The sequence below is a fragment of the Ischnura elegans genome, chromosome 2 (assembly GCF_921293095.1).
Source record: "Ischnura elegans chromosome 2, ioIscEleg1.1, whole genome shotgun sequence".
Taxonomy (NCBI): Eukaryota; Metazoa; Arthropoda; class Insecta; order Odonata; family Coenagrionidae; genus Ischnura; species Ischnura elegans.
Window position 1 is genome coordinate 20,361,260 of NC_060247.1, and position 1,153,433 is coordinate 21,514,692.

Sequence of the window (1,153,433 nt, forward strand, 5' to 3'; positions counted from 1 at the left end):
AACAGTCCTCACCAAGAAAAATTTTAAAAAATATTAACATATTTCCATTTAACTGATTTTAGTTGGCCGTGCACATGGTCATTTTTTTTAAATATGCCTACAATAAGTGACTCTCTATGGCTCCAAAGTAAGTAGCTATGGGAATAAAATATATATTGCAAAGATAAATGAACTTAAAAAACACAAAAATAACCTTGAAATTCGCGAATTACAATTCTAAGATGAAATGATTAATGAATAACATGTATTAGCGAAAAAAATTCCGATTTGCACTGAGTTAACAAATCAATAATGTTTCAAGTATCGCGTTTTATTTTGGCAAGGGGGTAAATATTTACAAGAATCCAATAACGAAAGAAAATCGATGAGACGCTTTAACATAGAGGCCATTTCTATACTGAATTGAAGGGAGAAAGGAAGTCGTCACGGGAAGTGAAAAGTAGTTGTGTACTTTAACAACCCCCGAGCATTAAATTTAACGACCACTCGCAGAGGACCCCAAGGACTTCTTCAAGGCAATTTATTCACGGAACTAACTCCAGTACCTATTCATGATCTTTATGGGGAGAATGATAGGCGACATTTACGCACGAATCTAGGGTGAGTTCTATGATTAGCATGTGTAAGTAGCAAACAAGTACAGGTACCAATGTAGTGCCTTTATCGCTGAAATAATTATGTTCTGAGGTAAAAGATGCTAATTCTGAATGGTAATGATTAGGGATACTCAATTTTACCCTAAAATAAAATTTTTATTCATTAATTTGGATAATATTCACTCTAGTGTGAATAGATTCATGTCCATTAAAATACAGAATTTAATACACTATGAACCTATTGGAGAATTTTTTTTAGTGGTCAAATTGACCCTTCTGGATAAGAATGTTATCATTTTTCAATTGTCGTTTCCTGAATAGGTCTGACCAGTGTAAAAATAAAATCTATTGAGTTGCCATCATAGCATAAAATTATTTTGTCACTTTTTGAAATCACATCGTCTGCTAATGTCGATGACTTTAGGATAAAATTCTGATGTCTCCGCTACGAACAACGCCTCATTTTTCCTACCACCTTCCTTCTCTAAATATCATGCAAGCGTTCCAAATTAAAGGCATTTTTCAACCAGCCCTAGAGATTCAAAGTTTGGGCTAATCTTCTGTTGACCATTTTAATTTTGTTTAGAAATGAAAATAAAAGTTTTCAACAAAACTTCCATAATTTTTCCATATACGCTCCGTCCTAATGAACTTACTATCATTGAAAGAGGAAGATTTTTTTCTCATTGCTTATGACAGACATTAGTGAAAGACTGAAAAGTGACTATTGATAAATGTATTTATTAGGGATGGTCGGATCGGATACTTCGGATCCAAATATACGCGGATATTGCCCTTCATCGGATCCAAAGTCGCGGAAGGCATCGGATCTGGATCCGAAATTTTAAATACGAAATTTCGGATACAAATTACAACTTCAGTGAATGCAACGCCCCATAAGGGTGTAAAGAGTTCCGATTCCATCTTGGAATGCGCCGTCGCATACAATTCTTGTCCTACTCATGAACCGTTTTGTTTGAAAGCTCTCGCAGAGGTTACGTAGGAGAATTTCTGCCGTGGAAAATAAAAAAGGCAAAATATGACTGGCACATAGTTTGACTCTTCCCAAGATATTGAACAATCATGGGTGGAAATTCAGGGTCAGGAAATTGAAAATGCATTTGGATTCGAAAATATCCGATCCGAAAGATTTGGCTCCGAAAATCAAAGATCCGATCCGAATCCGGATCCGAAAAAATCCTGGATCCGTCCATTCCTAGTATTTATGCTTGATTTTAAATTCTGATTGTGGCTGTATTAAAACTTGCACTACTCATTCGATTCAACATATTTGATGCCATTTGATGAAGTTCCACAACATCGATACAATGGCTATTAAGCTGAGCAACATCTCATATTTTCACCTACACCTTCACATTTCTCTGCGAGCCACCCCAATAGGCCTGATGGTGGAGGATTGAGATAGAACAACAGTCATTTAAAAATACAAAGAAAATGCTCTAACGAAGTTCCGCCAAGCTTTTAATGAATTTCTTTATTGTTCAGAGGAAAAACGTATTCCCATACTTATCTCTTCGACAAAATCTCCCCATTAATTTATCGTTTCTTTTGGACCTGGAAATGCAGTACCTACCGTCCTAATACGATGTTCTCCGTGTCGCTTTTTTGGATATCTACCCCATACTACCATGCTTTTCTATCATGTTGAGAAGGGAGCGACATTGCCGCGAGTCTGGAGAGGTTGCTGGAAGAGCCAGTCGACGATAATTCGGATAGTGTGTGGAAGAGAAACGGGGTAAAGGAAGTTCCGGTGAGGAAGGAGCGATGGTTTCCATTCATCGATGACGAGTGGCGAACTCTAAATCCGATAACAAAGGCTCATTATGCAATCGTCTCCGCGTGCCAGAGAGAATAGGCGAGATAGGCAGGTTAAGAGGGGACGAGGGAAGACGCCAACTTCTGCTCAAGCGAAGGGGGCTGACCCGACCCAGGGCCATTCCTTTCATGTGATCGATTACTGTAGTCATGGGAGATATATGTCCATTAAGCATACACAGCGCCCGGCCTGAATTTGTAAAACAAAGGAAGGAAGGTATGGAAGAACTGGCGCTTTCCCGTTGTAACAGGAGGACGCGACGTATCACTTCCGCTCGATCGGTTTGTTTTCGGGGCGTATTACGCATTTAAAACTAACACAACCGCAGAGTATCAATCAGATTTTAAATCAAGTCTAAATACATGTATCACTAGTCATTCTTAATTCCATCACTAACGTCTGTCATAAGGATTGAGAAAAATCTCTCCCTCTGCCAATGGTTAGCAGCCACTGAGAAGACCCTTATCAATATTTGGCACTGCCTCACTAAAAAATGTTACCTGTCTATTCTGAGGTTTAATGTTTATATGTGCAGCACAAGTAAATGTTAAAAAGCCCAATGTTTCTTACTACTCGCTCTTCCTCCTCTTCGCACTCTGATAATTTGAGATTATACCAGTGTCTAAAATATGGGCTCTACGGAATATATACGTCCTTGAATACGGAATAGTTTAAGGACATGATCCAAATGCCATCTATCTATCCATACATATAAAAGAGAGGATATCTGTTTGTCTGTCCGCAATCCGCTTCCTTGAGGTTGCACGGATTGCGACCGAAGTTAGTACGTGGATGCATCTAAAGATTTCAAACCCCGTATTTCAAACTTTCGGTTGCCTTCGCCGCGTCCTTCACGCCGTTTTCTCATTACCATTTGTTACATTACGTCATACAACTTCTGCGGTTGGACATCCTGCTAGGTAGGCACACCTTTGCACTCACGCATAGGGAAAACATAACTCAAATGATACTTCACTTACCTATTAAGCCTCTTGGTGCAAACCTTTTAGCTGGGGTTTAGGTTCATAAGACTTTTTGGTGTACAGACGTACGGAAAAACAGCGATCAATTTTGTGGAGCAGGGTATAAGCTTCATCCCGTGCGCATTACATGGAATTCGTTTATTCCGCTTTTATTGTTTTCAATACATTGTACCTAAAATCCTCCTATGCGACCATGAATTGAAAGTTCCATGTTTATCATTTCTCTGAGTACTATCTTTCCTGAGCAATGCCGAGTGCTTTACTATTAACGTATGAAACTTGTCCGTTTGACACCGACCCAGGTTTCCTGTCTCAGTTTGCGGGGATGGAGCAAGTGACCGCGAAGATCAAACAAAACCTCTCAGCCGGTAAGCCTATAAACTCACTCACACTCATATACACTCACAAGAATTCTCACACAGGGAAAATTACCGGGAGAAAAAGCTCAAACAGAGGAGATCAAGATAAGAACGGAGTAAAGTGAAGAGCGAATAGCACTCTTTTGACCTCCAGGAGGCCCTTTTAAACGTATGAAGTGACAAGTCTTCACATCAACGTAGGACTGAAGTGATCGTTAGGTGAGGGTATTGCCAGAATTAATAGGTAAATAAATTCGGAGACGAATGAGAGATCAATGGCGAGGGATTGTTGTGCTGACGGTTGAAGTTAAACGGGAATTCGGTTGAAAGAACTATTTCAGGAAAGAAAAAAGGCAGGAGTTAAGGGCAGTTCTCGCGTCACTATTAAGCAGTTTTATCCTAAGAAAAGGTTTTGCATGCATCCAAAAGTTTTTTGGGAGCATATTTTAAGAGATTTGAATTTCATTGTGTCATTACAGGACCTGTGTCAAGCAAGTGCAGAGCAATTATCAATTTTTTTGATTCTTTAAATTTTATTCTTTTGAAATATGAGCATCGCGTCGCGTCTGAATACCGCAGCATGTGTTATAAGCATGGCATGTGCTACAGTCAATTTGATATATAGATGATTTATCATTGGTCCAAATATGTCTTTTGAGGTTTTCAATTTATTGTTATTAGCGCAAGCGGATTCTGAGTCTACGGTATTGAAGATTTAATCCAGGCATTAAGTCAAAATGGGGAAAATGTATCAATAAGGATTGTAAATTCGGTATGTGGTCACGCTTGAAATCAATAGCTTGAATTTGCGTTTGCTTTGAATGTTATCGATTATTGAGGTTTAGAAAGCGTTTGTACATGGGGCTCTAATCCCTGGCATGAGGTTATTTTTACCTCCTATAACATTCTGAGAATCTAATGAAAAAGGGAATACCAGGCTCTTTAGTGGTATATGGGGGAACAATATTTTTACTGACCGTGGAAGAGATGGAAGCTGAAAATGATACCGCCGTTGGGCCCGTGGCCCAAATATTTGTTCCAGTGACACCGGCCTCTAATCACGTGGAAATTTGCTATCAAAACAGAATTAAGTGTTCAATAAATAGTTGAGGCCCATAACGACAAAACAAAATTTAGCTACTGCGAATCAAGAGAAAATTACATTTAAAATGGCACGATGAAGAAATACCATGGCCCACCCAACCATTGTGGGCCGCGCACCCAGTTAAGGGTAAAACTTAATGGTAAACATTACACAAATTCTCCTTCCATTTGCGACTAATCTAATTTTTTTTTTAAATTTTCCATTATTTATGATTTCGCAATGATAGTATACGGTAAGCTATTCACCAATTTCACGTGAATTAATTGCAATGAAACTAATCAATATCCAAATAACAAACACCAATGAGACCGACTACCATTTTTTTACAGAAAAAAACAGACTGAAGTTAAAAAACCTCAAGGAAAGAATTCCCTGACCCGGCTGCTTCCTTTCAATTGAAATCGCTAGAATCCTAACACTTATAATAATAACCATACTTAAATCATTGAAAGCCAAAGTCATAAAATCAAGATATGAGAAAAATTTAGGCTCTGAAGATAGTGAGGAGTTTATAACCTTAACAGCACCCCTAAGTCTATTTCTCCATAGGATTAGTTTGGCGAATTCAAAAACTTCTTTTAAGAATATCTCTTGCTGCTCAAACGAAAGTCGAAGTCGGGATTTACCCGTTATCGATATGGTATGTGAAGACTATCAACAATGTGACTTCTACCGTGAAACGATGATAAAAAATGACTTGATCTGTAAACGTGGTGAATATTGGAAATTATTTCAGGAGAAAAATTGTAATTATAGGGTAGGCTTCCATTCCCCACGGATGTGCACGGGATAATGGCGTAATAGGCTTTATCAAGGTGCCCACGGATGGAGATCTAAACATCAAAATTAATTCGTAATCATTAATCAAGCTCCCACAGGACATTATCCATGCCGAGTTTAATTGTATTGCTGAGTCATCTGCCAAAACGTACGAAGGTTACGTGCCCAATTTTTTACTGTGGTCGCAGGAATTAACCCGTTTAATTAATTAGTTATGACCACGAAATTTGTACCTAAGCAATTATTTTGTGTAAATGGAAGGAAACAAATACTGTGTATTTAATTCAGTGGAAATGAGAATTAATGAGTAAATTTTAAGGTAATGTTACACCAAACAGAGAGGTAGGATATATGGCGTTAGCTTCCCACATTTCGAGTTGTCCGTCATCAAATGCAATGAGACTCCTCACTCAGTTACGACAAGGTAGCCGTCCATGAATGAATGATTATTCTGCTGTTTCATCGCATTTTCTGAGTTAAGACACCTAAAGAAATTGCCTGAGCCACAAACGACATTATTCTAAAGCCACAAAAAACTTCCTGTGGATGTGAATGCATTAGTTTCTGGAACCACCCAGGTACGGAAAGCTAAGTGTCCATGGCTGTGAATGAGGTATATTGAGGAATATTAGGTATCCAAAAGTAATTTTTCCTCGAATGATAGACAGACTATGGCTAAAAACAAATAAACAACATGAGATACACTCATCTATATACTATAAAGCCCCTTAAGGACCACTCACCCCCTCACTCACTCATAAAAATGTTTAGGTTGAAGGAGACGAGGTACGAAAAAAAGTCTCCTGAAGACCCCTCTAACATTGTCTGAAACCCCAGGTAAAATTATGAAAACACTAAATTTCCAATTATTTATCTGCGTATTCATATAAAATTGAGTATGGGGATTCAAAAAAGGCGACCAAAATCCAATGGTGGGGATGTGATCATAGTTTTAAAGAGCGTTTCTACGCGTCACTGACTGACCGTTACACCTTGTTTTTGTTCATGTATTTCCACTTTTACTCAATACAAATCAATTTAGGAACTTTCTGGAGGATTTTACCAAAAAAAAGTTAGTGAAAGCATACACTGGCTTTGGTACAACCCTGTGACCCCTGTAGAACCTGAGATTTTTAACTTCAAAGTCGTCGTCACTGACTGACAAAAATGAAACTCCGTTTTTTGACATCGTCACGTTTCTTATGATTGCTCTGAAATTATTCATGATAAAGAAAATCCACGAAATATGTAAATTAGTTCTAGGTGTTGTCCAAACGTATGCAAAATCGTGACTTTGTGTAAGTAATGGTTTCCTCTCTTTGGTCATAAAAATGGAGTGTCACTGACTGACACATGTGATTTGACGCTCGTTAACTTTTCTTTTTTATGGAATGAGCATTGCAATATATATGTATATTGAACCAAGAAATTCATATAAAAGAAACATAAGAGTGGTATAGCCAGGAGGTATGCCCAGGGGGCACGTCCAGGGGGTCCGGACCCCCCCCCCCCCCCCCGAAATACAAAAAACACAATTATTTTCCTTGAGAAAAAGTGTTAACATTAGTTTAAAAACCCCTACCTTGTACCCTGTTTTTAAAAAATTTTCCCCCTGTATTGGACCTCCCCCCCCCCCCCGAACGAAATTCTTGGCTACCTCACTGAAACGTAAGCACATAGTATGTATTATATCCAGTACTTTTGCTTCCATTTCTTTAGTCTCGCTTAAAATAGTGAGTACGCCTAGCACTGTGATGTATTATCTAAGGAGACATCTTAATTATATTTATAGCAACTAACTCCACATGGTGAACAAAGAGTGTATGTTGTATGGGTTAAATGCCGTGCCACTGTTATTCCAGCATTTCATTGGAGGGAGAAATGCCGTGTACAGGGATCTCTGCAAATTTTATGTTTTTGCTGTTTAAATTGCACACTTGCACTGCATTTATCACAGGAGAACCCGACTTAAAAGCTTCCCAGGTCATGTTTCTGCCTTTGCCCTCAACTACAACAACACCACCCTTGCCATGATCTGTTACGATTTCATTGCCGCTCTCTATTCTTCCTTTTTAATTCCTCGCATTCCCCGCTATGCTTTTTCCTCTCACGATGCTCGCGGTGTCTTTCAGCTCCCGTCTTTGCCATCTGAATCAATCCTAACAGATGGTACAATTAAAGATTTCAGATCTTAACAATCATTCCACTCCTATGTCCCGATTTCACAACAAACGTACCGAAGCGACGCGACGACAATGAAGGTGACGGTGACAAGTGGCATGCCGAAGGCAATAATTGGCAAAAAAATGAAATACTCCGCTGTGTAAACAAATAATTTACTGAGAGCAATAAAACTTATATGGCATTATTACTCGAGGAACATATTATGCCACAAATTTAGTGTACCAGCCGGGGCCAATGAAGCGCACGCACCAAAATTTGAAACCTGAGCACTACCAAAGCTTAAAATGTCAGTCAGTGACGGCGCTCAAGAGCAAAAACGGTGAATACTAGAGAATTTTTTTATTCTGATCTTTCATCCTTGTGATGGACTTGATTAGGATACGAAACGATTTCTCTCCCGCATTCTTCGTTTTCAGTCAGCGGAAAAAATGGATGTCAATCGTCACTGACTGACACCAAAACGACGCACTGTTGCATTACATTCCTCTGCAGGAACATGTGACTTTCAAGTATTGATGAAATGGATTGGTAAGTAATAGTCATGATTGGGGAGGATGGTTAATTGGAAAATTTCGTGGAAAAATTGTATCTTCGTCGCGAAATCTTCAGTAATAGAATGGCTCTGTAAACGGAATCATTTGCTCAAATGAAACAAGAGCTCAATTCCGCGGCGTTTTCGTAAAAAATGGTTGAAGTATGGGGATAAACAAGTACGGACTATTAAAATTTGAAATATTTACACCATTTCAGGACTTTGAACGGTCCATTTATCTCAAATTGAATTTTTGAACCCTGGTATGACAGTTACGTAGAAACGCTAAGAAACAAATAATCATAGCAACGCCTTTGTTTATGCAAAGAAGAGAAGCTAAATTCGAAAAGAAGATAAGGGATTTTAACGATAAACTGATAAAGATAAGGTTGGAAATTTAGAAAGTAGTTTTTGGAAAGGCGATTTCTTTATGGCTTCTTTCCATAGAAAAAAAAAATTGTTTACATCAAAGTGTATTCAAATGAAAAGCGGAGAAATATAAGGTAGGAAATTACTTACTGTTTTTGGTATATTACGCCGAAAGTGTGTTTGCTATTAATTTCATAGTTAACGAGTGCAAAAGGCCATTTTTAAAAGATGATTCATGCTGTTGACTGTAGTCCGTGTCTTGCTGGATATACACGATTGTAGTATAAAGACTTTTAAACAAGATTTTCATAAAATATAGGTAGGGAAAAATGGTTTTATTTTCATTTTTTGTGAAGGCGATAACTTTTTATTTTTGTTCACGTTCTTTTTTCCGTTACTGTCGTTTTTGGTGTACATTGTCATCCGTGGGCTGGTGCATTAAAGGCAGTGAATAATACAACAAGGAGGATAAGTGCAATTACAGGTATTTCTCATTCAATCATTTGTTTTGCGAAAATCACGTTTCGTTGAGTGACTAAGTTATTCAGCTGTAAATATTATCGAAATCTTGACATTGACAATGTCTTGTTCGCCAAAGACTGTCATCTGCTACTCACTAGATTTATTGCGCATAGCGTTTGATATTAAAGCTGTATACTTGTGGGCTGAGATATTTGTGTACATTCCGATTCATTAATCATTTCATCAATTCATCAGTTCCTACGTAATTCTATTGTGTATACCATTCTCTCTAAAGCTTACGAAGGGAAATAGCTGTCACATCTCATTCATATATCAAGAATTTGGTTATGTTAAAAATAATTAATAAACATTTTATTCATTATAATACATAAAGTCGTCATAATACGTATGAATTAGGTGTTACTGTGGAACATGGTCTCAAAGTTTTTTGTATTTGAATTTAATAATTTAAAGACTCTATCAGACTCCTAGAAATTTATTTTACTGTTTTAGTCCCTCAGAAAAACGTTTCTCTTCTATAAATATTTATTTTCATATTGTAGCCTACGTACTATGCGCTCGTTTTACGTGAAGGTGGAAATATTGCTTATATCTAATCTAAGAAACTTAAAAGTAAACGATATTTGTGTAATAAGTGGCAAACAAAAAGCGTATGGCCTCCCACAGAGACCATAACAGGCCGCAGGCCTTTCTCTGGGGGGGCATGGAGGGGAGCAGAGTGGGGAGGACCCCCCCGAGCGAGCAAATGCTGAATAGATATGGATAGATATGTCCTTTACATATATAATATCAACATATCACCGGGGCAATAAAGAAATTTATGAAAAAGCTTTTATAATGCAACGAATTAGGAAAAAACATCAATGAAGAATTCCAGTTCAAATGCTCGTTCTTGTTTCCTTCTGAGATACAATTTGAGAGTAGTAAAAATGCATATTGATCCGAGAACTGGCCTTGCAGTATCCGTAAAATGAGCACTTTGGGTCATGGAATACCTCGAAAGACTTTGCTACCTCAAAATATCTTCCAGAGGTAAGATTTGATGTAGAGGTGGATTTTCCTATCGTTCTTGAAGATTAACGCTAACAAGTTTAAGTATCTCAAATTTGCCAAAATTTCTTTACTTATTGTGCGAAATGTTTGATAGTGGTTAACTTTTATCACTATCTATTCCTTAAATAACAAAAAATGTATAACATTTCACAAAAATTCTTGATAATTATTCATTAAGTATGCTTGTAGATTAACAAGTGTTATTTCATTAGTATTAAAATGTTATTCAAAGTGACCACGCTGAGAGAGTTAGTTATTTACTTTTCCCTTGAAGGTAGGAGGACAGGGTAAATATATTATGATTTCCTGAGAAAATGCCTTTCTTTAAACTACTAATTAAAAACTCATGAATCTCTCCAGTCGGAAAGGCGATTTCAAATAGAAAATTTTGAGACAGTGATTTGTGCTAACCTCTTCATGAGAAAAGCTCTCGGTAAAAATTGTGGGCTGAAGTTAGGCGTAGGCTCCGTGAAGTATTCAACATGTGCAATATTTGTGCCCTTATTTGAATTTCTCTTAATCATTGCTCTCCATTTTCTTATGAGTTCCAAATAAATCACTTTAAGTCATCACTGTCTGAATTCGACTACAAAGCATGGGAAAATTTGACGGGATAATTTAAAATTAACGGATTTTTCTTGAGCTCCACTTGATTGATCCAGTCGGAAGCTACTTCGTCAACTTTTCAGCTTTCTTCTTTCTGCATTAATCGTTAAATTAAAAACTCATTCAAATGGAAATTTTCGGAAAATAGCCTATACAAACAACATTTTGGGAATTCAGGAAGGGTAAAACATCATTTTGTCATCATCAAACAGCCAGCAGCTTTATGATGTTTACAATAAAAAACTTTTGTGCATCATTTGTAAATTCAGATAAACATCCAATTAATGTATCCAATTTACATTACTTACTCCATTCTTGTGATGAATTAACTAGTGAAACATAGTTAAAATATTAATGCATGGCAACACAACCCAAGTACGAATCTAAAAATTTGTACGATAAAATCTAAAGCAAAATGTATCCAATAAAATATCTTTTCGTAGCTTCCATAATGTCTCTGGTGTTTATTTAAAGTATATTTTTCAAGATATGGGGACCAAAATTGGTGCTCTTTGGATAAAATGTGGCACTATCCTATTTTCAAAAACTTTTCCTCCCATTCAACCGTCAGAATAATATAGTTCAGAAAGGTAAGGCAATAGCAGATATCAAAATTATTTATTGATGCGACTGGCTTCGATACAAAGAATGAAAATCAGGATTATTATTAATCATCGAGAATTATCCATCTTATTACATCTAAAGGTAATCTTAAAAAGGTTTTCATCTTCCAAGTGTGACAAATTAGGCGTGATTTAAACAATGACTGCGTCCATCCCTATGGAAGATATATTAAATTAAGCAATCCGCAATTCAGTGACTGTAATTATAATATTTCCTCGAAAAAAGCATCCTCATTTTTTATGGATAGAAGTTTTTCAACATGCGGATTAGCATTTTCAAAATGCTATGCTAAAAGTTTTTCTAGAAGAAGAACTTGTCAAATGAGGAAAAAAAGTATTCTAATACCCTTCTTGCACGTCAGCTTAGTAAAACCACTTGTCTGTTTCCACACACTTTTAATTAAACCGACCATGGTTTCGGCAACTCGTGCCATTATCAAGGTACATAGCCTTGGGTGACAGCCTTTTTATATTGGTAGAGTTTTTCAGGAGGGGGGTTATTGGGTTGTGTTCATTCCAAGGCTCATGATGACGTCAATGGGCGATGGGTGGGAGGTACGGCAATGTTCAGGAAGGGTGACTGGAATAGGAACATATGTTCGTTACATAATTTAAAATTAGCGAGGTAATTAACTATTTCAAACTGTTCTAAGAAATCCAGTTTCCGCCCCTTGTCATGCACATGTAAAATTTTTGTATCACGCCGGACACTAACTTTTTGCGCGTGTTCAGTTCAGGATTATGCCCACCACAACTAGTAGGCGTTGACAGGATGACACAAGGAAAGAAACACTGTTCTGTAGCCCCCGGGGGTGTGTGTTTCTTGCACGCGTATTATTATTTTGGATAATATGGATTAAGAATCACGACCACCACCATAAATGAAGTCCTAGCTTTGGCACAGGGGCAATAAATTCTCCAAATTATATTTCCATAGCGTTTAATGTATTTAGCAAGTAAACAAAGCAGTATGACTCTGAGCTATGTTTAAGTCCTCGCTATCTCATCAAGCTTCTTTAGCCCAAAGGACCAAATCCCTTATTTTGCCTTAAATCCAACTTTCAGGATACAGCAAATACCTAGAGCTTTCACATTTTTTCAAAGGAAACATTTTTTTAGTTGATGGGCTAAATCAATGGGCTTCTTATCTTCTACATATGTGTTGATTCGACTAAACCTTTCAGTTTAATCTTTAAATTAGTAATTCTTGGGGAAACGTTTTATGGTTATCGCAAATTTAACACACCTTGAGGTACACAAAATAATGTAAGGGAAAAATAAACGATTTATTGGGTGATAAGAAGAATTTTGTCTTGGAATATTTCATAGCTTAATTTTTTCTAAGTGATAACAAATACGAATAACATATGTGTAGTGTTGTTTCCCCGAAGTAATTGAAGAAGTGAAATCATAGCTCACGAACAGAAATTTTCCAATAATAGCATTAAAAAGCTAGTTAAAACAGAAGTAAACTTCTGACTTACGGAACTACCCTTGCCAAATAACCCCTTCACCCGACTGGAGGTAGCTAAAGAAACAAGGAACAAAGATATAAGGGGAATCTGTGAGGATAGTATTAGATAATCGTCAAAAGTTGACGCAAATTAAAACATCTTTCAGTAACTCTCATCGGCATATGGCCCTTAAATTTCAATTTATCATAAGCTCCAAAACAGTAGGACAACCTATTAGCTAGATTCAACATTTTAGCAAGTATATAGTAATCTCTTCAATTTGGGTAGTTGGCCGACTACGCTGATGGTCGTGGATTCTAACCCCGCCGATGACATGCCTCAAGTTCTATCACGGCTTTTCATCAAAATTGGTCTCCTCTTTCCTTAAAAATATACCGTATTCACTCCCCTATACAAGCCTAACTATATCCTACCTCTATTAATTTTATCAACAGATTATCTAAAAATAGTTTCATTACTAATAACGCGATATATATTGTTAAAATAAAGACATGTAATCATCAAAACGACGCCTAAGAGTCTTTGAACAGGGTAAAGAGAACAGGGTGTGTAGGGCTAGTTTCAGAATCAGATTTATACGATGATGATCAGCAGGAAACAGCCGTTTTCGTTGCTAAGTTTGGCAACACAACGACTTTATTGATTTTTCCCACATTTTTTTTTCGACTCGAGACCACCGTGCGGCGTCAAAAGGTAATATTCATGGCATTTGGTAACGTGATAGCGTCCATTCTGACGTAAAACAGATTCAAACGGCTACAAATTGAGTTCCATGAATTATGGAGTGCAAAATCATAATTGTATAAATTCAGAGTGAATCCATGTACTTCGAGCATTTTGGAATTTACCATCTCATTTCAAGAAAACTAGAGCTCGGGGTTTAGTGGTCGGCGTCGGAAATGGATAGATCTACACTCAATTAATTTATCTCCACACTTAACTGAAACTGTGCACATATTCAATTATTTTTTATTCATAGTGTTATAATCAATGATACCCGGTAATGCATATGGTTTACCATACGAAAATCCCGGCTTTTAAAACTGAAGGGGTAGATTCAATTGAGAAATGAGAATGCGAGGGGACATGCGCGAACTGGAAGCGAGTTACTGAGGAAGGTTTTAAGGTGAAGTAAGAGGATAAAATATATGACAATCACACTGTTGACTGTTTTTCATCTTATAATATTTTACTTTTGGAGAAAGAAAGTACAGTATTGATGAATTTGACTGGCAAACGATTTTTAGGATTTCAAATTTTTATTTTAAAATATTACTAGTGAAATCATGGATACCAGCGTCATTAAAATAATTTTAGTCACCATCCATTAAGGCGTTCTATAATAGCAAGAAGAGTTGATACATAGGTATGAACTATTTCTTACGAGGATAAAATAAGCCCTCAAGAAATTCTCTATTCAGGTGTATCATAAAAGGTACATTAATTATTACATAAACATGCCGAAATCTAACAAAAAATTATGACGGCGAATACTTTAAATTTAATAACCGAACAAAGCATGCAAAAACTATTGATCCAAAGTCCTTTCCCTAAGGTACCATTTGACTGCGCTTTGTTCAATTTCCGAAGTCATATAAAATTCAGGGCTTACCTAATTTCACAGTTATTATTACTCTGCTTTTTAAAGTATCCTCATTTCATTGCTCCATTTAAATGTTCAGTTTATAATCAGCATGCATTCATTCAAAAAATAACGCCGGATATAACAAGCCATGGAATTATCGATCCATATTGACGCCTAAAAGGCTAAGGTAAAGGTTTTTTCGCACTGTTCCCAGCCTGGGGCAGAGTGGGACACTTTTCAACAAAAAAGAAATTTAATTATTTAAACTATTTTTAGTTAATTGTATTGCTTGCGAAAATGTTTAAACTTATTAGAATATACTCTCCAAACAATGGTGCCAAAATTTTCCGTTTGCCAATTACTATTTGCGAAATTAAAAACTGTCCCACTGTACCCCAGTCTCCCCTACCACTATTTGCGCCGTAAAATAAATAAATTTTACGGTTTGATTTGATTTGATGAATTTGATTACGGCTGGGGCAGAGTGGGACACTTTTCAACAAAGCTGACTCAAAGCTGAGATTTTCCTTCTTTTCAGGCTTACATTAGTCAATGGAATAAGAAGTTTAAATTAATTGAGGGTAAAAATGAATTTATTTACATAAATAGGTGAAATATATATGCAAGCGAACTTTTTAATGAAGAAAATTTTTATCAAAGATTCATGAGTGGATAAAAAATATATCTATCTATCTGGTCTATCCATAGAATATCCTATCTTTTCTTCTGTCTAGTATTTTTAGATAATGGCGTGACAGATTTAGAACGTATTTCCTCTGGTGGTGACAACTTAACCCTTAGTTTTAGCCCGGAATGTCCTGGGCTTTCGAGATTCTCCTCCGGTTCTAAATGAAATGTGCAAAAAACTGATTTTTGACAGTGGCTTGAGCAAGGTCTTTATCATTAAAAATACTTGGGTTAACAGGGCATATCCCATTGAGATCTTATTAGCAAATTTCACACACATTATGTGAGCTGGACTCGTTAGAAAATAATCCTTTCTGCTAAATGAGTCCTATTTCCTGTATCTTACTGCTTTTTCAAAACTAACACTATTTGAAATTTCTGGGTGTATAAAGTACAGATAAACCAAAATCGAATTTTATGTGCACCCTGGATAAAGAAAAATTCGATGGGCATTCGAAAATATTTATTGACGTGTAAGTTAAATTTTAAAATATGGACAAATGCGGTGTATACGCATTAAATTGCAATTCCTGTAACACTAGGAGAAATAGGAATGAAATTTTCCATTCGGTGTAAAGAACCTGCTAAATGCTTGGCCACTTGAGACACTACGTATATGTTTGCTAAGCACTTGCTATAATTCAATAACACAGGTAATTTTTAAATGGAAATTTTTTATATTGAAAACAGCGGTAAACAATTTTATTCTCTTCAACCATGCGAATTAGGAACAGATAGGATGAAATTTCAGGCTAACGCAGGTATTAAATTTTATTTTATGTTTATTCCCCTCTGCTGAAGTTGTTCTTAAAAAATATTTGAGTTTGCTTATGAAGCTTTTTTTATTGACGTCACTATTGTTATGTTTGTAAGTATTGTGATATTTCATTTATTAGAAAAACATTTATCATCTAAGGATTGCGTAGGTATTTGACTCTCGTAATATGCTCCTTATATTGACGTCTGAGTTTTTCATGTTCATTTTATATTTGACTCTTTGCAATTAGTTCCTGGTATCGAGGTCACATTTTTTCTTGTAATCAAGTTCGCCTTCCTTTTTAATCTTTCCCTCTCCTAAAAACCTGTCAAAACTAGAACTAATCACTCGTACTGGCTGTTTTTTCCCATTTCCCCCCCCTACTCCCGTCTCTGTTCATCCTGTTTCGAGCATATAAAGGATGGAATTTTACGAATTTACACCTTGGAAATGACTCAACTGTCGAAATTAAAGCAGAAAATAAATTATTAGCTTGGAACGTGCAAATCAATCTTCATTCTCCAATATGGTGATTCCGCAAGGTAAAGCCTGAAACTTTAGACCACGTTCTGCAATCCAGTTCCTTTGAATCTAAGGTAAAAGAATTACGAGTTTTTGCGTTGACTAGTGTGACTTTTGGGGGACATCAAAGAGGCTACAGACTTATGAAAAGAAGAAATTAAGCTCATTTCAACGATGGCGCGTGAAATGAAAGTTTATTTCCGAGCATTGACATTATTCTATAAGTCTCCATTTCGGAAAATTCAATCAGCTTGTTTGGAGAGATCGATTTGGACTTAATGAGAATAAAAGATACAGTGTCCGGCGTGATACGGTGGAAATCTTTGATATTCAGCTTATTAAAACAACTTGTCTGTTTCCACACTCTTTTATTTTCACCGACCATGGTTTCGGCAACTTATGCCATTGTCAAGTCACCTTGACAATTGCACAAGTTGCCGAAACCATGGTCGGTGAAAATAAATGAGTGTGGAAACAGACAAGTTGTTTTAATAAGCTTAATGAGGATATTTCGAGAGGCAACTATGCATGTACCAAAGGGAGTAGTAGCAGCTTAGGATCGCATATAAATGACGAGCTCTTTCAGCTCTGCAACTTAGGACCCACACTCAATATTTCTTTCACATCTCTGCGGCATAAACCTCTTCTCGCGGAGAAGAGCACGACGCTACAATTTTATGTAATCAGCTCCACTTCATTGCTGCAATGCTTGAGAGTGCAAATCGGGTCCGAGGTACCTTGAGGAGGGAGGACAGGAGAGAAGCAGTGAAGAGAGGAGAGATAGAGAGAGAGACCGTCTTGAAAGTGTAATTTTCTCCTCCCCGCTTCAAAGTGCCACTCTGGCAAGGGAGCAAATAAAAAGGGTTGAGTAGCAGAAAGCTTCACTTTGCTCCCACTACCCTCACCCTCATCCCCCTACTCCTCCTCCCCCCCTGCCTTGCCATCCACGTCTTTCCATCACCGGAGTCCCACGTGGATTCGGTCGTCAAGTGGCAAGTGCCCACACTACCGACCCCTGAACGGATGACCTGAAAAACTCTCTTCGTCTCTCCCACCACCTTTCCGGAATTCTTCTGCAGGAGGCGCTCGCCATCTCTTTGCTGACCGTCACTTTTCTCACCTTCAACCCCAGCCCTCAATACCAGGATATTAGACGTATTTACCTACCAGTCATCATAGGGGCTGATCCGAATCGAGCGATAACGTCGGTCTACAAGGTAAAAGTCTTTCTATCGATGACTCAGTCCAAGATTTGGATTTAGTCCGCATGGAATTAGAGGACGATCAAATTTCCCCATATTTAATTCAGAGATTTACTTCAGGGTACGCAAAGTATCTAATTTTTCACTCGCACGGTTAAAATTTAGTAGTTTTTAAGTGACAAATTACTAACCGGATAATATTATCCCAGTCAAGGATAAGTTTAGAGTTCTCCGCCGTATTTCCCCAAGATGCTATGTCTGTACTTTTGCGGCTTCTAATATTTAAGGCACTGAATTAATTATCCATGATTATAATTGTCTAATAATTTTGCTGTACTTGCATTGCGGAGCCACCTCAAAAATAAACTTTAGGAAACAAAGTGACCAACAACGTAAAGGGCATGCCATGAAGCGTAAGTGCTAACAGGGAATAACGTCTCCCAAGGGATGGAACATTTGAACTCACACCCTCAACCTAAAGTATAGCTAAGTCATTGGAAAAAAACTCGTGATCATTATAGTTCGCTAAAAAACACATTTTATGGCTAACCAAACAATTTGAAATGTAATAGAAGTTACTTTTACCGTTACAACTATAAAAGAAAAGTTACTTAAAGTTAGCAAGAACGAAAAGTAAAATCTAATTGTACACATTAGTTTTTCTCCACTTTATATAGCACATGTTCTCAGAGTTATCAGTTTGGAGAGACATTATTCTTCGCCACTATTTATTTCCTACGGTGCGGTGACTCCTGTGCAGAACAATATCCGCTCTGCCGTCCTGGGAAGACATTAAAATAATTTTTCTGGGAGCCGAAGTCTATCATGTAACTTTCGAGTTTATTACATCCCTTTACCTTACCTACAAGACCTTCCCCTCCCTCGCCTCCTCCTCGAGCAAAGTGTCTCCCCACTCCAACTCACATTACCGCGAGAACAATTCTCCCAACCACTCCCTCCTCTACAACCTTCTTACACGAACCCATTTGCCACTTGACTCAGCGCTACTCGCCCGGGTCTGGCTCGCGCTTTCTTCACGTCTAACCCTCAATTCCCGGAAGACTGTGACGTCGGTAGCCAGCCGCCACTTGACACGAATGCAGGTTAACTATGATTCCAATGCGTCATACCAGGGCCTTGCACTTCAAATGGACTACGTCCCCTGATGTAAAGAGTGCAAAATTTCGCAATACGTGCTGAGAGCAAGGTTAGTTTTTTTCTCCCACCATGAATGCTTTCCTTTTATTATTCCACCCATGCAACCAAACGAGGATGCGACTTTTTGGAACGTTATTCTCTTTTCTATTTCGCGGCGGTCCACCGTAGTAGTCATGAAGTAAATATTTTTCATTCCATGTTTTTTTTTATTCAAAAAAAGACGCCGAGTGGACGGTTAAGTTGTTCGGCGATGCGCGAGACGACCTCGTTACGTGCGGAGTGAGCAAAAAAAAAACATCAAAACATCGTCAAAGAATTCTCACGTGCTTTTCGCTTCATTCAGCTGAGGATGCTAACACTTGGATAAATTGGCAAAGAATAACCCGTAGGTCAGCGGTTTCAGCCACAAAAGAGCAACAATTAGCGGCCGGTGGACACGTAGACAAAACACAACCCAGAAAATTATCCATCCTGAAAATATTCAACGCAGCAAGCCGCACATTTATTTCTTTTCATATTAAATTATGTGTATCCCACATCTATGTTTGATGCTGAGAACTTGGCAAAGTAACCTGAATGCCCCTGTATTATCTGTGATATTCAAATTTCAGTATTTCAAACCCATAATAAATAATTTAAAACTTTGCGAGGACAAACAGAATGAAGATATTTGAAAGAATGAAATGAAGCATCGTGGTTCTCAGTGCAAAATGCACAGAATATAATAACTGACGATATACATGATGCCCAAGCACAAATAGAGGGGACATGTAGAGTTGAACTGTACCACAAACTGTACATTTTTCATCCTAAAACCGAATCCCAAGTTCAATGGAACCAATTTATATCCTCAAAATTTCCGCATGAGTTTGAAGTCCTCACTATTACCCCGCAGGAGATAAATAAGGACATTTTAAAACTTAAGAAATCCATTTCCTAAAACCCGGCACATAGGGGTGAATGAGCGGTATCTTAGCCTCTTTGTGTACTCATGACTAACCGGCGTTCTACGCGGAGCTTCTCTCATTTGCCAATTCCACCTGCATCTCCGTGTCTCCACGTCTCAAGGCCTACGTGGCGTGCTTTGACTGCGCAGGCAAGAGCTTTCTGGCGAGAAACAAAATGAACTACGCTTTTACAAGATTACCACGAGTACTACTTTTACTTCAAAAAGTAAACGTAAAGGTTTTTAAAAATATTTGGCATTTAAAAGAAAAATCTGTCTTTTTCTAATATGATCCAAACTAAATACATTTTTGGAAAATAATATAGTTTTAACCCATATATGCCCAGTGGGTCGTTTTCGACCCACGGGATATAAAAAATCCTAGTCCCTCTAATTTGAAGTATTTGTCTACATTGTTGTTATTTTCGTCTTACAGGGAAGCAAGTCATTCATTCCTGAAGTAATATTTCCAAGGATACATTTTCAAATCATTGTAATGTGGGCATAAAAAATTACTTCTCTTTACCGCGATTTTCGAATAACTTTGACGTACAATGTAACCAAAATTTTCAAGCTCAATCGAAATGACACGACATGCTACAATACTTTGTATACTCAATTTCATTATTCCGTATTCAATTACCAAGTTTCATGTCTCCAGTGTCTGCCACGGGTCATGATATTGGCGTGGGTCGTTTTCGACCCACTGGGCAGATAAGGCTAGTTTGTTGGGGTACACCAGACATACTAGGTTGACCAGAATTCGAGCGTTCTCTCTGCTGAACTGGGATAAGATTCTTTTGGAGTGCATTAGTCCAAATAAATTTTGGCATGGCAAGGTTAGTATATAACTCCTAGAGGACATATTTTTATTTTATAAACATATTTTTTTCGTGAGCTCATTGACTAATTTATGTCTCTAATTTAGTCGCAAACAGCTGACTACAACAGAAATACTTCACGAGCTAGAAGAGTTGGATGAAAAAGGTGTAAAAGATGAAGTATATATTTACATAACTCCTCCAGAAGATGGAAACGAAACATGTGAGGATTCCGGGGACGAAGAATGTAACGATCCTGATCGTCTTTGTGGCCGGCAGCTGCAAGCGGAAGGTGACTTCAACATTGACATTGAAGATGACCCTGGTGAAGTTGATGAGGAAATCAAATTCGTTGAAGAATCATCCCATTCTAAAAGGAGAAGGAAGTCAACCAAAACCCAAAACTAACACGGAGATGGGTCAGTTGTGATCTTACTACCCCTGTTTGTGATTCTTGGAGTACATGTTTTATACCTCCACTGACTTTATCCTCGTCCAGTCACCCATTAGAATTTTTCGAAATTTTTATTGATGACAACATCATTACGAAACTTGTTGAGTTTACAAACCAATATGCAGCAGCGAGGAATAGGTGTGTGCAAGTTTCCAAGGAAGATATGTATACATTTTTAGGCATATTGTTTTTGTCCGGATATAACTGGCTCCCAAGAAGAAGAATGTATTGGGAAGAAAAGGAGGATGTCTACAATTCACTGGTGTCTAGAAGTATGAGAAGAAACAAGTTTGAGGAAATATTTACGAACATCCATTGTGCAGATAATAGTGCATTAGACATATCCGATCGTCTCGCAAAATTGCGTCCAGTCATTTGTGAACTCAACAAAAACTTTTGTAGATTTGTGCCTTTAGAAGAATCAATTTCTATCGATGAGGCTATGATTCCATACTTTGGAAGGCACGGATGCAAACAGTTTATTCGGGGAAAGCCAGTGAGATTCGGTTACAAGGCCTGGGTATCTGCACTCCGCCTAGGGTACTGCATCCAATTTGATTTCTATCAAGGGAAAGTAAAGGAAAAAAGGGTTTTCACTTCATCAAGAGGGCTCGGTGAATCTGTGGTGATGGGGCTTGCTGAAAACCTAAAAATAATTATCCACTGCTGAATTTCTCCCTGTATTTTGATAATTTTTTCACGAATCTAATACACGAACTATCAAAATTTGGCTATGGTGGAACGGGAACCGCTAGAGTGAACCGAATTGATAACTGCCCCTTGCAGGATGTTAAAGTGTTTAAAAGAAATGAGAGAGGTAGATATGACTGTCGTGTATCCCGCGAGGACAATATCAGTGCAGTTAGGTGGATGGACAATAACGTTGCACAATGCTACCTAATCAGTTTGGCGTCGAACCTCAGCAGAAGGCATCGAGATATTCAGCATCCGTAAAAGGAAGAATTGAAATTCCACAACCCCACGTTATTGCTATGTACAATCGAAACATGGGTGGTGTAGACCAAATGGACAATAATATCTCTAATTACCGTATTGGAATTCGTGGGAAAAAGTGGTACACGCCCATATTTCTATGGATGATGGATGTATGCATGAGTAATGCATGGTGTCTCAGCAGGACTTATGGCATGAAACTGGACAGTTTAGCTTTCAGAAGAGAAATTGTAATATCATTATTGAAGAAATATGGTACTCCACCACAACGAGCAGGACCAACAAGCAAGTTTGCACCTCCAGAGATAATCCGAACGAGTGGACCGCACCATATCATTCTCACAGATCAGCGAAGAAGAAGATGCGTTTTATGTCGTAGTAAAACAGTAAAATCATGCCATAAATGTTGCATTCCTTTGCACGATAAGTGCTTTGAGGAGTACCATAAAAATATCTCTGACTGTTAAAACTTAGAAGGAAATAAACAATTATTTTATATGAACAGTATCTTAAAATATTTTTTTTTATTTTAACAATATTCCCAAAATAATGTAAGTTAAATAAAATTTCAATTAAAAAACAAAACACAACAAATTGGAAATCATAAAGCAGTTGCACCTCAATAACTCTGAAGAGCCTATTGGAAAACGCTCCAATAGTCAATATCCTAAATGTGCTCACCAATGCCCAGTGGGTCGAAAACGACCCATGTCATAATTTTTAAACAAATGCTTCAGGATTTTTTTCAACATTTTTTCTGTTTTCCAGAGGAATAATAAGTTCGAAAAAAGTAAATAAAGTTAAATTTTCACGAAAAAAAATTAGTGGGCACAAATGGGTTAATAAGTAAACATGAATCATGATCACCACCATAAAAACACAAATATGGTGTGTTCGCAGAGGTAACTACCCAATTTATACAGAGGCATGCTAATTATTTAAAGTACTAGTTATTTTAATTCAAAGAAATATGCTTAAGGCCTCGTTATTAAAACAACCAATGCATGCATCCGACAGTACATAAAAAGTATCTTAATAAGTTAGTTCTAATTTGGGATAAAAGAACTATCACATTCGCTGTAAGATAACTTAGCAATGGGGAAATTTAAATCTTAGCAGGCAGAAAATATGCTTCACGCCATTTCCTTCTCTCAAAACTGTAACTAAAATATTCGAAACCATAAAAGGTGACATTCAACTTTCTATATTTGAAGCTGGAGCATGAGAAAAAATAATAAACCTCTTCGAGTGAACAATTAATTTTTAAAGGCTGCAGCTAAAAATGTAACAGGTTTAATGAAGCATAGCTAAGGAAATTTAAAAAACTGTAAACCGGAAATGATGAGAGGTGGAAGACAACAGAGGGGTGGGTACGAATGGCTAGTTAGAAATTTTATGTTAAGTATGAGAGAAAAATTCCAATAGGGGATGGGTACAGGTGGGTGAGATCATTAAAATCCTGGGTCACACAGAGTAAACCTACCAAAAACGCTATTTGAAGCGTAATAATTATAAAAATAAAAACTAAAAAATTGTCATAATTTGAAGACAGCTTATAAAACTGTAATGAGATATTTTATTCTTAAAATTAAAAAGGAAATATGGAAAATATTATAAAGAAAATATAAAATTGATTGATGACGGGGATCAAGCTCTTAAAGGTTCCTACTATTCCTTCACGTAAAAAAACTTTTAGAGCACGGTTACACTAAATATTAAAAGTTTTGTTGATTTATTTCAGTAAAGGTTATAAAAAAGTTTATTCAGTACTCACAACCAAAACTCGCTAGATGCGAGTGCGGAAATTGAAAGAGATGCTACAAAAAGGCGTGCTTACTTCCACCGAATCTTCTCGTTCAGTCGAAAGGATACCATTACTTCTCTATAAAATTTACTTTAACCGGCATAAGCCATGGCAACGCTCGCGAGAGAAACCCAAACACCTCCTCCCCATTTTGAGCGTAATTTCCCTCCTGAGGGAAATCCTGCTCAATAGTCCACATACTTGAGGAAAGTGCTGCTGATACGCCTTACGCCTTTGAATCACCATTGCTTTAGAGATAGTTGCAACTTACGTCATGCTAAAAGATATTTAATTCCTCAACTAGAATTTTTTTAAAATTATTTTCAGCAATTTACTACCATGAGTAAACCATTGATGGATAGTTCCAGAACCTGATTGAAAGCACTCAGGAAACTGCGTTAGAGAAATTGATTTGATTCTTTTCTTTTACCTGGCCCAGATGAGGCCACAATGCGGCCCCCTCTTGCTCTGGACCAGGGCTGTCTTTACAACGTTATAAATAAGGAAATAAAGAAATTCATGCATTAGTAAAAAAGTAATATAATGAAGGATAAATTTATATTATAATGTCGCTAGATCACACTGTATTTTTTTGCCAGATGTCGGTTCACCTTCGTCCTTGACCAGTCGCGTCTCTGGTCATCCGACAGGGCGTTAAATTAGCGAGCAATGGTGCACATAAATGATCCCGCGATGCGCGAGTACCTATGGATTGGGACCAGAAATTTGCTTCCCCCATGTCGCGTGTTCCACGTGTGGATATCGCTGAGCAGAGCCGTGCTGTTGCGGATGAGGGATGGAACACGGTGCATCCAAATTTTCCAACCGGTTTGCAGCACTGCGAGTGTTCGTTCGCTCCTTGATTTTCAGCCACCCTTCACGAGCATAAAGAGGAGTCAGATGGTTCCAGGCGCCCGGGCGGAAGGCGTACCGCATGCAGACGTTTTGCACCACTTGAAGCCTCTGTTGCTCTCTACCACTGAGGCCCGAAAAGGGTACTAAGCAATAGTCAATGATAGGCTATAGTAGGGACTTCTCAAGGAGGAATTTTGTTTTGCTGGGTAGGCTGAAGGGCATACCACGTAGCCTTCGGAGTCCCCAATGGACGCGTGATATTACCATTGATACTTGTCTATTCCATGACAATTGGTTGTCAATCTGGATTCCAAGGTATTTAATGTGGCTGGAATAAGCTATTGGGACACTGCAGTGGCGCCGACTCCAAGGGACCTGAGGGGGCCCGAGCCCCCTCAAATATAGGGGTGAGGAAAAATGTGTCAGGCTTGCCGATTTTCCCCGGAGTGCCCAGTTATCGAGAGTCGGGTTTTAGTTATCTAATATTGATCATATGACTCTTCTAAAAAGCTTTTAAAAACTTTAAAACTCACCATTTATAAAATTTCCCGGGGCAAGGCCATAGGAATGGGCCCCCCAATATTTTTTATAACTCGGCATCCCTGGGACACTGTTATCAACATTTTTGGCATTGTGTTTAGATATATTTTATTAATAAACCTTCAATGGCCAAAACATGTCCCCATACATTTTCCAACGTAGACCTTGAGGCCCCTGAGGTTTAGCCATTCCCAAACTAAATGAAGGTTATCAGTGACCTGTGAAACCACTGTTTCGGCACTTGAGTTTTATAATTCCCGGTAGTACAAAAGGTCGTCAGCGTAAAGCATGACGTTTCCTGTGGTCTCGAGCCTTGTTACATCGGTAATGTAGAGGAAAAATAGCATGGGGGTCAGGCATGGCCCCTGAGGGACACCCCTTTGTATTATACACCAGTCGTAAGAAGGGATTCCCGGTACCCGCAAAGTGACCATTCGCCGGTCAGAAAGTCCCTAAACCAGTCCAATACACCAGGGCTGACAGGTATATGAAAATTGGTTTCGTAAATAAAGAATAATTAAAGTGAATTTACAATACAAAGAATACAAATAACGAGGTAGAGGAGCTAAGAATATATCACAAATACAAGGAATAAATGCATGCAACATCAAATAACATTCTTAATTCATCTGATGGCATACCTGAAAAGTTAATCTAGCTATATAACACAAGATATTGAAGGCCCCTAAAAGCTTTAGAGTTAATAGGATTCTAGTGGTGCTTTCAGAGGCTTATATAAATCCGAGATGAATTCCGTAGGTTAAATGATGATACATTTCCCTTTTAAATAATAAAACATGAAGCTAACGCATACACCAAAAAATATTCCACTGTAAGTGAAATTTTCTTCCAAAACAGATTCCCTAAAAATGGAGTCGGTAAGATATTTAGCGGGCTGGAATGAATGATAGTGACTGAGATGCTTATGTAATAAGCATGAAATTACAACACAAAAAACTATTGTTACTAGTTCTCAAGACTAATGGTCAAATTTGAGTGAATAACTAATTCAAGAAAAGAATATCCCAAAAGGATTGTTTCTTAAAATAAGTGCATAAAAATTCTACACAGGATTCTCCACTCCCATCGTTCCATTGATTCCCACCTGTCTCAATAAATAGAGGCGTCCCAATCAGTAGGATACAGGTTATAGTCCCAAACAGTAGGATACGTATTAGCTCGCAAGATATGCATGACGCGTTGAATGTAATCGTTAATTACTCAAAATCAAGCTCAGTTAATTAATATTAAGCTTAATTTCATATCTAATAATTAAAAAGACGCAGGTAAACATTTATGAGTGCAGTGTAGTCCCTTCAAAACATACGTATTAGCCCGCCTCACGTGCTCGAAAATTTGGTCCAGTGGTTAAGGTACTGTAATTCCATTTTCCAGTTCCGTGTTCAAATCCCACCAGCGGTGATTTTTTTCATATTTTCCATCTACTTTTTCTTTTTCAGAAACCTGCTCTTCACAATTGTATTCCTGGATTTCACTGATAATTTTAATTCTGTGCAAGGAAATTTTTTTACACACTTCTGATGCTATCCGATTTTTTCATACGGAAGCTTCCATTTAATTGTTGCATTTTCGAGTCGCAACACGACGCATTATTAAGATACACATGTATTTGGTTTCTTTTTATGCTGAAAAATGATATTGTCAACTCATTTTTACCATTTATGCCTATTTTTTGAATCAGTTTTCTTTACTATTAGGACTTATATTATAAGAACACCCTGCCGAGTAGGAAAAAAGCATAACAGGAAAAGCTGTATTCTTAGACAATTAAAATTGATAATTCTCTTGATGGAAAAAGCAAAATTTACCAACAAGACGCTTCTCTGGAGCCTCTTGTTACGTGCGTGACAGCTCGCTGAGTGAAAAGATCCCGCCCGTCTGACTGACCGTCCCCAACCCTGGAGAAAGAACCCATTCCCTCCGTGGCTCGCTGTATCTGGTTTTCCGCGGTTTTTCTTCCAAAGATTCGAAAATTAGGCTTGAAATGTAAGAGTCCACTAGCCAGTAATTCAATATGAAAGGAATCCAAGTACATGTCTATGCTAAAAATGCGTCGTGCTGCGACAAGGAAATTAAATAATTCAAAGAGAAAATTGTGAAAACATCACATGCCACATGAGCACAAAAAAATTCTCTCATAGAAAAAGTGAAAATTTTAGTGATAATATAATTCATTCTTTCACACGGCGCCTTAAGCGCAAACATACATATAACTTCAGAGGTAAGGAAAGAAAGGAAAGAAAAAAATATATATATAAAACAGGGAAAAGCAGGCTTATTTAAAAGAAAAAGTAGAAAGTAGCATTGAAAAAATTATCATCTCAGAACCTCAGTGTGGGAGTCGAACACCGTATCCACTGGTCCATGACACTATACGGTCGTTCGAAGTAATGAAGGGAATTCAAACAGAAAAACACTGAAGGCTACCGATCCTTGCGCCACTGGTGATTAAAGTTGGAGTGCGAATTAGTGCGCGGAGACCGATTTCACATTAACGCGGCAACTGCCCCGCAGTGGAGCCTCCTTTAGTAATATAAACTCTATGAATCAGTGATACCATCCATAAACATTTTAAATGCACAAAAAAAGCATTGCCATAATCTCTTCCTCTCGCTAGTTTATATGTTGCTTTGAATGAGAATGCTGTTGGCTATTTTTTAGGTCCAGTGATAGGTATTAATTGTATTTCCAGGAAAAAATTCAATGGAATTTAACGAAATTAAAAAATTTTAAAAGATAATTATCCACCTACTTGTGGAAGTGAATGGATTCCTTTTTTTTAATTCTTACATTAATGCATACAAGGGAAAAACTTAACCATAATGTTTGAATTTAAGACTTCAACCCAAGAAGAAAGTATTTTTTACGTAATACAACGCATGCTCAATGTCCCTGATCCTTATAATTAAATGCAGTATTAAGCAAATAGTGTAAATTCCTCCATAATTTAAGGGAGGAATTGGAGTCTAGTTAAAGAAAAAGTAAACTTTATGGTAACAGCGGTTAGGAGCGGTTATGCCTTGAGAGTTTATACGAGAAAGTTTTACGGTTCATAAAAGTTTATAAAAGGTGTACTTAACATAAGTCCATTCGGATGTACCTCAAGGAAGTAGTTTAGATCTCTTATGTTCCTTCTTTACATTAATGCCATTAAAACCGCGGTTATGAGCAAAATCCACCTCTTTGCCGATGACGTAGTTGTGTAGAACGGAATAGATGACAATTACGATAGATTGATTAAAATAAAGACCTCACTTACATAAAGTAATGGTTAGAATACTCGAGAATCGAATTCTGAAAAGAGATTGGCCATGAATTTTTGGGACAAGGATACTTCTCCAAGAGGAAATTTCACCTCTTACGGGATCCAATAATCAAATGCCGGGTTATTAAGACACTTAAGAGCCATTATTACTTGGGAAATCTCGTGGGTTAGACACATTCGCGAAGCATGCGGGAAAGGAAACTGCAAACGAGGATTTTTAACGAGAACTTTCAATAATGCCACAGAAAGGTGAAAGAGAGTAGCTACCTGACTCTGGTAAGGTTTCACTAGGAGCATGCTGCTACCGTGTGAACCCTTTCGTAGTAGGACGGATTGTTGAAATCAATAGACTACAGCGCAGGGCGGCCAGACTCGTGATGAGACGTTGCGATTAATAGAGCAGCCATTCCAGTATTTTAGGCGACTTAGGACGGGAATCTGTACAGGAGCTAGGGAAAAGTTGAGGCTAAATTTACTTAGAATACTCGGATGAGAGTTTTTCTACGACTACGAGAAAAATATTCTTCGTTTACCGCCCCACCAAGGTAATCGGGATCACAAGAAGAAAGAAAAGGAAATTGACTGCATAAAAAAGATATTTAGTAAGCCACTCTCTCCTCGTCCTAACGTTGTTTTGATCAATAAAATAAATGGCGTCACTCATTATGGTGACTCATAGCTTGTTTATGTTTTTCCATTGCTATAAAATTTTCATGGATTAGCGATAGGAATTGCTACACTTTGGCGAATATTGCCTTTTCATGAATGTGCACGTACTTAATTATCATAAGCAATATTTTTATAACTGTGTGGTATATATGCGGGGATTACCTTTTAGGTTGCACGCTGGTGTTTGGTCACCCCCCTGACAAACGTATTAGTGGTGACTCGTAAGGTATTACGTATATTTAAATGCAACTGTACAGCTGTACAGCCAAAGTGAAATTGAAAACAGCATTCGGTTATTTTCATAAAACATATCTCTTTCTAGAGACTCCAAGGAAATCTTGAAGTACCTTTAATTAAGTCCAACCGCCACATGCCACAATAACAACGCGCGAGGGAGTCAAGAGGGATCTAAAAGGAAGACACTTCGATACTGCACTCCGCTCAGAGACGTGTAGGAGTCTGAGGGAATATTCGTTATCATTCTCTCGCTCCTACTCTACCTGCCTATGTTGACTTAGAGGCTATTATTAGGTGGGAATGATGTCAAGCAAACAAAACAATAGCCTCCATTGCTCTTTCCTCATGGCGGCCCTACAGCAAGGAATTAAGGCTGGGGGGCGTTTGGGTGCAACTAATACCGGGGTGTGTGGGGTTATGGAATACCCACCAGGATAAGCGGTAGGTGCGAGATCAATAAATTGCGGAATTTTAAGAAAAATGGTTCAAAATGGTGAGTTTTACGGCTTTCTGAGGGATATTTTATTAATCCTTACAATACTCTGTTGGTAAAATCAATCCAATTAATTAACATGGATTAAAACTTTTTTTTAATTCTCTGAGCTCTGGGGGGGGGGGGGGGGCTGGCGGTTTATCCCCCAAACCCCTCCCTCGCTGCGCCATTCAAAGATAGATATGCTAAAATGTTGAATTGAATAACGACTGCGAATAACTTGATTATGGTGTATAGTATTAGCACTGAAATAACTGTTAATGCAGTTTAAATTCACTCACCTTCACATTGAAACCAAACCACTGCTCCCCTCGGATATTCTGACCTTGACCCAAAAGTCGTGTTCTTTGGCTAGCGGTCGATTGATGCTGGCAGGCAAATTCACTGGCACGAAACTTAAGAAAATCCTCACAACAAAATCACTCGAGCCAACTGTACGGTATCGGTAATACGGTCCGACACAACTTAAATAACGGCACTGAAAATTTGCTGTCACTGCAGTCTCATCACGTCGTGGCTGAGTTGAAAAACGAACGCGTTGAGGCCCGGGCCTCTTCCATGACCGAAATCACCGACCGTTCACCCCAGCCACACGCTTAGGTCTGAGGGATTCAGTTCCTTGAGGATTACAATAGTTTCAAAATCAAAAGTCAGAGTCAAATGTCCCTCTTTACTAGGCCTCACGAAGTCGTAGTCATTAGACCACTGTGGACGGCAGTTGAAGGTCCTCAAGGTGACTCCTCCGTCTAAAGGCTCAACCCCCTCTCTCAACCTGTATCTCCCCCTCTCGCCAAGATTTTCGCCAGCAGGAAGAAAGATAACAAGGCCATGTCTCAATCCAACGCTAGCTCAAGAGAAATAAAGGGACTAGAATTTTTTTTCCTAGCGGCTCTTTACATTATCTCATCCTCCTCACTGAGAAAGGTTTTGGTTGGCCGTCTCAAACCCACATAAGCATGAAAGCCTATAGTAAAGTATTTCATTTCCAGGTTCCATCCACGTTTTCTTTTTTGATAGTGACGTTTCACATACTGAGCTGTAGGCGTCCTCAGGCCAGGCTGAAGGGGAGATTCATTTTGGTTGTCTGATATTTATACAATAACTTCAAACTGAGAGCGCGCGTACCCGTTTCTAATAGGGTGGTTTCCTATTATTTTTTTATTGCCTAAATCGAAAGGTTATTACTCCTGGAGTACGTATTTCACGCTTTTAGATTTTTAAATGACGATATCTATTTTTCGCGATTAAATGAAAAGTGAAAATTTTTTTCTAGCGCGCGAAAACGCGACGCGGAAGTATGAATGTCGGGAAATCTCTCCGTGTGACGTATTTCTGGTTCCCGCAGCCGCTTGTGAGGTGACATTGAGGCGAGTTGAGCGCTGATACGACGCAGGCTGCTAGCGGGTAGCTGAGTACCCTGCTGGATGGTAGCGCTTGGCTTAAATAAGGATTATTAATACCTTATCAAATGAAGAAAACTTTCCGACCTTAGCCAGTTTTAATAAGTGATTATGAAGACATGTTTCCCTGAGCTCTGCGCCTCATGCATGCAATGGTAACCTCAGACGATGTATAACTCCTATCTTCTCGTATAGAAACTAGGTCCCTTTGACGTCACGTGGAGTGGCATCGCATGAGCGCCAATCTGGCCCTTTTCAAATGAGGATAAAAATGGACCATTGCCATTCGTCTAAACCGGTATTTCTAAAACGAAATAATTTGTATATTATGAATACAGTAATGGTGGGTAACGAATCGTAATCAATGACTTTCGTTTTCTTTGATGAAGGAAACTACCCTATTGTTCCCCCATCCGCTCAAGAATGGGAAGGAGGTGATCTTTCTAGGGTCCAAAAACACGCGTTTCCAAGTGCTGGAAAGGGTGTAGTCGTCTTCACGATCATGCCGTATGGCCTTTTGGATATTTCTGCCGCTACTCTTATTATTCTTGGAAATATCGTTTTTCTTTGGCCAAGATTTTTTGTTTATCAAAGTTAATTACATTATGTAAAAAGTTTTAAAATACAGTCAGACTTTTGAGGCAGCTAAAATTATCCTTTCTTATTCCATTCAAATAGTTACTCATAATTGCTATCCGAGTTCATTTCTCCTTGCTATTAAAGCAAACTATAATCATGCCTGACTACAAATCGGGAGTATTGGATTCTACTACAAAGCAAATGGAATTATTTAATCGCATCAAATCAATTTCTTTTCTAATTATGTTGCATTGGCATTTTTAGGATAAAATAGCTGGATTTTTTGTTGCAAAAGGCTGCGTTGTGACGGTTCATCTTCTAAAAAAAAAGAATTTAGAAATACACTGCATTCAGTTATCATGGACGAAACATTGGATTACGTGAATCCTAACGACTAAATGGAGTACTAGCCTTATATATATTATTTACTACATAACGAATCGGATGTGAATACCTGGTAACTTAACAACTGAGAGGATTGTATGTGTAAGTGTCGGTAAATAATCATGCCAGTGGTTAGGTACGCTGTGAAAGGTACGCATCGTTTAAAACCGAAGTACTAACCCATTTCAATTCTAAAAGCCGTTTAATCCACTCTAGAATTCCTCTGGATGAAAAGAAAGGAGAGGAAAGAGGTATTGATCCCTCATGAGTAGAATGGACCTTCTTGGGAATTCAAATGCGAAGTAGAGCATACAAATCATTGGGAAGAAGTGATGGTGGTAATAATTTATTTATTTGTTGAACAATGTACCTTCGAAATCCTGGAAAATCTGTTGGGTACAGTTAAAGCTACAGGGAATAAAATGTCGCAAGTCCAGTTCAGGTCATACGTTCAAATTAAGTTAGTTGGAAAGTAGAGGTGGTGCCAAAATATTTGTCCTAAAACTGTTGAAGTGGCTGTATATAATATTCAATGATAATTGTCCTCAAAGATGGTTTTTTTCCCTTCTCTTCAATTAATGATGCCATATTATCTTTTTAGTTCTCAATTATGCATATTTACCGCGCGATTCGGCTTACATTTTACATTTATTCCTCTCTTATTACGTTCCATTCACACCTCTTTATGAAAATTCAACATCATCCTTCAAGTACATGTGTCTCAATCATTGTTCTTGTGTCCATCGTAAAACAAACCCTCAAAAATAGACGGACCGAAAACCATATTCCACCCAAATTACGGCATTTTAAAATTCGGGAAATACCTCTGAATTTCCAGTGAAAACAACATTCGTGCATATATACATATGATAACCGGGTAAAGAACGTAATAATTTTTGCAGCTTTAGAGATTGAAAAAGAACAATGAGTCATTTCACCTTCATATACAAAGTTTTTACATCACCATAGATTCATAATATCAAGATATATTATAACCAAGCCAAAAGGTTCGATTTAAATAACTATTTGTAAACTTTGTGGAAATTTTAGCCACAGCAATACCTTTTTCCTATTGCCTGTGATTCGCTGACGAAGGAATTTGGATAACAATGTCCGTTGTATAACTTCTTACAAGTTAAATCACCAAAAGTATTTACAGTGGAAGATTGAGATAATATATTATTCGAAAAGGAAATTGCTGAAATTACTTCAGTCGGGGCAATTATAAACTTAAGAATAATTCTGTAATTAAAAATCTCGTAGCTATTGTGTATTAACAATAAGCAAGGCTAATAAACAATAGCAATGCACCATCGAATGTTCAAAACAGAAAATAGGTACTTGCAAGCAACGCAGTTTTTCAGAGGAGCATACTTATATTCGTATAAAAATGACAGCAATTCAGTTAATAAAACAGAACTTGTAGTCATGCATCACACGTTATCACTCTCAAGCGTGTATTCCTTTCCCTCAATGCCGTGACGTGAAATTTACTTTTTGGATACATCTTTTGTGTTAGAAATTACCATAGCCTCCATTCTCGATCAAGAATATCAAACCTTATTCTCCAATTCCTAAGCCCTCAGCGTTAAAATTTATTATGCTCCGATTTTTCCCCCAGTTCCCAGAAAGAATATTTCCAACTTATTCATTCGGCGTCAAAGTAGCACTCTTTTGTTGCATTATTTATTCCCCGGGCTCAATAGGATTAAAGAATGCGAATGCGAAGTACATAACGTTTTGTTCTCTCTTTTCCTCCCGTTCTTTTGAATTTTACAAAAGATAAATTTTTCATGAGAACTCCGTCGTATTTATACGTAGGGAATGAAAAATGAAATAAAAACTTGATATTGCTTTGGATTCATTCACTCAATACATCAAATCTTTCAATGCAGACTTTTGCGGAATGTGATTGACGGTGAAAAATTCTCCCTTGAGTATTTATAACTACATTCACGGCTTACCTTCCCTTTCTTTTCTCGAAGGTTTTTCCCCCCTTTTCCACCCCTCCTTTTTCCCCACACCAGCTGCCGAAACGAGTGATCAGACTCATCTCCCATATTTTTATGCCCCTTGTTAGCTTTTCGAAATATTTTTTTTTATCCTCTCGTCAACCCACTCCCAGTTTCCCTTTTTGGGACTAACTTCGGCCAAATATTGCCATATCTTCCGCCTGCGCCAATCCTTTTCTTTGCCGCTCCCATGGTAGTCATTATATCACTATATCTATAAATTCGGTACCAGAATCATCGACTGCGGATAGGACTTCTTTTTTAATATAAATTTTGGACGCACTCAAACGATATATTTCAATTTTTACCATGGTGGTTTCTCAATGCAAAGGACATTGATTTAATATGCCCCGAATCAGCAAAATACGTATAATAATTTCGCAGTGACATACTCATTTCATTAAATAACGGCTGATTCTTTCGCCACGCTCAAATTTTGGTGATTGGTATTCATCAAGACTTGGGCTACCCACTAAATTCAACATCCTCCCATCTCATTTCTTCGCCAGTAACTCAAAAGATGAATTTAATGAGAGCCTTCCTGTTTATACCATTAATTTTTTATGATTGTCTCCTTGATTTTAATTCAACCATGAGAATCTTTAAACGAACTATTTATTATAATATAATCATGTTTTTAATGAAAACGCATCACTTAAATTTCCTCAATTATTCGTTATTTATTTTACAAAATTTATAGTTTTATTTCCCAAAGGTTTAAGAGTTAGACACTGAAATTTCTTTTTGAGATTGACCAAAACATTTAAGAGAATATTCTGTTTGTAATATATTACAGAATTTATTTGCTTAACTATTGAGTAGGTATAATACTCTTAAAGCTATCAATAAAGTGGCGACTACTAAATTTGAACTAATAAGTTCCTCAAATATTCATTATTAATTCAAGAGGGAAATAAACTTTCCGGGGAAACTATACTCGCTTTGGTATATATTTTTAAAACTATAGGGCTTAAAAGGGGAATCACACAACCGAGTTTTCATGAAGGAAATCATCATTTTTCCGGGAACTGATGGAGAGTGGCTCATTGATAGAATTATGAATATTCAAAATCAATTATTATAGCCGAATATTGTTCCCTTTCGCAAAGCCTAATGGGTTCCAAGAAATCCGCGGTAATGCTACGGGAGGAGTGTATCGCTTTCCCATCCTCGGCGGCAAAAATGAGGCTTTGCCTTTCACGGAACTGATTTCGATGAGGGTGAGATTTTCCACTTCATGATTTTGCGCCAACTTTCAACGCCGCGCAATTTATCACCCCTAGTCGATCATTTATAAGACCTCTCTCATCCACCCGTTTTCAAATCCTCAACAACCCCCCCGAATCCATATTCTCCGTGTTCAATTTCGCGTCAACACTCCCGTGAAACACTATCGCCGGCCTCCTGTTTCCGCCTTTCAAAACAAACGCTTCCCTCCCCCACTGTAGCCAATTTATGCACTTTTCTGCGAAAAGTCCCCTCAACATCCATTCCATTGTTTCAATGAAACAATCATCCTCAATGGAAATGGATGATTAATATATTTTGCTCATTTGAATATGCATTATAAAGATATGTAATCGAAGCTAAATCCAATATACTGATATTGTTGCATATTAATGCAAAATCCTCGACAATATCTCAGGAATAACACTCAGAAATGAAATCACATAAAAATAAATAAATAGATAAATAAGACTACCACATAATATTCCTCTCTCATAGGTGGAAAATATTCTCGTAGAAAATAGTTATCGGGTTAAAAATTATTTAAACCTGTGCCATGCACAAAATTCAATGCGGTGAATGAGTAACAGCAAATCATGGTCTGCTTAGAGTATTTGAGTTTGTGCGTGGTAAAAATGTGCCTCGCAAAATAAACAATGGTTTTACGGATTTCCCTGAGGATAAATGTGGCGTCATATATCCCCTAGATGAACATCCTCACAGACAGAATACTCTTGGGTGACTATCGATAAAAAGCCGTGTAATGTATATGTGCATTCACTTCTGTAACAAACAGCCTCTTATAGGAAAGCAGAGGACTTCGTTAAACTTAATCCTGTTCAAAAGACCACCGCGAATGAATTGACGATGGCCATAAGTACGTGTTGTCGTTAATTGGTGCGTGAGGAGAAGGGAAGGTGGAGGTGGATTGGTGCCAGATATCGCGTTGGAAATTGCTGTGTTGAAATTGGGAGTTGGGATGTAATAAACAGCTGCCGCGCCAAGTATATTTTTTTTTACGTTTTATCTGCATAAAATCGGATTTTAAAGAAGATTTTAACAGTTATTCAATTTTTTCACGGTCAAAAAGTTAGTCAGATTCCATTTACTAGATGCAGATAGTCGACCTAGCTAAAGGCCAATGCAATATAAGCTGAACCGTCATTGAACTACCACTCCATGCAGTTTATACACCATGGCTTATGAGTAGTCTAAATTATGGCCTACTAACGAGTATATTTTATACAGCATTTGCCATTCACAAATTTTCTTAGGTTTTCAATGCTTCAAAATACTTTTATATCCTGGAGGGCTTCTTTTTACATCTTTTTAACTCGACCGTGGACCTTGCCGTACTTTCCATTCTTTCCCCATGCTCTTGAAATACAGAGCAAGCTGGTTCCAGCGCGCGCATCTGCCCGATCAATTCAAAGAGTTAGTCTAATTTTTATTATCCCCAACGAACAAGTTGCCGCCACGGATCGATGTCTTTGGCGAGTGAAAAAATCAAGAGCAGGATGAAAGAGCATGTTAGACCTATCTTTCACGGAAATTAATTTCGGTATTATTTTGACCGAAAAAAAGTATATATTTCTGCTTAGGGGCAGGAAATATGCAACTTAAGTATATGTACAATAGAAAATACTGAATATGTAATACCTGTAAGTAATGCGGACATTCGAGCATTAAAACTCACCCAAGCTATAAAAATCAACTGGATACATTTTTTTTTAATTTTTTAAAACTGAAAGTTACTTTTAATGACAAGAGGCATATCTATCAGAGCAGACATGGTTTCCATTTACTCAGTGTTTACGCACAATATTAGTAAGCCATAATGATGGAAATAAATTTCAATTATGAGTAAAACACTAAGCAAGCGTGAAAGCTTCGCTGCTCTCTTGTCACGTTAGGTACAACATAAGAGATACTTATGTATGGTACTCGCTTTGCTCGCTGGGGGGGCTCTGCCCCCCCTAGGCCCCCCCGAAAAAGGCCTGCGGCTTGTTATGCTCACTATGGGAGGTCTTACACTTTTTGTTTGCTACTTGTTACTTAAGGATCGTTTACTTTTAAGCTGGCTAGCTTAGGTATAAGCAATATTTCCACTTTCACGTAAAACGAGCGCATGGTACGTAGGCTACAATATGAATGTAAATATTTATAAAGAGAAACGTTTTTCTGAGGGGCTAAAAAAGTAAAATAAATTTCTACGAGTTTCTCTAATTTATTCAATTCAAATACAAAAAACGTTGAGACCACGTTCCACTGTACCACCAAATGGATACGTAATATCATAACATAACGACTTTTCGAATTACAATGAAAAACACGTTTATTAATTTTTTTCCACAAAACTCAACCAAATTCTTGATATACGAATAAGATGTAACAACTGTTCCCCTTCGTAAGCGAATTACGTTGGGACTGAATATCAATATCTAGAAACAAATGCGCCTTAGCATGAATTGGGGCTAGTATAACGAATCTTATCGAAATATTATTTATCGTGATCGCGAATGATTTCACTTCAGAAATACCTCTATTTAAAGTTTTAATGAATCGGGATACACAAATATCTCAGCTTTAATATCCAACGCAATGCGCAATAAATCTGGTGAGTAACGGATCACAGCCTTTGGTGTACAAGACATTGTGAATGTCAAGATTTCGATAATTTTCACAGTTGAATAACTTAGTCACTCAAGGAAACGTGCTTTTCGCAAGACAAATAATTGAATAAGAAATACCTTTATTTGCACTTATCTTCCATACTGTATTATTCACTGCCTATTCACTCCTGCAGCTCACGGATAACATTGTACATTAAAAAGGACATTAACGGAAAAAAGAACGTAAACAAAAATAAAAAGTTATCACCATCACAAAAAATTAAAATAAAATCATTTTTACCTACCTATATTATGTAAGACTTGTTTGAAAGTCTTTCTACTACAATCGTGTATCGCCAACAAAATACGAACTATAGTCAACTTCCTTATATTGTGAGTGAATGAATGAATGAGTGGTCGTTAAGGGGCTTCATGTTATATAGATAAAATTGAATGTAAGATAAAAAAATTTCAAAATTCTCTTTCAATATTTCGCTAAATTTTAATGAGAATGCAATCCATCTTGTTAATAGTTAGTTGCTCTTCATATTCATAATTAGTCCTTGCAGAATAAAGGTTAAAGTTCAGTTGTTTACAATCCAGGACTTGTTTATTTTGATTTATATCACAGTCGAAAATGATTTGAAAATGATGAAGAAGCCCATTTATCGAAAAAAATTGTAAAATCTCAGCAATTCGCAGGGTAGAGGGCGGCGCAGTAAAATTTCTTGCAGTCTGATAGCAATAATTTTACGCATAAATACGCATAAACGGCGTTCACCGAAGGAAAATGTTTAATTCGCAAAATGAGGATGTTACTACGATTCACACATCATGTGAGGGCATTGCCTAAGGAACTCCTTCCTTACACATTGCCCCGATGCTCATTCAAAACATCTCCTCTCCAAAACCTCTTTAAAACAGCCTCACAAACTTCCTCCACTAAAACGCTACGACCCAATTATTCGAATTCGTCCTAGGCCAAGTCCCATGACTCTAATAAATAGCACGATTTGTTTGCACTGACAAATTGTGAGTCGCACAACCTCCAAACGCCTTTACATGTCAGTACTGATTCCCAAATCCTTCTGAACTCCCTCCTGTCATCTATATAGTAAGGATATGTGGTGGATATTGGTATAAGGACTTTTCCGGTAAATTATTATCGATTAATGAATAATAAACTGAAATTTTAAAAAGTCGATAAACCTACTAATTGGTATTTTCCATTTTATTTTGAATACACTTGTACCCTATGCTAAATATTCTTAGGATAAATGATTGTTAATTTACGATCCTCCGATTTTTTAAAAGAAATTCGTTCAAGTTTTGAATTAGAAGTCATTAATTATCTTAAATTCATCACGTTAGTTAAGTAACTATTAGACCTGAATTTTGTCATAAACCCAAACATTCCCAGTTATTGTGCTAGGACTTATCCTCCTAGCAGCGTTTATATAGAAGCATGAAAGGTCTTCGCATTCAAGATAATTCTCTAAGACATACTATTTAAGACATATTATTTAAGAGGTACTATTATATACACTTCAAATTAATCGAACTTTGAACCATAAATCTGAAAGCCGGGACCTAATCGCTGCTTCATTCAAACCCGTAGCGTGGTGTTGATAGGCGAGCGTGTTTCAATCCAGAGTAAGCCTCAGGCGTGTACATATTACTTAGCCAGGGGTGGGTGGAGTTTCTCTTCTGTGATCCTCCTCACACCGCGAGAATTCCTCCATTAACCTGCCGAGCACTCTAGAGACAATTCTCCCCATTTATTGAACCAATCAAAACCATGAAGGTGCTTGTGGCGAAAATTAAAATGCACCTATTTGTATTGGTACCAGCAATAATTCCGGGAAAAATCTCGTTATTAAAATAGAAAATAAAATAACTTTCAACAGCATGGACTTTCTTCCCTGTTTAAGACTAAGAGTTCCCTGTTTCCCACCGTGTCCAAGGGGTTTATTTGCACCGTCGTTTTTAGGGCGTAGTCTGCATCTTTTGAGTGGACTGGCTGGAGACAATAGTAACCTTATCTTTAGAAACGTCGTTGGTAACAAACAAGATCTAAAGTCAATGGGAAGCTTTCTTCCTACTCGTCCAACAAAATTGAAATTAATTAATAATTTGGCATTCTTCGAGTGATTCCTCCATTAGTAGCTTCATTGGAAATCGAATAAATCCTCTATACAGTGAAACGTTGGCAATACGTCTAATTACTTAGGACTCATTCATAAGATATGAAGTATATTTTGAGATATTAAAAAAACCTCTTGCTTTTCTATCTTTGCTAAAACTTGATTTCAGATACGCAATTCAAAAGCTTTGTACTCAGTACAGGTCATTTAGATAAAAATAGTCAATGGAAGTTGAATATACCCATAACCCATATCAATTTCTTTAGTTTATGTCTAATTTAAATTTTATTTTATTTTTATCCTGTTTCATTTTATTTTCGTCATCGAAAGTAAAACGTTTGAAGTTCATCTTAGCCTAGTAAGATCATCAAAAAATTCGCAGTTGACCCAAAAATTAATATATATGCTAATAGTTGTAGGTATAAACAGAATCACTTTAAATGCTCAGTCCGAATTCATTCTACTCTTAAATTTCAAAATCTGCAGTTTTTTAGCGAATGATCAATGGTGGATGCGATACGGAAGGATAAATATGAATATAAGTACGGAATGGTTGGATAAATGTTAATAACGTAATTAAAAAGAGAAAAAATACCCAAACTGAGGAAAATGTCATGCAACTTAGCAACTCATCTATTAGCCTACTTGACTCAAAGCTATATGATGAACGTGAATCAAGCTTTAATAACACAAACTCTCTTTATTCTATGGTTCTGAATGGGGATGCATCCATGAAAACGTAAATTCAGACTGCCAGCTTTAAATGGAAGCATCATTAAATAGGCAACTACCAAAACGTGGCATCTTCAAGCACAAAATATAGCTTAATATTGATTTATACTCTTTCGCCCGTGACCGGGCACCTATATCATCAAATTAACCTCATTTCCTTAAGACGGGCATATTATGGTAGACGCCTTCCTGGAAGAATAATAAGCAAAGAACATTCGATCAATAGGTGCTACATTCTCGATCGCTATCTTGACGAGAAAGTAAACACAGAAGGACGCTACATCCATTACTCCATCACACCCCCAAGGCCTCTTTTCTCGAGCTTTTAATTTCTAAACTCAGCGTTCTCGGGCAAAAAGAAATTCCGACCCGTGTTTGGCGACGCCATTCACCTTGTTATCGTTATCGCGATGCAATTAACTTCTTTGCCTTCCACACTCCACCTCTCCTCTCTCACACTTCCCTTAACCCTTTTCTTGGGTGATGAGCAGGTGATGAACATGCTGATGGAAGGTTTTTGAAAGGTTCGTAATGAAACAAGGGAAGGGGTGAGTAATGACTGGGTTTCCGTGGGTGTTGGGCGCGAGCGTAAGATAAGGAGACGCTCGCTTCTTGAGAGACCCCAAGAATTTCCCGACGCACTGCTTTGAATGCAGAGACAGAGGAATATTAATTAAGCGTAAGTGAGCATCCATTCAGTGAGATACTATATTTATCAGCTGAGTGGACTAATAGAATTACATGGGTAGAATGTGATCTTAGGTAATTAAAAAAATGCATTTAATTATATACAAGAATATTCTCATCAATGATTTGGAAGTTCATGTATCGTTACGCATCACTCTAATACACGAAAAATTATTTTTTAAAGCAACTCCTTATCAATATTTTTAATGATTTAAAATCATATTTCTGATATTTTAATAACATAATTAAATATTCCAATTTGTATCTCACTCAACTAAAATTTTACTTGGTTTTCGAAAAAGCAATTTTCCAAAAGCTAGGAGAGTTATTTATTCTCTCTAGCTTTGAATATTTGTTTCATTTTAATGGTAAACTAGCTGGCAGTTTAAAAAAAAAGAGAACTTTATTGTCAGAGAAGGCTACAATTATAGACTGAGATGTGCACCATATATGTGGTCCCAGAATGTTTGGAACTTTCGGAATATTATATACTAAGTAAAAAAACGACTTTATCTTAATCCGTTCATTGGAGCTAATTGAGCAAAATCTATAATTATTGATCCAGGTTTAAGTCAAGGCAAGCATTACGTGGTGGCAGTATGTGTACATTTGAGTGCAATATCTAAATGCAGCTTCAATGGTCACAGGTTTGAATTCAGGTGAGCCGCCTAAATTCCATTCAAAGAAAGTTATCTGACTGCGAAACTACTCAAAAAGCGTAGGCGTTGAATCGAAAACACTCTTCCTAATATAGTTTCAATCAGAAATCTAAGGTAAAGAAGAGCAATAAGTTTAGCAATTTATATGTTTATTTTTTTCACGGAAAATATACACGGTATCGGGTACTTCTCTATTTACTAGCAAAAATTCCTAATTCTAAACTCCAAAGTCCTAATTAACCTCCATTAAAGCATGATGGAATCGCTAACGCAAGGGACTTAATTTCTGTTCATCAAATAGTATTGTATACACGCTAGCCTATAGATACACTCTCTCCTACAGCTTTCTACCAGTAGAAACATATTTTGTCATAAAATCTCTTTCCTCGTCTGCTTGAGTTTCTGAAATATCTATTTGCAAGATTTGAAAAAATAATTTGAACTCAATAGTCGTCTTTTACAATAATTTCATTTAATAACTGGTATTTCATTTTCTTTTCATAACTTTATCTGCAGTAAAAAATTCTAAATTTGTCATTTGAGTCCTAAGAGTAACAAGCTTACTTCTGATTTTTTCTCATCTAATAAGCATATATGTATTACTTTTCAATTTGTATATCAATTGCGGTCACAATGTGCATATTCTGTCGTTCTAGGTATGCAGACAAATTCAGGTGGTTAATTGTTAACAGAACACCACGAAGTAAAGTAACGCAGCTGGATAGACAAGATGACTTTTCAATATAAGCTAAATCAAGCCACAAAATATATCTACACTAAAATTTCAATTCGCGCATAAGAGTGGGTTGGGTGAAGGAACGATATTTCCCGCGAACGAGACGAGGTTCTTGATCGAAAAATATCCTTTGATATTCAATGGAAACACAAAAAATCTTTTTATTTACCTGATATTTATTCAAAAGAAAAAACGTTCTCTCTTAATTCTCCAGGTGAATCGTGTTTTCAGGCCATTTGTCAGTGGTCTAAAATTAAATTTTTACCTGCCTCGGAAGAATCACGAATATTTTTCCCCAAAATGTCAGCTTCGGAGGGAAAGAACCAAATGGAAAGGAGACGTGAAGAAATACAAAAATTGAGCCATCGATATTTTTTGGCTATTTTTCATTCAGCCCCATCGATTACGCGATGGATTAGATGTCAAGCATCTTCACCTTTTATTCTTATACCCACCATACATGTATTAAAGTATTTGCTAGATACTTTCTGTCGGAATTTCCTCGACTTACAACGGGGGTTTTCGTCTAGCATCAATGCTGATGAATACTCTCATTTTTCAATTTTCATTACGCATCATTTTATTTAAATTTAACTCTCGAGCGGGCGCGTCGGCGTATGAAGCACGCCAATCTTCGAAAACCAAGGATTTCAACATTGCGCGTTCATTCTGTTCTAGAATTGCCCTGTATATTCTTAAAAATGTACTCGACTGTCTATAGTGGGAGTTTTCAAAGCTCGTAGTAATGTAGCTAATTAATTTTTAGATCGGCAATAGGAACAGACACTCGTGGCGCACAAAGTAGGACAGGTCGTGTACTTGGTGCTTAACGTTTGTTAAATAGACTCGAGGATACCTTCAATGTCATTTTCACGGTCTATTGCGTGTTTATTTAGAGTATGAAAGGTTTTTTAGATCGGCATGAGGAACCCAACACCCGTGGCGTAAAAATTACACTGTGCGACCGGCCGTGTACTCCCTTTACCACATGTGTGCCTTTATATCTGATTCGCCTATAAATTTACAAGCTTAAAATAATTTCTACATATAAATATAAATTAAAACAAAATCGAGTGTTATCATATAAATGCATGCACCGTGGAAAAAGTACGCCACTCACCTGGCCGTGTAAAAATATCAGGCGCGCCCCTTCTAGGGTTAATGACAAAAAATGGTCGCAATACATATATTGCGTGGTTGGAAAAAGGCTGAACATGCTAATTTTGGAAGAAATTACCAATAGTGTGAAGATAATACTGATACTACGATCTCTCTATCCAGAAGATTCTTACGTGTTTCATGGAATGCTACAAGCAACCAAGTTAACGACACGTGTCAGTATTCATGCCCTGCGGAAATGACAGAAATATCCTTGGCCTCATGAAAATCTCCACTTGGTATTCTAAGTAGGAGAAGATTTCAACGAGATTATGTCATTATTCTTCTCCGCAAAAAAATACAGCTTTTTATGGCTGCATGCTAAAAAAGGTGAAATAAAGCGGAGAAGTCATTCTCGAAGGCTGAAGGTGTACAAAGGTAGAAGTATCCTCAAAAGGCTGAAGAGCACTAATCAAGGATTCACCTTTACCTCCCCTCCACCAGCAAATCCCTTCTCATGAGATAAGGGACGATTCCCTTTTTTATCAGCCGCCGTTTTATCAAACGTACCCCTCTTTAAAAAATTAAATTGCCCCCTCTTCTTCATGCTCTACATTTCTTTTCAGGATTTATTCATTCAAGGTGGGTGTTTTTTTATCCTTCCCAAAGGTGTGATCGGACAAAGGCAGTGACATGTGTTTAAGCGAGCATCGTAAAAGAGAAAAAAAGAAACAGAGCCTGAGAAATGTTGGCGAGGGTTACCTGGCAGATGGGAACGTCTCATCCCAGGTGTCACTTTTCGCGGGCGTTGCTGGAGGAGCTTGAGAGAGCTAGAGCTAGATACTTCAAAGAATTTTCTTCTGAGGACTATGTTCAAGAAATATTTCCACAATGTGCAGAAACGCATTATTTCAATACGGAACTCAGTGATTTTCGAGACATTCCCTTTGATTTTCCTCCCATAACAATGCAAATATTTTTAGCTTATCAAATAAGAAATAATGCAATAAGCGGAACAGCACGACTTTTTCCCTGTGTGCATTATATGAAAGCAGTTCATAAGGATTTTGTTCATAAATGAATGTATAATGTACAAATAATGCCCGATGTTTCATTCCATCTTCATTCAATGATATATATGAATACATGGGCTCTAACTATATTATATTATGAATAATTCTTTTTCCTAAAATTAATCATATCGGAGACGTACATTCATAAGCAATTCTCTTGAGTAAAATGGTATGTAAATGGATATCATATAAAATTAGACCTCTGTACAAAACTTTGTCATAGCTATAGTTCTAATTATGTATTGGATTATTATTTTCTGCAGCTTTTTTCGTGTATCTGTGCGTGGGAACCCCGCTATTTTACCTTATAGGTAACCCCTTTGATAGGTTAGACCTTAATATGTATTCTCAAAGGCGTTACCTCACTGGTAACCTTACAGGTAACGCCTTTGAGAATACGTATAGCCAATCGCAATATCCATTAACAAGAGGTGAAAATATTATATAATTACATGATTTCATGGTACACTGCAATTAAAAGTGAATGAGGAATCGGAATAACTTCCAATAGTTTAAAGGCGACTTGAATTATATAAAAACTACTGAAAGTACCGTGTTCATCCATCGTCATAATTTATCCGTCTTTCCATATGACTTCATCCAAATAAATACTATTTTATAGCTTGAGCTGTGTACATCAAGAAATTAGGTGGTTATAGAAGGCTGTCAAGAATTTCATGTGACAGGATCAAAATCGATGAAGATAAAATCATTTTTACCTAACCATCTTTTATGGAAGGTTTGTTCAGAAATCTTTCGACTACAATCGTGTTTCGGCAACAAGACAGGAACTACAGTCTACGGCACGAATCATCTTTTAAAAATGGCATTAGAAGCACTTGTTAAATATTGAATTAATGAAAACCAAACATTCGATTTTGATAACACCAAAATTTCATACGCAAAATGTAATTTATCAAAAACAAAGAGTAATTTCGTAACATATATTTCTCCTCTTTTCGCTTGAATAAATGTTTTTGATGTTAACAATATTTTGTTCATACTTTTCAAAAATTACTTTGCAAATTTCCTACATTGTCATCATTATATTTTCCTAGGAATGGTTCCAGGCGACGCCGATGAATTTGAGTCCGAGACATGGATAAATAGAGGAATTGTGAGAAAATATGGAGATTACTTTCATAAAATTAAAAGAAAACATCTTTCCCAAGTAGGGTAAACATCCAATATGGTGGTAAAAACCTGTGACCAAGATAAACGTGCTGCAAAAATTTGCGAAAGGGTAAGTAAAGGAATGAATGGAGGACAGGAGGGACCGAATCCGCGATTCCCGCACGGAGATCCGTGTTCAACCGTTCAAATCGCACATGTTCCCTTCCCACACTGCCCCGCGCCGCGCTGGCCAATCGAACGCGAAACCAACATGTGGGGAACTTAACAATCGAATGGGGCGCACTCGACGCTGGTGGCGCCGCCACTGGCGAAACACGGGAGAACAGAAAAGCACCCACCCACCACGCCCCGCTTGGCTTCACGAATACCCACAATAACCCATCCGTCCATCCTGCGGGTACATCCCTAAAAGCTCCGTCCACATGGCGATTCCAGCGCCGCGTCTTCATCCACACACATATGCACCCAAAAGGCAAGGCTCGTGTCTCCGCACACACTGGAGCGCTCCACGTATGCACGCCGAATCCTGACTCACAAACACACACACGTAAAATGACCAGAGCCACCGCACACGTACGATGAAAATCCGAAACATGTGCCCCGCGCCGGGCGGAAGCAAGCCAATTGATTTAAATCGCAAAATTGCCTCGCTTTCTCCCTGTCTCTCTCCCTGGCCTGTGGTTGTGATAGGGAACGTCACGACTGAATCGAAGCCGATGGTCGCGACCATGATGGGGAAGATTTGAATTGCGTCTGCACAAGAGACGCGGTTTAGGGGATAAATGGACAGGATAAACAGGTTTATCGGTCGGGGTTTGAGGTTTCGTTGCCAAGTCAAGAACGGAGGCCAATAAAGGGTAGGTACGAAAAGGACGAGGGTGCTTAGGAGCTCTTATGGTTGGCAGTGAGGAAGCAATTTGAGGGAGAAAAAATTGGAGCTGCTCAAACGTCGAAAGCCAAACAATAATTTCAAAAACACTTGTTTTTTACCCGCACAGGAAATGTTATTAAATCTCTTTTTACTGTTACTAATTCCGTTGCTGCTCATTACCATAAAGTTAGGATATCTAAAATCTAATCATAAAGTTGCATGCATATTTAGCAAAATAAATACAAGAAAGCTGAGCCTAGGATCAAATCAGTCCTGATTATGAGACTAAAATAAATTAAAAAGGTTACAAACTGAAATTTTTACGCAGTTTAGCTTTGCGGAAAGGAAATAGAAATGGAGAATGAGCTCTGACAATATGTTCCTTGGAGTCTGGAGTTAGAAGGAGAAGGAGGCAAACGTAAAACTAATTTTTTTTTGGAGAGGTCAGGATCATGATCCCCCTTTGGATACGTATCAGGTGAATAGGGTTTTAGCAAAGAAGTTAGTTCACATAATTGGTATGATTACAACAAATACGTTTAGAATAAAAATAAATAAGAAAATATGTAAGAACGCGTTACATTTATACTCGTCTTTTGTAACATTTGCTATGTTGCTATGTTGCTACGGTTGCATTGCCACAAATTAACACTGATTGATTCGACAAAGTATTGTAAAATATCATACAGCTGGTTTTCATGCTAACTAAGCATGCAAATTTCAACGTGAACGTAATTTGGCAGAATGGTTAAATTTCTACACGAACGAATACAACGAACGCGTTGGTAATAAATTATAAAATGTCGATAATTGAGCATAAATCGGATCGTAGAAGCAAATAAAATATGGAAGCAGTGTTTTTAATAACTAATGCAGATATCTTACAACAATGAGGTCATTCAATCGTAGAATCATTTGTGGAACATCATTCGCCTCTCTAATTATTATCTCATTATATTTGCTCTTAATTGAGGAATATTATATTAATGGAAAGCAAAAAAGTTGCTATTCTCGCTCATTAAATCATAAAAAATCCACAGAATCATAAAATACGATTTAAAAATAGTTTAGCTCCTCGGAAAGTTATCCACGCTAAGATATAAATAATATGGATGCATAGAAGTTTTGGTCCTTGAAGGATATGACTCGCTGGGTAAATTTATCAAAGTGGCCTCCCTGGAGGACAGTCATATTGCTGATAAAAGAGTACTTATAATAATCGAAACCAATGCAAATCTGAAAGTTATATTCATGTTGAAGATAGATATCATCTCAAAAATTACCAAATAGTATCTAATGCTCTAGAAAAAATTAATGGGAATTCAAATATCAAGGCCAGTGGCGCATAAACAATGCTCAAGCTGATTGTCAAGAAAGTTGCATTCTCAGACCTGAACTTTGGTTATACATTGTATATTGTATGTATGTTATGTATACATGTATATTACCTAGCTGGAGATACCATATTCAGAATATCTAAAAAATCATCCACACACATCATTACCCCTAAGCCTGCTACCATCAATATTCACGGTAATAAGTGTTTCCGAAATTTATGTTTTTAACGTTGATTTTGAGCAAATTGGCAGGAATCTTTCATTATTTGCTATTGTAACTGTACATTGACTAAAATGCTATGAATTAGCAAGTAAAAAAGGTGCCATCATGCAGAATAGTGGCGTTATTCAAGTTATAATATAATATTATTTATTGCGTTCAAATTTTATCCCTGCACTCAAGTAACAAAAAAGGTTTTTTCCCCACCAAAATCTGTGCGGGGTTACCCAAATAAAAAAATTGAAGTATTCAAAAACAATTTAAATATAAAAAATTCTTTTGTCGCCTGAATAAAAACAAAGCTTTTGGGCTCGATTGCAAAAAATATAAAATTGATAAAATAAAATCATGCAACATTCAAATTATTTGGCGTAATTGAGTTGCCCCGCACAGTCACCGAAGGGTTAATGTGGGTAATATTTGTTTTATTAGAAAAGTTAAGGCCATTAGGAATTTGGAATCAAATACATTGGTGGTATCAGATTTTAGGAAATGAAGCTCAAGGTGGTGTTTATTGTACATTTAAAACGGTCATATCTCGCCAAATATTTATCGTAGAAAATTTACACAATGAAAAATCTGGGAAACTATAACACCTACAATCCGTTAAACTAATATTTTCGTATTTACAGTATTTTGGGAGTTATTTAAAAAGTATGTTTTTACAACATTGTTTTTCAGTTTTAACTCCAGTTTATTTAAATTGAAGACTTTAAAATTTTGTCAACCTTTTATGATTTTTGAATAGTATTTTAATAAAGATAACTGCTAAAGAAAAACGATCAATTTTAGTGGGAATTAGATTGTTGTTTTCACTGATTTTTTCGAAGAAGAAATTAGGGATTAGCTTCATCTTTATCATAGCACTCAAATTCCTAATAAACACTCAAATTCGATGCTAAATGTTTTTTTAATGTTTCTTAGGAAAAGCTTTTAAAACGGTTCAAAGTGATACCCAAGTGTTCCGCATAATTGTCATAGTTTTTCCGCTTTTTCACTTTAAATCTCTAAAATTCACCGTTTTACAAACGATAGATATCCATTAAGAAGCCGTATTTCGGTTCGTATTGTTGTCAAAGGAATATAAACACTAATAATGTTTGTAGTTATATATGCTACAATTTTTTATGTGCAGTTTTTTTATATTAATGCATATTTTTCAAGTTATTTACGAAAATATCTTTAGAAACGTAATTTTTTCATTAAAAAACATAAAAAAAGATCAAGTTTTAATCGCAAATAGCTCGAAAAATATTAATTATACGAAAAAAATGTACGCAAATATTTTGCCCAGAATAAGCTTTTACATCGATTCCTATGGCCAAAACGCAATAAAAAATGTCCACCCCCGAGATGGATGGAAACAACCCCCATTGTAAAAACACTTGTCGGAATGGTATATATTTTGATGGTCTATTCCCTACCTACCGTCGGAATTTCAAGTAAATTGTTGCAGCCTAGAAAAATTGCAAGGAAAAGTGCTTCATTTCCTGGGCTATAAGTGATGTTCTTTCCTTTAAATAAACTGGAAACAAAACATGGCTGCAATAGAAATAACCATGCAAATAATTACCAGAGTCTTCAGCGTTTGAATTCATCAAAGGTAACTTAAAATGGATTAGGTTCAGAAATCTGGGCAATTTATAGTCAAATTATGCAGTGGAAAAGAGTGCCAAGATTTTTTTAATTAATGACACAAATGTTATCTTGACTCCTTAAATTACCGCTTACTGCTTAAATTCCACCTACTCAAGAGCTCTTTCCCTGAATACCAGCATTATAGGAACTCCCAAAGTAAACAAGTAAATGTTCCGGCTTCCAAGGATACCTCAGACCACCAGTTTCACACACGCAAAAGTATTCCACCACCGCAATGCCATTCCATATCTTGTTCGTAGTATCTAAGCTATCCATTGCCTGTATGCCTTCAACTTTTGCTTTGCAATACAAATAAAAGGGGAAGAATTGAAAAGAGAAGGATAGTACAATGTAGCACATCGTCCCGAAATAGCTCCAAGCTAAGAAAGAGGGAAGATCTAACATTCTATCATCTAAAGTCAGGACCTTAAGGTGAGAACGACCAAGTATATTGCAATAACGACTTTTATGTGATATTTGTTAGACTTAAAGCGGATAAGACATCTTATTTAGCGCACAATTTTATGAAAAATTTAGCTAAGCACCATAAAACATCTAGAATAGGGCAGGTGGTTTACTAATTAAATTTTCCTGGTTCACTAATTGGCAAACTTCGGGCGAATGAAACTTTAAAGAGATAAGTGAGCTATTCAAATTGAAACTAAATTTTCTGATCCTGTGTTAGTTTCAAGTAAAGTGAATCAAAAATTAAAATCCTCACATTGCTATTCACAGCTATTATCTTTCACATGTGCGAGGCCATTTACCTTGTGCTTTTTATGACCTAAAGAAAATTATTTTTTACGCTTCATCGTTAAAATTACGAGTATAATGGAGTGCCCTGAGCAGAGAGGAAAAAAATCAGGTTTAATTCTATGCCGTGCCATGATTCTGGTGAAATTAATTTTCCTACTGCAACCTTTTGAAAGCAATTGAATTTTAAATCGATGTAATCTCGGGAAAACTACTGCAGTGAGTGAATAAAAACCTGTTATTACCCTTCTTATCTCTCCTAAGGGATCAAGGAAAACAGCCGTAAACGGTCTATTTAAAACTCCGATAACGACCATTCCACCTCCCAAGTGTTTTGGTAATTCTAAAAGATATCAAGAACCTATCGTGAAATATGTGATAAACTGATCTTACTCATGCACATTTAAACGTCGTTTAAGCTTTGAGAGGGACATGCATCATCACTTGTCAGCGGTGCACTATTGTCACAACGAGTAGAGACGCCTCTTGCTTGTGAACTAAACGCTTGCAAACACAAAAAACAGAGATACGAACGATTTATCAATAAATGATACCGGCGTGTTTTTGCTATCTGAGAAAAACTCTAAGCTATCTTAGTCAGTCACGCTCACGTTTATCGTGGCTACGACACAAACAAGATACCTCTTTTAGATAGTAATTTTTGTCATAAATCGTGTTTAATAAGGGTACTAAAACGATATTGAAATAGTTATTCGACGCATAATATCTTTTTGTGATTCTACATTCTAAATAAATTACCGTATATTTTGGCATGTAAGACGACTTTTGAACCCAGGAAAATATTTTCAAAACTTGAGGGTCGTCTCATACGCAGGGTTCTGTCTCACAATTCCAGTTTTCAGGCTTAAACAAGGGCAGCGCTGTTCAAGTAAAATACGTAATTTGAAAGTGGTACAATGAGCACAGTCCAAGTTCTATATTTTAACTCATTATAAACCAATGCTTCTTTTAAGTAACATCAAAAATGTATGCATTTTTTTAGCTGTAATCATGAAAATTTAAGGCACTTGCTCTTTTTTTGCGGTAAATTTTAACGGTGAAATGTGTATCTGCAACAATAATTACGCATGCGTAGAAAATATACACATTTTTTATATAAGAAGACTTTAAATTTTATTTCTCCCAGAAGTAGGTCTAGGTTTGAAAGTATTTACTGGAAAAAGTGGGGATCGTCTTGTGCGACCGGTCTGCCACAATAATATTCCAGCAGAAGGAATCAAGAAATGAAGACTGACTATGCACTCAATCTGTCCCATCCACTTTTAATCTAATCTTACACAATACTTCAGCTTGGTACGGAATTTTAAATTTAAGGGTAAGCCCCTCCCTGAGCAAAGAGGCTTTTGTTGGATTTGTTAAGGACTAAAGTAAGATTAAAATTCAAATCATTATGTCGACGTCTATTTGGACAGGAGAAGATCTAAAAAATGTACTCTCCCATGAAATACCTTCTTACACTGAATAGATATTCTATTTTGTAGCTAAGTAAATTGTCTGAAATTTCCTACAGTTTTAACTGCTCGTTATTTGGCATAAATTCAAGATTAATAACTTTTATGCCTTGATATTTTTCTATTTCTCTCAAGCTTTCATTTGTATTCTCATGGAATGGATCTGTCGTGCCTTCAGAAAAAAACCACACTTAAAACGCTACAATTTCAGGAGAAATCCATTTTGCCAGTGACATTTCCTGTTGCAACATGTAGCGCTCTTGCACAGCCAAGAAAAACGCATTATGGCGATTATCCCTGATGGAAAATGAATAAATGGGAAAAAAAGAAACGGCAAGAAAAACCGAGCCAGGCTTTGAGAAGTGTAACAAATTGCATGCTACGAATGCGACGTAATTGTAAGTTCTATTCGCACAGTCAGTTCTCACCGCACACCATCCAAGGCTGCCGTGAATAGGCCCGTGTTTCCCCAGCCAGGGCCGGCGTAAACAGCCTGACAACTATGGATTTTCATGAAAAAATCCGCAGCCCTAGCAATAAAAATCCACCTTAACCTTCTCCCCAACACGACCTCGGGACTCATTCGTTACCCACAATTCCTCAAGGGAATTGCAGAGGATTTTATTTAAACTTCTCACCTTTATTTTCCTACATTTATGGAAAAAATTAAATCATGCTAACTCCTTGCTTTTTTCATGATTAACATCTTCCAAAATATCACGCATTTACATCTTTTTTTATATGATCTCTATTTTATATTAAAGAGAATTTTGGGTATATTATAATGGAAAACAGCACACAAAAACACTTAGAAGAATGTTATAATTACCTTTGCACTCAAATATTTCACCAGAGATTTCTTAAAAAATGGCACTGTGTTATTAGCAAAAAATACGCAAATTTATGTGTTTTCAATAGATTTCTAAGTAATCTATACTGAGAGGAATTTGATAACTTCCATATTAATAAATGAAAAAGTCTAAAAAGAAAAATACAAAAAAATTGTTCCTGGGAGGGAGTAGTCCGATCATAACAACCAAAAGTCAAGAATATTATTACGGTTCAATTATTAGGAAAAATAACTTGTCAGACCCGTTGGCACAGTTTTAGCGGTGTGAAAAGGCGACGTACCTATATACGTTGTGGGTACGTGCTGTACCTAGCCAAGATGATGACTTATGGTAATTTACCAAACGCCTGTTTTTTTTTAATACCAGTGCTTCAGGTGATTGGATGGGGTAAACCTGACAATGCTATTTAAAATAATCCAAACACTAGCATACTCATACCCAACGGTAATTTGTATATGTAATTCTGATCATTATAACACAAAGTAGCGCCGATCTAAAAGTCAAATAGCATCCCCATTGAGAAGTGAAAAAAGGAGCAAAAATGTTTCCATACATAAAACGTATCTGCTCTATTATTCATACGCAGATGAAATGATCGGAAGAGCATGGGTGCAACTAAAGTAGTCACCCAATCCCTATTGAGATGGACCAGAGATCACGTGTCCAACGTAAGTAGAACCCGTGATCTCCCGATTCGACGTGTGAATCACTACCTAACAGCCTTCAATCACTAAATTGTCCACGAGTTGGATAATTTATGCCATTAAATGCGAAAACTGCGGAATGTATTTTCTTCGGTCAATTTCGGTTTGATTTTATGCTATCTTACATGAATTGAGGCCCTATTTTTTTGAGGTTGCAGGCGTAGCTTTGTGTACCTATATGTCACACGATAATAACCAAAATTATGACGCTTCGCCACTTTCAATTAATCATTAATAATTATTAAGCAACTTGACTATGGCATTAGAAAAGAATCTTTTTAACGAAAGTATAACAAATGAATTCTTAGTTGTCTATTCTATAAATCTAAGCAACGTCGCAAACATGGCTAAATTAAAAAAAGGCTATTCGGGCTTCCAGCCGGGTGGTCTCCCTCCATTCTGCCGACGTTTCGGAACACGAGTCGGGTTCCGAAAAAATCCGCAGCCCTAGCAATTAAAATCCACCTTAACCTTCTCCCCAACACGACCTCGGGACTCATTCGTTACCCACAATTCCTCAAGAGAATTGCAGAGGATTTTATTTTAACTTCTCACCTTTATTTTCCTACCTTTATGGAAAAAATTAAATCATGCTTACTCCTTGCTTTTTTCATGATTAACATCTTCCAAAATATCACGCATTTACATCTTTTTTTATATGAAAACAAAAATTCGAAATTTTGAAATATGGCTCACCATTAGCCCTGAGGATGTAACCCGACTCGTGTTCCGAAACGTCGGCAGAATGGAGGGAGACCACCCGGCTGGAAGCCCGAATAGCCTTTTTTGAACATATTCGCCGGGAAAGCATAAGATTTTACTTCATGGCTAAATTAATTTTTCAGAAAATTTTCCGCAGGAGTTATTCATACATTCTTAAGGAAAAATTCACACATGCAGGAAATTTTTAATAAAAAATAGAATAAATATCCATTGGTTGAAAAACTTTAGTGTAATGTAAGTGCACGGTATCAAGCGGTCCCCCTGTCGCAGTAATCTGTCGTGCCCGATCCATCTCTACGCACCAGCTCATTTAATCACATTCTATTCTTATCACCCGAATGATCAACCCGGCACACCCCTTCAACACGAACTTCCCTTGAAAATTTTTTCTACAACATTATCCCCGTGCGCCGAAATTTCGAAATCCAACAATCCCCCGTGGAGGTCGCGCTCAGAGAACGGTGGGTGGATATGGAGTGGTGGGCAGTAAGTAAGAGAAACAATTCTCGGAACTAGGTATTTGCACGGTGGCATCGAGAGTTGGCGGAGAGGAAAAAAATGAGACACAAGTCGTGTTCCAGCACAGAAAGGATTTACGGCTCTGCGGAGTTTAAGTGCACGGCACACAGGCGCGTCCCTCGCCATTATGACCTTTACTTCCTTTATTCATGTTTTTCTTTTTTTAATGTCTCGCCTTTACATTTGTCCATAGGTGCCTATTCTCCGTCTCACTCGTCCAACTCAATTATAGCTCGGAAATGTATTCAGTAATTTGAAGATTTTTGTCGGCGACGTCCGTCGTAATGATGTCGGCGTTTGCCGCGGGTTGGGAATCACCAGCACGGAGCGCCGGACGGGTGAATCGTTCTTATCACGTGCTACTTCTACGTGAAGGTCCGCTCGGTTAAAAAAAATTGATTCCACTCCAAAGTAAAAATCGGAGCAAAATTATCGATGCATTGACGAGCATAAATTGACGATGCATTTATCTTTACTCTTTTTTGGGGCCCTGATTTAGATGATTTAGATGATAATGGTCCTCGAATTTCAAATTATGAGCATTTAATAGTCATCTTTGATAGTATTTTCAGTGTCCTTTAGCGTGAATGATGCTGTTGAACTGCAATGTGAAGCTATGCTTAGCTGTCCCTGACATTCCTAAGATCTATACACAATTTAGATGAATGTTTCGCGATTAGTACTAGGTACCGCAGAAATGTGCCCTAAGGTAAGAATGATGCTACACTAAGTCCAGATTTGAATCAATAAGGCTTTTGGGAAGCTCTTATTGAAAATAAATGAAACTCCAGTCAAATTAAAAGGCCGTATTTCGAGGAACCTAAAAATAGGCTAGGTGAAAGTGGAAAGGAAGTGTAATTAACGGAATTTCTAAAATTAAAATATTTAGATAAAATTTTCTTGAGATTTTTCAATATAGCACACTTGAAACAATTATAACCGCGTGTAAAGGGTAGAAAATGTCTTTAAAATTCTTTAAAAATATCCAAATTTCGGTAAGGGATAATTAGAATCCACAGAAATTGTTCAACTGAAAAATATCGGGGTGTTTCAGATAGTTTTCAATGCTTCCCATAATTATGTCAAAACAAAAGTATAGTGTAAAATTCAAGTCCATATTGTTGAGTTTTTAGTAATTAACGTAATATAAAACAAATTTACAATTCTGTACGAAATATGCCAATGCTATATATATGTAACAATGGGTTAGGTATTGAAATATGATGAAAAACATCATTAGGCGCTTATTAACTGAAAATGAGTAAAAGAAAAAAAATGAGAATCTTTGTGTGAAATAACAACAGCGTTGGTACAACAAAGAAACCACATCTCACGGTGAGTCAGTGGATTGGAAGCAAAAGAGCTAAAGGGAACACCACCCAATTAAAGGGCTTGATAAAAGCGTTGTCAGATCAACAGGATGTTTCCCCGAGATTAACTTCGTATTTTGGCGCGGAGACTTTTTCCCAAATTAGGCAAATTAATAAAGGTTACCGATCGACCCACGGTCGATGGCCATAAATCTCCCTGCCGCGACTTCTCCATGCCCAGCGAAGAAAACCTTTTTCTCTCTCCTAAAAACAAAATAATAAAAAACACTCCCACCTACCTTCCCCTTTCCACGCTATTATTTTTTCACCACCATTTTTTTATGTCCCCCCCTTTTGCCTTCATTTTTATCCTTATCTGCCTCCACCCTTTTTTTATATATTAACGAGTCTTGCTTGTGCCATTGTACACGCTGCTGAAAAATGTCGTCAGAGATACGGGATTGTGACGAGGAAGGGGAATACAAGGGAGAGGGAGGCAATGCTTAAAGATGCCTCGGCGGATAAGAGCATTGCACCCGTGTCGTGAGCCACGCGCTCCCGGCAAACATGTCCCTCCTCTACCTTTGCGTGTTGATGTCCTTCCGTTGTAACGCACATTTTTTGCGTGAGCTATCCCATCCCCCACCTCCCCCTCTTCCCCATTGACCATATATCCCTCCCCCCACCGTTCCCAGTGCCCGCTCCTCTCGTTGAGTTTTTTACTGCCGCCTCTCCCCCTTCTCACGTCTCCTTTGCTCGTTTCCCAAGTCCACGTCTTCCCACTGAAGCCTTTTTCCCTTGTGGAAATTCTAAAACCGCCGAGACCGATGTCCCCTTCACAGAGAACTTAGCCGTAAATGCTTAATGTTTAATAAACGTTGAATTAAAGATAAAAAAACTACCTACTTCATGATGAAGTTTTCTTCTACCTTTGCAAGTTACTAGACTAACCCCAATAGTTCCCATTTACTCTTTTCCATGACTAGATTGGTATTGCCTTACAATTTATAAATTGTAGGCCCACTGTTAGGGTGTTTTGATTTTATCATTTTTTAGATTATAAATTAATTTAAATAAAAAATCAAAGGTATTCTGGTGTTGCAACTTTAATTAATTTAAGTACAGTTTATTGAATATTTATAATCAGTCATATGATTTGAGTGGCACATGTACTATTGATCTATCTAGAGTTAAAATTATATTATACCTTGCAGATTCGTCACTTCCAAAAGTTTAACACAATTTTAATAGTGTATACTGGAAATTTTTGGTAAAGCTGTTTAATAAATTAATATTTCTTTCAAATATTTTTCTATTATTTGTAAGAAATCATGTCTAGCGATGGAGTTTGAATCGTATTCGCAAGGATGCAGATTGAGCTTAAATTTACATCTGCTCGGGTAAACATAAATGATCTTCTCATTTGCACTATTAGGCAGCAAAAATTAGGAAATAATAAATAAAAATTAATAATTCATAGAATTAAAATAACGCTAATAATTTTCTGTCTTGTTCATTCATTTTTCGAGCTCTGTGTAAGTTGCATAATTATTTTTATTTGAATTGTTTATGACGCCATTAAATCACCCTGAAAGGAGCAAGTTCATGGTGTGTGTGGTATTTTCTAAACATGCTTAAGCATAAAATACGCAAGATTGCTGAAGCACGGTCGTAACTCTGCGTTTGCAAAACAACGGTAGACATAAAAGCGTCAGGATAAAATTTCCCCGGAGTATTTCTTTGAATGCTAAAATAATCTTGAAAGAATGCCTCCGAGTTTATTACTCCGAAACACGTAGAAACATGTTGGGTGACACGCAAATCTTAGTACCTATATGAAAGCTAAATCTATTTTATTACATTTGAAGGCAAACCAAGTACAACTCTTATTTGCAAAATAAAAGATGACAAGTATCCAAAATATCACCAAACATAAACCGAGGATCATCGAGATAAAATTAAACTTGCACATAAATTCGTTCAAGCACAGAGATTTTTTCTGGAAGCCAATGCATTATAATCAATTAAGCTTTTAAAAAGTCATAGAATCAAAAATGGGTAATTTGTTAAAAAATAATTTTTGCCATGAAATATGCACGCATACTAACAGACTTCTAATATACTCTTTTCTTATATCTGGTCATAAAATGAAAATTAGGGTGTTAATTACTGTTGATGTTGACAAATAATCATGAATGGACTTTGTACATGAGGCAGTCATTCACACTCAGTATCAGATCACAAACATACATTAGGGGAGTAGAATTTTTTTTAAATGTTGTTCAAACTCCGCAAATCCTTTATCAGGATGTATATTCTTCATGAAACGGAATGAACTTACACATACAATGATCAATGTATTCCATGTTCAAGTGATAGTCATATCCTTTATCCAAAAACGTTTTCTCAATAAAAATATGTATTATTGCCACATTGGGTTCAGTCACGTTTCAGTTAGCATCAGGTTTTACATTTAGAACTTGGTTTTGACTTCAATGGATATTCATTACGCTCAGGCTCAGTAATTTGATGAAACTCACAGCAAAGGACGAAACCTGTTTCGGATGGTGACATATATCCATGTCCTTCATGCACGATGCAAGGTCACATTGATGGAACGACAAATCTAAGGTAATTACAGCCTCCGAGGACAATAAAGTGACTAACAGAAAGTAGACAACAATAAAAAACTCTCGAAAGAGGATTAAAAATTTAATAAGATGAGCTATCTTTTATACTGACGGCATTTGTCGTAACATCTCCTCCGTATACGCCTATTAATCCAGGTTATGGCGTAATAGGTAGCCAGAGAGCACCAAGCTTTTTGTCTAAAAAGTGAATGAAAAAAGGAAACATCAGATTCACATATTTCATTTAAACACACTCTATAGTACCGCCAATAGCCGAACATGGAGGATTCAAGGTGGCTATGGCCATTGAGACGAAACTTCACTAAATTTATTTCATTTTCAGAGTACGTCGGATTTTCGCTTAGTGCAATAATTTAGCAATGTTTTCCGGAGCACTTAACAGATATAACGTATTGAAGGTTTTTGTTAATATAATCGGGCCTATTTTGCGCTCACTGTGAACCAACGGTACAATCAGAAGAGATCCTTGTGAGGAGGGCAAATAATGACGAATGTGCTTTTCTAGGAATGTGCCACACGATGCAATCAGTAATGCTCAGCAAAAAAATTAAAATAAGCGAATGATGTTTATGAATTTAAATTCTTTATTTTAATCAAATATTCAGTCTATACTCTCCGTTTTTGAGCCTTAACATTATTTAATGCTTGAACGTCCCCAGAATTGACCCCTCCCAGAAAGCCATATCAACTCTGCGTACCACTAGGACCCTCACAATATTGAGACAAAATGTAACTATAAATGAATATATTTCGGGTAATAATTTTTAAAACACACTGATTAAATTAAATTCAATGTCATGCTCGAGCCGAGAATGCAAAAAAGAGGCTGTTCGGAATTGGTAACAGAGTAAGGAAAAAGACAGCGAGTCGGAATCAACTCGCGGAATTCAAGGATGGCGTTGTCTGCGTTATGGGCATTGAAATGTAAGGAGCTGAAACGCGTGTTCCACCATTTGCGCGCTTTTGTTCTTTTTCACGCTTTTCCCTCTCGTCTTAACCATGCCGTTTTTAGACTTGCCCGTGGAGCAGTAAAGAATAAAACATTTCCTCAACTCCCTTCGATAGAGGAAGATTCGTGATAATACGCAGCTATCAAAATTATGTTTTTGAATCCAATTATACATTAGTTATTGCACATAGGTGAACACCTATATTCTAAAATATAATCTTTGTTCGAAAAGTTTCTCAAAAAATTGAAATGCGATGTCAAAACTTATGCACGGTACAAAAACAAATTTATCACTGTCTTCGAATTCGCTCATCATCAAGAGTGTTTCATATGCCTTAGGTGCTATTACAAAACTGAGGCAATTACTCGTTCTATTTCGCTGCGTTTCGGATATTGTTGTAAAAAGATTACCCCCGATAAAATAAACCTAAATATATTATAATATACAAGCGGCGTTCTCCCAGGTGGCTACAAGCAGACTCATATTTGGAAACAGACAAAAGAAATGAGGAAAGAGAGAAATCGACTAGGAATCATATAATGAACTGTTGGAATGGAGGGCGGATAGGATGGCTAGTCGGGACCGATTTCCAATGCGTAATTTGTGCGCTCTTGCGCTCCTCTTGATTCTCTTCCTCAGAAAGTGACGCTGTATAGGACGGCGTAACGTCAGGCGATTGTTTTTTTTCCGAATACCTCCTAATTTACTTCAAATTACCGTTTTTTTTAATCATCTCACTTTTTCAAGCAACTCTCTCCTTTTCTTCTCTCCTTAACAATCCCCTCCTCTTTTCCGTCAACAACTTCCAGACAATAGAAAATAACAGTTTTTAAATTCCAAGCATTACAACGGATATAAAACCCTTTCCGACCCCTCTCGTATAGCGGAAAAGCGAAGGACACGTATGAGTTCAAAGTTTGTGTCCGGCTTAGTCATCCTCAGCGGTGAAAGAAAAGTGATAATTCAGCAGATCATAGGCATATTTGATAAGATTAGTTCACTGATTATGAGTAGAAATTCTCATACTGGAATAAATATATCTTGGAAATTTTTCTTAGTGATTTTAAGAACTAAGAGAGCGTGATCTCCAAGTGTTTAGAGAGTATCGATGCTGACTGAAAGGCCTCGAGTCAAAATCTTGGTGAAGCCCTTGCACACCCATAATGAAGCCCTCGGAATGCTATATGGTACAATTTATTACTTATTATTGTGTGTGATTTATACTCTTCAGTTTTAGCCAAAACCTATCCAATTTAATTTTGGGTTTTAAGTGATTGAGTAAGATGTTAATAATAAAAGTTAGGGATCTTATCCCGGATGATGCCTTCGTACACCCCCAATTTAAAATCCTCGTAGAGTGAGGTGGCCCAATGAAAGAAATTATCCCCCCTACCGACACGCCTGAAGCTAGTCCTCAAGTTTTGGCTCACCTGTTCACACGAGCTACGGGTCAAATCACTGACTGTGCGATCAAGAACTTAAGAAACGGGCATTCTATGCAAACATGTAGAAATACCTGTGTACTCAAATTTCATGTCACATATATTGTTTATTTAGCTTTATAGCTAACTGTAAAATGGAGGAAACATATAGTTTAACGCATTGACAATTTAAGACGTCACTTTTTAGATCTAAAAATATTTTTTTATAACTTATATTATATTAATATAAGTTATAAAACTATATTATATCCTATAATATAGTTTTAGTTATTAATATATATAAGACTAAAATTTAATTTTATTTCTCAGTGAAAATTGTTCCGACCTTTCCAAATTTAGTTTCGCTTTGTATTTCAGAGACAAATTTTATGTGGAAAACACAAATTCATCATCATACCGGTTACTAATTTTATGTGGAAGGTACAAATTCATCATATTTGTAACCATGATCGAATAAACATAAATTTTATTTGGTAAATACAAATTCTATGGTTGTTCAAGATTGTAAAAGCTTATTTGAGTTTCGTGTAACAAATAAAAAATCCACGCATAAAATTAACATGAATGCTTTCGAGTGGCGGCCATGGGCACTCAAATTTAGAAACAGACAAAAAGGTTGGGAAAAAAGAGAAAGCGGGGAGGAATCAATTCTTGAACTGTTGGAATGGAGGGTCTGGCAAGTGTCGGGAGCGTGAGGCAGGCGGTTAAGCAGACGAGAGAGCGCCCGGAAAAAGGGTGGAGGCAGAGGTGTGGTTTGGGTTAGCGCCTACAACGCGAAAACAGAGAATTGATTTTTGACGTGCGAGCCAAGGGCGATCACTGGAGGACTCGGAAGGACAATTATTACCGGCCCTTGAACTCCCTCCGCCACGCACGATACCGAGACCCGTGTACGGAAAGGAACCGAGTCATTTGTGAACGACCTATTATTTTGTGGCAACTCACTCAATCGTTCAATAGAGTAAAAAAGTCATTCCTAAACATCGTAAGGGTGACCTAATATTTGCATAGTTTGGTTGTCGGGCGAAAATTTATAGCTGCAAAACCTACCCTTAAACGATAGATAAATGAAAAATGACCATTGGCATTGAAAGTCAGTCAAATTCATGGTGAAACAAAAACACAGTACTATTCGTGAATTTTGTTTCACCATGAATATTTCATCGTTCCACCAAGTAACGCCCAAAGCAGTTGATTTTAGTCAGTCAAATGTTCAACACAAGACTTGGTATTGATCTATCAATAAAGTAAGTTACTCTAATATATGTAATTGTATTTTGGAGGTTTCGCAATTCATTAAGATTTTTACAAGACACGTCAAAAATTATTTAGACAATCATACCTCGAACAGAATTAAAAATAATGCCCACAGAAATATTCAAGAATAGAAATAAAAAAAAAACAATCTCATGCTATATTCTTTACTTAAAAGGAAGGGGTTGTGTAAATAACTAACATATGTTTTATCGATGCTTGAGCATTTATTAGGAAGATTGCTCATCATCATGTCATCAGCTGTTAAAGGCATGCTATTAAGATAAGAATTCCTCGTTTGTATCGGCGAAGAAGAGAACAACATCCTTTATTCGATTTCTTCAAGAGGCAGACGGAATATTGAGTCGGTCACGGAAATGAGCGATCTTTAGTTCGATTCTGTGGGAGAGGAGAAAGGGGTAGTTGCAGGCGGTAAACTCGACGAGGGGTGAACCGGGTGTTTCGTGAACAAGAGACTGAGCCGGGGACTGTGCCCAGAGAGGGCCTGTTGTACCGGAGGAGGGGATTGTGTTTTCCCCCGACTGATCTGGAGAAGGGGAAACAATAGAAAAGTTGGACTCCAAGTGGAAGCAGAATGGCTGAGGGAGTTTTTGATGAGGGAAAAACCACTTACATAATATTCTCTCCGGGGCCCGTCTTACCGAGAGATATGAACTGGGGCACGCGATGGTTGGTAACCTGTGGCGAAGGATTTTTCGGACCCAAGCGTGTCGGCCAGGTCTGGAGAAGGGGTTATTCCAGCTAGGGAGGGGGGTTTTGTGGAGGAGGGGTTAAGACAGTGGGTTGGGTATTATGGATGAATTTCACCCCGTGGAGGAGGATAGCTTGGGGTGTCGGAGTGGTATAGGTTGAAGCAAAGGGGATGGGGTGAATTTGGATCCCTGCAAGGTTTGGAGGGTGGGTGAGGCAGCGTTCGGCAGGAGTATAGAGGCCAAAGTTGACGTGCGCTTGATTTTCAATTGTCTGAAAAAAGGGGAGGGTCCGTTCGGCCCACTGGTGGGCGGATAATGAAGTAGGAGGAGTGCGGGAGGGTTATGGATAAGTGCCGGGGAAGTGGCAGTGGGTGTAGAGATGGGGGAGAAATGGAAGACGAGAAGCCGTGAGGAAAAGTGAGCAACGCGCCGCCGACGCCGTCTAAATTTCAAGACTATTATAAGGGAAGTGGGGCATGTAAATCCAGCCAAAACATCTCCCACCCTGTATAGGAGTAGTCTGGAATCACTACCTTCGCAAACTCATGAATTCATCGTACAGAAATCACGCTGGCAAAAGTGACACCCGAACAGGCAGTCTCCGCTTTGTCGATTTTATTTTCTCAGAAATATCGTCGAAAAACTGATCATTGCCTCATGACCAATGCACGCTGTCTCACACGCAATACTTTCTCATACATAATATGAATAATTGGGAAAACATGAACATCTAAAAAATTTTCTATATTTCCCTAATTGTTGAATATCTAATCGAATTGGGTAGTACAAAGGAGGATTGTTATTAATTATTTCACGATAATAATTTAAAAAAACACTAAAAATTCCGATATATGTGGTGACTCAGCTAAAAACAGCAGTGAAGTTTGGTGCCATCTGTATTAATTTATCCTGGAGTAGGGTTTCACGTTCTTTGTGAAAAAAATACGAATAAAACAAGCGCCTTCGTATGATAAAAGTTTGTCATCGCTTCTATAGGCAGCTGTTTGCGTGATCAAATGCCAATAAATTTACTTTTATGCTAGTAATCAATAATAGTTTAATAATAAATAACTAAAAATGGATTTTTAACACTTTGCGTGCCACGGACGTAATATTACGTCCTGTTAATCTTTCTGAAGATTGCCATGGACGTAATATTACGTCTTTCCATTTAATTGGCTTTGTACGCGTGAAGCCGTAATATTTCGCCCGTGGTACTTTTCCACTATACTGCTTAGGTGTTCTGTTATTTCAAAAACCAAATCCTCGATGGAAAAGGAGTTCTTTTAATGCCTTGAGGACGAAAAGTCCTCTGCAGCTACCGGCATCCTTATCTTAGGCCAATTGGTGTGAAAATTCTTTTGCGGAAAGAACCTTTCGATGAGGGTGCAGTGACCCTTTTTGTCATCCACAATTTATAATGTCTTGCTTGGAACAATGCTTTTTTATGATTTTCGTGCTTTAAATAGTTCAAATTGAGTTTAATAAAAAATTTTATGCATGTTATGGCGGTAAATCATGTGTTGCAACTTTTTTATTTTTCAAAAGCAGTAGGTTTTCATTGCAAAATTATACATTTAAAAATTAGCAATAAATGTTATGCACCTTATTCATAAAGAAGAGAAAAGTCTCATTTTTACTGAAATGCACACCGATATAAATATATTTTTGATGCTAATGTTTTAAAAAATGTACAAATTTAGTAAAAATGGCTGGATTTTTCAGTAGGGCTTTAAAATTAGCAGCCGGCACTCCAAGTGTTAAGAGACTGTTGAGGTAAACAATAGCCGCATGCCCAGAAGTTGACATCCAAGCTGAGAAATACTACCCACAAGGATGTAGAATAAGGAGGAAGGGAAAACGCAGCTGATTTAATAAATTAATTTGAGGAAAATGTTTTTTATGCAGACCTATTTAGATACAAAATTATTGTACCAGTAACCGCACAAATTTTTTCAGCAAAGAAAAGCTAATTTGGGCTTAGATGTATTTGAATTTATTTGACAAATATTATCCTAGTATGGCGTTCAACTACTCATATCAGACTTCTGTGAAGATCGACAGAGCTTCTTGGAATTTTTATATATAATTATAGAGAGGTATATGAGATCCAGGCATAAAATACTTGGAAACATGTTTTTCAAAGATGAGGTAAGAAAAATGCCATTCACTCGACGATTAGGTAAACAATCACTCCCAAAACCCTCACTCACTTTAACCCAAATAGAAAACTATGCATCCACCTTAAACCTGATAAAATTAAATATAAGAGAAACAGATTATATAAAAATGGAGAATTGAAACAATAGCTTTTTAGAAAACATCTTCCTCTTAAATTCCATCTCAGGAATTTAATAACATATCTCTTCAATTGGAAATCCAGAAACTGACGACAGCGCCAGAAATATCTCTGAAAATGACCAACCAATGGCCTGCGGTTTTAATTCGGATTGAGTTGGAGTACACACAGAGAGGAAGACAACAGACTGATGAGATTAAATTTCTAATGAGTCACCTCCAGTCAATGATTACTAACACACATCCATAAGAGGGCGCAAAAAATGTCCAGTTCACCACGGGAAAGGGATGTTGACCAAATACCCTTTCGCACATTGTTTCAAGCTTGCGAGAAAATTAATTTGTGAGGAGGATCGAAGTACATGTCGAATCTGGTACGGGAAAGGGGTGGCCGGCCGAACTGCAGGTGGTAATCAGTTGTGTCGTGTGACGCCAATGTGAGTGTGATGGCATATTAACAAACCCGTTTATTGACCGAGCGTCAGGCTCCCTTTTTTGCACATGTGTTGTTAAAGGCAGTGCTTATGTGGTGACATATAATCAGATAGTGTCGACCCTTGAAGAGACCATAATTGCAATTCCGCCTGTTGCCGAAAGACCCAGGAAATTGCTCACGATGCCATCGCTTCGCTATGAATTTAAAACCTCATTAAAGTGGTAGGTCGGCCATTCTCTTTCTGGCAAGACTTTCAAGGATAATGGTTTTAATTCAATTCTATCTCGATATGATAATTATTTCGAGGAAAAACGGCATTAACATTTTTTCCAATAGGTGCACAAGTACAACTTCGCTTCATTCCAATTACCGTGATGAATGAATATCTTTTATGAAAGATTTTACAGAAGGTAACGATATGTTGCATTTTAAATGGGTAAAAGTACATATATATATATATATATATTTCAGGACTGGTTCTGAGGTTTTATTACACCTTTAACTGTTAGGTGCAAAATGAAGGTGACTAGAAAAATTAAGAGATTACATACATGGCTTTCCGATCGCATCTTACTCTAACTATCTGCACCCACTATCATACCGACTACTTGTGCTGGGTGTTCGATGATTTTGTAAATAAAGTTTAATTTTGATGTCTTTTTGGTAGCTATAACTTTTCTATCCTCATGGTAACATACTTTATTGTTTTGCACCCCATCAAACTTTCTATAACGACAGTAACAAAATCAGAAATGGACTGCCAATTGACGAATTACTTCTATTTATCAATCTGTAAGTTTTAAATATTATAGTTACCATTTTAATCTATTCTGTCCACTCCATGCGTTCATTCTCCTCACTTATTTTCATAAGGCATGGCTTGTCTTGATTTACGACACGCATCATCAAATTGCAGGGGGCATAAGTCTTCTTGGCGATCAAAAGTTTGACACATTAATTTGGATCAAATGGTAGTTTCAGGAAAATTTATGATGGTAATAAATTAAAAGTAATAAATAAATCAAGGTCCTTCCACACATGAAACTTTCTCCGAATCCCTATCTCACACAGCACGCCAGCTGCCTCAGAGTACGTGCTCTGGTGAAGGAAAACATTTTTTAAAAGCTTTTGAACGTAATGAATTCAAGTTAATCAGTCTCTCACGCCTCCGAAATAATTTATTCTCTCCAAGAAATATCGCGGAACTCAGCCAAGGCACTTCAAGTATGACTGACACCAACCGACAAAGAGGCGAGGGTGTAAACAAGCGAACGTGAGGAATGCATCGCAGAAAGATAGACAGGTGAGAGAGGGAGAGGAGCAGAGATCAAAGGGAAACCACAGAAGAAGCGTGAGGGGTTCTACCCCCCTTCAAAAATCCTTTATAAATCTCTCCCAAAATTTCAGTCGGAGTATAAGGTACCTTTTCCGCTTCCCGCTTCCAAACACGTTCATCAAGTCACTCTTTGACGCGCAATTGTAATTTTTCTATACCTTTATTGATTTTCTTGCCATAAAGATGGATGGATTCAAGTGCCATTGTAGTCGATTTGTAATTTGGGCAAGTAAATTTTGAAAAGGCGTTTAAAACAGTGTAAAACATCACAATTCTCTCTGAAACTACCCACACAAAAGATGGGATTAGTAGGCACTTTCCTGATGTAAGCGTTTGGGACATTCTCTAGGGTTTCCAATCGGGTAAGGAGCACCTGCTACCTACGCTTGTTTAGCCACCATAACCATCGACATAAGGGCTGACAATGGGGAGCATAGTAAAGTCAATTGAAGGTACTATACTTCCATGCTTCTAGACATTTGCAACTGGCTTCATCGGGTGACCATTTACATGATTTGTAATATACCATTCACTGAATAGAAAAATTTGAAATGGTAACTGAGTGAAACAAATGAATGAAAGCATATATGGCGCAAAAATAAATAAAATATTAGAGCAATTGCCATTTTCTATATCCATTAAAAATTACCTACTAATATTACCTACTAATCAACTCTACATGCTTTTTTATTACAGGCGTTCTTGCACAAAAACTCTTATTACTTACACTTTGTTGGATCCCAAACGCGTATTACGCAATCATTTTGGTGTTTTTTCTATAATTTCGAAGGGGGAGATTACTCGCTGACAACCACCATCCACAAATTATCCGAATCCGAAATATATTCCAACCTTAGCCTTCCTTTTCTTCACCCTTCTCGACTATTACCATTTCCTAGACCTCGCAGCGTCCTCCTATAAGCCACACCACTGGTGTAGCAGTATTGCGATCATTCGGACCTGTGCCATTACACTAAGATATTCCTACACCATTCCCCCAGCATACCAACATGAAGAACCATCCCTCTCCACGCTCATTTCCAACGAGGTGCCCGTCTTGTCTCAATCCCAAAAATTCCTCACAACTTTACTTCCCTCATTTCAGTCGTCTTCACAACGCCCTCTCATTATATTTGGATACATTAATATTTCCCTTCCTGCCTCCGATTCCGTCATCTCACCTCCCCATCCCACTCTGACCTCTTAACGACGTCATCCTCCCCCCTCCCCTCATCCCTGATTCCTCCACCAAGGGATGCAAAACCAACCACGTCGTCCCCATTGAGAAGCGACCCCACCCCCTCTCTCCGTGTGCCAAGCAACCGTACCCTTCACCAACTTGAACATTCCAACTCTCCAGCATCTTCCCTTAAAAATCTCCACCGCACAGTCTCCCCCTTTACTTTTCCCTTCGTTAAGGCCGTATTCATGACCATGGCTCCCTCAACCCACGAAGGAAAGAGAAAAGCTGAAATTATAATTTTTCCATACCTATTACGAGAATTTTCCCAGATCCCTCCGCGCTCCGGCAAGGGTTCGAGGGAGGGTTGGGTGATAAAAAAATATATATTCAGGACTCGAAACCCTTTTCTTTTCAGTGCCGACTCAAACCTCAGATGCTCCTCACTCCACTCTTATCTCTATATATACTCATTCCCCACGCGCTCAGCGATCCCTTCCTTTTCCTTCTACCACCCTTCACCCTATATCATACCGCCGTCCCTCTTATATTTTTCTCCTCCTCCACCCCTTTCCTTGCGACATCTCTCACACACATATAGTACATACATACATACGCACGCGCTCCCTTCTTCGTCTTTCCATTCCTTGGGGAGGCTGAGGAGAGGACGAGTCAGGTCGGTTTGCTTACTTTCTCTCCCCTTCTCAATAAAAACTCAACGCTCTCTTATTCCCAGTTCGGGTCCCTCCCACGACCCACCGCGTGCTTTCTCATCCACCCAATCCTTTCCCCTCACCACCCTTCCCTTTTTGGAGCAGATTCACACTTCCCGGACCAACTTTTGCTTATTCTCGCATCGGCCATCTCATTTCCATTCAAGAGTCTTGTAGACCCCCCTACCCCCTAGCCCCTGCTATGCTGGTACTCCTTTACCCTGCTTTTTCTCCTCTCCAGTGGAGTACATATTTTTAATTCCCTCCGCTCCTCCGGTCCATATATCTGAGTATCAGCGCAGGCACGAGTGGCCTATCACCTGTGAAGGAGCTCTGCATGATATTGCGAGAAAGATTCATTCCGGTTCTTTTGCATAATTACTTGACCATCCCTAGAGTTACAGCCTAGGGTCGGGCAAAAAAAAACTCCGAGAGAAGTTATTACTCGTACTTGTAACTTCTTTTCTTTCTCTCCTTCAGGGTATGAATTCGAGTAAGCACTTGAATTTCGATCGATGAGGTACAGATTTCAATAAGTTTTCCAACATGAGCAATATCAGATTGTAATGAAAATTTTTGTAGTTGGCTATTAGCCTTCCATTAATTTAGCCAAAACATAACAAAATAATAATTGGTAGTCTGTAAAACAAAACTGATTCCTTAGTATTTAAAGAATGACATGTTTATCCTTAGAATATCTCTCCCGCAAACTCACCATGCATGTTTACTACTAAGCAAACCATTTGTTTAATTGAGGAAGTCATACAGAGTACCTACCCAGTACATTATTGCTTTCATTTTTGTTAAACCTAAGTTATGAATTAATTATACTTTCGAGTCTTTTGATTGATAATATAATAGAACTTTCAATTTTAACTTTTTTGCTTCGTAGAACCAGGAAAGAATGTAAAGCAGCATACATTGAAATGGAATGAGAAGGTTAACTGCAAGGGGCGTATGGAAATGCATATAGGTGGTCCGGGTCGGAGGAAGAGCATGCTTAGCTTAATGGACAAAACGGAATGCGAAATTGTCTACAAATGGCTGCCTATTAGAGCCAGCAAGTTTCGACGGTTAGGCTCCCTCATTGGACACACAAAACAGGTGTTTTACTGCTCAGGTAGTAGATGCACAGGTAGTAACCCTTGTTCAATGATTTCAGCTAATGATGGTGCATGAATGTTGACGTAAGCGCTTGTTCAAGTAAACAGCCACTGTTGTGACATAGCTTCTTAAGTGTAAAGAGACTGATTGAGGGTGATTGAAAGAAACAAGACGAGTATAAAGTCGATGTAAAATAATTAGAATAGTCGTTTAAATTTTTTTCTTTCTTTCGTGGCACCTTATGTCAGCTTTTCTACTAACAGCTACCATAGTCGGTAGAAATCTCATGTTGTGCGAGAGATATATTTCACCTAAAAGTAACAACGAAAAGAGAAAACAGTTTTTAAATTGTATTTGAGTGGAACCCGATAGAGTTATTGCTTCGGAAAGTATTCTCTCGAATGGCACACTCCTTACGTTTCTCATTTCCACTTTTCTTAGCCGACTTCACGGAAATATTTCCCTAATTGCAGTAGCATTCACTTAGCAGTAAAATGAGAGATTTTTAGTTGCCTCAAAATACGTGAGAAAACTATTCCGCAGAATTATTCTATGTTCACTAAGAAGGCATAGTGAAGGCTGTAATATAAGAAACGGATTCATTCCTTAGGACATCATATTTTCCCTGAAATATAATTTTCATTCATGGAGACCTAGATACAGGAAATAAATCACGAAGAGAAAATAATTAACAGTATGTTACACAACAGCAAATCTGATATGTAAGTTTAATTTAAGTAGATTGTATGGTACCAATGAGCGTGAGAAGAATATCGTGAGGAACAATTGTTGATTGTACAGAACCATACTGACGAAAAAAATAACCCTACTTTTTTCCCATATCCCATATATTCCCTTTTTGCCGGCCTCGGTGGCGTCGGGGTAAAGTCCTCGACTGCCAAACCGAAGGTCGCGGGTTCGAGTCCCGCCTGGGTAAGTTACCCTTATCCAGGGCATGGGTGTGTGTGAATGTCCATCATTGTTAATTGTTAATTCCCTATTGTAAAGGCCGTAAATGTGCTGTCTATGGGGTAATATAAATAAATAAATAAATAAATAAAATAAATAAATATCTAATCTATTGGATTACGATGTCAAACCGAAAATTGATGCTGAGAAACAAGTTCCATTAAATAATAATTGGTTTCACTGAGAGAGATGGAGAATGAATAAAATTAAGTTATCAAATGAATGTGTAACCACTGCTAAGAAAAACTGTATCTAACATCAATCTTGAAATACACATTCGAAAATAACCATGACCTAAATGGAAAGTAAATTTTTCAGAGATAGCTTTTAACACTCTTTCTGTAACCGCTCATCATGAATGAATTCAATATCAAAACCTCATATTTATCTTTTCTTTTATTCTATTAGATAAGATGACTCTCCATATATTACACGTAGAGACTAGAGCAACTATTCGGTTACTAAGCCCATTTCAAGAGATTAATTCATAAAATGTACCAAAAACGAAAAAGTAGATTATTAATCACAACTCTAAACTATTAATATGCAATTACACTTGTAGGTAACATGTGTATATCGGTATTAAAGGCTGCATCACAAAAATTATATTATAATATGAATGCCCAGAAGTTAAAGCAAGTTAGGAATCCTTAACTTCTTCATTTCGTCTGTACACCTTCTTTGGAAAGTGAACTGAAAAAAATGCTGCAAAGCTGAAGGGTGGGATATAATACGATGAAAACGCATGCCTCTACTGATGATGCAAAAGTGAGACTCGAATTGCGGAAACCTCTCCTGGGAGGAGTCATTTTACGAGACAGGTACCTTTAAAAGGGGCACGAGTTTGTGATAAAGTAGTTCATGTTACATTTGATGATTTCACTGGTGTCACACTTAGCAAAGAAAGAGATTCCTTAATTGCTGTTCCAGGATAAGTCCCTCAAGATCGAAGGCACTGATTCGTTAAATAATACTGAAAGAGTATAAAAGGAATGAACGTCATTGAAAATGTCTCTTTAGCAGTTTATAAATATTTTTAAGAGTATTAAACCATACCACCAAATTCTTTCAGGTTTTCACATTTTTCAACACAGACACTTCGACTTCAAAGAACTAAAAAAAAACAGGTTTTACTCTTTGGTGTATTGAACGCATATTTTTTCGACTCTTACGATTTCATAACGTTGAGGAGAGTTTTACACAAAATATGAGGAAAGAGCTTCATAAACTACAACAAAATTATGAAAAAATTGCATCATTACTCATAAAAATTTTATTAAACTATTTAAAAAATGTATATTTTAAATAGGCAACTGTTACAATGAATTGTAGATAAACAAACGATGAAGGGAATAAAAATTACTCTATAATTTGCTCCAAAATGATAAAGAATACTAATATATTCGAATGAATAATTTTAAGTACTCTTTATTGTATTCGTGGAACTACTGGGGAAATACCAAAACGTAGATGATTCAGTCTGTTCCCATAGAGAACGGAAATAGTAAGCACCGATCAAATAAGTTAATGAAATAAAATATAAGACAAATGCTTGTAACAAAAGAAATTAAAATTTCTCAGGAAAAATACAAAGAAATATTTTAAGCGATCGTTCTTATTAATCATAAAAAGTAAGATGAATTAGCATAAGTGTATCACAGGAAGTTCTCGAGAGAAAAAAAAATTAAGGATAGAGATTTTCATTGGTAGCATTAGGTGATAAACTATCTTTCCGTATTGTAAAATAACCATATCTGTCCGGAAATCTTCAAGATTATATGATTCATTTCATGATTAAACCCGAAGGAGCGTTATAGAGTAGAGCTCACCCCAGATTAAGCCATAGGAGTGTGAATATTACACATTCAGCGTAGGGGGCCAATTCCTTTCCCTCAGCCTCTTTGCATGAAGAATTTTCTTTGAGGGTGACCAAAACTTCACACGGGATTTGAATTCAGCAACTACGTGCTCTAACCACAGGGCTACACCCTCTGCTAATGGTTAAAATTACGTAATGGTAAAAAAATTTAATCGGTCGTAATATAAATGTATGATAATGCAAAAGATAATACATGGAAGAAAAAATAAAACTCAAGCGCTGAAAGTATTTTGTCAGCAACTACGGAAAAGGAGAGTGATTAAAATCCACGTATACAGGAAAAAATAGACAATTATCTGTGGACTGGAATTTAAAAAAATACACTAGCTAACGGCGCATTCCAGTTTTTACTGAAAAGTACAATATTTTCAGCGTTTAACTAATGAACAGCCACCATTTTAGCTTACTTCTAATGGTCAAAGTTAATTATGAGATATCTTAAGGTCTATAGCTTGCCTCTTCTCTTTTAGATGGACATGATCACTTGGATAAAAACAATTTTATTAATAATTCTACACCAAAAAAATGTAGATGTGCATGAAAAAAGTAAATGGACATGAAGATTTGGATAAAAACCATTTTATTAGTAATTTTACGCCAACAAAAGTGTATCATTAAATTACAACTTTAAACTTCATTCAATCAGCTTGATTGTAGTGGTGTTGTTTCAAGGCTGTCAACGTAAAAAAAGACTAATTTCGTGATTTATATTTTGTGGTATATAAATAAAAAATTACTAATTCAATTTTGTTACCTATAAAAAAAGTTTGCTTATGTTTTCTATACTCAATAAATGAAAAAAATTAGAGAAAATTGAGAATAGTTAAGAAAGTGACGTCTATAGGTGAACTATAATTCTTTAAAATAATAAGAATAAATAAGATTTTTGGAGCAAACATTCACTTCACGACAATCACCTTCTTCACGTTCTTCACTATGCATGTCCTTTCCTCATTCCACTCACAAATTTCCATTTCAAATAACATTAAAAATCCTCCACATATTCCATAGGCACATCTGTGGCCTCAGGGGTGACCTAAAAATCAAGCTCTACCGATGCAAAAACAAGTCAAAAGTTGCAATATATCTTGCTCCGTTGCACATTCGACCAGGGTTTCATTTATTTCGGCGTTCGAGTAATGTCAGCGGAATAAATGAAAACTGTAGCAAAAATTGCACCGACCGTACACGGTCCGACTTCATTTCTCAAGTCGAATTCCTCTTTTTTTAAGCTAAAGTCAAATCATTTATGAATTTTTTTGTGCGACTTCCGTGGTCGCCTCGAAGCAATGTTGGGGAAGAGCCTGTGGCAGGATGCTCACTCACCGCAAGTAACTGAGCGTAGAAGGAAGGAAATGAAACAAGCGTAGCATACTGAGGAGAAAGATCCCCCTTCATTCGGAAATCTTCGCTTTATTTCCCTTGGTGAGCCCCCTGTGCAAGAGTTGTAAACAGCTAAGGACGTGTTTTCGTGTCAAAAAGGGGAAGCTTGGTGGAAAAAAATCCCGACGGCGTTTTAATGAAGCGAAGAGTTCTTTGGGGGTCGTCATGAAATCATCGTTAAGTTTTCCTTCGCATGAGAAGACACATAATGGGTAGCGATGCTCACTTTTCGATCGAAAAAGGCATTGCGACATGCCCAAGGACGATCTACAGCTTAAGTTTATACAAGTAGTCACTATTCTGTTTGCGATGAACACATTTGTTTCTTGTTATCAGTCTGGGAATTATTTGAAAAATATTGAAGGACCTGTGTCAAATACGTAAGGCTTAATAGAGCCACGGAGCTCCCAATGAAAAAGTTTTTTGCTCTCGCTACTATTTCTGTGACATATCTGCATAGGCAAGATTTCCCAGAGACAATTTTACGCATTACTATAAAATTCTTGTAGATTTCATTTGTGATGATATATTCCACCAAATTCAAGTATGTACATTGGAACTATTCTCACGGTATATCACTGTTATTCCAGAGAATTAACATGAATAAAAACTATAGCTAAAAGAGGATATCAAAATATTATGATTTATTTCCTTCAGCAAAGAGCCGGACAAGCCGCTTCCATTATATTCAATAAATCTGCCTGAGGTAGAATAAAATCCTGAATTTTATTGATTAAATTTTCATTTACAATTACACAACGAACATTATTTTTCTTTTCTTTATATAAATATTCATGAGTAGCAGATAAAAAAATAATTTACTTCATTAAAATAATTTTTAAATTAGTCAGAAAGCATGAAATCGAAAATTATAATATCTATAATACGACTAAATACCACATTAGAAATAAAAATTTATGCCGTAGCAAACGATACCAAGCAAGTATGTAAATAAAATAGCTATTACATGAATTGCAATAAAACCAACTGTAATTAATTTTGGATAGCAAATATTAGACCAATATGCCAATTGAAACTTTTTCTTTGGACGTATTTATCGAAAACTAGGGAATTAATAAATATTTTATCGTTTCTCTTTTAGGCGGATTATGCAACAAATTCCGGATAATTTTTTTTTTTTTTAGTATATGGCTATATTCTCAGGATCTAGTTCTCTCAACATCTTCCTCAGAAGTTCTTTGATCTGATGGATTGTTGAGAGAAATATCCATCGAGAGAGTCTAGACCGAGATCAAATTTGCCCCGACGCCAAAAATATTAGCTCTATGGTTAGCTTTCCGGTGAGTGATCGAATACCCAAGATTTGATATCTTGGTGTACGTGCTAAGCGTTTTTACCAGGAATTTTGGTTTTAGTTCATCTGTCAATACTCCTCCATTGCATTGGCTCCGCACGTCTGAGACAGTTCTTGTAAAAAATCATGAGGTGAGCTTGTATTTTCCCTCCTTAAGATTCACTCTAGGGTGGGAACATGGTTGTACCCATGTTATGCCAAGGAAGCCCTCTTTTATTATTGTCGGTGTTTTTACTGTAGTTAGAAGTTATGTGCGCAGAACATTAGCATTGGTCTGCATCGTGAAAATATCCTTGAAGGGGCTAGAGATTCTTCAGACGCAAAAAAACTCAATTAAACTCATGAGAGTAAAAGAACAATAATGAACAACTTATTTTTCAAGACTAAAAAATGAATAAGACGTACAATGTAAAAGTTTTGTGATAAAGACTTATGTTCTAATTAAATTTCAAGGAACGGAATACCCACGGAATTTTTTTCCTCGAGAAACCCTTGATCCCTGACTATCCAAACTGACTGAACATGGAAAGAGAGTAAAAAGAATAATAAATTCCCTAACATCGAGAATGGAGATGAAATAAGAAACTCCTGTTTCCTCAATCTATCCAAGTTACCCAGAGGATATTTAATTATGAATCGGAAAAATAAGATTTCTAGAGCGCATAAAAATACCCTTTGGGGGAAAGGCAACTAAAATGCCCGCTGAAGCGCGAATATTAAAAAGTCCCCTCAAGTTTCATGAGTTCGCCAAAGCGACAGAGAAGATATCTCGGAGCAAATGAGCTGGCACAGAAGGTGGCGCTGTGAAGCCTCTCCGATTAATAACCGCGAGTGAATCCGATGAACTCCACCCACTTGCGACCCATCTGACTCCCCATCCGTGAGAAAGACCTTTGGAAACTGCACTCAGGAAACCTCGACGTGAGTGCGGGTAGGTAATCCTCAACCATGGCACATCCCTCCCTCTACCCACACGACGCTGGGTTCTATAAATTCTCAGAATCAGAGAGGGAGACGATTGCGATATGCGTACATGTGTAGGTGAGTGTGTAACGCTCCCATCACTGCATTGCAAACATTTTCAATTACCAAGCCCCGTTCCCGCACTTCGCCCCCGGCCGAGCGGATTTTCAAGGATCCCCAATCCTACACCTGTTCACTATGCCACGCTTATTTTTTCTCGCTCTCTCGCACGACCTCTTAACCTACTTTTCCCATCAGGTTACCTTCTGTTCTCTACTATTCAGTATGCTCATTCAGTTCTCCTGAGGCAAGAACTCTTCACGCGTCCCCCAACGTAGTGCTATGAAAGCAACTTCAAGGGTGTGTGGCACGGGGTGATCTTTTCACACACCTCGCTGCATGCTCAATTTGAGGGCATTGATGCATTATGCAAATTTACATGCACGTATACGCAGGTTTTATAACTAATCTGTCACACAAGACACTCTTCTTGATATTTCTTTAATCGTTAATTGCTTACCATACCTTTAAACTGTCCGTAATTATGTCAACTCCTTTACCTCAGTACGCATTATTTTTTCATAACCTGTCTGGCAATTCGACGATTCGATATTTTTACGTGCCTTTCCCTGACGACCTATCATTTGATATATCCATATATGATGCCTTCCAGGTATGTATTACGTCGCTATGTATGGTCAACGCAGTATAGATATTTTAAATAGTAAAGACCTGTATAAATATAAGACATTCACTGTGAAACAAAAAGAATTTTGTAAATTTTCACATATAAATTTCAAAGAACATTTGCAATAGCTTTCGGCAAATCATCTACCAAAACTAAACCTCGAGAATGACAAATGACTAGCCTAAAACTACAGGTAAATGATAGCCCGAGGACATTTGCAAGCCTTTTTCGTGCTCTAATGAAAAACCCACGTAGCGTATGGTGTAGAATAGTTTTTGCTTGCTAAAATAAAAAAACTACCTCGTTACTTAACTGTTCTATCAATGCTGTACTCATCGACCTCTTCTAATACTTGGATTTCAAACTCGAGCTTTATGAGTTATTCTTTGAATCCGTAAAGCGCCACCATTGAGGAAAAACACTTAGTAGACTGTTTCAGAGGTACATTGTAGTGAATTGGAATTGTTTGAAAACTTGATCCTAAAAGTGAAATGAAAGAGAGAGCATTAAGAAAAAATTAAGATTCTTTATAAAGCTTTAATCCTAGGCGCTGATTTGGAAGGGAGTCCAAGATCACTCCAAATGACAATTATAATTAAAACCCATTATCATTCTTGATAAACCATTTGCTCTTTTTTACGAGGGACAGCTACGCTATACGTGTGGCCTCTTATGCCCCTGCTCACTTATTTTTAGAACCGTTTTAAATGGAATGTCGTCGCATAACCTATCATGGTATATTTCACATCACATTTGGACTAATTTCCAATTTTTGCTCTCTAATTCTCTACCTGAGTCTAAGTTTTTAATCATTCTTTTCTTTCATGAAGTAAGTGCATAAATTGATGTAAATAATCTTTAAAATTATAGCCATGTTATTTGTTAATAAATATAGGTAGTATGTGCATATACATTACATGCATTGAAACGAGTATTCGTAGATGCATCCAGCTTTGAGCAACCTTACTATTTTAAGCCAGGAAGACGACAGCTAAACGAAGGTAAAAATTCTGATATACTGCGTTAGCCTTTACAATTGATATAACTGATATTGATAAAAATATTCTTTTGAAGCAAGATCCAAACAATATTTTCACTCAATTATCACGCATTTCTTAAAAAATTGAAACTTACTGGGTACCCATGCTCTTTGCAGCTGCAACCACCCGGTTGCTGCGGAAGAGAAAAAAACCGCTCTCATGGGGTTATCCTAAATTAGGTATTAGTTCTCAATATATTTGAATCCAGCCCTCGATTCACATATTATTGCTAGTTAAATCAATCAATACCTACATATTATAGGTATAAGGAAAAATACATATTACAAAGTAGAAGAATTCTATTAAAAATAAAATAATGAAGCAGGCATCAAGCAATTCTACACTCCATTATGTTCACAAACTTTTGACACAAAGATTTGTACAACACGCGCCGTAATTAGAATGAGCTATATGCCAATTTTTACCTACGTAGGTGCACAATAATGTGTCACTCGGCAATCCATAAAACAAATGGCGGGTATTACATTATAAATTCAGATGTTTTCAGATACTGCACACTAGCTTGCAGCAGGTAAAATTCGAGTTGCTTTAAAATGAATTCCTTGCTTAAAATAAAGTTTTATTAACGGTGGCCCTATTTTTTGAGACATTTTTCCGAAGATTTCTAGGTAGTTCATTAAGATTGCTTAATGAACTACCTAGGGATAATTATTGCTTCAGTGGAAGTTCTTTTCGATATCTTCTCCGGCCAGCTCAAGCTTCTAATATTTTTCCCTGCCTCCACCCTTATATATTCACTTTCTCACTCTTCCCTTCTTGATATTCCAACCCCTAACTCACGGCTTCTTCTCAAACGTATCAAAGCGTCTCCTGGAACCCTACTCGGGTCGGTATACCTATCGAACACTCCGAACACCCCAACCCCTCACCCGCCATCCATTCATTTATATAAAGATTACTTCCTCGCCCCCCCCTCATTCTTTTCCAAAACCCAATTCGACTCTCCCCCTTGTCCTTGCTCTTCCCCAACACCTACCCTCAGATACATCTCCCTAGGCTCGGATAAGAAAAAAATAGCAATCTTTATTGTTCCCGGCTGAAAAAAATTCCCAAAAAAAATGGCGCGGGGGATAAAAGATTTATGAAAGCTATCGGCAGACAGGGGAGCCTTATTCCCTCGCCGTTTTTTAATCACGCGATTTTTCACTCCCTTCGTATATTGAAAATGACGGTTAAATATCCGTCCCTGCCGGAGGCCTGAAACAGGATGCTACCCTTAAAGACTGGCCGGAGGGGAGTTGAAGGCTAAATGAGGATGACGGAAGTTGCCGGGGGGCTCTGAGATAATAACTCGAAGAGATCTCACTCAAGGTGTAGGGGATCGACTGTAGATTTGGATAAGAATGTGTGCAATGAATGGGAAGCAATAATTCAGGTGAGGATGAGGTTTTGGAGCTAGGTGACGAGTATGACCGAGATCAGCTTTTTCATTGGTGGATTTTTACTATATTTGTTACGTTTCCCAAATCAAGTGAGTCCTTCGCTAAATAGATTTTTTTCATTCCCAACACTCTCCATCATGCATAAACCGTATATCCACCCATACCTCACGTGGATTATCCCCAATTTTTTATTCCCGAAAGACTATGCTCTACAGAAATAAACACCTTCTAATTCTTAGACTTTGCCTTCAATATATACGCATTTTTTCTTCTTTGACTTTCAAAATTGCTTTCCATATGAAAAATGTATTTAAACTCAGAGGAGCGGTAAAAATGCACACTTTCATGAACAACTACCAGAAAGGGCCATCATGTAAAATCCATTCATTCGTAGCTTAACCATACGAAGCATCCTACAGTCTGTTTATCTTTCAGTATAATTAAACCGTACCAAGTTTAACTGGCTTTTATAAATGCGGACGGTGACTATGTTGTTTTAAGTGTGTAATTCATCGTTAAAATAACTATGCACTTTTTAAAAAATACTGTACTATCCTTTCGAGTATATGTTAAAAAGCAGTATATACTAAAAAACGTTGTTATTGACCAAGTTATTCGTTGAATGGAGTTATTTTCCTTCCACAGATATCGGATCTAACGTTAAGAGGCGAAAGATTCGATAGCCTTATCGTCAATTAAACTATATACGAACTTAAAAATGAAATCAGGAATGATTTATGTACCCTCATAATAAAAATTAGAATCAGCAGGAGGATCGGCAAAGCAGAGGTATATATACTTTGATATTTTCCTGAAGACGGAATCTATTGATTTATTTCTCTCCAAGTATCCAAAGCAGAGGAGCGTTAAGGTTCAATGCCTCTTCTGTCTTAATAATAGTCGTGACGCCAATATTCATGCATCGACTTCAGTTGTACTGGAATTATATTCAAGATTAACCAGAAGTTAACTCAAAGCCATACGCTGGCATACATTGTGAAAATGACAGTATACTAAGGACACAATAAAATACGAACAGTAAAAATAAGGAAAAGTATGAACTTATACAGATAGATGATGTCAACCTTCGAAATGCATCCACCATTATATGGTGAATTTACTAAAGAAAAACTTCTTTTCTCCGCCTCTATTTTGACCTTACAATGATAAATAGCTACAAGTTACCAGTATTATTTCCAGAATATATATCAACCTAACCGTGATACATTATTGCATTATCATTTTTATTGAACTGCTGTGATATCGACAGAAACTGAAAAACTAGTAACGATAGGTCAATTCATGATTTTTAAGCGACAGTTAACCTGCAACTAAAACAAAAACAACTTAGCTAACAATGAGTCCCAAGTCTAGAGGATAGACTCAAGTGCAGACACTTAACGCCAATAATAAAAAACATGAATCTTTGGAATGCAGTTGTGAGATCACGGGTTTTCAATTACAATCAGCGAATTTCTTTTAAAACAATTACTCAAAATATATGGAGTAAATTTCAAAAATGAGGCCATGAAACTATTAAAAAATGACCACCTCTCTATCTTACTCGTAAAAGAGATAAAAATCTGAATAACGAAAAGTCATCACTTTCTGTAATCGATGCATGTTACTTTGACCTAATCATGCGGAATTGACCGCCACATCATTCATGAATGATGCATTAGTTAACGAGGTCATACGCTCAGATAATACTCTATCATTCTATGCCACCTTATGGAATAGGACGAGAGAAGTGACGACCTGGTCATAAAACAGTAATTTACCACAGCAGGCGGCTAACTTCACACCACGAGGGGAAAAGAAATTCAAAAAATAAAAATAGGGTTCAACAGTCACTTAGAAAAGGTACATAAAAGCGTTTTATGCCTTCCAAAAACCTCTCTCATTCCCAGCGACTTATGCAAAGCTCGAACTGTAAAAGAGTCGAGATTGAGAAGAGTGGGGATGAGAAGCAAGGCTATGGAATGGAGGAAGGAGTGTGAGAAGGGCTAAATAAACGGTAAGGCACAAGGTGAGTATCCCACCATCCCTCCCAGGGAACTTTTTGAAACAATGTGACATCTAAAATGCAATCATCTCAGGAACTGCCCAACGCACGTACAAACACTCCACTCAGGGTAGATCGTACAAGGGTCTTGCCCCCAAGGTGTCTCAAGCCCGGATCCACAATGACTGCCGACCCTACTCACCCCGTCGCGAAATTCTCCGGTCCCTCCCCCACACTCCCCGAAACCTTCACCCCAATCCCCTCACCTTTGCCCTCGGTAACATCTCTCCACACCATTCAAGGGAAACCACTGTTCCTTGCCTTAGCAAACCACACCATTCACCATGTCCTCATTTCCTGTCCGCGTGTCCAGCTGAACATATATCTGGTTGCAGGTCAGAACTTAGAAAACGTACAAACAGAGATATCGACTTGGCTGTAATTCAACTTAAGGCTGAATCCAAAAATGTAAGAGGTAGGTTAAAAAATTAGCCAAGCAATAGAAAGTAAATTGAAGGCATATGAAAAGTTTCAAGTCATGGACACTCGTATTTCTCAAACATAAGTTGAAAAAAATGTAAAAATATTCTCTATGAATGAAGAAAAGTTCGTCGATAAAATTTAAGGAATATTAGATAATGCCAGTTCTCGATCTTACCAGACAGCGACAGATAGGCAGGCAGGGTTAAGGTACGTGGTTTCCAATGGAAATGCCGTCATAGGCGTCAACATCTGCGTAACCTCAGGATAAGAATGCTTATCTAAGAAAATGGGTAAATGCAAAGTGTTGTTTTAAAATTGTCTATAAGTTCATGAACAAGAAATGCTGAATTTGTGCTCTCTGAAAAAAATAAATTGGCAAGCCAAAGTTACTAAACTTACTGACATAGGACATACAGACATGTCTCTAAATATGAGCATCTTACTGGATCATCTCGAAAATTTGTAAAAGTTATAGTATTTATAACAGCTTTGACACTAACTTACAACGCAATGAGTTGATAAGGCGAGACATACATTTTTGCGTAGATATATCTTGAGAGGATAATACACAAGATCCCACTAGATACTTTACTTTCGTGAAGACATCTAGCCCACCCATAATGCAAGGTGGAGGCAACTTTTACTCGTCCCATTTCGATGGAAAGGCAGTTGTCAGAAAGTTTTGATTCTTGCTTACGATAACTGGCTTGAAGAAAAAATACAAATTACTCAGTACAAATATATTTTCGCGCTAATTTATGAATGCTTGATGAAAATTGCTCTTTCTGTTCATGGAATTTTTTTTCAAATAAAAAGATACAACGGCCCAAAGTAGGAGTTAAAATATGTTTTCAAGTTTATAAAAGCTTGTAGTTACCCCAAAAAACGTAATACACGACACCTCACAGCCAATGATACGCATTTTAAAAAAAGGTGCTTGCCAAAACGGCCGCTACCTTGAAAGATGGAGCCATTTTCTCCAATTCCGGGGCGTAGAATAAAATTAAATACCCTACTACAGTCGTTACAGATCTATTTTTGCAGAAGTGCAGAAATCTGCACAAAAATTAGATTAAAAAAATAATTTCTCTCAATTCTTCTCCTCAAACAACAAGGGGAAGGAGACGAGGGTGCTACTGGCAAATTGAATAGGTTTGTACGCGCAATAGCTGTATCAAAGTCCACGCTTGATTCATTTAAGTCAACGTTATTTACTGTTCGGTATGATGAGTTGAGTAATCACGATAGGCGAGTGCCGATACTGCTATCCAGCGGTTGAGTTTGCCAACGATGGTAGAATGGGGAACATGATGAGTGTCATGTCATTCCCATCTAAGTCCATGGCTTTACCTCATAATTGAATGAAAACCATTCCAGTCTTTACCCACTGATTAATGCTTTAAAATAATTTTTTTCAAGGTACCAATATTTCGGAAATGGAGTATTCTCTGGCATGCAAATTGGAACCAATGGGTAATTGCTAGATTTTATGTGATTTGTATAGTTTATTTCGCTTTTGTTTTACTTGCTTATATGATAAAGAAATTAATTTCTAGAATAACTGACATAAAAAATTAAATTGTTTGAATACTAAATTAATTCAATTAATTATTAAAACACGGTATTTTTAATCACATAGTAACCATGTTTAGAGTACAAGGGCCTATTACTCACAATTTATTCTCTTGAAGTGCATGTATTGTGATCATTCGGTTCATTTAAATTACTTCTACACTTGGATTGTATAATCTCAGGAAATACTTGGACACACATTAAAATTGCTGCATCTGAATGGATAGTGAGTTTATCATTTGCTAGATCTGGTAAAAAATTCAGCAATGATGTTCATGGAAATCTACAAAATAAAAAATATTCAACTGAAGAATGATCTAACTTTCCACCTTAAATAACAGAACTGATAAATCTTAGTGCAATGAAAAGTGCCAAATATTTTAATATCTACTCGAGAATTTTCAACTAGAATATCCAAAGGCGATATATCAAATATACAATTAACTATCAAAGATTCTAATATGGTGGATATAATATATATTCTATATGGTACATGGTTTGCTTCTCACAAGCCCCGCAGTCCTTAAAAACGCTTGCTAGAGTCAAAAACGGTTTTCGGCTGAATATGACGGAATGACAGAATACAACAAATAACTCAAAATATGAACTACGAAAACAAAAAAAAATAGTTCAGTAAGTACAGAGAATAAAATGACTGGCTGGTAAACATTCATAACAGAAACAAACCCTTTTTTTGTATGAAAATCTTTATTTTTTATAAGTCAGACTAAATATTGATAATATGTACACACACGTGCAACATCAGAAAATTGCAACTTCATGGAAATCCACCCTTTAGCAAGAGTAGAAGTTTTACACTTAATGGATTAAATCTAAGGTTTTCACATTTTTATAAATCTTTGATTCCAAAAGATGATCACTTTCAAAAACAAACAATAAATATTTTATTACAAATATCAAATATCAATAAAGGGTGCCAAGATAAAAAATAACGATCACCGAATATGAATTAGTGAATCATAATCTTTCTTCAAGGATATCCCTCCACTTTGTAGAACTGTTTCTGGCTAGGTACTTCCGAACTCATGGAAAATAATGAATTAACAGATGGATATTTAAGATTTGAACCCCAGTAGTAAAAACACCTTTTGGATAACCTACAGCATCCAAAAAAACGTCACAGCAGAACAATTAGAGTCTAGTGTTGCTGTTACGGTATTTACGATATTGTAATTTGTTCGATAAATTGAAATAAAATATTTTACTGCTCTGAAGACACGTTCAGTTGAAGGCAACTATCTACACACCTTATGCACATATTTGATACACAATACAACGTTGAAATTCTCAGTAAAACATAAAGTCGAAACAATTGCTTCAGCAAATCGTAACTATTTGAATTTCTGAGCTTTGTAAGGACTCTCTACACTAAAGGTTTACTGATGAGATATTAAAAACGACGACGCAACTTACGAAATAATATGTCATTCATAACTGTGGAGGGATAAGCTCGTTTTGATTAAAAATAAAAAGCAACCCCATCTTTGGTTTACGGGGCGACACGAAGAAGTCTTCCACACATAATGGACGCTCTAAACGTGACGTCAAAATGATCACGCCATCAGACAAAATCATACGCCCTTTCCATCTCACGCACATTCATTTATCATTTTTATACATTTTCATCATAATGTTCTGCTATCAATTTTATATGAACATTTAGTAGTTAGAATTTTCATTTTTTTATTTTTTTACGACGATGACAACAACAAAAAACCGAATAAGCAGACATTCTGAAGCGTAAGTATAATCAGGGGCCACTTCGAAGACAAGTGGTTTCTTGGTAAACGGAGCCTTGAAAAATTCCATCCCAAAAACATTCCTTTGACAACTATATTAATCAAACGGTTTATTTTTGCATGACGAATATTTAGTCATAGATTCCTGACCTTCACGAAAGATATTTTGCAACTCTTCGCAAGCAAAACACGCATAGTAACTAAGTAGTACGTCTGCCGGGAAAGAGTTGTTTTCATTTTTAAGTTGTATAAATTTATTAACACTAATCTCACACGCTCCTCAGCCGAGTCAAGTATTAGCAATTTCTACGAGACCCAAAGAACCACAAAGGGCTCTTCATTCATTTTGGCAACCGATTACATATTACTGAGGACGATATAAAGATAGCTAGGATAAGAGAAAATAACGATTATACAATGACACGGGAGGGAAAATACTTGAAAAATTGATTTTGGGTACTATTGGGTCGTCAAGAAATGCTTTTTTTACTTATATTTATCCAAATCGTCTCAAACTTCCATTATAAGTTGTACCTTTTGAATAGAAGATACAGAACCAACTTACTCGGTTGAGCCAAGCAATTCATTCCCGACAGCGTGTGCGGGTCAGAGGAATGAATCTGACCGGCGTGATTGCAATCGTTTGACAAATTGCTCCAGGTTCAGAATTGCCCTTGCCACCGAAATTATTCATAGTGCGAGATGATAACACAGAAAAAATTTTTTCAGTCCATAATTCCTGATTTCTAAAGCCGAAGGATAGTGTGTTCGACGAAACTTAGTCCATTTGTTTTTTTCCCCTTTCAAGGATGATAGGATCAGGAGCACTGAATATTTGGCAGCAAAGACCATTAATCTTAACATCAAGTTTTCCTCGCACAAACAGTTTCTACTGTTAGAGAGCACAAGTTGACCTCACTGAATTAATCATTGTAGACAAACCGTTTGATCCATGTTATTTGTTTCTTAAGTGGAAGTTGTAAACCGTCTCGCATTCACAATTGAAAATGAAACGGGAAAATATTATGATGAGAATAAAAAAAGTCTTTTCGAGTTCTAAAAAGGACGCCAAAGACGATACAAAGCACCGAACACGAATGAGAAAGCCACTCTCACTCACAGCAAAAACTCTTAATGCTTCATTTTTCCTCTCAAAAAATCGTCCATAACAGGCGTTCAAGCATCCCTTCACGCCAGTAAATCCCTCAATGGCAGGAAGCCTCAAGTTGCATTACTTCAAGCTCTAGGGGCGCTCCGAAACGTCAAGATGTTTTGGACAACCACGAAGCACAAACACACACACGGAAGCACTTGACCAGTGCAAGAACTCGGCAATCCGAAGGGCACGAATCAGCATCCAAAATCCATTCACACACTGCCGTTTTGTACGCCATTTGTTTTGCTTGAAGACCCGAGATACCTGTTGCGTTCCGTCATAGCAATGTCACATCATCCCTTCAATTTTTCTTCACTTTCACACTTCCATTCTTAAAAACTTAATCTCCCTTCTTCCAAGGTCCGTCTCTTACTCCTATTCTTCTCCTAATTCTTTCTCGCACATATTGGAATTCAAATGATTCCCTTTTTTTACAATTACATGTATTTAAAAAAGCACTATACTTAATAAATTTTTTATAATCCCATTTTCTTCCTTTTTCGTCTGTCATCTCCTTATAATTTTATGGAGGAGGGATTTTAATTTTTTTACGAAAGGTTGGTTTGTTTCCTTCTAAATTTTCAATCGCCGGTGTGGCTGGGTTTAGGGTCGGACTTTTTTATCAAACGGGTTTTGCATACGGGATTAAGATGCTCAAGGGACCAAGAATAGAGGGAACTTGTTGGAAGGATGGTTTTTTGGGTAAGGGTTTAGATTCTCACGCGAGGCAGAGAGAAATAGAAAGGTAGGGATACATTAGTGGCGGAGCATAGAAAGGTGCACCGAGAGAGTTAGCCAAACGGGTCAGAGGTCACCGGCGTGGTCAAGGAAAAGCGGAGGAAGGGAATAATTTCTTTTTTTGGCATCCCTGATGTACTCAAGTTGACCACGGGCGAGGTGGTGGCTCTCTTCTATAATTGATTGGTCTCGTTCCACGGCCACCGAGTCACCGGCTCAAGAGTGGAGACCCTGAAGAGTCCAGTCCGATACGTCTGCATGGCTAGAGGGTCAGGATGAAGTCATGGGAGGATGGAATGAGGAGGTTTGTCGTCGGGCCAAGCGAGGCAGGAAAGCGAGACGGCAAGGGGAGCTGGAAGCATGAATATTCAATGCTAGGTTTTAGTGGTATACGCGGCTCCGCCGACCGCCCGGGCACGCTCCGTCCGTATCAACTCTCACCGCAACCTAGGGGGGCGCTGGTGTGTTCCCCGGTCCTCTCCCAGAAGAATTAAACTCCACTTCATCAGAGGGGTCGGTGGAAAATTAAGAGATCCCGTCACAGGTAGGTAGGAGCCCACGACGGTTGAATGATACATATAGATATAGATGTGAAAACGGATAGAAGGCTGAGGAGGTAACTCTGCTTAAAAATTTCAACGGGAGAGACCAGCTCCGGTCACTTCAAAAAATTCTCGACCACTTCTGTTTTTGCCGTGTATTATAAAGTGAGCGTCGGTGAGGATTACTCAGGGTTCATCCCGAGGAAGGTAAACTACGTAATTTGTTCGAGTTTTTTTTTCAATTTTCCCCGTTTTAAAAAAGGAGGAAAGTCAATGAAGTATTTTTGAGTGGAGTAAGGTTGGTGCGACTGAAGTCAACCTTTTGAAAATTATTCCAGAAAAGAGAGGATGTTGAATAGATAAAAGTACAGTCATAAGACTGGCGCTCTACTCATGAGCCAATCTGAATTTCTGTGTTACTGAATTCAAACTCCACCTGTGGCTGCAAGCAAAACACAAGGACTGTGACCCGTTGGACCACGATCAACGAAATAGTGAAAAAATATGCGAAACCAATAATAAAATAAGTACCTAAACTTTCCGTAACAATTAATGTAATATTATTGGGCAATAAAAATGAAAAACACGTGCGATTGTGTAAAACTAAAATTTGAAATTAGGGTGTACGTGGAATAGATAATCTTGAGTTTTTGATGCATCTCATTATTTGCCAAGGAGAACGGGGATAACGTGTTCCTATGACAAATTATTGTATCCAGAAGGAACATATTTTTACTCTTTATATAAATTTCACTTTCTAAGGACCGTGAATGATGAGGTTGAACATACGCAAAGCAAACGGAAAATAACGCAGCGGCGAATACATGATACATGAGTTTGATCGATACACAAGTAGTGGGAGGAAGGCGGATGAGCTCTTTTACAGTGAAAATGAAGATGATTAGATCTCATGTAATTTGTACGAAGGGAGTTGATTATCTTAGGAGTAATATTCTGGTAAAATTACATCCTGATTAACAATGATATTGAATGCCTTAAAAACTAACAAAAACTATAAAATAATAATGACTAAAATAATCACGTAAAATGGAAAAACTTAACCTATCAAAAGTAAAAAGAGTACTCCTCAGCTTCATACCTGTCCGAAAGACGGCTTCCGTCGAGGACCGAAACATCCGTGGCACGACTGAATCATCGGTTTCCCGATTGGAACAGTAAAGCAAAATAACCACCCACATGCCCGACTCCGAAAGAGTAAGTGACCAGGAAACGAGAACGAGGAAATTCCGTTGGCATTCAACCATACCGGGCTGCTACGGGGACCCAAAGCGAAAAGGTCAGGGGAAAAGAGGTAGTGGTCGTTTTAGCTAAAGGCAGAAGCGGAGGGCATGGAGGTTCTGGGTTATCTTGGGCGGTCTCGGTGAACCCGGGACGAGGTTGGTCGGTGTGGGGTGCTCTGCCTACTCGGCTGGTTTGCTCCCTTGAGCACGGAGTAGGGGACGATAGGGACTGGTCCACCTCAGCAGCGTGGTCTCTTGGCTCCTCCTCCTGCTCTTTCCACCTTCCTCCTCTCTACTCCCCACTCCTTCCTCTCACTTTAACCCAGCTGACCTCTGCGGCTTGCATCCTCGGTGTTGGTGGTGCACAGCGGCGACGGGGGTTTTTGAAGGGTCGGGAGGCGGAGGATTTGCTCTCTGGAGACGTCTACGATGGCTGCAGCCAGCTGATTGGGGCCAGTGGCTTCAGTGCCTGGGAGACGGCGAGAAGGGAGGCGCAGAAAAGCAGCAGAATGGCCACTGGGAGCGGCTGATGCCTCCAGCCGCGGCCTGCAGCCGCTCGACCGCCGGCCGCCACCAGATCCCAGTCCTCCGAGTCCATCTCCTCTGCAAAATTCGATGGAAATAAACATAGATTATAGGTGAGAAACGACACTTATACCCATCTCTATTGCCTCACGTTCTACGTATTGCTAGTGGAAGCTAATTTTATCGTCTATAAAATGAAAAACTTTGTCGTATTCTACCAATTTATGTTTGGCAAGTACGACTTGTTAAGTGACCTAAAAGTATCGGTTGAATATTGCTAAGGTTCTCATTTCATTCAGTATGACACTTTTAACCTTAGAACCAGGGACCTGGAGCAGCAGTGGAGCGGAGCGAATTTTCATTGTTGCTCCGGGGTGCTCCACTCCGCTCCGGCCGGAGCGGAGCGGAGTAGGTCGGAGCAATGTCGGAGCGGAGCACTCGGGTGGAGGGCATGTCGGAGCTCCTCGGAGCGGAGCGAATTGCTATGATGCTGCTCCGCTCCGGTATTAATTTTGTGTTAATTTTGTTCCATAAATTCTATTGCCACCTGGAAGTGCGTATTTTCCAAATAGAATTAACCCTAATTAATTATTAATAGAAATACCCACAATAAAACTTAATTAAATATAATGAAGGGTTACCCGCACGTGATGGCACAGCGATATTTAATAGCAATTCCCTTCGTGACATTTTTATTTAGAATACATCATTTTATAAAGAAATATCGGATTCTTAGCATAATGATACCCTTGTAAAAGTTGGCTAATATTCATCAATATGTCCATAGCCAAATAAACCATTATAACGAAAATTTAATTGGAAATCAAAATTTAGTGATGCACTACTTTCCGCTATGTTTCAAATTTTAAGCATACGTTTAAGAATACGTAGGCAAAACCTATCAACATGTTATATAATGTCTTCACAGCAATTACGCCAACTGCGATTTTTATCTTTCACGTGTATAATGTAGATTTTTTCCTGGCCGCAACAATAATTCACAATGATTATTATTTATGCGGGTTTTAATGGCATTGGAGAAACATAATAAACTAATAAAATAATTTAATTTTGTGAACATGATTTTTATAGTTGATTATTACATGTTTTACATACTATTCTTAGCTATCAATAAAATTCAGAGATGATAGATGGAATATTTGACAATACTGCCATATACCTGGCCTTAACTAACTGGCCTTGTAGGGTATAAATAGATATTTTATCTTGTTTTTTGTTGATGTTTTTCACACTTATGAGCAAGAAAAAGAGCGTCTTCCGAAGTTATGCGCTCGTGAATCTAAACTTTATTTTATTGTGATCCTCTCTGTTGAGTAAAAAATCAACAACTGATGGTTACCAAGGCCGTTTCATGCCATAATTTTTACGATATTTTCATGAATAAAAGTCGTCTGCAATTATGAAATTATGCTATTATTTTTCTATAGTTATAAACATCAATTTTCCATCATTTTACAATCTAAATATTATATTTAAAATTAATTAAAGATTTATTACAAAGGTATTGAAAATTTGTGTTTCCCTTGTATTTTGCCTTTTTATTACAACTGAATTGCGAATCATCTGTATACAAAAAGTTTAAATACAACTGTTATGCAATTGTATCACAAAAATTGGTACATTTGTAAATGTACAAAAGATATACCATTTGTAAATAAATGCTTGCATTGTTTGGGAAATAAAGACTACATTTCAAAATAGGTGTTATCGCGGAATTCAGTTTAACAGACAGACATAGCTCAGAAGAACCTCTAATTACAAAGCATGTTATTCGGAAAAAAATCATGGGCTTTGGTTAAAATATATATTACTTTTAAATCCAAGTGCTTATGTATTGTAAAATTTCATTTGAAATGCTCTTTCCACCCAACGAAGGGCCACATCCTTAATATTTTAAACGTACTACGTTATGGCATCGTAAAAAAAATGATATCCCAGAATTTTGAAAATATTAGCCTACAGCATTTTTATTTTTTTAATATCGCCCGACAAAGAATTTTATTATGCGATAATAAAATTAATAAATTATTAAAATGGCAACACAAAGCCTGTCAAATTATAAAACAACATAGATAGCGATTATCGACTATCGTATTGTATTAATACTTATGATTATCACTATCATTATTTATTATTCAAAAGTATCTAACGCAAGGTATTTAAGTAGAACACATATTGGACTGCCCAATTTGAAAATTATTTTTTACATAATGAAAAGTAAAGAAAACTTTTTAATTCCGCATAAATATTTAATTTACGACCTAAGTTTCGACATGGCACGTCATCGTCTGGTACAAATGCACAGAAGACAGAGAATAAACAGCCGCACACAATTTTTTTTTTCATCTCTACTTTTCATCGTGTGAAGAAGGTTCCATTAAGTCACGCCTGAAACAAATACCTTTTTTTACATAATACTATTTGTTAATTGAAATGTATTGGTATTAAATAATACCGCAAATCACGTAGAATGTGGATTAATAACTCAACATAAAAATAGCCGCAGGGAATATCCGATGCGTGCCACGGCTGCAGAAGCGTGCATACATCGATTTCCCGCCAAGAAGCGAAGCATTGATGTTTGTGTTCTGCTCCGCTATGCTCCCGCTCATTGTCGGAGCGGAGCAGTTCCATTCCTGCTGGAGTGGAGTTCTCGCAAGAAATGCTCCGCTCCGGAGTGGAGCACCTAGGTCCCATTGTCGTCGCTCCGCTCCGGAGCGGAGCAGTAGGAATTGAACTGCTCCGCTCCGACAATGGAGCCGGAGTATAGCGGAGCGGAGGAGCGCTCCAGGTCCCTGCTTAGAACTAGGTCAATAAGGTGAAGTGAGATATGCCCAATTAGAAATTATAACGTAAATACCTCTATTTACTTCAGTGGATGTCTAACTGGATGTAGATGAACTATATACTTATTGTCCTCATATACCTACCATCAATTAACTATACTTGGAATCAGTTCAAGAAAAGTTTTAAGGTTCATTAAACTGTGCCAACTGTGTTTAAAATTTGCCATTTTCTTTATTAATAACCATGTAAAGTGGGGTAATTATAACTACAATGATGTAAACATCAAAGCTACATAGTGTACTCAAGTTTTGCGAATAGAAATTTTCAAGATAACCTTCGTATTTAAATTTATTAACTATCATTGCCTTAACTTTTATAACAATGGATCATGATTCTGTTAGCAAACAACAGTATTCATGCGTGGGAACTAAAACACTTTACGTATGGTTAAATGTTCATATCATATTTAGAAAATTGGTATATAGCCTTACAAATGATCTTTTGGTCGCGACACTTGTCTATAAAATTTTATTGCATTAAAATAGCACCTTTGAAAATTTTGTTCCTATCAGACACAAATACGGAACAACCTTGAGCACTGCAATAGGTATATTTTCAAAATCAAGGTTGGCTAAAATGTTTCACAAACTAGGGGACTAGGAACATTATAGCCTCATTTTTCAGTATCTTAGAATGTATAATTTCAATAAGAGAGAAAGTAATGGATGGTACGAAATGCTTATTCGCAATCTAATTATCCTTAGTGGATTTGTCAAGGGCTACAGGGTTACGTAATAGTCTGCGTATGCTCTGCATATCAATAAGTTGCATGATCATATAAAATTATAAAGCTAATACGTAGACCCTTTAAACCTGTTAAGCACCAACATATGCAAAAGATTATACACACATATACACACAGATACACCCATACATATTAAGACCAATTTGCTAAATGGTTATCCAAACAAATACCTACCTTACCAGTACTGATAAAAATATTTAAATTAATGACACGACGACTGTTTAATGATGTTTATGTTGTCATTGGAAATTAATGGAGACAATAAGCAGGAAATCATAAATCAACTTTATTTTGACATCCACGACTCACCTGATCCCCTAGTGTAGAACTGGTACAAGTCGGACACTTCGTTCCAGCCGTAGCGGTTCTTGGCTTGGACCAGTGCCTCGTATACGCTCCCAGCCTCCAGGCCGCGAATGTTGAACCACATGGCGTGAGAGAATCCTTCGGGGCCGCCCCCACCGCCGCCGCCGCCGCCTCCAAGACCTCCGCCTCCGACCACCGCCAGCGACTCAGGGTTGAGCTGCACGTCGTGCCATCTGCCGGGTTGCTGGAAAGTTTCGTTCATCTGCAAGCGACGTGCAAACCATGTACAACGGTTGGGACAAATTTCTAATTTCTAAGACACCTCATATCCCGGAACTCTTCTGGCTACCGTTACTGTGATTGGTGTGCCTTTAAGCTCGGACATGATTAGCGTGTCTAAGAACCAGTCAGGATTTAACAGCATGCTTTAAGGTAGAACCACATTTAAATTTTTTGTCATTTTCTCCTCGGATTCTTATTGACGCCACGAATCACGGAGCCACTCTTTATAGAGAATTATGTTATATTTATGAGAGATCGAGGTTTAGTTTTGAAGTATCAACCCTTATTATGGATAAAGTTTCAATAAAAATCAATACTCCAAAAAAATGTCCACCATTAAATTCAAGGAAATAATTTTTTGTGGTAATATCATTTGCAAATTAACATATCGCTAAATACGTGCAAAAACATAGAAATAAAAAACAGAGGTGTATAGCATTTAAGTTATGATTAAATTTTTATAATAAACGGAGCTGAAGCTTTTTTTCCATAAGGCAAGCAACAGAACTAAATAAATTTTAATTATTTACAATTTTTTTGAGATAGGCATATTATTATCAAAAAGTTAACAATTAAATTACCATAGATATGCCTACAAGGCATTTTTATGGAGCATTATGATATCTATAAATAATTAATTAAAAGAAGTTTAATTAAATTTGTTAAATTTTTAGTAATTGTATTAGGGTCTTCGTGGCTTAGGTTCCACTTTAAAGCAGGCACACAAGAAAGAGAATCGACGACGGAATTATTTGCAAAAAGCTTATCATACTTTCCGTTTACTACTCATTCATTTAGAAGCTCATTCTTTCACATATAAATCACGAAAGCAATCAGAAAACTACTGACCAAATCCACGTCACATACACACGCACATACATTCAAAACGGCATACGCTTGTAATGACGGTGCCAAATGTTTCGCTACATATGCAGCCAGGTGGCATTATAATGAAAATAAAGAAAAGGAAAAAATGCGATAGAAACACCAACACATAAACCTTCACTTCAGTTAAAAACAAGAAATCAAACTCCAAAGAAAAAATAAACAGAAACATAACGATAAACGTATATGAATTATGATATAAAAATATATAAATGCTATATAGTGAAAGAAGAACATGCTCTGCTTGCACCAAACGCCATAACTTAAGAAAATTTAGAAAACACAACTAATAACCTTCTTCAAATCACGTAGGAATAATTTTGGCTCTGGTTTCTGATCCTCTTCGTTTACCTGTAGTTTCCTGTAGAGCAGTCGTACTTCCTCGAGAGGGGGGTAACTGTCCACTACCCAAGTTAAGTTGTAGCTATGCCTAGCACGGCTGAAGGGTGCCGAGCGAAACTCCGCCGGACTCGGGCGACCTGAAAACAGAAGAATTAGTTTGATTTTAATTAGACGTCTTACGCATGCATTAGAAGAAATCTCATGAAATATTTTATGTAGATGACAATAGAGACATGTCTGACGCTTTCCCGGCTAACTATTTCAATGATGACCTCTCCAGTTTCACAATAAAGTGACTGACTGTAGTAATACAATGATACTGTTACATCCCGACTTCATTTTTCAATAAATTAAGTTCTCACACTTTTTTTATGCGTATCTATTCTTTCGGTCGATTCCATTTCCGGTCTATGCATCCTCTGACCGTCTTATTCACCTTTTTTGCGTGAGTCTCTGGAACTTTCCTTTATGCCTGTGCGGTGCTGATAGTGGGGAATGCATTTTTGTTAGACGGTGGTGCGTGTGCGAATTTCTGAAAGGAATGCCCTGATGCCCGTACTATGCTGATTTTGCTGAAAGTGGGAATCACTTTTTTGATTGCCGGTGCACTCTTCAGAAGAGAATGGCACACCATTAGAAAGTTCTAGAACGCACGGAGTTGGTCGGATGCCGCGATGCCTTAAAAACTGCACGCATCATTCACTCGAGGTCATTTTCGTCAAGAGTTGTAGTACGCGTGGCGGGCCGGTGAAAGAAAGGTCCGTGGAGAGGAAGCTCTGAGAGTGACCCGGAGACCCCGAGGGAGGAGATCACTCTTGCCCGAGAATCAACAGAATCAAATATAATCTTAGTGGCAAACTCCGTATCTTTCATTTTTCACCTATACTGTCCCTCCGAGAGCACTACCTTCGCAGTTCGTAAACACTCAGTGTCAGTCAAGATCCTCAATTCGAGTCGCCCCTTGTCAAGCTGTCCACGAGAGGACACGTCAAAATAATCTAAGAAAGTTTCTCAGGGGTAGCTGATCAATTAATTATCGAAAACAACAGCGTCATTATATGGAATAGAGCATTTTATGTAGCTACCTTATAACATGATTGAAAGATTGAGTTGATATCTTCGAAACGAATGATTTTAAGTGGTAATTGCTGATATTGATAATAAAAGTAACCGTTGTCAATGAACTACCCCAGATGAAAAGGTTTTAATGAACGCAAAAAATTTTAGTGAGGTTCCTTTACGATCCTATAAAAGACTCACAATCAGTTTGATTATAACATCAGTAGAAAATAAAGAGAAACTATATACCGAGACATTGAATATAATCAGCAAGTAAATCAAATTACGATAATAAATTTTGACGCTTTGCTGGATATGGGTCAGGTTTCTATGAATGTAAATATTTCTTTTAAGGCCGCAAATTAAATGAGGAATTTGACCTACTTAATTTTCATTTCATAGTGCCCTCGTATGATAAAGTTATTTCCATTATGGTTTTTTAATTAAATGAATGCCATTCAGAATTAGCGACTAATATCCGATGTGGCGTCAGAGAGCTACGAAATTAGCATTTAAAATAAATGTAAAGTGCTAATTAAAATAATTCAGTAAACACACCAATAAAAATTTGGTTAAGATTGCTCACATGTGATTTAATGATTTATTTTTCAGCATAAGGTAGGAATTTTTATTTTAAGTACTTTAAGGACCTAGAAATCATGGGTAAAGCAATTCGTTCAGTTAAATAAATTTCTTCGCATCTACAAAACAGATATAACCTTCCGAAATGGATGCGACTGAATTTCGAATTTTCTTAGCCCCAAGACAGAACAGGAAGCAATGAAACATATTACAACCTGTTCCTGGATTTGATATCCAAATCAGGACTTCACCGCAAATTCATGACATGAACATCAAACGAGAGTACCCTTGGAGAGAACGAAACACAGAGAGCAATCATACTACATCTGCCAGATGTGACTGCTACCCGAGCCCTCTTCGAGCAAAAGGCACCAAAATGGCCTCCAGGCAGCGTCAAATACAACGAGGCAAAAACGATTCCAATTTCCTCCTCCCCTTTCCCCCAACTCACCTGACAGTTCCATGTACTTCTTGGCCCTTCCGAGAGCGTTGTCGGCTACGCAGCTGTAGTTGCCGAAATCAGAGGGCGTTACTCTGCGGATGGCCAGCGTGTGCTTGTTTCCTCGGGTCTCCACCCCGCGGCGCTCCGTCGCCTCCACCGCAAAACTGTCTTGGTACCATTTCGTCTGCGGAGAGGGAGAGAGAGAGAATTAGAAATGAGGTGATAGAGAGAGAGGGGGGGAATGTGGAAAGAGGGGTTTCAATTTAGCTCCGGTAAGCGGAGCAACAAATTAGTTCCTATAAGAGATGGAGTTGGGGAAATAAGTGCAATGCCACAGCTTCCGTGCAATGAAACTTGCCTCACCGCAGCCCAGTTGCCGAGCAGGTGGATCTTAACTTCGGCGAAATAGAGTTGGGCGAATGCGTAATTCAATTGTTTAATCTTATGGCCCAAGCTCTCTAATTGTTGTGGGGGTGATAGGTGTAGGAGGCTGAAATGAGAATTCATTCCACAGCTACCTTCAATCTGAGGTCTACATCTAGAACTTTATACGTACAAATGCGTGAAAAGTAATATTCTATTCTATGCGTGAAAAGTACTATTCCTGCCCGATACAAACAGAAATGAGGAGGAATCTAAGCGTTCGCGGATTCCCAAATTCCTGATCAGATAATGACTGCAAGAAACCTAACGTATTCCATTCTAAGAAGCATATGACATAAACAAAAATTGACACACAATATGCATGATTTCCTTTAATAAATTAAAATTAAGAAAAGAGTATTCGTCACATAAAACCAGGAAGTATTTTGCGCTAAAATTTCCTTCAAAATTCCATCACACATTTGATACTAAATCCCTAGCATGGCTATTACGCCGCAATAATTTTATAAGGATAAAAATAATTCCGTAAATGCCGTGTTAAGTGGCCGATTTTTTTCATCATTAGCCTCTAACTGAAAAATTTAACGTGTATATTATATGATAACAGTTAATATGAAGCTAGATGTTTCTAGGGTAACTATTTTCTTGTAAAAATATCCCCATGTTTATGAAATTATTCCATATTTTCTGTGCATTGTCTAATCCCCACTTGCATATTCCACTATCTTTCATTTTGGAGCTTAAGGACTTATATCGGTATGCCTTCTAGTAGGAAAATACTGAGCCCAACAAAAAATAGCATCATAGCCTCCACGACTCAAGAGATGAACACACGAATAGGATACATGTAGTGATCGCATTATCTACGTTTTTGTAGCCTTTTTTTGCAATTGACGAAATATTCTTCAAACCCTATGGACATTTGGACCATTCACCAACAAAAGCAGGATAATTAGTCCAAAACATCATTTAATGGCCTATATTATATTCATTTTCCCTTACTTCTCAAGTACACAAAATAAATGCAATGCTTTCATTGTGGATTCGAAAATAGCCACAATGGCAAGAATGAGTTCAAAATTTTATTAACTGTTCTCTTCCAGGCAAAAATGTAGTTTCATAATACATTTGCTTTTTTCCAACTTTTAGATTGAAATATAATGCACCTAAAAATATCCATCGACCTACGTGTGTCCCATAGAAATTTGAGATGAGTCTCTCATACTCCATATTCCTTCAGAAACTGTAAAACTCCAAGAGTCATTCGAGTAACACACATTCCTCAACTGTCTACCTTTCTCTCACTACATAATTGGGGTTCAGCAGAATTTCATAACTGCAAATCATACACAGCATTATTGCGCAGTTTTTCATATGAAATTCTAATTGCTCCTTTATCTTCCACTGCCTAATACGTGCTGCTTTTGTGAGCTCAATCACACGGTTAGGATGCATCTAGAAGCAATAACTTCCGAATGTTACAAAAATAGTCAAGCTTAAATCACAAGAAATCGATTCCTACATCGGATTCAGGAAGGAAAGCAATCCGAGGAAATTAGGTTAAATGGATCCGGATGAGGGTACACATCGATTTGCCTCGGAGCCTCGAGATGTGACGTTATACCCTAGCGGAACCATCTCCCAGACCCAGCAGGTCCTTCCGAAGACTGATTCGACCAAACGCCACAGCTATCTCCTGAGTGAATAGTGCAAAATTTTTGGCAATTATGACCCCTGCCGTTTGTCATCAATTACGGCCTGAATGAGATGATTGACGACGGGGCAGGGCGAGTTTGATCAGGCTCACTTGTCCAAGAAGGGAACTACGGCGAACGGGCTTTTCGCTTCCGGGAAAAAAGCGATTCCTCGTATCTGGTGAGGAGGATACGGTTGGCGGGAGGGGACGGGGAAGGAGAAATACAAGGGAGTATGGTTCGGCATCGATGCTGCTCATTAATTAAAGCGTTGTCCCGTATTTTCGTTCGCCCTAATGGAACAGCTTATTACTCGTAAAGGCGGAATACCTACAACATCCCCCACGGCCGACGAGAGCATCCATCCAACAAAGGGCGAAAATGGGTGAATGTGCCCGGATGCCTCCGGGACAAAATCAATGCGTGATGATTCAAACGCGCCACGTTCCATGGCTAATGGTTGGTCATAACGAAAATGGGCGTTTTTGTGCCCGGATTTAACATAGCTCCTCGTGTCGTGCAAGAACGGATCCGTTTAGCTTCGGATTACGATAAGAGGCTTAAGAGACCCTTGGGGCCGCGTCATAATTCACGTTTCCCACTTTTTTTTCTTCAGAAAATGAGTTTAAGCGATGAAATTAATCAAGAGGGTTTTCACTTCCCTTCCATAAGTAACAGTTAAGCTTTACGAAAAATCTCGGTTGACTCTCTTGTAATATAATGATATCCCAAGAAAACAAACGATAAAACGTACTGCGTCCAAAGAGTTTGTAATTTACATTTTTCAATATTATAGGTGAACTGTCATTGTGAAAAGAAAACAATGTCTCCTGTCAAATACTTGCACGCAATCTAAAAAGTACGTTTTGATTCCTTAAAGTATCTGATGGATAATCAAAGAAGAGCTTTATTTTAATTAAACAGGCCATGTGTCCATTTGTTTAAAATTTAAAACCCTCACGAGTCATGCCAACACCGGTTACTAGGGAAAATTTTGCGCCGTCACCCAAAATGAGTGACATAACTTTAAAAAATAAAGCAATATACGAGCCGACAAAAAATAGAGCAATATATGAACCGACAAAATTTTGTTACAAATTGCTCAAGGACGTAATAAAAGATAAAATATATGCGGCTATTTCTCGATACGTAGGCGAGAAGTATTAAAAATAAATTCCGTAAATAAATTCCCGGTAAACATATCGCATTAGGGGCTACATGGATAGGAATAAAAACAAGGTAAAGAGATATGAAATGATATCACTTTCCAACGCGAAAATATGGTAGTTAAATGTAACTATATTTGACTTAGTTGTCCTAAAAGTTAGTATTTTTTAGGTAAAATATTAAAAGTTAGATCACTTACATAAGTGCGAGATTTTTTATAATCCTTCACTGGAAGTATGAAGTTTTTAAAAAATAAGAGTTGAGAATTCATCGTATTTTTTCACCAGAATCGTATTTGTTTGGCCTTGCAATTAGTGTAACTTTGTGAGTTACACTGATTTTCTTAAAGAGAAAACTTAATTTTGAAAAGTGTTTCAGAAAGCTTCAAATATCACAAATTAACCACCCAACAACAGTCAAAGAAGACAAACGGTCTAATTCATCATCCCGGTATATTTATTCGCATTCACGTGTTATGTACCACTGAATGGGAGTTGAAGCACGCGCATTTAAACGCAACATGGTAAAATCATTTCAATGCTAAAAAAATGTTGATCATCGTAAAAAAATATGAATGCTGAAATACGACTTTAAAAATCGTGGTGGGTGGTGATAATGGCGCGAAACGCTGACTGTTGATGTCAACCAATATGGCGAAGCAGCGAGCGAGTCGAGTACCCTCTAAACGTCACCCGGCCGAGAGACGAACGAATGAGTGAGTCAGACGTCGAGTAGAATAAAAAAATAAAACAATATAAGAATAGGACCAGGGAAATGTTTCGTAGACGGGCCAACTGCTACTCCGCTCGCTTGATTAATGGAAAAAATTGAATGCACATCTTGAGTGCATTCCAAGAGCCAACAAGTGGAGAAACTGTGAGATGCACTACTACCTATCCCGCCCGGTTTTTTGAGAGACCAGGGTCAAGTACGTGGCTCTACGGAGTTCAACGCATTCCGCTTTCCCGTCATTCGCATTGCACGGACGGATCACGCGAAGGGAATTCGATGTAAAACGCTGATGGACAAACGAACGCGTATTTTGCTGGAGTGAGTCGATTTTTATGGAGTACCCTTTTTTTTACTTGGTACGCATTTTCAAGAGTAGAGATGAGTGGTATAAATACGAGTAACACAGAGTTATGCGGTCTCCATCTACACTACTTCAAATGTGGCCGCGTTGAAGATTTGTGACTTTATGGGTGAACAGCATCATCATTTGGGTCACTAAGGTCTTTAATTATCTATTTCTTTTTATTTTCTTCCATTTACAAATTCGGGGTCGAGGTAGTTACTCGGTCGAGATAGTGTCAACTTCTACTCGAAACTTTGGGAAATTAAACGAGAGCAGAGTTGCATTCTTGCTGTTAACGGTAGGTATCTTTTATGATACAATTAACTAACTCTAATCTACGTGAATTATTACCAAAATATTTTCATATCTACATTATATTAAGCGGAAAAATATGATGACATCTATGTAGTGGGTTGCAACAATATGCATGCCGTTTTGTTTCAACACCCATTTGAAAATGTTTAAATCTACCACACATCCAAGTTTCCCTGTTGTAGAACATATGAAGCAATCCAAACTCATTGTAGCTTCGAAGTAATATACCCTTCACATCACAAAAATAATTACAGTCAAATGGGCTACTCATAACTAAAATAGCCTTGAAAATCAAAACCGTTACGAGAGCAAATCAAGATTGCATAATTTTACGCAACGATGAAAAAATATATCGATATGATTTATGACACTTTAATAAGATAAGGTCACACTATAAAGAGTATTTTCGGTCCATGTAAATCTCGACCACTTGGAAATTTTCATTCAAATAGACCAACCAAAATAAATGCAAAATCATTTTAAATTCACGCCCACGAATCTGTTTCACCGAAGTACCGAAAGCACGAATAATCAAAAATATGAAAAATGAAATTGGTTCATCGAGGTTTCATAATTCAGCGGAGCCGAGGATCGATAAATGCAAACACTGCGTTCGAAGTTAAAAACGGGATACTGCGCGGGACTGGGCGAAATAGTTATTACGAATTAATGGCCTTAAGAGAGCATCCGAAGTGAGAAGTTGTGAGAGACGGAAAATATCAACATGTATGGGGTAGAGGAGCAAACGATATGCTATGAGGGGTATATAAGTGCCATGAAGGGGGTATTGAAAAGAGAGTAAGGCATCATGAAGGAAGTGGTTATGTTACGTTTAAGGGCTATGCATTGCCTGCTTCACTAAATTTCCTAGAGAAGAAGGCTCTACCTCTTAAGGAAAGCACTTCTAGCTCTTCCACACATCGGGTCACTTGTACAATGAACACCACAGTATCTGTCACTCATTTCCTCCGTACATTTAACGATAAAATGCACATATATATATTGAAAGCTGACGGTAGGTATTCAGACCAAAGACCCCAAATAATTCCTGTATTATCACAAAGAGGTTGCATTAAGAAGACACGGAGAGGACTACAGCTGAGTAATTTATTGCATATCATTTATGATTTGCTATTTAAAGCTATTGATATGGCTTTGCGCATTTAAAGAATATACAGAATTTATTTCGATTAAGGCATTGGTTTACAAAATATGTGACGATTTTAGGTTTGGAATTCCTGATCGCAGTAAATTCCTTGAATATTTTTTGTTATTTATTTTTTTATTATTTCTGAAAAGTAAATTAACCTAAGGAAATTTTGTTTGTCATATTTTATAAATCCTTCCATGGGTAAATTATCAAGCAAAAATTCAGTAACAATTCAAAGACACTATTTTTTTAATTTTATTATTAGATATATTATTGCTCCAAATTTCAGGTGTGTAAAGGAATACATACTTTTTAATGGTTGTTGGTAAATCACTAAGAAAAATTATATCACTTATATCCAGGAGGTTACAGGCATTGTTAAGGAACTTTTCAGCCAGGAACCATTGTCAAATTCGCCAAATGCCTCTTAATCCATCGTTATAATATCACAAATAATATTTCATTAATTCATTAGGCCCAAAAATGATTGCGAAGTCTACCGCGGTGGCTTGTGAAGCACGAAGAACTGAACGCAAACATATTATATGATAACAAGTACCTGCCAATAGGAAAAAAGGACGCCTTACTACCATATTATTAAAATAAGACATTGCAATATTTCTTACTATTGCAGTGGAACTCAGTGGAAATATTGCAATGTCTTATTTTAATAATATTCAGAACTTCCACCATATCGTGCCCAACATCAAATAAGCTTTACCAATTGCTTTCACAACTTCAGAAAAGTAGCATTAACATACGAAGACAACTTCAAAGCTCAGAAGCTGTTATCTCATTGGTTTGGAAATGAACAGGAGTATATGCCTCTGGGTAAATTGGTAAAGAAGTTTGAAGAAGTTTTTCGCTAAGAATTATTAAAATGATGGAACATCCCAGAACACGGTGGAATGAACGAATAAAATGAATTCCTCGAATCCTAAATTTTAAGCTTATGTAGTTAATAGATCCTTCCTCATCTGGTCTAATTATGCTACGTGACATCATATATCAAGGTCCTTCCATGAATGACTACTCTCTTTTAGAAACCCACCTGGATCACGTACTGCCACAGTCACTCTTCGGCATCTGCTGAATTCAATCTACAACTTCCTGAAGTTTCAGGTATTTAGCTTCAACGCCCGTATCCCGCATAGCATCGCAGAGAAACGTGATGTAATATGCGTAGGAACCGCCCTATTACTTCCTATCAAAGCATTCATTATGTACCTGCAATGAATTTTTATACCTTAGCCCCTAGCCATGAACGATATCGAATAATTTCCCATCTAATGGGAGGTAACGTATGGAAAATGTAAAATTCCTATTTTAAAGAGGGTCATGTGGCGTTTCAATCAGACTTGAAAATAATGATAATCATGCATGAATAATACAAACTAATTGGCGATGTTTGAAGTAAATATAGATTTATTCAAGGCAAGGAAATGAAATCCTCATACACCTAAAGTACTCCCTTCACTGATTCAAAAGGACGCTGGCGAGAAAATATGGTCAGAATGCCGAGTAATATTATCAATAAAATATTGGTAGGAATAAAAAAACTTCGAATACGAGGTTGAACGCATCAGTTGTTCTTTTTGGAAGTATTACACATGATATACAAACACTCTTATTGTTTATAAATATTATCCTGCGGCTTCACCGAATATAGTTAACTTTTCAAGGCCAAAGAGAACCTTTTTGTTAGGAACGGTATTTTTTTGGACTCAAAATTGATATAGTAGAAGTTGAAACGGGTAGGCAGTTAACTATCAGTACAACACCACAACAAGTGTTCTGTTATTTTTAATTCCAGTACATCATAAGCAAAAATAAAACATGTTTTTTGGATTGATTTTCATTCATTGTCACCCTAATCAAAAATGATTTTATACGCGGCCAAAGAGTATCTGATTGGGACATTGTAGATGGTGTGATAGGGGAAATTGAAATAGAGGTACTGACAGCGATGAAGAGAATACATGTAAGGGGTCGGGCAAGATAAACATTAAAGCAAGAAACGGAGGCTTTTTTACCTCCAGAGTGCCAATTGAAAGTGAGAAAGGTACATTTATCAAGGCTTAGGATAAGAAGATGATGACAGATGGATGAAATGAACTTGCTGAGCGGCAATATTCTATTTGGTCATTTCCCACTCTAACCGTTGGCATAACCTCGTTTCTCAGAATAAACCACTTAAAAATATTGCCCTAAAATCTCTTAAATGCGAAGTATATCAATACCTTTTTGACTAATTGTAAATAAAACAGTGATACTTATTATGACCGTAGACTAATTTATCTGGGCAATATCTTAATAAATAAAAACATATGGAAAACTCATATTTACTTACGATCGTTTTAAGAGAAATAAATATTAAATATATTTCCGTAACTTCTAAACTCATAATAACGTAAACATTGACCCTTATTATGAGCTACGACAAATTTAACTGCAGTTCACTTTAAGGCAAAAGGCGATTGCCCCGTTAAATGATTTTTCCAGAATGATGAGTAGGACACCATCAACATGAAACCTTCGATAATATAAAGCAATCACTGCATTTTCTCTGCCTTGCTACATCGACTTAAATTGGAAATTGTAAGTTTTACATGTTGTAATTAATGGAATATATGTATTATTTTTGGCAAAAAACAGTCACAGCAAAAGAATTTTAGCCAAGGTAATAATCCAATGCGACTTTTAAAACCAAGAAACATGCATTTGTAAAGTAATAATTCAAATAATAATAATAATGGCAAAAATGACTGTCTGAGGGCGTCACCAGTGGTGAATTGGGGGAAATAGAACGACTTATCCGCTCAGCGAGAGGAAAGAGGGGTCTGCGAAATTATGCGAGGGTGAAGGCCGTGGTGGGGATGGAGAGTGTTCTTTGGGTGTCTGGGAACTCTGCCTTCCTAGCAGCGAGGCACTGGAGAGAATACTGACGGGAGCAAGGGAGGAGCTTGTAGGAGCATGAAATTTTGTTCCGCCTTTTTTTCTAGGCAGAAACGTGCGAGTTAAGTGATTTAGACAGTTTGAATTTCCATTCTGTCTCGTCTTGTTTGGGTCTAATACTAATAACACAGGCCTGCATTTTTTACGATTCTACCACGTTTTTCAAGTTCTGTTGACGGAGTACCATATATTTTTGTGCGCTGAATCCCAAAAATGTCTTATTTTTACTAGACTGAGTAAGAACTTTTTTTTTAATTCACCATCAGTAAATTACAAAATATGTCAAAAATATACCGAGTTTGGTGTCATTTTCTTTTGAATTGTGTGCACAATACAAATATTTCAATCCAATTAAGATATCTTATCATTTGCCGGAAGTCATGGTTAGACACTTTTGGGCACAATAGGCGACTCATTGTTTGCCTCTAGAAACTGGGAGCTTTGAAGAAGGTTGGATGAAAAGGGTCAGTTTGAGAGAAAGGGTGAAGCACGTTTCCATTGTTGTCGTGTAACTTGATATTTTATTTCGAAGAGTTTATGGTCTTCAAAACATAAAACCTGAGCGAGAAATTATCTAGGGTGCCAGAGGCTTCCTGGGGGCTACGGAGGCAAGGGAACCTTTAGAGGAGTGGACAGAGTAGACAAATAGGTGGGGGATAGCGGATTTTGGGAAATGTGGGACGTAGTTACTATTCTAAGGCGCTGAGGTTCTCCCGATGGCAGTTCTATCTCTTGGCAAAGATTCACACTATGTGCCTTTCGTGTTTAGCCTTATTGAATAAATAATATGGAAAACTTAGATTAATATACGATCGTTTTAAAAGAAATTAAATGTATAGCTACCCGAGGAAAAATATCTTTCGTATCTATTAGATACGATTATTTATTATTAAGAGCAATTATGATAAAATAAGGAAGAGTACTTGCCATGTATCCTCCTTGTGCGAGTATTCTGATGTATAATAACCGATTCGGACAAAAGGAAAACTAGTCATCAAATATATTATTAGAGAAGTTACCATCAAAAGGGAGAAATTAGGGTAAAAAAGTTATATCTTAGTGTATCACCCTCAAGCTTAAAAATGGCATATGTCAATTGCATGTTGAAAGTTATAATTACTCCGACTGTTATTGTACAACTGAATATGAAGTTGTAGGTGAACAGCTTTCCATTTTATGTCCCTGTGAAATCAAAACGATCTTGAATTAACTCTCTCTCTTTCGTAAAAAAGGGCGTGCCAGAGATGAGATTTTTTAAACGAAACATAACAAAAAAAAACAATTAGTCGACGCAGGGGAATACAGGACCCTTGCTACCATTGCATTAGGTTGAAAGGTTTCCCAAGAATAAATTTTCCGCAAGGATTATTTTCGCTTACTTAGCATGTGAGACCTGGTACATAAAATTTTAAACACTCAGCCGGGCAAAAAAGTAGGACACGCATGCATCAAAAAGATGCTTCTCCGGGAGAGGCGGACGAGTAAAATTGAATGTTACAGGTCACGTGATATCCAAAATTTCAGCATTTCTCCATCCTTTCACCTCATGCAAGGGAAAGGGAAGAGGTGTTAGCAGTAGGGGGCTTTTCGTCCGTGCAGACATCAAAGAGGCTCGCCGACTGGTACGTGTGATGTGGCTTGGCTACAAAAAACCTTAAATACCGCACTGCCTTGCAAATGAGCTGGACGGGCTTATCCCGAAACATAGCTACCCAATGAATTATTTCACCAGATACTGTAACTCAGTCCAACAACGCTCAAGCCGTTTTCCATACAGCAATTTGTTCATATCCCTGTCATTGCGAGATATTTTCATGATCTTGTCGGTCAAGAATTTCGTTGATGTACACATGTTGAATTATGGTATGATTTCAGCTACTATTCCTTCATACCTCTGGATAGGCTGTAGGATCATTATAGAACATCCCAGAAAGGATATCTATATTTATTAATTAAACAAGAACTATGAATTGTCACTATATAAAATATATTCACCTATAGCCAGCACAAAAAGATATAAATTGTGCTATGATGTTTATTTCGTAATTGGCTTTAAATTTCCATTCCTTGCGGCAAACATTATCCCAATCAAGATTTTATTTAACTCTTTAAATAAACAATAATTTATTTCTAACGCCTTAAAGTTTTTCTAACCAAACGAAACCACTAACCAAAATTTCATTTATGGTAAAGGAATTTTCAGTATGTAGTTTCAGAGCAATTTTATGGTGATAAGAATCAAAATAATAGAATATTCTGCACCATGGCAATTCCGGAATGCCTAAATTGAATTAATAATAGTGATTCTAAAATATATTCAAATCTATTTTGCAAAGATTTTATCATAAATTCTAATTATTTACAGCTAGATTTCAATAGATGCACAATGAAAGTCCATAAAATTTTTGTATGTACTTAAATATCGATCATTCCTCACTCAGTCTAAATGTGGCTTAAAAATATTTTAAGGGTGGTTAGATATGTATACATACTTAAGGCTTTGGCATAAATTCTTCTTAAATTCATAATGAGATGAGGGTGTGAGAGAGATTTATACATTTGTCATCCTCCTTGAGAAATTATATTTCAAAATTGAAGCAAATGTATGTGAGCTTTTCTAGCTTTAATGTAAGAAGTTGCAATTTAAAAAAATTAAATTATTCAACCCCACCGCCAAGAGCGCACCTTTCATAAAAATCCTCGGAATAATCCAAGAGATAAAAAAGGGGTCATCCAAAATGGTACCCGGCCGGAGTAAAAATCGTCCAGAGAAAAAATCTCTTAGCGAGATTTAAGAGAATTATAGCTTGCAAGAATGCGAATACCCCGTAAATTGATACGAGTGCGTATATCCTGAATAATCTTGCGATTAAAAAGTCATCTGATATCCACTAAAAAACAGTTCCATGGATATCAATGGATTGAAATTGGAGAAGTAAAAGACCTTAATGCCGATTAAGTTAATCGCTCAAATCCCTTCTGAAGATAAATTAAATCTCCGGGCTCTACGCCCCGAAGCCGTAACTCGAGACCAATAGAACGGTGGGGACAACAAACCACCCATTTCACACGGGACCATTTGGTTAGAAGGGGGAGTGAAAGAAAAAACATGCGAATATTTCAGAGGAGTGAGTTAAACAGAAGGGAGTAGGAGAATAAGTTACAGGGTTAGAGGAGATAAAGGAGAGTAAACATTAGTCGTGACATTAACGCGAGAGATAAGGGTTTTATAAGACATGATCCAGTCATAATCTTCCACTGGAGTCAAAGCATTCGGAGAGAGGAAAGGAAAAAGGTAGATTACCCACTTAGTTGGAGTTGAGAGATGAAAAAATGGTGGAAAGCATAAGCGGCAAGAATAAAACATACACGGATCACAGGCAAAAAGGTCAGGGATCGGGAAAATGTCAGCGAAAGGAGAGGAAAATGGTTGAAGATGAACTAAAAAGAAATGACAAAGCACTCCAAGATAGGGTGTTAATTAAGCACCCCTAAGGAGAGAGGGATGACAAGCGGCCATTTGCCGGGCGCATTAACCCACTAATCAACCCAACAGCGCCATTAAGCGTCATTCTCCACCCTCTCCTATTCCAACCTTGCCCGGATTCATCATCCCTTGAGTTTTTCTTCAGAGTATAGGGGGTGGGAGAAATCAGTGGAGTGGGGCACGATGAACATAAGCAGCCTTGATGGCGCGGGTCGCAAATGCATCAACAAAAGCAGCGAAATCGAGAGTGCAACTAATGGACGGGGATTTCCCTCACAATGCACCGCGCCCACCACGAAAGGTTTTGGAATCCGTGGAGCGGCGACGTTCGGATGCACTCTGATGTGAAATATCCACCATTTTCGTCTCGTCAAAACGCAATTGTAGTCCTCCATAAGGGGCGGATATAGCGTCAAATTTAGCTCTGCACTTCACGCTTTGATATTGAAATCAGAGAATTTTGCAATTCAACTCTCTCATTCACAACATATTCTCCACTATAAGGGTGGAATGTAGAGTGGTTTTGAGTTTAACGACCTTCCGTGGAAGTGCATTAGTAGTGCTCTGAGATTAATTCATGCGAAGAGTGTAATCCAACGACTAATGAAAGGGAGAAGGTCCAATTATTTTCTATTCCAAATCGTAATTCTGCACTTCTTAATCTGCTACCTCAGTTTCCAACTTGAATCCACAGATTTTTGCCATGAACGGTACAATATTATTTGCCATGAACAGTACAATATCATTGCCTAGGGATCCATGCTTCCATTTCCCGCCGAGAGTTGTGAATACTTAATTTTATAGTTTTCAAAATCGGTAACGTCAAGGAACGCGAGTGCACATACTCCTATCATATTTAAAAAACTATCCTGGAATCATGTTCTGCATTCTTTAATTAAACCGAATGTTCCACACGCAAGCAATAGTAAAATGAATGATCCCCGCTTTTAATGGCAGTTAAAAAAACAATCTGTTTGGAAAAATGGAGGACTGCATGGACTGCAGATAGCGTGTCTAGATGTTCAAATTGAATTTAATTTGATGTTAATATAGCTTGGGTCGCACTGCACCAAATTTGCCGCTTAAAGTAAGTGAACAAAATTTATTTAGGTTTAACATGGCGACTCCAGGGCTATCGCACATACCTTATTGAACCAATTTCTGCTCCCCGAAATGTAGTACAGGGAGAGGAAAAAATGTCTTTATGATTAATGGCTTTCATCACGTTACCAAAGGAAGGTTGATTTACGCAAGAAAACAACCAGCTTCCGCAAAATAGTTTTATGACCTGGGAGAAAATAAGGCAAAATTGGAGTGCTGAAATTTTAATGCCTACTCACGACTGCAGCAGCCAAAGAACTAGATTTTTGTCTTGTTCCCTTAATATTGACAGGACATAAATTTGGCGAATAATATCAAAATCATTTGCTTTGGCGAAATTACATTTTCCTTAGTACGAAATAAATTACTTGGTAATGTTCCACTACATTTTGTTGTTCCAACCCTGGGTTTTAACTACAACAAAGTCATTATTATTATAGTATTCTACCGATTAAGGTAGGTTTCCATGGAGTACTAAAGAGGTGATCTGGGAGCCTCCCTTTCCTTCCAGCACTGCCTTCTTTAATTCACTGTAAGGCCTACTCTCTTTCAATCTATCTAAAAATCCTATTCTTTTCCTTCCCCTCCCTCGTTTCCCCAACATTCTACCCTCCAACACCATTTTCAACATACCCTCACCGCTAAGCACTAACTCCATCCAAACCTTCTGTCTCCTGCGTATCTCATCTAAAAGCTTTCTCTCCCCGCCAACCATATCCAGCACTTCGTCGTTCCTTTTCCTCTCCGTCCATTTCACCCTCTCCATTCTTCTCCATACCCACATCTCGAACGCCTCCAATCTTCTCTCGTCTTCTTTCCTTAGAGTCCACGTTTCCGCACCGTAGAGAGCTACACTCCAAACCAAACTCTTCACTAACATTTTCTTTAAACTCTTACACAACGATCCTCTCAGAAGCTCCTTCCTGCTCATGAACGCCTCCTTCGCTAATGCTATTCTCTTCCTGATGTCCTTACTACTGTATCCGTTTTCCTCTAACGTACTGCCTAAATAGTTGAATTGCTCAACCTGCTCAAGTTTTTCACCACCCACCTTTTTCTTGAGTCTCACATTCCTCGCTCGTGATGCTTTACAAAACCGCATTACCTTAGTTTTCTTGTGATTAATCCTCATCCCAAACTCCTCGCAACGTTCGTATAACGCATCCACTAGGGCCTGAAGCCCCCTTGCTGACTGACTGATCAACGCCTGGTCATCCGCGAATCTCACTGATTTGAACATCATTCCTCCCACTTTTATCCCAGCTTCTAACTCATCCCACGCTTCCCTTACCATCTCTTCAGCATACACGTTAAAGAGCAGTGGCGATAGAGGACAGCCTTGCCTCACACCTCGGCCAATGCTTGCCCACCCAGATTCTCCGTCCGCTATCCTCACTTGCGCAGTCTGGGCCATATACAGATTACAAATCAGTCGTCTATCCCTCCAGTCTACACCTATTCTCTTGAGAATATCCATTAACTTTACCCAGTTCACCCTATCAAACGCTTTTTCAAAATCCACGAAACACACATATACGTCCTGCTCATATTCTAGGTTCCTCTCCACGAGGGCCCTCATTATTGCTATTGCATCACGAGTTGACAAAGTCATTATCAAGGAAATTTTATAATAACTGTATAGTAGTTGAAACCCATTGTCGGAAAAATAGAGTTTTGTGGAACAGTACTTTAAAATAGTGATTCAATCTGCACTATTGATAAGTGGTTCCAAAAATTGAAGCCTGAACGCTTGACATATAACATTTTCCTTCTTTCTCGACGACAACTTGAATACTGGGTTAATTAAAATAGAGACAGGAATAAATGTAAGAAAGTACTTCATTCTATAGATAGATGGAATAGATAATCCTTATACCGCCCATTTTTAAGCTCCTATTTCTGAGGTATCAAGGAAGAAACAAATCGATGCATTGTGATAAAATATTTTACCTCCGGAGGCGGCTCGCCGTGGACAATGCAGACCAGCTGCGCTTCAAATCCTTCACCCGAGTGCACCCAGCTGCGCTCCACTTCGATTTCAGGAGGATCTGAGAAAAAAAGAAGAAATGAATGTAAGCTTAGCTGCAAAATACAGTACTAATGCATGAAATATTTTATGAACTCTGAGGAAATGTGCTGGAGTAAAAATTTGATAAATATTTCTTTGAACATAATAGGTATTATTCATCGAAAAATCTTTAATTTACTTAATTTATACGCTCTGTCAATTTTAAGGTTTCTTTACCCACATAGACTTGAAAATATTTTGTAGATACTTACTCTTCTCAACAATGCTTCGAAAAATCCTTTTCTGCTTCTCAATTCATCGTAATTGTATGATTTTTATATGGATACAATTGTATGATTTTATTTTACAAAATAACTTTTATTAATTTGATCCTATTAAAAAATTATCATTTAAATTGCAACCATACTGGTATTTTGGACCGACTTTATTGACCATTGTGACGTCCTCTAAAACATTTTTATCATAATTTGTTTTCAAACAGATTCGTCCTCAAATAACAACTTAAGATTTTATACAAGGGGAAAGCACTGCAACAGGAAAAATATGCGCTTGAAAGATCTATTGTTCACTCATTATTTAAATAAATAATTATCCTTTCTTCTTTTGGAGTAACGAGGTCAGTTTTCCACAATGCTTTGGTTATTTCAGTCTATTTGGAACATGATTTGCTCCCTTGCTATTCCGCGCGCCCCCTTGATCTGGACTGTTCTGCCGTTAATTCAACAGCTTCATCCGATTAAAATTATGATCTCCACTTAAAATTCAACTAGGCACCCAGCCACCCCATCACAGGGTCACGTAGAAACTTCATCAGCACAGCGCATTGCGCTTGCATGAAGACGGAAACGGAATAAGTTTGCCTCAAAATTTCCAGCTTATGCCTACAGCTGGAGGAAGAAGAGATTGCCAGGGATAGTAGAGGAGAAAAAAATTAATTCCGCTTGCACCCAAGCGGCGGATGAGAGATATAATTATTATTTAAATGAACACTCAATCACTTACTTCTTCCGCGCGAGTGTCTGCGCTCGGGCCAAATGGAATGCACTGCTGCTTTGACCCGTTAAAATATAAAACGGCGATAAATTAGGGAACATCCAATTAAAAGATTCGCGGAGGAGGCCGCTTTTCCCCGGTCCTATCCAGCCAACGACGACGCTCGACACGGCCCAAGGCATCGTTCCGTATAAGCATCGTCCTCTCGGACAGAATGAAATAAGGTGCACATGTGCCGGGTAGCAATTACCTTTTTGGAAGGCGGAGGAGGGAAGGCACGGGCGGGATATGACGCGGGGGCAAGAGGATGGGCGTAAAAATAAAAAGAAGGCGGAAAAGAAAAACAGCGGATGAGATCATAAATACGGTGAGATTGAGCGAAGGTTGCCGAGATTAGCTTCAATCTGCTCAAATGCCCTCGCGCCTGGTGCCTTCCACACCCACACTCTCACGGTTTTCAAGGTTCTCCCACATCCACAACATCCTACTGCCGCAACCCCGGCTCCTGCTCTCAGCAGACCCACCGCACCTCTCCCCTCCACTGTCATCACGGAAAAGCAGTCTCCCGCAACAACGAGGAAGGGTGCTCGCAGATTTTCTTCCCCCAAGCGAGGCCCCCCGACCACTCGAGCCGTCCTTCTTGAGCACGAAATTTTATGAGTTCTGGAAAAAAAATTCTCCCACCACTGCTCCAACCTTCTCCGCCTTCTTAACACCCCCCCCCCCCTTCATTGCCAGCCTTCGTTATCATCCCTGCGAGACCCATCCTGTCCCACCCCGGTGAATATTTTATACACATTCTATAATCAATGATAAATTGTAGACAATGACTGCACGGGGCATACGCAATTTTTATATTATGAAGTTACGCAGTTTACAGACAAACAATTTTGTATTACAAGGTATTCACAAAAAGGATTCAAATATACATACCACTCAAAGATAATATTCAGGTTCAAATAACTGTGTAGCAATAAATTCACTCTGTGCATTAGCCATATAAATATTGGTAAAGAAGGCAGGTTGGACAAGAAGCTATTTGTTATATAAAGCGATGTAATTTTCATATCATCTCAGTAGCAGCAAAGCAATTGAAATCGATCAAAACGCCTTTTCAAGAGATAGGATTCTTGAGATTGAGCACCGTATTGGGTAACGCACCTAAAATTAAAGTACTCTCTACATGTTAGAATACGTAACATTTGAATTAAAAAATAACGAAATTTTATTATGCAAGCAGCATGATTCAATGTAAAACTGATATGCTTAAAAGGGTGCCGGACAGTTGAGAAAAAGCGTGAGGAATTACAAAATATTTTATTTTATATTACCACGTGCTTGGGAAACACTAAAATAACTTTGAAAACCCTCTCCATCCCTCCTTGGCTACATCCAAGACCTCAACTCCTGTAGAATCTCTCCCTCCCGCTCTTATTTGAACTCCTGCAAAACCTACCCCTTCCCTCCAAACTCCACTCCATACGGCTCCGTTCCCATGAAAAATGCATCGCCATCCCTCTTGCTACGCACCCCACAATGCTCTCTTCCCCTCTTCTTTGCCTCTCATTCCTCCTCCCTTACGACCCATCTCAACGTTAAAAAAAAATCCAACCTCCTCATCCCCTCCTCCTACCCATCCTCCCCTCCTCCCTCTCTTTGTATCTCAACCCCTTCGTTTCCTTACACTTGCCAGCATAACCGCCAAGCATCTCTCCCCCCCCCCCACCCATCCCACTCCCTCCCAACTCTTTCCACACGAAGAACTTGAAGCCACCCGCGTTCCTCTTCATCTTAAAGGACAACTCTTGCTTACGGCGGTAGTTTTGGCACACAACGGCCCTCTAAAGTGTGATTTCATGGATTATTTAGGGTTATGGCATTTCCTCAAGTCACTTCTCGCGCGCTTGGCTGCCGCGGCCCTTTCAAAAGGACGAACTGGAGGGAGTGGGAGGCGTCAAGGGAGGAGGAAGACATTGTAATTCGGTGTATGTGCCATTGTTTGCCATTTCGGTCAACTCCCACGGATCCGTTTCCCCATGATGCAACACTCAAGTCATCATGTTTTGGACGCCGAAAATTCCTGAGTGCTTGCAAAAAGCCTTGTGATGCATCATCAAATTGATTCAACTAATACGACCATAATGCCCTCAAGTGCGTCCAACATTGGCGGCAATGCTCAGGAATATTGCAAATGTAATATTATTTATCGACACTAAAAGAAGGCATGCAACCACTTCGCATATTCACTCCCATTACATGATTGTACCTATGGCTTCGCATTATGAGCTTTTAAAGTTATAACAAGATTAACATTTACTTTATAAAGTCTCGCACGACATTAATTTGGAAAATTTTCGGAAGATATTTTTTCACCGTATTATTTAGGAAAACGCAAAACGACACAATTCACAAATTAGAGAAGTTAGCCGCCAACACACGGCACAGACACTTATTGGTTGTAATATTATCCGAGAGTTTTATGGTCCTTAGTTTATGATTTTCTTTATAAATGGGACGTTCTACTTTACAATGTTGCAATGAGACACTTTTTGCAAATGGATGCAAAACCCCTAAAATAAAACAGTATCTTAGGGTGTAGAGAGAGACCTCTATTCTTCAGAGAAAATGTGTCATAAAACCCTAAATCATTATAGAAACCTTAGGCACCTTGGCACAGGCTACATTTTGCAAAACTTTTTTTAAGATGTCTCAGAAATAGAATTAGGAAACTAGCTGGTGAAAAAATCTGCCAGCTTAAATTGTCACCTCACAATTTGAGGCTGTTGGTTGTGTCAAAGTTAGATTTAAAAAAAATTGATCATTGAAATAAAACCACAGTAACGTAATGTCATCAAATAGTTAATACTGATCAATCGATATTACCTCTGCATCATAAATAACTATTTAAATAACTACCCAACAATGCCAATAATTAATTACATCTTGATTTTGGGTTAATGGTTTTGAATTAAAGCATTGTGACATTTACCCTAAAGATTCCGAACGCCCTCGCGAGAAATAGGCGAATTGGCAAATTACACATCACCGCGAGACCGTGGACCTATACCAGCAGTGAAGACAGCTCCCATCCGCCGTGCCGGAATACTTCCGACTAGATTTCGCCGGACGTCTACTGCTTGTCTTCCATCGCTCTCAGGACGCGCAAGTGGAATCCCCAGAAACCCTTTCCATCCCCCGAGGAGAGCCCGAAGGAGGAGATCGGCCTGCCCACTCGCAACCAACACTCGACTCTGTCTCCAACACAACCTCCTCCTCCTCGCATTAGACCTCCTATTATTTCTCCGACTGCGGAGAGGGAATAAAAAAAGGGTGCACTTGAATCGCTCTTCTACGTCCGAGACGAGGGAGACAGGTCTTCGGTGAATTTCCTCCACATTCAAAAGAGCTTTTCATAAATATGGATTCGCCTTTCTCTCTGCCCAGCTACCCGTTCTTCTCCTGCTTCTCCACGTCCCCTCGGCATCCGCTCCTTTCTCCGGCTCGCTGTTTCCCTATACCCATCGCCGTCACCGTGACTAATCCCGGGACCCACCCTGGCAAGCTCTTTCCCGCTCCTTAATCTCATTAGCTCCATTCACTCCTGATTTAATCTCACTCCAAGTTGTCTCCTTCAGCCACCGTAACGAGCGTGATTAATTTATTTTCTTCTCTGGCGGTTTAAGTAAATATAAATCCAGTCATGAGGGAACAATGACTGGAACAGTGTCCAAAACGGGATCCTAGGCTAAAAAAGGGATGCATTAAAGTTTTATTCTTGGCTCTCATGAACTTTAAAGCTTGGTACTTGACACTTTTCGCAATGATAAGGTCAAATCGGGGAAATTTAAACATGTTGAAATGGTCGTTAGCATTAAGACGCTATCTGTTGCCACGTTTATATATTAAAATAATCATCATATTTCTTAGAATCGGATACATTTGAAACACTACCTTTTCAATGAATTTAAGTTATTTCCTCGGTTACGTCTCCACGGCTTGATAATTAAAGGCTTATTCACGAAATGAAAGAAGAAAGTGGTAGAACTGAGCTTTCATTCATGGTCAGTATAAAAATAAAATACATCAAAAAAAGAGTTAATACATCTTTAAATCTATCATGTAATTGAAAAAAGTGTGTAACTCCAATTTTTATGCATGAATTCTGATAATATTAGCGGAAAATAATTAAAGTATGCATGGCAACCGATAAATCCAGGATAACTCAGCACAATGAGGAAATTATGTTTACCTGGAATCAGCAATTTTAAACATTTCTTCTTTGAAGGGACTCGAATATTTAATCAAAAATTTAATTGATAAGAAGGACTCTAAAATTTCCACAACTAGAGCTGTAACGTGGGCCAAAAACATGAGAGACCAACGAAACAATATAAACCAGACGCCTTCGATGTTCCAAAAATATTAAAGTACCTGATGCACATGTCTTCACACTTTTATTCAACTCCAACTCCATTCCCTTATGCCCTGGCTGAGCCGTCAATGATGCTCCTTGGTAGTTTCATGATCTTTATTTGTTTCCAACCAAGTTCTTTCACCTGCATGCTTCCCATTTCCACCTTGGTTACTCAACCCTTCCGCGGCCAAATTCACTTTAGTATTTCATTTGCTATACTCTGCTGGCGTATCGCGTCTGCAGAAAATCCCTTTGCTCAATATTCCTTTCCAGTGATCATGTAAATTTCTTTTTCAAGTAGACTCCAGGACATTGACTCTATTCTTTAAGTGAAACAATTTTTTTCCTGCTTTACTCCTCCTCCCAGATTTGATCCATAAATACAAGACGGGGAAAGGCTGTGCATAATTTATGCTCAATTTTGTTTTCCCTATACCTACCTATTCCCAGGCCCAAAGCCATTGAATATGATTCATGTGACGTGGCTGATGTGAAATTCGTTTTTATTCTAAATCGAGTGCGAAGCAGCAAAATGATATGCCAAAATATTGAAAGAGACTATATCCCCTTATAACGACGACATGCCTGTAAATATTCTGCATCACAGTTACCAACCAAAGATTAGGCAATCTCACGGAATACGAATTACATTTAAGGAGACAGAAATGAATATGGAAAGCCCTCAACATTGTAGTTATTGGTATACGTGAGGACTTTTTTGGATGAAATATTGAAAAATCGCCAAAGAGCAGATGGTGCGATTGCGTTTCCCGCCCAAAACTTCGCTCGAGTGTGTCAAAATATTTTAATCACATTTCTATTGTTTTTTTACCAGCACATACAGAAAATTATAAACAAGAGCGGCATCTGGCCCGACACTGTCGTCCCATGTTATAGTTGCGCCTTCTAGAACGCTTCGAAGCGCACACATGCTCAGCAAATCCATCCTCTCGCTCATTCCATTTTCTCCAAAACATTCCCTTCGTAGCTGGGAAAACGCATCTCCGCCTGGATAAATCGACACCCGCGCGCCAAAACACCGCAGAAAAGTTCCCTCACCCCATATCAACGGACAACAACCCAGTTCTCCGGAGTAGACCGCGAAATGGAGCACTTCATTAGAGGCGAAGCCGGCGTGTGCATGTGCGGCGATCAGATGAACGTGATGGAATAATCTATATTCCTTTGCACCAGGGAGAAAAGATAGGAATAAGCACACTGCCCGCGCAGGCAAAGGACCCTTCCGCTAAAGCCGGGCTCGTGGTGGGAAAGGCGACTCTTTCGGATTCTACGATTTGCATAGCTTGCAACGCGGAGGGAAGAGGTGTGGGTTCTAATCGGGGAGAGAAATTTCACGAATCTGGCATTTATATTCTTGAAAAAGGCAAAATAATAAAAATTTCTTCTCGTTGAGAAGAACGTTCGCACAACAGCTGCATCTGCTGCAGCTGGAAATTTCATTCGGAGTGGGATTGCTAAACCAAATATAAAAAAAAGTCATGCAAATTAATGCTTCCGAGTCTGCAGATTTCCGATTTGCTTCAAGTAAAGAATTTTTTTTTTAGAAACAGAAAATTGTGTATGTTACCAAGGTACAAAGAACCATGTTTTTTATCATTAAATCACAAAGTTATTATTTTAGCGCCAAAATATCTTTTTACATAGTCATCCATGAAAGAGGAATATCATATTTTCAATCTCTTGCGCAACAAAACATTGAGGATATTATATCGCTTTCATTGGGCAAGAATTGTGACATACATGTGAAACATATTTTCAAAATCTACACACTCCTATACAGGATCAAAATGTCTATTATTCCCACTATCGGTGAAATTATATGGATAACACCAGTTCATTGAGGTAATTCTTATGAATCAATTAATATTTTCACCGAAAAATTATTTAAATAGGTCTTTCTCAAAAATACTCATTTTAAGCCGTTATTTAAGTACATATCACGCAGAGGAATGTCTTTTAAGCGCAGTGCAATCCTTTCAAAGTTAGCGTGAGACAATGGGCAAACCTATTCGCACATAAAATTGATAGTACTTAACGGTGTCCTCATCAAAATACTGAGAGCACTGACGGGTCATTGATACCTTCCCATTTACGGTCGAAAGAGGGTTCCTTGTCCACATAAGCGAAAGCCATTCAGGAAAATCTCGCGAAATGAGAATTGAAACAGCCCCGCGCTACACCCAAGCTATACTGGAAAATCTCCCAGATTTCCATACGTCTGCATGACTGCTTCCAGGTATTTTCAACTCCACCATTTAACTATACACGCTAAACAATAATCCTTTATAGCATTGGAAAAATTACAAAAAAGCACTCAAAATGGAGAGAAGGTAACCGTTACTCCTTTTATAAGCAATTTATTCTCAAATAGCCTTAATAGCTATCACCGTTTTCTGGATACTCTTAAATGTATTATCAAACCATTCAATTCCTCCAGATCCATCCATTTCCAATCCCTTTTGAATGGAACCATCTTCAATTTCAATATATTCGTCGTTGGTGCCACTTCGAACTTCAACAGAATCGCATTGCTGTACTTTCAAAATGATGAAATGATATACATTGAAAACAAGCAATAGAATTTCAGCTGAATGAGAAACTGGAGACGTATAGCTGATAATTGACTAGAATTATGTATTTTACTCTAATTTTTCTTTTTATATGCAAACATTTTCACGATGAAAAACTGTGGAATCGTAATCTGAGTATGGAAGCTTCAATTTTGCGGTGGAATCGTTGCTGCCCAACCATTAGCAGAACAAAGAGCATTCCCCAAAAGTCTCCCTAAAAAAGAGCACTCGTCCACTTGGTGGGAGAGACAGAGTTTTTTCGTAATATCAGGATCCTCGGCTCTAACTCAGGACGCCAGCCTCACCAGTGTTAGTCCCGTGTGGAGATGGACGCGTCCTTGCAGAGGGCGAGTAGGTCTCGAAGTGGAGGTTATGCAAGGAAAGTTAATAATGAGGGAGAGAGGAGTTCCTCACCGAAACACTACTTATGTCATTAATTCCCCCTCTCGTTTTTCCCACTCCAAACGACTCTCTCCTCCCCAACCCCTCACTCACTTTCACCCCTCTCTCCAGCCAAATACGGCTAAAAGAGACCTCGTTTTAGGAGGAAGGAACCCGAAAGGTTTACCCTTGATGTTGAATTTAAAGAAATGTTTCCACCATGTCCACATTTGTCTACAAAAATATTCACATAGCAAAGTTACATGAAGAAATGGATTTTTGGAGAAATTCTATAATTATCTATGAACGGAGTCAATCGGACTCTATCACACCTACGCGAAGGTAAGAAATTTTCACACCCGAAAAATCATTTCGACATCCGCATGAACTGGGATCCCTGAAGGACCGAGTTCATGTGAGAAGAAAAGGTGGTGAAAAAAACTGATACACTAGGGCACATTCAGCCTTATTTTTCTAAGATTTACAGGAAAAAATGCATTAATAAGAACACGGGAAGCACGGAAAGAAAATATCTGGAAGGGGCAAAGAATGACCACTGCGAATGACCACCCGTCCTGCACCATCCCTTCCACCGTCTTTATTCGTGCGGGTGTCTAAAAAAAGCCCCTCACTCAAACCCATTCCATAGCTTCCAAACCCTCAAAAACCCAACCCTTTAGCCCACCGCTCGCCCAAATGTGCCCAGCCTTGGAAGCCGCCGGGGGGAGGAAATCCGCGGTGTGCAAGGGAAACGGGAGGGCAAAATGGCCGGGCGGTTGGCTGCGGAGGACGTAGTATGGGGTGCGGTGGTGAGGAAGCAGTCACGCGATGCCGAACGATGGGGAGGATAAGAAGAAAAGGCAACATGGAAGAATGGAGGCGGAGGATATGGGGAAGATGGAGGAGAGAGAGAAAGAAAGGGGGAGCCAAAATACGGAGGAAGGAAGTAACAGGACGATGAGCGAGTGGCGAAAAAAACAGCATGGTGGCGGAATGAAATATGAGGAAACGTTACGCTGGATGGAGCAATGGGAGGGGAAAGGAGACGCAGAGAGGAAGGAAAGAGAGGAGAGAAAGAGAGGAGGAAGAGAATGGAGGAAAGACAAAAGCTCTGGCACGATGCAAAGCGCGGTAAAAATTCCCGAGCACCACGTCGTCATTCCGAAAACTGGCTACTTAGCGCTGGATTTTTTTCTTTCTCTCTCTCCTCGAAAAGATTTTCGCGTTAATCACAGCGTGAGTGTAAACAAAAATGGAATCGAAAGAAAAGCGAGAGAAAAAAGGGTTAAATTTGACGAAAAGAACGAGAGGAAATTATGCCCCACCAAATGCACTTGTTTTCCTCACAGCTTACTTAAGAGGGAATTGTTTTTCGAGTAAATAATCAGAATTTGTTGCATAATTAAAACAATAATAAGAAAAAAGAGTGATACAATTTGTGGATGAAAGACGCTAAGCGATGAGAAAAGAGGGGATTTTGGTAGGTAGAGGCATTACGAGAGGAAAAGACGCGGACACGGAAGAAGAATAAAATTAAGAGAGGAAAAAGGTTTATTTTAATGAGCTTTTTGAAATTAGCATTAAAGATAAAGTACAGCGGCTAAAGCACGAATCGCATACATATGCTCTCCTTAATTCTACAAGGCCCACCTACGACTTTCATCATCGCAGCTCTCAAGGAATTAAACGATGAAAAGTAGCGAGTTATAAGACTAATCCTACACGGTTGAAGCAAGTTTTTATGGTAACAGGGTCAGTTCTGTAGCTTACACTTCCATAGAAATTATGGAATCTGTATAACGGCATAACACAGCCATAATCTCAGAAAAATAAATTTTAAACTTTATATCTTTAGATGATAGTAGAAAAGAAAATGTTTTAAAAATATTAGGCATGCTATATCATAAAAAATAAAGCACGTATAAAAGTTTATCAGTGCTTCTGAAATAAGATTTTGATTAGGATGCTAACTGAGCGAATAATAAATAGTGCGAAAAGAAGATGATCATAGGAGTATTTGAGGAATGTTCAACTCCTATAGCATGTATTCACCAAAACGTAAACTTAATTTTTACATTTATGGGAGGATCAGTATAAACAGTCATACATATACATATATAAAACGGTCTTTATCTAAGGAAGGAAATATTTCGGCAAAATGGAATAGCACGGTCTACGAGTGAACAGTGATTCGTAAGGCTTCCTCACTGGCCAAGTATCAATCATAAACATTGCTATTTAAAAATAGGTGTAAAGACCTTGCCCGAGTTCCTCACTTCACTAGTCTATCAAAACGAGGAGTGCTAGCAGACCGATTCCGAAGCTGTAGTCGCTGGCAGTTAGCAGCGGAAAGGACTGAATGCGAGAGGAAAACTTCGTCGAGATGGAGAGGCAGGCGATACAAGCAATGGAGCAGGGACTGGGAACTTATCGGGTGGTTATTTACCCAAGGTATCCATCCCGGGCATAGGGCTTTCATTCGGTTCCCTACACGCCACTAAACTGGCTTTCCACAGTATTTTGCCTAAATTCTCCTTGAATTCCCTTACTTGCGAAAACACATGTTAGTGAAAACGGTGAGACAGTAATACAATAAAATATTTGTTTTAAGACGTTGATAACACTTACATCATGTATCCCATGGTACTATTAAACCAGTAAATCTTTGAGCCTACAAATCAAGGTGGATACAGAAAATAATATTCAAAATTCCTTTTCCTACTTGACTTATATTGGAAAATTACGCGTAAATATTTCATATGCTTGGTATTAACCAATTACGATAAAGAATTGCAAGTTGAGGTTGACAAGCGAGGTGGTTTACTAAAGAATAGGAGAAGAAAAATTACTAGTACCATACACTATAGCTATACCGGTGGATTGACTATAGGCGTAGCACTTTGTACCAGTCACTTGGAGCACATTTTTGTCGCTTTTAAAATATTCAATGAGTGAAGATCCATCAATTTATTCCCAATATTTGCTATTATTTTGCACTCACAATCAATAGCATTAAAAAGTTATAAATTCAGTATATTATACCATCGATAATAAAAACTACGGTTTTAGCCCATAGCTCATTTGAAAGTGAAATTTGGATCTGCCTGTAGTCCATTTCAATGCGTAGTGCGTGGCAACACATTTGGTGGCCGACTGAAGAATACTAAACGATAAAATCCGTGGTCATAAGACCCAATGATTACGTGAGATATTGAATCGATAGAAAAATTGAAGGAAAATCCCCTAATGGAGAACAAGAGATAATTCCTAGTGGTATATAAGGAAGGGAATAAATGAGGAGAAAGCTGAGGGACAGGGAACATCCAGAAAGCTAAGGCACTTGCTTGAGAAAAAATGAAATGGAGGTCCTGCATGGCACTGCATTACTTACAATGAATAAATAGTGCATGTGTATTAACGAATTGGAGCATAGAAGTACCTACCACACACAAATCAACATGTTCTATTGATTTAGGTATTGAAAAAGAATAGTGAATATATAAGCATTGAGTCTTAATAATGTTAAAAATCTCTATAATTGTAGAAATTCGTGAGAAAAAATTTCCGCTTGCATTCTGTTTAAACGATGGAATGACACAGCAAATACAAGGATGAGTTAGAAGACGGTTTTCAGAAGAGATTATGTTCCTCAGGGATGATAGGATAAGGAGAAGGGAACAGGAGGAGAAGAAATATGAGAGGAAAGCACGGGAAGAAAAGAAAGAAGGTCGAAAGAGGGACGAACGGGCCGTGGCGCTCGCGCGGGTTAGGAAATGACGAAAGGCAGCGAGAGAAGCGTTCGAAAGATGGTCTTGGAGAGGGGGTGGAAAGGCACTCCCCTTGAGAGTAAAGACAGCAGTGGGAAGGGAGGAATGAATTCTGTTTGCCGTCTAAACAACTCCCATCCGAAAACGATAAAGCGGAAATCTTGCCGAGAGGAAATATTCCTGCCTTGGCGGCGGGTGGAATGGAATACGTAATGAGTGGTGTATTAAGTTGGGATGTACCTATCTCATGGACTCATGAAACTGATTACAGTCGCGTTTTATTTTGCAAGTTTAACCGGGATCTCAAAGAGATTTCTCTAATGTACATCGTATGGTATCCCAGTGTAAACATTCATCAAAGGATGATGTTGGTTGATTGGTCTACGTTAATTACATTACTTCGGGAGTGAAGTTCTGTTCCGACTGCCAAATATAAAAACTCAACACCAATGAAAGGTAGTAATCACCTTTTTATTCAAGACTAGGAAAATTGATTCAAAATACGAAAAGTAAATATCCCGAAGAAATAAAATGTAAACTATATAACCACATTGCCCTCGTAAAAGCGTCTTTTCCTCAACAAATATCTTCCTAGGTACGAATCTAGTTGATTTTAGGAAAGGAACTTGCGAAGATAAAGCCATCAAAAGTTCATTCAGTTCTTTGCGAATCTGCATGAGCCGATATTAAATAAGTCATCGTCTTCAAAGACTACGGATATATACTAAGAAATACTTAGATTTTTCTGTACTTTATCGAATTCATTCAAAATTAAAAGGCGACATTTACTCGATGAAAGATCTATTTTTAACTCTTAATTGGCGTGAGGTGAGATTGCGAGAGGCTGTTCTGGAAAATTATTTTATTCAGACGCAATGATTATTAAATTTTTAACTGATATGAATTACATTACTAAAACTACGCTATGTAGTTAGTTTTTCAAATGGTAACGGCAGTTTTCCAAAAGAAATCTATATCGCTGCAAATTAAATAAAGCTACGGATTTACACGAAGATTTTATCTTGAGATACCAGTTTATGCATATCCAGCCGCATAGATTCCTCAGGTCAAAAACCCGAAAAGGGGGAGCAATTAAAAAATAGAAAATGCAGAAGAGGTTTAAGAAGTAGTACTTAACGCACTCGTAGAGAGAACGCGAGAGCATGAGTTTCATTCTTACTCCGTGTGGATGCCTACTTCACGACCGAGAAACAACCTCAACGCAGGAAACGCACAAATTCGAAGAAATTTCATTATTTATTATTTTTTTCATTTTTTATTCGACTCCTCTTATGCTTTGAATGAGCTCTTTTAAGGGCGGTGATTTTTCCACTTGAGTGAAATGCCTTAATAAAAATTACCATGCAAGGGTAGAGAGAAAGAAAAGTATGTGAAAGAGAAAAGGGTGATAAGAAGTTTAAAAAATAATAAGAAATAAAGCAACGCGAGAAAAATAATGGGGTTAAACGAGAAGCCTTGTCATGTTGAGAGGGTGAATTAAGTTCCTGGAACAATTGAGCGACTTTAAGGCGCGCTCACAATTGGGTATAAAAATGACATTAAGTGAGGTAAATTCTAATCCTCTTCCACTTATATCCCCTTGTCCTCGCTTATTCTACCTTTCACCCAGTTCACCTGCTCATTTATCCCCCTTACCATTGTTATTTCACATTTTTTTCTTTATTGTTATTTTATTTTTTTTCACCCCGACCTCGAATCCTCGGCCACGGCAAAGAACTGAAAAACTTCTCAACGACACACATGCAGCATTTAGAATCTCAAGAGAGAGCAGCCACATTTTATCGAAGTCGTTTTGCCGGAATCAATGAGGTTTAGTATCTCATTTTTTTAGTGGGAAACTTAAGCGATTCTCGCACGAACGTTCCTTCATTTAAAAGTAAAACCACTCTGTTGTGCTTCCTCGAGCCTTTCTTCAGTAAATGTGTACTCTATGCCATTATTTCTCATGTAGTCCCAAAGATTCTGCCTTAAAATCATTCACTGAATGTCAGGCCAAGGTCAGTTCACGACGGGAAGCTCTAAAATCCTTAGCTTCACCTAAGGACTCCCTTGCAGTATATCTTAATTGTCTTTTACCGGATTGGATCCATAAACATAGTTTTTTTCTGGTAGCCATAGTTCTTTACAATACAGGATTCATAAAACAATGAAAATTCTATGATGTAAACGTTCACTCATGTATTAAATGAACCATTTTCATGCCTTGGTTTTCTTTCTACCTTACCTTGAATTTGAATGATTAATTTTATTTATATAATAACCCCATTTAAACTATGATGCAAATCCACCGTAGAAAACTCATTGTATATATAATCGTAGCCTTTCCTCTAGCGATGGTCCTCCTTTGGTAACCTAGCTAGCTTTTATGTATTTAACTTTGAATACTACCTTATGATTACATCTGGTATCAATATATCTAGTAAATTATTCAAACATTTGAATACATTTAATATATTAATTTAGTTTCACATTGAAGCCAGTCATAAAAAATCAAGATGCATAATTTGATATATATCATTTAAAAACTTTCCGAAAATTCTATTGATGTAAAAACGAAGGCAATTAATTGAATCAGCGAGTATGGTACCTACATACATGATTTGGTTCAGAAGACTGAACTTACCCACGCCATGTGCTAATCTACCTATTCACATGTTAATTTTTCCTCAGCAAAAGAGCAAATTATTTTCTTACCCTAGGTATCATCACGGAAAACATGTCACCCTTAGCGTTTATTCCAAGTACCTAAGAAGCAAGACCTACTCTCGAAGTCAAGGTTTCACGAAGAAATGACAAGCCTTTTGCCGAGGAAATGTTGGGCACTAGTTTCGTTTCTTATGAAATCCTTCCACAGGGAATTCCTCGGAGCCACAACGCCGAAGGCTGCCTTCTTAGCCCAACACAGCCTCAAAGCTCCATTACCCCTCGCAAAGCCATTACAACCGGCTCAAGGCACACCGAAATGAACACGTCCTCCCGAGGAAGATATCCACGCACCGTCTTCAAATGAGAGCGCGGCACGTCTCTCTACTTGAAGAGGGATTTCGCAAGATGGTACTTTGGATCGGTATTTGCGTGGTACGAGATGCAGCCACTGCAAGGTCTTTACATGAACTCAGAGTTAAAAGACTTGGTCAAGTTTTCATTATCCATTAATGCACCAAAATAAGAAAAGATTCATTGAATGATAGGTGTATAAAAATTCATTTAATTTTCTTCAAACATTAGTAGTAGTTTGGCTGCGCTAGTAAGCAATAATGAACAGTTGGCTAATGTTGACAGCGGGGTATGGAAAATTATTTCACCTGCCTATATTTTTCAAGCTTCAAAATGTATTTAATTAATTTAACCTGAGACCAAATGACTTCTTAATTAGCATGAAAGTAACCTGACAACAATTTGGCTGAATTATCAAAATCTAACTAAAATGTTATGAGGACATTTAACTCAAATATTTTAACTAAATTACAACGGACAGTAATAATACCGTTCTCTGAAAGGATGAATTACAAAAAGTAGCCTTTGCGTTTGCCTCTTTAATGGCACGCTGTAAATGTTAATAGAATCAAAGCTGGAGCTCTTTCACTTATATTTCCTGAGCTTATATTTAGCATATCTTTCATTACGAAGATCCAATATGAGACGAATAAATTCTTAAAATAATTACAAAGGTGCTTCTATGAACTAGTAATCTCATAATCAAAGTCCAGTGCATTCAAACACAAAATACTGATTATAATTTTAATAAGCCGTGCAAAAAATGAGTCCGAAATTAGAATTTTATAAATTGGGTCAGTAATTTTATTTAAATGCCCATTAATATCAATGACCTCTTAGCATGGCCTTGTAAGATAATATTACCTGATATCATTTATTGAAGAAAGAAGAATATAGTAAATACTTACACCGAGGCGAAGCTAGGGAAAAAGTAACAGCATTAGTAAAGCTTGCATAAGGAGGAAATACATACACAAGACATCCAGCGTTAAGTCAACAAAGACTGGATCACCGACGCCGTTGTTGGCCATACACCTGTAGACTCCGGCCTGATGCCGGTCCACACGGTCAAGTGATATCGAAAATCCTTCCACACTCTCCTCCCCCGAAGGCAGCGTGTCGTCCTGAAAAGGAAGTGAGACCCTTTTAAGAGAATTATCGCTGTACGAAGGCCCCTTTTCCGCAAATTTTTTAATTTTTATTTTCAAATTAGGTGCCAACGATTAGTTAGGTCATCTTAATTGTCACCAACCAAATAAAACGATACTTAAGGCTTATGAAACTAACCAACATTCTCAAATACGGGAACAAAACTGAAAAAATCAGTGTCCCTAGTCACCGCTACCCCTGTAACAGGCGTTAGTTATCATATTACGATATCAAAATATCAAATACACTGATACCTAATGATGGGTAACCAATAAAGTGCTTCTGCCAGTTCACTTGTTTAAATTCTTTTAAAAATACGAGGAAAATATGATTCATAACATTTTCATATAAGTATTCCATCGATGAAGGTAGGTTAGCATGGATCTTCACAATGCATTCCGGCATTCACCCATACCATAACGGACTTCCCTTTTCAATTCAAAATAATAATAATACGCCTTTATTGGGCGAGATTGGGACTAGAAAGTCCCATCTAGATGGAAGATGGGACTTTCTAGTCACAATCTCGTCCAATAAAGGCGCCCAAAAAGTTTTTCAAATAATTTATTTTTCCTGTGAGTGTTCCTTCTTTTTTATGCCTATGTGTTTACATTATTACTTGATACGTATATAGGGGTTGTACAACAATACAATATGTCGACTGCACAGAATATAATAACAATAAAATACAGACTGCAAAGCATTTAACTTGTTCTAAATTAAAAGTAGTCAAACAAATAGCCTTATTCATTCTTCATATTTTGTAACGTAAATAAAACTATTAAAATAAATATTTTTCTAGTAATGGCAATAGATACGCTTGGAATTTGAAATTAGGATAGAACACCTTCAGAAATCTGGGAAACAGGTAAACCGATTTCCGCGGGAACCGAATAGGAGCCCAAATCATTCCATGGAAACTCATTCAATTTACTCCAATCAGGCAAAATTAATGCCTTCATATTCTCACATATGGTTTCGGTAAATGAATTTTCCATGCCTGTAACCTTAGAGGTAAAGACGTAAAATTTCCTCCCTCAATGGACCGACGCAAGAAATTTTCTCCGAAATAATTCCCAAAGATTCCACACCAATGGGGAAGGGATTGGAAAGAATACAGCGCCTAACTTCTTCAACACACATTTTCCGGGCGATTTGAACGCGTTCGGAGGGAAACTAGAAAGATATGAGCGCGGGCACGTACTGCGAGGGAGGAAAAAGGGGAGATGAGAGAGTGGAGGAGGAGAATGGAAGGAAAGGAAGCAAAGATGAAGGAAAAGGAGAAAGGGAAATGTAGGAAGTAGTGGGGTTTGAAGAGGAAAAAGGGCGGGGTCCCTGAAGGCAGGGATCGTGTCCAGGGAACGTCCATATCGGCTCGCTGGACACAAATTGAGGGCTCAGCAGGAAAGAAAAACCCTTGTGCGAAAATCGACCCATCCTCGATACACCGGCCACCCCACCCCCTTCCTCCACTCCATCAACCACATCCCTTCTCCCTCGTACCTACCTCAAACTCAAAATCTTCATCCCCTGTCTTGATTCTTCAGCGCACCCAGAGAAAATCCGCCTACTACCCAGCAACCCTTCCACGTTTTTGACTTTCTTTCCTCTGGTCTAATGCTATTTTACCCTCTTTACCGCTGCTAACCTGTGTGATTGATCACACGTATTTTTTCATTCCACTGACTCTCTCTTAAAACATCTTTCTCCCTACTTTTCTTCTTATTACTTCAAAATATATTCTGGAGAACGCATAAAACCTTTTGAATGCATTTTGCCTTCAATCTGATATATACATATTTTTGGCAATCAAAAGAATTTTTCAACGTAAAATTATCATTCTAAGATGAGGCGATGGTTATTTTAAACACCAAATGCAACATGTTCAAATGGGATCACACATTTTTTTTGTTTTTATTTTGTTTTATTTTTTTAATATAATGATTGCACATATCAAGAGTATGTAAAAAGAGAGCATGAGATGTGTACATACTTTGAATAATTTTTAAGTCGATATCATTAACACCTCTCATAATACTGCCAAACCAATGCAGATTGCATAAAATTTGGTAAAAAGTGGTTGAGTATGCTACAAAATATTTCAAGGTGCCTCATGCTCCATAACTAGTATAAGTTATTCACTGCGTACAAACACGGTAAGAAGCGCATATATATTTTCCATAATTTCGGTTAAAATAATGATCACAGATGGAAAGCACAATTCCTTTACATATTACCGTAATAAAGGAAACTGTTAGTGAATATAAAGCAATAAACTTGAAACATTAATGCAAGCATGATGATCCCAACCAGTGAAATTCTTTCAGTTGGTATTACACTACATACGACGAAACACCATTCAACTAATCCTATAGTTCGCCTCTCTACCGATCGGGCCTTCCGTTGCATTTCACGATGCCATTGTAGGCAAGGAGGAGCTCCACGACACATATATCCAACGTAAACTGCTGCCTCCTTAAGTACGAGCTCCCACAATCTCATCCAGCTCACACCCCGCACGCATTCATACGAAGTTATCGTTGAAAAATCGGCCCTAGTCACACACACACACACAGGGAGAAAAGGAGACTTCCCACCGACTCAATGGCATCAGGAAGGAAATTCGGGACGAGTCTTCTCGGACCCATTCCTCCCGATCTCTCGACAACCACCTTCCTTCCTCCCTTCAGCCGATACACAAACAGCCTCTTCCCCGCACTCCTCTACTCGAGAAGCACCAGAGTTCTCGTTGGAGTGTTCTTCACATTCAGCTTCCGCAGCATCCCGCACATAAACATAGATGACCACTCCCCCTGAACTCCCTCCTCCTCCCCGTTGCATCGTAGAAGTCTCGCATCTTCCGCCAGTGTACACAAAGCCTTCTCCCGGTGCCATCTTTCTATCCGTCTCACCCTCTTCTCACCGCTTCCTCCAATCCCCGTGGACGAGGCCAAAATCTTTCGATTACCAAAACTCGAATGCTCGATGGTCCGTAATGCCATCCTGGGTAAAAGTATAACTTTTTTTCATGGATGAATTATAGCAGTTGCATGAAGGCTACTTCCAGAGTCGCAGATTATATACATTTCGTGAGCCTCATGTTACTCTTGCAGAGGCTTCGGTGGCGTAATGCATGACTTGTGAAGTTAAGGGTTCCAGCCGTGTTGCTGTTTACCTAAAAGGACCTCATAAGTAAAAAGATAAGGGTATTTGAAATATAAGCAGATGCATTAAAGTCTGTGTGTTGTAGCTATTAGGTAGCCGGGACAATACATCTCTCAAATTGTAATCTATAAAATAATTCAAAATTCTTCTGCATACATTTTTGTTCGCTTCGCCAATATTTTACAGATGCACATTATTATATTCGGTAGCCATTGAAAATTCCCAGCCTATAAAGGAGGGAATAACACTGGATAGCTATTTCAGGACAGAATATTTTTCTGAAACAATGGTTTTTCTCTCCTAGATTTCGAACCGGGATCCTCCACCCCTTCAAGTGTTTTATCTTTCTTAAAGGTTTCATCTTCCTCGTTCAGGTGAATGCTATTGTCTGTAAAAGAAAGGGTGGTAAATTGCTACGCGACATATTACGCCACAAGGAGGCGAGTTAGCAAATATAGAGTTTAAACTGAACTTCGACAAATTTTGCGGGTCATTCTATACATGGTTCACTTTCGGATACTCCACTGCTGCTTCCCAAAATTTGGGGGGAGTTTTTATTTAGGAATAGACTATCGAAGAGGATTATGTTGACAAAAGGAACAGCCTGAACTGGAAGAGAGAATGCTGGTTTTGTTGTAGCTGAAGAGGATCCGGATTCAAATTCCCGCGTCGGAAGAGTTTTTCAGATGCTGCGCAATCCTTCTTTGAGTGCCTCGTGGTGGGCACTTCCAATACAACATTCTTTCCGACGTTAAGCCAAGGTCCCCCATGTGCCTTTCGTTAAGAAAAGGCTAATGCCGACACCTGGTTTCTCTCCACCCTACCCTTCCGTCAATGCGCAAAAGACTGTGTCTGTCGACCTCCTCCTCCAAATACCACGCAAGAGAGGATACAAACATAGCAGTCACATGAGTCGGCCATGCTCCCCCCACGAACGAAGAAGGCCATTTCATTTCCAGCCTAAGCCATCTTGGCCCCACCCTCCTCACTCCCATTGCGAAGTCCCATTTTTCCACGGCGTCCATCCTCCTCCGGACCGAGGCACACCAAAACCCTATCAGGAGAGGGATTTCTCCCGCCCCCTCCCGCACCGCACTGATCCCGCGTGTGCCCACGGGAGTGATCATCACTCCAGCCCGTCCATTTCCCTCCCTGATTTCCTTCCACATTCCTTCCTCTCTCTCCACACACGCACTCCCCTCACAGTCCCTCCGATCTCTTTCAGGCCCATGCACCCCCAGGGCTGCATTCACTTCCTTCTCGTACCTACGCATCCCTCGCCAAACCATGACATGCCCGAAAACTCTGCGCTTCTCACTCTTCTCCAATTCCGAGAAAAAAGCTTTTCATTTGCCCTATTCATTCCGAGGCAGAGGAAGGCGAATTGCAGACGACACCAGAGGCCTCATCTTCTTCCTCATCCGTTTCCAGCAAAACGGGATTCTGGCGGAAACATGGCACATTGTGCCCTGCAAGGAGATTTTCCTTGCTTTTAAAAACATAGGGACTTCACGTAGACTCATTACACAAGAGGGGTTGGCAATTAGTTACCTTCATACACCTAGCAGAACAACTTTATACGAATTATACGAGTAATAACTACTTACTGAATTTATGTTTCTACATCTTTTATGATTCAAAGTTGAATAATACGTAAAATTGTTCCTCGTGTTTATCTTGATAATTATTAAATTATAATAACACCTACAAGAAATTAAGCAACTCACTCTCAATGTAGCCAAAGGTATTCTAACACCTGACTAAGAAATCAAGGCAATACCAACTGGACATCCATGTTTTTTTTTTGTGCATGAATTTCTTCACAATTCACATGAAAAAGCAACAGAAAGGTCATATGCAGCCAAGGAAGTTATCCTGGCCAATGTATGAATTCAGAAGCAATACAATTTCCAATTTACTTCCCTATATCCGATATTATAACAATTTCTGCATAATGGTTCCAATAAAAATAAACATCAATATAATTTGGCCGTTGGCGTTAAATACCGTTGAAGTGGAACGCGCTAATTTATATAGTTGCAAATTTTCCATGATGAAGGGCGAGGATAGATAATCAGTGATGGGAAAAGGGAGGTATCTTAAAAACAAATTATTACGATTAAAAAAAGTCTGATTCTCCCTCAAGATGAGACCAAAAATGTTATATCATATCGTTAATAACCGCTACACTGGGTATTATATCAATGTTAACGAAATTGAAGATTCAGGAGGGGAAATGATATTTTCAAAATAAAACCACGAAAAGCTCATTTATCACAAAGCAAAAGCTCATATTTCAATGCAAATCATCCCAATAAAAGGAATCTATCATCATATTCACCTCGCTGTAATATTATTTTTATCATATCCACATCATACGCAGGAGTCTATACGTTTGCACCGACTGAGCATCTTTGTACACCTTTTAGTCATGCGCTCCACTCATTTTTGCGACGCAGGAGGATTCAGAAAAAGCGCCAGGAGGGAATGGCGGAAAAAATGAAAAGAATAGGAAGGAGCTTAAAAGGGGGATGAGGGAACGTAGGCAGAAGGGTGTCAAGGGGATGAAATTGAAGAAAAGAGATAAGAGTGAGAGGGACTGACCAGAACCTAATTTTTTTCAGGCCCAAACCAAATCAACGGGTGGAATGAGATAGCACGGCGGTGTTTGTGTGAGTTTGGTCTTCTTCTCTCCACGATGGATCAAAGAGGGTACGACCGAGGCGGAGAAGGATAGAAAAAGAAAGACAAGTGATTGACGACGGAGAGAAGAAATGAGTCGATTTCGTGGACTGGGTAGGGAGAAAAGGAAACGCATTGTGAGAGTAAAGTAGGGTTTTTCACCATTGGTTTGTACAATTTTTAATAGTTTAATATTTTCTTTTTCAATCATATGAACCAAATGATGAGACAAAAACTTTACAATTTTCTCTAAAGCTATATTTTTATATTTATCGCTTTCTGCTCGGGAACTCGCAAATAATTTGGCTAAACCTCCCAATCCATCAGTGAGAATATCAGAATGCCAAAAAACTGTAGTTTCACGTCCAATGCTAACTCACCATAAAGTTAACACGATTAATGAGTGATAATCAAGTTTCAACGACAAATATCCATTTTTTTTTTCTTACGCTTCTCCTGATTCCCATCCTACTCACCACCGCTCCAGTTTTCCCGGTTCAATTTTTGGTATCCATTTTCCTAACTGTACTTTGATCCAATATTACAAAGTAGGGAGACCAAATGAATATTGCCGGAATATTAGGAAATCATCAAATAAAAACAGCAATGCCTTGGAATAAGTTGTAATTTAGCAACTTTTTTTCGACAAGGCATATCATGCACGAATTGAAGTTACAAAAAAATATGTTCATTCCCGACAGATGGCTTCGAAAAAGTTATATATAGATTTTTTTAACGCAATTTTTATTCCTGAACTTTGAATTAAAGAATCATGACGAACGCCCGGTAATTCATATCGTGAAATAAATTAATAATTTCTTACTAATTTTATTTTAGAAGATCTAAAAACAGCCCGGCGGTGGTAAATATTGAAATGTGTGCCTCTGATCTACGGTCAATTTCAGTTGAATGGGAAATTAATTGAGAATTTCAAAGTCACAGAATGGCATTTAGCAGCTTCAGGGCTTAATTTATCGAATTTAATTTCCCATGGGGACAATGAAAATACTTGGTAATGCTGCGCCCACATTTTATTCTTTCCTATCAATTAAATCCACCACTGGAACATTTCAAGATAAATTAGATATTCAATATCCATTCCCCCGAAGCATAAAAAATGAATTTTATAATAAATTTTATTTAAAAAATTCGCTGGATTATAATTCAATTTAATGGCATATGAAAAACGAGCAGTAGATTCCCAGATAAAGTTACATTTTTCATTCTTCGCTGTACAGTTCATTTACTTGAGATCACCCAGTATAAACTTTGAACTGATTTTATAATTCTTCAGGTGAGTGTACGCCAATATTTTTAGCTTTCCATTGTGCTTAATTTTAAAACTAGTGCCTCCCAAAAGTAATGTAGAGCTAAAATACAGGAGCAGTTACAAAGAATCCACCTCGCAGCATAAATGACATCAACGTTGCTTAATTGATGACAGTTTTGTAATATTTAAAATAAATTCCCATAAACCTACTTTTATTCTCTCAATTAAGTAAAATATATTATCTAAAACCACTGCAAACTATTAAAATTAATTTGGTAATCCTTAGTAAAGGGAAATCAGGAAAAAGTGAAGTAAAATGCATAAGAACGAGGAGTGAGGTATTGAAAGAGCGCATAAGAATTCACTGAATGCAGTAATGAGTGGAAAAGGCATAAACGGTACGGCAGCAAGAGGACCAGCGTTAATGGGTGTTTATGCTGAGGATTATAACATATGGGTTAACAAGGCTTTTTCAATCAATGGAAGCACTTCAAAATTCAATACAAAATGTGTATAATCTTGCGAATGAGTTCGAAGCAGAAAATCTTGCATTGGAATCAATGAAAAAAACGCATTGATATGCTTCAAAATTACTAAAAAAGCATAAGCAATACAAATGCCGCGATTTTCTGGTAATACTCCCATTGCGGATCTATGAGGGGGAGGAGGGGGAGGGAGTTTCCCCCTTCCTTTGGTTTCCAGTGTACGCTAGATAGAATGTTAATTTTTTTCCGACCGCACTACTGCTGGAAGTAAACCCCCACTTAGCCCCCCCTTGTCCCTATCATTGATCCGCCACTGATACCTCTGTTTCTTCGCTTGAATCCCAAACATTAGCCCCATGGAGAGCAAAGCTGTAAAGGTTGATTGACCCCTCCGAAAACACAGTGATATACAATTGCGAGAATAACACAATGAGGTGAGGAAAAAATTGAAGGGGAATTCATCCCAGGAAGATCCATGTACGATGTACAGTAAGGGTGGCAGTGAAAATAATAATATGGAAAAAAAGGATAGCGTGGGATAGGGAGAGGACATAGTAAAGGTAAAAGTCATTTGAAGGTTATTTATTATGCATGCACGTGAAATTATAATATTATCACCCACACATTTGATATCCGCCTCGCAACATTAATAACCTCCCTAATCACTTCATCTTGTAAATTATTTTAAAATATCCATATAAATGTCTTATCAAAATAAGATAATTATTAAAAGTGAGTAATACCATTATAGATATATCAAAACAGTTATTATTTTATGGATTGATTAATGAATCAAAGCTATGCAAGAACTAAATAATTGATAAGTTGCTCCGAGGGGGTAGGAAAATGAAGGCCAAAACAATTTGTGCCGAGAGTAGAACTATAATGGAAAAAATTTTGATCCTGATAAATCTTGTATCGACGAATGAATTCTGGTTTGAAACAGTTTTTCGGAAATGATCTCTAAACTTGAAAGTTGCCTATAGTATGTAACCTATCATATTTGCGAAGTTCCATACTCCAATCTATGGAAACTCTGAAGCTATTCACTCAAATGAAATAACGAAAACATTACTGATCGGATCGGAGCACCCTTCTTGAAATCGGTTGGGCACGTTCACTGAAAATCGCTAAATCTGGATAGTAAAGGTGTAGAGTAAGTGTAGGTGTAATAGGTTGTATGGCCCTTCGAGAACATGGAAATAGAAGGATAGCTCAATGTTCGGAAATGATTTAAGGGTATCGAGTTTCTGTACGCAAGGAGCGATGACTTCCACTACCGAGGGAACTATGGAACTGCGACTAATGGTGAAGAGTAGGCAAATGAGATACCACGTGCCAACCCATTCAAGGCTAGGGCCTGGATGATTTATGTGGGCAAAGTGCTGAGTGTGTAAGAGCAGATTGAAGTCACCGAGAGAGGGATAAAGAGGAGGGAGGTGTGGAAGAAAGGATTCGTTAAAAGGTACATAGGCTGATAGGGTGCGGAATTGCATCAATCACTAACGATACGAGCGTAATAACGAACCTCTCACGCATTAACCATCAGGTTCAGGATCCCCATATCCAAAACACGGCCGTAAGCATTAGTTGGGGGTAATTAACGACAAGTTAGATGCAAGGCAAAATTAAAGGAAGTTCAGCAACGGCAAATTTTCAAAAGATGTCTTTTACAGCCATTTCGTGTACCAGAATTTAACCGCATTACAGTACCGTAGCAATATGAATTTAGCCCGTTATCCATCTGCCGTTTCGGCATAATATATGGTGTCGTTCATCATTGAGAAGAAAGGATCGAGACATATTGGCACTAAGAATAACTTAAAAAATAAGTTTTCATCGTAAAATCGATACTGAAAATTTGGCGTAGTTGATTCCCTATTATAAATTTAAGAAAGGTTCGCTTCTGAGACGCTGGATTTTGAAAAGATAAAGTGCCCACCTCCACGATAAGGAATCTTTTCAGATAAACGGAACAGTCACAAGAAGAATACTGAAAAATGACAAGTATACTAAGATTTTGGCAATGCACAACAAATGGATTTGTAACGATAACAATGATAACCTTTCAATAACATTATGAAAGGTTAAAAATTGTATAGGCTTTGAATACGCTATCCATAATGAAACAGACAGCATATCCCAGAGAGATTTTAATTTGGAAGGAACGATTGACTTAGGGCAATTTACAAGAACAATGTCCGGAAACGGAGATATTTTTCATTTATGAATATAGGAGTAAATGGTAAGTCTATGAAGAATAAAATTTTAAATAATGAATTGTGATTCAAAATTATTAACCTATAAATTTTGTAATAAATTCAAACCCAATGCCAAAAAAATCTAGAACACATAGAGAACTTAATTTTCAGCCACTTGTGCTGTGGAAAAAAACCTCAGGCTGGATGCAGGAATAACAATGACATTACGCTAGAAACATTTGACCACGCTGGTGAGATCGTAATGGGTGCGAGAAAATTTCAACACGGAGGTTCGAATAGGATGAAGATGACTCCAAGAGACATTCGACACTTAAACCAACCATTGAAAGGACCACTGCACGTGATCGGCCAACTATCCATTTGCGACCACTACAAATGGAAAGCCTTCAGGTGACTCGTTTGGGGCTACTAACGCGTGTTCGTGGGAACTCAAGAGCCATCACAAACGGCCGTCAGTTGTAATTGAAACGAGCACAAGGCAATGCTTGGCTTCACTGAAGTAGCACTTGACCTATTCCAACGAGCTCCCTTGTCTTTTTTTTCCGACGGCAATGACTGCGAGAGGGTATTCTCAATTTTGCTATCGATTATAGCAAAGCTGAACGTCGAAAGCTCGCTGCGATGGGAGTCACGAGTGGAAATGGACCCTGGGACCAATAGTTCCAGACCTCCAATAATTAGAGTCTTAAGTCGATAATTTCCGGCATATTCAGTCAAATTCAGTCTAATTAGTACCTACGGTTAACTACCCTCTGCCCCTATTCCGTATTTTTTTTCAATTTCAAAAATGTCTATTGTGACAAATTTCGGATAAGATATAGAATATACTTAAAAATTTTAATATCAACACGAGCTTTGGCTACTTGATTCAACAATGGATGATGCAAATTAGTCATTGAAAAATGACTCTTGATGTACTTATTATTAACTTAAAATTAATGTAGGCAGCGATTATTCCGAGTCTCTTTCCGCGTTTGTCCATGTTTCTGGACTATATTTCGCCAACTGGAACATTAGGCGAAATATTGCCCAAAAATAATGAATAAATGCGGAAGAAAAATCGGAAGAATCACTGCCTACATTGAGTGAATGATCCAGAGAGGGGCTATTGGAGCTACAATATCTTGAGTATCCCATTTACACTAGATAATATTGTAATTTTTTCGAACCTCCACTGCTGCTAGGAGGTTCCACCCTCCCTCACCCCCAACTATTCCCCCGTTGTGCCTATCGGCGAACCACGTCTGCCCAAAGTCAAAATCTCCGCAGAAGCCTATATGGGAATTTAAAATTCATGTTTCAAAAGCAAAACACTAAAAGCGTGGGTAGCATTTCCCTATATTAATGCTAATACTATTAAAAACTATTAATACAATTATTATTCACAACTGCAGAACTGTCAGTGACATATATATTCCTCCTCAAGCCAACACATAAGCGGCCAGATCAATCATATTCAAATTCTGCCAGATCAATCATAGTAGGGAACATTCCGCCTTAAAGGATTAGAATCGTGGACACCTTGCGGTTAGGCTTGTCACGTTTGCATGTGTTGAACTTCTTCCATCTCCAGCGTGTTACCGAGCCATTAATCAACTACCGTTCTCAAAGAAGAGTAAGCTTCTGAAGCGAATAGATCATTAATTTACTGAAACTTTTCGGCATTAGAAAAACTCACCCTGATGATAACCCGAGCGGTCACTTTAAGTTCACCTAGAGGGTCCCCGAAACGAGGGAAAGATTGAGATCGGAATAGTGGCGGATGGAGAAAGACAGAAACGAAAAGGAGGGATAGAGTTGGAGAGCATGGCCGGTCTCATCGAGAATGGTTGGAGAGGTCCCAGTGTCCGGTGTCACGATCAAATGAAGGCGTTCGGCTGCAAATGGGACGTAGGGGATACGGATGGAATCGAACGGGTTTGGGATGAAAAAGTTGAAAGGGAAGAGGTGGAAAATTGGTGGAGGGCCAGTGGAGGGGGGGGATGACGGAGCGGTGGAGAATCGAAACGGCAGAACAGCTTAAGTGGGTCGATTAAAGGCTTTTGGTGGGGAGCGATGGGGTGGGCATAGTATGTGGACAGCAGCGGGCAGGGGACGCGCGGATAAAGATACGCTTTTCTCCAGTAATGGCGATCGGGTAATACTTATAACCAAGAACCTGCCTTGATATAACCTGCATAGAGGACGTCCAATTTCATCTCATTGAGGGCTGATATATGTTACCTCTTCAGTCGCATTTTAATAGGTTTCCAAAAATGTCCGCGGCGATGAGTTCACTGCGATCCATTATTTTCCAATAATTTGCCACACAATGTTTGTCTTGCAAGGAAAAGCATTGAAAAGTAATGAATATGATAGATCACATCATCATGCGCCTAAATTATGGTCAATACCACTAATTACACCCCTGAAATTCGGATCAATTAGTCCGCCAGTGACGCGGGTGTCGACAACGGTACACCCACTTACAACCGCGGTGGGTAACAACACATTTAGAGGCTGACTTGAGGCTTCTATTTTGTAATATTCGTGCTTATAACTTTCCACGGATAAGGAGGGAACAGATCTGAGGTCAGGGTTTGGATGTCGTTCCCTAAAATAATTATTTCTTGTTTCATCATCACTGGTCAACAATCCGAAGATTGGTTTGGCGCAGCTCTCCACTCAATTCTTCAATCAGCTAACACTTTCAAACCCACATACCACTTCTCTTTCTAGTTTGTCTTTACATGATTAATATATTTTGTTCGAGGTCTTCCTTTTTCGTTCTTGCTATCTTGTCCCTCGATGATTGATTTCATCAGGCCATCATGTCTCAATATGTGACCGATTAGATTGTTTCTTCTTCTTATAATGGTTTTCACGAGGCTTCTCTTCTCTACTACTCTTCTTTGGATTTCCTCATTACTCACTCAGTCGATGCATTTGATCTTCATCATTTTTCTGTAGCACCGTTTTTCGAAAGCCTCTTCCCTTGATTTCTCTGCTGTAGTCATTGTCCATAGTTTACTCCCGTAATTGAAAACAAATGAAAAATTAATGTTGAAAGAGGCTTGACGGTTTTCTAATTGCCAAGACTAGGTATATTTTCAGTAAGATTCCAAAGTCTAAATTTGTTAATTACTATAAATGTTATAATGATAGTTTTTATATAGATAAAGTAAAAACAGGGATAAATTTTCAAGCTCATCACGTTTAAACGTCATCATTGAAGATATTTCAAATATAAATATTTTTATCATCAGTACTTTAGCCTTCTGCTCCGACTAGCGTTTATTCGAACCCAGAAACATAGGGATGGATTTCAGGCTGAGCTATATACACCCTGCACTCTCCACTGCTCCGGGTTTCACCTTATCCACGATTTCCTGGGCAACGAGTTCGAGAGAAAAACAGCGGAGAGTGGGAGGGGAAGGGGAAATAACAAGAGAGAATCGGAGCAAGCTCCGTGAGGTGGAAAGCGGTTATTTTTCGGAGTGGGAGGACCAAAGGAGGAAAAAAAGAGTATTGGAAAAATGGGAATGAAAGAGGAAAATACAAGGAAAGCAGGACGGAGGAGAAAAGACGAGGAAAAGGGAGAGGGAAAATAATGGAAAAGAGAATGAAAATGGAGCCAAAGAGGGAGCGTGAGGTAAAGGTGCGTCTGCAAGGATGTGAAAAAAAATGAATGGGAGGAAAAAATATTAATCGGACCCAGAAAGAGAAGGGAGCAAGGTAGGTATCGTTATTCATTTCGCCGTTGAAGCCACTCCTCTCTCCAATATGGCAGGGATCACCAGACATACCTCTTGATAACCAATTAATGATTCCGATGAAATAGAAAAAAAAAGAAATCGGTTTTCTGATTCTGTCTGCGGAGGGACCCTTTCCCTTGTTTCGCCAATGCCCCAGAGATCGCAAATATGCTGATTAATTTTTCATAAGCCTGATTATTCAGAATTCCTTTGTGTTCTTCAGTAAATATAATTCATTTCGATGGTAAAAAAACGTTCGCTTCCCGGCTTGTGTTCCCCATGAACTTCTCCTTAATTTTTCCGGAGGCCCAGTAGATGTATTTGAATCGAAGACAAAGGACATATGTCCCACAGGTAAACAATAGCAATGTGATTCGATTGGAAACAACTAAAATTTTGTTTCAAAGACTCTTTTGTTTTTATCGATTTTCTATTCCACAATGTGATCGACTGGAGAGAAAATTGAACCCTCAAATCCAAAACTTTAAAATGATAGAATATGAATCATGCCTTATGACGAGCAATTTTTAAAAACTACATTCAGCAATGAATTGATTAGTACCTCTACTGTGTCCAACATGGATTTTACCTTTAAGGACTATTTTAGCCCTTATTCCATCAAAAATAAATACATTATGTTGAATCAGAATCACAGAAATAGCATGATGTTCTGCCATTATTAAGCGCTTCACGAAAATTAAAAAAAAAATTATAAAAATTTCGTAAATCTATCATATGTAAATCAAAGTGTTTTAATTCCATTGTATAAAGCTAAAACATTTTACCATTACAAGTAATTGCTAATGCATGATAAAATCCACGCACTTTTTAAACTTTACGTGCATCTTCACAAAATAATAGTTACGAACATTAAAGCAAAGCGTAACTAATTGTAAGCATCGACTGGAGATTGTTAAGAATTTATAATAGCGGAGAGTAACTAGACCTTAAAAGAATGGCGTTAAGATGATTGAAAACAGAATGAACACAATCACTGCTATTTTTGGACGGTCATAAAAATCGGACTCCTTCATTATCAGATAGAAACAAAAAAAAAGAACTTCCATGCTGACGAAACCATCTGGGACGGTACTAAGGCCTCATGTGTGATATTTTCAAAAGATATATATCTTTACAAATCCCCATGTAAGGCTTAAAAACCTTCACGTTGTACCTTAAAACATAGATCTCGGTCGAACATACCTTTCTTGTCCACGTGATAGTTGGCACAGGGTTTCCAGAAGCCTTGCATTCCAATGTGATTGATCCACCTTTGCGAACGGTGACTTGCCCATTGGCGGGAGAACTCCGAATGGTTGGCGGAACTGAAAGCACAAAAGAGTTAACATCACTCAGCTGCTCATAGGTTTCAACAAAATATTAGCGATAAACAAAATTGTTTATAGTAATCCAAAAAACATTGTAGAAAATGCCTCTTTTTAAAAAGATCGATTACATATACGAGCTGAAGGATCAAAAAGTGAATGCAAATATCAAGTTTCACAAAAAACGTCATCACTGACGAAATTATTCCCTCGATGACTTTATTCAATGAGCGGTCAGTAATTTTTTCTTCTAATTGTCCGATGATTTTTACAGTGGTTGACGTAAGCATTTTGTACCGATGCTGATATTAATGGAGCGGCTTCCTTTCCTACGGAAACAGATATTAAAGCATACCAAAAAATCAACTGGCAGCAGTTCATAAAGTTGATGACTGTCTTGGTAGGAAAGAAGGATCTCTTTGGAGAGAAGACTGCATGTCGGGGGGAAAAGTGAGTGTTCATTGAAGGCCTTCAAGTTAAATTATATCTTTCAAAAAAATCTTCAGTTGGGCCATGGACCAGTCGACCTCCCACTCCCGACGGCCTTCGCTGTTACGAAGTTGAAATGAGCCTTACGAAAAGGAATACAAATCATACATTACTAATACGATACCGAGAACACATGAATAGAGAGCAATAGAAGGAATGCCGAACGAGCACAATCACATTCCTGTTAAATGTGCAGACAGAATAAAACTGAAAAATCGGATGAACATGTACAAAGCGGATAACCCATTTTAGGAATTTCTCTGCCTCATTCCGAAGGAAATATTTTCTTTTCAGCAATAGTATTGCTAAAAAGAATATCATAGGAAGCTCAAAACGTATTCGCACTCAGTGTTTCCATTCCGTAATTTCTGATAACTTCGGTGACTTGTGTTTTTATTTCTGAGGATAAATTTATGTAATATATATTTTATGATATATTCCCGGGTATAACAAGGAACTGCATGTAGCTACTCTACTGAGCGCTCTCGGCACACTCATGATCCAATAACTTTGGGAGGGGAGAAAATTCGAAGGAGAGAACCAAGTGAAGGGATATTTACTCCCGGGGGAGTAGGGAGTGAAAACGACGAAGGTGGACGGGAGAGGGAGAAAGGGAAAGCTGGGGATGAATGAGGAAGGTGGAAAAGTGGTCAACAACAGTCACTCCCAATGCTGAAAACAACAGAGAGGCGCTGAGCGAAATGATCAACGAAACCCGGTTAGTCCGTGCTCGGAACCGAGGAACCTGCGCGGCGGATTTTGTAGTCGTTTAATTAGACGGCAGACGTATGATTGACGTCTATTTTTTTTCAATGCACACCTCACCTTCCTGTACATATTCTCTCTCTTCCGCACGGCCCACTCGTACCGTTGACTAGCTGAAACCCACCTTTCATGCGCCGAGAGAATAGCCAGCGCGGGGAAACCAACAAACGGAATGGAACTTACGTAAACACGAGGGGATTCCTAATAGATATTCACGGTCCACAAACTTCAAACATGATAACAATATGATGTTCTGTAACATTGATAACACTTAAGGACACCAATTGAACTATGGAACCAACAAATTATACCAAAACTAAAAATGCCTTCATGCTTGGGGATGAGGTAACTCGCGTAAGTGATACCATAGTAGTTATAATTTTTCAGTGAAAGTGAACACAAAGAAAGAAGTATATGATGATGAATGAGGGCATCATTTACAGAATTAGCTAAATAATTACTCCTTGCCAAGGCATTGAGAGTCATTGTTTATTGGATCCCTGGCGAGAGCCAATGAGGCCAAGAAATCTTATGTATACATCTCCAAGAAAATAATTAGTAAAATAACAATTCACTAGATCCGTGAACAGAAATGAGACGCAACACGCAAACCAATTTTTAAAATATCCCTTATTTAATGAACTATAGAATTTTTCATCCCCAACATAAAAACGCATACAATGTTTCTCAAATATTCAAATTGTGAAATAATAAAAACGACAGAAGCAGTGTGCAATTTATCTTCCAGAAAAATAAATTGCAATAAAAATTATCAAAGCTGTATGGGCCAGATGAAGATTCACCCTTACTTCTTTAGATGATGTAATGAAATCAAAATCTCGCAGAGTAAAAAATTAAGAGTCCTCAGATTTACGGTAAGTAAATCTGCATAGCACGACGATGAGGATATTTATGCCACCAATAGCAATCACCAATACCCCAGATCAAAGTACAAAGAATGTGAAACGTACTGAGAACACTCATACATTTCCTGGAATAAATTTAAGTCTTATATTTCCAAAATGAAATCATTGGAAAAGAAATGTTTTCCTTGTAGAACAAAAAGCCTGACAGTGACCTTTGACGATGAGAGAGAGAGAGAACGAAAACCACCGGGGATTCTTCTCAAACGGTACAGATATTGGGCTTACGGAGGGAAAAGAAATGAGGCGGGGAATGAACAGGAGGTGGATCGGCAGATTGGAAGAGACGGGAAATTAAAGAATTTAAGGAATACATTAGGATGGGATGGAAAAAAAGAGTGGCACATTTATTTGGACATTGAGGAATCGATATGATCGTCAAGGGGTGCTCCTGGGGTGACTAGGCTAGGGTAGGACTGGAGGGATCAACACAGCGGGAGGGCAGACCATGATGGAAATAATATGTGACGAAAGTGATGAACGGGAAGTGGGAGAAGGTACGGGTGAGAGTGGACCAATGAGAAATAAATGAAAAGAGGTTAGCCAAGAATATAAATTGGGAATCGGAGGGTAGAAAATGTTAGAAATGAAATGAAGGGGTCCGAAAAGGGTAGGAATTAAGGAAATATATGTACGAACCCAAAGGGGGATGGAAATAGCGATGGGGAAAAGGAGATTACGGAGAAATCGAGTGACTGGCAGGGATGGGAGTAGTTTTTATGACCTAAAAAGAGAGAGAGAAGGAAAATATTTTTCATAAATCAAGGGAATAACCAATGAGCCAATGAGTTGAATCTGTCAGCGCGTGCCTCCAGGCCAACAAATGCTCCAATGCCTTAGAGATAATGGTTTCAAATAAAGTACTTCCCAGGCGCTTTCATCCTTTCACCCGAATCAGAAAACTCCATTTCTCATGTATTCAAAGCATTACATTGCAACTGCTTTTTTTAAATCAAAGAAGGAAAAAAATTAGATGCTATGAGGGGAGCGTAAAAAAACTACATTGCATTCCAACACTCCCAACAATATATATCGGGATTAACGGTTTCACAGAGTCTGTCAATAAATGGAGGATAAATTTTGGACGGTGATGGAAATCGCGCAGCTCATTGCTAAAAATTACTGCATAGTTACGTAAAAAATGTTGTATTCACTACACCCAGAAGGAATGAATAGGTGCATCAGATGAAATAATTTAAACTGGTCTTTTACAATAAATTAATATGCAATTATAATTTTCTTTCATAATGCAATATATTTTCTTATGCTACGCAAAATTCACCATAGAGTGCTATGCTTGCGTATTCCAGATAAATAGGTTCAAGCATGGATATGAATTTTCAAAGCCACCAATCAACAGTTATTAGAGGTTACTAGTTGGGCAGCACATTATGGATAATATCACGGGATAAACTCAATCAAGCATTAAAAACGTCCTCCCGATATGAATATCTTGTTATTATTTTATCCGACAAAAATATAGCCGCTTACCGAGAATGAAGGTAATTTCTTCTATTTTTTAATGAATACAAAAATAAGAGAGCTCATTTATATTTGCAGTACTTTAGCCTACTTGTTATATGAGTATACTCGTCCTATGATTTCTGATTCACAGAAACGTTACAAATATATTTATGAAAATGAGTGCATGAAAAGACAACACTGTAATTTATGCATGGGCGTAGTCATTTTTATGGGTTGGCTAAGGAATGTACGTAAAGTCTTTTTAGATTGACACTTTCATTCTTGTGCTCGTCGCCTTCATAAGACTTGTAGAGTAATTTTTTATGATGCCATATATATAAAAGAGGTTTTATCACAATATAGCTAAAAGAACAGAGATAGGTAAATTTTTTTAACAGTTTCAATTATTTATTCTTCCCTAGTGATTCCGTGATACTATTAAACTTAACACAAAATCTCCATTCTGTAATGATCCTTTTAATCAAAAGTTCGATTTGCTTTATTAAGAAACTGAAACGAACTTTGGAGTTTAAAAATGAATTAATTTACACAATGTTAAATTCTAACAAAGGGAGTTCACAGCTACAGAAATCGTCGGTACGTTTAAAACTTGATTAATTCTATTTTAGAAGAATTCGGTAAATGGAGTTAACTGAAGGGAAAAAATTGTGAATGGATGGGATCAAGAACTGCTACGTAATAAAGTGTTTGATAGCCTTAATTTACTAGTAATCATTATTATTCACGCGAGTTAATTTGACCCATTGAAATTATTCCCTTTATTTCGAAAGGGTAGCTTATTGCATCTCATTTTTATTATTCATGAAAGAATAAAAGATTATTTTTAAAATTCCGATTGACTATTATATTTTCAACCGTTTAAACATATTTAGGTGTAAAATATGAATTGCGCTACTTAAATTTCTCTAATTTATGTTTCCATTGAATGCTATGATAGTTTAAGTTCAAAATGGTTTGACTACCGAAAGATGAGAATTCTCTGGTCCTCATATTTTAGCATTTATGTTCAATAAGGCAAGCCGTTTGGTCATTTTTTTAAATTAAAAATGAGGAAGCCACACGTATTCATGATGTATTAGTCATCGATAAATCTCTAGGGACATGAAGAAAAAGGAAAGATATAGCATGAACCTCGTTTACAGTGGAGATAAAAGATGGTGACAAGGACGTTGTAGTGAGAGGATGGAAAGTGGTTCGGCCAGAGACGGATGCAGGGAAGCGAAAGGATCTTGTTCGAAAGTGTTGGCCCTCCCTTGAACTTCCTAGGGTGGCAAACGGAGAGGTTAATTCTAGCAAGGGAATGGGTTTGAAGGTTTGGGAAGGGTGCTGGGTGGTTGTGAAGTGACTGATGACCTTCCTTAGGATGTAGGTGCCGGAAAAGGAGAAGAAATGGCCAAGGCAGCTTTGTAAGACGACGGAACAAAGAGCGGAAAGCTTAAACTAATGACAGCTGGTCCTCGATATCTATAGCCAGGCTAAATCTCTTCCTGTTTTCATCTACTACAAGCTGATGTTTAATATCGATTATTTAGGTAAATAATTTTACAAGACGTGAACCAATGAATAAATTAAATAGAAATAAGTGGATAAACTGATTATCACCATGCATTTAGTAAATTAAAACAATATAAGAATGAAATATTCCCACGCTTCACCATCTACCAAATGACGCAAACCTTCTGCTTGACCTATCTTTAATGCGACGGATTTATCGTTTTAGATGTATCCTTTTATTTGAAGGTTTAGAGGGTGTAAAAATAGATCAACTTTAAAATTGAATCAATACTGAAAATTTCAAGATGAAAGCACGAATTTTATATAAGCGATCCGTCACATAACAACACCGATCGGAAGGTAGGCGTCATCTTAAGTCTTAGTTTTGGTAGCGCGCAGGACTAACTTTTGCATTGACGATGGATCTGTAAGTTTTCAGACGTAGTTAAGTCAACAGTTGCGTACAAATCTTTTAGCTTTCCCTCCTTACTCGCAATTCATGGATGCTGTAATTAAATAGTGATTACGTAAAAAACATTCCTACATTCAAATGGAATTTGAGGAAGGATCTACCATGGAACTAAAATTTATCCGAAGGAATTAAGCGAAACATGCTAATTTCTCTAAAAAATTCGTTGCAAAGAAAGAGAAATATAAAATGCCTCTACAAGGTAAAATACTCAGGGCTCTTCTTCAGTGTTAACGCTAGTAAGAATATATATTTTACCTTGAGATTGGAAATGAAGATGTATTAAGCAAGAATTGCGCATCAGAAGTGACGCAAACACCACATTGAGAGGTGGTACAGCATCCTTTCACACCACGAGCTCGAAATCGATCGTCTTATATCGTTATGAAGAAAAGAAAATTCATTCTTCGCTCTCCCCCGCTATTGACAACTCTCACTGTGATGATAATTTATTTCATTGCAATGTTAAAAGGAAAGTAAAATCTACGACAAAGAAAAGAAAAAGGTCTCCGTATCGAGATCACTCAGTCCCTATTGTAGAAAATATAATTTCATTTAACGCCTGGCACACGGATGTCCATAATGAATAATTGACGCAAAGAGATGTAAAAAAAAACATGGGAACCATTGTATAGGAGTTCGAGATTCCAATTAAGCCGCGGCTTTGCCCCCGCTGGGTGTCTGAGGAGGAAAAAAAAACAGGAGGGGTTAGGGACAACAGAGTGAGGCCTGGGGTTCGAATGAGTGAAATATAGTCCCCCTGTCGAGTCGCTGACAAATGACCTTTCATCGGAGCCACCCACTCCTTGGGACGCGTGTATTAAATAAAGCGCTGAGCATTTTATGAACTCCCGCATTGTCCAAAAGACTTGTCCCCTCACCTCGCACCCATTGCCAAACCCTTTTCTTCACGTAACACCCCCTTCAAGCTTCCACTGCAACCATACTAGCCCTCTCCCACGGTGCTGACGCATTCTAGACTCGCTTTTAGCCTTCTCACCGGGGGTGGTCATGGCAGGAATATTGAAGTAGCAAGTCTCTTCCGACCACTTCTTCCCTTTATGGGCTGCTAAGTTCATCACATGTAATGTATCCTGTGTATGATGCACGAAGGAAGAGATTAGACAGATTTTAGTTACTGAAACGAGAACAGATGAAAAGAGAAAATCGGGTGAGGTTAAGGTGGGCGGAAAGAGTCTTTCCATTAAGATTAATTCAATTGACAGCGAGGGTGCAACGTCTTTGGGGATATTTCGAGAGAATAAGGGACCAGAAACATTCCATGTGAGCCAATCAATGCCAGAAAGAAAAGTGGGACAATGGAAATGACGAAAAAATATAAAGGACCCGCATTTGCTTCTTTCTCCGTACCTTTGTAACCCGTGGCTTTATTCTTGAATTCTCATTAAATATACACCTCAACGATACCAAAAGAGGCCCCATATGATTTTATGCTCATTAATTTTATTCCACTATAAAAATCTACAGACACGATGCATTACAAAATAAATAAGTATTTTAGAATAAGAATAACCAAAATTATGACGATATAACTTTATATAATGCTACGATTTTTTCTGTTAACTCCGAATTTAGCACTATTTTGCCGAAAAGCTGGTTTCACTAACAAATTATTCTTCATTTCTTTACGGGCTTCCAGAATGACAAGCTATAAGTATTATTTCAAGGGTTTTCAAAGAGCATCGAAAGCATTGAAACATTTGTCATAGCATATTTTAAGCATTGAAAAAATGTTATAGAAGAAACCTTCAAATAAGAATTATAATTTAAATAAATTAAATAGTTAACTGTATTCTCAGAGCTCTTTATCAACTGCTATGTCACATATCCAAGAGTATCACGTGTTTTATTTGACAAAAATATAGTTTAAAATATTTGATATTTTTTAGAATGCATTCACATAAAGAATAAGTAAAGATATATTTAACATGATATTTTTTTAAGCTTAATCTGAACCGTAGAAATTCGTAAAAATTAACCCTAAATATAAAATATCCCCGTATTCTTCAGAGATATTTATCCAATGTAACGCCGCTATCAGCTGGAGTGTCTGCATAGTTCATAATTACCTATAGCAAAAAAAAACATTGTTATAATAATTATCATGCCCTCATAGCTAACGCCTGAAAAGTTCTTACTTACCACTCATTGAGGAAATAGCAGTGCAGTGTAGCATGTTAAGAACATCTCAATTATACCTCAATATTGTCCATCTGGCCTAAAAAAAACTTTTTCCTTTATAGCCTCTAAAAATGATATTCCATTATACTCTGATTTATGATGAAATTTAGAATTTAGGAAAAACTAAGCTCCTTTAAATTGTCCGGTTATTGAATTGTGAGCTATTCCCAATTGATGGTAAGGAAAATCTCTCTGAGTGTAAAAATATACAGGTGAAAATTATCACCAAAGTTTAAAAGTCCCTCTGTGAGATGAGGTTACTTTTCCTGACCCACCAAGAATAAAAAAAATATCAAATTAAATTGGATCGGGCTCGACGGTACACCAAAAAGAGATAAAAGGAAGAGCATTGGTGCAGCTTCAGGTTACTCATATGCACCCACGGCACGTTCCTCCAAGACATCAAATCTTTCTGACGCGCTACCTGCTCTTTTTATATCCTATCTTTCCCTTTCCCTCTTTTCACCCCCTGCCAGATATTTCCGTCGTGACAGTTCAGTTTTCCATTCTATGGTTGACTCAATTTCCTCGTCGAAAAATGCATATAAAAGTTTTGAACCAGAATGAATTCAACGCCTCGTCTGTAGGTAGCTTTTTCGAGACGTGGAGGGGCGTGAGCGCATGACATTTGCGAAGCTGTATTCTTAGTGTTGGAGAAATGCTTTCTGCCACGTTCAGGAAGAAATGCAACGAAAATAAAATGAGTTTAAGCCGTGTACTGGAGATAGGATAGAGGAGAGGAGGATGGCGTTGGAGTGGGGTTTTGGGTGAAGGAAATGGATTCGAAAAATTGATATGGAAGACGCTGTCACTGCTTTGCAACGACAGTGCCAGTCAAAAAGATCCCGAAGGAGTCGCATAGGCGAGGTGGGAGGGTTATGCGAGTGTCATCTTAGTGATGGCAGGCCTTTTCTCCCATCGCTTCCGATACAAGGTACGTACGTATACGGAAGAGTTGGGCGTCACGCCATCGGAAGAGGAGTGGCCGACGCGAGAACACAATGAGCCGGAGCATCAAATTGAATCTATACGGTGTGTACGTGTGTAGAGAAAATAATCCGGTAAAAGCCATTGACAGGCACTCCCGAGGAAGAGAAAAGGAACGATTTGTTGTCATATTCGCGGGCGTTTATTGAGGGTACAAGAGCGTGCTTCGAATCCTGAGCGTGGAATCTTACGGTCCGAGAGGATCAATTCCGTAAAAATTCAGATTATTATCTTCTTGGTGGCTTGTCAATTGCCATCCCTTATTCTTTGGCTCAACCACGATGAAAAATGTGATTCCGTCAGAGAGCATAATCTACTCCTGAGTATTTCACTTCGTGAAAATCCATATTGATTTTAAAAGAATAAATTTTTCTTCCCCTAAAAATATCACTTAATGAAAATGAAATATTCAAGAGAGATATTAAATAATTTTTTTTCGCGTAAAGTATTATGAGATAATGCTATCCGGTCAAGAGTAACTTCCAAAGGAAATAAATAACTTTATTCCAAAGCTCGTTCTCTTCACTGCAAATCCCTTGATAAGCATACAGAAGACGTTTTATCACATTCGTTCTCTCTAAGATCATCGACCTGAGCTGAAATAATATTACAGCAACAAGATACAAATTTTGGATTTTTATATCCCTGAATTTATTTATTTTCCCCTTTAAAAAAATAATTTATGTACATAATACAGGATATAGTCATAATATAAAATATGTGAATATGATTACACGTTTTTGAGCATTACTATACTTATTTTTCATAATATATTCGTTTTTTACCATGAATTCAAAATTCAAGTACCACTTGACAACATTTATATAGAATGAATTTTAATAAAAATTTATATAAGTACTAATAAATATAATTTTAGAGGGCAACCAAAGGTGATACATATAAAAAGATACCAAGAGAGGCAAAAAAGAAGGCACAAATAAAATAACCACTAACGCGTGTAGTTCCAAACTTTCGACCATTTCTCATTCTTCTTCGAGGGAAAGGCAAAACGGGACTGAATGTATAACTAGAAGATGAAGAGGATAGAATAAGAAAGTGGAAGGGAGAGGGTGGAGAGAGGTGGGAATAAGGAGGAAAAAGAGAAGACTAGGGATGTGCGAGTAGTACCATTTGATCTCGAGTCGAGTATCAAGTCAGATCAAGTACGTCAATTGTGAGCCCGGCAATACAGCAGTGCATGCTCCAACATATTCTCATTTTTTTCTATCCCAAATTATCTACTCCAAATGCTTAGCTTGATTAAAAAAAAAGTTAAAGATAACGCGGAACGGTGAAGTAAATCGTGCCAGAATTAGAGAATGAATGAAAATTAATGTATCTTAAACAGTTCCTTAAGAATAATTGACCAGCACAACCTAAAATGACCTGAATAAGCATAATAAAACCTGCAGTAATATGTCGTGAATTTAATTAATATATGTATCCAAATTGCTCCATAGAGCCCTCAGTAAAGGCATTTGCAAAATTTTAACAGAGAATATATGCGTAAAGGAATCATGTAATATTTGATCTTTTCAAATTCTTATGCAGTAAAACCAAATGTTCTACATTAACAGGCAGCAGGTTTTGACGTCTCCATGTTACATTATTACTGCCTGCGGCAAGTGCTTTCTTGCCAAAGTTGCAAGATAAGGGAACCTTAGGAACTTTCATTAAAAGTTATATTACCATCTTGAATCATCATGAAATTTAAGTGGACAAAGCGAACAAACTATTGAACGTATCTTTAGCATTGTTGACCAAAATATCTTTTCTTCATTTCTTACTTCGTTTAATCAATCATAGAAACTCTATTTTTGTAAGTTCAAGGAGGAATCCAAACGTAATAAAGGAATAATCAAAAATTAACATCGGAAGTACGCAGTACTCAAAAAGGCTAAAATATGGCACCCGATTATGGCGTCGAACACCGGGAAAAACCAGCATTGTCTCCAAAAACCAAAAATTTGCCTTTTTCCATTGAAATCTAAACTATTTTTACGTATACTATTAGCGTTTCAGTAAAGAAAGTATGGTAGGGTACTAAAGTATTTACGTAAGAAAGTATGAGCGGTACAGCGGTCAGTCCACTCTGATAACGGCACGCCGCGCCGGGTTGGAAGACGGTCGGCTGACGAAAAGTTAATGGACGCCCACGTCGACTGATATGGTGGTTGACTGCTACGAATACAACGAGCTGAAACTCCTAGACCAAGGCACTAGTACGACTTATCGACTCTAAAAACGATATCATCACTTGAGTTTCAGGGTATCACCTCCTGTCGGAAAATTTCGAACTTACTGGCCTAGACAGACCTGTAACCGAAACTACTCTTCTCGACTGGGCATTCGTGATACTACTCGAAACACTTGAGTCGAGTACCATATACCCGACTCGACTCGAATTTTCGAGTACTCGCACATCTCTAGAGAGTACACTCATAGAAATAGGTGGGTCCTCTTAATCGCGTGAGGATCGAACGCTAGGTGCAGCCAAATGCAAGATTGCTTCAAGTTTTTGATTCAATTATTTTCTGTATGTTTTTAGGAAAATATTCTAGGGAGTCAGGTTTTTTGCAGTTCTATGGCCTAGGATAGAAGGAGAGTAAATGGGGTCTTGCTAAGCGTGTGACAGCTGACGTAGTTCAAGGATTGCGGTTTGGGTGTTGGTGGGTACAATACCAATTGAACTCTTGAATTTTCCATTTTCTAAGGAACTTGAAATATCTAAAAAAATTATTCAGGTGGTGGAGTGATGGGAGATGAAGGATAGCTCGGAAAAGTAATTAAGTACCGAAATCAAGGAGTTCAACGAATCTGCTTCAATAGGACAAAGAATGAAAGTGTCGTCAATGAAGCGAAGCCGAAGTAAGGGTCAAAGGGAGTAGGAGGATAGGAAATATTCTTCCAGAAGGCCAAGAAATAGATTTTCATACGAAGGGTTGAATCTTCCCACGGGCAAAACATAGCTACTAAACAGAGACAATCCACAACGTGCTCACAATCAGCTATTTTCGAATTCCTCTGGGTATATTGCATCAGTGAGCCGTGAAGTTAAATAAAGATGTCGCGTGCAAATCAAACAGTCGGAAAGCACTCCTAAAACTAAATAATGCTTTGCCTCGGAGCAGAAACACAAGGGCTTGAATAATTCACCCCCGAAATAAAGAAAGCTTGAGCCGATGGCTGACTCATCTTCGCCAAAGGAACAGGCCCCGATAGTATAAGGAAACACGACTTGTCGATATCAGAAAAGGCTAACCAAATTTCACGGCATGGGATATTCAAATGAGTCTCGGAGGACGAAGAGTCTGGACGGGCTCTGGTGGGATCAAAAATTAAACGAATTTGTAGTGCAACGAGGCGTGAGCAGAGAGGGGTTGGGGTGAGTCCCCAGATGCCAATCCGAGAACAATGAACCTGAATTTTCAATCGCAATCCACTACACCCACCCGCCTCGCTCAACTCCAAGCCCAACCCTTTTTTTCATCCCGGCTTAAATCAGTCCATCCCCATCCACCGGGCTTTTCCACCACGCAGAGACTTTCCGCTTCACCGTACCGCCCAATAAGGCATCTCCGGGCACGATATCCTTCCCCTCCCTCACAAGATTCGGCATCGTGGAGCACCCAAAAGAGATCCCCTTCCCAAAACTAACCCCTTCGCAATTCCTTTGACATCTTTCTCCCCAATTCTCCCCCAACAGGCTACGTCTCTACCAAGCCGGATTCTTCCTTTTATCATCCCCCCTCCAAAACATAGATCTCTTTACTTCCCCCTCTCCACTCGACGTTCTTTTAACCTTTTATGGCACGTTCATTTCCCCATCTCTTCCTTTCAGTGAAAACCGCACGCAAAAGTAACTTATCAGATAGGGGCCGGGCTGGGGCATTCGAGGGGAAAGGAAAAAATTGGGAGGGAGGGTGTGGGAGATATTTGCTCGTTCCATTCCCTCCTTCCCTTTGCAGCGAAATCCATCCCTCAAAACCGATACCGCTTCTCCTTATCCTTACCCACCGCACAGCCCCATTCTCCACCACTCCCCCTCCTGCAATAACGCAACTTTCCTTCTGTCTTTCCTTGCCGTCTCAACCCCTTGAAATCTGGCCCCGCTTAGCTCTATCCAACCAAATTTGGGATGCGTTTGATTCCGTCCGATGATGCGGAGAATAAGACTTTTACAGTCCTACTGGCTCTTTCCATGCCACCGACCGGCAAGAACACTCCCTCCGTCCCATTGCTAAAAACCCTTTAACGTTCCATCTAACTCCCATCTCTGCAGCTATAACTCCTTCCGCAGCCATCCCGGTTTTTCACCCTTTGCCTCTCTCGCGGAAAAGAAATAAACCCCGGATACGTCCTCGGCTCCACCTCACTAGAAAACCCATAATCCACCACGCGAGGGATGGAGTGAGAGCATATTCTCAACGAAATCCTCCCGAAAACCTCCTTATTCCTTTTCCTTCCTTCTCCGCCAACCAACACGATTCCTTCTCTTCTTTCGACGACCTTATTCCAACTTTTCCGCACTGTACCCCACATGACTCCTCCAACTCCCCATACCACACGGTCTGGTCCCCTTTCATCTCTCACAAAGTCATGTCCTAGTTCAATTATTAAGGCCTGAAAAAAGTCGCCTCTATCCTCGCCGTTCTTTGGCCGTTGAGGGCTCATCCCTTACGTCTCCTTTTAAACCTGCCCGCTCATCCGTGATCTTATATGGCGTTTGAGAGAGAGGAATCTTTTTCCCATAAGGAGTGGGAGGACAGGGTCGGTATCCAAGGACTCCGCCCGACTCTTTCGCGAACGCTAAAAGAGGATCCATGAGCCGAGTAAACTGTTCAGTGATTTGGATTTTTTCATAATCTATCTCCTGAACTTTGTTTCGTTTTCCTCAACCCCTCATCCCTCAGGGAAGGTTGACTAATTCTTGGATGCAAGGAATTTTTTTTCAGCTCCCTTCAGTTTTTCGAAAAGGTTACCAAGCGGAGTAGAAATAATTCTTAGGGAGTGAAAATTAAAATGGAAACATTCTGGAAAGTTTTAAACTACCTTCTGGCTTGGATTTTTATCTAGCTTTAGCTAACTTTACTCAGTCCTTTTTTAAAGGGCACTGAGCAGAATCTATCTTTAAGCTTGCTGTAACAAAGCACACAAGGTAAAGAATCCAGGTCCTTTGCCTGTTAAACATTATAGCTATCATCATTAAAACCATTATTCTCCCGATTTAAGAAAAGAGAAAAACGCTGAAATGATTAATACAAAAAGGCAGTATGAATAATTTCGAAAAATTTGCGTGGAAAATAAGGGCTGAAACGTATAATGCAGAAATGTTTATAGTGCAATATACAAGACAAAATGTGCTGCGACATGTATTCACTACTCCCAAGTTCTTCAAGAATAATACTAATCTAAGCACAAATAGACCCTGTCGATGAGGCAATATTCTAATGGCCATGCAAAGGTTCACAACATTGACATTCATCATATAATGAATTTATTCAATTCATAATTGTATATTTCGCCTCTTATAATGAATTCCGCACGGCACTGAAATAAAATTTGCAAGTTTGTTAATTTTTTCAAGGAAATTGTAGCTTATTTTGGCACACCGCCTATGAATTAGGCACTGGATGCGAACATATCAAACTTAATCATTCTGCAATCTAGAAATTTAGAGCTCAAAAAGCCGGGCAAGCAATTTTATATTGAATGCAAAGTTCGTCGGTAGTCGTGAGGGAGATGCTGTTGCTGAATTTTGCTTATTGTGCAATTAGACTTGTCGAAAGCCTACACATAAAGCTGGTGAGTTTGAAATAACGTGAAAAGAAAATTATCCTTCACCTTTTTCCCCCTTGTACCCGTGACTGACTGAAGATTCTGAGCGGCCGACGTAGGTAATAGGAACGCAATTAACGCAACCATGCCGTTTAGCCGGAGAATTTAAATGTTAATGGAGCGAAAGGTACACTAATTGAGCTCTGAAATTCCGAAGCTAGCGTGATGGTGCCTGCCTTCACAACAAGAGAGGGAAGGTTGAATTTAAGTACTTTATAACTCGCTTTTTCGGATTCAATGTGGAAAAAATATCAATGAGGACTGACTCACCTTTAAAAACTCGCATATGTCAGCAACTCCGCAAATAGTTTCACGAACTTAACACAGAGAGATTGAAAAGATGCACGACGCATAATTTTGGTAATCTCTTCACGTAACTTCCCAATGAATAATATAAAAGAAAAATCTCGTTCCTTGTCAGCACTCTCTGATCTAGAGATCTCTGCTATTCATTACTTAAAAATAAAAACTTGGATTTAAAAATATATGCTAGAACCTCACATGTATATTGACTGAAAAACCGTTAGCTTATAAAGTAAAAACCAAAAAATAACTAGTGCGAATAAATAAAATTCGATATAAATTTGCACAGCTATGTATGAAGCTGAAGCCACAGCTTCTAGTGGAGCACTATATGCATGATTATAAGGGAAAATATTTCAAATATGTTTATAACAGTCAATAAAAGCTAAAAACACTGAAAGGCGCCTTTCATCAAAAATAAAAGAAAAAGTGCAAGTATTGTCAGGCGAAATTCAAGCATGTGGGTTGATACATTCAAAGTGAGATCCTGAACCAAATTCACTCAATTAGCTGCAAGGTAAGTATAACCTTCGATATCCTTGCTGATGCGTGTTAAGCAGCACTAGAAGCAGCTTCATGCTTAAGGAAAAGCTTTAAGAGCGAATTCAACTATTAATTCAACTGTACTGCTTCCAAAGCAACCATCGTTTATGAAAAAATACAAATTTTGACTCAAATCCAAAAATAAACAATAATATTTCTAGAATGCCATTTTCTCTGGCAATTGCTATTTACCCGACTGAAATTTCATTTCCATTTACTGTCGGATATTCAGAAAACTGCTGAAGTAAATCATAAACAACTGACAGCAAATTCAAGAGGAGTCTTAAAATCTATTTATATTTGAATTCCCTACATGGAAATACGTTATTATCTTGAGAAAATGGCCGTTGTATATAGCAAAGATATAACATTTTCCGTGCAGCTCATTACTTCAATTTAAAAGAGCAGGCATATTTTTAAGCTTTATTGACATAAATATTGAGGAGAAATTGCAATGTTTGATTATGATACCGATAGCTTGAACTGCAGAAAGACGAAGAGAAGTAGCCTCCAAATAAATTACTTGAAACAGGATGGAAAGTGAAAAAATATAATTAAAAGAAAATAATTAAAATCTACCCTTAATTATAATATGTCAATTGCCTAACCTTTTAGCCCCACTCAGTTAAAAATTTGTTTCCACTCGCGGGCCCTTTGCCATCAAACAAACCCAAATAAAAATTTGTATCATATTAAATAAGTTATGAAGTTTTTACATATTTACTGTAGCTATGATTCCAAAAGTGATGAGGAGTATACAGAATATATTCTATGACGGCTCGATCACCATGCTTGATAGAATAATTAAGTAAAAAAGCAGAATCTAACCGATCTCAGGATCTTCAAATGGATATAATGATAATCCCATTGCGTACGCATGAAGAATACATTCGCCATGCTGAAAGTATTCTCGGGTTTTCCACCAGGTAATTGGCTCCATGTCTCCCGATGTTTCGAAGAACGATTTGCTCGTCATCCTCAGGGAATATTCTGAATTCAGATTTTTCAGATGATTCCATGAGGATGAAGAGCAGGTCGTCCTTCGAAACGTCGGTAGACATGGAGCAAATTACCCAGTGGAAAACCTGAGAATCCTTCCTACGCTTCATATGCTGGGAAAATCGAAGGTCTTATATTCGCCATGATTTAACGTGCCGATATAAATTACGAAAAACAATCAAAACGGTTTGAGACGATTTGAAAATCATCATGCGCAAGAAGCGTAAAAAATATCGTCTTCCATGCGAAAAATCCCAATGTGATATTTTCGCAATGACGCCCACATATTCGGTAAGAATCTCTCCCCAATTTCACGTATGGGAGTATCCTGTTCCAATTCTTCGCCTCTTAGCATGCGCATTCATTTCCTCCTCTTCAAAACCCTGCCCTTCCTCCATCCCAAAGCCTCCGCGAGCCTCATCCACATTTTAACCCATTCTTACGGCGCTCGTACATCCTTCCTCATTCATTTCTCGGCACAATTCCTTCTTTATTTTCTCTCCCATTCTTACCGCATCCCTATCTCCTCTCCTTCTTATTTATCCTCTCACAACGTCCTTTCTTTCTTCGATCGTCTGTCTGCTATTCCGCGAATAAAACGGTCACCAGAAGCCTTTCATACGTGAAATGGATGCCGGACGTCTTCGCTATCCTTTCTCCTCACAAATCCACCCGCTATCCTCCTCCTACTCTTCCTTTGGTCAATTTATGTATGTACTATATATATACACAAACACACCCTCCTTTGCTCTGCTTTCCGCTTACCGTTTCGCTCTGGGGAAGAATGGAAGGAGCCACCCTCTTTGCCTCCTCATCCTATTTTTGCCAACCACGTCTCCTAAACTGGGGGAAGAATCTAAGACAACTATATCTAACACTAATTCAAACTAAATCATTCTGACGATGGCTAATGCCTGGATACCTAGTGGTGCTGCAAGGAATTTATTTATGGGGGCTCTAAAACCAGGGGGGGGGGGAAATGTTTGAAAACAGACCACTGAGTATAGGGTTTTGAACCAATTTTAATAATTTTCATAAACGAAAAAACTTCATTTTGCAGAGAATTCTTTTGAAAAATTCACGATTTTTCAATACTTGCTTTTTTTTATGATGAAGCAAATAAATGTGTTCGGGTGGGGGTCCGGACCTCCTGGACCCCTATTACTATGTCACTATGAATGATTTTACCTGACTCTACTCAGGGATTGGACTCAAAAGTTAGTTTGGATTGGTGATGGTAGAGCTCACCCCACACAGACGCCGGGGTGTGAATTTCACAAATTCAGGGTAGATGGGCCAGTTATTTTCCCTCGCACTGCGCAGGTTTCGTTCGGGAGTTTCAAGAGGTTTCCCCTACGAGTTTGAAGCCGGGTTCCTATGATCAGTGGACAAGTATTCTGCTCTCACATACTAGCAATTTAAATTTTCATTCCAAGTCAATGGTCAACCGATAGGTACTAGCTTCGTTTTTATAAAGAAAGTTAATAATCTTAAGAAGTATTGCTCATAGCCAGTTGATTTTTGACTCCCACTCGTTAATCGCTAGATGGCTGCTTTTACAGCCTAGCAGTTATCTAAGCTCAGCATATTTTCGGCACATAATGACCTGTTGTTGACCGACTCATAATAGCCTACTTAGTACAGTCCTGAACACTGTAACATGGTTTCACATATTAAACACCGTACATATAAATTTTAATTTATTCAGTCATGATAAAAATCACTTTCTTTAGCTATCAATGCATTATAGTTTCATTAATGTACTACTGGAATTATTACACATTTATTTTCACTTTGTGCCTCTTTACCTTGTCTGAAGTTTAGCCCAGTTTTCAAAGGGTGGTATTTGGGGTGGATGAACAATGAAAGGAAAAATATTCTCTCTACCTACCTCATTGGGATTTGCCTCATCCGCAACCGGCGGCAAATTTTTTCATCGGATTCTGAACTCTGAGCTTGACACGTGATTTGTCCGAAAGGATATGAGAACTCTTCCCTATTCCCCATACGGCGATAAGAGGAAACAAAAAGGTCCAGGATTTCCATATTTCTCTCAAAAAAGAGACTAGCACTAGGTCAAAGTTCTACGTCAAAGAAAGAATGAGGATTATGTCGACAAGGAAGAATGCCCCAATTACTCTTTCAGAGGAAGAGTTATATTACCAAAGGGACGGAGAGGATTATAGATTTTGCGATTATTCTTGTGAGGGTACATTTTTTGCATCCAGCGTAGATGAAAATTTTTCATAGGTCGTATTTTATTTATTTATTCTCATGATATCATGAAGTTAAGTTTGAATAAATCTTCTTTCAAAAAGGATGGAAGATTTTACAAGCCAAATGAAATTTTGACCCTGCGAACGTTGAAAACATCAAATTTTTAAAATTGTCTTATTTGACAAATTATACATATTATCAATACTCGCAAAGTTATTACATTTTTCCAAAAAAGCTAAAATTTAAAAGAAATTAAATAACAATTAAAGCCCATTGAGAATTCGTAAAATAAGAAGTGCTTTCGCCAGTGGGATATGCTCCACCACGGCTTTGCAAATTGACATGACCAAGTTTGACCAAGTTTGCGAAGTGCAGTACATTTCGAACGGGTTATTGAACCCTGAAAGTTTTGGTTCGAAGTCGCACAGCTAGTTTAACATGCAGTAAGAGGAGTTAGCATCAATTCTGAGCTCGGCAGCTCAACCAATCTGCATCTAAAAGAGGAATAAACACAGTTAAATGGCAAAGCTCGCCTTCATATGAAAAGTTTTAAGTTCAACTCCGGCATTCTCGTTGTAGCTAACATAAGAGCGATATAATCATACTCACGGATAATGAACCGAAATCAAATACTAATTTTATCGCATTGAAAAATAATAATTTATAATTATCCGTTTGTCTCGTTTATTGATTTCAAAAGTGCTACGGTTTCTAATTGAAATTGAACATTTTAATTACTTATATTTACCTACACATAGACTATTTTTAATGGTAGGTATAGTGACCTGGAAAGTTCTTAAGTTGATGAGCAGTAGTACTTTGGTATTTATCATCAACTTTAACATTATCGTTAATTGCCTTTAAATCAGCCCCGCGAGCTCATAAAAGTACTTATGAAATGCAGAAAAATATTTTAATTAGTTATGTTCTCGGCATAGGACGAGAAGAAATTATTAAAATGAGGAAGGGGTGATGAAAGGTAACCTTAATGAGAATTTTAAGTGAGACGTTTGTAAAATTAGTGGGAACCATGACCACCCTTTCCGATATCTAGTGCCATAAACACATGAGTGACGTAACATCGCCCCAAATTTTGAGTGAGTCACAAACATATAAGCTGTATAAGTAAGCTATGGAGTGAGAATAGAGGAATTTTTCATCTCATCCACATGAAATCTTGTTCGGCGTTTATTGTCAGAGTGAAATCGCAAGGGATGTAGGCACAAGTAAGTTTGCAAACAGGTTGTCTATACAAAAGTGAATAACAATATCTGTACACTGGAGGAGCCACCCAAACCTACAGCACTGTTTTACGGGGAAGGTGACCTCTGTTGACACTCATTTTTACCCACTTTCTTTTTTTTCTCCTTAGGTTAGCATGTAATTCATTTTCCAATTTTTCTCGGCTTTCGATTAATGAAGGGGTACTCAAATGTGGCTAAAGAATTAGAAGAAAAAGGTTACCATTTTCACCAATAGAGGGGAAACTCGAGCTAGGATGTATACATTGCTTATCGCCACAGTAAAAGACGAAAATCATTCACATAAAAATAAAGTATACATGTACAAAGTAACTAGTAAATTTTTTTAACGATATTTCAGTGAGGCAATGAAATTTATTGTTTGACTATAAGTTATTTATCCTTTTATGAAGTCGATCAGGGTATACCATGTGCGAAATTGCGTCACATTTCGAATTCCGACTATGGGCTGACTTGAATTTTAATTGACTGGAATAATTGTATTGAAATTTTGAGATCATACCAAACTAGTGGATAAAAACCCAGCTTGTAAGCTTCTAATTCAATTATTGAAAATTATTGACCACGGATCTATCCCAAAAATACTCTTTCTCATTTGACTGCTAAAAATAAATTTCCATCCAGACTAAAACCTTAAATCTCTCCATAGAAATTGAATACGAGCAACATTTAAATCATAAGACGTTGGAATGTGTGCACAATATCCTATTCATAGCAACGAATACGTTCCCCGGTCAACGTCGTCAGGTGATTCTGATCTGACAGTATAAAGCACATTTATTTCTTTGCTTGCTTCTTTCGTTCCCTACAACCCCTTTTTCCGGCTGATTTTCGCCCAGTTCTTCCGCGGCGAACCCCTCGTCCCCTGCCGGCCATCCCCGACTCTATCCCCACTTCTCCTTTCCCCTCTCTTCCACGCGTAGGGTGGCGGAGGAGAAACATGAGGGATAGCAGAGAATGATGGAGGGAGCGGAATAAAGCAATAAAATATGAAAGAGGAAATCTGGAGTAACCTTTAGTTTCATATTTTTCCCTCTCTTCCCTCCTCTCAAAGAGATTTCGTTATCATTTTATCATTTTCGGGTAGAGCGCGTGTCTGTTTTTGTGTGCCTGGGAACACGTCTTTCATGAGACTTCATCGTACCCACATTTGAGTTATGTCCGTAAATAATTTTAAGGGCGATACGTTCGTCAAAAAAAGAGAAGGGCATCGCAGGGCAAACAAGCGTTAACTCATATGACAGTTTTAGGAACGTGCTGGGAGGGTGTTTGAGAAAATCATGAACGGTGGGTGAGATCATCTCGCGCCTATTCCCAAATAATTTTTCTAGGGTCCCCCTGATGTAAATTTAAACTTACGAAAAAATAAAGATAACGATGGGAAATCTGAATATTATAAGGTCCTCACGTGACTAAACTTCACTATGAATAAGTAGAAATATGATTCATTCAATTCAATTACCCGTAATCCAGAGTGCAATTTATAAATCACTGAAGGACTCACTGTTATAAGAATATACACTTCACGATTGTGCTTTAAGCAATAAATTCACTGAAAAGAAATTTCACTAAGCATATATCATACACTTTTCAAGCTATAGCTATAAACACATCAGTCACTATCGAGGATTGCATTAATAATTACACATTTTGTTGAACCCGTGGCAAATAAATATAAATATTTTTGAATTTATGTAGCGAAATTTCTTTCCAAATGCACAGTGATGCCCAAAAACTCTAGACTGGTGTTAAAGTTTTGCTGGTAGCTATTAATTTTAAAATAAATTTGAAAATGGAAAAAATTGGCTAAAATAAACCAAGATGTCATACTATTCGTAAAACACTCGGTTAGTATATCATCTAAATCCATCAATTTAGAAAAATCACGGAAATATATTTAATTTGAAAATTTGATTCATTTTTATAGTAATCTTACTCAATTATTTTTACAAAATAAATATATTTTGCAAATATAAAAAGTTCGTACAATAAGAATATTGAAATAAGAACAAAGAGAAACGATCATTCTTTTTTCAACGGGCATGTGGGCTGAAGAATGATCTGAGGAGCACTTAGGGAAGATAAATAAAACCAAGTTACGTCACGTCAGCCTTACTGAAAGTTCTTAATAAATTAGTTGCTCTGCTGTTTACAGTTCGAAAGCAGCTGCTACCCGGGAAATACACCACCAGAGGCCCTGAAGAGGGACATTTTAAATCATTGGCAGTTCCATAAGTAGCACGGAACATCTTCCAGGCCTTGATAACGACAGCTGAGAGATATGAGGCGTTTAATGGAAGAGGAGAGATTCATCCTATTACTTAAAAACATCGGAGGGCATCAACGCCACGGTCCCTCTTCGTGAGATAAAAAAGAATAAGGACCATAAATATTTCACCGGGGAAATTCCCTTCAATCACCTTTGAAATTCCTCTGAACAAGGCTTGTTTCTCGGCCTGAAGCCCTCCCTTTTTTTACCCCCTTTCTGATCTTCCTCCCACTGTTTAATCTTTTACACGAGAGTTGCTCTTTGCAGAACTTTTGAGATTGAGACAGTTCTTTCTCCTCTGACCTCCTTCCACCTTTTTATTTAAGGGCGTACCAGCTGCCTACCCTCTCCACCTGGAAAATTCTCACCCCGTCCACCCTCCAACGTAGAATTCCCACCCCTTTCGCTGGGACTCCCCAACGGACCCTCATCCTACTTCCAAGCCCACCGATCTCCCCTTCTTCCACACTTGCCTTTTATCCAGTGCCCAACTTCAAGTCCCTCCCTCCCCTGCAAAACTCCCCACCGTCGTACATTCCGCTCCCATTTGCTGACGTAACCTCCACAACCTCCTCCAAAAGGTACCAACTCTCCTCTTGTCCTCTCTCCTCCCAATCTCTTTCTCATACGAGCTCTCCATTGAGCCTCTCTCCCTCATCTTCAGGAAACCTCACTCCTAGATCTCTATGGAATACTCAACGCACCCAGTCTTGCGATTCCGTCCCCAGTGAGCAAGTTCATATTCAATTTTCTTAAGGACTCCTCCGCCTCTATTCCTCAACAGTAAAACTCACTCGCATTCATTTTAATGCTGAGATCTGTTTGAACATCGTTTCAAACTTAGTGACTAACAACGCAGTGAGGTTTTTTCCAGCCATTCCAACAACCAGCGTAAAAATGTCATTCATGCCCAAATCCTTCAACTGTCGGTGGTTAAATAATTATATTTAAGACAGAAGACATTTTTTTGATAATGAAGCGATGAAACATGACCCTAAGCGTGCGATGAATGGAAGACCATTTCCACTCGCTTTTCATATGAGTCATTTGCAGAGAAGCATATCTCTCACGAAACAATAAAGTTTAAATATGTTCCAAGAACGGTTATCACTATTAGATGAAAAAATAGCTTTCTAATTATTGATTAACCTCAAGATTCTTAACTACAATCATTGGAATACAAATTCCACGAGTAAGTTCCACAACAAATTTGCGACTAAAAGAATAGATTTCAATTTAAACAAATCATAAAATAAACAAATACTGGATCAAAAAACACCATTTGATATCTAAAATGATTTCCCAATAATGCAACACGAATAGCTCATTTTAGCGTAGAGTCGACTGTAGCTGAAAAAGACAGAATTTTTTTTGCGCAGGTGAAGCGAGAATTTACTTCATGGAACGGAAAAATTCATATTAGTTTGGGGAGAATATTAACCACAACTAGCGAGTGAACCTAAGGTTCGCGGATGGACGACGATGAATCACAGTTCCTTTTTGGCCCCACCACGACCACCATCCGACTCGACCTCGAGGAGCAGGCTTCGCCCTTCCCTCGCCCCCACAATTCACCCTTCCCATCCTCCAAATGCCCCTCCCCTCGTGCAAACAATCCACCGGGCCCGGGCAGCCATCAAGTTCGCCATCTTAAGGCCCCTTTCCTTGCCAAATTCCTCCACTTTCCTCCATCTTGGGGCGACCACAAATTTTTCGAGACGACCTCGACGGCTCGAGAGAGTGGAGGCCAAGTTCCGCCTCTTAAACGGGGTGCGACCCGCAGCCAACCAAAATACAGCCGGCGGAGCATTCGGCAGCCACTTCCCGCGTCCAACTAAAGCCCCTCCTACTTCCGCCGGCCCACGGAACTCCGCCAAAGTTGCTCCCGAAAGGAATAATGAGCGCACATACTTCACGGAGGGTCTCTTTGCAAAGCATGCGGTAGCAACTTGGAGTCGCCGACAAAATGGGGTAAGGACTGCCTAAGAAGACTCTGAGGCAGCAAAATTGTGATTTCTAATAGAATAAAAATTAAAGGAATAAGAATACTGAATAAAGTAACTTCTTAACTGTCACATATCTAGGTACTTTCACTTTATCAGTTTCGCCATGATGTGACATTATGCAATATGGATAAGGGAAATGCCAATTTATTTAATAATTGGTACTTCCTGCAACTACACCGGATGTTGTCGCACCGTAACAAAACCGGTCCTATGAAACTAAATATGAGAAATCTACAATTTTTTTATTCCATATGAAACAATTTCACCAAGTGACAAATAAAAATATGGATCTTAGAAATAACAATGATAGGAAGAAGAAAAAAAACCTTAATTGCATTTCAAGCTTATAATGGAAAGTTAATTTCAAACTTGATATTTGACTGTATATTCTGCTGCCGTCCAATACCCGACAATACTCTAAAATCACTCAAATAATAAAGTCACATTCACTGGAATGTGGAATAAAATTTAAGTAAACAACGACTTATACCATGATGAATGTAATACTCTCCCTTTGTAAAATTTTCCTTTAAGAGCAAGCAATTAAGCTCAGCAATGGGGTACACTACCTTTTCACACTACAACACATCCAGATGTTGCAGAGCACAAAAATAGCTGCAACTAAATTTTCTATGTATTTAATGTGCATGACTACTTCATGATATACTATGCTCAATATACACCTGACAGGTATACTATAGCTTGATAAAACTCACATTTCGTCTCTCTGTAAGAAAACTAAATAGTCGTGACCCTTATATCACACAGAATGCATGTATGAATGGGTATAGGATCCCTTACAGCCGATCATTTTTTTATTGATGTTTGCCGTAGCAGTACACGAGAGCTACGCAGTTGATGACACCAACATTTTCACCAATATCCGATTGAAATCAAAATCCTAAGTGCCTGGCACACGTCGATTGAGCGTTGGCGCAAAATCATCCCCCAATTCGTAGCCAATATAATAGAGCCCCTTCTCGCCACTCCTCTTCCATTCACACTGCGCAGTGTCCAACACTCGGAACACCCTTTTCAACCTCTTGACCGCCCACCTCAGCACCCCAGTGTCCCTTCTTCCACTCAAATTCCAATCCCCTTCCTCTCCCTCCTATTGACTCGGCCCTCACCTACACAGGTACGCCTGCCACCGATGGCCCTCACCCAATGTCCCTCCCTCTGGTGATCTCCAACTCCTTCCCCTAGCTCTTATCTAAATCGCCAACCTCTCTCGCCCGCCAATCCTTTTGCAGCATGGCGTCCACTCCGCTTCTTTTGTGACGCGGCGGCCGAGAAAGGCTCGAGAGGGTGGGCCAGGCGTCCGGTCCGCTCTTTCTCACACTCCGCGACCCGAACTGCTTTCTTCGAATCGGAGCGTTCTTTTCATCGTGCGAGCCGAAGAGTGGAATCACGCCTGGAGATGAACATCGATATTTCAAATCGGAATAGAAGGGGGGTCGATGACAGATATAAATCGACCGAACCCTTGACATTGTGACGGCTATAAAGACATGCTAAAGGCTAAGAAATAGGACTGATCGTCAACACATTTTTCAGAATATGGTTGCTGAATTTTCCTTTGCATCTCATTGTACGGAACGAATTATACTTTTTTATTTTCGAATTTTCTGAGCTTTCATGTGAGCTTAAAGATTCCGGTTCAAATTTGAAATAAGCGAGGTTTACTTGCCGATTTAATATACAAAAATTCTTAAAATTCAAGTAATATTGAATATTATTTAAAAAATTAAAGATATGCGAGTTGGAAAAAGTGCTTCAGCTGCTCCAATGTTTGATGTCAGTATGACTGCTGTAATCAAAGTTGAATTCTATGCTATCTGCAGGAGAGGAAGTTTACCAAGAATTCCAAAACGTAATTCATGCATTAGAGTGGCAAAATTCGGCCGGTTCAGAACAAAGCTGTACCTTGAGATATATTTAAGAAACTGATATCATAAGCTGGAACTAATCAGTTGATATTTCAGCACCACTAAAAATAACCGAGATCAATAGGAATCATATCCACTAATTGAGATAATCAGGAGAATTATATCGCATCGATTTATTTATGCAATTATTTATTTTTTAAATTATTTTTTAAATAATTTTTTTAAATTTTTGGCTCGAAATGTAAATCCAAGAAAGAATGCGGTGGTTGGAGGAAAATGATCACTCACATCGTAACAGCAATTTTCCAAACTATCCACACTCTCTCACGTGTAAATTAATAAATTGTGAAAGTTGCTACCCAATGTTCATGAGTTGATGACGTATTTTAAATCTGGCTTATTTAATCGTTCAGGGAGAACTTTTCCTTGAGGGAAGGAATCGTTCGCGAGAGTAAAAAATGACGTAAACCGCTTGAAGGCCAGGCAGAAAGGACGGTGAGTAGCGGAGAAGCGGCGGCACGATCGGCATGAGTTCTTGACGTCATCAAATTACACTACACTCATGTTAACCCGCCAATTCTTCGTCGTGAATAGCTCAAATGGTAAAAGAAGGGTCAAGAAGACTAATTAATATGGTCCTCTATGCTCCAGACCGTCTCACAATCGGAAATACGAAAATAGTATGCGTAAGGGCCCATAACATTTAGTAGTTTATTCATGAATAACATAATGTGATCCTTGTCGCGGACATCACTTTGAAGGATCTATTTGGCCGAACGCAAAACTCCTCCTTCTCCCGTTCCCTTCCCACTTCCTCCCCATTAGGGTTCCGGCTTTAGTGGGAGCGTTTGAGAGCAGTACAGCGACCAGTGGCCGACGACTCGGATGTGGCGCCCTCACAAGGGCGAGCCTTTCATTATCGCCCGGCGTCCCCTCCGTCCCTTGACCGCTGATCGCCTTGTGATCTCCTAGCGCCGCGTTAACCCTTCCCCCAAGTCCTCCACCCCCCTCTTCAGGCATGCGCCTCCGCTAGCTTTAGGGCTATCTACGGCCTCCTGCCCGATATCTGTAAGACCCTGAAAAATGGTTGACTTTTATGGAATAGGAAAAAGATAAATTCCACGTAAAAACTCTTCTCGGGATACCGCGCGGGTAAGATTATATGGAAGCGCCGACGTTTCGGGTACCGACTCGCTACCCATTCTCATGGCTACTGACAGAAAATTTGAAGTGACCATTGAAGCTCAGCATTAGGAGAGGCCGGATTGGTCGAGTCCTGATTGTTGTCGCGGAGGACCGTGGACCAGCGTAGACAAAGCTCTGGCAAGCATAATTCTTTTAAGAGTTCTATTCCAAGAGCTACTGATCGAATATCCGGTGTCTCTGTTTACATTCTTATTCTCAAGTCTTATTTCAATAGCCTCTTTAGTTAAACGATCCCAAAATGATTTCATCGCCATAAAACTCTGGTGTCATTCCACCGTATTTTATGGTCCTCATCCATGCTCGACAATGGCTTATATAATCTTACCCGCGCGGTATCCCGAGAAGAGTTTTTACATGTTGTTTGCTAGGAAAGTGTAAAATCTTACATAAGATAAATGCCGCTGGTTAATTTTTAAAAAGATTATTCAAACACAAAAAATAGCCTTTTTTGCCACAGAATACCAAAATACAAATGCTACCAACCAGCAAAGTCGACTGAGAATACCTTTAAGAAACATTTAAAAAAGAATACGATCTAATTTCAGCGATATTGATCACTTTCGCAACATTCATTATACCATTTTAAGTGAAGATGCTGATTTCCAATCAATCATAAAATATTACACTCAGATTCAAAAGCGCCATTATTATTAGATTATTACATCCAGTGAAGAGTGTAGAGAGGCATTTAAAGAAATGAAACTTGTTTGTCATGGAATTTATTTATTTAGCAAAATATATTTTTAGTCTTAAATGTTCTGATTGAAGATTTCAAATATCAACTAATTCCGTAATTTTGATTAATTGATGGGTGAGGGTCAAGATTTTACAAATGAAAATTTTTCAAGTGGAGAATAGCAGACATTTCATTCCAATGACTGTTTTGGTGCTTTTAACTTAGTTTTCTTCTACAAACTTTCAGTCTTCTGGAACTGTAAGAACTCAGTCCAAATTCTAAACCAGTTACAAATAGTCAGCTTAGATATTTAATATTGCCTACAGTATGACTGAGTTACATGATATCAACAAAATTGATTTTGATTTTCCCAACGAAACAAAAAGCAACACAGTTGAAATGGAACCTTCACCTAGTCCCATAGAAAATGTGGAGACAAAAATTTATTTCTTTGTCAGATATTATTCATGTTTGCGCCACCATTATAGATGGAATTTTTCTACTTAAAGTGAGCTAGAAACGAGAGAATAAGTTTTGTAACAAATTTTACTCCTGCTTTGAAGAAGAAGATTGTCCGAAATATCACGGATGGGAACAGATCTCGAAATTTAGAAAAAATACTTATTCTACGAATCGGGAACATCCAAATTTATACGAGGAATGTTATCCAGCATCAGTACTTCACTCGGTTCCTTTTAGCTATGCAGTAAGATCTCTCTCCCGATGCCAAAAATCGTGAGAGGAAATATGCGAATCTTTGACCGGCTTCATAAAAGTATTTTCAGACAATCATTCCCTCCACACAACCCTTTCTCATCCCCATATCTCACCTTTCTGCGACCTGCGACCCTTGTTCTCCACCTCCACGCCATACCCCTGGATCTAGAGTCCAAGAGGATTGCAGGCATATATTTCATCCTGTCACCCTCCTCTGTCCACATCAATAAATTCACCGAACTGCCATCCTCTCGGACTCAGATACGACCACTTCTTTCAGCGGATATACTTCCTTTGTTTTCCAGGTAACAGAACTGACGTAATCATAAAATTCCTCTTATAATTACAACCCTTGGTTGAGTATTTCATGAGTTACAGAGTACATGGTCAAACATTTCTCCTCCGCGCTTTGTTTCTTTTTCATTTCCATTCGTTTCAAGTAGCCCAGCATAACTAGAGAATGACTTTCAACTTCTTCGCACATTTTATTATTTTTAATCGAAACAAATCAAATGCGGTATGTACGTATTTAGAGGTTTTATAAAAAGCAAATATGATAAAGGCATTATTGAAAATGATTAAGTGGGCAACGTCCACGAAGGTATGGGTCAATTTAGACTCACTATATTCATCAATTAACAATTATCCAAAGATACAGTGCATATGGCCTAGAGATGATGGTAAAAAGCATTATTCCCGTTCTAATTAGCTCAAATGAGAGTAAGAAAACTTTGACAGAAACAGGCCATCAAAAACCTTCGTTACCTTCCTTATTTACTTTTTAACATTATTTTTGGAGCAAATATGAAAATAGAAATATGTAGGTATTTATGAATTACCAGTTTTACAGGAATATCCATAATACACACAAGAGTTATAAATGAGGGATGATAAATCAGGAACGCTCATAGATAACTTCAATGTATCAAAATCGATTCCAGATATTGCTACATCATTAATTATGAAATATTTGCAAAGATTTTTAACCGCAACAAAATTATTCTCTGTTTTCTTCGGCTGGTTTAAAGTGACGCAAATCGAATTCGATGCATTTTTACAACCATAGCAAAGGCTTACCATTTAGAAATTCAATGCTTCATCCAACGTACCATGTACTACATGGTACTTCTCGTCCTCCATTCTATATACCTCGCCCTTTTTCTTTCGCATATCTCAGGCTTCGCAAGAAACGGAAGAAAGGAAAAAAGCGGAGAGAGACATCTTCTCCTGCGACGAGACCACCGATTCTTACTTTTTCAGTCCGGAAACCCTTTTTGGTACCGAGTCCACACCACTTTGGAACCAGGGTGTGAGGCACATGAGAGCAGGCATGAATGCATGTGTGCCCTAGCGTTTAATTGTCTTCCATCTCCAGAGAAAAGCCCATTCTTTTATTCTTTTACGCATCGCATTACAAAATAGGATTCTCATTCATCTGCTTTCCTTTATACTAAAAAGGTATCCTTTTCTGTCCATTCTGTTCTTTTCTTCATGAGCGAGAATTCGCATGCTTATACGTTCAAGAATCGTACGATACGATCAGCCACTAACTATAACTTTTTCAATTAACTCCATGTACTTCGTATACTAAATTGTGATTGACAAGTTAATTAAATCTGTTTACCTTAAAATATTATATGATCAACAAAAAATCACAGTGAACAGACAAAAATTCTAAACTACTCACGAAGAATGCTATATTTTCGAGACACGTATGTCATTCACAGTAACTAGATATTATTGTAAAGTAAAGATATCCTATTTAACTTATTGAAATTATCTTACGTCCAAGCCCAGTTGGATATACATCACATGTAGCGCGACTGTTAAAGTTACTTTAAACGTTTCATCCGTTTCCAAATATTTCGCCATTCTTCCAAATCACTTGACGATATCCGCTTTTTGGGTGTAACGATTGTGTTTTTACAGAAAGGAGATTGAAACAAAGCTGAATACATATAATGAGGGAGAAGACTCTGGATATGAAGGAAAAGGGAGAAATATGGAATGAAAAGAAATAAAGGAGAAGGCAAAATGAGGAATATCGGTAAGTTTGACAGCAGCATTCGGTCCGAGACCACGTTGTAGGCGATGGACTAACAAAATGTATGTGTCGCGACTCTGTTTTTATGACAACCGTCCGAGGTCCATTTTATTTTGCCTTACTATTTTATGTTTCCATCTCGGCGCCTTTAACAAACATGAGAATCAGGCTACCTGAACTAGGCTTTCAATGAAGTCCTAAATGTTAAGCGATACTGAAACTTAGTTCTTATTTTTTCTTGGTTAATCGTATCAAAGTTTTGAAATTTTCAAACGGTGTATAGCGTACAGTGAGGAGAAGCACGACGAAGCACAGAGAATATTAAATGATCGTTGACATTTTATAGCTAATATATACGAGTTTTCCAAGCTCACAGCGGGCGTGGAAATCAAAACATAGCTCAGCAAATAATTTGTAGAACGATGATGTACTCTACTTGATTTAATTTATCTACTTCATCTACTTCATTAAGTTATAATTTAAAATTTCTTATAGTTCATTTGGTAATTCATATAGAAAATAATCGTAAAATTTCTCAAAAAAATGTATTTTACCGTCAAAAGAGAAATTTGGTAAATGACGAGGTAGAAAAAGCAGCAAAAGTAGCGTATTGAGCATTGGAGCAAATGAACATTTATTTCGCTTGCTAACTTAATGCTGAACACTTGTAACAACAAATGCAATATTTTTTAACACGGAAAGATATGAAGTAACTGTCTTAGCAAGAGAACTTTGCAAATCTATGATACATTTAGGGTCAAAATCCCCGAAATTAAAACCTGAACTCAAATCTGAATGCGAAGTTTGATCTTTCCAAGACTCCCTCTGATTTGCCGTTTCCAACCAACTCCACTCATGGCTTTGCACTCAAATACTTCCATGCCTTGAAACTCTCCTCGATAATCCTTTTCTTTTTTTCTCCTCCCTCCTCGACTCAAACTGATTCTCGCGAATACACTCCTACTTCACACCGAGAGGCTTAGCGAAAAAATCTCGTACGCCTGGAGGAATGCTAAAAACTTACTATTCTCGCACCCGCCTCGAGCTGCGACCGACGAGTCGTGATTGCCGAAATGAACGTGAGGAGCAGATGGGATCAAGAGCACGGAATGAAGTCCCGGGATTCACCACGTGGGGGCGTCTGGGAGCGATGGAGGCGCCTCTGGCGAGTGGCCGAACGTGAGTTCGCTAGCAAATGAAACTAGTTCTCAACAATTTGACTCGCGAAGTTCATTGAAGCGTAACTGGGATTTTGGGATGCATCAAAAGACTGGCGGGAATAAATAGGAACAGGGGTTGAGCGGCGGATTGGGAGGCAAATGATTGGAAAGTTTTGGATTCTGGAGAGGCGGAGACGAAAAGTTTCCCGCAACTAAGGGAAAATTTAGCCAGAAGCCACATAAAGGTCCCGATAATACCAAAGGGTCCATATAATTGCTCATTTCAGTACAAATTGTTATTAATTAGAAGCATGTATAGTCGATCACCACGTATTTTTCAAAAGAATTGTTTTTTTCTAAATCAATTATTTAAAAGAGATGATTGTGTAAGGAAGCACAACTGGTTACATTTATTTGATTACAACTGACTTTCCAAAATGTGAGAAGTGTGGAGTGTTATTCTCAAGACAAACAAGAACGCTAAGGGTTATCGGAACGTGAGTCAGACACTACTTCATGGGAAATTATGTCAGCTTCGTAAATTTCAGCTTTCTAGTTCATACTTGAAAACTGCAAGTAAAAGTTTTGATTAATTAATTTGTGGCATATTCATAGATTGCATGGAATTTGAAATTCTAATGAACGATATTGCACACAATTACAGAGATGTGCTTACGTTCTAATTCTAATCCACCAAATATCAGGAAAAATTTGGAGTCAATATCCGTTTAAATTAATAATACCTTGGCCTCAGGCTAATTTTATATACTTTTATATCGTCATTAGAGAGCACTTGTAGTGAGAATGTAAAATACTGCATTGTATTGACCATAAAATATTCACAAATCCTCATTTGGGTGGACTCAGAATACGTGGAAGCTTGACAATTAATGATTATTGAAAAATCTGAGAAATTGCACGCACAATTGAGACTACGGTCTGAACAAGGGCCTAAAGGATACTAAGCGTAGGTATGCTCAAGAATAGGCCCGGTCTACATATGTGCGGAGTACATGAGGAGAGAGATCGAATACACTGAAGGAATAAGGCGCTGAGATGTGTCCACTGTGAGCAGAGCACGTCCCCGTGGTGAAAAAAGAAACAAGGTAAGAAAAAAATGGAATGGAGAATTCATTTATCAATGAAAGCCGAAGAAAATGGTCGGAAAGACTCGGTCGGATGGGAATAAATGGGAACACTACAGAGCGGAGAGGATTCCGAAGACGGTGAAAGACGGCATCGGGAGAGATGGCAAGAGGACTTGGAGGAGAATAGACATAAAAGACGTCTCTTCGGATCCTGAAAATACCTGCACTCTCGATACAGGGGAAGAGAAGTAGCGCCACACATTGTAGGGTGGTATCCAGCGGAACTTACGGCCGAGCGGCGTCGACGCACAAGCCACGTGGACGAAATGGCGGGAAAGAAGAAGAAAAAAGAGAGGGCAAACGGGCTTCGTTGGTGGTATAAAAAGGCGGGAAGGTAGGTAGGAGAAGTAATGATCGTCACACTGTGTTCCGAGAGGGACATTGGCAGATGCAGGCAAAAAAAAGAGAGGAAGCCCCAACGCTTTTCGGCGAAGATTCAGCGGGTGGAGGAAAGAAGAAAGGAATAAAAGGAAGAAAAAGTAAAAGAAATAATGACTCAGCGATGTGCCGCTAGCGCCACTCACGTTGGATAAAAGAAAACGCATTGGCGGGAAAGGGAAGGGAAAAAAAGATGGCGACTGTGTAAACCGTTCCCGCTTTAACTCTCCGGGCGCAGCGACCGACCTCGATTCTCCAGCCCTTCCGCTTCCCTTGCACCCGCACCCTTTGCCTCTCACGCTTACACGGCACCGCGCTTTCTTCCCTCTGCTGCACCCCGTCCGATACCCCCAGACACGACAACGGCTCTTCCCTGTCCCACTACTCCTCCTAACACCACCACTCCCACTTGCTCCCCCGTCCACCCCGTCTCCTCCCTCCCTCGCTCTGCGTATCAGTTACACATCCTGTGTTCGGCACTTTGGCCATGAATAATGAAGTGCATGCAGGAGGATTGGTTTTTGCACAGGGAGTAGGGGGGAAAAAAAATCTTCCCGCCTTTGCTTGCAAATGGAGGAAGGGAGCAGGAGGGTGGTGCCTCCTAGTGGAAGGAAAGGTAGGAAAACAAAAGGAAGCTGTTAATGGTCTGCCTTTAAAAAAAATTTACTCCACCCAGGGTTTTCCTGCGCATTTGTTTATAGTCCTCTAAGTTTAAAGAGAGCCTTCTCCAGTCTACGGAGCAATATAGGAGGAGAAGTTTACGGCCATTTAAAACTGCGCTGATCGCCTCTCTCACGGGCGCACTTTCGGCCTATTATGCAGCTTTCCCTCCTCCCCGGAGGAAAACTTCAGTGAAACGAACAAGCCCTGAGAGAAGGTGTACTTTATAAGTGAATGATTGCTGCATTAAGTGTCATCTTAAATCAGTTGAAAGATGGGGGATCCGTGATCGAATTATTAATGCCGCCTGAAAGTCTTCGTTGCAATCCAGAAGTTTACAGAGTCGTAACTTGCTAAAGCATAGATCAAATTTTTAAGCCTCCAGCGAACCTTTACGACGTCCTACATTCCTCCTTTCTCGAGTTCTCTAATGGGAGACTATATTCTCCTCCGCTGAAAAAGTCGAGATTTAATCATAAAACAGACCGACCTCCCACAGGAGATCTCAGGTTTCTATACTTAAAATTCTTCAAAGATTAATACAAAATTTGAACAAATGGCACAAATTAATCAATAAAGAGCGCCAAGTAAAACCTTATGAAAGTGGTTCATGCTGTAATAGAGGCATGAAAACAGAAAATTAATATGCAAACATGAATTTAATCGAAAATGATTTATTCGAAGAAGTTTAATAAAAGAATAAATATTTATTAAATCAAGATCGCGTTGTGTACGCAAATGAGTATTTTCACACTAAGTTAGCACGCAGTTGAAGGTTAAAATGATTATTTATAACTAGCAAAATAATCTGGAGCCAATTCTAATAAAAGGGTGCTGGTTTTGTAAACAGATATATAAAGCTAAATCACTATGTAAAACCTTTTATTTATCAGTCATTACTGTCGCACACTATCCCTAAAAGTCCAATGGCTCGGATAATTCTTTTTGTTGCAATTTATATACAAAAAATTGGTATAGAGCGAATATACAAGTCATTGATAAAAATATTATAGAAAAATCATCAGTTAAATTAGATGTATTTGGCCAAGTTAAGGTTTTACAATTGACCTAGATGGAAAAATATTAAATTTTGTTTTCAGAATTGTGAATAATGAATATGAACTTAAAACTTACTTAAAACGTATTATTTTATTTTGAGTCGTAATTTTCGAGCAGTGGCAAAGGTGTTGTGGTCCATTAGTAAATCAATGACCTTGATCCTTAAGTGGATAGAAGTCTTTAATAAGGACCTTACAAAATATACATAAAATCGGCACGTATGACCTTAAGACCACTCTAATAAAACTGAATACCCAGATCCTTCTCAAATGTGGCTACAAACTTTGAAAAAAACAGATATTCTACGAAAATTGCACCATTTCAAGGTGCATTACACGACGTTTTAAAAAATTTAACAGTAAAACACGAGATACTCGGTCCCTTTCACAAGAAAGCAGTAAAAAGGGAAAGGAATTGGCCAGGTACTTGATTTTATCCATTGAAAATGTCCCAGAGACGATGAAATGAGCCATGTTCCTCCCCAGTACTATGGATGAGAGCAGATAAATTCAGAGCGGCATTAGGAACCTTTGAAAACACTGCACCAAGAATATTATAAGATTTGAAGCACAAATAGGCATGGTCTAGCGACAAAATAAGAGGGCGGACTTTTTCTGACAAAAGAGAAAAATTAAAATTAGTTTTTAAATGGTAACTTATCAAAAGTGTCCCAATTACATTCAGAAATATTCAGAAATATAAATATAAAAATAATATTCGGTCGGCCGGGTGGTGAATGAAAGAGATGCTCAAATAATGGGCGACAGGAAGTTAAACCGACGGTAAAAATTCAAAATACGACGGCGGGAGGTGGAAGAGTCCCGCAAACAAAGAGCGCAAAGGAGAAATTCTTCAGTGCACAGCTACCCCACCCCAGCAGTCCTCCCATCCGCCATATCCATCCCCTTTGTGCATCCGAAAAACTCCCCTTTCTCTTCCTCCCCACAACTCCTCGATTTCCTCATCCTTTCCTTACAAAGAGCCTTACTCCCAACTCATCTTCCTTTTCCACCTTCCTCGCGGCATCCTTTTCAATGGCCACACACACAGTACCTACCTCTTTATATAGAAAGGAAACCTTCACTTCTTTCCATTCCCCACCTCCTCGCCACTTTACCACCTCCCTCTCACTGCAGCACAGTGGACTTGTCACAAAAGTCTCCTCTTTCTTTTCCCCAATCTCTTTAAATTTTCGGCGTGGCCATTTATCCACTCGATTTATTTATTCACTCCTCTTTCTCTTTTTATTTAGCACAGCCGACTATCCCTTTCCTCCCTTCTTTATTCATGGAGAGAAGCCAACCTTAAAAGTGAGGGAAAAAGGAATACTGTGGGGGAGAGTAGGTGGTTGGACCACATGCGTGGGTGGAGCGGGCGGGGTTTAAAAAAAAAAGGGCGGGAACCCTGGCGCTTTAAGGGTTCCAGGGTATGAGGGTTACTCGTATGGGTCTCTCAAGAGCCACCACCCACAACAACAGAAGCCGCGGCGGGCTGGCCGCAACATGTCCCATCCATTGCATTTTCCAGAGGGGACCTCAAGGGTGAGGGGGCAGAACAGACGGAGAAAGCGGGTCTGGGAATCCAGTATAGCCGTCGTGTCGGCCCTCCTGCTCCCGTCGCCAACGCGCTAAATGCCTCTTCCACTCTCTCCATGCCTTCGGTGAAAGAGGACTTTTTATTATTTTTGGGAGGAGCACAAAGGAACTACGAGAGGGAGAGCATTTTTTAAACCCTTCCAGTTGGACGCTTTTATTCCTCCGCTGTCATTTAGGTCTCTGCCTAAGTTAAGGGAACAGTTTTGGTATTGATCAAAAAATAATATTTTCATGGCTATAGATATTTTCTGAAGGAGTGTGGAAGCCGCCTATTTTGTACAACATTGGGCTACCAACCGATGGGTCCTAACTGTAAATCCCGGACACTCAACGTCTTTGGACTCTCCCATTCAAAATTATTTGCCAAGCGAGGTTGCCTGAGGAAAGGAATTAGCCCCAATACCCTTACTTGATAAGCTTATAGTGACTAAGATAAGACAAGGGTTAGCTCTAACCTTAACTATCCCAACAAATATTCAGATGGAATCACTGCGGAACTGAAGTTAATTCCTACGAACGAGCGATACCTTTTAACATCTTATCATCTTAGAATGCGAATACTCTCCGGAGACATTTTTGTTTCCATAGTGGTACAGTAATCGCTTCAAAGGGATATGAAGGATGAATTTAAGAATGTTGTATTTCAAAACCGGAAAACTGGTAATAAACACTTTTATTCCATTTTGCACTAATGGCTACCCATCATATTCAGGTGACATTTATCGTTTTATTTAACGTATCCATGTTACAATATTACTGTCGGCTGAAAAATATTTTTCGCCGAACACTTTTGCGGCTGTACAAGTAGGTACTTCTTGCCTAATTTTAAGCTTTGGGAATCTTATGATTAAAAAAAAACACATATCAACTGCAATCATTTTATTATGGAACTGAGGCCAGGGCATCATAACGACTTAAAAACGATATAATTTCATGAGTTTCATGATAGCCCTTCCTGTCGGCAAATTTTTTAACTTTCTAGCCTCGACAGCTTTGTAACCGGTACTACTCGACTCGACGTTCGTAATGCTACTCGAATCAAACGAGTCAAGTACGAACCACTCGACTCGACTCGAATTTTCGAGTACTCGCACATCCCTATAACAAGCATATAGATCTCTAAATATATTATATTTTCTTAAATAGAGGAGTAAGGGAGTTTATTTAAATTGATAAAATTTACCTCTAGGAAAATGTATCCCATATACACCAAAATATTGAGTGTAAAGCCCACTATTCAAATAGCTAACTAAAAATATCAGTGAGACTTCAAAACATATGTGGTGTCAATAGATCACATTGCTTAATCATTTTAAATATTTTTTCTTTAACATAACTAGCTTTAAAATGCAAGGTTACATGAAATCAAAGAATATCGAAGATCGATTTTGCCCACGTAGATGAAATATAAAACTACATGTAATTATGCAATACTGCAAAAATTGTTCTCAGTAGCTGCTAATCTGCAAACTATCTATCATAAATTAACACTTAAGCTTTTACCAGCTTTAACAATTAACGCTTCCCAAGGAATAGTTAATATGGGAAGTGCTAAGTATCTGTCCCAAGTTCATTGGTAGTCAATTAACTTCGTGAAAAATGGGAGAGATTACAGCAACAGTCTGCCTCTGGATATAGCTCTGATGGAATTCTGAGTACATAAATGTTGGCTCCAAACGATTTGTTTGAGACATGAATATTTTAATTTCAAAATGAGTAGAGCAAACACCATTGGAAATCCCACTGGAATGGGTTTTTGGGAGGTTATACAAATGTTGAAATATGAAACGCAATAACATAAAATATTAGCAATACATATAAAATGATCATCCCCGAGAAATGATGGCTATATCGAATAAAATTATTCTAATTTCACTTAATATTTGTTCTTTTTGAGACTCGATGGTTCTATAAACGCAGTGAAAAAATAAGAGCATGTATATACTTCATTTACATATTGCGATAATTAATGATAGGTAGATACCATTTAAATGTATAAATCTACATTGTTTTAACACATTAAACATTTCGCATAATATTTTTATGCCAAAAAATTTCAGCTGCGCTTGAAATTTTTTACTGTCATACGTTTGAGAAATCATTAAATATTAACTTAAAATTAACTCTAAGCGCAGTATTACCGTTATAAACTATGTCAATATTGGTGATACCATAAATTTTACTGCTCATAAAATTTCTGGGAAATTAAAATAGATCCCTATGGTCTCTGAATGTTATTACAACGATTTATATTATTTCTTTCACGGTGTGTATTCATATTGTTATAATTTTTCAGTTCTACGAGCAGGGAAAATTAACTTCGGCGCAGTATCTACTACAGAGCAATAGGCTTAATCAAGGTTATTGTAATTATTAAAGTAATTTATGGGTGGACTTCTCGAAAATATATATAGCAATTGCTAATTCCCAGGATTTGCCACCCCAAATTATTGTGACATATTTTCCTTGAAGATATAGATTAAGAGCCACTTTTAGGTTGATCGAGGTCAGAATTATATAACAAGATACCTCAAACAAAACCCGCATTGTATATAATGCCCAGCTGAATACATTTTACACAAAACAAAAGCTGCTGCGTAAGAAACAACAGGGACTATCACAAATCTGCCATGGCGTGTTCTATTCGTAAATCGCAGGAGGATAATACCTTTCCACGCAAAACAGAGAGCGCAGCAGTTCAAATGATTCCTGGGAAAATAAATTGCCGGCTCGCATTTAAAATACCACTCTATCCCCCGATGAAACGGGAAGCAAATTTAGTGGGATAAAAGAAATACGATAAAAAAAATTATGGGGCACAATTTTCCGCATGTGAAATGAATCATGATGTAGGTCAAAGTGTGCGTGGCACTCGAGCGTTCAGTGGATGCTTCATCATGTGTCCTATCCATTGCTCTTTCATCTTCATACGATCGTTTCAATTGCTCTACACAAGAGATTTACATTCGTACTCAACACCTCGGTATTTCAACATGAATGGGTTGATCTGCGAGTGCCAATGAACTGTTTATTTAAAAATGCACACATAGTTGAAAATTCCATAATTCCATTCCAGTCGTGGATTTAATACAAAATTTTACGACAGCAGAGAGGATAAAATATGGGGAAAATGTTTGTTTTTCACAAGAGCGAACAACATGTAAGGTTTAATACAAGCGTTCGTAGAAACTTTGAACTCTTTAATGTTTTTATTTAATAAATGTATAATTTCAATAAATCCACCTTTCTAAATCATGTAAAGTAGTTATAATTCCTATTTTCTCCAGCTATGAAGTTTCGTTTTTATTTTTAAATCAGTCTTTTTATATCCGTTATCGGAAATTGTACTGTCATGCAAAACTTTTATATGCTCTCATACCGTTTTATTTATCTCTTAGTAAGAAGATTTTAATAGGCCTATAAAATCGTCTTTAGGTCTTTATTTCAAACGGAAATACGCCGTCACCACTTGCAAAGACAGGGTACTACAAATGCAGTAAATAAAGATCTCGAGCTCCAAACACAAAATTGAGAAAACAAGAGGAAGAATGAAAATGTGCGGGTTTATGCTTAAGAACAGGGATATCCATTTATCAGCGACGCTTTCATGGGAAAAATGTATCATGGAATAGTTGTGTTATATTCAACCCTGTTCACCACTAAATGCGAGTTAGGAACTGCGGCCGAGGAAAACTTCGTGATCGAAAAAAATACCTCTCTCTTCTGCAATAGGACCGCAGGAGAAAGACAAAAATGTTCGTCCATTTGTTTCAAACTGCCTATTTCACAAAATATGGATTTCCCTCCTAACATTCCTACCTCGCCGTTGGAAGTTTCTCTCTTTGACGAGCTTTCACCCAGCGGATGAACTGAGAAAGTTACATTTCTCTTTTCGATAACGTTAGACCTGATGACACTAACTCACAATGTTATTGAATCACTTCGGTGTAGAATTTGGAGAGTGAAATAATAGGATACGATAGCGTAACATCAAGCAAGCAAAATATTAATTAAAATTTCTTTGGCTATCTGGAAAATTCTCACGGAAACAGGAAAAGAAGAAAAAGAATGGAAGTATTGCTCTGATAATGGATTACAATGGAATATAAAATCGGATAGGTAGCAAGATGTAGGAACATGATCTGATATTACAATGCCTTAAACAAAAACTTACAACGATCTCTTTTAGCTGTATAATAGCTAATAGAACTAGTTTTCAGGTAAAACTGACTAGATTTTGGCTGGATACCGAATAACTATCGATCGCAGACATTCTTGTAAGGTCATCGCACACGGAATAAAACAGTTTATAAAAGAAACTCGAAAAAAGAGTGATTTGAGAGAGAAATCGCGAAAATTACTCACTAAAAATATTCAATTTACCTCACGGTCGATTCCATTCCGTGACCACGAAATAATATATCATTAAATCTCCCTCGCTAGGTCCCTTTAAATGACAGATTTTGGTAGGGCCGTGGTGTGACGCCAAAGACAAGATAAAGCAATCTGTCAAAATTAAGGGCGCACCATTTCGGATAATTCAATCCCTCATTTCCGTAATTGAGACTCGGAAACAGCCCTGCCGTATTTATCATGCCATCAACCTCCATAACATGGGCTCACCCTAATTCCACCCCGACCAGTTTGACCCTTGCCAGCACTGAATCTGCGCACGCTTTAAAAATTCCGGCATATATTTCCATTTATATTGTCTGCACAACTCTACTTTCACTACCCTATTTTAATGCACGTGTAAGAAAGAACGTGCAAGAAAATATTATCTTTTCGCCTTGTGTACGATTGCATCTGTCCCCTCCTATGCCAGCTAAAATTGTACTGGTACTTTGCAATTTTACAAGTATTCCCATAAAATATATACCTCGTTCTAGAAAATGCGGACCTCCGTACGCATTGTGAATACCTGAATATTGTGAATGACCGCAATGTCCGAACAGATTGCTTCACATCTCAACTATGGAGATTTCTACGGAGATAAAATTTGATGCAGTGAGAACAAAATCCGTGACATATCTACAGTTATGTTTTTATTCTATCAATAAGATATCTATAATACATGGAAATTTGTGAACTATAGCTCACTATGTATGAGGAAAGTAATGACATCTCTCATCAAACGAATTAAGTAGTTTTGTTTCATTTAAATTCATTCGTAATGGTTCCAATTCAGCAATTCCAAAGCTACCGCAAATACGTTTATTAACATCATTCTAAGAAATAAAGCTTTAGAGTACCTAAACGACCAAAGGCCATGAAACCGTATTATTTGAATTATTTCATGAACGAGATACACGCAGCCAGCCAGCCAGATCGAATCACCGGCGTCCAACTAAGCAAAAACTGCGAACTTCACTAAATGGAAATTCACATATTTATGATGAGGAAATGTTCATTAACTTAGGAAAAAAACAAATTTCTGGATATCTCAACACACAAAATAGCTGCAATTATGAAAAAATGTGAGACGTGTATTGTTTTAGTACCCAAAAAATCTCTTGCATTATATCTGATTCACGCAGATCTGATTATTGAGTAAAATTGCTTTGACTCCATAATAGATAATAATTTGATCCGATACTTTAATCCTACACTGTAATCACCTTTGAGGAAGAGACGCGTTGGGCGGAGGGACTGGATTCCTGGAAAAAATGGCTGGGAGAACGAGGGAAAGGCATGACGTGAAAACCGCTAGGCGAGGTGAATTTAAAGGGTGAATTGATAAGAAAGTCCAAGTCACTTCTCAGCGTCAATTCATCCTAAATTTGCCTATCCTTGATTATTCCTATCGGGCTGGCAGGCTGAGTACCTTTCTCCCATAAAATAATAAAAAAAATAAACTTCCATGGTTCATAGCCATTATGCATCCTCCAGTTTTACCTTGGAGAGCTGTTAATGCCGGTAATTGCAGTGGATTTGGCATTGGTGATTTGGAAGTATTGAAGTTGAATTTGAATGAAATTGAATTCGTTTGATGCAAGATATAACTGCTTCCCTCATTCGATAGTTTAATAGTAGTTTTCAAACAATATTTGCTCAAAGTACTTTTTTGCTGCTAACTTGTTCTAAGAAAACCCACGAAACGGATTGTATTGATTTAATGAAAGCAGTGGTAGAATTTTGCAGGTTCAAGGGGCTTTTTTTGCTGCTAACTTGTTTTAAGAAAACCCCTGAAACAGATGCTATTTTGAATGGTCATTTTCCGTATTCTTTATAAGTGCTTGTTACATATAAAATAGCCTTCCGTGATCAACTGAGTGAGTGATAGTTGACCCAAAAATATAGAGAGCTAGTATGTAAATTAGAAAAAATAATCCAGGCTAATAATTATAACATTTCTGTTATGTTTTTATATCCCATTAAATTTTCGGGAAAACCGATTTGCAACATCTACCTCATAATCAGCGCTAAATCATAACTATATTGCACATGATTACGATTTTTAAGTAAATATCCACAGTTAGAGTGCACGATTGATGATATTGGCTTTGAATGCACGTTGCATTGCAACAACAGATCCTAGAGCCTAGTTAAACCAATGTGTCAATTTGAGACAGCAAATTCATCCAATTTCATCTCCCTTCCTCCAGAACCCTTTGATCTTCCAATGGATCTATTCCTTACTTCGCGCCATACGAGAGAGTGAGGGAATACGAAAATTGTGGACCAAAGACTCGCCCTTACATCAGCAGCGAGTCGAAGCCCCCTCCTTCGCCCATGATGGCGGCGACGCGCATCTAATCCCCATTAATCGCAATCTCTTTGCGAGCGTTGCCCCCGAAACCACTAACCCAGGACGCGCACCATAGGCTCCTGTCATAATCGACAGCCCCGAGAGCCGTGTGACGGCAAACTGACCGCGCGACTCGTCCGCCAATGTGCGCGGCGACAGTACGTAGGCATGATGAGGCAGACCGTGGGTGCGGTCTTTTGGTTGAGGAGGGGGAGGCCAGATAGACCGGTGGCTTCAAACGTGTGGGTGGGAGGGCGACGTCGAATCGGGCGGCAAGTGTGACATCCGCGGTTCCCCTTTGGTGGTACCCAAAATGCACACACCGCGAAAACCTACGCCCCCACTGAACCCAGCGATCGCAGTGCCCCCTTGCGGCTAGCCGCGAGCGAAAAATGTTTTCGGACAGCAACTTGTCAACTGGGATTGATCGCGGGGCGTCGGTCGCCTGATTGAGGGCTGTGCGTAAATGTACATGCGTGTGTTTACGAGAGCGCGAACGAGAATGGTGGGAATTTGGTGGGCAAATAGGATGGACGGTGCGAGGAAGACTGCGGGATAGGTGGGGTTGGGCGGTTCGGGATTGTACCTCGCTTCGTCCCGAAATATTATCCCTCCAATTGGAAGGACATATAGCATTCCGAATGGTACCTCTATGTTCATTCTACGTAGGGGAAGGACCCGCGCCGTCAGTGACAAAATTAGGATCCTTAACAGCGTTCAGTTTGCTCGAGGGACTGTTTTGTCCGGGACATATTATTCAGACTATCAAACAAAATTGATGCATCTATCACTCTCTACCATTCAAAAACATAAACATCATTCACATAATATCTTTAAGTTGTAATACATTCATATGAAATAGAAAACACAGGTAATGAAAATGGTTTGAAATTATTTTCGGTAGCAACCCAAACCTACGAGTATATATAACGCTTGTGGTACGACCGTAGCAGTTTTGAACGTATTCCATGGCTTTCCTTTGCATATTATTAAGTTTATGGAAAAAATCTTTCTTTGCCGAATCACATATGCTTGCAGCATATTCAAGGTGTGGTGAGGGAACATGTTCGAAACTGCTACTCTATTGTACTTTTTCGTCCGAAAACCATCGCTCAACTCGCTTGACGAATTCTAGCTTCTCCAGAATTCTGCTAAAAATACTTCTTAGGCGTGTTGCCCACAATAGGTTAAAAGTTATCCTAACCCACGGAAATCTACCTTCATTGGGATCGTAAATGTAGGCCAAATAATATAATAAATATTATTTGAAATCCGGATGGAAATTGAATATGACAAAGCTAGATTATTTTTCAACTACCAGTGGAAATCACAACACCCCATTATTACGCCAATGCACGGAAAACAATTGCCGTGGCAAAAAAAAGTTGAAATACCAATATAATTGGTCATGCTACGATTTTTACTGATAAATCTATGGATAAAATAAAAAAATCCTTTTATAAGCTTGATATATATACCGTATTGTTGCAAAAGAGCCATTGCCAAACTGATAGGGAAACTATTTTCCTTATGTTGAAGCTTTGAATAAAATTCGTGCCTGACTAGGATAGTGATCGAGCATCATCAACTTGACATCAACTCTTAAAACATTCAATATTTACTCTGAAGTAACATGAGTAAACTAATTATCGGCGGTCAGACAGTGTCGATTTGCTGTCATTTCATTATTATCATTCCCAGTCAGTGAATTTACACCAAATATTCTTCGATTGCCTCTCCCTTCAAATATGCCAATTGAACAACACTTGCTTGACCGCGTGATGTTGTTATCCGCCAAATATTGTTTGCATCTGAGCCTAAAGCGGAAATCAGTTTTCACTTTTTTCCTGGGGTAAAGAGTGAGAGCAAACAGCAGATGCTGTTTGTACGTTCTCACATCTCACAAACAAGGGCATCGTATTAATCTCAAATCCCTGGGTCCCGATATCCAATGGATTAGTCAACATTTCCCTTACTGGCTTACATCAGAGTAGAATCAAAATTATGGAGCATAAATTATATTGGGGAAAATGTTCTTCCCATTTATTTCACTGGAATAAATAATAATGTCATCAACCAAAGGTTTACGAGTTTAAATGGTTTCGCATGAAATAATTGTATTGCCGCAGTTTTATAGATTGAAAATACCTGCATTGAAAGTAAATAATGTTTATTGAAACTTCATTTTATTTCCTGTGAGCTTAAACCTACCAAAATGCCAAATTTCAGCTTTGGAAATTAATAATATTGAAAGAACCGGATTTATTGATAGTTTTCTTGCTACACAACATATCATTCAAAATAAATAACTGATATAGAACACTTAAAAAGATTCTACTCGCGTTATCAAACTACATGCTATCTTATATACCTACTCATTGTGTCTTAACACTCATAATTTCCAATTGCTCTTCTTAATAGAATAAAACGGTCACAAAAGTGAAAATAGAACATGCAATTTGCTAACTTAAATTCTCTTTAAAAGGAAAATAGAGATTATTAACCGATACATTGGTGATTTATAAATTTCCAGTTGGGTTAAATACCGATTTCAAATCATTTTCAATTATGGTCATTTCGATTACTCATGCTGTTTTCCCTGCTTCTGGAAACCAACTTGAATGAATCTTCGTCGCATGTGCGTCAATACGTAATATTTCGTGATGACAACTTGGAGCACATCCAACATTCAATGGGCAATCCTATCGATATGCCACGATCACTCCGCGGGATACCAAATGTTTTGAAGTCTTTTATGTGTGTAGGTATATATCAAAGGCTCAGAGAATTTTAACGGAAAGAATTATGAATGCCTATACATTACCCAGTGATGATCTACCTCAATGAATTTTATTATTAAGTAGATACATTTATAGACTGCAAGACTGTCACACTACGTATCATGTAATTGCTTAAATACCTATATGAGTTGTAAACATGGTAATGATTTTTTCATTATTACCTGAGTATTACCTGTTTTTATTATCTATAATCCAGAATTTGGATTTTTAAGTAAATGAATTCTTATTACAAGCCCGATGACGTTTTATGATTCTGAACGAGGTATGCCCGCAACATATAGGTCTATTTGAAATCGGGGAAGTCATAAATGGTATCAAGAATAATCAAGAATGAGTTGCGGAGTACAGGATGCAATGACCGTTATGAACCTTTGTATATTACCTCTATGCGTTAAATGAACGTGCAAGTATTCTAATGTTACTACTTTCAGTTATTCATAACTTCTTTCATCGTAAGTTACGATTACATGTGCATATGGAAAATCTACAAACCAATTTGGACTCTTTTTATTATTAAACTATTAAAACAGCTAACACATATTAAATCATCGACATAAGGAAAATTATTTTTTTTCTAAAACTTCCTCTGCTCACCTAGTAAACAGTTGATAAAAACTTTAATTTATTTCACCTGTTCTTAAAAATGGTAGATTTATACATGACTCTATAAAAAAAGTTCGAATTTATTGGTTTGAAAATGATTAATGATTGATAAGTCGTAATTTGAATAAAAATAAACATTTAAGCGTTGGTTTTTTATTTTAATGTTCTTGGCACACATGTGACCGTTCACGTGGTATTACTCAAGTTGGAGCGACAAAATGATATGTAACTCTTTTCAACCCAAACTATTCGTACTTAATGATGGGCGCCGTGGCGGACCTCTAATTTCTTTTGTTTTTAACCAGTCTATCACTAAGTGGCGTTATGATTGTGGACCTATGCATTGTTCCGAGCATTTACGATCTCAGTTGCTAGCCTAACGTCCATATGGAAATTCGTATACAGCTATATATCTAACATATTTGTTCTCATCGGGGTTAAGCTATTTTAAACTATTTTGAGTTTCTATCCCGTATCCCAACAAATGCAAACGAAGGATAGTCGTCCCCAGAAAATTTCGCTATTTCAGCAACAGGATGCGTTCCTATTCCCCGATGCGAGATGGGAACTTAACGAGGGGAAATAATTCGTTTGGAAATGAAGACTGGCGTTCTGTAACGAGGAAATGAAAACATTACGTCCATCGGAACAGATATCGTGGGAGCAATAAAGAGAGAGATTCAGTCCACCAGACGCCCCGACGCAGCATAATGATTGAGCGAATGAATGGATCGTTTGGTAGCCGCGGATTCGCCCGTCCATGCATCCAACATCTGCGTTTAGACTTCAAGACATACATCAGCTCTCGTTGACGGTGACCCCTTGCAAGGCTGCTGACCTCCGAAGTGATCCAACGCTGATTCCCAGAAGGGATCGTATCGAATTTCGACAGTGAGTTTCAAAGATTCCCTGCCGGAAAAGTAAAAGGGGAAGAGCGAGAAGGCCCTTGATATCCACTTTGAAAGGAAGGGAAGGAAGCGCCTGCAGATGAGACGCAGATGCTGAGGAATGAGGAAGGAAAACTGATCGTTAATGCTGTTCGCTAGAGCGGAAAGATCGAATTTTCAATGACAGGCTTTGTCCCAGAGTTGGCTGCTAACTTTTACTGCCAGGGGTATATCCGGGAATAAACTATGCTTCATCATGGAAAGGAATATTTTACCCAAAGCAGCAAAAGGAAATTCAAAAGAAAAGGTGACGCGATATTTTTCAGTATATTGCCCTGTATTAGTTTCCAGGTTCGTGATTTTTAGACAGATGGACAAGGTGGGATGAAAAATACTTTTAAAGCCACTGTTTTTAGTTCAAAGCAAGGAAATGTTGCATTACGCATAAATTCTTTCACTTAAACCAAAATATTTACTAAGTTGGGGCTCACTAGTTCTACGGTAATCATTGGCAGCCAGTTTTTTTCTGAAGATATTATCAATTTATTTTCAAGTAGTCGCTATATATCTAAAAATACAAATACTTAGAATATGTACCACTTCATAAACCCTGCGAAAAGGTACCATGGACTTGCCGTTCCATTTATCCTACATTTGCGTTTGGACTCCGAGGACAACATTACTTCTCGCTGACGGTTACCCCTACAAGGCTACTGGCCTCTTAAGCAATCCAACGATAATTCTGGGGAGGGATTGTATCAAATCTCGACAGCAAGTTTCAAAGATTCCGTGCCGGAAAAGTAAGCAGGGAAGAGCGGGGTAACCCTTAGTACTTATGTTAAAAAAAGAATTCTGTAAAAATGACGTGGATCCCTAAAACATATAGGTGTATTCCACATTCATGGACATGAAAGAATTCTTTGAGCGAAAAACTGCATTTCTGCTCTTTTCTTTGGAAAAACTCGCGATCCTTGAAAATATCAAGATTACGGGCTGCACTAGAACGTTAAACAAACCAACTCTTAAGGATGATTCCTCAGCGTTGATTTAAACTCCATATGCCTCCTTATATCTCCCCCCTCTCCTTGAAAGCCATTCTGGAGAAGTAGCTGTAATGAAAGCGGTCGAATGAAAGAAAAAAAACACACGCACTCAGGGAGACACGAGCAAATAAATCTCGCGTTCAGCGAGATCACTCCTTGACGGGTTTTCCTTAACGATGAATGGGACGGTGTGTCTGTATACGTACGAAACACGATTTTTTTCTGTTTCTTCTTTATCCTCCCCAGTGGAAATGAGAAACTCGCGAAAAAAAGGGGAAATTATATCCCACCGGCAAAACTCTGAGTATCATAAAGGGATCCACTGAAAAAAATAATTTAAAAAAATAATTTTTTCCCTGCTTTGAGCAGGGAAGAGGGTGGGGTACAAAGATCGTTCAGTGTTTGTGAAGTGAAGCAGGGCGACGCACAGGGAGGAAAGAAAAAAGAGTAGAAGCATTGAAGGGAGAGCAAAGAGAGGAAGGAGGGAAGCGGTGTGAGGCGTGGAGTGGGCAAAAGGCGGAATCAAGGCTGCGCTGCGAAAAAGTGGAGATATAGATAAACGAAGGCAATGGAAAAGCACTCCCTGAGTGAGTTGGAACAAGAGGGCCTTCGCGAGTTCCGTCAGGAGCTGCTAAACGGTAGAGCATGCGTGCACGGACACGGACCTACCTAATCGAGTAGTTCATTACACTCAGTCACCAGAAACAATACGATGAAAAGGTGCAGAATTTTTACTGCAAACACAGTCACCTACACAGCACTTCAACACAGATAGCATCTACTTAGACGAGATTCTACTGTCCTGAAATGATATCCACAATAATAATGATATTCATAACAAAGTGTAAAGTAAGCATTCTTCACATGCCGAGCCTGCAGTCAAAATGATCGCTGAGGAGTTAAAGGCAGAATTGATTTGGTAAAATTAAATAAAATTTCCATCCTGAAACCATAAAAAATAATGCCTTTGGAGATAAAGGAAAATTCACCATAGGAAATTATTTTTCAGTGCAAATTTGAATTGAATCTCAACTGTGGAGGGTATGACCGCAGCGGGACGCGTTCTAGGTTTGATACCGTTGTATCGGCAAATTATGTATCTCAACTACTTAGTGAAGTCATAGAAGAAGCTCTAAAAATTCATATTTTCTAAATTTATTTGCTGTGGAACATATCACCAATACCATATCGAATACTGGACTTTCTGCTTACCGGAATCCATTAACGGATTCCGTTATTGCACTACATAAAATATTTGATTGAGAATGAATGTATAAATTAAACGAAATACTGTTCAATAAAAAGAGGTCTCAATGAAAAGTAGCTTTCAACAACGGTTCCGGCAAGAAGAAAAACAAATACCTGTCTCAAACATAAATAGCTAAAGATGAGTACAATAATTAAAGGAATTAAAATGAAGAAAAAACATAAATATTTTTCAAGGAAGGAAGAGTTGAAAATAAATTTGGATGAAAAAATTGCTGGTAAAACCCTCGTGTGATTTTTGAGGTGGACTGAAACTGGGGGAGGCGGAGATAAAAAAAGAGGAAGAATAATTACTAGGGAAAAAGCACGCGTCCTAATCAATGGTATTCATGAATCTGAGGAAGGAAGACGAGTAGTTCAGCCCTAAAAGGTGTTCTTTGCGGAATATAGGTGGGAGATAATGAGGAAAGAGAAGAAGACAAGGAGAACGTGGAAAAGGGAGAGAACGCAAGATGAACGGGAAAGAGAAGGAAGGCGGATGACTGGGTTATCGGCGGGTGGCGGGGAAGAATGGGAAAGACGGATTCAGAAAATTAGGAAATGGAAGACTTGGAGAAGGTGCGAAGAATCAGTATGGACAGCCACCAATAGAAACACAATAGATCATACACAGAAACAGAAATGAATTCTTCTTCAGTCAATTTGAAAGGAGGAGGAAAAAGTAAATAAAATACAAAACGCAATAATTGTATGCTCAGGAAAAACTTAAGGAATATTAAACACAATAATGGATTGAAAAATATAAGGTGAAGGAAACATTGTAAACTAAATAAGATGGATAAAATTCTGAGAAAACCCTTGAACAGGAGGAATGGATTATAATGCCACAGCAAACCAAAGAATACGGAGTTATAGGCAAACTGACTAAAGGCCGAAGAATGGAGAAGGAAAAAAGCCTGAAAGGAAATAAAGCACATGCTATTTTTGAGCACCGATAAGCGAAGGTGAGAGAAAAAAAATAAATGAATATGTAAAGACCTAGAAAGCGCTTCGGCACGGCAGAATTGTGGTACATAATGAGAGGAAGGCAGGAAGGGTGGAGAGGAAGGCTTTGGGAGGAAGAGAGAGAACTGTAAAAGGGAAGAAGAGAACGGAGATGGACGCCCGAGGAGAGAGGGAGAGAATGGTGGGTGGCAGGGGCTGTGGGGCTTTTAGAGAAACTTGGGAAATGGGAGCGGGAAAGGCGAGCTGCGTGGAATTAGTAAGGAGCATTCCTGCAGAGCGTGAATGCTTAGCGGCGATAAAAAAAGAGGGAAAGTCGCGAAATGACACGCGGAAGACGCGATAATGGACGCCGTTGTTCGAAAAAGACTGGATTACTCAGTGCCAGCCCTTCCTCCCATCGTAAATCCCGCACAAAAATTCAAGAAATATCTTGACAAGCTTCAGCTGCATGAATTTCCTCCGACACTACGAGAGGGAAGGAAGTGTGACACCGTGGTGGAGACACTTAAGCGTGATTTAGAAATGAAAATTATTCCTTGATTTGGTGATTTGAATCACGCCCATGGAACTAATTCCCTTTGCGAGATTAATTTGCATTATTTTTAAGTTTGCGTTCATTAAACACACCAAAGGATGAAGGTCCCTATTAAAAATTATTTTACTTAGCCGGAATTCTAGCCCATATATGTATACCAATTGCCGGTCGGGCGTTTTAGACACCACCAAGCCATTATCTCAGAGCAAACTTCGGGGTGAGTTTTTCCGAACAAGGTGTTGGCGTCACAAGTCCACAATGTGGCCCATGTGGCGGTGGTCGTGCTTTCTAAGACTCTGTCGGAGTGAAAATCCCCTTATTTTGTCACTGGTTGACGACGAGGAATTTCAAATCTCCAAAATATACGTTCATTTTTTAGTCTAAGTCCGCTTGATCGGTAAATAAATAAGCAGCATTGATTACGATAGTAAGGAAAATTATGAAAACACAGTCAGCAATGTTTATAAGTTATTTGCAATTTGGTTATCTCCAAAGATGAAATACTTTGCAATCCATCATCACATGATTAATTTGACTTAAAATTCATAGTTGACTAGTACCTAATAATCTTAAAATTATTCAATTGTTGGCCAGAAAACGTATTTATGCAAACATAACTACAATCACAATTAGAAATTGAAAAATACAACAGACGAAATATGCCATTTTTTACTGACTTTATATTTATACTAATTATTTTTATTGAAAGAAACTTTATCATTCCGTCATTACAGTAATTAGGTATCCCCTTACAACTCCTCAGCACTACGGTTCTTTTCTTACAGTTCTTTTCCAAAATGAGCCAAAAACTTTTCTAGTCCTCCAATTACCATCAGCTAAAGCACTCGAAGAAAAAACAAAATATTACGTCAATCTGAAAAAAGATAACGTTTTTGATTTACAGAAACCGTAAGCTACATGGGCAATGCAAGTTTGGAAGGAAGGAGAAATTAATTAGTATTTTCAAAGCGATTGTTTCCGTCGGTTTTTATTTCCTTCAAAGTGCTTCATAATTCGCTGAACTAACAAGGGGGAGGAAAACAGTGAGTTCGCGGGAGAGAGTTGGTAATTATATAGGCGGAATAACCTGGAAAGCATTGGAAAGCGTGGGTGAAAAAGAGGTTGGGGGATGAGCATTGAATTGAGAGTAATGGTGAAGGGGGTGGGACACGCGTGATTTTAGCAACCCCGAAATCCGCAGCAACGTCCCCTCAGGGATCTCATATCGAAATCTTTTTCAGTTCATCGGCCACTACCCTTCCTTCTTTGATGGTAACATTATTTTCTCTCTCCGATACTACGGTGTGAGCAAGACGGGAAGCGAAAGGAAAGGCACAGAATGAGGTGAGCGACGGGGAGGAATAGACGTGCAAGGACTCGAGGAAAGTTGAAAAACTTCCCTAAGAAAACATAACTTTCTAATCCATTATATCAGCTTCGGTTAAAACGACTCAATTTTCCATTTTTCGCTAACTGGTTGCAAACATTTGTTTCGCAATCGTTCGAATTTTAAAGTTCCTTCCAACCTGTAAATTAATTACCTCTACAATGCAATCGCGGTATGAATTTTCTCAGCGACATTAAATGTTAAGTGACCTTGATATTTATAACATCACTGCAATTACATTTTATTCATGTTATTTTTATGGCAAGCACTACAGCATTCCGAGCAGACATGGAGTGCTTTTATCGTGCAGAGTAAAATAACTAACTAGTAGTAAAATAGTATTTTTTTACATCGCAAAAGTTGGATGGTTTGATTGAAAGTGTGAAATACTTCTGCGGCAGTTTCGATAAGGTGAGATGATAAATAAACTTTAGCGAGCAGCTACTAAAAAGGTGTCAAATTGCTCGATCAAAGCGTCATAGATGATACTACTAACGATAAAATATTCTGATTCCTGCCGTAATTGGAAAACCTTGAGCATAGTTTTTGATTTCTTCCAGTGCTTGTTGTTAGCAATAGATGTGAAGAACAGTCTTCAGTAAAATTATATCATCGTAACACATCAATAAAGTACATTAGAGAAAGCAAGGTTGAATTTATTCTACAACTCAAATTGAAACCCTATATTTTCATCCAGAAAAAAATATCTTTTAACATTGTAGCGCAATGCACCAATGTTCAATAAAAAAAGGTATTTTATGCCCTTTTTGTTCTTTTTTATTAACATCTTGACATTTTACTTGAAAACTCTGAGCCTTATTTAAACGATAATGTATCATTCATGGTGAAACAAAGATAATTAATCATCTTGATGACAAATCAAAAGCTACGCAATAAAAAGAATTAAGGATGTGGCACATTCCATTTCAGTCACCAAGTCAACCTTAGGGAGGGGAGAGCGGGCACCAGGTTAATGCAGAGAAAGAGAGAAAAAGGAAGAAAAAAGGCTGTCTCTCTCTCTCTCTACCGTTCTTCCTGTCCCTGCATCTTTCTCCCCCCAAAAAAATATTCCCATCCCCCGGGTGGAGAAATGAAAAAAAAAATCTGAAGGAAAGGGAGAAATCCACGTCCACACATTTTCCTCTCCACTTCTCCTCCCCTTTCTCCCGACGTTTCCCGTTCCATTAAAATACGAAATTCGGAAGAGCAAAAATAAAGCTGAGGGGGATCCGTGGCCGTGGATGAAAGAGCAAGTGCGGAGGGGAAGGGGAGAGCCACGAGGATTAGAGGTGAGTCGTTCATGAACGACCTGTTCATAAAGAATGATTGGAATTGAGAAAGATACGTTTACATTCATGGGTATATGTCGCATGCTAATGGAACAATGAAAAAGACTATTACCATTTTATGCCTTGATATTAGCTGATTTTGGCTGTTGAGTATCGATAGCTTCAATACATTTATCGCAGGTTTAAAAATATTCGATGTACGGTGCAGATTATATGCATTAATAAGTTAAAGCTATGCATTTCAATGTGCCTACTGTATAATGGTAATTCGATTTCAGACTGCTGTTGGTGCATATATTACGGGAGATATCGGCATTTATTATTTGAATACCATATTTAATCCGCCAAAGAACCCACGATGTACTCCTCACATTCCCTCCGATTTATGGATTTAGTTTAAATCAAAAGAACCAACTTTACACCACTACAAGCTATATAGTCGTTAAGAACGACTTGAAGAGCCGAGTCATTAGCATTAACCAAATCAAATGAACTGCATCATGAAAATGACCTGATATCTACACCTCTAGTGGTAAGACGGAGAGAAAAATAGGCGTGGCACGGGAGGGGTCAAAGGGGAGAAAAAAACAAGAGAGCAAAACGACGCGCACGATTTTCCCTGTTGGCGCACCACCAGAGGGAGGAGGAGAAAGGGATCCCGTCCAGGGTCGTACCCTTCGCCTCACCCTCTCCCCCTGCTTTCTTTTATTTATCCATTTTTCCCCCGCTCCCCACGATTTTTCTCTCTCTGGCTGAATATTTTCCTTTTTTATCAATATTTATCGTACCTACGACCACGACGCGTGAGGGCTCGTGGAGGTCTGATAGGGGGGGGGGGGGGGAGAAGGGCTTTGGCGTAGCAAGAGAGGAAAAGAGAGCGGAGCGAAGCAAGGGGAACTTCTGTCGTTCCGTTGGGAGCAGGGACGGAATAGAAAAAAAGGGTAGAATAGCAGGAGCAGAAAGTAACACACCTTTTGAGAAAAATCTACTTGTTTTAGTAACGCTGCAACTATATTTTTATCCTTTACCCTCTCTACAATATTTTTGCCTTTATATTACCAAACCAAGATATAACTAATATTTTGGCATCATTGGAAGTGGGGTATTGACTCAGAGGTCAGGATGTTTTCATTTTGGCCATTGAAATCATCAAAGCTGATCTTTTAAATGATTTAATTTTAAGTGGATGGCATCTATGGCTTAGATGTAATCGATATTATCATGCCAGTACACAATGTGAAAATCTTGTAGCTATTATGTGGATAACACATAATTTATTTTCCACTTCACCCGAAAAATATGAAATAATTTTACAGGTTTTAGATACTTCATCGAATTTGAAGGAAAACTTGCTTAGTCTAGCAACATTTTTTATGTAGTTCTAGTAAACACAATACTAAAGATCTCATGGCAATTACTACGTATGGTAGAAAAGAAGACGTGCAGAAATCGGATGCAGATCGTCAAGTGTGGGCGGCCGAATATTAATCCCAGTGAAACGTAAGAGAGGACGATTCAAGAAAGTAAAGGAAACGCAATGACTGAGATCAATGATAAAATGCATTAAAGTTAAAGTTAGCCAATACTTTCTACCAGGAGATGCATTTTATTAAAAAACCTGATAGCATATCGTTTCGGACCAAAGAAATAAACATATATTGTACGCCATTTTGTAACAAATAGAATGATATCAGTTTTTCTTATCTATAAACGTTAAATATTAGCTAAAAAGAAATTGATACAAAATTTAAATAAATATATATAGAGACCGCTTCCAAGAAAAAAATACGAACCTAGCGATTAATCAATACTCTCTCCAGTTCTACTCATTACTATTTTCATATTACGTTAAGAAATCCGGATAGTGGTTATATTTTAAATTTTTGGCATTTTTGAAACGGTAAATTTTTATAACATGGATTTCATAACTTTTCATGAAGTTGGCCAAGAAATATTACATGCAAAATAGAAGAATCTGAAGGAAGATAAAGCTTGCCCTGATCGCCCTATTGCCATATCAAATGAATACTTTTAGCTGCTATCAAACGAACTTTTACTGAATGCAAAACGAGGGATTGAGCTAGTTCGCACGCAAAGAAAGGTTAAAAATGGCCGTGGAAAGCATATAGATAGAGTATAGAAAATGCATATATGTACAGTCACTTTCAAAGATTTTAGGATAGTCTGTGGGACCACTGCTTTTCAAGGAAATTAAGTCTCCCTAACACCATTATTTGTCTTTGGCTACGTAAATATTTTGTATCTGCGTGAATACATATGCACGCAAAGGAGGAAGTTACTTCATAACAGCAAATTTATCATTCTGTTTCAATTTATGCTGAATTTAATGATTAAGTAGTGTGCATTTGCTGCTAACTTGACCCCGTTTTAACGGTTGGCTTCCATCTTACGTTTCATAAGCCTTATTAAATGCAGTGATGGCCCTATAATACACTTTGGATCTGTGGTGGTCAAATGGAGAACGTATGCTGCTGAAGTAGTGATGCCCATGGGATCGGTCGCCCGTCGCGGAATACTCAACTCGTAGTTAATATCAGCTCAATTTACTCGTTTTGTATTAATTTACAGGGTTATAATAATCGTAAATTTGCTACAATTGCTCTTTTTTGCTTTGCATTTTTGTTAGTTTTTAAATATATGCTGTAATGAAAACCATGATCATCACCCAATTCAAGAGACGGGTGATTGGAGCACAGCGTTCAACAACAAAAGGAGTCTCTCTCTCACTAAAACCATGATGCAACTGAGAAAACCCGGGCATGGACTTGTTAAATATATATGTCAGAGATCACAATGCAATTGAGAAAACCCGGGCATGGGCTTGTTTAGCAATTACTATCAAATGATAAAAACCACCATTAATGGAAACAAAATAATAAATTTCAAATATTAATTTGAAAGATGTGATCACTTGCGCCAGTCTTTTAACTGCACGTTAACGATAACGCCGGCTTTTTATCCACCATTTACCATCGGGTTACCTTCTTTTGGGAATCCCTAACCTTTGCATGTAGCCATTCATAAAAATGATACGTCAACTGTTTCCCAGTTTTTACCATTTTATAACACATTACCAATAATAAAAGTTCAAAAAGCAATTGAAGTGAATTTAAGACGATTAGAAGCCTGTAAATAAATTTTAAAAATGAGCCTGAGCGAACGTGCTGAAAAAAATGAGTATCCTTGGATGGGAACCGAGTTCACTATTCCATCAGCACACGTTTTAGTACTACCATGCTGCTGTAGATGTAGATATACCACTTTTAAAATAATAAATTCTGTGGTGGAATGTACAAACCTTTATGGAGTAAAGTCTACTAAATACATTAACAACTACTGGCGATGCCAATTAATCGATTTAAAAACTGAAACATCATTACGTAAAAATGACATTCATCCATATATATTCAATTTCCGTCAAATTATGGAATTTATTCCATTATGGTATTGCTACTGCTTGATTGAAGTGTCGTTCAGCGTAAATTAGATAAAAGTCTATAATTCACTTACTTATTACAATGTAACTACGTAATCCAATGGCCTACAGCTTTAAGCGATAAGTAAATTTTAACAATTTAAAAGGAGAAAAGTTTTTAAATAACTGTGTCAAAGTGCAAACACTAGCTCTAAAACTGCACATTATATCACTTTCAAAAACACTTGTAACCCAAATACATGAACTACCATGGTTTTTAATTACTTTATTGATGTTTAATTTGACGAAATAAGGAAAAAGACCTCGTTACTACATAAATTTGATAAAATAATTTTTCTGGCGTTCCAAGGAGTATATATTCTATTAGATTCACGGCTGGTCAAGCGCCTCATCCTCGTTCCTCCATTTAATTTCCATTCACATCCCACGAACTCCTCCAAGATCGCGTCCTCAACGCACTCTCATGCCAGCATATGAACCACAGTCTAGAAAGCAAAACTACGAGACGCAAGGAGGCTGCTCGCCAGCACATCTGCCCTCACTTCAACATCTCTTTTTCGCTCCCCTTGATTCTCGCCCTCTAATGCGACGCTCCCATTCCGTGGGAATCCTTTCGCCCACCTCCTCTCCTTTTGTCCATCTCCTGCGGACTCTCCTCAACCGCAGCCCGTCCGTCCTCTCGGCAATCCCCCCTTCCCACTCCTATCCATTTCCGCTGTGGCGACACGCGCACTTCATTCCGGGCATGAAGAGAGAGAGAGAGAGGCAACCCCTGGCGAAACAAAATCATTTGGACGGCGAGCTGACGCTGCTCGGGCCGGGACGAAAAGCCAAGTGATGTGTGAGAATGAGCGCAAGGGGTAAAAAGGAAGGAAGATCTGTGCGTGAGTTACGCCATGACTCTTTCCACTGGTGGCAGGTGTCTTTAGGAACGCGTGATGGAAGGGTAGTGAGTCTTATTCGAGCAAATTTCTCCCGCACACTCCACGGAAAGGATTTCTGCCTCTAGAGCATTTTCAGCCCCGAATTAATGGGCTTTATTTTAAAGCCACATATCTTCTCTGAAGATATAGTAAAGTTTAGAATACGAATTCCATACGACTACTTTAATTACATAAGTGCTCATCTTGAGTTTATAATGGCTCATTATTTCTTCCAATAGCTTGAGAAACATCTAGGCCCAGGTTTTAGTATTTTTCTTACGTTTCTTCTACATGAAAATCTAATTTTATAAAATTTCACATGCACCACCTTCGCGTTGGCTGATCATAAGTCCTATTTAATACAGTTCAATATATACTTCTTCTTACAGTACAGTATACAGTACAATATATACTTCTTTTTCTTGCAGTCAATGAGTGAGGGAGAAAATCTACAGTTAGCTTTGCAGCATAACATCATTCATGCAATGTGAAGCAATCCACAATGCAGCCATGAAGGGCACATTAACCTTAAAAACAAATATCTAAATATTCTGAAAAATCGCATATTTGGCGTAACTAAGCATTGCATCAGCGATTCAAATAGATTGAAATTTGCCATCGACACGTAATGCTTAGTTGTAGTCATTTTGGATAACTCACGAATAATCGATAGAGTTTTATACAAAGGCACAAGCATCACTTAGGTCTATGCGAAATAATTTCATAAAGGCCTTGAGAGGGCCAATACTAGACAACAACCTCAATGAAACCAGGATTTCCTTCCACTATTTCAATGAATAGGCTAGCTTTAGCTTGCTGTGGACGCAGGGGGGAAATCAGACGTCAAGCTTTTCCCGGGGACGCTCCCCAACGTCTCCCCCCCCCCCCCTTTGCCGTCGCCCTTGTCCCCACTCGCTCCGGCTTCTCCTCTCCCTCCGCTTCCACGCATACTACAATTCCCACTCACCACCGCGCTTTCTCCGCCCCGCTAATGAAGAGTAACCGCGGGGGCAAATGTTGTCCCTTTCTCTTCCCCATACCTACCCCTCGTCCGTACCGCTCTTTTACTCCCGCCATGATATTTTATGATGAGTGCAAGACGAGCTGAAAATTTCGGCCCGAGTACGCGGACGTTTCCGAAAAAATTAAGGAAAATATTTTTTTACCACCGCTGATCGCTGGAAAGCCGGGAGCCTAACGGAGCGGAAGTCACTCCTCCATTTTTTTTGCAAGCAGGGACGGAAAAAGGGATTCGAGTTGACTGTGATTCTGTCATGCGTGATTAGCTAAGTCGATTGAGTCGCGAGCATTTCATATGCGAAAAGTCCTTATGCCATATAGTTTGAAGAAGATGGTTGGCACGGCGGAATTGATATAAATAATCTCTAGTGCCTAGAGGTTAACGTAAAAAGTGGTACTTATACTAAAAATGGAGATTTACTAAGCATCTACTTAGAATTTTAGACATGAATTTGACAAGTAAATTATTTATTTTCTCAATTGATCTAACATTACATTAATTCAAAAAAATTGAGCTAATAAATTCACTGTTGATTAGATTAAATTTAGATTCTATCGGAATAACACCGTTTACAGTGATTAAATTGTTTTTTTAGCCTAAATTGGTTCTCAAAATATTTAAACATATTTCGAAAACTGTAAAAAGTATACGCTTTCCTCACAAAGTTTCTGTTCGAAATTAAACTACTTATGTATGCCATGCACGCAATGTAAATCAGATACCTAAGTAGACAATGAGCATTGAATTTATATGATTTAAGTAAAAAAATAAAAAATATCATCAGTCACTGTTAGGAACTCAACGGTATACTTTTTCTGAGAAAGATAAAGATGAATAATCACTGGACATATGTTGAAAACTTAAGCATTACATTCATTGACACTGTTGCAACAAAACGAGTATACTTTTTGAGAAAAATATTGATTTTGTACATGTGGGTTCGATAATGAAACAAGAAGTAATTGCTGAATGCAAATTATCCAAATATAGATCTAAGGATACACATTAATGCCATTCAAAAATCTGCTTCAAAAGACCGATTCTTAGATCCTGGTAATTCATTGTATAAATAATTATTTCCGAGGAATCAATTCTAAATGTTTCTTATTGCATGAGCTGTATATATATTCTTATCAAATCAAGTAATCCACGTTTATCAATTCGGGGAACCCAAATATTCTGCTAAACTTGTATTTGATGTTGAGTCATTGAAAAACATAGTTCTGGTCTCCGTGGAATGTTTTCAAATCATGATCTTGATTACCTAAATATGAAATGTTGAACACACAAATCCAGACTTTAGACTCCAACAAATTTTAGAGAAATAATTGAGATTTACGATTCTCCAGATCAAAGGGAAGTAATGTTTCTTATAACCAACGGTATTTCTGCAATAAGACATATGTCTCAAAATATGGAAAATTAATATTCTAAATCTCTGTGCCCATGAATTTTCATCTCCTAAAATTTTTTGTATGGATGTTCAAAGCCAATGCATATCATTTTAACGATATAGATAATCACTTAGTGTAATTACATCAGTAATAAAAGGTAGGAGTTTAAAAATGCAGAGATTTCTATTTTTGTGAGGCGGAAAATATGAGAGGAGAGAAAATATTTGATGCGGAGATTGTTTGCATTCATTCATTTTAAAAAGGTTAACTTCAGGCAACAGGATTAAGAACTACAGAGCTTCAGATTACACAGAACGAAAAGCAAAACATATCGCAAAAATTTCTTTCATTATGTATTCATAAGCTAAAGCGCCAATCGCTATTTCAAATGTATGAGGATAGTTACAAAAGCATTGCTTAACTGGCTGAGATTTAAATTATCTTCGTAAATACACTTATGTAAACCTAATCAACGATTGGTTAGGATAAACACTTACCAAGGATTTCCACTGTGTGAACTTGATCAGGAGTGTCCGATGCTGATATTTGGCACACGTAGTCTCCAGCGTCTTGGGGTACTACCTTGTGAACCTCCAAGTTTAATCCATCGACGAGACGGAATCTTGGATCTCGGATCACCATTAAGGTCGATGCAGTGAGAACTGCGCTTCCTCTTCTCCATAGAACCACATAGGAACCTGGAAGAAGAAATGACACATACGTAAGTAAAAAAGTAAATACGAGTGTAAAAGTATAGAGCCAAAACATTGCTGACAATTTGTTGTTCAATTTCTGATTAACAATTTAGCAATTAAGTGTAGAAAATCAGACCGTTAAATATTTACAACAATTACCTCAAATGAAACAAATAAATTAAATTCCTTGTAAGCATGAAGAAAACATCATCCTAGTAAAATAAATTAAAGTAAAAAAGTATCCACATATAAATTACGGTGATACATTTTCCTTCCAATATATACATAATATTTGACTATATGCTGCAGATGTAGTTTTAACAGCTGAAGAGGGAGAGTCAAGAATAAAAGAGTGTTTTCAAAAATATAAGAAAAAATAGTTACGCAATTTTTAAACATCCAATGACTATGGAATCAGAAAAAAGAGTGAGGAAACTGCGAAAGACTCAGCAGCAGGAAGACCCAGTGAGGTGTCTATTAGGAGGAAATAGATTCAGCATCGGAATCGTTTAATGAATTAAATATGTTCACTAGATATATTGCAACATGTGGAGGAGGGTCTAACGTCTGGCCTTCACATGCTTCCCAGCTTGTAGGGCGTCGATTCTCAAGGATTGTAAAAAGAAAAAAAAACATGGTAATAAGACGAAGGGATGAAAGAGAGAATGAAAGCGTAGGTGAAAACAAAAGCGTGAGGAAAAGAAAAAGGAAAGGTGCCTGGTACTCATGCAGAAAAGGGGTGGTGAGGAAAAAGAGGAAGTGGAAGAAGGGATAAATAAAAGGACACTTCAGAGAACTTAGTGTGTCCCAAATGCTAGGCAATCAGCGGCATCGAAGTGGAGCCGCCCAGTGGGCGGAAGGAGAAACAGTGCAAGGGGCACTGGATGGAAGGGGGGGGAAGTGAAGGGGAACAATGTGGAGGGGGGAGGGTGTGGGTCCAGGAGGCTGTGGAGAAACAAGGATGGATATGGTCATTTAAAGGAGACGTATCCGTCGCTCGTATACACAAATGGTGCCGGGGGAACGATAACTGATTTATTTCACACAAAAACCTCACTGAATGTGAAATTATGCGCTTTGAAGCCCTTCAGGCAATCTTTGATTATTTTATCAAAGTTTTACTAAATATTAAATTTTGCAACTATGTACCGGATTGAACAGATACAGAATTGATGCCGGATGTATTAGTGAAATTTTTAAAACACTAATCAATTAATTTATGAGCACGCTTGCTGAAGAAATTAAGGAAAAATATCGTGGACCTCTAAATCGTTGCTAAGGTCTTCAAATTTCATGCATGGAAAAAAGTGGGTACATGTGGTACAATACTCTTATAAATGTATGTATGTTAGGTACACTAGTTACGGTAAAGTATCAAAAGCAAAAGAAAGTTATTAAACCACATTAAGTTCATTAAAATCATTTCTTCTAGAGAGGCATTATACATTCCTTTCGTTGTGTCATTTTAGCTACAATATAAATCAATAGGCATTTTCAGACAATTTCATGAAGAAATAAATTCATTCAGTCATGACATAAAACTTTAAGTGCATACTGGGGATCAACTGGGCTTCTCCATTTAATAATGGCCCATCACTGCTTTTTCCGTGCAATCAAAGCAATTGTAGTAGACGGGGTGGACGCGGAAACAGTCCTCAACCATCCCCTTCATGACCTTATTTTCCCCTAAGCATCTTCACATCTCTTTTGACTAACATACGGAGATTTCACAGGGATTTTCGTAACTTTTCTTAGGGTGAATACGAGTACGAGTGCACTCATTTACAAAACCACACCGTGACAAACATATTCCGTCGCCGACAATGAATATTTTGCTGAAACCAGTTCACGGGCGAACAAACGATGGAAGAGCATTAAAATTGAGGAACTCATCAAATTATCCTCCAATCAGATGCTTTCTTTTCGTATTCAATTAAATGAGGGAAGCATTATTCGGGGAGGGCATTAAATGACCAATTCACTACGAAATCCTATCAATGGATCCAGCAAAAAGATGGTATCTACGAGATTATGGAATAGAATCTCCCTTCGTTCCGAGTAAGGTTTTTAATTCGATTTGCTTGCTCTCCCTTATGGCTTGGCCATAATCCTGTGAATGTCACCCCTTATATTGAGAATAAAGCAGCAGAAAATCAGGATACACGTGGTTCAAATAATTTCCGACTCGTTCAAAATCCACAAAACACCGAGTACTATGTGAGAATCGAGGTTTGGGGCTGGGATGGAATAATTAGCAAATATGCGAGGCAGTGTGATTTTTCCTTCTTCGACCAAAAATTACCTCTAACGCAATGGAGTCCTCCGTCGCGCTTTAGGGTTAAGTGTGCGATTTAGGATAGATTTTGGACGAGAAAGAAACGCTAATACTTATATATACAGTTAAATTAAAAAGAAGAACTTTGTGCTTTCACATTTATATTTATTCACGACCATGGTTTCAACGTCAAATCGTCTAACGTTGAATGAATCGCTTGTGTTAATTGAAAATGTTATGAATCGCTTTCACCAACTTACGCCTCAAACAATCAACTTATATATACATGTAAAGTTGCCCTTTTTGACCATAATTTATCATATAATTACATTTTAAAAACTATTACACATCAACAACCCATTGGTAAACTTGGCAGTGGTAAATATAATCCAAATAATCTACAGCTAAAATTTGAGAACCCAATTTTGGAAAATATTGCGTGCTGACCTGCCGGAGAAGCTAAATAATAAAATAAAAATGCCTGAATACGTTCAAATGTCGAAATATTCGAATCAGACATAGCTCAAATTATTCTATTTTTTTATCGAAATTTATTAGCTGTTTTCATGGATAATGATAATACAATGGAACCAAATTTTCCAGCGCTACTTAAAGTATCTTAAACGTAGCTCTATGGAAAGCTTTTAAAATTGAGGGTCAAAAATGACAAAAAATTTCTATTACTCCACACATACTTGTTCATAGACATCAAAATGGCGGTCACCCAAATTTATCAGAACCTATCCACCAATGGTGAAGTGGAACGGAAAGGAAGGTATGGGGATCTTCTACCTCCTTCTCTCCGTCTTCCAAAATTGAATCTGGATCACCGTGCGGGGTTAAGAGAGGGATTTGCTGGAGACCTTTTAGACGCATGCATGAGGGAGTAAGCGAGCAAGAAGGGAGGCTTGGTGGGGAGGGGATTGGAACAACGAAAACCCTTCGGAATGAGCGCGGGATGGCTGCGAAGGAGGGAGAAAGCGAGAGAAATGGAGCAGGAAGTGAGGATGGAGTGAAGTATGAGGAGTGCGAGGGTGTATTGGAATGGAAATGTGAGCTGGATAAGGAGCGTGGGAGTGAAAGTGGAGAAGAAGAGGATGAATATGATGGGAAGGGAAGACTGTGAGGGGGCAGAGTGAGGAGAGGAAAGGGAGATGGGAAAGAAAGGAGAGAAAGGTTAAGATGAGAAACCGAAAGCGTGTGCAGAGGAATGGAGCATGGAAAAGGTGAGCGGGAAAAACAATGAGATCCGGATAAGTAGGGAGGGATAAAATAGGTAGGACTGCAAGATTGTGAAGGTTTAGAAAGTAAGATTTGATTGAAGGAGTGGAAGAGGTGATTTGGAAAAGGATCTGGTGACAGTATAGTGGAACACAATTTAAGGACATAAACAATTGGGAAAGTAAAAAAAAAAAATGAATAGATTCTAAGATTGATTCGGAAAACTGGCAGATATGGCGAAAATGGGATTGTAGACTTAAAGAAGAAAGAGTATTTACGCGACAGAGGGAAATATTCCTATCGGCTCAGACAAGAAATATAAAAGAAGTGAAAAAGAAAAATTAGAGTAAAAAAGAAAATGTAGAGAAGAAAGGTGATGAAAGTGAAAAAAATTGTAAAATTGGTAAAAGGTAAAAGAGAGAAAAATACAGGATAAAGGAGAGTTGGAAAGTTAAGGAAAATCATAAAGGGTAAATTATACGACTTCGAAGAAAGGAAACTTGGAAACTAATTTTAAATAACAGTGCAATTACGTAAAATCCATAAAAGGTAATTATTGGACTCCCATCAACCAGTGATTGCATTGAACAAGGTGTCTCAAACCATACGGGGAATGCACAAGTATTTCTGCTGGAGGAAGTAATGTAGGTTTTTATACTCAAACACAAGCACAAAGAGCAGAACTGCAGAAAATTCTTCTAAAATTCATCTTATTTGTAATTTGGTGAATTTAATACCTATTTTTCAGGCCAGTCATCAAAATACATTAGACACAATCTTCAGCAATAATTTATTATTTTAATCTATTCACACCACACTGATATATAATGGGCAACAAATTTCTGATGAGATTTTACTTATTACTTAGTAGAGACGTATGCATATTAATGGAGAAGATTAATACTTAATTATTCATTCCTTTTTTTTAATGCATTGCATTACATCCATTAAGTTCAGTATATTCTTACCGGTAAAAACCTTGCGTAGTCATTGGAATCCGCAGAAAAAGTAGTACAGATGATGAGATGGAGGGAGATAGGCGCAGAGGAAGAGCAAACGGAGATCGGTGGATGGCCCCGAAGGTAAAGAGAAGGGGAAGAAATCAGGAGGCAGACTCGAAAGGCGGAAAATGAGGGCATGAGGGGGCAATAATTGCGCTCCACCGATGTCAAATTAGGGCCACGAGTCCCGCAGAGACAAAACGAAAAGGGCAAGAGGTCTACTAGAATTCCAATTGGCGGTCGTGAGGGAGAAATTGGAACTAAGAGTATTTAAAGACGGGAGGAGAGGCACGAAGCCAAGGGCCTTTTGTGAATCAACAACGAACCTAAAGCCTGATTTGCTGCCCTTTTAAACGCCATGACACGAGGCATTAAGCTTGTTTCGAGCCGCTGGGTTTTTAAAGGGTGTATAATGGAATTAAAATGATGGAGTATGGTAGTTAATTTTCGCCAAATCACTAACGAGAGTTTTATTAAATAACGTTCTCAGTGTGCTGAAGTTTATCTATCAGATCAGGTGTGAAAATAAAAACATTGGTGTCGCACCTGTTTCATAGAGGGTTTTGGAGAAAAATCCGGCATGATAAAAATCAATGAAAGGTCCGCATAGTCAAATAAAAATGCTTCGAAATATTCGCCCAAAAACAATGCAAGGTCATAAAAGGGACTGGAAAATATATCCCCTGAGGGAACAACATATTAATACCATGAAAACAAAAGGTATTTTTTAAATCATACGCCAGTAGATCACAAGCGAGAGAGATGCTTTGGAGACAAAAGATAAAAAAAAAAAAACTTAACGCGGAGGGAACTCAACTTTTGCACGGTGATGCAACACGGCCGAATAAAGCGAAAGTTTGAGGAAGTAGAAAAATTAAACCCCCCTTATCCTCTCCCTATTTATCCTTCTCTCATACACAGGGTATCTCTATGTCCGCTTTGAGCGGTGATGAGAAATAAACCAACCGGTACGGTACGATGTGCTATTCACCTTGACCCGAAAGGAAGGCTTAAATTGAACTCATTCAAAAGTGGCGACATCGATCTTTGATATCAATGGAGGGGTTGAGCGGAGAAACTGCGGGCAACCAACAGCGCCACCGAACAAAAACCTTTGTCACGCTCGCGAATGAGTGCAGTGGCCCATCGCGATCAAAGAACAGGACGTGGCATTGGATCTTTTGATGAGATGGACCTTTAGAAGTAGGCCAGGGAAAAGAGTGGACGAGATTATCAGGGAAATATTGGGATAAACGGCGAATAGGTGAGAAATTGGATGGAAAATTAAAACTGAAAGTTTTCGTTGCACATTATTTTCAACTGAGGGCGAAGAATCTAAGCAAGAATGATGATCTAATACCTGCAAATTGGGGTTAGTCTTCTTTCAAAGTTAGAATGGATGAAATTTCTTGACCATTTTTATTATAATTGTCTTGAATCATTACCTCTTTGAACTTTCCTAAATGGTTATAGCTATAAATTGGAGTATTCTACACAACGGTTGGGCTAAATAGCCTTATTTTTTTATTGCTACTTAAAATTTCAAAAAACTACTTAGCAATATATACACGTACACACAATAATAAGGAAACGAGGGGGGGGGGGAGGGCGATGGAGAACTACTCTTGAGCAAAGTCAACGACATTTTAATTTAGTAGACATTATAAACCACCCAAAATCACTGATATCATTTTATCTTTAGTGATTTATGTCTAGCTGAAAATTTCAAATTATAGGAAGGTTAATAGTTTAACTGAAATATGCATCAACAATAAAACTCCACATAAAAGCATAAGATAAACACATACATTTACTAATATATTATCCAAACTTTACAGCATCGGTAGGGGCTGGGTAATTTCCTTGCTCAAAGGCAGTGAGTCTGAATCTCACCTACGTAGGTTTGCATTCCTCGTCCAAGGGATGGATGCACATGTGTACGTCCAACCAGTTAATTCTAGAATTGGATTATGTTTTCCTAAATTTCCTTATTCTGTTCAGTTCTAATTTTATTTTCTTTTTATTGGCAATTACTTACACTGCTTATTTTTCTGGTCGCTTCTTTTTCGATGTTATGGGAGACTAGAACTGGAATATGAACCACGTCTTAATTTCTATTTCTTTTGGTGAATTATTATTATTGCTAAGCTCATTAATCTAGAATGGTAGAGTGTGTGATGAAAAAGCGAGAAAACAGTGTAGGACAGAAAAAAGAGAGCAGCCCGCAAGCAGGTAAATGTGAAACTTAAAGGAAGAAAGGCGCTGCGGATGAGTGAGGAGGAGAGGTGAATGGTATGGAGGAGAGGGGAGGAAGGTGGGAGAGAGTGGAAGGGGGAGAAGGGCACAGACAATGAAAGGGAGTGGAGCATAATGAGGAGCCACTCGGATCCGGAGGGGAAGAGGGGTTTGATGGAAAGGCAGGCGCGGGAAAGTGCGAGGATTTGGAAAGAGCGCCTCGACACCGTGGCACAGTCGTTGCTTCTCCATTGGCAGCCAGGCGAGTTGAGGGAAAGAGCGGGTGAGATACAAGGGGGAGTAGGAGAGGAGGAGGAGTGGGATTTGAAGGTGAAGAGAATGTCTACCAGAGAGTTTGAATGAAGAGGAGGCAGGTATGCACAAAACTCAACTCAGGAAACGAGGGAGAAAGTAGGCATGATGAAAGTATGTGATGAAAGGAAAGGAAAAGGGGAGAGATACGAAGGAAAAGGAGAAGGTGGGGAACCAGAGGGCTAAAAGGGTCCCAATTATGAGGAGACCACAAGAGAGTTTCGCGGAAAATTTAAAAAAAAACAACGATAATAAAGCGTATGGTGCAAACAAAATGGAACCAGAAACCTCCACATGTTTCCGGCAAAAATTTCCAGCGTATCTGAAAAGTTAAACCATGAAGTTTCTTGTTATATTGTGGTTTTACACAATTTACTCCGCACGAAAATTTTGTTCCAGGCATCTCACACCCTCACGCAGAAAGAGTTGAAAAGAAAAAAAATCATAAAGGCTTTTTGGAAACGACGGAAAATATAATTGGGTGTCATACATTTTCTACGAATAACTTGGATACCTTTTTCCCTTGTACCTGAATGCAATTTTTCAAACATGCAGACACGACACCACCAATTAATTTGCGAATTTTTTTTTAATTAATGAAGTATCCTAAACGAGAGCGCATATTTAACCAATATTTACCGACGCTCCAGTTGCTCCTAATTATTTCCTAAAAATGTGGTGGGTTTACCACAATTGCCTGCCAGCACAACCTGATCTTCACTTTATTAGATCGTATGATTATAATTTACACAGAATTGGATTTATTAATTCACTTACTCCACCTATTTCGAATGAATAACGAATTTATATAAAACAAGCACGTACATTCTGATGAACATGTATGAAAAAGATGATTTATTCTGCTTAATATTTCCTAAAACCACTCAAATGCATATGTAATATTTCATAAAAGAAATGCAACATGCAACAACAGTGCAACATGAATTGATTTTCATAACTCCCGGACGTTTTTTGAGCGACGATGTGTAGAAAGTTTAATTGTTAAAATAAATAAAGAAGAACTTTAGGTTGAAAGCGTTGGATATACAGTTACTCATTGATTTAATTAACTGTTGGATCACAGGGAACGCACATAAATAAGCATATTCAGGTCATCATATTTATTATATCATTATATTTACTCCTATGAAACACATGAGTATTCGTCTGTAGGCCCCTAATGATGAGGTTAGTACGTACATATTTTATGCGACAGCCATAGCGTTACAGTGACGTATCTATAATTGCCACGTGATGTATGACGATAAATCCATATGTCCTATTTTTATTGACACTTAAATAGGTCTAAATATGTATTTAAATAGTTCTGTTTTAAATCAAACTTCAATTATAAATAGGCATCAATGTATTCCATTTGGTAAAACCAACATCAGAAACTAAGATATTATATAGCCTAAATTCTTATTCCATTTTGAGCTATCATTGAGTACCATAAAAATTTAGTAGACATTCTAGCTATATATTTTGCACAAATTAATCTGTATTTAACGGATGGTGGATCTTTAAAATTTATTAAATCGTTACGAAAAGCGACAAGAATGTGAAATGATAGTATGGCACTCGTACTACGGCGGAATCACATATCATCGCAACAGCTGGTATGGTGCATTTATTGCCAAGCACAACGCAAGGGAAAAGCTTAAAAATAACAGTCTCCCATAAATAGGGATAGAATTCTTTCGGCAGAGATAGTCTAGACCACCATAAACCGTTGGAAAGGAAAACACGAAAATTTAAGATTATATACTTCTTCACGTCGTCATCGAGTATAAAATTCACTATTTAGACAGAATAAATGATTTCTTTGGCATGTCCTATTTCATTTTATTTTAAAAGTTTTACATCAAGTCACGTACGAAAATTGTTAATGCCTTTAAATGCACATAAAAATTCTAACGTTGAACGCTAAGACCATGCAAAATTATTGGCATGGAAAATCAGTATTACATATTGCTCTAGTTTCTCTAAGTTCAAAAGTAATAAATACAGACGAGGTATGAAGATTATAAGTTTGCTTCAATGAAACTTAGATGACTTATACACTAAGTTATAGAAGATTCTAGTAAATGTTGGAAAAATAAAAGGATTTTGCTCATTAAAATGCGAAAAATATGCTTTAAGACTGATGAGTATTTAAAGTATACGTGATGCTTAGACGATAACCCTGGACAAATAGCTATAAATAATAATAGCGATATATAATAATAGCTAAAAATATTTTTTGCAGTCATCTATAGATACAGAAATCCAAGCAAACACAAAAAATAGCCTCAAAAATCTGAGATAATTCAAGAAACTAAATTACAATCATTTGGGCAGGAAAATTTACCTGTCTAATGAGGCCGACGGAGATATGAGTATACGATAAATTTTATTAGTCGAATTTTCGAAATTAAAGTTTATTTCTTTTTTTCACGGGAAAGTTCTCTATTCACTCATATTTTTTGCTGATTTAATGTTCAGTGGAAAAAGTAAATATTTCAAAAACTCTTCCCGACAAAATATTGCGCACAAGAAGAAGGCAAGAAAAAGTTTTTGGCATTGGACTTTTCAGCAAAAGAAATCAATAAATTGAATGAGTTGTAAAAAAACTTGAACAGAGGCGTACATTTTAACAATTATTTATAACTCGGTGAGTGGATAAAAATGCCGAAACATAATAATACAGCCACGCTGCCGTGGTAATCATATGATATAACGTAATTTTTATGTACAGTTTTTTGTAATACCCCTAAACAATCAAGAAAAACAATCGTGCGCGAAGATTGGGACAAAATCTTCTTGAGATGATGAATATGCAGCTACATAGTATGAAAATATGGCCGAAATACAAATGGGAAGCAAAGTATACTCAACAAAAAGAGAATTGAGATGTATATTCTTATTGAAAACTGAGCATCTTTTAGTTTACATTGTGCATATAGCGAAAAGGAACCTTTTGACGATGAATTTATCAAAGACTGTTTCCAGTAAAATATAGAAGGCACTGCTATGAAGTGACAAAACCCATACGCCAAAGAAGCAAAGGGTCATGCGCAGGAAAGAAGAATATGAGAAAAATAAATTTGGAGAGTGCAAGCGGCAGGAATGCAGTTAGGGCCTAAGTTAGATCCTTTTACCACGAGCAAGATATGAGACCTGAAATAATCCACGTAAAAAGTGACGAGGCTGCGTGAGGGACACTTCAAGATGCGCGGCAAACGATCACAGCCGTCTGGCGTCCCCCAACGCGCCATGTCTCGTCGTTCCTAACATGCGCTTCCATCCTGACGCATATGCAACATGGTGTTACTTATATGCTCGCAGGTTTTGCCTAAGTTGCTGCGACGCTCGAAAAGGAAAAAAAATCCCGCCACTTATAACCAACGCAACGTGCGGAGATGGAAAAAACTGAGATAGATATTTGTGCCCTCGGGATAGCGTGGATACATATATATATATATATGCATGAGTGCAAGGGAACCTTTCTGTACTTTGTGGGAGAGGGACGCATTCAGGAGCTTAGAGATGCTGTGTAAGGGGGGGGAGAGGCTCTAGAAAGGGATATAAATATGGGTGAGAGACGGGTCAAAGGATGTCAGGCGAAGGTTGGGAAGTGGGGAGGCGGGAGGGATTTGTCTCCGGCTAGGACTGCCATATGCGACGTAGAGCGGGGGATGCGAGAGACTGTAGAGTGGGGAGTTTGAAGCCGGGTACGCAGGTGCTGCGGGAAGACAGAGTGGAGCATGCTGAGGGCAGAAGTAATAACGCAAACGTGCTGAGAGGCGGTGGGACGATAGGCGTCGGAGAGATAAATAACACGAACGTCCCGGACGCGAAAAATATCGATGGGAAGAATTGATTGCATGAAACTGTGGAACGGATATGATCCTGATGATGAGAAAAAGATTTGGAGACGGAGGAAATGAAGCCTTAAGACCATTTTTATTTGTCTTCCTCGGATTAAAAAAATAATTTAACAAATAAAGTATAACAGCAATTTTATGGAAACATACCAATTTTTAACAAGCGTGAAGAAAGTATAACAAACTTTTAGGAATTAATAAAGGCGAAGTGCCAGGATTATTTTTTCTTCTCAATTACCCCCGAAAACAGCACAATGAGTCCTTTACAACTAGAGTTTAAACAATCAATGACAGACGATCACACACACCAATGTTCTGAAAGGGGCAACCTAACTAGGCGGGACTCGAACCCGTGACCTTCGATATGGTTGGCAAGGACTTATCCCCGCCGCCACCGAGGCCGACGTATAGATAGTGATAGAAGTCTAATTTTTCTTAATATTTTTATGAAAAAAACTGCCATCCAGGTTCTTCATAAACGATAAATAATGTCCACAGATATCATAATAGTAATTAATTTAAGTTTTATCAAAATGGTATTTACGTAGGCGTATTTTTTAATTCTTTAAAGAGAGAAATCATCAATGTAGGAGTTATATTAATATTATAAATGCTTAGGCAGAATATTAAGAGGAAATTTTGAAGTTATGATAGGCCATTAACATTTAATACTGTGGAGTTTCCGAATGGAGTATTTTTCCATCATAATGGGTATTTAAAATTCCAAATAACCTAATCTTCGGTTACGTACCTTATGCATTAAAAAACAATAATGGTAAATTTTACTGTAGGAGAAAGCTAAATTGGTTTTAGCTTCCTTTATCAGAAAATTATCGCTTATGAAATGCTCACATATTGATAAATAATATCTTGAATACAATTTCTTATTTATAACATCATGTTTTCGTTTTTTTTTATTCAATTCGATCCGCTTTCTATGATACACAATATAACTCTCCTTTCCATTCATACGTCGTACTTTTTATCCTAATCTTTCTCATTATCTTAATACTTATTCATTCAAATTAGATTTTATAGCTGGCTGGTTATTGAAAAATTACATAATCTACTATAAACTCACCTTTTCTAAAATTTTCTACATTTCGGGAAGCATTACTACATTACTACCTACTTAACTAATGAAGCTCAAATGTTTGGGATTGTTTAAACCCAAGCACTCAAAACGTTACGAATCATAAGACAGATACTAACCAAAACGATCGATAAGACGCGGGAACAGTGGAGGAGAAGAGACTAACCACGTGACTGACCTACCAGAAACGCTTACGACACATTTCTTGAGTTGACGTGGAGCTCGCATCTTGGTGAAGGGGAAGTTATGAGGTGTTGACGATTGCGACCTTAATGAGAAAACAACGCGGTGTAAGCCTGCGGTTGGAGGGGAGGGGAAGGCGGGGACGAGGCGGGAACTGAAACTTAGTGAGTGCAGGAAGCATGACGGCTGCAAAAGAATCTGGCGAATATAAAATTTAATAAAGGGGCGGAGATACGATGACTCTGACGTTCAAATGGCGCTAAGAGTAAAAAAGAATGAGCTGCGAAAAGTTGCAGGTCGAGCTGATATTTTTTAAAGTAACTACCCGCCAGGCAAGTGTGAATTAACTATGAAGTTTATTGTTTATTTTACAAGATTTAATGATATTAATGATCTCAAAACATAATAAATCTAAAATATAAGGTTGGATTTTAAAAATGAAATATAAATATGAGATTTAAATTAATATTATGACTATATATTTATAGCATACAGCGCCGATGTCATTTATGTACAGTACTCATTAGCCCAATATAACAATAAATTGTGAACAAAAATTGCTGACGCTCTAATTTTGAGACGAGATTTTAGTTGTAAAATTTATCCATTTGTGCAAAATGAAGGCATCAAACTTGCCCTTAAAATATCAGAACGTAACTATACATGGAGAATTGTTTGTCGCAGCACTCCATAAAGCAATTTCCTTCAAGAGTTAATCCCGCGTTGACCAACACCAATACTTAAAGCATACAGATTACGAGCTAATACAACGGCATACTTTAATAAAAAAGGAAGTGGCAACTCAATAGGATACAATTTTATTTCATTTTGGAGGAGGAATGTGGATTGAAGTTTGATGGAGCAGATTTTCCTGGCTTTTGACCATCTGCACAGTTGATAGTTTTGCCAGTTTGGCAGCAATTTTTTTTCAAGTCACCGATGATTATAATATGAAGACATTAAAGTCACCCGAATGAGACTATTAGAATACTAACGAAACTATTGTCCAGGCAAAAGGGAACAAAACAGTGAAAAAAAAACTACTCAGCTGAACCAAGAAGAGTTTTTACTCGATGATTACCTTTAACTATAATTAAGCGAAAATAATACTTATTTTATAATTATTACTTCCGCTTACATGACTATTTCTTTTAAGAAGAAAGTGAAAAAAGAATTTGTTAAAATGTAGACGCTTTCGATGCCGATAAAAGTATCCTCCAGTATTTTCACGTATTCTATGTTTTATCGCTCCATTTGCGCAGAAGACGTTTTCGCTAGCAAACTTCATCAAGTCGCAGGAGTTTTCAGAGATCAGTGCCAAGAGGAGACGTCTGCCAATTTGGTTAATCAATGGTATTTGAAAAGAAAAAAAATTGACGTGGTTAAATCCTTAAACACCACTCCATTTAACCAATGTGAAATAATTTTCAAAACATACTGGCTATGTGAAGTAAACAATCGGATTGATTTTGTCCGAAATGAGTGTTTTGGCACAGCACAAGGGACTCTCGGGTGATCTAACGAGAGGCGTGTGGCCAACCTTGATGATGAGTTTCTTTGCCCTCCTTTCAGAGCGGAGGCAAACCCCTATTCATTGGGTGCGAGTGAGAGAGGCAAAACTCGTTAACTTGAAGGAGTGCGAAGATGGCCACAGTCAAAGAGGCCGGAGGGAGCGGCCGAGGGAAAGGTCGTAGATGGTTGGAGTAGAATAAAGGGGAGAAAGGCAAATGGGAGGAGTGAAGAATAGGGAGGAAGGGGAAACAGCTGGGAAGGGGAGGAGAAGAACCTCGGAGTGTACGGTAAATAAATACATGAGGATGTGCAAGTCTAGCTGTGCCATCGATTTGCGGCTACTTTTAATGCTACAATCACGTTTTTATTGGCATTAAAATCAGGGCTAAAATTTGAGCTCGGATTACGCCATGCTCAATTCAAAATTATTTACTCAAACATGGCAAATTCTCGTTACCACTGATCTGGTTCTGGTTAATACCGAAGAAAAAAAAATAGTTCCAAGCTATCACTAGATACGTTTATACAAATGGATAAATAGCAAAGTTAGGTAATACAAAAATGAGCTTTTCTTTACTTAACAAAAAAATAAAAAGCTAAATAAATACATATCAAGGTTGATGGATTATTCAAGCCTCACAACTTTCAAGTAATTACCAATACCTTATATTGACTTGCACATTCATGTACAAACCTTGTATTCGTTCAATTTATATGCCATAGTTTAATTTTTCCATTATAGATGGTTGGGGAATTTTTTCATCTACCAGAAATGCAAACCTCTAAGCCTGAAGTTTGAGGCTTGTCACAAATTATCGATTTCTTTGTCACGGACAGTAACGCATTGCTGACCCACAGAGCTAACACAGATCAACTTTCAAAATAAGGAAGAAAAATGCCCGACCATCCAAACCGCTTGATTCCAATCACTGTTTGAAGAAAAGAAGCTGAGTAAGTGCGAGAGAGGTGGTAGCATGCGGAAAGATTGAATGGAGGGGGGGCGGAGAGAAAATGTGCGACAGCGGTGTGCAGGGACGAGGAAATGGAAGAAGAAACATTTCCGAATCGAGTTGGTGCGAGGGGAGAAAAGAACGCAAAATAATGTGAAAGTTGGGGATAACATATGAGAAGAGCGAAGAGGCACCGCCAAGAGGAAAAAGATGGAAGACAATAAGAGGGAGAGAGTAAAGGCCAGACTGAGTCGGAAAGGGTGGCTTTAGAAGCAAAGAGAGAGTGAAACAGGAACGATGGAAGTTGGTAGACGATGGATAATGGGACGGCGGCCGAGAGGGTGACGTCAAGAGGAAAAGTAGGTAGCTGAGTTGATTTATCACCCGGCAGCTGGAATTCCACTTTTATTCCCTTCCTCTGTATATCACACCATACTCATTTACGCCTTTTGCTAGGAATTGAAGCTCAAATGCATATTCGGAAGAATCAGTAGTTATTATTTCATCGCTAGCAGAGCATAACACTACCTTCTGCCTTCTACGGCGTAATGTCTCTCGGCGGGGCGCAGTTTATCAACGACATTTACAAGTTTCTCCTGTGACAAAAATCCTCAATAAAAATCCTCAATCAAAAATCCTCAATCCTGTGCCATCAAATACCTTGACCTTTTTCGCTTTGGAAGTTAAAGGAAAGGGTGTTTGAAGCTCACCCGCTAAAACCTCCTGCAAAACATTCACTCAACGTGTCATCTAGAAGGTTGGATTAGACTTGCAAGTGCGGTCCCTACCGCTAAATAAGCAGCAAGTATGTTAATCTTGCATATTCAGGGCAGAGTAAGGAATTTCTTATCTCCCCTGAGTTAATAAATCACCTATATTTAGCATAAGCTATCAGTATTCTGAAAAAGGGTTGATAAAACCCACGACAAGCGTTAGCTAATCATCACATAAAATGTAGCAGGAATAACGTTGAATTTAACTTCATATCCCATTCAACGCGACGGAAGTACGTATACGGCTCCAGTACTCTCCATACAACAGAGAAGCAGCGGATGGAATAAGCATAGTGAATGGACTTTCTGGATGCCTCTTTTACCCAGACCAAGGACAAGATATATTATTATCTGCATGAATGTAAATAAATGACATAAAGTAAAACCAGCACAACAATTTATTTTCCTATTGATCTCAATTCATGGTGTGTGGTGTAAGAGCACATCAACCGCCGTCAAGCTGAGGAGAATTACTTTAAGCGACTTACAACTCCCCTATACACAACCCGTGCTCCGTTTCACCGAAACTTTTCCATCAAGCAAGAGAAGATTTTCGACGAGGCACCTTACAAGCATCACCAAAATTAGTGCCTTTACCCATGATAGCAGAAATAGGTAATTCTAGCTGACAGTTTCGCATCGTTAAAATGCTCAAATATGGACGTTCGTTTCGGTTGTATTTCTGTAATCAGCGAATTGATTCGACATCTGGTGAGAGTAGCGACTGATGAGACATTTAATAATTCCATGATATAATATCCAAATCAGGAAATTATTATTTTGAATAGCATCGATAAATCATGAAAATCCCATTTAAATCAATAATGACGCTATTGTGGCATTAAAAAAAATTTACGTGCATCATAGCATATTTTTTATTCTATATGTTTTAATTTCCTAATTCATGAGTGGTGAATACATTGGGCAATTTATAACAAAGGCATTCTATGTAAATACATTAACCAGTCTTAAATAAGGTGTTATGATGGATCAATCCAGTAATAAACGCTTTTATCGGTAGAAAAATATAAACCAGGAAGTGGTAGTTTACATAAGAAGAAGCATTAACGACTTCTTCATTCAGCAATTCTCAAGATGATCGCATAAAAATTTTGTCTTTTGATAAAAAGGTTACATAACATTCTTCACGAACAATCTCGAAATATTGGATATTTTACAAGTAAAAACATGCTTTTGCTAATACCATTCAAATTGACAATCTATTTACGGAACAGCGAGGAAATGAGAATCATTTTTCATTTCATTGCTGCAATAACATTTTTAAAAACGAATAGTTATAAAATATTACGTATATTATTCAATTGGCATGCAAGATGGGCCGCGAAAAGCTCAGAATCTTGCTTCATCACCTATGAGGTAGGCTAATGTAAAAGGACGATTAGATTAATGAGCATTTACTCTGAAGAAATTCTCTTGAAACGACATTCAAGAGAAAACTTTGGTGGTTCTGTCGTTTACCTGAGAAGGTCATCATAGCAAATGCTGTCATATCGATGTGAGCCTTGCTGATGTCGCGATCTTGGAAACATTAGACCCAACCTTCATCTTGAGATCTTATCAAAATATCTTGCGGCTGATATTCCGCTCGCTGAAACGTAAGTGAAACGTCAGCGATGCCAAAATATCTCATGGTGACGCTTATATGCCTAGGCAAGCAAAAATCGTCGTCACCTCTCAATGTTTCGGCACGTTTCCCGCCTGCAGAACTTGGGAAATGAATCCGGGAAACTTTCAAATAGCTGAACTCATGAGTTTCTTCTACGCGGCTCTTTGCAAAATGGAACATGAACTATTCCGTGCTGCCACATGAAGCTGGGGTGCAGATGATCCTACCGCCCCTACACCTTCGTCCTGTTTGATATTATTTTATATGTAATTAAATGTTCGATATGATTTAGGTATCAAAAATTCCTTATATTATTGGCATATTTCCAGAACTTCTTGTGAAATCGCAAGGTATGTTTAACGCTTTGAAATAAGAAATCAAAAGTGGTAAATAAATTAATATTATTTGTTTCCAGGAGTACATTTTCGACTTTTTCTAGGCAGGATAAGAGATAAGTTCACGTAAGGTATTCATATTTTAAATTGGCAATTCGAAAGACAGTAAATATTGTAAATTAATATAAATAATTAAATAAAATGTTACAAAATTACAGCTTTTTTTACTGCACTAAATTCTTGCTTTTTTTGCTGCACAAAAGCTTTATTGGTCATTATATCCACGAAATCACAGGGTGTAGACTCCAAACATTGACAGGACTAACCTTAATAATCTTACAATTACCGTGAAAATATTACGACTACCTAGACACAAGAGTAACCGTCTTATCTGTTGGGTAGCTAAAATATCTTAGACTGGTATAAAATTTTTTTCTCTGTGCGCGTCATTTCATTAAAAAGTGAAAGAATTTAAAGATAGCATTTATCCATGTACAACGAAAAATATATATACAATGTGACGGGTAAAATAACTGTAAGCTGAATTTAGCTGGGACTGGCTAGAATTAAAATGAGGCTATCAAACCTTTATTAGCAAAGCATGTCCATTAAGTCAATATATTCAAGCCTACCTGCAGCGTAGGCCACAAAACATCGCATAATTACGGTGAGGCGTCCTCCGCCACCTGGGCCCCATAGTACCCATTTCCTTCGTTAGGCAAAGAAAATTAGCTTAAAATTATTCAGAAAATCACTGTTCATGCCTCTTCGCTCTTCCATTTCAATACCGAGAGTGCATTTTGTTGATAAGCACACTTTTTGGCTGTTTCAGAGAGAAAGAGAGAGAGCCTTTCCTCGCTCGCGCGCGCCAGAAACCCCGTTCTTGATGACTCCGCGGCATTTATCACTCTTGTAATGAGTCGAGATTAAAGTGCATCGCGAATGCAACGCTCAGGCGCACAAAGACTGGAAGGGGGAGAGGAGAGTGCAGGAAAAGGGCGAAGGAGAGGAGAAAGGAGAGGAATAGGAAGGTAGGATTTCTGGCAGAGGTTGATGGAAAATTGGGTGGACTGACAGATTTCAGCCTAAAACATCCACAGCAGCAATGTGCTAAGTAATACAGATTACAATGTAATGCAAAAAGACAAGAAGTGCAATCTTTAACTAAAAAATGTTCCAAATTATATACTTTTATGAAAAAAGTAACTTATCAACACTTGAAAACAACATTGCATGAACATAAACTAATACAATTCTAGTAAGTCCCAGTTAAAATTAATGAAGCCCTGTAAGATCTACATGTTTTAACTTTGCGTTATGAGATTTCATGTGCCAAATTAAAGCATAAAAATTAGTACATCGACAAGCAGGTTTAAATATTTTTGGCTTCTCAAAAAAGATTATATATTTTAAATGTTTGGGCTTGGATAAATAATAGATGTCTTAGCTTCATAACTCAAAGGAAATTTAAATTGGGTTTGCTTTCAAGATAAATATGAAATTCAACAATGGATCTTTAAATTTAGCATCAAACCTCACTTTTCTTTTGCATGAAAATAAGATGGCCAATTCTAACTTTATTCTTTTTGCGCACGTTACACTTCCTCAACTATGTGTAAATGGATTGCTCAAACATTGATTTTTAGCTATGGAAATATTTTTTTGTTTTTAATTAAATGCTTATGTTTTTATATCATCATGTGTAGCCTACTTAACATTCTTTAATCATTTAATTAGGATACCATAAAAAATTAAATAATAAATGCCAAACCAGACGAAAACTAATCACATTAATGAACTAACTTAATTTGGTAGACGGGAAATTTCTTCGCAGGCTTCTGAAGACTTTTGCCGAAGACGAACAAGAAGGAGGAAAAGATGAACCCACCAATGGCGAAAAACAACTAGATGAGGAAAGATTCGAATCCTTGGAAACGGTTTGGGGATGAAGAAAACGGATGGAATGAGTTCTTAGCTCGTGACAGGCTTGAGTCCTTTATACGCTTCGTCAAAATCCCAGAGGTGAAGGCCGAGGGTGGCGGTGGAGAGAGGAGAGGCATATCTCGGCACCCAACACTCGATTCCCACTCTATCTGCTGACGAAATAAGGCATCGCAATATTCAAATCCGAGCAGCAAGAGCTCCGGGGTTGATGAATCGCTCATCTCTCGCCGTGCGGCTGCTGATTATTCGGGAGTGTGCGCCTGCTAGGAATGGGTCTCCCGGGAAATGAAAGAGTACACGGCCGGGTGCAGAAGACGTGAGGCGCGCGTCTCCTGGTGGGAGAAAGATCAACTATCAATGGTGCGGCAACAAGTGACGAATGCAGTTCACAAGCGACGAAGATCCAGAGGTGGTAACTATATGAGTGCATGAAACCGAGGCGTTCTGAAAGCCTGAAGAGGCAATTTGGTGACAAAGGCAGACTGTCAAAAGAATCCCACAAGTTCAAGTTTAATTAAAATTCAAAGCTCCACCATAAAAAGGAGCCGAAGGCTCGCAGTTCAGATGATGAACTATGTGAAAAAACAAAGCATCACGTGCAATTTTATTTATTACGCATATAATAACAAAATCTTCCGGCACGAATGTTTTGGTGGCTGCTTGCTTTAGATTGGGTGCATTAGCTTTAAGGACTTGAGGAGGGTGAATAGAAAATAAATTTTCCTATACGATGGTGCTAACTAACTTTCAAAATAAAACAATAATTAATTGTTCCAGGTACTTAAAGTTTGAGAAAAATTGGCCACCATGAAAAATGAAAACAATGCTTTATTACATCTTTTGAAATTACGATGGCGCTTTAGTGGTGAAAACTCTTGCTAAATAAGTAAAAAATATGCTATCGTGCTATATTCTAAAGCTTGCATTTAATAAATGCTGCAATGTATACTGATAACATGCAAAGATAATGTTTCACCCTTTGCGGTTAATAGGTGATATCTTTCTATTCGAGGATCAAAACTTAAATAAAGCAATCATTTACAACGGGAAAAAGAAGATTTAAGTCCGACTTTTTCTCACCATCAACAAAAAATAGTCTCGTCACGAAAGACTAGGGCCAATTTTTTCTCGGGATAAACCGGAAATATTAGTGACTCAGTTTCAAAGTTAAGTTACGCAAAGAAAAATTTTGATGGGCTACAGCGACGCTTTCCACCGAGGTAATGTAGGCCCTTAAAGAGAAAAAAATCGTCCAGCGAAACAAAGCCCTCGGAGGCCTTGGAAGGATAACAATAAAAAGAGAAGTTTCTTAGAGAGCGTAAGCAGGATGAATGGAAAGACGCAAAGCTGGAAGGAAATGAAAGAAGACGAGCCGTAAATTTTTGATGAGTTGAAGAAAGAAGAACGCAAATTCCTTCCCTTCTTCGCCTCCCTTAAATACTTTTATACCGCTTTCTATATCCTCCTCCCGCTCCGGAAGCACTCGAACGTTCAGGAATTCGCTTTTTCTCTGCGCGTGGCCCACTCAACCTCTCAAGGGACACTAAAGCAAATAGTTCATGCAAATTTAAGGGCCAGAATCAAATTAGGAAAAGGCCTATTTATCTCTTCCTTGTATTTAGGTAGGAGGCATTTACTCGGAGGGCCAAAAAATATATTTCCTTGGACACCATTAGGCATGTTAAGAAAAAGAATTCAAAAATTATTTCCTGGGTTCCCCTTTTAACAGACGAAGTAGGAATTACTGAGTCAATGCATGGTATGTGGTACTTTGACAGCACCAATTTGTTAGGAATGCTCATTCAAATGAGGTTATAAATAAACCTAAAGCCTCTCCATGCATTGAAACTTACTTTACCTCAATTTTAGTTTTAGTTTGTCATAAAACATAGAGAAAGTATGAATGCTTGCTCATGAGGATTATTCTCACGTTAAGCTTAGCAAAACGATACGCTCAATAGCATTTGAGATACCTCTAACCCCCTTGAACAGGATGTAACATAACGCTAGCCTCGCCATTTCTCTTCACCACCTAATGGTTTATAATAACAGTAAGGGGTCCACCATATTGTGGATTTTGAGAATAAACAATAGACCTAAGGAATGGAAGCCCAGCGCGATGGGCAATGTAGATCAAACCGTCTGAGAGTACGGAAGTACAAAGAGAGAGCACGCAAGTTTTTGGTGGAGGGAAGTTCCAGAGTGCAGAATCGTGCGAGACATATCCCACGTAGAGAAGGAGAATTGTAAAAAGAGCAGGAATTATGGAGGGGAACGGGAGATTTTACAACAGGACGAGACCCAAAAAGCTGAGGGTTCGTCAAGGACGAGCACCACACAGGCTGAGAGGATTTTCCAGACCACAGAGGGAGAAACCAACCTATGTCGTCGAATAATTGTGTTGTAACTATAAACTTTTATTTTCATGTAAGAATCAAGAAGCCATAAGGCAAGAGGTTTTAAATTGGCCAAGAATTAAGTTTGTGACTGGTATCCCTTTGCATCAAATAATTGGATTTTGTGAAAAGTTTAAGTGATGAAGTGTGGCAAATAATTCGACAATGTCCTTCAAATAAGGAATAATTATTCATAAACAAAATTTGTGTCTAAATTAGAATATACAGTTGGTAATAACCTAAGGTTATTAGGAATTATTTTGATTATTTAAATTCTCTGTAAATTGAACATTTCATTTTGTCAAGTAAATTGCAAACGTATCTCTTAACCTGCACTAAGTCATGTATTTTCTCTTCCCACGAGCAATCTGGGGCAAAGTAATTAAAATATAAGGTAGGAGAAGATATCGCAATCGTGGTTTATTTCCAGGTAAAAGAATCAAAAGTTTTTCGTGTTGCGTATATATCCACAACGTGTGAAATTTCGCGTATAAATTTGTAATAATACCTTTTACATTTTTGGCTCCCATAACGTGGGTCGTCATACAAAGTACAAAAACAACAAAATTTTTTGTTACAAGGAACTGATATGACCACAATGATTTAATATGGCTAAGTGTCAACTCCATGTACTATGTAAATTTTTCGATCGAATGCCCAAAGTATCTTCGAAAAAGATTTCGCAACAGAGGCAGGAAATTGTTTAAAATGTTTCTAAAATCAATTCGGGTTCATGAACTATTCCCAAGTGCATTTGGCAACAACTCGTCGTTTCATCCAACAAATAATATAACCGCCATCCAAACTCACCAAATTAAAAAAAAATAATCACTGTGCCATTCTGCAGCTCATTTCTGAACCACCAATGGGAAATATTTCCTAAAATATTTTGTTTAGGCCTCTTTTTTAGAGCTGGGCTCTCCTAAATTCCGTCATAACATTTTATCCTGTAGAGAAATGCAGCCAGCGTAATAATGAACTTGGGAATTAAAGGAACTTATTCTTGTTTCTCTGCAGCATTATTAGGGTAATACTTTCGGAATTTTCTGCGAATTGTGAATGGGATTTTCTGCTAAAAAATTTCTGTGAGTGGTTACCTCAGTGAGTAAAAAAGGTAAGGGCTTTAACCCTAATAGTGCTATTCTTCTTCCTGGGATTATTATTATAGTATTCTACCGATTAAGGTAGGTTTCCATGGAGTACTAAAGAGGTGATCTGGGAGCCTCCCTTTCCTTCCAGCACTGCCTTCTTTAATTCACTGTAAGGCCTACTCTCTTTCAATCTATCTAAAAATCCTATTCTTTTCCTTCCCCTCCCTCGTTTCCCCAACATTCTACCCTCCAACACCATTTTCAACATCCCCTCACCGCTAAGCACTAACTCCATCCAAACCTTCTGTCTCCTGCGTATCTCATCTAAAAGCTTTCTCTCCTCGCCAACCATATCCAGCACTTCGTCGTTCCTTTTCCTCTCCGTCCATTTCACCCTCTCCATTCTTCTCCATACCCACATCTCGAACGCCTCCAATCTTCTCTCGTCTTCTTTCCTCAGAGTCCACGTTTCCGCACCGTAGATAGCTACACTCCAGATCAAACTCTTCACTAACCTTTTCTTTAAACTCTTACACAACGATCCTCTAAGAAGCTCCTTCCTGTTCATGAATGCCTCCTTCGCTAATGCGATTCTCTTCCTTATGTCCTTACTACTGTATCCGTTTTCCTCTAACGTACTGCCTAAATAGTTGAATTGCTCGACCTGCTCAAGTTTTTCACCACCCACCTTTATCTTGAGTCTCACATTCCTCGCTCGTGATGCTTTACAAAACCGCATTACCTTAGTTTTCTTGTGATTAATCCTCATCCCAAACTCCTCGCAACGTTCGAATAACGCATCCACTAGGGCCTGAAGCCCCCTTGCTGACTGACTGATCAACGCCTGGTCATCCGCGAATCTCACTGATTTGAACATCATTCCTCCCACTTTTATCCCAGCTTCTAACTCATCCCACGCTTCCCTTACCATCTCTTCGGCATACACGTTAAAGAGCAGTGGCGATAGAGGACAGCCTTGCCTCACACCTCGGCCAATGCTTGCCCACCCAGATTCTCCGTCCGCTATCCTCACTTGCGCAGTCTGGGCCATATACAGATTACAAATCAGTCGTCTATCCCTCCAGTCAACACCTATTCTCTTGAGAATATCCATTAACTTTACCCAGTTCACCCTATCAAACGCTTTTTCAAAATCCACGAAACACACATATACGTCCTGCTCATATTCTAGGTTCCTCTCCACGAGGGACCTCATTATTGCTATTGCATCACGAGTTGACTTCCCTTTTCTGAAACCAAACTGATCTTCGCCCAAATACTCGTTTGCCCTCGCCTCCATTCGTCTGTTCAATATCCTCAGCACTACTTTAGCCGCATGGGATATTAGGCTGATAGTCCTATAATCTCCGCATTCCACAGCTTTCTTCTTTTTCGGAAGCGGAATTAAAACCGTCTTCACGAAATCCTCCGGCCAACATCCCTCCTCATAGATCTTGCGCACTAGTTCGAAAAACCTTTTCTTACCTTCCTTCCCTAGATTCTTCAGAAGCTCACACGGGATGTTGTCCACGCCTACTGCTTTCCTAGCCTTCATATCACGGAGTGCTCTCTCTATTTCTGAATCTAATATCTCCGGCCCAAGATTATCCTCCTCCACCGCACTTTCCTCCTCTAGAGTCAATCTCTCCGGTCTGTTCGTTACGTCATACAGGTCCTCCACGTATTCCTTCCACCTACCCTGTACCTCTTCCCGCTCGGTTAGCATCCTCCCATCTTTAGCCTTAATTTTAGACATGGCTTGTCCTCTTTTGCCGCCCGATAGCGACTTAACTTTGGCGTACAACGCGCCTACTTCTCCATCCTTCTGGAACTTTTCCATTTCCTCGCACTGTCTTTTCCACCAAGCCTCCCTTGCCCTCTTAGTTTCACGTCGTAATCGATTATTCAATTCCCTATACATTCTTTTGCCCTGTTCTGTGTCCACGTTCTTCCACTTCCTCCTCTCCTCCATTTCATTAACCATTGCCTCCGTTATCCACGGCTTCTTTATCCTTCTACTGTCAACGTAACCAATTGATTTCTCCGCCGCTTTGACTATTCCCGTTTTTATATTATCCCATCTTTCCTCTACCGTCTTGGTACTTTCAATCTCCCGTATACTAATGTCCACTAGCTCCTGATATTCTCTCCTCATACTCCCCTTCAGGGCTTCTACGTTCCATTTCTTCGCCTTCCTAACTTTCATAAGTCTTTTGAATCTTACGTTGCATTTCATGAGCACTAGATTGTGGTCCGAATCCGCATCCGCTGCAGGGAAGCTGCGCGAGTTTTTCACACTGTTCCTAAACCTCTGTCTTACCATAATGTAGTCTATTTGATATCTCCCCGCATCCCCTGGACTTTTCCACGTGTACCTTCGCCCTTTATGATGCTTGAACCACGTGTTTGTGATGAATAATTTGTTTCTCCTACAAAATTCTGCTGCTTTCTCTCCCCTGTCGTTCCGTATTCCTAGACCAAAATCTCCTATTTCGTTTCCATCCCTCCCTTCCCCGACTGAGGCGTTCCAGTCCCCCATCACTACCAGATTTTTCTTACCCGGTGTGTCTCTAATTATTTCCTCGAGCTGTTCATACACCTCGTCTACTTCTTCCTCCCTATGATTGCTAGTGGGCATGTAAACCTGGACAACCACAAGGTTGGTGGGCCGCGCCTCAATTTCTACCACCAGAATCCTATCGCTTACCTGGTCTATACCTACCACACGCTTACCCATCTTCCCGTTTAATACTAAAGCTACCCCTCGCTGGCTTTCTTCCCCTCCACTATATATAACCCTATACCCATCACTCCAATAATCCCCCCCATCCCTCCACCTCACCTCGCATAATCCTAAGATATCTATCCTCCCTTTATCCATTTCCCTTTTGATATTTTCTAACTTTCCCGCCCTCATCATAGTCCTCACATTCCACGTCCCCACATTTATAGCAGACTTCTTCTTCTCCATCTTCTTGGTCTTCTTTTCTTCTTTCTTCATTGCTGCTGCCACTGATGTTGATGATGATAAGTCTCTGCAAGGATTTCGCATGTTGGCGACCCCGAGGACCTTGCCGACCTCGTTGCCGTGCCCGACACCCGCCCTTTGCGGACGGGTCCCGGGCGATGAGATTCCGAGGCTCATTTGGTTGTACTCCATGTGTTCAGGGAAGAGATAGTTGGTAGGGTTTCCCACTTCCATTCCAACAGTGTTTTTTACGTGACACCATCACGCGGACTACCTTTCGTCTGGCTCCTACCCTTCGACCTATCTGGCATGGGTGGCCCTACCGGGAATAATTTAGAATTAATCCCGCCAGTGCAGCTCAAGGGGTCATAGGAGCGCGCAAGCCTTTCCACCGCGACAAGGTTGTAGCCCAAGGGAAAGGTCTTCCTGGGATACTCGCGAGTATTTTCAAGAAATGTAGTAACTAGGAAAAAATAGTACAAAGCTATTTTATTACATTACCATATGCGTTTTTTTTTTTAAATTGATGTGTTTAAACTAAACATTTACTAAAATATAAATCTAAATGTGATAAGTAAGAGCAAATTTAATAATGGGCTATGTAAGAGCCAATACATCGGCCTGCCGCACTTAAAGAGTTAAACGATAGGAAAGCAAGCGAATACATATACGTATATTTTACTTGCTTGATAATGCGAGTTGCCATACGGTGCTGTGAGAGGTAGAGGTGAGAAATCCTTTCAGCCGGATGGGTTAAAATGGCAAAGATTAAAGAGCACACGGTCCTCCTTTCTTCCCCATCATTTCAACCGCAGAGCCACATGTTCGTTATAAACACAGAGTGCACCTTAAACCTACAAACGCACTACCTAGCCCCTAAAACCTTGTGTTTTACTCATCATACCTTTAATGCTCTTTGCATCCTTCATCTTTTACACTTATTCCATATGCACACCAACTCAAACTTTTCACCGACGCTCTCAGGGACTGCAGCCTCTCAGTACCTGTTTTCTCTACGCGCAATCTTCCTCGATGGTATTTTTTCATCTTCCCCAGCCGCCTGTGAAAAACTAGCTTTCCTTTTCATGCGTAGGTTCCAAACTTATTATTATGCTTCAAATTGTAAAGAACATTAGAATGGAGTTCAATTACTCAAAAAATTTACTACGGATTTAGCACAGAACTTCCGCAAAAGAAACCTCATATTGTATAAGAATTGCTGATTTATGGCTTCATATAGGAATACGTAAAAATTAGCATAATAACGACAAATATTATCAAAAGACACTATAAATACATAAATAATGTTGATATATATAGCTGTGATCTCTGCATTTCTCCAGGGTTTTCTTCCGCGTCAGGTTGTTGGTTGATTGACAACAGTTTCGCTGGCTGTCCTGCCAGCGTCTTCAGGTCGAAGGTGTCGGCTGTTGGTATCTGCCTCGCTTATATACAGTAGGCTGGATGGGAGCTGCACTGTGATTGGCTGTCTGACTGGGTGCTTCTCTCTGATTGGCTCTCTCTTTGATGACTCTTTTCCATGCGCTGTGAAGGAAGTATCCGTCTTCTCTATTGAAATTCAAAGGTGTTTTTTGAATTTCTATCGCTTCCCTGATTTGTCTAGGGAAGTATCGGCACTCCTTAACTAAAAGTTTCTTCTCCTCAAATTTTATGTCGTGGCCAGGTTCCGACCATGCATGTTCGGCGATGGCAGAGAGCTGAAACTGCTTGTTATTGGTCGCCCTTTGATGTTCTTTAATCCTCACATGCATGGTGAAGACGCTGGCAGGACAGCCAGCGAAACTGTTGTCAATCAACCAACAACCTGACTCGGAAGAAAACCCTGGAGAAATGCAGAGATCAGGTCATCGCCGCGGAAACCTACGCTCTAACATATATAGCTGTGTTGAGCATTTATATATTTGTGACCAGTCCAATGAATATCATTGCAGCGTATGAAAAAAATAAAATGCTTTTAAAGCCGTTGGCCATGGCACGCACATATATGAATATATAATATTCACTTTTTTAATACCGAATGATAAAAATTGTCCTGCATATATTATTCATCACAATTCCTTACACCAATTGTGTTGAGAGCAAACGTTTTAGCATCTGGTTAAATTTATAATAGCCAAAGTAATTTTTGGGTTATAAGATCAGATGCAACCTGGTTTTCATAACCAGTGAATTGCCATATTGCCACATTGCCTTCAAACTGTACTCTGGTACTAGTGTAATCGCCAAAATACATCAAATTTCAAGAGAAAAGATTTTGCCGCATATACTGAACTGTAAATAGAATATCCAATTCAAAAACCTTAGTATAGAATAAAACAAAGTATTCAAATAAATAGCGGTAATTCTACCGAGATGATAGTTCACCTTATCAGACCCGCGACTGCCTCGTGCCTCCAAAGAGAATGAGTACCAGCGAGAAAATTTCACATTCAAACTGACCCAGTTGTAGCAAACAAATTCGAAGCGGCTTCAGATGCCAAGCGGAAAAGTAAATCCTCCCAAAATCTGCTATACGAATTCCTTTGTCTTTGCTGCATCTCTACCTTGCGCTATCTTTGTAGGCACGTTTTTCTCACAGTCTCCCTCCCCAATTCTTTCTTTCACCGTCCTGACGAGGTTGGCTCCCTTTTTCTAAACATCTCACAATACATAGCTCAGTTTCATTGCACCTACAATACCTCTCTCTCTCTCTCTCTCTCTCTCCTTTAGCCTCCCTGTCGGCATTTTCCTGCACTGGGCACGCCCGCTAAGTGGGTCAAGCTTCGACTCAACCTCGGGCTCTCCAGCGAATACCTAAATTATTCTCCACGAATACCTTTTTTCGATAACCTGCTTCCCTCGCACTCATTCGAAATTCAGTAGTTTTCATCTCTGGGTTCCGAATGAAATAAAAATATAGAGAGTCACTCGTTGAATTCGAATGAAATTCGAGGCAGACCAGGCATAATGTCATCGATTTTATTAATGTGAGCATCGAGGAAAAAAATCAACGAGTGCTTTTTTCATTAAAGGAAGCTATACATTCCCCAATGATTTTTTACCGTTTTACGAGATCGTTTGCAACCGGAAAATGGGCTCTCTTCACTATTGATGAACTGGTTTCAGAATATGGCTTGTGAGCTCCAATACGCATAAACGCACCATTCATTTCAATACGTTGGAAAGTTGAGAGAAATTGAGTTCGGTTCGTCATCGTTACTTAATAAAAATTATTCTAAAAAGGCTACTAAAAGTTCAATTATATGAATCCTCATCGTAATAATATGCCTTTTAAATTATTAAGCTCACTCAATAGTACCTTAGCAAACAGAACCGAAGAAATTAAAATCAAATATTGTCAAATAAAGCTTAGGACTAATGTACTCTGGAACTTAAGGCCGTTTCCCACTAAATCCCTTGGTTAAACTGGATAAAAACCGAATGGAGTTTGAGAATTTCCTATTCCATAGATATTTTAAAGGATAGTTATTCTCTAGATGGAAAGGTAAATTGAATATTTACTTACTGCATTTCCACCCCAAGATACGAAGCTCTTCGTTTTAGATCGACGATCTTAACTTGTCAATGGAGAAGAGATAAGGCTAATATCAACATAATCAAACAGCTGACCTTTGGAATTATAGATAACACGGTGCGCAAGAGCAAAGTTAAAATTAAAATCTTTTAGAAACACAAGATCTTCTTGAGAATGGACGTCATGTTACTTTCTTAAAAAAATAAATTAATACGACATGCAAGTTGAAAGCGCTCCGTAAACAGACATTTCATTAAGTGAAGACTTTGCGTTCGCTCCCTCCCTTTAAAAATTTATAAAACATATAAAAATAAAGACTTCATCGTGAAATTTAAAGAACGCCCTCAAAAAGGTAAAAGTAAAAATGCGTAGACAATGATTGGCAAGCAGAAGTTTCTTACGGCAGTACGAAGGGAAAAAAGAACTTGAAATCGTACGACAAATAATATCTCTTGGGAATAATACGACGTGCCATTTTTAACTGCTACCGATTTAATTTGGTGATATCACTGGGTTAGGACACGATGTTTTCACTTGCTTTTTACTCCCAAACAACAATGCGCTGTCGTAAAAACGTGTTTTCGTGACTTTTGGAGATGTCACGCGTTAAAAACGCGGTCAGTGGGGACACATGGGACTCTGAGGACGCATTTTTCTCCTGTTCTCATGCGAAAAATACGTGAAAAATATAAATTAACCTGCCACCATCCTTCCCATCTCCAGAATCGGCCACCTTCAAATTTATTCTGGGAAAGCTTTCACGAATGCTCGAGCCACGCTGGTCGTGTCCTCACTTCTAGGCAACTCGAACTATGCGTTAATCCTCGAAGGGATCCAAGGTTCCGCTCTATCCTAACTACACACCGTCGCCTCCAACACCGCACGAACCAAACCATGCACGAACGGGATTCCAGACACCCCTTTACGCTTTTTCGCTGTCTCGTATAGCTCATCCTTTTAACATTTGCACTTCCTCCTCCCATACCAACCCTTGTCTCCTTCTCCTACTCCTTACGTGCACATATAAAACACACGCTTACCAGCTCCCTCTTCATATCCCTCCTCTCTCCCTCTACACTCCTCCACTCAACGGCCACATTTTCACCGCCACAGAAATTTATGGCCCGAGCGGAATATGCTGGATTAAATATTCATTAGTACGACCTGCGTTGCGTCACTGTTAATTAAACTAGAGTGCGGGTGGAGATGTGGGGCGGTGGGAGGCGAAGGGGAGGGTGGTTTGGGTGTCGGACGGTAGAACACTCTGACTCGCATATGTGCGTGTGTGTTCACATGTGTATGTGTGAGATTTTGATGCCGTGTGAACCCGTGAAGGGTGGTGGGTTGACGGCAATAAGAGGAGGCGAGTGCTCGGTGTGGGAGACGGGAAAAGAGGAGACGACGGTCAAAAAAACAGGGTTTATACGCGGAGAGATGGAGAAAGGAGAGGGGAAAGAGAGTAGTGGGAAGGTAAGTGCGTACAAGGGGGATGCGGATAGAGATTCCAAAGAGGTGAGTACGCAAATAAGTGGAGGGGAAAGAAGAATATTTTCCCCCGCTTTTCCCTTCGTGTATATAACTTCGAAAAGGGTGGAATAAAATGAGAAGGTAATTGGGGAAGAATAGTGATGGGGGTACCGGAAAGCAATTGGAAAGGATGCAACGGGAAAGTAGTGGAGGCTCCCGGTACTACGAAACGTGTGGAGGCTAAAACCGAGAGAAAGTTTGAGGAAGGAAGAGTGGTGAATACACGAGGATAAACACGGCGTGATAAGAATGTGTGTGACGGTGTTCGGAGCTGTTTCCATCTGGGGTGGTATTATAGTCAGTTGGAGTGGCTGGTGAGAGGCAAGAAGGGCGAGTGCTCAGTGAAAGAGCATGGTCTAAATATGAGAAGTAAAGAGTTAATCGGGATTAAAGAATATTAAGCTCAGATGGCGGGAGGAAGAGTGAAAAATATAGTGGATCATAAATATCGGTGTAAGCAAGGGAAAGGACGAAGTCCAAACTGTTTTGTGAAAAGTCTCACTTCTTCCTTCAGAACGAAATTTATCCCTTATGAAAAGTAGTGTACAGTAAGGGGATAAAAATTGGGAAACGAGGGATGAGGATATCAAAGCTGGCCATCGCTCTACGTAATTTGATTCTCCCATTCGTAACAAAGGGAAATGGGTTAGAATTCAAAAGCTTATAAGGATATGTGGGATCAAACGCTGCCATGTTTAAAACAGAAAGAAATTATTCTCCTATGTTTATCTGCTCTTCAGGTCACGAAATTAAAAAGGAATTTTTATGGGCTGAGATGAATAACAAAGTATATGGTAAAGGAAGTATTAAAAAAAAAAGTGGACAAATATTAATCGCTGGATATCGCTTCATACCAAATTAAATCTTCAATAGTAAAAACACCAATTAATTAATATGAATTAACGGCACATAAACATTTATTTTAGTGTAAAATATATTTTAAACTAATGTAATCATTCATATATTAGGCTATTTAAAGGATAAATAATCAAAATATTTTTTTTTTAATTAATATACAATTCCAAACCCCTAAAACTTAAATTTTAGCCTTGAAATAAATCTTTTTATAAAATATAATATTATTTATGAGTAGCAGATATACAAATATACAGGCATTCGCTTTTTTCAAATAAAAAAAAATAAATCGTATAGACATGTGATGAGATGTAAAGCTTAACGATTATGATATACTACCGTTGTGTATGCTATGCAATAAGGTTAAAGCTTCTTTAATTTCATAAATTTCAATAGAGAATAAAGAGGTGGTAAGAGAGCGTAGGTAGACAAAAATGTAAAGGGTTTAATGAAGCATAAGTTACACAAAACTATAAGCTCATAAGGGTCTTTTGGACGTAAACACGGGGAGGGGGTTAACGAGGCGAAGAGGATAAGGATGTGACAATTTAATTTCCAACCAACGTCGCTGCTCGTGGCATATTTTTAAACCTTGAAAAGACGTGACTTTGAAGTCAACTTCCAGGCGAGTGGAAGGGAGCAAGGAAGGGGTCGTGCAGAGGATAAGTGAGTCGAAGATTACGGCACAAAATTATATTCGAAGACGAGTATGAAGAGTAAAGGGGACGTGGATTACGGACAGAGGTAAGGAAAAGTGTTTTTTGAGTTACCAGGAATAAACCACAGTGAACTAAAAAATGTATTCCAAGAGTAGAGAGTTCAGTTAGAAAAAGAGCGATGGATGGATAAAAGAGAGAGTTTCACCGTAAAAATACTTTCCTGAACATTTGGAATAAACAAGGAAACGTAAGTTTATCAAATTAAAAATTAACTGTGCGAAGTTTGTCGTTATTCAAATACGCATCGTTTTAAAAGTTGTCATTGAGTGTTTGCTAAAAAATTAAGACACATAGACAGCTTTTCATATTTTCCAATAAAATTTTACTTATCTTTAATAGAAATTATTTTACTCAGTTTTGTTTGAAATCAAATGAAATATTAAGAAATTAATAGAAAAGACAAGTTTCAATAGACACCATTTAAAATACCAAATGAGTGGAATAAAGACAAATATCAAAACTAAATTCCAAAGAAATTGGCAACGTAATACATTACCAGAACTTTGTATTCAATTATTTGGAAATGCCGATAATTTCATAGCACATTATACGCACACTACCGCCCTTGTAATCACTCTACGCCAGAATTATCAAATTTTTCGGTCCTTAACACTAACTTGCGCATTTAATAAATGAAAACAATTATAGATTTAAATATTGCAACCATTTCCTTAAAGAAATCACGATAAAGTGGTTGAATCCGAGACACAAAATTAAAACCAAGGAATATTTAGAAGGTATCCCTGCTTACCGAGACATATGACATATGACAGAAATATATCTCGAGAAATATATTAGTCATATCTTTTTTAAATACTCCGCCCTCATTTTTTGAAAATATACATAAGAACAAAATAAGATTGTTGTGTTAAAGGAGAAATATTTGATTGAGGATAAGCAGATGTTTTCAAGAAATACACAACGATAAAGATAGCGTTCAAAAGAGCACATAGAGGTTTCCAGAGGCCCTTTGAACCAAAGAAGAGGGGTTGGACGAAAAGGGGTACTATAAGGGTATTAAGGACGTTGCTGGAAGAAGAGTTTGTGTCGGTGGGAATGCACGGGGAGAACAAGACCAGCGGAGAAGGAAAAAAAGGGGCGGGGAATGAATACGGTTGAAAAGAAAAAGGACGACGGAAGGAAAAACTTGATAACCGCTGATGTCATTCAAAGGCTTTAGATCCTGGAGATACGTCACGGACGCAAACTAATTAAACGGGGAAATAGCTTTCAGATTGTTCCCCTAAAGAGCGAGACGTTCCGACGCGGTGTGGCTGCACCGGAAATTGAATTTTTCGAGGGAAGAAAAGGGCGACGCGAAACGGAGCTGCTCCCGTTGAGGACGGAGATAACAGTTAAGTTAAATGTTGCCCTTGAACTATAAAGTTGGAGGCATTTCAATTGGAAGTTAGAGGGGGCCATTAAACATCAATTAAAGGCCGTATTTACCCATAAAAAGCAACTCATCAAAAGTTTTTCACCAGCAAAGGACGGGAAAAGACTAAGCAGAGAATGCTGTTTACAATTTATGACACATAAAAGCGTTAGTAAATTACTGCACTAACATTGAGTAATATATCACTTTTAATCAATTGGCTTCCAAAGCTAAATGCAAATAAATACTTGAGGCCTGTTGAGAGACAGTTCACCTGTTGAGAAATATAATTCAAGGCAACATTTTTAGGTAAAAATTATTGTCTCTCCTACACTCCAGCTGTTAAAGGAATATAATGCATATTCATGCACATTTAAGAGATTTATTGTGATGGTTTTGCATTATATCACAGTAATTAACATTTATTAGATATTTGACATAATATTTTTAAATTACCCATTTTATTGATAAAGCGTGACAAAAAATGAAGATATTTTCGCCAAAAATACCCTAAATACCATCGCAATATCGACTAATCGCAAGGAGTGCTTAAAACTCCTTCAAACTGCCCACGAAAGTTGAAGAAAATATCCCGCACAGGAGTGCACGGAAAACGATTTTGCAGACGGAATGAAGACCAAAATCCGGCGGAGAAATTTTTGGCAAGCCATGCTTCCCATAAAGTATTCCCTCTCCTCAAATGATGAATTTATTGAGGCATCAGATGCTCCGGTATTGCGTGCAAAGTGAGAGTGAATAAAAATCGAGGACTTTTAAAGTATTGCTGCAAGCGCGAGCGAGGGCGCAGAGCAGATGCATGACCCGCTTTATACTCTCAGGAGTCATTCTTGCGCCACGTGGCACGGATAGTGTGATCGGATGATGAATGCGTGCGGGACACGGGATTAAAAAAATGTAAAAGACCCACTCCTCGCCTGGACTGGGGCGTACCCATGGGGGGAAACGCCGAGTGGAAGTGGAAGTCATTCTGTACCCGCGCCGGGATGAAGGTTGCCGTTGGACGAGAGCGAAGGGTCTGAGAAGGAATTATGACGGGTGCTTCGGAAGAAGAGGTTAGGACGAAAAGGGATGTGGGTATTGACTCTTTAGTGGAAACCAAATGAGAGTTTCTGACTTCGGGTGCAGTCGCACTTTTAAATTTGTCATAAGATACAGGCAGAATTAGAAATCTCTTTAATCATCTCCATGCATTTATACGTTTGCATTTCATCTGCGTCAAGCAATGTCACAGTTATACCCAAAACAAAATCTATGCATTGAAGATTGATTGTTCTTCAGTAATACCCTGTTTTAAATTACAATACAGATTTTTGTTAATTCAAAGAAGCAACTGTTCAGAACTCACTAGTTCTGTTATGCATCTCTTATATCAACAATATATTGTAGCTGATAAAACAGGAGCATACAGCCATTAATTGAAAGTGCCATGCTTTAATTGCTGTTACTCTTATACGTTAGGAAATAATTAGAGACATAATTTGAATATCTCAAATTATTTCCGTACGGTTGCACGGCTACATTTCATTCACATCAAATCTAACATCAGTAATCCTTCCCTTCGTGGTATAGAGTTGTTCCTCAATAATATGCTAATATAGGCTCAAAAACAGAGTTAAAAAGGGTTTCGATCGGATGAAAGGCACTAAAAACGCTTAAAAAAATAATACCGGAAAATGACATTAAAGTACGATAAGACAACACATCTACTTAAAATAGCCGAACTTGAATATTCATCATGGATATTTTTCACCCATATTTTCATCTATTATGACGGAGCTATAATTCAGAAATATAATATGCAATGATAGAGTTTCCTTAGGAAAACATCAAAAGGTTTTGTGCGAAAAATCCACAAGAAAAAAATCATTCGCCTTTACCGGGATTCGAACCCGGATCCCTCGATTCGTCTAGAGCGAACTCTTATTTGTATTCAAAGTTTGGAATTTGCTCTCCGGCTGTGGCGCCGTGGGCACAATTTAGACTGTTAGTCGCATTATATCGTCAGCAGTCCGTGCCACCTTGTCCGGTATACTCCACAAATTTCCACAGGGGTGTATAACACCTCGGTAGCTTAATTGGGTAAAGCACTCGGCCGGAAATCGAGGGATCCTGGTTTAAATCCCGTTCAAGGCGAATGATTTTTTTTCTCGGTGGATTTTTAGTTAAATTTGTGCATTGCGGGTTACTCCCGTAAAGTTATCACCGCGGCTAGTCCAGGTATACTTGAATTAAAAGGTTATATCAACATACATTTTGCATGATATTTTACTCACAAAGTTAATATAGATTTACCTTTATAAGAAAAAAACGTATCACTTATTTTAGCATTATTTACTGGTAGGTATCTAAACAGCATTCAATAAATTTAACCCTTAGCTGGAATTATAAAGCGTCTCTCCATCCCTCCTCCATGCACGGCATTGAGGATGATGAGAACCCGTCCCAAGGAGATGCAAGGAGAAAACTGACTGAAGGCGTTGGCGGAAGTGGACATGAAGTGAATTTAGGAGCAAAGGGGGGGACGAATGAATGAACTAAGTTTGAAGGGTCGCCCAGGAGGAGCGAGGTATTGGTTGACGTAATGCATTAGAAGCATGAAAGGAGGGACGGGGGATGCTTTTCAGGAGTAGTTGGGACGAGTGAGAATGGGAAAACGTGTCGGAAGGAAGGCTCAAAAGAAGCCTTCTCTCGGACGGGAGGACAAACGTTTGTAATTGAGGATAATTGAGTCGGATCTCCCCTTCCGAGCAAGTAGAATAATGAACCGAGACGGAGCCAATTGGAGTTAATACGTCAGGCAACCTTTGAAAGAGATGATGAACACTGATGACTACTTAAAACCATTCACTTGATCATCTACATTGTATCGAACAATATCAACGCCATTCAGCTAAAAAATTAGAAAGCGAGCAAATGAATTAGAGAGAAATATTTTTAACAGGCACAAAAAACGAGAATTACTCAATTTAAAATAGTTTTCTTCAGGAGAGAGGAGAAAATAATCAATAGAAATTTCATTTAAATTAAAAAACTAAGTAAGTTGCCAAATACGGATATTTCCTTCATCTTATCTCTTGATTTCGAAAATTGTACAGCCCATTGTTGGAAAAGGATGGAATGGTAAAAGCGTATTGTTTATCTCCATTCCTTGATATAGAAAAAAAATGGTGCGTATTGTGCCCTTGAATAATTATTGCAATGACAATTACGGATCCTGAATAAATCAAAGCAGTGATCAGGGATCAGAGGAACCGAAGGTCATGAATTATAAAAGGCAATAAAGGAATTTTCTTGCTATAATTTGCCAAATCAGCAAATATTTCTGTTACAATATAATTTTTGTAAAGAAGTAAAAATTTGAACATTTATCCATTAATTAGGTCATTCGGTCATTGGTTCTTAACACAGCTTCCTCAATAGAAATTTTGTCTCCACACCTTGTTCGGTAAAACCCACCCCGAAGGTCACTCCAAGGAAATGGCTTTGTAGTGTAACTGGCTACCACACCTGACCGGTAATCGGGGGTTCTGGGTTCGAATCCAGGCTGATTCAAATATTTTTCATGGTAAACTTCATCCTTTAGTGTATTTAAGTATGAAATGATTAAACTCCGTGAATTCTTCAGTAAAATTTTCATTTGTTAGATATGGGCAAATTTTATCAAAGTGCTTCTACGCATATGCTTAGAAATATCCACACGTTTCCTCACGTGAACTCCACACATTTTTATACAAGTAATTTGTCAGAGAAAAAGACAAAACCCGACCTGTAGTGCGGGATCGATGCGTTTTCTAGACCAATATTACCCCACGGAACCGGAAAACAGTCTTTAAGCCCGCGCGAGAGAAGGTAACGAAGATGAGAGAGGGATGTATATGGACAGGCGGATTGGGGGCGGGAGGAGATTGAGGAATGGGGATGGGTTTGAGGGGGGCGTAGCCAGAGACGTCGACGCCGATCCCTAATGAACGACAGAGTGAGAATCCGTGTTAGCGGCGAAGGAGACAAGCGGAGTGCCGCGGAATGGCAATCCCTCCATGCAAGCAGCAGCAGCGGCAGCGTGTTGCGCGGCGAACGGGAGTGCTCTTCGGTCCCGCTTTGCTTTCCACCGCTCGCATTAAGGAACCTCTCTCTCCTCGGTCTGCTAATGGCGACCCTCGGAAGAATTGAAGAGCAAATCGATCCGAACCCAGCGGTCGATTATTGTCGTTTCAGCGGCTTCGCTCACGAGGCATTATCGAAGTGAATGGACCCAAATGAAAGTGCGATAAACTTCCTACGCCCCTTGCGGTATCAAGTGCAACTGACTATGAAGGGCAACAGATGAATAAATTCTCGGGCATGAAAGTGCAACAAGGCTCCGTCGTAGACCCAAGAGAATATTGTAAACAAGAAATTTGACTTGAGACCTCACGTAGAACATTTGGCAAAAAATATGATGTAATGAACAGAACGGAAACGGTACATCTTCATCGAAGTTTCAATAAACCGTGATGCAAAAAAAGAAAATTTTCGGCAAAATATTTGATAAAATATCTTTGTGATGCATCTTGTAGGCTCTGAAGGTACTAGCCACCGGCCTTTCCATTATTTGAAATATGTTATGGAATTTTAAGTTATCATTCAGCGAAGCAGTACCTACTGCTTGTGTCGACCATTTATTCCAGTGAAAGCTTTTTATTGCGGTGCTCTACAAGGAAAGGCGCAGACAAAAAAAGATCTACCAATCTGAGACCCAGCCAGAATCTAGGCAGAAGTTTTTTAAGTTGTAACAGTGCAAAATACTATTTGTATTCATTTAAATGCATTGCTAAAATCAAAAAACTACGAATAATGCAACCGAAACTCTACCTACATGTAGCAAATTAATGCTGTGATTGAGGTACCTATAATGCATGAGAAATGTGTAGAGTAAAACAACCTATAAATGTATTTGTTTATTTAAATACTTGCACTAATCAGCACTTCACTATCCTCAGTTACAGGACCACAAACCAACAAAGAGACAAAGAACTTAATAATCGGGCCGATTAATGGAGATTCCTAGCTCGAATAAAAGAAGAACGGTATGTGCAAATGCTAGAAAACAATGGGAACCTATATAATACACTTTATGCCATTCAACGGCGACCAGGTATGATAAAAATGCAGCGGCACAAAGGCTCAGACACAAAATGAACTGCAGTTCAATACTGATTAAGATTCAACTGCCATGATGATAGGTATGTTTCCCGTGAAAACGCTAGCACGGCTGAAATTCCTTTGACCAGGCAAAACTCCCTTCCGCCATGTAAGCGCAGTCCGGACGAGCCGTCTCATCCCAAAGGGAGCTTCATGCATTTCAATTTTTTATCCAGACCCAGGGACCTTCCGATTATAGCGAGAGATCCCACCTCCTCGCGCCAATTTCCAAACAAAACGAGGTGGCAAAAGCCGCTGGATTCGGCGCGACGCAGCAGAGGCAACCGTTTGACAGAGTCTACATTGGCTCCGCTCGTGTAAGGGCGTAATAAAAAGCGACCCTGAGTCAACAGAGGAGAGGACAAAGCATTTTTTAAACGAGTATAGAGCGCATGTGGGACGGATACATAAATCTTCTGTGATCGAGACGGTTGAAAGGATGACACGTATTTTGATTAGTAGTCACGACAACCCTTTTCCCGCCCTTTCTAACTCTTCCCCCCTTCCATACCTCCAGCTTAATCCGTACTATGGCCACCGTGCCCTTCGGCCCAGGGTAATATCCAAGCGGGAAAGAGTGAGGATAAATTGCAAGGGACGAAAATATAAAAACGACCCACATCATACCAAGTGGTGGATCGGAGGGAGGGAGAGGAGTCACACAATAAAAATCACACGGGCGGCAGAACAAGAGAGGTAGGTAGCGAAACAAACATATTCCAATGCCTGCTGCTGTTTCGGCGGAACAAGGCCAACACGGGCCGAACAGCTCAAAATACACATGGGCACAAAAACATAAATACGAGCCTGAAGGTCGTGCCATTAGGGCAATGGGAGCGGGGGGAAGGAAGAGGTAATCATTGAAATGTCAGAGAAGCCCAGGACGATTTTTCGCTCTTTTGTATCTGGAAAATGAGTTATACGAACACGGTTTGTCCCTCTAGTCTATTTTAGTATCTTCACGAAAAATTGATGAATATTGCTGAAAATGAGCAATTAATTCTGCAAAGCCAAAATCTCGTCAAAGTCATTGTCATGAAGTTTAGATTCATACCATAATGGATAGCTTTATGATTTTACTAATTCCGTTCCAAGTTTTGCTTAATATTGTTGTCTAAGGTGAAACGTAATTATCATAGTTAAGAAAATAAATTATAAAAATAAGTGCTAGTATACGATATTTTCTCCAGAGTTATTAAAACTTATTATTACATGTGTGCCTAATATACATAAAAAATCTACCCAAAATATATTCAGACCAGATTGACGTCGTCAAAATGAAAATGTCATTCGGGGTAATTAAGATAAATGCTGAGGTCATTTATAACATCTTGTGCCATTTATAATTTATGAGTGAAAAATTCGTTGCAAGAAATTATGCAGTTATATTTTCAGTGTTTAATTTAATCTCATAGAATCTCATGAAATGCCAACTTACAGAGGGAATCAATTCTTTTAAAACTGAAACACCAGAGTGCTTGCAAGCACCTTTTCAAAGTACTGCTGAAAAACTATTTCAGCATTGTGCTCATTTTCGTCCTTTACCTATACACATAAACCTCAGACAAGATGTTTATTATTAAAAATACGGCCTTAAACGTGGTAATTACAGAGATAAGCGACAGAAAAGGAATTAAGTCAGAAAATTAAAAAAAAATATTGGGACAGTGACTTTTACAAAACTCAAAGCGACAGCACAGACAGTTGCTCATGGGACACAATGATACAGAGAGATATATCCACGTCGACACGTCAGTGTGGACGCGTAGCCCGGGGAGATGACCGAAAACTAATATTCGTTCCATCAATCAAAGAATCCATTCACGGGAAAGGGTGTCACGTGACCTCCGAAACGCGGCATCAACCCCGCGACAAGACAGAAAGAGAAATCCCCAGCAGCCCGTGCTATGATCGCAATTTCTCTCTCCTCTCATTTCCACAAGCGCAGCCCACCCGCGGAGACCTCGCGGCCCTTCACCGCGCGATATCCATTCTAGATAAAAAGATCCCGCACACGTATAAAAACAGACCCGGAGGCGGCCTTAATCCGCAGTCGGATATTTTTCTCTTTCCCTCAGAGATATCCTACCGAAGGGCAAAGCGAGGAGGAGTGTCACATAGACGAAAGAGAAAGGGGAGGGGAAAATGACGTAGTCAAAAATCACGGCAGATACAAAAACAAGTTTCCCCCGGAGATAAACTAAACAACCAACGTTGCTCCAAGCAGCAGCCCCGCGTTAGCTAAGATTTATTTTTTCGACGTCCGTTCAGCGTATCATTTATCAAGCTAAAAATGATGGACGCCGGCGACGAACGAATGTCACTATACTCTACTCCCGCCCGCAATTTTTTCTCGTGTATTTGTGAGGACCTTCCATATTTACGCACATGTAGGAGAATGGCGGCTCGTGAAACGAGAAAATAAAACTTTTAAAAAATATGCGAGGAAATGAATGAACCTTAAAAAAACTGGTGACGTCCTGAAGCACAAGCGATTAAACGAGAGCGCGCTGAAAGAGAAAAAAAAGAACGAAAGAAAATGTGAAGAGAAATGAAATTCTCGGAAAAATAGCGTCTGAGTTGGCTGAAATGAAAAATTATACACCAGATGAATTACGGGAAGGATTTAATGTGTTTAACTAATGAGGCATCCCATAGGCAGATTTACAAAGCATATTCCTGTAAGGTTCAATTTAGTTCCTTTTAAAATTGCTTCCTTTTGCACGAGTAAGGTAAAGAGGTAAATACGTACTCTCATTAAGTGTCTTAAATACTGAATTTCTTCAAAGGCTATTACGATAAGCCAGATTGGCCTAATTTTTTGGATATGTTTGATAGCAGTTACATTTTCCTTTAAATTATTTATTAAATCTACTATTACCGTATAAGGAAATAAAAGAGAAAATAATTCACAATGGATTTCTCCAGTAAATTATAAACATTTTTAAACATAGGTACATTGCACATTAAAACTGGTGTGACTTTACATGCAGGAGCCTAAATTATAGCAAGCGAGCGTATTGAAGTTCGATTGAATTCTATCGCAAATTGAAGCTCTAGCTATACTAGTCCTAGCAAAACCAGCGACAGAATTCCAACAATTTCAGTCTATAGCATAAGAGAGTGTAACGAGCATAATCAAGTCCATATGCGTCAACGGGTTTCAGAACGTGCCGTGCAGTCACAAAGTCCACAAACTAACCGTGGCCTCAACGCAACACTCATGATATCATTCGTACTCCTGACAGATCTATCATAGCTAAACTAGTGTAGGGCTTATATTCAACCATGAAAATGATGACACATCCCGTCAAAATCCAAGCGCGCTATGGACAGCCAGCTCCTAAATTTCAGAACTCAAAGGCATAAACTACTAGCGGTCGTCCGTAACTGTCTAGAGAAAGAAAATGCATGAATATCCCCATCCAACTGAGCCGAGGCAATGGCATGATTTTGCCATAGAGTGAAACGGGTAGGCGATTTTCAACATTTGCCCATTTTAGGCAGCATCTTCATTCACGATCAATAGTATCATTAGCTCAATCTCTATGAAAACAAAACATAAAAAGGACCCAGCACATAAACTATGAAATTACAACTTGTATTTTACGAGTAATTTTGATGGGACTAGTCTTTATAAAACACAACGAGATGAAAGCTCATGGGAATGTGCTCATCACAGGTAGAAATGAATTTCTTTCCATTGGTTTGACATGTGGAAAGTATTTGCAAATAATTTGCGGAAAAATCATTGTAATTCCACTTGATTTTCTAATATACAACCGTTCCTCTGCTTCAAATAATGTACATTTATCACAATAAATCGTTTAGTCGGCCTCGGTGTCAGCGAGGATAAGCCCTCGCCTACCATTCCAAAGGTCGCGGGTTCGAGTCCCACCTGGAAAGGTTGCCCCTTCCAGGTCATGTATGCATGTGGTCGTCTGTTGTTGATTGTGAAAACGCCCGATATAAAGGCCTCAAATCCGCTGTTTTCTGGGGAAACTGAGATAGATAAAATAAACATCTTATCACCATTGCTGAATCATAACCTGTGTTTGAAACAGCTCTCTACTCAGCTAAACATAGCATATTTAAAGCGTCTTCTCTTATCCATCCTTAATAACTTGCCCTATGAAACAAAAATGGAGCATTATTCGCCCTTCTTCGGATCACAATTTTTAAAAATATCTCATTATTTTAGCTATGTATATTTCCATGCATTTATAAATAATGAGGTTTTTTCTTGTTTCCTTTGCATTAACCAATCCCTACTCAAATCTATCCCGATTATTTTTTTTTTAGGTTTTGCCAAATTCTCCATTTACACCAAACCTCTCAGCCGGCAAGCAGAGCTAGCACCAGTGCACACGATAGATTTAAATGTTGGAATGCAAAATGATTTAAAAAAATTATATTTTAACGCCTTTCCCTTGGGCTACAACCTTGTCGCGGTGGAAAGGCTTGCGCGCTCCTATGACCCCTTGAGCTGCACTGGCGGGATTAATTCTAAATTATTCCCGGTAGGGCCACCCATGCCAGATAGGTCGAAGGGTAGGAGCCAGACGAAAGGTAGTCCGCGTGATGGTGTCACGTAAAAAACACTGTTGGAATGGAAGTGGGAAACCCTACCAACTATCTCTTCCCTGAACACATGGAGTACAACCAAATGAGCCTCGGAATCTCATCGCCCGGGACCCGTCCGCAAAGGGCGGGTGTCGGGCACGGCAACGAGGTCGGCAAGGTCCTCGGGGTCGCCAACATGCGAAATCCTTGCAGAGACTTATCATCATCAACATCAGTGGCAGCAGCAATGAAGAAAGAAGAAAAGAAGACCAAGAAGATGGAGAAGAAGAAGTCTGCTATAAATGTGGGGACGTGGAATGTGAGGACTATGATGAGGGCGGGAAAGTTAGAAAATATCAAAAGGGAAATGGATAAAGGGAGGATAGATATCTTAGGATTATGCGAGGTGAGGTGGAGGGATGGGGGGGATTATTGGAGTGATGGGTATAGGGTTATATATAGTGGAGGGGAAGAAAGCCAGCGAGGGGTAGCTTTAGTATTAAACGGGAAGATGGGTAAGCGTGTGGTAGGTATAGACCAGGTAAGCGATAGGATTCTGGTGGTAGAAATTGAGGCGCGGCCCACCAACCTTGTGGTTGTCCAGGTTTACATGCCCACTAGCAATCATAGGGAGGAAGAAGTAGACGAGGTGTATGAACAGCTCGAGGAAATAATTAGAGACACACCGGGTAAGAAAAATCTGGTAGTGATGGGGGACTGGAACGCCTCAGTCGGGGAAGGGAGGGATGGAAACGAAATAGGAGATTTTGGTCTAGGAATACGGAACGACAGGGGAGAGAAAGCAGCAGAATTTTGTAGGAGAAACAAATTATTCATCACAAACACGTGGTTCAAGCATCATAAAGGGCGAAGGTACACGTGGAAAAGTCCAGGGGATGCGGGGAGATATCAAATAGACTACATTATGGTAAGACAGAGGTTTAGGAACAGTGTGAAAAACTCGCGCAGCTTCCCTGCAGCGGATGCGGATTCGGACCACAATCTAGTGCTCATGAAATGCAACGTAAGATTCAAAAGACTTATGAAAGTTAGGAAGGCGAAGAAATGGAACGTAGAAGCCCTGAAGGGGAGTATGAGGAGAGAATATCAGGAGCTAGTGGACATTAGTATACGGGAGATTGAAAGTACCAAGACGGTAGAGGAAAGATGGGATAATATAAAAACGGGAATAGTCAAAGCGGCGGAGAAATCAATTGGTTACGTTGACAGTAGAAGGATAAAGAAGCCGTGGATAACGGAGGCAATGGTTAATGAAATGGAGGAGAGGAGGAAGTGGAAGAACGTGGACACAGAACAGGGCAAAAGAATGTATAGGGAATTGAATAATCGATTACGACGTGAAACTAAGAGGGCAAGGGAGGCTTGGTGGAAAAGACAGTGCGAGGAAATGGAAAAGTTCCAGAAGGATGGAGAAGTAGGCGCGTTGTACGCCAAAGTTAAGTCGCTATCGGGCGGCAAAAGAGGACAAGCCATGTCTAAAATTAAGGCTAAAGATGGGAGGATGCTAACCGAGCGGGAAGAGGTACAGGGTAGGTGGAAGGAATACGTGGAGGACCTGTATGACGTAACGAACAGACCGGAGAGATTGACTCTAGAGGAGGAAAGTGCGGTGGAGGAGGATAATCTTGGGCCGGAGATATTAGATTCAGAAATAGAGAGAGCACTCCGTGATATGAAGGCTAGGAAAGCAGTAGGCGTGGACAACATCCCGTGTGAGCTTCTGAAGAATCTAGGGAAGGAAGGTAAGAAAAGGTTTTTCGAACTAGTGCGCAAGATCTATGAGGAGGGATGTTGGCCGGAGGATTTCGTGAAGACGGTTTTAATTCCGCTTCCGAAAAAGAAGAAAGCTGTGGAATGCGGAGATTATAGGACTATCAGCCTAATATCCCATGCGGCTAAAGTAGTGCTGAGGATATTGAACAGACGAATGGAGGCGAGGGCAAACGAGTATTTGGGCGAAGATCAGTTTGGTTTCAGAAAAGGGAAGTCAACTCGTGATGCAATAGCAATAATGAGGTCCCTCGTGGAGAGGAACCTAGAATATGAGCAGGACGTATATGTGTGTTTCGTGGATTTTGAAAAAGCGTTTGATAGGGTGAACTGGGTAAAGTTAATGGATATTCTCAAGAGAATAGGTGTTGACTGGAGGGATAGACGACTGATTTGTAATCTGTATATGGCCCAGACTGCGCAAGTGAGGATAGCGGACGGAGAATCTGGGTGGGCAAGCATTGGCCGAGGTGTGAGGCAAGGCTGTCCTCTATCGCCACTGCTCTTTAACGTGTATGCCGAAGAGATGGTAAGGGAAGCGTGGGATGAGTTAGAAGCTGGGATAAAAGTGGGAGGAATGATGTTCAAATCAGTGAGATTCGCGGATGACCAGGCGTTGATCAGTCAGTCAGCAAGGGGGCTTCAGGCCCTAGTGGATGCGTTATTCGAACGTTGCGAGGAGTTTGGGATGAGGATTAATCACAAGAAAACTAAGGTAATGCGGTTTTGTAAAGCATCACGAGCGAGGAATGTGAGACTCAAGATAAAGGTGGGTGGTGAAAAACTTGAGCAGGTCGAGCAATTCAACTATTTAGGCAGTACGTTAGAGGAAAACGGATACAGTAGTAAGGACATAAGGAAGAGAATCGCATTAGCGAAGGAGGCATTCATGAACAGGAAGGAGCTTCTTAGAGGATCGTTGTGTAAGAGTTTAAAGAAAAGGTTAGTGAAGAGTTTGATCTGGAGTGTAGCTATCTACGGTGCGGAAACGTGGACTCTGAGGAAAGAAGACGAGAGAAGATTGGAGGCGTTCGAGATGTGGGTATGGAGAAGAATGGAGAGGGTGAAATGGACGGAGAGGAAAAGGAACGACGAAGTGCTGGATATGGTTGGCGAGGAGAGAAAGCTTTTAGATGAGATACGCAGGAGACAGAAGGTTTGGATGGAGTTAGTGCTTAGCGGTGAGGGGATGTTGAAAATGGTGTTGGAGGGTAGAATGTTGGGGAAACGAGGGAGGGGAAGGAAAAGAATAGGATTTTTAGATAGATTGAAAGAGAGTAGGCCTTACAGTGAATTAAAGAAGGCAGTGCTGGAAGGAAAGGGAGGCTCCCAGATCACCTCTTTAGTACTCCATGGAAACCTACCTTAATCGGTAGAATACTATAATAATAATATTTTAACGGAATATCGATGAAATTGACTGCAACTTATACCGTAAAATGGCTCTCTCGTTACTTCCGCACTGAATTTCCGTATCACACTCCGACTGAGTATAGCGAGGACAATAATGACGCATTCTCCGATGAAAGGGCGAAACCCTCTCCCAATATGAAGTGGACGACGGCCGCGTGACGGGATCACTTTAATTCCGTCAATTCTAAGTGCGTGTACGTGAAATCTGCGGGCTAGGAAGGGAAGGGCGAGGAAGGGAAGAGTATAATCCGGAAATATAAGATTATGTGAGGATGAGAGGAGGCGGCGATCGAGGCGTGAAATGCTATTCACAGCCTATCGGTGACGCCCCTCCGATCCAGGCATGGTAAAATTGAACCACCACCCACCCACGCCCGTAGCTTTCTGCTCTCCCTCTTTCCTGATGCGGGAACTCGAATGCACGAAGCTGCCCGCACGCGGGACGGGAAAACCTGAAGGGCTCACAACGACCGCACCCATTTCGGAATCCTCCTCTCAAATCTTTGGCCGCACCACACCCTTTGCTCTCTCTCTCTCGAGGCAAATCCGACCTGTTCTCTAATGGTCATACGCGGAGGATACACCCGTGGACCTCTGCGGGAGTCCACGATTAACCTCCCCCGGAACTCACCCACGCAGTATCTCCACGCTATTCCGTCTCATCCCCCCTCTCCCATCAGACTTCATCATCATATCGCTGCGTTCCACCTATTGATCTTTTGGAATGCAGACGGACCACACATTCTGCATTCCTGATCGAAGGGGCATGATAATTGTGCGATACAATTGTCCACGGAGCGAATACAATCGATGGGGAATATGCAAAATATCACGAATGCTAAGCAATCCCAGAATTGTAATTTCCCCTATGAAACGTGGTCATTGATCACAGTCATCTCATTGCACGAATACACATTTGCTTTCATTCGTATCCCATGAAAAGTAAACTATATTCTTTATCCCAGAATTACTAACACTAATTTTTCATTCAACAAATTTTCTTTCTTAACTCATTTTCAATTAACTATTAACGGCCTCCCACCGTTAACTGACTCCTTGTTTTACGTTATTAATCTCCAAAAGCCTCGGCTTTGCCGTAAGTTTACCTGGTAAGCTTTCCTGGTGAAGACCAAGTTTCTAAACCTAATAATACTCTTCAACACACCAAAAATTTTTACTAAGGTGTTTGTTCCCCTTTGGTGTTTGTTCTGGACTTCCCGCGTCCAACTACGTTCCAACATGAATGCTCTTCAAGATATTAACACTCACCACCTTAAGGGCTTATTTCTTCAGCCATCCTGGCCCGGCATACAACCAATATACACGCAATGCACACAAGCGATAAAAATTCACATCAAAATACCCTCTCCCCCAAACTTCGCCCACCCCTCCGCCCCAAATGGCAATATCTCCTACTCCCCTTTTCGTCACCCCCCTGGGGGTGTCCTCCTACCCAATTCAATCCGACCGAGCATGCCCCATTGGGCATATTTTTACGCATTAATTCAACAATATGCGGCCAGCTGCAGATGTTCAATGGGCCGACAAGTGAAAAAAAATTAGGAGCCGAAGGGATGGAATGGGTTAGTTCCCTGAGGAGTGGGTTAAAAACGGGGTTGTGTGCGCGTGGGATGGGAGGAATTTTAAGGTGCCGACATTTTTTTCGCAGCTGTGACTGGGAAGAGAAAGGATGAAGGAGGGAGCGTGTAGGGAAAACCTCGAGACCACAGGGTTGGGATGTAGGGGACGAGAGAAAATGTGGGCATGAGCGATTAGGGTGCTGCGACGAAGCAATGCCAGGCTAGCCGGTTATTTAGCGTGTTACAAGTTCATCCAACGAGAATCTACGCCTCAGACAGTCGCATGCAAATAAGAATATTAGGCATTGTAAAATTCAGAAGAGAACTATACCACACGTACTTCCCTATTCTATTGAAAACTAGCCAGGATAATAGGACTTGAAGTTCATGATATTGATCACATAATAACGAACAAATATTCTTAATGCAAACGAATAAATAACGTCGTTAAAAGTTTCTTTACCCAGGACAACTACCATCAACTAGAAGTCTTATTATAGGACCTATCTGTCTCTAACCAAGGCTAGGTCTATATTATAAATTCGGGTGTATTAGATATTTTGGGCAGCCCAAGGTCAATAAGGGTAAAATACCACTTTTTTTTTTAAATAACTTTTAATAAGAACATACGCAGTGGAAATATTTGAGCTTCCAAAACAAGACTGTGACAAAATCACGCATGTTTTTTCCTCCATTTTTAATATTTTCAGTGCTATTTCTAAGTATATGATGTATTTTAAGCGGAATCAATGCAGTGATTCTCAAAAATTGCCATAAAAGTTGTGATAATACCTCCTAAAACCCAAACACTTCAATTCCAGCTTTTTGAAATTAATAAATCAAATTTATATGATGATATTGATTTGAATTTTGCATGCTCTACCACAGCCTACTAGACAAACCACCAGATTGTAACACAACTTTTTCTCAAATAAAGCCGTTTCACCACACAAAAATATGATAGGATTCAAACGAGTACCCCTTGAGATAAGTTGGTGCTATAGCCATATAGGCATTCCCATTGCCAATAGCCATATAAGCATTCCCACATCTGAGGAAGCTGGACCTTCATGGGATAATAGGGGAGGATTGGAAGAAAGAAAACGTTAGCAAGAGGTAGACGATGAACAAAAGAACTTGATGCAGAGGGAGAGGATGTCTCACCAGGAAAATAAGGGTACACTGAATTACGAAGAGGGGACTTACATAAGAGGAGGAGTGCAGTAAAAGTAGGCTGGAGCGACGAGCAATACGTCATCACCCGCCGCTACAAGCGCACACACAATGACAGGAGATATAAGGTTGGACATTAGGGTGGGGAAGGAGTGTAGGGTTTAGGAGGGAAAATTGCAGGAGACGTGGGGACGGTGTTGCTCGGAGTAAAAGGGTGCGTGTAACCATAAGGGGTTCACCGTAAAGGACTGGGAGGATTCGAAAGGGGAGGAGAGTTTTGGGTATCAGGGCGAAGTGAAGGGAAGGTGGGGTAGGGGGAGGGGGCTCAGGAGGTGTGAATGGATACATATACGGGGGGGGGGGAGGATTTGGGATGGTGTTTTGTGCCCGGGAACCATCCCTCGTGAATTATTGCCGCCCGCAATGGGATGATGAGAGGGTGCGGCGAGGCTGAGATAAGGGAGGGACGATTTCGGAAGATATCGGGGGGAGAGATGCGCATCGCGGGGAAAATACTCGGGCACTGGGATATAAGGAAGAGAAGGAGTATTTCAGTGGAGGGACCCTTGGAGAGGTGTGTGGAAGTGGACGGGCCGGCGAGTGCGGGAGGGACGGATCTCGTATTCGCCAAAAACGTTTTGGAGATCCACCGCAGTGCGGATGAACCGAGAAGGCTTTGGGGCTATCGGAGAAATTGGTTGCAGAATAGAAAGGAGGAGATTTACAGTAGCATGAAATCTTATATTTACGAAATACGAAGGTGTATAGAGCATTATGTAGGTACTGCGTGGTATAAAATTCAAACTGTACAGAAAATAAAAATAAAGTCCATGGTGGTAATAGCAATAGCTCTATTAGCAATCATATTCTGATTTTAGTCTTCAAAGTTCTAATTTTCATAAGGTATATCTTTCATTTCATCTATTCCATGAAATCAAGGAGGGTCATTCAAACTCAGCAGATCAAAAATTTCAAATGCATTGCCACCACCTAAAACAGAGCATATTTTCTGAGACTCAATGAAGTCTATTGTTTTCACAGAAATTGTAGTGAATTTGGCGTGAATCACCATGCCAGAGCATACTACGAGAATACTATAAACTTGTATGTGATTGAACGATCTACGACCGTTGGACATTTGAAATAAAATGAACTAGAAACTTCTTTTATCCCTAAGCATGGTGCTCCGTGGAGTTTTTTTCATAGGAAGCTAATATACCCCTCAGGTGAATGGAGACACTTCCACTGAAAAATATCCTCACTAATAATATTTACAGGGCAGTGACGAGAGCTAAAACATGTCCTTGATGATAAAAATTCACAATTATGCAAGCACATTTGTAGATTTTGGAGCTATAATTTTCATATGCAGGTATTATTTGTTAGATACAAAATTATGATCACTTGGATAATTAGCCAGATAAAAAAACAAACACGCCCTTTCCTAATAAGAATCCATTTACTGCACATCTATTACAGTCCATCTCAGAGCCTAGAGACCTTAAAAGGTTCCAAAATTTGATCTTAAAATAGATGCAGAGACGAATGTCGATTCGTGGCTTCAACCACCCCTCCACAGTTCAACAAGCATCAGCCTGCATGTGGTCATCTCTTCCTCCATCCACGAACCGGGAAAAGCGCGAAAGGAAACACAATGCACGCATAGGAGATGAAATTGGAGTGGGGAAGGGTTGGGAAGACATCCGGGACACAAAGAAAGCGATTAACGGCCGGGGACGGTTAGAGCTGGCTCCTTCGGAACTGGGACACCGGGCGGACGAGCGCCAATGCGACGCGGGCGAAGTGTTCTCTGGGCCATTCTTCCCTTGATCGACGCGGTGACTCCCCTCTCATAGAGCAAGGGTAAATAAATGGAGGGCGGGGCCGATGGGCTTCTCCGGTTCAAAGGTGCGATAAAGGCTAGGAGTCTCGCGAAAAGAGAGGACAAAAAATGATGGAAACGAGGCGGGTTAGTTCTGAGCGGAGGACGATGGGATAAGGGACGGTCAGAAGGAAAATATAGGTAAGGGTTGAGGATATTCCGTAATGAAAGGAGACTTGGACGGGGAAAACTCTTTGTGTTCCCTTGCACTCAGTCAACGTGCTTCGCAACCTCGGGGAGTAAATGTAGAGCATAAACACTCCGCCCACTTTCATAGGTGTTCTTCGACCCTCCGTTACTCGCCCCTCCCCCAAAGGGTAGGAAACAGCTGAGGAAAGAGTTAAGAGGGATGGAAAATCCCGCATCCATGCAGGGGAGACCCGCATGTCTATTTTTAAAATTGTAAGCCAGGCAGACCACACATGTTCACGAGGTCTACTGACTACAATACTTCGATGGACGTAAAAACTCTACTTGTGCGAAAATTGCAGGTGACTCCGTAAAAGTTATCACCGTAGCAAGTCCCGGTATACATAAATAAATAAAAACTCTTAAATTCATAAAAACGTCTTTCCTGCATGAAATACATTTTCACTGGCAGGTCTTGACTAGTGATTGAATTCAAAGTATATTGTCATGTTTCATCGAGAATACCTTTAAATATATACCTACTCAATGGAAATACTTTAGCTTCTAAAACAAGAAGGTACCACGACTACGCACCTTTTTCCCCTCCAATTTGACTATTTCTAGTGCAATTTTTAATAGTAGATTTATTTTGAGAATAACTGTTGCAGTAAACCCCAAAAATTTAAATAAAAATTAAGTACGTCTCCTATAATGAAATCAATTCAGTTCCATTATGGGGGAATGGCATATTATATGAGAAAGAGGCCTATGTATGAAACTGATGTAACCAACTTTCACTGAATTCCTTGTTGAATCGATACCTACTGAATGACATCCCGAATCTTGTATGTTGACAAAAAGAAATTCCTCACTAAATCGAAGGTCACTTTTTTCATGTGGTTCGGAGTATGAACGAAAACACTGATAAATAAATGATATTAATTGAGTTTTGTGATGGGACCTCGGACACAGTAAAGGCGCGTCCGAAGAGCACCAGACCAGGGTAAGGTCGTCCCCGGAGGAGCAGCATGTTTGGAAAGAGGGGTCACCCCTCCGCCCCCATCGCCATACCCGGCCCGCCCCTCATCCTCCTCCGCATCCTCGCAAAAGTGGTCCCAAGGCCCGAAATCCAATTACCATTAACACTGGGTTGTTTAGGGCACAAAGGGTTTTAGAAGGATTTTTACAGCGCTGTAATCGGGAACTGAAAGACCATGTCCATCCCATTTTAGAAAATGATAATACCAACTCGTTCCTTCTTCCCATCACCGGGTAAGAGTTTCGTTAGAAATGCACGAGACTAGCTTATCTCTCAATATTTTTTTTTGTTTTACTTCATCGAGCCCTAAACTAACACCGATGTTCGTGAGAGAGGGCATGCTAATTGAATTAATTTGATCTAGACTCTTCACAAGTAGCTCTCTGGAAGGAACAAGAGCTGAGTGAATATTTTATCACATTATTTGACTCCCAAAGAATAGATCTTCACGTTTGATTGCCTTTGGAAGCCCAAACGGCCCAAATTGTAAATCAAAGCTCAAGCCAACAGTTTCCTCAGTAAGCACGCTGCAAATAATTTGTTTTTCTTCTGAAGAATGCAAGAATCCTTTGCTTTCTTTATTTGAAAGCTAATGCTGCGCCAATAAAGAAAAAGAAACATTTCTCAGAGAGCCGAGAATCCTGCAATTAACAAAGTAATATAAACACTGCAACGTGAACATTATCGAAATATTAAATAATTGCCACTGAAAGACCATTGCAGAGGAACAAATTGATTACCATAATGCTCTGAAAGCGAACAAAATTGTTCAATTCCTGATTAAGAAGTTTTGCTCTCAAATAATTGTATTTTAAACCCTCAAAATATACATATTTTTTTACCGTCTGTATAATAAAAAAATAATGCCATACCATTACATTTTTTTTCAAATAAATTGAAAACGTAAATCATCAACAGTAAAGTTATTCCAATACTATGTTGGTACCATGAGATTTGCTCGAAAGAGAGTATATATGACCCATATAGACCATATGGTTATTTATCATCACATTATTTTCAAATCCTTGAGGAGCGATTATATTTTGTCATATAGAAATGGTTTCCTGCATCAGAGTAAAATAAGTTTAACAATACAGCGTCTATATCTATTGAATTTTATGTTAAAAATGTTTGAAACACCAATTCTAAGGTAAGAACTTGGTCAAAGGGACAAAAGAAGTTTGGGGATATGATATGAAGGCTCATGGCATGGTACGACTACGTAACTCTGAAATGAAATCTCTGAAGGGCAGGCAAAAATCCACATGACCGCGAAACTTGGAAAACACGGTTCCCGTAATTTTCATCCACTTTTTATTTGTGTGAATTCCGCCGGGGACCATTCCTCCCTCCCTACCTCCCTTGCTACCCTCTCGCAACACCGAGTCCTTTGCCCCCCAGAGCATATTCTCCAATGCAACCCTTTTGTGCCCTCCACATAAGCCGTAATGGCAATGCCATTTCGCAAACACGCATCGCCATGGCAGAGGCAATGAATCCCATAGACAATATCTAATATGAGCATGGCGTACTTCCCCGACGCAAGCGCCGTGTAGCCTAATTATGGCGTCCTATGGAACGGCAAGGTCGTGGATGGCTGCGTCCCTTGAGGGAAACAGAGGACTGCTAACAGGCGAGTCGCGGACGCGTTGAGAAAGAGAGACGACGTCCCGGGCGAAACAGAAGAGGCTCGAGGATCGCAGCGGCGGGACTGCAAACAAAAGAGGACGGAGACGCGAGCAGTAGTTTCTGCCGGGAAGCGCAGAATTTCCACCTTCCGCAGGGCAGGGCAAACTGCCAAAGTGCGCCCGAGACATTGGGAGAAAAATAAGGTTGACGTGCTCCGCGTTATCACTGCTATTCGTCTCTTCTCTCCCTCCCCTCCCTTTCTCAAATCTTTTCTCATCCAACCCTTAAACCGAATCTCATGGACACGCCAAGGCTTGGGGATTCGCTAATAAGTTCTCCCAGGCGAATCCACGTGGAATTTGCTTCCCAAGAATGGAAAAATAGTCCTTTTCTGTCTTTATTCCCTTTCCTGCCACGTGAAACCCAAACACCGAGGGACGCCTCGGAACTTACGCCTACCACATCACCGAACCACAAGTCTCTGCGGTAGATGCCTTGTACTTTCATAAAGCCCTAAATTTCTTTAGCTTTGGGTGAAGATACATTTTCCTGCTCAATTATTTACCGAGACGAAGTAAGTACAATAATAGTTTTGCCGGTATTAAATGTTTTGAAATAAGAAGTTTTTAAAATGGCCATTGAACTTATGATTTATTGCATTACTCCTGAGGCATGGGAAAAATTTAATGATAAAACCATTGAAAGAGAGTAAGATGGAGAGTTAATAAGAAATGAGTTGAATTATACGTAGAGAAGCATGCGTATCTTGAAGCATCTAAAGTCAAAAGGATATTGTGTTAGCGAGTATTACACACCTAATGAAAAAAGTTTTGCATTAATTCTGAAAACTTTCAATTAGCACAGAGGGCATACTTCTGACCTGTGCCTTTGAAGTTTCCTTACGAGCAGAGAAATTGAAATTTCTAGGAAATAAGTACATAATCTACGGGGTTGTTAATACACTATTAGAGGTACAAACTCAAATAGAGCTTCACGGTTGCAAAGAATAGAGCTGGCTCCCCTAAGTTACCATGTCGAGACTCCCATGGTACGTAAACAGGGCTGAAAGAGGTTTTCAACCGTCAATGCTTAAGTGTTCGGGACGCACTATGGAAAGAGCGGTCAACACAAAGACATAATTTCGAAGCTTTCTCGGCCCTCTCACGCACCTGGAGTGCGCCGAGTTAACTATAGAAACTATAAGGCCAGGAGAGGTAAGTAGCGCCCGAGCATAAAATGCAGGACTTGGGAGATGTAGCGGGGAAATTGAGAGATAAAGAGGGAGGCTGGGAATTAGTAAATTAACAAGCGGCGGTGATTACAAGGTGCGAGCGAGAATAGCTTAGATGCCGCCGCCGGTGGGATATGTGACTCCTTGCTTGTCTTAGGGCCCTGGGGAAGCAGGTGGACGGTTAAACAGGAAGGTTATGATTATGGAGAAGTTTGTGGAAGGAGAGCCACTAAAATGCGAGTCTTACGAAATTGTCGGTTATGCGCGGAGGCGAGGAGGCTTCCATGAGAGGAAGGGAATGGCTAAAGGGAAAAGATGTTCCGGATGGACCAATTTGCGAAGAGGGCTGCCGAAGAAGACGCAGCGGTGTCGTCATAATTTCCCATCAACGGAATTGGTCGTTATGATAGGAAGAAGACACGGCACATAGATCGAGCGCCGAGCCAAGACACCGTTATAGTATCATAAATAGCCAATAATGATTAGACCTGACACCTTATAATTATACAAAACTTAAGTTTTCTCAGATTTTACTTTCAGAGAGTCATGAAACCTGGATAAAAGAATGTAATATCGTATATTATTAATTTCCAAAGTTGGAGCAAGACACTCAAAAAAACATTCCAAATGAGAATACGCCATTTATAAGCTCCAAATGAAAATAAAATCTATTTAAGGATCACATAATCTGTATCAGGCACAAAGGAAGGGTTTATTATTTAAAAAAATTAATATAAGTTAAGTAAATACACTTTTTTGGCCACATATCAGCTTTAGAGACAACCCACGGCTAAAAACTGTATGACTCTCGTTCCAGACGAAGATTTAGATAGCTATTGACGAAACATCACAGTATAGATTGTTGGTTGCAATGAAAAATTATATAAATTGCCGGGTTTCTAACTCGGAAGCAACTTTTATCCATGCAGAAATCCAAAAATAATAGGTTCCAAGCTTTTAATTTTATCGAAAATTAATCTGGAACATTACTTTTATTCTCAATCTTCCAAGTGAACTAAAGTGAAGACTTGAGGGTGGGCAAATGGGAGAGATGTTTAAATTAAAGAAATTAGGCAACACATTGACCCAAGGCCCATGCAATGTTTACGACAAAATGGTTTTGTCATGAACATTACATGGGTCCATATTTTTTGGCCCCATATGTACATTGGACCCATTTGAGACCATATTACCTCTACCAAAAATAGGACGAAGAAAACGACGACCATGTATGTGAAAAAGGCCGACAATATTCATGAGCAAACACTCAGCGATACATAGTGAACCTAACAGGAGCATTCGTGTACTTAGAAGGGCTGAAAAGAGACTCGGTAAGAAAGTAGGTAGACTTCAATTTGTAGGGAGCCTCATGAGCCTCAATGAGTCACTAATAAAATATAACTCAGATAATCAATGATATAATAAATACGATCACTTAAGACCTTAAAGGATCCTTTGGTACCTGATTTTTATGAGAAGACATTAATTTCCACTTCATTTTAATTTCCTTTGCTTAGCCCCAACAGCACTAGCTGGACGAACGAACATTTTAGATCCAATCGTACGAGGCGGGCGGTGGGATAAGGCCTGGATGTAGGCTGGCTGAGATGCGGCTGTCCGATGAGAAATATGGCGTGGAAAACGAGGGGTGGAGAGAATGCCTGACTGACTGGGGATATATGAAAGGGGAGGCTAGTCGCATGGAGAATAGACATGTATTTGTCGAAGGGTGGCTGAGTGGAAGGGGGAGGGGTAGTTGGGGTAGTGAATGGGGTGAGGGTGCAGGAAGTGAGATAACACGGAGGATGGGGAAGACCTCGGGATGAGTTCGGAATCCAGCCTTGCACGAGGATTATTTGTCCCTTCCTGTTGCTGAGTCACACTCTATAATAACGAGAGAAAAGGGGGGAGGATACTGATGGCAGAGGTTTGTTAGGGCAAAGCTATCTGTGCACTGGAGGTTAGGGGTGAGGACGGTTATGCAGGGAAGCAGAGCTGGCTGAAGACAACTATGAAGGTGCAGCTGATGAAGAGTCTCTTTCCAGGTATATGGTTTCTATCCAGATTATTACCTCAGCAATACTTGGCAGGGAGTGCATTACAACAACGGGGTCCTGTTTCACGTTCCGTTGATTTACGAGCACAAATCGTCATTTAACCTGTGGTAATGCCTGCAGAAATACTCTCTAATTCCAAAGCCTTCCAATGAGCTTTAATGATGCTAAAAACATTTTTCTATCGATTAAACGGCATAGTAGTTAAAATCTATGGAGTCACTTCATGTTAAAATATGGTGCGATAATGGCAAAGATTATTTTTTTAATATTTATAGTATTTCAACTAGTATAGCCCCATTCAAAGCAACTTGTAGATGATATAAATATTTCTCGTACTTTCGTCATAAGCACTGCTGCCTTAAGTTTCTTCAGTACCGAAAGCCAAGTAGGAGTGGCGGTAAGGCAAAGGATAGCTCTATATAAAATATCAATATTTAACAAGTTACACTGTTGGTGCGGGGTTAAATATCTGCATATATCTACTGCCTACCACGAAACTAGAAGAGTTTCTGCATTGTTATTCTTGCTAATGATGAATGAATGGTGTACGTTTAGCGACTAAAAACCTCTGACACTTAAATTCTCACTCTTATCGGAGGTGGCTGATACCATACATTACGTATCATAGGGTTATATTTTATCAAAATACCATGTCCCCTATCAATCACCGTTGTATCTCGCATGGTACCACGTACACTCAGATAATCAGGCGATCCACAACAATAGCGCACAGGTCTCCGTAAAGGTTTCCTGCAATGTATGTATGTATGATCGAGAGCATACCTACGCTACCTGTGAGGTGTAAGGGAGATGCATTGGGGGAGAGAGCTGGCGAGCGAGAATTCCCCTTGGTGCAAGCAGCGGTGAATGAAGAAGGGGGAAGAGATGGCTTATTGTACGCGAAGATTGGCCCTCGGGAGGCGGAGGGTGGTCTCGTGAGCAGGCGGGGACAAGGGGCCCCGCGTGAGTGAAGCATTTTTCTGGGGGATATCGAAAAAAAAGCGCAGATACACGCGCCGATACGGGGGATTACTGAGAGATAGGATTTGTTTATGCAGCGTGCGCACCGGCAGATTGAAAAGAAACTGCCAGAGTAGACAAATGGCAGTCTTCTCACAGCAAAATGGGATAGGAGAGCAGCACACTTCTATTCATCAGTCCTCCCGTTCGCCCTAGCGAAAAGGAAGATTTTTCGTGAGTGAACAATCAAGCTGAGACTTTGATATTCAGTAGAAGCAAAGAAGAAGCCCATATCCCTATATCATTTTACTCCTCAGAGAGATTCACGAAAAGATATCAGCATTATCCAGTAATATGAGAATTTCTTTCCAAAAACTTCACATCGACAGCGCACATGGTATCTTAATCATCTAATGAACTTTGCCTCATATCTTAGGCTGTTTCGGAGTCCTCTGCTCTTATCTTCATCACGGTGGTGTTAAGTGAAAGAAATTTCTTCCAACCAGAAGACCTAAAAAAGTTCATGAAATTTAATTTCTGACAGCCAAACCGTAGTCAATCCGGTGATGATGTCTCAGGAGAGTGCCACATATGTTCAGGAAACAACGTGCAGTATATGACATCTTGTCAGAATTCAGAATTACAAAAGAAAAAATTCAAATTCAAGGCAAGTCTGGCACGAAGATGATATCAAGAAATTATATTTCAACAGTGAGATTCGTCCAATTACGGCTCCAGCATCCCTTGAAAAATCAAAAACTACTTGGAAAAATTCTTGCAATTCGCGAATATGCCGCGCAATCGAATTTTAAAGAAACTAGAGAGAAACATAGGACTGTAGTATTGGTCTCGCATAGCACCAGAAATATCTATGGCCGTTTACACGCAAGGCGGACACTCTGTGAACAAAATTCGTCGAGCTCACGAAGTCGACAGAGCGGGTAATATTTCGGTCGCATTCCACAACAGAATGAAACACTGATCTCATCTCACTTCAAACTCTCTGTGGACGCGACCTTTTCAGTCCTTTCTGGGGAGCCTCATTGATGTCATTACGAATCAGTTGTGCAGTCTGGGATCTCTTTGAGAGCAACACCTGATACTCGACATAATAGAATATTATTATTATTCGTAGTTTCCATCAGTTCGTCACTAAACCTCCAGCCAAAGAGGCGTTCTGATACGCTTGACCGCTCTAATACTCCGACACAACTCCCCAGGGCCCACTCCGACCCTATTTTTCCACTTCAACACGCTACTTTCCCCCGCTCTGTCACTCCCAATATCAATTTCCCCAAAGCACAAAGAGTTGAACAGGGCAGTGATCATTTGATATGAAGAGCTGTGACGTTCCGGCGATGATACATACATATATCTATTTCGACGTCACTCCCAGATCGAACTTTTTTTAAAGCTGCAAAACGAGCTAATCCGGTCTAAATGCAGGGTTAAAATAAGCAGGGTCGTAAGGGTTAATCCGTGCATTCAAAACTACGCTCCACGGTCCTATTATTCAACGGGGTTAAATTTGAATAGGTCCAAACTTATCGGTCCGCGGCAGGCATTAACTGTTCTTAAACGCTTGTTAAGCTGCCTTATCTAAAAAGCACAGAGATAGGTCCAGTATTCAAAGAGCGTGGAGTCATAATTAAATGAAGCCGGTTGGCTCCGAACAAAAGGCGCAGAAAACGATCCCTAATTCGAGTTTAAAAAAAATTCTAAAGGGTTGATGGGTACAGCGTGAACCCATGCCTGCTGCATCTGGGCCGATAGCCGTTTCAGAGCTAGTAGGACGGGGAGAAAAATACGGCGTATTTTGCCATTGCCTCGATATTTTGCAAAAGTAGTAATTGGTTATCACACTGAGCCAAACACTCAACGGGGCATCTGCTTTCTCGTTGAAACATAATTTGATCTCATAAAATAAATAGCACTGCGCCATACGATGAAAAATTATTCGATATTGGCAACATTTATTTATTTCAAAAGACCACATACAGCATTATTGCCAATTTACAGTGGCGCAATAACAAGATACATAGTAATATAACAACTATAGGGAGCCTTCACGTATATGGCAGGCTATTCGCCAATTGATGAAAACGATATGTACATTTTTTTGCTAAGCTGAGCAATAAGCTGATTTGTACCAGCATTTAAAGCTTTTTACGACCCCGTGCCTGAAGCGAAAATTACGGGTGACATTTGAGGCTCCGATGCTAAATGCAGTTCGTGACTGAAAAAAAATTTTCCCTGCTCAAACGATTTTATTTACTGTTAATAAAATATGAAGCATGTTCCCGTAAAATTAAGTGAGAAACAACATTTGACGTTTAGGGGCATTATATCCCGAAAAATATTCTCTGGAGACCCCTGCGAAGCTTTTGTGCCCACGACCTCCAAAAATTTCACAAAGCAGGAAGGAAATAATGCGCTTGCTATCGAAATTACTCAGCAACTTTTGCATACACCCAGAGTCCAGCGAGCACGGTGCATAATCACAAACGCATTTTGACCTTTCCTTTTTTAGCCTTGCCATGCCTCGCTGAGGAGTGTGCCAAGCGTCATCTTCAAAGCGCAAATATTTGGACGACCCACGTAGAGATCGAGGTACTTTGAATGATGAAGTAGGTGTATCCTTCCCCTTAATGGGTGGAGAGTGGGGTGGAGAGTCCATTCTGTGGCGAATGGCTCGCTCAGGGAGAAAATAGAGTCGAGACGATCTCTCTGTCCGTGCCTTCAGCGTCATCCTCCCCATGATTCCCATTCTTCACGCTCTTATTCCCACGACGAAGATCGTTCTTTTCACTTATCCTTCCTTCCCTATGACTGCACATAATCCCGGGTGCGTGCGAGGCATACCGGCAAACCCCTCGAATATACACACCCTCCTCTCCACTCAAAACGTTCCCTTCGTCGGGAGACTGCTTTCCTCCCCTCCTCTGCCCCCAGTCCAAAGCATATACCCCCTACAAGGAGAAGAGACGAAGATCGGGAAGGTCTGCAAATTTCCCACACAAAACCCATGAGGATTATCCTTATCCTCTCTTTTCTAGCCATCCCCTTCTATTTCCATTCGCAAAACTCCACCCGCTAACTTTTACAGATTTCTTCTCTTTTTCGTTGGCACATCTCTAATTAATCAACATATCACTCATATTCGTGGTATAAACAAGGAAATAAAATTACTAAAAAATTATTTTATAAAAGAAATGACACAGATGTTCCATCCAATTCGGAATGTTTGACCAATTATGGTGAACAGGAATGCAAGGCTAAGAAAACGCAAATGCATTATATACAATTTTTTGGACAGAATATGCAAAAAAGGCCGTAAATATATTTGCAACATCACACTGCATACTAAAATGTTCATCCCAATAGAGAGGGTAAAATTGAACCAAGAGGTCTTTAGTACCCCGTGCGCGGCCAGCAACGTTACATGCGGAATTATTTGCCGGTACTTTCGTAAATCTGTTCCATGAAAAAATGTATTACTCATATTATTAGAATATGCCTTCAGCAGGCCAAATGGACTGAACTGAGAATCGAGAGGACTATGGTAGTAGTAGGTCCTTCCCACAGAAAACCCAGGGGGATTAAACTTATCCTCTCTTTCCTAACCTTCGCCGCCTTCTATTTTCATTCAGATCCAGACTACCATCTCTCTTCACTTCTCCTCTTTCTCCCTAGAATATGATTCCACCATACATATCCCCTTACCGGAGAGCATTTCCAGAATTTTCGTCATCCTTCCTATCCTACCTCATTCTCCTCTCTGAGGCCAGAGTCAAGAAAAGTTGCCGAGAGAGGTTTACAATGACATGATGTCTACAACAGACTTCCGTATCATGCGAGAAATGGAGTGTACTATATATATGCATAACTGAAGGCATGGCCTTGCGACAACGCAACTCTTCCATGCGATGCTACTTTTCTCTTCTCTTTTAAGACCGGGACTGTGAGTACCACCTGGTGACTGTGAGAAAATTTTATATGGACGAATGCTGGAGGGATTTGGATTTGAATAGTTCTTACGATAAAAGTTAAGGAGAATTAATTTTCATGAATGAATGTGCCGCTGACCAAATATTGATGTTATAGAAGTATATCAAGAAATTTTACCATTAAATATAGCATATATACGATTGTAAAAAATGATCAGTGTAGATAAAAGTACAACGATAGAAATGAGATTTCATTCACATGTTTAAATTACCTGTAGCCAATGGGCGAAAATAGATTCTGACATAAGTTGTGCTATTTATTGTTAAAACTTACGTTCATTCTAATGCGCTCACCAATCCATAAGGAAAACCTTGCAGATTTTTATGCGCGTAACTGCCATTTCAAGGTGCAAAGTACCACTGCATAGCCAGAATATATATGGAATCGATAATTAAATAAAAACTCTATCTCTTTTTTCTCAATATTCCCCCTAATTTTGGCTAAGCTAAGCTTTATGGAACTTCATGGCATATCTTTACACAGATAGATTATTTCTACCATCATAATAGGATTTATGAGGAAAATATGATATTCTTTTCAAAAACATGTTGAACGCCTTTTTTTGCGATATCTTCTTAGAATAAAATGTGACCAGTAAAATTAAGTTATTTCACAGCTTAATAGCAAATAATTGAGGTGCTGCACGTCATTTTAAATCATAATAGTCGAGAAAAAAAGCATATTTAACGAGAGCGATAGGCTGAGGATATCTGTGTCAACTGCACATAGAAAACAAATAATATACACCTCTGCAACAACTGAGGTACGGTACAAAGCAAACAAAGTCCTGTGTCCCTTCGTCTCACAGCGACGAATCCTGAATAAACTTGCTTCAGTAGACTATTTGAAGTCACTAAGCTTTGACTCCCCTTTTGTATTGTACTCCAAAACGCAAAGGTTGTGCACGCCTACAGTTTTACAAATAGCGTATAAAATATTACTGCATCAAGGAAACCGTCCAAGTCAGAATTATTAAACGTCTGCGAAGTAAAGGACTGAAATCTCTCGGTGAGCACGAACAACCCCAGGGATGCTCTACGTGGATGACGATTCTCTAGTCCCTCTGCAAGAGACATTCTCTCCATCGCCTTCTCCACTCGTTTCTCTTCCCTTTGTTCGTCAGAAACACTCCATATCCAACGTCCCTCTCCGTCCATCTGGTCAAACCACCTCCCGCCCCTTATTCTCAGTTTGAAATCTTTCATAATTCCCCAAAACTAAGCACTCAATCCTCATTTTTTGGCAAATGTCAAACTCTTAATGAACCAGCGGCCATCTTATTCAGACGCCTGTCACCTCACTGCAATACATCTCTTTAGGCTCAATCTAATGATTAAAGAACCAATTTTTAAATCCATTTTCTACCAAGACATGAACATCTTCAAGCTGGTTTCTAATATTTTGCCTATTGTCCTTGGTTTCATAGAGCATAATAAATTCTTTGCCAATATTCAAGGAAACGCCAAAGAAGAACACGATATACTGAACACCTAACGAGACATATTAGCATGCATTATGATTTAGCAAGTATTTCCTGGGCTTTTCTTTAATTGTATGGAATATTTCATTGCAAATATTCTTTTCTTCATTTTTAGTGTGAATAGGAACTTCGTATTTATTAAAAAGTTTCGAAAAATTTATAAGACTGATTGGCTGACTTTTAGGTATCGCTTACCTAGGCTAAAGAAGATTCATACAATAAAAACCCACACACCAAATCATGTAGAAAACCATTTCATGAAGTGAATTACGCATTATGGCTACTATTTGAAACTGGCGTCTACGGTTAAATGGATAATTGAATATATTTAGGAAACCCTGCGTCAAATGACTGAGTTTTCAATCAACAGCTGTATTTTTGGTCAGGAATCCTATCAGCTTCATTGCCATCTCCCTGTGGATGGAAATTTTTTGAAAATTCAGGTAAATTTGGACGCCTTCCAACACTCCTGATAAATGGATCTTGGATAAAGATGACAATAAGATAATTGACAAAATTGGAAAACAAAAAAATATATTAATGCTGTTATTCATTAATCATGCTTTAATATAATTTAATAATAAAATATTTTAATGCTGTGATTAATCATGCCGAAATATAATTTCACTAGGAATCAAAGAAATCATAGGTCATCTGCTTTCAAGAAGCTCAAGTCATACACGACAATTTACTTGGAAAAATCAAAACATATTGTAGCATCAAACCTTTAAGCTTCCGCGGTCAATAAGTTTGAGCAATAAAAATAATAAGCCATGATTTGATACGTGAAAATTGCATATGCGATAAATGCGTAATTGATGCGATGTACGTGAATAAATGCGACAAAGGCGCGATGATTGGACTTTCATGATATTTTAACCGCAAATTTGCTTTTCTTGTGGCAAAATTCGTAAATTTAGTTTCAAGCGTTGTTGAAATGCGTCGCCGTCACTAAAAGGGTGGGACTAGCAAGCATGGGCACGGGCATGCTACACCGCTGCCAGCAGTCAATTTTCGCACGCTTCCGCTGCGAATTCGTAAAAGGTGCGAAATCGGCGAGTTCACAACCTATGTTACAGTTGCCGGAAGACATATAGGCTTACATTTCTTTCTGAGAATGCTTTTTTTCGAACTATGACCGTTACTATGATTATTAAAACGCGACAAAAGATCTTTAGCGATCTATATTTAACGATAATGACATTTTGTGTTTTGCCTTTCTGCCAATTGCATTTGATATTGAATCGAGTTCCTTCATGGCGTCATCTAGTTGATATTGCGTCGTCATAAAAAAATCCACTCCTGGAAAGGACGTCGTTACATTTTTCCAAATCCCCGCCCCATGTGCCACGGCCGCCGGGTCGGAAGAGGGTCAGTAGCCGCCACCGACAAAAATGTCGTCGGCACCCGCGTCTGATTCAAACTCGTCGATCGGAGAACGCAACAACGGTTTTGGGCGGCAGCGCCCGGCAGGAGGCCAGTCTGCACCGCGTGAACCAGGGCACAGAGTGATCGTTCGGTTCTCACTGCGAATGTGGAGGTCTCACAGGAAACTTGCGGGAGTACCGCCAAGAGACGTTAGCAGTGGCGTGCCCAATAATATAATCCGAGGTTAGGGGGGTGGGGGAAAATATCTGAAAAGCAGGCTATTAAGCAGAGGGTTTTGAACTAATCTGAACACTTCAACACTTTCAAATCGAAAAAAACTTCCATTTTCAAAGAAATCATCTGTAAATTCTACAAATTAAATATTTTGTTTTCTTTTATGATGAAATGAACGTTTGTTTTCTTTTAAAAAGAAAAAATACATGCTGCAAAATTTCGTATACCTACTGTAACTAAAAGTGGTATGAAATTAAAATGCTTTTTTCACGAATACCTTACTATTATCCTTAGAGCGTTGAATCGTAAAATATTTCCTGGGGGCTAAAAGAAGCAACTCAAGCTTCAGTCAAAATTTAATAACTAAAATTCAAGAAAAATACATGAGATATACAACTAATAACGTAAGAAAAATGCATTTAGTTTTACGATTTATTTTGTACATCAAATAACCTACGGGAGAATCTGTAACAGACCAATCCCCACGCACAAATATTTAGGCCCCCAATTACGCCAGCGATGAGCGTTTTCACGCTCAATCTAGCGGGTCAAAAAGCATTACAGCTGGCCATAAACTAGTATCACTTTAGATCTACACACTCACAAACCGGCAGGTGAGAACCCACCGATCAATTCGGTAAAAAATGCATAGTCATGGTTATAGTCTGGCAGTGTTAAACGTATGGATATAGTGATGTGGACTGTGTGATGTAAGTAGTCGGACGTCAGTCACTTACGCAATCACACTGAAAGGAAGACGGACTCATATGGTAAATACAGAGTTGGAAGCAACAGCATAACCGGGCAATAACACTTGCACCAACCGTACAAAAAAGGAGGACTAGCTACAACACGTTCCACCGACAACAAACAAAAATATCTCCCGGCCTGCACAATGCATCGGCAAGCCGCTGGCGGGTCACCTTCCACATGCACAAAGGTGGTTTATTTCAGCGCGGACGCGGGCGCAGAACGAATTGCCTCATGAAAGACCGAAACGAAGCGGGTCGAGGCACGGCAAAAGAAAGAGAGACTGTGCTCGGATGCACGAAACGCGGAACACCTTGGACGGGTGGGGCAGATGGAGAAGGCGACGGCTGGAAACAGAGCCACATATTCCCCTCAGTGGCAATGACGCTCTTGTCCCCCAAAAACTAACAGTCCTTACCGTCCAACTCCCTCAAGATGTACAAAGAATACAATTTTTGAGGTCGGAGAAATGAGGTCTACGTTTACTGTATTACATTAAAATATATGCTGGAAATCATACACTATGAATATTCACTGGTTATGATCTCTTAAATATCTGGAACACGAACATTTAGGTCATCAGTAGCTTAAATAAACTGATGAAATTTGTGCCGTTAATTAAATATAACCAGTGAATATTTTATAAGTTATGATTCGTGTTAGGAAAAATTTGCTATAAAATGACCAGGAAGATGATTAGTTAAATGGTATTTTATCAGTATTGCCGCGCGATAACTAGTCACATAAATTTCAATAAATTGGTCAAAATTTAACATAGTTTTTGTGGATTTTTCGAGGCACCGAAATATATCATTAACCTCTAAAACAAAATTTCTCAATGGATCATATCTCGATGTACCTACCCTCTCCCCATTGACGGCTCTAATCAGAGAAGTAAACATAAATTGAATTAGAAGGGCCGCGGCCCTTCTCTCCACCGGCCGGCCGGTGGAGAGAAGGGAAAGCATGAAGAAGGCCAAAACGTGAAGAAGACCCGAGGTCCGTGCATTAGGTAGACAGTCCGGGGAAGTTTGGGGACGACAATGGATTCGGGCGAATCATTGACCTTTATTTGAAGAGATTAAGCCGTGGAATCACTTCGTTACGGGGCTGGTGAGACGCTAGCGTGGCGAAAGCGGTGGATGGAATGGCGGCGAGCTTTGCACGGGAGGGACCGCGTATAAATGGGAATGGATTATGAGGGAAAAAGAGGCCGAACTGGCCATAGCTGGCGAAGGGGAGACCGTAGCATATGAAGAGCATATATGCACGAAAAGAAGGAGCAGACGAGGGCGAGACGCAGAGCGAGGTTTTGAGCCCATCACACACATCGGGCTTTGGGGAGAAAGGGATGAGGCGGGAAAACACAACGGAAAAGTACGCAGTGCGTCGCGTCAAAGGTGACGTCGGATATCTGTGTCATCCGTACTGCGGTGAATTCAACGGAGAGAAATTGTTTTGCGCCATCCCACCTTTTTTTCTGGGCATCGGATGCCGAATTGTTGTAACTTAAATATTTACCATTTTTTAAAGAGGTGAGATCCACATAAATATATCGCTAAAATGGTACCATTACTGGGGCCGTATCCTATTACAGATAATCGATAAATTCAGATTGGAACGCATTCATAAAAGCTATAACCCATGATGCAAATAAAAATATGGAATAAACATAAAAACTGTTATAATTTTTGAAATAACGTATTTTGCGACCCTTCTATCCTTCAATGGGATTTCAATTTATAAAACCTTAATCGCACATCGGTTAACAATATAGACTGGGCCCATGTTCCCACAGTTGCTATTTGAGTAGATTGCAATATTTTTTACTTCAATTTCGTGAAAGTTACTGAACTAAAGTGTGCAGGCTAATTTATTGTACAAGCTCTTCATTCCGTGTCAATGCGGAGGCTTTAAGAAAGGAACCACAATACACGCGTGTCCACTGATAAAAAGTATTGGGGGCATGAGCCGAAAGTCCAATAAATTTAGGTGAAGAAATAAATCCCAAACACTGTTCACAGCTAGTGAATGCTAGGAGGAGAGATAGGTAGGAGTGTCTGTAAGAAAAAGGAACAAGACTCATGAATAAGAGATTGAGAAGAAAAAAATTCCCGCCTTCTTAAAAGAATGCTTCGGTTTAAAAAAAATTAATTATGACGAGAAGTGAAAAAGAAAATAAAAAACAAGCACAAAATGGCTAGAAAAAGAACACTTTTTCATAGAATAGCAGAGCAAGATGAAAAATACCCAAGCACTGAAATATAATTTAAAAAATACAGTGATGATGATATATCCTATGACAGTTAAAGGCATTTGCATTTCAAGCAGATGATGCAGATACAATTATTTAGTTACATTGTAAGTTAAATATTTAAAAAGAGGTACCAGATACTGAGTACATACCTAGATTAGTATCATTGAGGAGACAAGAGCGTATCAAAATGGAGGGCAACCAGAATAACTGATACCAATAGTGCTCGCTCTCTTTCCACTTTACATTTAACCACATTAATCATCAAGCATATTGCCAAGGTTTCTGCATTTAGAAGGAATACTGAGATAAAATAATGAATGCGGGATAACAGGGCCGTAGAGTCAAAATATTTGAAGCCGGTTTTTTCCCGATTCTCACGACAGCGATTTCAACATTTTCGTCAGCACGTTTTCCTTCAGATTTTACGGTTAAAAATTATGTCTTTGCCAAAACGTAGGGAAGTACGATCACACAAGTGATAAATTACACCAACATTAACGCAAGGATAAATTTCTCCATCTAATTTCGTTCTAAACCTGATGCCGCCATTTTTTCATAGAGAAATAAAGATGGGCTTCGGTGATCCAGCATTATAATTAAAGCTCGTTTCAAGATAGATGCATCACAAACATATACAGTATCATCATATTTGTATAAATATATGTCAGTAACACTTTTCATAAATTTAACTTTGTTGAAAACTTTAACATTTTGTCTAAAAATTGACGTTTGAAATAGATTTTTAGCTATTTTAACGGAAAATTGATTGCTGTATTACAGTAACAACATGTTTCACACTTTTTTAACTGTGAATAACTGTGAGTAACTGTGAATCAGAAGTTACTTTAATTCACGGAATAAGAAAGGATTATGTGAACACTATTCAAGGTCACTTTCTTGTGCAAGTCATTAAAGAAAATTATTTGCCAGGGTTGATTGTTTTTAACTGAATATTGACGGTTTTCATTCTCAACGGATCTGTCGGTTTTCATTCATAAAAATTTCATTAATTAGATTTTATGTACAGAAGTAGAGATGTAGATATATTGTTAGATTATTGAGGCATTCGTCTCCATTTGTTGGAAGTGTGGAGTATAGATACACCTATAAAAGGAAATAGCTGGTTAGCGCCAAATAGAGAAGAGCAGAGCAATGGAGGGAAGTAAAGGGATGGCGCAGGAGAGGTGCTGAAGGCGAGGAGAGTTCAGCTGGAGGAGAAAGGGAGCAGAGAAAGTGAGAATAAGTAGGGGAGGGACGGAGGACGGCGTCGCCAGGGATGCGAGCGGAATGCAAAGGAGACAGCCGGGACGCAAGGGATGGGTTTTTGTGAAGGTGATATTTGTATACGAGGGCTTCAAGTAGGATCGAGGAACAGGAGAAACCGACACACGAGAAATAGCGGATGATCTCGTTACAACTTCGCAACAGCCTTCGACTGGGATACCATGCTTTTGCAGTACCTACAGAAAAAAATACTTCCAAACAAATTCCAGAAAAAAAGAAAATTGACGGAGGACGGTACAGAACAGGGTGAGTTTTCTCTCCAATGACAGTTTTTAAAAGTACATCCTCAATAAAAAGTAGAATTTCCTGCGTATGAAAGCAAGTTAACCAGCGTGAAATAACTAGCTGTGAAATTGACAGGAATCTCAGCTACAATACATTTCGCAATGTTTACAATCTCAGCAATAATCAAAATATGGCCGGTATTTGCGTTTCCAGACCATGAGATTATGCCCTCTAAATTAGCTGCACTACATTTCGGATAAATCACATAGAAAATAAAGTACCATGGGTAATACAACTTAAGAGCAAAATCTAATAAAAAGTGATGAAAGATTAAGATGAAAACAACAACATACTAAGTGAATGCACATATAAGAGTACATAAAAAGTTTCAGCTTACCCGTCGATAGCTTACCTACGGTAAGTTGTTACAATTGCATGACCGACATGTTCAATAGCAGCATTTTTAGGGGTTAAATACATGAATATTTTCAGAATGTAGGTTTTAAATATCAAAGTTCCTCCCGGCTAAATAATTTTACTGGTGTTTAAATGCTATTATATCAACTAGAGTCAATGCTATACCTATTGGTGGATCCAGGTTAGGAACAATGGGAGGGGGGAGGGTAAGTGGAGGTAATCTCCCAGCAGTAGTGGGGGTCTGAACAAAATTAACATTCTATCTAGTGTAAAATGGATACCTAAGGGGGGCTATTGCTCCCTTAGCTCCCCCTATAGATCCTCTACAGGCTATACCATCAATATGTGAGTCATTAAATTTAAAAGGGAACATTAGAGTTCATAAAGTCAAAGTGCCACGATGCGTTAATTATTTTTTCATAAATATGCATGTCTGCAGAACTAAATCAAAAAACGAGAGTTAATAAGTACTGTTATTGAAATTTATGAACATGCATTCAAAATTACCAAAAAACTCATTTAGTGATAAAACGCATGGAAACGAAAACAATGGCCAGATTTTATCTACAGAACGTGAAGCCAAAACTCCAGTAGTAAATAAGAGTTCCGTCACTGTGAAATAAAGGCAAGTGCTTTTATTGCAACTTTATGGGCAATAACTCTGCCCAATGTAAATCAAAAAGATATTTAAGGATTCCTCAACGACGAGAAGCTGTCCACTGGCTCTTGATTTGGAAGAATTCAGTTTTATGGCGTCAAATGACTCAGAAACTCAGACGCAAGAGCTCGTAAAAAGACAACGTATTAAGAGGAGGTAGACATTTGAAGCCAAAATTTTATTTTTCTATCTTTAGTCCAATTTTTAATCATACAATGCTGAATTACTCGGTAGTTTATTAGATTCCTAAAAATTATGCATTTACTAGATCAAACTGCATTGAAATCTAGGCACACCTAGGTAAACACGAATAATTGAGGCACTTTTAACATAAAATGCACATACAACTTTTATTTCTCTAACTTGGCTTGAAGTTATCATGGGTAATAGACTTTACCGTAGTATTGGTTTTGTACACAAGGAATTACTGAAACAACCACATTAGATGAAATATATGTATTTCAAGATCACACGAAACAATATTTTTTGTTAGAAGCTAATGTTGCCCATCGATTTAATTACTTTGTATTTACTTGCGATTTGGAAGCTCACATTTTCATGGATGTACGTTTCAGTCCAAATATAAACAGCAAAACTTGACGTAGCATAGTTATTGGAAATCGATTTTTTCATAAAAATAGAGAATAGAGATCAATATTCTTGCGTAAATCGTATTAATGTAAAATTCCCTCTAAACAGGTTCAGCATCTCGGTTTTACTCAAAATGCATATTAAATACTTTTTGCTTCAAATTAGTAAACATTCATTATTAAAGCTATTTTCATGGCAGAGAAAAAGTAGAAATATTTTATGCATTGCGTAAAATTTGTTATAGATTGAGACCTGAAGCACGGAAAGTTCATAGGTTTTGGAAAATAATATTTTTTCTCCGTAATTAATCATGTAGTAACCATTCTAAGCTCATTATAAAATAAAAATACTTGTACAATTTTCCTTAACTGCCAGGTTTCATCTAAATATACTCTAGGCAGTTAATGTACTTAAGTGTACGAAAATGCAGCACAGAAATAAACGGGTTTAAGTTTGACTTCCATATAAATACGCGCGCATCTCTTTATCAAATAAAATCATCTATTCATTTCACGAATAATTGTTATTTTTAGTGAATTAATTTTACTCACTTATTATCCAAATTATTTATAGATAAGAAATCGATGTAGCAGATAAAAAGCGACTGCGGTATTTATAGTTTATGGAGACAGAATACATTTCATATTAGGTAAAATTTGTCCTCAGGTTCGATATTTCCAGATTGATAACATTTCAGTTTTACCAAAACAAAGTTTAGTTCAAATACAGATAATGCAACGAAACAGTATTGCAAGATATTTTATACAAAATAAGGAAAAACTGTATTCCATTTCCTTATAAATGGATTTTAATTCTAAGAAAACAATGAGGAGCGGTTCTTCAGCATTTAGACTATATCTAAAACTTCTCTACCTCAAAGTAGAAATATGTTCACTAGATCCGAGCATTAATTCCTTGATAAAGTAACAGTTCCAATTCCCGTTCTGCCCGGTACAAATAACAATATGGTATAGAATTTCAGTAGAAATGCAAGGATTATACGCAATAGAGAGAGTGAAGGTTTCCCTTTCAGAAACTTATTGCTCGATTTCGATGGGAGAACACGAAATTTCAAAACACATTCGTCATATCACCGCTAAAGAATTAGAACACGTATATGAAATATTTTGGCACGAAATACGGACAGAGAGGAAGGGAATCCAATGGAAAAGGAAGCAGATAATGGGTTACGAAAGGAAGAAAATAAGGGCATGCTGGGAGCGAGCCGGGGGCAACAAAGAAGAAAATTCAAGAGGAAACGGTTTTAGCACTCGCGGACCATCTTTTTCCCAAAACACCTTTTCCCAAACCGAAAACATCCCCCAAAAACCCTGAACTGAACTATATTCATTCCCCACCCACCACCATTTGCAATTTATTCCTCCACCCCCTTCCACGTACAAACGATAAAAGCACTGACAGGGATGAATTGCATCTGGGAAGGGGACGGAGATACGTTTGCGACGGCAACCGACCCACGCAACACAAGACGGCCACCGGCACGCCACCCACTGCACGCTTGCAAATGGGACGCCTTTTCCGAATCTCCCGAAATCGCTTCCGCGATAGAAGGACGACGTTTTGTGGCCAAAGCATTGGGTACGGAGTAAGTGAGATGGGAGATGAAGGGAAAGTGGTGGGTGCTGCCGACTGGGGATTCAGATAACGGTGGATAAGAGGGGAGTGACGGGAGTTTTTGGATCGAGAGTTGAATGAAGGAGGCGTTCGGTCTATTCGGCGGGCGCCATCCGACGAACATTCTCCCCGTCCACTCTCATACTTTTCCCGCCCATATTCCCATGCGGAAGTGACGCAACCTATCTGCGGAGCAGGGAGATCCCCGGATGCAGCACGGCAAGCTTTCCTTTCCCCTGACGAAACTGGTGGAGAGTTTCATGGCGGTGGACTGAGGATAAGGGGTGGGAATCATGTAAGGTTGCATTGGGGCCTGGGGAATGGGCCAGCGACATTGGAACATCAAATGGGGGCCACATTCGAACGTCAAATGGGGGCCACATTCGAACGTCAAATAGGGTCCGCAATGGATTATGGGGATGAGTTTTTCTCTTCCCCACCCGCGGCGTGGGAAAGGGCGCGGACGTCCGCATCATTTGCTGCTTGGGTTTTGTCATGGGGCCGTTTGTGTGCGGAGGAAGAGCGGGAGATATGGGACTGTCTGTGGGGGAGTGGCCTGGGATTCTCCTCGTACGAGGGCGCTTGTAGGGTGGGAGATGGGCGGTCAAGGAAGGAAAAGGGAGAAGACGGAGATGGGACGGTCGAGCAGCAATGTACTGTGACTCGCCACCGAGTCCACGAGAAGGAACCGCCTCCGCTGGCCACAAAATCTTACGATCGGGGTTGAAGGTGAGTGTGCGTTTATGGGATAAAGAAGTTGTTTCACCAATGTTTTTGTCTCGCTCGGATTTGAGGAAAAACATCCATCGGGAGTCGGGGGATCGTAAAAAGGGGGCGGAGAAACGTGTTCCCTTTACGAGTGGACCCATTTGAACAATCACGATGCGTCCGGAATGTGAGAGGTAGCGAAATTTACAGCGATGGGTGCTCGTATTTCAACGTTTGCGACCCTCTCTAGAGTTTTTCGGGCCAAGTCGAGAGCTGTGAATCGCAACATCACTTGTATCGCCTGTTATACTAAGATGTTACGGCTTCCCTTCACTGCTATGGTTATGCCTGAACATTCGTATAAATTCTGCATATGAGACACGAACGAGAGGAGGACATTACCATAAAAAGGAAGATAGAGATTCTAAAAGGTTGCATTAACAGATATGAATATTTATCACTATGCAAATTACCGGAAGATGATATATAGGCGGTTGTTCATATGTATACGCGTTGAAATCGAAGTCGGTATTAAATACTTCGTAGGTTTTGTCACCAAATTTGTAGAGTGCATTTTTGAATTAAAGCTGATATTAGAATTCTTCTTCATAATCTAAAAAAACGATAGTTAAATCTTTTCTCTTTTTACACTGATTTCCGTGCGATGCACAATAATTTCTGTCGTATGTAGTTACTTATAGATTATCGATGCACACAGTTTTCCTCTTTTATTTATCCCTCCAAATGTTCAGCTCAAATTTTGGTGTAAATGTGTCATATTATATACTACCTCATCAACTCAAAGATTTCTGAATCCAAAAAAGGTTCCACAGAGTCAGAAGGTTTTAGGTTCTTTTATGACCCGAAGAAGTCTACTTTCTCTGATTGCCCCACAGAAATACCGAATTTACATGTAGAATATCAGAATGCAGAGATTTGATCATCCCATACAGAAATTTCTGATGATAGGAAACTAATCACTTCACAGTGCAAAAAGGGTAGTATCCAAAGTGCAGGCAAAAACCAAACACCATTAACCTCGCGCCAGCCACCATCAAAATTGGCCTTGAAACTAATTTGAAAATACGAGCATTCAAGTCTCCTCGAGAAATAAAAACAGCGAGGATTGCGAGGTTGTAAAAGGATTTCACCGGGCGTTGCCCCTTTCGTGCGTACTTTTTTGTCGTATCTGTGAAAGGGTAGACGTCGCTATGAAGCTTACAAACGCATGCTTTGCTGAACCGTTCCGAAGGATTCCTTCAAATAGAAATAGCTTCGGCTTTTCAACGTTCATTTTTAGCTCAACCCCCCTTCATCCATTCCTTTACGAACGATCGGTCCCTATGAAGACAAATAGGGTTATTACACGGAAAACATCACGGTGGAAACAACACTCTTTACACTTCCCCCTTATTCCGCATTCTAACCATTTCGTACGAGTTGATTTCCGGAATGATATGCCGCGGAAGAAGGGGAAGAGAAGAAAGTTACGCGTTATGTGTGAAGCAAGTCTGCCTTTTTAAAAAAGTTTTTTCTTGATGGGGAAGGAAATAGGGCGGGCAAGACTTTGGATGGAAAAACGTGGGGTGATAAGGGAACGCGAGAAATAGGGATATTTGGGTGGCGGGGTGGGAAGCGGGGGAGGGTAGAAAGAGCGTTGCAAACGACGTGCTCTCGTTTTGTTTCCGCCATGGGAAGGATATAGGGCGAATGAAACAAAGGGGGAGGGGGATGAAGCGGTGTATAGCAGGATACGGCTTGAGAGGGATGCCGGGAAATGTGGGTGGAGAAACTATGCGGCATTACACCGAGGCGATGGGCCGTACGACATTCAGAACTTCCCAGGAAGTGCGAGGGATATGCATGGAAACAAATGCAAAAAGAATCGAGCTCTTCCTTCCGGGAATGAAGTCCTTACGGGACCAATGGATCGGATGAACCGGTATATCAGAGCAAGAGGATTTTTAAAATTTCCACGGGATGAGAAATCGGCCCTAGCACAATGGTGGACTCTCTCATGACAAATATCTATTTTTTGGAGGAAAAAGTGAAGACGAATTGAAATATAAATTTATTCGCACGTATACAATCCTTTCATGACTTGCACCAATCATGTTGTTCTTTAGAAAAATAACAGAAAAACATCAAATACAAGAGAAGGTGTTTAGAAATCCGACATAGGATGGACTTAATTTTGCAATCCGTGACTTTTCTTAGACAAAATCATTTACACTGCTAAATACCAAAAACACATCCATAAATGTATCAATTTTATTGATAAAATACTAATACCCTCTAAACAGTGAGAAAAAAAATTGCCCATTTCCCCACCTATTAATCTTTCAAATGAAATTTTCCAATATAAAACAGATCAGTATTGATCAGAAACAGCATTAAGGGAATTATTTCGTTTACCTTCAACTAATTTTCGTCTTTCTCGCACTGCTTTTCCAGCACCGCTAACCAACACTCTCCGTTTGGTTATTATTGAAAAAATCTTGCAAAATGAAGTCACACACATTGTAGGTTCAGGCTCCAAATTCTTTTGTTCGTTAACTAAAAAGGGATGAACTTTCACCGACTTGCATTGAAATTATAAAAGGAGTACCTCATGACCTGTCCAATACCAGGGGTAATTGTTTGGAAATTTGAACTCAACACGATAATCAGGTACTTTTGTAACTATCTAAAACGTAAAAGCGTCGAGAAACCGATAACCATGCGTTTATAAGTGCCTTTAATCGTTTTCTGTATATATGTAACTACTTACGACGTTCATAGCTTAAATATTGAATATTTGAAAGCGGAAAAAACACTATCAATATGAAGTAATATTTAGATTTAGATACGCATAAATTACTCTCATATCATTATCCCAGGGAGTGACGCACCCTTACATAAAGTTAAAATATAGAAAAAGAAAACAATAATAAAAAATTCAGTTCTGACATGAATAACTCATAAAACTTAGTCAGCTAAATTTGACTAAAGTATTAAATGAAAACACTCTCTAGGATAAATTCCTATTCTTCCCTGTAGTGTAAGCATAAAAATATTCTGAACGCTTTAGTTATGTCGGGTATGAAAATTGGCGCGTCAAAGTGATACATGGTATTTTCCTTCTATTTGTCGTAAACATTTGTGCAAAAACGTGTTCAACATGTGTAAATCTTGCAGCACGTCCGTCGTAGCGTGCACAATCTAAAAGAAGGCGATCACGCGAGGCTCAAACCCGCAGGCCACCACTGTGAAAGAGATATTAATTACTAAAACTTCATTCAAAGTAAAAGGCTTACGAAATAAATCAGCTTTCTAAACTCAAAGGTTCAGTTTTAATTTCCGCTCTTACTCAGAGAGAATGAGAAGAAAAATATTAAATGAGCGAACTTAAGTCGAATGCTGCGGATTCTTTTAAGTAAACAAGAGCAATTATCATTTATATAATTTTCGTCTGAAATTTAAAATGTTTTCTACACAGCAATACCCGAAAACCACCAGCAACATATATCATTTATATATTTTGAGACTTACATTAGCTCCATCAGGTTCACCAGCTTTGTTCAAGACTAGTAACCAAAAGACACTAAGACACAGAAAGGCTAGCTGCTCATAGATTACATAAGAAAAAAAATCAACTTTTTAAAAAATAAATTAACATTTGGCCGATTTGCAAACCTGCATTAATGGTTTCACCAAACAATCAAAAGTGGATATTATACATTTTAAGAGCATAAAAATGCGTAATATTTCCTTTGACCACCCAAGAAAATATATTAAAATAGAGAAAAATTGATTCAACATACGATAGGCCTCTGGCATTTCAGTGCCCTTCAAGGCAAGAAATCACCTTGCTTGCAGCATAGGCTTGAACCAATTCATGGACGTTATGAGAGGAAAAAAGTATCGAATAACAAGCCGCGAGCAATAACTCTTTTTTGCGCATTAGGAAGACAGACAAAAATTATCATCGTCCTGAGAGAACGGAGAGAAGTCAAGTGAGGTATCGGAAACTGTGTTTCAAAGGGAATTAAATATTCACACAAGTGCTTGAGGGGGAGTGGGGGAAGAGAAAGGGGAAGAGGAGGGGGAGGAGGAAGATACGGCATAGGGAAAGGACTGAAAAAAGAGATAGGGATTCAAAAAAAAGCTCGAATGAGGACTGGCAATGCTAGTGGGAGGAAGAAACGCAGACAGATACACTAAGACATGCAAGGACATGAGAGATGTTCGTCTTGAAATATGCATGAATGAATGCCTGAGGGGTTCAGAGCGAACAGAGAGGATTGATATCGAAAAACACATTGAAACGGGTGATAAAAATTTCATGTATTTGGCCTGGATACGTAATATATTATGCAGGCCATAAACCACGGAATAAGGAGGTTAAGTAGGGATGCGGGGAGACGAATGAAACAAAGCCAAAAGAAATATTTGGCCTCGAATTTAATGCATCATTGAAACGTCGGTGCACACGCGTCGCGTCGCCTGTACTGGAAAACCTCTTGGGGCTGGATGAAAAACACTTGTCAAAGAGGAAGGCCCTAAGAAACTTCTTTCCTCTTCAGAAATAAAACACTGCCAAAGGAGGCTAATTTTATGATGGCATCAAATACGCAGGATACAAGCATATTTATTTTATTTCTCCACTTTGATATTGAAGTATGTGACATTTTATTATCTTACTAACTGATCCGGCGGATGACGTACCGCCTAGTAATCACTGAAAATTTTAGTTACACTATTTGTAAATCAATTGAGGCCATACTGATTTTAATAATTTTTTCTTATCGTAATAAATTCAGAGAAAAACTCTATGAAACTTTAAAAATGAGCATTTTAATGGCTTGTAAGAAACATATTTTCTTTATTTAATCAAACCGGGGTAGACCGGATCACGCATACGCGGATTTACTTATTTCAACAAAATTTTCTAATTTTTTATGTCTTAACTTAGGAAATATACGACATTGTGGTTTTATGAATAACTTCATAATTTCAAAATTTTATATATTCAGTTGTTAGCCTTTTTATGTTTTTACCCGTAAAAAAATGTTTTTATGTCCAAGTTTTGCCCCGTCATTGGGGCAAGTTTACGCAACGCTAGCCCGATGTTTGATTTACGCTCAACATCTCGTGAAAATATCCCCTAGAAGCAGCATAAATATGTCACGACTTGTGGCATGATAGATATAACTCGTTTAGAAGTGCACTGCGTTTACCTGCCCCAGTGCCTAATGCGTATACGTGCCCCTATCTATCCTACACGCTCGGCTTTATTCACTTGAGTCAAGTACCTTCTGATATAAGACAGTTTTTGTTTTCTCATCAGGCGGGATAACTAATAAAGCGGGTAATTCACCTACACGTAAACATGTAACATATATTTGACCATGAGAAAAAAATGGCGTTTCTTGATTCAGAGCGCAAACACTCACCTTTGATAATCGTCATTGCGAATGCAACACGGCTTGAAAATTGAATTAGTTTTAACCTAAAGAGCATATTGGTTAGGGTCATGGGAATCCTAGGAATCAGAACTTCCTCATCTTTGAATTTCCTATTGAGTAGAGTCGCGTGAATAACATTGATCATCAGTTCTTTTGATCACTAAACGCCTTCCATTGCATAGTTTTGGTTGGTTTGGGTTTCGAAGCACCGTGAACACCGAACCTACCTTCAGCTGTAAATTCTGCCGTCGTAAGCCACGCTCATCTTAGGGCTTTAAAAATTCTGATGGCTAGTTGGTGACTTTGTCCCTGTTTGTTACACAGTCAAAAGATTTGAATTAATTTAAGGTACAAACTATCTGATCCATATTGACCTAGTTTCAGTAATCCAAATCTTTGTTCTTAGCCACCAAAATTGCTCGCTCAATCAACCATTAGTGCTTTTTGTGGTTATCAATCAGTTTTGTGAACACTTTTTTTGAAAAGCTCATCTTCGATAATCCAAATTGCATAACTTCTGAGGAAATGAAATCAATTCCCTCGATTCGTCGACATTTACAAGACCATAACTGTTAGTCAAAAATTGCTTGGAGATATGTGTACACACACGGTAGAGTTGTGTTTGTCGACATCTCGATTCGAGCTGGAATTAGCTTGAATTAAATTAAAGCAAAACAAATCATCTAGTGTTGACCAACTTGATAGCTTTTGCAGTGTTTCCAACTCCTAAAAAACTAACCCTAAGATAAATATCAATTTTTTCCGTGAACTTATACATTTTTTTAAATGTATTCTGTTATGGCATTTTTAGTGCCTCCCTCTCCATAAATTTTTGGTACCCGCCCCCCCAGAAATTCCTCCGAATTCGTCCGAACTTCCTCCGAACTTATCCGCTGAACTTAGCGCGAAAAGTCCTTAGCGGGAGAAGGTTTTTCGCGCAAAGGATTTTCGCCAAAGACCCTTCGACTCAAAGGCTTGGAGACTCTAAGTCTCGGAACTCTTGTCTCCGAACTCTCTCCTTGGACGCTGTCCTTCGACGCTGCCCTTCGACGCCATCCCTCCGACCCAGCCCATCCGGAGATTAAGACTTATATGGCTAGTACGGCGGAGGAATACCTACTCCTGGCAATCAAGGGGAAGTGGTTGCTGAGATATAAGAATGCAGTTTGTTGTGAGAAGTACTCCATTTTCTCCTATCACAACTCTCTCTCCCTCCAACACCTCATCCTACTATGTCCTTCCCCTCCTTGAATTCCAATGGCTTGCCTTGACCAGCTATCACACCACTTGGCTATGTGTCCAACCCAGGAGATAGAGGAAAGGAGACCCGGCGGTACGCTGCTCTTCCCCAACCCCGGCTTAGATGAAGAGACGTTTTCCAGAGGTTGCAGTCAACACGGGCACCTAACGGGAGTTTTATACCGATTCAGCTAACTCGGACATCGCTGTAATCCCCCCTCAAACACTACTTTGTACTTAGTTGCTGGTAATGTTTCTTATGAGATTATTAGTTATCATCGTTGCTTTCTGTAATAATTTTGATTTTGAATATTTCTGCTTGGAATAGATTTTGATTGAAAATGATTCGAAATTTTGTGACAATTGTTTCTTTGACTGCTGATTATTCTTGTTTGTGGAGTCTATCCATCATCCAGCTTGTGACAGACGATTGGAGTTCCCTGTGTCTGGGGCTTAGGTTACAAATCTGCAAGATTTAACGACGTAACGCCACACTGTTATAAGGGGATGAGACCAATCCAAAAAACCAAGTATCATTAAAATCGGTAAAGCTGTTCTAGAGTTATAAATGTAACTAACACAGGTGTAACTAACACAATTTTCGACTTTAACATTTAACTGCATCAATTTACCTTTATTAAGAATTTTGGAAATGAATCCCTCTCTTGCAATAAGAAGAACTGCGAAAGAACTGCTTAGTATCTACATTAAAAATAATAAAAAATCATCCCAGAACACAAATCAGAGAAAATCTGTAATCTCATTCGTTCAAATGCTCTAATAGGTATTCAGGTATTACTTACTTTATCAATTAGGAACTAAACCGTATGTTACTGTGCAGCTTTGGCCAAAAGTTTGCATCGTATTAAGAATACTAAAGTGAATTCGAAAAGATCATTATTCTCGTTGAACAAAAATGCATACATTTTTAGAAGACAAACATATAACTACGCTTAAAGGCAGAAATAAAAAAATTCACATGAAGAAATAGAAAATAATGACTTCCCTTGACGCAATGTTTTAAGTCGCCGCCTTATGATGCTGGCTGCAAAAAGATCTCGTTTACTCTCAGTCGCGCCGAGTAGAGGAGGAACAACAAATAATAAATAAGAGTGACATTGATTGGCCACTCTCTAGAAACAAAAGCCCTTGGCGAGATTGGATGGGATAAAGAATAAAGAGGAGTTTTACATCACGGAAAAGAGAGGAAACGGCCATTTAACGGAGATAATCAACCGCATCCTCAAAGGCAGGGTCCACACCCAGGGGTTACACATAACAGTGAAGAGAACAAAAGGACCAAGGTGTCCCGAAATATCACCGTTATCTTCCAATTGATTACAAAGCTTTCTTTTCTTTTGGGCTGTTTTTTTACATGAAGGCTGCTGTTCAAGAGAAAATACACTGTTTAATACCATTCATTAACTGATTAAAAAAATGGTCACGGAAACGCAGAGCCACATCCAAAATGAATTTTAACGTCTGCGTGTTTGGGGAAATGATTGGATAGGAATCAGATTTATCGATTAAATACGCTCTGAGAAAATATTTCTTACATAAAAGTGTACTATCGGGTTATGCATTCACGTTATGCATGATTTATGCATAAAATGTATTTTTCTATATCAGGATTGTAAGAGATCATACTGGAGAGAATTTTTGAGCGGCGACATCAACAATGTAATCAATTTTGGTGTGAAGTGATTGCAACAATAAGCTTCTGCTTTGAAACCATCATGGCATCCGTGGAGATAAATTTATGAGTAATAGGCAATCCCAATAATTCTTAATAATTACGGCTTCATTTTGCACATACTTATTATGTAGAGCATCCTCCCACAACAAAATGAACTCATTCGTTGCATGCACCAAATTTTTGCAGATAGTAATCAAATTTACGAATACGGTCCACGAATTTCCAAAAGAAGTAACAAAATGACCCAAATTAAAACCTGCTAAATGCCCATTCATAAAACTTGAAGAATTTTAGCTACTATAAATTCAATTTTTACAATAAAAGTTTATTAATATTGGTAAAATTGTACATATTTAAATTTTAAGGTTACTCGCGACCATATTATTTAGGTAGATTTCTTTATGACCTGTTAGCCGAAGACCTGGGAGACAAGGTCTAAGCAAGCACAATTACAACATTGGTAAACATAACAGCTAATTTCCTTCTCATATTTATCATAAACCAAAGCCGGAACTCCGCTAACACATGGTAGTGCGTAGAAAACTTACCACACCTTGGGGACCAACTTGCAGTGAAATTTAGCCAAAGGGAGATGCCGAATAGAGCACTCACCTGAAAAGATAAAAAGGAAAAGTGGCGTTATTTTGAGTCGAACACATGAAAGAAATCTCTATGTTAAGAATGGAAGGGCACACCTAACTCCCGCGCTTTAGGCGCTTCGAGGTGGAATATTACGAGAGACTACGGGGTTGGGGCGATATAATATATTTTCATGCTCATATCAGCCACATGACAGAAAAAAAATTTACTTAATTCCATGACCTCCCACTGCCTGAAAACTCCGCTTGAGGGGAGACCACAGAACTTTCCATTTTTCCTCCCCCACCGCTCCTTCCTTATGTTTAAATTGGTCCCGCGAAAGGGATGAAGTTAGCCACACGGCGTCAGAAGAGAAGGTAGGTTTGGGGGATGAAGATAAGACGAAGGGGTGAGCGGGTGAACGAGGAGGGCGGGGGAAGGGGTAAATCTCCCAGGCACCGCACCAAATATCGCCCTTAAGTGTGACGGAAGCCTACCTACTTTCCCCAGATATATATAGTTGTTGTGCGCCAAGAGCAAATAGTGGCCCACCACCCGTCCCTTCTCGGGGCGCTGCGTAGGTGGCATTAGCATAATAGCCGGGCGTTTAAGCGGAGAGAGGTTGGCCTGGAAACGCAGCGAGTGAAGAGGGTAGGCAGATGAGATGGGAGGAAAAGGGTTAAGACTCTCTACGACGACGAGAAGGGTGGGTTAGCGGGGAAAGGTGGAGGCAGGCGATTAGGGAATTACGGGGAAGTGGGCAAGTTTCGAGGGGGGCAGGAAAAGGGGGTGCGTAACTTCTTCAACCTTGCGTACATCGAAGTGTGGGAAGATAGAAAAGTGTAAGGGAGCCGTTGGAGCTTCGAAGGGACGTAAGGGAGGAACCACCGGGCGAGAGTGTGTTATAAGAGAAAGCCTTTGGGATTTTTTTATACTTGGTTGGAGAGGTGCTGGTCGGTTCAAGAGGCTAAAAAGATAATACGAGGCTTGGGTAGGTAAGAAAAAAATACGTGCAAGAATGAAGAGAGGAGTACGAAGTGGAAGACTAGGGGGGAGATGAAACTGTTTTAAAAAAAACAAAAGAAAATATTTCAACGCTGAACTTTCATGTCGATTGAAGAAAAAAATATGCAGGGGAAAAGAATGCACCTGTATTGGGAAGGAATCTAGCTTTCGTGAACTAACTCATTATCACATTATCACTTAATAACATTTCCGTAATCAATTAAGTTTTTTTAACGAAGAAAGGAGCATTTGTAGTTTAAGTCTTCTTACGTTTTATTATGCCGTTTCGTGAAACCAGAGATATCAGAAAGAAGCCCTCGAAAACCTACTGATTCGATAATTTTATCCCTTTACCGAATAATAGCTAAGATAATGAAGGAATTTTACTGCACAATTACGATCCAACGAGCTAATTATTTCTAGTAAGGCATATTAATTTCTATGGCATAAATTCTTGCGCACGTGTGTTATTCAATTAACAGCTTTTAGCGCAAAAAACAGAATCCATCAACATAACTCTAGGAATAGGAAAAGGGCAGTATTTTCTGAAAGAGGTTGAGAAGAGGATGTCTGACGGGAGAGTAGGCTGTTAAGCGGAAAGAGAACAAACTTTGGGGTCCAACGCGACCTCTTTCGCTTATAGGGGAGGTTTTGCAGCAGGCCCGGGGCGCAGATGTAAATTCATCAAGGTATAAAGGGAAGTAGGAATAGCGGTCCAAAGACGACGATGAGGAAACGGTTAACTACTCACTTTCCCTCGAATCATCCTTCTCTCCTTCTCTCATGCCGTAGAAGTGAGGTTGGAATAGGGCATGGCATATGACAAGATACGGTCGAGTTTGAGTTTCTCTCATTTATTGCTTTTTATACGAAACAAATGAAATTTAGTTATTAAATGAGTTAGTTCTATAAGAACGTACACTTTTCAATTTAATACTTTATTTTGAGTTTGATTTTTCAGGCTATTTGTGGTTTGAACGTTGACATAGTAGGCACTATGCTTAGATAATAAATATATGATCATTTTACTCCCTGATTACTCCTTTCCTATTAGTTTTTTTCTGGATCTGGTTTCAGTATGTCTCCAACAGAAAGCTGTTTTTTCCTTACTTTGGCCATATTTTATAGATTGCCGTTTGTTTTTCTTTTCCATGGCGTGATGTATTTCAATTTGCGTCTACTTACGCATTTTTATAAATTTTGTACCTAGATTTTGCCAACAAAAGTGTGATCGGGAGGAAGAAAACATGTTTCATCGATAAATTAAGGCTAAATAGGATACATTAAATAGAATATGTCTTCCCAAGTATTGCAGAAGGAGGAATATAATTTTTGAGTAAACATGCTGTAACAGGAGAAATTTCCTCTGATGATAAATTGAAAAATCTCCTTAAATTATACTAACACAATTTTGTCTCTTTAATCTAGATTCCACGTAAACACCTCCCCACTTAACCTTTTCCTCGATAAGTTCTGTTTCTCGCCTCATATTGTGAATTGCTCTCCAGACGTATTGTTCGCCATGTTCACCGGTCCAACGTTCCCCATAACCCCACTAAACCGATTTATTTTAGCTCGGGCTAAAATTTCAACAGTGAGAGAGAGAGAATTGTTTTCTGTCATGGATTCCCTGGTCCGCAAACGTGTTTAAAAGTTCGCTGTCGCGTCCCATTACCGCCCACTCGTCGCTGAATGATGACGTGCCGGGCATCGCGATGGTGACGATACAATGGCCACGGGGTGTAGAGCGAATTCATACCGTCCACTCGCGAAATTCGGTCAGTTAATGCGGATGATTTTAATGCAGGCGGAAATGATTTTTCAATATAGCGCAGGATTTGGAAATAAAATAGAAAAAATGAGCGGGGACCCCACCGAATCAGGCACTCAATGAATGCGGTAAATCAGGGACCCATATATCTCATTAGGCCGCTTAAAAACATTTTGGCTCAACGCCATCACTATTTATTCACTGATTGACACAAATTTTAAACAAAAGGTCGACTAAATGCGCCAGTTCATCGACGCAGCGATATATGAAAGAGATTTGGCTGTAGCGCTAGCAATTGCAGCATTGAATAATACGCTTTCATTATCAATACGGCATGGAGATGCACCTTGTAATTAAACAATCGACCTAATTTTAGATGTATTACAGACCCATTCATGATCTGATTAGGAAGTTAAAAAAATACAAATGTAATTTAAAATTAGGATAGGTTCTAATTGAAAAGCATCCAATTAAATAAAACCGAGTATATATTATTCATTCACTTCATTTTATATGTCTTATTTATTTTACACATTTCAAAAAAATAAAGTTAACCCAAGTCAACGGTTCACTCAATTATACTCATCAAGAAAGGTAATCGTGATTAAGGGCTTTGATTTGACCAATTTGAAAAAAGATCTCCAAATATTATTTTGATTGCTAACAGTTATCATATCTTACAAAGAATTAGTAATTTTTTTACGTATCCCGGTTTAACTAGGCTACTATTTTCACCGTGAATTCATCCTCGTTACAATACAAATACATCCGGGTTCGGAATAGGATAAGAAGAAGATTATTCTCTCTTTATACAATCAAAAAAGTCAAATACCCGATGAAATCTATAATATGTGCGATATTTTTAATTATATTTTTTTCGATAGAACTTACGCAGCAGAGATGACAAAGAATGTGGAGGGATTTTTCAGCAATTTTTTTAACAACAAGGTAGAGCTAAATAAAATTGTTTTTCACTAATTACGTACAAAATTGGGCTCATTGAGCCAGAACGAAATAAATCCACGCTCCCCGCCATTGGGATCATTTAAAACCTTACTCAGACCGTCTGTTCAATTCAAGCGGTGATACACTCATTTCGGGACTAAATCAACGTAAAAAAGTAAACCTCGAGCACAGCTGTTCAAGACAATTAAACCACGGCAGTCAGTAAACCAACGGCGTCAGTCATTTTCATTCCGAGCGGAACGAGAGCGTAGCCAGATACAAAAAGGATCTCCCTTTCAATTAACGCCGAATACGCTCATTAAGACCAATCCGAGAGACTTTCCGATCGGCTCACCTCTCTTCTTTTTGTCTGCCGCTGCAAATCGCTAAACCAAAGCAATGAGTTGAGGGACCTCTGCGGCGACCCAGAATAAACACACAATACCGTGCGGCAAAATAGCAATTCTCCATTTCACACAGTTTGCACGGCAAAGCGATAAACGACATACGTACGTGGTGTATAATAACCACTCGTCTATGGACTGCGGGAGGTTAGGCAGGTGCCTACGTGTTGCCCGCCGGTGTTCAGCGTGCAGGTGGCGAGCATATGAGTGAAGCGAGAGTTTGTGTGAGTATAGATCAGTGGCACCCGCCGCGGCGTGACGGTGAGACCATTTAAACAACGTGCTATCGTATCCCGCAAACCGCTCACGTCCATTTACCTTTTAATTTGCCTTTTTGCTTTTTCCCGACCAATTTCGTTCAACCTTTTGTAGCCGTCACCCCAGCACCCACCCTTTCATTCCACCGCCCCTTCATTGGGCATTGTCCTGACGTTCCGGGCCAAACCTCCCGCCCTTTTCGGCTGTCGATGCAAAATGTAACGAAAGAAAAAATATTTTAAAAACAGCACCAGCGCTACAATCGGGGATGAAGCGAACGAATAGGAAAAAAAGGAAGAACAGTGAGCGAACTCTCTCCTGGGATGACAAAAAAATCTCAATTACATTTAATTCCGTCCGACAATGTTCTTCATTTTTTCCCTCTGTTACTTTATTTACAACCGTGCATGCACCATGTGGCTAAAAGTTCTGTGGGACTGACACTTGAGCGCAGCACATTTATATTTTTGTGTGCTGCATGCACCTAATCCGCCATTATTGCGGAGAATCGAAACCGAGAACTTGAGTGCAAAGCCTGATTCTATCCTAAAATATCCCACGAAACTTAAAACGAAGGGCGGCCCGCAGTGAGCCGACGACGGGAAATCACCTTCGATATATCTCCCCGACCTAAAGAACGGTTGCGGGCGAGATAAGCGCGATCCCTTCTGAAAAACCTGCACAACTCTTTCCATAAATAACTCCGTGAGGATCAAGGTCTTCCCCGAAAAAAAATACAGACACGAAAGATATATCTTTCAACAGAGGAGATAGGGCTGAAAACATTTGATATTGTTCTGCAGGGTGCACTGAGCGAAGCGTAAATAGCATTTCCTGGAGAATTCAGCGAATGAAAAATACCTTAGAGGGAGGAATGACATACTTTATTTTTCCTGGACGAACGAAGAAGGCGGAGAACGCATTGTACTGATAGCACAGCTCGTCACTTTGTAAAGAATAAGGTTGAAAAATATTTCACCAATGCAACAGGGATATAATAAGGGATGGGACTGGTATTACATTCAATTTCTTATTTTCTTTTTAGAGAAATGGATTTCAATCAAAAGGAAAAGGATGGTGACATAAATATTGCCCGTTGAAATTTTAGTCACCACAAACCGTATTTCAGCAACAAAAATGCAGAAATTCTAAATCACGTATTACCAGCTTACGGCTCATAGTTATGGAAAACATGAAAGACTATAGGTTAAGGAAGTAGGTACACATATTTATCATAGGATGTATATTCATGAAAACTTTCTTAGCAAGATTTCAAGAAAAAAAGTGTAGATATATACAAAGGAATTTAATGTTCAGGATATTTGATTGACAGAAAACCTTTGTAGAAGGACTGCTAATTGAAATAAAAGGAGCTGAAAATTATCTAACCGAAAGTCAATGAAATATAGCTGATGATTTTCATCAAGAATAAGACTGCAGAATTTAAAAATATTTCTCTGCCTTGTCTTAAGAATCCGCGGGAGGGTAACTAACTTATTTTGACCGCAAGAGGTATAGGGGTTGTATGATTATTCAAAAATAATAGGAGGCAATTAACCTTCACCTAAATCTATTATGCCAAAAGTGGGCTTTTCTCTCATCCTTAATTAACTCTGAAGAGGGTTTCATGCAAGCTCGCGTCCGTGCTTGTGCTTACCCCTCCCGTGGCATTGAGAGGGCAAGCGGCAATGAAACCGTTCTTAAAAGCCACCGAGTAACCCGGGAACCTTGGCCAAAGGGTTCTCCCGACCAGAAACAAAGAGAAGCTAAAAAGATGAAAGATGGAGAATGGGGTAAGCGACCCGGCAGGGCGCGCTCCGGCGGCGGCGGGGGAGCGAAGACAATGGGGTTGGAGCAAAGAGAGGTCCGGAAACGAACCTTCGCAGCATCCCTGTACATCCACCCTTATTCCTCCTTTCATATTCTCATGATAACCGGATTCTACCTTGAGCACAGAGGAGTCATTCGCGAGCAAAGCAAGACCCATCGTTCTGATGTTAAGGGAACTATGTATTTTGTTTTCTTTAGAAAACCGCGGAATAGCCAAATCTGTATCTAGCTATGAAAGGAAGTTGTCCAACTCGATTCAAGATAAAAAATTCATATCAGGAACATTAGGAATTGAAATCACGTTGACTGTGGTTTGTATGAAAGGTTAAGCATGTTTAAATCATATGAGGTGTGAAATACTGTGATGAGTAATATTGCCTCGTAAATTTCCTTGAATTTATTTACCACTTCATTTTCGATGCTGAAAAATTACTGTATGAGCCGAAATATATCTCTTAAGGTGGTATTTTGACGCAAAAACTAGTCAGCTAAACTAAGGCAACCAAACTTATTGATCCTTCGCACCACGATCTCTAATGCCGCAAGTGTGCTTCGAGCAATTAGGCCACCGTGTCCATCCTTCGCTCATACGCAAATAACATCTGACACTCAGAATGAACCCGTAATGAGGGTTAACTATCTCCTAATGTATGGAGTACTTATAGGCTATCTAATTCTCGTTTAAGGAATGCTTCACCTCAAAGTTTAGTTTAGATTGTTAGGGGTGGAGGTCAGCTCGAACTATCCCATAAGCGCATTGCTATTACAGCCGGTAATACAGCAGGTAATGGAGGTAAGATGCTTTTTCTGAGCCAACTTGCGCCGCATGTACTTTACTTATAGGTCACACCCTCACTCGGCTATGCCCCCGAGACTCTTAAATTCCATTTGCTCCAAAGAGTCATCCTTGTATCTCGTTCTATTAAGAGAGAAATGAAAAACTTTCGTCTTCCAAAGGAAACTTATTTACCTTTATCGACCAACTCGAATGGAAAGTCCGGATTGCTACAAAATTCAGTTCTTTATCTACCAACAAACTTTCAAGCGTTTCGCCACTTCCAGGACTAAAAAATATATATATATTTAAATTATTATTGATGTTTATTATTCATTATCCATGAATTATCAACAATTCATTGCATTGAATTTACTTGTTTGAAGATTATGAGAGGGTTATCTATGAATAAAGGGACATTTGACCGACTCCATCCGATCAAATCATTTGAATTATATCGCAGTGAAAATAAGCAATTGATTAATAAAACTTGAACTTGTTCCATATTTTTATATAAATTAAAGTTTACGGAGATAAAACAGGTGCATCTTAAGAGAAGGGAATTGGATAGGTGTATGAAAACCCAAAACCAAGAGCTTGAGGTGTTCTCTCGGTGTTAAAATTCAAATCACGCCAATTGCAATACATTTAGAGAAAAAACCGCTCCCATTGCAATACGTAACACCTAAGTTTGATAAAAATAGCTTCGACAAGCAAAATTTGGCATTACGAATGCACATGGAAAACGGCATGCCTGCATGATGTATAGGGTCTCTTATAAGGACGTGGACCGAAGGTCGGTCTTATCCCGAAACGAAGCGATCATGGCGCGAGCGAGAGAATGATTTAAAGCAATGGATAAATAAATCTTTTGGGAAAGACAAATACATATTCACATAAGGGATGCTCCATGGGGAGAGCGGAAATAAAAGCCTCCGGTTCCTTCAGGTAAAAATGCACGTTTCGTGGGTTTCAACGCGCTCGGCTGAGCCAAGGACACCGTCGGAATTTCGATGAAGCGTTTACTCGTCCCCGTCAAAGTTATTTCATTCCTCTTATTTTTATTCTACGCCGGACCGTGTGCGACACACACAGGTACCCCTCACACGTGCGTGAATGCGCTCGTCCGGGTAAAATATGCAACTTTTATCGCGGTGGCGCGGGAGAAACGAATGCCCTCACGGCGGCTTCGACCAAAAAGGGGAAGTGATGGACGGGGTCGAGGCATTAAAACAACACAGACACTACCGCCGCCGCGGGCGAGGATGCGAAACTGAATGGGAGCAAGGCAGACGGTACATGGTGGGATCGCGGAGGAGAAAAATGGCCACATCCTCTCCGCAATTGATAGCCGACTGGAATAGAAAAATTGACGATCACCAATCTTTTATCACCAAGAGCATGCTCCTCAGTCGCAGAATGTAATCCGTAATTTGAACAAAATTGCCTTGATATAGGTGTTACATCTTGCACGAAGAAGGAGTTTGTACGCTGCAATATTACGAGAGCGAACATGGATGGATACCATGAGTGTTCTTTATGTAGAGGGTCAACGCGAAATTACCTCTAGTTTTCTCTGAAATTCCGGTAAATTATTTCATTTAATCCAAGTAATCTAATTTCCTCAACATGCGCAGGTTTCATACTCCGGGTCTATAATTTAGCGGAAGCTATTAAATAAAATGAAAAACGAAGAGCAATCGATCATTTCTAAAAAAAAAACGTACCTGTAATTCTTCGTTAAAACTTTCGCGAAATAGACGTACCTGTAATTTTTATACCTCTTTTTAAAAAATCCCCTCAGGAGATTATGTGTATCTTTTGGGCTTATTAGATGCCAAGAAAGGCCTGTACTTATTCAGAAATGTCTCCTTGGCTCATGATTATTCATGAAACTGATAGAATGATTTTAATTTAATTTTACTATATTATATAAATATAATGCATAAATAAAATATCTCAGTTTTTAAATACATTTTATAACTCTTACATAAAAACTCTTTAAATATTTTATTTTGATACAGAATCTGAGGTATATTATGCATATTGTTAATACCCTTCCATTTATATCTCTACCTCCACACATTGGCCGAATGAAAACCAATAGATGCCCTAGAATTTGAAGAGATTATCACGTGAGTCACATAAAAGTGTTTGGGTGGAATAATTGAACGGAGGAAGGAGGGTAAGGCATGATGAGTGTTGGCTGTGCCCACGCACAACCTTATGTTTGTTTGCCCACATTACATGCATCGGCCGAGAAGAACGACAAACAACTGCACTGACCCCTCTTGTGTCTCACGAAAAGGGTAAAACCGACGGGATTCCCTGTTCCCTCCTGCCTATTCAGTAACGCAACTGGAGAAAATGGGAGACAACCCTAAAAATAGAACATTACGGGTAACAGGCAATTATTTACTCGGATTATCGGGAAAGCCAATTTTTTTTCGGGTGGAAAAAGTATGAGATTGACCGGAGAAATTTTCCGGATTTAAAAATTAAAGCCATGTAAGTTTAAAAAAATATAAACGAAAACTAATCAGTAGTGAGTATTATACCTAAACATACCTACCGGCATATTAAGCTAATTATTGGAATGCAGAGGAATTTTTCGAACAAGCAGAATATAATCCTAAAGGATATCCTAGGAGCTGTATCCATGAGCATAATGAATTTTTACTATCCGCTTTCGTGTAATTTTATTTGTATTCCTTTTAATTAAGTGCCACAATATACCTAGAAATGCAACAAACTATAGCGTAATGGTAATATTGATTTCAATGCATAATGACCATAACTTTTGGCCAATGTATAGGTATAAATCAACTTTTCAATGTCATGCAATGAAATACGTAGATGTGAAAACGTTATCAGATAGAAGATAGGAGTGGAGAGCAGTATCAAATTAATCTTTGGATTGATTAGTTATGGTATTAATAGTTATGGTAAATTAAAATTTGAAAGTTTTGGAAAGAAAGGAAAATACACCCGAGAAAAAAAGGAAAATTTTAATTTTGTGACGGAGCGGCTGGCCTCAAACACGGACACACCATTCCAATACGCGCTCCCACTCCGCACCACCGAAACTCCGCCGCTCTCTCTCTCTCTCTCTCCTCGCAAACGCAACCAAGCCCTCTTGGGGCGCGCATAGTTTGCAAGTTAAGACAGAGGGAACCAACAGCAGCCGCGGTGGCGTCATCCCTTTCGAGTGGGGGAGATAGGGTTTCGCGAGGATGAAAGGGGGACGCGCGGCTTTGTCTCTGGGTTATTGGGCATGAAACGCGGGCGATGGGAGGGTGCATGTCACGGCCGGGTGGTAGACTCAACATTCCCTCCCCCACACGGCATGTGACGTAAGAAAATTCCTCCGAGGAAAGAGAACGTGTATCCTTGCGAGGAGGATGGAGATGCCATTTACACTTAGATGCGCGTGGACTTGGTCCATGAGGAGGAAAATAGCAAAGATTAAGTCATGGGCTTGGGTAGCAGAAATTAGGGAAGCTCGGACAGTTGATGCGGAGGTAGTTTAAGTTCTAAGGATGTAGTTCCTGGGTGAAGACATCGGAAGAATAGTTGGGAACAAGGTAACAGCCATTGCATTTATATCACAGTCTGGAAACAAATTAAGGAAAAATTTAGGTCTTTTCTAAATGTTAGGTCGATCTTACAGAGTAAAATCACTCAAACACGCACCTATTTTTTGTATTCCCTTATAGGTTAACGGCTGGCGTAAACACCTCTTACTTCAGGGCTGTTAAGGTACAGCGTGAGGTTGTACGCATAAGTGGAAGTGGAATTTCTAATATGTGAAGTAATAAGTAATCTATTCGCTGAGCACCCAGCAGTCTTTCTAATACATTTGTCAATTTCTGCACGGATTTACTGCTTACCTACCTGAGTGTTTTAAGATTAATATTAAAATGAAGATGCTAAAAAAATGAGTAATTTTTGAAACTAGCCATAATACGAACTTGGACATCCTAATTACAGATAATTAATATCTTCTAAAATAGGATTTGTTAGCAATAAAGAGAGGTGAATATGATGATTCATGAAGAAATTTCCAGGGCTTCTTTCAGCATGTTAAATGGTGATAGATAATATAAAGTTAAGGTAGCTGAATAGTCTTCATTTAGTGAAAGATTAAGTGAAAATGATTACATTTGCATCGATGAACATTTCAAGAGTATATTCTAGAACTCTGGGGGCACACAATTCTTTCCCACTGCGATCCACTATGTAATTTCTGCCGCTAAACAAGAATGAGAAAAAATGAAGTGACTGTAATGCTGTGTCATTATTTAATCACAACTACAAGAGTTTAACACGCGCGAAATCATGGACTTTTATAGATAATTTTCTTCTTTTTCCCATAAATATGTCAACACATATTATTTTCCACCAACATAGAATTAATAAAGAATGTATTTCTGTGTTGTAAGCTCAATACTGTTGATTAATGTTAGTTCAATTACATTCTAAATGAGAGTAAGGACTGCATATTCATCCAGAATTCAAAATCAGACCATTCGACCGCACCGCGAAAAATTTTGACGGAAGACGGACGTGCACTTTGGTAACAAAAAAAGACGTGGTGACTTAGCGGAAATCTTTCCGAAATCAATGAATTCTTCCCAATAGATGAGCGACGATATCCCGTGGCTTTCTAGATTTACGACGCTTTCGCAGTAAACAGCAGTGCCGGAGCATCCACCACCAAGACCGACCGACCAGTGGGAGACGAAGCATCTGCGGAACGCAGCGGGCTACGACCGAACGAAGATTTTTGCATCCCAAACCCGCCTCATATGCATGCACGCACTCAATCGCGGTCCGCCAGTGCCTTCGCTCCGTAAACACCGTGGCAATTCCGACGGCTCTTTGTTTTTGTAGCGGCGGTTCATGAATACGGACCGTCGCGATTATTCACTCGGCGGGCCGACGCGAAAATAAAACCGAGGGCGTCGAAGTGACCAAGCAAGTTTTTATCACCGTTCGTTCTGTCTCCCAGTTCAAAACCCACCATTCCTCTTTGCCAAAATTCCCCTTTGCCAAATGCCACCCTTTTCATCCCGGTCGAAGCGACACCACACATGTGGCATGTGTATTTTGACGCCGCGGACCCCTTGAATTGAAGCAAAAAAGAAGCACATACAAGAGTAATAACACTCGCCAAACTTCATTTTTTAATATTCATTTACGGGCACTAATGAATTACAAGCTCAAAATTTCCGCACAAACGCATGAATATCCATTCTATGATGTCACGAAAACTTCAGCAGTTAAAAACTAGTTATATACCGTCATGGAAGGTCAATAAAAATAGCTCAAAACAATTGATTTCCCTTCAAATGTTTATTCGCACAGCAGGATGGACCTTTCCACAGTTTTTACCCCTGATAACTAATTATAAATTGAAAAAAGGCAATGCAGATGTGGAGTACAAAAATTAAAGCACGCACATTTGAAATTATCAGCATTAAATAACATAGCAAAGGCAACTCAAGCAATGACAGTCTACTTCGATCTATTTTGAATAATTTGGAGACATTTCTGGCTAAAAAATGCGCTAAATATTAATAAAAACGGTGTCAAAAATTAAATTAAAATTTAAGCATTGCATTATATTTTATGCAAATGTAAGCACCTACCTATTTGAATGCAAACCCGAGCCAGACAACCACCTCAATTAAATTCAATATTATTTTCAAAATTAGCTATTATATCGCTTCAGTTTAATATTCCAACACGTTCTGCGTCCTCGTTGAGTGCAAACGCCAGAAAATGAGCATTTAAATTACGGATATCAAAATTTTGGAAGGATTTATCGGGAAATTTTTAACATTCCCGCAACAAACTTTCATATTAATTACCATTGTATGAATTTAAATTAAAAGTGGTCATAATCACAAAGTACTGCATTAATAGTGTTATCTCCGAAACCGGGTGCTTAAAATTAAACTAAAACCTATACCTCTAGTGTGGATAATAGTAGGAATTTGGCAGCAGAAGTAACTGAAATAAAATTTTCCGGCTTCGATGAATTCTATTTACAGCTAGTTTCATGCTAGTTGCTCCACAATAAGGACCGATTTATGATGACTTCCTCCTACGAGTAAAGGTTGTTAGAAAACAAGATAAATAGGGCAAGTGAATTGAATACGATGCTATTGCGAGCATGACAGCAATCGTTTGGGTTGGTTGTGACGCTGGGAGCATCAAATGACGATAGGCGGCGTCCTCGCTAATAAATTAATTCCCCCGATGGTAATCTTCGCCATCACGACGACCCCTCCCGTCCACCTCCCCAACCAACCCCACTCCCTCTCGTTTGTCCTCATTTGCTTCACGCCTCCCGTCTTTTCCTGCCTACCCTCGTCCCGTCCGCCCGTTTGCCTCCATTTCCTCCTTCGTGATTGGCTGCCATGCTCCACTTCCTGGAACTCCCCTCTCCGCTCTCCCAACTCAACTCTCGACTCTACGGATACACTTCCCTCCACACTCCATTCCCTTCCCCTCTTAATTCATGAGATGCATGCATGGCTCCACCCTCTGTCTCTTACACCGCATTCAACCCCACTGAAATACTGGCTCTGTTGCGTAGCGTCTCCACTTCCGTATTGAGAGAGAGAGAGAGATCGTCTAAGTGCCGTATAATGCAAGCGCGTGTGCTCGATGAAGCGGATGAGAACTTGCAGCAGGGGCCGGGTGATGGGAAGTTGTCGATGGAGGGTTTGAGAGCGAAGGCACGGTCTGAAAGCACCGCGGGGCCAAGCAACGCGCACGGATGGATGGATGGAGGTTTAACGTGCCAACTCCTCCGCTCCTCACGAACTCCTTGAGAGGCTGCTCCGCTGGAAGAGGAGTTCCCGCAGGCTCTCGTGAGGTGATAATCAATGGCAGTGCTCGAAATCACCCCGAGTCTTGCTCATAATAATCCCTCGCCCGTGGTGCGAGGCAGCATCTCCGCGTTTGCTAGGCTCGATCGCTAAAGAGGTTGCTGTTCCCTGCACTACTCGCAACGGCCTCGACTTAAAATCGGCTTTAACCTTTACGGCGTCAAAGAAGGCGAGCGCTTGATTTTTAATAGGGAAAATGAAAAAGGGAAATATCAGCAGCATCTCCCAAATTAGAGCGTTCAGAATCTCGGGTGATGGGATAATTCTAATAGAGCACTGAATAAACTCTCGCTTTGCTTTAGATCTCAAGTAACGAAGGTAATTGATTGCAGAGTAGCATCTTAGGATGATATAATACAGGCACTATTCAAAAATTAATTTCTGTAATTAATCCAATTTCACGCAATCTAATACAGCTTTCACCCTATTGTATTTTTAACCCAGATTACTTGACCTTCGGATATATTATAAATATCAACTAGATTGCCTCAATTTAATTCTTCATTAACATCATACCAGTAAATTCTCACCTTGCCAAACAATAAATGAACTATCATTTGCTTCTCACTATTAGCTTTGAAATTATTTATAAAAGGTTACCTCAAATGAATCTTATTCTATCGGAAGAGAGAGATCAATTCCAATCTTTCCTATTGACACAACAGTTTTATTACCCATTCCATCTGATTATAAGCAGAGGTAGTGTTCAAACCCAAGCATAAGGTAAAAAAAACACCATTATCTCCTAATAAGTAGAGGCTAATGCACAAAAAGGGTAGTAGTACTTCAAGGAATGGGAAAGAGAAAAATATAAAAGGGACATCATGCCCATTAAAAACGGCACTTTGTCTGCAGAAAACTCGCGGTGGGTAAAACTAAGTGATGCGTTGGTTGGGCGTTAGATAACAGCTCCATACAACACCTCATTATGCCCGTGGTGGTCCATCTTCAGCCGCTCGACATAACCCCTCCGAAGGGAGCGTTCAAAGACATCCCTTCCACGAACAGACTTCAGACCCTGAACCCATTACGTCAACGTGAATCATTTCGAGGCTGGAAGACGAGAGGGAGGTGAGACGTTGCTTAGTGAGATAAGGAAGAGGGTTACTTGAAGATTCGACGGTTGATTTTTCTGGGGAGATCTTTTGGAGGGGAGTGCGGTCGTGCGTGGAGGCAAGACCTTGGGAGGGAGGGTCCGCGGGCGACAGAGCGTGCTGCGATTATCGTAACCGTTGCCAACCCCCGCAGAAAGTGGGAGGGGAGATGGTTTTCTGAGAGAAGTTTTTGGTAAGTTTAGAGGGCGGAGGGGGTAAAAAAAATTGGAAATGGGGGAAGCTCAAGTAAGTGGATACGCACGCGGAAGAGTCGAATATATGGTTAGTTATTCACTGCCGTGGGTGTGGGAGAGTAAGGGGGTTGGGTTCCATGCGTAAGAAGTGAGAGTATTAGCGTACGCAGGGCGTGGAGGAGGGGCTAGGTGGTTTTTCTCCCCCTGCGTGATGGAGGGAGGAAGAAGAAGGTGGATTTCCAGCGAGCGGTGCCGAGGAGTGTGGGGAGTGATGCATTGAAATGGGATGAATCTATCGCTTCTTTTGCGTTAGGGACTCGAGAGCTTGGCGGGGAGGATCGTGGGAGGACACGCGGGGTGAGTTTGCCCGGCCGGGTTTGCAAGTCGGAAGTGAGGTTGAAAGGTCTTCTTGGGGTGGTGGTGCTGGCGAGGGATATGTATGCACAGGGGCGGAGGAAAGGAAGGAGACTTGATGCCGACGCGTCCCATGTTTTTCTATCCTGCCTCCATCTCCGACTCTCCTTCTCAGCTTCTTACAAGATGGGCCCGATTGTATGTCTTCACACTCTCTCTTCCGTTTTCCTGTACACTCTGCCCACACGCTCATTCCACCCGTTCTAAATATTCTCTTTCTCGTTTCGATCGACCCACCTTATTGCGCTCATCTTAAATCAATAGTATTAAATGTGTAGATTATAACGCAAACAAATACATTCTACTACCGTAAATAATAATAATATTATAACTATCATAATTAAGCAATTCCAGTATTGGTTTGAAAAAGTTCCACATTCCACTTTCTTATCTGCTAACCTTTAAAAACCAGCTTACCAGATGGTAATCCTAAAATAGCAAAAAAAACTTTTTTAGAAAGATTTAATTCATAATCCGATGTCATTTGTAGTTTTCAGTGGAAGAAAATTTGCATTGAACCATTAAAAAATGTTCAGATATACTTAGCACTCCGTTGAATGACGCAGTAATTTGTCGCATGGAGTGGGTATTTTTCAAGGTTATATAGGGAAGTCCAAAACAAACAGTCAAGTGGTGTACATTCCTCCAAATGTTTGGTCAATATTAGACACTTTATTACTTTCATTATTTTTTCTGCAGAGTAAAAATAAGTATTAATTTCTCTAAAGACATTCTTTCCCGAAAATAATAACCAATAAGGGTGGTAAACTTCGTCAATTCCACACAATACTGGTAGAAGATCCCGGTAATAATGGAGTATTAATGCGAGACACATTTAGCGAAATAAATATCCATTATGGCTGTAAGAATTTAAAACGTAGTTCGAATAGATGAGCTGAATTCATTACCTACTCGTCGAGAGCTTAAGTCGCCTACCCTAGTGGAGTGCTCACAGTAGCAATGAATAATTAGCTCTTACTTACTGCTGCAGGAATGACCAATGCGAACACAAGGGACTGAATATCCTATTCAACCCCTCATCAAGTAGTTTCACTCTCCTGCACTAACACTCCAACGCCCCTAAACGGCTTGATCTCCACTTCTTTGCCCCATTCTCCGTGTCGTCATAACTTCTACGCTCCATCTCGATTTCGTCTTTCACCCGAACTTAGCTCAGAACCCAAGTACCCTTTCCTTCTCTATCAGATTGTTTCCATGCTAAAATTCAGGCTGTCGGTTTTATAATCTCAACGCACAGCATATTTTGAAATGCGTTCGAACAGCTATTTTTATTTTATTCAGTTCTCACCACGTGGCTCCTTCAGTTCGTCGCAATCCAAGGTAAAAATCCCACTTTGGAAAATGGAAAAGACTCTTTGGAAATCCCTTCTCCCCCAAAATATAAATTTCTCATCGGATATCATTCCGTGGAAAGAAAACAATGACAATCTTAAAAAATATAATGAGCAAATATAAAACACCAAAAATTTTGATGGCAGAGTCGACGCGATTTCAAGTTGTAATTAATATTTGGCACCATATTTGCTGATACATATTCACGATTCGGCCAGTTTTTTTCCTTATGCTTTGGTCCCCAGTGATGTACTGTACCCGGAAGCAAAGCAGTAAAAAGCATGCATATTTTTAATTCGTGTACGTGCAATGTATAGTTTTTATTTATAGGAATATTAGAGTATAATGATTCAAAATAGAATTTCTCCAAATGATATGAATCGATTGCGGCGGAGGAGGTGTGATATGTTTACTTATCGAAGTTAGAAGATGGATATTATTTAATCTTTCGATAGATCTATTTCTTTTACGAATAACGTGAAATAAAAATATATAAAATTTTATCAACGGTTGAAGATATGCGTGGCTAAGAATAGTCAATCGGAATTTAGAGCCCATGGGTAAGAATGGGATAGGAATTCTTTATTATTTTATATCTGACAGCGCTTGGAGGTAAATTTTCCCTTAGATATAAAAGGCAACACTAGAAACAAAGAACGTACCTATATTCAAACGCATATGCATCATATTTGTAAAAACAAACCTATAAACGGAAGTTTAATGGCCAGTAATATTACCAGAAATGAGGGAACATTTGATTTTTGCCGGTAAAGCCGGAACAAAGCCTTAAAATGCGCCTATTTAATAATTTAGAGGACAAAACATGCCATCAAATTGAAATGCCAAAATTTCGAGGGAATTTTTCAAAATTTGAATGAGTTAAATGGAAAAAGTGCATTACGCGCTCAATAAAGCAAGTGCAGCATTGTGATTAACTATGAAAAAATCTCGCGCTTTTCCCGACTTTTGCTTGAATGAAAATTCCATTCCGAAATTTCATGAAATGGAAAATTAATACGGAAGCTCAAGCGAACTACATCATGCTCATGAATTCAAAGGTACGACTTTCACATGGTATTGTTATTATTAACGTAAAAAATATCGCGTTAAAAATAACACTGGAAAGTCACATGGCGCGATGCAACTCACTGGTAAAAAGGGAACGCCAATTAAAGTAAATCCATAATTCATGATCCATCACACAGAGGAACGGCTTTCGCCGGGCCAGCGAATTATATTCATGACCGAAAGTACGGGAGGGCAAGTTTTTGTCGGCACCAACATATTTATATTAATGACCACATCTGAGCTTTGCTTCGACTGCAAACGATCCGGGGCTTATTGACCCATGACGTAGGCAAAAACGCAACAATGAACTCGACGGTGACAGCGGCACCCCAGGCAGCGGCGGCGTCTAAGAGCGATGCTATCCTTCGGAAAGGGAGCGTACTATAAGGACCCCCCACCCGGGCCCCTTTTTCTCTTTCCAACTCGGGCCCCTCACTTCTCAGACGCCTGCCCGGAAGTTCAAATGGATCAGGCCAACGTTCTTGCTTCGATCCCCCGCTAAAGGGATGGCAGGGGCAGTGGGATGACCCTTTATGCGCGGATAACTACGCCCCCTTCCTCTTCTACCCCAACATTCATCAATCCTATACGGGCATTCTCCCTCCACACTGCCCGCCAAATTCTAACAGCCCAACATCCCCGCATCTCAAACATCCCATATATTACCGTCCAGTTTACTTCTCACGCTCAGTAGACTTCTTTCTCACAGTCTCCTTATCTGGGTTTTAGTTTTCCAATGTTCCTCCCGTTATACAAAAAACCTGACGTAAGCTAGATAGCGTAGTATTCGTTACGATTGATGAACTTCAGGGATTGATGGCAAAAAATATGATCGTGTGACTGAAAATCTGAACGCTGCAAGAAAAGCAAGAACTTTTCCTTTAACTAACTAAAAGGTTAGAAAATACTTAGCACAAATGAACACATTAACGACAGTTTAAAAGTCATTAATAAGTCCTCGATAAGTAAAATTTATCTCCAATGCTTGATAATTTCGTGAGGAAATTGCGTGAATGTGTAATTCGCGAAGTCATAACCCAAAGTCAGTAATAAGTTTAGAAAGTAAATAAGATTTGTCGCATTATTTCTGTCGATTTTGTGCGTAATTTGGCCTAATCTCCAGAAACTTTTGATCATTAACAAATATAGGGGAAGACAAGAGAAAAAATAAGGGATAAGAAAATAATGAAATGAGATAATAAGGCCGAAACAGATGCTTTATCTTATAAACATTGTTATCTTTAAAATTGTTAATCTTATTCAATTAAAATTACAAATAATTTTATTAAAAATCCACTCCATAATAGGATGAAACTAGAATTACCCGAGTAAATACAGCAACCCATTGAACCAACCAACACCGTGAAGCATTAATAAATTACTTAGCATTTATTTGCTTTCACAGAATATGAAACGATTATAAGTATTGACTTTTCTTTTGTCGGTTCTAATGTGTGACAGTTTTATGTAAAATATTTTGAAAGTGCGAGTTAAATAAATCTACCGTACATACCATTGCATTCAATCTTTCAGGATTTGATATTGCAATGAAACTATTTCATTGATTAAACCCAGGCGTTTGGCTATTCCTGTAGCAATCTTTTATTGATAAAAATACATACTCTCGGCGAATTCAAACGCCCCCTCATGTAAGCAAGTCTTCACAGTTCGATTCAACGGTCCCCAGACCCAATTCAATGTTGGAATTTCAACTCCGAAGCACCGAAAAATTTTCCGGAGAAAACTTAATCCGATCCCACAGCGTGGCGAACATCCAACGCTTTCTAAAACCCTTCTCCACTTATAACCAACTTGATATACATTTCAGTAATAACACCAAAGGCAATCACTTTGTACAAATGTTTCCCATCCGAGCGACCAATGCTGACGCAAAAGCAGCGAGATCTCTTCTCATCCAAAACCGCGCACGCATTCCCCATTCCGCGCCCTTTGGCCAAATATATATCTCTCCTCCACTTTCCCTTTTTCCTTGCCCCCACCACGCCTCTTCCCCAATACCCTCTCTCCCCCATAGACTCTAACAAATTCCACGCTGGCCTCCTACAACCCCACCCGCCCGTCTCCTCCCTGCTATCTCCTGTTCTCAGCATACATCAAGACCCTTTTACAAGCTTCCGTCTCACTTGCTCACTTATTGCCCTCCCAGTTTCGCCAGCACAAAAGCCAAGCAGACCCCATCCCATCAAACTACCTCCGCCTCCAGTCCCCTAAACATCTTCCTATCCCCGCTGTCTCAGCCCTACCCCTGACACTCTAACATAAGGCAGCTCTCCCCCCTCCTCCGCACCCGTACCTATTCCTGAGTTCCGGCTTGAAAATGCCGACGTAAATTTTCCTCCCAAGATTCACCTTCCTAATATTGGGTGTTCGATCAAAATTTCGGGTGAACTTCACCAATGGTAACGGTGGACATTATTGTCGTGAAGATGGATGGAGTAGTTTAAGTTGTACATATTAATTAAACGCCCGTCAGTAAATGCAGTGAATTAATTCTAAGCTCTCATACATCTTCAGTTTAGGATATGGTTTTTATCAGCAGGCAATATTGCTAAAAAAATTTAAAAGTACTAGTTTGTCCGTAATACTAAAATTTAGTCTCTGAATACTGATAGTAAAAATACAATCATCACTTTTGACAATTAATAAATGGGAAAGAAATATGTGATACCATTAGTGAATAAATAGAAACGAGCGAAAAATAGGTGCCACAGCCTGGGGAAGAAAAAATTATGAATAATTTTTTCATCTCAAACAAGTTCTCAATAATTATTCTCAGTGATCATCAACCACTCAACTAATTTTCCGTTTGATCAGAGCTAAAGCTGCACTTAAAATATTATGTAAATGATAAAATTTTCTCCATATTTAAGAGTCACGTAACTTTATCTCGTGCCAATTCATATGAATATTATTGATATCAATGTAGAAATTAGAAACCATCACTCAGTTAAAAAATTTTGACCAACTCGATTTCCTCACCCAAAAATATGTAAGTGAACTTTGAACCCTGGGCGCGGTATTAGAAGTCACCTCTCTGGACATCGAGATAACTTGATACCCCATAAAACCCTGCCAGTATCTACCGTTCCTATCCCCCCCTGCACGGCCGTCATGACCCTAAGGGCACTGCCGAAAGATCTCGATCCACCAACACCACCCGCGTGCTAGCCATGATTTGCATTTCTGCGGAGGGAAGGAGACGAAGGCGAGCCATTTCCATCCACCCTGCACACACCCCCATCCCTCCCCCCACCGCTACCTTCCTCCCACTCAATATTCCTCCCTCCCTTAAATTCAACCCACCGCCGGTCCATCTTAAGTGACAACACCGCACTCCTCAAACAGCTAGAGGGGCGGGGAGGAGAAAGACACACATCGTTGTCTCCTCCCTTTACACAAGGTAGGCTTGGGTAAAAATCACATGGAGTCACTCGTAAAAGCTCCATCCTACGTGAAAAATTTCTGAAGGTACTTTTTGTGAATTAAACTAGGTGAGATCATAGTTATAAAACTTACGGGACGATAAATGTGAAGTCAAGTTTTCGTGCAACAGCATTGGTGTCGTGAAAATCAGATAGTGCTAAAAAGTATTTTCAAAATTAATCCCAGGATTTGGAAAAATATATAGAATAATAGTAAAGTAGAATAGCTTTCGTACCCGTAGCTCTAGATTAATATCAATAAAATTAATGGTAAACTAGATAAATTGAAATACTAAATTTTGCTGCAATGTGATATGATGGATTACGCGTTCAATGCAGAGATTTGACTATATATTGTAAGTGTTTGCGCATGGTAACCAGTAGGAATTTTACTAAAGTTGCTCCTGTTACTCTATGCGTATTGAAACTCTCCTCTCCTCAACTTTCTAAAAAATTGACCAAGAATCTGCGTGGACGTTAGATAAATATTTCATTCCATAAATATATTAGAAACTGCCCGAAAATGAAGCGGAGGATGCAATGAATGAATGAATGAATGAATATTTTTATTATGCTCTAGGTAAAACCTATAGGAGCAAAAGAATAGAAAATACATATAATGCACTGCTCTTAATAAATAACATTTTGAAAAAAAAATTACATAACACCGATACAAAGAGTACGTGTTCGGCATTATAGAGATTATTCTAGACTTAACAAGTAGTAAATCTTTAGAAGAAAAAGTAAAATATTCAATATTAATAACACAAAAATATAAGTTTTAACATAGATGATAATGAGCACGCATATATGTATTCATGCAGAAAGTTTTGATAATATCACAAGTTTAAAATAGTATCTTCAATAAGTTAAGGAGACTAACTTCAACCCTCAAATAGGAGTACAGCCTTTCTTTAAATGACTGTAGTGATTGTGACGTCTTTATATATGGCGGTAGAGAGTTCCAGAATCTAGATGCTGTTAGATGAAAAGATTTGGAATATATATTGGTGCGGGCTTGAGGAATTTGAAGGACTGAATCACGATCGGTGGAAATTGCAGTAACTTTCTTACGAGGGATGAATAATTCGTACAGGTATGCAGGAGTCTGGCTTTGGAACGATCAAACTAAATTAGACAAATAACCTTCATAAAAATGCACACAACTACAATTTCCATAGTTTCCTAGAAATTCCAGCAGTGCATAAATAGCTTTAAAACGATGAGAAAGCGGCGGTTGTTGCTTCCAGTATTTGGCCCGACTCAAGAGGGGGAAAGGAGAGGGAAAAACGCCTTAATTCTTGCCACCCGCCCAGCATCCCTTCCCGAGAATCCGTCTTTCGGTGGAAGACGTGGACCACGCCCACCAAGTTTTTACTTCATCCGGAGCGTCTCTCTCTCTCCTCCTCCTCCCTCTCCCTCCCCCGCTCATGCTTCCTCACGCATACGAGTACGCATTCCTCTTCCCATTCCCTCCTTTTTATGCGCAAACGACGTCATCCGATGTGCCCCCCTATATCTTCCAGTCAAAATGAAATCGAGCGAATTTGAATTTCGCCCCCGCCGCTCATGCCTGCTCCCATTTTTATGCCCTCTCTCATCCCAACGGCTTAAAAGCAACGCGCGAGATTTATGTCCCGTGATTGCGCCTAACCTCGTCCGGTTTTCTTTTTTTTTATTTCTCGGGGGCCAATAATTTATTTTACACGAACTGGTTATTTTTGAGAAAGGGAGGAACCCGAATAATTACTTTTCCTCGCGCCATCCACATTTTTGGATAAATTTGACAAGTGAATTAAACTCTGCACTGCACAAGCACTTCTTATTTTGTTTATGTTCTCCGTTTCCACTCCCTTAGTGTCAGTTGGTATTGTTTCTCGGCAAAATTCCGTTGGTGAAAGAAAACCTGCTGAATAATTTAATCATAATTTTGCAAGCCTAACCCTAAAGAGCGTATGATGAGAAGAAACCACACATTGCTTTGAAGCAATAAACGTTTTATTGGGGGCTACAGAGAAAATACATTTTAATGAAAAATATTTTATGGTATCTAATTTACTTTTCTGTCCCACATTCATGCAACCAACAGTGCTTTGAAATTTTGTGTCACACAAACTTTAAAGTAAGTAATAGCGTTAGTGAGGTCAGTAAAATAGTAGTAAGTAGCTTTACCTCAGAGAGACTATTTCTTTCTCAACTTGACGAGTTTTTAGAGGCATACCGCTATAAATTAAAAATAAATTTATCTTGTTCTCACTGCTAATGATAAAATCAAGATTAAGGGTAAATGAGCACAAATTGTGCTAGTTTGGGGAATGGCAAAAATGGAACAATATAAACCTTTTGACGATCTGACATTGTGCGTACGCAGAGGTCGGTGACGGAAAGCATGCATTTAAGCAAAAGAAAAATTTATCCCAGTCATTTGATTGGAAGTTTGGAGATATTAAGACCGCAGTTGGTACAAAATTGGGCTTGCCATATCATAGAGACATGTGAGAGTAAGTACAGTTAATCTCTAAGAGGAAAAAACGTAAATGAAATTTTAAAGATCCAATATTCTGGGAAGGTGGCATTAGCGTAACATTTTGAATGAGTGCGATGGAGATGCTTCTGAGAGTACGATGAGCTCTAGTTCTAAAGGAAGATGTTTGAATTGCTAAAAGGCATTGAAGTAATATTGAGCATGCGGCATTTTCACCATATTCTTATCCTTAATAATGTACATTAATGAAAATAATAGTGCTGAACTTATAGCTTGCAGCCAATCCTCTTCCTTGCATATTAGATGCATATTTCATGGAATTTAGAGTTAGCGATAGAGCCTCATCATTTTGCATGAGAGACGCGATCCAAAAAATAGGAAATATTTCAATGCACTAACTGGAATGGAAGCTAACCAAACAATAATGGGTAACGTCTACAGATGACGGATGTCAACAATGGTGGTAGATTACGATATGTGAATTGCACTATAGAATTTGATAATACGAGACGTAAATTCTGCTTACTACTGCAATATGAATTGTTTTAATGACCCACAAACGAGCAAAACATAGCTAATGAGGGAAGAGTTACATATTCCGAGAAGTAGTACCTTTCTCCACATACCGGCAGCAGTAAGTCTTATCCCGCACGCTGGGGAATACGCGAGCCAAAAAGCAGCTTGCACACGCAATACCCTGGTGCATTCGTGTGGCCGCATGAATATTAAAAAGGCGGCCGTGGACAATCCAAAGGAGATTTAAATGCTATTCACACATACGGAAAATTAAATTAGCTTGATCGCGAATAGAAAAAAAGAACATCACACACCCATGAATACCACATGAAAAGGAATTCGGAATACACACACGAGAGAATCCACATTCACTGATGCATAATTCAATGAGACGAGATTCTCTGGGGGATTTGCGCTCGGGATAGGAGTAGGCGGTCCGGGGTGAACGGATGGGGCAAGATGAAAGAGTTCCAAGCCATGAGCCAATTGAAAAGAGAACAGGTCGTCAACAGAGGCCTTTTTGTCGGCCCCCTTTTGCAACGAGCTGTCTACGCTAATCCGCAATCCCTGTAAAAGGGGGGGGGTGGGCAAACGAAAATGTCTATCGGTAGGCAACAAGGAGCTTTTTTTGGGGGCTGAAAAAGGCTAACTATTCTCATCACACCAAATGGGGAACTCAAGGGACTTGAATAAAAAAAAAGAGTGCAAACTTTGAGTGTTTTCTCCATGATCATTTCCATGAGAATAGGGAAAGAAGGGGGAAATTTGACTCATCACTTATGCCGTGAAATATGGTAATTTCTTCAAAGACGCCAAATATTTACTCTTAAACTTTTATTGACGATGACGGTTTCGAAAACTCCGAACAAAGCGCTTTTGATTTGAAGTAGTTGTTGGACTAGTGACGAGAGATAATGTAGCTACGGACAATTTTCTTAACCCTCATATGGATTTACAAAATTAGTTACGTCGTTGGATTTTCGGCGCCGCAGCGGCGCCGCGTCCTTTTTTGCTATTATCTTTCAAAGTTAGCCTGAATTTACACATTTTCTGATTGATAATGGTAAATACATCTATTATCTTTATTTCTTACCGTGTTTTTCTAGATTTAAACCCTTATCGTTGAAGTTATAACAAAAAATCTTGAAAGCTGCATTCTTTTCCATTTCTTGCCGTAATGCTCTTTATTTCAGTTCCCTTTGTTTGTTATTTTCGAGTGAAAGTTTTAATTTCGTGTGTAATTGTTGTTTGAAATATTTTTCTGATATGAAGAGCTCTACAAAATCCGCCTTTTAATGTTTATTTTGTTTATAATTTTATGTATCTAAATACTAAAAATGATAACCGAATAAAATTCGTTTTTGCCCATATGACATAATTTAGCTTCACTGCGTCTACCAAATGTTATATCTTTGCAGTGTAGATAGTGTATATAGAAGGATAAGTTAATAAACGTTAATAATGGAACAGCTGTAGGTTAGGTGAGAAGAGACGAGTGTTACTCTCGTGATTTTTACAAGATTCTGGCGATCAAGACACATCTTACGAATATTCTGGGAGCTTATGTCCTGTAATTAAAAAAATTAAGTCTTATGGGTTTTGAAATATAAATAATATGGGATGATAACCGACGTGTCAAAGCACCCAACGCTTCTTTGGAGTGGGAGCTAGAAGAGTCGGAAGAAGCTCTTTTCCTACCACGAAGCCCTATTCCCCCACTGGGGACGTGTAGCCCAAGGGAAAGGTTTCCTTAGATATGGACGGGTAAATGTTTTGCGTGGGAGTGCATCAGATTGGGTTTTACTCCTGGATTGTTGGGAAATCAAAAAAAAAAAATTCTTAGAAGTATGCGTTATTGGTTGTAGGGGTGAAGGAGCAGCTGCCTTTTTTCTTTCGTCCAGCTCTGTATGAGAAACTTATGAAAAAATGCTCTGGGGTGACAAAAATACCCTCACTTTGGAAGGACTTCCCTAACATTTTCTTTCCGTTTCCTTTCTTAGCGTTTCACTGACCCAAACATTGAGAATGTCCATACCTTCCCACTAAGCTCCCTTATTCGTCATTCACCACCGTCTTTCCCCCTCCCACAAAACTTGATTGAACTTCTCTCCACCCTAATGACCCACTGAGCTGGACCTTCTTGGAATGAAGGAAGGGCCACCGCGGGGCGTTTTGACAAGGCTTTTGTTCCATGTCCTTCATGCAGCGTTGGAAGGATGAAGAAAAAGCAGGCTTTTGTATCTAATTGCCTCCTTGCACTCCCAACCTTTTTCGCGATAAGGATTTTCTACTTCTACCTGTCCTAACGATCTGGGTTTTCCCCGATCCTTGGCAGTTGACACACTACCACCCCTTCACCTCAAAACAACCTCCTGGCATTCCTTCTCCTTTCTCCTCCTCACTCACCCCTTTACGTTGCCGGCCTCGGTGGCGCCGGGGTCAAGTCCCCGACTGCTAACCTAGAGGTCGCGGGTTCGAATCCCGCCTGGGTGGTCTGACCACCATCCATGGCATGGATGTATGTGATTGTCAAGCAAGTTAATTGTTAGAGAGGACTATCCAGTCCTAAATTCACTGAGAAATAAAGACGACATTATTATTATTATTATTAATACGTTAGTAACACCCACAATGCATAAAACATCTTTGCATTTCAGTACACAAAGAAACGAGAAATATGTTCACAAATTTTCACCTCACGGTAAATTGTCTTTTAACCTATTCATAGTGAAACGATTTTTACCATGTAAAGTCTAAACTCATCGTCAGGAAAGAGAAATTATTTTCTATCACACAATTAGTTGGGTAGTTTTCTTGATTTCACCCCAATGGTAAACTGTCACGTCATCAGTAACTATGTAAACGCCAGCAATTTTGTATAGACTATCGTAGCCGCAAAGGGATTTTTTTCAAATGAAAGGTACAAGACATATAACAATAACTGTGCGATGTGTTCTTCACGGTAGTCGGTGAAACTTCTGAATCTCCTGGCAAGTTACAGTTACTCATTCAGCGAGAAATATTCACACAACGGTGAGGAAGCATTATTCTACGAATTCGGATAATGCATTGCGTTAAATTTTTCTTAGAATTGCTGCTTGGAGTAATTCTAAACAGATTCACCCTAGGATTTACCCAAAGGTGACTATCACCACGGCAGATACGTGGACGCTGAGCGGAGAAAGTGCCCAAGCAAAACTAAGTCGGGAGCCACGGAAAAAACAAGGAAAACTTGGCTAGCCATGATTTCCTATGAATAATTCTTGCGAAAAGATGAATTTTTGTCAATGAACATTATAACGAAGCAAACATAATGGTTCTTAGCTAAAAGAGAAAGCATAGTTGGTATTGTAATATTTTCCTTTTGTTAATCAATTTCACTTGGTTTATAAGTAAAATATAAAAAAATTAAATAATTGGATTATAAATAGATTATAGCACTTCATATGAAACATAATTGCTTTGAAATTAGCGTTGAGAGTGCAGACTCTGACATAGCGATGAGGAAATTCTCGGACCAAGCAAAACTAAGTCGGCGGCTCATGAAAAAAAAACTTTGACTAGCCATGAGTTTTTATGAACAATTCTTGTAAAAAGATGAAGTTTTGTCAAGGAACATCATAACGAGGCAAATATTTTGAATCTTAGCTAAAATAGAAAGCAAAATTGGTATGGTAATATTTTCCTTTTGTTTAACATTTTCATTTTGTTTATAATGTTTAGAAATATAAATAATATGATTATAAATGTATTATAGCATTTCATACGAAACATAAATGCTTTGAAATTAACATTGAGAGTGCAGTCAACGACGTAGCGACGAGGAAATACTGAGCGCCGCAGCGGCGCCTAAAATCCAACGACGTAACTTTTTCCATTAGAGGTCAATAAAATGTAACCTATCGACACTATGCTAACAAAATTTTATATGTAGACGAAAAAAGTAGAAAAATTAGACTACTGAAAATTTCAAAATGATTCATTGGAATGGAAACTTTTTACACCACTTTTAAAACCACGAGCGCCGCTAAGGCGCAGCAAATCCATATGAGGGTTAAATATTATGAAAATATTCATAAAAGATATTTTAATTTCATTTTCCCTTTGATGTCCGTAAGGTAACGCAGGATTCAACCGAGACGATGAGACGGCATTATCTGTATTTTTTTTTGGTTTGCAAGGTTTTCATTTCAGTAACAGTGAGACTCTTCTTGTGAGTGCAGAGCCATTTTTCCATTTGGTGCTAATGCAACTTGTCTTTTTCTGTGCAGCCCGCCTTCGCCTCTTCTGAACAAAATATTCCAACAAAACGTAGGACTCCTGGTAAACCATGGTAAATAAAACTTTAAAAACATTCAGTGTCTGCAATTACATTTTCTTTACAAGTTGATATTGGAAGACTTACAAAGAATAAATATGAAAAAAATCTGTGAAATGTAGTAAAGAAGTTGCTAGCAAAATAACTCAAAAAATATAGGCATAATAGGCTATGAAGGTCAGTCTACAGAAGATAAGACAAATTTTACTCTTTCTGCCACGAAGTTCAACTCTATTGGTAGATGTAATATATATTTGAAAGATTATTGGATATTCTCATTTGCCAATTGATACATATGAAGGGAAAGTAGCATATCTATGACAGCGGAGCTGCATTTGGCCTCCTAAGTAGATTTTAACAGGGAGTAAGATTGGCTCAACTCATAATGCGTTGCACGATAAGTTGTTAGGGTTCATATTTATGTTTATTATTACGCCTACAGGATATCCTTTTCAACAAAACTCTTTATATTCTTTTCAATGGATCGATGGTACTTTCTTAATTTTACATTAGCATATTTTATCCGAGAAATTATTGGGAGAATGAATATCAAAGATGAAATATACTAATAAAAAACTGGGAACTTTCAATGCATACTTCCCTTTTAAAGCAATAGCGGATTGCGCTAACAATGAATCAATGAATAACCATACGACTAGCGACAAACGGCAGGATATAATGCAGGATTTACTCCAATTACCCTCATCTCTCAAGAGAGACATTACGAAAAGAGGTATAGTTTGAAATATGCGGTCTCTAGCCTGAAGAATATTCCGCGGGAGCAGGCTGGCAGGGAGATATTCGATACAGTTCACCAGGTTGTAACCATCCCCATTCCTGAGGCTCCCACGATGAGGCCTCTTTCATCTCTCAATTAGTCAAAGGGAAACTGGCGATGCCCTCGAGACAATTGACACACGCTTCTCCGGGGTGGAGTCTTCTCAAAGTTTTCCCGTCATCGAATTCCGATCCATCCAGCCCTTCTGCTTGATCCCTAACCCCTTGCGGCTAAAGGGCAAGGGATACAGTCCCCGAGGGAGGGGATGGAATCAAAGCGGAGGGAATATGATGAAAGACTAAGCGAAGCATTCAGACCCAGAGACCGGGGAGATAAGGGTGGGAGGAAGGGAAAATTATTGCTGAAATATTAATAGCACCGAGGTCAGAGGTGAAACGCCAAATTTACAAATCGCATAGTATCAGGACGAAATTATAATGATTAGTACGACACACAATTCTCGGAGAACAACTCTCCAATATTGCGCTCAAGACGAAAACATCCATTTAGGAAATGAAACCAACAGCAGAGGTTTGATATTGAAATAGAAGTACCGACTACAGAGCAAAAGATGAATGAGGGATTATAGTGCTGCAGCTAGGGAAGTGAGTTGAGGCGGAGAAGGAGCTGACGGGGACAAAGTTTTCGACTGGTCAAGCACATACACCACCGTACGGCCTACCACATCCTTCCACGAGAATAATGTTTGGTTTTTCGTTCAACCAAAACCTTATAAGCTCAACTGAATCTGGCGGTATACAGTGGAAGTTCGACATATTGAAATAAAGTTAATCGCACTTTTCCTCAATAATTTAAATGCTTACGAATCGTTCGAATTGCAGAGTCATCATCTGGTAAAAGACCAAACAGATGAGCCGAAAAGCGTTGCATGCATTAAAATAATTGTAGAAAAGTGCAATTACCTAGTATTTCAATACGCCGAACTTTCTCTCTATCACGGCTTTATCGGTTAACTTTAACTGATTGTCGGTTTGAATTCCCACTTTTATCCCAACCAAGTGCGAGTCTGAATTGAATTAGGTGTTCAAAATGCGTGACGTGCGTAAATATAAGATTAATGCACATGGAACAGGCACTCACTATGAGATCAAACACAATTGCGCACCTTAATATAGGCAAAACACTCGCACTCAATACACTAACAGCAATCCAATCTGAAGCAAAGAAGAAGCAAAATGTTGATGGAGAAGGTGTTACGATTCTTGAAAAGGGCAACAGGGAAAAGCAAATAAATCAATTGGAACCCTACCCCCGTGAATTTACAAAGAGCATAATCTGCAGAAAAGTTTTCTCGGGTTTTGCACCGGGTTAGGTCCTTCATATCTCTCTCCAACGATTCGATGAATAGCTCGCCCATCGTCATCAGAGATCCAGGAATTCAGGGATTTTGGATTCCTGGATCCTGATGACGATGGGCAAGCTGTTCATCGAAACGTTGGAAGGAGATATGGAGGACCTGACCCGTTGCGAAACCCGAAAAAACTTTACCGAAATTGTTCACAGGAAAAAAAAACAAATATTGTATCAAAACATAGTATGCATTCTAAATCCTACCTCGAACGCTCATACCCAGTTCACATTATTCCTCGAGATACGCTAAAAAGGCCACGAAGTTTTCACATTAATGGTCGATCATTTAGATAATTGTTGAAGCCGTCCATAATGGTGACGATAAGAATATGCAAATGTCTCACGCGGGCAAACAAAAACCTCAGAGTGCCGTTTCACTCAACGAAAGAAATGATGTGGTTTTAGAACGCCACGATGGGATGACTTTACAATGCACGGCCGGTTAAAGAGTGAAAACTTTAGAAAAAATGAAGACAATATGACCTAGAAAATGATCTGAATCGGTCTAGCGCAGTATTGATGGCGACGCAAAATAAAGAATGATATTTTCACAATGGCTGAGAAGTGAATGGTCGCACGTGGCGAGATGGTGAATGCTAGAACACGGCTCAAGAAGACAAATACCTGCCGGAGGAAATAGTGCGACGGAGTGCATTCCATTGGGGAGACCAAGTAGGTACCTCGGCCGAATGTGAGTGGTGTGAATTGAAAAAAAAAGAACAACTTGGCGAGGGAGTTTGATGGAGTGGAAGAGGAGACAAGGTTCGAGGAAGGTAATAGAGTGGAGATGGCGGGAATGAGTTTGACCTATCGACGTAGATGGAGTGGACACGGAACACGAGTAGATGAGTGGAGAGAGTGCTCTCACTGTGGAGACCGTGCTGTTGCAAGTCGGTAGGCGGGGTGAGGGTTTTTTTAGCAGGGGAGGAGAGGTAACACAGGGGTGATGTCTGGGTAAAATGGAGAAAGGAAAACGAATAGTGACTACGAATGGGTTGGTATCCGAAGTAAAAAAGGACAAATGTCGTATTAGTATGAAATTAGAAAGGGATCGAAGGTATGACTGCACATTTCAATAGCATCTCTATATGTCAGATAGCAAGATTGTTTAGTAGCAATAGAACTAATAGGGACTCTGTATCTAATCAAGGTGAAACTTATTGAACAACTACTGGCAAGTTTACTTATTTTCACTCAAAATTTTTTTTAATATGTTGTTTAGTAATATAAAAAAATTCCACCATATCCTGATAGCACTAACTACTACAATCGTTGACGGGAAGCCAATCGACCAATTAAAATATTCGAGTGGCGGTGTTCTAATAGTAAAAATATCATAGCAGATACCGGGGAGAAAATGATGAGGATAGTCAGTGACTATTAGTCACCCCAAAATACATTTTTCTCAAACATCAAATACATTGATGGAATTGAAACTTGAGTTGGTAGAAAACAACTTAATCCCGTCCAAATACAAAAACAAATTATACCCAACATTTTTTGACGTTTGAAGGGCTGCCATGAGGTCATGGATGCTTTAGAGTGATTAAACGCTTCTAACTCAATCCTGAAGAAGCATGGGTGGAAGAAAACAATAGGGCTTTGATAGTAAACATATTCGGTTTAAGCGAGGGGAAACCAATTAGCAGTACACTCGATTTGACAGTGTCATTTATCACGATAACCACCTGCACTTTCCTCTGCCCTTAACTTCTCCAAGCTGAGGATACCCGTAGCGTGCACTTTGCAGACGTAAATAAATTATGCCTGGTGATTCGATGAAAGTGGTGGTCGAAAAGTCACCAAGAACACTGCAGTAATAAGAAGGGATTTTTTATCACTTGTACTTTCATCTGCTCACATAAACTTCACGTCAAAAGTTAATGAATAGGCCAATAACATCGAGGATAAAACCCATCGGCGAATGCTGATGCTGAATGCAGAATGGGAGGGGCGTACGCATTGGAAGTAGAAACCATTCCGTTGGAGTGAAGCGTCGTTAAAATATAAGTCAAAAGAGAGCCGTAGGAAATAAGAGGTGGAATTACTGAGAGTGCAAGATTCATCACAAGGGTGAACCTTTGTTAATCGGACTCACATTGAATTGTTAGGAAGGAGGGAATTCAGCCAGGAAGCTACCCAAATAAATATTATAAAAACCAGTCATCAATATAACATTTCAGCAAGAATTTAGACATTCCTAATCATTATGAAAATCGACATAAAAAAACCTAATCTCCTACACTTTACCATCAATCTCGCGACGAAATGCAATTATAATCTTTGCTATTGCGGATCCAGAGAAAAGAGGGAAAGACAGTGTACCTTCGCGGCTAAAATGACCTTGGAAGTGCATGCATTACAAGAACATGGAGAAGCTTCTCAACCACGAGGCTAATGAAATAGCAGAGGAAGAGAGAGGGAAAGAGGGAATAAACGGTAGAGGATATAGAGTATAGTGAAGAAATGAAACGGGGAAATGCGAGAGATATAATGCGAAGATGACGGAGAAGATAGCGGAAGAGGTAAGGTAGATGTGGGTGGAATGAATTAATTAGTAATCGTTAGCCTAATTTAAGCGCAGACATTTATGATTTTCTTGAATTATTTCCGGAAAAAACAAATTCCAATGACATTAAATAACTAGGTATGTTATGCCGCCTTGACTATTCAAATATAATCTCTGGCACCGCATATCAAGAGTTAAAGCGAGGAAAGTGAACTCTGCTCGAATAACCCAGGTATGGCAACAGAAATATGCACCTCTAAACCGAGGCAAATGGGAGGGTGGAGGAAAGAGGATAAAAGGAAGGTAATGGGATGGTAATGTAAAGGAGTAAGAGTAAGAAAAAAAAGTAAACGAGGGAATACTGGATATATAGAGAGGATGGGAGAAAAGTCGGAGGAAGAAAAATACAAAAGTGAATGCAGAGTAACTGGTTAACATGAGAGAAAAAATGCACTAAGTGAGGGTAACAAATGTAGATGAGAATGGAATTTTATTAATAATTCTAGTAAACACTTCAGACCAGCCACATGGTTCTTCACGTGCAGCTTATGAAATAGAAAAATTTCTACTCCCCACAATATCTCTGTCCTAACTCACTTCCGTGCACTCCCCCTGGTATTTTGTATTGGTAATCTAATTTTTCCATTATTTTTGTCCATGGGTATGTGAACCATGGCAATGAATCTCAGTTGATGTTGAAACCGCAGTCAATTTTGGATTTAAATCAGTGGAATATCTAAGCATTGTGAAACTCAAAATGAAATCTTTCCACCAAGTGACGTCTTGAGGAGTTTCTTTCATACCTAATACGAGCAATGCAGAAGAAGCTTTTCTATCCGTTAATTAATTGTGAAAATGCTGAAAAAATTGACCACTTTAGCTAATTGACGTTTAATACACACATGCCCAAGAGTATTGAATAATGAGGTAAAATTATGCACAAAAAAAATTTTAAACTCAATCTGGATTACTACCACTGCCACTTTAACCACAGGGTATGGTACGTGGGTACCCCAAGACGATGATATGTAGCATCATTAAAACTTAGGTTGCATTTCAAATTTATCTTTGTGGAACACTGCTCCTCATTATTCTAAAATTCACAAAGTCCACGCCATCTCACTGGAATCCTCTGATTTTACACAAGCAAAATTATTTCAACAACAGCTCCACCCAACCGTCTAATTGCCCCTTCACAATGAAAATATAATCACCGCAATTGTAACCACAGCAAGAATAGTGAGGGGATATCAACAAAGATAAAATATCCGTGGTAACGGAAGCGGAAAGAAGCTCTGAAACGCCGAGGTGAATGAATTATTACAGAAAAGAGAGAAGTAATATGGAGTAGATAGAAGTCAACGGGGAAACAAGGGAGATAAAGGATGGATGAGTGAGAGAAAAAATATGCGTACAAGTGCGTAGAAGTAGGTGTTCGTCGTAAGAATAAGATCATTTATGATATTAGGCACAATGTGGTGGAAGTTCTTAATATAAGTAAAATTGGACATTTTAATGTTTCCCCTGAGTTTTTTTTTGACACTACGCGTTTCGTTGCTACAAACATTTGATAATGTTGTTCGTAGTTCATGTCAAAATAAAACTCAGTGGAAACATTGCAATGCCCAATTCTACTTACATGTGAGAGTAAGATTGGACTAAGCGAGGGGAATGAAGGTAAAGAAATTTAAGACCTCGTGATAGGGTGAATGTGAGATAGGAGGGGGAAGAGGGGTAAAGAGAAAGGGTTGCTCGTGTTATTTTTTTGCCCCGCCGAGTGAGAGCGCGAGTGAGGGTGGGTTGAGGTGGCTGACATGAGAGGTGGCGAGCCAAGGTGTCAGGCGCGTAGGTCGTTGGACCCGTGTAGGTTGGAGAAGGAGGAAAAAAATGTGAGCGAGCCACATAAAGGCTGGGAGGAAAGGTTGACGGTTGGGAATGCGTGAGAGGGTGAAGGGGTAGTGGAGTGTTTCGGGGGTCGCGGGAGAATCTGAAGAGGGTGCTCGTGCCTATAAGAGAGATATGGCTAAAAAGAGGCAGAGCGGACGGGAGGGCGCGTAGGGGGGGGGCTGAGTAAGGGAAGCATTCAGAGAATAACGCACACTGGCTCCATAATACACATTCTCTCATTTTTATCATAAAATATTACCACAGTTGGACCCTCCTTCTCTATTTTTCTATTTTTTTGGGCATGGACACTGTATCAAGTTTCCTCCCTATAATACTTGATAAACAAATATTTTTACTCAAGGAAGCAGGGTCGATGTGATGGAACAATTCCATCATGTAAACCAGAATTATTTGCAACTTTGTGCTTATATAAAGCAATTTAAATACAATTATTTTCTACACACTGTGCCATATTAAAGACCTTCAAAAACGAAAATTACTCAGGCGAACAAGAAAACAAACAATCACCATCAACTCTCATGGTCATAAAATAGCGTGGAGTCAAAATGGTTAACATCGCACGAAGGAGTATTCCCGAGCTATTTACTGCAATTCGAGGATGAAATTCTTCGCGGTTTGATGCGTTAGGACACTATAATCAAAGTTATATATAAACTGCTATAATCAACATTAATTCCTTCATTATTCTTGTATCTTACCGTTATGATTTTTTATCTATGTATTTATTAATGACTATTGAGAGCCTTTCCTTCAGTACGTCATCGCACCATAGCACCAAGTTAATAATTATTAACTAATATTACGAACAACCCAATTTTATATTAGATTTTTCATTTAAATAGGGAATAAATGTTTTAGTATATTGTTGTGTGAAATCACGGAGCCAAAGTTCCTTCACATCAATAGAGGATTTGAATAAAATTCTACAGGGTGAATGAATAATGAATGGTTATTGACAAGTGACTGTTGTCACTTCAAGCAACTCACAAAATTTCTCAGCCTAGGAAGATACATGGATGGCCGAAGACAAGCAAGGGCAAGCGGTAACGGACGCTATAGAAAAAGATTAAAGAATTGGGGACGCAAAAGAAAGGCAAAGGAGAGTTCGAGGGAAGGAGGCATAAATCGAACGAGATATTGGCGCGCGCATTACGACAATATATTTTTCCTTCATCGGAGCCCAAACCCTCTGTCTTTATCGGAAGAAGAAAATAGCAAGAGAGGTTTCTTTGCGGAATGTTATGTACTTGAGTTTACTACAACTCCGTACTCGATCGGCCCTCCAAAACCTTTTAAGTCTGGACGGAAACAGAAGCTCGCTTGATACTTGGGACATGAGGGGCAGTAAATTATACCCCAACGAGCATGCAAGCAGGAGCAACTTTACGCCATGACCACTTTTGCCACGGAAATGAATCAGGTGGTAACGTTTTATATGAAACAAAGTTGACGCAACATTAATCGCAGTCCAAGCCGATTAAAAACAGTGCTTTCAGAAATGCTCTAAATTCACTGGACTAAAACTAATGCTCATTCAATGATGACCCAATTTTTACTGATGCGAATAGTAACGTCATCCATTTTGATGAACAATAACGCACTCGCATATTTACTTGCAAAAAACGGTGTTGAAATTCTAGCCCGATACAAGTGTTAAACTTAATTAAAAAATAGGCTTTGAAGGATTACCAACCCAGGTGGAACTTCAACACTGATTTGTAGGGGAAATTACATTTTATGTAACACTTAATTTCCTGATACTTAGCATAACCTACCTTAACAGATGCTATAATCATCAAAAATCTTTTGCTGAGCCACATGTGGTGCGGTTTAAGATTTTTTAAGATCTTAACTAAATACTAAATTCTAGCGTTATACGGATCAATATTCAAACGAGTCAAGGCGCCATATGATCATAAAAGTTGAATTTAGATTCATTGAAACTTTCAAATAATTAAGCCAAGCATTCTGCCCCAAAAATTCAAATGGATCACGCACATACAATTACTAACCACGCCCTCTTAACATAGGAAAATCAAAAGCCACTTATGATATAATTTCGGCTTACATGGAAGGTGTATGAAGTATCCTAAACATTGGGAAGAATTTGCAGAAAATTAAAGATAAAATTTATAAAATGGACACATTCACCCTTTTTTGCTTATTTTACGTTCAAGAAATTCACCTTCAACCACTGTTTTCCCTGGAAAGATATTATAACAATGTACAGTAGAAGTTTTCAGGACGGGGGATCGTTCCGTTAGATGATGTATGTACGTGCCAATGGCAATCGAAAGATATTGTATGGTGGTTCTCAAAAAGGGCATCTCTTGGTTTCACGACGACCACTCTGCCTACAAAACCCTTCTTCCGCCCAGCTAAGGCTCCCCTTTAAAACATACATGAAACACCATGCGCACCCTTTTTCATCCGAGGAGTCTCCCTGCAACCCATACGTTACTCCCCAAAAGAGCACAGCTACAGGGAACTACACACAAAACCCCTCTGCCACACCACTCATTCACATCATCACAATAAAAGCGGACGAGATATCTTCGCGTGTGGATGGACCCTGGAGGGTCAACTGATCCCACAAGGGTTGGCCGTAAACTCTCCATTTTTCGCCCCATAGAAACTCAACCATACCTCGTCTTCGCCATCCCCAATTTCTCAAGCCTACCCCACCTCTTCTACCTACCTTCCTATCTACCAGCCCTCGTTATTTTTAGTATTTTACGTCTGAGTCGTGAGTAACTATTACCTTCCCAATGGGATAGCCGAGGATCGATTTCGGTTGATTTCATTTATAATCATGTTTATTAAATTAGGATTGTCACCAAGTAAGAATTCTAACTACCCGTCTTGTAGCGCTTAAAATTTTTACCACCTTTACCAATAGTGTATTTAAAAAAAAGTAAAAACGGTAGTAAATTTAAAAATAAGTGCCACGCTCTTTTTCAGCCATCTCAAAGACGATTCATCAATATGTTTTTATTCCTACATAATCTGACAGATTCCAATATGTTCTTGATGAAGCACCCTACTTTCATAATATATCAGTCATAGATATTAACGTGATGGCGCTTGTGATTCTTCACATGGAGAAGATGAAGGACTTGAGGAATTGGTGGATTAATGTAATTTGTGGGGGTGGTAGGGGTGGTGAATAACTGTGAGTCCTGAGGTTACTAGGGAGGGAGAGTATAGAGTTCACCCCTGTTAGTTAGAGGAGTGAGTCCGAGAGAATTCGTTCTGAGTGTTTTGTGAAAATAACGGAAACACTGGCGTCATTAACGGCTATTTGGTATGAAACTGGTATAAAATAATGAGAATTTATATTTAAATTTAACAATTTATCACTTTGATGCTAAACTTACTCATTTGCGCAGTTTTCGGAGCCTTTCCTAACTGTCTTAATTGGAAGAACTAATAACTATTCAGTTCATAACTTGAGCACGGTGATCTAGTATTTTCTTTTTTTGAGAGGATGAGGAGTCTATCACCTTTCCCCTTTAAATCAGCCAATAAGTTGCAGAACTAAATGACGCAATTGGAAATCATATCTGGTAAAATACGTTTCTGCTGAAGGTGTCACTCTCGCATGGCGTCATGACTAGCACATCACTAATGAATGCACCCCCATCAAGTTCTTTTTATTGCCGTACAGAACAGATGTAGCGTGATACTAGAATGGCTGCGTGGACAAATGAGAACCTATTAGAACAATATCAATTGCATCACAAAGACAAAAATAATACGTAGTATAAGTTTATTCCCAGATACTCCATGAAGTTGCACATTTTCTCTTAAGTTTCTCTCTATTTAGATAGAACAGTATTTTTTCTGTTTGCATGAAAAAAGCTTCTTCTGAAAGTGTTACTTCAAATTGTTACAGAAATAATTGAAATTGAGAAATAATTCTGTGCATGAATTCGAATTACTATAAAACCTTCAGTCTTACTTCAACCGAGGACCGGCGGACCGAGAGTTGAAATCAGCAAAGTGTTTTGAAATATTTTTACTCAAAACAAATGGTCAATTAAACATTAATACAATTTAATGCCATAATTAAACGGGGATAATTAATTGCGTTTGAACACCCAATGCTTGAAAATTTCATTAGGATAATTTATTTAGCCGCTAACATGAAAATTACCGAAATCAATATAAATAACTGAACCCACCGCATTGGCTCCATCAACAACAGATCATTTACATGCTCTAGCCACTTCACACTTGCAACAATGTATCAACATCCATCGATCGCGAGCATTTGTTTTATTTTCTCAAACACAAAAAAAAGCCATTCTATAACTTTACGTTACGTGAGCCTAAAATGCTAATAAACTCGACGCATTGAAGTCGGAAAGTGTTCCATTTTGTCTTTCTCTCCCTTTCCGGACTTAACATATATCCTGCGCCCAATCTCAGCCTCCTATCGCTCCCTCATTTCTCTTTTTAAAAAATCACGCCGCTAAGCTCTCTCCCTTGCACATATATTTATTCCCTCCACCTTTCCCTGACGGCGATCCCTTCCGTTTGCACGGGCATTAACACCAGTCACTCCCGCCAAATTTCTCCTCTCCGCGACCCGCTCACTCCTCGCCCCCACTTTCATCTTTATCTGCCCTATTTCTTCCCCCTTTCTTTCGTTCCAACGAGGATGGGCTACCGAAAACCACAGCAACGAAAAATCCCCTCGACAGAGAGAGAGAGAGAAAAGGATGAAATAATAAAAAGCGGGATAAATAGGGACAAATAGAGGTATATAAGATATGCGAGGGTGATTGCGCTAAGGAGAAGGACGTAAAAAAGGGAAATGATGTGAAGGGGCAGGGATACGCGTGGAAAAGGGATGTAAGCATGTGAAAGTGGTGTGTTTAAACATGGGAGGAGGAAAGGGGGAATGGAAGAGAGAAAAAGCCTCCGCTGAGGCGAGCCGGTGAAAGTAATCCGTATGACAAAGTAGGCTTCGGCGCAGCGGCGGTGGAGCCGTCACTTACACGTATGAATACACACAAAACTATAGTAGCTACATAGAAATACCTATAACCGATAGCAGAAGGCACATAGTACAAAAGGAGGAGGACTCAGTGCAAACGACAATATTGCCGCAGACGATGATTTGTGCATAAGGGAACGGAGAACTCCCGGATAACAAGGCGCAGATTATGAAGCTGGCTCGACGGCCGTAAAGAAAGAGACAAAGGGGGTTGTGGGGAACACAATCCGACACGACAAACCAAACCTCACTCGCTATTACGGCGACCGGGGAAACAATGCCTTTCTCCGGAGGCAAAGAGGTCAGGAAAATTATCGGGATTCATTATTTTTTGTGTGGAAATTCGCGGCGGAAAATAGCTTTAAATGGGAGGAAATTTTGTATTCCACTTGTACGACGGGTTATACCGAGGTGTTAAAAATTGGAATGAATCAACAAGTTAATACATAATAAATAAATAACGTTTTTATAATGAAGCGACTAGGTAATGAACTAAAGAAATACATTAAAGTTATTGTTACATTTGAAAACTACCTCATGCACCTTTCCTAGTCCAAATAAAATAATAAAATCTAAATTTTAAACGATCGAATTCATTTTCTGTTTTAATAATTTCGTGAAAGTAGGAGCTTAAATGGAGCTTCCATTTATGCAGTTGAAGATAATAGAAAAGGCATAATAGTGAATCAAGCGTTGTCCCATTCCAAATAGGATTTTAATTCACTATCAAGTGAGGCATCTTGTCTTTGAGCAACTCAGAAATGACTTAACTTATTAATACAAATTAATTGATACCGTAAGTAACGTTCAGTTATTACGTGATGGGTAGCACTTTTTTAATACTTTCCAATGTCACATTAACTTTACAGATTTCAGGACAAAAAAAATCTTTTCCCGAATTTATCTTAAAGACGATTGATATATTTAACCACAAACAAAATATGCTGCATTTCTATCCGTCTTTTCAATATCCTAGTAGTAGCCGATTTCTTTGAAAATTGAAAAGAGAATAGCGACTACATAAAAACCATTGGCAATAAAAAGGTCTCTCTTTCCTGGCGAACAAAACCCTACACATATTTCGTGCGTAGGAAGAGGAACAGATGCAGTAAACAAACATGCAAATGACTAAGCCATATTAATTTGTTATTGAAACACGAATCATTTGCGTCCTGCAGGCGCATTTTGTAGGATTTAGTTTTTAAAATAATTTTACAGGCTTTTTACCTATTAAAATAGGATATGAAATCTGGGATATGATTTTTATAGTGATACACAGTATAACATCAAAAAGGGGTAGCAAAAAAATACTTATGTATCGAAAAATAATTCAAAAGATATAAATAGGCTTCTACACTGCATACATTTTTCTAGTAGCAATCACATAATGATAAGGTTTCAAACAAGTACCGTGGGAAAAAAATCAACTCGTTTTTACCAGAGATGCTGTCATTTTTCCGTGCTATATAAACTCATCATATGGTCATTCAAATCTCAAAGGAAAACAAAGAATGAACACATTTGCTCCAAAATCTGTTAACAACACCCACGAGAGAGAAAAAATATCAGATTTGAGGCCACCTTGAGCTCCACCTACACCCCTATATCCATTAAAAAGATTCACATAATTTGAATTTAAAGGAACCCGGACGCATTTCCTCCAGGGGAGAGAAAATAAATTCCGCAGCGACCCCAACACTGTGCCCTTCTCGGCCCCATATCGCCAGGGGGCGGCTTCGGCCCTTTTGTCCCTATCAAAAAGGGTTTCTCGCATTATCAAAAGAGGCGGAGAAGCCGAAGGAGGACCCCGCGCACGGAGACAAAGGCAAGAGACATCTGTGATATCAGAACTCCGAAACATGATAGTGAGGCTAAAGTACAAAAAGCGAAGCAGCAAGGCTGGAGGGCTCGTGGCGTGGAGGTAGGTGTGGTCGGGACGATGGCAGGTGCAAAAACTGAGTAAGAAAACGCAGAGAGAGAGGGACAGAATATAGTGGGACGATAGGCGTGGAATTTACAGCAACGGCATAAAAAGGATTTCGCCACAAAGAGATAGATATAGGTAGGTGTGTAAAAAGCGCCTGTACACACATCTCGGATCCTTCTTCTCTATCTATATTTTCGCTTCCCACCTCTCACAAACCTCTATCCGCAGGGTATCAATTGTGGTGCGGGGACACTAAAAATAGATTTCGCACCTATTCACACCTTTTGGAACTTTTTAACCGTTCGGAAAAATATTATAAGCGGCAGCATGATACGGGCAGTTTCTTCCGTCACAGTAGATGGCTGAAGGTGTTTGGTTTAAGGATGTATCTTTATCGAGGATAAACAAATAAAAAAGGTATTTTGAAAGGGCGACGAAGGTGTGCAAATATATAGAGACATCATTTTTCCCCCACTAACTTTTGGCAACTTATTTAAATATCTCACTCCCTTCATCTTTCATACTTCATAGCACTAGGAAATTACCAACACATCTCTGCTAGAACAAAAATATTTATGCGTTAAAGTCATTAGGCGTTCCTATGCGAAAATTGAGAACAAAAATGTGGTGCTTTGTGCAAGTCACCACTAGTTCGTTCAAGTTCAAAATATCACTCTTCCATAAGGTCTAAGGCTCCCATACTCACGGTGTCCCATCGCTGATGCCTGGTTTCTACTATGCGAGATCCATTTTAAGTGGAGGACGACGGATAATGCTTCAAATATTACATAGGTGACGTATCTCAATGACCGTATTTCCTGGGGGCCTTTTTGCAAATATCATAAATCATTTATTGACGTGGATAGCCTTGCCCTAAAATTCCTAACTCGTGTTCTTAGCCAACTCATGGTAGCCAACCATTGCATTGCTTTAATTGGTGCGATTTTGGAGAAGGTTACCAACAGCTGACGTCAATTGCACCTCAGGGAAGGGTAGTGAAAGAGAAACCCGGCGTCGGCATTACTCAGCTCTTGATGAAAGGCGCCAAAGGGGCCATGGCTAAACCTCCCATCCGACAGAAGGTCTGCACAGCACTTGAAGTGTCATCCACAAAGCGATTGAGCAGGGATCGGGTAGTCTCTCAAAACCTTTCCTCCACCATCAGTATTTGACCCCTGGTCAACGGAAAAGGAAGCCAACACTATAGCTACCGGACCAACCTTCAGAATTTCTAACACGGCCGGCAGAAACTCCCTTTTTCTTTCAAAATTTAGCAATCTTAGCGTTGATTAAGATGATTACAGAGGGGACAGCAGGCAAAATTATCCCACGTGACTCCTCGCCTATAATTCCACTTGGATCGTTTCGAGGGGACACCTACACCGTCCGGTACACAAGGGATGTCCAAGGAGGAATCGCCGTAATTTAAGGTCCGTGTGTCACGGAGAGCGGGCAGGGCAGTTAGAGGAGCGAATGCTTGGGGAAGGGCGGGAGGAAGGGGGCACGGGGTGGAGATAAAGATTGGTGGTGCCGCCTGAAGAGGTCCCCGCCGCTCAACCCCTTCACCAAAGGGATTCCGCTCCCAACCAAAGAATAGATTATGGGAATAAGAGGAAGTGTGCGGTTGGAGAATAATGGCTTGGAGACGGGAGAGAAAAGGGAAAGATATTTGAGAAAGAGAAAGAGGGAGGGATATAAGAGGGATTTTAAGTTGGCGAAGCATGCAGCCGCTTCACTATGAATGTAGAAAACAGAATGGAAGATTGTGAAAGGAGGGAGAAGTTGGTAGAGCAAATTATACAAAATTAAAGAGTATCTACATACCAGGGGACCAAGTATTGTTCGACGTCACGACTTGGAATCAAAATTATATTTAAAGAACTAATCGCTTTAATCGATTCATAAAGTTTCACTTCAAGCCTGCCTGGCTTGAAGAGAAAAATAGTGATGTTAGCACATAAACATTATTTCTTTTTTTCTCTCTTGAAACGATTCAGAAAGCCTCGGATAACCGGCTCTTTAAAAGCAAATGTACGCATGATGATATCATAATGGGATAAATGCGCACATAGATGAAAACGTGATGCCTTTTATATACTCGGTTCTGAACATTTACAATGTGTATCACTAATTTTTGTACGTAGAATTTTTGCTAATGTCTTTTAAAATAATGTGCTGAAGAAACAGATAACATGACGAGAAATGATTGATAATTAGGGAGAGTAAAAGAGTATGATTAAGGAGATATGGGAGGAGAGGGAAAGAGAGTATGCTTACAAAAAATAGGAGATGCAATATCTGCATTTAGTCTAGCGCGCTTAGGGTGTTAGCAGTCATTATGTTTGGCTTGAATATATATGCTTCAAACTGCACTCATATTTCGACAATAACTCGTGAATAATATACAAGAAGAAAATACTTGCTTTCAAATTTGAGAAAGGAAAAGTGAAATAGAAAAAACGAAGAACGAAGTGAACGATTACGCTATGGCAGAAAAGATTCATCAATGCATACGATGTCTGGCAATGCATAAATAGCCACTAGAAAAGAAGTGGAGTTAGAAAAAAAGATTGAAAGAGTAAAAGAGGGCGACGAAGGGGGAAGGTAAAGGAGGACGAAAAATGAAAGGAAATGGGTGAGAGAGAATGAGAGAGTGAGTGGAGGAGGACGCTGGCAAATCCTGGATATCGTCCTGGGACCCTGCGAGGCATGTCGAAGTCATTCAGAAAGATTTATCCTCGCAGTAAACCTTGAAAAGGGCGGGGGGGGGGGGGGGTAGAGGGTGGGGCGGAACTGGAGTCCTGAGGTTGCTGCTTGGAGAGAGGGAGGCGAGATAACTCTTGGGATGCACGAAGCGGCTCCTCACGAAGAGAGAGAGGGCGAGATGAATAAGGCTGCAGACGTAGATGCGACGCGCGGGGGAAGATGAAGGCTCTCTCGGTTTTGGGGGAAAAGGATATCTCGAGGCCGGGGTGAAGTGAGCGCGGGGGGTTGGGGCAAAAAGAAGGAAGGGGTGGGGGGGAAGAAGAAGATGCTAAATGCAGAAGACGTATTGGCGCGGTTTTTTCTTTCTTACTCACCCCGCTTCCTCTTCCGTTAGGTTGGGGGATAAAGGATTAGACGACGGGGATGGCTTGGGAGTGGTTAGATGATGGTGTGGGCGGTAGGCCACAGGAGGATTTGTGGCGTGAATAAGAAGAAGGAGGAGAGGAAAAGGGAGTTTTAGGGGTTTGGAAGGGTGGATATCGAAGGGGGGGTCAGAGGTGGTACAGAGAAAAGAGTCAGGAGGTGGGAGGCGAAAGTGAAAAGTGTTCGAAGGGAATTGTTCCCGGAGAAAGCAAATGATGAAGGAGGGAGAGGAAATGTTCATGTGGCCTGTGACTAAGAGGGAGTGGTTGTATATTTGAGGTTAAAGTAGAGCCCCCGGGCTCCTTCCGTGAGGATAACTATAAAGTAGCAAAGCTTATACACTCTCCATGTCATGTCTCCAATAAGGTGAAACAAATTCGTGCAATCGACAGCTCAAAGAACGCTTTTCTGCGAAAATGCAAATGCCTCTTACCCCGATACATTAAGATATAGCAAAATGCCTCGGCAAAATTCCGAAACTCAAAGCAGCAAAAACAACTCAAAACTTGGAAAAACTCAAACTAAACTTGAAATGCTATAACCATAATGTTACAGAAATTTCCTTTGGTTGTGAAAGTTAGGTAAATAATAGGAACACACTATGCCAAAAATGCCTAATATGATTTGTAAATTACTCTTTAATCAAGAAAATTTTCACATCTGCTTTGGAACTTGCATACAATGTGGGGTAAAAACAATGACAACTCGAAATATAGGAGTCACTCAAAGTTTTTTTTTCAGAATTTGAAAAGAATAATCCAAATAAATCCATATACATAAGGTTTTCATAAGTTCTGTTGATATTGATGTCGGTTGCACGACATATGTGAAGGAAGTCAGGCGTAATTAAAGAATTTCCATTACACGGCTCTTCAATTACAATATTGACCTAAAAGTATTCGCCGCTATCTTATAAAGAACAGTTTCTCTTTTTCTGCCTGTTAAGGTGCCCCTAATAGCTTAGAAATACATATAATATTCAAACATGAAAAAGCATAAGGATCCGAGGAAATCACACACATTATAAAGATAATAAACTATAATAATCTCCATGAAAAATATTCAAGCTAAATCTTACTCCAACTCCTTGAAAAACTTTAAAGAGGAAGGAAAACCAATACAAATAGGGGTTGTGTCGCATTAGATAATATTGAGCGATGCTAGTGTGTTTATATTCCGGGAATGAGAAGAATAGTATGGGAGTGGTATGGGTGAGAAAAAGGGGCAGAGATATGGAGAAGAGAGAATTTCAACGGAGAAAATGACAGAAGGGAATCGAAAACGTATAACAGAGGATGAATGAGAGCTCACGAGAGAAATATTTTGGCGCAAAAGGAATAAGGAATTTCAATTTCTGAAGGAAATAGCTATGGCGTCCCCTTACAAAAAGAGAAGAAAAAAGTATACCGGCTGGGAGCGAACACAATAAGGTCGTAAAAGGTGAGAGAGGGATAGAGGGGAAGGGGAGGTTAATATAGAGAAGGGAAACGATAAAGAGGTTGTATAAAAGTTAATATAGGGAAACATGACGAAAATGATGACAGATGCCAACAAATTCGGAGGGAAATAAAAAAATGAAAATCGTTGCTAGGAACCGCCGCATTGTCCCGTCTAAATATTTCCTGTATGGCATTAATGAAAAACCTCCTACCTTCAAGTTTAAAAAATAGGGAGTCACTCGCATAAAAATGATGAAAGTAACTTGAAGAAATGAAACAGAATGGGAATTAAGCTATGATAGCAATATAGGAACATATACTTATGGAATCCCTAACAGAGAGATGAAAATAAACTATTGCACTTTTCTTTTATCCTTCAAAAAATCATTTACATACATTCTAAGATTCTTTGGTGCAAAAGATGGATCTATTTAATCGTCTATATAAAATTGAATGAATTTTTACGATTATTAGGCTTTCTTGAGCACACGAAGAGATAAGATGATGTGATCGATATCGGTCGTCTCATGAAATTACGATAACATACGGAACATTGAATTTAAAACACTGATAAATGAAGAGGTATTTATGTTTCAAAAATGTCTTTAACAGTGCCAAACGAGATGAGAATGATGCACGTTTTAAGAATATTGTACTTGGATCCAAAAATCCGACTGATGCAAATTCATATTTTCAACTGTCTTCAGGCAGGCAATTAAATTTGATTGCCAAATTGAATACGCACAAGAAAAAGGACTTCGGACCTAGACAAAAATGCACATATTTATGAAATATCGACCGCTAAAGAAAAGAAAATTCTCATTCGAGACATTCCTGATTATCTTTGCTCAAACATAAAATAATAAAACACAATAATTTGACGCCACAACTATATTTCAGCGTCTAACCTCACTCTGTTTTGATAAGCTATCCACAGCAAACCATTAGCTAGGTATTTGAAGCATGAAACTTCAGTTATTTAACAGTTTACATAATAATCCACTGCCATTCATCGCAATGCCTTGGGTGCAGAAAAGAGAAATGAAAACCATGCATGAAAAAAAATTGAGCTTCATAGTTGAAAACAGGAAAACCTTGAAAAATATTATCATAGCCACCTTTTCAAGGGAGGAAAACACGACATGTTACCATACGCTGTTGTGTCATAAGTAGCGCAGGGGAAAAGTTTTATCCTCCCTGAGCTATATCCATGAAGCAACAATGGCACTAGAAAACTGAGAGAATTCCACACAATATGAACGCGGCCTTTCTGAGTTGGCGCGAGAAGCCCGCCTTCGCTCCAACACTCCCTTGCCGGCCCGCGAAAGAAAATTGTAGACACGGGAGTAAATTTGCGGCCAACGGGATGAAAAACCCGGCACGAGGACTGGATGAATATTAAATGGGGGAAAAATTTGAGGTGCCTAGAGAAGAGGAGGAGGGGAAGACATCATAGAGAGTCAAAAAATTGGGTGAAGGTCAGAGGGCAAAATATAGGAGGCTGACAAAGGAAGAATTGAAATACGCAGATTGGATTTTTGTTATAAATCATACAATCCCTCGCTTGGTAGGTCCAACGAAATTTTACGACTCATAATAATGAAACGCCTCCTCCACCTATGGTGGCTGCCTTACAACGTCAATGATGGATACATATTGTTGAATAAATTTCGACAGGCATATAATTGGCTTAGAGTGCATATTTATTAATTAAATAAAAGTGCGAAAGCCAAGGAAGATATTACATTTCTAGGATTGAACATCTGGCATATTTTCTTTAAGTTTTAATGCGGGAAGCCTGTTGACTAAAATGAACGGAAAATTGGGCACTGACCTTTAGATCTACGCTTACAAGGCTTCTGATTGTTTCATTCCACGGAAATATCTGATGCTAAAGGTCAGCACTAATATATGACAATTTACAACAAATAAAGAAAATATTTCCCAGATTATATTACAATTTTCGATGCAAAAAATGGCCTTAGCAAGCTTCCTCAACAATTTCGATAATATTTATCCTTAGAAAGAGAAGCAAAGCTAATGGTGTATGAGCGGTGTATGAAAATTGGGACAGTATTGAGGAGAGAAAAGAATTATCACAGGAATCGAAAAGGAGGATGTATGGATTAATGGGGATGCGGAGACAGAAGAAGCATTGAGAGAGCGGAGAATGGAGAGAAACGTAGATAAAGATGGAGAGAGAGGGAAGCGGTGAGGATGAGCACAGACTCCGCGGATGTTGGCGGGAAAGAGGAATAAGGGGTTGAATGTTGCAAAGGAAAAAAAGGAAAGGGAGGAGAGTTTTTGAGAAGAGTTTTTATTCTATTTTTTTGTCCCACTCCCGCGGTTCCGCTTGTCTGCGGAATAGAGTTTTTATTTTATTTGGACCGGGAGGGAAGGGAAATGTGGAGTGAGCGGTAAGAGATGAGGAGAGGGAGAGTTCTTTTGATGAAACGAAATGAACAAAGAAAGGGAAAAAGGAGCATAAACGTATTAAGGGCGGTGCCATTCGTTATCTTAGGCTAGTAGATTCCTGAAGGGGTGCTTCGGGAGCGAGAGAAGGGGCAAAAAAATGAGGGGGAGGTAGGAAGAGGGGGACGCGAGAGGTAGGAATGCGAGAGTGGGGTGGGGAGTGAGGGGAGGTTGTGCAAAGGCAATGAGAAAACCATGAGGAGTGCGCGAGGGAAGGATATAATGGTTTCCTGGACGGGCGAGGTAGATTGGTTGGCGTTGGGGGAAGGGAGGGAAGGAGAAGAAAAATAGTGGAGGGGATGAGACTCGAATGAATGGAAACGAAGGGGTTATTACTTTTTGGGAGGACGAGAGGAGAATGAACGAGGTAAAGTTGGCCGAGGGGGTGTGCCTGCCTTTCGTGGGAGATCCAAGTCTCTTTCCCTCTTCTCTTTCTAAGGGTGTTGATGCAAGGAATCAGGCCGAAGTTGGGTGGGGGGTGCTCAAAAGAGGATTTTTTCTCCCTCATCACATTGTTTAATGAGTTCGAGATTTACAATTGCATATTCAGAGGCGCAGATGGCGTGAAGGAATCGAGGGAGGCGGGGGTGGAGAGAAAATGTTTCCCGCCATATTTTCAACGGCGGAGTTGGCTAAAATTGGAGACTTCTCGGAAGAGGGCGCTTCCTTCCTAGTCTCTCACCTGAAGCCGCTTGAAAGACGTAGAAAATATGAGGATATGCCTACAATACTCAAGGTATTCCTCTCCAAGGTGAGGGCAATGGCTTCAGCAAAGGAGGAAGCCGGAGGCATTCAACGTTTCATCTTTTTACCATCGGCGTGTCCGGGAATAAAACTACATTTCCAGGTTTTTATACGAAAATAGGTGAAAATACTCCATTTCGTATTACGAGTATCTCTTTATGCTTAGATATATTAACGTCTTATCATAATAACCTTTTATTCTTGAGAGTGAACATTGAATGAACTCAAGAAGGAAAAAATGAGTCCATCTATTGAACAGGAAATAAAAGTCATGCTTCCTTACAAACAAAGGATGTTAATTAAAAATATTCAAAATAAAGTACATGTCTATTATAAGAAAAATTAAAAAGCTAAAATAAAATTTTAGGGTATAAAATAGTCGTTGATGAACTAGAATTTTTGAATTTTTAAAAAGCTGCGCCTTTTTCCAGGGAAATATATTTAGCCATAGTACCTGTCTGCCTGTTTACAAGTATTCCTCTGAAATGCTTGAAGATGAAATGCTGAATGCACCATTTAAGTGCATTGGAGACTGGGGCACTGTGGGATAGCTTAAGGGTATTATTTTTATTTCCTACGGAATTATTGGTGAGTAGTAAATTTTGGTAACATTATATGAAGAATAAGTTACAAAACGTATTAAAAATTCCACAATTGATACGAATAATTTAAAATACTTGCATTGCGAATAAAATCAACTGATTTGGGCGTTACTTGGTGGAACGATGAAATATTCATGGGTAAACAAAAACACAGTACTAATCCACAAAATTTATTTAAGCTGTCTACTAGTTTCGACGCTTACAGCGTCATTATCAAGACTAACTTGAAAGTTAGGTTAGTTAAACGTCGAAACTAGAAGACAGCTTAAATAAATTTTGTAGAATAGTACTGTGTTTTTGTTTCACCATGAATTAAAATACTTGGTTTGCTTGAGTTTTTTCTTTGATTAAAAGTGTCCCTCTCCGCTCCAAGCCGGCGCAGAGTTGACCACTTATTCGTTAATTTTCCATTCTTCTTTTAGCTGATATATCCACAAGAATGTCCAATCTTAGTTTCCTCCTCTTTTTTGAGAAAGTGGCGTCTTAGATTTTTTAAGTTGAAGAATTCCTTCTGTGACAACTCTTTCTTTCATTACGGAGTTTACATCACATGAAGTCCTTGGCAGTCTGGATTCTCCACAGGCTCTAAGTGAAATTCTACCGGTGAAAAAAATGGAACCTATACATATTGATTGTTTTCCTGAAATATAAATTTGATGGAATTCACGTTGAAAAGTCTTTGAAATAATGCCAGGTATAAGACGTATATATTTGGTTGAGAACAGTTGAGGAAATCAATTCGGCTCACTTCCGAATCCTACCATATAATACGCCTTAAACCCCTACCGATAGTTACTGACAAATTTCATTAAACAGTATAAAACATTCAATTCGAAATAGTTATGAAGTCTTGGAGTTTACATTTTGAAGTCTTTATATTTATGATAATTTCATTAAATTTCAGAAATGAATATTCAATAATTTTCTCTTCACTGGTGAAGAAATCGATATCACAATCGGTGGAAGGACTTTGACCGGGAGCATCGAGAAAAATGCAACGGGATGGAGAGATGAGACAGATACCAACGACCCACGGAATGAAGTGAAGGCCGTGAATATTAGAGAGCGCGGCGTGGAACGAGGAGATGAGCGCAGTCGGTGGATATGGGTCGGCGGGAGTCACTCGTCGCAATGGCAAAGGGTTCCCAGCTACTATAAGGCCCTCGCGAGGGAAGCGGCCGTAATGGCGGAGCGGCGTTGGTGCGCGCACTCCCCCACACACACCGGCATACCTCTTATGCGGAGTCATGGCCCATTCGCAGCCATTATCCACTCCTTACTTCCGACCCGCCCGCGAGCCGAGCCTTTCAACCCATCCCACTAGACTCCCCCACCTTCATCTCAGCATGTCCCCCCTCACAAAGCCACCGTTCTTTCTCCCGCGTCTCCTCCGCCAGGTGACTATTTTTCCATCCATGCCATTCAAAAAGTGCCAGTTAAGTGATTTCCTCCGCGATTTTTCCAGGCATTTATGAGACAGTAGAAAAACGGCTCAAGCGTCTCAACGAGCGGCAATAAATGTTTTATCCTCAGGAAATCCATGGAAAGGCTGAATGACGGACCATCCGAGGATAAATGGGATGGGATAGGATAATGATATGAGCCATTGATTTTGATGAATTACACATAACAGTGGCACTACGGATCTAGAGCAAGCATACCAGAATGACTAATAAAATTGTGCGTAGCATTCGACGAATAGAAAACCCGTAGTAATACAAACAAAAGGCATGTTACACTCCATTATGTTATAAATTATAACTATTCAACTAAAGCATGGCACTTTTCTACTCGGTATATATCAGAAGATCAAAAAGACTAAAAGGGGAAAGGTACAATACAAAGTTAGCAAAAATATTTGAAGAAAAATAAAGCGGAAAAAGTTCCAGATAAACCTATAAAAGGTAGCCTATTATAACAGTTTCATATCGATCTTAAGTGAATCGCATTTTTCCAACTGAAACGGTTCCAAATTAAATGATTCCATTTTTGAAGCCAAATTGATTTCAACGCCTGATGTAGGTAGTTAGAAAGATTAAGGCAACTGTATACGTCTGATTAAACAAAAATTCATCTGAATACGTATTAATAGAATATGAAAGAAAATGCACACTCATAAAATAAAACTAGGAGTAAAATATTTTGATAAGTAAGAAGAAAGCAAGCCGACAAACACCGTAAAATAAGAAGAAGTTACAACTAAGATAAAATCGTTAAATGCTACAGCGGGAAATATGAAGATATATTTTTTTCTGTTCAAACTTTTCAGTAAAATATATAGTTCCTGTACATTAGATTGTTTACATTGAGAAATTTAGAATAAAGTGACAGAATTTAGCATATGCTAATAAGTATAGTTAACGTGGCTCATCTTAAAAAATCAAGCATCAGGGAAATAAATTCAGTATGCGCAGTAAAACTTTCATCTAAGTTATAGCATTGTATGCATTCGTTAACTGAACAAGAATGAGTTTTATCAGCTAATAAATCCAAGGTGATTTGAACACATACTGATAAGAAGCAATCTCAAGCTATCTCAAGGAAACCAAGAAAACCAATTTGAGCAAATCAATTCCTGAAGAACAAAAGTACCCCGGTACCATCTACTTCTTCTCTACATCTTTCCAGAAAAATTAGCTTAGATCTCCGAAAAGAAATTCTTATACAACCTCCTTGAAGCAAAATTCATATTGGAAACATGTGTTGGTATGAGGAAAACATCATTTTCTTTAATAATTGGGATGAAATAGGTAAAGGAATACGCCTTATGCATCGTGAAATAGGCCAAAACAATGGATTTTAGTGCAGCGCGCTAAAAAAAACTCATTTTCCGTGGTCCTCGCCAAATCTACATCCAGCTTGGCCTAATCCATGGAAATAAAAATGAAAGTCAACCCAAGTGACCTCTTTGCATTATATCTACAGTCTTAGGCTGTTAAACTAATTTATTCATTTGAAACACATGGTGTATGGGAATAGGTCCCTGGATGGTACCGGAAATGAGACCCTATTACCAGTGATGAATAATGCGCCCGCATAAATATTCCCTCGTTTTGGGTAAATATATAAGGTTTCCCCGGCGGGAGCAGGAGAAAAAAATAGCCTCAGACCTATAGCATTTGGCCAACGAATTCCGACTGCTCCGTAGTTACTGCCTGGATGCATCTCATTTTAAAATGCGCATTTGTTTACAGCCGGTCCATAACATGAGCTACCCCGCCCAATCTAGCTAAAATTAACTCCTGATTACACTTTTATTTATTGTCTCAGAGGTATACTAAATATCTTTCCATGTGTTGGCGTGAAGTTGCTGCCGCAGGGTGAAAAAATTGGCGAATTTATTTCTTAAATGTTTCATTTATTACCTTTATTCATTAGGTGAGAAATTTAATCCATCGCACTACATCACTTCCGAGTTAAATAAAATAAATAAAGACCTTGCATCTTATACTTTTGAAAATAATTGAATCCGTACAATTCGCAACAACATATGGGAATTATATCTATTTGATATCCTAAAGTGATGAAATATTAAAACCTAATGCTGAAAAGGGTAAGGCAAGTGAAAAACAAGTGCCTAGGTCTACCGAAGTCAAGAGAAGAGGCAACAAAAACTAAAAGGGAATCTGCGTCGCACCATTCATAGGGTTGGCCACTTTTCAAGAGGCTCTCATGCGAGAAAAGGAGACCGAGTGCCATTATATGGAGTGAAACACTCTTGAAAGATGAGAAGATAAGGATTGTTATGTTACGGAGATGAACTCAAATATTGTAACTGTAAAGGCAGAGGATTGCAGAAAAACATGAATGAAAGTAAGCTAACTAGACATTCAGTGGATTAGTAACGCATTGGTAAGGCAATCTGGCAGGTTACACAAGAACGTGGGACGACTTCAGAACACTTAGTTCCTTTCCTTTGCTGAAATATTTGTGAATCCCTCGCAAACGACAGCGTCATGGTGCAAAAAGAAGTGCAATGCGAAGGGGAACAGTAAATTTGTCTAGGAACGAGTGGACTTGGAGTCAGCAGCGTTGAAAACTACCTCGAGTGTCCAAAGTAAACAGCTTAAAACATTGAATATTCATTAGGGTCCGGCGCTAGCACTCCCTTCTACACGACGCCCCCTCCCCACCCTCTTGTCCTTCCAAAATCCCTGGGCCCACTCTTACCCCACGAACCGCACGAGTCCAACCCCCCCCCCCCCACTAGCCATGGGTGGACTCCGTCGCCCGCTCCTCGCGATCGTGGTCGAATTATGCCCACACAAAAAAATCCACTCTTCCCCTTGGAGAGCGAATATTAAATGCAGAATTCCTTCCCTCTTTCTCTTGATCCTCCTGTTGCAACAGCCATATATCCTCCTACACTGGTCATTGGACTCTTAACATCAAGACAAACATCGCCCTTCCGTGACCCAAGTATCGATTCAAGTTCCACATGACGAGTAAGTAGGTACTAAATACAAGACAAGCAAATTTCATTTTATCGTCATAAAAGTCCTTGCGTGAAAACTTCGAGTCTTGCTTCTCTTGCAAAAATTAAAAAAGGACAAAAGCTTAAATAAAACAGTAGTCATAGGCGCATAGTTTGAAATGATGACATGATTTAGCCTTTACATGATTCCTTCCTTCGTTCGCCAAGTATATGTGCGTACACGTATGCCAGCACATCCGTAGGTCTCATGAGGCAAGAGTTGCCACCCCATTTCAGGCATATTTATTTCCTAAACTCCATCTGTAGAACTGAGTAGCATTTTCCTAATGATAGAAACTTTATACAAATGTGTTATAAAAAGGTATATCTTCTAATATGCTAATTCGAAATATATTCAGGAACTTACATGTTTTACATTTCTCGTTATTTCTTAAATGTATGCATGAATTCCAGTTGGCATTTCACATTTTGTTTAAATAGTTTCTTATATGAGTAGTAAACAATTTTAGGGGTCCTCTTCGGCATGAATGAGACACCAAGAGGGCGTTTCCGCCGATTAAAGTCTGAATAATTAATGTAGTGAAGTCATTTCTATAATGTAAATTACGCCAAACATTCCGAGACCGATACTTTAATGCACATTTAACGATTGTCGATAACAGTCGGAACATATATACAATACGGTTTATGAGGATTTGAGCCTATTATCATTCATGACGATTATTCTCCTTCCACCTATCTCTAGATGGATGATTATGGACTATAGAACGACTGTTGAATGCACCGCCAACCACATCCGGGACTTCAATCAGAGACACATCCTTGCATGTGGAACCATCACCTTACGACCGGCGAACACCTGGAGGAAACCTGATGATAGGCACTGATGAACACACCTTAATTCACGTGCATCAAGACGGCCAACTGTGGTTGTTAAACGGAGTGAAAGCAGAGGAAAGAAAATGGCATCCTTTTCAAAAGCGAACGTGCACTGGAGCAATCTCTCCACCCTCCTGTCAAGTCCGATCTAACAAATCCCGCACGGTGACCTTCAGATTTGTTCCACCAGAGGGAGAAAGGGCGCAAACACATAGCTCACATCCTTTTCTCTTTCCGCGCCCATCACGACTTCTCGAAGAAGGTGGTGCACCCCGCCCCGATAAAAAATAAGAAACAAAAGAAGGGAGAAAATCCGACCAGGCATTATTAATGTAACACCCATTAGCTCGCGGCTGGCTATATAACCCACAAAGCCACACACACAAGTCAGATAGGCAGGCACGCTCTCACACACAAACACAAAACAAAGAAGATACGAAAGTCACTCGGTAAGCGATTCATTGGGCGTAGGCGGATCGACGAGGATTATATTGCGGCGGGTGTTGGGTGTGGAGGACACGAGATGGACGAAGTCCCGGGCGTGGGATGAAGGGAATTTAAAGCTTGGAGAGAGCGAAGAGGCAAAGAGCGATTATAAGCGGAACGAAGAGGGAGAGCGGCCATTGGTTGAAGCACAAGAAGAAACACCCGTGCTATTCACCACTACATTCTTGTGATGCGTCGGCCTGTCCACAAGAAATTAAAATGTACTGCTTAAAAGCCTTGACCACTAGATCATCTTTTTTTTACATTCCTTACGAGGGACAGCTTCAGCGATAGCCTCAATGGTGGCGGAAAAAATGACCGTTTCACGTGGTCATTTTCCGCTGTGGCTCGAGGGATGAATATCCCATACCTTTTTCTATAATTCAGCACGTGTCTTATATCTAGCATATACTTATATGTTTTTTTTTTCGAGAATACTTCTCAAATCATCTTCAATGCCTCCTCCCATTGATTCTTTTTGTGCTATAGCTTTGGGTTACATAATATGCGAAGATTTTGAGTCTCCATGCGCATTACTATGAAGTGTTGAATGACTATACTTGAAAATGTGTATTATTTGTCCGCATTAGAAATATATTTATTCATTCACCAGCATTAATTCTAAGAGTTACGAACTCATATTCTTAAAACATTTTTCTCCCAGCTATATTTCCCAGTAATGACCACCCAAGATTTTCTTCAAAAATGTATCCTTATGAAAGCGCTGTCGATCGAATGCGTAGTGCATGGCCTTTCCTAAGTAAACTTTCCTTGCTTGGACAAATATTAGAGTTACGTGAGGGATATTGGCGTCGGAGAATTACCGAGCAAAAGATGAAGGACGGATTAAAGAGCAGCAGGCGGGGAAGTGAGTTGAGGCGGAGAAGGAGATTACGGGGACAAAGTTTTCCTCTGGTCAAGCCCATACACCTACCCTTCCATACACGTCATTCCACATCCCTCCGCGAGAATAACAATTGGTTTTTCGATCAATCAAAACCGTATAAGTTCAACGGATTCCGGCGTTATGAAGTTGAAGTCCGACATATTGAAATAATGGGGTAATTGAACTTTTCCACAATAATTTAGTTCGCACGACTCGTTTCGTCTTACGGAGCCATCATCTGGTACATGACCAAATGATGGCTCTGTGAACTGAATTGCGTAGTACAAATTAATAGTCTCGTACCAAATGATGGTTCCGTGAAACGAAACGCTACGTTGAAATTAAATTATTGTGGAAAAGTGCAATTATCAGTCATTTCAATAAAAAAATTATTCAATAAATTTTCGGCAAATCAGTATCAGTCTTCAATTTTCCACCAATTTATATGCCAGACGCAGTTATTCGACAAAAAAAATCACTCTTACCACTTCAGACTTCAAAAATAAATTCGTATTTGACAACTAAATTCATTCATGAGCTCTGATTACCAACAATATTGATGATTCTTCACGATATTTATTATGGAGTGAGCAAAATAACAACTAAGACGCAACATATCAACGCAAAACATGTATTATATTTTCCAATGTTCTGACCTACATGTTTTTGCGTTCAAGACCGTAGATCAGGGTTATTTGACCCCTAAATATTGGCGCCAAAAATGACCCGTCAGGCACGCCAAACAGCTTGGACCCGGCCAAGTCTACCCATTGTCGGGTATCTCCTCTCGTCCTCCGGCCTCCATCAATCTCGACGTGTTTCCTTTCACCCCATAATGTCAGAGAGGGGCTTTTCATAACAAATACATGTTTCCTGGGAGACTTCACCCACTAACTCAACCGACCCAGATCGTGAAGAGGTATACCGTTCCCTGGATTAGAACCAGAACCTATGAAAATAAGCAGGAGGTGGCGTGGGAAGCGTACAAGGAGAAGGATATTTGTGGCTGGGTCACGGGAGTTACCGGGAAGGCGTCCTTGAGGAAGAAGTGATTAGGAAGAATTTTGAGCCTGAAAGGGAGCAGGTGTGATAACCTGGAGGGCTTTCATGGCTGCCAAGCTAACCTTAGTACGAAATTTTCCATTTACCTGAAGTCTTAGATTATTCAAATGACTCATGGAATAATATGGCCTCTCTAACAACAAAAATTTAGGACGATGGCATTCATCCATTTCCATTAACGCCAACTACGTAAGTACGTAAAGTGTATTCCAGCCAGTGCAGACTCGGGTCCATGACCATTTCGTCAGAGAGGATGTATTTGACCCGGCCGCCAAAGTGGAAGGTGCATAATACATAAGAAGCATGAAAAAAATGATTACATCTCTTGGTCATGGCATACACAGTGAAAGAAAGGAAAAGGACACAATGGTAGAATAATAATGAAAAAAATCGATAACAAATTTTGATTTAAAATTTCGAAGATAGCTCGGAATGGAAACTAAAGGTGAATATATAAATTTAAAAATATATTTTTTTTCATACCACACCTCCGTGTTTATTTTTCGATTATTTACTTCCTCTTACTCCTTCCAAGCTCATCACTGTCCCTATATCTTCACGTTTAAATTCTTATTTTACTACATAATAACTTAATCTTATAATATATAAACTTAATCAAATAATTATACTATAATATTATTGAATTAATTAATTAATAATTATTACATTAACTGAATTATAATTAGCGTGGTGATCTTCAATTTCCTAATGATTATTTATTTGGGCCTCATGGCCGTGAGCGGTAGAATTCTACGTGTTGGCTCCCCGTATCATTGAATTTCGGACGGTAGAGAAAGCTTTCTGCCAAACCCGGCTTTCTGTGGAGACGCAAACGGACCAAAAGTTCACATCTGGTTGGAGAGGGGTTGAAACGTCCATTTTGAAAAGTAGCAAGGTAGCAAGTAGGACGACGCGGTGAGGAAGGAAGAGAGCAATTCGGCAATTTACCCTCATTAATAGGATAAGAAGAGCGCGTATGAGAGGGAAGCATGGTTAACTTAGACGGTAGATGGAGGGGATAGATTGTCAGTTGAGCTGGGAGGTTGGGGATAAGGCCACAAAATTCCCCCCCCCCCTACCTTTCCACCCATCTCAAACCTTTCCCCATAATTCGTTCCACTTATTACTCCTTCAAGCTGAGCTCCCCGACTCCGGCCGCCCCTCCGAAAGGGCTAACTCATTCCGCGCACCCATTCAGCCAACATTAATGTCTTCCCAAAACTCCTCGCCCCTCATCACTCCCAACGTCCTCCCCCTTCCCCCCCCCGAAACCCTTAATGTTAAACCCTTCTCTCGTTTCCTTTAACGACCCTGCCCCGCACCGTCGTCCGCGCTACACGCTGCTCCTCCTCCCCTTCCCTTCCCGTCCCATAGCATGTACATCCCCGCGTCACTATCTTCCAGATGCGATTTGCATACTCCTCCCCGCTCGTCAAGCGGTGTTACCGTCCCTCCCTCTCTCCCTTGTTGTCGTCCGAGCAAGTGGTGAGGGGTCGGCTGCTGTGGAGTGGACGACCAATGTCACCTCGACTTCTTCGCAGAAGGGCTCGCTTGTCTGCGTCAAGTCAAGATTTGAGCTCCGCTGGCAAAGGGAGCTCGGTTGGTACACACTTTTTTTCAGGTCGTATCCATGAGACGTGAAAATTGCAAGCTTGTCTCGTGAGAGAATATCATGTTTATTTTATTAAAAAAATCACTTGGAAGAGCAATCAATTCACAGATTACCTAGCCGTTGTGGGCTGAAATTTGCCGGGAACATCGAATACACCATTTTAAATGATAGAGAAAAGAGGTGAATATGTGGTTCTTCCGAGCTTTACTCTGCGTCGGTCAATGTTTCTGCCGGACGACAGTTTCGCAAGCAATGCAACCGGCTTCCTTTGAGAAAAAAGGAGCGTGCCCTGCCCTACCAAAGGCTCATTTGTATTTTAATTGAGTGCATGTTTTCAATTGCTTGCAGTTCAATAAGACATTATTTTTAACAGAAGGAAGTACATATGCAGAGCACTAGTAAAGTGAAGGTAGTTCACGTACTAGCTCATGAAGAGAAAACATGACGGTAACAATAGCTTTTAAAGAGATGGAATAAAAGTAAGTTTTCATCATAAACACTTTAGCTACATGTACTTATAAAAGGCGAAAATAAGATTCTGGCGCATGCTTTGCTTACATACACGAACCTAATCTTTCATACATGGAACTCCTACATTTACCATATTTATCATTGGGTAAAGTTCAAAAATCCAGTTAATAGATACATATAGTACCCAGTTCGCTAACCTGGGAATAACATATCTCTTTAATACAAACTAGAATCAAGAGATCATTTTAAAAAATGTCATGGTATTATTGTTAGTCGTAAAAAGAATATTCTCCCTCAATCTTTGCGACTAGCGAGGTAACTTTTCTATGAATGAAATTTTGCATAACATCCATAATATGGCTCATTTCCACATCCAGTACACTTCACATATCCACCCATGCGGATGCACAGAAGATGCGTCACTCAATTAGCTCTTAATTAAAATCACATGCAGTTCATTTCGTGGCATTTCCTTCAACAACTTCTCGTCACTCAAAATGAATCATTACGGAGTGGAAAGTGGCCAGAATGGCGTCCGTCATCTTCGCGCCATTTAATAAACCGGAAAATTACGCGGAGCATCGCTTCTATCTTTTTTTCAGTAATTCACACGAGGTAACGGCGCGCCGTGATTTACAAAAACATCCCGCGCCATCAAAAACGCGAGTCGCGTGAAAAGGCATTCTTTCTCGCGTCGTCACTTGCTCATGGTGCAAAACGCCAGCTTTACCCAGGACTCCACGACGCATGAACACATACACCTCTCTTTGCTTCCATCTTGCTCTCGACACACCTTTTACATCCTCATTCTCCCTTCAAACCAGCTCCCTCCTGCCCCCGGGACGGGAAACGTACCTGCAAGGGGTGAGGACAAAAAAAGAAGAAAGAAATACCCGCAGTCGGAGAAGGGGAGCAGCTACTTTTAAGTTTTGCTGGGGTTTTGCCTCGGTGGTGGCTCAAACACATACATACATACTCACAGAGCAAAAGTTTTGCATGAGTTTTGGCCCGAGAGTAGGAAATATGTAAGCGGGCGGCTGGGCGATGGGGAGCGTCACCCGGTAGGAGCAGCCGCGCCTGCCGAATGCATGTGAGACCCCTCCGGTGACATGAAAAGGGAATCCACGGGAAAGGGTGAAAGGGATGAATAGGAATGGATGGGGGCGGGAGTTTAGGGGGGAAGTGGGAAGGGAAGAGAGGGGAGGGGATTGGCGAAGCGGAAACATGGCGGATAGAGAAGCTCAGACACTTATGCCACCGAGCTAACGAATTCCCTGAACAAGCGTACCTCACCAATTCATGAAGAGCTCGGCTGAATCACGAAAATGAATAAATGAAATGACAGAATAAATTTTTTTTAATAACAAAACAATTTTCAATATGGCTGCATATCACACCCAATTTTTGGCGTCGTGCCATGCCCTATCGATTATATATTCTTACAAAATTGCACATATTAAATATGATATGACTGGTTTCAAATCATTATATTTATTCGCGTACTAATCAGTGGCTTCAAGCCACGATGCCATCTAAAATAAGCAACAGTACTAGCATAATTAGTAGAAATGAATATGTAAATTATCTCATTACTATGTAAACTCAGTGGCATAAATGTAAATACTGTCGACCACCATTAGAGTATGCAATACGTAACTGACTCAGGGAGCATTGGCTGCTAAAAAAGGAGCGTATCATTCACTCATGCAATCAAAAGCACAATCATTTTCATTCTGCGAAAACCTCTATCTACAGTGAGACAAAACGATATTTAATATACATATAATTTTAGCCCCCGGTTTTGGCCCGTCATCAGGGTGCCTTCAAGATAGGCTACTGAAGATTACTTATAGAAACTTTGGCGAAAGGGAAGAAAGGAGGAGGCAAGGAAGACAGTAGTAACTGAGGCACAAACATGGCGGAGGGTGATGCCAGCTCAGGCACTATGGCCACCAGTTACTCTTATCAATTCGATCTTTGCAAGCTACATTCGTTTCCAGGATAGCTGCTAGCATTTAAGTCCTTAGTTTCTTTGCAATTTCGATATCGATGCATTAATTTCCCGGACCAGTCGACATAAGGTCACTTCGTAATTGAACATTTTTCTACTGCTAACTTAAATTCTGGCCGAAACTCGAGATAATGTCATCTACGAAAAGTGTTAACTAGGTAAAGGTTCGATGGTTACGGCATCGTTGCTACTACACAATAATTGTCTCTAAGACAGGGGATACAACAAAAAAGTATGTGACGGCAAAATGATAGATCGTGCATCGTCGTTGCAATGTCCACCCGAGGTCCCTCCACACTCCCATTCATACGACGAAGAGTACTTATAAGAAAGGGAACACTTCTAGCTGAGATTTAAACTGTGATATTTCGCACTTAATAACTCAAGTTTTTTGCATACCCTTGAAAAAGGATACCCGCGGTAAAGGACTGCAAAACGTTTCCACAAGGATTTTAAAACGGGAAAGGGGAATACTCATTGAAGCAACGTAATGCCAAGATAGTAAATTAGGTACCTACTACTGAAAATTTACTGTAAAACCACCAGTATCAGAGTGCCGCACATCAATACACCTACATTTTACTCACGGGGTTCACAGAATCGGAAGCTTACCACTGATTATTGCTTCGCGGCCGTTGACAGGTGAACTGGAGTGCAATTCAGTAGAAATGATTAACCATACCATAATGCTGGATGAGTTTTTTCACGAATACATTGATTTCCGCTGAGAAAATTTATAACGGAAAAGGTTCACAATAAAATATCTTATCAGTAAAAGTGAAGTTTACAGACATTTGAAATCACGGTAATAATATTTATATTAATTATAATAATTCACTTTTCTTTCGTAATCCATAATAATGCTCGAGTACGATTAAGAACATAAATGTGAAACATCATGCTATTCCAATATGAAGCATAAATAACTAAGGAGCTTCATATATACTTAATTTTACCGCAATCCTTTTCGTTTTGTAAATTACCAATTATGCAAGGAAAAAATGCCTTTGCCTACAGCGATAGTAAATGAGGAAAAACCTCTCCGAGAACATCTCGCCAAACTCATAAATCTGAAAAAAGTTTTTCTCAACCCCTCCAAACATCCTCGTGGGAAAGTCAGACATTTATTTAGTCAGGAAGAAGAGGAAAAAAAGAAAAAAAAAACTTTGAATAACCAAAATGTTGGAATGAGAGAGCACCTCGCGACGAGAGAGGTAGCTGGGATGGCAAAACTTAGATTCGCAGGGACGCGAGGGATCCTCCAGCTAGGATGGAAATCTAATCGGTTGTGACGGCTGATATTCTTGCGCCATCCTTGCCTGAGAGTCGCGGGCAAATTCCCTCTGGGTAGCATGGGCAGAGGACGTTTCGAGAAGCAGCACAGCGGTGGCCGGAGGAGGAAAAAAAAACGCATAAAATGAAATTTGGAGTCTGGAGAAAAGAGAAGGATAACAATATCTGAACGTCCCGCGAGTGTTACCTCGCATACGACGAATATTAGCCTCCCTTGCACGTGGCGACCTTACGGCGACGGTGGGTGCCCCATTAACCTCCCGACTCCCTTGAGGAAGCCTCAACGCAATATAAAGTAAATGCCATTTTTTACTACTACGGAAAAAACGCTGTATCCAAAAATTCCTTCCTTTACCCGTTCCACGCACGTGGTATAGGTTGTGAGGAATAAATAAAAATATGGAATAGACCTGTAGCCATTATAGTTAAACGCACAAATTGTGAAGATGAGGGTTAAAATCCACCAAAATAGTATGCGGATATGAATACAATATATTCGATGCACTGTAAAACTAAGGTACTTTCGAAATATTGTTTTCCAAAATCAGTGGTATATGTGATCAACAAGGGCATTAATTCACTCTTCATTTCTTTAAATATTCCTAGCAAGAACCGGGTTTAAAAATCGGTTTACATTCGAGATAGGGATAAAAAATGGGAAAAAGGGGTACTCCTATACCACATTATTATTTCACATAAAGTAAGTGCAAATGAGAATTTATATGCTAGAAAAAAATGAAACGATTATAGTGTTCATAAATAGGGAGGTTTTCAATGAATATGATTTATTCTAATGATTAGTTTTAAATAATTTTTAGACAACTTTGGGCTGGAATCAGGGTATCAGGCTTTAATAAGTTCTCAACAAATATAGAATTATCAAAATTTCTAATGAATATGGATTTATATCGGACTTATGATAAACTAAGGCATTTAATTATCAAAATCACTATGTTTATGAAAACGTAGGTAAAATGAATTGAATACTTATACATGAATTGATTAAAAAAGTCACGTGACAATCCCTCAAAGCTGGAGAACGCATTTAAAATCCGCATGGAGAAAGACCAGGACCCCGTCGAGAACTCCGAATGGGTCATGGGAATGGCTCAGAGATGAAGAGAAAATTCCCCTTTTCTCCGATTCCTCATGCCGCCGAGTATGAGTTCCATACTCCGGAAGGGAAACCGTCACTGCAATTCGTGCGGCCGTGGTGGAAGAAGCAGTGATGCTTTCTGCCCGGATGAATGCAGCTCGCTGCGGCGCATAGGTTTTTGGAATCTCGTTCGAGGGTATTCAGGTCATGCTGTTCACGGAGTGGGCGGGGAATCAAGTAGGATGAGTGGGGATATTAAAAAAATGCAGGAATAGATCGGGAATAGGAAAGGCGAAGCACTGAAACGCTCGCGTTATAAAGGCTTAAGGGTTCTCTTTGGCCTCCTCGCCACATCAAAACGTTGAGACAGACAGCGGGAATCCTTGGGGTACAGGGATTTAGGAATTTTTGAAATAGGCACAAGATTTTGAAAGCGCGGCAAGGAGAGAGGGGCGGGGTCACTCATGGTTATTTATGAGAATATCTTCAGGGCTTCAAGAGACATTGGGAGAACAGGGGGGGAGAAAGATTTCTCTCACAGTACTCAGCAGAGCCTGAGTGCTTACGCAAAGATTTGTGTAATGCCCCAGTCGCGGAAGATTTCCGAAATCCAGCTTAGCGAATCCGAAACGACTTAGCAGTATGAGAATAGCAAGTTATAATTTTTATCAACGATGTAACTGTCGTACTTTAAACGTAACAATGAAAATTACTGATTATGGTTACAATAAGATTATATTTACAATACGTCGCGACATGTCGGTACGACGCGTCGGAAAGAAACCCACTGCCAATTTTTTGATCATTGCGACTTTGAACTTCATTTTTCTCATCACTAGTACGTTAATTTTTACTTGAAAAGAGCCAAAACTTCTTACAGCATTGTAAACAAAGTATGTTAATAAGTTTGCTATTAATATAAGACAAGAAAATGTAACCTGCAAAATCCTAAGTTTTAAATGAGCAAATGTCACTTTTTACCTATTATATCCAGGAGCATCAACAGATTGGTACCTAAATTACTTTATTTCCTGTACAATAAATTAAATTGGCTGAATTGACTTAAGAGTTATACCACAAAAACAAAAGTGGTAGGCGCATGTTGAAATATGGGTGAAAAATGGAAAGATAATCCTACAGAGAGAGCTGAAAAATCGTGAAGAAAAATGCTTATTTTAAGGATAGTGAAAAACTGAAGAGATAGCTATCAAGCTGTGTTTATCGTTTGAGGAAACGCCATGCATTAATCCTGCTCCCATACGCGAATGAAACATCGTTTTAATGTCTACCTGTCTAATGGAAATTGAAATTTTGTTAAGGTGACGTACCTAAAGCATTAGCCGGCAGCAAAAGGCAGCAGGTTTCGCCGAAATTTTGAGTAAACTTTCATGTCTTTGAGGCTAAGCGTCCTCTCCGCCGAATTCATTATTCATGACGCACCGCTATGTTGGCCTTAATCGCCGAGCTAATCCCAAATATGTCGCTAAGTAGACCCGACTTCCCAACTAATCTGATTCGCTGGGTATCCTTCCGAGCCGATAATCCACTCTCAGCTTCTCTACTCCTGCTCATCCCCCAAATGAACTATCCGTAACGTTTACTTGCTACGCCGCAAAATTGCAGCTATATGTGTCGAATGAGGTTACTTCACGAAAATAATATTTACTGAAATTTTATTCAACTTTCTTTATGCTGAATAAAAATGGAGAAACTGAAAATTCTAAATATCTGTTTTGATTGAAATAAGATTTATTATTATTTACTAATGCATAAATAAAAATTGATAAAATCAAATTGCAAATTGGTGTAATTGGAATGAGAAATCATTTATCGTTTTCTATACATCTTTACTATTTCTATCCGACTGAAAATATATCTACACTAGCAATCAGTCACCGTTGCCACCCATCTTATTTTCGAATACCAGTACTGGTATTTCAAAATAAGAAGTGCACACAAAAGTTTTTCACATGTAATTATCCTTCAAAATTCGAGTTAAAACGATTGTTTCACTTCATAAAATATACGAAGAATTTCTGAGCATTCCAATAGCTAAGTAGCCAATTCTCCATTAGCTAACTTCGCCACGGAGCACTCTTTCGATTATTTAGCAAACCTTATATTTACCGCTGGATAATAGCTGATCAGCAAATTGTGTAGCCATTGTACCAAATTGAGCATAACTGAAATGACTTTTGGTCCAAAATAACTGATCAATATTTTAGGCGAACTTGACCACAATGAAGTAATATGGAAATAATAGCATTTATAATACTTTCCTGCCCCAAATAAACCACAATTGTGATAATTATTATTTCCGTTAAAGTTTAATTTGGAAGATTGCGTAAAAGTTTTTGTACATACTCTGCTATTCCGTTTCATTAAACTTCCATTTCATTAGTTTAATTGAGATACATGAATCGGTGGTCTTGTGTCGTCCAAAATTTGGCGAAGATCCTCGTGAAACCGGGATGATGTTGGAACGTTGGTGGTTGCTTTCGGGAAATGCTGCGTAGGTAACATTATCTGCTCGATGTTTCACTCCTCTTACTGGGATCGTTTTCAATGGAATGAATTAAATTCTCTTGAAAATGCTCCCAGTAGGATGAATGAAATGTCGAGCAGATAATGTTACCCATTTCCCGACAGCAACAACCAGCGTTGATAAAAGAAGCTGTGAAAATCTTCATACAAAAATAATGTTGGAACCTAGTTATATTTTGCCTAGTTGCAGGAATGGCTCACTCGGTGGCTCCTTTCACGTGAGGCATGAAAATATTTGTAGGAAACATTAAAAAAAAATAGCATTTTCTTGCATGGAACCAAATTGAATTGGCCAAATCCTAGAACACATGATGGATTGTCCGACGGAATGATTTTGACGATAGCGTTTCAGTTCGTACAGTTTATAGTGGTTGAAAATTTTATTCCGATCACCTTAAATACAAACGGAGAAGTAGAGAATCAGGTTTTCAAACATAAGTATCCATCATGAGTATTAATTTCATTTGCGAACTTTTTTCCCATTTCCCGTACTAACGCTGGGATTTCAATATTGGTCACGGCTGTAGGCTACCACGCAGCTATCTTGAGCGCTTATGTATGTATTTACTCCGACGGAATGACCCTCAAAACCCTTTCGTCATCCCTTCCCCGTCTTCATCCAACTCACACCCCTGTACTCCTACCAGCCCCCTCCCCGTTTTCATTCCCCTCTTTGACCTCCGCTTTCATCCACCCCAGTGTTACCGTGGACGACGCCCTACGACCCGCCATCAAATCACAAACAGGCATACCCTACTCGTCCGCCTATTACTCTCCTCAACACGACCCGCCTATCTTTGCCTTCCCAGACTAAGCGCTCACCTGGTATACTCGGTGCGCTCTTAGTCTTACTTTCATACTTGGCAAGGATGGGAACATGCCGAATTATTTACGAGAACAAATTGGTGCCATAATTACTACTACCCCAATGAATATGTGAGTTCAGTGAGTTATTTGTAGGAGACGGCCGACAAAAGGTGATTTGCACAACTGGAAAGCGTAGGGTAGGAAGAGGGGAGAGAAACCATTTGTAGGTATTAGCCGGCCACGGGATATTAGCATTAGGGACCACGGCTTGACGCCCAGTCCGACAGACGGATTGCCGTGCCTGAAGTGCACTGCAAAAACCACTGAAACTGAAAAATCTACCCCCAGTGGGATTAGAATCCCCAAACACATGGTGGAAACCCAGCACTCCACACCACACCACGCTTTCATGTGATACACGTGAAAAAGGTGATGCTTGGCTTCAGCAACGTATTATCTCCGCTGCCGCTGTTTCTTATGTTCTTCCGCTGTTCTCATCTTAGAAACGCCTTTCTCACCTGGCATTTTCATCGCCGCCTAAGTTTACCCCGTTGTCGGCTACTATTCCCGTTTCTTTCTAATCACTTGTATAGGATGCTTGATTTTTCCTTTCTGATGACTAGAACGGTCCATCTTCGCTGCTAGCTTCCGCCACGATATCATGCTCTACTAAAAGATTTATGATTTCCTGATTTCGTTTCATTCTGAATGTATTGTATCGCTCCATGTGTTGGTTCAAATTTTGCGCAGGCTTTCTTTCACTAGTCTGATTAATTTTTTACTTACTTTTTTTCCCAAATTGCCGTTTTCATTTCATAAAAGTCGATCGGTAAAATTTAAGTTTAGCAGATTTTCAGCTTCTGTAAGTAAGATAGGATTTGTGATATACATACCGTCCTAGAAACATATATAAACTTTCAGTATCAATGGCTAAGTTGAGCTTCCTGCTTCATCAAACCGGTTGTCCTTAACGTTCTAGTTATTCTAATTAGCGTGTACACGGATTATTCTAAACTCAAATTTTCAAAGATATGTTTCGTGAATAAATAAATGACATGAATATTTTACACAATCGCTTGGACGGTATTTTTAATTAAATTTTCTAAATCTATTTTTTCAAGCCACCATCTGGCCTATTCCAGCCAAACTTCACGTGTCATGACGACCTCCTGCCTCTACATCCGGACACCTATTCTTCCCCTCCACCCCCTTCACGAGACTCCACCTCTCATCCCGCCACTCCTAATGCACCGGCTTCCCCCTCTCACCCCCACCAGCCACATAATTTCCTCCACTCTTGTCTCCACTCCGTTTCTAATTATGAGCTTCCTCTCTTGAACCAAGCCGCCTGTTCCACGCACTCTCCGCCCACTTGCTTGAACTCCTCCAACTTCAAAACAGCCGAATCAACTCAATTGCCTCGAATGAAGCCCGACCGCCCCACGACCCTTTCCGCCGATTAATTTTTCAAATAAAAAGGAAAACGTTCCGTCTCGGATTCAGCTCCTCTAAATGGATGGCGACCCCCGTGACCCCGACGTACACAGACACACAAACACACTTCTTAACAAGTACAATTAAGCGGAAGGAAAAATGTCAGCTGTCTTTAAATTAGGTACCTACGTCGACAAAATTGGATCAAATAGCCTCGGGGCATTTATTTAAAGTACACACAAAATAAGTACGGATAGATTTTCAAGTCTTGGTGGAAATTATTGAGCTTTGCATTTAAAAAGTTTACGGGATTTTACACTTATTTTTTTATACATTTAAATGCATTAAGGAAGCATTCTTCGAGTGCAAATGCCTTAAAACTACGCCAAAGAGAATTTAACTACGTACTTCTACGAATATGCGTAACGTGATGAGTTCAATTCCAATCATATTTGCCGCCTACCTTGGTTGCAAAGACTAACAGCCGATCTTTAGGTTATGAGCCTGATGATCAAAATTTGACTCCAGAATGGCACTAATTGTCATCCCGTTCTCTTCATTTGTACATTTATGTGATTTCATGCATCAAGGCCATTTATTTTCAGTGAAACGAAGTAATTTACTTGGTATTTATAAATTATATGGTTCCGGAAATTACGATCAGAATTCATTTCTGATAAAATAGCTATGGTAAAACTATTTCCCTATCAGTAAGCGCACATCCCCACTACGATTTAGATTATTCCGGAATTCACATGCATGTCCAGCAATATGTCTTGAAATAATAGCTACATATATACTAAGGCACCGCAATATCATGCATCTAAAACCGAACTCTTAAAATTCAAAATCTATTTAATGCAAATAATGCGGGAGCTCAAGTACAATATTTGTCGTAATTTGCCATTGTTGTAATGATCATATTAAAACATAATGCATAGAGACCATGGAATCAAATAGTAAAATGCAGTTGTATTTCCCTTCTTATTCTTACAGCTGAATGGGCCAATACAAGAAATTGATTGCATGATACCGCATTCAAGTGATCCTCTTGCCCCAATAATAATCTATGCTATTCATACTATGCTTACACAAGAACACGATTCCAAATTAACAATTATGGGAGAGTTTGTACTACAGGGGAAACGTGCACTTCATCCACTGAACTAACACTGATATCAAGACTTTTTTTCTTGTTGGCTAATTACTCAAGTGCTACGATCAAACCTGGAAGGACTTCTTCTCTGACCCATATCGAAAACCCTATGATACCCTTTTCCTCCCCCAGTCATAGTTAATATAGAATAACACAATATCACTAATTAATGCGGTAATTGCAATCCAATGTATGGCTCAATTTCCATTTCCGTACGATACAAAGGGTACTTCATGCAGATAAAATTAAGCCATTATCGGAGTAGGCGCACTGCTGAAATGGAATTATAATTTACTTGAACTCAAACCCCTTCTCGGATTGTTAGTTGTTATCATGATCAATTCCATTAGAAATGCGAAATGTATCACATTTTTTACGTTATTCCATTATAACTGCAGGCAATTTTTATCAAAGGAGAAGCTCAAAATAATAGTATAAACCAAAATCTAATATGGTGCTTCTAAGAAAATAGTACAACTCAATGCGCTTCGTAGTACTACTCGATAGATGTCCTATACATCCGTTGAATATCCGAGGGGCCCGAGTTCAAAACCCACCGGTGGAAAAGGTGATTCGAAGACTACGTGATCCCTGCTTGAGTGCATTGGGGAAGAAAGTTTATGTAAAACGTCCGTCAGAACGCCGTTAAACCGTGTTCACCCATGGCGCCATTTGTTGAGATCAGGCGAATGCTGATACCAGGTTTCTCAACAATCTACCTACGAACCTCCCAGATGGCGGAAAGCTATAATGGAGATGTAATGCTGTCGTTAGCCTTCTGTAACTCCTTCCAACCCAGTATTAATGTATATACAACATCATAATTGCCTTAAATTTATTTGAAAAAATTAAGCTTTCTGAATCTTCCAAGTGAAGGCTCCTGCAGCTCTATGATGTTGAAGATGCACGTGCGCAGGCTTCTTCATTATGTACGCTGATGCTCCCGACATGATACGACGGTCTTACTGGTGTTGCAACAAGCACCTTCGGATAAATGAATATCAATTACAACTAATTTCATAATAAAACGTCAGCTGCAATGCTGTTTAAGTATCGCCAGTATTCATAACAACCCCATATTTCGAAAGTTTACTTTCTTGCATTTCAATTCACATGAAGTCACAAGCTATTTGAATATCGCGGTAGATATTAGAGAGTAGAATATCTTCAAATATCGTTAATTTATTGAGTTAATTAATAAGAATTTCGGCTCCCGGGAGTCTCCTCAGATAATCTAAATGTCATCAGCAACAGCATCTTAGACATTCTTCTGTCAATTTCCTCATCTTTCTCAACTGCCTCTTATTACACTCACTCCTTCTTCATCTTGCGTATTCAGTCTCCCCACAATCTAGTCTTCCCCGTTCTTATTCCTTTCCAACTTGAAGCTATGCTTGCCTCATTAATTTCCATTTTCCCCCGCTTCTCCTTTGTTTTTTTACACAACAACGGGCTGGGGCCTTTGCGGCTTGATTTTTACGGTAAATCATTAAGGCACACGTACGCCAATATTCCTAGACCACTCCATCCGCCTGCATTCGTTCTTCTACGTGCCATTCCTTTTATTTTGTCCGCGAAACATCCATCGCTCAACGTCCCCTTCTCCGTCTCCCAATTGCTTTTCCGAAGTACTTCCCTTTACTCATTCCTGCATGAGCGAACAATGCAAAGTATCGTTTTATTCCTGCTTCCGCCGCGACCTCAAGTGCCGCGAGCAACGATTGAACGTAGCATTTCAAAACTCCTCACATTTTTTTCATTTTTTTCGTATTTTTTCTGTTCCTGGGACGTGTTCAGGGGGCTAGGTACGTTCTTAGAGAAAAATGCGCCGTCAAAAATGGCCTAAGATCTCAGTCCACATCGGAATGCAACGAATGCCGCTTGGAATCCACCACAGAGTACGGCAGAAAGATGATTCCGAGGCTCAAAAAGAAATTTTGTGGATGAAAGATTCACAAATAAATCACGTATTATCGGCGTGGACCATTGTTTGGGGATTTTCCAATTCTTCCGAGGGCGGTGTATAAATGAGCGTATAGCTATCGATACCGTAGTGCCAGAAGAGAAGTGCAAATTTGCGCAAAAAATTCATTTTTCACGGAAGTAAAATAATTGGTATAGAAACCGACGCTTTATACAAGAGAAATCAGATCCTTTTTTGGTATCCGAATTCCTCGGGATTGAATAAACAAAATCATTGGAGGGTCTTTCGCAACCATTTTCAAATTTTCAAACAAATGTTTTTCAAAAGCGTAAGTAATCATTGCTGAAGGTTCTGGAAATCGGAAAATATTAAGTTTTTCCTTAATTATTTTCTTATTTCTATTGAGTTAATTAAGCAGAATACGAAAGAATAGGCTTAAACTTGAGCGCACTATCTTGGTTTATTTTACAAAGACATAGTGCTAATCACAGCACCATCCTAGCTTGTAAGTTAAATTTAAATATGGCAAAGACTAAATAATTTAACTTGATGTGAACACTGTTCACTGAACAATTCATGATAAAGCTTTTATCCGCGACCAGGCGTATGGACGACGAAATCTGAATGATCTTATTCCTAACTAGGAACATTTATACGAAAAACTTAATTCTACATCGTTATTCACAATTCGAGTCCGTATTGGAATTCGGCGAACACGCGGATGAAAGTTACAAAATCAGGCGTCACTCTATGCCAGTGTTTTAATAACCTGACTAACGCATGTGTAAAATATACACGTCTTGCAATAAATAAATTAGAGTAATATCAAGTTTTTTCCATAAAAGAAACACTGCAAGTCCTCTAAACTTTATTAACTAATAATTGACTTTTATTTCTCACTTGACGCTTTCACACCATTTCCCCAAGTAAGGTAAATCAATAAAGGTTAATGAAACTTGCACGATTTCTTTAAATTATATATACAAATTTGCTGTCCTAGCACTTCTCACCCGAAACTACAAGTTTCAAATATTTTAATCAAATAATTTATGGGGAAATAACTATCATTCTTCCTTATCTAATAGCTGTCCTAATTCCTATAATCTATTCACAGTTCAAGAAAAATAAATATTCGGGAACAAGTGTTTAAATTAGGGCCATTTCTGATTAAATATTTCAAATTTATAGCAATACTGTAACAAACGCTTTACTGAGAATATGGGAAATGGATTTCCAGGTAATTTAGGAATTGCATTTTCATCCTTTGAGCTCTGAAACTCTTAACCACCATCATCAAAGTTGATGCTAAATCGTTTCCCGAATAATATTTAGCTCGTCATTGCCCTGAGCCCACCCACACTTCCACGTTCTTCAACTCTCAAATGACACTCCAAACCCTCCCACCTACCAAATCCCCAAAAGCCTTACCTCGCCTCTCCAACTTGTTTCACTTCAAACCCTTCCCCCTCCGAGTCCACCACTGACTCACCCCCAACTCCTGCCTCCGCCACGGCAAAGCATTTATCCTCCTTCCCTCAACCCACGCAATCTGATTCCTAATTTGTCTCCTGGTCGTTTGACCCTGATAAGCTGTCCTAAGCGAATGAAAGGCGACCCGGTATTATTTTCTTTCAAAACTTGAAAGCTCTTCCACGTGGATTCAGAGAACTACGACCTCCTCAACGATGAGGTTTTCGATTACACATGTATTTAATGACCCTCGTCCCGTAATAGTGACTGCTACCATTTGTTTTCCTTTTTCGCCCGTGTACATTCTACGTTTTATCATCCAAAGTGCTCAGTCTTCTGGTAATGAATGCCAAGAAGTCTCTTCGGTATAATTTGAATTTTATAACGGATTATTCCGAGGAAAGCTAAGGAAGTTTGACGAAAAAATAATGAAAACATAATAATACGCAACTTTATATTGAATCGGTACCAATCAAAAAGTTTTTATTTCGATTTATTTTAGACTCATATCAATCATAAGACTTTTAAATCATAAATTTGATGAAGCGATGGGCTGTACACAAATGATAACAAAAACGTAACCCAGGCATACAAACAAGTCTTCTCTAGAGATAAAGAGAGTAGAATACCTCCGAGCAAAGGGAGAAAGAGAATAATTCATGAAACATACCATTCTACTGTTTATTGGAAAGTAGATATGCTGAACCAAAAAATAGATTAATTTCAATAGGGGATTTGAGAAATTAGACATGAATTAGCTGAGAGTGCCAGGGAGGACCAGTGCTTAGGGTGTCCCAAAAAAACCGAAAGTTTGAAAGTTGAGGGGGCATTTCCATTTTCCTATGCGAATGCATGAAAAAACATCCCATAAAAATTTTCAGCTCAATCGGACAATATTTGACCCTGCCGAAACGCATTCAAAGTTTGAATTTTTGAGTTTTCCAAATTTCATGCAATGTTGCCTAGCTCTAAGGGTCTTGGGGGATTTTAAATTAGAAACCTCTGAAAGAAAATGCTCTCTTATTATTATACTGTCACAATGCGGGTACATATGCACTGTGAACAACAATCAATATGAAAAACTAGAGTTTTTTGCCACTTTTTTCATACATTTTCCTATGCCGCTTAACAACTAGTAACAGATGTTGCCTCTGAGCCTCATCATTTTTCAATTTTTTCTTGACAAGAAAATATTTTATTAATTGAACTCCTCTCTCTGCAGTATCATTAACAACCTTAAGGTGTTGAACTATAGATAGGCCCTTCTGATAGTCTACGTCACTTTTCCATGTGCACGGATCTCGCAACAAAAATTTCGGCGAAATACCAATAATTTTGAAAAACTTCACAGAATTTTTCGAAGCGAAGTCAGCGAGAGTCAGCAAACTAATAGGTCGATTAGGCGGAAGAGTAGCCCGAGGTGCGTCATCATCAGACCCCTCATTGTCTCTGATTCCTTCCGCAATGTCTCTTTTCTCGTCGTCAGAAACCATTTCATCGAAGAGGGCCATACAATTCAAGTTTTCGAAAGTTTTAACCATAGATGGTTACTAAACTTGGCCAAAGGTGCTGCGTAGTGAGGGTCTTTCTTCCGACCAAGGACTTTAAGTAGCTCAAGATCCATTCTCGGAGCGCTCACTGCCTCGGAACAGGTGTACCAATGTTTCACAAATGGAATTGCAATGAAGCAACACAATTTGAATAAATTGTCACTGTCATGTGTCGACAAACGCAATTGCTTGCCAAAAATCCACGTTTTAAAAGCGTAGAGCTCCTTATTCATCCACCGTGATTTGTCAGTTGGGCCTGGGGGGGCGAACCACATACTTCTCTTTCTTGGGAACCACACCACCCAACCACACTATACACAACTCCAAAAGTTCTTTGTAGTCGTCTCGAGGATGGTGGTTCTAAAATAATATGGGGCATAATTTTAAATACTAACCCTGAGGATGGACTTTAAATCACCCTGAACATCCTGACATTTACCATTTACGAACCTGCAGCTGAAGAATACAAAATTTGATAAAGTCATCTACATTTGAAATATCCTTCAAACAGCCTCTTGTCGTCTTCATTGCTTGGAAGTAATTTCCCATCCCTGTGCAATGCTAAAGGAACTTGAGGGTGAAAGTCTTGCTTGATAAGCCTTACTGTCTCGGTCCTTTTATTCACTCTCATTCTATGTAGATGAGATTTGGAAGATAATAAATGGATTTCATCCCCTTTAAAACCCAATACAGATGCTGTCGCATTGGCGACAGCCTGGACTATCATAGACCCAGCGGTCCGATCTAGGGAAGCAGTCACAAGGCTGTCGGACATTATACTTACTCTACGGCGCTTTCCGGACCTTGACCGCATTTCAAATTCTGTTAAAGTAACAAAATGTTATTTCTCCCTTTCTTCCGCCATATTGGTCACCCTTCCCGCACCCGGAAAAATTACTTTATTCCGAATCCGACGAGCTTGTCGTACTCTCCGCAGACATCTGTCGAACGAGGTCCACTTTCTCATCCAATATTTCCTTTTTTTTCTCATGCCGTTTTTTCCTTAAAAAATCCTCTTCTTGAAGTCTCTTACGGTTTTCTAAACTCTTACAACACTTTATATCAATACCCGCCATATATCCTTTTCAATCAGTTTTCATAGATATGTAAAAAAACTTGTCCTCCTCCACAGTAATGTTTTAAAATGGGGTCTTTGCAGCCGATGTCAAACAGATGGTCGAGCACTTTGCTGAATTCCTTTCTTGCGGACACTGGCTTCTCACTAGTTTTATTTTTGTCTTTCCCAAGGGCACGGTACTTCTCGTAAGCTGTCAGGAGCTTCTTTGGCTGCTCGAACCTCCTGCGTAGGAATATTAGACTTTCCCCACACAACAAGTAACTCTTTGATTGCAATCCTTGCTGCATCTGCCGCTGACATCGATCCTGGAGAACAGTGCAGGTTGTAAAAGAAAACTTTGAGAACTTCACGCAGCGTTGGGAGTTTACCATTGCCGGGAAAATGTTTGGACTCATCACCCACCAACCAAACACTTGTCGCACTTCGCACAACAGGCGTACCCTTCGACTTCACGCTCATTCTGGCCACCGCCGAAACAGCCTCGACCTCGAAACACACGACAATACCTCACGTTATCAGTTAGTGCACAACACTAAACTCCACGAGTGACTGATAGACTAAGCCGGGATACTTTTAACATAAACAGAGCGATGTTCTGAAAGCGCATAACTCGAATCTCAACGCGACACGGCGGGGCAATATGCACTCGACTGGCGCCTGGCGGCCGCAACGGCGAGCGGGACTTATAAACACACCGAGTTGTGGCTATGAAGCTCATTTTGACTCAAGTGTTGCTGTCAACGACTATAGAGCTAGAGGAGATGGTTTGAACTTAAAATTGGTTGTTTTTTAACACTCGAGCCTCCTGCAGGGTAGGCAACATTGCATGAAATATGGAAAACTCAAAAATTCAAACTTTGAATGCGTTTCGGCAGGGTCAAATATTGTCCGATTGAGCTGAAAATTTTTATGGGATGTTTTTTCATGCATTCGCATAGGAAAATGGAAATGCCCCCTCAACTTTCAAACTTTCGGTTTTTTGGGACACCCTAACCAGTGCTACTGCATGAAACCGCATGTATGATTATTTCGATTTCTCTTCGCTATTGGGTGCTGACGTGACCTTCAACGCTGATGAGGGACCTTGGTGAGAGGAAAGGAAGAGGAGGGGGGACTCAAAAGAGCCAAACAAGCGGGTGGAAACTGGATACGAGATGGTGTCATATTTCAGTCCGTTGACGGAAGTGAGGAAGGTAAGGATTTGGGTCTTCCTGAGTAACTACAATACTACTTGAGTTACCAATTTCCCCCTTTGGTGACGAAAAGTTACTTTTTGTTATGAGAGTTTTATCTCCACGATCTAATGAGATTAGTGATCAGGTCAAACTTTAGGAATGAATGAGTCCAAAAACGACGTATTTCTGTTTCTCTGGCATAATCTACGGGTATCACGCACATATTCTTAATAAGTTGATGTAACGCGTAATGATTGTCGTGAATATGGGGATTTCACGGGAAGTTTGGACTACACTCTGATCATAATAGTGCATTCGGAAATTTAAACCTACGACCAATGGCACACTGACATGCATTGCTCTCCGGCCGAGGCAGAAGTGACGAATTACCACAGTTCCATTACTACGTCCAAAACGCATACGCTCCGTTGGATGAGAGCAAGCATTCCGAATACTATATGGCATCATCTTGATACTTTCGCCGAATTGAAAAAGGAATAGAAAAAAATAGGATTGCGTGTAATCAAGCCTTTCGGGCTGATTAATCCTGATGAAAGTCGAAGTTCCGAAATTAATTACGCAAATTATACAAAGTGAGCATATTTCCATGCCAAAACTATTTTATTTATGTTGTCATTTCAAAGACATAATCCATATAGTTAAAATATGCATGATGACCTATACCGTTCAAAAATACTGATGAATGAAGAGTGACTTAAGGCCAAATTGACGATAATACGTAATTGAAATTAGGTGACTATATATTTTTGGCTTTTGATAGTGAATGACGGAAATAAGTTATTACTAATTTAAACTCTTAATTTCATGCTGTACCCTAGTTTTCCCTAAAGAGAAAGCTATATCATCAAACAACTCTTTTCTTGACTTGTCTCACCTTATTCCTCAAGCGAAGATGCGGAAGAGATCCAATCCTGGCGTATAACTGTCTTCAAACGTTCAATTTAAGGCTTATTTACAAGGCAATAAGCAGTGGAGAGAGGCACGTCAAAAGTTGCTATGAAAAACACTATGTCTGTCAAGCAAATCGCGCAGGCAAAAGCAATTCCTCCCATGGACGTCAATTAAATAAAGATAAACGAAAAGTCAAAATAGAGGGATTAAATGAGAAAAAAATCATTTATCTCGTGATGAAAAATTAATTTATGACAGCATAAACGTCAGAAGTGTGCGAATCTGGATCAAAATCAATAGCTGCACGCTAAGGGCATGCCCTGAATGTTTAAACCCTTTAGACCTTTAGACATTCAGTTCTTTTGACTTTTTCCCTTAATTCAACGCTGCTCTCCAAACCCGTTTCACGAGTGGTAGGCTGGTAGGTATCCGATAAAATTGCACCATCGAGATTAAAGAGGAAATTATTCATTACTCACGACCTAAGAATATATATCCCGCACGCCTCTACTGCCAGTTGCTTCAAATTCAGACGGAGAAAGAGGAATTGTTCCGAGGTACGGCTTTCTTAAGGGATTTTTCGTGCATTTTCCCATTCCTCCTTGGGTGCCAACATCGGACCTCATTCGTCAATCAACCGACGCTGCCTCGCGCTCATTTTTTTCCATTGCGTCGACCGAGGCGAGAGCTTTTCCCCGATCGCTCCATTCATACCCCGTTCATTGGTCTCCGCAGGTGCGCCGAAAAGTGCTCAATGACCCTCGACCAAGGGAAAAAGTCGTCCTCCTCGATCTGAAACCGTTGTTAATCCACCTTTTCCTTCAATACCCAACCCCAGCACTCCTCAGACCACGATGGAATTGCATGTCGGGGCAATCTCATTCGCCTTTCAGTTGCTAAGGAGGCCCACTCCAAATGAATTAGGAATTAGTCTCAATACTATGGTTGATACCTATCTATCGTTAAATTATCGAAATAGACCCAGACACAGACTGACTTCAAGATATTGAGCAACGCGCTCCTCGCGACGTTGGAGACGAATGAATTTTTTAGCCCGAAAGGAAGCCCGAAAAAAATTTGTTCCTCATATATGCCGAGAAAGTGTGCCCTTATTATTACGCCAAGACATATGCAAAGATCAAAAGATATATGCATTTGGTAATGGATTTAATTCAAGCAGACACAGAGCCGTCAGTAAAAACTCCGTCACTGATTCTATGAGAATAAGAGGAAGAAATACTCCCATTCACATCTTTACGTAATTCACACATTTACGCGCATTGCATTTCCAAATTAACTATAGGAATTTTTAGCTCACAAATGCTGAGGGAGACCAATTTTCTTTATAGATCTATCATTTAAATGCATTTTTAATATGTCTAAATAAAAGGGGGAACGTGGTATCCTAGTAGGTTGAGCGCAGGGCTGCTGATCGATGGGTCTCGGGTTCGCATGCCGGATGAAGCCATCGTATGTACCCGAACAAAATCCTCGATATGCAACGTAGACCGGGGGAAAGAAACTGACCCCTATCCTGAATGCGCTAACCAAACCAACCTTCAGGTTGAATCACCGAGTGAGTGTTATAAAATCGCTTAAGAATACAATTAACATGAGACCACCCGATTTACATGGGGTAGCGGATATTGATTTCACCTATTGCAATCACATTCATGGTCAATACTTCCGTCTCAATCAGAATTCTTTCCTGTACTTTATTTTCTTTGAAGTTTTTCTTCCAGGTTTTTCACTCAAATCAATTTAGGAGTTACTTGAAACCAAATGACCTTGTTTAATGCCATTTTCGGTCAATGCCACAGTTTTCATATCTCCCAACTACATGCAATCACACAACAACAAACTACTGCATCAGCGTGATCTTGCAGAGCGGACAATTCAGTGGTACAAATATACACTGTTTTACGGCACTAGGCCTTTTCAACCACCATCAGTCATCAGCACCCACTAAACTTTTTAAGGAAACAAATGAATTAAGCCAAAAACTCTACGAATATTTTATCTCCCGTCAAGAGGAGAGAGAGAGAGAATTCCACGATTTTGAAGTGGAACTCCTCCCACGAGTCAGACAACACTTTCCACCAGCAGTGGGAGGCCTTTAGCGAGCGAAATTAGGCCGTCCTAACTCAGTAGGCGCTAGGCCACCCTCCAGCAAGCTTCAAGCCTTCTGTTTCCCCTCATTCCTTTTAATCCTTTTGAAACTTCTCGTGTCATTCCACCATCTTTCTTCCCGCGCTCAATGTTTCCTTCAGCCCGCGACTTCCCTCTCTCATTTTCCATTTATCACTCTTTTCTTTTCTCCTTCACTTCCTCTTTTATTACTGCTTTTCACGCTTTGTTGACTCGACAACATTCATAAATATACACACGTTGTTCACCAGGCTTCACCTTGCGAGTCGACTTGCGTCTCCACATGGATTTGTAAATTATATTACTTTCGCTTTGGTTTTCCCGCGGGAACGACATTTTTGTCTCCTGCACACCACGTAAGGCTTCAAGTAAAACGTTTAGGAGGCGCGCCCTAAATATCCAATCAGGCGACGAAGCAGTTTTACTCCGCCTAGCAGGGTGGAGAAAAAATATCCTGCGTTCGACCTGGCAAATATTGACTCCCGTCCTTTTAATCAAGCGGAATTCTTCACCACAGCTGGCTCGAGCAAAATTCATTTGAGAGAGACGTGGTCGACTCGCATTTTATAAAACGGCGGATTTCAACCGCAAAAAGGAGCGAGTGTTTTGCGAGCGAGTGAGTTGAGGTTCCAAAGAGACGCTACAGAATGGCTCCTTTTTGCCTCACGTTTTATTTTATGCTCAAATGAGTCAAAGGATATCCATGTGCTCAGCAACGCGCTTGGGAGCGAAATTAATAATTGTTTGTCCATGAAATTACTGGCTGATAAATTTGGGAAACTAAATCCCAATACTTTCATTAAAAGTGAACAAATCAATACGATACAATTTGTACTTACGTTCTTAATTCAAAAAGCGAAAAATATTCAATAAATAATACGGTAACGAGGAGTTTTCGAATCTCCGATGAACGCTACACCTTTCATTTGACAATTATTATATTTATATCTACTAATTACTTTATGGTAAATATGGTGACGAAAATTAGAAGCTGTGGCATAAAATTCGGCAAATGAATAAATATTCCACCACATCGAAAACCTGAAAAAGACTACAAATAGCAGCTGATAAATATCTGTTATTTGTTTAAAATTTTCCTGTTGCAAATGCAGGCGAAAAAGCTAATATAAAATTAAATAATAAAGCAAGAAGCAAGGTTTCCGTTGCTTCTCATTAAGAAGGTCCAGAAAATATCCATTTATAACTAAAAGAAACTCGCATAGAGACAGAAAATGCTACAGCTGAAAGCGCCCTTTACTCATGTACAGGAGTAAATAGTTCCTTCAATGAATGTACCTATGGGCTCAAGCTACTAAATTTCCACTCTCACTCGAAGTCTGATCATATGAAATATAACTGAGCAGTAACGAGTAGAAGTGCCTTTTATCGTCGACCAATTTTACTTGGTATTAATGTAATCAAAAATATTCCGAGTGCATAGAACATCGCGCAACACAGAAGAGAAGACGACGCCGAATTTGCACGTACCCCTGTTGGTGCGCAGAAAAAGTACCAAGGTAAAGAATTTTTGAGTCACTGGAAGAAAAAATGTTATCGCAGGAGCGAGAACTTTTTTTACTCTCGGCTACTTTTCAGTCACCTTGAGGGCAAGCTCATGAGAAGGATACAGATGAAAGTGAAAAAAATTGAACAAAAAGATAATCGCAAAATTAAGGAAGTTCGATGAGGGCACATGAGAGAGGAGTTGCAAACAGGAAGGAGAAGAGAGAAAGAAGATGACGGGACTGGATGCAGAACTTGAGAGGTAACAAGGCAGGAAAAGGGTGAAGAACATGCATGGAAGGGACTCACAAGCACAGTTGGATTCCGAGAAGCAGAGAAGGGGATTCTTCGGGGAAAGGAGAAGCCATGCTAGCTACATTTAGGGAGGGTGGATGGAGAGAAGATACGTGTGTTATCAAAGCCAATGCCTAACTTTCCTAGTTGAATTCAAATCCGAATTTTTAATAGAAAATAATACTGGGACCGCATATAAATGCTTCTCAGCAAGATTTAAACGGGAAGAACGGGACCAATGCTCAGGTATGTATAAATACTATCCACAGCGCCGAAAACTCTTCCGAACAGTACGGAAGAGAATCAAGTACATTTAGAGACCTTGTGACCGCAGGGAACCCATGAAGGCTTGAATTTCCGAATATAAAAACTGATTTGGTTGAAGAACCTACCTAGGAGCAGGCACATAGAGCCAGAATTATTTTTCTTAACTTTAATCACCTATTCTCGCCTACGTTCTACCTTTAGAAGAGAAGTTCCTTGCCACCGCTGTTTTAAGTGGTAGTGATTGAATACATTTATTCCAAAGTAGGGTATTTGTCTGTTTGAAACTTCTTAAGGTAAAACTAACCGTTAAATACTCCTTTTAAGCTAATCCACTGGCTTACATAAGGTTTTACACCACATAAAAGGCTGCAATCATCATTCTTGCATAAATTAGTATAATTATTTATCATATATATAGTATGACTACGTTTGATAACAGCAAACCTTAAAAATATTACATTGCATGTATATCTACCACTTCCAAACTCTATGAGAGCGCCTCGTGCTTTACTATGCTTTACTATGCTCGTGCAAATATTTCTACCATTCGCTATTCATTTGCTTACACAAGCATCCACTGTGATATCTCTCGGCAAAGATAATTATTAAGAAAATACTCACCTCCGTCCTCCGAAAATCAATAAATGTTCATTTAATCATCAGCTTACTCACCTGAAAGATAAAATATGGATATTAGAATATATATAATTAAAGGTCTAAGACCGTGTATCTAAAATTAATAAATTTTACGCTACATCAAGGTCACACATTCATTGTCTCTAAAGAACGAAATGTTCCAATATAATGTAATCCTAATGCTGTATATCTATTTAAGCAACTCTTCACTGCAATGGCTCATATATGTACCAAAACAGAGATAATAAATTAAACTTACTTGTAACTACCATGAGAATAACTCAAATTGACTGCTTTCTGAAAATATTACACCGCACGATATTCATTCGGCATCAAAAGGTTCAACCCATTGCTAAAATAAACACATACATATTTTGAACCAGCAACCAAATCAATGGGTAAACTCAAAAAGGATATCGAATAAAGAGAAAAAAAATTGGATTGGATCTGTTGCATGTAAATAAAGCATGTAAGTCATCGTGCTTGTACTCATCATCAGTCCGTAAGCAGCCCAATTCGTCAGAACATCTTAGCAAAAATAATGAAAAAGAAGTCCAAGAAATAGAGGTGAAATTATTTCTACATCAAGTTGATTACATTCGTGCTCCGCCGGATAGTCTTATCGAAGAGCACAGTCGACCTCATTTCATATTAATGTGTCTCCGTTTCCTCAGATTCTGATATCGTGGGTAGCCAAAAAGAATGAAATAGACAGGAGGAGAGATGGAGAGAGAAAAAAAGGGGAGCATTTCGTAACATAAAAGGAACATTTCTCGGGAAAAAAAGGAATGAAGAGTGAAAAGCGGAGGAAAGCTTGAGGAAACAATAACGGACGTTGAGGCCGAGAGAAAGAAAGCGGTTAGGAAAAATCCTGAAGAGAACGAAATCTTTTTGCGGATGCAATTGGTAGGTAGAAGAGACGCTCGGTGCATAGTGGGAGGGAGAGAAAAAGATTCCGTGCCGTGCTCAGAACAAAATTTGCAAAAATGGGGGAATGGAAAAAATGTAGGGACATGTACGTATAGCTGGGAAAGGATGTAGAGCGTGTGCACAGTGTTAAGGGAGATATAGGAGAGGGAGACCCCTGGGGGACGATCCAATTTTGGGTACATACACCGCCATTAAAATAAGAACTAGAGGAGATGGCAGGGTGTAGAAACAATAGAAGCATGCCCGGTTAATTTAAATTTAATCATGCACGCACGAAGCCCTCAAGGATACAAAGCCGATGCCACACCGTGCTTCGGCTTCCGCAGGTGCCTACAAGAAAAAGATCTTTTCGTTCCACCGAGCATCTCTTCCATTGAATCAACCTTTATTCTTCTCGGAAAACAAGATGCAGAAACAACGCGCAGCAGAACAGCAGATTGATGCATCTGCATTAAGTCAAAAAATATTATTTTATGAATCTGTCGGGGGGGAAAAATACATGTCGATCACGTGGATGGTTTCCTACAAATGAAATCAAAGCATCTACGGTATTATGCGGGGCTTGAGCTTCTGTTTTCTCTTTTTTCATCGCAAATGTGAATAAAGAAACAGCTGCTCCCAAAAATTTCTTGTGCGCATAAAATGAGGCTCGGTGACAGGGAATATAATTTCTCATAGAGTCGCAGCGTATTTGTCACGTATTTACAAAAGTGTTTACCTAAGCAACATGGCCCGTCATTCATAAAAAAGTTCGCCGATGACTAAATATAAATTAAGGTGAGACAAGCCATTCTTCTGTAAAATCCTTAGGATCTCTTTCGTTAATATTTGGAGAAAGCAATTTACAGCTATACAAGACAATAGAACAATCAATTGAAGGACAGAATTACGTTGAAATAAACAGTTAAATTCTTAGATATTCTGCATTCTCACTTAAACATGAAAGTGAAATTTAGTTTAACAAAATTGCTGTGAATCGAGATTTTTACTTATTTTGGGGTAAACGTAAAATAATTAGGCAACTTATGAATAGATATTAGGTTTTAAAATACGTCAATGCATTCCAATCTACTGTCTCGCTGTTCTAAGTCAGATCCTCGTCCAGCATTGAATGAATAGGCACGATCAAATTTCTTTCGGTCCATCTCCCTTTATTGTCACCAGAAAAAATATACACTATGAGTCTATTCCGCGTGTATCCGAGGGTGACTTAGCCTGCATCAACCAGCGCACGGCCACGCTTTACTATTGTGCAAGAGAGCGAAAGAAGGAAACCGGTCTCGCGAACGTGTAAAAGTAAATTGGTGGGGAGGCAACAAAAGAAGGCAGATCATTTTTATTCCTTTTTTTTTCCTCCTCTTCCACTCGCTTCTCGGGCGTATCCTCTTGAAAGTCAGGAGTGGGCCACGAGTGCGGAGAGAAAAGGGATGGAGGGAGTTTTAAAAGAGGGAGGTGAGGAGAGGGTGTGGACTCCGTAGGAGACGGAGAGAGATGCGTGGGTGCGGGTCTGGTCCAAGGAAGAAGAAGAAGAAGAAGAGGAAAAGACGGACGCCCTAGAGGAGAGGGATAACACGAATACGGTTGCTGCGAGCGAGAAATCTACTGCGTGTATCGGAACTTCGCGTCGGCTCTGGAAATGGCGGGAGCTTCGAGCGGGAAGGTGGAAAGGCGGACGCGTCCGTCGGTTGAGAATCGTCCGTCATTTGTCACGGGCAGCGTTCCTCCTCCCCCTCCTGGGGACCAGATGAGGAGGCGAAGCGGGCGAGATGGTGGAGGAGCAGGGAGAAAGAAGCAAATGGGGTAAGAGTTCCCAACCGTCCAGACCAATTCGCCGCCGCTGCAAAGAGTCGTGAATGCCAAATGCATGTTCCCTTGGTCGTCGTAGCAACGACTGGGAGTGACCGGGGGAGACTGTCTAACTCGGTATTACGTTACTGCCAAACCCTCCCTTCTTACTCTAAAGGCCCAGGCTTCCCTTCCCCCTCAGTTCTCCCTCACCTTTTGCACCGAAGCCCATCACTCCAGCGTACTCTGAACACTTTTCTTCCGGCGTCCAATTCCTCACGTCGAATCAACCTCGCTATTCCCCGACTAAACGGGACCATTTCCTCTGCAAGATGTCTGGAATACCTCAGTATTTCTAGTGCATATAAAATAGAACGGAGTAGCCTTTCACACATAAGTTCAGCGCTTCTCTGAGCCAAGTAGATTTATAGCAAAGGTCTTTCTGCCCTAAATTAAATAGGCCGCAATAGAATTTTCATGGTTTCTCGTAAGCAAAATTCTCGTAAAAATTTCCTGATTTTCCGTGAGATCCACAGCACTTATTATTACGGTAAATATTTCTAGTGTAGCAGGAATGCATTCCAGGTTAACGCTTCGTAAGTGTCGTGAATGCTATATGCCTCTTCACTGAGGCATTGCAAAGGCTAGGAGTGACCAAAGGAAATGCAAATGTCACTGTCAAACCTACCGTTCTATTCTAAGACCTAATCCACCCACCTTCGGTTCCCCCTCGCCTTTTGCAACAAGAACATAATTCTATCCGGTTCAGAACTTTTTCTTACGACCGCGACGTCCGTTTCCTCGCTTCACTTAAACCCTACTACATCACCATCCTGAAGCTCTTTTTCCTCTCCAAGCAGACCTACTTCTATGAAAGACAGTTTCAAGCAAGGCATACAGAAGGTAGAGAGTGAAGAAATGGAGGGAGCAAGAGATAGCATTAAGGTTGCGTTCAGGGAAAAATATACAGGGAAAGAAAGATCTTGCGAGTTGGTAGCTTTATACCGACTGTCTTCTTTTCTTTTTTTCTGTCGTTTTCCTGCGTTCCTCGACCTCTTCCGTCAAATTCTAACGTGAATGAATGCGTAGCCGGCCGAGATAAAATGAAACGACGGAGCTGGAGGGTTTAATAAAACTGAATTAAACTGCGTGTCGAGTTTTATTTTTAAATTTCTTCCCTCGCTTTGAATGCTGCCTTGAATAATACGACCGAGGAATTATTGCACGCTTCGAGAATACTTGTGCCCGGGGTAAGGTGCTTCTCTGTCTAAGAAGAGGTCATGCATTAAGACAGAGAAGCTAGAGGTAGATATTAATATAGGACTGAGTTGTAACATATCACACAGATGACCTTTTCGCTTAACTACCATGAATGCACGCAGCCTGAAGCTTGTAAATGTAAATGCGTTCCAATCGAATTCTTTACTTACACTGATGTTCCCATGGTATCCCATTGGAAAATTTTTACAATAAAAAATCTTTATTTTAATGGAATGAAACAAAATTCTGATGAAATGGAGACTAATAAAGCTATCATAAAATTTCGTAAATACTTCCCTGCGAAAATTTCGTGCCTGCATAAATATCGGATGAATTATCATGCAGAAGGGAAAAACTCTAAATGCAAATGACCTTAAATCTGGAAAACGATTTATAATAGCATAAATGTATTTAAATAATAGCGCAATATTTAACATCAAGATTAAAATTAGCAGTTGATTACATTAAAAACGCTATAAAGGGCACAGAATATGATTGCGAATTCATACCGCATAATGTCACTATTTAGACAATAGGTTTGTATTTTAATTGAATGCAAAAAACTACACATAGTCACAAAAAAATTCACAAACCGAGAATTTGCGGTTACATTACCCTACGCACTCGCAAAAGTCCAAATACGAACGGGTATCACATTTCAAGTGGAATCAAAAAGTTATAAATTCCAGTTCTGTACGTAAACTGCTAATATGGCAAAAGAAATTAAATTTCAATTGCAAGGTTTAATTTCTAATCAGTTGCTAATTTTAAATAATGAAGATGAAACCAAAATACTTTAAAGCCTTTCGAATTTTGAGCAAACGGACTTCAAAAAATTGTACTCAGAAGCGAAGACCACATTATATAAAAAAACGAGTACATTATTTCATACTTCAAACCACACCAAAAAAAAGCCCATCAAAAAGTTGAACGAGCTATGCAGAATTAAAACTGCGGTTTCATTCACCTGGGATGCAACTGAAACACACACGAGAGACGAGTTTTGAGTGATTTTAATTTTACTGTACCTCAGTAACAAACGAAACTCATATTTCCACTATCCCGCAACATTAGTGGTTAACGAGTTTTTCGTTAGCTGTCTATTTTTAACAATGGGTTCTCAAAGTTAATGCTTAGGTATGCATTCCATCATGCAGCTAACGAATAATGTCCCACCCCGTGTCCCTGCCGTATGGCGATGGGGATTCAGCAGAAAAATCAACGCGAGGCGCTGAGTCAGATTGAAGAGGAGTATAAAGGCGTTTGGAGGGCTGTAAAATGCATGATGCAAAGGAAAGACGGATTAGCGTTTTGTGCACAGGTCAGTGAGAGGATTTATGTGGAGCTAATGCAAGAGATAAACTCCGTATAGGTCGAGCGTGTGACGTAAGCTGCATACGAAGGTATGAGTGATGTCTTTTGATATCAATGCATTTCATTACGGTACTAGTAGATATATGTTGATTTCTAACGATTACATCAACTAATAGATAGGATATCATAATGAAAAAACATTAGTGTGGAAAGGTGCTTTCTACGGATCAGTGATTTGGATAATTGGAACATCAAATCAGAAAAGACATAAAGCCTTCGATATCTGGTGCTGGCGGCAAATCTTGAAATTCCAATGGACAGATAGAGTGAGAAACGAGAATTTATATAAAAGAATTGGAGAAGGTAGGGAAGGTGGGATTGTGGAGTACCATACGCAAGAGAAGTACCCTTGGGTGGATAGGTCATCCTATCCACCTAAGAAATTGCGTGAGGAATTTCATGGAGGGAAAAATGAAGGGAAGGAAGACTCAGAGATACGTACTTGAGCATTAAAAGAACGGTATAAAGAAAAAGAACAACAAGCGACTGAAGGAAATAGCTTGGAAAAGGGAGAAATGGAGTGCTGTACCTTACCAATCTTAGGATCGTGGTACTGTGGATGCAGATTAAATACTCCTGAGCGGATTTTTGAAAAAATATATATCTGATCAAATATATTATCTCCACTGTGTACCTATCTACCTTTCATAATTTATGTTGACATTCCTCTTCCACGGTCCCACGATTCGAATATGATAATCCAAATAGATGTATACTTTTTACTGCACCAAAAATCGCAATGCGGTAGTGTAGGCCATTATATCATGCATAACTCCGAACGCGTCGGCCAAAAAGGTAGTAGGATGAGAGTAGGGACAATCACTCAGACCCGCAATTGCAATTCATTCATAGAATTTGGGGTAGGTAAGGATTGGTTAGAAAAAATCTTTTTGTTCAACCAATGTATCATAAGTTTGAAATAAAAAAACGCCGAAGTTGCTACAGAATTTCATTGGCTGGTGACAAGATTAATGTCCAAATTCATTAATTCATTAATGGACAACTGGTCTTTCAGGGAAGGAATCGGATAAAGGATGATGCAATAAGGACAGATTTAACTTAAAAACAACGTGACGTTGTCGACTTACTTGCGAAAGTATAACTCAAGGACAACGTACGCCATTGATTTTACGATGTAAGCTGCTCGAGAAGTGGGATTCGGGTCGAAAAAGGAAAAATGTGGATTTATTTAGTTTTATAAATCTATCACAATCGACAAATTAAAAATAAATTGCGAAATAGCCCATTGGTAATCACAGAATAATAGATATGTGATGATTATATTTTAAATGATATCTACACCACCGCCTGCAGCTGAAGATATGGCACCAAGCTGCTGGAAGATATCGAAAATTGTTCATTGACGCATTATGGCGAGATGAAAACGGGCGAATCGAAAACGTACGCTTAGCTACGGCCGCCGCTTTTAAAAATACGGTACGTTGTACGACGCAAAATATTTTTTCAGCAGACACCTGTCCAAATTTATTTTCAATACCCCTCTCAGAGTGAATATCACGGTTAAAATACGCTCCGACCTAAATATCCGACAAAAATCGGTCTCTCGAGCTTTGACAAGGAAACTGGCCGAAATGCTAGATAGACTCTTTCCTTTCCCGTATGAATTTCATCCAGTCTTTGACGTCTCCCGAATCGACGCGAGAATTTCAAGTTGAGTGATTAAGTTGCTCGCGGCGGTGTAACGTCAACGAGAAATGAAGATATTCGTCGTGCAATCGTCGCTGTCACTGACGCCGATGCGGATTGAAATTTAAAGGGAAATTCATGCCGAACGTCTGTCACAAGGTAGCAGAGGAATAGCCGAGCCTATATATTAATTTCAATCATAACGGCACTCCCAAAAATAAAAAATACTCTTCTAAGTATTTAACCCATAGAGAGGGTGAGACTGGAATGCAATTTAAGTATGGCAATGTTTTAAAAAGCTAGAGTATATTCGCAGAGTTCACAGCATCACCTGCCACTTAAGATCCAATGCAAATATAAAATTTGGACTACATTAAAAATAAAATGAAAGGCCGAAACTATACTAACTCGGCACGATAAGAATGCTGCCAAAGGTTAAATATTTTGAGCACGGAATAGTTTGAAATTCAAAGTAAACACTTTCAAAACACGGCGGCGGTATTTTCAAGCCGGTTCAGTAGGTTTTCCTATGGTGGAATACATTTTTAGGGAAACTTAGATATTTTTAAAAATAATTACACAAATAAGACTAATGGGCAGTAAAAAACGCAGGTGGCGATAATACAACATCGATAATAAAGTATAAAACCGATCCTGAAGTTTTCTCACAAGCATTATGCACAATTAATCATTCAGAATAACGAATAAAGCCGTAGACAGATGCATAAGGGATAGTAGATGTTCATCAACGGAGCGTAAATAATCCTAAACCCTAATGCCTTAATAAAAATATAGGGTTAAAGCTTTTCCAGTATACATAACAATGACGAAGCAGCAGGGCCTCGCGTGGATTTTACTGCAGCCACCACTTCTGGCGCTTCAAAAAGCGTGAAGCCGAGCAGCGTATAAAAATTAACTAAATACGGTGTTAAATATATCATTCAATGGCATCTTCCCTTTAAAATGAGATCTGCCGGATAAAATTCATGTTATTCCTTTAAAAGTTTCAAAATATAGTGTACTTACGTAAGTACTGCGACGGAGTTAGGAAGGAGAATAACGTCTCACGCACCAATACCACTCACCCCGAAGGTCACTCGAGACGGTAATTTACGGGAACGGGTGGCCACTTTGCTACTTCAGAGAAGCAGACCAAAATTCAACGAAAAAAGCTACCCTAACATTCATTCATTGACACTGAATTAACGTCAAGAACATGAAGGAGACCAAAACCGTTTCGAAAAATTCTACTTAGCATTTCACCATTAAAAATAGCAATGCGAATGGAATAATGCGACTAGAGGATTTAATACCATGACTCACCAACCATGAAAATATGTTATTTTCTCCTATTTTGTCTACGTGAAACTAGGATATGGTTTGGAAAATTATAGTTGCACACTTTTTGTTGCGTATGAAACTAAACTTTTTCCAGACAGTAAAAATGAGAATGAATTGAATGCCCAAAAGTGCTTTTTCACGTTTAAAGATTAGAGAAATATAGCAAAAAATATCTCCAGCAGATTCCTCTCATGCATTAACCATTTTTTCTCCCTCTGGCTGACTTTAGCGCTAACGAAGATACGGAGTAGGCATGGGGAGAGAGCGGCATAGAAAGAAGCATAGTGTGAGAGCGAGATAGGGGAGGGGTATAAGAGGTGTCGCCAAGCAGTCAGAATTATGCCCTTCTCGTGCAGGGATGGGATAAAATAAAGTGAATTAAAAAAACATGTAAGAGAACTGAATGGCCTTGAGGTTAGGTGAGGGCCAGAGAGGAGAACTCAGGGAGAAGGAGGTAGAGGGTGTGGAGCGTGAGCAGCCAAGGGTGGGAGGAGAAGAACCTACGTGTGTGGGTGGAGGGAAGCAGGGTTGAGGCCGGAGGGGTCGCGACCACGGGGGAGGAAGGCTGAGAGGGTGGCTCTGGAGAGGACTAGAGAGCAAGTCGCCAAAACAAAAGACGGGCTCGAGAAGGTGGGGAAGAAGAAACTTGGTGAAGGGGTAAGATACCACAGGGAAGAGACGACACATCGATTCCGATGCTTTGAAACCTTGGATGTTTCTTGATCCAAAACTTCTCACGTACGCGAAGTGCGAGATTAATGCACGTCATCTGCCAAATTTTAAATATATATAAAATAACGTACCAGGCAATAAATTGTGCTAACTCAGGACAATCACAGCCACAAAAATTACTCGATGATTTTCATACATTTCAGTTCTATAATTTACTTTAAAAATTAAATTTAAAGTTTTTTTATGTAATTTTGACTATTATAAATATGCAATATCGATAAATTAAACCAATAGACTCTTGACATCAAGGCTCCAGGTGGTAACTTGTGGAATTGATGTGACAAATTGAATTAAAGACATGCATCCATCATTCTTTCTTTGAAAGTCTTTTATCTTTTCTTAAAATCGAAATAGATAGGATAGCCATATCTTGATGATGGGTCAGACCTCGACTATTCTAAATGTCCTCTAGTTTTCTTGCTGGTTGGACTACCACCCTCCAAGAAAACTAGAGGACATATACATTCACATTATTTTTATCAAAGGTCTCATTAAAATAACAGACTTTACACTTGAATACCAGGGTACATTTGAAAGGGAAAAGAGAGTAAGTTTTAGAATTTAGCACTCCAGAAAAGGCACATCATAAGTCTACTTATTCTAAAAATTCAGGTCAATACGGTCTGCTCTGTCTCTCAACCACTGACGACGTTATGTTTCTAAACAGGAGGGAGTATTCGCGGCAGATGCAGAGTTGCGGTAGAGTGGACGGCCAAAGTGAGCCGGGAGTTGCGAATGTTGCGATGCAGGGAGGGATAGGCGAGAGGAATCGGAGAGCCGACCGCCACCCGAGGGTTTCCTTCCCCGAATCTCCTTCTCCAGACCCGCACGTGCAGATCTCATGACCTCGCTCTTCAAGCTCAGCCTCTTTATCCCTTCACCATCCTCGAATCTATTCCGTTATGTACTCACAACATTTATGTTTCCTTCGCTAACATTCTTAACCTCATCTTACGCTCAGCTACCTAACACACAATGGTAAACAATTCCTTGCAGTAAGAGTACTTCGCTAGGATTTGAACCCGAAACCCTTGGCTCGGTGCGCATTTCTCTAACCATTGGACGCACACTGATATGCTTAAAAAAGGATATTTTTCTTTTGGGTTTAGAGTAAGTCATGAAAAAAAGAACAGAGAGTTTGACACGGAATTATATAGGTTCAGGCAGCCCAATCCTACATAAGTTTTGATCCAAAATACAGCACAATAGTGTTGTTATCTTAAATCTTGACTTGCTACCTACATGAATGAAAAAAGCTACGTTTGTAGATATTAAGTAAAATATTGACTTAAATGCACCAATTTTTGTTCACCGTAGATACGCATATTTGGTTAATTTTGAAGAGGTACTTACATTGGTAGCCTTTTTCGGAAAAAATATATTTTGAATGGAACTTAATGCAAATAATATTCCATTAAAATAGATGGATAAAAGTAAAAATTTACCTGTAAAAGAGAAGATTCATCACGAAACACAAGTAAATAAAAGTGAAAAATACCTTTACAAAAATTATTCGGTAAAAAAATAAATAACGGGCATAAGAAGTGTATTTAAGTGAGACGGTTTGGAACAGTGAAAGCCATTCTGTAAAAGCAGTGTTTAAACAAACTAAAGATTAAGTAACCTCCAAGGAAATGATAATTCTTAGCAAAAATTACTGCGTATGAATTATCTCGTGATTTTCACGCCTAAGTCGACCCGTTGCAAGATCAATCAGCCACTGAGTTAGAGCACGTATTTCTCTCGCGTTGCTTTTTATCTGTGATTTCTTCCAGTCCCTCTCCCCACCTTCTCTCTCCTTCAATCTATTCCCAGCATTCTTTTTCCTTCTTCTCCTCGTTACTTTCGAGATTAACCCCAAACTCACTTATGTAACCCCAACCCGTGCCCTCCGTCCTCCTTGCCCCAGATACCACCACCCTTTATTTTTTCTCGCACCCCTTCGTCCAAACTTCCCTCGCCTCTTGTGCCTCAAGCCTTCTATCCCTCCTGAGCTCACCTACACGTTTTTGCTTTCACCCGCAAACCTTCGCTCCTTGAGGGGCCTTTCTCGAAACATCAGCGCCCTTCGTGTGAATCGCGTACACTGATGAAAATTTCAAGGAAAGCAAACTCTCCTTGTCGGAGACGGCTCACTATGGCCATTTCTTTTTAGTCGCCATAGCCCGAAGCTGGATGTTGTAGGCTGGACCCCTGAGAGTGTTTACCGAGTAAACAGCGGGCGAGGACAATGTTGGGAGACAGTTTATTACGTTCCGCGAAAGTGAGAAGTCACTGTGCTATTCCGTTCATGCGTCGTCGTTCCGTTGAATGGAAGAGAGATACCCACCGTTAAGAAAGTCCCGAGACAAAACTTTCCCAATCCATCGGAATAGCCGAAGGGGGAAATCTCCATGCCTGACCGAAATTTCTGAGTGCGCAAACGAGTTGACCTTGACATCTCCCAGTTCGGGTCACAAGAGAACTCCGTAGGCGGCACGAAGTCTTAACTATGATTTTACATTGCCTCTTATCTTTAAACGTAAACGTGAGTATTTTTTTATATGAATGATAAGCATAATAATTATCAAAAAATTACGATAAAAGCTTTTGACAACCATGATACTTTTGATATTTAAGAGAAATAGTAAAAAGTAAAATGAAGATATACCCTACTGATGATATTCACAAAAGTTATCCATGCGTTGATGAATACCCTTTATCTACTGGATTTCATTAAAACTCCTTATCCGAAGAAGTAGAGCTAAATGAATGATTATGTAAACCAAGAACCAAAGTAATAAAAGATAAAAAAGCGAAAGCAACGTAAGTGCACAAGCAATGCATTTTTAAAAATTTTCTTTGATACGGATACAGATTATGCCAATAAAATTATTATTAAACTAAAAGAGAATATTTAAGCAACTTGGAAAATGCTAAATAACCAGCAGAAGCCATTTTTTCAAAATGGATGCATGTCATTATATCGTAGTGGTGAGCATGTTTCCCTTTGCATGCAACAAAATAAGCGAGTCATTTATTTATCATATTTTGTAAAACCCGAAGTCAATAGCTCAACACAATTTTGATAACGTACTCTATAATTAGTTATAAAAGAACTCCTATTCACATAGTAACATACCGAAAAATCATTATTTAAATAATGTGTGACTATGACAAAAATAAGCATGTATGTCAAATATCAAAGATAATGGCACAAATTCAAATGATAGAATATACCGGTCATAAAATCGTTAAGAGGAATTAATTAACTAGATGACGATCTTCTAACTTTGACTCCTAACCCCTGTCAACGTTGAAAAAATAGCTATGCTATCGGGTATTGTATGGATCAGGATTAACGGGATAAAACACTCCGAAAACAGACAGAGGGATTCTCAAAATACGTATATCCTCGACTTCTTACCCTTGCAAATGAACTTTACTCCGAAAAAACTTTGAAGATATTGCTTTTATACTAATAAATATTCGATTTCTATTCGATTGCCGCTCCAGTGATTCATATTCATGAAAGAAATCTTTAAATAATAACGCTAGGGAATGTTTATGCATGAGAATATTTTCCAATGGAAATGTATCCTGCGTGCAGTAAGCTGTATATTTTAGTCGATGAAACTGGAGCATAGCTGGAAGCCCAAACCATCAGTCGAATAACGTATATAATTTATGCAATACAAAAAATAAAAACACTCCTGATAAACAAAAATGATAGCAGCAGTGAACATCGTTTTCCTGTGATGATACATTTAAAATGCTCCAATAACTGTTCCTGGCATGGTGGTGAAAGAAAATATACATATATTGAAATCCTCTTCTTCCTCGAAGACAGGAGCATCAAGAGCGTGTGACCGCCGTTCACTTGAACGAGATTGTGATAAAAGGGAGTACACTTATGCAGAATTAAAGCGCACAAGAGTTACTTCAAGGAAAATCAACCAAATAAAAACTCAACAAAAGACCAAAACATAACAGAAAGCGGAATATTTTTTCAATACTTTTCAGATAATACGATCTAAAAGAAAGAAATCAATTGTACCTACACTCTTATAAGAATAGGTAAAAGCTACCACTTTCTGCTTCATTCTACAAAATAATAGGAAATTTTCGAACCATCATTAAATTATGCACCGTCTCTTGGGGTATAGTTATACACCGCTGAAAATTGTGCAACGCTAAATAAATTACTTATTATGCTTAGTGGTATTTAATACATGAAATCCTACCTACTCGAAATCATGCTACAATCATAAGTTAATTTCGTGCTGTACGAGTAAATAGCTAACAAATTGAGGGTGTAATATTATGCTCCAATAAAATGACGGTATCCTCGAGTGATAAATGACTACCTATCAGAACATGGATTTCCCGAAATATCTAAACTCAATTGTGCACATATAAATATTCTATTCAATTTTACGGAATCGCAAGACTTACACAAGTTTGAAGGAAAAGCGTAAACTCCTAAAATTGTGAACACGGATGCATTGCAAGGAAAGCAGGTGTTGATGAGAGATTTTACTCTTTCTTAAACATTCTTTCACGTTTCAGGTTGAATTTGTATTAGAACTTTTGGTGAAGAAGTTTGAGAAAAGGTATAACTCCCAAGAGTAGCACCTCCTTCATCCACGTAACGAGGCGTAATAATCAGCATAGCTTACCGCCATCCAAGCTCCAGCACTTACGCATCACGGAAACATCTCCGGCGAAAAATATCGCCCCAGCTGCCTAGACTGTCACCACATTTTCTCTCTCACTTTCACCTCGACTTTTCGGGAAAAAAATGCTCGGATCTGAAAACTGAAAACAAGCGAAGGGGAACTTTGAGAACTGAAGAAAATATTTTTGTTTTCTTTCGGGTGTCTCGTTAAAACTTTGGCGCATGCTATCAGCTTAAAAATACCGTAAACTATTTCCAAAAAGGCCTGGGAAACTGAACAGTTTTGCGAAGCTTACTTTCAATTCCTTTTTTCAAAGTAATTTTGAGGATAATATCCCTTCGAGATATAGAGGAGAAATATAACACCAGGGGAGGTGCAATAAATCAAAAATAAATAAACAGCACACATAAAACCATTCATAAATTCGTTAGGGGTGAGCTTATTTAAATAACGGCATGAATGAAAATACCTACTTTTTGGGTGATTGTGGGCTTATCTGTAAAACCTGGTAGGCATGGAAGAACTCATAAAAGGCTTGAAAAGAAACCAAGAGCACCGAATAAGAGAGCATACAGCAAGAATAGTTTTTACGCATGGAGTCAAGTTTCATGTGCGGTTGCGTTTACTTGTGGCAACTGATATTCTTTTCCAACCAGAGATCTGAAGAAGCAGATACCAACTAACAACAATGGCAAGAGCATGAATGAAACAGAGTATTACCCGAGGTACGTGATGAGACAAGGCCTGAAAATGAGCTCAACAAAGGGGTCGAAAGCCGTTGGTTGACTGTGCGAAATAATAGGATAACGTTAAGAAATGTTGTCCGTAGTTTGAAGGGAGGACTGGAATGCCTCGACGATGAAACTGTTTAGGCGAACGAAGGCGGCAGGGTCATCAAGTTAATGGAGCGAGGCAACGGATATAGCTTTATAGGTGAGAGGGCGGCTTCGGACGTCACGGCGAGGTAAACGCTGCTACATGCGCGTATTTGGGTGATGGCCTGGATCTTAACGCCAGCGATAAATAAAAATAAGAGTGCTGGAGTCTCAAGTCTCGAAAACAAAACTAAATCGTTCCTATTTTACATGAAAGGTAAGAACATACTTAACAAGGTGAAAGGTGTCTGAGATTGCTAACTTCATTTAACTGCGACTTATTTGTTTTTACCAGTAATTACCCCCATCTCAGTTAATTAAGTAATCTGTAATACATTATTTTAAACCTCTAAAGCTCATTCAACCAAAGCCCTCCTGATGTTCTAATTAGCCAACGAAGAGCCATCCTGTCCTAAATCTTGTCCTAAGGTCTGATTATAGCCTTTACAAGAGCTTACGATAAAATTTGCTAATCAAGATACGAGTAGTAAACACGTTAAAATTATAACATTTTTATAGCTTAAACTTCCAAACACATGACCTATATCAAAGACTCACCACAACAATTTTTGAGCATCATTTAATACATGCATCAATGTATGCGCCTATTGTAATTCGGAATTCCTAGTTAGCATGTCATTAAATATTGTTTAAGTCACAGGTAAATATTATTTTAAATTAAAACTTAACAGCAAATCAGCTGACGTGATGATTATAAGAAACTTATTGCAAGTGCTTATTAATTTGAAGCCTAATAGATACGTAAAGAATAATTTCGATGCCAAAAATGACCAGATGTGAATCTCAAATTTTTCTCTGCAGTTTTTCTCTTGTTCTAAGCTCCATTTGCACACGAAAGAACCGGAGGGTAGCAAAGGAAACGTTGGTGAAAATGATAACCACTATCAGGAAACTGCCTACTCACATCCAAACGACCTCACCGCACAGCCTGAGATAGTTCTCCCTAAATTTCATCCCCAATCTCCAGCCTCCTTTTAACTTTTTACCGCCATCCAATGATCTCTTCAAGCTCTTTCACCTCACCCCCAGCCTCTCTCATTTTGCCTGCCGTTTCTTCACTTTCCCCACCGCGAATTCCTCACATCCTCCACCGACCGTTTCCCGTATCGCCGAATGGCATCGCATTCTCTCGACGGAAACCACCATCCGCCAATCTCACCCCTTTTCGGCTCCAACACCGCCTTAACCCCCGCGTCCACCTTCTCTTTTCTTTCGCCCAAAAACACCATCGCCACACGCCCTGCCAGCTTTACTGCTAACGAGCTCCTCGGATGGGGTAAACGCCCGGAGGGGATATACCTACGTAGTAACTACACCGGCCCCGCGCTACAAAATTCATCCCCCTTAACGCCTTCTCCAGTTTCCGCGGACCAACTCCCGCACAACGGCCGGTTGCCTATGCCGCACCCAAGCCGCTTTATTCCCCTCCGGACATAACATCTGCGGCCTCTTCCTAGAATCGGAGGGCAAAGTCCATCTAACGTCAGGGGAGTGTAGGCGTTTGTCTGGGTGTAAAGGGAAGAAAGAGATAACTTCATACTCACCGTTGCAGCCACGGCTTTAATCAATTTGCTACGATTTCTATTACTTATATGACTAGAAAAAATAGCTTTATTTAGTAGAATGCTCTCATGATCGCATCTATTTGCCATTGCTACCTATTGGTTCGTGGTAGCCCTAAATTTATAAGCACTTCACTCCGAAAAAAATAATACTTTTTCTCAGACATCAATTTTTTCACAGTTTCAACTGTTTTAACTAAACAATTCGTTTTGTCATCCTTTTGAAGTCCTAGAGTCGGAGTCAAAGTAAAACAATCGAAAATAAATAAATTGTGTACCCTTCAATATATATGGATAATTTTTAATTGGTACAGTAAGATGCATCGTTACGAGGACGGAAAAGTGTACCAAAAATACACTTAAGTTCCTATAATTTGTAAATTTACGCAGTTTTACCTAAAAAAAAAATAAGAGTAGAAAGGTGAGAAGGTGTTTGTCAGTAGAAAAATTTGGCTCAACACGTACACTGCATATATGACTCCACTGCATGATCGTATCTCCAGGATCGTCATGAGGTGGAGTTTCATTGCCGAAGAACTTTACGGCATAAATAAAAACCTCTCTTCAAAAAACGGGTTGTCCAAACGCATTATGGCAAAAAATCTCCCAAAAACGGGGAGATTATTTTCTTCTCCCCCGAGTAAGTCCCATCAGCGATGTTAAAGTGAGGACCTTGGCACAGAGTGCTTTAAAAAAGTCTCTCAGCTCCAATCTCAAGACCTTTCGACGCTTCCCTGAGCGACAAATCCTTTCGAGTATTCCCCGTCCGCTCTTTCGGAACTGGTCACTGTAAATCTTATCGTTCGTAATTCATGATTTTTACGGCCGACCAGGGCCGGCGACCAGTTTAGCACTTGCCTACTCTCCAGCCATCCCTTCCTCAAATTCAATTCCTTTTTATCGATTTCCACCTTCGACGGACTGCTATCCGCGTTTTTTTTACCTCAGAGAAAGAGTCCCAATAAATGCCGTAAACGTAAGGAGATGACGAAAAAGAGACCATTTCGGACACTTGAGGAACTCTCATAACATTTTTTTAGCGAAGGTGAGATACCAAAGCGCAAAAGTGGCTTTAACGCTCTACGCTATAATTATTAATGGATATCTAGGCGTATAAAATCGTTTCTGGCTTGATTTGGTGGAAATTCGATTATAAGTGATGAAATAGCAAAAAGTGTAATTGATGAAGTCTTCACGGGAAATCAGCCGGGTAAGGATGGAAATTGCTGCCGACGTTTCAATGGCCTTCTCTGCCATCGTCTTCAGGGCGAATGATGGACCTGATTTCGCCCTGAAGACGATGGCAGAGAAGGCCATTGAAATGTTGGCAGCAATGTCCATCCTTACCCGGCTGATTTCCCGCGAAGACTTCATCAACAACATTCGCAGGGAAAGCTCAAAATCCTTCAAAAAGTGTAATTTCCACACTTTTTCATTCAAAAACTCAAGACCGACCCAGGTTTCAACAAATTTCACAAAATTCAATGTTGTCCTTAGAAATGACACAATGTGTTGAAACCTGGGGCGGTGTGGAAAAAGTGTGAAAAATTACCATTTGTGTTCATTCATCATGGATAAGATATCTAGAGATAGGTTTTTGTTCCTGTAAGCACACGGATATACTGAAGGCATGTTTTCTTTTATTCGTCACAAGCTTTTCAGGTTCTGATTTAACTCGCATTTAATTTGACTACTCCATAATAAATTTACTACTACTTAATCCCTCCTTGAAGGCATGGTTTATCTTTAACAAATAACCATGGCATTTTCTGTAAAAATGGAGTTGTAAAGGAAACTTAATTCACCTCTGCAATAAAAATACTAGTCTCAAGTACTATCCATGTACTCACCTTTTTGATGTGAGCACATGTCTATCTGTACTTGAATTTGCACTTTACCGTATTTTAAATATAGAAAAATGACTTATGTACTTTACATAATTGTAGGTTCTACTACTTCAGTCAAATTTACACTAGAGGCTATGATTATATTAAATTACCTTAAACTTAAATCGAATATCTACAAATTTGTTTATATATATAAGAGGGTTTCCCAGGAAGTTATGCACCACAATTATTTTCTCAGCCGAAAACTATGTTGCGAATGCGAAACGTCACATATATCGGAAGTTTCAGTAGTGCCCGCGTAAAATGTCTGGCTCCTACGACAGAAAGCGTAGCTGTAGCGTAGTAGGACTTTTTTAAAATGGCGTCTGTAAGTGATATAGGAGGGGGATCATGGATATACGTTACAAGCAACTATCCGTCATTGAATGTCTCACTGGAGAGAAAGAAACTCTAGGGAATATTTTAAATCGTCTATGTAAAGTCTGTCTGATTATCTGCTGTCAATAGGAGTACAGTTAGCCCCTGGGATCAGAATACGAGGGCATCAGACGGCGGTTTGGTAATGCTCCAAGATTCGCAATGGTCGTGAAACAAAACAAGCATTGGTACCAACAGGGTAAACACGCCCTTGTTGCGCGCTCGAGGGAGGCCATAGAACGGGACGGATATTACGTGGAAAAGCAAGGAGTCTATGAACCAATGTATAATGATATTCTTTTAAATTAAATACTAAAATATAACTACCAGGATATAGTAATTCCATTCCATGACATTAAGACAATTATACAAATCCAAACTGGTTTAATTTCCATCACAAATGCTCTAAATTTCTTGTGGGATATCGCATTCACCTCTGATTTAAATTTTTCTCTTCCACAGTTCCCGAAGAACGTTTACGCATGACTGGAGGCATATAATTAATAATAATTGATAGCATAATGATTCTCAGAAAATTTATGAAGGCGCAGGCGGATTTATAAATAGAAATACAAAAGTCAGTTTTTTTTTAAATCATGCATGTCACAACTGCTATTGTACTAGCACAAGGAATTTTCCAAGAAAATTTCAATTAAATAGCATGCATAATTAAAAATTCCTCCCACGGCATAAGGAGAAGTAATTCAATATTTTGATAAAAATTGCGAGCACTGGATAAATCAAAATTGATACGCAGCGCTATCGTATTTCTATACAGGTTCCATTTCCGTTCCTTGAAAAAAGATCGCAATAAAAAGTATTTCTGAGAGGAGAAAAATTATTAAATCAGGTCACGGAGGATCTTTCATCTGCGCCAGTCAGATTTTCAAATAATAGTTTTCAATTTCCTGAGAGCATTAGGAAAAACTTTTTGAAACTAAGTTCGACATCACGAGAAGAAAGAATGAAAAAAATATTTCAAGGCCTGAGTTGGCAGCGAAGTAAAATAATGCGATAGATTCCAATTTAAGCGACACAAAGTGGTGCAGGAAAGGATTTTGAACGGGAAAAAAATAAAAAAGAAGGCTTGGAAGGAATACAATGACGTGAATTCACGAAGAAGGTGCACTTATTTTTTCGACTCAGGAACAAAGACGCGGGCGGTTCTTTTATCGATGACTTTCTCACTCCCATATATTTCAGCGATAAAGAATTGAAACTTTCCATTGCTATACGGCCACAAAATTCTTTACGGGTATAATGAGTACAGTATATTCACAGCCATTATTATTTTTTTAAATACCTTGTTTAATACAAGGTTGACGTCGCATACACCTCATTTATTATTTATCCATTAATGAGTGCATTGTTTAATATGATAAAGTGAGTTCATCAGTGTATTCAGCACAACATATTATGGAATATATTTTTAAATGATTATTTTAAGTTATAATTGCTTTTATACGTATTCATAAGTCTTCAAAATATAATTATATCACCTGTACCTTACCAACGTGGTTTTCCACAGTTGTAACTGGGATCAAGTTTGGACAAAGGACACATTTATTTTACAATGCGCTCAATATCGAGGAATTTTTTTGTACAAAATAAACGAACTATGCACGCTTCAACTAAAATAAATAATCATTTTTCCATAAGCGCCAAAAACAAACAAAATGTACATTCAAATTTAAGCAGAGAAAATAAGTGGGATAGAAACCATAACTGAAATTTCTCTCTACTCTAATTTCTCTCTTTTGGTTTTATGAAACCTGTATCCTATACCCAACTCCAGCTGGATAGCCAAGTACGAAAATGTTAGTGAATGCGGACTAGTTAAAGCTGAACTTGCAATTTCAAAGTTCAAAAAGTAAGACCCAAGTGATATATATGGTTACTAAAATTCAGTACTCTATTCTTATTAGGCTATGAAATTATGCAATAAAATTACTCGTCATTTCTGGAACTACGATTATTTATCCGGCCAAATTGAGGTAATGGTTACTTGTAGCCATTACTTTTAGTACTGCCTTCCAATTTTTATCATTCACATTAAGGCTGCATAGAGCTCTGCTAGCATCCCCTTCATTACCAGCCAAATTGAAACTGTCAGCTGCCTTTGCAGGATTCAGTACACCAACCTCCATCGTGCGTTAATTCCCGTAGCCTAGCAATGTACGCGGCTTACACAGACCAACGTCGATATTTTCCGTGCCCTCAATTCCTATTTCCGCTCCGTTACTTTTAAGTCCAATAATGGAGTCTTTTCACTCATCATCTCCTCAATGCTTAAAAGGATGCCGCTTCTTGTAAGAGCAACTTTTTTTCGCCCGAAATTCTTTTCTATCACGAGAAATATGCATATCTATGCAGAATGAACTCATACTTTCAGGAATTCTGCACAACGGCTCAAAACGTAAGAGATAAGCCTTCTGTGATCATGATAATGAAAAACATTCGAAGGGAAAAGCATACTTCTCGCGAAAAGTATCATGAATATAAAGCTTGGATAATAATAGATTGAATATAAATTTTTCAGCGCAGACTAAAAATCGCTGGGTATGCTGAGTTCCTAGCGTTTTTGTAGTTCCTGGAAATAATTTATCATCTTTACAATAATAGCTCTCATTAAAAGCAGAGCTTTTTATCGTTCACCAAAGGAAGTGAAGATGAAAACGGTTGCATACCCATACAATTTGGTAGAAGAATCAACGCAAGAGCGAGAATTGCAGATTAAAATTTGAAAAGGACTTTGATTCAATTCAAAACAAATCTTAAGAACATGAAGTGTTTCTTTTTATTTTTATTGACCTTAATAAGGACTTTTCTCTCATTTCACAAGGTAAACTTGCAGTGCAAAAATTATATAGAGAAGTTAATAGTTAACGGGATAGAGTACACGCAGGTTTAATGTCTTTACAAAGGATAAATTATAATAAAGTATTACAAAGTTCACTATAAATTAGTAATCTAGACCTATCAGTGGCTCACATTAGCTACAACCAGGACCCAAATAATACACATGGAAGCTATGTTGCACATATATTTAACGTTTTCATTCACTCTACGACGACTAAATTCCCAGAATTAATTCCACTGTCTTCTTCATAAAATATTTGGGAGTTTTCTGTGCATCAATTAGGAAATTGAACCGAAATTCAAAAAAGGTATTCTATAATATGAGCACTACCTTGCAGTTTTTCTTTCTGTTATTTACTCGAGTAGTCACTCCAGCTTATGATACATACATAGCGTACGGAAAAACGTGTAGCATCAACAGAATGTATACAGAAGTGCAAGCGTGGTAATACAATGCTTCAAAACGCTACGCAGATAATTGGAAACCTTATCATATGTGATATGAAGATAATATGCTGTGTTTTTTTTTCTTTTAATGGCTACAGATTATATAGCGACAAAATATTATATGGATTTTTTTTACACAATGGAAACAATTTGTAGAGAATGTATCCTGTCTTATTCAAAATAAGAGGGCAGCACTGGGCCTTGTAGAACGTCAAATAAACAGAAATATATTAGGTTCAGTTATTCGAGGAAAATTATTCTAAGCAAAACGCAGGGGGCTACGGCAAATGAAAGATATTTTTATGCCCTCATAATTTCCCTCTTGTTTTTACGGCCATCTTTGGAAACCTTATATTCAGCTGTCCAACAAGTTTTCATTATATTTTACTTCGCCTCGTTTTCTAGGTTTCAGCAGGTACATCATGGTCAACGTTGACATGTAGAAACTGAAGTTACTCATGAAAAAATGTATGCACAGAGCACAAAAAGACTCCAGTGTACAAGTACCTACGGTGTGAATTGTAAACCCAGTGTCGCCATTCTAGGTTCTTGCATCTTCTCGCGTCATCCCTTCGAGCTACAATCCAACTCTGGAAAACGTTCATTCACTAGCATGGATATTTAAAAATTCTTTAGTTCCTCAAGTAGTCCCAAACAGGCTTTAAACTTCAAATTTGAGGTGAAATAATGATGCTCAAACTGCTGTAAATTGATGTAAATGTGATATTCAGCTGTTTTAGCAACGAAAAAATGTATATAATCTATAAATAATAGTAATAAATGAATACTTAAATTTTTCATGGCAGGAACTGTGTTTTTCCATAAATCAATATCAGGAAAATAATTAATTCTTGTTTCTTTCACCTCATAGACAGTTTTTATCCAGGTTTCCTTAATTTTATAGGTTTTCCAAATATAGGTTTCAGCACCTTTCCTATGAATGGCGTGGAATGTTGCAGTTAAAGTCACTCTTGGCAAAGCGCAGGAATGCCGTGAGGAAAAGCGCGAGACTGCAGTGTACGTGGACAACCGTGACGCTTCGCCCATCGCTGAAAGTCCAGGCTCGGACACCCCTCTCCATCCCATCACCACTAAGACCTCTCCAGCTCAATTATCCGTCCTAGGCGAAAGGGATGCAGGAGTGAGGGGTGGAAAGGAGGCCGTTGCAGACACAACCGCATAAAAGCTTTTAATTGACGCCAACCGAGGAGGGCACACCACTTCATTAACTCCCATCTCTGCCCCGAGCGAAGCGCAAACCGCCCAAAAAGGAAAGTAGGCAGAGGTGCGCGGGGAGGGACGTGCATGTTTCCCTCTCAACCTCGAAGCGTATCCCTTCCGGGGAAGGAACGAGAGCTGAGCACCATCTCGCTATTTTTATATATATATCCTTTTTTATCCCGCTTTTCACTTTATTTATATCGCGGTGACGCCGTGCAAGAGAGAAGGGCAAACTCCACGTTAGGGAGATGTAGCAAGAGAGGCAGCGATGGAGAAGGGCCGTTCATTAGCAGCTTCCACGGGATAAGTGGGCGGTCAAGGCAGCGAGACTGGGAAGGTTGTCCAGGGGTGGGGAAGAGTGGGTGACGGTCGCAGCGGCAGTGTTTGCGATACCAGCGCAGGGGAGGTCTGTAGCCAGAGCAGGCGACTCACTCTGCATGAGCCCTGGGCCAGCGCAAAAACACGCACCAACACTACCACAGCGATTCCACCCCAGCCCACCACTTCTGAAAACCGGGCAGGGTACGGAGCAACCAACCAACCCACGACCCCAGCGCCACCATGCCCAGGCGGGCATCCATTCAACCCCACGCACCCAAACATTAAGACTCGGCCTTTTCGCAGAAAATCTCGCCTTATGGCATTACGTGTGAGCCTTTGTGCAAGCCTTTCCATCCTATCTGCTTACCTAGCCGCAACACTCAATGCCGGGGTCTTCCGCGTCCGCCTTCATCCCCGAGTCCATCCTCATCCTGCCGTCCACGCCGAGCGCGCTTCTTTTGTTTGCCCACGAATCAGAGCTCGCGCTCCATTCAACCCGTCCTGCGCCCCCTTTTCACTTAGACTGATGGATCCTACCGGCTGGTGATGAGCGGGCCTCTTTCGCAGTAATCTCCCTCCTTCGATTCAAGTGGCCTCTTTGCGGAAGCCCAAGGTCCTCGGACGTGGAGGTCCGAGGAGTGTAAAAGCGGGTTGCGGAAAAATGAGAGGATAATGAGAGCATGGTTTACAATCCGTCAACACGTTTATAAATGAGTAGCCAGTAGTGAGATCCCTTCAGCTCCGCTTTCAAGGGAGGATCCAGCAGGAGGGTAGAAAATAATTGAAAGCGATGTGATGTTACGAAACGGCACTCGCAGAGTTAAAGGGATATAGGCATGTATGTGACTGCATGCCCTTACAGAGGAGTACTTTGAATTTGCAAGATTTAGAATGCCATGACAACGAAAAGGACTTATGGCATAGCATAGGCAAAATTATAGAGCTTGGGATAAAAATAATTAAAACACATAGGAAATAGTGTTCGAGTTCAGAGGTAGGTATTCCTAATTTCTATTTAATTAAAAATGAAAACTACAAGCCAATTAGTCACAACCTCGTGCAGGCAAATATAATTCATTGAGATCTGCAGTAAATGGAGCATCATTGTAACCATATCAGATTGGCAACATTCCTTCAAATTCGGCATTGCTAATCATTTACCAAAACTTGGAATGCATCCCACGACTAAAAAAAACGGAAAAATTCCCAGTTTCTCCGGGAAAGGCAATTTATGGATTGAAAGCTAGTATTAAATTAGCAAAGTCGTTTAAATGTATTCTAACTGGCAGGGTGTCAAAACCATTACAGGGGAAAAAGTTGGATAGGTTCCAAGTCCTTCAAAATTGCAGTTTCTCCTCTAGAACTGTAGGAGGTAGCAATGATTCTGGCATCCCCTGGGCATTCAGATCTCATTAATACTCCTCATTAACCATTTTGAGTAGTATAATGCATCCACTTCGCTTCCTTCATTTGAGTTTCACATTTACGGGTCTCACCAACGATGAGGTTGCGGGGTCAAATTATTGAATTGGACGTCTAATCTTTCCTCTGTTAATTTCTTGATCCAATAGAATTATAATTGAGAACGATTCAGTGTCAAGGGTCCAGGTGATAATTACTATGCGTATGAAACGCTCCGCTCGGGCTATTTTTATAACTCTGAACAGGAATATTCTCGAATTGGGCATATTTTATGAAAAAGATACGAAATATTTCCATTTATATTAGAGGGGAAGAAATTACCTCCCATACTGTATCCAATAAATTACGATTCACTGATGGAATCTGGATCTTATCAAACTCAAATTGTAAAATTCTATATTTCTCCACTTTTTGAGTTATCAACTATATTAAGGATTGTATTCGGGTCAAAACACATGTTTGATGAGTTCAATAAGTAATTTTTGTACTTTCACACACTTAATATTCTAACTGGTTTAGGCTATCAGAGGACTAAGCCTCTTCGAAATGATGCTCATTGGTAATGAACGGTTAAAATGTAAACATAGCGAGCATGCATAAAGAAGGGACTCAGGATACCAGTTAAATCTACCTATTTCACTTAACCGAAAAAAGATTTTTGAAGTCGTATTCTGAAAATACAGTTCACTGCATAAGAAAAAAACTTGAATATTTAAATATGATATCAGTACATAATTCAACTCGTGATTTATGTATCCAATTTGTTTATAAGGCAATGGAGAAGTGGCTTTGAGTTGTATCGCCATCATGCATGGAACTCACCGCAATATTTCTTCGAGGAAGGAGTTTCCTATCCGTAGCCTTTCACATTGTGAGTCACGTGCCGCCATTCCCATCCCACGCGACAGACTATCACTGTCGCTGCGACCCCGAATGCGAAAGGGGAAAGGAAGCCAATTCTTCCGCGGCTCGCCAACCAAAGGCATCGGGGAAAAGGAAAACCCTTTCACTCTCCGATGGGAGTGTTCCACGAGGAGACGCCGCCCGGAAGGAAGAAGATCGTTGCCGGGGTGAAGGGGTTGCGCAGGTATTTAAAGGAGGACGAGCGAGGGGAGGGGTGGGTCGCAGCAGCGCAACCTATTCACCGTTCGACTTCGGCGAGCCCGACATCCTTCTCCCTCCGCCCACGCCAGGGGGAGCCACGCAACCAACCGTCCCCCCCCCCCCCCATTCCACCTTCCCTTGAACTTGAAATCCACGACCCTCGACCTCATAAGGGATAACCACCACCTTGATTACTGCGGCGCCAATATGCTGTCGCGTCTACTTCCCCTTTGATGAAACTTTGAACTTCTACACAATGGAATGACGATAGCCTATCCCCAGATGATGCCTAAAGTATTCGTATCCGGCCATGCAACAAAGTCCTCCGCTTTTGGACCATAACATAGTGTAGCGTAGTGATTAGCGTAAGAAGATGGTTCCATGGGTTGATTATTCAAAGTCATCCTAAATGGTTTTGCTTATCGATGGTTTGATGGTAGATTTTACGTAAAGATAGCAGGAAATCACTACACTGCATTCCATTACAAAAGGATACCGACTATGTTATTCTTACACAGACGGTGTCAGCATTAGCTAGCAAAAATCAATCCTAATTTTCAAACTGATATAGAAAACCGTCATAATAAACAGATACCAAATAGGTATAAACGATGACAGCAAAGGTTACCATCGATAATCATCAAGAATCCCTTTCCACATAAAGCCAAAGGAATTCAACAATGCAAGGCCAACCATAATTGGAGGTTACAAAAAATTCAAGAACCTTAGCAGATAAATAAAATGGCAACAAGTTTTTTGTATTTAAATACTTTGATTCCTCAGCAGCAGTAGTGAAGACCGTCGAAAATGGGTAGTCCTAGTTACGTCAAAAAGCGTACAGTGAGCCATCATGGCTGAATTAGAATACATTTAGACATTAAAAAAACAAGCAACTCTATTTCTATCAAAATTATTTGACACCAGCTACAACAGACGTCAACGCAAATGCGTTATCTGCAAGAAAAGGTTGCAGTAAAATTCTGTGGACTGCAGCCGAATTACATTTTCACTATTCATAATGGACTACCAGAAGGTAACGGCTGAAACTATTGAATTCAAAGAGTATCTCGCCTCTCCCGACATGCCATGACACCCAGCCACCCTCTCCTCCACTTCATGCCCTTCGAACTGCTGGATAAGTTCTCCCCATTGAACAAAGTCTTCTGAAATAAGGACCGGTTAATGGGCGGGAAAGTAGTGCGGGGATGCAGAGAGGGAGGAAACGGAAGAGGGGGTAAACGATTGTCCTCGGGCGGGGGAGAGACTTAAGAGCGGGAGGGGTTGGGGGATGAGATGATACGGTGGCAGTGGGATGAGACCGTACAAAGAAGCGCCCGGGAGGAAGTGACGGCGTCTGTCTGGGAGGCGGGAGGCTGTAAACGTCTTGTCGGCAAATGGCGAGGAAGACGGGAAGAGGTTTCCTTCGCAGGATGGACGAGGAGAAAGGGAAAGTGGGAGCGTGAGTGGGAGGTTTGGGATGAGACAAGAAGTTCATAGTGTGACTGAGGCAGGCAGGGTACACGGGAGGCGGTGACAGGGGGCGTGAACGATACTATCTTTCCGGCATCGTCCTTTTGATTCCCACATTGGGCGTTTCAAAAGTGTGATCAGTGACATGAAAATGTGGGAGTGAAATGAAATATGTCGGAGACAATGAAGGACTGCACTAAGTGCATCAAATTTATCGAAAACAACCTTCAAAAGTAAGGCAATAGGATCTGAGTTTCCGACCTACGAGAAAAATCGTACATTAAGAAGAAATGCAAGAGCGATGATATGATTCGCTGGGTGGAATGGTGGTAATTAGGAAGTGCTTCTGCAAAAATTCATAGTATAAAACTAAAATAATCGCCTACGTGGCTAGCAAGCTGTATTTTAAAGATTTAATGTAATTAGTAGGATATGCCAGTATATACACCATAAATAAACTTCATATATAAATCTAAAATATTACCCCCATACTTTACACCGGCGTGCATTTATTATTTACAAAATGCTTTCTTTTATAGTATTCACTAAAACAAAAGTATTTTAGATCGAAAAAGAAAACTATTACATCAAAATTCAAGTATGCTTCCCTTAAAATACCTTCCAGCTTTTTGATTAGGCGAACGATGTACTTGTATATCTCTCAACATGGATGACATTCTTTTGATACTTTAGCATTCACTATGTAAACTTTATCTTTTATAGGAAATATTAAGTTAAGCATCATAATGTGACAAGATAGCGGCTAGAAAAAGTTCTTTTATACCACAGGCCACACTGACCTTCCGTAGATAACGTTGACATTTATCGATCAACTCTCTTGTGGAAGCACATAGCCAACTACAAACTAACTTTCTCGTTGTGAATAGATTTACATTTCACAACCATATCCAAAGCACGTGGTTTCACATTTCCTAACTAGCTACATAGAATCTCAGTGTGGATCATTAGATGAGCTAATGGACTACCTGGGCCTCCAAATTTCCATCAATTAGGATTTATGTTACCCAGGGCCCTGATGCCTACCGGGAAATTATCCCAGTAGCACCTAAATAGCGAAGTACCGATAGTACCAATAATAATTCATCAGAAATTCTTGGAGTACCATTTTATATAAAAGACACTCATACACTTGGCGTTGGAGCATCGATTCGCGGATGGTAACGTCGCTGTATGGGAAAAATAAAACGATACGTGAACGAAAGAGGATCAACTCACTGGATGGAGTGACGGCGAATAAGTAGAAGACTACGCGGGGGAGAGTGACGCAGTTAAGGGTGGAAGAAGCGGAGGGAGGGGGAGCGGAAGACATCCAATGGGTGTCGGAGAACGGCGAAAAGTGGAGACATTTACGGATGACAGGCGGTGAACTAAGGACGGGCAAGAAAGAGAGGGAAAGGGGCGTGATATCAAGTGTAACCGTAAAAAAAAGACAAAAGGCACAAAAGGGTGGGGGGGGGTTTAACGGTTAGCGGAAGGAGTAGATAGGATTGGAAAGGAATGAGATATAGAGACAGAGAGGAGGGAGGAGATGACTTAGCCAAGAATCTGGAAACTGGAGAACGGAACTGGAGTCGGAAGGAAGTTCGGGAGATGTGGCAAGGAGAGGAATGGAGGGAGGAGGGCGGTTGTGTGAGCTCAGCGCAGCGGTGGCAATGCAGGGAGAAGAGAAGACTCTCCCACAAACAATAAGTCTATCCAGGGAACGCTGCATAAAAAAATCCATGCCCTGTGTTTCAGAAAGCGACAGGGAAGGACAGCAACAACAAAAAACAAACGCGATCAGAGCGGGACATCGAGCGAAAGAGATAAATAGGTGAACGCTCAGCAGAGAAAGCCATCTCCCCCGAGTCATTTCATTTATATATGACTATGAACTGCGACGCAGCGAACATTTCCGGCTTCAAAATGAATGATGCAATCATTTGATGTAAATAACCCCGTCATGAATATCATCGTGAATCCATACACGTTTCCCGTCTGCCACATCGTTTGTTGCGTCAACTCCAATCCCTTTCGACGGCTACACAAATCAAAATAAAAATAAACACTCGTCCTGCTTATTTCAGAACATGGGGAGGTATTGATTATTCGCTGAAAAAATATCCGTAATGAGGCATAAATGAAACAGGTCAATTACGAGAGAGGTAGTCTCTGTATAAATCAAACAATGCCATTCTCCGGCCGTCAAAGAATTCCGTCGCTAAAAAAATGAAAATAACTATGGTATTTAAAATTCTGTTCTTCTAGCCTAAAAAATGCAAGTCTGCATTTGTGCAAGGTGGCAATGAAAAAGCAACAGAGATAACAAATTAAAAGAGGAACAAACAATTTCCTGCCTGAATTTCAACTGACTGCGTGAGAATGAACTTCACAGGGAATCTGAACAATGAAGAGGTCAATATATAATCCTCGTATTTCACTATAAATATGTATCATGAATCTCAAAATTTGACTTTACCAAATGTCCCATTAATATGCATAGATACTTATACAATTTCCTCGGATTACGTATTTCCTTTTTCCAACCAAGACAATCTAGGTAGGGATTTGCATGAAATGATTCATAACTGTACATAGGCTAAATATGTTGTATGTAGCTGATTCTCTACGCAATGAGACTTGAGCAATGGCTATTTTAATATTAGTAGCCCAAAAACCATATTGACCGAAGTTTAACGAAAAAATACACAAATGCATTTATGAGTTTTAATGGATCCATTAGAAATAATAATAAGTACCTAATCATTACACTCCCGGCATTCATTAATTACAACCACAATAATGAGAAGCATATCTTTCTAAAACCCTCTCTTCATCGACAAATAATTACAGATTCTGTACATTGATAGCTATAAAAGAAAATATTTATTAAAGTTTTGAGTCAAATCCTTTAAAAAATAATTAAAATTCTATTAAGTAGCTTTACTAGTCTAAACGTGGCCTAATGTTTTAAAAAGACTTTACATGTAAGTAGGTACGCAAATAGGTAGTCGCTAGTAGATATGCCATACTTTTCTTGGTACAGATTTAAATATGGCCGATTCTGCCAATAAAAAGGCTCTTATATAACTGGCAAACCAACAGGCAAGCATCTTGTTTATTTAAAGTATTAAAAGTATTTTTCCATTTCTTTCTCTTCCAAGGAAATGTGAATTGTTCAAAAGTCCTAATTAGACCACCGCTGAAAGCATGGAACCACTGATGAACGTATCCGTGAGAACACCCCAGATGCATAGTGAAGATAGATACCAAGGTGGAAGAAATATTTGACATGGCACGGTTAGGGCCGATAAGGTGCCCCTGAGGGCATGGATGGATTAGGGAGCTGAAACTACAGCAACGTGGAATTCTCCTCATCACCCCTCCAACCGAGAAGATATGTGATGACGTTTTTACCGCGAAGAAGCTCCAAAGTGGGGAGGGGGAAGATGGAGGAAGATACGGCAAAGGAGAAGGGGGATGGGAGAAGCATTTGACAAGTTTCAAGTTCCAGCTACTCAGCCTAGATGTAATTATGAGGAGCAGGCAAACCATTCCCATCCTCCCGACTCCTTGATGCCGCAACTGTTCTCAACTGTCTTCTCCCTTCCGAGCCACTTCCCAAAACCCTCTGTTCCCCCCAACCCTCCCCGAAGGCAATCCAGAATGCTCACTCCACACCGCGCAACATTGAAGTGAACTCCATCCATTTGGGGGGGCAGGGGGGTTTGAGGAGACTCTCTTAGCATCGAAATGCGTGAGCGAAGGGCGGGCATCAAGCAAGCAAACGCTCCCTCCTCCCGGGCGCGGCCAACCCGCAGCTGCCTCTCTCGCCCTGTCTGGGGTTTGATGGACCAACTACTTCGCACGTTGCGTCTTTTCCACGCAGCGTCTTTTATGCTCCCCGAGTCCGCAGCATCGCCAAACCTTTTTTCGAGGAGTTTGAGGAGGGGAACGGGTCAAAACTATTCAATGTGCACCACAAGGCTTTCGTCCCTGAACTAAAAGCGAGTCAGAGGAGGAAACTCAAAAAGATTCGGTGGCGTCAGCGGAACGCATCACTTCCGCTCAGTCGGAAGTATTTTTATTCGTTTACTGTTTCTTCACTTGTTTAAATCTTACCTTATCATCCTAAAAATTGCAGGGCTTGAGAAGTAGACTGTAACGACTGATTGTTTAATCTCTATAGTCTCAGGCTCAACTTTGTGGAAGTTAATTTCAACAATTAATAAGAGCAAAATTTGTATTCATCCACCAATTTATTTTCGTGGCACAACTAGTTAAGACGCATCGGCGTCATCCTTAGGTACCTTTTATCAGGTTAATTAAAATTTCTATTCGCTTTGTGATTTTATTGTAATTTTTGTGTTATAGTATGCGGTACATCGTTGATATGCTTTAAATATGAAACAGAGAGGACATTTTATTTTTTCTGATGATAGTGTTGATGGAGAAAGAGTTGTTCGACAGTTCGACTTTGGGAAACGCTGCAAAGCTTGAAATTTTTTTGAGTTAATAATCAGCTTTCACTCACTCCTTATTCTGACATAGTCCTAAGCATTAGATGTACAATGAATTAATGCATTTTACATTGACAATAAATAGAACAAATTCTGGCGCTAAAAGAACTTTGAGAGGTCGGCTAACCAACGGCGCATCAGAAAAATGTAACCGAGGCGTTATGCCGCCTTCCATACCGCTAACATAAAACAGAAAGAAATGAAGTAGGAAAGACACATTCTCGAGGAAGGTTGGTGCATTAATATTCCGGCGAAGGGATGCGAATATAGTTCGCGCCGTAATCTAAATGACGAGATAGTATAATCACACTAAAACACTCGAGAATTTACGGCTGAAGAGTCATAACTGAGATGTTCGCGGCTTAAGATACGTAATGCATTGCCATTTAAGATGAAGTACATTCTTACGTCGGAAACATAAAGATGAAACTGTTAAACTTCCGATCCGATCAGAATAAATATGGTGTTTTAAAAGACATAGGTTTCTACCGTGGAACCAATCCCCTGAAAATTTAATTTCACAGAACACATTTCGAGTTTTCTACTTGCTCTGAATTTAATATCACCAATAGTTTATATTAGCTGGCAAAACGTTTAGTATCTATTAAGTTGCAATTTCTCCTTAGCAATTAATAATTGTCAATTACCAGCCACTTACAATTTAAATTTTGGATACATTTATAATAATAATTATTATTATTATTAATATAGATATATAGATATAGATGAATATATATATTAATTCTATATCCGAGGGATTCTATATATAATAATATAATAATATATAGAATCCCTCGGATATAGAATTCTTAAATATGTCCATATCAATGATCTCTAAAATGAATACAGTTAAGATTTTATTATTTCTTAAATATACACTTTAGCAGCGGTGGGTACATCAAATTTGTTCAATATCCTGAGGTGTTAGAAAAATGTGTTACTTAGGTAATAGGAAAATGATTTTCTATCTCCACTTTAAATACAACCTCAACTCTCAACGAAGTAGCGCTCTTAATACCAGAGTTTCCCAACATGAATTGTGGTATGTAGCTGATACTCTACGCAATGAGACTTGTGAAATTTTTTTCATTAAAAAAATATGATCTCATTACCTGCCATCGATCCTTAAAAAAATTCTTAGCTAGTTGCTGTACCCTGGGGTTTATGCAATCGCCCCCTGAATAGCCCATTATCTTGATGGTCCATGCCCTCATATCCGAGACCTGGGAACTAAAAGAATTCTCTCCGACTGGAAAGGGCTGCCTTATTTTTGGGTTTCCAGCCTAAACGTGGTTCTCATCTTGTTCCAAAGTGCTATCCTCTTCTCTTAGACACAAAAACTATTAAAGAAACCGTAAAACTGAACCACAGATGACGCTTTCCACCCGAAATTCCTTAAAATGTGCCCGCCCCATCAAAAAGTTGCGATGAGTGCGTGAACTAACCAGAGGCGCATATCTCGCCGGCGGTGAATGAAGAGCAAGGGACGATGCTGGGGGCTGGAACCGTAAAATGCATTACTCTTCTCCTTAGAAGCCTCGCGAGGGGCTTTTTCCAAGACAGTTTCTCTGCTAAGAAACCAGCATTTCATGCCTAAATTCCACACTCGCACTTTTAGCGTCGAGGCTTTACGCCAAAATTATGCTCCGGCTGACTCCTTGTAATTTACTTCGACGCGGAGCGAAAATATACGGAATCCCTCAAAGCGGCACGCCTCCTGGTGAATTACTTAGTTAAATTAATAATTTCGGGTGCCAAGCCAGGGCTCAACATTATTTCATTCATTAAAAACCGCCTGTCGCCATTAATTATCACATCCCCGTAACTGATTCTGGCGTTTTTAAAAATTGTGTTGAGCTATCATCAACTAAGGCAATACCGTAAGATAATATACCATTATTTGGATATCTGTAGAGCTTTCTGTATAGTTTTAACCTGAGACACAGCCCTTATGACAGGTTATTATTTTCAAACATAATTAAACGCACGATCAAATTTTCAATGGACAAAGGACATAAACAGCATTTATTGTTTAATTTTAAACATTTTTGGAAATAGTTTCTGGCATTTATTTTTTCAGTTTGTATTTCGTCAGCACCAAACACCAAACAAGCAGGCCATTTTAGTTATTTTTCTCACGAAATACTGCTAATAAAAGGATTTCAATAAAATCCACCCGAAAATGTCAAAAATTACAATTTTTATGACGTAGATAAGTATTTTGAGATATACCGAAAGAAAATGAATGGTGAAACAAAATTAATATAATTTAAATAAATTGCGTGATATGTTTTTTGCAGCTCATTGAAATCGTCGGGTGCCAAACTCACAAAACGCGCATCTATGAATCAACATGGAAAATACAAAAACCACGCGGAAAAAAGGTAAGAAGTAGACCTTATCAAAATGCTGTCCCCGCGGCTCATTCCACATCAAATCTCAAGGAAAAGAGAAGGTCAGACGTTCTGCGGCAACACACGTGCTGGCATTTTGCGAAGGTTTAATTTTGCAGAAATCTCCGAATAGATACAAATATTCCCCCTCCCTTACATTCAAGAGTAGCATTAAAAGCATTAGGCGCCCATCTCGCATTCAACTTGTGTCCTTCATTCATCTCACACGGGGCCGCTAGGAGTTCCTTTTAAAAGGGCCATACTGAGTGAGATTGAAGAGAAAGGACAGCGAGAAATACCTACGGGGAATGTGTTTGGAATATCCCTTCTCTCTCTCTCTCTTTCTCGCGCCTTCTATCCATCCACCCCGCGGTCGTTTCCCCGGCCTCTCCAACCAAACTCTCTCCCCCGCCACCCGCGCGGGTCGAGGCTAATGGTGCAGAGAATCAATGGCTTCAATGCGTTCACCTTTTCCCTTCATTTCCGCATCGGGGGTGGGCTTTTTTGTCCCTGTATCCCTCCCCACACGTTCAAGTGAAAGCCGTCTTCCTATTCTAAGCCACTGGAGCGGGGGCTCGTTTATTTTTCCGTCGGAATACACCGCAGTACCAATGAGTCAGAGTGTTAGACTGGGATTGATCGAAAGTTTTAAAACGGCACTCTCGCATACATACCAACGTACATGAGCCGATTCTTCACGTGATATCTTAAAAGCAAGCATGGATATCGGTGCACGCTAGCCACGGTTATATGTGTGCAACTTTTGATCCCGAGAACCACACTGAGACTCCTCGCCACCCTTCGGAAAATAAGGTACTCGGCAATGGATTTCGAAGCAAGAAGAAGTCGCTACCTTAATACTTCACCCTCTATTGAGAGACTCAAAGCGAGATTGGTTGAAGTATTTGTTCAATGAGTCAAGGAAACAGGCTGTCTGGCAGATAATTTATTAATGCCTTACAAGCAAACTTCATGAAGAGCTAAAAAAACATTCTTCAAGAGCTTCAAAATGACGGGTCCGTCAGAAAATCATTTTCGACAGTACGAAACTGATAAAAAGATAAAGGTGGTCATAATTTTTAATTAAAAGGCCATATTGGCGAAGCAGATATATAAATTAAGCGAAGAGAATAGATAGGTAAATATTTATAGTAGACGTGAATAACATATCGTGGCCCAAAAACCAAGTAAAACAAGTTACACTGGGCAATTCCTGACGCACAGCATACACACGGATGAAAGTTTTATCTAAAGAAGCACAACAGGTCATGAAATACACCAAGAGAGAAAACAATAATGTAAAGGGATAAGTAATCATTGATAGTATGTAAGTGACAAAAAATAACATAAGAAGATGGAAAAGTCATTCAAACCAATCTCATAAGGGTAACCCAAAAATATATGATAACCTTTTATGAAAACGAATACTTGATAATTATAGTTTAGTAAAGTAAAACATCGCAAATTAAAATACTATAGCGAAGGAAGCTGAATTTCCTTAATATTCCACGCAAAATGTTTTCCTTTAAGGTTGATCTAAGGTTAGGCATTTCCCACGAAAGATGACAAACAATGCTAAGTGGATACACTTTCGTTATGGCCATATTTCCTTCGTTAACCCTTCACCTTCAGAAAAGAAGCTTCGTTCCAAAACTGTCCACAATCGCATTAACCCGATGAGAGCTAAATCTAATCGCCGATGAATGGGACGGGTAGAAGGAGAGAGGAAAGAAATACCAGAAACTCGCCGATCGGAAGGGCGTGACTGGCTCGTAAAAAGAAAAGGTTTGGAAGTGAAGAGAGAAAAAAATAGGAGAACACAACGGCGAGACGGGGGAGAAGGTGAGAGCGAGTGAGTGACGTTTCATTCTAAATGAGTGCGCCATTGGATGGGGGTTGAAACGAAGTCGGGAGGGAGATAGTAGCGATTGGTTGTGTGAGAAAAGAAAAGAAAAAAAACTAGAATGATTGGGGCTAGAAAGAAGCGACGTGCGCTGAGAAAAGTTCTTGGAACAGGGGGAGAAGAAAGGGAGGGAATGGATAGTCTGTGAGATGGGAAAAAATCTTAATGGTGTGTCAAGAAGCAGGGTGGGTGGACTTGCCCGATGGTTCGATTGATCGAAAACTATTGTCCCCATGATCCAAGGTGGCCCACGACCTTCTATCGATTGTTGACGGCCTACCGGCTGTAGATGGTCTAGTGACAGTCGATACTAGCCGATAATTACACTGATCGTATAAGATTCTATCGTCGCTATTCTATACAGATACCTTGCATGGTTTTTTCCGCCGTGAATCAGGAAAAATTTACGATTCTCCATCAATGCATTGCATTCTCCCCTAATGCATAACATTTCCACGGATTCCATTGAGATGGCTAACACGCATTAAGACAAATGGAATAACAAAATAAATCACCCATTGAAAAGGATGACGAAAGTGTTTTGCAGTCTAATGACAGCTAAAGAAAAGATAAAATGTCGCTCCACCTGCAAAAAAAAAACAAAAAAAAATATAAATAAAAACTTTCGAAGGTGAATAAATTCACCTAGATTAAAATTATATCGTTTCGACTCTGCGTGTAAGTTGACATGATGGATAAGCGTTGACATTAAAATTGTACTCACAATGCTTATAGCTGTGAAATTTCATGAAGAAATACATTTGTTTATTTGGTTATAATCCTGTTCATTCACCCTTTATTTGCCTAAAAATATAATTGACGATTGAGACGTTAATTATGAGATGGAATTAAAAAGTCTTCCATCCTGGATTTACCATGCCAATATATATTCAAAATCAGTTCTTGTACTTCATGCTATGATCAAAGCATCAAGATTATTAATGATGGTCTGATCTTAAGTTATACACTGAAATTCTGGGCTCTTCCGATTGTTGAGGTCCTAGCAATTTCCGTTGACAACCGACAAAATCAACTGTGACCGACTGACTTTCGTCGGTTAATGGGAAACGGATAATATAATGGTTGTTGATAGCCTACTTATTGCCATCCCAAATTCGTGGGTTAATAGATATTCGTTGATCTACAGATAGACGAACGTTTACTTGACGTCATTATTCCATCGATTTCTCTTTCAAGCGTAAGCGAACGAACGACCGGTTGTCAACTGTAGTTAATAGATATAGGATAAGAGATATAACGGAAGTTAGTCGTTTGCACGTCTTATACAAATGATAACTGTAGGTCAGAGCCGTAGGTTTAGGGCAGACGACAGGCATCTGACCACGAGGAAGAGCGGCTAAAAAATAGGTTGGTATTGAGCAAAAATATTTCTTTGTCGTAATAAAGTAGTTATTTGTAGCGAAAAAAACCAGTTCTATGTTTGTTAAAATGTATTCTCTCAATAGACTACTATCGAAGGTATACATTTAACGATTACTGTTGACGACAGAAGCTGGTCATCGATAACCTATGAAAATTGCTGAATACTTACCAGCCACCGATATCGGAGCTCGCTGTTATTCTGCCACGTTATCACGATGCTCGAAAACAGGCCTCAAGCAAGTCATGATGCATACATAGATGCAAGTTGCTTGGGAATTCCGCTCTTTTTGGTAGGGTACGAAGAAAACGAAGTAAGTGATGGGAGACGGGGTGGTTCGCAAAGGAAAAATTAAAGGCAAGTGGGATGGAATACTGGAGCGGGTTTTTGCATAAGAAGCAAGGAAACGACCCTGCGAGAGAAGGCAGGCGACACAATCAGACCGAAAGGAGTGAACGGAATGTATTGCTTGACCGTGTGGCAATCAAAATAAACGGGAGAGGGAAAAAAAGGACACAGCCTCAGTGATTCGAGAAAAGACGAAGGCCTCCAAGACGCTAAAACTATCCCCACGAGTGAATAAAAATTCCTCAGTATCGTTCATGCATCATTTCTCTACAAGAATCTTTATGTTCAAGAATAAGGGAAGAAGTTGGTCCTATAAATTCGTATGAACTCAATCCATACCATTGGATAGCCAAATTCCTACAAATTTTTTGATAGTAGCTGAAAAATTGAAATAAAAATGGCAACGCATATAAAGGACTTTAATTATTTCCAGCGTATTTGCAGCAAAAAAGATATGAAACTCAAATATCGGGCAAGAAATTTTGAAAGATCAAGTCATTACGATCTACAACAGATATTTAAATAAAAATACAAAATGTTTCTAATATATCTCATTCAAAATAGTAAGAAAAACTATTTATCGTATGAAAAAACTGTGTACCGCGAAGGTATATGAACGAATTAGAATCGGGAAATTTATTTTTAAAAAAATAGGAGCAGCACTCAAGAGGCTTTTTGCAGAGCCTAGACCCACTGGAAATTTAAGTGGGACGATTGGACGATCACGAGTTTCCCAAAATCTCATTAGATCCAACCCAGATGCTATTGCATCACAAGGAACAATGGTAGGGTGGGGGCACGCAAGCAAGATAAATTAGGCCGCGATAAAAATTTTAAAAAACCGTAGCTATGAACCCACTTACGTTACAGAAGTAGGCACTATCACACATTTATCTGTTTATACATTTCCCCAACGTTTCTGCCACTAAATTCACTTGCTGCTCGCTTTCCTCGACTCGCAAAGGCAATAGAAAATTGCAAGAAGCCATTTCGACGAGGTGCCTCGATCATGGAAGAAGTACGTCGCTAAGGACCGCTAATATTAGGCGGCCAGGCCACGAGTTGAACTGACGTTTTGAGAATGGGTTGGTGGAAGAGGGCTAAATACACGGCGGAATCGGAATTTTCAGGCAATATTCGAGGCAGTGACCTGAATTCTTAGCGGGCCTTACGTGCGTCGACAAAGAAGGAGATGAAAAAAACAAGGGAGCAGAAATTTATAAAAATATGTGAAAAAAACGGAAATCGAATTCAGCGAGACCGAATGGATACCTTCTTTTCCGCTCAATCCGCATTTTTTTTCAATTCTCTATTTAAACGGGTCGATCGGTCCTGATGACATGCGGTGATCGATTTTTACGCACAGCTGGCTTCAAATTCGCTTCATTCTCAGTTTGCTTACTCTGAAAGCAAGGAAATAATCTTGGTGACCGTAAAATAGATGAAGCGGAGAAAGGAAGAAACAGGAAAGGTGGAGGTGAGGGGAATAGAAAATCATTTGAGCTGGCGAGAAGAGTTGATGACGATGATGCTACCAATATAGGCTGGGAACTGTCAGCAGTAAATGAATCCGTAGTACATTTTCATCACTATGAGGTTGTAGAAATCGATTACTATCAACAGATCCAGGCATGCTGTGGGGAAAGATTCATGAATGAAATATTTTGAGCGTTTTTCCACGATTTTATTAAATACACTGCGATTTTAAATGCCTTTCGCTCTCACCAGATCCAAGAGGAATCCAAAATGATCGATGTTTAGTCCAATATTTTTTTTTCTAATTTAAATTTAGCCTCAGTTTTGTTTCGCCTCAATTTATCATTCAAGGTATATCGAGTTTCGACTCATATAAACTACAGTTTTACGCAACGCACAATTATTTAGTAATTTAAATTATTTTGCCTTCATTTTCACGTTTCATGTGATTAAATTTTAAACATATCTCTACCACCCACTCACCGTTTCCCATATTAGGAATACCTTCGATGTTACCAATGATTTTCCCCGATTGTTATTAAAGCTGAAGATAAACGAATCATTTGGTAGAAACTGGTAAATACCGGTACTATCCAACATCCCTAGCCTGGAATTTATTGCTAGGACAAGGAAGAGAAGTGAGGGTGGCTCTGAGGTGAAATGAAGGAGGGATATGAGGGAGAAAGGAGTTGTATATAAGAGCTCAGGCATTCCTGCATGCGTGACCGTCCAACCATGACGCAGTTTAGTTAGGAACAAGTGAGCGTCGGGGCGAACGGGACGCAACTCCCTTTTCCCTGCCTTACCTTCTGCTTCCTTCCTCCCACGCCTAAGGTAGGCACCGGAGAAAGAAAAGGATCCGAGGGAGGATAAAAAAACAAGAAAGAATGAGAGCGAAACACCTTTTCCCTTTCCTTTTCTCTGAGTTTTTCTTCCCTTGATCCAAAGACACACACACATACAAACACACAGGCATCCCCCTTTCCTTATCCATCGCTCCACTGATCAATATGCAAATGGGAATTTTGCGAAAATCCCAAGCCCTTGCCCTGCCGATATCCATTCTCGCTCGCCCTCTTGTCCTTACATCTACCCATCCTCTCTCTCCCTCCTCTACTCTCCGCGTAAGGGTTGACTCCCTGACCCTTCCATCCCCGCAAGGGTTCTTTTACACGTAACCTTAAACTCCTCTCAAGTCTTTGGGACAGGATGATCTTTCTCTACGCTAGAGGGTCAAAGCTTGTCTTTCTGAGGCGTACCGAGGACAAGTTTCGTTACCCCATACTTCTTCACCCCCGCACATGCCTCTTTTTTTTTAGTTTTCTCTTCAACTCAACACCTGAAGTCTCACTTGATGTTTGGGGAATTAAGAAAAAGAAGAACTTGAAAGCTTCGTAGCGCTGTTTTCATACCTGTGTTTACGCATCACAGCTTACAGAGCCGATTATAATCATTAAAATACAAAAGTGTACCGTTCACGTTGAAATAGCTCGATGCAAAGCACTATCATTGGTGATTTAGATCTCGTCCGTGGTACTACTCTTCCGTATCTATCTCAAACCCTGTAATGAATGGCCACTGTTTCCTTTAGTTAGGAAATTGAGAATGTAGGTCCCTAAAGAATGAAAGAGGCAAAGTACGGGGCGAATGCCTTCCAGGCGATTTCCCCAAGATAAAGAAGAGGTGAGGCTCAAACCTCTCCGCCCACAGACAAATCTGATACCATGCCGTTCGGGCGTGAAATTTGTTGTCCCGAGGGAAATGAATACGCATCGGGATGTATCTAATTGTCGTGCATTGGCAGTCTTCAGTGGGTCCTTGTCAATATGCGGATAATACGGGCATTCGTAAAATGGAGTTTAATAACCTGCAGTTGAAGGAATCTTTTCTCTCACACACACTTTCATCAGAGAAAATAATGAGGAAAACCCATATTTTCCTGTTTACAAACCACCATTAAACCTTCAAAAACGTTCACCATTCTTAATCGGTACTCTCGATAGCGTTGTTATCAATATTGAAACATTGATGGCTTTTTCATTTTGAGGTCCGATGACCATCAACTATCATTGAAAATAATGCAGGAGTGATAATACTTTAGCGGCAATGGTAGCAATAGTGAAAACTTTCACTCAATGATTTTTAATGAAAATTTTCCCCAAGATAAAGAGCGATGCTCAAATCTTTATGAAAATTATGTTTGGTGATAATATTATGTGCCTTCTTTGAAAATTAATTACTGCGAGCGACACACAGAAGAAATAGCTTCCCGCTACCATCTGATTTTATTAAAGCAAAATAACATTGGTTTCACTAAGTCCCATTAAACCAAGGACCTATTGGAAATCTCCTATCAACATGGGCTAACAAGACTTTTTATATATTTTCATGGAACTGAAGACAAATATTCAGTAAATATTTTGTGCAGCCAAACTTTCTCAATCAACCTATAAAGAAGTTCAAATAAATCAACCATATTTCGGCTTTAGGTATAATCTCATAATCGACAATCGAATGACAACAAGAACTTACTACGAGAAAAGCATAAATGCATAGTCCTGTAATTTTTATATCACACTACTCATTATTTCTTCACACTCAGCGAACAACAAACGAAAAAACCCATTCATTTTACTTTTTTTTTAAATCGGTCAATAGGTCAACCAAGTGTCGAGTGAGCTTTTTGATACAATTTTATTTCACAGTAAAAGCATGGATATGCGGGATATGCAATCAATCCATCAAACCATCTATTTTGTTCGCACAACACTCAGTCAAGTGACAGAGCAAAGGGTATCCGACACATTCACGCCACGCACATTTATTTCGCTTTTCTTTTGATTCCCGCCATTTCCGGTGCAATACCATTCGGGCGAAAACAATTCTAACATTTATTCGCGGCGCAATCTGTCATTGTTATTTTCCCACGAACCCGTAACGACTGTGCAGGTGATGAGCTGTCAACGAGGAGAAAAACGCATAGCGACAAATAGCTCCCCGACAAATCATTACTGCTTTAACGACAGATCACCCATCCCACTTTTAGAGACTCCGAACGTTACGGCATCAAATTTCGGTATTGATGTGCCATTTGCGAAGGGTTTGGATCCAATTTTTTCAATCGAAAAAAGAACGTAGGAAAGTCATCACGTAGGCGTCATAAATGAACGTGGGTCAGAGCGGATTTAGTCAGACAGGGAACACTGCCACGGAAGTAAAATTTGGCATCAAAATTTTCACTTCCTTCATTATGCTGATTGGAACGAGAGTTTCAGCTAGTGAAGGTTAGAATCGTTTACGCGTAGTTTTATGATAAATATTCACAAAATATCTATGAATAAATCAGAGCTTCTGATTTAAATATAACGAATTTGCTTTACTGAAGGCGCTTTGAGTCGCCGGATTTAGTAGTGAGAGAAAGCAGTTTTGGCCAAGAGAAATACGTTAATGAGTTAATCAACACAAAAAATCTGATTCAGCGTAACACGAAGCACTATTATTCGAGTAGCTCGTTGAAATGCAAATTTTCCTCTCAACTCAAACTTGCTTTCAAATTAAGAGTTAACGTTTCGTCTCTTTTAATGAGTCATTCCAGCATGATTGCCTTCCAAGATCAATGTCGGAAAATACAGTTAACTTACATTGATTCGTTACCTCATTCTGGTTTACGAAGAAACTTAACAACGCACAATGTTTAACCCCGCGGTTAGTTTGGATAGGTGAGAGTAGAGCCTGCACGAGGATAAACCATAGGAATGTGAGCATTCTACTCACAAAGCAAACACGCTTTCCACTCTTTATTCTGCGTTTTTTTTATTCAGCTATTCAGCACTCTCCTGATCACTCCAGCAATCATCACTTTCCTGAACACGGGGGAAGAATGTCATGCGACTAGGGGTCTCACTCATGGATAATATAAGCAGAAGAGGCGATACTGTTACAAGTTATTAGCGCTGGCATCAAACATGATGAGCTCCAAACCATGAGGATTTTTTCCCATGCCACAATCGTCATACGTTTACGCCAGCTAGCATCGTCTTTAAGGGACTTCTAAATATTTTTTGCACGTAAATAAACCCAATATCGGTATTTCATGCCTATAAACTAAATACTTATTCAACTTTAACAAAGGGAAACAAATGCAATTAAAAAATTATTTATCAAAAAAACAATAGTTAGTTATTCAAAAATTATGCCGGTAAAATACATAACTGGCGAATATTTAGTTATGTTTTCTCTGGTAACAGAGAATGTAGCTAAATATATTGCTAGTCATTTCATTTGCTTGGCTGAGAGAATGACCTATTAAATGAATTTAATTCACCTTCTTCGTGTCTTTTTCCATGTTGTCCCGTAAAAATCATTACTAATATTCCGGATAATATGAATAATTTGCCGTTTGAAATGAAAACAAGCAATAAAAATTATAAAAGTGATTTATTATATATTGAATTATTTACAACTATTTAATATAGTGTGACGAATTTAGTTTGGGTTGATCTTGGGGCCAAATGCTCCTGTGGAGAAGTATACCATGTGACAGCGCATCTGTTTACGTACAACAAGATGTTGATGATGCCAGGTGCCGATGACGCCAGGTGAATCAAGAGGCAAGTGTAGGAGCGTTGCACAGCGGCGGCGGCGGGGTGATGGCTGCGTCGGCCCCCGCGGGGACGGTCGCTCGGGCGCTGTAGTCACACCTGCTCCTTCACAGGCGCCGCACCCGCGAGGCCACGTCGCTTGACCGATGGGGCGTTAAACGGACAGCGCAAACACACCCACGCATACACACGCTAACTATTGTCCCGTCACTCAACAGTGGCCTCTTTCCACGCTCCCCTCTTCACCTCGGCCGTATTCACCACCGAACCAATGCCAATTCCTACCATTTCTGTCGCTTGTTTGTCAATGCTCTTCAACATATTTTATTCGGAGAGGAATGAGTTTTGAAGAAAAAATAAATCGATTACTATTTTATTGAATACTTGTTTATTTAACTAAAATATTAACTTTTGTTCGATCCCAAATTATGATACACTCAATCCACAACGAGATTTTTGACGAATATGGTGGTGTAAACCTTCTCAGTAACTCGTAAAAGAATTGCCAAAACAGGATCAAAAGAGCCTTAATTATATCAGTTTTTCCGATAAAATTAATTTTATTCTTTTTTCATTACGCACTTAATAATATCGGTTCCCTTTCCCACAGAAGGTACCCAAGGTTATTCTCCATTTTCTCCCATATATTCACTTATATCGTCAGATTTCTCTCATCACTAGCTAAAAAAATGAATTTTCTCTTCTCTCGTCATTTATAAAATTTTCAATTACCAAGACATCAAATAAAGAAAGATTTTAATTTGATTCAGACCAAAACTAAGACTTAGGTATTCACGTCGTGTCCTTAAGTTAATAATATTACGAAGAAAGTAGCAACTAACACGATCAAAAGAGGCCTTCATGCGGTGTTATTCCAATTTATTTAATTACTTTTTTCCCATCCATTAATAAATAAAAACGCAATATTTATCAGAAATTCCAATATGAAACTAATATTACTTGAAAATAAAATGCAGATTGCAAAAGAAGACAGTGAAATGTTTTATTGCATTTATTTCAATAAATTTTGCTCAAAATTGATTCCATTATCACGTTGTCGTCCAAATGTTAGCCTTATTTCGCAAGTGAACCCAGTTTATCCCAATTAATCTCACCATTATAGCATAAAAGCTAAAATATAGAAAAACATCAAATTACTCTGGTTGTGTTCGATTCCCATTCGCGATGGTGCATTGATGCGGATTTTCCCATCAAAATATTTCGGAAAGGTATTTTTTATTTCCTTTTTTTCAAGAGGGATCGACGCAGTAGAAATTAACAATGGAGAAAAATATTTGGAAGTGGAAAATGCCGAACTCATTCCGAATTTCCTAAGCATAACGTCGGGTCGTCTTCCCTCCACCCAATCTACTCCCCCTTCCTCGTACAAGCCCTCTCCCTGCCTGAAATTCTTATCATTCACCGTCCCCTCCACTCCATAGAACCGCTCCATTTCTTTCTTTTTCCTTTTCCACAATACCTTCTTCCTCTTGAATCTCCAATCGTCCTCTTTTCCATTCGCCTCTCCGAGGAGCGGTTCCGCAAAAGGATCCCCCCCCCCCCCCCGCACAAGGATGGCATGCATTCTTATTCCAATGAGAGATTCTCAAAAGAGAGCATTCCATTCAGTCCAGATCAGGAAGTGGCCCCGAAATACTAGGGCTTGTTTGTTGGACGATTTTGGCCTTATACAGACGAACTACATTCACGACGTCATGGGCGTCTATCAATTCGATTGCAAACGATTACTGGTGCTCAACAACGGGCATCGACTGTAGCTGCTCAATTATGATTATCGATTTTCGATGCTCTTCCAAAGTCTCCTGTCAAATTAGGTCTCTGCAAGTCGATGGTTGCCGTCAATTACGTCTACTTTGCATCAACGGCTGTAATTTGGCCTTCGCGTGCAGAGTTTGACCGTTGCCGGTGCTATAGTGAAACCTGGTTTGTGATTGTCAATTACTTCCCATTTTGGATCAACAATGTGGATAGGGGATGAGCGATCGAGCATCGAAAACTGGTACACCATTCCCAATCGGTAGGCGATCAGCGACTGGGTAAATTTGCATTCACCAACCATCTATATAAAGTTAAAGACGCCTTCAATTGGTTTAAAGGTTCTCCGATGGTCAATAAATGATGCACGTTAGCTTTGAACACAATTTACATCGAATAAAAACAGTATAGATTGAAAAGATGGAAGAAGAGGAAAAAAGAATGAGAGCGACTGTAAGGGGAATAGGGAGGTTGATAGAATGGGTTGATTCACAGATAGAAGAAATAGAAGTAGGCGGGCTTCGGGGAGGAATTTTCCATGGCATGTGCATGGTGGGTTTGCCATGTGGGTGGTTGGAATCAGTTATGGACTGACTGCAATAATGTACACTCGATTGATTTCTGAACGTGGTGGTGAGGGCCGCAGTTGTTGGCTATTTTTGGGCGGGCTGACTGCTCTGGCAACTGAGGAGAGGGTACGGGGGGTGGTGGCAGAGCATAGAAAGGACACTTTGGGAAGTTGGGGAGGGTTTTTGATCGGTTGTGGGTGAGGGCAAAGGTTTTCGGACGCGGAAAATGGGGAACGACAGTCCCATTGAGTGAGAAGTGGAGTTCGTATTGGCCTGAAGGGGGAAACGAGTTAGATGAGACCATTTCGCAGGTGGCGGGCTCTGCTGCGAGACAGAGAAAGGAAGAAATCCCGTCAAATGGGGCGGGTATCGCACGACTGCAAGGGGATAGTTGATGACAGTGATGGGCCCACCCTCCAGGAGGAGGTGGTGGTCTTCGCACTAGGAGGGGGCGGGAATGGACTGACAGAAGTTCTTGAAAGGGGGCGGGAAAGGGGCGATAGTTGAGTAATTGCGCCTCTAATGGAGAATGGGGGTTGAAACGATGGGGGGAAGGTTTGAAAAGGGCTGTGGGTGCTGGACGCATTTGGGGGAGGGCTTCGAAGAGAGAGAAACAACATCTTATGTCGCGCTATGGGAACGTGTTGACGCTTAAGATGCACTCGCCTTTAACGGGGATTCATCATGGGGAAAACTAAACTTGATACTCTATGATTTGGTCAGATGTCATATGTTTTATAATTTATTATTTTTTAAATAAATTAGCTAAATGTGGAAAGGCATTCATTCGCATGTCACCTCTTTCTTTAAATATCGCGATGAGTAGCAAATATACCTTGGCATCGAAAAACCACTACTCTCTTCTAGAAGTTTTAGAAGTTAACATGGATATTAAGCCAGCCGGAAGGGCAACGTGTCCATCGGTTTATCACTTTTCACTATGCATATTATCTTCTAACCATAGGTCAGCTTCAGTACTTTTGTGAACGTGGAATAAATGTGAAAAAAATATAAGCGTCACATAAAAAATATATGACGCTCTGACAGCCGCCTTTCTATTGTTACCGCTTCCTATCTTCAATTATCATCTAGTGTATGTTTGGACAACTGCCGAGAATATGAGATAGAAAGGAAAAGTTGCTACAAGCATTTTTAGGCCATTTAGAGAGATACTTAAGGTATTAGCAACAATGAATCAAGGAAGTCTGTCTTATTACAGCTACCAAGGTACCCTCAGTGTTGTCAAGATAAATTTTCCATGAAGAACAATATCCATTCATTAATAAAATCTTTTAACAGGCATATTCATCTCATAAAAATAAATATCTTCAAAAATACACGAAAAACTGGTGGTATTTCCCTTTAATCCGTCCATTTAATTCTGTATACGTTTGGTTGGATCCCTTAGCTACGTAATGGCTTATTTTCCATTGAAAAAAGTTTGGAAACACCTCTGCAAACTTAGACGAGCTATTTCTACCTATCCATTCAAAATAAGTAATTGTTAAACATTTGCGATCATACTGATTGTCTTCCTCCAGGACATAGCTTACTATATATTTGACTATAATTACGACACAAGCATGATGGAGGGCTGAGATATTTTTTTTTGGGCTGTCTCCTCCAACCAAGCATTTTATCCTCGCAGCGAGCCCGAATTTCATACTCTGCCCCGTTCGGTGGCATTGCAAGCCACAATCGCGCGCTCTCTCCGCATTCACAGCCAAGCTCTGCGCAAGGCACAAGCCGGCAGGTGGCACAGAGGTACCGTACCATCACGACTCACCCCTCACGCTCGTGCTCTCGGTCAGGGATGAAGGGAGTTAAAAAGGAGAGATTTCGTTGACCGCGGGACCGCAGCCTCTTCATCCCCTTGGCCCGCGCGCAAATTTCACGGGCCGGGGGTTTTTAGTTTCGAGGTCGGTTTTTCTCTCGGAGACTCCCGCGGGTACCAACTTGGCGCGCACCCAATTCGGACGGCTTAATGTACATACCTACATACGTACGTTCATACGTACACCACTCTCGAGTGCGATCAGCGTCACTCAGCGCGTGACCCACATGCTTCCCTAATCCCTCGGTCGACACGAGTTATTTCCACGTCAATGACCTCCACCGCAAAAGGCGAATCACAAAAGCGAAATAAAAAAATAACACAACACCACGCGATCCAGGGTTTTCGCCCAAGTCACCGGTCCGAAATCCACATTTTTCTCTCACATGAATAATAAAAAAAATAAACGAAAACAACAACAAATCTGGGATTACGAGCTGCAAAAGGAACCGAAAAAGAATGGTGCACAGCTTTATCTTTTTTAATGCTTAAATTTAACTTATTTAAATTTAAAACCCATGTAGGTGTGTTTGGCCGAACCCTGACTCTTATTTTGTGGGAATTTTGCGACCAAAAATTACTTGACTAATATTCGCCGCATAATCGTCACGAAATGAATAGCATGCTATAGGAAGTTGTAATTAAAATTGGTCGCGCTTAATTATTCAGCAATTAATGATTATTAATTCTTAACCATTTATCAACATAATATGCACCGGCGATCGATTAAATGCCGTCGAAAATTATAAAAACTAAAGAGAGCCACAGTTAAATTTTGTTTTCGTTCAAATCGCAGAATGTCGATATATGTCCACTTTAGATCGATCCGAGTTGGATTTTTTTTAATGCGCTCACGCCATTGCTAGAGAACTGAACATTCCGATGCGTTCCATGTAGAGTGGAGCTGAAAATTAGACGAAAAAAAAATGAAATTACTGGGTCGCCGTGACAAATCCAACAAAAAATCCAATTTCCTCCGACGCAAAATAGGCGAGCTCTTTTTAAAGGGCGGGAGATACCCTAATTCATCCCGATTGGCAATACTGCTGCAGACCAGGCTGCCATGCAACTTCTCATTATAACTGGTTGTGTACATGACCCGACACTCACGTGATCACAGTTCTGCCACCCCCGTTGGTGAATACATTTAAGAGCCTTTTTTAAACCGGTTACAAACATGAACACACGCCGGCTCGCATACCAATCAAATGCGCCAACGAAACTAGAGAGAGATTGGAATATATATATATACAGCGATTACAATTTTTTCAACCCCCACAGAAAATTGACTCGCTGGGAATGTTGAAAAAACAAGAGTAAATAGGTGTATATCCGCCCCACCCCAGAAACGTACATACTCCTCACCCCCAGAAACGTGGAGGACGTGGAGAAAGAGGCAGGATTTCATTGGTGAGAGAGAGAGGAAAAAAGCCGGATTATATGAAAACCCAATCGGAGGCAATCATCCCGAACGCAAAACCGATTTGCTCCGAAAACGCCGTCGGACACTCGATACAGCGGGAGAATGAGGGCTCGATCGACCGTGGGCAGAGAGTGAGAGAGAGGAGAGGACAGAGGCTCGGCGCCCATCCCCCAGCCACAAACCCCACAACCACTCCCGCCCACGCTTCCCTTACTTCACGCCGCCGCGTTGGATCGCGCCGGGGCATATCAATTACACGGGTTAATGGCGTGTCCCGTATCCATCTGAGGGGGTAGCGGTGACTGAGGGGGTGTAGGGTGAGCGCAGAGGGGTGAGGACGAAATAAAAGCCGGAGAGGTGAAGGAGCGCAGGGTGGATGTCGTCAATCAAAAAGCCGAGTCGCATCCAGATTCGATTAGGGCCCACCCACCCACACACCCTTGGGACTCTGAGAAAGGAGCCTTTATGATGTACAGTCCCACCTGGACTGAGAAAAGTGGAGTGAGCTTGGTCGCGAGAACAATGTGTGTTTCTCGCCGCTCATACGTCCTGGCGCCTACTCAACAATGCAAAAGACTTGGAGGTACTGCTATGAAGAAAAAAGTTTTCCCACGCAGGGATGAAAGAGCCAAATTCATTTTCTTACAAGCGAATTATTTTGAATATTCTTCTTCAAGTACCTTTCTAGTGTAGAATCATTTCTCATTACAAGAACGATCGTGTCCCTCCTGGCTCAAACGTCCTGACGTCTGCTCAGTAATAGAAATACTCAAGAGGTGCTGTGAAGAATTTTTACCTCGCAAGGATGAAAGAGTACTATCAACCGTCTTAAAAAAATCATTATTTCTCTCCTTCAGGTACCTAATTAGTGAAGCAGCTTTTCCAGATACATTATAAACGTGTAGACTCTATTCCTCACTGTGTAAATATCCTGGCACCTTCTAAAAAATGTGAAGAACTCTTAGGCGCTGCTATGAAGGAATAGGTTTTCCTACTTGATGAAATAGTCATAACGCCAAACCAGCAATACCAACGACCCTGAAGCTCTGTTATGAAAAGTTCTCCTACGCAGTGACGATTGAGGCAAAATGATTTTTTTTAAGCGAATTGCTATTTTCCTTCTTCAGGTGCCTGCTTAGTGAAGTAGCTTTTCGTAATATAAAAAGAATGTTTATATACCATTCCTAACAGTGTAAAATGCCTCGCACCTTTCCAACAACTTCAATTCCTATTGTAAAGAAACAGAATTTCCCACTGAGGGATGAAAGTCGTAAATTCATTTCCATCTATAGATATATAGATATGAATGATTAAGTTTCATCGTCATGGTACCCAACCGGAAAAGACAATTTGAGGAAAAAAACACTTGGTACCCTTCACAATGACATTTTAATTCCAACCCTGGATTATACGCTGTTATTTTACCACCAAGGCTTTGAAATTCATTTCTCATTATTAAGGTTATTATGGCATCAATATGCCGAAACTATGAATGGAAATAAATTATCATCGTGGAAAGCACTATGGGTTAAAAATTTATACCTGCATGAAAAAGTATTGAGTGGCACTAAAAAACTCTCTCGTTGAATATTAAGCATCTCCTCTTTAGGGAAAGGAATGTATAGAAATAATTAAACCTCAATCAAAAAATTTTATCTATAATTGAGGCATGTGCTAATTTGTACGTTAATGTGATGAGTATCTTTAACTTGCAGGATGAAAAATCTAGCTTTCTGAATAAAGAAACGATAACAACATACACGAAGAAGAGATTGCGGTTTGTTAGGAGTCGCATTAATCTGGGAAAAGAGCACTCCACTTATTGCATACACAAGGTTTCGCGTTTACGAAGAGAGATAACACGAATAAACCCTTTAATCCTTTACGAGTGATGAAGTAAAAATTAATGAGTTTCAAAATACCCCGCCGTAACAAATTGACATATCATATCTTGGGCACTGAAAGATATTTTACGACACAACAGGGAACAAAAAAGTCGCGAACTTTCATGTAAATCGAGACCTTTTTCCTTCCCTTAAAGTTCATTTCATAAAAAGGTTTTATTGCACCGAGAGAAGGAGGGAGATAAAAACGTGACGACACGAAACAATTTTCGTGGGACCAGCACCATCTATCCCCGAAGGGGGAAACTTTTCTCTCAAATCTTCCGCGAACTTGGCCAGACTTTGCGTGCACCACGCGGCAAAGAAAAATAATATAGAAGCGATTACCCTTTCCACCAAAGAAGGGCAACCCAAAAAGGACTGGGCGGAACGGGAGAGAGAAATATGTTCCGCACGGGGAAAAAAAAACGATTGAAACCTTTTAACGCTATATAATGCGGGACGAAGATGCATAAATGAACCGGCGGAGTGGAGTTGTAAAATTCTGTAATTGCCGTCGGGTACGGCGCGCCGTGGCGTGGGCGAAGAGGGTATGGGACGATGAAATATCACCCTTAGGGGTCTCAACGGGTAAGGACGGGAAAGCGGTCGGAGGACAGAGAGGGCAGAGTTGGATGGGCAGCCGCCTGCGGACCGTTTAACGCAGGAGTCGGCGAGGAAGGGAGCTGCTATCGGAGAGAGAGACAGTAGCGAGGGAAGAGGCAGGAGAAGGACTTAGGAGAGGAGCAATCGGTGGCGGCTTGCCCATAAGGACTCTCGGACGCCGCCCCTTCCAAATATTTGAAAAAGTAAAAAAAAATAAATATCCATTAATTTATAATTAAACATCTAATTAATCAAAGTGTTTTTTCAGTCACATACATCGACAGTGTTGGAAAAACACGAAAAGAAATAGCGCGAGAAGTTCGTATTTGTAGCCGAGGGGCGCTGGCCAGAACGTCCCAATCCATCCCCATGCAGTTATATGGAGAGTGGTAGTGGTGGGGGCCGCTGGTGCTATGACGCGTCTAACGTTGTGTCGTATGGAAGTCTTGGGACGTCGTCCGAGAATGCGCAGAGCGACGTGTGAGTTGACATCGCTGCGCAGGCCGGCGGGCGTATAATCTGGCGTCTACTTGGTGCTGCCACAGAAAAGGGACGTACGGAATCAGAATGGTCACTGTACTGGGTGTAGTTATACGATTTTAATTTTTAATTACTGGTAGGTATTGCTACAGAAAATAAATTATCTCATTCTGCTTGCGTTTTTGGGAGTTTGAATTCCGGAACACATAAAATCCAACCAGTTAAAGGCCGTATTGACGTAGGAAAACTATTCTCGAGTATTTGCCACAGTTCTGTTATGATTACGGATTTCAAGAACCTTGGGGAAACTAATATTATAATGTTTAGGCCTGAACAATGTATTCATATCTTCCCGATGATTAGAAATGCGGTACCTATTTTTCAGATAAATTTATCAAAAGATCTGCAGTATTAGGAAAAATCAGTTAACATTCCCCACTGATTTATAATTTAAGAAATGAGTGCGTGATAGGGTGAAGGATTAAACATGATTTAACCCGTAAAACGCGACTTTAAATAGAGTCATTAATTGAATGTCAAGATGTTCCGCGTACAATGCACCTTTTGTGTGTAGGTTCATCATTTTTCTAACCGTCCTTGTTCTATTAGTTCATGTTCACCTAATTCCTCAGTGGCAGAGCGGTAGCTGTCTGACGGAAAATGTCCACTTGGGTCTGATTTAAGTGGCTTCGAAGAGTTCATATCAGTGCGGAGATCCTTACAGCTCCTATCTGTGGTTCAGAGTCGTCTTCTTTTACGATCTAGAATTTATTTTATATTATATCATGGCAATGATTTCGAAGACATGGTTATTCCAAGTGCGACCCGTTGGCGTTTCGTGTGTTTACCACATATGAATCTTAGACTCAGGAGATGGTCCGTGACGTCTTTTGTTTGCTTGACTGCCTTTGCTGACCTTAAATTCGTCCCTCAGCTGAATCAGCATTAGTGGACCACAACTTCTATCTCCCTTGAGTCTTCCTTATAGTAACGCAAGACTCTCGGAAAGAACGGAGTGAAATGAGTTCAGACAGACAGAAAGACATTTTTGAGGAGTTATCTGTGCTTAATTGCCGATTAAGAAGTTTCTTAGTGCTGTTTGTACATTCAAGAAGACAATTTTGAATAAAATCAACAGATTTAGGCGTTACTTGGTGGAACGATGAGATATTCATGGTTAAATAAAAACACAGTACTATTCCACAACCTTATATTTTTGCAGTCTACTAGTTTCAACGTTTACAACGTCATTATCAAGACTAACTAAGAGTCAGTCTTGATAATGACGTTGTAAACGTTTAAACTAGTAGGCTGCAAAAATATAAGGTTGTGGAATAGTACTGTGTTTTCATTTAACCATGAAGACAATTTTGAATTAATCAACAGTGCTCGTTTTTGTTTTAGGGAAATATAGGGAAAAATTGTCCCAAATCTGTGTCCTGGCACCTTGTTCTTTTTGGTCGTATTTTTCGTCGGCCCATTTTGTGTCGTCCCTTGTTTATTAAGTCCCTTGTTTATTAAGTCCCTTGTTTATTTATAGACTAGTGCCCTTGCTATGTGTTCAATTGGAAAGAAATTGTTGTCCGGCGCTGATTTCAACGAACGTGTAATTGATCACTTCACTGGACAAAAGGAAAGGAGGATGGACTTCTGGAATATAACTAAAGACATGTGAGTATTTCAGATTTTGTTAAAAATGTGTGAGAAATGTTTAATTATTGATTTAAATCATACTATATTCAAGAAGCAACGCGAACACCGCAATCAAAGTTTATTACATCTGCAATAGCAAAGCGCGCGCATTCTAGTAGTGTTTGTTGCCTAGTGGAAGTCAGTGACACTCCCCTCCCTTCTCAGGTGTTACAAGTGTCATTGCTACCTAAATCTTTGCAAATGTCGAATAGATTTGACAAATAACGCATTATGATTGCAAAACGAACAACATAAGTGTATTGCGGGCATATCCGCACGAAGAATGTAGGCGCTAAAACCTAAAGTTACGTATTTTCGTTTGTATTTGCAAAATATCGCAGCAAGTATATTTTTATTCTCCAAGATCATTGATCAGTATAATCGAGAGTCCAGCCTATGCCGATCCGTATGACCGAGAGTCTACTGCATTTAGTATTTATTAATCAAGCTTTATTAGGAAAACTAGGTATTTTTGTTGAAAAAAACGGAACATATGGCAACACAAAATTTTATTCCTTGATTGCCGTAAAAACTTAATAAAATACACGAAATTTTAAAACATTATGACCCCCCGGTGGAGTGCGCCCCCCCCCCCCCCCAGCATTTGACTCACGAGCCGCCAGTGGGAGCAATATACCGGGTAGGCACCAGTATGCAATGAAAACCACTACTCTTCAGCATTAGAACCTCTGAGATAAAAAACGCTAAAATGGCAAATTCTATGCTCTCACCCTGATGATGCCATCATGCAACAGTTCAACAAGGAATACTTTCCAATACCAAAGGACAAGTTCCCACCTTAATTCCGTACCTTGGAACTCACAACTACATAGTCTGAACTATTTTCTGCGTCAGTGATTCTATAACTAAGAAAGTCAAGCATTCGTTCCGGTGGTGTAGCCAGAAATTTCATTCTGGGGGGCTTAAAGACAGGGTACCAAATAAAGGGTTTTAAACTAAATTCAGCACTTTTCATTATCGAAAGAACTTCATTTTCCAAATAAACCTTTTTTAAATTCACGATTTTCAAATATTTTGTTTTCTTTTTTGAAGCAATGTACAATTATATGTTTTCATATTTCGAGGGGAGTGGGGTCCGGACCCCCTGGAAATTTCATGACACATTTACATCTTGACTTTTACATATTCGTAGAGGAATGAATAGTGAATGTTTAGGGACTGCCAACCCCTTCCACAAAGATTCACGCATAGTTCTGGAAGCAACAATTTGTGGCTTAGTGCATATTAGTAAGAAATAGTCGTACGCCATAAATCTGGCTGGTATTAAAAAAGTTACATGTTTCTACTTCGTTAGCTCATCCCATTTCGAACCACTGAGTTAGTTCAAAAGTTTCGATGCACAGATGGTCATGATTTTCATCTGCGTTGGCAAGACTATCACTCTTTGGAATACTTATCTTATACGTTGATACAGAGATCCATTGAGTATTGGATGCTCGAATTTATTAACTTATTTCTTGAATGAATATATTATTACTATCCGGAGCTTTAGCAATTAGTTTTTGATTACACCACCTACCATTACGCAATCTAAAGAATTTGCTAACTTCGTTAAATCATAGTATTACGAAGAGGTCAAAATCTATCTGAATGAGACTGTGAAATTAATAAATAGAGCTGGTGGAATGCGTAATTCAAAGAGAAACTGGGACACAATAATAGGGAAAAAATAACTATTACGTGCCTAACAGAAAATCCTAACCTATGAAGCCCACAGATCGAAGGTAGGCGGGGACAAATTTCTTAAAAGAAACATGATATTTGATATCGTTTTTCAACCGAATAAACCATACTCCAAGAAGCCTTTGAATGAGATATACCGAGAGGCATCATCCGGATTTGATATCACGGAAACTTCATCAAATCAAAAATTAAAAATTACATAATTTAAAAATATTCTAGGATAAATCGGGGAGAGCTTAATTTCCTTCATCAATTTATGCGTGACCTTAAATAAATTATTAACTTAAGCCCACTGGTATAAACAGAGAGCATTTGGAAATTAGTTAAACTTGAATGCCTTTTCATTAAATTTTCAATTTATGACCGAAAATACGTTAAATATTAACAGCTGAAATTATAAGCTGATTAAATCAAAAAAGATAGCAGAAAAAAATCCAAGCCATGAAGGAAATATTCACCAAATTCAGAAAACATCTGTTATGAATCATTGATTTATCCGTATCTGCCGTATATGATGCTTTCACATCTAGGAATAAATGAAAACAAGCCAAAAAATGTATCCGTCAAACCCAAACTCGAATAACTCCCTTTTTCTACCATTTCCTCTGCACCACGTAAAGTTGCCGTAATTATGTAGTACATCCTGGATTGCGCTTCTTTAATTTACTTATTTATTTAATCGCGTTGATTGAGCTCTTTTAAAATACTGCGCAATGAACATGAAAAATGTTGACATAAAATACGCTAAACCATATTTAACATAAAATTAGTCTAAAAATTTAGACTGAAATGGGTAGGATAAAGTACTCGGGCCTATTGTTGTCTTTGGTTTCGTTCGCAAAATTATAGATTTAAAAATTCTTCAAAAATATTTAACTTCATCGGTCGTTATGGTGTATTTAACTAAATAGTTAAAAGAGCAATGCTAAACTTTCTCAAGATTTTTCAAATAATAACTTTACAAGCGAACTGCAGGGACTATTGGGCGCATTCAATACGCAACGATCTATCAGCCATGTCTCACAGGAAAAAGTATCGGTGCATGTGTACCCAACGTAAGGAAGTTATATTTTCGATGAAAAATTTCTCGGGATTACCACTGGGCGTGGTGTGGGAAAACCTAAAATTTAGCAAATTATATTTTCCATTATTATGGAGGCTATGCCACGAAGACACCGAAAAAGTATAGTACTTACACTAAGCAATGAAGCACAGCTATCTTATTTATTATTATTAAATTTTTTTTACTGATTTGGAAGCGTGACTCTGGTGTTCCTTTCGCCCATACCTTGCTCTTTCATAAATGTCTCTCCATTTGCGACAGTTGTGAGGAGCTGAAGAGAACACTCGAATTTTCATATGCTAGTTCTATTGAAAAGGTAAATAGGCAAGTAGCGGAGACAAGTTTCTGCCACGATCTCACCAGACGTGTCGGGGAGACTTAACCAATGGTTCTATCTATCACTTGGCTCTATCTACTTTCCACACCACTCTAATGACGAGCACGATCGATACAGATTATGAGACGGATGGATCAGCAAGGTGAAGGCATTAGTTCATACAAAAACGATGTGAATCAATATTCATCGCATATAGCTCTTCGGGGACAAGTTTTGAGGAGGGCGAATATGAAAGACAAGATTGGCAGGAGCGTAAGCAAGTATCTATTGTTGTTGGAATGACACATTGCAATATTTCCATTTATAGATTTATTTTACACTACGCGTTTCGTCGTTACAACGACATTTTCAAGTGTGGGGAGGGAGTAAGATGGAGAATGGGGTTTGGGCGACGAGAAGTGAGGATATTGAAGGCTGTGGGGGGGGGGGGGTGAAGGGTCGTTTTTAGGGTCTCGAACTGAAGCAGGGTGACGGGGAAGGAAAGAAAGAAGGGTTCTAGGATGGGTGAGGCTTCAAATTAGCGTCCGTGTGGCGGCAATTTAGTTATTTTTTCGTGTAAATTTTGAGTTGGACCTTTTTTCAAAGACAATTATAATTGCGGCTTGTGCAAACATTTTTGAGTAGTTTAGTAGTTTAGCTCGGATACCTAAGATAGGAATTTTACGTAATATTCGTGCAAATACACTGCCTACTAAATGAAAGACTGTGATTAACTACCACAGACGAGCGTGTTAGAGGGGTAGTTGCGTGTAAAAGGCCAAAACACTGTGCTCCTGGAATTGAAGGCGAAGCAATGATAGAGGGAATAGCGTCTGGTGTGCGGCGAGCGAGACAGGGCTGACAAAGGGGGATTTTGTCACAGAGGTGAATGGGGGAAGTGGAAAGAACGGAGATTGCGGACGTGGGTGGAGTGGTTGAGTGGGGAAATGAGAGAAAAGGAAGAGGGCGCGAACGGTTTGGGAGAGCTGGGGATGAAACGCTTGAGAAGGTGCGGAAAAGGGGTGAGACTCTAAGGGGGGGGGAGAGGAAAAGTGGGGGAGGATGGTGGTCCATGGAAAGAGGAAGCTATTGTCTGTGTTTAAGATTCAGAGAACATAGAAGAGGGGGTGGAGTTTAGGTAAGGGTGGTACTAAATAAGTCCCAGAATTCGGTCGTCGAGGGTTGATACATATCAAAACCGCGGAAATGTAGAAAAAATGGCAAGTGTATGGAATATCTTGGATTTATTAAACATAAAAATTTGGTAGTTTTTGCATTATGTGTCTAAACACATTCTATATTATGCCTTCGAGGTGATAGAATAAAATGACAGTTTAACATGACATACGTTGGTACACGGACAATTTAAATACTGTGTTACTTTTAACTATATTTTCTCGAAAAATGTATCCACAAAGGGGAATAGACAATAAATATCTATCGTCAAACAGGTACTTTGTGATCATGGCAGCGAAAGCGTCGAGGGGACATACTTCGTAGCTGCGATAAAAAAATTGTAGCCCGACATTTTTAATGCATAGGTATTATTCTAGACTAAACGTGCCAGCAAAACAATTTTTAAAAATCTGCCACTTACCATCTCACTTAACTCATAATTTTTTCACTTCTATAGCCTTAATGAATGAGCCGATGGTTACTATGCCTTAAGTACCAACAAGTATACCTGGTAAGATGAGTAACTGGATCTCACCGACTATGTTTCTCCCATGCATCACTGGTGTCCAATAGAATCTTTTCAGATTTCGTCTATTTACCAAAAAATTGGAGAAAGAAAAAAACGTGAATTGACTTGCTGGTTGCTCTTGTAGAGTCGATACATAAATTATAGAATTACAATTTTTCACCATGTGTCCCTTTTTTGGAACTTTATTTTGCCAATACCTACCAGTAAGTTTCTCTGTATCAATTATATAAAATGTAAGAAAACGTGTATACGTAAAAAAAAATCTTTTTTCTATATTGACCACAGTCTTAGTCAACTGATAAAATTTTGTTTCGGCATTAATATCCAAAATTTTGAGTCTTATTAAATGGAGCCTGTAATAAATAAGACACGACCGAAGTAAACCATGTTCATTTAGTAGAACATAACACAGGCTGACGAACATTTCCGAGATATTATTTCGGTAATTGGTTAATTTTTATTCATTATCATCTATGAATCAATCGAATTCCAGAAATTAAGGGCAGCTTCGGCCATGGGAAGGTCATATGTATGCATGCACTAGGGTTGGTAGCGGTATTTTGCCCATCCATAGCATAAGTGATCGATGCGGAAGAACTGCGACGGGTAGCCGACGACTTAACTTTTTTTAATGGATGCTCCCGCACCCTGGCCTCAGCCGCAGTGCAAACGTTTAAGCACGTTCGGTCGGGGAGTGGAAAAGAGGAGAGACACTTGCACGTCTCCCCGCTGCCAAGTCCCAACGACCTTTTGCCCGTCGAGCGACCAAAAGTGCTAAATAGGAGCGGGCGGATAGATAGGCATCGACGTTTTGCTTTCGAGGCGACTGAAATCCCCTCAGGGCCGCACATGAGACGGATTTTCAAGAAAAAAAATCAAGCAGGCCCTTTTAAATAAAAAATAAAGGGTTTAGAGTGTTGGAGAGAACGAGAGAAAGGAAGAGAACGCGCTTGAATGTGAGGTGAGTCGCAAGTCGACGAAAACTTGATTCCACTGATAACGTCAACGCTCTTTTTCATTCATATTTTTTAAAATTTATTTCACAAATCCTGTAAGCACGGACTCGATCAAAAACGTCAGTTTTCCTTTTAAGGTTACATCGCCTGAGTGTAAAAAAGCAAGTTGTCTTTTAGTAGATGAAAAAAGGAGGTGTTCGCCGTCATGCTTTCCTGAATTGATATGAATCAGAGATGATAGCCTCAGCGATAGGGTTGGCTGAATTACAACGCAAATCACCACAAGCAGTCAAAAGAAAAATCCTTTATTTAAGCCGAACATAATCCATTTATGACCACAATATACCTGTCTCAACAAAGAGGTGTTATATAATATAATACTGATGGTCTGCCATAAAACTATTTTATTGAAAAATTGAGCAGTAGTAGGCTCCATTACTGAATAAGCGGCGTTTAAGTAAAGCCTAAACTTATCTAGAGCAACTTTTACAGCTATACTGTATAAATTATAGGTGTATAATATAGGTTTTAAAGCGTGCAGAATACATCTATTGCTCCTTTAAAATGCGTAATGTAAATATGTCTCAAAAATCCTAGGTATTGGCGAAAATTTTAGGATAAAATAAAGCTAAATTATTCCATCTCAGCACTACAATCTACTTTCAGTAAGTTTAAGTATTCGACAGTTGCTATCGTACCTCATTATATTAATTACCATACCTTTAAAATTGGCAGGAGCGCAAATCTGCTTCTATTTGGCAAAACTTTGGCTAAAGTAGGAAAGACTGAGGCGATAATTGCCTCAAATATTTACAAAATTTAGTTTTTTTGGGTCAAGAGACTAAAATAAAATAAAAAAAAAACAGCGCCATCGCATGACAGAAAATACCAAACCGAAGGAGCGTAACGTTAGATTACCCACTATACAGCCATATTTTTCATTAGTTTACCTTAATGTGGCTCTGTCCAGAACGTGAAGTCCCATCGCCATGGAGCCATTAAAAGTGAACGGAGGATTGAGTGTCGATTGGTTGGCACGGCGAATAACGACAGCAGGGCAATTGAGGGTTATGAAGACCGGGAGACGAGCCTTTAGGACTTCAGGGGAAAAAGCGATGCGAAAAAAAGTCGAGGAGATCCTGGTGGGGGATGAGGAGACTGAGCAGTTGGATCGCAGTGTGGAATGGGGACGTGTTATTGGACTTGTAGAGAGAGAATGGGCAGAGTGGAGGGAAGGAGTTGGAAGGATACGAGAGGAAGACTTCTGGATGGTTCGAAAAGAGCAACGTAAGGGATAAAAGCGGAGACAATAAAGGGAGGTGGCACATGGAAAAGGCGGATGGCTGCAGCAGGAGGAGAGGATACGCAAGTGGGAGGGAACGACAGGGTGGCGTGGAAGAGGGTACTCACAAGTCTCAGAATTTTTATACGAAGCGGGTAATTCCGGTGGAACTTATTTTTTCGAATCGTGCAACCTCATGAACACGAAGTACGCTAACGGCAGGAACGCCGTTGTCGAGAGGGTGTGTGCGCCATCCACCTCCGAAAGATACCCTTTTCCCCAAGGGTTTTAACGATATTACTCGCTCCACTTGATGATTTCGGTTTTTTCGTCATTTCGAGGAGTAGTTTAAGCTATTTTAATTATTTTCAATGACGGTTGAAAGTGGCAATCATGTTGTCATAGCCCGAAATACCGGAAAATTATTTGTTGGCAAATGTTTCCAATGTCATCTCTTTTCCCCAAAAAGAAAAAGTGAAATGCATTTAATGTGTGGGTAATAAGTAAAACTTCTGCCAAGAAAATATGAATCTGAGGATTGATTTACATCACAGTTCATAGTTTACGAAAATGGATTCTCCAAATATTTATGCTATTTCAACTCGGAAACGTTTGAAAAAGAAATGGATGCCTAAGATATTCACTTGTTCATCAAAGTTTGTACCAAAGCAGGTCTTAATTTTTATGGTAGCTTTGAAAAAAATAAAACTTAAGTTACAGATTATTACCACCAGTAAAAAGAAAATATTAATCACCCACTGTAAGAAAGACAAGTGGGCTGTTCTATGATTAAAAGTGGTTTTCATCAGTAAGTACTACTCTCAAAGAAAAATATAGGATATTGGTTGAATACAATTTTTCCTAAGCTAAATATAACTCGACGTTTTTTCGATTAATTGCTCAAGCAAAACTTAATTTTTATCAAGTAGTTATAACCATGATATATCATTGAGGGATTGATTGCACTCTCCCTGACTATATTCACCTTTATGACAAAATAATGTTTACCCTGAAGGCCAAAAAGAAAATATCCTTTCAAACATCGGGCCTTTAGTCATTGTAAAGTAATGCAAAAGCAAGAACTTTCGAGTCATCGATATGCCATGATAAAGAAACACATTAGAGGAAATAGAATAGCTACAGAGTAAACCAGGAAAAGAATTTGTTTAAACCTTCTCAATGCTGCCTGAGCTTCAAAATACCTCTTCCGTAAAATTAAAGCTTTGTAAGTATTTACTCGAGATCTGCAAAGGATCCTATTTTAAATAGGAAACGCCAGATCATACAAATATAGAGGGGACACACAAAATGGGAGGAGTGGTGCAGAGTAACGCAGAGAAAGGAAATATCAGACTGCTGTCCGAGAGGTAGAAGAAGAGGCAAGGAGTGGAAAAAGTGCTTCAGTGGTAAAACGAGCGAATGGATTACTTCTTCACCGTCCTTCTCTCTCCTTACCCGCCATGCTTCGGCACGACCAACCGGAACCCTAGGGATGTCAAAAAGTCGGAGTATGAGAATCAGCCATGAGGGAGGAAGGAAAAGAAGCAAGGAAAGGGTTGTCAGAGTGCCAAAGCTACAACGGGTGGGAATTCCGCAACAGATCCGCAAACGCTGGCTCTTTCAATGACCATAAAGGAAAACACACAACGTATTTGCCTCAATTGCCGCGAAATTTTATTAAATTTGACAATAATGAAACGATTTTCTCCATGTTTTACGGTCTGAGGGCTGCACAAGGAATATAAGAGTTAAAATTCCAATTTTGATCACGCGCATCATGTTTTAAGAGATAAAAATACCCCTGCGGTTTCAAGAAACCAGGATGAAAAGAAAGAAAATTATGGATTGTTTTCTGACAAAATCAAACTTCTTTAAAGCCCAGTTAATTTCCCATTGCGTATTTATAAACATTTTAACTAGTGAGTTCATCGGAGCGGAGAATGTTTCAATTACCCTTATTTGGTATCTATGTTACGTAATGTAGTACATTATCTTTTATCACAAGAAGATAGAGGAAGATATTTTTTGTCAAACATGTAAGAGTTAAAATTCCAATTTTGATCACGCGCATCATGTTTTAGGGGATAAAAATACCCCTGCGGTTTCTTCTTCAGCGCAGCACACAACTTCATAACGTAAAGGTAACCCATTTTCATTATTTTCCATAATCGATACGTATCCAACAGCCTCTGGGTATGATTAAATAATATAAATAAAGATAGTAGAAATAAAGGTTTTTAAGTAGCAAAGATTTTTGAGTAGCATGATATGATGACGTCATCGATTTTCAGCGGTCTATCTACATCAATGAAATGGATTTAAAAGGCAGACACATACTGAAACCCCGTGCTCATGAAAGTGATGTTATTTCAATTTATTTTATTTTCAGTACACCAATCAATTAAATACGTCATGAATTCACGTCGGTAGAGACATTCATTCTTCCTCGTCGACTGAAGTTTGGAATAAAAACGTGACAGACAGTCAATTTTTCCACACACTCAAAATAGTACATCACCACGTGTTGAGCTCTTAAATTGCACGTAGGAGTTAATCCTCCCAAGATTTATAATATCCGCTTAGCAAGGTCGCTCGGATACTTGATTTATTAGCTTTGATTCAGCCACATGTTAAGTTTTTTGACATTTTGTTCGCCAGTCAACTGTTTTTAGACTATCACTACGTGTTAACTGGATGGGCACGATTACATATAAAACGTTTTGGACCAAAATGTGAGCATCAATCTGAATTTTTTAACAACATAAATGTAGGAATACTTTAATATCAGTATTAAGTTATGAGATTACATATTTACGAGACTTTAACATTACTACTTTGAAGAATATTTCTTCGATAAAGATGAATCAGATAAAAAAGCGCTCAATTCATTCGAGAAATTATAAAATAACGCTTGGCACAGCAAAATCTATGATTTAAGCGGGAAGATATTATTTTTACCTAAAAACCACACATGAAGAAAGCAGCATTATAGAAAGGCAAATGATAATTTCGTTTGAAAATTATGCATAGGTAGTTGCAACCTGACGAACTTATTATTGGAATAGGATACTGGGAAAAAAGAAGAGAGAAGAGTTTCTCCTAAAAAAAATAAAATTGTGCCTTACATACTTTTACCACTATTTTATTAAAGGCTTAACTATTTCATATCCAATACATACATTAAATTCAAAACATTAGTTAAATAAAGTTTCATTCGAGGCACTGGTTTAGAAAACGCTTCATTAAATTTACCTTACACTTTATATTCCTAAACGGATAAAGCCGTTGAGCAGAAGAGCACACAATAGGTTGGAAAAATGATTTCAAGAGCCAGAGAATATTAGACTAATGGGAAACAAAATTCATTTAACTTGCTGGATGAAAACTATACCTAATATTTTATGTTTTAGATCATTATAGTTAGCACCGTAAAGTGAATAACTGAGTGCATGATGATGATGATACTCATAGAGGATTTAAAAAATAATAAAAGATATTCATTACAAGATCATATGCATGGGTTGCCTATCCCGCTAGAAGATGACAATATGACAAAATTCTTCACTTAGGACCACTCGCAACTTTACCTTCCACAATCACCAAAATCGATATCATAGATTGACATGGAGGAGAGAAGCACTAAATGACGCAGCCAAAAAATAATTCGAACAGAATTACACGAACCCAAAAGCTAACACAGAGGTCCCCGTTTTTCAAAAACATATCTCAGACGGATAGGGGATTTCTTTTACTCTCAGATGCTCACGAAACAGGCAGTGTGCTATGCCCATGGATGGAAGAACATCCAGACTCCCTCGTCGTTATTAAAACATGCACGATGCGTTGGATCGTCCCGCGACATAAGGTGACCACAACGCTCTCCCAATTCGACGGGCACGCAGCGCTAGCCTTGTGCACGCGAAACGCACACATATTATGGGAAGCTATCAGCAGCCTTGCCGCTGCCAGCACCACTCGCGTTTCCATTCTCTAGAGCTCGGCCGGGCCACTGGGGCTCGGCCTTTCTGACAATGAACTACAGAGAGAACGTTGCCAAGGGTGTGGAGAGAGCGGGGAAGAAGGTTAGCGTTATGGAAAAAAGGAGGGGCACGACCTATGTAGGAGAGCAAGGGGCAACTGCACTTGGACACACAAGGCCTTGGGGTCGGGCTGGGCACTGTAGTGTTGGTTACGGAGCTCGTGTGTGTTTGATAAGACCGAGGCGGGAAGGAAGCAACGGGAAATGTAAAGAGAGAGAACAGAATGGAGAGGAGTATGTCGAGAGACGTCTAGGCCTTCCCTCTATATTCCGTCTCTCTCCTTGCTCCCCACTACATCTGCCTCTTTGATTGTTTCAGCCGAAAGGGCCCTAGAGGGATGCAGCAAGCAAGCCGCTGCTACTACACGCCGGAGTTGAATGTAGGCCAGGAAATTTACACACACACGAATGTTCTCTCCGACACACGCTCTGAAGGGGGGGCCCCTTGTGATTCTGGTCGGCCTTTTCTGGGACGGGAAGCCTTCCTTATCCAAAGAGTCTAAAGAGCAGTTATTTTTTTCCCTCAACCATTCTCTATCCCTTTATTAATCCAGAGGATAGTCCCAAAACGGTTAGTTGGGGTTGGGGTTGGAGTATATTTAAGCCTGGTAGCGTGTGCCTTTTGTTTTGCGGGCGAATTCGAAAGAATTGAAGGAGCTCTTTCGGAGCGGGTGAGCACGAAAATTTCTTCAAATAATGAAGAGAGGAAAAATAGAGCAGGGAATCATTTGGATGGCCGCGGCTAGCAATTCGCATCCTCATGACCTCAGAACGGCCCCTGGCACTGTGCGTCGACTTCCATTCAAGCGGAAAGAGCCGTTGTCACGTAAATTCTTTTCGGAAATTGAGAAAAAGGAAATATGAAGAGAGCTTGCCTGGGTCGGGCAGCTTGGATTCGCTTTTATCGTCGCGTTTTTGCTAGTCATTTATTCGGACCATGAGCTCACCAAGCCACGTCCTAAGGGAGCGTATATCTCAGAACATTTTTTGGTTTTTCAAAACATAAATTGGAGAACAAATTTTTCGTCGAGCTAGCAATTTTTCATTAAATCATCCCCATTCACTTTATCAATTGTGTTTTTAAAATAAGAGATGAAGTAAAATGGTAAACCAGTAAATAATGAAAAATTGGAAGAAAATTTCCTCATGAATTAGTCATATTTCAACATCCGACGAGAAAAGTTTGATTTTGAACTTTTAACTGCAAAGGCGTTTTCGTTATGAAACAAAAATTCCATACCTGTCTTGGAAATCAATTAAATTTATCTGGGTGAGTAATTACACAGTGTAATGAGGTTCTATTTGTTGTTCATTTAAAGTGGATATTCCAAAGAGCAAGTGCATAAGTGGGTAGGTAAAGCTATGCATTTCTGATCGTAATGCGCAAACCATTCAAACAAAATATCTTCAATCATGTTATGCCCCAATGTTTCAAAGAGAAAAAATGTTTACAGCATCATAAGAATTAATTTTTGTACACCACGTGTGATAAACAAAAAATAAATGTTACCTAATCTGCCAAAATATAAATATTCTCGTACAGAGAAAAAGAAAACTCTTTCAAATTAAATCAGTCATACGATTGAAATAAAAAATAATAATAATTACTACGAGATCCTTTTTCAATTATACTATGTATTTCAATTCAATCTGCCGCATGAATATTTTAAAATTAATTTTGACGAGCCAGATTACAGGTTGCTGCTGCGAAATCCTTTTTGAAGCTGGACGTGGTACCTGCTAAAATAAAAAGTGACTGCATCCACACAAAGAGGTAACTGATATGAATTTCTCCCAATCAGAGAAAGAATTTTATTTTGAAGCAGATAAATTTTACGGTTTAAATTACACTGATCTGCCTCTGAACTTCGATGCTACTAACACTACCCTTAAGCTCACACATTTAGTGTTGATTAGTTACAATTTATCAACACGACGCCAAAGAACCACTCTGACTCTCCGAGATTGAGCGTCGTCTTGAAACTCGCGGGCATTGGCGTAGGACATTCTCAGGCCCCAAAGTCATGCTTCGAGAACGTTCAATCGGCCTAAGAGGAGATAGCAAAGTCAAAAGCCACATCGCCAACTCAGAACCAATATATGTCACGAGACATTAATCCCCTTTAACCTACACTTCCCAACATATTCTCCTCATCAACGTTATATGCAAGTGTACGTACCTCCCCAACTTTGCCGGGAGCTTGTCGAGACTTAACAGTTTCCTCGGATTATGCCAGAGAACTCTCCTCGCAGGAGGGGAGATGCTCGTTCCAACAGTAAGGTTATATTAGCGGAAGGGGGTGACGCCGGTAGTGGGGGTGTAGTAGTTTGAGGTTTTCTCCGCACGGGATTGTTAAGGGGACAAGAAGAGAGGCTCTGTTAAGCGGGGAGAGGGAGGAGTTTTAATAAGTGGGGAAAGGGATGGGGGACACGTAAGAAATGAAAGCAGGATGGAAGGGGGTGGTCGAGTAGGATAGGTAGGCGGAGGATGGGAAGGAATCAAGAGGTATTTAGGCAGAAAGCAAATAAATTGCCGTTAACCCGAAACCGCGTTAGGCGGGCGAATTACGGTGATTTAAATGCAGCGGTGCGGCAGGGCTTAATTGTGGGGGCTTCGCCAAGAGAAAGAGGAGGTAGAGGGTGGATGGTTTGGTACAAGAGGAATTTGGGCGGCCTACGTAGCGTCTTCTTCACGGAGACGGAACTTGCAGTAAAACCCCGCAACTTCCACTTTTACTTGGCTTCAGTGCAAGGAACACATTTGACCCAGCATTCCACAGATTCTACGAGCTGGGACATTGTGGGTGGAGTTATCATAAAAAAATCTCGATCAGGGATCGCTAACCTTAAACCGATAGTGTGCCACATGTTTGTTAAGATGCAACACAGTATAATATTTTTCCTGAACGTAACTCACTTCGTTATTTTTTTCGTTATGCTGGAATATGGTGTTTAAGTAGCTTGTGCTGACGTCAAAGGTGTCATAGTAAAAACAGAAAAAATCGATATCTTTATGAAAATAATCAATCAATCTTGGTGCAAATTTATATTCATAAAATCTACCATAGCGGATCCACGTTAAATTGATCAAGTTATGCTCGAATATTAAATAGAGGACACACTTGCACGCACGCGAGTAATTTTTTGAGGCTTCTAACATTAATACTCACAAGATGAACTTCAGTATTCAGTTATACAGCAATAATGTGAAGATAGCAAGTCACTAACAATGGGATTCCAGGCAGCGAGCGCATTGATGTGGAAATGACGCGTTAAAAGGGATGACCTACCGACTTCAATCGACCTGTCCTCGATGCCACCGTTTAGCTCTCATTGTACCGTTATGGGAACGTGTTTCAAACGACCTTATAAATATATTAATTGTGATTTACCATAATTTGGAAAACAAGTGAATATCAGAGTACAATATACCAAAATGAATTACATTTGCATTTCAAAGAAAAGAATTAGCCATGTATTCAAACGCCACATAAATATACTAAACAATTGAATCTCTAATAATTAATCCACTGCCGCTCAGTGCTATACAGGAAAGCATCAATCTTTCATCTTAGAACGACTGACTTAAAAAAATAGCTATACATACTAGCTCTTACGCATAAAATTTCCGACAGCTCTTTCGAACTCAATGGATGAATGATAATATTGCTCCCGCCCGTGTCATCCGCACGTTTTACATAGCAGTAAAATATATTTATTTTCAGTCATAGAAAAGAATACATACGCTTATTAATGTTTAGGTAAAACTCGTATTCCGTATTCATAAATAATTCGGGATAGTTCATTTTAATGGGATATTCTAAAGTCAGTGTCTCAAAAATATTGGATTGGTGCCCCAAGACACTTCCGCTGGCCCTGATAAAATACTACTTACGGCCAGATTCCATCCGTATTGGGAGAATTCATAGTTTTCAATTTGACCCTTGGCAAAAATATCTCAATGCTAACAAGGCCAGGAGAGCCATTTTAAGATCAACGCGGAAAAATGTTATACAAACGATAAGAAATTCATAATCAGATATGATATCTATGAAGGCGTTTAATGTGCCATTTCGCACGCGATATTGAATGAATCAGAAGCAACAGAAGCCTAGCTTCTGAAAGCTTTATAGATTGGCCGAAATTCAATCATACATTCCTAATCGGCACAAGGGTTTATCTCAAATCCATTTTCTACTGCCTATCTACATTGCTATCTTCTCGACCTCCAATCAAAAATTCAAGAAAAAACACGAGTTCCCTCACTTGAGAAAGAGTTCAGGCAGAATGTTTACGGCCTAACGGAGATAAAAGAAACGTATATTTTCGGCGAATGGAACTTACTATCTTCTAAACAGGTCTCTCAGAGACAGTAAATTAAAAGACTGGATCAGAGTTGACAATGTACTTACTGATCGAAATAGTAGTCAACTAATGTACTCTGCCGAAAACTAAAATATATATACCAACACTAAAAAGGGATAATTTCTTACCATCACCTAAATGTATAATTTCAACTTTTAACACGCCAGGGCGTATACTTAAATATTTAGATGGAAATTATGGGAAATATATTATTCTTTCTACTACCCACATCTTTTCATCCAATTTTTTAATGTGAAATATGAAGTTAAAATTTACTCTTCCTATTAAAATTCTTTGTAGAATAAAAGAGAACATGTTTTATTTTGTAAAGTAATTGAGGATCTACGGATTAGAGCGAAATTTGGACGGATCCGATGGAAAACAATATTTGTAACTCACATTACCATTAGATAATAACCACCAACCAGTCATTGTAATCAAATTACCGGTACTTTTCTGTAAAAAAATCTAACACATATACTGGTCTCAGAAGAAGAGGAATATTTTCTTATATAAAGCAGGGTTTTTTGTCGTTGGACCTAATTTGGGTTCATTAATCATATTTTCGTTTAAAATTTCATCATCATTCATGATCCAATCTGACACCAAGAGAGGGTGCGCATCTGCTACTGCAAGGCACATCCTTCTGATGAGCTGAAATACATATAATGAGCTGAAAGCGCATAGAGATAAGGGTACTTGCCGAGATTCTCCACTTCACAGGGCAGAACGAGCGTGTCTCCGATGACCACCCTGAAAGTCTGTCCCCGCGAAAGGAAGCGAGGTTGAGGGGCGTTGATGATGCCAGGGTCCGCGGGCGACGCAGAACGCCTGTCATTGAGGTTGCCTGCCCCTGCAAATGGGAAATAAGAGAAATGTAAGTAATCATTCCTGAAAAACAGCAACTGCAGAAAAAAATTAAATCACAGATAGGGGTACACTTTATGGCCAAGTATTTAACTTAATATGATAAACAGCGATAGGTATATGCTTCTTACGACCGGACAAAGACGTCGAACGAGGAAAAATAGCTAATAAATTGCTGGAATCACATATTGTTACATTAGACCATCAAAGTAGGCGATTGTCCCTACTTCATGGGGCTGCAACATTTCTTAATATCCTGACGCCACAATTGAGGCTAATTGATGAACCAACTTAATTTTCAAAATCTAATGATAATATTAATGTTTTTTGATGTAATAAAGAAAGCTATTCGTCATATTTTATTCGTTGCATTTATAATAAATCGGCAATGAATAGCATGGAAAAGAGTTTATAAGGTGCGCATCAGGTTAAAAATAACATAATTACTTATCAATAACTGTAATTGGCTATGAAATAATTATATCAGTACGTTAGTCACTGACGGTACCACCTGAGGATTTTCACCAATTATATTAAGTTCATTCATTATTCATTTGTAAAAATTATCCCCCAAAAATCAAATAATGGTTTGATTTCCACGTTGCCAGACAAAATAGAGAATAAGCAACGTCGGAAGAAAAAACGATCGACCCCATTGGTAACGAAAGTCACGAAAAACCTGAATTTATTTGATTTTCATGTTGGTATGACTGGGCAACATTCAAGTACTACTTTCTTTCTTCTCATACTGCGTCTGCAGCACGATTTATCACCATTTTCCTCTTTCGAGCCGCACCCAAGTGATTTAGCGGAAATCGAAGCTAAAGCCTGTTAATTCTCTCTGACTAAGCCAGGATTGCGACGGACCCGTGGAAAATAGAAGTAAAAAGGAGTTTTGAGAGATGAAAGGAGACAGGAGAGGAGGACTGGAGAGACGCAAGGGCAGTTTGACTCGTGTGCGGTGAGGGAACATATTCAGCATCACAGCGGCCAGCATGGAACGAAGGGCTGAGGATTGACCAAGGGCCAAAAAAACCGGTGGATCATCTGCCACATCCATCACTGGATACGGAAAAATGGATGCTGAGGGACTCGTTCGAGACAGTAGCCGACAAGGAATGGAATCAACACCATATTCTCCGAAATGTATGTCTCTGATTCATGGGATACACTATATTAATCCTTTCACTTGCCCTATTCGGCTAAGTTTTCCTTACGGATTTTGAGCAAGGAAGAAAAAAAATCATGATATGATTGCATAAAAAATATTATCTATTTCCTAAGGGAATGAAAAATCGAAAAAGAAATGAATAGAGGAGATAAGCTGGAAAAAACTTTGAGGAAAAAATTAAAACTCTTGAATGGAACGGTTCACTAAAAATGAATAAATTATATTTGAAAAAAATGGGGAAAAAATAAAAATTACCACTCACTAAGGTAATGATGGCATTTAATTTTTACATAATGATACTACATAAAGGTATTTAGGATTAAAATGACATCAAATAGATATAAAAAGAATGAGGTGATAAAGAATATATTTAAGTTAACGTTTCAGAAAGAAACATGACTAGGCTCGTAAAACTTTGCTTTAGAGAATTAGGAGCAAAAATTATGTAGTTAAATTATAATGAGAAACTTGAGGATAGAATGACAAGTACTTTTAAAGGTAACTAAAAGTCAAACCAAAATTGCCTTTCCATTTTTCGTAAAATCCAGCTATTTGCAAAAAAAACTTATACATGTTAAAAAAGAATTCACGAGGCAAGAGGTAGGAACTGAGAAACTAAAGACTGCTTTTCATATCAAGCTATGAATAAATTTCGATCCTTGAGATACAGAATTATTTGTTTCTAATTCTCTCTTTCAAAATTCCCGCGGGAAACAGAGTCAAAGGATCCTGAAAGAACATTTGAAAAGTTTTCCTTTTTTACTCATCCTAATTATTTACCGCAGGAATAGAAGGATCAACAACTTTGCTATTTCCACGTAGTAATTTATTGACACCGATCATGGTTTCGTTACAGAGTAACATTATCAAGGTAAGTAACAGAGTAACATTTTTAATTATATTTATTTACCACAAGCATAATCTTAAATATCATAGGAGAGGGAGTACAGATAATTTCAAGCAAAATGAATGACTTATATTTTTTCTCATTCATAAAAAGACTTTCTTTGTGAATCTAATGAAGAATCATATCCCAGCAATCGTCCTAGTCAATAAAATCACTTAAAATAGAGAGCAGATGAAAAATAAAAATGCATATGAGTGTTTCTTTTTGCTCACCTCGCTTTCAATCAAACGAATGTTCGGCCGCAAAAAAAAAACGGCACCAAATCCGTTACACACGTATATGCATATGCAAGATATGTATTTCCGGAAGTAAACCGAAATGAAAAAAAAAAAATTAAAATAATAAAGAAATGAAAACGAACGGCGGAAGAGACGAGTTTTCAAAATAAATCACGGTCGGCTTAAAAGATTTCCGATTCCATTTTAGTGCGTCAAAGGTGTTTTTAGAAGGGGAGGGTTGAGAGTAGGGGGCATTGAAGAGATGAGCCTCTGGAAATCGTGGGGAAGGTGGGTGGCTCAGCACTAGAGGGACGGACGAAGAGCGTGGAGGCGAAAGAGTTTGACCGCGCGGGGGAGAACCATGGAGTTGACGGCGGGAAAATATTTTCGGGGATGAAAATGGTTCAGGGCGGAAATAAGAGGAGAGGGTGTACTGGATCGGTGGGTGGACGAGGTGGGTGATTTGCGATCAAGACCAGGAGGCGTGTGGCTGGAGAAAATCTGACAGTACACGAAAATCCGCCGAGACCTTGCGAGAAGGGCAAGGGTACCATAGGGTTGAGTTCGGCCTGACGTACTTTTTGGGATCAACTATTTTCCCAAGATTACTTCTATTATCGTTTATCCTCCTTATTTTTCACTACTAAGGCGTGAAAAATGTATAATGTAATATACCTTGTCAATTAGCTCGAATGATATATATGCTTGATGGGGAAAAAGAGAATAAACTAAAAATAAAAATATTAATAAACGGATTTCATTTGAAGAAAGGGAATTTTAACGAGAGTAAGAAGGGATGGACCGAGCAGATTCATAAAAAAGCTATATCTAAACCTAACTTACTGGGTAGAATACCATAGCCATTTTACTTTGACTTTTAAAATACTCGATATTAATCATTACGAACTTATAAAAGCAGTTTCCTGACAGGCGAGTTCTTAAAATGATATGAAACCTCTGTATCAGATGTAAAACATGATCGCGCATATGTCTAATTATGGAGTAAATAAATTGCATCATTTATCATATTTTATTTTCGGCGGTCAAGGAAAAGTGAAAATTCACGCGCAAGACAGGGGAATCTGTAGACTGAGGGCTGTGGTCTTATCGGTGAAAAAAATTGACACTGAAGTGAAACTCGTATCGGGAAATTCTGGAAAGGGGAAGAGTACCGTAAGGCTATATTCTCGGTCCAGTATGCTGGTGTCTGTAATGGATAAGTAAGGAAGAACAGTCGTTGTTAGAGTGGGGGAGGCAAAGAAAGGAAGGAGGGAGGGAGAAGAAGGATGGTAAGCACTGAGGGGACTGAGTGAAAGGGAAGCAAAGGAGGTAGAGTTAAGGGAGGGATGAAAGGAGAATAGCTGGCAGAGATAAAAACAGAGTCATCAATCACGGAAACTCACGGCTCCGATGCGGTGGTCGTCACGTTTTTGAACGACAAGAGCCCGAAGAGTCCCTCCCCTCTCTTCGCCACCATATCAACCCCCTCCTTACATTATCCCCCCCTCCCTCTTCCCCGCTGAGCCTAGAAAGAGAATCATCAAGAGCCAGCAGTTTTTGGAACAAAGGCACACATAGAAGCGAGTTGTGGTGTGGCGAGGGCATGTAGCTTCTACAGTGATGCTCGCTCTCAAACGGGCGGGAAAAGGGTGAAGGAGAGTGTACACAGCGGCTCCTGTACGAACGAAATGTGAGTTTCGTGGTAACAGGATGCACGCTTGAGCTGGAATTCATATAAAATCTGGAATGATGCGTGAATGTTTAATGCTGGATAATGGTCGCGGGTTATTCATCAATTGTTCAATGAAGTCCTGAATGTATAAGAATATCACTCAAAGACGAAAAACTACTTCTTGAATAAATGTGCCGATGAAACCATTGGATATTTTTTCTGTTCAAAATACATAGAATTTATTATTGCTTTGAAAAATGATTCAATCTAACGGAAAAACTTATTTTGGCACTATGTATCGTCTTACAAGCTGGCTTTAAAATAGCATTTTGTGATGCTATATTTACCAATTAATGTTCAATTTTCAATTACTTATACTTGCTAAAGTACTTTGAATACTTTATGGGTCAATAGTTTGATACTGAATCACCTGAGCCATGGAAAAAATAAACATGGCCCACATGAAAAGTGATATATATTAAAAAGTAGCAACTGTGAATAATTAAGCCTAGAAACACTGGTATTATGATCATGATTGCTGAATCAAAACGTTGGGTGTGGGGAAAAGAACCATGCGTCGACGACGAAGAAGAAGGCATTGCTCGTATCGGATATGTGCCAATGGAAGTTAAGTGTAACGGGCGGCAAAAGGGTGGGGGGGGGTTGGTGCACAGCATAGGGTCGGGGAGTGAGGGGAGGGACCGAAAAATATTATTCGCAGACATTGGATGGGATGAGTCGTGGAAGGGGTTGGAGAAGATGGGAGCAGCGATTTCCCCCCGCAGTTGAGGGGAATCAATGGGTTTCTCGGGAACAGGGGTGAGGGGCTGGGGTATGCAAGGGAAACTCCATATTTCATGGTTACCATGGCAATCAATCAATCAGCCGACAAAAGAAGCGGTTATGCATTCAAGTCCTGATAAATAGAGTATATTTTTGATGGATTCGGGGTGATATCGATAAAAAATGGGGAATAAATGAGAATTTAAAAAATATATTTTATAACACGAGAAAGGATAAATCGGTTCACATGATCTCGCAAATGGAGGGAAACGGATGTTTAATCCATGGGAATTATCCGCAAGCAAGGGAAAAATACATTTTTTCTTGAAAACATTTGGCAACAGCCCAGAGCATCACTGGCAACTCTGAAAAAAGTTAAGGTAAACAACCTACACCGAACTCCTTTTAATGGATGCATATTTATGCTCTAAGAGGGGCTTGTTGTTTATCTCACAGTGTATCTGGGCATCAAATAAACGAATGAGCTTCCTTCACGATTACTCAGTTCTTTATACTGATTAACTAGTCCCATAGCTAGTGTTTCCGCTGATATTAAAGAGTTCCCTGGAAGTAGCAGATTCATCATTTGATTAAACCTATTTTGATTGATGATCTATAAGAAAAGAAGAGTTCTGACATGCCGAAAAAATGTAGTATTATGGCAATTACCTGCCAAATCCTATTTCCAACGGAACTAAAAAAGTTGAATGCATTATGATTTAAGAGATAAGGCGTTCAATAGAGCAAAATTTAATTTGAGCGTACATGAGAACCGAAAAAACTGCTATTCATCAAGTTCCAAAAAATATACAAAGGTGAACCGAACGGAAATTTTCAGCAGCATATACAAGTTCCCCAAGATGAGGGATACCACTGAAGTACCATCCTCATAATAGAAAAATAATAGTTTCTCTAGCAATAAACTAACAAACATGGTTATACTGCTGACTAATTGATCACTAGGTGCCAAGATCATTCATAGTTACCAGATCGTGTGTCCCTCCGTGCATGGTAAAAAATGGTATATTTTAGTTTACTTCAACTAAAATCATTTTGTTCGCAATGTTGTTTTATCCCTTATGAATACTTTAAAAAGCCCGCTTCTCTATTAGCGCATCAGGTATGAAACAAAACATAAGTGCAATGATCAAGTGCAAGAGAAATTTTAAAAAAAATAGTTAAAATTGCATGATAAAAAGATTATTTCATGTTGAATAGTGGAATTTACGAAGCTGACAAATTTAGCTTTTGTGTTTATAATAAAATTTATGAACACTAGCAACTCCTGACGCACCGCAGCCACAAAATCTAACTTAACTTCGTAGCAATCGTTCGTTTCATCTTTCACAAACACTAAAGTGAATACAAAGTGGCATCAATGCAAAATACTTCATAAATAGGGTACATAGGTGACTTTCTCATTAAGATGTGTCGATCCATTTTCCAGGTTTTGATAAAAAATAGAAAAACATACCTGGATGCGTGGCTGAAGAGCTTACTAACAATATTCCAATTTAAAGAGTGTTTTAAGCGATGTCTACATTGTTTAACCTTCGCAAACCATGGTAAATTTCTTAGCAATAGATTTTGGACAAACAGCTATTTAACTGATCAATAAATTCACACAATTTTACCACGAAAGTCCGACGTCGTTCCCGAGAAAATCATCGGAGTATCTTGCATAATCGCGATGCTATTACGAAGCATGAAAATTGAACAACGCCGAGACTATCAGATAAACCTGTTTGCCGGCAAAATTTGGGCAACAATTCACCTGCATCGAAAGCCATTGGTCAGTTATTTATGACCGACCGTTTACTTCGAGAGGGTGATAACTAATAGCATCAAAACACCATAGTGTGCGAGGCAGATTAGTTTTCCCTGTTCAAATTTGCAGCAAAGGTGGTCTCTTTCTAGTTCCTCTGATGAGTAACCCTACGAATAATTTCCTTCTAGATACACAAGTTGGTTCTTATGGGGTTCTCTCAGCTGATATTTCCCACGATATGGGTTAATAAAGAAAACAAACAAGTTTTCTGCACAAATTCGCTAGTTCAAGCGTCTATAAATAACAAAATGACGGCAATTGGCCTCAACTGCAAAAGTTCGGCTCGGCTAGCAAATACCTGTGTCCCTTTTACCTCAATTCCGGGTGTGAAAATACACAGCGCACCACAAAAGGAATTAAGAAAAGATGAGCCTTGATTGAGTTTCCATTCTTCCCACAAAATATCATTTCTGTGATGAAAACAAGACGCTATGGCGTTGTTTGCTCTGAAAATACTCAAATTTTATTGACTTTCCAACGAGAAAAGTATTGACAGTTATCGACTATCCTAAGACCGCACATAAGATATCAAAGAATCACATGTGTACGACATAAATTACTGTATTGAGGAGTGCGTTCTATCATATACAATCTATTTTTAAATATTTGGAACACTACTCAGAAAAAACGTAGATGAGTGTTGAAGTGAGTGTGATAAATAATCAAACAAGATTTATCTATAAATTACACATTTGTAAATCACTTCATCCTTAATTGCCATTGAAATAAGAAATTTGAAGAAGGATACAATATATTCAGGTATTGGTATGTCGTGAAGTTGACATTCATCCCAAAAGTATTTAATATTTTTATTAAAATATGGGACGAATTTTTGAACAAGAATATCACCCTTGTTTGTAATAAAAATTAACTTCATCGTAAAATACGCTCCTTAATATTTTTTAATGATAACTGGAACTACATTCTCAGTTATCGGCGAGCTACAGAGGTTTTATAGTAAATTATCCTCGCATTCATAGCGAAATTTTAAAGCTAAATATACTTTATATGAACCCTATCCTGCGTCATGACATGAAAGAAAGCATCAAAATTTGAAGTGCTCCCATAATGAGCTCTCACGTGAGTTTCCATTGCCTACCCCTTGACCTGAAGCAATAATTGTAAATGAACTCGTAAGGGTCATAGAATTCTCACCGTTTCGAATTACAGCTGTTGACATCTCCACAGCCTCTACACCGAACTGATAAAATAGGGCACTCAAGCGATCTGATTACTCTAGATTTGATCGTGGATTGGAAGCAGTTTAGTAGTACAAGCGATTAAAGGGGAAAACTCCCCGAATCGATGGATACAACTTTCAACCGAACCTTCGCTATTCCGCTCGTTGCTTCACGTTTACAGCCCGAGCCTTAACTTCTTGATTTTTATGGCTTTTCCCTCTCCATCGGAGGGGAAGGTTTCCCTTCCGTCCACATATCGAAAGAGGCTCGTTAGCCGCTAACGAGACAGATCTACGCCTTATCGGAGATCCGTGTTAGCTCGCACTTCCTCGGATATTTTCCTCCCTCCTTGCCTCCGCAGAAGGCCAAGGTGGAGACGGCAGTCACCTCCTGGCATCTTCTCTCGTTTTCTCCTACGAATCCTCACTCCGACGTTATCTCAATATTTATGACGCTTCGACAAATAAGGAATTCTGGCGGCTCATTACCAATCACGCAGCGGGCAAACGTAATCTCATTCCAATCGGAATGGAGAGGTACAATAAGAAACGAGTATCATCCAGATAATTTAATGATTTACCTCGTTTTCAGTTGAATCACTAGGTGCGCCTGCAAATGCAGTCCATAATTAGGTCTTGGGGTCATATTACTTCCATCCTTTCTTAAAGATACTGGAATTATTTTTCTGGGCATATCACCTATTTCTTGCTACTATGGTACGGTAGTAATACTTTTTTAAAAGATTACCAACCAAGAGTATGAAAAAATTACAATTGTAATAATTTGGATAAAGAATATCCAAGGTATGAACCGCAAAGATTGATTGGACATGTACCTTTTCATAACTTCAAGAGTTGGAATTTATGTTTAATAACTGACTACTTTATCTCCAGTACACAAGATTCAGAAAAAAAATATTTCAGACCAAATAATTGGATAATGTTATCGTTCGTGGATGATTGAGTGGTGAGTGGATGATGAAAGGGAAAGCTCGCCGGAGAAAAATATTTGTAGTAAAAGTCCTTGCAACAAAAATAGACTCTCAAGGCAGGATAGGAAAAAGAGTGATAAGTACTGGTAAGTGAATTTTTTATTATATTATTATAATTGGATGACAGAAAGAAAAAAGGCATTCTTAAAATTCCATTTAATTGATATCACAACAAAGAGCTCAGATTTGTCATTCAAACTTTTTTTTGAAAATCTGAGCCGATATCAGCTCAAAAAACTGATAAAAATATATTCACGCATTGAAACAAAAGAGTTGCAAATTAACCTTCGCAGAATGCGAACTGAAAATCTAAAAATAAGAAAATTGGGCTGTCGAACGAATATCAGTCTACCATTTCAAGCTATTATGTATTTTCTCGAATTTAAGCGCACTCCCCGAAATATTTATAGCTACTTCATGATTATGTCAAAATTTGTCCAAATAATACAACCAAATACGGTTTACTCTATTTTTGTTATTCTCCCATTTGTCATTCTGCGATCAAATATAGGAAGTAGTCATGTTGGAGAGGAGGTTCCAATATGCTTGGGCCGCTTATCAGAAAAGCTTAGCTTTTGATCTACCCAGGGAGAGCATATCCCCTCCTTTGAAACAACATTTTATTCTTTTAATCCACGAAGCGCACGAGCGTGGCAAGTAAATCCTCCCGATCATGCTACCACCTGCTGGTCACGCTGCGAAGGAAACACCCCGCCTCACCCCCCTCCCAGCACGATTATTGTGGGGTCTAAAAACCCGGCCTGTCGATACCTCCTCTTCCAGACCACGGGTCGGCGCAAAGATCCTCCTTGAAGAACGCAATTAAAATCACGAGAGGGGAAAGCGTTAGGAAAAAGGAGAAAAAAATTCGATTCCGTACCCATAGCCGTAAAATCTGATCATCCAGATTTTTACATCAGATGAAATGCCCATGGCTCGTCCTTTCAGATTAGTTTTTTTTTAAACCTTTCCCTCAGTGTTATTTTTTTCACCGGGGCCGGATCTTCTTTCTTTTTTTTATCAACGGATCCTAAAGCAGCGCAATGAAAGCCTTTCGCTGATGCCACGCGAATTAACGACCTCTCAGAAGCGACCAGTCACCGCAGCTCATGAATCCTAACGAAAAGGTTCGAAGATTCGAGTCATTCGGGTGAATCGTGGGACTCGTGGAGGTGATTAATGGATGCGTCCGACGGACGGGGGTAGGACGTTGATTATGACGCAACGCTGCAAGGTAATGGCCACCACGGGGTTGATTGGGCTTTTTCACGGGGAAAACCTCGCCCAGAGAAGCACCTCCTTCCCATTCATTTGCGAGGGCCTCTCGCCAAACGGTATCGATTGGGTGATAAACAACGCGGAGTAATATTCAAACCAAAAGGCAAAGGTGCTGAGGGGCGCAGCTATAGTGGATTATTCAGCTGAAATACGACGATGAGTCGGTACAAATTCCCTTCAGCTGCTTTTTCACTTTAATTAAACCATCACCTACAGAACAGAGTCTGTAAAATTGGGAAACTATATTTTTAACTTAAAAGAATCATGTTAAAATCATCATGTCAAAAATATTTTTTAAAATCCTTACTCAGTTTTGCATTTAGCGATTTTTGAGGTCTTTCGTCCCCTAAATATCGATTAGACCACTCTTCCGCAATAATTAATATCGAATAAAATTTTCCTAGTTAACATTTCCTAGGTAACAAGATTTCAGGTCTTAATAGATTTGCCTTCTGGATGATGAATGAATAGGATGATGCATCTACATTTGGTGTAAGAGGGGATTGACTTCAATATATAACGGTACTATAATCTTAAATTCCTGTTCCCATGGTCAGTGCAATTAAATCAACTGTTAAATGAACGAGACGTGAAACTTTGTTACACACTCAACTTTAACATAAGTGGTTTAAGTGTTGAAGAGAAATAATCTCACCACAAAACCAGGACCATTAGTTTAGGCTCTCGTCCACATTCCCATTTATATATTTGGGTATCACTGTTTGAGCGTCGAAAGAAATGAAATTTATTCGTCAATAAAGAATCAATAAAATAAGAAAGCACGGCTCAAGGTGTCGATAAGCCGAAAGAAGTTTGTAACACGGACTTTCAGTGCCACTCAAGCGGGAAGTTATTTACGCGTTTACTCACTAAATTTTCGCAAAATATTTGAATACGTATTAAGGCATAATGCTTCCTGATCTCATGTTTTTTTCGTCTCGAAGAGGCATTAAGCAGGTGAAATTTGTTCAAACCTTAAATACTACTCGTCTTGCGTTTGCAGCAGGTACGAAATAAATTTAATTTTCGTACGAATACAATCACTAAATTCTTGAGCAAAAAGACGACTATATAATGAAGTGACATGCCAATAATAGAGAAGGGCGGCTATTTTCTATACTTCAGCGTTGCGTAGCATAAAGCAAAACCGATTTTCGAGCGATGAAAAAATCTTACATCATTGGAAAAAACGAATAGGGTGCGATAAGTACTATAAGGGATTCCTCAATTTCATGTCGTGTAAAAGTAGAGAGAGATTATGAGCCATGACACGACTCATATCACCATTGGTATGATCCATATTTAGCCATCTTTTTATTGAAGAATTTAAACTTATTTATATTGAGAAGGATCATAGTTTGACGAAGCACCTTGAAATCCTAATTGTGTGACATGTTACATAAATTTTAATTTTAAAATAATAAAGCATTTGACTCATCGGACACTTATACATACGGAACCTACGTGCTATGAAACTTATAGGTTTACCATGCATACAAGATAATCAAGGAAGCAAGCAAGATAATAGCAAATAAGATAATCTGGGAAGGAGTAGAATGATTTTTTTTCGCACAAAATTGACAGGTCTTTCAAAGGTCACATACCATCATAGGCATGCTTTCTTTCTACCTGCATTAAAGTTATGGTAAATAGACATTTCTATGGAACAACAGAATGAAATCTTTTCAATTGAATATCAAGACTAAAGAAAAAGTTTTTTTTCGAATTTTAAAATCGCTTTCATATAAAGCCAAGGCAGCCATTCTTAAATTATTCCATATTAGAATTTACTTCGATACTAAGTCTGAGTTTTATTTGGGCTAAATCACAAAATATTTAATAAATTTAGAAATTATGTAATGATTTTGATGTATACCATGAATTTCAAAAATAGAGCCACTTAATATGTAATTGTTACTTAATGAAAGAGGTAACACAACTACATACACACGGCTCAGGATGTAAATAAGATAATCGCGAATTGGAATCCAGGCATTCGAATACCAACAAAACAGCACCTTATGTTTCTCCATCATACGAGTAGTTCCCATTTTCATGATTATTACTTCTACTTAATTAACTTCCCCTGCTCCCTCTACAATGTAGGCCAGAGCAAAAAAAAGTCTAAACTATAGCACGTAACACCACGCACCTGGTCACCGAAGCGACTTACACACCCCTCCACGAAAAATTTTTCTCCCCCGCCCACTTCTCCCTCTACATGTCTCATTCCCTCCACATGCGACCTAATGCAACTCCAGACCCCCCCATCCCGCTAAGGCACCCACTCACTTGTAATGCACCTCTACTCTCCCTCTCGGTCCAAGATCAGCCATCTATCTAGCTGCTTTATTGCCGCGGGCGCCATCTGAGGGAACACGCCCGGACTTAAGCCCCTTTCGGAGGGCCGTCGCTATTTCTCATACGCCTCCTTCCAGGTCTCCAGTTCCACTGCCACACGCCCCATCTAATTCCCCCTCCCCATTCTATACAACCCTCTTTTGAAACCTTTAGTCTTTCTTTTAACCCAACCCCTTGCGAAGTATCCACTTGAGTAACTTCCCTCCAACTCACACCCACGGTGGTAATTTTCGGGAGTCTCAAGAGACCACTCAAGCATTTCGTTGGACGTTTCGGAAGAGTTAGGGGGTGTCTACCTTCTTACATTTCCCTACGTGTAGTATTGGTCGGGAATCATAATATATGAGATTTTTGCTTAAACTCAGAGTTGAAATGCACCAGAACCTCCATGCTTTGCGATAAGATTAGTAAGAGGTAAACTTAGTGAGAGATAAAATGAGTGATAGATAGGCAAAAGTGTTCTAATCGAGTAATGTACACTCACTTATATGGCTAGAGTAATAGAGATCATCTTCAAGAGGGCAATTCTAATTCCGTATAGCTCAGAATAAAAGCTGAAATAGATTCAATGGCTCTGGATTCATATGCCCGTGGTACAAGTTACCTTGTATCCAATTATGAGAGACACAATTTATTGTGCTAGAAAAGTCAAAAATATAAGGCGCCAGAAAATGACAAAAAAGATGTACCTATAGCAAAATTAATTTTTAACAATACTGTACAATGGATTTTTATTAGCAAATATTGGTTACTTTTTTGCAGTATAATCTGTGCATGCATAACCTAAGGGGAACACAAGCAGAAGAAATTTTCAAGAAAACGAATGCGATACCTAACTATTTCGATAAATTAATGAATGATATATAAGTATCTATAACACTGATCTGATCATTAATTCTCCTTAAGTCGGATGCTAATTCGGAAGATATTTAAGGACTTCTTGACAAGTTGTGAAAATATACGTGAAATCATAAAATATACTTAAAAGGGGAACTCCCTGAATGCACTTTTCACCAGCATCTGCTGAAATGCTAAAAAATTTAACATATTACGAAGTTAACGACGCATTAGTGTCAGCATTAAAAAAGTATGAGACAAGCGAAAATCACAAGGAGACATATGGTTGGAACGGGGAGGTGTAAAAATGGCACTTTTCGTCTTACTACTTAATACTTTGACGGTCCCAACTACTCCTTCCTTAGCGTACGCACAGACGCTTTCGGGGGAGTGGGGTGATACGGAGGGGTTTGGGGTGGGAAGTGAGTAAAATGTGTTCTCACCCCCTCTTAGACATCCACCCCGACACGTGGAGCGCTCCAAAGAGAGAAAGAGAGAGAGAGAGGGACCACTTACCCCCTCTTCCCCTAGCCTCCCTTCTATACGGTTCCACCCTCAAAACCCCCTGGCTCGGAGCAAACCCCTAGCGAGCACCCATAACCCTCGGGCGGCACCTCTGCGGCACCCGCCGCCGCTCCCGCCTTCCGCGGCACCCGCCGCCGCTCCCGCCTTCCGCGGCACCCGCCCCTTAATCCACACCTCTCCTCTTCGTCTCGACTCATCTGCCGACGGGCTCAAATTAAATCAACCCAAGTTTTGCGGGCGCCTTACTATAATTCACCCCTCTAAAATTCGATGCCGCGTGCGAGAGCCCCGCCGTAACTCAAGACTCCATTTAAATTTTCAAGCGGAGGAGTCGGAGAGAAACTGGTGGTGCGATATCGCGGCAATTAAAAACTTGGGTAATTCCGATTTTAGGGAACAGAACGCATTTTGCCTTCAGGCGGAGGAAATTTTCACTACAGCGGGAGCGGGGGGAGAAAATACATTCCGCGAGGACTTCAGGCCGTAGAATGTGGCGGTGTGCAACACAAAGGCAGTATAAAAGATTACAACAATATGGAGAAGAAGAAAGTAAAAAGTTCCATTCAAATTGGTAGGTAGTGCACTTTTTTAATAAATGCTTGAGTATAATGGATTTATATTGTGTCACTAACTTAGTGGCGCAATCCGAAGGTTGATTTTCTTTGGTGAGGGTAGAGCTAACCCCGGACTATGCATATGAACTTCTCACATTCAGGATAGTGGGGCCTGTTGCCTTTCCTTTTGGCTACCTCACACTTGGAGGAATTTGTTTGGCGGTGTCGAAAGGCTTCACCCAAGGTTTGAACCCGAGATCTCTCGATCAGCAGTGAATGATGAAATATGGAAGACAATGTGGAAAATGCTTTGGGTATTAACGATTTTTTTTCAAAAAAGGTTATTTTAACTCTCCTTGTCAATCAGTTCAAAAGCCTGATGTGAAAGAGGATTCGACTTTGCTGAGGTTATGATCTTAAGGGAAAATGAAAGTTTAAAAAAAACTGAAAAAAGGCAATAGAAAAATCTTTCCGCAAAGTTATATTAGGGGAAGCATACGATTTCACAATCTTGCGGAACGAAGTTCGTTCTAAATTACATTCTCCGAGAGCGGAATTCACGCAAGTGCGAGTCATCCGATAATTAGGATGGCTCAAACGAGAAAATAAAGCAGGGAACCAGAAGTAAGTGAAGTGAGTCAACATTTCACGGGAGTTGAGCGCACACTCGCGGCGGTTCCTCAAGAAGAACACTGCTACACGGGAAGTTTAAAGCTCCCCTCTCCCCTCGTTTCATTAACGGGAAGAGCAAAGATTTACACCACCTAAAATCGCCCCATTCCCCGATTAACTGCCCACCAAGCGTTCCAAAGCGATGATACACCAGCACCTGGAAACCAAACCAATGAGAAATAATTCTCCGACGAGGGACTGGTATTATCTCGGGGATACGACCGTTCTTTCTTTCAATCGTTCCACTCTCCCTTTCACCTCACCAGGAATCCGAATTGGGTTTATATGGCCTCGTATTCCAAGACCACCCTATGGTTTCACGGGGTTAGGAGTGTATCTCTAGGATGGCGGAAATAACAGACGGGACCCAGCGCCTGCACACATATTCGGCAATTCTTTTTGATGGCCATCGCAGAACAATGAACACGCCCTCCTGAGAATTGGCCTCTAAATTCCGAATTCTCTGGACGCCATCGACAAACCCCCAGATTCGTCCCCAGATTCCCGAATCGCTCTCAGACTCTTGAAACGTGGTCCATGCCCTAACGCCAGCCCTAACGCATACACAATCAATCACTCGCACACACGACCATTTCGAAGGTTTGGCGCGTTGAGTCACACTACTGGGTAATTTTGATGCTAAGATGTTCCACGCTATTAGGTCTTCGTGCGACGAATGAAATGCACAATTGCTCTGGTTACGCAGCATGAACTTTATCCAACGAATATCAGTTGTTACCTCATAACTAAGGTATCAGAGCCACAGAAAATTAGTGAGGATTACCTTCCTGCCCATCAACTATCTATAAACACGTCAATAGTATTATATTCTTGAAGGTGGGATATTTAAGTCACATTTAACTATGCTAATATTTTTTAAAGACAATATCTAAATAAAAATTTTGTATTCCATTAGAATTTGGCTATTACTATTGATGCTATTAATACACCCACACACTTCGTCATCCTCAATGTATATATTTTGGGTATGGTGGCATACTAGCCGTATTTAAGGACCGCCCAGGGAGTACTAATCGCATAAACGACACGCTTGTTCCCTCAGTGCTAGCAACTTCGGCCACAGACCATGTAAAATTAATAGCTACGCAGCCTAGTGAGGTGCATGAGAAAATCTCACATTCATATTTCAAATTTGATTTAGCAAATATTCATTTACCTCATCAACAAGCTTTTCAAATTGTTTAATTCTCGCAATACCGTAAGGGGAAGAGTATGCACCAGGGGACAAAATACACCATAAAGAAATAATTCAATTTGACCGGACCCAGGACAAACGCCCAATATCACTGAACAGGAGAGTAGAGGTTAGGCAGAGGGTTTGGTCACGTCAAACGATTTCTTTCTTGAAATATTCGATTCCTTAATGCTGAAAAACATGGTAGTTTCTCCACTTTCCCATTTTCCACCTCGCTGAAACTTACCGTGAGAGTAATCACTCATTTATTTCACTTCGAAAACTGCGCTCACGATTGTAACACGCTCGACGCGTAATTTAACCCTTTCTAACCCAGAGCTTATTCTGGGAGAAATCGATGATCAAGATTTTTCATTTTGAAAACTTGAAAATTTTTCACTCAATTATAATTATCGTGGCAGGTAAATATTTCGTCATTAAAACTTACACGACAAAATAATGGGTAGTTCAGATATTTCCTCAATAGAGCTGAAATTTTAACCATTTTTGATGCTGCTTAGAAGCAACACTGGGTTATAAAGGTTTAAATGTACAATTCGATGTGCTCACATTCTCTGCTCTATGAATCTGATCAGCAAATTACTCCCCGAGTGAAGTCCGACGGACATCAGAGACGTCCACTGCGAGATAGCAGCTGCCCCGACTAGCATTCAGCGTGGCGGCGGCCTTGAAGGTGAAAGCGAACATCGGATAAAGGGAGACAAAGAGAGACTAAGGTGAGCATAAATCAGTATTTGTGCCCATCCACTGCGATGTAACCAATCGAAACATCCTTGGTTCGAACGATCCGGCCTCGGCTCTCCCCTCACCCAAGCGTGCCCCGCCAATATTCCTCCGCTCGACCCATACACGCACACACAAAACATATTCCCACCCCATTCCTATCACCATCCCCCCCTTTCCCAACCCCGTTGTTCCATCCCAATCGCTCTCTTTCAACATCCTGCTACGCCCCATCTGATCCATTAGTCACAAGTCCCATTCCCTATTTCGAACCACCCCCACTAACAATCCAGCATTCCCTCCTGTAGGTCCCCTTTGACGCCCCCCTCCCCTATGAGTCCACTCCACGTTTCCCCCACCCTAAACTTTCCCTTCCGGCTTACTGTCCCGCCCGGGGCTGGATAATATACACATGTCGATGTACGGACTAAAATATCATTCGCTTTAAATAATGTTCGCTCTTCATTTATACGAATGAAAAACGGAAATCCATCAGGTTTACACGGAACTTTCTTGATTGGCGTTTTCTGGAATTTAAATAACGGCAATTTCTCTGCACAACCCTGTTGGAAAAAAAACTTTAAGATAAATTACACAACTACTCTGCCGACAGGTAGACGTATCATGAAAAGTTTAAAATTTATATAGCATGCCTCATATTTAAGTAATTTGCAAATGCAAAAGTATCTACAGAACTTTTACGGAGAAACGCCTAAAGCTCTGTTTTATTCATGTTCTGGAAGGGATGTGAGGTTTAAGCTATTTTCAAGTTACTTATAAGGTTCAGTGACACATTCTGATCAGAGGGTTTTCTAGTCACAACATAAATAACCGCATATTGAGTGAGCTATTGCTTACCTATTGGAGAACAGACCGTTTCCCTAGAAAGAAATTCCCCAAAAAAGTTCGTTGCTTTCGAGGTCTTTTTCAATGACTGACTGGTATCTTTGAATTACGTTTTTATTTTGTTTTCAACAAAATTTTACTCAAAAAATAATTATTTCTTACCTAATTAAAATTTTCTCTAAATTTTAGGAATGTAAAAGGATTTGTTGCCTAAGCCTCAATATGTTGACAAAATTCGGGTCAATTAGATACAAGACTCCTAACTTTGGCAGCACCCATTGCTGAACCCCTCCTATACTGTTGCTAAAACCGTTTTATAATTAATTCAATTTCTTAAAAATGGAGTTGAGACTAATTTAAGGAGGCTAGATACCGAACGATCTCGCGATAATTTTGCAAGGCAGACCAATACCATTAGAAATACCTGATGTACCCAATCGCTTTTTCAAATCCGCGGATTGGGGTATCGCATTTTTATCCTAGAATCGATATCGAGAATTGAGGACTGCCGAACCCTTAATCCTCCTGGCTCATATTGACCTCTTCCATGCGAAGTCAGCCCACCTGGATGGCAGGGGCCTCGATCCCAGCCCCCTCCCCCTCCGCCTGCTTCCCCCTTCCACCGTGGGCTCTTTTCCACGCCTTCCCCTCCCCCCTCCCCATCTTCCGCCATTATTCTCCGCTTCAATCCCTTCGAAGTTTCCCTCTCTTTGCCTCCGACTCCCTTCGTAAATCTTTCATTCCTTCCGCAGCCCTTTTTCCGGTCGCGAGGTCCAAACACAGATTTTTCGGTTCGCTCGCCTTCCGATTAGCGTTCTGAATTGGAAGAAAAATCCACGCGCGTGCGAGTATATACATAGATATGTATGCTCTTTCACATAGGTACTGGAACCTTTCTTTTTGTTTCAGTCGAGAAGAGAAAGAATAACCCTCCACCGGCTCTACTTTCGCTGGGTGTTCTATTATGCTGGCATGCGGCAAGCCGAGCTAGGCTGCTAGATCATCCTTTCAACACTGCAGGTATTATTATTTCTTTTTTTACGATTAGAACATGCTTATGGTTCAGATTGTTACTCAGAAAGAAAGAAGTACCTTTGCTAACTACTAAACTTGCTTATTTAAAGAGAAACTAACCTTAATATAAACGGCAATAATTTTCAAATTAAAATGTGTGATTCAAATGGGGCTGACTAGAAAACGGATAAGATTCTTAATTGCAAAAGAATTGAGAGTGAGTTCCCGATTGATTTGTAAGTACTAGTGAATATAACGGTATTTGACAAATCTGCATTTTCTTCAAGGAAATCAATGGTAGTGCGTAAAAAATGGATTAATCAAGCAATGTAATCGATTTTATAGATGGAGAGAAACCCTGGTAAAATCTTTTCCCCCATGCATCTCCGCTCCACATTTTCACGTTCCCTTCTCCACTATTTTTCCTCAATGTACATCCCTCCCCATCCCTCAATGACTTGCCCCGTGGCCTGATCATTTCCTTCCGAAAATCGCCCGGAGCTTGCCACTCGGGGCAGCTCATTCGCCATGCCCAGAGGATTGCGACCGGGAGGAGAGAGTAGTGAGTGGGAGGCTTCCATAGGGGTCGCGTCCGATAGAAAAGGGGGTCACCAAACGAAGGGAATGTCCTACAATGCCCCAACACCCTTAGGCCTACAACCGCAAGGCCTCGCGAAAGAGATATCGCATCACTGACATCCACACATTCAACGAGGCAGTTTTATTCCTCTATTGCCTTGAGGTCATGAGCGGGGGTCAGTGAAAATTGTGATGGACGAGAAATATTTCCGTGAAGTCTTCTCGGAATATATACCGGTTTAAAAACTCCTTATCCTCACTGCCAAAACTTTTTTGCGCAAATTACGAGTAACATAATTTCTGGGGGAGTTTATGGTTACATCTCAGTTTTTTTAATTCTCACACATAAATAAATATTTCACCTTCTTCAATTTATTAAATTTTTTAACAATGTAGTAGACATGAAAATGAAGAGAAAACTAAAATTTAATGTTGCTCTCGACGAAAAAAATGTGTTTTTATACTGAACAACGTGCAAGTGTGTCTTCAAAATTAAAACAAAAGACATTTAGCCTTCAAATGACCTTCTTTGACTACCTTTACTGAATCTCTTAGACAAAATAAATTTCCCTGTAAAAATGTTCAATTTAAAATATTTTCCCCTTTCATGAAGAAGAGGTCACGTGAAAAAGGCGAGGAATGCTTTAAAAATAAATAGTAAACACGAATGGCATTAGCAGAAAGAGTAGGCTCCTGAGCGTACATTAGCTGGAATTTCCTGCAGTTTTGGAAATGTAATTGAAATCAAAAATTGAAAATATTTATTCATATCTGAGTTCCAATACCTTTACGACTGTGGCAAGAAAAAAAATGATCACTGTTTGGATACGGGATCGTATCTTAAAATGAGGTAACTCAATCCCGATGCAAGTAAATATTATAAATACTAACGGATACAGATCGACATGTGGGCGATATGCTGGCAACCGGACAACTAAGGCACTTATGCGCATATAACGCCACCTAGCGGCAGACCGGTCAACCAGCGGCCTGCCACGACGCCCATTATGAACCTACCTAACACAAGTTGAATGACACCAGTAGGGACAAGCAAAGTATTAGAGATATTATCTTATCCGCATGGGTAACGCAATGATCTTTGCTAAAAACAGTTATTTCATTTCTTTCTAAAAAAATACCTGTTTGCTGTTAATAGCACGTAACATGTAGCTCTCATTTCCATCAATGTCATGGGCATTGATAGCGCGCATTGAAAAAACATAAAAATACTCACGGAAGCCTAAGTATTGATATTACTATTAAGTATTCAAATATCTGAGCACTATATCACCCACGCCAAGAATTTTTAATGAAAAAATGGAACAAAAACTGAGAAATATAAGTAAGGGGTGAACTAATTCGTTGTTATGATCAATAAAAAAAATAGGACACAGTGCTCATAAATAAGACACAAGGAGTACAATCACGCTAAAATTAAACTTCTCGTACACAAAGACTACGAAATTGTGTAAAAAATTGATAAAAATATTTTATTTACCTGAGGTTGACAAATTGGAATAATATCATAAATACATTTTAAATATAATTTACGCCGTAATAAAGATAAAATGTACCGGGTAGCAAATATTTTAAGAGTTTTTCAGAGAAAAGTTTTTTTAATAATCAAGCATTTGGCAAAACTTAATTCAAATAAACTGCAAGTATGAAGAATTCTTGAAACCTTGCGTTCAACATGTTAATTCCATACAGTGGAAAGACCAAAACATACTTCAAATTCGTGTTCGATTAACTACTGATTTCACGACTGTGCATAGGCCACGATATCTTACGGATCAGAGAAGCAACTTGTATTTTATTCATGAACAATTGAAAAATTATTTCTAACACCTAGTACACACTATGATTTCCCCCATCCACTTTTTTCTTTGCTAAACCGTTACCCGTTACAGGAATACTGTAATTGGCCGCAAAGAAAGGAAAACGTCTGCATCCGAATTGACATTGGCTGATATGGAAATTTATTTTCATGCTTCCCGTTTTATGTGGATGGCCCACTGTCAAGAGTCCGCGAATAAATAAACTAACCAACTCTCTCAATGGTTTTATTCAGTCATAAAGGGAATTCTTCCGGTGACGCGCAACTGATAGAGAACGAGACAACGCGAGGTAAAATTCGAAACTCACAAAAAAAAAGTTCAGACCATAATGCTGATATTGTTTTATTATTTTTAACTGAGATACTAACTGCTATTACTTGCGGGTGACATATTTTTGAAGGAAATTTTGACATAATTTTTACCTCGCATTTGACTGTTCAGCCATCACTTTAAACCGTGCCAGCGATTTATTTCGATTCGTTGAGCATTCCTAAATCTGGCAATAAAATTACGATGTTGTAGGAAATATTTCTACTTTATGTAAGGTAACTTGGAAAGAATTGGTATGAGAAATGTATATTCGTTTCAAAAAGCATCGGGCGAAGCAAGTAAAACACTTTTTAATTACTCGTACAATTAATTTCTTGATAGAATACACCACATATAAATCATGAAAGCAAGTTAATAAAACGAAGAACGCAGGCACCATCTTCTTTCAAGGAGTTTTACAGAGATTTCTAAAAGACAGAGCGCACTTCTCCAGTAGCATATATCATTTCATCTCTACGACTCTCCTGCTTCAGGATCCTGAAATAGTACATGGCATAAAACACTGTTTAAAGTATGAACCTCCCACTGAGTCTCATCCGTTCTATAACGACCAGTCTGACTAAAACTATCCCTCAGATATCATTCATCTCAGATGGTATGATTATATTTTCGGCGCAAGCCCCACTTTTCCGAAATAGAAGTGAAAACTTTACGAGGCTTAAGGGATCCGGATGGATTGACGGGGATATATGGAGTAAAATCTTACACATATGTGTATATATATGAAAAGAGGCAGAGCGCCAGCGTGTCGCGACCTATTCATAGCCTACTCCATGATCACCACATGATTTTTACACCATATTTACCGTAAAAACATCCATGACATCGAAGGAAGGAGGAACAGTCAGAAATACATCTTCTGGGTGTGTTTTCCTTTGAGCATTCTTTTGCGGGATCACGGGAGCTGAAATTACAGCCTCCCAACTTCACATACTGGTCGTCGACGTGGCTGAGGGATGAGAGGGTTTGGGAGTGGGGCAGAAACAAAACCCGAAAGCCCTTTTAAGCCGTGTAAGCGGAGACAGCGAAGGCATGGGAAGACATGACGTGGAGTTGGGACGGGAGAAATCTTTCGGAGGAGGAGTTATGTTTGGGAGGGACAAGTGCTTGGTCATCAAGAGTGCCTTGGCCGGCGAGATTGAGTGGGAGGCAGCAGAACATGGGTGGAGGGGGCAGTTTGGTAAGGGGAGACGGGCAAAAGCGATAAAAGGTGAGCCGGCCGGCCAGAGGGAAGAACTGAGCGTCGCGAGGGAGAGAGGTAATAAACTCTGGGACTCTTCGGGCGGTGTAATAGAACAAACAGGGATCGGGTGGGAGCTTTGGTGGTCCAACACGTTTTTGCGTGTCATACGAGGGACAATAAAATCGATGCTTGTAAATTACTTGACTAAAATAGAGAGTGGAGGTGAAGTAAAAAAATAAAATAGGATTTTGAGTCGCGAGTTATGTTCCTTTTCTCTTGTTTGATGAAAAGCATTCAGTGAAGCGAAACGCCTACATCTATAGCCCAAATATAATGGAAATTATGCATGATGAAGAGAACAATGCCCGTAAAAGAGGTGGCTGAGTTGAACTTCTAATAATGCCACTTTCGCTTAGTTAAGCAATTAAAAATTGTATTGTTATTACAAGTAAACAAAAAATTAGCTCGTGAGAAGGAGTGACATTTTTATCATAGCCACAGGGCTGTGTTCATACTCTTAATTTTTAAGTAGGCAATAGTCATAGCAATCACTGAATGCATCCACCGAACACTGCATACAATCATCAATTGTTTTAGCGAATAACTTTCATAAAACTTTGATTCATTATTTTAGAACTCATTTGAAAATAAGCAAAAAAAACTTTATGAATGGAAAAATGTGGTGAAAAATAATTTATAAAAGGATAAATTGCTAAGTTGGAAATCCAACTTCAGTTCTACAATGACCACTAATTGGATGAAATAACAATTTAAACTATACGAATTGTGAAATTACTTCCTTAGGAAAGGCGTAACCAAATACATGTTATTGCCTGTAATTTTACATGTTAATTTTCTTAGTGGTTAAAATTTAAAATACCTAAGTCGGCGAAAAAATGGCCTAATTGAAAAAACTCCATTCACTTACTACTCTTTCGAGCGAAATATTGCAGCCACAGAATCGCATGAAAAAATATTACTCGAAACATGCCAAATACAAGAAATGTTTTGTAAAACGGGCAGAGATGATGGTTCAATCCATAAATTAAGGGCACAGCTTAAATAATATACAAATAAGCTATATCATGCGTAAAGCTTTCATGTATTAGGAAGTTTTAAATTCTATTCATATATCCATAGGCGATAACACTTAAACTAAATATGAATACCCAATGGTAACCATTTACAAGGACAGGAAACTCAAAGCATTGGAAACAATGTAGGTGAATATCTGCTATCCCAAAAAAGTCATACTCTGCCACCTAATCAACAAATAAATGTATACATCTGTGACCAAACTAATGGATTAAATAATTATAGATTTGTCTGCTTCGTATTTATCATACTTTACAGGCATTGAAAAACATAAATGCTAATAATATAATCATTTTGAATTGGAAATTTACAATAATTATGGGGAATTGCAACGACAGCTTTCGAAATGAACAAGCATTTACACAGGTGAATTAATAACCTTGCAAGAAAAGTTTACCTGTCTGAAGAATCGTTGGTTACATTAAACGAATAAACTACACTCATTTTTTAACCCAGAAATATTAAAGATAATAGTGTACCTATGCATTAGCTAATGGTGGAAAAACATACTTCAATAAGAAGCATCATACGCACTATGTCATAAAATTCATGGTAAGTCCATTCCAAACGAAATATTTAAAATGATATGAAATAATCGTCATAAAGTCGAATGCGGCGTATCAGTCATTGGACCTCTACACTAGATACACTTCACTGTTAACCAACCTGTCTTTCAAAGTAACCGCGACACTGGCGTGGAATTAAGCCATTGCAAACATCAAGCACACAATAATATGGCTAAATGTGACGCGAAAAGCGTGCCTCACCCGCCTTCGAGCAGGATTTTCTCGGATGGCGTCCGTAGTGCGTTCAGCTGGCCCGAAGCGCGTTCGCGTCACGGCTCTGCAAAACTCCGTGCCGTGACACACAAAGAGAAGTCAGGATATTACTAAGTCCAAATGAAGTGACGTATTTTGTAAACGGCAGGCGCGTCAGAAGTAAAGCCGAATTGAATCATGCCAATTAAAAAAACAGAAAATACCAACGGACAAAATATCTCCCAGCTTTATTAGGTCCGTACCATAATCTCTCCACTACGCGCAAAGAGCTTAGATTAACGGATATGACAGTGTGAACGTTATTTTTTTTTGCTAGTTTAAAGTGACGTTTTGCTCCTATTCTGATGATAAATTATCTTATTTTCGATATTAACCGACACCCCTTTAGGCAGGCATCGGCAATCTAGCCAGAACCAATTTTACAAAATATTCAAATGATACCGTACCGAAATACCATTTTCAATAATTACTATTTTTACAGCTAAACTGTCTTCAAGATACACAAATATTACCTTCTTAGCATAGATAAACTTAGCCGCAATTATAAATGTGGACAGTGAAATCAACACATTCTCACCGGCTAAGCACTTTTGTTGTGTATTATAAAACTAAAAAATAAAACGTGTGGAAAAACAGTTACGTTTGTCAAAGAAGTAAGGAAGGGTGCGAAAGAAACCACATAAAACGACAACACAGCTCATGCACGAACGCATACATACTAGTTCCTTTCCTCCGGGACAAGCGCCGCTGGTAGCAGAGAGCACAAACTACCCAGAGGATCCGCGACTCCCCGGGGGACTATTATTTAACGCGCCGGCCCCCATAGACTTGCGGCGTCCACCACGGAAACTAAATCCCTTTGAACTCATCAATTCCCACCGCTCCACTTTATTCTTTCACTCCCGTCAGTCCGGCAGAATTGAACAAAAACGGACATGTGTCCCCCACTACGCTTAGACGGAGGAAGCCGCCTAGACGAAGTCGCCCGGAATAAAAGGATTAGATCGAAAGTCGGATGAGGGAGAACATAATACCCAGGCGTGTGGGGATGACCACTGCCGTCGAGGTGGGGGGAGCAGAGCGCGCCGTCTTCGTTTAGGGACTGAGGAGACGCGGCGCTCAACCCTATAAGGGGAAGAAAATGCGTGTTTCGTGGAAAAGGATGCCCTGAAGGCGCGGGAGGGGGGAGGGAGAAAATGCGGAAAGAAGAGATATTAGGATGTTGTGGGACCGCTGTGGAACGCTGGGAGGGAATACAAAACGCACCTCGGTTTGAGAAGAAATACAACGCAGTATGGCACGAACGTGAACACGCCGGTTGTAAGAGAGATATGAAAAGTGCAAAGCTTGCATATTCACTCCATTGGAATAAAACTCGTCCTTTAGTTATGAAATAAAATTTCTTCTCCAGATTTAACCGTTTTTCCTTAGAAATATTGAATAGAAATTATAATTGATGAGAACTAAGATATATTGTTCTTCTCTAACTCACTTAATGGAAACTGTCTCTTTGGCTTACAATTAGAAAAAAATGCAATAGTTTTCTTCTGCGTGTTTTGAAACGGGGGTGCCTTCAATGCTGATAAATAAAGAGGCTTCTAAATATAACTCCTTTTGTCGCAATCATAGATTTCAGATTCATTCAGCATAATATCTACGGTGAAAAATCACCTTTAAATCTAGTAAATATTTTCTTCTTGTCCTATAAACGTTCTATTTATTGTTTTAATTGCCAGTGGTTATAGTAAAAAAACAGTGATCATTCATCACTGAGTGTCAGTAAAAATTAGTGCAAAAAATTAATTTTTCACCCTTGTCTTCATCGTATGCGCCGTCGGATGTTGAACAAAAAAATCCTTGTGCGTCTAATTATCTCCTACTTTGCATACCCTTCTTAAAGTCACTAATCTTTTTGAATTCTTTAGTTCATGCGCAGAACGTGATCCACGCTTTGCTGGAACGCGGCAGGAAAGCTATACTGCGTAGTGGAACGTGACGGCGAAACGGAGAGAGGGAGGCTGAGGCAAAGGGATTGCTGAGGTGCTCCGTAAATCCCAGCACAAGGAGTGAGGGGTGGGGGCAGGTGGGCGTGGGAAGGGGTGGGCGTGGGAAGGGGTGTGCGACACCCTTATCTTCCCAGCTAGAAGCTTAAGGAGGCTCGGATTACGCGGAAGGGGGAGAAAAAGCTACGAGGAACTAAAGAAGAAGGGAGGAAGAAAAGATACTCCGACCAACCTCTTCCTCCTCCCCAACACCACCGACCACTGCCTTGGCATGACAACAACCCACACTCCCTAACAAACCCTCCCCCCCCGTGCGGTGTTTCCATGGAATAATCCGTCTGGAGGCAGAGGGAAATCTCTCTCGGGGATGAGCAGCCAATGCGCCCGGGATGCGGGCTCAGCCCCACCGGGATTTCGGACCGGGGCCGGCCGCGCCGCGGGACTGGAAACAATAAGATGGAGAGCACTAGGCCATGCGGAGCGCAGGACGCGGTTTGCGGAGTCAAAGGCCCTGTCAAAGGGTTTGATAAACCCCCTTTGCGGCCTCGACCGACCCTGGAGAGAGATAAGCGCTTATATTTTCCAGGATTTCTTTTTTTCTCTCTCCCTCCCTAGGGACTCCAGAGAGCCACGGTATCTCACTCACCTTTGCCAAAAGGGTGGACTGCCGCATTCCTGCCTCGGTGCCTTTAAAACCACGCGCCTTCTTGACACCTCACAGTCATTCGTAAGCTACTTATTCCGACTCATTGTAATCCAGAGAAGCTTCTGACCGTTCCAGTTTGCCGAAAACGTTTAATGCTGAAATCCTACATGGCATTCGTAGCGGGCAAGGGAAAGTGAGAGTTTCAAAATGGGAAAGGTATCCACAGAGAGTATAAGGAAAAATTCAAGGCAGGTAAACATCGCATTCTCCGGTGGAACCATTTCATCATTTGAATAACTATCGAGTGATCAATTAATAAAACTGCAATTCCCACTATAATATGATATGCCAGTTGCTACCTTATGTGTCAAAGCACTTCATCTCATCTTATATTATTTCAAAACAAGCATATAATATGAGTAAGTTAAGGAATATCACCCACTTCACCACACATATGAGGAGCTTGTTATTCGCGCTTTCTTCATAGTTGGGCGTCAATGTATCAGCTGCAATAATGTTTCACCTTAGTTGTTGCGATATAAGATATACCATTTTTTGTTTAAATTCGTCAATATAAAGATTAAGAGATCATCTTTACCCTCATTAAAAATTATACATCATTTAACATCAAAAATTTCATTTTGATGCTGAATTAAGATGCATTATAAATTATACGCCATTTTTCAAGCTTTTTACCCATCCAAGACCATTCATTCATTTCCTTCTCCTCCTTATAATTAGCACAGCCAAAGGATTATTTGCAATATTAAAATGATAATAATTAAATAGCACGAACAGATCGGAAACGATTAATTTTTATATCACGCAGTCTGCTGTAATCTTCTTTTAAAAAAGTGTGACAATGGATGACTCCCTTATAAGAAAAACCACACTTATGAATAAAGATAAGCTACGGTCCCTCAAAAGATCCAATATCTCTGAAGTTTTTCCAATGAATCTTAACGTAAGCATGCGAACGCGTAACTAATTTATATTGTTTCCAATTGAAGTATTCCTTCCATGAATAAGAAATTAATTGCATAAACGCTGATGATATTAGTTCAACCCAATCATATCTTAACTACAAAAAGGAGACTGTAGAAAAAAATAATGTCATTCAGTCGGTCATTACTATATGCATATTCCAAAATGCTACACATAGTGTAAATCTCCCCTGCTACGACTAAACCCACCGAGGAACATCGTCAACTAGAAAACGAATCTGCAACTTCTTGAGGAAGTTGTCGTTTTTATTATATCTTACGTATGGAAATTCAAGCTGATAACGTTAATTATTCATATCCTGAACCCGAAACAAACTTGAATTAATCTCAAATCTGAATATCAAATGATGCTAACTCCCCAGTAAATTAGTGTCTCAAAGTTAACGGTAACCCACCACTTTCTCATACTCACATTCCATTAATTCAAAATAACCTAATAAGTTCACCCAAAACATCTTTCCGAAGTCAATACGAAATCCTTAGGGGAAGTAATAATTTTTTCTCTGGAGTCGTTGCGCTAAAATTGCTTGCTATGGAATATCAACTAATTTGGTAATTATTTGTTAAAAATATAATTGGTGAAGAGAAAGAATTTTGGGATGACAGTTTTAGTTATAAAATACATTTTCTTAAGAAAGAAGCTTCATCCTACTAATAAATTGTAGGCGTATTTACAAATCTGGCAAAGATAAGATCATATCCAAATATCATATGTAATTACTTATAAACATTATTTACTTATCCTGTTACATCCTATTTAAAAAATGAAATCCAAATTTCCAAATCCTTAGCTGATCCTTCGCCTTTTTTATTCTCTATAAGTAATGTTTCGCAAATATAGAACAAAAAATCAAATGCATGAAGATGTTTTAAAAAAAGGTTTTAAATAAAATTTATTGGTAAAATGCTTAAAGTAAATTCAAAATTAACTCCTGGAATAAACCTATTTTCCAATTTGCAGTCAGTTCATTCGGAATCGCAGGATAAAAAAATAAACAAATGCGTCACGAAAGAATATGCTATTAAGCGGAGACGCTGAAATAAGAAAAGTTTTCCTTAGTTCGGTAAAATACGGCCTTTCCACTTCGAGGAATCCTTCTTTATGAAAAAAAAATTATTTTTTAAGGCCTCTGAATAATATTTCAAAATTATAGCCAGAACAAACTTTCATCATATATGAAATGGCAAATTATTTTTATTTATTAGATTTTTAATTAAACTTACAATTAGCAGCCTTTCTCTGAAGCGGTCTAAAATATGTGGACTGAACAGAGGGGATAAAATGATTAAGCTGATGATATGGGCATGTAATGATTAAGAAGATTAATTTACTGTTTGCAAACAGATTTAGGTGGGTAAAAATGGCATATGAATTATTAACCACAGCCAACGAACTGAATGGCATATCACCTAAGAAGAATGAAACATGTATAAATATTTTTTTACACATTTCCATGCAGTTGAATAGCTGCGTACAAATATAGGCATTGGTTCAATGCATAACTTCTTTTCAGGGAATCGATATGAAAACCTGCAACTTATTTTAAAATGTGGGCTGTTGTGGTAGATAAAATTTAAGTAGAAGTCCTTTATAATTATCTAGGATTATGATGCTGGTACCTAAACTGAAAAAAAGCATTCGCAAGGCAACCATAAGTCGTACACTGCCTCATACGATTCTCTACAGTATGCGTTAGCTTTTTAACAAAACTGAAGGTACGTCATAAAATTGTTCACACTTTCATATGTAGAGAACTATAATCATCACATGTATTGAACAAAAAATCTAAGCGGTGGAAACCAACAACGATGCACTGGAAAAAGGTGGGCCGGCATCTCTTAGATTAAATTGATTAGATGCGAGATAAAATTCCTAACCCGCGTAACATTACGTCTGGAAGGCCACAGCCATCTTGGGAGGGACCGGAGCGAACCGCGAGCAAAGAAAGAAGATACTGCTGGTTGGATAAGAGACCTGGAGGCGGAAGGCGACAGATGAGGGAGGAAACATTTTTTCATGCATTATTCCGCACCAAGGGCTAGACGGTAGGAGGAGAGAGAGAGATACAGAGGAGAAGAAATATCCCCGAGAGGAAACCTCGCTTTTGGGAAATGAACTCTAGGGAGCAAGGCTTATCTCACAAGCCAAGCGACCTGTGACGCTTCCCAACAAAAACCCTTAAAATCTGCTAATGTATGTAAAGGTGGGGACGCAAAAAGGGCGAGGAAGTAAAGGAACGGGATAAGAATGAAGGAAACCTTTGAATTAGGAAACGGAGATGAAATGGAAGTGAAAAAAGAGGAGGCCGTTGGATGAGAAATGTGAATGAGATGGAGCCGCGAAGGAGGATTTTTCAGAGGACAAGGAAGTAAAACGTCCGCACGGAATAACTTCGAAGGAAAAAAAAGCAAAGGGCTGGATGGCATTGGCACAACATTCACTCATTTTAATGAGAGGAATATCGGGCAACGAAAGAATATTTTACATGGAAATGAACGCTCTACGCATCCACTGCAAATTTGTAAAGTGGGGAGAGACTCTTGAAAGAGCCACTGATGCCACAGTTTCCAAGCGCTATCGTAATTGAGCTACCGTGATTTAGATGGGTACTGAAAAGCATGTCGAAATACGGTAAATATTTGGAGTTTCACGAAAAACGTTCTTTGAACTGAGGTGGAGGTTTCGTAAATTAGGTGCTAGGCATCTGTGGCAATGACGACCGGGTAGCCTCTGATGGAATGCCGAGTAAATATCTAGAAAAGCCACAGCAAATGGAATTTATTCTTCTTAGTGAGAGATAAATTACTGAGCGAGGAATACAAATATATTAAATAAAAAAGGTGAGCAGTTATCAGGGAAAAATATCTCAGCAGGTATATTGAATGAAGAATTTTACGAGACAGCGGGTACGAGATAACTCATATTTATGACATTATGTCATATGCAAACTCATCAGGACGAAAGAAAACAAGTGAATAAACCACAATATCGCAAATAATACAACAGCTGAATTTATATCCTCCCATCTCACTAAAATTAACAAGACTGCTTGGAACGAAAATAAAGTAAACGTTCCGAAGTCAATGGCTTAGTACTATAGAAAAAAAAACATGAAACGTCTCCGAAAAGGGCTAGATGTTTGATGACAGAAAGTTCCAAGAATCGAGGAAATTAACATCAAGAAAAGCTTGCGCATTCCGGCCGGAAACATTAATTATAGAAAGAAATGAATCATGAGAGAGATGGCGCAGGAGATTTAAGATGACTGGCACCAGAAACCGTCGCCTCGCTTCCACCGCCAAAGGGCTCTGCCTCATTAGAAAATTGACGAAACCCAATTCGCCTAAAATGCTGGCATGCTTCACCATTCGCGAATTAAAAATTACCAACGCGACGGGAAGACTTGGGAGCATTTACTCAACGATTCGCGTCCTTGGGAAGGCTGGAGAGACAGCTTGAGAAAAAAAATCCTGATGACGAAGAGACACAAGAAGGTATGCCGTGGAATACTATGGGAGGGGAGGAAGTAAGTTGCCTGCTGGAACATTCGGGTGCAGAAATTACAGTAAAAAATGCAGCGTGGGCGTTGGAGTTATACATAGAGGCTTGAGAAATGAAAGGATCCAGGAACGCGGCTGGAAATATGAAAGACGACTTAGAGGAGTCTGTGGGAAGAAGCTAGACTTTCCTCCAAATGCAACCAGGAAAAAGAAAAGACATAACCATTCGGAGGATGCAATGCTATTTTACCTACGGGCTCCTCACAATTTCAGCCGCAAGCCTTTCGGTAAAAATGGAAAAGTAGAAAGATTGAAACGCTATTCTTGTAACGCTACTCCTTAAGATTTTAAAGCTTTTTAGCTGGAAGAGGAATTTTCCTTCGCCTTTGCAAACTAATTGCTCACTATTGGACTTTCATTTCTTTCCTTGCCACCTATCTGAATGGGAAGAGAACCTATTGTAAATTCCTTCACGATACACAAGCGTGCGTTGCGTCAAAATTGTTTGGTTCTGAAGAGAACAGAGGCCATTATCGTCGGAAATTATGCGAACACATTCAATGGTTCCCCGAAAGTGAACTTAAATTTGCCACTTTTGGGGAATTTCTAAGCGATAAAAATCTTCAACTTTGATGTGGATCCTTATTTGAATTCTTATTTTCATTGAATTTCAATTTCATTAGACTGGTCTAAAATAAATTGCAGGTACTATGTAAATTATGGCTAGCTCTGATTCCAAACTAGGACTGATCGAGTCCAAAAAAAGCTTGATTGGAACACCAGTAAGGTATTCAGTAGAAAATTTCTTTCCATCTCACATATGCCTTATTACGAAAATAAAACTAAGAACACGAATAAAAGCAAGAGAAAAATTGAATAGAGAACTGAGAGCAAATAATTCTCCGATTTAAAGGTGACTTCTCCATGAGGTGAGTAGGAGGAGAACATAAGTCATTTTGAGAATTTAATATCAATTCCCCTTACATATGAGAAAATATTCCTCAATTAAAAGCTCGTTTTACGGAGAGAATAGCGACTAATACTATAGAAGACTTGCCATTTTAAAAGTAAGCAGTAAATAAAAGACCACCAGTCTTGACTAGAAACTAATGATAATTACTAATCAACTGTAGTGATGCAAACAGTCATTGATGGAATTCCATTTAACTAGCCAGCTGAGATGACTAGGAGAGAATGGAAAAATGTATTAGATTTTCAATTTTGGCATCAAATTAACCAAATGGAAAATTCCTGTTCCCGGATAGTCAGCGATAGAGGGACATCTGTGGAGCAGTCATATGCCCTGAAGGAGATGGACCATTGACGTCGTTTGCTATCTCTGACCACAGACACGAGGAACATAGAGATAATATCTCCAGACACTCCTTTCTCGAATGAAAAGTGAGTCATATGAAACATAAACTAATTCCCAAATGGAGAAAATTCTACCAGAGTTTCTGTAATGGTAATCAAAGCAATTGATAAGACAAGGTATGTGTGAGGAAATCTTCACATTAAAGATTAAACTAGAAGATATGAGTTAGAAATTTTCAGATGAAATCGAATGTTTTTATACTGCAGCCCTCTTTAAGAGGTTCTAAACTAATATTTCTGATTTAAGTATAGACTCTTATAAAGCAAGTAAGAGAAAATAATAATTTTTACGCTTGAGTATCCCCTTTAACCCGGCGGTAGTCGCGCCCATTTTCCAAACATAAACGGTCGCGTGGGGTGTCTCTGACACCCCAAAAGATTTTCTTCAATTTCTTTCAAATAGTATATATTATTTAAAAATTTCACATCTCGACGTATCCTCTGTTTATTTAGGAATGGATATACTACATATTATACAAACCATAAATTCAACTTTTATTATTTTTAAGAAAATATTTTTGAATACCCTATTTTCCAGTAGGCAGTCCCAGTTCCTCCGGAAAAATTGCCAACTTTTTTTTTTGTTTCAGCCAAAGAACACAATTGAAATGTTGAGATATAAATACATGGGATATAATTTTATAAACATCAATCACTGTATCTCATCATATTTTCAGCGTCGACCTCTATTTGCCTTACGTAAATACTAATAAATGTACTAAAATAATTTACTTATCGATATTGAATCGATTTCCCAGAATGTATTCTTGAGGAAAAATTTACGATGATATTACGGTCACTTATAACTATTGAAATAATCCTGTTACAAATTATATACAGCATTGGAAAGGTAAACTAAGAAATATGTAGTCCTCAACAGAAGTTCAATTTCGCGCTATTGAAAAGTTTTATCGAATCTAAAGAATGTAGAAAGTAAATCATGTAAACTATTTACTTACTTCTAATCACTTCTCAAAATTTTCAGCAAATGTGTACCACGCATTAGTTTCTAACACAGTTCACAGTATATTTTTGTTTTTATATCTGTTGGAAAAAAACACATCTTCCAAATTTTTTTTCTTGTTTTCTCCTCATCCTTTTCTCCGGCTCATTTTACGCATATTCCTCTATTTTTCAAGTCTCTAGAGATCGTGTTCAATATGGATCTTTACTGTATGGAAAAGTTAACGATCGAGTTATCTCACGAAGAAAACTTTACAATTTTGATTGTGAATTGGAATACCGAGGTATAACAAACGCACTGATGTCAGCAGTGTTTGTCAAATGAAAGAAAATGGCCATGGATCATCTACTGATGTTTCTGTTTGTATGATAGGTGCTGCCTATTTTTTCTAATGTGGCTAGACCTCCTTCAGTGCAGTTAGAAAAGGTCAATATTTCCGGTTTTCTTTTATTATCTGTTCGTCTTGGATTCATTGACAGAAATAGCTGTATGAATTGTTGGCGAAAGAATTACATTTTTTGACCATTTTACAACGCAGGAAACTATAGCTTTTTTCCTCCTAAACCAAAATAACCTGCTATTTTCTTCTTTTTTTTACTTATACGACTTTCAGTGATAAATCTCTTTTATTTTTTGCGCACTGTTCCCGCAAATTATTGCTTAGAATTTCATCTGCTTGCGGAATATTATTGAACCAGTTGTTCAAATTACGTTCCTTCCGTTTCTGTTTACAAAAGAAAAAATTCGCTTTAACTCCTCTTTTGGACTATTATCTACAAAAAATGGACCCTCTGGTTGCCACCCTGAGTAGGTACATCTTCAAATACAATCGAATTTGCCGATGCAAAAATTTTGATGCTATATTTTGCGGGGTTCGAAGGTAAATATTGCCCATATGAACATCTTATTTGAAAAGGAATCAATTGCTCATCAGCTTTTTCTCATGGCCCAATTCTATAATGTTGCCGTGTACTGCGAGAAAACATCTCAAATACATCTCTACTTTGTGCTAATTTTCCACTTTTCATTTTCTCTACTCTAGCAGTCACGTTATCGAAACGAAAAGATAAAGGGGAAAAGAGAAATATGTTATGGCTCATGGGGGAATAACATATTTCCACTCCTAATCCATTTTGGTTCCAAAACAATAAAAAATTCTGTTACTCAGTTTTATTTGCCCTGGCTAAAAGTAAAATACTATTCAGGAACACTAAGTCTTTCCTGTCTGTCGAGAATAATTTTCAGTGACTTTTTCTACCTGAATATTAGTGCAATTTACAATTTTCTCTACCATTTTTTCAATGAACATTATACGAAAACAAACCATTCGTGTTTTGAATTTGAATTTATTTTGCTAATAGTATATAATTATAATAATTATATAATAATAAATAATTTAATTTGAATTTATTTTTGCTTCTCAGTAACACTGCTACAATTTTATGTTCTTATGTTTGGTCTTGATCCCTGCGTATTACACGTTGCAACTCCATACGTCCCAACGTACATAAGCTCCCTTCCCTTTTACAAAAGTTCATCATCTCTGCACTGTTGTTCAGTGTAAGTATCATGTGCAGCTACATGACACCCATCTTCTTTTTCATCAGAATCAATCTTCTTCCCTCAAAGATTCATTCAAAAGACAAAGACTCTTTCTTTTACTCTAGAGGTAGCTGACATCTAGTATGAATTGAAAACGATGAATGTAAGTATTACAAGACCAACCTTCAATGGTAAATTCACAGAAACATGTAAATAATGATTTTTTTGAATAACTACTGCCCTATCGTTATTGAACGAAGTCTTCAAAAAATCACTTCTAAAAAATCGCATTTTCTACAAAAGTTGACGTCAGAAACAAATAATTCCTCATCCAAATTTTCAATCAAAAGTCAAAGTATATTAGCTTTTTCCTTTTTTTAGAAAGACTGCAGGAATCCATAGTGTACTGAATTAACGTGCTGTACGTACTACATGATCGATTTTTCGTGGCTCACTTCGAGAAAAATCACTGTAACATTATAAGGAATTACTAACTTTCTATTTGTTTACATAAATTTAGGCAAAAAATATACCAATAAATAAATATTTATTGATGTAAAGGTAAAAAGACAACTTTCATGGCCAGTTTCAGAAAAGTAGCTATCAAATGCGATGAAAATGGATGAAAAATATTCAAGGCGACTTTAAATACTAGGCGGCAAACCGTAACGAGAACGGTCGCGTGGGGTGTCTGGCGCACCCCACTCTGCAGAGCTTTGACAAAAGTAATTTTTCTTAAAAACTTACATTGATTTTATAATAATATTTTACCTGTATCCTCAGAAAGCTTAAAAAATCAGCTAGAGGAGGTTACAGGTCATTGCAGTCACAATTGCAAGAAGAAATAGCGCTTATATAAGGCTGGGGTGTCTAGGACACCCCACGCGACCACTGCCGGGTTAATATTGCTGGAGGAGAATCTGGTTACGGGAAACCTAACGGTATAGCAGAGGTATCTCCGTGTAATATTTTAATGAGCCAGGTGACGTGTCTTCCGGGAAACACTATTTCTTAAGAGGATCTAGGATTAGAATATTGCAAAACAAAAAAATATTGCCTTAAGTACAGGATTTACTTGTGGTTCAGATTAGAGAGAAAATTTTCTCGTGGCCATTCAATGCATAAAAAGTTAAAGTAAGAAGTAAAATATGACCACTTTTAATGGAGAATGACAGCCCTCACAGTGCACGGGTCATAAGTTCCACTTAATTCTATGAAGATCATGGCCATAGCGGAGTACCTGGCCTTATATCCATCACCCCGTTGCCTATCATAAGGTTATATATTGCACAGGGAAAGGCTCTCAATCATTCGGCCAATAAAGAGTCCGGTGGATGAGTAACGGCTTCCGAAGTTAGGGAAAGTACAGCTATCGATTCCGAAACTTTCTGAGTGATGCGATCGGAGGAAAGAGTTTGGAGGCAGGAAAGAAAATACATAACTTTCGCGGAAACTCCTTTCCAACGGTAAATAATTTATGCTCGTGCTGCAAATTTTTATCATTGAATTACCGCTCAAAGTGTGGTGGAATTCGAACCCAAAAGGGTACGCTTTGGAAGAAATGGAGCCACAGGGAAAAGTTTGAGCGAGCCAGAATCAGGAAAAAATTAGGCAGAGGCTAGCATGCTTTCACAAGTTAAAAGTTTTAGAAAAATGAATAAAATAGCCGTGATACTGCCAGTGCAATGCAAGTAACATACGATAGTATAATTTGAACCGGTAATTTTAGAAGCTGGTTGAGCCGATAATGAGCATGCAAGTCAAATGGAAATGAGAAATACTATTGGAGGGCTAAATTATAAGGCTTCATTCCCCAAACGAACTAACTACATATAGGACTAAGAGTTCAAAAATTATTGACAAAAGGAACAACAATAGATTTGACTTCTATATAACACGGAAAGCAACAGTAAGTAAAAATGAAGTTATTTCATAAATAATATCAAATCACCGCAACACGTAGGCTGATGTTAAAGTAAATGCTAAGTTACTATAAATTTGAGACTGTATCAATACGTAAAAGTCAAATATAATGCTCTCAACGACTGTGATAGTGTAGTGAGCTCAAACAAACAGGGATATTATCGATCCAATAGCAAAATGACTCATGATTCTGAAATATCTGTATGCCTTCTTTGATGCTGTCAAGCATATCAGGCATTCACTCAATACGAACACAAAATAATAATTTTTCAACAACAAATAAAAAATTAAGCTAAAATAATTAAATGATAGTCATGGATAAAGTAGCCGAATTCGAACATACTTGAAAAAAGAAGACGTAACTACTTATTTCTGAGTACTATGCGCGGGTAGGAGATTAATACATATCCAGGGTAAATCCAGAGTGCGTGCCACTCTGAGGTTAAAAATAAACACGGACCAGAGAGAGAGAGAGAGTGGTTATAGTAAGGATAAAGGGTGAGGTAAATGAGTGAAGAGGGAATGAGGGAGGGAGAAGGAGGAGGGGGAATGGACTCATCTGTGGCAAGGGACCCATGTTACAGGGGTAGAGAGACGCGGGGGGGGGGGGGGAGGAAGTATAGGAAGGGGGCAGGGGTGGACGAGCTGCCGGGGCTGATTGACGCCTTAACCCATGACCTCTCACACCACTGCCCATCACCCTCTCTCTCTCGCTGCCTTTCAATTTTTTCATAAGTCCTTCACAATTTCCTCTCTCAAATGCGACAGACTCCACAGCCCTCTAACCAACTCGACGACCACATCAAGAGAACACATCCACACGTTACACCCATCCAGCCCGGGCGAACTTCTCCCGCCAGCCACTAATCACTGACTCATTTCACTTCCAATCAACGGTTCTCAGTGGGTGGGTGGGTCAGGCCGAAGCGCAATCCCCTTCCCGTTAAAATCCCCCACACTCCCTTCTAAAAACCATTCTCTTTCTCTCCCTCTGACGCACCTCTCCCCCAAAAAACCCTCCCACAAATCTTCCACCCTCTTGCGGCCCATCAAAATCCACCCCGCGCTCTTTCCCATCCATTCCTCCCCCCTCCAACTCCGCCTCTAAAAATCCTCGCCTTATTGACTCCGCACCTCCCGCTGTTCAGTCCTCTCTTCCGATCCGACCGCCGCATCCCGCTTAGTAAGCCTAGGAGAGGCGGGTCATTGGTTATACCACTAGAAGAGTCTAGCACGAAGGAATTGGTCGGCTAGTTAAGTTTGTTGATGTCCATGATAATTCAAGCGGAAACTTAACTTTCACACACTTTCGATAATAATTCGCACAGGTTTTGACCGTAAGTCACGCTCAAGTCACTGATGTGAAGTGACTGGTGGACAGTTTATACTACAAAAAGTCATGGATGGAGGAATATGAGTATGACGGCATAATTAACCATAATCTAAAAGCAAAAGGCCATTGTAGTCTACAGGAATTCCAAAGGAAATTGCACCTTTGTCACTGGTAAAGAACATTTTGACAACTCAACTAGTATCACCAACTTATATCTAGTTTCTTTACTGGTGGCCAATTGGCACACAGCCTCTGGTCATTTCGTCAGGTAGCAACTTTTTTGCTACTTGCATTAATCTATCATGGCCACAAAAATAAGAACACGTCACTTCCAAGTAATCATCCACCCCAAAATGCTACTTAATTCGGCTACAAAGACAACACGGTTCAAAGGTCCATTGTTCAAGCACCATTAAGTCCATTTCAATTTTATTCTGCTCAGAATACCACAGTACATTCGTCATTTAAATAGATGTCAATTTTTTCTTTAAGCTGTAGAAAACTCATTGATGAAAATGGCAAATTGAACTGGCCTAGTGGGGTCTCATTATCGATTGCCATTCCGCCCGCCTCAGACTGTGATCAGGCGCCCCTTCATGGATTTCAGCAATATGAAAGAACATCCGGAAGTTCAGAGGGAAGGTAATGGAGCTATTTTCGTCGTGTAAGTCCAAGATTCCTCTTAGGTCCAAATATGGAGGCAGAAAAAATACGGAAGAGGCTAATGACTCTTAAATGCGATCTTTTTTCTCGGAAAATTTTGATAATTTTCATCGAACAGAATCACATTTTTGAGGAGATGCGATTGACTTCTCGAAATCAATTGACGAAATTGAGCTCGAACACTAATTGGCTAGGAACCAATATTTCGGTTATACTTAACGACTTTTCCCCTTGACACATGTGGTGGACTTCGCTCCATGGACAGCAGAAGCCGCGGAATAAGCTATGCCTCACGCACTCTCAAATGGCCAATAATTGACCCAGTGCTTCATTCTGACATCCCGCCTTTCGTAGCATTTCAATTGGGCAAGTTAATATAGAGTACTTGTGTGTAATGCAAGTGAAGAGACGCGAAATAAATAGTTAAATATGCAAGTTAAAAAGAAAGGAAACTAGCATACAAAAAGGCAAAAATATATAGGTACAAACGATGGAACTTCATTATGTTTCGAAATTCAAGAAAATCCAATCAAATAGTTCACACCTCTCTTGATATACTGAAATAGAACAGCCAGAGTAAATTCCTTATTGTTTTAAATGACTTATTATTCACGTATGCTATTTATTACGCCTCAGAGTCACTCCGAAGGACTCGCTAAATATTAATACCATTCTATTCCTACTATCTTTTTATATGCCAGCAATAAAAATTTCCCCGTCATAAAAGGATAAATTAACATACCCGAATTAATGATACTCTATTCTTCGATGCCGTCTGGAGGGTGGTATTTTTGTATTAGAAATGAAACTCAGCCGTCCGAAAGATTAATTGCTTCGGAATTTTAAATGATACCGAAGACCGCATGTTGAGCGCGGAGTCACAAAAACAGTTTCATTATTTCCTGATTAATCACATCCTTCAGATGAAAGAACGCCTCTTTCAGATTCAGACTCCTTAAAACACGACACAAATAATCATCGTTTTTAATGCCGCCGAAGAGAGAAGAATTGAGCCCACTCCTCCTGCGTCGTTAATGGACCCGTATTCTATTTACAAAAGGGCCTCCGATTGGCCATCTCTCTGAAACCCATAGCTATGTTCTCCTTTCCCACCAATCCCCTCTCATCACACTCCTCCCTTCTCAGCCTCTCCCACCTCCCTTTCCAAAAGCCCTTCGAACCGAAAAAGAAAATCTTTTTCAATCATGCCGGTGCCACAAACATCATTTCGAAGGCTTTCCTCGCGAAACAAATGAATCTCCGCTTGCAATACTTCCATTCCACTCCACTGCAATCATCAACTCGGAACTTCCGATCCCGCCATTCTTCAATTTCATCGCTTTCCGGGAATTTCGTGTAACCTCTAACTACAAAATTTCCGTAGACGTGAGGCCATAGAGAGGGGGACTACGCTGAATGGCGTTAGACTCTCTAGCAAAAACTAGTGTCAAAGGGTAATGCGACGGAAAATAATTTGCGGGTCGCGTAGCATTATTCGAGGTCGCACGAATTCCTTCACTCAACGGGTGTAAAAGAGTTTTATGATACCACATTGAAACAATCACGTTCTAAACAGGATGTAATAATATTTTCCTACTTAATTATTTTAAAGTAAGGAGCTAATGATTTCTCAAAATTTTTATTTTGGCGTCAGGATACCTCTCAATCTTAACTTCGGTACAGCATTAGCGAGCGTGGCATATAATGCGCATCGATCAGTGATACATTTTTCCATTTCTGAAAGGACATTTAGGGTGAATTGATATAATGCTTTACTGAAAAAAAAAACAAATTATTATCCGTGTGATGCGCCGGGTGCTTTTTAGAGCAAAGAGCTAACTACATAAACGTCTAAAATGCCTTTAAGAAACCCACCACCTACTTGGGATATCTGGTATTATGAGCTTCAGAACTTAAAGCCTAGAAGTAGTTTATACATTCACTTCAAATCGGTGTCTGATAGCTTTGAAGGCTAGAGTGAGATGATGCTAAGAAAATAAATACACGGAAAATATTTGCCAAGGCTGCAAAATCTATTTATCCAAATGTTTCATGAGAAAGTAAGCTTACAAAAAACTCACTGATAGAAAATGGCTGGGAAAGAAGCGCATTAAGTGTTAGTAATGAATGGCTATAGTTGTTTATAAAGGTTAAACGAATAGTGACAGAATTCTACTCACTGCTTCCACTGCTAAACACACTTTCGTAAGCTTCATAATCCCGATTTTCCTGTGCGTAATCTTAATCCGTTATTCGGAGCATGGGACATGAGTAAAATCAGCAACAGACACTATATACGGTCCATCTCTTTATTCTCTCTCAGCAAGATTCAGTAATTTCGTTTTCCCGGAAACAGGCATGGCAAAATCCTCATTGATGGACAATCCACCTAACCGTATTAACAACGCAGGAACAGCATATTATCCTGCTTGATTATTAAAATTAATTTGCTATTGAATGCCATCGCTCCCATACGGCATATGACATTCCGAGATAATCCATAAGACCGGCACTTCTAACTAAATAGCCTCCGCACACACAATCGCAATGAGAGTTGGTCTAAAATATATAACGACAGATTCGAATGAATTCCATTAAATTCGCCCGGTGACCCGGAGAAATATAAACGGCCGGAATTTAAGTAAATATATATATATGCTTGCATGCTTCCGATGGTGGGAGGTAATAGGGGGAGAGGTGAGGGAACGTATTAAATTTGGAAGCAATACGCGTCGCGGATACAGGGAATTTCGGTCGATCGGGTCCGGTATCATCATTGCCGGGGCAAATCTGCTGAACGGCGGGAGAGAGGAAGACGGATGGAGAGGGGGAACATCCAACGCGGAATATACATACATACACAGCGAGGCAATACGAACCCGATCCGAAATCCCTTCCCATCAATTTGGGAACGAAAGGGCTTTCATCAACACGCTTAGGTGGGCACCACTGCAATCTAATCCAGCAGCGCGTGCCGCTGGGGGATCCAAAAACAACATCCAATCATTATTACATTTGCGAAGCTGTATTGAGGGAAACTCACACTCGGTCCTAGTGATCGTCGAATTCCCACGACTGCAAGTTAAGTCAAACGATTTCAAGCGTCTGGTTAACAAAGCACCTAAATGTACTTGATTCACCGAAATATTCTCCCAAAAAAATAAACGAGACGGTGATATAAAGTACGAATTCAGATCATCCAAGAATTACTAGGCCTTCAGTATAAATTTAAAATGGTAAAAAGTTTCAGTACAGTAATTCACAATGTCTCGTGGTTAAATAGGAGTTCGTAATAAATGGAAGAACTTATCGATTTCGGTTTTCTTACTTCAGACAAATACAACCTCATTTTGCAAAGCTGGTCCTAAATATTTCCCAAAGAACCAGCGGTAAATAGAACCCCTTTCTTTCTATTGGGTCACTGAAAAGAAGTGAAATGCCCATCAGATCCGGGTATTTTTCTGTTTCCTACAGGGAAGCCTACTTTTCACATGTGCCGCCTTACATTACATTTTTCTTCGATCCTATTGCTTCTTATCGGAACTATTACGCAACGCACGTGCCTTTATAAGAAACACTTTTGCCCCTCTTGCTATAATGGTGGACATTTTACACTCAACACGTGGAACTTATCTTTTTTTATTTTTGTAATTGACTAAAGTAGCCATCGAAGATACGCTGTTATCTTTCGATGTCAATGACAAACATTGTATACTGTTTTCTTGTATAGACGAGCGTAAAAAATCCAATGGCTATCTTATATCCATAGTTAGCAAAAAAAATACGGTTTTACCGTTTCAATAATATAAGTAATTCTTAATGAGGCATAAATAGATACAAACTAGGACATCATTACGCTAATTTCAGAAAAAGTACACATCCATGATTAAAACAATTATTTAACCAAAAATCATGGGATGAAATGTAAATTTAGGAACGTGTCTTTCCATTCCACACAGACAACGTGCCGTTATTTTTCTGAGGAAGTGAGTCGATATAGGAAAACAAAAGGAAATAATTCAAAATTCTAAAATCTTGAGCATGCATAAATAACGCATGAGAGAAAACCCAGACTCAGACAAGAAATGAACTGACCCACGGGAATAGTCTCTCTCAAGACAAAACACCATTCATTCACTCTATACTCTAACGTATCAGTAACAGGTATGATTTGGCATCTTTTTAGAGTAGTAGATACTAAATAAAAAACGTCTTCAATAACAAACAGATCTTTGATTACGGTGCCCTGTTTCGTGTGCCCAGTGCCGATCCTCGTGCGCGCTCATATTTCCTCTCTCCAACCGAATTTCTTCAACTGTAAGCCTTTGACATCGACCTTATGTTCACACCCTAAGACCTTCCTTTTTTCCCCTTTCCTCCTCAAAACAGACCCTTTTTTCCGTTCTCCATTCCATCCCTGCTCCTTATTTTAGACCCTTTCCTTTCCATTTTTCCTCACGATGGCGTCCCAACCTCTCGGATTCCTTTCACCATTCCGTCCTTCCTCGAGTTTTTCTCCCTTTTCACACACAGCGTCCTCAAGTCCCTCGATCCCTTTCCTTCCTTCACCCACTCCATCATCCGCGAGCGTACACACCTCGCTTCACACTCCCTTTCCCAGTTCTTTTTTCTCTCTGCTCCTTACAGTCCTTGCACCAGTCCCGTCGACACCTTCCGCGACGACGGATCCGCGCGCTCGCTCCGATGAACTTTGGAGCGGGTGCGAAAAGAGTTCGCACCTTTTGCGCGCGGCGCACTCCGCTAAAAGTCATTCGCGTCAACACCACTTCTCCTTCCCTTCCGTCTCCACCCTCTTCCACTACCCTTACCAACCCCACCAGCCTGCCGCAGACCACTTCTTTTAATCCCTTCTGCAAATGTACTCCCACGTAAGCATAAATACCTCACCTAGTAAAACTCATGTAGTACAACAGGAATTGTCATATCATCAAATTGGCACGCAAATTAAAAACCTTGGACGATTATTTCTTTCTCTTACATTCCTCGTTTGTTTACGAAGAAACTATTTGATATAAATAAAATGAAGGTCTCTCTTCGCTTGCGTCTTTGAAGTCTTTGATAAATCTACGAGTATTAATTTCTCAATACACAGATAACTTTCCGTGATAAGGAAATAGTGATAATAACTCTAAGTAGGTTTAAAAAGCAAACGTGCATACTTGTGCATATTGACAGCCGTAATCGAAATAACCTGTAATGACGCTAATTTAGGGGCTTAAAAAGGTAACTTTTAAGGTATTAGTGCCCTTTGATCGAGTTCTCTTTTCTTGAGGGCAAAATTTATGTTTCATTTTACGGGTATTTTGGATTGTAATTAATTAATGAAATTCAAAGCAGCTATAATTAAGGGAAATCGGGAAACAAAAAAAAACAAAATTTTCAAGACATTAGAGCTCCTATATTGAATATTTTAATATACATTGCAACGTTGTTTCATGACACAAATTATTTAATCCTTCAACTGAAGACCGCGAAATAATAGGGAACACCGAAAACGATTGAAAATTAACCAATCCATTCGAAGAAATTATCGTAACTTTCGAAATACTAGCATGATGTTTCTTACGATTCTCACAAGATTACACCAAAATATGTACAACGTGAAGATCGTAGATTCTGAAGTAAAGAAATCATCGGCCTACTATGAACCTCGCAATATAGTCACAATCAACGAGATAGTGATCATGTCCCCCCTCCAAATAAGAATATATCACTACGAGAGAAGCAAATAACACATAATCTAATTTTAAGTGGAGTTAAATAACCCTGCGTGATACATACTTACACCCAAAGCTCTGCAAGGTATTTAAAACTCAGTTAATTGAAGTAGTCTTTTTTCATCGAGTAACAGTAGCAAAGCGGCCGGTCTCGGCTACTGTAGGCGAAAACTAAGTTCCTCGCTGAAGTTGGTCCAGGGAGTTTCCGGAAGGTGAGAGAGGGGGGGAGGAGGGCAGAAGACGAGAAAGGGGGTGGTTTAGGGAAAGGGGGCACGCAGGCAAAAAAAAGGAAACGGAGAAAGATCACAAAAAGAGGAGATGCGAGACAGGAATTGATGACGCAGTTTTTTTCTACCCCCTACACGTTTTCCGAAGAAATGCCGACTTCAACGCATTTCTAAATGATTGAACCCAAAGTTAGAACTGAGTGAAATATTTTCCGGCCATGATCTAATAATGCTCATTTGTTTCCCCTGAGAACGGACAAATTTATTTTGTCCAATCATTTATGGAAATCTACTCTTTATTTTTATACTTGAGTTAAGCACATTTTCTGCTTCACTGCAATGCGCCATTAATACACGGATTTCAAAAAACTGTTTTCACAAGCAGAAAATTAATGGTGACGACTAGATATAAAAGAAAATAATAGATTAGTAACAGCTAAAAGACGTCCTACAACAAGAAGTTCTATCCCTCTGGATTAAGGGAAAATTTGATTCCCATATCTTATACTAAGAAATGCTGAATTGGCGCAATGAAGTGAAGTTTCAATATACATATATAGATCGGATTTAAGCCAGCCAAGACATTTTCAACACGCGTTCTAAGAATTCGAAGCGAAATAGGCACCCTTGAAACACAGAAGAATAGAAATTCTATGAGTGAAATGGATTGCTCCAAGAAATACATGATCTGCATTGGAAGGGTTATATACCCTAAGAGGTCACCCTCATGTGTACAAAAAGGCAAAAAGCATTATGTTCTCCCAATCACGCTTTCTCTGATGGGGGGCTACTTAACCGATGGGTAACAGAGATATATATGTGGAATAGACGGAGGTATAGAAAAGGGATTTTTAAAATAGCTGTAGGAACAATACGCTTTCAATGAGAATCCAAATTCAATAAATTTGGATTTTTATTGCAGACGCGAGAGGTACACTAAGCGTATATGGCTAGGGTAATAACGAATTTTGCTGCTTTCACAACTAACTATGACTATAGTATGAGTTAACTAGTGTATGATTACAGTGGAAACAGGTAAATCACTATCAAGAATATGAATTCCGATTTTCAGTACCCATTTCATGATTAAACATGGCTAGCACATTATCCATTCTTCTCTATGTACTCGTATGAGTACTCAGAGGGTACTTGGTGTCGTCTTTGGCTGACGCTAAAGTTTCGTGGTAAACATGCATTTGAATCCTTCAGCCAAGTCTATTTATTCATGGGTGAGACTAAACAACTTCGTTAATACCGATGTGTCATGCAATGGCTCTCTATTATTCTCATGGGATTTTATGGCAAGTAGAATTACACAGCCAAGCTTCAGCCATACTTGCAAGACATTTTCAATACACCTTACCGTATAACTTCGAACGTCTGGAAGACAAGTGGAGCTTGAATGCATCGCTACTCCCGAGACTCACATGACTTGACAAGAATGCAGATGCTCATTAGGGCCATAAATGCAGGTACTGTGACAGCTTTCTTTGGTAGACTGCGGAGAAATGAGGCGACTCGAGTGCTTCCTGATGTAATACCAATTGGAAGTATTTTACTTAATTTACAGCGCTAATCCTCAAATACAAAGTAAGAAATGATTCACAGTTCAAGTCTTATTCTGAGTACTTTCACGCGTGATAAACATCTTAACATTGAATTCAATGAACTATTTTTAGTAAAGACATAAATCTTGTTTTTGAGATCCGAAACTCGTTAAATACTACCTGAAATCCAACTTGGACAGAAAATATTACATGTGATGCGTCATTTTGAATAGGAAGTCAATTTTTTTCTTAATTAAGCTAAGTGTACTTCCGGCAATTAAAATAATAATCATAAAAAAGTTCATTCAATATTCTTGCATGCAACCAACTTAAAAGAAACCAAATTATGGTAATGTATAAATGTTATGAACGATTCTTGGACCCACATTTATGAGCAATAACTACTATGCTGGTTCTGGTATAATTCTTATTTTTAATACTATAAATAAACGCATAAATCGTAAAATAATTGGAAACCATCTTTAATAAAATTTCTATGGGTGCTGAGGCAAGCAGAGCAATTTCTAATTCCGAATCGGATGGACACCGAAGATAAATCCGAAACCAGGATATTATTTTTCACCGGCCATAAATCATAAAACCTCACAGAATTCAAAGCTTCCAAGTTGAAAAAAATCCAAATTTCAATTTATTTCTGCGTGAGGACGAAAAAAACTATGATTATCCGACGAAAATTTTAATCAACATCCACAAAGCCACCGAGGAACTACAGGGGGTCCACGAGACGTACACGGCAAGCGAAGGAAAGGACATGGTTGGGTTTGAAGGGGGAGTGAGATAGGAAAAGGGTTGAATAGTGTATGAAAAGGAAAATTAAAACGGCTTTTCCGTTTACGAGCGTAGAATGACGTGTATCGAAAGATTACCGACGCACCGCCCAACGCGGGAGACCGTGGCACATCCCGCTGCCGCCAGAGTCCCGTGCTAATCTCATTGTCTCCCTGCTCTCCTCGATAGAATGCAGATTCGACGAGTGAGAGAGGGGTTGGGAGCATTCAAAGAGAGAGAATTGTGAAGGCGAGCAAAGTGGGCGTGGCACAGGGCACAGATGGGAAGCGGCGACAGGCTGTGAAAAGGGTGGAGTATTTTAACGCGGACCCGAAAGGGTGAGTAACTCCTCTCCCTCCCTGACGATAGAAAAGAGGTGGTGAACGAGGGTAAAGGAGAAAGAGTAGAAGTACGGGGGATTGGGGGAGGAGCGAACAACGACGGGAGAGATAAATGGAAGACAGGGGTATACGAGAATTGCTGGGAAAAGATTTGCGACGGAAGGTTTCGGCCAAATTCCGTTATCGATTTGCGTAAAGTAATCTGCATTGGAGAGACATTAAGCACACTACCAGCGTAGAAAAACTCAGCAGTTATTTTACTGGAAATAATGAAATACTATGAAAATCAAGGTGTAAGATGGTAAAAAAAAGTCAGCTGTTACTGTCAGAAACGGTATTAATCTTTTCTACCGTTAGTACCTCAATCACGGAAATAAAATGTTTGCAAATTATGAAGTACCAGGATGAGAAAAAGAAGAGAAAGAACATGAATTTGCCAAAAGAAATCGTATTTTACGGTATCAATTTTCCCATTGCTGATATTACAATATAGATACTGTGTGCCGGTGAAAACTTTCACCATTCATATAGGATATATTTGAACGCGATATGCGAACGAAACAAAGTTGCAGAGCTATATCGCGTGATTTTCAACCAGTTTATTGGAGTGTAATCGCAAAGCGCTCTAGACTTGGATTTTATCTTGCGTCGAAACCTATGCGATGCTGGGTAATCCATCTCACGGACGACCAACAGTCCACGGGGGCTCTTTGAGGCATGCTGGGGTATCCCGACTGCACAGCGGAAGGAATATGGAACAGGGCTAGCCGTTTTATTCAGAAATATTATTTTTTGCAAAAAAAAACAAAAGAGCCCTTCCAAATCGAAGGAAAAAAATGTTTAGTGCTACAGTACCATCTCCTGAGTTTCCGACTCGGCAAATTTCGAAATCCTGGGGAATGCAATTTTGGGGTCTCGGTGAGAATATGGTTGTATTAATCTCTTACTCCACAGTGCGATAAGCCGCCAAAACAGCAGATGTGGGAGGGAAAGGGGGCAGAACTCTGCCAGAGTAAACCGAAATAAACATGCCGATATATCATCTTTTGTTGCTTGATATCGTTTGAACTCAGCCGCCGTGGTTTTCATAACAACGAATACGGCATTACTCTTGGCACGGCGCCTACTGGGATAAATGAATTATGGAATCGAGTTTCGGAATCGCGACCACCAGGCGAAACTCATACATAGCGTTTTCATTTGAATGTGTCCGCGAGAAAAAATAAGGTCCACTATCTTCCAGAAATAATCCAGTCATATTATAAAATAATCCAGTTGCGCACGATGATAAATGAAAGCATTCTTATGTTTCTACCAAGACAAACACATATTTATACATTAGGAATAACTTATAAATCAAATCACAATTACGGCACTCACTTACTAGGGGCATTGACCCAAGTTACACTTCAAAATGTGGTGGTATGGCCGTAATGAGCTATTGGCGAATTCAATGCATAATCATTGCGTTCCGAGACCAGCCTTCACTATTGATCCTCAAACTTTGACCTAAAAGACCCAACAGGTAGAGGCGCAAGTGAGCTGGAGTGAATAGGAGCATTACTTTTACACTTAGAGATAACCCTTATTCTTGCGACCATATACGTTTCCTTTGCCGACCCATCTTCCCCTCCACCAAGAATAAAGCACTGAGGCTATTTGAACTCCCATAATTTATCTAGGTTCCATACGAAAACGATAAAACAAAGGATAAACTTTGACAAATTTAGGCCATCACTTTTTCCATGGAATATTGGAGTCCACAAAAAAATTAAGCTATAGTAAAAATTACTTTCAGTGCACAGCAAGAGTTCTAATAATACTTACTCCTTTGAGTAGCAAAGGCATGTGTTCGTCAACCCCTGCAATTCACATTATATTTTCATGAGTTTGTAGATGTAAAGGATGCAGCAAAACAGACTATTTAGTCCGTTACTATCTACCAATGTTAGTTCTAAGCAAGATCAAAAATGCGTACATTTTCAGCTGTATTCAGGAAGGATTTTATCTAAGTGTTCTTTTGTGCTGTAAAATTTAATGGCAAAATGTGTAGCTGCCACAATGTTTATGATTGAGTAGAAAATTTGCGAATTTTTAAAATGAGAAGTCTTGAAATTTAATTTCTCCCTGAAGCATCTCTGAGTTAGTAAAAGGAAAAGCATCAAGTAGAAATGGGCTGAAAGGGTCTTACCCACATAAGCAACAACCCTACCTCCACGTGCAAATTTCCTCCTATTTTTTATTCTATTTTCAGTTGTAAAGGGGCGACTAGAATGACTAATAAAGCAATCGATGGCAGGGGCCCTGTATGGTAATGTGGGGGAGAGAAAGGGATATAGGGTTAGAAATTGGAAGTGAGCAGAAAGTGAAACGTCGATGAGCGGGAAGTGTTCCGTGTTCAATGAACGAGAGAGAGGGGGGGATTGAAAGAGTACACAGGCGCTGGGATCGCCGCACGCCGCCCGCAATCGGCTTACAGGTTCGTTTAATGCGGTGCGCGTATTGATTTTATCGCCGCCGTCGTTGCAGTGTGTCTTAGAATTTTCGACACCGGCCGCGGTGCGGAAGGCAGCATCCCTCGTGGGGTCATTAGCTCTGTTTCCACATTCAGGAAGGATCTCGCGTTGCTTACTTGTTTTGGCAAAGCATTACTCAGCCTAGAAGGTATTCTGAGGGATTGGTAGCATCGTGGGGATGAAACTGGGCAACAGAGGATTGCCGACCTTATTTCTGCACTTCAAACTCAATGGAAATGTTTAGCACCTCTCTGTATCAATATATTTATTTCTTTAGTTTTCAAACTCTCCAAATACTAAGTTTTGGCAAAATTGTACTCTTTATGAGCTTGTTATTTTGAAAATTTCTGGACTGAATATTTTACCGACCATTTTTCATATATCAGGTCAAAACATAAATAGATTGAGTGTATGAGTGATTTCACTGCCTATATGATAGTAGATATCATACGTATTAGATATTTTTTGCTCATCCGAGGAACATCATGATGATGGAACTGATTATATGAATATTAATTCAGTCGTATAAAACATAATACGTTATACCAGTGATAGATCCAAATCTATATATATAAAAGAAAGTCGAAAATCGTGTTAGTTAGAACACTTATAACTCGAGAACGGCTGCACCGATTTCAATGAGATTTGGTTCTTTGGATTCGTCTCAGGCGGGGTTAACATACAGGCCATTAAAAAAAGGATAATTTCACAAAAAAAATTCATCTCTTTCCTATGGACATGCTTTTAGGAGTTATAGTAACACAACAATTGATAAGTCGGTCAAAACTACAAATTAAATAATTTTTTTTTGTTTTTACCACTTTAATAACTGAATTTAGTAACAATATAACATTTTAATTACTAAAAATATTCAAAATATTAATTAAATTGAAATTACATTTTTTAAATTTAATTCGAGCTGATTATAAGCCCAGCCGTGGCCCAGCTCGAGTTGACACTTCACTACCGTGTTTGTAAACAAATCTCCAAGCAATTGTTGACAAACGGTAATGTCCGTGTTCCTGTCGAGGAATCGAGTAGTTTTAACTCATTTCCTTGGAATGATTGCAAATAAGTTTCAGTGAGCTCATCAACAAAGAGTTCCAGAATATGATTGATCACCAAAAGAATCAAAGATGGTTGATTTAGCGAGCAAGAACGAAGATGTGGATGACTAAAACGAGGTAAATTCAAATAGTTCGTACTCTGTATGGATTCGAATCTTTTAAATGTGTACCAAACGAAGACGAAATCACCAACTATCTATCTGAATATTTTAAGTACTTGGACGTACCTGGCTTACCAAGGCACGATTTACAGAAAAATGTAGTTTCTGTGCTCATGATCTTTCGAAGCCTAAACCAACCATAACTATCAAACGGAACGTGTTTGATCATTAAAAAAATTGGTGATGAATGTGATTCACGCAACTTTACTCAAAGGCAAATTCAAAGGTTTGGAAGTCCTCATTCCGTAGATTCCATGATCTCAACTCATATGCCCTTTTGAGATTAAACGTATTCGCATGGTCTTTCTTTCAGTTTTTGTGTTGTTTGTGCTCATGTGCTAATGAAAACCCATGATTTTCTCATGGTCAATTTAGCGTGCTATGTTCACGAGTCGATAAACCATCCTCTCTATTTCTTCCTTCGCTTCAAGTGCGTAGCTAGGATAGGGGGTTTTGGGCGCAGCTAATACCACGGGTCTGTAGGGTATAGAAAACTCGCGAAGGTAAGCGGGAAGTGTGGGGGCACTTCCCCCAGACATTTTTTAAGATAAATGGTTCAAAATGGTGGGTTTTGTGGCTGTGTGAATAGTTAAATATGTTTTGTTTGTTAGTCATCCGTCCCCCTAATATTAATAACAAAATCTTTCATAAAAAAATTCTCTAAGCTCTTGGGGGGGGGTTTATCCCCCAAAACCTCCCCTCGCTGCGTCACTGCTTTGCTTCGCTATATTTATTTAGCTTCATCCGCTTCATCTTGCGCCTGATAAAACAAAAACTGTTGTTTCTCAGAAGGTGCTTGACGCAAGACATTAAACCCGAATGGGTAGGGCTCACCGTGGTGCGTTTACGCATGCAGTACGTTTACGCATGCAGTGCGTTTACGCAGTGCATTTTTTCCAAACAGAGATACTAAAACTGGCGCGCCTGAAGTCATTTAATGCGAATGCTGCTTCATAGGGTCTTTTCTTGCATGATTTTGAGCATCAGTCAAGCGTCGGTCTGGGGTCGTGTCAACCTGCCCCCTGAATGGACCAAGTGTATACAACAGACTTGGACCTAAAAACATTTTTTTACAGCTAATAACGCAAATAGCCAACAACTGAATGCGTATAATTTTTATTCCATGAACTGCTTTATTAAACCACAATGCCCAAAATTTCTTAAGCTAAAACGTAAGAAAATTTGTTGAAAAAAATCCGCGTAAACGTTTTCTGATTCACGCTATAAAGATTCAATAAAGAAAATGTCTTTCTGACAAGCAATTTTGGTACTCATTTACGTATTTTTATATAATTTGTATCCTTATTTTACTATAATAAATTAAACATGATTAAAAACGATACAGCCGCTCTTGATTTATAAATGGTGTAAGTAAACTGTAAGTTCATTGATTGTTAGGCGGTACGAAGTTCGCCGGGTCAGCTAGTATAAATATAAAGGTTATATCGCACACCACGCAAGTAAAGGTTTCCGCAATCAAAAAAAAATATTTACCCCTGCGCAAAGCTCCAATTTGAAGAGAATATTTTTCCATGATATGCATAGCAGTAAAAATGCCTTACGTCATTGGTAGATACATCTCTGAATATTCAAATAACATACGACACGAGCTAGAATATTTTCCAACGGCCGTACACCGGATGAAGGAGTATGAAGTCAAAGAACCCAAGCTGCCTCAAATGTGTAATAATCTCAGGTTATGTATAAATAAGCGGATCCAAAAGAGCATAATTGATTTTGGGCTGCATAGAAAACGGAAAAGCTTTCAAAACATATAGTTCCCTAAGTTAGTCAGTAGCGAGGATTCGCGCCATGTTCAATCCGCGAGTAAATTCCATGCCCTTAACAAACAGCCGCGAGGAAATTACAAGACGCATTTACGTGGAGGCATTTCCACTTGTCTTACGAGGAATCGAGATAACATAGCATGAAAGGAAGGAAATCCTGTCGCGGGGAGAAACGAGAAGAACGGGTTGAGGAAGGCAGAGTGTAAAAATACTGAGGGCGATTTTCCTCTGCCTCTCCCCGTCCACTGCAGTCCTGGCAGTCGAAAGAAAAGCACCCCCAGGAGAGAAAAAAATGTACCCCTTAATTTTTCTGGACTATATTTTTTCCATTAACGACCTAAGCTCCGCCTGACTGGGTCTCCAGTGGCAATGACGTTTAGGGATTAAAGCTTGAAGTCGAGGCGGACAAAGCTGTGCTGCGGCGCGGCGGTGGGTCAAGAAAAGTATGTGTTAGTAGGTGAGCATGAACAGAGCATTCCCCAAGGAGTTGAGGGAGTGTGCAAAGAAGAATGAAAATGCTAACAGGGAAGTGGATATGCATAAACATTAGGTGGGAATCGAAGAATGCACGCTGGTGTAACAGAAGGGAGTAGCCGAGTTAAGGTAACAGTTATGAGGAGCGGCGGTCTAATTTCAAAATTTTCCTATTTAACGATCCAGAAGCAAAAAAATATAATTTTGCATTTCGAATGAAAATATACTACAAAAATATATTTAGAGCTTTCTCATACCGGAAACATTGCCTTGAAATATAATTTTCAACCAATGACCCCTGGGCCTACATATTTCATGTCTGTAAGTATTGAAAAAATTAAATATCACCCACTCAGAAAGTGCAAATAATTCATACTCTGTCCCCATTTCGTTGTATGGCAATTAAAATCATGCCCGTGAATAGGACCAATTATCAAATGCAATTATGAGCCCTATTTCACATATTCCTATAATTTAAGAAATTTTTTTCTCAGGAAAAAAATAAAAGTAAAATTTACCTCTCGAAATGGTAAGTGGGGCCTAAATTGAAGAACGAACTCGATATGGCGACTCAGAATAAGACAATTATATCCATAAAAATTATTTCAATCGACTCTGGAGCAAAAAAACACGATTTCAGCCCCCACCCTCCCATTTCAATTCCAGGCGTTCACGGTAATGGTAAGCCAATCTGGGGAATTGAGCTCTCACTCCGTGAGTTTGTCTTTTGCACGAAGATGAAATTCGCTCATGATGCGATGGGTTCCTAAGTGCAGAATGGGGGGGCATATCAATAGACACCCTTCACTTCGGCCGGGAGTCAAGGAGAGATATCTGCAGAGAACGGTATGATGATTGAGCAGATGGAATGAATTCATTAATGGAGCGAAATGGGTATGGTGGGGTCATGATTCTTTTGAAAGTTTGAACTGCGGCGCGCGGGTGGGTAACATTTGCCGTCGAGGGTGAGGGGTGGGTGTGAATGGTGGGAGAACTGACAAGAAAGAAGCCGAGAAGGCTACTTTGTCTCCGTCCCTAGAATTGGGATAGAATGATCACGGGATTCTTCGTGAACCAGTGTTGCCACCCACATGGTAATTCAGATAACCGGGAAATAAAATCTACAAGGAAATTTTTGGAGGAAAACCTAAAATTGCCTGTAGTCACATTGTGAACAACATTGTCACATAGTTTGTCAGCATTACAAAAAGGTGAAAAGGATCGAATGATGTACATCGAATTTTTACGCCCAATTCTTCATATAGGTGTGGTAAACTAAACAAATTGAAATCAAAACCATTTTTCAACCTCAGAGAAATCACGCAGAATGCATCACTTGATAGTTCTATGAAATTTCACTGCCTTCCAGGTACCATGCTGCTCTATCAGGAATCATACTAAGAAAAATACATACAGCTGGATTTCCTGTAATAAAGTTGCCAACTTTAAATTTTAAGATGAAATTAAGTCTCTCTTAAAGTAAATCTTATTTTTTTTAATTCAACCAGATATGTTTTACAAAGTAACCTTATCTTGGTTCACCGCACTCAACCTATCCATTCCAATTGATTTTTAGTGAACCTAAAGGTACAGTTAACCACACTGGAAACAACCAGAGTAAATATCACACATTCTGTGCTAAGGGACCTGTGCTTTTCCTGTGTCGGATCGTAGCGAAGGGATATTACTTAAAGAGAGTCCAAGGACTTAACCCGGGACTCTCAGGTCAGCAGCCAATGTTCTACTCTCTAAGCTAACTTGCTTGGTGTTATTAATTCAACTGAGCTAAGTATAATATTATCCCGATATTTTTGAATATTTCATACTTCCTTCTTATTTAAATGAACCACATAAATTAGTTGCAAAATATTCGGGATGAAGTAAAAATACCCTCGGGAAAGCCGAGGACGGCAATCGGGGAAGAAGCCGCGAGGACAACGACGTCTCCACCACTCTAAGTGGCAAAATAGAACGATCCGAGTATTCTGGCGAAGCGACGCCGCAGAAGAAACAAGGCCGGGAGAGCTGCTTCTGATTCGCTCCGCTTTGTCTGCGGAGGAAGTTTTGAGGCGAGACAAAACTTGCTCTTTGGTTCATTTAAATCTTCTCTTTTCCCGTCGGCCATTGTCTCAGTTAAATCCCTTTCATCCCGAGGAATTAGCTCCACTTTGTCCTCTTCTATAAGTCCCACCCATCCCACCCCACACTCCTCACAAGACCTCCCACCCCCTACCACCCTCAGCGCCCTCCGCCGCTGAAAGTTGGAACTAATTACAAATTAAGGAGATGCATATGGAAAGGCCAAGGAATTCGTAGCCTGGAGGAAACGGTTTCAATTTTTCTCCTCACGGTAATGAGACTTTTATATCGCCGGTGCGCTTAAATTACTTCCGTGGATAACGATGGGATGATTAGCAGATCAGTGCAAACACTCTGCGAGGAGAGGAAAATATATATGAATGCCTCATCAATCTCATTACGGAGTTTCCGACTGGGGTCCTCGCTAAGTTTAGCCCCACTTAAGTAACCGGACTCATTTCTATTGAGAGGAAGAAAATTTAAAAGGAAAAAGTTTCCATATTATGTAATGCATCCATTCATTTAGAAAAAAAACACTTAATCAAGAGTGGTGATGGTTTATGTGGGTTGAACTGTGATACATACTGACCATGTATCCAGATATTCATGAATTTTGCATAGAGCAGGGTGTCTATCCACGGATAAAACTATCGTAACTACCCATAAGGCGTTACTACCTACGTTAATAATACGTACGAGTGGTTACAACGTAGTTTGATACTGTGATTCTTGGAAGTCTTTATTTATCTTTTTATTACGCCCACAAAAGAGTCTTAGTGGAAAATAATTAGTAAAGGAATAGCGAATAAAACGTGTATAAGGCCCCAAGTTTCTAAGTTTAGAAAGTTTAATTTCGAAGGAGAGAAGGTTTAAATTACAGAGACAGAGCTGGAAATATTTATGGCCTTGACATACACTCACCTCGTACAGAAATATCACCTCAGTCACTATTGATCGAATAAACTTCACCATAAGGAAGTAAATTTCTCAATACTATGACAACACAATAATTACAAATTGATTTATCCCAAACTGGATTTTACCTGCCCAAATAAAATAAAAACTAATTTTACTGGGACCCGGTCCATTAAAAAATTCTCCATTATTCAACCCGCAATGCTCAACATTACAGACACCAAATTGAAGTGCACCATGCGATACCATTATGGTGTAGGTAAGTCATAAATACCTAGGTTTATGAGCTTGGGGTGTTTAGCCCTGTAAATAAATAGCCAGATATTCTGGATAACAAGTTTGAAATAGCAATGAAGAACAAAAATGAATGTCATTAAATTTCAAGTGATTAAATTTTATATTTGCTAATTAATTCGAAGCGAAAAAAGCACTGAATTCAAGCGGGAATATTCGGAAAAAATGCTTTCAACGAATGCTATTACCGCAAAGTTTTCCACAAAATTTCTAATTTATTCTCACGCCCACATACCATTCAACCCAGGATGCAATTTAATGGAACGGAAGGCTAAATAGGACGACAAGAGGACAAAGTTTGAATGGAAATCACTAAACCTGATTTTATTTTTCTAAGCTGGTCGTCACGGAAGACCATTGGCAAAGGTTTGCTTTCCAGAAAGAGGAGTTTTATGGCGAAGAAGCGCTAATTTAGCTCTCGCGGCAACTATGTTTTTCAAGCGCTCGATAAAGTCTAATTTTGGTAGATGAAATGAAATTCTGCCGATATTTCAGAGAAGGCAGCGGAACTGAGAGCGCGTAATAGAGCGGTAAAAACGGTCATTTCCAAGAGAGACGCAGTCCTTCTCGAATGATTTAACAGTGATCTACGTCCAGCAGATGAATGTGCACCAGGTAGATACCATAAGAACTCAATTCCTCCGTAATCTTTAGCAGCATGTGAAATAAAAACTAACGTAGAATTTATTGAGGCCTCTGAACTTATATGAATGCAAATTAGGGGTCCATAACGCACTCCCACAGAACATCATGGCGTAGTCGACATTTATGATAATTAAGAAAGCTGAATATATTCTTTCCTATTCTCTCCTGAAACAATCAATTCGAAACTATGCCCCAAAACTATTTACTCAAATGTAAATATAAAGTTAAAACTTGAATATTTAAATTTAACATTCTACAGCCCATTTCAAACTCAGCAGATAAGAGTTAAAATATATTTTTAATTCCCTCTGCAGTTTTTAGTAAAAAAAAACGTTGCAGAGTTCCAGAAAATTAATCAGAAGTTCGCTGGAGGAATATTACCATACCGCTTATGCCTACCCTAAACACCTGATGCACCTTATGACACATTTACCATGTCATACTCTACGAAACTTTGAGGATATACCTACATAAAATTTACTCCAAATAACCTTGAATAACAGAAAGGTGATTCGTTTTCCAATAGCAGCATTTCAATCCACTTGTAAAAGATGTGAAAATTCCATAAAATTTCTAGCGGCAATTGGAAAGCGATAAGCTTTTAAAACATACTCGGAAATGTGACGGTCTATTGAAAAAGCAATGCATACAAGCGGACCATCACTTTCAGTATTCACTCTCACCGATCGGTCGCCTCTCCATTTTCCGCTTGGGTTAACTCAATGAGACTATCACTCACGATATCTTTTAATTACGCCCACAAAGGAGTCCCAATGGAAAATATTTGGATAGGAGAGATCGGGGGAAATTTCATATGTCCATAGTAAATAAAAAGAGTATTAGGCCCAAATGTTCGAAGAAGAGAAAGTTTTAATTAGAGGGAGAGACGAAAAATATTTATCACCTTGACATACACTCACCTCACCCACAGATATCACCTCAAAGGTTTCGTTGATGAATTGGCGTTGGTAGAATAAATAAATGACAAAAATCAATCAAGGACAAACAATTACGATACCGAATGAAAATTGAGACGCATTTCGAAAATGGAAGAGAAATTATCATTAAATTTCCAATGAATACGCATTAATAACACTTAGGTATGTTATTACTTAAGGTCATTACTGGATTTATATAAATGCAGTTCATCTGAATGATCAGACCAGAGCTTAATGTATAATACATCTTAGTAGCGTGATAACATATGCTCAGGATTATACGGAAAAAGCCAATATTCTGGACTACATATGTACTGTTTGTTTTCTTGTTCTGATGCTCTAGAAATCATATATTGATTAACTGGGAGATTTCGGAAGGTTTAGGCGATTTTGAACCCTTAATCCATCATAATCTCGGCTCTATCATACAGAATGCAGCTCTCTAACTTTTTTTAACTATATATGCAACACATTTTGCAGAATGCATAACACTGCGTTAAAACTTTTTGTGTAAACTTTAAAGTGCATAAATTGGGACACAATTGGTACTAAATCAAAGAAGTATCTACTCGAAATAATGATAAGGGCCAAGAGGTTCCAGAATTTCTACCAGATAAGAAAAAATATCACTCTTTATTCCAATTTTTTATGCCATATATTGAAAATTAATAGAAATATCTGGCCAGGAAAATTTCCAGGGCGGCATTCTTATTTCTTTTCTATGTCATTTTGAAAAATTTAATCGTAAAAGACGCGTCATAGTATGACGGTAATGGAAAAAGAATAAATATACCGGCATCTTTCACTGTTCATAAAGAAACTTTATTTGTAAGTAATTTATTTTTCGTGACAATTTAAACATTTACATAATAATTTTAGGTATAATACCTATTATATCAATTTCACGGAGATTATGGTTGAGCAGATGCACAAAATATGTCATGTCGTATTGAAAAACAAACTCAAAAAAGGGGCGCCATAATATGAAGGCAATGGCTATATTATCTCTGAGTGAAACCTTTCCACTATGAAAATGAAAAAATAAACTTATTAGGTTCACTAATATTCATTTGGAAAAGCATTATGTGCTTTTCCAAGTATATATTACTTAACCTAACATAGTTTATTTTTTCATTTTCCATCACCAAAGATGTTACCTTACTATGAAATTTTCACGTCAATGACACCTATTTCATTTGAATGTGCAACCTGCTCCATAAAAAGCCACTGGGTCTCGAGATGAGGAGTGGTTGGGTCGCCGAGGATGAAAAATCTCGCGTGCGATGCAGAGTGCGAATCGATGCCCGGGCAGGGGACGCGTGTGTGCACGGGAGAACGGCCCCTCTACCTTACTCATGAAGAATTCAGCCCGCTTAAAAGCGTTTATCCAGCCGAAACTCTACCTCTCCCTCACATGCCCTTTGCGATGAAATTTTCAGCAGTTTAGCGGGAAAAAAGAAGGAAGAAAATGCTTTGGAGGGTGAGTGGGTGATGAAGTTTAGGGAAGGAGGGAAGGATGGAACTTGGTTAGCGAAGCAAATGGAAAACCAATCGAAGAATTGCAATTTGGGATTCTTTTGATTCTATGCGAGTATTAAGACTCTCTCTCTCTCTCTCTCCCTCCTCTCATTGGCGGTGGGAAAGAGTGGAGTGCCTTAAAACGACTCACTCGGCAGGTCATTACGAAAGTTGAAGGCAAAGGAAGACGTCTCCTCTCTTTTATTTTTCGTGGACGCTGCGACCGAAAGAGGCAGGAAAATTTCGATCAGAACTTATCCTTTTTTCCTCATTTTATCCGGCAATGTCAGCATTCCCTTTCGCCGCGAATCTATTAGCTCGCCGCTTTCCGGGAAAATGTTCCTTTAAGGAATATTTAAATGCCGAGGAATGGGTGAAGTAACTCCCACTAGCAATGCCTTCGCCACGCCCGTTGATGCCGAAATGGGGACTATTTGCTTAATTTGATGTATCCATTTTAACTCTACTTTCACTTTAAATCCATGGCAGAAATAAACTTTCTTCGCTTTCGACGAATTTGATGAATTTAAGGAAGATTCCCTAGTTTGCTATCGTACAGACGGAAGAAACTTTTATCCAATAAATAACTTCATGCAAAGAAGTTGATGCAAAACAACAAATTTATAAGTGCGTAGTGAAAGGAAGTACAAGAGGATAGTTTCCGTATTAAATTATTTATTCCATTTACGTGGTAAATATAAAGAATATTCATCTTGCTAGTATTTCATCAAATGGTCTAAATTTAACTTAAGGATATTCAGCAAAAAGAACTTACGGCTAGATTTTGGTATCGTTTGTGGTTATAAGAAAAAGGATAACAACAAACAAAAATTGAATCTTCTTACAAGCTAAAATCGCTCACCATTAAATTATTAGTAATGGTCACTAATGTTAAACATTTTTAAAGTAATTTGGAATTAGTTAAGGTAAATTACAGCCAAAACGATGATTTTAAGAGTGCAAGTAAGTAAATTTTATTTCTTTGGGCTATTACTATATTCATTAATTCTGCACACAAGCAAAAACGTATTGAAAATTCCTTCTAAGGTCCACTTACGTCGAGTCGCAACTGCCAATATGGAAAAGGCGCCATAGTAAAAGTGAAGTATACCATCAATTACCTACTCGATTTTATCAAACATTAAAATAAAACCTGAAAATTTTAAACCATTAATATACGTTTTACCAAGTTATCCAACTTTGCCTAAAAAAATTAGAAAAGTCAAGTATAGTATAAAATAACAAATGGGCTAGTAATCCGCTTCTAATTTATTGCCGACAACGGTCGAGTTTCAAAAAATAAAGAGTCCTGTATTCTTCCATTTTTCGATCCGTGGGTTATTTCTCTAACTACTACCAAAGAAAAATCGACACTCTGAAACCTTCCGTATATATCTTGATAACGTCACAGACTGAAGCACACTGGGCCACCGATTCTCAGCTACTCCATAGCTTTGTAAATGGCCATCACGATACTCATTGTTGTCTACACTATCGTATTTTTATATGATTCCTTTTACTCATATTCGTTTTTCACTGTAGAGAAATGAAAAAAATCCCGATCGAGGTAGGTATTTTTCGTTGTAACTTATTATTCCCTTCGATCTGCGAAACACCTTCCATGAATTGCGATTTTGAGTCTGAATGAACGATCCCGTTTGGACGGCTCCGGGACAACGGAGCTCAGATAGCGATGGTCTCCAGAATCACTACCTTTGAGAGCAGAAGTTAGTGAAATGCTTGCGACAGAGTGAGTTACATAAATTAATTCCAGCAGAGAAGTTTATATGCTTGCATTTTTGATGATTGAGTCTTTGATTGGTTTACCATATTTGACTTTCCTCCACTCTATCCACCACGACTCAAATTTTTCACGTCCAAATTGCAACTCTTTGAACCTGTTGAACATTTCATTTAATATTTAGCGCTTGAAAGTGATTCAAAGAGACTGTTGAGCTAAAAAAAAAGTGATTTTGGCAAACATGATCCTCGGAAAATAAATAAAAAGGGAAATGTAATTCGGAAAGTTCGTCCTCAAACCACTAACATACAAGTTTAGAATTCAAAGTCATGAAAGACGAATGAGCTCTCCAATAAAACATCAGTATTCAGGCTTATTGACGCCTAAAGCTTATTTATGGAAATCTGACTTTTTCTGTTTAAAAAATATGTCATTGTGATGCGCTATTAAATGTTATTTATGACTTCCTTTTTATCTACATTACTAAACTTAAAAATCCCAGTTTTTATACATTACTATAATAAACCAAACCACAAGCTCACAGCATCACTGCCTCTCAAATACTCAATTAACATCCACGGTAAGACAGAAAATATGCAAGCACCCCTGGAATATAGCAATTTCTGCATCGCACTAGTGCTCAAGAAATTAAAAATTTTCACTTGGATCTTGGAAAGGATTGTCAAAATGGCTTCTATTGAGGCAGAAATTAAAAATATTTTCCACAGCACCCAAACACCTTCGGAGAACATGCTGTAAAAAAACTTTACCGAAACATTGATACATATTTGAGAAATTATATACTGTTTTCCAAAATATTTTGGTATACATGTGGTTGACACACATCATTTCATCCCAAAAAAAGTCGTTAAAAATACCAAATTAACATATACACGCTGCGAAGGAACTCCCTTATTTGTTCCTTTGGCAAGGATATAAACCAATTACTTCAGGATCGCTAACCTAAGAATTATTCCTGGGAAAACATCTGGGCTCGTAAGTCCCTTACTCGTTTCCTTCTCATCCTGCTCACAGCAATGAGAGGGCACTAAAAATAATAATAAAAGAAAAACAAAATACTCAGGGGCTTCGTGGACTCCTTCTTTATATGGCGGGTGCGAGATTAGTTAGCGGGAGGAAGAGGGGATGAAGCAACGAGCGAAAAACGAACGGGGACAAAAAAGAAGCCGCAAAAGAGGCGAAAATAGCTGGATAAGGAGAAGTTGGGAAAGTGGAAAACTGGAGACGGAGTGGAGGAGGGGAAAGAGTGAGATGGGTGAGAAAAACTAGGGTTTGTCTTAAAGCTCCCTTCTAGAAATCAGAGGAAGCCGCACATCGACCAACGCATGCCCGCGCAAACTATGGAGGAGGAAAAAAGCCAAGCGATGGAAAAAGGATAGGGTTTTCCGATGGAGTTCGTCGACGTGAAGGAGCAGGGGGGAGAGACCAATGGGTAAGTTATACGTGGCCAAATCGGGAAAACTAGGGAGTGGGCCTTGTGCCCGCAAAGTCTTCCCCGAAATTTCTTTTGCTTCCCCAGAATATATGAAGGGACAGAGATTTTTTTTCAACGTTCCACCGGTGCAAAGAGGATGTCCTATAAGTGAATCATTTCCTCAGTTATAGTGTTATGAGCAAAAACGCAAGCTAATTGGGATTCATCTGACGGTAAATTTGAAGGAAAAAATTATACTCAATATATCTGCTGGGAGTTGTACCTCTTAGGAGGGCTGCATTTTCAATTCTATGTGCTGAATAAGATGCTGAACCCACAATTTTTTGGCTGATACGGAACTTAAACTCAATATGTTGTAGATTTAATATACGTAATAAATTTGTTATTGCAAAAGCAATTAGCAATTATATTTCCTTACGTCAATCACAACTATTTTTGACAAGAAATTTAAAAATCACAGAATGAAGCACCGCTATTTATATTTATTGGCAAACAATTACATTTTATGCATTATGTACTTATTGGAAAAGTTCAACGCCAGTAATGTTCAATATATCAAGTTTATAGAGCCGAAAAGAGAAGCTTGGACTGGTTTAACGAGAAAATTACGCCATCAATGAAATCCTCAAACCAAATGTGTTCTCGCATTTTAATGACCGATTTTTGGAAAAACAATTAGCTATAAATTTTAATTAGAAGCAACTAAAAACTATCGGAGCTTCAGAACGTTCATATAAAAAGACATGCGTGTTTTAAACGCCATTTATCATTATTCAATTGAATTATAACAACAAATTTCCGCGCATCAACTGCCTATTGAAAAAAAGTTAAGATTTTCTCAGCTGCATCGACTTATTTTACGGAGTTCACATCCAAGTTGGATATAATACCCACGTTGTTTTTCATTATAGGGTGTCTTTTCAATTATTCAAATTTAGATGCAACATAACGCGGTTGCAAATCGCGTGAAAAAAAGAATGCGACACCGATTTTTCCATCATTTAAAAATCAACCAAACCCCAAATTTTTGAATTTTCGCTTAAGCTAATTTTCGCACTAATTTCATCATCTTCTTCTCTTATATTTGTGTGAACATTGTCTTACGGGCACTTCTCAACCTAAATGCTCCGAATGCATTATGCACGGTGGAGAAAGATTAAGACACGAAATTTAACCTCGGGTAGCTGATGAGAAAAAGAAGCAAAATTACCAATGATGTATAGATCGAAAACGCACCATTTTCAAACTATAGGAACTTTTCGCTACAGGCTTCGATTTGCTGCGAGTTAGCCCTGTTGCCGGATGATCTGACCAACTCATGGCCTCGAATGCTTCGCCTAGCGGTGATGGAAATGTATCCATGGCAGCTCTCTAGCGCTAAAACGGGGCAAACTTAATCGGAGAACTTGGCACTAAGTTTCTGTAGTCTAAAAATGATGCGTATTCGACCGAAACATAATCAATGATTTTGGTTCCTCTTGGAATCGTCATTCTGGGGTTAAAATTTCGAGACGCAATTTTTCACCACCTAATACCCACCCACCACCATATTGCTATTGTTTTTCAATAAACCGGCCTGGAGGAATTAGAGAGAGAGAGAGAGAGATAGAGGCGAGGCGAGAGACCCAGAGGTTTTAAACTCGGGTAAAAGATCGCTGAAGGGTGGGAGGTCCTTTCCTTCGAAAATCAAAGTCCGCAGTCTCCACGGCGGCACTCAAAGAGTGAGTAGCAAGAGTGACGAACGGGAGGAGTACGCGTGACACACGCAGACGCTGACTTGCGTGAGAGGCAAAGGCGGTGGCGAGGACGTGCTGCCGTCCGAGGCAATCCATTCTCCACGCGAAGCATCCTCCAGCTTACAGAGACCCAGAATGCCCCTTGCTCCTCCCCGCGTCAACTGCGTCCCCTTTCATCTTCCCCGAGAGCACCCTCCCCCACCACGAGAGAACACTCTTTGCTTCATTCCTCACGTGTTACATCGCGTTTCCGCGTTAGCTCCATTTCGGATTGTGACACGCCGAGTCTCCTTCTCGACTCTGGGACAAGACGAGGAGTAGCACCGAAATGGTTCCTCTCTCTCCCTTACCTTCTCCTTGAAAAATTCTCCCTCATCGTTGCCTTCTTCCGATAGCTGCCTGCTCTCGACGGGCTTTCGCAGTGGCCTTTAGTGTTCTATCCGCCTCACTCGACCTGTAACGAGGTGCTTTTATCTGAGAGGGGCGTGTTGATGTACTGCCTTGAGCGACGGGAGTGCATGCTGAAGGCTGCTTTACACGAGGCACTTAAATTTGTACAGGCAGTAACGCAATCCACGCGTTAGTAGTCCATCTAATCATTCCTTAATAGCTGAAAAAGTAGAGCATGAGCTTTACTCCACCCTTATTAACGATGTTTAAGTATTGTTTGTCAAATTAGATATAGAAATTAGTTTTTTACCTTGGACAATTATGGACTTTGATAAATTACAGGTGGGACTTAATGCGCGCATCACCTCTCCTTTTTTTTACATTTTTGCTAGTGTCCTGACACCCCCCGCCCTTCTCCTATTGAGGCAGAGGCAGGATAGTAATTAGATGCAGTAATGAATCTGCCATGTAGTAGAAATTGGTAAAAAAATACATGTATGCCTGATGATAAATTGAAACTTATAAATGAAGAACATATACTTAAAGTTATACTGAATACATGTACGATATCCTCGAAATAACAGAATCAGTTTTTAAGATGCCATGAAGAAAAAGGACGATGTACGATCGTTGGAGCAGGAGTGATGCGTTTTCAAATAACACCTTGAACGCATTCTTTTCATGACAAACCAATCTCCGTCCTAAACAGCCCAGATATCCTTCCTCCCACACGGAAAGCCCCCGAAATTTCCAGCAAAGCCAATGATTAGTAGCAACGGGTCTTCCTTTCAGGGCAACGAAATCCTTTCTTTTTTCTCTTTCACTCCCTTACGCTAATGCTCTTTTCCTCTCCCACACTTCGCCCCCTACACCCACTAATGCTCCACCTCCCCTCCCTCACTCAAGCTCTTTTTCCCTCGGAGGGGATAGGTCGTGCCTGGAGTGACTTGCCCCCTCCTGTGAAGGAAGTCCCTCAAACCATCCCACAGAAGAAGACCGCTGAGAGGGGGCAAGATGACTGACTGTCTTTCAAAAACTGCCCTCATACAGAAACAGCTTAAGGGGAATGCCATGAGGGAGAGAACACAAGGATTTTCCTTGAAGGGTAGCTAACCCCCTCACCCTCTCTCTCCCACCCAAAGCCAAGAAGAACCAACACCCATTCCCTATTAGAACACATACAACCAACCTTGCCCGTGGAAAACGTGCTGACCATATGCAACGGCAGGGTTCGGTAATAAGGACAAGGGTGGTGGGGGGTTACGACTCAGAGATGGGACCGTGAAAGGAGGAGCTGTGTGATCGGCAGGACTACCCCGGACTGAGATGGTGGGGGATAGACCCCGACGGTTGAGGTTTTAGGGAGGGTTTTAGTGGGAAAGTCTTGCAGGAGACGGGCGTAGCTGTGGGGGTGGCAAACTGTCAAGAACCGGAGAAATGGTTAGAGCGAGAACGTAGTAGTAGTATACGGACGGGGATGAGGTTGTGTGTGCCACACGGGGAGGATTTTTTTTCCCAGCTCCAACCTTTTAATGGCGTGAAAGGAGTCGATGGTATTTTGACGGCTCATACGTGACTTGAAGACTGGAGATCGACGGTGTGGGATGAGTTGGGGGATTTTAGTGCAGGTGGCGGTATAAATAGAGGAAAGACTGTGTGAGAATCTTCTCTTCCCGTTTTCTTCTCTTTTCTCCTCAAATGCGGGGCCGTGTCTTCAGCCGAGTTCGCGAATTTCGGTGCTTTCCTAGTCTAGTGGCATTCCCACCAACGTGTCACTTTTGTTTCACTTCTGACAAATATCCTCGTGGCGCGGCTAGGGCGTTTTCTTCGGGGGCTGTCAAGCACAGATTTTCCCCGAAGTTTAGCCCGCAAGAGCTATAGCGGCAAAAATTTAGGGCCGCATCGCGAAGCCACACGGAGGGCTTGGTTTGAGTGCTCGCCTATTCGAAAACTTTGAGCCCTAATGTATTATGAGCGCTTCCATCAGGTTATATCCAAAGAGGAGTATCGCGGCTAATGGAAACCGTGAATTAAGGGAGATTGAAGAGAACTAAAACGAGATATACGTTTGAAATCATAAAAAGCTATAGGTTTCCCCAAGAAGAGCTTCAGGACAAGACATCTTTTTATGCTTGCATTTAAAGCACTAAAATGCACTCTTTATGCACATCTGAAATATTTATCGATTTATGGCTATCTTTTGGCGAGAATATCTTCGATGTTTTGTAGTTGTGCCTGGAATTTGATAATTAATGTGAGAAAAAACTGATTGATATTTGAAAAGAAAAATTGATCACGCCTATCACTATATCTAGCTTATTTTTTGCAATCCGTATCGTAATTTTCATCTTCAATATTTTATTCAAAATTAACTGACATTTTACTATGAGGATTACCGTCTTAATAAATTCAAAGCTATGCACAAGCGAGATACAAATACATCTGTAGGACCATTGGAAATCGTTAAATTTTATCCAAAGAAAGAGCAATGCCTTTCACTACAGACGGATGTTCCTTTAGAAAAGCCAATCGACTGTTGCGGCGCTGTAGCAAAACAAACAATAACCTGCTATGCTGCAAGTGTGTTAAATTTTTAGTTTGTGAATGCACGTAGCACTGGCAATTTTGATGAGTTATGGGATAAGAAGTAGCAGTATTAATAGGATTGAGTACACACGGTACACATGACAATTTTAGGCACTTACTACAACCATTGGGAAAACATTCCACCTACACAGAGAGCCTGGAGGAAAGGCGAGGAAAAAAATGTTTCGCGCAATACGACAGAGTACATGACAAGCCAACAGGATGAGCAAACAGTAATTACTGCACAATTAGAGAAGATGAATCGCGAGTGGAGGTTGAGAAGGAGGAGCAGTGGGTACTTACTCATTGCTCTCGAGTGGCTGAGATGCCGAGGAAGGGGAAAAATGACTCGAAACTTCCAAAAGAGCGAGAAAGAGGGAGAGAGGCAACAAACCGAGCATGACGTTAGCGCACGGGCCGCCACTAGACACGTCTGTGTGTGTGTGCATACGCCACACCCTCAAGAGAGGCAGCAGCTCTCCTCATTTCTTGAGTAACTTATGCTAGATCACGAAACTATCCACCAACCCACCCCCTTTTCACTTCTCCCTCTAAAAAGACCCCGCGTGTGTTTGAGGAGCAGAATGCTGGATGGCTTTCCAACCCTCGAGACGGAACACCTCGGGAGAAGCATGAGTGACTTGTGGGGGAAGGCGCTGTTTCTCCGCAGAGGAGAGACCTAGAGAAGAGAGGGAGACAGTGCTCCCGGAGAGGGATAAAAGCCATGTCAAAAAGTTCTTCAAGAAATGGATGCTCGCAGGAGACAACGCTTTTAAGCCAAAAAAGCACTAAAATAAATATCCACGTTCCTTTGCCCTTCCCTGTCCTCCACCCCTCCTACCTGCCAAGCACGTATATTTCTCCTACCCCTCTTCGTACACAATGTTATGCTATATTTATCCTTCTTTTCCATTCCTTCACTTTATACCGTTTACCCTCCTGAGATTTTAGATTGTCAATATCCCATGTTGGTTTCATTGACGATTTACGTCACTAAGTTTTGTATTGCTACAGTAAATAGTTGGATTGCTATTTTTATTTTGGTCATAGAAAAGTCAAATGCTGATTTAGCGGTCGTCAAGCTGCTGAGTCGGTTTTAATATTGAGCTGTAGTCGTGTTCGATCTATTATTAGCATTATTTGCTTTTGGTCATTTTTGATAACAGGCCATCAACTAGAGTAAAGTATGATGGCGATGATGTCTAGCCGCAATCTTTGGCGGTCACAAATTATCGATAGTTGTAACTTTTCGCCTGTCTCCGATCACCGAGCATAGCATTTATACATAAGTTTTCACCATCAGTAACCATATCTTTGAAATAATTGCACAGAGACACAATTTTTAAAAGTTATCATCTAATTCATATGAGCCAATGAAAAAGGCACAGTCTACAATGGCTGATACAATAACGTAACAGACATTCCAGGAAGAAAGCAAGCTGACGATACTGTTTACGAAACTACTCGTTTTGTACAATTACATTTATTCCCTTTCTGGCATTGGTACTTGAGCGCAACCTTTTCTTCCTTTATTAAAATTTATACGCTACATTTTATGAAGACGAATAAAAACCTGCAGCAAACTTTTAAGATAAAAATTCTAATTCGTCATCCTCAAGACAAGACGAGTAGAGAAACTTATATAAGAGGATAAAGAAAGTATTTTTTTCTTTCTTATATATTTTGCCGAGATTAAGCTTTCAGAAAGTGAGAAAACTAGTTCCGAATCACACTCTCACCAGCGAGAGTCAATTTTTTTGGACCATATATCAAAGAGTCATCCAGCGTCCCAGAATTTTCCCGTTCGCACTCAAACTTTTCATTAGAGATAGGATGAAGAAGGTTTTCTCATGGGATTAAAAAGCACGCTGCAGCCACCTCGGACGAAAGTTAACCTGAGGATCGCGGGACAAAGGAAATTCTTTTTCGGAGCGAGAAGGAAAGTTATAAATCTCGCCGGACAAGGTGGTGCAGTGAGATTTATTCACGGCGTCATCCTCACGGAGGGTGAGGGACAGAATTTTAGTGTGAAGATGACGTTCTTTTTAATTTCAGAGCGACTTGACGCGGGAGAAATTGGACCCGGGCAGTAGTAGGAATGATTGATGGAGGGGCAACATAGCTTGACCTACACCATTTTACCACCACATCTTGTGCGGAGAAATTACCTACTTCAGCAGGTTTTCAGGTATTCCCTTGGGATAACGTCACAATATACGCTAAGTCAAGAATTGTGTATTTTCGCACTTGGTTAGCCATATACTACAAACGCCAACATGATACGGCAGATCACATCACACGAATAAAATAAGAGAGATAAATTGTAGAAAAGATAGATTCAAAAATTTCGTTTTTTCCACGATGAATAAGAGACTATAAAAGCAGCGTTAAAAATAAAAAAAATAGATAAGATAACTTGCAGTGTGGCCGACTAACTTATTTATTCCTCAATACACGATTCTAAATTTCTTATTACGAGTATTTCACAATGTTTTGTGTGTTCTAGATTTATTGGCAGATTACCATAATAAGTAGTTGGCTAGTTTTGCCATTGCATGAATGAGGTAGTATATATTTTTAGCATGCGTAACGTTTTTGGGACCGTATGGTTTGCATGTGGGAGTCCTATTGCATGCTGCATGCTGGTGATTGATCACCCCCAGACACACAACCTAGGGGTGGCTGGCATGGTATTATATAGATGTATATGCATATGCATTTCGGTACGATGGATGGCGCATCGCCATTAATTCCAGGAAGACGTTCTTGCAAGTCGGGAATAAGCTGGGAAAATGAAAGAGAATTTCTTAAAAGAAAGTCCGTGGATTGGTTTGATGTAAAGGTTTCATTCACATCAAATAAAGTTGTGGCACTGTAACCCAGCTACGATGATGTAGTTCGGTCTGAAAGACACCGTTACCGATGGATATGGGAATAGGACCACTATTAGCATCGTCGAGAAAAATGAAATTATAGCGATTGACTAAAATCATCCGTACCCACTTACTGAGAATTCCTTTCAATACAAAATCAATTTCATTTACCAAAAAATAAAGAGAGGTATCCGCAATCAGATCAAGGAAATAAATGACCTAGGTAAAGTAGCCAGAAAAATTTCTGACAGGAAAAGGACAATTTGGAGACTAAAATTAAGGAAGTTACACCAAGGTAAATATTTATTTGAAATTGAAAACAGAACATGATGCATCAATACAATAAATGGACAGTGAGACTTAGGTGAGAATGAAAACTAGAAGCCACAGAAATACTAACGAAAAGGCTATGTCATCCTAGATTTTGGAAAACTTCAACACTCAATGGTGCTAAAGCAGAGTACGCATTAGGAGAGGCAGGTATGGCGTGATTCCAAATCACTGATGATGAAATGTGCGCCAAAAGCCCCTCCCGTGGCAATTACCTTCGTATAGTCTATAGATATACGGATCTACGAAGTGAAAATTTTAATCAGGTGCCCAACCGATAAAAAGCACGATAACCAGTCGTTAGCCTCGTGCAATACATGAAAATGGTAACATCTGGCGGAAGGCATAGAAGTAGATACCCATGTAAATAATGAATGGTACGCAAAGTGCCTAAGGAATTACACCTACCTTTCGCTTATCTCAAGTTATTGAAAATTCATTTATATTGTATTCAGCACTAATGCACGTGCACAAATTATTCGCCGACCTTTAATTATAAGTAAAGCCATGGTTACATCAAACGCTAAGCAATACTCTACTAAAGTTGAGCGCACTAATCAACCAAAGGTTCGAACGTGTCGATTAATAGTAGAAAACAAATCTTACCTTGAATGTTCTGTGAGAATTTCAGCTCGTTCAAATTGAGGTGAGAGTAGAACGCAGGTGGAGAGAGAAGATAAGATAGAAGCACTGAGCCTGACGTTGAGGACAATTTGCTTTTTTGCGTTTCTGTGCTCAAAAAAGGACTGAAATAGGTGTCAGTGTATATTTTCATTGTATTTCAACACTTGAGATAAATCAAATTTTTACCTAAAACAACATTTCAAGTGAAGGTATCCATTTCCTTGAAGAGAGGCGATACCCTGGAAGCCTTTTAATTAGGAGAAGTAGTTTTTATTCAACCTAAAATCTAAGGTACGCACATCGAGGCAGGAGAAATATACTTCTTAAGCATTCGTCTGCATCCAAAGGAAATTAATTCTCTAAATAGCACATACCTCAGGAATAACTGTATCAATTCCATGAGAGCATTAAGAACGGTTTGCATTCATTGGACCGAGGATTTCCGCGAAGGCGAAACTCACCTGAAAAGAGAGAGAAAGAAATCATTAATTACCTTAAAATGTGCAAGGTTCGTTTCTTTGTACGACAAAGAATATCACGATGCTATCATTGCCCATAGAATATGGAACGAAAATAAATTTATCTGGCAAATGCATGCCTAAGTAAGAAGACTGCTGTAGCAATGGAAATAAACGCCATTAAACTATTTATAGCAGTGAAATTTGTAAAATAAGACATGAGCATATTGCAACTTTGTTTCCGGTGGCAGCTTAGGCCAATAGAGGAAAATGTTAAATGCTACCTTCATGGAGTACAGACATTAAGTTAGAAAGCTTAATTAGCGATTCCCACGACATAGATTGATGGTGCAATAGTCTCACTGGTCTCATGGACTTAGCATAATTGTCAAAGGAAAATTTTCTATTTATCGTAACTTAGAGTAAAAGCATTTTCTTGATAAGGATGAAAAGACTCTGAGACTGGTGATGCAATTATGCCTGAAGTTAGTCACTCAGACATAAAAAGTTTGCTCACATAAAGACTCATTATACATCGTATTGCATACGAGAACGTAGTATTACTGAAAATAAATAGGTGCGGAGCAGGAAAAAGATGTACGCACTTCTCAGATATTTCAGCCTGTTCTGCGATGGAGACAGAATTTATAGCAACATAAACGGTGCATTTATTCCTTCTCTAGTACATACGAAGATGGTGAATAGAAACTCCGCTATGTAAGCAGAATAAAAATTATATTCATTCTTCCGGAAATGTTGCGGTTTGTGGATGTGTTTCCGAAGAAATACAGAATCCTCTTGGCCTTGAAGTTGAAAAAGGTGAAAAAAATAAATATATATACAAAAGGAGAAAGGGGGATCACGAAGGATAGAGATGAAAGCTGACTCCATCTGGGAAGAGAGGAAGAAAGAAAGAAAGGTAGGTATATATCTACAACGCCACTCTTTCTTATCGATGACATTCTCCCTCTTCTGTAGACCTACCCTGAAACCATATACCTGGCAATTGCTCTGTCACGGGAAGATCCCGATAGTAAAGCGGGATCAACTCGGGATGTGAGGGAGGGTGTAATGCTCACGGGAGTTTGGGCAAGCCGGGGGGAGGACGCCTTCAGGTTAATTGGGGTGATATCCCCCGCACAGCGGCGGCTGGCGGCCATCTTGATAAATGGGCCTCCTTCCTTCCCCTCCCCTCCCACTCCCTGGAGCCCAAACACCCCTCTCCCACCTCCAACATCTCCACTCCGAGTCTCTCCATCCCTTCCAATTCCTTTCTCATGATTCTCGACGCCAACTGTATCGTCCCACCAACGTTTTTATTTCCGTTCTATCCGAGGAGTGATCCTATCTCACAGAATCCATTCCGCTCACTCCAGCAGAGGGCCGAAACTTCATTGTTTCTTGCCTTCTAACGAAGTGAGACATTATAGACGGCTATCTTTCCTTTGATGGTGTCCTTGGATATTTCTAGTGTTTTTTCCCTCCTCCTATCCTTCGAGTTGCCTCGTTTTTTTGTCGTATAGTTAAAAGGAGGAGTGATTTAAGATTTTGAGGATCATCGTTCGCAACCTCTTCTCTCCTAGAAAGAAGGAAGAAAAAAAATGACGAGCGGACGGCGAATAAAAAGCATTAATGCTCGGACTAGCCTGTCCACTTGTTTCCTTCTTCAATTCTTTTTCCTTTGTAGACAGCTGACTCGAAAAGATAAGGAATGACACTTAATGCCCTCCTTCTAAACCAAGAATACTCGTGGAATTCTTAACCCTTACAATTATATTTACATTTTTAGACAACATTTTCCATAAGTGTAAGTCTGCAGTTGACTATTTGTCCCAAATGAAATCACGATTACCCAGTTTTCACTGTAATGTATTTTTTACTATAATGATGACGTTGGCGTCATATATTTTTGTCAACGCTTCAACATCATGGTTTTGGAATAGAAATATTTTTCAAGGAAAATGCTTCAAGAAAACTCTCTATAAGAGTGTCTGTAACTAAATCTACAAAAAAATATATCCGAAAATTTTAGCTCTTTTGCCATTAATAGCTAGTTTACGCTAAAAAATTTCATTAAAAAGGTATCCATTGGGGATAATTAAGCACTTACTGTGAATGATAAATAATCTGTTTTAACGCTATTCCACATAAATATTAATGAATCCAGATAATTTTGCTGGATGAATTGTAAATGACTGCGAAATGGAATCGCATTATCATTAATGTATTCTTTGAACGTGCCTCCTATAATAACAAAAATTGAGCAAAGCTCTTCATTAATTTTAAAATTTCATTATATAGGGAATTATAATGATCGAAATTCGATCCGTTTGTCCAAATAAATAATTTCTTGCTAGTTATATCTAATTCTGTCTCTTAAAATATACTTTTTCATGATGAAGGTGAACGATATTTTTTATGATAATTAAGTCACGATTATTACTGGAGGGGAAATATTTCGAAAAAATACTTGATATTGTTTCATTTTTAACTTAGATGAAGAATCATAGTAATTCAAACTAGATATTAAAATCGAACTGATTCAAGTGCAAAGTAAAAATAAATGTTAACGACAAAAAAATTGATAATGTATCCCGTTAAACAACAATTTCAATGGTGTAAAAACATTTTCTTATGACATGGAGAACGTTAATGTCCATGACAAAATCTTGTGTTCAAAGAGAAAATACGTTTGTATGGCAATACAGCTAAAAAAATAGTTCTAATTTGATAATGAATCTTTCATGTACAGTTTCACAAATTTTTGCATCGATGCACACAAAGTATAAATTGTAAGTCCTTCATGGAGAATTAACTTCATGAACATATACTACCTGAAGTTCCGAGTGTAATCGGCAAGTTATCTTAGGTTATGTAATGGTAAATTTATGAAGGAAAAAAGCAAAACGGTTACTATTTCTAAAATCACCGCTCACCTTTCCGACGGAAATGAAAATATATTTTCTGCCAAATTGGAGAGTCTTAAAGCGCAAGAAAAACACTCCAGGCGAGTTGTAGTTCCACCAACACCTTATCATACCTCGAGAAAAGCAAACGCTGGGGCAGAAGTGCGGGTCTTTCGTTAAAAAAAAAAGAAGGCAATGAGTCGTTTAAATGCATTCCATGTCTCCAATTCCGGATTGCAATAAAAAATCCGGCTCTACGGCAGGCAAGTCATAAATAGTCCCTTCATATCGCCCTCAGAGCCACAATTCCGCGGAAATAGCAAAGGAGATAGCTCTCCAGATTTTCTCTCGCTGAGATACAATTCTCCGCGACCTCCATTATTTCATCATTAGGGCACACACTGCATCAAAACGTCACGGAAGCATGTCGACTTCCTCCATTTTTTTGCCTTCTCTTCTTCATCTTTCCCCTTTTCACTTCCCTCGCAACCACCACGCACCCCCAGCAGACAGTCCACTGGATGGATCACACCGAAAACCCATTTCTCGTCCTCCTGCACTCATCTCATCCTCACTTGTAACCCCAGCAACTCCCATTCCTTCTCTACTTCTCAGCTACTCTGATTCAAAAACACCTCACTTCTAGCGTGAGGCAAAAGCATAGAAGTAAAGGCGTTCAAGAAACCTGATAATACTCATTTATCCAGATACACAGAGGAGCATTAAAATAGTTACTTACTTAGATGCATACTCAAGTACCTAACTGGATACCCATATTTTTATCTAGTGCTAGAATAGATACTTTGGTATCTAGATGATTTTTTGAGGTACCATATAGATGTTCTAATAGGTTTTTAGATTAGTGTATGACTTTGCAGCTGATTTTTTTCTGACAGGAGTAGATTATATTAGTTGAATAAGAAACTGTTCATTCGCCTACTTATTTTTTTCTAAAATTTTAGTTTAAGATCAATATTTTTATTTAAAACTCAAGTTGAAGCAGCAGATATCCTTCGTTCATAACCTCTAACATAATAAGGATTGCAATTAATGCTTCATTCAGCCGTAGAGGATTAAATGCACTCTTTTGTAGCTCGACATGTTTTTTGTGATCCATGTTCAGTCGAAGTTAACCACAGATTTATTTTTACAAATGTCTAGTAAGCTAAGACAAAATATTAATTAATATGACATGTTACCTGATAGCCTGACTTGTAATCAATGATAAATGTTTGCTTCTTGGGTACTCGAGTCCCCATATGTAATCATAATATATGGATATACTATAACAACATATACCATGTACCATACTGTATTCAACGACGTAACCGAGTACTTAAAGAATGCATTCAAGTGTCGGCCTCGGATGGGGAGGTATTTGTCAGCTCAGCTAGAAATAAATGGATTTCTCTGGTTAACATCTTAATAACTTGTATGTAATCAAAAACTATTTTTGTAGGCACATGGTAACTCGGATTCCGATACTTCGGCACTTCTGACATGCTCCTACTCCTTTCTCCTTCTTAACTCTGTCACTCTGCTGTCAGAGACTTCTGCTTTGTGTGATATTTTTCCCTAAACCGCTCACCCCTTCATCCAAGCTCGATATATGCGTCATTGCCAAGAAGCGATATGAGAGGGGGCGGCTAATCCTTGGGTGCAAGAAGCCAATGATGTCGTCATCACGAGCCAAGAAAAGGTTTTTCCCAATGTCTGCGAGAAGTTATACACAAAAGGAATCTTGAAATTTCAAGGCACTTCAGAAGTTGGATGATCGTAAACGCGTGTAACATTTTGAGCCAACGCATTCTCCAGGGGAAAGCACGAGATATTTTCTTTCTCATTTTAAATGCGAACTGAAAAACGATCCTCCGGTTGCACTCTCTTCTTTCTTTGTCATCACTCAAGAGGTTAATTGAGAAAGGTTACTGCCATTCTGGTGACTTATTAACGTCAGCAAAAGAATATAAATCACAATAAAAACTATACTTGGCCTCAAAAATGTCAAAAAATACTCTATCACTATGAAAAATCTTAGCTAACTAGTCCTGCATGTGATGAGGGACGCATGAATACAAAATTTAAAAAGTAATTTTATTTTTAAGATTCTACCAAGAAATAGGGTAACTAAAAACAGGAGATAAATCCCACGATGCATAGTAAGGAGCTCATAACTTGATTGAATATTTACGAGAGAAATATACCAAGGCAGTTTTTAATTTATGTAAAGAGTTTAAGGAAGCATGAGTCCAGAATCAAGACAAATTTGAGTCAAAATATTTTTTTGAGGAAAGTGCCCGAGCCCCTTAACTATAGAAACAGGGGACAAAGTTATCCAGAAGGATAAGGAATATTTCCTAACGACGCGAAAGACAAATCTGACGTGGAGTGCAATCCACGGTTTTCCAGTGACTGAGGTTATATCGCAAGGGAGGACGCATCCCAATAAGAAGATAGTATAAGCTGCCGTGGCTTCCAAGGCCTCTTTCATAAATAGGCTAATTTCGCATCTGAATTAGGCGCCTGATTCTCAAAGGGAAGCACCGAGTGCACGCAGCAATTAGTAAGGTGACCCAGTTACTGGACTACAAGCACCGCCACTCACAGAGAGAACCCACAGGGCCCTAAGTTGACCCCAGAATTGTGGAGATAAATAATAGTGGAAAAAGTTTATTACATCATTATGCCCTTGAAAATGCTAATTGCAAGCTAACTGCAGGAAGAAAAATAACAAGAAATAAAAACCCTATTAATGTATATAAATTTCGGGTGTATAAAAATAATATATTTTTCTAAACATGGAACAGCATTTCAGTGAACCACATTCACGGCCCTCGGAACAAAAGAGCACTTTTGTTGCTGAACGTTAAACATCAGCAATAACTGAAATAGTCAGGAAAAGACTTGCTGGTTTTAAATCTGCTGGATTTTTATGGATTGTGGAAGGAAGAGAAATTCGAACATCGACGAAATAAATTAGCTGAAATTTTCCATTTTATTCATTTTCCAATACTACAAGGCAATGAAAATGCAGAAAATCGCACCTTCGTGCAATCTCAGGGCCCTCCTCCGATATAATGCACACCACTATTGACCCGCAAACCCTCTGCGCCATGACATATCTCCTTCGACGACACTTCTTCCGAAGTCACGAGCAGCCTTTCAACTCCCACTCACCTTCTTCCTCCTTCACCTTTTCCCTCCCTTTCAGTTCTCTTTGCTCAGAGATAAGAAAATAAATAACATCAACTTCGCTTTCTCCTCCTGCATGATACTCGAGCCACAAGGTAAAAAAAATAAATAAATACCAAACCTCTCTCTCACCCAAATGCTAAACCCATCGCATCCGTGTCTCCTCCCATCTGTGCCTTTTCCCTTTCGCCCCCTTCTCTACTCAATACGTCTGCCAACCTCTCGCACTACGGCCCTCCAATGCTTGCTTCATGTCAACTTTGCTCCCTTCCATATCCAGCCGCAAAAAAATAATATCCCGCGCCGCGCACACCCTTCAGAACCTCGACACCTCTTAAAACAGTCTAGCACTACAGAGTGAGCACGTAAGGTCTCTAGTAGGTACGCATAATTATGGCACCATGACGCACCCAGGGTCGTAAGAATTCAACATCGGGCTCCGATTTTTATCCTTTTCCACGAATCCCATGCTCATGGGGGCTTCACAAAGCAGGCCCCAGTCCGACCCGTGGAAGCTTGATATATGTTGACACATTTTTAATTATCAAAAATGAAGGGGTGAGAAGCCAAGGGATACAAGTGATTTGGTTTTCTAATCAGAGTTAGGTGCAGTAATCAGGTAAAGAGAACAAACGAAATCAACGATTTAGTGGTGCATTAGATGTTCCTATCGATATCTTGACGATATCTATCATTCTTCTAAAGGACTAACGCCTAAGTGCCTAAGGCACAGTATTGTTCTAGAGTGGTTTCTTAGCTACCTCGCTGTCGTTAATATATTTTTCTTCTCAATTGTATATTATTTTCATGCTATTTCATACATAGATGTCTTCTTCAATTATTTTAGGTTTTACTATACAAAACACGAAACAGATCTGCATGAACAAATGACAAGGACACTGCGCGTTCCAAAAATTTCTCGCTAATTCAAAATTTCCCAAACAGCACGCTAACATTCTCGTTAATTTCCCCCAATGCCACGCTCATTTTCTCAATGAACTATCGGAATGAAATGGAATTCGCCAGCTACTTATGGGAGGTCGAATCTCACTCTATATGCTACCAACGATAAATTTATGGGCAATTCTTTCTATATACCATCCTCCCCGCAATAATTTCAGAAGACCTAAACATGATGGAGTGGAAATTTTCCGTACAGAAAGAGACACTTGCAATTTTCATGATAATAAACTTTTACTCCGGACCACGGTTTCGGTCTTACTACACCATTTTCAATATGTATGGAACTATTTTGTGCTTTGAAGTTGATATAGTTACATCTAAACCTTGGTCGGGAATAAAAGTATAATCATCATCATTAGTCAACAACCCTAAGATTGGTTTGACGCAGCTCTCCATTCCTCTCTGCTATCCGCTAGCCTTTTCATAGCGACGTATTTCTTCTCTTTTATATCCTTGATAAACTATCCAATGTAACTACTCATTTGGGGACGTCCCTTGCTCTTCTCCCCTTCCACTCGTCCTTCCATGATTTTTTCACCAGGCCATCTTGTCTCATAATGTGACCAATGAAGTTGTCCCGTTCATGTAATGCTAAGTGAAAGTTTATTTTGGAGGAAAATTGCACATGTTTCTTCCCGCAATAGCCACACAAACACGTCTAGAATCCCGGAATTGCAGGAGCGTGACACATGACTAGATCCAGGAACATCATCTCAGCATCAGATTTTCGTCGTCTCCTTTTCTCACCCCTGGAATCCACCCCTCTAAAAATTCGGTCTTCCAATCGCCGTAGACCCCCCGACCACTTCCAGCATTCCACCACCCATTGCATGAATCTTGTGGTGGACGAATAAAGGTAAAAGAAAGAAAAGAAGAAGCTCATGCCACTCCTTCAAATACGCCACCAGCTTCAACCCCCCTTTTTTTCTCCATTTTTTTCCATCTCCCCTCCGTCCTTACTCTCCAGACCTATTGCAATCCTGCTGAAAAGGATGAATGAATGAGTGAACGGTCTGGAAGGGGAAAAGCGAAGAGGAAGAAAAAAATAATTTTTTCGCCAGAAATCCTTCGACGGAGGGCAGCAATGGCTTGGGGGGATCAATTCCTGAGGATGTATTTTTTCCGCGGAAAAATCCCGGCAACTTAAACCGCACCTCCCTCAAGGGGAAGAGTGCACTCCTGGCAGACCCATCCACTTCTACTTCCTTCCTCAAAAGCACTTAGAACCCCGTGTTTAAAGCCAGCTAGTAGGGAAAAAATCATGCCGAATTATTGCTAGAGAATACGAATGTTCGGGCGAGTTTCTAGGACGTAAATGTGAACTAACAGAAACAGAAAAAATGCTGAACTGCGTGGAAAAACAGAAAAAATGCTTAACAAAAGCCATGTTTTTATATTTACCTCTGAAATGGTGCGTGGCTTATTATAGATCACCTTCACTCACGCTTGAGTTAATGTAATACTGATTTAAAAATAATAATAACCTTGGTAACTATTAATTGATTAATATCAAATTAAAAAAATTTGAGTGTTATTTGAGCGTTCATAAATTTGATATACCCCTTGGTTACTTCATATAAATATGCGGTTCGTACATGCACATAAATGCACACTGACATACCAGACAAATGGCTGTAGTAGGTAAAAAACTAATGCCTTTAAACAAATTGGAATAATAAAATCTTTATTTTTTCAATTAATTTTGAATACCTTGATTCTTTCCTCGAAAAATTACGCGAAAAACTAAATACACAAAAAACTGCATTGAAATAATTAATTTTCTGAGCGTTAAAACATTATTGAAAACTAAGCACTACGCTCGACCATAACGAAGGCGATAGAAAATGTTTTCCTGTTTTAATAAATTGAATTAGGCCGCCTCCTTTATTCTTCAATTTTCCAGGCAAAACTGTACATCCAACACGTCAATATCGAGCTAAGTGAATACTTCAAATTTCTTCCATTTTTTCTATGAACCGTCAGGTAGTTTATGTGAAACGCAAAAAACCATGAGCCCATATTCCAGCGCAGTGGGCCGAGCTGTGCTTTCACCCGTTTGCATACTATTCAGGTCGTTCATCCACGAAGCACTCTACAGCAGTCCGGACGAATGCGCAACTTTAATGCAACACGCCGGAAAACTAGTACTTAGCAGATTAATAGTGATGCCAGGAAGCGATGGCTTGGGGAGCGGCGAACCGCAGGTGGGAAAACGGACCTTTTCGAAAATGCATGCATAAAGTGCTAACGCAGCGGGATTTTCACATATCAATGATGAGCTGCATTACTTGAAAGTGCAAGTTAGCTTAACTTAGCGTCGCGCCCTCAAGAATCACCGTAGTTCGAGAATAAGTCATAGGGCATAATTGAATTTAAGGTTTCATTACGATTGCTGGGCTGAAAAGAGAGGCAAAACTGAAGAGAGGGCATGACCGTGAGAGTTTAGCGCATTTCAGCAAGTAAAACAAGTTATTCAATCGTATGAAGATGAGAATTGTTACGTTTAAATCACGATTAAATGTTTGGTAAAGTATTGTAAATTATACTGCAGGCAAGTAAATAATTTAGGTCTTAAAGATTTATTTTTGTTTTCAATCGCCCACGCAAATTGAATGCAGCAAATTTAGATCACGTTTCGATAACTGGGGTCATGAAAAACTGTAATTTGTTCACAACTTTGATTTGCTCACAACCTATGATTATGCCTTAAAACAACCATTCACATTTTTTTTTATTTTTTCTATCTTCATTTCAAGGGTACAATCTCCTAAGCATCAAATTTGGTAAAATGCAAAAGAGTTATAATTTGAAATTTATGAACGCAATGCTACCCTCCTTACATTATGGTGACTACATAGTTCACTATGTGAGCTAATTAGATCGACAAGCATTCCTGTTTGTTTTTCACTACTATTGGCGAGCGAAGGAGAATAAAACGCCCTGTTCACTCTATCTAAAGCAGAGAGAAGGAAAACATGATCCTAAACGCCTTCCGCCAATGTCTGTTACAAGTCTTTTCTCCCTTGTTTGACCGGCCCCTCGCAAAAATACTACCGCTCATAAACGGCGGAATGCGCTCGCCATTCGGATCTCTTATGAATGACCGCATCTCGAGGATCCACCCGATGCGAATGAGGACTTCTTCGCAGGAAGGGGGGGGGATCGGACAAAAGAGGTTGTTGAAGATGCGTTTGGTGGCAGACGCTTGCTCTGAGAGACGCGGAAACGAGGGAAGCGGAAGGGTGAGAGGAGGAGCAGCATTATGAAGGAAGAGCCTTTGATTGCGCCACTATTCTTCAGACCCTTTGGCTCGACCAATCCCCACCCGTCCACTCCTCCCTCCTTTTCTGAGGCGATCTTCCTCCGACCTTCCCTTCAAGAATCCTTCATTCTCTACCCCACCCACCACTTTCTCAACCGCCTCTCCTTCCCCTTCGCTTGCTTGCAAAAAACTCCCTGCTTTCTTGGTTCCTTTTATTCCCACTTCACTGCACCCTCATCTTTACTTTTTTCTGGTACTCTCAGGGTTGATCTTTGGAATGCTTCACATTAATGCCACGTTCAAATAACGAGTGTAGCAGGGCGCATAAGCGCCACTCGTGCCGACGAACTTGGTGTACCTCAACCCAGTGCTAACGCCTGCGGTAAGTTGACGTGAGACCACAGGCACGCGACGAATGAATACTTATTTCATGAGGGGTTTCCACATAAAATTTATATTCGGCGTAGTTGAAACTATTTCAAATAATCTAGCACTGTCGTCAAGGTTCAAATTGGAAATAACAAATGAGAGAATGCAGTGCAATTCTTTGCAACGTCTCCGCGCATGTTACCGTCCCGGAACTCGTGGATAGAATTTGCGTCTCTATTTTTTCACTCAGCATTATATATGTTATAATTCCTTCTCTAATTTTTTCTACTTGAATATGATGGTGCGTAACCATTAAATGTACCGCATTGGATTTATAAATAAGTCTTCCATAAGGTTATGTTCATAGAAATCAGTGAGTACTGCGAATAAGGAAATGCTTCGAAGAACATGCAAAATGAGAACGGTTATGTCACCTTCCAAAACGTACCAAAAGCAACCCCCGAAGTAATCTCAGCCCTCAAAAAATTATCGTACCCCTCCAAAAATCATTTTTCTAAAAATATTCTCTACCTTAAGTCAGGAGTCAAAGGAGAGAATAAACGTACACCACCAGTTCAGGAAGGACGACAGAAAGCACTCCGAACGTCCAAGAGCAGATCACGGCGAAAATTTCACGGGCCGTTCGAATCAAGCTTTGCTACGGGTTGAAACGAAAAATAAGTAAGGGAGCGTGGGGTTCGAAGATGAGAGCTCCAGAAACGGAATGCTAAATTGGCTATTTCATTCGCAAAGACGTTCGTCTGCACGGATCGATAAGGAAGCGAACTCTTGTCTTTTTTTATTTTTTATATCTTTTCTTCCTTTTTATCTGAGATGAGGCCGATTCCAAAGAGGCAAGACGTGGGGAAGGCAACTGGTAGAGGGAATGGATAATGGGGGTCCCGTGCTATCTCGTTCATTAGTTTCTTTAAATAATTCGCCACTTGAGCCTAGAATCGTCCGTGGAATTAAACTTTAAGGCAAAAAGAGGGAAAAAAGGAGGTTCAATTATTAATTAGAACCAGTCCTGGAAGTTGACACTCCGCATTAAATACGCTCCAAGAATTTCCTCAGAATTTTATAAAAGACATCGGAGTGTTCGCTAATTTATTGATACGGCATGTGTGCGAGCAAAAAACCATTTGATGCCTTTTTAGACTTCCCGTGCCCCAATTTTTGTTAATGTTTTATACAATAGATAATTTTCAACTATTTTTTTTCTATTTTACGCTCCTTTGAAAATTAAAACCTGTCGAAACAGGTAGAAGAAAAGATAACGTTGAAGCAATAATATGCTCTAATATTGTGACTATGTGTTTGGTCTATCAGTCCATTAGTGTCTCCCTTTTCACTATCAGTGCATAGTCAAATAAGGCAAAAAGTAATGCAATACTTCAAGGAGAAGGATTTACAAGCCTGACAAAGCGCTTCCTTTCGATCAAATTTCGCAAAAGCCATTTATACTTCAAATCATCTAACGTTGAGTTGGATGTCCAAGAATAGAAACAGAAATTAAGGATGAACGCTAGATACCCGAGCACAAAAATACCGACATTTATTAGTAATTCTGAAGAAAAACAGCAATTTGTGATAGACTGGATATGTGAAAGGTAAAAATGTAGCACACTTTATCGGGGGAAAGTAAACAAAAAATTTTTATTAAAGGCTCCTCGAGTAGGATATTAGGTGAAAACCAGGAAATAATTTAAGACCTAAAATAGAATCCAAGCTGTGTCAAATGAAAAATAAACTGAGAATGGATTGAACGTAGGAGGACCCAAGTCCATCTTAGACTTTCAATCTAACCCATCGCGCATATTTTTAATTCTCTGCCCACTCTGGCCCAAAACTCCTCTCTCATTATGTTTTGTGTTTATTGCCTTGGGCCGTACCCATTATTTACATTCTACGGAAACGCTTTCAAGGTTGAGGAACAGGGCTTAATTTTTATCTCCGCTCCGATAGAAATAAAAGCGTCACCTTGAAGGCATTTCGAACGACTCCGGCAAATAAGAATCCGACAAGAAAATTCAACTTCTCTGAAAAAAAAGACAAGGGCCAAGCTTGAACGCACGTGGGTAAACAGTTAAAAATAATAATATACATATTCCCAAACTGTTGCTTATGGTAAAAATATATATTTAAGACAACGGCCATTTACGGAAAAGTGTACAGAAATAAAAAATATAAGACAAAAAAATTAAATGCAAAAAAGATTCCTTAGAAATTTAACGATGTACGATGATGTCTGACCAAAACTATTGATACGAGTTTAGACTAGTTCATGTTTATTCACCTTCGTCGCAAAATGGAGACTGCATAAACATTTTCATGGATCTATTTAGCCCAAGCACCTATTTCCAAGTCATTCAACGATATTGTTAACTTTTTCATTCATGAGGCTGGACAAAGTGGTGGATAGTAGAGATTATGGATCAGATGATGAAGGACGAATGATAAAGTACAGAAAGGTAGGCTGACAGAATAGGTACAAGAATTACTTTGGGAAAACAATTTCATTGTTTTCTACAAACGCCTATAAAATTATTAATTACAAGCCAATTTGGTATTTAACCGGCCCACACTGAAAAAGCCAAGAATATCAAAGGAAAACGTGGGGTTTATAGAAGATAAAGAGGACGTTTGTGCGGTAAGAAAGAAGGAATAAGAAAAACTGAGATGAATTCGAACGACATTTTTCACTATTTAATGAAAAAATTCAGTCAAACCTGAAGATAAAATTCAAATAAGATGCTCAGACGCAGTGGGCGTGGGTGGTTGGGGGAGCGAAGGAATGGCGGTGGAGTGGGATGGTCACGGAGAATGGAGCCGAGAATTAGAGGAATGCTTTTGGAAACGCACGTGACTCAAGAGATCGGGGAGATTAAAGCAAGAGGAAAAAGGGAAAAGGAAAATCGGATTGATAATATATTATTTGAAGGCTGTCAACAGCCGAGTTAATTCTCGCTCGAGAAAATGGCCTGTGATCAAGAGGAAAGGGTGGGGAGAACAGCAGAAGAAAAAAGGGACGGTCTTAACTTTTCATCGCCTCGAGAGAAGCATCCTTCGAGCCGTGTTCACAGAAAAAAAAATAGCGCGAGAAACGTGATCAACTGAAAAAGGCCAAAATTAAGCGCGCGTTGCTTTAACTTGGCAATGATTGCAGCCGGTGAACCAAATTTTCTCCACTCCTCTACAAGAGGAATTTGATCATTGTGAGTTGGACAGCAGGAATACGAGATATATCACATGAACACAAAGTGGACGTGCTTAATGAAATACCTGATGAAAAGTAAGGTATACATTTATCATTAAAAACGTGGAGCTTTAGAAATTACACGAAATACGATGAACCTTTGAGTGCCAATCTATTTCCTAGGTACTACGCTAAAAGTGCCAAGGCATTGTTGCTGATTTTGCAGTAGGTTAGGAAAATGACGTCTTAAAAAAATACCAAAAGGTGGAGCAAAAACTCTGGGAAATGTTTATTATTCGTGGTTTCACCTTTTTAATGTAGTATTTGACGAATTTTTGGTAATATGAGTTAATTTTTATAATTAAAAAATAGTTGCAGGAGGAGCACCATCGCGCTCCTGGCACTTCTAGCGAGAGATTTAACCCTTAGAGGGTTAAAACCACTCCTATAGACTGCAGTTAAGCCCGAGAGTGATGATGAGTTTTGTTAAAGTCTAGGATACTTTCGCCGTGGAAAATGTGAAGATCAAATGTGCAAAACATAATGGGTAGGAAATGTGTACACAGCTTTAATGTAACGGACAATATACTGAATGTCCGACAGTTCCAAGGTTAGTGCCTTATCGCCTTTGGCTGGAAGGCTTTCATTGTACGACGGTAACGCAGTCCAGTCGTAAGGTAAGCGGACAAAGGGCAGTTTAACTCACTCCGAAACGGACGATGCATTTCCTCTGCACCTTGCAGCACAAGGCTAAACAACCCGTTGAAACATTCTGCGACGGCCGAAATAGGCACACAAACCTCGCTCCCAAAGCATATATGAAGCCAGACCGATAGTGCAAACCCAATCCACGCCAGCGAACAGCGAGACAGCTCACACGCTTACACACAGAGCATTAATGTGACTCCCACCATGAGCATGAGCACAAGAAACACGCAGCTATGCAAAACGGAAGAAGAGAATGTGAAAAAGGAGAAGAGAGAGAGAGGCAATAATGAACTTGGATAGAAATGGATAACAAAGCCGTGACAGTTTAGTTTTGGCGGAGCAGCATTTAAAAAAACTGGCAAATATTAATAGCTTTGTGCAGGATGCAATTTTATAAAATGGAAAAAACCTATGCGCGTTTGAAAAAGAGCGTGTCATCATAAAATGTACTTCCTGTTATTGAATCTGTGGAATGTGTAAAGACACTTAAGTTTTTACTTACTGAGAAGATAATGAAAAGGAGAATTAACAGAATGTGTAGTTGCTAACGGGACACATCCTTGCACCACCCAACATCACCAAATTTTCAGAAAGAACCAAAACCCACGTACCCAAATATACTCACACCTCTGTCTTCCCAACTTAGCCGCACACACTCAAGCACAAAAGAAAAGAAAGTCCAACAGCAGTTTATTAAGTGCCAGGGGGAGAGATATAGGGATAGAAAGATAGAGAGGGGAATGCGTATGGAGGGAGAGGAGAGAAAGATTGTAGGGTGGGCTCTCCCTCGGCGGTGGACGAAAGGATGTAGAGGCACAGTTGCCAAAAAGAGTGAGGGCGTAGGATATAGGCGGGGGGGCGCAAGGAAGCTGCGAGGAGAAAAGGAAGGTCTAGAAAGGCGGGAAGACAGGCGGAAGGAAAACAAGGGATGCTGGAATCGGCCTAGAGAGAGAGGGAGGAGGGAAGTGGGTTGAGATTTTTGGAGGGAAAGAGGGTTTCGAAATAAGCGGGCAAAAGGCTATCGGAAGATGAAGAGGAAAGATAAGGGAAAAGAGAGAGGAATGGATAGGGGGAGAGAGGTCTTCGAAGGAAATGGCGAGATAAGGGAGAAAATATAAGGTGATGGCCAGAGGATGTTGGGAAAGAAGTAGCGAATGGCGATAGCTGCGAAAGAGAGGGCTGAGATAAAAAAGAAGGAGGAGGAAAAAAATCATTTGGAGGAAGGAGGTGGGGAACTCCCCGTGAGTAGATAAAAGAATGGGATGGGTGTAGCACGAGTATGGGGGGGCGGAAAAAGGCCCAAATAGCGGAGGCGGAGCGTGAACGGGAGGAGGAGAGGGAGAAGGAGAGGGCGGAGATAATTGGAACCAAGTTGAGGGGCCGCGGGATCTCTCCTTCTTAAGTACTTATCTGTAAATAAATGTTGCCGAGTTTCCCCAAATTATTGAGCCGAAAAGAAATTCCTCTACGGCGTGTTTCAAACTGGTATAAGTTTCTCTTTCCGGAGCTTACGTTGATTAATAATTGGTGGCGCCAAGGGGGGAGGGAAGAGGAGGGCTGAAAGAAAAACTTCCCATCTTGCGGAGATGGTTTCTTCAAATGCTGCAGGGCATTTTGTCTTAAAAATTTTGCGAGATCTTTTCCTGCTCGGAAGTGAGCTGAAACTGGCGAATGAAGTTCGATATGCAAGGAAATTAGTCAAAAACATGTAGAATATTTATTTAAGAGGGAGCTGTACTCTCGAAAATGACACATTGAGTGTTGCAACAGGTCGGGTTAAGTAAACACTGAGTGGGAAATTACAAAGTCGTTATAACTCCAACTAATAGGGAATTTATTTTTGAAACTCCTCTCAGTCCTTAAATTAAGATCTTTTTCCAAGTATAGCACGAGTAGGCACTTCAAATGGCCATCGGGAAAAGATTCTTAGCTGTTTAAAAAATTTATATATTATTAAAAAAGATATAAACTTAGAATTTGTGAGTAAAATAACGGAAAACATCATTAAAAATACTTAATCCACGCATATTCGATTTTTTTGGAAGCAGCAACAACGTGGAATCTTTGGTGAAAGAAAGTATATTCATAAAAAAATATTCCATAATTATTGAGGTACACTTTTTGATATCATACGATTAACAAAGGACTTTTAAGAGAATCACACGAACATAAAAAGGTTTCCTGATACATTAAATAATATATTACACAAAACTCAGTAAATTATCGAGAATGCTACCAATAACGGCAAATGGGAACAACCAGCGTTACGACTCAATATAGAAATACGGCAAATATTGCAATACTGATGTGCTCTTCGGGTAGGAAATAGCAGCAACTCAATTTAATAACGCCGGATAAAAGGAATTTGTAATATAGGAGTAACGCATTTATTGCTAAATATAACTATTCTATTTCAAACGCTGGTATTAATCTTCTTGGAAATACGTTGAAAATTTTCAAATTATCCTGGATCGGACGTTTTCCGTAGGAGTTGAGAAGACATAAAATAGCTTGATAAAATGGCATATGAGGGCAAACGTTCATGTAAATAGTTGATGGAAAGACGAGAAGAAGGCAGTAAAAGGGAGACGACTGCCGGCCCTGGCCATTGACCCCCGCTTTTTATGGCTACCTTAAAATTTTAGAGTTGCCGCACTCCGAAAAATAACTTCATTCAGCAAGTGGTATGAGAGGAACTTTTGTTTTAACTAGGAGGATGCCTGCTTCGATGCCATGTAGTGCCACAATATAAAAGTCAAGGTCTCATGCATTGCTAATATTTTGAATTATTTGGATGAACTACATGGAGGGTGAGGATGAGACGGATAGTGCACATTATAATGCAGAGTGCCTTTATCTCTTCTTGGCTAGTACGATGCCGACTACAGGCAAATGTTGCTTGGACAAGTCCACCAAGGGGACTACTTGCAGAGGAGAGAGGTATAAAAGAGACAAACCCATTGCAATAAAATAATTCAAATGAAATTAAACTGTTAATATTATCATGAAATTATTACGCGCGAGGACGACGAAGAAACTGACAAAATGTGCTTCCAGAGGAAATATTTTAACAAGGCGATCACTGCGCAACCTATTAATCAAGTCTGAAGTTATTTATTCCCGGGACTAAAAAATTAAAACCAGGGACGTAATTTACATTGAAGGGTCCTCTGCCGGAAGGAATTTCGGATGGAAGGCGAAACATAACCACCAAAGGATGCGGCATTAAAAGGACAAATAAATAAGAGTAAAGGGAAAGGAAGAGACTAGCAGGGTAAGAAAAGGGATATATTAAAGGATGGGGAGATAAATAGAAAGGCAATGTGGGGAAGAAAAGAGAATACTTTGCAGAGAAGTCTACATACAGCAATAGGGGAATAATAGTAATACAAACGAAAATAAATGTTTATAAAAAAACTACGTTTTCATCAAGAACTAAAAACAATAGAAGTAATTTTTTGTTCAATTAATTTTTTAAATGAACTTAGATGTAAACAAACTTGTACTTCTGACTTTCACTGTCGCCAATTGATTTAGGTGGTCATTATTTTGAACTAATACACATATAATTTAAAATTCTGGATTACAATCGAGATACAGCTAAAATCATAATAAAAGTCTTAGAATACTGCATTGCCACCTGATTCTTTGCTACCCTGAAAAATAACAGTTTGACAGCTAATCAAATAGTGGGTTAAACAAGAATTGCACGATTTAACCAGGACAAGATGACAAACAACAAAGTTTAAAATTTATAGTGTTCCTGAACATCGAAATTGATTATTTATTTAAGGAAAATATAAATAAATTACTAACTTACAATATCGAAAATGGTTTTCTCGAAAAAAGTTGATAATTATCGAGAATCTACTGAATGGGTTATTCCATTTACACCACTGCTACGTCTAAAGCTTCACAACTATTTCAACTTGATTCACAAAAAACACAACCGATTTCTTACTTCATAGTTGGATGCAGACTTTTGCTTAGGTTTGATTTGTTGATTTAATTATTTAAATCGTATTTCAATAACGGTGTAATTGATGAATTTTCAATAGAAAAGATAGAGTTGCCTAATTAATTTTTAATAATGATGGTCATATTTATAATGATAATTTAATAATGATCGTTGTTATTTTTGATGATTGGCGCTGACCAATCATCAAAAATAACAACGATCAAAAATCAATAAAACGTGGTGACGACAATCGAAGATCATCGAAAATTGATTGGCGACACCAATACTCGACCAATGACGACGACAATGGTTTCAACATATGATCTTTCGTTGCCCTCAAACGACGCCGGTCTCTAATAATGGATTTAAGTCGAAAGTTAGCAAACTCGCAAGGGCCAGAGAAAGTAATAGGAGGACACAGAAATCGGGGCAGATGAGGGAGTGTGGGAAGATAGAGAGGGAAGATAAAGTAGACGATAAAGGGAGAGAGAATGGCCGCCTGGGAGGAAAACAAGCGAATGGCGATGCGAGGAGACAAATGCGAAGCGGGTGGCGGAGATCCTTAATTAGCGACGTAAGGGTTCCGCAACCATTCTTCAGGGCAACCCATAAACGTCAGGGGCATTAGAGCTCTCAACGAGAGGGAAGTCTAAGGATGAAGGCCCACGCTGCTCCTCCTCCTCCTCCTCTGCCCTACCACGGACACGAGGGAAGGGAAGGCCGGACGAAGGAGATGGTGCGGGAGGATGGCCTAAACGGGAGATACTGCTGCAAAATAACCCAGCCGGGAATTGCTTTAAGTGTGGGGAAAAGCATTTGCGGGAACTACACCGAAAAAGAAATTGAAATGCAAGAAACCAAAATGCCCAAGGGTATAAGATGCATAAGCTCCCATTTCTTTAGGCATAACTTGCGTCGGACCCCGAGGGAAAACTTTCGCCTTTTAAGACCTCGAGACGTGAGCGATGACTCACATTAGACTGTGCGATTTTGTGTTCATTAAGATACGAATTTATTAAAAGACAGCTGAAACACAAGCTCAACTATTAAATGGATGACATAAGGGACTTCCAAAATTTAGTTTTACCGTCAAAAGTAAAAGAGGTGGGTCTTAAAGTGATACAATTATTTTGAAATTTACTGCTTCAATCTAAGTAAATACATTTTCATGGATATTTAAGTTCACCGAAAATGACGAATCATAGCTTTGAAACCTATATTACGCCAATTGCAGTTGCTTTATTAAAATGCTAAGGATTTGACGATATTTTAACATGATGTAATTATTCAATATGTTTAATTGGGCGGCGATGCACCTGGAAGGAAGAACCTACTCAGTTACTCATGTTTTTTCTTTACGTTGCAAAATATTAAAATACATTCGATTGTATAAGGATATTTTACGTAACTCTTTTTCTAAAAATTTATTGAGAATTCTACAGTCTTTCGAGAGACAATTATGACTGCAGGTAAAGCTCTCTAGATAAAATATATGGTGCTCCCAGCGGAAACCATTCATTTAGTTATAAATAAGGCAAGTTGGCTCGAGTGAGTGTTACGAAGCACATTCTTGTACATGAGTATGACAAACTACATGCATTACATAGACTAACGCAAAGTCAGTCATTGCATAAAATGAAGAAGCATGTACAAACTTTAGCAATGATAATTAAAGAGATACCTTCCTCATTTCTTCGCAGCGATGTCAAGCAAAAGCACAGTTTTTTAGAATAGGATAATGGAGAAGGGAGCTGTCCTGATGACAACAAAAATGCAGGCGTCTTATGCAAAACAAAAAAACAGAAAAATTAAAATACGCGACTGTGTAAGGCTAATGAAACAGCTACTTTTTTCAGTCAAGACTTGAGATGCTTGTTTCGAGTAAAAATGTTCAGGATGAGAAATAATAACAAACCTTCCTCTAAGGCAGAAGGCACCCTCGGCGTTTCCTCGAGAAACTATTCCCTTTATCTGCTACTCCATCCACCTGCCTCGCAGCCACTCCACAAGTTCTGATGCTCTCCTTGCTCGTCAACGGCAGAGCACCTCTTTAGCATTCCAAGGAAAAACGTGCGCTCTTCTACCGATGAGCCTTCGTCTCGAGAAAACTCAAGGTTTGTGTGATTTTATCGACTTTAAACCCAGGAGGAATTGCACTCAAGGAATCTCAAGGGAGATAATGATTAGATGATGTTCAACTGATTTTTTTAATCATCCTCTCGAATTGCATATCATCAGTCCACGAAAGTTTTTGTAATTACCATTGAGCTCGATGGATTTTGCGGAGACACATCTTCCTAGAGCAGGACCAAACAAGCAATTGAGAGCATCAAATATTCCACCAAATGTTTAAGAGTATGAAGGTTAATTAATACTGCAACGAGCGCAAACAGTATCATATCTCATTTTTTAATGCACTCGTTCATTCATATTCAAATCAATATTAGACAAATTTACCTTTATTCATCCATACATTGTACTCATATTGATGCAAGTAATACAAAGTTCCCTTGGGTCCATTTGATTCGATAACAAATAAATTTTAAATATAAACAAGCCAATACATAAGTGTTTATAAATGCATGCTATTAAATGTTATATATATTTTAGTTTTCCATGTTATGCCACAAAAAACCCATGTGTTTGCAATGAACTAACATAACGATAGCAATGGAAATATTCGAGAGAGGATATGCGATAAAAATTCACGGATTAGATGTGCAAATATATTCAATCGATAAAAATATCCTGGAGATAATACTCATGCATTTTATGTGCTAAGTTTCGAATGAGGTCGACAGCTTCATCTCGTAGGATCGGAACTTTGCTGCCAAACAACGCTTCCTTCGCATTGAGAAACTTGCGACTACGGCTACAACGTGCTCAACGTGTTTCATCCCACGAATACCAAGCTGCACTGGAAAAAAAACGAAAATAGGGAAAAAAAATCACGTGATAAGTTTCTCACGCCTACCTACCCGTACTATGAGCTCTCAAAAATTTATTTTAATCCACACCGCAGGAGACGATAAATAATTCCCCCCCCCCCTACAGTATAGTCCACACGACTGAGTACGCTATCCACTCCAATCTCCAGCGCAGCGGCGTCTGACGATGGAATGGGAATAAAAAGAATTTTGGATGATAATAATAATCACTGCAGGACATCCCACGCGCAATTCCTTCGCCGATGCAACTAACGCGGTCGCCGCACTCCGGCCCATTGCGTTGGAAGGAAACGCTTCGAACTCAATTATTTCTCATCCATCAAGGCGCGCGAGGCTTCCCTTATCGAAAATCCGTTCTCGGGAATGCCCCCGCTTCGTTTTCGCGCTCAGGATGGGTATTATTGCACGCGGTAGCGCCGTCGCCGTCGCCATAATTCAATGCTTTTTCGATCTCCACAACCTCCACGACCGCGCCCTCTCCCCCCTTACCCCCTCTGGTGAGCGAAAATTGAATCGCTAAAATATTTGGTTAATGTCGCTCTCGTGGGGACTACCGATGGTCAGTCGCCCTAATGAGGGTTCACCCTCGACTCCGAGCCTAATCCGACCCTTTCCCGGGGTCCGAGCTCGCGACGGATGGACCCAAAACACCGGGAGGGCCCCCACCCATGTGGGCCACGTGTAGTACAATTTTGATTTTATAGTTCCTCTCGTGCTATCAACAATTTATTGCCTTTATCGTCTTCTTGATGACACCAGAAATACGGTCCTTTTTTGATCGTCTTTCTACGATGAATTTCAAGAATTTTGTCCAATGTGCGCTAAAAGTCCCCTTTTGACTTGGCAACGGCGCAGCCATCAACTTTGGGGTGGGATAGGAAAGCCCTCTCGCTCGACGCTCAACAATGGCAAACCCTGTTCTGACCTGGGAATTGGAAAGTTGCAAAGAATTGAAAATTGCATGCTAACAAATACGTCCACATTCATGCAAAGGAAAAACTTGCCAACTGCTCATACAGACAAAATGAGAAGGCATAAAGGCCGCTTTACACGGTGAATTTTCATTCGAAAGATCATTCGAATTAAATTCATTCGTCTTTCGGTGGGTTATGACGTACTAAGTAGAGATTAGAACGGTACGAATTGATAGCGGAAAACCACTTTCATAAATCGTGCGTTTTGTGAACTCGTAACGAAGTACATAAGTTAAAATAAGTTGTTTTCGCTGAAGGGCAGCGATCATTCTGCTTCAAGATAGTGCGCTCTAGAACATGATCACAAGGAAACTTACTCTTCAAATGACCATATCATTTATATTATTCACGGAATCATTCAAGCAAATTGGGAAATGCTTGAAATTTAATTCTTATGTTTACCTTCAATGATGAGAGATAGGCAATATTGTGATTTCATAGGGGAGCCAAAATAACGTAACGGCTCATTTTCGTTCTACTGTGTTCACCGAATAAACAGAGATTTTGTCATTAATTGGGGCTCTCAACCCAAACTTCAGCGCTCATCTCATGTAATATATTTTAATAATTGTAAATTACACAAAATATTGAAGCAATCGAGGAGAAAAACGACGTTTTTATTCATTGAATATCCCGAATGTCATTTCCGAATTACCCATTTTAGACAATTGATGTTTGTGAATTTATGTTCTCTCAAAGTACATATTATTATTTGAGCTTTGCATATGGTTACTTTGATTCCAAAATTTTAAATATGATCTTAAAATTCCGAGGTGTATGCCAACGGCAAGATGGACGCCGTGCGCTCATATCATTCACGGAAATCATTCAAGCAACCGTAAACTTGGATTTGTAAAAAGAATTCTCGGTAAATGCCCAAAAAAGGTGAAAGAAATAAGCTACCTGACTCTATTGAGGCCTCACTTGGAATATGCTGCTAGCGTGTGGGACCCTTACGAGGTAGGACTAACAGGTGAAATTAATCGAGTACAGCGCAGGGCGGCCAGATTTGTGATGAGTTGTTACGACAAAAAGTGCAGCGTTTCAAGTATGTTAAACGAGTTAGGATGGGAATCTTTACAGGAGCGTAGATCGAAGTATAGGCTTAACTTACTTAGGAAACTCGAAGATAATATTTTCTCAGACGACGTGAAGCATATCCTTCGTTTACCATCGTACTATAGTAGACGCGATCATGAGAAAAAAATAAAAGAAATAGACTGCAAAACAGAGAGATTTAAAATGTCATTCTTCCCTCGTGCTATTAAGGATAGCAATGTTGTCTCAATTGAAAGCATTAATGGCAACGCTCGCTAGGATCACCCATTGCATGTTTTTCGTAGTTCTAACCTTGCATGTATTTGCTCTAGGAATTACTAACCATTAGCAATTTTTTAATGAATAAGCATGTATATTTTTCTAGTGTGCATAATATTTCTTTGACTGCGTGGTGTGCATGTGGCGGTCCTCTTGCATGCTGCATGTTGGTGATTGATCACCCCCTGCCAAACACCCTATAGGTGGCTCGCAGGGTATAATGTAGATGTAGAAGCAAATTAGAACAGGCCTAAAATTTTCCTCAAATGATCATTCGATCGCAGGAAATTTCCGTTACACACGGTTAATGATGGCCATTCGAAAGATCATTAGAATGATCTTGCGAAATAAAATTCACCGTGTTAAGCGGCCTTAAAAAAAGGAAAATTTCTGAAACATGAATTAAGGAATACATAAGTCAGTAGGATACACAACAGTCAACCTATTAGTAAATTCTAGATCTACACCTAACACCATTGTGTTTGGCAGGGGGCGACTAATCTTCAACATGCAGCAGTGAAGACAAAACTCCATGCAAGTGTAAACCTAAAAAGAAAAACAAAACATGCAGAGAGTCGTCCGAGGGAGTGACGCGAATAATTCTAGTAATTGAGACACCATTGCTATTGTTGATAGTACGAGGGAAGAATAACGATTTCAATATCTCTGATTTGCAGTCTATTACTACCGAGTCGTCCGAAAATAATCGTAGCCTACTGTGTACTACTTCGCCAGTGTCGTTCATGTAAAGAAGGAATATGAGTGGGCCAATGACACCACCCTGGGGGACGCCAGAAATGACCTCAACCTTATTGGAGACTACACCATCTAATACTACTCTTTGGACGCGGTCGTTCAAAAGCTCTCTTATCCAGGAAATGACATCATCATCAGATCATCTAGGCCATAAGATATCAGTTTTATTATTAACTTCCCGTGGTGTACTTTATCAAATGCTATTTTGAAATCAAGAAAAATCGAGTCTACTATTTTGACTGTGAATTACCACTGTAATAGGGGATATAGCTGAAACGAGCAGAGAACTACCACTGTGAAGAACACGAACTCTCAATCACAGATATATATTTTACATATTTCTACAATTTTGCGTAGTCCGATACGACGAAACAGTATTTCACCGGGAAAATGTACGGATTTTACGAACGGACGACATGTACTAAAGATCACCAGTGAAGGAACGTAAAACAGGACAGAGCACCGTGCGATAATTGTAATATTACTCTAAGAACATTCACACAGTGTGAGACGACTGACAGGAGGATAAGTAAACACAACCCCATGATAAAAATTTTCTTGATCACATGTTACACACACATAACGTCAATGTTGGATTTTCAAAATCAAATAAACAGCAAAGCATCCAAGTATCCTATAAGAAACTTGATTGTGGGTGGAGATTTCAACGTACCTTCTATAGATTGGGAGACTTATAGCTTCATTCCTGGTGGGAGGGATAAATAGATCTGAGAGGCTTTAATACAAACTTTTACATTTATATCATTGTTTCAAATAGTATCCGCACCACACAGAGGAGAAAATATTCTTGATTTATTAGCGACAAATATACCACATCAGGTAATAAATGTTGGCACTGTCGAAGGAATAAGTGACCATCGGGTAGTAACTGCAAAATTTCTCTAAATACCGCTGTAAACTTTAAAAAAGAGCGTAAAGTTTTCATTTTTAAAAGAGCTGATTTTGATGGGTTTAAGAGTCATCTGAAAAATGCTTTCCCCGAGTTTCAAGAATCAGTATTAAAGTTAAATGTAGAGAATACTTGGAAAGCTTTTCTTTCGCTCGTAACTTCGGGAATAAATACCTACATCCCTAGTAAAATAGTAAAAGAAGGCAGCGAACCGAGATGGTACGACGCGGAAGTGAGAAAATCATTGAGGCGACAGAGAGCGTGTCATGCTAAAATGAAAAAAGTCAGCACGGATTTATCCGCTAATGAACGCGAGCTAATAATTAAAAAATATAGGTTGACTAAAGCCGCCACGAAGGAAGCGTTCAGGAATGCGTTCACGAATTTTAAAAGAAAAACACTAGTAGAGCAGTTACAGGATAACCCAAAAGCATTTTGATCATATGCTAGGGAAGTTCAAGGTAAACGATCTACCGTATGTTCGCTGAGAAACGACAATGGAGATGTGTTGACAAGCAGTTACGATAAAGCCAATTTATTAAATTCCTACTTTAAGAGCGTGTTTACGGAGCCTTCCGAAAACTCACCCGAGACCGATGGCAATCCCAGTATACATAAGATGCCAGCTATTGACATTAGTACGCTCGGAATAGAAAATATATTGAAATCGCTTAGTCCAAATAAATCACCTGGTCCAGACGAAATCCCTTCTCGCGTATATAAAGAACTAACCTCAGAAATTGCCCCCTACTTGCAGTTAATATTCAGTAAATCCATCAAGCAACACGAAGTACCTAATGACTGGAAAATCGCTAATGTAACGCCAATGTTTAAAAGTGGAGACAAGGAACAGCCATCTAATTACAGGCCGATATCTTTAACGTCCATCTCTTGCAAAGTCCTTGAACACATCGTAGTCAGCTCGGTAATGAAACACCTAGACGCGCAAAACTTATTAATGGGAACTCAACATGGATTCAAGAAAAGCAGATCGTGCGAAACTCAGTTAGCGCTTTTCGCCCACGGTATTTTAGTCTCCGGGGAAGACAACATTCCAGTAGACGCGATTTTTCTTGATTTAAAAAACGCATTTGATAAAGTACCCCACGGAAAGTTAATAATAAAACTGAAATCTTATGGTCTAGACGAAGATGTCATTTCCTGGTTTAGAGAATTTTTGAGCGACCGCGTCCAAAGAGTAGTATTAGACGGTGCAGTCTCCAATGAGGTTAGAGTCACTTCTGGCGTTCCACAGGGTAGTGTCATTGGCCCACTCCTATTCCTTCTTTATATAAACGACATTGGCGAAGTAGTGCAGAGTAAGTTGCGATTATTTGCAGACGACGCTGTAGTTTACAGAGAAATCCGTTCCAGCAAAGATATGGATGAACTAACGAATGACCTTGCTGCTATCCAAGCTTGGTGCGATGCTTGGCAGTTGGAATTAAATTTGGAAAAATGCGTCGTAATGAATTTCTGGAAGAAGAATAACTCCCTAGAGCGTAAGTATATCATTTGGGGCACCCAGTTAAAGGCAGTTGAATCCGTGAAATTCTGGGGTTAGACTCAATAATGATCTATCGTGGAATAAACATATTCGAGAAATAACCGGTCAAGCTAATCGTAAAATGGGGTTTGTTAAAAGAATATTAGGAAAGTGCGACGACAAAGTGAGAGCAATTAGCTACTTTTCCCTCGTTAGACCACATTAGGAATACGCTGCCAGTGTTTGGGACCCTCATGAAAAAGGCTTAATAACAGAGTTAGAACGCGTGCAAAGAAGAGCTGCCAGGTATGTGAAAGGTCGTTACGATAGTCTTGTTAGTGTAACTGACCTCTTAGATAAACTCGGATGGCAATCTCTGTCGGACCGTAGATTGAAAAATAGACTAAACCTTTTAGATAAATTCAAGAGCAGTGTCTTTTCTGACGAAGTTAACCATATCTTGCGGACGCCAACGTACTACGGAAGATCAGATCATATAAATAAAATAAGAGAGATAGATTGCAGAACAGACAGATTCCGAATGTCATTTTTTCCACGATCAATAAGAGATTATAATGGCAGCAATAGACCTCGTAAATAGATTGCATGACTTGTAGAGTAGCCTACTAACCTATGTAAAACTTAATGCATGTTTCTGAATTTCTATCGATATTCTATTTCTAACAGCATATATTAGTATAGATTGTTATTATACGGGACGTTTTTTGGACGGTGTGGTGTGCATGTAGGAGTCCAAATGCGTGCTGCATGCTGGTGATTGATCACCCCCTGCCAAACACCCTAGAGGTGGCTCGCAGAGTATTATGTAGATGTAGATTTAGATGTTACTCATGAAAATCGCCAAAATCCCAATCTTGATGACAGGACACAAAAATAATAATGCCTAATAGTATCAATTGTTTATAATTAAATTAGTTATGTAAAAGAATTAATATATATATTAATAATTAATTAATAAAGATTCAGTTACACATTCAAACATTTTCAAAACAGTCAGACATTCTGTCTAGAACGTTGGTTACCAAATGGGGTCCATCTGGGACCCCAGCGGAGTAACTAGAGATATACTTTGCAGGAGGATGAGGAAGATTAGCGGGGGTAACCCCCCCCCCTCCCAAGAAATGGGGAGTTCAGGAAAATATTTGAAAAATTACATGCCTGAAAAAGCATTTTCATCATTTTGGCGCTTATAATTTATTTTTAAACAGAGGCAGTTATTATGTATCCAATCCAAACAAAATTTTAAATAATTTTTTGATTTCTCTGAAGCTTTGAGGGGATACATCCGCTCATCTCCCCATAGTTACGCCTCTGTGGTACCCCATTCGTATTTTAATTGATACAGCTTCCAAATAAACGTAATTTTGATCCTACTTTGGCCAATAATACGGATTTTAAAAGTTGTTCACAAACCTGGAGATACATGAGCATGAAAATTTATTATGGTATAAACGATCACAAGGATAAGGTTTGAGAAATTAACTGCAAAACCGAAATATTTTAGATGTTTTTCCCGCGTGCAATAAGGAATCATATACTACTTAACTTAGGCAATTTTCCAGTTATTAGGTACTTCGTGTTCCTTGTTGGATTTACTGAATATTGACTGCAAGTAGAGGGAAATATCTGTGGCTAGTTCTTTATACAAGCGAGAAGGGATTTCGTCTGGACCCGAGGATTTACTAGGGCCCGTATGTTTTCAACCTCCAATGGTTCATGAACAGAAGACGAAGTGATCGATTAAAAATTATTTCATAGCTAAATGTTGAGTAAAATTGTGGTATCCTGTCGACAGAATCGTCTCGGCTATTAAGGATATATCGAGCCTGTGGACGAGCTTTACTATACTTTTTCATAGGTTGTTGCCGCCAATGACTTGCTGCGAATTTTGCCTTTCCCATGAAGCTCATCGCCCGTTTGAAAACGCTTCCCTCCTAGCCAATTCTTCATTTCAGCGTAAATATGAAGTCACACGGCGCTATGTCGACATTGAACGGGTGCTCGAAAACGTCCCATTGAAATTGCTAAAGGAGCTATTGGGCTGCATCAGCTCTGAGGTGACGGGCATTGTCAAGGATCAGAACAAATAGATCGAGAGGGAAGATCCCGACTGAAATCAAAACCTGTCGGTTGCAGCTACACAAAGCAAAAATTCAGAAATAGGATCATATCACATTCGTAATACTGCAAGCAGTTGTGCCGACTCCATGGGGCTTGAGGGGGCCCGAGACCCCTAAAAAATTCGGTATGGGTGTGAGAAAAAAATGTGTCAGCCTTTTGATTTTCCCCGGAGTGTCCAATTATCGAGATTAGGGTTATCACTGTTCTAATGTTGATCATATGAGTCTTCTGTAATGCTTAAAAAATATAAAACTCAATACTTATAAAATTTCCTGGGGCAATATCCCTGGTTTGGGCCCCCCCAATATTTTTCCTAAGTCGGCATCCCTGATTGCAAGGCAAGGAAACTAAAAAATCTCCTTATACGACCAAGTGTGACCGTTAATTTAGGTACTAAACGTAAACCAGAGACTATTAATTCATAATGAAAATAAAATCGAAGAATGTAAAGTAGACCAAATGTCGAGGCTTCTGCTCATTATATCCAAACACGCCAGGACACGAATAAAGCTGAAAGTCTCCCATTCCATATAAATTATGTTAAAATCTCCACCTACATTCAAGTTAGTAAGCATAAAATTTTCCAAATCCAAGGTCAGGGCACAGTTTGGCATTCTTGGCTGTCGGACGCTTTGGGCCCGATAGGGCTTTCTCACCTCACCCCACAGATGATGGCTGCGCCGTTGCCAAGTCAAGAGGGGACTTTTAGCGCACATTGGACAAAATTCTTGAAAATCATCGTAGAAAGACGATCAAAAAAGGACCGTATTTCTGGTGTCATCAAGAAGACGATAAAGGCAATAAATTGTTGATAGCACGAGAGGAACTATAAAATCAAAATTGTACTACACGTGGCCCACATGGGTGGGGGCCCTCCCGGTGTTTTGGGTCCATCCGTCGCGAGCTCGGACCCCGGGAAAGGGTCGGATTAGGCTCGGAGTCGAGGGTGAACCCTCATTAGGGCGACTGACCATCGGTAGTCCCCACGAGAGCGACATTAACCAAATATTTCGCTCACTCTCGTCCCCTTCCTCACTCCCATTGTTCCGCACCGAAAAATTTTCACTCATGCCCGATCCACGGAGCAAATATCCACCGCTTCCTGCCGCAATGGCACATGCACGCTTGGTTCGTTGCTCGTGCGGTTTAGGCCATCGAGGTTCGACGTTTTTGGTTAACATAGGTCATCAACCATTCGCTTTATCATGAGGATGATAAAGCGAATGTCACAGGTCGGTGACCTGTGATGGTCAGTGATGGCCAAAAAAAAGAAGATGTATGTATTCATCATGATGTATCAGCCAACCAACTGTCGATAGACATTACCGCGGCAACGGCAATAAATTTGAATTGAAATAATCAGTAAGAAATGCAACTCTTGATTATAATAATCGATGATAATTAAAATTTTGGTGAATGTTGAGATCCGGTGATATGATTATTATCTGGCTATAATGAGTGCACATTTCTTTTCGGGTGTACTTATTTATCGGGTGTATATTCTTCTCCCTCGGTCCAAAAAATATATAAAAAATACTTACGATAGCATAACATTACATGAAAAAATCTGTCTTTTAAACTTAAGGAAGTGTAACACAAGGCATGTACTTCCACAATCGTGTACGTGCGAACGCGATCATTTCAAATTTCGTCGTGTAAAGCGGCGAATGGCTCGACCGCCTGCAAGACTGCATGGACACGAGATGGCAAAATACCACATATTCTAATTCCGTTTATTTATTCGTGCTATTGCACGACGGATAGAGATGTACAATTGCATGCCCTGTGTACATATAACAGCCTTTACGGTTTATTCAGATGTGACACTTCTCACTCAAAATTAAAAATTTCTGACCCATTTTTCAATGTAATGATTTCAAATGGTTAAACTTATAAACATCAAGGTCATCACCTCACCATTGATGTTCGAACAATCGGGGCATTGAAACTTGAAGTTAACAAAAGACAACATTATTCATGCATAATATTTTACTTATCCTACGAAAACGATAAATAAGGAAAACACCGTATACCGGTCGAATAATTACAAACATTAATGCAGGCCCAGGGCAATAAAAATAATTTAGCTGCATCCAAAACATTCCCAAGATACACTTCATATTTTCACATCACTTTATTATAAGCACGATTCGCGTCGTAATTCTCGTAAGGGTGGCATGCAGCAGACGGCTCGCGGAGTGCTATGTGCAGTTGTAGATAGACACTATCTGTTACGGCAGGCGTGAAATTTTCATAACTGCTCGTTCTCTTATTTAATAGCCCCGAGGCCCACAAAAGAGAACAAATATAGCAACCGACCCACCGCGGGACACTTTGAAAACCTCTACAGCGAGGAGAACCGCGCTAATGGAAATATCAGCGGGACAGGGAGGCTAATGGAATCCACGACCTCAAGACCTAAAATGGTTTGCGACACTCCCGATTTATGGACGACAATGCACCGAATGCAAAATCGTGAATGTAAATCTGCGAATCAAAGAGAACAGATGCATTTCATCCGAGAAAAACAATTCTTAACGTATCTTTTATCCTTATTTTTGTGTTTTTTTATTTCCGACGCCTAAAAATGGAGGAGAATGATTTTCCGGGTGAAAATTGATGCCTAAAGCCGGATTTTCTCCAAAAATAATCCCTATTCCTATTTATGAAGCTTTTTTGCGTCACAATAAAAAGTCCAATATTAAATTGCATATTGCATTTTATCAACGCCATTGCTAATGCCAGACTTGGATGCTTGCCTTGGATTTTACAAGTACTACATCGTATTTGGTTACTTAAGCGTTTTAAATCTAGCATTTTGTCTAAATCATTGGTATTCGTCTCAGTTAAGTATGACCTGCTATTGAGGCATACATTCATTCCCAATACACACGGAGCAGATAGTAAAAACTTGTGCATTTCATGCTATATTTTCCAGTCACAGGGTAAGAGTGTTTGCTATTTCCACCTTATCCGTAGGCCTAAGACTGCTTCTGAAACGCATTTTGTAGCACGAAAGCAGTTTCATTCGATCCCATCAGGAAGAATTTCATTCCGGTAAATCCGGCACCATCCTTAACGGGAGGGTATGAGACGATGCCAGGCCTAAAAATTATTTTTCACGTTACCATATTACTACGAAGATGCTAATGGTGTCAGTTAGAGACATTATTTAATCAAAGTGAAGACGCACGCTTTGAAAAAAATGCTGTTGGGTTCGGAATTTATTTATTATGTCAAATGAAATAACACCATCCAAAATGCTCGCCATACCACCCTATAAATCACTGTATAGTACCTAATAAAAATAATTTGTAGAATTTTACGTGATTCATTAATAGGAATATTTAGGTCGAGACTTATTGAGGCATACTTGACAAGGAGCTTTTGATTTTCAGAAGAAAATCAGGTGACTGGAAATTACTGGAATGCCAGACATTCAAATCATCTTCTCGCGTTTCATGCGACCGGACTAAGTTACCATTACAGTCAGCAACGTTTTCGTACTGTAAATCATTTATTCCCTGCCATTGGTTACAATTTTAAGTATTCCAAACACCTACCACATTCGGTAAGGCTTACATCATCATCCTTGTAGTATATGTGAAATGGAATTACAAAAAATGAAAAGCTAGACTAAAATTTGATGCATATGAGTACAACGTAAGATAAAAGTTCGCAAGATAAAACTCGAGAGGTGGCGCGGAGAATGCATCAATCAGCAGACCACGGTCATCGCGTTCCACTGGGCTCGTCTCCAAGGCACAGCCGTCCAAACATCCCAAAGGCGGCGAAAAACTTACATGGGTAGCAAATAAATGGGAAAACAAAAATGGGATCATCACTGGGTTGAGTCTTAATTTCACGAGTGATGCTCGATACCACCACAAATGATGACAGGAATTTTATATAAACCGGAGGCCGAAGGGGAAACGTACAAACAAAATAAAATGATAAGAAACGGAGATCGGAAGAAAAGAAGAAAGTCTCCTTCCGCGGGAATTCATTTTAAAATGGTTGATTTCTAAGATACATCTATACTTTCCTACCGAGCCATTGCGATCACCAGATTAATGAGTATGGTATGGAAACACGGCGTACAGAAGCATTCTTTGACGAGGGAGCTCGGGAGAGGAATGGAGGAAGGCCAAGTGAATGAGAAAAAATAGGGAATAGCGAAAGGGGTGATTAAATGGAATGAGGAAATTGAAGGGCAATACAAGATGGGATGAAATCATGGCTAAGTGAAAAATCATTACTATTTCGCCGGGTGTTGACTACTCCTCTTGGAGGACGGGAGATACATTTCTCTTGGGTACGACACTGAAAATAATTTCCCAATATTTCCGTGCGTTGGAAATTGATAATCTCGCGAGGCCCAATTAGCGAAACTCTGGTCCTTCTATCTGCAAATACTTGCGATAAAAAGCGACGGTGAATACGTTGAATAAAGCAAATACAGTTTGTAGCTGAAGATTTTTGGGCTTCAAACACACCTAAGGCGGACATTTTATTTGGAAAGAGTTGAAATTTGAGTAAAATTGAATGAACCATTTTCAGGTCAAAAAGAAGAGTACCAGCGAGTGCTAATTCATTAAAAAATCCTAATATTGCCACAGAGAAGTTGGGCACGTGGATATGGATGACGCACTTGCTAAAAGGAGGAGAATACTGTGCTTGATAATCGAGAAAAGAGGAAACTCGAATACTGATTAGCGAGTGGAGAATGAACATATCGATTGAGAAATATAGGTAAAAGAAAAAATACAATATGAAATGAAAAAAAGAAGAGTGGCCCTCAAAGAGCCATCAGTGAAACGAAGATCTAAATTGCGGAAGCAAATTGTTGCAAAAAATGCATTTAGAGCTTGAGGTATCTGTGCAAGAATGATCGCAGGCTTTCCCGGCGTATAGAATTGTGGGAAGTTACTCGGGATTTCCAACGGGTCAGGTTCTCCATCTCGGCCGACGTTTCGATGAACGAGTTGTCCATCGTCATCAGGGCATGAATTATAAGTAAGAAATGTGTGTAAGTAAGAAATATCTGTGCAAGTTATGTAAAATGAGTAATACAACCAACTCCTAAACTTTCGCACGTACATATATCCAAAAGTGAAACGTGAAAATCAACCTGAGAAAAAAATATAAAGATCCCAACGTAACCATACCACTAATTAGCATTTAATTAGCACGATGCCGCCAAAGTTTAAAAAAAAATCAGAAATACTTTTTCTAAAATTTTCTAGGGCGAAAATGCTCAACATAGGAGCATAATATGTATTTGTTTCAAGCTGAAAAATCTTCTGCTACAAATTCCATTTGCTTTTTCCACCGTAGCTACTCACTGTCGATTTTATCGCAAGCATTTGCAAAAAGAGGACCTGCGTTCCGCTAAATGGGCCCTGCGAGATTATCAATCCCAATGCACAGAAACATTGGGAATCCGCTCCAGTTTTAAAATGTAATTCATTCCATGCCGCACTCTGTTTTTTTGGCTAAAAATTCAGTTTGCTTTAATAACTCCTCCTAAACATATTTGCCTGAAATCCAAGTTTTAATTTCTAGCCACCGCCTTCCATCCAACAAAATTATGTCTCAAAACACGAATTGTATTTTTTTTTATTCCAATGCGAGGCGTCCTAAGACAGAAAATAAACCACAGTTCTGCCAGTAAATTTAAAAGTTCATGGAGTCAGTCCGAATTGAAACTTTGAGACAAAGAAGGGAAGACAATGCCTGTATGAGAAATACTTATTTTTATGTAAAAATACACGATTTAATACTTTTAAAATCCGTAATAAAATTCATCATATTCAATAAATATTCTCTGCCCTCAGTTAAAATATAGAAAATTTAATTTTTCTAGCTTCCAGACGATCTGAATAACTCTAACGACGAACATACAAGAATGTACCGTAGAGTGAAGACTGTGTTAATTTAGTTTTTAGCAAAGCCCCTCACAGTACTATTGGGAGCGTTATTTGTTTTGGTATCTCAGGCACAGCCAGCCCTCACAATGAGTCCCTCCATTTCCCAGCGAGAAATTAGGGCGATTCGCCTAAACGCCCTGGCGTCCCGACAACTTCCGCGCTCGCAAATCTGAATATTTATTTCCTATTCCAACCTTACCCGGAATAATAAGAAGGGCGAGATGGGTTTCGAGTGAAAATTACCCAAATAAGATGCAAATAAGTAACAACATAAGAGAGGCAGAATGTGAAATGGATGAAAGCAGGTACGGCCCATTTTCCCCCCGAAAACCTCCGCACAACCTCTCAGCAACATTTTTTTCAACGTCCTTAACCCTCGGAATACACCAGCCAGAACTTTCCCAGGAATATATTTTTTAATTTGGTGGGAAGGGACGAGACCGGAAATTAATGACCACACAAGAATTAAAAGAATCATAGTAAACAAAAAAAACGCTAGAAAAGATACGGGGAGACATACGACGAGGAGGCATGTTCCATAAAAAATGTAAGTAAGACCAGGCCAAATGCGGAAGAGACTAAGTAAGGACGAGGATACTTGGGGAATAGAAGTGATAAGGTTGCCGTTGTATCTTGTCAAGTTGAACTTTTCCACAAAGTCGGGAAGATAGGGTCAGGAAAAAAAAGAAGCCATGGTGTAGCTCTCATCCGGAAAAAAACGTCAATGTGAGTTGCGATGAGAAAAATCCTCATGCTAATGTATTTTAGCAAGGTGGATTTTTAGACGCAACTCCCAATTAGTGGCATGAAAAATTAAAACGTGGAAGTAGGCAATTTTCGTGGAATGGAATGCAGGGATAGGGATATCTCTTTCGGATTTACCCTTCGGAGGATAAAATACGCGTTGGTATTCCTGCAAAGGTGCCAACATATGGAGTAAAAATGGGCGAATGAGAGGACCGATAATATGAATATATATCAAAGCAATCATTTAACAGTTTTATTTAAAGTCTTCAGAAAACATCATCCGTTTTGTTCTCCATTTCCATGTAAAGGCTAAAATGAGGAAGTGAGATTGTTTTTATTTAAATGGCCGCAGTGATAACTTCGAAAGTGTAAGGATAAAAATTTATCATTTTCAAACACTTGCGTCTTATCAAAATCGTAAATGGATATTCAAGTGAAACGCATACGTGCATAATGCATACCTAGCAATAGGTATTCGTTTCTTTCTTCCAACGGATCATTCTGTTCACATCCAAGATTATTAGATATCAACCCGTCCTCAACTTACCTAAGCCAAATACGTATTTTTCGCATAGACTTGAAATTTTCATCAGGCCTTTAAATAATTTTTATGCATGAATGGTTAATAAAAATATTTGAGCGGGATGTATGCAATCCATTTTCTATTCATCGGGTAAATGTTTCCACTCACTTGTGTGTGACCACATTGAACATAAGTTTTCCTATTAAAATTCTTTGAAAGTAAATAAATATCTTGAGTGCAAAAATACAATCAAATTTATATTTAAGCAAAAATTTGGGAGAGATTAAATTTGATTCCAAATACTAACGTGGAAATAAAAATGCACAAAAGCTCTAAAAATATATCGCTATTTTAAAATTACAAAATTTAAGTAACTATTCAAGTTTTTGAATGGTATAAAAACATTACCTTATGATAAACACTTCCGAATAAAGAGCTGCATTTATATATTGTTGTGCATTTAATAACGTTGATCAAGATATAAAGAACATATTTATTTTCAATAAGGACATGAACCTGGAAATATGCCAAGGCAATGTTTATGGGAGCAGAAAATGTTTTTTTTTTTATAGAAGAATGCATTAATAGCAGCTTCAGCTTCACTCACTGTAGTAAATCCCGTCAACCAAATGCCTGCGTAAACAAACCCTCATTCATATACACAATTTTAGCGATCGGATCGGATAGCATCGAAGCCATGAATTATGTATCCAAAACGAGGAATTGGGAGAATGGGGATCATCATTAATCCCAAAATTCTACCGGAGGCGTTAAATGAGAATTAAACTATGCAAAAATTCTTTTTCAAAAGTTTTCGATAGCAAATCGCCAAACGAGATACAAAATGATGAAACAAAAGAAATTGACTCCCGACTCGCCTCGCAAATTTTAAAATTCCCATCGCTATAACCTGCAAAGTTAACGTTCCCTGCGAACTAGTATGCTTCATAAAATATCTCGTAAAGCATCAATATCGCCAGAAAAAATCAGTGGAGAGGATGATAACGGTAAAAAAGCGATGCACTAAATTCGTGATAAAAATGGAACAATTCAAGCATTTTCCTGGAAACGAGTGAAAAGGAAAAAATCAAACCATCTTCCGCTTTTTACATTCGTGCCTGTAGAGCTCTTTGCCTCTCTAAACGTTTAGTTCATGACAGAACACTAAAAAGAAAAATAATAGAAAATTTTCCAATGACAAATTCACCTATACGAACACTTCCCTCTTTTCTCCCACTATCATATCCATAATTTTTGCGAATTTGATTATTTTGATAACGGAACCAATAAAAAAAATGATTGAACCCGGCAGAATTGAAATAAAAAAAATACCGATTTTTTTTCTTTACTATAGCATAAATTATGCCACCGCAAGATTAACAAAATTTATGTGACCCGAACGGATAAACATGGCAGCAGGAAAAAATAATGAAAACACCGCACCCTGCATCAGACTCGTCCTTCGGGTGTGTTTTTAAAATAACCCCCACCGCGCCTTTCTATTCGTTATGACCGTTTATTATTATCTGTAGCACATACACACGCACAATTGGGGAAGCCTTGAATGACGGGAACAGAGCGTCGCATCATTCATCAACTTCCGCCTGGATCTGCACTCCGACCGCAGAAAGAAAAATAACGAACGGGGAAAAAATTTATACAGAAATGAAACGAAAAACTAAACGAAACGATAAAGAATTTGATAAAAAAATGACAAACAAAAAACGAAACACATGGCGTAAAAACGGCACGACGAGTATTATGAGACGAATAAAAAATCAATGATAAAGTTGAGGACTGGTATGGGAAAAATCACTTCGAACGAAAGTAAACGAGGCTGCAGCCGCGAAGGGACGGGAAGAGCGAAGCTTTACTATCGCGCCATCAACAACGTTCGCTCAATCATTGCGCCCGCACTGCTCATCTACAGCCCCTTATCTTTCCGAGCCAGACGCCGGTAACAAGCCGACGAACGCGCTGGGATGCTTGGGGATGCGAAATAAAACCAAGACAAAAGAGAGAGGCGGGATAACGGCAGGGAGTTGGATGGGAGAGTGCTGAAAATCCGGAGAAGAGTATGGGAGGTGTTTGGAGGGAATCTCGGGAGAAGGAAGGAGTTTTCCGAAGAAAACGGGAGCTGGAAGGTGGGCGGGGGGATATTTTGGGGGAGGGGTCAGAGGACGAGACAATATTTCAAGTCGCGACGGCATGTTGACTCTATTCCGGGAGTCACGGAGCCGAGCAGAGCACGACGCGTATTTCCGACCAACATTTCTGATGTTGCACGAGTCCCGCACCACCCCCTTCCCTCTCCTCCTCCTCCAGGCGACCCACAATTCATCACTGACTCGTTATCCCCTCGGATACACCCTCCCCCTCCACTGCATGTCTTATCCCCTTTCCTCCTCCTCCTCCAACTTGCCTCGTCCCTAGTTTCCAAAAGCGACGCCTGGAATCCTCACCAATCAACTCCCCCAAGAATATGATCCCGATATTTTAACCCAAAGCATATGATGAATTTTAATAACAAATAGCATGATTCGTGCATGCAAGAAGGATTATAGTTTTTTATAAACGTTCAGATTTAAATTAATTACAATTAAATTTACAGTCGCATGGAAAAGATGCGAATCAGGAAAATATTGAATTATAAATACGTACTTACTAACTCGATTTGTTATGAGCTGCTCAAGTACATTTAAGTAACTCGAATAGCTATGCGGAAGAATTATAAGAAACTGCCTTGCTCACCGATATTACCAGTTAGTGGTATTTATCATTAGCATATTCTAAGATGCAACCAATTCATGCTGCTGACCTAAGTAACATTTGCATACGTTTTAGAATGAATAAAAATTTAGATATAAGGTAATCTTTTAGACACCAGTGTTAACATCTTGCCGCAAACGATTAATATGCGTGACATATGATTATACAAAGCGTGAGGTATGATTATACAAAAATATAGAAACATCTATTCCCACTATTGTGGTCATTCAGAGCTGAAGGAGGACTGTAATAATGCGTGGCAAAATATTTGTACTCATTATTTGAAAACCATCTCATGTGTTCTTCTGAGCTGCATTTGGCCTTAAACTTTTGCATATCAGGTCTTATATTTTATAATTATTATTCTTATGTATATTTTTGGAACAGTTGGAGACATGTATGTCTGCATTTTGATGCCTCTGGCTATTCCCTCACTATTCTCAATTTTCGAACAGGGATGTCTGCAAACCACCCCCGCCCTCATCCTCAACCCTCCCCCTCCTTTTCACTCCCACATCACTCTCATCCGACCCCAGCCCCAGGCAAGAGAACGCGACCATCCCAAATCCTTCCCTTCTCTCATATTCCACCATTTTATCTCCTCCCGCGGACGCCAAATCGAATTTGCCTCCTCCCTCCTCTCCTGGCGTCAGCAATTCCATCGCGACTGCTTTTCGGGAACGGAGATTATTAATTCCTTTTATTTGCCCGTCCCCCACACCACCCGTCTCGCTTCCTAAAGCCCTCTCGTCGTTCGCTTCCCCACAAAAGCTTCCCTCCGCACCTTTTCTTCCTCGCAGCATTCCTGATGACATCCAACCTTTGCCACGTACTACACGCTACAGCTATCTCTCACCTCCCCTCCTAGCGTGGGACTTGAGCTGCCACGGCTGCATTCTTCGCCCGCATCGCGAGATATAGCCGACAGTGCGCGGGCGAGGGGCATGCAAACGAGTGACGACGGATCAACCAGAATGACAGGAGCCGTCCTCAGAGTAATCATCCGCGAAATCGAGACCTCGTGGGCAAGACAGCCTAGCCCATGTTTTGGCAGCGGAGCTTCAACGCGAATTCATGAGTGACCCTCAACAAGGTATACATTATGGAACCTATGTATGCTCGCTCCGTTTCACGGGGACATTGAAAATGCATATAATCCCAAAGTATTCGTAAAATCATTGTAAACGATGAAATTTGAAAGACTGAAGCGGACACTTGTAGACAAGGAAGTAAAAACTGATGATAAGAGATATTAAAAACAGTAAAAAATTATGGTACTTTTTCACACAGTTTATTTAAGACGACCGGTTTCGTCGCAGAGGCGACATCTTCAGGCCTCTGCGACGAAACCGGTCGTCTTAAATAAATTTTGTGAAAAAGTAACATAACTTTTTACTATTAACAATGGATTTTCACAAATTTAAGCCCGAAACAATCGAGTTTATAAGAGATATTGATGAGCTGGAAAAACGGAAAAAATTAGGAACAAGAACAAATAAATCAGGCTCTACTTATGAAGCAAAATAGCCAAATATCGCGGAAAATCTATGGCTGAAGGAATTTTCGATGGAATATATTTTATCCATGGTTTATTATAAGCCTTACAGCTATCATTAGAATAATAACTACAATCGAAGTATTTTTAAAGGTCCATTAGTATAAGCAAAGGAGCATGTATATTCTGCTCACGGGGTAATTCTAGGTCTGCAACGTCCTAACATATCAAAACCATGGCATGCGTAGCACGAGAAGGCATTTGCTAACGGAATTATTTCAACATGTTCATGATAATGTAAATTTTGGAAGTAAATTGGTTATTCTATCGTCCGTAAAACTCATAGGTAGGCACGTAGTTAAACTACAGATCCAGAAGAATTTTCCTCACATAATTGGCTCATGAGAACAATTGCACGTCGCAATGATCTTCAGAGGGGAGCAAAAGCAAATACGCACATAGAATCTACGTCAGCGAGTAATCCTGGATGACATTAAATATGCTTGGGATCGCTGATTAAATGAAGAACGCCATTTCCCCTTGGTGACACGCCACACGCTTTGATGCCCAAAACGCGTGCTAGTTTACCCGAACTGCCACCAGGTTAAGCAGGAATAGTGATAAGGATTTTTATTTCCTCATTTCAACCCTACAGAATAAAGAGAGAGAGATGTACCATCTCCACTCAAGAGATAGGATCAGGAAGACCTCAAATAAAACTACGCTCACAGTGCATGAGAGCGAGACGTGCTTGCGCGGATCCAACTCTGCTCACGTCCCGTCGTCGGGACGGTTCAGACGGTAATCGGGCACCGTAAATGATCACAGGCTCAGATTGACTAGCGTGCGAAGAGAGATGGAATATCAGCGCTCGACAAAGCAGACTGGTTTCCTAAAAAAAATTATCTGGTATGAACTTTTCACGCTTATCATATGGGAATGCAAATAAAAATGCTCCCTCTTTCATTCGTCGGCCGCGAAATATATTTATTGGGTATGCCCAGGATGAAAAAATTCAACGATTCAGATATTGAATGCAAGCTCATATCAAAAATTACATTTGCGGTTAAGATTGGTTGCAGAAACTTGCGAAAGTATCGAAAGGGTAGGACGAGTTAAGGGGGTGTATAGAGAAGGTCAAAGGTTACGATTGTTGAGGCCCAGGAGATTTGGAATTCAGAAACCATTGCCAGCGTGGCTTTTTGCCAGCTAAATTTACTGTCCGATATCGGCAGATTAGTGCTATGTTCTATGAAATGTAATCGAAGTTACCGAAACTCTAGTCGGTTGATATTAAATTAGGGGTTTCCACTGTATATCATTAGACAGAGTTGGAATTCCTTCAATATAAATTAGTCGAATGTAAAATACTGACGATTGTAGCGTTACTTCGTAGATATCCATCGAATTATTATTATAAACACCACATAATAGTGTGTGATTCGGTGAATCTTATCCTGCCAGCAAAGCATTTTGAACTGAAAATATTCAGCACTAAAATACTATTCATCTTATCACAAATGAGTGTAGTCGATATTTTCACGCCTAAAAATGATCATGCATTTCCCAATTAGAAAATAACAAAGCGATGAGCACACTGTTCCTCTGCCTAGAAGGCGGACATGCTGTGCGATCTTAATCACTGCTAAGGGAATTCCGGCGGCCGTGGAGTGCTGCGACCGACGTTACCCCCTACTCGTGCTAATATCTGTCACTGCAGGTGGCTGCGGCATTTCCCTCGTCATTGAAGACTCAAAGATTCCATCCCTGCTCCAGATTGAGATTAGCGAGATATTTTCCTCGCAGATGGCCCGCGATGACGTGCGGAAGCTCTCAGCATCCGATCCTCACGCGAGGAGTCAATCTGTTCATCGCCTACCGGCTCCAGCCCATTCCTCGAAGAATAAATCCACGGTTTGCTCATTACGTAGATTGTTTCCAACATACGTGCACCAATGAAAAGCGTTCGATCTCATCCTTTTTTCTTTTCTATAGGTATTTTTACTATAGGACGTTTTATTCACATCTCCACTAAAAATAGAAAAAGAAATAAACATCGTAATGCTCTTCAAGTATTGCGTAATCCTGCTCAAAACGCTCCGATGTATGTTAACATTTTTTGACTAAATTCGAACATGGCTCCTATGGGTGATAAAATTTCGACATATTATACAACGCTCCAACAACGAATAAATATTCTCCTTCCAGAATGCATTTTCTATAATACAGGTTACGAGAATTAGTAGTTTACATATTTAAGGATTAAATTGATGATTTTCTAAATACTGAAGGCCTATAGGAGAAGAAAAATAGGAATATAGTAAAAGAAAAATGGAGCATTAGAATTATAAACTCCACAGAAGGTGCATGTGCTGATAATAATTCGAATAATTAAAAATCCGAGTTTGAAAGATATATAATCTACGAGTAATTCAAACGTGATAAACGTCACAGCCCTTCCGTCATTATAAGAATTTTTACTGGTAGCACTGAGGGAAAAATGTGTGCGGCAACATCCTATGTGCGTACTTTTTACGCTGGTATGATTAAAAGAAACACGAGACTTAAAGCTAAAAAAAATTCTCATTCACCTGGATTTAAAGGCGGCACTTGGAATTTTTAAGGTTCTCGTTCGCAAATAGGGGGTTCTGGGAGAAAAAAAACACTTAAAAGGATAATACAAGATGTAACAGTGGCAGTATCTTTCTCTCTTCGTCTCAGGTAAGAACATACATTTCTACCGTAGTATTCATACACCGCCGTCTCCTCCTCAACCCTTAGGGCTCAGTACACACGAACATTCTCCACCAATCTCACCCATTCTTCATGATCGCCCTCGCTTCAACCACCCCGAGCTCTTTCCCGCGACAATCCACACCCATAGCGGGAGACAGATGAGGAGCAAATATTTATCAACCTGACGGATATGAATCGGTGAGTATTCTTCTCCGAGATACAGCGTAACGGGAGTTGTGGGACGGCACCGAGAAAAAGGGGGAGGGAAAGTACTCCCAAAGCCTTAAAAACAACCCTCCTCCCTTTCTCCACTCCCTCTTCCTCCTCCGGGGCATTGCGTCTTCCAAAAGTCCCCACTTTTCGTATTCCGCCGCTCCCCATCCGCACCACGTGGGACTCCTCCCCCGCATGGGAAGCGACATATTTCGCTAAAACTCAGGGCATCAAAATCTCGCGCCAAATATTTGGAAAAGCAGAGAGAGTACGGAAGCCTCGAGTAGTGGGCACGAAAGGATTTGCAGAAGATTCTTAAATTTTGGGAAGCGAGGGTTTAGTAAAAGCCAGCTCTAAACTGCTTTTGGTTCCCTCTCTCGAAACAGGGTTAAAATAAGGGATTCATGCAGGTTCGGTTATTTTTCAGCATGATTACAATGTGTATTTAAACTTTTCTCGGATTTCTGCGCGGGTAAGATATTCGAAGAGCGGAAAACTAAACTAAAAAAAACTAATACCTAAGCTAAACTAAACTAATATTTAAACTTTTAGCGGAAACCCGAGAAAAATTTTAATATTCTGTTCGCTGGGAAACTGTAAAATCATACACGATTACAGTGTGTTTTCTGTTGGTTTGATAGAGACAGGATAGCTTGCTCTGCTCAGGAGTTGGTAGGTATGAATGAATGACCGCATTATACTCCGACATAAGACGTCAGTTATTGAATTGGTACAATACTGAAAGAAAGAGAAGTTTTCATCGACACTATTTCCTCTCAGTTACGAAAACTATTACCGATAGAATATTAAAAGAAGCAGTATTCTGGAAAAAGGATATGACGATTGAATATATGCATTAAAATACGTAGGTTAATATCAACTACTAATATTTAATAAAAAAACAACTCTATGAAGCTAGTGAAATCGAACCCTTGGTTAGTAAATTTCTGCCTAAGTAGGATTATGAAGGTAGTGGAGTTGATGAGGTCAACCAAACATACGGTGAGAATTAAAAAAATGATGGAAAATATGATATTAAATATTATATAAAAAGTTTAAACGTATACAAACCTCCTCACAGACAATATTGTTGCCTACATTTCTGATAAATATACAACTGTTATAATTTAAAACCAAACATGATGAGGAATACAAGTCTCACATAATTTGTAAAGAAAGGCGGCAGGCAGCCCGAGTTGACAAAGAAGACAGACACGGCCACGATTTGAACCAGAAACATCGCGTGCAACGTATGAAAATGGAACAGGTGCGTCTATCGCAACATTGTAATGAAAATGTTTCCCCAGCTAAAAATAACTTGTTTTTCAGTGGAAACGGAACGTCAAGTGGAGAAAAATAACGTTTTTCCTGCCCCTTAGTGAAGCCTTGGGCGGGAGATCTGGAGACGTTCGAGAAGAGGAATTAAAATGAGGGATGTAAAAGGAGTGAAATTGAAGTGGGCGTGGCGCATATTGCTCCGGAGACCAACAACAAAGCTTGAAAAGAGATGTATTTCACATGAGGAAATATTTTGCTTCTCTAACTTTGGATAAGGGAGTCTCCTTTTGGTTTTGCTAAAATTAGAAAAAAAGGGAGCGCGTATAGGTATTACAAATTATATTTAAAACTTGCGAAAACAATATTGCTAAAATTAGAAAAAAAGGGAGCGCGTATAGGTATTACAAATTATATTTAAAACTTGCGAAAACAATATTCCAACTAAAATATGTTCCTAAGAGCAGTTAAACAAGCAAAACAAACAAAAAGGTTAGGTAATTCTTCAATCTCAAACTTTGCATTTGATTGTTTTGATACCAGCTCGGTGATTCTATGAATTACCTCTCTATAGTGATGAAAATTTTTAAAATTAAAGTCGTGGCTAACATCGTTTCCTTTAATTTGGAAAATTAATGCGCATTATTTTGTAATGGTAATTAATTACGCATGGGTACATTTATGAAAGATTCTCAAGAATTTACACAATGGATGGTGACTCATAAAAAAGGGTCAAAGCCACCAATCATGATCGTGTTGAAAAAAAAATTCCCATTCTAGGAACACGGAGGATAAACATAACAAATCGATCATGCTAAAAATTAGTTATCACACTTTTAAGTAAGACAGAAAATTTTGTTATTAAAGCCAATCGCCACCACTGCAGAAGGCTATTCCATGAAAACTCATACATGCAGTAAATCATCCAAGGTTTTCCGCCCATCTCCTCGACTGTCATGTTCGTTACCTTGACTTAAGAAACTTATGATGGTAGATTGGCTATTGTTATCTTAGTTACCACATGACTCTATATGCAAGCGCAGAACCCAAGTGCTATTCTTAAACAACTGTGTAGTAGAAAAACTCTGGTATGAAACACATTAATAATTTTTACTGAATTTAAAAAGAATAAATTTTAATAATCAACTCCCATATCCACTGATATTTAAGAGCTGAATGCTAAATAAATAGATGTACCAACCTCCGGCCGCCCGAGCTAGTAATCCTTAGAGAAGAGAGAAATAAGAGTGGGGCACGCTTTGAAAAGAGAGATGGATTGTGTATTCGAAAAAGAAGACGAGCACGAATAGAAGGAAGAGGAAGAACGGAACGAGACGACAACGGACCCCAAAAGGTTGGCAGAGCGTAAAACAGCGGAGAAAGATACCAACGTTCAAAATGTAAATTGGGAGGATATATTCTCTCTATTTCAGTCGAGAACGAAAGGAGGAAAGAGTGGAGAAATAAAAACAGATTACACCAACCCAAAGAATAATTTTGAGGCAGAAATAAGGGCTAAAGAAGATGCAGGAACGGATCTATAGCCCAAAAATGTGCAGATTCTCGGAGCAGGAATCATGGAAAAAAGAAGTCAAATGGAGGTGTGACAAAGGGAAAGTATTGTAGGTTCTATAAGCCAGACCACCCCAAAAACACCGAATAAGGAATATGAGAGATTTTATTCATGAGGGATATGGTTAATGTGGAAAAACACAGGGAAAATCTCCAACGCGAACATTCTGAAAAGCACAGAACAACGGTTGTAATAATATTGATATTCATAAACCCGTTCTTTCATTCCAAATTTTCACGTCCACCTTCAATGTTTAACGATGGAATTTATCCATCCTTTTGTTACGCAATCTTCACGGCTGAATTGATACAGGTCAGGTGGCAATCACATATCATTTCTCAAATCTCGGAGAGTATTTTTATATCTGTAGGACCTTCCCACGGAAATTTCCGTTCACATTCTCCATTAATTAATTTCTATAATGAAACATTTAAAGTTTGTTTTACAACGGAACCGCTACGTTTCCAAAAAGAGGGTATCTTTTGAATTTTACTATGCTCGCAGATCGTATAAAAAAATATTCATATCTTATCATAAATCATATCATAAAGTATTCATATATTATGCTAAGTTCTGACTATTATGACATTAGTTTTTACATTCCTCCAGTGAATTTTTATCAATTTATATCAATAAGGCTGAGATAAAAATAAATTTTTGGAAAAACTGAAACAATAATTCGAATAGTGGCGGGATCATTATGAGCGGTGGGATATATGTTAAGCTAATCAATTAGTTAGACTTCAATTAACAGAATCGACTAAATTCCTAGGCGATAAGATTCTCCTTATACTCTCGGCGACCGGTCATTTGTTGAAACCCCTTCGAGCAAAATGCCAGGCACGGCATTGATTCGAGGATGCAAAGGTCGTTGTAGTATCGAATACTTACAAAGGAAAAGGAATGTGAAAAAGAAACGAAGAAAAGATGAAAAGAAACGAAGGGAGAGAGAAAGATAGAGCGAGAGTGAGATCAAGGAAGAGGAGGAAATAGATAGGTTCGTGCTACGGGTGCGAAAATTGGAAGATAAAAAGGTTACGGGGGAAAACGCGTGCACTTGCGAGAGGAACAAAGACGAGGTAGGACGCGGAGGAGGCTCGCCCGGAGAGCAGAGATTTTCGGGGACGAACAAAGATGAAGAAAGGAGGATGGAGGCAGTCAGGTGGGTGGGATGGCTTCTCTTGTGTGCACGCCGTCGGGGGGAGAAGAGAGAACACAGGATTAAGACGGAGAGCCGAGGCAAAGGGGGGGGGCATAGGATTGGGTTAGGACGAGGGCCGTAAGGGAGGCGCACGAGGAGAGTGTGGGAGAGGAGAAGGAAGCTGGGTCCGGAGGAAGGAAGTGCCGAAGGAAGTGCGGGGGTTTGGGAGGAAACGTAACGTACAAGTGGGGTGTGAGGATCGAGGGTCAGAAGAGGGAGAAATGTGCGTTTGTCAAGGTGCAGTCCACGGAAAAGCTTGCGATGACTTTTAAATTGCGCAGAATGGGCGGAGAGAAATATGTGGGAGGGTTAGTATAAGAGAAAAGGACGGAGGGGAAAATGAGCAGATGGCAGGTAGGACGGCCTGGATAGTTCCTAAGCGAATCTTCTCCATCCTGTGGTAGAGAATCAGCTTGAGATTTTTAATTCATTGAAGTCTTCAAGACAAATTTAAAAGTTGGTCATGGAAATCACAATCGAAATTGCTTCTATCCGTGATTTGCGAAGAGAATAGGCAGCAGTATTCGGCAGAATTAGCTTCTATGTCCCTATCCTATTTATATGTATCCTGCTCTATGCCTAATTAACATTCCCTTGCATTTTGCTTTTTTATCGGTGTATTGAGCTTTGTTTAAAAAAAATATTCATCGGAAATGTAAGAAGAGAATAACACAACTTTGTTTTTCGACTGCAATTATCTTCGATGTATCAAAGAATAGTTTATACTGCTTGTGGTAAGATAACCGGGAAAGGCTTTCGTAAGTTTTCTTCACCGTTAAAAATTTACAAAAAGAAGCTTCGCTTCAGCATTAAATGGTTTTCTCAAAAAATAAATTATTCATTCGGATCCATTTGTAAACGCAAAATCGTCGGTACAAGCACAAGAAAACAATTCTTGAACAGTGGGGTTTAAGTTTGCCATCCGAGGAATAAAGCCGGAAAAAGTTAATTCAAGATCCAAGATTCGACATGAATTATATAATTTTTTCTGTTATTGTTTCTCAGAAAAGGCGAAGTCTCGCCTTATGCGGGACAAAACTGATTTTGCCGAGTTTGGTTTCACTCTATTTTTCAATTCCTACTGTTCAGATTCAAAAAATTTTTCCAGATACTTTAAATGCAAATAAACGTGCAAAATCATATTGCCTTTACCCTTAGCCATGGATTTAGATACTTTCTAGCCTACAGTTTAATCCATGAGAAGGACATTCGCAGAAGCATTTGCCTTTCGTAAATGGTACAGGTACTTCTCAAAAAATTGTCTGCAGCTGTAAAATAGTGGCCTTTCTCTTCGAAGTTTAGATTTTTTCTCATACTTCAGTGCACCCCCAATAATTTTTGGGCCAATGGGTGTTCGAATTAATTAAACGAGTTTCACGACCAATGAATTGACCACTATACTTCCACTCGTAGAACCGTAGATTAGCAGGATTTACACCGATAAAAAAATCAATTATGGAAATTTATAATCCTAACGCGAACGTAAATGACTCACACTGTCCCATAACATTTTGTGAGTAAATAAGCACGGCGTATCGATAAAATTAACATAAGAGGTAAAAAGAAGCTAGGTGATGATTATTTGAAGAATATAATATTGCATGCCATATTGGGCTAGTCGCACCGTTCACAAATATTAAAAAGAGGTTTATCTGTAAGTAACTACTTATAAATATACAAATAGGGCAACTGAAGCCTTTACAGCATTGAAATAAGATGAAGTCATCGAGCACACACAGAAAATAACAAATAAGGGACAAATGCCTAAATTTAAACTGTACTAAGTAGCATTACGCATTTTACATACTAATTCATGATCAGGAGCATGCCAATGCACGCAGAAAATTATAAAAAGTATATACTTTCCGCGTATTCGATTTAACCTGGATGATGGTAATAGCAACTTTAAAGAAATATTTAAAGACATATCTAATGAAAATTTATATGCACTGGTAATAGTATGTACCTCCATAATTGCACTTTCCCTGAGAGCAAAGCGTGCCGGCATAGAGATGTCTTCGCGTTTAATCGAAGCGTGAAATGTAGAAACTTGAGTTTGCAGGGGTTATTGGATTTTCAATTCAGACGCAAATCCCGGACTCGCCCGTCCTGGGCTTCCCCGGTCTTTCTCACCTTGATGCCGGCAAAACCAGATAGGAATTCCGCTGCGGCGCTATACACCCCCAAAACGGAGCTGAAAAAATATAATGATCGAAGAAAAAAATTCATGAGGTGGAATATAAAGAAAACATAACGCGCTCCTTCCTTCCAGCGAGAGACGTACACTGCGAGCCTGGGCATTCTTATGGTGGCGAAGCGCGTAAAGCGACCGGGGTTTCCCCACCGGAGCGAGGAAGGGGGAGATTGTAGAATTGGTGGAAAAGAAAGGGTTGGCCCCGAGTCCGCGCCAAGTGTTTCGCGAAGGAAGCGCTTGAATAAGTTATGCTGAGCCCATTTCCGTGCGTTTGTGTGCGTGAGCGGTGCGGGGGGGTGAGATGGTCACCGTGTTGCGTTATTGGGAGTGGCAGAGGAAAGGGGTTGGAAGAGCTACACGCGCGGGAAGAAAAGGAAAACTTGTTGACGCTGCCTAAATGTTTAAAGTGGTTGGCACGGTAGTAATCGTGGTTCACCGAAGGTCGCTTTGGATAAAATTTCATTCAAGTTGATACAATGCTTGGACCTCACATTTACGTAATGAATTATTTAAGTGGTACAAAATTGAATTCATATATGTAATATTTTTCTAAAAAATAAAGGCTTTCAAAGTTTCAGGGAATGTTTTGCCAATAAAACTTTAGAAAGTGACGATGCATCACATTTATGTGGAAATGAATGACATTTTTTACCTATTAGAATATGCTTAAATTTTAAAAAGGTTAATTTTTTCCTTTCCGATTCCGACAAATTAGCTTGAAGAACAATATTCGAATAATGAGTTATTTTGTGACTCTGCCAAAGCTCATTCCCCTTCGCCTCCAGTCGAAATACACGTATCTTGCCAATATAGATGTATTCCTAATTTAACTCCTTCATTTTCTCTGTTTCGATGGGTATACGACAAGCGTTCCGTAAAATAAGTGTGCACGGGAAAGCAAAAATTGGGACACCGGTTTCCGCTCGCCAGAAGATTAGCTACGGTATTTTATCCTGACGGTTGAGCCACGCGGAATGGCTCCACCAAAAGGCTCAAAAGTCCGGTGGATGCCTTTGTGGACAGTTCACAGGTACTCAAAAGTCTTCGCCCCGCGAATATTCGTCGCACATCGCCGCGCCGGCTGCGGCCCATGAATTGTGGAGAACGCGTGCTTCGTCAGCGTGACGTCTGTCACCCTGGTCCACGAAGGCGGGCACAGAAACTGACGCAGCACCCGTCATAGTTCGTGAAAAATACAATAACACACGCGAATTTGCGAACGCGAAGAGGAAGTTCACGCTAAGCTCAAATCTGGAACGTCTACAAGTCATTACAAGAATTATTAATGCGGTGTTCGGTGATTAATATCGGAGCGTGATGGTTTAACGGGGAGAGCGCGGGGCTAAGGTTCGGGAGTGTCTAGGTTCCAATTGGGGTATTGCCACTCACGACTACTCCGGAGGTTCGTACGAAGAAAAACAGAGTGTAGGTCAAATATCAGAATAAATCACCGTATGTGTGGTCCAGAAAGTGATTCGTGGATGACAAGCCATTTACCTCATGAAATGTCCCCACATAATTAAGGACCATAATATCTCTTAAACGACCGATTTGGATGAGAAAACGGTTCAGAATTCAAAGCTAAAATGTATGGTACTTATATTAAGATTTATATGATGGTGTTCAGCTTGTATATTGAGTCAATAATATTAATAATATGTGAGTGCAGATATAGTGTGATAAGCAGACATAGTAGATGGGAATGAATCTAGTAAAAGATGAAAGATGATGATTCCATGAATTCACTATTTTAAAATGCTCGGTATCCGCTGAAGAATTGACATCGTTATTTATTCTCCATACCTGAATTTATTTTATCATTATTCCTCTTCTACTAGGTTGCATTCTAAGATCCAATTAGGACCGATAAGCTAGCATCAAACTCCTGTGCAAAAATATTGGTCCATCTGTCGCAGCCCTACTCGAATACTGTTCCTCCTTTTAGGCCCTCGTCGCAGTAAGATAGGACCCAGTAAGAGCCGCATTCTGACCACAAGGGGTCGCGGCCCATAGTCGGGATCGAGCGGCAATATATCGAGAGGTCTCCCCTATCTGCCGAGCAGTTGGGGAGACCTCGGAATCACGAAGGGCGATCGCTAATCCTGGGGACCACTCTCTCCATTGCTGCGAGGATCGCGCAGCACGAGCGCTAAGTGTAACCTCTCCGAATACATGGGGTCTCCTCGCCGCCGACCACGCTCTTGATGCGACGCGGGGCTGGAAATCAGGATTACGGCGGCAAGGATGGAGGGAGGGGGTCGAGAGATAAACGTACTGAGCTACCTCTAGAGACAGAAGGCGATCACATTTCAGAATCGGGTTACGATACGGCATTCCTACATCAAAAGCAGCGGCAAATCACGTTACAAATTATGAACCAGTGGATCACACTATAATTAATATTTTTTATTGACGCAGGAACGATTTTTATTTTGAGAAAAAAATACAAATAATATAAGTCATCATTATAAATACTCCGAAAACAGTAAGAAATACTTGAGCGCGGAAATATAAAAGGTAATAATTAAAAAGGATATCCCCAACAGAAGTGAATTAGTCAATAAATGGCATTGTAGAAGGGTATGTAAAATTGTAATGTAACTGCTCATTCTCGAGTAGGTGTGTTCCCAAAACTTTGATACAGCAGGCTAAAAATAACTCGAGAAAACAAGAGCGATACAAAAGTTAGCTTCTGGTTATAAGAAGATATCTTTCGATATGAATCGCAGCATATGCTGACTAATAAGTGAGAGAAAAATAGTGGGGCAGCAAGGCAAATCTCTGCGGCATAATTTAAAGACACCAGGAAAAGTTGATATGTTGGGATTTTGAGAGTAAATAGGTGCTATAGAGATAAACAATAGATGATTTTAAGGAAAATATATGGGTAGTCGAAAGAAGTTTTTCCATATTACCTTATCCTTGGGGGTTCAAGTCCAAAAGCTTCGTCAGAGATTCATGCAGAAATCTGCGGTCAAAGGCCCGGTCACTGGCTCTAACAGCTAGACAGCATTGTTATACTTTTTCTGGGGAGTCCCTTTTTTATGTACAACAACTTGTAACATTATATCGTTTTCTAATTCACTTATTAAATGAAACATCTTATTATTTTAACGAATTGTTATTTTTACTTACGTCATAAACCCTTTTTTGTTGCCACAAAATTATTCACTAAGTAATTCATTCAAATTAATAGAATTCTCTCTCTGTAATATGAATTAGAATACTCTCTGCAAGCATAACTTTAACTTATCACCTTATTTTCGAGGTACACAGAATAAACTCTTGTCTCTATATGTCTGCACTTCAAGTGATAAAAAATGCGCTGAGAAAATTTTGGACACACATTTTTATAACAAGAGACACAGGAAAATATAGGAAAGGTTATGTGATTCAAGCCTTGAAAATATCAAGATGATTTCCCACGTTTTAAACTAGGTAATACATAAAACTAGAAACACCGATCCAAAGGAGAGCAATACTACCCCTTAAGCCTGTAAGAAAAATTCCTTTATAGGTATTGCCTACGAACTGATTTACTCGATGCGGCTCATATCGGTGAATTCCGCAGTCACTACATCGCGGCGGCCGAGTTTCAAGTTCGCGATGGACCCACACGTTGGAATCGGTCGAGAGGGATTGCAGGGAACGAGGAAGAAGGAGATTTGGGAGCGAGTAAGCGGGAGACTCGCGTGTTTATTTGGGCATTCGTGTGAGAGGGGAGGAGAGAATCGGAGGAGAAGCGTTGCCGGAATAGGGAATCCTTGCCCACTATATCGATTTGCCCCCCCGGCATTCAATGCAAGCGGCGCCTGGTCAGAAGTGTCGGCTACACGGAGGAAGGGCTTAAAGGCGAAGAAGTTGAAAAATTGAAGCGCTGATAAATATTTGAAGTTGGGCACACACGGCGGTCCAGCGAATGGGAGGAGGGGCAGGCGATACGAGAGAAAGGTGGCGAGGGAAGGGGTGAAAATCAAAGGGTGAAATATTCGCGCCCTGCCCTTGTAACTGCTACCGAGATTTTGTAATGTTCGATGAAGAATGAAGCCATGGCCGAAGGTAGGCAGGAATCGAGGCTCCAACAAATTTGCTCTACATCGGAATGGGAGAAATTAAACAATGCTGGCAACCCAACTGCTTCCATTGCGATCGAATGAGACAAAGGAGTGAGGATTTGCTCACGATAAAGTGGTATTTTTCTTTTTTTTTACACAATGTCTTGGAGAACTTGAGGTTAACGCGAACAAACGGAGTTTTGCACCCAGAGCTTGGAAAACCTTCCCCACATTGAATATTGGATGCGATAAAAACGAGCAGTGAAACTATTTTTTGTACCTCCGCCGCCAGCGGCATCTGGCTATGTCAATATTGAAAAAAAACTTGTTGAGGATATAATGGCGTTTCAGCATATTAAATTCATTACTGGGTGATTTAATGAAACCACTGGCATCTTTTTACCTGGAGGTCACATTTTTATGAAGTTTTTAATTTCTATTTAAAATTGAAATTGGCAATCAAATATGGTGAACAGCGCGTGAAATATAGCCCTAAATTAGACCTCATAAATAATGAAAAAGTCAGAACACTATGCGTTTCATGCTAAGCAGAGGCAAAGGAAAATATTCAGTTTAATTATACCTTAATCATTTTTATAACTTTGAAAAATCCTTCCTCTCATTACTACCGCTTATTGCAAGCACAAATCAAATTGAATTTTAATCTGAAATGAAAAACCAAAAATAAATTATAATTTAAGATCCCTTAAGAATTACTTGTCTCGAGAATTCTATAACAAATTGAGAAAAGGAAAAAAAAACATGAAAAAGCAAAGATCTGGCAGCTTGAGTATATTTACGCTATGCCTACCTTCCAAAGGAAGTGGAACTTAACAAAATAAAACAACGCAAAAAATCTCTGTAATGACGTAAAGACACTATGAATCACAAACCGTTCAGATTTTGTACCCAGGTAAGAACAATCTGAATCTCTAGAAAAAATACTTTTGATACGAAATTACGAAAAGTTTAGGAAACAGAATATAAGAAAGCTACATTCGTGTTATATTTTAATTTATGTTCAGTAAATCAAATCCGAATCATGTAACACGAAACAGGTATCGTCCCTTCTTACCACAACTCATGAAAAATTTAACGACGCTTAAGCTATTCTAAACAGTCACTGATAACTTTTTAGAACATTTTATTGGTTCTCGAGAGTATTTAGAATGTTATAGGGTTTTGGGGGTGAATATAACAACCCTTTTAGAGCAAGACAGAAATTACGTCACCCATGAGACCAAAATGTCACCCTCTGACTGTCAAGGATTAATTTTGCCCATTTATTTACCAATTATTTTTCGTAGCCCCCTGTTTACCGAACGAAATTATACAAATGGTCTCACAACTAGCCCCTGCCTGTGATCTTAAACATCCTCCTAAATACATACGTATCCAGCACGGCATTATAGCAACATTTTATTTTCTTCCATGTTTCATTTTAGCGTGTTTGCAGTGACGTGTAATGGTGATTTATAACGATGAAGTATTTTGTAGCACTCGAAGAATAAATATACTAAAAATTTGTACAGCTCTCTGAAAGGAAACAAACGGATACACGAAATATAAAACCACTACTGAGAAAGGGTATCATGAAACTTCTATTGGTATAGTCTACGGAAATGTTAGATCAAGAAATGACACACTTCATCCATTTTCCTCGTACCAAATTAGGGGAATGGGATCTCGGTAAAGACATGCATCATTGTGTATACGTATTTGCACGCAACCATAAACAAAGAAGTTCAAAAAGGGGCTACTAAGGGGTGTTAGGAGTATGAGAGTCGTGAATTCTTCTGCAAATTATTAAAATGTTGAATATTCACAAAGTTATTCATTCGCATCAGTCATGAATGCATGGGTGAGGGTGTGGCAACGTTTCCTCGGGATTACGTCGACAAAAAATGAGCTCGAAGTGCGCAGTTAAAACATGCCAACCACTCCGCGCCCCATAAAATCTTGCGCCACAGTCTGGAAAATCGCTTTCACGTCGGCAAAATCCAATTGTGTCAACGCTATTGTGAGCAAGAGGAGGTTGTGGGGGGGCTGGGGGAATAGATGGGTCATGCTCGGTTTCCGCACCCCGTTTGCAGGGAGTGCAACGTGGGAGGGGATTTTGGTTGGAGGGCGCCGCGCAACCGAAATTGTAGCAGATGCATTATTTCATTAGCGCTGTTTTTACGACAGAGGATTACGTGTCGAATGAGCGGAATGCTGGATAAAGGGACCCGCGAAAGTACCAAAATGCTGCACCCGTGACCTTCTAAATACACACATACACACGGATCACTGAAGCCGCGTTAGACATGACAAGTAAACATACTCATATCCGAACGTGTAAGTGCTCTGTTTAAGTTCTCTCTATGAAAATGGGATAGGAATGACAGTTAAAAAGTGCCTTAAAATATTAACCAAAAGGACCGGAGTTGATGTCTTCGTCCTGCGCACTATTACAGGTAACTGTGCGTCGGAAGAATAGGAAAGTAGCACGGCTGTAAAAATCTTGGTAATTCTTTCTTCTGATGCGGGAAGATCAGCATTTGAAACAATATATCTAGAGTGGTATCCTGAGAGTTGCGTACAGATCTCTTTTGGTGGCTCATCTCCTTAGATATAAACCAACGGAGTTCCTACCCCTAAACATGCAAAAAAGTTTAAAATGGCAAAATTTCAGGTCACGTAATCTCCAATACTCACTCCCTCCGACCTATCCATTGAATAGGAAGACCGTTCTTTGGCTTGTTCTATTGATGTCTTTGGTTAACATGATTTTTTCCGACTGAAATTTTATTTTATCAAATGTAACTGTGGAGATTCAATGAAATCAATGTAAAAATATTTGATTTACAAACTGATTCCACTTTCTTCATTGATATTATCGTTTGGGGTTTCAATGATGTTCTTAGCTGTTGGCTATAATGCAGCCGCATCAAGCCCTCTTTCTACATCAAACTTACCTTATGGTGTGGAGAATAGAATAGTTCATTCATTTAGTTATTGTCAATTTATGGCCATTAGAATTAAACCATTATCGCTACACGTATTAAATAAAGTCATTGATATTTTGAATCAAATATCATTAATTGCTATCGACAATAGCACGCAAAAACAGTATTAATGATTGTTTCAATTTATCCAACTGCATGTAAATCCTAGTTACACTTCCACAGGCGCCAATTTGCATACCACTTTCCCTGACAAAACGATGCGTCGCTCCCACCTTTACTTCACAACCCGAACCTGATGTACGTCACCGTTTCTTTGGTTTGCCCTCCTCCGTACTCGTCTGAATGTGTGCATGAACGCATTCAATCCTGGCCTAATCCTCGAGCACCAAGGTTGCACCAAGGTTGGCCACCCACTTGAGAAAATCGGGAAAATCAACTTCCACCACAACCCGGATTTGGCTTTTTACAGAATCTTCAGTTCGGGGCATCACATTATTGCCAACTACTGAGGTACTTGGACGGCAACAGGGGTTAAAAAGTTGGGAGGGAGGAAAATCGCTGAATCTAGCTATAATAATAAGCACTCCCAACCAACCCCTCCTTACCACTTACTATGTTAATACATAAACAGGATAAATGATGCAGGTTATACCTGTATCGAGGCGAAATTCCGGTGGCGGAGTTCATTTCTTAATTTTTGAGGAAATGGCAGCTTCTTTATTTCATATTAATGTAGATGACAGATTCCCTCACGTTAGCGCCTCTATCTCTGGAAATTGGTCGCGATCTTAATTATTGTAACTGACTGACTACTCCCTTTTCACCTCCCTCTCGCTTTACCACTAGGGCCTCCCCCGTATCACAAATAGTGGAGGTAGAGCCAGCGTTGGCTTCGCTAGACACCGCTACGCAGACACCCACCTCTCGCAGTCCAAGCCTAGTTGCAGGTAACAAAGGAGATGGATGCGCTTCGCATCTGTTTGTCTGCCTGCCTAGGACGCATCCGCGCCACCAAATGCTCACCCACAACTCTAGCCCCCATCCACACCACAGTGTTGCACAGAAGAGGAGCCAGGCGACAGGCATCCCTTGTGCGTGCATTTGAAGCCGCGAGCACATCACTGAGCGCCCGTGGGATGGAACTCCGGGCAACGCAGGGAAGGGTAGCTGCCGCGGGACGGTTTTTCACGGTTATTTTCACTTCGCAAAAGGCTACCGCACAGGAATTGCCAGCTTTTCCGTGGATTTTTTTAGATAAAACAATTAGATGAAACGAAACCGGATGGCGTGTGCATAGCAAACAGACATACAAAGAAAATCTCTTTCTGGTCTCAATCGGCTCGCGAGACAAAAAGGAACAAACAGCAACGAACTAAAACTGCACTTCTTTCACAGAGGTCAGGATGGAAATTCTTTGAAATGGATTGTGAAGTAACTTTGTGAGCATGACGCTGTTCCTTTAACAAACCGTTTGGACTCTTCCTTTTAGAGGAACGAACCTGATAAAAGATTTCGACGAGTAAAGGATCACGGTTAATCTCATTAGTGGGAGGAGTAATTGGAGTACTCTGCTTAACGGGCAAAAGAAGTATCCCTCGACATATAATGGAAAAGAAACTCATTGACACGAAAAACGAAAGGGTGACGGGGAATACACAAGCCGACTCCCTGAGACTTCATAACCATACGATGCCTCAAAAAGAATCCCGACTGTGATATTTTCGCAGGAACGCACGCAGCTTAAATAAATATCACCGAAAGGGGGAAGATATAATGCCAACAAAAAAAGACCCAAAATATCTCCGCAACGTGTTATGGCTTCGCGGTGCTCCATTAGACCTCCGGAATCACATGCACAGCCCGAATATGAATTCGCAACAGAATCAGCCAAAATAATATGAAACCGCAGCGACGCGGTTCGCCACCGAAGATAAACATGCCACATTACGTCCGCATGGGAAGCCCGCTCTTATTGGCCTTCGCAAAAGATTCCGACGACTTACGACACGCAATTTCCGCTCTCTACACCGCGGATTGAGGGGGCGTGGTCATTTTTCCCACTGGAAATTCCAAACCTTTGCTCACCAAAAGAAAACATATACCCCCCATGGACCAAAATTGGTGGATGCGATGTGACGGTAGGCTGGTATGTAAACGACTTGGATCTTGGGGAAAAGTAGAGAAGGGAGTTGAGAGGCAATGGAAGATGAGGACGGAGATATGATATGGTATTTTCTCTTTCATATTGCTAATTTATGAGGAAGGAGTGTAAAGGAGCCACCAATAAGCAATACAGAAAGATAGCGCAACAAAAAAGTAATACAGGCTCTCCAATGGTATCAATCCTTTAAATTTTTCGTTGATACAACATTGTAAATTTATAATGCACTTCACAAAAAAATCCTATTGTCAACAAGTTTTTCAAGAAAGTAGGATCGTTGAATAGGTAATACATTTAGGTTAACTATCGTGTTTATGCTTAAAAGGCTAATTTAACACCATGATCCGAGTAATCACAAAAACATTACCAAGTCATGCATATAATGCGAAACCATTTAATATTTTGATGCAGGATTGGTTTCTGTAGGGCAAACTTCATTCTTGTCTTACCAATAAACCTCTTAGAAGAAAGTAAAATGCTTGTAATGCGCAAAAAATTAAATAAGCTCAAGATGACCATCCTTCAAAACTTAAATGGCTAATGATTGATGAGATGCATGAAAATATCACTCCAGGTAATATTTAATTCACAGGGTTTACTCCAACTTCCATTTTCCAAGACTTTTCCTTAATGTCCAGTCCAATTCCTTTCTAACGTTCATGGCATTATATCAATGGCAAATCAGTTGTACATGGGAATTCATGGAAAAATGTAGCAAGGTATATTGTCAAATAAACTCAAGTCGCAAAAATGAAGAGAAGTTGCTCCAATTCATCTCTGTTCTGGCTTGATATTCAACTTTTTACGGTACCTCTGAAGAGTAATCGTGGCCATAATCTGGTACCTCAGACATTTCCATGATTTAAAGTCTCGAATTTAGACTCCCTGACATTTTCCTGACTTCCATGACTACCCTAAAATGCATGAACACTGATCCAAAGAGGAAGTATTTCCATATTAAGGAACACGCTGCCATTAAATACATATTGGAGTAGTCAGGGTGGTTGTGAAAGTAGTTAACTCTCGCATGAAGACAGAATTGATCTAATCGATAAGATTGATGTCTTGTTGCAGCGAGATGTGATACAGGTTCTTAATTGGAAGTACATGGAATTATTTTGAGGTATTTATCTGACAGTACTGTTGCTGTGATATGTAAGGCTACGCATGAAAAATGTTCCTCAAGGAGAGAGGACAAAAAATCGCAACTGACTACTGTAATGTAATTTTGGCGACAAAGCATTATGGGAGTGTTTGTACGCTAAACTGTAGTGCACTGCCGCGGCACTGCTGCCTGGTTTGGAGTTTTCTCCGTCGGAGGCGCACGGGAGCGAATCCGCAGGGCAATGCGAGCACCCGGCCGGAAGAAATGGGGAACTCGAGCATGGCAGTGGCGACCCGGCACTTGAACAACCAACTCAGCAGTTCAAGTGCTCGTGGGTGCGCCCGGGAAAAAGGGACGATGTCCCTGAGCTGAGCAGGAGGGAGAAAGAAAGGGGAGGAATAGAAGTCGGCCGAATCGGCGAGAGCAAAGGACCGAGTGGAAAAGAAGAAGATTTCGCCGTGATTGAGCGCGGAGACAAGGGAAGGAATCTGGTTGAGGGGGTGAGTGCAGCTGAAGCACTACGCTTTTCACAAGTAAGTTTTCTGGAGAGGTTTCCCGACGAAGGCAAGGGTTGACACAAGTACTGAGAACCCATCAATGTGGAAGAATTGAACTCTCTCTGGAATTCGTAATAGATCAAATCGATTAGGTCGAGGCATTACTACAGTGAGATATGTTGCAGGTTCTTTAACCGAAGTATCCTTGTATTACCAATTTATTGTTAAGTACTTTTGTCTCACAGGAATTTGAAGAGGAATAGATATTTTTTAAATAAAATTAATGATGCATCTATATAATTATCGACGCATGTATTACTAACCGGATGAATCTTTTAAAGAAATTTTATGTGAAATGTATTGATAAATTATAAAACTCTGAACCAGAAAATTGTATGCAATTAGCTTGCAGAGTTATTCATTTGTTTACTAAATGAATACACAAAAAATACGATTTATTACGCTTCGCACATAAACCAGATGGATGGATAGGCTAGGCACGTGAACTATATTTGATTACTCTTTAGTGAGAAAATAGCATACATAATGTTTTACCACTTTTGTAGGATATTGTAATTGAGTGAGAAAAATCCACAGGGAAAAAAATCATTCGCCTTACCCGGGATACAAACCCTGATCCCCCGACAGACGCTACCGGGCAAGGTGGTGTGGACTGCCGAGCATCACTAGCAGTCCAAATCGTTCGCACATCGACACAACTGGAGAACAAGGCCCGGACTTGGAGGACATAGAGGTGTCCGGTCATGAACAGTGTAAGTATAACGGGAGACACCCGCGATGGGCAAATTGTGCGAAGATCTAATGCAATCGACCGGAAATTGGGGGATCCGGGTTCGATATCCGGGTAAGGCGAATGAATTTTTTTTCTCTGTGGATGTTTTGCAAAATTTGTGCATTGCGGATGACTCCCGTAAAGTTATCACCATGGCTAGTCTCGATACACTTAAAATATTGTAATTGTGTTGTTAAATTTGAATTGGCATGAAATTCTGCCAAGATAGTAAGCCAAGAGGTAGCAACCCGTAAAAAATAATGGGACGCATGATTACAATGAAGTAGCTTCATGCTAAAATATTTGAATGCGTTTTAAGATGAACGTAACGTCAAATGTTAATCACACATACTCATGTCCTAAATGGAAGAAATGTAATCACACTAGCATAGGGAGCTAAAATAATTACCGTGTTATAGTTTTGCGACAAGCGAATATTGCCTTGGGTATCTTGCGCTTATCCTGAGCCATGCGATGTAAAAAAATTAGAAGAATTCAAAACCAAATCTCTTGTTATGTGCCTGTAGAGAAGAAACGTAGCGATTGGATGTGAAAAGGGAACTGCAATAGAGAAGTAGAAGAGGAGAAGAGGAAGTGGCGAGAGACAGAGATATTGTGAAGGGATGGGGCAAAAAAAATAACAGCCACGTAGTAGAAAATGGGTAGAGATGTATGGAAAGAGAGAAGCAAGCAGGAGGAGGCAACCCCACTCACGGTTGGTTAAGCGCTCCCCAAAGGCAAAGTGGGTTTCAGCCATTGCGGCCCTTCCCTCACGCCAAGGCAACGGCTCCAGAATCCCCGAAGGCCTTTCTGCATCATCATCATCCCCCCCGCTCTACATCCCTCAAGCCTACGCCTCACACTAGTTCGACACCTCCACCTTTACCCACCCCACGAATTTGCAAACGAATTGAGACCATGTATCAGATATATGTGCCTAACAAACCATTGTTACTTCTTTTCTTTCTAGTTTGACTCCATTTCATGTTCACTAATGGATTGTGAACCTCTTTTACGTCTCAAAAGAGGGAAGTAGAGAATGCACATAGAAGAAACGCAGGAATATATTTTTGGGCAATAATCCGGTAAAAAAATACGGTGGAACTTTCTTCCGTGAGTCTGCTAGCTATCGCTTGCATAACTTTCAAATGGAATCCACGACTTCCATTCAAAATCATCGTGTTACAGCTAGGACGCCTTTTGGGGTTAAAAAATGTAAAAGCATTGATATTATTTTGCAGAAAACCGAAATTACCTTGAAAATATTCAAAGGATGGTTTCCATTTCGGTGAATCAATGGGACAATTTTTTATATTGACCTCTATTGAATTTCACGAGCGTTTTTCAAGAGCCAAATTAAAAACATATCCAGAGTGTTATGTTTGATGAGCAGAATTAGTAAGGATTCTACGAATGCACGATGCATAAAGTTCTCTGTTTACAAAGTTTCAAAGGAACAAAAGCAAGCAAAAAAGTGCCTCGGCTTCCTCATGTTACAATTTATGATAAGGATAACAACTTTTTTTTTGGAGGGAAGGCTCATTCATAAAGGCAGATAAAGAACGATTTCAACGATATTCTTTTGATTCGGAGTGGGATTATGAGTATCGAATGAGCTCTTTATCACGAATTCTAATCATGGAATAGTGTAGGGATATCCAAGCGTAATGAAAATCAAAATTCCGAGATTTTTAATCCAGCCACTTTAAAGTTTTGCTCTGCGCTTTTAAGGAAACTCCGTAGGAAGGATAGCAGTGCTTAAGACTCACGATAAAAATGCCACTTCAGACACATTTCATTATTGTCTTCGTCAAAGCTCAGACATAATCCCTTTTTTAAGGAATTTATGAAAAATAGGTATCTGTGCTTTAGTCTAACAAACTTTTTTCGACGAAAACAACTAACGCTCAATGCTCTCAACACTTTTTACTGAAATTAAAATCATAATAGCTGGAAAATATGATCCTCCTATCTGGCAACAAAAGCGTGAAAGAAAAAATTAAATACTAAGAGCCCTTTATGGCCGATTATGGAAGTTTTCTCGGCTATGGAATTGAGGAAAGAGTGAAAAAGTTGCTAAAACAAAATTTAGAGATATTTTCGGTTCTAAAATGTCATTTCTCTCTGCTCGTTAAGAGTGACTAACACTCGATACACGCGATAACCCACAAAATGAAATTTTTTAAACAAAGCATAACGCCACATTCTGGTATCTGACCGATAAAGAAGGTAAAATAGTGCTAACTAGGCACTTACAATAGAAATCTCCCGGAGCTTTTTCTTTGAGGGACAAAATGACGCATACTATTCTCTTTGTGGTGAAATTACGAAATTATTACCAATAATAATTTATTTATTTTCTATCGGGTCTTAAAGGAGCGAGGGAGAGATAAAAACATTAACCCAATTAGAAATAACGTCCTATGACGTGGATATGACCTTAAGGGAATTTTAACATTCCAATATGTGTACTCGTCCATAATTATGGTCGTGGACTACACAATTCATCACGTGAAAATTAACCAAACCTTTTAGCAGCTGTGCTCATGAGACCCTTATCAACCAAGCTGGTACTTTGCATTTTATATTTTTGTCTTAATGTACTTCCTGACTTTATGTTACCACTCGACTTCATGGTCGACTTGTAACAATTTATGTAATAATTTTAATAATAATTTACACAATTTACACAGACAAACCTGTTCAGCACAACAAACCGGACACAATCTGGATAAAAAAAAGAAAAGCAGACCTTTATAATAGAAATAGCAGTTCCAGCTGACCACAACCTTAAGAAGAAATACGAGGAAAAGAAACAAAAATATCAAAACCTCGCAAGGCAAATAAAAAATATTTGGAAACAGAACGTGGTCACTATCACCCCCATTGTAATATCATCAACAAGAATAACACATTCATCACTTAAATTTGGAATTGAAAAATTAAAAATTAAAAAAAATACAATATATAACATTCAAAAATCTGTAATACTGGATACATGTAGAGAACAGTTAGATTGTTTTTAAATGAATTGTAACTTGAGGCAGTGTCTTTCCAAGGCCCAACACTGGCAGACCTCCAAGTAAATCTTGTGGAATAATATTAATATAACTAGCATGAAATAAATATAGGTAGCTAAACAATGATATCCATCAAAAAGGAGAGAAATAAATATCTGACTAAAGGGGTTAAGAAGGTGTTTTTGGTGATTAAAAGCCTTCACCATGTGTCTTTTGCCCCCGGTCATCGTCATGGACTCTGAAATGGGAGCCTCGGTGAGACGGGATGAAAGGACTCAAATGGGTGGAAATGATGCTGTGTTTCCGGGACAGCCCGGAGTGCTCACTCGGCCGAAGGGTTTTCATCCCAACTCCTTCTTAGCAACCGCCGCCCGCTAATCTCTCACGAATGAAATTGCAGCAACGGGACGGGACCAGTGCCACTCGGAGGAGAGGCCACGACAGTAATGTCCCGTGTCAACATCCACGCAAGTTATCACCCGGATCCATCCACCCGTGCCTTGGGTCCCTCATAAAACGCGCGCGAGTTTCGTCAAATTTCGGTATCCCATTTCGACTAAAAGGGGCAGCCATGGAGTTCCAAGTGACGGCTGCTCAGAGTGGCGAGGCTGTACGCCTAGCAGATATCACGAGAAAGTTACCAACAGCTTTCCGATAGGGTTTTTACTTACGCTGGAAGTTTATAGCGGAAGAAAATTAATATTACGCGTAAAAATACTATTTGCATGGAACAGAAGTTCTCTTCAGATTTACTCTGCTTATGAGCTTACAAAAGTAGCACACATTATATTAGTTCTAAGATTTATTTCATCAGAAGAAGCCTCGGCCCCGTAAACATGCCTATATTTTACTCATAAACGAGTGCTTGAAGGTTTTAATGAACACATATCACAATGAATTAAAATTATTTAAGATATCATTTATTACCAGAGATACATTCAAATAAAAAAGTTGCAATTAGGTACAAAGCAATAGTAGGAATTCAAGGGACGTTGACTGAGACAAAGGGCGTGAGAGATCAAAGTATGACGCGTATATGCTGAGATTTATTTGATTCTTTCCAAGGAGTGCAGAAAAATCTGATAGCTAAAACAAGAGATCCTGCGACCGTTTTCAACCTTAAATCTCAAATCGCTGAACACCTTCCATTCACGAGATCCAAACAATCGAACATCTTCGCATTGACTTCCAAAATTTCGAAACTTTCCGCAATGATGATCAGAGAGAGGGAGAGAGAGAGAGAGAGAGAGAGAGAGAGAGAGAGAGAGAGAGAGAGGAGAGGCAGACAAAAAAAGTGTCGAAGCCCTTCAATTCATTTCCCGCCTCGCCCCACCCTCGTCACCTTTCGGATCCCGACCAATTTTTCCTGCCTCCTCTTCCCCCAAACATCTCCTTCCGCCCTATCCATCATCCACGAATGCTAAATGCATCCACCCGTACAGCTCTCGAATCCAAAACCCAACCTCCTCTCCACCGAGCCCGATTTCTTTTTTTAATGGGATCGGCTTATTAATTTAATCCTTTCCCTGCGCACGCCTCTCGTTCTCCTTCTTTTTATGGACGAAAAAATCTACATTCGTGCAAAAAATAAATGAAATGGGGAATGTGGGAACAGAACGCTACCGCAGCATAACGAGAGCGACTTCTTCCCTTCCCGCCAAGCACTCTTCATCCAATTTTCTACGTTAGACAATCAAATTTTTGGGGAGATTTCCACATGATCAGAGGGAAGAGAGAGAGGGGGGGCAAGAAGAAGATGGAAGTGGGGGGTTTGGAGGAAAATATAATAACGTCGAGGACGACGGCAAACGAAACGGAATGATTTGCTAAGTCGTCGTGAAAATAGTAGCTCACGAAGAAGAAGAAAAAAAGGGCACAATGAGTCGTCTGGTTTCCTTGCGTTTCCTTGTTAAATCGTCGCTCGCGGGTAAAGAAAAAAATCTCAGTCTCACCAATGCGCAAAAAGCTTGGATTGATTCAACGACGCGATCAATGTTTGGCAATTCCAACGAATAAATTCACACCCAACCAAGCATGAAAAAAGAAAATTCCGAGGGAAACGATTTCGTTAATCTAGGTTCAAAAGAATAAATACATGTGAGCAGATATATTCAATAATTATTAGGTTTAAATTCACTAAAGAGGGGAAAAAATGTTGCAAATCAATTTTGCGACCCTAATACTGCTATAGATTAACCATCTCTTTACACCACCAGAGCGAATTGAAATTTCAATATTTTTCATTTAATTAAATTCTAGAAAATAAATCATGCTCATTTCCTTATTTATGGAGTAAATGTCATTTCCCTGCATCACCGTCACAAAGGCATCCATTAAAATTCTATAAAAGTGGAACGGAAATTACGGTTCCGTAGTTTATTTTATATCAATTTAGCAGAGGTACAAAACTCTATCGATGCGCTGTCTTCCATTTAAAAATTGACTCCCAAACCATTGCAATGTGAAAACGTCTAAAACAAATATGGATGACATAACCAATGGGAAAGAAGCGGAATTCCTGAAATATTTGTTAAAGCATTAACAATCAGATAAATCCTCGCAGTCATATTGCGTGATGCAGTGTGCACGAAAGCATTCATAAGTAGTAGGTAATCCCAATTATAAGTAATATTCATTGTTAGCATGTTACTTAGTCAGCGACTTCAGTAGGTAGAAATTCGAACTTTTGTTTCAGGTACGGAAGTCAGTGGTGTGGAAACTAATGCCAACAAATATGTAGATGAAACCAATGAAAAGGACAGGTAATCACTTTTTGGAAATTATTCAACATAAGTGTTAAGTCCTCAGATATAGTCAACCCAATTACATGTAAAAGAGCTCTAAAAATTCACTAATAGAAAGGAATATCGGTACAGATCACGAGAAAGGAAACACACAATATGCTGAGAATCGGTCGTTGAGAAAGAAATGCTGAGTTAGCAATAGGTTGAAAACCCCGATTAGGGAGGAAAGAAGTCCAAACTGTCGTAGAAAGGTTACCGTAGGCTTTTGCAATATCAATTAAGGGTAAGGGAATGAAACTATGAATAAAGCAGGAGTTCAGTAGACCCAAGAATGGAGAGGCTGGTTCAAGTTCTTCAGTGGCTGAGGTAAGGGAAAATGTTTTCCGTTCTCTGAGGAAGCCTAGTGGACACAATGAATAGTTTTGTTCCAAACGAAAGCTGAACTGCCTCATGCAAATTTCATCATTACGGTATATCGCATTGGCGAGGCAAATTGGACCCAGCAGCACAAGAAAGTGCAACGAGTGCTCTAAAGTTAGAAATCCATAAATCTCACGATGGCGCATAATCATAGAAAAGTTGCCGGCGATTGAATTTTTATACCTTCCTAATTAAACAAAACACTTTTTTCTTAAACCCAAGGAAATTTCAGTTGCTGATTAATTATTAAATAACTCAACAAATAAATGCATTTTTGACCAGGCACTTTTCAACACTTTTTAATATTTTTTCGAGAAAATGAGCATTTTCATGGTCATTTCTTTATCATTCCTGATATTTTTATTATCGTCTACCTGAAAATACCAGATACTAATGAAACCTTAATGACATCTCTTATAATAACTTGAAAAATTATGCAAACTTGGGTTTGATAATTATAACGAAATAGCAATAATGCAGGTAATAGGTCAATAAAAAACTTTCTTTTAGCATATGGCTGAAACTCCTTCCAGAAATTCATTTTCCCAGCATTTCACGTAAGAGTGACTACTGCGTCACTCCACTCCTATGGTAAGGTACCAATTAGCAAACTCATTATGCCCAACAGGAATACTCTGCATTTTTATTTGAATTATTTGTCATATATTTGAGCCTTAATTTTCTTGATCACATCAAATTTCATTCGAATTGATCAATATGTAAACTCCCTGGAACAGTAGCATCAGTATACATCAAATGAATTATTAAATTTTCTTGCTCCTAAAAGTATTTGACTTAACCAGATTTAAATTGCAAATATGTGATTCAAAATGATTTACTGCCTTCATGTTTTAGAGCACAAATGGTGGTTGAATATCAAACGTGACGTTGCCTTTTCAGTTTTTCTCAATCACTTCACCGAGGTAAACCTGCGCTTATGGAAGGGGATTTGGCAACGCAGCCAGCTAGGAGACTATTTTATCGGCGGGAAGCACGTGCAGCCTATATCGTTCGGAACGACAGCAGAGAGAAACCTATCCTCGGGGAATCAGTGCGAATAAATTGCCGCCACAGTTTCTTCCCGGCGACAGACGAAGGAGACGTTCTCTTACATTATTTCTGACACGTGCGGGATACGTCACTGAGCAATTTAATTTTCAATCCACACAAACGAGGAGAGTAAAAAAGGAGAGAAAATTGCCTTATACGTATGCTCAGGCGATCGTCGTTAGGTACGACTAATGGAAAGATGAAAGAAAGGAAAGGTGGGCAAACACGCTGGCAGAGATGTAAAAGGGACTGGAGGTCGTTGAAAGTGAGAAAAGGTGCGGCCGGAGGGAGAGAGAGAGAGGTTTCTTGATAGATGGAAGAATGGATAAAAGCAGAGATTCCCCTCCAAGCGGGAAAGAAGGGGCTAAGGAGAAGGGGAATGGGAGGATACAACGCAGTGGGGGTGTGGGAGTTAAGGGTGGAAACGGAGATTGAGAAATCTGGAAGGCGGTATTTCCTCAGAAGAACGCGAGTGATATTCGATGTTTTCTTTATTTTTATAAATGTCATCAAGTAATAAAATAAGCATTCAGTTTCTTTTAATGCAATACTCATATGTTCCACTGATACATAAAAAGACCAAATTGCGAAGTAGGACCGCGATGCGAATGAGCAAATTGAGAAAAAATTAATATAAGTAGCCTGAAAAACGATGGCACAGTATTTCTCCATCACAAATGTTTAGATCAAAAATTGATAAATGGGGATGGAAGAACGGAAGAGGAAATCAGTACATTAAGAATAGTAATATAAACGCTGCATAGGAAGCCAAAATAAACCATACTGGTGGGACGAGGATATTGGACAAAAAATGCAAAGAAAGATTTGTATTCGGAACACCTACAAAAGAAAGACAATGAGAGTTAGAGAGGGTGCAGCGCTGGGAAGAATAGAGGAGGAAGTTGGAGCTCGGGAGCATGCAAAACAATAAGGGGATTGAGAGAAAATTCCAATAATAGGGTAAATATAATAACTAAAACGCCTAAAGTATGGGTTAATCACTTCATAGAGCTTTAGGAAGTGAACCGACCTCAATATTTGGAAAAAACAAGCTTTAAAAACTCAAAGGGGAAGACTAGAGAGCAGGAAATAAAACAAGGATAAAATACCATTCAAACTACAAAAAACAGGAAATCACCTGGGGCAGGGAATACAGACCCGGAACACGTCAAATGTGGCTCATGAAAAATAAAAGAAATGTAAAGGCCATTGTTTGAAAGATGATTAAATGGAGAATCAAACCTTATTAGCAGAAGATTTTAAAATACTCTAATATTTAAAAAAGGTTCCAGGAAAGATTCAAAGAATTCTGGGGAGAAGCAGTAATAGCCACGATCGGCAGGATTTACTCAATAGCAATAAAAGATCTGACTGAAATAGAAGGGAGGTGTATAGTAGACATTATTTTCCCCATTAAAATAGCTGCAGAGAAAAGGAGTTAAAGGCACCTGGAGACTCATTTAGCGCTAATAGACCTCAAAAAAGTCTATAATAATGTACCGATACAGAAATTATGGGAGGAGATAAAAGGCTTCAAGATTGATCCTACTTTAATTAACGCAGCGATGGCCCTTTATTAAAAAACAATAACACAAAAATAAAATTTGGAGGCCAATTAACTGAAGAAATTAAAACGAAAGAAGTTTTGAGACAAGGATGTGGTTTTTCTCCCATCCTTTTTAAAATATTCTTGACAAGGCCATTCTAGGGTGGCAGAGGAAACTGTGAATTTTTAGGACTGCGAGTGGGAAAAAATCTTTTATATTCGTTGTACTTTGCAGGTGACCAAAATATGATTTCAGAGGACGCAAATGGCCTGAACTACATGGTTAAGAAACTAAAGTATACGTATCAGCAGGATGAGCTCACCATTAACAAAAAGCAGACAGAATCCTTGGTTATTGGAAGTGATGAAACACCAGAGCTAACACATGAAAACGAGTGCATAATGGGAGTTTCCACAGCAAAGTACTAAAGACTGATATCGGATATGGGCAGAGGCACACTAACCAAGAGTTCAAAAAAAGAATTACGAAGGGAGAACTAGGAAAAAATTCTATTTATGAGACCATATTATAGGCAAAAACTAAGGTAATAACATAAAACAATTTTAGAAAGTGTCAAAACATACAGAGCAGAGGTATGGACATCAAGCAAGCAAAAAATATAAATAGTTAATGGATGAAAGAGAGAGATGAGATGTGTAGAACTTGCATAAAGAGCAGACTTGATCACGTTACAAATTATACAATAATGAACAGGATGGGATTGAAAAATGATATAGTCTACGAGTACTTGCAACACATAAAGGACATATGAGAAGGAATACTGGAAGAACTAGTTGGACAAAGGGAAAATCGTAGGGCTTCTGAATACCATTCTTATAATTGAAGTAGTATGAAAGAATGAATCGTGCAGTAATGGGATATCGAATTTTGGAATTCAAACGCGAATTAAGTTGGTGTTGAGTGTGTTGTGACCTAGATGGGGTATATAGGGAAGGCGGCCTCATGGTTAAAGCTGGATGAGCGAAGAGTATGAGGGGTGGTGAAGTGCCGGGGAGAGGACGTATTACAAATGCCTCCACTGTTTTTATCACCAATTCATCTTCCTCGCGGCCTCCCAGCGGAACTCCATCCCCCTCGCGCTCCCTCGCCCTCACTTGTCTCCCGCCCTCCACAGCATCCAATCCTTCATCTCCTCTCCACGCCATAACATTCATTCCTACGCTTCCCCGACTGGCCCATCTGTCCTCCTTTCCGCTCCTTAAACACTCCGAGTACAATTCGAGCCCTCCTCCGGCATCCTCCTCTGTTTCACTTTCCCCCCCGCGCATTCCTCTCTAAAAACCCCAAGGAAAAAAATTGGTGAGGACGAATTTCGTTTCCTACACCTGAGACAGAGTACCTGAGCTTCTTTTTTGCATCGCCTAAGCCAAGAGGTTGAATGATGTCCCACGTACGGAGGGAGGTTTAATAGCATTTTATTTTAGTCATGGAGCCAGAAATTTCAAAATATGGTAGAGACGTTCTCCAAGGAATATACAGCTATTGATTAAACCAGTGTATGAACATCATGCCTTAAATAAAATATCAAATTGATTGTTTTGACCTCAGTGGATTCTTCATTCGAAAGAAATTGACGTCAATCTTTTATGAATGAGGATATAAATGCCTCCACATGGTAGTACCCTTCGTTTAAGTCCGTTACATTCTTCCTTTAAGCATTTTGTTGGGCGATATGGACGCGTATCATCGCTTAAATTCTCTTGATTTTGTCAACAGCCGGTCAAATTTATAATCGATATATATCGTATTGAACGAGCATTAATGGTTTAATCCTAAAGTGAAATATTACGCGCTGCCGAGATGATTGCGTTGGTAACATAATTTCAGAGTCCAATTTATAACGGTGCTGCCATAGAAAATATTATTGATAATAGTTATTCTGAGTTGTTATTCACTAATAGTGTGGAGGGATAAAATGTTTCACAGCTGTGAGTTGAAAGCTCTTTATGTTTCTATCTTCTATAACTCCAAGTAACAGCCAACGATATAATATTTTCACTAAATATATTATGTCCTCATGGTGCCAAAAACAGGACAAAAAAAATTACTTCCTACGGAAAACAGCATGATTGATAATTAGTAACATAATTAATCGCCGAATTTTATCACAAAAACATGTCAACTATAGAATATATCCATCCATATACTCAGATCCTTCTGAATATCTCAGAACTTAGAACTATACCCATCGTTCCCATTTTTACAGTTTCACCTTCATATATCCTTTCAACCTGATCTTGTTCCCAAGAGCCCTCACTACCATTCGTCTCCTTTGATCTCACTTCCTGGCACTCATTCCTCTTTCCCCACTGGCCTCATTCCTGTTTCCTAGATCCCTGTATTACCCTGGCACCCATTCATTCCACCCCGAGTATAAGAAGCATTAATTTTTTTGGCGAAGAAGTTTCACTTCACGAAATCGACCTTGCGCCACCCCATACATTTCTCTCCAGTTCCTCAATTCATATACAACTCACCCACTTCCGCTCCCCACCCTTCCTTCCTTCCTTACATCCATTTCCTTACTAGGCCATGCGTATCATTTATCCTCTTCGCTGTCCCTTTGCCCTAGCGTTTAGCTCATGCTTTATCATCGCCTCACAATTCGAACGCATGAACCATTCCATATCATTCAATATCACCCTCAAAAGCCTTACTCACATCCTTCCGCCCTTGAGGTCTTCAAAAATTCTACCGAAGCTTTATAGATGGATGAAAAATAGCTAAAATGATATAAATCATGTTTGCCTTCTATTCTGAATATGTAAAATTTATCAAATCATGATTTTATTATGCATTTACTCTTCTCTATCAGAAACCAGCATATTTCAGTATCTGAGAGTTTAACAATCACCATTTTACGATCACAAACAGCGATGCCTTACAGGGTGGAGGGAAACCTTCCTAGACTAGACTAATCTAAAATAATCAGCCTAGGGTTTGGTAGGCAAGGAATTTACCACGCTACCACCGAGGCCGGTATACAAGCACATATTAACCGGATATTATTTCCTATCTACGATGCCTTAAAACCATCTCGTCCACGGCGTACACGAGCAAACTTCAATTGCCTAAGGACGCGCAAAAATTCAATTTGAAAAACATAAAGAATGAGATTTGAATTAAAATAAATATTCCACATCTCCGGGATTCAAGCGAGGATACTTTGGTTCTAAAATATGTTTACAAATAGTAAAAAAATAATGGGTTACAGGCTGTCATATAGCGCAGAAGGATAATATATCTAAATGAAAATTATTCCTCTTTAATTTTAATAGGGAGACATTAAATACCACGTCGCGATACAATTAATAAAGAGGGGCATCGATGGGCGAACTAAGATGATGAAGTTAACCGAGAATGCTAATGGTTTAATTGCTATCTCATGTACCATTACTATGTCATTACATAGCAGTATTTTTTTCTGCGGCAATATTTTATAGTAAGATAAGGAGAGGAATTTACTGTCTCCAATTTACCCGCGACTTTGCTCTCATGAAAAGACTAGCATCTAACATACATTTATTTACTCACGGCATAGATGATCTTTAAAATTGAGAAGCATCAATTCATGATATGCAGGGATAGGATAGGATGTAAAGTAAACTTGAAAAGTAGCTTATTAAAAAGTATAAATACCAAATGAGGCACATTCGTAGTTGACACAATTATCCGTTTTTATCTTATACGCATTTGTGAAAAATTTTAACTCAGTGTCAGAATTTTTTCAAAAAGATGTCCCTTTAAAAAGGTTTCACAACATGAGGTTAAAGAGATATTTTTACGCAAAATATTAAACTCGTTTCATGAAATGTTTCACGAAAGAGAACTCTTGAAATCCATGACGGTCATGAATATATAATAAAATATTCAGACCTGGCGTTGAAACAAATAACAGAATTCATAAGATGTTTTATTTTTATAGTCACTTGTAGTTTGTTTTCACCTTTCCTTCGGCTACCCTCGACCGCGGATACAAATCTTCCCTCCCTGAAAACGGTAACTTAAGTTTTTAGCAGTATGCCATTCGTGGCAAACAAACTTAGCACATTCATTCTCATCAAGTCCCGAGAGAAATATAGAACCTCTTAAAGGGAGACAATGCTGAGGTTACAAATTTTTTCTCGTGAAAAATGAGATGCAATATTAACAACGGTGATAAACACAGTGTTGAGAGTTATCCGTAATCTCCAACGCTTTCACCATCAGTCACCGTACCCTGAAAATCCTGTATCATTCCAGCATGCCCCAGCAACGCTGAATGAAAAAATTCGCGTAAAAACAAGCAGATAAATCAGCTGTAAACTGCGAAATTTTACTGCAAACGTGCCGTCACACTACTTCCCCGCGATCATTTCCCATTTTCCTCGCCTTGAGCGAATTTCCTGCCGTTCTATCTCCTCAAGAAATACCTTAGTCTCACCCCCATACGCCGTCACGCTATTTCGGACTGGTCCTTCATATAAACCCCAATTCGGAGAGAGAGGAAATATACACCACGGCGCCCAATAGCCGCGTAACAAAACGATATGGTTCCAAATGAGCCTTTCCTTTTCCTACGCATAGCATTTCCCCCTTTTTCTATTCCCATTTTCCAGAGCTATCCCTGGGGCTTATTCCACGCTGGGGAAAAATAGCGCGACAAATTGCATTCACTCAAGTGAATGACTAACTCAAGCTACTTCTTTGGGCAAAAATTGTGTAAATTTCATTATTTTGCGGTGAAAATAGACTTGAGTAGTAATTTCATCCAGCTGTAGGTACCTAATCATGATAAGGGTATTTAACCATTGAGAGGAAAAATGATTTTTCGGTCAAGATATTCTGAAATGAGCTTCAATTGAGATAAAATCTTGTCAGCACGATCATCAGAATGGTTCTATTTCTTCCATTTCTTTTTTCTTCTGAAGTTTTCTTGCGATTGTAGTGATCATAATAAGAGAAGTTCTTAGGTACATCTCCAAAATCAATCAAAAATGATATTACTATTTGCGATACGTAAATTACTATTCGCATATGTTCTTGAGTTTTCTCGTTACTGCAGTAGTAACCTTGAATTTCTTTTAAATTTAGTATTAAAAAGCCCCTCTTACCCAGATTAGTGACCCTGCATGAATAGCGCTATTGAAAATGGAAGATAACGAAATGAAACAACGTCAGCCTGCATCTGAACCAAATCGTACGATTCTTTAACGGCCTGACAGCATGATTCCTCTTTTACACTATTCCTCGGAGTCACTGGGATAGGGAAAGAAGTAGCTTCGTGACTTCATAAAAGGAAACGGCCGGGTGGACATTCATACTGTCCGAGATCAGGCGATTCTCTCCCTCCGATGGCCCTGGATAAAACAAATACTACTCTTGCATGCATTATTGGCAGAGGAGTTTTTTTCCAATATCCCCCGAGTGAGAAGCTGCCGGCAGAGAAGTCTCCTTTATCCTTTCATAGCCAACTGGGATCACCCGCTCCCATTCCTACGCCCAAACATCCTCCTCCTGCGTCGTATGTTTTGCTAACGTTCGCCAATCGGAACACGAAGAGGAATCCCTTCTGGTCCCAGATCGGGCTCTTCCAATGATTTTTCATGGTTCTTATTCTCCAGCATCAGGTATTCTTTTGCAAGTAATCAATACAAAATAATCGCCTTATTACTCTCACGCTTGGAAAATTTATGTACAATAAATGTCATCAAGCATGCGTTATGTCTTATTTTTATTTATTACTAATATCGCATAGTGACTTGGTTTTCGGTGCCTTTGAGGCATTGGTTTATTGCGGCATATTAACCATTAACCTTTAATATGGATGTTAATTGTCGACACCTGAGTAAAAATGAGATTAAAAATCTATGTGGAATTCTCAGATTCTATTGTCAAAATTCTTTCACCTCTTATAAATAGCAACCACTCGCTACCCTTGCAGATCGGGCCCATAGTTTTGGAGAATGATATTCACAAGTTGAATTAAGCATCTCAATCCAGGGTAATTTGTCTTATTATAACTAATGAAAATAAGTGAAGTGTACCACTGATCAAAGCTCATGTGGAGAAGCAATCATGAAGTCAAATTTTGGGTTTTCATGTAGCTTAGGTTTCTCACTCTTACGCATGTCACGCAAATGGGCCGTATCCTTTGGGGGCATGGAAATTTATGCACAATGACTATTTACAGGCATTATGAAATATTAACCATCCTTTCCGCACCCAACCGGAAGGCAAACTTCACCCAGTTACTAACCTCGTCAGGAAGATTTACGCCGCTTTAAGGCGCAGTGAACTAATACACGGTCTTCAGATATCCTAAACTCCAAAAATATCTCAAATCGCGCCAAGTTAAAGTAGATGTAAATAGTTAAGAAGTACTGAGAATATCCGTGAGGAAGCGAAAAGCTTACAACCGGAAAGTCCTACACGCATATATTAGAACTGCCTCGAGTGAATAGCAGGAAATATTGGCAGGGGACGAAGAGAAGAGACAAGAGGAGAATTGAGAATCTTTCGCTCTGGATTTTAGCGACATCGGAGGCGGTTGACTTCGCTCCTCCCGCCCGCCTCAACGAGAGGCGACCCCGCTCCGGGCTCTTCCTCCTCGTCCCTTGAGACGCGGCTACTACTGATTGCTGGGATGTCCTCATCCTCCAAACGGAAAGTGGGAAAGGAGAAGAGAAATAAAGAGAGTTGGCTACAAAAATAAAAGTACGCTCCAGGATGTAAAGAATCAGCAACATCCTCCAGAACCCAGCTCCCGCCACTCCCCGAAGTCTTTCGTAGCCTTCCGTAAACCTCCTTCCCTAATCCCGATGCATCCTCGTCGACGAGCTCACGTATGCCACGCAAACGGGCCGCATCTTTCGGGAGCATGGAATATTTATGCATAAACATGCACGCAGTCTGATGGATTTCCACTGCTGCCTCGAAATCTTTCTCCATCAAGCGTAACCTACCCATGTCCTCCGCTGCAACACCACCCAAAAAACGCAAAGTCTCTATCCTTTCTCTAAACCCCAGCTACATAAACGCACCCTACCCTCTTTTATCTTCCCGGGCCCATCCACTTCCGTGGAATATATATGGTGCACACTCCTCGGCAGGTCTGTTTACTCCGGCAACAGCCTTCCTCCTCCGCCCTTCCTCCTTGCCGATTCCCATCCGACAAACTCCCACAGTATGCCTCCCAGACCGAACCCCCCAGAACCCCTCCTCTTGGTACACTTCTTTCCTCTTTGATCCTCGGCCCCACTCGTAGGGGAAAAAAACCGCGAGTACCCCTTACTCCTTGTTTGTATGTGAGTGTGTGCGATTCCCCCAATTCTTCCACCGCTCCCACACTTTTCTCTCAAACATCTCCTCCCCTCTCCCGTCATTGCCTTACCCCCTTCTCTCCTTACTGCCTCTCAAACTTCCCACGAATTATTTCCCCTCGACCCAATATCTTTTACTGCGTTCCTTTACCTTCTCCTTTCTTCGGCCCTAAAATAAATATATCCCCCTCCGTCCCCACTTTCTTTCGTTTTGCCTCGCCCAAGTGAGGGTCTGAAACGAGGTTCTCATTTCATTCCGGAAATTCTTCAATAGGGTATAAAAAGCGAAAGAAGTTCATCACAAACAAAACCTCTTCCTGCACTGGGGTCGCTCTCGGATAAAGGCCTTCACTGCTGAGTTATAGACGGTTGATTCTCATCCTCCGTGCCGATTCGCAGTCACAGTCCCGTAATATCTACGACTCGAGGAAGACGTATTTTAACGTTCCTTGGCTTCACTTCAGGATCAAATATTAATTAGGTTTAAATATATTTATTATCCTACTCATATAGCCTATAATTATGGTTTTCGAAGAAAAGGCGTTCGGTTCAGGTAGACTTTACTTGCAGGATAGTATGTACCATAAGTGCTGTATCAGTATCGACACCCAAACCCGTGGGCAGGTAAAAAATCATGCCTAATGATAGAAAATAATTTTTAAACGAGAACCAATTGGTCCATGATACTTTGAAAATCTAATAATAGTGCAAAGAAACGTGCTTTTGAAATTAAAAGTTACTGATGTTATTGAATGTGACAATAAAGTAAATAATCGTCGCCAGGATCACGAAAACGGTTAATATTTCATGATACAAAATGATAAATCGGGAATCGATCGAGTAAAATTTTAGCCGAGGAAAAGTTCATTTAAAAATACATCGATTATTTTCAAAAGGTAGTAATAATATCGAACGTCATTCTCAAATTCCGCACAACTAGTGGACACATCTACTGAACAGCACAATAATGTAAGGACTGTAAGATAACAAGAAATGAAGTATATCAAACTTCTAAAAATAGGTGCCTCGGTTGAAGCATCCTCGGATGAATAGAAGCACTTCGAGATACTTTGAAGGTAATTCAGATGCGCGACGTTATCCTTTACATAGATATACATAAATATATATATTCCGGAGGCAATCATGAACTTCTCCGTCGGCCACTTAAGTCTCTCCCTCATCTGCGAGCCCTCGGACCTCATAAGACTTCTACTCACATCCACACAAAACGCTCCAATTCGCACCCATCACCTCCCCGCCCTCAATGGGGGACCACAATGATTTGTCCAACTTCTGTCATCCTACCTTTCCCTGCTCCCACTCCCCCTCCATGCCTCCTTCTACCTCTCTCTGTTCCGCCCTTTCTCTTTCTTCAACTCTCTTCTTATTCCTCACACACTCCTGTCCTCAAACACTCACTCTTTCACTTCTCCATCTCCGTCCACTTCCTCCGATGGACCAAAATTTCCCACCAAACAACAACTTCGCATTTTTTTACGCAGCCTCCTCAATGGAGCTCCCCAGAGCGGCTGAATCCCGCAGGGAAGGGAAAGGGAGTCCACATCGAAGTCAAGTGGAAGGGAAAGAGATTAATCTTAATCTGGGCTTCGACGTGTAGCTCGAAGAAAGAGCGCAGAGTACATGGATTGAGTGTGGAGGGAGAAAGTAAGAGGGATTGAGAGATTGGATGAGAAAGTCCGGATGCGCCACTGGGATAGGGAGACTTGTGAAGACATCGAGTAAGTTAAACACGGTCTCCTATGGGTTGGACAGGATTGGACTTACAAATTCGATTGGATAAACTCAAGTTTATCCTCAAACTCAAGTTTAAACTTAAGGAAAGTTAAAGCACTCTGTCAGAAAACCGTCGTAAAAATTCAAGAGAAGTTCTTACGATCATGCTAAGACAGAAGTGCAATTGGAAGATAGTCAACTCACAGAAAACTCATGGGCTAATTTTTATGCATTCATTATAAATAAAGATGTAATTGATCAAGGAGAGGTCTTCAAAATTGATGACAGTAAGAAATGGCACTTGAATACACTCCACTTGAATTTCAAGTTTACCACATAAAAGTTAGAGGTAGTGCTCACCAGTCTCATTACTGAAAAACATCTGAGTGATATCAACGAGTTGAAGTACTTCTAAACAGCATATAGCTATCAGTTTAAGCTTCGCGTTATACGGGGCTTTTTCCTGATTAATATGCTTCCCGTATTTTAGAATAACTGTTGGGGGAACTAGCAACCTTTCGGCGCTAGAAATCATGAATAAGTAATTAGTTATTGCGCTAAATACACACAGTGCTCAAACGTTTTGCGCCAGAAATGTTTCTATTATGCCTATTTAAAGTAGGAAATCGAGAGATAAATTTTGAGCAACAAGTTAGAGAGCAGCTCAAAATTTTAGCTTCAACTTTTCAAATGTAAAAAATAAAAATAAAATGCATGGCACTATTAATCGCAGGAATCGAATATGTACTAAATATCTGAGTTATAAAAGCTAATTGCAAAAAGTTAAGTCATTAGGGAGTTTTACAAAATTTTCTTACCATCAGTTAAAGTTGAATTTAATTCGACCACATACCTTTTATCTAACGAAAAAACTCCATTTCCGATGAAAAAGGTTAAACTAAATGTTTCAAGTCATAAATTTATGCGGATAATAATAAAGATGATTAAAGCCTAAGGTAGCGATATCTCGGCCATATTAAAAATAATTTCCTCCGCAATATCGTTCGTTAAGTTAACATATAATCCAATTTTTTTAAATCATTTAACGTATAAGTGCTCTGTATTAAAGGGTGACTCCGTGAAACTTCCTTTACCTCTGCCGGATTTCGGCGAGGGACGGTATTACATCCCATAAAATATTCATTTCGGCCGCAAAAAATCTGATGGACGTCCGTTAACATAGATCATCACTCACGGGCCGCACTAAAAACTCTTTTAAGCACGGGAAAACCTATTTCCGGCCGTTAGAACTCGCACGGCCAGCGACCGTAGCTACAAGGGTGAAGGCAAGCAGCATAAAGTAGTAGATTCTTGAATGCATTTAAAATGGATTGGTTAAATTTAAACTCCTGTTTCTAAAGAGGAAGTGCTTGGTACTTTTTTTTCAATAACTAGCTACGTACGGCCTGAGGTCAGGTTAAGTATTGATCGCCTTGTTGATGGAGCACTACCCCGGCGCTTGATTACGAGTGGTGAGTATGAGGTCTCACGGTTAAATTGAGCCATATACGCACGCTGGTTACAGTGTGCGGTATAAGGAAGGCAATTAAAAGGTAATAGTTATTCAAAGTAATTTTAATTGCCCTTCTTGTTTGAAATTAACTACATGGTTTATTTCCCATAGCATGCCATTCACTCTGCGTACGTAACTATACGCAAGAAACTCTCACACAGCTAAACCCGATTATTAGAACTGAGAAAATAGAGCTCACCATATACTGAGCTGTAGGCAGTTAATTTTACTATATTTATGGCAAGGAATGGCAGACATTTCCTCTTGGACCACCATGCAAAGCGGGAATGGAAATTAAAAGGAACTAAGAGTGTTTGAAAACCAAGCGATTACAACTCGACACCCTTTAGTCAGTAGCCACATGACGTCATAATATGTTACCTCTCCTACTCCTTTTTCAATACACAACTGTTCAAAAATGCTACTTGTGCCGCAAAGAGCAGATGATGAAGCTAACCGCCCACAACCGGTGAATAATATCGCAGGAGTCAAATGACGCCAAATTCCGTCGGAGATAATTAGTAAGAGGTGGTTGAATGAGAATAAAAACATTTTAGTAGTTATAGACAGGACCATTTCCTCACCTCAATGGACCCCTTACCAATAAGAAGGATTAATGGCAGGTGAGGTGAATAAGAACTTCAGTGAATTGAATTTAGGGAAAGAGAGAAAACGAAGTCGACACAAAGAGGAGGACACAAAGTAATGCAAGTGGAAGGGCAAGAAAGCTAAGAGAGACGAATATCGTGACGTAGAGGGAAGAAGGTGAATGAGTGGCAGGTTTGTTGGATGCGACTTGATCTTATTCGGCATGTGCCCTCGGGCCATGGCGCGAAAGAGGATGAAGCGGGAGGAGAAGATAGTAGAAGCAGGAGAGAAAGGAGGGGTGTGACGGATTCTAAAGAATGAGGCGATGCAGGAGACGGGGGAGAGTTAGCTCAGGAGGCGAAGGAAGTCGAACCTCGATCGAGAAAATGTTGATACGTTACTGCGGTACATTCTTCATCACACACCCGTTTTATGGTATGATAAGGTGTGCGGAGGAGGTGACCGTCAGCTGGCGTCATTTTCGCCATAGGGAACGCTAACGCTAAATCCATTTTTAATTTAGACCGGACCTTTTTTTAACTTTTACGCAACTAGGAGCAATAAATCGAAGAAATTTAAATGGCCAAGGAAAAATAGCATCTTTTACCATGTTACACCGGCCCCGCAGGGTACTGAAACATACTGGCGTAATTAAAAATTCCCAGAAATATGCATTTTTATGTGTTCCTGGTTCTATATATTGTATATCTCTTTCGACTGTTAATGAACCACTGAAAGAAGGAAATAGGTGTGGGTAGTTTTAGTAGCAGAGGTGTCGTTAGAAAGGAGAAATAGAAAAAAATTGAAAAAAAATTATGGGACAAATTTAAAAAAATAATTAACTTTTATATTTAAAGTGCATCACAACAGTAACATAAATATTGGAAAGATACAAACACATTAGAATATTATACCATTATTTTTTAGCACCGAAAATGGTTAATCTTTGTCTGCTAAATGTCTCTGTCACCGTCTGCTAAATCACTGCTATAAATTCGGCAAACTCGGGCAGATGTGCATAAATACTAAAAATTTGTATCGCGTGTTCCTTTTGTTACCTTTAATTTTTACTCAATCCATTTATGATAGTGAAATGGCATTAGCATGTAATTACCGTAGGCATTTATAAATATAGCCGTGAGTAAAACAGGGTAGTTATCAAGAAGAAAAGAATCGGTGCATTTCGAAAGTATTTGATGAAATAAATACAATTTAGGGTTGAAATGAGGGAAGATATTACTCTAATTAATCAGTGAAAAGAACTAAAAAATCAGTAAAATGCATTTGATAAAAACTTTTACCATCATAACTTTAAACTGGGAAGTGATGCGATCACCATTCACATAACACTTGCTCTACGGCGCCGTTCCGATGCCCTGTGAGAGTAGCGTAACTCGCACGGGAGATTCGTCACAAAAATCGAACGGCACCATGGAGGAAGAGGGATTGGATTATTCTCTGAGGGGTAGCCGAGTCTCCGAGGGTTGAAGAGGTGCAAGGAAAAAGGATGGTCCAAGAGTGGGAGATGGACTGATTGAGGCGCTGTGGTCTTGGTTTGGTCAGGGGGAGGAGGGAGTCGGTTGGGGGAGGAGGGTTTTGAGGCTAACGAAGGGAACTCTTGAAAGAGGGAAGGGGATAGACAAGTCGGAAAGAGAAAACATGATGGTGTGTGAGGGGAGACGCAGAGGCAATCGGCCGAAAAAGTGGAGAATTCTACAGAGACAGGGGAGAACAGATAGAAGAGATGAAATTCAACCCATCAAGACCTGACGTTAATGACAAATGAAGCTGTAATATTTCCTACGGTCATTATTTCTCTCGAGGACATTCAAATTAAGCTGTTAACAGGGATAATTCTTCTTTTTCATCATTTATTTATTCAGTTATTTCCAACCACCCCTAACAAAAGCAAATTATGGCCTGTACATAAATGGTTTCAGCAATCAACAATATATGAAAATAAAACAGCACACTGGATAAAGGACATGTACCAAGGTAGCGCTCGAACCTACGACTCTCAATCTGGCATTTGGGAAGTAACACCTAGGAAAACAGACTGAACGAGAACGACATTATTCGATTAGAATAGTTTCCACCCAAGCCGCCTCTGAGAGAGAATAGAGAAAATTTTCACACGAGGGAAACAAAATAAATGAAAATAGAAGGTTAATACTAGAACGTTTATCCGAGAAAGAAGTGAGTGAATTTTCTGCGAACACTCATTCTTCCCATTGCAATTATTAAATGTTGTATTGAGCAATATTAGGATTTCAAAGATATTTTTTGCTGTATTGCTGAGACGAAGGTTATTCAACGAAATTATAGAACATCATCAATCTGTATCATGTTTTGCTACCTAAATACCTGATGTACGACGCACCGCAATTTAGCATGAAAAAGACGATAAATTACGAAAGCAAAATGAAAATGACGTTAATGTTCACCAAATATTGAGAGCTAAAAAATGTTCCTCGCACGAAATGTATTTGTATAATCAGCCTCATTTTACGTTCTCCGATATTTTATACATTCACCATTAAAGGACATGATCAATAAAATTATTTTATCCATGTAAAAGAAAAATTGAAATATACATTTGGAAGACACGAGCTACAATTCGCAATGCAACATTTTCACCCCCTGCCATGTTCATTTTTACCTACTAGGTGGAGGTGATTCCCATATAATTGCTTAGATAACATCCTTAGGTGCGGGTTATATGCAATATTTCAATCCTGCCGTACGAATGGCGGTTAAATTTAAGTGAATTATCCTAATAAAAATTTGAAATGAGAAAAGTTTAGTCGTGTCAATGCATCTAAATTTTTACGTGTGTCTTGTAAACCTCAAGCTGGTTTGGTACGCGGCCTATTATGCCTTACACATTTTGACGTCCGCGAAAATCATGGTTTTGGACAGGGGGTGAAAAGGGACGCGAGAGAGAAGAAAAGGCAAGGAATGATGAGAGGATGGAGCGAGATGAATGGGTCCCTCTGGTGGGAAATGCAAAGAGGGAAGACGGGAGTAAAGGGGTGACGGTTATAGAGGGCGGCACTGAGATTGTCTCTGGGAAAGCGGATAGGGAGGGAGTTTGATGAAATGAGAAGGATTTAAGGAAAGAGAAAGGCTGGGAGAGGAAAAAAATGTACATTCGAGATTGAAGAATTAAAGGATGAGCAGGTGGAGCAATGAAGAATGGGGAATTAGAGCAGGGTTGGGGAAGCGGAGACGGATAGGGTAAGAATTCCGGGTCACTTTGCGAAGGAGGAAAGGTCTACCAAAAATTTGAGAAAATGTTTGAAAGCTTTCGAGAAACGTATGATTGGAGGAAAGCGATAATGTGATGCGAATCCCAGAATCATCCCTACCTTACAATTGGTCATATTCTTACTTATACATTTCATCTTCTCTAGTTTCAACACACAGATGCTATAATTATCAAGCAAAAATTCCAACATACTCTTACAATTATCAGTCTCTTAACACTGGTGGGAGAGTATTGAATCCTCCGTACAGTAAAGGAATTGGTCGATTATTTCGAATGATGCATTTACCGTAAGAAGACGAAAGCTGAATTTATGGCCACCAACTTTTAGTTTTATAAAGTAATCAATGAATAATCTCTACAACAGGGATCAATAAAGGTTATAATGTTGACTGCAAATATTGGCAGCAATGTAGAATTATTTTAATTTTCGTATGTTAGATTGAAAGAGTCGGAAATCAGGAAATAATTAGTTTTACGCTAGAGATAAAAAATGTCAAATTCGTATTTAAAAATATTAATTTGAACCACTTAAGTACGGAAGTCGTGTTGACAGTTAAAGCTTTCACCGGAAGCAGAAGAGGAAATATGTATAGTCGGGATAAATAAAAGGTAGCATTCACAAATAGTGCAGACGGGCTAGTTACATTAAAGTAACTCTGTATTTGTCAATCATGAAAACAGGCCAAGAAATGACGCCGCGAAGACTTACGTAACGAGAGGATATATATAGACATAGAGACATACAACAAAGTCTAGTACTTGGTGTACTAGACTGAGATGAGAGAGACAAGTAGGGGACGTGAATGGAGAATTTAAGGGAAGAGAAGGGGGAAAGAATGGGAGATGGAAAGGGATATAGTTTATTGGGGGAGGATTAAGCACAACGGAAGGAGTTAGCGGAAGGCATAAGGGTGTGAGCGGAAAGATAGAAGCACGGAACGTGTGCAATAAATTGAAAAAGTAAAAGGAGGATGGTGGATAAATGAGGAAGCTAAGGGACAGGAGCAGGAGATTAATGACCACGGGAGAGTAAAATTGCTAGGGTTGGAGCGAATAAGAAAACAGGAAGAAAGGAAGCAGAAGCAGGATACTCATGGGGTACCCTTGGAGAGTAGAACAGAGGAAAAACAGGGATACTTGTCACAGGGTACAAATTAAACGAAAGAACCCAATGGTTTTGAAACTTTTTTTTTACAAAGTGGTGGTAAAAAAAGGATCGAGCTATTTTTACATCGGAAAATTTATATTATCACGATAAAAGGGAATATACGGGGTAAATATCAACCAAAAATCAATTACGAAGTAGCTGACGGTGTAGAAATACATACTTTTACACTCAAAAATAATTTTTGATCTCGTACTGCTCAAGTATATGTAATGTATATTTTCAAGTTTTATGAGCCCAAACATCATTATCAATAGTAGATATTTTGCATATTAAAATTAAACGAGGAAATATAATATCAGGAATTTTTAGTGACATATTTTTAATGCTCAAATTTATAGACTGATTCAACCAGCTAATTTTCTAAAAAAATCCTAAAGAAGCATATTTTTCCAACAAACTACGGAATTGATCCCAATATTCGTTAAGTTCGGAATGGAGCCTAATTATCATTTCCGCCGGCCTCGGTGGCGGTGGGGTACAGTCCTCGCCCGCCACACTGAAGGTCACGTGTTCGAATCCCGCCTGGATGGTTAATCCCTAACCAGGGCATGGTTGTTTGTGATTTTCCGATGTTAATTGTTGAAAACCCTCCGATATAAAGGCCAAATGGTTTTTCTTGTAACTGTTTTTGGGGTAATGGAAATAAATAAAATAAAAATAAATTTAAAATAATTGGGGTGTTTTAAATAGGAATGCTATAGGATCCTTTTCGAAAGATATAATTGATGCTTATAATTATAATTGCCATGCCGATATTCATGCATTTCTTCGCCTCACTATGACATTGGGCAAGTAGCGGCTAACTACTTAGTTGGCATATGAGCTCCTTAACTTGAGAAAACTGATCAAAGGGAGAGGCAAAATTCAGGAAAAGGTAATTAATGCTCTTTTAATGAGCAAAAGTATCTTTGAGTTCGCCTTACGTTGTAAATTACAAGGACTCAGAGACGACTCTTACTCCTCAAGACTCCGTCATCAAATGGAACCAAATCTTTGGAGCACATACCTGTACGGTCATAGAATTAATTTAATGAGCTCTCCACGGAAACACTTCTGCTTAAAAGGCCGCAGTTTAGTAAGAGGATGTACTCACCTGCAAGAAAAGAAAATAAAATGATTAGTAAAAAGATACAAAACAAAGAGACTTCATTTTTTACCACCATTGAAATACTACAAATAACGATTCCTACATTAAAAAGCATCATAAGATGTTTTTATACAACTATTAATATCAAGTAGCTGCTCTTTTTAACGCAATAGCTACATTAGATTTGTGTGGAATTTATTTTACCATACATTTGCGGCAATCAAAAATTTAAAAAAGACATGAGATTTACACAATGAAAAAATTAAAATTAATTAAAATATATTGAAGGCAAAGGAAATTATTTTTTCAATGAGATAAAATAAAATAACATGGACAATTTAAGAAAGACCGACGACAAAGACATGCGATCGAGCTTGCTCAGAGATAGAGTTTCAAAAAGTGGGAAGATCGTGTAAAAATATATGAAAAATCCGTGAAAATTAATTTTGAGAATGTCGTCCATGCTAGAGTGTATGCATTCAATAAATACAAAGCAAGTAAAGTGAATAGTGAAAATAATGCAAATACAATATAAGACACCACCTGTGAAGAGCGACATGATAAATACCACAAATATAAGTCTACTCCTATGAGATACTTTACTAAGATAACTTATGGTGTAGGATATACATATTCCATAGTTACTTTGAAAGCCTCAACTATACCGTAAGTATCGTACGTAATTACGTGGATACCCTTTGATAGCCACCGCGCCACATGCGATCTTGTCGAAAAAAATCTAAGTACCTACCAAAACAATTTATGAGGAATTTCGTCAAATGTTTTGGCACTGACTAATAATTGATTCAATGCCCTAAAACAACGCTACAACTGGTATTGATCGTACTTTAATATATTATTTTACTGTTAAGGGAATTTTCCAAAGGCTAGTGATGTGTATGGCAAGTGAATCATGCCTATCTGCAAGGGAACTCATGTGACACGGACGCGAGGGAAAACTAGGTTAATGGCTAGCTCCCCACTAATGCACGTTACTACGGGTGTGATACATTTCGGTTATCGATAACGTGAAAATAGTGAAGATGCAGATGAAGCCCGCTTTAGAGTGATACAGACTTTGCTGTGAATCCAAAAAACGCAGCATACATTTGAAAAATGCTCCTCCGTAAAACAACGCCTCATCTCCCCCCACTAAAAGAACATTTCACTTCATTAGAGCCCGGAAATTGCGATGGTATTAAACAAGACCATAAAAAAAACAATCAAGTGATGATGATGAAGTATTTCAAAAGCATTCTAATCCATATCAGCAAAACTACCTTACGAATGGAAATTTGGATGAAACATTTCTACAACAAACAAAAAAAAAACAACTTTAATACCAGCCCATTCCGTAGAAACTACATCAAAGATTGAAATTAATACCCCAATAAGTAATATTTTACGGATTTCAAAGCTTGTCACCAATGAAATCTTGGCTATTACATAGTTATACTTATAGCCCATGAAGGATTCCTTCATCGGAAGTATGAATCATCGGTAACTGATGAGCTTTTGCTCACTTTTATCTTTTTTAATAAATCACCTAACAAGTAAGAGAAAATCTATAAGCATCTAAGTCCATCTACCGATACGGGGTGAAAAAATATCAATCGCAATATTGGAGATCTGCAGCTAAAGAACGCTAAAGATTTCAGATTGCACACGATTTTCCTTTCAATGTATAAACCCTTAAGGTTGTCCGCCATGTATTTCCGCACAACGGGTAAAAAGCATGCAGTGAGGACATTCTGCATAAGTTTGTACTTTTTGCTTGATCTCTGGTTAAATGTAGACAAACAGACCGTGAAAATACTATATGAAATACCCCAATAATGGGAAAAGAACAAGACAGCAAAATATTTACCCGTGGAAATACAATTTTGTGGATACAGGTTTTATTTTTCTGCGGATCGGTTTGATAAAATAATACTAATAAATAATACTTTTTGAATGCATAATAAGCATAAAAGGAAGGCAAACTTTCGGTTTCCGTGTTTCCCACATTCCCGCGGAAGGAGGTCTGAAACCTTGGGTTTCATTGTAGAGAGAAAGTCTTCGGAGGAAAATAAAGACTCGAATCGAGGTCCCGAAGGGTTTAAGATACTCCATTTTATACGACTTTTCTACTTGCTTCGTTTCTTTATGGTTTGCGCTCAAGAAAACGCCATGGTGTTCACCCGTCCACGGAAAGCAAGCATCTGCTCGGTACTCTCCAAGCCCTGTAGGGAAAACGCTCTTTCCGCCCGAGTTGGGGAAACATTAATAACGCAGCTTCTGAAATAAAAGTAATGAGACCTGTAAATATCAAGCAAAGGTTAAGAGTGAATGTCTGTGTCACCAGTGCAAACAGTACACAAAGGACCGATATTACAGCGGAAAGTGGACTTAGTGCATTTTTTTCAGAATAGTAAAACAAGGCAAAGCGAGCCAGGAAATTCATTAATATGACAACCTGAATTTTATTTCCAGGAATTTATGATTGGGGAAATATTCAGTGACCCAGCGATAAAACTTTGGATTCTTTCATTTCATACAGCAAAGAAAACGATTACATTACAAACGACAAATAATACCGAATTCGGTACGGCTAAAACATGAAATTAAAATACAGCATACTTGGCTAACCCTGTTGTGTTGTCAAAGTTAATTATCTAGTGCGCTACTGTCTGAAGATAATCAATATTACCAAAGAAAAAAGCCTTAAAACATTATATATAATGCATTTATCGAGACCAAAATTTTTAGCGAACTGCAGCCAGTTTTCATGGATTACTTACTCATGAAAATGGGATGAAATAACTTAATTACATCATACATTCTTATTATATTTGAATTACTTCATAATTCCTCTTTAGAACGAGTAAAATGGCAATTTATGTCTCATGACACGCATAAATAGATAAAAAGATGAATATGAGAATGTTTCAAGTATAACTGAAAGAACTATTAAGATCAATGTCAAGACTTAAAAATATTTAGAACGTAGACCGCTTGAGGAAAGAAATATATAAAGAGTATTTCCATTTGCATTCTGCGCGAGAAATTAGGAGGTGCCTTAAATGATCCTAAAATACTTGGCAATAAATTTACATCCAAACAGTAAAATTAAACTCGAGCCCAAGTCTCTTGTATCTATACAAACTCGTAAAATAATTTAAACTACCAATTCAATCGGCCTCTATTTTAATGCAGAATTTACAATGAAGATTTAAAGAAAATAGTTTCCAGATATACCAAGTTCAAGCCATTCATTCCACCAAAACAATTTTATGAATAAACTCTGCCTGCAAGCGATAATTTTTTACTCATAATATATAAATTTCATTCATGCAAAGCTAATCAGACCAAACATTTATTGAGAATTATACGGAGATGAACAACAAACAAATTTACATACCTATCGCCCGCTACTTCCTGAATACGCTCAATACATGGAGAAATTGGACAACATACATTTACCTGAGAGGCCCTAGAGACAGAAAGAAAATAAAGACAAAATACTTCGCATTTATCAATTCAAGAATTTTCGACGAACTAAAAAAATACTTAGTAGGAGAATGAGCCAACGGGAAAACCAGGTATTTTTATAGCTAGAATCGGAGTCGACGATATCACTCGTTTCGCTTTACCTTCAAATGATTTTACTTGAGATTAAAAAGATAACTGAGACCAAAAAAGAGATAATTTAGGTATCTTAAACATACCGGAAAATTTATCTTTGCTTCAAATTTCGAGAGCGGAATTTGTGCACTATGGAAAGCTTTTACTCGGCTTCGATGAAATGCAAATAAACTTGGTTTATTCAATGTAAAATAACATAGAATGACGGCTTTTTCTCTCATATTAGGGTGAGTTCGAATTGAAGGGACTCCAAAACACAGAAAGACTTAATTGACTAGAGGCGAAAGGTGGAGAGGAGAGGAAGTATAGCAGGATGATGAGTGGTTTGGGAATACCACGTCTCTCAAACTTCAGCAACTCACTAACTCCCCATTAATCGATCACAATGAAGAGGCGAACTCGGAGACTACCAAATGAGCGGTGAAGCCCAAGTTGAGCCGTGATTAAAGATTTCCGAAGCTGTGAGGACCCCAGTGCGATGGCCTGATGGTGAGCAGCGGGAAATAGGTGTTAGAAAAGTGAAGGAAATCTGATGGAGGGAGAAGAATTAAACAAATCATACCCGTCTGGTGGTTTAAATTCTGGCTTCCTCTCTCAAAGACCTAGGTTTAAGAAGGCCCAGAAGCACTAAAAGTTTGAACAAAACTTCAGTTTTACGGGTTGTGCAAAGAATAAGGTTGCATACTTTTAAACGAAGTGTCGTCCTCACGTCTGAAGCAAGTAGAAGAAAGAAGGGGATTATTTGACAGTAATCCATGCGATTAATTTTGACATCTCCCACGCTAGTATGCGTTCATGGAATGAACAGGGAAACAATGGGGATGTGAGGAGACATTTCCAAGCGAGATTCACCAATGTGATATCTGAAAATAAACTACTCCTAATTTCCCCGAGAACTGAAGAATAGAAAGAAACAAACTTTCATTAGTGCTACAATTCCTGTCGATTATCCGCCGACGCTGGTCTACTCTTCACTCAATCCAGTTATCCTCAATACGCAAAAAACCATAAAAGATGGAACATCAGCTCAATCTAATTACTTCATCTCCCATCCATATTCAAGGAGGGCTATGCTAAGGTTAGAGCAATAATAAAATAAGGAGATGATCGACGAGGGCTGTCGGTTAATGGGCCTAGTTTTGGTGGAAATACAGATTTGTACATGGTTTGCGGAAAGACCAAAAACGATTGTCTTGGGCAATTGAAATCGAGTCGCAGTACAGTCCAAGGGTACACGCAGAATCTGCTTAGGGTTGGCATAGGATCTATTGTGGGCGAGTAGAGGACAGGTAAGATGAGAGAAGAATAGGGAGAGGATATTAAGATCTCGGCCCTGGGACTGAGTGAGTGAGTGGGCGGTTGGAAGCTCCAAGGCACAAGCAGGCCGTGGCTGCGAGAACCCGAGGTTTACAGCTCAAGAAAGGGAGAGCGGCAAAGTTGGTGGGACTCGCGTGGGAGAGGTTAAATAAGAGAAGCGGAGGAATGGTAGGAGCATTCCACACGTGGAGGAAGGGAATTCCTGTGACAGAAGGGGGAGGAGGGTGGGATTCTCCGTAACAGGGTGGAGCTCTTGGTTAACAAGAGAAGATGTGTGGGGGAGACAAGGTGAAAGTGAGAGTCTGAGACGCAGGAGAGGGAGGGAAACTTGCTAATACTTGCTAATAACCCGTGAACAGCGGCAGGATTCTCCCGCTTGCGGCCCACTCGTACACCAAGTGGAGGCACGTGCTCCTCCAACTCAATTTCAGCGCTCCCTGCCAAACATCTACTCATCAGTGAGCCTCTATGAAATGCCCATTGGCTCCAAAGTTGGCGACCTCAAGCGAGAGGAGGACTCCGGTAAGGAAATTGGGCTCAAGGGGAGACGTTTGGAAAGCGTAAGCTATTTTGAAGCGCTGTTATTCAAGAGGACGGCATGGTGTGAAATAATGTTGGCATGAATTTCGGGTAAAGGCATTAAAATTATATCGTGACCCTCCAAAAGATATATCTTGTTCTCAAAGGGATTTTTCAAGCTGCCATGCCATCAAAATTTATGCATACACTAATATAGCTTTGAAGAGAATGTAATTATTTGCAAGACGTAGAATTTTAGTACTCGGGCACTCCTAGTGGTAATTAGTATTGCTTCTTAAAGAATATCTCTTATTGAAAAGGGAGGGTATGCCGCCATAACTTGTGCATATACGTTTTTCAACTTTTACGCCAATTCCCAGAACAAGGTGTTATATGATGATTGGTTTCCGAGATATTTCCGCGTCCACTCATTTTTTGGTGGACGACAGTTTCGGGCACATTCCAGCTCCAAAAGTTTTAACACGAATACGGGGTCACCTTGCGGAGGCTTCCGCGATAATTTTAAGATGCAATATGCTTTGGAAAAAACATGGTATTTAGGTATTTTGAGGGAAGAGATCATTTGTATCATGAGGGAAGGGTAGATAAGGAAGGGTGGAGAGAAACCCGGCGTCAGCATTAGCCTGCTCTTAACGAAAGGCGCCAAAGGGACCACGGCTTAACGTCCCATCCGACGGACGGAATGTTGTAATTGAAATGTCCTCCACACAACATTTAAGTAGGGTCGGGCAGTCTCTGAAAATTCTCTGCAACTGCCGGGACTTGAACCCGAGCCCACCGGGTGAGAAGCCAACACTCTAGCCACCTTACCAACCCGATCCCAAAAAATTCCTAGAATATTAATGAAAATGTTGGTTTTAGTTTGAAGTTATCAAGGCTTTACACTGAAGAAAGCTAGTTAATTTTTTCATTCTATTGTAACTACTTATGAATGGAAGGAGACCTACCATAATATTTGATCTTTCAGTAAGTGACAAAATCAGATTAATCCCATCGGTAGACATTCACTCTAGAGAGAAACACGCAAAAGCACATGAAAAAATATATGCATGAAATACGGGAGGATGAAATGAAGACCTGAAGGAGTGAGTATAACGACGCATCACCAATTATACGTTTTTAATATTGAGCTAATTCTATCAAAAATAATTATTATTCGGAGAGTACATAATCTTATGAGAATAATCATTACACACTAGTGCATTTATGCGTTGACCAAAGCATTCACGTATTTAATTTTCCAGTAAAAAAAAACTTATTTACATAAACTATATGAGAGCGAGATGCAATAGAAAATGAAAATATTCATGTAAAAGTAGACTGAAACATCGTTGAAGTGCGAAAACGGAAAGGAAATGAGAATTTTCAGCTCTGTAAAGAAAAAATAAATCGCATGCATTCATCCTTCTTAAAAGTAACATAAAAAAATAAATAAAGTATTCGAAGTCGCAGAATTCGGAAATTCATGACATTTCTTCCGCGAGCACAATGCGATGGCGTAAATCATTGCGCGTTCGTATTCACCCATGCGTGGATTTTATCCGGGAGTTTTTCTTGAGAAATGCGATTCGTCTCAGATGGAAAATCCAGGATAGCATAACAGCGACGACAAAAGGCCACGCGCACGCACACATACTCTTCCCATCCCCCTCGATTCTCAGTCGGAACTGCAGAACTTGTTTCCCTAGCACGCCATTTCAAACTTTCAGGTGCCTGCCCAAAGAAACAAGATCGATACATGGGCAGAAAGAGAGAGAGAGAGAAGGATGGGGGGAAAATACAAGTCCCTCTCCATATCACAGAACGAGCAAATAAGGAAAAAAAAGAAGGTCGAAACAAATTTTTTCCAAAGAGTGAAGAAAAATGAACGACACGAAATGGAGAAAAATTTATTATAAAAAAGCATACATGTATATCCACACACACACACACACACCCACTGATACAATAAAAATACGAAAACGTGCACGGTAAAGAAGGGGAATGAGGTTCGGTTATCAAAGAGAGAGGGAGGGAGCAGTGTTCACAAATAAAAAAAAAGAGGAGTAGAGATGGAAGTAAAATAAATAGGTAAATTCTGAGAGAGAGAGAAAAGATGAAAAAAATAAACCTATGCCGTATGATAAAACGTGAAGAAGGATGCATACACATTTCCGCTTTATCAGAAAATGGAAGAGAGATATGGAGGAGGGGATGGGATGGTGGGAAGGGTTATTTTTTTATATTTTTTTTAGGGAGTGGGAACAATGGGTGGGAGGGAAGAGGAGAAGACAGAGAGTTTGGGAAAACAGGAAGTTGAAAAATGAGCGAAAGGGGAAAAGGTGGAGGAGAGAAGGAGTGGAGTACGAGGTCATGAATAGCTCCAAAGGCATATCAACATAGAGAGAAATGGGATGTGACGGGCGGATTGGACAGGGGGCGAAGAAAGGGAATGAGGATATAAAACCGTGAAAAGGAAAAGGGAAGACGAGAGAAAGAAGATGCTCTGTGAAAGTGAGGATCAATTCTTCAATTAATGAAAATAAATAATATTTTTCTGAGTTCTTATGTGATTGCTTGCCAAGTGATGTTTCGAGTATGGTATTGTGTGGAATGATAATTTTATTTTTGTGGGCCCTAAAAACAAAACTTCGTCATTTTACGGCATGAAAAGTGAAAAGAAACGGAGGAAAACCTCATCAAGAATTCGTAATAGAATTCAAAACCCATGCGTTTAATTCAGCTCAAAGCTTTATGAAAAGGCTAACCATATGTAAGAAGGGAAAATTCTCATACCAATATTCTTGTCAATAACTGGCCAAGTACCGCATTCCAATTTATGTTTTACGCATATATGGTTAAAGCAGATTCACGCGAGAAATTTTCCTTACTAGCTCATCCAGTCTCTCTTCCCAAATTGGACTATCCTCTTCACATAAAAATTTAATCTTCTCCGTTTTGTTCTACCTTTGAATCATTTTATTTATCTGATATTCTTCCCTCTAACGAGGTCTTCTAGCTAGAACTCTCCACTCAGTACACGCTGTATTGAAAAACTCCATTTCCTCTGCATCTCATCAAGAAGTTCCCTCTTCTCTCAACGAACGTGTATATTCTTCTATAGACCCGCATTCATTCTATCCTCGTCCTCTTTTATCAGCACCCACGTTTATGCACCTCGTAATCACCACTACAGGTGGGGATTAATCAATCTGTACTCCAAATACCTTCTCAATTGTTTGGGAATTCATGAGAAAGGGGCAGGCCTGATTCACCAATTGTCGCTAACAGGGAAGGACAGATGAGGATGATGCAGGTGAAGCTAAATAACAAAAGACATGGGAGATATTGAAAATGGTGTAACAGGAATTGAAAGATTTGTACCTGAGTTTTCTATCTATTGCTTTTACGGTAACAAACGCTAACTGTAAGGTGAAGCTCAAGTGATACTACATTCAGCCACAACTTCATTCAGAAAAACGCATAATTGAACTTAATATCAATAGATGTACGAGGAAGACAGCAGAGATCAATTGCTGGTAGCAACGGTCGTCCGGAATGTCCGAGTCGTCTACGAAGAAGAAAAAGTAGCACAGTTGGAACATCTGTACTAATTAGAAGAGGACTTTTCGTGAGGTAACTTGAAATCATTATCGCTAGAAGCACTGAGGTCAATATTATTGGTATTTTGTCATGTACTTCGATTTATATACTCAGTATTAATTATTGATTCCAATAATATATTTATGACGATTTGTTGACCACTTCTTTTCTATTTTTTTGGTACTCACTATTCAAGTATAATGGGCCAAGAAATAAAATTATCACACAAGACTATATTTTATCCAATGTTTACTAAAAAATACTCATGTGAATAAGTTAACGAAATATAACAGAATATTATCTGGCATTTATTAGTTGGGAAAACAGCTTCGCCAACGAGGAACTTTATTGCTTCTCCTGCAAGTTGGGGGCGCCACTTGAAACGAGAGAGATAGAACATGAAAAGGACTGAGAGAAATTGGAGGGTGAAGAAAGAGGGAGTGGGAGCATTATGACGATAGGAGACTTAGCAAGTCGTCCTTTCGAAGGGAATTGGAATCTTGGAAGAGACTCCTCGGCTGGGGCCCGATGAGGCAGGGTGAGAAACGACGCGACGGAGGGCTAGGAGTAACAGAGCAAGGACTTGGGGAACATCGGTTGCCAAACAGGGCAGGCGGTGTCGACGGCGGAAAATAAGTGGCGAGGTCGAGCGGCAGACGTAAATCCAGGAAATAGCGAACAAGCAAACTTCTGCGACACCCATTAATATCTACTGAGAATGAATGTAAAAAACTCTCATGACCCCTTCAAGAGAAATTTCGTATCAATAAAGAACAATTATTGCTCCCTACTTTCCTGTAAGTAGTAATCGCCGTTATTTCAAATAAAATATAATCTTCAGGCTGTATGATTTGTAATTGGAAATATTAGCAGTTATTCTAGAATAGTATATATTTTTAAAGGTAATATCACGGTTAAGGTAGGTTCACATGGAGTTATTTTACAAATCACACCAGAGTGCTCCCATTAGAACATTGAAGTTCCTTCCTTCATTTACAGCTTAAATTTTTTTCCATCCTTAAATTAAAAATAAAAAGGAATTTTATAATGAAATTAATTCCTATTTTGCATCATGCCGAAGACAAATAAATTTTCTCTCTTAAAAAAAAAAATAAAAATAGGAACCAAGAATAAATTTATAAATATGTCTACACAACATGAATATGCAATTTTTATATTTATTTCTTAAAGAAATCAGGCCCTAGCAATGAAAAACTCCTGTGAGAATCATGAATGGGAGGAGGAAGTGGAGAAGACAAAAGAGATAGGTGGAAGAAGGGAGAAATGAGGACAGGAGGAAAACGGAGGCATGTGCGGCGACATGGAAAAGAGTGCATGTTTTAGAGAGAAGTAAAGGAATGGCAAAAGGAAGGCAATGGCAAGGGGAGAAAAGAGTGAACCGCGTCTGCAAGTTGAGGATCGAGGAAAGGGCGACGAAGGGAGAGGCAGTCGTGGGTGTGGGAACACAAGTTAAGAGGGTGGAAGGGAAGCGGAGGGTCGAAAACATGGCAAACGACTCCCGGTGAGTTTGATGTTTGGCGAGAGCGGGGAAGGCTGGACAAAGGAACAGGGAAAGACAAAGCGAGGTGTAGGAAGCACGAGCATACACAAGGCGTACATTGGGAGGGACGAGGGATGAGAACGGGTCGCATTTGCGCTGAAACATTGAGTGGAGTTCGGCATTTCGCAGTTCGAGCCGTTGATGGGTCTTGAGATGGAGGCATAAGTTCGCCGGGAGAGCATCTTCACTGCTAGCCGACGCGACGCTTCCATTTTGAAACGAGTGAACCACAGCCTTCGAATCAATTTTCACACTCTGTTGTCAGGTATGGCCGAGGGCTTTGAACTGTCTGAAACTTATATTCTCGAGAAGCATGTTAACTACGGCAGATTGGGAGCAAAGCGGTTGTGCTTAGAGTAATTGCTAAACTGAGCTATACGGAAGACACGCAGAAAGATATATCATTTACAAATGTATCCGGCCACTACTTTAAAGATTACCAAGAGGTGTAGCGTCTACATCCAGCTGGTTTTATCGCGTGCGGCAGTAAGTAGATCCTTGGCTCCTGCTACTGGATATTCATATGTTACTCATTGATGACGCAAGGAACCTGATGGATGGTGCTAGAGCGCTTGAGGAAAAGAAATAGATAAATAGGAGTGTAATGCACGCCAGAGTGACATGAGTGGGTAAAAGGTCGCGGAGGAAACTCAAGCTACAAGGCTTTTCTGCTGCTGAACACCCGTGGGGAAGCGGAAAGATGGCAAATAAATGATGGCAAAACATGTTCTAGGAACATTTCTCGGAGCCAAGGAACATGAGGAAAAGAGCACACGTCTCCTGTGTGGAGGTCTTCCTGTGAATACAAAAATGAAACCGTCACTCAAATTTTCAGAGCACACGTCAACTGCACAACAAATTTTCTAAATCGTCACTTGGATTATGAAAGGAGGGAAACGAGAATGAAAATCACCATGAAAATAAAATAAAAAATAAACCTACGTGAAAATGAAACCCGGAAAAGGACTGGAAACATTAGCAAGTAACACTTTCTAAAACTTACTATAATATGGATATTCACTGCGAATGGAGCAACACGAAATACACAAATTTAAAGATTAATCAAGTTTATAATAACCTTATAGGTCACATCTTGAGACATGATGGCCTGATGAAGGCAATCGTCGAAGGACAAGTGGAAGGCAATAACGGAAAAGGAATACCTCGAACAAAATATATGAAATAAGTAAAGAGAGATGTGAAAGAGAAGAAATACGTAGGTTTGAAAAGATTAGCTGATAGGAGAATTGAGTGGAGAGCTGCGTCAAACCAATCCTAGGATTGTTGACCAGAGATGATGATGATGAATCAAGTTTATAACAATATTTTGCATCGCTTTCCCCAGTATGATATCAAAAAGACAATAGATAAGACAGTTAAGGCCAGCAAAATTGCTTAGAATTCTTTTTAATGGCTTAAAATGTCATCAGCTTTACTCACATAAAAACTCGATCCCTTGAAGGATCCGTATACCAGAAATACTCTTATCTACGTGCCTTCAAAAAACCGTTACTTTGAGCATTCTTTACAAATGCACCAATTAAATCATTTGAAATTAACTATTAACATGAAACCTAACCATTTAAAATGTATTATTATTTTTCAAATCGTAGTGAGACTATTTTAGGACTAGTTCTAATGTCCTTAGTCTTTAAGCACTTATTATTAGTACGTAGCCAAAACATTTTGGAAAGCAAATTTGCTTCTTTATGGAGTTTACATGAAGCCTTTTCTATGAATGAATTGTGTTTTGACTCGATGAAGTTGGCTATATATTATATTCCTTGTTCGTTCCTCGGCATCGGGAATAGCCGTCATAATACATTCATGTATCCTAGCTTCGCGCTAGCCTCTTGTGGCTCTGAAGCATATCTGTTGCTAAAAAGGCATAAATTATCACTTGGACTTGGAGAGGAAGAATACTTTGCTATATAACTTGCATGAGTACAATGAAGATCTGCTGGCAAATTGCCTAGCGGTATCAGTATCACATTATTTTAAATAAGAAATACTTGCTAAAATAAGTGAAGGATAATCCAAAATATCGTTTAAATACGCCAAAGGATATTTATTTCAAAATTTAGGAACAATAACCCGCGATATAATATATTTTTACTTGATAATACTTATATAATTTCAATTTTCCATTATTTTACCTTACGATTCTCTTCCAATGTAATTAAGGGGTGACCACAAACACAGGGCCGCGCTACGAAGGAATTTATTGGTAGGAGGATCGTTTTCTCGAACAATTGCAAATTGTTGATAAAAAAAATCACTCCTATAAGATAAACTTCACACAGACTTAACTTCGGGAGTTTTGCCAGATTTTTTCTTGATTTCCAAGTATATCTCGGTGTAAATTAAGCTATTCTTACTATATGATCTTTCAAACGAAAAAATCCTTTCACTCACTTATACCATAAATTGAGATGAAAACCATTCTAATAGCACCTATTTTTACCCAGATTCAGGTGGAAATAACTAAAAAACCTTCAAAACGCTTTTCACTTTAGGGTGTTAGGTCAGGAGTATCGGTAAATTCCTCTGTGTGATGCGTGGAATCGGCAAAAAATAAGGCAACTTTGTACATTCATTAGTCTCACAATAGTATAACCTTACCTCCCTTTAACAATTTAAAACATCACTCACGGGCGTCTTGGGTTGAACAAAGACGTGATCCGCACCTTCATTCCCTCTACACTGATAGCGAGGCAAACGAGAGGGAGAGACGAAATTACCGCTCATAGCAAGGCGAAGATTCGTTACTCCGGCGACGAGCTGGTTGGGCGCTCCACGGGTCGGAAGGAATACGATAGGTGGAGAGGAAGCCCTTGATGAGTCAGAAACGGAAAATAGGTAGGGAGGGGGGGAAGAGAAGAGATGGAAGGGTGGAAGGTCATAGGAAAGGAAGACGGAGGGAGTGAGAAATATGGAAACGAGAGAAAAAGCTGCAGTTTAGAAGGGCGGGACGTTTGTAACGGCTTAAAGTCTTGAGGGGCTCGAGGAAAAAAGGAGGGAGAAGGGGAGGAGGCTAAGTAGGGAGGGTTAGGCTGAAAGAAGAAGAAGAGCAGGCAGACAGGGTGAACGGGGGGGGGGGTGGGGGTGGAGAGGGGTCTGGGGAGAGAAATTAAAGGCATTTGTCAAACTCAGGAAGGGGATGAAGTTAGCAAATCCCTTGTTTGGCAGGGCGACGAGTCGCGAGAATCAAAAAGCGATGCGGGGAGGAAGAGGGTGGGTGGGGAGGGTGGTAAAAAATGGGTGAGAGGGTTGAGGGCATTGATGGATAAGCGGGGTATGGGGACGAGAGAAGGGGTTCTATTGAGAGAAAGGAAGAGGGGTCAGGAGAAGAAAAAGGGAGTCTCGGTGATCGAGTTGGAAAGGAGCAATAGCGGGAGATCTAGAGAGGGGAGGAGGTTGGGTGAAGATACCCGAGGTCCAGTGAAGAGGAATATATATGTCTTAAATAAATGATTTAAAACCAAAATAAAAAAAATTAGAAGAGATTGCGGAACAAATTTACCAGTAATCAGTCATTTTAAACCATTCGGCGTCGATAATATTTAGTGAGACACGGGGAATAAAACTCCCATTCTTTCATCGAATCCCCCATAAAATTTTCAAAAATTGTAGTAATTGAGGACATAGCATGCCCTCTTGCATGCCCAAGGCACCTGTACGTATTCGCGTTATGAGGTCCAGGAATTGAAATAATTCTAAGCTGAGATACTATGAAATACCAACGCTAACTGACCGCTGGATTCCTAAATAGCTGTAGTCACAAATGGCAGTTAATATAAACTGTATTGGGAGCGATAAGAAAAAAGGGGAAAATATGGGGAAGAAAGTTGGAAATAAATTTATACCACAGAAGATGAGAAGACAAGAGAAGGGGAAAGAAAATGGAAAGGATTCATCGGAGAGGGAGATGACCGAGAAGGCAAAAAATAAAAAAAATAACGATTTTAATAACATAAGTGAACAAACTTGTTCTGTTAATGAGATTTTTGACTTGGTAAACATCCAGCGTATCCGATCAAAAGGATCCGCAATGCATAAAAATATGGCAAATCATGTGCGGGGGGGGGGGGGGGGGCTTTGGAAACGATCTTCGGGAAAATGAATTCCACCAAGGGATGGATGGATGATGATTAAATTTTAATTTTAATTGATTAATCTGTATAGAAATCATGGCCGAGACTCCCTTTACCGGAGGAGAAAAAGTAATATTTTCCGGCATCCACTAAATTCGTTCCATCGGCAAAATGATGCTGAAGAGGGTTGTCTCGTCTCCACGGTTATGATCACGAGTTTCACACCATCAGGGCACCGATTCAATTTCCGAGACCACTGCAGAGCGGATCAATTGAAACGATTAACTTGAAGAAATCTCATTCTATCAACGTTCTTTCGTCTGCGAAAAAGTACACTCCACCTGCCTTGTGCCATCGTCTAAATTGATATCCTATACAAAGGCGTGGAAAAAAACTTAATGCAGGGATGCGGGAATAAATTACTTGAGTACATTACCGGATATTGGATTCACTACGGTAACAGTATATTTGCATAAATGAATACTGTAGTTTGAAGACAACTATGATCGTCAAACCACAGCAAGAATAAAGGTAAGAGATTTTTAATGCAGCAAAAATAGGTGCAATCACAAACACAGACGAGCAAAGACATGAACCCTCATAGGCAGCTTAGATGACGAAGCTCGTCCGTTACTGTAATATTCCATTTCATATGTATGTTATTCATCAATAATCAATTATTCGGGCATTGAGTTTCTACCACTCTATAGGACATCTATCTCAGAGATGCCCTGATAAAATTCAATATTTATTTCATCTCTTCGAAATGATATTTTCAATGCCTGCGTATTAACGAGATAGATAAATATATGTGCGTGGGAGTGATGTTGCAGTGTAAATCGAGAAAAATATTAAGGAAGCCAAAAAAAAATATGAAAAAATTTGACGACGGAATAATACGCATTCCATTCAATATGTAATGCATTAAATTTCCTATACTTGTAACCAATATCTAGCTATTGAATCCGGTAATTTGAAACTGCACAGAAAAATCATGAAAGTAACTAAATTGAAAGAGCCATGATTTCCTGGGTTTAATGTAATATTAGAAGACCTACTTATCGGTAACCTGTGTCACGAAAATGTTCTTTTTTGCAAAATATCGAGATGGTGTGAGTTTAATGTAAATTAATAGAGTAAAATTGATGATATCATATTCTTAGGAAAAATAAGTAAATTCAACAGCATAGGGTTTAGATAAGTAGCATTTAATTATTTATAGAGGATCGTTATTAAAAGGTGCACGTCATTATTATGAATATAATCACCTAGGCAAATAATCACAACTATAAAAAAGACAGTTTTAAGGGAAACGAGGAGCAGTTTTTTTAATTTGAGCAAGGGTGGGTGGACGATTGACAAATGTGGTTTTGCTGAATGGTGCCTCGTTCATCCCTCCGGGTTGTCGGATTTAAGAGGAAAGGAATGAGAGATGAAACGAAGAGAAACATCCTCTCAGCAATCAGTTTGGATCTCTTCCTCGTAGATACGAAAACTTAATCACGGGAGCAAAAAAAGTATACACATGACGCCCGTCGGAATTAATGGGACTGTGGAAAAAATTAAGTGGGGGGGGGGGGGCATTGGACGAGAGAAGGGGGAGGAGAGAGGAGTTGGGGGGGCAAGTAAGGATTGGAAAAGTATGCGGAGAGCTTCACAGGGTATACGGGTGTAGAGGGAAAAGTGGAAAAAGAAATCGAAAATTCCTCCGCTGGAGTTGGCGGAAGAACGCGGGAAAAAAGACGAGGAAGTACAGCACACGGCGGACGAGATGGCAAACGTACTTGCACAAGGGTATGCACAGTTTGGATAGAGACACGTATACGTGTGTCCTCTATTCCCGTGGCTGGAGGGAAATTCGCGGAGATGCGCATAATGAAGCATGGAGTTGATGATGGGGTGGAGCAAGAGATGCTCTTGAGATGAGATTAGGAGCTCTAGGGCAGCTGTCTGTCTCCAACCTCCCCGCCTCCACATGACGACGAGCCGGCTATTGAATTTCGGAAATTTCAGACCCCTCGAGTGATGCAGGAAGACATCCATATGTCTATTTGAACGAAATAACTTACGAAAGTACTCTCGGTCGGGTTGATTACAGTGCTCGCACTGCTCGTACCACACGGCATTACCAACTCCATCAAGTCGAGTCCGCAAGCCAGGATTACATCGTTGTCCGAATCCGGAATGGACCAAGATTCAAACGTTCGGACTCTGTTTACGTTTCCTTTTTTTTTCATTTTTAACGAAGTAGATATGCCTTTGTAATTTTCAAATAAGTTATTGACTTTCAATAAAATTAAGAGCATAAGGGAAAAATCGTTCCTATCACTACTCGGTAGAAACATTTGACACACAGCATTTTAATTACAATCTACGGCTCATTCTACTTCTTCCTATGAAAATTAAACCATGTTTAGTCATTTATATGGACTTCCAAAAATCCTTAAAAATTGAAAAAAATTAAAAACAAATTTTTTCACGCATTGGGTGTATTTATAGACTTGATAAAAGTCTAGAAAATTAATTCTAAAACAGTATAAGAACAAAATAATGAGAAGGAAATATATGCAACCTAATTAAGGAAAAATGAATACGAAATTTATCATTAATTTGAAAATTATATCGCGAATTCAAAAAATCAATAAAAATATGCTTGCCATCAAAAATATCAAATTTTATGAAAAAATTGCTTCGTCCGGAATATGCGTAGCTTGGAAATGATTAATATATTATTAGCTATTTAATTTCGTTGGTTAATTATTCTATTCTTTGACGGGGACCTATTTTAAACTATTTGAATAATTATTTCAAACAAACGCACTCTTCTGGTGATTATATTCCAAAGTCTCCAAATTGAAGCTTGCTGAAATTACCTTCCCATTTAAAAGTGAACGGATCATCCAAAAAAATAATGAATTGGGAGGGAAAATATGGATATATATGATCGATTAAAATCAATGCTACGATTACATATCGATCATTCTTGGAAAAATATAAATCTATCTAGAAATAAAGTGGGTAAATGGAGAAGTCTCTTTGAATTTTTCACCCATATTACTTTACTTGGTCTATAAGTCTAATGAAACCACTGACTAATGTGGAAAGGAGCGAATCTACGAACAATGTAAACTGGAAATAAGGAAAAAAGGATCCAGCGGCTTCATTTCTACAGAAAATAAAGCATTTCTTTTCTTTTTGCTCTAAATATTAGGGTTTATTGAAATGAAATTTATATTTTTAATCCTTAGCTTCGTCAAAAAATGTTTTAGAATCTCTTTCATACATTATTCTTTAATTTGAAAAAGTTGATATAAAATAAACCTATTGGATTAGAGCCATCTGCCCATCTAACCACTTGTCATTTATCGTAGCCATTTTAGAAAAAAATACTCGTATGCATTGAAACAAAAAAATATGGAAATTCTGAGTGCGCAAGGCATGCTGGACAAAATGAGAGGAGAAAAGTGGAAGGTGACAAAGTGTTACGAATTAAGCAACGGGCGGCGAGGAAGTTTAGCGTCCCCGTTGGGTTTTAAACCGCTGAAAAAAAACTAAGTCCAGCACGACACGAGGCACAGGTGAGAGACGCAAGGGTAATAAATGGAGTGCGGAGAAGAGGAGAGGAAAAAAGGGTTTAGAACCAAGGAGGAAGGATCGCAAGGACCACGGAAATCCTATGAAAAAAGAGAAAGAGGCAGTGGTGATAAAAATGTCGAGCGATTCGAAGTGACAGCACAAGCGTGATGGAAATAGGAACGTTTTAAAATGTCAGTTCTCTCCGGCTTCCACCTGGATCAGTATTTCGGCTGCTGCCTATCTTCTGACGGCCATTTCGACGTTTGTTGTTGGATTCACCACAGCCATCAGCACTGATTCTAAAGTTGGGTTTAGCTATCAAAACGCTGGCATCACTTTCATCGAGTTTCCAAGCGCAGGAGATCTTCAATTATGTAGCTAAGAAGAAATATTCATAAAATATTACGCACGTAAGTGCTAATTTTAAAAGTTCAAAAAAACTTGAATCGTTTGCATCACTTGCGCACCTAAGTCTTGAAGCTACTCAAACTTGAGTAGTTTGTGCGCAAGCTATGGTACAAATTGGGGAAGGAGTGAGAATTTTTTCGAGTCATACTGGACTATCTAAGTACGTAAAGGAAAGAGGTTATAGCTATTCTAGTCAGTACTAAATAAGCAAAAATGTAAACTTAGGGTGTAAAGGAGGTGCATTATATCAAATTGTGTTATCATCATTTATGACCAGTTAGCTTTCCATTATAGGGCAGCACTGGGCACAATTATGAGCGCAATGCAGATGTTGTGTAAAAAGAAAGAGGGTGCTGTCTGCTTGGGAACGCTTTTTCTGCAAACTATCCATAAGAAAAGACGAGTTAAGCGTGATATGTGTTCCAGATGCGACCACATACGCTTGGCGTAGTCATGTGAATGCGTTACGGGAAAAAATCGATGAAACGAGGAAGAAGGAAGCGAAGCAAGGTAGATAAGATGAAAGAGAGATAACGGACGCCAACAGAGGGAAGTGTTGGCCGAGGCTAGGCGTGGCCCTTTACGAGCAAGGAGAGGGAATGAAGAAACGCTAAGGATGGGGGTAAGGCAGGGTAGGACAACACGGACAGGAGGGACGGGCTAGAGGTTTAAATCAGGTGCTAATGGGAGCAGGGAGAGAGAGGAAGCTTTTGACATTGGTTTGGGAATGGTCTTGGAGAGAGGAGGGGGTAAGGAGGGTAAGAGGGGTAGGGAAACCCTTTCAGGGTGTTATATTAGGGGGGGGGGGGGATACCGAGTCAAGATAAGGCGGGTATGGTATGGGGGAAGCCCGGGCTGGAGGTGGGGAAGAGGTCGGTATCCGGCCCCTGCTTCTCCCGGGGGCTTTTCGGACGAACGTGCCCAGAATTCTCACAGCGCGTCCCCGATGGAATCGCCACGGCCTACACAAGTAGCCCGGCGTCTTCCTCCCGAATTCGCCACCTTCGATTCGCGGGGTGAAACGGAGCAAAACGGCCGTTGCGTCCTCGGCCAGAGAGCGGGCAGGAATGGGATGACAACGGCCATTTTGACTTCCGCGGATTAGTCGTACGACCAACACGCGAGCCGTTTACGCGATTCGGCCGCGCATTACTGGTCTTGCGCCTCTCGACTCTAAGTCGGGTGTGGAGATTTCTTCAACCTCGATTCAGTGACTTGAATAGCCACTCAAATTCCGTGGATAAAGGTTACTGATTCTTCATCATAGAAGGGAACGCCAGATTGAAACTTAATACGAGAGGAAAGCTCTGGGCGATGGAATGAAATAAATACTGGGAAATCAAATAAATACGATATCTAATTGCTAAAAATCACGCAGTTCTATGCATATTTAATATATTATTTCATTTTTCTGTTTCTCTGCGAACATCACGATAGTTATTATTGATAAAAGCATATTAACACAGAGGAAATTCAACACACAGGATGAGCTAATTCCATCAAATGTAGTGTATTTAACAATTAGATAACTTTATTTCCTTATATTTTTACCTGCATGCATTATTAACAGGTGTACACATTCTCTTACAACAATGGAACAGGTCACGAAATTAAAAGCCACCTCAAATCCAGTTCTAGATTTGATTGGCATTTTTCTCACTATTTCAATTTATAATTTTAGGAATAGAAAAAAATTCCCTCATCAGGAAACCATATTGACCTGCATATGATAGACAACCAGGAAAATAGCATTAACTGCCCTTAATAAATTACTACTCTCTCGTGAATCATACCGATGCAGGAAATACGAAAAGAAAACCACGCAGAAAATACTATACAATCATGAATCTATAACAGAAAACTACTTTAATTATACAGCATCCAAAGTTATATGCTAACTGATAGGAAAATGCTTACTAAAATTAAGCTATAGAAGAGATGCACATTAATTACTAACTCTTATGTGAAAATTAAAATAAAAACCTACGTTCAAATTTTCAAGGAGGAGATATTCATTCTCCTCCAATCCCAAAGTTTGAACTAAAATAGCTAGCAATATTGCCAGAACATGTTGATCAATCATGGGCATTAGGTACCAGCTTTCTCGACAGAGAGAATTGTGTCTCATGAAACCAAATAAAGACGTCGCAATATTTTCGGGAGAAATACATGGGATATAACCTCCTTGTTCCCACTGGCACGTTTTATTACCCCGTCGGCGACATCTGCTTCTGATCCTTCCGCGTAAAATACCCACAAATCCCACATTTTTCATCCTTCCCGAGGGAAGGAAGGGCAAGAGTGGGGCGGGGGAGAGGAACCCCGCGCTCAATCACACCTATCTCCTCTCCATGACATTCCTATCTCGCTAGCCTTCCCCCCTGCCCACACCCCAGCAGCCTATCGCCGCATCAAGAATAGACAGCCTACGTCTTCCCCCATCCCCCCCTCCGGCCATAACTCACCCTTATACTCTCTCTCTCTCTCTGATCCGACGAATTCCTCCGAAATCCGTTGAAACAAGTAATATATTCTAACAAAATAAAAAAGTAACTGCCAATGTCTAATCGGTAGTAGACTACCGGTATTACATAGGTACTATTATATGGTGATGGCCGATTTAAAAATTCTTTTACGCAATGGTTTCCTAATTTATTCATTGCTTTCTTATAACAGGTTGTCAAATATACCAATTCATGATTCATGTCTCGTACACGTAATACTCGTTTTAGAAGGTTATACATGTTTTCGTATGTACGCCATATTCTACAAGTATTTTCGATAGCGATAAAATACATGCAAGCACACCACGTAAGGCTAGAACTTAAAGTTTCAGTTAAACAATGCCGGTACCAGTAAAATTTAACCGTTGCAGTAAGCTCAAAATACCGTCAATTTATTTCAAGCTGTTGAATCAGCTACGAAAATGTAATGCAGTATTTTAGAAGAACTCACTCATTCAACTTATAAATGAAAACAGGTTCAAAGAGCACGCAATTAAATCTGGAATAAATCGTGCATAAGTCGTGAAGTAGTGTCATGAATCTCGACGGGGCCTTTTTTCCCGATGAAATTGCTCAAGCATTCCTCATTTCCATCCAACCCTGCCAATACGTTCGACTTCTTTGAAGTTCATTGTTAAGTGAAAATCAACTCAATGCTGTTTATTTTTAGGATACAAAGAGGTATTTTTTGGAAAGAATAAAAAAATCAACAATTCCTTTCAAAGCTCCCACAATCTCTTGTGGCGGACCAATGCCACCGGCCTCGTAAGGCTCTCGTGTACCTTCCATCCACCTCCCCCACCGTCCAAATCGCCCTGGTTAGATTTCGGCACTTCTGCGAGCGAGAGAGATAGACCGGAAGCGACGGGAGCATCTCAATCAGTCTGCGTGGAACAAAAGGACTGCCGACACTCCCTCCGGGTACAGTGGGAGATGGAGGCGGAACGGGGCAGCATTAAGACGAGCCAGAGATACCGCGGTGCATCCGGACTCCTGAGCCTCTGAATATGATGAATACCTGCATTTCTCGGATGCCGGGTGCGCGCCGTGCGAGTGGAAGGTAGATGCGGGAGGGAGATTTTGAGATGGCGAGAAGGTGAGGGGAGGGGAGGAGATGCTTTCTTAGATATGCAAAGGGAATGCAAATCATGACGAATAAATTAGCGAGTCAAGCGGGAAGGAGGGGGAAGAGAGGGTTGGGGGTGCAGAGAGAGAGAGAGAGAAGGGAAGAGTGTAATCATACTGTTTGAATGCTTGAGGAATACAGGATTCGCTCCGCGGATCGGCCTCTCGAAAATGAAGACCTTTAAACCTGTCAACGGAGCATTAAGGGTAATAAACATTTAAAATTACGGGGTTGTGGAGCGGGTTGAATGCTAATCCCTGACGCGGATTCCGGGGGATTCGAAATTATGATTAATCTATTCCGCAGCCGTCAAGAGACTCATTTTATGCATCCATTATTTGTAGTGTACGCCCTCTTATAACTCCTTTCCCTGCTTTGCGGAGAACATGCAGCAGCTGCGTTGAAGTGAATTTATTCAACTGAAATGAGGTGCAAAGGTATTTACTATCGAAATATTTTGAGAGAAAATTGCGTATATCTTGGAGTTAAATTAAAGTACAACTAACCCAAAAACTCACACAAGATTGCGCCTAATTGAAATGAATTCATTTTTACGAGCGGAGAAATTTGTGTTAAGGCAAAATTAGATGCATTTTATGTGTAATTTCTCAATCAAAATCAACTATTGAGAATCAAATACGGTAAATTTCATAAATAAGAGAAAAAGAGGTAATCCTAAGAGTCATTGGAAGGTAAAATAAGACAAAATCTTTATAGTAAAAATTGCACCAAAGGAGTGATCAAATAGAAGTGAGGTACAGCGAAAAGAAATTAATACTTAGAGGAAATTACGCCAAAGAGGCACCAGGAACACAAACGTATTAGATATGATTAGCATATTCTGAAATAGTTCCTTTAAACCCCTTAAAATAATGGACAGAAAAACTATAAGAATTTTTATCAAAGGCTCACGTTTTACCTACGTTAGATTGGTGAGAGACTTTATTTATTTTTTTAAATAAACAGAATCACACAAACGTTTGAATGAATAAGATGGGCTTCGTTTTTTTCTATAGAAATGAGGTTTTCTTAATTCATCCCCCCTTTACACTCTCTTTAATGCTATTTTTATAAACAATTTTTTCGTATACCTCCGAACTCGTGAATACGTTGTATTCGCACGTGCATTTCTTGAAGGATAGATATACCCCGAAAGACCCCCGTTCATTAAACTTAGCGTTGCTCTGCGTCGATGTCACAAGTAGAAGAATGGAAAAGTCCTGTGAAACAAGGAGTGCAATACCCTACACGATATCTCTATTAGGTGTATGAAAATCTATGGTCTGGTGAAAAATGGGCAAATGGAAGAGTGCGAACTGATCTAGACCGTAGAGGAGGATGGTACGTATCGTCACAATATACATCTAAAGAGTGAAGATTACAGTTGAAACACAGGTACTTATAGCATATTGTTAATAATAAACGCTAAGAACATACATTAACAATAATATAGCAAACATCTACCCAAATGTTTTAATCTAAAGAGGGGTTTTACAATTAGGTGGAAAAATAGAATAGCAGGAATGCATTAAAAATGAATTCGAAGAGGTGGAATACTAATTGTACAACGAACTTGAGAACCGAGAAACTTAACTCGTAATATTAAAACGCATTGTAGGCCGTTAAATAGCGAAACAACAGTCCAAATGGAATAAAATAATTACTTATAATTTCCAAAAATTTATTGACACATGCAAATAAAAACTAGATTGTTCAGTTTCCTTTCTCTTGCATAAATAGAGATATCAATGGATAGCCTACGCTTATAATTTGATCTAGAAGAGCTTGAAATGATGAAAACGGGAACGCTAATACTCAAGTCACCACAGCGCTTAAATACATCCTTCATTTCAAACAAAATGAAATAGATGACGAGCTGAGCTTGCAGATGAAGCGCGGCGTGTAATTGCTGCTAGATTTAAGCTTCAGTTTTAATATTCAAATGAAGGCAGTCGAAACTTCTTAAAAGGCCTAAGTGCCTCATGTATTTTTAACCATCCTGCTAATTAAACGCTCTCCGAAAAAAAGGGATTCCCTCAACTCTTCGCCCTGTCTCAGCTTTCTGAAAAACGTGGAGTTTTAAAATACGAACTAAGTAAAAGCCATATTTTCCATTCTGCAACACGATTTTCCACGGGTCTGTTGGACTAGCAGATCCTAAGTATGATTAAAAATTCCAATATTTGCATAAGAAATCAATCTGAAAACAGTGTTTTTACCCATTTCGATCTCAACGATTTAATAATTGATAATAGCATTCAAAAACCGTACGAAACGTAGATGATTAAAAATATAAAGGTAACCATCAGTATCCAACCTAAGAATATAATGTCGTCTTCAAGAGGAGTACTTAAGAATACAGTGAATTAAAAATTACTTGCCACTTATTATACTCAAATATTGTTAATTACTCAAAAGTTATGCTTCCGGTCGCAAGACATTTACTCTTGTCTCCAATGGCTCGCAGAGGAAATAATTTCAAAGATGATGAATTGCAGTACTTGTTATTTGCAGAGAACCAAGTGGCTGAATAGGCAATAATTTTAAAATAAAAGCGGCAATTCCAACGCATGAAACGATGTATCTGTCCTCAAAGAATAGCTAATGGAAGACGATGGTAGGTATAATCGTTCCTTTCCCAAATCATTTTCAACCATTTTTGAAATGGAAATCACGCACAGCAGTCAAAATAAATGAGAGACTCGCTCTTTTTAAGGGAGGCTTAGGCTAGGAATGAAGTAAGACCTTACAAGCTTCCCCGTCTCCGGAGGAAAACAATCACATCTTTGCCGAACTACTTAAGTAAAAAAATGGAGATGGAAGAAAAAAGAGTGACGAACTCTCCTCTCCACCTCTTTCCCGCAGAATATTCTTACAGGATTTGATCGGAAAGATCAACGCAAGGCGAGAGGGGGGAGGATAGAAGGATTGAGCAGCAGAAACTTCGCCATCATCCGCAAATATCTCCATCTTCCATTACCAAGCACGCCAGCCTGGGGAGGGAGGTCTTTACGCCCCCCCGGGCACCCCGGGCCGCGACCCCCGCTAATCCCTGTGACCCACCCGTCTGCGCCACCACATCTCCCCTTGACTCTTCAAAATCCTTTTTCGCATTTTCATCCCCGCCTTAAAATATAGGTAAAAAAGCAAAATAAAAAAGAAGGGAAACTTCCCAAGTCCGCTCCCCATTCAATAAACCCATACCCTGTCCTTCACGGAGCGCACTTCTCCCCTTCTCTCGGCCGCGAAGCGCAACTAATACATCGGAGTGCTGTGAAGGAACTGGCCCTCCTTCCAACCCTCTCGCTCTCAACCCTCGAAAACCTTTTCCATATCTCCCGGCTCGCCGTCTTTTTTTTCATACATTTTCTTTTCTTATTCCTGGAGTTTTTCTTTCCCTTGACCTCTATGGGAAAAGTAGACGTCCTCGCAGTAATGAGAATAAAAAGTAGGGAGATGCGAGAGGTGGGGCGGACGTCGTATTCTGAGCGGACTGGATGAGCGGCAGCGGAGGTGTTGAGGGCAGCTGAGGAGCGAGCGTCGAGGCGGAATATCCACTGAAGGCGCGGAGTTATGGAGATAGGAATGCGGCACTAAGGCGCGGGATGTGCCAATCAATTATCGGATGCAGCGCTGCTGTTTTTAGCCCGTCCGGCAGTGCCCTGAAAAGGTGTGCCTTTAACCGCGGGAGGGACTGAACGCGTATTTCAATGAAATAATGAACATTCTCTTAGGAATCAATACCGTTAATGAACAATTAATTAAGAAAGCCAATGTAATGGGGAAAACTCTGTTAAAACAAAAGTATTTTAAATTTGTAGACGTTTATGTGACACCGTGAAAACAAATACCAACCAGTAAAAATGATTAAGACTAAAAATGCACGAGGAGCAGCAATAATTCCGTGTAAAAAAAATAAAAAAGTAAGCAAATAATTACTTCGGCTGTTTTTATTTTCTTTTCTATATTTGAACTCATATCCATTCATAAAATTTGCATTAAAAAAAAAATTAAATCGGATTACGCATGCCATTGTGACAATAAAAAATAAACCATGCATTCATAACATTTTAAGCATGCTGACCGAAAAGCAAAAAAGTTAAAACAGCACTAAGAAAATATTATTGCTCGTAATCCCTCAAAGGTGCAAATTGATATTGCAATGCAACCTGTTAAGAAATATTTGCTTATGATATTAAGACTTGGCTGAAAGTGTTCAGTTACCTACAAATCTCTTGAAAAAGATATGAATAACATCACACATCAACTGAAATTAGGAAAATATATATAATAAATTCTTTACATATTCCATTCTTGGAAGGTCTTTAATGTCCACTACCAAATAATTTGTATTTTTCTTAGCACTCCACTTGCGGCATTGTACATTTTACTTTTTTAGATTCATTCAGTCAAATTATACCAAAACATTGTATAAAACGGTGAGTTACATTGTGAAAGAACATTAAATATGGAAGAAAAAATTACAATTTCTTTTTAAATGAGAGTAAAAAGTATATTCTTTCATATGATAAATGTAAGCTAAAAAAACATACTTTAATTCACAGACGCTCAAATGAAGAGGAATACAAGAGGAGGAATCACCATTAAGAGTAGATTGTTACCGTTGGTGTTAGTGAAGTTTGCAGGAGGTCGGAACAAGGTGAAACACGGAAAGATCAGGGAAGGGCGGAGCGAAGATGTTCGACGACAAGGGAGTTGGAGCGGAGGCGTCGACAGTTGAGAGAAGTGTATAAGGAGAGGGTTATTCCGTGAGATACAAGAGAGACCGGAAGAAGGTCGGGAGGACCCCTGGTAATGAAATGGGCGGTCTTGACGAAGGCTGCACGGGCGGCGGGGAAGGAGGGTAAAAACCCTGAAAGGAGGAGGAGGTTGAGTCTCAAGAAAAAAGAAGAGAATAGCTCGGCGCAATGATTTCACGAGAAGAAGGGGCAAATGTATTAAACGGATGGCTAAAAAAAAATATTAAAAGGGATCTGAATGAGAGCGGGCGAACGCTCCGACGATGCGCACTTATTTTCTGTTTCGCGAAAAAGGCTCGGGAAGGTACGGGTGGCTTGGAAGCAAACACACGGGGCATATTTACGCTCCGGTAACAATGAAATGAATGAGGCATTACCCCGTAAGTCGGGCAAAGTTTTTCGCGAATTCCTCATCCCTTTCTTTCTCATCAGTCTTGAGAGCAGAAAGCAGAAATATTAATCTTACGTTCGGAGAAGCATTCTCTCTTAATGCCCAAGGATGTATTTCGGCCCAACGGCGGAGGAAAAAAATGGACTGGGTTGTGTCCCCCGGTGACTGCAAAAGAGGGTTGAAAACTAGTCTTAATGGCCCACTGGGCCAGTACATGACATCAGCTTTAATGAAGGAGCATGCCAGTCATATTCCGCTGGCAAAGAAGGGTCTTTGATTTAACAAATTCATTCAGCGAGTACTCTCGCATGTTGTGGCATGCTACCTTTCATTCTAAAAGTCACGTCAATGATTGTAAAATAGTCTTCACCTTCAAGCCTCACAAAAAAATGCCAGCACTCTAATATTTCCTTCGAAATTTCCATTTTAAATTCCAATTAACGATGAAAAGTACATACACCCGGGAACATTTACAGCATTAATATTAAATTTAACGTCCATTCAATATTATAATTTAATGAAGGTGCCCTGCAGTGTGTTTTGAAATCAAAGGCTTTTGATTTGATAAAAATTGCAAATAGAACCACGTACTAGCTGCCGTGAAATTGACGGGAGTAAAGATTCCTGACCTCAAAACTAAATTTGAATCGCTAAAGGTCATGAAAATTTCGGTTTTATTGAAATCCAAAATAATTTCAAGGTGCTCACATGCGTGGGTCAGAATATAAATTGGTAATTACGATAATATTTTGAATCAGGGTTTTGAATGTGGGCTTTGAGATGTAATCAAAAACTGTTTCTTATATAATCTAAATTTTGTCATGAGACAAAATTTTGCATCATGGCGAAAAGGAGATAGGTATATCTTTTATATATTTTATACCAGTTCGATACACAATCGAGGAAAGTTAACTCTGCCCTACCTACGTGACCGACGTGCAATGGAAAGCTAGATTTTGATAAAATGAATTCCTATGGTATTAAGATAGATATACTTACTGAATGGATATTACCAATCTATTTAGGATTTTGGATAAACACTTCTATTCCATACCACAAAGAGGATATAGAGAAGGTTAAATTACATTGCAAACAACAACGACAATTCCGTCATAAAGGCAAGCGTGAATATATTCAAACTTCGCTTCTTTTAGAAATATTTGTCAAATTAATGTGCAGTTCTACATAAGGCAAAGTTTTTTAATCAAATTGCAATTATTTATTCTGCGAACATAAATTGCACAAAATTTACAAAGCATCCCGACGGAATCATTTAAAAAGTGCACCGACAAAAATGTTTAGGTAATACCGTAAACTAAGTTTTTTATTTAATAAAGGGAAAAATTTGTTTAAAATTGTCATCGAAATATAAACACCAAATTTTACATACCAGAATCAAAATAAATACGCAGCTGAGGTAAAAGTAATACTTCAGCAAATCAAAGAGAATTTGGCTCTAAAAATAGTAGAAAAGTACCAAAAAAGCATTTCTTAGGGCATAAATTGACGGATTTTAGCCATAAAAAGTGCCAAAAACAGCCTTCACAAAATAAATTAATATAAATAATTAAAATATTTTCTTTATCCTGCAGATGTTTCAAAGCTGATACAATTTTTCACCACGTGTAATAATTTGATTATGATATGTCTTTTTTAGCGGACTGAATAATTACACTCTAAAATCTGAATAGAGATTAAACGAAACAATTTCCGCCCCGAGTAATGATTTTGAAATGCTCGCCGGGCAATGCAAAAATGTTCATAGCTCATCTGGCCAACTTAGCCATGAATTATAAAATCTCCTCCACTCATAAATATTTGAAATTACGACACGTATAATTTATGAATACCCGGAAGGTACTCATCGACACGAGGAAAAAGAAAATGGAATTTTATTTAAATCTATATATATATTAAATTATTGGAATTGCGTATGTGATTCGAAAAAAGGGAATAGCTGTCACGGAAGAAGTATCACTTAGGTCACTAAACACATAACGTGCCTAGATAGATAGATGAATAGAGTCAATGGGGTTTGGAAAGATTTCCAGATACATAGAGTACATTTAATATTGGCAAAATATATTATCAGAGGGAAGTAATAAGTTGCTGTAACGAAGAATTTTTTATTACAGGGGTAAATAGCAATTGATATATGAAATGACAAAACGTAAAGCTTGTATGCATAGAACCTAGTAAAATCGAGGAGTGGAATCGTTTTTAACACCTCTAGTGTGTCCCCTCTGGCTGTAGTCAATTCCTAGAAGTTCATCTTTCTAGAATAAAAATTCTGGAATAAATTATTCATAGAATCCTACCAACTCGTAAATTATTTGGAATACTTGTTTCTCCTTCGTCAAATGAATGTACCCATATTCTCCCTTCATCACTACGCCACTATTAAATTATATTCTCAAGAGCAATGGCACGGTCACATAAATATTACGTACTTTAAAAAAAACGCAAGTCGACGGATAACTTTGAAATGAAAAAATTGCCCTCATTCATTTCCATCGTATTTTGTGAGCGAAATCTTAGAGGCAACGCTTGATAATGCAGCAATAATGAAAACTGATTTCATTCAAGAACGGCTAATTAACTCTTCGAGTTTAGCCAAATAATGCAAAATTGTAGCTGCTCAGGGGAACCGCATTGAATTCGGCTACCCTGGAGTTAAGCTCAGTGAAAGCTTTTTAATGGGAGCATTCAAGCGATGAATGAAGTTACCGCGATCCAATGGTGAACTTTTTTCTTTTAAAAAAACATCATTTTCAATTCATTGCTAAGCTGAAACGTGAAAGCACATAGCAATCAGTTTATCACGATTAAACCACAAATTCTTTTCAGCTAACCACGAATCATATTTTCACCCCCGTATATCGTGATCCCATGGGTCGATGCTAAAGGCGTTATGGCGAGAAAAATGGTGTTATGATGGCATGAACACGGTCAACGTTATTTTTGGCATCACGGCCACAAAAAATTCTACAATCTCTTGTTATTCAGGATGACCGAATCATTTCATCAAATATTACAGGTGGAAAACGTGCCCGCTCACTTCATCCGAGGATAAATTCAATCGCAGAAAAACTGGAGACCATGACCAACACTGGCAAAATTCCTAGGTGATCAGCGTATCAAATCGTATCAAATACCAAACCATCGTGCCAAAGCGTATCAAATAGTTTCCTCATCCTATTTAGACATGCTAGGAAACTGAGGCAATGTATGCGAAAGTAGTTGTTTTAGCTGAGCAAAGTATGTAACACATTTTTTCCTGGACAACAACATTAGCATTAAAACACTTTAAGAAAAACATGCTCGTTAATCCTCTTTTTAGCATCGGAAAATGCACGTGTATCATCACCTGTGCGATGCTGCTTCATTCTATATTTAAAGTATTGAACCGGTTAATGACAGCAAATATGTGCTTACTTAATTGCACATAACTTCACACGAGCTAGTGTGCATCGGAGATCATGCTTATTGGTCAAAATGCATCAGCTTTATCTTTTTCGAAAGACACGCCCCAGAAAATTATATTGAATGACTGAAATGAATTCTTGACTTAATTTTAAACAAGTAAATGATTTAACGCAGAACAGAGAGGTATTTCACAACGCTTTTTTTTCAGGATAGGATCCCCGATTATTCAAAATGAAAGAATTTCATGTCTTTTCACCCAATTATCCCCCTCAAAGCCACTAGAATCTTCAATTTCCAATTTCGTAGCCAAATGCAACTTATCCGTTCCCTGTTGATACCTTGACCGGATAAACCACTCACCAAAAGCTCCATGTTGAGGTAAATGTATATAAGTATAAATACGTAAAAATTGTAAGAAATACATACTCGGTAAGCATTGACATACGGTTCGTACCATTGATGCTCTCGTTGGTTTTAAGTGTGATAGAAAATTTAGAAAGTTTGATTTAATAGTGTGATTTCATACGACCATTATTGATTTATTTGGCCAACAACCTGTCAGTGAATAACGGCAATTGGCAAGAGCAATTATCAGTCACGTGTAAATAGCAAAAGATACCCGCAATCATCCAGCTTCTTATTGCCGATCATGTGCACCTTATAATGTGTTAATAAGTGTCATGTTATGATTTGAATTACGATAGTTTCCATAGACGGAAGTATAAATAGAAAATAAACTGGTGAAAAAATAATTCAAGGATAGTTTACTGTCATAGACCAAAACGACCACTATCAAAGAACGAAAGAGACCGTCACGCATCGACTATGGACAAATTATATACCTCTCAAGCACAATGATAGATGAGAAATAGATGAAAATTTAGTCTCTTGCCTTCGTGAAAGAAAAGTGATTGGGATTGAAAGTGACTCCAGGCAGAACAATTCAAAGGCCACCGATTCACAGTACGTCGTTTTGATGCCCACTATCATTGTACATATATTTTTTTTAAATGACGAAATCATCCACTGATAATGTCAGACTGATAGTTTCTGAACTACTGACAGTAACACCCCCAATTATCCTTTAGCGCTAGCTTGGTAACGTCAGTTGAATTACATCACTAATAGTGTCGAACATAGATTAGCACTCGACACAGAACGAAAAGAAAAAAAAAAGCATCGAACAAGAATTGCAAGCTGGGCGAGAGGTAGCAGGCACTACGTGAGCGAGGAGAGAAGTACCGTTGGTCGTGTTTCATTCTTACGGAGCGAGAGACGCCCGCCACGGCGATAAGTTCGCTCCGAGCATGAAGCGAAGGGGTACTATCGGGGAGAAGGACGTGATGGGGAGCAAGGAAAGGGGTTGGCCGTGAGGAAAAGGGGGAGAAAAAATTAAGCAGGAGCATAGTAGGTAGGGTAGATAGAGGGAACGTTGGGCGGGGATACAGGTTTTTTTTAATCGAACAGCGGGCGGGCGGGCGGGCGGTGGCAAGGAGAGATAAGTCCCCGTCTGAGGTGGATTCGGTAAAGCCTGAAGTGTAAGGAAGAGAGGAAAAAAGAAACGGGGGAGGAAGGGGTGGAGGTAGCAGGAAGGAATCCGAACGGATTTATGTCTTAATGCGAAAGGTTCCTTCGCGCTATCAGGAGAGCTACCCACTCCCAAACCCCACCGGCACACAACACCAATCCCACTCCACGGAATACACCCCTTCCTCCGGCTCACCACGTCCCCTTTCAAAGCAGTGCACTTCCATTGGATGCCCACCGCACCAAATTTCGAACCGTGACCATAACAAGGTGGCTATTTGGTTCGTGAAATGAAGTTAAGAAGTTGGTCCCGGTTAACCAAAGTGTCTTTTCATTTTTTTCGATTATTTTACATTTTTTATCCTTTTGCTATCACCTTATTGGAGGGAGATTCTAATTAGCTGACTCAATAATGGTGGTGAGTGAAATGTTTGGCATGATACTGGGTAAGACGAAAAATAAATTCATTACAAAATTAAAAAAATTAAAGCGTTATTTTAGGGTGCGCATATAGCATGGAATATAAGCTCAAGTGGCTGAAAATTATGCATAGTAGATGGTATAATTCCAGTGTTTTCATCAATTTGCATTAAAGATCAAGTTATTCAATGATACCTGAAATTTCTTAAGATTTCAAGTTTGTTACCTAAATAATGAATGTTTTCTCTTAGTTACAGCCGTATATATTAGCTCATCAGTAAATATCTAAATTATTCGACGGCTATCCTAAAATATTATGGTATTGTAATAAAAAGGTGCGTGTACTTCGACTGTTCAAAACTAAAACCAGCACAGGTAATATACTGAAGATCTCATTTCTACCGCTCAAAATTAATTTTATTTTCAGTTTGACGATCACATACCACATCATCACGTCATACTATGGATTATAATTTGTAACAAGATTTTGGCGTTGAATTTCAGTACGTTTCATCATGAAATATCCGTATAAATGTGGCGATTTTTCTTCTCTCTTTTTGAAATCTACCAAATCATAATTTTCACCGCCAACTCACGAATTATTTTGACAAAATCTTGCATTTTCAAATCTGTCATACCAATACAATAGAATACACCACAATTCTTCTGCCCAGGTAGTGGGAATGTTTCAGGAAGTTGGGAGAGTGGGTATAACGGAGGAGGAGGCCTTGGGTCCGATACTAGGGGGTAGAGGGTAAGGAGGAGCAGGGGTAGCGAAAGAAAAGGGCACATTACGTGCCTTCACGCGGTCTTAAACATTCCGCTTTAAGGGACAGAATCCTGTGGCGCGGTATAAGGAGTGTGAGGGAGGATACTGCTGTGCTAGATAGAATGGGCGAGATAGCAACTTTAATAACACCTAGGACAACTGATTGCGTCGAGACACGTAAAGAGTACGATGTCTTAGAATGTACAAACACGCTGGTAGCGCTCCCATTCATCAAATGCGGCCATTTGCGGAAGTGTACTTACTCGAGATATATTTCTTTCGTAGCACTCTAATGTGAACACTAGGGCAGAAAATGTGCACAGAGAATTACTGATGAGACAGGTGCTCAGCATTAAATTCTCCGCTAAGCATTAGCTATTTATGATTTCGATAAGTCACAGCCTAGTTCCAAGGTACAAGTAGATACAGCTGCGCTCTAAGTGTAGGGAGATGAGGTAACGTGACGTTGCTTCGTTTATAATTATGATAATTAACCCAGCACCTGGATTCATCAATCAAGTTAAGCACACAATCATCCTGTGCCGGTTTTGCGTTTTAATCCGCCAGTAAATTATTCTAAACAAGCCATTAAGTCCTTCCGGCGTTTGATCGTACGGCGTTCATTCATTTTAATTAGAATGCTGTTTTCTTCCAAAATCTTAACATCACACATTTTATACTTTTTAGAAGAACTTACTTTAAAAAAGTAGACACGGTAAATACAAAGAATTAGGTAAAAAAATAAGTAAGGTAAAAAATAAATGCCAAATTATAATGAAATATTTTATGGTTAGCGCTCTTGAAAAACAAACGCGTACCTATTTACAATATTTGAAGCTTTAAACTTCTTCGTAAATTATTCCAATTCAGATATGCTTTTTCTGAAAGAATAGTAATCTTTCATCAGGATATGAATCTTTGTATCCACAATGGGAGTCCGGAACTATAGCCATCATGCAAAAGTGACCCCGTACAACCGGTCTTAAAATTATGACGCAAACAAAGCCCGTCCTACCCTTTGACGTATTTAAACTGTCAAAAAACCTACATTCTAAAGACCACCCTTTCTTTCCCAAAGCATCAATTTCTTCCCAAACGTTTGCTGCATCCCCACCATCTACACGCCGCAACAACAGCCGCTCTCACCTCCTCCCGCACCCACACGCAAATACACCGTTCCCCCAGCAACCATTTTTCTCCTCCTTGTACATCCACCCCGAATCTCCATGGCCACTCACTCACCCACTTCCCAGCCGGCGCTGCTGGAAAACCGTTGATTACGCATTGAAATGGAGGTCCCACGGGAAAATGAGAGGGGAAGAACAGAACGGGATAGTGGGCGTGAGAGGGCTCGCAAAATTTGCGAGGCGGCGGGAGGGGGCGCAAAGGACGATGGGATACGAAGGGAGGTGGGAGGAACTCGTATCGGAGGGAGAGGGGTGACGGGTTAAAACGGGCATTCTTTGGTGAGGGAGTGGAAAACGGGAAACCGGGGGCTTTTGAACGCGGGTGGGTGGGTGGGGAAAAGAGGGGGGAGGGGTCTTTATTAACGGCTCAAATGCGGGCATTCCTACTTCAACTTAATTATGGAACACTATCGTGACATCGCGTGGGAAGGGAGGGGCGTAGAAGACCGGGTCCCGGAACATGGCGTTGGGGGGAGGGGGATGTGGTGTATCCATGGAGATCGGGTCGCGTCAGGAGAAGGGGTGCAAGATAAGGACATTACTACGGAGCAAACGAGGCGACGGGGATGAGATGGGAAGAGAGGAGGAAGGTGGGGGTTTGGCAGGCAGAGTTCGGGGGTGAAAAAGGGTTAGGGGGTAAGAATGAATCGGAACTGATGAATGAAATGAAGAGATATAATGATAGTGAGACGAGTCCAAAAAGAGGGGAAACGAGGGATTGAGGATGGGTCGGAATTACGTCGGGTCAACTGGGACGGGGGAAGTCGACTCGGACGGCGATGAGCAGTGGGAGCCAAAGAATTATCGTGCAGAGAGGATGGGTGGAATTATGGATAAGAGAGGATAGGATTGTCGTGGCAAGGGGATGTCTTCCCCGAAGGTAAAGGTGAGGAGAGGCAGCGAAAGGCTGACAAAGGTGGACGTTGATGAGGATGGTGATGAGAATGGAAATGAGGTCTAATTGGGGAAGAGGATGTCCTCTTGAGACAATTTCTCAAGTAAGAATTAGCACAGGATCTTTTTGAGATTGCCTTGAATTAAACTTACAATTAGTACTATCCATTACTACCATTGAACGTAAAAAGGTTGCAGTATCTTCCCTTTATTCCTTAAAAATTTCACCCAAGGTTTCGTAAAAGAAAGATAACTAACAACAAGGATAAAATACTCCATGAAGAAATCATATTGGTTTGCCGGGATCACGTTAGATATAATAACAGTTATATTACAAAGCGACCTTCCTCCAAGGTGACTCTCAGAACCTAGCTTGGTGTATTGGCATACCTGACTGGCAATTGGGAGATTGAAGTTCAATTTTCGGCTAAGACAAATAACTTTTTTAAGGAAAATTCCATCCCTAGTGTAAAATTAAACCCGTGCGTGTGACTGTGTGCGGAGAAACTTTTTTTATCGCTGCTTTGGAATACAGCTAAGAGAAATAACTTTTTGATATTTAACAGATTGTAGAGCTCTCCCCGAACTTAGCCGTTATCGTGCGAATTTCAAGCATTCAGGAACTTATAGTCTATTTACCTGCACTACCTGAGATAAGTTACGAAGTTATGACAGTAATAAAACTATTTTCAGATGATTTTATTGTGTATCTATTCTAAATTTTCATCCAGTACTATCGAGGAATTATGATTTGCTACGATACCTAGCCTAAAAATAAATAGCACTGCAAACGGAGACGGGATCATGGCAGACCGGTGAGGAAAAGGAGGGAATACGGGAAGGTGAGTCATGACGGGAAAAGCAAGATAATTGAAAGAAGTGAGAATGCAATGATTTGGGCATGGTTGTGAGTCAGTGTGGACCTAAGTGGAAGTAAGGGATCGGGAGATGGAATTGGATCCTATTAGAGGAAATGAAGAGTAGTAGAAAAAAGGAAGCAGATTTGCAAACACTTCTAGGTGAGAACTTTCCGCTTCATTCAGAGAGAATACTCCCTTCATATTAACGGTGAGCAATGTAGGAGAATGAAATGCCATGAGAATGGAAGAGTGGATAAGGGTAACATAGGAATGAGGTTTCGGTCTTAGTATTTATCTGACTTTGGGAGCACTAACTGCCCATTCGCACGGTTTTTCGACGGTAGGTACTTGGTTAGATTCCAGCTGAATCCTCTCCCAAAATAGTTTGACCAGTAGATTGTCATTTATTCCAAATTATACGAAAACTCAATTTTGAATAGAAATTTTATCCCCTTCTCATCTTCTATGCTAACTAAAATTTCGTGGGCTTCGATGGCGGTGGAGTACAACGCGTACCCGTAATTCCGAAGATCGTAGTTCGAGTCCTGCCTGGGTAAGTGACATTTAGTCCGGATATGGGTGGTTGTGATTAACCATCGTTCTTCATTGAAAAACCTGTGATATAGAAGGCCTCAATGCGCTGTCATAGGGATGATGAAATTAACGAAATATCAAAAAAATACTTACATATTATTATTGCTTGTAATTGCATGGATCAACAGTCAGCTTAATCAAAACGCATTTATAGCATTATAGCCATTAAAACCATTTCCTTGGGGTATTACTGAGGAATTAATGCCTCTCTTCACAACGGTGAACAATTCCTAAATCACTACGCAATTAGCGCATAGTTTCTAAATGAATTTCGAGGCTTCCAATATCTCACGCAAAAATTTCCACATCCTATCCACCATTATATCCTGTCGATATTGTGATTTGTACATCTGAAATGGTAATATGATTTCCTGGAGGAAAACGAGTTGGCTCCAGGAATTACAATTTCTCTCAAGCATTGACGTAACTGACGTAACGAGTATTTTTTGCACTAATGAGTCACTTATCTATTAGTTATCTTGGTGATTAGTATGTCAAGTTTGCTGGCTTACACCGATGATTGCAGCAGTTGCCAACTAAGCAGGCACTTTTTTCTTCGTTTATATGGTGAGAAAATAGCAATAATGGGGTAAAAGGGTCACTCTAAACTCAATACCGATTATCAATGTCACAAATATAGGTGATGAAACGACCACGAATAGCTACAGAGATGAATTACATTTGATAATAGCTAGTTGCATTAGCAAATTACAATAATCAAGTTTGGAATGCACTAGAGCTGGCAAATAAAATATCATGATACATTTACATATTTATCACTACGAGGCTCTTGGAAATCTCTCTAATAAATCTTTGATGGTTTAAAATTAGAGATCACAGAATAAATTACATTTAACCCTTTGAATTTCTCATGAAGTTAGAAAAAATTGGAACGAAAAAGGTTTCATGGATCTTCCAGCAAACTATAAATTCAATTTTATATTGTTTCATAACTGTGCCCCTAAAACTACAATTATGAAAAAATATATCTTTAAATTCTCCGCGTATTCGAGGTTTATCTACAATATCAAGCATCGTATTCTTTATAGCATTCCAGCAGGTAATTCCTCGGACATGAAAAGTTTTTATCGGCAAGAATCCAAAATCAAGCCAAAACTGAGGGAGATTTCCATACCATGGAAAAAGAGTGAAATAACAGATAAGACTAGACACTAATAGACATAGGTGTACTAATAGGATGGATTCAGGGAATGAATTTGGAGCGGAGTCACACGAACGTATTCGTCTGAATCCATGGCAGTCATCCTCTCAATTATGTGCTTGATACCGAATTAGGATATTTTCTCTTTTTTTGGTTCAACTCAGGAATGACGATCGCAGCCAAGATATGGATACGCACGCGAATTACCCATCACCGTCGACTATTTACGTCGAAACGCAACCGGAGAGGGAGTGGATGAAGAAACAGCGGAGGGAATGTAGCGGTCAGGCGGGCCTTACGGAAATCGGATCGAAATAAGGCGAAATGGCATGCGGAATGATCGAGTCTGGGGAGATGCACGGGTAAATGAGGGATGTGATTGGGAACCGAATACCCATTGAGGAGCACACGGCGTTCATTAGCGCGGGAAACAGATGCGCCGGTGAACAACGTACATGTCCCGGCATCCCATTACGTCCAACGTCATTCGGAGTGCGCAACGAGAGAGAGAGAGAGAGATACAGACGGCCGTGGAAAGCAATGCCGACCAAAATCCACTCATTGCCAGATAGCTAAATATTCCGAGAGTCATAAAAAAACTATGGTGAAACCGAAAAAAAGAAGTGGGGATTCCCCGCTGACCGTATGCAATGGAGAGGTAGGTCGGATTATGGCTCAGTCCATTTTGATAGGGGAAAAAAGGGTGCATCAGAGACGGCAGGGAATGGAGTAGTGACATTTCAAATGTATTTTTTCCAGATAGTAGAATTTTCACTCTCGCGGTCGACCTAATTTCAAGGGAGTAAATGAAGGGAAAAGGGAATATATGGATTTCCTGATAAAATTTCCATTAAAAAGTGACAATTGATGCAAAAAGCATCGTATAAATTGAAAAATATGAACACGATGAATATTTTTGTTAAAATTTGACACAAATGAGAGCCATCTATGATTGAATAGAAAATTAATGAAATGTTAGAGAAAAAAAAGCGAGGAGCCCAATGCAGGAACTGCCACGCATTTGGGCCTCACAATCCTAACTCCAATTCCATCTCTTGGCATTCGCTGTCTTTTCTCCCGGCCTTCTTTCGCGGTTTAACCCATCCTCCTCTTTCTCATCCTCCTCATACCCTATCCGAGGAATTTATTCATCAACATTTTCATCCAGAACCAACCTCAAGCAGCGAGAGGTTCTCTTATATAGCCATCGAGGGAGGGACTTTTTTCTCCGCGTTTTATTTTTCTTTATTCTAACCCTAACTTCGTGTTCCGGATTGAAAATTTTTTACAACATAAGTCAGCGACCATAACTAAGCAAGAATCTTTATTTTCTCACACGATCCAATTTATTCCCACGCCCCACCTTCAGAAACTCAGCGCAACAATTTTTAACTCCTCGCGTTTGAGATTCGTGAGAGTATTTTAAGACGCTCTGTTCATCTGAAGGAGGATCTCTTGCGCATTTACTATTTATCCTACCGAGGAGTCCTTTTCTTTTGCATTAAAATACAGGAAGCATTAATATGAGAGATGGGCAAGGATATTAAAACAAAGAGATCATCCCTTTCGTATCAAGAGTTTGGATTAACTACCACTAGTACCTGGAATTAGTTTTTTTTTATTTAAGCCATATATTGTAGCAAATTTTATTTTCGTGCGTGTGAGATGGATAAGGGAGTAATTTCCGGTTCGGATGAAGGATATATTTAATTTTTTTAATTTTTGAAGCGTGCAATTATATCAACGGGGGAAACGGTGAAGTCGGATTTTCGTAAACTGCCACGTCACACACAAAATTACTTCCTCGAAGCCGAGCAAAACTTTATCTCAGGTGCTATTTCCTCCCATTCCACGATGTGCACCATTAAATCGGAGAACACCCCACTTACGCCTAACTTTTTCGGCTCGAGCGAAAATTCCAATTGCTTATCTTGAATCCAATATGTATACAAAACGGATGTACGACCAACAATTTTCCAAATCGTGGAAAAAGAAAAACAAAATAAAAATATCGGCGAGAAATAAATAAGCGACGGGAAGAAATCGAAATGATCAATAAATGGATCCATCATTCGACAATGGTGCCAGATTTCTTCCCTCTTTAAAACGACCCCAATTGCTTCTCAAAGTTCTCCCAATATGCCCCCATATCTGAAGGGAATATCGCTTAAACACTTTCCTGCACTGCGTCGCCTCTCAAGCCCGTTTCTCCGCGACCCAATCCCCAAGCGCCTACCGCAAGCTATTCCCACCTGCCCCCGCGTATGTCAGTCAGCCTTCATCCTTTACCGTTTCAGGTCATTCCTCAAAAACTTCCCCTTTCCGATTCCTTCCGATATCTTATTCTTCGCTTCTTTTTCGTCTTTCTTCCTAGAGGCCATCAATGTAGGATCACTAGACGAATGTTACCTGAAAATCCGCGTCAAAAAAGGGAAAATTTAATCATTCAATACCGAAGTATGAAATTCGTGCAAAAAAAACAGTACTACTAAAATAGTCGGTAAGAATAGAATTTTGGATTGCAAAAACTATAAATGGAATAATGCTAGAAAGATGTTTAAGCAGTGCTTATGCTTGATATTCACTGGACGTATTTTGAGGAAATTTCATGAACTACACGGACCACGAACCATGCCTAATGCTTGCGCGGTAGAAAAGGAGCGGGATGTAATAGAGAATGGAAACAATTATTATATAAACTAAATCTGTGATTAATATCTAAAGATTTGAGGACAAAAATAAAATTAATAAAATTATACATTGCAATATGTACACTGGATTTTATTTTAACACGGCGTGCTTCGATGTAACAAACAGCATTATTAAGTGCAGGAAGCTTGTAACAACGAAACGAGTCGTGTTTAAATAAAATCCAGTGGACGTATTGCAATGTCTAATTTTACTAATGTTGAGAACTTCCACCACATCGTGCCTCATATCATTCAAGACAAAAACTTAAGTTGAAGGACGACCTCCGATAAGTCCTTATGAGACCCCATTTCCAGCAAGATAGAGATTTGCATATTTTCAACGTGAAAGCTGAAAAATGAAAAATTAATAAATATATTTGGTAATTTGAACGTCGTAAGTGGTAGTTTAATTGGCTGAATTAATTAGATTCTTGCACTTGACTGGGATAAAAATCTTCGGTAATAACTTGTCCTACAAAGCCCTCAGAATAAAATTGGATTTTCTGCCCTAATTAGCAGACCAATTCCCACCAAAGCAACTGTCAAGAATAGGATTAACCATTTTATGAGGTTGTGCGGCTTAGACGACGACCTGAAATCAGTTATTATCTCGGTATCGGTGAACGAACTGTTGATTCTGATCGGAGATAAAATGAATTCTCTAGTGAACGCGATTGTTGAACCCTGGATAATGGTAAATAGGCACGGCTAAACTTCCTGCACGGAACTAGACTATCCCGAAATCCGTTCGTGTCCCACAGAGCGTAATCCTCAATCCCAACCCCTTCAAATTCCCTCCAAAAATCCCTCACAGCACTCTTCCCATCCATGCGAGCTCCATTCTCCCCACAAAAACCCATCCACATCACATCCTCCACCACGGCCGCCGACGCCGCCGCCTGTGTATCGGTTTGCCATTAGGTTTCGCCGCTGCAGTTCATCGTTTTTTAGACCGCACCAAAATATCCCCCCCGCCCCCACATCGCTCGCCTTCGGCTGAATACGAGAGGGACGGAACTCGGGCGGCTGGAAGAGAGGAGAAAAGAGATTGAAAATGGAATGGGAGAGAATGGGTTATGGGCCGAGGGGAGTGACCTGGAGATGGCATTAGAGGAAGAGTATGCGGGAAGGACATGGCTGGGCCACGGGATGGTTAGGTATGGTAGGTAGGTGGAGGAGATGAGAAAGGCAGGGGCAGGGTGGGGTGGGATTGGAGGCGTTCCTTCGCACCCGCTCAATCAAGGAACTGCCTCCCGATGGGACACGTGACCATGCAAAGGGAGAGAGGTATTGGACGACTTCCTGAACCCGCACGTCCTTATGGGACGACGAAAGGAGGCGGCAGGTCGGATGAGTAGGTAGGTAGGGATATAAAATGAGAAAATTGGAGGTGAATTGTAGGGATGGAAAGAAACGGACGAATGAATTTTCCCGGCGCAGCTGCATCGACGTATTGGAATAAATAACACTCTGCAAAGCCATTTATTGATTTCAATATGCACTAAACATGCCAATCCCCTTACGGAAGTATTGTTTAAAAATGGATTGAAAACTTTTCCTGGACCAGAATATTCAACACATACGCCAGAGATTGCATAGAGAGCATGGGAGGAGTTCGAAATAAACTGCGGAGGGAAAAAGAGGGCAGAAGAATCGATATTCTTGGCGAGGCTGCATAGTTTTAATGAAAGACATTCCATATGATATCTCGATATATTGATTATCAATGATCGGTAACCCATCCTGTCACACCTCGGTTCATCAAAAGATTGGAAAAAAAACGTTTAACATTGATCCTCTACCTATTTCAACTAAAATATTGGGGTGTGTGGCTAAAATAACAAGCCAGGAGGTACTTATTTTTAGTTTTAACGCAAAAAATAGCCAATAATTGCATCTCAGCAATAGCATATTAAAGAAAATTCCGCCAGGAACACAGTAAGCAATAAAACTTGACAAAAAATTCGACAATAAAACGCAAGGTGAACGCAAAGTGAATACATACAGTGACCTTGGCGAAGGAATTTCTCTCTTCCCTTCTGAAGTGTCTGAAGAGAAAAACATTTGTTAAATCCGTATCCGTAAAAAGCATTATAGAAGGTAGTTCTTGTAGAGAATACCAAATAAAAAAATGCTAAGCGGAATGAAATTTTAACTAGACACGAAGGAGGGAAGAAAATATAACGGCGGAGTAATGTTGAATATTAAAGCGTATTTCACGTTAACAACACTACCCAACTGCTAGGCTATCATCCCAATATCAAAATAGGAAGCCAAGATGGCTGAAGATCATTTGTGATTGTATGATCACGATCATTCGGCTAGTATGACCCATCATGGTTTTCGTGAATGGCTATCCATATTTTCCCCTGATTCAAGGGTGGTAAAACGAAAAGGTGAATGATTACATTAAGGTCGTTAATGACAAAGCCGACGTTTTGAAAATTGAGTCGGTTTCCGTATTCGCGGCTGATTGAATACTCAGTCAGTCATCACTTACCTCGAGGAAAAACCAAATAGCCTTCCAGTAACTATACGTGTGATAAAGAATCGACAATCCTACTGTGGTTTTCTTCATTAAAATTTTCTGAATACAACCATCGATGCTACAGTCCGACCATTAATGGATAGCTATCGAAAAGTAGGAAGAAAATAAAAAAAAAGAAGATGCTATTACCACTCGATGCCTCACCGCCATATTTCCAGCTCTGATCGTCCGTCGAACTCAGGCCAACGTGATCACAGATTGATCATCGGGAAAACCCTTTGCTGCACTTTTCGCTCCCCTGGCCCTTCACGACGCCTTCGGTCGGATCGACCGCTGCCGCCCGCAAATTCATCTCCACTCGGGAATAGGAAAGGTGGGGGTCAAAGAAAAGAAAAACGATTGGCGGACCTCTAGGTAGAGGGCACTCACCCTAACCGTGCAATTGAAGCTACCTTTTTGCCGATCAGAGTATCGAAAAATCAGAACACTGCGACGGTTCGCGAGATTCCGGCGATATAGGAAGACAGGCAGAAATCTTAAGTGCTTCATTAGAGAATGCGAGATTTTATGAATACCCTTGTAAAAAAGTACAAAGTCCAAAAGGGTCATAAACAACACTGCATTGTCATAGAAATTTCTTGATAAAGGAATTGGATGATCCAAATAACAAACGAACAGCCTTTAGAAGGCAGCTTTATTATATCAGACTGTAAGCACTAGATTGTATCACTAAAAATTCAATTAATATAATTACTATCAAGTTACGCTATTTTTGTGAACTGATTTCATTTTATACAACTTTATATAAATCTAAGCGAATACATCTTAAAATCCACGTCCACCGATAATTTAAATTGCTAAATTCGAAAAAAGCAATCAGAGATGAGTATTAAAATAATTCCCACGCCATAGTTTTGGAAATACAAGATAAATAATCATTAAAATAATGGATGAAAAATAATGTATTAACGCACAGCACTGCTGCAACACTCTTTTCAACGGAAAACGTTCAAATCAAGAATTAGCGTGAAATGTGAGAGAGAAAAAAAACGGCTACCGCCGCATCCAATCCCCCTCAGTCTAAAACTCAGTAATTTTAGCTGCCATTTTCCGCGCTTTCCTGTCACTTCAACGCGTGGTCGATTCCCAAAAGATAAACCACCAATACCCGAAATTATAACCCCAGGCCGACGCTTTTCTTCCATTCGCTTGCTTCATTTTTTTCTCTCGGCTTAATTACTTAACCTAATTCCGGGCACAATTCACATATCTCACACGGCTCCAGCTCCCTAATCTAATCTTCTTTTAATATATTTCGGGCTTTTCTACCACCCCTCTCCCCTTTGCCTCTTACCCTGCCATAACATTTACCGCTCGATTCGGGGTCCCCGCTTTCAAATTATCGGTAGTGTTTTGTTGAGTTCGTGGCTAAAACCAATAATAAACAAAAGCTCGCACCTATCGCTTCCCCTTATTCATCCGCTCCTCTGACTTCAATTCTTTTCACGCTACGTGTCCCCATCGATTCTAAGCCTACGTAATTACACGCTCACTTGCCTCTATGAAATTTTTTCAGCTTCAAATACGCTACCAAAGACGTCGGATTCCCCACAATTTTTTACAGAAAGCAGTCTATCTCGTGCTAGCATACAATGTAAATTATGATTCCGCCCTAAGAAGAGTAAAAAGCGATTTAAAGTAGATTAGGATTTAAAGTGGAGCTAATGATAATTCCATAAAATACTAGCCATGTTTTAAAAAATTGCGATACATTTTTTAAAAATAACATGCTACATCCATAACTGTATTTGCACCCGTCTGTATCTTAGAATTTCCTTAGGCATGAGAGTCAGGCATGCACCACTCGATTACTCAATTTGCTGGCATTATGCTTTCCAGAATAGATTTTTAGTAAATAATTTCATGAAAAATATCCATTATCAAACTTCTCCACACTGGATATGCTTTTGGTCCCTGGATGTTCTCGTATTCACTCAGAAGTCGTTCACACACTATATTGGATGCTTGGTTGATTTCTCCATTTATATTTTAACAGTTCATAGCCATACGCAAAATTATAAAATGTATAAAGATAATTTTCCATTAAAGCTCGTGCAATCTTGCATTTTCGTCTCACATTTCGCATTTCTCTATCGTTTTAAATAGGGATAGCGCCAGAAATTTGTATTTATTCATTAACAACCTAAGCTTGAGGTGCCACCTAGCATAAACAGAAAAATATGCATCATACCCTAAAATAACCATGCTAAACAACTTGCCGGCTAAATTTAACAAGGAAACGAACCCTTCGATATATTGCCACACAATTTTTTCAGCACCAACAATTCACTCCAGCGGCACCAGGATTTAACGAGAGACTGTCGCCTGACAATGTCATTCTTCCAATGCTGCGAAGCATGGAATGCTTTTTCAAAAATTAAAATACTCTCGTTATTGATTTTTTGTTTTCCTTCGACCTACGGGTTTGAAAACTGGGACCAAGCTGCATACAAGCATCAATCTTAAACGCAAAGCAACACGCTATTTCCTACGATGTAAACTTCGAATCATCCACGAGCTACGTGATTCAGAGACGAGCTGCGTGGCCAACCATGCTCTACACTCTCGATGGACTTCTACGTTATCACTTCTGCTCGGCGCGAAATAATTCTTCCCACGGACTGTACAGGATCGAATGCCGCTCATAGGCTATAAACACGGAGGGTTTAAGCCCGCTGCAGCGCGCACAAACAGCAACAACAACAACACAAATCCTTCAAACCCATTCCCGTCCACCTCTTCCCTCGTTTTATAACCTTCCTTCTCTCCTCGCACACCTCACTTCGCAGGCGAGCCCAAATCCTTCCCGCGGCCAGCCCAGTACTCTCTCCTCCCCCTCCTCCCTCGCCGTAATCCCACCGCGCCTGGCTCGACCCGACCTCACACCACCCTCCATCCTTCCCCACCCCGCTCGTTGCATTTCACTACCAAGTCCCCCACCCCAAACACCTCCGCCTCCCCTCCCCCGGCACCGCAAACGGCCCTCCGAACATAAATCCGGCTATTCCATGCGGTGGGCCACCTGATTGATACCTTCCGCACAACAAGGCTCCTCCCCTCCCCCTCTTCCTCTCCTCTTTTTCCCACCCTCCGCCGCTTGGGCTCCCACCAAAACACCTTTCTTCCCTCTTCTTCCTATTCCCCCTCCTCCACACTCTTACTTCCCCCACGCCGTGCACCACCCGCTCCCTTCCGCGTCCAACCTAAAGCCTCGACACGGTTCAACGCCTCTCTAAAATCAAGAGGAGGAGGAAGCGGACCCCATAAGAAACGCAGTTTCAGGCGTTGTTGCTATTAGGGGGGATCTTTCGCGCATTTCATCACGAAAATGAATAAAATACTTGGTTGGATTTGTGTTGGAAGATCCAAACCATACCGACATCCCTAAATCCTAATTAAATCCCATCTGCTATGTCTCTAATAATAATTTATAAAATGTGAACTCATAATGCCTGTGAAACCATTTCTACTGAGAAACACCAATGAGAAAGCCATTTTGGCTGGGAACTGCAGCACTAAAAATAAAGAGAAATCACACTTTGACTTGGAGAGCGAAGATCCTCGTGGTTCCTCGGGCAATTACATATTATCATTGACATAATACTTATGACTGGCAGTAAAAATTTGATTCATAGAATTTATACGATGAACTTTTAAAATATTTTCTCCTCCGATACAATATAGTAATCGTATGACATATCGTATATCTAACTCTGTAAAGTATTTCCTTACTAAATTAATAACTCAATTTTGTGTTTCCATTGGTTGGCTATAAAATTTACAACAGATTTCGGTTGTTACACCATCTAGTGTAAATGATATTTTTCGATTTTTCGATACCATTCACTGATATTGCTGTGACAACCAAAACCGGCCATAGAATTTTATGATAATCAGGTGGAAAGATAAGTTGTGCTCTTATTATTGTGTGTTATTTTATTATTTATGTATCATTCAAAACTATATTTCGCGTGCCCCCTGATAGCTTTGCCACGTTGCTTAAACAATACTTTCTCCTCTTTCGTCGTTTTGTATGAGCCCTCACCGTTGCAGCTAGTTTTGAATTAAAATGAACAATAACATGGAAACACTTAAGTTAAACGCAGAATTAACAACTTTGTGTGGCCTCTTTTTTGCTGTTTAAAATGCAAATGACTCTTTAAAATAGCCAAAACCGATAACTAACACACATGACACATTTGAAAGAATCAAGATTCGCCAATTTTTATCTTACATTCATGCGCTTCCCCAGCTTAAACCGTCCGCTCAAATTTTATCACTCAATTATCTATCTCCAGAATTTATTTTTCCTCCTATACTTTTCAGTGGAAGGTAGTTTTTATTAATTTCCTATTCATCTCAAAATAGCACTTCAAATTTTCAAACAAGTTGAAATCAATGGATTCGATAAAAATAATAGATTGCTTCTAATCAGGGACAAAGTATGCAATAGGTATGATTTTTAGTAAAACTGGACTGAAGAAAAGAAAACCAGTTGCATGCCCTGGGGAATTATGTAGAATATTCTTTTTATAAGAATTATTCAGAATACAATTAATTTTTATTACTACTTTTTACCACCCCACATTTACCCGAATAAATCCTACTCCACCGCCGAAACTACTCAGTTGAAAATGAATGCAGTTGTAGGTCAACACCCACAGTAAGCATACAACCGACGGATTCAATGGTTGGTCGCGGCACGTCGCCACATACACGGCTTACACGGTGCGACCAGCAGCAGCAGTGTGTCCGCCGTCGAAGGGTCATTCATTTCGCCTCATTCTCCCTGGCACACGACAGCCAAAACCTCCATGGGAGTTAGTCCTCACTTGGAACCCATTTCGACGCAAACTCTTTCATTTCCCTGGACCGCAGCAACAGTAATGCAATTATTTTTGCAAATTTTCTACGGAATAGATAGACAAAATGCATAACCAAGATAAAACTTTTATAAGTCCCATAAAAAACTTAAGTAATATTTGACGAATGCCCAAAAAACAGAAAAAATAATACCTCACACATAAACTAATTTACAACGTAAAAACAGCCAGATTCCTCCATTGACTTTCTAGTGAAATTATTACGCTTTATACCCTTTCTCTCCCATTTGATGCTGTACCAACGGCTTTCTTTTGTCAAATAATTTGATTAATAAGCAGACCTTAAGGTGCTACGTAAATGAGGGAAAATGGATCGCTATCTGTATGCATAATAGACCCATGGGAGTATGTAAAATATTTATCCCGCATAAGCATATTTATTCTACATCGTTGAAATTAGTTTAACATAATTATATATTTATTGAAAGTGAAAAAATAATATAATTACAAGTTTCCCCATAAGGATAAGAAAAAAATATAAATAGACGAAGTTGCGATTGAAAAATGAGCAGCAAAATATCAGATGTTAAATCTTCGAGAAGACCATGTGAAAAAGCAACGCTATCAACCGTCTGCCCGTTCCAAAAGCATTCGCCCAATGGTGTGGACGTATGCTCGACCGTGCTAAAGCACTGCAAGTCCCTTGACACACTCCGGCACCAACACCGTAGGCGCTCGACCGAGTTGGAGTGTGGCGCAGAGTGGTCCGAGTTCGTTTCCCCGAAGGGACCAGAGGAGGAGGGGAGGCACGGAATGAGGGCAAAGGGTACGTGGACTTGCAAACCCCTGGGGCGATCTCCGTCCTTGTCCTGCTTCGGAGCGCGAGCCGTAATCCATCTTCCGCAAGAGGAGTGCAGATCCTTGTTGAGATCGGACTACTGCACCGTGCATTGTATCCGGGATTTTCCTCTCCAAAACGCCAACCTTAATTCCGCGTCATGAGTGGTCACGAAATTTTAACTGCATTATAACATTTAACAAAACATTGTGATTATTTAGCACTTTACTTTAGATTGTATGTCCAGGCACAAACCAGCTGTAAAAGCACCTCGAATGTTGAGCAAAGAGTTAAGATGTATTAGATGAAGAAACCGAAATGAATTACCCATTCTAAACTTCTCTAAATATGAAATGTCTTTTCTCCAAATTCCAACCTGTGTTCATTATCGGAACCTTCTGCTGTATCACATGGCATATTGCTTTGGAAGTCCAACCCCGCTGAATACAGAGGAAATTAATACCTAAGTATGCCAAATTAAGGATAGTAAAAGTTTTACCAACACATTCTCATATTCATCACTGGTCAACCATCCTAAGATTAGTTCGACGAAGTTCTCCACTCAATTCTTCCATCTGCTAATCATTTTATACCTACGCATTTCTTCTCTTACTCTTCCATCTCTTTCAAAACCTACTATGACATTAAAAAATTTACAGTAAAAAAACATAAATCTAAATTTTTTAGCGTACTTCAATATTTGCGCTTTATTTACTCAATACATATGCGCTTCTGATAACGTGGGTATACTATTTATAAAGTAATGATTGCTTGGAGAATAATAATTAGTATCTTACTATCCGTCACTTCAATGACTATAATCCGAGGCATATCATTAAATTCGCTGAAGTAAAATAAAAACTGACAACATTCTTCAATTGAAGCCACGTAGTCAAGCGCAAATATAATTGCCTCCAGGTAACAGCGAACGTAATCACGGTGTTCAGCAGATCATAGCAGTATAGTCTGAGGTTTCCAGTTCTCTCAGTTTTCCTCTTCCAGTATCCTCAGTTTTCCCAAGCCCCGTGACTGTACACCCTCCCTCCATCCCCTTCCCCCGCCTTACCGCCCACCACCCCCTCCTACCTTCCTAATTAAGCACAGCGCACTTGATATTTTTGTACCTGATGATGCTGAAAAGCGAAACCGGTAGTATTAATAAATTGTAAAATTGTGGAAATTGCTCCTGCTTTTTCATTTTCATTAGATCATAGCAGAGTAACCACGATAGGATTGAAAGCTGTTCTGAAGAAGAGGTCATTGGCATAGGGTAAAAGGGTCAAGCAACCAAGTGCTGTGGAAATAGAAGGCCGAGAAACGGAAAAAAAACAGAGATAAGGGATCGGAGAGTGGGAAAGGGTGAGTCCCAACGGACGAGGCCCCAAGGGATTCAAACGCGGCTCCTCTCTCCCAGTAAGTTCCAAGCATCAAAAGTTTAATTATTCACCTGGCCATATTAACGTGTCATTAACAGGTTTCTCGATTATGAATACCAGACATTTGGGTGAATTTTTTAAGCAAAAATCGAAGGCCTTGCTTGAAATTTCTCCGGCAACTCATTCGCTCCCAGTGAATAAGCACAAGAGTCACAGGAGGACTAATTGTACAGATTTTCCCCCTCAGGTGCACGGATAATCAGTAAAACTGCTCCGCGGCAATTTTATTGCTAAATAAGCTTTCTAAATCCAATTTAGCCACATTTTGAATAATGAATTATCCTCTCTAATTACAATTTCTTCGAGCAAAGGGTTCCTCCAAATTAAAAATCTTAATCAAATTATCTTAATATTTTTATCCATTAAAAAATGCAAAGGGCTTTTGAATAGATATTTCAAATATTTTCATGAAAAGTTGGGTAAATTAGTGAAGCATTTTATACTAATTGGCTAGAAATAATTGGTGTTAACAACCTCTGTGAAACTATTTATACCGAAGCATTGGTGCGTTTCTACCTTTTTCATCTAATGAATTAATACAAGCATTAAGTCTATTTTTTTAAAAGTATACCATGACTAGCCACGGTGATAACTTTTACGGGAGTCGCCCTCAGTGCAGAATTGTGCGAAAATTTCATAGAGAAAAATCATTCGCCATGACCAGGATTCAAACCCAGATCCTGTGGCGTAACTGACTAAAGCACTCGACCGGAAATCGGGGGATCCGGGTTCTAATCCTAGTCAAGATGAATGATTTTTCTCTATGGATTTTTCGCACATTAAGTCTATTATTAAGAATCAGTAAGTCAACTTACTATTTAAGGTCCAATAATTTCTAACATCTGTAATATCTATGGTTCATCTCGATCAAACAGCATTGAAATAGAACCCAACGATGACAGCTCCGATCGATAAAAATTCAATCTCATACAGAAGAAGGGATACCGTTGAAATACATCAATGCTCAACCAAGCAACCCATAACACGTATCTGAGCGGAATCAAAATTATTTGTATTTTACACCGCAAATAAAACCAGAAATTTTATTTTCTCCCTTTCCTTATTGTTTTACGCACCACCAACATTCGAATTATGTCCCCTACCGCGCCTTGGGCAACCCGAGAGATTCTCGCACGTACGTAATGGCGAGCAAAGAACGTTACAAGCACAAGCATCAATCACACCCCCCCCCCCCACGAGGGATCGACTCACGTAAAAATAAAATCACACCGCCTCCAGCCTCGGTCGCGATCTATCGCAACGGGCGAAAAAAATATAAAAAAAGAAATTAAAAAAAAACAAGGGAGAAACGAAAACCGCACTTGGCCCCGAAGAGGAGCGGCTCTCATGAGTACGTGTGGGGAAGCTTGACCGCACGCGGGACTTCGTTAAGGGTGCGGTTGAAGTGTGTGTGGTTCCGGGTGCGAAAGGTGGACCGCAGATGCTGGAAGACGAGACTGACTGATCGGAAAAGAAAATCGTCGTGTATCGAAATGGGCAAACTTTTCGTGGAGGTGGGCGTGGCAGAAGGGAAAGCAAAGGTACGCCGGAGCAGGTGGGCACGCCGAGATACAAACACAAACAGGCGTGCGAACACCTCCTGATTGCTGATCAATCACTGATGAAACGATTTTTTCCCCAAGCCCTCCACGTCCAGCCTCTTTCACCCGACCGTGGCGAGAAAGATGGGACGTGAGTTTACCCACGGTCAGCACTTTTTTCCGCCCGCTAGAACCTTTTCTCGGGAGAGGAGGAAGCGAAGGGCGAGAGGGGATGATGAAGAAAGAATGACGTGTAGAAAAGATATTACAGTTTTTGGAACGAATAATATTGTTTGAAGATAAAGGAACCGGACTACAAAACGAATTGGTATACATCCACCTGAATTATTGGAGCTGCATCACCATTAAATTGTACTATAGCATTTAAACTTTCACAAAGCATAATAAACTGGCACTCTTGGAGATGAAATTTCACGTATCGCCATACATTGAAAAGATGTGTTTTATTTTTATTAAATATCGGCTATACATTCTATCGAAAGGAACTATAAAAACTTCGAAATATTTTAGTAACAATTTTATCAAAATGCAAAGAACATGTTACTTGATTGAGAATAATCAATTTGAGAACTTTAATGTGGATAAAATTCTTCGCTAGCTTTCAAATTAATTAGCAAATTGGAAAGGTTGACATCGCAATAAGTTTCAACGCTCCAAAAGACCTGGCACCTGTAATGTAACGATTAATTACGCTGTTATTGAAATTTCAGAGGAACTTTCTTCAATTCAATCGTAAATAATGGTAAATATTCGTAGTTAGTCTCACAATTCATAATACTGGCGCAAAGAGTCTCTAGTTTTCGCAAAGGAGACATCTCGCCTTCCAAATCTGTATTTCATTCCGAAATTTCTACAAACGAAGAGTTTTTGATTCCGGTATGTTATTTGGCTAAATTTTTAATGTGGTACATTAAACCACTTTTTCTTCGAGGAATTCCAAAGCTTACACGGGCAAAAGTTTTAGACATCCTTCTTCATTACGAGACACTCTCCTCAAAATAATGTCATTCCGTGGCTTGAAAGAGTATTCTCGAGCCTTAGTGAATTGATCTCAACATGTATCTTCTCTGTAAACAAAAACGTGCACTGCATATCCATTCACACGAAATACTACACTAACACAAACGAAATGAACTGCACGATACTTGCAAAACGCGATGCTCTTATCTCCGGAACGAAGGTGAGACGAAAGTAAAAGGCGAGTCATAGGACCAATTTCCATCCTTTCAACAGCTCCCAATCCTCCCCCACCACCTTCTGCCTAATCGCACCTTCGCAGGGCCCTCACCAGCCGACGAGGGCGGGACTTCCTCCGCGGATGCCCCACGCGCTGCTTGCGCGACCAATTTCAGCGGCGTCGACATCTGGAGAGCGGATATCAGCCAAATGCGATCTCGCAGCATCCAATCCCTCCAAGCCCAAGTTCGATCGTGTTCTCATTTCGATCCATCGCAGCTTCGTGGATCGGGCGTCATTAAAATTTTAAGGTGCCGCCTCCGCCCGACATCTGGTTGGAGGGAATGGAGTTCGTGATCGACGCTAGGGCGCAATTTTACGAAGCAAAAAGTAATAGGGAAAAAAAGTTATCGTAACGAAAATTGGAGCTTTGCCTCGCAGTTTCCGGCTCGTGAGGAGCACCCCAACGCCCTTATGATCTTTTGTACTGCGCACCACAAACCGTGCGTTAAATCTGCAGTGCATGACGGCCGCTAATAATTAAAATATAAGGCAACATACTTTGCCATGATGTATGCATGTTTTATGTATGTTGTATCGGTATTGACGTCATAAGAGCAAATTTAATTCCTAACATCGCACATGGTTAAGAATCGGACGCACTGTCCACTTGAATAAGTAGATGAAAGCAATAATAAATATAAAAACAACAATAAGGTACATTCCAAATCAAAGAAGATAAGGAATGGCTATGATATGGTAAACGTGACCACATATTTTAACAGAATGAGTTTTCATGTGAAAAACAGCATAGCCATGAGAAGAAAAAATATGCCCATTATAACAATGTTCTTCTACCACTTTTGTTTTCCAATGCGGTGTTGTTCTACAAAATTAAGCATGATATTCTTCATCTTCTTTCTCTAGGCAAAGATAAAATTTCCTACACTTCATGGTGCAAAAAGGACGCTAAAAACTTTTTTAATTGATGAAATACCTTGGATATCTTAGCCGCTGATTAGAGTGAGCGCATAGTTGGAGAGAAGCTGCAGCAAAAAAAGTCCTCATCATCGCAGTGTGGCGAGTAAAAACGATATTTATTTTAATCCGTTCAACTTCACGAGGGCGAGGTTAGTAGAATTCCCATCGGTGCAATATCGATTAACGTTAAGGAGCGGGTGGAGCATAACGAGGGAAATCCTGCATTGAATGAAAGTTGAGAGAGCTTATTGCAAATGCATAAGGTGATTTTCCAATGACTGTTACGAGGAGTATGAAACATTCCCGATTCTTCCACACTCGTTCTAAAACCACTCGTACTGTCCGTAATATCATGAATAATTATGCCATTTACTGCAAGCATCAATATATGACATGTGTGAAGAGTTAAAATGATGAAAAGATGAAAATTCTTTTCCTCACAGTACTCATGCATATCATTAAACTGAACCGTATTAATGCTTAAATATTATTGATATGTAGCCAATTTATGTTCGCTTTTCCTCACCACAGAACTTGTTTATCCAAAGCTTCTGAGTTTCTGCACAGGAGAGAGGTGTAATTGGTCCACGGTTTACTTATTTTTCATTTCCAAACTCCCCGTAAACAGCACTTAGAGGCCTTTTTAACGGAGGATTATCAAAGTACAGCACATTTTTTATGTTAACGTCCAAAGAGATGGTATTAATTACATAGATGAAAAGGAGAAAACTTTTTAAATGTTGCTGAGTGGGTAAACTATGTAGCTTAAGCAAACAACGCCGATTGAAGGAAGCATTTACACTAGGTTAAAATCAACGGCCAAATATGGTGCATGTTAATGTTTTCTTCATATGTGTTGATGATATTTATGGGTTGAAAATAATATTCGACAACAGATCCACCACTATTTAAAAGCACAGAGCTACCATAAAATATTCCAATTCCATGCACAATTACCAATCAATACTGGTCATGCAAATATATTGTACTTTGGCTCATCGTATTATACCGATTAAAACTTGTTAAATGGTAAAATTTCGCAAAACAGTTGAAACACCGCTACCCAATGCCTGCACTTATTTAAGAAGTTGGATTTTATTTGTTTTAAAGCACCAATATGAAGGCATTAATTACGTTCTACTTTTGTACATGATTAAAACCTATACCTTTTCCTTCAACAGCCACTATGTCAGTCTTATTGAGAATGTCTCTAAATTTAGTCTCCCAACGTTGCCCTATTACTCAATCAACTGTAACTCTATTTTAGATACTTTTCGAAAGAAAATTGAATTTTTTCCTTTCAAAACCACAAAATAACGGAGAAACAAGTCATTTTTCGTAATATTATGAAAGATAAAAATCATAGGAAAAGTTTCTTCCGTACTCATACTCACAATGCCAACACAAAGGGGGAAAAGAATAAACGAAAATTCTTAAGTCTGCTCAAAGCGTGTCGATGAAGAATACGCACGCAGGCATGTCCTATTAGAAAGAATGGGATAAAAATTCGCTGCAGGAGATTTAGCTTTGATGACAGGTCATCAATCGAAGGACCTGGAGCCAAGTTAAAAGGAAAAGCATAAAAAATATGCGTTAGCTTTCTCGCGAGGATAATGGAAAAGCAACCTCCATTTCCCTAAAACATCTTTCCCCAAGGCTCAGGATTCCAAAGCGCCCTCGTTCGGCGTGGCACAATTGCTTGCATCGCAGTCAAATCATAATGAATGAGCTAGTTCAACACCTTCCGATAGGAACACGGCTGTGGACCGCAATGGCAAGGTAAAGGCATGCGATATTTCCAGCCACAGTGCGTTTGGATCCATAACTTAAGTAGATAAATTCAAACACGTAATAATCACCAAGCAAGTGATGCACTAGAAGGAAAAATTAAGACAATGTTTTTAAGCAATAATTTCACTCCGCAAAAAAATAAGAAAGAACCAGATCATATTTGAGAAATTAAGTGTACACTATCGTTAACCAGAAAGAAAGCAGGTTCATATTTTTTTTAATTGGAGTAAATAAAATCTATTTAAATGTATCAGTAAGCAAATATACGTCACAATACCAAAAAAATAAGCGGAATAAAGGCCGCTGGTGATTTAATAGAAGAAAATAGTTCCACTACTATATATGCCATGCCTCTGAACTAGCCATGAATGTATTTAGTTTTCCAAAATAATACAGGAATAATGAGTTGGAATTAAAAGAAACAACATTAACTGCGAAAATTCCTCAATGATTTATGCATCTATTATAATTTTCCCATATTCCTTAGCTCTAGACATTAGTACATAGTAATTAAATTATGCGCCCATGATCCAATAAAGCCCAACTGCAGCTACTAGATCCTGCCCTTAGCAGTGGGAGACGTTTCGACCCATTACCTTCGGCCTTTATCGAGCCTCCTCCTCCTGCCTACCCACCAGTTCTTCCCCGCGCCCTTCCCTCCTCCCTTCAACCCTCAGAGTTCATTCCGGGCCTCCCTTCCAGCTGAACCCCGACCCCTCCCCACCTACAGCGATTCTCCGAACCCCGTCACGTCTCCGCCGTATTCACGCTTACAGCTCCGACCCGAAACAATTTCCCTCGCACACGCCGCACACACTCATACAAGGCAAAAGAGTCGCTTCCACAACCGTTGCGGGGCAGAACCTTTATTTCAACCCGCCTACCCCACCCTGGAAAAACTCTTCCTTCCCAATACACCACCCCTTCCTTGCGAAACACAAAAAAAAACCTTCCAAACCCCCACCCTCCTAACCTTCCCACCCCTGAAAACGCCCTTTGTTGTCTTCCTACCGCATATTATTTTCCGATTTTTTTGCTCCTTTCTTTTATTACTTTTTTGTAACCTCCCCGAAAAACCATTCCGCCTCCGTTGCCTTTTTTATTAGCCACCGGGGTTTTTTACGTCTTTTCAAGTTGAACAATTTAATTCGGGGCGGAGAGGAGAAAAAAAGTCTGCGCGTGTGAGAGAGAAAAGAAAGGGTGGAGAGATGAGAATTTAGCACAAATTCTCTTCGCGGAGTTTCATAAATAAAATGAGGGGACGATATCTCCCGAAGGGGATGAGGAAATAAGAGCAGAATTAGCCCCACTTCTTCTCCTTACACTTTTAACCTATCAAAACTCAGCGAAACGCTATGATTAGCGACCGAAGCGTTAAAAAAATGGATGGGGTGGTTTGCGAGAATTCACAAACCCGCGGAAGAAATCTCACTGGAATTCAACGGACGGCGGATAACTTTCCTGGGAAAGTGCCGAAAAAATGCTGGTTTATCCCTCGCTCATTCACAAAAGATATACAATTTTAATGCATTTCATATTGCTCAATATTTCACATTTATTAAAGAAAAAAGTCCTTTGATAGGCCAAGCTGGGTCGATGGCTACATATAGAACAAAAATATCTCCAGATATTATGATTACCAAAGATCTATTCTTATCCAATGATAAGATTTTTGGATCTGGAAATAGCTTTGGATTATTCGGAAGCCGACGCTTAAAACAAAGAACTTAAGACACAACATAGTTAATTTCACTATGTCTGCGATGAATGCACTAATAATATACTATTCCGCATTTCTCCCACAGTCTGTTTGCAGTCTTCAAAGTGGATGCAGTCATCCATATGCATCACCATGAATATTGAAGATGATATAAAGTCATGAAAGAGTTAATCCGCAGAATAATAAAAAGGGTCACCCTGAATTTATTATCGATGCCATTGAATTATACATTATTAGAATGTGAATATATAACAACAACTGCCAAATAAAGTTCCTTATCAGTCCCATGGTAGCAAACAAAACATAGTATAACTGAGGGATGACAAACACAAAAGATTTTTTTTCATCACATTTTCTCTTATTCCAGTATTTCAGAAACTGAAACACATAAATTTGATCATCGGAATGGTATATAACTTTTTAGAGGCAAATATATTTTTTCAGTGGTTCAGGCATTTATCTCCATCAGAATAAAATATCAAAGCTATAAAGCCATTGGCCAAATGCTTACTAAATCTAAAAGCTTTAATGTACCATCCTACATGCTTGCCACAGCAAAAAAGCTGAAAGAATATCTGAAATTTCATGCACAGAATTAGCAAAATCACAAAAATCTTACTTCATCCATACGCACAAATTCTTCTAAAATTAAACATAATGGAACTTCACATTATTTGCCGTGGGAAAAAAATTCCCATGAGTCGGTAATGAAACCATCAACCTCTGGCTCCGTAGCGGCGCAAAAAGGGGAAAGTCCGTGGTTCTATTCTTGGTCCAGAGGAAATTTTGCTCGCGCCAATTACAGCGAATTTCACAGCTGTTCACTTAGCAGGCTTGAAATGTTACACATAATGTAACTTTTACATTGCTCGCGTCCATAGTTTAAAAAACCATTGAAGTTTGCATAGATATAAAGGTTAAAAAAAATCATAGCGTAGGCATTTCGCGTACGCTTCCATTGGGAATTCTTTTATGGACGCCATTTGTATTTAATGTTTGCAAACTTTGGCAGCTATTCTTTTTTAAATACAGACGCTTTGTTTACGCAAACGAGAAAAAAGCCACCATTTATCATCATAAGATTGAATTTCGCCCATATCAATAAGATTGAGAAATGCACACCGCGTATGGTCAAAACCATATTTTTCGCAACTCCTAAAAAAATCAATTTCATCAAGTCAATTTTAAAATGAATAACGAGAACGGGGAGACGGTAAAGAAGAAAAATATTCACCACTTAATTCGGCCTGCTATCGCTTTTCGCACTTTTCAAAGGAAAGCAATTTGCTTTTCTACCAAGCTATGTGCAAACTCGTCCTCTGTACGACAGGCACAGAATATATGCACGTGTCTTTTTTAAAAATCAGCTTCTATCCACCCTTCAAATTCTATCCCAAATACTCCGCTACGGGACGGAGTCACTTTGCTTCCCTTCGTTTGTATGCTCTAGCAGGGATCCGTTGAAACGATTGCACACGTTTGGTACACCTCAGCCCGTCCCTCTGCTTCCACCAGCCCGTCTCTTTGCTCAAGGTAGCAGCCAAATATGATCAAGCCATACACACCCGCTGTCGATAACATCAGATGGGATTCGCCCCACACCAATAAAACATAAGATTGGTGGCTAGGCATATTGCTGTGGCGTCATCTGGATCACGTAGTTATATTCGCAAAGGATACCAAACTTCCATAATTTAGGATTTATACAACTCCATGCTTGAGGTACAGTTCTGGTTATATTAATTTCTATGGATTAAGTAGGTAATGCATTTCTGCATAGAGACATCAAATCGACATGAAATGAAATAGTTATAAATAAAAAAGAATAAATATATCCGCCACCAAGATGCATTTTGGCCTGGATTTTTCGATTTTAGCCTACATCCATTTCTTCATTGGCTGTATTTGTTGGTCTTTCTACCCATTATTTGCTCAATCACCTTTCCGTTCCCTATAAAGATGGTCGCGCTAAGTAAAGTTACGTCCCTAAATGTCATTTTGGACGGGCAACCACCCTTATTAAATTCTTAAACCCCAATTCATGCTATGCTACGTGTAAGTTGAGTTATTGCGATCGAAGTTTATCACTTTGCCTGAGCCTAAAGCTAAACTGAGACACAAATAGCAGAAAGTAGGGAACCAAAGGCAAGAGAAAGAAAGATTAAGACAAAAGGAAAGGAAGGAGACGGAGGGAAAGAAGAGAGAACGCGAGCCGAGAGAATGTGTAATATGAAACGGATCGGAGGAGAAGAGAGCAAAAGGGACGGGCGAAGGACAAAAGGGAATCGGGTTCAGAATAGTGTTCCGAGTGTTGTCGGATATTCCCACCCTCTTTTTGAGATCGATTGCTCAATTAACGGACGTATGAATAATTAGGTTGAGTTAGCGAAATAGCGGAGGGGAGAGTCGACAAGATTCAACGATGGGAGTCGTGTTCCCTAAATCAAAGGAAACAAGGGAGCACATTCCCATTTGGGCAGTATTGCTGCGGAGACCCTGGACTACTATTCCAGGCTCCCTTCCCGCAACAACCCATGCCGTTGGAATCGGATTACGGTCGAAAAAGGAGAGAGAGAGAGAGAGAAATGAACGTAAAGTTAATCCGGAGCAGAAAGCATGCGAGGCCGACGAGCTTCTGTAGAAATTATTTCACCGGGAAGAAATTAAAAGCGAGGAAGGAGAGGGAGGAATAATCATGAATAGGAAGAGAGTCAAATGAAATTTGTAAAGGATGTGAAGTTTTGAATGAGATTTGAATTTAGACGCAAGCGAGAGAGGAAATTCTCCAGGTATTCACGTCATGTGCAGAGAGCGCAATACTTTTACATTTTGCCATTTTTGGATAGGCGTCTCAAAAGATCCAGTAAATATGATACTATGGAAAATGATAATATCATGCTTTTATTGAAGTGCTGAGAGGATTGGAAGAAGAGAGAATCCCTCATAAACCGTAAGGGAGGAGAGGATAACTTTCGTAGTTGGCCACATTATGAGGAATAATGGCTAAATTAAAACCTTCGTAGAAGGACAGATGAACGGGAAGAATGCCAAAGGACGGCCCCGAATGAATTAAATACGATAGTTTATTAAGGATGTAAATGAGAAGAATACGTCACTATAATATGGCTAGCGGATAGGATAGCGCAGTAGATAACTGCTCGAAATCATTCCTAGGATTCTTGATTTATAATGTTGACGCTTTCATTTGACAATTGCAGCTGAAATCAGCATTTTTTTAAAGCCATTAACTTAGGAAAACGTTAGGGTCACTTTTGTCAACCAAATACATAATAGAAGGTCCATGATGAGGAAGAAGACTTTGGCTGAATAACTCGCAGTATCGAAATACTTCGGTCTCTTTTACCATAATCATTTATTATGTGTTCATTTTTATTAATTTACTTGCCAAAGAGGGGTAAAATATAATAACCCAAGGAATAATACCTTTTCAAGTGTAACCACAACCATGTAACGTCATGTGATGCACCTCTAAGTGTCTTATGCGATGTATTTTTTTCTACTGAGCGGAAACTCGAAATGCAAAATAATTATAAAATATATAAAAAATAAAATCGCATCGTACCTAAAAGGATAACTATTCGTAAAAATCAAATTGTGAACAACGGAATGATCATGTTAGATTCCTGCGGAGGAGAACGAAGGATGAAGGGCAAGGAATGCAAAGGAAGGCGAGGAGAGATATACAGGATGAAGGCCCATGAGGGGACCAGCGAAGAAGGGGGTGAGGCTATTACGGAACAAGCGAGGGGAAGGACAAACGAAGTAAAGGCGGAGAGAATAGAGGGATAGAGAGAGAGAAGGAAGAGCCCGAGAGGCATTACCTTAACGGTATTCCTCGCGCAAGGGTTTATCAACAGCTATCTCAAGGAAATGGAAACTGAAATAAGGAAACGTTCGCTTCATCTCCTCCATCCACTCTCCCGGAGACTTCCGTCGCATTCAGCGGAAAAAAAACGCGCGCGCACTCTTCGCACGTACCTATCTCTTATTTCGTCGTCGTCCCTCCCTCTAGCATAAGAACCCTTCGCCATCAAACGCTTCGGGAGGCTACGCGGCCAGACTTGGTTTCCCCCCATGCATAGGGGGAGGGGGATTTTGGGCTCCCCTTTTTTGTACTTTATGACTTCAACATAGCCGAATACAAATGGAATATCGTCAAATGGGCGACGGGAGAAACGTAAGCGCTTATAGATAGGTGGGTACGTACTCCCACCCGGGCGTAAGAGCAGCACCAGCATCGATATAATTATTCGCAGCACGTATTCGGGCCAAGCTCTGCTCAGCGTTATCCTTTTTCGGTGTTGGTTTAAAATGCGACGGCAAGCGCACTCTTTGAGGCGCAATCGCCGATAAAATTGCAATCCTCCTCTGGACAAAAAGAACACGGAAGAAATGCTCTCGCGCTTGAGTGAAAATAAGTGCCTTGGGACTCGACGCGCCGAATAAACTGCGAATATGCAAATATATTGCATTACATATCCATTCTAGAAACAGTGATTTCAAGAGGGCAAGAATGGTTCTCGAGAAAAGAATATAATACCTAAAAACCTACGGGAAAACCTTTTAGCTCATAAACAGTCTCTATCGATGAATAATTATAATTGAGAAGCAATAAATGGCCATTTTAAGATCGACAAGAGAGTGACAAATTTGACACATTACTAAACACAAAAATTCTATACCTGCTGAATTTGGAGGGTAAATACCTAAATTGTGTCTGATGAATCTATTAAGATCACGTCCTGCCCATCAGGAATCAAGAGATTGGACCCAGGCATTCAGAGTGACAAAATTTGCTCTAATTTTCAAAAATATTTAAATGTATCTCACATTCGGTTGAAAATGCATTAAATGCATCTGTCAAATATTCCTATTCTCTATTTTTTCCAATTAGGAACCGAATCTGAAAATATATATTTCGATTGCAGGACAGTAAGTATTTAGACCGCATAAAGTTTTAAATTACTTCGTAATGATGTCTAGTGTTTCAGGTTTTCCCAGAGCATAATGTAGCTAAATTGTTCATGAGTATTAAAACAGGTTAAGGTAACCTTAGTAGCCCATGTTTCGTAAAATTATACTTATTTAACGTTGTCAGGGCAGAGAAAGATAATGTAAAACTATTCGTGGAGCATCTTTCTCGGCCCCGTGGACTTTGAATAAGTTATCTAACGAAATTTTGACTGCTTTAAATATTTTAACCCAATATTAAACGTACAAATATTTAATTTATACTAAGTAATTTTTTTTAAATCTGACCTTGAATAAATAAATAAAAGATAAATGAATTGAATACGTCTGGAAAGCAAATCGTTTACTTTATACTAATTTCCATCCAAGCTACTCACAGCATGTTAAAGCAACCACACATGTACATTTTATAAGGCAGTAAATGAACTGCATTATGGCAAAAATAATATAATAAAAGAAATCCTCATAACTCAGACAAACTTCGCGCGGAAGAGAAAAACAGAACGTGCTGAACCCCATGTGCAGTTAGCATGGCAGCGATTTAGCAATAGTTTCACAAACAAGAGTAACTGGCTACTTGTATCATGGGCGTGATATTATGAACCATAAACATTGCAGGGCAGGAAAATGTCGTAATTATTCCATTAAAAGCACGCATGTGTGCAGGCAAATGCACGAGATATGCAAAGGAGTACCTACCCGCTCGGTGGCCGAGGGAAAAAAAAATAAATTGCTTTGTGCAGCCGGTTGCTGGCAGGAAGTGGGACGAGGAAAGAGTACTCTGGAGCAGGGTTACGCCCGAGATACACTGAAGAGGGAACAAGAGGATGGGAGGAGGTGGGGGGGTTGGGAGAAAAGGTCAAAAGGGTGAATTATATGCCATATTTACACCCTCACGTAAAGCGAAAATTATTTTTTTTCCTAAAAAGCTTCATTTCCCCCTTTTCTCCCCGTACCCATAAATAAACCGCACACTCCATTCAAAAAAGGAACAGTATCCTGAAGCTTTATACATTTATATATTATTATTTTTCAATACATATTTTTTTCACAGGAGAGGTGGTAGGGCATGGGGCTTAAAAAAAAAAGCGAGGCAATCATGGAATATAAAATTGCTATTCATGCACTCCTCTTGCGGGAGAATCCGAAACGAATAATATTGCAATCTTTCTCCACGAATTTGAATCAAATAGCTTTTTTGTGGGACTCGGAGTCGGCCGTGAAAACGCGGCCATTTGGGCCTCCTGGGGAAATCGTTATCCCGTCCCCAAAGCACTTTTGCACCTCCCTGAGAGTAATTTTCCACAGATTTCATTCCCAACAAAAAGCAGACAAAATGTTATGTGCGCACTTCAAGGCCAGCTCTCTGATTGATACGCAGCCAGGTTATCACGTTTTGTTAAAAATGCATTGTTTTGTGACAGCTCGAAAAATATGAATGTAGAGGAAAATCAAATTGACATTTATCCTTCAGAGCTTTACTTGAGTGCCCACTTTGGTCGACACCTTGCTCACTACTAAAATAGAAATTTATGTGGGAAAAAACAATACACTGAGGAAGCTAACTGCTGAAAAATGAATGTGAAAGATTAAATTTCAATACACATGCTACTGCGTACTTCCCACTATAGTACAAAAGTAAAAATACGCTTCCTGCATATTATTTGGCCAAAGCGGCTGTAAAGTTTACAAAGGTCATTTTTTCACTGTTTGTAATAAGCATATTATGATAATCGTTATTTTCTCAAAATTAATACTCGCGGAAATCATTCCCTGGAACATTTTAAAAAATAGAAACACAAGGCAAGATCTTAGCCAAAGGTGGCATCAGCCAAAGGTGGTTACAGCCAAAGGTTTTATCTATTACATGAAACGATGTTTTTGCTCCAAACAACATTAACTCAATTTATTTTAGCTTTAGGAAATAATTTAAAAATCATATCAGCCAAGACAAACCAGGATAAAAATATACACTACGTTGTTTGTAACGTCATGGCCTGGATTTAACTCCATTAGCTTTGAAAATTATGAACATGTAGAAATTATAAATTAAATACCATATAAATGGAATAGATTCCATTCTAAAATAAATAATTATACACAATAAAGGAGCTTAAGCTTTTTCGAAAGCTTTCTTTGATTTCATAATTTATGAATCCAGAGAAAACTTTTGATGAATCATGATTACAAAATATACGCTTCTAATTTCACGTGGTTCTCTTCATTATCTCACTTTTTTTTTAAATACATTACAAATTCCCTTACCTAAAATTCTGATTGCTACACTTTTCCACCAGTTAAAAAAAATTTCGCCTGGTAAAGCAAGCAAAAAAATCATTAAATAGTACAAAAACGTCGAGCTAATACCTTTCTGATTCAAAAATAAAATCAAGCACAAATATTTCAATGCAATAAATGTAAAATTGAGGGAAAATTATTAACTCTGGGTATGTACGGTAAATATGCTGACCAACGGGAAACCAAACAATACGACCAACTCTAGAAACTTCGTAAGGGATTCCGCGAAAAAGACGCGAAACCATCTAAACACACAGGTAAGCAGGAGCCAATAACCCCCTGAGATTGGGTGAAGGGAGGGAAGAGAACCTGAACACTGACGTAGGCGTTGCAAATAGCGCACGGGGCCTAGGAGGAAAAGAGGCAGGCGAGAAGACTTGATCCAACAAAAACCGTCGCCTTTCGCTCCCACCTTGAGCCCAACTTCCTCTTTTATGCCTCACCTCCCTCCTTAAGCAACTTGGGCCCTAATGCAACGACTACCACCGCCAACATCACCGCTGCTTCTTCACCTAACCCCTGCCACCCACGTTCGGCCGTGGTGCCGTGCTAAAACCCGAGGGAAGGATTCAATATCGACCAACTCCATACCCCCCCTTATTTCCTCTTAGCATCCAGGGGCGGCCAACGCCCCCTAACCAGGGCCCTCTCGCCCCAACCTCCTACCACCCCCGACACGTTCGCCGCCCTACCAACGATTTACCTCCTTCCCTATTTTCTCATTCTGTTCCAACTTCGCACAAAACTCCAGCCCCGCCCCTCACGTACCCCGTGCTACCTACCCTCCGAGAATTTCTTCCCCCGGCCTACTGCCGTTTCTACTACCTCTTCGAGGTGGTTCTTGCGAGAGAGCGGAGGAAGTGCGTACTATAGGCGGAGCAGGCTCCGACCAATTTTTTCTTCGGATTCCTTCACCCACTCCCGTCTTTCCGTAGGGATGGAGTAAAAGCCTCTTTCCTCCCGTTTAAACCTCCCTTGTTCCTCCCGCTCTTCCCCCACGTATAGCGAGAGAAACTCCTCCAGCAGTCCTTATACACCCCAAGCTTCCCTCCCAGCGTCCAAAAACCCTGACTATATTCTTCTCCCCTCCGTGCCTAATGGACGAGGGCCCACACATCCACCCCTTCAGGATCTTGGCAATTTCCCGCCCGCACAATTCCCCCTACCTCACCTTCCTGAGACCCCCTCCTCTGCCAATGGGTAAGCACAATGCTATATGTGCCTCCCTACCTTTTCTTCTTCTATCTCTTACGTACTGCACTCAAACGTCATCGTGGGAGGGCGAGCGGTCCCAAACACGTGAACAAGAAACACTCGCACGCTGGCGCAATGTCCCGCGGACTGCAGAACGCTTGCACGAGAAAGGGGTGGCAAATTTTACGCATTTATTGCTGAAGCAAGCTAATCATTGGGAAGGTAAAAATTTTACCCCGAAAAGTAAGATGACTATGCTTGCCTAGGAATTAAACAACCTTAGTAGGCTCAAGGTGGCTTGATAAATATAGATCTTAAAAAGAGGACGATCATCGAGTCATCAAACTGAAAGGCTTAGCATTTAACTGCGAGGCAACAACTGGTGATCGGTACATAGATCTGCAGGATGAAGCGTAACCTCTATGAAAACTTCGTTTCAACTCCATCTCTCCCGATCATAACAGGATAAAGTAATGATGGGACGCTCACAACCGCGGTTACCTCTTCCTTGGTGGAGCGGGGCATAGGGCACAGTGCGCTTGGTGCACGTATGACTTGATAAGCTTTGGGGATCACGTTTCAGGCCCCTGTAGCACGCTTTCAAACGATCGTCGTCTCATTCCACCTACCGCTATGGCCATGATTGAAAAGCTGAGGACGACATTGGAATCCCGACACCAATATTTTATAAGAAAAGAAAATGTAAGCAAATTAAATTCTCTAAAATAATTCCATTCGAATTACTGGAACTTCCACTTCTCACATAAAACATTCAATGGAATGAAATTTCAAATTTCAAATGAATAACGCTTCAATCAACCCTTTCGTAATCATCAGACAATCAGACCCATCATTCAGTGGAGGTATCGATACGTTCATTTGGAAATTCGCCATTGATCGCATGCGCAGGAACCGAAAACTACTATTCTATTCATAATAAGTTACCAAACAAAAAATTGTCTAGGCTAAGATAAATCGGTGCAGTATGTCTTAAAAAAACTGCTGGCTTAGATGCGTTTGGGCGGTCCGTACGGTCATGAAAGGGTTCGACTCGCGGCTCTCCAGATGAGCGGACCCGCTCACAAATGATCGCCTTCTTTCGCTCTCGCCGGAAATTCCTCCGAGCTCTCCGCGTTTCCCTTTTCATTTCCGCCGCGATCGTAATGCGCTTACCGTGCCTCCCTCCCACCCCTCCGCCCAACCGACGTCGTGGGCCTTATCGCACGGGAATAAATTGCGCGCGGTAGCAAAAAGAAACGCGCGCGGACATCGAAAAAATATCTCCTCCCGCTGTCTCGATAGCAGGGCTTGCAGGAGGGAAGATGCTCGCCCTACACAGGAAATGTAGCCAGCAATTCACCTAAATTAGGTAGCAACAGTGAGGGCAACGCCTACCCCGTCTGCCTATTTGCTAAGAAGCGTGGGAAGAAAGGGCAGACTCATTTCACTTACACACACACACACGACATTCCACTTGATCACGTCCAATTCCTTTGGAACAATGTCTAGCTCATATTAAGTCAAATCTCAGATAAATCAGTGTAAATTCAACACGTGGTAGGACTCTACATAAAAATATTTCCACAGCACTGGACGAAAAAAATTAACCTTGAACACAGTCACGCGCTCGTTTGCAAAGTTAAGTACACCAAGTAGGAAATTCCCCATAAAAACTTATTCGGCTTAACTGGAATTCAAAACCGGATCTTTTTCATTGAATATTGAAAAATTATTTATTGAATTTCCAAATTAAAGGAGGTACATTTTACGTAAAAGTATTAATTTTGGTGAAAATGCTAACAATACCTAATTTAATGATGAAAATGCCTTTAAACGTAAATTTAGGTTTGTTAAAAAATGTATATTTGTTTTCTGATTACTCCATAAACTTGCCTGATAATTTTACAGCAATGGTCGCCTTCGTTGATTTTTATTCTAAATCTCTCTCACTATCGTTGAGAAGGCTGGTTTGACTCTCACATAAGTGCTACAGACAAGATTTGATATTTACTAATAATTCACAACAAAATTTAGGGTACTTTGGATGACTTAAAGATGCAGTTTATGAATCCTAGATTGATAGAATGAGCTGCCTAAATGAACGAGGTAAAACAGCCCAAATTTACAAGGTCAGCAGAGTTTATAAAATATCGAAGCACATAAAATTTGCATATTTTTAGATTTACGAATTTAACAAAAATGAATTTGTACCAGGCAAAGAGGATTATTTTAATCCTATGCATTGAGCTACGTGTTTAAGCTGTATGAAATAGTTGAAATAGTCCTAAGAAATAAGGTCAGTAGGTTTTTGGCATTTGCACTGCTCTAACATTAATTCAATTTTCTCACTTGAAATTATCTCGGATGTACATTATGCTTTCTCTTCGCCCTTTATTTCTGAACTCCGTATTAAAATTGAAGCTACTCCTCCAAAGGTAGTGAAGAGCTCTCCGCAAACTAAGGACTGAGCTTTTCATAAAAATCAAGCATGGTATTAAGATCCGCTGAGAATTTTGGAGAGCGTTCGTTTTTTACTGCCACTCGCGGGTGTCAGAGGACTTTGTGCAGCTACTCCGAAACTTATTATAAAAGATGTGCGCATATTTCGCTCCTTGAGAGTAGGTATTACGTGCCAGAAAACATTGAGCTCAAAAATACTGGGCTTAGACTCTGGAAGAGAAGCGTGAAACTTTTCATGGCGACACTGTTAGGAACTGTCATGAAACTATGCTACCTTCTTAGAGGGATCGTAGCTTGAATCATCACGTCTCTCTTCCACTCTGTGACCTACTAAATTCGAAGACGATATGCGGATTATGCTGGCATCCTTATCCATTTATCACATCCCAAAAACCGGAACATTCCACCAGGAGTAGAAACTAAAAAAGACATAGGTAATGCTTTGAAATTCCAAATGTACTTTTAGGCTTAAATTAGGCCACGAATAAAATGAACAAGGACGATGAAAGTTATGGTCTAATGATATCTCCGCAAAATTATTAATTACGACATGCCATTACCCAACAAACACCGACAAAAATTATTAAAATCGTGCTATAACAGTGATTTCAACACAATTGCTAAGTATATTATTTTATTCATGTTCGACGCTCAGTACTGCCTTGCATTATGGAATGATATCTTCCATGGACTATTGGTGCAGATAATTTCATCAGGTTGCTAAAGTTTCTTTCGTATTTTTTGGTAGCCGAATTAACATGGTATTCATTTGATGGCCCAACAATACTTATAGTCCAGGAAATGAAGCTCAAAAAAGTGTAAAACCTTGCAATTTTTTCAAACTGAATCGATTTGCACCAAAATTTGGGATTAGACTAATTAAACCCCCTACTTCAAAATCTATATTATGCCGAAGGGCGCTTTTTATTTTTTAGGGGTGAAAACTACCCCTAAAAGCTGGAACTTAAAAAATTATTTTTTAAAGCTAAATACGAGTAAAATCTAGTTTAAATTATATGTATAATTATTTTTTTATGTTTGGAAAATAATTTTATCGTGTTTCAACCCATAATAAACAACCCTTATTGGGGGTTAATGTAAAAAAGAATTTTCAAACTGAATCGATTTGCATAAAAATTTGTTTATACTAATCATACCTCCTTTAAAAATTTTTTTCAAACCTAATCGATTTGCATAAATATTTGGGATTAGATTAATCATTCCCCCTTCTTCAAAATCTATACTATGCCGAAGGGTGCCTTTTATTTTTTAGGGGTGAAAACTACCCCTAAAAGCTAGAACTTAAAAAATTATTTTTTAAAGCTAAATACGAGTAAAATTTAGTTTAAATTATATGTATAATTATTTTTTTATGTTTGGAAAATAATGTTATGGTGTTTCAACCCATAATAAACAACCCTTATTGGGGGTTAATGTAAAAAAGAATTTTCAAACTGAATCGATTTGCATAAAAATTTGTTTATACTAATCATACCTCCTTTAAAATTTTTTTTCAAACCTAATCGATTTGCATAAATATTTGGGATTAGACTAATCATTCCCCCTTCTTCAAAATCTATACTATGCCGAAGGGTGCCTTTTATTTTTTAGGGGTGAAAACTACCCCTAAAAGCTGGAACTTAAAAAATTATTTTTTAAAGCTAAATACGAGTAAAATTTAGTTTAAATTATATGTATAATTATTTTTTTATGTTTGGAAAATAATGTTATGGTGTTTCAACCCATAATAAACAACCCTTATTGGGGGTTAATGTAAAAAAAATAATTTACCCTAAAAATAAAAATTATTTTTCACATTGTATCTTCTTATTCACTTTCTTACTCTTTTTATTATGTATTCACTTTTTTCTCTCATGATTTTAATCACAGCACAGAAAAGATATAACAATATGATAAACAGAACAAACTTCGTCATGCTAACATAAACAAATAAATGTACATTTATGTAGACATTACATGAAACACAATCAAACGGAGACTGTATGGCTTTCAGTCTTCCCACCACATGCATGCTCACAGGTCACTGTGAGCGAGAGCACACATACTCACATATGTGTATGTATATATACATCTTATGGGTATTTTGTAGCAAATTTGAGTGTATCGTTAGCTTCTAACGTAAAGTACACAAAGTATATGCTGATTATGAGGAATATTATGCTCTGAATTGTGGATTTCGAATTTTTCGATAATAAATTTGATTGGTATTTCAAACATAGCTACTATATTTTTTATGATAGAAAGTTCATTTAAATTTTATTTTGTAGAGTTTTTACTGACTACAAGGTCATGTGAATAAAATTTTTTTCGAGTCATTAATTTTGAAAGGGGAGGGATTTAAGGGTTTAAATAAGGTGGAGCTCCCTTGGAAATAGAGGTTTTAATTATCAATATCTCACCAAATATTTATTGTATAGAAAATTAAATCACACCAAAATATTTGAAAATAAAGAAGGTATAATTTATTACTCCTGCATTTTTTTCTTATCTCCAGTTTTTTTGGAGTTATTTTGAAAAAAAGAGTATTTTTAACGAAATTGTAGAAAATGACTTTTCACTTTTTCCTCCATTTTTTTCAAAATTTAGAGTTGTAAATTAAAAAAACTTCTAGGATCAATTAACAATACTTAAATAAAGAGAAATACTGAAGGGCATTGATCAATTTTGTCTAGTGTGGTAATAAGGAGTTGTTTTCACTGATTTTTTCGTACAAAAAAGTAGGGACTGATCTTATTTTTAATTATAACTCGCTCAAATTTCATGATAAAAAATATTTTTTCTCATAATAAGAAAGTTATTTAAAAACACTTTTAAACAGATTGCATAATTTTTCCTCGAAAATTACATTATTCCCGCTATTTGGTATTGAATCTTTCAAAATTAGCGTATGACAAACAATAGATAACCATAAACAAGTTGTAGCTCGGTCCGAATTGGTCATATAGAAAATATAAAATAAGATTTTTATTTAATTTTTTATAAGCTACAGTTTTGTAACCCACAATTTCCTAATAAGATTAATACTTTTCAAGTTATTTGCCTATAATCGATTAATATCATTGATTTTTTCGTCAAAAAACTGTTACTTTCAATCGCAAATAACTCGAAAAATATTAATTTTACGCAAAAAATGGAAAGAACATTTTATTCTTAAAATTTATTTTTCTATCGATTCCTGTGGTCAAAATATAATTAAAATTTTCCACCCCCGAGATGGGGTGGAAACCACCCCCAGGGTAAAAGCGCCCGTCGGAATGATATAGATTTTGATTCTTGGTATATACCCTACTTAATTTGAAAATTTCAAGAAAATCGATTCAGTTTGAAAAAATTGCAAGCCAAAATGCTTCATTTCCTGGGCTATTAAGAATTTTGGGGGATCGAGTTGGTGTGGTGGCTAGAGTGTTGGCTTCCCACCCGGCGGGCTCGGGTTCAAATCCCTGCAGTGGCAGAGAATTTTCAGAGACTGCCCGATCCCTGCTTGAATGTTGTGTGGAGGTCATTTCAAGCGCAACACTCCGTCCGTCGGATGGGACGTTAAGCCGTGGTCCCCTTGGCGCCTTCCGTTAAGAGCAGGCTGATGCCGACGCCAGGTTTCTCTCCACCCTTTCTTCCATACCTTTCCCTCATGGCGCAAATGACCTCAGCTGTCGGTCGTCTCCTCCAAATACCGCACCGTACCCAACAATACTGTTTCACTTACTGCATGTATTTTTGTGGCTAAAATATTATAATTTCACAATGAACCAGCGCAAACGTCCATATTTTATGCAGGGCCTTGTGTTAAAGTGAAGCCGTCTGTTCTTAGGCAAGTGCCATGGAGTTGAATTCAATAGTCAACCTTTTAAACGGCTCTGGTGTGTTTTAATGAGAATATTACCCTAATTTATGACCACACACAATTTTAAGTGGTGTAATGAATAAAAATTTGTCATGATAAACTGTTAATAATCATTAGATGAGAGGTAACACGAATTAAATATAATAGGATCTGCTTCCTAGGTCTTTCCATCTAATTTAGCCTTTTATTATAACTTGGTTTACCTTTCAAGAAAAAAGGCATTCATGGCTAATATATGTCAGCTTTGAAAAATTCACTTTGGGCCCATATACTTAGCTTTCAATCAACTGTTCAACGTACAAATATTTTCAAATAAACATTAATATCATCAATCACTCCTAAGTTAATTTAAAAGTTAGTTTTATACTGACAAAAGTCAGCAAGAATTTAGAAAACAACATGGTTACACTACATGTTTTCACACCACACAGTCACTTGGCATGTGATTATATCAATCATTAAACATAAAAATCATTGAAACATATAACATATTTCCGTGATTCAAAATTGCATTAATTTTTCTGCCCTGCACGAAAATAATTGACGAAAAACAAAATATAAACTGTGATTGGTAATTACTGCGGAGAGAAAAAACGGAAACAGCTAGAAGACAAAAGAAGTGAGTAGATGTGCTTTACCCTACGCCGGGATTAAGGCTAAATAAAAATAAAACAGAAATTAAACACACAAACTCCAAAAACCCTCCGCGTAAAATCCAATTAACTGCCTGGCGAACTGGGTCGAAGGAAGAGCCAAATTTGGAGCGGCTAGGGAAGTAGACGAGGAGGAAAGGGGTGTAGGGGTTATCCCTACGTCCGGCAGAGATGACCATGACGAGTGGAGAAGGACACCGGATACTCCCTCTGTAGAAGTTCCTCGACTCCCTATTTCCGCACGCATGCTCGCACCGTGCACCCAGCGCGGGTAACTACTTCCAGCAGCGCTGGTCAAGAGAAACCGATCCGAGCTGCAAATATCCCTGACTCTCGCCACTGCAGTGTGAGATGCGTGAGGTCACGGCCTGAAAGAGATAATCAAGGCTAGCGGATGCGAGGCAAGGGAAAAGCCATGCACGCAGCATGTGCAGTCATCGATTAGGTGAACTACCGCTAGTTCAATCCACGTTCAATGCAGTTGAAGTAACACAACCGTTCGAGATTGATTTCCACGCAATTACTCTCTCAAACGAGTTCACCAGCGGGTAAATTAGTGCATTTGCCGACATTTCTCAGATAAATTCATACATGTTCATTTTAATCAATTTCCCAAGATAATCCGTAATCACGTACAATACCCACCAAGAAATATAACGCTATTTTTCCAATAAAATGAGTTTTTCCTGACCTCAGATTCAAGAGTAAATGAGTTTCTTTGAGTGTTCATCTGGTGTTGAAAATTTAGAAATGCTTTTTTCCAATGCTTCGGAAAGCTACTTTCCTTTCGACAGGGTTATTCTATAATATTTGCTAATGGTTACTATATGATTATTACTCGTTGAATTATACAATAACCATGAAAAATAATCGCAGAACAGCCCTTAAGAAGGAAAATGCATTTCCGAAACGTCAGCGAAAATTGTATTTCATTTTTTTCAACGCCAGACCTACACTCACAGAAACTCATTTGCTTTTTTTCAAATCTGAAAATAATGATCATGAATGAAGTTTCATGTCTGGATGGGATTTGTTTTCAAAACCTATTCTAAATTCATACGTGCAACTTAAATTGTGGATTATTCTTCGGGGAGAAGAGTGAAAATCGTGAAGCAGAATTTAATGTTAATTACAAAATGGTTACTCTTGACGAATTTACAGCTGATTATATCCTAGAAATGAAGACTTTTCAGTGACTAGACCTTGTGAACTAAACAGGGATTAATTTGGTATATATATATGTAGCTGAGTATATAAAAATAAACCACTCCACAGAAAAAACAACATAAAACTGAAAAATACATAGAAAATATACGAACTCATCACTTCTTTGGTGAGTTAAATAGTGCTATACGAAATTTTCCCTTTATATCAAGTCAATGTCAAGTCAAAACCGCAGACGATGTACCCTATATTTGCATTAGATAAGATTAATGCCTTATGGAGGAAAAGGCGAGACAAGAAAATTACACTGAGGAGGGGGAGTCTTAAAGTTCTTCTTTAATTATCATAGAATCAAAAGGAAGCTCATAAATTAAGGGTAAAATAATAATGACCGAAAAATATTTGTAGAAAGTAGGCAGCTAGGTATATTGATTTTTTCATCTTTTTTAAGAAATAAAATATCAACTTAAAAGTGTGCCAAAAAAGACAAATTTTCTGCACGGAAAATTTTTTTATCGATCAAAGCTGAATTTCATACAATTTTGATAAAAACATATATTCACCAACAACACTAGGAGATATCACTGCTACAAATTAATTCCTTTTATTAGGTAACGACAGCATTATATCGTTCTATTAACTCTTAAAAAAGTTCATTTCCAAAAATATTTCATATTAATCGATCCCTTATTTTACTCATGCCATTGGTGGATGACAACCTTTCCAATGGTTCAGTTTTTCCATACACATGGCTCAAAATATCACCAAAAAGTAGGCAAAAAAAATCCCGCGATAAAAGCTACGAGACGGGCCACGTTATGCTGTTGCGACGAGGGCATAAAGCCACCGCGGGGAGCGAAAAAGCCGCCGAAAAACGAGACATTGCCACATCGACGGGGATTGTTCCCGCGGGAAAGAGAGAGAACGAAATGATAAAACTGAGCGAATACAATTCGCCTCTCGCGAGTTTCGTTTTGCTAGTGATGTAATGATTGGTGCACTACAATGTGACCGAGGTGGGAGCTCTCGTTCGCGCAAACTCATTTGGCTAAATATTGTGATTTAATTAAGAGCCACCGCATCAAACCTCGATAGGAATAACTTGATTGAAATTCGCCCGAAAAAAAATAACAAAATGAGCTAGACTTGTTTGGAAATTAGTGATGCCCCCTTCGGTGCCTAGTGATTCATTTTAACTAAATTATACGGCGGCCATTTAATTAATTTACCTTGCAAAGCCGAAGGGCATTCCTTTGATGAATGATTAACCAACGTGCCTGCAACGTAGCAGTGAAAATGCTTTCATTCCATTTTCTTTTTGATATTTCATGCAAAAAGATGATAATCCTCCGAGACGGAAAAGAAGCGTGACGCGTTATTTTTTGCCGATGGTCAAACATTTACGCCGTAATTAAATTAACGGTTGATTCCATTCACGGTTACACGCCTGAGGAAGATTTGACACCCTTCTATATAAGGTGCGAACACGTAACTAGAACTAAGTGTTTAGCGTGGTCGGGTAATACCAATATCACTTCCGCGTGGTTCACTTATAAAGTCAGCCGACAATCAGCTCATGAGAATTTATATTCTATTTCTATTTCTAGACCATTCCTTTTTTCGGAAACACTCAACTTACCCCACAACCCGACACCCGAATAAAACCAGACGCGCTAATCACCAGCTCCTTCCGGGTACATGAAAAGGCCCTTTCCGCAATTACGGGCAATCTTCGCCATCCTCCGATGAAAAAGAGGGTGAGCAAATGACCAGAAACATTCGATAAATGTGAAAGGGGAAGGGGAAAGACAGCACTCATTTATCTTTGACCATCCACTCCCAAAATGACGAGTAGCGATCTATCCTAATAGAGACAATACGAGGTGGAATGAGTCGAGAAGACCGGGGTTTCTCTATACATCCCACAACTCATTTAGACAGGTGGTTAGCATAATAACAATTCTACAGGCTGAGAGACTGAACAAAGTGAAGTATTTGGCAAACATAAAAAACCGATTCTAATATCTAAATAATCCCGTGACTAGGCTTGATTATCAATAGCAAAAAGAGATTATTGTAGAATACCAATAGCAAAAAAAGATTATTGTAGATTTTTTTAGTCGACTCCATCCAAAGTTAATCCAGCCTCTTTACATCAATTTCGTCGTCTTTGGCGGGAGCTGTAACCAATCGAGTGACCGAAATAACCTTGTTACAAAAGTTCTGACGGGGGTATTGTTCAGTAGAACAGCAAATAGTAAAAGCACTGGACAAGATTCCGGTAAATCCTTGTTTGAGTCGAAATTAAGTCATTTTTCTTTGGAATCGAAGTCCTTATTGATTTCGCAAATAAGTGACTATTAATTATAATATTTGTACACAACCGCCTATGATAGTGAGAATAGATACAAAGACATGATGCTGTAAAACCTGTGGACAATAACCCTCAAGACTGTCATTGGTGATTGGGAATATCTGCCTGTTCAGTCTGCAAACGCAAGAATGGGATTGTTCACTCAGACCCAAAATCGCAATTCTCGAAAATATTTCGATAAAAGATAGGGATCTTGAGTGTCTTAGGTAAGAAAATATCTTTCCAGATCATTAACTCGTTCACGAAGAACCGCTTATAGAGTGATGAAACCGCTCATCCAAGTGTAAACAACAACAAACCAGGCGAGGTCAAGGAGTAGATGGGAATAGGTAGCAAGGAGTGCGTGACGTCACCAACTTATCTCTAAAAGAGTTATGTGCACCGATTTTTCTCCGTGAACTGCTCCACTAGAAGGTGATGTATCGAAAAATGAAAAACTCGCGTTGTCTTACGTAAGGACATACGACAACAAATTTAACTGGTGAACGAACCCATTGCTTATGCTGCTGGGTATAGTTCGTATTCGCAATTGCTCAGTGGGAAGAAGCAATGCTCATAGGTTGGGAAAGACAGCACATCTTACTGGCATGCGACACTAATGACTCGTGTGATATTTCGCACGATGCCACGTGAAAGGCGGTGAAAGGCTGTTGCTACAAATGCCATGGGAATTCAGGAACTTGGATAACGTAATAGTCTGCACAGTGCCTCAGGAAGCCAAAGGTCCGTGGTTCCATTCCTGATCCAGGGTAATTTTTTCTTATGGCAATTCTTTTATATATATGACTAGGTTTGTATTGCCTTTGAATAAGGGATAAGCAATCACTCTTTACTGACTCATTAAATGAAATTAAAATGCGTGCGCCATCACGCTTTAAGTAGTATCGAGGTAGAGAGACTCAACCACCAACATCTCCTTGAACTCCCAATCTTAAATGCAACATGGAATCCAATCGTCGCCCACACATGCCGCCACATGCGACCCTTCGCCACAAACACTCCGCCGTCAATCGGAAACGGGAGTTGCAGCATCCGCCGCCCGCCCCGCCCCCTTACGGCGTCGACTGCAATTTCCGCAAGGCCAGGTGTTCCCACCACGCATATTATCCAACACACTCGCCGCCGCCGCCGAGCAGCACACAACCCCGAGAGCGAGTAAGTATGCGTGCATGTGGATTCCGGTCCATCATCCTTCCAACAATCCCCTTGGGTAAGCTTGTGAGTGCCCGTCCACCTCACTGCCCTCCCAACCTTTCACCCCAACCTCCATCTTTCAATTTCCTCCCGCACGGGGTCACACATCTCGCAGGTAGATAGTACCCACCCCTTTCCGAGACCCATCCTCTTCTCCTGCCTCGGCTACCTTCAACATCGGTGGAACATACATACGAAATGGCACACCCAATACTACACGCAATTTCTATCAAATAGAGGCAAGCTTTGAAATACAACACACTTCATTCTCAATTGAACTTACTACGATACCCGGTCGAACAAAAGCGATAAAGATGGGAGATACTTTTCCAAATGGATAAGTACATTTTTTTCCCTCGCGGACAATAAAGAACTTAATTAAAGATTATAATATTAAGCATTTACAATTTCAGTCACACACTTGCAATGTTACTCACACTCTTACAGGATAACGGTTGGTTTCATAACACCCTTCGTCACCCGCGTGTTGAGGTAGCGTTGGAGGTTACATGCACATTAAACGGAAGAGAAAATAGATGGAAAAATATTGTGGCATTTAGAATATTGGGTACAAAATGGCGCTATATTCTCATGCAAAAATGGTTGCTTCTTCATGCGTCCTCATTCACGTCACTATTTAATTTGACATCAAATAAAATATATTATTCTGCTCATCCAGTTTATCAATTAGGCAAACTAAAGAAAATGGTAGAAATATTCCTGAAAATAATAATGTTTACTTGCGGTCGCCAGATTGTAGATATCCTAGAGTGAAAATGCTCAATTCCAAAATTATCTTTTCTTGACCATATATTCATGATTCGAATTAAATAAATGTTGACTAAAGCAAAATAATTATGTTTGAAGTGATATTCGTCGACGCAGGAGAACAAAAAATAAAATGAATTGTAGGAATAACAAACATCCTAATCAGGATTACGCACTGAAATTAGCAATTACAAATGCGAGACAGAGTTCCCGGAAATCAGCCAGCATCACTGAAAGGGAATTCAAACACTCCCATGGAGGGACGCAATGCTATCGTCGGCTCCCCGGAGGACCAGCGGGTCGCATGCACTCAGGCTGCCCGAAAGGCATTCGCGCACTCCGCCATGCAAACTCACCCAAATTACGAAAAGGGAAACGACCTAATTTTCAGACTCGACTGCTGGCCGAAGGGGCACTGCCGCACCGGAGGGGAATCGGGGGTAACCACGCTAGAACGCTCTCGCGTATGCATTTCTTAAATCTCATCCGTTTGCTTGCGAACGGGACCTAGTTATCGCGGAATCCAGGCACACCGCATGATATGAGTTGTATCAACATGGTCACCCACGAGCATTTCACGGTCAAAAGGATGGATTTTCGTCACAACAAAGGTTTTTTTTTCGCCAGTTTACTGAGAAGACTAGTGACTTTCTCCTAATTATCGCGGTCAAATTTTAAAGTAATCATTTTTTCGAGCTGTTGGATTATTGATTACAAACATATACTTTGAAATGAATTGCGTATAAATTTGTCTTACAATTGGATGAAAGGTAACTAATATTCATTGTTACCAGGATGTCATGCTGGATTGCACAGCAATATATCTGAGGGATGAAACTTTATGGAATGAATAATTGTGCAGAAAGGATCTACTCCCTGTTACTGCAGCACAAAATTGTTTTGGAATAGAATTATGGAGAGGGGCAAGAAGTCCAGTGAAACAGAAAATATTGTTGGAATGGAAAGAGTGAACTTAAGATTGACTGGGGATGCAGCAAAAATGATCATCTCTCCACACCTGGCCGCGTAAACGGGCGAAGGCCAACACTATGAGATCCACGTGACCCCAAAACCCACGGGTCACATTCACTCCAGCCGTTCACGCTGCACACACTTCCCCGTGCAAAGCCGTCCATCTCCACACGTCCGTCCCATCGCCAAACATTCCCCCGGCAACGGCAAACAGACCGGCCCCCACCTGACCCTTGACCCGGCACGAGGGCACGCACAAACACCCCTGGCGATGCCCCCTGCCTACACCACCGCAAACAAAAGAAAAACGGAATGCACGCCAAATCCCTCCATTCTACCGCCGCTTGATGAGTCCCTTACGTTTCTCATGAATTACTCTCACTTCAAGCTACTCAAGCATTGTTCTAACTTCATTTGGCTTAGTTTCGCTATCAGCCTTAATGCTCATGAAATTCGCAAAAGTAGTAGTGCCTATGCACCTTAATTTAGTAGAACTGATTTTCATCATATTTCGCTAACTCCAGCCTGCAACTTACAAGCACATGTTGTAAATTTTAGGCTAATGGATATCCTACCACTAGTGATCTGGAAAATTTTCCAAGAAACCATCTTTTCTTATTTAAGTCGGAAGGTAGACATAGGCAAACTCCAGCACGATGAAATTGTGGGAAAAATAGGTGATCGAAGATTATATTTTTCGTGGTAAACGTTTATTTTTTGAGCAAACTTCATTCTTACAAACTTCCTTATAGTTTTTTTTGCTTTTAATTCCTGATAGTTTTTATTAACGTATCAATGAAAATAAAATTCTGATATTTTGCTATTAAATCTAGTTTGGTAGTGGAATAAAGAATAATGTACATCAATGATTATACATACATATATCTGAAACGGAATAAAATTAAATTTCCAATATAAAATTGAAAGTAAAAATAAAAAATAAAATAAATTGAATTCAGATAACTACTACGGCAAAAATTGAACGATTGGACGTGGTGAAACAAAAATGGTCTGAACTTAAAATGAAGGCACGTTAATACAATAGAGACAACTTGGATGTATTCTAGAAACGGGGAAAAAGCAAACGTTCTATGCCGACCAATTTGGCCCACGAGCAACGTCAACTTCTTGCATCAACGCCGAAATTTCCAGTACCGTTACTTTTTTTGGTTTCGGCAAATTTATTCCGAGCCTCTCAAAAACTGGGAAGTGTAGAAAATTGCGCGCACTTAATTTTCGGGGAAAATCAAATTATGGATTGTTTTGACGAGTGCAGAAATGTCCGAAACGCGCGAAGGAGGGGAGAAATGGCTGCTCGGTGGAACGCGGAAGTTTGGCAGGGCTTGGGAATCGATTCCAAAAAAAGCCGTAACGCTCATCCGCTAAGTTTTTTTTCCTCCTTTTTGTTTTCTGTTTTTAGATTTTTTAATGCTCCCGGCTGCGTGTTTATAGCAGTGCTTTGCCGCTTATTTTTTCGTGGATTCATGAACAAGCCATAACATAATCATCACGGTAAGTGATAACTTCATAGAGACGAGTGGAGTCCGCATACCATTCCAAACAGTTACAAACCTACGGAGTAAATTATGCTTCTTTCATTTTTCACACAAAATTCGTGTCCGAAAATGTTTTCATTTCTTAATTCAAGCGGCTAAAGAATTAATTTTTGGTCCCAACGAAAACTTAAACTTAAAAATTTAATAAAAAGAATACATGCTTCATTTATTTACATTTTTGACATGTTTTTCATTTATAGAAGAAATCTGATTTGTAGATGAAACCTGACGGATTTACTTACAGTTTCAATTATTTCTGCCAATCATTATTAGGAGTCTTTCAATGCATTCGTAATCCGTAAGGATACATAACTATGATTGAACGAAAAAATTGATTATCCCTTAATTTTACTCGCACCACAAAATTAATTACAGTACTGTATGCAACTAAACATATGCCTGATAAGAGGTTTAAAAGTTGTCGAATAGAACAAAATATTCCACAGAGGTATAAACGACTCAAAGAGGAGGATAGATTTATCCGTCAGGGAAATGATTCACCTCATAAGTATCACTCAGCGCACTATCTGATAACTATATCTTAACGACATTGTTGTGGTCTGGGCATAAAGATCTCTTTTCAAACCTCCAAGTTAAATTTTCAACTCCCATATTTTTTCCAAATCTATCTTTTGCCTACTTTCATATAAAGGAATAACATGAGGCCAATTTCATTTTATACTGAACCTTTTTTCTTCTTTATTTCCTGCTAATGTCCCACATCCTATATCCTTTCCGGCGAAAGTTCCCTCACGATTTTTTCTCATTTGCCTATTTATGTCACAGAAAAATCTATTCCAAGAGTGGGATAGTGTCAAACGTTCGATGAAATTGCTAAGGAAAATAATCTCTTTCGATCTTTTCGTTTTAATGAAATTTTAAATTTTCACCAAGTTGAATGAACGTCCGCGTTCAAAATAAAAATATTCTTAGCGAAGAGAACTCTCGGAAAATTCGATTGCAAAGGATTTTGGGCAGCGAGCATCCGTAGTGAAATGGATTTAATCTTCGCATACCCTAGCATTGAAAATTCTTCTCCATTCAGAAGGAAACCCAACCATATTAGTGAACGCATCCAAAGATTTTCCCGGATGCGAAAATTTCGGATATTTTCCTCGGCTAAAAACCACAAAGGAGGCACCGAACGCTTATGCGTGAACATCTCACGTTAATATACTTAACGCCCACCGACACAGTTTCAGCAGCATTTGAAAAGACGGAGGTCTCGGCGATGGTGTCGTCACTATCAAAGGAATCATCGCAAAAATCCTTTGAGAGATTTTGCTGAATGAAAATGTAGTCTGGCGTCAACACTTTGGTCGTTCGTTTTTACACGGCTGCCAGAAAACGGAATGTAACGTTTTCAGCGCCTTACATAGAGTGCAAGCTTATGTCAATTCAGCAGTTCAGCGGCTGCATCAATTAAAGTTTAAAGACCTCGATTTAAATTACTACATTACTCTAACAGTTTAGAATAAAATTATCATCAAATTCTAACATCGAGTTCTGACTGAAAACGGAGAATTGGAATCTCTTACTTCCCAGAATCAAACAGAAACAAATATTTTACCTCCAAAACTCAGCTTGAATCTTCATAGTCTAATCAGGTTTTTAATATCCACAGCATACAATCGATAGCATAACCTACTCATTGACTTTGATTCCCGGTTATGACTGGCATTCGAAAATTTACCCACTCATTCTCTCACTACATTAAATGATGTATTTATTGCATGACGACTATTTTGAATTTTCATGTGATTGCGAGTGTTATATATCCTATCTGCAAACGATATTTTGGGTTACGTAGGTACTTCTTCAGCTCGATGATACATTTTTAAATTTGAGGATTTCGCTGGCAAATAATCAATAGCAAATTCATGAATAGAGACTGAACAGTAGCGTAATTTAAAAATTGTGGAGCCATAATGTATATAAATGCAACTAGGTAGTTACTCAAGCAACACTCCGGGACGGTGGTCACTTATTTCGAGATTTAATGCACGAATGAGCGAAAAAATGCCCCCTGATTGATGATTCATTTTGAACTTACGGCAAGAAAACAATTAAATTCACAAAATAAAGTATTTGAATACATTAATAACCGTAATAATGAATATTTTTATTATTTTTCAAGTCAAAAAAATTTATTTAAAGAATCATCATGTGGGAAGTCGTCATCTTATCGTTTCTTCATTTCAATACGCTGTTAAAACCTGGGCATGTGCTCATTCCTGGGAAAACTTCTCGCGTGGATTTAATTACGGCTGTCATCTCCACGTTCCATGCGGAGCGTGAAACTTGACGCGGTTGAGTCGATGGTGCCCGAGACACGAAATCGCGCCGCGCCGAGGCGGCTCACCAATCTCCGGTCCCCTCAGCACCCGCGGCTTATCCTCTCCCGGAAACTCTGGTGGGCCCAGAAACGTCCCTAGGTTCTGAAGCAGACACCTCGTCCCTCCTTTCCACCCCGGTCCTCACTTATGCACGTAATCCCCACAAACTCAAGGGCATATATAGCAGTCACAAGGAAACCATCCATCCCATCCTCCAAACCATTTCGCCTGCTTCAGCCTTCGCCCTCGGAGTATCCACAGTTCTCTCCTTGCCTGTCTCAAACCTTCATCTTCAAATTTAAACCACATCACGGTAGTGAGAATTTCTCGGGTCTCACACAGGGTAAGGTCCTCCATATCTCCTTTCAACGTTTCGGCAAGCAATACGCCCATCGTCTTCAGGGAGTTAGGAATGGAATAGATTCTTGGATTCCTGAATCCTTGAAGACGATAGGCGAGCTGCTTGTCGAAACTTTGGAAGGAGATATGGAGGACCTTACCCGGAGTGAGACCCGAGAAATCTTCACTGCCATTTTTCGCCGGCAAAGAACCAGGCATTACACCACAAAACGCTCTTATATCTTACCCTTAACAACGGAACCGCCAAATATCCATCCATCCATAGTCCATCCATGCAAAGAAAATTGGTTATTTTGACGCATGGTCATGCTAAGTACAAATTTTAAGTTTTCCGACCCGAAAAACTGCTAAAAGAGAAGAGAGTTCGTTTTGTATTAGTCTCGGAATCATTTTCCACCAAAAATGTGTTCTGTAAATGTGTAATGAATAGTGAGGTTAAATTCATTGAACACCAGCAAATAAACATTAATTTTGAAACGATATTTGGAAAAAAATTAAGATTACACTGCAAGCCAAGATGCACTGCTTACTTTGCGATGGCCTTCATCCATCATAGCCAAATTTTCTATTAGGAGAGATCGAATCAGATAAGGAAACGGGAAAGCAAAAAATTAATATAAATATTCGCGTAGAGGAGAGATATCCTCTGGAGGCTATGTCAAGAAAAAAATGGATCTGTAACTGCAGGTAGGTCGTTAAATAAAAAAAATATTATTATCATCAAAAAATTATTATACCTAAATATTCACTCAGTTTTGCAGAATTAATTGAAAGAGTCGAACCATCATCAAGCTACTACTACCTTATTGCTCTCCTCAGCACTTCAAATCCATTCTTCACTCCCATCCACGTCATTATATTACTTGTGAATGTACTCCCTCTTCAAGCTCGATCCCTATCCTTCCCGTCTCCTTAGCAACGCGAGTGCGAGGGACTCTAGAGAGCAGAAGCTGCGGTTTTTCCCACGAGCCAACAACCGCAAGGCTTGGTGAGCGTTATACCTACGTGGACGCGACCATTATTCCTTCCGAGTAGACTGATATTGCCAGAGAGCTTCTTACGAGCGCAGCAGATAAAACCCTGTTATGCCCACAGATCTTTCACGGCAAACAGGAATACTTCTAGAAGAAGAGATACACATACAGATGCACAACAAAAACTTCTGAACTCTAAGCGGGAGTTTGTACATAAACTCGTGTATAGTTGCGGAATAGGAATAATACACCAGGAAGCTAACTTTCTTCTTCAATAATAACCGTATAAAACAAAGCTCATCTCATCTCTTAGTGGTGAAGTAAAAAAGTGTGCTGATATTAAATAAATTCTGGAAATAAATATTTTAGTAGTATGTGATCCAGTCAAATTTTTAACCTATGTTTTGTTTTGCTACACAGCATGGTAAGAAATATTTGATGAAGATTTAACTTTTTCATTCGTTCTATATCAGTCATGACTTAATAATCGTGTGGCTGTGATAAAACTATGGATAATAATAATCATCACTCATTAATTAACAACGGAGACGGTAAATTTTCTTCGAGGCAACTCCCAAGATCGAAGTTGCGCGCCTTCCTACTGCGTAAAACATCTCATCGACAGAAGAGAACATTTCACTGAGGTAAGGAATCACAAGCAACAGAATAATCAAAAACGATCCACGCGAAGTACATGCAAAAGTGCAAGGAGTAGTGGAGATGCGGCATGAGTTAGTTACGTCATCAAATTATTTGGGAAAGTATTAAGGCAATCAATTAATCGTCGCTAAAATCTTGAGAAGTAAGAGACGAATAGAAAAAAAAATAATCGGTCCTCTTAATTTTTCAAACTTTATTACAATCAACAGTTAAATAAAATTGGCAAACAAGCCCATTTCATTTATTTTTTAGCCTGATAAGGCAAATCAACAAATAAGTACGAGTGAAAACACAACGAAAGCATGATGAAGCAAATCTTGTACAGGAACTTAGTGCGATGTTTAGATTTTCAATTTGCCATTGGGGATGCTACTTCCTACCCTCTACATGTCCATGTACTTCCAAACCCACATCTATCCTTACCTCCTCCCGCATCTCTCCCCGAGGAAGGAGGACCGCGGGAGGTAACTAATGCCCAGATGCCGCACGTTATTGTTTAAAGCGACGTGCGCCAAACCTACTCCCCCCGCCACGCCCCCGCGCGGCGGGCCTCTCTCTTCCCTCCATCCCTCCTCACCCCCGTCAGCGCCGAACTTTGATTAATGCTCCACCGTTCCCACCCCCGAAGCAACGCCATTCATCAAGGACCTCTCCCGGCCATTCCAACCACACACACACATACTCACTGTGCGCATCCACCCTACCTCCTCGTCGAAGTCTCCGGGCCAAAAACACACCCGCTCCTCTGCTCCTACTCCTCCTTCGCCACCTTTCCCATCTCCGCACAGCCCACATGCATACAGACGCTCTGCCCGCCAAATGACTTCTCCCCACACTCCGTCCGACATTCCCTCCACCTTTATCTTCCACATCTTCCATTATTCCACCTCCCCCACCATCACAATCACTTTCTTCTCCCAGAGAACGGGCCTGCTCCAACTTATGCGGAACCACGACGGAGTTAGCGGCTATTCGTTCCACAGATACAGGGCTAAAGATGTGGGGAATGAGGGAATTTTAATACGTCGTATGGACATGGCATTTACAAATATGTATTCACTCATTGCCTGGTAGGAAAACCAAAGAAATGGAACATATTTTTTTTAATTACGAGAGCAGCATTAAGTAGTATCTAGTTTCCAACAAAAATGTGACTACATACGCCCTACTTTATCGGTTTATCCCCCTTTTGATAATGTATTAAATAATTCATAAATGAAACCTAACCCTTTCAGATACTCCTGCATACTCAGATTTCCTAATACCTCGCCACCACTTCAATATTTTTGCCTATCACATGTGATGAAAATCCTGTTTTCATAAATCCTGTAAAATTCACCATTATCTATTAATGCCTGGGCATTTCATAAGGCCAAAGCTTTCCAAAAATAACGCCACAGCGTGAATTGAAATCTCAACACCACATGCCCATCCAGAAATCCCTTTCAAAATCCTCCCCCGTCAAATGAGACTCACCGCCTTAATCTTCTTCTCATTTCACCCCCTACCCTTTACTCAACTCACTAGTCCTCTCTACCTCCCATAGAGAACTCCACACGTCCCACATGATCCGACTCACACGGAGCCCCGGCGGAGTTAAAGGGTATCCGCCGAATGAATACAAAGAGCGAGATTGTCCCGAGTTGGCGCGAAAATTTGTCTGGGAATGGTGGTGGGTATGAGGAGAGGTGAGTGAAACGGACTGAGGACGTAGGAAAAAGGTGTTGGAGACTGGATTATCGAGCAGTTGAGAGCATTCTTTTGATTTCGAGAAGGTAGGAAAAGCGTGGAAATCCGATTAAACATCCAATACTCTTCCAGGATTTCCAATTCATTTCGCCGAAATCTAAATCATCTTCTGATTGAGAATCAAAAAGAGACTATTTATTTCCTAACCTAACGTTCATGCCGATAATTAAAGAGGGACACGTCAGACAATACCAACGGTTTAATATAAGCTTCATGTGAATGGTGTATAGCAGTATCTACCTTACCATCTAAATAATGATAAATGTTACCAACAAATTATGAAAATTATTATTTTACTCACAACACAAGAAATTAATGACTTATCTCTAAAAGATAAGAATGGAGTTTTTTTCCGATCCAAACTTGATCCCCATATCGATCATTGAATTTTAAATATCAACCAAATCGGAAAACCTGGAGGGTCCATGTGCATGAGTACTTGATGAAAGAATAAATCTTAGGAATAATCCGCCTCATCCGATCATCTTTTAGCCAAAGTGATTGATTCAAACACTTCCATACTCTCTTTGTGCATAGAAATATATCTCCGGGGCAATCGTTTTCCTGTACGTAAATTTCAAGGGAAATACCCTCCGAAAATTCAACTCAAGAATTAATAACTTTAGCAGATATTTCGAACGGCTGGCATGGATGAAAAAAAGACCGATGCAGAAGCATTCACGGCGCTCTACATTTCGATTAAAATCCACCAACGAAAAAATAAATACGTGTAAATGTACAAACACACACCCATCACGTGGAGATTCTAGAGTGGAATCTTAGGGCACCGGAAAAACTGGAGTGGGGAAGAGAAAAAAAATTATAGAGGATATAGCAGGAGCCGAAATTTTCCATCACTCGCAGATCCGGGACGCCGCAGGAGCAGGCCGGCCTTACCTCTCCCCAACCCGCCTCACCTCTCCTTCCGCACATCGCCAGGAACTCAATTACCATATCAATTAATATGCCGAAGCGCACGAGCAGCATCGGAGACGTGAGAGCTGGAAAGGAAAACGGGACGAGCACATGTGTGGACGTGTGATGCGATAACGCGCGGATTTGCACGGGCAAGAAGGGGAAAAGGATTTTTTTAAAAGTGGAGACGAAAGAAGAGGGAGGGCAGATAAATAAATAAAATACTTGACGCAGAAATCGAACGAACGGCGAAAGGGAGGCGGAATACATGGAGGAGGACGACTGAAAAGACATTTTATGGGGAAATTCGAGGCTCTGGATTTCGTGCGAGTGAGACGGGTTGGGCAGAGGGAGGATGAGAGTGGGGAGGAGACAGAAATTAAAGAGAGTGGTGAAAAGAAGCGGGGGGATGAAGAAGCGATGCAAAAGGGAAGAGAATGGAAGCGGCCGTATTTGCGGACAAGAGGGAGGGGGAAGGAATGCAATATATTAAAAGGCGGGGGGGGGGGGGGAGAATACGTTGGACTATGGAGGAAAGAATAGGAGGTATGCCAGAGAGGAGGGACAAAAGATAAGACCACCCACACAAGAATTTCTGTAGCACCGATATAGCTTACACGGCTGCATAGCCTACAAGCTGATTTGCGATCGAGATATTGACTGCGTGTGAGTTTTTGAAGGATGGTACACACAGTACAAAGGTCGTCTTATGTTTAGAACCAATTTTTAGAAACCTCCTGGTAAATGTCCAGCGGAAAATCACTACGTTATCAGCAGAGCCTACATCAATTAAGAGGAGACATCACTCCCTAAAGACTGGTCTTTATTCATGTCTTACAACTAGCTTTATCATACGCTCTACTTGATATTTAAAGGATATTTTTGTTAAATTTTCCATAGGAAAACAATTTCCTTGCCCTGCACTCAAAATAATTAGATCAAGACAACGATGAAGCAAGTGTGGGAGGTTAACACTATTCACTACACCAAACCCGCCTTATTCCAGAATGTGTTTCAATCGATTAAGGCAATGCCTCCCTGATTCACATGAAAGTCGATAAAGTTTAATTATGAAAGCTAAATGAAAGAACTTTCAACTAAAGCCTTAATGGATGGTCAGAAAATACATAGTACCTCTAATTGCAATGTAAATAGCTATTGAATTCCATTTATCAATCCTACTTCGCTTTTCAATTGGCTATATTCTTGAAAACTACGACGAACAGTGGGACACTATCCCTTCTCCGTAACACCTACCGTCTAATTTGAATAAAATAAATGCTCTCCTTCGAGAGATTATTGTAGTTATAGCTTGAAAATACTAATGAGCCTATAGTTGCTCCAACACAGTTTGAATAATCGTGATAATAGTGATTTACACTGTGGAATAACGGTGTTACGTTCTCACCCTACGAGACGTGAGGGACGAGCCAGACAACACAAAATGCAGAAGAGACGTTTAAATATTCTCAGAAATCTGAGGTACATAATTTACCTACATTTTGCAAACTTATCACACTTAAATACCAGGAAACACAGAAATTTCCTAATTTTGGCGCTTCCTGGCATTAAAGTGTAATTTTCTAAGCGGGAATACCGAAACAATTTACTAGTATAATGGTACATCAAGTAAAAAGGTCTCCACTCGCCGTTCTTTCCAACCAACCAACTTTCAGCGTAGTTTTACGTGAGAGGAATGGAATTGAAAAAAAGAGGAAGTGGGCGGACGAGGAGAGATGAAGAGGAAGAGAGGAAAGAGATGGAAGTAGAAAAGGGGAGGAGGGAAGGTTTCGGGGAGAAATTAGGGTAGGAGCTACGGGGGAAATTGCAAAAAGGGAATTTAGGGAAAATAAAAGGGAGATTTAGGGTAAATAAAGAGGCGATGTAGGGTTGGGAGGGGGGTGAGGGGTGGAGGAAATCTATTAGACATGCGGGAGTTTTAAGGGGGTGGGAAGACTTCCCTCCATTTCCCCACCCCCTTCATCCCCTAAATTCTCAATGCGCCTTCAACAAAAGAGGGAAGGGCAATGGAGGCGGGGATGGGACAAAGACGGGAAATGGAAATACGAGGCCCACAGGAGGGAATGGGGAGAGACACAAAACGGGTGTGGTATGGTGCGATACACCGATATATCGGAATCCGATATTCTCCTCAATTAACTAATTAAGCAATTAAAATTATTCTAAAATTACCAATCCCAGGAGATACAATTAAAAACAGTACACACTCTTCTCTTAGTGATTTACAGCTTCATTATTTATATTTTACAGATGATATCAATTAATTGACTGAAAGCTTTTTAACTAACATGGATTACGCAGTTACTTTGAGTAATATAATAGAATGGGTACATTGGCAAAAAAAAAATAATTCACTTTTGGCAACGAAATTTTTAATCGGACAACTTTAACTTATAAAGAACTTTACAAATTAATAATTACGCGAAGCATAGGTACATTGATAAGAATAGTGCTGCATCTTAACAAAATACTTCTCATTATCTTTCCAATTACTGAAATAATTATTAATGAATATTAATATTTATTAATATTAATGACCATAAAATATACGGAAGTACATGTTGTAGCATCTTTTACCTTTCAAGATTATTCGGCATTACCTATCACGGAAGTGAGAACCAGGGAACTATATTTAATTAATAATTTCCATTACCCACATATTGGATAAAATGTGACGAAAATACTGATCATGCCGTTTTCACCTGACGCGTTATATAAAATCAAATTATTCATTGCAGTGACACACAAAGAATAGCATTTAGATATACGGTAGGCCCGTGATTTTTAATAAGTCCCTTCTTGCAGTGGATTTATCATATAATCTTTTGCTCGCGCTTCAAAAATATATCAGTTTCGCTGATTTTTTTCTAATCTTTTAACATATCATGAAAAATGTAACGTATTTTCTCGCCTTAGTTGTAAACGAAAAAAAATCTAATGTAGCTAATTTACATATTCCGGTGTTCTTCAAACTGATTCCTCATCTTGTCATGATTACAATTCAACGCGCACGATGGAACGGCGTCGTTCATTTAGACGCTAAATCACAATTCCTGTAAATAATCGATTTGACTGACCGTTGGGAAATATATGTGATGACGAAATGACAGCCTTCCTATTTCAGCTATTTTCTCATTACTTTAAAATGAAAAAATGCGAAGAGACCCGCGCTTCTTGACGGAAGGAATCACTCTAGAGTGCTAATGACAACAAGCCACCTGAGAAAGATTCGCGATGCCGAAAATTACGAAGAGATGAGCTGTTCGAAAAGAGTCAGTAACGTCATTATCTTAACTGACAAGAGTCAGTGACGTCATTAACTTGACTCATCGCAACGAAAGTGTCGCGGAAGGAAGGAAAGCTCGTCGATTATTCAGCGTGGATAATTTGGAAAGTGGGTGACGGATCGAAAAAACGAAAAGAAAAACACGATTCCTTTCTTTTTACGTACTCTATCGCCATTGAAAATAATTAAAAACTTGGGAACTGAGGCCATACGGTTTGCGATCGGTCCTCCGTAAAGGACGATTTATTTTATCTATGAAGTAGAACCACGAAAACAGCCCTTCATAAGCCTTTCAATTGGGGTTTATATCATGCTAGAATTGAAAGGTACACGATGATCTATGGCCTAGTTAGGTGCATCCCACCCAGGCAGGAATCGAACCGCGGGAACTTCGGCTTTGCAGGCGAGAACTACCCCCCTCCACCGTACCGAGGACAGATAATATCGAAATAATACCGTAACGCGAAAGCGTATGATGTATCGATACACGTCTGAAAGAATACATTCTTATCGGTACGTATGTGGCGATAAACCGCAAATGTCTACCTCTAGCACACAAACACGCACCGAAATACGAAATAGGCGTGTGGATGGGCGGGAAATCAGGAGTGGTGTGCCGTCGGAATGTGGAATCGGTCGGTGAGAATTATTCCCAACGCCAAGTGAAAGGAGGAACGGGAGGAGAAAGGAAAAAAAAGATATGGCGAGGAGAGAGATGGAGGGCGCTTCGTGTGAGGAGGAGGAAGACCGTAGAGGACACATTGCGAGAAGGGACAAGTCGAGAAAGGGAGTAAGAGGGAAAGAGATTCCGGGGAGCGGGGAAAACAAAAATATTTTCGGGCGAAGAGGGACGACGGGACCTGTGCCAGGCAGAAAAATATTGGAGCGGCCATATTAAAGAATGTCCTCCAACCATTGCGGCGCTAGGGAAAATAATAAGAGGATTTGAAATCCCACTCAAACGAACGGGAGGGCGGGGGAAAAACCTCAAACGTCACCGAAATACCGTGGCATACCTGGAGGGGAGTGCCGGGAAAGGTCCTCGAGATGATGAGATAGATGTTTTTATTTAATCCGATCGAGATTTGCCAAGGGAAATAAGCCATTCGAAAATTTCTCCATAATAGGTGTAATCATTCTCAGTCGTGAGATAAAAATAAATTATTATCAGTTTCATGCAAAAATCCCTTATTTATAAATGCGTAAGCTTTATGCATAGGTCCTAATTTAAAAAAAAATGCCTAGAGGTGCGAAGTGGCTAGGGAAAGGAACCGCTTCCCCTTTTATTAGGTTGGGCGAAAAATCACGCGCCTATGACGTAGTCAGGAGTGAAGTCCCGCCTTATTTAACCAAGCCAATTTGAAATTTGTTGCCATCATTTTGAGAATTAAAAGGAAAATATCCTCTATTTCAACCTTATTCCTTTTCAAATTCTATTACCTAAACACCTAAGTCTAATTTTTACACGTTACCTAAACACCTATTACCTAAGATGGCAAATGAAATCACCACGAGGTCAATTTTCTGTGTTAGAAAATGGAACTTATAATAATAACAATGTGAAAAGTTATAAGAGCAGCCCAAGATGCGCGCCAAAATTCGGTTACTTCTTTGTTACTGTATTGCTGAGTAACTAGAAGATGTTCGCAGAAGTCAATACTGTCTCCTTTAGTAAAGATGCTATTAATCACGCAACCTTGAATGCTGGCAACAGTGTGGCGCGTTTTTCCAGGACATGGGCACCCTTTAATGCCACAACTCCTGAACTATGACCATAAGTGAATGCACAAGGAAAGAAAAAAATTCCAAATTGACGCTTTTTTTCAAACGAGCCAAATGCAGGGAAAATAGGGAACGTATATGAATGTATTAACAAAATAACAGAGTCCGCCCAAGGGTTGAGAAGAGAAAACCAACAAGTTCCATGCAAATTAAAGCGGCAAGGAAAGAAGGACGGGGAAGGGGTGGACACGAACGCAATCGGAGGACGTTAGGTTGAGTGGGAAAGGAAGGAGACAGTGGAGAAGGGTGGATTACACGGAAAGGAAAGAAGAAGGGGAAGAATGAACAAAAAGGACTGGCGGATAAGAGAAGAAAGAAGACCACTTCCTTGATTTAATTTCGTAATGGAATTAATATGTTTTCTTTCATGCCATCATCGGAGTGCTCGTTATTACCGATGGGACCGACTCGGTTTGGTTCCGTCTCATTGATTTCGAGTGCTTTTACCCCCCTCCCTCGCCTCGCTCCCATTTAGACGGGAATCCGTTTAATGCGGCATGAAGAGCACGCAATAAGGCAAGGATTCGGAACAAAGGTTATTGTTTCACCGCAGAGCAACCGAGGATTTTGCATCACAAACGGATTAATGACTTGAGTTCTCTTCTTTTCCCGAGTTTTTGTCCGCGAGAAGCGGTGCAAAAGACTTATGGTATGCGGCGAAGAGAGAGGGACGGATGCTCGTCCCTCGCTCGAAAATCCATAATTCTCTCGGATTAAGAAGACGAACCGACCGAAAATCTTTGAAATTGAATCCCATAAGATGATACGTTCTCAAGAAAAAAATGAATCCCTTGTTAAATCCTCAGCTGCCTGCCTCCAAAAAGCAGCGAGAAATTATGCGTTATTACAAAAATCGCGACTACCTCTTGGTCTAAATTAAAATTATGGATGGGATGTAGGTATCATCGTCAAATTGGAATCTCAACAACTGAACGGTTGAAAAACATACATCTGCCTCGTGCGGAGAAAGCGGTTGAAATTACGGATATGGATTTCATATAGGTAACTTATAGACCACACATATATTCGACATTTAAAACGTAGATGGCATTAAAAATTTATTGAGTAGAAGACTGCCAGCTGTGTTAACAGTTACTCGAGGAAAAATGCTTCGCGAACAGAATACCTAAGTCCTAAGTGCTATACTAGTCCTAAATAGCTACACCTCTTGCTAATCCAACTCATCTCAGCTAATGTAATTACTTACGTTAAATATATACCATGGTATATGAATTTCCGTGGAGCTCCTTAAGGGACAGACTTTTAGCAACATGAAGACTATAAAAATAACGTTCAGCTTAAGGGGCGTAATTGCGACTTCATTTCTAAGAAAGGAACATTCCGCCTAAAAAAGTATGTCCATTTAACTGCCCTAAATGTCTACCAAAAATGAATCTTTCGACAGAAGATTGGACCTTTACGGTATATTAACCAACCAGAAATCATAAACTGAAGAGCTGGATTCCTCATTTGAAAGCATTTTCGACTACCACAACCCAAAATTTATTTACGACATCCTGTTATGCTTAATAAACCGAAACTAAGACGACAGGGGAGAAATTCACGCCGATTCCTTCAAGGCCTCGAACCCTTTTGTGTGGCAGAACTTAGATAAAATAAAATACGCAAATAAAATGAACACATCCCCACCTCCGCTCGGAGAAATAAATAAATCTTTCATCCTCACGCACTGGGCTCTTTCTCTCGCAACGACACCCTATCTTTTCCTTCGAGACCTCGCACACTTACATGGGTTCAGTTCAAGAAAATCCTTTTTCACGTTCTGCCTGGGCATACAGGATTTTGTCCTTCTCCCCATCTATGTCTCAGAGCTTGAAATAATACAGTTCCTCCAACCTAAAAAAACATCATCCCGAAAAGCATTCTGAAACCCTACCGCTTGTTCAATATTTGTCGGTGACCATGGTTGCGATGAACACCGTTTTCCCCAGCGTATCCACAGCATTCGGAATCATATGAATTAAAAGATTAGGTAGGTTGAATATAAGAACATGATAATGACGGAGGAATAGACGTGCGCTTCGTGGCAAAACAGAACTAGAAAAACATTGTATGAAAATTCCATTCCTACGTAAGTTGAACCGCATAAAATAGGAATTATATCCCACAACACGAGTTTACCTATTAGCAATATCCATAGACCAAAAGTTGAACAGCGAATACAAGATTTTGAGTGCCAAGCCCGTAGAGTTTGTCAAGACTTTTTCTCCACATGCCACATGAGTCATCACCGGCCGCCTATACTTGGGAATACTAAAAGTCATCTAAATAATACTTAACCACGGTCGCCCCAACAGATAAAGTGAGCCTCTTAACTGGACCTACTTTTCTCATGGCCTTCAGACGATACACGGGCAGATACTTAGAAAGCGAGAGGACGGAGCTTCAGGAGTTTAGGGAAAATGATCCGTCGGAAATAAAAACGGTGACAAAAGGGCCGTGAAATTTTGAAAGGTTGGGAATCCTCTATGGGACCAAACTGACGAGGTTGCTTTCCCATACGCGAAAGAGGTCAGTCAGCCCGCTCTAATGGATACCCCCATCTAACTACACACTAAAAACATGGCAAGACTAGTTTGACGTGATATAAATAGTTACGGATAACGCGCCACGGGCCGTAGAAGGTTTCCCGACTTCGTCAAAGAGTTTCCGTTTCAAGAAACCGAAAGTTAATAAATGAAAAGGGCCCGCAGTCCACTTCTCCGAATCGATGTACAAAGTTCTATAAGATTCGAAAAGCGGTGGGTGTTTCTTCTTTCATTCCTTTCGCCAGTTCTGAGCTTTCATTAAATACGTCATTGGATGGAAATAAAGGAGCATTGCCAAAGTTTTTTATAGGGGGATAAAATATACGACGAAGATCAATTAATTCTAATTCTTGAAAAATTTTTGCCACTGCAAACCTTAATGAGCAAAAGTATATATGAAAAATGAAGGAATCACCAGTCACACGATGACGTTTCTACGGATGAATTACTTTTTTAATATCTTTCATAAAATATTGAAAAATAGTAAAATTTATAAATTTAGTCGCCTGATTGTAATTCCAAATTCTTTAACATTTCTTCCCAATAATACAACAAATTTCATGAAGCCTCAGGCAATGAGAAAACCGCTCGTTGTCATAAAGAGTTCCAATGGATGGAACTGCTCGCCATATGCGTCTCACGGAAGTGACGTCATATTGATTGAAATGTCGAGGTTCTTGTTTAAATTCATGATTGCCATTGTATAACTAATTATCCTACCCAATGAATTTTCACGGCATACCATAGCCTTTCAGCAAAAACACATTTCTCAACCGTTCTATCTTTCTTTATTCATGATAGAAGAACTCTTTCAATCATCCACTCCAAGCATCATTTATTGTCTACACCCATGTATGATCCATAAAGAAATTCACTTATTCCACCCTCTTCCTCCGGAAAGTCTAAACTATGTCTTCGTTCAATACATCCATGGACGCGGGAGTCTTACATGGAAACGGATATTTTCCTCATCCATCTCTTCGACCGGACCAGAAAGGAGTATTTCGTGACACAGCCGAGACGGATCATTCGGCGCCTCCGACCCGTAACTAATCGTCGAGTTTCGCACCGCACCACAGCTCGGCTTTGGCCCGCCGCCGGCCAGCTCAGACACCACTAGTATGCAGCACCTGTGGTCAAGCCTTGGCTGCCGACCCATTTTGAGCGGGCCCGTACCGCACCTCGAAATATTCGTGAGTTATTGAGCCTTATGACGTCATCGCGCACATTCCAGAGTGGGCTCTCACCTCCGGAAGTTTGCCCCGCTTCCATCACACTCGAGTCCCGGCTACTGCATCGCCTTGGGTCGCAAACAAAGCATCAACGCCCGGTGGTAATAACATTGAGTTGCTCACGCTGTACATGCACACATTTACAGACATACCCACTGGAGTGGGCAAGCCGAAGACCGGATGGATGCCCGGGCTATCGATCAGCTCAACGAATGTCTGCCTGATTCTGGCGATAAAAATAAAAATAAAAACGCATTTATCCGTAGGTGGTGGAAAATTAAGTAGCGATAATCCAGCAGAACACATTGAAAACGGGTTCATTAAATCTATACCTTCGGCCCTATGTAAGATTTTTATGTTATGTACGTGCTTGTATGATTCGCTAAGAGACTATTACATTTATAATCTTACTTGCGCACCACGTTTATCGTTTTTGATATCTTGAATGCTCTTCTAAAACTTATTTTAACTTTCTCATCAATATCATTCGAAATTTTCATTAATTTTGAGGATCTGTGGGTTATTATTTTCTTCTTTTTACTTAAACGTGGTTTATACAGAAATGCTATTTTTTTATAAAATATTATCATAATTTGACTCAATACATTAAAAAATTGCTCCTTAGACAGTAAAAACTATCTCCTGCAAAATATGGAAGGTGCGTAGACAATTCGTTATAATTTGCAATAAAAAAGTCTCCAATGACTGATTAAGCATTTGAATGACTTTGCAAAATAAACGATAAATGTTGAAAGCATAAAAACACAAAAATGGCATTAAATTATCTTAAATGGTATTTTTAGACGGTAGTTAAATTGGCATAAAAATATTCACGGAAATATGTCAACCATTTCACTCTTTTTATCCTAATTTAAATGTAAATTCCCAATATCGATTGATCTACAATTGAAATCTAAGGGGCTGTTTCTAAGGAAGATTTTTATTTTATTAAAATTAGACGTAGAAACCTATAATAGATGCAAGTGTAAAGGCTTAGCCCAGTTGGCCAACAATATACACTGTCAAAGAGAAATCCAAATATTCCCCTTGGATATGGATTTCTATTTGAGAAATCTCATCATCCGAAGAGCATGAAATATCATTTCCGGAACTGATAACTAAGAGCACTCTACCATACTGATCCGAAGCCGACATCCAAAACTATATAGACACACATCATCGTTTGAGGGAATTGGAGTGTTTGCGTTCGTTTGACTATCTAAGACACCATAATTACCTCTCAAACTTAAGCATATATCTACGGCGAGATAAAAGAGGAGCATCCTGAGGCTTCCACAATGAATGGATTAAGAGCAGATGGAGCGTAATTTCTCCCATTAAACTTCGACCGTGGACCTTTATGAAGGAGCACGAGACCGTCTCGAAAGGGGGGGAGTAAGGAAGGAAAAAACGAGGAGATGATTCGTCTGCAGCGCGTTGCTCGGGCGTATAAGACGTGTCGAGGCAAAGAGTAGGAGGTCGAGACCAGAGGATGAGTAAGTATTACAATGTTATAGACTTTGTGCGCGCCGAGAATCATGAAGAGCAATCGGTCTGAGGAGCAGTCGGTCCTTCGTTATCACCAGCGCAGACGGCTTTCACGTGGATCGCGAGCCGGAGCGACGACGATCCTGAGCAGAGGTATACGGTGACATTGTAGAAGCTTTATACAGCGCCCGTAAAGATGGGAATTAGAAACGGCTTTCTTGCCTCCTCCGTCTCGTGAATTCCCTTCATTGCCCCAACAGCCGTAAATCGCTTAATACTTACACGAGAAAAGGACCAACACCGGGCCACGTCTTCCACCGACATGAAAGAAACTTTAACTTGAAGAAAAGTAGAGGATGAAGCGAAAAATCCGGCAGGAGTTTTACAAGACAAATTTTTAAGTGTGGAACTGTTGTAACAGTAAATATGGCAGTAAAAAGGTGGTGTATGATTCGGATATGTCCAAGAAATTCAAGTTCTTGCGATAATTATAAAATTTCGGAGATCAAATTACTAAAAATGATAGTGTAAGTGGTAGGTTTTTCCGGCGCAAAAAAATTAAAATTTAAGATACATTAGATTAAGGGATCAAAGGAAGATATTACTTAAAACTCGGAAAAAATTACCCAACCCTATCAAAATACCATATGACACTACATGCTGTGAGTGCCTTCTTTGACAAAGGACCTTCCAACTTAAATTGAACTTTAAATATTGGAGGAAATTCGCAAAAAATATCTTTGCGCCAATTGGAATAAAATATCATCTACTATGTACACGTACGCTAGATCTTAAGTTGACGACATTCGTTTCCAGCATCGTAGAAAAACGTAAATTAGATGCATTTTTAGTTTTTCTGAAACGAAAAATTGAGTTGCGTAAACTCTAACGCAATGGGGTGCACTGTCAATTGATTTTGAGGAAATAATCAGAAACGAATAATCAACGTACTTCATAGCTGCTCCCAAAATATTACTCACGTGATTCCTCGTAATACCGCAATATTAAATTGATTTTCGCATGCTGTATAAAGATGAATATTACAAGGGATATTTATGTAGTAATAATAAGTAGTAATTGACGGTAAGTGTTGAAATTTTAGTGTCTTTAAATCCAAAACTCACATAACAGTGAGATATATAAAATTCCCGTACCCTTTTTACTTCATTGTACACATTACGCGGTTTATCATAAAATCAATACAACTATCAACGTCGCGATACTTTATATGCAATCCGTATTATGGTGGCTGCAATTGTAAGTGGACAAAGGCAATTGAATTAACACTTATAAAAGCATGTGATGTCAAAGCTCTCTCTCCTCCAGATCCCTCTGCTGCGGATAAATTAACGGAATCGCTCCACGGCGAGCGGGGATAGGGTTATTCACACGGTGGGCATGGGGGCCTCCACGAGTGGAGATAAAAATGCACGGAAGTAAGGAAGGAGGGAAGGGGGAGACCTTATAATCGGGTCTCGATCGTAAAAACCCGAGAATGCGGGTCAAGCGTATAAGGCTTTATACGCCCCAGCTCCTTATTCTTCCCCCGGCGAACGCTAGGTGAACGTCAGTTTTACACTGCAAGGCGAGTGTTGAGCGCGGGTTATAAGGGCGAGGAGAAATAGAGGTAAGTAACGATGAGGGGAAAGGCCTTGAGGCGTGTGAACCGGGAATTTTAACGGTCATATCGGGTTGGTTGCCGTGGATGGAGAGAAGCGATTTTTTTCACTCCCCGTTTTTAGCGCCATTCCGAGGGAGGCGGGTGTAAATTACTTCAACAATAGTTCATGGAAAATTTTCCAGTTTTTCTTCCATTTTTCCGACTCCTTTCCTCATCCTTCGTATTTTTTGTTCTTCACTAGAGAGAGAAGATTTGCCAGAGGCCGCATTGAGTGAGAGAGAAATATTTGCATGCGGAGGACGCCTTTGGGGAAGGGATACTCCATGAAGGCGAGAGAGACAAGGGAAATAATGCACGATATTAATTGGCTCTCGAGAGAAATTTACGGGGGAACAAGAGTCCTCTGTTTCCATAGTTTGCTTTGTCCGCTGCCCTAATTTTACTGCGGTCGTTTGCAAGGATATCCTTCAAGCCCTTTAGTTCACACAGACGTTGAGTAGCCTAGTAATTTTAGAGCCCGTTCCAACAGAATTATGCACTTGAATGAGTATTCATTCACTCGGTTCATTGAATTTCTTGATAAATTTATATCGGCACATAGAATACGAAATTACTCTTTCACCTACATAAATGCAATAGATGTGTACAAACTAAATTAAAAATAATAATTTCCAATGAATCTATGTCACTATTGAACAAGAAGCTCAGATAAATCAAAGAGAGGATCCATTTGGGTCACACAGTGTATTATTTCAGTGGATAAATGAGAAAATAAAAGGACTTCAGAGCATTTTTAGACCTTTGTAGCTTAAAGCGTGCAAACATAAGGGTTCTTATAATACCACTAGTCAGTGATATTATCATGTAAAGACAGCCAATAATATATATACATAGTTATAACAAATTTAAATAATGACTGCGTGTCATACTTGCTTGATCTGCCTCGGTCAACCGTTTCAATCAAAGATAAAGCAATAGATTAGGCACATATTTTGACAAAAATAGCCATAAAAATCATATTTTCAGATAGACGGATTCCTACCGAGCTAGATTAGTATCTCCACGAAGTCCGAATGAAGCAGCGTTTCTTCTGTAAGTAGATATCGGTGTCTCCATAGTAAATAAATGGCTTCTTCTACTCGTCCACGAAAGCTTCCCGATCCTTTTTATGGATCGTGGCAATTCACTTCATCTTCTCGAACAGGAGAATACTCTTGCCACATTGCTGTGGTTTAAATCTCTCAAGTTCGTGACCGTTAAAACCTTCCATCTATCACGCCTAAGCTCTGGCGTTTTTTTATTCCATATTCTCTCCCGTAACTGCTAGGATTGGGTCGATGCTTATCGGATGATATAATGCTTTATACGAGCTCGACTTCTCATGCTTCCATGTTTAATAGCCACAAATTATGGAGAATTTTTTCGCTGTCATCATCAGATATATGACGAGACATAGGGTTCAGAAAAAATCGAGAAAATTCTCTCTCATCAGTCAGCTCCTTCTCGCCTCTTTTTACAGTGCTATAAGACATCGTTTAGAAACGACTGAAATATGAAATTTGGGCAAAAAATTGTTCATCCAATACAAAACCAAATTAATATTTCGTAACGCCGAATGAGATCAGAATTGTAAGGAGTGAATTACAAATAATAGGGGTACCTTTAAGCCTTCCTTTCTTCCCGAGAGCGTCATAATTATAAAGCATACGGCAACAAAAAACTTATCCACCTTAAATTGCAAGACCTGAACCTGGGAAAAGCAAGGAGTAATCAATCAACTCACCATCATCCAACAGACCCGGAGCAATAAATGCCTCTTGGGACGCAATAGAGGATCTAGAAAATGATATCCACTCACCTGCAACAAAAAAAAAAACAGAAAAAACTCATTAGGCCACAACAAAAGTAAATTTGAGCACAGAAAATTTCATTAAAATGAATGATCATAATAAACTCAAATAAATCGGTAGAAATGATGCTTTAGTGCATAATTTAATACAATCGTTATCTTAATTTAATTCCTTATCTCTGAAAAATTGGTAAATGCAGTTGATAAAATCACAGCAGTTTCGGGTAACACATATGGTACACATTAAACGCATTGATCATTCAAATGCTTTCATTTATCAAGGATTGCAATTGAGTGACTCTTTAAAAAGCAACAGAACTGTATAAAAGGAATAATCGTCAAATGTCTATAATGACCTAAGCGTACCAAGTGACCCGTCCAACTTGCTTCTCCAAACCGGAATTTTTTAAGCAAAAAGATTTTTTTTAATCCTGGAGCCATGTGAGTGGGAGGGCTTTTTGGTCCTGAATGAACTGCCTCTGGTTCAAAAGTGGGGTGAAGTCTTGGGATACTCCCAAAAATCTCTTCAACGTTAGCTGGCCAAAAGAGAGTAACAACCCCATTACCTTGAATCTGTGAATTCACTCGTCTTCGTTTTGGTCAGGTATGATCCCAACCTCCAACTATCCAAATAATCTTTTGGATGAGGTACTAAGTGAGTAACTGTTAATGAACTATTTCAAAATATGTTTGTTTCTTTGGTCCTATTTTACCACCACACCCTTAACATTCGGAATCCTTGAACACCGAGTCCTAGTTGTAGCTAAGCCATCAAGAAATCATTAAGAAAGGATCAACTCAAAGAGCTAAAATTATGGCATTCGTCTCTAGATGATTATCAATGCAATTGATTCCGCTAACAATTCGTGAGGAACTAGGAAGAGAGACAAAGAAATTGAAAATTATCCGCCAACTTTTCTTTTACTTTCCAAGTCGTGAAGAATGAGTCTGGCCTGATAAGGTCTGCCAATCAGAGAATCGATGCCAATTTAACCCCCACCCTTTATTCTTGAGGCCGGATCTCTTCCGTCATCTCTCTTGAAGGACGGAGGGAGAATCGTGAATTGCTCACCAAAGATGAAAAGAAAGAAAGCAATCATCGTTCCCAAGAAAGGGATGACGGGAAAAAGACCGCCCATTCTTAGCTGGCAGTCTCCAGGACAAATCACACGGGCACCAATGAGAAGTCGAGACACATTCGCTGCATGTCACGCACTCTTAGCCAATCACCCTCAAGTTTACTGTTCGGTGAAGACAGAGCATGGATCAGAGAATTGCTTCACAGACGGATCAGAAACTTGGTCTAATTTCAAGAAATGCTTCAGAGCAGATACATATAGAATACGTATATTCAGCTTTAAAATACAACGAGTCGATTGGGTGCTTGAATTCTTCAAGCGGGTGTGTAAAGGGTAGAAGATATGGTGGTGTCAATTGTAGCCTAGTCCTGGGTCCATAAGTTGGTAAAAAGTTCGAAATTTTCACCACGTAATGTTAAAGCAATTCGACATATTTTATTAAAACGCATATTCGATATAAATCTAAAGGCAGTCCATTCTCTTCATTAATTTTTATTGGGAAGTAAGAGGAATACTAATATGCACACACACTTCAAATTTCATTGGTCTAACTGAAATAGTTATGAAGATATGTCGTTTTGAATATTTTCTACAGTAATCGAATCGAACTTAAAAAAAAGTAAAATCTATTTTGAAAAATACGAAAATCTATTCACATTTTTATTAGGTTATACATTTCTATTCATTCTATTCATCGACTATCAATTAATTTCTCAACTATGCCCGTGGATGCTAAATTCTATGCGGTATGGCAATTCGTTATATTTTAAGGAAACGCAGATTCGATATATATCGAATTTGACGCAACATACAAAACATATTTCCCCTGTGCATAATGAGAAATACCAATATGTACCCATTTACCAAATTTCGTTCATCTACCTCAAATACTTATCATGTTATGTCAATATTGGTATAACTTACAATGATTTAATCGAACTTTCGATTATATACTGGCATGTGTACAGTAAATTGCTCATAGCTTTTGGTTATAATTTCATTCTATGGTCATCCACTATCTATTTCCTTCTCAACTACGCCCGTGGATGCTAAATTCTATGTGGTATAGCAATTCGATATATTTTAGGTAAAAGCAGATTCGATATATATCGAATGTGAGACTACATAGTAAACATATTTCCCCTGTGCATTATGAGGAATACCAATATGCACCCATTTACCAAATATCATTCATCTACCTGAAATACTTATCATGTTATGTCAATATTCGTATTTATTGTAATAATCGAATCGAACTTTCGATTATACTGACACCTGTACAGTAAAATGCTCATAGCTGTTGATTAGAATTTCATTCTATGGTCGTACACTATCTATTTCCTTCTCAACTATGCCCGTGGATGTTAAATCCCATGTATTATAGCAATTCGATATATTTTAAGAAAACGCAGATTCGATATATATCGAATATGAGACTACATAGTAAACATATTTACACAACACATTATATGTAATACCAAGATGTATCAATTCACCAAATTTCATTGGTCTAACAGTAATACTTATTAAGTTATGGCAATTTACGTATTTAGTAAAATAATCGAATCGAACTTTCAAATATACTGACATCTGCACAGTAAAATGCCCATAACTATTGATTAGAATTTCATTCTATGGTCGCACACTATCTATTTCCTTCTCTACTATGCCCGTGGATGTTAAATCCCATGTATTATAGCAATTCGATATATTTTAAGAAAACGCAGATTCGATATATATCGAATATGACACTACATAGTAAACATATTTACACAACACATTATATGTAATACCAAGATGTATCAATTCACCAAATTTCATTGGTCTAACAGTAATACTTATTAAGTTATGGCAATTTACGTATTTAGTAAAATAATCGAATCGAACTTTCAAATATACTGACATCTGCACAGTAAAATGCCCATAACTATTGATTAGAATTTCATTCTATGGTCGTACACTATCTATTTCCTTCTCTACTATGCCCGTGGATGTTAAATCCCATGTATTATAGCAATTCGATATATTTTAAGAAAACGCAGATTCGATATATATCGAATATGAGACTACATAGTAAACATATTTACACAACACAATATGTGTAATACCAAGATGTATCAATTCACTAAATTTCATTGGTCTAACAGTAATACTTATTAAGTTATGGCAATTTACGTATTTAGTAAAATAATCGAATCGAACTTACGATTATACTGACACCTGCACAGTGAAATGCCCATAACTATTGATTAGAATTTCAGTCTATGGTCGTACACTATCTACTACCTTCTCAACTTTGTCCGTGGATGCTAAATTCTATGTGTTACAGCAATTCGATATATTTTAGGTAAAAGCAGATTCGATATATATCGAATGTGAGACTACATAGTAAACATATTTCCCCTGTGCATCATGAGGAATACCAATATGTACTCATTTACCAAATTTCATTCATCTACCTCAAATACTTATCAAGTTATGTCAACATTCGTATTTGTTATAATAATCGAATCGAACATTCTATTATTCTGACATCTGTACAGTAAAATGCTCATAGCTATTGATTAGAATTTCATTCTATGGTCGCACACTATCTATTACCTTCTCAACTATGCCCGTGGATGTTAAATCCTAAGTATTATAGCAATTCGATATATTTTTGGAAAACGCAGATTCGATATATATCGAATGTGAGACTACATACAGTACGTATTCCCAGTGTACTTCATGAGAAATACCAAGATGTACTCATTTACCAAATTTCGTTGGTGTAACGAAAATACATATCAAGTTATGCCAATTTACTTATTTGGTATAATAATCGAATCGAACTTTCGATTACACTGACACCTGTATGGTGAAATGCGCAACTCTAATGATTCAGAATTCTTTTTACGATCATCAACTATTTAATACCACCTCAACTTACCCCTTCGATGCTACATACTATGTGGTGTAGCAATTCGATACATTTTAAGAAAACGTAGAATCGATATATATCGAATATGAGACTACATACAAATTATATTTTTACAGTGAATTATGAGGAATACTATGATGTACCAAATAACCAAATGTTATCGGTCTATCAAAAATATTTAAGAAGTTATGCTACTTTACGTATTTGTTATAATAATCGTATCGAACTTTCGATTATGCTGACCCCGGAACTCTGAAATACGCAATTTCATTGGTTGGTATTCCATTTCTTGGTCTTTCTCAATGTTAGGCTGGCTAATCTGTCCCCATTTATGAATATTCCAAGTACTTATTAGCATTCGTTAAAATACAATAAAACGTAGATTCGATATATATCGAAGGTTAGCCCACCAGCAGTAGTATGTTTAACATTGCTCCGTGAAGAATACCAAGATGTACCATTCCTGCAAATTTCATTGGTCTACCTGTAATACCAACCAAGTAGTGCAAATTCGCGTTTTTCAATGGCAGCATAGGTTCACCGAACAGGCAATGGCGGCCCTTATATCAAACTCATATACCCATCCATGGTGCATGAGGCCTAAGATAATAATAATTTGAAAACAAAAGAGCAATGCATTTCGAAGAATGGACCGCGATGGTTGATTGGGTATCGTCCCATACTTATCGTATTTCTCCCGTCTACTGCCATGCTCCCTCCTATAAGGCGATGCGCGTTTTTCTTACCGAGTCCGACCTCAAGCCGTTTGGCGGGGAGGAATGGCGGCGATCGCCGGGAAGCCAAAAAAATAATTAGGGAAAATTTCAAAATGAAATAATTCATTAACTATTACAATACCTAATTAAAAAAGAAAACCCAAAGTCTAACGAATAGTTAGGCTTGTGCCAACAACTTCGCGAGCTAGATAGCTTAATTTTCGTTCGCCAGCTCTCAAATCGAAATCACATAAGGTCGCGTGTAAATCGATATCTCGAAATCGGCTCGACTTGGAAGCTTCCAACCCATGCCAAAAAAATCGGCCAAAAAACTAATGTTTCCCATTTGGATCTCGTCCGCGTGCGGCGATTTAAAGTGGGTCATATCGCGAATTTATTTTTTTTCCATAAGAGCCCATGTTAAAGTAGATCGATATATCTCGAAAAGTATCGCACTTTTTGGCATTTTCAGATTTTTTCTCCCGATGAATATTTTTTTAATTTTACCACAAAAAATCTCAGCTCGATCGGCCCGGTAGTTTGGGCTGCTAATTATGGTCAATCACGCAATTTTAATGAATTTCCAGCTTTAAATATATAACGAGTCGATATGCGCTTGAATATATCAAGCGTGTCGTGGTGGGTAAGGAGATATGGTGGTGTGAATGGTGGCCTGGTCCTGGGTCCATAAGTTGGTAAAAAGTTCGAAAAATTCACCATATAAAAGGTAAAGCCATTCGATTAATTTTATGAAAACTCATATTTGATATTAGTTAAACTTAGTCCATTGCCTTCATTAAATTCTATTTGACAGCAAGTGGAATACTAAAATGTACTCACACACGAAATTTCATACCTATAACTGAAATAGTTATGAAGATATGTCAATTTGCATATTTTCTACAATAATCGAATCGAACATATAGTTGATGTGACATCAGTTTTGAAAAATACACAAATCTATTCATACTATCATCATTAAATCCATACGGATTCATTCTTTTCCTCCATTATCTGTTAACCTTCTCAAATATGCCCGTGGACACTAAATATTATGTTTTAAAGCAATTTGATACATTTTAAGTAATCGCAGATTCGATATATCGAATGAGAGACTAAATAAAAAACATTTTTCCTATGTGCATTATGAGGAATACCAATATTTACTCATTTACCAAATTTCATTCATCGACCTTAAATACTTTTCAGGTTATGTCAATATTCGTATTTGTTATAATAATCGAATCGAAATTTCAAATAAACTTACATATATAAAGTAAAATCCTCATAGATATTGTATATATTCATTCTACGGTCATTCACTATCTCTCACCTCTCAACTATGCCCGTGGTTGCTAAAACCTACGTGGTATAGCAAATCAATACATTTCAAGGAAACGCAGATTCGATATATATCGATTGTGAGACTACATACAAAACATTTTTCACCTTTAGATTAAGAAGAATAGCAATATTTACCCATTTACCAAATTTCTTTGATCTACCTGAAATACTTATCAAGTTATATCAATTAAGGTATTTGCCGTAATAATCGAATCGAACTTACGGTTATACTGACATCGGTACAGTGAAATACTCATTGCTTTTGATTTAAAATTCGTTCTGTGGTCATCAAATATCTATTACCATCACAACTATGCCCGTGGATGCTAAATTCTATGTGATATACCAATTCGATATATTTTAATGAAAGGCGGATTCGATATATATCGAATGTGAGATGACATACAAAACGTATTTCCCCTGTGCGTTAGTGGAATACCAATATGTACCCATTCACCAAATTTCATTCATCTACCTCAAAGTATTCTCAAGTTATGTCAATATTCGTATTTCATATAATAATCGAATTGAACTTCGATTATACTGACATCTGTATGGTAAAAATCTCATAGCTATTGATTCGAATTTCATTCTATGGTCATACACTATCTATTTCCATCACAACTATGCCCGTGGATGCTTAATTTTTACGTAGTATAGCAATTCGATACATTTGAAGAAAACGCAGATTCGATATATATCGAATGTGAGCCAACATACAAAACGTATATCTCCTGTGCAGTATACCAAATACCAATCTGTACCCATGTACCAAATTTCATCCATCTACCTGAAATACTTCTAAAGTTATGTCAACATTCCTATTTCTTATTATAATCGAATCGAACGTTCGATTACTCTGACATCTGTACGGAAAAATGCTCATAGGTATTGATTCAAATTTCATTCTATTGTCATCCACTATCTATTTCCATCACAACTATGCCCGTGGATGCTTAATTTTTACGTAGTATAGCAATTCGATACATTTGAAGAAAACGCAGATTCGATATATATCGAATGTGAGCCAACATACAAAAGGTATATCCCCTGTGCATTATGCCAAATACCAATATGTACCCATTTACCAAATTTCATTCATCTACCTGAAATACTTCTCAAGTAATGTCAATATTCGTATTTCGTATAATAATCGAATTGAACTTCGATTATACTGACATCTGTACGGCAAAATACTCATAGCTATTGATTCGAATTTCATTCTATGGTCATCCACTATCTTTTATTATCACAATTATGCCCTCGGATGCTTAATTTTTACGTACTATAGCAATTCGATACATTTGAAAAAAACGCAGATTCGATATATATCGAATGTGCGTCGACATACAAAACGTATATCCCCTGTGCATTATGCCGAATTCCAATCTGTACCCATTTACCAAATTTCATCCATCTACCTTAAATACTTTTAAAGTTATGTCAACATTCCTATTTCTTATTATAATCGAATCGAACGTTCGATTACACTGACATCTGTACGGCAAAATGCTCATAGCTATTGATTCAAAATTCATTCTATGGTCATCCACTATCTGTTACCGTCGCACATATGCCCGTGGATGTCGAATCGTACGTTTTTTAGCAATTCGATATATTTTCAGAAAACGCAGATTCGATATATATCGAATATGGGACTACATGCAAAACATATTTCCCCATTGCATTAAGAGGAACACAAATATGTACCAATTTACCAAATTTCATTGACCTACCTAAAATACTTATCAGGGTATCTCAATATTCATTTTAGTTATAATAATCGAATCGAAAATTCGATTGTACTGACATAGGTTCTCGGAAATACGCATGTCATTTGTTTTTTTTCCATTGGTTGGTCGTTTCACATGTAATGCTGGCATAAGTAACTCTCAAGATATGTATTTCAAATAGTTATTAACATTCGATAGAATTAAAGAAAACGTAGGTTCGATATATATCGAAAGTGATGTACATTATTGGACTAAATTTTATATGGTCATAATAATAGTACAATGATGTACCTATTCGCCAAATTTCATTGGCCTAGGTGAAATAATTTGGAAGTTATGCTCTTTTCCGTTACACCATTGCAGTAAATTCACCTTCTAAGCCTATGGCCAATGTCAATGGGAAATCCCTATATATAACAAATGACTGTTGCATATGCGATACCGAATACGTAATGAAAAAATCAATACTCAAAAAAGTTAGGCGGTGAGGCTTTACTGGGATCATAACCATGTTAGCCCTCTCCAAATTTCATCCGTATACATGCACGTATGAGATAGGGAAATGCGTGTATATCTTACGGGCACCGACCACCGCCCGTTTGGCGGAGAGGAATGGCGGCGATTGCCGCGGGCTCAAGAAAATAATTTGGGAAAAATTCGGAATGAAATAACTCGTTAAATATTACGAAATCTAAATAAAAATGAAAACCTGGACGTACCGGAGGTACGTTTGTAGGCATGCTTTTTTGAGCTGAATAGCCTAATTTTGAAGCGCCAGCTCTCAAATCGATATTTATATATCGTCCTATCTCGACAATGTTATTTCGATAATGCTAATTACTCGGAATCTATTCGACATACGAAAATTCAGAGATAGCCAAAAAATCAAATAAAAAATTAAATAAATTGTATTAGGCGGCGACGGTCCTACTACTTTTGCAAGTGGGTCAAAAAAAATTCCAAAGTTGGTCCATAAGAAAAGCATTGTCGATTTTCAAAAATTATTTCGACAGTGATCGAAAGAGATCGACGAAAAACGAAGGTACCAAAAAATCAACCAAAAAATCTTGTTTACGTCAATGGAAGACGATTACCCTGAGACGCGGTGTTTAGTCGTAATTAAGGAAAGAGTTTTAGTCCCATAAGGCTGCCATGTTAATTCAACTCGATATATATCGAAAAGTATCGCACTTTTCGGAATTTTGAGATTTTTCCTCCCGATGAATTTTTTTTTAATTTCACCACCGAAAATTTCATCTCGATCGACCCGGCAGTTTGGGCTGTGAATTTGTATGAATCAGTCAATGGTTAATCGATTTGCAGCTTTATATTATCCAACGAGTCGATTGGGCGCTTGAATTCATCAAGCGGGTAATTAGGGGGGGTGGAAACATAGTTGTGTCACATATTTTCGAGTCATGTGCCCATAAGTGGTATAATATTCAAAAATTTCCCCGCCGTTTTTTGAAAGGGTAAGGAACTAAATTTTTCACTGTTAGAAATATTTGTTATTTTCAATATGATTTTATTTGACGGATAATTGATTCTTTGATCCATTAAGTTAACCATTGACACATAATCGGAATAAGGTTTTAAAAATTTCAAGAGAGTGTTGATTATGTGGTTATTTTTCAACTGTTAAAGTCCATAAGCATTGTGATAAGCCACTCTTGAAAATACAACGCAGATTCTTTAGAAAAATATATAAAGATATTCCACTTGCAAAACGAATGTCCATAATGCAGTTTGTAAAATACTGAATTGTAACGATTCCTCTAATTTCTTTGGTCTTAAAAAATAGTTATTCCAATTTGCAAAAAAGATTTGGCATATTTGCTATCATAATCGTATCGAATTATCAAGTATACTGACACGTGCATTGAAAATACGCAATCCGATTGATTTACCTTCCAATCTTTGATCATCAACACTAAAATTCCTGGTCGACTATGTGCGTGCATGCAAAATCCTATGTTATAACGATTCGATATATTTTAAGAAAAAGCATATTCGATATGCATCAATCGTGAGACTACATGCAAAACATATTACCTTTGGGAATTGTGAGGAATACCAAGATGTACCAAGCACCAAATTTAATTGGTCCAACGGATACACTATTCAACTTGTGCCAATGTTATGTATTTGTTATAATAATCGAATCCATTCTTCGATTATACTGGCATTTGTATTGTTGAATCCGCAATGCTATTGATTTAACTTACAGTCTATGGCTATCTTCCACATAATTATATTGGTCAACTATGTCCTTGGATGTAAAATCCTATATGTTATAGCAATACGATATATTTTAAGAAAAAGTAGATTCGATTAATACCGAACGTGAGACTATACACAAAATATGTTTCATTTGGGCATTGTGAGGAATACCAAGATGTACCCATTTGCCAAATTTCATTGGTCCAACGTATAAACTAATCAAGTTTTGCAAATTTGCGTATTTGATAGAATAATCGAATCGATCTTGCGATTACACTGCCATCTGTACTGTAAAATCCGCAATGCTATTGGTTTAATTTTCAGTCTGTGTGTCTACTATACAATACCTGGCCAACTATGCCCTTGGATGTAAAATCCTATGTGTTATAGCGGTTCGATATATTTGAAGAAAAAGCATATTCGATATATATCGCACGTTAGACAACATACAAAGCATATTTCTGTTGGGCAGTGTGAGGATTACCAAGATGTGCACATTCGCCAAATTTCATTGGTCCAACGGGTATACTTTTCAAGTTATACCAATTTGTGTATATGCTATAATAATCGAATCGATTTTTCGATCATACTGACATCTGTACGGTAAAGTCCGCAATCCCATTGGTTTAATTTTCAGTCTATGGGTATCTACTATTTAATACCTGGTCAACTATGCCTGTGGATGTAAAATCCTACATGTATTAGCAATTCGATATACTTTAAGAAAAAGTAGATTCGATATATATCGAATGTGAGACTACGTACAAAACAAATTTTCATTGGGCATTGTGAGGAATACCAATATGTACCCATTCACCAAATTTCATTGCTCCAACGGTAAATCTATTGAAGTTATGCATATTTACGTATTTGCTATAATAATCGAATCGATCTTTCGATCATACTTACATCTGTACGGTAAAGTCCGCAATCCTATCGGTTTAAAACCCAGTCTATGGGTATCTACTATTTAATCCTTAGTCAACTATGTCCTTGGATGTAAAATCCTACATGTTATAGCAATTCGATACATTTTAAGAAAAAGTAGATTCGATATATATCGAATGTGAGACTACGTTCAAAACAAATTTTCATTGGGCATCGTGAGGAATACCAATATGTACCCAATCACCAAATTTCATTGATCCAACGGTAAATCTATGGAAGTTATGCCCATTTACGTATTTGCTATAATAATCGAATCGATTTTTCGATCATACTGACATCTGTACTGTAAAATCCGCAAGGCTATTGGTTTAAAATCCAGTCAATGGGTATCTACTATTTAATCCCTAGTAAACTATGTCCTTGGATGTTAAATCCTACATGTTATAGCAATTCGATATATTTTAAGAAAAAGTAGATTCGATATATATCGAACGTGAGACTGAATACAAAACATACTACCATAGAGTATCGTGAGGAATACCAAGATGTACCTGTTTACCAAGTTTCATTGGTCCAACGTACACACTTATCAATTTATGCCAATTTGCGTATTTGCTATACTAATCGAATCGTACTTTAGACACTGCTGACATCTGTACTGTAAAATCCGCAATCCTATTGATATCCCTTCTATGGTCACTCCCTTATCCCTGCCTTCTCTAATATCCCCGCTTTCAAAATTTAGCCTATGTTCCTATATTGGTGACGTAATTGGACGGGATGCGTGTATTTCTTACGGGGGCCTAATACAAAAAGATATAAATTCAAATCGATGTATCTTCATTAGGAAACATAATTCATCTAAATAATTTAAGTGTGCGCATAATTCATTTTTTTCCTTACATATTGTTAAAATTTTAATTTCCGTAACTATGTAAATAAGCCCAAAAAATGGCTCAATCGAATACAACCTTGTATCGATCATAACTTCGAGTCTAATCAATCGATTCGCCTGATTTAACTTTTGTCGGATGAATGACATTTTCAGTCGTATTTTGTATGACATTCATGTTCAAAACTTGATTAATAAAAAAGTTATTAGCGATTAAAGCGTATCCAAGGAGATTCGTATCGATATAACTCGCACATGAATCGATCGAGCGGAATGGTCATCATTGCAAAAGTTGACCATTTTAATAATATTATTACTCTGAAAATTTCATTCCTCTAGCTTAAACGGTTGCTAAGATATTCAAGATTGCATGCTCCACAAAAAAATGGCGACAATGATTTTTCGCTTGCAGGACATTTTTCGGAATTTAATTATTAATTAACCAAGAGGGATACGGCGAAAGTAAGCTCAAACGTGAGGGTTCGGAGAACCCTCTAACGGTTTTTCTTGGAGATTCCAAATTTTCATATGGCACATGTCTCAACGCCGAAATCCAATATTGAAAATTCGACCACCTCTACAATGGAAAGTCGAAATCGTTTATTCCTCGGAATTGTTTCGACATATGAAAATTCCGAGATAGCCAAAAAATCAACCAAAAAATCTAGTATCTTGCTTTTCAAGGAATTTGTCCTGCGATGATTGCAAGTTGGTCAAAAAAATTCTTTACGTAGTGCCATAAGAAAAGCATGGGGCACTTTCAAAAAATCATAAAAAATACTAAATATCATTTTATCGAAATGACAACCACACTGAAAAATCAACCAAAAAATCTAGTTTTCGTCCAGGGAATCTCATGTTCCTGACGCATTTATAAATACATTAAAAAAGTGAAAAAGTTTTAGTCCCATAAGGCTCCCATGTTAATTCAAGTCGATATATCTCGAAAAGTTATCGACTTTTTTAAGATTTCAGATTTTTCCTCCCGATGAATTTTTTTTTACTTTTACGTCCAATATTCCATATACCCACACCTATCACAGTTTGGGCTGCTAATTTGTATCAATCACCCAATCAGTGAATCAAATCGCAGCTATTATAGGGACGTTAATATCAGGGCACCGAATGCAAGTAAAACTTTTAACAATTATTTGTGCTCGTGAATAAACCCAGATTTATACGTCAGAAACGCTTGCATGAGATTAAAGAAAGGAAACTAATAAATTTGCGTTAGGCATGAAATGACAACAAATGACGGGTAAATTGCGGCAATTTCAAAGAATTTATTTCCATTCCTTAGGACACCACTTTCTATTCAATGCTTATTGATTCTATTAAAACCTCATATTATTGATATTGTAACATTTTACTCCCCGAATACAGTCAATTCTTAAAAACCCAGGGTAGATGCGCATGTCCAAACAAGGGGGGGATTCATAATATTGAAGCAGACTAATGAAATCATTGAATTGCTAGGGTATTTTTAACTAGGGCATCATTGACTAAAAAATCCATCCCATAAAAATAATTCATATCAGATAAAAATCAGGCGTAGGTATCTTTTATGTGACAGAATCTCCTGGAAGTAATTGATACACGCATTGAAAAATTTCAAAAGTTAGTCAAACAATATAAAGATTTTCATTCTTCTGCCTTCGTCGCATTACCGACTACATTTTAACAATAATATTTTAGTATTGTACAATGTCACAGTTATTTCGCACTCTGCAACCTATTGAAATTTCAATGGAAGGTCTGATTTCCCTTTGATCAAATAATTTCCAGGTTGCTTACAAATTTTAAACATTTTTGAGGCAGTTTTTAAAATTTCTGAGGTGAAATTTCACAGGAGTAAAAAACTTATATACAACAATAAACATGAATTCCCTACATTTCGATAAACTTGTTTTACATGAAGTACAGCCCTTTAACCTGACTATAATTCCACAATCCATGATCACTGATAGGTTTTATGACAATGGATACGTATTTAACCTTCCAGCGGCACATCACTGACACAGGTGGGCAGGGAAATTAAATTAAGTCGAAAGAAATTCCCGGAAAACCTGAATTCTCCTCTTCCTCCTCTAGGTCTGATTTCTTTCCCAAATCCATTTCCAATAAAAAGAAGATAGTTACAAATTTTATATTCAATTTGTTCTCGATTTTGAAAGCAGGAAAAATAAACCAGCCATCTCTTCCATTTTATTGCGAATGGACCCTTTTAAACCCGAGTAATATAATTTTATTTTAGCTTATTTCAATTTGGCTATTTCAACATATCCAGGATATGTTGTGTCTTAAAAAAAATTCCGATTTTTAATTTGCTACAAAGCTGGACTATAAATGTAGCATTTGTTATTCCACCAATTTTATGAAAAAGAGTCTAATATATCGATTTTTGATTAAATAAAGAAATGAAATAAATTGTAACTCCAAATTCATTTAATTTCTTCCACATTAAGCTGTGTTTGGTATCAATGTTTTTGTGCTCTAAATTTCAACTTATCCCAATATTATCATTCATCATTTGCGTTGCCATTATCGCTGCCATCTCTGAACTTAAATATGAAAAAATGATCGCGTGCTAGAGACCAAAGACTCATTTTCTCTAATGAAAATCTTACTCTGACTGAACAAAATAGTTCGAATCGAGAAAGGCAATAAATGATCAATTACGTGAAGAGACAAAGCACTCAAACGGCCAAATGAGGAAAACCAGCGAAAGACAGAGTGGGCGGAGGAAGGACAGAAAGGGAGAGAAATTAAGTGGAGAATAAAAAGAGAGGGTGATGAGTTTGGGAGGAGGTAAGCTGGAGGAAGATCTGAAGCTCCGTGGAGGGGACTACGGGATTGGAATCGTTTCTCCCTTGAATTGGATTTAATTCGGCGTTCGTCGTTTATGTCGCGTGATTTGCGAAACTGGATGTCACGACGCAAGCGGTTTCGCACCGGAATTCCTTTTCCCCACGCGCCCAACCCCCCTGGCCCAACTGTCGTCATCGTCTTCTTTCCTGATCGCCATCGCCCTCCCCATCGCTATTGATGATATCTCTTTTCCTTATGATAAGTCCCTAGAATAACGGAGATACGGCTCGCATCTCTCTCGCTATGGCAACAGACCCTCCATTTTTAGATTGGGTAACGGAACAAAAAAAGGTACCCGCATGCGATGTTTCTATCAAATACGGGATAAATCGAAATCGAGTTTGCTTATTCAATTTCATGCGTTTGCAGGGAATTAAAATGCTCAAGAGGGATGAAAACTTATCTCTTTCCTGATGCAAGATGAATTCGACTTAGGTTCAGCTACCTGACGAGCTACCACAGGATAAGTGTCGGTAAAATTTATAAAAAGTTATGATTTCTAAATTTAGGGTTGATAGTCCATTCTTAAAATTTTCCGGTTTTAATATAACATGCACCCATAGTGCAAATAGAGCAGCATAGGTACACTTAGTTATTGAATGAGAGCATGCCATATTCAATGAAATATTAAATTTGACCAATTCCTTTCACTTTCCAACCTCTTATAGCATTTACATAACTAGATTAATTTCGCGCGGGATAATGTCGGTTTCTAGCGATGGGAAATTCATTTAACCTTGTCGTGCTCATTGATTGAAAATATATAGTCATCTGTCGTGCACAGCTACAGCAATAAGGTCAATTAACGCCATGTGGCGACACATTCTTTCTCTGAAAATGTATCAGATGCTTTTGAGAAAAAAGTCCTTGGAAAATCTCTTGTCGATTTTCCTGAATGCTATCACTACATGGTATTCTACGTCTTCTACTTAGTGCACTCACGTGATGTGACAAGTTGATCCTCCAAAGCTAAAAGCATTGCATGTTTATTCTCCTTCATATTTCATACTACATATTTATGAAGGTTCTTTCCTATATAAGTAAATTGACAGCAAATTGGCAACGTCTCTGTCGCAAAAGCTATACTAATCCTGATATACTTGCTACCGTGTCCGTTTTAATATAATATCTATCTCAAATTTTTATTCCGCTCTACCTGCTCAGCCAAAAGTTCAGGCACTTAAGCAAAGGCACGACCCGACGCTACGTCGAGTTAATGAAAAATAGGTTGACTGGCCATGTAATCTATCCAGGATTCCCGCTTTTTCTCAAAGCGCGGCAGTGGAGAGATAGCGAAGCCTCGGACGAGGCAAGAGAAACTGTACGTCACTCACCCGCTCCCAAGGACGAGGCGCAGTCCATGGGAAGAGGGATGAGGGGGAGGGGGAGGAACCGCAAGGAAGGGGAAGCGAAACGGTGGAAGGGTATAAAGGCGGAAGGAGGAAGGGGCCATGGAAGGAGGAAGAGAAATGGCAGCAGCGAGATAGTGGAGAGGAGGGAAGAGATTGAGTTATCACGGGGTGTAAGGGGAGAAGACGATAAATACCAGAGGGAGAGATAAAGGGGGCCGAACCGGGGGTGGGTTGTATAATAACAAGATGGGGATGAATAAGGAAAAGTATAGATGGGGATATAAGATGGAGCGTTGGAGTGGAGGGGCAGCTGAGGGGGAGCGAGCGAATGAATCAGTTTCTGGCTCGGCCTATCGACCGCACGGCAGTTATTTTGAAGATCAAGGAGCAAGGCCATTGGGGACGGTCGAGAAAAAAGAAAGTGAAGCGCAATACTCGAGCAACGTATTGAAGTATAATGAGATGCCTAATAGAGAAGATAAAATTCTCAAATCATCAAGAGGGAATAGTGATACTGAATGAGTCACTGCTTCCTTCCACATAATTATTTCCTAAGTACAACATGTTACTATTAATTGATATCATATAGATATAACGTAAGAATTTTATGAGTAGCCGATTTAGTTCTGAAATTAAGTTGTTATTATTTATAAACATACAGTTCCTCCTATTTCAGCCGAAAATTTTTACGAATAATTTGCTTTCTTTGAGAGGCAATGGAGGACTATTCGTGGACACCATGGTACATGCATATATTAAATATTTAAAAATTTGAGGAACTAAATACATCACTGAAAGAAACCAAGTGACTAATTTGTGATATAAACTTCCTCCAAGTTGAAATTGGGCTTATTGGTCGTATTTCTACCCTCGTGTAACATGATTTTCACGTCGTTCACTCCATTTATGCTCCTTCCTCTTTACGTTAAATTAATGCCATACAGTGATACAGAAAATAACAAATAACAACAGACTAATTAACTTCAAGGAAAATATCTGAATATATGCATGATGATTCCAAGTGTTCATAGCAGGTGCGAAGTAGCTGGAAGCATGAGCAATTTATGCAATCGCTGTAAAACGGGAATTACCCAGGAGATCCTCAGAGAATATTATGCCTCGTAATTCATCGTATATTTGAGATAATAAATAAAAAAAGATGGTATATGTACATTGGCAGAGTCTATCATACAGGGAACAATTACTATCATACAATAATGTATATTAACTCTAAAATAGCTGAAGTGTTGCAGAAAAATGAAAATAAACAGAGGAAAATTATGTGATATAATCGAATAGCGTGGATGAAAACAAACCTATTATATTTTTTGTTGGTCGGTTATGATTTTGGTACCGTAGTAAGAGGATTTTTATTTTACTCCAAAAAGACGTGCGGCATGTATACTTGTGAAGCATGAAGCAAATTTGTAATCCAAATAATACTCTTGTTTCCTACAGACGCCATCTATCCCAACAGTCAAGGTTCCACTACTCTCGTGATCAACGTGAGGATAATGGAAAATTAAAAACGTGAATCAGCAAAAAACGAAACTATTAGGCAAATTAATGCCTCGCGAACGACAGTGATCCCGGAAAGATGGGAAGCGGCCGAAACAAGACCGCCTTGTGGAGCTCTCTCCCTTAATGATCCCCGCAGATGAACCGAAACACGATTTATCACAATTAGCGCCTTTCCTCCATGAGTAAAACGTTGGACGCGGGTGGTGAACGAGGAGATAAGCATCTTTCGCCAGGTCGGACGTCCGGGTGGGGTGAATTAGCATTTAAAAAAATATGGGTATAACTTGGGAGCTGCGGACGAATTACAACCACGGCACTGGTGACTCTATCGATTGGTTTCTGAAACCCAACAGGGAAGGGAAGGAATTCTCGAGAGAAGGCGGGATACAATTTCGGTCTTAAATTCTGGAAAACGTCCGATTTCTCCTCCCCTCACACCTTATTCCCCACCAGGACGGGCGGCGAGGAAGGTGAGTAGCTTGGCTTGGTGGTGAAGAATGGAGGGGATGGAGGTTTTCTAACGATATCTATCGCTGCATCTGCTTACTTACATTCACGCCGGGTCAGATTTCAGGCCTTAGATCATCACCCCATTCCTCCTCCGTTCCTGCTATCCTTCCCCCATCCTTCTTTCTTAATCCTCGTTCGAGAAATTAATGCAAGGACTCAGCTTACACCCAAAGTAAGCTGAAACTGTGTCTCAAGTTCAAAATTTATCACCTTCACCTCATAAATTCCAACAGATTGGGGTATGGCATCTGTTACCAACAAGGTTCGGTGAGTTTTACAGTGGCTTTTGAAGGAAAAATGAGCGAATTCTGGTTTATCAGTTGAATAATGAATCAAAATAACGACTTAGCAGACTTTTGCTTCAAAATAAATTGAAAGGTAAAATACACTTAACTTTTAGTTCATGGTTGCTACTGCAAGTAAAAACATTAACTCCCGATTAATAGATATCTGAAAAAAAATCTTTTTTAGCGTAACTAACCGACGTTAACTATTGAGATTAATCCATTACCATCCATTCCTACTGCTTCCAAAGTCAAGCCACTTCAACTTCAACAGTAAATCAAAATAATTGATCATGTGCACTAACTTAATAGAGTTGAAATAAATACTTGTATTTTTCCACGATACTTAAATTATTACGATCTGTTACCACATTTTCTTAAAGATATAAATGGTGTGTAGTGCATTCGATGTGTACAATTTTACAGTTCTTCGCAGTCACTGACCACACGTACGAGTTGAGCATAAGATTTTTTTAAATCAAATTCCATTTCAGTTAATTTCGACTTTTAAGCCTCTTATAGGCACCGTTCGACGCCCGAGACCTTTGTCGGTGCCATCACTTAATTTTAGCCAACGATTGCAAAATTACCCCGACGCACCAGCCTACCTCAACCAGCCTCCTACCATTCAGCGTCCATTCTCCGTACCGCCACTGATATCGCACGAAAATCCCCTCCCATCTCCCTTCATCATTGCGCCTTTTTTTAGCCCCCGAGCACCAACAACAATACTACTCCACAAACTTCCCTGCCTCAAACACATTCGATAAACTAATCATCCCTTCCCTTCTTCGGGCGGGGCTTATCTCAAACATCAACCTTTTGTTCTGCGGCTATCTTCTCCACGGGATCTTCCTTAACCCTTATAACCAGCTTAAGTCCCCTCTCCATCCTCGCCTCTCTTCACCCAACAAATTTCCCGCCACCCCTCCATCCAACTGCCACCTTTCCCTTCGCGTTTCACCACAGCCGTATTTTTTACCACCCGCACCTAAACTTAGGTCTTCCCTTTCGTTCATGAAATAAAATAGATAGAATGGTGGAGATGCACCCAAAACCAAATTGAGACATCCAAGTGACGACGCTGACCTACCAGTCAACTGGATAAGTAATTCTGCGTGTATATCAATTGCGTTCACAAGCATCGTACTATTGCTCTGTAAGCTATCCTTAATAAATGTGGCTTAGCAATTTCCCGGCGAATGATACTCATGACCCTTTCGCGGGATCACCGCCGAATGAGAAAATTGAATGCTGCCGAAGTTTCTGGTTCCCCAACTTATCACTCATTCGCGTAGCCTAGGAAATGGGTGACGACTCAAAGCAAAAAACGCCAACTGAATTCATTTTTCTCAGCCAGCAGCCAGAAACGTTCCAACATATTCTCATCAGTCTGCATAAATGTAATGAATTTTCACACACATTCTATTTATAATTTCTAATAGACAAACGGATCCTTCTCTTAATATGAATGAAATTACTGTGTCCTCAAATGTATTTTGCATTAGATTTTACCCTTTGACTTCAAATATTGATGATGAGAGATATCATATATAAATAAAGGACAAGAAATTCCCAAAGAATGAGCAACCACATCATCTTATGGTGGAAATAAAACACGTTTTAATTGGTCTTAACAAAGTAACTTAGGTTAAAAACTCATACACTCAATGGCTTCTTCATACCATCTCAAGCGCTACACAAATAATATGAATAGCTACTTATGTTAGATGAGAATGAGATTATGACCAACTTTTGCTGCGATGCATGCTTAATTTTTCGGCAAAAGAATAGACAGGACATCCGAGAAAAAGATACAATATTTATACATTAAATGAGATTATTTTATCACGATTTTTAAAAATAGTGATGATACATGTCGTCTAACCAGGTATGCCCAAAGCACATATCAATTGTCGACATTCAAGCTAAGCTTCGCACCCTTGAACTCGTGTTGCGGTCACGCGAATTAAGGACAAATGGCAACATTCTTCTGGTCGCTTTTTATTATTAAGGAACTGCTATTTCAAAGCCGTGGTGTTCATTGTTTAACGAAAATATAATGTACATTCAATTTTGCATGTAACCTTAAAAATAAAAAAATCCATTTCCTCATAGGTTTGTTTTAGGTTTTCGCGTATTTCACCCAAATCCTGAAAGGGACTTACTGAATTGTAAGCACTTAATGACGTTTTAGGATAAAAAAAGGCAATAATTTATACGCAATTTGATTGAAAATTTTATTCACTTTCTGGCTAATTGGTAGCGATCTCAGCCCCAAAATTCTTGCTAAAGCGTGGAAACCGCATGCTCAAAAACTAACACTGCTTGGAACAATACTATTTTTGTTCTTATTTGACTGAAATCCAATAGTCAAGTCTCGATATGTATAGCTTCACTCCATGCCGCAGGGGAATTACCAGGTCGGAAGGTCGGGGCAAAAATGCTGGAGGGTATGGGCTTATGAGCGCATGTTTTTCGGGACGAAGCAAAAGAAAAACAGACAATGTAGGGGGAGCAGCGAAAGGGGGAAGTGTAACACGGTAGAAAGAAGTAGAGAGGGAGATAGGTATATAGGGGAAGAAAGAGTAAGAAGGGAAGGGGAGGAAGGAAAGGGTTTTCACAACAAGTCGTGCCGTGCTCCGTAACAATGGCACCTAATCATGCCTCTTGTTCCTCATTAAAGCGAGAGGAGAAGAAGTGAGGGGGGATGGAGGGGAGAGGAGGCGGGGGTGAGCGTCGGGAAAGCGTGTGTGGTGTGGGTGAGACTGCATCGACCAGGTCATAAACACGGCCGTTCCCTAACTACGAGGATGTCCCTTCAAAAGTCACGAGGCAGTTAGGCCTGAAGGCGGCTGGGGTAAGAGTAAGGTTCCTAAGTGACAGTTGACATGGGGAAAGGAATAACTATAGAAATACATTAACACAAAAGTCCGTTTAGTTGAATTGACTACAGTCAGTTTTATTTAAGAATGAGGTATACCTTAAACTGATGCATAAAATTAAAGCAGGTTTATTGCGTTAAAGTGTTTGGCTCAATGGCTTTTCTCCATATTTTCAAATTTATATAAATCGTCGACTTAGTGGCATCTTGCCTATTAACAATTTCGTATTCTTTATGGTATATGCTTAAAAATAAAAATTATTTTCTTTGATATTTATTCTAAATGCAATATTTTGAGACAGCTTTACACCATTTCGCAACATGAAATAGTTAGGAAAAAGTTTGCCAGAGCGTTGGCGTTTGTGCGTCCCGGTGAGTCCAGTGACTAACCAAAGCAGCTAGATGACAAAGAACTTGAATTATTCAGCGATCTTGCCAGCGTTATCAGTGAAATGTAACGCAAAGAAGAAATGGGAAACACATTTCTAAAGAATGAATTTATATCATTTAAAAGAGAAAGCATAGTTTTTATTTCGATATTAATATTATCTTTTCATCATTATTTTTTACGTTGTAAAATATTATTTAAAATATTATGTTCCTATAAGTGGCTAATTTTCTTGTTAATTTTTAACAATTCAATTTTATCATCACAAGTTAACATTGAGCAATATAAATTTATTAACCTCTAAAAAAACTGAAGGTACACTAGAATGGATAGTAGTAAGTGTACGAGAATATACAGTAAGAACAGATCTCACATACGTGCAAAGACACGATCTTGCATGCTTGAATATACGAGCTGGATGTGGATAGTCATTTCGCCGTGGCACTCGCGTTGGCCACACAAAGAGAGAGAGAGAGAGGAGAGTTTGAAGCGGAGTGCTCGCTCGCTTTGGGCGCGACGCATATATATATATTCATGCATGTATGTGCGAGGGTGCACGAGCGACGGTGTCACTTCCGGAGGAAATTCAACGACTGGTGTTGTTGTCCCGGGAGCATTTCCCCGGGAATAAAGGTTGATTGCGGCGTCCGGAGACTTGAGCTGCAATATTGCTCATAATTTCGAGGGAGGGAGGGTGGAGGGGGAAGGAAATTTCATTTTGGATTAAACCTCATGATAAAAACGAGCATTACTTTAAATTAGTGGCCAGAGGAAAAACAAGGGAGGGGTGAGAGCACGGAATCGGCGAGGGACGTGTTTCGGGACAAGTGTCGCGGATGGCCCATTGAGCCACCCATTCATTTACCGGTAACGACTCCTAGCAGCGCGGAGTGAGGGTGGAAGGGGCCAAGATTCCAGTGCCCTGAGAGGAACTGGAATCGTAATGGGCACCGTCAAACATGAGGTTCAAAATGAGAATTGAAAAAATTAAAACTTTGCCTAAAACAATGAGCTAAATGGCTCTCGCCAAACTTGGGGAGTATCTCTTCGTTTGGGTTAGGTGATTATGGATCGAGTAATTCTGAATCATATGAATCATAAAGGGTATGCTTGCTGGACGGTAAACGTCAGGTCATTTGTAGAACGATGCCGGGCCTTAGAAAACTAGAATAAGGGTTGCCTGTTCCTCATACCGAAGAAAAATAGGACCATAAAGTTTCTTTAAAAGACTCTCCTTTGACGAAGAATTTTTGTAATGCTTATGCATCTCCATATTTAACTTAGAGGGTTAGTAATTCCACCAAAAGTAATTTATTATCGTAAGAATTCAAACTCAAGGAATATGATACATTTTAATAATGTTCTTGACATATTTCAACAAGATGCTTATAATTAGTCATAATTTTTTTTTACTTCCCCTTGTTACGCTAAAACTTAGAATTTTACTTTGGCAATAGAGTTTAAACACCTTAGCCCCATATACAGATATCTGTAGTTGATAATGAGACACTGAAGTGAGTTGTATCTGATTTCTTTATTAAATCATCAGCAGTAGAACATAGGTTTCGATATCATGAATTTGTTTTTATAAATTCGGATTTAAGCCGTCAAAATAAGTATTCCGATGAGAGACGTTAACGAGTGCAGAGAAGCCAGTAGTGGAAGAATTCGAAATGTGGTGCTGCCGAAAAATGATGAAGATAAAATGGTTGGGCTAAAATAATTAATGTGGAAGTGCAAAGGAGAGTGAGGGAAAATGGAAGCCTTCTAAAAACCGTAGAAGACGGGAAAACTTAGTTGGAAACATTATGAGGCATAATGATCTGATGAAAAGAATAGTAGAATGATCTATGGACGGGAATAAGGTCAAGGGACGGTCCCGAATGAGTTGTACAGGACAGGTTATAAAGGATGGAAAAGAGAAGAAATAAGACACGATGAAAAGGCTTGCAGATAGGAAAACGGAAAGAAGAGCCGTGTCAAACCAATCTTAGGATTGTTAAGTGTTGATGATGATGATTATTACCATTGTTTTACAAATCACTTCAGTAAGATGAATTTCACGAGGGTTGCTTGATGGCCACCATCCTTCCCTTAGAATGACAGAAAAGCATTTCATCGAAACGTCGGTAGAAATGGAGAAGATAAACCGATCTGAAGCCCCATAAGAACATTGCACAGCAGGAAGAACCCATGCCAAGCAAGTTTTGAGGGGAAAGGGGGAATCTAAGACGGTGACGGTGAGACGGAAGCATAACGGGCCCACTGTGACGTGGATCCCGCAATGCTTCCGAGCTGAGAACGTGGGCGGACGCCGGACACATAAAAGCTCCCTTTTTCCTACTTCCTCTCATTCTTTCATTTTTTCCACCTCCACCCTTGCTCTTCTGCCGCTCATATCGCCTCATCAGCAAGAACGGTTTACTCTCCCACCCCTTGTAGGATCCCTTTACAGCTCGCTTCAACTCACTTCCCCTGGCGGACGAAATTAAGAAATGGAGAGAGTATCGCCCTTAGACCAAACAACCACCTTGTCTTCCCCTGCTTCGCTCTCGAGTGGTCTGCGGGTGGAGCAAGATGAGATTGTTGACGAGGGGAAAACCCAATGAGGGGAGCAAAGGCAAGCTATGGCTTAGTATGCAGAGAAATGGACAGCGCATGAAAATAATCCATATCACAGCCTAAATATTACCTTAACCGAGTCAGGCGAGAAGTAATGTAACACAAAATGTCAAATTAAGTTGAAATATTTTTTCTGCGGAATTTAACAGTATCCAAAACAATAAATTTAGATTTTCTGGTGATGACCTTGCTCAGTTCACAATAATTTGCATTAATTTTCTTCCAGCACTGAAGAATTTTTATTGCTTACAACCAATTCTAATTATTTTTTTCTAAAAAATGTCTATCCAATCGCTGATGGCTCTATTACAAAACAACTGCTGACACAACAAGCAATGTGGATTTTATATAGCCTGTAAGAAAAGACTTTAATATAGGGCATTGCGTAGAGCTTAGGGGGGCATATCATGCATGCACAAATTATTATTCCAACATAATAAAGCCAAGACATGGCTATCTCACATTCTGATGGTGAGCAAAAATAGAGAAATAGAGGAATAAGTTACGAGTTCTTGACACGTATTCCTCTAACTCTTATGAAACCTTTGAACTGCGAGTTTGCGATAAGTTTCTAGCTCGAATAATTCCCATAAAATGTTTGTTATTATCTCCCAGTAAAGATGAAATTCAAAAATACGCCTAGACGATGTCACGAAACTTCGCAAAATCGATCCTTTTACTGGCGGTAGACGATAATCATTAGAGAATTACCGGGTGGCAGCCAGAGAAATGTTTAGCATTAAAATATCTTGTCCATTTCATATCAAAGCTTTAAACTAGGAGGAAGTTATACCACCTTATCGATCCATATTCCTAAAATCAGCAATAAAATGCCTCATATTCCTCTTGTTAACCCACTCAATGGAATAATCCAAAGTTATTCACTGTCAAAACTAAGATTTAGACGGAGACAGTTAAAATATTTATTTGGGAATGACTTTGAAATATTGAGGGTGCATCGATTAAATCAAGGCTCGGTAAAAGACATGAATCCGATTGGGAAGTGTTGCAATGAGATGGAGTGCACAGACAGCTTAGATACTTGCAATTTAGGGAAAGGGAATTTGCAATTGAAGGAATTGAGTGACATTCGCTTCAAAAAAGCTTAAACATTTGTCTCTACGTGTGAAAACTCTTTCTCAATTCTTTGGAACACATTGCAGTTTCAAAATATCGTGTTTTTTACATTCAATTCTCGAAACCTTGACAGAGAAGAGAAGCTTTCAAGAGCCTTTAGGGCTGACTGCAATAAACACGATACTAATCGCTCATTGGAATATTTTCTATAGATTGAGCGTGGGAGGGAGAACAGTTGGGCAGTACCAATCGACAAGAAAGAGATGACGTAATACGGAAAGGAAAGCACTATAAGCGTTCCCTAAAATGATTTCCTTTCCACGAGCACTGCAAACGTGAAAAGAGTTCTCCCGTAACGGGCGAGCGTAATCATCAAAAGGAGACGGAGAAGCAAGAACCACCGAGACGTTGACACAGGGTGAAAAACGCTGGGAATGGTGGAATAGTAAGTAGTGGAGGCAGGGCAAAAGGCTTCAGTCGCGGTCTTTTTCAGGGGCTGAGAAGAGAGAAGTGGGCATGAGGAGAAAGAAGGAAGAGGACAAGAGCTCGAAGAGGCAAAAGCCCGCTGCCTCACTAATGACCGTAAATTTTCGACTTATTTTTTTAACTCATCACTTTTCTTTCATAAAGGCACACTCGATTCACCTCAGGAGATGTATAGCAGCCCACCTCATTAATTTAGCTGAAAAATACGAACGCACGTTAATAAAGACTTTAATGCGCCCACGTTATATGGAAAGTTCATTTACCTGTGCATACTCACGTTTCTACACACGGTTATTCGCTCTGTGTAGAATTCATAAAAATTCATATACGAACAGAATCACGTACGCCTGTGACACAGCAGTACGGAATATACAAATTAGAAAATATACTAATATTTACTTAAGGCATTGAAAATGCAGCAAAGAAATTTCTTGAACTTTGTGGTATTTTAATCGGTCATTTCTTAGTAAGAAAAATGATGAAAGGGAGTATCTATAAATAGATAAAGATTTGTAGAAAGATTGTGGACACGTTAACAAAAATCATTTGTGCTCCTCATCACAAATTTCATTATTTACGGAAAAAAGGACTCTGTTTGTGAATGCGATACTTAAATTGGAATATAAACTTATAAAATCATTTTTTTTACACATTGATTTGATTCAGAGTTGATAGAAAAATAGTCTAGGCTTATACAAAAATTTTACGTTAAACATTTCAGATACACCCGCAGACACTTTACCAATAACTCATATTTTTGAGATATTTTCCTAAGCAGAATAGGTTCTTAGGGATAATAAAGAGCCTTACCCAAATGAATTCTTGAAAATGAGGGGAGTTTAGACTTTACGGAAGAGACTATTTTAATTAATCCCCAAAATTATGTACAGTTTTCCTAAAAACCTCACTACCTTTTTCCCCAAACTTTTAGACGCAAAACAACACGAAAATATACGCACGCCTATTTCGAGAGGGATAAAATATGAAGGAGCCACGCAGTTGCTTTTCACCACGAAGGGCCCAGCATCTCACATGGTGGTACACGCGCGAAGCTTGCACGAGGAAATTGGATGCGAGGTGAAATGAACAGGGAGAACTCTCGATTAGGGGGGAAGGTAGTTTGATCGTAGCAACAGCAGCCAATGATTCTCCATAAACAAGGGCTCACACGCAAAGAAGAAATTTACCCCTGCACATGGAAAAGAAAGGGGAAAACATAACTCAGAGCATATCTACACCCTTTGACGGCTATGTTGCTGAGCAAACATTGTCATAAATTGGGAAGAAATAGTTATGACAGAGGCAACCCACTGAGAGCTAGATTAAATAAAAATTTCATTTTCTTTTTTTTATTTCTAAGCACACACGTACAAACGGGCCAAAATGAAACAAAAATGATAAAACGGGGTTTCTTGCAGCAGGAGGAAAACGTCTCAAAAAAGAAGAAAGTATGTCCGGAGTTCAGTTTCTTTTTTTTCTTTCATCTCTTCCTTTCTTGCCCGAGTACAAAAAGAGTTGTTCTTAGAGAGGAGGAGACGTCATGGGGTGGGGAAGGTAGGCGAGAGGAAACGAAAAGGGGTAGAGGTTGAGGAAAAGGCAGGAGATGGAGTTAGGGTGGGGTTGGACGGTCGACAAAAATGAATCAGGGAGGCATTGGTGTCGAGGCGGGATGGAAATAAATATATCGATGGGGCTTCGATCAGAATATTAGAAAAAGGGGTAAAAATTGATTTCCTCGTATCAGGGAGAGGAGAGGGCAGGAAAGGTGGGGAGAAAGTACTTTTTTACCGAAGTTGTGTGAAGGATATGGATTGTGGAGAGGAGGGAAAGAGAGAGAGACCGTTTCGGGTTTGAGAAATGTAATTACTTTCCGGAAAGTAAGGCGGCCGTCCTGGTGCTGGTAGCTCCACGGGATAAGAATATAAGGGACGGCATTCTTATATTATATATGGCGATCGCGAGCGGAAGAAAAAATAGTAGGACGAGAGGGAAAAGAGTGGGAATGCGAAAGTTTTGAAAAGTTGGCAGCTCGGAGTTGGCGGATTCATATGTAGAACTGCGAATCTCTTTCAACCTTCCTATCACGCGCGAATAAAAATAAAATATGGATAAACTTCAAGCGCAAGTCACAGAACATGCCGAGGAAATTTCGCGAACTTCGTGGAATTCTCTCACTCCTACAATTATTTTTTATGCCTTCTGGTGGACTAGAGCTCTCCAATATTAATTGGTTTTTTACTTTAATTCCATATTATACCCTCTGATAAAGATTCTTCAATCATTTAAACATGGTTGGAAGTCATGGATGTGATTTTTGTGACGGATAAACAGCGGCACCTCGCGCGTACAATGGGTCATGTTTGAAAAAAGTACGCGCGCTCGATATATCTTCGCAGATTGCCCAGAGCAGTACCACCTAAAAGCATATCTTACAGCAAAATTAAAAAGGCCTCGTGGAAACAGAGCACGTGGGTGCATTGATCTACTAAATACTATTCAGCAAGCGTTTGATAAGAGGGACGAGCAACAAGCTCCCGTAACATTAATGAAGGCATGGCTAGTCTTTCCAGTTTTATCACCGCTGGGGGCACTTTTCCCGGGGACTAGATTCTGCCCTGGTTAAGAATGTGGTCGCCCCGCCCTTTTTAAATAAAAATCAATGACTTAAACCACCTTTAGCTCAATTATTAAACGAAGCTCCTGCAAAAATATTCCAATAAATTAAGGAATATTTTCAGGAGTATCGTCGGCATTGTACTTCTAATTCACATTTACCATCAATGTAATGATTTGTCTTCAAAGAGTTGTACTAATTGGCTCCAAAAATTTTGCTGAAAAACGGCATTTATTTTTCTCCGACTAATATTTCCTAAGTAGACCGATTTATTTACTTGAGCTTGTGTTCTTTCTCGATATTTTTATGTACATAATCGAATTTAGATAATGAAGTAAATCTAATGAACTCCAAAACTATTTCCCGGTGAATATTTATTCCACCCGACGTAGTTAATGAAACATTCTGTATCCTAGTAATAAAATATGGTAATATTATTATGAGCATAAGGTGGAGCACAATGCTTCACCGCTATATAACCGCAATAACCGCAGCGTTGGCGCAGACATTGGGGAGTAAATGGTAAATGGGGTAGTTTCCTTCGTCAAAGAAAACGAAAAGCATTGATTGCGATTCGTTACCCAACATAAGTGTATTCAAAAGATACAAATGTTTTGGTTTTAGAAATCCCAGCTTAGACCAATATTAATGATCAATTTTAACCTCATTTGAAAAAGGTCAGATTTGCGCCCATTAGATGCCACTCCACGTGACTCCACTGGGACCTAGATCCCATACGAGAAGATAGGAGTCTTATATCGTATGAGATTACCAATGCATGCATGAGGCACAAAGCTCAGGGAAACATTTCTTAATAATCACCTATTAAAATTGCCTATGGTCGGAAAGTTTCCTTCGTTTGATAAGGGAGTAATAATCCATATTTAAGCCTAGCACTATCTGCTAGCAGGGTACTCTGCTACTTGCTAGAAGCCTGCATCGTAGCGGCGCTCATATCCTCGCCCCAAGGTCACCTCACATGGCGGCAGTGGGAACCAGAATGACGTCTTAAGGGCTTTTCCCAGCAATCATACTTAGCCGTCGCGTTTTCGCGCGCTTGAAAATTTTCGCTTCTCATTTAATCGCTGAAAATAGATATCGTCATTTAAAAATCTAAAAGTGAGAAATGCATACTCCAGGAGTAATAATCTTTCGATTTAGGCAATAGAAAATAATAGGAAACCACCCTATCAGGCAGAAATGGTAAAATAATCATTTGCGTTTTATTGACACAATTCCCTTGATTAATAATATTTACGAAGTTAGTCATTTAGAAACCGCCTAGAGGTGAAATGAGTTTTTGTTTGGATTCCTATAATCTAAATCGAGGTTTCATTACGGGATTCAATTTTAAAATTTGTAATATGGAGAAATACAACAGTGTCGTCATGCTTATGAGTTTTTACAAATAAATATCCTCATGAGGGCCACAACCATAATACAAGAATTGATTCAAGACACTTTCCCACCTCGAAGTCCTTTCCGGCCACACTAGGTTCTGCTTTTGTGAATAATTTGCTCAAACTTACCTTCACAAAATCATAGTTTCAACAATTACGTGGTGCCAATATTGATTCTCATCTTCCGGAAAATATGCTACCTGGTTGAGTAAGACACTACATTTGCGCCGAGGGTGAAACGGCGCGGTTACTATTTTTACTGTTTCCTTCACAATATCAAATTTACAACAAGTTACGCGTTCAGAATGTTGGCTTTTACTTGTGGATACTGCGCTGCCTGGCCGAGCATTATATTTTCGCAGAGGGTGAAGCGAGCATAATACCTTCACGTGCCAAGCGTCGTTGGCTGAGCAAGGTTCTTGTGCGGCGCAACGGCGACCGGCGACAACAATGAACGGCGCGCGAAGATTGGGGCCGTGGCTCACCATATCACGCGCTCGCGTCGCCGTCATCGTGAAGAACGCAAACACTACAAAGGGATAACTGATGCACTGTGGAGAGTAGGACGGTGGGACACGGAAGAAGGATGTGTACGCAATAGAGGTCAAGGCATGCGGAGAGATGGAAGAAATGGTTAGTGGGGTTCCGGAGAAATAATAAAAAAAACAAAGAAAGAGAGATGGCAAAGAATCGTCCACGTTTCGTTGCAGGTGCGCATACTGGGTTGAAAATAAGAGCACAAGAAAAAATCCCATCACGTTTTTTACTCCCTCTGCATGCGCGTGGAATAAAGGCTGGAGGAAGTTTCCATTGACGAAAAAGCTTCCTTCCTTGGCTTACTTAGACAATAAACCAGCCCCGGGAGCTCAAACACTGCCGCCAAGGGAATTGAATGCAACATAAGTGGAGCATTATATGCGATCGATACTTTTTTCCCGGGTGGTCCTCGTTCTACCGGGGCTCCAAAGGATGAGGATGCGAGAAATAACTCATCCGACTTGTTTTCGAAAATGAGCTGCCAGGTATGTAAAAATATACCTTAAATATGAAAACGTGCGGTACTTTCGAAATGGGCACGTAATGACAACGGGATGAATAAATATTTGGAAGATATTATGATAACATGAGCCTCCTTCAAAACAGTGTAAAAACGAAGTGCTATATGATGATTTCTTTACTATTTTTAATGGAAATTCTTAGCCTTCCTCCAAAAAAAGAACCAATATGAATTGGATACTATGGAAATAATGTGAACATGCTTAAACTAGATTATTTTGGAAGTTAGAGCAATATATTTCCCTGGTCAAAATGGAAATTAAAACGCACATATTTCGAAACAGCTATAACTGCAATTACCGCTGCAGGGGTTTTTTGTTTTGCATTATTAAAAAGATGAGATTTTTTTCTTTAACGTGAAAGCATTTTTACAAAATTGTCAGTAAATCCATACCTCGTTTAAAATACCTGAGGTCTAAAGTACATGAAAATGTTTCGCGACAGAGAGCTGAAAAATATAGCTTCAATACTTCATTATCCTTAAGTTCCATTATCGCTAACATAAAAGAGACATATTGCAGATGTCTACCTCATACCCCAAAATCATTACTCTGACATAAATTCATTTGGGCTACTACGCCGTTATTTCCGAAGCTCGCTTATCGAGTTTCACTCAATATTTTATTCGATCTAAGCCCACATTGACATCAAATTAGACCTTTTAAAAGGACTATAGTTAAATGGAGGAGGCGTCTGTCTTTCTTTGCGACTGGTTGAATAGTCAATGAAAGCACCCATGCATTTAGCACAATTTACTAGACGAGGGCTCGGGTATATATTATTTGGTAATTCACCGGACTATAAATTGGACATTCCTATTCGTTAATATGCTATGCAAATAGGTCAAAGAGCCATTATTTTATTTGCAAAGGCATACGAGGATAATTGCGGCGGCCAGACAATGCAAACTAATGAATCGGATTTCCTTTTATGAAAATTCTAGAGCGTGCCCTAATTGAATAAACAGCCAAGCCAAGGGAATCTTTGTTCAGCTTCAAAATTTTCCTCATAGATTTACAATTCCTCTTTCAACCAGAGATTTAACGTTTAAAAGCAAAATAAATTTACTAAAATCATACAAGAAAGACATTTTCCATTACTTGATATTTTCTAAATTAAATTTTTGGAACATTCCATCTAAATTTGCATTTATTGACAACACCTACTCTTAACTTCAGCAAAATACTCTATGGACCACGACAAAAAATAATATTTTTATCATTTTCAGAGTTAATCTTTCTCACAATTAAAACAGCTATTGTGGCCTATTTTGTAGAGAAAAAACACTCATTTACGTAATGCATAACCTAATTTAAATTATAAATACCACCATTCAGGATTTGAACGATATAAAAATCGAAGCGTCACGAATGCATAGACAATAAAAATCTTGCAATCACATATGGGCGAAAGAGTGCCCAGGCTCCTGTGATTCTAGCGTTATTTTAGGCAGTAAACTAGCAAATATTATGAAAAGCTTTCATCTATCAAAAGGAATGAGAATTGCATAAGCTCGCAAGTTACATAGGCAGGAGGTACATTCTGGCTTAGGAGAAAGCGTATATAACTCTATGAGAACTGTGAAATGCGTAGTGACGGCCATTATGTGTGCTACTGATTAAAGAAAAATTTAAAAAATTAAACAACCAAGGATACGGGGAAAAGTAACAGAATGTTTACAATATGAAGAGTTTATGCACCACAAAAGTAATACTAATTTGCACGAACGATAAAACTAATGACAGGATAGGTATCAAACCTTTTCATACAGTTATCAAGGACTTCAATTATCATATTAATAGTACGGCAAGGCTAATGACCAGCGTTATCAGATACACGATCTAAATAGTAGCTAAAAACACTAGAAATTCTTACAACAGTGGTTTAAAAAATATTGCCGAATTTAAATACAGTACTTGTGAGAATACAAAGGGCTGAAGCCTGAGAAACTGCGGAGGACGCGGACAATGTTTACTATTTTGGCACACAGTGGTACAATTTCTACCTTGGGGTGGATAATTTTTATAAGCCTGTTGATCCAGCTTACAAATCCATACGCTCTCTTTTACATATTATTGCATTAAATGTGATTTCCTGACACGATTAGGCATCTCATTTTGCAGATTTTAAAGGCAGAAAGTTTTTTTCTGCTAATACTTGTGTTTACCAGAGGTGCTACGAGTACATCTATATGTATGCCAAATAATACTCAAAAAAGAGAATTATGCCACGTTAGAGAATGAATACACCTAGGAGATAGCTCGAATACTTGACAATCGAGACTAATCTGCGTGAAGCACTCAGTTATGAGGAATAATGCTCCAAAATTAGTGCGATAAATAGATCAAACGCTGCCTATGGCGTGAGCGTGGGTATCATGGGTGCCCTGGCGTTCACCGGCAATTTCAAGGGGCGAAAAAGTAACTTTGAAAACCCAAGCAATCTGGTATGATATGTAACCTTGTACGCTCATAAGAACTCTTGTAATGCAAGCGAAAAAAATCCCAAGCACGCAAAAAATCGTCTCAGGTGATACTTTGTGTAAGTAGTTGATCTTCATATTCAAACAATCGCAATCTACACGTTGAAAGATGAAAACAAGTGCGAAGTAAACAATTTTTATCTCATGTAGAATCCTAAACAAGCTTATGGTTGGGTGGACAACTGTGCGGTCGTTATAGTCAGACTATGGACTTCATCTACCGAATTTGGACATCGCTGAAGTTCTTCGAGGTCGAGCATGTTAGCGTCACGCGGCTGCTTGTGTAGGCAAGGTTTATGGAGGGACGGAGCTCATTAAATATTAGCACTTCAGTGAAACATGGGAGGCCGGATACAAGGCTATCGTATCCTGCACGCCACCACCTAGGCCTACTCCTGGCGGGGCGCACTCACTTTCGGGTGTCTGAGGGGACATTTCCGTCACGTCCCAAGAGGATATTACGGCATAAATTGAGAGAATATCCACGATCAAGGGTAACCAGGAAGTCGTATTAGCATGCTGTTAATGATATAGGCTTCCTATAAAGAGCTTTGAGGTTCAAAACAGCGGAGTATACATAAGGGGTTCAGCGGAGTCGAATAAATCGCCGAGTATAATAAGAGAAAAGATTATGGGATGACATTTGTCGTAAGAAAACTGTGCTGCTGACATTGGGTTTCTGGGTTTAAATATGGGTAATGTATAATCCCTTTCACAAGCCTAATCACACCCGAATTGATACTTTGAGGCGCAGTACCATAGCGATTACTGAAATCTGAAATTAAAAAAATATAGAGCAAAAATATATTTAAATACTGCAGGTTCTATCAAATTACAAAACCTTTCGCGGTCCATATTGATCTTCATTAATGAATTTTGTAGCAACCCGCGTTAAGGTCTTCAAACGGCCAACGATAGCCAGCGGCCTCTTCAATGCCGGAGAAAACATCAGAGTCAAAGAGCACAGCGCGGCAAGTCAACTGGGCCACGCCGATAAGTCAGCGGCCGCCAAATATGCCGCTTGAGGCCACACCATCGACGTAAATTACTCGACGATTCTCGCCAGAGAAAAACGTTTAAAGATGAGAATCTTGTGGGAGGATATGGAATTAAAATCATTATGCAACTTCAATAGAGAAAACGAACAGAAGATTAGTGAAACGTGGCTTCCAGCCATTTCTACAAAAAGACAGAATACTCTCTGCCAGCTCTCGACCTTATAAATTCAAGCTTATTAAGGTCAACACGGTCATAAACCTTGATGAGGTCTTCGGCATAGGGAAGGAAATGTTGGCTACTTAAAATCCTTGACGTGGGTTACCCAAAAAGTAATTGTTATTGATAATATTGCAGGTGAACTCACCACCTCTGTCTAATAAGCAGTATACATGAAGAATTGAATATGATGTACCCTCACTAATCAAGCAATCATCAGGGTTGGTACATTATCGAGTCAGTAATTGCGATTGAAAGATTTTCAGGACTTCATAACACGACATGCGAATACTCCCAATTGTTTGAAAAGTAATCACTTTCCAATTCACCATTCTCAATACCAGCGTGAGCAATAACATTTTTAACGATAGGCAATTAGGCGTGAGTTATTGATTACACATACACACAAACAAGAATTCAACACGAAATAATATGGAGAATACTAAAAATTTTATGGAAGAAATACTCTAGAATTTCCTGTTTAGTGGACACGTAGATTTAAACAAAATAACGGAGGCAACAGTATAGTAGGACAGGATGATGTTTAAAAGAAATCAGTATCGAGTAGAATTTGTCGATCTTTGTTTCTCCCCTAGACATACTCGAAGTCAAGTCATAATTCCGGTTGGTAAGAGCATTGCTGTACATACATTTTGATATTAGTATACCCTAACTTTAAATACGAGATAAATTTGCATTGATGATGTACCCATTAAAATTACAACGACTAGGCGATTAAATTATGCAATCCTTAAATTAAAACCTGCAAATAACAAAGTTTTATGATGCTTTGCAATACAAGACGAGAAACTTGTACAAGATTTGATGGAAATCGAAAGTACAACATGTGGAAACTTTACGAGACGAACTTGAAAAACGCGGCATAGCTATCTGAGAAATGTATGGAAAGTTTAATAAACATCGGCCACTATTCAACGGTGAAACCACGAATATTACAAAAGAGGATCTTAAAGTCGGCCTTTCAATGTGTACTCACCAACCGCGCATTTAAATGGATTTACAGAAATCGCCACTCGCGTCTCCGACGGACTAAGTGATCCAAGTTTCACGGGGAAATAAGATACAATTCGAACTGTTAACCAAACCCTGCATACAATATGATATACTCTATGAAATTCATAACTTTCAAATGCTATTCCTCGCAACTACAAAGATTATAGTGCAAAAAAGTGGATCGCATTGCACTCATCTCGTCGTCGCGGACATTTTTGAGAACTGATTAAAATGCGACCGAAGTGGCAAAAGAAATTAGCCTTCTATAGGATGGAATTGGGCCTCCTTTATGCAGTCTCTTTGGCTGGAGCCCCTCGAAGAGAAACGAATGCCTATCTGCCCTACCGCACCCACCCTATCTTGCCACCTCACGACAACCACGCCGTTGACACCGCATGCGGCCACCGCCGTGGTGCCACGCAGTGCGGCGTCATCCGTGGTCCCTGCGGTGGCTAAAGCGAGTGCCGGCTGCACCCCACACCCGCCCGGAGCAGACGTGCTACGAAAAAAAGATGCCTCAAATTCCATGGGCCGTCCACCGCTAGCGGGGGATGGAAAATGAAAGAGTGTGCCCGGGAAAAATGGATGAGGAAAAAGGGTAGACGTGGATACGGAGTGAGCCAGCAGCATCACCATCCACGGGCTCGCCAAAAATGATGGAACTAATTGCTCTTAAAACGTGTGGTCATGGTGGCGGGGTAGCTTGAATTTTTGCCAGGAGAAATAAACGTCAAATATAAACGGGGAAAATCAACTACCGAAGCTTTTAAGGTTACATCTTGGAACAAAGTAGCCTGATAGATAGACGCATCTGATGCATGATAAATGAAGAGCACCACATCCTAGAGATATTGTATTTTTACTTCGTAGTGCTCTATTTTTTTCTTTCCTTTTCCTCTCTTCCCTTTAAAATGCCTTAAAAATACTCTATACATGGATTTATTCATTTACCTTTATTCAAATAAGTAATAGCTATCAAACAAGAATTAAACTCCCCTGGAAATGAAACATTTTACTTTCTACAGAACTACTTATTTTTTAGCAGTGTTAAGGCGCTTTGAGTGAGCAATATGTTAGTATAAGATTCAGGGATTAAAAGGTGAAATAATACAACAATAAAACCCTAAGAGTTACTTAAAATAAGGGACTAAATCAATATGGATAAGGCAAGGTTTTGTATCATACTTTACTTTAAGGAACCACATTTAGGTAATTTGGAAATTCAATCATGGCGTGATGCTCCACTGAAATTTTAGTTTCATGGTTAATTCTACACGGATTTGATGACTGCACGCGGTGCTGGACTGACAGTTGTTTTAGGATACACCTATCCTAGTAGAATTCAAATCCAAGACCTCTCACAATCAGTTACTAGGAAACGACTTTAGTCCGCCGTCACAAAGACCGGCAATAATGCGTGGAAGAGGTCGAATATGACGCATTAGATTTAGAAAATGTCTAGAGATGCGTGAAAATCCCACTTTCATTTTTATTTTACCGCTCTTTCAATAACAGTTTATCGAATTTTTTAGCGTCTATTTTTTATTTTTACAATGAGGTAGATGACGATAAAATGCAGTGAAACACAGTTAAATGACAAAATACAGAATATTTTAAATAATTATGTTGCAGAAAAATAATATATTAAGGAATAAGACATATAGTGGCGGAGGTGTAGCTTGCCCGCGCCCACTTGTAGTTCGCGGCCACGTAGAGTCCCAGCCAACTAGCAGCTGGCCAGTCGCTCACATACTCTAAGCGGTGAGTTTCGGCGGAGCATGTAAACTGCGCTCGGCACAAAATGTACGAATTTTGCCGTCGAATAGGCAAATTTTCGCAAATATATCATAAATGTCCATTCATTGCATCTATGTCGCATTTATTTGCGTACATCGCATTTGCGATTATCACGCATCTCTAAACATGGCATAATAGAATCAGAACCAACAGCAATGCACCAGCACGTTAACACAACTTCAAGATACGAAAGGTGATGGTCTTCCGAGAAGTACTTGGACGTAAGTGAGGCAAACCAAACAGAGAGAAGCAAATTTTGCCCCCTTAGTACATAATTCTCAAAATTTCTCCGCATCTCTTCTCCCATTTCTCGTCCTCGAACAAAAACTCGCGGCAGCAGAAGGATTCCAGCAACTCTTCCGAAACCTACACCTCCCTCACTCTCTTTTCCTCTCGCCATATCCCTCTTCATCCTAGCCCTGAATATCCCGTCCAAAATCCATCTCCCGCACTCCTGCTCCTCCTCCCGACAACCTTACCGCTTCGAAACACCAAGGGCGCCGCACGCCCAAACACAAAACCCTTTTTCCTCACCGCATGCTTTTTCACCGACTTCGGCATTCGAATAATGCGGGCGAGGGGGGTTGAGGGTGCGGCAGGCGAGATGGTTCCCGGATGCCCGCGGGGGATAGCCGAGGGAAAGAGGGGGCAGCACACTCGGCTCCGAGGAAGGGGGTTGCGAGGAGGGAGGAGTGAGGTTTTCTCGGCGGTCGTGGGGGCATCGCCCGGGAGTCGAAACGGGAGTTGGTCGGGGTCGGGTGCTTGGGAGGCCACATATTGGGAAGCAATGGTGGCAGATTCAAAGTGAAGACCTGCAGCCGGGAGTGACGCCAAGGGTCTGTGTTTTGAATCCCTATGGTGGCAGGGTGACGAATATTGATGAATTGCGGAATCCATGGTAAGCAGTGAAGGCGTTTCAGTGGATATAAGGTGTTTGTAAACAGGTCTCTTGTCTGTGATAGTTTCCTAACATCGCGTCATGTATAGTATTTAGTTCCTGGTGCTTGAACGGCGGTGAAATATACATGAATTGTCATGAGAAAAAATTCCCCTGAAACCGGAATTGAACCTCGGACCTTTGACTTCCCGGGGAACTGAGCAGATCCCTACGCAGTCCAGGATCGCGAAATGCCATGATTATTGTAACGAGCCTTATGGCCCTAGATGTAGGGCTCTTGAAATCCATCAAGAAAGGTAACGCGAAAGAGAAAGGACACCCATAATTGAAATTCAATAAAGCCATTAACGGCGACCTCGAGGATATCAAGCAAAAACGCATTGAATGGTATGACTTTAAATAATTGGATTAACAATTTATTGAGTATTTATCAAAGATGTTATACTATTAATTTCATAGCTGGAGGAAAAGCTTATAAGCTTTTGTGTAATGAGAGTAAGGAGGTGTAAATCTGAAAGTTAAATCTACGATGACACCTACACCCGTCATCGGAATCCGGTCCGGGATCAAATCCAGGCGGAGCTTTCTGACGTTCCCTGATAAAATCCTCTCGGCTCACGTTTTAGATCGTAAAGACCTTAGAAAAAAATCGCCGTTGGCCTTGGTGGGAGATATCAATCCTTACCCTTAAAGTGAGGTATTATGACTTTGGACTCTACTGACGACCCTTACACACGTAGGTTCTTCTTAAAATTAGGTAGATACATAGGCAGAGAGTAAGCAAAGAGTTCCATCGTAGTTTGAACGTTCTCTTAGAGCAGAGAGGTATAATATTTACGTACAGCTCAGAAATTATTGAAATATATATATCTTTAATAAATACTCAATAAAAATATTATGCCACTAGTTTAAAGTCATATCATCCAAAATATTTGTGTTTGACAACTCTCAAACAAAAGTTCTGCTGATACACCCATGGAAAATTTGCAATATTTTATAGAAAACAAAAAAATAATTGGCAGCATTCATAAACGGCAATATTAAAAAAAGGAAACATATCAGTGGTTCAAAATTATCTATCGAGAATAGAAGGCTACATGCTAATAAAGCTCAAGGGTATTAAGGGAACTTTACGGAGATACGAGGGATGCTATACTTTCAAACAAAATAGTCTCAACTTTTATGTTGCGTAAATCAAAGGGCTCATTCAATATACTAGGTTCATTTAGCCTCTCTTCTTTACCGCAATTGATCATCTATTGGTACAATACGCATGTCATAGAGGGTCAAAATAGTATCATTCGCATATTTTACGCCAAAACGACATTCCCATCAAACATCCCCTCACTTTACAGGATAGTTACGACTACATTTGAACTGTATTCAAAGCCGTTGGTCACTTATTTGCATAAAATCTCTCTAATTCTGTGTGCGGCTAGTAAAATATGCATTAGCGGGGAAATTTAGCCTCGAATTAAACAGAGACCGTTGACAAATGGAGCGCACATATTTTCACAAGCTCAATTTTAATACCAAATACCCTTTCTATCTGATTATGTCAACAAAATCCAAGATTTTTCCAAAAATTAAATTTGGACCTCGATTCACTCAACAGGAAATTGAGAGTATGGAGGTAAACAATGCTTTTTCACCAAAAATTATAAAGTAATATTCGCAAATATGTGTGTTAAATGAATTTTACCAGAGAAAACTCCCAGAACAAAGAAAGAGCAAGCTTTAGAACCACTTGCACCTATCTACAGCCACTGAAAGAAAAATACGAAATTTATCAACCATAGGCATTGATACCAGCAATGGGTGAATAGAGCATTAATTGAACATATGTTGCACACTAACTTCCATGTGAGAATAACTCTATTCGCGTCACCACCGAAACCAGCGCTGTTTCAAATTCTCAGGAGAGCAGACACGGGTGGAATGTGACTTATTGAGGGAGTAAGGCATCCTGACTGCGTGTCATGTTTATTCTAAACGCCGGCACGTCACGTACTAACGCCTTCGAAATTAATAAGCGACAACGACGTCCGAGTACTCTTATTGAAACATCAATATTAACCCGACCCGACGAATTGTTTGCGGCGATATTTATAATTTCCGACGTTCCATCTTCCGGCATTATTTACCTCCGTTTATAATGGTGAATTTTGGACACAGAATAATTATGAGTGACATATTTGCGCAATTCGAAATCATAATAAAGACCTATTTGTTCATTCCCGTACATAAATAAAATATTTAACTGCCCACCGCTTCCCCGACGATAAATTTTGCGGCGATGCTATTGTTCCGGGCAAAATACTTGTCACTGAAGCCAGAGCACTGCTTTTCATTTACTGTCACAGACTGCAATCAGCGGCGAGAAAGGCCGTACCTCTTTATCCGTTCCTGCACCAGAGCCCTGGGCAACATGACCAGTGATGGGGATGTGATAAAGTAAACACTTTTGTCCGTATCTACTTGCTATTCCACATTTAAGCAAGAGCCGCAAGCGATTAATTTTTCATTGTGAATGATTCATGCTAATTTTCTGCAAAGATTACTCCACATTGAACTCAAGTTTTCTGACTACACCTATTTAACCATTATCTGGTGAAATAAGAAATGGAGCTACAAATCAAGAAACATACCTAAATTATACCTATAATTATTACTTAAAAAGTGCACAACTATGTAATTTAACTCGATTGAGGTTTTTAATGAAATATAACTGCTTAATCATGCATACATTTTTCTGTGTAAATTTAATTTAAAATTAAGTTGCTAAACATCAGGCCTCTCCAAAAAAAATGCGGTTAGCAGTATAAAAAAAAGCTGATCACGAAAGGTGGAAAGAAGCTTCACAGGGCTAAGGACGCCAAAGATATCGCATATGCAGTTGTAAATTCATGACAGAAACAACATAATGTGACTATGCTCTATGATCTTGCTTTTAATTTATGTGAGGAGAAGTAGCTTATTGAATGTTTAAAAGTCACTCATTTGCTGCTGCTGTTGAAGGTTAAACATTAAAACAATTCGATATGAAAGGGGTTTCAAATATTTCACGACAAAAAGTAAGTATTTCATAGCCGCGAAGCCTTCCAAGAACTCCTGAAACAGAATCTCAACTGTTTCAGAGATTCAACGATGCAACTTCTATTCTACCAATATAACTTTGATCATAATTATTAAGTGAATTGAGAGCGAAAATGTTACGGCATAAAACGAGCTTGAGTGGTTTAAATACGATCTTTTCCTATTCACCACAGTTTTCCAGGTCAAAACTAAGGTTTATGAAGACCAGTTCACGAATAACGAAGTGGATTTTAACTGAGAATGGGACGAGGTTGATTCTCAAGATAAAAAAATATTACATACTATAATCAGCATTACACTGACTCATAAATATTATATGTAACAAGGACTTTGTTCGAGCCTGAGCTTAGAGTTGTTTGAGTAATAATCTAAAAAAGTCCTAAAGAAAATTTTCCTATCCTCCCAGATCATCTCACGGCTTTCACAAATCCGCATCCTTTAAAATCAAAATCATCGGCATTTAAAGTTTTTTATCCTCACTTAAAGAGCTATGATTTGCTCATTTACCTCTAGCCATCTCTTCCATTTCATCGATTGAAGAGACTAGATCCTGGATCCAAAATTTGGTATGGATATTAATCTCATTCACTTTACATCGAGATTACGCAGACATTTGAATGAAATGCTGCAGATAACCCGTATAGTTGCCTCATATATCATTCGTATTTCAACGGCTATTTATTGGTGAGGAGCCGAATGCAAGAGGCTGAATGGAACCAGATATTCAAAATAAGCGCATAAACGTTGGGCCTGAGCTAGCAGAAAGAAGCGATCCATGCATGAGAAAACTGGATGGGAGGAATGAAAGATATTTCGGAGCCTAAGAGAGAGAGGAAGAGGGACGTCTACGGCTCTTGGAAGGATATCTAGCTGAGGAATAAAAAAATGAAATTATAACAAAAAAGATTTCCGACTACCCCATGGAAAAAACGGTCGAGTTGAGTTTATGAGGTACCAATCCCACTGTGGCAAGCGAACCGATTTACCTCCGATACGAGAAAAGAGGGAGAGAGAGGATTTGGTGCTCACTCAGCGATATAAATACGTTTTGATTAAATTTAAACATGAGGCAATTTAAAAAGGACGGAGAGTTTTCGTACGGAAAATTCCACGAGCAAAATATTTTTCACAAAAAAAATGAAAATTAGTCGCTCGGGATTGAAAAGGGCGGATGAGACGATAGGACGGTTGGGTGGGTTTTGCGCTGCCCCCCTCCCACCCTGCAGCCACCCCACTTCGCACCCTCCCCCACCTCCCGCCTCCTCTTGCCCCCTGGATCACCCCTGCCTGCTCCACCGGTATTTACAATTCGTTTTTCATTTGTTACCCGCAGGAATGGACACTAGAGATCGAGAGCAGATGAACCCGCACCAATGAAATCGGGGTAACACGAAGCCAACGAGCAGACGGAATGTATTAACAAACTGAGCGAATATCATTTTCCGCGCAAAAATTTGCAATAAAAACGGGAGAGGGATGGAAAACACGGAGAAAAGAGGAGGAGAGGAAAACAGAGGTAGGTAGAAGGGAGATCTAATTTGCGTATCAATTCATATTGTCACCGGTAGATGAATATTTCATAAATTCCACGCAGCTTATTTCGCAGGGAAAGCGGGATGGTATATGAATACGTTTCTTTTCACCCTTTCTCCTCTCCGATTTTAACGAATGCGACGAATTGCTTTTATTACCGATAGCGCTCTCATTACGTCACCACAAAGCTCTAAATCAGCCGTAATATGATTTGTGACTTTATCATCACACCACAAGTACACTCGAGGTGCGAGATGAACCAATTAAATGATTAGTGATCGATTAATCTGGCGACATTTTCTGTCATTTTTTTGCCGATGCCACTACAGCCTGATTTACCGTGGATATGTGACAGTCATTGTTCGCTACGCCCAATTTCACACAGAGTCAGCAGAACGTTGGCAACGATAAGCGAGCGAGTGATGCGACCTCTATTTTTTTTATTTCTCTCCACCAGATTCACATCGTTATGCTACTTAACATGGTGATGCATGCGAAGAGTTTTTGATAACTCTGATTGAGTGAAAATAAACACAGCCAGCCTACTTTTGGTAGGGTTGAAGAGTGTTTTTGATAAAAATTGACGATATACAGTTTTCATGAACATTACGAATAATTATACATTAAATACATAATTCACAACATCTAAATTGATGACATTAAAAATTATTTCCTCTTATTTTTATTCAATCACATAAATCTATGTTTATACATATTCTCTGTTTACACTACCAACGCAAGAACAAAGTTTAGCGAGGTCGAATAGCAGGTTCTTTAACCCTCATATGGATTCTCTGCGCCTTAGCGGCGCTCGTGGTTTTAAAAGTGGTGTAAAAATTTTCCTTTCCAATGGATCATTCTGAAATTTTCAGTAGTCTATTTTTTCTGTCTTTTTCGTCTAAGTATAAAATTTTGTTAGCATCGTGTCGATAGTTTACATTTTATTGGCCTCTATTGGAAAAAGTTACGTCGTTGGATTTTCGGCGCCGCTGCGGCGCTCAGTATTTCCTCGTCGCTACGTCATTGACTGCACTCCCAATGTTAATGTCAAATCATTTATGTTTCGTATGAAATGCTATAATATATTTATTATCATATTATTTATATTTTTAAACATTATAAACAAAATGAAATTGTTAAACAAAAGGAAAATTTTACCATACCTATTTTGCTTTCTATTACAGCTAAAAATCAAAATATTTGCCTCAATATGATGTTCATTGACAAAACTTCATCTTTTTACAAAATTATTCATAAAAACCTATGGCTAGTCAAAGTTGTTTTCTCATGGGCCGCCGACTTAGTTTTGCTTGGACCGAGAATTTCCTCATCGTTACGTCAGGGTCTACACTTTCAACACTAATGTCAAAGCAATAATGTTTCATATGAAATGCTATAATCTATTTTAATCCTATTATTTAATTTTTAACTTATAAACCAAGTGAAATTGTTTAACAAAAGGAAAATATTACAATACCAATTGTGCTTTCTCTTTTAGCTAAGAATCATTACGTTTGCTTCGTTATAATGTTCATTGACAAAACTTCATCTTTTTGCGAAAATTATTCATAGAAACTCATGGCTATTCAAAGTTGTTTTTCCATGGCTTCCGACTTAGTTTTGCTTGGGCACCTTCTCCGCTCCGCGTCCACGTTACTGCCGTGGTGATAGTCAGCTTTGGGTAAATACTAGAGTGACTCTGTTTAGAATTACTCCAAGCAGCAATTCTAAGAAAAATTTAACACAATGCATTATCCGAATTCGTAGAATAATGCTTCCTCACCGTTGTGTGAATATTTCTCGCTGAATGAGTAACTGTAACTTACCAAGAGATTCAGAAGTTTCACCGACTACCCTTGAAGAACACATCGCACAGTTTTTGTTATATGTCTTGTACTTTTCATTCGAAAAAAATCCCTTTGCGGCTACGATAGTCTATACAAAATTGCTGGCGTTTATATAGCTACTGATGACGTGACAGTTTACCATTGAGGTGAAATCAAGATAACTACCCAACTAATTTCGTGATAGAAAATAATTTCTCTTTCCTGACGATGAGTTTAGACTTTACATGGTAAAAATCGTTTCATTATGAATAGATGAAAAGACAATTTACCATGAGGTGAAAATTTGTAAACATATATCTCGTTTCTATGTGTACTGAAATGTACAGATGTTTTATGCATTGGGGGTGTTACTAACGTAAAGGGATGAGTGAGAAGGAGAAAGGAGAAGGAATGCCAGGAGGTTGTTTTGAGGTGAAGGGGCGGTAGTGTGTAGACTGCCAAGGATCGGGGAATACCCAGATGGTTAGGACAGGTAGGAGCAGAAAATCCTTATCGCAAAAAAGGTTGGGAGTGCAAGGAGGCAATTAGATACAAAAGCCTGCTTTTTCTTCATCCTTCTAACGCTGCATGAAGGACAGGGAACAAAAGCCTTGTCAAAACGCCCCGCGGTGGCCCTCCCTTCATTCCAAGAAGGTCCAGCTCGGTGGGTCATTAGGGTGGTGAGAAGTTCAATCAAGTTTTGTGGGAGGGGGTAAGAAGGTGGTGAATGACGAATAAGGGAGCTTAGTGGGAAAGTATGGAGAGTCTCAATGTTTGGGTCAGTGAAACGCTAAGAAAGGAAACGGAAAGAAAATGTAAGGGAAGTCCTTCCAAAGTGAGGGTATTTTTGTCACCCCACAGCATTCTTTCTACAGTTTCTCACGCAGGGCTGGACGAAAGAAATAAGGCAGCTGCACCTTCTCCCCTACCACCAATAACACATACTTCTAAGAATTTATTTTTTTTGGACTTCCCACCAATCCAGGAGTAAAACCTAATCTTATGCACTCCCACGCAAAACATTTACCCGTCCATATCTAAGGAAACCTTTCGCTTGGGCTACACGTCCCCAGTGGGGGAATGGGGCTCCGTGGTAGGAAAAGAGTACCGACTCTTCTAGCTCCATCTCCAAAGAAGCGTTGAGTTCTTTGACACGCCGCTTATCATCCCATATTATTTATATTTCAAAAGCCATAAGACTTGATTTTTTTAATTTCAGGACATAAGCTCCCAGAATATTCGTAAGATTTCTCTTGATCGCCAGAATCTTGTAAAAATCACGAAAGTTACACTCGTCTCTTCACGCTTAACCTACATCTGTTCCATTATTAACGTTTAATAACTTATCCTTCTATATACACTGCAAAGATATAACATATGGGTGGACGCATTGAAGCAAAATTATGTCATATGGGTATAAACGAATTTTATTTGGTCATCATTTTTAGCATTTAGATACATAAAATTATAAACAATATAAACATTAAAAAGCGGAGTTTGCCGAGCTCTGCATATCAGAAAAATATTTCAAACAACAATTACTCACGAAATTAAAACTTTCACTCAAAAATAACATACAAAGGGAACTGAAATAAAGAGCATTACGGCAAGAAATGGAAAAGAATGCAGCGTTCAATTTTTTTTGTTATTACTTCAACAATAAGGGTTTAAATCTAGCAAAACACGGTAAGAAATAAAGATTATAGATGTATTTACCATTATCAATCAAAAAACTTGTAAATTCAGGCTAACTTTGAAAGATAATAGCAAAAAATGACGCGGCGCCGCTGCGGCGCCGAGAATCCAACGACGTAACTAATTTTGTAAATCCATATGAGGGTTAATGGTCATATATTATTTACACACATGCACGATTGCAATATTAATGCAAACTATATACCCTGAGGTAAATGGCGATTACAATTATTCAAACCTCGTGAACTAAAATCTAATCCTTACCATACACACTCTTTATGCGTATTTTTCCCTATACAACTTGATAAAGTGACAGGTATGAAAGTAATCAGTAAGTATTTGGTATACTACACTGAAACACCTATCAATATTATTATAATGACTGCATTTAATCGAAAATTGAATGACTCCTTCATTCTGAATTTCAAGCCATCGCGGTTTGACCGCCAAAATTATGTTATAGTGCAAAGAGAAGGGCATGAATAAAATTTTAAAGGAAAGAGTTAAATCAGGAAAGAGGAGAGAGAACTTGTTTGCCGTGGCAATGCGAGTGAGGAAAAGAAGTTGGAGACTTGGATAAGGGATGGAAAGGAGAGGAAGTGGTCGAGGCGAACCAGACTGAAGAACAATGAAAGGGTAAGAGATTGAAGAAACGCAACTGGGTGCGGTTTGGGGTGGTGCGGGAGTTGGATTCAGCGGGGCAGAAGAAAGCGGTGGGCGCGGGGAAGAAAAGAGAAGAAAGCGTGCGGGAGGCAAGAGTTTCCCCGAGGGGTTTGCTTGAGTGAGTGGAGGCTTGGGATTGATGACCGCTGGTTTCTCAAGAGTAGTGGGTAAAGAGCAGAAGGGAAGAATGGCCGCGAGGAAATGAAGGTGTAAGTCCAAAAAAAGATACGGAAAGAAGGGACCTCCGAACAAGATATTTTTTTAACATACCAGTCAATTAAGGCTGATCGGGTTCTCCACCGGGCAATTTTCTCGCCGGCGTTTCGGGGGACAAGTCGTACTCCATCATCAGGGCTATTCCCAGCCCGTCGGTAGCCATGGAGGAGATTGTCCGGTTGAGCACCCGAGCAGTCTTTACTATCATCATACCCCGGAAAAGCATCAGATCTTATTTAACACACCTATCAAATTGCAGTTGAAAGTTTCGGGATCGAGTTCTGATATTACAAATCATATATTAATACAAGCCATATATTTATGGCCCTCATACTCCCATATCTTTTTTTGAGGTGATCTCTACCCTCACCAAGCCAAATTATCTTCAGGTCGAAGCTTTCAGTGACGAAAAAATCCGGACCCCGCCATGCTCGTAGTCTCGATGCATCGAAAACGACGCGACGTCGCGCATCGATGCGTATCGTAAATTCCGAGCGGGAAGGGTAGAGAGGGTCTGGAGAGCTCGGGAGAGTTCTGATATGATGGAGTAAGGGCACGTGACTGGGGTCTGCCTACTCGGAAGGGAGGAAGTTGGGAGAGAGATAGGGAGTGAGGAGTGAGTTAGGCCAAGAGCCCGAAAGGTCTGCGCGGAGATAAGAAAGATGAGGGACACGCTCCGTAGGTAGGAGGGTGTAGAAACTAAGGAGGAATGGGTGCTGAGGACAGAATGGAAGAAGGCTAAGGAAGAAAATAAGGGAGGAGAAGGAGCAGGAAAGGCGAAGGCAAAGATTGAAATAGCTGAAGGAATCGTTGGAAAGCATGCGTTTTAGAAGTGAAAATAATGGCTTCAGGCCAGACGCACTGGCATTTTGCCACACTAAATCATCTGAGTAAATGGCTATCCAAAGAAAAAAGAACTTATCCACAGTTGCACGAGAAAACAAAACTACCTCATTGGGTGAGGATCGAAGTACAGCGTAAGGATATATTTTTAATGGAGTCAAATAAAATCATAGTAAAATTATAAAATAATTGGCGACGACATGTGGGAAAATTGTCCCAAAGACTGCTCGGGTGCTCAACCGGGCAATCTCCTCCATGGCTACCGACGGGCTGGGAATAGCCCTGATGATGGAGTACGACTTGTCCCAAACAATGGTTTGAACTTATAACCCTGGATTCCTTGAATTGATAAAGGATATCGTCTCATGAAGAATATTCCTTAAAACCTCAATGATTGATTTCATAAAAATCAGAATTGCTATGATGAGGAAGAGAGACAGGGACAGGATTGGGGCGTTTGAAATCTGGGTTTGGAGGAAGATGGTGGGAATACGGATCGAGTAAGAAACGAGCAAGTGTTGAACAGGATAGATGAGGAAAGAACGTTGATGGATGAAATAAATGAAAGGAACGGTACCTGGCTGGGAAATTTGATGAGAGGGAATGGTATTTTGAAGGTAGCCTTGGAGGGAGCGGTGAAAGGGATCAGAAGAAGGGGAAGAAGGCTGAAGTTTATTGACAACTTAAAAGTGGGAAAATGTAGAGATTTCAAAGAAATGGCCGGAGACAGGGTAGAATGGAGACAGCGTTGGCGCAAGGGACCTGCCGACGGGCAGAACACCACCAGATGATGATGACTAACAATTATTCAATACGAATTAGCATCATTCCTGAAGGGGACTAACTTATAGAACTTAGCAATGAAACCAGACATAAAAGACGAATTTTACCCCAGGAAATGATTACACTAATGAAAAATGAAAAAAATCATCTACAATATATACGAAACAAAGCAATTCTAATTTGGTTTTGACTTTTAAGAAGAAAACATTTTTGATAATTTGATTATTTATGGATTGCATAGAATTATTTTTACTAAAAATCTTGTTTTATTTACAGGAAAAATATATTGTTTAATGAGGATGGCATATAAATTTATTCAAAATTCAAAGGTATTGCTATATGCAAACTTTATTATCGCTGATTTTAAAGTGACCTATTAAGTTGACCGTAGTGTTATTAAATAATTTATATCTTCTTATACAGCCCTGAGTATGGAATGTATTGAATTCTGAAACGTTGGTACTAGAGATATTTCCTATTTTTGAAATGATTTATCCTTGTAATTCTGGTCTTGGTATGCAGAAAATAGATGAACGGTGACCGAAGTAATTAATTTCTACAATCGATAAAGATAACTGATAAAATTGAAAAATGTATTCATCAGCATTATACTGCTTATCCAAAATTAAAATCGGATACTGAGCGTGATCAAGAAAAATTGTTAAATCAAGGAGTCACACCTTAACCCTGTTTATTGCCAAGGCATTTTACATCTGTTCCTTTTAATACACAAATAGATGATTGGCAAGCAAACAGTAGTAAAAAAAAACTAATACTTTAATGCCACTACGCCAGTTTTGATTAAAAAAATTGTTTATTTAGGAAGTAGTTTTCCAAATTGGTTTAATTTCCACCTAAAAATATTTAGTTTTTGAGGAAATTGACCTTAAGAATGATCCACCAGTGAATGAACATAATAAAAATAAGTATTTTTTCCAAAGATTAAGAGTAAGTCTCAGAAGATGGTAGTGATAATCAAAGGAGAATTTCAAGACGAAGCACTTTTTCCAAACCAAGTTCTTAGTAGTTGAATCATTCTATATGAATTTCTTGAGTTCGTTAGAGGTTCATAATTCATTCTTTGAAACCAACGGAATAACTCGGGCAAATCCTGCTAGATTTGCTTGGTAAATACTTGGGGAAGAAAATGAAAGCGGAGGTAAAGGTGAAAGTACGGGGAAAAGAGAAGAAAAAATCCGTCTTGGGAAAGGAATGATGGCTAGAGATGAATGGAGATCGGAGGAGATAAAAGAGATATGCTGAGCAAAGGTATTAGAAAAAAGGCAACGCACTCAGAAAGAAGGGATAAGTTCGATTTCGAGCGAAAGAAAATCTGTCCTTGAGAAGATTATGCGACGCTCGCAAATACATTTTCAATGGTAGACATTGGGTTCCTATTCAAGGAGCGTTTTCTTTAAGCTCGTTTATTACGATCCAGGATTCAGATCTCGGTAGCAATTTTGTGCCTTAAGAATATATTTAAATAACTTTACAAGTATTAGTATAATTAAGGGCATCGATGGCACTAAGAGTAGGCATAATTCATGCTATAAAGATTTTCCCTTAGAAGTAGTCGATCGAAGGTATGGTTAGTTCCTCTAATTAGGTAGCAATCTCAGCACAGACAAATTTGAGGTAAAAGCTTTGAAAATACCACTTTGTTAAAGATTATTTGCTCAAAATTTTCGAGAACACTAGGTTATAAAAACCTAAATGTGACCGTTAAACACAGATTTGAAATTTTTATCCTTAAACCAACGCATAAAACAAACCTTATAGCACCGCTGTTATACGCCGCGGAGGTTTCACTGTTAAAAAACAAAACAATTTCTCAGGTGTAGAACGCAACGATAATTCTATAACAAGTAGGTATTCATGCAAACAACCTATGTAGCCGCAATGATTTCAAGTAATATAGAAAGAGATAAGTAATTAATTAAAACGCAGACATTTTAACTTATTTTCAGAACTTTCAATTCCTTCATTAATTCATTGAGAGGGTGGAAAAAGGAGAACAGGGAATGAGGAGGAGTCAAAGTTGAAGAAAGTTATACATTAACATTGACCCTCTGGGTACCACAAGCTTTTTATGCAAGGTCAGCTCCAGTACAAATCTCTAAAAAAGTTAGGGTTAAAAGGTGAAGAGAACTCAGCAAAGATGAGAAGGAATTGAGATTCGTTTTGAGAGGATATGCTGAATATTTTACCTCGTAACTCAGAGGAAACTAAAGAAATAAAGAGATATAGGTAAAGAGTTGGATATGGCGAAGACTTTAAAAGCTTAAGTGATTCTTATAATAGCTAGAGTTGCGTATTTACTTGCCTAAGATAAAACAAATCAATTAGAAACAAATGTCAATTAGCTTCTGAATTTTGTGCCTACACTTTCAATTTGGCTTAAGCAAAATATTACTTAAGATATACGCAAAAGTATTTTCTATTACACATCTCTATAATGGCGCAATGGAGAGTATAAATTTATCTGAGTAAGTTTCAGCGTAAAACAATATAAAGCTATATTCAAAAGAAACAAAATGCCAGAAGGATTGCACAGAAATCAACTACCAATGACCCGAGAGAAACAATTCTTTGGCGCACTTGCGAGCATTGCGTATAGAAATTTTACTATGTTCAGAGAAGTACCGATAAGAGAGAGTGAGGTAAATTAAGAAAGGCAAAAATTCTTTTCAAAATAAAAGTCGTGCAGGTCACTTAATGAACGAGCAGATATACATAAAATAAAAGTATTAAAATATAAACATAAATATCATAAAATTATAAAAATAACTTGCGAGTTTTTGATACTCCTATGGCAGAGAAAGCTTGTATGAGAATCATACATTAACTATGCACATTCCATGAATAAAAAACGCACTAATAAACTTAGTCCGGACATTCCCAGGGCATTACACCACCTGGAGATCATTTACAGCTGAAAACTTCCGCAAGTGACTTTTTTAAATCAGAAATTACATCACGAAAAAATTCCAAGGAGCTGCATGAATAATATTAACCCCGAGTCATAAAAAACATTCCTAAAAAGTTTTCAGTTATCCCGCATTCTGAGCTCATGGTCACAAAATTCCATCACGAACGGCGGTGCACGAATCAAAAAACTTCTCCAGACTGGGGAGGAGTCATGGTTGTACCTATATGTGAAACGGAGAAAGAATGAAGGGGCATGTTTTGGTCCGCATAAAATTACCACCGAGAAGGGAGAATTTTTAATATCATATGTAAGGAATGATCCAAGAGGGAAGTTGAGGGTTTCAGGAGCAGAGGAGAAAACGATGAACTTTAGGGCCTAAAGAAAGTAACATCCGCATTAGCACGCTAGATAAATTTAACCTTAGTAATAGAGATTTGAAGTTTACCAGGTGAAGCATAAACGTGTGGATTGGTATCCGGCTGCAACTGAGAACATCACTTTATAAAAGAACTATCAGAATCGTGAATGTTGATTGAGGAGTTTTTGTATGCTAAAAATTCTATATCGCATTAATCCTGGAGTTCAAGTTAAAAAATTTCTTATAATTTAAAAGAAAAACATACCTGGGTAGCTGGGTAAACACAAAAGATACTCGAACATTAGGGCACACAATTTATATTATCATTTATAAAATATAGGTTGCCATTTCTCGGTAACCCCCGATTACCAAATCATATTTTTGCAGTTAAAGATGTAATTTTAGCATAAAGCCTACAATGCTAAAACTCATCTATTCGCTATGTTTATGTATGTAACATATAAATATCATTAAGATGTGCCAAGCGTAATTTTTAACCCAAATGAAGGACTTAGGGGAAGTGCTCTCCACAATAATTGATAGGTATATGGATCGATAATAATTGGTACCAACGTCTATTAGCAAATTCCAGTGTAAACAAAAATGCTTAGTGAAAATTTCACTTCAGAAATTGCACCTAAGCATGAAGAAGGGGAAAAAAGGAAAAACTGAGACAAATCTCACCACAGCTGTCGCAGAAGTTGAAGTGAGAAAGAGAATAAAAATGTCACCGAACGCGGTAGTTCACACAGGACAGTTATACGAGGAGGGGGAAGGAGAAACCATGGGAACACGAGGTTGGACAATGATTCGGGGAGAATAAAAAAGTATCCCTGGGCTGAGAGATAATAAGGAGCGTTTTCAAAGTTGGCAAGGTAGCTGCGGGGGAATGTGGGAGGGGGTAAAGGGTTTCTGGGAAGCAGATGAAGGGTGCGGACACTAAAATCAAAAGCTTTCGCTCCCCCTCACGCATTCCCCGCGGCCAAAAGCAAAGGTGGGCAAGTATATAAGTCTCGTTTTTCCACACCACGATCATGCACGCAACTTCAGTCGTGTTTTCATGCCAATGCTATGTGTGCATTTACTTCCACAAAGGATGCCTACCGCGGTGGCCAAGTGAGGGGGATATTTTTCCCTCGGTTTTGTGAGCGTTATGTTTGCTTGTGCGTGTAAGCAAAGGGCGCAGTGCTGTGCAAACTTTGAATGAAAAGGACTTTTTATTTTTCAAGCCTCGATCTCAACGAAGTTCACAATCTGGTACGGCTCGGTCTGGCCGGACACAAAGCCGGGTAAATAATACATGATTTGGGCGCATGGAAACACAAAAAGAGATACGATGCGTAAAGAGTTTTATAAGCGCAAAAAGGAGATTACTGTTTACAACGGAGGGAGTACCACAGAACATGCATTCAAATTGTTCTTTGCTTTTTTCGATGAACAGTGAATAGAATCTAATGAAAAATCGGCCATTAGCTTTTACACTATTGGTTCCACCTTGCACGGCACAAAGTAAAACATTGCAGAACGTTAATAAATCAAAGAGAATAAAAGGAAAACTAAACCAGCAATTAATTTCCGAGGAAAGTAATTAATCAACCACGATGCAAAATGATCCAGAGCTTTTTACAGATTGTGCATTTGAGTGCATTCCGTTTGAAGCCGCTATGATGCCTTAATTTTCAATTAACATGAAAAAATCATTAGCTTCGTCAACGTAATTAGTAATTGATTGCAAGAGGATTGTTATGCCATACCTATATCGGAAATTAAAACTTTCAATAAAAATATGAGACCTGTAATTGAGATTATGCAGTCCTAGAATTAACCGATGCCATGAAACAGTAGTCATTTGAATTTAATTAGATACATACTAGTTCTTATAACTTCAGCGGTGCAAAATCAAAGGGATATTCCATTTGTTTCATTTGGTATTGCAGATGACGGATGAGGTATTTCGATTCGACGAATGATTTTGCGTCCACTTCTTCCTGCTACAAAAAGTTATCTTCCACATAAATCTAAGCATTAACTAATTTCACCATTGTTAAAAATGTGAACTTAGGGCTCCTAGTAAGTTTAATTAACAAAATAGAAATATTTATCAAACATTTTTATTCAATGCCCTATTTAAGGATATTTACAAACTGCTTCTTGCATTTAGTCAGAAAGCATTGAAGATAAATATTCGTAACGAAGAAAAAATGATATTAAGCCTCATATTTTAGTGCTGTGTTGGTCTTTTCTATGTTTCATAATTTGAGTTCCCCAAAGTTCAGGCAGGAATATTTATTTAAAAATGAAATATTTTCATTTTCAAAATCCTGAATGATGATCATGCACACTTATTCGAAATAAATTATGCATCTAATGAATCTTAAGTAACTTGGTGTCTTTTTTGACCATGAAGGATGGGAAATAGTGTTAAGACCTTATGTAGGACATGATAAGATTTCAAATATCAAAACTGGAGAACCTCAAGGAATTTCCAGAGATTAAAAACACCTTACTCTTTTAATTTCTATTGTTTACCGCGATTTTCTCCCTTTCCATCCAGTATTGGCTCAAAGCCAAGTCTATAAACAAAATCTGCATAATATCAAACCAGAACGATGAAAATCATAGTTCATTAAAAAGATTCCGTAAAAAAATTAATTTCGTCTCACTCTGAGAATACAACATGAAAGGAGATTTCTCTGCCCCAACTATTTTTGACAAATGGGTCAAGTAACTTGAAATATGCATTCAAAAATTAATAGAATCTCATTAAATAATTTACAAGGATACACCATTGATCCTTATATGCAGCTTTGAAAGAGTATTCTCCCCAACGACTTGAACTGTTTTCGAGAAGAAATTTTTATCTCCAGATAAATTGACCTTGTAATCAAAACATCTGGAGTAGATTTCTAACTTTCCGAACCTAACCTGGAACCTAGCATTAGCTGCTAACCTAACCTAAGTTAGCGAAAGATTGTGCCCAGTATAGATATGCATGCTGAACTCTTATTGGTCAGAAAAATACAGTTAAATGACGAAAAGACGGAATTAATTCCCAGAGCAAGTCATATACTCTAATATATGGAGTACATTTCTAACTTGGCTCATGCCACCAAGACCTAAATAAGTTAATAGGCTCACATATCACTTGCTCAGAAGTGAATGCGTCAGGTATATCTTAATGAAAACAGTCTGATTAAAATCAGAAGATCAAACATTCTTTAATACCAAAGAGGTGTTCGTTTGCGAAGGAAAGACACCTCAGTTTTGAAACGAGATTCGCTTGAAAATTAGCTTCTCTGCTTCATGACTACCATCCCATAACTGCGCCAATTAGAATCGTCAAAGAGAACTACAAGTGCCGCTAAGATAGGAAAGTAACCCAAGAAACGCTACAGATATCCTTAAACAACTCTTCTCAAACGGATATTTTCTCTCAGCACAAGACATCAAAACAATGCAGTAGATAAATACTATGGAGGAGATATGACTTAGAATGCAGCAAATGACTCACCATCTAAATTTCCATCCAAACACAAAAAATGGACTCGCAGGTGTGAAAGGAACCCCTTCTGAAAACTTAAAGTATCTTAACCTTTCCTCTTTCATTCGATTGTCCTGGCGATTTGTGGTGACAGGGTGTCAAGAAGAAAAAATATATATTGGTATGAAAACCGACGCAGTCCATAAGGGCTAAAATGTGAATGAAACCCGTGCAAGAGGGCATCGCACTGCCGCCACTGCCTGGGGTGCCCGTCCCTCGCAAGGGCCATAATTTTCGATCGCTTTGAATGGCTGGGCGGGGAGTCGACGATAGGTGTGAAAAGCAGATGGGAGGGAGGGCACTTTAATCATTATTATTATTTTTTGTGCATCAAGTCACCCGGGGAAAAGGGTTAGCGATCTTTTGGGCGCACAACACTGCGTAGATCAAGCGAAGGGGAGCATTCAAAAAGGTGGCGAGACAAATGGAATGTCAACTCTTTGTGTCTTCATGCGCACAAAAAAAAGATGAGCCACACAAAACGTTATGGCGACGCGTTGACGGAGTGTGCGTTGCATAGTCCGAGCTCGGGAGATCAAGGAGAAATATTTGAGGAGGAGGTTACGATGCACGGGACTCGTGAGCCGTAGAGAATCTGTGAGATTGATGATGATGCCTGGCTGGGGTTCTTTCCCGCCCACCTCCCGGAGCGCTAAATAGGAAGTGGCCAAGTGGAGTGGAGGAGGGTGAACGCCTGTGTGTCCTCCACTCCACTCGTCAGTTAACTGCTGCTCGGGTCGTGCCGCTTCGACGGCCGGAGAGTAGAGGGGATGAGGCGAAGGAATGGACTCACCCGAAGTGAATGCGCGCACTCACAGCTTCTTTTATTACGATAGTGTTTGAAAAATAAGGACACCCATTATTTTTTTACGTCCATTGATTCGTCACATAGTTCTAGAATGCACTCCATAAAGTCTCAATTGTGAATGGGCTCGGCGAAATTTTGATGGGTTTACCCCTTTCGATGATAAGTTGCTGACGTCACTGACTCTTGCCGAGATCCTCGGGTTTACAACCGGGTGAAATGATGATGGCCCCCGTTTCAGTGGCGTAATTCGCTACTCTCAGCAGGATGATAATAATTAGGCTGAGGTTGGATAGTAATTCATTTGTAGTATGATGGCACACAAGAACACCGAAACGTCGTTTTAGTGGCCATCAACACATTCATCCTGTTGGAAACTTGAAGAAACTACCACTTCACAGTACTCGGCAGTAAAACCTTAGAATTTCTAACTTTGGATATTTATACATGAATGATGTTAGGAAACCTGACCAAACTCGGTACTTATAAAAAAACGGTAAAGCTAAATTATTTCCAAGAATGCAGTTAGTTGACCTAGTCCAAGACGCCAACAATGGAGAATAGTGAAATCATCGCAAATATTTGACGGACGCCCCCGAAAGAGAAAGTTCGCAATAAGTGAAAATTCGAGAAAGAGGGTTCATTATCCATTAAATTTGGCTGTGACATCTGATACTCCAATTTAGGTTGAAAATGAACTTTCTACAATATCAATTCAGGGGAAAGGCCGCCTTAAAAAACAATGAGAGGAATGGAAGGAAAAATAATACTGAAAGTTACTCATTTGTCAAAATATTCGTATACCTAAACGGGCGTTATAACGCTATCTACACAGGTAAGAAAGGTAAACGGTGATTAACTCTCCCTCAAGTAAGGCTCCTTAATTTTTCTTTAACCCAATTTTACCCTTTGAAACAAAATTTTGAAAACACATATGGTATCCTCTCGTCTTTCACAGGTTTTGGTACTACTCTTGTGCGACGCTTCTAGGAGGACGTTAGTTTCCTCCTACATCCTCTGCCCTATTTCATGAAAGGTAAGACACGTCAAATGTGTTTGGTGCTAAATTTTTACCCACATAGTATGTTCAACACCAGAAAATATTAATATACCTACTTTAATATCATGCATGTATAAGATGGTTTAAAGAAATGACTATAGCAGTATATTCATCTATAAGGAAACTCGCCGAGTACCCAATTACCCCATTATTGATGCCACCTCTGGATTCGAAATTGCAATTTTGACATCGGTTTCATAATTACACATCTGTGTGGCTTGCAAAAGCATGAAACACTACCAAACTGCAGGTACCATCAATTAGAATGTCACTCAACGAAATTACGCTCACCCCTTCCGTGTTGAAATTGCATTACTACCGAGCACCGTGAAACACGATGCTAATTATCGCGCTGTGATAGCATTTTTACTCCCAACGGATTTTTCCCCAAGTTAGGCGGGAGTGTGAGACGTGGGAATATATCTCATTTGGTATCCAACGTTATGACCACGTGTTACAAAGGGATATATTTCGCAGGACACACGCTCGGTATAGTCAATGAACCACATCATTTGAGATCACATCCATTCCAACAGAGTAAGATTAGGTTCAGTGTCAACCCTCATGGAGTTGGGATGAGGAATTAGATTTTTCTGTGTAAAATTGACATGCTATCTGTAGACCAATCACTCAGATGTAAATAAGCTAACGCTACACCAGAGGACTCAAGAATCATCTTCGCTTCACAGAAATCGGCCTACCTACGCCCACCGGCACCTCCTATTCCATAAATTCGGGAAATATCATTGAAAAAAAAACACACACATTTATTTCATGACAAAAGTAACTTCGTCATTTAAAGGTCAACTTGCTTAAAAGAAAGGGCAATATTTAAATCACTTCTGAATTCACCAAGAAATATTTTGTCGGGACGATCCATTCTCTCCGCAATTTCTGCAATTAGAAGGAAATCAGTTTCTTCAAATAGGTAAACACATACGCAATTACCTCTTGAAATATATTTTCTAACCATTTGGCCGGATGAGAACAAAAATTTCCTCGTATTTTACCTGTTCCGTAAGGCGAAACTCATACCTGATACTGCGAGAATTTCTGAAAATTTTTACGTATACGACCTTTATCGCATTACTTCATTGCATAACTGACCTCTAAATACAGCAGCAAAAGATAAATCTGAGGTTACTATTAGCAATCCCATTACTATTCCAAAGCACATATCCCGGTGGATGACCGCAGCACGAGAGAATGACCTCATCCCGTTGGACATTTTAGAGCTATGCAGTTGGTGTAAATGGAGAAAAATAAGGAGGGCCGATGACGCTTCCTTGAGGGACTCCTCTGAAAGGGCCGGGGTTGGGGCTGAATGTCTGATTGCAAGAGGATAGAAGAGCGGAGGAGTCGACTGGAATGAGTTGGGAAGCGTGGAAGCAATAACAATGGCAATCTGGAGACGGACTGAATGGGGAAGCCTTGAAAAAATGTGCTTGGAAAAGTATTTTCCCTCCGCACGCTCACTTAGAGAACAAGGGGGCTTCTTGTCCTTCCTTCTCGGCTGCTGCATCAACACTGCCCAACACAAGCGAGGGTTTATCCTTTCCACCACTCATCTGCTTGCCCATGTGAGGTCGAGGGCATCTGGTGGTAACACGGCGATGGCTTCCTCCCCCACACCAAAGACCCACCCAATACTCTCCAGCCAACACTGTACTTTCGGGGAAGGCATCCAGGAACTTCCTGCCACTCCCACCACTGGAAAAACCACATGTCCCCTCCGAAACGCCCCGACGTCGACCCCTAAGGATTTTCCATCTCTACTTGAGACACTGTTCCGGCTCGGCCTTCACTTATGCCCGTGTCCACTCCCCCTCCCTCCCTCAGAACATATTTATTCGTCAACCGACGACGGAGTTGGGAACACTACTAAAATGCATCTCCGTCTCCTCTCGTATGCTCATATTTCTTCTCCGGCCATGTGGCGCCGTGCCACGGATAATGGCAAGCAGGGTTGAGAGCACGTGCTCAGATATGAATGGGATCCTTCCAGAAGGATTTTTTCATGCAGTAGATAGGCGATAACACTTCTTTCTATGACTAAAAAGGCTTTCTCAAGAGGCACGGTAAATATTGTGCATGGGGGCAGTGAGGGGCATGTTAGTCACGAAATAGAAATTAAAAATGGATCTGAGTGCTATAGACCCATTGAATTGGATAACCAAAAAATATTTTTTCTCAGATTATTAGTAACCAGCAAAATTAATGGGACTATAAACATAATTAAACAAGCAATAAATGATGATTTCATGATCATTATTACTGGGAGGTTAATTTTAAAACCGAAATGATACATTGATACATAGGGCTTCCAAAATGCTACGGATCATTTTCCAAACCATTTTTCTATATTTTATTTTTTTTATTGAATAAAATGTCAATGATGAATAACAAAAATTTCCCTTAATACCTCCAATTAGACAGTCTTCGATGTTTTTTTTTATCTCCCGGTATCTTTGGCTTTATGAATTTAGGTTATTACCTCATAGCTACTCAGATGAGCTAAATAAAAAATTGTGCATGCTCTAAAGTGACAGCAGTAAGTAATAACTGAGCGTAAGGGATTCTTGCTCTGATGAAACAAACCTTGAAGTACCATGGAAAAGCTTTTAATCTGACAGTATTTTTTGCGAGAAGGCACGGTTACAAAAATTACACTTTTAAACCACGTTCGTATAACAAAATATCAATAAATACATTTATTTCAAAGTTGTATCGAGGATATTGATTATTTATTGATCGTTGCAAGCTCAAAATAGACAACGACAGATGCGGCATAGGAGAAAAGATTCCATGAATCACGCAAGTTTGACTAATTAATCTTCGAAATTCAACGAAAGTCCTCGGTACAAGTAGTAATAAATTCTGATTTCCTTTAAAGCACTGTCTCATTATCAATTCAATTCGAAACCACGGGTTACGGCCACAGCCTACCAATTATCTCGTTGTGTATTTTTAGAAGATAATAATTATCCGCTAAATGCATAATTACCACCGGCGAGGAAAATTAATTCCACCGATTAAATGAACCTAAGGTAGTTTACAGAGAAAGAGAAAGGACAAGTGGCTCAAAACCAATAATACAGATAAAATTTCTCAGTCATTAATTATTTGGTGAAATAAAGTGGTGGGTAGGCTACTTCAACCCAATTCTGATTTCATAGATGCAGACTTTCTTTCTCTCTGGTTCGCGGATTAGCTTTAGAATGCGAATATACCTAGATGTGTTTTTTTTTAATTAATCACTTAAAACCATCAGTTTGGGATTTGTAAATTTTCGGTAGTAAAAATTTGATATCTCATCCTCAAATTGCAAGAACATATGTCACTATTAATCTCTTCTACGCCAGACAACCTTATATTCTCCTATTAAATACGATTTCAAAAGTCTGGAATGAAATTGTGGAAATTTCCGAAAGTAAAAATCAATGCCACACATTTCCCCACTACGCATTTCCTTTTTCTAATTTTACACATTAGGGCTGCAAAACACGAATCGGATATCCTCATCGTCAGTACCAGCATGGCTAAAGCGAACGAAGCTCCGTAATTGGATCACGACTAGAGATTTCGAGCAATGAAACAACGAATACCCATTGGTTCTCAATCTTTTCATCAAATGTAGGTACATTGTGTGATCCGTGATGGATGCACTCTGGAGTTAAAAAAAGTCAACATCAATGGAAAAGAATATGAGAAATAAATCTCAATATCAATTCGTGAGGGCAGCGGATCCGTTAGAGCATCAGCAAATATTCATGATCATGCGACGGAAACAAAAACATTCGGCAAAATCTCGTCTGGAGTACGCTGGCAAAGATCTGCAAGTCGACAGCAAATGCTCGAGGCCGTGACATAAAAAACATCACCAACGCCGCCGTGGAATTTATTTGGGGCCAATAACGAACAAATTTTTTTGAAATTTGAGGAGGAAAAGTTTTTACGTAATTCTTAACCCCACCTGCCAGAATGGATTTTCAGTGACCCAGTTCACTTATTTCTGAAATAGTTTGTTACCGGCAAAATATATACTTTCTTGATTTTTGGGAGAAAGCGCCTTCCTGTAATGTTCAACCCATTATTCACATACTCTGATACAGAATTACAACATAATCCGTGTGATTCAAAATTAGAAATGGTTAAGGGTGCAATATTAATAAATCATCTATTAAAAATGAATTTTAAATTCTTTTATATTTTGTTCTAGAGCAACGAGAGCCTTCAACACGAAACTACATCGATACCTATAATTCTTTTTGGAACAAGATAAGACGTCACAAAGATTGATTTTCGCCACATTAACAGTTATCATAAATTAACTCTACTGAAAAGAAATATGTGTGATCATTCGATTGATCAAATATTTATAATTTTATTGATTTTCTTGTTGAGTCCGTTTCTCTCGGTTATTTCACCAGTCCAAGACTTATTGCCATTTTATTGACACTCCCATCACCACGGTCAACGAGCTGCAGTTTCATTTGCATAATCATAGGATGCTAATTATCGACAAAATAATTTAAGTGGCTGGGAATAGGCTTTTGTTCGTAATAGATAATTCGTTTCTAAACAAATACACTTGAAGGTCAGAGCACTCTTACAAACACGACTGATTGATACACGCACTAAGCCCTATTTTTGGGTAAATCATATGCCAAGGTTCATATACTGTACTCGAGATAATACGTGATTTTCTTCGAGTTTTTGCATCAAAGTCAATCCTTATTGCATCCATTTCCTCTTCATATTCAACACCATTTCGCGGTTTGATGGGTAGAAACAGCTATGTACCGAAGCAAAAAATACACCACTAAGTACGAGTAAAATATTGGCAAAATTGGAAATAAGGATAACGTGAATGTTCCGTGAAAAGCGAGTCAACTGCAATTTCAGGATATTATTTTCCACTAAAATCAGTGTGAATTTGACGCCCTTTTACACGGTAGATTTGAAAATATATAAAAATTGAGGAATAGACTAGTTACTCAAAACTTTAGCATAAGATTTTGACTAATGCTCGTGGCTGCGGATGAGCAAAGGATCGAGCCATACATTTTTTTAACCGACCAAGAGCTATTACAAGCGATTGAATTGACTGAGAAATAGACTTTCAACTGAAAGGAGAATAGAAGGAAAATTAAGGATGGAAAATTTTTAATTCATGCCATTGAAGCCTAAAGCATCACCTAAAACGTCAGGACTCCACATTTTCATCGCGAAGTCAGAGCTTTCACGTGCACGGAGGCAAGCTGGCAGAATGACTTGTATGTTATCCCCGGTCCACAAAATCTTCTAACACCGTCGAGCGATCAAATCGCAGTCTTTGCTGCCGCGTCAGACTTACAGCGAGAGCGCACGTTCGTGAGAGCACGAAAGTATTACATCGAGCACGCCGCTTCACGTTGGCATTTTTATTTTGTCGTTCATTCAATATATATATATATGTACACGTACACATTTATTATCCAGCATCCTTCGACTCCCCAGGCCTTCATTACATTAAGAAAGATTGTCGGGCGTAGGAGGGAAAATATTTATTATTTCCATGAGTCGCTTTCATCGGTCGCCCAAGAGAGGAAGGATTAAATTGACAAGGAGTAAGTACTCTTAAAGAGAGGAGGAGAAGACTTCGCCTCGGAGGCTTCACAGCTTTAAGAAAGTGCCGCTCGGATGCCAAGCGAGCAGCATTTTCGCAATATTTTGAATTAAGCCCCATTTACTGTGCCTCACTAGCTTTCGTTCACTAAGTAAACTTTGCGTTCTTTTATTGCGTATTTTTATAAATTATATTTCAAACTATGAAATACAATGGGTCGCAAAGGTTGAATTTTCCAGAAATAAAAGGAAATAGAAGTTGGAGTAAGAATGCCATCAAAGTAGTTTGATGACTATTTTAATGCGTTGACAAATATTGGTAAAGTTGAATCAAAATCTCAGGAACTCGTGGCACTACTTTTGAATACAGATGCTATTTATGACTCAAGGATACGTTTCAAAGTTGGAAATTGTTCTATTTCTGGGTTAGCAGCTGGATAAATTGTTAAATAAACCTTTCAAACATCACTAGCTGGCAAGCTATATACCCAAATTTTAAGTATAATTATCGTAAGATCTGTTTGCAAAACTGAGTTCAAACTTTTGCACTGTTTTAAATTCAATAAAAATCCTAAAAGATGAGTGCTTATTATTTTAACTATCTTAACACGATCATCGAAATAGAAAAGTGTTAAGTTAAAATTTTGCATGCATTTTTTTCTTTGGGAATCATAAAAAACTAGAAAGCTAACACAATTAATAACGAGAAGGTATTACTTAAAATAAATAAAGACGGAGTGCCTTCATAAACTTTTCCACAGCCGTATTCCACGGATTACGGCCTGAATATCAATTCATATAATTTTTATTTTTTATGCAAATTATGAGATCAGAAACAATTTTTCATTCAGACTGAATCACGGAGAGGCATCGGAGGCCTCTTAAGATTGTGAAGTGCAAGAGGAAGAGCATTTGGGAGAAGCAGCTTTGCGAAGACGCGACGCGACTTCCCTCTCTCGGGAAGGGGTTTAGGAAAAGGAGTATTACGTTTGGGGCAGGGTTTGGTGGGTGTGGGAGGGAGAAAGCAGCCCGTGAAAGCTGCTGCTGGGTCGGTAGGTGAGTCTGTCTGCTGTGGCGGGAGGCGTCGGAAGAAGCCTTCCAAGGGTAAACATCAATGTTATCGCAATAGAGATGTCGTGAGCAGAGGGCCTCACAAATGTGCGGGCTTGAGTGAAAAGGTAAGGGGGGAGAAAAAGATGGCCTGGAGCTCCCTGGATGGATGGATGCTGGATGACTGCAAGGAGTAGGAGGAAGGTGACTGCAGGCGGCGGTGGAAAAGGTTTGCCATGCTCGTCTTGCTCAACGTGGAGGGGAGTGTTAGGCAGCTCGCGTAGATGAGAAGTGACGATGAGACGTGTGGAGTATAAATCTCTAGACGCCTTTAGCAGCGCAAGCGGTAAAGACCGACAGGATATCCTTCAAATTGAACAAGCACAGTACATGTGCCGCTAGTCGGGGTCTCAAAATATTTGTACTACGTCGCGCAGCCGCTCCTTACCCGAGGATCCTTCAGGGAATCGTTTTATTTTTTGTGCTACCCGCGGGCAACGGCTTTTATAAGTGAAAAATAAAAATCAAAAACCGTGCCGTCGATAAAATGGGAGTTGCAGCTTTAATGCATCGCGAAGTTGTGTACTATGATGGTTTTTCACCGCCATGCCATAATGTATAAGTTTCGTTTTTCTCATTCACAAGCAAAGCTGCATTCTCTCCGTAAAAAAATAAACTTTTACGAAGTGCAAAGATTGACGTAAAAGTGTATGTTAAATAGTGAGTTATATAGTTTGAGGGATTCCTGGTTATCTCTGTATATTCCAGAAGATGCAAAACTGTTTCAACTCTTTCCATTATTCACACATATTCAATACAAGATGTGTTATGTAAGAATAATGATATGCCATGCAAATGAGTTCCAATATTACGGATCAACGCTAGGTGTTTGGCAAACTTCAGAACATGCATGACATTTTCATGGAAAGAGATGAAATTAATGAATTATGGAGCTAGAAATTCATAACCATATAGAGTGCATTAGTTCCAATAAATGCATGAAAGACGAAAGAATTAGACAATGCTGTTGAAATTAAATCCTCTTGAAATTTTAATAGGATAGAAATTTAGTATCTAAAACAGCAGGCACTCACTCATTTTATAAAAGAAAATAATATGAGTAAATATTTAGCACTCATATTACATAAAATATTACAAGTTGAATCATGAGTTGGGAATGAGAGATGATAAATTAGTACTGAAGCGTTAATACAACGAAACATACACAAATTCAATTGGATACTGATATTTTAGCAAAATTATACATTAATTTCTCAGCCACAAATTGCAATAACCAAAAACAAGAAAATCAATAAAAAGAAGGAGGTAATATGAAAAAGATATTAATACAGAATCAGTACCGTAGATTATTTCGGAAAAGAAATCGCCAACTTCAGAACACGACAGAAAATTTGACCGCAGGGTACACCAAGCAAAGAGAAACTTACTCCCAAATCTGAGATAACAGGGGCATTATTCCTCATGCACACAAAAATAGGAGGGTGAAATCTCAAAAAGGAACATAACAGCATCCGAAGAGGACGAAACTCACCCAAACAAATGAAAAAAAAATCAAAACAACTGAAGAAAGCTGACAAAATATAAAACTTGAAAAAAAGACGGTGAAAACCCAAAGGACATTTTCGGTTTAATGTATTCGGAGACCCCGACGGGATAATCTAGTTCAAGCTTTTCTGTAAAAGGGGGTGGAGAGGAGATTTGAAGAGACTGCGCAACAGAGGAATAAACCGCCCGTGGAAAAAAAAGGAATCCGGAGACCCTCGAGAAAGGCATGGTTCCCATTCACGTGGACACACATACACAAGACCCACTTGGATACAATCACCCCAGAGGTCCGGCTGCGACGACAAAGGAATATCACGGCGACCATGTCGCATGCCACCTTTTTCTCATGCCACCCTTCCGGAAAGAATTTTTTTTCTCTCTCCCAAAAATGGTCCTGCCTCTTCCGCAAAGGATACATACACTCCCTACAGAATTTCAAAGGCTTTCAAAAATCCTGTCGTCCCGACCCAAAAATCCATTTCACCTCGCGGTCCGTTCTGTGCTCATCGTGAACCCACCAGCCTTCTTTCTCTCTCTCTCACCAGCAAGACCCTGTTTGGTTTGTCAAACCCACTTAAAACGACAACACTGGCGCAGTTACGTGGAAATCAAAGGACAGGGACCGCGCGGAGGGGTTGGAAGGGACACACCGCAGTGGGACGGATGGAATAAAGTGGGATGAAAAAAGGGATAGGCCGGGCAAATATCCCGGCGTTGATGCAAGTGTGGCGAGGAGGGAGGGGGGGATTTATTTGGGTGCAGCGAGGGGGATCAAGGGCCCAGGACGTGCGATAGGTCGCAAGGGGGGTTAGGTCAAAAGGGACAAAAGGGAGGAAATTGAGTGTGAATTTGTGTGGACGTGAGATTTGAGGGAAATTGGGTGCGTCGGGGGGCTCTGAGTGTCCAATGCCTCGGGCGTCGTGTCACCTTGTCGGCACAAGGGCACCCGCGCCAAGACGTGAGATTGAGTGAACGGGTGACAGACGTCGGCAGCGAACAGAGAGATGCCGGGCAGACGAAGAGTCAGTCGTCTCTCGCTTTTCCTTCCGACCGTTGGATGGCACTTTTCCGGTAGATTCCCTTGAAAATTTCAGCGAGTTATTTATTCATCATGGTGTGAAAGCTCATCGGGTGGAATAGCGTAATAACTCCAAAAATCCAGGTTAAATTTTGAAAATTTGAAAAAAAAATTAATTTTCCCCCAGGATATTTAAACCAAATCACCGCTTTGACTTCAGTATGCAATGCCATTTTTTCACGGACTTTACAGCTAGAGTGCTATGAAGCCGTGGTCAGTGAAAAAAAAACACTTTTTTAAAAAACTACCGTTATTTTCAATGCTGACAGGTAAGTTCACTACTATGCCACCAAATTTAAATTCCTAACATTTTTCTATGGCTGAATTACTGTCCTTAAATAAAAATAAGCTTAAATCGATATTATTTTCATAAATACCAATGGAAATAAATTTACATGTACCACGTCATATTTAAAATACCCTGAAGACCATCGTTTCTGTAATTACTGTGACTATCAACGTATTTATACATACATATATCATACTTACATAAAACATACAAATATCGATCACTCACCAACACCAAAGAAATAATTGTTCAAAAATACAATGCGGAACTCACAAACCTATAGCTACTTCCACTTTTTAAGACCTTTTTCCATGAAAGGAGGTGCAAAAGTAGTTCACTGTGTTGACAAAATTTGAATTAAACGATAATGTCGCAGCACTGCTTTCATCAGATTCAGAGGAAAATTTGCTCTGTGATGTGCAGGAAAGTATCACGTGGTAAAACTCAAATTTTAAGTATGATTTCTTTACATCAGACTTTCTCTAAATTTTGGATGAAAGCAAATGGATTAGATATCTAATTATACTACTGTTGACTTGACCGAACCATAAATTTAACAAATGTAATTGGTCAAATTCATTTTTCTTGAAACAAAGGTGGTTGCGGTTACACTCTTATGACATTGCTGCCATGATAATCGACTACCATCAATGAACAGTAGAAGCTTATCCAAGCCAAGGCTTGAATGAGCGGTTGGCAGACATTCTTTACATCAGATTACCCTCTCCGCCCCGACTGCCTTGTTGATGTCCCTGGTGAAGCGTCCGCCAAGGCTCGTGTTGGGCTCCCTCTAATTGCCTCCACGGCTCCAATATGTGGATGGATTGGAGGACGCCACCCGTCACCAAAGGAGCCCCCCCCCCCCCCCTACTCATTACGTGCCAACAACACTGGAGGCAACGTGGGAAAGCAAAGAAAACCACCAATGTGCCTCATCGGCGAAAGAAGGACGCTACTGGATTTGGATAAGCAACCGGTCGCTTTTGTAGGAGCCGACAACCCTAATTACGTCCCCGTTTCTCAATTTCGAACGGCCTACGGCGGCTGTTTTTGGGAATGCAAAAAGCATATTTGAATCGGGATTGAACAAGAATGGGAGATCAGCAAATTAATCCACGCTTTTATTTGTACTTGCGGCAAAGAAAATAAGTTAAAAGTGGTAATATATCTTTGGTATTTGATACATCACTATTTGAAATTGGTCTCCGTAAGTTTCCCAACTTGGATAAGATACATTACAGACCTCTAGAGAATTTTTGAAAAACAATCCCTTAAACAGCTTTAATCACTCGCATTGGTTGGCTTTATTAGCTAAAATAACTATGTAATACGATTCAAAACACGCGATTTATCATTACATACATAGATTTGACTTCTTTCACGTCAGAATCAGAGTGTTCTTCTCTGCAATAGGTGACACACCTCGAAATTGCTTTGCATGACACAATAACTAAATCGCTTCGTTTCTTATAACCTCAAAATTACTACCACAAGGTACTGTAATAACATTTTCGAGCTCCTAGAAATTTCTCAAATAAATAAAGATTGCAAATAGTCCTCCTACCACATAGAAAGGTATTCTATTCCACAATATATTGCATATAGACTTGAATAAACGATTCATCCAAAAACAAACAGACTCTGAAATGATTCTTTTAAATAATGTTTATTATGTCAGCATCTATGTCTCGTTATCTTGAATATCATCAACGCCTTCTAATTCCGATTTTATGAAGATGGACTGCATGGCGCATAAAGCGACATGTTGATATTATTAAAGAGCACCCACATGTGCGGATGGTGATGAGGTGACTGCTATTATCCGGTTAATTCCTCAACTACGCTTTCAGACCGATTCATTGAAATTCTCTCCCGGAGACAGCTGGGATATTTGATGCCAAGCTGAAGCACTGGACATGTGCCAACAGAGCATAGAGGGTCAAAATCTGTGTTTACAAGTTTCATAAGGGAGACTATAATCGATTCTCTACACATGTTTCCACAAGTCCATTTGTTGGCTTTCTCGCATACTGTCATTTCCTTTAGGAATACGATATCACGCAAAATGATTTGGTGCTTAACCCAAGGGTCTTCGGTTATAATGATATTTCATTCGTATCTATATTCTTGAAAAAACTCGAGGATAAAAATGTAAATAAATGTGTGAGCAATCATACAAATTTTGTCCGTCAATAATTTGGGATTATTTTGATACAAATTGGGTAACAAAGTCAAATGAGGACACGAAAATGTTGTTATCCATGTGACACTATTACTTAGGAAAACTTTTCTGAAAACCGCTGACTTCATGGATTATCTATAGATTAACGGAAATAATTACGGTAAACTTTATTGTGTACCACCGAAATGTAAGGCTTAGGATCATATTGTTGGTGTAATGCCTCGTCTTTACCACGAATATAAGATGTAAATTTATTCGACCACTTGGAAGGTACTTCAAACTAGCATCATATAAATTTTTGTATTTAATCTAGGTTTAAGATAAAATGATCTTGAGGATGTTTTTTTACTAATCAACCTTTCAGGACACGCTCTTAACATCAACTATACTTTTTACCGAAAGAGATCAAAGATAATTTGATGGCAAAATACTACCCGCGTGCCGGTCATCTAGCAATATGATTTGTAGCAGCTGAGCTCTTCGAGTCCTCTATTGATACGCTTATCGAAGCCCCGATTCAAAAAAAAGGAATTATATCCTTGTTTTTCTTATCACGCCAGATCATCCATGGGCATTAATCACGAGGATCAGAGAGACCAATGTATGCTCATGTGTTTAGCCACTACACTCATTTTTTCCCTGACCTCGCGCGTGTATACAAAACCCATTGCTAGAGGACACAGCTGTCCTCTTAATCCTCCGACAGATGAGAGCCTCTTGACACCACAATTATAAAATCGACCTCCCTCCCAGTGGAAGAAGGGCACGCTTCCAGATCTCGCCGGTCATCCGCCTCGGAGCCTAGCAGACAAGGAACTCGGGACGAAGCCCCCCGCACAGCCGGAGGGATTCAAGCAGACGGGGGACGCATAGGCATATATATCCGAAGAGCAAACACTGCCAGATTTCGGGACAAATCGTTTGGGCTGGATCTCACCTGCCTAAATCAAATAGAGGGAGACAAATTGCATTGTAAGGGAGGAGAGGGGGGGAAAGGAAACATCAAAGAAGATGGGAAACGACCTCTTGAGTCTTGACGTCCGACAGCAGCAGCTTCCCTCCCCACATTTATGAGGTTATACCTTTTGGACAAAACCTCTATGTAGCACTCAGACTCCGAATCGTGCTAACTCGCCCTTTCTTAGCCTCTGGGGCAGGCTTCTAGATCTCACCAACCTCAAAAACAGAAGTGGTCCAGAGGGTTGAAGTGACAAGCAAAATGGCTAGCTGTGATAGTTATTTCGATTGATCGTAACCATTGATTGTTGATCATTATTGATTGTTTTGAGCGAATGGCAATGCTCCACGATTTACATCATGTAATTACCGAATTTCAATGGCACATAGATTTTCAACTGACTGTTAATAATCAAGTAATTTTCTTTAACATTTTTTTTTACCCGGCTGTTGCTTGAAATGGTCCACACTATGTCTGGGTTTCCATAGTTTTTTAACACGACCTCTTTGGTGTGTTGTTTTTTCCTAAAATGAGCTAAATATTAAAGAGTTTAAGTCCAATAATTAAGATATTTTTTTCCAAGAAATGTACCTTTTTTCCTAAATGGCATACTCTTCATTGGCAATCTTCATTTGAGGTCTCCAATAAAAGGTCCAACAAAGGTAATACTAACTAGGACCGCACTTAGGAATGCAAGATAATCAAATTTCTCTCATTTGTTAAATTACATTTAAAAACTGCGCGCATTTTTAATATTCAAATGACGAAAAGAGACTCTATAGACTATCTGAGTGTTAATTTGAGTCACTGTTTGTACGCTGGACATATAAAACTGGCGTGGGAGCAGAGTTTTTGAATTTAGATCCCAATAATTACGCAATCTTAGAGCTATAAGTGAATAAATAAGGTTATCTAAGCGTAATTAATTGGTAAGGCATCATTTCTGCTAACGCTAGGCGGCCATAGCTGCTAGTCCGACCGGTTGCCAGTTCTTCCCGCCCCAGGGGAGAGGTCCATGACTTGCTGGGGACCCTCGTCGCCCCTCCAACAAAGCACTAAACTAAACCAGCTCTCAATACAAACGAGGCCGCACAAGGCTACGCTGAGAACTCCCTCCCCTTTATCAACTCCTTACTTCTCCTCCAATGACAAGAGAGTAAACCTCCGGACCCCACACATTGCCTGAGAGACTTCTGGCGTCCTCCGACATGGCCAGCCAACCATCCAACCAGTTGGCCCGGAAAGGCCCGCCCATTTTTCGGTTTGCGTGGACAAACCCTTTGGGCCCCTCAAAACCTGAGTCACCGCTTCTTCCCCGACCTCCCCTCGAGAGAGAGAGAGAGGATGAGCGGGTACGGAGGGACAGCGAAGGGTAAGAGAAGAGTGGAATGGGAGGCTGAGAGAGAAGCCCCCGAGGGCCGGAGCATAGACGGCCGCTTATACTGTTTGCCTTGTGAGCGCGGGGCGAGGTCTGATAGCAGGAAGAGAAAGAGACGTACTGAAGAGTTGGAGAGGGGGCGGGTGATATTGCTGCGTATGAGGCCTGCAGATTGAAAGGTAGAGATGATGGGGTGGGTAAGGGGTTAATAGGGACGGGATGGGAGGGTGAGGCGGTCAGAGACGAATCCAGAAACAGATTACAGCCCCCGGGGCCTGCAAAGACTATACGGAGAGAGACGGGGAGGGAGGGCTGGATTGAGATTGAGCGATAGTGTGTGCCCAAATGCAAGTGGGAGAGGGGGAAAGGTGGCGGGAAGATGAAAAGAGTGCCTATTGGGAGGGGGAGGCTGGGGATAGAGATAGGTCGAATGCGCGAATGTGAGAGAGAGAGAGAATAGAGCAGCACTGATGGATACGGTTGCGGTACTCCACTATTCGAGGATGCGTTTCATATTACTTGCATTCTCCGATCGGGTGGGTACATTATTTAGGATTGTTTTTAAGCATAGCCATCGATTGCCAAAAGTGAATCAATTTTCAGTAACTAATGCCGAAACGTGACACTAAATGATGATGGGTTATAACTTAACTATTGACGGTTTTAAAAATCAAGAGCATTCACTCTCAGCTATCGTGACAGATTGGAAAATAAAAACGGACTACAACAAATGACCACCATCAAAACCAATCTCGGTCGATGGCTATTTAAAATGGGTGATAACTATTTGGTAATGACGATCAAAAGTAAACAAATAAGATCCACCAATGTTAATCGATAACCCTCAGCTATCCTAATGATAAACGGAAATAAAGTGCGTCGGTTGAGCTGCATTAAAAACTCTGGAATTAAATACGGTTGTTTTATCATCACTAAAATATCCATTCATTCTTATTTCCTCACTGAACATGGAATCAAGTGCTCAGCTACCGACTACAGACGAATATCAACGATTCCGTGGGTATCCAATTTTGTCTTTCCCAAAAATTTTAATCATAAGCTGTAAATTTTGCCTTTTCATCAGCACTACATTGCGCACTAAACAGTAAAATTGGGTTTCACAGGGTTGTTGTAACAAGAGAGAAGGCCTATGCAAAGGTGGGAGGATAGAAAATGGACCTGGGTGGAGCAGCCACGAGATACAGAAGGAGAGAGAGAGAGAGCGCGTGGAGGCCATAATCGCGTATTTGTTCTCCTTAGCGGAGTCTGGTGGGGAAGCGTGTAGGGACGAAAGGGCAACGCCACCACTCCCGCGTCATGAGCGCCATTTATTACCATGCATATGTGTTCATTTCGGGCCTCGCACGTCCGATGCCGGACCAACCAAATGAGAACGGCAAACAAACAAATATCTGCCACCCCCGCTTAACCCCGACCCTCACCTATCTCCCCTTCGCGAACCCTCAAATGTACTACTACCTACTGCGCATAGCGCGATGCAGACGGCCAAGGAAGGGGAAAAAACACGAAAGGTACGGGGAGGGTTCTACGGCCTGTAGCGTCCATGGGACCGATCGACCGTGTGCGCTTATATGTGTATAAAATAATACGTCCCTCTCCGCGGGAAAAGTTTTAGGCCTGGATGGAATCGATATTCTTCATTAATGCGCGCGGTATTAAAAAAAAAGGACGGGGATGTCGCCGACGCTTGTAAATACTTTCCAATTATTTTTTATACCCCCTCGCTCATTCTTTCGGAAAACCACCCACGCAACAAAAAATCCAAAAAACGGGACGGAAAAGGAGCGTCGAGCTCAGTTTTTCAAATTAATTTTTTGACTGCTTTCATTCCCGGGACGCTGCAAAATGGGGAGCAAAGTATTTTATCGATTTCTTCAATTCGATTGAATTTACTCATTTATCTACGAGTTCATTCTATACTTTCATTCTTCTATGAGGTCATACACGAAACTAATTCACACTGCAGGACGCAAAAACAAAAGCAGGACATTCAATAATATTCCTTTGCCTTCCTGTGTAATGATTATTTTGAAAGTAGTTCAAACGGTTATTTAATTTTCCAAGTAAGACAGGCAACATTAACATAAGGAGAAATGAAAATCCACATGAATCACAGGCAGACCAAACTTAACCAACATAAATGATAGAACATGTACGCATTACCAGTTTCTGGTAAGGTAGTTATCAATGATGATAATGACCCTTCGTTGTAAACAATGGAAAATTTATTTCAAGTTTGCTGAAATGGAATAAAATGAAATTTCTTTCAAGGTTGAAAGCTGCCGGATAATCAAAAATGTATGCAAGCAAAAAGAGGCATTCCAAAGCAGTTCGGAATAGCTAGACATTAGTGTGTCCTGTTCACTTACTGAATGAAATGACAAAGAACGTTTGCAACTTCACCTCACCACAGATGGACACAGCGACTGGTCACTGGCAGAACACAAAGGAAATATACGCACCTGAAAAGAAATGAAAAATAAATTAGCATTCAGTGTTACCTTTTGATTAACATTAAATATATCCATTCTTTTCAAATAGCGTTCACAAGTAGATGCACATTAATCTGCCCAGTAAAACTTGAAAGTGATGAGAGCATCAATATTTATCCAAAGAAATGGCTTACAATTTTTAATTATGTGGTGCAAAAGTAATGAATAAATTCCGAAAATAAAGGGGATTTAAATTTATCATCTCTATTCGATGAAGCTTTACTACAATTATAGCTTGAAAGTAGCACGAAAGCCGGTGCTTTATTGATCGTTGGTATCAATTGCCATTCGCGAGACAAAAACTAAACATTTTTATTGCAAAAATATAAATACCTGACCCCCAGATATAAATGATTATACGGGAAAGGAAGTTCAAATGCTTTCAATGACTTGATATCCCAGGAAATAGAATCCGGTATTTTTCAGCAATGTTGAAGCGATGCATGGCAATAGCGAGAGCTGTTGGGTAGAGGTAGCACAAAAGATTTTTGCATCTATTATGTTCCATTTGCCATCTCCTAACACAGAACTATTTGGTAAAATGTTTACTCCCAATTTAGTTCTTTCACCAGATTGGAGCACAGTGGAGCAGTCAGGGAAAATATTTTATTTTTCAATTAATTTTATGGAAAGGTGAATTGGTGGCTTCAATGATACCTTTGCTCGATTTTCATCACTTCACTCGCTTTGTGATTGAAGTTATGACTGGCATGTCAGTAACACATAATTTGGACCGACGGGCAGATTATTTTTCCTGGGCACCTCGCATTAACTTTTCTTTGTGGATGCTAGGGTTTATTCGACGTTTGAACCTGTGAACCACTGGATTGGCCGGATTGGAAAGTTTTTGGATTTCCATATTGGAAAGTTATTTAACTTCGATTGTTTGCCATTGTTTCGGCCCCATTCGACATTAATTACTCTTGCCCACTCTTGCCTGTTTCGTTAAATTTTCACCATAAATTGGCGTCACGGCTGCATGTGAAAAATTATTTAAATAAATAAATTGTTTGCATCTAATCTCGTTCATTCTTTCGTTAGATATTGAATTCTCCCCTAAGTGGTTTTGCAAATGGGCGAGCATACTTTACTTGCTTTACCGTACTGTATACACATGAATCGAAAATGTTTAGAGGATTGGAGAGGAGCATCACGCATGATCGGCGTGAAGGATAAAGCGAGGATGATTGAAGGATCTCAACAAGCGGGAGCATTAAAAAAAACGGAACGGGAGCTCTCAGCTCTTCAACTACCTCTCCTATTGAGATAGATGCACCCTGTTACGTATGCATAGCTACGGAGGCGACGTCTGCGCTGCCCGAGGAAATTGAAGACCCGTTGGCGGGTGGGAGAGGTACGAACAGCGCCTCAGGCGAGGGGACTAACAGGGCGCGCGGGCGTGGATGTCAGATGCCGCCGCCCAAAGAGATGGATGGAAGAAAGAAGTCAAACACGAAGAGTAGGATTCGCTGGGTAGGAGGAAACGACACTGACTGAGTCAGCGGTTGGGAGACAAGGGAGTCTATTGATGCGGAGAATGGTCCATCCCTTCGCCATCTCCTTCGGATAAACAAACGGAGTCGGCCAAGAGGGAGCGAATATTAAAACGCTTAGACCACCAACAGACTTCCTTTGACCTTCACTTCAAAAGAGACTACTTTGCGCTTTGCAACCGATAGGCTAACCAAACAACCGAGGAAAAACGGATGACTGGCATTGGCACCCATCACGAATGAAAATCATTGACATAGCAAGTTGATAAGAATGATTTGACTCCGGATTACAGTAAAACCATGCCTCAGCTAAAGACGGATAAATTTGGTTTAAGCTACTAAGATATTAAATTGAAACTAGAAGCTTAAACGTGGTGACAGGGCTCCTCATTAGCAATGATAAAAATGTTAGCAATGATAAAAATGTTAGCAATGGAAAAAATGTTAGCAACGATATGCTATCATTGCTACTAAAATATTAGGAGAATTTCGTATTAAAAATATGAGGGGACAAATATTTATGCGAAATCCTCTCATAACTTAAGAATATAATAGTAAATAGTGGCTTTATTGGAAAAATTAAGAAAAAAATAAGATATTGACTATTATATGGTCCCATATGTTAATCCATATGTTAATGCACATTAATTAAGAAAAAAAAGTTTCTGCTCCTATCAATGATGATAGTGTTTTACAGATAGGTCTCTAACTATACATTACATATCTAGGTCTCTACACGCTCGCGAAAGTGTGTGTTCTTTCAGACTCGTTTGATATTCGCCAAGATATAGCATTACGGAGCAAATAAAAAATAATGAAAGTTTAAAGGGGAGATATTACTTGAATTTAGAAAATAAAGAGTCGGAGTCAATAAATAATCTGTAACGTTTCATTGTTGATTATCATTTGAGTGGGTTGGAAGCCAAGTGGTACAAGTGATTTCTTTTTTCTGCACAGAGTTAGGTTCAGAAATCGGGTATAGAAATCAAACGACATCAACTAGATGTGTAGTAGTGCATTAGATTTTCCACTCGATGTCAGCGCAGTACAGAGACACACTCGTGTCCCTTGGCAACCGAGTTTTGTTGTCTTCTCCTAACAATTAACTTTACCTAATTCTGTTGAGAAAAAAATCACTTTTACCCCTTGCCTTCTCAAACCCTCATTTATGATGAATTAACATAGAAAAATCACGCGAATATAAAGTATCCGATCTTGGGCCTATTGAAGCAAAACCACCTTACCACTCCGTGGCTGCACTAACTGAATATTGCGTTTGGACAAGAAAGCCATGATCACCACATACCCAAGTCAAGTGTCTATAAAACATGTTTCTTTCTTCTCATAAAATGGGGGAAAACACTCATTTCGCCGGTGAGAACTTTATCAGCAAGCGCAGAAACTCGTAAAAACTTCGTAGCCTTCATTTACGACAGGCAGTGATCGGATCAATATCTATGGATGAAAACAAAGCTACCACCAGTGAAGTACGGTGATCCGTGGGATTACAAGGGATTTCATTGCTTATTCCACGAAGGATTTACAGGGTACATAATTTGCCTTCATCGTGAATCATTAAAAGCGTTCAAAGTACTAGAAGTTATTTCTTTCACAGATTACGGTCTAATGGCAATACAATCAATATCAATGCACGTTATTTACTCGATAAGCACCGTGTAAGGTAAATGGAAATAACGGGCAAAAATGATAAGAATATAATTAAATATGCTCATGCGAAAAAAAAGTATTAGCTACCTTTTATTCTCAAAACTGCCAGTGAAAAAATTGAAGAATCGTGATATTTATGCTTTCTTTATTTACATATTGAGAGTTAACAGGCTTTACGTTTGAATATATCTGAGTATACTCATGGAGAAACTTTTTCCCGGAGATAAAGAGAGCAAATATTAAAAAATATCCTATTTTCAGAGTTATCTTCCTTTTAACTTATAGCTCCAACGTATTCTGTACCGAAGCGGTCAAAATGTTGATACGATGGAACCTGAAAAGCTTTAGAAAAAAATTGAAAGGGTAGTACAAATGTTCAACTCAAATATTCAATAGCACTGTGCCCAATAGATGAACAATTCCAATTTAAAGTGGAACGTAAGGAGATTCATTCAAAAAAAATTATCGACCAGAAATTTCATCCGCCCATATCCAATGTATTTAACTGCTTCAAGAGGGTTGACGAATATTTTAATTGAATTTCGCGATTGGCTTTCGGATTTTTCCAGAATAATTCAAAGCTAAGGTAATGGTAATTCCAATGTTTCATTCAGAACCTAAATTCGTTTGAGCTGATTGGAAGCTCAAGATACTGAAATAACATTTGCTTTAATATTTTTCTGGGGTGACCTACCCGAGGGAAAAAAAACTTTAAAAGAGCAAAATTACAACTCTAACGATAAATACACAAACCTTTGGATGCTTAACCACTCACCTGTGATGAAATCCTTTGTATATTTTTCAATCAAAGGAGTTGTCATTTTTAAAGGATTCCACACTTTCATATTTTTTCCATAATTTATTTTCCAAGCTCAAATTGAACATTCACAAATAGTTTTCCGCTAATACATCTACTCATTTGGTAATATAAATGGCTTAATCATAATTATGAGTCGAAAAACCTATGCCCTCTTCAAAGGAGCCGTGGGATTTACTCTGATACTTTCTAAAATTTCCTTTTTTAACCGTTTACACATTCATACTTAACTTAATCACCTACAAGCTCAATGACAAAAAACATTAAATATTCTTCAACCGTGAACATGTAGTAAAAATACCTGTATATGAAATTAAGGACGGTAAGTAGTGCATTTTTAATAAGCGTATGAGCATTTTTATCACATTATTACAATAAATTGATCTATATGATGCCAGTTTCTAATAAATACTGCATTGAATTCAATTACCAATAGAACTGAAGCTACTTTTACCAAAGACGGTGTTATACGAAACCAATGGTATTGCCGAAAATGATCTTTCGTTATCGAAACCTCCATTACCTATCCAAATCATCCTTTCTAGCAGAAATGGTCACTAAATTACATTGCAATTTAGTAACCATTTCTGTTAGAACCTAACAAATTTATGAAAGCTTCCCTCTACGCTGTGAACGCACTCGCAACAACTGGGAGATGGGTAGGTGGGTACCAGCAAATCGTAAATGTTATCTTATTACTATGTAAACCCTGCAACAGATGATTGCAAACACTTTTTCTTCTGGAACTATCCGGATACTTTGGAAAAAAGACACAATTTTCTTCGATCCTGCCTTCCTCAGGACCTCTTAAACCTCATCGAAATACTTCCTGCCCCACAATCGATCGGAGTGCATACACTTGTTCATCAACTCGCATTCCTTAGACTGAAAGGGACCAAGGGGCTTTATCCAAATGCGTAAAGCTTTTACTGGAAGATGAAAAGTTGGCATTCACAAGGAGTGGAAACCATCTGCTGGAAGTTGGGCATTCTCTTCTCGACGGTCTTAACAGCCCCGTGGGGAGAAATTGAAGGTGTAGGAGATATGGACTGTTGGAAGGGTAAGGGACATAAGCCCACTGAAAAGAGAGCAAGAATATCAGGAGAGCAGGTGGAATATGAAAGGCAAAGAGGAGGAGGAGGATTTTCGAGTGAGATGGGGTGAAGCGAGAAGGTCTTGGTCATGGGCAAGCCCCGAGGCAGAAGCCTCGCAACCAGCCACACACTGAGGACAGGGAAGAGGGATATTCGGCTTCTTTGCGCATGCGCCTTGGATTGAAATGCAAAATCATGTCACATGATCCCTCAACCCTCCCTCCTTTACTGAGTCTTGAAAAATCACCAATTGGTCGATTTCAATTCAATAGTACTGTTTTAATGATAGATCTGAGTTTATTTAAATGTTATATATATTTTGATTGAAAGTTGAATTACCACCGAACAGCATTCACAAAGAGAGAGAAGTGTGGTACTAAAAAAATCAAATTTATAACTCTTAAATTTAGTTAACATTTCCACTTTGCATCATCCTATTTGAATCAATGAGAAAAGGGGGGGGGGTGGGCAGGAGCTTCGACGTCAAACTGAATACTCTCGGAAATACCTTCATGCCTTACATTAAAAATTAACGTTGTAAACGATTTTTTCTGTATTATGTCTTTAAAAGATTACCGATGGTATGACGTCACATTTTCCGCTGTTTGACGAAATCATTTGTCTAATGGAGACAATTTAAAGTAAAATTCATGTACATAGTTTTTATTTTAAAATCAGGTTTCAGTGTTGTCCTCATCTTTCGCCTATGGAATTACTCTACTACTCCTACTCTACACCACTAATCTGCACCCTACTCCATGGCTCAATTTGCATTTACTTCAAGCAGCCAGCCGGTGGGAAGATGTGGGGATGAGGATTCCGTGAAGAGGAAGCGGGCTGAAATGCAAAATGGAAGGACGCGGGAGCGAAATCAGGAAAAAAACTCGATAGAGGGGAAGAGGGTGAGGAGGGTGAAGGAGAGGGGAATATCTGATGGGAAAAGTATGCATATAAATAAAAGCGGGCGGGAGATGTATGGGGTGGCAAGGGGAGGGCGAGAAAGATGTCGCGGAAGTGGTCGGCCGGGGAGAAGGGCTGAGTTATTTTTTTAGGGCATACCAGGGAGTTTGTTGCTTTGGATTGATAGAGGTGAGGAGGTGTTCCAGAGAAGTGGAATTTAAAAGCCGAAAAAGAAACGTATTTCCCATAGAAACTTCAACGGGATTTTTGATGGCGAATTTTTCAGGCGAAGCTTTAAGGCCATTTTACACGGTACACGGAATTGCGCCCTATGAAGTACGTGCAGAGGCGCAATCAAAATTGCGTCGTGTAAAGCGGTGAATTGCTAGAACACATGCGAGAAAGAGTGGATGCGAGACGGCAAAATAGCCCCTGTTCTAATTTCGTTCATGCATTCGCGCAATTCCAGGCCATTTTAGAAATAAATGCAACTCTAACCTGCGCGATTCCGTGGTCCGTGTAAAACGGCCTTTATAGAGCAATGGGCGTATGTAGACGTAATGTGGGAATAAAAATGATTTTCTCAGAGTAAGAAGAGAATGTATATATCGCAGATTTAAGCTGATAGCACGAAAAATAGCAAATTAATGATTTGCATATCTACGCAGCTGCTGCGGTTCTCTACTAAAATTTACCCAAAGCGTAGGTACAGTCGAAAATAAATTGCAAAGTGCTTCTAGCAGCAATCTTCATCCGATAAAAAAGGTATTAAATACTTATTCCTCAATTGGAGAGAGACTGTCCTCGAGTGATGGAATATGAGTCTATATGACTCAAAAATAAAATAAAACTCCAAAAAATTAATATCTATCACGGTAGAGGGTCCTTTGAAGAAAATAATCTTACATTCGTCGTGCAAATACATTTACGATATTATTTTTATTCCTTATAAAGCATAGCTGTGCAATTTCCACCTTAATTGGAACAGCTATTTTCACAAGTATAGTGTCATGAAGAAATACTCTCTTGGTTGCAAGTCTCCAAGGAAACAGGTAGAAGGTTTTTGACGATGAAGCAATGGGTACCAAATATGCTAGAAGAAAAATAACATGACCATAAAAATGTCAAACTACATGTAATGGCTATATAGGCCATGTGATCCGTATAAACTATGATGAAGGTGACAGCGTAGACACCTCAATCGCAAAAAGGTCTTTCCCTTGGGAAGCCATTCCTGATCTGACATCTTGGGAGCCACCGCGATAATTTATCTGGTGTGACTTAATAAATGCTGAAAATACTCACAAATGTGAAGTCCCATAGTTCCTAATGCGAAGCAAAGCGATTACCTCAGAGCAAAGTGATTGCAAAAATAGGAATAATAATGCTACAAAAATCATTTTTTCTTTACGAGTGAATCAAATAAAATGCTACGTGACTTGAGGTTATCAAATAATCTCCCCTTGTAGAGATAGGGGGGGAACCAACACGAAAGAACTTTAGTAAACTCTGCTCTACAACACCATTGCTAGGGTGGCTGGTTTTACCCGTGAGCCGCCGGCGATATAAATAAGGGGAGGAGCAACGCAAGAGGGCAAAGAGGAGGTACGTGGGAGGTATACGGGGGAATTGGCCGAAAGGGAAATTCTCTCCGTGGGGACGTGGGCTTCCTGGGAAGCACCTGGGGGCTTGCTGCAACGTCCCCCCTCCCTCCCTCATTCTCCATCCCCGCATATATTGACACCCTCACTCTCGAAAGAGGGGCCCTGAAGTGAAGGGAGTGGTGGGAAATGATGCCGAATACGGTTGGCAAGCGGTGAAAAAAATGACGCGGAGGAAAAAAATCGCCAAAAAATCCCCTACGGAGCCTTCAGCGGAAGAGGCGTATGAAAAGAGAGACCACGGGAGGGAAGAAGAGATAGAATCAAAAGGGATGGCGGAGTGGCCACTGCTCCCGCGACCCGGCACATACATATATATATTTTTGTTGTTCGCTTTGTTTTTTTTTATTCTGTACGTTTACTTCAGCGAGTGTCCGAGCACAATGCGAGCGTTCGCGTACCGAGAGAGAGTTCATTTGTCTGGGCATTGTGGCGATAAATCGCCCCCGAGTCGTCTATTTTTTTTATTTATCATTCGGTTCCTTTGACTTGCTCCATGGGATGAGAGCGAGTGGTGGAGTCCGTCGTGTGTCCGCGCCGTCGTGCATTGGCGTGCGATGGGCTAACAACCTACGAATCGATCTCCATTCGAATTGAAATGTGAAGCCATAGCTGCGCCAGATTCACAGGGCTTGTTGGACCATGAATCACGAGAGTGACACACTGAAATCGGCAGACAAATGAGTGCCAACGCCAAAAGGTTAAAAATATTTTCATCGTCTGTATTATCATGGAAAATCACATATTTTTAAAGCTCGGTCCTTTTATATGATCCCTAGCTGGTACGGCTCAAGAACTCGGGCTGGATTTCACGCAGCTATGGTTGCACTTTCCAAAAACAAATTTTTAATGATGGAAACGAAAAGCTGTATTTACTGAAAAGTCCTTATGGATTTAGCCTTGTTCCTGATTATATATCGCGGAATACGTTAAGGAGTAATCAAGAATTTACGTTAGTTAATTTCACGCTTTAGGTCAACACTGTCGTCCCATATCTTTGACCTTCTCTGACCGTCTTACCAAATTTCCAGGTTTTCATGGCGTATTTTTTACATTTTCTGGTGAAACATGCCAAATAAAGTCTAAATAAGCGTTGTAAATCCGTTAACAAAGAGATATCATCCGATTTCGCGAAAAAATTAGAACTAGTATTCAGAAAAACTGTATCTTTTCACAAAAAGAAATGACTGCGCGACTCAAACAATGTTGACACACTTAGCGATTCAAACAATACTGACATATGATACCTTGAGTTACAACGCTGGAGCAGTTTTATAACAAGCACGTATTTTTGACAAAGAATGCATTTCAAGTTTGAAGGGCTGCACGGCTCGTAAGGAGTAAAACCTCAAAATTTTAAAAACATCAATCCAAATTATAAACACGTTCTCTCTTTGGGGTTGATTACACTATGTTTTGATAACTATTGACAAGATAATTTCAATAGCCGTAAAAATACCACGTTTTCAAAATGGTAAGTCTGATGGTAATTAACGAGAGACCGAACACATCTAAAAGGTAGTGGCCGAAAAAATAAGTTCACGGCTTGACACCACCTATTCAAAAATTACAACTGACTTCCTTAAATATATTTTGACCAATAACAAATTGATATTTCAGCACTTACTTGATCAAAAAATTAGGAATAAATAGGGCAACATGCATTACTGACTTCCGCAGAGAGTTCAATTTCGCTGATGAATGGTAGGGTATCGAAAGAAGTCAGCAAAGTAAAATGCAATAAATCTCGTCATTACCAATAATACATTAAAAACAATATCAGTAGTAGTATGAGACAACAACAACGAACACTGATTTTGATTTCCAATAAGAAATTATCAGTATTCATGTACAATTACCTTTTTCATATATGATAGTCGGTTCATTTTTCGGTGTTGTATCAATGGGAAAATTAAAAAATTCTTCAACGACACTTCAAAATAAGAACCACGTGAAGTCATTATTTTTGATTTGTCAAGTCAGAATTTCGGAATACAAAAATCAAAGTGGATATCAAGAGCTATAATGGCCTACTATTTTCCACTAGTCGAGTCAGTATCCGGTGCCACTATTTTCAAGAGAAAAGACTGACCTGTAGGTATGCCTGCGGTGGACTAAGCTATCACAGCGACAAAGAGGATGAAGTCTCCGCCCGCTATTTCAGAGAAACTCAGAGCGCGAGATTACTTCGAGTTGACTGGTCGGGAGAACACAGCCGCATGCATTCTCCTGCGATTGACGGCACAGCCATGGAAATTGTGGAGTAATTGAAGCCAAATTGGAGAGGACATTACTTTTTTTACGGCATGTTTTTCAACCACTCAGTCGGAATGGTGAGGTGCGCCGCTGACGATAATAGGGACCACTACTGCTTTCGCGGCACACTCCGCAAAAAAATGGACATTAAAAGCGTCGTCAAATAGCGGACCCCGAAAAACCTTCCGCTGCGATGCAAGAAGGTCCCACGAGGTCGTATAAACGCATGTTAATTTTCTACTTCAATTCCACGTCCTACCGAACCCGTAAAATTTGACGGCTCCGCAAGCCTCGAGTAAGTGAGTAACATTTTATGCATCGCTGGAAATCGTAACTAGTAAGGAGGAAGAACACACAATTACCAAAAAAGTAAATATAAATGCTACTGCCGCTATAGGTATGAAGTCTTTGGATTAAATTCTTTATGATAAGCGAAAATAACGCACATCAATATCACTAGTCAAACTTGAACGAAACCAGCACTTTTAACATCTTTATCCCGCACCATAACTAACTTAAGACTGCATTTAACGAAATTCATAATTAAATTTTTGATCCATAGTTAAGAAGTATTTAATGAATAGTTGCATTTCATGTTGTCATGTGCAATATTTAAGCTGGGATAACGTCATAGTTTCCAAATCCGTAACTTGCTCCGCAAGATTTAATTTTAAAAGCAGGATAGAAACGGCGCATTCCAGCTATCGGCGAGGTATTCCCGGATCGTTTGAACCGATGAACTGGGGCTGACATCGCGAAACGCTGAAATTAAACCAAAACGATCCGCACCCGTTTGATTCGATGAGACGCAGAAGCAATTTGAGATCACTCCTGAGCATTAAAAGGCTCCGTCAAAGGGAATATCACGTGTGACGTTTTAACGTATCCACAGTCCACAGATTACACGATTATATCTCCATGCATAGAGCGCCCCATCATTGGAGATATTTCCAGCATCCGAGGTTTCATATGAGGAACACATAAATTAATAGACTAACAGCGTCATCTTTGAATCGATAAATTCTATAAATGACCTATTTATCCAGAAGGTCTAGTCTTGTTACCGTCATGTTTTTTTGTACAATATTCAAAGCTTGGAAAAAATACGAGACTAATAAAATATTATTTCTCAAGTAACTGAAATGGGACATTAATTTTCGATTTTTCCAATTATTATGAAACAGTTACAGTCGCAATACCGCAATTTGTATTATGACACGTGTAAGACTCATTTTATATTAATTTCACATGAGCTCAGTGAGCTAAGTGCTGCACCTCATGTGAGCTAAGTGCTGCACTATTTTATACTAATGATCGACGATAAAACCTCGCATATGTATCTAACTTTGCTAAATTTTTAAACCCCGCCTCCTCATTGACGTTTAAGTTTAAATTAATTAGAGTAGTGATTCTTAACTGATTTTAATCATTAAAAGAAGGCTTTTGGAAAAACGAAATGTGTCTTATTTGTTAAATACTTCTTAACTCTGGTTAAAAAAAATTTGAAGTTTCTTAAATGTAGTCCGTAGTTAGTAAGCGTATTAAATATTGATTCTAATAGTACCAGTTTCACTTAGTTTGACTAATAATGTCGTTGCAATTAATTGCAAAATCTGAGTAGAAATTTTTGGATGAATATATCTACACCTGGGATAATTTTCATTCGCATCAAAATGTATGTCAGCTAAAAGGTACTCAGGACTTTGAAATGAGGAAGTATGCTTCCTAATTTCCTTCAGCTGAATAACGCCACCAGGCATAGTTTTTGCTTAAAAGTCACCCCATGAAGCCATTGGCATGCGAATACCCTTCATACAAATGTTGCTGTGTCATGTAAAAATATTTTAAATCCTTGGAAAAGCTAAAGAATAATATCTATAATTTAAATTACGGAGTATATTACAGCCAAATAAAACTAATTTACATCGAAACCAAGATAATACAACAAAAAATAAGGATATAGCCGTAGAGTTATCATTTTAATCACGTATTCGCCGACTTATCGGGACAGATTGAAACGCTGAACATATCATGTCTCTCTGTTAAATAATATTCGAGAAATATAAGCTGTCAAGAACCTACGAATCCTTAGTTGTTCCTTTCTCCTTTCCAGTTTACACATCTATTCATCTTTATGTTATGATTTCCAAGCCGCACACACTACGGTAGTGGCTTGCATGATGAAAGTTGAATTCGTATACTTATAACGGAAGAGGTGAAAGAGCGATTGGAAAAATCAAGAAAGGGCACGGTAGTAATATTTCTTAATAAAAGCCTTACTAGTTTTGTACCGGATATCAGTGGGAATTAAAAATTCACTGCTTGAATCTTTGATAAACCCAGTTCTATCGCACCGATGAAATATCGCGCTAACCTCCTTAATTCCGTAGCAAACTGTGGCTTGAAAACTTGCTCCGATAGCGATTTATACGGTGCTTAACAGATCTAATAAGAAGTAATCAATAAAACTATAACATAAAAAGCTCAATTTGGCATAAAAGGAATTTAGTAAAATCTACAAATGCGTTCCTCAACCAAACATTTCGACGACGAGATGTGACAGCCTGATAAATATCACACATCATCAAACGGACACAAATCTGGGCATTTGATTTGATCCGCACAATAACGACAACAAACCTACCTAAATTTCATATCGTATTACGATTCGGATTGAAGTAACCGTAACGTAAGAACTTTTTCTCGCTCCCTCTCTAGAAACATTTTCTAGCTAGGCAACTGAATTGGGTGAATTACCTAAATAATTGTAATAATGACCTTAACAGCCCAATTGTATCACGCAGGCTTCCGACTTCCATTTCAATTCTTCTGCGCAATCAGGCCACTTTCGTCGTCCCAGGGATGGTCCCCTTCTCTTCATCTGCACTTTCGCTACCACCTTTTTTTGTGGCCTCCAAAGAGAGGGCCTTCTCGCAATGAAGGGCTCCTTCGCCTCGGCAAACGGGGCCTCGCTGAGCAATGGATGACGCATTTTGGCCTCGCGTCGTAAATTTCCTCCACCCAGCCCATGACGGAGTTCTTTTTACGAGTTCGGCTTCAGACACATTTCAGGCGGTCTGGATATGACTTAGGGGCCAAAATGAGTTCCGCGGCGCGTAATTTTGTTCACGATGCTCGCAAAAAATATCTTTAGTGCCGCTAATTGGCTCTGCATTCCTATGAGCAGAAAAAATTCAAAATGGACGACGTGGAATACTAGTAACGAGGAAGTGAAAATCTACTGTGTAAATCAAGGATTGGTATTAAATTGCCAATATACTTTCATTTTGCGATGGTGTTACAATGTCACACTTGAGGCATATTATTCCAAATACCCATCGTTCTATGTTTGGATGAAAAAGTCCTATTGGGCGATGGTGAATGCAGAGATTCAACGAATATTCAAGGCAGTGACTAAGAGTGGAGACAATTTTAGTATTTCAAACCAATTACGAGTATTATTTGATTCCTCAGGTCTTCAACGTTGTAAAATCGAGTAAGAAACACGAACACATCACTTATTTCATCGAAATTCTGCGTTAAAGCACAAATGTACGTAAACTGGACAATTAGCTGGTGACGACAAATTTCTTAGTTTATTAACATTTGCTTGACAACAAACTTGATATGAAGATACTGTGCTATTTATTACTCAAAACACTACAAAAAAATAGGATATCTTGTATTTGCTACGGTCACTTTCACCCCTTAGTGCAAGTGTATACATTTAAAATTCGCATTCCGCAGTAGGAAAATTGTTAAGCTCTCAGTTGAACAAAATAATATTTGTAGAGGGCGTTATGAGCAGAAGATATAACCTTTCACTGAAACCAATTTTTTCATAAAAATTAATCAGGTTTAATAAAATTAAACACAAAGGCATACCTTTTTCTTCTTTAGCTGATGAATTTAACAAATTATCACGTTAATGCTTCAATTTTCAAGCTGATACGAATCCAAGGTAGAATAATCCTATTTAAAGCTCCATGGAAAATCGGTAGTGCCCTTGAGGGAAGTTAGTGCCTGAACGCATACACCTGATATCGAGGTGTATGCGTTCGAAGCCGCACCGACAGCGAAAAAAAAAATATTAATAAAATCAACGATCCTCCCTCGCCGCATGGAAAGCGCGAGACAAAGTTGATAGCACACGCAAGGGAACAAATTGACGCCGCTACAACCCTAATAAAATTATGAATGATGACACCCGCCGTGTATCACATCCAGCGATTGAAAATTTTCCCGGAGCGCGTGGGTGTCGCAGCTATCTCCAAACAGCCACCAACACACCCCCATCCACTCAACCAAAAATCCCTTTAATGGCGTCGCGAGAGATAGAGGGAGAAAAAAACGACTAAGGCAAACCTCACAGCCTCCGAAGAAAACATGCTCTCCGAACTAATGACCCGGAATGGGAGTAGATGGAGGAGGAGCAGGCGAGGAAGGATGAAGGGCCTATAAGGAAGGGGGAAGGGATAACTTGGACGAGGAAGAAGAAGAGATTCTCTCGCCTCCTACTTGCGGTCAGGAGGATAAGCCCGAAACACGCACTACTTATCCTCTCCTCCGCATCCTTCCTTCTGAAGCAACCACTAACTCCACGTTGGCAGAGAGGAGCCTCGAGGTAGGAGACAGACCCGCTCCGTGGCTGCCAAGCTCCGTATGCGATGCTAAGCTAAGGAAACTGCTAAAATGGTTCTCGCAACGGACGTCCGCTATTCTCGCATACAAACCAGATTCCATAGACCCCGTGCTAATGAAATGGCAGAATATCTACCTTATTTTTTAGAAGATGAAGATGAAACAATTCTTTGACATTAGCTATAAGAAGAGAGAACATCCGGGAGGATACAGTAATGATAGTTTGGCAACTAATGAAAAATTTTATCATCAACACTAGAAGGCAATAAACCTTTCTAGGGCGATGTATTTTCCATTGCAATTACGCCAAATTTTCCCTCGCCTACTAATGATTGAACTAAATAAATCACATCGTAGCATAGAAAAAACACTTTTGCCATCAAAATTTAGATTCATCTCCATTATAACCGTAATATTGTACTAGTAAATTTTTCTCCAGTTGGAATATTATGGCAGCAATTCAAGCAATCATGCCACTGAATATATTCTAAAATTAAATTACAATAGTAGAAGAAATTATAGGTGTCAACGTTGAGATCGTGAAGTTTATTTCGGTTAAATAGGAAAGATGAATGTAATACAGCCACAGTCACTGATTTGTTAGGATTCTCAATTTCCAAGACAACTGGAAGATTCTTCCTTCTATAACTCCAGTAAAAGTGTCAATAACAACTAATACCAAGCAACATCGACATTCACTTTTAAAATTCTCATAACATTTTTCATCTAATGGGAATAACAGATGAAACTGAGGAAATTAAGCCATTACCAAGCAAAAATTTTATTTTTAAAACCAAAAGTTGCTCTCGTTTCTTGATTACTCCGTCACAAAATTTTGCCAATTAGATAAGCTTAAATTTTTCCAAATATATTTTGAATGAATTACGAGTGTTAAGATACAAAATCTGAAATTTTATTTGAAAATAAAATCATAAAAAGCAGTGTCTGCTAGTAGCCTCATCATCATAGCATCGCGTTCGGCGCATGCTGGCCTTTATCTCTTCCCGGGCAACCTTCCTCCGAAGGGGCCACTACAACTCCGCTCCAGTAGGAGAAAGGAGGAGACCATGCGAAGCAGGAGACACTTTAGCCCCTTAAAGGGTATGAGGGGACGCAAGATGAGGGGTGAAAGAGATGGAGTAGCGGGGAGGAATCCAGGGTGCGCTGGAGATAGGCCGAGACAGGATGGGAGAGACACTGCAAAATGTATTCCTCCCTCGGCACTGGAGAAACTTCCCCCTTTCCCTCCGCAAGCCGCCATAAATTCCCGCAGGAATACAAGCAAGCCCTCCAAGAGAATCCCCTGCTTCTCCCTCCCCCAACCCTTCGTAACACATACGGAACTCACACACAAGCGTTCACACGCAAGACACTTTGTACACACGGGCACCACTACATACACGCGCATTCACCCCTTTGCATTCTCCTCCTCCCCCGCCCTTAATTTCGCCGCACAATGGTTCGGCCCGACACTCATACTTTAAGCCTTTTCTTCCCTGGGCGCACCACTCATCCGCGAGGGCGAAGCAACCCATCCCAGCTAGCACTTTCGCGCGCTATAACACGGATGGAACCCAATGCCCTGCCGAACCAGCCAAAAGCATCTTCTCCTCATCCATTCAGAAAGATCTTGAGGCTGGTTTCATAGCCTCATTTCAAGGTGATGAGGGTTACAAAGGGAAAAATAATTACATTCTTCGATGCATGCGCAATAAAATTATAAAAAATTGGACGTTGTAACTCTACTCCAATTCAATTAATTAGATAAATAAGGGCCGTGAATATTTCGGAGTTGATGGAGTGTAAGCAAGTATCACTCATGAGAGCCTAAGGTTTGTGAATAATTGAAGCTCAGTATACATATAAGCTTGCAAGGATATTAACTTTGCAATAAATAGGGTTTTAAGTCGCAAAGTAGTAATATAGATGAAATAGGATTTGATGTTTTCCCAGCGAATAATGAGGGTAGGTATACTTTTCCGAGATCCAGTTGCCCTGAAAATGAGCCCCGAGCATGAAACTTTGGCTAAAATAGAGACTTTAATCCAGTTAAAATCCCGAGATGAGATTACCCGAGAAAAGATTACCCATAATAATGTTGATATTACATTAAATATCGAAGAAAAAATAAAATATGAAAATTCGGTGCCAATTTGTGATCTCGCCATCAATTTGGGTCCACCTAGCGCCCCCTGCATCAACTCCTCGCCCGCAACTCCGCTAAATCCTAATTCCCAATTCAGGGACTCCCACGCCGCATCGAGAGTTTCTTGGAAAAATCCAATTTTCTTTCCCCCCCACAGAAAATCACCCGCGTAAGATGGAGACTAGTATTTCAAGGAGCTGAGCTTGTACGGTTTTCGTTCCGTCAGGTCACATGTCCCATCCGTAACTCGGGGACATATCACGCCGAGCGCGAGACTCCCGATTCGGGCCAATTACGTCAAATGGAATCTCTTCCACCGTCGTGGATTTCCTTCACTCCTATCTCCAGAGAAAAGAGTTGACAGAATATATATTACATGAATCTAACTATAAGCTATCAGTTAAAGGAAAACAGCAATGAAACAATAATACATAGCGAATACCCTCCACGTTGGAAACTAGCTCGACTGGGGGAATATCTTCAACCTATATAACGGTGGAACGAAAGTGATAATTCATTCCTAACACTGAATGGTTACTCTGAATCTATTGAATGTAAGCCTCTTTGTTCAAAATCAATGGAAAATAATTTTTTCTTGCTTACGAAAATACCTTTGGTCAATTTTGCTCCAACGTTAGGTTGAATTAATTCCTCCGAGTCGAAATAATTTCATCCTAGGAGAGTATACAAATTTCAATCCGTAATTTGGGAAACATCGGTTACATCCTTGACTTAGCCCCTCAAAAATGATTCCCCGAGGTCTACAGCTATTTTCCCCACTTTGGGGACAAATTGCCACACTCAAGTGAAGCATGCAGTACCGCAGTAAGGAGCAAGGACGGAAATAATGATTTCCGCAGGTGGGACACTACTCCAGCTATGTCACAAACACAATTTCCATAAGAAAGAACGCTTTTGCTCAGTGGGAAAAATGAATGCTAGACGTAATGCATACCTAAGTATGAGGCGAATATCAAACTCAACGCCGTGTACTCCACCCGTAACGAATAAAAGAGGTGAAACAACAATGGTTTTTTCTTTGTTGCCTATCTCCTGAATATTTTCGCGGGACCTAACTACTCCACGGGTACGCTTAGGAAGTGGAGGCTGCATATAGGTACAACTCTTTTTTCTTCACCGTTGGAATTCTTCTGCAAGGCGGAACAGGGGCTCTCAATAGCTTCTTTTTGGGTCTTCTAGTACATCCCTCACATAGTGGGTATATGAGTATTTCCTAAAGAAGAAATAGCGCTTGTGGGGATAGGTGGCCATTATGTTTTCCCCGATGATTTCTACAGCAGCATTTCCGGAATTTGTTCAAGTAGGCATGTTGATGAGGGAGACCAGATACACGACAATAAAAAGAAACTAATTATTTGATCTACGAGAGCTTAAAAACTAACAGAACTTATGTTTGTGGACCAGTAAAACAGATTAGTCAAAAAATTAATAACATTTTTAATATAATTTACAATATTACCCTTGAAATTCGAAGTACATTATGAAACAATAAAATCCAATGAACTGCAGGTACAATATAAAATGGTCAAAATCGAAACTCTTCAATCCACGTAATTAGACAATGATATGCAACTAGAAACTCTCGAAACTACCAACGGGATAGAGTTTTTGGCTCCGCATTCCAAGATTTGCACTTCGTTGCGAAATTAGGGTCATACATTCCACTCTAAGCAATGCATAGTGAAATTTGGGCTTCACATTCCGCGCTTTGCTATACATATCGTTTTCCGTTCCCGGTATTTATATTCCCGCGGTCCCCACGTCCCTTCTCACTCGCTGCGCCGCGCCCGGTTTGATGTCAGCCAATTTTCTCGCGCGAACACAAACCGCAGACGCCGCCTCAGCCTCCTCTGCCAGCAGCCGCCATGTATTCCTCCGGCAAAAACATGAGGGGCGAACTCACATACATCCATATGAATGCGCGCTCTCGGCATATACAATGCCGAAGAGACACACACACGAGACGCGGAAGGATAAACCGTCGTCACTTTTTAAAGTGGATGCCCGGGGAGAGAGAGCGGATCCTGAGACGCTCCGAATAATGCCCTAGGAAGCACGACGACCCAATAAAAGGAGAGAGAGAAAGAGGAGGATTTTATGTTGACATAGCGTTTCTTCGTCAGAGTTGGAGCTTTGAGCTGCGGGATCAGCCAGGAATTTGCCAACATCCCGTATATTTTAGGACCGCACAAGCATCTATAAGGCCCGATAGGAATATTACTTTATGAGTGCGGAGAATAAGCAAGGTATATACATTTGATTGGTTAAAATTCAAATCGGCGAAAGATGACGCGAATAGTCCGAAGAATAAATTTACCTGACGGTGTCAATTTTTTGATACGAAACTGAGGGAAATTTATGGGCAACACGATAAGTCGTCCAAATTGCACGATCGTCATTGTTTTATTTAGAATATAAATACAACAAAACAGTAAAAATAATATTATTTAATTCTTGTGACTTCAAATTTCGAAAACTGATTAAAACATTTATTCCACAAAATGGAATGGATATTTTCCCTGCTGGAACCTTTCTTTACGCTCTAAGGACCATAATAAGGAAGTATAAAAATACTACAAGCAACTTCTTGTACTGAGAAAAGACGCTTATGTCTATTTTTCTATTCATTCTTCAATCAGTATGTAGTATCTCTCAATCATCCTCCGTTGCTACCCATATACTCCATTTCTTGCCTTAGAAATGGTAGAAGTGAATTCCCAATATTTGTTTCACTGTCCACATACATTTCCAAAGAATATAACGGAAAGTTCTAATTATAAGCTCTACAAGAGTGCTTACTGATTCACTGGAGTACAATATTTCCTTCTCATTCACAGCCCCAAGTTTTCTCGGCTTAAGAAAGTTTGGCCATGAATTTTACTACCAAATCCGTCGCTGAACTTGACAAGAATCCGTTTGGTTTTTGTTTGGGTCAGTCGTTTCAGTCCAATAACATAAACTTCACATTCCTATCCTTTTTTCCTTATGCAGAGGATGCATTTAAGATGGCCGGTGAAATTGTTATGAGTGAAATAGATGGAAGAAAACTTGCCTTTAATTTCTTGTTAATAAAACCAGGGTGAAAATAAATGATCCCAACGAAACTATGTAATTGTATTGCAATTAATTTAAGATATACAGAATCTCAGCAAAAGTTTTTTCGATAAAAATTCTACGAAAACATTAGCATCCCATTTTTAATTCCCCGCCAACCTTTCCTCTTGTCATGCTCGGCTCCCGTTTCCCCTTCTGTACCATGGCAGCGTTTTCAAGACAAAAAAGTGAATTCAGCCAAGAAAATGTCTCCCTTCGCGGTCCCAAGGCGGGGACAAGAAGGAGATCCATGAAGACACACAGGAAGAGAGAAAAGATAAGATGAGAGTGGGCACGAGAAACGGGGCTATCCCCTAGAGGAGGAGGGGCGGGATAGAGGGAGAAAATGCTTAGAGAATGCTTTTCTTGCTTTCCCCCCTCCACATTCCCACCCTTCATGCACTTCTTCCTCGAATCCCGCACCCCTACGCCGCCGCCCGACCACCACAATCAAAAATGCCACCGAGGAGGCTCCGTAACCGCTGAGGCTGCAAGCGAAAGAATTGAAGAATGCGATTTTTTATCAGAGTGATAAAAAAATGCCATCATCACTAATGAAATTCTTTTGACAACGGGACGATAACTCATGGTTTCAGTTCAATGTCCTGGAGATGCATGCTTCTTACATCATTCTATTTTTCAGGGATGGCAATCTCATTTCATAGGCTTTACATTACCTCCCATTTACCTCTCTTGTGCATCATGTATTCAATTAAATGTTATGATTCAACTCAGCAAACGTTTCTCTGAACTAATCTTTCAACTCTATGCTATGTAAGTGCGCCTCATACAGGAAAATACTGTATTCTTTTCGCTTTGATGCATGACGAAATACTTACTGTATTCTTGATGGCAATTGCAGACGGAATAAAAACATTCTTGCATCTTTTACTTACTTGGAAATGATGATATGAATAGTTCTTATGCTTTTTATACGGAAGTAATTCTGAACAGTTTCTGACTTCCTCAATTTCATCATTATCAATGAAGATTATTCAAATGTCTTCTCGTTCTACATAGAGAAATTTTGTTATGAAGAGAAAGCTAAATTACGAACAAATACCTCAATTCGATTTTATTAACATGAATTTAAAATTTAAAAAAAATAATTGGAACGCTCAAATGACATTATCTCTAAATCATCACCGTTCATTTTTATTCGTTATTAAATTGAACCGGAGATACCAATTAACAAAAACATGATGTAACAAAAATCATGAACAAGCGACAGAGCAAGAGTAATAGCCGCGCAGTGAAAAGGGAGTTAAAATAATCAAGAGCATAAAGAGAGTCTCATTCAGTTATCTTTATATTTATGTATCTCCTCTCTATGTGGAAAAATTCTATTTTACACTGCCTCAACATGGATGGATATTTAATAATCTATCCTATGTGTCCTATCTATCACTAAAAATGCGGCGAAAAAATAATACTGCATAATTCTGAGAGAATCGGGAATCTATCTATCTCTATCAATACACGAATAGCTTTTAGCTTCCGAACCAGCAGCAATTTTACTCTAAAACTGATACGTGAAGAGAGCGTGCTACTCCATAAATAAGGTAAAACAGATTTAAAGATGGAACACGAAATTATTTTGAAATATCTGCTTAACATTTAAATAAATAGCAGGTTTTTCCCTATGTTACCGTATTTCGGGAGCTCTGAATTATTTTGCGCAAAGATATCCCTAAAATATCTCCTGCAGCGTCTCCTGGGTCCACGTCCCTTAATTCTGAGACCTTTTCACTTTTTTCGGAGTGGGATGAGCCATCTTCCCAAAGATGATTTCAAATCTGCGACAGAAGAGGGTGTTGGCAGCGGCTCTCCGCCTCTCCCTTTCTATTAATCCAAGGCCCTTTCCACCCTTGCGCCCCTTCTATAGTTAGGCCATGGGGATAAAGATATGGCGACATCAGGGAGAGGAATTAGGAGAGTGCTTTGGGAAGAGGAGGAGTGGAGATGGTTTGAGGGACTAATTTGAAGAATGTAGCCAGTTCAATCTAAAGGTGAAAACGGAAGATTATTTACAGAATCTAAGACGAGAAAAGATTTAACGGGGGCTTAAAGGACGCAAGACAAGACTGAGGAAGCAGGAATGCACAGAAATTCACACGTGATCCAAGAACTTTGTCTGTTAATCATAGTTAAAAGTATTCACCGCAATGATGTCATTGTTTCCTTCAATCTACGCTAGCTCTCACTTTCAGCCGGAAATTCAGATATATATACGGGTCGTTGCTTGAAATAAGGAAATTTGAAATTCGTGGGGGACAAATTTCGTCACATTTCTCCCTGTGCGGGTACGAAATACGGAAAAATTACCCCGACCTATTTTCAGGAAAAGAGAACTGAAAGCTAAAGGTTCGTTAAGTTTCTTTAACCACCTGTCTAATGTGCAGGCGAACGATTTCTTTATATAGATTTGTTGGTCGCACGTAACACACGAACATTAAGAATCATATCACTTTAGCAATAACTAGCTTTTTCAGCAATTTTTCAAGGGTAAGTAAATCAGGATAAAATTAACGGACAAATTTCTTAAATATTTAAGAGTGTAAAATATTTAAGCAGAGAATTTGAGTGTAAAACATTTTACACTCAAATCTGATTTTTTTTCAAACCAGAGGACCATACTTAATGGAAAATTTTGTGCATGTTTTGGAACAGAAAGGGGATCACCTATACACTTTTACTAAGTTCTAGTTTATTTTTCTTTCACCCCAAATTGAAAATGGGTGTATCATTCATTATGTATACAGATAGAAACAAGTCGAAAATAAATTGAGATGGAGCACAAGCACGAGACCAAAGCATTCAATAAATAAAGATGGCCTCAGGAACAAAAAAATACCACGGGAAGATAGCCGTATACAAGCGGAAAAATTATTTAGTGTCCCTACGAAGATCTGTCCCAGGTATCACGAACGGAAAATCAATTCTTCAGGCGCTAAAAAGACTTACATTCGCTCAAAGACGGTCACTCTGTCGTAAAGAGGGCCTTTTCCCCTCTAGACACTGTTTCACATTGCCTTATAAGCCACGTCTACGTTGTTAAGTGGGGTGTGGGGCCTCCCACCATGTACTGGAATGCAAGTTCCTTGGTTTACAAGGCGATGCACTAAACATATGCGTGTTAACGGCTCATATAACTGGAACTTTAAAAATCATTGCCTCCTTAGTAAAACTAAATGTAAAACATGAGTCATGAGTACAAATAACATATCTAAATATACATTTGATACACAAATATACATTGAAATGCAATTATCAACGATTAATTGGCGAAGCGTTCTATCACACTTACGTTTTAAGGGTCATTTTCGCATTGTAGGTTATCAGAATGGGCAGGAGAAAACATTTCTATACAAACTGCAAAAGAGGCAAGGGAGGCCTAAAATACTATTTTTATTTTAGCCGAATGAATTAAGTATCCTATCCCTTTTCGATCTATTTCGATACCTTCACGATAACAATCAGAAGTAACATATTTTGCAAGGTAAGTCCGTTTCACAGTGTTCCTTATATTAAAATAACTTTAAAAAACGTAAATGATTTCGTATGAATAAACTTCCAGGTTTAAGTAAAGTCTTTAATTAACAGTCTCCCACAGACTTGAATATCATACCAATCGACTGAAAATGCGCACCAAACTGATGAAAGGGAGGCGAAAAGAAGGAAAAAGGGCAGACACTAAGCTCCTAGTTCACGAGAAGAAAAAAAAGCAGAACCAAAGGGAACAAAATTGGCAGGGGATGAAGAAGAAAATGAAGAGACGAAGTGGAGGGAGAAGGAAAATGGGTGGAGAGGGTGGCGCAGTGGCAGAACGGCCGAAGAAAGTAATACAGCGCCGTAAGCATTGAATAAATTTGGTCCCGCGTAATTCGTTTGGAGGAGGAACACGGCAGCAGGTGGATCGAAATTGGGAAGGAAATAAGGGATGAGATGCTAGTGATGAATCCTCGCCTCTTAAGTGCGTTCTAAAGGGAGGAGGACGCATTGCGAAGAGGGCGGGGAGGGAAAGTTGGGTCGCGGCAGATGTAGCATGCGTTCACCGACAACCTTAGCGAGCGAGGGCCCCTTACCGATCCCAACTTCACTTACCCCGTCCCATTTAGCCGTCACCCAAACCCCGCTCGCCTCCTGAGTCATAGGTCTTCTTCCCGCCGAGAAGTTTACCCAACATAATTAATTCAATGTATACAAGAGTTTCCTTAATAGACGCGAGCGCGGATCTCATCCAGACTTCCAGCCGGAGGAATTACGCGTCTTAAAGCATCACGGCCTAAGAAGCGTCGTCCTTGAAGCCCCTGTGATAGTTACAATTAAGGCGGGTTGTGCTGTGGCCAGGATATTTAAAAATAAATTGCGATGCTTCCAAAATTCCGCGGGTTTTGTTTCAAAATAATCCTGGCAAAGTGTATACCTTTCGAAATTCTAAAACATTTAGAGTACTTTTCTTTTAGGCAAGAGAATGGATATATGTTGCAATTAAGACATTTGCTATCAATTCGAGTGGACTGTAGCACCATTATCATTCTACCACCGTATTTTGAACATCTATTTTTACTTTTGCAGGTAATTATAGCAACAGCTATCCCAACTAATTCCACAGAACCCATTGAACTCATTTCAAAGTAATTAACTTGTAAAATAAGTCAAAATACGTTACACCCTACTAGCCTTTCGGTGAAGAATTAAATCCATGGGTCTAAGTGAGTTTTAAGTAGTTGACATACGTTGCCGAATGATTTTCCTTATAACTCATAAGAAGTATGCTAAAGCGCTTGCTGTTTCTTTTTACCAAGACTCGAATGATATATCACCACCATATCCACCATCATTCATATGCTCCAGCCATCAGTTTTCTTGGCAAAAAAAACAATTACATTACAACTTCAATCCGCCAACCTTAGGGTACTCATGAAAGTTCTTGGAAATTTGAGTATTTTATGCATAATTCTAAACGTACTTGAAAACCAAGTTTTTATTTTTAAGAATCCGTAAAATTTAATATTAAGCGCATAACTTGAGATTCACGAAAATAATATTTCGTTCGTCTCAAGGTGGAATCTTAAAGGTTAGGGTTAAGTCAAGTACTTCTAGCCACCGATATTTTCACCATTAATTTAACAGATTCCGCCTTCCAGCAATTAAGGAACAAGCTAAAGTAAGAGTCCACGAGAACTCTCGCATCTTATCCCGGTAAATAGTAGTAATGGATCTGCAATTCTAAGTGCTCCGGACCTCTTAACCAAAGTGGTCCTCCACTAAAAGGAAAACAAGCTAAATACAAAGCAGGAGGAAAGAGGTTGTCTTCAAAATATTTCCCATGCTATGGCTTCATATCCTATTCCATCGGGTGTTGAAATCTTTAGCGGCAATCCAACCCGAGCGGGATTATCCCCCTGCAAAGAGCACTTACGCCACGCCCGCACAAGTAGTTGACTATTGACTACATTTCGGTCATTCAATTCTGCCCATTTAGCCACAACAGCAAAACCTAACCTAAGCAGAAAACAAGGTAATCAAACTCTTCAACAGGTTGGACGGATGATCAATTTGTCAAAACTTATCTTAATAGATATACCTTAATTCCAAAAATATGTATTTCAAGCTCATACCTCAACTTACAACTTCAAAAGGAGTTAATTAGTAAAATAAACAGTGAAATTAAAATCGTTTCAACATTCTAAATGCGATGGTGGTTGGCGTAACATGGTGGAACTCCTTCATGATGCACAAGGTTAAGGTGGAACAGCGAAGTCTTTTTCTTAACCTTGTGCATCGTTTCAACATTCATTGCCAAATGTTATTGTCAGTGTCTTAAACATCTATTTCAATGACCAGCATTCCCTTATAATGCAAATAGCAGTAAAAATTAATAAAATTGGTATTGAAATACGCTCGTTTTCCATCTTTATGTTATTATTAATTACAATTTAAAGAAAATTCTTGTACTATTAAGATTTTTAAAATTTTCTCTGTAAATGAGGATGCCTGAACAGGTCAAACCGGTATTATATACCTTTTATAATTTCTTCAGAGTTTATTTTATATTTTGTTATTAAGATAAACTTTTAGAGATGCATAATGGAAGGTATTCACTTTTTACGGAGGAGAATATAATCATAAATGAATATTATCGGATTTTTGAGGGGATTTAAACAAAAGAAATTAACGATCTCCGTTCTTTGACCCAGAATTTAATTTTAACACCGCCGCAATATCCGCGAAGATATCTGCAATCTATATTTTACCCCAATTTCGACGTAGTTTCTTTAAAACGAAGAGTCAGTGTTTTCCGCGCGAGCAGAGGAGCAGGAGGGCGGGTCACTGCGTTTTCTTTAAGTCATTCCGAACAGGAACGCGGCCAATAAAATCCTCCAAAGGATAATAAGAGCCTGGAGGAGGGCCACCGACTGACTCCGTAGGGAGACCGAAGTGCTCACCTTGGAATGTGCGCCGTGCACTCCTCGAAAGACAAAGCCGCAGAGGAACGGAAAAAATAAAAAAGGTGCTTGCAAGGTGGAAGGACAAATATGTTTTTAAAAACGCTAATGCAGTAGGTAAAGTAAATTCGTAGAATAGACGTGAAAAATGTTTCATAACGGCGTATTACAATCATCAATGCTAAGTTGATTTTTATATAGTAGTAACGTATTTAGTACTTTCGTCCAGAAGATGATTTTCAAGCAAATATTAAGAGACGAAATCATCAAAAATTTTAACTGAAGAATTCCTGGGTAAATATTAATTGTTACCTTGAAATTTTTCTAAATGCTTTCTCGCAAAAGCCATGGAAAATACCGATGAGCGCCAAATTCATGGGAGAATGATGAAAAAGGACGCACTAACTAAGGTAGAATATTGAATTTGTTTATGAAAGCAAGTTAACTCAAGTTAAAGTTTGCGGAAAATAATCTAAAATATTAATCCTATTAAAACGGAAAAACTTTGCACAAAGAAGAGAAATTCATAGGATAAATGAGAGTTTGTGATAGCATACAAGGGCCAAGACAAATCAGGAGCATGGACTGTTTGACTAACTGATCAAAACAGCATTGAACAGATTCTGAAGAGTGACACCGAGTGTTAGCTGAAATATTTTTAGAGCAATTTTAAAACAAAAATATCACTTTTTCTTGATCTCCCATGATTTGACGAAAGCCTATTGTATACCCACTTTTTCACTAAGAGGAAAGGGTTGGTTGGCATCCAAAATTTTTCTTGACCCTAAGCACACCTGGTAATTACAACAATAAGGTATCTTGGTTAGTTGACTGTTACTTATACCACTACTTATACTGATAAGTAATGGTATAAGTAACAGTAAACTAATCAAGAAACCTTAAAATGGAACACCACACGATTAAGTATGAGTTAGTGAATTACAACAATGCCTGATAATGACATTTAAACTGTATTCGCAAAAGATCCCCATGGGATAGGGAAGGAGACGTTGAGGGAAGAGTACGAACGTGAAAGGAAGAAGATGAGGAGGGGTCGGGATGGCCTGGCGGCTAACTTATGGATCAATGTGGAGGGATAGAGGGGGGGACGGGGAGGTTTTAAAGGGGAAGTGGAGTGAGAGGGAGAATTTGGGTCAGAGTGGAAGGAGGAGGAGGAGGGAGCGTTAAAACGGAAAGCGAGTGCGAGCACGCACGGGACGCCCACGCTCTCTTCAAAGGACGCGGGGGACGCGTTCATCCTCGCGGGGGAATGGGTGGGGGGCTTGGGAGTGGGTGCAGGAGAAGGTGCAGTGAAAGTGGGAAAACGAAACACAAGAGGTTCACAAAAAGGGCTTAAAATCACCACATAAAACAATGTGCCCTGATTCAAAGTTATTTTTTTTTTCGAAGAAACAACAGCGTTCTGCTCCTGACTTGGGATATTAACAAGATATGGTTCATAATCACCGGTCCACAATCTTAGATTAGTTTTACGCTGCCCTCCACTCAATTCTATTATCAGCTAGTATTTTCACATCCACGTATTTCTTCTCCTTCTCGTCCTTCTCTATCTACGCTATATATTTTATTCGAGGTCTTCCTTATCCGCTGTTGCCATCCACTTATCCCTCGGCGTTTGTCTTCATCAAACCATCATGCCCCTAGATATTGCCTATTAAGCTGTTCCATCTTATTCTGAATATTTACAAAAAGCTGCCCGTCTCTCCTACTCTTCTAAGGCTTTTATAAGTAATAACTAAGTCGATGTATTTTTTAAATTATTCTCTTGTAGCACCACATTTTGAATACTTTAAAGTATAGATGTTATTCTAGTACGGTATATGATTGGTTTTCCGTAACTTTAAATAACTGGGTTTGAGGCACTTTCGGGTTCTCAATGATCATGAAATAGTGTTATAACTAGTTGCGCTGAAGTGGAAAATTCGGCATCAACTGATTCGTAATCGGGGATTTCAATATAGTAGGTTATACCAATTAAATAGAGCATATTCAAAAAAACTTTGCTATTTTCAATTCAGGGCAAATTAAAACAATCGAGTTAAATAAATGTTGAAAAAATGTGACGATAATGATAATTTGAATGAAAACTTTTTGAGTCACTTCCCTCCCTTAAGAAATGTTCATTATTATGAGGCATCTTTTTTTTGCTCTTCGAGGTAATAACTGAATCTTAGTATTAATTTTAGCACATCTGTTTAAAAAATGAGTAATAACAAGCTTAATTAAGCTTCCATTTTCACGGAGCCGAGTGGGTGGAGGAGAAACAGGGAAAGCGGTAAAACGAAACACAAAAGAGGTCCCCGTAATGATTTAGAATCCCTAAAAAATGTGCCTTTTTTCCTCGTGCTTGAGGTATTTTTTATTTCTCGCAGAAACAGCAACATTCTTTCCTATGCAAACATGATTGACTAATAATATGTATGGGATGAAAAGTTTAAATTAAAAATTGAAATTTTTTAATAACTCCAGAAACGATGAAGTTGATGTTTTGCCTAAACATAAACGATAAATAAAAAGTTTAGAAAATTTTTAATAAGTGGATGATGATGAATGGTATTTTTAATTACTATGTTCTCATTAAAAATTACTTTGACGAAAGGAACCACAACGAAAATAAAATTGGATAGTACAACACTTGTATCTTAACCCTTATTGATTTATAAAAAAAATAAGTACCTAAAAACTTTGGTAACAAATTGAACTTATATTTAATACTATAACATCCATTCCAAAGGGAAAATTTGTGATTTTGAAATATTCTATTGAGACTGAGCTATAGCAATTGAAATAAAAATATTGAATAATTTAAACTGATTTACAATATTTTTATAAAATTGCGAATTCATGAAGAACTACTTCCGCTTTCAGAAAAGGAAGAAGATTTTGATATAATTTTAGGAAACCTGACAAAAATTTTTGATCAAAGAACTTTAGAGCCAAAATAAACAGCAACAAAGTTATAATTTTAAATTGAAATGATAAAAACCTAACGAACATCATGATATAAAAAAACATATGACGAGGACACATTCCGCAGTATGGCACGGGGGAGCAAAACTCCCAGCCGCGAAAATCGACGGAAAAAAACACATAAAATAACCGATAGCACCTAGTAAACCAAATCTCCACACCATGCTAGGGATTTCCAATGAAAGGGGAAAATAATTATCAGGATGGAGTTCATAATAACGGAGGATTACTTCTTTTGTGTTTTGACTGGCACACGGAGAGATGAATTCCTAAAATGTGTCGCAAGGAAATGAATGCTCAAGAGAGGGATGGGAACAAATTCCATTGTCGGGAAAGCGGATTTCAAAGCGTGGCAGGCGTGGGAGCCGCACGATTTGTTTGGCCCGAAGTGGGTCGAAGAACGGATCGCGACTATTTGATTGCCGGGCTCGGGGAAAAGAAGACCGCTCGAAACTCGGTGAGAGAGAGTAATATCTGCCGACTCTGGGCGAGGATGGCATCATGGGATGCCGGCCGGATTGCCTTGCTCAGCGGTTTCCCACTAGCATCCTAATTTGCCCCGCAGGAAGAGAGGTGCCACACAAAGGAGAGAGGCTTAGTCCATGGAGCGATGCGGACTGTAAAAATACATTTTCCTTTTACAATGGCAACGAAAGCAGAAAATTTCATTATGGTTTGAAAATCACTTTAAATCGTGTAGAATACCGGATAAGGTTATTTGATTGAGAGATCATTTCTTTCCATACATATCCGACGACACTGAAACTGTGCTTTGAAAGAACGTGATGCGAAAAGTAAATAATAATTTTCTTCTGTATTCCAAATTTTGTAGCCTTTAAAAACGCTGAATTGAAACCAATACGCTTTTTACCTCCTCGATACCAAATAAGTGCAAAATAAACTACCAATCAATTAGCATGTAATGCGGTAGCCTGAATTGTTATAGATGTAATTAGTCAGGTGGAACTCAAGGTATGAGAGCTCCTCTCTGAGGCAAAGAAATGTAAACGGAGAAAAAGGGAGAATAAGAATTATCTCTACGTACGTTGTCTTCGTCCCTGTGGGTATATATAAATTTGTAAAACAAATGAAAACTCTTCTATATTGCGAAAATCACCATAGCGAACAAATGATAATAAGCAATAGGGTGGTTTCCTATTATTTTGTATTGCCTAAATCAAAAGCGTGAAATATGTACTCCTGGAGTACATATTTCACGCTTTTTGATTTTTAAATGACGATATCTTTTTTTCGCGATTAAATGAAAAGTGAAAATTTGCAAGCGCGCGAAAACGCGGAAAGTATGAATGCTGGGAAAAGCCCGTGTGACGTCTGGCTGCTACTGTGTGAGGCCACGTGGGTACGAGACTATGAACGCCGCTACGATGCAGGATGTTTGCTGCCGAGCATGGCGGTAGCGTAATTAACTAACGCTGGGCTTAAATAAGGATTATTAATACGCTATCAAACTAAGGAAACTCTCCGACCATAGGCAGTTTTAATAGGTGATTGCTAAAAAAATTTTCCCTGAGCTCTGTGCCTCATGTATGCATTGGTAATCTCAGACGATGTAAAAGTCCTATCTACTCGCATAGAATCTAGGTGCCTATGACGTCACGTGGATTGGCATCGCATGGACGCCAATCTGGCCTTTTTCAAATGAGGTTAAAAATGACCATTAACATTCGTCTAAACAGGGATTTATAAAACCAAATAATTTGTATATTATGAATACACTGATGTTGAATAACGAATCGCAATCAATGCCTTTCGTTTTCTTTGACGAAGGAAACTACCCTAATGCCGTTAAAAGTTTAGATTCAATATTTTTTTTACAGTTGTCAATAGTGTTAATATGGAGAAAGAAAAAATAATGGAATTTCTTGTTTTAATTCATCTGTAACTATTTCAGCAGAGAGTTCCCAGTCTCTAAAAGATTGCTTATCACGGTAAACTGAAACTAGGAGCATATAACTCCAGAAAAGTGGTTAAAACAAAATTAGATCCGATTCAATAAAAAATGAATAAATACAAAATTGTCGGCCATTCACTCACTACAGATCAAGAGTCCATTACAGATCAATTCCTACACATAAACCGCTGTAACGAATTTTTCCTTTATTATGATTAGCATCCTTTCCCGTTATTTCCAATTACTAGGGGAATAATATAGAAAATACCTATTTCTTAAATGTGAATAGGTACTAAAACAGTAAATTAAATTCCCTATATGAATGGAAAAAATTAAATACATTTTATAATGTTCTCACGGAATTCTATGATCGATATACGCAAAAGGAAACCAACCACAGTGGATTTAGAATTGAATACCGCCCAAGTTGAACCATTTAAATATTCCAAAAAATAAGGAAACATGATTCAAGAGTCACGATCACAGAAAAATATCCTTAGGTGATCCACTCAATAATTGTTAAATAGGCAATTTTCATGCTCGCATACAAATAAGAGAATACTCAAAATTATCTGGCGCGAGATAATTAAAGATATGATCTAGCTTCAAGTCACCAAAAGTCTCCCAAATTTGACGTGATAAATATAAATATTAACGCGATCAATGACAACGCTTGTTGCCATACTTTTTCGAGAGAAAAGAAAGCACCATGCATTAAATAAAAATAAAATGAATGCTCAATACAAACATACTCACGTCGAGTTTTGAAAAAAATCGCGTTCACTGATGATATCATTTGTCAAATGAAGATACTAACAGAAAATAAAATCCTTTATCTGCAACTTAAAATATGAATAGTTCTATCAACAATAAAAAATAATTCGACTTCTCAACAGCAATATTTTATAATAATGTATTTCTTGACAGAAAAATACATTTTAAACCCTGGAATGTAATTGTAGCGCATAATCATACCATAAGTAACAACTTGGCATGGTTTCATCGTTAATAATGGTAACTCTAAAACTCTCCTTCAATCTGCTCCGTATATGGTAGATACGATCAGCTACAGATGCAGCCGACGACAAATTGAGAAGATGTGGAGGGGGATAACTAGTCGTCATAAACGGCAGGGGCTCGGCATTAAGCAAATTACGGGGAGAGAGAGAGGTTAGCTGTTTCAGCTAAACGTACGCCAGGCGCAAGGGGATGTGCGATTAATCGTGGATGGCACGGATAGAGGTTCTGGAGGAGCCGAAACGGAGGAGAGAGGTAATCGGAGGCTTGCGAGGGCAAAGGAGTTAGCTAGCAGTGCGTCGGCACAAGGGAGCATAAGATGCATGAGGAGCAAACTACACGGAGGATACCATTTGCCTTGAAGTGCCACCTCCTTGCGGAGGTATGGGCCAAGTATGCACAACACACTGGGGCGTTCTGCACTACCCAGCCAAACAGCGTGAGAATATTTGGGAGGTGTTGTCCCATGAGTTTTTATTGCAATGATCCTCATATTCATAGTAGTAAAATGATTTTTGAGTGAAATTGATATGATGCTAGGATTCATTCCGCGTTTTGGTTTTACCGGAAGAAAATACATGGAGCTTTGCCAGGTTCCTACGTCGAAACTAGGATGGCAAACAATTCAGTTTAGCAGTTTAGCGGAGCAAATACCGGGTAAGGATTAATTCCAAAAAGCATTTGTAGTATCCAACGAACGTAGGTATATAATTTTTGCGTGATTGCTTCAGAGGTAACGAGAGCGTCCTAACATTTATGGCCCATAAAATTTTATTTTTCAAGTAAATATTATATTCCTTATAACTTAGGAAAATAATCCATCGTAAGTCACGAAACCTTCAAGAAACCCTAAACAAATAATTATGCACCCATGATGGTTCTTCTCACCATATCCTTCTGCCTTGCCCTAAGTAATTGCTCCTTGGTCACCCTAAGAGGTCCTTTCATCATTGATCTTCAGACAAGTAAAACTTGCAATCTCTCTGATATCAAAATGGTGCTCAGAGGATGAATCCACAAATCAAACCTTTCCTTCAAGCCTATGCAATTAAATTAATGCGACAATTCCTTGCGTTAAGCTTTTATTAATAAGTTTTCAGTAAGGAAAGTACCAGCTATTCTCACGAAATAAATCAAGCACACCCATCAAGTCAAAAGAAAAGCATTAAATTATTACCATTTGTAAACTCTTTAGCTTTCTCCGAAAATCTTCCAATAAAACACATATTCCAAACCATTTTATAGAAACTAATAAGCTTGGAATCAAAGTAAAGAATGTGCACATAATTCAAAACATTAAAAGCATGAACTTCTTACTCTTAATATTAAGTATCTTGGATTTCACAGTCATTTTATGACACACTGCCTCTGCTGAACCAATTATACAAGCGCATAATGTGTTACAAAACAGCAAGATAAGCGTGACATGCGTCATTAATAACGATGTGAATTTGCGTAGTGGGTAAATCCGAGCGCATAATCTTATAGGGGCTCCCATCCTCATACCTTGAGGGCACAAGGGAATGGAAACGCAGGCGAGGGAGCAGGAGACGCACTAGGGAGCTTTAAGCTGAGGATACCTCCTACATTCGCCGTATCGTTGTCACACGAGATCCCTCCGCGCGACACTCACCCACGTAACGAGAGGGGCCATTCAAGCATTACCTAAGACATTTTGGGAGAAAAAGACGAGTATTCATGTCCTCGAATGGTCTTAAATAGGGAAAAGAGGGTGAAAATCAAATAGAAATTATGCAAATTTTTCATCCCAAAAAAATTTGTAGCTAAAATATTGGCAATAGAGTTTTTACTACACTTTACTTCTGATTCAAGTTTGATCTGAGGTTTCCGCGGCGTTTCTTCATATGAGTCTTGGCTTCCGGGCGTTCCTCCGCGTTCCCTGAGATCTGCAACAGAGAAGACGGCTACACATTAGCCAACACATGGAAAAGGGTCTTTCAATGACCAATCAGAGCCCACCTGAATTCCAACCAATCAAAATCGGCCTCTGATCCCCATAGGTACCTATATAAGACGGCCAAATTTTATGCATCGCTACTTCTGACCTGAAGACGCCAGCAGGATGGCCGGAGAAACTGTCGTCACTTATGGACATCTAAACGCGGAGGAACGCCCGGAAGCCAAGACTCACATTTACTTCTGATTGTTGTTTAAAGCCCTTGGCCGTTAGCCCTAGCAGCGAAAATTCGAGCCCAAATGAGATTTTCGTCGGAGGAATTGGTGATATGAGTTTATAATAAAAATGAATTTAAAATAATGTTATAATATTATAATATAATACTTTTTATTTCATCATAAAGTTTGGTGGTGTAAAAATATTCCAATTTAGAATGTACAAGAAAAGAATATAGAAGAAAAAATTTTAAACTCCTTTCCTCCACGAGCTTCTGCACTATTTCTGGCATGTTTTAATTTTAAACAACTCAATAATTCTGGATAACTAAGGTGGGATTAGATCTCTGTTCAATTTAAACTTAATCTGTTGGAAAATCATATATCTCCATTTTCTGAAGAAAAACCCACCTATCAAAGATTAGAACAAGCTACCTCTATTGATATGTCTACCTTTACCTCAATTTTACCCCGGGGGACTTAACTGAGCCGTCAATGAGTCCGGAAAAGGTGAAGCTGTGGACTTCTTCGCTTCGAGCCCAAAGCATTTCAGAGACCGACTTTCGTGAACAGCCCCAAATTAGACACGAGCCTGTCCCTCCCGCATACGGCAAGATGGGAAGGTGACGGGGTAGTTGTTTCCCTTGAGCTCTGCGGGACGAAGGAGACAACCCATGTGAGTGAAGGGGCAAAAGGGTCTTGATGAGGAAGGGAAGGAAGCGAGATGCCGCCAAGGGCCTCCTTTGCTCGCGGGACAAGAATATGAAGGCAGCACAGGAAGCGGATGATGCATACGATCCGGGAGGGATGGCTCCGAGGGAGAGTCGCATTGTCTTGCTGCTTTATATGGGGGCGTTAAGCAACTTTATAGCCCTCCTACTAGCGGGAGGTCCTTTCTCGATGGACAAAAGGAGTAGGAGGAGGTCTTCAAGCAGAGCGCGTTCGAGGCTTCTGGGCAAGACCAGTTTCTGGGGGTGGGGGAGAAGGTGGTGAATAGGGGTATATGCGTGGGCGGAAGTCAGCAAGGATCACGAAGATTGCAGGCCGGGGGTTCGCCAGCGATTCCGGTGGCAGGGGTGGAAGGCCTTGGCGGGGTACGGGCAGGGGTAATGACGCGACAATAAGAGGGTTAATTAATTATTGAGTGCGGTTGACTCTGAGGAAAGAGTTAATGGGGGAGGTGGGGGAGGAAGTGAGAGAGGAAGGGGGAAGAACAAGAGAAGGTCGGGAGAGCGTGAATAATTCAGGTCTTTCGGCTAACAAATCAGTGGTTATTACAATAGACGGCTAAACGGAATTCGCTCCGGAAATTTACAATTTAATTACGTTGTTAGTCCCGAGTGTGCCCACGGTCGCTTTGGTTCCCTCTCTTAGTTCCGCCGATAAAAATGCTTTCTCTGACGGCACGAAAGGAATAATGCAATGCACACACCCGCATTGAGTGTTTTATTACGCAAAATGCCTAATTATGTTTGCCCTTCGATTAGTAAGGGCTCCGGGGCATATACCGTTGGGGGTGAAAATGCTCGCCCAACGACACGTAATTATGACGCTCGTCAGCGCTTGAAGGGTTACCCGCTGTCGCACCTATTTCAAAGGTGGACAGGAATTCGAATAAAACATCATCGTAAAGGCATTTTTCATTCATTAAGCTAATGGGTGTTCGCGGCGTGGCAATTTAATAATGAAAAACTGATGAAATGGGCGTCGGGTGTTGTTGAGCACACAGTAATAGCATTCAAAAACCAAAAATTACGACCAATCGAGTCAAAAAGTTACTACCCATACCTACCTTGAGCTCCTTTATACACATATAATTTCATTTAAAAGTTACTAAACACATATAATTTACATTTTCCGTTACTACAGCGAAATTTTTGAACTAATTGAGGTATATGGATGAGTGAAACTGTACTATGATACTTCATAAGAGGAAGTATGATGAGTTCCCTTCAATAAAAGCTTTTCCAGGCCTTGATAATGATACACTATGCTAACTAATGAACTTAAGCAAAAATAAACTGTAGCTATTAAGAAGATACTTCTGTATCGATTTTATTTATATGTTTTCTATTTCCTTTCCACTAAGCTTAAATGCTTCAAATACATCATTATTAGAAAATTTACCAGTATATTTATTTTCGTGGTAACTTTTTATGCAGCCCTTGCACGTCAGGCATTAAAAATGTAAAGTTGCAAGGTACAATTTGTTTCTTAAAGACGGCGTCTGTTTTTGGCGTAGAAAAACTTATTTAATTCAAATAAAATAGAGTGAAAAAGGTTTTAATCTGTAAAAAAGAGAAAAATTATCATCTTCTAGTGCTTCAAAATAATACAATATATTGAATCGACGCCGGACGCGCGCAAACTATCCGAGTGACCAGACACAAATGCCCCAAATAAGGTCCAGAATTCAACTGCAATAGGGGCTATAATTTTCATTAAATTCATCGGTTCCACATTGAGCATTGCACGGAGCTTAGGGAATACAACCAAACAGCCGTCGTCCTCGAGTAGAGTTAAATCGCTGCCTCTTGGGCGACTCGCGTCAAAAATGGGCTAATGTTAACGCCAGCGCGCGGTTTGCCGCGTCGCCTCGTGCAGGCAACACCCCATGTGCACTCGTAACCCCAAATGGCTTAAATGACCCGTCGCCGTTCTCACGGCTCCTAGGGAACCCAGCCACTATTAGCACAGCGACTGCGAACTAATGCACGATTAATTTACGGGGTGATTCTCGCGAATTAAACATGAATTTCGAAGTCAGATAAAATCAGCTCCCAGGGAGCCATCAAAACCGTGCACGCCAATAAGAGTCAGAGATAGCAAGCGCTGAATGATCGTATCTGGTGGTCTCAATGCTTGTATAAATACAAACCTTCGTGAGAAATAATCAAAAATTCAAAGCCTGGCCAAATTTGAAATCGGAAAACACTTCGATTAACCTTCAATTAGTGCTGATGACATTTATCCCAGGCACAGAAGCATAACCTAAAAGTTCACAGAGGAATAGTTTTTTTATTCCTTCCACTTCAATAAGCGAGATATAGGATCATATTTACACTAGCAATAACTGTATATTTCATTCCTTTCCGTATTGCTACCGTCAGAGCAAGTTTGATTACTGACCCACAGCATTCCTTGCTATGGGATTCGCAGTTCAACTGCAGAGGGTATTCGATGCAATTAACGACGTCAGTTAATTTGATAATAAATATTAACAAATTTTGTAGCACTTGTTGTTTTTTTTAACACACCAAGAATTTTAATTTTTAAGATATTTTTTACCATTTTCTCAAAGTATTACTGATGATATTTTTCACCTTTGATTAGCAAAAAACAAGGAACGTTCAACACTTATTACGTTCAACGAAATACTGCATCCATGCTAAAATGCCGCTTATTCTTGTTTTAAAAGCTTTAAAAGGTGTTGCATTGGCATTTAACTATGTAAAACGTCCAAGGACATCAAGACATAAATATTTATAATTAAAAGAAAAATTGACACCGTAACATTATTGTGATAAGCATAAGGTTTGTTTTTCTACTTCACAAATAAAGTCATCCGCTTTAATAAAAATGGCCGCAAAATAATAGGTTTCAAGAAGAATCAGAGCCATAAAATATAATCACGCGGCAAAAGACGAAGGAAATTAACTTAAAAAATTAGCTGTAAAATCACTTTTTTCTCGACATGAAAGTCTTAATGCAAGAAAAAAAGTAAATATAATTTTCAGAGTCCTCACACCAGATCAGTAAATACAGGACTAGAAAAAGGAACGGGATTTCAGAGAAAGTCTTGTTGAACCTCAGTTCTACACATATGCCATGAACATACATATGGACTATCGTCGACATAGGGCGCTGCATGCAAGCGATTGTTTCCCGAACTTCCTGTCGATAGGTTTACAAAATTTGTCGTGTGGCGTCGCTACTTTGGAAGAGGATTGCTTTGTCACGTTAAAATTACATGGCGGTAGTAGGGAGATTCCTGTCGGCCAGCGACAAAATTGAGAATTGTGCAGTAAATAGAGCTTCCTTCGAAATGCTGCTCAAACTGTTTATTGCCAGATATTAATCGGTGGGTGTGAGTGTGTTAGACGCGTAGTATCTTCGCTTGGGAGTGGTTGTCTACGTTGTTTACCACAACGCGTTGTACCGCTGTGAGAGTTGTGCTTGGGTGCACGGAATATTTGTGTGGTTTGTGTTCAGTATCAATTTTCGTGGAGTCTGTTCTTCGCTATCACGGTAGAGAAGAATAGGAAGCGGGATGCAAGCTGTTGTGCCGAGTTGGAAGACAACCACTGGAAAATAAGTGCAGATAATGCCAAGATGGTCGTCAAGAACAAATCATTGTTACAAGTAACTGTAAGTACGTATTCTGTGTTATTTATGTTGGATATTCATTACTTAACTTATTTAATATTGAATAGTGTGTAATTTTAGTTCTTTAATAGACTTTACCGGAAATCCGGTAATGTTGTTACTCTTGGCCATGCGGTCATTTTGATGTGATTCTAAATGAGGCAGCCATTATTATTCATATGAGAAGCTTTATTTATAATATTTGTTTCGTTATTATTATATCAAGTGGAATTTTAGACCATAATACAAGAGATCGTGTGTCTTAATAGACCAGAAATTCGAAAATCCTAGTATTTACGCCATGCGGTCATTTTGTTTGGGTTTCTTGGTGAGGCAGCCATTACTGTTTATGTGAGTAGTATTAATTAAATTTGTTCAGTGGTACCTCGCTGACCACTATTTGCTATTAATTTATCATAATCGAATGAAAATGTGATATCGGAATTGAAATTGCCGTGTTCTACCTTTCATAACTTTAGTTTTTAGTTACATAGTGTAGCGAGATGTTTGTTTTCGCGCAGCAAGTTCTCTTGTACGCTGTTTTTCTTGATAGAGTTAGTTAGATTCCGAGGTATGGATTAATTAATTTAATTAACGAGAAAACTCTTTTACAAATTTTTACATAAGATAATGGTGTTCATATACGTATTAATATCAGCAGCCCATCACGGGCGTTAGTCTCACGGTTAATGTGTGTTAACTCAATTATATATTTCACTTTGATGAACTTAATGTATTCCCTTTATTCTTTATTCAAGAGGAAAAATTGCATGTATCCCCATGGTGACGATGAACCACTGATATAAGGAGGTATGCCTCCCCATTAAGAATACCACACTTGTACTACTCTATTGCTTCTAGACGAGAAAAAGACAGTTGTGCTTCGTTGAAGTCGGAAAAGGTTATAATATTATAAAAATAGCATCGCATGTTCATTGCACAGAAAAGAGAATGTGCTCCTAGAATTTAAATTTGGAGAAAAGGGGAGTTTTTGCATCTCACCTTGCAAATCTACCCATATAATTTTATTTCCTGTGGCAAAATTAGAGAGTACAGTTAAAGCATTCAATCTTGATAATTTGCTCTGTGTTTGTTTTGATACCGATGAATGAGCAACAGTTTATAGCTATTTTGTATTTTGCATTGTGGGGTAAAGTAACATCATTTTGTCCTTGTTCATTGGGTGAATATGATTATTTACATAAGTGTCTGCATAAAACTTTATTTTTTGCTAGTGGAAATTTTTTCGTAAGGTATTTCATATCTTGTTTTCTTTCTAGTTATATTTATTCAGCTAATCTGGTTGTGGAGTCTGTGATGGCATCCAGGTCCTACCAAGTACTTGGGCGGATGAAGAAAATAAGAGCTTTTTGGACAGATACAAACAGCAATATTAATTTAACAGTAGGTGTGGCAAGACATTTACTCTGTTACTAACAGCTGGTTGCTTTACCCTTTCAAAAGGGTTATGTATGGCACTGGTAAGTTACAACTTTGGAGTACCTACGATAGCTTTCTTTGATAGTAAAATTTCTATAGTATCTATGAGACTGGTATCCCTCCATTCATTCCAGATTGCTACAACAGGGGGAAAAGAAAATTAAAGCAAGCAATGTATTCTGATACAAATGCAGAGGCAGAGCCGGGATGAAAGAGATGAGTCAGGACACAAAGACATCTTTACAGTGGAGACACTAATGATGAGAGGGTTATGCCAGCCAATGAGAGTATAAGGTCCCGAGGAGGAATTTGCCCCCATTACCTGTGTCTTCTGCCAATGAGCTCCACTAACAAGTAAGTGAAGGAACATTCCTTGAAAATATGATGTCCACAGAGACTAACACATTTTATCAATACTTCGGTCTGATTAGATGTGTGGGATTAGAACTGAAAGATCAGAGAAGTGATGGGTGGTGCTGCCATGTAGGATAGTATGTATGGCTATGAGACTTGTGGACTGTCATGGTCAACTACTTTGTCTGTCTATGTGAACTAGGTATGATTCAAGGCTGCTAATCTGGATGGAATAGCATCATGCAATTCGCCGATATTGCAACTGAAGTTGATATAATTATAGCATATTGCAACCCAGATGCAATACGGTATTCAGAATGGTTGCAATTCTTGTTTTTACTACACTGGAAGACGTAGTTCTCAAAATAGCTATAGCACCGTTGCAATTCATTATTCAGAACAGCGAATCGCAACTGGTTGGGTTGCAATAATAATATGCGGTCTCCCAGGCTGAGCTATTCGGTATTGCTACCCAGAAAATGTTCACATTGCGATGTTGAATTATTTTTTCATAAGGGAAGAGGCAGAGCTCCGAAGTAGCTTGTGCAAGAAGTAGCCAGATGCTATTCCGAACAAAATTATTGCACCCCTTCATTCACAATACGGGGTCGTTGCAATAATGACCCGCGGAATAGCATATGGTATTTATTGCAACACTTATCCAGAATAGCAGCCCAAGTATATTTATATATTTTTCAGGGGTATTTCTGTGTGTTTAACTTTAATTTTGTTTCATAGGTAATCATGTTGAGTCATTTAAAATTATTTTATTCACTTTCTGTGGAATAGTATTTAGTGGTGCATTGAGTGATTAACATTTTTCCAGGCTCAAGAGCTTATATTTTAAAGAAATATTTAGTATTTACATTTGCGAGAGCTACTTCTTTATTTATTTAACTTTTCTTATAGGTGCAAGGACTGGCTTCCAGACTACAGTAATGAGAACACTGCAGATAATGCAGCAAAACCAGGTGCCCCTTAAATTAAAAATAAATACTTAAGAATCATAGATATATGATTTGCTAAAGAAGGTGGGATCAAGAGAGAATGACACATATAGCAGGATGGCGTGATGGAAAGAATCCATATGACCACTTTGAAAGGCTTTTTTAAAAGAGCCAATTTCAGAAAGAATATGGTAAGGATATTTAATGTACTCAGTAGCATTTCTGTTACACCACGCTCTTCTTTTTCAGAAAAAAAATTGTAAAACTGACGGTGAGAAAAATATGGGTTTTCTTGATTCAGGCCACAAACACTCACCTTGTGATTTTTTAATCATCATTGCGAATGGAACAAAAATTGGAATTTGAATTTGTTTAAAGTCAAAGGGCATTAGTTTGAGGGATGCTGACTTACAAAAAATATTGGGGGGCCTAAACCGGGGATCTGGCCGTGCGAAATTTTATAAGAAATGAGTTCTAAGTTTTTTAAGCATTTTAGAAGAGTTATGTATATGGTCAAAATAAGAACCCTGATATCTCGAGTCTCGATATCTGGACACTCCGGGAAAATTGACTTATTTTTTCATCACACCCATAACGAATTTTAAATAGGGCTCGGGCCCCCTCAGGTCGCTAGGGGGGGAAGGGGGGCAAGCCATGGGATTTATGAGATTATTTCCTTGAAAAAAATAATTTTATTATAGTTTCATAACTTATACTAATGTATATAAATTTTCGTTGGTTTAAAGAGATTTTGTTGAATATTTTCAATTCAGTAGTGATTTTGGCAAAAGACTTGCCATTTTTGCTTCTTGGGGGGGGGCAGCTGCCCCTTGCAGGGTACGCCCATGTACGAAGGTCTCGATTTACAACTTTGTTTTATATATGTATAAGATTTATTCACCAAGGAGACCACATATTTTACTATGCCTTTCTCAGCACCATATTTTTATGAAATTCATAATGCCGAATGCATTGCAGAACTGGTAGTGATTTCCTTGGATGGGCCTTAGTGTGACTATAATTAATTATTTTTCATGCGATACTTTCAACATGCGTTATATATTATTCTAAAATAGCTGCCCTCTCTGAATATGGTTGAGTTGGTGTAAAGGCTATTATCATTGACTCCTACTCTGCGGACCAGGGTTCAGGGCCTTATAACTATGGTATATTTTCGTGTCTTCATTTTGTTCATTTATTGCTTGAAACAATTTTATTTTAACTGCTAGGCAGAATAATAATGCCACTGCTTCCCATAATGTATCTTCTGAAACCCTTTGTGTGTGATTACAAGAGGGCCACCAACAAATGCAGTTTATTTGAGAAAAAAGCTGCCATTATTGCTCCCCTTAAAATCTTTTGGTGGGTTTTCTAGGAGGGTAGCTCTGGAGACATTTTTCATGTTACCCTAATGTGGTGTCTGCATTTCAGCAATCCTTCCTTCAAAAGGACTTTGTGTGCTCCTTTGAAGTTCTAGTATGGTCGCGACCTATTTTATGAGTCATTCACTCTGTCTGGTGAGGAGTGGAATTCTGCTGAAATCTGAAGTGACCCTTTCTAGTGTAGTCTTCCTATCTTTGCGTTCAAAATAACACTGCTTGATAGGTCATAATGATGACAAAGTAATTCCTATCCTGCCTATGCTCCCCACAGTTTAAATTATTTTATGAAACCACTTCCAGTTCTGCAATAAAAAATATGGCATTGAATAAAGCCTAGGAGTGGATGTGGTCTTCCCTCGTCAGTTGGTGAAAGTGGAGTTACTTAAGTCATTTGGGTTTATTTGAAGGGTTACTTATCTGCTCTCAATAATTAATAATTCCTATCACTCATTATTATGTATTTGTGAGGCTGGTAATTTATGGCATTAACTTCATCTTTAGTGTGCTGCATTTCTGTCATTTGTTTGTTTGTTAGAGTTAATTTTTGAAACTATTTTGCAGCTTCAATTCTGTAGTAATTACTTTTTGAGTGGTGGGCATTAAGGTAAAATAATGGCATAGGATACTTGTTGATGGGCAAGGTCCATTTTCCAATGCATAAATACAAACTAATTTCTGTTGTATTATATTTTTAAAGAGGTGATACAAATTTAAATTTTAAAGCAGAATAGAAAATAAAGAAAATGTCCTATTTAATTGTTGGGTGGAGGGTTTTCATTCCTGTTCTTATTCCTTGAAGGTTAAGATTTGCACCTATCAATAACCTAAAAAAAAGTCCTGCTTGATAGTGTTACATTTTTCTTTATTTATCGTTACAGGTCAGTCTTCGATGCAGATCTTGTTTAGGCATCTAAAGAAGACTGATGGATTATGATGTTGATGTTGTTATGTATGCTAATATTTATGTTTATGAAATTAAATGAATTAATGAGAAAATATAATGTCATTCATCAGATTTTAGATTAGAATGCTTGGAGATTAATCTCTGGAATCTATACTACACTTCTGAAGCATAGGTGGTGTTTGTATGATGCCATTCTTTGGTTGTGTTGGTCCAGGTAGACCTGCACAGGCCCAGGAGAATGATCTTAAATCCCATTTAGTTTGTATTTGGCCATCCAACACTTCCATTGGAGGTATTATTTCAGGATTAGGGTGTCCCTGAAATCCATATGAGACGAGTGATTGAATCCGTGAGGTAGGCGATGTTTCAATACATGAAATTTTCTACGATTCTTGCAAGCATTTAGTTCAATGTGGTAAAATTCCACTCCTTCACGCTTCAATATTTGGATTTTATTCTTTGTGATGCATCCCAAACCTATCAGCGGCATCACAATACAGGTAAATGGTAGAATAGTTGTATCTGATTATCATGGTCCAAATGGATGGAATTGAAGGAAGCAATTACGCAGAGGAGGATTAGTAGGATTCATAAGGGAGTTACGGTTAATGTTATTAGATTGTTGCTTAGTTTACTTGCCAATCACCCTTTAATTAACAGTGTGAGAGTTTTTTGTAATATAGGAGCAATACAGAATTGGGTTATCTGTAATTGATCACTTTGCTGCTTCAGGAATTTCATTATTTTGCATTGTTACTACGTGATGCAGATTTTCTTTTTATCATTGGCATGGTTGAGGGCTAGAGGATGCATTGTAGCATTTGTGGCTTGTCGGTTCCAAATATTCAGCTCTTTTACTCCTAGGAAATTTCGTGTAGTTTGTTTACAGTGAGGCAAAGTGTTACTCGATGTGGCGTTACGAGAATTTCAGTTTTCTGTGGTGAAAAGACGTTTGCTACCGAAATCGATAATTGCCGGCATTTACTCCATTGCTTCCTTTAAGCGTAATAACTGTAACTAATTATATCGCCCTCGGGCCTACTTAAAGCCACATTTGAAAACCCGCGTTTTAGATTTTTAGTACCGCTTTCTGCCGAGTAGTGGCGCCACGACCACGAGTGCAAGCTTGTGTGTTAAAAGCGGATTGTTTGGGGTCATCTGCCATTGGCTCGATGAGCGTCCATATGCATGTTCATGACATATGCATACCACTGCTCAATGTTTTGCGAGCGGAGCCAAAGTGACACCGTGGAGGAAAACCGAAAAAAGAAATTCCGGCCTGGGATTAGCCGCTTTCCTTTCCCGCTCCCGGAGCCCCCGCGCAAGGGTTGGGGGGAGGGGTTAAGACGAGGAGACGTTGGTGTGGGTGGGAAGAGGGTTGGGGAGTGACTGGAAGGTGGCTTCGTGAAAGGGTCGTGCAGGGAGGGAAGCGTGGGAGAAGATGCTCGAGCAAGAGAACGGAGCACTGAAGATCCCCCTCGTAAGAAAGGATGGGATGACTCTCTTACGCACAAATTCGTGTGAAAACGTGTGTAACCTTCCTCTGTATGCTCGCACAATTCATGTTTCGTCGCCGTGACCCTGAGCTGCCCTCCAGTCTTTTAGCGCACATGTGAAAGGAATACCTTGATTTAAAAAAATACACATTTTTGATCGAAGGAATTGGTGGAATTATGAGAAAGGTGTACCACACTCGAACTTAGCATTCACATTCGAGTATATTTGTCACGACGAGGAGCTATGTTTCTCGGTTGATTTCCGTCTTTTCTCCTTTCGTAAAGGAGAGTCTTATAGTATCATAAGCTTCACAAAAATATACTTAAGCGGGGTATGTCCTCATTCCATATACCCCATCATTTCAATTCTTACGAATGACTCACTCCAGCCTATTCTAAATTAATGGAAAAAGATGAATTTCTGCCTTCTAACACCTCTATAGGTTTTAAGCACTTTCATCGCCTTCCACAAGAGACCGTATCAGATATCGTTTTTAATTATTTATTTTGATACCTCAAGAGACATTGATTCCACTTTCTTCGCAAAATGTCCTTCGCAGGCAGAAATTTTGACAATGAACAAAACGCGATCCATATCGAAAACGGATGAAGTGTATCTACTTTTCTCGCCATAATATTTGCAACAAAATGTTGAAAAAAGGTAAGTCCTGCATTACTTCTCATTCCCTTTCTCGTCTAATTTCTGTTAAGTGATCGTAAGTATTTCATTGACTGCATAGTTTTTGGTATTACATAAATAGTTCAGACCAGCCAATACAATTCATTACCTACTATTCATTTGTTTCAACAATTCTTGACAATTTTTTTAGAAAACCATTGACTCCCAAAACGTTCTGCCCACTAAACAGACAACCTTGTGGAATGATGAAGGGTAGTGAAAGATGGGAGAAAGACGGGTAGGAGAGGTCTCTTGACGACGGAGGAAAAATATGGACACTTTGCTATCAACGAAATTTCGCGTGCCGCTGACACCAGGCGAAAAGCAGCGGTGTAACTAGGGAAGTACACATTTACTGGCCTGTAAATACATACCGTTTGTAAACATGTTCTATTCCGCGATTCAACAAGAGCTCATAGGGGTGTTTGAAGAGATGTAGTCATGAGGGGAGCGTTCGCACTAAGTGCACCGGAGCTGGCAAAAATTGTTTGCAGAGCTGAGTAATGACGCAAGAGATGAGAACTCCCTGATGGGACCACAATGCAACGGGAAGGGTGGAGGAGGGCAACATACTATATACAGCCAACACAATCCTTATATTTTTCCTTTCGCAAACGGTTTGAGCCCGCGGGAGAGACTACCACTTCATTTTTTTTTTTCAATATAAAAAAAAAGTTTATATAACATATTTTTTCACCCGTTCTTTTTTTTGTGTTCGTGTCGAAGGAAAAGGCGCGCACGCTAACGATGCGGAAAAGAAACTCCAAGATTTATATACTGCATACATATATACAGCTATCATTTTTGAATGTGCGACGGAGCGGGAAACGTTTTTTCAAAGATCCTTTACATTTTTCTTCCTCCTCTTTAAGTACGCCGCCCTTTCGAGTAACTCAAAGAAGAGCTCCACGGGCCGCACTATGTCAATTATTGTCAAGGCCTCGGAAAAATCCACTTTTACCGGTTATTTACGTTATATGAACACTGACTTCACTTTGCTCTCGTTTTTTTCCTTACCAAGTAGCCATGATTTTTCACCCAACCTGTTTATTAGCTCTACCTGTGACATGAACCGCAATTTATTTACGCCAATCTATTCAAGTAACACACTGCAGAGTTTTTATATAGGACTGCTTCCTTTGTAAATAATCTTCGTGATTTTGGCTGTATTATTTTTCATGACATTTGTTAAAATGCGAGACCTATTGGCTTGGAAATTTTGAGTATCTACCTACGGTTTTAATATGCATAAATCGATTTCTTTTTTTTACCTAAAAGTTTTAATGTTTATTAACGTATCAGAGTATAAGTCTATGAATGTACAGTGCACACTAGTACAGGCTTCTTTAATTTTTTGATCTTGCGTGAAAAGTTGGGATGCCAAAAAATGCGCGCCGGGCATAGTGAGCTTACAGCCGTCAAGTCAGCCTTCAGGAGCAGCTCGTCAATATGAATGGCTTATTATGTGTAGTACATGATAAAACATTTTCTAGTCAAGTGATAAAGTACAGTCCAGTTAAATTTATTCAAATGTCGGTATACATGTCAACAGTTAGTTAAAAAGATATGTTCTGAGACCTTTTCTCCGAGACGTTATTCAAAAATAAACATAAATTAGAGATGGGTAAAAAAGAACGGAACTGCAAAGACGAAATGTTCTCTGAAATGAACCGATTCGAAAATGAACATTTCTCGTATGTTTACGCTTAATGTTGTTTCCACATGATCTTACTGCCAATTTGCACCAGTCTGTGTATTAATCATATTGTTTGATTCCGGCTCGTGACTCCACGTCCGCATTGTAGTTGTCAAAAAAGAGAAGCAAAGAGTATCAGCAGAGTAAAACGAGTTGAAATTTGGCAAGTATTTGAAATACATGACGCTTATACTCGACAAATATCAATTTCACGAAGAAATCACAGATTTCCGGTATTTTCGGATGAGCGAAAAGCGATCCGCTTTCCCACCTCACGACGATCTCCCTGGAGACGACATCTACGACATGCAATTTCGATCTCGGCGGTGGATGCAGCCAACCGTGAACTCATCCTTCAAAAAAGATCCCATTGTCAAGACGCGAAATTAGGGAAAGTGAGATGAACTTTTGGCCGATTCGGCGGAAAAGATCGAGAGGGGAGGGAGAAGTGGAAGGAAAAGGGAGCAGAGCACACACGTTGAAAGCGGCAGACTCTATACAGAGAATGACGACGCAAGGGAGATGACATTTGAAGAAAGAAAGGGGTCCCCCAGGGAGCACCCACCACCACCGCGAGCGAGAGCGACTCAACCTCTCGTTGCTCACAAAAGGTCATAGGGGGTGCGGAGGAGGTGAGGACAATCGGGACGGAGAACGAGGCAGCACAAAGCCCTAGAACGTCACATTTACATTTCCGTGGATGACTAACGAGAGGTTCCCGCAAGGTCTCATGCCTGGCTAACGACAGTTTAAAGCTCCACTAGGAGACTAAGAGCTAATAGGATAAGTGATAGAGCTGATCTATTAGAATTGATTAAGCTAAGCTAACAGGCTTTGCTAAGGCACCAGCCACATTGAGAAATTCAGCAGAGCAAAATTATCTACCTCTATACACTAAAGTACAATTATTAACGCTTCAATGAGAAAATATAAGAGATAGAGGATACAGCAGATTTATTTGAATTATTAGCTAATATAATACGTTTTTTTCTTAGATATGAACCACACCGTGAAGCTGTCAGTAGGTGAATTAACCCTGCACACTGGTACATAGTTATCAAGGCTGCGCTAAAACATCGATGGGGTCTGACAAAAGCAACAGAAATTAAGGGTAAATGAATTCGTTTCCTAAAACGCATTATTGACGCAAAATGTATACTTCAAAACCACATTTATATTTCCATCAAGGATAAAGAGAGTTCCTTGAGTCCTCGTGTCTGGCTACGGCCGGGTTAAGACTTGTGAAGCTGCAATAGAAGACATGATTAGCATTATCAGTGACTGAGCTGTTATAGCTCACTAGGTCACTAAACCAAACTGCTATTAAGAGCTTCGCTAGGATATGAGCCACTTTATGAATCCACGTTCGGTTGAATTGCCTCGCTATACTAGTGAATGCAAAGATATGAACACTTCGCTGATAGACTACGAAGACCTACGAAAACTTACGATTATTTATTAATGGACTTTGTAGACTTAATGAGATGCAAAACTTGTACTTTGCTACCGTGCACAGTAATATAATTCGGATTTACGTTTTCGTAGAAACGAAGGACGACACTTTCGCTATCGTATTTCAAACACCTACATAAGACGACATTTGACCCTGCTCTAGGCCGAGAAGACTATTAATATATCAAGTTCAGGTTCCCTGAGATTGACTTTGAACACGCGCCAATGAATATCTGCGCGCATTCATTATCGTACAAATGTAATGGAGGATTCCAGCACTTTATGGCGAAGATTTTTTTCTTGTAAACACGGATTTTGGAAGCTCTTTCACAAGGAGATAGGGAGGGTGATCAAATTTCCTACAGTATGAAGCTACTCATTGATAGCGCGCAACGTGGAAGCGCGATAAGGAAGATAATTTTCCCGAGAGGGTACGAAATTGAAGCCGTTAAAAATAGAGGGGGTGGTTGAAATGGCGCCAGATTATATACTCCGGGTAGCGATAGGGGGTCACTACGGGAAACAATGTGGGAGGAGAAAATCCATTCCGCCAACATAACACACGCCCGCGGTGGAATCGATTCCGAGGCGAAATGAAGTTTCCGCAGATTAGCTGGATATCCACACATTCCGCGGTTGCGAAGCGAAGGGGCTGAAAATAATCACCCGCATGAAGATGCTCTTCATAATGTCGAACAATGTTTTTTCAAAAATATACGCGTATACAGCGCCATAATCAACAAAAAAATTGAAACAATAACCTACCACCTCTTCGTACGGGGTCTGTTATACAAGGCAAGCCGATACAAAAAGGGTTGTTATTAAACCGGCAAAAATATTCGGCACTGACAAGAAAATGCAATGAATAATTTTTGAAAACACATTGTCTCGCAAAATATGAAGACATGGAATGTACTTGTTATGCTCTTGTGCAAAAAATATGTTTGTAAAAAAAATATGTCCACGCCATCTTGATACAGATTGAATGAAATTTTTGCGATCAAAGTGAAGCTCGTGAAAAAGGAACTACTATGGGAACACTCTCTATGCTCAAATAGTTTTAATGGAATTGAATGTGTATCAATAAATTGCGATTAAAATTACATTGTAAAATAAAAAAATTAAGTTTTCAAGTTCATTTAAATGAAAATACTTCCTTTTTTGCAAATTTTTGATTCATAAAACTATGAAAAAATAAATCAAATTATGCAATAATATAAGCTAGGGAGCACTTTCCGCAAACTATACGAACATCGCCGAAAAATAAATACTACCAATGAAACGCAGAATAAGTAATATAAGAAAATCTTTCAGTAAAGCAGAATACAAGTTGAGAAGCTACAACTATCGTCAATCGCTAATTTATGTGACGAGTCAAATAAGAATATACAGTTGCTACGTATTTGCAAACTAAATTAGTGAGATAAGCCTCAATACTCAGAAACGAATAGTTATAATTTAATCAACGGAGGCGTAAAATAGATAAATACCGTTTATCTCACCTAAAATTACATTCATGTTATGGCAATCGTGAAGTCAACCGTTTTACTGAAGGAAATTAACCAATGTAGCGATAAAATAAAAAAAAATACGCACCACTATATGTTCCTGCAAAATACCTTGTTTTACGTCCCATAACTCGTAAGTAAGGTACAGAGATACGCCCTATCGTTCGTCAATATTTTCATGCACGCGTTTTTTTCCGCAACTTTTTACATGAGCATGGATCGTGGTCGGAAAATAAATTGGAGGCGGAAAGGAGATTGTGTGTGTAGGAACAGGAGCGAAGTGGGAAAACAAAAAAATACGACGCCTTGATAAGGGGCACGAAAAGACGTGAGGATGGGGTTGAAGGAGGGAGGCCCTTTTTTAAGGAGCAAATTTAGAGGGTTGGAAAGACGCAGGGGTCTCGGAAAAAGTGGAGGAGTCTTCAAGAGAGGATGAAAAAGTATATATAGATATGAAATTCCCGTGAAAGGAGGAGAGAAAGGAGGAGGAATGATGTTGTCAGTGAAAGTGTAGCATATGAAAAGTAACGGCCTCCTGAGAAAATGGGGTCTTATGGCGTAGGAGTATGTAAGTCTTGGGAGGGACAGGGTGAGGGAAAGAGATATGGCCATACGATGCGAGAATGGCGACAGAATGCGATGCTATGCGAAACAAATATTCATGCTATGTTCCCTGAAATTAGAAAGTAGAATTCTTTCGTCTTCGCCAGAATATGAAGAAAGTTGTTTCCCACCATGTCGTGACATCCTTCCGGAGATGCTTCGTGATTAGGGCGTTTGAACATCCTCCAATGATATGTGTAAACACATAAGCTCCAATTTACATTTTTCCGTTGAGGAAGATGGTCCCAACATCAACCTAAATCTCTGAGGCCATACCATTTAAAATTTCACCGAATGAAAACCATTTATGACTTTAGTTTAGACCACGTTCAGACTCATAATTTCGGGTTGCGAAAGCACATTGCGTTTTATCAGGTAGCCAAGGGAAGCCAAGGAAGGGAAGTCTCTTCACTTCTCATGAAAAGTTATAAATAATATCTTGACCTGGCAACGATCCTGTAGTCAACATGATCGTTGCGGTTGCGTATTGAAGAATTCCTTATTCAAATTGTGGGTGGAGCTTATCTAGTGAGACTCCCGCAACAAAAATCTAAGAAAGGAAGCTCAAAGAGCTGACCCATAGCCATAAATTTGCGATGTTCAGCCGCCAAAGGCTTATTTTGTGGTGAGCTATGCCTCGCTTACTGAAACCACCCTCTGAATGATGAACTAATAGAAGAGAAGTTCTTTCCTAGCATCAGAAGTATATGAAGACTGTTTTCGCGCCAAAGGTGGTGAAAGTCGAGCATATTGATATCACCGACAGGCAATTACAAACGAAAAAAAATTTAATCACAACCGATTTCGATACTGTCAGTATGAAGTAAGGCAACACTAACTGCATCAGCTTATTATCGATGATACAAGTTGTATCGAAATCAGTAGTAATTAAACCTTGTATGTTGGTTGGAAATTTCCTGTCTGTAGTATTGATACGCCGAAAGCATACTCACTTTATCTTTACCTACTGATAAGGAAAGGATATATTCCGTTAAACAGTAATATAGCACCATGAGCTTTGTAAGTGGGGATCTAGTAGTGTACTTGCGATGCGAGATCAGCTCCCTCACAAAGCATCGCATTGGGATCGTGGTGGCCTCCAGGGATGAAGGAGGAGAATGGCTGGCTGGTTGGATGCTCCAGAGCCTCTCTCCATGCCGGCTGGTTGCTTGGTTATCCTCAGCCGCGGCATACAAAGAGGAGCGAGGAGCCAGAGGCCGAAAGATAAGACGCAGTGTGTGTGGGAGTGCTTGTTTGGGGGCGGAGGAGGTAAGGGGACGACTCTGGTGAAAGGATAAGGGAAGAAAGGAGTGGAGAGAGAGAGACCGGGCACGTTGAAGTAGAGTCCTCTGGATGGCGCACTCCCTTCTTCATGAATAGACTTTCGAGAGGGCGGAAAAAAAGGAGACGAGGGTTAGGGATAGAAAACGTTATGAGGGGTAGATAATGTGCTCGTAGAGGAAGAGAAGTCATCGGTTTCATTGAGAAGGTGGATGGTGTGCGGATGTTGGGGGGAAGGTGGGTTATGGGGATAAAAATAGGGATTTAGTTAGAAGACTCCGGTGAAGGGATGAATAGGACTTGTCGAGGACTTCTTTTTAGGAGACCTTTAGGCTATGAGGACAGCGCAAATTCTAGCTGCTTAGATTTTTCGACCAGATGATCCGAATCGAGAAACTTGCCCAAAAATGCCTTGACTGTGAGGGTTCAGATTTTGCCATGAGCCGTTGGCAAGGTTAAAATCCTCGACGCTAAAAAAATTGAGGATCCAAGAAGGCAGCTTCAATGATCAGAACGTAACGATTTCCTTAGGAGCCATTTTACAAGTAATCGAAAAATCTAATCACTCATTATTGAAATGATGCATGCATTGGATCCTTTTGTAGAATACGCCTCAAGCTACATGCTCATGTTTGCAGCACTATAATTCATTTAGTAATAATTCAGTTATTTTCTTTATGTACGTTCACATATGATGGAAACGGGCATTAGCTGGAATCCGCCAATGGCAGTGACCGTGTTGACGACAAATGCCTAAAGCACTTGATCGGAAATCCAGGTTCGAATCCCGTTCAAGGCGAATGCTTTTTTTCCTCTGTGGATTTTTCGCACAATTTGTGCATTGCGGATGACGTTCCGATCAGCCACGATGACATTCCGTAACAATGTCATCGTGGCTGGCCCCGGTATTCTTAAATTAGACAAATGCCTAATTCATATTAACGCTACAGCACGGAAATATATACCACCTTTTTCTGAAAAATCATCAATTCACATATTACAGTTTATAGCAACTTAAAATATAACATGGCCCTAATTTAATGTTAAAAAGGCTTCATTTTGAGGGAAAGGTCTCATTGGTGAAAATCTCCACCCAGAAAATACAAGTATTTACTATAACTATTTAACGTACTATAATTAAGTAATAATTAACAAGGAGTTGTGATGTGATATGCCATTCTAAGGCTACTAAAACAAATATTATTATATCAAGGTTATAACTGTTATAAATATTATCTTCATGTCAAATCTATGCATTTTGAAACTTACCCATAAAGATGTACTAGTTTAAAAAGGGTTTAAAATGTACTAGTTAAATGTTATTTTTAGCAATACCATAACAAGATATCTTACATAGAAATCAAAATGTATAAATTATAAGAATTTGGCCCTCCCTCTAAAAAAAATGCGCACCCAGGATACTGTGGGAATCAGTGGAGCCTATCTGGAGTAAATCTATTGGTGGATAGAAAAGCATTCAATTTCTATCTAGAACGGGACAAAGGATTAATTCGGAGAAGGCCAAATTCCAAACATTAAATCAAAGAGCAAATACATTCTGCGCTGGATATAACTCTAAAGAAAAGCTCTAAACTATGAGCCCCGTGAATGATTCCACGAGCCAACATCTGAAAACTTTCACGAGGTGATAGGTACACACACGTATATCCACCGCTTGTTTTAACCTACCAGGTATGCTTCACGCAGACATTTCCATATAATTGGGACTCACAAAGGATGGGATAATTAAGTGGGAATGTGAAAGCTCGAATCACTAATTTCAATAACAAAGGAGGCCCTGATGCCTCATACTATTAGAACCACAAAGTTGTTTGAATATCTTTCGCCGTAGAGATGATTCCAATATAAATTCTTGGGATTGTAAATTCCAATTGAATACAATTCTCTGATAACATCCCATTAGGGCCAGCCCACTTCATCACCGCGACTATTTAGTGAAGTGAATGCGACGGTTGGAACGACCCTTTTCCAAATTAATGACAGAAGGTAATCATTTCATAGTAAATCATTTTCCAAAGTGAGTAAGTCTGAAGCATAATAGAAATACGACTCATATGTTCTGCATATTTTTTCGCTCGTTCGCTTTTGTCCTTATGAGATATGTAAATCCATCAAAGCGGCATGTAGTAGATCGTGGAAATATAATCAGCTCGGGAAAAAATCATTGCCCCAAAAAGAATGTTAAAAAATTGCAATATATTCCGAGTTGTCACAAAAGGAATGAGGCAGCAATAACAAATTCTTATTTTGCCGCAGATATAACATGCAAGAAAAACAAATTTTCTTCTCCATTTCGCACTCATTGCGAAAAACCAAACCAATAAAAATACCTTCTAACACTCCAAAATGGATGTAAGTGCCCTTCATTCAGCTAATAAACATTCGTGAAGCATACGGCACAAATCTTTTAAGAGAATGTTTTGCGCTGAATCTATCATCTAGCTCCATGATTCAAGCAGGCTGGGTTTCAAAGTGATTCAAAGGAAACGGCTTCGTTAGCGATGCCAAATAATATCCTGTGGGCAGTTCCATTGTCACAACTTGTGAGTGGGAAAATCACAGAGTGGGGCGAAGTGTGACAGACACGTACGTGGAGTAAAAGACAATTATGAGGCATTCATTTACTATGAAAGCAAGTCATTGGACAGACGGAAGTCAGGTATGCATGCCTCTCAGTTAAAACGCACCATTCCAAAACGACAAGTGGAAATGGAAGTATTCCGTATGATGCTGGGCACCCATTGGTGGGGATTGGGTGTGAGGCTAAAATTACCGCCACCAGCGAGGGGAACAATGCACCACCTACTTGCGGACGAAGCACGGAAAACCGTTATAGAAATACGCATGCTAGTGCACCAATGCGACAAGAGGGACGGGAATGTACTCGCGGAGTGTGGATGAGGAGATGTGGATGAGGAGGAGAAGCGTGTTCCAGGAATTGGAACACGGGAGCCGCTTTAATCCACAAATTCCGCGCTGAAAATGATCTCCGGGGCTCAATGTACCTGCTTGCTCGATATCAGCGCTAATCATCACATCATTTAGCGTAACAGGATGGTGTCGTTGCCTCTGAGGAGAACTCATACAAATCCACCACGATGCTCACCGTTTTCTTCCTCCATGGTTCCTATCACCATATCCCACTTCGGGAGAGTACGCAATTTCGGCGAAAGACGCGGAGCCATATATTAATGCGTCCAATCTACGTGAGGAAGATATTTTTTGACACCACACTAATGGAGGTTGGCCCGACAAAAATTCAAAAAAACAAATCAAGAGAAAACGAAAGCGAAATGCCCTCAGCGACATGTTTTCGTTCGCTCAACTCCGACCATACAAACCGACCGTAAGGTCATTTTTTTGCGTTCGAAAAATGAAGGCAAACATTTGCGACATTAGGACAATGTTTGCCCACTTATGGCACATCAACAGTCTGATGAAATCCGCACGCTATTAAAACAAAGGGGACACACCACCAACAATATAATCCAGGAAAAAAATCCAACGTCAACTACGAAAGAAAAAATAAAAAAAAGGATAGCCAGCTTTTGTTTTGGGTGGAAACAAAGCAGGCAGAGCACGCCCGCATTATGAAAGAAACTAGCACGGATTTGGGGTGGAAAGAAAACACGAGAACAAAAAAAAAAAGAATAGAAAAAAAATTGTAAACTGCTGATGGAAAAGAGAGGATAACTAAACCCTGTTATCGGAGGGAAGAGAACGAAAAATTCGACGAATTTTCTTGGCGAAGAGGAGAGAGGGAAAATATAATGCAAATCCCAGGAGGGGTGTCAAGGAATATGGCGATGCGGAGAAGATGGTGGGGGAGATGAAACGTGTATGGGACCGCAAAAAAGGCTGAAGTACAGGGACGTGTAATGGAATGGGTGGGAGATCATTACGATACGGTAGAGATCGGAGTTGAGGACGGAGGGAAGGGCATGACGAAAGTGGAATGGGATGAATCAGAAACGGAGGAGGGATGCAAATTGGTGGGAGGGCAAAGCGTGAGTTGGTTAGAGAGGAGAGGGAAGAGGGAGGAGTGGGTCGGGAGCACATGATGGATTCTGCGAGGAAAACACGTGAGGCAGCGGAGGAGAGGAGAGAATCAAAAAATAACAGAGATGAGGATGAATAGGGGAACGGTGCGGGAATGGAGGAGAGGGGAGGGTTGGGTGATGCGAGCGAGAAAAATAATGCATGGAAGGGAGATATCAATCAATGAGCGTGCGCCTCCTCCACCCTAAACCGATTTCTTGTATCCAGGACGCTTATATGGATCGAGAAAACTCCTCGATCCTGCGGGCAAAAAAAAAATAGACGCACACATCCATGGAGGCATCAAGATCGAGCGCTGAAATTACACACATCCTGTCACTAATTTGAAGAGTAAATCACACTAAATGGGGGACATGAGAATGAAACGCTCGTCTGGAAGTGTAAGAAGGTTATCGTCGTAGATTGGAGTGAGGAAAAAAATATTGGAAACACTACCGAATGTTTATTCGATCAGATGCGGAGGAAAATTTACTCTTCAAGGTCTTACAATACCGTAAAGGTGATGAAAGAATAGAAAACATCTGCAGCTTTTGCGTAAAGGAATAGCCTGATTTAAAACGTAAAAGGATTTTTCATCGGAAATTCATGAAAATGATGCGTAAACACTGTACATTCCGTCAAGGGCATGGAATTTCAGGAAAACACAAAATTTTGATATCAAAATCACCATCTTAAATTGGAAAAAATCGGGTTCTGTAGATTCACAAAGCAGAAAAAAAATATTTATTAAATTCACAGTAGACAGTAGAAAGAGAATGGTAATTAGACACCTGTAACTCAATAAGCTATGAAATATACGGATAATATGAAAACAATGCTTATTTAAAGAACGACAGGTGAGCAAAAAACAAAGAAACACGGAAAATATGTAAGAATAAGAAATAAAGCTTGATAAGAAATTCCATGGGAGGCGTAATTAAGTTTGTGGCGATACTTTTAAAGTAAAGAATAATTTTAAAGTAGAGGAATAGAGGAGTATGGTGTAAATGTGGTATTCTTGTAGCGGTTTTCAGGGCAAAAACTCATTAGGAATGCCGTCACACAGCATTGCCTTCATTATATTATATTCAGTACCTGAATATTCGTAAATCATCAAACTTCATACCTGTCTGAAAAATTACCGGGGATTACTGTGGATGCATATTATCAAGACATTTTCTTTTCGGGGGATATATGAATATGAATGGACAGGTATTGGAGGAGTTGAATTAAGATGAGATCAAATAGTTTCCTAAATTCCTCAAAGAGAATGGTAATTAGACACCTGTAACTCAATAAGCTATGAAATATACGGATAATATGAAAACAATGCTTATTTAAAGAACGACAGCCCAGCACCCAACACCCAATTGCAATATTCAACAGGTATAACATAGGGAATTTCCAAGAAGGAGAGATCAATTGGCTCAGGTTCTCAGTCAAAGGGGAGACCAGCATGGAAGCTGCAGAGTCGTCATTTTCAGAGAGGAGATGGGGAAAGAAACTGCAATACGGGCTGTAGACATGAAAAATAAACTCGGAAAACCACAAATGGGCATATTTGGGATATCAGAAAGCAGTGTCGTGGAATCCAAGTAAAAAAATAAATATCGAGGTCCCGGAAGAGAGAAAGTAACAAATCACAGTATTTTATAATTGACGAAGTTCCAACACTGAGCAACTATACAGTGCTATTAGGTTCGGTGAAGTGATTTAATAGGCACTATAAACTAAAATCACAAATTACACGCCCAGAAAATTTTAAAAGCTCTTTTCTTCTTACTCTACCACTCAGTTTTATTTTGCGTCTTCTCACTGAGGAAATGGTTGTGAAAACGTAGTTGATACATGAATTCACAATGCCCAAAGTCATACCATTCGTTCATGGTTTTGAATTTCACAAAAATACAGCCCGGGAAATCGTATTTTTTTCTTTAGAATTAGTGCCACAAGTTGAAATTTTTAAGCTATAATTCCTTCTATATGTTTTACCTTATCCAAGATAAGAGCTGATAGAAGTATTCAGAAGAATAATTGATGACTAGTGATTGTAAATTTTCTCAATGAGTAATTATATGTAAAGCGACAGGCTTTGTTTCATTTCCAATTAATTTTCGCAGATTAGTCACATGACAATAAAACAAATTGTAGTATGCGACTACTTAAGAAAGGCTTTATGCAGCTGCGCATCTTACTAATGCGAATTAATAAAAGTTTAGTTCCATCAGAGATTGGTATAAATATATTTTTACTTGTGTCATTTGAAAATATAAGTATTTCATCCAATATTTAGAACAATCTTCTTCTTAAAGATTGCAGTACTGAGAAAATCACAATCCCTCATACTCGGGATTGAATAACTCAAGTCAAAAAATCCCAAACCATAAGATTAGAGATAAAAAGAGGAGATAGGGACACGGAGAAATGATAAAGGACCCAAACACAGCCCCTGAGATATACGATGGGAAATGGAAGAAGATGAGGGATGGAGCGAGATGAGATGGAGCAAAATGGATTGCGTGGAAGAGGTGCCGTAGAAAGACGAATCTGATGAGTCGGTGACAAAAAGGACTGTCGTGTAGAGAGATAGATAGTTGAAAGAAAGGAACGGAAGAAGAGGTCCGGAGAACGTGGGGAGGGGGGAGGTGCGGTTGCTTCGGCATGCGGGAGAATGGGGAGGGGCAGAAGCACATAGGAAACCGAGGTATGCCGAAACGAGGTCACTCGAGCAAGCACAAAGTCAGGGTTCGCGGAAATTGCGGGTAAGCAATGCAAAGCCGAAATTGAGAAAGCGATTCCCTCCACCACCCTGGATTTATTCGTTCTTTTCTTTTCATTCTCGGGGAAAAATGATCGGGGGAGTGAGACGACAAGATTGATGACCAAGCAAATTGCGAGGTAAGGAGGAGGCGCTTTCCCTGAGAGCAGATGAAGTAAAAGAATTTCCCGGAAGGTAGAATTATTCGCGGAGAGATGAGCAAGGGAACATGGTACTTACAAAACCGCTTCCCCTCCTCTCCGCATGTCCTCCAAGGAGACAACCTGCCTTTGATGTTGCTTCCGCATTCGTCGGTTATTGCTATTGATTTGTATACAAGCCCAAAAGAACTGACTTTCGAAAAATAAAATCGTAAGAACACCAAATCAAAAGATAAGGTGGTTCCCAGTGCAAAGCTTTCAGGAAATTTGCCTTTAGTGGGTTCAAAAACCAAAAGGAGTGACTCCACTATTAAAGGACATGGAAATGGAGCAATTTTCTCAGTATCACATGTTAAATTCTAGAATCCTTTTGGTGAGTTATCGGACTCGAAAGTAACTTAAAAGCAACAATGCAGTACACAATTTTCACTGCACCTTAATTCACTATATTGTTCAGCGTCATTCAGTCATTTTATATCCTCGATTGAATGAATCTTCAAGAATCAAAAATCAAGAAAATATAACCCTAACATCGGATAATGAAACGCATCGATTAATAAAACGCATATTTTGCAAACTGCGACTTCTAATAGACTCTGTTAGAACAAGATATAAATCCCTCTCATTGGAAGCAAATAAATCTAAAAGCTTCTTTTTTTGCCTGAAATTGAAGAATAAATCGCGTTCTTGTTAATAATGGTTAAAACATATAATAAGTTAGTTATCCAATTGGAGGCCAGCAACTTAAACTATCAGTTGATAGGATTTGAGAAGGCATTTATTCCTGTAATTTACACTATAGTTTTTCAAAAAAAACATCGTAAAAAATCCTCCAATGCGTTTAAAACTTCTTTTACGGCAATGAATCTCTCCTAGCTAAGCACAGTGACGAGGAAAGTACCAAGGTTTGGCATGCGATAACTGAAACAACGTGTCTTTTTCCCTTCTATTTTGACCATTAAGTAGTCTGTCTGCACTGGGTGTTGATAAGTCTTCAAAGCCATGAAATTTTTCTTTTAATAGCTTTCCAGTGATTACTGAATCGATACAAAAGTCTATCTCTTCGGGATACTGCAGGAGTTTATCGACTAAGAGTTATGACGCTCATTACCAGCTCAACAAGAATCACTTGACTAAGTATATTAGTTTGGAGGAACTCGTTATCCAACTTACGGGATATAGTCCACGATCGATATGAAATAACGGATAAGCCTTCCTCTCGTCCTAAAACTAGATATTTCCCTTCAGTCGAAGAGGCATTACGGATAAAGATTAATTGCAGCATTGACCTAGCCCAAGGCGATCATCCATCTGCTACGTCATCCAAGTGTCCTAGATTGCTCTTCCAATATCTTTCTCTACTGCCCAAAGTGAGCACTCGTTTCACGTGGTCAGGTGGCCGCTAAATTTGAGAAATAAGCTTTACGTATACAGACAGTTTATGAATTCATTCCGTTTATTATTTTTATTAAAGTATAAATCTTTTATCTTGGTCAGACTGCGGTGAAAGAATTATCCCTTCCAATTCCATAATTATTCCATCTGATGGCCGAGAAGGTCGAAGCGAGAGATTAAAGAAATATTTTTTATAAGTATTTCTCTGATCCAACAAATAGGGTTTGTCGATCCATGCCGACATTTCAACAAAAAAAATTGTATGCCACTATGTGAATACACTTGAAATGAGTCATTCACCGAAAAGTGGGATGAAGAAAAACGTTTTCGTTTGGAAGCCCTGAGAAAGGCACAATCTGAGGACTGGCATAGAGACCAGGAAAACAGAAAATCTTGCATGATAATTATTTTTTATTTGACAAATAATTTAACAAAATCGGCCATATCATGACACACGGCGGTCAAATACTGCCTCTCAAGCTAAAGAGGACGAATAAAAACACTCGAAGGGTTAGTAATAGGTAAAAAGATCTATTGATTAAGGATAACTATAAAATAAAAAATAATCTATGAAAATAAAAATAATTAATCAAGAGGAGTCGAATAAAGATGTGAGTAAAATTAGTATAGGATAATATGCCGATGATATGGATAAATATAAAGCTTGTAATACACATTTATGAACACTAAAAACCCAAAGAGGGCATTTCAAAGTTCTGCTCTCTTTGCCTAGTGAAATTAAAAAAAAAGCTTGTTTCACAAGATGAGGGATAGTTACATCATCCTACGGCTCGAATAAATTTATTTCACCACCAACTTAGATTTTTCTGGACCCACCCAAGCTCGCACAGAGAGAACTGCGGGTGGGCATGGGTGGTGGCGGCATTAACCTCCGCGAACGATCTTTCCACTCCAGCGGGCGCGTTCTTCACTCTGCAATAATGCACTTTGGTCGAATTCGCCCCGACCACCCTCCGGCCGCCCCCAGCGGTCCAATCACTTCTCAACTTTGGAGGAGCGGCACCATGGGGTGATTTAGCGCAGCTTCCCCTAAAACTATGGTCAGCACAAATAGAAGTTTGCCGTCTCCCGAAATTCCCTTCCATTTTTCATTGCCCTCTCCTAGCCTAGAGTCGGGCTCCCATCATGACTCTTTTGGTCATTTCCATTTCTCACCCATAAAAAAGGAAGGAACGCTTTATCGCAGTTATTTGCACAAAAAATACGGCTCAAAATTGTTTAAATCGTCTACGTCCAGCTGGAGATCTATGGGGAATGTGAGTAATGTGAATCGAGCCGGAAAAATATGCTTATCTAAGCGTATTCTACCACTACCCATAGTCATCCTAGTAAGAACGCTGAGCTACTGAGTGTAGGTGATTGATTTCCGAGAGCACCGTAACCAAAAATTCTCCCCACGAAAGAATAGAGGAATCTGCGGATATGAAATATACTTTACATTTCAAAAGTTCAAAAAATTCCCGTAAAAAATTAAAGGAAGGCTAATTTCACCTTTCAATTTACCTCAGATAATTTCATTTCAATCTTACTCAATAATTCACTGTAATCCATGTCACTAAGTGTGATCGATGAATTCGAATATGGCTACCTTATGAGGAATCATTCAATAAGTAGCTGATGTTATAAATACGCATCAGTGGCTAACGCTTTCATAAAGTTTTATGGCGTACATAATGGCTTACAAGAGTTGCTGGTTTAAAAATATGTCTATCTACATTTCCAAAGACACAAAGGTATAAATAAAAACCTTAAAAACTAAACTCCGCCTTAAATGGCATTATATCGGGTTGGAATCTAGATTTTTTTAAAACTACATAATCATGGAAATGTCAAATTGCTCTTACATTTTACTCTCTGGGAGACTTCCAAATCAACCTTCAATCTCCAAGCCAAACACTTCCTCACCTCATTTGAGGAAAACGCTGGGAAAGGAGGAGGCGAAGCCCGAAGGGATGAACCGACCACTCGGCTCCCGAGTGCGGACATTAATTTCCTCAAGGGCACGGCGGCGGCGGTGGCCCACGAATCTTCGAAATGACGATCATTTGAAACGCATTTCACGGACTTCCGCCGGCCACTCCACCGCCCACGGAAGCCAAATGCCAGGGTGCGTAGTGGGGCGAGAGTGATGATGGCCACAGGTGACCGAAGCCTCCTCCCCCCAACAATGACGAGCGGGAGAAGATGCCAAGGTTTTTATCTCCACTCACGCCATCAACACTCGGCTGGCACATTAGGCGTCAAATAGACTCGGCCAGAAATGTGAATGGAGTTATCTCGCACCTCTGACCACTAATATCAAGGAGACTTCTAAAAGGAGAAACCAGTCCATTCCGTCAAAGTTGAAATTTTCTCGTCACTTTGGGCGCATTTTAATTGGTTTTCAAAAATGTCCGCAGCGTGGCAATGAATGCAGGGCGATCTATTTATTCTCAGCATTTACTGTGGCAAATACATACAAAACTAGTATATATAATTTATTATAATCGCTAGTAATAATACAGAAAATATATGACTTTGATAAAGAGCATCATTACCTACGAATTTATTTTTTGGTAAAAAGCCCTAATTATAGCTCATGACTCCGCAAAATTCAGATCACTATGTCCGTCAGAGACGCGGAGTGAGTAGATGAAATATCTCGCCTCTGAAGTGCAGTGGACATGGGTTACGCGCTTTTTTTCGCAGATTTCAATGGTACAAAGGGAAGCGGGCACTTTGTATAACATTACTGTTAAGTCCACCGGTATTCTCGTTTGGTTTTACCTGCGCACAGCGTGCGTCAATAGTTTCGTATCAACGGTGTTGTGAAACTATAGGATAGTAATCCAAACTATGACGCGGCAACACCCAAAAGAGAATACCGCTGAACATCGTAGATCGCGAAAGTTTTAACCTAATGATTTATTGTTGCGTTAAAAATTGGAGTACCACCTCAAAAAATGAGTTGGCAAGTTTACGACCTCCACCGATTCATAATAAAGCCACAGTGCCATTCACGAATCTTAAGCACCGATAATTTTTTGCCGCACTGTATGTGGGAACATGGTCACTCGAACGGGTCGCATACGCTTGAGCAATGGAAAGCGCCAAACAATGCATCAGCGATATATGTTTGCAATCGCATCTCTCAATGATCGGTCGCGTGTGCTGCATGTAACGTTACCTATCCATCTTAGAAATGCATGAATCACGTAGAAACAGTTATGTTCAAACGGAGCTCTAAGAAGGAAGTAAAACGCTTATCTTCCATTAGATAGGAGGAATGCCCCACACCGATCCTCCCATTGATGACTGACGATGGTTTTTTTCCGCCCAGGAATTTCCCTTTGCCACTGCTAGTAACCTTACCACTCCACTAACCAAGCGGCAGCAGCACCCCCAAGGGTATATATATCTCTCTCTTTCCGTGTTGGGTGATATCTGGATGGGAATATATTCCCTAACCCCGCTATCTGAATTTTCTCCCCACATAAGGGAACCGCTTGCTGCTCGGGTCCAGCGGCTGCCCGCCCGAATCCCATCTCGGCGTGAACTTGTGAGGCGCGAGTGGGGGCCAGAGAAAACAGTTATGGGCTAGATAAGGGAGTGAAGGAAGGTTTGAGACAAAAAGGAATGGAACCTTATCGTTCATGAATGATTCGTTCCTTTCAAATGGCTCCCTTCCATGAACCATATGCATTGCACCAGTTTTGAATTGATCATAATGAATCAAGTGGTTCAAGCGGTTCATGTCGATTACGTGGTTCGTGTTGATCATGTGGCTCGCGGCGATCATATGGCTCTCGTCGATCATGTAGATTTTTTCGATAATTCGGTTTCTGGCGATCGCATGGTTCATGAAGATTCGCCGCATGAAGGGAATTGATTCACGCAGAAAAGAAAAAACAGTTGACCCATACCAAGAATTCTCAGCCTAATACGGTAATAGTTAAACAAATAACAACTAATATATCAATGGAATTAGGAGAATTTCAAGGATTGTATCTCATAGAAAAGTAAAAAATAATATTTCAAGCAATGTTTTCTTAAGTAATTAATGTGAACCATAAAAAAATTAACTGTTAGCCATAGCCATAGCAACAATTTTGAACTTTTCTTTCGAAAATATACTTTCAAAATTTCCAACCAAAAATCTTCCTTGTTTCTGAAATTCTGGGAATTCACTATTGAAAAAACTTCCTAGCTATAGCTATACGAAGCCCAATCTTCGATGGATTCATTGATCGTCATATTATTTTGAAGATGTAATCATTTGCTTCGCAGTGTCCACCTTGTTCGAAATATTTCATTGGTACTCATAATTCATGGAGTTCATTTCGTTCACATGGTTTATGTGTCCATTGGTTTATTTTGAACGATTTGAAAGAGCGATTTGAAGTAACGATTGATCGGCATGAGACAACTCACAACACTCGACTCACAAGACTCGAATCATTGAAATGAATAGAAATTCCCACCTCCAGGAAAAAATGAGAGAGTTAGGAAGGGCTTTCCTTCTTCACTCCCTCACACCAAAAAACTCCCCGGCATCCAAACTCCTCTGTTGTTAAGATAGATAGGAAGCAAGAGCACTCAACAGGCAGATGGCCCGCGGGGAACTATTTACTCCGAAACCTTGCACCGCCACTCTTTTCCTCCCTCGCGACCCACTCCCAAACCATTTTCACATCCCCATCCCGAGTAAACTCCGAAGAGCATATGTACTCCTGATGGACTTGGGTGATTCAATTTCCAAAATCTCTTAAAAACTACTTGCAAACAGTATTCCGTGTTTACTCATACTCAGGAACAGAGTTGTGATGAGTACCTTGGAGGAAGAAATTAACGGAACGCTCATATGTGCCCGAGTGAGGCCAGCTCCGGAACTTTTTGTAATTAATTACCTGAATTACTGTAATAACGAATTGGGATGTGTAATTCGGGTTGTAATTTGAATGCACACTGTTCGCGAAGAAATTTGTCATTTTTATATCATTGTTATACCGGAACGTCTTTATTGCCTCTTTGACTTCTAGTCTTGTTGCCGGGGGGGTAAAGTCTTCGACTGCCAAACCTGAGGTCACGGTTTCGAATCCCGCTAGGATAAGTTACCCTTATCCAGGGTATGGATGTTTGTATACATTTGATTGCTACATATTATCATAAACTCTGATGTATAGGCCAAAATATTGCTGTTTTCGGAAATAAGGTGTGGAAATAACTAAATAAATTGCACTGACGGTCCGCAAGAGTGGATTTGTATTATCTTCTTTTGCTTTTAAGGAGGGCTTCATTTTCAATTGTTAAAAGTACAGTTGTTGACTTGTGCAGAAGTAGCTCTTGAAAATAAATGAATTACGATTATTTGACGAAATCCGTTTTCCAAAATTTTGTACCGTAATGTTGTCATAAAACCTGATATTTAAAAAAAACTACATACCCCTTATACCTGGGAAAAAAAGAAGAAAATATCCGGTGCAGTAAGAAAATATGTAAAAGACCCGCTGGCATACGCCTGCTCTTAACGAAATGTGAAACGGGAGTCACGCTTGAACTTTCAATCCTACGTACATAGTAAATTCAAGTACGTACTGTACTTGAATTTCCATCCACAAATCACTAAGTAGGGATCGATAATGGCATGAAAATTTTTCACCACCACCAGAATATGAACACAGACAAATAAGGTAGAAATCCATCACTCTAGCCATCACTCCAACCTTATCTCCCACATCAGAAGATCTCTCCTATACATCACAAAGCTGTGATCGGGTAGTCGCTGAAAAATCTCCGCCACTGACGGCATTTGAACCCGAGATCATGGGGTGGGAAGCCAACTCTCTTGCCGCCATACCAACCCGAACCTCCACTTCATCAAACCACCACCCCGACTCGGAGAGTAACAAGATACTTATCAATGAAGTGACTATCGAACAGCTACCTTTGTGTAGCCACCTTAATCAACACAAATCCTGGCTTCCGCGACTGTTCCGACCACCACAACGAGTAAGATGTACTCCTACATCGACCTTATTCATCTGAGATCTCATCCTTCCGCAGCGACCTCGGGTCGAACCCGCATTTCTCGAGCTATTCTTCCCCGGAATGCCGCCGGGCCTCCCCACGTCTCCTCCTCCCACTACCTCTCCATCCACTCTCGCTATCCTTTCCCACCTGGGGCAATTCGTGGCCCATTACCTCCCATCTGAGACGAGTAGCAGGAGCGCATACGGGAGGAATGGGAAAGAGCGGCTAAGAAACGCCCCCTCCGTGGTGAGTGGTGCCCGCATGAATTTGTGCGTGCGTGTGTGTTCCTTGGTCGGATTCGGGAGCGTAAGGCGTGTACGTGCGTGGCTCGGAGTGAGGGTCGTGAGAGATTGAGATGCAGGGAGAGGCGTCTGTAGTTCAGCTAGAGATAAGAAAGGAATCGAGGGAGTTGTGGGGAATACCTACATGCTTACAAGTTCACAATGAACCCGAGGCGATTCCACAAGAATTTCCAGCACGAGAGCGCTTTTCAAAACAAAAACCTCACAATTATTCACTTGTATGACAACGTGAATCAAAACAGGAACCTAATTCGAATATCATAATAACTACTAAGAAGATTGGAGTCACAGAAGGAACTACATAGTGAGTGACAGTAAAAATTTTTTACGAATTCATTATATTTTAATGAACGATCACCTAAAAAACGAGGATAGATCATCATTTTTCATCTTTTTCATGCACATTTAATGCAAGGAAATACTAGATATTCTAATTTCACAAAAAATATGGTGGTGAAGTGTCTTTATAATATATTCATTTGAATTATGGCTAAAACTTTACCAACTTTTGTTCAAACGATAATGAAAATCCTAAAAAAAAGAATTCACAGAGAAATAGGTTAAGGATGGACTCTAAATAAATATGAGTAGGTTAATTCCAGCATTCAATAAACACAACATTTAAAGCCACAACACCCAAAGTTGGCAGGCAATACTAATAACGATATTTTTTTAATACTACATGGAAATGACATTAACTTTGTTTTCCAGCATTTGTTATTATGAGTTTAAGGATGAAAATGGTCGAAATCTAAAATCGTTTATTAATCTTATTCGCTAACTAGTAAATGAGACTTTCTTTTAATAAATCACATTCTCCGTTGTGATTACATTATTTTCAAATTTATTTTAAATTTCGTACCAAATTATTCTTCCACAAAATTAATTAAGGATTAGAATTTATCACTCTGTTACTTAGATTTGATATAAAAAGAATAAATTATCGACGGTAATGAAGGGAATATAGTTCTTATTGTTCTCCCGAACGTTTCCTGTGTTCTTATTTTCCGTGTGCTTCCAAACTTACATGCGTATGGCATTAGCAATTGTGTACGAGGTGAAAGGGGCGTTAGTGTGTCGCTGTGAAGTAGTGCGTGGGCGGGCAGAGAATGCTCAAGGAGAGAAATTGGGAAGAGAATGGGTGGGACGCCAAGGTGGTGATTACTCGAGAGGGAAGGGCCACGTCTAACTAAACCCTAGCCTCTCACTCTAAAATTGAAAGAGGGAGAGAGAGGAAAGACGGAGATGGAGAGGGAAAACTGGAGAGACGCTTGGGATTATGGGCTGGGAGTAACCGATGCACTGGAGCTGGAGAGGAGCGAGAAACAAATGCTACGGCAAAGGCTCTATCCTAGTGAAAATTTATAAAAACAAATATAATTCAAATTCAAAATGTTCTTTCCTGTGTTAAAAGTATGTGCTGTATGCATTAATTTAATTAAACATGGTTTAAAACATTCTGTAAACAATATCCACCTACTCTGCATATTCAATAGTGCATGAAGTTAATGGTGAACTACGATCCTATCAAATACGGGACATAACTTTTAATTACAATGCCAGTCACACCGTAAGAACCTAAAAAAGGAACTTGGACTCATATTTAAAATATGATTCAAAGCCGGCATAATAATTCAAACTATTTTGACTTTTATAGGCTATTTACCCTTAAAAATCTCAAATCCCAATCCCATAATCCCTTTACCCAATCTGGAGGTTAAGGTTGCCAAAGGTAGGGGGGAAATTGAAGTATCGAGTCTCAAGAATTGGCCTTCGAGAAATACCGAGGAATTGAGGAAGGAAACGATGAATGAGGTACAAATAATTAACAAAGATTGGAGTACTCCTGAGGTGAGTCAACCATTCATCAAAATCTCGCCCAAGTTAACCAACATAATCTGGTGATCCAAACGAGAAGCAACTCGTAACAACTGTAAAATAGTGAATAGTCCGATCAGCAGATAAAATTTAAAACCAGCAATTTGACATGCATAATAAATTCACAGCCGACGCTCACAAATGTATTATTTTCTCGCCAACACCTAATTCATCGCTAAGAGATAAAAGCACTTTGCTGTCTGACGGAAAGAATTTTTATACAAGCTGAATAACTCGCAACAATGGGAGTAATTCCTTCACATTACGCCAAGTAGGTATCATTCCCTGACTGCGACTGTAGGGGGAACTCCCGTGGAACGGGGATGAAATTGGTTGGGGCGAAAGAAATCCGGGGCGAGGGGGGGGGATGACGTTGGGGGCACAAGGTGAACCGCGGGGGTGGGCGGGGAGCCGTGGTGGAGTTGGGGCGATGAAGGTGGGAGGGGGGGGGGGTAGTGTTTAATAGAGGTCTTCCCTTGGCTGCGCCCAGCCACTTCAACCCCGCTAATTCCGAGCCGGCGGGGACGGCGTAATGGGCCAATGAAGTGGAGGGGGGAGGAGGGAAGTGCAGGGGGCGGGGAGAACAATGAGAGGGAGAGAGTGAAAAGGAGAGGGGGTGGGAAAAATGCTTCCACGGGGGAAGTTAATGCCGCTATACACCAAGTGCGGTGCTATGATATCAGCATTACAATACCTAACTTTAATACCACCGTAAAACGTCTGTAAAGGATAGGTGAGATTAGGTGAGTTCTTCAATACATGTAATATAATAATATGCGTATATGTATTTCCTTCCATACATATTTAATTACAGTATATTACTTCTATTCAGGGGAGTAAGGCAGCCTATAAGGTAATAAGCCTGTAATTAGGTCATAAATAAAAAAAGGTACTTTCATAATTAAGGAGAATAATTATACTGTGTAAAATATACTAAAAGGAAACGCAATATAATTGCTTAAATAGCTTTAGCATAATTTTTATTAAAAGTTTTCACGATACCCTCGACGGTTTTGGAAAGGGGAAGAGCAGTGAGAAGGTGGGAAAATTATTTACATATCCAAGTTAACAACATTTGGTAAATAAAATCCATTTGCGTTCGAGAGAGTACGCACCCGACACAATTTTTGTGCTCAAAAACTTGGAAAATCTGAGTTATCATCCCCTCCAGACTTAAAAAAACGAATTCAATGATCATTTTCAATTACAAATCATGTTAATTGCTTTTCAACTTAGATAAAGCCTCCAAGATATGCGAGGGCTTTAGTGGTGCATATTCCATTTTTCTAGTAAAGTCTCGAGATAAATTAGATTTTTATTCCATTCGTTATGTAGACTAAATTCCAATACTTTTCATGGCCAATTTCAACACAAGCATTACGACAACATTTAGTAATTGAGTTCTTTAGCATCACTATAGCTTAAATTGGCAGGTACGTCCTTTGAAATCATTAACTACGAACATGAAAATATTATATCTTCAGTGGAGCAGTACGCATTTATTTACAAACTAGCTGACCCGGCGAACTTCGTACCGCCTAACAATCAATGAACTTAAAGTTTACTTACACCATTTATAAATCAAGAGCGGCTGTATCGTTTTTAATCATGTTTAATTTATTATAATAAAATAAGGATACAAATTATATAAAAATACGTAAATGAGTACCAAAATTGCTTGTCAGAAAGACATTTTCTTTATTGAATCTACATAGGGTGAATCGGAGCACGTTTACACGGATTTTTTTCAACAAATTTTCTTACGTTTAAGCTTAAGAAATTTTGGGCATTGTGGTTTAATAAAGCAGTTCATGGAATAAAAATTATACGCATTCAGTTGTTGGCTATTTGCGTTATTAGCTGTAAAAAAATGTTTTTAGGTCCAAGTCTGTTGCATACACTTGGCCCATTCAGGGGGCAGGTTGACACGACCCCAGACCGACGCTTGACTGATGCTCAAAATCATTCAAGAAAAGACCCTATGAAGCAGCATTTTCATTAAATGACTTAAGGCGCGCCAGTTTTAGTATCTCTGTTTGGAAAAAATGCACTGCGTAAATGTACTGCATGCGTAAACGCACCACGGTGAGCCCTACACATTCGGGTTTAATGTCTTGCGTCAAGCACCTTCTGAGAAACAACAGTTTTTGTTTTGTTATCAGGCGCAAGATGAAGCGGATGAAGCTAAATAAATATAGCGAAGCAAAGCAGTGACGCAGCGAGGGGAGGTTTTGGGTGATAAACCCCCCCCCCAAGAGCTTAGAGAATTTTTTTATGAAAGATTTTGTTATTAATATTAGGGGGACGGATGACTAACAAACAAAACATATTTAACTATTCACACACCCACAAAACCCACTATTTTGAACCATTTATCTTAAAAAATGTCCGGGGGAAGTGCCCCCACACTTCCCGCTTACCTTCGTGAGTTTTCTATACCCTACAGACCCGTGGTATTAGCTGCGCCCAAAACCCCCTATCCTAGCTACGCACTTGAAGCGAAGGAAGAAATAGAGAGGATGGTTTATCGACTCGTGAACATAGCACGCTAAATTGACCATGAGAAAATCATGGGTTTTCATTAGCACATGAGCACAAACAACACAAAAACTGAAAGAAAGACCATGCGATTCTTTAATCGTTATCACGAATGCAACACGAATTGTAAATTGAATACGTTTAATCTCAAAAGGGCATATGAGTTGAGACCATGGAATCTATGGAATGAGGACTTCCTAACCTTTGAATTTGCCTTTGAGTAAAGTTGCGTGAATCACATTCATCACCAATTTTTTTAATGATCAAACACGTTCCGTTGGATAGTTATGGTTGGTTTAGGCTTCGAAAGATCATGAGCACAGAAACTACATTTTTCTGTAAATCGTGCCTTGGTAAGCCAGGTACGTCCAAGGACTTAAAATATTCAGATAGATAGTTGGTGATTTCGTCTTCGTTTGTTACACATTTAAAAGATTCGAATCCATGCAGAGTACGAACTATTTGAATTTACCTCGTTTTAGTCATCCACATCTTCGTTCTTGCTCGCTAAAACAACCATCTTTGATTCTTTTGGCGATCAATCATATTCTGGAACTCTTTGTTGATGAGCTCACTGAAACTAATTTGCAATAATTCCAAGGAAATGAGTTAAAACTACTCGATTCCTCGACAGGAACACGGACATTACCGTTTGTCAACAATTGCTTGGAGATTTGTTTACAAACACGGTAGTGAAGTGTCAACTCGAGCTGGGCCACGGCTGGGCTTATAATCAGCTCGAATTAAATTTAAAAAATGTAATTTCAATTTAATTAATATTTTGAATATATTTAGTAATTAAAATGTTATATTGTTACTAAATTCAGTTATTAAAGTGGTAAAAACAAAACAAATTGTTTAATTTGTAGTTTTGACCGACTTATCAATTGTTGTGTTACTATAACTCCTAAAAGCATGTCCATAGGAAAGAGATGAATTTTTTTTGTGAAATTATCCTTTTTTTAATGGCCTATATGTTAACCCCGCCTGAGACGAATCCAAAGAACCAAATCTCATTGACATCGGTGCAGCCGTTCTCGAGTTATAAGTGTTCTAACTAACACGATTTTCGACTTTCTTTTATATATATAGAAGAATTATGCCTTTCGTTAAAACAGAGAAATATAATTATACCGACACTTTTTCTGCTTTCTTTTCGCAATGCTCGTAATAAATGACTTCTCTTTAGCTCTCAACAGACGACGTTTATAATAATCGGTGCTTACAAAACTAACCTAAATTTTCAAATACCTACAGCGTGATATAGTTGGGCAGTGTAATCGCTCCTTGTGCAACTATGCTTAAGGCTGATATGCTCAGTGAGTCTTCTCTCGCTCAACACCACATCCACTGCGTAGCAGTCTTTGAGTGGAAGCAGCTGGGTTCGCCAGGAGTAGCAGTGGCAGGGAAGAGAGAGCTTTCACATCCTCCCTCACCGAGGAATCGGTGAACAAAGGGCATCGGACGTGAGAAGCGACGGCGTGGATATTGCGATGGGCGTAAGGCGGAGGTGTTGGCGGGCGGGTGTGGGCACAAGTGCCGAAAACGGTGGATTTCTTGTCCGCGATCATCAAGGCGTGTTTTCCTCGCTTCCTTCCCTCGGGCCCTCGAAATCGGAAGCAATTATGCCGCTTCAGTCGTCATTATGCGCCAAAGAACGGGAAATGTTGCGACAATTAACGCCAGGAATGGGGTGCAGGCGTCTTGGATGCGGATGACCGTAAGCTTCCGGAATGATGGAGGAGGCGGTCGAGTTAAATCGGCGACAGTTAAAGAGCATTAAGAAAAAAACGAACTCGGAAACTACCCGGCACAAAGGGCGCTGGAATTTAATCTCGCTCATTATTTGGATGAATGTCCTTCTGTACACGCCAGCTTTTCAGTAAATTTACCAAATAACTACGAAGTTTGTGCAAGTATCATTCAGTTACCAAAGCCATCTTCAGGGACCATATTGCATAAAAGTTTGCAAGAGATTGATTTTTATCAATAAAGCTGATTTAGAATAGCAGTGGTTCTAAACGGCGGCGATATTCGAAGCAGATCAGCAAAAATCAAAAAGACTGATGAAAAAAGGCAAATAAACTAAACTGTGCAGACTGCCTTCCGATAAAATACTTACTATTAGAGGCTACTCATACGTTAGGGTGGACCCCCAATGGAGCCAGAATTATAAATCCCCTTTTTACTGTCGATTCGTGACGATAATAAATTTTTGCGATCCCAAAACTGCCCCATTTTCGGAGACAATAGAAAAAACGTTAATAATTCATACTTTCGTTCGCCCAACAGTTCTAGGCCGCTGTTGAGCATTGACGATTTAGCCTCGATATAAGGGCCGGTCACGTGAAACGCCAGCATCGACACACAGGGTGCCATGGAAAAGAATAGCTCCCTCACACGCACCCTTACTTAACACAGCTGCCATGTCATAATTCAAACACAGGGGAGCCAATATTATTCTGAGGAATAGCTGGAAAACATGAAGAGCTATAACTTCAGCCTTGGATGCCATAACAGTCAAGAAGTCTACCTACGCCTCGACACTAAATTACTTTGTGCTAAATAATCTAACAATAGTGCCAACTACCAAAAACAGGATGAAAAGCCGAAATTTTGAAAAAAAAATCAGCAAAAATGTTCAATATTTATATGAGAGGCATTTTATTTTCTCGTTGAATGACTACCAACACAACGCATGCAATCCAGAATTAGCTCTCCGGGTTATGCAGTAAATGTGGAGTTTGAAAGGGAATTATTACTTGCTATTCAATATCAATAGTTTCAACAATTTTATTCAAAAGTATCCGATGAAAATGAAAAACCTTTGAAAAAAATACGACGGATCCAACAAGTAAAACTCGAGGTTGAACGTAACAAACACCAATAAAGTGCACAAATGTGCGAGATAAATAAGTATACGACGTTCACAAAACCAAGTATCGGCCTAACGGATATTTAGTTGACATTCTAAGTAAATTCATTTAATTTTTGTCTACTTCAGTTCCCAAAAATAACAAGTTAAGCGGTTATTTGCATATAAGTACCGCAGGGTTTTGGAAACATTTATACGCATATTTTAAATAGCGCGCATAGAACTGTGCCAATTGCATGACTTTCCTATCAGTACGTACTCATTGAGCCCTAGGGGTTGGTTCAAGCCGGTGAGACCTTTTTTAGGGAGCAATTTCTCGTCATCAAGATGTAAGGTTCAATACCTTGAGAGCTACCATCATATCCTCCTAACCCAAGAGAAGGTCCTTTATCGAATGATGGGAAAAATATGCTGCGCTCATGAAAAATAAATCCCCGTTTCTGATAAAGTTTATACGATATTAGAGATGAGATGAGACTGGAAGATGGAAAAAGGAACCTTCAGCCTTTCGGATAACGCTTTTCTGGGGAAGGAGAAGGTGTTTGGGAGATTTGAGGGCTTCCTGTCGAGAAGGGAATAGGGATCCACGGGAGGAAATTACTTTCCCCGAAGCAATCACGTGACAGTATATACAGAGTCCACGGCAAATACCAATGGTAATCACGCAAATTTCCTGCATTCAAATTTACGGATTTTATTTTGCGAGGCAGAGAGTCAAACAAAGCATTTCACTCGTTACTTTCACTACGTCACCCCCCTCCCCCTCAAACTTCAAACAATAACGAATCGGCGGAAGCAAATTAAGTCCAGAAATCTAAAGTGTGAGGGTTACACACGATTTATTTCGAACTTAACGCGATCAAAAATAGCATTTCAATAATCCTTTGAACTGATCAGATATCTTTTCCCCCAAAAATGAAATGATTTATGATGAATGTTTTGTTTACTTATATCCAAATAATATAAGGTTCAATATATGAAAAAATGGGCAATATCTGACATTTTTTCAATTCGATTCATCATAGTGTACCGGTTCATAAAAATCGAAATAAAGAGTGCGTACTTCAATTTTAGCGATGGCAATATAAATAAAAATAAAACTGGGAAAATTACGGTAAAGAGTGTAGTGAAAACTATTTTCCTTACCATTAAGAACATAAACCACCTCCACTCTGAAAATTAAGTTCTAGCAAAGCTGTGGGAATATAACGAGAATATAAAGAGAAACTTTGAATGTAAATCCTTTAAATTGGTGGTAAATTATAATATTTAACATCAAATTTGTGGTGCTCGAAGGAAAAAGTCTGAATTATGAGGGAAAGAATATGAAAGAAAAGATATAAATCTTTGCATGATTGAAACTTAGGACTGCTTGATTGAACCACTTATTGCTAGCTTCGCTATGAACTATTCTCGTGGACAAAAAATATACATAGGTACAGAAAATTTGAAGTAGTAGCATGAGCTTGTAGTAGCATTTTTAATCGAAATAAAGGCTTGAAATCGTTTAATGAAGCATAGGCTTCACGGTTCACAGCCTTTCTATGGCTTCACGCAAGAAACAAAGGCGTAGAAAACGAACTACAAGGAGTGAGGGAGCAATAAAAAAAAACTTCCACACCACCTTAGCCCCAGGTCCCAAGCAATCCAATAATCCCATTAGCAAGGGAGCGTACGTTTTCGTACCCAATGCATGGGTGCATTTTGCTTCCTTTGGGGATCTTGCTCCCAAGAGTGTTGAAGAAGGGAATGCAGGACGGAGGTTAAGAAAGAGACGTCAGTCAAGGACCCGTCAATCTTGCACGGGCATCAATCTGTACCTCATCAGTTCCATTCTGTTTGAATATCAAAATGCACCTACGCATCTAATGACAAATAGTTTAATACTTAAACCGGTCACGTGAGTATCGAGAATAACTTCGGTTTCCTCAACCCAAAAATTTTACCTAGAGTAAGTATCGAAATAGGCTGTGTTGTCGGCTCTTAATTAACTATCAGCAGAATACACAAAGTGATTAAATCATCAAATGGGATGTCTTCACAACTAAGTATATAATGTCTATACATTATCCCACCAACTCAAACGGCACTTTGAAGGGATTATTGTAAATTTTGCATGTCATTTTATGTGACCTTTTGATTTCTTAAAGGAACGCAATACAAATCTAATTAGAAAAGCTGTAGAATAGTAACAATTTATTCTTGCAAACACTAATAAGTATGGGGATAGATAGCGACAATTATTTCAGTCGTAAAATAATGATTCAGCCACATAGCCTGTAAATCTTTTACAATAAGGTTGATAAAAAAATACCTATTCACGGGTCAACAGTCGAATAATGCGATGGACATAGGTACCATGTTAACTTTATACGCTCTCATAAGATTGCACCTACTAAGCCCAAAAATTTCGCCTTTTTTCGAGGTGAGCATCTGACGCCATCATGATTCCCCTTCTGTTAAAACAATACCAGGGATAAAAATCAAAAATTTTTGTTGCGATTACATATTTTACCACTCTTAAAATGCATAATTCTACATTAAGCTTAAAATTATAAACGATAGCTTAATACTTCTTGTAAATAGGTACAGAATGGAATAGTCATTACAATAGTTCCAATGCAACAACCCTACAAGAATCAGTTCCGTACATGCCACTAACAAAAATCCGAAAGGATCGCTTTCAGCATACAGGTTCCGTATCCTACAAGCAAAGCGCCAGGTCTGGATATTTGCCGTGCTCAACGAACCAAAAATATGAGCAAGTTCGTCTCGTAGATTAATTTCATCCTTCACAAAAAAGCGAATAAAAATTGAAAAAATAATATAAAATGCAGAGCTAGATTACGGTGAACCCGACACGTGAATGTAGGAGTGACAGAAAGTCGAGGGAACGACGCTTTAGTTACGGGAATGGGAGGTTGTACGGAAAACGTTTTTCACTCGGGAGAAAATTTATGCGAAACTCGCGGGAATTCTTTCAAACGGGGCGGCAGGTCGTCACTCAAGCCAACCTCTCGCTGTATCATGACCGCACGTCACCCGGCGTCAATTCGCGCAAATGCTCGCTGGCTACACGGGGGCCCCGACCGATTTTCCGCGGTGCTTTTGTCCCCGTCTGAACAGGGCTCTCGCGATGAGCGGACGACAATAGCGGGTCGTTACAGAGTCCGATACGGTGAGCGCCGACGGGGAGGGACGACGAATGGATTGGCGAAAAAATGTAAGCAGGGAAAACAAAAGCATCGCGGGAGGATTTCACCGTGTCGGAATAGGTTGAGAATAAGGTATAGCGACTTTAATGCATTGTCCACCGCCTGGTGGGGGGTTCTCCGACCGTCCTTGCGCTCTCTTAAGGGGAAAAATGTGTGCCAGGGTCACGAGAATCCATTATTTATTGCTTGACCCAACACTCAAGAGAAAAAGGCGTATCATTAAAAAATGTGTGAACTTAAAGGAGGCATGTATTTCAACGCATACAATGTCAAAGAATTATACTACGCAGAGCGATTTTAAGAATAGAAATTAAAAATAAAACCATCTCGAGCCAAGATGAAGGTCAACCTCAATGTACGCAAATTGTTCCATGAATGTATCTTTCATTCAAGCACTGCCAAATTGAAATTGACCGGTATGTACCAGCAGTTCGTCTCCTAATTACATCGCACTCATTTTCACCATGAAATCAGTGTAGGTATTTTAATTACTTCTATTTTAATTCCATCATGTAACCCCATTAAAAGCATTATGTATTGGCTATTTAAAATGTAATAATGATAAAAAATAACTTAAACCTAAATAAAAAGTACTTTTTCTCAAAAATATTGCAAAATTTCCAATTTTTTTAAACTCCATTTAATGACCAATAATTCATTTTGTATAGGGAGTTAGTGAAAAAAATAAAGGTATTATGTTTGCTTGAACGTATTAACGCGCAGAGTAAGGGTATTGAGATACAAATCAACACGCGTGTGTTAAATATGCCAAAATGGATTTAACATTCAACTGAATGTGAACTGAAACGAAAAAAAAAATGGATTCAGCAACGTAGTTAGAAGGGTCCCTATCACATATTCTGATTGTGAGCCTCAATTTGTTTTCAATCGTGACCCAGATTCGATCGATAGACAATTTACAAAAAAAAAAACATTTTATTTTACGTTCAATTATACACAAAGAATTTTACCATAAGGTTGGTTTGGATAAGTGAGGGTAAGCTCACTGAAGACTATGAAAGAGGAGTTTGGATTTACATTTTTCTCTACCGAAAATCTAACTGAGCTTAAATCTTTGAATCATTTTTGCGGCAAAGAGCCGACAACATCGTTTAAAATTCTTCCGGAACCAAACTGCTGTACGCTCCACCTCTCGCTCAGGAAATTAGTCCACGATAGAGAGAACTTAGTTAGGCCTTTGACTCGTGGGATGGGAAGTTACTCCCGGCCGCATGAGCGACAGCTACCGCGCGCATTCGCGAGAAGTTTGAATATTGGATAGAGGACTTCCGCCTCTTTCGACCCCGCTTTGTTAGCGAACGCCTCATGGTTGCAGCATGATAGAGGACACGGGTGGTTGCATGACATCATAGCACGTATATGCCGTTGGATGTATCCGCATGTGCTTTCTTCATGCTACTCTGACCAATTTCTGGTTTAATCGACACATAAAGCGAGTGGCAAACCTGAGAACTACGATGCACTTAAACGTGTCGCGTACTTTAGAACGAAGTACACAAGTGGGATACCTCTGGAGTTTAAGATTTTAAATTATTCAGAATACTAATACATGCCTCGGGAATTCAAGGCAGATATTCAAGTTGCATTTCCTTTTTTCCTTCATGTCAGGATTCACTTACACCTCAAGGTATCGGCGAAAGTGATTATTTATATGGTATTAGGATAGCAAGTTGAAGGAGAGAAATCGGTATAGATTGTTTACTCTCAGCAAACCTTAATTATTACAACAGAAAATACCTACTCAAAACAAATTCGTAGGATAAAAATAAAATAAATTATTTGTTAAAGAGCTGCGTTCATGACAATTATCATCTAATGACCAATTCAGACAGGCATAGTAAAATATGTGTTGCATGGATTTTATGCATTATGTTGTTACTAAAATGAATGCTCATCGATAAATTAAAAAAGGATACATTAAGTCACTAAATAATTAGGTTCCAATGCTAACTCAACCATTCTTAGAGCAAAAAATGGTTTGAAATCGAGAACTAAGGCTCGATGATGGCAGCATTGAACGTTTTTTATTGGATTTATAAATAATATTTGATGAATTGCATGAATAGCATGTCATCCAATGGCAAATTAAAAATTCAATCTTTTCGCAAAAATATTCTTTGGATTGTAGCTTGCAAGCTCACCTAAGAGACTAAGCCAAAAGCATGCGTATTTCACATATTTGTACAACGATGCAATGACCTTTCCATAGGCCACCTCGCATCTCGATGATTTTTGCTGAGTGACCCTAGGATCCCAGGGTTAGAACCCGGGGCACTGCGTTCTCATTACTTTATGCTATTTCACTGTTTTATAAGTGAACCTTCTTTGAAGGGTAGTGATGATAATAGATGAGCATTAAAAAGGCCACACACGAAATTGTGCTCTGGTTATGCCTGTGATACTTCGCAAAATGTCTCGAACCTGGTTCTCTCCAATTCAAATCTCCCCAGTTTTATTCGGGACCTCTATCGTTGTCCGAGCCATTTTGATTGGCCCGAGTTCTATGTGCTAGGGTATTACCTAATTTATTGGGACCGCGTTGCAGCTTTCCACATCGCAGGGATTCCTCAAAGGGAGCCGGCCATCATTGACTAAAACGTGTTACTCCGAGCACGATTTAACAGTTCATGCGACGCGCAGTCACGACATCACGCTTTCACGGGCGAGCGGCTTCGGCTCGAGAATTTCAAATATGTGCCTGAACACAACCTTTTCCAGTTAATTCACACGGATTCTTTAAAATAAATTTCTACATAATTTAAAGAAGAAACGAAATAAAGGAAATAAGAAAGTGCACAGCCCACGTTTACTATCATCCGGCAGGTGATATCTCATTTTCGTGCTCGAGAATCCCACCTTGATGGCTAAAGTGAAATTCTATTCCGGCACATCCATGATCCAAGTGTATCAAAGAGCTTGTATTTTCCTGTAAAATGTATATGTTTCGACCACACGGCTTTGATCCGGATGATGAATAGACACAATCAGCGTTAAATCTGTTGGTTTGTTCGGATAGGTGAGAATAGAGGTCACCCAGACTAAGCCAAATATAAATGGATTACATTTATGCAGGGATATTCCGTGCGTTATCTCGCAATTAAAGTATTAGGAGTTTTTTCTTCACCCAGCAATTGAACCTAGGACCCTTCATTCACTAACCAAGAGCTCTCTCAACTGGATCAGTATGACCCCCTAACTAGAATAAGACATATGAATCATAATGATTGTACAATCCAATATGAATGAGCATTCCTACATCAAGGCCACTGCATACTTAAGGCAGTATTTTACCTCAACACGCTCGCATTCCTTATTACCTTCAACCTTTCCATTATCTCTTCCTTTTATCTTCTCCAATCATTGCCGGTGTACAAATATCCTGCGTTGCAGGCCTTTATAAAGTATTTCGGGATTTTCATAGACAGGGGCTTACACGAGGGGGCATCATTGTGCCTTAGCAAGGTGCAAGGTGAGGAAGATTTTTTTGCTCTCAAGTAGTCTACCTTCCACCGTTTCAAGGTATATCATTACACAGTATTCGTATCTACTTGTAATATCAACCAATCTATCTCTTTTATTTTACACCTTTTTTTAATATAAAATATCAAAGGGTGTCATCAATTCAAATGCTCTGCCCTGATGACGATGGACAACTCTTACATCGAAACGTCGGCCGAGATGGAGTTGGAGGACAAGACCCGGTGGAATTCCCGAATAACCTTCCACGATATTTCAAATAGCTTACTGTTTCACGTTCTAGTAACGATGCATTAAAAAATTTCTTTTATCGGTCAAGAAATATCAATGCTGAAGCCATTTGACGAGTTTTCTGGCTGTCGGTCCGCAGTGCACACTTGGCGGGAGAATCAATTGAGGCAGATTAGTTAATGAGATTGCTACAAAACTTAAACTAACAACTTACTGTCAGAAATGACTTGAGCGTGTGGTGCGGAGGACGTGCAGTTGCCCTAGCCGTGCAGTAGCTGCCCGCCTGTCTCTTGTATGGTGTTTTTGCTATCGGAGGTTGAAAAAAAATCGGCCCTCGTAGAAAGAGATTAGGGCGCCTGAATCATAAAATGCCGCACCGTAATGACACACTTGACATATTTTAATCGAGCAAGGCGGGTGGGCGACGCGTATCATGGCCATGTACTCCATTACGCTGTTGCGTCGAGCTAATATGGAGATAGTGAAGCACTTTCTTTATTGAAAAAAAGCAACGTGGAAAGAGATTAAAGCGCACGTACCGTGTATGACAGCAAGGCATCAGGCGGAGACGAGGGCCGACGTGACGGGAGTAAACCCACTGAATAAATAAAATTACAATCCTCCAGCCCCCACTTTGGGAAGAGGCTGGTGAGGTGGCCTCGGTGGCGCCCGGCACGTGAAGGGTGGGAGGAGATGTTGAACTAAGCATATGACTAATAGAACTTTGCCATTTTCGAATGAATCGTTCGACAATTCAAAATTTATGAGCATGACACATGTGGGTTGAATCACAATAAAGAATTTAAACCCTAAGTAATGAGGAATTGGAACAAAGATAAGAATAATTTCATACATATCGGATTCGGACTCATACTTCACCACGTATTTTTGAAAATTGAAAAGGAGGCTATCCGGATCATTATTTTTTTAGTACAACACGGCTTACATATATTTAGGAATAATGATAGTGGTAGAATATAAAGAAAAAAGAACCAAATACGTTGAAATTTTCACTTCTTATTCGCGTTAAAATTCACGATTAAAAACTTGAAGTCGCGTACTAATGGGGAAACCCCTGAATACGCGTTATCGTATTTGCGAATATTGCTTGTCCCTAAAAATGAATGTTTATTTTAATTGAAAGTTTTATTTTTTGTTGAAGCGTAAAACACAACTTCCTGGAACATGGAAGAACTACGTATTTGAAAACCCTGTTTAAAGCTTCACCATTATTTATTGATTATTTAATTTTTATTATTAATTTTTTAATTTGATTATTCCTATTCACTGGTACTCATTTCGGAGCACCATATCTTGGTTACAATGATGGTCACCTTAGTTTCCATTGAATAGGTGCATTTGAGAAACTAATTATGTAAGTATTTGAGTATTATTTATGCTAGCCATCATTCATGTGTGTACTCGAGTAATTGGAACGTTCACTCAGACCCGAAAACTCTAATTCGTTAAAATAATTCGTCCGTTTCTTATTTATTTCACATAGTTACGGCGAAAAAATGCAATCCCCATTCAGCCAATTGGTCAAAATTTCAAAAATGAGAATTGGGAGTTCCCGCCCACCTTTCATGAGCTAATGACGTCATTAGAGTTTCGGCTCATTAACTCGTTCCGAAATACCCGATGTTGTACAGAAGGAATACGCTAAGTAGGGTATTAATGAAAACAAACCTCGTGAAACGGATGCGTGAGGACGCGGAGAAGGCATGAGCTGCTCGGTTATAGCCGGTGACGTCTTTAGCTTAACTCAGGAAGTCAATTTTTCGTACCTATCAGTTTGAGATGTAGTCGATGGATCGAGAAACGGAAAAATAAGGGTCTCCTCAATAATTCATATACTATCAAAATCGACGATTCAAAAATCGAAAAATATGGAAATGAGCTCACTACTTTAGCATCATCATATATATTGGAGTACTTTGGTGTTAAAATAATGAGAATTAACGAAGACAGATTTCTTTTTCCTCTCCACATGACACCTCACCTCCCCTTATCCACCCAAGGCACTTCTCCCCCCTCCCTCCACTGGAGAGCGGCGTGCGTCGCATAAAATACCCTCTTCGGGCCGTTTTTCGTAGCCGTGGAGGCACCTCGGTCACGCCGGACCACCTTCATTTCTTTCCCCCGGCTCCTCGTTTCTTATCGGCCGAGAGCATCTATCGCACGATCCTAAACCCTTTTCCGTGCTCGCACCCGCCACCTCCTCACATGAACCTTTCTCGAAGCCCAGTTCACCAAGAAGAATCCGGTGGGACGCGGGAAAGAAGGTGCTTCTTGCATCGAACCGTGTGAAGGAAGCTTGATATAGGAGTGTAGTCGAGATTTGCGAGTCGGTGAACGAGGGATGCCGAAACTTCAGTTATAAGGGTTGCATCAGCGTTTAGTATAAGGTATTGAATTACCATGCATCAGACCAAATTAGACCCAGGTTCAAATCACAGTTGTGGGGTACTTCGGAATCGATCAGATCCTATCTCACATGCTTTTTGAATGAACATGAACGCAGTACGTCTGTCAGATGGGAATATATACTACAAGTTATCCATTCAGTCATTCATAAAAATTGTAGGTACTCATCAGCACTTACAGGTAGACAATGTAAACGAGAGATTATCGGCTTCGGCTCATTTGAATTGGACTGAAATAACAAAATTCGAGGTTACATCACGTCATTACAACGATAGCATTAGTTTTCATGCTTTTCATTTCGATTTGGAAATTTTAGATTGCATTGCCAAAAACATTTAATAGATACATCGGAATAACGAGAAATTATGACAGACGGCTAAAAATACGCAAGGAAAATAATTTTGATTTCAAATTGAAGTCTAAATGCCAGATGATTGCACTTTGCACCACTGCACAAATACTGTAGAGTCTGACATATTAGTTTATTATTAGGACGGTAAATTTTACCCAAAAGGTACCAGAAAATATTTAATGCAAGATGCACAATCGCCTGTGATCATTTACTATATGACCTACTTTTCTCTCCTTAGTGCAAATAATGTCGTCCTTCAAAGCAGTTATTGTAGCCATTCTTACAGAATGGCCAAAATGTTTCATTTCGAAAATGGGCAGCTGCAACGGAACTTCGTTAAGTAAACTTATGGATAAGAACAAAACTTTTCTGTTTTTATTGAGTACTCCCGCTTCGTAGGTTGAGTTTCAAAATTCCCGTACACCTCCACTCAAAACCCCACGACCGTAACTCCATCCACCGCAAAACACCACACGCTCCAGGATTCCCTCCTCTCCCCTTTAAAGAGGAACAACAGAACCTTAAAGCGTGCATGAGTGCCCAACCACCCACTGCCATGAGGGGGCGACTGAGGAGCTTTCCCTCGCTTTGACCGCCCTCTACTCCAGCGCGAAACGCGACGGCGTTGATCAATGAGATCCTCAGAAATTTCAGGACCGTAGTCTCTATGCTAGTGATTTATTCTACAAATTAGAAGGGCTTTCCGGGCAGGTGTTTCGTGGAAGCGGAATTTATGAAAGACTGGCTGGTTGCCTGGAACCCCATTTCCTTCGCAGCGTCCGGGGAAGAGCGAAGGAGATCACACGCTTCAATTATCCCGCAAGGATTGAGCCGAGATGTTTTTCCGAGACGAAAATTAAGCGCATGGAAAAAAATAGGAGTAAAACGGTGGGTGACATACCAAGGTGACCCTGAAATTGAGAAGGTATGTGCACGCTGGGAGAGTTCATTCTGACAAAAAACAAAGGTCTTCGCATGAAATTAAAAAAAGTTGACCAAGTTGTCTGCATTGAATAAGTTGACTTTAAAAGAAGAATTTAAAATTCCTTCCCAAATGGAATTTCAGCATTAATTTCCAGATTGATCATTGATTTATTTTATATTCCGCTTTAAAATACCGAGCTTATCAATGTTATATGTTTTGCAATCAGATTTAGAGAGACTATATTTGGTGGTGATGACACTCACTTAAATAGGTGATGTGTACTTCTGAGCATGGGAGACTGAGAGAATATATTAGTCATAAATTTATTGGGTGCGTAGGTACTCACTTGCAAGTGCCAACAATGTTGCTACCAAAGCATGGCAGTTCCACTCAAGTCAAATAATTAAATTTATTTTATGTTGAGCACGCTGCCGCAAGTTACACATTTACGAATCAAATTAATTAATGCCTTTGCATTACTTAACGTTAACCAACTGTGAGTCCTTGCTGTGCTAACCACCGGTACACAGCGATGGGATTCTAACAGCTGCTCCTGATTCCAAAATACAACCAGCTTCAAAATGCGACTCATTTTGGTAGACAGAGAGGTAGACATTAAATATGATGTCACTGATCTCCAAGTGCTATCTTACCTGAGGGATAAAACCGACAATAAAATGTTTGAACATCTGTTGCCTTCCTTTCATCAGTTATTAAATGTATCAACTTTCAGAATGAAAGTCATTAATAGCAACTTTCTGGCAATGGGCTCTTCAAAACTTAATGAAAAACATAACCATTTGAAAATCTTTAATAGTTACATGCCAAGCAGCATAAGTACGATGAAAAGTAATATTCATATCTGTTCACACCAAGAGACAAATTGAAGGAATTCTATCACGTTGCCCTATGATTAAAGAGAAAATAATTTAGACGGTAAGGTTGGAGATGAAAAAGTGGTCACTGTAGTCTGGGAGAGGGTGCAAAGAAAATTAGGATATATTTTGAAATGTACATGCTCCGAAAGACGTAGAATTGTGAACAAGTATTTGAATGATTTACTTTACAAAAGGTCCAAAGAATAAATAGGGTAAAAATGATTTTAATGACAGGAAGAGTTGTTGCATGCTATGAGATGTAAGGGATTAACAGGTGAATGAAATGTCTTGTGCCAACGGTTAGTAGTAATACAATTGTATGAATCCAATCTAAAAAGTATAAGATACACGTGGTCTTTATCTGCATTATTTCAAATAATTCAACTACTATAAGCTGGTATGTGTGATCTACAGCAGCAACTTTAGAGAACGTGTCTACGAACTATACCGATTTACAACGGAGTTAGAGTTCCCTCGACATTTTCAAGCTTAGAATTTTCCCCTAACGATTAATATGGGGCATTTTATTTTAAATCCCTAATCTGTATTTCGTTGCGTCAGAGCTAGCGAGTCTCTAATCTTTAGGATAAACTTACATGGATAAACTCTACTCGTTCGTTTGTAGATTTCATTCGATCTACCACCCATTTCAAGTTCCAGTTGAGTTGAGATTCCCGCTGTGTTTTAACCGAGAATCTGGCCCAATGCGATTGCAAGGCGCTCTACATTGTAGTAATCCTTCCTAATCCTAGTGAAAAGCTCTGGTGCTTCCTACAGCGCTATGTTCAGGGCCCGGATTTCCTTTCCAGGTTCACATATCAGCTCCGAGGATTGAGCTGGCTGCCCTTAGCATCTCCTTACCGCTCCTCCCCGCCAATCAGAATCTTCCAATGTCTTTGTACTCACCCCTCCCTGCGACCCTCTACTATTCTCTCATTCCTTAACCCCTACCCCTCACTAGTATTCCCGCAACTTTTATCTCTGTCTCCCGCCCTCCCTGCAAGGAGGCGCAGAGGGCCGTCCGTCCTTTCCAAACGCAATGCATCTTCGTGACACGGTCGGTATCTTCGCTCGGAGAGATATGTCTCTCTTCCCCCTTCTCGCCTCGTACCCCCTCCCCATATCCCTCTCCATCCCCTCACCCAAACCCCAATCTCGCGTCGCCAAATCTCAAGTCTTATAAGCCACCACCCAACGAATCCAAAGCTATGCGAAGGGGAAATACTGTCTTAGCAGCCGATACCTGCTATGCGCGCCCTAAAACACACATTATGCTGTGTAAGAAGGTCATAGAATATTTTCTTTCTTTGACGGATAAAAGAGATCTCCTGATAGGGGTTACAGGGTTGGAGTGATGGCTAGAGTTTTAGCTTTCTACCTTATGTGTCAGTGTTCATATCCCTGCGGTGGCGAAGATTTTTCATGGAATTACCAATTCCTGCTACGGTACGGTACGGACGGTACGGTCGGACGGTACGTTAAGTCCTGGTCCCCACCGCGCCTTGCGTTAAGAGCAGGTTAATGCTGAAACCGGGTTTCTCTCCACCTCTTTTTCCCTACATTTCCCTCATGGCACAAATGTCCTCAGCTGTCGGTCGTCTCCTCCAAATATCATGCCATCTTCTAATGTTAGACACAAATTAGTAGTGGGAACAGGATATAGGCTGAACAAAAAGAATCACCAAGATTTTTTTCGCTATGAATTTGCTCTAATGAGCCAATTTAATTTACATTAAAATATGTTTTACTTACTGCATCTCTTTGATAGAGCCCCTTTGGATAGCATAATTATAAATTTCAATCGTTAAAAATTAAGAGCAATCAAAGTTGAAAAATTCGTCTTCAGATGTTGGTCTCAAGAAAGAATGGAAAAAGAGACGGAAAAAAAGTTAACCAATCATAATTTAAAAAAAACACCACGAAGAATGTGATGTAATTAACTATTTTTACATTAATAAAATAGTCAAAATTTGATTTTACTTCGACGGGGTTGTAAGGTATTCTTCCTAGTATCTATGGTAAAAGACAAAGGGCTTTAGGAGTATAGAGCAATATGAAAAATAATAGATGAATAGCCGCCCTGACTCTCAACCCTTTATCAGCATTGGCATCCCAAGCAAAATTAAAAAGGTCAGGGAACATCGGGAGGTACAAAAACAATTTAAAAACTTATTTTCACTTCACTTTTGCTATATCATCTAGTCAAAAATGTTGTCAACATGTTGTCAGAGATTCCAACTGAAACTGAATCTCAAAACAAAATGGAAAAAAGCTCACGAAGGTTATACTTATGTTTTAGAAAACTAGTATAATAAATAAGAAACAGATATGGGCAGGGGTTGAGTATCGTTCGACCAATAATAAATATATTTTATTTTTACATGACGCTTTTTTCTCTACAGCAATACGGAGACGGTGGCACTAAATGCGAGCGAGCTAAATTCTAAGGACATCATCAGCGAAGCGATCGGAAGCACACTGGAGCTATTTCAAACGAAGACTTTGCTCGCCTGACTCGCTTTTGGTGTGAATGAACAGCGGCATGTGCGTTTAGTTTACATTGCGAGAATAATATATTATCGCTTATAGCATAGAATTCGATGAATGGCAGCCTTATTCCCTCTACCATTCCACATCTTCTTCTCTTCTTCCCCTCCTCCCTATCGCTATTATTTTTCTTCTATGTATTCCTTCACACCCTTGCCTCTTTCGTTCCGCTCAATTACTTTTCTTTCTGCCGGCCCTCCTTTCACAGTCCGCATCCGATTTTTTTTTCATCTCTAACCTCCTCTCATCCTGCGCTTCTGATCTCAACTTAATCTCTCTTTCTTCACCACTCTTCCCATTACGAGAGAAAAATTTATCTCAATCCATCTTCAAGCGCCATTCTCTTCCCCTTTTTTGACTTTCCCCTCTTCCACCTCCACCTCTTTCTTCAGAGAATTTCTCATTCTATTTCCCTCGCACCAATCTCCACGCTCTTATTTTTTTGTATTTCCCATCTTTCACTTTATCTCCGCCTTTTGCTTTTTCGACTTTCATTTCCTCGACGAGTCTTCTGGTTGGTTATCTTTCGGTCGCCTCAACCGCAATATTCCTTGGAAAGGAATCGAATTATTCCAGTTTGTTTACTCGAAAGCGTATGGGATGGATAGACTTTCACCCACTTCAATTACTCATATCAATCGCAACCCTTTCAATTGCGCAAGAATTGTCATAAATTTTATCTCGTCCACCTGAGAAACCCCTCACATTTCCTCCAAGGTACTTCAAAATCCTCCCTTCGCTCAATAGATATCTGCCGCTCGTAAGCTTCCTTTTCTTCGAATAACCTCTGTCAAATTCTATGCCTCGCCAGCTAGAGAGCTTAAATATTTAAGATGCCTTCTTCACTCCTGAGCTTCCCTAATCCTTCCTCTTTCAAGCACAGTGTACAAATTACCTTATCTCGGCGAGATTTGCCTTGCCTGCATGCCGTAGTTAATGAGATAAAAAAGTACTTTAAGAAAAACTCTACCTACTCTTTTGAAATCAGAGGAAAACATCTGCTGAGGCCAATGTATCGCATGAAGTGATCAAAGTAATTAAATCAGCATTTTTAATTTAAAAAATGGACTCTTCACATTACCTTAATTTTTTCCACAAAATAGGTTAGGCAAAAGGTTTGTAAACATCTTGAAAAAAGGCTCTTTTCGTTTCATTCCTTTTTTTTACAAAATATGGTAAACAGAAGGTTTGTAAACATCTTCATGAAAACTTCTACAAGAGTTACCTTTATATCTAGTTACTCATTCCCCAGTCCCGTATAGTAAAATATACAACATAACAACACCGCTAGATAAAGATGGACTATGATAGTACATTCTTTTGACGAGGTTAACATTTGCGTGTCTAGAAATTCCTTCTTTGACCACAAAAATCATGGATCAGTATTTCTTCATGGAAGTTGAATGCAGAGTAGAAAAAAAAAAATTTTAACCCATGACAGGCTGGAAAGAGCTTTGTTTAATATATGAGGCCAATGAAACACTGCCGCTATCGTAAGACATCACAATTTTCTCCTCACTTCCTATCACCCTCGCTCATCTTCCTCAAAGTATTTGCCTTCCATATTTCCACTCCAGGCCTAATTCCTCTTCCGCTCTCGAAGCTCCGACGTTTCCCACCAAACTTCTGCGCGCCTCACCAACATCGGCCCCTTTACCGCTTCCTTTATTTTCTCTCACGCTCTACCATCGCCTACGCCTTTAAATATGTATTATATGAGAGGGTGAGAAGCCAAGGGATAAAAGTAGTTTTTTTCTAAACAGAGTTAGGTATAGAAATTTATAGAAGAAATAAACGAAAACAAGGTGGCCAAGGGATACGAGTGAGTCTCTGTTCTGTTCTGGAATTGAAAAAACGAATATACAACTAAATATCTAGTTGATAACGTTTGTTTTCTTTACCTAATGTCTAAACCTAACTCTGCTTGGATAAAAAATAACTCTCTCCCCTTCGTTTCTCATCACCTCATATTTATAATTTATATAAAATTTCTCTCCAATTCGGTTCTTTCACTACTTCCTCTAATTTTTCTTTGAATTTGGGCCATTACCCTTCACCGGTGATATTTATACAAAGAAAACTATGCAAAATCCATAGATTCTTAACAAATATGGATGGTTACGGAGGAGATAAAGGGTCTGATTGGATCGGGTACGAAATGGGAAGGAGATTATTGACATCGTTTCTGATGGAAGAATGTTACGTAAGCGAGAGAGGGAGAGGATGAGATTTATGTGTAAAATAAAATAAAATATAATGAAGTAAACGTTAATGTAAAAGTTGCTAAATAATCAATGCGAACCTATTTTAACCGGTCCTGTTTATAAGACAATTTTCTTCTGATCTTGGTTTTGTTTTAATGTTAATCAGTCAAAGAGACTATAAAGGTAAGATTCTAAAAATCTGTCTTATTCTTTATCCAATTAATATAATCATTATTTTTATCGTTGCGGATTGCAGCATAAAACTCTGTATATTTTCCTCCCACACCTTGGATGCATGCTTGTGCTTACCGATTTTTTTCCATGCATTGTCTGTCACATTCGCTTTCCCACAAAATCCCACTTATTTTCATAACCCAGTTCATCCATATTCTCGCTTTTGCGAACCTTTCATTTCTCATCCCACGCCAACTTTCATTTATTTCAGTCTCTCATCACCCGAGAATCAATATAGCCCAGTAAAATAAACAGCACAGCATACGAGAAAGGCTGCACAGTAAATATGCTATATCACACAGGAATACTCCTGATTCTCTCACCTCCACAATTTTTCTTAATAATATTCCTTTAACAGGCACTGTAGTGGAAATACAGCGCATTATGTTACTCTCTGTGATCAACTGAAATAATAAGAATAAATATCTGCCATACATTCAGAAATTTTCCACTTGAATGTATTGCCAAATTCCGGATGTACTATATGATAAAGCAGCGCTTAGCTACAACTCTGCTTAATTATGAAAGATTTATTAACCACCAAATTTGATCCATGCTCATAATATTATCTGGACTATGCCAACCCTATTATGTGAAAGACATCGCTCTTCATTAAAAACTAAAATAAATTAAATAATGGCTCTTTTTGGTGGGAAAATATCGCTTAGCGACTCACTGCGTGTTTTTTATTATCGCACTCAAATCATCAGTTTGTTGCACGCCCCTATATCTTCCACGGCTGTCCTAAAAAAATAAGGTCTTGCTGCATTTCCTACCCAGTCCACTGGGCGAAAAAATACACGCACGCATTTCCCTCCATCGACATCATTTTATCCCCCCCACCCTATCCGAGGAATAGGTCGGCGTCAGCTTTTCCAGTTCCCCGTGGGACACCTATACCCTTAGCCGACGCTCTTGGGGGAAGGACTCTACGGGCTGGTGTGTCAGAAAGTAATATGTAACGATCGAAGCGAGATAAGTGGACTCTGGGAACGTATTCCTCGATATTCCTCCCCCTTTTCCTCCACCTTCCTCGATATCCTCCTCGGCAGAAATAAGTTTTCTGAGGAGAAGATTTGTGGCAACCGCAGCTCGTCCACCTTCGCTCGCAGATATTCTTTTTTTTTTGCAAATAGAACTCTCGTGTGCGACGGATGCCCAAAGTTGAGCACACACGAAAATACGAAGGATAACTTCTGCCGACCGTCCGCGCCCGAGTGGGCGGATATTACTTTCGGGGTTTCACTCTGTATAATTATTTCAAATTGGCTCTGAAAAGTGCTCAGCCTTTTACCGAGATTAAATATGACGGTCATTGGTAGGACGATTGGATAAAACAGGAAAAGGGTAAAAAAAAAAAAAAAACATTATCCGGGAAACATCCAAGATTGGAAAAATCCTTAAAAAAATACGAATTCTACTCAAAATAAACGTCACTAAGTATTAACAACACCAATCGCTAATAACCATGAAAATCCAATCGGACCAATGTGGCGTGATGAGAGGTCCCCGGATACACGATTTTCATAATATTAAATTGCTCAGAAAGTCGGATAATAGGTACATCAGTATTAAATAAATTCAATATATACTGTAGTGAACTCTTTTAACGGCAAGACAGTTGCTGACGCACCCCAATCACAATCTATGCCACAGGGATAACTTTTACTTTAAAACCAAACGGTGGTATTTTGTTTAATACCTAGATAAAAAATACTTTTGCAAAATTATTGAATATGCGATGAAAAAGAACTCAAAAGAGGTTATTGACAATGAAGGATAGAAAGTGAATTTTATTAAGAAATCTAAAACTATCAACTTATCTATGTAATAATTAGTATGCCAAAAGTAAAAAAAATATATTGGTAAGCCAATTTATCTCGAGAATATTGCAAATGCTTTCAAGACAGGATATTTCTCATTTCATAAGATGGTGCTCTACTGCACTTCTTTTCACTGTCTCAGAGTCGGTATTCGCTTCCTCAGTGACAGTAATCTCTGTTGAAATATTGAAGCCGTGGCCATGCTCTGCCGCTTGGAAGAGAAGTTCCCGAGCGCGGCTAAGTAGAAATCATGTCGACACCTTTACGAGAACTTCGAGATGGGGATCGTCGTTGAATAATATTAATCTAACGTTCATGAAAAAGGGCCTCATCATAAAAATACTCCCTTCTTACGAATGTGAAATGAAGTAAAACGTAAGAACGACAGTCATCCTCTAAAATTATCCTTAAGAGTGTCCAGACATTTCATAGCAAAATGAAAAAAATCTCTCTTATCGTAGATTTATGTCCAGTTCATTCAAATTTGGAAGTCATTCTATTATTGTGAAGCAGACATGTTTAGGAAGATTCTTTTCAGAATCAAACGTTAGAATTTTCTGCGCAAACTTCTTTGCAAGAAGGTTGCGTGCCTTGTTCAAAGAAAATTTTGAAACTTTGATTTAGACCTATTTCAAACCTACAAACATTTATAAAGACAGATTTTATGGCCGTGAGGTATATTGCTATCATCAGAAGAGACAAACATAAGATCAGCAACTTTAATGTAACATCTTTGTAATATGTTAACGTAACTTAATATGAAGTGGATATTTGATCAATAGACGGATAGATAGATATAGAACATTTTAAAAACGCTAGGCCAAAACTCAAGGTATCTTGCTTTAAGTCCTAGTAAAGCTTACTACTTTGCATTTCAGGTGATTTTGATGGTGACTGCGAAAATTTTCAACCCATGCCATACTGTATTTTTCCAGAGCCTTCAAAAATTTTCATTTTCATTTTAAAATGCTAGAATAAGATTACATGAGCCCCAGATAAATATCTGCAAACCTAAAAAAAAGCCGAATCTCCTTATAATCGTACCTGCTTAGTGATAGTTGGCAGGTATTTTCGAAAGTTTTATATAGAATAAATATAATTGAATTATTTAGCCAGTATCTCGTGAGTTGTTAGCAGCTATCTTCACAGCTCAATTGTCAACGCTAATAGGAAGTATTTTGATTGCCCAAGAAGTAAATACCGAGACCATACCAATGAGAAATCATTTTCATGTCAAATTGATTCACATCCTATACAAATCGAATCCAAAAGTAAATAGAGTATACATTTAAAAGTTAGACAATTCTCCATGACTTCTTAGTGTAACCTTACTTTACGGTCACAAGATCTGCTCTTACTTTGGGCGCTTTTTCAAAATTTCTCCCATTTTGTTTCCACCTGCATAATAAGTCATCAATTATGTGGTCGCATGCCTTATTTGTTCACGAAAAACCTTTTTTAACACAGCAACATTAAATTAATTCCTCGTTCGGACATAATGACAACACAACACACGATGTAACTCGGTTTATGATCGGTGCTCCGAAACGGGATTCTATGCGGCGAGAGTGTACTGTATCGAATATTTGTATTGTCTCGCGTGTACTGTGATAGAGTATATAAAATGAGAGGTGAATGAAAATTGCTGTATCAATTTGCTGAGAACAAAATACAGCATATGACGTTAAGGTGTATGGTTAAAAATAATTTCGAAGACTTAGGGTGAGATGCAGACTCAGTAGGAAGGATAAGGAGTGGCGAAGCTATCTCGGCGCAGGCAACCGCTGACGCTGAGCCTTGCAAGGGTGACCGACTTCTTACGACACGACTTCACCAGAGAGAATCACAAAGCGCTGCTCTCGAGCACCATTGTGCGTGAATCCTCGGGAGCAAAGGAAAAAGAGGGATTAGGGGGGAAATGCATAAGACGTCGGTTATATTGCGGCACCATCCACGGTCCTTCGCCTTTCGCTGGCAAACCCTTTTCGGAGCACAATGCCCCCTACAGTCCTCTTAGATTTTCCACGGCAGTCCAGGGGAAACACAACGAGAGAAGAATTCCTCGCGGGGCCAGTTCGAGATGATGTGAAACGGACGGTTTCGAAAAATGAAATGGATGGAAAAAAGAACCACTTTAGGAGGAGGTTGAAAAATATGACGATTAACCTCTTTGAGGCGAGGCAGGCACTGCGAATATTAGCTATAACGACCCGCGAAGAGGGGAGAATGGAAGTAATGGTAGGGTTGCGGTGCAGATGGAACGATAAGGGGTTAGGGGCGATGAGTGAGGAGATTCCCGGGCTGGGATTGGAGGGTCCCCCCTGGGAGATGTGTAGGTACCCACTCAAGTCCATTTCACATAGGACATTAGAGAATATCTAAGCAACATGACGTCAACTAAGCTACGACGGCAATGAAACCGACCAATTATGATAATTCCCTCAGGAAGCTTACGCAGCGTTGCTTCCTATTCATAATACAGTCGGATACAAAGAGCTTTTACGTCGCTTCGACTCTACATAATTTTACAATAGTTTGGTTGATTTTTGGCATCTAGCTTAGGGTTTGAATTGACCCTAGTTCGCATGAATTGCAGGCAGCCTAAAAGACTAATCGAAGCGAAAATCTTCAGTACAAATGACTTCATTTAAGAAAAGTATGATGTACATGGTGCCTTATCCGTCTCATTGTGTCCTACTTACAGGAAGGACTTTTACCAATTTCTTTACGCACTGCATGAATTGAAGCTTTGATCAAATTTAACAGGAAATTTTCAATATGCCTCAAGAATTTAACAGTTATAGTTCCAATCACAGCAATAAAATGGTTGCTTTTAAGACTTCTAAATTGTAAATTCAGCCTTACACATACCCAAAGTTCGAATAATTTTTGTGAATTCTAAAAAACAAATGATGATAAAAAACTTTGATAATCTAATGTAAAAGATGCAATCCACAATTTTGAATAATGAGGAGTTCCTAAGAATAATTGGAGAAATGTTAAAGCTTCTGAAAACTCAGATAGAAAGGCGGAAAAAATAATCGACTACTTCATGAGCCGTGATGAACTGATGAGGACAATTGCTGCAGCAGTAGTATACTAGAAATATTGTTACATAAAGCCTCAAATTATAATTGTAGATCAAGGCATTCAGAACCTTGATGTAAATTTAATGATACACACATAGGTAAGTACAAACTGCCACCTTTTGCTAACGCTTGTTGGTAGTAAGGTCCAGGTGATGGGCCTTCACAGACCAGAATAAAAACGGGGAGAGGCCAGAGTGATGGAGAGAGGGTTTAAGAGTTTTTAAGAAGCCGAATTTCCCACCCTCTCATCGCGCGGGAGAAATTCTATAAGTGGGGGGGGGGGGGTAAGAGCAAAAGCGAGGGCGGGAAAATCCGGGTGTGGAGGACGTTGGAAGGGGTTGGAAGGCAAGCGGGGGCCGAAGCCTACGAAGCGTATGAGGGGACTGAAGGGGGGGGGGGGTGAGGGAAGGGCTTCTGGGAAGATAAAGATTCCTAAGCCGAATCGAGTGTGTGTGCAAGGGCCAAAGGGAGTGAAAAATATAAAAAAAGGAGAATAGGACTCTGTTCTCCACCCTCCCCCGCCCGAAATACCCCCGAAGCACCCTTCTCCGCTCCCAATTCTGAATTCCATAAAGTAGGATTGGCAGTCTGGCGAGAACTCCCATTCTTCGGAGGGGTGGGTGGGTCATAGTAGGGGGGGGGTCTAAGATTGGCGACCTTCCTTCTTCACAGAAGAGGGGTGCGGGATAAGATAAAGGGGAAAGAGCGTGTCTTGCGACTGAATGTGGGGGGAGGGAAGAGTTTTGTGGAATGGATGTGGCTCTCCGGAAAAGGGAGAACAAAAAAAACTACAGAGAACGCGAAAGAGCATCGGACCCTGAGAGAGAGGGTGGTTTGTATGGGAGTTTGGGAAAAAGAAAGAGAAAGATATTGGGGGTCTAAGGAATACGAATAGTGCCTGTGAAGGTGGCATGGGAGAGTGAGCGGTGTGGAAGATAGGGAACCGATATCAAAAAGTTTGTTTGAATTGCCTGCAGGGCTGAGGAAAAGGAGCGGGGAGTGAAGGGGATCAGGTTATGGGCAGAAGGCAGCGGGAAGACTTGGTGCCCGTTCTCGGCAATCCGCAAGCTCAAGGAGATGGGTGTGGGGGAAAAAGTCGAGGTTTCCGCGGGGAGAGGTACAACCTCTTCCCCATGTACCCCAGGCGAGGTGATCTCCATGGCAGATCTCGAGGTTTTTCTCCCCCAAAAAACGGGATAAAAAACAACGCGTTGGATCGTGAAGGATATAGGGAAAGTGGAAACCAGGTTGAGGAGCAAGAGGTAGAGGAATCCGAAGTATATCTTCCCGGAGACTTAAAGATTGAGTGCCTTGAGAAAGTGTTAGCGTGGGTGAGGTCGGAGGGAGGTGTTTAAAGGAGTTCGGATGAGAATCTTGGGTGGGGGGGCGAGGAGGGGAGGAGATACCTGCCACAATGCTGGGGGAAGTTTCACGTCACTCGAGGGTAAACTCTTTCTCCTCGCCACCATCTGTGGGTTTGAAGAAAAGGAGTGCATTGTGCAGGAAGCGCTACAGAAGTACGGTAGTTTTTAGGTACACATGTAATCTGAACAAAATGCTTGGAGTTTATCAAAATTCTCGCATGTAAACCATTCACGGCATTCACATCTCAATCCCGGCACTAAAATACCCCATACGATATAATCACCACATCAGGCCCAAATACCAACCCTGATGGAAAACTCTGTATTGAGGCAATGAAGAAATACTAACACAGGAATTTAGATTAAGTAAGGAAACTTTCCTCTCATCTCTAATAATTCACGCCATTTTTCGTTTAACGTAGTTACGTGCTCGCTGGCGTAGAAGACGATGTCTTCCACGTTATACATATATACAATAAATATAATGCGGTGATAATATTTCACATCCCCAGATGAGAAATTATGTGACAAAATAATGATATAAATTGATGAAATGACGCCGTTAAATCGATCAAATCAATTAATGCTGTGACCAAAGTAGGGGTGAAAGTACATTCCCTAGCAAACCCTTTTCCAATACGCTCCAATTTGCATATTAGTTACTGGCACCCCTGTAATATTTTCATGGGAAAGACAGGAAACGATGACATTTTTTACCCAAGATTACCAAAGAACGACTATAACCATTAGACGGCATGCTAATTAATAGCCAATAAGCTGCACGCTCGAGGCTTCCGCTATGAATTTATTACAAATTGAACGAGTGAACATCCAGTGATTGGTATGGGGAACCGCGAAATTAAGAAGCATAACTAAAATATATATTGTTTCAATTTTTTTTCTTACGACCATATCAAAATAAAGTAATGCAATGATATTTACAACCGTAATTACCTCTTCCTCCTCAGAGAGTTACATAGCCTGCAGTGCAATCAAAGAAGACATATAATACTGTATTCCTCAAAGTAAATATAAAAAGAGCTCTTTATGTAGCTCCTCTAGAGCAAAATTCTGAGGCGAAACTACCGAACTCAATATTATATTGGAAAATGCTAGCAAACCAAATGGCAATCAATAATTTAAATCAAATATTAACGCTGCCACCTCTGTATGAGAATTGAATTTAATGGAATTTGATTTCTAATTGGAATAAAAGGACATGCGAAAATAATTTCATCGCCGGAATAACCTAAACAGACCCATCATAGAAAATGTCACTAAGAATTTTGCCAATTCAATGTTGGTTGTCGCACAAGCCGCAAGTCACTGTAGCCTGTGTATACCCTGCGTCCACAAACATCTGGTGCAAAACTCGGCGTCATGAAACGGACGAACCCATAAAAGCTGTTCCATATCTTGCTCTGACGACCATAGCCAAAGAAAAATGCGAATGTGTTTATAACCGTGGTATCCGCCCCAGAGCGTATTCTAGCCTACTGAACATTTGACGATGAAGTACAATGCGGATTACTTATTCGAGTTCGTGTTCGAGAAATTTTCCGATAGCTGTAAGATTCTCCACATTCAACGCTCATGATATTTTCTGCCTGCTGTGCATGAGAATTCACCACTCATCTCACCGCCCCTTCTTCTGGGGATTCCCACATCACGCCGCACATAACTTTGTTCTCTCCATATCCCCCTTCACCCCCCGAGCAAAGCACCCCAATCCCCCCCTCCTCCGCGAAACAGCCCCCGGGGTCACGCCTCCCGTCCATCACACCCACCCCCTCTCTACATCGGGGGCTGCATCAAGAAGACTACCACTGCCCCCTTGGAAAAGATCCGCAAGGCGGTCGCCCCGCGGGCACTGGCCGAGGTGCACACGGTCCGCCGCCGGTGGATGATCTAAGTGCGTGAAGTTGGGCGAGGGTTCGAGAGAGGGAAAGAGGCACGTAACAAACACACATGCATGCATAAATACATAAAGTGTAGTCGACGCCGCCGCCGGCGTTGGTGGGGGAAAAAAACGGGTGCGTGATAGCACGGGATTATGCGGAGATATTCCTTTCGTGTGTAGTATATGTGACCCTCGTATAACCGGGATGGGTGCAATGAAGGGGAGCTTATACTACACGACCACGAAATCTAAGAATGTTGTACAGACGCGGGGAGAAAACTGGCTTTCAAGAGGAACTAGTGGAACGAATATAATAGGATCAACTTTAACTCGGCGCATGTTGTCTCAATTAAAGCGGAGCTCTGAAAACAACCTGGTACACTGAATTTCGTGGATCCCAACGCGCATTGCTCTAAATCAAGCATTTTCGTTTACACGAAGACGGTTGGTTTTCTTTTGATTTGAAATAGAAAATTTCTATTCGTAGTAGTAGAGTGCATGAGATAACTTATGCTATCCAATTCATTTTTATTTGGAACCTGGGATCAAATACATAGTAGAAGAAGCTATTCTAATTCCGCTTTACAGACATACAACTAACACAAGCACCAGCTATGTATGATAAGAGCAGAAGGTTAAGACCATCAACTCCAAGTCAGAGGTGATGGCCGACAAATCAGGAGAAGTAAAGAGAGAAGAAACGACCCGGGGAATAAAATACATATAAACCAGCAATTACAAATGGAATACTACGTTTTTCACGGGATAACCGCACCTAAGTGAAGACGCGAATATCATGCTGTACCGATGAGCCTTTTGGATTCCTGGATCCTTCAAGACGATTGGTGAGTTGCTTGTCTAAACGTTTGAAGGAGAAATGAAGAAACTCACCCGGCGTGGAACCCGAGATATGTGCACCCAAATTATACATATGGCGCCGGCCTCGGTGGCGGTGGGGTAAAGTCCTCGCCTGCCAATCCGTAGGTCGCGGGTTCGAATTTCGCCTGGGTAGGGCATGGATGTTTGTGTTGTAAGTTGTTTATGTTGAAAGACCTGTTGTAAAGGCCGCAAAGTGCTGTTTCAGGGAATAGGAAATAAATAAATACAAACCATTTGCGTCTCCACAGAGAGCGAATGACGCATCTTGGACGACAAAACTGACAATAATGGCATTAATTAAAGTTGGAAATCGTTATTCCTATTGTATCAACTTTGAATACCTACCTTACTGATGACCAGCGTAAGATTTATTCATCGCACCCGTAACTTCATATCAAACTGGTGATTGGTAGACAGGTACGATCCCGAATTCCCTTGAAGGGGGGTTAGCACTAATTGTAAGTCCATTAGGCACTCCGACTGCCATGGTTATCAAGCGCATTATCTCGTCCAGCCACAGACCATAATCCTCACTCAACCATAACATTCATCCCCGAGGCGGGATTCGAACAGATAACCTTCGGGTACCCACGCCAGCGTGTAACAAACCTCACTGCCACGGAAATGTGCTCTGATTAGAGGCACTATAGGGGGAACAATTATTTGGCCGATTGGCTGATGGGCTGATTGGTCATTGGCAAATGGGAGCGAAGAGTAACGTCATAGGCGCCGCCAGGGTTAGGCGGATAGCTAAACCTACGCAAAAATAACCTCCGAAAGAGTGGAGAGACTTTTGTACACGCCATCACGATGCGATTGCGTGTACAAAAGTATTCCCTCAATAAAAGGCGCCAAAGGGACCACAGTAAATTCTACTTAATAAAGAACGAGGAAATAATTGACGTAACCTCAGTAGTGCCATCGATATGCGACACGATTCCTGTAGCCCACCAAATATAGCGCGAAATATTCACCAAATATTAAGCCCTTAATATTCCTTTGATAGAGCATGGTAGTCTAAATTGGCTTTTAGACACCCGCCATTAGACCCAATTAGTTTAATATGCAAGAAGCAAACACATTAATCAATCATGTTTTCCAGTTGGAGACTTCCGACGAAATGGTATATGATCCACGGGAGCCAAGTTTTGGATGGGGGTATCCCTCTTCAGTGGCCATCTCTATGGCTAAACCACTGGACCATCACGAGCATGAAGAGGGGAGTGAGTGAGAGGGATGGTTGTGGAAATTGGAGGGCTATCTGCCCCGGGGGTTGTTGCGCGGGGGTAAGTACGCACGGCGAGGTAGGGGCGGCGAGGAAACGTATGGGGTGGGAGGGAAGCGACGGAATAGCAAGCATTGCCCTCGGGGTAGGACCCGAGACGATGGAGGGGGGTTAAGGGGGATGCTCACGTATTAAGTTTTATATTTCCACGGACACCCATCCCATCAAATAACTGCGTGGTTGGGGGAGAAAGGCAAATGATAGTTATTACCATATTACAAGCTACCGTTCGTTCCTCCCGATCCGTAACATTTGATTTTGCGCATAGACGATTAGTTAGCCAGTCGAAATTTCAACCAAAAGATCGGCTGGGATACGTAAGATTGGAGATCATACCAAACTGAGCCTGAGGCGTTTGGATTTCACGTATTGAGGTAAAAAGGCTATTTTCCGAGCCAACACACATTGCAGGAATTTTTGTTAGGGTGCTCAAAAGCTTCAACTGATTCTTGAAAACGGGACCCTACAGTTAATAGCCAAACGCTAAAAACACCGGACTTCCATGCTCCTTTATTGACGTTGATTTTTTAGTTGATTTTACATTATGTTTTTAGTGGAATATGGTGCCTGGATAAAAATACTGATATTTACCCGGGATTAAAACCTGTAAATCTTTACGACGATTTGTGAATAAAAAAAATTTCATATGGATAAAATGCTTAAAAAATTCGCATGACTTTGATAAATTTATGAATTACCTTCGTGTGTTTTATTACTCGAACCGAAAGCGTCTTACCAAAATGCTGATGGCCAGGAATGTTCACGTATTCGCACAACGATAGGTAGTTATTTAGATCCACGGACTTCCATGCCTATTAAGTACATTGAGATGTTCAAGCACAGACAATATTCCTCACACAATCACGACAATAATCCCTGAGGAGGGAGTCGAACGGGAAACCTATGGGTGACCAGGGAGAGGCGCATGAGAATGGGATGGAAAGATGCGGGGCACAAGCGTATTACGTTTTTTTCCAGCTTCTTTTACACCCACCCCCTTAAATACAAGTCGTGGTAGAGAGAGGAAGGCAAATGATAGTTATTACCATATTACAAGCTACCGTTCGTTCCTCCCGATCCGCCTCTACACATACATACATAATATCTCCCCGAATCCATCTCTTAGCGGTAGGGACTATCCCTTCCTTGACCGCGCGAATGCCTCTAGGGTACCAAGGGCACAAGCGAGCGGGTGCTTTAATGGCCGCTATGCGCGGGTGCTTGGGCAAAGGCCCGCTGCCTGAGAGCGAAGAGAGGGAGGACCTCAAGATGAGGGGGGGTCTGGGAGAGACCAAGATTCCTTGAGATGGGCTCTCTCTTTTCTTCCGCGTCGGAAGGCCATGGTTAATGATCCGTGCCTTTTAGGAGAGTACGCGGAGAAAGATAGTGATGGCTTTCCTCGTATCTTCATTTTTTTCGCCTCGGGTTCACTAAATGCTTTCTCCGAGGGGAGCAAAATTTCTAAACGGGAGCAATCTTTTGGGCAGATTGGTGTCTAAGATATTTTTTTGTGGCGGCCTTAAAAGGCAAATATTTGTAGCGATACATTTCGCCTCGATAGGGAAAGTACTAAGGGAGAATTTTTTAACTTGCTCAGTCGACTACATATTTCACCACTTCCACTAGATATACTGGTTTATAACGATGAAAGAAGGTAATCAGATCCATAGAAAGATTAGGCGAAAGATATCACACTTCGCAGGCTTAATAAGGGCTAAATTCTGTAATACTTTCAGTAATGCAAAAAAATGATTCATTGCTATCACCCTTAAAATATGAAAGATCAATTTCCAACGCAGCCTTCGTCATTAAGTAAGTAGTGATCAGTGGCTAGATAAAGACTAGGTATTTATTCAAATCCTACTCTATTACTCATCGCTGAAATGATCATAGATAATGCTAATGGTCAGATCAAAAGGTGATACATTTCAATCCCTTAAGTTAGATAAAAACAATTCAGTATCAATATTCTTAAACAATATTTCATCGGAATTGCAAATTTTTTTTTTTTTTGAAAATATTTTGAGAACAATAACACGGTAAAATTTACCTGTAAAATTGGCAAAGCAATTTAGTGTCATCGTGAAGAGAATACTGGGAAAATGTAGCAAGAAGTAAATACGGGCATAGAAGTAAACACGGGCGTGAGAAAGTATCAGGTGTAAAGGAAAGAGAGTTAAAACGAAGATATCGGCTCATAATATATGGTAGAAGATCTTCAAGTCTACTTTTCTACTTAGCTACTATAACATCACCGATTTCTCTCAGCGGCTCAGGAGAAAAGTTTTTTATCTTTTTCCTTCCCAACACCGACATTATTTCCTAGTTTTCCATCACTCGAAATAGATTTAAACCATAAATAACTCCACTATAACAATGAAGTGCTTAAAATTATGTAACACATCTTATAATAATGAAGCCCAAGAAACAATAAAGAAATCAAAAATATCTAATTTAGCCTTACTACATGCATTAATTTTTTGAATAAAAGAATATTCGAGTAAGTGCAAGGTACAATTTCAACAATCGGATTGTTCATTAACTAATTAAAATCAGATGAACTTAGGTGGAGGGCAAGCCAGAAAAAAATACAAGTTAAATATTTACCCCTCCTAAAAAGCAATTAATATTAATTTTCCACGTATTTGCGGTTTCTTTTGTGCGGCATTAAACCAGACCTTTCAACTCTCTCCATCCCCAAAGGCAAAAAAGGCTTCCTCAAATACTAGGCACCTTGAATTGCCGGAAATAATAACCGTACGTTCTACATTCGATTATTCCCAAAAGATAAATGCTTGATAATTCCAATTGCGAGAAGATACTCTCCGATTGAAATCGTTCACGTTTTCGAAGTGATTCAACATATAGTTCAGTAGTTTTAAAAATTAAGGTTACTCCTAGATAGCACTCAGCATCTCCCCCGATACTTTAAAGAACGCATGTTGGACCAATTCCATTACAAAAAATTACTTTAGAAGGATACATTTGTGGTTAAGTTTCTAGAACTAGGTACGTCTAAGCAGCAAAGGGCAATAAAATATGAGCATTATGTTTGAAAAGCGTATCTTTATCTTTACTCAAGAAAATTGCAGCGCGAAATATTATAAAAAAGAGGCTCTTTTAGAATATGTTCTTATTCATAGATTCAATTAAAGTCACTATGCAACATGCTGAAATGACTTAAAATGTTCAGAATAATTTGTGGAAAACCTTGAAAATTCACCACTGCCTACATTTCATTAATGTAAAATTCCTACCACGTACCAGTATAAAAAAGCATAGGGAAATATTGATCCATATTTCATTTCTTCAGGAATAGTATTTTAATGATAATAATTTAATTTAGGCAATACTCAAAGTTAGAACAATATCTTAAGTATTCAAAAGTACACTACTGACTTTTAAATTATTATTGATTTGTGAAAATAAATGTATAATGTGCACATAAAATCCACACGAAAGAATATTATATTGCTTCGAAAACGTCCATCAATCATGAAAACGTAACTTTTTCACTGCTTAAATGAAGATCCTCGACTCCCCGGCTCGCTGCGGGTAACATTAAAATGAGCTACGAATAAATTTCAGGTTGGACATGCACTTCCACGGCAGGTATTTCTGCTCTTCCCAATGTTTATAATTACCACAGCTGCCTTTGAAAAATACGAACGTGTCCGTTTTTACGGCCTCGAACGACGGGGCACACACGCTGGGGGGGGGGGGGGGGGGGAGGGATGACGCTTAGAATGAACGCCTCTCATTCCGCGGCTCGATCTAACTGACAAGCAAAATACGTGCGCACCGCGTGACCCACCAAGACTGCAAGCAGTCCCCCTTATCGAAAACGGAAGTAAGGCGACCTCCTCTCGTCTATCCTCGCTTTTATGTTTACGCGCACCGCACGCTCGCAAGTTTATTCAAACACACATACTAGTACGCGAATGGCGTTTCACTCCAGGCATGTCCAAAGTATACGTACCTTTGACTACGGCGCCTCGGGCCACGGAAAGATTTCTCACTCGGGCTAAGTTCAGTGGAGTCCACCTAAGGGGCCCGTAGGCCTGGCCTCGGCAGCTTCAACTCATTTGGGGTCCATCCGACTGGAACAGCACTGCGGCGCACCGACGCTAAAGGCAGGTCGGGAAGCCAACGGCTCCGGCCGCGCGTCCTTCAGCCGCATCAGCGTCCGTCAAAGGGGACCGTTGGCGCGGAGACGCGATATCCAAGTCCCGAGGCGAGCTTAAACTCCTCGACTCATTTGAGCGAACTTCGAGCCCAGTTGAGGTCAGACTATCTTCCACGAGCGCTATGAAATCATTTAAAGGAGGCGACAGGGGTTCGATTCTACGCACACATTTACTAATGTGCTCTTCATACTCATATCGATAGAAAAAATCGGGAAAAACATCTTAGCTTCATTATTTCCCTTCAATAAAATTTTAATCAAACTGCCAAACTTTTAGAAGCTGAATATGTCCGGTAAAAATTTATTTGCCAATATATGCACTTTCTTCAAAGTGGAAAATGATATTACTAATATAATGGCTATCGATAAGTTTTAAGAGAATCTAAAATTCAAAAAAGCCTCATAAAAAGTTCGTATGCACACATTTTTGAAACCTTTTCGATATTTTCCATGCTGCCATTCTCTTGCTATCAAAGTAATTAGCAAACTTGGGTCTCCTGAATGCTATAGTGACCTCCAAACGCAATCCTTAAACTTTCAATTTGTCATTTGTTTCCGCTAAAGTCATAAGACCTTAATAGCTTTTCGTAGCATTGATAAAACGAAATAACAGTTCTTACCACCGTCTGTTTTTACGCTTCTATTCAATCTTGTATCGCCAGTTTCATCAAAACCTATCATCAAGATGAAAAGCAGTCTTAATAATTAACGTATTTACCCATTCCTTTTGAACTTCATCATCATAAAGTTCATCATTAAAATATTACATACACATTTAGTTTCCAAAAAGCTTTAAATCGTGAGTACCTTATATTTAAGTGCACATTTCATATTGATTTGCATTTCCATTTATTGTCATGAAGAGAAGCAATCATAATATACAAGACGATCGATCTTATCTAAAGCACCTATTAACAGCAATTACATTCTTTACCAAAGACTAGCAGTATTGCCTTTCCTCGAGGCAAAATGGAACTTATGGCCCTATTAACCCACCATTCTCGAAGCTATCCCTTTGGGGCGAGGTCTTTCCACATTTAGTCTACGAATTAGCGCATATAAACCCTTCCATCCATTTTACGTAAGACCCTTGAGCGATTTCGTGAGGATATCATCTACCCTAATTGCCTTTACTGCCTTCATTTCGCTTATTACATTTCCTTTACCCACGCTTTCCTTGACCCATTATACTCTTCACCGGATCGACCTTACCACAATACTGTAATCTTTTAGCCAAAAATCTTTGTTGCTATTCTTACTATCAAAATGAATATCTACTCCTAATTTCCTATAACCAAACAATATTGCAGTAACTTAAGCGTTGTAAAAGAATTCAATCTACACCTTACTCTTTTTCCTTTTAAAATCCTCCTATTTCAATGAATATAATTAACATCAATTTTCCCACCACGTAAAGCCATATTTTATTGAACGTTGAAATAAACAACATCAGACCAGCAACACATTAGAAGTGATGCAAGGACGATATTGATCATCCTAAATTCAATATAATCACGCAGTATAATTACGGCATTTGAACAAATTGAAATTCCTCCAGAGCATTATTATTGAATTCCTCCTGAATGAAATATTATAAAATTGAAACGAAAATTACCGCGCTCAATTACATAAACCAATTAAGAGCGCATTCCGATGAGTGCAGATTGACATAGATGTTGAAAATTCACCTGAATAGTGCGTTACCTTCCGATTAATTCTTTACGCTGACCACCATCATCCACAATTACTGGTCTGCAGTAAAATGTGTTCAATTTATAACCTTTAATCCTGTTTTCCATATTTTATCCTCTTCCAACTTACGAAAAATAGATCCTAATACTTGCGATAGTATTCTTACAGATACATACATTATAAGATTAAAGACATCAATTTGTGCATTGAAATCACGTATAGAAACATCCGCAAAAAGATACGAAGAAAATATTTTAAGTGATTGAGAACATTCAAAATTTTCAAAATGATATAGGGACGATATCGAATTGATAAAAAATCAGGACTCTGCCAGCTATGCTTTGTCATATACTGATGTTTATAAATAAAGTAATAGGTAAATTTTACCAACGAAAATGAGCAAAAAATAAGTGATAATTGTTTCAAAATTTAATCAAAAACTTTTTTATTATTAGAAAACAAACAAAATGTAATCATTAATAAAAATTAATACTACTGTACAAGATCCGAGGCCTGATGAAATAATACATAAAACACCTTTCCATGAATTTACTCCTATGATACATATAGGTACCTACTTCTATTGCGTCAGAAAATAATTAAAACTTTATTCACGACCAACCGTACATCAAGTCAGTCATAGTCAGATTCATTTTTATAGTAGTGCTGTAACGGCTTGCAAACTGATGTCAGTCGTAATCATAGGATAGATATAAAAAATAAGTTTAATAGGCAGTGGATACCAATGCATTGCAAAAGAAGGAAAACAAATGTCATCTCGAGTATGCTGCTTTAGGACTAAACGTCTGCGATAATCAAAGGAGCAATGTCATTAACAGCGATATACGCGACAGCTGAAGTAAATAATCTCTAAAATTCCATGGGACATTTACCTCACCAATGAACAATCCCATCTCCTGAATTTCAAGGGATTGCAGAAGATAACGAAAGAGATTCATTACTACTCCGCGTATCGCACGCTTTTGAAACATCCGAGGCGATTTAAACGCCTTCATTTCGAGCGTCTACAGACGAATCCATCTGGAAACTAATGCGGCCGCACTGCCTCAAGCGAAAATTTATGAACAACCTCTTTTGCTACTGCCGCCGCCGTACGCCGTAATAGCGCACTCACTTGGCAAACGTGGTCTTAAATTGAATTCTCATTGCATCATAAAATACATTAAACGTATGATCCGAGCTGTAATGAAATGGGAATGAAGGCATTTTCACTGAGCTGTGGCTTTTTTTTTAGAATGCTTCCATTATATTATGCATCTTCATTATTGTCATCGTAGTGGGAATGAAGAAAAGGAAGGATCTATCAATACACGTAACGTTAGGAGGTTCGTAATTACATATTTTTGGTATTTTCTCGGCAAGCTATGTATCTCCCTCTTGCTTTGCTTCTCCTGCACGTCGTTTAGGATGGATCCACTCCTGCGATCTTTGTGTGAAGTTTTGGATTTCATGCCAATTTCAACTCATCTTGGTTTTGATGTAGGTACGAAATATTAAATTCATATCAATGGGCACGTAGCATTTGTCCATGAAGCCATCGACAGGCACAGTCGGGCATTTCAATCGGTATTTAACAAAGGTAATTTTGTAAATTTTCACTGAAATGGCGGACTTACTTCATTAACACAAATGATTCACTGATACAAAGATAGTATCTTTGGTTTTGAGAAATTCATAGCAATAAGAACAAGCTGACAGAAAAAAATCGTAGTGAATGCATAAACTTTACAATGTCATATCCTAATATATGATACGAAACACTATAAATCCATGATATTATGAGCTATTCCCCTCAATTCAATAAATCTCGGGCTAAGGATTCTCCACTTCTTAATAAATCGTGACATTATGATTAAGTAAACTTTACTACCGAAATAAAACCATTTATTTAGACACACAACAGCATTAATATGGAGAAATAACTTAAAATAGGGTTTAACTAGCTGGACTGAGCTTCTTGCTCCATAAGGAGCTTACTTATGACGCAAATCTTTCTTTAAATATAATTTTTCTAACTACTGCCATGCTAAGCAGCGATCGCGACGCAACTCAGCGGACTAATATCCATGGACACGGAATAAAAATCCAAATATTTCAAAGCATTTCCGTTGTTCTCTGATCCGTTTGCACCGACAATACCTTTACAATGGCCAATCCTCACGCCTCTTGACACAAGTTTCCCCTCACACTCGATCGGGAACGCCAAAAAGGATTATCTTTGAAAAAATAAAACCTTTCCACTGCTCAAGAATGCACGGGGGTGAGGGGAATTTTAAAATTACTCTCCCACGCAGCTACCACTACAGCGAGCCACGACTTCCGAAATATATTTCATTATCCGGGCACGAGCTCAAAGAAAACTTATGAAAGCGAGAAGGAGATGAGCCCTGAGTATAAAAAAGAACGGAATCAAGAGAGCGTAAAGAATAGCTGAAGAATGAGATCGGGAAGGGGAGGAAGAGGTTAGGGGTATGAGCGGGGGAGTGAGTGGGGATCGTCAATCATAATTTCGGAAATCCTATCTTGGACCCCTAAAACGACCCCTCCTAATTCTTTCACCCGCTCCACCCCTTTACTTCCAATCCGACCAATCTCCTCGGACCGTAAATAACTAAAAGCTTCGACTTATAACCCGGTACCGACGGCAGGTGTACCTGTAAGTAGCAGATAAAAAAAATGCAATGCCCAGGATGGGTCGAGGAGGGGGAGGATAGAAGTTAAAAACAACGCGTTGGATCAGGCATTAGGGCCGCCTCCTCGGGGCGTAATAGGCTGGCTAAACACGGGGCCCGGAGGGGCACGGGATGCTTTTTATGCCCTCAAGGGGGCCTCTTATCTCTCACCGGTCGTTATCTTTCACGAGGGAGACCCGATGAATCCCATCGCGACCCCGACGAAAAAAAGAATATGAAAAGAAGTGAAAATATTGGAGGGAATCGTAAATTTGGGAGACTCCACGGAGAAGGCGGGAGCGTAGTGGCGTAGAGGAAAGCAGGGACGGACCTGAAACGAAACGAAAATGTTTCGATTCGACCCGGAGCGAAACGAAAATACGAGGCCTAAGTTAACTTTTGTTCCTGCACGAAATTAAAATCACCAAGGAGTTTAGTTTCGACTCGCGACGAAACTTTACTCCCGGGAACAAAATTAAATTAATCGAAATCCCGCTGTTCATCGTTAAGTTTCGATCCCAGAATTTGAGTGGAGGAGGATAAGCGATAATAGTTTAGACTCATTTCATTTCATATAGAGGCTAAAATATTGAGCTTAAAAATCGAATGGCCGATTTACGTTCACCGCTCTCCTGTTAGTGGTAAAAATATGAGAGCCCTTTGCATCTACTGGCGGTAGGCCGAACCTCTACTTCATTCAACTATACTTCGTACTCGGTACGTGGGTCAAAACTAAACTGTTCGACGGTGAAGCACGTGGTCCTTCCGGTGTGAAACATTATCTACGTTTCGTTTCGTCCCAAATTTTTAGTTTAGTTTCGACTCGAAGAAATTTTGACTCCGATTTCGTTTCGACCCTGAGTTTAGCTCCCCGGGTTTAAATCCATTTCGTTTGTGCATTTCGCTTCTGGGAATGAAACTATTGAAATTTTACTGGTTTTCACTTTCGTTTAGTCTCCTATGCCATCCTTGGAAGAAAGACAGCGCTAAGCTCCCAACCAGAAAGTACCGAGTTCCTGTGCTGCGAAAATACCTTAAATGCTTAAACTAAGAGTTGGATGTTATTTTTCCAATTTTTTTATATTTGCGGGGATTTATAAGACTAACATGGAAAGGAGACTATCCCAAGCCTTGCAAAAGAGCAGTCAAAAATGAATATGGTTAAAAAATACCGTGTAGGAATTAATATCTCCAAAGAAGCAAATAGCATATTATTGCAATCGTAAAACTCGTCAAAAAGTCATAAAAACGATTCGAGCAAGAGAAAATTACGAAGGTTAAACACGTGTTAATGCAATACGCCAATGATTTTGTACAGAGTCGCCATTATCGAATGTGCAAATCTCTCAAATACGATACCGTATATGCATTCCACTGGTAGAAAATATTTATTCACATTCAAAATAGGCATTTTCACTCATATAACACTGACTTCAGTCATCGAAACGCGTTTTGCGAATAATATTTTCGAGCAAGTGAAAATACTATGCACTGGTATTTTTTGTTTCATTACTCTGACAGAACACTGCGTCTAAATTCAACTAGGGAAAAAACTGACTCACATGAAGGGTTTCCATGCTCCTAACTTTTTCACACTAACAAACTTTTTGCGAACGAATTCATCTACAGCTGGGCTTGTTACGTACCCATTGTAAAACTTCCATTACTTTAATTTCACTGTGAGTACTAGCATTGGCATGAGAGATCTTTGAAGTTTACGCTACCCTTCCATCGGTTTTCACGACTAGGGCTTCAAGCTCGGATTCGGAAGGAGCATGGGGCAGTCCCGGGGAAGGGACACGGTCCTCCAGGGAGGGGCCGGGTCACTGCGGGTTCGACTCAAAAGGTGACGCAGCGTGAGCGTCAATTCTAATTCATCAAACTAGAGGGTTGGTTATCACCAAACATACTAAATCCATCACTCTGAACGGTTGCTGGATGAATGTTTTCTTGTTATGTTTTCACTGAATGCTTCAGCTTCATATGCGCCTTACCGATAGCCTTCCAATAAAAAATAACCAATTGTTCTACAAGCCTTTTCCCGCTGCCCACACTACCTACCTCCCTAAGACTCGGATAATCATTTCCAACGCAGACACTCTTTTTTACTCCAAGTTTTGAAAACCACACCACTCTCCTGCATTTTAATACTCCGCCATAGGCAACAGAACACCTCCATATCTTTAAGCATTCGTAAAGCAAATATATACAGATAACATGGATTAGCACAGACAGTACCTGGCCAGCGCGAGCTTGAAATTCATTCATTCCAGTCTAATGTTACTTCAATTTCTCAAAGATAAACTCTTCACTAAAGATAAACTATACCTATTCATGAAGGATCTCAATGACTTTAGCAACATTCAGAGAAACTAAAATTTTTCATGCTTGAGAAAATCTTACTTTTTCTCGAAGGATCATAAATTTTTTATTCTTCAGAAAGATGTAAACCGAATAATCATTAAATAAAATTTAAATAATTCCAACTTCGACTATTCATCGAAAAAGCTTATAGGTGCAAAAATATTATGCAGCATAGGTTAAAAAACCGGAGAGCATTAAGGAAATCCGTAATCTATTCCTAGATTCGAAGTTTCATTTGCCCATGTGATTTATCGTACAAGATAACCCGATGAAACTAGAATCATTCATAAAGAAACTCAATACGCTAAGGGTTTAACAGAGCTGGAGTACCGGAGGAGTAGGAGGGAGAGAACTTTAGAAACGTGAACATTTCTGGTAAATAGAAAACGATTTCATTGTGTCTCAATGCTCTGAATTCGACTGCAATCACGTTTTCTCTAAATACGTAGAGATGGCATTCCTACAAAAAAACCATATTTCTCGAATTCCCGGGCAGGAAACACGGACGGTGCTCAGGTTTCGCGGTTTATGTCTCCTTCCGTCGCTCTAACGGCATACATTCATTATAAGGACCTCTCTTCACTACGTTCCGGTCAATTTTTAATTTCAGGCTTTCAAGTTCCGTCCCCTCAAATGCGCATCCTGGCATTATGTCTGAAGGGTTCCGGGCGAAGAGAGAGGGTCCAAGAGGTCGGAACCCAAATATTAAAAAATATATATATATTATATATGAAGTCACAAGATGAGACGAGACGCAAGGAAAAAAATCGGGGCAAGACGAAAGCCTATAACGTTTCCTATCCCTACCTACCATTCCAATCGAAAAGGGTTTTCTGGATACGCTGAATAGGTTAGATACTTCCTTAATCTGAAAATTAAGATTTTTCGGCGATTCATTTCAGCGGCAGCCAAAAATAAGTTGGACATATTTACTTCCGAACGCATTCCTTCCTAAAAGTTGTTGTTATTGAGCAAATTGTCAATGCCCCTAGGTTAATAAGTTAATTAAGCCAGATATAAAAACAAAGAAGCAGCAAATACGAATTCGTTCAAAAAGTTCCTCTTCCTATTTATTCACAGGTTAGAGAGCACCTACAGAGAAGTATAAATTTCGTCATTCCTGGAAATGTGAGCATGTGTAATCATCTGCAATGAATATTTACCATCAATTGAATGTGGTTTGGCGTAATAATAAGACGAAAAGCAACGAATTCTAGCGGATTTTCTGTTTGAAAGCCATAGAGAATACGATGAAAATATTAAAACACTCAACACGCCCAGTGTTTATCCCACATTATCCCAGCGATCATTTTTAACTAAGTGAGCAGTTAATCTAAATATAGAACTCCTGAAAACTATACCTTTACGGAACTTCTTAATTTGGTCCCAAAAAAATCATTGGAGCCTTATGTCAATGCTCTCGAACTCACTTTGGAGAGAAAAACGGCACTGAATTAAGACAGAACCCGAAACAGAAGGGTGCCGGTGTCAGCACAAAGACTCCAGCTCGCATTATTGTGGGATGGCGATTAATTGCGTTCATGGTTTGTAATATTCTGGCCGCCAAGCTCCGCCTTAAAGTCGAGGAGGCAACGCGGAGGGAAAATGACTGGAGCGCCTGGCTGAGGAAGATTATGACGGCGCAAATCTCCAGTCATCTCGGGGAATGACACTGCGGAGGAACATAAATTACCGGGATCTGCTCCAACGCTGTCCCTAAATCGGACCCAATATTCATGAATTCTGCCTTAATTTCCGCGTACGGATGCCCGATTTTGGTTTATTGTCCTTTGCACAAAACTCTGCCGAACATATGTGAGCACGGGCATTCTATGCTGGAGCCGTGGGGCGAACGGTCCTATTCCGAAACGCAATCAAAGCCAGACAATAAATGCGATTCAGCGCAGGCGAGCAAGTTTTTGTCCCGGTAATTATCTTCGCCGTTCGCCCGAGTTCAATTCGGGTAGAATCCAGGGCATTGCTCAGGACCGAAATGACCCACATGGGATCCGATCACTCTTTCTTCTTCTCTCTCCGAGGTAAATCTGGAATAAAGTGCCAATTGAAACCGCTGATGAGCAATTGCGCATTTCGAGGAGCATTTAACTCGAAAATGTTCGCGCTTTGATCCTGAATTCACAAATTGCGACGGGGAGACCGTATCTCAGGAAACTTGGTGATTACGTCCTAACGAGATACGTTTCCTTCAACTCTGGTGACTTCTCCGAAAATCGAAACATCGCCAAATTTTAACCACCGTTAAATTAAAAAAAAATTTTTTTTTAATAATGTGAACCGTAAACTCCTTGATAAGAATATATTGTCAAGTTAAGTATTTTGCGAACGACGCAGTTTTTTTATGTCAATGCTACAGGTTTTGATCACGGTAACTCAACACATACGCCTCCCAAAAACAAAAGTAAAAGAAAAAATTATAAAAAAAGATGTGATTTTAAGCATAAAACCCGTAGTCCACACTAGCGGCAAGTTTAAGTCTCCATAGCGAGCGTATTTACTTCCTTTATTCACACCCCTTGATACGCACAAGCAGCATGAAAAGGATAATATTTTGAAACTCAAATCAATTTGCCAATGCAACTGACCTAACCTTCCTCAAAACGGTCAATGCCGGCCTGACCCCCAAATAACCTGGTTTATTCAAATATTTATTCACCACAAGCCACGTTCATCGACGACCTTTTCACGACCATGGTGTTTGTTATGGAACCATGCTTTAACGCAAAATTAATGCGGAGAGCCAATTCAAGCGAAACAAGGTTCATACTTCACAAGAGAGGGAGGCTGACAATGAGTGGGTTCCTAGAGGTGAAAACTTCTTCAATTTTAAAATTCTCGTTAATATTACCGTGAGGACAGCAATAGGGATTCCGGAGGAATTATTCCACACTAATGGCTGAGAGTCCCAGACTGGGGACGAAAACCACGCACTTAGTCGCGACGATCAAGGAATGTAAAAGAAATGAAAGGCACTCACCCCATGAAAACGCCGATCCGTACGCTAGGAAGACGTGAGACAGGACGATGCACTGTAAAATACCCATTATTATCGACGCCACCGTGAGGCCGTTTTCTTGACAGGTTGATGGAAAATGTTCACTCTGCCACCTCTTCGTTAAAACTCGTCCACCACACCCGGAGAATAATCTAGTGTGGCAAGTCCAACCACGCAGGCACCCAAGATCTAATGGTAATGCAGCGACAACGGACTATCTGCCCGTGGTCCTTCCCGGACTGAAGCAGGCGATGAGGATGGTACGGCCTTCCACGGGCCGCCTTCCTGGGCGAAAGCGACGACCGACACCTCGGCGGTGGTGGTGGGGATCCTCGGCGGAGAGTTGACCGGGAGCTTGCCGGTGACTGGGCGGGCGGCGTCGGACTCGCAGAGCCTCCGCCAACTGGGTGGGAGAAGCCAAGGAGGGTCCAGTGGGAACCGCGGTTGACGATACCGGGCAGCGGCTCCTCCTCCGGGGTTATGCGCCAGGAGCAGAACGGCAACGGGGGAGTGAATACGTTCCAGGAGCAGGGATTAAAAAGGGAAAGACACGCACAAGAGGAAGATGTCCGAAATGAAAGTCGACGACACGAAGGCAGCAAGTAGAATGGGGATGAACTGCCACGAGTGGATACTCCAAACAAAAATTCTCTTCCAGCAGAAGGGGTTTCCGATGGGAACTAAGTCTCTTTGTTATTTTCCCTTCGACTATCCTACCGAATCATCACACCCAGACACTAAACTTTCGGAAGATTCCGCGGCACTTTTGAAGAAAAGAAGAGAAAAAAACTTCAGACCTGGCCCGAACCACTTTGAGTCCTACAAGCCTCTGTCGCTGAAAAGCGATGATCACCTTGGATTGAGAGGATTTTCACCGAGAAAAAAAAATGGGGTCAATCGGTGGCAATTGAGTAAAAAAACTAATGTCAAAACACAAGGGAAATTTAAATAGATCTTCAAAATTGTAGAGAAAAAAAATATTATGTCCCACACAGAAGTATGAGACCTTGATAAGACCCTTGAGCAGTATCAAGGGCAATGGTGCACTCAAAGCCTGATAGAGCCTTTAGGTTTAACACCGACTCCGCGCGATCGTTAGCGAGATGCCAGGAGAACAGCTGACGAGAGCGCTCGCGCTGAAGCAGAGGACGACCGACCGGCTCACGGAGCAGGTTGCGACTGACGACGAATCGCCCGCCAACGGCGAGCCAGCGCCACCCTCGGTCGGAGCGAGCAACGAATCTTCCCAAAGCTCGCTGAGGGGCCCCCCCTCTGCCGGAGGAACGAGACCCCAAGCTCTGGCGGAGGAAAAGCTATGCGGGAGCTCGGCGAAGCAGCAGCCTCACATTGCCTGGCCGACAGCGCTCGGGGGAAGTCGCGCAGGCATCCGTCCCTTCCTCGGATCCAAAAGAGAGCGCAGGGGACCATCGGAAAATATCAGATACAAAACTCAGCCTCAACCATGGATAACAGTCATATTTACGATAGCAATGAAAGATCAACATCAGCATATGACTTTGCATTAACGAGTAAGAAAAGCCGTGGACAAAATAACACGAGTTCATGGATAAAAGATGACACTTTTCCACAAATGTATTGAGCAACTTAACTAACGGGCTAATTTACTCGTAAATTCCAAATTGACCAAACATCACGCTAAATTTCACCAAGTTATGTCTTGTTTTTTTCTTCTGTGAACGCCAAAATTGAGCCATGGGCTCCGGACTTTCACGCCAAGTGATCCCAGTGGATTATTGTTTTTCTATAAATTGTCCCTAACTTCAGTTTCTTGTTTGAACATTAAATTAAATCTTAAAAAATTAAAAGTCCGCCAAGAATTCATGACTTCATCATCATAACAATGCAGCTTAAGACCACGGACATTGGATGGAATTCGCTATTATGTCAATTATTTCTGCGCCCAAGATCAAACTTGAATACTTCATCGATGAATACACCATCACAAGGCAACAGATTATAGTAGGGGAATAAATTACCAATACATTTGTTTTAAATAACTAACTGCTCTCAAACTTGAGAGCTCCAGTTAATCAAAAATTAATTCTGATTTAATTTTATCTCATCATCAATTTTGAGAATTGACAACTGACCGTAACATATTAAGTTACCAAAGCGTTATTTTTTATCTTTATTATTTTGTACAATGGTAATTTTTGATTGCTGATTCATAGCTTTAAATCCTAGGCAAGTTAGGAAACGAAATTTTTCCCAGGCAGCAAGTAAGGATTTTTATAGCCATTGGAGAACATAATAATCCTTGCTCTGAACTTCAAAATGCATCGATAATGCTGGCAATAATGAAATCAATTATAAAAATTCAAATGCAAATTTGGTTCATACATTTCATCAAGCCGCAGTTTTTCATTTTACATACAGTACATATTTTTCACTTGGAGTTTTCCACTATCCGTCGAGATATTGAAAAACGTAATTCCATCGCGCGATAAAAATTAAGTAGGGAGATTGATTAATGACCGTTCGGTGACGTGGCGCGCAAAAATCCCATCTACATAAATATCAAATCAAATATGTGAACCGGAGGCGAGAGAAACGTTGAAAGCGAATCATGAAAAAGCTTGGAAAACAGTACTTTCTACGTTGATTGATTTGACGGTACATATTCCTTCAATTTTCTTCAGCTGAGCCAAGTTGAAAGTAATAGACTTATCCAAGCCTAAAATTATAATAATAAAAATCTACACCAATTTTGGAAGCACTGCACTGGCAAAATAATTAAGTAATATTATATTAGTATTACTCGAGGTCGTTACAAAATAAACAATATGGAATAGAATTTCATGTAGGTATATTGAATTCTCCTCTATTTTAAATTTATGCTTAAAGTAAAATATGGTGCTCTTTTAGGCATGGTATAGTTTTTGCATGTCAGAACCGTCAATAAATACCCAAAATTTAAATTTTGGGCATTTATTTGATTGTCGATATTGTAAACAGTGTACTTGAGAATGGCGCCTCAGCGTCGACATGCGTCGTACCAATACATTATTTTCCAGTGAAAAGTTACCAGGGTTGTGTATTTTCATTTCACTGTAAATTTCATTCATTCTTAAATGAAAATTTGTCTCTTTGATTAAAATGTAATTATATCAGAGTAAAAAAGTAAAACGAACAGGAAAATGTACAAGTAGTGCTATAATAACTTCAATGCTGATGTTAAAATAAATTCCCACAACCTAGAACACACTGAAATAATCAAGATATGCTGCGACTGGAAGGGAATTATTTCATTAAAAATACTAATAAAAATCAAATATAATTCTGCTTGAACGTGGTTGACAACCATTACCCTGAAAAGCTACAGTCTAGTTAAAAGCAAGTTAGTTTCTATTTGTCACACATTTCCGAGGCCTACAAAGGATGAAAATATATTTAATAATAGATTTATTATTAAAAGAAGTTATTAAGTGATTGTAACATAAAACACGCTTCCCGCTATAAAAGACCGAAATTTCTTCTGCAGTATTAACTCAAAATCATTTTTTTCGAACTTCCGTGATAAGGGGGCTTCAATGATGCTTTTGGCCGACTACAAAAGTCTTGTGATCTGTTCAGAGATTGATAAGGCTTAATCGACAAAAACTGCCATATTACGAACTGGCCCTCGTTAGGACATAATTTTTCCTTTCAAGGCACCTCGGTCTCCCAATGTATCGCACACCATGACGTACTGACATGATCATGGTTTCCGGGATTCCACCGCGTTGTTTGGTGCATAATGACGACAGTTACGCCGCCAATCCCCTCAGTATCTACGGAGTGAGATGCAGTATGGACCTGTGCATAGTATACGCCGAAATGGTGGTAGTAGCGGTTGTTTTTCACTCAGATGTGATCTGATTTCCTGGAGTCGTACTATCCGAAATGTTAATCAAAGCAAACAGGCAATCTGAGCAAACCCGAGTGAAAAATGACCGCTAAAACTACTTCTTCTGCTTTTTGCATCATTCGACGTTATTGTCATCACACATCAAATAACGTGGTCGAATGCCGGAAACCGTGACCACAACTACTACTCATTGATAAAGCCTTTGCATGAATGTGATATCCCGAATTCACCGAGAAAACCTTACGATCCGCAGATTTTCCCTTTTTTTACAAAGGGCACTCCGCTCAAAAAATGCCTGACATGACATCTCCTACTTATCCCAGAAGCACTGAATGACTTTTGCTCTTCTGACAAAAACGCAGGTTCTACTTGGCATATCTCATGTAAGCGAACACGATGAAAAACACTGACTAAGCTGCCATCAGCTGAAAAAAGGGTCCAAATTCTAAATTTATAGGTAAAACGGATACTCCTAAAAGTAATCACACCAAGCATCATCCAATTCTATGAGATGAGAATGGAGGTTAAGTACCAGCAAATAATCAGCATTATCCTATAATCTTTTTTCGGGGACTGCATTGTTTCCTTACTAACGCAACGCATGCTCAAGGTTTCGTCTCTTGTGGCTTTAAAAGTTAATTATTGGCGCATCTGGAGCAATGGCACAAAAGTATGAAATTTTTCACAAGAATATCATACGAATGAATCAGTAAATATATAATAAATAATTGCGGTAGAACAGTATATTGTGATAACTTGATAGGTAAAATTTTTCTTAGATTTTGTACTCCAAGCTTTCTTTCATGGAATTAACTTGCTACTAGGTGACTACATTTGGTTGGTTCAGTGTGAAAAGGATACGTTTTAGCAATGCAAATAACATTCTAAAGTGTATCCATGAAGGCAAGTCAAAATAATAAAAAAGAGGTATTTCTATCCCCAAATAGATGTTTAATATCAAATAGACCAGTACGATTGACCAACATCTCATATAGACAAGCGTAACTTTTGATTGCATATACAGCTTGAAAGCGGTAAATAAAGGTTGCAAATATCAGCGATAGGGGCATATGCATCAATTTCTCGACCAGCTGCTCGGGTTGACACCATCAAAATGTATTGAATATGGCAATACTTCAAACCAGTTTTTCCTTATTTGCGATATATTTCCCTTTCTGTGCCGTCATTGCTAAAACATGATATATTATCTTCATGGTTTTCCCTGAAGATTACAGTGTAAAATAGAAAACCTATAAATGCTTTCAATTCTACGAAATTTAAATCTTGAAGTGGCTATTTGATAGTTTGGTCGGATTTCTCTAACTTTCAAATAGTGTGAAAAACAATTTTATTAAGCATTTCTTTGGTAAAAAAATGCTACCGTATATCTAGTGAAGAAGACAAAAGAATCATCTCATTACTACATGCTGGCTTTATACCTGGTGTTTCCTGCATTATATTATGCTTTTAAGTTCTAGATCACGGAGACTGGGACACTTGACCAACGAAAGCTATTCCTACCGAAATAATTCTTCTTCCCTGGTCTCTATCGAATATCAGATAAACGTTCAACACCTTCTGATTAAAACTATTGATATTGACTTAAGCTTCAGGAAACAATATTGTGGAATTATGAATACCGTTTGACGCATTCGGAATCGGAGGCACTTTCTTACAAAACATTATCAAGCCCAATATTAGACTCAATATCGCTATATTCGTCATTCGGTAAGTTTTCTTCGTCTGACAAATCGTGCTCCAACTAATACACGATAGCATCATCATTTAGGGCCATTTTAAATAAATAACCAATGAAAAATAAATAGCTATATAGAGAAAAATCACATAACCACCTAACATAGGTCTCTCAGACCTGAGGAAGAAGCTTTTTTTTCTTACCTGTGACAAACGCGCGCACGTCCTACCCCGGAGAGCGGTTGCACGACACTGAGGGGAGATAGGAAAAGGTACAAGATCGAACAAGTCAATGCGAAACTAGGGCGCCGAATATTTACGATTATTAAATCGCTGAGGTCTGTGAGAACAAAGCTATGTGGTTAAGGGTTAATAATTTCACCGGAGGTGGCTGACATTTTTGTAATTTAGGATACCAACGTAGATTGAGGTATATAAGAAAAACGTCAGCAGGCAGAGATTCTTCCGGTTTCCCTTCCGCGTTTATCCATTTTTACTGGGCAATGTAACTGAGCCTAAATATTTCGTCGCCCTAGTTTTGTATTGAGTTGTTCGTGCCTGTACCTTTTCCTCTCGCCCCTCAGTGTAACGCAACCGCTAGCCGGGGTCGGACGTGCGCGCGTTTGTCACACGTAAGTAAAAAATGGATAAACGCGGAAAGAAACCCGGAATAATCGCTGCCTATCGTCATAATGTCCGCGGAAGCCTACTCGGGAAGAAAAACATCAGTTTATGAAAAAGAATAGTGTAGTGAAAAGTTAAGAACATTTGATAGTACAGCAATTTAATAATTCATTCACCCTTATTTCGTCACGCATTGAGTATCGGGTTTCAATTTACTTCCATGACCTTCTTGTAGCAGACATTTAGGCAAATAAGATAATGAGACATTCCCATTAAAGTAGCATCTCCGGTATTCTTTATCCATACTGCGAAAGGATCTTTCCGTTAGACCCACAAAAGTACTCCCACAGTCATTATACATTGGTGTATACAAACCACATTCTTCCAAAGATGTCCAAAGGTCTGTATGAGATACTACCTGTCCTTTGTATTATTCATTTGGCTATTTGGGTTGTAGAAGGCTATTTTAAACTAGTCCCTTGGGAAAAGATTTCCCATTTTTTGAGACACGGCATTTTAGTTTCTCATGTGTAATAAAAATGAAAAAAAAAATTGTTAGAAATGATCGCGCGAATTAAAAGGTACTACCTGGTCTCTGTGTGATACTACCTGCTCTATGTACCCTATACGAAAAAGGGGAGACTAAAAGCTTTAATGTGTTTTTGACACTGTTATAACCAGGAAGTTGAATTTTCTTTCCTTCTCCTTTTTACAACTGAAAACCTTTTTTCGGAAATGGTATTCAATGAACAAAGGAAAAGGTCCAATAACCTACTTGCGTCTGTCCATTTTGCGTAGAAATTGTCCACGTGACATTACCTACTAAAAATGAATACTTTTAGAGTTCACCATTTAGTTTTCATAGAGCTTGAATCCGAAAAGAAAGGAAGAGCTTGAAAGAGCCTGGTCCGCGGAGGAGACAAGGGTGACCCCATTGACAAACCTTTTTATTTGCTAGAGTATTCACCCTTAGGCTAAAAATAATTCTCCACACACTCATAAGTCACTTGAGAAAATCAGTTGAAATCATTTATGCACCTATCCTTGGAAAATCGTGAATTCCTTCAACACTGAATTTAAAAAGGTCGCTCATTTCCTTTACGTTGCGGTCTCAACGGGATGTTTTCTTTATGAGCTTTGGGAGGACCGCACAGTTTGGGAGCACACATATTCATTACTACCATTTGGAAAGACTCGTTTACTTTGATTATAGTTGTGTATAAATTCATGGCTTTTATTGCTACTTGCTGAAACTTGTATTGGGATCACTGGGAAGTCTAACAATACCATTTTTCTTTATAACGTCGTAGCACTTCCAAATGTAGTCTTCTTTGTTCATCAACATCACCACCACCAAATTACGCAAGAAAACATGGAATTTGTGACAAGGTATTTTAGAGTAAACGGATCATACTAAAGGTATGAAGCACTGACTTGATTCCATGAATATGAATTCCAAGGAAAAACTGAACACGTACAGCAAAAGATAATTTTATTTACCACCATTTTGCCAAAAACGAATTTTATCATAAAATGTATTATTTTGATTTTTTATGTCTGAAATAAGAAATGAACTTGTTTGTCAAGTGCTTGTAAAACTATGTTATTAATTCATTTATATTTGACATCGAAATGCGCTAGAATTGCATGGGTGTTGGAGTGAAAACCATCTAAGCTCAAGAAAAACTTGGAAACAGATGGTACCTCAGGAATTTTTACAGAAAAATTTAAGGTCTTGAAACTACCAAATATTTCCCTAATTTTCCTCAAACCTATCTTCCAATCCTATGAAACCTGATTCTTAAGCGTACGTATAATACGGAACTTCAGCACATCCTCATCGCATATGAAGGTGCTCCTTCACAAAGGAGCACCTTCAAGTGACTATGAAATACCTACGTAGTCATTGAATTCAATGCATTTTTACGAGGGGAATGCGGTCCTTACTTTAAAAGTATTTACAGCAATAAAAATACTCCCTTAAACCATGCGTCGTTGAGAGCCTCATGTTAGATAAAATCCCGCAACATCAAAAAAGGGAGGTCAAAAATTCTTCGCCCAGTAGTGTTCCCATGCTGGGCACACGACCGGCATTTTCCCAGCCGGGAATACTCTCCGCTGCGGAGCGACAAAGACCCCGTGTGTGCACCGTTGATTTAGTTACTTCAAATGCATTGAACCGAAGAACGGATGAAGAGCTATCGCACACAATTGGATCAACAAAATGTGTTGATCGTCCAGTATTTGTTATGCCGCAAATTGAGAATTGAAAAACAGCCCTTTGAAATATCGGAAAGGATGACTCAGCGTATTTATTTCCGATAATATTCACAAACGCAAGCCCGGATAGGGTTCCTACTGGGAATAGGAGGAGAGGATGGCAAACGTGCACATAGGGAAAATATCGGATGTGGAAATAAAATTTTTAACGTCTACTTTGAGCACAATGCTAAGGCTTGCTATGGACGGGTGATACAACGTGTCCGGACTAGGGAACATTTTATCGCGAGCAAACAAGACGCGATCGGATGAAACCAAATAACTTTTGACTTTCGGCACGAATATAAGCAGGGTACAATTTCACGGCGAAAATTTCAACGCGACAGGTGCATTTCGGAAAAAATGGTGGTTTGAGTGACAGGTCCATGCGCTTCTAAACAAAAATTGGCAATGTTTTCTCAGTTGGAAAATCCTCATTTGCAGTTTCGCATCTTGACTCAATGACATGTGTCAGTCGATTTTTCCAAACTTACAATTCTGCAGTTCTATTTATTGCCGTCAAATAAAAAATCGGGATGGGAACACAATGAGTAAGCTTTGCTCATCAATCTAAAAGTTGGAAAAACATAAATTATTTTCACTCATATAAGGCAATGTGAGCTTTAATGCATGGTATCTAGGCAGTATCAATATGTACCAAGATGAACGCCGCCAATATATGATGATCCAATGAGCTACAGACGAAAAGGACTTATTTCTAACTGTAGAAATACCTGATCAAACCAAAAAAAGAATTTTGAATTGCCTGAGGCCATCGACTGTGGTACTACAATTATATAAAAATAACATTGATCAAGACAATAAAGAGACATTCATTGATGGGTGATTTTTCATCAAAGCTGCTCAACCGTGTCTGTTATCGGACGGCCGCCAAACATGCTACCTAGACGCTATTTTGTTCCTCTGTCCACCAAAGAAGAATTTGTAAACTATGAGCGTTGAATAATCATGATATACTAATCAATTTTCATTTTGATGAAAATATTTTCGATGCAGTAGCGTCATCATAAGCCACAGAGCGGTTAGTTGGAGAACATTTACGAGTTCTCTAACTTGAGAGACTAGAGACTAGAGAATACTCTTCAAAAGTTATCAGTGCATTACATTGTATCCACCCCTGAACTAAGTTCGTCCCCTAAGAATAACGGTCAATACTTATATCTACTTCTCACAAATAAAATAATTTCCTAATTTGTGCTTCCTTGCCCTATAAATACCCTTCCTCTCATCTCTCAATCCTTTTCCTCCTTATATAATTATTTAATAATTAATATATATTTTTCTAACTTTCCTGCTGAAGACTAGACTAAAATGGCAGAATTTTAAATACGTTGGAATATGGCAAACTAAGCCTTTAAAACATCGCGACTAGCCGTTCCAACAATGTGCACACCGTACACACAAATGTTGTCGGGTTTTAAGACAGATAAAATTTCTGCAAGGGAAAGTACGCTCTTCAATCGGGTGCTCAGCCGAAATTATGACATGAAGCACTTCAATGTCCCTGACACCGGGAAATCCGAACGCTAACGAAGAATGCATACAAGCTCTATGCCTCTGCGCAGTAACCATAACAACACATGGGTCCCAGGGCATTCCATTTCGAATCCATTTCGAGCGACGAGAAACGAAACAGTACGAGGCCGTCACGGCAGACACCCATGTGCGGGACTTTTCTTGCCACGGCAATTGTCCCGGCGGTGGGAGTAGTAGAGAGGGTAGGGGGTAAGGGAGAGGTCAGATAGGGTGTCAGGGTCCCACAGAAAAACCCTTTCCATGAACCCTGAGCGCCACCTCTTTTGGAGGCAACACGCTCGGCCCACACCCTATAGTTCATTCTCCACTCTCACCAATGCCTTTCTTCCCCGACCGTGTCCCTCACACCTCCCCGGGAAACCTGCACTTTTGTCGCAATTTTCACCCTGTCAATGCCTCGGCACAAATCCCGCCTCGTTGGACTACAATGGTCCATTCTATCACTGCGTTGATTGAGCCGTAAAGGGCTCGGACAGTAACGTAAACATGGGAAAAATGCCCGCGCGAGGACGGATGTTACCATCCAGAGTGGCGGGATGGAGAAAAAAATATGCAGTTTATGCCCAGGATGCGTGATATCACCTCAAACGCCCTCCAGCAAACATTTTCCACAAGTCTACGTACGGCCACAAAAAGATTAGGATATGGTGGAAGACGTGAATGGAATGGAATGAATGAAGTTGGGGCTTGGGAAGACGAGCAAGCTGGGGCTAAGTAATTAAACTATCAGGTAAGAGAGGATATCGCAATCGTGGCTTCTTTCCAGGTAAATAAATCAATAGTTTTTCGTGTTACATGTTTATCCAAAACGTGTGACATTTCGCGTATTAATGTTTAATAATACCTTTTACATTTTTGGCTCCCATAACGTGGGGCATAACAGAAAGTAGAAAAACAACAAAATTTCTTGTGAAAACAGTGATGCCAAATTCAAGACCGTGGCTCCACGTGGAGTGCAGTCTCTGCTTATTGTCGATGAGCGAGATAATTTTGCGTCCTCATATCCCTTCGCCCGGACCGCAAACACAACGATCAGCTCCCCATGTTGATGTTTTTCGGAGAAAATTTCAATTCAGAGCGGCGCGTGTGGATATTCGTCTCATGGGAAATTATTACGGCTTCCTCAAGGAAAATTCAACATTAAGAGCTTATCCAAATGGCGATGGTTGAAATAACTAATGCCTAATAATAAAATCGCAGGGTGAATAATATTTTGTATAAACATCAAAAGGAAGCAACTTAAAGTAAATTTATTGTAAAATTTATAAGTTTTAAGGAAAACACTGTACAGGGATCGATTAAGTGAAATGTAAACAAAGGGGGAAAATTTTAAGCACTAACCACTCATTCTTAAAATAACATGCATAAAAATGCGTCACATTATACCTGATCGATAAAAATTACATAATTTTTGAACAACCGTCGAAAGAATGAATTCATTATTAAAATTGAAAATTAAATCGTCCGCTTCTTACTTCTGTAATTGTATGGACCAGTTGTTAACTAAATATATTGTTTTAATATATTTTTTTGCACAAGCAGTAGCTTACGAAATGCCAAGAGCACAAAGTATCTTGCACAAAATTTCTTGTTACAACACGATGCCAAACCTTGTGTCTAAATCTTTCTATTTTGCTGGGCTCAGTGTCAGGTGAAGTTTTCACCTGACAAATCAAAGGCCCCGGTTTCGAATCTCGCCTGGATAGGTTGCACCTAACCAATGTATGGCTGTTTAGCCCTACGTTGTCAATTGTTAGATTTCCCCGCTACGAAGGCCTTCAATACGCTATGATTGGGACGGAGAAGAAAAATAAATGAAATACCTAAATTGGTAATAAATGCGTTCGAGGGCGCAGGAAATGGGAGTTTTAAAAATAACTAATATTTTTCCCAAATGATTTCATTTCCAAACACTTCAATAGATTTTGACAAATAAAACTGGAAGTATTCATGAACAAAGATAGTATCCAGTTATTTTTTTTAACCATCCATTAAAATCAGATAACAATACTTATGGATTATTTTGTTGAGGTTTATATAGCAGCTAAAATTTTATATTTATAACCTTTCAATAAATTACACATACAAATCTCTTCTTTTCAATGATATTTCATGGAGGTTGAATTGACAATGCCATTCAATGTAAAAATACTTAAAACTGAGAGGATTCCATTCAAAACACTTCAATTGTTACACATATTGCGCTAAAATATTTGTGTTGCAATAAATGCCCATTTAATATTTTTTCCATCGTCATTTTCACTTGATTTATTTGACCTTTGCAAATCTCAAGTTCTCTTTTCGTTTTGCTGTGCTATTGGATTTTCAAATTGTAGTCCAGCATTATTCAGACGCCTATGCCAAAGAGACCAAGTTTGAAAATAATCACAGATAGCATGCACGATAGCCTAAGCGACTATGAAGCTTTCAGCAATGTTGAATAAGGATCACTTCTTTAGTACTTACTCATAATCTCATAATATCTACCCTTTATGCGCCCTTGATTATTTCCATTAAATAGAATAGAAGTAATCAATACAAATAATCAATGAGTATGTGTTGGAGAGAGGAATGTCTAATAGTGAGGATCTCTCATTTAAGCTAACGATGGACACTTGATATTAGTCATCCAATTCATTCCAAGGTAGTTATTAGGTGAAGGGAAGCATTTTAAACGACTAGGAAATCAGCCTTAGCCAACACATCCCTAGATCCTGCAGGAAAGGACTCGGCGTTGGCTCTTAGAAAATAACGAATTTCGTCCCAAACGACCATAGGGTGTGCAAACCGGCCACTCAAAAAGCGAATCAATCAATGCGTCGCACGACGGACGTGCTTGACGAGCGTAAAACAATTGACGGGTGGCAATGGCCGCAAAACAAATGAACGGCGAGGCGCGATAGCTGTACTTGCGTCGCAATGTTACGGTGGGACCACTAAGTGCGAAGAGGAGGAGCAGGTGGACATGCAGAGGGAACGGATGAGAGAAATGAGTGTGACGACTAGCAGAGATTGAAGCATTTGCCCAGACGACTAGTTTACATCGATTTTCAGAGGACAACTGTGAACTCCCTCTATGATGATACACACAAGCATGTCATAGAAACATTGCAACACTGAGATCGCGTATTTTAAGGAGCAGCTATATTAATTGGAAGTTTATCTCTATTCTAATGGCATATCATTCTCAGTCTAACTGGACCAACCTATTCCGGTTTTTCCATACCATGTTATCGCTCGCAATCTTTTTGTGGTCCATTGTGAAATAAATACCATAGTATTATTAGAAAATGCTGCATGAAGTTAGACAATGAAATGTAAAACAGTATCAGGAGCATGAACGACTTACCCTCACTTTTTTATTTATTTATTTAGTATTTCTCCAAGTCATGCAGCGATTGTTTTTGACTAGTAAAAGTATTTTTTTGTGCTGAGATGTAATGGAAACCCATTATGTATGAAATTTCATTGCAGATTCATCCGAAAAAAATTATTTTTAGCATATTTTTTATGCGTGCCATGTAATAATGATGCATCTGCGTTGAAACGGGTAGTGTCATAAGGTATCTAAGTTTTTACGAGTAACCTGCAATGAATATTTTATTTATTATGGCAAAATCTTCACCAAATATGCTACTGCAGGATGCAGAAGAGTATGCAGAAGGTAAGGTCCAACAGAGTGAGAAAAATAGCTTGATGAAAATTAAAAATGAATCACGTTCCGTCTATCATCCACGATTCATCGAACGACATTTATAATTAAACATGTGAGAAAATTGTAAATTTCAACTTTATATTCGACATAATCAATATTGAAATGATTTAAAAGAATAGATTTATGTTCAGAGGATTGAAAGAAAATTAACGAGTTCTCTCATTTTGATTTCAGTCTGTAATAAAAACGAAATGTATTTTTCCCACAAATGTGGAAATGCCGGAAAAGAGCTTCTTCAGAGTTTTAGGTTATATATATTGATATGTTCTAGAAAAACCATTAACTTAATCCAACAGATATTCATGTCCATAAACTGACGGATCATTAGAGGTTAGAAGGCAGGATTTATCGGGTACATTTGCTCTATAAATACAGAGAGGTAAGCGTTTTTCCAGGTAAAAATTTAGCTATGTTAGGAATACGACAAAATAAATGGGTCATGAAGACAGCGATGTAAAAGTTAAAGCAAACATGAGCAGCAAGTCAAAAGTTAAGAACTCGTCAATCCGTTACTGAAGACGAAGAATGAGAGAAGCTAGCAAATAGGTAAAGACGTAGGCTGAGATGGATTGAGAAAACCGTCGTAGTAAAGAGGGAGGAGAAGAAGAAGAAGGAGAATAAGATGTGACGTTGAAACGGTTTTTGCGTAGTTACAAAAAAAAAGAGACAACCCCAAAGGAGTAGTAAATATATTAAGTTAGCTTTAATTCATTCAATGACTGAAAAGTTTTAGACACCGATGGGGATCATTTACACATGCTGGATTATATGTCCTTTTTCCCTATAAAATTTGTCAATTTTTATACCACCAATATCACGTATAAGTAAGTCTACATGCCTAAGGTGATACAAAGTGTTGAATTTTAACTATCACTTTATATAATAAAATTTAACCAAACTATAAATTAGGACAAAATGGTGCAAAAAAACTACCCTTTGTATCAATATTTGCAATCACTGCCAATGGTGAAGAAGTGATATCAATGAAACACCACCTGCTTAAGAAAAAGCAACGGCCAAACTTCGGCCAGTAAACATTTTTTTAATAGAAGCATGCCGAATCATTTTTCAAAAGATTAAGTCAAAATTATTTTTTTTCTTTTTGTCACTTATGTGGCAAAATTGGTTGATATCTATTTTATACCAAAATCATATAACTGGTAAGTATTACATTGGCAATGGTGAATTAAAGCTTTGATATGGGAAAGGTAACAAGTCACTAAATTTGAATTTTTCAAGAGACGAAAGAAAGACATTTGCCTACATTATGAAGCTTATATTCGTAGAAAATGATACATTTATGTTCATCTATACTATGCATAGTATTCTAAAAGTAGTATATATGCGTATATACCACCGTTTCCATGTCAATGCTTCAATTTATAAAAATATACATAAAATTGCATCAAGCAGTTATCACTTAATATCTATAATATCACATGGACTTCTCATGAACAGAAGGAAGAAAAAACATTTCAAGGCAGAGATTCAACAAGAAAAAACAAATGCTTACCTACTGAAATACAAATATAACAAAGAACAAAAAGAAATAATATAAATCTCGGGAACCTGAAAAAATGCGAAATATTATAATACTCAAACGGTGAAAATTATAGCATTCTATTTTCATTGATCATGTCTGACCACTGACCAGCGAATGCTAGTAATCCAAAAGTATCAGTTTAATTTGTAATTCATGAATAAATATATTGCCAAATAAATTCACCAAATATTTTAGTTAATACCATACTTAATCAAATGTGGTCATATTAATAAAAAAAAGAAAATAGCTATCGCTTAATATGATGATAAGTCTTTTCTCGTCAAATTAAGTAATATAGGGATGGATTTACCAATGTTTTTGCTAAATTCGCACTTTTTGATAGGAGCCTCGCGGTAAATGCGTATTTATTTACCATATATTAGGCGTAGTTACATTAAAGAGAGATAGCAAAAGTCAGGTTAAAATAAAATCTGAATCAATAAAAGTTTTCCGCATTTGGTGGAATCTACGATGCACTTTCATTCATAATGAAGGGCATTTCCACTAACTGTAAACCAGTTTTGGCAACAGAAAACTAAGTTTGCGTGTTAGCTTTTATGGAGGACTATTCACGTAAAGTGCTCTACTCAAATTTAAATTATGTATTACATAGGTACGTGCATTAATCGGGTTCACTAATAAACTACCAAATGCGGACGTACCTGACCCTAACTTTAGTTACGACCATTAATAATGAATCTTCGAAGGAGAAGCTTTATAAATGATGCATGGAAGGGTATAAAAAATCTAATAATTTAGTATGAATCATTTCATATATTTAATGAAACAGTCATTGACGACCAAAGAGTACGTTAGGTGCATTCCATGATCACAAATAATCCATCCATATTCTGCAAATATTTCCTCCAAGGAAATATTTGCAGAATATGGATGGTGACTTAACTCGCAGGTGTTGAATGCTGAGCCAATTATAGTAATAATGACGGACGAATATCCGCGTTTATCGAAAGATGATACCCACCGGAAATTTTTCAATCAATCTAAATTTGTGCATAGGAAATTGGAAAATATTCTTTCATAAAAGTGCGTTAGGAGGCATCATAATGAATCTCACAAGCACCAAATACCGACGATATTCATGCTTGAGAAATTTAAACGACCTAACGTACTAAAAATGATGATCCATAGGATTATGACGACATTAAGTTCGACAAAATAAAGGAAGCCAGAAATTTTTCTGTTCCAGCTATCCCACGGGAAATCACGGAGAGAACACTTCACGGAACATCTTCATCTCGTGTTTACGAACGACATCATGGAGCACGTAACACTGTTCGTAGGCGATTATTCAATTGAACCCTGATTAATCACCACGGAGACCTACCAGCTGACCTCTCCCTTATGAATCAGAGCTTAAGGGAGCGCGGCGCAGCGTCGTATGCGGGTTCTCGGAAGATGGTAATCCAATTAAATAAGGATTCGTTTCCATCAGGGAAAGGAACGCGAGTTTTGGGGTAATGAACATACGCGGGGACGTTGAGGAGCTGTCTATTCGCTTCGGAGAGATTCAAACTGCCACACCGATAATGAGAATTGATAGCTGTGGTGACGGAGACGGGCCTTAGGTAGTTGTAACCGATAAATCGCAAAGTCTTGCCCATACAGGGGAAATCACGAATATTGATTCCTTCAGTCATGAGGAATCTCCAGAAAAGTTCAACAAATTTATCTACCGACATGGAATCTCATAAAAAAATATAAATTAACTGACTACTTAGTCATTCAAGGCATTTATTTATTTCCCTTTAGTTCTTGCCAGATTTTTCTCCACTTTATCATGGATAATATTTACCAATAGCATATTACTTAGAAAAGGAATCAATTACTGGCTCCGCTTTAAGATTTATTTTTCTTAGTCCTCATTAAAGACGCATTGACTTCTATAAACTCATATATGAGAATTAACATTGATTGCAGTGATATCAAAAAATCTTTCGGTCATACTTGTATTAAAGTGTATCAAAACTGATTAAAAATATACCTATGTGAACAGTATTTCGATTTGATGCACAATACTATCGCAGTATTTTCAACCTGGAGTGTTATTTTTCATTCTATTTCTTTTAGAGTTTTTGATTGAAGTTCCAGTAAAGAGATAGGAGTTAAAACTGTCTATCACGAAATTATACCACGAGAAATGCGATCATCTGTTGTATGATCCATCAAAATGAAAACAATTAATTCTCGCAATACTTAAACGCATTTAGCCCTATTTCACATTAGTTAACTTTGTTTAAATGTTTTAAATTGATATAGCCAGTATGAATGTACCATAAATGATGTAAAATATATCCGAATAGATAATTTGCAATGGTTCGAAGAGAAGATTTTTATTTTCAGATACTATCAGCCAAGAAAAGTGGCTTTCAGTTCCCAAATGAATGCATTTTGATCTTGATTGAAGCGAGGGACGGTTGCTTTCCCTGCGGCTTCGAGAAATTACGCCGTGGGTGTCTAAATGCTTAATCCGATATTTGTGCTAGAGACCCTTCGATCCCCAGGCAATAGCTATAACCACGGTCACACAATTGAGATAATAAAATTATAAAGAAAAATTTTTATAATAAGTTCTATTAACAATCAAGAGACAAATAGGATGTACAGGAGCTCTAGTTTTTTCAATGAAGTAAAATGCTTCTGTTTTTAAGTAAGAATAATGTCATTGATAGGGCGTTCATTTTTTCGATCTTGAGTAGAAAGTTGATGATGAAAAATACATAAGATAATTAAAACTGAGGGTGTGGATGCCTTTTTAACTCTTTGATTTTAGAAACCTAAGCTTATCACGTTTTATACACCTAAATTATCATATCATTATTTTTTAATACGAAATGGTGGTTAAGGCAGGCAGGTAGAATAAGGAATGGGAGCCAACGATGAGATGAAACTAAATAAGTTACAAATTTTCATCATTAATGCCGCACGGTGAAAACAAATACTTTTTGGTAGCAATGCAAAAATCAATGGTATACGAGTTCATTATCAATATGTGGAATGGTGACGTGATAGATTAAGCAGTAAACATTTTTGTTTTCCTCGCGGTATTTATTTTTAAACTCAACCGGTTTCCACCTCTTGATAATGACCTGTTTATGATAATAACCACTTGAGTATATTAATAAATACTCTATGGAATACAAAAATGTTCACTTTTTAATCTATCATAGTAATAAACAAGTTTGAACTCAGCTTAATAAATAAAGAATACCTGTACTGCGAAGAGGTTAAGTCTTCTCTGTCTTCCAACAGAAAGCTGCGGAGGGCCAGCTATAGAGGCCGATGGCTAAGAAGCTCTGGTATGAATTGCACCCTCAAGAAGGATACTTTCCACATGGTTTATTGGAGATCTTTGAGAGCAGTTCATGCACTTGGGCCCCTCCCCTTACGCGCCGGCCTCTGAACTCGATATCTCCCGACATGCCACTCCCAGGACATGCCAAAGGACCCGAGCCGCCCTCCTTCTTGTAACCCCCCAATCCTCTACTCACATTGACAGACTGCAAGATATGCCTTTGGCACCCTCGTTTTCGAGCTGATTTCTTCCAGATGCCGCCAATACCCGTTCCACGGTACCGGCTCCGAAGAAAGGACTCTCCCGACTCTTGGCCTTCCGCACATCTGCGAACCAATCGATGGGCATACAAGATGAGCGAGACCTTTCGCCGTTCATTCTCAAGGTCTTGAGGGGTTTACAGGCGCAAGTCCGTCGTGTTCCTACTTGAGTGCGGGACATCACTTCGGAGATGGAAGGCGCGGGACCCAAGGGTAGGGCGGTCGAGGCAATCGCCCTATCCCAACCTACTTCTCTCCCTTTCCTGGCGACTGGATGGCGGGGGATGCAGCGGCCGCGTGGGTGGGATAAGGAGGAGTACAGAGAGAAGAGACAGAACCTCTCCCTCTGGAGACCAATACCATGAAGATGTTCCCGAAGGATTTTTATGGATCGAGCATAAAAATATATATAACGGCATAGTGGAGCGCAAGATGTTTACGCCACTTCCCGGCAGCTTGAAGAACTATAATCATCAAACCCGTTTTATTACGTTATAAGTGGGAATACCGACTACCCATCCCCGCACCCAGGTCTATAGGAGAGGGGGTATACGGGCATAAAAATCGTACGCGTTCGGGTGTTTAGCGGTGGATCGTATAGCAAGGTACGGTGAAAACGGAAAAGTACTTGAAATATTATGGTTACTCAGTTCGGTCGCCGAGCCGTGTCGGGCAAAATGGTGTTATGCCTAGGAGTCTCTCACAGTCTTAAGGGGGAATACGTCCGATTCTAACTTCATGCGAGCATTTGAGCCACAATAGGTAGATATATGTAAATTAAGATAGAATAAAACTCTATTTTAAAATATTATTCACTATCAAACGTTCTGAACACAATGGACCAAAATTATATAATAACATGTAGATACCACTCGTGAAATGCAATAACACCATTAAGTAAACTTGATATATGGGAAAGGACAGGCAAAACTGACTTCATAATTCATTACCCTTGAAAATTTTGAAGCTCCTACTCCGGTACATCAAGTATAGAGTTGCAAAAACTGCAACATTGTGAGAGATTTTTTCCGTCTACCGCTAACTTTGCTCACCTTACATATTCCAATGGGGATTGAATCCCAACAGTAAGTCTTTGAATAGCACAAAGAATGGCGAAGAGAATATACCATATCATAAATACGTTAAAGTAGTGACCCAAAAACTTTTCATTGGGTACGTATTACGACCACAAACTCTACTATCAACACTTATCCTAAAAATCTAGCCTGCAAGGTAATTACGGATACGTAGGAAACGCAAAGTTTCCTCAGGAACGTCGTTATAAAATAGGAATAAAACTAATTTCATCAGATTTTTTCCAAAATATTTCCTCTAAATATGTAGAAATTTAATATTTTATTCTACCACAACTTCGGGCATCAGGTGATAATTTTCATTATACTTATCACTTACTATACTTATACTTTAAAACTTTACTAAGGCTGATTTATCATTTTTGATAAATTTTGATTGATTAACTTTTTTTAGAAATATGCTTAAAATAAATATCATATCATCTCACATTTTGACATGTAACAGTACGCTGATAACATTTCTCTGCTTGCCGAAAATGTGAAGTAAGTCTTAATCTAGTAAAGGTAAGAGCCCTGGAATCTTGCTGATTAACACATCATGTGCGAAAAGGTACCTCCATTGTCAATCCATATAAATATTTTAATTTAAAAAAATTTCACGACATAAACAAAGCATTTAAAGTCACTACTTCTAGCTCCATTATGACGACCAAGCATTTCAATACAAAATGTGGAGCATAAAGAACTGTATATATTTTAAATAATAACTGTATATACTGTTAAGACATTGAATAGATGTGGGCTCATGAAAGGATGCAGGAAAGACAAAGGTAAACCAATTCCATCTATCTCGTTCGAAATTTGTCTATGCATTTTTTAAAAGTCGGTCCTCTCTCAGATTAATCTTGATAGCAGAGGGATCAATGAATTACTCTTCTCTAAACCATCCCACTCTTAAGATCATGTCGATGCCCCAATATTGGTGCTTTTCTGAAGCACAGTTTCAAGAAATATTTTGAAAGCTAGAGGAAAAAATGCATTGAGAAAAATTAAATCGGAAATCGATTTCAGAGTCTACGATAAACCGATTAGTGAAGGAATAAAGAAGAGGATGCACGTTTTTTCAGATTGAAAACGAGAGAGAAAATCTTCAATAGTTTCTACATTCGTGGGGATTTAAAAAAATGCCGACGAGGTGAAGAACACAGATTTCTATTGATGCATACTTTACCAGAGACTTGAATGCACAATATTTCGTACACTTTTCCAAAAGCATACTGCGGAACGAATCTTGGTATGTAACTACCGTGTTTCTGAATAAGAAATATCCATTTTTATTCCAACTAATCTCGAAATTATTATTCCAATGAAGTTAAAATAATTAAATAAAAAATTTAAATAATATAATAAGCTCTGTACACTTCATTGATGTTGTATTAGTATACACCCTCACCGGTTTAAACATTCTCTCATTATTTGTTTTAACTCTCATGTTATTATCAACGGAAATATACGCATTATAAAACTAGTAACATGTAAAACAAAGTTAAATCTAGTTATTTTAACATGAACTCTATGTTCCTCAAAGCAAGTTATAGAACGGATAAAGAAAAATTTTGACATAAGTTGAATTTAAAAATAAATAGAAGCCTCTGAAGGAGTAAAGAACTTGATCGCATAGGTCACATCAAAATAGGTATGAATTTACTTCCAAATGAGTATTTGAAACATGAGTTAAAAAGGAAACAATAAGTCACCTTACATTGTATAAATATAGGTACTCGTCCACAGCAAGGATGAGGGTGATCATAATGATATAAGCAATAACCTCATGTTGACGACATCGATTGAATCTGGCCCTGAGATAGGAAAAAGGGATTCTAAATAAATCTTGCACAATGTAAAAATCACTTTTTTCTAATTCACCTCAATGGCATGGCGGACATAAAAAAATTACTCTACAAACATCTAACACGGAAAATAAGAGAAACTAAATACGTGGGCTACAAATCCAATTTGGCAAAATGTCACGAAAAATAACTATGCAACGCCACGCGCTTTACATTTGTTATCCTTGGTAACCTTTATATTTTTTTATAGGAATATATTAATTCTGTTGAATTTTCATTAAATTTTTAGCCAAATTAATGTCATTATCTCTCAGTACTTTGAGCACTTTTTAGAATCAAAGAAGGTTGCCCAATAATTTAGAAGATAGAAAAAATGTAACAGGTGTAAGTATGGTAAGGATCAAAATAAAATGAGCGCTGATATGGCTGCCGATGGAAGATGATGGTTAGCATTAAATTATGACCACGTCAATCAGAAACTCTAGGAAGTCTTACATTTTTAGCGCTGTCGGCACAAGTGCCAACAATTCAATTCCTCGTTTCTATCTCGAAAATTAATATGATGTCCATCCATGATCAAACACGAGGTTTCCAGAGAGCAAATATGACATGATTTACACAATGTGACTAAATACTTTCACCCGATAACCCTGCAAAATTTAGCACATAGCTCATTTCCGCGTTTGTGGAGTCTCAAAGGTCACGCGTAACCCCAAAACCGTTATTGATAACAAATATTGCGATGTACAGGCCAAAATATAGGCCCGTAGAAGTCAAAACTCCGTGTGTAGCAATATCGACTTAAGTTCAATTAAACAATTGTGATATAGGTTCATTGTTCAAATGCTGGAAAAACATTATGTCTACAAATCTATATCACATATCCATGTATTCTAAATAACGAGTATTCAAAGGTGCCATGCTATCCTAGTAACCATTTTAAATTATCTAGCCACCTTAATTTTATCTAGTTAAATTTAAGGTGGCTGAATTATCGCTTTGGCGAAAATTATTTGCCTCGATATATTGTGTAAACAACTTATTTAAATTAAGACGTAGCGTAAGTTTCTATAATATGATTCTATTTATACATTTCTTTAAATAGTTTCATACTAGACAAACTTACGCTCAAAACTTGTCCTCGTAACTCCTGCTACCACAAATACAATGATTGACGACGGCATTTTTTGGGACATCGCTAAAACATGAGCTCTGCGGAATGAAATGTGTTGCTCAAAGTTAAAAAAAAATATTTTAGCCTCTTATTCATAGCACGTTGCGGTGAATTCTCTATTCTCATTTATTAAATGCAAACGTGGAGCTTAGGATCAGCTTAGACGAACGTCATGTTGCGTATCCCGGGAGAACATCTGTATAACGCGCATCCCCGGCTGTGAATGCAATTTGGAATCCGACTACGATGATTGGTATGCGAGGAAATATGCCCCCGCGAAACTACCGTCGTGACTATTTTGTTTCCGTATGGCGGGATATGACGTTTAAAGAGAGAAAAAATTGCCAAGGCGTCCATCCCAGCATGCCTAATGAGTTCTCATTAGTCCTATCTGCCAAAAAAGTTGCCAATCTAAATTGACCAATGGCAAGAAAGAGGCCATAGTAATCTCTCTCGCATTTCATCTTATCGAAACTAAAGAACATAAAATCAAAGGAAACCCGATGGAAATTCCTTCAAACTCCTCTTATGCGTGAAGCCCTGGGTAATATCAGTGGAAATTGGGCGAATTTCTTCATCGCAACATGTAAATTAGTTTAGAAACCACAAACATAAATAATAATAAAATATTTTTTTTCTACTGCATAGACATTGTTCATTAAAGTGTTTAGTGCATTAATCACGAAATAATGTTATAGCATTTAATTATTACAAATGATTCCGTAATGAAACCGAATTTCCCTGAATGGCGATAGATACTTAGCGGTAATTCAATAATATCCATATTCACAATTTAATTAGTGAAAACAAATTATGTCTACAACTGAAATTAAAATATATTTCCTCGATTAAATAATAATTATATTGTGAATTAGAGTAGAAGAAGGAAAAAACTAACAAATGCTTCTTTATTACGGTTTATCCCTAATTAACCTCACCTACCAACTCGCCTTATCATTTTTTAATCGTCTCATTCAGTCCAACAGTAGTAAAATATAGCTATCCACATTTCACAGCACGTCAGTCAATTATCTGACGATTATAAGGATGAATGAGATAAAAATTAGCCATCATGAGAAAATGTTTACATTTTCACGCACTGTTTACCATTTAGGACACAGCATTAAATTCAAATGAGTTCAGAAATGAAATATCCAGCTTTTATCCTTTTATGTGGTCATAACTCAACTTTCTGCCCGGGAGTTCGTTAAAAACCGCGTGAATAATGAGAAAATAAATCAGTAACTCAGCACTATGTTGGCACTTTTCTCTTGATTCAGTGGCGTAATTCACCGTGCAGATGAACAAATATGAGATTACCCCCGAAAATCAACAGTAAATTTGCAATGCAAAATGTAAAGCAAATAATTAACTTCCGGAGACACGAAAGCAAACAAAATCTACGAAAACAGAAGATGTGCAATGGATGAAGGTATAAAATCATTGAAGTAGGGAGAGTGCCTTTTAAAGTCAACAACTAAATCGTGGAATGTGAACATTATTCATGATACGTAGCAGAGGAATACCATTCATCCTGATATTTTAACGAAGTTGCTCAAGATGGATCATGATAATGGTATGATTAATCAAGTCAATTATTATTGCACAAATAGGCTTCTTTTGCAATACTTCAATAGCCATTCCAAACAATTTAAAATTATGCCAAGCCCTAGCACAACAGAGCTACAATTTTATATTAAATGCAAATACGTATTTCATAGAGCTATCAACTTTAAATACTGCTCGAGAATTGCAGTTTCAATGTCATAGTCTATTGCTGCAATTGGGAAGAAAAACCTTGATATATTTTCATCAAGTAACTTTTTCTTGAATGATAATAACTAAAAGTAAAAAAGTTAAATGCATTCGAAGAGCATAGTATAATAATATATTTGGTACAATACTTTTAATTCATAGCCTCCACAATAACATAGTGGAAACACATTGAATTCAACGAAACTCCAGACGACTTTGATGGAAAAGGGAATAATTGCAGTAAAAAACGCCATTCATTTTCTCAAATTAAAAATTGAAATAATTGAAAAATTATATTAATTTAAAGCAATAAATAATTTACATTCTTCGCACCTTTACATGAAAATAAGTTTCAACCATCATTTTTTAAATCATCAATCGAAGAGAGACCAATGCAAAATCACTCATTAATTTTGCATTACAGTAACTAACTGTTGCAAGTGGTTTCATCTTAGGTCCAAAGGCACGGCGCCAGCCCACGTAATGATTCAACAAGTCCCTGTCTTGTTCATAGATTCCCCTCTATTCTTCCAACTGCTGCCGTCTTATTGCATTAAATTCTACTCTAGAAATATTTGTTTATTCTCCCTTTTACCAATTATTTGGATATTTATGGTTTGCAAAGATACATTTGGGGACGTTTGGAATCTAGAGCTTTTTCGGCCCAGGAAAAATTCTCATACTAAATTTAACTCTATTTTTTTATAAAGTAGTTGCGGTATATTTTGGAATCATTTACTCATTACGTTTTCTGGCCCCTACCAAAATAATAACGTGATCCAGTCAGTTTATTATACTCAAGCGGCATTTCTTCATTTAGGACATCATATTCTTCACCTTCCTGTAACTACTGGTCAGAACTGTGCCAGTATCCTCTTGTTCTCTATACTCGGGCTCTTAATCAACAGTACTTCCTTCACTGTTGATGTATCATTCCTCCTCACCATCATTCTCAGCTACATCTCGTACTGTATACGTCCTGGGATGCTACATTTCAGAATTTACAATCCTGGTAAAGAAATAATACATGAGTAGTTCCTAACATTTTCATTCATTTTCATCCATTTGTATGCCAAAGGATGTGCCGGAAACAGGAAAACCTAAATTATGATAACATGAATAATAAAACTAAGTACTCTCAAGAGAATTCAGAAAAAAACATCTGCATGGCTGCCTAATGCTCTACCACTCGTTTTAAGGGCTAAACCTGATTCAAGTTGTGTGATTTTTGAGCTGAAAGACGGTGAGTATGGTGCTTGCGAAATAGTACATCGTATAGAATAAAACCAGTTAATTTCTACATAGGCACTGAGATTAGGAGAAAAGAAGGGAGAAAATGTATCCCACCAGTTGACACAGATGCCAGGTTGAATCGAATTGCACGGAAAAATGTAGTCGTCTCGCAAAACCTACCTGTGGGCATCGTTTTTTGGATTCCCCAGAGAATCGGTGGCATTGCATTTAAAGATACATTTCGCGAGACATTTTCTGTCCAACAAGAAGAAGGTGGTCAGTCATAATTTCGGGTCAATAGCGCTGGTGCATCAGTTCCCCGCTCTCTGTTGATATTAGGTCACGGGCGAGCGAATACAACGAAGGATGACATTCCAATGATAAAATCCCGATTTTTGCGTCGTTCGATAGCGAAGGCGGGAGTTATTTTTTTCGAAAACAAGAGATGGTATTTGACACCCGTGGCGTACGCTGTAGGCACTGCATATCTACTCCCACTGGAGCAGAGCTCTGTATTGGAGATGAAGACCATTACAAGCCGGATGCGATGCTATAGGAGAGAGCTCTTCTTGCAGGAAACGTCCGCTATGCTCGCCACGCGAAGAGATAGGGGAAAGCTTACCTACTCCATGATAAAAATAACTTCTATAGACAATGGGAATAGGATAACTAGAAAAAAGATGTAATTTTAAAAAATTTAGTTAGGCAAATCTATCCAACGAATTTTTTTATAATCGCGTGTCTCAATAAGAGCTCTATTAAAACATACGTTTAATGTCAGATTTGCATCTGAAAATCCTTGTTGATGCCACGATATTCACGTTGACAACCAGCATAAATTTATGTTGTGGGTAAAAAAGTGTTGACTTTACAGCATTTTTCCCCCTGACAAAGAAACAATAAATATGAAGTTACTAAAGTTTTCATCGACATTTACAAAAACTGTGTCGCAGTATTTTACCAATCACGCTTACTAGTCACAATTAATTCGTGATTTTTGCGACTGTGACGCTATAAGTACTCTCTTGCTTATAAAGTAATTTTGCTTAGAAAATTTGAAAAATTTACTTTCGTTAGTTCACATGATTCCTTTATGGGCTAATAGAGGCTTGAACCCGTAATAAGTTACTTCATAAATACTTGATCATCCTAGGATTGCTATAAGATATCTTATCCTCACAGTCATTCTATTAATCAATCAAAGTCCATAATCACAAAAATCTTATTCAAAGAGAGGAATTCTGTGACATATGGATAGGAAGGGCAACGATTAATCGTTTGGTGGAAATAAACTCTTCTCTTTCGATTAATCGATTAATGATAAGATAATAAGTAATAAATTAATTGAATGATTAATCGACTTTGATACAATTAATCGAAATAATCAAGAATCGGGATGAATTAAGAATTATTTATATAAATTGTGGCTTCATATTACGTAGTTCTTTTTTTAAGAATGAACCACCATCACAAAATAACTGAAGTCAGCTTTGACTGGAATAATAACTGAGAGGTAAATAATCTTAGACTGACTGTAAGAATTACTACATTACATCGCTTTGAAGCACGCTAGTCAGCGTATGTAATTGAATCATGTCGTCGCCAAAGAGCAAGGCATGGAAATATTTTTTAAAACAAACTCGCGATGATGTTCAATACTTCCAATAAGCTGAAGAATCTCAAACTGAAACACAAAAAGGAGTGGGAATTCGAGAATTAGAAAACTGGTTCAGGGCAAAAAAAGGTAACGGTAAATATAAATACTTTTGAGTCTTTATTCTAGTGTTTCAGTTACATTATATTATGTACATTATTCCAGTCATAACCCATGCTAACACATTTTAAAGAACACTATTCGTTTGCCAGCAAATGAATATGTGAACGCAATTGAAATATCATTGTGAATTATTATATTAAAATTTTGTTACCGGCTCAATAATTGAAGCACTTTTCAAATGACCAAGAATAAATATTTTATTTTTTAATCCTATAAAAAATATAAATAATTTAAAGCAAATAACTTTGTAATTGTTTGTAAAAATATATCAAAGTGTTTCACTGTTTTTCAATTGAAAATCGTGCATATTTTCCCCCTATTTATTTTTACTATGTCTTCTACGTTCGATTATCAAAGAATTGGTTAGTTGTCCAACAATTTATCGAATAGCTAGGAGCACTTTTGCGAAATCAAATGATTGCATTTTTTATTTGATTATATAATTCTTATGCCATTCGTACACAGGCTACGATCGCTTTGACTGATTAGTGATTACCGCTAATGTGCCGTAGAAAGGTAATTAAGCTCGATGTATAATAGAGCAATGATTTCTTTCATTAATTTGAGAATTACTCCATGTCAAAGGGAAATGATTTCTTTGAGATCATATGTAAACATCGGCGCATAATTGATTATGCATAAGAACTATTCCCTAAAGCAGAATATTTTGCGTTTAAGATCATAAATGGAATATGAAAAGCACATTTACATACCTTAATGTACCGCATAGTTTAAGAAATAACTTTTTCGCGAGTACCCTGCATAATGCCATCTATTGATGGCAACGTGCCTACTGAATTTTCTTGTCAAGCCAAATTGTTTTAATTCTCATCGATAAATTGAAGAGGTTTCTATAGTACAGATTACGATTATTATGCAAACAATGAATACTTATAAAAATTTTCAAGGCTACATATATTTGTTGAGTAATTTAATTTTTTGATAAATGCTATATAGTTTTTAATTTTCTGAACCAACCTGCAGTATTTTACTTCAGCCGCGACGCAACAGTCCTGAAGATTTATAGGATTCATAGCGGGGAAAGCTCGGTTTCCTAGCATCGCAGTCGATTTACGGCGGGCATCACAGCCCCCCAATTTTGATCTACTCCCACTTGACGGCACTCCTAAAGCCTCTGCCAGGGCGCAAGGGAGTCGATCGTGTACGTATAGATGGTAATCGACTTGTGCTCGGATTTGTACAGTGTCCGCGCTTCATTTGCGGCTCCAAGTGAATCGCGACGGGTGGATCTCTTATTTGAAAAGAGAAAAAAAAGAGCATTTGGCAGATTTATTCGCGATTCCATGAATCACGAGCGGCGGGAGAGTTTTTGGGAAAAGGGTTATTTATAGATACAATTTCACGATCCGTCACTTGGGTGTGGTGTGTGGTAGGAGCGATCTGATTTGCCCGTGCATCCATTTGGCTGTGGCGGACGTGACCCCGGGGGAGAAACGGAAAGGTTATTTCCGCGGAAGAATGGCGAATTCAAATGAAAATTACGCTTAAATGTTTTGAAAGTGGTAGGAAGGGGCCGCGATCATTCCCAACTTTTGCATAAAAACAATTTCATGTTTGAATAAAAACAAATTTGGAATCATGAATATCTCGAATGTGTATATCCCTAATCATACGACCGCCGGCCAAACCCATTTCAATTGATTGCAAACCAATACACTGGCGACTAACTATTACAGCAGTGCCAAGTCATCTCCTTAAAAATCAAACAGAAATCGTAACTTCAGGTAACATTTATGACTATGATTACCTGAATTGTATGGCTAAATTTAGATGCAAAAATTATTTGTTAGCTCTAAATTATTTCTAGAAGCTCCGATAAAATTCGCATATTTCATCTTCGTGGCACAAATACAAGAGTCATAATTTTTCAACCCTTATTATTAAAAAACAGTCATAATTGGAATGACGCAGCTATTAATAACAGAAGCGGAAATGCAAAGAAATTCAAAATAAATATCATTAAATGCATGCAAATGATTTTGTTCGCAATTTGGAAGGAAAAATTTATGCACAAATAACAGGGCGAAGGCGTTTACCGAGAATTTAACACAGCAAAATTATTAAAATAATGCGTTATAGTTACCGACCAAAATATAAACATTCACCCCGAAATACTTTTACTTTTCAAGACTTTTGAATTAATAAATTAACTATGGAAAGAGATTTGATCATTTTCATTGGTGTTAATGGGTACTTAACCTGTTAGGAGTCAACGCATCTATCTTATCGCTAAAAATAAAGAGTTTAATTAAAAATGTCACATTTTTCCGTGCTTAAGTGGTCATAAATAAAAGAAATGCAATCCATAAACATTCTTTGAATAAGTACGAAGATAGGAAGTCCAAATGCCTATTCAAGATATGAGGAAAAGTATCAAAACAAATTTTGTTAGAGGAGCACTCTTAGCCTACCCCTTAAAGGGTTAAAACCTGTCCTCGTCGATATTGTTGGCTGCCCAGGATAATCAATATGCCGTTTTAGGAGATTTCTTACAATATTTTCTTTATAACCTTAATAGTGACTTCGATATCCTGTCTCCGGTCTACTTCACTGAGGCCAGTTAGTAGATCAATTTAAACTATTTCAACAAATATTATATAAACAATTGCAGCTTTCGCCGACCATTTATTATAAACAACCTTCGTTTTTCTTCGTAAATGAAAGTACTTGTCTTCTTCCACACTTATTTATTTTGACCGACCCAGGCTTCGGCAGATAATGCTATTTTCAAGGTGAAAATGGCATGAAATGCCGAAAACATCTTTAGAAATTTGAAAACGGTATATATGTCCTTTTCACCTTGAAAATACCATTGCGTACCTAGGTTGGTTGAAATAAATGAGTGTGGAATTAGACAAGTAGTTTCATTACGTTAAATAGTTAAGATTTTCATCGAATTACAACCGAAGCTATCTTTTACTCGTTTCTGGGATTTCTCCGCGTATTTCTGCATCACTTCCTCTGATGTTGCAACTCGCATGCGGCAGGTTTCCTCAGAGTGTAAAAGTTATGTGAGTGTTGTTGTTGAGGGGAATGGTTCTATTGGTGTTTTGGCTTCGCACATTCTGCAATCACGGATCTCCATGTTTTGCTGAGCATCAGCCCCTGGTCTTGGTTTAAACTGTTTCGGTGTTTTTATTTATTGCCTCTCTGACTAGAAAGATTAAATGTTCTTCCTTGGTGAAAATGCTAATGCAAACCCCTGTAAAACCACCCTCCGTAACAACAAAATCCACATAACCGTTACACTCCAGAGGGAGTCTCCAGCACGTGAGGGGAGACGTCAGCAGAAGTAATGCAAAAGTATCCAAAAACGAAGTTAATTTATAAGAAATTCTTTTTTCTAACATTTATTTGTCCGTAAAGTTAACAATAAATAAAAAATTACGATTGGTGTTCCAAGAATATGACAATACGTACTTACTTTATGCGATCAGGCCCATTGGACCGCGCGACGTCAAAACCAAGGCTCTCTACTCTTCTCTTCTTCTGACCACTTCTCTCCAATTCCCTGGTTTCCATTCGTTGCAGGTATTCTATAATTTTCGCATTGCCACAGTAAATTATACAAAGTTAGTGGTTGTGTCTATTTCTGCATTCTCCTGCTATATTGTCATGGAATATAACTAAATGAAGAAATAATTAACATTGTCTTACGAGCATAGAAATAGGAAAATCGATTTTAATTCCCGTGTGCAAACCGTACTCAGAAAGTAAACATGAATGACTTAAAAGTTGTGTACTAGCTGTAGAATCTACTTGAAAGTTGTGTACTAGCAACTCTTCGCTAGTTCATGTCGATTCATATATTATACCTGTATATAAATACTCAGGACTCACCACGGGTTGCATGCTAAGTCTCATCCGTGCTCTAGCAAACATCCAACCATGAGAGCACGTAATGCCTTGTGTCTGTACCTCAGTTCCTCTTAACACATGCCTTAAAATCTTTTTTCGATTCAAATTTTGGCCTGATTGCTCTGTCTAGCAGTCGGGCTCTTATTATTTCATGTCTTTTTCTCGGATCTCATTCCTGCTGTGATTACTTTGTTACTTTTTGAAGACCCATTCTACTGCTTTCGTATGTATTGATAAATTTAAAGCAATTCCTTCTGAGTGAATGTCAACAACATCAATAAGTTCCAAGATTCTGTGCAGATCGGCTTCAGATAAGTGCATTGTAACAGGTGTTTTTGTTATAGTTACATCCTGTCATACAATTGGATCGATGTTGCCTTTTGCTAAAAAGTTAATTTTATGTACCTATATCAATGTCCTAACACAAGCTGTTTCACCATTTCTTGCCAGGTTTCGAGCATTAATTATTCGCCTAATAGCGAATTGGCGAATGTGCTTCCCGCTGGCTCTTAACAACACAAATAGGATCATTTATGAGAGGGCCAAATATCCATTATTTTCCTAACATTTGTTAATTACATTTTTGTGCTCAGATTTGATGTGAATTGTGAGCAGTATAATTTTTCATAAGATTTTGGCTTCTGCTAGTAGTTTTGGGTTACATTTTATTACGAACCAACTTGATGCATAGACATTTAGAATATATTCAGTCAATTCCTCGAATAATTTGCGAGGTGAATTTGAAGCAATTTGAAGTCGTAAAGTACGGATGGCAGTAGTAACCCATCTAGCATGCTTTAGCGTTTCTGGATTTCTGACTCAAAATCTAGGAGGGCACTCACCAGTTGAAGCCACTCTACAAATATCAAGCAGGTACTTTAAATTCGGTTCGACTAAACTTCTAAGGCATACATTTTTTTGTATCACATAATTAAACATATTTCTATTAATGCTGCAAATTTCAATTTTTTCCCATACATATATAAAATTTTTTTCAAAGCTTTTGCACAGTCTAAAGATATTATACAATGGGACTAATATATTCTGACGTTTATTCTACTGCTATTACAATACTTTAAGACAAACATGTTTTTGATCGAACGAAATTGACATTTTCTGGGCCCAGCCTAATATGTACCTAAGATTAATACACTTATGTTGAGCAATGGCAATCTTATGGACGTAATCATTCTAAAATATCAACAATTTTAGCTTTATATACTTGTGTTCTTTAATTTGATTCATGTTATTTTTTATGTGCTTGATTCTCGGCATATTTTAGGTTGATGTGACTCCCGTAACATTATATGTATTTTGTTTCTTGTTATATATTATTTATTATCTTGTTATTACGGCACTGTAAATTGGATATAATTGCTGTACGTGGGCTTTTCAAATAAATAAAATAAAAAATAAACATAATTTCCTCAAATTATTATAGCAAAAGAATTCTGAGCAAGTAGAACTAAGAGGCTCTCAAATTCTGGTATAGCAAATATGAAGATCACTCTATTTTTTTATTCCTCTCGTATATCGTAATTTTAGAGATTTTTATCAATGAATATAATGAGATAAATGGAAATGCCAACAGAATATGGAATGCACCTGGATTAGATATAATGCTTAAGATGAATAGCATTCTAAGTTGATACTGAATCGAATTCATTGATATTATCGCATTATAATATTTGTTTCAACTTCATGGCCATGTCACCGTTTTCTTAGTGTTGTACAAACAAAAATTTACTGCCTTCGACGATGGAGCGGGTTAATCGTACTTTTGTACGTACGTACAACGTACAACGGGGTCGACGGGTTAATCATACTTTTTTCGTCCAAGGTGAAAAAAATATAAGCTCTCGAGTCCAAAAGGCATGCATAACAACGGACAAAGTCACGGAGTGAGTGCCTCCTTTGCTTTTGCACAGCCTTCCAGGCCCTGTTTACACCCGGCATAGCTTTGTGGTTTCACCGTGCATTGCGCTCATCAAAACAAACGAGTCCTCTCGGGCGTTACACGATGATGCCAAACTCCCACGGAAAGCGCAACCCAGCGCGAAGTTTTTAATCGATCAGGGATCGCTCTCTCTGTTAGTGTGTGTGGGCCATAACAAACCAGGGAGTGTGTTGGGCGAAGTTCAGGGAACCCATTCTTCATACAAAAGCACTTAAAACCGGACTGTTAAGATGGGCGAAGGGGGCGATCTGCTGAGCCAAAGATCCCTGGCTATTCAGACGAGCAGTTTGAATATCCTCCTTCCCAAATTCCAATAGCCAAAAGAGAAGGATTCTTTGAGCCGAATGCTTATGGGAAACTTCAATGGTTGAGGGTTTGAGACCATAAAATTCCATTCACGGTTACAAAAAAGAGGGAAGATATAGCAACCAGTCCAAACTTGTACACGCACACAGTGCGGCACTGACTCCACCAATGATTTTATTGTCCCGATTTTTTTCACCCCGACCATCGGCACCACCCCCGCCCATCCCATGGTCCTTGTGACGGTGGTGGTCCTCCTTTTTTCCACACTCCACTCCCACCAACAGAGCCCGTACGGAATTTTAATCTCCGCCCAAGAGTCGCTCATTGAACAATTTTATGGCATGCACTTTCAATTTGGATGAGCCCGACGAAATATAGCGGGGAGGAAGAAAAAAATTACGAGAGATCGAACAGAGAGAAAGAGAGAGAAATACAGAGAGGGAGGGTAGAGAATACTAGCAGTGTGTCTACCCTTCATGATCTGCTGGGCTTTTTATAAGGCTCCGAGGCATTATTTTTTTATTGCTCCAGGACGTTTGTATAAACAAACAGACGCAACCATATCGGAGGATCTCGGGCCTCGATGATCAAACCGCGCTCCTCGAAAGCATGAATAAATTGGACTTCGTTCCCGGTTTATGGCTCTTGACTAGCATGGGGGAGAGATGCATTGCAAAGAGAGAAAGAAGGAGGGAGAGAGTCGAAAAACAAACAGACAAATTCCCACATATGACTGAAAGGGAATAATTCGATTATGCCTCATCTTTCCACCGGGTCCTGCTGCTTTCCACGAAGTATAAATAGGATCAACTGCATAGGTGCGTGCAAAAAAAGGAGCCGATGGCTTTCGAAGCGAGGGCTTGGTCAATAAACTTAGCGATCTAATTTCGTTTCAGTTAGTACGCCTTCATTCTTTCCGATGGATGGAACACTAATCCGGGGTTGACGATATGACTGCAAATGGAACGATACTGCACTAGAATGACAGTCAAAGAAGGACTGTAGATGGAATTCAACGTGCAGCCTAACAGAGGCACAAAAGTAGAGTTTATATGCATTGACAGATTGTCATTCGTTTCACCGAGTTTCATCACGAAGACACCTTCCCCTTAACCAAGCAAGGAGTAACCAAACACTACAAGAAAAAAATCAAGGAGAATAACAGCGTATCCCTAGTAGATAGCAAAGAGCACTACCAGCTGAACCGTAAAAGCGGTATTTAAATTACACTATTTCGAATACACATAATCAGCAGATATCTACGGATGATATAAACTGTAGGCTCTAAGCGGAACCTTCTGAGGTATATATGCTAGTCAAAATAAAATGCATTATCTCTCGTTATAGTTTTAGTATTAGCTCTCACTGTTTATGGAAATACATTTACACAGTGCTGATAAAGTTCATTTAATTCTCAAAACGAGAGTATATCCAAAGAGTTTAAAATTATGGAACTGGAGTAAATACTGTGATGAGTGCATTTTTGCATTCATTGAAGTGTTTATTAAATTTGTGTTACTATGTTTCGAATTTATATAATCAGCAGAAAGCCAGCTATTACCTTCTGAGAGAAACCTTCAGAAATAAATAAAATGGTCAAAATAAAGTAGGAACGAAATTCTGAGACATTTAAACTTTCGTAATTAGCTATTATTCATGACGAAAATGTTTCGCAGAGCTGAAAACTCCACTGCATTCTGTAAAAAAAACGATACATCCAAAGAAGTCAGCATTATGAGGTGTAGTAAATGTCAAGACAAGCGTTTAATTGTTTATATTTATAAAGATTTATTTGGTCTCGCAATATTATTTTGAAATTTAAGTTGAAACATCTTCTGTAGTCATGTTATTATTTACCTAAAATTAATCATACCTTTTTGGATTAAAAAATGGACTACTACCACTGTGATAGAGAACATTTTCTGCCCCCCTTACGCTGCAGGTAGACTTAAAATAAAAAATATCATGCCCCAAGTTCGTGCAATGGGTGCCATCAATAACTTCATGCGTCACAAATCACTTTAGACTAACCTTCCGAATGCTACAAAATTGTGGTGACGTCACCAACAGCAATTGCATAGTACATTCAGCTTGATTAGTTAGATTATCTGTCTTTTTGTAATCTCAACGCTACAGTTTATAGTATTCGGAAATGTCAGCGACAATGACCACCTAGTTGAAAAAAGGTCAACGGCGGCGGGATTCAGAATCGATGGAATCGAGGATCGGTGGGATCCAGGAATAAAATATACTCGTTTAAGCGCTAAATATTAATATCTATAAGTGTGGGTAAAAGCGAAGTATATTGGCTGAAGACTATGCCGAGCGGTGGGAGGCAACAATAATGGTGTGAACCCCTCCCAAGTGCTGCAAAAAGTACATTTTAGGCGTATGTTTCCCAAGTTAACCCCCCTTGAAATCCATTCATTCTGTAAACCTCCCCGAAAATTTCGTTACTTATTTTTCGAAGTTGAATAACGAACTGTTACTGTAAAAACACTTCAACTGATGTACAAAGGCAAGACAATCGACTATTTAATCCCGAAAAAATTCACGCCGTATTAAACGCAAAAGTAAATGAAGTTGGCACGCACAAAAAAGGATGTTCTCATAAGATATCGAATGGGGTTTATAAAGGGATGTGAAATTTCCGATCGGCATCGGTAATTTAGTTTAGCCCGAAGAACAACTTCCGAGGCAGGTGAAGTTTTCCCACTCTCAAATTAGGTCTGCACCCTTCGAATCTCCATCACCCCTCTTCGCTTCCCGTGATTAATTGCATCCAATGCACCCCCTTATTAGTTCGCTGCGGTGCTTCCACCTACTGGTAGGGTTCAGAGGGTTAACGGAGAGGTGGAAGGGGATCAGAAATATGGGTGCTTCAATATGCTTGCCTCGACCACTTCCTGCAAACTGTTGAGCGGGACAGAACCCCTCACACTAGAAGACCACGCACACTAGACATGCCGCTCGCCCCTGCCCAGCTCCGAAAGCTACCCAGTTTGTCCCCCCTCCAACTCTTTTCCCGGATCTCGTGGAAAGGTTTGACGCCATGGGATATTTAGGGGCAAGACACAGAATTTAAGAATTTGGTCGCGCTTTCGCTCACGGAGTTCGCTTCCGGGAACACGTCACCCTGCCTGACAAACCCAAGTATGTAATCGGACTGATCAGGGAAAGATTGATCGCCGACGCCTGACCGTGTTGCGTTCCGTATCTCATAAGATAATTCAGATAATGGATAAACAATAAGGGGTCTCTCACGCATTTTACAACGTTCGATATTTGCTCTTAGCTTTTGTGTCACAACTATGATCATGATAAACTAAAATAAATAGCCTGCACAAATACGGCCAGAGATTGAAAAAAATATTGAGAATCGACTAGAGGCTAACAATTTAAAAGGTAAAAGTTAACATTAAATTATGTTGAACTTCGAATATCAATTTTGAATTTTTATCTGTATTTGGGAACAGGAACCTACGTCATTTTTCTGAAAAAAATCTCCAATAGACAGGAGTTTTTCTCATCCCCTGTGCTATTTTAACACTAAAAAATATCATTTTTTCATTTTTGCGGCATATTAATTTTGATTTTTCAAACATTCAGCTAAAAATGCGAGATGCTTGCTATAAATAAGATTCATAGGATATTTTTCTCCTTGTTATCAGTCAAAGTGATAGAATAATAGAAAACAGATTTTAGAGAATGAGATGGATTGCTCTTGCAGAAAGGTAAAGAAAAGCAATATTTGTGATTGTTCTAGATATTTTCCTGGTATGGACTTGCCTACTATTGGTATGTTACTATTGGTAATAATGTAAGAGCTAAATTAAAAAAGGAATTCATAATTGGATAATAGGTTCTGAGTAAGTGTGTAGTGTAACTGGGTCTAACCTAAAAATGGAAGGATTATAGGATATCCGAAAATATCACGTAAGTGCGAGAAAATGGTTTGTCAAAATTAGTTTTCCACCCTTAAAACATGTATTATACTCGGAAAATAAGCCTGCCAAGAAAATTAATGCAAATTGATGCCTTAATGCTGTTTCCAAATGTAGACTATCGGTAGAATTTTGCGTGTCAAGAACTTGAGTCGAAAAAAAAAACAAAGTAGGTATGGTAATCTACAACAAAATGAGCAAAATACGGAACATAACTCAAGTTTGAAGTAATTATCTTCATTAACGGGTTTCACTTCACATTAGAGGAAAAATTCCTGGAAAATGAACTTTTAATCTGTTTATGCTTATTTCGCGGTTGCAAACTTATTAATGCACGAGAGGATTGAATTTTGGTTCAATATAGCTAACTTGGAATATTTTATAGATTTTATTTTAGATTAGGAGAATAAGTTGACTACCACTTGTATTTGTATACCATATACCTATGTACAAAAACTGAGGTCTGTTGAAAAATCAGTTATCAAAAGTAGTTCAAGGTAACACAGTGTAACACAAAAATAAATTTGCAATCTCTGGATACAGAAATTTTAAGACCTACATGGAGTGAGTAACTTTGTTAGAAGTCAGAAGTTAAGAGATTTGCACCATTGATGATATTCACATTACTCCTTAGCAGTAATTCGAGCCCACCTCTCCCAATTGTTTACCAATTATTATGCTAGGTTTTGAGATCTAGGTTCAAATTTCGAATAGATGGCATCATTTCACGGTGAATTTTATCCGTAAAAAATGTATAAATGGAAGTGCTCTCCCTAAATTGTGAAGCTGATCATGGCAATATTTTATCATGTCATTAAAGGAGCCAGTTAATGTTATCAGTTATCATGTACCTATAGGAGAAAATCAAAGATTTATGACAAATTACACTCATTATATTATTATTACTCTTAAGCTATCTAGACCCAAATACGACATGACAAAAGGAAAAACTTAAATTTGCAGGACTCTAAAAGATTTTCATCCGGGTCACCTGGCAGGCCCTTACTTTAGTGCCTTTGGGAGAGGGTTACAACCAGGATGGGACGCCTTGATCCATGACGAGAGTGTTACCGACCGAGGTAAAGCAGCGTGAGATTAAGAAGGATGACCCCGGCAAGGAGAATGGCGCAGGGAGTAGAGTGGGAACACCGTACCAATCCGTGCACTCCTTCATCTTCATCTCCTTGTGAAACTACACCTTCTCTCTGCGAACGCCCCCCGACGGTGCAAAAGAAGGAGCCATCAGCCCATTTTACAAGCTGGAGTGGAAGCAATCTCCTTAGAAGACTAAGATTTCTCCTCTCCCGACTTAATTCAAGTCGCCGTCATGAGGCGCGAGGCACATCCCCGGAAAAAGGGGTTTTCTCAACGTCCTGAGAGGAATCAATCACACGAGGCCAGGGTTGAACGGTGGGGAGGGTGATTTAAAAGGGGGAGGGGTTTGTTGGATGGAAGAGAGGGGTGGGAGGCATCGTGCGAGTAAGTGGGGGGGGGGGGGGTGAGGCGAGCGAAAATAATGAAACGGAAGTGGGAGGTAAGAGGCTGATAAGTTCAACGGGTAGAGAGGTAGGAGCTCAAGGTGCTGGTAAAACGGCAGCGCAGGTAATTGAAAACTGGCCTGAAAAGGCCTAATTATGCTCAATACTGCCATGGTGGCAAACTATCGCTTAATATTAGCTAATGACAACTACGATTAAATGGGCCGTAACAGTCGGCGTATGGTAATGCTAACCCCAAGAGAGCAGTTTCTAGTGTACTCACTACAGGAGAGAGCGAGTTCTGTACCAAAACTGCACCAGTGTGTTACGTTATCCATACGATATCACGGGTATTTTTTTTTAGAATAAAGACTAAAACCGACAAAAAGGGCAAAATAAATGCGATGGTGGTTGGCGTAACATGGTGGAACTCCTTCATGATGCACAAAGGTTAAGAAAAGGGGCAACTTTTAATAAAATTTGATTGTGATTAAAAACTATCTATATGACAAAGATGAAGATATGTACTTACATTATTCTTACTCATAATTATAAAAAATAAAAATAAATTGTTTATGGGCACGCACGCGGTCATGGGTACCTAGTTGCGACCTAAGATTGCTACCTGTCTAAATTCTACGGAGAGCTGATGATTCGAGAGGTACTTGAAGTGCTAAAAAAGGAGAACAAACAGTATCGTGGTCAGCTGTCAGATGAGATGGCCCAAATATTATTCCAGATCCTTCTTTCTTCAAATTTTCTCCGTAGACATTTTTCGCATATTGGTAGCATATCTTCACTTTTTCTCTCCTTTATTCTTCTATAATATTCATCTCTTCTCATATATGCATTTCCAGGGTATCCAGTATTATGGTGACGAGCATAACTTTTTTGCATATTAGGAATTTTATCTTTCTTAAATCTATGAAGATTAGCTTTATTTCCATTGACCAAATCCTTCTCATCTTGTTCTCCACTTTAGCATCTAAGATGCAAATGATATATTTAGCTATCATACTGATGCATAATTAAATGATTTCCTGATAACTGAATCTTTTCATTACCTCTATGCATTCATTTTTCAGTTTGATTCTAATTTTTAGTACCTGGCGTTCTTCCTATCTTAATTATATATGTAATAGAGTCTGGAGCATGAGAAAACATGTAATGGCTTTAAAGTTTTAGTGAACGTTCTTTTGCTTTGCGATATACTATTAGCAATTAATGTTACATAAAAAGGAAATACGGTACATACAACATCGCGTTCATTGATTTCCTTCTATCGCATAATAGAAATAAGAAGTCTCAACTAGATTAAGATAAACTTGTACATTTGGAGATGTTGCAAAATTCTCACACTCGCACCAAGTTTTAGCTTTTATATCAAAAAGCTGGTTTAGATAGGCTAGGGTACAGCTCACCCCAGACTAAGATACGCTTGCATGATATCATACATTCAGAGTTGGAGGCCTTATTACTTTCCCTGGGCCATCCCGTACTCATTGGATTTTTGTGCCGGATGGTGTCACAAATCTTCAACCGGGATAGTTTAACTGCGCAAATTAAATCGAATAACTGGAAAATAACACGGCTCACGCTCGAGACATTGTCCACATATAAAAAACACATTCCATTTTAATATGAAACTAACGTGATATTCACCTCCATACGACCGCCCAGTATTTCAACGTGGATTTGGAAGTACATTGGTGGGTGATGTGTAGCCCTACTGCAACTCCGAAAATCATGAACATGAAAAATCGCCTAAGAGTAGATGGAAATGTAGAGAGTGAGAGAACCGCTAACAAATGCTATTGCAATCTAACATACGCGGGTGGGTCAATTCATTCTCTTATGAATGGCCTAAAGAACATTAAGGAAGAACCGTGTTCAATCATGTCGTAAAGGGCATTTGAATAACTTTGTATTGGACGATACGTGCACACAAGGGTGCTAGTAATTGGATCTCTGCACCCAGGGGTTTGATATCAGCCGGCCATTCCAGCACTGCCCCATGAATGAATATTCTACCTCAATGCAACACACACACACACAGCCGCAACATGCCAAAGCAGGAACTGAACCCTCACCTTTTGGATAACCAAATTGATTAAGTATTACCACGGAGCACGATTCTCTTTTCTTGTCACCACTTCTTGAAATTAGGCGCAATAAACTGTAACTGTATTTAAAGTTTTAAATAGTGGAATTAATAGTATTCCATCCAAAATTACATTAAATAAATCTCGAAAAAAATTTACATTTATTGTTGCCTGCATGGTATCTATTTTAGTTATTACTAAAGTATTCAACCGATTTAGATAAGTTTGGATGGCCTAATCCCTTTAGTTGTATCCAAAAATTCCATCCTATAAGTGTGAAGAAAATGTAGCAAAGAAAAAATATTTTGGACACACCTGTAATTAAAATATTAAAAATATCTATAAAAAATATAACTTTGAAAATAGATGCTGTGCAGAGTCCAGTAAGCAGTACTAACAAAAAGAATGGAGATAAGTTTATGAAGAATATGAGCTTTTCCCGGTGAATAGCACGGATGAAAGATTCTCGGGTTTCCAACCGGGTCAGGGTCTGTATTGTGTAGGCCGACGTTTCGTTGGGAGACTTTCCCAACATCCTCAGGGCTGATGATGATTCAGGATTCAAGACCCGGTTGGAAACCCGAGAAGCTTTCATCCGAGATGAGTTTACATAGGTATGACTATATTCAACATAGCTGACATATACATAAAAATTTCGTGAATGCTTGAGAAGGAATGATATCGATGGATAATTTTTGCAATATAACTCTCATTTTGGGGGCAATAGGTCATCTCTGCAGCTAAATATTATCGAAATCTATAATTTTTTTACATAGTGCTTGCTTACTGTTCATCAAATTTGAAATTCTTCTAAATGTACAAAATACACTGGATTGCAATAAATTGAATTATATTAAATTATAAATTGCTTATTACGTGTAGAAATTAGGAAAGCATTTGTTATATTGGGGTGTCTTCGAGTGCGTCTCCTGCTTACCATGACTTTTCCATTGTCCGTTTTGCTGAACGCGATAACAGGAATAAATACGTACACGTCTCGTCTTCAGTCGCTAAGAAACCGAAAATTTTGGCGAAAGCCACTAAGGTATACCGAAAGTGCGAGGCATGAAATTTAAAGTAGATTATGTTCGTGAAAATTAACAGAAATGTTGAACAACACTTACATTCGTTAGTCAATATGTTAAACTAGATGGAGTTGTACTCACTATACGGATCACTACTGCTTACCCTTCATTTTTTTGTAAAGTATTTATTGCTGAGAAAAATGAACCTATGACCATTAAGTTATAAGTTTATATATAGTAGACCCATCTGGAATTTACCTACATCTCATAATTTGGTTTTATTAATCAAAGTTTAACTATCAAATAAAGTTCATTTACCCTTATTAAATTTGTTTGACGCTACCGAGGGGTTTGGTGGAAGAGGGTACTTATTAGTCTCAACATTACCTCCCTCGAATAAAGACTTCTTATTTTCATAATTATTACAATTGAAGATCTCATATCAGTATTTTCTCAATATAATGTGTGTAAAATTTTCATTCATGCTTAAGATACAAGAAAGTTTTAAATAGGACCTAGTTCATTAATCCATTCATGAAATTTTAAGATTATAGCCTAATTAACGAGTAATACTCCTCGAAAAAAATCAATAAACGATGGGAATAACGGGAGTGATGCATCCTAAGAAACTGACTAAAATGGTGAGCATTCAATCACCGTTGGTTCACACGGATTGCAAGAGTATGTTTGTATTCATGGTACGCGACGCGAGCGAATGAAAAGGTACACCAGGTACCAGCAGCGGAAAACTTAAGGAAGGCTAGTGCCACATGCAACGTGACATAGAGAGCCGAGGGCTTGCTCGGGACTTCGCAGGCAAATGAGTGGCCTACTTTCGGCGATAGAAAGGTACGACCGACGGAAGGACTGCAGGAACGCACGTGAAAGTCCAAACACGCCCCTGACTTCAAAAGGGAGAGTGCATGGAAGTGTCTTTGGGGCTCGGATTGAGAGCCAGGGAAGCCGATGCTGACGAGAGTGCTTTTGGAAAAGCGAAGGGCATCCGGAATAATCAAGTGGCAGGTAATCGCTCACTCGAGTGCTGCCAGGATCTGGAGCACTACCTGTTAACGTCCGCTTCCCTACCTATATCACCCAAGACATCCGGTGAATGGTCACTGGGTCACTTACTTTTCGTTTCTTATGGCGCCTGACATCTCGTTGAAGTGGCGACCGTGGTTGAAGAAGCTCCAACCAATGAACGAAGGGCATGGCATTTGCGAGAGGATTTCATAATACCTACGCGTACTTTCTTAGATGTACGCCATTGTTTGGAGATTATTGATTTGGTTCGGGTCTACTCAATTCTTTTGAATCTTTCATTAGAAAACTAGTTTTTTATGACTCTCGATGCGATACTGCCTCACCGGGTAATTTTTTGACATTCAACTATGATGGTAAGGCTAGGTCATACAGGTGGCCAAAACATTTGGATGAGTGCTGGATACCGTCAACTGATGTATTAATGTAAGTACCTGTCCGTAAGACCATCAAGGGAAGGCAGTACACCTTTGGCAGATTGCACAGTTACTGCAATTGAGAAGGCGTGGAATGCTTATCATTAGGCTTCGAGGTCAGTGGTATGTAATTATTCTTCATATATTTAATATTTTTTTGCCTAGTTGCAATTATCTAGTAAATACGTATATTTGCTGAAATATTGCCATTTTATGCTCTTTGGAAGTTAAAAATAGATTGTCTGGAAAATTTAAAGAATGATGGGGGTTTACTTCACCTTTTGGGGGAAGCCCTGAAGTTTAAGTGCCGTAGCCTGCCATTTTACAGCCATAATAATAAGAATAAATCATAGAGGCACTATCGATCATGGGAGCAACTTCAGGTTTAATTTTCCTGAAAGAAGGAGAGCAGTGCAATTTATATTAATAAACTCAGTCACCGAATTAATATTACTTTCTTTAATTAGAAATTGAAACAGTGGAATTCTTCAACAAAAAATTAGCAGAATGATTATTTTCATTAGAATTATCAACAAATAAATTCAAAATTGCACCTTATCTCACTCTATATTTAAAATTTGGTGGTCTTTACCATATTTACAGAGATTTTTATGGCATATACATGAGATATATTTTTACATGTATCTGAAAATGTCGTGTTTTTTGGAAATTTGTCAAAAGTGCAATTTGGGGATATTTACAGAAAAAAATTTTAAAGTGAAAATCTTATTGATAATATTTTTGAAACCTATAGCAGCATTTTATAGTCTTCAAAATATTTACTAGATTCTCTCATTTTGTTTAGCTTTTATTGGGGCACATATATGGAAGTCTTGGATACTTTGACTGGTGGGCAGAATTTTTCTGTCTGCCTCATTGACTTCAAATGCTCATATTTTAGAAAATAATTGCTTTAGGTCTTTAATATTTTTTTTAAAACTAAGGTTTCTTAACTAAGGTTGAAACTAACAGCAGGAAAATAATTATCAAAATCTGAGATGGTGGGCCCTGTTTGAGTAGGCATGGAATGACTCTAACTACAATTAATTTTCCCTCAATTTTAACTAATTTTCGCTTTGCAAACGGAACATACCCCTTTTTGAAGCTATAACATTTTAATTTTTGGAAGGGTTCCAATAAATTATCACAATATATTCGACGCTATCAAGAATTTATAAAGGACCACCCCATGAAATGGGTGATGAAATAATGCACTGCATATTTACGGGGCCAACTTTACTCCGAAAACATAAAGAAACTACTTCTTAGCAGCAAAAACAATTGTTTTTTTTAACAAAAGGTAAATTATTATGAGATAGAAATAATTAAGGTCGTTGTGAGTGCATGAATGACTTTATGAGTTATAAGCATAATTGAAAAAGAAGGCATGCCTTAGCAAAGGATAGATAATATCACCGCACAATATGTTTACCAATTAATGGCAAAGTGGAGAGGAGATTGAGCATGGATAACGCAACATACCCATACTCAGGCTCGGCTCTTTTCATTCGTGGTATCATATCTCCACATTCAAACCAATGGCATCTAATTTAATTTCATTACCATTTTCACTTTATTAATATCGCGACATTACTTCCTAGCATAATCACGTCTGAGTAAAAAATATACAACATCAATACACAGCTACTACTTTAATTTGTAGCACTTCTGAATCAATGTTCAGTCATGAAAAGTAATCACCATTCACGAAAAAAAGTTTCTCGGACCATTCAAACGAAAGATATTACCGAAAAATGACCGATGAACGAGGTAATACAAATTTAACGGGCGGCAAATAAGTTTTATAGTCCCGCAAAATGGAGATTCAGCGTGGAAAGCCAAACAAATTGCCTATGAGCAAGAAAGAGCGGTGATCCGGGAGAGCCGAAGAGGCACTTGGGTGAAGAAAAAAATCTCAAACGGCTTTTATTATGAGCGAATTTTATTCGACCTCAACCGATGGGCCAATAAACATCCATCCGCTAAATAGGATAAACTATGTGTAACTGGCCCCGTGAAATTTAACGAATGTGCTCAACGAGGTCACAGAGAGGTGAGAAATAACCTTATATCGCGCACTTAAGTTTTTTCTTCCACAAACATGGCCAGCCCATGTCAGAATATGAGTAGATGTTGATCATGAGCCACGTTATCACGGCCGAGGATGCAAAAAAAGCATTTTTAAGGAGCACCAGAACCAAAGATGTTCCAAACGATGAAATTAATAGGCATTCCCACTAGCAGGATGAAATGAAATCATTTGTCACGACCATTAAACATGACCACGGAATTTCTTGAAAAAAAAGAAGATTTTCCTCCATTCACCTAAAGTAATAATACGCGTAAGTATACAGATTTTTGAAAGTTCGGCACATTGATTTATGTGGAACGGGGATTAATTTTCGTATCCTATACGATGGAAGTTATAATGACGAGAAATAGTTAACCTTAACGGGATTTGTACCCAGATCTCCCAAATGTCGGCAAAGCATAGAATCGAAACACCTCCACGCCTAGGTGAATGGGAGCCACTGGTTTGAATGTCTTTCATGACAAATGAATTTTTATTCTTAAAATATTTAATGCTTTGCATTGTTTAACGTTGTGCTTAACTGAACGAATGCGAGCGAATAATTTTATTTTCATGAAAATGTTGTGACTTCATACAATCAGTTACAAAAAATGAAGCTTCATACTATATACATCAAACAATCGTATACACAAGTTAAAACATTAAATAATTTATAGAAGAGTCAAATATTCAGATCTGCATGATTTGCGACGTTTTGATCTGATGAGTATTGGAAAGGAAACTGAAACTATTTGCAAATGGCTAATTTTATTCTTTGAATGTAAGTGGCAGTTATTTTTCTTCCAAATAAGGTCGTAAAAACACATCCCATCGGCCTTACCTTTCAGACAAATACGAATACGATTTTAACCATATTGGGTGCCCTTAAAATATCAAATGCTATTTATTTACTTTCAGAAAGGCAGCCAATGGCATGTAATTTGTAATATCTTTATGCATGCGGTAATCAATTCCGATCGACGAACCTCATACCATTTCGTTAATACAGTTATCAATACAATATTCTAAATGATGCATCGGTTAAATCAATTCATTTCGGATACATAATTTCATGATAAAAAGAAATAATGAGACTATTGATACGGCAAAAAAAATACCAGGCTGGGATAGAAAATGCTTCAGCAATTGGCGAAGAGGCAACGGAGTGGAGCTAATTAGAAACAGACATCCAAATGAAAGCGTTATGATAAATTCCTCTATAGCATCTAACTTTCATCAAGATTTTTCCGATCTGTACATAAGTTAGCTTTATGTTATGGTCAACATTATTTTCATATTTCCCCACCAATAGAAAGCGTAGTGCACACTTAGGTTCCAAATATTTTTACATGTCATATTCTTGTGCTTGATTCAGCAAATAAGTGAGAGCCACCTTGTTATTTCTAAATCAAACAATTTCATCAATTTTCTACAATAACTTAATTTTTTAGTTTATTTTAAGTACTCAAATTAAGCGTAAGTTGAATAAATAGGTTTTTCATTCATATGAAATGATTTTTATGAACTTTGATAAGAAACTCACATTACGGTGCTTGGTGGCAGCTGATGGAGACAATATATCTTCCTCTAGAGGAATAAGCTGAACGGTGCAACGTTGATAGACATTCGTTGGAATAAAAATTCCGCCAATCATTATTAAAATGAATTAATCTCATCAAATTGAAACCATCCCGAAAAAAATATTAAAAAATGACGTTGAAAAAGCTCATGATTTTGCTTAGCCTCTCGTAATGAAAATGTAAAAAGAAAAAAATCTTTTTCAAACAAGTAAAATTACAAAATTCATCAGCAATTTTATTTGCTTTGATGAGACGCAGGGCAAAAAAAGGATATAGGATGTGGATCGAAGGAAAACATGATGAGGTGCCGTGGGTCTCGGAGGATTTAGAAAAACACGGCCAAGAAAAACCCCAGATTATATTTACACGGAGAGAAAAATCCGACTTTGACCGAAGCGAATGAATAATATGGGGAACGCACTCCGCTGACCACACCCCCTCCCACTCGTCCCTTTCCAAAACGTGGTTGGTCGGGATATTTCCTGGAATTGGAGAGTATGGAGGGGCGTTTACTAGGAACTTTGAAAGCAGTAAGAATATGAGAGCAAGAGATAGTATTCGGGGTGAAAGAGGTGAAAGCAAAGTAAAAGAAGTGAGATTAATTATGGAGGATAGCTCAAAGTATCTAGAATGAAATAACATCAGATAAAATCTACAATGACGCATCTATTCTGAACCATTGGAGGAAAGTTCCTTGCAAACACTGTTATTACTCGCACAGCCTTCGAAAGTTCGATACCTAATTAAACTACCTTTACGGAGATGAAACCCTAAGATCCTCATAGTTTATATAATTTGAAGATAATAAGAGAATACTCGATACAGCAATTTAATCATAAATTATGTCATGATATTAAGGTTTATTGAAAAATCTTTTCAACTCTTTTTGCGCTTTTTTAACACTATTTATTTTGGATAATCTTGTGTGAGAAATATGCATATTTAAAATACAAAAAGTTTTGTGAGCAACTTCCGCTCAACTTGTACCTACATGGAGAGCAGTGTAATTGCGTGATCCCTGCCATGACCTCTTTGTGGTCGTACCACCATTGACCTTGGCAGCTGATGGTGGACAATCTGATACCAATGAGAAGCTGTTTTCGAGAAACGTTTTACATCGTAAAATAATGATGAAGTAAGTCTTGATGGAAGAGACATTTAAATCTGCATCCAAAAAGGCACGGGCGATAGATTCAAAACTTAGGTAGGTGTTAGTCATATTGGAAAAAAATATCATCCTATACTCACGTAGGTGGTTAACATTTACATAAAAGTTTAATTTGAAAGGTAGTTACATAAGTAAAGGCAAACCTCACCCCATGCTATGCCACAGCGGATTAAAATTTACACACACTCATTCTGAGTAAGGGCAATTTTCTTCACTCTCCATAATTCTCCAAGCCAAGAGGTACACACCCTGAGAATATTTCTCCCAGGGTGTTCCAAGACTTTGCTTGGAGTTCGACCCGGAAATTATAAATTCAGAAGCTTAGAGCTACCACGCCCATCTTTGGCGACAAATATGATTGTATGGCATGGATATATAGGCACCATTCTAGAGGTTAAATCATATGTACTTAATCACAAGTATTAAGCGAGATAGAGCCACCAGCTACCGTGGTAACCGATTAAAAATAGTCGTTGAAAGGTGATATGTATACATATACCTATCATTCATGAAACTAACACCGAATATCCATCAACACACTGCACTCTACTAGTTAAAAGCCGGTCAAGTCAAGACTATGCGACAAACTGTGCAATAGAATGTAAATTCACTACTAGGTTTCCACAAAAAAATAAAAGCAAGTAAAAATTTTCGCAAACCACCCTAGGCTCTAGCCCATATTCACTGGATAAAAGCATATTCCTTTATAAACCCCAAAAACCCTCTCAAATCCTGTGAGGGCATGATCCGAACAGGAGAGATGGGGAACCGGTGCCACAAACTGAAGTAGAATCAGTGAGAGGGGCTTTGGGTGACAAGGGGCATCTGGCAAGGGTTATCCGGGGAGGAATTACTGAAAGGGGAGAGAGAGGATTAGAAGATAGAAGAATGGCTAAAAGATGGCGGAAGGAGAGAAAAGGAAAAAAAATCGCAAACCCTTTTTTTCGCTCAGAGAATAAGATAGAGAAAGAGAGAGTAGTGGGGAGAATGTGACAAATTACGGGGGGATGAAGCTTGGGGGTGGAAGATTGGTGGGAGGGGAGGGTTTTTTGGTGAAAAAGAGTTAGTGGAACGATATAGGGCGGAGATGGAGCGTAGGGGGTTGTTCCTAGCTATATGGGATGCTTGGATTCAAAAGGGTGATTCTGTGAAATGGCGCGGGGGTTGGGGTAGGGGTAGGAAACGGGGGGGTTGGAAGGTGTTTTGTTCGTGTGGGGGAAAGGGCAGAGGTTGAGCTGTTAAAGGGGTATTTCTCGTCGTGGAAGGGCAAAGGGAGAGGAGATAAGGTCGGATTTAACGGAAGGAAGGTCGTTTGGTTTCGGTGTGTGAGAAACGATGGGCATTGCTCGAATGGTGTGGCGGGGGAGGAGAATAAGAGATATACGGTTGATGGGGATCTTTTTAAGAGCCCTTTAAAATGTGGGTTACGGCCTCACTTCATCTAAGGACATTAATTGTCACTAGGATGCTCATTTAGACTTGGAAATAATGAAGTGTCCATTCGAAACGTATTAAATGATTGGTAACAAAATGTCTTGTGTTCAATTAGCCATTGAAATCAACCCAAGTGACATTAAAGTCATAACTTCTGCCCTCCATGCTGGTAATTAACAGGCAAGTATTGGGTCAATGTTAACACTAGAAGGACGGCAGGGGTCATTTGACCCATTTTCAGAATTCAAATTTATTTTTCTCTTAATAAATTTTTTTTTAAATTTTGAAACTTTTTGACTTTGTTCATTTTGGTCTATATTTTGATAAATTAGTGAAAATTCAACAATAATATTTTGTTTTAAATTTTTATGACGTGTTATACCTAGAACGACGGCTAGCGGTCATTTGACCCACAACTGGTTTTCGCGCTATTTTCTTGCCCGTGGGCACCTCATTGTCATGTATATCATATAATCAGCAAGAGGCTAGTGTGGTAAATGATTTGCTTCATTTTGAATCTGGAAGTATCCGGTTCAATGCCAGTTTCGTCCCAAGGGCTCCGTCTGGGATCTGTAATCGAAAACTTAGGCATAGCGACTTGTTGTGCACAATCTTTTGATATTTTTTGGGCAGCAAAGGGAAATAAAACCTTTTCAATCCTTGATTTGCGTAAATTCATGTAATTATGATATTTATATTTTGTTTTATTTATTGTTCAATGATTATTGTATTACCCACACCGGAAAGTCGTCACGTATCCCAAGAATTGTTTTCCGTCGTCCAAGATTCAGAGCTCTTAGAGACATTATTTTCAATATCGACTCATCAGGTTTACGAAAAACTTTAATTTTTCTGGCCTGACGGCACTGTCACTTGACCTCGCCCCTTTGCCGTGAGTCCAGCATTAGTGTCGCCTGACCTCGTCGGGGTTTGGGGCGGGTTGACTGCACGCTGCGTCCTGGGGAAAAATCCTGTCTCTTTTTGAGAGAGCGCAGGAATTGGGTGGACTGTAAAATTCTACTGTGAATCCTACCCTTGGAGTCCGTACGTAGGTCGGAGAAGAAGCATCACTGCAAGTTCCTGGAAGATACGAATCAGGATACGGTTGGCGGTTGAGTCCCTGCCTTTCGAACGACAATTAGCGTAACCTCTAAAAGTTTTGTCCTTTTGCATGAATTTCTAATGCTCCCCAGCTCTCTATACTTCCAATGCAACTAGAGAAGATTCTACCATAATGCGCTTTCGTTTGTAGATTTTTTTGCATGCATATCAGTAGCGAGTTGAGGAAGAAAGAAAGAAGTCTAGAAATATATCAAGAGAAGAGAATCGTCGCGATTCAAATAGCTGTAGGGAATATTGAAGATCAGTCTGGATGTGAATCGTAAACATCAGTTCAAGGACATTCTAACCAACCCATCAACATCTGCGTGTGAGGGAAGCGACGAAAACCAAGATAGTGAATCCGATGGCGATTTTGGCGAGGTAGCAAATGCACAGCTCTATCCAACAAAATGCAGCTGTCCTTTTATGAGGTAAATTCCAAATAAACCAGACAAATTTGGAGTACTGGGTTTTGACAGATGTGAAATGAAAATACAGCCTAAATGAATTTCCATATTGTGGCAAAGATGATGATTGGCCATCAAATCAAGCGTTAGGGAAATAAATATTTACTAAAGTGACCGTAAATACTAGAATTCAGGAATAAATGTAACTTGTAACAATTATTTTCCATTCATTCAGCTAGCAAGAAGTCATAAAAAAATGGAAAACTTCTCTTGCATGGTCGATCTGAAAAAAAACAGGCGTGACGAAAAAATATCCATGACCCCTAAAATAGCCATGTAATCCATTCAACGCGAGTGTTCAAAAATACCTTAGGCCATACTCTTACGTAGAATCAGGCAAACTAGAACAATAATGTACTTTCACTCAGCAGCATGATCTCAGACGACACTATTTCCGAAACGAATAAAAGAATACTAGAGACCATCCTATTTCATAATAAAAACAAAGCGGGAGTAGATATGATGGATAACATGTATCAATTTATTTACACATCTCCAAATCCAACAGCCATATCTCCACGGGCACAAAAAAGAAAAAGGTGCCAAATACCATCAAATTGAATCATTGCACCAATTTCATAACCAGTTTCCAAATTCCTTTTCATGTGCAAATGGCTGGTGTCCTAACACCCCCTGCCACACGCTTTTAAGCAGCTTGCGTGTTAGTGTGTAGATTTAGATGTAGATGAATAAATCGTCCAATGAAGGCATTCGGCGCAAAAAAATATTTTGTGGAAACAGCGCTGAAAAAATACTGTCTGTCTGAGATTTTCAACAAAGTAATAACTTTTAAAAATTTTAATGCTAATTTTGTATACCCAGTACCCCTATTGTTTAAACATGTAACACAACTTTTGTATTGAGTGTATGTATTTTCATTATTTGATTTGCAATCGACTACTACATACGGTTTAATTCATGATTCTTTAAAATAATTGTTATTAACTTTTGACGATGGAAATAACATTAAATGATGTTAAATAGTGTTTTTAATGATCTGATTCAACAATTAATACCATTAAACTGAATATTGGTGGAAAATTAGGCGTTTTATTCCAAAATACATTTTAGGGGTCAAATGACCCCTAGCCGTCCTTCTAGGTAGCGCGAAACTCCCGTCCTCCTAGTGTTAATTCTTACGTATTGATAGGTGTGAGAGAACGTCTCACAGCATGTGAATCAGTTTCAACTCTACTATATTTAAAAATGTTAACCCTCGAAGAAACAAGTTAATGTGGATTTAAAATTTAGATGAAATTTGAAAATAAGTATAATTCTCATAACATTTTCAACTGCCTAAATTACCAACATATCGATTGTTTTTCATGCTTCGTATTTATTTTTCAATTTGCCCAATGAGCTCAAATTACATTAACATTGACAGGACCAAATTAGAAGAATAGATAGATCATGGCAATACCTGTCCATAATTGTCTCAAAATCGACTGCCATCAAGTTTTGCTCTATGGTAAGAAACAGTGTGTAACATTATGAAAGTGAAACTTAACTTCTGGATATAAAATTGCTGTGAGAGGTATGGAATTAAAATGCAGAAATAAAATAGAACAGCAAAATTAGCTTCTTACTGTGCCAAAGAGGTAAAAAAAATCAAGATAAGGGTAATGGAATTTAAATTTAATTTTTATATCACAAATTTTTATATCACACTCTTACAATACATACTACGGGAAATTTATCATAATATAAATATAAAAATGTGAGTAATTATGTATTTTATATGGAGCCAGATATTCACTTGAAATTTCGTATGCGCAACACCCACGAATTACTCCTCTTTGCAGCACCCAGCACTTTGCTACTTTTTGAAAAAAGTTTCACTCAAAATAGAGGACTTGGATTTTTATACCAATATTATGGCTGAACAAATGACGTCAATTGTTCTTCCAACGGCTTTATTTTCTCATTTGACATCAGCCAAAAATCATGCTTGTAGGTGAAACATCGTAAATTATCCATATATATCCATATTACACACACTCCGAGAGCAAATATGGACATTTTTTCTTCACAATCACGAATGACAATTATGATGACTATAATTAGTAAGTTGAAAGATATTTTAAAATTTAATACCATTTTCATTAATTTTGCGTTAAGTTATGTACTTTCACATGACTAAAATTAAGATGAAAATTACCATTCTCTTTCCAATAAATAAAGTTACTCATAGGCGTTCCTATACTGGAGTAGAGAAGTATACTAATAGGAAAGACAACATCTACCGGCTTAAGCTAATACACATGAAAGTACATGTTCGATCAAAAACACAAGGTTTAGCCATTAAAACCCTTCCCAAAAAGGATATTTGACCATTATTCAACACCCCAGTCATAACTGAACCCTAAGCTCGTACTTGTGTCACTTGGAGTCACCACAAGCGCTGCTTTGGGGCCAATACCAAAAGTGTATGCACTTCAAAACACCCTAGCGATCGGTTATTCCGAGTAAAAAAATGTTTATAGCGGCTTGCTTGGCTTTAAATTCCTTGCAATTCGTGAAATCGGTTTGAAAAGGATCGAGCTCAACTCCAGCCTACAGCGTATTGGGGATCCGTTTATGGGGGGAAAACGGGGGCGCAACCGGTATTTATGAAGGTTGCCTCGTGGAAGTTCGGGGGAGACGGAATTCGGGAAAGAGTATGATGTAGTGCGATGAAGGTGCGGGACAGGGTGAGATGGGTGAAGGAGAAGGTATACATACTCCCTATCTTCCACATCCTATATGGAGATTTAAGGAAAGGGGGAGGATTTTTTCTCGGTTAGAGAGAGGGAGAGAGAGAGGTAGATAGGTCGAAATAGGAATCTACTGCCTTCCTTCTAAATTCCTTCCCCCACCACCACCGCTATCTATCATAAGCACATACTTACTTATTCATTTTTATTCTTGGAACGCGGGGGCGGTTGGGGCTGATAGGAATGGTCTTCACCGCAAGACGCTTCCCTTCGGAGACTCCTTCCGCACCAGGGGTGCTCTCGGAATTCTCTCGATCCTATTTATATGCCGGGCGCTCGATCCCCACATCGGGCCACTCCCGAGAGCAACCTCACGCACGGCGGTGCCTGTCTTTAGTGCCCTATTTGCTCTCTTATATGAGAAGTCAGCTGCTTAACGCTAAACTCAATTGACAGGCGAATGCAAGTAATCGGCATACCAATAAGTGTAAAATATATAAATTTGTAACACTCACCTGATAAAACTAGAAACTTGGATTTAGATATGAATTTTTTTTTTGCTGTAAACGGCTGGTGTCCTAACACCCCCTGCCACACGCCTTTTAGGCGGCTTGCGGGGTATTATGTAGATGTAAATGTAGATGAATTTTTCGATTATTGGATAGGGGTCCCATTTCTTTCCCGAGGCCACATTGCACTCTAAGAATACTTGCTCTGAGGTCTCCAAATGATTCTCTAGGGATATGAATCCAGGCCAGTAAATAAGCCAAGCGTAGAGTGGGAGAAATTTCCATGATACAGTGTATATTGCGCATAAATTTATCTAGAAATATTTAATGGACCTATTTAGCATACATTTTATACAGATTACTCACGCTGAGTAAAACACTCTAAAGAAGCATTCATAAAGGACGCACGCTATCCACATGCCATTATTTGGATTTAAGGCGGTTCCACTGCCTTCCTAGGAAAAAGTCGACTTAAAATTTATGTTTGCGTAAAACATGCATTGCGTTAAAATGTAAAATGTATATCATTTAAGGTGAAATATTTATTCCTTTAAGATCTCGCAATTGGCTTTTTGAATTGAAATAAAGGATATTATATTTACAACAAATTCCATTTGTATAGCAATCCAACGTGATCTCTATTATTTGTGTAGATTTTGGCCGATAAAATTCATTTTCATAGCCATATTTAATTGCTAAAATAAAATATTTTGGCAAAAAATAGAGCATAGGGTAATAGATAACCTAAACCACGTTTTGGACCACACATTCCGTATTCTTTACGTAAACATGGTCTTTCGTAGACTTTTTTAAAGCTATGTTTTTTTTTAATTTCTCAACCCATGCGATGACTTTTCCATGTTTCACAGCTTAATTTTCATCTTCATCTCCATAACATAGGCTCATGCGAGATCTAAATTCAAGAAAAAAAGCGCTTACTTTAAAAAAATAGTATACAGTCTTGTAAACTTTACACACTAATTACAATGTAAACAACATGTATGATTTTACAAAATTTTTATTCAATTAATATATCAGTAATTTTGTACTTTCTGGCTGCAAATAAAATTAGGAATATAGACTGGAATAATGCTCACATGGTGAGGAATCACTTGCGTATTATCCCTACTCGAAATCGCTGAATAGCATATGAAGGCTATAATAATATGAACCAAAAAAATCATCCAGGTCTATGCCTTCATGACGCTGCTTGTAGAGTGTACCTCTGTATCCATTAGCCGACTTGTGCTTGAATCTACTTTTTTATCTACTTTTTCTTCTCTACAGGGCTACCTCATCTTTTCTCTTTCTTCTCACTCTACCCCTTTTCTTCGTTATTACATTTATATCTACAGTGCACTATCAAATTTGTTCAATCATTTTTTCCATTACCCTGCAAACCTTCCAATCTACCCCCTTTATTTTTATTATCTCCTTGTGATGGTGAAAAATAAGTTGATTCAATATGATCGCTTGTGAGTGACAAAAATTATGAGGAATTAAGATATTCTTTTAATTCATAAATACATTGTATACACTTAACAAATCCTCCTACACCATCGAGTTTATCACTGTGATGACCCTTCAAACAAGGTGAGCATAACGATGTGATCTCTGGGCTGCCCATCATTTTCCATCCGGTCTACCCTCCTCTAAATTCCCTCGCCCTCTTTTTTAACCAGTCTCTGATTGTCATCTTCACGACCTGAGCTCGCACGGGATCGAAATCTCCGCTCGACCACGCGCGCCTTCCCAGGGGGAAACAAGGTTAGCCTCCCCGCCGTGATACGACGCTCGGGACGCTGTTCCCAGGGCGACAAAAATTGAGAAGTGCCAACCGTAATAAAAAGATGAGTGCATGATGTTTTCCCTTTATCCAGCGTCCTCCGAAACCAGAGCTGACCCGGCTGAGATAGCGGGAAAAAATTTGTCGCTGCCATCATAAATTTTTGCGACGCGGGATTGTTCCGCAGGACACCTATAGCGCGGGACACAGAAGCGGGCGTGAGAGATGGCAAAACTTCCAAGATAACGCCGAAAACAGATTGTCAGTGGTACTAGACCATGCATCATCAGCTAATAAGGTCACCAGTGATACGACCACAAAGGGACCATGGTAATGGACGTGCATTTACAAGGCATGTGCAAACTGAGCAGAAGTTGCTCCTTGACCTTTTGTAATTTAAAATATGGATTACTCAGTCTAATATTTACAGTAAATCCGGTGAAGAGAGCACATAAGAATTGAAGAAGTTTTGACTTACGAACATGAGCAGGGATTAATTTAATGACACTGGCAAAAAAGTTATTAGTACATCGATGAATTCTAAGTTTTTTTAATAATCGTTTATGATTCGTACACTTCACACAATTGTACAGTATATTTTCAGCTCGACCGGTTTCGAAGGCTACTGCCATTTTGATTAAAAAACATTTTTGACCAAAATAAACATAAGTTCTTGCCTTTGTCAAGCCATGTTTAACAAAAGCAAGATCACCCGCAGACTATTGATAGAAGTGGTTTCCACCAACCGGTTTCTCAAAGATTTTTTTGTGACTTCTGCTGGGAGTTTAAATGGTTGAATACGCAAACACTTGATAAGCACAAAATATCACTGTTGCCATTTTCTCGCAAACAATTTTATATATTTCCGATCAATGTAATTATAATCGTTTAGAATAACCTAATTTAATAACCAACTAAATACTTGACTTCTCATTTTAGTCCTTCATCATAAGGAAGATTAAAAAAATGTACAACAAAGGAGAGACAGCAATGGAAGAAATATTCTTACTTACGTTGTAACTAATTTTATACAAAAAACGGGAATATTAAAAACAGCCGAGAGAAAAATAATAGAGAAATGGTCCTTGCATTACTGGAATGACTACTCAAGAGGTTGCGAAAAAATTCATATTTTTTAGGTAAAAGATGTAGACCCCTTAAGGAAACTAAGTGGAATGAGTCTCGCAATCCGAAGGTAATATAACTAACCAGACAAAAAATGGAGAATGTATCAGCAAGTTTAGGGTACAATTAGGTAGTTGATTCAAGTTAACTAAACACAGAAAAAAATGGAGGATGGTATGAAGTTTTAAGATGAAGAAGGGTCACATTTGGAAAACAAGTGTATTCATAGGTTTTAATGAATCTTCAACAAGGATAACTCCTCTTGCAAGGCATAAATTCGCCCACCTTGAGCATAGTTTCGCAAGGCTAACGTTTCACCGTTTGAAGGGGTATCTGAGGATTGGATAGAGCTGCAAACTTATCGGGAGGGTAAATTTCTCTCGGGTGAATTCACTCCACCGCGATGTAACTGACGAAATACCTTGTTCAAGAACGGAGAACACATAGCTCAGAACTTCCGAAGGCACGCAGAAGTTAATCCACTGCGATGGGGCTTGTGCCCTATGTTCCATCTCAGCATTCCTGCACCACCCGTTTCATTCACAGCGCCAACAACTCCCACGGGGGACTGTAAAGGAGAGAGTTGTTTCCGGAATGTTCACACCGATGAGACACTATGATAAGAAATGGAGAGGATCTTGGGAGAGTTATGGAAGAGCACTGCGGTAGGTTATCTATTTCTACCCATCTAGTTCATCTATTACTCAAAGGTCTGGAATATCTTTCGTTAACCCCTACAAAATGAAACCAACCCGATTACTGATAGGGTTCTGACGACTAAAGTCCCTTCCTCATGATGCGATTCACAATGGAGAATCCCTAGGAAGACAAAGAAGCAACAACCAACGGGCCAAAATCGTACCATGAATCCCTGGTGTTGGGATAACTGGGGACTAACCGACTACAATTAAATGGGGGTAGAGATTATACATACCTACGCACTGCAACGCATGAAATCTAAAGTGGACTTGGAAGAGGCATTCAATAAATTTATCCGATGGTGAAATAATTAATAATCAACACGAAGACAAGGGTGAAGGGGGCTTAAGATGAAGAAGGGTCACATTTGGAAAACAAGTATATTCATAGGTAGTAGGTAGCTGACGGCGACACGAAGACAATGAAACAGATGGAAATGTCAAGATAGACTAGAATATATTTAAGTAAATGAAAGATCGTAGCACTTTTCCACAAGAATTTTTAATGCGTACAACGCGTTTCGGCTCACTGAGCCATCATCTGGTACAAGACTGAAATAGACTAGAATGTGGAGACTAATCTGTCTCTCAAGGAAGTTGTACTTAGATATGCTTCATCTGAATTTTATTTCACATTGAATTGTCCGAATAAGAAAAGGAAATATTCAATGCATGTGAGAATACCCCAATGAAGTGGACTGCGGATCTACCTCGGCAAATCCGTGCAAGGGAGCATGGTGGTTAGTTCAAAGTATACCGGGACTAGCCGCGGTGATAACTTTTACGGGAGTCACCCGCAATGCACAATCGTGCGAAAGATCCACAGACAAAAAAATCATTCGCCTTGACCGGGATTCGCCTTGATCCCGGTCAAGGCGAATGATTTCTTCTCTGTGGATCTTTCGCACGATGGTGGTTTTTTGTTGCATTGTAATAAGTGATTTTCAGTGAATATTCAGCCGGATAACCAGCGAAATAAATGTGATCATTTCTTGATTGATAAATTTTACGTAGAAAATATAATTAAAACCCGGATGAAAATAATGAAAACCGATTTTTTTTCAAATTATAAACAGAATTACTGCAGGAAATTGAAAAGTGTTGACATACGTAGTATTGTACAGCATGGATCGGCAACACGTAGCCAACTACAACAACGTAAGCAATTTGGAGCAAGCTACACGGCAAATACCAGGTTATATTAAAATACAGTAGCTGACGGCTGCGCATTAAAACCTTAATAAATAATTATAAAAACGAATTTAAACATTAATTACCCTATTAATTAAATCATTCATTACGCTAATGAAATCCCTCGAACCTTCAGGTTGAATCACGTGAGTAGCAGTATATTTCTTATTCAAATTTTTGGGCATATTTAGTTTTTAGGCGCGCACATTTTTTACCGTAATATATATGCAAGCTTAAAATTGTAAGTTTTCTCGTAAAGAGTAGCCATATCATCTCCATAATGTGACCCGTAGGTTTAAAGAGGCCGCTTACCCTTTATTTAGAAGGTCAGTGAGAAAAGATAGGCCATCAATAACTCCTACGGATATTAGCGGGGCCAATCCAGGGCAGACAAAATTTCATTGTGAGAAAGATAACGGCATTGAGAATGGCGGAGATGGACAACTGAATTGGTGAAATTAACAAGGCATTCAAGAAATATCTAGTTGGAGGGACAGGCAGTAGAGTAGATAACGGACAAGGAATGGGAATATTCGAGGAATGAGAGAACGTAGCCATTTAATATAGCCTTCAGGGAAAATATGTTAGTGACACCAGCAAATTTGTTACGAGCTCCCACGACTTTCAATATCTTTGATTTCATTTCATTGATGTGCCGAATAAGACATTTAAGAAAAAGTGAAAGGCCTAGATTCAAGGAAATCCTCCAATATAAATAGCATTAGAAGAGCCGGAGGAAATGACGATTTCGTTTTTTCCTCATGTGATTATTTTCAATTATTCTTTTTCTCGCACAATGAAATCATAATTTATCATGTGAAAACATTGAATAATAAATTTCTTTCAGCCATACAATATCACGTTTTTAACCGGAATAATGAACTCTTTATATTGTATGCCTTCAGATTAATTTGAATTAGAATCACATATTATATAAGTAGGACGTAAAGGCATTCCTAGAGGTAAATTTCTGATTATTAGATAAACCTATGTTAGAAAACAATAATATCATCATATCCAACTATTCTACTATCATGCTTATGGCAGGTTCTATGTATTGTAGTTATAAAAGTAACATGAACTGAATATTTGCACCTACATGTACCATGTTATTCTATTTGGTTATGAATGTTGATCAGAGGTCCGAAATTTACGAAGAATCAAAATTTCAGCACTCAATATTTAAATCTCGATCGAAATATTTTCATTTTAACATCATAAAATGGCAAAATTTCACAATTGTTAAAAGAAGTAATAACGCTTAGCGACCATTTTGAAAGCTTCGGTTACCTTTATCAATTATGTAGAATAAACTAAATGCAACCAATCGAGCAAAGAAAGAATCTATCCTTAATTTCTTCGGTTAAACTATGCTACAAGTTGATCAATGAATGAATTTGAGCAGAATTTCAATTCACATCGGAGATATCTCCTTGAAAGAAAACATATGGCAGCTCTCGAGCGCCTTGGGTATCAATTCTCATGACCCTTCGTATTCTGGTTGTCATTAAGGCCTTCACCTCCTCTATTCATGCCCACCCCCCATGCCTCCTTGGATCAAATCCATTTATCCCTTATTCTCCTCCATCTCAAGCGGCTTTCCTCATCCTTCTCTCCTCTGCTTCATCCAATTGTCATCCTCGCCCCGCCCGGGGGCGACGTAACAGTCTTTTTTTTTCTTCTGGAATATTCCCCAACAGCCATTAGGCCGATACGAGACCCCCTGCCCACCATCGGCCACACCTCCTGTAAAACTCACCCCTTCCCGGAATATACATCCCTTCCATGCACATTTATCAGCCTTCTCCTTGCGAAAACTCCACCACCCTTCCTTGAAATTCGCACCCACCTCCAAAACCTCCTTAATCCGCCACCCCTAAAGGAACCCTGTCTCACGACCTCGCCCATACCCCTGAAGCGCAAGATCCTTTCTCCCTTCCCTCCCTGTTTCCTCCGTTCGAAGATCCTTAATTGGCTTCCCTGAAATGCTCGATAGTATTCCAGTGCCCAGATCGAGTTTCGACCCGGCAGAGGATCAAAGGATCTTCTGCATACGCCACAAGATTTGCCCTCCGGAGAATAAGACACGACTGCGGAAGATGGGGACTTGGCGGCTGCAGAAATGGGGGCATGGAGTTAATAAATGTGCAAAAGCAAAAACATGAACGCGTGCGAAGATTTTCTCCAGATAAAATGTGAAATACTAGCCAGGAAAATTTCCATTCCGTACCTTAAGCAAGGGTTAGGCCAAAAAGCCCACAGAAGCTATTTCTTCGGGACAATAGCGTAAAGGAAAGCCACTTCATCGTAATCAATACAGAATTAATACAGTGATGAATATGGTAACGCATGCAAAATAACGTCTAAATTTTCGAATATCAAACATGAGTATTTTAATCATAGATAAATAATAAGCGATCAAATGCTTGGTAAGCTGCATTCATCTCTTCAGTTTGAGAAAATTTGCTTTGGACAACAAAAATGAATATAAAAAATACTCTTCTCACATGTTAATCCATTTAAAAAATAAATTAGCCCCCGAAAAGAGATAAAAAATAATACCTTCAATGTCATACGTAATCTTGCATATATTTAAAAAAATTATTTAAATATAAACTTAATAAAGAGATGTATTCTATGTTCTATAAGTTTTCGTCAATAACTCAAGAAATGGTAAAATGGCCTTTATCTAATAATTTCTTACTGATGAGTCGGGTACTTTTTTAAATAGAAAAAATAGACTGATACGTAGTTTTTCCTGAATATCCAGTCTACTTGTTTTATATCATGCGAAAAGAAAGCGCCACGTGTAAATGAGCTAAGAATACGTGCCCCATTACACCACCTTTGAGAATAATAGCTAACAAAGAATATAAGAAATCGTTTGCATACTTAGATTCGTATCAATACACACTACAGATAATTTTGGATGGAAGGAAGTATAATTTCAACAGCTGATTTCGCCATATCTCAATTTATAAAACAATGGCTAAAACTCCGAATCTGCTTTTTGCCCAGAAATAAATCAATCTCTGGCAATTATCAGTTTGCAGTTTCAACAAGAATCGATGAAAAGCTAATCTATAGGTATTATCCAAAGATAAACAAAAATTTATGGCATTCCATTCAAAACCTATCCGTTCACTATCATACTCTTCGGCACGATTTCATAGCTTCACCTCCACCTACAGAAGCAGATGATCGGGTGTTGTACATTCTCAATTGTCTATGACTTTCTAAATGCTTATTTTTCACATAGAATATATACTATGATTAATTATTCAAAAGCTATGACGCATTTATTGACCAAAGACTGATAATGAGAATTAAAATTCTTGAGCAGTATCATGCGATAGCTTTGCAAAGAGCAACGTAAGAATATTTGCAGCCAAAAATTATTTTTTTGTGAATAAATTAATTTTGTAAATGTTAGCGAATGCTCTCGTTTTAGACTATCATACCCTTTATACTCACTTTTACTCGATGGGGAGAGCTCTACCCCCCCCCAGACTCCCCGAAAAAGGCCTGCGCCCTGCTGTGGTCACTATGGAAGGTCTTACAATTTTTATCTTCCATTTTTTACTCAAGGTTTGTTTACTCTTCAGTTGGATAGATTATACATAAGCAGTATTTCCACTTTCAAGTAAAATAAGCGCATGGTACATAGGTTAAAACATGAAAATAATTTTGTGTAGAAGAGAAATGTTTTTCTGAGGAACTTAAGGGATAAAATAAAATTCAACGAAAGAAAATCTAAATTATTTAATTCAAATACGAAAAACGTTTAGAGCATGTTCCACTGTAGCACTCAATTCATCCTTCATATTATATAATAACGAATTTATGAAATACTATGAACTACAGTTAACTAAATTTTAATTGATAAAGCATTACATAAAGCGAGAAATCACTTCAAACAGTGTATTTAGAAATACCAGTTTCTGATCTAACTCATCGCAATTTGGATTCATACGGAGCATTGCATATTTCTGTTCCTTCTACCAAACAAGTATGATTAATGTTGTCCGATAAATAGTATCAATATGGCATCCATTAGTTCGATTAAACAACTAAGATCAAACGCACAATGAACCCGACGTAGCGTGAGCCGATGAAAAATTTTTCCCCCCAGAAAATCATTTTTGTGATTGAAAATCACAAACCTGGGATTTCAATGTAGGTTTCTTCAAAATAAAAACAAAAAATCGGAGAAGAAACGTGCCTGCATAGGATATTGAACATGGGGCTCCCACTCGTAATAACAGACTATCGGCTAGGCTTGCCATGATAAATATAAAAAACACATTTATTAATTATTTTTCACATTAAATACCAAATTCTTGAAATATGAATAAGGTGTGATTTCAGTTTCCCTTTTTAAGCTTAACAGTGAATGATACAATAGAATTACGTAGGAATTGAATATCAATTTCGTGTTAAAAATGGGAAATTAAGTGTTTTCACAATTTTTCCTGGGGTTTCAGATGATTTAAGATGAGGTCGTCATATAACTTTTGTCGTATCTCGTCTCATTTGCCCCAAACAATTGTATTAGTGAGTGAGTGGTCGGAGGTAGGCTTTGTAGTGTATAGATTATCCCCACTTTAAATCCTGCATGAAAACACATTGCACATATATTGCCAAAAATATGCTAAGACTTGAAAAATCACTTATAAATGGGGAATGACTTCGTAAGTGAACGGAAGAATTTCCATAATTACGCTCAGTATCGCCCAGGAAGCATATGAAGAACTCTTGATTGCAACATCATCGAGCAACATCGATTAGACTGCAGAGACAGAAGATTTTTGAGCACACATCAGGAATAGAATCAAAGGAGATCTTCAACTAAAAAACGGCTATAAAATGCTTAGAAACGGGAGGAAAATGTCCACAGAAACAGGGCAAGAGCATCAAAAGGCTTTAATTAATCCAAAAAGGAACTTAGGAGCATTAGAAGATTCTTCCGAATAAAGGAGACGGAAAATCGTAGATTTTCGTATTAGTTCGTCAAAGGTGAATGATTATCACGCAATTATTAGCAAAGCTCTCGGTAAAATTCCTCACAGCAATCCACGGCTCGCGGGTATCAACCTATAAAATCGACAGTACAGAGTGCAGACAGTCCAGTACAGAAAATTTAATGTCAAAAATGTACGAACAGGAGCAAAGAAATGAGAACTAATAGAGAGTTAAAAGTACGAAACATAATTATTAAATGATAAACATCGTTTTTATATTTTCTTACACTCATCATCAGGTACTTGGAATGTATGTACTTGATAATGATTGTAAGTCAATATAAACACGTGTAGTAGACCTGTGAAATATATTTACGTGGGAAGTACGATATCTTTATTTATCATTTGATATTTTGCTGTTCCAACGTATCTTTCTGGTAATAGCTGACTTAAAAGAAGTATTACCGATATCATTGAAGGTTAAATACATAGATTAGGTGTAGACAATTGACGAGATAAAACGGTAAAGACCAAAGATAGCATGCACTCGTTAGCATTTCTTTGTGTGGTACTTTTCACTGAAAGCAAGGATTAAGCGTCATTGACATGGAGAGTGATCAAATGAACGACTTATTCATGGAATCGATGGAAGGTATGCTAAAATCAAGGGGGCGAATGAAAGGGAAAGAGGAGGGAAGCACCTACCGGGGAGAACGTGAAACAGTACTAGGAGTCTCCAGATAGCTGCGGATTATCTCCCTAAGCGCAAGCACTTCCCTCTGATTAATTTCCTTTTGTTGATCGTGGCCCCAACTGCTTCTTGCGCGCCCCCTCGGGGCTATTTACATCCGCAACTGGTCGCCCTCCCGCGGGCCTCGACTCAAAAGGACGCTGAAGACGAAGCACTGCGCGTGAATGTATTAGACCGCCGCGAGGGGGCGAATTGGTTACACCCGACTGTGATGGCGGTCGCATCCGGATGAAGGGTGAAGAAAGTTAGGATTTTAACTGTTCTACGTCTCTAATAGCTCTGAAAATCTGCATGCAATGGCCATGCATGTTACTAATTTGAAATATGTAATTAGAAAAATCCGATAAATATAAAGATGATCCATTCAAGAGCACAATGAACTGAATCCACATAGCTTTATGATGATAGTAAAGTAATGTGATAACCCGTTACACCTATAACAGGGCATGTTCAATCTTGTGATTCTGATCGGATGGAAATAGCTTGTAGATAATTATTAACTACATAATAAGAGAAAGCAGCATAATCTTTACATTGATATTTAAGCTACCCCTTCACAGGGTGAAATCTAAAATCAATAATTCCGAAAATTTTCATTGAGAAACTGCAAAACTCATGAAATTTAACCCTGTTAGAAATTTTCCATAGGAACATCAAAAGTATATTTTCATATTTTTTGAAGTAAGCATGGAGGCATATTAAAAAATCAACCAAATCACAAAGGAACAATCTAAAAAACTACGACAAAATATTATTAAATGTACTTAGATCACTTAGAAAAGTAACAAACTCTCATAATTTTTAGTATAAACTGTACGATTCTGTAGAAAATATTAAATACCTAGCTCAACTACGGTGACGCATATGTGCATTATGCAGAGATTAAAAACAATGATATTCAGGTTTGGTTGAATTTAAACTCGCTGGCCTCGGTGGCGGTGGGGTAAAGTCCTCTCCTGTCAAACCGTAGGTCGTGGGTTCGAATCCCGCCTGGGTAGGTGATCCCTATCCAGGGCATGGATGTTTGTGTTGTACTTTGTTCATATTGGAAACCCTCGTTGTAAAAGGCCGTTGTGTGCTGTTTACGGGGGATGTGATAAATAAAAAATAAAAAAAATAAACTGGCATGCCTACCTTGCAGACAGCAGTTGTATAATTACGAATAATGACGTAAACAGTCTTACTAGCCATCTTAAAAGTTGTTTGGTAGGGAGCCTCTCTTCCACCATATACACAAAACCACCTGCTAAAATGTCACGAAAAAATATGACTCACACCAAGGGTAATCCCATTCCTCGAAGTGCTAAAAATAGCCATTCAAAAAGTAATTGAATCAATTATATGCAGAAAAAAGATAAGCATATTCATACGCGCAAATGTTACAAATACCTTTGTGTCTAACCAGGTTGCATAAACTTTCATAGGAATTAACATCAGTAACCAAGTGTAATTAGAGCAGAATCTACGACGGCTTGCAATGCCAGGATATGACGTTGTTTATGGATCGTAACGTCATAACATAACACGCTGAGTAATAGGGATAAGCAGTGTAATAAATGGACTCTGTGCGGCGTCATAATTTGCGCCATGTTAGATATTGCTCTACTATAACTAGGTACTACCTCTGGGAGAATATTTTTCCTAGAATTCAATAGAATTTCTTCATAACACGATTATTTGCGTTGCGGCGCCCTTTACACATAATCCCTTACCCTAAAAGGGTACCAGGTGTGTTCTGTTGAGGAACTTATGTAGACTTGAGGAAAACGTATATTTCGTATTTCCATATGATTTGATAAGACGCAATTGTAAGTATAATACGGACACATCCAAAGAAATTGAGTGATACAGGTGAAAATGAAGTAAAGAATCAGGCAAAAGTTATAAAACCCTTCTCAGTTTTAGCTCTGCTTGATCCACATCAGTATAAGGAGTGACGGTGTGAGATGGAGAATGAAGATGAACGCTGCAAAGACATACCTTAAATTCACCCACGTTCACTGAAAGAAATGAATTTTTTTCGCTATTTCGCCATCTGAGGCTCAAGTGCTCAGAAGTGGAATAGGTGTAGGGATACTTGGAGAACCTTATTGAATTTGGGTAAACTTTTCCCGGGATTGCCAAAGGGTTAAATTCTCTATTTTGGCCAACGTTTCCAGCACCGACTCGGGGCTCATCCTCTGGCCTGCTGTGTATCTTTTTATATTTTTGTAGTTTTGAGTCGGCATTATTCGCCTGGAAAGGACCAAATCTTATTTTTTCGTTAGTGAACCTGATTGTTTCCCACGAAAAAAGCTTATCAATGCCACGAGGTGCACGAAAATATTATCATAATTACGATTTACAGGGCATAAATAATACCCCGTCATAGCCAAAACTTCCTTTGATGATCAGGATTTTCATTCATATAAATTATTATTTTAAATATAGATTCACACTACAAGGGTTGCGAACTCTATTCGTGGACGGCATTCGCGCGTGGCTGCGCATCACGTGGAGTAGTTCCCACGCGTGACAGTGTAATGCGGGATCGCACCGGATAAGAGGGTGCCGCTAGGGGGTGCGGTGTCGGGCTCAACGCGAGGGTAACATGGTTACGCCTTAGTCGGTTGGCTGGGAGGAAAATCATCAGCAAAGGATGAGCTGGATCGGAGACTCCAGCGGGTGGCTGTGTCGAGCTGAGAAATTCACTCCAGACAGACGTAATTAATCCACGACGCGACACAGGAAACACCGGGGGCGTCATATTTGGAACCACTTTACCCCCCAAAAGGACGGCCATGATCCCATGGAATACGGGATTCCCCTCAAAAATGGATCAGTTCTGGGAAATAATTAGCTTCACCAGTGGTGATTTCATGGAATATTTTTCGATTTGGTAATATTTATGGGATCGGTGGCGGCGGGTAAAGTCCTCGCCTGCCAAACCGAAGGTGGCGGGTTCGAGTCCCGCCTGGGTAAGTTACCCCTATCCAGGGCATGGATGTTTGTGATTGTTAAATGTTATCAACCCCGATGTAAAGGCCGAACAGTGCTGTTTTCGGTGGTGTGTGAAATAAATAAATTAAAAAAATAAATAAATAAATAGTGAGCAGCAATATCCCACTCGAAGTATAGAATGAAGTGGTACTACTGCATACTTGAAGAACTTGATGATAACCCAGTAATTAAGCTTTATAATCACACCGCACCCGTGAAAATCATCATGGCTATGGTTTATGCGACATGAACCTTCGATTGTACTTTTTCCAATATTTTGCTTCAATTTATGAGTCATTTCATTTCTTCATTCATTAAAAATATTCAACATTAACAAAGAGCACTCTACAAAATTAAATGAATGAGTCTTATTGATAGCCAAAACATTTTCATGGAAATGCTCTCTGACATACACAAGTGATATCCAATTAGTTTAAAGAAAATTAAGGCTCTAATGGCATTGAAAAACATTTTCACTCCCATCAGCAGGTACAGTTCTATATTATATTGAAGCATATAATGTTCTAATCAGCAGAGTACCCATGGGATTTTTGATTGGACAATCCTTTAAACCACTTAATTTGGAAAATCTGACCAGAAATTATTTAAAGCCTCCGAAACCATATGCTGGTGGGTAATGAAGATGAAATGGGCGTAATGAGTGAGAAACGAGCATTTTCCACTTGGGATGATTTCACCACGAAATGAAAATGTTTCGTTTCGACCCGGAGCGAAACGAAAATACGAAGCCTAGGTTTTGTTTCGTTCCCGGATGAAATTAAAATCACCAAAGAGTTTAGTTTCGACCCGTACGAAACTTTACTCCCGGGAACGATATTAAATTGTTCGAAACCCCACTGCTCTCAGATTCGATTGCAGAAGTTGAGTGGAGAGGGATAAGAGGGAATAGTTTCGACCCATTACGCTTGACATGCGTGTAGAGAGGTTAAAACATTGAGCTAAAAATCGAATGGCCAGTTTGCGTTCACCGTTGTCCTATTAGTTATAAAAATATGAGTGCCCCATTAATCATATGGCGGTATGCCAAACCTCTACTCCATTCAATCGTTCTTCGTACTCGGTGTCTGGGTGGAAACTAAACTGTTCGGAGGTGAATTACGTGGTCCCTCCGGTGTGAAACTTTATCTGTGTTTCATTCAGTCTCGGAGTTTTAGTTTAGTTTCGACCCGAAGTAGTTTTGACTCCGATTTCGTTTCGACCCTGAGTTTAGCTCCCCGGGTTTAAATCTATTTCGTTTCGTTTCTACGTTTCGCCCCCGGGGACGACACCATTGAAATTTTACTGGCTTTGACTTTCGCTTCGTTTCACTTGCCATCCCTGGTTTTCACGAAAGAATGGGAAAATAAATTGAACTGAGAAAAACAACCCTCCAGAGAAGGACCCGGAGCTGAAGGATAGGCCATGTCATAAAACAGAGTAGCAACATAAATATTTAATGGTGGAAAAAAATTGAAGGAGAGAAAAATTTTTGGAGCATGCAACTTCAATGTCTATATATGTAGCGTGGTATCAGATTATTTTTTAAATATTTTTTTCTGGATGGGGAGGTCTACCGTAGAAAGACCAAGAGATAAATAATAAGGACAAAAATGGACATTAGGAAGAGGGACATAGGCTAATGATTCCTTGGAGAAGGGAGAAATGGAGGGATTGCAGTATATCAATCTGCGGACATGAGAGCTGTGATTTTCGTACGCACTCAGCTCGTGTACTCGCCAAAGAGAGCTTTGGAGAGAACTCAGAAATGATAGGTAGTACTCCCTTTCTTGCACCTACATTATGTTGGATACCTCAGCGGTGCCGGTAACTACTCATAGACGCAGCACCACCCCTCGGAGTGACTGCGGGGTGGTGGAATGATGGAAGGGAAAACCCCCCATAGAAAGAAGTAATTTTTAAAACAATAATCTAGTACCCATTTTCAAGGAATTAATGGTTCAGATTCTCACTAAGGAGTAGTGATGGAAAACAGAAACTTAGTATTCTCTGAGTGACAATTTATCGGTAAATCGTTATGGTTTCTGAAGAACCGAATGAGGACTGAACGGGCAACCCAAGGAAATAAGCAATAAATTTCTTGGAATCACGATGATGAGACCAAATTCCTCACCGTTGCCGTGAAAGCGCGGTAGTAAGCACGAGCGAAGTTTGGACTACCCATCCCTTGTACACTTTAGTCGAAGATTCCGAAACCTTCCCTTTCTTCCTAACCCAAATCCCCTCCTCATTGGTTAGGGCTTCCGATTCACGCTTCGACTCGCGAGGAAAGGAGGAGAGCAACTTTGAAGGGAATCGAGAGAAACGACGACCAGGCGAGTACGTCTCTATCAAGAGCGGAGTTCCTCGGAGTGAGACCACAACCAACCCTCCCCATTTTCCCCTCTCTCCCTCTCTCTCATTCGCCCTCCAAATCCTTGTCTTTCGCTACATCCTCTCTTCCTCCTTTACTCCTGGCCTCCTCCTCTCCTTCTCTCTCTATTTCCCATCCGGATTTAATATCCTTCCTCCGAAGACGCTTCCTTCGCACAATACACACGATTCTCTTCCCTGGGGCTGTACGTACATACACACATCCAGCCTCTTCCTCCACAACGCACCCACCATGCCAAGTTCCCCTCTTCCAATCTTCCCACTGGATTCCCAGCCAGAAATTCCGGCAGGAGTCTTCTCGAACCACCCCATCCAAGCGACGCAACCACCTTGCACCACTTCCTCGCCCCGTCGGGTGGAGACCGTTCCTTAGGTAACCAGCCTACCAACCGCCCGCGCCATCGGGAACACCATCGCCCAACCCTTACCCCCTCTCTGTGGTGGGCATTTCCCTTCCATCATTCCACCACATTCCCTTAATATATCCCCGCTTCCAGGGGTGGTTCTAAGTCCATGGGTAGGCACCGAGGTATGCAAGGCAATGTACAAGTAAGGGATTACTACCCTCCATTCCTGAGTTCTCTCCCAAGCTCTCTGTGGGGAGTACACGAGTATCCCTTCAACACACAACTATACCAGGAAGCAACCAAAATCTCTGCTCGAATTTGCTAATGTCACCAAATCGAACGATACAACATTAATTAAGGTAAAAACTAATATCCGTAACTAGCTACAAAGAAAACAAAGTTGTGAAGTGACGGGGGGTTATCCATTTGAGATTATGAAAGCATTTGAAAAGGGGAGAATATCTAAGTAAATACAACAAGTCAATTTAAGTGGCAATGATATGCTTCTAAAAATCATGCTAAAAATTGGTAACAGCTAAGCATTCAGTGTTTTTGTACCCACAATTGCCCACCTGAATGGTGGTATATTTGCAGTATACCTAGGACGCATGAGTTTCGTACAAGGAAAAAGTAGTCAGAAGAAAAACTGAAATCTTTGTCTTGGTATGCGCATTATTTAACAGTATGCAGTGTAAACAGTAAGGAAACATACATAAAATGAATGTATATGGAATGCCTGCTCTATTATAGTGGGCGTATAGGAAAGGAGAAGGTACTACACACTGAGTCAGATAGATAATGTACCAAATGTACATCGGAACGTAATTATAAAGATACACCAGCTAAAACGAAGAAATAGAATAAAAAACTAGAGGTAAATCCAATTGATGAGAGGCTAAATAAAAGGCAAATAATGAGTCTAAGGAGAGAGCGTGATTGGATGGATAGCATTTCACAGACGAATAGGGTTTTCAGGGGTAGGGTAAATGTATGGGGATTAATAAAAAGCAGTTTCTCAGGTCTACTGAAATCTATGCTCTACATAATCATGCCTAATCCAAATGGGAAAAGTCTGATGCGAACGTTTGTGTGTCTTCATGAAGCATTGTGATCCAACATCCTCAGCAGAATAATTTTTCTGATGGTGAAGGAAGATCAATCCAGCGGCTTCATCATTCGGAGCTAGCATTAACTCCCGCGTCAAAAAGTTCCTAAGAGAGAATGACACTGAAATGCACTTACCTACAATATGCGGCACTTCGACGAGTCGAGGAAAGCCTTCTGCTTATCTCGAGCAAACTCAGAAGCGAAACTTGGACCTTCACAGAACTTTGCACGTAAGTAGGCATATCTCTGCGGCGGAGTTCAACGTCTGTGTGTAGAAAATTGGAATAAAACGCCATTAATCAGTAGCACTCGATTTTACAAGCGTATTAAACACATTTATATGCATACTGGTTAAAGAATAAAGAATGAATTTGGGATAAATTAGCATGCCAAAGGAAATGTTAGCAAATGCCTACCTGAAGTTTACCGGTATTGAGGTATTAAAACGATCCATTGGTAAAAAATATATGATTAAAATTCAGAAAATGCCAAATTGTAGGAAATAACATACAACTTATACCTTTCATTGCGGCACATTACAAGATTTAGGGGCATAAAATCTTAATAAACGTGAAAAACAACCAAAGAAACACTCAGAGCTACAAACGGTGCGTATAATATTAAAATAGGTTACAGATTATCAACAGTGTAACTGCATGTATATAAAATTGTTCCTCATCATGCGATGCGAAATAAAGCTACAAAGTAATACTACGGAACAAAACATCACGTCACAGCAGTTCTCGAGAAAAAAACTCGCTTAAACCATTCACTTAATTTCAGCCTAAGTTTCAAAAGACTGCCTTTTGGGATACGTATTTTACACATTATAATACCCATATGTATGTTATGATCGTTACTCCGGCCGTATACAGTTGAAAATCCAACCGGGACGAAAGATTAAATGCGAGGGCTGTTTTTTTCTCACCCTCCGATAGCTCAGAAAAATCACCATACAACCGAAAGATGGCTACTGCGCGTCCCCGCAACACACACTCAAGTCATTTTTGACCGTAAGTTGTGAGTTTAAGGTTAGTAGCAATATAATTAACTGCATTGCCTCAAATTATTCCCCGCTAAGTGTGAACTGCATAGAAAACTCGCCGGATGGCTTCAGGAGGCCACCGACAGCTTATGTCACTTACGCCATGAGGGAAGGGCAGGGAAGGAAGTGTGGAGAGAAACCAAGCGTCGGCATTAGCCTGCTCTTAACGAAAGTCGCCAAGGGGACCACGGCAACGTCCCATCCGACGGACGGAGTGTTGCGCTTGAAATGTCCTCCACATAGCATTCAAGCAGGGATCGGGCAGTCTCTGAAAATTCTCTGCCACCGCCGGGGTTTGAACCCGAGCCCACGGGGTGGGAAGCAAACACGCCGAAGTGATTGTGCCGAAAAGACACCTGGAGCGTTCTTAATATTTAGTTATGAGATAATTTTTAATTAATCAGTTCGTCTTCTGTTCATGGGCCATGGGAGCTTGAAAGAAATGGCCCCCATACTTTAAAGGAATTTTAAATCCCCTGAAACCAAAGTATTATAATAATTATAATCTATATTCATATATATCAATTCATTTTTAATACCAGACCATGAAAAGTATATTCCCAAAGTACATCCGCTGCGCTTCATCGGAGTTCCTCTGTTATTCTCACGCAACCTAAGCGTACCACATCGTCTATTCTTTCCAAATACGAGTGTATAATGGCAGTAAATATTTCTAGCAGATATTGTCCATTTCATCCTTCACTCTGCTTTCGCATACATCGCCATTCACCAATTGGCATAAAAATAATAAAAACCGTTGATCTGATGGTTGATAGTTAAAATAAAGGAATATTAGGAACAATTATCAATTACTGACGACTTTTTGGGATGAGAGAAAGTGGATTAATGCAACATTTTTTGCAAAAGCAATGTAGACAATATTGAAAGAAAAGAAATTAAACCTACCCTCAATGGGAGAAGGAATAAGACGTATGACTTATCGGGAAAAAGAAATAAATGTCAAAGGATATTGGAAGAAATGAAAGAAGAGACAATGTATTTGCAAAGCGAAGCCCGAAATCTAAGCTCAGTGCCATTAGATAAGCATTTTTTCGACTGGGTTGCTCGTTTTTTTACCAAAAGGGGGAGAACCGAGATGGGTGCGCATAAGTATGCCTGCTAGAAGAAGGGATGAGCCCCCGCGTCCTCCTCTCCTTTGCTTAAAACTTCTCAACGATCTTCATTCACAAGAAATCTCTCGAGTCCCTTCTTGAGCGAGGCCCCACCCCTGCAACCCTCCAATTATGTATCAAGTCATTTGCTTCCTCCTGCCATGCCCCAACCACCCTCCGTAGGGAGTCGAAAATGACAGTGGTGAGGGGAATTGGCAGTAATCCGAGTCAAAGAAGGATTCCAGAGGGCGTGGAATGATCTTGCTCCCTCTCGCTCACTGTCGAAAACCACCCTCTCCAACTCATCCCCCACCCTCCGAATTTCCAGGCTCTTACAACCTACATCTTCAGTATTGCATATTAGGAATATGTGGTATCAAATTATGAAAAACTGGGGCGTCTGAAAATAGGAAAAAATGTTTTGATTATGCGGATATGAACTAGGTTGTACCAAGGATACCAGGAGAAACTAAGGAGAGAGAGTTATAGTTTTAAAAACAATCAGAAAATCGCTCTACTCTCTATCTCTTACGATTAGCGATTCAGGTTACACTTCATGGAAGTTGCGAATACTATAAAGTTCACATCGCATGTACTTTAATATGAAATCTTGTACCACCTACGAAAATGTCAACTGATTTTAGAAAATTGTAACGGGCATATTTAATCTGAGAGGTCCCAGTTTACACTCATACTCTATTTCTCATGTTTCATGGTCTCAAAGGCTTTCTTTTCGCCAGAAAAATAATTAGGCTGAGTTGCATAACTCGAATACGTAACGTTTGATATTTCACATATCGAATGAGAGTGTCTCACATATTGATTTCTGCATTTTGAATGTTCTTATCATGGTAATTAACAGAAACTTTTGTAAATTTTAGCTGCTTGATGAAGCGCACTGAGATGACGAGGTTTTACTTCCGTTCATTCAGCATGCCATTATCTCATATTGGCGGTCGTTTTATCTGTACCAACCTTTACACTCAAAAGCTGGAGAAGAGGAAGGATTAAAAGAATGGTAGGGGAGCAAATGAGACAAAGGAATGTATTAGACATGCGAGGGAGAGATGAAAAGGGAAAGGGTAGGACTTCGATATCACGTTAGAAGAACGTGCTGCCTCCTCGCGGTAGAAATGATTCATTGCTGGAGGGGTGGATGGGTAAGACGTCTCTAGATGCCGAAGGGTAAGTCTGCTGAAGACGCGACGGATTTCAAGTGTCTTTCAAGTGTGTGAGGGGAGGTGCTGGGGGGGGGGGGCATAAGAAGAGAAGAAGGGGCCTTTATGTTGGTGGGAGGGATGATTTGGTACAATAAAGGCGGCAGATTGAGGGTAAGGAGGAGTGCGGGGAGAGGACGAGGTAGAGTACGCATGGAATCGGAGAAACCGATGTTTTGGAGGAAATTATTTCACCTCCGAGAGGAATTGAATAAGGAGCCTAAAGGGAGACGCCGTCGCATCATGGAGTCTGGAAGCCTATGCTCGAGTTTTCACACGCAAGCGAGGGGAGGGTTTCCTACTAGTCGTGCGTGACCTTTTCTCGAACGGCGAGTATGCTCGAACCGGCAGATGGGAGTCGCACGTTTGGAAACTGACGTGATCCCTCAAATCCGGGTGAGAATCTCAACATACGTTCGAGAACGGTAGAGAAACGGCTACTACGTGTGTACTGACAGCAATTACTTAATGGCATTGAAGATATGGAGATGAAAGAGGAAGGAATTCCGCGCGCTTTTCACCAGCAAAAATCTCCTTTTTCACTTGGAGAAGATAAATGCATCTATAGATATATACCGAATAAGGATTTAGCGGGGCTATTGGTTTACGACTTGAGTCTACTGCTTAAGGTAAAGTTGAGATCGTCTGTATTGTCAACTGAAACTATGATAGATATTTGCCATAAATTGTGAGTCCACTGCTACCTTAGAGGATTTAGAATGTATAATTAAGGAAACCATAGAGAACCGCCACAAACCCAAAAATTTCAATCGTGAGACTGAATTTCATAAAAGAAATTCTCGGACATCTGTAATTAATTGCATAAAAACATAAGGAAAGTATAAAACTTTGTTTTTCCACGTAACATAGCACTATTTATGCTATCTGGTCCGAATAGCACCTTGCAGTCCCTTGAAGAAATTGCTCCAGGACCGTTCTATTTATAGCAACAACCCTGCAAATTGCATTTTACTCTGTAAAAACATCAAGTCCTTTGCTGATAATGCTTTCAGAATGTAACTGTTTACACAAACGAGGAAATCGACGATTTTCCGTATTGTGGCCCGATTCACACCCCTTTACCTTGTAATTAATATTCACTGGAAAAACTAAGTTAAATTTTTTCATCCAAAATGAGTAAATCCCATCATTATTGCCAGAAACCACCAAATTCATGAGGAAAGTACGTAAAGAACTTCAAAAGACCATCAGCCAATTATACGACAACTAACCTCTATTGGTATACTCGCAAAACGGCTAATTCGGTTTAATGTGAAATTGGACATCCAGACAGTAGCAAGCCTTGAAAATGGAAGATAAGTCGTTTTCCAAAACGTTGTCCTATACGACTGCATTAACCTAGTGCGGAGCCCGAGAATAAGTCCTGAATATTATTCACCAGGAAAAAATTAAAATTGTTTAAGTATATTAAAATTTTGTTTTTAGACATTTAAGCTCTTGCGTTAATTTTTATCATTAAAAGCTATTGAGTCTGAATAGTGACGCGGAATCGGGTTGGCACTCTTGCGGCTGAAAAGATACTGAGGACGAGTCAATAAACAAGTCGCAAAACTTGATTGAAACGTAATAATCAAAGCAACTTTCTCACATTTATTTCACTTTTCCACATTTTCGCCCTGCTTCTTCAGGCATTTATCCCATATCTTTACAAATCCTTGAAACCCGGCGGCAAGGAAGACATTTGTTTGCTGTCGCAGCCAATGTGTAACCTCATAGATCACGGCGTCATCTGCATAAAAATGACGGCCATCCAAACGATTTTTTAGGGACATAAACAGATGAAAATCACTGAGGACTAAGTCAGGATAGTACGCTGGATGGACCTGCTTGCAAAAGATACGCGTGTTATTTCAAACGGTATAAGGCACACAGACACGTTTACAACATATTTGTTGTACCACTCACGTACACAAAACGACGAGACGCAAAGAATAACAGAGAACGATGGTATGAGTAAAAATTAATAAGAAGGGAGCAGGATAAACCGCACCGGAGGCAAGCAGGACAAATGGTAAGATAAGGCAGCTTTTTCAGAGGTAAGAATAGATGTGGAGATAGGAAGGAAATATTTCTTTCAAAATATTCCGGAGTTCTGAGAGACTTGCGAGTGAAATTAGTGTGTTAATCTCAAATTCAATGCCTGTCATTACCCCCAACCCATTCTCGGTAGAATATTAGTTCAATCACTTTAATTAGGTTAGACATCTCAATCTTGACGAATAAATTTCAGAAGTAGCAAAATCTAAGAATAATTTACCTTAGTACTGAACAGAACGAATCTAAATAACCAATAATATACAGTTTTCAGGTAGAAAAACATTTATAGGAAAACTATTAAATAATATAAAAACCATCATACTGTACATAAACAATCATAAACCCTTAAAAAGAAGGGTAAAAAAAAGAAAATTAAAAGAAGTTGTATATCCAGTATAAATAGAGAAACTGTCACTTATCATGTACGTTAGTTCAATTGATCCATTAAAAAAAAAATACGTGTGTCTTCTTATTAGGCGCATTACCTTTGTATGATATCAATTAATTTAGGGTTCATTAGAGCTAAGACGCAACGACTCCGCCTATTAAAGGGGAAGGCACACTTTCACGAACATTAAAACGGAAAGTAGAACAAATTCCAATCAAATTCATAAAGCCATATCTTCTCTCCGCCCTTGTTTACCAAGCATAATTTAATACACCCCCTGTTTCTCAACATTCTGCTCATTATTCCTCCCTTTATCTCATCAAAAACTCCCTCTTCTTGTCCGCTATAACGAACACGTTCTCATCCATCCTCTTTTCCGTTCCGTTTCCGTTACCCAGAGAATCTGAATTTCTTTTCATTCTTAAAGAACAACTGAAAGTTTTTAGCATAAAATAGCTATTTTTATGCATGTAAAAATTAAATGTCCCCGAATGCCGCTGATATGAATTGTTCTCGGGCATTACAAGTTCCTTAAACTCCACTCGACACCCAACAGAAGTTCATTCATGCCACTCTTCAAAAAAGTATTAAATTTTTATAAAATTTCTATTAATATAATATATAAATATAAAATTTTATATATAGGTATAAAATTTTAGCCCTTCTAAACTATTGTTACATTATTACTCTAAAAAAATATTAATTTTATTTGAATTAGTTAACAAGGATCTTTATGTAGGATGATACATATAAGTTAAGAAAACGCATCGCTCCTGCCCGACCATTCTCTTTCCGTTACGCATTGCTCTTTTAAATACTTCTTCTTCAAAAACTATAGTGGGATAGAGTACACCCTTATCAACTTTTATCTGCATTAAAATTTGAAAATTTTACGTCCATATCTTCTCAAATGTAACATTTTCATGCTAAATATACCTACAGGAAAATGTGGATAAAGTTTTGTCCTAAAAATTTCAACTCAAAAGGGAAGGCTTTGATAAAAAAATATTCCATGAAAAAAGGCAAATTAATATTGGCGGTACTAATACCAACTCTTTAGGTACGCATTTACTCTAATCAATAGCGCTTTGATTTTAACTACCATTTTTCCGAAGCACATAAATATTTCTTGGAGTCGCGAAGCTAATCACACAAGTAAAAAAATAAGAAGAGGAGAAAGTTAATATTATTTAATTACTTCAGGTTTCTATGTCAGCTTTTCCCGACATGTTAGTTGGCAGTTACAGGAATATAAAAACCTATCTGCTCACACAAGTTAAAAGTGACTTAAGATTTTGAGCGAATCCTCTAATAACATGTGCATCAGGCAGCTAAATACGTAGGATATCGAAGGAGGAAAATACTCTTTCCTTTTCACCTAACTCGAAGCTTCCTCAACTTGGAGATGCACGGATCAATTTTTCAAATGATCCCAGATCGACATACCATGCACCACTTCATACGTACTTAAGAGTGCCATAGAGAGAAGTACTACACATTATAGCCCCGTGAAAGTGAATGACGTAATATATCAAGGAATGAGTTACCTTCCGAACACGGGAATTGAGCTGTCAAAATGAGATGGCGCGGAAACCGTGCTGAAGGCTACACGTAGCGACACGAAGCAACAGCGCACGAGAGAGAGACGGATAGAATTGTAGTCAACACGCATGTGTACACGTCACGGTACATATTTCCGACCTCTTGGCAGTCCAGCTCGCCCGCGAGACAAATTAGATGCGCTTTTGCTTACTGGGGGAGCTCCCTAGTCCGCGTACCCGTGGCAGGTGACAAACAGGCCGTTGGGGCCGAAAGAGAGAAGAGCAAAAAGAGATGCACTGAGCGGTGAGGGGCGTTGGTGGAAAGCAGTGAGCACACCAGTGTACAAGGTATTTGGCAACAGCTGAATGTAGACTGGTGGTGATAATTCGGTGGTGATAAAAGAGAGGAAGAGAAACCCAAGAACAAAATCTGTCTTTCTCGACTACGTCATCTAAAATCACACCCGCATGGGTAACGAAATATTCTGAATTTTTTAAAATTTTACTCATTTAAAAAGAGAAAAATCTTTGTCACAAGAAACTTTTCTCAGCATTTTCATTCATTTTGAGAGTGAGGAAGACTCATTTCCAATTATATTGCGATATCCTTCGCAGATGTAAACTGTACTCAACAATCAGAAGAGGTGATCAAAATACTTGACACACGAAATCATAGCAGGCGTGTCCTTATAGTGAGTAGAGAAACTTTAAATTTAAAACAACGTCAGTGTTCCATTTTAAAAATATTTATTGTTGAAAACGTTTGAATGTTCTGCGTATGGTTAAACTTGGTGAGAGATGCATCCGATGCGTAGAAACTATTAATATATACCACCCAAAACTTTCAAGTATTTGTTTCAAAACATACTATTAATACCATATATTTGTTGCAATATACATCATAGGGACTCATCACAAACCAACATTTCAATTTAACCAACAACATTTCAACGCTCTTCTTTACAGTTATTACCACGCAACCCCGAGCTCAATATTCTTCCTCTCATAAGTGACACAAAATATATATTATTTCCACCCAGCATGCATTAAAATATCCGATTTCCTAATTTGTTTATATCTCTCCCACTTCTTGGCCCCTTCATTCCCAAGCAAGATACACTTCCTCATGCTAACTTTTCCTTTTTTCCAACTCACATGCAAAATTTCAAGTTATCTGGAAACAAAAGATTACACAGTTTTATAATATGGAGGGTTTTGGTAAATGAAAATATGTACCTTTAGTCGTGCGGTTGTCTTAAGGACAAAATACTATCTCACCACAGCTGCGGCGATAAAATTGTCAGTATAAGGTTCACGAACACGGCCACTGATTATTGCTAAAAGGGTGACTGATAAGGTTGAGAGATATGGACTACTTGGACCTATTGAGGGAAAGAAAAACTAGAAATGGTGGTGAACTCTATAGGGCAATGGGACAGGAGCAGACTTCCTGCTATGACGGCTTGGAAGCCTCAGCCCGAAGGAAAAAACTCAAAACCACGAGATAGGATTGCAATTGGATTAAGAGGGAAACTGAGCACAATGACCCAATTTTTAGGCGCTATTCCTATTAATTAGTTAGATGGACTGGAGAGGAAGATTCAACAGGATTTTCCTCACATTAAATTTCGGGGAAACGGAAAGCCAGGATTCTTAAAATCACACCCGCGTAAGTCTACTGTATCGTCTACCTACATGATTACTGAAATGTGCCGCATATAAGGATGCCTGGGTGGTGGTAATCCACCCATCTATTTAAGGTAATCAACACTAGTAATTGGATATTCCAAGTGGGAAATTAGCGATTGGAAAAATGCTAGAAAATAAAAGAAGCGACTGGCCAGGTTCTCATTAATAGAAGCAGTGGTTATAAAAACCTTTAGATAATTTAGTATTTTACATGATACAGAAAGCCATTTCTTCTGTAAAAATTCAATCATTTATTAAGTAAAAACATGAACGAAATGACTCTTGTTTACACCGACCTTCCCGGTTACCTACTCATAATCTGATCATAACAGAATGTTTTTCGATTACTAACTAAACAATAGGTTTATCAGCAGTAATTTTATTCCGAGTTAAACGATGCTGAAATGAAAAGGGAGGTTTTTTATACTACTGACGGTTAATTATTATATAACTTATTGGGAAACGTTCTCCAGGTAATTTACAAACGGAACCTAACTCAAATTTTAGGTATACCTCACAACGGACACAGTATTAACTATAGTCGCATATCTTGAGCAAATGCCTACTGTATAAGATGGAGAAAATATTCTCTCGTCAATGGTTAAAGGGTCCAGTCTTATTTCGTAATTGAATGCCATTATAAATAGGCACAAATTATAGGGGTAAGTTACATGCTTTTACAACCGAAAATGGTTTCAAATGCACATGTTTTTCAGAATGATTGAATGAAATAGAACCGATTTCTGAAACAATAATAAGTGCTTTAAGTAAATATGGCCTTTCCCAGGAAATTATTCCTTATTTACTTCATAATTCATCACTAAGTAACAATAGTAGAATGTCGCTGTACACACATCTATAGAAGAAATCTTTCAATGCATCAAGGAGGTTATTTCTGTATCTTGGGATCAAGTCAATTGAAAAAAAGTTTTCTAGGAGATGGAAAATCTATATATATAAAAGAAAGTCGAAAATCGTGTTAGTTAGAACACTTATAACTCGAGAACGGCTGCACCGATTTTAGTGACATTAGGCTATTTGGATTCGTCTCAGCCCCGGATAACATATAGGACATTAAAAAATGGGAAAAGTTCACAAAAAAATTCAACTTTATCTTAGGGATATGTTTTTAGGAGTTGATTGTTAAGACGGTCAAAAAAATAAGATTTTGTTTCGTTTTTACTAATGTATTGACTGATCTTTTTAACAATATTAAAAAAATTTAAATGTTCAAATATGTTAAAAATATTAAAGTAATATTACAATGGTATAAAAATAATTGAATTAGAGGTAAGCTTATTGTTAGCTCAAATTGAGTTGTCAACAAACACATAACTACCGTGTGTGTAAACAAATCTCCAAGCAATTGTTGACTATCAGTAATGTCCGTGTACTCTGCATGAATTCAAATGTTCTAAGTTAGTAATAAACGAAGACGAAGTCACCAACTATCTTATGAATATTTAAAGTCCTTGGACACACCTGGCTTACCATGGCACGATTTACAGCTAAAGGTAGGCTCTGTGTTCATGATCTTTCGAAACCTAAACCAACCAAAGCTATCCAACGGAACGTGTTTGATTATTAAAAAAACTGATAATGAAAGTGATTCACGCCACTATACTCAAAGGAAAATTCAAAGATGAGGAATTTCTCAATCCGAAGATTTCATGATCCCAACTTATGTGCCCTTTTGAGCTTAAACGTATTCAATTTCCAATTCGCGTTGCATTCGTGATAACGATTAACAAATCGCATGGTCAGTCTTTCAGTTTTTGTGATGTTTGTTCTCATGTGTCAGTGAAAACCCATGATTTTCTCATGGTAAATAATACGTGGTATGTTTACGAGTCGGTAAACCATCCGCTGTATTTATTCCTTCGCTTCAGGGGCGCAGCTAGGAATTAAGGATAGGCGCAGCTAATACTGGCGGGTCTGTAAGGTATAGAAAACTCGCCAAGGTAAGCGAGAGGTGTGGGGGCCCTCCCCAGACATTATTTAGGATAGAAGGTTCAAAATGGTAGGTTTTGCGGCTGTGTGAACAGTTAAATATTTTGTGACTCCTCCGTCCCCCTAATATTAATGACCAAATGTTTTATAAAAAGATTCTTTGAGGTTTTGGGGGGGTTATAACCCCCAAAAACTACCCTCGCTGCGTCCCTGCTTCGCTTCGCTATTTTTATTTAGCTTTATTCGCTTTATCTTGCGCCTGATAACAAAACAAAAACTGTTGTTTATCAGAAGGCGCTTGACGCAAGACATTAAACCCGAATGTGTAGGGCACACCGTTTACGCATGCAACACGTTTACGCAGCATTTTTCGATATGAAATCAATTATGGGGTTAATTGCATTCCTCCATTCAGTCACATCGATGGGTCCAAGTACCCATATTTTTTTTTTGTTTGAGGCTCAACAGTTTATCACACATACACGACCGCAAACCACGTTTCAGCGTGCATTTTTTCCAAACAGAGATACTATAACTGGCGCGCCTATAGTCATTTGATACGAATGCTTCTTCATAGGGGCTTTTCTTACACTATTTTGAGCATTAGTCAAGCGTCGGTCTAGCGATACGTTAACCTGCCCCGTGAACCAGCCAAGTTTACGCTACGGACTTAGACCTCAAAACATTTTTTACGGTTAATAACACAAATAGCCAACAACTGAATGCGTATAATTTTTATTTCAGCAATATTTTCTCATTTAATTTATAATAAATCAAATATGATTAAAACGATACAGCCGCTCTTTATTTATAAATGGTGCAACTAAACTATAAGTTCATTGAATGTTAGGCGGTACGAAGTTCGCCGGGTCAGCTAGTCTATAAATAAACAAGTATCTATTTCATGTTGTTTCTGATTGACCTTAATCAGGAACCGATTTGATCAATATAATATACTTACAATAAATATCAGAACCCATTTCTATACCATTAAATCTAAATGGTTTGATGTTAAACACAGACCCTATGTTCCTTTATTTTCAGATTTATCGCAAACAATGGAATAAGCTCTGAATTAACCAGTTTTTGTTTTATTGAATGTAATAAGTAAAGACTCAAAGACAAAAAGCGATTTTTCCGGCTTTAGCATTTGTGTTACACATTTGACCCAACAAGCAGCAGGGTAAATCACACATAGTTATCACAATAAATTAAAAAAGGAAACGTTGTTTTGGATGAAAAGCAATTTTGATAAAATAATAAAAGCAGAGAACCGTAAACATTGCGAAATAAATTGTAAATACGGGGCTTCATGACGCTATGAAAAATTTTCCGGCAAATATGGGTCATTTATTCCTCCCAGCATTAATGCAAGCCACCGTAAATAAACACGATTATCCCGCAGGGAAACATTCGCAGCAAACTGTTGCCATAAAACTCGTCCTAAATCCGCGGAACATAGCGTTATTTCGGCGTTGCGGCGGGCCTTATGACTAGGGTCGCTTCTGGGCAATATGCCGTACAGGATTTTCCTCAGGAGCCTACCAGGCCCTCATTTCATTTTTCCTTCCCACGAACCATTAACAGTTCGAGGAATCATCAACGCAAGCAATCAATCTCCTGCGATTAATTTCCTCCTACCAATCGTACATCAGTATTTAAAAAGCATTTTCGCGATATAACACGTCTACTCGTGAGGGATGGTTGAATATTTAAAAAATACATTCCCCTGCCAAATGAGAATGGTTCCGAGGAGAAAATGTTATCCAATATCTGTGCCCAGAGCACCATCACTGGTTTTCACGTAGGTACACAAATTTGTATATGCACCTACATGTGAGAGGTATATTAGGTGGAGGAGAGAGTCATATTACCACCCGGTATGTGTATTTTTAACGAGAGGCTGCGGCGCCGGTAGAGGGAGTCTGAGTTTCGAATTAAAAATTGCGCGAATTAACGAGCTGTATGGCAGTGTCCGTGCCCGGTGTTGGGTCAGGGAGAAGAGCAGGGGTCATCCTGAGGCCTTAAAAAGAGGGTACAGCATTTATTTTTTTTCAAAGGGAAGCCGGGGCATGAAGGAATGAGCTAAGGACAGCGTTGTAAGTCAGAGGATTGACTGCACAGCAGTGGTTTCGGTTAACGCAGAAATGTCTCCCAGCCATAACAGCCAGCTCCAATTTCATCCGCCCCCCGTTACCAACCAAAAGCATACGTAACCATACGTCTCCATGGAAACCGTTACATTTTAATCCCTTTCCCACGTCGTATTCATTCCGATGCTATACGTCCGGACCCCGTTCGTCCAACACCGTCGCTAAAAATCACCGGACCGCACACATTTTTTTTGTTTATACATTAATAACCATAAAAGCCTTAACTCACACTCCCCACCATACATCGCGACATCACACAGTTCGTCTCCTACCCTCAGGGGGACGACTCGCAATTAGTGTGTTCCTTTTTTCATTCACCCCACCCCCCGCTCTTGCATGGATATTTTTCACTCACCCTTGCGTGCAAAAAAGAGCATTTTTTTTACAGATACTGAATTCGAGCGGGGTTGAAGGGAAATTGCTGATTCTCGGTATAACGCTGTATATGATTAAAGCCGTTGGTTGGAGGTAACAGAAGGAATGGAGAGATCGAAGCAGGGACCGGACAACGCGGCTGAATTTCATTGAAAAATGGCTCGTTATTTCATTGAGGTGCGTGAAATCATTCTCTCCCTTCACTTCCGATGTGCGGCCTAATGTTCCTTTTTGGTCCGATATGAAATCAATTACGGGGTTCATTGCATTCCTCCATTCAGTCACATCGATGGGTCCAAGTACCCATCTTTTTTTTCTGTTTGAGGCTCAACAGTTTATCACGCATACACGACCGCAAACCACATTTCAGTGACAGTCATTATCGTCCAGTTCTCGGGCGACATTTCCACGTCAAACATTACTCCGGAAGTTAATCCCTCAAAAAGCTGCTGAAGTGCCCGCCTCTTCTGCTTGGCAACTCAATTCCGAAAGTCCAAAAAAAAAGAAGGCGGGCGAATACCGGCGCACCCGGTGGTCAATCCGATCTAATTACTCTGAGCTGCACGAAATTAAAGATAATAGCATTCAGCTCCCAAAGGCTATTTCTGAGTAAATAAATTTGTGATAAATTCGGAGCAAGCCTCTTTTCGAATTTATTTCTCTAGCATTTACCTATTTCGCCAGAAAGCAACGTGGGTAATATTTACGAGAGAGATATATAAACGTGTGATGGACCACTGGAGGGAAAAATCTTTTTAGCCCGGGACAGACAGAGGTAATTTTGTTTGCATTCCTCGAATTTTCATTCAACTTTAAGTGGCTAATGTCGAAGACCGTCTACTGTAGTTTACAGAAACAGATTAAGTACCCCTCAAATAATATTCCTAATGTATTAAATAAATCTATTTCCTAGATGAAGAATGCATTACTAATTACATTTTTTTAACTGCGAAAAATGGCATAACTTAACTGTACAAAAAACATTTTGCTAGAAATAACTAGCCAACCCTGACAAACACAGATCATGGAATAGTGAACAAACCATCGGTTCGTGTTTTGACTTTTAAGCATTAGTATATGCATAAAATGTAAACGAAAGTAAGACAGAAATGAACTCAAGGTTAGATATATGCATAGATAATTATATCATTACTTTAAATGCACATCATCATAGTACTGAAAATATTAGGCTGTGAATTCCTGGATATAAAGGATTGCATTTCCAAAAATGCATACACATTTTTAACGTTATGTAAATAGATAATAAAACGCAGATAAATATCTATAAGCTTCCAGAATAAAAATTACGCTTATAATAAACCTAAGTATAAAGGGAATTAAACTTTATATATCCGTAACGTTTCTTTTCCGAACCTCATTGATATTTTTTCAAATATTGTGATAAAATATTTGTATCTTTCATCTTTGCAGCTGTGATTTCAATCCAGATGTAATTTTGTCTCTTGATTTTAGGAGATTTTGAGGGTGTTAGAGGGTAGAATGTTAGGGAAACGAGGGAGGGGAAGGAAAAAAATAGGATTTTTAGATAGATTGAAAGAGAGTAGGCCTTACAGTGAATTAAAGAAGGCAGTGCTGGAAGGAAAGGGAGGCTCCCAGATCACCTCTTTAGGACTCCATGGAAACCTACCTTAATCGGTAGAATACTATAATAATAATCCAAAAGTCAAGAAGTAAAGCTTCAGCCTTTCAAGTCTGAGGTAATCAGACGAGATATTTCAGATATAAAGGCGAAAATTGAAGCGCTCCTTAACCAAAATCCGCTTTGAATGGTTATAAGTTCTCAAAAGTAGGCTACAGGCATTGCAAACATTCGAGCACCCCTTTGCTAAATCCGTCTTACCTGCCAAAATCCCTTAGGGCCACATGTTGTGTGTAGGTGCTGATAGCATTTTCTTCAAACGCTTAAAAAGAAACAGGCCTCACCACCAATTCGACGGCCAATGAATATGACAGCTTCGAGAACAATCCACAAGTTTAAGTTAGCAGCACGTAGTAAAAACCCACATCCTTTCAAATCACTCTGCCCTTGTTTTCAGCGTTTCTTCATCTTTTTTTTCTTTTGTCGAACAGCTACACGCTCCATGTAGCTTGCGCCGTACACGTTGAGACAAACAAAGCCTGCACTACTCAGGGAAGGGAGAGAATTAGGAAAGGGGAGTGAAGGGCAAGTGTGACGATAGAGGCATCAGGCGTGCAAACTTGAAAGAAGAGCAGACGGTGGACCCGATAGTATGCATTATTTGAGCCCCCCTCTTTCATAACAAACTAAGCCCATCTCCTCTGTGCTTTTTTTTTAAAGCGCGCGACAATGTTTGACCGAAAGAAACGCCGCGAAAAATAAAGCAGCGGGTTGGAATAATCAAGGGATAAAAAAAGACGGCAGCAACAACAGTCGAGGACAGACATCACCGGTGGCGCTTCGGACACAGGAGGAGAAAAAAAGGCAGCGAGAGATGGTGTGATAAAGAGAAGGCAAGATAAAAATGACACGCCCCCTCCGCCACCGCGTCCCCACTTGGCCAAAGCGGATGACGTGCTATGAATGAAAGGGTTGTGAGCGAGCAGTTCCTCGGGGAGGGGCTCATGCAGGGCATGGGGTGTTTGGCAGGGGATGTTCACGCGGGGGTATGTTTGTAGAGGGTGTGGGTGTGTTTGGGGCATTAGAGGGGCAAGACCCCAGAATAAAAAATTAAAAGAAGCACAGATTAGGGTGGAATGGTCATTTTTTAGCCGCACGGGGGACAGAGCAGTGTTGACGGGAGTCAGTGGTGTCTCCTTTATGCTGCACGCACTAGGGCATGTATGAGATTGAACGGATTACCTTCGTTCCTTTTGTCTCTTTAATAATATGTGATAATATATTGTATATTTACTCCGTAACTATTTACATCATTTAAGCACTTGTACAAACAAATCGGAGCTTTAGGCAGCTTCAAAGGCACAATCATCTGTACCAAGACTGCCTTCTGGAAAACAAATACATGCCATTTTTGGAGTTTCTGCACCATAACTGAAAATTTCTATGGGGCACTATTATCGGTTACATCATGAGTCACGTGTCAAACCAATCTTCGGATTGATGCCTGTTGACAATGAAGCTTCAAACCTTATCAATACAAATCTGGATGAGGATATAACCAAAAAGCATTTTCCCCTTTAATGTTGATTTTTATTTATGAAATCACAAAAATAAGCATAGCTCGAATTATATATTCCTTCACTTTATGAAGTTATCCTACGTGGAATTTCGCGAAAATGCATCGGTAAGTAAAGCAGCAATATAGCTGTGTAGATAGACATATTTGATGAATATAATTTGTAAGGATGTGAGAAAAAAGTGTGAATGCATAAAATAATAGGAGAGAGTATGACTACATATTGAGGTGAGGCATGGGAAATTGAGGAAAGGAAGAAAATAGGTTACTGATTGTGAGTACAAAGAGAAATTTCATTAGAATGAGTGGTAGAGACAGCAGAGATTAATTTAGTAATAATGCACAAAATGAATGCAATAGAATTGGGAAAGAAAATCTATCGACAAGGTAAAAAGGAAACATCTATCTGATTTGACCATGTTAATCGGATGGACGACACCAGACGGCCCCAGTAATTATTGGAATGGAAACCTTCAGAAAAACTGAAAAGAGGAGGGCCAAGAGTGAGTTGGAGATATGGAATACAGAGCGTAATGGGAAATCGAGGAACGAGGTGACAGGAATGCTATGGCAGAGATAAATTGAAGCTGAGAGCGGGAAAACGAGGAAAACCTGCCATATAAATTTATTAGTAATGATGAACTTTGATCGACTTGATTCAATACAAATACCTGAATCTGTTTACAACAGCTTATATCGGCGAAGCTATGGAGCAGCCATTGTTAGCGAGTGCATCAGTTGATTCACTCCATCATTAAACGGCGTAACTAGACAGTAAGCACAGTCATTATTAGGGAAATACAGCAATATTTATAAAAAAAACAGCCAGGAACAATAAAAAATAGTTGCCTACCGAAAGTTGAGAATCCAATCCGAGGTCCAACGGGATTAATTTCACAAATGATATGCAATTTCAGCTTTGATTGGTGGAATCTTTCAAATATCAGTTAAGGTCACGATAATGCCCAGTTAAGTGATTTTGGGCGAGGCTCTACCGCGGGCCTACAACGCATGCCGAGTCAATTTCGTGCCGTCCCCTTCCCTGCGGGGTGCCAAACTAACCATGTCACCTACCTTTCGAACCGATCGCTTCTTTTTGTAAAAAAGGAGGCTGTGCGAGCTATGTACTGCGCGACATCTATCAGCGTCCATCTTCCGGGGATACGTCACGTCGGTTGACCTTTCGTGACAACAGTTTCGTTCCTGATCCTGGAGACGTCCTCAGGTCGATTCGATCGTCGTTGTGTATATACCTACTTGTGGCCAGCTGAAGTATTATGAGCCCTTGCTTCTGATTGGTTGGTGGCTTTAGCACACGTTTCCACACTGAGGGAAGGTTCAAGAGGGAAGGTCTTCCCTGTTGAAGTTGATTACATAAATTGCGATTATGGCGTATATTCCTCTCTAACTGACGAGGAGAGAAGTCGCCCCCTCGCTCCGCGGATATCGCCGAGCTAATTTGGTTTCCTTCCTTCTGTGTCGTCATAAGGGGTCACCGCGGAGTCCTTGGACGGAAAAAGGGCCGCCATTAGAACAGCCATTAGCCGTTTCCCTCTCCCCCGTCCTTCTCCTTCGAGCAATCATTCCGCTCGAATCCCAAGTGAGCTCTCTCGCTATAAGGGCTACCCATATCTCCCTCTCTCTCCACTCTCGTTACACTATTTTCCCATTATCCCACTCACTCAGAGAACTCGAAACAACAGCGGGACGATAACCAACTGGAGTCCCTTGATCGCCGCTTTATTTCGCCGGCCGTTGTTTCCCCCCCACTTGACTCCGCAAGCGAAGAGAGAGCACTTCTTCCCCTTTGGAGATCGCCCCGTGATTCGCTTTTTTTTCTTTTGCGTCCTCTCCCACTCCTCTCACTCCAATTATTTTCGTCGGCACCACGAATGGTGTCATTACGATACATGCTAGGCGTCGATTGAAAATGGGTCGCCCGAGTGGATGACACTGGCCAGTGCGAGGCAAGATATTTTTATCAAGCATCGATGCCTTAAATTAATCGATAGTTTCCATTATGGTTATTGACTATTTTTTTCAGCCGTTAATAAAGAAATGGACTCCTACAATCTGGATGAAAATCAAAATGTATACATCATGAGTATTGAGCATAGACATTTGAGAATATTAGATACTAGTTATATTACTGTCAGCCACTCATTAGTATGTCAGAAATATTTTTCTACACACATGTGAATTTTGTGATAGTATTATTGATGAGCTACAGCCATAAATTTCCTCGAAGACAAATGAAGAGGTATTGCCTTCGATTTTTAAAGGCCCTAGGTAGACGATTAACGAAGTTTGATAGCTATGTTCACAGGCAGTGGCCGTTGTCAATTATCCTTGTTGGCTCATTTATTATAAAAGTGTCCTCAGTATTTATCAAATGCATTCGACATTCAGTTGGCTTTGTACTGATAGTTGATGAACGTAAAATGAGTTATCATGGACATTCAGTCAATGAGTAACCATAAATGCAAAGCCGTTAATCTCTGCAAAGCATTCAGTTTCAATATCTGCATTATATTACTTTGCACTGACCAGCTAACTAGGGACAAGCAAATCGCTGACATAAAAACTATGCTACTGGCTAGTTACGTCTACTTCTAATAAGTCTATGTCAATGGTAAAAATTCAGACGCTACGTTTTTGTATCAAATATTTAGTCCTATCATTTTATTAAATAAACGAACGACATACAGGAGTTAAATCCTAAGATCGAAGCGTGATAGAGTGAAAATTTTCCACACCGAAATAAACGCTTTCAATTTTCCACGATTATAAAATTTATTATGATCTAGATTTCGATGTCAGTAGATCATCTTCAAGGTACCTTGGAAAATTGCAAGTATTTTTTCTAAATCATGCAAATTTTAAATTTTTTATTCAAACTCTGCTGCGTATTGCCTTTTGCGTCGCAATTATAATACAGATTAAATTACGACATGGATAATAATTACTTGGATTCCATATGACAGCTTCTTTAGCAAAACATGCACAATTCTTGCATTCGAATTTTCCCATACATGGTAGTCGTCCATGTTAGGAGTTACCGGTATAGATTGGCTTTAACTGACACCACTCATGTTCCACATTGACCGGTAATGAATTTTTATTAGTTCAAAGCATTGACGACAATTTTGATTGATCGACCTATCGAATAATTGCCATATGAAAATATAAAGAATGGAAAACAGCAACAGGGGCCACAGCTCTCTTCTGCTCTCGCATCCACGAGTGCCTTTTGGCTCTTGCCTGAAGTTACCACTGCTGGTTGTCATTCCCATCGCAAGAAATGGGTCAATTAGTTTAGGCCCGATGCTTCAGTGGCACAAAAAATAATATATAAAAATACGTATATAAACAAAATACACAAAAGCATCCATGAAAACATTTTAACGACCTCTTGAACGTGCAAATCTGAAATATTGGATTGGAGTCGCTATGCAATTCCCAGAACGAGCGTTGCTCACTTCCCGTTGTGAATTCCAATAAATATGAAATAGTATTTCGCCCGCTCAAAGGCAGCGGCTGGCAATATTTCTTTGCAAAAACAGACCGATCGTAGGGGGGGGGGGTGATATTAGTTAATTAAGGGCAGGCAACAAAATAATCGCTGTCACCAGACGGAAATTATCTAGAGTAGGTAAAATTTTGTGGACCCCGCGGAGCAGGAATATCGGTTTTTTGCATGTTTTTACCGCGGAAAAAACTGCGAGGCAGAGCAATTAATACTCGAAATTCATTGCTGAGCCGCAATATTAATGATCCCAATATGACCAGGAAAAAAAAGAGTTCATCAAAAATAAAGCAAAAGAAAAACAAAAACAAGAGCCGGCAAAACAAAACAACACTTATTAAAAAGTATCTCCTTTTTACTTTTCATGATGAGTTATTATGAACCGTTAAATTAAACGGCAAAATGAGAGATCACAATGGAACGAGAGGTACCCATGCATTGGTAATACTGAGCGAAAAATCAATATCCATTCACATCGCGCTCAGCTTTGTGGACGGCTGACAAACACATTCAAGCTAAAGTGCTTTTGGAATTACTTTATATAGGACTCAAGCAGATGAGGTACTCTACTACACACAAAAGCAGTGAGATAAAAATCATAGTGGCTGCCGACTTTTTGTCAAAATGGTTTTCACTTTAACTTCCAGTGCCTCCAATTAGTACGAAAACAATTTCTGCAAAAGAAGTTAAACTCACTTCAAACACAGACACATTTCCATTTTCTCATCTATGAGTCAAAACCTACATTATTTATATCAATACTGCGTAGCTAGAAAACCAGCGTGAAAGGGAGTATTTTCAAAGTTAACCAAGGAACTTTTATCATTATTACTGCAATATATCACGAATTGAGATATGAATTTTAAGGTAGAAAAGAAGATGCCACTAATTGGTGATCTACAGGTTGCAAGATATAAATTAGTGCGAATGGCTACGATGCATTTTTATTTGCATTCTACGATACGAAGAGGTTGCATGTAGTTACTTACTCAGTGATTAAACCAGCTGGATGGTTTGGTTAGGTGAGGGTAGACCTCTACTCAGTCTAAGCAAAATGCGAGTGAATGTCAGGTATTTCGGGTTGGGGGGCTGGATCTTTTTCCACTGCTTTCCTTGCACACTGATAGCTGTTTTTAGGGGGCTGGGAGTTCGAAGGTTTCGTCCGTGATAAGGAAAGAGACGTAGTTAATTATACCCGAAATTATAACTTATCAGTTCAAATAAGTTATAAAAATTGCTTTCACTTATATATATTTAAATATTTTATATTCTCAGTCTAACATTTTTGGCTAAACTTTGTGGAACCAGGATGTATGAAAATAAAACTAACTTTATGAGTTCGAAAATTACAATTTATTACCAACAATACTTTTGAAACTTTTGTCTATTATGTTCTTCATTATTATATTGTTGTGTTGAAGCTATTTTCGTAACTAATTTTATTCTCATAAATCAATTAAAGTACATTCCAATATATTTCAAACGAAGCTGCGATTAAATGAATATTTCAACTTTTGAGCAGGACGAGGTTTTTAAAGCCCAGTCTTTCTGACTTATAAATAGATTTCCAAATATCCAGCTGCCTGCCGAATAGCTTAGTAAGATATAAAAGCGTATAAATGCAAAATAAAAATTGAAGTGATTGAAATTGAACTTCCCACTCTAAATTGTGAAATATAGACTCATGTGGCTAAGTATGGGATGAGCTCCATCATAACCATTCCAAACTAGCTTTCCAAGCTAGAGTTTAAAAATTGAGTATGCTAATGAGAATGTGGCGAAAAATATATTCCTATTAGCAGAAAATATGCTAAATACCATTAATAACCACCACTGAATGTAATTTTAAAATAGATCTCCATTAAAGAAATAGTGATACCTAAATAAAATTATGCTTGCAATCCTTTTTCACTATACCGCACAATCATATGTAATGTCTTATTATAGGTCCTTGGTTTCGACAACTGTCCTTCTTCAGCAAGCTGGAAATAAAATATTTCCTCTCGCACGATGCGATAGAATGGCAAACTGATAAGCTGAAATGAAACCGACGAGGCGATGCCACTAATAGGGTCTTGAGACGAGAGGGAACCAATTCGGACTGACAATTTATTCCCCGGGATTAATGAACGGCGAGGGAGGTGTATCGGGAAGGAGGCGAGGCCCGTGAATGAGAGGATTCGTGGATGCTACTAGCACTCTGGACGACCGAAATTGGTCAGGTTTAGGAAGCAGGGGAGGAAAAAAAATCACAGGAGAGAGGGAAATAAAAGGAGGCAAATGAGCAGCGGACGGATTGATGCCCTCGGAGGGTGCGGATTAATGAGGGAGCCTCCTCTTTAGGGCGACTCTCAATTTCGACGCCTTTCAAACCCACGTTCACGATGGAGTAGAGATAGATGTGGCAGCGGCGGAAGGTCTGCAAGGACGCCGGCCTCTTCTTGCGCCACAGGAGAACACTCGGTCCGAGAAAGACATGAGAAGGCAATAATATGAATGGGAAACGAGGCTAAATGCGAAAGAAAAACTTACGGCAGTCTTTCGCATATGAATTTTCTATCAGATACACATATTATTCTGTAACAGAAGTATTCAAGCTATTAAAATCACACGACATAATATGCCGGCGTAAATATTTCCAAATTCAACACCAATGTAACTAATCAAGGTGAGTCAACAGTACGAATCTTGATATAAACCTAGTAAGTACAAGAAAAGAACGGAGAACTATTGATCGTACTGCTATGCAAAGCGTGGTTCTTGGTTGCAATTAGAGGTAGGTGTAGCTGTGCATAAATGAATGACACGCATTTAAACTCTTTATTATAATTCACCACATCAAAAATCAATCGAACGTTCAGTCAAAATTTAATCCATACTGTAGATACAACTAATTTTCACCGTAATTAATTATTTTACCAGGATCTACGAGACAACTCTTTACGACTTAGGTGAAACTAGAGCACTATTTCCCTTATTGCCGTCATACTGGCAGAAGAAAAAAATTCACCTTAAAAAAAAATAAAGCCAAAGCAATAAACTAAGATTGAGCATTTCAGTTAAAGGTACTCACAATTTAAACGACCAAACCCCATTGATATATCAATCAAAGATTAATGAGAATAATTGGTGAAGAAAAGAAAAGAAAAATAACCATTGGTAAATAATGTTATTTTCGACATAAGTAGCGCGATAAAAAGTTGATTTCATCCGGGAAACGGCTTTTGATGCCACATTTGGTGTCCGTTTTATAATGTCTAGTTAACGTTAATTGGAACATATTAAATTTAACATATTTGAAAGTTAAAGTCATGAAAAGTAGTTTCGGATAGCGGTCTGTGAAACAGGTGACCTCAAGGGGAAGACAGTTAACTCTCATTTTTATGCTCCGGAAAAACGTAGGTAGACATTATAAAACCGGATCTTAGGGCCTGCAGCTATATATACGTATTATATATGACTATGAATATCTATACCTATTAAGTCACTTCCGAAGAGGATACTCTACTTAGTCAATTCTCAGCAACAGACGTTATTCAAAATACTGAACATAAAAGGTGTTTTTTTTTTCGTGGTGAATCACATCATTGGTTTAAATTTGGACCCGCGCGTGACTGCGAACAAATTCAAATACTTTGAATAAAAATAAGTTTGAAAAAATAAAAATAACTATGAAAAAAAGAGATGTATTGGTGCGTTGAGCTGCCGCCTGTGACTGGAGGTTGAGTCTCGGAGGAAGGAGCCCTGGCCTGAGAAGTCCACTCTCACCAGATCCGGCTCTTCCACGAGGGATTCCTCGCCCTCCCAACGGGGGATGGATATAATGAATTGATCGGGCCACCGTCCGTCCACCTGTGTGACCACGCCCTTTTGTTCTCCAAAGAATCCCCTCGCAATCTCTCTATCCTCCCCTCCAATCATCCTCTTCGCTCCTAATGGGCCCCACCTACCACTTCCCACGCCCACATCCCCCTCCCGTGTACAATCCCACCGCCCCACAGGGGCACCAGGTAAGCATACCGAGGGTTGGCACGGCTATCCCTCTAAGTCCGGCGACCCACATGTCTCGGAGAATCTTTAACCCACTCCTGCCAGTCTTTCATCTCACCCAGTGATCAACCGGCTAGCACGTGATGGGTATGAGAGCGTTAGGTAAGGGCTTAAGCAAACCGTCAGTACGAGCTGTTACCGGTGGAATTTCCAAAAGAGACAATTAATTTCCTTCTTGCAGGAGAATGAAGTCTATTTGCCAAGGACAAAACCCAATACTCAAAATCAGACATAAAATGTAAATAGTAAACGACTTCTATAGATGGGGTAAACGTTATCACTCATGTTGTTGCGTTCATTGAGATTATTAGCAATCAATTTCATTTATTTAATTGAGTCTTCTCTTAACTGACATACGCAAACTTCTATCGTCATTTTGACTTGCCTGATGGAGTATATATGCCACCTGTTTACCTTCTAGCATCAAAAGCAACCGTTTCCATGAAATGCCTTTTTTACGTTCCATGTTGAAGAATTCCATTCAATCCATGCATTGAAGAGTCATAGTAGATTCCATGATGCCAGAATCCGCGTGTGGTTGATATTATTTCCATCATATTGATAAAATATTTTTTATCACCTATTAATTTCTAAGAGCTGTACAATTATCAATATAATATAATTTAAATGAAATAAAACTGCAATAAAACCAGTATAAAAATATCGTTAAAATAGGAACGCATCCAAAGCGCCGGGCAATGTCTGGATTTTTAGCATCCAAACGCCTGAAGAGATTAAATCACAAAAAATAAGCTAAAGGACTGCTATTAAGTACGGATAACTATTATGATTCACTAACTCACTTATGTCGTTGGAAATTTGAGAAAAAAGGTTTAGGCTAGTTTTACCACCTGACAATTAGGTATATCATAACACTTGAAAAAACGAGCTTATAATTATAGTGAATCTTCCTTTGAATTAAGTTAAACTGTAATATTTAAATTAGGTATAGGCAATCAGTTTGGGATCATGTTCCGAAATTTCTCATGTTTAGCCCGCGGTAACTTCTCGACACTTCCTTTTTCCTCCGTTTTCTTCATCAATACTAATTTAATTGAACTAGTAACGCTATAAGAATATGATTTAAAGTTTTATATAACGAAAAAATCTTTTTTCCGGGACGACCTCTAGTCCTTGACCGCCCTCCATAGGGTTCAACTTCTCGGCCATCCTTCTTTCCTCGTCCTCAGGGAGACCGCAATCCCAGGCCCTTGGCCAACAACTTTCCTCGGGAGATGGAGCCCTTTCCCGCCTCGGTGGCCTCCATCACTCTTCGCGAACCCACCTTCCTTCCCACCTCCCCCGCCAACCGATTTGTGAAAATCCCCGCCCGCTCCCGTCGTCATCTGGATCTCCGTCACCTGTGTGTGTGTGTGTGTGTCAACGGCGGCGGGCCACGAGCCATTTCAGGCGGGCGACACACGCCCTTTCCCCACCCAAGGCCTTCAGTCCTTCGGGAAGCTTGGAAAGGGTTTTCCGGGGGATCAAATGGCGCGAGTAATTGATTCAACAGGGCATTTTTGGGGATCTCGCCACAGCGGAGGAGAGAGAGAGAGAAAAACCCAATCCGTCCTAATGAAATGACCACTCGGGGCACTCCTCACGGAGGAATGAGCCCGAAATTCCGAGAGAAAGGACGTGCCATCGACTGGGGGGGGGGGGGGGGGGGGGGGCGGCGAAAATGCTCTTTCGACATTTGTTTTCGGCCAAAAGGAATATCCTTGAGAGGTGATGACATCAGGATTATCATAAGCCTGAATAAAACACGCATTATAGACATTCTCAATCCCAACGAATTTCCACGGTATAATATTGTGCACATTAATGCATGGATGATACTTATCCCTTAATTATAGATATTTTCCGAAGAATATCAAACTATTTTATACATTTTAGGCCCTTAGCGATATCTATTTGAATGTATCAATTAAAAATATCAACAACAGTGTAATTTGAGATATTAAAACGGCACCAAGAAAAGCATTTCCTATTAAAATCCTTGGAAAAAAATTTGCGATCTTTAATTAATAAATTAATGAAAAATATTACTATTTCCCATTAAATTGCAATAGTGTTATATTCAATGCTCTTATGGTGGCGTTTGGAAACTACGGAATATATATGCCATTAATAAATCTCAAACCAATATTATCTATTAATTTGCATAAATAAGTTAATATAATGCACTTTAAAGGGGAGTACATAAAACGGAAAATGTATTCAATGTACCATAGCTTTAACTATGCGTTCAGAAATTTGTTACATAAATAAACAAGTTAATAATATACGTTGGAAGGATTACATAAAACGGCAAATGCATTCAATGTACCATAGCTTTAATTCTGCGATCATAAAAAACAGTAGAAAGCTCTAATAATGCGAATAGAAAATCAAAACTACTAATCTTGGTGGATAATAGCAAGCAATAAGGAAGATCACCAAACAAAATGATTGTAGAGCTCTTGATACCCTATTATAACATTAGAGGTTTTTTAGGAGTAAGACATGAAAAGTAAAAAAATGAATGAAATATGAAATTAAAACCATGAAAAATAATGAAGTGATTGCTTTCACGCACCAAAATTTTTGAGCTGGTATCATTAGTTTAAGCAAAATTTTATCTGAGAATTCATCGAAAAATGAAAGAAATTCGTAAGCGCGATGAGTAAATGCTGATTGGCACCGGTATAAAAACCCTTCCGAAAGGAAAAAAAAATCAACTAATGTCCTTACCATAACATAATACCCTTGAAATATCAAAATTAAAGCTTTGACTGTAACAGCAGACGAGGTGATTTTCCATGCATTCCTTAATCATGAATCTTTCCACTAAATTAGTATTGCAGGAAAGTGAATAAACAGATCCTCCGGGGTCATCTACTTTAGATTGATACTTTAAAAAAGTACTGCATAGGAAAACTAGGAGCGAGAATAAGTGATTATATTGAAGCCTTACCAACCTAAATTTGATTTGGAGTATCGATGAATTTTACAGTTTACATATCAATCTATCCCAGCTGATATGACGTTATAACAACTCGTTAGTTGTGACCCTAACTGGTTACCTTAAATTCCTAGTTGCTCAGCTCTCTAGCATTCGAACATACGAACTGGTTGTATAGAATAACATGTATTGATGACGTATCATTACAGCCATTCCTTAAATAAATAAAGTGAAGCTGGTTAACCTATTTGTCCAATCAGAACGAGGGTCAATTGAAGCAGTTCCTCTATTCGACTGATTATAAAGATAAAACGGCCGTCGATGAACACGGTGCCTATGAATACGATTTAGGTACCAATAACCCCACCATTCTCGCAAAGTATTAGCACTTGAAACAGAGAACGCTGAAGGAAGAGATAAAGAGTCACAAAAATAATTTTCACATATATGACTGACAAAGGATCATTGACGCTTGATTTCCAGTATCGCTATTTTGTTGTTCCGAATCTGCTCCCACTGTCAAGTTGATTATTGACGCGCAGCTAAGCGAAATTATTAGTCCTGACGACGTCTTAGGAAGTGGAGAAGAAACACAAACCGCTACTACAGTTGGCGAGGGGAAACCTATAAGTAACTCTATTTTACTTATATTTGAATGATCACAGTATCATTCAAATATAATACGGTGTGTCTCAAAATTAGGTTTTAAATACATCTTTCCTGAGCCGAGATTAAAATTAAATCCGAGACGAGAGACCATGTATTTTTGATGAAAAGATGACTCCTACTTCCACCCTGAATGAAGGTGGAATATTGATGAACGATTAAATGAAAGATGAAGAATTTTCCAAATAGCATGGTGATGAAGACTAAGAAATGATTTTATTTGGAAAGTAGATAGATCCAAATTATAACCCATAGTTTGTAAATATTTATAAAATATTTCAGCGGAGAATATTTTGGCGGTAATTTCAGGTATTTGGTACTTAATAAGCGGCTCTACATGACGCTTTGATTTACTTTTTGAAGAAAAGATAACAACAATGCAGCATAATGTGGGATAGTATGAGAGCTCTAAAGCTCTCTTTAAATCAATATAATAGTCGAGCATTAATATCGCTCGTCATACCAGAAGAAAGCGGACATTGAATCGAAACCGGTGGTTAAACTTCGGTTAATGTCACAGCTTGACTGATTCGAAGATGGGCAGAATGAGAATAATGGTAAGTCTGGGGCTTGAGCTTTTGCAAAATGATTAAACGCATAGCTACTATATTTTAAAATTTGAAAATAACACAGATATTTATTTCATACTTTTATTAGAATCGATCCACGAATTTCCATGAATTTTTATTGAGCAGCTGCGATTCGAATTCAATATATTTTTCGGTTGGCGCTTCTGACATTTTTATTTATTCATCACGAAATTTAAATTCATCACTGAAGTCATAATTGAATTACATTCCTAACTTGGTAATCCTACAAATATGCCAATATTGATACCCAGTAAATGCAAATAACACTCCTTCAATTTATATATCAATAAAATGAAAGACTCCATCGGCTTAATACTTTAAACACTGGCATAAATTAAAAATTAACCACATTTGACGCTCCATAAAATATCCAAATATCCGTACCAATTAATATCATTAGGAAATTTATATATTCCTTATTTTTATGCAGCAAAATTGCGATAAAAATTCATTATTAACGTTATTCTTAAACCTCTTTTGATGGATGATTCTTAGGCTCCCTAATAATATCCTGAAAGCGATTTATGAGCTATGTCTGTTCCGATCTTTTGGGAGTATTCTCAGGAATTTATTTCAGCAAATATTGCCAACATTCGTGAACACTGGATAAAAAAGTAATTTTTTAAATCTTATACTTATTTCTTGCGGCATAAAGTGAATGGAGTAAAATAAATGAAAAGTTTTTTTTAAAGAAATAACGCAGTTTAAAAACAAATTTGCAACCTTTTTAGGCACCATGTTTAAAATATGTTACGTGCCGTATCCTAAAGTAATGTTACTCCAAAAACACAAAATCAACTTGTTTGTGTTATACTTAAACGGAAGTTTTGCCCATCAGCAATTTTTTATATTAAAAACCACATTTTAGTGACCTCCAATTAAAGGTTATTCATCACTTATTTTCTCAGCTGTTGGCAAAATTTCTACATACGCTATAAGAAGTTTTTCAGGAAAATATGTGCGATAATTTTTAATTGATAAATCCGATATAAATATCCGAAGGACTGAATTTGCAGAGAATAATTTTGCAAACAAACCAGGTGGCCATTGTTTTAAATATAATTTATAATCGAAAAGCTTAAATGCATCAACGAAATAATATACAGCATGCTTTAATAGCATTTTTAATTAAATGAACATTATATTCAATGAATATGTCCAGAACTGATTAGCACCTCAATGTTATGATAATAAAAATACTATAAGTTTTCATGTGTATTGATCGATCTAATCGGAGTCTATGACAATAATTAATATTAAAAATAACCACAATATCAGTTATGTAGTTTAATTAATACACGCATTTATATCAGATTGAGAATGAGCAGCTCAAGTAGATATGCTGCCAAGCTGAAGTTACTGCATATATGGATCACTAACTACGGAAAGGCTATATGTCCAAGCTGGACGATTTACCTTTTTTTATTTTAGTTGCGGCTAAGTGCAAGACTAAACGTTTCCTACTAAAAGGAAACATTTCATGCTAATAACACCGAGAATTTGTTTCCATACCATGTTTCCTTTCAGTAGGATACATTAAATCTTGCACCTAGCAACAACTTAAAGAAGAAAAAAAGAAAAATCGTCCAACTCGGACGTGATGCTTCTTTTGCTGTTAGTGCATCATATAATGACGTTACTCTGACATTATCGGAAAATTCCGTTTTTCTCTGTTCTTAAAAGATCCATTTTTCATTTTCGAGAAAATGAGAACGCGTATGCACACTTCTTGAAATTAATTTTCTCAACTGAATAAAATCTCCACATAATAGCCTTTTGCTAAGCCCTCATGTTTACGTCAGGTACGGGGAAACACATCCAGATGCACCTCCGAAAAGAAGATAAGAAGACGCTGACGTGAATAATTAGAGGGAAGCGAGAAACCTTCCATTAGCGGTGTGAGAAATGTAGGCGACGACACACACAATGGAAGCTTCGACGGGGACGGAATATAATTGGCGAATTAAAGGACGCCAAAGCGCTCTTCAAGAGGAGCCTAGACTTGTGTTCGCCATACACTGCCCGTGTGCAACGGGGAAGACGCGGGCTGATGTAGTCATTGCGCCTCGATGATTGTCTATCCGGAAGAGAACGCAGGGAAAATATATAGATGCACTCACCAGAGGTTTAGATAGGTACCTAACTCACCCCACCTACTAACCTACGGGCTGCAGGAAGAACGTGCGGGAGGTAGAAGAGACGTCGTCGTCTACCACGGCGAAGCCCCAGCATCAGTCCGGAGTTAGGTACGTACGGGAGTCGGAAGCTGTTCTCCCATCCGCCGGGGAAGAGAGCGGGAAATGGGGGTAAATAGCTTCACTGCCTGGGAGCCGTTTTGAAGCGGCTGAGGTGTGGAAGACCCGTGTACCGTTTTTCCCCGATTAAGACACCCATGCGATGGCGCAACCGGGCCTTAGAAATGAGTGGCGGTGCGATGCTGTGAGAACTCGGGAGCGGGGAGTGAGAGGCACCGAGTCTAAAGAGTGCCGTAAATAGTCAAGTCCCTCGCGCCGCCTTGTTACCATCCTCCTCTCAGAGCCTGCACCTTAAGAACTCGTTCTCGGCAAAGAGAGAGACAGAGAGAGCGTCAGGTGCGCTCGGTGAGAGGGCTTTTGCAGTTTAGATAGGTGCACACCCACACAGGCAGACAATGTGCGCCCTCCATCCTTCAGCGACAGGATGCGTAACGAGTTGCAATCCGATTAAATTGGTAAGCTTCGACGGGGCAAAAACCGATTATGAATTATTCATTGCGCCTTCCTTCCCTCCTTTTCATTACTCGTATGTGGAGAGGAATTTACGACCTAATTACATCAACACTTCGTGACTTTTTTCACCTGAAATTATGACAGTTTTTAGTATAACATGGTGTGTAACAAATTGTATATTGCACATGGTATTATCGTTAAAAGTGGAAACGACTACCTTCCTCTTCATTTATATCGGTCACGAACGAAGCGTAAAAATGAAGCAGGGCTATTATATGTTCTTAACATAATATCCTATATCAAAGCCTCCTAGAGAAAAAAATGTTATTCTATGTGATAAATAGATTATTATAACAGAATAAATGACCGAGTTGTGAGATTTCTTAATCATAAATAATCTTCACGGCATTGTCAAAAATACTTTCAACACGCTCATCACTTGCTTGCTCTGGTCATAATTTTCAATAGCTTTGAGCTTATAATAGCAAAGCAACACAAATATGTGATAGGGAAGCAAGAGAACAGGGGTCTTTAGCATAATTTTTGTTTTAAGCCTCTAAGATGATTGTTTCCTTAGTCAGTAAAGCTAATCATCTACCGAGCAAATATTATCATGCAAATAATTATTCTAACGCCTCAATACGCGTGTGTATTGAGAAAATACGAAATAGAAATACACATATCCCCACTCTCCACCTAGTCATTAACTGGGGAAAAATCCCCAATATTAGGCATTAACAGAAAAAGTACAAGTCCACAATTTTTCAGAAAGGGAAGCTTTTGTGATAAGAAGTTAAGGGTATTGAAAAATGTGCCACTTAAGAGCTGGAAACAGCGCAGTAAAGGATGGGAATAAAAAATAGGACATGAAATCAGAGGGACGCAATCAAGGGAATGTAATTGGAAATGTTAACTATCGCTTACCTGGATAAAAATATTCGTCTCTTTCAAAGATAAACTTCATGTGCTGGCTTCGCGAGGGACAAAAATGCCTTTGGCAAAATTCAAGGATATTCTCCATTTGATTTGCTCTCGCACGCTATATTTCATCCTTTAACGATTAATCGCTGACCTACTACGATAATCCAAGGAATTTTCCGCCTGATCAAATATTTTTTAAACTTATCTTGAAACTTACTTTAGCATTTTGATTTAAATATCAATTTCTTCGGTACCTCAAAAGCTAAAATTTGCTAAATTAAATTTGTCAAACCAAAATTAAATAATAAAATCCCAGAATGATGAAAAACACCAAGTTATGAATAAAATATCAGCCCACTTTAACTAACAATCGTTCCAGTTATTTAGAGCAGTACTTTTAAGCGCTTCTTCATGTTTACACTCCAGTAGGCATGCACTTCTCTGAAAATCAATTTATTTCCGGAATTATTCCGCAAACATCTCATTTAGCCAGCCACTAACTCGAGACCTTCTTTGAGAGCTGAGCTGATTTTTCAAAAAAGAAAAGAAAAAGAAGCATTCGTAGCTGTACAGAAGACGGGTGATGCTCTCGCAACCGATTTCGCAAACAAAAAAAATCACCAATTTGGCACGACTGCCGACGCCTTACGACCCCATAACGCCCTCGAATGCTATCTCTCCACAGACATAGACTCGTTCCAGGAGCATATAACCCTTTTGACAACATCGCCTCCGCACTCCAAGCCCTGGAATTGGTTCACCACTACTCCCACGCGCGTCGGTGTAGCGGGGGCTCAACCCTTCCGCGGGGGCAACGCTGGCTCCCACACACTCCCAACCAACGCTGACGGGCCAGGAGAGAGGGTGGAAGGCAAGAAAAGCACCCTTACGTATGGGGGGAGTGGTGTCAGCCACACGCAAATACCCACCCGCAAGCGGGAAAGAGGCAAGGGAAGTCGTCGGGTAGGGAAAGCAAGAGAAAAGTGTGCTAAATCCTGATTCACATGATTATTTTTCAGGTACAAGTCCAATGGTTACGATTGCAGCATTGCTTCTCAATGGCGAATAAAAATAATTGCTTAAGCTATCCTTCTATTCATTTCTTTATTATAGCACCACTAAAAAAAGATAATGGCCTTTTACATTCAAGTTTTAAAAAATAACAATTACAAGTGCAACGACAACCATGCCTTGGATAGGGGAATGCTACCCAGCCAGGGCTCGAACCCGTAACCTCTTGGTTAATAGGTAAGGACCTTACTCCTCCGCCACCGAGGTTGGATTGCCACTTTTCCATATCACACGGTCATTTAAGTTGTCCAAGATGGTTATAAAGCTCAATGGAGTCGCCAAAATAGGAGTTTTCTATCATTCGCTGATTGTACGTTGTTGAAATTTCCGCATGTGTTCAGGATTGAAAAACGCGGCGGCAAGAAATGAAGGGATTACAGACGGTGATTTCTACTATTGCTGCCATCCCTGAAAGTGATGAAGATAGAGAGCCATCATGTGAGCTGTCATTGTCACCATCCCACTTGAACGAGAAAAAAATCGTGAGATTCAGGTTTAAGCAACAATGCTCGATAAATAATAATATAATTGAAGCAATGAATTCCTTTAGCAATGTATTTATTAGTTAATGGACGCATGACATTCTCTCGACCGGTCCAATTTTTTTCCACAGAAGTAACTAGTTTAAAAATTGCGAAATCAGCATGATATTATCAGTGTATACATATTAGACGTTTGACTATATTGACCTGCTTCTAAAAAAACCCCATCTGAGAGAAGAGATAAACCCATGTCAAGATAAAATTTTCAAGTTTTGGACGCGAGGTACAGCTAACGAGGGTCTATTTTGAATAGTCAGAAATTATCAAAATGACAGATTAGGTTAAAATTAAAAATACACCATGATAAAAAGACCGATCGAGCGGGAGAGATACGTTCCCATAATGCTTCCGTGCGTCATTGTGACAGTTGATTTGAATCAGTTCGGCCAAATGTTTCGTGATGCACTATTGATAACCATAGACGTAACTAAAAGTATTCTAATGGCTATTGTAGCTCTTTGACCACTTAAAAATGCGTATACTCGATGAAGTGCGTGAAATAAGTAAATTTCGTAAAAGAAATCGAGTGCTCCATTTCTCCCAATACTTCAACAGCAGTATTCCATAAAGATGATCCAGTAACAGCTAAACCTTAACGGATGTAATCAGACATACATGGTGTTTTAGGAGGAGTCTCAAATACTTCAGGTGGTGATAGGGGAGACAATTTTAAGCATTTTTGTCCCATAAAATGGGGTGCAATTCCTAAGTTACTGATAGCTACGCAAAAATTATTTTGCACTTTGCAGTTACAGTAAAAACGGTTTTTCCTGGGTATCCAGCCCCTACGACATTTCATTTAATGCTCTGGATTTAAAAGGACATAACATTATTTTCGTTGGACAAAAAATATGCTTTCATAATTTTCTGAAATAGATGATCTAAAAATGGGAAGGAGTGGCGACCCCATGTTAATAGGAATATTGCCCCTGTGGTATTGCAGATTTTTCTCGAAGCATCCTGTGTAATTCAAGTTATGCTGCCACCCAAAAAAAACGATATATTTAACAGATATCGACTACTAATTCATTGGTGCACTTTTTTTACAGAGCGCAAACCTTCGCGCGGAAGCCCTCTAGCTCCTACCCCACCCCTGTGAGAGCTAGCTGCTCTTCGGAGGAGGAGAATGAGGTAATCCAAGCTTCCACAGGGCCAGCCACCGCCGATTCCGAGAACGGTGTCGGGGGGTCGCTGTGGGATAGAAGAGAATTAATGCGAGCTTATGATCTGGTTAAAAGCCTATTAATACGTCAGGCTCGAACGGGTGGATTTTGGGGATTTCTTGCAAATTTTCATTACACGATCCATTTTCTTAGCCGTCACAGGAGGAGTCCCGCGCAGATAAATACTAGGATTAACGTTGAATCAGTAATTTATGGGAAGGAAAAAAATGCAGGAGCGAACATTATTAAAAGGTTAGAGAACAAACCACCCAGCCGAATTCTACCAAAAAACTTAATTAATTAAGCGGCAAAATCAAGATTGTAGTCCACGGAAAAGAGCACTTGAGAGTCTGAAAATTATAGGGCATTAACGTTATCCAAAGACGACCTTCTCATTGAACTGAAACTGGATTCCACATGACTAAGATTTCTAGTCTCATAAAAACGATAATATCGAACAAGTTCTTTTCTATTATAATATTAAATACAAGTAGTAAATTATTTTATTCCTTGCCTAGCAGTACGTTCCATAAATGTATACAGATGTCGAAATCCATTTCCGAATAGCCGATTAGGAGTTAAGAAACAAATTAATTTTCATACATAATGAAGCTTCATGGTACAGAAAAATTTTGTGACTCAATCGTATGGGAACCCACTCCTTTATCACTATATAAAGAGAAAAAAACATCCAGTTAGCTTAATCATCTTAGATACTGTTAAAAATAAAAAAGTTATATACTTTTCTACAATAAATATAAAATCTAGCATTTAAAGACATAATGGGGTCAATGGTTAAATATGATTTCCAAGACAATATTAGAAATTAAGGACTGTTTGAGTAGTTTTTCAAGGACCTAAGGCTTTCATCATCTCAAGATTACAATTACCTACGGTTGCCCATAGTAAATTTTAGCTTATTTTATTTGCATTATAAATATATAAAATCATTTTAGATAACTTCGTAGTTACATTTCTAATGCATACGATCACAGAAAAACTTCAAATATCTACAGCAACGTAGAGTTGATATTTAGGGTGTAATTTACGCAGCAGGTTCTATTAACTCCGGCACAAATAAAGATTTATCACTTTTCCATGGGAGAATATAGCCGTAGTTAGTATGGCGATATGAAATATGACCTGAGGAACGTCTACTTTATCAAATATTTTAAAATTTCTGCATTGGAAATACAATGGCCAGTTTTCGTTCATTTAGGATATAGTTCCATTTACCACGACCTATTTCTCACCCCGATTTAGTCAATTAAGCAAATAAAAGAGACTATTAATTATATTTCCCATATTTTAGTTGGTTAAATATTCTGAGTCAATCCAGAAATCATTAATGAAAACAAATCGGGATTAGAAATCTGTTCAAAAATAATTTTATACTGCACTGTATTTACAAGTCTACTCTATAATAGAGGCAATATACTGATATGTGAGATCACGTCAAGTGCCTGTAACACCGTGCAACTAGGATCGAACCGCATTGGTATTTCACTGTTCCTATTCACTGGCATCATTACAGGTTAAAACTGGAAGTTAGCAAACGACATCTTTATTTAACTAGCAGTTTAGAGAGTTTCACTCACTGTAAGCTAATCTACACGAGAATCATGAATAAAGTACGATACTAGTTTGGCCGAGAGAAATTTTCAAAAATCATATATCATGCTCGTTCATCTTTTTTCCCACCAACATCAGCTGAATATCACACTATTAGAGATGCGTCAAAGAGAACCGAACTGCCAAAATGAACTGTTCACTGACATGAACCGGTTCCCTAATGAACTGAAAATGAACAGTTCCCTAAAACTCCCTGTTCACTGTTCATGTCAGTACAGCACACGTGCGGTGTAATCGGTCCAACAGGTATGCTCAACAAGTATTTTGAACTACAGCTTACTCCAGCAAGTGCATTGTGGCTACAACAGATGGCTGTTACGATGCAGACCATCCACCAAGGTCCCTCAACGACCTTGCCACCCAAGGCCTCCGAAGTGCGTCATAGGCGACCGAGGCCCTCCCCTACTTTCTCTATCATTCCCCTCCGTCCGCGAATACGGACTGTTTAGCTAATTAACGTTTCGAACGCCCTAATATTTGGAATGGGTGTTAAAAATATTTGGTCCGATTTCTCAGGGAGTTCATTTCTCGGAGGCCGTTCGTTTTCCCACGGTATTCATGTTTCGGAAGCTGTTCGTTTCCCCAGGCCGTTCATTCGGGATCTCGCGTTCATTTCGACATCGTTCATGTTCATTTGAACATTTGCGTTTGATGAAAAGGATGCGATGGTTCAGATTCGCGGTCAATTCACGGGTCGTTTTTCTGTTCGTAATTTGTTTTATGGTTCAAAGTTCATTTAAATATTATGTTAAAACTTTATATGAAATAGTTATATTAATGCAAAATTTTATTTCAGAAAACGGAAAAGTTGAACATAAATTGTTTAACTATGTTATATCCACTACATATTTTGCTAATAAATCATTCGTAATGGAATTAAATTTTTACTTCCACTTAAGGAAAGTTGAAGCCAAATTTTCGTTTCCCAAAATCATTAGTTCAGACCCCTTAAAGCAACGCAAGATAAAATATAGATTGACCCAGGTAAAAGTTAGTTCCATTACGAATGATTTATTAGCAAAATATGTAGTGGATATAACATAGTTAAACAATTTATGTTTAACTATGTTATATCCTCTACATATTTTTTACATTCCACTTTATATTTCATATATTCGTAATGGAATTCACTTTTACCTGGGTTAATCTATATTTTACCTTGCGTTGCTTTAAGAGGTCTGAACTAATGATTTTGGGAAACGAAAATTTGGCTTCAACTTTCCTCAAATTAGTTGTTTGTAGTGTATTTAAACACCGAAATGGAAGGACTTGGTAATCTTCCAGAGAAAGTCTACACAGGCAAATATTAATAATTTTCGAAGGAATGAAAGCAATATATTATCTACGGAGACTTTATTATATGACATTAAGTTTTTCTTGTCGCAACATTTTATATATTATATTGTGACCACTTAGCTTAATTGCATAAAAGCACACCTCAAAGCGTTAACTCTTTCTTTGCTCTCCATGTTTAACATTTACATATTTTACAGAATTCCATGGCTTTAACATATTTTACTATTTTTTATGTTTTACCAAAAGTACTAATTTGGCAATGAAACTCATTATTCTCACAGTCTAATGCAAGCTATTATTGCCATTTAATTGCATCGTTGGAGTGGATAGATTCCTTATCCAGGTCGTAGCGAGGTGAAAAAAATATATATCTAACTGAGGAGTCTAAAAGAGAGATTCACAAATGATGTTTATAATCAAAATATTTATAAAGAACGGTTATTTGTACTTGAAAGTCTAAGTTGCTAATAAGAGGAGTAATAAAAATGATAAATATTAATTGTTTTACAAGAAGACAGTAGATATTTTCCTGCACAGGGACAGCCAAGTAAAGCCCCGGAACTGAATTTGCTTGAAATTACAATAACTCGTTGCACAAAGCATATGATATCACACCAAGCTTTCATATGCTCTAAACGCCCGATAAACAGAATTTTCAACCTGAATGACCCTGACTGTTCGCCATGAACAGATATATTGTACTGTTCTTTTTATTTAATAGGAACAAAGAGAACGGTTCATCAAAATGAAATGTTTAACCCATCTCCACACTATTATAATGGAGAGCCAGTCAACAGAAGTAATTCGTGATATCCTCACAAAGATTTGAAATATATACCCCTAAGAATGCGAAAGACTACCAAGCGTGACCATCTCCAATATTCAATTATAATTAATATGCTCGGTGCATTAAATGTAACCGTTGTAAGCGTAATTTGGCCTCAGCGGTAGTGAAATGTGAAACGCCATGGCGCGCCAGTACGAGGAACGAATACGAATACGTTTGAAGCCAAAGTTCACTCAGAAAATGCCTTGGCACCTCCCCGCCATATTTATCACTTCCCTTTCATTGTTTTTCAAGCACTCAAGCCGTTGTTTAAGGCCAAAGAGCCTACTATTTTAGAAATAATTAATGAAAAGCCTGGCGCTTGCATCTTTCTTTCTTCCGCTATTACAGGCTAAATAAAATAGAGTGTGAGGTTGGTGTGTAGAGTGTGAAGAGTTGCAAAAGTATATATTTATGTCTTCAAGGTAAAAAAGCATATTTTTTATTATGCTTAAATATTTATAGGCTGGAAGCTTCTAGTATTATATATTTTCAACTAAATTTCTATTACAGCAATGTTCAATGAAAGCCGTAGATTGTATGGCCGAATCGATAAAAGTATTAAACGTCGGAATAATTTCCACGCAGTTTTTTTTCCTTTGAAAGTAAATAAAATTTTCCAATCAAATTTACACATTAACTAGCCTTTTATAAGGAAAAAACTTGTTTTTATCATCATAATGATCTTATGAAGTGAAGTAAAATGCAACAGATAAATAAATATGGAACTTAAATTAATCCGAATCATCCCAGTTTAGGAGAAAAATAGGTAAACCAAAGAATGTCATATTAATTAGGAAAGTACACATTAAATCAACATGTAAAAGCATTTGCAGATGAATCCACAGCTCGCATTTTTGTATCTTAGAAAATCAAGGACAAATTTGGCACAATACTTGGTACCAGATTGGCGCAAAGGGAGCAATGCGTGAGTGATTTTACACAAGGCCTCCATTGAGACCTGCAAAAGGATGGTACGAACAATGGCGACACCCACGGTGACGACAAATATTTTAGAATCGAATTATTTTATTTTCAACCCCCTCAGCAGGCAAAAAACGAGGGTGTGCCCTCCTTTTAACATGCGGCTTCGCGTACGCAAGCATGAGTTCACGCTCATGTTCACAAATTGAGAAAAAAAACCTGTTGGTGCGCTATAGATGGCAAGGAAATGATTTCTGGAATGTAATTAGGCAAATTCCGGGAGAGCGAAAGGAGAGAATTCCAACTGTCCGTCCTCATCGTCCACGTTATATTTTATGCGTAACTGCCACCTGGATTCCACTTTATCTGAAACCCTAGTTCTCTTTCGCGCCTCAGATCCTCAGTCCACTGTCTACAACGGTATGAAATCACCTTACTCCAACACTGTCTCTTCTCACCCCATCGCCGTCATACCTCCCGGTGGAATCAAGATAATATGATATTTAAAATTTCGTATAAAATTACATCCATAAAAAATAACTAAAGGATAAATTGAATTTACATTTTCGTGAGCAAACTTATTTACAAAAAATGATCTCCCTCAATTAAACCCCATAGAATCCAGAGATTCTCACTTTCATATTTTGTAAACAAGCCGGACATTCGTATCGTTTAGCAAATATTCATGAAACTTCCTGTAAAATATCGCCGTGTCACAACTTTTTTTGTTTTGCTGAAAAAATATATTGTTCAGGAGTTTAATATTTTTTTTAGCATAGCCCAAGATCAAACTATAACTTCGTCCTTTATGCCCTACTGATTCTTGCTATCGACTATCAATCACTATTCCCTATACATCTTTCCGGTACCTGACCTTTCGTCATGGACAGCTATTTATAAATTTCATTTAATTTCAATTTAGCCATTAATTTTACAATGAATATCAAAGCACAGTGAAGACTTCAGCTCATTAAATTCATTGAAAATAGGGAATTGAATAAGAATAGAAAAAGAATAAGTCGTTTATGCCTTAAAAATTGAAGATGGATAATTCCTTCATTTTATAGAATATCTTCGGCAAAATTTACGAACGACGTACGACAAACCGCTGAACACTCGTGAAATCGATTTTAGTGGATTAACAATAGCTCTTAAATCTCTTGATAGATAAAACTATTGTCCTTGCTACTGGTTGAGTTCAAGATAAATTTGAGGTTTAAAGCACTAAGAGCTTTCTTAAGCCAAATGACGCAACTTTAAATTGTTTCTATCAAACCAACGCCTTTTTGAATTTTCAACTCCATAGCGACGCCAAGTGAAGTAAAGCTAAGTTGATTAAACAAGACTCAAAACTAAAAGGTTGAGACTCATTATTTAGACCAGTAACATTCACTTACCATATTGCTTTACCATATTGCCCAGAATTTTATCTATCGTTTATTTTTTCTGACTCATATTTATTTTGTATGGTATGTATTCTGTTAAAATATAATTGGATTTTTTCATCATAGAAATGGAGTTATACCATCTGCCTACCACAAATGACCAACACCCGTAAAAATTACTGGTTAAGCGTTTCAATTTCATCTTCAACAGTAACGCGTGTTTTCTTCAGGAAATCACTACACTGTATTGCGAGTGACCACTTTGATGCTTCATTAAGGTCCTTTATGCGTTTAACATAATTTATTTCATTTTGAATGGAAATAAGCAACATATTTGGCATGCCGAGCGGCCTGTGAAAGGCCGGAGCAGGGAAAGCAGGAGCGACGCGACGTGACCGCTGTTCTTTTTAATTTTTTTAATGCTATAATGATTTGCAAAAAAATAGTCAATTAACTTGATATATAAATAAAAATTATATGTTTAATAAAGTTATCAATTAATTTTAACGAAAACGAAGAAATATTTAAAATAATTACCACCCGTCAAAATGATGGTAAATGCTCCTTCTACGTAGCCATACAACCACGGTCCTTCCAGTGTTATCTCTTGACTCGGATACTCCACTCCACCTCTGAGTCACCCCTTTAGCCATAGAAATCCTCCCTCACATCTGCCAACCAGACTCAACTCACCCCCTTCCCTTCTGTTCCACCCACGCCGCCCACCCGTCCCAGACTTGCTTTCCGCTAGCAAGAACCTCTTCCGCCCCGCTGGACACTACCCTGCGTGCTCTTTGAAATAATAATAAAAAGAAAGAAAATTATAAAAGGAATGAGTAGTCGCCGGGAGGGCTGGAATGAGGGGGGCCAGAAATGCTCGGAGACGAGTGACAGCGGAATCAGGAGGCTAGAGGCTGAGGCTAAGATCCCCACCGCCCGGAGACTGCGCTGGCCTCGGGAATGAGGTACAAGGGCTCGGGTTAATATTTTTTGTCGCATTTTTTCTTTTTTAATTCTGGATGGCGGGATAGAGTGGAGTAGTGGACGTTTAGCCGGGAGAAAATTATTGGGATAGGGATGAAGCGACATTTTAAAAGTCGAGGGGTATTGCAAGAACTATGCCAGTCGTCGGTATGGATTTTTGATGGCTAACCTATTCCAAGCAGGTTTGAATGTTGCTTCGTATAAACAAAATGTTCACTGAAAATTTTCATTTCATCATAAACTACTTTGTGATGTCAAAAGATGAAATCAATCACAACTCTCTATTGATTGTTTACATTATTTCGACCGGGATGTTGACGTCATTATAATTATTAGAGCTTTAATTTGGTTTTGATTTAATACTCTATCATCATCTCATGATGTAGGTTGACTGAGCACATTCAAATCATTGCATAAAACAAATTTATCATCATGTGTACTTGATTTAACCTAGATACCGTACCTTAGTTTGATACCCCATAATGGAGGGCCAAGTTACCTCAGTGTAACCTGACTCAGTGTAAAATTTATATGCAATGTCCTTTGAAGTGGAGAGCAGCCCCTCCAATCCTTCCCATTGACTTAGAGATATTGACATTGGAAATCTCTAAGTTTCCATTGCCTCGTAACTCTGCTCTATTAATCGCAAAATCCTTCTTTAAAGTACTTCTACATTCATAGTAGGCCAGCGATATGAATTCGAGACAAGTGCTTTAAGTATAATTGATGAATTTCAAATTATGAAGCATAAATCTAGCGTCAGTCTTGTTAACCTTTACGGTACATAAATAAGAAACAAAAGTGGGTGGCACTGTGGACAAAATCGATGTCAAGTTCCCCTCCAGATTTACTGTAGGCGCGACAATTATTAATTATGCCATAGCACCCACTAATATTTCAAGAAGAAAAGAGCAATTTCTCATTCTCTGGATTAAAATTATTAATTTTTCAGGTGGAGAATATTCCTAGCTATCCAACGGCTCCATAAATAACGAACCAAACGAAGTAGGTAATTCAGTTGGAGGTGGTGCACCAGTTGGACATTGAGTGGAAGTGACAGCTGCGATTGAAGGCCCGCTGAAAGGCCGATGCTGAGCTGCTCATGCTGTGCGTAGCAACCCTCAAAAATATCTCTGTGTGGGCAAATGTTTGAGACTAACGAATATTCTTGAAAAGTACAATCAGGATGAGATATGCGAAATGCAATTGATATTCAATACATTGCTGTTTACTTCCTCACTGCAACGACTCATATGCTTAAAAGTGTCAAATTTACTTCATACTTACAAAGAGCTATAATATTTTTAACTGCATATGAATAATTATAAGACTGGCGCATGAATGAGATTATTTGGGATTTCAGTGTAAGTGATTTTGGACTGACTCTGCAAGCACAGCAAAACATTGTCATGCAAAACATTTCCTCTTCGAAAGCATTGAAATTTGGAAAGGAACGACAAAAATAAAATAGTACTTGTGCAGTTTAAAGAGAAATTAAACGTAGGTAGTCCCCAGGTCCATGCTGCATATTTCAGCTGGTAAAAACCATTATGTCTGAAAATGTAATGCTTTTTTCATTGCCAACTCTAGATTGAACAGGAGCAGTATCCAGAGGATCACTCGGCTTCAGTGAATTGTACTGAAAAGGGTTGCCTATCAATACAATTGACCAAAATATCCTCCATAGCGAATAAAATTTCCTTATTCATTAGTGTTGGAATATTTGTTAAAATGTCTAGAGATTGAAGTTTTTACCTCATAAGAACGAACTTTTCGATTTTACTCGCGTGGGCAGCCTGACGGGTAAAGGGGTGGAATCAGTGATCTAAAAAATAGTTCTTCCCTCAGCCAGAAGTTCCGCTTCACTCCATTTACCTGTTATGAATGTATGAGGGCAAAAAATAAACTGGCGGGCAGGATAGAAGCGTGATTTTCAGAGGGAAATGCGGAGGGGGACCTGCACTACCAACTTGTCCAACTCCGTTATGAGTTCTCAATATTCATTTGCGTGGGCAGCGATATACAGAGATCGAGAACTGCGAGAGGCTATGATACTTCGAGGGAATACTGGAAAATCAAGCGAATACGGGTACAGATGCAGGTACAATGGAGAGGAAGCGGATAGTAGGCGCCTGTCGAATAGTGGAGTTATTGAACGGATATACTCTGGAGGGTCCTTGGCCACATGAAAACAAATGAGGAAAGCCATACACTTCCATACCTTTCCCGATGATGGCACGGTGTATTAATAAAAATGCATTGCGGAAATAATTAATCATTTCTCAAGTTTGAAAAAGGCAAAGAAATCTATCACAAGCAATGATTACAGGCAAGTGTACCTCCAGGGCGTATTGTTTAAAAATCGAGAGACTTGAAATAGAAATTAATGGTGAAACAGCTGACTTCAGTAAAAATACGGAAAAGTAGAAAGATGATTACAAAAGGCATATTTCGATTGCACGACTGACAAATATTTCATTAATGAAATAAGTTATGAAATTTATAGTTTACTCAGTAAAAATTCAAACAAGACAGTCAATTGTGCATCTGGGTTGACGTGAATTTGACCCTAGCACACTGTAGTTTTGGGGCTTGTGCAAAATTATCGATATTCTCAATTGTCTGTATTGAATTAACTCCTCTATATCTGCTACCCTTTGGTCACAAATTTTTATTCTTTCTACTATAAAATAAACGGATTGAAGAAAAACAGGTACCTCATATTTCCAATTAAATACAACATTATTGCACTGCCTTTGCTAAATGTAAAGCTAAAATATCACCAATTCCGAGGAACTCTGACGACAATAAGTCGTTTGATGATGATCTCGTTAGAAACGTTGCTTGGATAATTTTCATAAAAATGTTTGCAGTACGAAATAACTATATACTAACTGCATATGCATAAACTTTTTTCTTTTCTGGAATTAAACTTCTCGACGAGAAATTAAACTTGAATAAATATCGTTTAGATGCCACTATTACATCTTATGTATTTAACTAAACAATACATCTAATCTTAGAAAGCATATGTCTTCATAAAAATAAAATACCAGCAGGTATAAATTGCTATTGTTTTATTTTTTGTGGCAGTGTCCGCACAGCAAATAGGAAGGTAAATTTCTTTTCGGGTATGGATTTGCGTTCATTTGGAAAGCAATGATATAAGAATGAAGATATGGCCAGTAAAATATTGCATGGGCATTTAAAATAAAGAGAAATTGAAACAATTATTACTCTAGTTCAGGTATAGCGTGAACGTTGGCAGAACCATTGTATAGAAATCATCGATTGTCAACAAAAGTTTGAAAAATTTTGGTGGTGTGAAGCCAAAACTACCATTTCATTTATTTCAAAAATTGTTCCTCACCCTAAATATGCGTTCTTCACCCTAAATTTGATTAAAACCTGGAAAAATTTCATTTCTTTGGTTGATTTTTTCAGTTTTAAAAACCACGAGTCAAAATATTATTGAGATTTTTGTTATTTCTCATGATCTCAATTTAAACATTAATTAGTGTCTTGGAGAGTAGGTTAGGGTACCTCGTTTTGAATTATAGAGAGGGTAGGTTAGTGAATTGTAATGCCCGGAAAAAGTTGCGGACTCAAGTGGGTGTTTCAGATACGATTTTTTTTCAAAATCGGTTAATATCTTCTGCTCGCTAAAAATGTAAATAATTTAAATTTGGTTTTATCAAGCTCTCATTATTTTCAAATGGTGTAAATCATTGGTCTTTCTTTGATCTTTCAGATGAAAAATCAGCTCTATTGCCATTATTTATCAAGAAAATGACCTTTTATCGTGTCCCCGAAAGCTGTTTTGGTGTGGGCGACCCGCTATACGCTGCCTAATTTTACGCTATGCATGCGATAAATGACGCGAAATAGTGATATTTTACAGTCAAAAACATGGAAATCATATCTGAAGTTGTCAAGGGTCGTCACTAGGATGAGCTTATAGGTACTCTTTTATCCCATTGCCTACTATATAGACCATATTTTCGTGTAAGAAGATATCACTGAAGGTTCAATTACAACGAATTCAATGAAAAAATTTCGGCCTAAGTTTTGGCATATTTTTATGCGCTCATCACGGCTTTTTGAAATTAATGTGAATTGTCTATTGACAAATTTTGTTTATTTGTTCATAGACAATGTTTTTTGCAAAAAATAAACATCTCATGTTAATGGAAAAAGCCCTAATGAAGATAAAAAAATATACTGAAACATTGGCCATACATCCATGATAAAAGATCACAAATGGTCATTTCCATACTTTTAATTCAAAACTCACTAACTGATCATAGTTTCAACACATTGTGTCAATTTCAACGTCAAAAATGGCAGTTTTTATTTTTTATCTTATTCCCAAACCACCGAATACAGCTCATATTGGTCATTTTATATCAGGGTATTCAACAAATTTAACAATTAAACGCACACGAACATCCATGCCCTCGATAGGGGAAACCAATCGAAGTGGGACTCGAACCCCCGACCTCTTGTTTGGCAGGCGAGGACTTTAACCCGCCGCCACCGAGGCCAGCGAGGTATATGTGTGTGCATGTGTAGTGTATAGTATATAATAATGTGTTGAAACCATTGTCGGTTGTTAAGTTTTGGATCAAAAGTGTGGAAATAACAATTTGTTTTCTTTTATCATGGAGATATCGAAATTCCAAAAAATCGAACCTGAAACGATTGAATTGGCCATAATTTTTCATTTAATTCTTTATGATCCACGCTCCAAGACAGTCATCAACGCAACATCAACGCCAATCATATTTTAGCGTTAAGTAACGCCACTAGCCTTCTTGAAATAAAACGAATCACTATTCAATGAATACTATGAGTACAAATTATTTTATAAATCAAAGAAAAAACATAGGCGGGCATGCGAAATAAAAGAAAAACAATACTGCACTATGAGAGGCGAGCCTTTTTTTTCCAACTCTTTCGGGTCATATAACCAGTTGGTCGAAAAACTCTTAATAGTGGAGAGCGATGGTCGGCGTCGCCAGTGAAGGAAGTCTGCGTTATGCGCCATCACCTCTTCGCTTGCCGTCCACTGCAATAGCCTCCCGCTCCTTTGCTTTGCGAGTCCGCCGGTCAGCGTGGCCCCAATATGACGAGGTTCAAAAGGATGGGAAACGCCTTGGCGAAAAAATAATATCATCTCCGTCAGTGCCACGCGGAGCCGTTCGTGGAATGCGAGAACACAGTCATCCTCCCCGAAAACGGACGCGGGCATATATTGGCGTTAGAGGAGAGGAAAATAGTGGAAGAAGAAAACCGTGTGATATCTCGATGCATCGATGCGTGAGTGCGGGCGAATGAGCATGAATTTTGAAAAACATACATTCAATTGAGAATTGCACCTAAAGCGCCTGATTGAATGTATAGGGGAATGAAATATGTACCCAATTAGATGAAAGTTGAGATTTCAGAAATATATATTGCACGACTCAGCAACATTTTAAAGATAGAGAAGATATCATATTCTCTGATCAAACACAGTTATACAACGAAACTGGTCGATGCTAAAATTGTTTTAAATATGAAAGCTTAAAAGGCTTTTTGATTCAAAAAGCAGTTGGAGACTTGAACTCATTAGTAATTTTGGAATATCAAATTTTTTAAAGGTATATGACAAACTATACTTACATAATTTGCCGTCTAAAAATCACATTAATAAAGGTGCGTAAATTCACTCTGCATATGACATTTGTGCAAATGTAAGAATTTATTGCCCATTTCAACATCACAGAATTTTTTTAATACAGCTTTGACGAATAACAAGAAATACAAATAGTCATCTTATTCCAGATTCAAATGTTTTTGAATGGTGGGTCTTTTTGAATTTTTGAAACCACCCGTTCTTGAGAACAAACGCGACGACTTTGGTGTAAATACCTCCAAAGCAAAAATTTTCAATGCGAATTTTCATTGGAAATTTATTTTTTGTAGAAATTCCTTGACTACCAATTAGTCGCGATAAAGTTTAAGCAAAGAAGTAAAAAGTATCGTGACTGTTGTGAAATATGCCCTTTTTGGTGCAAAAAAATTACACGCTGCCGAATGTACGAAAATATACTCCAAAATATACAGAAATCTATGCATTCAAAGCCATTTCTTTGATTAATCGTCTGATCGACCAATTTGTTGGAAGCACGATTCCCTAATTTAGCATTTACGATGGAACCTTCTTGAGCGGACGCATCACGCCTAATCTACTGATCGTCTTGCTCGGATAATTTACTATTTAAATTTTATACTATCATCACTAAAAATGCATATTAAATTAAAATCACCTTCTTCAATATTCACCTGAGTATTAAACATGGAAATCTAATATAAGTATCTTCTCAAAGGTAATATATTTACATAATTTTCATATGATAACTTTTTTAAGGGTTAAAAACACAAAAATATGAAAAGTGTCAACTATAAAAGCTCTGTAAATTTTTTGATGATAGAATAGCTTTCAATAAGCCATGTTATTGAAAAATAAGCAAAATAAGACCGCTCGAAGTGTAACTGCTTGTTCTGTTCATATAGTGGAATGGAACCAGGACCGTTATCTGAGAGGGAGAGAGCAAACTAGGCTAGTCGACGAGGAATATCAAGAAAGAGCGGAAACAGGAGAGTGACTGGGCTAAATGTATATGGATGGAGTCGACAGTGCTCGTGAGCTGCAAGCGCGGAATGTCATCGCTGAGTGAACGCTCGAGAAGGCGGCCGAGAGGGATGACGACGCTCTTCAATTCGGTGTTTCGAGCTCTGAGGGAGGCGTCGGCTTCGAACGCGCCGCGTAAATCTAGAGCACTCGCTCACACGTTTGCTTCCACTCACTCACATAGCGACAGCAACAAGCTAAGCTGGCCGACGAGCCCTTCCTCACACTCGGAAGCTCGTTTCGGAGTGGCCGAGGAGAGAGAGGAGGCTAATGCGCGGAATTGCAACGAAATAATGATGCTCGGGGAAGAATACGTCCCGCAAGCAATAGAAAGAGAAGGTGCAAATTTAAGCTCATCATTCAAATCTAATATCCGACGGCGGAGCATTGAAGCGGCTTGACCCAGTTGAGTGCCCGCTGAAACGTAGTAGGTACGTGGGCAATACTCTAGGTGAACAATGGGCGAAGGTAGAGGAGAAATTCCACCGCTCGCTCATAGGCGAGGTGCATGAGTGTCCATAATTCGAGCGCAAGTCGATGATGAATATCTATGCAACTGCTGTGATAGTGGAAATGAAAAGAGTGAATAACGCTACAATCTCGAATAACAGGGGAGAATGCAGTCGCCAAGGTATTGCTGACAGGTACGCGAAGGAAAAATTTAGGTGAGAATGGGAAGAGATGGACCACGTCATTAAAGACGCTGACACAGAAGAACCATTTTAAATTAAGTTTGAGAAACCTGTGTTCTCAAAATTAGCACCATATGGCACCAAAATGAGAACTTAATGTCTGTGAAACTTATGCTAACGATACCTACCCGTATAATGGGAAAATTCTATATAATTAGCATCAGGTCTCTCTCAAAGTGAGTAAAATGTTGCAGCGATCAGCTTAAGACACGTTAGACTATTTGGTAGTTCCTAACGCAACCGACATAGATTTATGGGAAAGGATCACTACTTAAACCAATGTTATGTCCGACGAACTTAGTACATCAATGATATAGTTAATTAAGATCTTATTCATTGTATTCCTTACTAATTTATTTGATATATCAAAACAAACTCATAATTTCCAAGTGAATGCCTTGTCAACAACTAAAATACTCCATGGTCACTAGCAGAAGACTTGAAAAACTCGAAACAGGGGGAGACTTATTTATTTAATTTTAGCGAATAAGAACCAATCTCTATCTCTAGATCATGCCACCGTCATGAAAAGTTGCTTCGGGTATTCCACAAAACTTAGTTCGTTTTTTCCTCAAAATTTTGTTTCAAAATTATTTCCGATTAATGAAATATTGCGTGCAAATCAAGGCTGGTAGAAATAAAAGAACAATAATCGCCATCCATTTATTTACTGCTCGATCTGTTACCTGCGGCCAGGAGAAAAAGCATTAGGAGAGGATAGCAGAGAGAGAATGAAGTGAGAGTTACAACCCCATCATTACAGTGATAGTTACAGCTAAGATTAATTGGCAATTCTAAAAATAAGATGAGATAAAGTTACATCAATACCTCTTTCAACTAAATGTAACATATGCACTCTTAAATCCAAACCTCATATACAAGTCATCAAGCTATTCAGCAACACCCGCTGCGCTTATTCATCCAACGAATAGGTATTGTTGGTAAGCATTCTGTATCCACTGACATTTACAGAAAAAATTAAGATAGGCATGAAGTTGTAACGCTTGAGCCTCTGTTCTACTGACGTTGGTCACGAAAAATGCATGAAAGTAAACTCTTTTTTTCAAGGGACTGTACATTCATTATTACTAAAGGTTATTTTCATTTTTGAAAATATGGAGACCATCGTGCATGACCTTGGGGACTAAACTCAACTTCCTCCACCTCAAGGCCATTGATATGTGCCCTAGATACAACAATACGGTAATTTGGAAACTTGTGGTGGATACGCGCCTCTTGACAACTCCATCATTACTTCCGCGACGATAACACGCGAATATTTGGTCCTGCTTTTCAAATTGCAACTATTTTTCATAGGCTTTACAATGAACACGCTGAACTGACAGCCCCAATGAAGGCTATCATTCCCCGGGCAGCCTCTATTCTTGACCATTGCGTCAAAAAAAGTCACAGCTTATTTTTATTTGGTGCTCAGCACAAGGCAGGACGCATAATGATTTAAATTAACGAGTACGAGGGAAGCTTGGGACCGCGGTGATTTCAAAGGACGCTCTCCAACAATTGACCTCGTTAGGAATTGCTAGTCAAGCTTGTCACAGCGACTTGCTAGACCGAGCCGTCGAACACATAACCACCTCCCTTCGCTATCCCCCCAACCCTCACCCATATCAACCATCCCACGGTTCCCCATCCCCTCCAAAACGTATCCTCTAACCCAGTGTCCCCGTATCTTCCCCATTGCCAATTATACTATCCATCGTCCAGCAAAAATGGTTCTTTTCATGGAGCCAACTCTAGGCATTGTGCATGCTCGGAGTGCCGTAGGAGAGACCATTGGAAGCTGCCACTTATAAAAATGAATGGCGAAACGTTACCCAGTCCTCATTTGACCAAGAATATCCTCGTGCTCTTTTTATTTTAGCCTCTCCCCCCTATTAGAAACGCCGCCGATCCTCCTCCATGCGCGATGGAGCACTCAAAGAGGGATGGAGAGAAATACATGGAGAGAAGGCAAAGAGAGGGCTAGCGCATTGCCACTGGAGTCAGACTGCAGAAAGGGATGGCAGACGGAAGATTAGGGAGGCTTTGCATGGATGCAGGAGAAGAGCAGAGAGACTGCGGGTAGAGGAAGGGTGTGGTAGAGGGGTCAGGGTTCGACTGGACGAGGGAACAGCGACGGAGAGCGTGAATGGAAGGACGAGGGTTTTTGGGACTAAAACGTGTGCAATAGCGGATGTTTGCTGGCGCAAGTGCCTTGGAGAGTCGTATTAGGGCGTTCGTCTCTCTCTTGAATCCGCTCTAGCATTCACTTGCCGATGTCCAGCCCGAGCGGCAAATGATGAAAAAGTACCAAATCCAGAGACCCGCAAAGAGTCTGAGTGGGAAAAGGTTAAGGACTAGAAGGGATATAAATAAAATAAACGAGACGAAAAGAGTCAAACAGGAACGGTGTTTGATGGAAAATAGAGAGCCTCGGCAGTACTCTGAGTTTACCGTCTGCGTAGCCTCTCCGCCGCCTGCGTCATTTATGAACCTATTCCATTCGAGGTGCCATCTCGTATAGTCATAGATCTCTCTCTCTCCTTCTCAGCTCAACTTGTCTGTTTACCAACTTTTTACGCCCAGAGTGAAATTTTCTCCAAATGACACCATGCATTACTGTTCGAAACCATGAGAAAAGATTAAATCAAAATCAGATATTCAGCATCGGATTTTTTTGTATAAAGGATTATTCACGGATTTTCCCTCAGCTGAAATACAAACAGTGCGATATCTCGACAAATACCATGCACTCAACTTCAGATTAGTATCGGTATGAGAGATTTTACAACTTTTTAAATCCTTACAATTTGGGTGTCACTTCAATCGAACCGTGTGCAACAAAGAGTAATAATTTTATGCATAGGCTGTTGTGAAGCCAATTTATTAAATTTTTGGCCATGAAAATCTCAGTATGTGCGCGAAGAATTCATTAGATTTTTAGACTACCAAAAAAGTTGTCATGTCTCCTGTCGCGACAAAAATAGATATTTAGACAAAACATTTGTGGTACCCTCAATATCCCATGAAAGTCCTGAGTGAATGCCTATCACTTTACTATCACCAGTTCTAACTATTTTATATTGCACATTATACCTTCCTTTAGGCATAATCACAATCAAGATTAGTGTGACTAATTGGTACTTATGTCTATATGTGATATAGGGGTAAATCGCCCAGGATATTCGAGCCTTACACAGTAGGTATAACGTGCAGAAGTAATAAAGTATCATACTCACATTATATATTAGAATAGAAGATATATAATCGCAGGCTCCAAAATCTGATGAACTCAATCCTTGTCCAGCTCTATCTATGCCTTTTAACTCATACGTCATTCTTTCCGAAACGTTCCTTCCGTGATTAGGTAAACATATTTTCCCTAGATTTTAATTTCTATTATGGTCGTTCTCATTAAATTCATCGTAAATAATTTATCCAACATTCTAAATGGTAAGTTTTAAGCATGCCCGTATTCCATATTTTTCTAGCAAGAAGATGCTCCCGCATTTCTTTATTAACTTGTCTTCCAAATCTTTGCGATATTTAAACGAAATGTATTAAGTGATAAAAAAAATCTTTACCGGTGACTTCATAGATTTTAATACGTGAGGCAAAAATTTATTGAAAGGGGTTTGAAAACACTAATAGCAAAACTAAATAGTATTCCTAAATATCTATATATATAAAAGAAAGTCGAAAATCGTGTTAGTTAGAACACTTATAACTCGAGAACGGCTGCACCGATTTCAATGAGATTTGGTTCATTGGATTCGTCTCAGGCGGGGTTAACATATAGGCTATTAAAAAAAGGATAATTTCACAAAAAATTCATCTCTTTCCTATGGACATGCTTTTAGGAGTTATAGTAACACAACAATTGATAAGTCGGTCAAAACTACAATTTAAATAATTTGTTTTGTTTTTACCACTTTAATAACTGAATTTAGTAACAATATAACATTTTAATTACTAAATATATTCAAAATATTAATTAAATTGAAATTACATTTAAAAAATTTAATTCGAGCTAATTGTAAGCCCAGCCGTGGCCCAGCTCGAGTTGACACTTCACTACCGTGTTTGTAAACAAATCTCCAAGCAATTGTTGACAAACGGTAATGTCCGTGTTCCTGTCGAGGAATCGAGTAGTTTTAACTCATTTCCTTGGAATGATTTCAAATTAGTTTCAGTGAGCTCATCAACAAAGAGTTCCAGAATATGATTGATCTCCAAAAGAATCAAAGATGGTTGATTTAGCGAGCAAGAACTAAGATGCGGATGACTAAAACGAGGTAAATTCAAATAGTTCGTACTCTGCATGAATTCGAATCTTTTAAATGTGTAACAAACGAAGAAGAAATCACCAACTATCTATCTGAATATTTTAAGTCCTTGGACATACCTGGCTTACCGAGGCACGATTTACTGAAAAATGTAGTTTCTGTGTTCATGATCTTTCGAAGCCTAAACCAACCATAACTATCCAACGGAACGTGTTTGGTGATTAAAATAATTGGTAATGAATGTGATTCACGCAACTTCACTCAAAGGAAAATTCAAAGGTGAGGAAGTCCTTATTCCGTAGATTCCATTATCTCAACTCATATGCCCTTTTGAGCTTAAACTTATTCAATTTCCAATTCGTGTTGCATTCGTGATAACGATTAAAAAAATCGCATGGTCAGTCTTTCAGTTTTTGTGTTGTTTGTGCTCATGTGCTAATGAAAACCCATGATTTTCTCATGGTCAATTTAACGTGCTATGTTCACGAGTCGATAAACCATCCTCTGTATTTCTTCCTTCCCTTCAATTGCGTAGCTAGGATAGGGGGTTTTGGGCGCAGCTAATACCACGGGTCTGTAGGGTATAGAAAACTCGCTAAGGTAAGCGGGAAGTGTGGGGGCACTTCCCTCAGACATTTTACAAAATAGATAAACAGTTCAAAATAGTGGGTTTTGCGGCTGTGTGAATAGTTAAATATGTTTTTTTTTGTTAGTCATCCGTCCCCCTAATATTAATAACAAAATCTTTCATAAAAAAATTCTCTAAGCTCTTGGGGGGGGGGGGGGGGGTTATTCCCCAAATCCTCCCCTCGCTGCGTCACTGCTTTGCTTCGCTATATTTATTTAGCTTCATCTGCTTCATCTTGCGCCTGATAACAAAAAAAAACTGTTGTTTATCAGAAGGTGCTTGACACAAGACATTAAACCCGAATGTGTAGGGCTCACCGTGGTGCGTTTACGCATGCAGTACGTTTACGCAGTGCATTTTTACCAAACAGAGATACTAAAACTGGCGCGCCTTAAGTCATTTAATGCAAATGCTGCCTCATATGGGCTTTTCTTGCACGATTTTGAGCATCAGTCAAGCGTCGGTCTGGGGTTGTGTCAACCTCCCCCCTGAATGGGCCAAGTGTATGCAACGGACTTGGACCTAAAAACATTTTTTTTACAGCTAATAACGCAAATAGCCAACCACTGAATACGTATAATTTTTATTTCATGAACTGCTTTATTAAACCACAATGCCCAAAATTTCTTAAGCTAAAACGTAAGAAAATTTGTTGAAAAAAATCCGCGTAAACGTGCTCCGATCCACCCTATGTAGATTCAATAAAGAAAATGTCTTTCTGACAAGCAATTTTGGTACTCATTTACGTAGTTTTATTGAATTTGTATCCTTATTTCGTTATAATAAATTAAACATGATTAAAAACGATACAGCCGCTCTTGATTTATAAATGGTGTAAGTAAACTGTAAGTTCATTAATTGTTAGGCGATACGAAGTTCGCCGGGTCAGCTAGTTTAATATGATCCACAGATATCTTCAAGTGACGATGGATGCTCAAAGCTATTAATTGAAGATTTTCAGAATTGATAGGTGACTGACATGAAATGATTGATTGTGTTTCTAAGTATTTCACCGTGAAAAAATAAAGAGGAATATATATTAATGTTAAGCAAATACATCACCATTCATTATAAACTATAAATTGATATTTTATCAAACTATCATTCGAATATTCACTATTAATATGCCTAATTAATTGTCTCTTAATTGTTCTTCATCTCGAGTGGCTACTAAAATATCGCATGCGTACAGATTCCAAATAGCATATCAGAGCCCGGAATGCGGGGAAGCAAACATTTCCCCAAAACAACTGTTACAATCAGCAGTTTATTTTTTTATAATCCAACCCCAGGCATGAATGGTCGAAGGGAATCCGAGAAAAATATACACCCTACTGACTTGGGAATAACGGAAAATCAACGGTCGTTTTGATTGATAGCCCGCCATCTACCGAGGCCTACAAAAAATACATAAATCCTATCAAGCAAAATTTTTATTTAATGCGGAACTAAGGCCTGAAATTTGTATTTTAAATTCATCCAGCTGATGCTGAGCTTTTGGTTGACATCAATTTGCCTGAGTACCGCACAGATCAACTTTAATTTGAACTACCTAATAGAAAAACCCAGGAGTTGGCAAACCTACATTGGAGCAGGCAAAAAATTCACTCCTCGAGTAACCTTGCTATCATTTTATCGAGATACTCAACTCATTGGCAAGTCATGGTGATTTTGATTCGTTTCTCTATGAGATAGAATAAACGGCAAAGTAATTCATCCTAAATGTAATTAATTGGAAACACTCAAAACTTTCAGTCCAGATGAATCGCAGCCTTATCACTCTCTGTAAAGTGCTTCTCTTTACTGCCCCTATAGCGGCTATTTGGTGAATCTCCTCGATAGGAACTGGGCACCTTATCTTAATTGGGTGAAGGAGGTTGAATTAGGACGGTGATCAAAGCCAAAGTACCTGGGCTCTAGTGAACATGCACTGGATATTCTGCAGCTCTAAAGTTAGCAAGTTATCCACGTCTTGCGTCGATTCAATGCCGATAATGGCTGTTCTTCCTAAAATACTCAATAAAAATATGTAGATTGTGTGTAGCCATTTGTGCTCAAAAATGATATACGTTTTTTTTAGATAGTGGATGTCATATAATAAGTTTCATAATAATGATGAGCGCAAGGAAAATTAATGTATGGCATTAAATCATAAGTTAAAGAAAACTAATCGCCTTAACCGAATCAGGAATCAGTTGCACGTTTCCAACAGATTTCGTGCCAGATGATGGCTCTGTGAGACGAAACGCGTAGTACGCATTAAATTATTGTGGGAAAGTGCAATTGCCTTTCATTTAAATATAAAAATTAATAGTCTAGAGTTTCTCTTATGATTTCCAGAAATTTCTATAGCCTTAGCTCACTCATTCTCAACTGTGTAATATTCCATTATAATGTATCTTGAATATTACATTTTTACTTATACCACTACTATATGTTTAACATTCATCGAAAACCGGGTCGCTTTGTTTAGAAAAGTAGTGGTGTAAGTAAAAGTGTATTATCCAAGATACTCTACAGCCTTTCTCTGAAAAAACATGGATTGCATTAACTACATGAACTAAATACAATGCACAGAAATGTTCACCAACCACTCAACACAAATCATATAAATTCACTTCGCTTCTTAGTCCACCATTCTGTCACTATTCTCCTCATCGGATGTAATAGTACATTCTATGTGAAACCAGTTCCTACTCTTCTTCTGCTTAATACCCTCTTAAAAGGCATTATTATTTCTCAACTTTAGTGACTTAAAAACCCTATTTCTTCTTGGTGATGGTTTTCCGGGTTTACACCGCGTTGATACGGTGTCAACGCGGTGTAAACCCGGAAAACCATCACCAAACAACTAACCGCGGAAGCCTCCGTAATAACCTATTTCTTCTTCTCGAAACAGGGAGTTAAAGCCCTGAACTTATTTTCCTGGCAGTTTCCTGGTATCGTTCATTAGGTACCATATCTTAAACTAAAGCCCTTATGATGATAAAATGATAAATTGATGAGTTTTCTAAAGTATATCAAATGTATTTTTTGAATCTTTCAGTATTTCACTCCTTTATAAACTGCAAAATAATAACGTATATGCTCAAGGTCACCCTCGCTACGTTAATTATTTATCCAAAAATACTCTTTGTACCACGCTCATCAAGGATGGAAGCATTGCTGCTTCAATATCACTGTATTTATTATTATTAAAATTTTACTGTAAAATTATACTATGAACCCAAAATCTTTTTTTCTATATCTTGTAACTTGCACTATATGGCGCTCCATATTCATGACCATGCTTCTTCATCCCCCCCTTCTACATGGCCTCTGCAATGTAACTTTAAGTCTGAGGCATCACACCCATTAAGAGCAAGAGAAGCCTAAACTAAAAATGCATTAATTCACTCAAAACGTTAAACTTATATAAAAAATGTATCTTTTACGTGTTGTTTTGGTAATATTTTGGACAGCCTTTTCTCTATTTTATTTTTTTGAAATGGAAATCTGCACCATGTAGCATAGTAGCGAGTGGACTTTTATGGTTCAATAAAATGTAAGACACAGCCTTATAAACATGGATGTCTGCCAAAATTATTTCGTTAGCTTCAGTACGATGGCAAAGGTAGAAGGCATAAATGCACATATGATGAGTCGGCAAACAAAGTTGATGTGGTCAACAAGATGCTACGGATGACGGAAAATTATCGCAAACTGAGTGCCTTTAATTATCAATTAACATTCATGAGGCTTCAAATATTTTAAGAGATTTAACTTAACTGTAACGAGAATGCAGATATAAGTCATTGTGATTAGGCACTTGATTACTATGTAGACACGACACGAAAAATCTATTAAGCAAAACTTTGATTCGTGTTCAGCCTGAAATAAATCGGATGTATGCTAACCCCGCCTACATTCAATAATCACAGATAGTATGTTTTGGCGCTTTTTGTGACTTTTTTTTCACAGATATCTCAGTGAAACTGACTACTCCCATTTTCCAAGAAATTTGATAAAGTACTTCGTTTTTTAGCAGGAAGAGTAGCGGGCCATGTAAGCTTGGAACAGTGGATAAAAGAAAAGCGGAAACCAGCGTTAGAAATCAGAGGAAGTCAAAGGGCTATCCCACGCGCGGCATGCAGAAATAAAACCTGCGGGGAAAAAGCAAAACTATGCACGAGCCGGGAAGGACAAAGGGGGGCCGTGGGAGTAGACAGATAAGAGGAAGAGGGAGATGGAAATATGTGTGGCGCATGGGGACAAGATGAAGGAAGGAAAGGAATTGAGGGAGAGAGAGTTGATGAAAAAGAAAGTGGGTTAGGACAGATGTGAGTGATATGGAGACGGGCCTTGGTCACCGAGATTGAAAGGAGAGCAGGGCATGGTGGGCGTTTGAAAAGCGGAGAATAATCCGAAATATTTTCGCGCGAGATAACGCAAACAAACACGAGCTGACGAGGGCGGGTTGTCGGACCCGAGTCACGATCTGGAGGGAGGGGCAGGCTTAATGCAAAACGAATGTTTGTCACCGTGTCAGGCAATCTGATGGAATTTTATCACACTTTATACTCTTGTTGCCTCGGGTTATGCGACTCGCGGGGATTAATTCCTCCGTTTCCACCTTTCACTTGTCTCGCCCACCCTTTTTGCAGCATTTACTTTGGTAGGCTTCCGTTCCCGTGGATCACATTAATCCACAGAGCCGTTGTTGAAATGCTTCCACATTAACGATGAAAGTGAAATAAATTCGTGCAAAACACCTCTGATAACGGTGAGATTTCCTCCATCGCCTCCAGCACTCCATTTAGGTTGCTTATGAAAGTAAAAAAAATGTCAATTAGCACTGAGAGAGCACTCATAGTAATGCGGATAAGCCTCGATGTCACTTTATTCACCCCTCAGCTACCTTCACTCACTCATTCAGGCCTCGCGGAATCGGAGAGGTCAAAAAATCACATAATAATTTAATTATAGTGCGAATAAATTGCTGTAATACAAAAATTAACAATGGTGAAAGCAAAAGTACACACCTTTACGTTCCTGACTCACTCCTCAGAGAAAGACTTTATTTATTATAATAGCAATTTACGTTGTTCTTGGCGATATATTTTGTACCCTAAACGCTTCAAAAACCGAAATGTCTAAATTAGCATATTCATGGTTTGGTACATATCATACTTGTATATACTTTCATAGTTTTATTAAAAATTTCTCTCGGCACAAGTTCCTCTAATTGTATCATCTCGCACATATTCAGAGACCCATAACTGAGAAAACTTCAAGGCGGTGAAAGAGCTGGATAATTAATATCAAATTGAGCAATTTAAAATTTAATCAGCCATGAATTTCAGTCCTAAGCGTATGAAATACCGAAGGCTAAAATTGAAAATCCGTGGTTCCTCGTCTATCCATGTAATATTTTCTTCGCTAAATTTTACGTGAGTGTTAATTTGTTAAATTTAACGTGAATTTTATGTCATGGCCTTAAATTTCGGGAGCACATTATCATCATATAGTACTGATGTTCATCTTGTTATTTTACTCCTGTCGACCATGAGCCTTTATGTTTATAAGTAGCTCCCGCTGTAAGTAAAAAATTTATTATTGTGATTTTTCATAATTTTATGCATTATAAATAACGTCATGACTCAAAAAATAAATCTTTAATATTAGTACTGAGCACTAGCCCTATCTTTTGATAATAGTTTTTTTTTCGAAAATTTTCAGCATAGGATACCATGGTGATAAATTTAATTTTAGCTTTGGATGCGAATATTTTTTACACAATTTGGAATAATCAAGTGAACGAATTTCAACAATGTCGTGAATTCGATCTTAGACATTCATTGCGTCATCAAAATAAATTATAGTACCTAATATAAAACTAGAGGGAGGCCATGAAAAGCAAAAAAACGCCGACAAAGCTAAAGTAAAGTTGAAGGACAGTTTCATTGGTGGACCGACGCCACAGAAAGAATTATCACTGCCTCCAGCAATAAAACTTCCCAACTACCAACAACAAAGGACTAGCCACCCCCCCCTCTCTCTCTCTCACTCTCTCCTTCTTTCTCTCTTCTCTCCCATTCAGGTCTCGGATCGTTCGCAGGAAAAACGACCCCATAAAGTCTCTACGTCCGGAATCGCTCTAACGATCCATTGTGGACAATGCTTCCGTTAATAATAAGGCACCTGAATAATTCTATCGATGGTCACCGTAAACGTCAGCAGTTTGGACAGCGGTGAAAGTTTCACAAAAGCACTAACTGTTCATCTTCAAGTTAGGTCACCCCATTACCAATGAATAAGAAAGCGTTAGTTTTTCATTTACTTGAGTTACGGCTCATATCTGCCTCATATTTTCATAGGAAAATGTGAATTTTAGGATTTTATTGATATTCAATATAAAATTTCATAGACCCTTACGTTTTTATCCATCACGTGAAATACACCAAAGGATGAAGTTCGCCATGAAAAAATATTTGACTTAGCCGGGATTCGAACCCGGATCTCCCGACGTGAAAATTGACAGTACCTCCTAACGATGTGACACTAAAAAAAATTCTAATGCGAATTATGCTCGAACATTTCCTTCAGTCTAACAGGCAGCTAACTCACTGATATGAAAGGATTATTTTCGTCAGGCCAGGCCATGTACTATATTCCATTCAAACGCTCTATCGTCATTCTTGCTCAGAAAAAAGTCATTCTTATTTTTTTTCAGCGGGGTATTTTCTTAGTCCCGTTGAAGTCTCGAGAGCGCGTTTTTTTTTAAATCGAAAACATGTCCTACTAGGTCAATTAGAATTCTTGATTTTCCGATATGCATTCCTTTCACAAGATATCAAAAGCTAGTCTAAAAAGAAATGTGGTATCGATGATTCTCTTCCCAAAAGAAACTCAATTACAAAAGATAAAGAATCTAAACTTTAATATTCAATAACGGAAAATCCTTGGAAATAAGCTATGGATAGCTTTAAAGCAACATCTTTGAAAGGAACTTCACGCAAAAGCTTGTTTTGCGGGTTGAAGTTAAAAATGAAAGGATGAAAAACATATTAAATAAACAAACAAATTCGCTCAAAATTCCCAGCGGCTAATATACACTGAGCACAAAATAAAAATAAAGCATAAATAAGCACCAGTATTCAGTGATATGGAAATATAATAATTAAGCGTCGAAAAAATTAAATGAGTTTGCTATTTGATCGATGATAGAGAGGTCTTAAGAAGTACTATAGCAGTCGTAGTAATCTCCGTCATATTTCAAAACTATGTACAAGAAATTGGCCTCAGACTGTTTCAAGAGTTCAAATTAATTAGCATAATTAATGAGTAACATGAAAAAAGACGATGGTAAGAGGTGTAAAAACGATATCTAAGGATCATAGTTTTGATAATTTTTTTTCGATTTTCACATTTACACCTTAGCCTCACGCGCTCGTGAGGATAGCGCCAGTGCATGCTTGAGGCTTCATTGCCACACCTTAATATTTTTGGGTTTCCTAAATATACATGACAATTTTAGGGTAGTATAATGCATTTGGGTAACTTCTAATTATTATACCACTTTCAATATTTTTCTCTATCATTTATAAACAAAAATCAAGCATATTTATACACAAATTTCTTGATAAATAATTTGAATAATTTTTCTTCAGGAATTGCAGATCATAATGTTCTTGGTCGAGAAAAAAATACAGCAATAGAATACCAAAGTGTGCCACCAGTGATCTATACTCAGTGAACGCCCTATTTCGATTTTTTTTAAATTACGGCAAATCCCCGCTTAGCATGTAACTAAGGCTTAATATCGATCAAAAGACTGATTATTTCTGTAATAAATGCCTAAAAATACTAATAAAATAGTGATGCAAACTTAAGTATTAAATATAGGTTCATTTTTTGAAATCCTTGAATTGAGTGAGAGAAAAAAAAAATGAATTGATATAAACGATGAAAAATGACATTAAGAATTCTTGTGAATCTAAAGGGCAACAATATCAGAATGTGATGCGAGAAAATAATTTTTTTCTCAGAAAAGGAACCGTAAGAAACATGTTGGTATCCAAGACCAAACACCGTTACGCAAAGCGATCGTTCCACAGCGAGGCGTAAAAGTTTCGGGAAAATTCACACGATAGCAAATCTTTTGTGTCGGAATTATACGGTGAAGAGTCAACATCGGAGCAATAATGGAGCTTATTACGGAGAAATTCGGGGTGAGCAGCAGCGAGTCGAATCAACGGAGCGTGGTGATGTTCGGGGAAGAGTAGACGAGGAAGCCGGCCTCCGCCTCCGCCGCCGCCCGCCCGAGTTCCGAAGAACTTGGCGATGACTTCGGGAAGTCCGAGCGAACGAATTACCACCGAAATCGCGTGCCGCTGCCAAATGCTTCAAAATACGACCTTCATAATTCGACCACCCTCCCCCATACTTTCCTCGGCTTCAATTCCCAATTCTTTACCAAAAATCCTACTTCCCTACTTCGCCTTTCCTTACTAACCTCTACATTTCCGCTCCCCGAACGGAAGCGAAGCCGCATATTAAACCTTGGATGAGAACTCGAAACCCAATTCCTCACTACACGGACCTAGGGAATATCTCTCTATTACTCATTATTACTCCGTATCCTCTCTCTATTATTACAATACCTTCGAAATATATCACTCTCGGTCCTTCGTGTGAGAACGAAGGCCAAAATTAATTGGATCGAACGGAAAAGACCATATCTGGTTACGCATGATGAATGGGTTTTAATAGCACACCGAATGTCCACTATCACAATCAGCAGGAATCGTGCAACTATAACAACATATCTTCATCTACAGATTCTGGGGTATATATATACATAGGCATCAGGATATTTTTAGGTTCTTATCAATGGCGTGAATCAAATTAATGGTCGTCCACGTTAAAGATGTTGCTTTAGGGAAGAGCATCTAATTTTATCCTTGCGATTTTAACGAAAACGAATGTTCCAAATCGTACGACTTATATAGAGGCAAATTCGTACGACTTATATAAAGACAACCTTTAGATTGGCTTAATGGCTCGTATTATACCTATTAAGTGTGCCAGTTATTTACCCTGTCAATGTAATTCTTGCATAGCCGAATTCGGTTTCCAAATTAGGGTCACCAATTTCAATTTTCGCAATAAGGTAAAAGTTTTTGAGGAAAGAAATGAGAAGGAAGACAATTCTGTATTATTAGGGATGGATGATTGCAACAGAAGTAAACAAATGGTGTTAAATCCAAAGGCACTTCATGCAGAGATCACCTTTTTCTTATCAAGAAAGGAGGTGCAAGATTATTGAGAAGTAGGTACCACATAAAAAGCGAATGGTTCTGTTTAGCTGTCAATGAAACCGGTTAGAAGGGAAACAAGAGTAATTTTCACCACTGTTTTCTTTTCCTCGATTGGTTTTAATGCAGTACTTAGCAAGTTCTTTTAAAGAGATTCTCGATTACCACCTCATTCACAATATTTTAACCATGCATTTTTTTAAATACCGAAATTTCAAAATTCTCAACAGTTAGGAGCCTTAGTCTAACAAATACGTATAAAAGATCAATCTTGAAATAAGATGAATACTCAAGAGTAAATGTTTTGCAGAAATGTCATTTTTCAACTCAGATTTGGAAAAAATTGCCTATCTTCCTCCATTAATAAGTCAAGTTTCCGCCCAGTTTGTTCAATATCATTGCGTTTTCACTGAACTGTGCTGCATTTTAAGGATAAACGTCACTTTATTCACACGCACAAAGTGAATGTTTTAAATTAAAAAAGAACGATTGTTTTAGGTGACCAATTTTTAAATCATTACATAGAATTTAGGGAATCTTAAGGGAACGAATTCCCTAATATTATAAGGTGAGTGGTGAAAGAATAGTAATTTTGCCCAATTTTTATTTGACTTTAGAATACTGGAGAGGTTCATCATTGACAACACTGCCATCTTCTATCTTTTCCGATCCAGCAGTAACTCTAGCATTTCATTCCCATTGGAAATATGTTTTATCATGTTAATATTGCTATCCAAGTGATGTTTTAAATAAAAAAAATAAAAAAAAACAATTTAAGTAATAAGGAGGCGATGTGAGCGTTTGGAAAGCGGCCAGTTTACATCATCCTTTCATACACCTTACCCAGAATGACATTTGTTACGATAAATTTCCACAAAGTTAACGCGTCGAAAATCGATATAATCTAATGAGAATATTTTTATTTAAATGTATTTTCATATGCTATGTAACTGATAAAATTACGAATATTCATTCAAACGTGCTGTTGGATAGCTGCAGGGGTCATAAAAAGAGTTTCACGAGAGATATGTGTCATGACGCCGATCAACTTCGCTCATAATGGAGGTGCCACAACTAGACAGATGCCGTCCAATAAAAGCTACGGAGGTAGATACTGTGCATCGAATTTTCCTCCAGCAGCGTTAAGTTCGAGACAAAATTGTGGGTAATAGTTCTTTTTCCAAAATGGAATAGCCACTTGGAACATGGGATTAAATTTCTTCATCCTGTAGCTTTAAAGAGAGAATAACTTTACAACTGTTATTTTAACATAAATATACTTGAACAAAATTAATCATCATGATCCTAGCACATGCAAAAATTTTAATGCTAAGATTAAAAATCGCTGAAATAATGAGTTTGTAATCCTTAGACTCTTTAATATCTCCGGCTGACAGAGCTTATGCGAGTGTCACGGTCTTAGTATCACTTTCTAATGAATCCGGTTCAACGAGGTTTTAAAATGTTAAGAAAAATATATATTCGGATAATAATTCTGAAGCATGAAAAATATTTTAATTATTTCTAATATACAATCAACGTCAATGTTCATGAAAAAGATTTATCTTAGTATTAAATACAATAGTATCGGAATTCAATGCCACTATCAGTAAACAAAATATGTGTAATGGCTTGTAGACTAAAGTTCACAACAGAATGGACATTACCAACGATCAATACAACATTTTTAAATGCTTTTCCTACCGCTTTTTTCACTTTGGCTCCAACATTTAATTGTTTACCTATATTAGTGGGTGGAGGCACATAACACACTAACTAACACAGTGGGAGTGCAAGATTCGTTTTTGTAAACTCAAAAAAATGCTGTTATCATGATTGAAAAAAGTGTTGCCCTGAAATATTCAAAAAAGCAGTCTACGTAAATCACCAAGAGCATTTTGGTAGAAATTAGGGCCAAAATATTCGCCTGATTTTTTTAAAGCACGCAAGAGAGAATTACTGGCTTAGTTAAAACATGGCCATTTGAGTTATTTGGGATACTTCATTAAGTTAATGCGAAGTAATAAATCACTACTGACTCGAGGAATACGAATATACATCACTTTTTTGAAGAGAGATCTTTTTTTATTTTCATCTGGGAACATTCGCTCTGTTTTTCATTACACTAAATAGGGATGGCGAGCACATATTCTGTGATTAAAATAAAAGATTAATGGTTCATTTTCACTCACTTAGATCGATTTTGTTCCGTTACCGTCACTACACCATTATGATTAACATCAGTAGGAACCTTTGGAATGATGCCAAATGTCAGTTCACCAGAACTGCAAGACACATTTACACTTTCCCACATTTAATACTGCTACCATAATTAAAATGATATTAAAAATATAACTAGAAGCAAGGAGTGATTGCTGGATGTATAAATATAAGCATTAAAGGCGAAACTATTCATTGAACTGAACTCATCAGCCACTTTTCACAAAATCCACTCCACTTCCCATCATACGATTGTTGCATTCCGTTCCTCAAGCTCCAATTCCCAGTAGCGACGAAGAATATGTATTCGGATAGATAGACAGACGTTGCCGCTGCATGCCACTTCGGTTGGTGGTAATAAGCATATTCGGCGGCCGACTTGACAGTAAACTGCCTGCGTTTCAGTGACGGAATTCGCTCCATTTCACGTTTCCATGTTTTACAGTGCAGTGAGAACTCTGGTCTTTCTCTGTGGTGAAAGTCACAATCAGTGAAGCATGTACACTCTGTGGTCTTCCATTGAATTCATTGAAATAGTTGATGACAAAGTCGAAACTTTAGATAATCTTCTGACGTATCTTTTGGATAAATTTTCCCCCGATTGAATGATTCGTATCTTCAAACCAAATGCACCTTGGTTGAATACGGATATCAAACATTAAATATCAGCCCGAAACTCAGCCTTTAGAGTATTCAAGATAAAAATACATTAATAAATTCCTACAGTTACTAATGCCCCAGAAATAAAACAAAACAGCAGGTAAGGAATGAAAAAAATATTTTTTTTCAAACAGCTACTAAATCTAAAAATTTACCAACCATTGCAACTAATCTCTGGAAGTAAATCAACTTAATTTAGAAATCTGCCGACAGGAGGCGCTATTACGAAACTCATGTAATAATATCGTTTTAAAAGTAGATAATTCGTTCTAATACCTTAGCCAGCTTTTGTATAAGTAGCAGTCAACCACTATAGAAGTCGACGTGGGCGCCGAATGCTTTTTCGTCAGCCGCGGCGGCCGATCGTCTCCTGACATGGGGGCGTAATCGGAGTGGACTGCTACATCGCGCATACTTTCTTATGCGATACCTTTATACCCTACCATACTTTTTTTACTCAAACGCCGAGAGAATACATAAAAATTGTTAGGGTTTCTATGGAAAAGTGCAACTTATAAGTTTTAGTGGACAATGTCGGTTTTTCCTGGTATTCGACGTAACAAGCAGTGTTATATTTTAGCCTTTTCGAGTACTACTAACGTCCGACGTTAATTTGTCTTTAATCTTTTGCTGCGTTTAGTTTACTTATTGAGCAAATAAAAAAAATTGCTGAGGTTGAATAAACGAAGTAAGAAATAAAAAAATTGTTATTGGCTTAAAAGGCTAAAGGTAAGTTCTATAGTTCGTGCGCTTCGTCCACATAAACTCCATGAAGATGATTCAAGATCCATAAAATCGTTGATAGTACTTTTAATAATTAATTTTATTTAACAGACATTAATAATATAGCATGGAGACGTCAAAACCTGTTGCCTGAGCATGTAGAAAAATGTTTTTTTGCATGAGAATTTGAAAGGATAAAATATTAAATGATTCAGTTATGTTAATAATATGTATTACAATTGTAGACATACCTTTAGTGAGGAATCTTCTGAGCAGTTTGGATACATACGTTGGTTAAATTGACGAGAGGTAAATTAATTTCAACTGTGCTTATGGAACTGTTTAAGACATTTATTTTCATTCATCTCCTAATTGTGACACAATTGCCATCAAATTCTCTCCAGTGATCTCATGGTGCTGCAACGCAGTTCCAGCACTGCTTAACATAAGACACAATAGTCATATAACACTTTTATCAATTTTTTTACTCCAAATTTCCAATACATTCATTCGCAACCAAAACAAAAAACTTATAATAAAATGTAAATTATAACTTGTAATAAAAAAGGGACAGAATAATATTTCACGTCCAAAAATGGTTAAGGAAGGTGCGTTCCGGCACTTCTAATTTATCCATGACGTCACTGCGCCCCTCATAATATTTTCCTTTTTAGAGGAAGCTTAGCATTCAGAACAGAAAATTCACAAGGGGATGGGAAAAATGAGAATATTTTGGAGTATGCATTGCTGTATTGCCTATTTTAGGAATTGCCATACTTGACTCGACTCGATACTCGCGAGTAGTTTTCAACTCAACTCATTACTCGACTCGAGATCAAACAGTACAACTCGCACACCCCTACAAGTGATTGCTCGTCAGGACTAAATTGCAAGTAGGTAGCACCTTGATGCAAACGACCTGTAAATCTATTTGCACTCCACAGTCAAGAATTTAAGCAATAGCGTGATGTATATCAATGGCGACTTAGCATACCTCCAAGAATGGTGCAATAATGACTTTTTATGCATAAATCCTAATAAATTCCAAGAAATAGTGATTGATTACCCAAGAATTTTAGCAAGAATGCAAAGGGACTAACTGCCAAATCTACGTATCGCCATTTCCCCGATTCTTTTTTGGGATGAAGTCAGAATCTTAGGATTAATTATTGATCTCTCTCGAGCATCACATGTAAATAAAATTATTAAATCTGTTTATCAATCACTTTATCCCCTATTACAATTTAAATATGTCATCCCTACATCTCTTAAAGTGCAGTTAGTATCTACCTTTATTTGAATATTCTGGCATAGCTTATCAGTACCTTTCTCAAGAATTTAGTCTTGAGCTTCAACGTTTCATGAAAAGATGCGTTATATTCACATATAACTTACAACTATCGGACCGTAAAACTATTATATATATATATATATATATATATATATATATATATATATATATATAATATATATATATATATATATATATTAATAAACAGTCATGGCTGAAATTCGACTCTGGACGCTGAAGAGCACTGAAAAGTTATGGATTTGACGGATTTTAACATGGCGAATATAAATTTCGGCAAACAGCCATTACATAAGCTTATTCCGCCGCGAAATTCGGACCATTCCATAAGCGAAGTAAATGGCAGCTTTTGTAAAACTGTTTGAATGCGCGGTGAGTGGGAACACACCTAATGACCGAAAATGGAGTCATCTATAAGTAATAGTGGCGGACGTGACTTGGCGGAAATCCTTTGGTGATTACTACGTGGAGAAAGCAAAGTCCTTCAACTCCTACGACTAAGGATTCCGACCAATTCACGCCCGAAACTATTACTTACATTAAGTACGCTAGCAAAGCAACTAAGGCAAGTCTCTAACGGAAAATGGCATTTAAGTTCCATATTGCGCAATTGGATATCTTCGTCAATAGTCGTTACCTCTCTTTCAGGGTCACTCCCAATTCCGTGAATAATAAGAAAAAGTCAGCATCCTCACCCTGAATTACGACATTGGATCTGCCAAGATTACGTGGATCAAACGAGATAGTCATGAATGGTATGTTAAGATATTTTTTTAAATATCACATTGCGTAAAAAAACAGTGTTTATTCCTTAAGCTCCTGATATAGATTCATCGTAATTGTAATGTAATGTAATTGCAACATTCGTGGTCAATTTTATCAACTCCATCTATCCACATGTTCCAATCCGTCCCGCGTGTCTCACCCCACTTGGATTCCAGCGAGGGAAAACCTTTCCGAAGCACAAACATTTCTCTCCCTCCGTCTCTCTTCCGGCAGACTCTCAATCCCATCATCTCCGGATAACAACCCTCTTCCTTCCTTTCGGTGCGCCGCCTCCCATTCTCACACTCGGATGCCGATACCGTGCTCATCGCCTCGCCACTCGGCCCAACACCTTCACACGCATTTGCATTTTACACGCACTAGCACTTCTCTCTCACCCCCATCATTCCCATGACCTCCCTCATCAGACCACATCTCTCCCCCTTTCCTAAGGCCCCACCTTCTCAGTTCAAACACAAGAGCGCGAATATTTCAATAGAGGAGTATCTAAGCGGCGTCTAGATGAGTTTTTACCCACCACGAATTAAAATTGGTTATCCGAAGTCGCCATTCGCGTCGCTAACGTGCAGAACTATCCAAATTTTAAGGAGAGATGAGCTGTTATAAGGGATTTTCATCGAAGCTAATATTTTTTACAATTAAGAATTGATAAGATAATTGTTCTCGATAATTTCAAGGAGAGATGAGACATTATCATGGATTTAGCCGTAGCTAATATTCTTGATAATGCGAGTTATCATTTTCATACTTTTTGGTGCTGTTTCTCGCGGTTAAAAATATTCCAAAATGGAGAAGAATAAGATCTCTTGGCACCCATCGCTGCCCAGTGGAAATTTTTGAAAAGCGATTAAATTGCACCCAAAAAGGCAACAAAAATCAAGCTTCCATGGGGACAACTGAGACCTCTATGTAGTCCTCATGCACAAGAGGCGTTTAAGCGGAACAGAGAACTCGTAAAAATAGTACTTGACTATTTACATTGACTTGAGGCACTGAACACCCAGCGCAATCGATGAAAGGCTCATCGCGCATTTGAACAAAATAATCAGAATATTCGGGTTGGGAAACCCGGGTTAAATAGTCAATAAGTTAAAGAAACATTTTTGAAAAACCAGAAATTCGAATTTATTCCTTCTATTCTTATTCACGTCAACCCATTTAGTTAAGTAAGGTCCCTAATATCATAAAGAAATTCTAGTAGAAATTCATACCATTTATTAACTTGTGCACTTTTACGCATGGAAAACGATAAACTCGAACTGACCAGGCTACGCAGTACAACGAAAAGGGTTAAAACATATACATGGACTTTAACAAAGTAACCGCTCATCAAAGGATGTGAATTGTAGCACGTGAATGGAATGATGAACAAGGTAAACACAGAGAAATAAGATTCTACTCGAGACAAATGTACCTTCTTCTTCTAAATTCTTCTAGTTAAGTTTTGAAGTGGTAACAGTAAGCGTGATGAGATGGCTTTAGAGAAGATTTCCACTCATTTTGTCTCCATCAAATGCATTCCTCCCACCCTCCTCCTCTTTCCCCTTCACGAGAGAACTTCCTCTTTCCCACGACCTCCCTTTACTCTCTTAGTAATTCACTCTCCTTTCTTTTTGCATCCAATTCCCAACCTCCTGCGTGCAGACTCAAGAAATATGCAGAACGAAAATAGGACTTGTGAGTAAAACATATAAAAAGAGTGCTTGACCATGTTCAAGGATCCAATTCCTCCATTCTTCCAGCGATACCGCGTCGTTTGTGGGTTTAAGACAACAGTTTTGCTGAAACAACTGCCAGCGTCTTCAGGTCGAAGAATCTTTTAGCAATGAATTCTCGCAATACAATCTGTTTCACACCACCCATTTTCACAATTTTGAAAAGCTTTATTGGTGAAACAATGGTGAAAAACCTATTTTGGATAAAAATAGTGGGAAAAACACACGTCTGTTACAACATTAGGGCCAATATACCTTTATTGGCGTTATTGCCAATGGCTTAAATGAATTTGGTTTGGCCAAATTCCTCGAAAAAATTAAAAATTAAATATTTGCGGAAATTTAAGGAGTTCATTCACTCACACCAAAAAGTGTAAAAACATGATAAAATATGCTTCAATGCGCATTATATCAAAGAGTAATTTATTTTTTAAGGAATTTAAAGCACTAAACTCCCATCAAACGGTAAAAAGCAAAACAGCCATTTGATAATGAGGCTCCGAGCAGTTCAGTTATGAGGGAAAACCGATGAAATAATTATTTTAGTGAAAAAAGGTACATTAATATTTTTTCTGATGTATTACGTGCTCACGACTTTTCATTTCCAAAAGCTTGTTCATCAAAATTCCTCAGAATGAGTTATTTTTAACCTAATATTTGCAGAAATTTATATAAATAATACAGTAATTTTAATATGTACGCAAAAATGGCATACAAATTCCATCTGGTACTCCGCACTTCAGTACAATGAATAGTACTTTTACATACAAGGACTTTAAAACTTGAAGGCCCATCTTCAGATTGGTAGTGAACTAAGAAAGAGCAGCTTCGATCAGCATTATGTTAGTGTGAAAATGAGTAGTAAGCATTTATATGAAAGAAAAACTTGCTTATTTATGAATTCTTCGCGTGCCCATAGGTTTAAAGTACGCACCAACAATCACGTTAATTTGGCTTTATGCACCTTTCCGCTAGTTATACTTCAAGGAATACATTTTTCAATCTCTGCAACCTCTCCGCCTCGACATCGGCCCCCTGTCTCACCCCATGACCTCCTCTCGCCTCTTAGCAACCTCACAATCCACAATAGGGTGGTTTCCTATTATTTTTTTATTGCCTAAATCGAAAGATCATTACTCCTGGAGAACGCATTTCATGCTTTCAGATTTTTAAATGACGATATCTATTTTTCGCTATTAATTGAAAAGTGAACATTTTCAAGCGCGCGAAAACGCGACGGCTAAGTATGAATCCTGGAAAAGCCCGTGTGACGTGATTCTGGATCCCGCTTTAGCCGTGTGAGGTGACCTTGGCGCGAGGATATTGTGCGCCGCTCCGATGCTGGTTGCTAGCAGCTAGCAGAGTACCCTGCTAGCTGGTAGCGCTTGGCTTAAATAAGGATCATTAATACCTTATCAAACGAAGAAAACTTTCCGACTTTAGCCAGTTTTAATATGATTATTAAGACATGTTTACCTGAGCCATGTGCCTCATGCATGCATTGGTAATCTCAGACGATGTAAAACTCATATCTACTCGTATAGAAACTAGGTCCCTTTGACGTCACGTGCAGTGGCATCGCACGGGCACCAATATGGTCTTTTTCAAATGCAGTTAAAATTGGCCATTGCCATTCGTCTAAACTGGGGATTCTAAAACCAAATAATTTATATATTATGAATACACTAATGGTGGGTAACGAATCGCAATCAATGCCTTTCGTTTTCTTTGATGAAGGAATATACCCTATTACCTTTGGTTTCAATGCCTTACCTTCTCCATTCACATAATATGACAATGGATCCCGAAATCAAGACTCGTAAAAAGGAGCACTCGACTATTCCCAGAACTTTAAACACTGAACGCCAACGTCATATGGGGAAGTAGCACATCACATAGGTAGGTACCTATACGTCCAAGAAGTTTCTAGTAGCGCTTGGGAACGTGGGTGAAATGCATGGTTTGGTAAAAAAAAGTGAAAAACTAACATTCATGGCACAAAAGAACGTATTTTTAGGCGTAAGCCATTAAGACTAACACATTTAGTTCAAAGTTATTTCTAGATAAAAACATAAAATTAATTCAAACTAAACAAAAATTCGTACAAATTTATCAAAGTTAAAAATTCATCCTCAAATGTATAATTAATAATGTAATAGCTCCGGTCAGCTTCTCAAATCGATATAAGGTTAGGGGAGAGTTGCCTATATTGTACCACCTCCTAATTTGAACTACCCCGGTAAAACCGAAAGGCGTGGAATCTTGAGACTTGTATCGTGCGCAACTTCAACTATATCATACTAGACGCCAAAATTTCCGTTACTAGCTTAGTGCGTTCGAGATCGGTCTGTTTGTGGGAGATTAAAATATTTTGTTCTACTGATACAAATTAGGTGATCATTTTCCTAACTTGTACCACTTGCATATATTTATTGCAAGTGGTATATGTATGAAATATTTTGGTTTTAACGGTATTATAAAATAATATCAATCTAAAGTGTAACTTATTATTTGAGCAACATAAAATAAAATGTAAAAAGTGGTACAATATAGGCATACCTTATCACGAATAACCAAAATTTTGAAAAATTTTAAGGATTTTTGAATAATAAATTCGCGAAGAATATTTACAACGAATACTTATGAAAATTTTTTACATTTCATTGACAGGTATTGTCAGATATTACCTCCATCAGAATCACAACGTCAGTGTATGAGGAAGAGGGAGAGAAATTACTTACGTGTAAAAATTAAATAATGATATTCGAATACTCGTCACTATGAACATCATTATTAAAGAATATGCTCATTATTATTATCGTTATTTTTTTTCCTCGTGCCAATTCATGTATGCTCATAATTTTTCAACTGCAAGAGACGCACATTCTTGAGTTGTAACACCTAGACCGAGATGCACCAACTCCAACTGTCTATAGAAATTATCATTACCCTCCTACCTTACCTTAACTACCACCATTTCCCCATATACTCATGTTTTAAAGTTTCATTGGCCTCCGTAATTTTCCAAATCCCTTTCACTCGCTCTCACCTCCATTAAGCTATATCCTCGAAAGGGAAAGAAGTTTTTGTACGCAGTTATTTAATGTGTTAAAGGCTTGGCTGCGCAATTACATACCGTATACAAATTAGGACCATACTGTCTGAGTTTTTAGTTTCTCCGACAATAAATATCAACAAGAATCTGTTTATGCAAAAAATGAGCCGACTGGCACAGCTAATACTTTTTGCTTTAAAACAGATAATGTACGGATGGAGTCCAAGGAGGATTAATGTTTGAAATACATATCATAAAAGTGTTTTGCTTGACTAGATAAACAACAATGACACGAATGGTACGGGATACACAGAGAAATGTAGCTAAAATTTTCATTGGTACTTGAAGAATGATTTTGAAGAAATATTTACTTAAACCACAGCATATGAATGAATTTTATTGCAGAAAAATGTATGAAAATTCCTAGTGAAAACACCATCCATGAATAGTCCCTTTAAACTCAAATTCCCAGCAGCAGAGGCAGAAGAATGGAGCATAGATGCTAATGCAAGCACACCACGTCTCAAGGAATCTTCCGTTGTAAATTGGATGTTCAGCTTCGCGATTGCAATTATCTGGAAAACAATGGAAGTCGTCTTGCCCACGCATCTTCTTAATGACGCCTATTAACGGGATCCTTGGCGCACAAATGCTACTGTGGTAACAAAAAAAGGAAGATATGGGTGGCTCTCGACTACAACGTGCCAGAGGTAATGACAATATTAGTGCGAAAAAAACAAAATGGTTCCTGGAATCACTCGAAATAAATGGCCAAAAACTGCGTCCAAAGAGATTTTTCAACAAAATATTACTACTTTTTAAAATCCATTATCTATTGCTTATTTTCTAATTTATTTACGCACAAAAATTCCTTTCTCCAAATGGATATGCTCAAAAAATTACTTCAGATTCTAGAGCAGTGGAATTCTTTAAAGATGTATTTGAAAATGGTGTAATAGCCGAAACCGGTGATAAAATAGAAACTCTGTGAATTTTGTGGAAGTAACAAAGTGTTTTTCATTATTAATATCGAGCACTTCCACCACGTAAAAGCTTCAAGTTTCGATTTAATTGAAATTGTATTTCCCTGAGTGGAAGATAATTGAAAATTTGGCAACTAAATACAATGTCACACTTGATCACTTATTGAAAATATTCACTAAATTTAAAACTCTCATATTTTGAAGATAATTAAAAGAAGTCCCCCCAAAAAGAAGGATCTGAAACATCCAATCAATTCCAATGCACGATACGATTATAATTCAGACTTAGAGGACATATATTTCCTGAATTCAAAATACCTTGGGATTTAATCCGCGAAAAATAGCCGAGAGGAGGAGAATATCGTTAATAAATAAGTAAACTTTTTACGGTGGTATATAAATTGAAATATTAAGCGGGTAACTTCATTAAATGAAAATCTACGAACATTATCTTCAGCACTGGATAAACCCAATTACGATGACTATCCAAAGCTTGCATTAAGAGGTAATCATTTTAAATCACTTTAAGTAAAGATTTAAGAAAAAAGGGTAAACTCTATCCTCACCCGTCCAAGGGTGCAACAATGGGGGGTTGGGAGAGGCATTGCCTTCCCTGAGGAAAAATTTTGATGGGGCCGGAACCCAAACAATCAGGCATAGTGACTTACCAACGATAATTCGATTTCCGAAATTGTTTGTGCCTCTCATAGTTTGCAACTCCTCTCAGACTCTGAGCAAAATGTAAAATTTTGCATGGAATATAAAATTTCCCCAATATTTGCGTATTTTTACCTAACGCAGATTTTACAAGACTGCCAATACCAACAATTCGGGGTATTATTTTAACCCTGAACCAATCTAGAACTATATAAGATTGAAATGCTGAGCATGGGAGAAAATAATAAGTGAGATAATAGTATGACTACTACTAACGTCACATAAATGATGATAATAGAAATATTCTTCGGGAATCGAGTCTAATGCAGACCAAGCTTATGAAAAACATTTTACCAGGGTTAATGAGGCAAATTAGAAATAAAGGAAATAAAGGGAAAGAAAATGATCAGGCAGGTGCTTTTTAAATTGAAATACCTTAGGAAATGGAGTCCGCACAGCCTATTTTAATCAAAAAATTAAACCTTAAAACTTCAATAAAGGTTATCAAGGATTGAATTCCAGAAGTATAGGGTTTATTTTACTTTTTTTTACATAACAAACATTGATTAGTCAATACTAAAGAATAGAACATAGTGGTTTCTCTTGGTCTAGGATCTCCATATATTTCTTTCAGCTACCCCGAGTGATATTCCAAAACACAATGATCACGAGGCTCACAACCACCATAAGGACCGTGAAAGTGAAGGTTAAAACTGGTTACGTTCGTGAACTGCAAAGCGATGGGCATATGCATACATTATGGTTGGGACGTTTACGCATCCCCGGAGGGAGGAAAATAATTTAACCTTTAATGGGAACGGAATCGCGGTGCATTCGTACAATTAAAAGCGAAAATTTCACCGCGCTGGGGAACCACAACGACAGCAGTGGTCGAATGGGATGGAGTAAAAAAAAGTATTATTGCAAACGTATTCGCTTAAGTGGCCGCGGGGAAAATGAAATCACATTAAGCGCTCCCATGTGCATGCATCGCGACTGCGTGGGTCGCTCAGGGGCACAACCACCAGAGGGGGAAGAATGGACGAGGATTGTCCGACGATCTGGGATCGCGCAATCGCCGCCGCTAATGTATGCCGATATATCGAACGATGCTCGGCAGAAAAATGCGCCCTGCACTAGATTACTCTATGGACGGCTATCCCCAAAAATATGAACACAGGGTTCTCGATGCCGTTTCCCCTTGGGTGAGATCAGGGGTAAGCAGTCTTTTCATAACAGTTGGCCACATTTAATAATTGGTATAAACATGCCACATTTTCGTATTTTCGTGGTTTCATGAAGCTCAAAAAATTATATATTTTTCTCGCTGAATTAATAAAATAAATTAAAAATTATTTAAAATAGCTAATTAAATTGAGTAATACTCTCAAGGACATGACGTCAGTGATAGGTCGTATAAAATTATTGATTTATCGTATGTGTACGTGTACCAGTTCTGTGAGCCGCATGAAATGGCTTGAGGAGGGTCAATATACATCCAGGGTAACCGACTCCTGTCTTAGATTTATCATGTAAATACGTAGTATGCATGACTATTATACGTACCAACTTTGTCCTACTGGTATCCGTTGCCAACATCAACTAGCTGTAAATAAAATTGCCAAAAATAGCCAGGTGAAGTAAGAGGGTGTGGCGCAGCTGATATGGGACAAACTTACTCGCAATTAGAGCATTCACATTGTTCTGTTGGAGATAATAATATGCCTTAGCTCTGCATCCATTCCTTGCATCATCGCGATGGACAATGGCAAAACATCGCATTCAAATGATGTCCAACTACGACGAAGTTATACCTTTGGGATCGGTACGCTTCCAGCAGCGGTACAGCGGAACACAGCACTGTAATAGTCGGCCACGAGCATTGATGCGGACAGCAATAATTGACACCAGGTCCACCATAGTTAACTACAGCTCTTTCCAACGAGTTATTATTTCTTTTCCACCTATCATAATAAGCTTGTATAAGAAAATTTAGTGACTCGCGCGTAGTAATTGTGAGGCACAAGGAGACATTTACAAGAAGTGAAAGGCTGGGAACTTGATGATCACCTGAGGCTGCGGCTTTTCAATAGGCAACTTGCATTGATAGAGAGGATCAATGTATAAAGTAAATAAGGTGTGGGCCAGATGTACATAGTGAAGGTATTTGAGTGCTCTCCATTTTTAAAATTTATTCCTGTACTACCTAAAATAGCACTATTGGTCTTTTGCATCAGGTTTTTAAGTAAAAAATCAGGCGGGACTCGAACCCGCGACCTCTTGCGAAGTAGGTAAGAACTTTACACCGCCGCCACCAAGGCCGGCAAAAAAATTAATTCACGGGTACACGAGCCAGGGCGTCCCTAACTAAGGTTTCGGTCAAGGGTGGCAATCGTAACTAAACGAAAGTCAAAACCAGTAAAATTTCAATAGTTTCGTTGTCGAGAGCGAAATGTAGAAACGAAACGAAAAACAATTAAACCCGGGGAGCTAAACTCATGGTGGAAACGAAATCGGAGTGAAAACTACATCGGGTCGAAACTAAAATGAACCTCTGAGACGAAACGAAACGCAGATTGTATTTCGCACTTGAGGGACCACGTGCTTCACCTTCGAGCAGTTTAGTTTTGACCCACTCACCGAGTACGAAGTATGGTTGAATGAAGTAGAGGTTCAGCTTACCGCCATTAGAAGCATGGGACGCTCATATTTCGACCACGAACAGGAGAATGGTGAACGCAAACTGGCCACTAAATTCTTAAGCTCAATGTTTTAACCTCTCTACACGTATGTCACCCATAATGGGACGAAACTATCCCTCTTATCCGCTTCCGCTCGACTTCTAGGATCGAAACTTAATTATCAGCATCGGAAGTTAGATTATTTTAGGTTCATGAAATATTTTCGTTTGGCCCTGGTTTCCGGACTCTCGGCTCAACGGACTTAACTGTGGGGAAAAAAATTGGGCCTGTCCGGGATTTGAACCCTGGACCACTCGCACCCAAGGAGAAAATCATACCTTTAAAATAACAGACCAATATAACTTACTTGGGAACTCCAGTAAACTTGAATACATGAAGGCTAAGGCGAATATAGACAAATACCTTCTTTCGTGATACGGATACTTGAGATCTCAGTGCCAACTCGATTTCCTCACCGAATACAATTAAAGAGTCTAGGCGAGTATTACCATTTACCCATACTTTCTTAATGATTATTTGAGTACCTAGACGAAATGATGGGTGCCAAATGCCTAATGTACTCGATTACCGGATTTTGGCAATTGATAACCTATGTGAGTACTAGAGCCCCCTCGGAGTACCTACTCGCATATCTTTACTCGAGTACACTTTTCAAGCAGCAATGAATATACCATCAACATCCAGACAACATTGCCGGCGTTAATATGCCACCTACGAGCAATATCCATGTTATTGCAATTGACGTTGTATGGATATTTGTCAAATAACCAAAGGACCCACCAAACAACGTTGAAGCCATACCCAATAGTAGAATTGCAGTTTCCTAGCATTTCTTAGATATCTTCACAACATCTAATGAGTAGAGAATGGGTGTGATTATTATGGTTTTTGGTAATCCTCAAACATAAAAACAAAACTTTGGGCTCTTCACTTCTATACAGAACATATGCTACCTATGGATACTGTTTGGAAAAACAATTTCTTTTTAATTCCGCAGTTATACAACTTAGATATCTATGTAACGTTATTATTACAGCTCGTTGTGGATATTACAATAGGAAATCTATCTAGTGTCGTCAAAATATCCACCGTGTAATAGTACAACATCTTTTGGATACATCAACCTTAATTAGTTATCCGATGGGTATTTTCTGCGGTTTGAGTTGGCACACTCCTACCGTGGATGATTAAATTGCCACCTCTTATTGACGCCGACATATCGTGCGGTGTTCGGGGGAAAAAATCGTCCCGCCGCAGGTCACACAAGCGATATCCATTCGGGTGAGAAGGGCGGGGACGAATCCCATAGCAAAGCGGAGGAGGGCGATTTACCGTGCATGAATTTTGACATTGTGCTCTTGACGGCAATTACGCTGCTGGGCACGGAGATCGAAGTAATTGAGGGGCCTGTCCCGTTCTCCGCCTGTCGCTTGAGCCCGGCACACGGTCACGCGCTCGCTTCGTACATGTCCACGGCATCCCTCGCGCAGCACGGCAGCGGCGGCGGAACGGAGACCCACCGGGGACCGGAGTCCCTCTTGTGGGGCATGTAGCTCACACCCTTCCATTCCCCTCGTCCTCCAAAGCGCTAAGCAGAGAACCTCGTGTTTAATACAATGAGAGGGAAACGACGTAGATGAACGATGGAGTACCGTTTTGACGCTCGTTTTTATCAATTCCATGCAGCACAGGGTAGAGAAATTTGGGGAGATTAATTTTTCCTTCATGAGCCATTCTTCTTTAAGAATTTTGCAGCTTTAGTGAGAGATTTTCAGAGAATCGTCGAGTTCAGAGTCAACTGCTTATCTGCTTATAGCGAAATATTGCATTAGACTTTAATTTATCGTTGGCTAAATTTTACATCGTAAATAAGGTGGTACTGTAGGATGGGATATCGTCAATGGGAGTAAGAGCGCTTAAAAATCATAGTTAATGAATGTTCAAAAGGACTGGAAAGTAACTAAAAAAATACAGGATACATTTAAATAAGTAATTGGACAGAAGAAAGGAAATAAATTAAGTAGTCAAAGTCTACGCAATCTAATGACAGTAATCAACAAACAGACGATCATGTGAACCGACTCCCTAAGCAACTAATGCCAATCAATGGTATTATTTTGAAAAATATAAAATAGAACCGAATTGTGATTGTAATAGTTTTTATTAGTTTTTCAAATACTAGCATTTTTATGCAAACGAATCCTATACAACTAATATTGAAGGGAACGTCCTCTCACCACCGCGTTCACGTAAGGACAATCGTCGGAGTCGTCGCCATGCTCCGAGATCAACCCCTGTCCATCCCCAGCCTAAATAGTTAAACGGATGGGGACTAGCTCATCATGTAGGCCGAGCGCGATCCGACGTGGAGCCAGCGCGCCGAATATCCCAGACCGACTCCCCCGGCATCATCGCGAACCCAACAGCGGCGGTGGCTCTACTCCTGGCCATCCCTTTCTCTCTCTGTCCGCCCCACTCTCCCCGGGGAGGCTGGAATTCCGTGGGAGGAGGTGATCGCATCGTTCCAAGCCACGCTCCCACCCACCTCGCCCTACTTATGCCGCCAAAGGACCCCCTCCTGCCTTCACTCCGATCCTTCCAAAACCGACCTCCGACGTCTCCCGCTCGGACCACATGCTAACCGTCCAAGAGAATCGCTCCCTCCATTGTGTGCTAATCCGGAGATATTCAATTAAAATGGACCGCCACGGGACTCAAATCCGAAACCCGCCTCCGCCTCTCCGCTTTTCCTTACGCCCAGGAACGGCCTTCGTCTGTCAGCCGGGTTGTTACCGGAAATCCGAGAATGCGATGGACAATGCTGGTGAGCGGGAGGGTCGCTAACGAGCCGCCCCTTGAACAAATTTTGAGAGATTTATTCGATAGGTGACCCACGTAGCAGCGATGGCGCCACCCGTTGTCTCGTGAGAGACCATGCATTGCGAGGAGACAATCGTGATTCGAAATGGCGAGCGCAATAACTCCGAAGTAACTGCAACCGCTTGCGTACCGTCCTTATTTTGTTTAAGAATTTTCAATTGGAGTAATATATTGTGAGCGATATTTTTTTAAACTATAAAGCAGAGGGCTATATCATAAATAATAATTTACCTCGAAACATATCATTGTGAACAATATTTAGAAGAAAGAAAATAAAATTTTGACAAATTACCTCGTAAAACGACTGGTTGAATGAAAGGAACAAATTTTTATAGAGAACCAACAATCAAAATTACTTAATGTAACGTTAAATGGCATACCCCGAACGCGAGCTCTTGAAGGTATTCGGTATTTTAGTAAGCCGCACAATGTAAAATATAGGTTACATTTGAATAAATTTGCCAGGCATTGGTCAAATTGATGCCCTAAAAATAAACAATTCAAGAGCCCCATCCCACCCCTGTCATTCTACAGGGGAAATAATTATTTCAGGACTACTGTTTCATTTCACACCTAATTCACAGACCTCGGTTATCCTGATTCACCCGCGTGGCCTTTAATGACAACGCAATGAATGTAGAAATCCCTAGTTTAGTATTACATGTGCCCATTGGACCAATTGATTCTCCGTCAGAAAAAGTTTACGGAAAAAAACTCATTTTGTAATACACACCTATACCTATATTGTTTGAATGGTTACAAGGCATCGTGAAAATATAAAAATGCATGTGCTTCGACAAATTGAAAACCTATGTTGAAAATGAAACTTCTTTATAAAACCTGTACTGAAAAGCATGAGAAAATGATGCCATCTGCATATCAAGAAACAAGAATCTGCCCAGGGATTCATGGACAACACCCTTGAATTCGCAATGAAGCTTGCTTAATTTTGTGATGGAAAGGATTTTTTGTGATAGAATTGGTTGATATGACGATTTTTGAAGAACAAAATTTTCAAAGAAAGGTAGATCAGGAAAAAAAAGTAAGCGGGCTTAGAACCAAGGAGGGATGAAACAGCGGCTACATAAGAGTCGAAATTTAAATTTTTCTGAAAGTGAGGAAGAAAGATTAAATACAGGAATAATAACTATGAAATCAGGAAAAATGTGTCCGAGTGTGCTTTGTATTGGGATTGATGAAATGTATATTTAAATTCTAATCATTTATAATTTTTTGACGCTCGTTGCCTATGTTCATTTCTCTATTCTGAGAAAGTACTTTGAGTTGTTCAGAAACTTATTTGCAACGAAAATGCCGATGCAACGATCGCTAATGCTGTTGTTCACAAATATATGGAATCTAATCGATACAAATGAAATTTACCCTCCAGAGGGATTAGCAATGCTCATAGAAAATACTTTTGCTTTTCCTATCCAATAAAGAACAGTTTTTGGAGAGAGTTGGTCTTTTGACTACTTCGTGACCTAATAGACAAAAACGTTTTTTGCAATTTAATGATATTATGTGACTTTTCAAATAATTGCACAAAAGAATGAAGTACATCAAAATCTACTCAGAGGAAATGACAAAAATATCATAACTGTCACTAGAAAACGATGGGGCATTGCGTGTTATTGCGTTCTCACAAGAATTTCATTTTCTAGTATTGCAGCATTAAAGAAAAATATCCCTCCTGTACGTCACAGAAAACTATCAGTTTTATATCGCTTATTCATTGAATCATGGGGCGCTATTCAAAATTTGAGCACCTTCTTATAATTCGGACCACCATTGGGTACATTCACTGCATAAATATGAAACAACAAGCCCAAGGTTAGCTTAGATATATGAAGTTGAAAATAAAGTTGAAGAATCCGATCCGAAGGAATCGTTAGGAAGAACTATGGCTGTGCAGGAGCAAAGAGCGAGCTGCACGGCTTCAAGGGAGCAATAAATTCAACTTCGGAAAGAAAATCGAAAAAAAAACATTTGTTGCTGCAATACTATTGAGGAAAATAATTATTAAAGAGTTAGTAAAGGAAATTTGTCGCGTTACAAATATTTGATTAATGACGGCATCAAATTTCCATAATTGGAAAACCGAATCTGGTAATTAAAATATTTTAACGTTAATTATTAATGCGTTTTAATTTCAATAAAAGGATGTTTACTGCTCTGTTTTGCGATATGCAAGCATCGATAACTGCATCTTTTTCAGCAAGTCGCAAGCATCTATTATTATAAATCTACGGAATAAATGCAAATAGAAAATGAATTTGGTACGAGGTCGAGCTGTTAATGAAGAAAATGGCATGGGAAAAAATGACCAAAACAAAAAAATATCACTGAAAATAATATTTAATTGATATATAAATATTTATTTCAAATTGTTACCTGGATTATGTAGCAATAGTTGTTTTCAAAATACAACTTTTCCTAACAAACCAATGACAACTCAAAGCTTTGAAACTGTCATTTAAATAGAATTCCACACTGAAATGGGAATGCCTTAGGCCACATTTGAAAAAGATATACACGAGCAGTCACTGATCAAATGAGAATTACATGTATCCTATCCAGTAAATTACAAAACATGACCCTCTCCATTTATTCTCTCCTCCTAACAATACCCTATCACCCTTAATTATTTTAATGGTACCAAACAAATCACACATGCCCCGCATTTGGAATTTTTTGCATCCTTTTCTCCGTGGGAACTTTCCGGGATAAAAAACAGCAGTTGTTCTTAGTTTCTCCAAGGAAATGCTATGCTGTTCGAAGAGTGGTGAAACTTTTCAAAGAGTAATTACTTAAATGGAGCGTAAAATGAGATCTTTTCGATCGACGGAGCGTTAAGAGAGACAGAACACATTCCTCACCCTTAATCGCAGCTAATTATTCTCGCTTGGGCCTGTAGGGCATCGCTACACTTCATTCCCTTTACACAATGGCCTTGGCTCAACCCGCGCCCATTACTAAGTAGTCATGCCTAATGGTTATTGATTTGAGAGTTCTCGCATAAGAGGCACATCTCTCTCTCTTTTCCAATTACTAATTGGTCATTTAAACCTAATCTCACTTAAAGCGAACATCTTTGTTTTGATCAAAGCTGTAGGCACTTCCAGAGCATTTTAAATTCTGAAAGAGCTTGCGTTCATACAACAGCGCAGCAAAAACAAAAATTGCTTTCACCATTAAATAACTAGGTAACTTGACGTAAAATATGGCACAGCATTATGTATAGGTTCACTGCACCCTCACAAGGGTCGAAAACCTGACGTTATTCTCAGAAATAGCAATTTGTGGTCAAGCATCGTGATCAAGCTCAAGTGAAATCAACAGCAGCTTAAACAGTAGCTAATAAAATCACTGTGCTACTAAAGTTACAAATGTGAAACATTCGTTCTTAGGAATTAAATTTGAAATAAAAATTGCTATAAATTTGTAAAACCATTGTCATTAGCTCAACGGCACTCTAATTTTAAGAAAACAATGGAATTAAAAAAAATACCTCGTCTGTAATGCCTGAAATTGTTCACAATCTTTCACGTTAGAGCTATGTTTTCGGAAATGGGCGAACTTCCGTGGATTTTTTAAATCAAAATCCTCAGCCACATTAAGCCAAGTAAACTCCGGCATTATATGCGCGAATCTAATTTTCAGATCAAGTGAAACGTGAAATTACGTTGGCGGAATAATTTTATTGCATTTTTTTAGCCACACCGGCGTCTTGCAAGATTAGGGAAAACAAAGGCTTCTCTTTTTTTTTCTCTCCACCGCGACGAAAACTTATAAACTCTCGCGGAAGTCTCCGAACATGCCCCGTCAAAATTTTTTTTCCATCAACCCTTTTCCTACCTGTCCGACAGGATTTTTTTTTCCTTAAGCTGGTCCCTCGCCAGACCAAAAGAACGGCAGGAGCGTTACAACAGCGGCGGGATTCTTTCCCGTCCCACTCACCGCAAAGGAAAGAAGAGGAAAAGACCGCTTTTCTTATAAGGGCCCCCCTAAGTATACGTTCCAGCAATATCCCCAACTCACATGCACACACCTACACACACGGAGCAGTATCGTCCCCGCCTGCTAAGCCCAACTCCCCAAAACACCCTCCCCCGTACACTCCCCGCAACTGTCGTCTACGGCCCTCACACTCCCTGCAGTTCTCCACACCCCACACTTCCACACGCGACCTATATCTCTCGCGACGCCCGGAAATCCAGGCTCGAGAGTCGACGCCAAGTACTCCAGCTGCCGTGTCCGGCGTTTCTCCCCGGAGGATCTTATACACCCACCCTCCACACAGCATCCCCATCCCTCCCACTAACATCCCTTTAAAAACCCCTGGACCGTCTGCTAGCAACGCGCCCCACGGTGCTGTTTCGTGAGTATGGCAACCCCTTCCCCCGCGCTTCCAACTTCGTCCAAACCACCCCACACACACACAAAAACCCCATCTTCTTGCATCCCCGACGAAATACACCGCACATATATCTTAGCATCGTTCTCTTTCGACGCCCATAACTCTTCACCGGTCCCCAATGCCGGCAAGTGTCTCCCACGGCGAAGGGACGTCTAGCTACTCTAGATTCCCCCGTCTACGACCTCGCATCAAAACCAACCCCTCCACCCGACCACTACATCCAGTCTAACTCCTTACTCGTCATCCTCATCCCAACAGAGCATACTTTTTATTTACAAAACTATAAGTTGGGCTTATACACACATCTCTTTTATTTCATAACCCTTTCGGTAGGAGTCAAACCTGTCTGACTACCAAGCCATGCTTGTAGCTAACCTTGTGCTTGAAATGTGTTGGAGTGAGTGGATACAATTATCCTCAACAAGGCACTCTGCAGCACACACTAACTTTCCCACCTTTTGCCCCTTGACGTACTATTACGCTGAAACGTGTTGAATGGGAATGAACCTCCAAAAATTATTATATTTCGGACCTCTACCAATTATTTTTTATGGATATATTCTAGTAACCTTCTGCTTGATCAAAAGAATTCCCTAAATATCTGTTGCTGCACTTGTTATATAATTTCAATTATATACTTGTTAAAAGTAGCATTCCCTTCAACAATTATCAATGTGGATACAAATGTACGTATTAATTTAATTGTATTCGCAGCCATAAATATTTCGCATGTTGAAAGAAGCACGAAATAAAAACAGTAAAAAATGTTTTCAATTTTTATTATAATAGGAGGATTCACTTGCCATCCTTAAGCATACACCCATAAAAATTATTTTAGCCGATATTTTAATAACAAAAGACAAGATCAAACTTACGCATGAGAAGGATGAGCTAGATACAAGGAGAAATATCCTGAAAAAGAAGAAAAATATTTTTTGTTAATTCTAGTCTCATACGATGACTTACACGTACCTTATTCATACTTATCTCATTTATACCATAGATGAATGTTCACATGTATAGTACACGCTGAAAGTCTAGTTGATAGAAAATTTTACGACATAAATACTGCGTTTGGTAGCAGAATTTAAATGTTATAATGAAATTAATTTTGGGCCTAAAAATCACATAAGAGGCCCTCTCCCTTAACATAATACAATATTGATGATATCTGTGAAGTTATTTCAAAACCAATACATATCATTACCTGCAATCAGGAAGGTGATTTAAAAAAAAAACTTCTTAAATATGCATTCCAGCAATACTGATGTTAGTTTTACTGAAGCCTATTTCATAGAGAGAAGCATCCTTCATTAATATCGGTCAAAAATGGTTTCTAAAGAGTAAGAAAGTATGTTCCGCGTTTCACGGATATAATCTTTACCTCTAAAATGGTGCCACTCAGACAAAGTTTCTATATCCTACGACTGAGGAAATACCAACCATTATGGACATCTTCGAAGTTTTTCTCAATCTCCGCGTAAAATCGATGTCTTTCCTTCCACTCCTATAATTCCCGTGTCAACATGCCATCTTAGAAAAAGAAACATCTTCCACGCCCCAATTTCTCCCGAGAAAATTAAACGGCGCGACGTCATGGCAACAGCCGGACATGTCCTTTTAATTGTCCCCGTAAGAAAATCACAGCGTCGACTTTCGAGGTCTCGTAGACGTCACGAAAGCTTCCTTCCGAGCTGGGCCAATTACACCCGACACATCAAAAGCTTTTGCTTCGGCCGATCCGAGTGCAGCGGTGACTGCCATCCCGATCCGTTGACCCCTCGCTACCTCCCTCCGTCCACACGACGAGCTCAACACCATCCATCTCGGACAATTCTCGCCTTTTTTTGTCAACATCGTCTACGATACGTCTCCGACTTCCCTTAAAGTCCTAAAACCCCAAAGTTGCTTTGACCAGTGACTTTTAAACTCCAAATCCCTCTACCAATACTTAGCTTCCCAAACCGAGGTTCCAACGAGGAAAGAGATAAGATATTACTTTTGGAAAATTTGAAGCAATTTCTTAAAAATTATTCTTGGCCAAGTATTATTAAAGCAGGAAATTGAGGATTCCATGCTTCCATAAAATGCAATTGAAATGTTGTCAATTCCTATAATTTTTATAGACCTTCTCGCCTTAAATTACATAAAAATGTAGAATGAGGGAATGTGAAGGAGATTCAGATGAAAACTTAGCGGATGCATCTTAGAACAAGAGTTTCCAGAATAATAAAATTGGCAGTTTCCCAATCTTAATGTTCAGCTGCTGATGAGAAAATCAATATCCTCCGAGTTTGCATATTTCAAAAAGAAACATATTATATTCATGGACTTGAATAGGGCAAATAATTTTAAAATTTAAAGTTTTACCATCTAAATATACTTGTGGGCGACGCTGTAAAGGCAGGTCATTGGATTTCCCGTGGTTATTTATTTTAATAATGAAAATGTTTATGTCCAATGAAAATTACGCAACTGTTAGCTATAAATCCACGAAGAAATGTTGGGTTGAAAGTTACAGGCTGGTATAAACTCAATGATCATTAAACTGCGGTATACCATAGAATAACGTATGTATCATAGAAAAGCAGCCATTTTCATAAAAAAATAAATGAAAGTTTCGCAAATAAATTAGATTTAACCTTAAAAAATCACCAAAACTTTATCACATCCCTCCTCAGTAAGAGCACGGCCTCGATCTCTTCACTAGGTTCACTCACCCCACTTCTAGCTCCCAAGGGGCCGAAATAAGCTAGACAGCCTGGTATAGCAGGGGGGGGAGGGTCACGGTTTTCCTCCATTGCACTTCTTTTTCTCAGCATGGATAATTGCATCTACGTCAGAATATCCCCAGGCGTGCCCTATTGAGCTAGACTTTCCTCCTTAAAACTGCCCCCTCCCACATGCAAGCAAAATAAACGATAAGATTGCTCCGCAGTGCAAGCGGGTATCCGCAAGGTACAAGTTACTATATCCCTTCTTTTTGCAAGAGGTTCGCGAGGTTATTCAGGAGGAGGTGCGGATAGGTTTTTAGTGCGTCGTCGTAGGAAGGAGAACACGCTATGGCAGGCGACCAATGGTAAAAATCCTAAGGGATAGAGCATAGGATTTAAGCCATGGATAGGGAAGAGGCTTATTTGGGTGGAAGGGGAGGTGCAAAAGCCTCAGCCCTAGCTATCGTGCGCCGTCTCCTCTGAACCACTTTTATTTCGTTTGGAGCGAAGTCCTGGAGAAAAACAACACTTAATTGAAGGCGGGACGCGTAAGGAATCAAAAAAGGAGGCTAAACCTTACCGCAGGTAGATTGGTGGTGTCCGACTTCAAGGATATAGAGTGTGTGCGCCCCTTCTTCCATTTACAACGAGTAAAGACGACAAAAAATTCATCGGGGTGTCTACACACGCGCGCATAACGGCGTCAGGAATTAAAATGTGCAGTCGAAGAGAAGGATTTCTGAGATAGTTGGAATTTTTTAAATTGTTCCCTGGGGAAATGGACCCGCGAAAGAGCTGATAAATTGGACTCCTGGTTAAAAGGAACCATTACCTTGAGCGTAATTAGGTGCAACTTTTTTCGGAAGTACTAATATCTAAGTACCTAGTTTTTTAATACATTTTCTCGTATATTCGCCGAGTATTCATTGCAAAAAGCATTAAATGTGCAAATACGTTCTGAAAGCTATTCATGTCATTAGGTTTAGCATATTACAGCTGAATTTAACATACGAAATGAAGCATTTAACATATTCAAGTTGAAATCGAGAGATGCATCGCTTTTCATATAAAAATAAGGTGCCCAGGCAAAATACATCCTAAAGATGCGTCTAGTAAAAAAGTAGGTAGCTAAATGATTTTTTGATATGAGTATGAATAGTGAAGGCAGTTGTAAGTCTTAGGTAATATGATTTTCTTAACTGACTAAATGAGCCTCGACAAAAATAATGCACGTAGAATTGATTTTTAAGGTACAGCGGCAAATGATACACAGGGTTAGTAATTCCTGAGTTCGATAAATAAATGTTCGAATGAATTACGATCGAAGAACATAGGTTACTAATAAAACAATTAGCATAAATTAAAATTTATGGTTGGACCAGCATGTATATTCTTAAGTAAAAATCAAAATACATGCCAAAACACAGCTTTCGATTATCGAAGGAAATTTTATGTCACCAGCATAAACCTTGAACTATATAATGGAAGAGTCATGCATTGATGTGCGCTGGTTGCATTCAATTCAAAATCCTTCAATACCAAATGTAAAGCAGCTGAACAAGTTTTAGGCTTCAAGAAATACTGCAAAGTTAAGTTTTAAGCAAGTCTGAAAATACCTAACAGAAGTAAATAACTGAGATAGAAATAAAACATCAAAAGGACGTAAGTAACGATTAAGTATAAGTAAATAACCTCTAACCCCCTTCTTCGTTAATTTATGATTGCATAACCACTAAAAATAAAGAGAAAAACGTTTTACCTCTCTTGATCATCATGGTAAGCTCATCATTATTACCAAATAACGAAGATCACGCCATAAAACCTTCATTATGCCATAATGTTCCAATAACAAACACTAATGTTGAAGTGCCTTGTGGATCCGTTAAATATTTTTTGTCTACAGAAAGCATTATCTATCTTTCAGAATGGCTCAACTTCCAACCAAACTTCACACGCACACTGAGGTAAATCTTTTGTTTATCCCAAACAACCGATCTCCTTTTATCCCCATAAAAAATGTTGCTCCGCGTTACATGAAATCCAGAGCCAATTTTTTTCACGTCATATTGGCTTCTTTCACTCGGATGAAGATCTCCCGAAGTTTGACTTAAAAAAACACTCACACTCACCACGCAAAAAAGCCATAAAAAATCACTGGTATCGACTTAAAAAATAAAAGGAATTTCACTCCCAATCTCACCCTTCTGCTGTTCCCACGTCTATTAATTTTTTCAGCCATGTCGCTGTCGTCGCTGACCTTTCTTTTCCCTTGATTTTTCTCTTGTTTTTTTAAATCAAGTTCAATGAATTTCCGTGCCTGCGGGTGGCCAGTCCATAAGAGCACACGAGACACATAGTAGGGCGAGGGACGGGAATATAAGGGAAGGAGAAGAGAATGGAGTGAGAGAGAGAGTAGCGAGGGAGTCATTGTTCCAGCAGGGAAAGAGAAAAGGTTCGGCCAAAAGAAGGGAGGAGAGGAAAATGAGAAAGCCACGCGCGTCCATCGCAGAAAAGGATGACGACGGGAAGCCAGGAGGGGGGAGTAAAAGGCAAATCAGGCGGAAAAATGGAAAAGAACACAGGAAATGTCTAAGGGGTGATGGGAGAATATCATCGTTAAAGGAAGGAGGAAGAAAAAAGGGGAAAATGACAATATGAACGAAGGAGAATGAGTAGGAACCCATATACCTACACTCACATTCATTAAAATTTTTCTCATCATCGTTGCTAGTTTGAGGAGGAGACTTTCTAGGGTTCGGGAGTTTATTTTAATTAATATTTCGAAAAAAAAAACTACAAATTCGCTCAGTTCTATAAACGTTGCTGTTCATACCAACAGTCACTTATGTGCTTTACTTTGGAATAAAAGAGTCAAACAAATTCATTATTCACACTCGAATATGACAATAATGGAAGAAGGTTTATAGAGAGGCCGGAAAACATATTTAAAATTCCCTATTCGGAATTCATTGGCGTTAATGCGTTGTGGTTTCATTCATAACAATTAATGCACATATATTGACTTTTTCCAGGGCATTAATTTCTAGTAAAAGAGGGATATTGAAAAGCCCCACATCGCAGAAAAGGATGAGTTCGTAGGCAGGGGACACCAGGCGGAAAAAAATGAAGAGATCACTAAAGTTTTGAGGTGAAGTTGGAGAAACGTAAACTGATATAAAGAAAAAATGGAAAGGAAAGGAACTATTAGTATATAATAAAATGTTTAAAATGGTCGAAATTATAAATTACCCGTTAGGGGCAGATTCAGTATGATGTGTAAAAGGAGATCACTAACACCATCAACTCTACGGAGATTTGGCCATACGTCAAATGATCAAATATGGTTACATGGAATATTGTTCAGAATGTCAAATTGAAACTTACAGTCCTTAAATGAATATCTCCAATAATTATTGTTTACCACCTTTCAGAAAAATATAATCATCATCATTAGTCAAAAATCCAAATTAGTTTGACGCAAAAAAACTATTAAAAAACTCCATTAAAAAAAAAAGAACACCAAAGATGCGCATTGTGTTAGATGAAATTCTTAGCACAGGAAATAAAAGCAAAGTGTGTCTTTCAACACAACTGCATCATCACTGTCACTGCTTGGCAAACTTGATGACTTACAACCTCAAGAAAGAGATAAGGTCCAAATATACAAGCATGCTTCAACAATTTAATGAATTACACAAATTTTCATGGAAACAAAGGACACGTGATATTATTTTTGAGTATCCATTCTCCACGCACATTTTCTGTTGATTGGTGGATAACTATATGAAATCAAAAACGAAAATGAGATTTAAAATTTGAAGGCATTATTTTAATTCGTAATATCAGCGGATATTAGTTACAAATTCTATAAGATTATTAATAAATTTATATTTATGAAAAGAAAAAATAATTATTATGGAATGGAAGTAAATAGTCATTTAAATTGCACATATGTTTTCAAGAGATTTACAAATTTATGAAATTAAAAACTAAATTATGATTCGCAGTTTTATGAAGTCATAACAATATTTAATATAAGTGGATATAAATGCCAATATTGCTATAAGAAAAGACGTACAAAACATTTTTAACGTGAATTGAAAATAAATAGCTTTTTAAATCACACTCGTTTGGAGGAGATGTTAACACCATTCTTGAAAGCAGCTAAACTCTCAATTTTCCCTCAACAGCAGCACAATTTTTTTGATGGATTGAACTGATATTTTACGAGAAATTGCAGAAAAAAATGAAGCCAAATAATTCCATATGGGAATTAATATTGATTGGGCTAAGAAATACTTATATAAAGTTCTATAAAAAAAGTAGCAGTTGCGAGTTAAATATTTGTAGACTTGAGACCTAAACTGAGCATCAGAACTCTTGCAAAGTGGTTTTTTGAGAAGTTGGCCAAATTATATCTGTTTTGTCTAAGTAGGCGACCTTCATCTGACAGCCAAGATGAAAATCCTTGGAGTTGTGGAGTTTAGCTTCAAAGCCTTGAGTAGCCTGACTCCGGATGGAAGTTCCTTCCTTTTATCTCCCTTTCGCATTACATTCTGAGTCCATCTGCATGAAATAGAAAAGGCATCGTCCGAAAGCTTGCATTAGAGAAATAATGAGAGACTAGCATGAAAAATAATTGGATATAGGTAGTAAATGTTATTAAATAATTATGACCACATTGCATAGCTATTGCAATTATTGCATATTATGCATATTATGCCCATATTGCATATTATGACCATATTGCATAGCTACGATGAAATTTGAAACGTTTTTTCCCATTACTCACTTACTAATGGTAGTCGAAAGCACGAAGTCATACGACCATTTCACGTGGTTCCAGTGTTACTTTTCGACTGAGTGTGCACTAATATTTAAAGCAGTCCTGAGTGATGTACCCTATATTATATCTGTAAAGTACGGGGACTAATTTCACGGGACAAAACTTATATTCTGGCCTCGCATACTAGCAATCCTAATGATAATATGCACGAGCAGATGCATCCGCAGAGCTATAATTAATGGAAGTTACGATCTCGTTCAATGTGTCTGTTTCCTGTATACGTATAAATTGCTAATTTCCCCGCTGCGCATATGACATCAACGATAATAGAACTGCATCGCAAAGCATACCAACCTCCGTGCACCAAACTATCACTGCTGCAGTTGAGCATATTCACTTGAGGTTAGTGAATTTGTCACCATGAATTATCTACATGAACTTAGGCTTTTAAATAATAGGCAATCCAACAATAAATGCAACATATAGGCATTTATTTTTAAGGTAATTGCAGTGCAAATCAAATTTTAAAAATTGATTGCGTAAAATTCGCTTAAGCAGTATACCTAACCTTTTTTTCAGCATGTTTAAGAAATTCACGAAGAGAAATTATCGCTGCCCATGATAATAACATGAAACTAAGATCGAAACGGAAATGAAAAGAGTAATCATAAAAAGGAAATACATGGCACAATGAAGCAACCAAAAAACCTTATTAAATTATCATTTTCGTAGAGATACCGTACTTATGATTCCTAATATTAAGAAAAGACAATTCATATTTATTTTCAGTATTTTTTGACCTCACATTTACCTTCAAACTGCCTAAATACCGTAATTTCATTCCATTGAACGTTATTTAGGCAAAATTCACTCGTGTACAAACACATGTTTTTTAGAATGAGAAAGAGCGCAAGTGTATTAAATGTATATTATTCAAACATAGAGAGAAAATAGCACAATCTTGCTTCACAAGTTAGTCCAGAGTAATACTATGTTCCTTAAAAAATTATGAAACATGCAGATGTGACGGAGGATAAAAAATGTTTGAAATGAGCCAAAGAAACAGTATTAATACAAATGGTCGATTATTGAACAGAGGAATTAGCCATAGCTAATGTTCTCACAACTTGGAAAAAGGTTTTATCACGGTGAAACACGCAAGAGAACACTCGAACAAGTAGTTTGAGTGGGGAGAAAACCAGCGCGCAGAGCGGAGGGTCACAAACATTCACCGCTGCGGAGTGGGCAGCATTGAAAATATAACGCATAGGGACTATCGTTTGCGGAACCGAGGAAGGAAAAAAGCAGCAGGGAGAGGAAGCAAAGGAATGGGCAAACAGAAAGTCGAGGGAGTAGAAATAACAGAGGGTAAGACAAAGGCGAGGAAAAAGGAAGATATGAGATGGTTGGAGAAGAATGGGCGATGCTTCGAGGGGGAAGAAAGACAACGGAAAGGAAGAGAAACAAAAAGGGAGAGGTAAAAGGAAGGAGCAAGGAGGAGAGGAAAATTAGCCGCGGTTGCTTGAGGTCGGTCGCGGTGGGAGAGGGAAATCTCGGCGGCGAGCGTGGGGGGGTGCGGGGGGTGCGGGGGGTTATTGGAGTCTGGGACCGGCATGTTTGCGTACACGTCATGAGGTCGAACAATGGAATCACGAGGAACGAGTAAGTGTGGGGAGAGGAGAACGAATAAGGCGATATCAGGGGGGATTCCGACAGGACAGAGCGGACCCCCAAGACAGAGGGGGAAGGGGCGGCTGGACCCCTAAAAGGGAAGGGGAGGGAAGATGGAGATTTACAATTCCACCCCTCTCTAGGTATACAACCTTGGCATAAGGTAGCCACGAACTGATGGCAATGCTGCGATGAGAGCCACTGTCATTCATGCTCCATGCTCTCACTTGCGTCCCGAGCTAGGAATCAGGGGAGAGACTACGGGGGAGGGGAACAGGAGGGGCTAGCTCCCCCAGAAAGCAGAGGTTTTGGCTCATTTTCCAATGGACAATTCTATATTCGTGAAATTATTTATGCCTTCATGCTTAGTGACTCCGTTTTGATATTGAACGTTGCGAAAATGTTTAAATGGATAAAATAAAACTTATAGAATATATAGAATAGAGCTCATATAGAATAGATTTTAGGAAACATTAAGATTTTCTTATTTATGTCATTCAAGGGAACAACAATATAGGATTGGCCCCTCCTGACAATCAAGAGAGTTTGCCGCTCCCCTTGATTTGGGGGTAGTTTCGGCTATGCTCTGATTAATATTTCATTTGTTTCATTCCTTGTTTAGTACTCCATTCCATACTCAGTGTTGCTGACGGTGTTAACGTAAAAGCGTCTCATGAAGTCTGCGAGTTATAATTAGTACAAACCTATCGTGGGCAACATATACTAGAAACACTGGTGGTAGAGCACCGAGAGAGTTAGGATATGTAAAGCGAGTTTTGGGAAGGTTTTCGGGTGAAAAATTAAAAGAGAGCTTCGTACTCATCAGTCTGCAACTCGAATTAGCAGAAAGCATATGGGATCCTGCGCAGAAAAACTTATTAATTGAACTCAATAAAAATCAGAGGAGACGTGCGATTTTCCAAAAACTGCTTCGGGTGAACCGAAAGTATTACACATTTTCTATACGAATTGCAATTTAGGCTGGAAGCCCATTGAGACTCCCATCGGCTTCGGTAATCGACGTGAGATTACGGAGCCCAGTGTGACAGCGTATTTTTCAGTTGATCGATTTCTCTTACGTTTACCTGTTCACGAGCTAAGGTTCCAAGGGCTTCCTATTCAATGAGCATAATAGAGATTTATTTCATCTGTAGCTGTAAGAAAGTGGACTTCTGCTTGGCAACCAGTTTATCTTTGTCTGCATAATAATGGCCTATAACTTATAATCATTTTTCGGCATAGATTACTTCTACTTACAAAGATATTAGTCTTGTAACCCCCTAGATGTCGCAATTGAAGGTTTTAAAAAATGTCAAAATCTGTATTTTGGTATTTTTTACCGTCGAAAATGACATTATCAAAATTACGCATAATATATTATTGGAACACTGTCAAAATCACCGCAACTACATGTGCTATCGTCAGTAAGAAGAGCATGCCTTCTCCATACACTGTAATCCCCTAGAATTATATTTTTATTCTTAACTATCATTTTTTAATGAATTTTTTAAAATTTTACGAATTTATTCATCCTCCACCTTTCCACAGGCTCCTGACTATGAATACTGACACTGTCATAAAAAGATAGGAAAAAATCATATTCATTTAAAAACGTTGGTTTTAAAGAAAGCAATGAAAATACCACGAGAAGTTCTCAGGGTATTTATAATGAACAGAACTGACTTATGAGCTTTTGATGACGCCAGAAACGGACTAACCACATCAATATTGGGCCAAAAAGTAAAGAAAATCAGGTCCATTGAGAACTTGTTTTTTCATGGTAGCTGATTCTTTTTACCAGGAATGTAATTCTTTTAAAGTAGGAAGAAAAGGTTATTCTCAGAAAAGTAGCTCGGAAACTAAAACGAAGTAACGTGGTTTCCCATCGCTCAAATGAAAGCAGCCAATTTGAGGACATAGAGTCACCTAAGCTCGGAAAATACATATTTAACTAGCTGTTAATTAAATCATAAATACCAAAGTCTTAGTCATTCTCCTTTGGCAAAGAGAATGACAAAAAATTTGGCAAGAATGCAAATGCCCCCATCAATTTCTTATTTTACCTCTTCCTCCTTGTACAGGGAATAGATAAAACACTGAAAGAATATAGAAACTCGATGATATAGTGGTGACCGCCTTGATTCTTCCAGAGGTTACTCGATATGTGAACCATAAATTCTACATTGAATGGCCAGTACGAAATATTAATTGATCTTTCGCTTTAATGCATCGAAGATTAATCGATTAAACAAAAATACTAGGAATATAAACAATTAGTTCACCAGTGACAGTATAAATAATTAAAGATACCAAACATGGTCACATAGATTTCAATTAATACAATTAATTTTTAAAAGTAAGAATCTGAAATGAGTAACTTGTTTAGAGGTCGGTCTCATTTGATTACAGGAATATCGTAATCTCTCTCCTATCTATGCTATAACATATCGTGTGGCAAAGCACGGTAACATGATTAGCTATATTGGTATGGATTTCCGCACGCCAAAAATCCGCAATGAGAACAGTATTTAAGGCCAGGCAGTGCATTTAGCTCTCGGGGGTTTGAAAACAGTCCAGTAGGGTGACATGACTACGAGTGTTCGGGATCTGCCTCCTCCCTGGTACGGCGGGCGGTCCACCGAGACAGAGAGAATGAGAAAGAAGGGCAATGGATGGGAGGACCGAACTAGATGCACGACGGAAACGCAAATCGAATAATGTGCGAAAGGAAGAGAATACAACGACAGGGAGAAAAACCCACGAGAAAAACCCGTCGCCCACGAAGCTCACCCACGAGAAGGGATCAGCAGGTATACACGAGAGAAACATGCATAAACTAGTCTTTTTGGTTCCTCCGCTACAACCAACACGTTGAGACCTTCTGAAAAGGAAAGAGAGCGCAAAATAAAAAAGGGTTCGGTTTGCTTGCACTCGCGTTAAGGCTCGCTTTGAGACAGGTTGTCACGAAGTCCAGTACAACAATGCACGCGCCGCCGCCGCGCCGTGAGGACAAGGTAGGTGGGCGGCTGGTTGGAGAACACGAAAAAAATGGAAGAAATCGGTAGGGGGTGGTCGTAGTAGCGGAGCCCTTGCTGTTGATCGCTAAAAGGAGATAAAAACAGCAGCAGGGGGAGGGGGGAGGGGGTTTGAGGGCCTTTCATGCGTGAAAACGGTCAGGTGGAAGAAAGTAATGCAGCAGTGCTGCCACCCACCCTCCCTTATAGCATCCAAAGCCCTCTTTTTCCTCCTCGACCATTGTTCACGCTGTTTTTATTATTTTTCGTCCACGCGGAGCGGCCGGGATGAAAAAGGGGGATAAACCAAATGCGGACAAGTGTTTTTTTTCGTCAAATCCCATGTGACCATCCATGTAGAGTCGCATGAATACATTTGAGGGATTCTCTTGAGTTACGCGCGTCCTTGTCTAAAATATAATCGTGGACATACCAATCCCAAGATGACACTCGGCTCCAGTGATGTTATTTCGCGCTTTTGCATGTGCTGTGGTCCCTCGGGAGGAGTTTTTTCCCCTTTTCTCATGAAATGTTTTTGATGTACGAGTACATATAGAGGTATCAGAGTGATTGCCGTGACGTTTCCAAGAAATCTTTACCGCAATTGCCTCTGATCTATAATATGCAAAAATTGAAATGTAAAAAAATGTTTACCCGTCTCAGAGACTATTTGGATAAAAATAGATATAAAATTTAGGATTTTTAAATAACGATACAATCTCAAAAGTATTAAATGCAGTTAATGGAAATATTAAGCACTTCATAGGCGCAATAAAATTACGGAAAGCAGGCTTGCTTAGAAAAAAGTTGGCAAGATGTCAATCGCACATAGACAATTTGTCTTTCGTTATACATTACCATTGGTAGACTTTTGAATAACATTTTTACGATGGTGTATCATCTACTTTGATACCGGTGAAAATTTGCCTGCTCGAATGTTGGCCGCTACGACGAAATGTAATGGAAAAAAGACGTGATGGCATTAAATCAGCCGTAACCTATGGACATCACATAACTTTCGCAATTTGAATTTAAACGCATATGTCATAAGTGAGACGTCTCCTTCATACTTCGGATTCTCAAAGGAACAATCATTTGAAAGGTTACTATCCAGATCCGTGGCGTAAAAGCAATGCAACGTACATCAATTCGTAAATTTTACGAGTTTGAGTAGTAGTACTTGCAATAACAACGAGATTTATTTACCAGATTACATTTGCGCCGTAGAATAATGGCCTTTCCGAAAAGCAATCTGAGGTTAGGTGACTGTGTAGCGTGCGTCGTTAAAACTCGACGGAATCTGAAGCGCAAGATTAAGAAATGGTTCGGATACCATGACACGGTAATGATCAAGACACGGTACACTCATTCAAGCAAGGAACATTAATTGCCGGGAAATCAACTTGATGTTGGTTTTAAAGATCTCATATTTCACGTGGAGACCTATCAAACCACCTAAATCTTAACTGAGACACATGCCAGACGCAGTAAAATTCACGAAAGTTAAGATTCACATTTGATTCAATAGATTAAACTACTAAAAGGAAGTTGGCATAGGAGTGAAACTACTCGTAATATAGGCCGTTAAATGAATTACATCCGGTATGAAAAGTTCTATGCACTCGACTTTACCGTACATACATCATTAAATCCATAATTGCTTCTAAAATCCGTTATTCCGCGTGAAGAGCAAGTTTCGGTCGCTCTTAAGAAAACCTGAATTATAGATCAATTCCAAAATATAGTTATGAATTGGAAATCTAAAAAGAAATTTTCATATTTTACTGAAATTGGTAATGAATTTCAGCTTTATGAAATAACTGTAGAATAAGGTAATTTTATTAAATTGAAAGAACTTTTTAAATGATTTTTTATTATGAATGTCCTTCTTAACCTCTAAACGTATAGGTGTTTATTTATTTCGATTAATCGACACTCCATAGAAACTTAAATATGCATAGTTAAAAAAAATCATATTAAGATATTCTACTGTTAAGATAATTCCAAAATTATGTGTTGATACCGACGAATATATCAATAGATATACAGATGTGTAAAAGGCGATTGATTATATTTGATATAAAGGCACTAAGTTGTTGACACATAGGCTGGTATAATAAATCTACTATGGAAAATTAAATTTTGTGTCTACGACATCGCTTGACGCGCATTTGTACACATAATCGACTATATCATTATCATAGCTGCAAACTAGGTGGTCATTTTCATTTTCTATGACGTCTTCAACGACTAAACATACTTCTAACACCTTTAAAACATGAGGCATCAGTAAAAGGCTTCTAGGTTGAGTCAATACCATTGTAATGAACTTCCGATAACTAAAACTCAAATTCTGGGCCAGTTTCGGCCCCTTAGGGTCATTAGCAATACGATGTGAAGTTGAGTAAACGAAATATTTCATTTCTACGAAGAAAACTACCCAGTTTTAAATGCTGACTAACATAAAAACGATGAATGATGGCGAGAATGGTGGTATATATTTCTTAATTAAAGACAGTTAATAAAATTTTATACCTTAAAACAAGAGATTAAATTTACCCAGTGGAAACGTAGTGGATTAGGAGTTTGTATATGAGTAAAACTGAAAAAATAAGATAGGAAAACCATCAAAACTTGATGTTTGTTGCGGAGAAGTACTGAAGATCAAAACGACGGATAAGGTGAAAAATGAGGAGGTAAAAGGAAGAGGAATAGAACGAGTACTGTTAAATGATATTCTTTCCCTGCATAACACGGCGAAAGGTCTGTGGCATAAGGGAGGTAAAATAATTAGAAACTTATTTGTGGGAAGACTGAAGAAAAAGTCCTTGAGGCAGATGAATAGCCATCGGGAAAGCCAAGAAGAGCCAATATGAAAGTAAAACAACAAGCAAGTATAATTGAGGGCTGAAGTAATTGTTTTCGAGGATTGTCATACTTTTTATTTTGTATAAGGTACGCTTTTAAACCTCAACTTTCATGTCAGCTCACAAGATATTCATAAAAAATGTCATGCTATGGTTTCTACATGATCGTTTCTCCGAAACATTCTTATACGCACTGGGTGTAATCTCAAATTCTTTTTAGGGGGGCCATTTTGCATTAAAAATTCTGTAAACAATGAGGCTCCACATTTATATAGATAGAGTGAAGAGAATCCGGAAGCTCGGTCCAGATAATCTGAAAAAGCTGGAAAAAGGTCCAGAGACGCAAAGTTTAAACGGAAAAATGAAAGCGTAGAATAAACCTCGAAAAACAAATAACCACTATCACATCCGCCGAAACCAGCAAGTTAATTTCACGATTATTTTTTTGTAACAGCACCTTAAAATATAGAGAAAACTTCCCCGTGAAAAAATATGCCTACTTGGTATTTAATACTGATACTTGACTATACTTGTAAAAGTATAGGCGATACCCTGATATAAATTTTATAATCCTATATCTTTGTTTCACCTTCTCTTTGTATTTCTGTGAGCATATTCACCTTAGGTAACCTTTGTGAATGCGAATCTGATACGTGTATCACCAGAATTGGCTAATTTCTTGTTGTTGCTATCGGCTTTCCCCGAAACGCATGTACTTTATCTATCCAACTGTCTGCTTGATTGTGTCTATCTATCATTTCATTTCCTCTTCTATAAGTAATCCTTCCTTGGTGGAAGGAATCACGCCAAGAGCCAACACATTGGATTACATCTATGGGGAATCGGTTGCTCCCATACCCCAAAAAAAGTCTGATGATTTAAGGGGACGCAGTAGCTTGATGATCTGAGCCCAGCCCGGAAAGCAAAAGGTCCATGGTTCTATTCACGGCGGAGGTGAAAATTTCCCAAGTTTCCCATTATCGGTGATCATTTTATTTCATGCCACCGCACAGTCAACGCCATATTTTTGTCTCCCTACGTACAATATATGATGCCCATATAATTTTATTTGTACTTATTTATGCATGCAGAAATGCATCGTTTCCTCACCATCTCACCTGAAGACTCAAAGAATGTTGTATTTAGTAATAAAACACACTTGAGTGTCGGTAACGTCCATTACTGGGCTATAAAAAAGAATACATAACAGGTACCGATATATAGTGCAAGCAGAATATTCTCCTCTTTTTGCCATTGGAGGTGCGCTGCCAAAGGCTCCGCAGTGTATACGAGCGAGAGGCCCCTCGACCGAAATCCCAAGCGGGCATTAAAGATCGAGAGAACGCGCCGCGCCTTTTGAGGGCGCTGCCCGTCGTGCGATATCCGACCGAAATTTCAACTCCCGCCCCGAATTCCCATCGCGATCCTGCCCACCGACCAACCTCGCGCCGCCGTGACCTCGGTAGGAAGGCGGCTCATGGAACGCCGGCCTACGGAGAAGAAGTAGGAGATGAGGGGAGGGGGTTGATGGATTTGGAGGCGAGTGTGGAGAGGGCGGGGAATTGGAGCAACAACGTCGACCAACTTACTCTCGCTTGAATCAACGCCCGTCCTCAGAATTCCGAAGACCCCTCCCCCCCCTTCTTCAAACCTCTTCCCCATTGGAAGCTCGCATTAAAATTCTCAAGGCATCCTATCCACAGTTTAACTGAAATAGTTGTCGTAGCTAAGGTTCTCTTACCCATGGAATCAAGCTTTCCTTTTAAATGGGAAAAATTGTGCATCCCTAAAGTGTATCCCCTTATATATTTTATTATTTAGCAATAGAGAGCCGAAAGTGACCATTTGTTGCTCATAATTGCTAAATAATAAATACTCAAAATTAGCGCTATAAAAATGTGAACTTACGAAACCATTTTCATTTCGATCAAGGCTAAACAAGGATACCGCTGCTATTGCACGGTTGCATGGTTGCCGTATTTTTAAAGAACTAACATCGATTGATTTGGTGGCTGCATCCAATTCCAGGTTTTAAAAAATTGAGCAAATGGGAACATTTTGATTATTACATAGTGTACAAGGGGAAATATAGCTGCAATACACATATTAAAAAGAGGAGTGAATAATAGAGTGTGAGGGAGACTAGGGGATTGGAACAACTTACTCAACTAACTTACTCCCGCCAACAATACCAGTCCTCAGCATTCTTTACCGACGAAGGCTTCCATTTAAAATAATTTCCATTGTGTCATTGAAGTAGTTGTCTTTGCTAACAGTCTAATGCCATAGAAAATATTTAATTATGCATAGTTAAATATAAAAATAATATGTAGAAATATGATACTACCCTCAACGCTATATAACATGCATATAGCAGAAAAAATATAAAATATAAGAATAATTAATATGCCCTGATTAATTGGGTGGTCTCATCCAATTCCGCAAAGGGAAAATGTGAAAAATTAAAGAAATTTGATTTTTGTAGGGTGGAAAATGATGAAGTTGAATAACATGCATGCATACATATGAGTAAGTACTGGACGGTTTGCAGGAGAGTAAATAATTGGGGCGACAATGTATACCACATGTGTACTCTCCCTTGAATAAGCATCCATACAAATAATTCCGGACAACCCTACCAGCCTCACCCATTCCTCTCTGAAAGCTCGTATTAAAAACTCTAAATATATGCTCTTGAGCGTGCAAGTAATAAGACATTTTACATATTAAGCCAAAATAACATGAAAATAAAACTTTCATTGCCACATAAGGGTCCTTGTACAATCTCTCATCAAGGGGATACGCCAATTCCAACAATGGCCAAAAACAAGTTCATATTAGCTACCTTTAGCAAAGAATATGATGAAGAAACTCATGGATATAATTTAGTATTCCCCTTAAGTGCTATAAATATTTACTGGTAATCTTTATTTTTCTCCACATGGCTTCCAAGGAGAATGCTAAGGGAAGAGTTTCACTTAATTCCTCGAGTTTCCTCCCAATCGGCGTTTTCTTTCAGCACATTTTGTTTATCCCTTAGAAATTCATTTCCTCTCATTCATTCCCATTCAACCAGGACCATTCCAGCTCCCTTCCTCCTTGTCTTTTCCTCCTCTATCTTTCTCCACCCCACTTCGATAATCGTCTCCCGGATTATCCCTACCCTTCCTGAACGCGGAAGAGAAATGTGGAAGAGGTTCACGTTTGGGAAGGTGAAGGAAAGGGATTAGAGAAGCTTATTGGGAGTCCTGGATTTACCGAACTTAAAACCCCTTTTTAAAAAGAAGAGTATCCGTCTAAGAGAATGGTGTTTTCGAGGGCGTCTTACTCTTGCGCACGCGAATGTTGGATGTATATCCCTCGTTTGCCCCGATGGCACTTTTTTCAAAGGGTTTCCCCGGCAGGAGAAAGAGAAGAAGGATAAAACGCAAGAGAGAGAAGAGAATAATTTCGCATCTGCTTTGCATTTTCCCTTTTACCGACTTTATCTACCTTTAATCCGAGCTATTGGCTCTTCCGTTTGAGTTGGATGGAAAAAGAACTCAATATCCTCCGTGATGTTGCTACGGCCTTTTCTTCTCGCCCCTTCCCTGTCCATTTTCTTCTCGAAAAGGTCCTTCAGTGGACTGCTCTTTTTATTAACTTTCCATATAGGTGCTATTAAAGAAAAGAAATGACCTCTTGCAGCAAAACTGCTGAGATGTAAAAACCTGTCTCAGTCTTCGGAAAATTTGCTCGGATTGCAAAAGAATTGGTGCCCATTTTAAATGGAATTGTTGCCCTCTCCGTAAATGGGAGTTTTCCTTAAAAGCGAAGATATCTTGAGTTATAAAATGGATTTTAATATAATATTAACATATTTTTCACGAGTTAGAAGGACAAATTCATGGCTAATGAATATGATTGCTGAGGTATGCTATATCACTGTGGTAATCGAGAGAAAAATTTTATGTATATAATAGATATTTTTCCATACTGAAAAACTAGTGACATATACTCATGTCTGATATGATTACTAGATTCATTACACACCACTAGCACACGTATTTATTACTGTAACCTACCCACAGAGCCTTATTTCTGGAATTCACGTAGTCATAGAATTTTTATGGAAGGATACCTTGAAAAAACAGTTTTCAGAGTTGAATCCTTAGTATGATAGTATGGAACTGTTATAGTTTCACTTTCCTTGAAAGGCCCCAGAGTATAACCTAAATAGCCAAAGGAACACATATTGCACTACATGTCAAACACAAACTGCACCGCCATAGCGCGCTATTTCTATGTTCGCATATGCAATACATTTACTGAAATACCTCACGCTCCTACTTCACAAATACACCTAGACTAGATGCATAGGTTATTGATTCCGGCGCCTCTATCAGTGCTACTTGAACGTTGATTCTAGGTAGAATAGGTTAGGTGAGCTCAACGGCTTCAATAGTGAAGCAGAAAAGTAGTATTCAATGGCCGAAACGTTAGGTATCACGTCACATTTGCGTAACAAATTACTGTGTTGGTTTGCTGGAACGGAAGAATCCGCAGTGGTAACCAACCCCAGCCTCTCAACCGGAAACCATTCACAAGCACCTACTCAATTCGAAGGAAACTTTGCGAATGTTGAAGAGGCCTTGCTAATGTTGCCTTGGTTGAGACACTACTTACTCAAAATAGACGCACATACAACACTGGCTCCTTGGTCTCGAATACGGGAGAAAATGCTCGGGCTCGAGTGATGGTACGGTTCACCAGGACGGGATAAGGAACGTGTTTAGGAATCAAAGATTTCCTTCTCAAAACAGTTAAGGATGGTTTCTTCACATCAATAAAATTATGAATTATCGTAAACGGTGGCCACCGCTAGAATTACATTAATAGAGGGGGGAGGTAAACGTATGGTGCGATTAGCTAGCAGGTAAGTTAACGTTGAAGGTTGGTAGGGGATGGAAACATAAGGAATACCATTGGAGGTGGTTGGAGTGGAATATTATTGGTGATGGCTAGCGCGAGTTATGATGTCAAACAATGCAATGCAATAAAGAGAATAGGTGAGAATTAGGGATAGAATCCTTGTCACTATTCAAAAGATGTTTAAAATATTTAAAATCACTATTTAAAATGCTTGGGCATTTAAAATATCTGTGTAAATAAAAGTACTTTCTTAGGCGTCCAGCTGAGTAATTTGGCGGCCTGTGTCCGTCAAATGTTGTGCTATGCTATATTTTTCTGGGTAATTTTTTTGTTGCACGAAAAGTGTCCCACTTCCGGCAGTCCACACAGATATAACAATGCACACGGATCAAGTACTGCGTATTCACGCATAGAAAATGCTTCACAAAAAAGTATTATTTTCATATCAAAAAACTAACATTAAAAATCTTAGTTCGGTCGTAATTTGGCAAAAATAACTCTGAAAACTCTGAACCGAAAATATACTATTACTCTATCTTTCACAATGGAATTTTTTCTGCCACTCTCACTCCGCAATTCAGTGTTTTCCTACCCTAAGACAAGGATTGCGCACACTAGTATATCAAAGGATAATTTTTTTGCCGTATACTGCTATAAATACAATCCAATTTCAATTTAATGTTAATATGAAACAAACCACTCAATCTATATTTGGTGATGCTATCGAAAACTGTTGGTTCTTTGGTTTCAACATAAGGGCATATAAAATACGTGCGAATATCTCGATTTCCATGTTTTGCCGAAATGTTTTGCTGGTTGATGAGGGACTTGTTTTCACGGTAGTCAAAATGAGACTTGATCTTACGGTACTCTGAAGAATCCATGTCATCATAATTAAACGTCCACATTGTAAATATGGAAAGATCTCACAAGACTGCTCGGGGATCAAATGATAAAAAAATACATTCCTATTACAGACAAAAAATTTAATTCCTATTCATGGAAAAGTTTGCCCTCTACATTAAATTAATTGATATAGCCTTTTGCAAAACATAGCTGTAATCAATCCGGCCTCCGTTTACCTTGTCATTCCCTCTTTAGTAGGAAAAAATTGTAGCGAGTATGAGCCTTATAAAAATATGACCATCGTGTAAACCTCTCCTTCGTCAAAGTGAATACCGATAATCCTATACGGATTCCCTTCTGAGAGGTTGTCAACTCGCGGTGATTCCTGGTCGTGACATGCAACCTACTCCCTTCATTGCCGTGAACCTTCAGCTGATCCCATACCTTTCCTTCTTCCTGACAGTAGCGGACGCATGTACACTAGATGTCATGGAAGGAAGTGAAGAGGCAATTCACGCAGAGAAGGATATTGCTCCAGGTCGTCCGACTGAAAGGCTAGACGGATGGCGAGCGAAAAAATGTCAGAAGAAACGTCAGCTCTGAAGAGAGTAGGCAGGAAATAATAATAAACTTTAGCTGATGACGGTCCCATGCTTATCTGTAAGGACGAGACTGGTGTTACAAACGTGCACATTGCACAAGTGCATGAGGAACAGAAGTTTTCCTTCCCCTATTCCATCCCACTTCCGTGTCCTTTTTTTCTGCAAGTTGTATTATACACCAGCATTATGGACCTTCAATTAGACCCAGATCAATGGCAGCAATAATCCGCCATTCATTTTTCAGACGGCGCATCAATCATAAAATGGATTTTAGAGAACTGGGTCTTAGTTAAAAGACGGCTTAAGGGAATCACATCATGATTGATATTGACTATAATGTAAAGCTGAGATTGTCTCAACAAAAGATCACAGTGAATCGAGTCACTTTAATTTAATCAAGTCATTTTAGGTACTATGATGAAGAAAACTTTCTGATCAATTCTCCAATTCTGGGGTCACTTTGTAGAAAAAAATATCAAAATTTCAATGACCTTACAAAATCTTGACTTCTCGGCTCTCAGATGTTATTTAACTCATAACACCGTATTAGACGCATCCATTTCTCTTGTAAAAAGATACGCCAACTGACTTAGACAGTTTTATAACTTCAGTTGAGTTGCTCTCTCGCTACATTATTTCTTTTTATCGGCTTGTACAGCAGTGCCAAAGTATTTATAGAGAACTAAATAATCGATTACGACGTAAAACTAAGAGGGCAAGGGAGGCTTGGTGGAAAAGACTGTGAGGAAATGGAAACGTTCCAGAAGGATGGAGAAGTAGGCGCGTTGAACGCCACAGTTAAGTCGCTATCGGGGGGCAAAATAGGACAACCCATGTCTAAATTTAAGGCTAAATATGGAAGGATGCTAACCAAACGAGAAGAGGTACAGAGTAGATGGAAGGAATACGTGGAGGATCTGTAATTCGGAAGAAACAGGCCTGAGAGATTGACTTTAGAGGAGGAAAGTGCAGTGGAGGAGGATAATCTTGAGCCGGGGATATTAGATTCGGAAATAGAGAGAGCACTTCGTGATGTGAAGGCAAGTAAAGCAGTAGGCGTGGATAATATCCCGTGCGAGCTTCTGAAGAATCTAGGGAAGGATAGTAAGAAAAGATTTTTCGAACTACTACGCAGGATCTATGAGGAGGGATGTTGGCCGGAGGATTTCGTGAAGACGGTTTTAATTCCGCTACTGAAAAAGAAGAAATCTGTGGAATGCGGAGAGCATAGGACTTTCAGCCTAATATCGCATGCGACGAAAGTGGCACTGAGGATATTGAACAGACAAATGGAAGCGAGGGAAAACGAGTATTCGGGGGAAGATCAGTTTGGTTTTATAACAGGGAAGTCAACTCGCGATGCAATAGCAATAATGAAGTCCCTCGTGGAGAGGAACCTAGAATATGACCATGACGTGTATGCCTGCTTCGTGAATTTTGAAAAAGACTTTGATAGGGTGAATTGGGTAAAGATAATAGATATTCTCAAGAAAATAGGTGTAGATTGGAGGGATAGACGACTGATTCGTAACCTGTATATGGCTGCTAAGCAGTGCTGGACGGAAAGGGAGGCTCCCAGATCACTTCTTTAGTACTCCATAGAAACCTACCTTAATCGGTAGAATACTATTATAAATAAATCTGTCTATTTATTAAAAATTGAGCATGGAGATAAGTTCATAAATGGCCAATGGTGGAGCGGCTATCATTGGAAGGAAGTTACAAACAAATAATCATAGCAACTTATATGTTTATGCAAACAAAATGATCAAAATTGGAAAATAAGATAAGATAATTGAAATGAAAAGATAGAGATAAGGTAGGAAATTTACATTAATGGCTTCTTTCCATATGAAAGAAAATTTGTCAGCATCAAAACGTATTCAAAGGAAAAGAAGATTATAAGATAAGAAATTACCTATTATTTTTGATACATTACATTCTGTGTATGAAATTTCGGTGTTATTAAATACGTCATTATTGTCGGCTGTTATTAATTCCATAGCTAACAAGTGCACATAATGGCATTTTTAAAATATGATTGCTGCTGCTGACTGTAGTTCCTATCTTGTTGCCGATACACGATTGCAGAAAAAAAGATATCTAAAAAAACCTCAAAGAAAGGTATTTAAAAATGATTTTATTTTAATTGCTCGTGATGGTGATAACGTTTTATTTTTAATTACGTTTTCATTTCTGATAAAATTCTTTTTAATGTGCAATGTTATCCGTGAGCTGGTACATCAAAGAGACTAAATGCAATTTTAACTACTTCTTATTCAATCATTTTTCTTACGAAAATCACGTTTCAATGAGTGACTAAGTTATTTAGCTGTAATCATCTTCGAGATCATGACATTTATAAGCTCACCAGATGATTATACTGCGCATTATATTAGATATTAAATCTGTAAGGAGATATTTGTGTATCCCGACTCATTAAAACTTAATGGGGTGGTATTCCTAAAGTGGTATCATTCGCGATCATGATAAATAATCTTTCGATAAATTCGTCACACCAGGCCCAATTCATGCTATGGATCTCCACTTTGCGCATTTGCACTGGATATTGATATTCAGTTTCCTCGTAATTCTGTTGTTTGTATCATATTCTCTTAAGCTTACGAAGGGAAACCGCAGTCACACCTTATTCATATTTCAAGAATTTGATTGAAGAATGTGAAAAATAATTAATAACCGGGTTTTTAATATTTTACATGGCAATCAATTAGCCTGGTCGATAGACTCTGTAACCACGCGTGGGGGGTGCTCAAAACCCTATGTAGGCACATTTTCTCTCCACTTTTTTGTATTTATTCTGAGGAAACGTACATTGCACTCCTAATTTTATGATTTTCAATTCAATCAGGAAAACGTTTTTCTGGGATGAAAATCTTTCACTTGCTCACGCTGCGTCGGCTTTATTATGAGCTTGATCTTATTTGTTTTAACGAATTGATGCGTGCCATGTTAATAGCATCCATCGAAAATTCATTTATCAAAATTGTTTTGTTAAAGTAACAGAAATATGTAATGCTCCATATAAATCCTAATGGCGATGAGCTCGATCAGAAACTTGAATTTCTAACTATACTTTTTACAGAGCAATACTCGCTTTACGTAATTCTTTATTAATTGAAATGTAGTTAACTGCAGTTCAATGTATTTCGTAAATTCGTTATGTTATGATATTAAGTATTAATTGAGTGTTACAGTGGAACTTGCTCTCAGCTTTTTTGTGTTTGAATTGAATAATTCAGAGACCCGGTCAGACTATTTCGTTTTCTTTAGTTAGAAAAACGTTACTCTTCTATAAAATATTTTCATGTGGTAACCTACGTACCGTGCACTCGCTTTACTTGAAAGTGGATGTATTGCTTATATCTAAACTAGTCGATTGAAAAGCAACGATGCATAAGAAACAAACGGTAGAGAAAAAGTGCAAGACCTTCCATAGTGTCAATAACAGGCCGCAGGCCTTTTGCGGTAGGGTCTGGAGGCGGCAGAAGAAGAGCAAAAGCGAGGGACGTACATATAGAGGGGTACGGTAGGAAGAAAAGGTTGGTAACCGCTGGCGAAGTACATTGCGGAATCGTTCAGTTCTCCTCGATGATGATGACTTTGTTGCCATCTATGATGTGCCAAAACGTATGTTTCGATTTCACATATCTTTCTGCGTTGTCTCTCAACATATAATCCATGAATACAACCCCCTTTACCGAGACGTTTCATGACGGCGCGGTCATAAAAGCCGCTCTCACGAAAGAGAGAGGGGGAAAAATATGCCGCGTTATGACTCCATTTTTACGATTCCTTATGGAAATTCTGGAATTATTCGTGCTGGCGTTCTTTTTCCTCAACCGTAAAATATAGAAGTCAAATAAATGATGTCATCTTGCCGCTCGAACCTGCGAGTTTTTCTTTATTCCCGTCCAAATCCAGGGTTTCATTTCATGAGCAAGCATCAAAATGACGGAAAAAAATCGGGAAATTTTGAGTGAAAGTATGTGGGTGGGTCCCTGCGTTATCTCCGCGTCTCTGAGAGGATAAATCTCCCTCTTCCATGGCCCATGGGAATTGAAATATGTGTCCAGGTTCGCACAGAGCGAGAGTCATTGATGTATTCTGTTTCCAGCAATATTTATCCTACTCCCGTGTCCCCAGACATTGTCATACCGGGATCCACATGCAACCTCGGTCACGCAAACAAAATTTAACATTCATCTTTAGGTCACAAAAGGGCGTCGGCAACGAGTTGCTTTGAACGCCATCAAAGCCACGCCCACCAATGATGATGGAAATTTAAAACGCGAGTAAACTTACCAAATAAGTACCTAACATACTGTTTTCGAGTGAAAAAAAACTCTTATGATCCAGTTTGCAGTAAATAACCAGCACTAAAACTCAATGATCCAAAGTGAATCAGATACTCAAAAGCACATAAATAGAGCTACAGTGGTATTTTATGGATACATTGCTAACTTAATTGATTAATTCCTCATAAACTAACCTGTCTTTCCCATTGTTTCCTACTTTCCATTCTAAATGCTATTGCCCTCGTGCGGTACTTACAAGCAACTGTTAATGAAAGCCAAAGACGACATCAACTTTTGGTTCCTATGAAAGCATTAGTCAACAAGAAATAGTATCACCAAATGGCTGTAAAAACAGAAGCAATCAGAAAACACCAATTCATGATTCAGCTATGACGGCAGTTCAAGATGAGGAGAAAAATCTATGGTAATTGGTGAATGTGAAACGGTATTAACCATAATTAACCATAGTGAGCGGTGAATATTTCCACGATAAATATTCAATAGCAGGAATGATATCATGTGTAGCGAAAATTTTGGTATCTTGGGAAATATGAACTCCAAACGTGCGGTGTCAAAAAAGGTCGTTAGCTTGCAGCAATGCTTAGTGATTCAAAGGTAATGGAGCTCCGATGGAGGCATAAAACTGACATCTTTCCATGACTAGCTAATTTACCTGCATTAATCACAATTAAGTTTTTTCTACCTTTTACTCTATCCATAAAACCATTCTACTCCTTCCTCTCTTCAGTTACCTTTACAGTCTTCCTGCTATATGGTTTTCAGTACCCAAACTCTGCAGAGTGCTGGCTTTAGCATAATCTCCTGTTTTCTCGAAACTCGACTCCTTTCCCCGCCCATCATGTGAAGCACTTCGTCGATTTTCTTCTTCTCCATCCACTTTACCTTCCCCATTCTCTTTCATCTGCGCATATCGTACGCTTACGTCTGCTTCGCCCAAAATCCTCAGCGTCCATGTTTCAGCATTGCGTGACCAAACTTCTCATGTCAGACACTTCTTCAGCATTGTCTTCTGACTCCTACATAATGAAACTCCCCCATTAATTCTTCCCCATTCTGCCTTCACCAAGGATTTTTTTTATTCTGGTGTCCTTTCCGCTGCCTCAATTTTACTTCAAATATGCTGCCCAAATATTTTAACAGCTCCACCTTTTCTAGCTCATATCTACATTTTTATCAAGACCTACAAAACCAAGCGCGATGTTCAATAAAACTGCACAAATTTTCTTTCTTGTGATCGATTCCCATATCAAATTCCTTTCACCGCTAACCTTAAGCCACCTAGCACCTGATGCTCTCTCCTCAACAAGCTAATAAATGCCTGGTCATCAGCGAAGCTCAATGACTTAAACATCGATCCCACCACTCTAACTTCCGCCTCAGACTTATCTCATGACTCTCTTAGTATCTCACCTGTAACCACGTTAAACACCAAGGTATATCGTATGCAGCCTAGTCTTACACCTAGAATAACGCTTGCCTTCCCCAAAGTTCCCTCTGCAGTCTTGTCTTTTGCAGTCTAGACCATATACCGGTTAGCCTTTACTCCTCCAATGCACACAAATTTATTCAGAAATTAAAGGCCATCCAATTCCCAGTTCACTCAATAACTGGTATTTCAAAGTCCTCGAAGCAAGCTTTTACGTCCTCCTTACACTACCTTAAGTACCTGTCTACTCAGATAATCATTACTTCTATCTGCATTAGACTCCCTATCTGAATTCTGGCATCCTTATTGTTATCTCGTCATCAATCTCCATCTCCACGACATTAACGCGAACTAAATATCACAAATACTTCCTCACATTTTCTGAATAGCTATGAGCCTCTAGATCAACATTCCCCCAAACGCTACGTCGATGGGGTGTACCTCTGCCTCACCGATGGAATTTCCTATCCATAAGGGCAATATCGGAGCATGCACACACAGAGCCCTGTATCCCTCAACAACCAGACATTAAAAAGCCATACATATTCATGCCCAGAAACGTTTCCCCAATGTTCTTTAGTACACTGCCAAAGATATATTTTTTCAAACCTCCCAAAACTACGGGAAACAAGAATGCATGGGAAAAAATTATAAATGAGCAAATACCAACCTATTACACGAGATCGGAGTCTAAATTTTTGCCGAGAAGGAACATTTTTTCCGCTTCCCATCCACGTCGTAAATTTCGAATGTTTTATCGGCTTCATATCCCATTTCCCGCTTCCCCCACGGGCACTTTTAATTTCTCTTTCGAATGAAAAGTCAGCTAATTAATATCGATATTTTTCCGCGGAGGAACTAAAAAAAGGAGAAAATACTCGTGAAAAATAATTGGACGTAATACCAAGAGAGGAGAAAAAATTCGTGCGTAGGGGCGGGTGAGGGCTGGAGTAGGAAAGCTTTTCCTATTCAGAGCAATAACAGGACCGATGATGCATGTCACAAGGCGTCGTGTCGGGGGAGAGAGAGAGAGAGAGAAGTGTAAAGAGGATGGGGCAGAGCGAGAGGCGGCGGGGACATGGCAATATTTCCAACTTACAACGGTCGTGTGCCTCAAACGCTCTCTTTTGTTTTTCTTTTTATACACATTTTCATTCGCGCGCTTTCTTTCCCCCTCTTCCTTTCCGCCCCCAACCCATCGTAATTTATAAGCGCCTTATTTAATTTCGGGAAAAACGGAGAAAAAAAGGGTGGAGAAGGTTTTTAAATGAAAGTAGAAATGCAGAGGGGAGCAATATTATTTTATGTATCTCCTTCCGCAAGATTATCCACGAAGCATAAATTGCATACGTAAGTGGGAAACTTTTATGAAATTTTCGCTGTGAAAAAGATTCATGACAAATAACAAAAATATCTAAAGTTGAGTGAAATCAAACCATAAATTGATGAAAATACCCATCGGTATCTAAAGATTCTACATGAAAAAATGAAAAACTATCAAACCCTAACTGAAAATAATCATTGACGTACAAACCAACGTATCAAATCAAAAACATCATTCTGAAGGGACCAATCACGAAGAAAAATAGAGAATTACCTAAAGCATCAATAGAAGCACAAGTATTAAAAGAATTTTACCAAAGAAATATTATGGCTTAAACAAACATCGCAACTAGGAATAAAAAATAATGATATATAGAATAGGGGAATACAAAGTAGTTATTATAGCTTTTTATGGAAAAACGGACCAAATGAAGGTAGGTACCCCCAACGCCAGGGGGATGATAGTATGGTAAAAGGTATTGGTTGGATAGTAGAGGCTGGGGAGACTTGACTTTCTTAGAGTTTTTCGCAGGGTCGGTGCAACAAGAACGAGTTTTTCCGCAGGAACGGTGAAACAAGAACCTTGGAACAGGGATAAAGTGGAAAATACATAAGAGGAAAAATAAAACAATTTGAAAAAATGAGGAAAAAGGGAATTGGAAAAATGAACAAGGAGAGAGGGTGATGAGACGAGACGTCGGAGGGTGAACGGCCAGAGAAAGGGTCCACCTTCTGCACCATGCTCCAAGTCCATCTTAGACTGCACCCTTAGGGCACATAGCGATATGGTTTTAATTTAGGGGCGATCATGAAGGGAGAAGCAGTTAGAAATGTAGAGTGCCACAATAACAATGAACTACAGATAATTGAGCCGCGTTTGAAAAAATATACCAATATATCGGAAATCGAAATTTAAAATATACCTTTATATATATTTATATAAGTACATAACCTAATTGACCCATCGATCTGCATTTATATTTGCTGTTACATGCTAATATGTTACTGTTTCATTTGATTCCCACTATCTTTTCGTCTACACGCAAACGTCTCGTCTTTTTATCCATACGTCCATATAATGTTACAACTGTTACGCAAAAAAATCCACTATTTCTTTTAAAACAGCTTTCTTTTTCACTCAAATTTTCTTCCCAATTGCAAGTAATGAAAAATCCAAATAAACTTTCGCACTGAATATTTTTTTCGTACGAATGATCGTTCAGTAAAATGTTACAAAAAACCAATCCTTTAATTTATTTTCCTCTTTTTCACCGTGATAAGTCCAATCAAGTTTGGTTTTGTTTTGTAAATCCTAACTTGCTTACGTTCGTAATTATTTCCATCGATACTAGAGAAAGAAGCCTTGTTTTCATAGTGTTTATATTCGTTAAACGCAGATCTGCGAACCTATTCTCTTACATACAATTATTTCCTTGCATCGGCTATCAAACTATCAATTTCTTTTAAATGATCAGAGATTCATATCATTTTTTAATGGTAGTCACAACATATTGACCCAAAGTCCCATTTCACAAATGCAATGCCGTGGGTACCATTAAAATATGGTAAACCTATTATTAGCATTAAATAAAAAGATTAATTTTATCACTAGAATTGTTAACTTTAAATCGTTAACTTTAAAATGCAATATCTCAATTTAAAGAATATAAAATGAGCAAATAAAGAGGACATTGCATGAATCTCAATGCTTTTCTTATAAGATAGCCGTTTTGGACCTTTAATGACCTAAAGATCTTACTGAAGTGGCATTTTTTCTGGAATCGCGTCATTAAGATGATTAATTAAAGAGTGATATTATTGCTACCTCTTACCTAGTAGTCACCATGAATTAAAGTATCGAAAAGTTTAGCTTGGACGTTTTGCTTCATATAGATATGCTGAAATATCCTCATGAAATTGTAATAATATTGGAGTATAAATATAATAGTTTTATAAAACACGTTTTGTTAAAAAGAAGAAAATAACTGCTTACGGCCCCTTAAAGTGTTGAAAATTTAAAATATTAATGATGATAAAGTAAAATAATTTTTAGAAGAAATTTTCAGATATCAAAAAACGAAAAACGTGGTGCGCATGTGAGATTATAAAATAAATAAATGCTGGTCAACATATCAAATTTGTCTCCTGGCGAAAGCGAATGTAATCCTTCATGCGCACCACGTTTTACATTATGCAGATGTATATTTAGATGCATTGGTTATTGTTTTTATATTCAGCAAACATAAAAAGAAACCAAGAATCAAATATCATATGCAGACATTGAGGTATGGTATTTGGAGGAGGCGACTGACTGCTGAGGTCATATGCGCCATGAGGGAAGGGTATGGAAGGAAGGGTGGAGAGAAACCCGGCGTCGGCATTAGCCTGCTCCTAACGAAAGGCGCCAAGGGGACCACGGCTTAACGTCTCATTCGACGAACGGAGTGTTGCGCTTACGGTTTTTTGCTCTCGGTCTAAGTGCAATATTTCCGTAGTCGTGGCCGCTTAGGTGTGTGCACAGCGGTGCCCGCGCAGCGGGCGCATCTGCCGCGCGGCCTAGTCCGCCACCGCGGCCGCTTAGGCGTGTGGGAGCCTTAAAACGTCCCTCACACATCATTCAAGCAAGAATCGGGCAGTTTATGAAAATACTCTGCCACTACCGGGATTTGAACCCAAGGCCACGGAGTGGGAAGCCAACAATCTAGCCACCACACTTACCCGATCCCCGGGAATACTCTTGAATGCTGATGATTGATCATTACCCTGCCAAAAACCTTAAAGGTGACTCGCTTGGTATAATGTAAATGTAGATAAAAATTTAGATTCAAAGATTACTGATCTTATATGCCGCATATGTAGACATAGATGATATGCAGACACAAAGCTGAGTCTACGAGGACACCGCCGCCAGAGCATGGCACAAGGACGATCAAGGACGGTCTTATTTTTCCACCCGGTCCACATGAGGGGGTTTGAAAATTCGGCCAGTCCTTTGGTCAGCATCAGAGTATGCCCCAACCTGACGACGCGCTGCAGGGGAAACCATCCGTGCCCATCTCTACAACCACGAGAGGAAAATTCATTCCCCCTCCTTCCTGCCGCGTCCCTCAAAAGGAAACCATCACCCTCTCCACCTCTTCTGCTTTCCGCATCGAGTTTATTTATTACCCTTCGTCCTCCCATCCCTCGGTCACACCCCACCTTACACCCTCGGACCGCCCTCCTCAGTGCCGCCCGGGAAGAGCGGGGGCAACCTCCCGCCGTGACAGGAATACGCGGCCGCCCTCTCCACGTCCAACATCACGTATCGCCCCAGTCAGTTTTCTCCTACACTAGCCCCCTTCCGAATATGAATGCTACATCGACATCGATGCATCGGAATACTCGATGTTCGTAGTTAGTGGATGGGAACATCGATTTCGAAGGGAAGGGAAGGATCTGATCAGATCAGAATCAGGGAAAGATCAGATCCTTCCCTCCACGGGTCATCAACCTTTCTGACCACAACTTTACGGACCAAGAAGTCAACTTCCTTAGCAAGGGTTACAAATACTCACTTTCCCAACCCATCAGCAAGAAGGCTGCTTGTAATTTCTTGGTTGATTGTGAAGTAGCCCTTCGTAGTGAACCTCCCGGCAAAAAGCACCAAATCGCTGAACATATTTCTAAAAACCTCACTAGAATCCCAAATTCTTTGCCTGCCTCTTCCTCCCACTTGTTAAAATCTATTAAGTCGGCCGCCACAAACCACGATCTCATCTTCACCAAAGCTGACAAAGGTTCTAGTATCGTTATCCTCAACAAAAGTGATTACCTAACGAAGTGCTATGACTTTATATCGACCAATGAGTTCGAACTGCTAAACAAAGACCCCACCCCCCTTTTTCAAGGTCAACTTAAATACATAGTGAACAGATGCACTTCCTTACTCTCACCTCGAGAAAGAAGACATCTTATTAAAATGAATCCATTGCCACCGAAAATGTACGGCTTACCCAAAACCCACAAGTCTAACGTGCCCATACGCCCTGTGGTTTCCCATTTTTCTGCTCCCTCCCACCTCCTTTCTTCAAAGCTAAATACACTCATACGGACCCTCTCGGGGTTCAAGCCTACGCACAGCATTGAAAATTCCTCTGAGCTAGCAAAACGTCTTTCAACAATAACCCCCCCCCCCCCCCCTAATGGAAAACTGGTATCATTTGATGTTTCCAATCTTTTTACCTCCGTACCTGCTAAAGAAGCCATAGATATAACTCTAGATTTGCTCAGAAAATCATCCGTCAATGACGACTTAGTGAGTGACTTCAAAAAATTATTATCAGTGTGCATGGACCAAAATTATTTTCAATTCAATCACCAATTTTATAGACAAAACCACGGCCTCTCTATGGGCTCTCCCCTCTCGCCTATCCTAGCTGATATCTTTATGGATAACCTTGAAAGTAAACTGTTCAGCTCTCATCACCCTCTTTTAAAAAACTTGTGCTACTACTTTAGATATGTGGATGATATTATTTGCTTATGGACCGGTAGCAAGAGACAACTGGCCTCCTTCCTTGGGCTACTCAATTCCCTCCACCGATCCATAAATTTTACAACTGAACTCGGAGGTGACTCAATCCACTTCCTAGATCTTACGATTTCCCTCATAGAAGGCAAACATGACTTCTCAATCTACCGGAAAAGTACCTTTACGGATGTACTTATCCCCGCAGACTCAAACCATCCTTACTCCCACAAGATTGCAGGCATTACCTCTATGCTTAACAGACTCCTTTGTATACCAATGACTGCTTCAAGTTTCAACCAGGAACTTAATGTTATTAAATCGATATGTTCTAATAACGGCTATCATGATGACCTCATCCGTAAATTACTGGCCAAAAAAACCGAATAAGAGTATCGCCCACCCTAACCAGTTTGCTGCCGGTCCCCAAAGCAGAACCTAAACGGTGGTGCAAATTACCTTTCCTTGGCCCCCTGTCTTACAGTGTTCACAACCTCATACCCAAAGACAAATACAGAGTGTGTTTTTACTCCCCGACCTCCCTTGGTAAAGTGATTTTTAACTCCAAGGACAAAGTGAATCCTGAAGACAAAAGTGGTGTCTATGCCCTGACATGCGACGAGTGCAACGGTGTGTACGTTGGTCAAACGGGCCGCAAGTTTAAAACTCGTGTCGATGAACACAAAAGAAGTGCTCGTTTGAAAGACTCCATTTCCCATTTTTCTAAACACCTGTCCGAATCCGGCCACAACAGTGATTTTAATATTAAAATTTTACATGTACATGACAAAAGTGTAAAACTGGATATTTTAGAAATTTTAGAAATCACCAAATGCATTCTTGCACGTAACATCGAAATTTTTAATGATATGACTGTATTCAAATGTTCTAACTTTTTATCTACTGTTTTAAAATCTGACTTCTTCCTTGACAATCCTTCCTCCTCCCCTTCTCATTAACCTCGTTACCACCTGACTTTTATCTGCCTGCCCCCACCCCACCTCCCCAAGCCTTTATACTTTTTGTTTTGAACCTCCTATCCTACCAACAATGCCCAACCAACAATGCTCAATGCTGCTCCTCATTTAGTTCCCCCCCCCCCTCCTTCTTCCCTCACAATATTGTTGGATAAATAAGGCTGGATGTTGTATGCTTCTCTCAGTTAGTCTTGATAATGACGTTGTAACGTTGAAACTAGTAGACTGCTAAATTATAAGGTTGTGGAACAGTACTGTGTTTTTTATTTAACCATGAATATCTCATCGTTCCACCAAGTAACGCCTAAATCTGTTGATTACATATTACAGAGGCCTGCACATTAGCCAAGAGAGTTATCATGTCAGTGGTTGGATAGCCAATGTTTATGAGTTAGTACTCGAGGCACTTGGTGTCAATAGCAAAAGAGCTGAGTAAAATTGACATGAGCAAAGAATTCTTAAAAATAAATTGTTCGATTTTACATGGGCTGGAATAAGACTCTTACAAATTTTCGACGAGCGGTTTTACTCAATAGACTGTTTTTCTTCAAGAGTGCGAATTTTAATTTAGAAATAAAACTTCCCTCACTTGAAATTCTACCCAGTGGAAGGACCTGATGGATTCCAGATCCGAATCAAACCATAGAGGAATAATTTATTTCGAATGATGAATTTTTCACTTCCACAAAAAAATACATATAGATTCACCAGGCTTACCTACGCTGGTTTATAAATCGACTTGATACCATCAATACTCTCTAAATGTAGCTGATGCTCCATATGAGGAGCGGGTTTGGTTATTTCCTCTTTAATCACTAAACCTATTTATTAACTCACCTGATCACAAGATGTTGAGACAAGTCGAAACTTCACCAGCATATTTGCACATTATGAATACATTTTCCCAGACATAACCCATCCACTGTCATAAGGTTCATATCCAATGTTTTGCAAACATTGCCTGATATTGTCGAATGATTCTGACTTCTTCCATTTAATTTATACGACACAGAAAATTACGGAAAACCAATACCTACCTACGAAAATAGATAAATTTTTTATGGTTAGCAGAAACAAATAAAGTCTGTTTTATTAGTTGTAATTGATTCCAGCGAAAACTCCATTTTATACATTAGAATTCTCAGAACCCGAAGAAAGTCTAATGCATGCTTGAAATCGAACCAAAAATTAAAAAAAAACTATTCCCTTAAAGAATCTAAAATATCGATATTTCTTTCTTACGATTTCTTACGACTTATCGATTGATTACGTCGAAAAAACGCGAAAGTATTCAAAAAGAAAGATGCCAATATGCCAAAAATCACGATGCGAATACGTCACAGTATAAAAAGTTTTCGATGCCACACATCCCCATGTTGTGAAATAAGTTTCTCAACATGAGTTTGACTTCTTGCGATGCCAATCATCCTGATGTTTGGCGTCGATTCTTTATGTTCGATACGCCATTCCTACCTCCATATCCCAAGTAACCCACTATATCCCACTCCCCAAAAACGCCAGTACACTTTCCCCTCGCACAGCGTCCTCGGATCCACTCTCTCTCTCCCTTTCTCTCTTGCCCTATCAACCTGGCACACTTGGAGGGGGAAGGGAAATATAGCTCCTACATACTAATGCCGTGGCCGTAAACTACGGCAAAAGAAAAACTTGTTTGACAAGGGAGCATTACGGGATGAATATGTGGATGTGGGCGAGAGGTGGTTGAGCTTGGTATGGGATAGGGATGTTAGATTGAAAGAGAAGACGATTGGGTATTTGGGAGTGGACGCCCCGGGCGGGATGGCTTTCGAAGGGGGGTGACTTCCAGGGGGAAGATATTATGAACAAACGGAACATTCTCATGTATGGCACTGGATTTTTGAAGGCACCCCTGCTAGCGATGCCAAAACTTACTCCGACATATGACACAAAGTTATTCAAGGGGTAAAGCTACGCCGTCAACCTGGCACTGCGTACAAAGTGGTTTCTTTAGAAGAGGTTAATTAACTTCAGAAATATCCAAAAAACCCACTTTTTACTCTCACCTATACGTTATTTTTACTGAATAAAGTCCTTTACCTTAGGTACCACTCACAGCTCATATCATACATGATATGTTGACTTTGAGAATAATGAAATATATCTACGCAAAAGAATTGAACTCCTTGGTTGGTACTCTTCTTTGTCATGCAGCGTCCTCTTTTGACTAAAAGACAGTGCCAAATTGTAATTAATTGGGTTCAAATGCTTTGTAAAGACTGCATTATTATAGCGCATCGGTGACTGATGTATTTCCCACGGAAAGATTGCATGAATATCAAAATAGAGTAATCCCTACGGTCGAGGTCTTGTGAATGTTTGTTTACTGCCAATTCATATAAACTGCTGTTTCAATAAGTTCAGGGACTTTCTCTTCTGCTTGACGCAAGAAACCATGAATAAATTTTATGCGTTATGCATTTTACCTTCGTGGATGTGAAATCAGAATAATAAATAATATGTGCATTATTATTGTTATTATTACTATTATATAAAAATTAGAAGTACGCTTGAAATCCATGAAGTTTCGGAAAGTGCTTATAATACCCTAAACTCTAAGACTAAACGAATAAAATAGTTCGTTTTAAAATATTAATCGCTATATCTTATAGATAAATAAGCTGAAAGAAAGACTTTAACCAACTATTTCTACTTTTAGGCATGAAATTTGAGCCATCGGTGGTAAAAATACGATTATGAGTAGTAAAAAATGAAATAGATATATTGAGTTGGTGGCATCATACAACGTATTTATTATTTTTACGTACACTCTTACACTGTTTTAGAACTGACCTCAACGATATAAGTAGATTTGCAATTAGCTTTCGATTTCATGCGAGCACGGTTTAAAATTACTTCTCAGCACTCAAAGGCGTAGGTATTAGCTCGAAGCGCAAAAAAATACCTGATTCATTACGATTCGGTGTGTACAAAATTCTTTTCATACTTAGGTTTCTCTTACACAGAATGGATGAGTCAGTTCTCGCTTACGCCTACAAAGAGACGTGGGATAGTGGGGGCGGGGGGATTGTATGAGCTCAGTTCAGAGGAGTGGCATGAGAGGAAAATAGTTTTTTTATAACAAGCGGTTCAACGGAGTATAACTACCGCCAGTCTCCTTGTTTGAAACATAATAACAGAAATCTTAAGGGGAAGAAATTGGTGGGAATTACGGCTGATAGCGGGGAGAAATATATGAGGTGTTCAAGAGGAAGAAGGAAAGTATATGAAATTCTTGGCGTTGGCATGGGATACCTACATCTAGTAAGTGTCCGCTTGAGATATATAGCCACGGAGGAAGATTGAAGGTCCATGAAAATCATTAGGCAAAAATTTCCGACGGAAGTGGAGCATAAATAACACGAGAAGGAGGATATACAGAAATAAGTGCTTCGGGCGAGTAGGCTCTGGAATTGAATTTGACGCTGAAGACCGGAGTCGAAGAAAAATGTTCCACTCAATCAATTGAGAGGGAGAGAGAGAAAAATATATTCGGCGGAGAAATCGTATTCACTTTAGACAAGCAATCCGATGGATCAACTTTCCTTTTTTAAGTCGAATATTCCGATAAATATCATTAAGTCCAAGGAGAATGGGTAAGGCAAAAAATAAATATCCCTCTATTCAATAAGCACACGAAAGTTCAGCTATCAGAAAAAAACCAAAGAAATTTAAACGAAATAAATGAAAAACACAAACATTCGCTGAGAGAAAGGAGTTCTAGATCTACTACTAATATGCAAACATTACCCAACAGAAAATATAAAGGATTTCTCTTCCTAAATTATCGTAATAACATATCTAAGGAAAGAATTCTGAATACGAAGCATCTCACTTCTTCAACTATAGATTATTTTAAGTTAAAAAAAACATTATTTCATTCGCGTACATGAACTTACGAATTACACCTCCGCAGTTTTTGGGTTAAAGTAAAGGAGAATTTTCCTGAAACAGCAGCTTTTATGCATTGCGTTAACACTATCACAAGACCTAGCTCATTGGGTTTACTATTGTAACGTTTTAATCTCCTGGTAAACTTCGCAGATATGGTTAACGCACTTTATAAATATTTTTTATAGTTCTCCCGGCGAAAAACCTCGGGAGCGACGGCACTAACTCCCGCACACCACAATTTTCCTTACAATACTCCCCATTCTCTCTTCCGTACCGTCAACAACTATTATTATAGCAATGAAATATTAATTAACTATAAATTTTTCACTTTTCCCAGCATAATTTCCGCTTATCCAGCACAAGCCATTTCAAACCGATCAGTTAACCTTAAAGCCATTACAAACTTTATCATGTCATCACAGGGAAACTTACTAAGGCAATAGCCAAGAGTGTCGAATAGAATATGCTCTTCAAAAAAAAAGGAACAGGTACCCTACATTTTATTCATGATATCCAGTCAAGAACATAAGATTAGTATGTATCGCACGATAATTAATTATTGCGATATTTCACCGCTACAAACACTAAAACTGTTTATAAGAACCATAAATACTCATGTCGAAAGACTTTCAATTTTAAATCCCAATATTTTCAATCCCATTCCACTCCAGCGATACATGCGTAGCTCCCGGAAAATCGACAAGTGATCAATGTTCCTTCTACCAACAGCCTCTGCTACAGCGGTTGATGGGAAGTTGGACTCGCCGTCCAACGGATTTACCTATCGCGGACGGGAAAAGGAGCATAGAAAAAACTTTTGCCCGTGAGCCATGGACCGCCGAACACATCACTCAAGAAAAAGCGTATTGCCCCACGTAAGGGAGCTACCTGGATCATGGAGATGCGGTTCGACAAGGAAAAGATTCTACAATTACCATTTTTATAGCATTCGCTGTCATCATTCATCCGTATGGCCCGATAGTTTGACAGCCAACGCAGAAAAAGTTTAAAAAAATTCACATGTGAAAGGTTAGCGAGAGATACATAATACTGAACAACCATCTTTGAGAGTCTTCAATCTTCCAACACGAGTCTCGAAGAATATTTTACGAATTCGTGTTAACGTCGATGAGCTTGGGAGCCGGATATATAGTCTACCGTGAGTGAAATAAATCTATGCTCATGCAAACACAATCATCGATCATGGGCGTATTATAAAAGGTCTCGAATGCATATTCAAATACACCGATAGGTTTTTTGGAAAGAAAATAATGAGAACCATATACCATCCAGGACAGAAAAGAAAGCTAAGTTTAAAGACCTGTAAAATAAACTGAATGGTTTCGCCTTGATTGCACCATATCTATTGCGGATCACTCATGAACAGCTGAGGAAAACATCAAGCCTCTTAGCAACCCATAAACTCATGCAAAAAATTATGTAACCATGTAGTCTTGCATGAAATCCCGAGGGCAAGATAATGCAATAAAACCATAATATAGTTGAATATATCTCTCACTCGTGAGGGTTTCATCACCTATTTTATCTCTTGATTAGATAGGTGATGATAAGATAAGAATCAGTGACAGGAATACCTACAACTACATACTATTTCTAAGATCCTCCTTCAGTGTCGTGATACGTTCACGGGCAAGATCCTAGTAACTGATATTTGTAGGGTTTGAAGAGCAAAAGAAATTAATGGAAGCAGAAAAAGATAATAATTTATGGAAATATGACTGATAGAATTGAAAAACTTATGCTAAAATATTTCAGGCTGTTTTAATGCTATTGCGTGAGTCATTTCATGGTGAATTCAAATGAATTTATTATGACGTGGTAAATCAAAATAATCAAAAAATGTATTAAAAAATATCTTGGGTCGAAGGAATAAATAAATCTTGGATCAACGTGGACTTAAATTGTATTTTTTCATGAACCTCGTACAGAGCCAGGGGCAAATAAAGATAGATTTAAAAAAATTAAATCAGCAACTCACCCCCACCAAAAAAATAGAGAAAACCCAGACATTGCAAAATCTATGCCTAAGTTACTGTTGGGTTGAATTACATAGGACTCAGCACTACTCTCGTATTAAAATTTACTCTTAATCTATTGACAGCAAAGTAAAATCTGTCTGAGCCTAGAGCATATTTCTTCAGCATAAATTTTTGGTATACAAGCGTTTATGGAAGTTATACATCCATCATGCAAAGCTATCAAATGCAAATTATCCAATAAAATGGTTAAAGGTGGCGAAAAGCCGATCCCATATTAATGCACTAGCTGAGATTTCCAAACTTGACCAACGCCTCGAGATCAAAATCTATCGCTGTTCGATTCTTCAGCCCTTTTCATCCCTCTCAAACGACCTTCAGTGGCATTTTTCCATTCCCGGAACTGAAGAAAATCATTAAAAAGCTGTACTCTAAAACCGCTTAGTTAATGTGAGAATGGCTATAAGAGCAAAGTTCTTCACAAAGGAAAAATACGAGATTAGCTCTACAAAATGGGAAAAATGCACCCGAAAGGTAACTGAATCACCTAAATCGGATATTGAACCACAGACAAATAAAGATTCTCTGTGGTGCTACATTATGTGACTTATAATTCCCATCAATTACGCCACCCCTATCCAACCCAGCGAGTGCGCTTTATTCTTAGCCACAAGAAATCAATATCAATGAAGAATTCCGGGGGCTCAGAAGGTCCTTAAGAAAATATGTTATCCACAATAAGCACATGCCTTACTTTTTTATACCCAGTTTGCAACAAATTTTTTTAATTTTCAACAGTTTTAGTTTCCAAATATATCCGTCAAAAAAGTTGAAAAATAATATTTTGAAGTAGAATTGAGAAATCCAGAGCACCGTTGGCTAGATTATTTTGCACCTTAGTATTTTGTCCTATGCATTATAACCTTATATCACTGTATGATATGTGCCCTTTGGTAAGGGCAGAGGTGGGGAGCAATCTGACCTCATCCATGCCAGAATAAATGAAGCAACACAATGCAATACCAGCTATGCTGCATCCTTGATCAAAATATAACCTGGCATCAAATTGCCACTCCTGGAATCCATCGCAAAAGTAAATGGACCATGGTTAAATTCCCGATAAAATTAGACTTATTTTATCGACGTTATTAATGAGATTTACATCTTCGTTTTTTCGGAGCATTCCGAATACATGCACCTGCAGACGTGCACTATATTTTAACGGGATTGCTATGGAGGATTTACAAGAATGATACACAAACTAATAATGTATTTTTTTTAAGAATGTCACTCCAAATACATTTTAACCAAGAGTCTTACATTTATTCGAAGCCGCGGGTTACAGGTTCGATTTCGAGGTATTCTCTACATTGGTAATGAGAAAGCATCCCTTCAAAGAAGGGTCGAGTAAGATGGATAGAAGCTGTGATCGCAGGGCTGGAAGGAGGCCGATACGTGATCACGGAAGCCGTGGATGGAGGAGGTGAAGGCATCGTGGATCTGGCTGGATGGGGCTCATGTGTCGGAGGAATCCCAGCGGTAAGCGAAGTAAGCGAGGTTGTCCGAGATCGCGCGTGACTCCCACTCGATCGGGTCCCGCAGGAATACTTTCCGAATATAAGGCGCCCGACGGATAGGCTGTCTTTATCCTTCAACCCCAACACCCTCTCCTCATTCCCTCTCACTTTGCACTTTAAGATCAACGACTTATTTTTATCTTAGAACTATTTTAAGGTGAATTTCACTCACAATCAGCACAAAAAAGTGAACTCACACGGTTTTCTAAAGGAGATGACTTAACTGTTACGCTTATCTATGGGTTCCAATGAGAGTTAAAATAGAGAATGTTAATTAAAATATAGTGCACATCTTCAGATACATGTATTCGGAATGCTCCGAAAAAACGAGGATGTAAATCTCATTAATAGGGTTGATAAATAATTTAAATAAATAAAAGATCGTAGCACTTTTCCACAAGATTTTTTAATGCGTGCAATGCGTTTCTGCTCACTGAGCCATCATCTGGTACAAGATTATTTAAATATGTTTAACTTCCACCAATTCAAACCTGAATCTGTTGAACTTATTGATAAAATAAGTCTAGTTTTATCGGGAATTTAACCATGGGTCTTTTACTTTTGCCATGGAATCCAGGAGTGGCAATTTGATGCCAGAAGTGTACAATTTTAAAGTTCTTTGGCTAACTTTGAAATTATACAGGCAGATATAAATAAGAAAATACCTTGAAGCTGATTCACTAAATGCTTAAATTAAAAGGTTACTCTGCATTAGTGTTAGCAAAGATCTCCTTAGACTGCTACGCTTAAAATGTCGCTATCAAGGTAGCGATATAGAGCAAAAATGTCTCCGACTTCTAATTCCCGCGAAAGAGTGACTCAACAAATTTTACAATAGCTCGTGTACAAATATTATTCAAAATTTAAACTTTGATTCTACATATATTGAAGTAAAAATCTTTCTTCATATTATAATACATATGGTATTCAATTCAAGTGGATACGCACTTTAAATCCATTTTAATGTGCTGACCACATGATCGCGGAAAAAGTGCAGTAAAAAAACGGATACATTTTCACTTCTCAAATGATAATCATGCCTACAAGAACCATCTATTTTAAGCTTCCCCATTTCAAACACACGTTTAGTCAAATTTAATTATTGAATATGATAGAAGATAATATCGGCGTAGAAGAAATTCTCCATAAGTATGACATCCCTCTAGTTATACAAAATTTCGCTATGCACTAAAAGCGTTTCAATTGGCTAATATTTTATTATCAAGGTTCTCAACTTTTATTTACCTCGTAATTAAATTTTTGAAAGGCTATAATAAAAATAAATACAATTGGAAATTTTGGAATACTAGAGGTCCTAAGCCCAGTTAAAACATGCGATGCAATGATTTTGATATCAGTAGTCACGTGCTATTGACATTGATATAGCTCATTACCTGCGACTAACTTTGACTATGATAACAAAATGAAATAAAGAAAGGAAGCATGATTTCTTCCATCCAGCTAGAACTTAAAGCTAGTTCACAAACTCCACTAAATAACGTCGCATAATTGGTAGATAAATCTATTTGCCAATCAAATATGTGAAAAAATGTTAAGCAAAATAATCAATAAAGAAATTAAATCAATCACAGAAGGTTTCATTTTCCTTTGATCGCTACGATTCTCCCTTCCGCTTATCAAGCATTCAATGATTTTTCCTTCTGGACTGATAAATTCCGATTTCAAAGGGATTCATTGCACTGTGGTTGTTCGGAAATATATATGCTTAACTTAAATAGCCGTTACACTAAATAGCTATCTATTTAACAGCCTCAAAAGTTGTATCGAGGTAAATTTTCCCCATGAATTCGTTGAATGGCAAAATTAAAGTGCTATCGAGCGATAAAATCAACTGTTAACTTGAAATTTTAGAAGAATTCGTAAGTTATCCAATGGTAAAGAATATTTAAAATATTTACTTTAGATTTCAGACGCAACATTTTTCATCATTTTAGCAAATATTTTCAAATTATTTGCTGTGCATCACCTTTCATAACGAAAAAAATGCCTCGTGGTGCTAATCATAGTGAATTATCTCATTAAATTAAACGATAACTCAAACAAGAATTATAGGGAAAATAATGTGATCAATTAATAGAGATCCATTATGTTGCCACTGAACCATCTATAAAACAATATTCAATCTTTCATCCACTGAAATAATAATCCTCTAACTTCGAATAGGCTAATAGCACTTTTTTCTAGAGAACGTTCTTAGCAAAACTTTAATTATATTAATTTTAGATTTGACGAAACCATATTCTGTTATTAACTATTACTGGCATTTTTACAGCCTTAAACATAAATAAGTGAATCATTTCAATGAGTAGGCATTGTAATAAGTTTCCTGCTACAAGGAAATAAATAGATACGCTTACCATATAATATGAAGAACCCAAGGTGAAAACCTCAATACTACTTTGAACATCGATTAAAGAATATTTTATTGATGAAAGCAACCGAGTGTACGAAATATCTTACTACAGTTTTGAATTTCATAAGAAATTGTACAAATAAAACTCACCGAATAGCAATCTCTTTCGAATACTGCTGTCCTTTTTTCCAGTCACGTAAACATATGTCACTCATACATAAAGCACAGAGCATTTTACCATTGAGATAGAGTTTCCCAAAGATGTCGCCCTCTGTTATTGACGTTGACCATTGACGTCATACCGTTCATATTTTCTGATCGCGGCATACCCATCGTGACATGATTTCCGTTCATTTTCACCGGTTACGCATGCGCAATGTGACTAATGAGGCATAAGACGCAAGGTGGAAAGAACAATCTCATCATGATACGGGTAAAATCTTCTCGGGTTTTCCAATCGGTGAGTTGCTCTTCTGCCATCGCCCTCAGGGCATATCCTCCTCGTCCACATCATGCCCGGAGGACGATGGCAGAGGTAGCCTTCGCAACGTCAGCCTTCAAGAAACTCACCCGTGGAAAAACCCGAGAAGATTTCACCAGTATCATAGGCCGGGAAAGAATAAAATCATGCTCATGATACTTCAAAACATTTTCAACTCTTGGACCAATACTCTTCACTAACTACGTAGGTATCTACTGCTTACGTGATTGGAGTCACCCCCGAAAAAAAGCGAGGAGCGGTTCCTCGCGTGCGGTGCGATCGGCCCCGCCGCGGTCACGAGCGATAATGCGCCCCGCCGCACCCACCTGCGAATGTGGTACCTTCCGAGGACGATGGGCCGTGTGCCTTCTCACTCTTCCCAGGATACTCGAACTATGGACGTGACCGCGGGGAAATGCCGGCCTCCGACCGAGGCGGTAGGGGTTTTCTGGACGTGAGAGGCCGGATTCGGGAAGAGAGTGAGGGGTAAAGAAAGAAAGAGAGATGTATCGGCGTTGGAGCATAAAATCCTTGGCTCATATCCATCCCTTCTTACCTCATACACTTACCTTCTCTTCATGCCCGAAAATATGCAGAAGTTGCTTTCCCTTCAAGTTTGCTCTTATAAATTAATTAAATCCCATTTACGCGAAAATTTGAAAGCATGCTTTTTAATATGCACTTTTCTGTTTGATAAAAAAACCTGAAATTTTCTCATTGCACCTCTTGAAAGCATTATTTACACTCTTTAATCTCCATAAACACATTCCGTTGATAATTATATAGACCAAGGATGAAGTTAACCATGAAAAAATCATTTAGCTTAGCCGGAATTTGATTTCGGATCTCCCGATTGCCGGTAAAGTATACTAACATTTACACCACCTACTGGCAATACTATTGTGAATGGACTGCTCCCATGTAATATATGCTATTGACAATGTTCATCACGCGTCAAAGAAATGCAAGTCATGTAAGTTATAATAGACCATTGCACAGAATCAAAGTTAAACTTGACAAAAAGAACAAAACTATCGGTAGGTATTTAATTATTGAAAATAAAATAGAGCGTTTTAATTTTCTGCTAAAATGATCTGTCGAGTAAGACCAACGCAAGCAATGACAGCATCGTCAGGGAAATCTAAACAACCTTCAATGTATCATACATAGCGTATGCTAAAAATTCTCTGCTGCATAGGAATATATTCGAACAACGAAAGCTAGATGGTGATCATGACATAGTTCATTCATTATCTCATTGAGAAAATGCTGGGTCTATAGTCACTAGGACGGCTGCGGCGAGGAAATAAGATTGAGAGAGAGAATAAACACTTCCAGTATACGCCTGCGAATGTTCACATCCAACTATCTGAAAAATAATTCCACTGACTCCACCGTTGAAGTCTTCAGGTTAAAACTCCCCATGACCAGGTTTTATCAGTTTGCACCTGAAGATGCTGGATTCAACTTCAGAAAAACTATTACGTTTAAAAACATATAAACCATGGCGGAGGAGCACCAGAGTCTCTTTAAAGGAGTAAGTACCTACCATTTAATGTTCTGATATGAAGACGTTCCACGAAATTAAGCCAGTAAAAGTGAGATATCTGGTATATTACTTGGAATTAATTCAGTAAAAGTTACAACTCGTTACGTCCAGAAGTTACTTCCCCATTCTCACGCTTCCCCCCCTTCCAACTCCAGGTGAAGCATAACTCCTTCACAACCAACCATCTCCCAATCCCCCCTTCCTCCGCACGCTATCATATCTCCTCCAGGGCCCGCGAAAGCAATCCGTCTGGCCCCCTGCTGCTGGCCCGCATCCAACCTCCTTAAATCATTTGTCGCCTCCCACACTCTAACCTCAGCCTTAACCCCTCCCTCCCTCCGCCTCTCGCATACTTCCTGCTCCCGTCGTGGAGGTGAGCAATGAAGGGAAGAAAAGGTTATGTACCAGGAGAGGCTTCTGGGATGAGGTGGGAAGGGTTGGAAGAAATGAATTTGGAAGAGGAAAAGATGATGCGGGAGAGCATATGAGCGCCACCTTTCCCTTCCCTCCTCCTACTCTCCCGAAGCGCCGCCGCCGCCGCCTGAGGGCGTTCGCTGTTGCCAGGTATTTTCGGCGCCCCGGGGAAAACACTATTCAGCGTGCGGCGGAAATGAAGAGCTCCGACGACAGCGACAATCGACAGAACTTTACGAAATTATTTTCGCTGATTTACATTCATTCCTCCGCTCCCCGGGGAAATGAGGCTCTCAAGCGGAGGGTTCATACAGAGAAAAAGTTAGACGGTTAGGAGCGTGCGTAATCCATGATTAATATTATGCTGGCATAGTTGTATACACCGATGAAAGTGCTTGTTTTTCTGATACTATTCAACTTTGTGACCGAAAAAGCAACTCTTAATGAGCATTTATGAGACAAGGAAAAAACTAATTCTTGCTTATTTCATCTGAGAATGGCTTTCTTGAAATAAGCTAAAATTAGTTTAAAGAAAACTGATTTGTATTACGTGTGTTTAACATCACTTTACCAGCTAATGCCTTTGTAAATTGAACTACCAATATTTTCAATTGAGGCAACACTATGTAAGGATAGTTAATAATCATGAGGAAAATGATGCAAAGCCCGCTGAGAAATTCATTAAATGAATATTAAAATTTATGTGTCCTGATTCTGTTATCCAATATCTTCATCTTCTCAATAATGATGATCTGCTTTATGAAGCAGTTTTCCCAGTCTTTCTGACTTTGACACCTGCCAAAGTGAGCTTTAAATTCCCCTCCATCCAGTTGCTTACGAATACTAAGGTTGTTTTGTACGTTCGTCACGCGTTGAAAGTCGGAGGTGATGTTTTGAAGTCGTTTGTATGTTATGCCGTACTTTAATAATTTACCCGTTGGTGGCAGTACTTTCCTATACTTCTGATTCATAAACAACAGTTTAGTAAAAAAATTAGATATTACGAAGGTATCCAATAAAAAAATCGCAACTCATGCTCGTAATGAATGCCGAAATTCAATCTCACTTTTTTAAGGAGCCGTTTCAATTAAGGGTTTGAAAAAAATAATGGCTTTTTAGTAGTGCAGTTTTGAGACCAATTATCTCTGAGCAGTAGTGACAAAATATTTAGCAGTAATAATTCTAAGACACTGGAAATATTCGTCAACCTTAGATATTTGTATCAAATTATCATAGGAAAGAACACTGCCGCGCACTTTCGTATATGCACAGTTTGCAGGGACAAGTATTTATATTCTAAAGCCTAAAGAAAGAAGCCCATAGCTATATAATTAAATGTCATGATACTTAAATTAAAATTAATTACAAACTGGGTGGAACTTTTTGGACTAGTCTCTTGTTTACAGAATATAAAAATGTCCAGCGTGATGCGGTGGAAATCTTTGATATTCAGCTTATTAAAACAACTTGTCTGCTTCCAAACTATTTTATTTTCACCGACCATGGTTTCGGTAACTTTTGTGCGTATGTGTGTGGACCTTGACAATGGCACAAGTTGCCGAAACCATGGTCGGTGAAAATAAAATAGTGTGGAAACAGACAAGTTGTTTTAATAAGCTGAACAAATAAAAATAAGTGACTTATTGTAAGTGTATGGGGATGTGGTATATGACTGAAAGAAACATGTGACTTCCTCCCTCACCCCTTTCTCAAAGACATAAAGGTGATGTTTAAATGCAAGACAATATCTTGTACCAGATGATGGCTCTGTGATCCGAAATGCATCGTACCTACGCATTAAAATATTGTGGAAAAATGCTACCATCTATAATTTAAATAGTATGTCAAAATTCCACCATATAACGCCTGTATCTTTTGAACTTATTTTATTCAGAAGGCTGATTGTTGATTATGATGATGATAGATGAACAAAATCAATCTATTCCCTCACCAGCTACTCCCATGAGAATAACATTGAGGATTCATCCTTATTTTGATTGTAATAGGAAATCAGGGGAGTATAAGGGACATCACGTTGGCCGACGGAGTATTTTAGTAACCATACAACTCATACATAATGTGCATTTTTACGGTAATGCTTTAATATTTGCCTGAATAACATAATAGTTCGACCAAGGAATGGTGGGATTTTCTTTGCTCGCATAACTGTAAAGTTGAGTTGAAATGGTGACAGCGCATTTCTCTAAGCCAGTAAATCAAATATACTATTCGCACTCTAGTAATCACGGATAAGGCATCATGCATCGCCATGCAGCACAATTTTTCAAAATGCAAATTCAATCAGGACCAAAACTTGAACGAACAACTCAGAGAATACCCAATATATTCCCATCACAAAAGATGAAGCTGACCTTTGAGTGAATAAATACTAACACAGGAAGGGAAAGAGCGTGCGGCTATACATGGTTGTAAGGAAGAAAGAAAACATATGTAAGGAGAACGATACGGGAACCGAAGACGCAGCAGGGTGGCAGCCTAATAAATCGTGCTAGCGCTCAAAAATAGGGCATAAGGACACGAAAAAAAATTGCGTCAACGGATAAAAATAATTCGGTCAGAAGCAAAACGTCAAAAAGACTAGCAAAGTTCAGAGGAAGAAGAGATAAACTTACTGGAGGGTCTTCCTCGGATACACTCGTAACAATAAAAAGAACAAGCAAAGACTTTGCAATGCGAAAATTCGGTAAGGAAAGAGGAATGGGTTGAGAAGACGATGACAAACTTTGGGAACACAACTTGAAGTTGGAGGGAAATAAATATTTATCCAAGGGAGGAAAGGAAGTACGCAGTGGGTATGGGAATGCAGAGGATGTGGTTTGCTATGAAATGTGGATGGGGAACAGCAATAGTGGGAGAGGAACGGAAGATGAGAATGATGACGAAGATAGACGGGTATCCGCGAACCAGCAAAATCCATTCCGAAAAAAAGCTTCTATGCGAGCCACGAAACATACTCTCGCACTGTGAATAAATTTTCTGACTGATTAACTCTAGCGCGATCAATCAATTAGTTAAAACCCCCATCATCACTAGTCAGCCGATAAGCCGGCATTGATTGTATTTGACGATCACCTTCGACAATGGGACTGTGAATCGCAATGTCAGTGGTATTAATTTCTCCATTTCCATTAGCTATATTTCAATGGGGAACCTACTGTATCTAACATAAATTACACTAAGACCTGATCATTTGTATTTCAGGGGTAATTCAGTATCAGATGATGGAAGTGTGCTCAAAGTAGTCGGGCAGAGTTCCACAAAAGCTTATTGGTACAAGAGTTCTACCTAGACCACAAAACTCAGAAAAATTATTTTACTCCGACTTATAGAACTAAAATATGTTCAATACCACTCCCACAAGATATCTCTAATATATCTATACGATATTACTTGAAAGAGATCATTTGAAAATTCAGAGAATATCATAGAGTAATATTTCTACCACATAGAGTGATTTTCTAGCTACATTGTTTTAGTCTTAGATAAATTCCCACTCAGTGTTTCACCCGAAGGTAGATTTCCACAAGTGCAGGCCAAGCTCAAACAGCACTTTATAACAGGCGCGTGTATTTTACATATTCAATATACAAGAGCTAATAATTTTCCTGACACAGCGAATTCTTACATCCTGAGACTCTGTCGGCCAGTTGCCAAACACTCTTTTGACTACCCCGCTAAGTTTACGAAAATGACCCTGATACATTTCTTATTACTGAGACTACCCGCTTTTACGTTTTTGACAACTAAATCACATCTTCATCGGCTGAAAGTTATTGCAGTATTTTATATTCCTGTCGCTGATTATTGCAGCAAATAATTTCGGGTTAGGATGATGGACTAATAAACATTAATACTTTACATATTTAAGACTGCTAACCATTTTTACAAAAATCAAATAAATATATCATAGTATTTAAGATACGTAATAACTTAAGTCATGAAGAAAATGGTAATTAAATGCCATTTTAAAGACTCGCGACTGACGGAGAAAGCGGCAGAAAAGGGTGTTAAAGCAGAGGGATGCTCGGGGAAGAGGATGGGATGAGGATAAAGCGGAAAAGTAAGAGGAAAAGGAGGAGATACACGAAAAGGAAATAAAGATGAAATACCATAGTGGTTTCAATCGCTTCCCCACTTATTTTCTCGGTTCCCCATGTTTTTATAACTATAATTTACCCTGCTAACTATGTCGCCATCAAATAATGTCGCAATTCCTAATAAATGCTTATTTCAATTAAATAAATATCTGACTGCCAAATGGCCATTGATTAAAAATCAAAGCAGATAATACCTATCGCAGACCAGACCTCATGTGATATAACACCAGGTAGATCGCCACAGGCATAGGAGTTTTAAAGAGTGTTACGGGTTAATATTTTGTGGAATTGCAGCGCTGGAAAAGAAACTTGGCCTTTTGATTCATTGACTTCATGTGAAAGAACCCATGATCCCCATAAAAGTCTCGATACTAAAATTAGGGAAATATGCATACTTCATCAACACATTCACATTATTCCTATTATGAGCTGAGATTTTTTTCGTTAAGTCATTCTATTGGTGCATTTTATATCTCAAGGCATATTTTCAATCCGAGAATCGAAAAATATTGTAACGCACTTACATTCTCTTGTACTATATCTAAAAAAATACATACAAGAAAACATTTTATGCGTGCAAATATTAATTATCCTAAATAGCCTTAAAAGGGACTGTGCAAAGACACCTAATAAGCTACTGAACTCCATGGAATGAAAGTAATGATTTTATTGAAATTTTTATCAAAAAAATAAAATTATATTGATTAAAACATTTTTCGTGTTAGGGAGAGCGACGTGATATGGGTGGAAAAGATGTTAGGAAGGAATGAGGGTGTAAAAACGGGAGAATAAGAGGAAGGAGCGTGGATGGATGCAGGGAAGAACAAGAATAGCAGGAGGAGGCGTTGGTGCGGGGGATGAGATGATAACCGTTGAGAGAAGCGGGTCACGCCTGATTTCATTTGGGCGCAGTGGGAGGAGGAGGATGGAGAGGGGGTGGTGAGGCGTGGTGGAAGGGCGAGGTGGGACGTGGGGGCTGTGCGATGACACGAAGCGATGAAATATCTCCTCTCTCCAGCGGCAGTACCCCTTCCTCCACGATGTTGGCTGGCACCACGAGCCAAGCTGGAGGATGAGAGAGGATAAGAATTGGGGAGGTGGGATGGGTTGAGAAGGGAGATGGCGCGAGATCGGAGGAGAAAAACTTACTGTATAGGGGAATGAAGAAAAATCGCTCAAAAATGCAAAATAAATAAAGCATTAAAAAATTGTAATTGAAAGCAAAACAGAAAAACTCCTCTCCTCCAAACTCCGGCGTAGTGGGAGGAGATTGCACTTCTTCAATCAATTCACACGGGCCGCCACTCGGGAAGGGAATATATACAACACGGGTGCACAAAAACAGAAAATTAATTCGCGGACTAGATTTTATTTATTGATTACGTGATGCGGTGCGGAATGATTGAATTCCTCATTACTTCCGTCGTGGATCACTGCAACAACATTCGCCTGGCGCGCACTTAGAGAGAGAGAGAGAGAGAGCTCCCACGTCGCCTCGAGAGAAGTGAGTGAGCACATCTAAACAAAGCCCCAGGAAAAATCTCAAGATGCTGGCTCGGCAAATATTTTACTCCAGCGCGAAGATTTCCAAGTGTCTTTTCTTACCTGGGAACCCAATCGATATGTTAAATAATGTAAGGAACTAGGTTCTTTCACGAATATGGGAATATTGAAGAAAATGCATTAACTTACTGTAATTAAGTCAAGCTTCTATTCAGCGATTCTGACATATAAGTTCAAAAAGAAAAGTTTCTCTTAGAAATAGAGGAATTTTTAAATGCTTAAATCGTGATTATAGTGAAGAAACACTAAATAATTTTCCATAAATATCTTAAGAACTCATGATACTTTCATCTTTGTCGAGGAACTGCTCATGAACAGATACTCAAAACAAATTTCGACAGCTAAGGGAAGTCATTGCACCAATCAACTGTGAGAAATTTTGACCCGCTTGTTAAATTTTATGCATGGAAATAGTATAATATATATCATTCAAGATTCATAATGGACTTCGTGTCTTCACCCATTCTTAACGGGTATTCTTTTGTGTCACTACCCGTATGATTATGGTACTTAAATCTCTGACTCCGCTCTTTTCTAACCAAAGCACGATAAACGCAATGAAATAAACTTTGATCTTTTTTTATCGTTTCATTTGCTTAATTTACATTTTAAAACCCTAATATTTCAATATTCTAATAATTGGGCGTGTTTATAGAACTTAAACTGATACTATCGAAATTCATTGAAATACATTTACAATAAAATATTTAACTAATGGGGTTTCCAGTGTTCGACAATAGAAATGTAATATACCTATCTCGTGACATTTTAATACTAAATTACGAACGATGGACCAATTATTGACTTAAATTCAATTGCTAAGGCTGTAGGCTAATTAGCCGTAATTCATTAATACAAATTTTTACAGAATACTTATCTACATTTTGAGCAAAATCATTCACGTTTATCTTTCTGGATGCATAGATTTATACCTGCAAAACTTCATACAAGAAGGATAGCCAATATTAATACTACTAACGACAGTGAAATTTCTCGAAGATTTTACAAAATAGGATTTTCCCATTTCCCCTCCACTCTCGGTTGACACCCAAGAAATCGGTCTACAATTCCTTAAAAAAATGCATTCTCTTGTGAAATGTAAGCGTTTTATTTTGGCGCGATGGACCACAATGATAAAGACGAGGGTACTTAACGAGCGATTCATAGGAGGACAGCGGGAGAGACAAGCGTGTCTAACAGTGGAGGGTCGTTGCACGGATGGGTAATGCTGGTAAGAGCGCTTCAATGTGGATAAGTCAAGAGATAAGTGAGACCGATAACTTGTGCGCGGGAGGAAACCCACGTCACGGACAGAGAAACAAATTGAGATGGATGGAACCCATTGAGATTTAACCCCAACTCGACTAAATATAAAGGCGGTTTTAAAATCGGAATGACTCTGTTTTCCCTTGAAACTATTTTATTGAGTTAAAGCTACTAACTACGTCACAAAAAATTGCAAAATAAAACAATTTTTGCGCGAATCCCCTACATGATTGATTCTACCCTCTTAATTATTTTTAGGATATATATGTACCAACAATTTCTTTTCAAACAAGAATTGAGTCAAGAATTATATTTGTAATGGTTCATTAAATGTTTCAAATTTTTTAGATTTTTTTTATGTAATCCATTTTTCAAATGTACGAATTTTCTTAATGCCTGAAACATTGCCGTTTTGGTGGCTTCAAAAACTTCTCAACACAAAGAACCTATTTACGCCAAAACTTTGCCTATGCTTGAGCTGAGCTGCCGCATCATTTCTTTAATTATTCCAGCGTATGTAAGCAAAACTCGCTATTTTACCTACCCATTTCATTATCCCAGGAACGTGAGTATATTTAAATGTGGATAATGACGTAAAAACTGTATAATTCCATATAAATTTATACTACTCGTCATACTGGCGCTCTTCAATCATGAGGAGCTTCAAGATCCATGAAAAAGAAAGCCTTAGATATCCAGCACGGTCACTGTGTCCCGCAATTCCTTAGTTACATACCAAAGTACGGAATAATAGCTTCTTACCAATTTTCTTCGTACATTTTTTCCAAACCGAGAATCGTATTTCGTGTGCCGTGTGGGTTCAATGACAGATAGGCTCCATCCCAATTCCCCAGCGAAAAGAAACTTTTCACATCATACTCCCTATCGCTATGTCACAAGGATATACTTCGCAGGTGTAAGTGGGAGGGATGCTTTCAGGAGAACAAATTATAAAATGTGCACATACTGGGAAAATGGTTAAATGATGAGGGCCAGCCACTAGGAGAAAAGGCCAAGACTTTGATTAAGGAAAGGAATTATAATGATGCATATAGATAGAGTGGTAGTATAAAAGTGAAATAAATAGTTTATAGTAAAGTGTTTTCATAAATAACCAGTAGCATAAAAGGTATCATTATAGATATATTTATTAAAGTATTCTTTTAAAATATGATATTAATTTAGGCCTTCACGAATGCATTTGGTGCCACTTTTTTCCCTACCACGCCATGAACTTCCCATTCGCCATCTTGACAAGACGCTCTTCGGAATAAACGGCCCCATATTACCTTCCCTGAAGAAAGGGCGAGGGAGAAGAAAAGAAATTAATTTTCCCCAGCAACTCAAAAAGGATTTTCCCGACTACGAACGCCGCTCATTGATGACAAATGCTTCTGCGTCCCAATTTCAAGAAAAAAATAGAAATGAGGTGAAGCGGTTCATGGTGAATGTGGGAGGAGCCAAAGAGGCGAAGATGAAGAAAAGGTGAGGACAGGAATAGCACGAAAACACGTGAGAGCAGGCAGCAAGAGGGTGATGCAGTGAATAAATTTCCATACCATCCCAAACAGTGCTATTTGTCCTTTTATACTGTTTTTTTAACAATCTAGCATAAAATGCAGACGCATATCCGACAATAAATGAGTATTAAATAAAAAGTGAGTGGCAGCTCTTAAATAAAAATGAATTTTTTATGATAGAATGGGTTTTGTTAGAGTATCATTATAGTAAAAATAATCATTGCTGTTATGAAATGCGCAGAAAATACGAATAATGGAAGGTGGTACTGCAATTTATATCGCTAAAATAATATAAGGGCAAGCCATCAGGAAGAGTAAAAAATTTACCTCGGCATCAACTGCATGCAAGTAAAACGTCGGTCACATTGAAGATAAGTTAGAGATGATTAGAATCCTACAGAATCGATAAGTATAGGTGCTTAAGGCGCGTCACGTAGATCTATAGTTAGTTTATTAAACTCTATTTTAAAAAAATATCGCTCTCATAGCCGTTTTTCCTTCAATAAATAAATTCTCCGCCAGTGGCGAATGTGGCTGAAAATATTTAGTAAAACGGCAGTAAAAATGTTTCGCTGCAGTGCTTCAGCAAGAAAACGAAGGATACCCAAGGAGAAATTATATACTTTCAGCTCCTAAGGCTAAGCTTCCGAAGGCTATATTTTATTATCTTAGCGGAAAACACAATTAAATATTCTAAAATAGCGTCTAAATTTAATTAAAAAGAGGGAGATAATCGCATAAAATTTGATTCCTCTAAAGAGTTTCTTGTATTCAATGGTTGTTGGCGTAAATTGTAAAAAAACTGAGTTTTTTGGATTTGAACATGCTAAATCCGATCCTTCCGCTCCTTTGATCTATATGTTTTCCTGATCTCATCTTATCTATAGTACCATCGTTTGATTGAGTCGAAATACCCTTAAAAGACAAATGGTAGTCCTTAAACAGTGCAAAATTCCATGCTTACAGAGTTGATCGGTTAACTATTTCAAATATAAATATAACCCTGAGACTCGTCTAACACTGCTACGAGCAGAGAGCGTTGTATCACATTCGCACGAATTTGAGTGAGAACCGTAAGAGGCTCAAAAGCCCACGTAATAGCTTCGGATTGATTGCGATCAGAATAGATGTCTTTCATAGAGGCGTTGAGAACAATATCTTGGAAACAAAAAACCTTCCAGGTTCGAAAGAAACGATTATATAAGAGTGATATTTTTCCAAATAGATTGGTGGAGGAATTATTTTCCCCTTAATAATAATATACCACTTAAGTGACAGGTGGAACTTAGTTGACCGATCACTCCGATGTGCATCATGATTTACTTTTCTTGTAAACGGCTGGTGCTCTAATACCAGACCCCCCATACTCCGCTACGCAATCAAATCAGTGGTCTTACTACCAACAGGGCACTGAAATATACGATAAAATAAGCAAGATATACTTGCAAAGGGATTGGTATAGGAATTCCTTTTCCCCCGAGGAATAACAAATGACTTAAGTGATAGGTGGAACTTACTTGCCCAATAACTCCAACGCGCTCCATATTTTCTTTTATCATAAACGGCTGGTGTCCTGATACGCCAATCGGCCTCACTCCAAATAAACTCTTAAAATCAAGAATAAATCCGCGTGATGCCAAGAAAAATATGCTACACAATGCCCGCTGCGAAGAAAAAGTGTCAGAACGTTGAAGAAGTTATTCATTCTTTCGATACATGTTTTCATTTCCCACTACAATATTTATTTAACATTATCATCATCTTTTGGTTACTGCGCAGCCACCTTACGCTCCTCTCTTTGTTTACATTTGGGGCGGGAGTGCAAGGCTGCCTCGTGCAGCGAAGCGAGAAGAGGGATCCCCATCCGCGGATCGGTCCTTATCGCCCGATTTCAGTAACGACCCCAGGCCGTCTTTGCGCCCGAGACCTCCTAATGCCTCGCCGTTTCTCTCCAATGCCTTCCGCCGACGACTGCGGGTATATCAACGCGATGAGGCCGATTGTGCGCGAACCTCGAGCTGTAATTATTTCGCCGAGTTTATTTTCGACTCGAGGGAGGAATTAATTACGGTCGTTAGCATTTAAGCCAAAAGTTTCCTTCCTCCATTTTTCTCACCCCAAAGCGAAGTGTTTTTTTTCATCCCTTAGGGCCCATTGTATGAGCAGGTAGAAAGCTAAGTCTCAACACTTTAGATATTCTAGTGCTTATAAAAGTAGTAGCTATAAAAATCGATTTCAGCGCTAAGTCTTTCCTTTGGCGTCTTATTTATTCATTTCATGATGGGAAGAAAAGAATAAATCTGTCGCTCAAATTTTTCTAATATGTCGAAGGCTCCTAAAATTCTAACATGTACCTCCATACTACCTCTTAGTCACCTCCATATTACCATCATTTCTAACCTAGCTATCATGATCCAACTTCGTGAAAAAATAAATTGCAGTAAAATAAAATAAAGTTGGTTGAGAAATATAAAATGCATAAACGGCCATATTATGCAATGAGGAACACGGCCAATAACTATAATTAAAAATAATACTTAGGTAAATAATATTTAAAATGCACTAAGTTCCAAAAAAATTTAACCAGTTACCTTCCACACTCAACTTCAAACAATTGTTCTTTCCATCCTTGTTTTGGTTTCATCTTGAAGGTTAATGATGCTGCAGTTATTATCACCTTTATGCATAACTTTTTATATTAGGATCGAGGAAAAAATGTGTGAATTAAAAGCGCGAGAGAATATAGGTTGAAAGGAATTGTAAGAAGCAAATCGTGAGTAGACGACCTTACAAATCAAGAATGATAGCTTCTTTTCAATCAATTTTGGCTTGCCTTGCCACTATATTGATGCATTAGTCCTGAAAATGATGTGCAAGAAACAGAAAACAATTTATAATCCCACGACCGACATCGAACAAATTTTTCCTTTCATCATGCATTTCGAAGTATCTATTATCCATGGCACCGGCAGCCTTTTTAATTATCCCATCGGCTAGGAAGAGGAAATAAAAACCAACACTATTTCTTATATTGGAGTATTTACCTATTATTTACCACAAATTCCTGAACGCAAAGAAAAGGAGATATGGAAAATGTTGTCACTTTCGTAAATCGATTAATACTTACAGTTGCCAAATACACCTCTGGATGTTCATAGTATTACCCAAAGTTGAAATTCAATACTTGCTTAAACTCATGAAGACGGAGTTTGAAGTATAATTGCTACAGGATAGTGATGCGATGGGCTCTTTGGCCGAAAATAAGTGGAGGTGTGGCGGGTGGAACTTAGGAAGCTAATATCTTCGTTCCATATGCGAAGCAAAATTTTAATATTTGCTTTCACTAGCACATAAAACCATCCTACCAAGTTTAATCTAAATCTGCGGAGCACACTTGCGGTGTGCCCTTTGTTACCCCTGAAGATAAAAGAAATAATAGCCCATGGAGCACAATAAATTTTGCCCAAAGTATCAATTAAGGCAATCCCTAAAATCAATTCATCAAAAAATCTCTTCTAGCGAAGCCTTGGTGGTCATTATTTTTTTTTTTATGCTTTGTTCGAAGAGCAAGGATTAACTTTAAAGTTCCTAGGAAAAAAAAAACTCCTTACCTCACGGAAATAACAAAGGAGATATTAGCGTGCGTAAACAAAAAAGTAGAGAAATAACGATTACATAGCTTAAAGGAATTCAGTGTGTATAATTATTATTAGATAAATAGTAGCAGAAGAGCTACCACCATGAAACCCTTATGCAAGTACAAAACTACCAATATATCACAGGGAAATTAGCCAGAGTTAAATCATAATATGAAGAGCATTTTTCTGTCTACAGACCAAAATGTTACTGCTATGAATTATATCACATTTGAATAGAAAAAAGACTAAGAGTCAAGACCTAGGTGTACGCATCTGAACCAAATTAAAACCATCACAAGTCCATAATAACATCAAAAGTATGCCCAAGAGTACTGCAATAAAATAAAACGATTTGTTATTTTTTTAATTCTTGTACTTTTTAATTATTTAATTTTTTTCCTTTGTTACTTTTACGTATTTTTGATAGTATTTACTATTGTGGACTGAAAAGATCGAGGTCAGGTTTGATAAAAATGCATAATTATTGTAAAGCATGCATAAATTTTTTAAAAGATGAATTACATTCTTTAAAATAAAGTAAACATGTAATCAGCTTCATAACATTAGGTCGGTCTAAAAAGGCCGAATCCTTTATCCTCAGCCATCCATTTCATTTACATCTTAGCAATATCAGCCAGCTTCTATTTTTTACTTTAAATACGATTCATTCACCGCAGTGCTTATTGAATGATTGAAGCATGAGACATTATCCCCTTTTAGTGAATTGAATAAGTTTCCTGAGTACTATCTACAATTTTATTAATTTTTAAGACAATAATGTGGTTTTCTTGTCGTTACTTCATATCCTAAATTACTTAAACACCTTGAAACACCTACCAACAGAAACTTTGTATACTTAGTTTAAGTCCTGCAGTGCAAATTCATTTCTTTACTAATAATAGCCGTAATATTTCTTAATTTAATGCAGAAATTATTAACGCCTTTCTTATCATATTCAATGCAGTTCAAGAATTATTTTTTCCTACGCAATGATTTTTCTCCACTGATGATCAAAAACATAGTTCCACGAAGTTAATGAGCTCTGAATGAGGTGGTTGGTGCTATAGATACTGCGCTTCAGGAGCTCTTTTTACTCTTTTTATCACTTCATGCTCATTCAAGTATCTTAGGTTATGATGTTCCTATCGTCTTATCACATCTCCCCTGGAGGTACTACTGTATTTTCACTTTAATTTTAACGAATAAGTCCTTCATATTGGAAGGAATGAAGGTAAAGAATGCTATTGAACGCAATATAGATGAAGACGTTATGAGTAGATAAAAAGTATGATCAAAAATCATATGGAGCCAGTTGACACCTATCTAGAGAAAAACTTCTACAACCGAGAAGAGTCCCGCCATTCGTTATGTTGATTTTCGCCAATCCAACAGCCAGATTCGTGAGGTATTTGTACTGTATTTTTTAATAATTTTTCTGATTATGCAACAATTATTCGTGTTCCATTGGAATGAAAAATTTCATGTAACATTATGTGTGACTGTCTTTAATTTGAACGTAACAATGTTAAGAGCACAGCAAAATAATGGTTTTTCTGCTACTTGACACCAAGCCTTGATGATTCAATCAGAAAATTGAGTTAAAGAAAATCACTGAGTTTTCTTCACAGTAAGAAAGTAACGAGGAATTGATTTCTACCACTTACTACACAATTTAAAACCCAGCCACATATATGGTCAATTCACTGAATACACTTACAGATACCTCTGAAGATAACGCCACATAAACAACTCCAGAACGCTTTCGTTGGATGACAGCGAGTGTCGGAAAAGAAGCAGGGGAGAAAAATATTTAATTAAAAGGAATGATGAGCAAAAAGTGGAATTGTCAGGGAGGCGTCACATTGCTGGATGGAAAAATGAACATTTTTGATCTCGAAAGTTCCCGACGCATAACAGGCGTCGCACTGTGGCGAAAGAAAGGAATTCATGGGCAAAACCTCGGAGCATCAAAGCCGCCGCGCGCGATCATGATGAATGATGCAATCGCTGGTGGTTTTAGAAAATGAGCAGCGACCAAACCGAGCAGATAATGATGAATGATAAGTAGCGCCGGGTCGGTGGGAAGGGAGGCAAGGATAACACGAGTGGGTGACGTGAGGAGTCATCGTTGCCTGGCGGAGGGGTGATGCTCGGCCCGCTATTTTTTTATGAGCGAGGAAAAATGCTCGGCGGTGAAAAAAAAATGGCGGGAATCAGGAGAGGTTAAAAAAATAGAACAAACCTAATGGAATAACTGGGGGAGAGGCGAGAGAGAGAGAACGTTATTTTTATCGGGGTCGCGGGACCATGACCGAGTGACTGATTAAATCCTATATCGGAGTCATGGAAGCGACCAACTACGCTCCTCTAGGGAAGGCCTTCAGAGTTAGTGGAATGAAGGGAGTAAAAAAGGGAAGGAGGGAATATAAAGGATGCTTGAGGGAAGGGGCGCGAGCTGAGTGAGACAAAGGAGGGAGAATAAGATTTAAAGATTGCATTTCGGAGTGATTGAAAAATGAGGCGTAAGGATTCCCGAATGCCGGTTACTGACGCTTGCAATATTCACCGGAGGGCTGGGTGGAGAGACCTTGACGGTAGAATGAGGTGGTTGGGGAAGAGTGAAGGGTGACCTAGCAGGACAAAGATATCTAACAACCTCTTCAGCTGGCTCTCGGGGGTCAAGGTCCTCATGTACTAGCCTAGAGGTTGCATGTTCAAAACCTAGCTGGCAAAGTTATTCACCAAATGAAGAAATGAAGGTTTATGATTGTCCTCATAATTTTGTTATTTTGAAAAAGCATTAAGGATTACTTTGCTCAAAAAGCTGGCCAGAATTTAAAAAATGAAATCACCATAAATACACTTAAATGTGACGCACGTATTGGTAAATAGAATGTTAATTCTTTCCATTGGTAGTATTCAAGTATTCAAATTACTTCCAAGATTTTTCAGTCCAAACTCAGTCCAACCCTTGCGAAGTGGCGATAGTAACTACGTTAAAAATGTGAAAATCCTCTATTTTTACATTAATGTATTTTAACACATGCATTTGCTACTTCTTCGGCTGGGATGAAGTCCAGAAAAGTGGCAAATGTCTTCGAATTTTTTTCAAATGTGAGGTCATTTATTCTGCTAATAATACAAGGGTAAACTTAAAAGTAAGGTCTCCAATAATTGTTCTTGCCATTGAATATGACATTTATTTACATTGTTGGATACATCGTTGGAAATCCCGTGGCTTCGGTTATTTTTAAATGTACTGGCGCTTGATAACTTTCGTTATCCGCACGATAAACTTTTGAATCCCGTCGCCATACCAGCTTCCGTCCGCGATACAAGGATAGTTATTGTTCTCCTCTTGCACCTCGTCGTCCGTTGTGAACATCATCCCTCCTTGGTGCTTCTTTAGGGGGATCAATGTGGAAATTACTGGGTTATGGAGTAAAAAAAAACACCTTCTTCATTTTCAAAATGGCGTACAACTTCCTCCGTACATTCCACGCGCTTCCTCTTGTGGTCTTTTGGTGAGCTGTTTGGGCACCCTCCAGATGGTGGACGTTTTCGCGGCTGGAAAGGAACTTGTGGCACCACATACAAACGTTTTTAGTATCCATACATTTCTCTCCGTAAGCATAAAACAATCGGCGATTAATGTCGATAGGTATCGGCGACCTTTTTCCCGGTCAAAAATAGCATGATAGAGTGAATTTCACGCCTGGTCGGAGACGTGAGGGGAAGCTCCATGGAGACGGCTGCTATGCCAACAATGAGCGGTCCACAATGCTTCACGGCGGTCGATAGCGATAGTGGAGGAACCAAGGGACACGGTGGTATTGGCAGATTGCGTATAAGCTCTTTATGCGGTGACGCAACGACTTAGGAGACTTACTTTCAAGTCTACCTCGTAGCTACCTATGAAAATCGGCTTGCGGCAAAATATGCAAAAATAGCTTAACAAAAGCTGCGTAAAGTTTAAACTTCCATACTCAAAAAATGCATTTTGCAGTTTTTCAATTTCAGTTTACTGTGAATCTTCGCGACATTTTGCAGTCCACTTTAAATAGAAATGCTTTTATTTCAAAATATGATGAAATAAAGGATATAAATAGTATTTCTACACATTTGAGGGTGAATAGTTGAAAATTTACAATAAAATTGGGTATCATCGGATGAATTACAGTTTCAGAAGTGATTATTGCCCGTTCGATCAAAAATAAACTCAACATATGCAAAAAAAAACTTATTAAATTTAATGAATCAAATTTACGACTCAGAGCAAATTTTCTGCGATAAACGGGAACAATTTTGGGATTACGCACAGTGATTGCCAATTATTTACCAGTGTATAATATTTATAAAAGCTGATCTTGCCTATTATTATTATTGCGGTACTTTTATTGTAGTTTAAAATCTTAGATCAAGTTTGAGAAATGGAGGTTTAGGAAAGATTTCTTTTTCATATTTTTTTATTTAATGAAAGTTCTCCTTTACGTGATTTGCATACAACGGTGATACAAATAGCAATTTCACAAAAATATTGTCATAGTTCATTTGAAATTATTGTTTGATGCATCTCGTAAAGGATAAAAAGGTAAAAACCCTTATTTAAAGTTTTAGTTAAGAATAAAAAAGCTTCATTTCATGGCTGAAAATAACCTCACTTAAATTTCATTGGATAAATCAATATAATGAATTAATTACAAGCTCCGGATAGTTATACCTTAGTATTAGAGTATTAAAATACTGATCGAAGGGTAAGTAACGGTTTCAAATCCCATGTGAAGATTTGTTACACCAAAAAATATAATTCTATGAAGTGACACATTGAAAGAAACTGACTCTTATATCCCAATGGAGCTTGGAGCTCTACCCTCACCTATCCTGACTTTATGACTGAATCACTGAGTGAGAGGTTTAACATATTTTCAAGAAGTCGTAAGTTAGTTATTTTATAAGTTACATCAATCAACAAAATAATTAAACAGTAGAGGTGTTACAGGGCGTCACTTATGAAGTGAGTCACGCGCGAGATGAGCCCTCTGAACTTTTGAACCATTTGCCATCACTCGATCCTTAGACCCTCTCCCTCCCCGAGCCGCCAGCTCCATCACGATCCCACCCTCATGCCTCTAACCCTCGCTTTCTTTTTAGTTCTAAAAAAAGAAAGAAATTAATGACCTGTGAAAATCTCATGCGCTCCAAAGGTTGGTTGAAGCAGGGCGGGAGACAGATAAGGAGGGAAGAAGTCGAGAAGATATCTTGGAGGAGATTCGTGAGGAAACGAAGCTGGATGCAGGGAGGAAGCAGAGGGAAGAAGAAAAGTTGCGAGGAAGGGGTGTTTAAGAGCAGATTCCAGTGCGATTTTGGATCAGGCCGCATCCCAAAGTATTACTCAGCTCTTCTAAACTTGGGTAGTGAAGACGGTAGGTACGCAACCAATGAGCCATTTCCTCAGGAGCGTGATAACGAGGCGAGGAAAGAAAAGGTATCAGACCTATTGTTACGAGGAGAGAGGAGCAAAAGTTTGCAACGGGACGGATACAAAACAGTGTCCGAACAAAATGTTTAACTGAGGTGAATGATGGGTATACACGCATTAATCTCGGGTGAAACAGAATGAAGAAAGCAAACATGCCTTTCACTCCAAAGGAATGAAAGGTGAGGGGATAATTGGGGGCACTTAAGTGATTTACAGCTCCTGAAGATATTTGTGGGCATTGCCCTTCGATGGGTTGATAAGAACTTTGAATACATATACAAGAGACCATTTTTTACATTATTTTAATATTTTCAAGCATTACAAAATAAAATTTTACGGAATACCGTAGCAAGAAATCCATTTAAAAATATGTAACTTTGAAGCATTGCTGCTTTTAATCAATGAAATACTACCCAGATTTCTCATAGCCATTATTAAATGTAGGCCCAGCTTTCAATAGACGAAATTTACATTACTGAAATTATTTCGCATGGTGAAAAATTTCCATTCATATCTCTCGAAATTTTCCTGTCTTGTCGAAATGTATGCTGTATGATAAATTGAAGATTAGTATATGTAAAATTAAATATCGCTAATAGAGTCAATATCGCTTCATATTTATCTAAATTTTTCCACACGTACCGGCAGCTCCGTCATAGAATAGGGAGGAGAAAAGAGGCGCGTGGTTGCCACCGGCTCGGCCGAAGTAACCAGTGAGTGATTCATGAACTGCCTGGGTCCTGTGCGTCACGGTGCACGATATGGCAACTGCGCATGGTTTTTAGAGATCTCTTTTCTATGGCTTTGTATTGGCCTGTCTCGATAGGCAGAGCTGGCATTTTACGTGTATGATCTACGTATTTGCATTACTTATATGCTACGTCACACAACAGTACCAGTGAATTTTCAATTAACCCATTGGTTTCGAAGTTAGCAAAGATTTGCGTTGTTTACAACAAGTCAATCAACTTTCGAGGAATAAAAAATTTGTTTTCTGCAAATAGTCAATAATATATCTGGCTTTCGTATATCGAAATTCCAAGTCATTAGAAGGAAAACTAAGCGTATACCAAACACTCAAAGTTGGGCAACTTAATTTTATACGCGTCAAACGGATACTTTTATTAGAAAAAATGGAGTGCAGGAAAAACTATGGCGCGGAAATGTTTTTGAAGTAAATGATTCAATGTAGAAATTATCTTTCGTATGCTCTTTGTTGCATTGAAGTTATTAGCCTCATTTAGACGATAGACCTCGTAAAACTCGGGTGTCTTGATTTTTTTACAGATATTAATTAATAAATTCAAAATTTAAAAATCCAAATTTTATAAGAAAAACGAGATAAAATGCAGTTAGGAGTATAGAGGAACCGTAAGTGATTGACCAACTTGCTAATTACCTGTAATGCTAAATATTCGCTAAAACCTACTCTGCCGAAACTGCTGATGGCTATGAAGAACTTCTCCGGAGAATCCATCAATAACTCGAGATCCCTGAAGAACAAAGAACGAGCGAAAGGAGGCTCATTCCAACTCCGCAGGACTCTCTAGTCATTCTCCCACGTCAAAACAGAGATTTGTGCGGGAGACGACATTCTAAGCGCCATCTTTCAAAGTGAATACCACGCTTCATTTTTTACGGGCGGATAAAAGATTGCGCCCTGGGCGACATTTTTTCTCCATTTTTACAAACCCCGGTCCCACGCCAAAACGGAGAAAAGAATATAGAATATATCAATCGTGCAGACTTGTCAATGATAAATAATGTCGTTCGATTGGTACGGATGATTATACGCCATAATCGATGTGACATTTTTGGCAAGTTTATTAACCTGCTATCTCGGTAATCAATCACGTAATAATGGTGATAAAAATTATCTCGTGTGATAATAAATTAGCATTTTTCAAAGAAATCAAGATGATGGAAATTGAAGATGATAAAGTTAAAATTCATTTTTCTTACTAAGGTTAACTTGAAATATTAACCGGAGGCCATGTTTCCCTGCTCTTGTAGGATATAGTGAGAGGTAACCGCATTGGAACGGAAAACTATTATCATGCCTATAAATAATCTGACAAAAGCAGTCCGTTGCGTTGAAATACATGACTAGTACATCTTATTTATCACAGTATGGTGAAAATATTTACCTTATTGAATACCGGCGGAGTATATTTGTTGCAATAATTGGTACGAATACACAGAAGTAGAGTAATCCAACAAGTTAAATCCCACATCGTCAATGATAAATGAACCAAATGTATTGCAAAAGGAAATTAAACGTAAAACTAAAATGAAAGTATAATATCTTGCCCAATTAAAAAATGAGAACTGCTTGAATACCTGCAAACTTTCAACAATATAGTCTATAGTCCACAAGATAACACAAATTCAACAATTTAAGTACGGTAAAACTTTCAGAAAACAAACTTTTGGATTTTATACATGTATAACATATTATACGTATCGGTAATTGCAGTCCCTTAGAAATCAATAAAAACTGAGGTATTTTCTAGGAAATATTTGACAAAAGATTAGAAAGAATATCGAATAAAATATCATATATTTCTCAATTTTCATCAAAAAATTCTAAAGTAAAATTGAGAATGTTGGAACACTCAATAATGGCCAAATTAATTGAAAATAATCCCATGAAATAAATAAAACGAGATATAATATTTAAAACATTGAGAAATATTTTCTGAAACATGTTCTATTTCACATGTGTACTCGTAGACAAAGACAGAGAGATTTTTTTTCAAAAAAACTGTAATCAGCATTATTACAATTGTTATTCAAATCAAATAGCAGCGAAAATGCTATGCAGATTAAATATATACAATACACCAGTAATACAAGCTGAGTGTCATTCGCATTGGTATTGTCATCGTTGCATCGTTGGCAACATTGACATCATTTCCATATGACACATATTCTATCCATCCACTTATAATTCCTCAAAGCTTTTTCCTTGGCGATGATTCAAGCTTAAGGGGATATATCGCCCCTGACCGGATCGGTCAAGATCTCATTTCCTGGTGCATTATTTACTCCAGAGGAACATAAGGTCACACAGCACTATCCCTTATTTTAAGAATTAATTTCTTGTCTTGAAATTACCCTATCATTTTAAATTTTCTGGATACCTATATACAGTGGCGTAGTTGAGGGGACGCAGAGGCCACCTGCCCTTCCAAACCAATTCATTTTATCAGAAAAATGTTAACCTATAAAACAATTTTATTCTACTCCACCAATTTGTTTTTAGCAAAACAGTTTCCCGACCACCCACCAATTGTGTAACTCAAAGTGCAAAAATAGCGTAAAATATGATTTCTAGGGATACAAATGTTTAGATTTTCTCCAGAGAGGGGCTCCACCCCCCTTAATCCCCAGGTCGTGCTGGCTACGCCGCTGCCTATTTAGATAAATATTGTCAACATTTACTTGTATGTCAGTTATGAAAAATTTACATCTGCACCAACTTTATCTTGCTCCAAACGCTGAATATTTCTAGATGATAGTTTTAGGCAGGGTATTAGTCGGACGGCCCAGCGGTAGCGACGCGTCCGTCCCGCTCCTCCTAGTCCCGAGTACAGCGAGCGTGATTTGTCTAGGTTCGCTCGAAGCCCTGAACGAAGGAACTAGTCAAGGTCACTTAACGCCACCATCAAGATGAGGCAATGGTCACGTCCTGTCCTGTCATACCCTTTTTTCACTTTCACTTTACGATTCGAGTTTATCGCATTCCCTTGCGGGATAAAATTCGTCCCCTTATCAACGCCTGGAAACTCGCACCTCCCACAACTCACACCTATGTTCCGCCCTTGCTTTCCCCGTGGCCTTCTGACACCTCATCTTCCTTCCCAGCCACAAATCCTCACGCCTCATTTCCCCCGCTCACGACACACAGACCAGTTCGACGACGTCCCTGGAGATCGGCGCTCTTCTCCTCCTCACTGCTTGCCCGCATTATATTCGCCCGGCCAGACCGCCGCTTCTTCCACGGGCGTGATCTCAGGTCGTGACTCCCAGTCATCACCACGCCGCGAGTTTCCAAGAGCGTCTGCTGGGCCACCTTTCTTTTTCACCTCCCAGCTCTGCCTCCCCTTGAAACTCGTTCTCCGTGCGAGCCGGCCGCTTCCTCACAACAAGAAGCGAATGAGCTTCGCGCAGAAACGACGTACCTACGCGTATTCTCACTAAGAATATTGCGCGTTCTTCTTATTTATTTTCCACCAACGGCTATTTTACTCGGTAAATAAAATGTCTCAAACTCATACGTGAACTTTGAAGGGTACATCAGCCGTAGTAAGACTGCTGTAATGGAACACGATATACAATAATATGCGACAGGTGCACATAATGTCATATACTGGGGTGCTACATTTTTTATACATAGTAACTTGCCATCGAAAGCATCGTAATTCATGCTTTTGTATCGATTACAACAAAGCTTACAACAAAGGACCACACATTACCAATAGCTATTCCTGACTGAACAATGAAAAACCTACCTAGAAGAAGTTCATTCTCACGACCTTGAGGTTATCAAGAGCCAAGTTAACTCACTGCCACTGAGGAGGCTCATTATACTTCACTCAGCTCAAGAATGACCATAAGGAGTGTTGTAGCGTAGATGTTCGAGGATTGTGCAATAGAAAAATCATATCCCAGGTAATGAGTCCGAAAACTTAAAATAGAAATCCTCAAAGCTGTGATGCAAGATAGGAGATTTGCAGGAGGCTCAGGGGTAGGTAATGAACTCTTCTCTTCCCTACGAAAACCATCATGACCTTAAAACAGTTTGAAAACACGGAAACAGCAATATCGTGTGGGTTACGGAGATAGATCATTACTTTCGACCGACCTACGAGCAGATACAATGTCGGTTGCCACGCTTTCAGCGTAATTCCACAAACATGGTTTCAAGCTAATGTTCGATTGGTTAAGGAAGCGTCTTGGAAGGCCACTCGGGTTTCTCACCTTGGTAACTGTTTATTTTGCTGCCGATATTTCGGGAAATGAGTCTATTACCAAAAGGTCGTCAGCATTGTCGACAATCAGCTAATGGTAAACGCGAGTATTTTTCCAAGATGGTGTGCGCCGTGGAGAGGCGGGATAATACGAAACGCACTTTCGAAAATGCACCCTCCGGCAATTTATCCAGGCTAACTCAAGCTCAATACAAAGAAAAGTACGCATGCATTTGAGTAAAACAAAATAAATTTCATTGACTATACACAATAGATCGCAGTGTATCTTCAAAAAAACCAATCTGTTCATAGAATAAATTAAATGCTCAATTTATTCTACTCTAACTGCATTGCTGCTTCTACTGATATACTCTGGTTGACCACCATGAATTTCCTCTCCCGCATCTTTGGCGTTGAATCTCATTATTTCATTTTTTTCCACGGATATATCTCCTTGAGATTCTTCTCACCTATCGCCGCAGCTTCCCTGGCTTTTTCCCGTCCCGGGAACATCCCTCTCACTATAACCCCATTCTTTTAACCCCCGTCTCTCTCCCCCTTTACAACTCCTCTCACACATATCCTCAGCAAAGTGCAGAAGATATGCCCCCGCCCCGAGCAACACCAACATCGGGAGAAGTGACGGCACTTGCCATGCCCACTTCCCGGAACGACCCCCATCGGTGCACTACCTCTTCTTCACCCCCTCTTACCATCATCATGGCAATGCCCAGCCCACACACAAAACACTCCCACCCTCAACGCAGTGGTCTGCCATATCTATCTTCCTTTCTCCAGCACATCCCTCCAGAGCGGGCTTTTTCTCCATTTAATTCCCAGCGCATCCACGCACTGACCCTCCCGTGTGAGGTCTCCTGAGACTCTTCCGCTCGGACCAATTTCCGCACTCCTCTTATCCACACCCTTCCTGCGATAGTCCTCACCTTCTCCACCCCCATTCCCTCCACGCTATCTTCTGTCTCGCGAATAATCACGTCGGTCCTTCTTGTCTTCCGTCTCTTCCAGCATTCTGATTATTTTCTTGGGCCCTCTTAGCACTTCCCGCACGATACCGGAGCTCTATCAGTCCAGTTTCCCCGAACTCTCATCGAGATGGGGTTTACGGCAACTGCAGCACATTATATTACCGTATTTTATTAACCTACTCCTTTTCTGAATGAGGAGCGGGGTAGCCAAGTAGGTAGAGGGCTTGTTTACTGATAAAAGGGCGCTGTATTTGAATCCCGAAACCAAATCTTCGAAAGGAATTGCTACCCCTGTCCTGAATGTTTGAAAATTTCACAAGCCTATGGCTTGTTATGAAGTGACATCTGCCCTCTCTTATATAAACAACTTACGGTTTGACCATGAATAAATGCGTTTCATGATAAAACTCAGAAATTCAGTATTACTACACTCAAAATATCTCTTTTTTTACTCCCAGAATCCATCTCATGCTCATAATTTTCAGGTATTAGAAGGGCATTATGAAATAACGAAGCTTAATTTCTAATTATTATAGGGTCAAGATGGAAGTTCCTGTGCAGGCATCAGCGAGACGATACAGACGAAGTAGCGTCACTTTCTTGGACTTTAGTGATTGACCTGATAAATTCAACAGCAACGCTAGCGAAAATGTCGTATGAAACAAGAAATACCCGTAGAGAATTCAGAGAGAACTTGCTGCAGTAAGTGAGTGATTGAGATTCATTTCAAAATGCTTCTTGACGTGGGAAACTATTGGCGCGAATACGCTAAACGAGAGCAGTGCAGACATGAACAGTGAGCAGTGAGTTACATAGAACTGCTCATTTTCGAACCATTTCATTTCAGTGTACAGTGCATTTTAACAATTTGATTTATTTTTGCTCATATCTGGTACCAATTTACCTAAATAAGTGCTCCAGGTAAAATTTAATATCGCGTTCAAAAGGCATTGTAAAATTATTTGAAAATTCTATCGCTTCAGGTACAAATTAAAAATTTTTAATAGAGCTTCATTCAGAGATGCTTCTTTTTTAGTAAGCAAATATTAGAAAAATGTCAGAATAACGTTTTTTTTATAGATTCCATTGTTTAAACGTAATTACGTTACAAATATTGTATACTACACATGGTTTGTGCTGTTGAGAAACAAATCGTACGAATAAAATAAAAATGAAACATTTCCGTTAAATTTATATAGTGCAGCATCACACTGTGTGCGTTTTCTCACACTTACTAGTAAACTAAAATTTTAATTAAATCTAATGCTCTCATTCTTGCTTTGTTTCCGAAAGATGGATTTCTTACGTAAGACACTGGTCAGCAAATCACTGGTGAAATATTTTAGTGAATCAGAAGCAAGTTGATACTTACCCCAAAATATTTCTGAAATTATTAGTCCCCTTACTAATTACCTCATACTTAAGGCAAATATAAGAAAGGTTAAAGTCTGTGACCCAACTGCAAACAGGAACCAATATGCTGGAACGAGGTCATACCATTTACAACTCATCGTAGGTGACATTCAATTTGTAGTTTTGGTATGTAAGAATTATCGCCGTTACATACCAGAAAAGTTTTAATCAGGACTATGAGATATTAGAAATACACACTCAGAAGTTAAGCCTTTAAATTTATACAGAGTCCCCATTCATTAAACTCAGGAACCGGCCTAATTTTCACTGCGAAAGCAATACCTATAAATACGTAACAGTGGCAATTCCATTAAATTACCACCCAATTGGAGGAAAAGGGAATATGCTAAGCGACAGGAATCCCTTAAACTAAACTGATGTTAAACGTGAATAATAGTTAGGGAGGCCGCCGCGAATTCTTTGAGCCTCGACACCACTCACTCTTGAGCGAATATTAAAGCGCTGGAATGGCGTCCCCAACTCGCACCGCGGTCTCCAACATTACCCCGCATCATAGTTTCGAGTACACCATTAGCTGACACGATTCCGCGACGACGGTGCGAGAGGCGCTGCAAAAATAGTGAAAAGAAATAAAATAGAAGTGTCCTTACACCACTGAATGGTTCTCTAAGCATGTATATGCGTTTTCCGCCTAGTAGGTTGATACTATAACGAAGAAGAAAGGAGGGGTGAATAATGTTGTGTCTCACTTTTTTTCCTCTCTGTAAAATGCACGAAGCGTTCAATCGTTCTCCAGCACGTTTTCGAGTTAAATTCTTTTTACACACCACCGCGATGGATCACTGCTTCGTGTATTTTTATTAATTATTTTTTGTGCCTTTTTTTACGTCCCACGTTCTAGGCACGAAAATGAAGAGCGGGACGTCGATGGTTGCATATAAGCTCGTGCGGAATAGTCCGGGATTAACGGTCTTCCGATTTCCTCTTATGTATCCATCCTCTCCCTTCTCCCCTTCATAGTGTGAGGTGACCACGTCCCTCGCTTTCGCTGCGTCCCTCCTCGCTCGCCGTGCAGCAACTAACACACATATACACTCACTCGCTCACTAACGCCACCTACCTACCTACCTACCTGCCTATTTACCCCCGCAAGGCGAATGTAACCAGCGCTAATGAGATTAAAGAACCTTCTTCTCTTCCCCTTCCACTGCCAGGTAAATTGCGAGTAAAAAAAAAGATAGCTAGTGAGAGAACCAGGACGGTCTCCCAACTCAGTCCGTCCTTGAGAGAGAGAGAAATAGAGCTGCGAAACTCGTTGCGGCCGACGAAATCGATTTTGCCTTCGAAACGTCTGCAGATTTCTTGCTAGGAACGAGAGCGCGTATCCCGCATTACCATTTCTCACGGCCTAAGCTCACGGCCTGGTACAAAAAAGTAACACTCATCACCATCACTTAAACATTTGCGAATGTGATACTTGAATGTTAGTTCATCAACCGTTCATAATTGCTACAAAAACTCCCATCCAAGTTGCGGATATCGAGAATTATCATTATGGGTGCATTAGCCAATATTAGGCACCTGCATTGAAATGCGTTGGTGAGCCAGTGTTTACTTCATGATTTGCAAATGGAGTGCCACCTAATTGGCATATATCCAACGATCTTATTGCCAATTATTGACGCAGCGTTCTCAAACTGTTGCATATCCATAAGGATTCCCGCAGAATCTATGTAATTCCATATAACTTGAATTTCACAATAGTCAAGCGGCACGTCCTATACCTATAACTAATTACAATGATCTCGATCACCCCAACCGCGTTAAGCAATATTTTTTTCTCCTAACATACAATTTGATTAGGTTTGAGTCGGAAGAGGATATAATTACGAGGGTGAGTAGTGCCCCACATTTTTTCAAAAAGCCATTGATATACACAGATCAGTGTCCTTGTCGGTTCTTCCCGAGTGTTCTCTGATCTGGTGAAGTTTGACACTGTTCTAGCAGATGGCAGAACCGTAGTAAAGAGTCAAAATGGCGTCTACATACAACCCACGTTAAAAGCAACTTGCTGTTATTGAATTCTTGTGCAAAGAAAAAGAAACCGTTGTGAACATCCATAAACGTAGTGTATGGCAACACGGCAGGTGGTAGGAGTACAGTTTGGTGATTTGTAAAGAAAGTTACAGCCTCAAGAGTTGCAGAAACCGATCTTCGTGATCAGCCACGCTCGGCATGGCTACGCCCTTTAAGACAAGAGCTTTTACCACTAGAGAATACATGCTCCCCCAAAATGTTGTCTCACGGCCTTAAAACATTATGGGGACTACGTAGAAAAATAGGGCATGGAAAAGAGATGTTGATGCGTATTGTCACCAAATTCTGACTCTTGACAATAATTACGCTCTGAGAAAAAAGTAAGGGGCAATACCTATCGAATGACCCTCGTACATACCGACTCAAAAAATAATATTATAAAAAAAAGACGTAGCATACAAAATGGATGAAAAATGTATACGATATGGTTTCGATAAATAAGAAATGCCGCATAAATGTTATTAATGTCTCACAAGTTAAACTATCAAAGATTTAAATTTATAACGTATACCATCAATCAACATCTTTGTATAGAACATTTCCACACTCCTATTATCATCGGAGAAGGGTTAAAGACGTAATTTAACGACAAAAAAACACGGAAAGAAAAGAAAATCCTCTATAAAAAAGTATAGCAAATGCTGAATATGGCTGTACGGAAGAATAAACTGAAAGTACCATTAATTTTATGAAAATGTGCTATTTTTAACTTTTCACACGAATCATTTCAATAATTCATAGGGATGAAATGTGTTTCATATTTATACCCTACTCTCATTCAAAACTAAGTATTTTTTATATAAATATAGACAAAATATTGTCCTTGGTTCATAAAGTGATGCCCTGTTGTCAACTGTAAGGGAGAAGTTTTGCCTTTGAAACTGCCTTCGCCTTTAGAAATAAAGAAACGACCGCAATAGGGCTGTCCCACTATAGCCTTCCGTTCTCTTTTTCAAAGAGTTCGCTGCCAGCGACACATTTGAACGACTCCAGAATAACACACCGCCCCGTCTCCATGAAAGGACTTCCATTTTTAAAGCAGTGTTGCGCAGCAATTCAAACTCGGCCGGGATTGATACGATGCCTTTGAGTACTGCTGGTGCATGAGTGATGACGTAACCTTTGGCACAGTAAAGCCTAGCGCCGGAGTCTAGCTCATGTAATGCGAAAAAAAAAGCTTGAAACCGACATCTCTCACGTCTTAATCCATCTCAGCGAACTACTCAGTTAATACACCCACTGAAAACCAAATAAAAAGCACACGTAAAACACAGTATTCACCGATTGTACCTGGAAAAGTACTCATGTTTAACAATAGTTAGACAAATCGATAAAAAACTGAATTAGTATAATGAAAATGTTTTACGAATGGATAAATATTATGCAACCTTGAGAGCACCACAAATACGTTATCGTTATTTTTTCATGCCGGTTGTGCAACTAATAACGCGGAATATATTTTAGCTGTTCATAATTTTGGATTACATTTTATGTAAAATAGTGATTTGAAAAATCAGACTTTCATAGAGTTCCTTGGATTTTTTAATGATCTACTTAAATATCTCTCGCCATATGCATCCTGAAATTCACCAGTGCGGCAGCATAAAAATAATTAATTCTTAATAATGATATTTAAATAATTCCTCAAACGAAGTCTAATGGCTTTCTAAGGCTACAAGCAGACAGTAGAACTGGATGAAAGTAAGTTAAAATAACTTTTAGCAGATTTACAAATTCTCCAGAAAAGCAAACCCAATGCAAGGCAATAAAAGGTATGCACTACTATGAAAACGCTATCATAGCGTGCGACAGCTAGATTTCCCAGCTTTTCGGACGAAGATCAATCAATCCGGTCCACAGATTAATGCATTGAAGTAGAGCAGTAGAAAAGACAAAAAGTGGCGAGAAGCTCTGTCTAAAAGTGAATAATTCTTCCTTAAAAAGTGTAGTCCAACAACATCGACCTCATATGATGACTTGAAAACAATTGTTGGTTTATCATTTTTAAGGACAATTACGGGTTAAAGTGCTCGCTTCTAAGTCCAACCATGATACTCCGAAAATATATAAACCATAACATCTTTTAAATGGATGAACCAAAAACAAAAGAAACAATATTGGTCCAACACTTTCTCAAGTGAATATTAAGCATACTTAGATAGTAACCAAGCTGAAAATCGCAAAAAATGCATGGATCAATATTTTAAAATTATTTAAAATGATATTTTCTAAAAAAATTACACCTAAAAGGCTTGGCAAAAAATGGAAGCTTATAACCTATAATTCTTATGTTAGAAATTAAATGCATGTTAATGTAAAAGTATGAATTATGATTAAACGTAACTTCGAAAGTAAGAATACTATACGCAATGGTCATCATGAACAGACAATATCTCTATTGGGACGTAATTTATTCTATGGCCACTCTAAGGCAATGTCCGCGAAATGAAATTATAATGATAAAAGGTATCTATTTCAATAGATTAACATTTCAAATATCACGTAGTGCGTGGAATAAAACTTTGAGACCTATTATATAAAAATGATTTCGCAGCGACTTATGTGTTACCATCAGAAGGAACCCACGTTGAGGGTTTATAAACGGAGGTTTAGTCACAGAAAATACCGATATTTCATTGATAATCATAATTAAATATTTTTGTCACTAATTAAAACGTAAATCATACGCATAAACTTCATCGGATTATTGTATACATGGTAAAAGAAACATTTTATGTCCGCTTTTGGCCGTTTTCTTGCTACTCTACGGGTACCTATAATTGGCATGACACTACTACATAATACTAAAGTGGCTGCACATCTAGCTCCTAACTTCGTAGTTAAGGAGCATATGACTAAAGATGAATAATACTCCAAACCTACGCATCCTCGGGGCTTCACTCAACGCAGGAGGTGCCAATGGCGCGGCTGTTCCCCTTGACAATTACAACAAAGCGAATATGCTAACATGATGACATGGTAGTTGCTCGCCCCCCTGGTTGGCGATATCAGATGGAAGTTCACTAAGCAAACGGGGCTCATTTACCAACAAACTGCCTCCCATTCCCGATAGGCGTTACCCACACCTGCTTCCACGGCTAAGAAGGGGCGGGTTACTCCCGCCATCTCCTCGGAAGCGGAACATCTCTCCCTTCTCCAACAATCCTCCTCTTTCTTGGACCCTCTCCGCCTTACCCCATCTTAAGGCCCCTGAACCTGCCACAAGGCGTCTTTCTCTCCTCCTCTTCCCCAAACAGTAGGGAGGACCATCCCCCGAGGTTCTTCCACATGATTCAGTCTTCGCAGATCCCTGAGGAACCCTCCTTGTGTCTCCTCGGCAGCTTCCTCCAATAACTAGCTCGCGGTACCGTAAAGAGGAGTCCTGGGTCTCCCCCAGCCGTATACTCACATACCCGGGCAGAAGTCCGGTCCCCACGCAGGCAGTTTGGTTCACAACCTCCGCTCTCTATAGTAGTCCAAACCTCTCCACCCCCGCCTTCCGACCCCTTGTAAGCACTTCCACCCCTGCAACCCTTGCCCGTTTGTTTGCGCTGGATGTTTCCTCATCCCTATTGTTCTATTGCCCTATTAATTCTCTATGAATACATATTAGGCTCTCAAGAAGAAAATCACTTTCCATAGACCATATTAAATAAAACTATACGAAATACCTAAACATATCTAAGGCTTTTATCTAATGTATGACTAACATGAATTACCCATTCTAAAATTTAACTAACAAATAGATTTTACATGCGTAGAGGAAATAGCTAATACGTTTTAATGCTGCAGCCATTCTAACTTAAACGACGTTTAGTAGTGTATTAACCTTCATTTTTATACAGATTCATATTTATTCATATAAGCCATTTCGAACTACAGTCATCTTAAATTTTTTCACGGATAGGAGTCTGACATTTGTTTTCAAAACATAATTTTGACAGCAGAATTCATAGTCACGATTTGCACTTCTTTAATTTAATGGTGGGTATATGCTATGCGAAAAGAGGTTCATTTCCTATTATAAATAGTCCACTTACATGATCAAAAACGAATCGAACAGCTAATATACAGCAGGGGGAAAAGGGCTTAGCAGCAATAGACTTTATTATCTTTGCTGAGCGCCAATTTTTCCCCTCGCCGTTTTCATAGCTAACCGCACAGTATTTGCTAACACTTTAGGTAGCATCGTCAAAAAATATACCATTACCTAAAACGAATTTTATAAAATGTTGACTTCAATGTCAGCAGAAGTCTGAACAAAAAACAAGACCAGCAACATTGACTAAAATCATTTCTATGAGAAAGTCATGATGTTAATACAACTGTCCGATAAATCGATTGATATTATCTATATTCCAATTGATCGAAGCGTTATCGTAAAGAATAAAGGCAGACTTGCCACATGCAAGGGAAGGAAAAATGACGAGAAAGAAAAAGGAGTTAAGCGTGATAGGGATTCAAAGAAGGATTTTGCATACCTAAATGAAAATTACAACGGTAAAAAATATTGGTTTAGTACACTAAGAAGGCAATTATTCAATCTCTCGCAACTATTATTCTAATATTTTTTCTCTACAAGTAGAAGCCTAGCAGTTTGCATACATTTCTGGGGATTCTGGTGGGTAGGGTAACTAAAATTTCACATGCTATATTTCTTCACTGGAAAACTTTTCTGGATTATCACTACTTATTGAACTACTGACCTTTAAATACTTCTGCAAAGTAACAGAGAATTGAAAAAAACTTAAATTATATCCAATAGAAGCTAACTGATTATTAAGCTGATTACATATGATATTCCAAGCCCTAAAAACGACTGAATTACGAACGGATCAACTCTAATTAAAACAAAAACCAATTTTATGATCAATTATGCCAAGTCATCAGTAGAATGTAATGCCACTTTCACCGTTTAGATGATAATTTGTTCACAGAGTATTAAATCAACTTTTTGCGGAGAGATTTCGTGGAAAAGCATATCGAATGATAAATAAAGATACTGTATCTCCCACTTATCTAATTGTAACAGCTTACTACACGTGTTTCGATTGTAACACAATATGTGCGACGCGCACTTGTGTGTTTTGATTCCCATCAATATGTGGGATGTTGAAAATAATTCTTGAAGTGCTTCAAAGGTCTCACCTCGACCCAAGAGCTACTACGCGTCCCATCATCCTTCTTGAGCCGTATGAGCACCCGCAGGCTCCTCTGGCCCTCCTTATCTCTCATTTCGCCGCATCCACTCTCATTTTCTCTCGCTTCAAAACTTTTCCTCCTTTTGCTCTCACAATTTCCTCTCCCTTTCGAGGAGTTTTCGTCCCACTTCTACACTGCCTCTTAATTTTCACTCTCTATTCCCTCTCTTACCTCCATTTCTCCTCTTGTGTTTATCCCTTACTCGCTGCCTCTTTACACGGGAGAATTTACTCCGTCATTATCATCACCATCTTCGTGACCAACCAACTCCTACTCGCGCGTAATCTTCATCAAAATTCTCCTCCTCTCACCTATATCCTTGCTTTTTAGCTTTCGTTACACCCCCAAGACTCAAGAAGTGAAGATGGTGAAGGTGTTACAAGGCAGTTTTTTTCTCTCAAAGTAGAAGGATCCAAATACCTATCTTGATGGGCTGACTTTCAAATAGCTCAACTCTCAATGCGTCCTCACTCAACTCTTATTAAACTAAAGACAGGGATATAGTACTAAACTTCCATACTCCATGAAACGTTTGAGCTCAAAGTAATTTCGTTCAAAAGCCTGAATCCACAAAAGCTAAGGTCATCCGGAATAAAGCGCTCTTGAAAAACTTACCGCAAGTATTCTCTAACAAGCATACGGATTGGCTTAAAAACTAATATTTCGTTACCATAACAACACTCTCTCTTCATTAATTTAGCATTTGATTAATTAATCACCAGAAAAAAAGACGCAACTATATCGTTGACTTAATTTGTCATTATTATCACCGTACTCGGAACAGGCTTAGTAGCCTAATCCTGGAAGGAAGAATATCGTCTCAGCAATCACCCAAATCTTTCTCGTATGTTATTTTCATCAAATTTTACGGAGTTCTAAGTCAACCGCTTCTAATACTACGTTAGATCATGCAGAAATGGAAGAATGGAGGACATGAAGCAGCTGCATGGCTACATGGTCGTATATCGCTACATGGCTCGTATTTTTTCGCTAAGAAAAAAAGGAATCGACATTGGCTGCATTTCAAATGGCTATTCTCCCATTTAAATAACGCACATTTTCTTTCAATGAGCTGAATTGAAGGCATTTAAAACTTCGAAATTTTATGGGATAGCTTAACAGCTCGAAGTACTGCCGTTTACAAGTCTGAGGTATTGATAAAAAAGAAAATGCGGATTACAATATCTTAAAAAAATAAAACTTTTTCTCACGGAAATGCGGAGAAACTTACATCAAGTCGCTAGAAATTTTAATATTTATTCATTATAACAATAATCTGTCATAAATTTTGATGAAGCATGGTGATAAATCGTAATAAATTTATTTTTTAGGAGTTAAACTATTTTATTTGTCACAGATTATTACAATTACCTTAAATTTGTTACTAACTACTTTAAGTAAAAAAGTGAAGCATATCAGAATGAAAGTTAGATATAGGTATAATTAATCAATAAAATCATTTCCATGTATTTCTTTTATATATAGTCACGTAAGTGCATTAAGTCGTATGAATTTCAGCATTATCCACCACTACAAGCAGTCCCAAGTATAAGTAGAGTAGTAAATTACGAGGGTAACCTTTTAATTGTTGGGAATACAACGTTCCTTATCACGTAGCAACTCTAAATGGAGTTTATAAGCAACATTTTGAGTTAGTAAATGCCCATGCAAAGTTTCATTAAGATTGGCCTGATAGTTTTAAAAGGCTGGTAAAGGTGTGAAAGTTCCTAAGTCGCTGTACGAGATGGAATTAAGTCATGAACAGTAACACACCAAAATTTTCTATAACTTTCGACGAAGTCTCACCCAGAAAGAATGCGTTACTGAATATTTTGTTGTTCTTGGGCGAAGAAGCACCATCAATGACAACCGTTTATCGCTGGTAAGCAGAGTTTCAGCGAGGACGCTCTAGTCTCAGTGAAAGGCGTGAAAGGCGACCAAAAACCGCCGTCACTCAAGGAAACGTGGATGCTGTGCGTAATATGAATATAGAAGCTCGTCATGTCAATAACCGTGAGATTGAGGCATCATTGGACATCTCAGGGACCTCAGTTCAAAAGATCACACGAAGAGTTAGGTGTTAAAAAATTGGTTTCCCGCTGGATACCGCACCACCTCACTGAAGAACAGAAAGCAACTCGAGTCAAAAGGTGTCGAAATACTCTACAAAGATTCAACTCAGGGGCATCAAAGCACGTTCACAACATTGTAAGTGGTGAATAATCATGGTTCTATAGCTACGAGCCTGAATCAAAACGCCAATCTTCAGTATCGGTCTTCCAAAGTGAGCTCAAACCGACAATAGCTGTTCCCTCTCGCATCGTTGCCAAGAAAATTGTCACACCGTTCGTAGCCAAATCAAGGTATGAAGCGACGATTGCTCTAGAAAATCAAAGAAAAGTTAATTCTCAATGGTATACGACCATTTTCTAGCCGAAAAAGATCGTCGAGCTTCGGAAAGATAACCCAAATAGGCGCATTACGCTCCATCATGACAATGCAAGCTCAAACACCGCTCGAGTCACAAAGTCGTTTTTGGAACAGCAAAACACCGAAATTCTTGATCATCCTCCATACAGCCCGGTCTGAAGCCCCAATAATTTTTTCACATTCCCTAGAACCAAGAAGATGCAACGAGGAAAGCGCTTGCAGACATCTGAAGAAGCGGTTGATGCCTACAAAACAGCCATTTTGACTACCCCTACTTCGGAATGGAATGAAGGTTATAACGATTGGTTCCATCGAATGCAAAAGTGCACTGACTATCGTGGAGAGTACTTTGAAAAAACAATAAAAAATTTGTTATTGTACCTACCCCTTAAAATTTTCTTCGTTCCCGACACTTAAAGGCTTCCCTCGTAGAAAAGGTGGCAACTCTATTTGCAACAAATTATTATTGCTGTGACGTTTTCTTGCTTAATTATACGTCCTCTTTGAGCTCATCATGCTTCTCTGGGTCTAGAAGATATTTTTACCCCGAAATCGTATTCTTGTGTCCTGAGAGTAGAAACAAATATTAGGCAATATGAATGCGATGCGATCGTCTAGACCTAGTATGGAAAAAAGAGGGATTCTCAAAGAGGTATGCTCTAAGCAATTTAATATTATAATAATCACGTTTTAGGATAATGAAAAATTCAAAATTTCAAAATGTACAAACCTAATCTGCTCCAAGGGTTTTCTTTCCAGTCTTCTGTGCACGCTTGTTGCGAGGCAATCCCTAAGAAGAAATGAAAATTAAAGGCTCTACGGAGGCGGGCAGGAAATAGCTGAATTCTTCCCTCTAATGTATTCTGAGAAACATTGAAAAACAGAATGAAAACAGGGACGAGTATTTAATGAGGATGTGATGAAAAGACACGCCTCGAAATTATTAAGGACGGAAAGATATTCGAAGGGAGACAGAAAGATAATATCAAAGTCACCATGGTAACTTTGATATAAATTCTCCACCCAGCTGCGGGGCCACCCGACTTTATTATCTCACAATAAAGCATATTATAAGTAGAGAAACTCATAAAATTAGGTAAAAGGATAGAACACATGGATTACCGTGACGTGGTCAAAAAAATTCAAAAGAAGATGACACAGCATCATGGCATAAAAAATACCATCTGAAACCTCGGCTGAAATCAAAATAAGGGATTTTTCCCTCTTACAGACAATAGTTGCCAGTTAAATACTGAATAACTGCGCAAAATACGGCATAGATATTAGACCTAATCAAAGTAGGTCGTTATTCATTTGATCTCCGGCAGAACTATTAATTATCATGGTAAACTGTGGAATTTTGAGCACTGCACTGCCCACATGGGCTCCTGTCGAGTCTAACATAGAAATATGAGAAGGGACTTAGTTTTCGAGTTTTAGCCTTAATTTATCAGCATTTAAAAAGTACAAATGGATGCATGACGCGCATGGGTGCAAAAATATTTACACCTAATACCACACACGCCATGAAAACACAATTTATCTTCGCCGGAATTCGAACTCGGATCTTTCGATGGCGGGAGTGGTATGCTCCCTGTGACACTGCCAAGCGTAACATAATTGATAATACATCTGAAAAGCGACTCTGAAATTAGGGTTGCAATTCCGGCTATGTAAAATAATGCAATTATTTCGCTATGAATTGATTCGCTGTGTCATCTCCTTACATTACAAAATTTGAGCAACAGTGGTTAAGAGTCAAACTGGTCCCTTAGCGGTTGCCAAAATAGCATAAATTTTGTGATCCTAGCAACCTTACTTTTATTGCAATATTACTAGGAGTTTACTTCGCGAATAGTTTTATAAATAAATAAATTTGAGGAATTTGTTATTCCGAACATATTCGCATCAATGGCTATGTAAAGGATGGTGAGAGCTACCTGAAACCTTCAATAGAAAAATCTTCCCAAAAAAAAATAAAAAATATGGATTTTTACTACGCCTTTAAGTGAGAACATAACTCAATAATAAATATTAATTTAGCACAGTTCTATCAAAATCCATCAGCGATTTTTCCTCAGAGTTTGAGATGATGATCAAAGTTTTCCAATAGATAGGAAATCATTTCAAAATAAACTGAGATGAATCGCCGTGCTCGTCATGATTGAGATCAAATATCAGCCAAGTTCAGGAGTTCATTCCTCACTCCTCAATGAGGACATTTAATCAGGCCAGTAGCTCATTTCCTTCCAATGCCTCCATCGAGTCCTTCCTAATTACTACGCAGCTGTATGCCCCTGCCGTTTCTGAACTTCCAGCCGATTCATTTCCTCCGCGCTTTAATTCTTTACTTCCCATAACCTCCGCTCTCTTCCTATCCATTTCTTCCTCGCTGACATTCTCTGCCTTTCACTTTTATCCCCTGCTCCAGGCCTAAATTGGCTCCTTCTCTAGTCTCCTCTACGGACAGCCGCACCGGAGCCGACTGCTATCTCGCAGGCTCATTATATTTTCCGGCCCCTTTCTCTTCCCTCATCATCCAACCAACTCCAGCCAACCAGCCATGCCTCCCCAATTTCCCACTCCTCGTGAATTTACCAAGTATCCTTATCCGTTTCAATGTCTATGGGAAATACGATCATAGTCGGATCTACGGCAAAAGGAACTATGCCTCCCAACCCCATCGGATCGAATATATCTCTCAATAGCATAGAAAGTTTTAGAGAAAACCGCTTCACACGCGCATTTAGTCGTATTTTAACCTCATTTCCGGCACTATGGTGAATTAAGTTTAAAATTCATTGAATATTTTACACTTTTCGGTGTTTTTTAGTTGGAAGATTTACTTGCCTAACTGGGAAAATAACCACGAAAACTAAAGAAATCACGCTTCGCTCTTCCTTCGCCTACATCTAGATCCGCTACCCGAGACCAATGACTATGAATGTTTGCTCAAGAAAAAACCAGTCCTCCATGTATTTGCTGACGGTTTCCTGCAGTACACCAGGAATCTGCAAAGGCTGCAGGAATTCTGCGGAAACGAGTTGTCGATGCTAGAAGCGAGTGGGCGCTTTGATGGAGCTTTCATTTATCGTTGTGCGATAGCGTTCGTCTTCATCATCAATACCGTAGATTAGTTGTCTTAATTGCATATTTTATCAATGAAGTCTACGGAAAATAGGTAATTTTACAGAACTAACTTGCAGAATCGGTAAAGGATACGAGCAGAGCCTCTACCGAAATCACGAGTGAGTCTATCCTTCTATAAAAGAAATTACGAGTGAGTCAGCAATTCTTTCCTAACATTATTTGAAATAAGCAACATGAAAGTAAATATTGGCCCGGCAAATGTAGCCAAATAAAAGCTAAATATTGCACTTCAGAGGATTTCAGAAACATAACTGATTGTATAAAAGACTGGATAGGTATCTTTATACAGTCTCTTAAGTACACTCGTCAAGCGAAGGACAAAACATATATTTTAAGTCAATGAATAGTAGCTTATACCGTAGGTCACTACTTTGCCGTGTTTTGAATCTTACCTCCAAATCTTCCATTTATCATTAATTTTAATATTTCTTCCGGTAAACAGATCCTCAATTAGCTGATAAGTGTATTTTCAGCAATATTCAGAAACGTATGATATTCTGCCCATTGCTAGGTGACCCGTTTTAAGATGTCGTGCCAACCACCGAATGACTGCAAAATTTATAACTTTCTTATAAATAAAATTTATTTCTCGTAGATAAGCTTGAAAATCATTAAATTAAGCTTGTAAATCATAAAAAATTACACGGAAATCGACATTGATAATACCTCTACTATTTTCACGTAGATATTAAACAAACTCTGCATAAAGAGAACTCCATACAACATAGAAAATATTATTTACCTTAATGCAATCTTTATTCAAGATTAGCCGCCACTTGCGTGGACGAAGAAAAGTTGGCGCTAGATCGTCCAAAATATATAGAAGGCATTGAAGATACCAATACAGCTGATGACATGTTGGCTATTGGGTAATGCCTGTATTTCCATTGACAGCCTTTTCAAAACATTACACAGTGCTCTAATAAAGATAATAAAGGTAATTATGATGTAATTTATGATAATTAGACGGTTTTTCCTCCTTCCGTTCCTATTCCCTGAATTCTTATCTTTCTCAGAACCTGACACAATTCCAGTCCTCAATGTTTCCCCACTAACAAACACATATATATACACACACATACACAACACGCCAATCTCCTCCCGTCCACTATCCTCACGTCCGTTTATCCTCCTTCCCCGTGTTCATCGACGCGCAAGATATTGTTGCTCCCTCCAGCTTTCTGCATCGCCTCACATCCTTTGCTCTCCGACAACCTCGTTTCCTCCTCCTCACGCCGACCAATCATCGCCTTTCTTCCCCGTACACTTCCTTTATGCGGTGCCGTCACTTCCACTAATTACTCCCGCAATCGACTAATAATCACTCTCCCGGCCGTGCTTTGATGTGAGATCCGTTTTTTCCCATCCATCACCAAGGGAAATATTTTCTATCGCGCTCAAGAGAGACCAAGAGCCCAAATAAAAAGGAACGCTTTTGCTTGTGTGGCTCAAGCCAAAAAAAATACTTATTTTTTTATATTCCTCCATTTCTCTTTCTACTTTCACTATAAAAGTGAACCCCAAAAGTTTCGATTGCGGATTTTTTTCTTCTCTACGTTTCGATTTTTTTACCCACTTTATATCGGGGCGAAGAGACCTCAATGAAAAAGTTTGAATTTATGAAACGTATGGGAGGTAATTTATGAAAAGAATTAAAGAGAGGGGAGGATGAAATTTTATTTTTTTAATGGGAAGGAGTTACTGGTAAGGCCACATGTTGCGCGAGCATAAATTGTCCCGAGGAAACTGGAGGGTGACCGGTTTTCTTATAAATATAGAAAAACTTCATGAGTCTATGAATGAAAAATTTTGGGTTAAAGATAAATGGCATACGGTAAAATAGAAAGAGTCGTCCAGGGATTCTTGTGCAAATCTGAATATTAATCCTTATCTATTACCAGGAAATAGATCTTTTACTTCACCTCAAAACTTACAAGAGAATTTATCATAGAAACTTAGTATTACCTAAAACGCATATATATTCTCTCACGTGAAAATTTGCTCTCTGCAATAGCGTGTCAAATCAATTCAAGCACATCAAGGAATAGCAGCAGTATATGCGATACATTGTCGTATTTTACACCATGTACTTGCAACATAGAGCACTACTTCGGAAAATGTACTTCAAAGGAGATAGAAAATTATAAAAAGGAGATAATAATTATAGAGCGATATTGTTAAAATCATTCAAAAATACCCATGAATAAAGCGAATGCACAAAGTTTTGAAAACTTTATGTCCCATCCGATAGGCTAACTCTACAACTAACATGCTACTTTCATCGCTTCATAAAAGAACAAAAGGCATGCATCAAGCATCTTTTTAGAAGGAAATACGATACATATGGTGAACGTCTTCATGAAACCTCATGTTTAAAAACAGAACACAATAAAGGAACTGATTGGATATCAAAATTCATGCACTAGTCACAATCGCATATCATTCCGCAAGGTAAAAAAATAAAGAATAAATTGAAGTAAAATATTTTCTGAAGAGGATGCAAATTTTGAAAGCATGGTCAGCAGGAGTGAGGATGAACATTGGGGATTGAAAGGGCTCTGAGATTGAGATAAAGTATCTAGAGATTAACATGTTGGATACCTCGTGGCTCTTTCGTGGACTTGAAGCCATTTCTGCCTTCACAATCACTCCTAGCGATTTTAAAAAGAACAAAAGGCGAATCCCATTGGTCTCTCAAGAGAAAATGATAGTTAATTCCACGAGAAGCTTCATAAAATCAAATTCTTGGATGAATTGCATGAAAGCAATAAAAATAAGTAAAATAATAAATGCATTGACGGTGCTCAATCGCAATTTTGATCGTAAAATCAAAAAACATAGCAAGTTATGAAGCTCAATCAAGGTATATCATATTCAAAGGGGATACGAAGAATAAATGCGGGGCTGGCAGGGTGTAAAAGAGAAATTAAAAGGTGGTGAGATTGGTCCAAAAGTACTCCTAAATAAAGCAATAGCATGGCATATTGGATACCTCAAGGACTCCACTGCAAGGAGAAGTCGTCGTCTCCTATCAGGGGGCGGGATGGAGACGAAAACTGCGGATGGGCTCAGAGGGAAGTAAAGAGAATATGCGAGGGTGGATTTTGGAGAATGAGGCAGCTGAAGGGAAGGAGGAGGAAGTATAGTGCGTGGGAGGTTGAGCGTGCGAGGAAAACAAGAGGTACCTTGGGAATAATAAAGAAAGCAACGAAGGAGGGGGCTCTGGGGGGTGGGAGGGGGAGATTGGGGCAAAATGGGGCTCAGGGTTTTTGGTTTGGGGGCGAGGGAGGAAGAGTGGTGGTGCAGGAGAAGATGAGACGGGTGGAAGGAGGTAATTCGGGCGTGTGGAATGCAGAGGCGATATGGGAAGGCTGTGGAGGGAAGAGGGTGTCTTCGGGCAGGAAGGCACTACCCTATCTCTCGTCCATGGATTAACATTTCAATGGCTCACTCTACGAAAATAGCCTCCGAGTAAACAAAAAAATCGTGACTTTTCAGCTGCTGCGCATGGTACCAAGATTAATACGGCAAAATTCCAAATTTTGTAAACCACGATGGGTCTTATAAGCCGATTCGGAAGGCGGCGTTCGTTTACATTCCGATTCATTACATTCATTTCGATTGAAGATTTGATACCCACGAAATTAAATCGTCATTATAGATAGAAATTTAATAAATTAATTTTTTCAGTTTTTAATTCTTCCTCTTTTTTCCATTTTCCATAACAACACCAAAGTCATGGGGTTTCAATGTTAGTCTCAGCTTTTGGTTAATGCACAACAGCCTTGAGGGATCTCTCTTACATTTACTCCGAGGAAGTAGTGGGTAGTTTCTGGCCCACTATACGAAAAAGCAGCACGCTTGAGGGTAGAGCCTTAAAGAGTTTCCACCGACTCATCTGAAAATTTTCAGTTTAATTTCAGCACACACACTCATATGTAGCGTTTTACAGTCGTACCTACTTGGTCATGTGAAAAATAAAAAATACAGTTATTGTAAAGATTGATATTTACCCCGGAAGAATGAGTTCGCGTGGCAAGGACAGTCCATGTGGATCATTTGGTTCAGTGAGAGTAAAACTTAACCAAAACTTAGCCACAGGCGTTTGATAATCACACATTTAAGGCAAGGAGCCGAATTCTTTTCCCAGGTCCACCTCGTACTACACGGATGTTTCCTTGTCTGCAAGGCATAAAACTGTTTCAGGCTTGACGTGGTGGAAAGGCGATACATCCATGATAAAATATAAACAACAAATGCTTATTTCCATGCTATAATATGTCGTATGTATATTAATGTACCACACTATACGGCCGATCATGGTTCCGAAACTCTCTGCCATTTTCTATATCATAACTACGCAACCTTCAAGGTCAAAATGACGCACAATGTCGAAATAATGGTCGGGAAAGAATTTGTATATGAAAGTGCGGAAATTACCATTTGTAGTTTATAATTTTTCTGCAAGGTATCGCCGAGGATTTAAGCTAGGGATCATACGGTAGGCAGCCAAGTGCTCTACCCACCAGGCTGACACGCTCTCGAGACTCGATTTAATTCAGCAAACATATATTAAAAGATGTTCAAGCACTTCTTAGGGTCATGGTTTTTGGTTGACAGCGAGGGAGAGCCTGAGCTGGAGACAGGGAGAAGGCGTGGGAGGAGGTTTTCCGGTCGGTGTAGGATGCAAAGAGAGGGTGAGGCCGGAGGATAGGGTCTTTGGATAGGTGGAGGTGCTATAAAGACCAGTGGCTCGGAGATAAGGCCCGCAGTGGCCCGTTGGAGGGGGCAGGGGTTGTCGGGGTGATAGGGGAGGCGGAATGAGATGGGAGTGTCGTTCGCTTGGGAGGGGAAAAGTTCAAAAGTGATTGGGATGGCGCTGCTGCGTGCCTTGAGCAGAGAGTGCGGGAACAGAAGGGATTTGTGCGGAGAGAGCTCGGGGAGTGCAGTGCTTAAAGAACGTACTCCCTGAATAATCCAGTCCGGAGGTTGGCAACAACGGTCGCGGTCCTTGGTCATCACTTACAAAACGTACTGTTCCAGGGTCATTCATGTGAAATTTTTATGTACCTACCAGACGTGGAAAATTATGTGAATATCACAAATAAGTGGTGTTCTTACGGGTTCCGACAATTTGAATATGACATAATTTAGGGAAAAAATTACGGAGTGAAATGTTATTACTTTCTAAGATGGGAAAGAGCTGTCCGCATGACCACATGTTGTATGTGCCCTAGTTGTTTCCAGAGAGCTATTGAGAGGCAAGAGGCAGGTTTTCTTCTGGCATTAGAATAACTTCAAATGATTTATTATTTCGTATCTAAAATATTTGACCATAGTTATAGGGGGTAAAAAATATTAAAGGCCACTTCCTTGGCCTAGATTGTAACTCAAAAAATTAATTTTATACAGACACTTTACTTCACTTTAAAATTCAGGTCCCGGTAAAGGAAAATTATTTTTTCTCTGTGGACTTTGCGAACTTCATGTAAACTTGTGGTTGCTTATGTAAGGTCCGCCGCAGGATATTTTACCTCACGATCATCCTTCATTCGTTAAATACTGCTGTACTTTCATTAACCCTAGAAGGGCACACTGGGGTCCGGTGGACCCCAGGAGTTTTTTCATTGCTGTAACTTTTGTAATGCACAAAATATTGAAGTCTCATACCAATGTAAATTTCCTTTTATATCTTAGTAAAAGTTTCTAGTGTGTGGTGATTTTTTCAACGCGCTTATTGCTTTATAATTTAATATTGAAAATGGTCTGGGGTCCATTGGACCCCAGTGTGCACTTCATGAATTTTTTTTGAAATTGCGAAAAAAAATTAACACATTTTTTTATTGCCTTTTTTGCTGCAAATACATTTGTTATAATCGTATTTATACGTTTAAACTAATTAAAATGCCATTTATCATTTTTTATCAATTTGGGATATTTTAGGGCATCAACTTTTTTTTGTGAAATATCTTGGTTTCCTCTTTTGCAAATAATTTAGGAGTTTCGGAGTGAAAGACGTACGAACAAACTTCAATGGAATGGATTGTAGAGCAATAGTTTTGAACATATATTACTCATAATAGTAAACTATTCATCAATCATTGACGTTTGAAATCATTTGGAGATCGAAAGAGAGAGCGAAATTTGGTTTCGGATCTGCCTGGATCAAAAGGAGCAGCGCGCGACGTCAAAACTCCCCGGCAAGCTTGGAAATTACTGTTGGATAGCGCTTTACGAAATAAAATAATGACGCACACAAATTAGGAAACACAACGGCAGCGTCAAAATGTCACAATTCCTCAATCGTACCACGGTGATGTAGATGTTGAGGAGATTGAGGCTTTTTTTGGACTTATATGTTTTTCTGGGGTGCAGAAGACGTGCAACACAAATTTGTATGAACTGTGGTCAACTGAGTTTGGATCTACGTTGTATCAATGCACCATGTCTCTTCACCGATTCCTGTTTTTGCTGTCAACCTTGCGTTTTTATGATAAAAACACGAGAATGCAGCGCAGATCGATCGATAAATTTGCGCAAATTCGTGAAATTTGGGAAGGGTTTGTAGATAATTGTAAGAAATATTACACTCCCCATTGCCCCTTTCGGATATATATGAAAGGAAAGCCAGATAAGTATGGCATAAAAATTGTAATGATGAATGATGCAAAAACGTTTTACATGGTAAATGCCTGTCCTAACATAGGAAAAGTAGTTACACATCCAGATGAAACTGTTCCGACATATTATGTACCGACATTGTCAACACCAATTCATGGCACGAATACAAATATTACGTGCGACAATTGGTTCACTTCTGTTGAGCTTGTAAAGAAGATGCTAATAGATTATTCAATAACGATGGTGGGCACCATTTGTAAAAACAAGCGTCAAATTCCAGTGGACTTTACAAGAAGCGCTGTTGTTCAATCTTCACGATTTGCCTTTGACCCTGACATGACCCTGGTGTCTTTCACACCGAAAAGAAATAAAATAGTGCTTTTGTTGTCATCTTTTCATTTGGATGAAGCTATAAATGAAGACAATGGAAAGCCCGAGATTATTTGCATGTATAATGCTACTAAAGGAGGAACAGACACATTTGATTAACTGTGTCATGAATATACAACAGCCAGAAAAACCCTTCCATGGCCAATGCAGATTTTCTATGGCATGCTAGACCAAGCTGGTATAAACGCAATGGTTCTTGACTCTCATTTTGATAGTAATGAAAAAATAAACCAGAGAACATTTTTGAAAAACTGGCTTTGTCACTCATCAAACCTCATTTGCATCAACGGATTTTGAAAAAAAAACCTGCGTTCTTCAATCAGGAATACCATTGCGGAAATTTTGAAAATTGAAATATCAGCAATTGATAAACCTGAAATACTTCAAAGCAAAATACGATGCAGCTTATGCCCAAGCAATAGAGACAGAAAAACAAGAATTATATGCTCATCGTGCCGCGCTCTGATGTGTGACGAGCACCGAAGTTATCTGTGTACTACCTGTACTGGAGTGAGAAATTAACAACAAAGAATTTTTTTCTAAAAATTTATATTTTACCTGTAAATAAATAATAGTAATGTACATTTTGGAGCAATAGGAAGTCCTGAATAATTTGTGAAAAAAATTTTAAAAAAAATACACAGGAAAATTTTGTTGTTTTCAATTGTTAAAATTAATACGTTTTATGGAAAGAAAAAATATGAAACATTTTTTTAAATGAACTACACAATGTAATACTTAAGCTGTTAAAACTATTTGTCTGTACACCTAAAACATTCGTAAGAGTAAATAAAAGTAGGATTGGTGACTTTCTTAGAGAATTTTGATGTCTTTAGAATGAAAAATATTGTTTTAATCTCATTTTAATATGTTTAAATAACTTATATTTTCATATTAGTGTAAAAAACACTTCTATTATTGATATTTACTATATTAATAGTAAAAAAATATCAGGGGGTTGAAATAAAAAAATTTAAAAGTTATGGGGTCCGCTGGACCCCAGTGTGCACTTCATGATTGAAAAATGAAGTGTGCACTTCTAGGGTTAAAATAACATGACCAAATAATAAAAAAAGAAAATTAATTTCCATGGAGTGAACTTTGAACAATTTCGTTATATTCCAATGAATTGAGGAGTAGTTAGTTCCATGTATATAATGGATTTCATCACAAAATTTCTAGCAAGAAAATCAAAATAAAGCCTCAACATAGCGTTGTATCATGAACACAAAGGAGGATTTATAGGTACTATTGAGGAATTGTACACTAAATGGTTTAGGACAATGTTCCGCTTAAGATGCAAACGTTTATACAAAGGATAGAGCCGCAATTATTCTTGGGAAGTTTCATTAAAAAAAGCGATTATTATTTTTGATGAAAAAGTACTACAGTGCGCTTCATTCCCACCCATTTTTCATTCACTTGGTGATTTTTATCAATTTTTGATGCAAAATTCTTATCAAAAACGTACGTATCTCACTCAAATTAATATTTTAAGGGTCCCTATCCCTTTCGCCCTCCCACTGCGATCCTGATTTTAATCAAATAAATGAGTTTTTCCTCCGGGTTCAATCGATCTTCTTTTGTAGATAGTCGTTATTCTGATTTCCCAATAAAAATTACCATAATTTTAGCAAAAAATATTGGAATTATATTTCGAGATTGCTTTCATACCTATGGCGTATCTCCTCTCTGGAAAACATGAGAGTCTTATCTTGTACGAGAGTTGTTTTTTTTAATATTCTCCACAGCATACATAAAGCCCTCTATTTCACATGAGAACGCCAATCGCACATCAAAGCACTCTCAAAGTAAGAGGGAAAAACGTTTGCGACGGAGAACTGGTGCATAGCGACAAGGATGAAGTATCGAAATCGGGAAATCCGTTTCTGCATGGAGTCGGATAGGAACACATTTCAAAGGTTATTAGCCTGGCTTAGTGCTGGAAGATAGCAAGGCATTAAGTCTGCGAGAGACTGATACAGAGATGCTGCAGTTAATGGATGCCAAAACGTTTGATAAGCTGGAGCATCCTTTGTCTCTCACGTCGATCGAACTTATGGAATTGTTTACCCGTATTTCTTGATTAAACTGGAGACTCGATACTCTGTCTCGAATTCACTCGGCTTATCAGTTCTAATTACCTTTTGATAAAACGAGGTTTAGAGCAAAAGTAATGTGTGTCCCACAATCAGTACAGCATAATTGTAACCAAAAGACAACTCACATTTGGGCTCAGTGAACAGAACGCTGATAATTAAAAAGTCTGTTTTCTTTAGATTATATCACTCATAGTTTATCAAATTGGAGTTGAATTAATTCAATAAGTATTTATCAACGCTCATTAAGAAAGATTTAACTGTGTTATATCAAGTTTTCAAAACTTTCGGACATGGGAGGTAGGATTTCTTTTCCATAAAATGAAAAATTCAGTTTACAGTTCCATAATTATATTTTGTGTACTCGGACCGGGGTTTGGCGTGACAAAATGTACTAGAAAGCGATCAAACATAACTAAACTAAACAACGCAAAACCATACAAAATCATACTTGTTTAATATTTTTGGAGTCCAATTTTGAATGTTTACGGTGGAGCCTTACATTTTACTTCTCCATAAGTTCTCCATAAAATTGTCTAAAATTACCATGCCTTAACAATCAGAAATATTCCGTATTGCGATTATATAGTTTGTTTAATTCACGCATACAAACCATCACCTGAAGTTAAAATTGCGCAGACATAACACTTTTTACAAAATCAAAGAGTGTAGCGGATATCTCATGCTCATCACATGCTAGAGAATCTTTGCAGTTGCAAGTTTGCTTTGCAGTTTGTTGTTTGTTGCCTCACGGAGGACTGTTATTACCGAGATGTAACCAAGCAAACTGTGTGTAAAATTGATGCAGCTGAAAACTGTAGAGGAATTTCCCATAATTTTCTACGCCATATGATATGATTTAGCTGTATCAAAAGCTCTAAATCATATTTTATGACATTAATTTACTAAGTGAGCGGAATGGGCAAAAAATGTTATTCGATGAATTAGGAGCATGAAAAGGTAAGAAATACTTTTATGCAAATAAGAGTTTTACCTTTGATTTCAGCTGCACTAATAGCATACGGCTATACATGCCTGTTCAATAGCAATCCTAAAACTTTTATATTTTTTTCCACACCAAAAATTTATGTCTAACACACTTTTGAAAAGTCATATACACTTCAATATCCCTTAAAAATTTTGGCACATTCAGTTTCTCTATGAAAACTTCATAATTTAATTCCCTCCTAATTTTTTCCAAGTTGTAACTAAATCAGATAATTTGTAATCATTTGTTATCACCCTATGATCAACCAATTCTTTTTGGTCCTCTTGCGAAAAACATTTTGCTCGTAATAAATCATTCAACTAATTTATTTGTTGTTTTCCATTACTTCGCGAAACTATCCCGTAAATATACCAAACCTCAAAATATACCATAATGTTCCTCGGACTGATACTGGGCTTATTTCTCAGATATACTTGAGAAAGGGCCGTATTTTGTAATAATTATCCTGCATTTTTAATAATGTAACAATTGCTTAGGACGAAATAGAAGTTTTTATACTGACATACTACTCACCAATAGCAAAATATTCGGTCATCCTTCACTTTCCTGATGACAGGCTTCACAAATACTTATTGAAGTTGCTGAAACCTCCAAACCTATTCTTTAGACTGCAAACCCTTAAATATAGGCTATAGGAGATTACCTCCGTTCTTACCCGCATTTTCCGCGCTAAGAAACTATTTTGAAATGATGGCTGAACAGTGAGGCAGTGAGGGTCACGGATACCCATTTATTACTCCCGGAAGTTCATCTTCAGCGCTCACCACGGAGCGGCCCACCAACTTCCGTGACTCGATCGTTTATTTATCGGGAGGATGCGAGGAAAACATGAATTTGTTTCGCAGTTACGGGCGCGCCCGATACTCGGTGCAAGGCAAATAATTGTGACATAAATATTTATCGCAAACACTACCGCGCAAACAATTATTTTTGGGGTGGATTACTCCCTCCTTTTGCGACGACCAACCGGCCGGTCGGCCGCACCCAACACCACCCCGGGTCCTCTTGTTTGCACTAAACTCACCACGATCACGTTTCATCGCGTGCCGTGATGAGATGATCCGGTCAAATTCACTTCGCACACACTGCAACGCGCGCGTTCGACGACATCGGTGCACGTTGCTAAGTACAAGCCCCACACTCCTTCCGTTCCGCCCACCTGCCCAACAAACCACGCCCATCACCACAACCTCCCCAATATCCCTCGTCACAAAAATAACCCCCAATGCAATAGTCTCTCTACTAGTATGCACAGCCTGACAGAAAGGCTTACTTAATAGTTTCAAATTAGAAAGACCAGACCTGGCAGAGGCGACGTGACCCCTGTTCATTTAAATTTTTACTGTAAAAGGATTTGTGAAAAATTGTTCAGTTGTATTGATAAAAAATGGCAAAAGTTATACCTAATGAAGTTATGAATTAATTTTAGAATAAATGCAGCAATGTTAAAAATAAATGCTACCAGTAAAAATAAAAGGCAATGGTCCTTCTTAGTAGCCATACGTCCGCGGTCCTTCTAGTGCTAAAGAGGTAAATCCAAGTCCAAAGGATTCAAAACAAAATCATTCAGCATAGGCGTTAAAAAGTAAAGCTTTGCTATTAGAAAGGAAATCGATAGAGGCAAGAAATCTGGGTTATGATGCAAATAAAATGACTAATTCAATCCATATATTTCAAATTTAACTCCCTTGCCGGCTATTTGGGCAGATTGTGGTGCCACTTCTAGGTACATACCGTGAATTGTCATGATTCACCGGATCATTTACTAACGACTTATTACGTAGATAATTTTCGGGCCTAATTATTTTTATTTTCAACTTGAAACGATTTGATCGTTTTTTTATCAAAATGATAAATATATTTAGGCCTTATTCAACTTTAATTGTATTTGAGTGCAAATTATCGCATTTAAAGTATGAATAAAATACGGACTTTTTTACTGAAATTTTCCGAAAACAGCAGCTAAAGACTATTTTCATGAACGCTACCTGCCATTATCTAAATGTTTTTGAACTGCTTCATAAACTTAACATTTATCCCCAGGAGATGCTAATCTAATTGGAGAACAAATGTGGATTGCCGAAATAAGATTCATGCCAAAATTACAAACTAATACTAGCTTTACACACATATTTGCTTTTTTGACCAACCAAGATTTTGCCACATTTACCATTATCAAGGTAAATTTTGTCATATATTAGTCCACCTCATATCCCCTGAGAGGAAAACCACATAAAAAACTATAAGAGTGTTGGCGTATGGTGAGGCAGCCATTTACATTAAGCACCCATTTTCGAGGAAACTCCATGGTTTAAATTCGTGGTAAGCTGCTTACAACTCTTTGCCATTGTAAGAACGCGAGATTTATAATTTTGTGTTTATAATACCTGCTAATCTTATACTATAAAAGAATTACCTAAGGCTCTATTATTGATAGCTCAAAAGGTTACTGATATACTTAAGTATCTCTATACATCATCTTTTTTTATCCTGCATTTTTCCTTTTAAACTCCTTTAACACATTATTTTCGGACTTGTTTTAAGGAAATAACTTAAAATTCCCTGCTCAAAGCCAAGCATCTAGAAGATAAGTTACAAGTTAAAAACTGCTATTCAAATACTAATGAACTCTTTCACATCACCTAAGGAGTATGAATTTCCACGTTCTAAATAAATTTGTTCCGATTGTATTGTGTACTATTTTTCTCTGCCGCGATGGGATGCTAGCAGAGGGAGACGTCACTGCTATCCCGTGTCCTTTCCTCCCACTCCACAACACAACGGGGCTCCCCACTCTCTCTCCCGCACCAGACAAGACCACCTTGTACCTCTCCACAGAGAGCGGCACCGCCCACCGCCACGCCGCTTTCTATCCCGCTGTCAACCCCCTGCCGTGAAAATGGAATTAGGGTTTTGTTCCCGGTCCCTCCGCCCAAGCGGCAAGAGGGTGGGGAAAAATGGAGTGGCAATAGCATAAGGGGAAGGGGCGTAACCCTCACGGATTTCACGACTGCCCTTCCTCTTTCTGATATTCTTCCCCGTGAGCCCTCTCACCCCCCTCCGTCTCCCGTCCTGTAGATTTATCTACTGGAACCCCTCCGCTGCCACTCACCCACTCAACTTTCCATTCCGACCGCCTCTTCACCTGACTCACCCATATTCCAATTCTCTCAGCTATTTTTCCCCCCCAATCCTAGAACGCTCCACCTCCTTATACCTCGTTCCCATCTCTTCCCACCTGGAAGGACGTGGAAAAAATAAAACGAGCGTAGCGTAGCAGGCAGTCCAGAGCCTTTCTTCCCCATAACCTGCTTCAATTTCCTACCCTTTTTTCCCAGAGTGTTTGGGTCGAAACCCATTTATGTATGCATATTTTTATTTATACAACTTCATATTTTTTCCCTCTAGGGAGAATTCCATGGCCTCTTTCGCCGTTTTCCACCGTTTAGAAAGGAAAGAGGAGTTCCATTATTTTTCGAACCGAGCCATTTTTTTATCCTTTATTGAAACAAATATCTTTCGGAAAATTGAAGGACGGAGAATACGGGTTATGGGCTCCTGATTGTTCCTCTTCCTTTTCATCGTGCCGTTGTTCTGCGTCCAGAAATGTGATTGATGACCTGTGGAAGGAGGGCAAGTGGGTTTTGACCTTTCAAATTTTCACGGTGCTTCGGATCGACTGAGTGCATCAATGGTCGTGAGATTGCCGACCTGATTCATCAAATTTGGCAAATGAAAATTGAGTCTGAACGATGCTGCGAAATTGCAAGACACCATAGGCTATTCATCTTCGTCATCAGTCATCTTCACAGGTTAACTAACAAACGTGCAGTATCTCATGAAGTTCAAAATTAATATTTCATGAATAATTTAAAAAAGAGTGATAATATGATTTCTTTACTATTGCTGAGATTGGTTTCAGTGCCACTCAAATAAATTGTCTCTTTCATTCTTTATGCACATGAACTGGCAATAAGCATGACATTTGTCGTATTTTAACACGTCAAATGGAAATCAAAGGCAATGTATTTCTGGATTCATTTTTTGTGTCAGTATTTCCCTAATTGAACTTAAATCATAACATTTCAATGGAATGACTAATAAAGGAACAACAATATCCGAAACAGGCTATGCTAATCTACTTCAGCTATAGCCAACGATAGTGAAAATGACGTCAATAATGATGATAATCAAAAGTTCTGGGCACTGAAACACAAATAAGCACATTAAATGGTGGTGAAAACGTCTTAAACTCGAACATGTTTCAACTATTTTAAGGTAAATGATGAAAAATAATCATTTCAATCCTAGTAAGTATACTAATCACCGGTAAAATTGTCTATAACACTTAAAGTACGGAATTAATTATTTTGGAGGCTACAAAAGCAATTGCTACCAAGGCAATTGACTAAGATCCATTAAAAAATTGATTATAATTTAATGAAATATTTACTCATAGATATTCATTTACGAGGAAAATAGTGGAAAATGATGAAGTCGTCTTTTATTCAGACATGCCAGTTGCGAGCGCTATATAGTTTGCCGTGACACGTGAACCCTGGCTGAAATGTAGAAAGAGAGTGGGCGGAGAAGGCACGGGTTTCCATTACCAAATCCTAATGTAAAACACGAGTTCGTCGCAGCATGAGACCAACTACCTCGTCAAGGCAATCCTCCTTCACCCAGTCCAACGGCTTCCCGATGCCCCGATTTCAGCGCGTGACGCTGGATTGTCGAATCCAGTCGATGGGATCCAACAGCTTGTATTGGAAGTTCAGGAAAAAATTTAATGGAAATATTGATGCACGTTTAACCTCTAAGATATCAACACAAAAATTAATCACTGCGAAATAACTTAAAGGCTCTGATGAGAATCTCACACCGATAAGTAATGATTTATATCAGCCTTTGACAGTGATAGACAAAAGGAGCTATTCAAAAACCTACCAATCATAGCCGTGTAAGAATATAAAAACTATGTTTTTACCATTATGGGAGCATCTAAATACGAACTAAAAATGTTTGGAATACAATCGCCAAAGATAATAAAACCAAATTTTCAATGTGTAGATGCTTAAGAGAAAAATAATATAAAAACAAATGAACTATGTATTTCCGATTTCACTGTAAGGAAGCAAATCATTGTAAACCCTTTATTATTAGAAAATTTTATTGTGACAACATAAGTATTTAACGAATGACACGAAAGCATCCTAGTGGTTAGGGTTATCTGTGACAAACTTTACACAAACATTTCTTTTAGATAGATCCAATTAAAAGTCTTAATAGGTTAATAAGTAAGCATTAACTTCTTCTACATTGTAAAAAAGCATGTATACACAATAAATATTTTTATCCAAGCTTAATAGGCACCGTATTTCCGCCAATACAACGGCAGAAGAAATGCCTCAACCAAAAAATGTTATTATAAATAAATATGTAATCTCCCAGTTGGTACGATGTGCGCGAAAACTGCATCGAATGCTCATCCTAAAAATTATCCACTTAATTTACCCAAAATAGCACGATTAAATTATATTTTTTAATGATTAAATTTTCTTGATATTGTAAATGATGATATATATTGCTGATCTTTTGGATACAGGCCACTTATGAGATAAAACAATCCTCATTTCGGTGCAACCTTTGCTACACATCATACTTTCGTTCATTTTCAGAGTTAAATATTTAAGTAAGTAACGGAATCACTTACATGAATCACAGAGCATAAGGAAAATAAAACAATGTATAAAGAATACAACTGAAACATCGCAATGACGATTTTTTAAAATATTGCAATGTGTAACTGAAACTATTCTTTGGAATATTTATCGCCTAAAATGGTTTACTTTCTACCTTATTCCTCGGAAGCAGCATAGCAATCTCTTCCACAAGGAAGTATCAACGATGCGAACGGTCTTCCGCGAGGTAAAGCATCTCAATTCCTCGTTAGTCATAAATCCTCACCTACTTGGAAGAGTTATCTCTCCACCAACCGACCCAATTACTTCTCAACCTCTCAAAAGACGAGGAAACAGATTCATTCCATCATCCCACGCAATAGCCTGGAAGCGATCCCCGAGAGAAAGTGGAAGGGAAATTTTTACATCAAGAAAAGTGAGAGGAAATTTCCGCGATAGACACGAACGTTAAGGAGAATGTAGATTGATTAGATAAGTCAACGCGGCTTCTAAAGCAGAAAGGAATCAGGTCGGCAGTGAAGGGAAGAGTGAGGACTAGATCGCAATACGTATAGAGCACAGTCCTTCCGGGCGGTATGGAAAAGCGCGCGCTATGGTGGTGGTGATGGCACTGAATGGGGATATACGGAATCCGTAGGTCTGTGCTGGTGGTGCCGGCCTGGGATGGGAAAAGCGAGGATAGACAATGAGTTGGAAGGGCGGTAACGCAGAAAGCCCGGATAGGAACTCGCGGGTGGACGAGAAAGAAAGGGAATGGCGAGGAAACTTTACGAGACTCATCACCGCTCCCAGTGAGTCTGCGCGTGTTGCCAGACGTGGATAAAGCAAGCGTGTTATTGTTCCGACAGAACGCGGAGAAGAGAGAGAGAGAGAGAACCTTTTTGAAGGA

At 39.0% G+C, this 1,153,433-nt stretch overlaps 2 protein-coding genes and 1 long non-coding RNA gene across 10 annotated transcripts; 2 read left to right on the forward strand and 1 right to left on the reverse strand.

The window, feature by feature from the left end:
- Nucleotides 1-20,636: 20,636 nt before the first annotated feature.
- Nucleotides 20,637-21,071, forward strand: LOC124173979. The gene is made up of 2 exons (XM_046553142.1): nt 20,637-20,681; nt 20,771-21,071. The coding sequence occupies exons 1-2, from the start codon at nt 20,674-20,676 to the stop codon at nt 21,069-21,071; spliced, it is 309 nt and encodes a 102-aa protein (XP_046409098.1). The 5' UTR covers nt 20,637-20,673.
- Nucleotides 21,072-85,296: 64,225 nt separating this feature from the next.
- LOC124153454 (lachesin-like) lies at nt 85,297-896,026 on the reverse strand. Of its 2 annotated transcripts, none has more exons than XM_046526611.1 (10): nt 894,817-896,026; nt 443,522-443,671; nt 206,213-206,413; nt 144,512-144,633; nt 129,575-129,725; nt 113,359-113,456; nt 98,090-98,264; nt 96,007-96,134; nt 94,492-94,750; nt 85,297-90,647 (listed from the first exon to the last, which is right to left on the reverse strand). In XM_046526611.1, exons 1-10 carry the CDS (start codon nt 894,881-894,883, stop codon nt 90,469-90,471), a joined length of 1,530 nt encoding a protein of 509 aa, XP_046382567.1. In that variant the 5' UTR covers nt 894,884-896,026; the 3' UTR covers nt 85,297-90,468. The 2 variants fall into 2 exon arrangements, with proteins under 2 accessions (XP_046382567.1, XP_046382566.1); XM_046526610.1 differs by having other exon boundaries at nt 95,950-96,134.
- On the forward strand, nt 817,766-823,388 carry LOC124153455. Of its 7 annotated transcripts, none has more exons than XR_006863659.1 (6): nt 817,766-818,304; nt 819,056-819,107; nt 819,578-819,778; nt 819,872-820,091; nt 821,001-821,229; nt 823,299-823,388. It is a non-coding gene; the product is annotated as an uncharacterized LOC124153455 (long non-coding RNA). The 7 variants fall into 7 exon arrangements; XR_006863656.1 differs by having other exon boundaries at nt 817,766-818,300; XR_006863658.1 differs by lacking the exon at nt 817,766-818,304 and adding an exon at nt 818,433-818,868.
- Nucleotides 896,027-1,153,433: the final 257,407 nt, after the last annotated feature.

What these genes read in the sequence shown, in the direction of transcription:
- LOC124153454 (XM_046526610.1), bottom strand. Translation starts at nt 894,883, where the DNA reads ATGGGTATTTTACAGTGCATCGTCCTGTCTCACGTCTTCCTAGCGTAC. An exon ending in TCACACAGTGGAAATCCTTG is followed by an intron (nt 144,634 to 206,212) that starts GTAAGTGTTTAT and finishes TTGTGCTTTCAG; the next exon opens with TTCCGCCAACCATTCGGAGT. An exon ending in GTTCTACACTAGGGGATCAG is followed by an intron (nt 90,648 to 94,491) that starts GTGAGTCGTGGA and finishes CGAATTTTGCAG; the next exon opens with AGGAGATGGACTCGGAGGAC.